The sequence below is a fragment of the Crocodylus siamensis genome, chromosome 4, assembly GCF_052110815.1.
Source record: "Crocodylus siamensis isolate JL-2025a chromosome 4, ASM5211081v1, whole genome shotgun sequence".
Classification (NCBI taxonomy): Eukaryota; Metazoa; Chordata; order Crocodylia; family Crocodylidae; genus Crocodylus; species Crocodylus siamensis.
The window spans coordinates 121,464,802-122,618,234 of record NC_143398.1 but is presented as its reverse complement, the minus strand read 5'-3'; the positions used below and the strand labels follow the sequence as shown (position 1 = coordinate 122,618,234).

Genomic DNA, 1,153,433 nt, shown 5'->3' with positions numbered 1-1,153,433 from the left:
TTGTTATAGACATTCATTATAATTTTTTATGCTGGATCTATCTATATTGGTTTGACTGTGGCCTTTGATCCAATAAATCACAACATATTGCTATCTACATTTCCCTTAATTTGTCCGAGTTTAAGTACAGTAGAATGTTTTGCTGGCTACATTAGTGAGCAAACACCAGTCATTTTGTTTAATGGTGTTGAATCTGAGGTGAAAATGTTACATGTGAAGTTACCTCAGGAGCTAATTAGAGGGCTTTTGCTTTTTCAGTTTTTATTAATGACCTGTCGACGTTGTATAGTTCATGAAATATTCTGTACATGTACATGCTGATGATGTGACCTCGTACACAGTAAGAGTGCAGATAAGGTATCAGACCTTGACTGTTCTAACTAGGGATTCATGGAGTGATTTTACAATTTAAAGACAGTTTTTCCCCCAGAAATAAATTATCTTCATTTCTGGAAAAAAACCATGTAATTATAGGGGAAGTCTCTTATACCATAAACGGGGCTATGTGAATTGATCTGAAAAATAATAAGATTCCCCTTACCTCAAAAAACTTCATGCACTGTGGGTGCCAACCCTTTTCTTTTAAGTATAGATTTGATAAAGCTACATAAAACATGACCTGACTGTACCCAAAGTTTAGAGCTTTATGCCTCTATAGATAGCAGCCAGCTGTGCAGTTAGGATCGGGACACAAACTTTCAAAGATTAGAGATGCTAAGTTTAGGTTCCTCTTGATTTTATTTTTCATTTTTTAAAGTGTTCAAAAAATTGCATTTTATCACCAGGTAGAATCTTGGGCAGGAATCATAAAGCTGCAGCAACACCAGGAAAACTGCTGTCATAGTACTTGTGGCCTGACAAGAAGAAGGAATATCAGAAGTCCTAAGGACTTACTTGCACTATATTTTATAGACTCAAGAGTTTCATTTAATCTAGATACTTCACACAAAGAGGCCTTAGGACTTTGAGTCATTTCTCTGCTGAGGCTCCTCTGTTATTGGCACCCAACACAATGCAGATAACCAGAAAACACTTACTGGATCAGCCAACAAGTGATGCACAGACTGTGCAGATCTGTAGGTCTTAATCACAATAGCCAAACTCAGACTTGATGCAGAAATCTTCTGGATCAATAAAGTGGTGAGAAACAATATAACAAAGTGGTAGAAATTGCTAACAGGGAGCAAACTTTTGTTTTAAAAAGTATGGGTATAAATGTGAAGTAATTAAAGAGGCATCAGTATTCTTTCTTTGGATTTCCATGTACAAAGTGACAGACCAGAATCTGTTCTATGACTTTCATTGTTACTAAGTGGGACCAGAATTTAACCCATTTTGAGGTCAGCAGGGATTTTACCATTGGCTTTTAGGGGAAAGGATTAGTCCCACTGAGTGACATCTATGTATGAGAAAGTTAATGGGATACAACAAGCTAGCTAATAGAAGAAGTAAAATAAAGAGGTGGCTGCTTCAATTTTTACCGTTCTTACTAGTTGCTGTTGAAATTACACCTTTTTTTGTCTTTTCTTGTGTAATCTATGTATCCTGAATATTCACTGTGGGTATACAAGGCAGGATGTACCATTATACAATTTCCACCACCAAGGTTGGTCCAATGTGGTTCACATTTATTTGAAGACTTAGCATCAGTGGTCACTTTGCCTTTGCCAAAGGACTCTGCCCTCCGATTTTCAAGTTAACAGTCAGTTTGCAGGCTATAATAATTTATAATGGTAGGTGTCTCTATCAGCATCTATTATTTGCACTATTGCCAATAATTTTGCTTTAATTCTGGAAACATTTGCACTATTACCATTTTTAGTGTATAAATATGAAAGACACATTTAATGTCAGAAAACATGTGCTTGCAGTCTTAATGTAATATGTACTCTTGTACACAGCTGATTGAGCAGTCACATCAGAGACTGCACAATGTAGCTGTTTGATTCGTATTTGCTTATTATTTGGCACATGTGGGAGGCAATGTCTGGCCCTCTTGGTGAATGATTGCTTACTACACTGTAGTGGAAATTGGGATCTTTTGAATTCTTATCTTTTATTCTGTCCCTGACACAGTGGATGCATCTATATGTGCAATTAGGGTGGCTGAATAAGCTCCAGAACACTATGTGCCAGAGCGTATTGCTCCCAGGCATAGTGTTTGCGCATGTGGGGGTAGTGTCTGTACCACTGCACCCTTGAAGGGGTCTCTCAGGGCCCCAGAGTGTTGTTTTCACCCCCGTTGAGAACCACTGGTCTAAATGCACTAAAGTGTCCCACTCTGTTCAAGAAAAAACCACCAGTGTATTTTCTTTTGCAATATATCATCATATGACCTTTAGGACTAAGTCACAAAAAAGCAGTGAGGATGAGGAAGACCCACTCACATTTTGCATTAACCAGGTTTCAGGGACTTGAGCAAGGTGGAATAGAATCACATTTAGGTGTCTAAGTCCACTTTTATGCCTAATAGAGAGAATAGAATCTAGCCCTCAGATTTTGTGCATCAGTTCTCTGCAGCTTTTAAATGGGCCTTACTGGGTTTTTTTTGAAGACTAATTATTTGATATTGGCAAATGGAAAATGCCTTTAAATGGTAAGTATTGTTTATAGTTTGGCACTCAAGCCCTGGCTGCATTTCATATATGGCTAAGTTTGGGGGAGGGACATTTTCAAACCTAGCTAAATGATTTAGGTACACAAGTCCTTTAATGAGCCTGTCGGTAGAATTTGTCTCTCCCATTCACTCTGGTAATTTTGGGAATCTCAATATCTGTTTCAACACTGTTAATGGGCAGGATTTTTCCTTTCCTTTTTTTTTTTTTTTTTAATAGTGAACCATTTTCTGTCAATCTGTAAGATTTAGAAATGGCCTTGATGTGAGGACCTAGTCAAGGTCTGAGGTCTGAGTCAAAGAAGATGCCACCTAATTTAAGTTTCAGTTTAAAGGAACACTATAGTGGGCAACCTACCAATAAGCCTTAGTTTAATCTTGGTTTTGCCATGCACAAGATACTGATTCTTTTCTCAAAATCTCAGATTTAAGAAGAAAGCTCTAGAAAAAGAACTTGCAAAAGGAAATTATTTTAATTACTTAACCTACAAATGTATCATTTTTCTTTTTCTTGCATTTTAACATACTGCTATTTTATCATAATTTATGGGAACACATCTTTGCTGTAGTTATGTTAGTTTTAAATCAATCTTTTTATATTGATAACAGTACAAACCACTGTGACTGGTATATCTTTAACATCTGGGGGAACTTTTTATTACTACTTTTTTTAAAAAATGGTTAAAATAATTAAATTATAGCACAATTTATCATCTCATGTAAATCAGCATTTGTCCATTGACTTCAGTGTACTTATCCTGATTTATACCAGTTAATAATATGGGTAAAAACATATTAAAATTGGGGTAGGTTGAGAAAATTTCAATAACTTAAAAAGTATTAAGGGCAGTTGTAATTATCCTGAAAACAAGCATTATAAATCCATGAAATTAAATGTTAGGGATAACTTTAACCATGTAAAGGTGTGGAAATGCACAAGTATAATAATCAAATAAACTTTACTCAGTAGCAACAGCTTGAAGAAAATAAAGATTAAAAAATGGAACTATCTTTGCAAATTAATTTATGTTTCCTCTTTCTAGTCATGCCCTCACTATCTCTCCCTAATCTTTCTTCCAATATGTGATTAGGGTGGGCCATAGAACCCACAGCAGAAAATGGTGCCATGGAGAATGAAGGAGGAGGAAGTACTGCATGTGCAAAAGTCACGGTCAAGGGAAATGGGCTTAAAAAACAGATGAAGATAGGGAGAGAAAAAGAGCATAAGGGTTGTGTGTATGATATTGGAGTGACAAGCCCTTTATTATAACTGCGATAGGAAGACCAGTATTATGTAAAGATGGAACTTGGCGGAAATGCCTACTTCGTGGGCATTTTCACTTCTATTTTATCACATTAAGTAACTTTCTTCCATTCTTGCAGCTACTGTTCTTGCAGTGCTGCCTCAGTTTACAGAGGAATTATCTGTAACAAGAAATCTTTTAAGCATTATTGTACAAGCAAGCATGTTGCAAAAAAAGCTTTAAAAAAAAGATGCATTAACAGGAGTGTCATATGTGGAATCTCTGTCCTTGGAGGTTTTTAAGACTCAGGTAGACAAAGCCTTGGCTGGGATGATCTAGTTGGGGATGGTTCTGCTTTGAGTAAGCGGTTGGACTAAATGACTCCTGAGGCCCCTTTCAACCCTAATTTTCTGTGATTCTATGCAAGTCATAGGAAATGATTAATTCTTCCTTTCTGTTCAATGCTGGTGAGGTCCGACTTGGAATGCTGTGATCAGTTTTGGGCATCTCACTTTATGAAAAGGGTGCACATATTAAAAAGAATCTGGAAAAGAGCAACACAAATTTTTTAGAGGTTTAGAAAACATGACTTGTGAGGACAGTTTGAAAGAGCTAGAACTATTAAGTCTACAGAAGACTAAAAGGGAATGTGATAACAGTCTTCAAGTAGCAAAAGTGTTGTTAATATAGGGAATATCAATGAATTGTTCTCTTTGTTCATAGGGACAAGACTAGAAGGCATGCATTTATTTTGAAACAAAAGCACTTTAGGTTAGGTACTATGAAGAACGTTCGAACTGTGGAGGTGAGTAGATCATCTGGCAAAGTTGGAAAAACCTACATTATTGGAAGTTAGACAAACATTTGTCTGAGATGGTTTAGAGCGAGATGATCCAGTCCTCAGTTCTGAATGTCTCTACCTGCCCTAGATGTTGAAATTCTACACACGATTGTTCTCATTCCTATTAAGTAGAAAATATTGTTACAATCCAAATCTGACTCACTCAAACCAAGATGTGAGGGAGCAGCGGCTAGGGACGGCCGTGAGCTCCCTAGCGCCCCCTACCGTCACGTTAGGATGACGTAGCACCCTCAGAATCTCGCCCGCCACGACTTTGATGGTTAAATATATATAATGTGGAGGCTGCCTGTTCCCTAATGGACGGTATTGGTGTCCTGTCCCTATTCCCGACTGGGGTATCTATGAGCGTCCCGCCTTAAGGGCTATGCGTGCCTCCAGACCTCCCCCTCAGCACGCCCCAAGCCTCGCAGCTGTTCTGGGGGACGTTTGTATGGTCCCTCGCCCCTCGGGTGCCCTTGTTCTCTCTCTCGGGCCCCGGGGCTCCTCGCCCACCTGGCGCCTCCTTGGGTTGGGCCCCAATCTCTAGCCCGTTCCCCGCGCCCTGGGCCTGTCACGCTGGCACCCAGCTACTCGCTGACGCCTCCTGGGTCCAACTCGCTAGCGCCGCTTGATACCGGCGCCCCTGGGCCGGGTTCTAGCCGGCGCCTGGCTAATTGCCGGCTCCGCCTTGGGTCTGGAGCGCTTTCGCCGCCCTAGTCTCGGCGCCCTTGGGCCAGCGCTCTCGCCGCCCTAGTCTCGGTGCCCTTGGGCCGGCACGCTCCCTCCGCCCTGGTCTCGGCGCCCTTGGGCCGGCACGCTCCCTCCGCCCTGGTCTCGGCTTTATCGCCGCCCTACTCTCGGCGCCCTTGGGCCAGCTCGCTCTCGCCGCCCTACTCTCGGCGCCCTTGGGCCGGCTCTATCGCCGCCCTACTCTCGGCGCCCTTGGGCCGGCTTGCTATCCCTTCCTGGTCTGCCCCGCTCTGGGGCCTTGCCCTCTCAAGGGCCGGGGTCCAGCGCCTCGCGTTCTGTCCCTGCCCCACTCTGGGGCCTTGCCCTTTCGAGGGCTGACACCGCATGCCTCGCACCCTGTCTCGGCCCCGCCTTGGGCCTCGCCCTCTCTAGGGCTGACACCGCGCCTCTCGCGCCCTGTCTCGGCCCCGCCTTGGGCCTCGCCCTCTCTAGGGCTGACACCACGCGCCTCACGCTAGGGGCACAGGCGCACGCCGCCGTGCCTGTCCCCTTGACCCTTCGCTGAGTCCATTTGCCGACTGGGCAAACACCACCCTTATGGGCCGAGGTCTGTAACCCCACACACCGCGCCTCCCTGGCGCAATATGGTGCCCTGCAGCACCGACAATAGTGCCCCTGGCACTGTGCCCCAACTGGGCACTGGGAACCCCCAAGCTGTTGGGGAGCTCCCCTTGAGGCCTCCTCGCTCCCCTACAGCCTCACCCGGTCCTCCGGTGTAAACTGTAACTCAAACTCAAGCCCTCTGGCTCCAACATAAACAGAGGCTCACACGCCCAGCAATAACTCCAAGCCCCGCCAGGTCTCTCAGTCCTACCTTCCCTCAGGGTGATCTTGTTCCCTGCATCATCGCAGCCAGTTAGCGTGGTAAAGTAGCAACCACTAACTCAGGCCGCTCAGCTCAGCCGCAGAGCTCCTGCTCCTGCGGCAGCCAGAAGGGAACTGTGAGGCAGGCTCCGGCCTAAGCTATATATAAAGGCCTGGCCCTGCCCCCTTCCGACCATGTGACCCACTTGGTTGCCCTGGCAACCAGCACCTGAGCTGCCTGAGTGATTGGCAACTCTGCCAATCACCCTCACAATCACGGGGCACCTCTGTGACTCCGTGACACAAGAGTAATGAGAATGCTGGAGAAGTTGCACAGGAAAGATTTCCCCAGTTCTATTTTGGGATACCTTTGTTTCACTTAGTGCTGAAACAAGCCGGGGTGGATCCAAGGTGGGTGCACTTGGACCCCACTTTGATTCCTTTTCCGTCCAAAGCTTTAAACTATCTGCCTGGCAGTGATAACAGCATTTCTAGTCAGGCAGTGAGTCAATTGACTTGATAGCTCATTTTTATCTACCTGAGCCCTTCTAAACTTTTCAGTTCACAGGTGTTAACAGCTCTCTTCTTTTTTCATAGTCTTGATGTTCCACCAATCAAGCTATTCTGCAATTCTGCTGTTTGTTAGCTGCTCTTGAAGCTCCTGTTTCACAGCCCTGCAGATTGTTTTGAACTCATTCCAATGAAGTTACATTTGTTTTTGCTTCAATCTTAAACTGAATAATACATCCCTAATCCCCTAGCATGTTAGTAAAGCTTTGAATTTATTTTTAACTGGAGAAAAATGTGTGTTGTTTTATATGTGATGATGCACCTTGCCATCTGCACCCCTTTTCAAAATTCTAAATCCACCCATGCCTCCAGCAACTTCCATACTAGTGAATTGCTACAGGGTTCATACTAGTGAACATAAATGGTGCCCTGCTACAAAATCCTGCTGTTCTGTCCCTTTTATTAGTGCCCACTGTCTTTTCACTGTACTGCTGGGGGTGTACACTGAAACAAGTGACATCAACAACATGTTTGGCATGATGGAGCTGGTTGGAAGGTGGGAACATCTTCAGGAAAACGATAATAAAAGAAACATATTTTCCAATGAAAATATTGGAAATTGTTTTTTTTTAACCAGCTATAGGAACCAGCTATGCTTTATAGCAGCAATGGTTTCTGTCCCCACAGCAAAGCTCTTTTACCTTGGATGAATTGTTGCAATGAAGTGGGTGCAATACCTATCGCTGGGCCAGAAGAGCACGCTCGTGAAGCTTCCCAGTTTTCTGGAACACCAGTCACAGGAAAATCATGCCAGTATTTTGGTCTGGCTCCTTTTTTCATAGAATCATAGAAGTAGGGTCAGAAGGGACCTTATAGATCTTCAAGTCCAACCCCCTGCCAGGGCACCAGAAAAAAACTGGCTCAAATGATCCCAGCTAGGTAGGCATCAAGCCTCCTCTTAAAGGCCCCCAGGGTAGAAGCCAGCACCACTTCCCTTGGAAGTTGGTTCCAGATCCTAGCCACCCTAACTGTGAAGTAGTTCTTATGGATGTCTAATCTAAACCTATTCTGCAACAACTTGTGGCCGTTATTCCTTGTTATGCCAGGGGGCGCTAGGGGAAACAAGGTCTCTCCCAAACCCTTCTGGTCCCCCCTAGTGAGTTTAGAGACTGTCACCAGGTCCCCCCTCAGCCTTCTCTAGTGAAGGCTGAACAGGTTCAGGTCCCACAGTTTCTCATTGTAGGGTCTGCCCTGTAGTCCCCAGATCATTCAGATGGCCCTCCTTTGGACCCTTTCAATGTTGTCCACTTCCCTCCTGAAGTGGAGTGCACAGAACTGGACACAGTACTCCAGCTGTAGCCTGACCAGTGTTGCATAGAGTGGGAGGATCACCATCTTGGCCCTGCTAGAGATGCACCTGTGGATGCACGACAAGGTCCAGTTAGCCTTGCCAACCGTGACCTCGCATTGTTGTCCCATGTTCATCTTGGAGTCAGTAATGACTCCAAGATCCCTTTCTGCCTCCGTGCTCTCAAGAAGGGAGTTTCCCATCTTATAAGTGTGCTGCTGGTTACTACTGCCCAAGTGCAGCACCCTGCACTTGTCAGTGTTGAAGCGCAAACTGTTTTTGCTAGCCCAGCCCTGTAACCTATCCAAGTCTTGCTGCACTCCCTACTAGTGTGCTCACCTCACCCCAAATTTTGGTATCATCAGCAAATTTAAACAGGGCTTTTCACCCCCTCGTCCAAATAGCTGATGAAAAGATTGAACAGCGCGAGCCCAAGGACCGAGCCCTGGGGGACTCCACTGCTCACTTCTCCCCAGGTTGAATATGACCCATCCACCACCACCCTCTGAGTGCAACCCTTCAGCCAATCTGCAATCCACCTGACTGTGTCGGCATCAATGCCACAGTCACCCAATTTCTTAATGAGGATGGGGTGGGAGACGGTGTCAAAGGCCTTGCTGAAGTCCAGAAAGACTACATCCATGGCAACACCTACATCCAGGGCTCTTGTGACCCGATCATAGAAGGCAACCAGCTTGGTCTGACATGACCTCCCCCTAATGAAACTGGTTGCCCTTGAGCATCATCTCTGAGGCTGGTCCATCACAGATGTGCTCCATGATGATCTTCTCAAAGAGTTTCCCTAGGATTGAGGTAAGACTGACGGGCCTATAGATGCCTGGGTCCTCTCTCCTCCCTTTTTTAAAGATGGGGACCACGTTGGCTATCTTCCAATCATCCAGCACCTGGCCTGAGCACCACAAGCGCTCATAAAGCCATGCCAAGGGCTGTGCAATAACCCCTGCTAGCTCCTTCAACACCCTGGGGTGGAGAGCATCTGGACCCTCTGATTTGAACACGTCCAGCCCCTCCAGAAGCTCTCTAACCCAGTCCTCCCCAACCTGAGGTCTGGAGGCGTTCCCCTCGAGTCCGTCTTGCATCACGGTGGGGAAGTTTTGGCTTGTTGAATCATTCTATTCACATGTAGTTTGATGCTACTATTTTTAAATGAATAGTAAATTCAACCTTAGTTTATTGAACTATATCACATGGGGTGAGTTTTATTATTTTCTAATCTGGACACAGGTTCCACTTTCCTTTCTGGTCAACAGCCAGCCAATGGGAATTCACGTAAACAGGCTGTATCTCTGGGTTTGTGGTGTGATTCACCCATGGGGAAAAAATCTTGTTTACTCAAGCTTTAACATTTCCAGACTTCAGGGCTTGTGAACCTGCAGAAATAGTTCTGCCATCAAAATGCACATTGTTGAAATGAAAATTGAATAGCTTGGCAAAGATCTTCTAACAAGGCCATCTCCTTATAATAATGACAAAACCATTGGTGCTATCAGCAAAGATAGACTTACTGAGAAGCAGCTAAAATGCAAATAAAAAATTCATGTGGTACTTTCAGTTTTCCTCAAAACCTGTGCAAAAAGGAGATGGTAAAAAACAATGAAGTTCCAACTTTCTGGAATAATTTTTATTAAAAATGATGGCCCAGTTTTGCTGACTGTATTAATGTGAGGGCTGTGATTCATTTAATGTAAACCCACCAACTTTGCATGAGTCAGCCAAGCAGAATTTTGGCCCTCGAGGGTGAAAAACAAACTGTAACTACTGAAAAAAAGATGTAGGGTTCCTTATACATGGGCACAAATATTTGAAACATAATAAAAAGTCCCAACACAAACTCAGTAGCTGAGCTTCAAATGCAAAAAGGCCCAGCACAGCATTGTTTCTGAGTTATAGTGAACTCTAAAGAGGCTCTAAAACCAGTTAACTTTTTTTACACTCTTATATCTTAAAAATGACCAAAGAGATTTCTTTGAAAATTTATTACAAAAAAAAAATTGCTCCCAGAATTAAACCTTTTGTGGAAAGCTTCAGCCTGGAGCAGAATTTAATGACTGAGCTATAAAGCACTGAAAACTTTCATAAAGGGGTTCATAAAGAAACACCAACTGACCCTGAACCTGAGGAGGGCTAGCAAGCTCCACTGTAATAAATACAGGGCCTAGTTAATTTTCACTTAAGGGATGTATGACATTTGAGTCAGATGTGGTTACTTTATGCTCACTTCAACTGTACATGTTCAATAGATGTAAATGATAAGCAACTGTAGATTTACTCTAACTTATGGCTTGTCCTAAATTAAGTTGTAAACTGCTAAGGCAGCGATCAGGGCTTACCATGTGTTTGCAAGGTGCACATCATTAGTGTGCAGTGGAATCCCGCATAATTACATTTCCCTTCTTCTGCACCTCCTAGTCCAAAGATAAATCCCATGAGAACTTGTTTCTAAAGTAATTTCTCTCATAGAACAAATTGGGATGCTCTACTGCAGCTACTTGCCCAATATAATTCTTTTCCCAGCGGTATGCCAGAAACTGAACCATCCGATTTCATCATTTGAAATTAAACACAATTCAAATAAAGGTTTCCAAAATTTGGATCAAGTAGCACTCTGTCTTTTACATATGTACAGTAGAGCGAAAAATCCTGAATTTAGCTGAATTTACTCAGATATCTGTTCTGCTTTTATGGTATGACTTAGCCATGTCTGACCAAGATTCTAAACTTTAGCACCAGTATTTTATCTAAAAGAGAGAAGCAAAGCTACACCTAGATCAGTGTGTCCTCTTGTCCAGTGAGGGATGCTCTTGCACGGAAGGATGCTTGCTGAAGGGCTCAGAGTATCATCCATGCACCCTTCACCTTCCACCCCCAACACTCCTCCCTCCCTGCCCCCATGCATACATTCACATTCATCCCAGGGGTATGAGCACAAGGATATAAGGAGCCCTGCCCACAGGGGAATCTGGGACAGTGGCAACCCAACCTCAGAGAGAAAACCCTGAAAGGAAGAATCATTTACCTGTTTTAGGATGCTGAACACAAAATGAACCACACCAGAAAGAAAGACCTGCATGATTCATCAGCTGCACTTATCTGCAGCTGGAGCCAGCATGGACATGTGACGTCAGCGGGGAACACCAGTGGGAGAGAGAAAAGCCGACACCAAGAGGGAACCAGGGGGAATGCTGGAGGCTGCAGAGGCTGCAAAGATCTCCCACACCAGTTGCAACCAGCAATGGCAGGCTAGTGAAGGTCTGATGAAAGGGGATATGCTGGAGTCAGCGGAGGCTGCGAAGACTCCCCACACCGGCTACAGATGGCACCAGGGCTTAAAAGCAGAGCTGACTCAAGAAAGAGCTGAAGCAGACCTCGGCAGGGATGAGAGCCCAGAGCCATCCAGTGGGACCCGCTGAGGCACAGGCTAGGGCTGGAGCGTAGAGGGGCTAGTGAGCCCAATGATCCCTCCCTTTTCTTTGTTTTTTCTATCTTATTTGAACGGTGCCTTTACTTTTCTTTTCTTCTCCTTCTTATTGCTTACTTCTTTGTTTCCTCTTGGTGCAGATTGTTATATAGAGTTCCTCTTTTTTTTGTTTGTTGTTGGTGGCCTGTGATCCTTCAGCAGTGAGAGACAGGCAGCATTCCTAAGATGACAGTGGCGTACAGAGCTGCTAAGCAACCATCAAGCCTCCAGAGAGAGGTACTTCAGAGAGTTAGGTATCCAGTCGCCCAAAGTCCAACCCAGGAGAGTAAGACTGATGACTCAAAAAGGGCACAAAGATCAGGAATTGAGGTAACCGGAAGGCAAGCCGCATAACCTCGAGAGGCTCATCTCAAGGGTTGGCGCGTGGACGGAGTGTAGGGGAGGTGGAGCCGGGTATATATCTGGTGTAACCATGGTGTAACCATTCCTGAGGGACCCTCAATGGGGGACCCCCACTACTGAAGATCCATCCAAAGACATAGCAGGTGAGTTTTAGGATCCTCCCCAGGGTAATCGAGGGCTCCTTCAGAAGGCACACAAAGCCTCACTGCGCCCAATATGCGGCACATGTGCCAAAGCAGCGTGGGAGCAGATATTCGAATCGAGGTGGGCTCAACATTATTTTGGCCTGTGCACTAGATCGCCCATCTTACACTATCCCTAACACGGGTCTTCCAAAAAGATTGAATTTTTAAAACATCCCATTTTTACCTTTTTATTGCATATTTTGGTGAGACATGGGGAAATGTGTCATAAAATTATGAACTAGATCCAGTAGGCAGTCAGAAGGACAGGAGAGTGAAGGAGGAAAGCAGATAATTTGTCATGACTATATTTAGGAAGCTGTTGCTTAAATGTAAAAATTAGTTATATTTTAACCATGAGTTGAGTTAAGAGCACAAAAAAAAGGTGCTTTCCTTCTGCTTGTTTGCAGAACACTTCTTGTTTCTTCACTTGCAATAATGAAATGTTCCTTTATGCTTTGCCTTTACTTGGTTATCAGTAATGCATTGTGGGTCTAACAATGGCTCCTATTTTCACAATACTTTGCAGAATAATATTATTCATCCCCATGGAATCGTTGGTTCATAAAGGTATTGATGAAAGGTGGGGTATATTTACTCAACTTTTCAGCATAATATTCCCATTGTTCACTACTGGGGCATGCATAACGAATGGCCTTTAGTGTAAACAACTCAGCCACTGAGCTTAGTGATTACTATAAGGGGTCTGTTTGAGGTGGGTATTTCCATTTCTTTGATATATGACTCATTAAACCCACTCTGTGTAAGTATTGTTTACAGTGCTTGCTGTGTTGGTGGCTTATGTCTGAGTATTTATATTTAATTTGAAAGGTAGTTTGTTTATACTGAAAAAGGCCTGAAGTGCCCAAACCACTCTTAGGTTTTTCATTAAAAACCACCTTTTGGGGGCTGGGGGTTAATTATAGCAAAAAAAGTGAGCTTTAGTCTTTGCAGACCTTGCTTTGAACTACTGAGCTTCTGTTCACAGAAACCAAGCTGTAGCATAGTGCAACCTTCTCAGTGTCTCCAGCCTTCTTAGTTTGCTAAAATGAAAGGGTTGTCATCACACCTCAGAGCTGGTATTTCTAATGGAGGAAGGTGCTCGTAAAGGATGGTTATACAGACCAAACTCCTTTTTATCTTATTTCATGTTCATATTCACCCTGTTGCTCAGACACCTGCATTCCAATGATCTAAATTACAGGGTTGCCAACATTTTTTTTAGAACGGATTAACCTGTTGTGGTTACAGTTTCTCTGCTTCACCAGGCTTTTGCTCAAAACCCAAACTGCTCAAATCATCCTACTACTATAACAACAGAAGAATCTATTTAATTGGTACCTTGTTGAAATATACTCCCCTGTCATTGGCATAATTGCCAGGGAACAGATCCAGTGCCATTGATTTCATTGACTCCAATCAATGGGTAAATGGTATACCTAGTCAGTTTTAAGTGGCACACCTGTTGTTTGTATTTTATTCACAGTAGTAAACAACTCTGAATCAATATTTGCTACAATAAACTCCCTTTGGCATGGCCCTCCATAGATTTCATGCTGGTAGCCCTTGCATGAGTCTCTCTCACTGTTTATTATAAATGTAAAAGACATATAAAATGATTAATACAGTAGGTATTTTTTTAAATTACTGAAATGGAAGTGAAAGGTATGAGTGGATTAGAGTGGAACCAGGTAGTTAGGCGTAGGAGTTTTGCTCTAAGGTCTCCAGTTTACTCAATGTAACTGTGATCAAGTTACTCAAGGGCAGTGTCTGTCTCGATAAATTCCCCACATACCTTTGCTGGTCCTGATTCAGCAGGTTACAGGTGGCAGAACCAGCTTTCCATGGGTTCCTTCTGCTCTGGAAATATTTGGGTAGTACAAAACTGCTTTAGTAGCTTCTCTGTTACTCCCTGGTGAAAAGGGTATGTCCGAGGAACAAATGGCAAGACCAGGGGTTTCTTTGCATTCCACAGTCATCAGCTCCTGGAGTGACAACTCTGTCTTTTAAAGCAACCTATGAAAGTTCATGTCTCTCTGAACCAGTTAGTTTCTAAGGTGCCACCCTTCCTTGTCTTTTGTCTGATTTATACTAATGGCCTTTTGTAGGATCAGCCCATCCCAGTATCTCTTAAGGATAGCACTGATCCCAGCTCAGGTGCATTCATGACCCTAATTTACTGAATTTCATTTAGTGTTGGCCCTATGCATCATTCTGCTTCATTCTATCAAGCTGTAAAATAGGAATGGCTACTTCCTACAGTATGTAACTCATAAAGTTATTGAAAAGGTTAGATAATGTTTATAAAGTGCTCCAGGATCCATGGATGTGTTTCTATGAGCCTCTGACAGTTGAGGTCATTGCTTACTTGGCATTGTGCCAATTTCCCTGGGGAAAGAATAGGCTCATCTATATGTTGTCCTATATATGAAAATGATAATATCCTATTTTCTCCTGAAGATTTTGAGCTGTATAAAACACTTTACAATGTTATGGTTTATTTATATTAGTTATACATATTAATATTAATTTTAGGTTATGATTTACTATTATCTTCTACACTAAACACATGCTTAGGCAATTTGGGAGTAGCATATTAAAAATTATTCATAATAATGCCAATGTACCTAACACAAATTCATTAGCATGATTTAATTGTTGAATAGGGCAACAATTAGCCAAACAGCAAAACAGTTATGGAGCATAACATTTGCTGGGACATTCAGACAAAGATGTCAGGTAAGAGGATCTGGGTCTCTCAAAACATGTTATGAATGTATACCACAAAACTCACAATATTTGTGAAAAAGTCCCTTTTCTAAGTTAAAGCCCAATCTCTCATTGCTAATTTATGTGACCATATTTTAACTGAAGTTAATGTTTGCAGACAGTAGTGACATTGACATTGTTACCAAGGGTAATGCTTTTTTACATGGATGAATCATTTGTTGCACTGTTTCTTCTATGAATGAAGCACATACAACATTTTCTTCTATTTTGTGTTCCACATCTGTGAAAGAACACCATGCTGATGGTGATCACTGCAAGAAATATCCCTTCTGCACTCACCTTTCATCTAGAGCTCATGTCTACCTTATCCAGAATATCAGTGCACCCTGAGACACATTCAGCATTGCTAGAGTCATTTCAGGTCAGGTTCCAACTCCCTCAGTGGCCACAGAATGATTTTCAGGGATGTATTATTTAAGCGGGTCAGAAAGAATTCAGATTAAACTTGTCTTTTTCATTGAAATTTTCCAATTTGCTGAAACCTAAAAGTTTCCCAGACGCTGTTCAAATTAAACAAAGTCCTGCTAGATCCCAGGCCAGGTTCTGATTTTGAATTCTTCCTGGCTTTCTGCCAGGTCTTCCATCCTGTTTTTCAGCAGACTGCATGTGAATCAGGGACTGCAGCCTTTCCAAGGTCTTCAGCTCCAGGGCTGGCCACCAGGCAGACTACCATAGGGCTAGTAGTCTGTTTCTCCTTGGGGAGAATTTCATTTGAAAACAAAGCAAAATGTTGATACTGGGCACCACTCATGAATCACAATTCATTTTTTTTCAAGCCAGTTTTAATCATTACCCAATAAAAGCTCCTTCATTAATTCTGTTGAAATAAAAGTACAATATCTATGTAAAGAAAAATATCACTCTATTATTATTTGTAAGAGTACTTATTTGTATAGCAATAACATCAGTGGACCCAAGGGATTTGTGTCCTATCCTGCTAGGTCATGTACAAAACACAAACGCATGTCCTTATCCCAAAGGCTCTGCCAGAGACAATGGGTGGATACTGATATTGTTACATTGTTAAGAGTGGGAACAAAATAAACAATTCACAGAAAATAGTTGCTACCTCTAGTCTCTTATCTGTTTGTCAGTTATCTGCCTGGCTTGGCCTAGCTTGTGGAATTTCTCCATACTTTGCTATACACATGAGAAATGGGGAGGGATTCTTCCTTGCTGAATCCCCAAGGCAGTTCTGCACAACCCATCTGTGTATGAAAAATGCTTACACGACACATTTTGTTTTAGCTTAAGTTACAACAATCACCTTTTAAGTAGATAACTGTAGCCATTTCATTGATGGGTAAATGAAGCAGATGCTAGTTAAATGATTTGTCCAAGCTGACAAAGTTTGTCAGTGCCCCAATAAGAATGGAACTTAAGGGGTACAACTCTCAATTTCCTTCTACAGCCATCAGAGGTACTTTCTGAAGGGACCCTTTCACTGCTCTTTGTTTTGTTCTATTGACAGGTATCCAAGGGCATGATTCTGGAGCATCAAAGACAGCCAAGAAAGGAGATGTATTAGCAATTGATGGTACCTCTTCTGATCTGCAATAAGAAAAATCAGGCTAGGTACAGACATTCAAAAAGCCTGAGGCAGAATTGATCTAAGTTACACGGTTTTCTGTATGTGGCATAGTTTAGATCTGTTGTGAAGAGACCAGGTGTTTGCCCTTTGGTGGAGTGGGGGACAAATCTTAGACCAGGTTCTGCCATTTTTAAACCAGGCTATGTGTGCCAAATTTCTGTTCTGTTACGGGTATGAACAGAGTTTGTGTTTTGAACTTCTGTTCTGTTATGGGCATTATATGTTTATTGGGATAGACCAGTTTCCAATCAATTACACCAGTAAAAGTGAAATGTCTGTACCTGGCCTCAGTGCTCTAGCACCATTCTCTGACAAAGTCTGCTTCCTTGTTAGTATGGTGTAATGTGTTTCTGCTTGCCGCTCTCTCATATTGTCAAAAATAGGAAAGCATTTTGCACCCATGAAAACAGTAGATCAAGGTCTGCCTGGATGCTATTGTGTGTTATTTTTGCTACGCTTTCCATTACTTTTCCTTTTATTATCCGTTTTCTAGCACTGAATAATAGTTAGCCCCACAGCTCTGGCACATAGGAACTTGATGAAAGTGAACATATAAGAAAAATATTAGAGGCCTGTATTCTTCATATGCAGATATAATGCCCATTGACATTAATGGGAATTATGCATATGTGGAGAAAGAGTATGGCCCCTTTACTTAATAGAGCCCTTAATATGTTTTAGTGAGCCATGGCAATGTTCTAAATATCACGAAACCCAAAGGAGATAGAGAAACAGCTCATGGTACTGATGAGCTGAATTCATTGCTCTGAGGTGGATGGTTTTTCAGGAATATCCCAGACTCTTTTCCTCTGGTGGAAATGGTGGTGCCTGTACTGATCATTGACATTAAAGAGGGAAAGACATAAAGTCAGGCAATAAGAAAAAGCAATCCAAGGTATCAGATTTTTATGTATAAAAACTTCCAATCTAAAATTAATCAGTACAAACACACACACTTCTGTACTCACCATTTTTGTGGCTGTCTTTTATTATAATTGTAGTCTAGCCCTGCTTTGCACTATGTTCTGTTTTACGAAAGTAAAATGTGAAAATCTACTGATAAGCCAAAGTAATAAAAACTTTATAGCATGTCAGACCTATTTTTTATTTATTTATTTTTAACCTCGATCAAGTTATAATACTGAACATGTGTATCCTTGGCCTTAATCACCTTGTCGAGTTAAACTGTATATTCAACTTCATTTACATGACACATGATCTAATGCTAGAGAACAACAATACCATTGTAGTGCTAATTGAAAACTCTGAGCAGAGCCAGAAGAAACCACTGGTCTGATTGCTGAGGGTCCCAGGGAAAGGGATTTATTCCCACACCTGCAGTTGGTCCATAACACTAACATTGTTACCAACATCTGGGTCTAATCAGCACAGAGCCCTTGATATGCTGCTCCTGTGGCACATAAATTTAGCATTATATTCATTTTAAAGGCCCCCCTCTTTCAGTTTTTTAAGGACAAGATAGATTCATGGCTCCACAGAGTCTAACAAAGTAGAAACCACAAACAGAGTAAGTTATTGCCAGGTTTCTTAGACCTTACCTACCTAGTATATGCCACTTAAATAATGGAGTTTTATGCTCCGTTCTGGCTTTCAAAAATGTGTCTCCATAGAATGCAAAGTTCAGCTGAAAAACTAAATTTAAGGTAAAAAGCAAATACTCTGAAGGTAGGCCAATTTGCATATATCAGGTTTTTATTGTGACATCCAAGATATATCAGCCACTGAAAATGATGCTAACTAGTAATAGCTCAGGCATTTCAGAGTAAAACTGGAAGGTCTGTTTTGACTGGCTTCTGACCTTGGGTTCAATAAGAGAAAGACACATTAGCCAGTAAGGTCCTTTCAAAAAAAGTATTCAGTAGCCTTTCTAAATATTGTTGAGTAGCCTGATACTTCCAGTTCAGAGTAGCATAGTTTGAATTCATCATTCACATTTTGGGTTTCAAATTCAGTTTTCCAGCCAACAAAATATAGCTTTGCTATGGCTATTTTTCTATTGCTTTACACAAAAGCAATGAGAAATCCTAAGGCCAGACTCTGATTTTATACTTGAATGATGGCGCACAACCATGTAATTGCATGTTGCTCTTTCTACACTTATGAATGCCCATTGGTGTTGACAGGGATGAAGGGTGACCCTAGTGGGTAAGGCACTGTGTTGACATGTAGGAAAACAGTCCACTTCCCAGTTCAGTTCATGACCTCAGACACTTGTGTCTCCATTCTTCATCTGTAAAATGGGTAAAGTATTTCCTTACCACACAGGATGAAGCTAAAAATCAAAGAATGATTGTAAAGTACTTTGCTAATGAGTAAAACAAGCACCCAGATATGATGGAAAGTCTCTGTAAAGTGAATAAAATAGCAGGCCTAATATCCACTATGTAGCTCCAAGCCCAAAATTTTCTTACACATTTGTCATAGGTAAACGAACATTATTTTTGCTAGCACATTCCTTGACTATATTTTTACAGGAACTACTATATAAAACAGGAACAAACAAGGACATGGTTAAATACAGTGGCTATTTTCTGAGTTTTCAATCACAATGTGCTTTTTATTTTTGTAAAAGGCAAATTACAGTGAGAGAGAGTTTTGTTCTGAGTTCTGATCATTGTTCTGACACTGATTTTTTTGTGTCAACAGGTAATTTTCTTAACCTGTCCACTTTGCTTTTCGAATCCATAAGTGTAGAGATAACTACACAATTGTTTACCTACTTTTTGAAGATAAAACAACATGCCATGGGAGTGCAGTGTCTTATTACTTTGTGTCATTGACATGTGGGTATTTGTGTCATTCACCTAAAGATAGGGCTTCAAAGGCAGCTTCCATCTTGGTCACTATGTTATCTAGTATAGCTATCCATTTTCTGAAAAGCAGTGTTTGCAGTACAAAGACACACTTGGAGTGACTATTCCAGGCAATTTCACTGGGGGCTGCTTGGGGTAACAGAGGGTGGAATTTTCCTATAATTGCAAATATCTCCTCATAACATTTTAAATCTAAAGGGGAAAAAATCAGGTGGTTGATGGTGTAGGAACAGTAAGACATTAAGACGGTGCTGAAATGAAAGATGACATTGAGGAAATTAATATAGTGGGGCTAACTGTCATTTTAGTGGTACAAAAATCAATCCCAGCCAAGAATCTGTCTTATTGTATATGAAATTAGTGCAGATCCTTTCCCTTACCATAGGTAATATATTTGGCACTACAGACAAGTTTAGGGGTTATGACAATTTACTGGCTTTGAAGAGTTTCTGGAAGCTAAAATAAATTTTTGCAGCTATATTCTAACCATCTTTCCACTCCTCCAGTTACAAGAGTCAATAGGAGTCTTTTTTTGCCCCACTTTCCTCAGGTTTCATTACCTCTGTATCAGCTCCATAATAGTTCAGCACAAAGCCATGACCCTCCACAACCAAAGCTCGTAGGGGTGCTTAGTTTCACTTAATTCAGTTAAACAGAGCTGAGCTTGAGGGAATGACAATCAAAGGAGGGTCACAGGATAGAAGTTTTAGAGAAGTTTAGTTTTTAGTAGGGCTGTACAACAAGGCTGTTTCATTTTGGTTTCAGATTTGGCCATTTCAAAGGACAGTGATTCATTTCGGTGTTTCGGATCACTGTTCTGTTTTGATTCAGCTGAATCTGTTTCAGAGTTTCAGTGCTGTTTTGGCGCTGATTAGGAGATTCAGATCAGCTGGGGAGAGACAGGCATAGCCAGGCAGCTGCAGGGTCTCTTGCGGCTCCTCCACTGTGCCTGCCTCTCCCCAGGTGAGGGGAGCCACAGGACAAGCCCCCATGGCTGCCCTGCCCGGCCCCATTCCCTGCCTGACCCCAACCTTCAGGCACTTAAAAAAAAAAAAAGCCCTGTACTCATTGCCTGCAGCAATGGTGATCAGGGCCTCTAAAGGCTTGTGGCAGACCCCTCCCCCCCATGCAGCGTGGGGCACTGGGGGGTTATTAGGACTGCACCCCACATCTGGCACCAGTGCAGCAGCTGCCCCATGGCGTAGGTGCTGCGTGGCTTGGCAGGGCACTGCATGCTGTCTGTGAGCTGGGCTGGCTCCACCTGTCAGCCAGAGCCTGGCACCACTCAGCCCCAGCAGCCCCAGCTCACAGACAGTGCGTGGCACCCTGCTGAGCCACGCTGCACCCATGCAATGTGACAGCTGCCATGCGGGTGTCAGGCGGGGGGAAGCGATCCTCGCTGCCCCCCACTGCCCTGCACTGTGCAGGAAGACTCTACTGTGAGCCCCTCAGAGGCCCTGATCACTGCTGCTGCAGCCGATGGGTGAGAGTTTATTTATTTATTTATTTTAAGTGCCAGGAGGCTGGGGCTGGGCAGGGAATGGGGCTGGGCAGGGAAGACATGGGGGCTTCTCCCAGGGCTCCTCCAGCTGTGCCTGCCTCTGCCCCTGGGGGGGAAGCTGCAGGAGAAGCCGCCATTCCCCACCTGGCACTTTAAAAGGAGGGCTGCAGGGCTATTCCCAAGCTGCACCTCTGAAACATGCCGAAACATCCAAAACGTTTCAGATGGTTTCATTTCATTTCAGAGATGTTTTGGAGCCTTTCATTTCATGTTGGATTCAGTGTTTCAGGCACCAAAGACAGCTGAAACACCTCCAAATGAAATGGCTGCTGAGATTTTGTACAGCCCTAGTTTTTAGTATTTCTCATTCTTATTCCATTCTTCACCATGAGAGTAAATTCTTGCTGCCTCATTTTTCTGTTCAACTGATCAAATTCATGACTAGAATGAAAAATTTAAATGCCAATACATGTTGCCTACATACAGCCTCTGTACTCAGGCAGAACTCCCACAAAGTCAGTGGAAGAAACAAGTGAACGATTTGAAACCCAGCTTGTCATTGTGACATATGCTTACTGTAGCATGTTATCTTTTAATTTGTCTGCAATGCCTTGCTATTGAAAATTCTGCAAAAATGGGTTTCATAGTTTCATAGTTTCATAGTAGCTAGAGTCGGAAGGGACCTAGGTAGATCATCTAGTCCGACCCCCTGCCTTAGCAGGAAAGAGCACCGGGGTCAGATGACCCCGGCAAGGTGCTCATCTAACTTCCTTTTAAAAATCCCCAGGCTAGGAGCCTGCACCACTTCCCCTGGAAGCTGGTTCCAGGCCCTAGCCGCCCTGACTGTGAAGTAGCGCCTCCTAATATCTAATCTAAACTTACCCTCCGCCAGTTTGTGACCGTTATTCCTGGTCACTCCTGGCAGCGCACGGGGGAACAGGGACTCCCCCAATACCCGCTGATCCCCCCTGACCAGTTTGTAGCAGGCCACAAGGTCCCCCCTTAACCTTCTCTTGTGGAGGCTAAACAGGTTCAGGTCCCGTAGCCTCTCCTCATAAGGCCTGCCCTGCTGACCCCTGACCATACGAGTGGCCCTCCTCTGAACTCTTTCCATATCGTCCACGTCCCTCTTGAAGTGTGGCGCCCAGAACTGGACGCAGTACTCCAGCTGCGGCCTGACCAGTGCCGCATAGAGGGGGAGGATCACCTCCCTGGACCTGCTCGAGATGCATCTGTGGATGCATGACAGGGTACGGTTGGCCTTCTTGACTGCCTCCCCACACTGCCGGCCCATGTTCATCGTGGAGTCAATGACGACTCCAAGATCCTTTTCCGTCTCCATGCTGGCAAAAGGGGAGTTCCCCAACCTGTAAGTGTGGTGCCGGTTCTTCCTCCCCATGTGCAACACCTTGCACTTATCAGTGCTAAACCCCATCCTATTCTCATCCGCCCACCGTTGCAACCTGTCAAGGTCAGCTTGTAGCCTATTGCACCCTTCTAGTGCACCCACATCCCCCCACATCTTAGTGTCATCAGCAGACTTGAACAGGGTGCTTTCTACCCCGTCATCCAAGTCACTGATGAAGATGTTGAACAGTGCGGGCCCGAGGACCGAGCCCTGCGGAACCCCACTGCCCACATCCTTCCAGGTCGAGAAGAACCCATCCACTACCACCCTCTGGGTGCAGCCCTCCAACCACTTGGCGACCCATTTGACCGTGTGGGCATCGACACCACAGTCTCCCAGCTTTTTGATGAGGACAGGGTGAGAGACAGTGTCGAAAGCCTTCCGGAAGTCCAGAAAGCTACATCCACAGCAACCCCTGCGTCTAATGATTTGGTGACCTGATCGTAAAAGGCCACCAGGTTGGTCTGACAAGACCTGCCACTGATGAACCCATGTTGGTTGCCCCTGAGCATGCATTCCCCCGCAAGGCCCTCCTGGATGTGTGCCAGGATAATTTTTTCAAAGAGCTTACCCGGGATTGAGGTAAGACTAACTGGTCTGTAATTTCCCGGGTCCTCTTTTTTTCCCTTTTTGAAGATAGGGACCACATTGGCCCTCTTCCAGTCCTCCAGCACCTCGCCAGAGCACCACGAGTGCTCATAGAGCCGCGCCAGGGGTCCCGCAATGACCTCGGCCAGTTCCTGTAGAACCCTAGGGTGAAGATCGTCCGGACCAGCGGACTTGAACACGTCCAGCCTCTCCAGAAGTACCCTAACTAACTCCTCGCTAACCCCTGGCCCAGGCGTGTCTCTCTCGGGGCCCGAGGGGGGCCCAGCAGGGAGGTGGCTGAACTGGTCCCTACTTAGGAAGACAGAGGCAAAGAAATCGTTAAATATGTTAGTTAAATGCAAATGTAGTAACTGACTGGTCAGTTTTAACAATCCTTTCCTCCTAGATTATGGTTATAAATGGAAGAGCCCAGCAAAGTTATGGAACAAGGAAAATATCAAAGCAACACAGTTTGCTAAAGGCAGTTTCATAGAACATCTGAACCACGCAGGTATCTTGCTTTTATAACGCAAGATAAAAATGCCACCTATTCTGACAACAACAATATGCCACCTATTCTTGCAACAACATTAACCATACTTAGACTGCATACAGTGCTGCTTTATATTCAAAATGCTTTACAAACACACATTAAAAGTGTATTATTGGAATCATTACATAGACTTAATAAAGACACCAGGAAGATAATGGAGAACTGAGTATTAGAGAAATTCAAATTGAAAGACTAGATCAGAGAGAAGATGTTCATATCCTTCCATTTTCTTGAAGCCAAATGAAATTGATACCATACAGTGAGCACAAGAAAAGAATTACACTATCTATTGGAATTTCCTGATCATACAAACATGTGTATTGTAATGTGTGAAATGCAAAAATATGATCAAATAGTAATTGTGTTACTATTTGAATCAGAAGTTCTTACTGTTTTTGCATAGTTCTTTGTAACAGAATGGACTGTTTAGCTTTTTTACTTCAAAGTAGGACATCTTAAACATGAGGAATTTTTTTTTCATCTAGAAATCATTATGCAGCAAAGCACATCCTTTGTCAAAGTTAACATATATTAGATGTAGAAGTGAACATGGCATACAAATATTATGACAACAAAAATGTTCAGGTTTCAGAATGAAGGGAAACAATCAGAAAAATGGTTTTGGCACAGCTTTAATGGGGGTGGAAGAGGTGAGCTCCAGCTAGACCCCATTCTTGCAGTACATTACATTGATGTCAGTAGGATTCTTCTGGGTAGCAAAATCTGCCCACCTGGTGTTGACAGAGGGATTGGAGTTGAAGACATTCCTTAAGAAATTCATCAATGTTTTTCATTGTAATTAATTTTATCCAACAAATTAAGTCCTGTATTTGTGAATGTTTTACAAGCTGAGCCTGATTCTGAGCATCATCTTTGTTTGCAAATCTTTACAAATAATTATTGCAAACAAATTTGAACCTGCATGGTGTTTGAAAAGGATACCATTCACCTATTCACTATGACCTAGATCTTCATGGGTATTTAGGTGCCCCCCTCCCAGTGATTTCAATGCATTATTCATAGGGAGCATCTACATGTGATATTAATGTGATGCAGTAAATTCTGCCACAGTTCATGCCAGGGTTTATTGCTTCTGGGTGCAATATTTACACATGTGCCTGGGACCTCAGCACTTTGAGCTGGGGTAGTATAGCCCTGGCTGACAGCAGAGCCCAGGAGGCAGGGCGAGCCTGCCAGCCTGGAGCTACTCTGCCCTGGTTTAATGTGCTGAGTAGGGGCTGGCTGGGTTACAAGGCTGTTACAGTATGGGGCTATCTACATTTGTGTTTCACCACACCTAACTACCCCACTGTAGGATAGTACTTGTGTTGGACAGTACTACAGCAGAGTTCATTAGTTTACTATGCCTTAATAGTGCCACACGTGTAGATGGTGACAGTTTACTGAGGAGCTAATTAGTCAGATCTCAGTAAAAACCATTTTATGTAGGTTCACCCACAGAGCGCAATTGCTCACCTAAAGAAAATAATATGATATGATTTCTTCTGGTTCTGGAATTACCGAGAATTACTAAGCCTTTTAAAGAAGAGATTTAAAAAAATAAGAAAAAATTCCAGACTGAATGTTGATTAGTGAATACATTCTTATTCACACAGGCGGGGATTTGTACAGGGGCCTGAAGTGAGGAACATACTCACTTAAAAATACAGTGACTGTAATGTACTTATGTTATAGCTCTGAAAATTCCAGTCATAGGAATCAATATGACAAAAAGCCATTCCTATTCTCCAAAGATTTATAGGGGGAAAATAATCACACAAGTGTTTAGAAATGGATTTTAAAAGTTATAAACATAATCCATTTAGTATTCAAACAAATATTCAGAAGCATCATTTTTCCCCCTCAGATATTCAGTTACCTCTAGTGTTTTCATAGGAACAGACAAATGTTTATCTGAAAACAGATTGATGATTCAAATAGTTTGGTATCCATTCTTTCAGAAAAGTATAAAGCCTTCATAATGCATCTAATTTGTCAGTACTACTTTATTACCCATAGGAATAGTGTAAACTGAGTGGAAGTTTGCTGGAACACAAAAAATGATAATTGTCTTAATTTTCAGTGTCAATCCTTCGCCTGTAAAATTCCATGCTTTCAAAGAGAAGGGTGATTAAAAGTTGAAAGGCCATTATGAATCGAATCTGTTTCATCCTGTTTGCATTCATCCCTTAAACGGTATGTATAATATCTAAATCATGACAAATCTATTATATTGATAGAAACAGGAGAAAGCAAATGTTTCCACATGGCAATAACTCTTAAATCTGTTATGCACTAACTTGAAGAAATCATGCATTGGAGATCTCATTAGGATAGATTTTAGGAAATGCTCTATATTATTACAGCCACTGTATTATGTAGCACTTTTACTTGTGTAATTGCCTAATATTATCTAATTACTACATTAAACAATAATTTCTAAACAAATTCCAGACAAGAGCTGTCTCTGAATTCTTTCCGTTTTTGCTTCAAAATCTAGTTTTATATAGATTTCCTCTTTTTTCTTTTGTAATTTAAGTTATAATTCTGTGCTAGTAACATTATCCCTGTCTTGGTACAGAAACTAACTTCTTAACAAGAGCACAGAATGAGAGGTCCTTTTTATTTTTCTTTTCCCTTGAACGTGCATATTCCTGGCGGAGCTTAAAAACTTCCATAAATCAATAAAGTAATTGCTGCATAATGACCTATTGTTAGTGAGCGTGCCCAGAATGATGTCATTGGGGGGGTAATGGAGCTACTGAATCAAAAAAAAATGGCAGCTGTTTCCAATTTATTTGAGAGTCAGTTGGACAGAAAATTAAATAAACACATAGACAATCAGGACAAGAGCAAGTCCTTGCATTATTCTTATGATAGTTTTAATTCAATCGCAGAAGTCAGCAGGCAGCTGATATTATGGCCGAGTTTCATTAATTGCCCGTCTCCTAACTCAGTCAGACTGCACATGCTCATTTCATCACTTTAAGCTTTTGTGACTTGGATTTTAAAGAAGGCCAAGGAAACAAAGATAAAACTTCTTAGTTCTCTCTCTCTCCCCCACCCTTTGCAGCATAGCAGGCTATCTAGAAGATGCATTAATAGAAAGAAATTTTCATTTCTTCCTCTTCTGCCTCCATGGGGCCTCTACCCTCTTTTCCCTAGAGCTTTATTTTTTAATCACTCATATGTCCTTTGGGAAGCCCCCTAAAGTATCATATTCACTGGGGAGAAAAAAAAATGCCACCCACCTCACCACTCTACTTTCTGCTGTGACTAGCAGCTTTGATGTGCTCTTTTGAAGTTACTGGCTTCAGGCTGCATTAGAAAAGCATCAAATGTAGTCTTAGCAGTGAGTGTAGAAGCTGGTAGCATGTAGTGTTTGTGCACCGGGCTGCAGGGGCACCTAACATTCAGCTGAATGGAGGGGTGCAGAACAACAGGCACACCAGGAAGACACACTTCTTTTGCAGAACACTCTTGTCCATTTCCTAGTGGCAATTTATTTAAAATGCACCAGAATCTTGGATGTTTTCCATGATCTTGATGTTTTCCATGGCACCCTTACGTATATCCTTAAAATGGGCCCTGCAACTGGGACATCAGATTCAACCCATTCAAACTTTGGGAACGTTTGATCTGGATCAGAATTATAACAATAGCTGTGAACCCTCTGAATCATGAGTCCAGTTTGGCCTCAACTGTCATCTATCAGTTAATATAATGCTGAGATTAAAATATTTGAATTCTGGCTTCTTCATAAGAAAGTCTGTTCATAATTGTGACACCTGGTAAGTGTTTTATGTTTCCTGTTTTTTTGTCTTCCACATATTTACTTCTGGATCCCACTGCTTCTTGTTTTAGCTCTATCAGTGGTTTAGCTGTATCATCTTTTTTGACTCAAGGCACCCATCAGTAGAGACTCACAGTACCCCTTGAAAGATGCCAGCTCTTAATTTTCACCTGTTTTTTGACTATTGCACTGAGGGAAAAATCTGCTGCCCTGACCCCTTAGCCTGGGAAGTCTGCTGCTTCCCGGGGGCCCGCATCTGAGACATTGCGGAGAGGATCCCGCAGCTCCTCCGGCCCACAGACCACTACCCCATGCTCCTTATTCACGTGGGCACCAATGACATGGCTCGGAGCACCCCCAGCCAGGTCATGAGGCGCTACAGGGAATTGGGAGCAGGGCTTAGGGGTCTGGGAGCTCAGGTGGTGTTTTCGTCGATCCTCCCAGTCTCAGGCTATGGGCTGAGGAGGGAGAGGAGGATCCACGCAGTGAACCAAAGACTGTGGCGCTGGTGTCAACGGGAAGGCTTTGGCTTCCATGACCACAGCCCGCTCTTTGGCGAGAGAGGCAGCAAGCTGCTGGGAAGAGATGGCCTCCACCTCTCTCCCCTGGGGAGGAGGCTCTTCTCAGCCAGGCTGGCTGACCTGCTCCACCGGGCTTTAAACTAAGCCCGCTGGGGGATGGGGGGACTACTGCCACTGCTGGCCCGCTGAGCGACCCTTGCAAAGCCAGCAGACCAAGGCACTTAAGGGACCCCACCCCTGCCTCAGCCCTGGCACAATCTGTGGGCAAGGCGAGAGCCCCCAAGGTGACAATTGCCTGCCTCTACACTAATGCCAGGAGCCTGGGCAACAAGCAGGACGAGCTCGTCCTCCTGCTCAGTGCAAAGAAATACGATGTCATTGGGATAACAGAGACCTGGTGGGACTCCACCCATGACAGGACCACAGGTATAGAGGGCTATACCCTGTACAGGAGGGATCGTGTTGACAAAAGGGGCGGGGGTGTAGCTCTCTATGTCAAGGAAAGCTACATGTCCCTGCAAGCTGATGTTGGCGACCGGCATGGACAGCTAGAGACCCTCTGGGTAAAAATTTGTGGGAAATATGGCACAGGGGACACAACGGTGGGAGTCTACTACAGACCTCCCACTCAAAGTCCTGAGGTTGACCAGGAGTTCACCCGGGAACTGACTGAGGCCGCTTGCTCCAGGACCTTGGTTGTCATGGGTGACTTCAATTACCCGGACATCTCATGGGAAGATCGCTCAGCAAAATCCGAGCAGTCGCAAAGCTTTCTCTTTTGTGTGGATGACCTCTACCTGACTCAAGAAGTCTATGGGCCAACGAGAGGCAAAGCGCTGCTCGACCTGGTACTGGCTACGGGGGCCGACCTAATCGGCGACCTAGTAATCAATGAGAAGCTGGGTGACAGCAACCACGAGCTGATCACCTTCACCATCCTCCATAAAGCTGGCAAGTCAGTCAGCAACACAGAAGTCCTTGACTTCAGAAAAGCTGACTTTGACAAGCTCAAGAGGCTAGTCGGTCAGGCCCTCAGGGACCATGACCCCAGGGTGATGGGAGTTCAAGAAGAGTGGTTGCTCCTCAAGGAAGCGATCCTCAATGCACAAGCTAAATCTATTCCAACACGGAGGAAAGGCAGCAAGAAGGCACAGCAGCCCCCCTGGCTCTTCAGGGACCTAGCGGACCTCCTGTGGCTTAAAAGGAAAGCCTACAAAGGATGGAGGATGGGATTCACCTCCAAGGAGGATTACTCCGCGCTGGTCCGGTCCTGCAGGGAGCAAACCAGGAAAGACAAGGCTGCAGCTGAACTCCAAATAGCTTCAGGCATCAAGGACAACAAAAAGTCCTTTTTCAGATATGTGGGGAGCCAGAGGAAAAACAAGAGCAATGTTGGACCCCTGCTAAACCAGATGGGGCAACTGGCAACTGACACCCAGGAAAAAGCCAACCTATTAAATAGGTACTTTGCGTCAGTCTTTCATCAGGCACATGGGACGCCCATGCCTGCTATGGGACAGGGAAATCTGGGTGAGGGGGATCCCCTACCCTCCATCAATGCTGACCTCATGAAGGAACACCTTGAGAAGCTGGATACCTTCAAGTCAGCTGGCCCTGACAATCTGCACCCCAGGGTACTCAAGGAGCTGGCGAGCGTCATAGCCCAGCCCCTGGCACGGATCTTTGAAAACTCCTGGCGCTCTGGTGTAGTGCCCAAAGACTGCAAGAAGGCCAATGTGCTGCCGATCTTCAAGAAAGGGAGGAGAGTGGATCCGGCTAACTACAGGCCCATCAGCCTGACTTCTTTCCTGGGGAAGATCTTAGAAAAGCTTATTAAGGAGGCCATCCTTGAGGGACTGGCCCAGGCTAACGTTCTAAGGGACAGCCAGCACGGGTTTGTTGCGGGTAGGCCTTGTTTGACCAATCTCATTTCCTTCTATGACCAGGTGACCTATCACCCGGAGGAGGGAGAAAAGATTGATGTCATATATATTGACTTCAAAAAAGCTTTTGATTTGGTATCCCATGATCACCTCTTGGCCAAAGTGGCCAGTTGTGGCCTTGGCTCCACCACGATCCACTGCCTGGGAAATTGGCTTCGTGGTCGGACCCAGAGGGTTGTGATTGATGGCAGTCACTCATCGTGGTGCCCTGTGACCAGTGGGATCCCTCAAGGCTCTGTCCTGGGACCCATAGTGTTCAACATCTTCATTAACGATGTGGACACTGAAGTCAGGAGTGGACTGGCCAAGTTCGCCGATGACACCAAGCTTTGGGGCAAAGCATCCACGCCAGAAGATAGGCGGGTGATCCAGGCTGACCTGGACAAGCTCAGCAAATGGGCAGATGAGAACCTGATGGTGTTTAACACCGAAAAATGCAAGGTTCTCCACCTTGGGAGGAAAAACCTGCAGCACCTTTATAGGCTCGGCAGTGCTACGTTGTTTAGCACTACAGAAGAAAGAGACTTGGGGATCATCATTGACCACAAGATGAACATGAGCCTGCAATGCGATGCTGCGGCTAATAAAGCGACCAAAACGCTGGCTTGCATCCATAGATGCTTCTCAAGCAAATCCCGGGACGCCATTCTCCCCTTGTACTCAGCCTTGGTGTGTCCAGTTTTGGGCTCCACAATTCCAAAAGGATGTGGAGAAGCTTGAGAGAGTCCAGAGGAGAGCCACGCGCATGATCAGAGGTCAGGAAAACAGATCTTACGATGACAGGCTGAGAGCCATGGGACTCTTTAGCCTGGAAAAGCATAGGCTCAGGGGTGATCTGATGGCCACCTATAAGTTTATCAAGGGTGACCACCAGGATCTGGGGGAACGTTTGTTCATCAGAGCGCCCCAAGGGATGACGAGGTCGAACAGTCACAAACTCCTGCAAGACCGTTTCAGGCTGGACATAAGGAAGAATTTCCTTACTGTCCGAGCCCCCAAGGTCTGGAACAGTCTGCCAGCGGAGGTGGTTCAAGCACCTACATTGAACACCTTCAAGAGTAAATTGGATGCTTATCTTGCTGGGATCCTATGACCCCAGCTGACTTCATGCCGTTTGGGCAGGGGGCTGGACTCAATGATCTCCCGAGGTCCCTTCCAGCCCTAATGTCTATGAAATCTATTAAATTAAGGAATTTTTCAGTTGAAAAGAATTCAGAAAAACAGGTTGGAATGTTTTTAACATTATGGATTCCTCCTGTTTGAAATTCCAGATTTATTTTGTGAATTATGTTTGCACACCTAAGAGTGCTTACATTGAATGGCACCCTGCATCACCCTTGAAAGGATCTCAGTGTACCCCCAAGATACTATTGCACCCTGGCAGAGAATCAGTCATCTATGTGTGAAATGTACAGGTAGAGGGATCTTTGTATTTGTCTCCAAGTTGATGAAATGCTTTTTCGTATTATCATTGCAGCTCATCTCAGATCAGATTTAATATCTTTCTTTAGTCTCATCATTTTAATTTGGCCCAACATGTTCCATAATTTCATTGCATAGCACCATTAAATAATAGCAATATTTAAAATAGTGTTACGCAGCAGGGAATTAGATGGAAAACTAGGTTATTTCAGTAACTTTTTATGTCTGGAGACTAGAGGTTCAAATTTGTATTAGGTTACAAGAACAAATGAATTGGTCTCTGATGAACTTGTGTCCACATCACTAACTCCTGAACTGCTTTTCACAGTTCATCATGATTGATAGCTGAGTTCCAGAAGGGTAGTAGATCTTTTGCAGGTTTTAAGATGAAATATAGTGAAAAAGTCAGTGCCTAATTTCACTGTTCTAGCTAGAGTTATTTATGTCGGGGGGAGCCCTTTGTTCATAGCATGGACATTGAGTATAGTATGAATAAAGATGGCAGAACCTGGTTCTCTCCTACTATTGCATGTATCTGTCTTTTAAAATAAAAGAGATGGAGTGGTTACCATTAACAAAAAAAATAGATGCCACAGAGTAAGCAAGCATTCTTTTCTGTGTCTTATTCCTTCCTGAAGTATCTGTGAAACTATTTAAGGTATCATTGGGGAATACTGATATTCCATTTACTGTAAATCATTTTCTATCTATTATTAGTCTTCTGTTTAAAAGTGGAAAAATGTCCTATTCAAATATAAAGAACTTATAATTTTCATCTGGCTTGTTGAGTAAGTCCATGGTATGGATTTGGTATGCACGGTTGGTCTGCGGCCCCAATCCATTGTGCAGGCTGGTCTTCAGGTCCAGTTCTGATAACCCAGAGTTGAATTGTTTTGAAAGTTGCCTAAACATTTGAAATAACCTGGGGACAGCCTGGAGTTAAACGGTTTGTCTCAAACATTGTAAGCAAGCACATTACCGCAAATGCTGACTCTGTGGTAACAAGTGCTGGGGGAAGTGGGAAGCAATGCAGGTCCTGCGTAGGCGGGTCTGTGTACTGTACCAGCTTCCTTAAGCTGCAGCTTGTGTAAAATTGGTTGTTTGTTAATCTGAGCATGTGCCGAACAAAGGTCACATTTCGGTCAACACAGCTACCATTAGAAACCCCCAGTGAGCCCACCGACTCAAATGGGGAAGCTTCTAGAACTCTAAACTGCGCAAGTCCGAGTGACGACAGCCAGAGGCGGAGCCACCATGAGGGAAGAAGATAAAAGGCAGACAGGAAAGCGCGCGCTTGTCGACCCATCATCCACGGATCAAGAAAGAAGCGCCAGCAACGGAGACACGCACTGACAACACAGGATCCAGGGGTGGTGATATCTCTCTCTCTCTCTCTCTCTCAAGTTTTCTTCCTTCTCCTTGCCTCATGCGAATGTTTCTAGTACTGAGTTTTGACCAAGGGTTTTAATGTTGTTATTGAGTTAACCAAAATAAAGCAGTGAATTGTTCACTTTGAGAGTGTTGCCTAACCACGCCGCACAGAGGATTGCAAAAGTACCTCTCCCTTCACCCCGCCAAATGGGACGGGACACCAGTCTGGGGCCCAGGGCAATATAATGTGCCCTGCAAGGCTCCTTGTATGTCCAGAAATGTAGTAACATGAGTAGCAGCAGCATTAATTGCCATGCTTCTGAGAATGGTGGCGATTAATACCGCCACCGCTCTTTCATTGCCAAATTTCTGAACTTGTGGCTAATGGCTGGATGACATGGCTCCACAGGCTGGATCTGGCCTGTGGGCCATATCTTTGTCACCCTGGTATATAGTATATATTTATATAGTATTTTGCTTTACAGGATTTTATAGTGTTGCCCATCACCACAGTATTTGAGGACTTTCCACATGAAATCAATAAAGCTAGCAAAGTTTCAAACACAGTCTCTGGTATTTCTTAATTTTCCGGGACAAAATTGTGCTTGGGATGGCACTTTGCTGAATGTTTTTTATAAGGGGGTTCAGAGTTTTCTTGGATGGGAGGTAATTGGGGTTTGGGAATAGAAGGGTTTATTATTAAATTGTCAGAACTGTAGCAAACTGCAAGAACTTGGAGGTAGCAGGAGGCAAAAGTTTAGAGGAGTCACAAGGACATTATCCCATATGCATGTGGCCTTAAACTGCAGCTAAAATACCTCTGTAAGTGGTTCTCTTAATGAAGAGCTAGTTATATTTTACAAGCATGGAATTTCTTGTGCATAATCCATTAATGCCTTTGAAGGTTATAACCAATGCAGGAAATAGGCTTTGAAAACCTGTTGATAGAAAGCAATTGAAATGCACTATCAACAGCCTGAGTTATGCATACTATGGAAAGCTGCATTCTGCACCAGTTGGAGCTTGTATGTGAAGCTGAATGGGAAGATTATTTATAGTAATCTATAGTAATCTAGCCTGGAGGTGCCAATTTCATGGTTTAGTGAGACCAGGTCCTTTCCTGGGAGAAAGGAATTAAATTTCCCCAAAAAGCTGGTGATAAAAGAAATCATCTATGGAAACTGTTGTTACCTGTGCATCCATGTTACTGAGAAGTTCAAGATCACTCTGAGATATCACGCAATTTTGATGAATGGGATGTGAAGGCTTTCCAGGGACAGTGGAAATAATGTCTTGACCAGCTATTCATAGTATTTTCTTCTGAATAGCACCATTTTTCTTTTGTGGGTTCCACTTGAGCCAGCTGTTTCTTCATCCAAGAGCTATTTTAGGGGTAGAGATTATTACATCAGTTGAGAATGAAAGATGTAGTAGAGTGTCATCTGCATACTGTTGGCAGCTAAACCCAAAGCAACTCAGTGTTTCTCTCAGTGCTATCATATAGATATTGACAAGATGGGTGAACAGGAGGGCGGTGGGAAATTTTGGCAGCCATTTTGTTTTGGAGGTATTTTGGCCCATTTCAGTGCCCAAAACATGGAATCTGAAATGAAATGGAAGGCTCCAAAATAGCTCTGAAACTAAATGAAACCATCCAAAATGTTTTGGACATGTTTTGGATGTTTTGAAATGTTTCAGAGATGCCTCCTAGGAATAGTCTGGCACAGTCCACAGGAGAAGCCCCCCTGGCTGCCCTTCCCAGCCCCAGCCCCTGCCTGGCCCCAGCCTTCTGATGCTTTAAAAAAAAAAAAGCCCTGCACTGATCAGCTGCAGCAGTGGCAGTCAGACCTCTGAGGGCTCATGGCAGAGTCCCCTATGCAGCCCAGGGCAGTCAGGGGCAGCAGGGATCCTGTCAGCTGGAGCCAGGCACCACTCAGCCCCAGTGGTCCCAGGTCACAGACAGTGTGTGGCATCCTGCCGAGCTGCATTACACCTGTGTCATGGGGCAGCTGCCATGTGGGTGCCAGGGTGCCTGCTGCCCCCCCACTGCCTTGCGCTGTATGGGGTGGCTCTGCCACAGCCCCTCAGAAGCCCTGATTGCCTCTGCTGCAGCCAGTGAGTGTCGGACTTTTTTTTTTTTTAAGTGTCGGGAGGCTGGGTCTGGGCAGGGGATGGGACTGGGCAGGGCAGCCATGGGGGCTTCTCCCGCAGCTCCCCGCACTGGGGTAGAGACAGGCACAGATGGAGGAGCCACAGGAAAACTTGCAGGCACTTGGCTGTGTCTGCCTCTCCTCGGCAGATCCAAATCTCCAAAACAGCATCGAAACTCTGAAACAGATTTGGCTGAATCAAAATGGAACAGTGATCCAAAACACTGAAATGAATCACTGTCCTCCGAAATGGCCGAACCTGAAACTGAAATGAAACATAGCCATTTTGCACAGCCCTAGTGGACAGTGTCAATCCCTAGGAGACTTAGCAGGCGAGGGCCTTCATAGAAGATCAGCGCTTACCATCATCACTCTGAGTTTTACAAGAGAGAAATGAACGGATCCCCAGAGTCACTTCTTATTATCTTATATAGGTACATTGTGGCACCTTGAGGTCCACTGTGTCGAAGGCCACAGGGAATCCAGCAGTATAAGTATGGAGATATTATCTCAGCCCATAGCAGTGAGATTGCCTCTTAGTGCTACTAGAGCAGTCTCTTGTTGTGACATGAGTAATTGTGAGACATTCAGGATGACGGCTGCTATCACATATTGTTGGAGCTTACTGATTACTTTCACAAGTATTCAATCCAAGGACAGAAAATTGGAGACGGGACAGTAAATGAAAAGACCTTTCAGGTTGATAGGTTGGCTTCTTGATGATTGGTTGACCTATTGTATTTTTCAAGGAATTTTCAAGGAGCAGTGTACATAAATGTTCACTGGCTTTGACCAGCCTGGAAGATGGGATCTATTTCATGGGTTGTGAGCATACCATTTTCCAGGACCTCTTGAACTTCAGACAAGGCCAAATTCTCAGAGCGAATGGAATGGACAATACAACAAGGTCAGGCTTGGGGTCTTTTTTTCTTCCCAATTAGTTCCATGTGTATTCAGTTGATCTAATCAGTGAAATATGTTGACAGCTCTTAACAGGAGTTGATGCTTGGGTCTTGTATTTAGCCTACACAATCTGATTACCTGGTTCCTTGTATGAAATAGGTCTGCTGTCTATGAATGTACCACACTGTACCACACTGATTGTAAAGGAATAGAAGGTGTGTTTTGTCTCTGTTATTGCATCAATATAATCATGGAAATACATGAGTACTTGGATGAAGTACTAGTAAAGGATACTAGTCAAGGATTTCAGAATATTTTTTACAACACTGGAGTTTTAATTTTGGCCCTGCATGCTTCATCTGTTGTGGTTTATCTGTAAATGGTTCATCTGAGGACCATCACTGAACGGATAACTTATACTCAGGCTGACAATCTATACTGCTGAGGGAAAATTCCTTTTTCGTTTTAAAATAGAAACTCTACCTGAGCGATTTCCTCATTTGTTTGTGAGTCCTGCCAGAAATTTGTTGAACATATTGGGAAAGGTAGGCGAGTACTGGTGTCCAAAGACAGGTCCATTGGCCATGGTGGTTCCAAAACAAAGACCTCACCGAAAGTCTTGTTATGGGAACTAAAATTGACACTAAACAAGAATTTACTTCTTCAGAAAACAAGCCTACAGAAAACAGTAAAAGTCACCTGCTACTTTTAGGGAAAAAAAACACAAACAAAATATGGTATCTTTTCCTTCTGCCCAAGAATAAAAAAATGAAGAGAGCCAACACTGAAATTTGGGAAAGGCAGACTGGCTGCTCCTTGGGAAATTAAACATTCAGCCAAGCTTTAGTCAGGCACTGTTGGCACAAAGGATCCAAGGCTTTTTTTTAATACAGCTGGTAAGGGCATGGGTAAACAGAGCAAGCTAGATCCCAATGTAGAAGAGGAGACATTCTTACCTGGGCAGAGAATGTTGATAGGGTTTTTTTTTTTTTTTTTAAGGGCAGGTTTCAGAGCGGCCCCTCTATATACAGACTGAATACTTTCTCAGAGTTCTCCCTCGTATCTGCACCTTACCTACTCTATCTCTAGGGTTCGTTTATCTGTCAAAATAGTTTCGCCATCATTTGTGCCTTAAGGCTGAGGCATTTGCCTGACAAACATTCATCATGGTAATTAACATGAATGGCAGAGAGAGCCCCTGTGTTTTTACATGTTTACTCATGCATCTAGAATTTTCCTATAATTTTCCTTTTGGGGGTGGGTTTCCTAGTCTACACAGACACTTTTTAATTTTGTATGTTAAGTGATTCCTTAGGCTTGCAGCATTACCTTTAAAAAGTGTACATAGGTTACTCCTGGTTTCCCTGTAAAATTTTGAGGGAGAGTAAAACCTCCAGTCAAAGTGCAAGGACAGATTTTTCATGCGAAGATACGATACATTCCAAAAACTGGCTCCAGACATGCCTTTATAGAGGGAAGTGTGCAGTCAGCTCCTGTGTCACATTTAAAGCTTAAGGATAAAAAAAAAATGTTACCCTTTTCAAGAGGGATCCAGATAGACTTGATGTGAGAATGACACTAAAATCCAGGCACATTTCACTGATGAATCTGTTTAGGATTTCTACTTTATCTAGCTCTAGCTATGATGCCTCGTTCTCAAGTTCTGAGAACTTTTCAGCCGAAATTTTAGTAGTTCTGCTAAAGAAACGGTAAACAACAAAATGCCATCCTCGGAAAAATTATCCAGTATAAGCCAGTCAGATCACTGCATGTTTACTAACCCCTCTTGATGAAATTGTAATAGTTTTGCTTAAAGGAATGGTAAACAACAAAAATGTGTTGCTAATATTTAACAGATGGATGCCATAACCATAAATACTTGCACTGAAAACAAGTCAGAACACTGCTTCAGTGTTAACATTAAAGATCTAGAGTTGAATAGAAAATGTTTATACTTTTACATAACAATTTTAGAATGGTGATAACATTTTTCTGCCATAATATGGTATTAAAAGTTGAAAAATCAGAATTTTCTATAGACTAAAAGTCTTGATAAAAGATTCCATCTCGGTCAATCAGAAAGTTTAATTGCTGTTTCAGTGCTCTTCCCCTGCATTCTTTACTATTTCAAAACTTTCAATATTTCTTAACAGGAAACTTATTGACGCGGACCTTTTCTTGAGAACAGTTTCCGTTCTCATGAATTAAAATTTTCTAACAAAAATTCCTGAGCAATTTCATCAAAGTTGTAGGGAATAAATAAGTATACAAAATGTTGGGTAAACCATGAGTTTATTAACGCAGAGTAAGAACAGAGTTACTTTTGCATCTTTTCTAATGTTTTTAAATTATGCATGTTACATGTTATTATCTGGCAGAACTTTTATTTTGGGATTATATCTTGTCCTGGTATGGTTTTAGACTCAACAGTTTAATAGGTTTTCTTTTCCATCTCTAATTTCTGTGACTTAAAGTATATTTCCATGTAGGCTAATAGAACAAAAACAGATCCTATAGCAAAGCTGTGACCTAAGTGGAATGCAGTATTCACCTGGCGTGCACATTCTATAATTCCCCATATGTTGGAAGCATGGATTTTCCCACCCTATTCATTCTGCTGCTTTCACTTCTGGATTTCACTGTTGTTTCTGGGTGTAACCTTTTTAAAAAATAAAAATAAAGTTTTGGAAAAGTTAGTATTGCTAATTTTCAACCAAGTTTCACTGGGGAAAAAAGAGACACACTTTTGGAAAATTTTTAGGAAGATGCACTCTCTCTCATCTTCCCACCAAATCATATTCCCCAGTAACTGTGCCTATAACTTTAACTGACATCCAGTGTTTATACAAGGGGATGAAATATGTGTCCAGCCTAGTCATTAATTTATAATATTTGGAAGTATCCTGCAAAATGTAATTTCACTCTCAGCAAAGTGCACTGTGTCTTTAGTAGACACCCTCTTAAAGAATTATGTCACTGAGCATGAGTCTTTTGCTGTAGCCATAAGCAAACAATTACCAAGTATATATTTTCAAGATGAGAAAATATTACATTTTATCATTTATTTTTAATAACTGTGAAGTTTTCTAAATTGTGTTCATCTGATGTGATGGGAACAGAGATCTTGTGTTCAAAATATATTTTTGTTCTCTATTACGAGAGTTCCAGGTAACAGGCATTCTGCTTTCAAGATAACTTAAAAAGCTTTAGCTGTGGTTCTTTTAATCCTGCCCCTTCATAAAATTTCTGTTTACTTAAATATAAGATGACCCACCAATAACTAGATTTTATGTGGAAAATCTATAAATTTGTTATAATTTTCCAGGCATAGAATCAATTATTGGAGGTTTGCCTTGAATTTGTGCCCCTCCCACTGTTACAATAGAGAAAATAAATTTGGGGGGGATCAGACGGCTTTCTTGCTCCATGCCCCTGAAATTTCTTCCCTTTCCCCCCCCTGCTGTCCCTGAGCACAAAGAAGTAAGGAGTAAATTCAAAAACACTGGGCACATCTACATATGCCTATGAATGTGCAGTAATAAACTCAAGACCTTATTGCTCCCAGGCGCACATATGCACATGCACCAGAGACTGCAGCGCACTGAACTGGGCTGGAGCATCCCTAGCTGGCAAGGAGCCTGTGGGGGTCATCCTGCCAGCCTGGGGATGCTCCACCAGCTCAACATGCTATGAAGGGGCTGGCTGGGGCACAAGGGTGCTTTAGTGCAGGGGCTGGCCAGCAGGCAGCCCGTGCACTGAAGCACCCTCATGCCCTAGCTAGCCAGGGCAGCATCTATATGTGTGATGCTGCAGAGATTTTTACTCTGCAATGGGATAGTACTTGTATTTACTACATGTATTTACAAGTACTATCTTGCTACAGAATAAATTAGTTTACTCCAGTCTAGTGTCCTGTACACGCCAAAATATTTATTGCACAGGTAATTAGTCTACTGCACAGTAAATGTTTCATGTAGCTGTGCCCATTGACTTTGAAATAAACCTGCCTATAGTAATTTACATATAGGCAAATCACTATGGGTACCCATAGACTTAGTTCATCCAGAAATGATCCATCATATCTTGTTTGAAACTGCTGCAAGTTTTAGCATAGGTACTACTTAAATACACTTTTAAGCAGAACTTTTGTACCTGTTTATATATAGTAAAAAATATTCATGATAGTAGTTCAAAGCCAAAAGACTCATGATTTACCAAAAGCCAAAATATTCACTGGGCTGGGCACCAGCAAAGTCAACAGCGTTTCAAATCATGGTGTCTCCATAACTCAGCACTACTCTGTGGGCAGGTCTACACAGGCAATTAGCGTCCCTTAATAAAGCTTGGTGCAGTTTGCACAACAGTTTATTGCTCCTGGGTTTGTTATTTGCATATGTGCCTGGGACCATGGCCCATTGAGGTCAGCCTGCCAGCCCGGGGTCAGCCTACCAGCCCAAGGTCAGCCTGCCAGCCTCCCAGGGCTCAGCCCAGGGCTGCTTCAACCTGACTCAACATGTTACAGAAGGGCTGGCTGATGCACAGTCAGCCCTGTCAACATCTAGACATTCATTGTGGTGGAGTAAATAACCACCATAGGAGAGTACTTGTGTCTGGCAGTATTCTGTCCTAATAGAACTGCACCTATAGGTGCTAATGTTATACAGTGGAGCTAATTAGGCAATTGCGCAGTAAATGTCTCATGTAGACCCACCCAGTATCTCTCATGTAGACATGTGCACCAGTACTCCAGATACCTCCCCACAAAGGATTGACCTGCTAATTAGTACCTCTCCCCCCACTCATAGCTGCAACTAAGCGTTCTTGTCACAAGTCCTGGGATTCTCCACTAAATTATATGCAGTTATCATATGTGACAGGCTGAGAAAGGGGGTGACAGAGGGATTCTGAGTGAAATGTTGGTACCTTGTCTGGTAACGGTTGCCAGACTTTTAGGGTGCAGACAGAAGTGTAGCTCCCAGCTGTAACTCAGAACGATTTTTTGAAAAGTGTTCTGACTTACAATGTTACCCTAGACCAAACAGGCATTCACTCTTGGTTCCAGGGGGGAGGGGAATTTATCTGGGGGCTGGAAGCCTGCAACCAGGTTCCCATAGCAATGGCCATGGCTCTCTGCCAGTGCTCACACTTTTTAGAATGGGAGGGGGAAAGACAGAAGAGTGAGCTCATGCTTGGGTCTTCCCAGCTAGTGAATTAGAACCCCCCCCCCACCCTGGAGGGGCTCCAGTACAGCCATCCCACCCTCTGGGGGGGCTGAAAACCCCCTAGCCTGAACTCCTTGTCTCCCCCCCCCATTCTGAAAACAGCAACAGGCTGGGAACTCCACAGATAGAAGTTATATAAGACACTACTTTTTCAAATATTTATCTGATACCTCATGCAATGAGGGGACAGATTTTTACCTGATCGGACATTTTTGAAGCTGTTTGGAGCTGTGCACTTTTGTTTGGTCACATCTACAGATTGATTTCTGAGACCAGATTGGGCAAATTTTTTCACTTCTATCTGCACCATTTAGGTTAGTGAAGCAACAAGAATAATTGGAATGGTAAAGAAAAGCACAGCTCAGCTGTGGGGGTACAGAATAAATCAAAATATATTCAGTGTAGTGGCTCACCATTATTTGAAAAATTGTCCAATACCAGTGTTGAGGGGACTGAGTGCAGTGGGCATTACCTTATGTCTTATTCTGATAGGCTGCCATAACATAGCTTTGGGATAGGCTCCTATATGTAGATTGCTTCCTCAGCCTAATCTGGCTAGAAGGCCTAGGAGGGATTGGCAGTGGCTGAAGCCACAGCAGTGGCAATGGTGGCAGCAAAGAAAGAGCGGGGACAGACTGCACCTGGTGGAGGACAGTGGATGACAGCTGGGGGAGGAAGCAGTTCTGCAGGAGGATCTCTACAAGGCAAGGTTTTTGCTTAGGAGTTTTGAAGCTAGAGATGACTTAGCTAGATTTCAGCAGGCTGATACTACAGGGGACATTGAAGATTTGGGTGCTTGATATAAATTGCCCAGTCAAGATACTGAGCAACTTGGAGTGGGATGTAACATTTAGGGATAAGACAGCACACTGAAAGTTCTGGCAGGCCTACAAGGAAAGTCAGAAAGACCCCATCCTAGCATATTTTGATTTTGGGGCTGTGGAGGACACCCAAGAAAAAGTAGTCATAATTAAGATCTGTACAGACTTTTTTGAAGAGAAGGATGTAAGATTTTGGCTATCAAGGCACTGTGAGAGAGTGGAGAATGTGGAGCACTCTGAGACCCAGACAGGGTATAGACTAGAGTCTGGAGAGCCTGGGTGAATTCAACAGGGACAGGTGAGGTACACCACCTGCCTTCCAGGAATCATCTTAAGGCCCCTCAAAGGACTGGTGATTTGCTATTGACAGCCAAAGTTATGCTTGAGGTGCAAGGACATGGGGCATGTGGCAATGGCTTGACTTATAAGATTTGGACAGCAAGCAGGGAAAAGGGTCATGAGAACTGAGAGTATAAGAAGAAGTAGAAATGTAATATGTATGGAGAATTAGGTCAGGTGTTTCACACCTGCCCCAGATCATTCAAAAAAACAATCAAAAGAAGACAAGATAGAGAAAGTACAGCAGGGGAAAGTGGGAAGGGAGAGGAGTGGTAGAGGGATTGCAAGGAGCACAGAAAAGAGAAAAGGAAGCAGGTGAGGCAGTGAAAAATAGGTTAGAGGGTGAGAGGGAGATGTGGGCCACAGAGGAGGAGGAATCAGGAGGAATACAAAAGGAGAAATAGAAAAGGAATTGGAATGGGTAAGAAGGAAGGACAGGAGGAACCAGAGGATAGAGAGAGAATGGGGGGAAGAAGAAGAGGCAAAGACGAGTAGACTAGAGAACATGGAGGGAGGGACTGAACTGTTTGAGACCCTGTTCAGTGATGTTTGCCAGACATTTAAGGCTGGTGAAGAAACAAGGACTCTTTGGAAATGGGAAAGAAAGGTGTAGCTCAGTTGTGGGAGTGAGGAGAAAATTGAAATATATTAATTGTAGTGGTTCACCATGACTTGAAAAAGAATATGTACTGAGGGAGACTGAGCACAATGGGTACTACTATATATCTTATTCAGATAGCCTGCACTAGCCTATTGTAATAGTAAGAGCTTTGCTAAGAGCTAGAGTTTTGCACGCTGATTCCATAGTAGGCTGGTGTAGTGGCACGTAGCCTCCTGCTTTGTGAGCGTGACTGAACCCTGAACCTAGATAGCAGAATGTTGTAAGACCATGGAATGTGATAAACACCATGTGCGTTGGATCATGACTCATCCCCAAATTCCTAGCTTGAGATAACCAAATCCTTAGCTCGAGATAATGTTGTTTACTTCAGACTATATAAGCTGTATATTCTTAAGTTACTGTGGGTTCCTCAACTCTGGCAAGAGTTCTGACTTGCGTGGAGCCCTGGAACAGGCTATCACATCCCCGGGATCAGGACACTCCGGGGCCAAGAGAACCATGCAGGGTAGCGGCTGCTGCCTAGGGCTGATGTGAGGTGACTGTCCTCTCTGCTCTTTTCTATCACCTGCTTCTGCGAGTATCCTAAATAAAGTTTTGCAAGGGTTAAAACAACTGTGAGTACATCCTTTGTTCAAGCGTGGGCAATCTTCTGAACCCAGTAGTTCATTCTAAGACACCTATCCTTGTGGTAGGTTCCCATTAGCATCTTGGCCCCATATGGGCTATGTGTTTTACAATCATGTTCAGTGGTGGCTGCATTTAATCAGCTTCCTAGTATTTTGGAAGCAGTTTAATGATAGAGGTATTTAATGAGGTTTCCTTGTATGTGAATTTAAGACGAGAAGCTTTTCTTCGCATGGTGACTGGGGATTAAAACCTCATCTTGAATTCAAGTAAATATGGTGTATCTCTTCTTTTTTTTTTGCTTGTAAATACATGTATATGTGTTATGCATTTCCCTCAAATTTGCATTTAATAGTGTACTAACCTGAATTTTCCTTTCCAGATTCCTTACCAAGTCTTTCAAATAAAGGTTGATTTTTTTTTTTGTAAACACATTTAATAGAAATGGTAGTTAACGGCTGAAACAACATACCAAGGGGAAAGAGTACACTTTCTATCATTGGAAGTTTTTAAATTGAGACAGATGTTAGCACAAACAAATAAATACATTTATCTAATAAATGCTGTTATTTAACTATATAAGCTTAGATGCAGAAATTACTAGTAGAATTTGGTATCCCATATTATGTCAGAAATAAGGTTTTATGATTTTTAAATTTATCAGTCCCTATTTAATTTTACTGACTGTTTAACCTTTTACACAAAGGCTATTGTGGCTGCTGGGCCTTGAATACCCACTCTTATGTGGCCTTCGCTCTGGTGGTAGACATCAAGCACCTTATGGACTCGTGTCACAGACCGAGTAGATTTCTCCCCCTCAAGTCACCTCCCCCGTTCTCTCCTACCACGACTTGTTGTTTCTCAGTAGGTGGGATTGATTGTCGAGTGTACTCAGTGGCCCGTGGTTCACCTGGCGGTCATTGATGGGGCTCTACCACCCCTACACCCTTGCCTCACGCCTCCTTTGGTGCTTCGTCCGACTGTTGGCCTCATCCCCTCCATTGGGATAACACCTCCTGACTTGGTATCTAGGTGCCCATGGCATATAGCAGCGTTCACCCATGTGGGCCTACCCCGAGGCCCTCCTTGCCTCCACCCCTTCATTCGGGGAAACACGAAAAAAAGGTAAACCTTCCAAGGCTTCTTCTCAGCCCTGTCCCTCAGGGATACCTGCACTCTCCCCCTATGCTCCTTCTTACGGGGTAACTAAATAAACATAGTAACAAAACACAAAAATAATAAGCCACTTCCTGACGTGCTGGCCTCCTGCCCCCTTACTATCTTTCCCCGGATTCTAGCGGGGGTGGGGATTGCTTTACTTTTGACCCGCCACCTCCAGTATTCACTCCCATCTGCCTGTCAACCTGGCTGGGACCGACAGCAATTCCCGCCCCGACTGTAAACTGTCGGGGGGGGGACTGTTCTGTCCAAGTCGCTACCCGCCTCCCCACATCGGGACCGCTTACCAGATGCCAAGGAGTGGCTCACCTATGAGTGTACGTTCTTTGCACGCGCTTGCCTCTCCTGCCACGACTTTGATGATAATACTGTTTGGTTCAGATGGTCCAGCACGTGTCGTTCCAAAAATGAGACTCCTTAGTTTCTCGTGGGTCCCGCGTTGATGAGGGCTCCGCCACCCCTACACCCTCGCCCATTCCACCGGGACGTGGCCGCCTATCTGGGTAGGCCGCGTGTCAGGATCTCACCCCCGTTTGTTCATAAAAGAAAGGCAAAGATCAACACCAAAGGGTACGTCCAGGGATTCCCCAGGGCTTGGAAACTGCTTCACTCTTCAGCAGACATTCTCCTCCCATCCCCTGTATGCCACGGGGTTGGGACCCCTTCCCCAACTCTCAAAGAGTGTTTCAGCCCTCTCTAGGGCTGTCCCAAGACCGCTCAGCCCCTCACTACTGGAGTGGCAGTCTCCTAGTTGGTAAATGCTCCTCTATTATAGTCTATACGGTATCTGGCCCAGCCGGGCTCCAACCGCTCCCGGCGGTGTCAAACAGTCCACGGCCTCCCGGGGCCAGCTGCCCGGGCTTACAAGCCCTGCTGGGGCTTACCCTTACCCCAGAAGGTCCGGCCGCGTCTCCGGACGGCTCGCATCCGCACAAGGGTGCTCCCGCTGGTGTCAGCTCCTCCGTTGTCTTCTTCCGGTTCTGCTGCCCTCCTGTCCGATGCTGGCATCCCTTTTATGCCGGCCCTTGCCATCCTGGCTCCTCCCTCCTCCTTGCACCTGGAAGAGGTGAGTTCCCACCCAGCATTCTGGGCCTGTGTGCATGGGATTAGCGCGATTGTGCCAGGGCGGGGAGTCTTGGAGCCCGCTGGCTCCTTCTCTCCCTCACATAAACCCCTCAGTGCTCTCCTGGGGTCTTCTCCCCTTGGTGTGGCTTCCTCCTCACCCCGGTCATCCCGGCACTCCCACCTGGGGTCAGCTCTGCCTCCGGGTGCAGCTCCAGCTCTGCTTCTGGCCAGCATGCTTGTCACTCCCTCGCAGTCCCATGCAGGCTCCAGTTGGGGTGCTCTGCCTTGCCCTGCCAGAGTCTGCCCCTGCTTGCCAGGCTCCAAGGGTCACATGGGGAGGATCCCTTTCACTCCCCGTGGTGGCTGCAGCTCTTCTCCCGTGCTGCCCACCTCCTCCGCGGCATCAGCCACCATTTTTATTTTTGCGGCCGGCGTCTGAAGCTGACCTCATCAGCTGGCTGTAATTGAATAAAGAGGCAGCTGACGAGCTGCTCTTCATTCCGCCCTTTTGTGCTGTGTCTCGTGCTGCCAGTAAGTATCCTCCATTACTTCTGTCCTTGGGACAGCTATCTTTTTTAAATATGTTTTTTCTTAATTGGAGCTGGTCAAAATTTTCTGAATACTGTATTGGGTTTTCAACAATTACCCCTCAAAGTTCAATTTTCAAGGGACAAACATTTATGTAAAACTGTTTAGGTTTATCAGCCAGTTATTGTAAGGAGGACTGAAACATTTTTGGAGGACTGAAAATTATATTGAAATTTGAAAAAAAGTTAAAAAACCATTTTTTTTTCTTTGTGGTTTCTCAAACAGCTTTAGATTTAATGTTAACAATCAACTTTCTCTGAGCTATCACAGTGAAAGAAACTGAACTCAATATTTGTGTTCTTCCTGATGTTTCTGAGGTTAGAAAGGAAAATCAGGGTGGTGTAGGGGAACTAAAGTTTTCTTGCATGGAGAAAAAATAGAGTAAGTAGCAATAATAATAATAATAAAAGAGAAGATACTCTACCTTTTTAATTTTAAATGCTCTTTTCCAGCCATCTTACATCAAATGCAAAGAATATCATGTGTTTAACTAAGTAAATGCTGGTCTGTGTGGTGATTCTATGCAGAATAGATACCACAGAAATAGGCTATGATATGAATTTAAAGTACAATACCTATTTTGGCCTGCCCTAACTCCCTAATTTATGTGTAGCTTAATTTGTGCACTCCAGTTTAATTTGATATGCTTTGGAAAAGGATTAAGCTAAATTATACAGACAAAAGGAGATCTAGCTCAGAATAGTTATCCTATACTAGCTACTCTGCAGTATCTATTCTAGGCTATTTCCCCCGTATAGGCAAGCCCAAAGATTAACATGATTGAAAGGGTCTCCTAGCTGTTAAAATGCAGGCTAACACCTGGCTGACATTACTGAGTAAAACATCTACTTTTCCTGCCAAGACATAATCTTAGAATCTTAGATTTTGGGTGTAGTCTTTGTTTATCTTGGATGAGGGCAGAGACATTTCTTTTGGTAAAACCAGTTCCTAGCTACCTCAAAATTCAGTTAATAAGTTATAGTGATCATTTCTTTAATTCCACGATGTTAGCCTTTTGAGCTACCAGACTTCTGTTCTTATATATATTTGCACTATTGCATCTCCTGACAAGACCAATTGTAGCACCTTTTCCCCATTCAATATCAAAGTTTATGTTCATGATATAGTTACCAGGTTAACTATACTTCTTACCCTTCCTGGTCTCTTCAAGGGACACCTCCATATTTTAGTCCTTTAGCCCTCACTTATCTCAAGTTAGATCACGCGATACTTTCATTCCCACATTGGACCCTGTACTTGCAGTTCTCTACAAACAATCCCATTTGGCTTTACCAAGCCATATTTTATCTTAAGTGTCTGAAGTTCCTTTCCCTCCCAGGAGCTTCCAGGATCACTGACAATGGTCAGCAGTAACCAAGCAGGTTTCATAAATAAATTATTATTTATATAGAGCAAAATCATTTACAGAAAACAGGTATTTAAAATGCTAAACAGGTCTATGTGTCTGCCTGTTTTTCCCTAAAGCTTACTATTTCCTGCATCTAGGTAAAGACTCAACTCTCAGATGCAACTCTCTCTCTATGGACTTGACAACTATCTCCCTTTCTTTTCCTAAGACGCTTAAACAGCCTTTTAGCTTCTTTCTCTATTAAGTCCCAGAACCGGCAAAACAACTGAATGCTCAGGCCTAGAAATATCTGTTTTTCTTTTGACTGTACCCAAACTGGTTGGTAGGAGGATTTATGGTTACTGTACTGCTTTCCTGTTTTTTTTCCCACCATCATCTATTAAACTAGAAGGATATATTCATGCAGGAAAAACTTACAATTATTCTCTCTCTACTGCTTTAGGAAAATGTTAACAAAAAGGTAGCAATGAGATGCACTACATTTTCAGTAGTTGCAGACTTTTAACCTAATGTTGTAACAGATACTATTCCTGTCAATTTTGGCTAATTTGTACTTCACATGTTTTCAGTATTTATAAACCTGTGGAAAGTTGTGCTTCTCTATCTCTGTTTAATTTTATAATTTTATTTCCCAGATATCTTTTAGCTTTCTCTTGACCATTCTTATTATCTATGTTAATTTGAATAAAGACCTTAGAGGGGCTCAGATCCTCAAATGTGGGCTACTTAGAAGTAAATTTTTCTTTGTAAAACAAAAGTGAAGTGCACAATCTCTCTGAGGCAGCATGGATTGCTAATTTCTTTTTTTTTCATAGTTTCATGCTTGTAAGTGCATGCACAGAGAGAAACACTGTAAGCTTTTTATACTTAATAGGGCCCTTGGCATTTTTAAGCCTTAGTCTTGAAGACTAATTTGTTTTATTCTGTCTCCCTTCTGTTGTAGTTTGGTGAGTGTTTGAATTCAGTTTAAGTGAAGTCCCTTGTGATCATTCTGCATGAAGGGCACCACAGAAGTACCACAAGCTGATTGAACTGGTTGATTGAATATACTCCTCCCTTCTATGTTCTTCTGTAAACTGGTATTTAAAAGGAACGGGAGTGGATGGCTGTTATACTCCTCCCTTCTATGTTCTTCTGTAAACTGGTATTTAAAAGGAACGGGAGTGGATGGCTGTAAATAAGTTATTTGGAGTGCATCTCTGTGTTGAATAGTTTTTCTTCCAACAAGTAGACTTCACACTATCAAAATCTTCAACCAGGAAAATTATCATGAAACATCTCATTACCAATGATAGCTTGTTGCTTGGAAAGGTAGGAGAGGGAACAGGGAGGTTTCATTTAAGTTCAACTCTATGGTAGGTAGCACAAACTAAAGAGTGCAGAAACCCAGGGAGTTCAGTCAAAATTACTCTTTAGACTCATGGAAGGCATGTCTCATTTCTCCCACAACCCACTACACCAGCTGGCAGGTACAGAGCTGTGCCATGAAAAGTGTGTGCTGTATCAATGGAATTGTTTTAGCAAGGACCACAGACAACTGTGTTCTTATCTAGCATCCTTGGAAATATGATGCCTGCTACTGGCCCCCAGGCATAGCACCATGCTGCCATATTAATATCAGTGCAAATATTGTTTAAGTCACCTATTTGACTTTGATGCATGAGATGTATCGGGGGATGGACTAGATTGCCTAGCAGCTTTTTCCACCCCTAGCACATATGAGAATTGCCTTCCTATTTAGAGATATGGTCCTGTCTACGGTGAAGCAAAAAGGCAGCCACAATCATAGTATACATCATGAGGTATTTCTAGTAGAACTGGGACATATTAACATCAGTGTAAGATCTCATGTGGAACACTTGCTATGTACACTAGTTAAAATGAACTGGGAGAATTCTCCTAGGTTTGTTTTCCTGGTAGAAAAACTTACCTGGAGATTCCTGAATAGACATTTGTATGCTGAACCTCTGAAGAGCAGAGCTTACAGTGCTGATGTTCTGCAGCCAGTGGGCTTCTATGGATACATCTCAGCATGTTCTGTAGGCTCGCTCAGTCTGCCTGGAAACAGGTAGTAGCAGTACACAGGGCAGTCCTGATTGGTTGATCCAGACTACCCAAGGTCAGCCTGTGTCTCTCTGCAGCATAGCATGGGGATTGTGAAGGGGGTGTGTTCTGCTCAGCTGGAGTAGTAGAGTCCAGTCTAAGCAATACACTGTCTCCCTGGGGGAGAAAGAGGAGCAAAGCACCTTGGGGTGCTGGAGGATTGTGTTGTGGCTTCTCTTAGGAGGAAAAATGTATAGACATTCACCCTCTCAAGAGAAACTCCCCCAGGAGCTATTTAAACCTGGTTGTCCCTGGGCTATTTTTCTCCTAGAGCAGACTTTTTTGCTCTGGGAGAAAAATCTGAACATCTTTATACTCATGGTTTCTACTGGGAGAAGAACAACTCTCTCAGAAGAAACTAAAAGTCTGTACATTGCTATCTGCATACTTTTCTTTCAAGAAAGAAAAATGCAGATTGGAATACTTGCATAAATGGTTATGAAGATGGTGAAAGGAAATGGAGAGCCTGCCTTATGACAGGAGACAAAAAGAGTTTGGCATGTTTAGCCTAGCAAAATGAAGGCTAAGAGTGAACACAGTGGGTTTTAATAAACATAGCAGGGAGGTAAACATTAAGGAAGGAAAAGAGCTACTTAAGCTCAAGGACAATGTTGGAATATTAATAAATGGTTATAAACATGCCATAAAATGAGGTGCTGAATAGGATTAGTGGGGACAACTAATTTTAAATGGAGCTAGATCAGTTTTAGAAAGGGATTATATGATATGGTTTCCCGCAATAATAGGGGATTGGATTCAATAATGCATCTGACCCTTCATTCCTATGATGCTATGGAGGAGAAAATGCCCGTAAGAAATACATTCATGGAAAAAAAATGCATTCCACTTTGTATAATATGAAAGCAAGATGAATGAAGCCTCTGCTGTTTTTTTGGAAAGTATCTTTTAGGATTAAAATACTTTTAAAACTCTGCTGTTTATAGTCTACTACTATATTATGAATCTAGCAAGATATCCCTAATGCAAGATATCCCTACATTATTAGGCTAGTTGACAAGCAGTATTGTTTAGAACCTATCGCCTGTGGCTTTCTTTGGAGTGCAGTAATGCAGCCTCAGTCAATTATCACCCCTGATCTCATAAACTGAGCAGTTCTGAGTCTGGCTAGAATAGAAGTTAGCTATAGGAGCCTGAGAAACATTCATTTGGTAATAGAGAAGGCTGTGGCATGCCTTCTGCACCAATACTGAGCAAGTGATGATAGTGGAGAGCAAAATGTTGGAGATATTGAAGAGCTATAATGGGCTTCCTGTAAGTTTTCACATAAGAATAAAGTTGAGGTTCTAAATTTTTTGGTTATTAAGAATATCACAAACAAAAAGTTATTTCGCCTGGCCAGATTTTATTCTGGGCAATTATATTTCATATGCCTTGATTACTTCAGTAGTTCCACCCAAAAGAGGTTATTGGTCTTTGTTTTTGTCTTAACCTGTTATACTGCACAGAAAGCACTGTGACACAATTGCTATGTTCTACTGTCTGGATGTTCGTAATGATGAACTACTCAAATATTCAGTGTTTTCAACAGTTTTAATTCATTTTCTGTAAACAGAGGTACAGGTTTTACAGATTTGTTTGTGGTTCTATATTATTTCATTATTGTTTTATGTAATTAAGTTTCTTCCCATGGTTCACTCACAGTTTGCTCTATATTTATTAATTTTTTGCCTGTGTATGATTGGTCACTTCAGTCACATGGCATTGTTCCTGTTCCCTGGGTGATTGAATATTCCTTGATAAACTGTGTGGGGAAGGAGAGGGTAGTATCTATTCAGTGGACTTTTGATTGTGTGTGTGTGTGTGTGTGTGTGTGTGTGTGTGTGTGTGTGTGGAGGACAGGGGGAGTTTCCAGAGTTAATGAACTAGGTCTGCCAATTTAAACCTAGTTTAGTATGTTTTAATACTCTTTTTTCCCAGTCTACTTGAATCAGGCTTTGCTCAATAGATTAGTGCAAGCAATATTGTTAGTGTAGTGCCAGAGGCTGTGGTCAGATATATATAATGAATTAATTCACTCACCACATTCACACAAAGTAATTCTGCATGATACATGTGTATATTGTGCCAGCCAGGAAGGGTAAGGCCAGATCCTTGCCTGGCTTATTTAATTGCCTCTGCTAAATGAGCTTTGTGTGGTCCTATCTGTGAAGGGTTTGGTCAAATATCAGTGTCACTTGCCTTTCAGCTGTGGCCTGTGGTCCTTGCAGCACAGTCCACTTGGGGCTGTATGAGCAAGACCAAAGCTTCATATGACACTGTTTTCACATTCACCATGGGTATTGTGCAAATTAATGATATACATGTGCAGATCTATTTAGTTCTACATTGTGGATCCAGTGAGAACTCTAGGCACAATTAAGGGATCCTATAGGATGAATGTTGGAATATAAATACAAGATATTAATACACTATTAAGCTTTGTTAAAAACATGCTTCTAAGGCAACAATGATCACAATCTGAGAATGAAAATGCTGCTGTTTACAGTATGCCTAATTGTTATAACTCAGCAAGCATTAAAAAATGCAGCAGTTTTCAGGAGGAACAATTGTCACCATGCATTCTCCTAATTCTCAAAAAAAAAAAAAAAAAGAGAAATTACTGATTGGGAACAGCCTAGTTCCAGAGAGATAATCCTAGACCATCCAAATATAGTTTTTAGAAGGTCTATTTTACTAAAGAATTCCAGAACGTTATCTCCTGGGCTTATCAAATAAGAAATCAGTGCTTGTGCACTAGAGGCTGTTTATTAAGTTATAGCCCCAAAAAGAAAATGGGGGGAGGGGAGGATAATAATGGTAAACTGCTTTAATATTATTATATTTAAGCTATAACTCTCCGTTTCTTTTGCCACCATATTTTATGGAAAGCACAGTGTTACAAATAAAAAAATACAGATAGCAGAAAACTCCACAATGACAGGACTATACCCATATGGCATGTTGCATTATAAGCAAATATATAGATTTGGCTGAAAAATACAGAAGTGAAACAATCTAACAAAACTTTTACAACTTTCTATAGATAATTGCATAACTAAACAATGATGTTATTAATCCAACTGCAGTGGGCAAACACCAAATGACCTGCCATCTTGCTAAAATAGTAATACTGTGCTAACATAGAATGAGGACAGAAGCAGCCATTTCAAAGTGTGAAGTCCTGAAAAGGAGGCATACAGTATAGGAGATCAAAGGGAATTCTAATTGTAAAGAAGGCTTCTGTCATGTGATTGTATTAAGGGTTTATCTCATACAGAGTTCACACTTAATGAGCCAAAGGTTCTGTCGTACTGAGGGCTATTATTTTCCTGGCTGCTGTACAGGAAAGGGGCAGAGAAGACTTTCTCCTTTTATGGTCAACATAAAGACCAAGCAGAACTCCATTCCATGTTCATATGGGACACTATCTTCTACCATCTATTTTCCCCTCTGAGCTTGCATGGGGCTTCAAAGGGTGCTGGGAAGAGGTAAAGATATATGTAGAGGAATGGGAAATTGTGTTGCACTGGGAGCCTGGCTGGCCACTGCAGTATGACTCCTGTTTTGGGTGGCACACACTGCCTTCATATACTCTGCCTTGCTTTTTTTCTGTGAGGATTTTTTTGACCCTGAGATCTCCCCAGGTAAAGAAAACCCCCCATGCTGCAAGGCACCAGTGCCATAGATGGGTCTGCGGCATCACATACTGCACAGCAACGCTTGTCTGGACATAGCCTGTGAGTACAAACCTGCATCAGTGAACCTCTTGAGCTGTTCTTATGGCCAGTGATTTGGTGGGAAAGTGGAGCAGGAACACATCTCAGTCTTGAGGACAAACACACAAAACTTATGCATCCATGGAATCTTCAAACCAGGACTGAAATGGTCCTTACATGGTACAGAGATCTGTGCTGGCACTCTTCCTCAGGGCAGTCACAAAAGGGTTACAAAATCAGGCTCTGCTTATATACTTAAAGACTGTCAACTGCAGTATCATGAAAACTTGTCCCCTCTTGAGGCCTAGATTGCCAGGGAATGGGTAGAGATGGGCAGAGGGGAGATAGCAGCTTTTCTACCCCACTTCCCAGAGTGGCAGGACATCCTGACCCTGCATCTATGTTTCTACTGACTGGAGGATAGGATTGGCAATTGGTGAAAGCAGGGTTCCTGCAAAAGTCAATAAAGATACAGGATAGATCTGTGCAGGGGAGTGACTCCTTGGTGAATTCCTGCCTCCCAAAAGATTGTGAGAGTTGGGAATGACTTAACAGAAGGGTATATACCCAGCCTCAAGTGCATTAAATGAAATGATCCTTTCAGACAAGATTCTTTAGGTAAATCTTTTATTAGACCAACTCAAATAGTTGGAAAAATTCTTCTTAGCAAGCTTTCGGGCACAAACACCCTTTTTCAGGTTGAGGAAGCATCTGCAGATGGTCTGTCTCAAACTACTTACCTGTGGAGACATGCACATTCATTATACAGCAGGATAAGATATGCACATAGAGTTGCACATGTACACAGAATGCACCTTGCCTTCTTTATGAATGCTTCAGTCAAATTTCAGTCAGCCTGTACTGGTGTATCCAAATGCATTTTCCCCCAGTGAGGACTAAGCCCTGCCAGTCTTTTTTTACCTATAGATGCAGAACTGGTTAAAAAGGGAAAATCTGTTGCAAGATTTTTATTTTTTTATGAAAGAGAAGGTGTTTTTATGGTTTCCTTATTCTCCTCATACTCAGAACTGGCTGAGCCTTGTTTACTCAGACTTTCACTGAAAATTCACTTTCAGGGAGAAGATGCCTGGAAAATTTGAATTAGGTAGGTGAATCAAAAAGTTATGAATGATAGAAAACAAGGGGGCTGTATTGGAAACTCTTTGGCAACCTTAACAATAGTTGTCACTAGTACTCCAGCTATGATTCAGAGTTGTTTATTATCACAGAAACTGGAAGTGCTGATGCTGTAATAATAGCCTACAAGCACCTGTACTGAACTGTCGGTTAAGCTAACAATTATTATTAAGTATCATCCAATAACTTTTGTAAGTGACACCAGTCTTGGAAAAAAAGAGAGCACAGGCTTTCCATAAACTTCAGTCACTGTCTAGTTTAAAACATTCATTACAGAGAATATAGACAGCGATCAGAGTGGACACAGAACATCCTCTTACCTGCAAGAGCAGCTACCAAGTTTATTATTAGTACCACTGTGCTGAGTTTTAAAAAAAATTCCACAGAAACAGACTTATAGAACAGGGGGATCAGTCTCATTAAGGAAGAAAGGGGAACTTTATGAAATATATTTACAGAAAAAGAGCAAAGGAGGAAGAAAAGAGTGCTCTACCAACTCCACTAGGGAAATAAAAGAGACAACCAGCCTTATACCAACAGAAAGAGGCATAGAATTACTAGAAAAACAACTATAAAGACATCGTAAATCAAACAGCATAGAGTTTAGAACATCAAAAACGCAGAAATTTTCATCTATTATTAATTATGATAAAAAATTCTATCTTAGAATATTTTACACAGCAGCTGTTGCCAAGAAAATCTACATCTTCTTGAGCTGCAGAACTTTAAAATCAGAGGCAAATCTTCGAACATTCAGTGGAGCTAGCGTAGAGCTTAATAAAGTATTTTACCATCTTCTGTCCATTTTTCAGTTGATTAAAATATCCATATGAAATGCAAAAGTATATTATATTTTATTTTATTCTGATGCTATTTGAGCATTTAACTGTGCCCTAACTAGAAAAGGCATATATATATGGGCACAGTTAAATGCTCAAATAGCATCAGAATAAAATATATATATTTTATGTAAGGTTTTAAAAATCAGATATTTCTTTGTGGTTGGTTATGACTGTTCACCCATGCGGATGGGTAGTCAGCTCTCTCTGAGCTGTCTAAAGAGTAATGTAATTCTTTTCATATTCAATAGTTGGTATTGCAATAAGGACCATTTTAAAAATAGTGCTCTACTTAGAATAATTTCGGCTATACCAAGCTAGTCCCCTCCTCCTGTGAAGCCTATAAATGCTAATTCTTCTAGTTAAAATACTTGTAACTGAACGGCTGTCCTTACCTTATGTTTTGTGCACATACCCACACACACAGATACACATGGACGCATTTATATATGTGTGTGTGTGTAATTTGTTTTAAGAACTCAATTCTGTATTTGTAAAGGTGGGGAGGTGTAGGATCAGTGACTGGCACTGCAGAGATGCCTGTATGCCCAGCTCCCAGCTAGGGGAGGCAGACCACAACGTAAGAGCAGCAGCCTGGGTCTTTTTTCAAATCCCTGAATCAGGAAAGAATCTTCGCTCCTCTTTCCCTTCCCCTTTGAGCTCAGTGGCATGTCCCCTCCCCTTCATTCCTCCTTCCCCTGACTACTGCTGCTGTTGTCTCCACTGTCCCCAGCTGGCCTTAGGGTGGGATCAGGGGAAGGGGTGTGATTCCAGAGCCTCTCCTGCCCTGTTCCAGCTAGGCTGCACAGGGAACCAGGCACCAGTACTGGAAATAGCAATGGTAGCACCTGGATGGTTATTGTCCTTAATTCCTGCTCCCAAACTGGAAGAAAACACCTGAGAGGGACAAGGCAGGAGGAGGAACCCACCCACCAGTGCTGCTGTTCCTGACTGAGCCTACCTCCCTACTTAGCCCATTGGGAGCAGGCAAAAGAGGCTTAGGAGCATATACCCACCCCAGCCCTGGGGCAGCTGGGGACAGTGGAAGTGGCAGGTAGGGAAGGAAGGAGAAGAAAAGAAAAAGGAGGAGTACCACTGAGCACAGGAGGGATGGGAGTGGAGTGGAATTCTTGCTAGCTTTGGGAAATTAAAAGTCCCCAACTCCTGCAATGTTGACTAAAGGCAGAGAGCATCTATGTCATTGTAGCCCCTCTGGATCCATCCCTGGTGTAAGGCTCTATCTGTACAGATCTGATTACAGAGCCAGGCCTAGTCTGCCTCATGTACTTTGTTAGGTAGCCAGCCCAGTGACGCAGGTACATGATCACAGACTGTCCGTTCTACAGCCGAGAATGTCATCCATGTTTTATAAATAATATTAACGTCTGCCCTGGAGACTAAAATACTCTATCTACAGAACAGGTTGCAAGTAACTGAAATGCAGGCTTCTCCTTGTTACTCTACTGATATACTTCAGGCCTGACCTAAAAGAACATCTTGAAAGGTAAGGGGATATTTCAGTCTCTACATCCATTCAGTCCTTGTCTTTTTCCACAGGGTGTAATTTAGGGTGGTTTAAGCTACTAATTGTGGTTTCTGAAAAATTGATTAGTGGTGCTTAGTTGTCTAGAGAAAAGAATAGGTATCATCAAAAAAAATAACTTGATAAAACAGAAGGCTCTCATTGATGGATGGGAGGAGTATTTTGAGTGGAAATACCAGTTACAGCAAACATCAATAACCAAGTCAACTTTCATGGTTAGTATTTGACAACAGCCTAACACACGCACATCAATCAAGAGAGTCACAGAAGCAATTCACTCGGAATAATTGGGTTCTGTTAGCTTCTTGGAGTTGCAGCTAAAGGACAACATATAAAATGCTTGCAAGAGTTGAAAGGAAATATTTTTGGTACTGACTTGAAAATTATTGTTCAGCTCAGCTGCTAAACTAAAAAAACTTTCTGTTAGGATTTAACCAAAGTTATTTTTTTATTGCCAAACACCCTCATCCCCTATAAATTTATTTTACATCAAACAGAATGTTCCATTTGACTCAAAACAGAATGTTTCATTTTCAAGCGTTAGTAGGAAAAATAAAGAAATCAAAGTTCTAGATTTACAAAACCACCAGAGATACAAGTGTCATGCATCAGCTCAGAGGTTAGGGCAGAGTTTCCAAAACTTTTGATAGCTGGAGCGTGCTTTTTTCAGGATTAAAATTTCCAGCATGCCTCACGTTTACACCCAAAAAGGTGTAGGTGTATGTGTGTAAAACATAGCAAATCCAAAACTCTCATGTAATTTTTCTGAACCTCCAGCATCTTCAAACTTTGTCTGGAAGTTTTACAAGAACAGGCCTTCTTATTAAATTTCACCTGCATACCCTATCTGGCAGGTTGCAACCTACATGGAGTTTGGAGGGAGAAGTATATGTTGCAGGAAGGAAGGTTTTGGAACAGACACAAGCAAGGCAGTCTGCATGCACATCTGTAGCTAAAGCATCTCTGTAAATAGTTTTCTTAATAAAGAGACAGTTTAGCATTCAAGAATGGATTTCTTTCATGTTGTTATTCCTCCCCTTCAACGCCACATGGTGCACAAACATAATAGAGCAGGAAATACCATCAGAACAACCTTTCCTGTTGGTAATATGGTACTCTTACTTTCAGTTCAGATCAAAACTAGGAAGTGTAGGGGAGCACAAATAGCAACATACATGTAACTGAGAACATTTCTGAACCACCAAAATAGTTTGGGTCACGCTTGGGTAACCCACTCCTGAATGTGGTCCAGATTTATCCTGTGCTGAGCAGGTGCCCAAGTTGGTTTGAAAAAGTAGGGTTTTTGTGAAGGTTAGGATAGGCCCATTTCTTCTTTAATGGTCATGTATTCAGCTACCTAGCATGTATAACTAGTTAAAAGTATACACACACTGTTGCAGGGTGGCCTGGCCCTTTAAACGGGAAGTCAGCCATGTTGATGAAACCCAGCTCTGGGGCATTTAGGCTGCTGAAAGATATTAAAAAACCTCCAAAAAACCAAAAACCCTGAGCTTTCTGGAAGAAGCAGTGTGTTAGTTCAACCTGGCTCCACAGCATCTGTATAGATTAGGTTCTCCAGCAGGGCTATTTGGCGCGTTCATCTACATCTGAGTCAATCATTTATTAGATAAAAGAGCCAAAAAAGCCCAACTAAAGCTCCCAATTTATACAAATGTTGGGTGAGTTGGGTCCAACTAATGCAATGCCTCTTTTGGGCATGCGCTGGACTAGATACGTGGGAGTGTGTTGAATTTAAAGTAAAGCGTTGGGTTTTTGTTTTTTTATTTTTTAAGGTCTGTAAGCAGCCTTAGATAATGAAGGAGTGTTCCACTGGGAGTTTAAAAACCCCACAGAGAGAGCAGAAGGGCAGCAAAATGTGAGGGAGCAGTTGAGAGCCAAAGATAAGCTGTAAGCTGAACAAGCTTGATACTGAGGAAGGCTAGGCTACTGTGTTGGGGCCAGACCCAAAGGGTTTGTTCCCCTCCAAGAGCCTGGAACAGGGCAGAGTGTTTGGTTTTGTTTCTTTATTTGTTCATTTATTGGCTGCTCAAACACTGTGTTTTAGCTGGAGGACAGGCTGTGGAGCTCCTCAGGGAGTGGGTAGGGGACCAGCTTACAGCTTTCTGGAGGAATGGGAATACATTTTCCATATGTGTGATGTCCTCCCACAAGCAACGTAGCAGAATAACTTGGACTGAGAGAAATTCCCAGAATCACCAGCTATAGACATACGCAGCTATGGACCTGTGTCACAAGCTGGAATATGCATTGGATTGTAATGTATCATTGGCATTTCCCAGACTTTTGATGATTGACCCTGCTTCAGGAAAACAAAAATAATAATGTTTCCCCTGCAAATTCATCATATGATGTTAAATATACTTTCATCTTGATGTATTCATCTTCCATAGTCACTAGCTAGTTATTCATGTCCCACCAAGGAAACAATGATGTGCAATGACTCATCTGCCTAAATCCTTTATTCATTATTTTACACCATTCAGTATTGACTGGTTGTCTTTTTTTTTGCTTAAAATTATTCACAAGTGAGTTAATAATTTGTGATGGGAAAACATGTTTCAGAAATTTGAGCAGGCTTAAAAAGACAACACAAGCCTAATTGTTGCAACAGGAAATCGGGGAGTTCAAGAGTTAGCCCATCCTTCCAAAAACCTAGCCCAGTCTCTAGACTGGAAAGATTTATAAATTTAGATAAGCATATAAGGGACATTTTATGCTTGCTAATATATGGGCATTTTCCTCTTCTTTGGAGATGCATTGGGTGTAACCTCACACAGAATTTGGCTCTCCAAATTTTGATGCATAACCAAAGTTTTTCATGATCCTATTGCTATTATTTAAATAAAAGACTGAAATAGTTCCAAAGTATACATTTAGGCTTTTAGCAATATGTATTTGGGATTGGTCTAAATCTTAGACCAACTGGTAACAGCGTATTAGACCTAATTCAGTCTTTATGGCTAAATCCACATGAGCAGGGGCATGCATTACATTAACACAAATAGTACCGCTACTTTGTGCTGCAGTGCACGCTCCTGCTTATGTGGTTTGCAATGTGACACGTTGTCTCGCTGCTCCATGTGCTGCAAGGGGAAGCTGTCTGGGGCACAGGGTGCATCAGCATGGGGCTAGCTGGCAGGCAGCCCCCACACTGAGGCACCCTGTGCCCCAGACAGCCAGGGAGTGGAGTGGCACATGGAGATGGGGATCCCCTGTGTTGAGGCACCCTGTGCCCCAGCCAGCAACTCCCTGGAAAATCCCAGTAGCAAATTTTGCCCCAGCACTGCAAATATGGTTTAAATGCCACATGTGTGGTTTGTGGTGCCACAAAGAGGTTTGGGGTCCCACAAACTGCACGTGCCTGCGTATCTGGATCCAGCCTGGGTGAATGGACACCTCTCCACTGAGTTGCACGAGTTGTTCTAAATCTGAATTTGGCTTCATTCTTATTTCACAACTGTTTGGCCATGGTGCCTAAAGGCCAAATAGCCCAAGGCCATTTGTACCTTGTGCAAACCTGTTGTAATTTAACTTTTGCATGTTATATCTCATGTTTTAACATGTGGCTAAAATTGTGAATGTGGCTTTGTGAAAAACTCTATCTGTGCTATGTTTTATGTATGTAGTTGGTGAAAACCTGGTTGAATGAGAATCTTTGACAAATGCCCAGATCAGGACTTTTCTGACAAAATCAGGTTCTATTTCTGTAATTCCTGCAAAGTCAAAGGAGCTGTCAAGAAAATGAGCTGGATTATTATTTCCTATTGTGACTCTCATACCAGCAACAAAACTATATACAAAATTCTAGCATTCCAGCTGTACAAAACCTTTGTGTGAGAGAATGTAGGTATATATGTGTAGGTGTGTGTGTGGAATGACATAAGCCCAAAGAGTTCATTCTGATGTTCAAATCCCATGATGTATCTGGGGTGCTGGTAGTCATAAAATGAAAACATCATCCTACTGATAAAGTGAGTAAATTTGATATAGAGTCACTGAGAGAGCATTAATGTACTACCCCCACATTGTCATTTTTAGAGGCACTTTTTTTTTTTTTTACTGTAACCGCCTTTGGAGCAGCTTTAATTTCATTACCATAAAATCCCTCATCATGCAGAAACAGTTTCATTGGCCAGGCAAAACTCCCTAAATAGCAGGTCATGATCAGGAAAATTATTAAAGGAAAATGTAATTTGATTTGATTACTGTTTTGTCAATCTTAGTAATTAAAGATGGATAAAAATCATAGATCAGTGAGCCATTCCTATGGCAAGGCGATACCAGCTCTTGATCAAAAAGGCATTTACAGTGAAGAGCATCTGAGTACTCTTTTTTCCTATGCAAGAGCTACAAAACCTCAGAGGCTTCCAGGGAAAGGGTAGCATAATGGAAGAAAGATGGACAGTCATGAGGAAGCCTCTTGGCAATTCAATAAGGATATGCAAATAATGTCCCATCTTTCCTTGAGCACTTCAGTATTTCCCTGAAGGAAGGGAAGGCAGTAAATATTGTCTTCAGTTTGCACACCACATAATTTATTTCTTTCTTACTGTCTTTCTTACCACCACCAAGATTTTATTGAGTCTTTATTGCTTGGTTTTAACTCTCATTTCTTTAAATTTCTCTTGTGCACTTGCTAGATTTTAGAATCACTCCTACGGTTTCTTAATTTCCTTCTGTTTCTCTCTTTTCCTGGTCTTACAAGCAAAAGCAAAAGGAGGTTCAGGGGGGAGGGGAGCAAGTATATTGCTAAATCCTCATCCTGTCTGAGGTGTTAATCTTGTATGTTCTTTTGATCTGAATAATGGTAATGGGCTGTTTTTCAATATTGTCTCTGGTTCATTAATATGTATGTTGTCTGTTCCAATTTTTTGTTGTTGTTGTTGAGGAAGCACTTTGAAGCTAACTTTGTAGCCTCTTGCTTGCTTCAGGGCTAACTTTGACTTTTCTACTCTTCAATATTTTGTCCTGTATTTTATATTTTGTCCTGTATTTTATATTTTTACCTTCTTTATGACCACTTGACTTCTTTAGCCACGGTTGAAGTGTCATTCACATTTGCTTTGAAGAGAACATTCCACCCAATACCGTCTTGTGCTGCAATCCTTTTCTAGCTAACAAACTAAGCCAAGCAGGGCATGGATATTGTATGGACAAGAAACAAAGAAACAAAAATGATTCTGATGTCTCAGTTGGTATCACCCTTCTCTTGTACACACTCTGAAATAATATTCTAATCAACAGTTGGGAAGGCTGTTTCGTAGCACATATTGTTATTCAGAAGACATAAAAACTGGAGGATCTCACCAGTATTATCCACCCATAATACTTTTATGGAAGAGAAAATGGTGTTAAGTCTGTTGTCCATGTCTAATTCCAACTAATTCAGGTTAAATAAATTCTACCTGCAGTTGTTTCTGTGCAAGTCATTTCACATCCTGGGCTACAGTGTGTCTGGTAGTGTTGCTGAATGCTTGTAAATAAGTGCCACATTGCACCCGTAGGAAGGGAAAGAGGTATCTGTATAGCTTTTAAAGCACTTTGAGATGGAAGAGGCATTAGGTCATTTTGTTGCTGTTTTTCATTTAAATACACCCATCTGTTCACCATCATTTGGGCATCTTGACTGGAATTATTTCTTTTAATATGCTGTAGTGCATGTGTTGGCATCCCTGTGTTCTTACTGATCTTATGTTTTTCTGCCTTCACTTCTTCTCTACTTTTTCTATATTTTCATGGTTGGTTTGCCAGAGCTGTGGGTTACACCCATGTTTTATTTTTGTCATTTATTCACCCAGGAAGACTGAGCTCAGAGGAAGTGTTTGGTTTTCAGCAAAATCATGGGTTTTTATTTTTTCTATTTAATAATGTTATGACTTTGTTGACTTGTCCATGGTCACACAGTGAGTCAGCATCTCATTTTGGGTATGTCGACACTGCATCCCTTGCATTCTCAGGGAAGGACCCTCTAAAGCACACCCTACCCATCCACTCCCATTCACACATGCTAAACCCAGAAATATGGTAGTGAAGCCATTCTTATGGTGCCTGTGGCAGCTGCATGATCTCAAACATACTATAAACTGAGGTCTGGAAAGCAGCTCTGGGAGCCTGTAGAGCAGCTTTACTGCTATTTTTCTGGGTTCAGTGCATGTGACAGGGAGTGGGCTAGCAGGGCACGCTTCCTTAAGTGTTCTAGGAACAGTCATGTAAACACTGACTGAATAAGAATCTAGCGATTGGCTTCCATTTCTTTGATCTAGCTCCAGAGAATCCTGAGTTGCCCCAAGCTGGAGTGGTCATTCTTTTTGACATATGTGTTTCTGCCTCCCTGTGGGAACTTTGCTCCTGGTGTCCCAAGAAATGTGGGACAAGGAGACCTCAGGGACTCATCTTAGGACACTGGGGAAGAATTGGTGGGCCCAGTAACAGCCAATTGTGCTTCTTACTTCCGAGCAGGAGCTTTGGCAGCTTCTGGTGTAACCAGAAGCTCAGCATCAACTGGGGAAGGAGGCTGGTGCAGCAGGGAAACAGCCAGCAGCATGAGCCAGACTTTAGAGACTCTGGGGGCTCAGCATCCTGTTGGCAATCCCTGCACTCAAGGGAGAGTGCATGTGAAATCCAGGCACTTGGAGGAGTATCTGACAGAAGGTGCCCAGAGCTTGGAACAGCTGATGGGGACTCACCATGGCCAGAGGTGGTCAAGAGATAGCCAGAACTGAAGGTTGAAAGTGGCCAGCATGACAGTGGGGGGAAGCCCTGTCCTGAGACTCTAAAAAGATTACTAAGACATTTTGAGAACCCTGACTGGGTGTCAGGTAAATGGAATCTATTTCTTTTCCTTTCTCTTAATTTACAATCAATTTTTCACCTTGGAAACATCTGGATGGAGTGAAGGGGAGGCAGGAGCCCCATGAGAGAGATCTTTGGCCCTACAAATGTAGCTCCAGTGACATCGGGAGCTTTCTGTTTACCCAGTAAGATCAAGACGGGGTAGACAAGAACAGAAGGGAGGCTCGCAGGTGAGGCACGTGTTCAGGCCAAGCTGTCTTCATATAAGGCCAAGTACATAGCCTGTGTCACGGCGCAGGGACCTAGGAGCGGCCGTGATCTCCCTAGCGCCCCCTGCTGTGCCAAGTAGGTGATTCAGCACCCTCTATCTCGCCCGCCACGTCTTGGTGTCATATAGTTTTATAATGGAGGCTGCCTTATTGTCCCCTTGGACACGGTGCTCAAGTATCTCCTGTCCCCTATCCTGGTTGTAGAGACCTGGTGCACCCCGGCCTTATGGGGCTACGCATGCCTCCAACCTCCCCTTTAGCACACCCCAAGCCTCGCAGATGTGCTGGACATTCTCGTGTCTATATGCTCGCCCCTTCCTGGGATCTCTCAATACATGCACCCCCTCTCTCTGGGGTCCCTCAGTATGCGCGCCCAATATACTCACCCCTCCCAGGCTTCTGTTTACACTCTCACCCTTTTCCGGGCTTCTCTCCTGTAAATGCCCTCTCCGGGGTCTTTCCAATATAAGTGCCCCTCTCCCGGGGCCTCTCCAGTATACGCGCCCTTCGTGCCCTTACTGTATACGCACCCTCTCCAGGCCTGTCAAATGTATGTGCAGCCCTGTCCGGGCTCTTACTCTCGCGCTCAGCCCTCTCCGGCTCCTAGTCGCGCGCTCAGCCCTCTCCAGCTCCTAGTCGTGCGCTCAGCCCTCTCCGGGGCCTACGCGGCGCTTCTCGCACCCCTCGCCCTCTCTGGGGCCTACGCGGCGCTGGGCAGAATACCTCCCCCCCCACGGGGCTGGGGTCACGACACCCCACAACGTCGCACCTCTCTCCGGCGCTCACCCGCAGTGCCAGCTCCGGCATCAATCACTGTGCCCTCCCAGGGCACCCAGGAACCCCCACACTCCACTGGGGAGCTCCTATTGAGGCCTCCTCCATCCCCTACAGCCTCTCCTGGTCCTCCGGATTTTACACAAATAACACCACAGAACCCTAAGCCAATCGGCTGTAACAGAACAATAAGCCTACCGGCTATAATGTACAACCCAGTCCCACCAGTCTCTCCTGCCAAGCCTCCCAGGGAGGGTTCTCTCTATCCTGCAATGTGATGCCACTACTCATTCTGTCGGTCTGCTCGACTCAGCCCAACTCCACTGCAGAGCTCTTTCTCCTCCGGCTGCCAGAAGGAAACTGCCAGCTAGGCTTTGGCCTGGGCTGCTTATAAATGCCAGGCCCTGCCCCCTTCTGGTCAGGTGACCTGCTGCGGTTGCCCCAGCAACCGGCACCTGGGCTGCCCTAATTTCTTCCTAGGAACGGGGCACCCGAGTGCCCCCGTGACACTTGGGCTCTCACGCCTGGTGTTATGGGATTCACCTTTGGTGTTGGATACACTCCCCAAATCATTTTTACAGGCCTGAATACTCTGTGTAATAGGCAATAATGTTACAAAGCACTCTAATAAATTAAGAAATGTATATGTTTCTTTCTGTGCACCAAAAAATGAATAAATGAAGTTTCAGGAAGGAAGCCTCCAGGACCAGCTGTATTCCATTTCAGGATTCACTGGATGGACATGTCTGAGGGAACAAAGACATCAGTCTGTGAGGGAGATGACGTGATCAATGGAAAACAGTTGAGCATTTATGAAGCAAACCTAGACTGCTACATTTTGCTCTGGCCCCAAACTGGAGCTTCAAAGAGCCTGGTAGGGTAGAGCTACCTGCCCCCTGAAAATACTGGAGATGAGGGGCACTTATATACATGCACTGGAAGGTGTGGGTGTGGGTGTGGGTGTGGGGAGGGGAGGAGGGAGCTTTAATTAGAGTGGCTTTGAGAGCCCTTCTAATTAAAGCATCCGGAGTGTCATGTGTGCCAGTGTCCCTACACTAAAAAATGGTGATGGGCTTTAGTTAAAGTGCCTCTGCTGCCATTGTTCAGCACAGGGACACTGATGCACATGACACTGGAGTCATGGAGTACAAGCACATCAAGAGTAGCCTCAGTGTACATGTATAGGTGCCCTTAGAGTCCCAGGGCTGTTTGATATTGTATCAATTACTAAACCAAGAGGGAAGTTGCTATTGACAATTAACACAAAACAAATAGAAAACCACAAATAATAATTAGGGCTTCATTGCATTAGGCATTATAAAAACACATAGAAACAAGTTATTCAAACCATTAAGAGTTTATATTCTAAGCAGGGAAAACAAAGAAAAAGAATAGGATAAATGTGGAATTATACTCTTATTTTACTTTTACTTACTCTTATCTTACAGATTAAGCCACTTGTCCAAGGTTACCAAAGCAGTGTGTGGAAAAGCTGGATAATTAAACCCAGACCTCCTGAATTTCACCCCAGAGTCATAAGAAAGGACTATTCTTCCTCTCTTTGTTAAGATTTTTCCAAAGACATCTATTTTTTAGGGGGGTGGCAAATTTTAGTCACAGACAAATGTGGAAGTGTATTACTGTTCTGTGCTTGTAATTGATGAAGAACAGTCATAGACTCCTCCAGTAATCAGAGTTGCATCTGACAGGGAAGGGCAAGCAAGATAAGGAAATGAGAATATTCAAACATACAAAATAGAATTTTCCCAGTCCAAATAAAAGACTAATTTAAGTTGTGTTTATAAAAAGTTTGTTATATTCAAATTTCACTTCATTTTCTTAGATGAAGTGTTTATCCACTGGTTTTTTGAAAGAAGGACTAATTAAGAAAAGGATCCAATTGGTAACTTTATTACTTTTTAAATCTTTCTTCTTTACTGCTTTGGTCACTTCCTTAGTCTTTTGGAGAATTTTCTTCAGTTTATTGAAGAGACTTCAGTAGCCTCAAACCTTTTAATTTCAGCTTATTTAAATATATCAGCCAGTTTCAAGACTTGATAATGATGAATACAATTAAGCTTAGGGGCTGAATAAGTGTAAGAGCTTTTATTATGACATGGGGTAGAGCCAAATTAAAAAAAAAAATCTCGTAACTCTCTGAAAATGTAAATGTGGAAATTTCTGACTGAAATGAATTTTGTATGTGATGATAATGACTTACATTTATATAGCATCTTTCCTCACAAAGAATGCTAAAACACTTGTGTGGTTTGGTATGGGGGTGTATGTGAGAATATGTATTTATGCATATATATTTATAGTTAATATAATATTATAGACTAACAATATACATTCCATAATTAAGGTTACAGTAGAAACTCAGGTGCAAACCTGCCTTTATCCATCATTCTAATACCCACAAAAATATATATTAAAATCAAAATTGGTACACTAGGCTGAGGCATATTTTTCCAACCAAATGTGAGGTCAGTTGGACCAGCAGCTCCTGAATTATAACACAATAATAATAATAATTAGCTGGTAAGTAGTACTTTTCATCAGTCAATCTGATACCAGTTTATTGAGCAAATAAGTATCACTAGTCCCAAACAGACAGGGAAACTGAGGCAGTGACAAAACTAGGAATAGATTCTAGATCTCTTGCATTCCCATGATATAGGCCACATTGTCTGAAATGTTCACTGGTGATCAAAAAAAAATGTAATGGTTATATATGGAGTATTTTCTCATTTTTATGTTACCTTCTGGGAAAACAAAAAAATAGAATAAACTGAAGAGGGAGATCAATCTTGGATTACTGGACTCTTCTAACTGAGGTCTCCTGCACAGACTCAAAGTTTAATTGGTTAATTAAATTAACTAATTAAAAAAGTTATTAAGGTTTTCAAAGATCAAAACAGAGAACCACCATGTGGCAATGGTGAGCTTCTGTGCAGGTGCCAGAAAACTGGTGGAGATTATGGGTATGAAAAAATAGAATGCCTCCAGTAATTCTTCTTAGGGGAAAAATGTACTTTTTAATAAAACTAGAGACGGTTGAAAATGTATGAAGTTTTGCAATGAAAAAAGGAATATGTTTTGGGAGGGATTTTTGGTGAAAAATACGTCCTCCTTTGGATTAGCTCAAGGTAGAACGCCAAGTTGCAAAGTATTTATCAATGAGACTTCTTCCTGTTGGAAACCTTAGTAGGATTAGTAAATCCCAACAAACCTATGTATGTTCATCAGTCCCTTGGCAATCCTAAATGTATCATAAAGGGACCAGAAGGCTAGCTTGGTATTAAATATTAAAGATCATTATTATGTTTCTTTGGCATTTTAAGTGGTTGATTATCCACTTTTCGTATGTTGGGGATAAAGGCTTGCAAGAGAAGAAGGGCTTGCTGAACCCTGAAGAGCTTCCTAAGGCTAGCTTGCAACTCATTAGCATTCATATAATTTATTCATCTCATAGTATGCTTAACAGGAGCTTAGCAGTTAGAAAGGAGAGGTCTGAAAGAATGCGAGGATACCTGCATTCTAGTCTTTACTCTGATGCTAACTTGCTTTGTGATTGTGGTTTGAGTTGTGATTGTGGTCTGTTGACTTCCCTGGTCCTCAGATTCTTTGGGCCTAATACTTCTGTAACATATAAGTTTTACATCACATAGGCCATGTCCACAAGACCAGGGACATGTATTTGCAGCAGCACAAATAGTAGCAGCGTAAATTTGTGCTGCTGCTTTGTGCTGCAGTGCATGCCTCTGCTTCTGCAGGTTGTTGTAGGACACATTGTTCCACTGCTGCATGTGCTTCAGGGGGAGGGGAAGGTCCCTCAGTGTGGGGCTAGCTGGCAGACAGCCCCCATGCAGAGTGGGGAATGTGGAGACAGGGGAATAGGTGCCCCAGGGCTGCCTGCTTGCCTGTCTCTGTAGGCTGTGAAGCCCCGCCCTTTGGCATGCTTTTTGCCGCTATTTTTTTTGGGGGGGGGGGGGGGGGAGAGCGGGGGTTGCTACTACAAGATCCTGGTAGTAAATTTGCCCCAGCACTGCTAATCAGCACCGCTGTGCATAGTTTAATGTGCACCACATGCAGTTTGTGGTGCTGCAACGAGGTTTGTGGCACCACAAACTGCATGTGCCTGCACATTTGGATCTGGCAACAGAGATCATTTACTTCTGCTTTACCCTGCTCTAAATGAGCTCACAGTATGGAACCCTATTTGTATAATGGAGCTGATATTACAGATCTCTTTGGATGAAAGACAGAATAGAAGTAGAAGTAGAAGTACTGGAGAAAACACTATGATGTGCTAGGATTGATTGCTACTGCTGTTTCACTCTTGGTTTTGTTTAGATTTGGGTTCAGATTAAATAACCAACTGCGCAACTGATATATGAAAACTTAAGAAGGGATGCTGTTAGAGCAAAGAGTAGAGTAGAGCTGACCTTGACTAAGACATGCAAGCTCTGCAGAGGGCATATAAATGTGTTGCACTGTATAATATGCAGAAAGGTCTAAGGTCTCTCCCCTCTCTTAAAACATCAAAGATGGGATAATGTATTTTCATCCTTCAACATTAAACATTCTGTTATAGTCTTGGCAAAGAAGGGGAATCATCTCTGAATTCTACTGCCATATGAGGTCATACAGTCAAATACTGTTGCTGGATTGAAAAAAAGGAAGAATAATTTTATGACAAATCATAAAATGTGTAGCTATACATGCTAAAATAATTATATGGGCATAGCCTGATCGAAGCAAGGTTCAAGAAGGAATTCCCCACTACTTTGCATCTAGTTTTGTACAATTAACCTGATGGATTATGGAGAATCAGGAGAAGTGGGTCACCTTAATTTGAGGTATTGATTGTTGATCAATACAATACCATATTTACTCAAATAGAAGAAGACCCTGATTATTAAGACACCCCCCTCCCAGCAATTCGATTCTATATATGGAGAATTTATAAATTTGTTATAATTTTCCAGGTATAAATTCTAATTACTGGAGGTTTGCATTGAAGCTATCCCCCTCCCACTGCTACAGCAGGGAAAATAAATCTAGGGGATTAGAGTGGAAAAATGGGGTTCCCCGCCTAGCCACAGTGCTAGGTCCTCCACCTGACTTTTCTGCCATGCCTTGTTCTTAATTAATTAAGATGTTAATTAAAGTGGCAGGCTACCCATTCATGCCCCGATGCCAGGGGACGCTATCTGCGGCTCTGTACCTTCCCTACACTGCAGCTCATGCCTCGCAGGTGGCATCCTGATGTCACAGTGCTCCCAGCCTACAGCTGGACCAAGCTTAGGCCTCGTTGTCAGGCCTCAGTCACATAGACATTCATACTGCCCTCCTCTCACTAGGGCCTCTCGCACTCCACCTTCTCTCACAGGGTCTCTTTCATGCGTCAGCAACTTATTCTGCCTTGTTCCCTCTAGGAGTGGGCTCCTTAGGCCATAGGCTTAGCTAATCCATTCCTAGGGTGGCAGATGTACCATCTTTTGGGCCTTTCCTGTGACCCTCACCAAGGTAGTGGCCAGCCAATTACCTGACCAGGTCTAAGCTTGCTCTGGCCCCTTCCAGGGGCAACTCTGTACATACATATATAAGCATACTGGGCTCTTAGCCCTCTGGTTTTCCCCGCCTTCACTAGGGCTCCTCATCTCCAACCACACACTGGGGCTCCACACAGCCCCCTCACTTGGGTCTCCATACCACCCCTCACTCAGGGCCATGGGGGCTTCCCTTCCTGGTGGGCTCAGGTGGCCGTTGCCATGCCTGGCCCCAACTACCTTTTCTCTGGGTCTTGCACCCCCCACAGGGCTCAGGTGGCTGCAGCTGTGCCTGGCCCCTACTCGCTCTCTCCTCGGGGTCTTGCACCTCACGGGGCTGAGGTAGTCATAGCTATGCCTGGCCCCCACTCTCCCTCTTCAGGGTCTCTCACCCCACAAGGTTCAGGTGGCCATAGTTGTGCCTGGCCCCAACTGCCTCTGGTGTTATGTGATCCACCAGAAGGTGAGGGCTAGGGTTAAGGTGCCCCTTTCACTGGGGTGATCACTGGCCTGGCATTTCCTAGGGAATCCCGTGCCACTGGGAGCTATCCACTCCCGGCAGGGTGCATTTTTATGTCATGCGCAGGACCACAAGCCTCCTAAACCATCCACTACAGCTCCTGTCTTACCTCCAGGATGTTATGGAGCCTCACAGCTAGGCAATGTTGCTGCCTGGACTGCCAGCAGCGAACTGTCCTGTTTATATGGGAGGTCAGAGCTCTAAAATGGCTGCCACAATTAAGCCCCTGCTGGCTGCTTGGCTCCAGGTCACATACCACCCCCTTTTAAATGGTACATGGGGGATGTTTCCCCTGCTGCTTCTCCAAGCAGGCTCCCCTCAGAACCTGTGAGAACCCTAAAGTGGCAAGCACCCCAAAGGTGCTCCGCCACAGATAGCCACTTTATTTTCTGCTTCCCCCCAGTTTTTCCCCCTTTGTCCTCTCCTTACTGTCAGACCCTCTGAGAGCCACTCTATTTAAAGTGCTTACAGCATCACATGCATTCAGCATCCTGCACTTCAAAATGGTGGAGGGAGTACTTTAACTAAATCTCATTCAATGAGTTTTAGTTAAGGTGCCTATGCCACCATTTTGAAATGTGGGGACACTGAATACATGTATTGCAGAAGCTGCTGGAGCACATTAATTACCATGCTACAGCAGACTCAATTAATCTGCTCCAACACGTGCTAATTAGCGTGTGTCAGAGCATAGTTCTGTCATGTGTATAGACACCTTAAGTTCTCATTGAAGTTTTTCTATTGTCTTTTAGTCCAAGTTTATTAGCAGCAATTGTAGCTGCCTCATGCTCTGACATAATACTAATCCCATCTTCCCTCTGTGCTCCAGTCAGTTTCTCCCTTACTACAGGGATTCATTACTGGATATTTTATCAATGTGACAGTGTTACTATACATTTTTTAATCTTAATTTCTTGGAACAGTGCCTCCAAGAGTTGTAATATTCTGTAATTGTTCAGCCCACCTGTTTCCAAATACCTCAGTGTGAAACTATTTGTTTTTTCCTGTGAGAAGACTATAGTACAAGTTCTGTTAAACCTTTGACACCTAGCCAAAAAATACACCATTCATTTAAACTTGAGCATTAAAGACTCTATTCACAAAAAAGAGCGGGGAAAGTAGTTAGGATTATTTACTTTTTTCTACAGAATTTTAAATGGAAATAAATGTGCATTAAAAAGTCATAAATGTCAGCATTGTTTTATATAGCAAAGGGATGTTATACACAAATTTGGGCGAGTCATTTAGGTGAGCATACATGTATAAACATTACTTTGGGCAGAGACAATAGCAAGATTTTGTAATATAAAGTGGATGCCTCCAGTAAGCCTATGCCTACATGAGCAGAATTTCTTTTCTGTCTGCTGTCCTACTGGAAGATTGCATGTAAAGGAAGAGTCATTGCAGAGAAAGTAATTCAGCAGGATTTGGCCAAAGGATTTAAAAGATGGCAGGTTCATGGCCATATAGGGTAATCTGTAAGGGCAAAGACCATAGCTATCTATGTTTGTACAATGTCTTAGCACATGGTGATGTTGTGCCCTCCAGGCACAGTTGTAATGCAGGTAATAAATAATAATCATGCTTATTTAGGATTAAATTAAATTTAGGATTAAATTAAAAGATGAGATATATAGCAAAATGGTTTAATCCCAACTCTGGTAATTACTTTCTGCCTATGAAAAGTCACCCTGCAGTTTTAGTCCAATATTCTGCTGTACTTAATGGCTTGGCATTCTTGTCTCTCTGTGCTTTTAAACAGCTGCCACGTTTCACCCCAGAGGCAGCTGCAAATCAGTGCTAGGTAAATTATCCCTATATTTAGACTGTAAAGTTTTGAGATCCTCCATCATGTTAAGACTTATTTAAACATAAGGTTTTGTTATTAGTGGTAATATAAAGTAATATAAAGTTCGTTTGTTTTTTAAGATTCAACCATGTTGTTTCAGTTTATCACCTCCTGATGTAATAGAAGCAGCAAACCTATGTCCAAGAGATTTACATTTACAGTTCCCCTATCTTAGTCATCTTGATTGCCCAAGGGCATTTAGTGGGTTAAGTACCTGCCCATATCTACTCCTTCAGCCCTGAGACACACAGAAGTTAACTGGCTACTAGCATTGCTTAATTGCAGGAGTTATTAGTGCAGCAGAAACTAACCAGGTTGCATTCTAAATGTGCTTGTTAAACATATGTATTTCTTCTGGCTGGAATAGTGACTATGTGCATATAATGCATATTTATATTTGCCCTGGAGCTCATCTCCTCCTGCATAAGGGTGGTGTCTCGTGAGCCAACCTAAACTCTATTACCTCACCCTGAGAAGGTAGAATATTCCCTAGGTTCTATAAACATATTGATATTTCAGGCATTCCTTGAAGACATCAAAGGTAAAGGGGGTAAGGGGGTGCAGAGCTTGAGCCTTTTAGAGAGTAAGCGTAATCTTGTTAAGTGTATAAAGAGCACTAATAGTTGGAATGACCTTTATTTTAGACAGAGTAAGAAAGAACAAAAAGTAAACTTCTAAGGAAGAACATTCACCATGTATTTCTTTTTATAGTCTGTGCTGAACTTGGAAAGTAAAATGGCTGCTCCGCTACACACAAGCATTGTAAAAGTAAAGCATACCAAGCAGGTGTCCCAATGTCATACACCGCAGTCCCTCCCCAAAGAACAAACCTATTGTAATTTGAGTTCTGTGCAAAGTATTTCACAGGCCTAGCAAGTGAATGCCCAGCTACCAGGTTTGTTTCTCAGGAACGGTGTATGTGCATTCATAATCTCTGCCACCCCATATGCTCTTAAGTTATTATCTTGTTCTTTTAAAGTTCAGTTATTTTCTTTATGATTACAGGGAAAAGTAAACCCTCAGAAATATAAGCTTAGAACCTAAAATAGTATGAGAAATATGAACTCTTCCCCATTCCACTCAGCAAGCTGTAAACTCAGATGCCTGGCATTTAAAAGAGACCTTTGTTAACTGTGTTATCCCTCATGTAAGAAAGGAGAGGTAAGAACACAGATCCACAGAATATGCTATGACTAAGGCCTTGAGTATGATTACTCCTACTCTTACCACCATCTCTATACTTATTGTCAAGCTGCCAGCATACCTGCAAACCCAGGCACTATGTAACTGTGATGCCAGAGCTCAATGTGCATCCTAGGAAAACACCAACTACCAAAGGGAATATGGCAGTCTGTAGAAGGCACAGAAATGTCTACCTGCACCTTCTGTTGATTGCCAGGAATCAGAAGAAGTCTTCCTTCATTCTGCAGAGGTGGCATAACTCTACTATCAGAAAGGAGGGCTCTGCTGCCACAGAGGAGCTTCGGATGTGGAATGCAAGGCTAGGGACAGATGTTACACATAAACCAGATCAGAAACTGGTTTAAACCTGTAACAGAACAGACATTCAGTGCACATAAACCAGTGTGAAAATGGCTAAAATTGGTTTGAGATAAACCTGGTTGAATGTAGTATGCCAGAGCTCAATCAGACTTAACTGATTTGACTTAAATCGGTTTATGCAATGTCTGTCCCAGATTACTTGCTGGTTTAAGTTAGATCAGTCCCCCAGCATCCCAGCATACTCTCTGGGATAGGCAGAGCTCTCTGCTCACAGCAGAGCTGGCCCCTTTCGTCTTCTCCCTGGCCAGAGCTTTGGCAGAGACTTGCAGGCACAGCAGGATCTACTGACTTCCCCATGCCCCTCTACTCCTAGCCCCCTCAGCACTCGCAGCATAAGCGGGGATCCCTTTCTCCTCTCTACCACAGCATAGACCATAGCCAGTATGTGATCTGCTACCTAATGCTGTCTAAAGCTCCAGCAGAAGACTGCAGACACAGCAGGGTCTGCTTGGCTTCCCCCTGCCCTAGTCCCCCTCACTGCTCAAGCAGGAAATCCCCCCTCCTTCCCATCTCCCACAGCATGGATCCCAGCCCCACAGACCCTAGGCATGTAGTATGCTACCGAATGCCAAGAGGTGTCTGTGTGTATGTCTGTCCAATTTCGCTGGGGCCGGCAGACAGACTGGTGACTGTTTAGGGTTGTTTAGAGCTAATCAACAAGTCAGCTGGTAAGCTGTTTAAGAAGTTTAAAGTAATGGAAAGAGGCCATTGGTTTGCTTCAGGTGATAAAGACTGTTATGACTATCAGCCCTCCGCTGGCTTGCTTACCTTTTAGTTTGCTGTAGACAGTATGATGAAGCAGAGAGGGAGATTGAAAAGTCCATACCATCAATAGATGCATGCACTCCACACCCCACTTCCCAGCCCCCCTTGCCTAAGAGTGCTAGCCCAGGGCAGGGTGCTGGCAACACTCCTGCCCCTTGAGCAGCCAGTGGGGAAAAGCCTGGGACAGTACAGGCAGACCTCCCTTGTGAGAGAGTCTTTCCGGGGCTTGGCCATGGCCCCTTCAGCTCAGCTCCCTGCAGAAGGGAAGGGAGGGCTGCTCTAGCACCCCCACCCCTGGTTTCTAGCCTGAGCCACTGAGGCATGTGCCTGAATTTCCTCAGTCCAGACAGAATGTCTGTCCTGTTTCAAAGCAGTTTAGCCTAGCCAGGTTAGACTAGCCTGCAAAGATTGAATCAATTCAGGCTCAGGCTTTTTGAATGTAAGGCCCTAGCCCAAGAGCAGCCACCCGCAGTTATCAATGTAGCTGCATTCAGAGTTCACAGTGAAGTCCAAAGCTTTATAGTATAGGCTAGACTTGATGTCTCTTTTTAGTGCCTCATGTTGGTGGTGTTTGGGAGACAACATCACTCTTTTTTGCCATTTAATCAAGAAGGAACAAAGCCCAAGGAGTTTAGTAGAACCCATAAAGGAAAAGTATGCAGAGAGCCAAGGTCAAGGAGTCCGGTGGATCCAGATGACATATATTATCTTATTTTGAATAGCTGCACAACCTGCTTTGAGTGATGCCTTGTATGGATAGAGCTTATTTTGTGAGTAGAGCTGGAAAGAAAAGGGCTGCCTTTTTTCCTGATCTTAATCCTGTAGTTGTGTTGCTCAAATTATCAATTGCTTAAATCACGAGCAAGACTTTATAAAGGAGGATAGAGCAAGGTGCCGTCTTTATTGATTACATGAGCTAGACATAGAGGTTGGGTACACCATTCATACAAACACACACAAATCATCATACACATCATTACACACAGGCATACACATACACAAAACAATCATTTAATCTACACATACACCAGATATAGTTACCAGCAATAGTTGCTCAATATCAGCCCAGGGTAGCTAACCTGGGCTTACTGGGTAGATGATGATGATTTGAAGATAGCAGATCTGAAGATAACAGCTGGAGCGGGGTGAACAGATGCATCTGTGCTCCAATGAAACAGCAGTAGAGAAAGAGACTCACCCAACTTGGCATTTTTAAAGTGTTCTTTTATAGGGATTGGCATCTTTTGTCTCAGTGCTTTGGGGTTTTTCCATACCCATCTTCTCTTTTTGCGGTTGTTCTTCTTTTATCTTCAGCTTATCTTAGCCTTGGAGTGTTCTTGTTGCCCATCTGGCAGAATTTCTTCTTCTGTTATCTCCTTGGTGCCTTCGAGCTTCAAAGGGATTCTTCAGCCATTTTTTAGTTAGTTACTGACTGGTAACTTATATTTGGTGCCTTGTTGCTTACATAAACAGTTAAATCTTCTTCTCCCATCTCTATGCCATTTTCTCACCATTCACCCTTTTACACCCTTTTACATAAAGGCTATGCAGAGTTTATTCACTTATGTCAAGCAGAAGCATACAAAATGGAGTTTTCAAGTTGCTTACAGGACAAGACTAACATGGTTATATTTCACTATTATTACACTCTATGTTAACATCAGCTACATTAGCTCAGTTCATGCTACAGTTGCTCATACTTATGTGAACATAAATTTTTTAAGGTGCAGTGCACATTGTTGTGGGCACACCCACTCCACCATATTTGTTACATTCTCTGAAAATGTAGAGAGCTTCAGAGAAGACAACAGAGATCCCCTCTTTACAAAGCATGAACACATCTTTGTCCACAAGTCAAATTGCTACTACAAGCACTTTCAGATCATTGGCTGTGTATACCTCTGTGTTTTTTAATAATCACAATATCAGCAGATGGAGAGAATGGAGTTTCCTTTAAAAAAAGGAAGAAAATATTTAGAGGGTCTGTTTGAAAAAGAATGTAACACTTCTGAAATGCTTTGGCTTGAAGGTGATGGAAACTGAAGTTATTTGTTTAGCCATAAAACAGGTATGAGACTGCTCCAACAATGTACGTCAATCCTGAGTTGGAAAGGCTACCTCTAAGGTTGAAAGGACAGTTCAGTCTCCATGTCCTGACAGGCCTTGGACTCCCTTTTGAGAATTCCAGTCTGGGTGCCAGTACCAGTTGACCTGGTGGTTTTTATGATGTGGATGCACAGAGACTTGACAGAATTAATATTGTTTTAATAGAATTCTTCTGGTATATAAAACTACTAAAAACTCACAGTGCTTTGGAATGATCTGTCTAAGTTTTGATGTGACTACAGAGAAATGAGTATCATAGGTATGGGAGAAATGCTACAGTTTGCTGAAAATCTGCTGATTTTGGATTGCATTCTTTTAATCTGTCAACAAGAATGAAGCATTTAAAAATGTTCTTTTACACTGAAACATAGGTTTTGCTATATGAGACTAGATCATTAGGTCATCCAGGAGCCAATAATTTGTGCTGCAGTAAAGTTGAAAAAATGAATATGCCTTGCCAATTTTGCCATTCTCTGAATGTGATACAATATTTTTCCTGCTCTCTAAAATAATTGGTCGGTGCCTTGGAACATGTGATTTGATTAAAGTAATTTTAGCCTGTGTAACTGTAAATATTGATCATCAGAAAGTTACTTCTTTTCCCTGAAACAATTTAACTTCTACCATTTTAATGTTCTTTTGGTTTTTGACTTCTAATAATTATAAAACTTAGTAAGTGTTTTCAAATAGTTCAACTTGAATCCTTGTGCACCACTCTGATGCATTTGTCATTATTTCTAGTGGGGAAACTGATGCATGGAACTTGTTACTTGATCAAACCCATGGTGGGAGCAATAATCACACAGAATTAGACTGAGAGTGGATTTCCCTCCCCTAACTTCCTTGCTGAAAGAACATTGGATAAAGTAACTCATCAAGACAGTGTGCATATCATACTGCAGTGACTCTGTATTGGCTTGAATTCCATTGTTCCAACTAATATTTCTACCACGTTAGTCACAGGACTAAACTTAGTCCTGCTTGTAAGTATTCCCTCATGAGTCAGTAGGTTATACTATGGCTGCATTGGCTGCAGAGATAATAGCTTGCATGATCATGCAGCAGACTGATTTCAAGCAAATGCTAAAAAGCAAACAAACTGGCAAACAGGCATTTCTCCTCTTCTGCCAAGCAACTTCAACATTATTTTTTGGGTGTATTCAGATCTCACAGAGTGGAGTTTTCCATTACATGATCCTAATTGTTAAAAACTGGGCCTGTTGGAATACTTAAAAACTAGTCTGTTTAGTTGTACTTGTTTCCATAACACCAGGCTGAAATATTGCTTCTCCCTCAGCTGGTTAAGCCACAGAAAACGGTAGCAGCCAACCTAGCAGTGTCAGGACATTAGACAGAGGCTAAGCAATCCACAGTCAACAGAATGAATGGAACAATTCACACTGTTGTACATAGATATAGAGGTTAAACCCAAACACATGAAAAAGTGATGCTGGAAGCACTTGGGAACAGCTGGGCCAGATGAATAACTCAATTGGATGCCATGAGGAACAAATTAAACAACTGACTGGAGACCAGGCTGCTCCTGTGACAGACACTTTAATCAGGAAGTCAAAAGCTGATTGACAAGATGAAAAGCTGGATGACATGAAAAATGGAAACAGAAGGAACAACACAAGAAAAGGGCACCCTGGGTCAGCATGCTGACAAAAATAATCAAGTACGACAGGCCATAATCCAATCTTCGAATGTTTGGCATGGTGCTAGTTATGAGAGTCTGCAGCCAAGAGGAAAGAAAACTATTATTAAGCAAAAGAAATTATCTGCCTTTCTAGAACTCACTAGTATATGTTCACTAGAGATTCTTTTCCCTTCTCTTCCTATCCCTCCACCCATAGACATATAGTAGAAATAACTTGTGTTGGATTTTATGAGATAAAATTAGACTGCATTATTATTATATATAGAAATAAAATAGTTTTGCAGTTCCATTAAAAGTATTTTATTGCTTTTTGAAAAACTACAACCAAATGGGTGTTGACACTGAGTAGATAGAAAAGTGAAGACTATCAAACTGTACGGGATTTTTTTTTCCTGCAGCTGAATATAAAGCTATTCCTTTCAGGTTTCCTACAGGGATCTGTAGTAGTTAAGCTCTAAAACAGAATAGCTCTGGTATTATGATTGCTAAATGGAGGGAAATATGAAATGTTTTCAGTTCCAGAGTCTTAAGACCAAGTTTTACAAATGTGGCTCAGTTTGGCCCCCTCTGATCAATGGAGCTGCAATGTAATAATTGAAAGCAGAATTTAACCTTTAGTCTCATCTTAAGACCAAGATTTTTTTAAATGGACCTAAATTAATCTCCTAAATTCATGATTAGGTACGTAATAAGTGGCTTGATTTTTTAGTGTTGAGTACCTTGCATCAAAGAGGAGTAGCTCACTACTTATTTAGGTACTTAAATATGGATTTTGAAAGTTAACCTCAGGCCCCAGTATACATGGATTTCTGGCTTTAAGTGCTTTAGGATGTTTAGGGAAAATCTCTGCCATCACCTGGGCAAACCGGCTGATTCCAAATGACTTTGCACATGCTTGAGAGGAGAATTTGTCTGAATGTACAGGATATTTTATTTCACAAATAGAAAGGCATAAAACATTAGATAGAAAGCATTATGCATCCAATTATAATGTTGAAAACAATGGACTTTGGGAAATGTGGTTTTGGCATTTCTTAAAATAAATAATAGAATTAAACTGGAATAGAGCATGCAGTAGTAGCCTACACTTTGCTGGTGTTTCAGCTTTGTGACTGAAGTCAGCTTCTTTGCAGATCATAGCTGATACACAGGAGCAGAGCAGTCTAGGGATGTTTAGTCTATTATGTCTTGTGCAGTACCTGCTCTGTCATTATGCAGAGCAGTCTTAAAGGAAAACTGCTGAAAAGCCTCTTCAAAGTAAGTTGTACCAGCCATTACACTGGACAAAGCAGTGATGAATATAGGATTAGCTTTAATGAACCATTCTGCACTGGCAGGAGAATGTCACAGTTACTTTGACTCTTTTCTTTCTATGATTTCAGGGCCATCACTCTGGCAGGTTGCCTTAAAAATTACAACATTCTATATCAGATGCTTGTTTAATGCTTTGAAGTGCAAGATGGTATTTGGCATGCTAATGTTACCATACATATGTTTGGTCTTTTGGGACTTGATTCAGACCCTGCTGAAATCAAAGAAAAGAGTCCTACTAATTTTGTTGGGCTTTAAGCCAGGGCTTTTATGCCCCTTAGGTGCATTCAGATGAGTACGCACTTTCAGGGATGCACAAACAGCAGTGGCACATATATTTGTGCCACTGCCTTTTGCTGCAGGGCACATCCCTGCACCTGTGCTCTGGCACATGGCAAATGGTTCCAGGTGAGGAAGGGGAGGCTGGGACCAGCACCTGTTCTGGCCCCAGCAGCCTTAGCTGGGGTCCTGGGAGCTTCCTTAGGGCAGCAGTGGCCCCGATCCAGCTGCTTGGAGCCTGGCCGACACCCAGGACATGGCTCTAGATGGTCAAGCTCCCTTTCTGGCAGCACATGCTACTGCCACATGCACCACATTGCTTTTTTTTCCATGGCTTTTTTGACACTGGAATCTCCCAGTGTCAAATTTTGGTGCTGTACTGCAAATTAGCAGTGCACCAAATGCTTGCATATGGGTTCTGTGCAGTTCAAATATGGCAGCTCAAACAGTTTTGAGGCACTTCATACCTACACATGCACGCTTGTCTGGACATGCCTTTAGTGGCTTCCATTTCAAGTGCTGTACTAGGTTCTATTTTCCCAGCCAATTTTGAGCTTTCCTGGGACATGGATCTATCCTGTAAGATGATTTAAAAAAATAATTTTAATATATTATGTCATTATGAAATCATTTTTTTAAAATGATTATGCCAAAAGGAATGCATAATGGGGATTTGTTGGGTTTTTCGTTTCCAGTCTATTATGACCATTTATATTTTAATGGTATTTAAAAACAGTAATGCAACATGTGTTAATGAGGAAATTGACATAGTTACAAGTTATTTTCTAGTTCCAGTTTTGCAATGAAATAATTGGAATTTCACCTGAATGGGGAGTGCAGGATCAGCTATGCAGAAGCAACCTGGGGCTCCTGTGAAAAGCCTGTATTGTAGGGACACAGGTATTGTACAGGATATGATTAGCACTGAGACTAGATGTCTCACACATGGCAACCAACTGTGTTGCCAGAAACCCACAGGTGTTCACACAATGAACAGGTGAAAATATGAAGGTCAGAGGAGTGGGGAGATACCAGCGCACCACAACTCTTTTAATTTTTCCTTTGATTCATAGACAATATTGGCAGAATCACAAATGCAGCTTAGTATGTGTCTAAGGGGAAATGTTCTAGATGTTAATACTCTCCAGATTTAAAAACATTGGAAGATTTTTTTTCTAAGAGAATAGATATTATTTTGCATTTAAAATCTTTTAAATTTTAAAATGAAGGCTCAGAGATACAGGTACATTGTTCTCCTTCAGTGATGCACATCTTCACTGAGTATGCACATATGACAAGCACTCACCTCAAGACTTTTTACCTTAACAGTACCTGTAGGGTGCACCATAACCCCTCCTTCCTTTGTGCCATGAGCGGAGGCATGAAGGATGTCTCATTCTTGTGTCCTGTTTAATGTCCTGGTTAGAGAAGGAATTCCAGTGCATCAGAACTCAGCGTAATAAGGAGTTTGCCAAACTTTTCTCCACTGCAGTTGGAGCAGCAAACAGATTATGAAAGACAACTTCAGCAGAATTTTACATCAGCAGGCAAGGTGGAGCAAGACACACCACTCTGAAGAGAAAACCAGTCTGCCTGTGGCAATGTTGCATTGCCATGATACACTTGTTAGCAGTGCACATCTTCAGTCTCTATTAACAGATCATTTTAATAGAGTTAGCTTCTCCCACTATGAGGTGGGAAATGAAGAATTCAATTCGCCAGTCCATCTATGCAGTTGGGTTACCTGAACATAGTTTTGCTTGTATCACTGTTGACAGAAAGCAACAGTCATTTTGCTTCAGGGGAGGCCTCTTTCAAAAATCTCTGTCTGATGTCTCTTTATCTTGCAGTCAGGAACCCTAATGAATGCCTTTGGACTCACAGCTCTGATCCCAGAGGTACTGGGCAAGGTTAGATATCAGTGATCCTATTAGCCTTTATGTGCCTGAGATGGTTTTGGTACCAAGATCTTTTGCTGATGTTGATAAAGGACCCTGGAGTTCTGCCTCTGTTCCCAGCCTCTTTTCTTGGGACAGGAGTGTAGCTTATCCAGCCTGCATGTTGGATGACTCAAGGAAGTAGAGCAGAAGTGTTCTGCCCAAGTAATGGACAACTTTATTCACAGTGGAAAACACATCAATAGATGGACTTACCTGGCTGACTGGGCTGATTTTCCAAACACTGACCAGTTTCAGTTATATTAAATTATCTTCTTTCAGACCTGTCCATTCCAGTGCTCAATCCACATTCTCCTGGCAGCTATCTTAGCCCCCAGTCTTCTTGTTGGTGCCCAGTAGATGCTTCTTCTTGCTTCTGATGAAGGTCTTATCCCAGTGAGAGACCCTGGTCCATAATGGAACCTAATTAGGTCCTCATGTCTGTAATAAGGCTGCCATTTGAACCTATTGCATTGTGTGTTCTGCTCTGTCTGTCTGTCTATGAAAGCAACACTTTTGGGGTTATCACTTCAGCAAAAATGGTGAATGAGACCTGAAAGTTTATAGTGGATCCTTCCTGCGTGGTCTTTTACTCAGAAAAGATAAACATAAGAACTCACTCAAAATTTCTTCCCAAAGTGGTTCCTGCTTTCCACCTTCACTAGCAAATCAACTTATTGGTGTTCTTTCCAAACCTGGTTCTGCCTTAACTGAGATGTCCTTACATATACTCAGTGTATAAAGGGTTCTCTCCTTTTCCTTATGTAACCCTTCTGGCAAGGCACAGAATGGCAATAACAAAGGCCAAGTTCAAATTAGGGGTTTTACACAATTTAACTTTCTTAGCTTGAGTCCCTACCCAGGAACCTGGGAAAATAAATTCTGCTTGAGTGTTTCAGTGTGAACAAGCTTCTCCACTTGCAAGCAATATTACACTGTAACCAAGCTGATTGGTGGGGGAAGGAAAATGGGACAACAAACAGAATTGGGAAACCCTTAATAATCACTAGTCCACCTCAGCCAACTACCATATTTAGTCAAATATAGGATGACCCCTTAATAATTAGATTCTATATTTGGAGAAGATAAGAATGGGCTTGGAGAGTGGAAGTGAAGATCAAGAGTCTGCTGGAGGATGGATGCAGGTGGGAAAGAGGATACTAAGGAGGTAGGAAAGAAAGGTGTGGTGGGATCAGCAGTTTTGGAGGAGGCTTTACTGAAGGAAGCAATGAGGGAAGAAGAGTCCAGTCAGTAGGAAGAACAGGAGAAAAGGTGGTCAGGAGAAAGAAATGAAGCAGGAAACCGTGATTGAAGGGAAGAAGTAGATTACTTGGAGGAATAAGACAGACTCACAAAGAGAAAGGAGATGGGTGGAAACAAGAGACAGAATAACTTTCACTCATATTCAAGTATGACTACTACTGATACTAGAAATCAGTTTCCATGTGTAGGGTTCAGGAGACATGCCAGGGCAAGTTGGTGTCTATGTTCCCTCCTACGGTTGGCCAAGGGGGCGTGATGATGTTCTGGTGTTCATTCTGCTTCCTTCATAGTGGAGTGCCAAGCTTGCCTATCATTGCCATATCCTCCCAGGAGATTAAGTCTAGCTTGGCAGACTTAATGCAGTTCTTTTAGTGGAATTTGGAACCATCAAACTTCCTACTGCATTTTTCAAATTCACTGTACAGAACTCTCTTATACAGTGAATCATTGTCCATATGTATGAAATGGCTGACACAGGTCATTTGCCTCCATGTTAGCATGACCTCCATGCTTGGTGTGGCTTACTTCATTGTTGGTGAGTTTGCCTGACCATTTCATTCCTAGTATGTTGGTTAGGTGGTGTTGTTGCAGGCAGTGAATTTTTTTTACATGGCAGTTATAAAGGGGGAGATGTCTAACAAGCATACAAGTCAAGGAACTACAACAACTCTGTAAAATTGGCATTTTGTAAACACTTTGACCCCCCTGTCTGGTTTGTAGTCTTTTTTGTAGATGACTGAAAGCTGAGGCAGCTAACTTTAAGCAGGCTGAAAGTTCTTTGTCAATGCTGGTGTCATCAGTAACTGCTATTTAGGTAGCAAAAGGACTTGACATTGTTTAGTTGACTTCCATTCAATTTGACTTCTAGTGGTGATGAAGGTGATAGGTTTCTGTCAGAACATGGTTGGTACAGGACTTTGGTTTGGTTTTTTTTTTTACATTAATACAAAGGTCAAAAGGGGATGCAGCATGGGCAAAGGAATTTGGTAAATGCTGCAGGTCATTCACAGGAAGCATGACAAATGCTGAGTCATCAGCATACAGTAGATCCTTTACTTCACTTTGTTGGGATTTGCTTTTGGCCTTGAATCAGCAGAGGTTTAGAAGTCTACCATCAAATTGTGTTGTTAGGGTGACACCAGTAATGGTAATATATGTGGCCAACTTCTATCACTCCAGCCAAACACAGAGTGAATAATGTAGGAACTTTAATCCCATGGGCTACAGAAAAGGCAACAGATGGGTCAGCACCCACTGATACATGGACCTACATGTTGTCTTGGAAGCAGCATATAGGCTAATTAGTTTGTCTGGGCAGTCAAACTTTGCAAGAGGGCACCACAGAACAGAGCATCCAACAGAGTCAAGCACCTTATTAAAGATGACAAATACAATGTACAGGGGCATTTGCTGTTTGGCAGTTTTCTCCTGTAAATGGTGTAGGGTAAATATCATGTCAGCAGTGCTCTGTGATGATTGAAAAGTACACTGGGACTCAGGGAGTATATCATCTACAATAACCTGAAGCCTTTTCAGCGCCAGGTCCTGAAGGTATTACCAGTGATGGAGAGGAGTGAAATGCCACAATAATTGCCGCAGTCATGTATATCTCCTTTGTGCTTGTAGATTGTTACAATTCTGGCATCTTTAAAATCCTGGGGTGAAGTCTCATTTTCCCAGCAGAAAGTAAATAGGTCTAGTAAAGCTTTGTGAAGTGTAGGACCACCGTATTTAGGCACTTCAGTTGGGATTTCATGAACTCCATTGCCTTTCCATTTGTCATTTCCGTAAGTACGGTTTTAGTCTCCTCTACAATCTGGGGGATCTTCGATTTCATATTGAACTGGTCTTTGCTCAACTGAGTCTATTATTTGACCACTTGCACTCAACTAATGATTGAGGAGGGTCTCAAAATGTTCTTTCCATCTTTCTAATATCATACTGTGCTCAGTCAGGAGGGTGGTGACATTAGTGGACAGGTTTGGACAAGTACTGGCTCTTTGTAGTCTATAAATGGACAGTACCTCCTGAAAAAAAACCTTGGGTATTATTTGTATCAGCAAAAGCTTATAGTTCTGTTGCTTTGTTTCTCTACCAAGTGTCCTCCATCTCCTGCAGCTTCTTCTATGCCTGAGGTAAGAGCAGTAGTAACAGGGGAAGGAGAACAGAGAAGTCAGACAATGAATAGATATGAATTTATGTAAAAAATATGGTCTGAAGTTTTAGATGTTAAAGTTGAACATTTGAGTAGCCTTGTTACCTTTCTTAAGTCTTGGAATTTTCATATAGGAGCCGAGAAGGTTATGAGGATTTTTGTAAGATGTATGTGGCAATAGGTGAGAGAGAAGAACTCAAGGGAATAAGATTTATTGCAGAAGAAAAGACAAGAGAAAAGGCAATAGTTATTCAAATGTACAGAGCTACAGAGAAACAGCAGAGACAGGAAAGGGGAAGTGGGGAAGAAGATGTTGAGTTAGACTATATGATCATGGAGGAGATGCCATGAGAAGGAAAGGCTGGGGAGGAAGAGAGTGAAGTTTCAGTAGTTGAAGGGCACAACTGGTGATGGAGGAGAGAAAAGAAGGAAAGATAAGAGGAACAAGTGATTTGAGACAGAGGAGAAGCAACAGAAAGAGGAGAGAATACTATAGGAAGAAGCAGGTGGAGTGAGGATGGAGGAGGTGAAAGAAGAAGATAACCAAGTTGGTGAAAAAAAGAAATCACATGCTGTGAAGTTAAGAAAGAAGAAAGTGGACAAAGGGAGAGGGGGGCAGGAGGGAGACAGGTTGACAAAAAACTCATCTGAGCTACTGAGGTCTGGGACTAACAGAGAGGAAAGAGGAGTGGGGCAGTGGAAAGGTGGAAGAGAGGGGAAAGGGGAATATCAAAGCAGTAAAACAACCGGCAAAGACTACAGGGATATGAAGAGGGGGAGGATTATTGCTGACTCAAGTAGCAGCATTGAAGACTCATGAAAGTGGTAGAGATGTGTAATTTAAATAGACAAGCATGACTTTGTGTATTACATCTGTAAATGTCAGAAGTGTGTTATCGAGGTGAAGGTAGTATAAGATTATACCAATACTGAGTGGCGTCAATATGGACATATTTGGTGCCTATACACATGCAGAGAGGTTGCTCCAACACATTGTATTTACAATGCATTAGAGTAGACTCAGTTAGTCAAGTCTGCTGGAGCATGATAATTACTGCACATGAGCAGATTCCAGAGTCATATATATCAACATCCCCATGTTGAAAACTGGCAGGGGAGATGCTTTAACTAAAGCTGGTTCAACAGACTTTAGTTAAAGCATCCCTGATGCCATTTTTCAGTGCAGGGATGCCAATGCATGTAACTCGAGAGTCTTCTGGGGTGTGGTAATTACCATGCTCCAGCAAACTCTGTAATGCTGTGTGACACTCTCAGAGCCACCCTAATTAAAGTGCCCCCCCCCGCCTCCTGGAGCACAACTGTAAATGCCCAATATGTTTACAGGAGTGTAGAATCCCATGGGAGAGGGATTACCAGCTTTTTGTAAAGAGATGGGGGTGGGGTCCATCATGGTGAGTGGGATCAGATATAATCAAAGAGGTTGGAGTCATGATTTTGCTCAAAGTGTGAGGAAATGGAAGAGCAGCAAGTGCAAGTGATTGTGGAAGGAAGACTTCAATGAATTGTGGTGTAGTTTGTAAATAAAGTGTTACAGATTTTTATTATATGTGCACCAGCTGAAAGAGAAGGAAGGATTGCCCTGTTTAAGAAATTAGAGGTGTATGTAGGCAGAGTAGGCTGGTGGTGGATTTCAGTTGCATTATTGAGGAGGGGCATAGGGGAAGGGATGGAGGAGAGAGAGAACTAGACAACTCTTCAAAAGTACTGATTAATATAATAAGAGTAGGAGTCTTAAAAGATGTATAGGCTGGGAGAAGGCTGGTGAGAAGGTGATTACAAGGATGGGAGTCAGGTGTCAAAGTTTATTTTTATATTAACTTTAAATGGGCTAGGAATTGGAAAAAAGGAGATATGACCTTCAGTGATGACTGGATGCTGAGAATGGAAGTGAGTTTAGATAAAAGAGAAGGTAGGGGGAAAGGGATGTGGAAATTAAATGATCAATTATTACAAGTTGAGAAGACCTGTGAAGAATATGTGGAACTGTATAAAGGATAGAGGATGCTGAAGAGACACTACAAAACCATCTGGGAGCGGTGGACAGTGATCAAGAGAAGAACAAGAGCATTTTTTAGAAATATTGGTCAAAGAAAAGTGAAGAAAAGGATGGAAGATCTAGAAGAACTGCAGGCAAAGGAGCAGGAATTCTTAGAGGAGGCAGTAAGAGGGGCACCAGTGAAAGAAGAATTGGAAGACATAAAGCAGTGGACTGAAGACTGGTTCAAAAGGAAAATGGATGAGAAAACCTTTCTGACTAGAGCATCTTGCGTGGAGAAGGAGGAAGGATGTTATAAGTATTTTCCAGCTAAAATGAGTAAAAGAAGGAAAGAACTGAAAGCAGTGAGAACTGAAGAAGGAATCCAAGTAGAAGACAAGGCAAAGATGTTGGTTGTGGTGGCAGTTTTATAATGAGCTGTACAAAAGAGAAGTGGATAGAGAAAAAATGACGGTGTTTCATGAGGGGATGCAGGAAGGATCGAGGATGGAAAGAAACAAAAATTGAAGAGGAGGTTAAATATGAGAGAGGTAGAGGACTGCTTAAAAGCTTGCAAGACAGGGAAGGAGCCAGGAAGAGATGGACTTCCAATGGAATTCTGTGAAATTTTGCCAATGCTTGGGGACAGATATAATAGAGCATTCAGAGAAATAATGGATGGCAGGGACATAGGGGAGGATTCTGCAGAAGAAGTGGTAATTTTGATATTCAAGAAGGGAAAGGAAAATGTGTTAGGCAACTTGTGGCCAATAAGCCCTTTAAATGTAGACTACCACACCTGGACTTCAGAAAAATAGACTTTGACTCGCTCAGGGAACTCATGAGCAGGATCCCCTGGAAGGCAGTCTGAGGGAGAGAGGAGTTCAGAGGAGCTGGCTGTACTTTTAAAGAAGCCTTACTGAGAGTGCAGGAACAAGCCATCCTGATGTACAGGAAGACTAGCAAGTCTGAGGGAAGACCAGTTTTGTTTAGCAGGGAACTCTTCAGTAAACTAAATCACAAAAAAGAAGCTTATAAGAAGCGGAAACTTGGACAAACAACTAGGGAGGAGTATAAGAGTATTGTTTGGGCAGGCAGGGAGGAAGTCAGGAAGGCCAAAGCATGGTTGGAGTTGCGGTTAGCAAGAGATGTGAAGGGTAACAAGAAGTGTTTCTGGAAGTATGTCAGTAACAACAAGAGGATCAGAGAAGGTATGGGTCCTTTACTGAATGGGGGAGGCAACTTCGTGACAGAGGATGCAGAAAAGGCTAAAGTGCCCAGTGCGTTTTTCATTTCAGTCTTCATAGGCAAGGTCAGCTCCAAGACTACTGCACCTGGCAGCACAGTTTGAAGAGGAGGTGAGCAGCCAACAGTGGGGAAAGAACTGTTTTTTGCATGCAATCAATATAAACTATGATTTAACATATGAAATGGTGTTGTATGGGTTAATGCCCAAAGGACTGGAGACACAGAGACTGAGAACCAAACTACTTCATGCAACCATAGTAATATGGAAGGTAAAAAAACCTACCATTGATCAAGGAACTGGCTTTCACCAAAAGAAAATGTATGGAGTTAGCAATATATGATTTGAAATATATATAGATCAAGATGTACCCAAGATGGGAAAGGAGAAGGCAGAAAAGAGATGGAGGAAAGAAGAATGGTGGTGTTTCTTCCCAAAGGACAAAGGGATAGAGTGAAAGTTGTTGCTTCCTCCAGGGTTGGGAGTGCCACAGTTGGATAGTGAAGTACATTCCTACTGACCTTGCCTATGTATACCAATGGGGATATGCAGATAAGGGACACAGTTTTCAGCAATATGACCCTGTATACTAACAATGGTGTGCAGATAAGCACCACAGAGATGTTGACATACACAAATATATGGTAGCAGGGTTACACTTATATAGAGCTAAGGGTTTCAGAAAGTCTGCACAGCTATTTGTTTCTTAAGTCAAGAGGTCTAAAGAAACAGTGATAACAGCACAGACTGTCCAGCAAGACACTGAACCATATTAAGCTGTATTATGAGATTTCATGGTGGTGAGAGTACATTTCAGCAGAGCTCAGACAACTACTAAACATCCCACAACAAAATCTGTGTAAGATTTCCATTGTAGACATCTGCATACATACATATATTTGTTGTGTACTATGTAATCACAGAAGTCTCCCACACAGATTCTCTGATAAGTAGGGCAGATTCTCCACATCATCCCCCTCCCTCCCTTATTTCTCATTTACATGCTGTATAGGACTTCACAGCTGAGGGGAAACTGAGGTCCAAGAAATGGACTCTAACTTTTACTCCTTGAGCAATGGCATGAGGCATGACTGTAGTGTACCCACCAGCTGCTGCAAAATCTATGATCAAGTGCTTGAGGCACTTAGAAACCCAGGCTGAAGATGAACATATGGACAGCACATGTCATAAAATTCACATCTGGCAAATAACTTCTACTTTACGTTTTGTGTAGTAGGTGGTTCTGTTTTGGACAGTAGTTTAAAATAGCCATTTCTGACATTTATGCCTCATCCCCCTATATTCCACATTACCTACAGTATACATCAGGAAGCACTGCTAATGTTGACCATGCAGGATGGAAATGGACATAGCAGATATCCATAGCAAATAGTGGATATTAGGGCTGTACAAAATGGCACCGTTCCATTTCAACTTGTTTTTCAATGTTTCAGCAGAACAAAGTTTTGTTTCCCATTTCATTTTGATTCAGAACTGCTATTCTGTTTCGTTTCATTGAAACAGTGACACTGTTTCAATGTTGTTTTAATGTTTCACCCATAGGCTGTAACAGGCAAGCTTGAAACAGCCTCTCTCATCCGGCAGGCAGATTGGGGGCCCCCAACCCTGGCAGGGCTGCAGGGGCTGTGCCACAGTCCTCCTGAGGTTGCGGGCCCCCAATCTACCTGCCAGATAAGGGAGGGAAGCCAGGTGCTGCTGCCTGGGACTGGTGCCAGCACATCGCCAGTCCCAGGCAGCAGCACCTGGCTTCTCTCATCCAGCAGGCAGCTTGGGAGCCACAACCCCAGGAGGGCTGCGGGGGCTGTGTGATCAGGCTCCGTTCCCTTCGCCAGCCCGATAGAGCTGGGGAAGGGAACTGAGCCTGATTGCTCAGTTCCCCTCCACAGCATTGGGATTGATTGGGCTGGCAAAGGGAACTGAGCCCTTCAGCTCCCAGAACTCAGAACTCAGTTCCCTTTGCCAGCTGGATCAATCCCAGTGCTGGGGAGGAGAACTGAGTGATCAGGCTCAGTTCCCTTCCCCTATGCTGTGATCGGCTTTTCACAGCCCAGCCGCAGGAGGTGGGGAAAGCCAGGGCTGCTCCCCGCCTGACTGAGCCACATGGGGTTATGGAGCCGCTGGGAGAAGCCCTGGTTCTCTCCTGTCTCCCACCACCTGGTTGCTGGCTGCTTTGAAACTTGAAAAGTTTCAAAACTTTCAAAACATTTCAACTGGCTTCATTTTGTTTTTAGGTTGTTTTGAAGCCCTTTGTTTCATTTCAATTTCACTGTTTCGAGCTTGAAATGAGTTGAAACATGTTGAAACAAAACAGCTGGCAAAATTGCGTGCAGCCCTAGTAGATGTACATATTGGAATCATTTCCCTGCTACCGAAGTGTTGTCATCTCTTACTTGGAATGTATTAATTATCCTCCTTAAATTTATTTTGGAGCTTATTCATCAATCTACTACATTCTCTTACCAGTATATATATAAATATGTTAGTGTGTGTGGGGGAGGGTACGTCTGTATGTCTATATTATAATTATCATTATAATCTATTAAATGAAATAGATTAATATACTATGATATAATAAATAATAGTGATTTTATGCATTGAATATTCTATATTAATATAATAAAGAGTAACTGCAACAAGGACTAGAATATGGGTCTCCCTTCCTCCTTGGGGAGAGCTTTAATTAGTAGGTTAGGGTCATGTTTATTCTCCCGTAATCTCTCTGGGCCAATGGTTATTTAATTATTACAGTCAAATTAGACAATCTTCAATGGGGCCAATTGAAAACCGTCCCCCAGGGGCGTGTGTAGACGAAACAAAATTTTCCATTTACGCTGATGCAACTGTGTTCGTGATTGCATGACTCAGGATTTCCCACCACTGTAAAAGTCCATTTAGCTCCTTAAACTAACACTACTCTGAGAGGTGTTATTTTGTGGTGCTCCCCAGTTATGCCGCCCCAGCTGTGGATTTTTGTCCAAACAGCCAGAGACTCCAAAGACTTCTAATTAATCCCCTTCACCACGAGGTGGCACTGTGTTCCGGCCTTCAGCCAGTAGGTGCCACTGTGTTGGGGAGTTTTTTCACCCTCGCTCACTCCTCACCTATCCCTCCTCCCTCACAGCACTCACCGGCCACAGGTAGTCAGCCACAATTTGGATCTGCAAATTATAATTTTTATTTTAACAAATGAAATGGGGGAGGAAAGCAATATTCCTCTCTTAATTTACTACGCCCTGTTAATTCTTCTTCTCCCCCACCACCTATAGTGTATGTCCTCCTGCCCCTGCCATCTACCCTCCTGTCCTCCCAACCCTGCCCATGTACCCTTCGCCTGTGCCCCCCCACACCCCCTGCTGTGTGCTGCCACTTCAGTGGGCATAGCTCTCAAAGGCAGCTCCAGCAGCATCACCATAACGGTAAGTTTTTTTGCAAGTAGTTTGAAACTTTGGAGTGAGTGGCTACATGACTTCCTTCAATACTGTAGACCTTCTGAACTTCATTCCATTCCATTGCAGAACCATGACCAATAGTCCAGGGGTAGGACACTGCCTGACAGACCCAATGCCCAGGATATGCAGCCTCTTGGGTGATATTTAGGTAATATGTCCCACTGACATTGTGTATGTGTGTGTGGAGGGGGGCGGGGGCAAAAGTCCAAGTTTTTGACTATGCTCCAAACCCCTCTCCTCTTCCTGTTATTTCTCTTTCCCCCTCCCTGCAGAAAACTTTTGCAGGCAGAACTCACTGGAGGAACCAGTAAAATTCAAAAATGCAGATTTGTAGAAGAGTGAAAAATGTATCTTGCAGATCTGCAGTTCTTGCAGTTATGTATATTTTATATTGTAAAGGTGCTGGGCAGGAAGATCCCTTTCTGTTATCCTTATTTATTTAAAATCTTTGTTAATTTAATTATCACTTATTACCCCTCTTTTTTGAATAAAGTGTTTTATTTTTGCTCTATATATGTGTCATGTTTTCTTTGATAGGCAGAGTTACCATGCATGGCCAATCTAGGTGTGGATGGGTGGGGTGGTTTTTGGAGGCCCTGCTTGCCTAAGCATGGGGATGCTTTGCTTGTGGAGTTTTATGGAGTCATGGCATTACTGGAAAGAGTTGCAATGAGTTGCAGGGTGGACTGTTATTGGAGGGAGGTTGAATGCTTGTTAAGTGCTAGGGTGCAGCCAGCATTTTTTGTAAGAAAAAGGACTAAACAACTCTACCCACCCCCAGCAGCAAGCAGGCAATCTGCAAAACTTCTCCATGCATGGACCTCCCAGGGCCTATAGCCTTTAGCAAGTCTTTAAAGACTTGAGCAAGTCTTTAATGCATTATTGTGCATTTCATATGCATGATCGCTGAGTGGGGGTGGTGAGTTGGGGCTAATGCCTGCTGCCACAGCTCCAAAACAGTTTTTTTTTAATCCAAATTGAAGAAATTTCTTTACATTTCAAGTGAGAGCACCAGAAAAGTTCTGCCAGGGCCCTACATTAGGTATTGGCATGTCCTCACCAGATGGGTCTCATCTACCTCAGGGAGTCACCCTAGCAGGGAACTGGTAATCAGCCAAGGCCAGGGTTTCAAAAAGCACTCTGCTCCCTTATAGAAAGGCCAGAAGTGTTATGCAGCAGATGGCTATCCCCAGACATACTATTGAGATGCCAGTAGGGGAGGCCAACCAATCTGAAATATGGGTCCTGACGAGCTTTGTGTTCAGCCTGGGAAGCTACTGCACTCGCACCCCTGGCTGGCCGCAAACCGCTCCCCTGCTCCCAGGTCCATGCCCTGAAATCAAGCAAGAGCAAGTACAAATCAGCATTTTTTCTACCTCATCTTAATTTTTTTCACAATGAATTGAATTGCAATTAATTAGATTGCAAAATCACAATAAAGCTAAAACAGTATACACATTTTTGTTTTACTCAACAAGGCCATTGGTAGTCAATTGGTGAATACATTTTTTTTCTAAAGATGTTACAGCCATTGCCAGTAAATGCAATACAATAGGATAAAATGCTAATTCACAATATGCTCCCAAGGTCCCTTGAATAATCCCTTGATATTCCCCTCAGTATTACTACTATCAAGCAACTGTTGTCGTATAATAAGTGTGAATGTTCCCTTTCTCCAGTCACATGTAGTGTGTCACTTGTTGAAGGATGGAGGGCTGCATGGGGGAGGATGAGAGGGAGGCCAGCAGGAAGGCAGCCAGCCAGCCCCCCTTCCTGGTTACTGGCTGTGTCCCAGCAGTGAATGTCTGGGGACAGGGAATGTTCCCTGCCAGAAGATGGGTGAATAAAGTTTTATATTTGGTCTATATAGGTGTTATGGGTTTTTTTTTGATAGGCAGAATTGGCATGCATGGCCAATGGGAGGTGGGTGGGGTGGTTTTCGGAGAGCTGATGACCGCACAACTTTTATAGTCATGGCATTACTGGAAAGAGTTGCAGTGTGGACTGTTATTGGATGGAGGGAGGTTGAATACTTGGCTAGTGCTAGTGTGCTACCAGCATTTCTTGCAAGAAAGACTAAACAACCCCACCCACCCCTAGCAGTAAGCATGGACATCCCAGGGCCTTAGCAACTCTATAAAGACTTTAGCAATGCGGTACAATGTTCCCCACCAGAAGATGGGTGGGTTGCGTGAATCAGGGGGTGGGGGGAGGGAGGCCCCAGGCATGGTCCCAAAGGGGCCCCAGGAGGTTTTCCTCAGGTGAAAATGGATGTAGGTAATAACTGTTACAGACAGTAACGTTCGAATTGTTGCTGGCCACGAAGCTTAGGGAGGGAGGGAGGGAGGCAAGCAGGCAGCCAGCCCCCCTTCCTGGTTACTGAAAGTGTCCCAGTAGGAAGACAGCTGGGTAAAGGTGGAGGGTGGCATAGGCATGGTCCCAAAGGGGCCCCCTCAGATGGAGATGCATGGCCCGGCTCAGCTGGCTGGCTGAGTTGAGCCAACCTAATATCCATTACATAGTAACTTTCCAATTTTTGCTGGTCACAAAGCTTAGGGAGGGAGGGAGAGATGGATAAATGGATGAATGGACAGATAGGGAGAGAGAGGAAGGCAGGCGGGCTGGTGCCTATAGTATAGTTTTATAGAGGTTTTACAATATTTTATTGTAACCCAGTGCTACAGTATTTATTAAAGCACTGAGGAGGAAAATCCCCCCCCTTCTATTATACTACTTTCTATTATCCTTATTTATTTAAAATCTTCCTTCCGCAAGTCAGAGAAGAAACTCAAGGAGACAGAGTGGTGGGTGCAGAGTGCAGGCATGGACCTACTACACGGACCCTGGGAGGGAACTTGAAAAAGGGCTTGGCCAGCAACCAAGAAGAAAGCCTCTGCTATTCAAAGAAGAAACTCAAGCCTCAGCTGCATTTGTGGCCTGGCCAGCAACCAAGGTGGAGAGTGAGAAGAAAGCTTTGCTCTCCTCCTGATGCAGCATCAGGCTTAGAATTTGGTACTTTTCAGAAAAGAGATACTTCTCCCCAAGCCATGAGGCCCAGTCAAGGGAATAGAGGGACCTAGGGAGGAGTTTGCTCATTATTATGGCCAGTAACCAGGAGATGGGCAATCACCACCCCTCCCACCTCACACCATGGGGAAAGAGTTAGGGAGAGAGGGCACATAATCACCTGCCTTATGCTCAGTGTCTGCTTTCTCATCATAATGAACCAAACTGTAATTATAAATCTATATAACATAAGTCTATATCATATATTGTCTATATATGTGTGTGTGTGTATGTGTGCATGTGTGTGTGTGTGTGTGTATATATATATATATATATGGTGGATGCCCAGGATGTGTGTGATGTGTGCCTAGGATGTGTACTGTGCATGCTGCAAGAGGCAGCTGGAGGTGTGGGGGTGATCTACCTGCTTTGAAATGCTGTGATAAGGAATTGAACCATTACAGTTATTGTTGACCATTAATAAATCATCATTAATATTATTACAAACTCTTATTAATATATTACTATTGGAATTAATATTATTATGGACTCCTATTATTAATATTACCTGTTATTGTAAGTCTATAGGATGAAAGTCAACTATGATTATAATGCATAATTGAGTTATTGAGAGACTCCTGAAGGAAGTGTTGTCATCCTCTTCACCTTCTTTTTCTTCCTTTCTCTTTTTGCCTCTTGTTACACCAACAGGGATTGACCAGCCTGTGGCTAGCAGTGGAAAGGGATCTAAAAACTGGAGGAAGGATAGAAAGAGCATTGGAATTTATACTGGTGCCTCTTGTGCACCTTGCATACTTTCCTTCACACCCATAAAATTCCACCAGCCCTGTTTACAATAAATTTGGACTAAACAATGCATTCCCCTCTCCACCCTATCAGGGTGACCCTATCAGGGTGGAGAGCAGTGGTGTACCAATGGCAGTGGGCGCAGAAGTGCGCACGGATGCAAAGGGGCACCATTGGCAGGTGCTTGGGGGTGCCACCACTGCACTGATCTCTGCTTCTCTCCCCCACTGCTGAGGCCACTGCTAAAGGTGGCTTGGCCTAGGGCATGTGGGAGCAAGGGCAGTGGCACCCTGGGCTTAGCCCCTGGGCACCAGAGACCCACAGTATGCCACTGGTGCAGGGTCTTGAGCAAATTACCCCACCACACACACACATGCAGAGCCAATCCTGTAGCAGCAGCAGGGGTGGGGGAGGGGAGTTGGTGGGCATCCAGATGCAAGGCCAATGGCGGTGCTGAGGAGTTGCCCCATCCGCTCCATGGGGCTCCCAAAGCACTGTGCCTGGGGTGGTCACTTCTATTTGTGCCCCCTAGTGTGACCCTGCCACCCTCAGGGCACAGACAAGTGTGAGGTGTCACTTATCAAAGGTGACATGGAGCATGTTGCCGTGTCCTTTTTTGAGCTGCGTGTTGCAGAGGTGTGGACATCAAATAGCACTCAAAGCTTCACTGTGCAGTTTCCCCACTGAAAACTGTACAAAGATTAATGAGCTGGGAAGTATAGTCCAAAAACACCAGAACAAAAAAAAAAAGCAGAAGAGCTTGCCAGCTTGCCACCACCACCGACATCATCGACAGCAATCGCCAACCAACTGGTCAGCAACAAACACCCTGCTACTCTAAACCCTGACAATTTTATGATATCATAAAAGGTATCATATAGGAAATAAAAGAAAAAGCACATATATTTATAACATGGTGGGATGGGAAGGGAAAGGAATGGGAGGGGAGGATTCATGTGACTTATCTTTGGAATGAGGATTGTGATGGGGTCTTTGGGATTGTGTACTGATGGAGAGAGACCAGACCAACTGACTAAGCATAGGTGGGTGCAAGTGACAAGGTTCTTGGGGTGATCGTGCCCAGGAGAGACTCCCAGTGAGAGGGACATGTGTGTGTGTGTGTGTGTATACATGCATCTCCTGCTGTAATACATTAGGAAAGACATTACGGGGGGTAGATTGGTATTTTACTCCCGCTACTGAAATCTGCGGGGAATGACACAGGAGACCTAACTCACTCGAAAGTGCCCTGTCATGGAAACATGAACACCATGTCATGCAAACACAGATGTGCTGCACCAAAAAAAAAAAGCTGGATTAAAAAGTTCAAGTGCTCAACATTAACACCCATTTTGTCTACACATACCCCAGGGCACTCTGGAGACTGGTGGTTAAAGATGGGTTCACATTTGTTCAAGTAGGGGATGGAGTTAAACCTGGCTCTACTATAGCCAGGCAAGTACTTTAACTGCTGAGCTATTAAATAAAAAGCAGTGTTGGCAAATGCTCCTTTTACAGCTATTTTGTGTTTGGGCCCAGTGCAGTTTGTGCAGACACGTGTAACAATTGAACTGTGCCCAAATATCACTGATTGGAAAGCAGCTCATAGTAGTATGAAGTGCTGTGGCTCTGTCACCAGGGTGTGGCAATGAGCACCCAACCATGTCTGCTTCAGAGTGTGTGAGTGAGGATTGGAGTGCTTGGGGAGGATCCCAGGGGAGTGTGTGACTTGTGACTGGGGGCATTTTTACTTTTTTCCTTTCCTTTTTCCCTAAACATGAACGTGGTAAGCTGCAGTAGCCTGCAATTGACTGAAGTGTGCAGTGTGTTCACTTGGCTTGTGGGGTGGGGTGGGGTGGGAAAGTACTCGGACCAATGCTTTTTGGTTCCCAGGGGCTGGGGAAAGCATAAGGAGGGGTTGATATCCAGTAGCAATCTCTGGGGGAGCGTGGAATGAGGACACTGCTGGTTGTTAGGAAGATAACTTTTATTGAACAAGCAGTATAAGGGAACGCTTTGAAAAGAAATCCCAATGAAAGGAGAAAAAAAGGGGCAATAGCATTCTGGCTGTGTACCAGAGTAGCCAGTTGCTGTACGTGGTGAGAAGCAACGAAGTGTGGGCTTTCTGGCAGATCCCCCACACCTGTGTCATGAAGTGCTTGGTGTCCACACATAGCACTGAACCAGTTCACATTGAACCAATTCAAAATAGTGCTTGATTTTCCAGGTACGCTTTTGAAACTTTCCAGGCAGCAAAGTATGACAGGACTAGTTATGTTTCATTTTGATTTAATTTGGATGTAGGGAGTGCAGGGAAGTGAAAATCTTTTCCGAATCTTAGCATATCCACACTTTGGTATGGCAATGGTTCAGTCCTGACTCAAGCAAATTTCTGTCAATCAGGACTAGAGCCTACCTATCAGGCTACTCTTTGCTTCAAAACCAAGCCAACATAAATAATAGAATCATAGAAAATTAGAGTTGAAAGGGACCTCAGGAAATCATTTAGTCCAGTACCATCTAGTAAGAAGTACGAAGAAGTTTTCAAGACAATCTTAAATAGGGCTATACTGCAAGACTTGGAACACTTGATTTATTAGGCAACAATGCCAGACACAATGCCATACAGACACAATTCAGTAAGGAATGGTGGTTATAGAACATATAACTTCATTTGTAAACTGCTTGTGCTTGTCCACCACCAAACTCTGACTTTCAATACTGAAAACATTTCACGGGCAGTAGATTAGATCAGAGAATTTTTTGCCTCTTCTTTAATTGTGCTATTTTTGCCAGATCAGAAAGATGCTGATCTTCTGGAAGAAACATTTTGCTGAAATGCTACCTCAAGCAAAGATTTGCACTTATCAATATTTTTGGTTACTGTCTGCCTGAAAGAGAATGTTTATGACAATATTGCTTCAGCAGCTTTCAAGTTGTAGGACAGTTCCAAAATTTACTTAATTTGTACAATTGTACAAAGATTACTTTAAAATAAATTGAATTTTATAGCAGATTAGTCTGTTTAGTATGGAGGTTCTTTAACTTTTTCAGAGTATGAACCACATACCATACAAAAATGTACAATCCATTTCTTCCATGTCACTGTGGCAACACAGCAATTGCTTGCATGGAAAAGAAACATTAGGAAAGTATTCAGCATATTTTTAGCTGTCATTTAATATAATTTAGTAGTTGGAAATGAGGCAGGAATAATATGGCTCTAGCTGTGTGACATTGGGAACTGATATGCAGCCATGCATCAGCAAAAAGATTTAGATGGCTAGCCAGAAACTAATTTAGGACAAGCAACATCTCCAAACATTTACTAGCCAGTGCTAGAGTCAGTGAAGCAAAGATACCAAGAAATCTGGTCTAGCTGGTAGGATTTGCAAAGGCTCTTGCTTCCAAAAGCATGACAGTTTGTCACGAGGAAGCAGAGGCTAATGCCAGACAAGTGAATGGTGTGAGAAGTGTGGTAGAAAGACTCAGATCCTGTGAAATAGATCGGAACAACTCCTCTTGCATCACCAGGAATAGATATTCAGCAAGGAGAACTTCGCTGTTGATTTTGATAAATGCACAAGGCAGGATAGAATCCAGTTCACTCATCCAAAGGTAATTGTCCTCTGCAAGGCCAGCTTTAGTAAAATCTCAGGTTATTTTAATCAGTAAACAGTGTTGACTTGAATACATGCATGGATCAGAAAGGCAGGAAAGGAAACTTAAAACATTTCCCTAAATTAACAAATTGACATAAGGATTTTATTTCACTTGGTTCAGTATAACTCCCATCATCACATAGTGGAATACAGAAAACAGGGTCCCAAAAGAGTAAAAGACAGTGAACAATGCCAGGGCAAACTGAAACAGAAAAGGAGATTTAAGTAGGAAGGCTGGAATTACATTGTCCATCATAGAATCATACAAAGTTGGGGTTGGCAGGGACCTCAGGAGGTCATCTATCCCAACCCTCTGCTCAAAGCAGGACCAGCCCCAACTAGATCATCCTAACCAAAGCTTTGTCTAGCTGGGTTTTGAAAACCTTCAAGGATCCAGCTTCAGTCACATGCAAGTTGTTGAAATGTAGTAATATTCAAACCTGACATTGGGCTTGTCACTTTTGAAGGATTTATGGCCCGATCCTGCTCTCACTGATCAGGGGTAGTTTTCCCTTGATTTCAGCTGGAGCAGGATTGGGTCTTTGCACGGTACTGTTTAGTCTATAAGGTACATCTCTAGCCTGACTTTGTTTCATCCCCAAGCAATGACTTAGAGAACTAGCCTGAGCTTGGGAAAATCCAATCTGCAGCTGGGTAATCATTAAGAGCAGTTACAAATATTCGGAAATTCTACAGTTTGGGAGGAAAGGGAGAAAAGACAGCAAATCACGGACGAATGAAGCCAACTAAGGCTTATTAGGTGAAGCCACTGAGTTCTGTACAGCTGTGAAGAAAATGAGAATAAGAGCTATGTATGTATGTGGATGTAAATTAGGAAGCAAAATCTTGCCTGAAATATTTAAAGAGCACTCCACTTTCTTCGTCCATCTGAAGGCTTTTGTGAGGAAATGGAGGAGGGGGTCCAGGGAGGCCCCAGGACACTGTTCCCCACACAGGGCCACCAGCTGTTCCAGAGCAAGTGCTCTCAAACCATTGTGCTATACCAGCCCCAACCAATAATGTACAGCAGCTGCTGCACTAGCACAACCCACAAGATCTGTGGCCAGTCGTCCCAACGATTCTCTTGATGAGTGAAGCCATGCGTGAGGATGCTATGCAACCCATGATGGTAAGGGTCACCCCAGCTCCATGCTACCATGATGGGGACCCATGCCCTGGGGGAAATGCAGAGCCCCTGAGGATGAAGGGGGAGAAAGTAAGGGGCAGATGAGGAAGCCAAACCTGCCACAGTCTACCTCCTGTGGTTATAGTCCTCTCTTAGGCCATTATGGCCAAGAAGCCCACAAAGGGATTGGGGCTTGGAAGGTAGGGGCCAGGAATGCTTAGGTATAGTGGGAGGTGAATCGCCTGCTTTCTCCCTGCCCCTCCCTCCCCTACAGAAGACTGGAGTTAGGCCAAGGCACCAGGTCTCCCCTGTCCTTGCTCTTGGGCATGTCCTATTCATTGGGATTATAAGTCTGTCTTATTGACACTTCCTTGCCATTTCTCTCAAGGCCATGCTCCCCTGCTCTAAATGGGAAATTGGAGTCTAAGCGCAGCTACCCCAAGCGCTTATGTGTAAACAATCCCCACCCCTCCCAAGCACTCACAGAAAGGCATCGATAGTGTTTATGAGGTCAGCAGGTAAAGGGCAAACAGCAGTTTTGGCAAGAAAGCACTCTCAGATTAGGGACAGGAGACATGACACAGATATGTCTAACAACTGCTGCAGCTGTGGTGCAGCAGGAATAATAACAAAATGTCTGCTTGTCAATAAAACTAGACCAGCCTCCTATCTCCCTCTTTTCCAGTCCTGGAAAGGGACACGTGATGGAAGTATTCATTCCCACATGGGAACCCTTATTGCAACTGCTTGGCTCTTCCTGCCAGGGTAAGTCCCGGGTTCTATACCTGGACATCTCCAACTCTCCAACAGGCTGAAGAATGGAGTTGCACAAGATGTGGACATGGTTTTCATTGGCTGTGTGAAAGTTGGTGGCCTAGTTGTGCCCCAAATGCCTGTGTTTTATGTGTGTGTGTCCCAGATGCCTGGATTCTGTGTGTGTGTGTGTGTGTGTGTGTGTGTGTGCACATGCATATGTGCACATACACACACAGAATACCCAGGCATCTGATATATACATGCATACATGTGTGTGCATGCACACACAAAAACAGAGGTATCTAGGACACACGTATGCACTTGATGGGTGCAGGGTGTACCAGGTGGCCATGCGCAGGATGGCTGACTGGTGGCTCATGGCCATAGGAGTACATGCTACAACCCGCCACTGTCATATCAGGTCAAGGTAGGTGGCCATGATGCTCCATAGCCTCCAGTGAGACTCACACAGGGCAACCAGCAGAACTTGCTGTAGCTTTTGTGTCTCCCTGCTTGGGCTTGCAGGTTGGGAAATGAAGTCATGTGCAAGTCACAGCAGCAAGGAGTTAGGGATGTGGCGGAGTCAGGAGTCTTCAGCAGCCAGGGGAGCGCATGGAGCAAGCTGGGAGACATGCAAGAGTCGCTCCTGCCTTCTGGGCTCAGCCTGTGCAGGCAAACTTCAAGCCCTGGCCCACCAAAGATCTAGCATTTTTCTGTTTGTTCTTGGGCACTTAAAGTGGAAGTTAGAGCACTTCTGCCTCGGGCTTCTTGAACACCTGTATTTAACCATGGAGTCTTTGATCCAGGTCAGCGCATGGAATCTCATAGGACGGCAGGATCTGATAGTGTGTTGAGATGCATTACACCTGCCTTGTGTGGTGTGAGTGAGTTCCTTGCATACGGAAGTAACAGGCCTCCCTGCTCTGTCAAAAGTACTTATTCTGGCACAATCCCATGCAGTGCTTTAGTAGTGAAACTTGAAACACAGCATGTCAAAACAGGTATTATATATATGTGACATGGAAAATTATACAGGCCAGTACTTGCATCTGTAGGTTTTGTTCCATTAACGTGTTTTTCCCCCCTCAAATTAAAAGTTATTTTTAATAGAAAAAATGCTCTTATCTTTGATAAAGCTGCCTCCTGGATGAAGGCTGAATTCTTTTGAAGGACTTCCTGCAAGGTGTGTACTAAAGAAACACTTTCTGGGGTTTTTCCCTGATGATCATCCCTGTAGAAGGGAAACACAATCCAGCAGCAGCTTTTATGTCAGAACAAGAACTGTATAAACATGAACTTTGCAAAGCTAAAACTCCCCCAGGGAGATAAAGGTCTGGGAATCAACAGATCAGTCAACAACTTTTATCAATCTGCAATAGCTTTCTTTCCTAGGTTGTCTGAAAATAGGATCAATATAAATTGGATGGGGAGGGTGGGATCACATATTCCTACATGTTAAATTTGTCAACTCATAATGCTCATAAATGATATAAAATATAATTGGTTTTGAACTTGGGCCCCTTCAGGCTTCATGTTGATTGAAGAAAAAAGAACCAGATGTTTCTTCAGCAGGAATCACAGAGGCAAGATAAATATTCTTCAGTCCATGACATTTTATAGAGTTTCCAAAAGAAACCAATTCATTATTTAATTATTGGGTGTGTTTATCGTGTAAAATATAATTGGCCCAGGGCAAATAGCACTACAGTTCTGAGAGCTGGCTGACTGAGCCCTCGTAATATGTTCTTTTGCCAAGTTTTTTTTCCCTGTGAAAACACTGTAAGATGAATTAATGCTACCTAATCCTTCTTTCAGTGTTTCATAAATAAAAGAGACCTAAAATGTAGACTTTCCTCCCTTCTAGTCACCATCTCACACTAGCAAGGAGCTTGGAGACAGAAGAGTTAGTAGCAAACATAAATATTGTGATAGGAAATGATAACTTTGTTTAGCTAACATCACTTTAAAGAAAAGCCAATCTGTTTAAAATGGCCATATTTAATCCTCAGCTCTGCTAGGAATTCCTACACATAGTAAAGAACCAATTCTTCCCTTGTTAGCACCATTAGACTCAGTCTGGAAAGAGAATGCAGGCTAGAATCTACTAAAAGACTGTGCACATCTGATCAGCTGCACTGTAATTAGTGAGGGCAAAATCAGCAATTTTCCAATAGGTATACAAAAATAAATTGTATATAAAATTTATTTAAATAGCATATATTATGGAAGAAATTGCTTTCAGATTTCCCAGCTTTATATATGCTTACGAAGTGCCAGGGCTTATTCTGTGGTACATTTTTTTTCCTGTTAAGAGGCAGGAAGTAATTTATATTAGGACTGAAAGAAATCCATGACTCAGGTCCTCATGATTCTTCCACTCTAGCTTTGTTTTGTGCTTATTCAGCAGCTTCTTATATCTGGGAAAGGTAGGTTATGTCTATAGTGTTCTCAGTCATCATGTCATCATCAGCTGACTTGGAAAAAGGACCAAAGGGCTGAAATAATAGAAAAAGATGATGATGGGAGAAAACCGAAACTATGATACTTAGTAAAAATAATTCCTTCAGTGATCTTCTTCTCTTCAAAATTTTCACTGTAAAGAACCTATAGATTTCTACTTTTTGTGACCCAAAGGGCAGGCAATTCCATTGCTTTACTCCATTTCTCCAAAAAGTCAGTGGTTGTGGCTGGTTTCATGTACTAAAAAAGCTGAGAAGAAAATCTGGTTGATAACTAAGTGTCAGTGGCCTTCTTGGTATGCTTAAGTGGTAAAATTCTGCAGTCTGTAACTCAAAAAACTTCCTATATGACAATCATACATATGGTTGGACATATGGACATGCAACTATACAACACACTTCAGAGACTTTGAGTAATTTACCCTGAAGTAAACCTACCCTAGGCAGGCATCTACAAGTGCAGGGTTTTGGAAGCAGATTTGCTGCTCCAGGCAGCAGTCTGCTACCCACCTCCCACCCCCAACCAGCCCAGCACCTGGAACTCTGGAGATCTTGTTGCATGTTGCTTGGTTTTACTAATAATAACAGCTAGTTGTTCAGCAGTGCTTTTCCTCAATAGATCTCAAATAACTTAACAAAGGAAATCAGTATCTTCATCTTACTACTGGAGAAAATGAGGTGCAAACTTGATAAGTGACTTGCTCCAGTTATTCCAGAGACCAAAAACAGAGCCAGGAATTGAATACAGATCTCCCAAGTCCCACATCAATACATTGTGTATATTATTTCTTTTAGCTAATAGTTGAATATGCTTTTTGAGGAATCTTCAGGAAACGGACCTTTGAATAGACTCCACAGAGCTTCAAATCATATTGTGTTGCACTTGTTAGAAAAGGGGTGATTTTCCATTGGTTAAAAAGTTTATTTACAAGACAGCCTGCTGGAAATAATAGACTTGATTCAGTGCTTTGTTTATTAATTTCATACTAATGTAACATCACTGATTTCAAGGGAATTTCACAGATTGTAAAAGTAGCATAATAGAACAAAGAATCAGGCTCAGTGTGCACAATAGTACACATCCAAAACATCTAACAGCCCAACACTGCTTCAGACTTTAACAAATTAAGCAAAGAATCTATTTAAGCTGGGAATTAAAAGTAGCTATTAAAACATTCCCTCTGGTATTTTTATTTTGTTTACTCATGAGACCTGGCTCATGCCCCTCTGAACTACTAAGTCCATATTTGGAGAACTCTGCACTACTTAGCATACTTACAGTCAGGGAAATTTTAGACTTTTTTTCAATACACAGTGTGCTTTTCTTATTATTTTTTTCTTTTCCTAAACAATTTAAATCAGAATGTTGCCCCTTTCATTTGGCTTTCAAAACATGACCAAAAAGGGATCTAACTGTTTCAGTCAATTAGCTGAAACTAATATTTCTCTTGCATTTGTTATTGCTTGCTGGTCATCACATTCCATTCCACATGTCTTTTCTTTAAAAAAAAGAGAAACCTTTGCTGTTCTTAAGTTGCCATGGGGGGAAACTGCAAAAAGTTTGGACTGTAGACTATTTCAAATAAACAGCCTACAATTTTGATACTTTTCTATACTATTTAGGCTTGTAGAATTGGGCTGGAAATCTCTAGAGAGATTACTGGAAATCTGTTCAAAGATCCAGTACTTTCTGTTAAGAGTCTGGGAGAAAATAGTCCCAAATCTTACTTTGTTGCATATTATGACACTTTCACTTCAATCCAGGAAAAAGACATTATGAGAAAATGAATAGTAATGGAGAACCAAATTTAACTAAATATTGCAGAATCTGAAGAATAGAAAAAGTAAAAATTGAGGTTTGGTTTTAGACTGAGCAAGAGAGTCACATGCTTATTTTATTTTTTCTAACTAGTTTACTTGGTCTTGTTCTTAAATGTTAGAGACCCCATTTTAGGAGAGTGCTAAAGCTGTGTTGAAATCCAAGTTAAGCCTGCGCTTATGTGCTTAACTGATCTGTGGCCAGAAATATCAGGAAGTTCTATTCCATTCCTTTTGAAGTCAATGAGAGCCTTTCAACTGATCTGGTATAATAAAAATTGTATTAAATGTTGATTCTTTCTTCCTCCTGTTAGTGCAGCAGGGTTAGTGAAGCACTGACAGGGTCACTTAGATTCTCCTCTCACATGTGCATCCAAATGCAGAGCCTTAATACATGACACCACACGTGACAAAGACCCCAAATAAGGAGGGGAAATAGTTTATATGAAAAGCTCAAAAGTCTGTGGGCCCCATTTCTTTAGTGTTAATAGGTCTATTAATATCATAATTATAGGTTTCTACTGTGAACAATGGTCAACAATGAAAATTAGGAAGGCACTAGGCCTGTACGAATAGGCAACTATTCGATTTGGTTTCAGATTTGGCTGATTCAATTTGGAGATTCAAACTGCTTTTCCAATTCAATTCAGCCGAATCGATTCAGAAAGGATTCAGAGCCAATTTGGAGAGATTCAGAGATTCAGAGATTCAGCCATAGGGTACAATGGGGAATCAATGAAATAGCTATAAATTTGTTGCTTTTTGGTTGATTTGGATGAAACTTGCAGGGAACGTAGTCCCTTCTGAGGGCGTGAACTCTGCCAAATTTCAAGGAGATAGGTGGAGGGGTTTCTGGGAAACTGCACCTCAAGCTGCTGACAAGCAAAACTTGTGTCGTGTATGTGTTAAGCCACAGTGGGGTGAAAACTGCAGGGGTGGTAGCGCTTTTTAGAGCTGGGCCTATGAACTGCACCTCATCAGCTTCCTAGGTAGTAGGTACAGAAACTCATGGACTCAATAGACACAGTGGCATTCTGACACACTGCGACCTGCCGGACATCTGACATCCCAGGCACCCCTGCACTCTTACCTGCTCTGCTACACACAGTCACCTATGTCATGAGTTTTGCTTGTCAGCAGTTGAAGTGCAGTTTTTCAGAAACCCCTGCATCTATCTCTGTGAAACTTGGCAGGCTTTGTGGACTCAGCAAGAGGTACCATTCCTGCAGTTTTCACCCCACTGTGGCTTAACACACACATGCAACATGAGTTTTGCTTTCAGGACTTTGAGGTGTAGTTTCCTAGAAAACCCTGTACTATCTCCTTGCTTGAATCTTGGCATGCTTCATGCCCTCAGCAGAAGCTGCCCCCCCCCCCCCCATAAGTTTCATCCAAATCAGCCAACAAACAACAAAGTTATAGATATTTCATTGATTCCCCATTATACCCTATGGCTCCAAATCGATTCAGAAAGCCTAAAGCTGCTAGTGATTCAATTTGGATTCATAGATTCAGGCTCCGAATTGCCTGAATCATCTCTGACTCCAAATCGCAATCCAAAGCTTTGCACAGCCCTAGAAGGCACCACATATGGGTGCAACTTAAGTATCTTTGGGTGTGATCCAAATAGGGCTGAGAGGGCATTTAGATGAGTAAGTTCCAAAAAGAAATTAAATTTGCTTTGTGCCACAAGTCACAAAAAACTAGTAGGTGCCTAAGTTAAGGTAGCACTTCCCGTTTGGACTGCAGAGTTCCCGACAGGCCTATATTTAAGCTTTTTTGCATCCTCAGAAACAATCGGGTATAATTACCTAGATCAGAGGTTGGCAACATTTTCTGGGAGTGTATTGGAATTATGCAGCTTGGGTCAAAGGTGGGCTGATGCCAGGACTTGGCCACTGTTGCTGCCATCACTTCTCCCTTCTGCCACTTCTTTCTGCTGCACAGCCACAGTGCAACATGGGTAACACTGAAGCCCCCACTTGGTTAGCATGAATTGTACATTAGCAGAATACTTAATACAAAAGATGAGTTTAGAATATTTTTGTGTCGGTTCTGGGTTACTAACTCAAAAGTTAAACCTGGCTACCTAGCTTAGATTTTTATCTAACTGTAATACCATAGTATCTGATTGTCTCTCAGTCTTGAATATATTTAGTATCACAGTGTCCATGGAGATAGGGAGGTGCTATTATCCCCATTTTACAGATGGAGAGCTGTGGCACCGAGGAGCTAAGTATCTTGTCTATCAGGAAGTCAGTGACAGAGCAGGGTTTTCCAAGTGCAAAGCAAGTGCTCTAAATCCTGAACTATTCTTCTTTTCCTACTGACTACTTTCTTCTTTAAAAAATGGAAGCAAAACAATAGAGAAAACTGGATTCTTTTTAAATGGATCTTTATGAATAATTTGACAGGCTTTATTTTAAAGCACCTAAATAAATGTAAATGCCTCAGAACATCTCCGAATGTTATTTTGGAAGATAAAAAGAAGGATGGTAAAGAAAATAAAGATGCAGAAGTAGCTCCAAAACACGTCACCCCAGCTGTCTGTGGAGCTCATGAAAGAGACAGATGCAGTTATGAGAAGATTTTTTTTTCACAGCCTGGCATCTGAATGTCATCCAAAGAGGAAGGAAAGGAATCAGACACTCTTCTCTCTTTGCCACATCCGTCCTTTATTGCCTAGTTGTTTAAAGCAAGACAGAAGTGTAATAATGGAAAAACATTGTACATCAGCCTTCAAAACATCTACCTGCTCTATTCACTCTTTATATGATTTTTATGCAGGAATTCAGTGTCATGGCTCATAGTGTAGGATCTTTCAGAATTTCTGACATGAGCGACTGAAAAGACCTAATAGATCTCTGTGTTCAATCCACTGTGTTCAATGCTCACACTGTATCGTTTAGAGGTTGGCCACTGTACTTGTAAGTGATTCACATAAAGAGTACTTCCATCCCTTTTCTGATGGGAAAGTTTTGCAATCTGTTCAGATTTCACCATTTCCATAAAATGCTTCTTTCCTCAACACTTGTTTCTAAAACTGAACGGTACTTCAAGCAGTAGTTCTCAACCTTTTTAAAGTTCAGGGCCCTCCCCCCTCAACAGAGCAATTCTTCTGTTGTAAAGAATTCAGAAAGACCACAACAGGTCAGAATGTTTTTGACACTATGGATTCCCATGTGAAATCTCTGTATTTCTCTTGTGAATCATGTTTGCACATCTAACAGTGTTAACATTGCATGACAACCTGTGGCACCCCTGAAAGGATCTCAAGGCCCCTCAAGGTGCTGGGGCACTCCGGTTCAGTATAATTGGCCTAGAGGCTTCAATTCATATTGTGATGCTGTATGCTGGACCTACACTCTGATTAGACTTGATGAGCAAAGAAAAAAGATGTGATATGGAAGCCGGAAGAGGAAATAGGAAAGTGTTATTGCTTATTTTCTCACAGGTAATTGCACTATGGAATGAGATATATACCTTGTTTTGAAAGGCAGAATTAAGGGGAAAAGATCTTTCCTTGTTATGAGTAATTGGGCACATCTACACAAGACGCTATGTCACCATAGTGATGAGCAATGGCAACGTAGCTTGTCGCTGCAGAGATGTAGTGCTGGTGGGCACGAACTGTGATACCAACACTACTGTGCAGTAGTGTTGGTGTCATAGTTCGTGCCTGCCATCGCTACAAGAGCTGCAGGCCTGCCAGCACTCAGGCACACATCTAGACTTGCCCACTGATTAGCAGCAGGTAGGAAACCCAGCCTGCTTGTTTTTTTGGTCTCTGTGGATCAGTGCAGACTTTACTTATGCTTTTACCCAGTAAATGGCAAATACTGCTCATACTATATTTCTCACATAAAATATACCCTCCAATTTCCATCAGCTGGTTTGGGAAAAGATGCATGTTGTATGTGATAAAATACAGTAGTAATTACACATACAGAAACTGTAAACTTTCTGACCATATCAAGGAGTCCCAGGTTGCCAGTTCCAAGTCATTTCCCCAAGCCTTCATTTTCTAGAAATGTGTTAGAGAACAGGGTATATACTTGGACTGCAAGCTTTTAGGGGCAAGAATGTTCATAAAGTACCTAACACAAGAGAGTCTTAGTCCTTGATGGATTGTAGGGACTGCTGTTATATAAATTAAATAGTAAAATTAAGGAGTAAAAATTCTCTGACTAATCACTGTGAGAATCTTCCTGTGTTTGTGGGGCCATGCCATTTGACAGAAGGGTCTACCAATAAATTCCATAGAAAATGTCTGTGGGTTGCTTTTAGTAGTTTGCATGATAAGGTGACAGGCAAAATAAAATACCTAACCTGATCACTTACAGAGCTTTCATATGGCAGAAAACAGTGATTTCAAAACAACACCTTAATTAAGGATAAAAATAATTCTGAAAATAATACAGTATTTCATGAAAATATGCAAAATATCATCACAATTCTTAATCAACCAAAGAGCTGTCAGACACACAAAAATAAGGTAATTCTGCTGTTAATGTTGCTGCACATTATAAATATTAATTGAATGACATTCATCATTAGTTTCATTATTGTTTAGCCACAGTTTCCCTCTCCCTTCTTCTAAATTGTCAAATAACTGGCTTTTTTTCTGTTCACTTCTGTTCTCATGAAAGCGGATTAACGTGGGAGAGAAAGAAAAGAGCATATAAAATAACTAAAACATCTGAACAATTGCAGTTCTAAATGCATTATGAGTAAAACCCAGTAAGTATTAATTAATGATTCAGGCAGTGCACCAAAGGGTGGCTCTCTGGATTGCTGGCTAGCCTGAGGTCTGGCTACAAGCATTCTTCATTGTTAAGGAGGATGCAGAGCATACTTACAGTGGAACTATACTGTAACTATAGTTATAGGAGGATACTCTGGGCCCTACAACCAGAGACGATCCAGCGGCTGAAGAAATCTGCAGGCAGTCTGGCCTTTTTATCAGTAAGAGCCAAAGGAACTGCATAAGAGCCTTGGAAATGGTAAATACAGTACATTAATTGCTTGGTTGTGGAGTTGCTACTTGTATTGTCACATTAATAGTCTCAGTTTTTTGAGACTCAGATAATTTTTAATGTAAACTGGGTACACCCAAGGGTATGCCCTATTCTCAAATGAATAGGATGGGTAGGCAGAAGGGGGTGCCAGAATTTAAAGCAGATCCCTGTTTCCTCTACAGCCCCAAACCCAAAATTCTTAACTATATACAATTTATTAAGTTATAATATATGTAAACATAAAACTAAATCTCATACACACACACACATATGCATGCACACACACATACACTATATATACACACACGCACACACATATATGCACACACATACAGACACACACACACATATACACACACACCCCGCCACATGTATACACACAGAGAAAGAACACTAACTGATAACCAAGGTCAAACCCTAAATAACACTATTTACAACATGACAATACAACATTTCAATTACAAAATATAAGGCACAAACATGAACAGTCTTAATAACATCTATTCCTTAATATAGTCCATGACCCATGGCAAGAGATAGTCCTTCTTCCAATGGGGTCCCTTGGGGGGTTTCCAGGAAGCACCAGGGGCCCCTGCCCTTAGGGCCTGGACTAGGAGGGTACTGCTCACCCAGCCCCTTGTCTGGGTTTGCCCTCCCCAAATGTCTTTCCCCTGTGGGACTCAAGGGCCCAGTGACTCACACTCCCTCAGGTGGTGGTGGTCAGGGTGCAGCTCAATGAGGTCTCCTCTGCTGCAGTGTCTCTCCAGGCCTCTCCTGCACCGCTGGGCTCCTCTCCACCTTGTGCCCCACTCTAGGCAGCAAAGGCTCAGCTCCTCTTAGCTGCAGCACCACTGCTGCTGGCTCCTGGGTGCTGGGCCTCATGCTGCACCACTACTATTTCCCTGTGCCCTGGCTTGGCATTGAGGGCTCTGTTAGCACAGGCTGGGCCCTTCAAGCTCTTGCCAGCTCCCCTCACAGCTGGGCCTCATGCCTCCGCTGCTCCCTGGCTCCCAAGGCTTGGGCCCGTGCACCAGCCTATGCACCATGGGACCTAGCCGCTTGCTGGGAGATGGAGCCTGAGCTGCCTCACTATGGTCCCCAAGGCCCTGCTGAGTTTGCAGGCTCAAGCCGCCACTTGCGGCTCCCAAAGCCTGGGCTCCGTGTACTGAACTGTACACTGTGATGAGCCCAAGCAGTCTCACACCGCCCCCAGGGCCAGTTTTCCATGCACCGTCCCTGTGCGCCATCAACAGCCCAAGTGGTCTCATACCGCTCCCAAAGCTGCTCCTCCAGTGGCAGCTTCAGGAGCCTTGGACCTATTGCCTGGTGGGGGAGAGCTCCCAGCTTTTTTTGGCTCTAAACTTCTTGACTCCCTTGCTGCATCTGTCTCTTGTGCAGGGCATGCAGCTCCTTTTATACGCTCCAGGGCTCCGCCCCTGAAGTCTTCAATCAGGTCCAAGGGAGCTCTTCTTCCCCTCCTGTTAGGAAAGGGGCGTGACTTTATTTCTCCTGCTGCCTCCTGATTGGTGGATGGGCTCCACCAATCAAAACAGCAGGATCTCAAGCCTGGGACTTAACCCAAGCTCTGAAAGGTGAGCCTGCTACATTAGTGTTAGCTGTATTGTAGTAAGTGCACTGGCTTCAGTGGTGTTTCTTTGGATTTTCTCTGGGTATTTAAAATCACAGTCTGGTCTACAATTTTTTTATGCTGTTTTGTGAGCATGTTTTTCCTTATTACGCATGTACAGTATTACTTCTCTTGTTTTAGGGCGGTGATGCTCAACCCTCTGGTCCTGCTTTTCAGAGAAGCCATGGCAATTAATGCTGTCACCACTCCCCCACTGCCAAATTTCTGGACCTGTGGGGAACCCCAGTGACCAGATGATGTGGCCCCATGGGCTGGATTTGGTCCTCAGGCCAGAGATTGAGCACCACTGTTTTAGCATAAAGCCATTTTCAAATATTAGTCAATTAACCATAGCAAAAGAACTTTGAAATAGATGAGTGTTTATGCATTTTATAGAGAGGTAAATGAATGTATATTAACATTACTTATTAAAGGGCTTATAATGAGTCAGGGCCTTGTTACACATTACACTGTGAGATGCAGAAATGTTGATGGGTGTTAGTGCTATCTTAGGTCCGGGGCAGTCACATATTCAGGCCAGCAGGGGCCTGGAGAACAGAAAGTTTGAATCCTGCCACCTCCCATTCTGGGCTTCCCCCCTGCCTGCTGTTCCCTGGAGCTCACCTGGTTCCCCACCCCACTCTGCACCCGAGGCTTCCTCCCCCTCCCCCTTAGGGCTTCCTCATGCCCTCCTGTCCCCAGGGTTCTCCCCCTGCTTACTTGTGGCTGCCCTCTCTGTCTGTCCCAGAGAAGCAGGCAGGGAAGGGTTAATCTGCCTGTCCAGCCCCTGCCTGCTGCTCTTCTCGATGCTAAACCCAGCCCAGAGAGCAGCAGTGGCAGCAGCAGTGGCCAAGCCAGGCCAACAGGTATCCACCTGCTGAGGACAGACAGCATGGGCAGCCACAAGTAAGGGGAGGGAGTAGGGAGGCAGTGAAACTGATCCAGGCCCTAAGGGGAGGGAAGGTGGGAGTCTATTCACACTAAGGTGAAGCCTAGAGTGGCTACACAGTGTAACATGAGCTGGGTAGCATGGGTCAGAGATAATCCCCCCTTGGAGAGGAGGAATTTTGAGTGACCTAATGAATCCTAAAAAAAGTAATTTCAGGTGTTTATGTGCAGGCAATCCAGGTGTTAAGAGTTCCAGGAGCTACCCAAAATTATCATGTAACAAAGCCTTCGATGACAGAACTCAGAGGAGAACCTACAGTTCCGTGCCTGGTATCACTTTGTTATCATATCTTGAGACAAGCCCTTACATTTACTGAGTTGACAGGAAGGGGATCACAGCATGGCCACATCTGTTTTTTCACTAGCCTTTAGGATGCAAGTCCAAATAATGTGTATGGAGTAATCTGGAAGCATGTGGTGTTTCAAAGAGAATGTAAAGGATTGATGGAGTTTTTGACTACCACTTACTCCACAGAGAGGCAGAGAGATGCCATCCTTCATGTGTGTAACCCAGTGTTTGTCAGTAAACATGACATGACTGCTTCATGATTTGGACAGCACTAATCATTCAGCAGAACTTGCACATATTCCAGAGAACAAATGGCACATATTGTATTATTAAGAGATCATTTTACTCATATATAACATAATCAAAATCCCCATCAAAGCCATCCTTCTCTCTCCCTAAACACACACACTCCTTTCATATTTTCTGGGAAGATCCAAACTAGCACTTTCTGTGTAAAAATATGAAATCGTATATGGCCATTGTCATTAAAATGATATATTATTGTCCAAAAGAATTGAAAAAAGAAAGCTTGTTAATCTATTCAAGATATTGCGGCTGTATGAACCCTAAGGGAAGCACTGCAAAGAGTGCCATGAAATGCAGATGTTGAAGAAAATCAAATACGGTAGGTTTGTTGGTAAAGTTCCAGTTCAATTCATTCCAGTTCAATCTGGCCTTCTTAGGAGATCACAGGTGCCATTTCCCCACAACCAGCATCACCCCCAATAATAACTCAAATTCTTAATTAAATGTCTTTGTTAGGAGACAGGGATAACTTGTCTGGGGAGAAAGGCAGCTGGCTAAGGCAAGCAAGCAGTTCACTATGCAAACAACCTGAGATTCTGTTCCTGAAAGGTTCTTAAACATAGTTTATAAAGAAAAACATGTCTGGAAGAGTTTTTTTGGAGCAGAATCATTATTGTTGACAATGACTTAGATGTAGAAACTTGAAAATCTAACGAGGAGGGTTAGTTGGGGTGAGAGTGCAACTTAAATGATCTGTTTTGAGATATTATTGTGTTTTCTTTTGAATGTTAGGAATATAAATATGCTGAATCTCTGAGTATCCAGTATTAACTTGTTAAATCTTCATCTTACATTCATTCTTATCTGAAGTCATAACTTAGTTGTCATTTTGATGTCACTTGAGCATATATACTAAGTAGACATTTCTTACTGAAATACCTTTCTCATCAGTAGCTTTACATATGTACGTGTATATCAAACTACAACTACATTTTATTTTGTGAATGCCATTTTGAGTGTAAATTGTTCTTTACCTCAGTTTTAATCCATTCACCTCTCCATTGGACTGGGAATCCAAAAGGGATTTGCAAAGGCCTAGCAATGCAGACCAATCATAAGGCATTAATTTTGAGTGTTTCCTGTTCAAATAGAGTATAATTAGTTAACTTCTGGAATAACTAGTCCTGGAATAATTAGTTAACTTCTGCCTGAAGAACCAGTGCACTCCAGAGGGCTTATAATCAAGTAAGAGATCATCTGATGAGGGATATGAAGCCACTGAAGAGGGTCAGGTGATGGAGCAACTGCTACCTTATAAAAAGAAGGTGATCTCTCTCACATAAGCCAATTCAGAGAGAAGACCAGAAACACGGTAAAGCTATAGCAAGAGGAAAAGGAAACAGGGGCACTAAGAGCTTGACTCAAAACCTAAAAAGTGATTGGGGACATTGAAGAAAGGGTTTCTCTACAGATTTTGTTATTTTTCATAGATCTATATCTCCCTTGTGGTTTTCTAGGAGATAAGTATGATTTATTTGGAAGTTCCTTTGTAAAACCTGTTGGTCCATAGCGTGCAGAAAGGAAAATTGCTTTGTTGAAACTATACCAGAACTATAAGGGTGACATGATCCAAGTGGCTGGATCCAAAGAGTTTGAGCAGTCTGAACCTTTAACCCATGTTTGACTAATTCTGTATTTTCTCACATATAGTGCATCCTAGAATAAGATAAATACTTTGTGTTTGAAAGGCAGAATGAAGAAGAAAAAGATTTTTCTTTTGCTTTCCCTTGATGAGTGTCAAAAACTGCTTTTACTATATTTCATTGCATTTAATCCATGGTCCAATTTCCAGGAGCCCCTGGGGGAGTGGCGGGAAGAAGCTTCATGTTATATGCAAGAAATTAAGGTATTTTGGGGTATCGAACCTTACCAGTACATGTGACCATTTAGTAAATCCATAAGATGTCATAATGTTTAGAAAAACTTGGAAAATACCCATATTAGGAAAGGTTTACAGCAAAATGTTTGCTTTTGCTATTGAGAAATCTTTGGGTAAGGAAGGTAAATATCTAAAGATTGGATACTGTTTTTTAATACTTGTCTTAGCCAAATATACTGTATTTCATGGTGTATATGTTGAGTTTTGGAGCCCAATTTTTAACTCCTAAAATTCAACCTTTATTTGTACACCATATCCTATACTTTTGACCCCCACCCCAGCATTGCCCTGGCCTTGTCCCGGGCCCCACCAAACCCCAGGCTGGTCCTGACCCAACCTTCTTCACCTACCAACAGCATCCCTGTTGCTGCAGGCCATGGGGCCTAGGCCCAACCTGAGCATGGCCTGTGGGCCTTGCCATCACTATGCAGATGCCACTCAGCCAGGCACTGTGGCAGAATGCCACCTCTGTCTCTCCCCAAAAACTCTGCTCTGTGACAATTTGGTCCTGGCCCTGGTATGGGCCCTGCAGAGGGCAGACATGCCATCTCTTTAGATAACCTGATTTGGATACATTCCTGAGGGAGTGGAGAAACCTGCTCCCTCTGCCTACGTGACTGGCATCACATACCTGGGTGGGAGGCTTAGGCTTCCTATTGTTCTAAGCAATGCCAGTCTACCCAGCAACCAGTGATGCATTTCAAATTGGTTGGCTGGCAACCAACAGGTTCTGGCCTCCATTGGACTAGGTAAATGAGGTCAAAGGTCTACATAAGTTAAGGACTGCCCATGAGGAGGGGCAGTAGCCATGATGAAAACTCAAAGAGAGAGAAACTGGACCATCTGAAACTTGATCTCTCTCTTGAAACTTATGATCAATAAACTGCCTTCCTCCAGAGGGAATCTCCACCTGCCTCTGGATGATACTCATAAGTAAGCTACCTGAGATCTAATTAGATATATAGCTTTTAGTAACTCAGATGTGTGATTAAAGGCTACCCAGCCACCCTGTTTGTTCTATGGGATTTCTCTGAGATTGCTCTACCTTGTACCCTATTCCAAACCTACTCCTTGTAACCAATACAATTCTCCTTTGTACCTAGCATGGGAGACTTATTGGAAGTGGGTCTAGATTATGCCTTGGGGTCCCCTTGCTTTGGCTGACTAAGGGAGACCACTATTTGTGCTCCAGACTCAGGGATGCACCCCAAGTTCTTGAAGTGGGTTGAGCACCCTCAAGGGCTACTAGGCCTGTGTTTCCCTGAGGACACATAGCCAGGATCACTCCAGACCCTGGGTGGTGGCGGTGTTACCCCCAGGCTAGCAGGTATGCTCCAGGAAGGGTGGTCAGCCAGACGTGAGGCACCCCCAGGGAGGCACTTGGAGCCTGGAAGGTAGTTGGGTGCAGTGAGGTGGGTGGCTCAGCACAGGAGCACCCACGACTGGCCCACCACAGGCACCAAGCCCAGCCCTGTCCCCTGTGAGCGGTGTTGCCTAGGCTGCATCAGCCAAGTGCCAAGCCTGGCCTGTCCCCTGAAAGCAGCACTGCCTGGGCTATGCCAGCTGAGTGCCAAGCCTGACCCAACCCCTGTGACTGGTGGTGGGCTCAGCTGATGTAGGCCAGGCAGTGCTGCTTGCAGGGGATGGGGCAGGGCTTAGTTCCCAGTCAAGCAGCATCTCCATAGGGGATGGGGCCACACCAGCTGAGCACTGAACCCAACCCTGTTCTCAGGGGACAAGGCTGGGCTTGGCATTCAACTGGCATTGCCAGACAGTGCAGTTCACAGAGAATGGGGCCAGGCTCGGTGCTCAGGTGGCGGTGCCCCATCCCCTGCAAGCGATGCTGCCTGGGCCACACCAGCCAAGTGCCAAGCCCAGCTCCAACCCTGCAAGTGGTGCTGGAGCACATGTCCACCCACCAGATGCCTGGCCCACAGTGAGGGTGCGCCAGGGCTGGTTTAAGTTGACCCCATATTTCAGATCCAAAAAGTTAGGTCAACCTATACATCAAATCTATGAAATTCCTAACTTTTTGGATCAGAGAAATGGGGTCAACTTATACAGCATGTCCACCATGCCATACAGTATGTACAGAAGTACAGAAGTAATGGGGAAATTTTATAGTTTCATAGTTTCATAGTAGCTAGAGTCGGAAGGGACCTAGGTAGATCATCTAGTCCGACCCCCTGCCTTGGCAGGAAAGAGCACCGGGGTCAGATGACCCCGGCAAGGTGCTCATCTAACTTCCTTTTAAAAATCCCCAGGCTAGGAGCCTGCACCACTTCCCCTGGAAGCTGGTTCCAGGCCCTAGCCGCCCTGACTGTGAAGTAGCGCCTCCTAATATCTAATCTAAACTTACCCTCCGCCAGCTTGTGACCGTTATTCCTGGTCACTCCTGGCAGCGCACAGGGGAACAGGGACTCCCCCAATACCTGCTGATCCCCCCTGACCAGTTTCTGGCAGGCCACCAGGTCCCCCCTTAACCTTCTCTTGTGGAGGCTAAACAGGTTCAGGTCCTGTAGCCTCTCCTCATAAGGCCTGCCCTGCTGACCCTTGATCATACGAGTGGCCCTCCTCTGAACTCTTTCCATATCGTCCACGTCCCTCTTGAAGTGTGGCGCCCAGAACTGGACGCAATACTCCAGCTGCGGCCTGACCAGTGCCGCATAGAGGGGGAGGATCACCTCCCTGGACCTGCTCGAGATGCATCTGTGGATGCATGACAGGGTACGGTTGGCCTTCTTGACTGCCTCCCCACACTGCCGGCCCATGTTCATCGTGGAGTCAATGACGACTCCAAGATCCTTTTCCGTCTCCGTGCTGGCAAGAGGGGAGTTCCCCAACCTGTAAGTGTGGTGCCGGTTCTTCCTCCCCATGTGCAACACCTTGCACTTATCAGTGTTAAACCCCATCCTATTCTCATCCGCCCACCGTTGCAACCTGTCAAGGTCAGCTTGTAGCCTATTGCACCCTTCTAGTGCACCCACATCCCCCCACATCTTAGTGTCATCAGCAAACTTGAACAGGGTGCTTTCTACCCCGTCATCCAAGTCACTGATGAAGATGTTGAACAGTGCGGGCCCGAGGACCGAGCCCTGCGGAACCCCACTGCCCACGTCCTTCCAGGTCGAGAAGAACCCATCCACTACCACCCTCTGGGTGCGGCCCTCCAACCAGTTGGCAACCCATTTGACCGTGTGGGCATCGACACCACAGTCTCCCAGCTTTTTGATGAGGACAGGGTGAGAGACAGTGTCGAAAGCCTTCCGGAAGTCCAGAAAGACTACATCCACAGCAACCCCTGCGTCTAATGATTTGGTGACCTGATCGTAAAAGGCCACCAGGTTGGTCTGACAAGACCTGCCACTGATGAACCCATGTTGGTTGCCCCTGAGCATGCATTCCCCCGCAAGGCCCTCCTGGATGTGTGCCAGGATAATTTTTTCAAAGAGCTTACCTGGGATTGAGGTAAGACTAACTGGCCTGTAATTTCCCGGGTCCTCTTTTTTTCCCTTTTTGAAGATAGGGACCACATTGGCCCTCTTCCAGTCCTCCGGCACCTCGCCAGAGCACCACGAGTGCTCATAGAGCCGCGCCAGGGGTCCTGCAATGACCTCGGCCAGTTCCTGTAGAACCCTAGGGTGAAGATCGTCCGGACCAGCGGACTTGAACACGTCCAGCCTCTCCAGAAGTACCCTAACTAACTCCTCGCTAACCCCTGGCCCAGGCGTGTCTCTCCCGGGGCCCGAGGGGGGCCCAGCAGGGAGGTGGCTGAACTGGTCCCTACTTAGGAAGACAGAGGCAAAGAAATCGTTAAATATGTTAGCTTTATCATCTGGCGTGATAACTAAGTTGCCCATCGTGTCCTGCAGGGGCCCCACATTACCCGAGACCCTCTTTTTACCCCCTATGTATTTGAAGAAGGACTTCTTATTGTCCTTAATCCGGGAAGCTAGTCCTATCTCCATCTCTGCCTTGGCCCTCCTGACTGCCCCCCTACATCCTCGGGCGACTGTAACATAGTCCTTCTTGGTGATGACCCCATCTCTCCATTGGGTATATGCCTCCCTTTTAGCAAGGAGACATTCCCGGATGCTCTTAGTGAGCCATGGGGGTTTATGGCTGGTATTCTTTAGAAGTCCAGACTAGATGATCTAGGTGTCCTTTCTGGCCCTAAAATCAATGACTGTATGAAGTGACCTATCTATTCTTCATCCTTCTGAAATGGAGGTTGTAAAATGAATGTAAATCACTGTATATGATGACCTTTGCCTTTACTGAGTATTCTAAAGATCTCCAAAAGTTATTATTAGGTACAAAATGGTATTAAAGGAGCCATGGGACATGGGGTTAGAAAAGCCTTTCTGGGTCACTTAGTCTAGCGCCATGCTTTGTTTATAATGCCCTTCATAAATAATCAAATTCCTTTAAAATTGGCTAGGTTGTTTGCCTCTTACTGCTATTGGGAGCGGTTCTAGAACCTCATTCCACAGATTCTAATGTCTGGTCTCTATTTATTTATAACCAATTTAAACTCATTTATTTTTGTCTCAACATTATTCTTTAGCTTAAATCAATGGTTTTCAAAGGAGGGTCCTGGGGGTGTGCAGACTATGTCTAAGGGGTCTGTGAAAGATAGCTAGGGTCAATCAAATATCTGAATATCCATACTTACAATTCAGAGGGGTTCACACCTCCAGTCAAAATTTCCAAAGAGGTCCATACCTCCATTTGAAATGTTTTAGGGATCTGCAAATGAGAAAAAGTTGAAAACCACTGACTTCCATAATTCTCCCCCCTCACACTGCATCTTTCTCAAACCTGGGAGATCAGAATGCAATAGTCCAGCTGAAGTCATTTATAAAATGGTATTAATACTTCCTCATCTCTCAGACTAAACATCCTGGGATTGTATTTACCCGTGCAGTATCTGTCACATTTCTCATGATAAGAACATGATCAAGTTTGTTATAACTAATGGTGGAATTTCATGGCTGAGACGAACTACTGTATTGGGAGCATTATAAACTCCAACAGGTTGCCTTTTCCTCAATGTGAGAAGAATAACAGACCAAGCTAGGATTGGGACTGTTTGGCATTATTCAGTATCCATAGACCACACCTAAGAAAACTGAACAAGCACTGGCTAATTTTTCTCTCTTTAATGTAGTGCAGACAGAAGGTGAACATGAGAAAAGGAAGATATGAATATGGCAATAGGCCACATTTACTGGCCTGTGATGTAACATGTTTAGCAAACAACTGTTTCAGTGTGGAAGGAACAGAAAAAGGTTCTATAACAGATGAAAGTGGGGGTATGGGCTGGGTAGTTTATCTCCTGAATTGTCACCCTCTGTCTGACTGACACAACGATTGTTATTTTAAGCACAGACAGATACGGGTGGCTGCTTACAGCTCCTTAGGAAGGGCAAGTTGTACTCAGCTTCAGCTGCTGTGTGTGGTGTATGTGCATACATGGTATTAGCACAGAATTAGACCTGACTGAGGTGTAGTGCCTTGGCTTGCTTTGAAAACAATGTTTTTGTGTGAACAAAGATATGACAGTTGAGAAGTGCTGCTTGGAAGACTCACAAAAAAGAAAAAAAGGCCTCATACTTTCCTACTGCATCAGTACATAGCTCTGCTCTGCGTGTATGCACAGCTACCTGTGTGAACAGACACTTTTATGTAATTATTATAAAGTGCCTGTGAGTTACAAATCATGGACTTTGTTCCTCTTTTATTTGTAAATAGGGAAAAACAAAACTAGGAGAACTACTTCTAAGGCAGGAAAAGTAAATATAAAGGTAAAAAAAATTCTCTAGTCAAGATTTCTGTCATGACAAATGGCCAAATTATGCAAACAAACAGGGCCAGCCTGGCCTAAGGACAAACTGGGCAGTTGCCCAGGGTGGTGGAGTTGCAGGGGTGCATTTCTACAGTTGATTAGTGATCAGTGGCTTTTGATGGGTCAGTACAATTATGTCAGTCTTAGGGAGAGAGGTGGCAAGATGTGTTTTTATCAGTGTCCTGATAGCTAGGGCTTGCTCCACACAAAATCCATAATACAGTATTGTTTGTGGGGTGGGGCATTTAATTGGTCCACTAAAATGTCCGGGACGTGCAAGTGAAGCCAGTGAATTGTGCATCAGGAGCTCTAGCTGTCAATGTTTCTTTCTAACTAATTGTTTAACATGAGGAGTTGAGATCCTTTCCCTACTCTGGACACAAAGTAAAGAGGCCAAGGTGTAGTGGCACAAAGACCGTCTTCTGGCTGTGTCTTGTGCAGACATTGTGGGAGAAAATTATAATACTTCTTAGCAGAGGTGGGAAATTATTTTGGCTGGAGGTCCACTTAATGAGTTTTGGTGAGCTGTTGAGGACTGCAAGGGTAGTACTCCTTTCGGGAGGGCAGGGAGTTGCCATTTTGGAACCAGAAAAAAAAACAAATCACTAAAAATCAAACATCTACTATACATATTTTAATTTTATTTTAAAAAGTATGTTGTCCTGATTTATGTGTGTTTCATAGTGCATATGATTGCATAATAGCTCAAAATAAAGTCTTACTTTTGTATGTTGTGTGAGAAGGGTGTATGGCAGAGTGTGTGGGGTGTGGTTCAGGGGTGTGGGCAGGCTGTGGGGGAGGGTGTGTATGTGTGTGGTGGCGTATGCAGGTGGGGCCCCCATGACACACAGCCCCTGTTGCCATTGGTGGCAAAAGCAGCAGCAGCTGCAGTCAGCAGGTCCTCAGGGCTCATATCTGGTAAAGCCTCCTGGCAGTGCACAGGTTTGGCTGTATCCCAAGATCTGCATGTGGTGGCAGGTATCAGCATCAGACTGGCCCAGTTCAATCACACAGGGCTCCCTGTCACTCATGAGCGGCTCCTGAGATTTGGCCAGAGCCACGTGCTGCTGTGGGGCAGCTCCACACCATGGAGCTACTGTCCTGGCCCCACTTCTTACCACCACATGCAGCTCCCGGGACTTGGCTGGGATGACAGAGAGCAGAGCCCAGCTTGTCTGGCTCCCTCACACAGGTCTCCCCACCACTCCCAGCAGAGTCCTGGGAGCTGAATGTACTGGCAGGGTACGGGGATGGCCACTGACTCCATTGCACAGGGTTCTCTCCCGGCAGCACATGAGTCCCAGAGAGCCCTGTGCTATAGGACAGCCCAGGCCCCACACTCCCTCCACCCTGCCTGGCATGGGCCCCATGCTCCAGACTCCACACTCCTGATGGCTCCAGGCTCCCACCCAGCTGTAGCTTCCCCCTGCCCACTGCCGTTTCCCTACCCATTGGGAGAGCCAAGCAGTTCCCAGGGCAGCTACAGCAGTGGCAGCAGCAGCCCCTCCCAAGGGCTGTGTGCTCTGGTCAGGGTGAGGGTGGGAGTGCAGTGTGGTGCCCTGGTGGGAATGGGCAGGGCTCCAACTCATGTGGCACACAGCAGGAGCAGCTGTGCCCAGGCTGGATACAGTTAATTGGTAGGCGCCCTCCACAGACCAGATGAAATAGTCTGGTGGGCTAGATCCAGCCTGTGGGCCGTATTTTGCTCGCTCTTGCTTCTGAGGATCCCCTCACAGACACTCGTGTATGGCAGGGCTAAGGCTGGGTGCAGCAGGGAAAAGTGCTGCAGCAAGTAGTGTTGCAGAACATCTAGGCAGTACAGAGGCCCATAGTATGCTGGGAAAACTAACAGTAACAAAGTATACAGATTATATTGGAAGCTTCTTTAGCCTTGATCAGAGAACATAAAGATATGAATGATCTGAACCCCTTCAGAGGTTTGTGCTGCCTCCCCATCAGGGGTGAAGTACAAATATGAATTAAGGGTTTTTTTCATTTTATGCCTAAAATGCATAAGAAAGCAATAACCTAGAAAATCTTTGTCATATACAGATATTAAAAAAATGATTACCTAAATCTTACAGAAGCAAATTGTCTGTGGTAGGAGTCTAAGATTTTGCTGAAATTTGCATGTGTGTCTCCTAACCCCTCCCACCCAGCCCTTGTCCATTAGGTTTGAACCTTTCCAGATGAACTGGTCTAAAGCAGACTGAAATGGATATGGCACATATCCCAATAAAGCCTGGCAAGGCTTGTGGAATGCTTCTTCTCCTTCTGAGACAGTTTGAGTGGGAATGGCACTCAGTGAAAATCCCAAGACCTGATGCTACAGCCTGCCCTTTTAAAGCATCAGGATGTACAATGTGCATTCTCTTCAGTACTGTTCTCAGACACAAAGTATTTTGAACACTGGGCTAAAATCCATAACTGGAGTTATGCAGCAAAAAATAATAATAATAAAAAATTAAAATACTCCAGGAACAGGCTTAACATGTTTTTCTTTGCTTAGACATATCATTTATCTCCATTGCTGGTGGTAGGGGATGGGGGGGAAAATCGTGGGATCCTCATAAAGCTACATGAAGCAATAAATAAAGAATTGTGATGTGCTGGGAGACTTTATTCTGGGAGACTTATAACTAAGCACAATCATATTCTATTCTGTTCCCCCCATCTCATTTTATATCTTGCCATCACATCCCCTTTAAAAGCTACATTGTTACAAATATGTATTTAATATTTGATTACACATTCTCATTCACTCCTATGTGCCAAACATGTAGCCTACTGTAACAGATTAATGTTCCTAAAGTTGTTACAGGAAGGTTAAATAAAGTGTTACTTTTATGACACTGAATATCTTTATGATGCTTTAACTAAATCATAGGCCACTAGGTGATATCACAGATGTGCCAGGTATTTATCTCAAACTGGCAAAATGCCATTGGTCCTTTGCCCTATCTATCATGTCTCACATCTTTTCAGCACCTACCATTTCTTCAGCTGTGCTTAAGAAGCATATCCCACACAACATTTCATTCTATGCATTTAAGGACATGTCCTAAGATTGTACTTTCCTAGGAAAGACAATCTCTGATTATAAACCATCATAAATCTCGTCTTAGAAGTTCTCTTATATTTTGTTTAATAACCATACTCATCTATGACCCATCTTAGATTCATAGATGCTAGGATTGGAAGGGGCCTCAATGGATTTTCGAGTCCAATCCCCTGCCCATGGCAGGAAAAAGTGCTGGAGTCATGTGACCCCTGCCAGGTGCTTGTCCAGTCTCTTCTTGAAGATCCCAAGGTAGGGACGAGCATCACCTCCCTTGGAAACCCATTCCAGATTCTGGCAGCCCAAACCATGAAGAAGTTTTTTCTGATGTCCAACCTAAATCTACTCTCTATCAGCCTGTGGCCATTGTTCCTGGCTATTCCAAGGGGTGCCCTGGTAAACAAAGCATCTCCTATTCCCTGCTGATCCTACCTGGTGAATTTGTATACTGCCACAAGATCCCCGCTCAGTCTTCTCTTCAGGAGTCTGAAAAGGTTCAGGTCCCTCAGTCTTTCCTCATAGGACCTTCCCTGCAGGCTTCTAACCATATGAGTGGCCCTTCTCTGGACCCTCTCAAGGTTGACCACATCCCGCTTGAATTGCGGTGTGCAGAACTGGAAGCTATACTCCAGCTGCGGCCTGACCAGTGCTGCATAGACAGAAAGTACCACCTCCCTGGACCTGTTCATGTTCCACCTACTAATTCATGACAAAGTGTGGTTAGCTCTGCTAATTATTTTGTCACACTGAAGATTTATATTCATCGTGGAGTTGACAACAACTCCAAGATCTCTTTCTGCTGCTGTGCTGCTGAGAAAGTCATCCCCCAGCCTATAGGTGTGCTGGTAGTTCCCTCTCCCTAGGTGCAGCACCTTGCACTTGTCCTTGTTGAACTGTAGCTTATTGTTGTCTGCCCACTTCTCAAACCTCTCCAAGTCTGCCTGGATTTGGCTTCTTCCCATTAGTGTGTTTACTTCGCCCAATAGTTTTGTGTCATCTATGTATTTGGACAGAGTGCTTTCCACACCCTCATCCAGGTCACTAATGAAGATATTGAACAGAACTGGCCCAAAGACTGAGCCTTGAGGGACCTCACTGCCCACGTCTTTCCAGGTCAATACTGAACCATCTACCACCACTCTCTGGGTATGACCCGTAAGCCAAGTTGCCATGCACATGACTGTGTAATCATCTATGGCACAGCTGTTCAATTTGTTTATAGGAATAGGATGGGATACTGTGTCAAAGACCTTCTTAAAATCCAAGTAGATGACATCTACCTTGACTCTGCATCTAAATATTTAGCGACCTTGTCATAGAAAGAAACAATGTTAGTCAGACAGGATCTACCTGCTATGAACCTGTGCTGGTTGCCCTTCAGCATTATATTACCTGCTGGACTCCTACAAATGTGTTCCTTGATAATTTTTTCAAGGGTTTTCCCAAAGATGGAGGTCACACTAACTGATCTATAGTTACCAGGATCTTCCTTCCTCACCTTCTTGAAAATAGGGACCAGACTGGCCCTCACTTGAGCACCACAACTGCTGAAACAGCCGTGCCAGTGCTTCTGCTATGACACTGGCTAATTCTTTCAGCACCCTTGGATAGAGCTCATCTGGTCCTGCTGACTTAAACACATCCAGCTCCTCCAACCATCTCTTTACTAGGTCAACGCTGACAGTAGGTGGTCTGGTGTTTCTCCTGCTTCTACCTGTAATGCATTTGGGAGATTTGTCTAGATCTGTGGTCAAGAATACAGCCGCAAAAAACTCTGCTTTGTCCCTCCTATCTGTTACCAATTGCCCTGGTCTATCGTACAGGTGTCCTATACTGCCCTGTGCCACCTTTTTGCTCCCTATATACCTGAAGAAGGACTTTTTGTTGTCCTTAATTTTTATCACCAGCTTAAGTTCTAATACTGCTTTGGCCTTCCCGACTGATTCCCTGCAAGTGTGAGCCAAGGAGGTATACTCCTCCTTGGTAGCAACCCCCTGCTTCCACAGCCTGTATGCCCCTTTTTTTACCCTTAGCCTTTCCTGAATTTCCTTGTTTATCCAAGAGCATTTCTTGGCCCCTTTGATCCTTTTTATACACAGTGGGATTGCCTCCTTCTGTGCCCGAAGGATTGCTTCGTTGAGGAATAACTACCCTTCCTGGACCCCCCATTTTTCCGTGTTCTTGGGTTTTAATGCCCCACTAAATAATCTCCTAAGCATCCTGAAGTCAGCCTTTCTGAAATCTAACACTTCTGCCGTACTGGATGCTTTTCCCACCCTCGCCAGATAGTAAATTCAATTAATTGATGGTCACTATCCCCTAGTTACGTTGTACCTGCAGATCTGCCACCAAGTCATTCCCTGTAGCCAACACTAAATCCAGCAAGGCATTCCCCATAGTAGGATCATATACCTCCTGCATTAGGTGGAGGTCCTGTATGCAGGTTAAGAACCTACGTGAGCAGTTAGTCCTGGCTGACTGATCTCCCAGCAGATGTCAGGATATTTTAGGTCATCCATGACAACTGTATCCATTGATCGTATGGCCTCTAAGAGCTGCCCAGAGAATTCCAGGTCTATCCCATCTTTCTGGTGTGGTGGTCTATAGTAAACCCCGACTACCAAGTCCCTTTCCCTCTGGCACCCTTGTATGCTAACCCACAGTACCTCAGTTTGGCCCTTCTTTGATCTCATTCTGACCAGAGAAGATGTATATTGCTCCTTAATATAGAGAACAACACCCCCCACACACTTCCTCCCCCTAGCCCCCACATCTATCTGGTTTGCGCAACCTATACCCTTCAATGCCTACCATCCAATCATGAGTAGGGTCCCACCAGGTTTCAGTTATCCCAATCAGGTCAAAGTTCTTGCTTGCAAGCAGGAGTGCAAGTTCCTCCTGATTGTTCCCCATGCTCCTAGCATTAGTGTTAGAGACATTTTAACCCCCCAATGGGTGCCCTTGATTCCACCCTGTCTTGATTTCTATTGGGCCCCTTAGTATTTACCTGGGCTGATCCAGTGCATGGCTCATGTCTCTCTGATGCTAGATTTTCATTGTCCACTGGATCCCCATCCCCTGACAAACCTAGTTTAAAGCTCTTTAGAGGAGATCAGCCAACCAGTAAGAGAACAGACTCTTAACTTTAGAAGGAAGATGAAGACCATCTCATCCCAGGATACCTTTTAACCATTTCACTTAAGTATCTAGGAAAAGGTAGATTCTACCCATAATTGTAAGTTATCTTTATTTTCAGGCTATGGGCAAAAATGAATTAGAAAAACTGTATTAGAAAAACTAGTCAGGACATGCAAAATTATGGCTGAGAAAGCAAATGTTAAAAGCCTAGAAGCTCAATGTTATTTTTTCATCTTTGGGTTTATTCCTTAATATACATTTTAAAGAGCTTATCAGAAATTTTAAAATGAGAAATTCATGCACATTATTGGCCAACATTTCATGATTACATTCAACAAGATGAAATATTTACAAACTTTTGTATCCATTTTTGAGCACCTTTAGTGATCTCTATCCTGTATTTATGAAATTATAAAAATTATTTTTCAATTGATACAATATAAATAAACATTGGAATGACTCTTAAGATCATATAGGCAATGAATTATAGCACAGGTGTCACAGTTCAGGTCCTGATGAACTTTGCAAAGGCTAGACCCCTAAATGGTATTTAAATACCTGTTTTGTCACTGAAGTTTCCATTACAATCAATAAGAAGTTAGGTACCTACATACTTTTTTGAAATGGACCCTAAGATTGTAAAGATTTTTTTCATTTATGTTTATAGATAGACATAATTTGGTGAGGTAGAGAAGAAGTACATACTTTAAAGAGAGCATATTTTTAAAAAAGAACATGGTTGGGAGACACCACCAAGAATATTTTATGAAATGCAACAGCAAGATCTTTGAATGTTTTTTTTTCCCCGCAGTATTGCTACATTCCTATATTCATCATTTATTAATGTAAATATATGTATTAAATGCAAATGGGATTTTACACCCATTCAAGGCAGATGAAGATCAGGCCCAAAGTAACACATGTAGCCAGTCTTAGCTTAGTTGAAGCTCTCTGTACATAGTTAAATAGTTAATGCTGGTGACTCATGCTGCATATTTTTTTAAACAGAAGAATATAGAAGAATATTGAAGCATATTTAAAAGAAAAGGCAGGAACAAGTCATTTAAGAAACATTTTCTGTGTGATGCATTGAAGTTACACCCACATCACTCATTAATGTTAATGGGAGTTGTACGACTAACTCCTGAAAATCTGCTTCTAAGTCTCCAAGATGGAGGAGGGATGCTTACTTTCACAGGACCCCTGCCAAATTCAGAGCACTGAAACTGAGCAAGGATAATCAAGGCTCATGCTTCAGAGCATAAGCTAATCGCCTCAGACCTTGGAAAAGAGATTTTTCCTCCTAACATTGCACATTTGGCCTACTATATTATAAACATTTTCTTCTTTGAAGCACAAAGTACTGGTCACTGTCAGAAGTGTGATAGTGGATATCTGAGATTAAAGGAAGAGCCTGTGTTCCTAAACTTTTGAAGAAAGTTTGCAATGTTGATTGGAGGAAATAGCCCAGAATGGCTACTGTATTCATTTTATAGCTCTTTCCTGCCCCTGATTTCATCAACGACATCACCATATTGTTCACCCATCAATGACTGGCTGTGTATAATCACTCATCCCTTTCCCCAGTTCTGATCTATTACAAAAGTTTGGGGGAAGTTGATTGTATCCATGTTGGTCAAAGAGAAAAAGTTAACTTTTCTAAACCTGGAAAAATATGTATTCAGGTCCAGTTTGTAGGATAAGTGAAGGCTAAAGTCTGAAGTTACTGTAAGTTCTGCATGAATAAGGACTTAGTTTTGGCTGAGTAAGAACCTCAGGATTTGCCACCAAGACCATACAGCTGTACAGGAGTGAACTACTGATGAGTAAGGGTGCTTGTACACACCAAATGACTGATCCATTTGATTGTAACATATAGGGTCCAGTAGATATCTTGATAAGAGTAGTCAGGGGAACCGCACAAAACCCATTCTCACAGTACCTTTCAGTTTAAATAAAATTAGAAAAACTATCTAGTAGCAAATATTAACATTCAATGAGTAAACTGCTCGGATGGTTCAAGTCCTCTGAACTTACATATACTGACAGGAGTTAAATATTAAGTTTAAATCAGTGGTGCTCAAACTTTTTACCTGGCAGGCTGAATGGGCAGTGTCTGGTCCCTCTATGGGTCAGATCCAGTTGGTGGATCCAATCGGGCATCTGGGGCAGGTGTGGCAGGGCCCCATCTGGCCACACAGAGGACAGTGAGGTGGCAGCCTTTCCCACATTGAGCTGCGTGGGGGAAGAGAGTGTGGTCTGGTCCCAACCTGCAGGGGAGGAGGGGGCATGACCCAGTCCCACTCTAACCCCAAGGGGGAAGGAGCATGGCCCAACCTTATGGAAGGGAGGGAGCACAGCCTGACCCCAACATAGCGGGGTAGCAGGAAAATGGGTGTGACATAGTCACAGGGAGAGATGGGGGTGTGGTCCAGCCCCAAATTACCCCGGTGGAGGGAAGAGGCTTTGGTCTGGACCTGTGGTGGGGGAGAGGCGGGCATGGGCTGGTCCTAAACCAGCTGTGCAACAGGGGGGTTATAGCCTGGCTGCAAACTACTTGCACAGGCCTTGGGAGTTTGAAAGCAGGGAGGAGTGGGAGTATTAGCTACCACTGCTCCTCCAACACTAAATTTCCTGACCTGTGGGAAGCACCAGGAGCTAGATACCAAGGCTCCATGGGCTGCATTTGGCCTGCAGATTCGAGATTGAGCACCCTGGTTTAAAATCCACAAGCTGTCCCAGATATCTCAGCATGGGACCTAACACATTCTTTCTATTTTTATATGACAGTATTCAGTATAAGAAGGCAATTTTAAAGCTTGTTTCTAAGCATGTAACTTCCACTTTCTTTTGACCCCTTAGCATGTACATTACATTAATTTACAATTTACAAACTAAACTAAGTTACAGTAAATTGCTCATGCAAGCCAAACTGATTTAATCAAGACCTAAATCAGTTTCCAGTATTTCTACTGTAGGGAGATTACACTGGTTTAATCAGATGAATTTAAAATCAATTCTGTTAAATCACTGCAATTCTTATTGTTACACCAAGCCTTAGGGTATGGACAAATGATATGAAGTTAAAAGGGGGAGGCCTTCACCATGGGGTAGGAGTGAATACACAAAATTAGTACCATGTACCAACTGCTATGTAGTAAGTGTCCCTGTTTAATTCCATATAATTTGTTCACATCTCCTCTCCCTGAGATTCAAGTATGGTCACTTAGACTCATTTAACGTGTAATTTATACCTTCATAAACTATCACATTATCTGACACTTTTCTCAGAAAGTTATTAAGAAATATCCTCCATGATATCATATAGATACTATCCCTCCAAATTCAGTACAGGTAGTTATAAGAAAACCTATTGGATACATACTGCAAACACTCATACTTTTCTCAGCAACACTTACCATTTATCTTTAACATTTTATTAGTTTTCTTCAAACGCCCTAAAATTTTCCATCAGAATATTAAAAAAAAATAATAACTGGAACAAAGGATAGTTCCAGAGATGCCTCAGTTGTCCATCCAATGGTTGTTGTCCATCCAATGATCTACTGGTGTCTCCCGGTATAGTAAGCTCACACTCATTAAGGTCTTGTCTATGAACAAAAATTGTTCTACATAGACAATGCCAGTATAACCAAGTGGTACATGCATGGATACCTTTATACTGGTATACAGGAAAAGCTCCACTAACTGCCACCTTACAAACTGGCATGCTCTATTAAACGGCATGCCAGTTTGTAAAGTAAAGTGAAACCAGAAGTGCCCACCATGGCACTTCTGGTTTCTCTGAGCCCCCATGGCCCAGGGGCATAACAGGCTGCACAGGACCTGCACTCTCTCAGCCCCAGCAATGACTGCTCTGCTCACCCAAGATTCAGAGAGCTGTGAATTGATTTGGGCTTTTTTTACTGGTCCCCTGATTCAATTCAGATTTGGAGATTTGGCTACCGAATCGAGCTGAATCTCGTCCGAATCGAATCAGCAACCAAAGCTTCACACAGCCCTAATAGCTATGGCTTTGGCAGCAAGGGGCTCTGTTCATGTCATGCTTCAGCCAGATGCTGGGAACTTTGGTGGAGGGGGAGCTCTTCCTGTGCCATGCTGCAGCCAAGTGGCAGGGAGAAGTGGTGGAGATGGATGGGTTCTGATGCCTTTATGCCTCAGACTTAAGCTGGCTCATTTTGGTCCCTGCTGGAAAATGTTGCTGACACCTGCTCTAAGGGCTGTTTTGGTATAGCTGTTTTGTGGGTAAAAGCCATCTCCTTAACTAAATATTTAGAACTGTTAAAAGCCTACATACAGGACAGGCTTCTGGCTTATAATTTTGAGTATATATTTGCTTTGGTTTTGCTTAAATCATCTCTTAAATTCATCTCTTTAAATTCTAAAAATGTGTGAACTTGCACTTGATATTTCACAATTTAGGGGAAAAAGGACTTCCAGATTCTCTGTTTTAATCTGTATTACTCTCCCACTTGTGTTTTCATATCCCTAGACTTGGTGATTTTACATTCATCCCTCCAATTTGCTCAAACTAATTTTAAAGAAGAAAAAAGATAGAGGGAACAAATGTTGTCTTTATTTTACTTTGAAGTATAATCTATTGCTTTTTCACAAGGGACAAACAAATCTGTGTTGCCGTAATGCAACACAAATACATATTCATAACTTGCATTATAATGACAAAAAAATGAATATGGGAAAGGTAAAGGCTGCTGAAGACAGGCTTCTTTGTTATTTGCAAGCAAATTTTCTCAATTTTCAACAACTCTTTACTATGTTATTAAATAACAAAGACTTAGCAAAGCTATATCTACCAGAGATAATACTTTCTGCTTAAGAAATGGTCTTTTATCTAAGAATATCAAAACACTTCATAAAGGAAGGCATTGTTACTCCAGGTGTATAGATGGTGAAACTGAGGTACAGAGTGTTTAAGTGGCCAGATCAAGAAAGCAGAATAAAGCCATGGCAAAAAGCCAGAAATAAAAGAAACCCAGGTCTTCTATGTCTAAGTTCCCTGCTGTCAGCACAAGATCTACATGGTTAAGATACCATGTTTACGTGCTGTCTCTATTATTCAGAACAAGGGCTTACTCAAGGTCTACTTGTAGTATTTAAGAGAATATAAAATAACTGGAAATTATTTGAACAAAACTGAATAGTACATATAATAATAAATGATAGAGTTAATTATGTGTAATAGATTTGATTATTTATTGCTATAGGACATTAATAATGAAGATCATTACCAAAAGTTAGTCAACCTTGTAATCTCACACACACAAAAACATATATTAGCTAGCTATTATTTTTTCTTACATGTTAATAATTTTCTGTCATTATCATTATACATTATGATAAAAACCACCACACATGGCACGTCTACATGTGATACTTCGTCAGTATAGCAACACACTATGGTGATGTAGTATTGGTGGGCACAAATTGTGACACCACAGCTACATTGCGGTAGTGGCACACTCCTTCAGTATAGCATGTCACTGTGGAGACATAGGGGCTAAAAATAACTGTATGCCACCGGCATGGTACAGTAATGGTTGTTACTACACCATCATTTAGTACTTTCAAAAGGGGCAGTAACAATAGTGCCATAGGGGCACATGTGCCAACAGAGAACAGCATGCCACAGTGTATATCTGCCTCAGGTTGGTTATATTTATCTTCATATTGCATTTAGTATAAAGTAACTGTTTCAGTCACCAATATATTGGTTGCAAAATTTAGACAGAAGCTTGCCCATTTATGATAGAAATATTATTAAAATTAATCAACTCTGAACTTTAAGCAGCCTGGTAAAATTTTAAATCGCAAAAATGTTATGCTACATTTAAACTATCTTTCAGTTAGCTTGTTAATGAGATCAAAAGTTACCACTCTTTGCAATGCTTGATCATTTGAAAGCATGTCAAGATATTAAAGCAAAGACTTTTCAAGTAAAATATATGCTTATGGAAACACTTATAAGTGAACCAAAGCTAATATATTTTCCTCTCAAATGAATGCATTTGTCCAGGAAACAAAATACTGACTGGAGCAGGAACCAACAGCTCATGCCAAAGCAGTAACAGTGAGTGAAACTATTGACCTAAGAACTCCATGCCTGTACACTATATTTAACACAAGCTAATGTAAAGTCTGGGCCCTAACTGAATGTGATTATATCCAAGTATCTCAGTGCTCTGCCTCTAACGTGGCACAGAGTTACTTTATAATAACTTTGTATACAACATTAAATATTTTTTTGTGCTCCCTATTTGTCTTTGTTAGATGTTTGAAGTTTTTTAAGTCTCTCCCTTACATTATTTGCCACAGATTAGATTCTACCACCTTTTTCACAACTTAAAGTACTACTTAACATGGATAAAACTGAAGGCAGGAGAGGGTAGCATCTTAGGGCATGTCTACAAGTTGCCCTATGGCGACATAGTGACACAGTATGGTGGTGTATGGCACACTACAGAGATGTAGAGATCACACAGGTCTACACACGATAGTCAGCTATGTCACCGCAGTGACATAGCAGTGAAATTAGGGATTTAGTTAAGGAGCTTCTGGAGGGGTTGGACGTATTCAAGTCAGCCGGCCCGGATGATCTCCACCCTAGAGTTCTAAAGGAACTAGCCAAGGTCATTGCAAGTCCCCTGGCACAACTTTATGAGCACTCATGGTGCTCTGGTGAGGTACCGGAGGACTGGAAGAGGGCCAATGTGGTCCCCATCTTCAAAAAAGGGAGGAAGGAGGACCCAGGAAACTATAGGCTGGTTAGTCTTACCTCGACCCTAGGCAAGCTGTTCGAGAAAATTATGCTGGCACACAGCCAGGAGGGGCCAGCAGGGGACTGCATGCTTAGGGGCAACCAACATGGGTTCATCAGTGGCAGGTCCTATCAGACCAACCTGGTGGCCTTTTACGATCACCAGATCATTAGACGCAGGGGTAGCAGTGGATATAGTCTTCCTGGACTTCTGGAAGGCTTTTGACACTGTCTCTCACCCCATTCTCATTAAGAAACCGGGGGGCTGTGGTGTAGACACCCACACAGTCAAATGGGTCGCCAACTGGCTGGTGGGCCGCACCCAGAGGGTGGTAGTGGATGGGTCCTTCTCGACCTGGAAGGACGTGGGCAGTGGGGTTCCGCAGGGCTCGGTCCTCGGGCCCACACTGTTCAACATCTTCATCAGTGATTTGGATGAGGGGGTAAAAAGCACCTTGTTCAAATTTGCTGATGACACTAAGATGTGGGGGGACGTGGGAACATTGGAAGGATGCAACAGGCTACAATCAGACCTAGACAGGTTACAAGGGTGGGTGGACGAGAATAGGATGGGTTTCAACACAGACAAGTGCAAAGCGATGCACCTGGGGAGGAACAACCAGCACCATACCTACAGGTTAGGGAACTCCCCTCTTGTCAGCACGGAGGCGGAAAGGGATCTGGGGGTCATCACTGACTCCAAGATGAACATGGGCCGGCAATGTGGAGAGGCAGTCAGGAAGGCCAACCGCACCTTGTCATGCATCCACAGATGCATCTCGAGCAGGTCCAAAGAGGTGATCCTCCCCCTCTATGTGGCACTGGTCAGGCCGCAGTTGGAGTACTGCGTCCCGTTCTGGGCGCCACACTTCAAGAGGAATGTCGACAGCATGAAGAGGGTCCAGAGGAGGGCCACTCGTATGATCAGGGGACAACAGGGCAGGCCCTATGAGGAGAGGCTATGGGACCTGAACCTGTTCAGCCTCCAAAAGAGAAGGCTGAGGGGGGATCTTGTGGCCTGTTATAAACTAGTCAGGGGGGATCAGCAGGCATTGGTGAGTCACTGTTCCCCCAAGCACCGCCATGAGTGACCAGGAATAACGGCCACAAGCTGGCAGAAGGTAGGTTTAGGCTAGATATCAGGAGGCGCTACTTCACGGTCAGGGCAGCTAGGGTCTGGAACCAGCTTCCAAGAGAAGTGGTGCAGACTCCTACCCTGGGGGTGTTTAAGAGGAGGTTAGATGAACATCTTGCTGGGGTCATTTGACCCCAGTATTCTTTCCTGCCATGGCAGGGGGTCAGACTAGATGATCTGCTCAGGTCCCTTCCGACCCTAGAAACTATGAAAATATGAAACTATGAAATTTAACCATGTGTTGCACGTATGATGCAGTAACCACCTGTATTCCATCATGCTTTAGTACTTCCAAAAGAAAGTACTAAAGCATGGCATTGTAGCAACATCGCCATATGGTGATGGGTCCACACAAGCATGCACGTGCCTCTTGCCCCGCCTCAAATCCCTTTGAGGTGGGGCAACAGGCACGTGTGGACCCCTGTTGGGGGTCTGAACCCTTTGTGTGGGGGGAAGAACCCCCTGTTGGGGCGCTGAACCCCCTGTTGTGGGGATGTAGCCCTTGTGTGGGGGCTGAACCCTATGTTGGGGACTGAACCCCTTGTGTGGGGGGGCTGAATCCCCTATTGGGGGGCTGTAGCCCTTGTGTGGGGGACCAACCCCTTGTGTGGGAGTCATCACGCTGTGGGACGGCTCCAAAATATGCATTCATGAAACCTGTATTTAGAGTTCACTTTATTATTGTAAGAGACTTGCTTTAACACTGTAGCTATATAAATAAAACATTGTCCAACTGATTGCTGTCTCTGTCTCACTTTCTCTGTCTCTCTCTCTCTCTCTTTATAGTTGTCTTTTGTTTTGCTTGTGGAGGAACATGGATTTGGGGGTATTTTAGAGAAGGACTTTGGTAATTTTTTTAGCAGGGATTTTTCAGTTTTCCAATAGGGAACACCAGAATTCCTGCTAGGGAGGCCAGTGGCAAGGCCATACCTGCTCAGACCTGGCACCAAATGGGGCCAGGAGGAAATGCTTTGGCAGTTCCTGAGAGCTAGTAGCCCTGAGCTACTTGTCAGGGTGGCTTTTTATACTGCTGGAGCCAGGACAGAGCAGCTTTTTATACTGCTGGGGACAGTACAGGTACTGGCCCTGGGCTCTAGCTGCGCCAGCTGAAAATCTGGGAGGAGCCAGGCAGGGTTATTTTGCCCCAAGTAGCACAATTTGCTCCACAACAAAGTGCATGTCCAAGCACATGTGCTGAGGCAAAAAGCCCCAGCTGAAATTTGCACCCTTTCTTTTTGAGCTGCTGCAAGCGCATATGCTTGCATGTGTGGATGTGCCCTTAGAGACTAACAGGTTCATAGTAGCATTAATCTTTTGTAGGCGATGGCCATCTTCATCACATGCTGTTGCCTACACAAATTTATGCCTCTGAACCAGTTAGGCTAGGTACAGACATTCAGAAAGCCCGAGGCAGAAGCAGTCTAAGATACGGGGTTTTCTGTAAGCAGCCTAGTTTAGATCAGTAGCAAACAGAACACACATTTGGCCTTTAGTGGGGGGATAAGGACAAATCTTAGACTGGGTTCTGCCTTTTTAAACCAGTCTATGTGTGTTAATCTTCTGTTTTGTTACGTGTATAGACAGGTGTCATGTGCTGAACTTCTGTTATGGGCATAGACTGGTTTCTGATCTCTTATACCGGTAAAAGAATAATGTCTGAATTTAGCATTAGTTTCTAAGGTGTGCCCTTTCTCCCTGACTTTAGCCTAATGCAGCTAACCACCTCTCTCAACTCAAGAATAAGGCTGGTAAGCTCTGGCCCAGTTGCAGTAATGAGGCTGGCTTTAATATGTATAGCTTATAGTGACACCCACAAGTGCAGAAAAATACAATTTTATTCTATAAGCTTTTTTATTTAGTGCATTGTTAATGATATATTACTGTTTATGTGAAAATGGTATTTTAAACTGTATTAATTAGTAGTAGTTTTCCACTAGCCTAGGGAGACCCCATGGTAGACCCAGATCCCACAGTGACAGGCTCTGTAAAAACAGGGTGTGTCCAGACAAGTGTGAACATGCCTCTTGCAGCACCTCAAATTCCTTTGAGATGCTGCAAGGTGCACGCTGGGAACAAAAAACCAATTTCCCTGCACTGCAAATTTGCAGAATGGGCTCAAAACTTGATACTTGGAGATCCACGTATCAAAAAATACCTTGGGGAAAAAAGCAGAGTCCTAGACCATACCCTGAGGCATCCAGAGGCTCAGTCCTCCACAGAGACACTCTGGTAGCCAGCAAGAGCATCTCTATGGCTGGCCCTTGCCCCAGTGCTGAAGCATGCTGCCTGCCCATGCAGGGCAAGCAGCATTGCAAGCTGCAGGGACCTAGACCTGGGCTCCGGACAGGGGACCATGGGGGAGGGGCCCACCCAGCCCCACCCCTCGCTCACTTCCCCAGCTCCCTGATCCTCCACTAACTCCCCATCTTCTTCTAGCTCCCCCCCTGCTTCCCCCCAGCCCCGCCCCCCTGCACAGCCTGCACTCACCAGCATTAGGACTGGTGATAGGGGCTGCTCAGGGCCTAATGGCAGAGATTCCCTGCACAGCACAAGGAAGCAGGGCTTGGCTGCAGCCGTCTGGAACCTGTGCTGCTGCTACTGCATCGCATGGGTAAGGCCTGACTCAGCAGGGCTCACTGTCTCACAGCTCTGGGCCACTGGGGCTGAGAGGCACCAAGCCACAGATGACAGCCACAGCACCCCTAAGCTTCCAAACAGTGTACAGCACCCTGCTGAGCTGGGCTGCACCTGTGCAATGAAGCAGCTGCAGCACGGGTTCCAGGCAGCTGGGGCTGAGCCCTGCAACCCCACACTGCCCCCTGGGGGGCTGTTCTATGAGGCCCTGAGTGCCCCAATCACTGCTGCCACTCCTGGGAATCCACGGATGGTGCAGGAGGATGGAGCCAGGTGGGGGGGGAGAGGGGGAGGAGCTGACCATGGGAATCCCTGAATCTTCTCTAGCCTCCGGATCACTCCCGCACTTGTTTCCAGTTGCCTGCTCATTCTCCTGTTCATCTCCAGCCTCCTACTCATTTTCCTGCTCATCTCCAGCTTCAGAAGGCTGGAGATGAGCAGGAGAACTAGCAGAAGGCTGGAGATGAGCTGGGGAGCAGAGGGGGCTGGGACCCTGCAGGCAGCACAGTACATGTGCTGTGTGAGGAGGCTGGACTCTGTGGGGGGTAGGGGACCCACCCCTCCTAAGCAGTCCCCTCCACACAGTCCCCCCACACCTATGCACACACTGACCCACATCCCCCCCACCTCTCTTCTCACCCCCCTCTTGGAAACCCCACATCCCCCAATCATACACCCACCATATGATAAGGAAACCAAAAGCAAACATCAAAACATATAGCTATTTAGGATTTATTTTATTATGATGATAGAGAACTGGTAGGCTTCCAAATTGCTTTAACATTGTAAATATAGCAATAAAATATTGCCCATCTGATCGATCACTCTCTCTTTTGCTCTAATTGTGGAAGAACATGGATTTGAGGGTATATTAAAATACAAATTTGGGATGCTGCTTTAGCAGTCCATTTGGCACAAAGGGTAGTGTCCCCAGATACCAATTACCCAGGCTCCAGAAGCTCCTGTCTATTTGTATCTTTCATTGGACATTGTCTTTAAGGCCCACCCAGTTAATGAATAGTCCCCACTGTGTGGGACCAAAAAGTGAATGATATAACTAATAATTTTATTCTCATTTTTGGGGGGAACAACTAAGAAAAAAAACAAGAGACAAGATAGGAGTGATGTGGGGGTCAAAATGTAAAAATAAGGGTTCCGGAGTGGGACACTGAGCAGAGCCCCCCAGGCCATACCCACCGGTCCTCAAAGCCATCTAAGGAGCTGGTGGACACCCCCCACTGGTGCTCTGCCTGGAAACATGCACGGATGAGTGACAGGAAAGTGGCCCCACAGTCTCCAGGCACCTTCCCAGCCAGAGTCTCCTTCCTGATCATGTACAGGGCTGACTTGGCCAGGGCCAGGAGGAGGTTGACCAGGAGGTCCCAGGACTTGGTGGGACCATGGATGGGGTCATGGCAGGGGCACCCCAGTGATAAAGGTGGAGTACAGACTCACCTACTGGGATGCCCCCACCATGCCCTCGGTGAGGAGCTCCTGCCACTTGGTGCCTGGGTGGGACACAAGGGTGGCATGATGGATTTTGCGGCACATGAGCATGTAGCAACCCAGTGCCACCCTGGCCCAAAAAATTTCAGTTCCCATTTCTGGAGCCCAGCCAGGATCTTATGGGGCATGGGCAGGGTGTGTAAGCAGTGCCAGATCATGGACAGCACCATCTGGTTGAACACCAGCACTCTCCCATGCAGAGAGAGACACCTCAGGAGTCCTGCCCATGCTGCTTCACTACCCTTGCCTCCAGCTGGTGCCAGTTCTCTGGCAGGGAGGGGTTCGTGGGGGACAGGTATACCCCCAGGTAGAACAGCGAGCCCACATTTCAGTGGATCTGTGGACCATGATAAGCCCACCTGCCACCCATCACCCACCATCAGGCCAAAGCTCTTGACTCAACCGACCCGGGCAGAGGAGGTGGCTGAGTACAATGCCTGGCAGTCCTCTACCTGCACCAGGTCACCTGAATCCTGGACCATGAGGAGTGCATCATCAGCATACACTGACAGGACCAGCCGCACCGCCAGCTCCTGGAGGATCAACCCCAACACCTGCCTCTGCAGGAGAATGAGGAAGGGCTCCAGGGCCAAAGTGTACAGTTGGCCCGACAGCAGGCAGCCTTGATGCACCCCTCTCCTGAACAGGATGGGCTCTGTCAGGGTCCAGCTGAGCGTGACCAAACATTCTCCAGAGGCATACACCACCTGGAAAGCCCACAAGAAGCACGGCCTGAAGCCAAAGGCCCGCAGCATGCCATGAGGTAGCTCTCTGTCAAATGCCTTCTCCTTGTCCAGGGATAGTAGGGCAAGAGACACGCCTTCCCAGTGCGCTAACTCTAGCAGGTCCCAAACCAGGTACAGGTTATCAAAGATGGAACAGCTGTCCACCTTGTACATCCGGTCAGGGTGCATCATGTCCATCAGCACGAACTGCAGGTGCAGCAAGATGGCCTTTGCTGCCACCTTGTAGTCCATGCAGAGGAGGAACATGGGACACCAGTTCCACAGGTCATGGGGATCCCCCTTCTTCGGCAGGAGGGTCAGCATGGCCCTCTGGCACGACAGAGGGAGTTCCCCACTTCCCTCAGATTCAGCGCAGACTGCAGCAAAGTCTGTGTTGAATTCTGCAGTCAGCCCATTGATGCCCAATGCCTTGTTGCCAGGCATCAGGTGGAGGGCGGCCAAAAACTCAGTCAGCTGGTCTTGGTCACCTGTGCTTCAATGTTTGTGGGATCCAGGGAGAAGAGCTCTTCATAGAAGGCCCGCGCACACTGGCACATCTCACTTGGATCTGTGAGGGGGGTGATGTACTTCTTGGCCTTCTGCCTCTTCTCCAGGGCATAGAAGTGGGAGCCATAGTCCATCTCCCGAAGGAGTTGGACATGTGAGCAGACAAACACACTGCAGGTATGGTGGTCATCCAGAGCATGAAGCTCTTCCCACCTCTCCTGAAACTCTCTGCAGAGAGACAGGTTATCTGGGTCAGTGGTCAGGTGCCTCTCCAGCTCTAGCACTTCCCACTCAGGCTACTCCTGGACTGCCTCCCTCTGCCAGGTGTGCCTCTGAGCGTAGCTGAGCCAAAAAACCAGATGCGCACCTTCCCCATGTCCCACCATCTCCAAGCCAAGGGAACAGCTGCCCATTGCTCCTGCCAGGCCTGCCAGAACTCCTAGAAGGCCTTTTGGAAGCCCACATCCTCCAGCAGACTGGCATTGAAATGCCAGTAGGCCAACCCCAGATGCCCAGGGATAACCTGTTTAATCTTCCCCAGGGATAGGATGTCAGGCACAGCTGGGGAGGCCCCCAGAAGCTAAACTGCTCCTTATCCCCACATGATGGTCTTGGGAGGCATCTATGGGGGAAGGAAGGAGCAATCAGTCAATTAGGGAGTAATCCAGTGCAGGTGTGGTGTTGAGTGGTGCAAGGTGGTGCAGTAGAGAATTTTCCTCTCTCCTGAGAGAGGGCAGTGGTAGAACAGATGGCAACAGAAGTGATGGATGGAGCCATCCAGTTCAGCCACTCAGGGTGTGCTTCTGGTGAAATTAGGGTGAAGTCCCCTTTAAGTCTGTTTTAATGTCCACTGTAAATCAACTCCCAGTTGCCCACTCTTAGTTATGCTACTGCACAGGAGAACTGACACTACAGTGAAGCTCTTCAGGGCAGCTTCCTTTCCCAGTACATCCTTTAAACCAGGTTTTATTCATGCAAGCATCCAAAGAATCCAGCTACATTGTGCCATCTGAACAGCACAAAGCCACTGGCGAGAAAGGGGTCAGATTCTTACTCTCTCCTTTTTTTAATCTATTAAATTAATACTATGATACTTCCTTAACAGAGATGCAGTGAAGCTGATTGTTTGTAAAGTGTTCCGAGATCCTTAAAAGTGAGGAAAAATATTAGTTGTCCAGGGGGCTGCATTGTACTTGATAGTGTACAAACATATGTGAAGACATGGCCTTGCTCTGAAAAGCATATAGTCTAACATTTGCCATCCATTTTGATGCAGCCTTGCTAAAACCACGTATGCACCTTGGTAAAGTCTTACGGCGGAGAAACTGTGGAACTCTGATTTCTAAAGTACAGGAGTGTACCAGGGCCATGTTGTTCCATGCACTTGTTTATCTTGGGTTCAGTTGATGTGTTGCAGAAATATGTTAGACCCTTAATCCCAATAGGAAACTGAAACTGTGAGAAAGACAAAGTCTGTCTGACCTCCTACAAGAACAAGCAGCAAATCCTGCTGAGAAACAGCAGTAGCAAAAACAGAGGGTATTACCACGGTTTTGTCTTGGAGAATGACAACTGTTTGAAAAATGCAACGATTGAAGGAGTAGTTCTGATACACCCTCCCACTTCATCTGTGCTAAGCACATAACAAATGGTGAATTGAAATCTATAGTGGTAATAGTGTCAATGAGGGATCAGGATTATACATGATACTTCCTCAATTTGTTATGCCTCATTAGCATTGTGGCTTATTACATAGAACTACACAGTTCCCAGGCATTCCCTCATGGGCTGTCCTGATGGATAATGGAAATAAAGAAAGGAAAGGCACGGGTGACACAGTGCTCTCACAACATTTATCAGGGGCATAGTTAGCTGGGTTAGGTATGCTTCACATTTTCTATCAGAGTCACATATTGATCTGAATTCATAGTTGTGCTTGCTTTGTGCTATTCCAGATAGCACCACATGTGGAAGGAGCTATGATACTAATGAATACACCATCTTATTTTCTGAAAAAAATAATGATGCCAAGGGAAAAAAGCAGCAAGCATGGTTCATTACATCAACTGTCCTAAGCTTGACTCAGTTTTAGCCATTCCCTATGGCCTGTTTTCATTGGAGGCAAACTTCTATGGGCATGTATATTAAATTGATCAATTGTCTTTCCTTTTTTGATTGTTTGTAAAAACAGCTATAGGATTGTTTTCATGCATGTATGTTGCAGTATGAATGTCTTATTGTTTGAGTGGAATCTGGATTTTTATTTGTGTAGTATGTTTTCATCACTTACTAAAATATACAATCTGGACTCAGAATCATCTCCCCACAGCTCACGTGGATTTCAAGGGAAATTTCAGAGTTAGAATTCAGGTCCTGCTATCCCTAAGCTGGAGAAGCCATCTAGTAAATCAATTGGTAAGGGGCTCAGTACTGGTGACAATCACAATGTGGAGATTTGGGGCATCTAATTATGAATTTGGGCACTTGAATTTAGTCACGAGTTTGCACATTTTGGACAAGTGACTAACCAAGACAATGCAGTAAATTCAGCAGAGGCATAACTGGTCAGGATTTCCCCTGGGATAGCCCCCTTCCTTCCCGTCCCTGTATATTCTCTAGCAGCAGGCAATGCACAAGGACAGCAGCTGAAATTGGCTGCGGTTGGATGCAAACACAAGTGAGAATTTTTGCCCGATCTGGCTACAGAAAGTAGTCTATAGCTGTGACCAAACACATGGCTGCAGACAGCTTCAAACATGGCTGATCATGTGAAAATCTGATAAAGACATTTCAAAATGTAGCATCTTCTGTAACTTGTGTCTGTGCTGCCTCCCACCCTGTCACATTTTTCAGAATGGGAGGGGGAAAGGGAGTGGACGGAGTTCAGTCTGGGGGGTTTTCAGCCCCCCCTGGAGGGTGGGGTGTCTCAATTCACCCACCCTACCCTTCAGCACAAGCTGTGCAGCCCCAAGAACAAGCTCCTTCTGCTGCTTTTCCTCCCTCCCATTCTGAAAACAGTGATCACTGGTAGAGACCTGTGGCATTGCAATGGGAATCTGGCTGCAGGCTCCCAGCCCCCAGCTAGATTCCCCACCCATCTGGAATCAAGAGTGAACTTCTGTTTGGTCTGGAGTAACGCTGTAACTCAGAACACTTTGCAAAAAATGCTCTGAGTTACAGCTGGGAGCTGTACTTCTGTCTGTACCCATTCAGGGAAGATACCACCTCGTATTTTTGCCACAGATGTCCAGGTTGAGCAGGCATTTTTAAAGCAATCTTGTGGTTTTGAGGAGAGCAGCTGAAGTGTGAACAAAGAGTAAACAGTGCAGAAAGATCTACCTGAGTCTGCAGAGAGCCTTGAACAATAGCTCTGAGAAGAATGAACTGTCCATTCATCTCAGTGAGGTGTTAACACAGAGGCTTAGAGCCTTTTCAGTTGTTTTATTTAGACTGTAGTATGCATGAATGTGCTGTATTAAGAGTCAGAATGTTTTCTGAGCAGTTGCATGGTAATGCATACTATGATCAATGAGTGCAACATGAGACACGGTGCAGGAGTACACCAAATCCAGTTCAAGATCTGGTGTAGTGTCAGGGAAGAGACTGATGCATAGAAAGTTGTGCTGGTACTGTCTCCATGGAGCAGTTGGTCAATAACTGAATACGGATTACTTGATACAATTTGGAGATACTTTTCCCCGCAGAAGTCCTAACTTTGCTATGATACAATTGTACTTAGCACATGTTTTACTGTGCGAATGAGTGGAGGCTTGTATTTTAAGTACAGTTTACATGTCTAAGTGTGATGTGTGACAAGGCCCTTAATGATGATCAGAACTGTTAATTATTTCACCTTTCCTGTCATAATGAAGAGAGAGTGTATTATAGATCTGCAGAGATTACCGTGAGTAAGATTTTACGTTCATGCCACAAACAGGTGTTATTTGGTGATATATTTCCCCTAACAAAAGCTCTCAGGGCAAAAAAGCCTACCAGAGCTCATATGCATATTTTAGCTTAGCTGAGGGAGAGACAAGTTGAAGAAGCTATTTGAGAACAATCATATTTTGAACATTTGCACAATCTGCTGTGAGTGCCATTGCATTTTGGTGACTCGTATTGGTGGGACTTGTTTTGCCTGAGGAGCTTGCAAGTGTTTCACAATCTCTTTGTCAATTCAGTGACTGTTCAGTGAGATACCTTGTAAGTCTGAAAACACTTTGAGCATTTTTGCAAGTTGCTCCCATGCTAAGACTGTAAATCTCTTTGTTACTAAATGTTCTTGCAATCCCTAAGTTATACAGATAGTTTCTGATTCTTGTATTTCCAACTTTCTGTTCCTTTCAGGAGACCCTGAAACTATATTTGGATTTTCCTTGACATAGTAACTATACTTTTTCTTGGCACAAATCCTGTTTTGTGAACTTGTGGTCAAATGATTACATAATTCTAACTGCAAAGTTAAAAAAAGGCAATTAAAACAAAATTAACTAGAATCAGAAAATATAGGCTGTGAAAAATATATATTTTCTTAGACTGATCATTCAAAGGCAATTCTAAAAGTGGCAAGAATAGCATTAAATATCTATGTATATATCTTTTTAACCTTTAAACACACAGCAGGACTCCCGTGAGCCAAATTTGCATTTCATAGAGAGAAACAAAACCATTCCACATAGATATGATAAATCATCAGATGAACAATGAGCTGCCCCAGCACATGCATATGTTTTTCTAAATCAGACAAAATGAAGATACGAGCTGCACAACTCAATCTCCATCTCAAAGATTTATTAGCCATAACCAGCCTGCCTTCATCAGGGGCTCCCTCACTGAAATGTGAAAAATTCATTTCCTTGTATTAGTGATGCCCCACCTCTTCATTTTCAAATCCAAATCAAATTGGGGGACCAAGTAAAAGATCTGGATCTGGATCAATTTGAAGCCCTCTGAATCAATTCAGAAAAGTTTCAGAGAACTTTAGTGATTTGGGCAGTCCCTGCCCACTGCATCAGGGAGCTGGACACGGACTCAGAGCTGGTAAGTAGGGGCAGGGGAGGGGAGGCTGGAGGAGTGGGGAGGGGACCATGGGGGGACCCCTGACAGGCCCCATCCTCTGCCTCCTTTCTCAGGCCCCCCATGGCTGCCCCACCCACCCCAGCTTTCAGTGCTTCAAAAAAAAGCCCCTACTCACTGGGTACTGCCCAGTGGGGGGGGCAATCCTGGCTGCCCCCCAAATGCCCCATGCTGCATGGGGGAGCTCTGCCATGAGCCCCTGACCCCTACTATGGCTGTCCCACTCACCCCAACTCCAGCCCTTTAAGAAAAAAAACCCCAAAAAACCCCAGACTCACTGGCTCCTTCAGCAGCCGTGGGGCTTCTGGAGGCTCATGCATAGCCCCCCATACAGTGCAGGGCAGTGGGAGGCAGTGGGGATCGCCCCCCACTGAGCAAGAACTGGTGAGTGGGGGCTTTTTTTTTTTAAAAAGAGCTGGGAGTGGGCCAGGTGGCGCAGCCATGGGAGCGACTGGGAGAGAAAGGTGGGGAGGTTGCGGGGCTCGTGGGAGCTGGGGTGGGCAGGGCAACCATTGCCAGGGCTGGGTCAGCGGGTGGAGGATGGGGCCTGTGTGAGTCAGGGATTCAGGCCTGAGTGAGTCAGGGGGTGAGTTAGGGTTAGGGTTAGCAAGCTTCTCCCCCTCTCTCCCTGTCTGTCCCAGCCCTGTCATTCATTAGTGTGAATATACACACAAACGTGTGCGCACACACAAATTGAGTTACCTACATGGGTACAACACGGGTACATACAGACATAAAACACAGGGAAGATGGGTGCTGGTTACCTATAGGGACTGCAAGGTTGTGCTACTGGGGGAATAGGGACAGATAAACCAAGACGACCCTCACGCAGTTTCCTTCTCTGTAGTCTGGATGTGAGCTAGTATTGTCCATCTATTCTGTGTCATGGGTGGGAGACTTCATCTTCAAGTATCCTTTCGTTTCTCTGCCTTACAGCCTTCACCTCTCAGGCACAAATCCACTAGAAGCAACCACCCAAGCACTCTCTCACACAGAAATCCATTTGATCTAGCACCTCCCAGTCACTCCAGACTCACTGGCGCTCTCAACCACATCCCAGGCACTCCAGGCATGCTCTCAGACACACCCTTACACACACACTGACTCTGAGGGGAAAATTCCTTTGATCCTCCCTCCGCACGCCGCACTCAGTGCTGCGCACGGCATTCATACAGGTAACTTCCACACAAAACCCAAGTGTTTCCACACGTCACACTAGATTTCTTCACACAGCACCTTCTCTTTGCCACATGGCCCTCTACTCTCCTGTACCTGCTGGCCACAGGGTCACCTAAAGTTCAACTAGGTCTTCAGCCTAACTGATGGGGCAGACCTCAATGGATGTAAGGATTCTGTTTATATAAGTCAGTTTGCCAGTATGTGTCTTAACCTTAGCTGAGCTATATGAGCCTTTTGTTTCCACAACATGAGCTGAAAATCTCACAAATCTATTGACATGAAATTTTTCTAGTAGTTTTTTGCATCTAGTAAGGTGAGAACTATCTGAGAACAGTAATTCATGTTTGCTGGAATCAGAATGTGCAGTGGTATTACAAGATGAAAATAAAGGAAAAACCACTTTAAAGGGATAACCGACTTTCTACTAGTTCTCATTCTACTCTTCCTTCCTTTTACACCCTAGGGAATTTTAAAATTGTTTGATTACATTTACAGTATTTTTACTTGTGTTCGGAAAGCCAACTCAGAGCCCATGTAAGATGTGCAGATAATATTCACATGAGGGCATTTTTTGGCCTATTGGCCAAAATAATACAAAATACAGAATACAAAACCTAAAACTGAACACATTTGAACTTTAAAGAAGTTGTAAATCTGAACTTTGACCTGGATTTCTTAAACATGCACTTTTGTTATTCTATAGTAGCTTGACTCAAAACACAAACACCTCCAAACTTCAGGGACAGAGGTGTGGAAATCAAAGATGAAGCTAGTTTAAAATTTTGCTTTGTAACCTAACCTATATATGAACCATCTCAACTGGGTGGTTTTTATACTAATGATGTTTGCTCACATGTGATGGCCTGATACTGCAAACCTTTACTATCAAATATAGTATGTATTAGCATGAATAGTCACATTTGTTTAAACTATTTTTGTGTCTTTTTATTAGAATTATTTGTTACAGTAGTACAAATACACCTGTGAGTTAGTGCTGATAGGTGTAGATTTAAAAAAAAAGTATCTTTTAGTTTGTCAGTTTAAAGAAAAGAAAATCACTAGGCATTTATTTCTAGCATTCCTGAAGAAAAAAATCAATTAATTCTTCATTCATGAATTAAGAGACAATGAGTCTTTTTTTCTACATTAGTGTGTGCTTCCATTCATATTTATCAACCAGTTTTTAATGAACTCTGCATCCAGGGGAACTGCGAAAAAGGAGGGAGCAATGGTGTGAGATATATGACAATCACTCAGAGTGGAAAAATAACATTTCAGCTCCCGTATTTCACTGTCAGGAGTTCTGAAACTTTGAAAGAGTTAGGTTACCACAAATATAATGGTCCAGTCCATCCAGGTACCATCCTCTGGTAGTTTATACTGAGAGTACAGGCCTGTTTCAGAGTATGTTGTCATGCACCAATATTTTATTATGGCATTAATATCAGCTAACTGATGGTCAAGTTATCTCTTTACATACCATATCAGCTTCTGATAGCAAACTGATGTTGTGTGATAAACATCTTCATTTTGGATGAAACATCCCCATTATTAAGATGGCCATGGAGGGCTGAATTCATGAAAGCTTTAGTTCTACTGGGTAAAACTTTTGTGGAGATAATGTGTTGGAAAGGTTTACATGCTCAGCTACAAATAGCAGTTTATTTAGGGACACTAACACAAGTGCCTGTCAGAGATAGTCTAACTCATGGTGCTTGACACAAAGCACCCAAATAGGCATTTCAATATTCTGTGTGTATGTGGGGGGGGGGGGGGAGGGGCTCAGAGCCTTCCTGCACTGGCCCTAGCCAGCAGGAGGGGGTACTCCAGCAGCCTCCCAGGACCCCTCTCATTGACCTTGCCCCCCACCAGCTGGCAACTGTTGGCAGCAGCTGGGGGGGGCAGGGAAAGAAGAGGGACAGTGCCACTCCCTGCCATGTGTGTACCCCCAGCTACCCCTGTTGGGGTCTTGTGGGGAGCTGAGTTGCGCCTGTGCAGTGGGGGGAGCTTCTTTTCCCCATTGCCCCCCACACTAGCATCTTGACTGTGGCAGAGGCTGCTGTCCAAAGAGCTGGGGTGGAAGGTGGGGAAATGTGACCCCCACCCACCACATGGGTCTGGCCCAACACTCCCCAAGATCCCAGAAGGGGTAGCTGGGCCAGGCCCATGAGGTTGGGCAGGGTGCTCTGTTTCCTTCCCCCCTGCCCCAACTCTGAGCCTGCCACTGTCAACAGCCTCAGGTGTGAGAAGGAATGGAGCATCCTGGTCACTTGGGCCAAACCTGGCTGGGGTCTTGGGGGAGCTGGGCTGGACTCCATTCCCCCCTGCCCCTTCATGAGCATCTTGACAGTGGCAGAGGCTGCTGCACCCAGAGCTGGGGTGGTAGGTAATGGAGACCTCCACCTTATAGGAACAGACGAGCTCCCCCCAAAACCCCAGCAAGGGTAGATAGGCTGGGCCTATGCAGCGGGGGAGCTTCATTCCTTCCCGCACATAAGACTCTTGGCTGTCGCTGCTGCACCTGGAACTAGGACAGAAGGGAGGAAAATGGAGCTCCGCATCTTTTGGGCCTGTTCGGGCTCCCCCCAAGACCTCAGCAGGGGTAGCTGGGCTGGGCCTGTGTGGCCAGGGCCTCTGTTCCTTGTCCCACCTAAGGCTCTTGACAGCAGCAGCTGTGGCTGCTGCGCCCAGATATGGGGGAGGGGGAAGTAAAATGGAGCCCCACCCCACACACACCTCATGGGTCCGGCCTTGCTACCCTTGCTGGGGTCTTGTGGGGAGCTGGGTCAGGTCCACAAGTCAGCAGGGCTCCATTTCGCCCCCTGGCCCAGGTCCCAGTGCAGCAGCCACCCTGCTCCATGAGCCTGGCCTGGCTGTCCTCAAGACCCCAGGAGGGGTAGCTGGGGGGGGGGCACACACAGCTGGTGGGGCTCCCTTATTACACCCCACACTTCCCTCCTGTGCTACACAGGGACTAGACTCTGTTTCCTCTCTTTAATATCCCCGGGGACAGAGCTGACCTGGTGCTTGCACACATAAGCATCAGCCCAGCCCTGTAAAGCTGCATGGAATCATCAAAAACTAACCCCCAGAGGGCGTTTTACCTTAGAGTGCCCCTATTTGATGCTTTATGAATCATCAGACAAGGGTTAAATTTTCGCACAATTGGCCATTTTAGAAGTGCTCTGTAGTCATGAATGTTTGTTATGCTGCAACTGTTGAATGCTTTCAAGGGCATTATCACATGAAACTGTGACTTCTGTAAGTGCCCTAGGCAATGTGATGAAGATGCCCTGGGGCCTGCAAAACATATACCTTACCACCCAGATTCTACTTTAAGCCAAAATCCGCAGGTGATAGGTATCTCTCCAATTATTTCAAAATCCTTCAAAGATGGTTTCATACTCAGTTTGAATTTGATTATAGAATCAGGTTTTGTTCAGCTAGGGTATGCATTATCTGTTAGTAACAGATTTTTCTAATTTCCAACCCAACCTCTGGCTTCTCTGTTCTCTCTTGAGATACCTAACTGTAAAGACTGAGTCTGACACTTCCTCTCTGAGTACTTATTCTGTGCACTCACTCTCCTTAGTTTATCCATTGGCTCAGGTTGTAAGGATCTTTGTAAACAGAAAAATATATAGGAACTGAGTATCATGAGTACCTGAGTACCATGGCAGCTAGGCCAGAGCTCATTCCCTTCCCAACAGAAAGTCATACCTGAGATTTGGGTAGAAGATAATCTTTGAAAAGAAAAGAAAAAGGTGACTAAAACTGGAATGAAAGATCCAGGAAGAGACTTACATGGGGCTCAAGAGAAGAGGGAACAAATAACATGAGGGGACTGAGAAAGAGAGAGAGGTGAGGAGCTACAGGAGCCTTGGCCCTCACTGGCAAAGGGTGAAAAGCTTCTTATTGTCACCTCACCAGGAAACCAGGACTTCCATCTCTTTCCTCAAGGCAACTCTTCTTCAAATATAAAGATTTAACACTAAAATGAAAATTTCATTTCTTGTGAGTGTGCAACAGCCTTGTGAGACAAGTAATTACATGTAAACAGCATACAAATTTTCCTTCTGGCTTTACAATGGTTCAAAGTAGGCAAGTCTTTCCTCCCTTTCATTTAGGTAATTAGGGACTTACATTTACTAAGCTATACATATGGAGTTTCCATTTATACAAATTCACTATCAGCTGATTCAACTGTAGAATTAAATTTCATTTTATGTTTAAGCAAAGGATACACAATACTTAGAAATTTTCACCTGGGCTGCTCTTATGCTTGTACAAAAGGCTTAACTACAAACCACTGTTTCTAACAGAGAAATGTCCTGATTTCAGGCTCTCCTGACTTATTTCAATTACCTACCATAGTACAATCACTCACTGAACATTTCTGATCTTCAACGTGTTGTATTTGCAAAAGAGCAATAGAGTCAAGAGGAGGCATCTTTGCTTGCCAGATTAAAGAAACTAATTAGACTGCATGATTTCTTAACTTAAAACGCAAGAAGTGGCTGTTAGTTCCATGTCATGCTACAAAACGTCAACAATGTGACCCTGTTTAATTATTTTCTTGATTCACAGAGCTTCCAGAGCTACAAGAATTTCGGTTTCACAGGAACAATGGAATACTCTAAGGACAAAAGATGATACCGCAGCTTGCTATTTATAAAGAAAAGAACTAATTAGATATAGAAGTGCTATGAAAAAAAATAAACTCCAAAGAAAAGTAAAGTGATATCTGTTCAGATATAGGGATGGATATGAAGTCTATTGTCTATGGATTTCGAATCTGTACCTCAACATAGCTTCTAGATACCATAAAAGTAATCAAAGAATCCTAGAGGAGTAGGGCTGGAAGGGACATCCACGAGTCATCTAGTCCAATCCCCTGCCTGAGGCAGTATCATCCCTATCCAACCCAACCTATACAAATCATAATCTAAACTCTTACATAAGATTACCATTAACCATGACATAACACAGACATAACATCCTACGGGTAAAGCAAGTGAACCACAGTAGCCAGTGTCCGGCTTCTATAAAAGGTTGTCAATATATGCTTAAGAGATCCCAGGCAGAGGGCCATACCCCCACTACAGAGGAAAGCAAAACCACAGTCCATAGCAATCTGACATGGGGTAAAATTCCTTCCTCAGACCCCAAGTATGGTGATCAGTCTAACATTGAACAGAGGGCTCCTCTAGCCAGGAATGTCCAGCTTTGGTCCCAGCAGGAGCACTGGCATACCCTAGTCAAAATCCCCAGGCCTGGCTGCAGCTAACACACAATGCCTCTCAGGGAGGCTTAAAAACACCCTGACACTTGTAGCAGAAAAGAGGGGGCAACCAGCAAAGCCCAGAAACATGGAAAATACCCAGAGTAGAACATAGGCGTAACTACACCTAATCATTCCTGACCAGTGGCTGTCCAACCTCTCCTTGGACACCTCCAGTGATGGACAGGCCACAATTTCCCTAGGCAACCTATTCCACTACCTCACTATTTTAATACCAAAGAAGTTTTTCCTGCTAACCAAGCTAAACTTAGTTTGTTGCAATTTCAGGTAATTGGTCTCTGTCCTGCTCTCTGCAGCAAGAGAGAAAAGGTGCTTTCTCTCTTCTTTATTGGAGCCTGTCAAGGATTTGAAGACTGCTGTCATGTCCCCGCTTAAGTACCTTTTCCACAAGCTGAAAATGCCTAGCTCCTTCAGCCTCTCCTTGTATGATTTGCTTTCCAAGCCCTTTAATATCTTTGTTGCCCACCTCTGGACCCTCTCTAACTTCTTCACATCCTGTTTAAAATATCTAGCCCAGAACTGCACATAGTACTCCACATGAGGCATAACCAGTGTCAAGTAGAGAGGCACTATCACCTGCATTTTGCACCTAATAGTCAAAAGGTAGTTCAAATTCCAAATAAAACTGGATCACATTTCCTTCTCCTCCCTTATCGTGTGTGGGGCAGGGGCTGGGAACTGTCTTGGTCAGGCGCCCAGGTATTCAAGGCACAGTGCTTGGACAGAGCTGCAGTTGTCTAGCTAGCTGCCAGCTGCCCCACTGGCAGATTGGGGAGGGGGAGGGAGGATGGGACGTGATCCTCCCCTGCAGTTCTTTCCAAGTCCCTGCCTCCAATCAGGGAATCAGGGAAAGGAGCTGCCTGTTGCTGGGGCAGGGGGACATTGTCCCTACCCCAGCAGAAAGCAGCCCCCAGAGGTAGCGTGTAATGTCCCAGCCCCAGCCAAGAGACAGCTGTGTCCTGGCCTGGTTCTCCCTGCTAACCTATAGCTCCCCCTCATTATGGCAGGGGCCCATGGCAGAGCCCCAGGAAGTGGGAGTAGTTTGCTGTCATTAGCAGCAAATCTGCCCTCATTTCCCTGCATGTGTAGATGCCATCCTGGGAGCATTTACTCACAAGTAGTTTACTCATGAGTAAACTGATCCCAGATCAAATCAATGTGTAGACATGCCCTGGGAATGTGGGAGACAGAGGTCCATATTTCTTCTCTCCTTCATTCAGGGGAGGGAGTCAAATCTTGGTGTCCTACATTTATTTATTTATTAGATTTTTATCCCACCCTGTCTGAAAGGTTCAGAGCACCCTAATTACTATGAGTGCCCTAACTACTAAGCTAAAGGCTAGTCAAGTACACTCTTTTTTATACCTTTTCTCTTGAGGCCTGCCTTATCTCTATCCTTGCCAACAAAAGTTTTATTGAAACATGGTATGTTTGTGGAATATTTCTGATTTGACAGATCAGTATCCTTCAATGAAAACTTCCAGAGAAAAATTTCTGACCAGTTCAGATGCAGGTTTCATGAAGGTTTTGTAGTATCTTCATGGGGCTGATGGCAGGATTAAATACACTGGACAGGTGAATTTTCTCTGATCATATGGAGGACTAGGTGTTATTAGTATTAGACTAACTTCAAAATAACTTTGTCTTCAATATGCTAGAACTTGTATGAGGGCAGAGATTTGTGCTCGGCATCAAACATCGCTAGGATAAGGACTGTGAGTGCCTAAGGCAGTACTGACCAGTATCTGTGCACTTCTCCGGGTACCATAAACCACAAAGCAATGGCTAGACCTATTAAAGTAGGTCTTAAAATTGCAAATAGTAGTGCAACTGACTGGAACTTTGCAGCCAGCAGTCAGATGCAAATCTGAGAATCAGATGCAGATCCATTTTCAAATATTCCTGCAGTTTTGTGCTCAGGTACATTACTAATCACCACCAAGTTGGGCTTGGATTTAAACTAGATTATCCCACCGATATGAAACATCATAAAAGCAGTTAGCAATAAAATGAGAAGATTTCTGCTACATTCTGCCTTTGGTTCCCTGTTTTTATATGCCATTACCAGGAAAAATTCCCATTGATGTTAGTGTCAGATTTGTCTGAGAAAGGAGTGCAGAATAGGGTCCTTAGGTTGCAAGTTCTGACCTACAGTAGTAAAAGTGTTATGGATGAATTTGAAAACCACTGAAGATTTGGCTTGGAAATGCTGACAGAACCAAAGCTTGAATAAATATTCACTGAGAATGACCTAAAGACAAAGTTATTTTAAAGAGAGTCTAATACTAATAAGACCTTGTCCTGTATTGAATCACCTATGTGCAGTTAAAAAAAGATACTAAGCTTTTAAGTCATATTTAATATAATTCTGGGATTTTTATGTTTCTGCTTGACAATCCTTTGAAGCACTATACTGTATTTCTGCCTGTAACCTATTTAAATTTCCCTATACCTGAGACCATGGCAATTTTAACTTTCTGTATTTTATTTTATATTTTGAAAGTAAACTACTGCATGCTTGAATATAACACCAATTAAAATATTAGTTGGTGAAAAGGCAGTTTTCGAAATATTATTTCCCCCTAATTTCTATCTCCAGCAGGCAGTTAGATTATTATCTATAAAGTATAAAGTTAAAAATAGCCAAATTATATCCTAAAATGACATTTACTTTACAATCCTTTCTAATGTTTTTTTCTTTTAATGTAACAACATCTGTTATAACTGTGGGAAAGGGTTGGGGGGCAAGAGAAAGACATTCAGGAGTGTGCAGTCAGGTATAATAGCTACACAGCTAGGATAACTGAATGCCTTCCACTTTACTTCATGCCTCATAACCATGCACCCCAGGTGTAAATTATTGTAGAATAATAACACAGTTTATTATACCATGTTACTTCAGTGTCATGAAGTGAATGGGATATGAGGTGATCACAAATTAAGGCCCAATTTCTGCAAAAATTTCACAATGACTAACTTTACTTCTACATAGAATCCCATTAACTTTAATAGGGTTACAACCATGCATAAAGTTCTCATGGCTCCAGACAAGGTACTTAACCATACACCTAACTTCAAATCAATGGGATTTCTTACATGGTTATAATTAGACAAACACATGCATATCTTGCTATAGAACCCATATATGGGAACGTCTATAGAGCTAGTGCCTCAATCACACTGGTTTTACTGCAAACCAGTTTCACCAGTGGTAGGTGAGCAATGATGTTAGTATTGTGAATAGGCATCTATTGATATGTCTGCCCTGCAGCCATAGTTACTGCATGGTTGGGTAGAAATATCCAAACTAGCTTTAAACCAACTAGTTTAGGACCAGTCTAGGTTTAGCAGGCTCAAAACAGGCAAATTTATATAGCTGACCTACATGTTCTAAGGCTACATGGTGATACATTTGGTTTCCAACTGCCTTCAGCCCCAATGTGAGGTATCACATATGAAGTTCCAGGTACAGCATCAGATTATAATTCACATACCCAAGTAAGGAGAAAACAAAACTGTGTGCTAAATATAATTTTCTAAAGATCCTTGTTCATTCTTAAATATAAATTTGCATTGGATCATTTGTTACTGAGACTGTTGTCATCTACAGTTTATGCTCCAACTCAGTATTACAGAGAAAGAGAAACCGCTAAAGATATTTGGAACAAAAATCTAACTTGTCTCATTATTTATTTTATTTCAGTATTTGAAATTTGATCTTCCTGCTGAGGGGGACACTGCCTTTACTGTTTGGTTTCTCAAATTGGGCAGTCTCTATGTCTCACCAAATTAGGCATGAATTTTGTATCATTTTTGCTGAGTATTGCTTTTGTGTTTCAAGGCAAAAGTCCAGAAAGAACATGCAATAGTTTTTTAAAGATAGGTTCAAAATGTGCATGGTTTAGTACCTGGAATATATCTTAAACTTCTTTTAGAAGTTTTAAAGTATCGTAACTACATAGAATTATGTTTCCTCAACCTGGAAGTCATCTGAAATTTTAGATCATCTCAAATTTGAGACTCTTTCACACATGGAACCATTCAGTCTCAAACATTTACAACTTTAAAACTGTACAACACATTCAGATTTCGAGTGTTGTAAGTCTGTTTCAGAATTAGATGTCAAGCTGAGTATAAAATCTGCTGGAATTTATTTCACATTTGTTTGTGTAGGGAATGCTATTTTAAATTATGTAATGAATAAATTTATTATAAACATTATGAAGGCATAATGCTAGATTACTGAATAGGAAACTACCCTGAGACTCAGGACAATAGCATTCCATTCCCTGCCACTGCCCTGGTGTGGGACATTGGAGCAATCACGTCATTTCTCTCTTCTACCTTTTGTCTAATTTGTCTAGTTATATATTATAAACGCCTCATTGCAGGAGATTTTCTTTATTCTTGGCCGGACCTCTAGGAATTTATCTAATACAGATAATTATTCATATTAAGGCAGGTTTCAGATTGTTCTTTCAACAGCAGGTCTATCAGTTTTATGTGTTTAGTTTTGCAGCACTAATGTGCCACCAGTGCCAGCTTTTTGCACAAAATGAAAGACGGTTGACTGGGACAGTAAGAGGGATAGTAAAGACATAGCAGACAGGTATAGGCATCTTTAAAAATAAAGCTATTGTATGCCAAGTTCAGTAAGGGTTAGATTATATGCCACTTAATGCCAGGTGCAAATCACCTGTTTTCAATGATGCAGTATGAAACCATATATGATTTTACTTCAGTGATAATGAAAGAAGAACACAAGTTATGTTGGTGTCTGTAAGATGAGTCCAGGCATCAGCTAAATGTGTGTGTGTGTATGTCTCACAAGTTATTAAGAATGCAAAATATAAAGAAGATAAAGAGAAGATGGTAGCTTAGAAGTAGAGCTGTCAAAAATGATAATGGAAGCAATGAATTCCCGTTATTCACATAAGGGGAATAGTCAGAGCCATAAAGACAGTAGTACCAAAAATGAGGAAATGCCAGAGTTAAGGTTGCTTTTCCAACTGAATTTTGCCCCTTGTGAAAAAACATTATTATCATTCTGCAATTATATGATCACACTGTTCTCTCCAGTGCACAATGTAACAGAGGAAAAACCAGGGAACAAAGGGAAAGAGTATTTTTTGATCCTGCTCAAATTGAAATCAATGGTACATCAAAATTTGATCCTTAAGTATTATCAATTGTTTTTATCAGCCAGCAGATTTCACAGCAGGTATTCTTGTACATGAATATGTTTCCTTGCCTTGCTGGCATTGCAGTAGAAAGGCATGCCAGGAAGATGGGGCACTATGTGGTATACTAGGTAGCAGTGGAGTAGGTCAAGGATGAAATACAAAGGTGGCTAGCAAAAAGGAATCCATCTAGTAAAGGCAATAAAGCAGTGAGCAAGCAGGAGTGAAGTTATGGCTATATTTTGCCCAGATTAAAATGATTAAAAGGCATTAGACATAGTTCTGCATATATGAGGTCCGCAAGTACAGGACAGAAGGCACTATCCTTGAGCATATACAAAATTTGGTTAGGTAGATACAAGGAGATTTTACTGGCTGATACTTAGGAGTTGGTAATGCAGTGACAGGCAAGAATACCACAGGAACTAGTATGTGGTTGACACTTTCCTGACTGCCAGGTTACAAAAATATATGGGAGGCATCTTGTCATACACCCATCAGCAGAAGGATAATCTGTACAGGTTGTCTCCATGCTGGATGTTGTTGCACTGGGATGAGCAGAAAGGGATCACATGGGTCTCTGTAAGAAATGTCTTCCTCATTATACAGCTTAAAGACAGTCGTCTTGGCTTGAAACTGTCATGGCATCTGAGGTGTGAGCCCAACTGCTTCAGCTGTGAGTTGGGGAGATTTGATGGCAAAAAACTAGGAGCAGGAATGCAGGAACAGCCCACTGTGTAGTTGTAGTGCACAGGAGTCTGTCATATGTTTAATAAAAGGCTGCTCAGTTTATGGTGTTCTGTCACAACAGGGGAAAATCCACTGCTAATCCTGTAAGGCTATTTAATGGCAATAACTTTTCATTTATAATTTACAGAAAGGTACTGTGGATCATGGTACTGTGGATCATGGTACGTGGGGTTTTTGATGTCCCCAGACTAAAAGAAGTAACAAAGTATCTTAAAGAAAGGAATCTGGCCCAGAGGTACCTGGCTAACTAAGTCAAATGTCTTAGGAATTTCATTCAGTTTAGACAACTGGAAGGTAGGGAAAGGATTTCATATACAGAAACCATACCCATTATACAAATACAGACATAATGACAGTAAACAAAGCTGGTAAAATTCCTCAGAATGACAGGAAGAATAATGGGATATTAAGGAAAAATAGTTTAGGGGAAAAAAACTACTGTGATGAAATATATTAGACTGTGGAATAGCCCTTGAAAGGGAATGCTGGAAAGCATGATTTAACTGAATTAAGATCTAGAAAATGCCCTGCAGCAATCCAGCCCTAGACGCTGAGAGATGAGAGATGGAGAAGCCTTCCTGTCTAGCTCTGTGAGACAAGGACTATATATATTTTTCTATCAGTGGTACACTAATAGTAGTGGCCTTCCTACAAAGAAATAAAGACACTGGACTTCAGAAAAGTAGATGTTAAATTCAGCGAGGTGATGGGCAAGTTCCTTTGGCATTTCTGAGGGGAAAAGGAGTCCAGGAGACCTGCCGATACTTTAAAGAGGCCTTTTAAAGGGCACAGGAGCAAGTTATCCTGAAGCAATGGAAGAATGTGAAGTGCAACAGAAGGCCATCCTAGCTAGACAGCAATCTCTTCAATGAGTTGAGACTTGAAGAAGGAAGCCTATAAAAAACAGAAACTTGGATTAGGAACAATAGCCTCAAACTGCAGCAGAGGAAATTTTGGGTTGAGATTAGGAGGAACCTCTTGATTCTTGGGGTGGGGGGTGGAATTGGAAGAGACTACCTAGAGAAATTGTGGAATCTCCATCCTTGAAAATTGTCAAAAGTATATTGGACAGATACTTTGCTAGGTTTGGTTTAGTCAGGGAGGATCCTGGACTAGATAATCTTTTGAGGTCCCTTCCAGCCCTACTTTTCTATGATCCTTAACTTCTAAAAGCTCCTTAGTCGGTTTTACTCAGTGTGAGTGGTTAGTGTCTTCAGGCTCAGTAGCTTAGGACTCTAGAATTTTGTCCAATTGCTGTTGTAGATGCTCAACAATTTCTTAGTATCTCCCAGAAGCTAGCTCTGCATGATTTTTTTCACTGTGTAAGGACTCAGTAACAATATGAAATTCAAAACTTTATTCTAGCATTCTAAATGATAGCACGAAAGCATCAGTACAATTAATGGCTCCAGTCCAAAAGATAAAGAGTATGATGACACATGTATAAACTGTGATGAAACAAGCACCTCCAAAAAGATTGGAGAGCCCTTTAAGGACCTACATTGTAATGAACTTTTACATTTAAAATGTAACTTTTTTGTTTGTTTCTGATTACTAGAAAGGGCCATTAGATGTCTGAAAGACAGCAAAAAGCAAGAACAATAAATAGTGAGTGGTAGGAGTGCTAATGGAGTTGCAAAGGATGGAAAGAATAGTTTGTGTATATGTGAAATAGAAGACTAATATATGATTGTCAGCTACAACCTAAGTTGTAGACATGCGCCCCAGGCCCCTAACCATTTTTGTTGCCTTCCACTGGACTCTCTCCAATTTGTCTATATCTTTTCCTTGGTGGGGGACCCAAAACTAGACACAATGCGAGAGGGGAATAATCACCTCCTTCAATCTAGAGGCAATGTGCAGTCCAGTATGCTGTTAGCCTTTTTGGCAACAAGGGCACACAGTTGGTTCACATTCAACTTCTTGTTCACTGTAACCCCCAGGTCCTTTTCTGCAGAATTGCTTGCTTAGCCATTCAGTCCCCATGGGGTTCTTCCATTCTAAGCATAGGACTTTGCACTTGTCCTTATTGAACTTCATGAGATTTCTTTTGGTCCACTCCTCCAATTTGTCTATGTATCTCTAAATCCTAACCCTACCCTGCAGTGCATCTACTATTACACCCAGCTTGGTATCGTCTACAAACTTCCATCCCATCCTCCAGATCATTGATGAAGGTTTTGAAGAAAACTGGTCCCAGGACTGACTCCTAGAGCACTCTATTTGATACCAGCTGCCAACTAGACATTGAACCACTGATTAATTAGTACCCTTTGAGCCTGACCATCCAGCCAGTTTTCTATCCAACTTACAGTCCATTCATCCAACCCATTCTTCCTTAGCTTGCTTGGAAGAATATTGTGGGAGACCATGTCAGAAGTCTTGCTGAAGTCAAGGTATATCATGTCCACTGCTCTCCCTGCATCCACAGAGAGGGTCATCTCATCATAAATGGCAACCAGCTCAGTCAGGCATGACTTGCCCTTGGCAAGTCCATGCTGACTGTTCCTTATCACTTTCTTGCCTTCCAAATGCTTAGAAATGGATTTCTTGAGGACATGCTTCATGACTTTTCCAGGGACTGAGGTGAGGCTTACTAGTATGTAGTTCCCCAGATCCTTCTCCTTCTGAAGTGGGCATTATATTTCCCCTTTTCCAGTCTACTGGGACCTCTCCCAGTTGCCACAAGTTTCAAATATAATGGCCAATGGCTTTGTATACTGGCCAACTCCCTCAGCATCCTTGAGTGAATTGCACCCAGCCCCATGAACCTGTATGCGTCCAACTTTTCTAAATAGTCCCTAACCAGTTCTTTCACCACTGTTGGCTGCCCACCTCCTCCCCAAATTGTGTTGTCAGGTCCAAAAGCTGACCTCGTCTGTAAAGACTGAGGTAAAAAGGGCATTGAGCACTTGAGTCTTTTCTGCATCACCCATCACTAGGTTTCCTCCTCCATTCAGTAAGGAACACACACTTTCCCTGATCTTCCTCTTGTTGCTAACATACTTGTAGAAACAGGCAATTGCCCTACTTTCTCAGGAAGAATGAAAAGGCTTCCCCTCTTGCTCCCTTCTTCTTGTGCTTCCTGAAGGTCACCCACTTCCCAACATCCCTTAGGGCTTTGGTCTTCATCCATAGTTTCATAGTAGCTAGGGTCAGGAGGGACCTGATCAGATCATTTAGCCTGACCCCCTGCCACAGGCAGGAATGCATGCTGGGTTCACAAGACCCCAGACAGGTGATCATCTAACCTCTTTCTGAATTTGCCCAAGGTAGGGGTGAGGACCTACTTTCTACCATAGAAAGTTAGTTCCAGATTCTGGCCACCCTAACTATAAAAATATTGTCTTCTGATCTCTACCCTAAACCTATTCTCCATCAGCTTATTACCATTGTTCCTCATCACTGCAGGTGGTACTGGGGAGAATAGGGCTCTGCCTATTTGCTGATGATCTCCCCTGAGTTTGCAGACAGCCACCACGTCCCCCCTCAGCCTCCTCTTACCGAGGCTGAACAGGTTCAGGTCCCTCAGTCTCTCCTTATAGAGCCTGTCCTGCTGCCCTCTCACAAAATAGGTGGCCCATCCCCTGCCCTGGTGAACTTAGTTTGAAGCCCTTCTGTGATAGGATGCTTGGCAAGTGCCTGTCACTTTACAGGGAGAGACAACCTGAAAAGCAGCCTGCAGGTGGCAAGGAGGGCTAATGAGTGCCTCACCTAACTAGCAGATGGTTGGGCTTATACAGGATATAAGACTAGGCCCTGAGTTGAGCAGGCAGTAAGACCCTGGAGGCTGCTCAGGGAACATCACTGAAGCAGGATAGCTGCAACTCCAGTGCCAATGCGGACAGTCCAACCTGCAGCAGTCTGGGTGTTTGGAAAGGGACTAAGTGATGGAGGAGGTCCCTAGGAGCCCAGCAGGGACCTCAGAGAATGGCTGAGTGAGGGACCAAGCGGTGGAGGAGCCCAGAGGGGGCTGAGGTGATGACACCTGTGAGGCATGGGGTGTGCTGTAGGCATGGACAGAGCTCTGCAGTTAGCCCTTAAAGCAATGACTGCAGATACCTGGTGGTCATTAGAATGAGAGCAGATTGGGAAGCACTGGGGCAGCATCCCTTATATAAAAACAGATATATCAAGACATGGTGGGTGATTGAAGGGGTGACTACCCATGGAGACCAGAGTAGTTAGGGGCTGAAGGGACTCTGAGGACTTCCTGGTCACCTCTGGAGGGCACCCTGCTACACCTCCTCACTAGGTTAGCTCACAAGCCATGCAGCAATATCTATGGCATAGCCAGGTACAAAATGGGACTGAATAAATTCATGCATGATGGAGTCATTAATGGCCTCTGAACAAAATAGTTGGAAATGTTTCCTCTAGCACCTCTAAGCCAATACTGGTGGGTGCCAGGGAGGATATTGAATAGGGGTTATCTGGTTTGGTGCTCTTCATCTATAGCATCCATTTCTGCCACTGCTGGAGACAGAATACTGGGCTACATGGACCATTAGTCTGACCCAATATGGCACTTCTTATATTCTTATGTTTTTATGTTCTTAAGATTCTCAAAAGTGTGTGCTAAAAGTAATGTGAGAGGCAGGGCTTTCTTAGGGTGATATCTTTTATTGGATCAACTATGTAGTTGGGATAAAATTACACAAGGTTTCAAATGCAAGGCATTCTTCATCAGGTCTCTGATCACAGGAAGCCTGGCACAGCTGAAAGTTAGGCTTTGAATTAGCACCCCCACACACACTTTTTTTTCCTCAAAAACAGGAGCATACTTGTCATTTCACTGTAAATCTTCAGCAGACTGCTCAGTATGATTAGCAGCAAGAAAAAGGATGCTTAAACTGTGGATGGGGATTGTTCCAAAGTCATCTCAATAGCAACTATGTATAGCTCTAAACATTATGAGGTTATGATTCAACGATTCAAACAAACTTTTGGGCTGAGACTGACCATTACAGATACATTTTTGTTCTTTTTAGGAATAAAAAGAATCTATGTGTATATTACACTTAGCCTAAGATTTGGGCTGCTTCTTCATTGCTTTTCATCATGTTCATGCTTATACTCATTGTTATTGTATTGCTTTCATCTTCAATAAACAGATTTTTAAAAAAAGCTTTCTTGTATCTGCAATTCAAAATTCCTTTCACTTAGCATAATTCAAAGAACTCTAGTCTAAGTTACTGACCTACCTCAGATCTGCTTGCTTTTTGGTTGCTGCTTGCATATTTCAGTGGTACAAAAGTGACAGTAATATATATAACCTGGGTTAGCATGTAGCTGTTCCATTCTGTTCTGATAGCTGAGCTGCCAAACAGTGAGTGACAGGAAGCAAACAAAGCTAACAAGAAAAAATTGCATGACATGAAGAAATAAAAATGAAAAAAGATGAAATTCCAGGAAGAATTTTTTTTTAAGTCCTGAAATGATTGGCAGGATTCGATTTTGCAGCATTGGCTTATAGTCAGAGAACTGCCTGAAAAGTAAAGCAACTGAAGTAGATACACCTAAGATAAAAATAATGCCTGTGCACACTTCTGAGAAAAAGAGAACCTAAGGAAAATAAAAGAACCTATCAAGGATGATAGAATTTTACGCCTTCACCTCCTCAGACAAACCTGTATGCAAAAGAAATTTCCATTTCTCTCTCTTGCTTTTAAAAGAAAAAAGACAAGAGCAATAGCACAAGCAAACTAATGATTTGAGCACAGAACGAGGAGCCAGGATCCTGAATCTGCTATGACTCCTTATGAAGTGTTATGTGGATCAAGCAAAGTATGTCCTTACAGTTCTCTTTCAGGTACAAATTCCCATGGATCTGTCAAGCAGGAAGGCCACTGCTTTAGGGAAGTAGGTCAAGTAGATGGAAAGTTCCTCTGAAACAAATATCTTTCCCAACTTGGAGCAAGACTTAGCACCCGGCTATGGAGTGAAACTGAAATTTGGTCCATAATGTGAGGAATAAGTTCACAAAACAGGTTTCTTCTCTCACACAAACCCAGGGTAGCAGGGCTGTGTGGCTTTTGGCACAAGTGTTCCGGGCAACATTTTTGTTTTTAATTCCTTCAGTCTCACAAGGCTCTTTTTCTGTCTAACTGGGAACTATGTTTCCATGTTTGAACATCTGGAAAATGTTAGTAAACACTGAAAAGTAATTGGTTGATGTGATTTTTAAGCACCAAGCAACCTGTCATTATAGCCAACCTAGCATGGTAATCCCGTGAAGAGAGAGGCTTTTTTATGGTCAAGACAGTTTCTCTTCCATAATTTCAAAAGCCTGTATGTTAGTGCTGTTGGATAAGCTGATACAAATGAATTGATCAGGAGGAGAAGGAAAAGGCTGAGATCAGATGACATGCTGTTTTCTTCCTTTTATACTACAGTGCGGATCATACTTGAAGAGTGCATCTGAGTTGCTGACTAAGAGTGCCACAAAACAATTATTTTACAAGTTTAGTGGATTGTGCATGACCCTAGTTTGATTGTGGAAACCACGTAAGAACTCCTCCTGTATGAATACCTTTTGTGAAAGGGAATATGTACAAATAACTTCCTACCACTTGTTAACTCTTCCTATTATTCTGCTTGCAAGCATAACAAAGCAAAGAACTCTTACAGCTATGATCAGCTTTGTAATGGGGTCCCTGCCCCATTATTTAGAGGTGCAGGGAAGCCAGGGGCCCAACAGCTGGCTCAGCTCCTCTAAACAGACTCACATGGGCAAAGAAAGCTTTAAATAAAATGGCCACCCACCCCAGGTATGGATAGTGATTGGCAGGTTTGGGATGGGGACAAAGGGTTGGGTGACCCAAGGAGAGACTCATAAGCCCAGGACCTGGCCCAGAAGAGGCAGTCTGGCCTAGGAGCTATAGGAGGCAAAGTTCCTGGGTAGAGCATGCTGGGCTGCCTACAGAGGAAGGACTCTGCACCTCAGGGGGGGAGAAGGACCCCTGAACCCGGAGCAGCAGGAGTTAAATACCTTTGTGCCAGTGTTACTGTGGGGTGAGATTAATCCGGGCAGGGAAGCATTGTGTTTTGGTGAGCTTTGTGTTTTGAGAGCAGATGCTCATGCTTTTGATTTATGCTTAAACTGGAGGACCAGAGTGTCTTGGAGGACCAGAGTGGCTTGAGCTGGGCAGGGTCACCCAGCTCAGAGCATTTCTGGGGCCCAGAACCCTGGGGCAATATGTATGGGCAGGAGCCCAAATACATTTCAGGAGGACAACTGTGGGCTGTCAGAGGACTGGGTATCTGGTGACAAGGGCTGTAATCCTCATGCCCACAAGGGACATGCCTAGGGGCTGAGTACCCCAGAACCTATGGGAGGGCTGGAGCCCCAGAACCTAAGGTCCTGGTGTGCTGGACCCTGAGCCCAGGAACCCAACCAGATTAAGATGAGCCATGGCCAGGAAAAGCCCTGATTCTGATAAGGATTTACCCTATAACTCACACTTGCCTCTTGCGGGCAGCCTCCCTATGAAACTTTAACATCAAGTCATGGTAGGTGAGATAACCATGGGGGGAAAGGACCCAGAGAGTCTGGAAGCAATGGTGAGGAGGTCAAAGCTAAGTGACAAACCAAACTGGGGAACTTGTCGTACCAGCACTGCATGTGCAGTCACAAGCTTAAAGGGGGGAAAAAAATTCACTGTCCTAGAAAACACTGCACAGTAGCCATGGGTAAATGTTGGTTTTTAATGGTTACCACTATGTCTCCTATGCATACTTTAGGCAGATTCTGTGCATACTGGTATATAAATAAAAGCAACCTGTTTCCTTTACAGATATCCAAGCAAAGTTACAAGAAGCCAATTAGCTTTGTATCATAAGCTTTATTGGCAGTAGAAAGCCTGAATCACAAGAACATTTGGTTCCCAGGAATTTGGATCTCATAAGAGGGAATCAGTGCCAGCACTAACCAGAGCGACTGCCAGTTGTTGTTCTTCACAATTACAGCTGGCAGCAATATTGAGCACTGTTACAAAGTGGAGATCAATACCTGATCAGGTTCATATTATGAGAGAAACAAAGTCAGAGGTGAGAAGAGCACCTGGTCCCAAGTTAGAGGGATAGGTGTCCAGCCTGCTAGTCAGCTGCTCTCTCAAAAGAGTAGAAAAGCTCTGAGGGAAACTGTAGTGTTTAAAAAGGAGGTGGAATTTGAGGGAGTGTCTAAGAGTAGGAATCCCTGGGAATGATGATTTGCAGGACTTCCCCTTTGTTGGAGAGACAAACTCTAAAGAACTTGGTTCTAAAGGCCCTGACTCTTTAAGTAAACTTTCAGGATTGGCTGTGAATGAACTTTTCAGTGTTTGGATCATGTAACCTTCAGTACTTGAGCCCTGCATGAGTTGTTCTGTTTAGAGGAAGCCATTTGCCCTTTTTCCTAGGCAAATAAGAATTAGTAAAAGCCACCTGCAATAGATAAAACTTCTAGAAGATTAAACTTCTAAACCTAAAGGGCTAGATAATAATTGGTCCCTGTATGAATACAAGTCAAGACTGGGATGCAAAAATTTCCCTCCCTATAATTTACCCATACACAAGGGCCAGTATTCCTAACAGGATGTTAGCTATCACATGAGATGATTTTTTCCCTTAGTCTGCCCTGCTCTTACATATCGATCATTAGCATCTGTATAATCCTGAGGGTTGGAGTGGTATGTGAATCTGTGCTGCATTCCTTGAAGCTAAGAAGGGAACTATGCTTTACACGCTTTTCCACAACTGTGTCCTGGTCCATGTGGCTTCACTCTGAGCGCATCTACACATGCACCCAACTGCCCAGTTGTTACTGCATAGTCATTTAGTACTTGATTTAGCAAGTACTAAATGCCTGCGCAGTAACCACCGTTACTGCTCAGTCCTGATGGCGTGTAGGTCATTTCCAACCGTACTGTGCATGGGTTTGTTTCCAACCCTACAATACAGTAGCAATGGTTTGTGCCCGCTGACATGACATCCCCATAGTGTCTCGTGTAGACATGCCCACTGTTCCCAGCAGTAGTTTTAATCTGGATTCAAAGAAATATAAATGGGTTCGGTCCCCTGTCTTTCGTACTACCCTTTGCCCCATTGTATGTGAGGGAACTTTCATTCTCAGTTATGGCCCTGCACAACTCAAATAATGTGTGGACTTATCTCTAAAATACTATAATAGTGCCTGTCTGCTTCACAGAGATGTTGTGAGGCTTCATTAAAGGATACTATGAAAATGAAAGGCTCACTTTAAGCACTAAATACAATTAATCATTATTGTTATTATTGTTCCATCATATAGCATTCCCTTCAAAGGAACAATTCTTCTTTTGTCCAATTTCACTCCTCATTTGGCCTTGTTAAAACAACCCAGGCAAACAAAACCTTTTAAGTTTTGTAGATGAGCCCAGATTTTTGGGAGGCTTTGCTTAGCTATTCTTTTAAGCTGTGTGATCCTCAGTGACTTTTGAGAAGCCCAACTGCTTCTGTAGTGTGGCTCCCAAACCCTTCACTTGATCAGAGCAGCCAGCCAGGCCACCAGAATGGAACAGAGAGCGGAAGAAACATTCCATTTCCCAAATACAGTAATTGATTTAGCAGCAGTTTAAAACAATGTTGAGCATTGTCAACGATGTTCCTTTATGGCACTAAATCAAGTTCCTCAAGATGGATTACATGCTAACCACATACTATCTAAAAATCTCAAGGGTTGTTTATTGTTCTGCAATTTATGATAGCCTTGTTAGAGGACTGCATATCAGGCATCTCTGGAGTATGAGAAGAAACAGAGACAAATAGCATACAAACTATATTGAACAATTCATTACATTATATTGTCGAAACCTAAGCACAGCGTGCAGATAACCCTTTTATGCACACTGCCTTATTGAACAATAATCACTCTGTAATGTTTCAGATATTTAAATCATATTTATAATCACACATTTTAATGCAGCATCCCTCATAAAGTTCTCAAGGCATTTTACAGGATGCATAAAGCATGGAAAAATACAAAATTTTAAAATGCAGATTCACCTACCGCAGGGCCCTTGAGGCAGTCTAATGAGGTAGATATACAAAATTGTAAGCTGACAGTTTAACTATTTAAGTAGTGTATATAATAATTCAAACAGGCTTTAGATATCCTTAGTTATAAACCTGTTCTTTAACTAAATATTTGGGTAGGTTATATAAGTGCTTATTTTCAGTTTACAATCATGGTGAGAAACAGGGACATTTTTTTGTTCCTTATTTAGTATCTTCCCCTTAAAAGCTTTCAGGGTCACAAGCTTTAAAATATATGACTGCTTTTTTAGTTTCCTTGTAGAATGTGTTCCATAACAGTACTTTGGCAATGTGGGCCTAGCAGTACATTCTAATAGATGGGGTATGGCACTTAGAGCCAGGAGACCTCAGTCTGAACTCAGCTGGTGACTTGCTGTATTGAGTAGGGCATGTCATGTCACTTTTCCATGCCTCAGTTTCCCCACTTATAACATTACAAAAAGTGATAATTGCTCTCCTTTATAAAGATCTTCAACAACCATGAATAGAATATGCTGTATTAGCAGTCACGAGAATTATTACTATGATTACAAGGGAAAAAATACTGAAAGGCTAATGGGACTGGCAAGAGGATGTTAAGCTTTTATTTCTGTAAGTCATTGGCTTACTTACAGCTAAGGTCCCCAATAAGGAAACTACTTGAGCACCAGCCAAAATTCATCCATCTTTAGAACAGCACTTAAGGATTTACTGAATGAAGCTTTAATGAATTGGAGACCACCATGACTGGTATTATCTGACAGTTGTGGAGTGTGAAATGAAAGGGTAATATCGTTCCAGTTTACAACATAGAGGTCTAAACTGAACCTGCTTGGCCCACAGTTCTAGGCCACAAGCTTTGGCTGCCTTTAGTTCTCCCTGTAATGGATCTGTTCTGCATACAAGAGAAAGAAGTTCTAGCAACAGTTAATGTTGAAATGCTGCTTCCATTATAATCGTCCTTTTTCAGTGGCTCAGAAGTTTCTAAAAGTCCTGATTTTTTATGCCTGAGCATCTATCAAAGCTTCTTCTATCAAAAGTGCTATTGAATTTTGAGAAAGTTCCAGCCAAATCTGCTCACTGTTTTGATTTCTGCAATTATTTATAAGCATTAACTACACATGTTCCAAACACAAATGGTGTGGATACATAAGACAATCCTACCAGAAGGATTTTTTTTCAGACTTGACTTGTTTTGTAGATCTCAGTAAGTAACAACCCACATTTGTATTGAATTGGTAGCTGGTTATTGCTCCAAGCGTTCTTCATTCTTCTGCCATCCTTCTTCAGTCAGGTTCACAACCTAAGGGCAAGCTTTTCTGCAGTGTACCATGATGAAATCATCACTATTCTGAGGGAAAATGGAAGTGAGATTTGCATTAATCAAAACTTGTTTGCTTTAACCAGCAAGTGAAACCAAATGGAGAACTGTAGTTGGTGTGCTTTTTCTTATTTCCTGAGTTGCAATTTTACAGATGGTGTTTCCAGCAGCTAAAGTGTTATACTAATCAAATTTTGGTAGTATTAAGGGTATAACTAGTATTCATGGGGGGAAAAAAGATATAAAGCAGTAGTTTTCAACCCCTGGGGGTCCACAGACTGTGTCTAAGGGGTCACTGAAAGGTGCTTGTGATCAATTAAAAATATGTGAATACTCACCCTTACAATTCAAAGAGATCTGCACCTACATTTTGAAATTTCCAAAGGGGTCTGCAAATGGAAAAAAGGTTAAAAACTACTGATATAGAAGATCAAATACTGAAGACTTTACTTTGTTTTTATATAAATTACATCCCCTTCCTCAGCCTGACAAAGGGTATTTGTGCCCGAAGGCTTGCAAAGAAGAGTTTTTCCAACTGTTTAGTTGGTCTACTAAAAGATATCAGACTTACCCAAATAACTTTTTCTGCCTATTCCCGCTGAAAATAATTCAAGGTTTGGCTTTTTAACTTCCATGAGAGTTTATCTGCATATGAACTGCAGTGTTAAGTCTCTGGTGAAGTATGACTGAAAAACATTGTACAAGAATGTTGGCAGTTTTGGAATACAGTATAATCTTATAAATCTGGCATGCTTGGGACCCAGCACCTGCCGAATATTTGAAAATGCTGGATTTTGAAACCCAAGCAGCCAGTCATGGAGCAGGGGGGCCGGGGGAGGAGAGAAGTAGTGGCCAGTCCTGGAGCAGTGGCTGTGCATGGAACGGTGGCATGGGGTGGCGGATGTCAGCAGCAGGTGTCACGTGCAAGGTTGCCTCTTCACACTGGGGGACGGGGGCGGGGGGAAGAATGGCGGCTGGTCCCAGAGCAGTGCCGGATTTTTGAGAATGCCAGATTTTTTATACTGTATATAGCTTTAATTTTGTTCCATCATGGTCTGAAAAAATATATGAATCTGCAAAATCAAATAAGGAGAGTATATTTTTTGTATGGGGGAAACAACGTGCACATATGTTTGGGGTTTTTTGTGTACATGCATGGCAGGTATTGAAAATTACACTGATTTTAATTTCACTGACCACGTCTACACAAGATGCTGACCGTGCAGTAACCAGCATTACTGTGCAGTAGCGTCCCCAAACAGCTTTCTGGTGACACTGACTGTGCAGTAGCTCATTACTACCACACAGTAGTGTTGCATCATGCTTCATGCCACATGAAGTACTGCATAGTAGTAATGGCTACTGCGCAGTCATTGTCTAGTGTAGACATGGTTCTAACCTTCTTTTCATTTTATTAACCTTCAGTTTAAGAAAATAAAGATCAAATGAACTGAAGCTGAAAGCTGTGTACACCTTAGTATTTTTCTAGTTGAAAATTGAGGGATTCCTTAGCGAGTGGATGAAAAATAATTAACTAGATAGACAGGTGGAAGCCTATATTAGGAATTGCAGAGAAGTGGAAAGTGTAAGGATGGGAAATAAGGGATTATCCAGTGAGTAAAGGTTTGGGGATCTCAGCAAATCAAAGACTTGTGGCTTGAGAAAGTTTCAGTTTTGTTTCTGAGCTGCTTTTCTTTTTTGTAAATTATTTATTGGCTATTCCACTGGCTACCATCTCAGAGGTTCAGTGGTGAAAGTAGTAGTGGAGAGCTGAAGGTGAGGACTGCTAGTCGTTCAGAGTTTCCTGCATGTTTACAGTTTTTCACGATTAAGGTGCTTGTAAAAACTCTGTCATGAAGCACAGACAAACAGAAAACTATATATATGGCAGATGTGTGAAGCGCATAGACAGTTCATGTTGACTATGAGGGTAGCTCAAGTTTGCCCATGCTTAAGAGTACTGTTGTTTTTATTACATGAGAAATTAAAGTTTCTGTATGACAAAAAGCAGAAATGGATAACGAGAGTGCGTGTATGTGTGTCAAACTGAAGGCTCATTTCAAACTAAAATAAAGGGCATCCGTCTTGAAGGGGAACAAATTACACCGACATTCTTAGATGACTTTCCATGTCATTTCACTAATAGTTCCTTATCCTCAGCTAAGTCCAAATAAATATTGCTCTTTTGGATGCTAACCTCTGTGAGGTGTTCTCACACTTTTTTTGCATGCTGTTGTTGTCCCTTTTCCTGTCTAGTCATAATTTTAACCAGAAATGTGTGAAGATCAGTTTTACTCAGTATATCCTGCAAGGCTTAAGCAAGGCTTAAGCACATGGTACACTATAGAGCTGCTTGCCATCAGAGACTGCCAGCTTTACCTAATGGAATAACTGATAGAGATCACAAATAATAGCTCCCTAGTCTATTAATAGAGAAACTGTTAATATTGCAAAGTGAGTGGTAATAAGAATATTTTAAAGGGGGGAGAGAGCCTTGGCAATAAATGAACTTTTACTGCTAAGAGGATTGTTACAGCATAAATGAAATGCTTTGGGAAATATTTTGTTTGTTTACTGGACAGACATATTACTGAATGTTAGTTATTGTTTTTATTTTTAGTATTATGCTTTTTAATGTTTAGTCACTTTTTTTCCCTTAAGCATCTCTGTCCAAAAAATACATGGGAACTTCTGACCTAGGAATATATTTATATAACATCACAAAGCTTTTCCATGGCAACAGGCCTTGTCAAGCTGTCACAAACACCATAATGACAGATTTCCAAGCACTTCCCAAACAAATAAGATTCTAAAAGGGAAATGGGGGGGGGGGGGAGGGATGCTTTTCATAAGTGATGTGTAATTCTGACCACCTGTGCACTTTTCTTTCCAAGCAAGAGAGGACAAGGGATGGAGTCGATGCTACACCACAAACTTTTTATTAGGATATTTGCCACTGACTTCAGTGGGATGAAAATAAGGATCGCAGGGCACTTAAAAACAAAGGCTTGATCTTGCAACCTTTTCTCATGTTGCCAGCTCTAATTGTCTAACATTCCCACAACTCACCTTTTTTGGTAGTCAATTCTCCGTTTTTCTGGCAGCCTTTTTCAGTCAGGCTCACATCCTGAGGGCAGGTTTTTCTGGAGTGTGCCATGATGAAATCATCCCTATCTTAAGGGAAGACTGAGGTGAGATTTGCTGTGTGTTTTTGTTGTTTTGGTGTGGTTTGGTTTTGTTTTGTTTGGGGTTTTTTTATTGTTCTATGTTACTCCCCAGCCTTATTTCTTATAGGCAGAGCTGGTAGCACCATCTTTAGGAAAAAATTGCCTGACATTTCCCTTTATAAGAATTTGCTTTCAGCTGCTATAATTTTGCCAACCTGAAACTGCTGAAATTTTCTTAATGGCCTAGTGTCTCAGACCATTTTTTCCTGGAAAGTCTCAGCTAGAAAATTTCAAACATTTCTTTAAAAAAACAAAGGAAATACCTCTTTTGCCCATATGAAAGAGTTCCTACAATAGTTTTGTTGAAAAGCTGTAGAATCTCCATTATTTGGAGCATAGACTTGAAGTCTGTCAAATTAAAGGAAGACAGCTAGATTTGGCACTGAGAAAAGTTTGCAAGATCAAGCCTTTGTTTGCAGTTGCCCAGAGTCCCGCTGGTACTTGCTTTGAATCTACTTTTTACTACCTGGAGAAAATAGGCCAGAGTTGGCCACGTTATAGATATTCTGAATAAACTCATTTAACACAGGGCATGTATAAATACATATATGTAATTACTCTAATTCTTGTTAGTGTGGCAGCTAAATTCTTCAAAGATAGCACCTGTACGGATTACACTCTGACCAATGGTGCAGTGACTGAGCAGGAAAAGACAGGAAATGCCAGAATTAAGATTGTCTGCATAATCTTAATTTGGTGTGTCCATTATTATACAGTCTTTATTTATGTGATGACATGCTATATTTCAAAAGGATTTGATGTACAGGGTTGACTTGCTCTGAACATGAATTGGGGTTGTGAAGTGAAGTCATGTGCTTTGTGCATTAGAAAGTAAGTAGACAATAAGGCAGAGGGCTATAAGAAAAGAAAGGGAGTCTCAGTGTTAAAAAACTTGAATGCTACCCTACAGAACAATTGCTGGCTCTGCAATGGAGAGCTTTTAAAGATATTTATCTGTTTAACTCCCCATGAAAAATATTGAACCATTACTTATTCAGTGAATGAATCAGGATTTCTTAAAAAAAACAGTGTTATGAGATAACTAAGGACTTTTTCATTATGCATATATATGTGCAAGAGATTTCATAGATTTCATAGGCATTAGGGCTGGAAGGGACCTCAGAAGATCATCAAGTCCAGCTCCCTACCCCAAGGGCAGGAAGTCAGCTAGGGTCAAAAGATCCCAGCAAGATAAGCATCCAAATGCTTCTTAAAGGAGTCCAGAGTAGGTGCTTGCACTACCTCTGGAGGGAGTCTATTCCAGGCCTTGGGGACTCAGACAATAAAGAAGTTTTTCCTTGTATCCAGTATAAAATGGTCTTGGAGGTGTTAGAAATGGAGTATTGTTAGAAACGCACAGTTTGCATCTCGTACCTGATAAGAAAAAAACACTGCCAAGGACTTTTTTCCTTGGCCAGCCTTGTTACAGTTTTTCTTATACTAAATCACTCTCTCTCCCCCACTCTCTCCCCCACACTCCCCCTGGTTTTCTCATGCAGATTACAGAAGCTGGAATTCAACTGACCGTGTCCTTGAAAGGGGGGGGGATTTAAACTCTTGGTGACCTAAAGAACTTTCTGAGCATGCGCAATTAGCTGATGCATATTTACTTATCCGCCCTGCATACTTAAGTAGTTAATTATAATATACATGCGACGGATGAAGTGACGTAAACGGAAATGAGCTGTAAGAGTTCCTGTTTCTGCACACATGCCCAGGAGGAGAAGGATAAAAACCAGCTGAAAAAGTTCCTCAGGGGTTCGGAGTAATCTGAGTCCTTTGACTCTGCTCCGACCCTATTTGCAAATACACCTTTTGTGCTGCTAATAAGTGTGTGTCTGAGATTTCTTAGCGAGCCTCCAGAGAAACGAACCGCTTTTTGCATCAGAGGAGTTTGTGATCATTGGACCTTGTTATCCCTTGGGGCGCTCTGGTGAACAGGTGTTCCCCCAGATCCTGATACACACCCCTGATACACAAGGGAGCTAACCTAAGGTTGCAGAGACAAACTGAACTTGGCATTTCCTAACTTTTGAATGTTCTGCTCTGCAGTCTTAACAATATTTTCACATTTTATTTAACCTTATTTAAACAGAAAAATCTCCCCAGAGAGCAAGGAACATGTCTTTCAGTTCCAAACAAATATTATAAGTCTATTATTATTAATAAGGATAGTGACTCCACTAAGATTAGAGGCCCCAACTGCTAGTTGTTGAGAAAAGACATAGTAGGAGCTGATGCTGCTGCAGAGGCATATGGGGTGCTGACGGATACACAGGCCCGCTCTAACTCTCAGCACTTTACAGAAAGCACCATGGGTTAGTGGCACCCCCAACCTGACAGATGTTCACCTGTTGGGTGTGGGGAAGGAGGGGAAAATTAAGTAGAGGAGCTTGCCTGCAGCTTCTCCTCCCTAGCCCTCCCCCCACCCCCAGCTCCAGTGTTGCCTTCAGGAACAGATCAGGGAGAAGAGAGGTGGAGTGAGCTGGTGGGGGGGAAGATTGAGGGGGGCTGCAAGTCAAGGGAGCTTGATTTGACCCCCCACCACCACCTCAGGCCAGGGAAATACCAGCCCACAACTTGTTCTCCCTCCCTTCTCCCCCCTCCCTTCCTGCAGACAGCATCCTGGACACAGTTGGACTGTGCCAGCTCAGCCCCAATCATATGACAGATTGACCCTAGGAAATAAAAGTTCTTCATCTGAACATTCATTTGATGAGGGTTAATTTGTCATGCAATTGGTCACTTTAAAGTGCTCTGCAGCCATGCATATGTGTCACTGCATAGCTGTAGAGCTCTTGCAGGGAACTAATTGCATGACAAATGTACTTTCTGTCTGCACCCTTGATGTAATAACTCCAGTCCTGCAACCACTTGCTCTTGTAAAGAGAAGAGCTCATTTGAGTTATGTAGGTAAGACTTAGATGAGAAAGGCAGCAGAGACTATATAGACCAGCTAGAATTAATATTATCACAGGATTATGATGGGAGGAAAGGAGGTGTCATAACTGCAGTGAAACTGAAAAATGTAAGAGGCTGATTCTTATTTTCACAATAGTTTCTTTACATCCCTTTTGTAATATAAAGGGACTTTAGGGTGGATGCAAATTACATTGCCAGAGAAGTGTAAACAGGCCTAATGCAAATGTAAATGAGAAACTAGCCCTCAGATTCTGGTTTGCAAATGTGCTTATGTCAATGAAAATCTCAAGCAAAGAAACAGAGAAGAAACTTGGCTAGAGACAGAATTTTTTCCAACTAGAAAGTTTTTAGATTTTTTCCATGAGGCACTGGATGTGCTGTATATACAGTAAAAGAAAACAACAGCTAGTAATGTTTGGTCAGAGGAATAGCTGTATCTCAACAGATACCAATTAGTTGCCAAAAACTACTGTGTCTATATGGCAGAGGTTAAAATAGCTTGGAAGGTTTTGCTTCTGTAGCCGCTCCCTTTATAACATAATTTATTAGTCATAGCCATTTAGCATTTCCCTAAACGTGAAACAGACATCATCACATTAGGAGTGGAGAGCGAAAAAGGATAATTAAGCAAAACAACTAAACTGCTGCCCACAATAATTTTTCAAAGGGCTTGTTAAAAGATTTATGTTTCTTAAAGCACAAATCAAAGCTTTTTATCAAGTCTTTTTTGCATTGTTTTTTAAAAAAAATGCTTCCATGTGAGCTGGCTTCTCATTCCACTGAGGTTGCCTCCCCACTTTAGGAGAGGGATACATCCTTCGAGCTCCCCACTCTACACAAGCAGGAGGAAAAGCTCCCTTTACATGAATAACTCTTACAAGTTAGAAGTTTTGTGACTCTCTGAAACTACTTCCTAAACATTTTTCGCTGTAATACTTTTTGCAAGTGTAAATTAGTTACTAAAACAAACAAATGCAATCTCTCCAAACTCTAACAACAAACAAACCCAAACCCTCACATTGATCAAAGATCCCTCCACCAAACATTAGATACTGTTTACTATGTTTATTAGAAATTATGAAAACACTCAAAACATCCTGCTCTTCTTCATTAGTCTATTGCTTGGCTAGAGCATTTCCCACCTCTGACACTTCTGCCCTTTTCCTTCAATCTCTCCTAAATATCAAGAGCCCAATAATGGCTGAGTTATACCTTTGAATCCAGACTGCAAGTGTGTTTCAAATTTACTGTAGGAAGGAATTGCAGATCCTGCTACCAGCAACTCTGTTCAGCAGTCAGGCAATCCCATACATGGGGCTAGGGGGAAAAAAATGCACTCATTTAGCATAGGTGATGAGAGGACCTCTGAGTGTCTAACTAAATCTCTGAGGTAGCAGAAATGAGGCAAAAACCAAAACATTATTAACATTATCAATCCTATTTTACAGGCAGCAAGACAGAGATACAGCAGAGTTCATTGACTTGTCCAAGGTCACACAATGAGAATGTCTGGAGGTGGATTAGTTCCTAGGACCCTGCTGCAACCATCACATGACTACTCTAGGTTCTCTCTCCGTTCAAGGTAAGCTGGAACTGATAGCAAGCACGCATTTTGTCCTCTCTTCTGGTGAAAGGACACAGAAGAATAGCATTCTAATTCTAAGTGGGACAAGCATCTGTTTGTGCTGGAAGACCAAGGTCATAACAGTTAATTTAAAAGATTGTTTCACAGTGGACTGTCAGATGATGTTTTTGAAAAAAATGTTCCACATCGGACATAGGTCAAAGTGCATGTAACTCCACTCCTGGCCCTCTGTCTGTCAAGTCATGTTTATTGTCACCAGTAGGTTAGCTTCCAAAGCAAAGCAGTAGGGACTGCAGCACTTTGCGGCATTCCACATGCATGTCACTGAAGAGAAGAGAATGTGACACAGCTCGTGTCTCTTCACCTGAGGTGGCTTATGCACATCAGTTACTCCACCTAAGGGGTGGAATATCTTTTCTGCATGACATGGTCTTCATTTCAACAAATTTCCAGACAGAAGAAACCACATTTCGAATGCTGTGAGCTAAAAAATGCTGGGCTTTCACCAGGCCAAGCATTCTTTTGGGGATTTATCTGTGTCAGGCAAAATTTCTATGTCCTTATTTGGAAAATGGAAGAACCTAGGAAAGCCACATTTCCATGAGGCAAGGGAAATAGGTCATTAAGTGCTTACCTCAGATCAGCTCTGCAAAGAGGATTTTGCCTCGAGTGAACCAAGGAAGAGTACAAAAACTGAAGCCCTCTGTTGCTGGATAACCCACTCTCTATTATTATTTGTTTTATATTATAGTAACACCTAGAAGCCCCAGTCACAAGAGTAACACCAGAGCCCCAGTGTATCAATACCATATTCAGAACAAAAGGCAAGTCCCTATCCTCAACAGTTTCAGATCTGGCTGTACAGTATCTAGAGATTTTATAGCACCTTTATTCCTCCTCCCCAATACTGTTCAGCCACAAGCACAGAGAAATTAAAGCTAGGGACAGAAGTTACACATAAACTGGTTTAAATGATCAGAAACTGTTTAAACTTGTAACAGAACACAAGCTCAGTGCACATAAACCAGTTTCAAAATGGCTGAAACTGGTTTAAGCTGTACCTGGTTTAAAGGAGTATGAAACTTAACTGATTTGGGTCAAACCAGTTTATGAAACTTCTGAGCCAGACCCCTTCCTGGTTCAAGTTAAATCACAGTCCCTTAGCATCCCAGCATGCTTTCTAGCCTGGGACTGGTCTGCCCTTTCTGCTTCAACTGAGAGGGACAGGGACAGGGACTGCCTCCGCAGCAAACCCCAGCTGGGGTTTAGGGCCAGGAAGGTGGGGTAAGCCTCCCTTCCCCGGTTAAATTTCCCTCTCCCTGAGTACAGAGTGGTTCTGCCCAGCTAAACTTACTGAAAGTTACTGTTTGCTGCAACTGTGGACTACAAATTCCAGAGGCACCAGGAAGCAGGAAGAAGAAGCGATGAGCAACCCTGGAAAGAACTCCGCTGCTTTGATTCTGGACTGCAAATCCCAGAGACATTGCAGGCAGCAGGAAGAGGAAGCAAACACACAGGCCATGCTGACTACATGCCACAGAGCCATGCTGTAGCTCCCCACAGCTTCTGGCCTAAGCCACTGCAGGCATGTGTCTGCATTTCACGAATCAAAGGTAAGTGCTTGTCCAGTTGTTTCTCAGTTCAATCTCTGCAGTTTAGACTAATCTGCAAAGACTGAATTGATTCAGCCTCAGGCTTTTTAATTGCCTGTACTTAGCCTAAGTGACAGAGAGATTCTGTTATGTAAGAATGCATTGAGCCCAGGTCCTCAGCTTTAACACCCAACTCTCCATTCTCCCCATAAAGTCTTCCCATAAAAAGGAAAGGTCAAGGGGAGTGGTAGACAGCAGGTGATAAAATACAAATGTTACAAAAATGAGCCTTTTTTTTTTAACAGCAATGCTATTTTCTCTAAAACAAGGATGAAGAAGGACCTCCAAAAGGTGGTGTAGCATTCTGTGCTGCTGGAGGTAACAGTCCTTTAAATATTAAACAAGGACCCTGAGTTTATATGCCTATTAAAGACACTATGGAACTTACTGTAAACCTAAAGGCATAGTCCCACAGCCCTACCCAGTGGCACTGCGCAGTACCCTTATCTCTCTGAAGCTGAAAGAGGAGCCTCTAATATTTCCTGTCCTTCACTGTTGCCCAGTGTTGCTGTACTTTTTAACTCCCCCTCTCTGCCAAAGTTATGCGTTACTGTATATACCATGATTAATCCCTGTTGCAGACAGAGAGAAATTATGCCAGCCATGAAGATCACAGGGCTCCCAGAGAAACAGAAGGTGCTTTCTAGGGCTGTGTGAAGCTTCAGTCCCCAATTAGATGGCCAAAAGCTCTGAATCCAAATTAGGAGACCCTTTAATCTCTCCGAATCAAATCAGAACCCTCCAAATCAATTTGGAGAGATTTAGAAAGATTCAGTGATTTGGACATAGACACAGCTTTAAATGTTTTTTCTACATACCTCAAGGTAGCAACAGGCTCATGAAGGCTGCAATGCTTGGGTGGATGTAGAGTCCCACAGAAGCACAGGGGGCTCCCCAGTGTGCTCGGCAGCAGGTCTAGAAGTGGACCAGAAGCACTTCCAGACCACTTCTGGGTCCTCCGGGGAACATGCTGAGGGCTTCCCCTGCATCCTCCTGACTCAGCGACTGGTGCCTCCTGGGTCTGGGGGATTCCCCCACAGGCAATCACTGACCCAGGGAAGTATGTGGGGACCCCCCAAAATGCTCTCCAGTGGACCTGAAAGTGGACAGGAAGTACTTCTGGTCCACTTCTGGGTTTGCCACTGAGCATGTAGGGGCCCCTCCTGCATGTTTCTGTGGGATGCTCCATTGCCCCAGCATTGTAGTATTCACAAGCCATGCCTGGTACCTTGAGGTATGTAGAAAAAATACTTAAAGCTGCGTCTATGTCCGAATCACTGATTCTCCAAATTAGCATCAAATCTTCAGATTTTGATTCAGCTGAATTGAATTGAGCATAGTGATCTGAATCAACAAATCAGATCACTGTCTCCGATTCGGGCTGAATCTGAATCCAAATCAAATACGACCTGCTTCACATATCTCTAGTGCTTTCCCTGCCTTGGATAGGGGCATGAACTGAGATGGACTGTCCAACAGGATGAGCAGCACCTGGTACTTTAGTTTCTGGGGCTCTCAGTGAATGCAGCAGCAGCAGTCCCTAATGGCATAGGTGCAGTTATGATAGGAGTGGGGTGAGGGGGCAGCTGCCTTTAACTTTCAGGTTAGGGGAGTAGGGGTCAGCAGTACTGTCTGCTGCCTCCATCCAGTGCTTTGGATTGGCCTTGGGGGAGCCAAAGCAAAATGGTAGCCGGGCAAGAGGATGCATCCAAGTTTCTTTGCATACTCTGGAGGCTGCAAGGGGGTTGTCTGCATGGGATCCTTAATGGCTCTGCCCCTCTTTGTACTTTCCTGCCACTCTGTGAGTACAGGCAATTCCTTCTGGGCAGCTAGAAGCCAGGCAGGGTGTCTTCATTTCCATTAACATTAGGTCTCAACTGGCTTTTCGACCCTGTTGCCTCGTGAGTCTTGTGTGTGTCTTATTTCCCAGTTGACTTCAGTAGGAGCAGGAGCAGGTTCTAGAACATTTGCAAAATAGCCACCAGGAGGGGAATACATTGCCCTTAATGGAAACATAAAATGTATGTCATCTTTGGCAGGAGCAATTACCAAATAACCACAGCGAAGGCACACAGACTGTGTATGTCCTGATCTATGTATTTTACTGTAAAATTCCTGTGCATTAGCACTCAATATATTGACATTCATTTTGTAGACTTATGGTTCATAAAAATGGAATTGTCCTGTTGCCTTGATCTGTGCCAGTTTCTTATAAATACAGAAATGGAGTAGTTATCACTAAAGCTATTTCATAACATTCAAAAATAGATAAACAATGAATAGGAATGCAATTTGGTCACTAAATTTTTTTTTTTAAATCAACAAAAAATATATCTTCCCATTATCCTTTTGATGAATCTGGCCTCATGCCTCACAGCCACTACCAATTTCAGATGGCATAAGAGGAATGTGTTATGAATACTTCCCAGTGTTCACTGCACTGAACTGGAAATGCTAGTCAATAAAAACTCATTATCATTATCCAGATGAGAGGCAAATTAAGCATGGAAACACTGTGCTAGAGTAATGCAAAGGTTGAAATGCAAAAGCAGGAGAAATTTGATGTAGGACACTCCAGACTATGACTTTAGGTATGTTGTACCTAGATCTCAGAATGTATCTTTTACATTTATACTGAAATATGTGTAGAAGCTGATCGAGTTGGTGAGAATTTCCAGAAAATGTTTTTCCCTTGAATTAAATGTTGGTTAGACCTTGTACTGACCCCCATAGCTGTCAAAAAAAAAAACATACTCCTTGATCAGTAAAAAGAACTTTTAACTTGAAGTTGAAGTGAGTTTTACCATGGGTTGAAAATACACAGAAGACATTTCATCTACTGTTGGAACTCAAACTTGGGATACATAATACAAACTAACCATAATACAATCTAGGGCAGGAATTGAAGGTGATTTGATTAAAACTTCAGGGGGATTTAAGCAAAATGAAAATATCTAAGTGAAAATTTGTTTTAGAAGCTGAAGACTTTAACACTCTGTGGGTACATTTAACATTGTGGGCAGGCACATCTACATGTACATATTAATGTGAAGCAATAAACTCTGGCGCATATCATGCCAGAGTTTATTGCTCTTAGGCATCGTGTTTACATATGAGCCCAAGATTGCAGCATGTTGAGGTGGGTCAAAGTAGCCCCAGCTTGCAGGGGGCCCTTGGGATGCCAGACCCCGTACTGGAGTGCCATCATGCTTTAGCAAGCCAGGACAGTGTCTACACATTACTGCACATGAAAAAACTCTGCAGCAAGACAATACTTGTAAATACTAGTATATATGCTGTGGACTTTATTAGTTTCCTGCGACCTAATAGGAGCACCCACATAGATGCTGAGACATTTGCTGTGGAGGTAATCGGGCAACTCCACAATGGGCCTGTCTACACATGCATTTACACTAGCTTAAACATACTGCACAGTAAATTACTGTGCAGTAAGTGGGAATAAGCCAGAATCTACACACGCAGGCATTAAAGTGCATTAACACTAAGTGTGGACTGATTTGGGACTAAAGTTGGTCCTAAATCAGTCCACACACAAAGTGTTACTGTGCAGGGAGGTATCTACATGTGTGTCTACATGTGCAGTAACTAATCAAGCATAAAATTGATGCCTGCATGATGCAGGTATGTTCAAGTTAGCACAAATCACCATATTTAGTCCACAGTACAGGTATCCATGTGTAGATACACACCAGTACTGCACTACTGTGCAGATATGCCAAGTGAACAACGTCTCATGTAGATGTGCCCTGTTTAAAAAAAATGTTTTGCAATGTTATTAGTGATGGCAGAACTGCGATATCTTGGTTTTAATTTGTATCCAAAAGATGATACCTGCAAACAAAGAGATGCTTTATATTGTAACTTTGATTTTGTTTTAATACTGTTCTGTAAATTTCATTTGCTTTAACAGTAACAGTCTAGCATAGCAGTAGACATAGAAAAATTGTACATTCATCACACACGAAATATTTAAGATTTGTATACATTATAGATACAAAAATTGAAGTTTATGCTGAATTATCAGTTGCAAACCAGTCTGAATTTAGCATGTTAGCTTGCTGACTTATAGTGTGGAATAATGATGGATGAACTTCAGAAGGTTCAACTAGCCATGCTCCTAGCCTTTTGTTAAAAAAACAAACCAACAAACAAACAAAAATCTTCTTGAGCATATTTAGATTAACTTTTTGTGCCAGATTACAAAGGTTTAAAAAAAATAGGGTTTGACTCTGATCTCAAGCTAATCTAAATTGTCAATAAATTCCCCTGAAATCAATAGGCACGTTTACATGCTCTGAGGGTGGGGGTACTTTAATTAGAGTGGATCCGAGAGACACTCTAATTAAAGTGCCCAAAGCATCTCATGTATCAGCATCCCCACTCTTAAAAATGGAGGTGGGAGCACTTCCTCTAAAGTTCCCAGAATAAGCTTTAGTTAAAGCACCCCCGCTACCATTTTGAAGTACATGGACACTGATACACTGATACACAAAGTACAAAGGCTGGGTGGAGCATGCTAATTAGCACTCTAGCAGACTTGATTGAGTCTGCTCTGGCACACCGTAATTACAGTGCGTCGGAGTCACCTCCTGGCTCGTGGACAGGTACCCAATGACAGCAGTGACAGATTGATCTTTTTTGTCAGTTAACAGAAGTTTTTCCACCCTTTCAAAACAATTTGGTTTTGGAGTTATAGGAGAAAGTGTGAATACGTTCTGATATTATCTTACTTGTAATGGTGACATACTTGATTTCCAAATTTCTACTGAGCTAGAACAGAGGTTCCCTCAACCATTTCTGCAAGGTTCCCTCCACCTTGGATTGTGTTTATGGGTTAGAATCCCCTGAGCAACAAAATTGACTTTTGGTATGTCCCTTCCTTGTGAATGCCAGGATAAAGGGAACACACCAAATTTCAGTGGTGATCTTTTAGGCTTGGGTCCAAAGTTACACATAAATCAGTAAGTGGTTGGAAAGTAGTTCAAATCTGTAACACAACAGAAGTTCAGTGCACATAACCCACTTTCAAAATGGCTGAAACCAATTTAAGATAAACCTAGATTAATGTAAATTAAATTGGTTTATTGAACTTCTGTCCCTGATCTTGGTGATACAGCACCAAAACGTTGTTCTCGGCCAAGTTAAGGTGTTTGAAATCTCCTTTTAAACATAGCAGATGTACTGTTACTTATACAAATATTTTTTTTTCCTAAAAGCTATTTATGTTGAGCATGAGGCCTCCAGTTTAAAGAAATGACTGTTATCTGAATTTGTCATTGGCCTTAGCCAGGTATGATGCTACAAGAAATAAGCAACCCTCCTCTCTCCCTAAGGAAGGGGTCGCAGGCTTTTTGATTCAGGCTTGAGCTGGCAACCTGTTGCTGCAGGCCAGAAGTTTTCACGCTCTACCCTGAGCAGCCAGGTGTCAGATTCCTGACCCCTCTTGCAGCAGCAATAATCTCAGACTCTGTGAAGCAGCAGGCTCTGTAGCAGCGGGGAAAGCTGCAGAGGGGATGGAAAGCACAGCACAGAACAGCTCCATGACATCAACTCCCCCATGCCATATCAGCCCTATTTGTGAGCTGGATCCAGCCCATGGCCATAGGTTGCTGACCTCTAACTTAACATCATTCTATTTCCTTTTCATAAAAAGTACTAGTTCTAATCAAGGGGAATTATAATGTTGTAAGAATTGTGTGTACATGTGGCTAAATACAGATAATCAAAAAGCCCAAGGCTGAATCAATTCAATCTTCGCAGGGTAGTCTACATTGCATAGATTGAACTGATAAGCAAGTGAGCAGACATTCACTTTTGACTCTGAAAATGCAGCCACATGCCTGGTGTGGAGCAAGCTAGAAGGTAGGGGGTGCTAGAGCACAACTCCCTGCTGAGCTGGAGAACACAATTGGGCCAAGGCTAGCCTGCCCATCCTGCAGGGGAGGTGTAAAGCATCCCCGGATACTGGGGAACTGTGACTTAACTTGAATTTGGAGGGGATCTGGAACAGAAGTTCAATAAACTGATTTAACCTCAGTTAAGTCTTATTTATTTAAGATAAATCCATCCAGGTTTATGTTAAACTGGTTTTGGCCATTTTGAAAGTGGTTTGTGTACACTGAACTTCTGTTGTGTTACAGATTTGAACTGGCTTCCAATCACTTATACTAGTTTATGTGAAATTTCTGTCCCTAGCCCCAATGTTTATTTGCTGTGTTTATTTACTGTGTTTTAGTGGTGATTTCAGTAAGAAAGACTATCAAATCTTGGTCCTTTAAAATCCATTAGAGGTACTGTTCTGGGCTTTTCAGCAGCAGCAGGTTTTGGCCCAGAATAATTTTTAAAAGCAATGGCATATTAATAAAAATAAATCCTGAAGGCAGTAACAGCTGACAGCTGCAAACCTCAAGAAACTTCTATGCAAAGTACATTTCAGTGGCTTTACCTATGGCAAGTAAAGGAAGTGTTAATGTGAAGAAATATTAGAATATATGGTAAATCTAAGTAAAAAAGACAGTCAAACATAAGAAATGACAACACATCACTGTGGAGGATGAGAATCAATGCAACTACTTTACATGACAGTTTTTCTATTCAAACTAAATATACTCTGTCTGGAGCATATTGTGTATTGCACTGACATCATTTTGCCTTTATTCACATACTGTGGAAATGCCATCTACAGTATATAGACTTCTATTGACAGCATTTTGCCTTTCCTCAAATCATAACATTGTCTACACAGACATCCGTTGACATTGTTTTGCCTTTATTTTTCTCTATACGTTTAGAGTGACATTGTATGGCATTTCATTATGTTATATCTTAGTAGAGTTCTATGGGATTTTACATTTCTTTTTTTAAGTTCTGTTCAATGTCTGAAGTGTTTCAGGAACACACATCGGTGTGAGATTTGTGCTGAAGAATCACATAGCAGCAGTCTGCTGGATTTCCATAATATGCTTAATCTTTAGTTAACTACGTAAGTGTTCCAAGAGCAATGCAGTGGTCTTCCCAATTTAGCTATTAAGTACAGCTTCAGGCTACGGTATTAGATGCAACAGTGCTTTGAATCTCTAGGTAACCAATAGGAAATTAGTAGGCCAGTGAGCCCCCTATCCTGGAAGGGGCCCTGCAGGTAAGAAGCGCTTTTATTTTAGTGTGATTCCACATGAAAATAAGGATTTATGCTTGTAGTTCCTTTTGCAGGTTCAGGGTCATGGGCTCCAGCTTAGCTCCCATATGTATGCATTGGTAGGACTAATTTAATCCCTTTGTAAATACACTAAAATGCTATAGTACAGTGCTTATCTAACTATAGGGTTTCCACCCAGATCAAAATTAGTTATCTGTATATGAGAACTAAAAGACATAAAAGTATAAGATTCATATGATTTGGAAGAATATATTTCACAATATCTAAACTAGGAACACTTTGTCAGTGTACTTATTATCCTTGTATATTATACCAGCAAAATGTTCCTTTTTCACATGGAGCCTATTCTGCGCAACTGTGCTGTTGCTTCTATGGCATGTTTCAGCTTTCCTCCCAGAACCCAAAGCCAAAAAAAAAAAATAGCTATAACAGCAAAACTTATAGATGCAACAATAAAACTTCCTGCTCCTTTCTCAAACCTGAAGAAGGGCACTTTGTGCACAAAAGCTTGTCTAACATCTCTCCCAACTCTAGAGCTTGTTCAATAAAAGATATCACTAAATGAAACCTTGGTCTTTGTTCTATGCAAAGGGCAGCACAATACTGGACAGGGAATCACACTTATTCACATGACTGACAGATGTTACCACATTACTAAATATTTGCAGATTGGAAGTGGTCTTATACAATATTTGGACAACTTCTTGTCTAGGGCAGATGCTGAAAGTACTTTATTCTATGCTACTATGACACTAATATCAATGGCATTGCTACTGATGTATTCTGGTGTATATGGAATAAGAATTTAGCCACAGGGATCTTAATTTTAGAGTAGGATATTCAAATTTTCAGTTCCACTCCTGGGTCACTGAATTACTGTGGACTTGTCACTGAACAATGCAAACTGTAAAAAGGGCATAATAATACTGATGTGTCTAACTCACAGGTCTGTTCTAAGTGTAACTGAGAGTCTTTAAGATTAGCTTAGGCTTTTGTTGCCAGGCTGCCTTATAGTCAATTTTGTACTTACAAAGTGCCTTCACCTGCAGGCCTCTCTAGATGTAGCTTGGTTCCACCCAGCTCTAGTTCTTCCCTGTGCCTGTGTCATGGTTGCAGTTTCTGGGATCCAGTTTTACCATCTGTAGCCCACAGTAATTCTTGTCACTTCCACTGCCAAAAACCTTTTTGCCAAAGCATCTCTTCTGCTTGGCTTACATAGCCTTCGGGGTGGTACTTCTGGCTGTCTTGTCTTAAAGACACTGCTTCCTCTCTCTCTCTTTCTCTTAGTCTCTCAGTAATGGGGTTAGGGACCTCCCCTTGCCAGTCAGGTAAGTTTTTTCCATGGATTTCTCTATTTCCTTAAGCCAGTGGCTCCCAATCCTTTTTTGCTGCAATCCTAAATCCAGATTGTGACCCCCCCGCCCCTGCCGCCGACTCACTCATGCCCAGCTGTGCCAGCAGAGCCCAAGCTGGGCTGGGATCGTGGGGGGGCAGCTGCGGTGAGAGCCGTGCAGACCATGCACTGGGAGAGCCCCGCAGATGGGAGGGGCGGAGCAAGGGGTGGACCTCCCATAACCCTGATTTGGGTCGCTACCCAAGGTTGGGAGTCACTGCTTTAAGCCATCGTAGCAGTAAATGTGTCTTGTATGTGTGGGTTCCTGTGTGTATGCTTGTATACATGTATATGCTTTGTTTTACTTCTGCTTAAAATTTAAATTAAAAAAAAAAAAGAAGAATCAGAGAAAGTGAAATATGCCACATCTGCCTTTAAGAGCTAGTAAATGTGAGATGGATGCATTATAACCCACTTCATGTTTTAACTTTAGGTGATAACTTTACCTAGCCACGTATTGAATCTGGTGTTGCTTGTTACACCAGACAGTGCATCCTTCAAAAAATAAAGCATCACCTGAGTCATTGTGATAGTTTGTGGCAAAATGAAAACCCATCATGTACAGTCAGTTAAGTGAAAACGCTTGAAAAAGATTATTATCTATTGAAATGTATACAGCCTAGAGCAAGACATTTTCACTTAACATTGATAAAATTGCATAACATCTTTTATCTAAACTCTTTCTCTTTGGTTTTCTCTCTGTTTTTAAATAACTAAATATAACTGCTATATTATTTCAGCAATTAATCCAGATTCTTAGCTGATGTGAAGTGGCATTGCTGTATTGTATATAATAAAATTATACCATCTTAAACTTGCTGAGGATTTGACTAATTCTTTCTGTTTTGAAGGACACAACGTTTAAAGGAACACTAGATTTATGATTAAAATTGTGAGTGATTTTAAACAAATATGACTACAAATGCCTTCTTGATTTTTTTTTAAATGTTAACTAAACATTTTATTGTAAACATTTCACTTTTGGAAATCCAAACCCAAAAACATTATACAATGGTCACATTTTTTAAGTACAAATGCTGTAGATATGAGAAGATGGGAATCAGAAAATGACCAAATTAAAGTGAAGTTTCCATTATTTTTCTAGGTTTTAATTCCCTTACGATCTTTGTTTATCATCTCGTTACTAGTTTATTTTATAGTCTCATGTTATAAAAACTTTTCAAAAGGCTTTTGAAAATCCTAATAAGCAAGTGTACAGGGTCTTCTTTAGCCTCAGATTTATTTGTTGGCACTGGATTTATGACCCAGATAGCTTGTTCCAGGTGGACCCAAATCCTCAGACTGGCCATGACCTCTCCATTCAATAATAGGCAAATCTGATAGCGGATAAGAATAATGCAAATAATTCTATATCTACCAGTGCCAGGGCTGTCATCAGAGGGAAGGTATGTCTGGCCAGTACATGAGCTTCACTCTGAGGTTTTCTCTTGAATGTCAGCAGCATGGAGGTTGGAGGCCAAGCCCCACCCCCCCTCTGTCCCCCATTTGGGTGGATTAGACAGGCTGGTAGTGTTCCCTCTGTCCATGGTGGCCTTGGGATCCTCTCACATGGACCCGTTGCTGCTCTGAAATCCCTCTTCTTGTATCCTTTGCCTCTTCTGATGACTTTTCATTTTTGGATATCGCTGACTGGTCTCTCTGTGGTTGTCATACTGTCCATGTTCTGTACTGTCGGCATATTCCTTTGTTTCACAAACTCATCACATGCAGACATCCTAATTAGGGCTTTCCTGGTCTTCTAATTTGGCCTGTTGCCCAAAACCTGTAATCCCAAGGGTTCTGCAGCTGGGCACTGGTGCCACCTGGTGCCACCTTATCTCACATTATAGAACAGTGTGGTACATGGCTTCAGTTTCCCAGTCTGTGTGTCTGCTTTCTACTTGCCTGTGTCAGACACAGTGGGCTTTGAAGGCACAAACAAGCTTTTAGAAATCAGTTAACCCTTGCTGTTGCCCTGGACCATTGTTCTAATGCAGATCTACTTTACCTACAAGACAATTCCCAAAAGAAAACCTCTAAATATATTTTCTAGTCATTATTATTCACCTTTGCAAAAAGAGAGAGAGAGAGGGAAACTTCAGCATAAGCTGAACTGCAGGAAGCTAATTTTTGCAGCATCAGAAAAGTGTAGACTTCTGTTGCTTGGGCTAGTCTTTCTTACCTAAGTGTTTTAAAAATATAAAACTGAAACAGATTTTAATATAAACTGTGTTTACTAATATGAGCTAATAAAATCACATAATATTATTTTGCATTGTGCTAATGGCTATCACATTATACTATATAATGATACCATATATTACTACAGCACTTGCTGTGCTAAACAGAAAGATAAATTCTAGATTTTGCTACTGAATTAGATTTACAAAGGTGATACAAGCAAGAGGATAGACAAAAACCCAAAAGGTATATTGAATACACTGGTTTCCTGTGTTTAATCAATATTTAAATTCATTTAGGGTTAGAATGAATAGAATAGAGATACCATTTCATTGGTAGTCCCAGGAAATGAATTAATAAATTTTACTGTAGGTCTTGGGAGCTACTGCCAGTGATCCAGATAAATTGTGCTTGGTGCAAAACTGGAAAGGAGAGGCCAAAGTAGCTTTTCTGTTATTTTAATGCTGGGCCTTTCGAAAGCTGGTTAGGCAGGTGTTGATGTGGGTTCTTTCTTTTCCAGGCATATCCCTGTGCAACAGATGGGGGAGAAGATAAGCTGAAGTACGTTATTTCATCCAGGGATTCCTTTATGTAAGGGTCCTGACCCATGGTTTTCTTCCACCATCAAAGCAACACAAAGCTGCTGGATCCAGGGCTAGGATCTCTTTCCATGTTTGTATAGCTATTGATATTTAAAAACCTAATATATTGCTATAATTACCTTGTGCCATAGAAACCCAGACAGAGGGTTTATGCTAGCTACAAGAGTTTCCTTTGAAGTAATACTGCTTACCTAGATCCACAGCTGAAATTTGTCTCTTAATGGAACTGCCACACAACCGTAAACAGTTAAGATAGCCAAGTACTTCTCCTCCCCAGCCAGTCAACCTATAGTTGTGTCTATGCGTACTATGTGTGTTCTCATGTATGCATGCATTTTTAAATATATAATGCACTTGAACTTATGGAACTGGCTTAGGACAACACTGTTGAAAATATTTTGGTGAGTAAAGTTCTCTAAGAGTGGACTACAGAGCAGCAGTGATGATGCTACTACAGTCAGACAGGGGCAAATAGGAGGAAGAAGGAACTTGGCCAGATAGAAATTTATCTCAAACAGCCGTCAACAAAGTCCTCAACCTATCAGATAAAAATTTAACACTGCAACAATTATCTCTGCATTGCAGCTCAGCCAGGACAGAATGTACCTGTAAACCTTATGGTATACATCAAATTTTGCGTAAGTGTAAAAGGAAAAAGAATAATTTTTATATCATGACTTTCATGTATCCAAGTGTTTGAAAAACATAGAAGTTGTCAGGCGAGCAGAAAGCAAAAGCAGGATGCCAATTCACACTTATTTGCCAGAGAGAAAAGATGGAAAGGGGCCAGAAGTGGACTCTTGCTTATTTCTATAATGCATAGAAGTATATTGCTTTCAGAAAGAGTAGAAAGAAAGAATGTGATGTCTCCTGATTTTGCTAAAATAAATCTTTAAAAACTTATATTCCAATATAAAATATACCATCTTCCCAGAATAGTTCATGACCTATCCCAGACAGGGGGACCAACCCAGCACACAGCCAACTAAAAAATGGATAAAATGCCCCAGTGGACAGAATACCCCACCTTTCTTATCTCTCCTGAATTGTGTTGTGTGATCTTTACTGCAGTGAGAATCTGAGCCACAGGACCCACAAGCGTGGCAAGCCTAGCTGATTTGCAACCTAGGCATGGAGCAGGCAGAGACCAGCTTGCCTTACAGCTGCAGCCCGCCCTTGCCCTCTGCAAAGATTGGGGGGGGAAGGGCACATGCCCCCCTTGGCTCCTCAGTGCCATGACTCTGCAGGGGCTGCCAGGCTCTGCTTGTCCCATGACCCGGCCTGGCTGGGGCTCCATTCACCATGAATGGGGCCCTGACCAGGCCAGGGTGTGGGACAGTCAGAACCTGGCAGCTCATCCAGGGCCATGGCACGTTGAAGCCAAGGGGTTGGGGGAACGTGCTGCCCCTCCCCCAGCTCCCCCACAGTGCACGCAACAGCAGGAACCAGTGGGCTTGAAATTTCTCTGTGAAGGGGGCCCTGGCTGGGCCAGGTCATGGGACAGTTTTCACAGGGGAGCAGGTCAGAGGCGGAGGTGAATGATTCGCCTCTGCTCCTACCCCGTTCCCTCCTGCAGTGTTGGAGTTTTTATTTCCTCCTCCCAAAGAAGAAACCTTACCTACCTTCCTGCTGTGCCAGTCCAGGCTGCAAGCTCAGTGCACCCCTCTCCCCTGCTGCAGCAGCCTGTGGCTGGGTTGTCCAGTGGCAAAACCCAGAAGTGGTGCCAGTGCTTCTTTAAGGGGGGGTATGGCCAATCTCAGGGGTGCATGTGCACCCATATGCACCCCCTTATGCATTGCCAATGCACTGAGCACTGGTTCAGGTTTATAATTTGAAATGTGAAAGGTAAATTGTCCTTTATAATATTAAAGTTTCTTCGCTGGAAAAAATGCTCTTTCCCAAGCATTCTCTGTAGAGCAATCATGACATCCACTGGCCAGTTGGATTCATGTTTTTGCCTGGACAGTTTCCATACTGCATGTGCCTGACTGTTTATTTTTATCCGTTTATCAATCACCCATCATATTTGGCACATCTGTAGTTAACATTGGCATTAATTTTACCCTATTGTCCTAATTGCAGTACTTTGGTGTAATGACACCATTCAATTCACAGATGGTACTGGTAGGGGGTTCTTCCCAAAAAATATCGTAATTTTACTTTGGAACATGAGACTGCCAAAAAAAATCTTTCATTGATTAACTTTTCAGCTGCTTAGCACCCAAGACCACACTACCTAAATAAATCACAAAAGGAGCAACAAAGCTGATACCAACCTATACCATATCTGTATAGCTTTCAAATAGGCTATTGAAGTCAACATATATATTTTGTTGTTTCAGTCCAAACCAACTCTTATGACTTCATTCTCCTGTCATTATTTGAAAAAATGACAGGTTCCTAATGCAAAATGTTTCCAAGGTCTTGAATCTGTAAACACCAAACTGTGTATATAACTCTGTGGGACTGCTCAGGTCATCCAATTAACAAATATTCTTATGTATTTTTAAGGTTAGAATTAAACCAGCTTGGAGGCCAGTTGGTATGCAAGGTCAAGGCACATGTGCACAAACACACACAAATCCATATACACTATTTAAAGGTAAGTTTTCTAAAATTATATTTCTACCCTCATTTTGATGAGCATTCTGAAGCACAGAAATTCCAATTAACAACTTAGCATCTCCGTTACAAAACACAGATTTCTTCTATGGAGTCCACCTCTACATTACACGCGTTAGAGTAAAAGAGTTATTTTGCAGCTCCAGTTTAGTGGTCAGAGTGAAGCAACAAGGATACCGCAAAAAACTGAAGATGGTTCTGGCTTAAAAATATATCTACCAATTTTCAGTGACAATTTCCTGGTGGGTGCGCTGGGCTGTGTGTGTATGAGGAAGAGAAAGGGAGAGAAACAGCACTTGATCTTCAAAACAATTATTTGCATTGGTCTGAACTGCAGTGTGTAGAACTGTGATTACCTGCATGCTTGTTGTTTGGATTGGGCCCACTGATTGGAAACAATTTGGAGCAGAGACCTTGTCTTCTTTTTATGTTGGCATGCGGCTGAGTACTCTGATTAATGCTCACCAAACGCATTTGGACAAGTCTGAACTGAAAACCAAGATCTAAACACCTGCAAAATTTGTAAGACTTTGTTGCCTCTGATAGATATGTTCTGGGTTAATGGAGGACATTTAAGGGCAAGTACACTTTAACCTGTAGGGAATTGCCACTAGCAATGTGACTAGGGGAGTAGTTCAGTCTTTATAACTAGTGAGTCCTTTGTTGGCAGTCACAGCAGCAAGACAATAGCGACATGAAATACCAGTTTGAGTGGTAACTTCAGGAAGCTGGAACCCTGCCCTCTGGGAATTGACCTGAGGCCAGCAGCCTCATTTCACAAAAAGTTTGGGACATCAAATGGGAACAAGTTTCTCCCTTGTTTTTGTTTTCCACGTGGTGTTCAACGTCAGAAAACTTTAGTATTTAAGTATCCTCAGTGTTAGAAAAGGTCTCAGAAACACGCTTGGCCAGGAAACTAAAATTTCCTTCATTTTTAGAGATGTCGTTGTTGAAGTCATAGATCTGGCACCACTTAGAAACCAGGGTCCCCACTGACTGCAACCACTGTGTTTAATACGTTACAATGAGATAATCTATCAAATAATATCTAGTTGGTAGACAGAGGAATTTACACTGCAGTTGCTTCATACAACTCCCATGCCTGCAGCTGGTCACAGATTGGGTCCAGAGACTTCATTCTTTGCTCTCTTCCACAGTGTGGATATAAACGTTCCTCCCCCCAAAAGACACATTTTATGTAGCTGTTTCAATCATAAGTTCAAGATACACTTTGTTCAGCCTTCCTTCCAGAGGTATATTAATTCTAAAGTGTTCTTTAAAAAATGTAAATGGGAGACCATTTTTTTTTGGCTGTTGACCAATGAGAGAGTGAGAGAGCTAAATTAATTTGAGAAACAAATTGTGTTAGGGGGGGAGCTGATAGATAAGCAGTCATGGGAAATCTATCTAGAGGGAGGACAAACAAGCACAACTTGACTTTCATGTAACCCTTAATCTATTTATAGGAGGAAGAATCGGGAAATGAAGTACCTCTCAACAGCAGTTTAAGTCAACAACTAAAATTAATTGCCTTCACTTTCAAACTACAGTGCTTGTGCAGCCTGCACATGAACAGCCAATTTCACACTCCTGGAGTCTGGCAAAATGTTGACAAAACAGCCTTCTCTTGGAAAAAGGAGGGAAAAAAGTCAACCCTGCATGTTACAGGCCACCTTTATTTTAAAGGTGATTTCAAAGGTGGTTCCCATCAAAGGCTCCTGGCAGACATTACACTTAGGATGTGATTAATCAGTTAAGCACATCTTAAGTAGTTATCCGGCCATGCATTCATGCAATTAATGGCATATTAAAACAGGGAAGAAACCACGAAGTTATTGCACAGTGTATAATAACTTTGTGGCTGGTTCCCATTGTACCATAAATTGAATGTGTGGCCAGGCTGATCAGCCAATCTGTGTTCCCAGCCCTATGTTCCAGGGGCCTTCTGTGACTGGCAGAGCCAGTCAGCTGATGGGTGGTCTTGGCCTTGGGAGTGCACTGGGGTCAGGAGCTCCATGTACTCCTGAGGCTCATAGCATCTGCTGATTGGTGCTCTGAGCTGGGTGCACCAGGCAAACTTGCTGCTTGCCAGAAAAGAGGAAGCATGGGTTCATGGTCCTGGGCTCCCCCTGCGCTGGTAATAGGGTATGATTGGGATCTGATCCACAATCCCATAATTGTGCTTCCTGCCATGCACATATAGCATGTCAGGAGGCGTGATCATTGGGAGTGTATGAATCAGCAGCCATTGCACCTTTAATTGAACATCAGCCAGGGGCCAAAGACTTAACATTAATGGGAAATATTAAACATAAATGCATAAATACTACTATATTTTCTCACATACTATGTGCCATGGAAAAGATACACACTTTTTTTGCAAGGGAGAATTAAGAAAAAAGGATCTTTCTTTGTAGTAAGTAACTGGGCACGTATAAATGTGCCATTAACGCGCAGCAATAAATTGCAAAGCTTATTACTCTACAGTTTATTACTCCTAGGAATCTCCTGGATGCATGGTTTACACATGCACCCAGACTGCAGCACAATAAGCCTGATCACAGCAGCCCTGGCTGGCAAGGCACCTGGGGGCTTAGCCTGCCAGCCCAAGGCTGCTCCAGTTGGGCTCAGTGTGCTGCGGAGGGGTTCAACATGAGTCCAGGCAGCCTCTGCACTGAAGCACCCTTGCTCCCCAGCCAGCGAGTCAGTATCTACATGTGCTGCTGTGCACCAAGAACTCTGCAGCAGGTTAGTCCATGTAAATACATGAACTAGTCTTTGTAAGTATAAGGACTAACCTGACATGGAGTTTTTTAGTTTTGTGTGCCCTAACAGGTACATATGCGTAGGCACTGAGATGTTTGCACAGTTCATTAGTTAATTGCACATTAACTAAACATCTCATATAAATGCACCCACCGAGTAGCAGCATGTAGGAAGCTGAGCCTGCTCATTGGTTAGCTCCCTATGGATCATATGCAGTCTTTAGCTTTTGCCCAGTAAGTAGCGGATAAGGCTCTTACCATATTTCTCACATATAATGCACACTGCTGGTTTTTGGAAAAAAAGTGCCTGTTGTATGTGAGTAAATAGAGTAACACAATGATCAGTTCACATGGCTAAGCACTGAAACATCAGGAAGTGCCTACACTGTAATTGAATGTGCAACCTTAACTCTGTCCATTGTGCATGCATATTATGGAACAGGGTCAAATCCTAGACTGTTTCCATTTCTTTAAGGCCCTTCTCCTTGGTGAGAGCTTCTATGGGTGCAGTAATACTTAGGACACCAAATCTTTTTCTTTTTTAAGCTGGAATCCACACAGTTGATCATCTTTAAAAAGATTAATGGCCTGGGATGCAGTTAACTCTATCATTGTCATTTACCTTTTACCTCATTAACTGGGAGATTCTTGTTGCTTTGGGTAAACCTCTGAAACTTTCTGCAAGGCCTTTCTCAATAATAATAGCCCCCCAGCTTTTGAATTTTGTGGTGGTTCAACATCAGACAGTGGTTAGTGAAGAATAGGACACAACATAATGTTTAATGACTGATCTTTTAAATGTTTAGTCATGTAAGAAGTGTCTGTTACCTTTAGCAGAAATCATTTTATGATAAGGTTTTGAGGAATTTGGTTCCCCATTATTCTGGTGTAATTTTATTATTAAAGGGGCTTGTTCCAGCCCAGCCCAAATTGCTGTTGTATTGGACACACATGCAGATGCTACATCTAGGAGCAATGGACTGTGGTGCGAACCACTCCACAGTTTACTGCATCGACTAAATTTCATGTGTAGATGCACCAACACAAGCAATGGACTGCTGCAAGTACTAAATGACGGCACAGTAACCAGAGTTACTGCGCAGTACTGTCACTGCATGGTTTTTTAAAAATGCTACTGCGCAGTAGCATCTTGTATAGACACATCCACTGTGTAGTAATTACTCGTGGGGAATGGAGGTGCAAAGTGGATGTAAAATGCTGCCACTCTGACCAGTTAAAATGCTACATCCTGGTGTAAGACATGAGAAGACAATGGCTTGTTATATTAGCCCTATCTTACCTTCTAACTGCTTAGTAACTCTTAAATTCACAGTAGATATGTGCTATGTATGTGCATATTTATATGCTGTGTTTATGGGAAGCTTTGAATTTCATCCCATTGTTTGTAAATATTCTATACAACTCATCTGTTTTTATGTATTAATTTGTATGTGTTCATTTATTTTTGGTAACAACCTGTTTTATGGAAATATTTTAATAAAAATCTGTGAACATGAGGAAAAGTAGAGCATAATACAGATGTACAAACAAACACTCACTGTGTGACTCTGAGGAAAAAAGTGTACACAGAATTCACACATCATCTAACTAGAGAAACATATAAAATAGAAGCTCAGGATGTATAAAGAATATAAATAAAGGGTAAAGGCGAGTTTTTATTAATGATCCTGTCTCTTCTTTTCCAGTTGTCAGTGCTGAATCTGCCACTGAAGCAGCTGGGGTGCTGCCCCACACTGTAACAGAGAGTAACTGCTGCCTTTTTAACTACATAGTCCTTCCTGGTCTAGCATTTGTATAGGCAGAATAGCTCACGCTCTGTTAAAGTCCTCCAGATCATGAAGGTGGAGCACTCTTTATTTTCAAACAGCCTTGCTCCCACAGCCTTGTGCTGAGCAGCACTTTGCACAGATAACTTAAGTGCCAATGAGCACCTGATAATTAAGGGAACCACCCCATCTAAAGAATTTCAATGCAAGCTGTGCCACTAAATGGATGTATGATTGTCGGTGTGCTATTTGCAAGTCCCTGTTTTATCAGCCTGTTTTTAGAATCAAGGTAAGAAGGCTTTCCAGCCCCACTCTGCTCTCTTGGGACTTCCTTAAGTCTAGGGTGACCATAAATTCCCATTTGGCCAGGACAGTCCTGGATTCCATAAGCCAGGCCCAAACAGTTGGTCAAAAGTCCCAAGCCAGAGTCCTGGCTGAGCAGCATGGTGCACCAGGCAGGCAGACAGGGAGGCACTGCTGCTGCCGTGCAGAAGCAAGGAATGTAGGGACTTTGAATATGGCATCTTAGAGTGACCATACATCCACCCACCTTGCTCCTGTACTGGGGCAGCAAGCGCTTGACCACAGTGATTTCAGCCCCTCAGCTTATGGGCTTCAGTGTGAAAGCAGAGTTCCACCTGGAATTTAAATAGTTACAGAAGGAAGACGACACATAACCTTGAAGATTAAAGTAAGGAGCGTTCTGGAACACAATAGCAGATTTTGTAATGAAATGACAAAGTTGTTTACACTTCAGAAAGGATTTTTGACAAAGTTCCACATCCAAGGTTAATATTGTTTTGAGTGCAGGAGTCATGGAATAAGTAGAAAGTTGGCTAAGAAATGAATGATGAAGAAAAGTAAAACAAAGAAAAGAGTGGTACTTGATGAATTACACTGTAACAGGAGGAATCGTAAATATGACTAGGAATTAGTGCAGCGAGATACAACAGATTAAGATCACATCAAGGCTAATAGATGCTGAAGACAGTATAACACAGATAAATACCGTAGGAGTCCTTCAGCATGCTTGTATAACACAAGTCTGTGTGTGCCATGAGATATTGGGAATGAAAATAAACTGGAAAAGCCAAGTGTAGGGTTTTTGGTGAGCTCTCTATACAAAATAAATCTGCCTGAACACTTGCATACAGTTTAGATAGAACCTGAATGCTACATCTCTGTGCTTCAAAGAATTTGGTTAACTTTTGTTTTGGGGTCATAATAATGATGGTGAAAAAACTGGATTTTATTCACCTGTGTTCAAAGAGATTCATCTGATCTATTGTAAGAGATCCAAATGCAAAGGACAGATTGTCTACTGGCTAGGACACTGGGCACCCAGGGAGTGTACATTCATATTTCCGCTTCCCCACAGACTTCCTGTGTGATTAAGGCAAGTCATTTGGGGTAGATAATTGAGATATTTGAGACATCCAGTTTCTACTCAAATTGGCACGCACTGAATATCTAAATACTTTTAAAAAATCTGGCCCTTGCTCTCTGTGCCTTGATAGTGTCTCTCTCAAATGAAGGTAATAGCACTTCTGTATCTTCATAGGGGTGGTGTGAGGATAAATACATTACAGATTGTGAAGTGGTCAGAGACCAGGATGATTTGGTTAGCCTAAGAACCTTAATCTGACTGACAGCCTCTGATGCAAGCAGTATGTATAAATCCCTTTGCCACATCAGGATGCAGTCTCCCATGAGAAGTAAGATCTGATTATTACATTGATAATACTGCTGACTCTTAGCCAAAAGTGTGGGAAGTTTCATCTGCCTCTCAAATGCCTGAGTTTTGATGCTTTCATGTGAATGGAAATACAGTGCTGCAAAAGAAGTCATTAGTCTGAACATGAATCTGTGTACCAGAGCTGCCCTAAGAAGGGAATAGGGTATGTTAGGGCAGGAGGTTATGTTTGTTGGTTAACGGGAGATATTCCTGGGAGCAAACTGTTCACCCAGGATAATATTCAAGGCTATGGAGAAAGATGATTGTTAAAAAGGAAGTGCAGAAAAAATAAAAATACTGCTTCTAATATAGGAAGGGCTTAATGGACACAGTTTTTAAAAATACTGAAGCATGAAGACAATATTAAAAATGACTAAGAACTTGAAAGCATCAGGTTATATATATTTCTTGCTGGTATGGCTACTTGTTTTATCTTTGGTTAATTAGACTAAGTCCTTACTGAGGACTTAAATGCTTTATAGTACCTATCGCTGTGCCTTTAGAGATCAGTGCAGTGGTGACTGTAATTTTGATGGACCATTAGGCAAAGTAACTAAAATATTTAAATTATTGAGTCATGGCACAGCTCAAAAATCACGCCTTTGTACATGGTGCTATGAACACGGAAAGAAGCCTATTTCTGAGACATAATTTCTGGAGAGAAAAGCCTTTTGAGAGAAATGTCCTAGAGGAGCAAAAATCTGACATCTGAGACATGTGGAATTGCATAATACAAGACTGCACAGATTTTTCATAAAGAAAGCATTGCAACGCATTTTTAGTTTGAGCCCAAAATAGCTTGGCCTGATTTCTGTCACTTATAATCATGTACATCAGAAGTAAATCCATTAATAATGGTTATGTTACACTGGCAGAAAAACTGTATGCAAGAGTTCAGAATTCACTTAATTGACTCCTATCATTTCTTTAATTCAAATCAGAATATGAGACAGAGTGAAAACAACAAATTTCAACTAGCATCTATAGGAGACTCCTACTGAATGGCTTTTCAAGGCACAAAGCTCAGGTTTGTTAGAACCTTCAGTCTGCTACACAGCATGATAATACAAATACAGTATTACTATAAGGCCTTCTGTCTAGCTGTATTTAATAATGCTTTACAGTAAGGTTCCATTTATAAACACTTCATTATTAATAAAGCATGGCAATTTGTAGCATGCATAAAAATTATTTATATTCATGTGCTAACCAAGCACATAGATTTAATAATATTGATGTCTTATAACATGCGTTGTAACAGCTTGTCACAGCATCATCTGTTAAACATTTCTTACTAATGCATTTCATACCATGCCTTATAATAATTTGTTAAAGGATGCAGCTGCATCTATTAAGCCTTTCATAAATATGAATAGCACATTTTCTAAAATGGCACCATATATTAAATTATTACTGGATATTCTAACTAGAAACAGAATTTTTTTTTTTTAGCTTGGCTAGAAACCCAGCCTTCACATGATATTCACTCGGAAGCTGTCTCAGTTTAGTACAGTTTCCTATGCAATTACACCATGTAATTTTAGCGACATGATTTAATAATGGTCAGGATAACTTCAATAAATAGTCAGAGGGACAGGTACAGCAGCTCACTGGGGCCTGGAACAGTCAGATCTTTAAAGTAGTATTAAAGGAGGAGGAGAAATCTACAACCACAAAGACCCTGATCCTGCAAAGGCAGTCTCTGTAAGATATAGTTTGTGGAGATTCCTTCTGTGTGAGGGACCTTGGGGGTGGGGAGTAGGGCTGTTATACCTGAAGCAAGCCATGGGTCAGGCCTCAGATCCTGTGTATCCTTCAGCATCAGTGAGAGTCAAGATCAGGATTCTGGGTCTGTCTGCAGTTGCCTCCGCTATCCATAGATATTGGGAGCTGAATACTGAGTGCTGTCAGGCTTAAAAGAAATGAGGACATCGGGCTGTGGAGGCAACTGAACCCACCTTGGATATATGAATACCTGGAGCAGACTTTGAGTGCTGAGGACTTGGGGCTGTGATCCTCTACATATGTGCTAACGCTGCTCGTAAGTGGCAGGCCACTATACAGCTCTAATTCATAACTTTCTCCAAACTATTAGTGGCAATGTTGTACGCTTTTTATTTAAAAAGTTCTCTCTCATCTCTTTGGTATCACTAGTAGGAACTTTTCAAACACCACTGAGAAGGTAGATGGAAGTTTTCTTTACAAGGGAAAATTATGCAGCTTCAAATTATTATAATTGTAAACAGGTACAATTACAACACAGGAGCATTCACAGACAGTTATATGCCTTCGTTTTCTTCAGACAGAATGGGTCTTCTCTTGCTCCTCTCAAGGTAAAAACTTCCCACAGATATCAGTGGAAGTAGGCTCAGACTTGCCAGATGAGTGGAAGTATACATTGTTTTGCCACTTCCTCCACATTGCCGATTTACAAAGGTATTTGGGTGTTTAGAGGTGCCTGCTGGATTTACAAACGTGGCTATGCAGGTTAGGCACTAAACAACCACTGATGTTTCAGAAAAACTGGGTGCTTTTTTGGTATCCCACCAGGCATCTCTCTGCACTTTTTGTTGCCTAAATATCTGTTTAATGGGACCCCACTGCATAACTACAGCAGTATTTCTATATGTACTGGGTTTGTGTTGGTGACTTCCCCAAAAACAACAGCTGCCTTTATAGTAGCTTTGACTTTGGTTCATTGCCTTTATTCACAATGAAACATCATTGAATACTGCTGTTCTGCACTTGGGTATAATACTGTGCACAAATTTACAGTATGTGAGCTTATGCTTTGTGCTGTTTCTCTTTTGATTTGCACTTTATTTCTCTTCAAGTAATACCACTGTACATTTTTCCTCTGCTTTGATTTAATCTAAAAACGTGGCACCCTGCAATGTTATTGGAGATTAAATTCTTAATTATGAATTTCCTTGCTTTTGTGCATTTGCCTCAGATCCTTAACATTTTTAATGTCATTTTTATGTGAATTTCCATGCTATTTTAATTCATTAGTCATGGGCTATCATTTTTCGATGTAATTACTGTAATTTCATCAAGTGACATAATTACAGTAAATACTTTGAGTAATTACTATTCATATGGCAAAAGATATCTAGAGGTGTAATAATGTCATATAATAAAATATTTATGATGTGTTAAGGCAAATTATGATGACATATTTACAACATGTAATGACATAACAGTATTCTATATTTACACTAGGTAAGGATAATGACATAAAAATAACATTGAGTGATGTCATTCCTTGATAATAAGCACAGGAAGTTACACACTATCTGTGGCCTCCAGGTATGACATTTCAATAAACTCTGTCCTTTTTCTTTTCTTCTAAAAAAAATCCTTATTCAAAATTGCAGCAAAAATTAGGGATTTAGCTCTGCCAAAGTTAGAATTCTGTTATATATAGTAATCTGTAGCATGTGTTTGTGTGTGTGTATGCAAATTAAATATATAGAAAATTAGGGTTGGATGGGACCTCAGGAGGTCATCTAGTCCAACCCCCCTGCTCAAAGCAGGACTGTCCCCAACTGGATCATCCCACCCAAGGTTTTGTTAACCCAGACCTTAAAAACTTCCAAGGATGGGGATTCCACAGTGTCTCTGGGTAACCTGTTCCAGTGTTTACTACTCTCTTAGTGAGAAAGTTTTTCCTAATATCTAACCTAAACTTTCCTGGCTGCAACTTGAGACCATTGCCCATTGTTCTGTCATGTCACCACTGAGAACAGTCTAACTCCATCCACTTTGGAACCACCCTTCAGGTAGTTATTAAATCCCCTCTCAGTCTTCTCTTCTCCAGATTAAATAAGACCGCTTCCCTCAGTCTCTCATTAGAATTCATGTGCCCTAATTCCCACAGCCACTCCTCAGAAGTCGTGCCCTAGACCCCTGTCCATTTCCTTTGAACTCTCTCCAATTTGTCCACTTTCTTTTGGTAGTGAGGGTGCCCAAAACTAGACACAGTACTCCGGATGTGGCCTCACCCGTGCCTAATAGAGAGGAATAATCAGTTCCCTTGATCTGCTGGTCACACACCTACTAATGCTGCCCAGTATGTCATTAGCCTTCGTGGCAACAAAGGCAAACTGTTGGCTTATATTCAGCTCCTTGTCTACTGTAACCCCCAGGTCCTTTTCTGCAGACCTGCTGCTTAGCCAGTCAGTCCCCAGCCTGTAGTGGTGCATGGGATTCTTCCATCCTCAGTGCAGACTTTGCACTTGTCCATATTGAACCTCACAAAATTTCTTTTGGTCCAGTCCTCCAATTTGTCTAGGGGTGTGTACAGACATTTAGGCAGCTTGTTGGGGAGGCGCTCTAACTAGGGGTAGGGGTGCTCCAACAGTCTCCTGGGAGGCTGCCAGCCTGCCCCTCTCCCCAGTCTACCCTTCCCCACCAGCTGGCAACTGTCAGCAGCATCTGGGTAGGGAGGATGAAGTTGGTCCAGGGTCTTGTGGGGACCAGGCTGAGCCCATGAGGTGGAGGGGTTCTGTTCACCCACCACTTCCCTAGCTATGGCTGTAGCAAACTTGAGCTGGCAACTACATGCTGCTACTGTCAAGAGGCTCAGGCAGGGAGTGGGAAAACTAGCCCAGCCCCATAAAGGCCCCTGGGATGCAGGTGGAATCACCTAAAATTAATCCTCAATGTGAACACAAGATTGCTAAGGTGCTCTGCCCTAAAGTATATTCGTCTGATACGACTAAATTAGTTGAGGTTTAACTTTTTGTGCAATCTGCCATTTTTAAATCACTCTGAAGCCCTGAGCATTTGTTATGTTATGGGTACAGAGCGCTTTTGGAGGTCTCATCGTGTGCAAAGTGTAACTTTTTATACACCCTAGGTTTCTCTGGGCATGGCTATAGTAAACTAATTTGCCACACAGTAAAGTGTCACCATCTACACCTGGGTGGCAATTAGGGCTCAGTAGATTAATTTACTGCACTGCCAGATAGTCCCAACAGATGAAAGTGGTAGGCAGTAGCACTGTAAATTACTGCATTTAAATGCACATGTAGACAGTGACATCAGGATTAGTTTATTCCAGCTCAAATTGAGCTGGAGTATATTCAGTTGCATTAATTGCACTTGTAGATGCCCCCTCTGAATCTTAGCCCTACTGTCTAGTGTATCTATTACTCCACCCAGGTTGGTATCATCTGCAGACTTGCTGAGGGTGCACCCCATCCTATCTTCCAGATCACTGATGAAGATATTGATGAAAAATGTCACTCCTTCAGTCATAGGAAATCCCTTCACAAAAAAATCCATCCTAATGAGAAGAGTCAGAATTGTTAACTGCACAAAATTATAAAAAAAATGATGTGTGTTATATTTTAACACTACATCTATGATCCAGATTTGACTGGGCATAAAGAATTGTTGCGAGTAAGAATGCCATATGCCAGCATGAAGATTAACTACTTGCCATCATTCCCAGCCTGGCAGACAGGCATCAGAGGCCTTGTCAGCGCAGGTGGCTACACATAGAGGCATTCCATGATTTAGTCACTCTTACAGTAACAACTTCATGATATCAACTGGAAACTGTAGCTGTACATAGATTTTTCCATATCATCACATCATTTGTGCCTTTGGACAGGCTCCTGCCCATATGTACAACAATCAAACTCCTGTTTGTTAAGCCACTGCCCTCATCCTTCTTACCTTTAACCCTTAATTCCTAAGGCTCCAAGGAATCTATTTTCCTATGTTTTTCATGGGACTGTTGCTGCCATTCAGCCCTGCTTGGGCTCTCTGAAGTGAAAGCCCTGGTCAAGCTGCACTTGCCTCCTATCAGTCCCTCCTTCCCCCCAGCCCAGACCCTCCTCCCCTGCCAAGAATTTAAACCACCACTATAAAACAACCAGAAGCACAGCTGAAAGACAAGAGCTGATGTATGGAATGGCTAGGAATGGAGTATTACCTTCTTAGAGACTTGGACAGTACCAGCAAAGCCAGAGTCATTGCCCAATTCTGCCCATAGCACCAAAAGTAGAACCTCTGGTCTTAATGGTGTTGTCAAGTGCAGGAATGATTAAATGTCCTATAATTTTGCAATAAATGATGGGAGATTTTATCCTACAGAGCTCAAGCATGGTAGTTCTATGACTGTGCACTGAGAAAGACAGTCACACAGAGACCAATGTTGACAAGATGAAATGGGATGCTAATGTTGACACAATGAAAGGCAATGAGCCGCAGATATGCTAATGTGGGAGAAAAGGTAGATGAACAATGTTCAAGTGATGCATGGGTCATGAAGGGGCATGAAGGAGTTTGTCCTGGGAGGTCTAGGGACACAGGACAAAGAAAGTGCTAAGGTTTTGTGCGTTGGGAAGGCAAGGCAAGTATGGGTGGGCCTTATCTGACCAGCTAGTAGAGCTCAGAAGATGATGAAGTAATGAAAGATGGAGAGACATGGGAAGAGATATAGAAAGAGGGGGAAGTAATGGATTCTCTGCTAGTGTGAGCTGACATGCTGGAGCCAGTCAACATGAGACATCTAGGCTGTCCCTTGCTAGCCCAGTTGCAAGTATTCCAAGGAGATGCTTTTAACTGTAATTACTGCATGGGTGGGGTCATTAAGGAGTATTGTAACACTGCTCTCTAAAGCAGAGTAAGTGTTTTGTTACAGTGTATATATGCATAGATACAGATTATATATAAAATATGTCAAAGAACATTGTTAAGATTGAAAAGTCAAGTATTCAAAAGTTAGTAAATGTCAGAATTAAAGATGGACAGACAAGGTTCTTTGGGTGAATCTGGTATCTTTTATTAGACCAACTTAAATAGTTGGAGAACAATTTTCGGGTTCAAAAACCTTCGTTAGGCTAAGGAAGTTTCAGCAGTTGGTGTGTGCTCTTCCCGGATGGAATGAAAAGTAAAGAAGCCAGAGGCTGGACTGGTATGCATACAAGATAGGCAATCAGTGAAAATATAGATTGAGGAGTCAATCAGTGAGAGACAGGCTGGGTGGGGGAATTAAAGATGCTAATTTACCTTTAATATAAACCCTTTGTTCATATTCAGTCTTTTTAGGATCACTTTTTTTTCCCCCATGGGATCCCTCATTCATTGTACTGGCTGGGCTTGCTCTGGTGAAGAAATGGAGTTAGAAAGTGAAAGAATCTGTTGTTTATAGGAGTCTTAGTTCTTGCCGAAGTTGGAAGGTGTAGAATTGCACTACATCCTAAATATACAGTATTGTTATTGTATATGGTGGGAGGGGCAATTTTTTTGGCCAGTGTGCCACAATTTAGTCCCACACCCTTCACAATTGCCACTCCCACTCCCTTCCCCTGTCTGATCTGCTGTTCTGCTCTCTTCTCCCTGCTCTGTGATTCCACACCCACTGCAGCCAGGCTCAGAAGCAGACAGAGGTGGCAGCACCAGGTGGGTTCCTCCAGTCTGTGCTTGCTCCCAGGCTTACAGGAAGCACCCAAGGGGATTGGAAAGGGAGGAGGACCTTGCACATGCCTGCTGTCCCCTACTGAATCCTGCTGGCATGGGGCAGGAGCAGCTCTGGAACCTCCTTATCCATACCAGCCAGGGATAGCATCCTCAGAAGGTAAGGGAGTGAGCAAATGGCAGGAGAGGGGATGTGCTGCTAATGTTACCTGTCAGGTTTGTGTTCTGGGGGAACCCTAACACAGTACACAGCCTGTCTGACTCACAAAGGACTCACCCCCCACCTCTGCCTAAACAAGAACTGATTAAAGAAAGGACTTAAAAAGGCAATGACGATGCAGTGATAGACACACCTAATTCCCTCCAGACAAGGGTGATAGGAGTGAAGCAAGTCCCCTGGTCTCATTTACATTGGAGATGGAACCAGATGACAACTCATTTACATGGGAGATGGGACAGGAATGCACCTTCATTAACATTCAGAATGGAGAACAGAGATTCCAAGGCAAGGACCACGCTGAACTCTGGGACCAGAGAAGCAGGGGAGCACTGCATGATGGGGGATCCCTGCTCCAAATGCTAATCAGCCCACATCTGCACACACCCAGATCAGCATTTATCAGACCAATCCTAGTAATGACTCCTTTATTGGTACCCAAAATACTGAATCTGCCTATCTGTACTGTGAGCTCCCTCAGAGTAATGCCACCCATAGCCAGCAGTGATCAGTTCCTTTTACTGGAGTATATGAGCCATTGTTCACCCATAAACCTAGTGTTCTCCCTCAAGTCATTGTTAGTTCTCTACAAAAAACCCTACCCGAACTCAAGTTTCTGTCCTGGTGCTTGAATCTAAAAGCTACACCAGTTCCACTCCTTTTCTGTCGAAATCCCTCCACTGGTCATGCTGAGGCCTCTGCCTGTCTGCAAGCTCCAACAAACACCTGGGAACCTCGACTGGTTCAAGCTTTGCATAGTGGCAAGATCCCAACTCTCTCTCTCTCTCTCTGACTCCAAGAACCTGATTTTTGTTCTCTTACTTTCTCATCTTTCTAAACCAGACATTTGCTGAACACTCTCTCTCTCTCTTTGGGTGCATCCACACATGCAAGCATAAATTTCAGAATTATTTGGGCACATGCACTTGCAGCAGCTCTAATAGAAGCGGTGCAAATTTGAGCCGGGGCTTTTTGCCTCAGTGCACATGCTCAGACATGCACTTTGTTGTGCAGCAAATTATGTCACTTGGGGCAAAATAACCCTGCCTGGCTCCTGATTCTGCAGCCAGGGGGAACTAGAGCCTGGGGCCATCACCTGTGCTGATCTCTTTAATACAAAAAGCTGCCCTGTCAAGTAGCTCAGGGCTACTCGCTCTCAGGAGCTTCTGGGGCCCAGCCAGTTGGTACCTGGGGACACTAGCCCTTGTGCCAGCTGGACTGCTGAAGCAGCCTGAGAGTTCTCTGAACCCTTTACCCATGGCAGCAGTCTGGCAGTGGAGGCTACTGTCTGTCTGTGACGTGCTGCCACCTGCCAGACCCAGATGAGGCATCTGCCCCTCTGGGCCAGCTGCCACTGGGCTGTGGCTGCAGAGCTGGTCTTTGTGCAGCACTGCTGCCTTGTGTGCCCCCCTGCCCAGACATTTGGGCAGCTATTGCCCAGAAGATGTTCCTGGTGTGGTGCCCTGCTTTGAACTGTCAAAGTATGTCCTCCTGGCCCCAGTTGGCCAGGAGGTCAGCCACAGCCAGCTGGGTCCAAGGTGCCAGATCAGAGCAGACAGGGTCCTGCCACTGGCCTCCCCAGCAGGAATTCTAGTGCTCCCTATTGGAAAACTGAAAAATCCCTGATAAAAAAATCCCAAGGGCACTCTGTAAAATACCCCCAAATCCATGTTCTTCCACAATTAAAACAAAAGACCACTAGTGAGAGAGACAGAGATACAGCAATCAGCTGGGCAATCAGTTGGTTTTTATTGATATATCTACAGTCTTAAAGCAATTTGGAAGACTACCAGTGTCTCTATCATAATAATAAAGTGAATTCTAAATACATGTTTCATGAATACATGAATATATGCCCCTTCCCCAGGGACTACAGCTCCCCAACAGGGGCTATGCCCCCACCACAGGGGCCACAGCCCCCAACAGGGGCTACAGATACCCCACAGGAGATACCCCCCCTGCAGGGCCCACATGCCCCACCCCCACTTGCTCCCTCAGCCCCCTGGATTGCATCCCCACCTGGCCCCATCCTGTGCTGGCTCCTGCAGCCCCCCCAATGGCTGCCCCACCCAGCTCCACTACTCAGCTCCCCCATACCACACAATGGCTGCCCCACCTGGCCCTATCTCCCACTTGTACCCCCAGCCCTCCATGGCTGCCCCCCCACCGCACCCTCTGCCACTCTGGGTGAGGCATGCATCGGGGGGCTGGGGGAGCAGGCAGGGCTGGAAGGGGTCCTCCCAATGGTCCCCTCCCCCTCCTCAAGCCCCTCAACCCTTTACTTACCAGCAGTGGAGCCTGGGTCCAGCTCCCTGCTGCTGGTATGCTGCCTGCCCTGCACAGGCAGGCAGCATGCTTCAGCACCAGGGCGAGGGATAACCATAGAGACGCTCTGGTATCCAGAGCATCTCTATGGAGGACCCAGCCTCCAGTTGCCTCAGGGCACTGTGTGGGACTGTCCCCTGGCCTGCTTTTTTTTTGTGCAGGTTTTTTTTTTGACCCCTGGATATCCAGGGGTCTAATTTTGCCCCCGCACTGCAAATTTTCAGCATGGGAACATTTTCTCATTCCTGCAAATGCCTCTTGCAGCTTCTTAAAGGGGTTTGAGATGCTGCAAGAGGCATGTATGGGCTCATCTGGACTTATCATTCCTTTGACTCCAGGAACCTGACTTTTGCTTTTTTACTCCAGGCAAAGCTTTCTAAACCTGACTTTTGCTGATCAAACTTGAGGTAGACTTCCCCAAATACCTAACTGAAACTCTGTAATATTGTAACTGTTTTATTAGTCTCTCTTGCATGGCTATTATTACTAGTATCATTGTAAGTTCATATATCTGGCAATAAATAACTTTTATGGTCAAGCTGGTTGCTATACTCTCTCTCTGAACCTCACTTACTCTTCCTTCCCTTTGACCTCCCCATTTGCTCTGCAGCAACACTTCTTTTACCTAAGCCAAGGATCCTTGTAATGCCCAAAACTATGGTGGGGTCTGTTCATCAAGAGAGTTACTACTAGGACCATCATGACAAGAGACTGGGATGTGCTGAGTTTTGAGGCACATAAAGGTATCAGCTTAAAGTGCTAATTGAACCCAGCCTGCTCAGACATACTCTGTTAGCATGTGTGTATGTGTATCTAACTGCATTTATTATTGTCCTGCTGAAATAAGGGATGAACTGAGTTCAAGGCACATGAGGGTGTCAGCCTGTCAATGCTGAATAACCCGGCCTGACGCAGATGTGCTCTGTTAACCCATGTGTTTGTGTCTGACTGCATTTTATTGTTGCCTTGATGAACTGAGTTCAAGGCATATGAAGGTGTTAGCCTGTCAATGCTGAATAACCCAGCCTGGCTCAGGCATGCCCTGTTAATCTGTGCATATATGTGTTTGACTGATTCAGTGGTTGGAGGAACCCAGCCCCATTGAAACTGAATCCTGCAAGATAGCTTCATTGGGAGAGAGGACTTGCAGAAGGGAGAGATACAGCTCCATATAGAAACACAAGTAACACAAGCAGCACATTGATAGAATTACCCCAGAAATGTACCCCTAATAAATGAACACACCTCAAAGTGACAGTCAAATTTGGTAACACTGAGGACAGAGTAGAAGGGAGGAAGTGCTAACAATATGGGGGGACTGGATTCTTACCTGATTTGGGAACTTAAGAAAAGCCCCTACCACTCCTCTTGCTGGACAGTCTGCCCTCTTGAGGTCAGGATGAGATGGGAATCAGGGTGCAGCCATCATTGCATCTCTGGTCATTGCTCCCACATACACCCCTTCACAGAATCCTGAATCTGCCTATGCTGCCATGGATGAGCAAGTTGTGGTAAAGGGAGACAGGACAAAACCAAAACAAGATGTATAAAGGGAAGAAAGTCTTTTTTGTGGGTCCAGCACTTGTAATTTTCATTTGGCTGTAAGTACATTTAATTCTGTGCCATTAATATTTGGGATTATCTAGTGGAAAAGACAGATGTCAATATACAGCAGTACAGGAGAGAAACACAGATTCTGAACACTGGTATTAGGAATTGGAACACTTTTCCAACTTTAAAGCATAAGAGTCTAATGAAAATTTCTGTCTACTTATTTTATCTACCTGTATCTTCGTGGTGTTTCAGCATCTACTCCTCAATTCTCTCCCACCACCCCATCCCAACACACACAGTCCTAATATGTGCATATACAAAACCAGATTCTGAGCCTTTTGGGAGAGTGATTCAGTAACCTTCTCAGTTTTTGAAAGGAGTTAATACATTTTAATGTGAAGGAGACAGTGTTAAAAAAAATCTGTGCCAGAACCAGTGGCTAAATTCAACTTGTAAAGCATAAACCGACTCCTTGGAAACTGTATATATATCAGAAGACCAGAAAACTAGAAATCAGATCCTTGAGAAAGAAGACTCTTGCCAGTAACTTGACACAGAATCAAGCTAATTCAAAGTGATCCAAACAAGAGAGATGATTTTTTGAGGACATTGCTGGCCAGTTCTGTAACCTAAATGTGATTGACACATAATACTACCAGGCTGAATGAAGACATTTTGCACATGTTCTTACTTTATAAAGCAATTGCTAGGGGTAATGCTGGTTAGTTGCAATGTGGAGATATGCCAAGCTGTTCAGAATTAGATTGAATTGCTAGCTATCTTGTGCTTCAAGGTTTGTAGAACTTCGCTGGCTAATTAAGCTTTCCTGACATTTCTACTTTGTGATATAAACTCAAAGGATTGAAGAAATAACAAATGCTCAGGTTTTTTATTCTCTTTCCCACAAAATTTTGTCAAGATTGTACAAAGCAAGAAACCTAACAAAGTCATCAGTAGAACTGATCAGAACATCTGAATGTTCACTGAAAAAAAAGGAAAAAAATATCTGTAGAAAAGGTTTTATTTTTTAACCAGTTTCATTCGATTTTCAGATATACTTTTAAAACCCCATAAGTCCCTAGGCCAGTGAGAGCAGTTGATAGCTCTCGCTGGGTGCATCTACATGTGCACTTTAATCCAGAGTAGAATAGTTGGTTCCACAGTAAAGCATCATAGGGAAGTATTCAATTTGGATTAGGATTGGGTCAATTTGGAGGCCAATGATTCAAATTGGAGCTTCAGATCACTGTTCCAAATCGATTCAGTGCTGATTCAGAGAGTTTTGGAGATTTGGCCATAGAGGAATCACTGAAATACCTATAACTTTGTCATGTTTTGGCTGCTTCAGATGAAACTTTCAGGGATGGTAGGTAGCCCTTTCTGAGGGCATGAACTCTGCCAAGTTTTAAGGAGATAGGTGCAGGAGTTTCTGGAAAACTGCACCTCAAACTGCTGACAAGCAAAATTCATGTCACATGTGTGTGTTAAGCCACAGTGGGGTGAAAACTGTAGGTGTGCTAGCCCCTGCGAAGGACACAAAGCCTGCCAAGTTTCAAGGAGATCATCAGTCTCCTAGGTAGAGAAACGTATGGAACTCAATACAGACAGTGGATTTATGCAAATTTCAACCTGCCAGACATCTGACTCCCCAGGTAACTCTTCACTTCTACCTGCACTGCTGGTATCCCAGGCAACTAATCTGAGCTCACATGGAGCCTCACAAGTCCATTGCAACCAGCAAGCCTCAGGTCTGTCAAAGATGTGATTGGTCTGGGCTTTCTCCTGTGTGCCTGCATATCTGTACCTCCAAGTTCATCCTGGCGTGGAAGCTCAGCAAGGACATGTTCTTCCCCTGGTGGCTGGTGATGTGGTGAGTGCACCCTCCAGCTCTGAGAGCAGGGTAGTAACTGATGTAAAAAAAATAAAATGTAAATAGGTGTAGATGGAGTGAGAAAGGTGGCACGCAGTCTGTCTGCAGGTGGAGCTTGGGGAACCTCAGCAGTGGGAGGTTCACCTTCAAGAACACCAGCTGCTCCATGAAACCAGGACCCAAGCAGGTGTGGTGGGGTGTCACAACATCCCCAGCATCCCTGAGCAATGGCTCGGGAGTCAGGAGCAGCAGGGAGAGGAAGGACACAGGCACACGTGTGTCTTACACACACGTGTGCCCCCTTACCGGACCCAGAGCAGAGGCAAGAGCAGCAGTGGCAGCAGAGGCAAATGGAGCAGCAGTGGGGGCAGCAGCAGCTGATCCCCCTAAGGTAAGTGGGGTGGAGGGACCAATGCAGCTGAGCCGGATCCGGACGGGATGTCCCCCGGATCCCTCTTAGCTGAGCCAGTAGGGAGCCACGCTCCCAAGCTGCGCAAACAGGCGCATTCTGTAAGAGTACGCCGGAATTTTCATCGGTGTTCACGCTGCAGGGCAAGCAGGAAGGGCCTAGAGGCTGACTCCTGCAAGTGCAGGGCAGAGGCACCGCATCTAGCTAGAAACAGGCAGCAACTCCTACGATGGTCTCGACACAGAGTGCTACCAGGGCCCCTGCCCGGGGGGTGCAGCCTTCCCAGGGCTTGTCTGAGGCCTCCACCCAGACAGAGCCCATGGCGGGGCTGGCGGCCCCCAACCCCCTGGCCTGCGGGAGCTGCCCAGCAAGGCCTGGGGGGGCAGGGACTGGGGACCCCCACACCTGTCCTGCAGGCACCCACCTTAGGGCCCTGGAGGCGCAGGTGAGGGACCTCCAGGAGGAGGTTAGTAGGCTGAAGGGAATCTGAGAGGCAGAGGAGGAAATTGACAGGTATTTTCTTTCCCTGCAGGGTTGTACGACCAAGGAGGATGCACCTCAAGAAGTGCCCTCCACTGCTAGGTGGCAGATGGTCACCTCCCGTGCCAGGGCTGCTTGTAACACGGCAGCACCAGTTCCTCCAGTCCGGCTGGAGAACAGGTACAAGGCCCTGGCAGCCCTGGAAGAGGAGGAAGGAGAGGACAAAACCGGGGAGGAGGCAACTCCACACTCACCACGTCCTGTGCAAGCTGAAGGAGACAAGCAGGCCAGGAGGAGGAAGCGTCGTGTGATCATCATTGGCGACTCCATCCTGAGAGGTACGGAGGGCCCCATCTGTCACCAGGACCCCTCAGTACGTGAGGTCTACTGCTTACCTGGAGCGAGGATTCAGGACGTGAAAGGGATGCTCCAGTCCGTAATCCAGCCCACCGATTATTACCCCATGGTCCTAGTCCATGTGGGCACTAATGATGCTGCCAGAAGCAGCCCTGATCACCTGATGGAGGACTACCACGCTCTGGGGTGCATGCTGAGGGAGATGGGTGCACAGGTGGTTTTCTCTTCTATCCTGCCAGTGAGTGGATGAGGCAGACGGCATGAAACGTGCATCGTGGAGACCAACTGGCAGCTACAGGAATGGTGCTTCGAGGCGGGCTTTGGCTTCCTCAGCCATGACTGGTACATCATGATGAGAGACATGTTTGGATGGGATGGGCTCCACCTTTCCCCTAAAGGTAAGCGTGTGTTCTCTTCTAGGTTGGCAGACTTCCTCCGGCGGGCCTTAAACTAGGCTCATCGGGGGAAGGGGAAGATGAGGGTGGAGGAAACATCAGACTGCCAGACCAAACAACACCCACAACTACAGCCCAGCCCAGCCCAACGAGTGAAATGAGTGAACAGGTAAGTGATGGGGGCCAGGGCAACACTGGACTAGGGGGACAGTACACACATCCACAGGAGGCCTCAAATGCCTCTACACAAACGCTCGTAGCACGGGAAGCAAGCAGGAGGAACTCACCCTTCTGATGGCTGACACCAGCCCGGACATAGTGGGGATCACAGAAATGTGGTGGGACTCTATGCATGACTGGGCGGTGAATGTCAAGGGCTATAGGTTGTACAAGAGGGACAGGATAGGAAAGACAGGTGGGGGCGTGGCACTCTATATCAAGGAGGAATACACATCCTTGTCAATTAGCAAGGAGTCAGAGGAGGGGCACTCTGAGGTGCTTTGGGTTATAGTACAAGGCAGTCAAGGGGAGACAGACTTAACGGTGGGGGTCTACTACAGACCTCCCAACCAGGGAGAAGAGCTTGACTAGGAATTCTTAGGTCAGTTCACAGAGGTAGTGAAGGCTAAAGATGTGGTAGTCATTGGGGACCTGAACTTCCCGGACATCTGCTGGGAGGAGCAGTCAGCCAGGTCTGACCACTCACGTAGGTTCTTAGACAAAGTGCAGGACCTCCATCTAACCCAGGAGGTGCACAGCCCCACTGGGGGGACGCCTTGTTGGACCTAGTGCTGGCCACGGGTGATGACCTGGTGAGGGGCCTGCAGGTGCTCGACCACCTGGGCAGCAGCGATCATCACCTGCTGGAATTTACCATCCAGCGCAAGGTGGCAAAGGCATGCAGTAAGGCAGCGGCCCTAGATTTCAGGAAGGCAAACTTCAATGAGCTAAGGAGGATAGTTGGGGATGCGCTGAGGTCCCGGAGGGGAGGGGAGCCAGATGTCCAAGGAGAGTGGTCGCTTCTTAAGGAGGCGATCCTCCAAGGCCAAAGGAAGGTAATCCCAATGAGGATCAAAGGGAGCAGGAGAGCACACAAGACTCCACGGCTCACCAAAAGTATCTGGGAATGTCTCCTTGCTAAAAAGGAGGCATACACCCAATGGAAAGGAGGGGGTCATCACCAAGGATGACTATTCTGCAGTTGCTTGGAAACGTAGGGGGGCAGTCAGGAAGGCCAAGGCAGAGATGGAATTAGGACTAGCTTCTCAGATTAAGGACAATAAGAAGTCCTTTTTTAAATACATAGGGGGCAAAAAGAAGGTCCCGGGTAACGTGGGGCCCTTGCAGGACATGTTGGGAAATTTGGTCGTCACACCAGACGACAAAGCTAACATGTTTAATGATGTCTTTGCCTCTGTCTTCCTAAGTAGGGACCACAACAGCCACCTCCATGCTGGGCCCCCCTCGGGCCCCAGAGGAGGCACACCTGGGCCAAAGGTTAGCGAGGAATTAGTTAGGAAGCTTCTGGAGGGGCTGGACGTATTCAAGACAGCCGGCCCAGGCGATCTCCACCCTAGAGTTCTAAAGGAATTGGCTGAGGTCATTGCAGGACCCCTGGCATGGCTTTATGAGCACTCATGGTGCTCTGGTGTGGTCCCAGAGGACTGGAAGAGGGCCAATGTGGTTCCCATCTTCAAAAAAGGGAGGAAGAAGGACCCAGGACACTATAGGCCAGTTAGTCTTACCTCGATCCTAGGCAAGCTGTTTGAGAAAATTATGCTGGCACACATCCATGAGGGGCCAGAAGGGGACTGCATGCTTAGGGGCAACCAACACGTGTTCGTCAGTGGCAGGTCCTGTCAGACCAACCTGGTGGCCTTCTACAATCAGATTACCAGATCATTAGATGGAGGGGTAGCAGTGGACATAGTGTTCCTGGACTTACGGAAGGCTTTTGACACTGTCTCTCACCCCGTTCTCATTAAGAAACCGGGGGGCTGTGGTGTCAACACCCACACAGTCAATTGGGTCGCTAACTGGCTGGAGGGCTGCACCCAGAGGGTGGTAGTGGATGGGTCCTTCTCAACCTGGAAGGATGTGGGCAGTGGGGTTCCTCAGGGCTCGGTCCTCGGGCCCGCACTGTTCAACATCTTCATCAGCGATTTGGACAAGGGGGCAAAAAACACCCTGTTCAAATTTGCTGATGACACTAAGATGTGGGGGGATGTGGGCACACTAGAAGGAAGGAAGCATCAGGCTACAATCAGAAGCATCAGGCTACAATCAGACCTAGACAGGTTACAAGGGTGGGAGGATGTGAATAGGATGGGATTCAACACAGACAAGTGCAAGGTGATGCACCTGGGGAGGAACAACCGGCACCATACCTACAGGTTGGGGAACTCCTCTCTTGTCAGCACGGAGGCGGAAAAGGATCTTGGAGTCATCACTGACTCCAAGATGAACATGGGCCGGCAGTGTGGGGAGGCAGTCAGGAAGGCCAACCGCACCTTGTCATGCATCCACAGATGCATCTCAAGCTAGTCGAAGGAGGTGATCCTCCCCCTCTATGCAGCACTGGTAAGGCCGCAGTTGGAGTACTGCGTCCCGTTCTGGGCGCTGCACTTCAAGAGGGATGTGGGCAACATGGAGAGTGTCCAGAGGAGGGCTACTCGCATGATCAGGGGACAGCAGGGCAGGCCCTATGAGGAGAGGCTATAGGACCTGAACCTGTTCAGCCTCCAAAAGAGAAGGCTGAGAGGGGATCTAGTGGCCTGTTATAAACTAGTCAGGGAGGATCAGCAGGCATTGGGGGAGTCCCTGTTCTCCCGTGCACTGCCAGGAGTGACCAGGAATAACTGTCACAAGCTGGCAGAGGGCAGGTTTAGGCTAGATATCAGGAAGCAGTACTTCACGGTCAGGGCAGCTAGGGTCTGGAACCAGCTTCCAAGAGAAGTGGTGCTGGCTCCTACCCTGGGGATGTTTAAGAGGAGTTTGGAGGAACATCTTGCTGGGGTCATTTGACCCCAGTATTATTTCCTGCCATGGCAGGGGGGTCAGACTAGATGATCTCAGGTCCCTTCCGACCCTAGAAACTATGAAACTATGAAGCTGTACACACTCTCACTCAGAACACGGGTTGGTGGACAGGACAGGTGTTGCTGGGCAACCATGGCCAGATTCTGTCATATCTGGCTGCAGCTTGCCCAGTAGGCCAAGGAGTCTCAGTCCAGCAGCTCCATATCCTCAGTAAGATAGGTAGCCACCAAAGCCTTGGCGCTACCTGCCCAGGGCTGGGGCCTGGTGCATCTGGATCCCAGCACTGAAGCCCATGCCCTTGACCCACATTGGTAGCAGCTGGCATAGAGTAGACTGGCTGGTGCTGGGAGTGCTGGCACAGAAAAGTGGATCCCCCTCTTCCACATCCCCTTGCCTCTGCCCTTCTGCCTCCCTGATTCTGTTGACCAGCACCTGCATCCAGTGATCAAGGGTTTTGGTGGTGCCAGTGCACATGCTCTCCTTCACCTTTGGGTCACACACACCTGCCAGCATGTGGACCATACTGGACCACAAGGGATCCAGCCATCTTCTGATGCCCTCCTTCAGCTGCCTTACCAGTGCCCGCACATCTGGTGACAGCATCTTGCCCCAGCCAGGAACACTGATCCCCTGGAACTTCTCAATTTGGTTCCCCATTTCCCTTACTACAGGGATCACCTGGCTAAGGAGTGAATCACCAATGCTGAGGGTCTTGGTGGCCTTGAGGAAGGACTTGAGAACCACCAAGATCTAGGAGATGGTATCCCACTCAGCTCTGTTAAGGAGACCACTGATCCCAGTCTCCCCAAGTGAAGCCATCTCACGGATGGCCTTCTGTTGCACCACCAGCCTTTCCAGCATCAGGTGTGTGGAGTTCCACTGAGTCTCCACAACCTGCATGATTGTGTGCTTCAGGATGCTCAGCTCTGCCTGTTTCTCCTGCAACATCTTGTCCCCCTTGATGCTGCAATGGAAGAAGCCTGCCACCTTCTTGCATTTTGAAATGATCTGGGTGATAGTGACAGTGCCATCACCAGCAGCCCTCTCCCCCTCCAAGGTGTCCCTGGCTATGAGGTGCATCCTGTGTGCCACACAGCGGATGCCAAGAAAGTTGGCATCATGGATGACCTTGGCCATATTGGTCCTGTTGTCAGCGACCATGAACCTGCAGGTGAGCTCGCTCCGCCCAACAAGCCAAAAAGTTTTAGACCAGGGGCAGGCAAAGTCTGGCCTGCAGGCTGGATCTGGCCAGCAGTGGACTCCATTTCCCAGCAGCCCCTGCCCATGTGGCTAGGGTCAGTTTCCATGGAGATCCCAGCAGCAGCCACACTGTGATAGTGTGGTGCTGGGGTTTCCATGGAGACTGGCCCCAGCAGTGCTGGCAGGCAGCAGCAGCACCAGCTTCTTCCTGGCTGAAGGGGTAAGGGGATGCTGTACTGCAGGTGGGACTGGGGTGGGCTCAGCTGCTGCTGCCTGTGCAGGAAGGTAGTGGCATTGTTCCTGGGAGGGGGGACTACAGGGGATCTTGGGGTGGGCCCATCAAGCCCCGCCCCCTCAGTGCCACTCCTGCTGGCAGGCATGGAGCTGTTCCAGAGCTGGGATGGGATCTTGCAGTGGTGACAGCATGATCCAGAGGCAGGGCAGAGTTTTTATCTGCAGCCTGCGTGATCTCTGCGTGATCTGCACAGGGAAGTGCAGGCAGCAGATCATGGCTCTGCTCCAGCTCCAGACCATACTGTCACTGCTGCAAGGAGCTGGGCCAGAGTTTTGATCTGCTGCCTGCACGTCCCTGCCCGAGGCATACAGGCTGCAGATGGTGGCTCTGCCCTGCCTCTGGATCATGCTGTCACTGCCACAAGATCCCAGCATGGTTCCAGAACAGCTTTGAGCCCTGCTGCGCACCTTGCCAGAACTGCTGGGGCCAGTCTCCATGTAAATCCCATCCTCATGCTATCACAGTGTGGCTGTTGTTGGGGCTCCCTGGAAACTGGCCCCAGCCATGTGGGCAGGGGCTGCTGAGAAATGAAGTCTGGCTGCCAGCCAGATCTGCCATTTTGTCCACCCCTGTTTTAGACAGTAGTTCTCCATATTTGCTCTTTCTGCAGATTATTGTGAGAGGTGCTTTTCTCTCAAAAGTCAGCCAGTAGCATGTTTAGTTACATAAAGTTTCTCGTTCTTAGTTAGTGCTTAATTTTTTTCATTGAATTATGTCAGTTGTTCTTATTGTCCTTTAATAGTGTACATACGAATTCTGGAAAGCCTGGTTATCTTAAGTATATATGTCTACACATATGAGTTGTCTTCCAATAAAAAATTCCAGCAACAAGGCAGAGCCACCCCCTCCACAACCCCCACAAAAAACAGGGCTGGGTGTGTATGTGATTATACCATTTATCCAGTAGTGTAGCTAAGGTTAGGTGAATGGATTATCAGCCCCAGGCACCAACTTAGAGTGGAGTGTGAGATTGGTGGTATCTGCCACTGCTGGCCTGACCATTGTTGCTGCTGGCTCAGCCACTGCTGTTGCCCAGGGCACAAAAACTGCTGGCCCTGCATATATCCCCACCAGTATTTCTGTTCTAATATGGAGTCTCCCATTTTCATACCTGTACTTTCTAAACAACGTGCTCCATTGCATTTTAAGCGTTGGCTTTTCAGAATTTGCAGGTCCAATTTATGTTTGATCATTCTATGCAAACCTATTCTGAGAGGGCTTAGCTTGTGAAGGAGAGAATAATTAAAGACATGAAGGTAAGTGGGGTTAAAATACAACATTGTTTTGTCCAAGGACGCTGACATTAGATGCATCCAGTGTCTTTCTGGGATAGGCTAATTGACATATTGCAGAAAGGACAATATAGTGGACCTAATCCTTCTAAATATAAGCAAAGCATTTGATACAGTGCTTTACAATAAACTATTATTTAAGTAGAAAATGACGTTTAATAATACAATAGTAAGGTGGATAAAAGGGAGACTACACATTAAGGGGGGTTATCAGATTGGAACAATCCTATTTATCAGTTTCATTAGACACCTTGGTATAATAACCAGGTGTTTAATTAGGAAATTTTTGCATGAACACAAAGTTGGAAGGTATTGACAATACAGAGAATTAGTACAGGCAGTTCTCAACTTCCAGCATTTCGATTTACAGTGATTTGCACTTGCAGTGCTCCTCAATTTACATGCATGTTATTACTTATGGCACTGGATCCTTGCACCTATGGCATGGCAGCATGATGGCAACTCAGGCGGTGCACAAATATACATACGTCACTCAGTCAGTCTGCTTCCTGATGCACTCTGGCATGTCCGTTTCTTGTATTCTTTGGATTTCTAGTGCATGTTAGGCTTTTTTATATATTCAGTCCTTAAAAATGGCTGATAAAAGGAAAAGGCAGTGCTCTAGTGATGGTGATGGATGCTGCACCTGGCCACTTGGCACAGGCTCATGGGGCTGGAACCGCTGCCTGGGGGCTCAAGGCGCCTGGCTCTGGGATGGGCCATGAGAATCACTCTTGGGGCAGGCGCGTCCCACCTGCACCCCAGCATCTCCAGTGTTTATGGTTATTTCTATAAAAAGTTGGGCATCACGCCCTTGGTCAGGAACATAACCCCCAATTATAACATTGTTTCTATGGGAAAATCAGATTCAACTTACATTGTTTCCACTTAAAGTGCCTTTTCCAGGAATTAACCAACCGCAAGTGTGAGGACTGCCTGTATACAGGAAAAATTAGATGGTAACGTTGTGTATTGGGATAGTAGAACTGATATTAAATTTAATAGTACATAATGCACAGGGATTTATGTACTTGTGTAAGTATTCCAATACAAAGCAATAGAAGGTTTGTCAATTAGAAAAGATAGAGGAAGAGCAGTGGTTGAGTGCAATATGATTGTGAACCACCATTGTCTCACAGCTTTAAGAAGAATCTAACGGATGCATGGTGCGGTCTTTTTAGTAGGCAGGGAAGTATTATTACCATTGTGCAAGGCATCATTAAGATGCTGTTTAGAATATTGTGCATAATTCCAGTCAACTACATCTAAAAAAGCTGAACAGGTGCAGAGAAGGGCTAGTAGAAAGGCCAGGAATGAGTGATTTCATGGTATGTATAGGCAAAAGGGAAGTTGAGAGAAGATGGGATTATGCCTTCTAAGTACTTTTAGGGGAGCAGCTGAATACAAGGGAGGAAAAACTGCCACATTTACTCACACACCAGATAAGCCTTTCCCCCAAAAATTAGCCTTCCAAAATTGTGCTACATATCTTGAGTGGCTTTTAGCTTTTTTCAAATTTGTAGATCCACATATAGTCTTCATCAGCAGCTAATTTTTGCTGATCAGCCAAGAGCTGTTGATAAGTCATCTGTAAAACTATAGCTATGCTTGAGAAGGAAAACAAGGGTGAGTATGTTGAGGATTTGGGTCTGTTCCTGCTGTATGTAGTCATAACTCTGGAAAAAGCTCTTTTTCTCCATTCTGCTTGCTCAAAAACAAGCATGTGTTATGTGTCTTAATTGGGAGTGTGTGGTTTGCAGAAAAAATGGCACTTAGGGTACGGTAATGGTTCAATTAACCACAAGTAAGGTTACACTTGAAATTTGGAGTGAAGTTCTGGAATAGCCTTGCAAATGGAATAGTGGAGAAAAAAAACCTAAACTGTTTCTAGATGGAGCTTAGACACTTCATGGTAGGGATAGTATGACAGGGTATGTATGATCCTGAGGAAAGTAATCAAAGCTTGATGTGCTAGGCTTGTGATATCTAGGGATTTATGAGCCAGATTCAATGTCTTTTGAGGAATGTGCTTTTGATTCTAGGGAATGCCACAACTGGTGTCTGCAAATAAGGAAGGCTGGGCTGGTTGGTTATGTTGGGTCTTTCCAAATGAATTGTGCCCCCTTGTTCAGCCTCTCTCTCTCTTCTTGAGTTTTTAATATGCTTACTAGCTTTACTGCACATTATTATATTGTATTTAATCAATTAATTTCATAACTCATTGGCTCTGCTGGTTGTTATAGGGGCGAGGAAAGGAATTATCCCTCCTTTCAACATTCTTTCCCCTCTTTGAATGCATCTTTTGGGGTCCAGGGGTGTTTTTTGGCTTTCCTCTGAAGCCTCTGGTGAATGGTTACAACCAGGAATGGCAGGTCTGGCAGAATGTCTTGCTGCTGATTTTTGGAAACCTTTCAGGTGCCAGGGCTGGGGTGTCTGGCTCACATACTGAGGATGAAACCGACCACCAGATTAAGGGTCAAGAAGGAACATTCCCCCTGGGTCACACTGCAAGAGTCTTCTTTTTTGCCTTTCTTTTTAATGTGAACAATTGTCTATTAATTTCAATCATCAGAATAAAGCTTACCTAACAAATTTCTAGCTATTTCAGGGTTCCAGCATATTAGTTGTGCTTTTGGTCCAACTCATGCTCTCCATAACGTGCAGTGAAGATCTTAAGAGCCTTACTTTCCTGTACTAATGATCTTACTTATTTTTCCAGGCTGTTAGGCAATGCTTTATGACTTCTGGTATATAGAAGGAACTGGAGTGGATGTTCTTGTTGGTCCTTTGGGACTTAACATTTATTGTCTGTGTCCTAGGGGGACACAAGCAGTGGGCCTAAAACCTCATCCTGTGGCAGGACCCAAGGCAGGGCTGATGTACCTTGGGAAGAGAGAAAAAAGCCCTGAGGACAGGGCAAACTTACCTTTTTTAGAAGAAACAGGGCCAGATTGACCAAACTGGGACAAACGGCCCATGTGGTTCACCAGCTGCTTTTATTGCTGTCATCGAAAACCACCACCCAGCTGATTCAAAAGCTAGCAGCAGGGAAATGGCCGGGGGAGCAACTTCAGAGCCAGACAGAAGGGCTTCTCCCTAGGCCACATGCAGGCTGCATTGGCAGCCCAGAGGCAACCATGATCAGGACCCAACAGAGCGGTCCTGGATCTACTAGAGAAAAAAGGTACCACATCGTCCTGGCAGGGCAATTGGGTCAGGGAGGATGGTGTTGAAGGACCTTAGGGTCACAGACGCCAGACCTGTGAGTGAGGTGGCCTGAGGCCCATACCCAAACTTTTCCTTTTTGTGATTTAATTTTATTTGAGTCATCCTGGGGCCCTAAAGCAGGGAGAGGGTCCACCGGCAGCCTCCACAGGTCAGGAGGAGTGAGAACAGTACAGCAAGTGAAGGAAGATCCGGCACTTTGGCAGGGACAGTCCAACATCCTGTGTTCGTCTCACACAGAAAGAGGCCAGGAGATGAGCAAGGAGAAGAGGAGCCAGATGAATACATCAGAAGGGCGATCCAGCCATCCAAAATCTGGATGTCCTGAGGGTTGGTGCATGGCTGGGATGTAGGGGAGGTGGAGCCCCAAGAATGCATGCTAAGGGCAGCACCCAGTCTACATGAAGCTATGAGAAGGAGCCCCAACACTGAAGAAAAAGACCAAGTCATGGCAGGAAGGTTTTGGGGGCTCATTCAGGATGAACATGACCCAACATCAAGGCCAGTGGAACACGCACTGTCGCTGGAACTGGCCCCATGCCTGGCATGTGATATATTGCTAGGGTGAGATTGGACCCCAATCTACAATGTCCTGGAAAGGGTGCTGGATGCTGATACTGGATGTCAATGGCTCAGAGACTGATGGGTGGCTTGGGGAAATTGAAGATGGTGGGGAGTCGGCAGAGGATGCAGGGGAGGTGGACCTATGTGACATGGTCAGTGGGCTGCAGTTCAGGGAAGCACAAGAAGAAAACTAGGAACTTTGAGCAATCTGGACATGAATCCTAGAAGCAAGGAATGACCAGCAGGAGACTACCACCTGAGCCTTGCAATATGAGGTAAGGGACCCGTTGATTTACCAGGTCCAGAGGGGGTGGCATATGGGGCAGGAGGAAGCCCAGTTGGTAGTACCCACCCAATTCTGCCAACTAGTATGGCGGTTGGCCCACGCAAACCCCACAGGAGGGGACCTAGGCCAGGACAAAACTATAGCCAGGGTGGCTTGCTGGTTTGTTTGGCTGGGACTGGGGCAAGACATTGCCCATCAGTGCGCAGCATGTCTGGAATGCCAGCAGATGTGGGAGGATCACCCAGCTCGAGCCCCACTCCAGCCATTACCCATTATCGATGTACCATTCTCACAGATAGCAATGGATGTGATGGGACCCCTACCCCAGAGTAGCACAGGGCACCAGTATATACTGGTGTTCATTGATTATGCCACCTATTAACTAGAGGCAATCCCACTCTGGGTGGCGATGGCTCCATGAATCCCAAAGCCCCAGGATGACTCAAATAAAATTAAAATACAAAATTAAAAGGGAAGTCTCCACAGGTCAGGAGGAGCTAGAACAGCACAGCAGGTAGCGACATGGCAAAAGAAGACCCTGTGCTTTGGCAGGGACGGTCCAATGTCCCGTGGTCATCTTGCACAGAAAGGGGCCAGGAGATGAGCAAGGAGAAAAGGAGGAAGGTGAGGACATCAAAAGAGCAAGCCAGTAATCCAACATCTGGCTGTCCTGAGGGTTGGTGCATGGCTGAGGTGTAGGGAAGGTGGAGCCCCAAGAAAGCCCACTAGGGACAGTGCCCAGTCTGCAAGAAGCTACAAGAAAGAGCTCCACCACTGAAGAAAAAGACCAAGTCATGGCAGGAAATTATCAGGGCCTCTTTTGGGGTGAACGTGACCCAACATCAAGTCCACCAGAACACACCCTGCGGCCAGCACCGAGTACACACTCCAAAGCGGCAAGGGAGTGCCTCCATGAGGCCAGATGAGTGCAATCTGGTTGCCCATGTTCGCAGGGGACTGGGCTCATTGGCTCAGGACTGGTCCTTCCAGTTTTGTGGTCCTACATACCCTGGTATTCACTAGTGGTTCTCTTCTGTTGGACCAGTGGAAATCCACAACAACTGCATATGAGGTGGGCAGAATACAACATTTTATCTCTAGGAAAAGACTTGCACTAACATACAAAATATCCACCATTTACTGAAATGGCTAATACTATGACAATGCAGAATACTTAATATTCTGAATGTGTTGCAGATAGTGGAAGACAGGAAGTAATTATGGGGTCACAGAATGTGTGACAGACATGACAGCCAAAACAGAGAAATACAGTTCATATTCTCTCTCTAAAGAACACCCATATTATTGTTTACTTGTGCACCTAAAATATGTATGATTATTTTCCAGCAGGGGGTGATGTGAGAACATGGTGGGAAGTGCCCATTCATTCCCATAACATAGTGAGAAGGTGTATCAGGAGGCAGGCATTAAATGTAGGTAACCTCCACAAACAAAATATAAACATTAACTTGTGCTGCTTGTATACATTTGTAAGCCCACTAAAGCTACAGTCCACTGAGTAGCCACTAACACTTAAAAATGAGTCACAAATACCTATTACTGAACAAGGTTGAAATGTGTACTCTGTTTCTGTAAGTGTAAAAGGGATAATACATTTTTACACTGTTTTTCATGTAGGCAGTTGCTTGGAGGCTATATTAACAAAGTAAGCTGTTTGAAAGAAATCAGATCTGCAGGCAGGTTGCCTAATCTGTTTTATTGACAAATCGACTTATTATTTGATCAACTTGAATATAGTCTTCAAGATATATTTCTATTAAAAAAGTGGAAGGAACACTAAGAAGAATACACTTAGTCCATCAACCTCTTTCAGCTGTCACTTAAATACTGATATATCTGCAAGAAAAGAAAAGAAAAGTTGTACAGCTGTTTTGATCATGCTGTCAGAATTGTCTTTACTGTCTGCTGGGGAATTGCCTATGTAATTTCCTCTTTCCTGATATGATAATATATTGACCTTCCTTATTCAGTCAAAAGAAAGCAGGTTATGATGGTTCTACCCACCTCCTACATGTAGCTTCATATCAGAAGAGAAACAAAGCATCTTTGAGAATCAAAATCACTCATACTTCATTTCTTCAGTGTTCCTTTTCAATGGGACCTGGAAACAAAATAGAGTTATGTGGTTTGATCTCAAAAGTTGGAAACTTCACAAAAAGAAAATAAAGTCCTAATTTAAAGAAAAACAAATTTTACAGACCAAAGTTTTTTGGAAGGGAAGGAAAAAAGGCATTAAACCAGACTTGGGGAATTATTGAGAAAATAAAGTTCCCTTCATTTTGTTAGCGGGCTAAATGTAACACTTTAAATGACAATTTTATAAGATGACCTGCTACTCAAGTCATTTTTGGTGACACATAAAAGAGTCCTAGAAGGGTTTCTTTTAATGGATTCATTTTTCACAACAGAAGTTCATATCCTACTCTAGTCTGGAAGATTTCATGAAGAGTGAAGAATCAGCGTAATAGTGACAGAGACAGACAGACAGAGAGACAGAGAGTACAAGTTGAGTGACTGAACTGAGAAGGGGCTTGTTGTCAGATTTTAAGTAGATTCTTTAGTTAGTTGTTGTTGTTAATACTTCAGCAACTAATTAGAATTTTTGATTCAGGGAGCCTTTGGAAAGGCAACAATTTTGTCCTATTAACTAAAGCTGTGTATACACATTCAAGTAATCTTGGACAATTCTCCCAGGTTTGTTCTCCTGCTAGAGAAACCTATCGTGGGTTGTGTACAGAAATTTGAATACTGAGGCTCTGAAGAGTGGAGAACTTGCTGCGTTGACACTGGGCAGCCAGGGGGCAGTGGGGAGGAAACAGGTTGGGGGGTGCTGTTCAAATATCTCAACTGGCTCTGCAGTCTTGCTTAGTCTGCCTGATGACATATGGCAGCAATATATAGGGCAGCCCTGATTGGCTGACCCAGACTGCCCATGCTGACCTCGTGTTTCCCTGAAGCACAATGTGGAGGTTGGAAAGGGGGTATGTTCTGCTCCCTGCTAGAGTAGCAGAGCCTAGTGAATGACACACCGTCTTCCTGGAAGGAGAATGTAGGGCAGGGGATCCTGTAGGACTACATTCTTTTCTGAGAGAAGCTATAGCATGTACAGATATTCACTTATAGGAGAAAATATCCTGGGAGTGATTTAATCCTGGTTATTCCCAGGTTACTTTTCTACTGCAGCAGCCATTTTTACTCTGGAAGAAAAAGCCTGAACTTCTGTATACTTGCAGTTTCTTCTGGAAGAACAGTGACTCTTTTCAAGGGAAACAGAATGTCTATACCAGTCCAATGTTATTAGAGCTCATAATAACAAGCCTCAAAGACTTTACAGACCCTTCCATACAGACCTAAGACACATGAAACGTGTCATTTCTAATGGTTATTTTCAATTTATAGATTTTATACAGAATAGGTCCTGTAACTAGTTCAATTACAGTGGGAACATCTACACATGCAATTAATGCACATGGGTAATTCCAGAGCTTATTGCTCTAGAGTTTTTTGTTGCTAGGTACACATTTGATTGTGTGCCTGGGAACAAAAAATTCTGGAGCATATTTCTCTGGAGTTTATTCACACACAGTACATGGAGCTTGGAGGAAGCAGCCCAGGCTGGCAGAGAACCTAGGAGGTCAGCCTGCTAGCTCAGGGCTTCTCTGACCATGCTCCATGTGAAATAGGGGGAGGGGGGAGACTAGCTAAGGCATGAGGGTGCTTTAGTATGGGGGCTGCTCATGCCTCAGCCAGCTGCTTTGCAGTATGTGGAGCCCCGTTGGAGGAGCCCTGGGGCTCCACATACTGCAGAAGAGCTGGCTGAAGCATGAGGGTGCTTCAGCATGGGGTCTGTCTGCCAGCTAGCCCCACACTGAAGCACCCTTGTGACCCAGCGAGCCCTATCACTATCTACATGTGTGTTTAAGCGCGATAATTTACTGTGCCACCACATAGTATTTGTGTCTGATGAGACGATCCAAAGGCACAGTAAATTATTCTATTGTGCCCTAATTTCTGCTCACATGTATACAGTGATGCTTTACTGTCCAGTAAATTAATCTACTGCACTGTAAAGTGCAAGTGTAGATGATCCCAGTATGACTTTTCCCCAAAACAGTTAGGTTGAGACAGCCCATAGTTTAGAAATAATTATACAAAAGCTAACTTATTCTCCTATCAGTATGACAATAAGCTAAGCCACCTTAGGCCCACTTAGACTAGTATACCTGTGTCTATGCAAGGGCAGTTACACAAGGCAGAGGAAGTGAAAACAGGCTGAAATCTATTGTATGCATCAGTTGTCCCATGGTAACTGTCCAATTGCCAATCCAGGGCTAAGGTACCATAGTTTAACTTTCACTTACCTTAGAGTAAGAGTGTGTATGTAGACTGTTACTGTGGAGCAGCTGACACACGCTCGGTCCCTGTATTTTTATGCCCTTGTTCATGAAATGGTAAAGTTAAAGCAGTACAAATACTGTATGTTGAAAAGCACTCACCCCGGAGGGAAAAAAACGCAGCCCCCCCAACCCCTTAAAAGCAATTTAACCCAAATCATTTCAGATTTTCCTTCTTTTTCATTATTTGTTATTAGATTTTTTAATCATTTTGGAGTTAGGCCAAAAAATGTGTACTATATAAAGAATTTTTAGCCTTATTGCACTCAGTGGCAAAAGCTGTATTGACTTTAGTAAAACTAGAGCTTCATACATAGCATTGAATCCTAAATTCAGGGTTTGTGATATAGAAGACCCCAAGTGGAATCGAACCCATCCTGTTTGGAGCTTTAGAGTGAGAATCAAAGGTAACTTGAACTAAACTACTCCTACTTTTCATTTTGCAACACCAAACCTGGCTGACTATGGAAATAACTCAAACCACCCACAATTTGCCCATCTCTGTGTTTTGCCATTTATTATAACTGCAGACATTTAATGCCATGCTTGTCTGAGAGCTTTTTTCTCTAGCTAATAATACTTTGCACTGCTGTAGTGCCTTTAATCCAAAGATCTCAAAGTGCTTTGCAGGCATTAATGAATTAAGCCTCATAACACCGCTTTGAAGTAGGTATTATTATAGCTGTCTTGGAGATGGGCTGAGTAATTTTCCTGAAGTTGTACAGCAAGGCACTGACAGAGTCAAGAATCAAACACTGAAGTTCTGTTCCTCATACTCCGCTCTAACCACTGGGCAATTCTCTTCACATTTAATCTTTTAAATCATTTAAATGTTAAATAGCTACTCTGATTCACTTACTGTATTTAAATGCTTTTTCTAGCACTACTTATTCATGGATACTTCTGCTTCAGTAGAGGACTGTTTAATGTCTTGTCTACACACACAAAGTGGACTGATTACCTATACCTGCATCATTAAGACCCCTAATGTGACTGCAGGTATCTTGGAATAATTGTGCCTAGAATTTGCATAGTTGTTTCTGTGTGGGTAGGGAAATAAGCTACATCAAGACAAGGCATATTTAGAGTAATATGACTGCATCTACACTAGAAGTTTGAACTGTTGTAGAAAAATGAATGTTCTTCCATTGAAATACACAAGCCAGTGTGAAAACTGGGCCTAAATCAAATTAAAAATATAATCCCTAAAGCCACTCTAAAACCTCAATAAATACCAACAAAAAGGTTGCACTAGTTTAAGTAAAACAGTTTAAATAATATCGATGAAAGTTTCTCATACAAACCTTTAGGCCTTAATCTCACACCAACTTGTTTGCATTTATTAAGTTAAAGGTTCAGAAAGGAACACTTTTGGTATAGGTCCTGAATGCTAGAGCTGTGTGAAGCAGTCTGTATTCAATTTGGATTCAGCCCAAATCAGGGACAGTGATTCGATTCGTTGATTCAGATCACTGTCTCTGATTAGAGTTGGCTGAATCCGAATCTTAAGATTCGATGCTGATTCAGAGAATCAGCGATTCAGACATAGACACAGATTTAAATGTTTTTTTCACTGTACCTCAAGGTACCATGAATGCTGCGATGCTGGGGCAGATGGAGCATCGCACAAAAGTGCAAGGGGGGCCCCCTGCATGCTCAGCAGCGAACCTGAAAGTGGACTGAAAGTACTTCTGGTCCATTTCTGGGTCCACTGGGAAGTGTGCTGCCCCCGCCATCCTCCACTGGCTTGGCAATTGGCTGCAGGGGGACCCCCCCCAACCCAGGAGGTATCAGCTTCTGAGCCAAAGGGGTGTGGGGGGGAGGGGCTGCGCACTTCTGAGTCTGCTGTTGACCGCCCCCCGCCCCGTGCTACTGTGGGACACTCCATCCACCCCAGCATCTCAGCATTCAATCAATTCAGGGGGTTCTGATTTGATTCAGAGAGATCAAAGCATCTCCTGATTCAGTTCGGAATTAGAGATTCAGCCACCGAATCAGGCTGAATCTCTGCTGAATCGAATCAGAGTATGAAGCTTTGCACAGCCCTACTGAGTACCCTGAAGCCACACAGTATTTTTGAGGTGGTAAAAACTGAATTCACTAAATAAATTAGGCTGGCAAAGAGGTGGGTATAGTGGGGTATAAACTGGATCCCTGGGTTGATTCAGAAGAGGAACACCTTTGAGGGTCAGAATAAGTTTGTACTGAGTTTCTGATGAGAGACTCAAGCTCTTACATGAAAACCAAGAAAAGGATATTCCGTTCATGTGAAGCATATACAAGGACAAACATCGGCAATGTGGAGATGTTAAACAAACAGAAGTGGAACTGGGTGCGTGAACATGTGTACGCATTTGCAGCAGGCAATAAACTACAAAGCATGTGGGTGGTAAGAACCTTTGATCTGCTTTATAGGGAAACAGCACAATTATGTCCATAAACTGTGATTATAGGCAGGGACTTCACTGTTAAAATGATACCATAGGATTCCGTAGTTTTGCTTTTGTATTGACGTCCGATCGAGTTTTCTTCTTTTAATGAGTAAACTTAGAAAACAAAAACACACACTACTTTTTTAACTGGAAGCCTTGCAAAAAATCAGCATGGCATCTGAAAATCTGAAAGCAGAATAGCCTGTACCTCTCTAAACTGGGGGAGAACAATACTTACCCTTGTAGTGTCCTCTCCCCTGTCTGCCAATTTAGGCAAGCACAATAGAGCCCTGATTTCAGCTGTCAGTGTGACTGAAAAACAAATAAAAATGATAGTAAATGTTGCAGGTATAAGATGAGCTATCCAAGGCTTGTCTTGAATACTGTCTTCAGGCATAGCTCACCGGAAGTAGGCATCACTCACCTTGTCTCCTTTATGCCTTGGTAAACACCCTTACAGTATTCTTTTCTTGCCCATGCTTCCTCTTCTGAAAGGTCCTTGTTTAAAAATCCCAGTTACTAGAGGACTTTTCATGAATCCTTCCATATGGACACCATAGTCATAACTCTCTGCTAGTTCATCTAAAGCTCCGTCTTTGGATCCATGTATGTACTGTGTTGAGGATGTACCTCTGCATGTTATACTTCAGTTAGGAATGAACTATACAGCATACTTTTTGGACTCTTGATTTTTTGATATTTTTTGTCCACTGGTAGCTCACGGGCACTCATAGTCTTTGAAAATCAGGCATTAAAGTGTGTGTGATCTGTTAACCTTGTTTACAATTAGGCATTTTCCCTGGAATTTTCTCTTGGCTTAATAGTTATGCTTATACAAAATAAATATGTTCTTTAAAGGATGGAATAAGTATCCTGATGGCACTTCAGCACTTCAGGATTTTTTACCTTAACAGTGGCTTGGGGATTAAGTCTCTGTTTATATCCCTGAAAATCTTACCCTTGTAATTTCTTATTGCACTCTTTCTCATTCTCAGCTTTTTTCTCTCATGTACATCCATTCCAGCTCCTTGGGACCAAATCCTAGACCTTGATGTGTCCACTACTTAATAAAGGTCAGTAGAATCATACCTGTGTCAGGCATCCATGCATTATTCAAGCTGTTCTCAGTCCCTCATTTATACTTGTCCTGGGCCCAGTGCTGCCCAGGGCTAAGAACCCTCGTGTTCTCGTTAATGGGAGTTGAGGGTGCTTACTAGCTTGACAAAAATCAGGATTAGATATTGCAGCTGGGATATTGATTCAACAAATTAGGGTTGAATCTTACATACCCATACTCACACACAAAGCAGAGTTAACACAACATCCTATTTCCTGCTTTCCCAAGCATCCCTGCCCAACTGGTGTGAATTTTGGAGTTCCCTACTGTCTTGTGCCATTGTACATGCCTGAATTTGTACTTTGCTTCTGACAGTTCTTCTGAAAGGAGGTTGCACTTTTTTTCTCCCACTTTCTGCCATGTACTGCTGTGAAACTTCATGAGCTGTTAACTAGTATATTGAAGTATATTCACTAAGGACATTTACTTAGTACTTATTTACTATCCTTCTTTATAATCAGGCATTTCTCCCTGACTTTGCTCTTGGCTTTTGCACTTAATAGTTATACTCACACAAAATAAATGTGTTCTTTAAGCATAGGCCTGAATGCAAAATCTGGATCCAAACCTTCCCACAAAAGAGATGCTCAAAATTTGAACCTCGATTTGTATGTTGCTAATAGCTCCTATCTTATAATGGTCTGAAACAGGCCTCTGGGACCAACTTTTTCTTTGCTGGCATACCTCCAGGCATTTCACTGGAATTATGCCAGAAGAGAATTTGGCTCCTATGATTAGTACTCTTGACTTTTTGAGTGATTGGAAATCTAAATCTGGATCTAATTTTTTGCACCTTGAGCTCAGCTGTTTTGTTCTTCTGATAATGACACTAAGTAGCACACCTTGGCAGTAAGAAGCGGGAAACAGAAACACGGTATAAGTAAAGAACACATTTGCTGTTTTTATTGGTGCCTTGCAGGGCAATAATACTGAAAAAATGGGGAATTAAAAAAAAAAAAAGGAAAAAGTAAAAAAAAAAAGAAAAAAAAAAAGAAAAACCAGGATGGTGGCAACCCACATTTTTTTTAAAGAGTACATCAACTCCTGTTTTTTATTTATTGTGGCATGAATGATAACATAAAACCAAAACATGAAAATATACAACTTATATTACACTATGTGTTATGAACAAAATATAAATCTATAACTCTATGTTATATTTACATAATTATTTCTTTTATTAAATTTCAAGTGAGATGGTAGGTTGCACATACTTTGTTTTAAGCTCCAGGCATTTGATTGTCTCTATATTCTTTTCTATTTTCTTTTCACTTGTAAAATCCAAAATGTTAGAAGGAGTAAGAGCTTTAGAGCCAATGGAGCTATATAAATACTGTTTCAGCAAACCAGTGACAAAAAACACTGGGGAATAGAGAAATCAGTCAGTAGAAAAACGAACTTGACATGTTCTTCAATCTGGGAAACCGACAAGTTAAGATAAAGTTGAAAAAAATGTAAATATAAAGCAAGTTAAACATCCACCCTATGCCCTGTGAATTTGAGGATACACTTGAATCCACATCTAGTGAATTATTCACATATCCTTGCAGAATTGAAGATATGATTCTATCAAGAAGAGGGCAGACAAAAATATTTCATATTTGATAAACCATGCCCTTAAACATCTGATATATTATGTAGTTGCCATTAATTCTAACAGATGAATTCTTGCTAAGTGAAGTCCACGTTTCCACTGAGTATAATTATTTTTGATGTTACAAATGTGATGTCAGAGGCTTCTTCGGGGACAATAACAGCTCATCTCTTTGGATTAAAAAAAGAAAAAGCTCTGAAAATGTGCTGTAAAAAGGTTAAAGACAATTTACTTTTCTAAAAAATGATTTAATTAAAAAGAGTCTACTGCATAAACCAAATCTTTGAAATAATGTCTATGAAGAAAGAATTTCTTCCATATGCATTTGTAATAAGAGGATTTGGTTACAAACTAATTAAATGCTATAATAATAGCTAGTGTTCTTTTCTGGGGTCCTGATTAATATAGTGGAACGGTTAAATAAAGATGTTAAATGCACTTAAAAAATCCTATTTTACTAATATAAGGCATGAAGAAATTGAGAAAGGATATACTCTGTTATTTCATTGAGCTTAGAAGCCAGTGCCTTGTGTTTTCTTTTTCTTTTCACCCCTATTCCTCACCGCAGATATTGTTCTCTAAGAAGTGCACAAGCCGTACTGGAGAAAGGAGCTACCCCGGTTTAAGAGGAAACGGAATGTGTGGCCAACACAACATTCTAACAAGATCATCAATCTCCTGATTCCCAGGAAAAAAGGGGAGTTAGGCCAATGTATATGCTAGGCCATTTATGCCCTTTTAGGTTAATACTATCCTAATCTCTTCTAACCTGGTTTCTCTACGCACCATAGGGCATGTAGACCCAGGAAAAGAAAGAAACAAGACAAGAACACCTTCTATAAATATCCATGTTTTCTTTAAAGAAATCAAATGGGGTAAGCAGGGCTACATTTTCAAACATGGGTGTTTCACTACACATAAATGGGCACTCTGGCTCTGATCCAGCAAAGCAATTCAGCGTTATTTTAATTTTGTCTTGAGACCTCAGAGCCATTTTTACATGGCTGCTGGGAGTGCATAGTGCGTTCAAGTTACCCATTTGAAAATTTGACCAAACCCCAGGTCCTAGCATAGTTTCACAGACTGACATTTGTATGTAAGCATTTTCCTTTTTCTCTTTTTAGCATTCATTCTGAACCTTAGTCGAGGACAACACAGTATATAAAGCACAGCTCGCCCCCAAAAGGAGTTCTTTCACACCCACCCATCATCTAAAATAGGGCTCAGGCCTGCAGCCTTTACTTGTATGCAAGTACTTCTCATTCACAGGCTGCTCCCATGAGTGAGGTCTGCAGGCTCAAGCCCAAAGTTTTGGGGCAAGTCCTGGTTCTGTTGAAGTCAAAGGCAAGTTTTCCACTGGTTTCACTCTGCCAGGATTTCACCCTCTATGCTTGAGATTTGCTCCAACCATACCTGCCTCAGTGGCACCTACCTGGAACTAAAACAAAGTATTCTCATAGCCCAAAGTGATGTAATTAAATCAGAGCATCTCTATAACATGGTGGAAATCAAGTATCCAGCAAATGTGAGGTAAACCCACAAGAGTCAGAAGTAATTTGTTCACAAAGACTGGGACCAAATTTAAAAATAAAAAGGGGGGGGAAGGAGAGGGTTGGAAAGAAGCAAATACCTGTCTTCACATTGTACATAATAATGATATAAAAACAATTGTCTATTTTTTTCTTCTTATCCAAACAGAGTACTTCAAAAATTGGCTCTAGATGACTGGTGTAATTAAATAACTAAAATGAGTGATGAGAGAGCAGAAGTTAATTAAGATTGAAAACAACACTCCCATTAATACACTCCATCATAATAAACATGGGAAGTTGACATGACTAGGGCCAAATTAAAATAAGGAAAAAGGAATGGTCTAAGCAGAGGAAGAAGTGATTTTTTTCATATGTATATATGTAAAAAAAAGTGGGGGGAAGGAGCAGTATGTCAGTATCTTTTTTAAATATCTTAACATCTTCATTTGCTGTACTGCCAAATCAGAACAAAGTAGGAGAAAAAGGGAAATAAAATAAATTATACATAATTTACTAATCTGGGAACAGCTGACCATTATTATTATTATTATTATAATTACCATTACAACACTAGCAAGAAGAGGCAGTTCAACTGAAAAAGAATACAGTCCTCAAATACAACCAAAAAAATAAAATAAAATCCAAAAAACAAACTCTCTGACATAGAGGAGAGGATCAGCTACTCCAAGCATAACCTCAGAGCAAGCTTTTTGAGAGAGAGAAAGTGGAAAAGAAAGAATTTTTGATGCAGAAATCAAAAGCAGAAAAGTAAAAGAATAAAAATAGATGGTGTAGGGAGAAAATATCATGTATCCAAACCCATGGTCAGAGTATTGTCTTAACTCTTACATGGCATATGTTTGTCATTTACTTTGCAAGATCTGCAGAGTAATGTTACACTTCAAGTGGTATTTCTTCGGGCAAAGAAAGGCCCCAGTCCTGCAACTGGATTTGTGAGAGCTGATTGCTCTACGGTCTAAAATTTGGCTGGCACAAGGACCATTTGCACAGTCAGGCCCTCACATCTCCAACCTCCTTCTATTTGGTTAGCAATGGGCTCTAATGAACATTTAGTCTTTACTCAAATAAGGAGACCGATAGATAATGATGAGACTCCTGCTGTGAGTTAAGACTATGGCTGTGAGAAACAGGAAGGAACCCCATGTTAGCAAACAGGCGCCTCAGTGGAATGCTTTTCTTTCTGTAACATGAGACTGTTTCCTAGGACAGTGGGGAAATCTCTGATAGCCTTTATTTGAAATCAGAGGTAGCCTTTTTGTTTGTTTGCGACGTTTGGTATAGATTTAAAACTTCCATCGTCCTACACAAAACTGGACATTCTTTTTCAGTAGAGGATCAGAGTCAGGAAACACAAGGAGGCTCTATCTCATTGTGTTTTTCTTTCTTTTTTAATACTCAGTGGAAAATAAAATGGGCTAAATTCTGCCCAGCTGCACATGTGAGACTCCACCGTCTTCAACAAGGATGCATATCACTACAGAAGAATTTAACAAGTAAGATAACAGAGAAAATCAGACTCTGGATAGTATTGAAAATATGTTATTGGAGCATAGCGGAAATAGTTATTTTCTGGTCTGCAGTCCTGCAAATTGTTGAGTCTGGGTATACCCCATCCTCCTGGGGGAGGGGGTGGGTCAAACTCTACTGCCAGATTTAAATTTCCTCTTTGATATTTTCTTTTTTCTCCATACATAGGCACCCAACTGATACCAATGTATAGGGGGAGCAAAATATTAGTTAAAATTTGTCTTATGGGATGAGAGATCTGAACACAGCCCCATATGCTATCTGATGTCCATTAAAACTGGACATCAGATTAATCTATTTAGGCTCATGTTATGTATCAATGATTCCAATTTCCCTGCCTTGCAATAAATAGGTGAGGTTACATTCTGAACAATCTTCTATATATGCTGCCATTTGAAGTGTAAATTAAAAGCAAAGGCTCCTTACAGGCCGAATCATTGGCAGGGTGTGGGATTTCATCCTGGAACTTGTTATTTTTTGTCCACAATGGTCCAATATTATTAGTACCATAAATATGCACGCACGAAAATCCAAGATCATAAAATATTTTTCTCTAAATTTCTTACGTCTTTCTCTCTCTTTTTCACCTGAGAATGGCACCTACAGTTTCCTTTAAAAAACAAAACAAAAACTCAGAAATGTGTCTAATCTCACCAGCTGCTGGTATATCAGGTTTTTCAAGGGATTGTCTAAGACATAACGATATCCTAACTTAAGACGGAACAGGAAACAAAAACAAAAGAGACCAATCAAAAAAAAATAAAACTGGACTAGTTCAGCGCTTCAGTACAAATTTGGCACTTGCTCAGAGACTCAGTGTGGTGTGCAACTGATGAAGAGAAGTCCTCTCTAGAAGGGAAATAACTGCTTTGTGGAGTTTACAGAAACAGACTCCCCTCTACTCTCTTCCCTGCCAGACATATGCACATGTGCATGTGCCTCTAATGCTAAATATGCAAGAGAAGAGATAGAGCAGGAGGCAGAGGGGTAAACGGAATTTTATCTCTTTTTTTTTCCTGTCAGGTGCATTACCAAAAAAAAATCTTATTTCTCTTTAAACTGTAGCACAAAACAACAAAACACATTCACAAGCCACTTGTTGGCACTGTGTACCTGAGTGAGAATTTCTAGAACATTGTAGAACAAACAGCCATAAAGTTTATTTGAAAAAAAATAATAATAATAAAAGGTCGACGGGTAAGACTTCAGTGCTTGGGTATAGCAGCTGAATTACTGGCATTATTTTACCCATAGCTTATTTCTTTCTGTTGTTGTCATCGTCGTTGTCATTGTTTCCTTTCTTCTGAGCCTTTTTCATTTTTTGATGCAGGCTGATGTCTATTAGACAGCTGATGTCCCAACTAGTTAAGACTAACAGTTAAAGTAACAGTCAGTGTATGAGAAAGTTAATGTGCTTGACCACTGGTAAAGTTTAACCAGATGGGGCTTTTTTTTTTTTCCTTGAAGTCCTTTAGGTCATACAATACTTGGACCCTTATCAGTTGGCTTGCCCTGCAATGTGATTTTCACTGTCACTGCCATAGTCCACATCAGGGTCATCCTCTTCTTCATCATATTCATCATAAATTTCTCCATTGACATCATCGGTCTGCATCTCCTCCTTGATGTGAGGCTCTTCGCCTTTGATACCGTAAGTGCTCTGGATTACGGGCATCCCGGGCTCTGGGCTGCTGGACACACTTGAGTGCTCTGAGGGCAAATGTGGAGAAGGCATTCCTGCCATGGCAATGGCTCCCGGGTAGACTACACCGGCAGTAGCAATCGGAATCTGTGCTTGTTGCCTGTAATTGAAAAATAAAAACACATTTTAAATACTGGGAAGAGGAAAGAAAGAACTGGCAGGATAGCAACTTGTACTTTCACTGCACATCATAGTGAGATTGGTGGGGTAGGTTCTTAGCTGATTCACGCCACAAATCCCCCCATCCTTATCTTCCAACCTTCATTAATTGATCATGTTATTTAAGTCAGACTTAACACAAACAACTGATGCAGATGTCCCTAGGATTCAGGAAACTGAGTTTGTATCTAAACTTTACCACCTGGGTTCATTGAGTCCCCAGCCTGTATGTATGCTGCACCTTGGGAGAAGGAATCCACAGCACACATACAGACTGGGGAGTTCCCTTCTTGAAAGCACAGAGATAGAAAAGGATCTTAGAGTCATTATTGACTCCAAGATGAATATGAGCTGCCAATGCCAGACCGCAGCCAGTAAAGCCAGCCATACCTTCTCATGCATCCAAAGGTGCATCTCAAACCGGTCCAGAGAGGTGATACTTCACCTCTGTGCAACACTGGTCAAGCCGCAGTTGGAGTACTGCGTCCAGTACTGGGCGCCACACTTCAAAAGGGATGTGGCCAGCCTGAAGAGGGTTCAGAGGGGGGTCACCTTCTTGGTGAGAGGGCAGCAGGACAGGCCCTGCAAGGAGAGACTGAGGGACCTGAACCTATTCAGCCTCAGCAAGAGGAGGCTGAGGGGGGACCTGGTGACTGCCTAGAAACTCATCAGGAGAGAACAACAGCAAATAGGTAGAGCCCTTTTCTCCTGGGGTAACAAGGAACAATGGTAAAGGGCTGATGGAGAATAGGCTTAGGTTAGAGATCGGAAGGCAATATTTTACAGTTAGGGTAGCCAAAATCTAGAACAAACTTCCCAGGGAAGTGGTCCTCGCCCCTACCTTGGGCAAATTCAAGAGGAGGTTGGATGATCACCTGTCTGGGGAATTGTGAACCCTGCATTCATTCCTGCCTGTGGCAGGGGGTCAGGCTAGATGATCTGTTCAGGTCCTTTCTGACCCTAGCTACCATGAAACTATGAAACTACTATGAAACCTCTAATGCCAGGTTCTCTCCTGGGTGAAGAACTGTGCAGCCAATGACAAATATTCCTTCCTTAAAAAAAAAAAAAAAAAAAAAAAAGCTTTTCCCTGCAAGCATCGCAAGTTGGAGAGCATACCTGGGGCAAAAACAAGACAGTGTTTTACTGCTAGGAAAGGTAGCTTGGACCAGACTGAATAGGTATTGTGGGATGGACTAGGGAATGGGGAGTCTAGCTGAAAGCCTGATTCGGGCTTGAAATAAGCCCTTTATCCAGAAACCTGAAGGACAAAAGGAAGGTGAACAAGAAGTAGTCTGTGGCCCACCTGAGCAGGTCAGTGATTACCAGAGGCTTTGCCCTGCAATGTGGTAATTCCATGAAACCTTAGAGGTAGCACAAATAAAGTCTACAGGATGGCAGGGAGAGAAGAAGAAAGAGGAATGGGGGATGCCGGTTAATCAAATATTCTGGTTAATTAAATGTGCACTCCCTGGTGTCAGTGTGCCAGGGGACAGGGAGGGGGGCCCTGCACAGGCTGCTTTGCCTCACACAGGCTGCTTTGCCCTGGGCCATGGGCAAGTGGCAAGAGCTCTGCTCGTGGCAATGCTGCAACCTGGAAGTGGTACTTCCAATTTCACTTTTGCCGCGTCCCTCGGATGCTGGTTAATAGAGTTTTCTGGCTATAAAGTGCCTGTTAACACAGCTTTTGATAAGTAAGGGCAACCTCCTGGGCCTACAAAAGCAAGGGCTATTTATCAAAACTAGGTTCTTTGAGGGGGGGCATATGAAACTGGGAAAAATACTTAAAATGATTAACATGCTTTATTTTAAAATAAATAAATAAGACAAGCGAGCAATGTGAGTGTTTGATCAAATCCTCCATAGGACACTTAAGCCTTGGGAATGTGTATGCGGTAATGAAAGCAGAATTATTTTAGGCCATCGAAATTCCCTTTTTATATCAAGAACGCTAGCTGTGTTATACCAGTGTTTATTTCCCTGACAAGCTCCAGGGTCCCAACAAGCCTAGGGGTTTAAAATTCATGCTCCTTTTGTTTCTTTGCTGCATGAAGTAATTCCATTGCAGTAATGCTCTTCAGTACATGCTGCACATTGTAATGTCATCAGCAGTGTGTCCATCTGTACTGAAAAGCCTTGCCATAGGAGACAGGGTGCAATCTCTTGAGATAAACATCCTTAATTAAGAATGAAACCCTTCCCTGTTCCTCAGCCTGACTGTGTACTGCCAACACACTAAGCCTGGTGCACTACAGCAATCCTGAAAGACTGCAGTGCCAAACATCTTTACATTGGTTTGGAATTACTTGCCACATGTTTAAATACTTGCTGCTTGCCATTCTAGGATGCCACCTCACCTTCCATGGTTCCTACGCACACCTTTCCCAAAATACTTGATTCAGTGCACTAAATGGCAACTATGTGAGTGAAACTAAATGGCAGCTAGAGACCAGAATGAACTCTCACAGAAAAAAATATAAATGATAAAGACACACAGACACTATTAAGAGCACATTTCTCATGGACCAGCCACTCTCTTACCCCACTATCCTCATGCTCAAGGGAAATCTACTAACACCTGTAAAAAGCGTACTTGGGAACAAAAATTCGTAAGCTGTCTGGACACTAGGAACCAAGGGCTTAACACTGATACTGGTTTATGGCACATAATAACCTACCTGATTCCTGGATTCTTTCAACACATGAAAGGTGAAATTGAAGGCACAGGCAGAAAAGCAACTCCCCTTTGTAACTCATGGTGCTTTGCAGGAAGTGCCATGAGTTACAACAATCCCCCAGACCCAACAGACATATGCTGTTGGGTTCTGGGGGCTGGAGAATTGAGCTGCTCTTTAGAGCACCTGTGAGCCTGCAGCTGCATTCCCAAAACAATGCCTCTCCCTCTCCCTCTCCTGGCCCTGGCACTGTTTTCAGAATGGGAGGGGGGAAAGGGAACAGATGGAGCTCATTCTAGGGGTTGCCCAACCAGCACTGGAGGGTGGGTCAGGTAGATTTGGGGGGGGGAGGTGGGGGGACTCCAGTCCACCCACCCCACCCTCTAGTACCAGCTGAAAAACCAGCAGACTGAACTCCCTCCACTCCCTTCCCCACCTCCCATTCTGATGACAGTGCTAGGAGCAGGGTTGAGCTGCATCAGCCTAGCCCTGCTTCCAGTGCATGCAGGTACAAGTTACTGAAGGCACTCCATTTTGAAGCACCTTCATCTGAACCCTCATGCAATGAGGATTCAAATTGTCATGGGATCGGGTCCTTTTAAAGCACTCTGCAGCTGTGCAGTTATGTTTGGTCACAGCTGTAGATCGCAATCAGGGGCTAGACTGGGCAAAAATTGTCACTTCTGTCTCTGCCTTGATGCACTTCCCTTTTGATACGCTTTGATCTCCCAGTAATCCGCTTTTTTTCTTCTGCTAATTGTTTGTCCACTACCCTTGGGAATCCTCTCTCCCCCACCCCTGCCCCCACTTACAACTACTTTTACTATTCTGTGCTAGCTTTTACTGTTCCAATTGAAGAAGAACATCTTGCTTTCAAAAGCACCATCTCATCTGCAATCATTATTATTATTGTTTTATTTTTGTACCAATATATATTGTGTCATTGATATAAATTACTTTTTCTCATCTGCTAAAATTATTTTGTTTGAATCAGTGTTTGTGTAAATGGGACTCAGTGATTTTCAATTTTTTAAATCTTTAATAGGAGCACTTTACACTTAAATGGTGGCTTTCATAACATTGCAAATGTCCAATAATCAAAGAATATTTTCCACCCCTTTAGTACCTTCCAGTGGAAGATCTCAAAGTACTCTATGGATATTAAAGCTCACAATGGTTCCACAAGAGGAGCATTATTAAACATCTATTACAAATGAGAAAAGTGAAAAGGAAAACAAAAAGTTTTTTTGAAAAAAAGCCCATCACTCAGATCCTAGTCCTGGACAGGTTACAAAATTTGTCAGCACCTAGTGTGAAAACCTGGTCTGTTATTTTGGTTCCTGAACGGAAGCTGAATTTCTGTTAAAAAAAAAGTCAGCACTAAATGACCTGCACAAGGTTACTTGGCAAATCAGAGCCAGCAACAGGAAGGGAACTGTATCCTGACTCCCACGGGTGCTACTAAAGTCAATGGGAGTTTTACCACTGACTTCAACAGAGACAGGATTTCTCACCCCAGTCCCTTTCTCTAAACCCTACACAAATTATTTCCAGAATGCTTTGTTTTCAAGTGGTATTTGTCAGACTTATCTGGAAAGTTGAATATTTAAAATGTTGCAAGGTTATTTCAAAAAAATTAGAAAGCATGCATGCTGGTCAGATAAGCAATGGTTTGGGGGCTCTGTTGCCACTTATTCTTCTTCAAAAAGGCTCTCCCCTCCCTCTTTTTTTAATCTCTTGATGCCAAATGTTGGCTGACTTCCCTGTTTGTTTCAATGCTTACCAGTGGGATCCCTGGACCTGCCAGCGCCACAGGGTTAAGCAGCTCAAATTTTCTGTTGAGCTGCTTATTATAACAATGCACACTGTAACTGTTTAAAACACTGTCTGATGACACTTCACAGCAGCTTGAGAGATATTCTCCTCTTCATTGGTGCTCTCATACATTAACTAGAGACACACACAACCCAGTTCAATCACAGTAAAAATTATTCCATTTTCAACCCAAGCTGACCAGGACCCAAATGCCATCTTTTTGGAAGCTATTTTTTTTACTTGAATCCACAATGTTTTCTGTAGCTCTCCATTTCCTGGTGGAGACACAGAAAAAAACCCAAACAAGTCTTTCTTTTTACTGCTTCTGACCTATTGTAGCTTAAGCCAAAAACTATTCATAGAGGGAATCACAGGCAGGCTTCTAGAGGGAAAAAACAGGTAAATCAGGACAATAAGTAATTGGATATTTATCTGAACTAGTCCTCTTGAGACTTGTACCCAGCAAAGGATGCATTTTACTGTAGAGGAAACATCTCTGTGGCATGACTAAAAGCCATCAGGCTCTTAGTACATGCCCAGTGTGAGCTGATTGACAGTGTTCAAGGTGAGTTTCTGGCTGCATTGGCCTTACCAGTAAGGATCAACCTACTGTGGGCCATTGTCTTCAATACAGTATAGAGTTGTTCTTTTGCAAACTGGATCAATGGGATCAACAGGAACTTACACAGATTAATTCACCTATCTTTTGTAGAGCCCCATGATGAAACAATACTCAGCATTTTTGTGGTGTTCTTCATTTGAAGATCATAAAATATCACATTTCTGTATTACAAATATGGAAATGAGATGAATTTTGGCCCAAGTTATAAAGGAAAGAAACTGCAATGGGCTAGGAACAGCTCTGACTTCCAATGCAGAGTCTCAGGCCTTGAAACATATAAGCCTTTTTAAATAAAACACAAATTTTACAACACTAAAACCCCCAGAACAAGACCGTTTATATTGGATTCTGTAGTATGCTTGGAAGGTCTCATACCCAACGTTAAAATATTGCCTCATCTCTTGGCGTCTGTTGCGCATGATTGCCTTGTACTCGCCAATCCGCAATTTTTTGCCATCTACAAGACAGGTACGCTTTGGCCTTGGCTTGTATTTGTAGTCTGGGTACTTTTCCAGGTGCTGTTTACTGAGTCGGGCCTGTTCTTCATAGTATGGCTGCTTCTCTAGATTTGTCATAGCTTTCCAGCGAGATCCTGTCAGAAAAAGAAAACATTTTCTAAGTAAGAGAAACAAATGTCTTTCAGGACAAGACACCAGTGGACTTATTGCTTTGCACTGTGAGACTGTCAGCCACTTAGACAAGGGAGGTCAGGTCTTGCCCTTTTTTTGGATATCAAATTAACCAGAGTATGGCAATGTGGTACATGAAATGCTGTGGGTAGTTTTGTTTGTGGCATTCTTTCCTTTTTAGTCAGTATTTTATTGACACTGCTCTTAGATATGTCAGCTTTTAAATGAGGCATATTGGCAGAAGGAAATGTTGGAAAACTTGCCCATGTGCCCAGATGAGGCAGAAACCCAGGGTACTGACTACTAGTAATCACTGAAAATCCCTGACACTTTCTGTAAGGGTAGGCATGGAAGATTCACTGCCCATGTTCGCTCCCAATTTCATTAAGACCTGGAATAATTCTTCATTTCCTGTTCTAATGCCTGTTCTGTAGGCTGTGAACTGGCTGTTCTGTTCCACCCAGGGCTAAGACACAAGTGATAAAAATCCATGTCTAGGGTACTGGCAGTTAGAACTGCATTATATCAATGTCTAATCATTCATTATCAAAAAAGCATTTTCAGCTCTTTTTGTGGTAAGAAAAACCACAAGCTGATTATAACTGATGTCTACCTGTCTGCAGTGAACCTGAAACAACAGATATGAGATATGTGAATTGTCCTGTATGTCTCAATGAGGCCTTAACTCCTAGAGCTCCTGATCTACAGAGTCATAAATTCCCACTCAGCAGAAAACTTGTATTGTTGGAGAAGAATATTATAATAGGCCTTCCTCTTCCAGCTGCAGTCCAATATACTCTGACGGTGTAAGTAACAGAGGGGTCTACTGCTGTCCAGGTGCTCTATGGCTAGGCCTTGGCCTGGAAGGTAAGTGTCCTTCTATCATTCTGCCATTTGGGGTCAGGATGGGGAAGGGTAGAGTTATGGTGTGGGGTTATGGTGTTACAGCCATTGCAATCCTTGTGCTATCATGGAGCTAGAGCTCTGCATTGCTAGGCCTGGAGCCCTTCACAGCCTGTTGCATCTACCAAGCCAGAGTCCAGTTCATTTAGATGAAAGATTCTATCTAAAAATAAATGTGTTATTAAAAAGAACCCTGAGGATTAATAGAGCAGTTTCTACATGATAAACTACCATTCAGAGATAACCATGAGGGCAATGAATGCATAAATAAAAAATATTAGTGCTTCACTATTTATTTTCTATCTGTGTTGTTACACAAGTTGGGTGAAAAATATGGAAATTAAGTATTTCATTAAAAAAATCATGGAATCCATAAACTGACATTATTTTTAAAAATAGATAAAGTATTGAAACAATAAAGCAAGATTCACTCAATACATTATCCAGTGCCTATTATTCAATCAACGGTAGCACTGCTTCAGGACAAGATCCATTCCAGGCAGCTGAAGTAAACTAAGCTTTGAAACATGTGCCCCATAAGGAAAAGTTGGTTGGAAAATAGTCCATTTTCCTATTGGGGAAAAAACGGTTTAAAGCATTTCTCAAAATAACAGATTCATAATGTCATATTTGATTGTCAGTACCTTCCTTTTTTCTTATGCACTTAGTTCATGCTGTTACTCACACTGTGCCCTCAAGAGTGTCTTCAGATACAAAGAGCATAGTTCTGTCTTTCTAAAGAAGAAAACAGTCTGATTCCTTCTGAAAAGAGGCCCTTGGAAGACCGATCCCACAGACTGAGTGGGCTCGTCACTGTTCTCCATTCCAGACTAGAGCCTGGGTTTCTGAAAGGCCAACAACCTGCAGGCTGAACATTGCTCTCGCATGACTTCACATCTCAAGATAACCAATTTAAGGAAAATAATGTCTTCATTCAGAGGAGGAGCAAGGAAACAACCTTTTACATAAATGATCTTAGAATCATACATTCATAGAATCATAGAAAAGTAGGATTGGAAAGGACCTCAGGAGGTCATCTAGTCCAACACCCTGCTCAAAAGCAGGACCACCCCCCAACTTGATTATTTCAGCCAGGGCTTTGTCCAGCTGGGCCTTAAAAATCTTGGAAAGCAGCTTGGTAGTAGCTAGCAGTAGCCATCATGGAATGACTTTTCTACAGGGAAATGATTACTAAATGTGTCACAGAGTTTCTATATCTATCTCCTTGCTGCTGCCTGTTAGATGCGAGCAGGTTTAGCTGATGCAGGGATAAACAACTGGAAACTGACAAGAGTACAGAGTACCCTTTCTGCTGAATCTTCATAAATCGGAATGAAAGCCATGATGAAAAGTAAGCAGGGCTCAGGGTGGCTGGTAACATATTTGAAGTGTCAGGGCTGCATCCTGTAAGAGGTGGCAGGATTATGAAGATGTGAATTTGCTCTCAGAATCTATTCCTTACAGAGACAGCACAGTAGCTTTGCTAGACTGTGAAGTGATACAATTCATTTGAATCTAGAGGCCTCAAATCACAAACCGCTTTAGTTCCTGTTGCTTTTAAAACAAGAGTTTCTGCTGACAAACTGTTTTCTTTTATAAATAATAAAGCTAGAAACCTCACAGCTGTTGAGCAAAATTAATATTAAATGTCAGACAAGAGAAAGAAAACCACAAGCTATACCAGACTTCAGAGGTACATATGTGTATCAATAGAAAGAACAGAAGGGGTAAAAAAAATTAAAAAACACAAGTTTAAGGTGGATATACATAAACAGCTTGGCATTCCTATGTGTAATTATTGGCGACAATTTGCCCTGCTAGCGAACTTCCAGTGTCTTACAATATGAAATGACTTACTGTTAGATAGATTTAGAATTACACAGAGTTATCTTGGCCTCCCCCAATACATTAAACAAATAACATTTTTATCATTTTGTATTTACTAAAACAATAAATATTTTGATATCAAAACAGAGTTGTGCTTAACAGGATACATATCAAAAACTAGATTTAATATGTCATCACAGGGAAAGAATTAAAATTAAAAGATCCTAGAAAAGTTTAACAGAATAATTAAAATAGGCCCAGTCCTGCAAAACTGTGCAAACATAAATTACTTTATATACACTGAGCAGGAGTTGAGGTGTTAGGGATGCGGAGAGTCTATTTAGACACAAATATAAAATAAAATCAGCTTTGTTAAATTGTCATGACAGTGTTCTGTCCACCCATTCACTGTCCTTTACTGTGTTGATAAATTCCCGCGGCACAACCTCTGCAAGTGGATCTGGGCAGACAGACCTCTGTCTAGGAACTGCTCACACTGGATAAAGTTAAGAATATGTATAAATCTTTGTCAGCTCAGGGCCATAAATAGTGAATTTTGATTTGTAATATTTATACATACAGTTGCACATACAACATTTATACATAAATGCCATTGTTATTTTTTCCTTGCTAAGCTGCAAACTAAATAGTGAAAAAATCCTGGCAGTCTCGCTTCTCTTCCGAGCAAATATTTAATAGCTGCCTCCAGAAACGATGCCTCCTATTACTATAACTTTATTGTTTTTACAAAATACACTAAAGTTCATTTACTAGTATGTATTGAAATACTGTAAATAACTAAAACTAAACTAATTTTGTCATAATAAATAAAAAGCAGATTTTTTGATGATGTAGTCTTGATTTTCTGTTTATCATTTTTATTTGCTTACTTATTAATATGCAAAATCTGGCGAGTTTCAGTAGGTCTCAGGATGAATGATGAGCTTCTAAAGACTATCTGACCCTGATACTTGTGTTAAGACCTGTGTCTCCTGATTCTGCCCAGGGGATGTAAGTGAAGTCAGTGGGAGGCCTGCACAGGTTCAGGGGGATGCATGCAAGATTTCAACTGCAGAATCAAAGCTACCATCAGCAATCAACCTCATCATCAGGACTGAAGTAGCATCTACATATACAAGCAGACATGTGCACATCCAGGTCTGTGCATCCATGGAGATATGGGGAGGGCTGTTAGCATTGCCCAGAGACAAGTTTAACCAAACAGTTTCTGTTTTAAGAACCTAATTTTAAGTCATTTATAACTGCGCCAAACTTTCAGCTGCTTGGGATGAAATTCCCTATGCCAGGTGCCTGCATGAATTTTTTAGAAATGTGCTTGTACATATGAAGAATAATGGAGTAGAAATTTTGGGGGGTAACTTTTTATCTGTTTTAATCACCTTATGTAAACTGTTCATCTCTTTCTAAAAATCAATTAAAATATTTACAGAAATTTCTGAACAATAAATTAATCCCTAAATAAACTAAAGAGATCCAACAGATGATTTTTTATGTTTTAAACAATTTACTAAAAAAAATAAAATCATTACTGCAACTTTAAGTTGCACTGAACAGATGGATGACAAGCGTATGCACAGATGAATTTAGTGACAAATCCATGTATCTAATTTTTATGCTCAAAACATAATTCCGCAGTGTCAAACATAATCCCTAGAGAATTCTAATGCTAAGAAGGACACCTCCTCATTTCACTATAAAAATGACCCCTGCTCAGTGACAACCCTATCTGAGCCATTTTCAATAGCAATGCAGATCTCTGACCGCAGTCAGTAGCAGCCGTGCTTTAAAAAAAAGCACTAAAGAAAAATTGAAGGTTTCTCAGAAGGAGACCCAAATACTTGTCTGATCTGTAAGTTTCTAGTCACCCTTTGCCAGGGAAGTCAGCAGAGCTCCCTGCTGACTTCAAAAGACTGGCCTTTCGCAATTGAGGGAAGACCTTTGTAACATTTCTGTCAAGGAGGAGGACATCAGGGCATCCCTCTCCATTGCAGAAGAGGAAGGCTGGAAAAAAAATAAATGTGATGCTGGGAAGAAAAAGGAGCAACTTTTCTCACTGCTTTCAAACCTAATTTCTTCCTATATCTGGCAGCAAAACAGTAAAGAGTTTGGAGTCAGCTATGCTGTCTGTCACCTCTACAGGATCTGTAATGAATTTGCACATTTTATTCCAACTACTGTATATCTAATCAGAAAAAGATGTCCCCATATCTCCCTGATCTCGCGCCAAACAGTAAAAGGTGATTCCTTATGTTAACAATTTCAGCAGAATGGATTATTAAAACCAGATTTTAGGGTATTATAAAATGCTTAGAAGCCCTTTAAAATGTCAACCAGGATCCCCAGAGACTGCATAAAATGTCAGCCCAGCTCAAGCGCCTGTTTTAAGTAGAATGAATTAGCAGCGTGCTGTCGGAGGTTGTTATCCAAAACAATCAGTTAAGAGGGAAAACATCAAGCTTTCTTTGTACTTTCTATATGAAAAGGGCCATTCAGAATGATCTTGTAGATTTTTGAAGCTGATTATTTAAAGACAAGTTTAATCAGGCCTATTATAAATTTAAAGGCAGACCAAAACTATTATTGCCCAAGTCCCTAGTCTAATCACATCATATACCTGAAACTAATCTAATCCCTTTTAACTTGTATAACGGTATCTTACCATCAACAGAACCAACTTAGCCTTCCTATCCAGTTCCTTCCTTCCTATTCCTCTAACAAATCTAAATCATCTCATACCACCCCTTTAAACAAATCATCTCAGAGCTATTCAGTAGTTTATGAAAGTGAACTGTTGTTTTATATCTAGTTGCTAATGGACAGGTGTCTTCATACTAACTCTCCCTCCACCCTTACACACACACACACACACACACACACACACACTTAGAGATTATAAAGACTGAAGGGGTTCTCCAAGTTACAGTTGATGCATACTGTTGAGCAGCACTGGGGAAAATTGTATTCCTGGTGCTGCTGTCCATATAATGGCTAGACTCTGAATAGTATCAAACAATAAATTCTCTTCAAAACACTCAGTCAGTGCCAATGAGTTCTAGTACAGAAAAATCAGTTTTCTTACCAAGTATCTTGCTGATATTGGAGTTGTGCATGTCGGGGAAGGCTTGAAGGATCTTTCTTCGCTCATCTTTAGCCCACACCATGAAGGCATTCATTGGACGCTTGATATGGGGCTCATTGCTGCCACGCCCTCTGGATTCCCGATAAATTCTAGATTCTGAGACACCTGCACTTCCTAAAAAGAGACAAGAAAGTAATCCCCAACTTGCATTTTGATTGCACAACTTCCTCTGTTTTGGGTTCCTTTTTGAGGTGTTGCACACTCCATGAAGCATTTGTTCAAAACACATTCAAAATATTTCCCCCTCTGCTTTAGTTGGTCAGTTGTATCTCATTCTTTCTATCATCTGTCTACTTTTTAGTAATTACCCTGGTACTGAATCCTGTGGTATGCTTTATGCTGTATACATCTGAACAGGCGAAAAACCCAGTTTTTTTCCCTCACATGAACTGTGTAAAAACTTTTTTTTCCAACTTCTTTTACTGCATAACAACCTAAAAATACATTTTTATCAGTGGCGATTTGTGTCTTTGTAAGTTACAGATGGTGACCATATTGTATTACCAATTTCCTGGCTCCTTGGTGATGAGAATAGGGCTAATATATGGTAACATGAGGTATTTTTTAAGCAAGTCTCTAACTAACAAATGAACATTTTACACAGCTGCCTTTTCTTGGGCTTACACCTCCACGGTAACATAAGCAATGGCAGAAAAAGAAAAGGGCATTAAGTTTGCTTCATCAAATCCAAACAAGCTCCCACAGACCGAGAGTGTGCATCATCCACGGATGATCAGCTTGATAATTCATGGACTCTCTGTATGATCTCAGTTATCCCACATCTATTTGCCTTATTTTTCTCATTTTTATGGGAAGAATGTGTTCTTGGTCCAGCCTTGACAAATGAAGTGTACAACAGAGAGAAATAAAAATTTTTACACAGACCTAAAACAGCACAAGACGAATAATTTCTCCCGATTTGTTTAGTAGCCACTCTGTGCCTCCACCTCCAAGGGAGTTTGCATTCTTCTGCACAGACTGTTGATGTACATGCATAACTGGAATAGGGATAAGCAGTTCCTACTGACCGTCAGAATCTCCGCTCATGTTGAAATCCATCATTGCGTGGCTAAACTTCCCGTCTTCATTCTGTTTTACTGCCAGTTGTTGAGTCAGGCTCTCCAGTGTTGTTTTGTCCTGTACAGGGAACATCACCGGATTTGAATCAGGAAATCATTAAGACCTCAATGTAACTGCCAAATTGATAGATAAGTTGTGGTATAGAAGGTGGATAACAATTCAGAATAGTTTACTGAGCCAGGTACACACACAAATATACATACATGTATATTATATGGTATTATATTATATTTCTGGGAGGAATAAGACTGGAAAGCCTACTGTTTCATTTCAAAAACTCGTCTATTAGATAGTGATAAGAAAACTTCATAATGTTATAAAGTTTCAGCAAAGCACCCTTAAAATTGGATTGCACATCAGAAGCATATTTGAACTCTGTACAATCCTGGACCTACAAAACTGGGCTGGCAATCTATACAGTACAGGATCACTGCAATAGATCTACAGTTCTATTCTTGCTCTGAGCTTGAAATTAAGAGACATAGATGTTCAAAGCTTCTCCTAATTTTTTAGTGTTTTTGGAAACAAATAATGGAAGTAAACAAGTAGAAAACCCTTTCAAGGCCTCAGGAAAGGCTCGGTTTTGATCCTGTTTGAGCTCCAGGCATTGGTGTATGTTCTTATCCAGACTGTTTTGCCCATCCATTCTAACACCCTGTCATTCATATACTTAGAACTATCTATAACATAGTAGGATCCCTGGATTGCAGCAAGATAGTGTCTGCTGCCAATTAATCTGTCAAGCTGCTGTAGTGTCTAAAGACACTGCCAATGTACATTGCCAGGGCAATTAATTCCAATGCCCTCTTCAAAACACCCTACCTCTTTTGAATTGCTTAATTCTACCAATACAAAGTTGTTATATTTATGTTATGTTTATGTTAATGCTAACTTAATAACAATTTGTACAATAATAAGCCTCATAGGAAATACTAGTGGATTCTCAAAATGAAAACAGATAAGCTTTTGCAAAGTGAGAAAATGCCATAATGTCAACTCTAGTAAGTGACTTATGTTGGAGAAATTCTTTGAGTTTTTTCCTGAAAGAAAAATTACTTCCCTGTTGTTCATATATGTACCATTCTTCATGACTGCTAGATACCAACAAAGCTCAAAGAGCAACATCCTAACTCATGGCAAGAAAGGACTGTAGAGTTATTATATATAGCTTAATAATGTCACCATATTGTATTGCAGAAGGAAGCAAGAAAGAAACAATGTGAATGGAGAGATTATTCCTCTGATTTACAGTATTTCAGGTTCAACCAAGGATTTGAATTCATTTGATTTACTCGAGGCTTTTGTCAAAGCTATCCCCAAACCACCCATTGAGTGAACAAGTGCACCCTTCAGGGAATACTGGGCTGACTTTTTCTCTCTCCATATTAGTTTCCATTGGAGCTCCCTTCTGTACTTTTGGGTGTAACTACATGAATTTCAGTTTCTATGGCATTAACAGGCCAACCAGGGCCAACAAAGCCAGCCAGCAGAAACAAGAGGCTTTTATGATGTTTACAGTCACCCCAGATGCAAACAGCTCCTATACACACATATGGAGCAGACTTGATTAATCGAGCCTGCTGGAGCATGGAAATTGATGCACTCCAGCAGCCTTGTGTGTCACATGTATCCACATTGCTGCACATCTCCGCGCTGAAAAAAAGGTAGTGGGGTGCTTTGAAATAAAACACGTTCTATGAGCTTTAGCTGAAAGCACCCCGCCACCATTTTTTCAGTGCAGGGACACATGGCAATACTGATACATGTGATGTGCAGGCGCTTTTAATTAGTATGGCTTGCTAATTAAAGCACCCAGTGCCCCGTTCCACAGTACATGTAAAACATGCCCAGATTGTTTGGAGATGTTTCAAATAAGCACTCAAACTTTTTAGATGTTTAACTGAACCAAACTCCTTAATTTAACAGAGTTAGCCTGCTACTCCTTTCCAAAACAGCATACCAGAATTCAGAAGAAAAGCAGAAATAAGGTTACTTTGATTTCACTCTTATGGATCTCGTATCTATAATGCAAATCAGTGTTTTTTTCTCAAGAATCTGCCTTTAACTTCTTAGAAGCCATTTTAAAAAGTCACGATAAGCCTAAACATCAAATACTTCTACCTCATCCATGATGGGTTTTATTCTTCTTCAGATTTTTATGGAAGGGTATTCAAAATTCTTAGCAAAACGGAATTGACTGCCTATAGACCACTGGCATAGGTTTTTCTTTATGTAAGAAATGCAGCTGTTGAAATCAGAGGCAGTTACATTGAGAGCCACATTCTACCAACATGATTTGATGGAGTCTTAAGGTCAATGAATACTATGGCTTGCTGTCTATGAGGTACACATAGGGCATGGGTCATTTATCAGGGTTTGACTTAACAAGTCTACAGAGCTCCTAATGCTATCCATCTTGTAAAAAGTTTTGCATTTTGAAATACAGTCAGATGACATGAAGTGACTGAATGAAAGAATAAGCTTGGCTGTTGGGGGGGCAGGAGGGAGGGAATGGGGGAGTAATGTCAGAAGAATGCTGAGCTCCTGCGCTGCACTGTTCAACTATGGGGCTCTGAGCTGTCTTACCAGAAGCCTGAAACATTCAAGTGATCAGAGGGGGAAAACCACAGAGTGTTTCAGCAACAAGATGACCTCTAACCTCCAACTACTAAAACATGCAGTATAATAAAATAATTCAATTAGTAACTATAAAGTGGAAGCTGAGATAATTCTCACAGGATGTCACTCTGAAACAGAGGGTGTCAAAACAGTCAGCTGTGCTTTTGTTATGTCCCTTTGTGCTACAACTTACATGAACCATCAGTCAATCCAAGAGTGGGAAAAAGGAAAGGATGGTGTGTGGGTGCTTGGGGGAGGGGAGGCTGGGATGAGGGACTGTGCTATAAGGTCTTTAATTCCAATACAGCAGAGTAAACTGGGCATACAAAGAAGGTACAGCTGTTATTCTTTAGCAGCTCCCAGTGCTGGGAAAGGAATACATTTATTAAGTAAATGAAAGCAGAAGTGCCCAGTATAGGATAGATGGGGACATCCAGATGAAAAAGAACACAATAAATTAATAAATTGGAGGCTCAGTCCTAGGCTCAATCCTGCAGCCCTTGCTTAGGCACAGCAACTACTGGAACAGACTAGGCAGTACTCAATAAGACAATGAAAAACCTAAGGAAAACGCAAGTAAAAAAATGTTGGGTAGCACATTCCTTGTAGAGGATCGCAAAGCATTTTTGACATTCTCATTAAACTACAATGTATGTGCAGTAGCTGTTATTTTACCCAAGCTGCAGATGCATCAATTGGGGCAAGGACTCTCCCTTCCGACTCCTGCAGTAACAGGACCTAGGCATTCAGACACAAAACAAATGAGCAGGACTATACAAAGCACAGTGTTTGCACGGGGAAGGGAGGAAGTTGTAAGAGGTAGTGGTCTGACTTCCAGTTTTGCTTTCCAACCACTTGACGACACTGGAGCTGTTTTTCTCCAATGGTGGCATAGGAAAATGGTTTAAAATGACAATCTGTAGGAAAGAGCTTCATAAATACAAGGCTAAATTAAGCACAAGGTTATGTGCTTTGTGTTTTGCCTAAGGGGTGTGGTGGTGGTTACCATAGGTAGGTAACAACATCCCATTAGCTTGAAGCCTCTCTCTAACCTTTCTTACAGGATGTTTCAATTTATGGAGAAAATATTCATGGCAAAACACAAGAAACAAAGAAACAAGAACTCTTCTACCCCCCAGCAATTTGCTGCTCCATGCTGATGCAGTCAATCCACCCTTATCCCATAAGATCTATTTAATGACTCCATGCACAATGGTTTTAAGTACACACATAAAAAGGCTCCATTAAGCATAATTATATTAATTTGGTAGTCAGTGGACTTGTCTACATCTTCATTAATTATTACAGGTTTAGTACCTGTAATAACAGCAGTGCCAGTGCATGCTTTTTTTGTGACACTAACACACAATACACTAATTCTACTGCATATTAGCATGGCAGACAAAAACTGTGATAATGTGCTAATGCACAACACAATTAGTCTACTGCGCATTTAATGTTTCATGTAAACGTGCCCAGTTGCGAGTACTTAAAATGCCTACTTAAAATGCCCACACCAGAGTAGCTGTGTAAGTTCCTAACAAATAATACCAAGGATGCCAAATATCAAGCTTAGTGACAGAGGTAGAAGAGTGTACTTGTTACTGGCCATTAAAGTTCAAGAAGAAATTCTCTAAACTCATGTTATCAGTTATGCCACATTCTGAGTAGAAGAAGGGTCTTCAACCCACAAGGTCCTGAACATTATAAGTTCCTAAAGGAAACACTACCAGGATAATGTTTCCTACTGCCCAGCACTGAAGAATAATTCAAGTACTAAATACCATCCAGGACAAAAGCAGCAAGTAAGTGGCATCAAACATGGTTTGGAACCAGTAAGGCTGGGTCTGCTGATGGAACCATTTAGAACTAGCCCATGCTCATAGACGTGGTACAAGATTTCTTGAAAGAGTCAGATTTAAAATCAGACTATACAGTACATTATAACCATATAAAGTAAGGATTATCCTCTCCTTGTGGGGGAGGGGGGTGTGATATGAAGAGGCAGTTTCCCCTGAAGTCAATATGATTTTTATGACTTCCACAGGCTTTGGATCAGGCTTCACAGGATGTCATAGATAAGTTCCCACCCGTAATATCTGCAGTCCTATGAAGATAGAGGAAAACTATCTTGATGGTCATTTCTATTAGTGTGTAAAGTAGTTTCCCTGTGGGAACAGTGGAAAACCCATTGCCTGAGTCATTTAAAAGTGTAATAGACAAAGCATGCGTACTATTACTGCAGGAAGCAATTCTGTAGTGGTCCCAGTCAAGAGGATTAGATAACTAAAAAAAGTGACAAGCAAAATGAGAAAACACACATAAAATACAACATTCTTCCCAAAACTGAATGGTTTAGACAGTTCAGAGGATAACTAGTCAGGTTTACTTCATAGCCACAAGCAGACAAGAGGATTTTAAGACATTATAACTAAAGAAAGCAATCTGCTGGAGAGTTAAACTAGCTCTGTGGCTGGGCTCCAAGTAACGTTCTAATTATATTTAAAAGAATGAAACGCGCGTGCGTGCATGCGCACATATACACTCTGCATGTGTCATGGACAAAAAAAAAAGAGTAAGTACCACGAGTCAGACCCAGTTACATGGTCAGCTGCAAAAGTGACTTGGCTCTTTGTTATGAATAGCTGTCATCATTTAACAAAACACTGATCAAAAAATGACAAGAACTTGGTTGTGATGTCTCTCTCATACAAGAAACATAAAGCAAGAAGAGTCAAAACACATGTGAAGCAGGCTGACTTTTGCCAAAACTCCTCCTGCTATACAGATGTGAATCAAAACCTCAGAAGGTCTGAGACATGAAGCCACTTGGATATGCTTCCCTCAGCCTTTTCTCCCTCCTCCCATTTCCCGAAATGTGGGCTGGGTCATGGTGGGAATACTGAATATGCATCTGAGAATACGTGTGCTCTCCCATTCTTGAATTACTCTATAATTCAGTGGGGTCACTGAATACTGGGCTTATGTTGAGGAACACCATTCCTTCCCTTCTCCACCCCCATGGAGACGTCCTTTTGGCTGGGGCACCTGGCAAACAGCTAGAGTACTCTGAACTCAGTTGTGTTTGGTTACAAGCCTCCCTCAAATTGCATAACTCAAGGTTAAAAGTTTTATTAAAGCTGTCCAGCCTTCAGTTTTGCCCTCCCCCTACCCAGTCTCCATTACCCTTCTTATGGGTATTTTTCATTTGAGTTTCATGCAGGGAGGGATGCAGCCAACTTAGAGAGCCAGAAGAGCAGCACTCAGGCACAGCTGTCCAAGTTCAGACTTTCCTGCTTTTTCTATGCAAACCAATAGACCCAGCTTAAAAAAAACCCTTGTTTCTATCACCCTGGGAGGACCACTGAAGCATAAGAATGTTTTGCCCACTGGGTCTTGCACTTAAAAAACCTGCATGTATTGACTGGTGGACTGGCCCTCTACCTTATTTTCCTTCTATACAATATGAGGAATCAGAAACAACAGATTTGTTTGACCAGGCCTGGTCTGGACACTTTGCTAGGTTCTTTCTCTGGTTTTGTTCATATGGTTGTGTCCTATCCTGCACTACAGCATGCACTCTCATGACTAATTCTTAACAGCCAACTTGGAGCCCAACTGCTGATTGATGCCATTTTCAAACAGATGCTTTGAGAAGCTGGTTTCTAAATCAGCTATGCCCTGTACAAGTCCCTCAGTTAAATTCACAGCACCCACCAAGGTGTTTGGCAGTGGTGAACTCAGGGACTCCATGCAATAAATCACAGCTATTAAATAGCCAGTCACACGCACCACTCAGTCATAAACACAGGGTTTTTAGGTGCCAGTCAGATCAGATCAGCCACAGGCCTATAACAATGCAAGTTCATTAGTGGAAAAGCATTTCCTTGTCAGATAATGTCAGATACATTAGCAATCCCTGTGGCTGTCTGAATGTTCGCCTGACAGTGTTTGTACTAGTTCACAGAAAGACAGAGATCTGATAGCAGAATCTCATATAAAAGAGGACTTTAAAATTTGATCTGTTCCCTATCAGAAATAAAATCCCAAGCAAACATCTTGTGTCCACTAAAAAAACTATGCCTTATTATAATTTGCATTCATCTCCTGTGAATCATTCAAAGAACTTTGTTTTCCAAATGTTAAGGGAATCTCACAACATTTGTGTGAAGTAGGTGAGTGTAAACAGTTGGATACTCTAAAGGCAGAGAAATGGAGCTGCCCTAGAAACTCAGAGAAGACAGTGGCAGAATGAGGAATTGCACTTAGGATCAGGCCTGCATATTAGCCCATTGCATGGGTAGATGTTTTACCAATGGGGAACTGAGACACAGATTAAGTGATGTGCCAAAGTCACCCAGGAAGCCTGCGGAGGTTCCAGAAATTAAATCCACATGTCTTGCATCCCAATCCAGGCCCATGGATTTCTATGTGATGGCAGAATTGGGATTCTTGCTGGTGACGCATATTACCAGGAAAAGTTAAGTAAAATATAAATAGGATCAGCCACAGATCAACTGTTACAATGAACCCTGCTTAAATAAAGCTTGTGAGGCTGTAAAAGTCATAAAAAGCACATGCATGAAATGATAAAACGGAGTGAGACTTTCAAATGTTGACTTAGTAATTGTTAAACCCCTTCTGGCTGCACTATTTTATAGTCTTCTACTGTACTAATGAAAAGGGAAGAAACAACAAAGAAGGGTTTTAACCTTCCAATTATATAAACTCCATGGACCACCAAAGAAGATGAAAGATTATTTATAATGTCACAACGATTTATCAGTTGGGGATTTTTTTTGTTGTTGTTGCATCAAAGTTAAGCATGAAGAAACAATGCCTTCACCACCCCCTCAAATCTTTCGCTCTTGCTTATCTAACATCTCTTCTTTCTATGGAATAATAATCCACCCACGGGATCTAAATGCAGAATTAAAAGAAATAAAATAGCATTTCTTACTTGAGGTCCTTCCTCAATGGTATCTGCTTTAAAACTCTTCCATCTCAGTTATGATGGGACTGAATGGGTTGGCAAATGGGGGGCAAAGATATTTAGTTCATCCATTCAAATCTAAATCAGTTCAATAATGACTGAAAAAGCATTACAGTCTGATTGGTAACCTATATATAATGTCTTGGTAGTCTCAGTAGATGGTGTCCTAGGACCTGCTCCAGGGGGAAAAAATGTCCAAATTATAAACCAAAGAGTCTCTGAATTGAGTAGACGCAGATTCTTAGCTACTCTTTCCTGAGAGGTGGACTGCAAACTGAATAGAGATGCTGGCAGAGCACAGCTTATACAGTTACTTCCTCAGCTTTACTTATTTGTGGATAGAGGCCTTCAGTTTCTAGGGCTGCCAGTCAAACATCTTCCACAAACACTGAGTCAGACATCATCACTGTTGTAAAATGAAAGTCTCCCATTGAATCTGGTGGACTGTAGGTCAGGCCTCTGAGGTTTTTATTAATGTTTCATTCCACAAACTAATTACTTCCTGAACAAATAAGGTGGTGTTCCAAAAAGAGATTCCCTAGAAACAAAGTGGTTTTAAAGAGTGTTGGATGCAGCAAATCTAAAGGAATTATCTCTACAAAGAGGCTATGGAGATCCTGTGTGTACTTTGGAGGTGACTATAAGGAGAGTAAAAGGCAGGACTTTCAAAGCGTAACAGGGGATGGGAAGCCCATAGTCTCAGAGAAAGGGTAAAACAGGTACCGGTTTTCTTCCTACAAAACTTTTTGAGAGCTTGATTCAGGGAGTGGTTGCAAAATTTTAAATTGGAGTGACAGGAGCTCTGTGCCTCTGTTTCCCCATCTGCAAGATGGAGATAATGATGCTTGCCTGTTTTGGTAAAACACGTCAAGTTCTCTCTGGAGGAAAAAACCAATAAAAATGCAAATTAGCATCCTTCCTAGCAAGAGATAGAAGAGCCATGGCATCCCTTCCATGATGACAAGGAAGGGTTAATTATGGGAAAAAGGTGGCATACCAAAAATGGAATGAAATGGAAATCACAGCCCACATGGGATATCCGGGGAGTGGGGGCTCTGCACACATGTAAACAGAAAGTAAGAAAGCTGTCTCCACTTCTCTGGCAATTGTTTACCAAACAATGGGTGACTCGGTTACTTAGCAGTATTACAAATGTATAGACTATTCTTTTCCAATTTAATTTTAGGCATTAGCCCCATGGAGGGTGTTCTGACTCTGCCTATTGCATTGTTACTCCTTGTTTTAATAAAATAAAGAGATTCATATGCTATCTAACCTATGTATGAAGAAGGACACTCTAGTTTTTTCCAAACAGCAGTCAGGCCTGATTTGTCTGCTTTAGGATCAGCATCAGTCCAGGGAAGAGCAAAGTTTTATACGCTCAGTATGGTGCTAGGGACCATTTTGTTATTCACATAAATGAGTTCATGCAGCCTTAGCACTGGCAACATCCAGTGACTGGAGTAACATGGTTCTTTCAATTCCCGCTGTTCAGCACCATTGACTTTTTGTGGGTTCACCCCAAATTATACCAAAGGAAGTGAAAGGAAAATCAGTCCCAGGTACCCTGTTACTCCCACTGCAGTGATATCAGGGTCCATAGTTTTATCACAGCTCTTGTATTTTATGTTTTCCTTTAAGCTCCATTAATTGGGATTATTGTAAGAATCTCCCCTTTCATTTCAAAAACAAACAAACAAATGATCAAAACCCAATAACTTCTCAATGCTCTTGGCTGTGGAAGAAAGTTTGGAAACGTAAGATTTACACACTCAGAAATGAGAGAGGAAATAAAAAAGAACACCAAATGGCCAGATTTTGTTTTTCTTTTTTGCTTTTTAGATCTCTTGATGTTTTACAGGTATTTTGTGACACTAATTGGGTGGGCCTGACCCAAGTTTTTGGGAGTTAGTAATGCTGGATAAGGTATTGATAGCCAACTCTTCTGCACTAGCATGCAAATATTGTCTTAAATCAAAACTGGATAAAAGCATAGCCTCTAGAGCCAAAGGGGAGTTCAAACTATATGCCCGTTTAGACATTCGTGTCTCCAGGGATCTGGGGTTCACCCTTCACATTTCTGTATGCTGTCACATGCCTACACATCTGTAGGCAGAATTTGTTCTTCCTTGTGTATACTACTGCTTTAATATGCCTCAGTTTTATTAGCTAGCCTTGCCCATGCCTCCCCACCATGACTATGTAAAATAATAAAAAGAAGAAAACCCACAAAACCCCACACACACATGATTTTCCCTTTAAAAACAACTCTGGGTATTTAATAGGGACAATGGGTATTTAGTAGGGATGACGGTCAACTAGAAGAAAGTTTGTTTTTAAAATAAGGAAGGCAAAATCCATGATAAAAACCTTATCTCATAATCACTCCCTTCCATGCGTGGGCACTTGTTAGCTGAAAGTAGTGGCACTGTGACAAATGTAGCAAAACCAAAAGCAGGCTCTACTAAAAGAAAGTGTGTGTTTGCATGTGGGGGAGGGGGCGGGGGGGGGGGAGGGGAGGGACTTCCACTGGCCATCTGTGAAAATAAGGCATGTGGCCATTAACTGCAGAGGCTGTAAATATAAATACATACAAGCTCCAAGAAGCAAAAGGCAAAAAAGGGGCTAAACTTTAAGCTGAGGCAAACTAATGTTTAAAGCCTCATTGCTAATGCTGGGCAAAAACAATTCTGATCTTTACAGTGTGCAAACCTGACATGAACTTTAATCAAATTACAAAAAATAAAGAAGGTTCAGGAGAAAATACAATAGATACAGTAGCTCTGTGAATAAACTACTGCTTTAATATGAATGACCCTGGTGAGACAGTTGATTGGACCTATTGAAAAGCTGGCATACAAAGTGATGGATGGGTGATGACATAATACCTGCTTGCTTGGCTGTCATGCCTTTTGAAAACTGTCTGCTGTGTGTTGATAGCATTAACAAAGGAGATTGCAACCCCTTCCACCCTATGCCTGCACAAGAAATTTCTACTGGCAAAGAATCTCAGCAAGACAGAAGCAAGAAGGTTTTACTTGGGTGCTTGTAGTGGGGAATTAAGTATGAAAAAAGGATGAAATCCTGGAGATCACATATTAGCTTTCATGTTGTAGGATGATTTAGATTCTCTTACAGTGAACTGTCCACAAAGCAGTCCCTCATCCCCACACTACGTAATAATTATTTCAAACAGATATCTCTCTGCACACTGAGAGACTAAAGCAAAAATATTATATTGCTCATCTTATCTATGGTTTTACAGGCCAATGAGGAATAGAGTACGCTACAAATTACAAGACATGCATGTTACATGTACATTGAGTTTGCATGTAAAAATTAATGTATGTGTTAGCCACATTTTTTTCTGTAATATACTATGCACGTCATTAGACTAAGAAGGGTTTAACTTTTGCAGACCAATAATACTTCTGAACTAAGATTTGATAGTGTCTTTCTATTTAGGAAACAAGAACAACTTACTATTTCCTGCTCTTTGCTCCTAATTTCCATTGTTTCATCAGCACATGGACCTGATTCAAAAACCCTTTAAAGCCAATGGAGAGTCTGCTAAATTGATGAGAAGCTTAACTCCTGTTAACTCCTCCCCCTTTTGTTTTGTTCGTTTGTTTGTTTGTTTTAATCTCATGCTCAAATTTAACCACTGGGTGGCGGGGAGAAATTATATTATTTAAATCAAATAAAGGAAAGTCTAGAGAAGGAAAACATTAAGGACTATTCTATGGTGACTTCTTCCTATGCCCTTCAGGAAAGTGAATGTCAGTTTTCTGTTTCTCAAAGAGCAGGATCTGGTAGATCATATTATTAATATACTCCTCCTCACCATAGGAGAAAGCTGAGATTGAATTCACTTCAGTTCAGCTGATCACTTAAGAGTTAACTCTGCTAGCCCCATCCATCAGGCAGCCAGTGAGGCATCAGGAAGGAATGATGGATGTAAAATTATTACAGGGCTGCCACCCGATACACTTACTGCCATTTGTAACTCACGTTGGAACTGACACACTTTTTTCATTATTAAACATCCACATTAAGTCAACATTGGTCACTGTCATTTCATGTTTGGCACTGTGTTAAAGGGAAGAGGGAGAAATGGGGGGGGGAAGGATTGTGGGAGGAGGGTGGGCGGAAATGGGAGGAAAGGCATCCTTGACCTACTGTTCCATCAGCGTGAGTAATAAAACAGGCTTCTGCTTACAATGCTGGAATAAATATTGTTACAAATAGCTTTTTAGTTACAGCCCAGCAGACAAGTACCTGTCAGAGTCGTTTAGAAGAGGGACATGCTCTTGGCAATAAGAGGGAGCACTTATATCATAAGTTAAAAATCACTTGCACACAGTGCATGTGTATTAGGACACAATTATCTGTGAGCATGGTCTGTGTGCCTGCATGCATATCCAAACTGCATGAGTATGTGTGGGCATCTGGATCAATGCATGTTCACATACGTGAATTGCTTGTGTATTTATGAGTGCTCATGCACACTCACAAAAACTCACCTGTATTTGCTGGGGCATACCTGTACACACATGCAAGCACATGTGACTGGGCCCATTTTCATGCACCTATGTGTGTGAATTTACAGCTGCTTGGTTATGCAAATACAAGTCTGTTTACAGATCTGAGGGCTCATGAAAATTCATGGCTAGTTTTGTGCGAACGAACATATGCAGGTGTTGCATGGACACATACGTTATGTGTTCATTTCCAGATGTGCACATTATGGTAGTATATGCCATGTACACCCATGCCCATCCCATTGCCTGTATTTGTGTACATTCAATTTGAAGCAGAACATGTAGTTTTTTGACTGAACAAATAGACCATAGTCCACTTTTTTGTGAGGCTGCCCAGTGCTGTGTTTGCTCTGGACGAAAATCTGTTGCCTTCAAGCTACATGTATAAAAGGTAATATTGTTTACGTATAGTAAATATCAAGCTCTAATTAACTATAGATGACATTATAAATAAAACTAAGCTCCTGGGTTTCCAAGGAACCAGAAACACACACACACACACTTCTGGGTCATACTGAAAGACTTCCAAGAAAAGTAATTTAAAATATATATATTTACTGCATTCTCCATTAAATTAGGTTTTAGTAAAATCTGTAGATTTTTCTGAAACCATCTGAAAGTCAAATCTCCACAAGGCATCTCAGGTTGGGTACCCAAACCTGCCTCACCTGTACACTCTAATTACTTCTGAAAATCTTTTCTAGATAAATATATATCCAGTAGCACAGAGTCTCTCCAGACACACACAATTCCTACCTCTCTGACTTCTGCTCTACAACTGACAACCCTGGAATAACCCTGGCCATCTTCAGGGATATTTCCAGCTGGGAACATGAAAGTGAGACACTGGGTTATGAGCATATGAGAAAAACAGCCCCAAAGCTCTAACACATGCATTCATAAAAGTGATTTCCTTCTCTGAGCCTCCTCAGTCAGCAGTAGCAGACAGATTCTTAATGATGCTCTGACTGGAAAATTCAGAACTGAAGGTGTGAAGGCACCCATCCTTCTGGGTAGGCTGTGATTACAACAAAAGGCTAAACCTGCCCTAGAATAAGCTCTATAAATATCTTGACAATGCTGGAGAAAATGGACCCAGCTTTAGATACCAACCTCAGGGTTCCACTCATAAGGATATATCATTCACAGTGGCCATATCTACACAAGATGCTGACTCTATTAACAAGTACTAAATGACTAAACAGTAACCTGCATTATGCACAGTGGCGCTAACAAATGTCTTTTTTGTAATACTACTGCAAAATAGCCTAATACTACTGCTCAGTAGTGTCACATCATGGTTTTTGCCATGTGTTGCTATTGTGCAGTAGTATTGGGCTACTGTGCAGTCAGTGTCTCACGTAGATGTGGCCAGTAAGAAGGAAAGCGATCATCTTGCAATCCAATGCTGAGCATGCAGAGCTACATCTGAATATGTGTGTGTGCAGGCAAAGCAGCCAATCTCTGCGCTGCCTGTGTAATTATCTTATGCCTACCTAATCTGCAGGAAGTGAGACAAGCGAAGGAAACCCACTAGCCTGTCACTTTGGTGTCCTGCCTCTTAAATGACCACACTGGGGCCTGGGCTTGTTGATGGAATTCAGATCCTATGGCTGGTTATAATTTCTGGAAAGAAAGTCCCAGATGAGAAGACCCAGAATATATGGAAGGTACAGGCAGGTATCAAAACTTCAGAGCCTTCTCCCTTCTCTTTGCTGTGTCAAATCCAAACCTTAAGCCTGTATCTCTTTCAACTCTGAGATCCCACAGATCCAATACAAACTTTGCAACTTGCACCTACTATCATAAATCATCTGAAGCAGCAACCCAGATCCAGAACACTGGTATGGTCTGGGAGAGTTCAGATCTGGATCTGACCTTTGCGACTCCTTCCCATCTCCACTAGAGCCTCCCAGAACAAAGCATCAGCAGCTAATATACCAAATAAAACTATTGTTGCTTTAGAAGTAATAAAAGGTTGCAAATAAAATACCTTCTGTTTCTTCCCACTGTAAAAGAACTCTTTTTGCCCTCTGCAGAACAAGCAGGAGGCATGAATTAGAGAGGAAAACAAACCCCAATGTTTGGGGTGAAGGTGAGAAGTGAAAACAGAAGGGACAAGGAGGAGCTAAACAATAGGAGAGTAACAGAATAAAGTGAATACAGATGGTTTCATTCCTGTTACTTAATCAAAAGGCTGTGCAGAGTCACTAGAGCCGGTATAAAGTCATGTGTTAGAACAACAGCTGATCTGTATTAAAGAAGATTAACTCGCAGTGCCATGGTGGAGGGCCTGGGATTATTTTATGTACTTCCATTGCCGTACAAGCCGTCAGCACAATTACTGCCCTCCGATGTGAATGACTGATCTGTAACCACAGCTAAACAGCATGCTGCTTAGGGGCCTGGGTGCTTCATGAAGATGAATTTCCATACCATCAAAGTGCTTTTAATGGGCTTCCTGATCCAACCACAAGGCCTGCTTTGCAAGTATATAGAACTCAGGATGAAGGCTTCCTGTCCAAAAGGATTTGGTCGGTTGTCACTTGACAATTCCCAGCCAGCACAGGGGAGGAGAGGGGGGAGATAGGTAGAGTTGTCTCTGCTTTGGAGGATTAAAAAAAGAAAAAAAAAGGGTACAGATGCTTTCTGAATGCAACCAACTGCTGTATCCACAGCTGAATTCAATGCGCTTAACAAATAACGGCAATTTAGCTATGCTTGCGAGGAATAGTTTGAGTCACTTTGCATTAGCATCTGGCTGAGTGTTAAAGTCATTTCTACATGGGGAGCAGAGAAAAGGAATTTCTGCTCCGAGCATCCTTTCAAGAATGCTTAAATATTTGAATATAAATTCCTTTGTGCTTGTGATCACTTCTTATATCTGACACTTTGCTTTTCCCCCTTCCCTTCTGGTACTCTTCCATGTGAAACACCACAAACATGCTCTGTCCCTTTCTCCCTATACTGATGCCCTTATTTTTCTAAAAGAGCTTTTTATGTACCACCAGACACCTATTACACTGACCTCTTTATCTCCCCCTTCCTATCAGGAGAGTGCATGAAATTGGAGCCATTTCTACATCATTTGCACCCATGCTAGGCTGGTAAAAAAGTACAGTAGTGACAGGCTCACATGTACATTTAACATTCATTACCCAGATTGCTGGCTTCTCATAGCTTATTGATCAAACTCCATCTAAAAACCAGGGAAACTGGAAAGCGATCCAAATTAGCAATCTGCTCATTCTGGACAATATTGTTTGACTCACAAGCTTCCCAGGATGACTGACTTTCAAGTTACTGTTAAGTAGCTGATCATTTTTATTCTATTTATCCATCTGAGTGACTCACTCGAATACTCAGGGATGAAAAAGGCATAAGAACCAAGGTTTCAATACAGTACAGTTTATATTAAATGCAGTGGTATACTTTTTGATTATTTGTTAATAATATGAGACACATTTCATCTCTAGAAAAATCAAGGAAAATCTTTTTAAAAATATGAATTTGTGAAGCATGTAAGAGTTTTTGTAACTTTCTGTCCTAAATAGCAGCACTGTCTTCATCTCACTATAAAGGGCCAAGAAGGGATCAATTAACTATTTACTCCCTTCAGCCAGGAGCAGAGGAGCTGAAAGAAGCCAGAAGAGCTTCCGTAGAAAATCAGGTCACCCTGGGCACTGAGAGTCCTGATCCCCAAGACAAAAAAGCAGTGCTAGATCCAATCCACACAAGTGGTACGTTAGGAAAAAATATTTTCCTTCTTGATGGTTTTCCTATATATTACAGCTTTACAGACCCCTTCAGAATGAGAATGAATGCATCAATTCCAGTGCTTCTCAGTTTTGCTGGATGTATTTGGTGCAGTTTGTGCTGTCAAATCTCCGTTTTTTCAATTTTCTTAAGTCATCTAACAGGACTTGACAGTGCTACATTGCAATGGTCACAAAACATCATACATGACAACCTCATAAGGCTAAATACCCAAGAGCTGAGCCTGAGTATCAGCATAGCTTATATTCCTAAAGAAGCTTGAATATTTTCAAATCCAGCTCATCTCACAAACACATGTAAGCATTTCCATAAAGACAGATTTCCACTCAGACCCAGATATTTCAAAGATCACCTAGCTATAATACATAATGACAGTTTGGAACAGAGAATTAGTGGTCTCTGAAGTTCTCATAAGGAGTTTAACTATGTTTTATTGGGGTTTTTTCCCTTGACTGTCTCCAGATCTCTGTTGGGTGTGTTTTTTAAGCAGTTCTAAAAGAAAGGATGGAGACAGAGCAGAAAAGGAAAAGAAAAGGGTTAAGGGAGAGAGAAAGAGAATAACTAACAATGAGTGAGAGACTATGTGCATGTATAAAATGCAAAAGGAAAGACAATATGGCTATCAGAAAAGGGAGTCTTAGGAACTCACCTTTTCTGTCCTGCAGTTATTGAGACCCAGACTATTCACAACCGCCACCTTCCCATCAAGCACCTGTTGCTCCCTCCGAAGCTGCTCCTTCATCTGTCGGGCCTCCTGAATTGCCTTGGTAACAGCATCGTGGTCATTTAAATAACCTGACGACGTGATAGAAGAAAGGATATCTTTAAAAAGAAAACACAGGTTACAAGAAAACATTTCAGTTTTTGTCAGTCAAACTCACCAATGCTTTCCTTAGGCACCATTACATGAGAAGGCAACAAAAGAGAAGGAGCACCCCCATAAACCTGTCTCTGCTTGGAAATTTTGAGACAGGCCCACCTGGATATAAACCATGAGAAACATTAGTTCTGATAGCATCACTCTGATACTTGATGCTGTTAGTTTCAATATTTACCCAACAATCTAGAGATCAGCCCTGAAGTTCATATGCAGCAGGGTGTAACTTGATAGGGGAAGGGGGAGGCTTTGATCATGCAAGCAATCCCAAACTATGAAAAGTAGCCCTTTTTATTCTTCCCCTTCTTAAAACACGTGAATACATTAAAATAAACCACAGGTGGCGGTGGTTTGCTATAGATACAAAGTGCACAATGGCTGGGAAGAGAAATCTCATCCGTTGAATGCTCCCCACCACCACCTGTCATTCAGAAATATATAAGAAACTACAGCTACATGGCCCTATGTTCCCATTCTATTCATGCCATGATAGGAGGTCAAATGTCCACTGTTTGGCTAAAAATTCACAGCCCAGGGCTTAGCCCTAGTAGTCAGTGAATTACTTCCTTTTAAAATGTTACAAGCATCACCAGCACAGTTAATACTATTTAATTTTAAATGTGACACTTTGTCATTTTTTTTTCCTTTAGCATACTGTAGATTATACTTATTATGATCTGCATGTGATTTGCAGGATAGAATACTGATGGGAGACTCCAAGCCCCTGTCTATTTTTCAAACATTAGAGGAAAAGCTAATATCTATCACTCCCTCTCCACATGCACACACATGCCTGTGTGCATGCACACACACACACACACACACACACACACACACACACACACACACACACACACACACACCCCCCTTTCTATCTTTTAACTAGGGCATAAAAATGGCATAAAATGAATCTGTAATATGAAATTGCCCAGAAAAGGGACTTCTGTTTGTGACATGAGGCTAAATCTAACCAGATCCATTGGTGAATTGTGACAGATGGAGGGACTGTGAGACAGAAGGCAGGCACTAATCACACACAAAATGACCGGCTTGCCTCAACATGTTCCATGGATTCCAGCAAACTTTACACCCTAATCCATTTTTAGAACAAAAAACATCTGGGCTATAAATCCTCTAATCTGCCAAAACACGCTATTAAATCCCATGATTTGTTGAAAAACACTAAGATTAAAGAAAGGAAATATAAAATGGCTAACTGCCGTGTTAGGAAAGTGTTATTAATACTCTTTCTTTGTCTCAATTATGAATGTTCTGTTCCTAAAGAGCCTTGTCTAATCATGTCAGATTACACATCCTTGTTGTATTGCTAGACTCTTCTATCTGATCCGCTGATTGCCAAAAAACATAGAACATTGTCTTGCTGCTTAAAACATTTCAGTGGAAGAAGCTGATGTCAGATTAGTTCAGTGCAGCACTGCTGTAAGGATTTTTTTCTCCCCCTCTCCTCCCCCCCCCCTTTTTTTTTTTTAATTATGAGCAGAATCGGGTTGGTGTTTCAGTCTCCTTTGGAAGGTTGAAAGCAAAAGTTTCTGTGGAGTTGGAGGCCAGGGAATAAGATCAACAAATACTTCTCAGTTAAATAGCCCAAAACACTACCAGTGTTACATAAAATTAACTCACTCTACGTCACTTCTTTTTATCTAATGACCTAACTCAGTAATTCCAGGCCACTGACATCTTTCTCACTGTAAGGAAAGCTGTAACCTGCACCTACTCAACAGTATCAAGGCATTCTCCATCCTCCCCACTCCCTGCAAATAAACAAATTGCTTGGTCCTTCCCTCACCTTGCATCTGTTGCTGTTCAAGCTTGCAGTTTGTCAAAATAAATTAAAAAGCAAACAAACTGTGATACCAAAATCCAGCAATGCTGTTGACTAGGCTAGGTATAGTAGTTACAAAATGCAGCAGAGCTGAATTTGCCTAAGAAAGGGGATGCACGCCTTTCTCCGGACTATTTGTTTTTCTGAGTACCACTAACTTAAGAAGGTTCAGCACGTGACAGGGAATAAAAGCAAGCACCACTTAAGTTTTTCTAAGATGCCAAGATGCTTGTGTGCATGGGGAAATGATTAATATAGACGTGTGTTGAATGTAAATTATTATTTAGGGTAGCAATGAATTACTGACAGAGGGGAGCTGCATTATATACAATACATTCCATACATTGCACAAGGATTGCCAGGACACCATCTAGATGTTAGAGAAAATGGGGAAAAATGAGAAATTGTTTCTGGTTTTAACAAGTAGAAATATACCTGTTTCTGAAAAGAAACATTTGGATGGAAAGGTGGGAAGGATATCTGAGACTACTCAAGGTATAGCATGATATACTGGGTGGCTGGGCTGGATCAGGCCACATGCACTACTTGACCAGCTACATACTCTACACTCTTTCTGATATGTGCAAAAGGCTCACCTTGTTCAGATACAATTGAACAATGCTGTGAACATAGCATCGTTCAGATGTATCTGAACAAGGTGAGCCTGTTCAGAACGTGGAGCACAATGCTGAGCACTGACAACAAGTAGCCTGAAGGACTCATTTTAAAACAGGGCTTTTATGTGAATTTCATGCTGGAGGAACGTGCTGGCCTATCGGCAGCTCAGGAAAGTGGGTCTGACCTCTTCCCTCAACCCCTTGAGAGCGCTGGAAGCCTCTTCTTATTCAGTGTGCTTCAACCCTTGTACTGGGTCCCTGGAGGGATCTGTCTTTCAAGGTGAAAAGGCAGTTCAGTTTCCCTACCCAGTGCTGCGCAGCCCACAAGAACAGAACATCTGGGAATTCTCTTTGTGGCCTAGGTAATTTGGGAGACCTGGATTGGCTGATTTTTTAATACAACTCGCTTTTTACTTTTTGCCTTGAGAGCAAAGAGGGCTATCTTACTTTTGTTTAAATACAGAAACAAACTGAAAACAGCCACAATCCTAAATGCAGCAGATGTGAAGAGGTATGTGAGCATCAGGTAGGGGACAGAGGCCCTAACATAAGAACTTGTTTTTACATGGTAGTGACTTTGGCTGGATCTGAATTAGTTACCTAGCAACAAGCACTAATCTCTAGCCTTCTTCCTACGAAGCCTTGAATTCATCCAGTCCTCCAAAAAAAAGGACAGATTTTTGATAGGAGCAGCCTATGTCTGTCCACTTCTTATACCACATTGAAAGCCAGCTTATCTTATGCAGTATGCGCAGTGATACTGTTCAGCAACCTCAAAAAGTCACTTTCTATATTTGTAGCTGGGAGATATACAGCCGTGAACTCTATGTCATTAACAATAACTTAAGTATGTTATCTTTTGCTCCACAGTTTTCCATGGTTTATTAATGGTATAACACATTAATTCTTCTTACAAGAGTGACCTTTAAAGCTCCATTCATCCTCGCAGCTTTTATCCAATTACATTATCACTCATTACAGGTACAGCATTTCAAAATCTGCATTTTGTTGAAAGGAGAAAAGTAAATTGCAGGGGTCTCAAATCTAGGAAAAATACCAGGAGGAAAGAGAATGAGGACTGAACAGGAAAGAACAAGAGGTGTCATGCCACTAAGATGCAGGTCAGATGCTTAACTCCATGCCTAAATATGCTGTTCGCCCTCCTAAGCACAAAGGTTTTAATGTGAAAAAAATTAAAACTCAGTCCTTTGTACATGGAGAGTAGCAGGGCCAACCAGATTAAAGATGCAAATACATTACTAGCCAAGCAAGTTAAGGAGTCTAGGTCTAATAAGAATAATACATAACAAGTCATGCATTAACAATTAACAATGGCATATTTATGAAACATTTATGCAATGTTATAGAATATGTATACCAGATAAAATACTCTTATGGCAAGCATAGGAGTATTTTCAATTTGTTGCATGTAACCATCACTCTCATCAGCATTAATGGTAATTATGTCTGCATACTGAGGTTTATATTTGAAACTCTGGACGTGTGTGGGTGTCACTGGTGCATGCACAGTTGGAATATGGACCACACTGAACTTTAGTGGAGTACATATACATTATAGGGGAAAAAGGCTCAAGGGCTCAAAAGATTTCAATGCAATATGAAAATAAAAAACAGCAAATAGCTGTACTAAATTAGCCCAATGGTCCACTTAGTTCACTGTCCTGTCTCTGACAGTGGCTAGCACCCAAATAATTGAGAGGAAGGTCAATGAAATCTTATAGTGAGTAAATATATGAATGCCTCATTCTACCGCCTAAAAATAAGAGACTGAAACTCAATTCAAGTTATACTGACCCACTTAACATTAAGAATTTTAGGGAACAGGATCATCTTTAACACTTACACACATATGTGGAAGTACTTCTGGTCCACTTCCAGGTCTACTGCTGAATGCACCGCTCCCCCTCCCACTCCATGCCCCCCGCACCCCACTGGCTCAGCAATTGGCTGTGGGGGGGACCCCAGGTGGCCACCCAGACCCAGGAGGCACCAGTCGCCAAGCCAGGGGGAACACGGGGGGGCCCCGGCACAGTCTCCGGTAGACCCGGAAGTACTTCTGGTCCACTTCTGGGTCTGCACCTGAGCATGGTGGGGAGCTCCCCATGCTCTTGTGGGACACTCCATCTACCTCACCATCGCAGCATTCACAAGCTGCCTGGTACCTTGAGGTATGTAGAAAAAACATTTAAAGCTATGATATGAATCATTGCATTTTTCTGAATCTCTCCAAATTGATTCGGAGGGTTCTGATTCGATTTGTGGAGATTGAAGGGTCTCCTGATTCAGTTAAGATTCAGAGATTTGGCCACTGAATTGGGCTGAATCTCCACCAAATCAAATCAGGGACCAAAGCTTCGCACAGGCCTATTAGAGAGCACCACCAAAGCAGCTAGTCAGACTATTTGCAGGATACAGTGTAAAATATGTTTTGAAATGAACCTGGTTATTTTTCAGTTAGCCATTAATATTTTCTCTGGTAGATTAAGCTAAAATAAAGCCCCATGCAGCTTTTCAGTGGACTATGCATTAAACCTGTAATTTTCTAAGGAACTGTATGCATATGCAGGCATATAACTTTCAGGATTTTTTTGAAGTTTATTCATGGTTTTTTAAAGTTTATTCATCAACTGCTTATGCTTCTAAATAACACAGTAAAATGTCTGAATTGCTGTAGTACAGTGGTTGCTATTAAAGAGTCATCATTTATTGACTTCTATCATATATCAGTCAGGTCATCATACAGAGAAGTAATAGAGATTTTTTTCAATTCTGATGGAGAGGTGGGATTTGTATCATAAACAGCTGAAGTCAGCAGGAGCTTTTCCATGGACTTCAATAAATGCAGAGTAAGGTTCCACCTGTAATACCTTATACGCTACTGTGTGACATCATACTGATTTTTTAATAATGACCATTCTGCAAAAAGAACAAAAGAAGCTGAACTCACCTATTGTATTAGCTCTGGCTGAAGGGCTAGCTAATGCTGCTGGCACAGAAGATTTAAGTGAACTGGCCCCACTGTTTATTCTCAGAGCTGGCATATGAGGAGAGGTGGGCGATGTGGGAGATTTGCCATCTGATGTCTTGGGCTTGGCTGAGAGGTTCAGTGGCTGAGCCACTTCATCCTGCCAAAAGCAGAAGAAAATAAAGAATATTACAACTATTCTGCTCTTGCCACAACTCATCCATGCACAGATAGCAACTTTCAGTACATATGAATCTGCAAAACTAGTGATCTTAAAATCCACTGCAACACTGCCTGTTATATCATCATGTTATATCAACTGGAAATCAAAATGGCACAGGAAAGAGAACTTCTGCCTGACAGAATTAAAGAACATTCCTTCTTTGTGCTCTGTTCCTAAGAGTTTACACTGAATAAAGTTATTTGCATTTACAAAATATATTACTTACACATTTAAATGGGGAATACATTCAGAATAATATTTTGTCATTTAAAAAGGAAAGCTTAAGATGATGGATAAATGTACTGAACACAATCTTTGCCTAATATTCAGTCCAAATCCAAATCAGTACTCTTCAGTAATTATAAAATGTGGGTAAATTTGTTTCAGTAGATGAAATTAATTTTTATTTCAGTTCCAGTGTCTCTTTCTCTGAACTTGCAAGCACCAAAAAAGCAGAAAGATAATTCCTGGTTAATTGTTATCCAATCAGAACCAGAAAAGACTGTTTTGCAATATTTTCAACTTCAAATCTCTATCAGTGATTTCAACAATTTTAAATAAGCAACTACATTTCTGAATTTTTATATGAACCAAGCAAATTACTCCTTTGGTAATACTGAAAGCCTAGGCCAAATTCACAAAGAATATGTAGATACTGCTGAAATCAGTGGGATTGTCACCTGCTTGCTATGGGTTTGGGGGTTATAGATACACAGCAATAAACACGAATGTGCAATAAATTAAATAAATCTTGGTTACATAAGCCAGAGCTAACAAAAAAACAAAGAAGGATCCATGAAATCCTGTTTTCCTTTTTAATGTCTGGGACTGATAATTTGAACCCGGACCTTTCCACCATGTACTTACCTGCTACTATCCCAGCATGCCAAATACACAATATGTTAACGATACTGTTGTAAACTCCCCAGTGTATCAGCTTTCCTCCTCCAGTTGTGAGTTAGGAAGACAGACCATCCTCAGTTTAAAGGAACTGTACAGTCATACCCATGCATTCTTGCATGCGCTCAGTTATAGACATAGTAGGATTGATTCTGATCTCCTTTCATAAGTTTTACTTTGGTTATAAGTGTATTGACTCCTTTGGAACTACTCTTGATCTACAGCAATGCAAACGAGAGCAGAAGCAGGTCCATAATATCTGTCTGTTATAGGTAGAGACAATTTCTACTGCTACAATAATTCCAGTTCTGTGACAGGAAGCGTACAGCAATAAACAAGGATTTTTCCAGTGGTCTATAGAGAAGTGTGTTACAGAAATATGAATCCATTGCCAAGCAATCTACATATCATTTTGCAAAGCCCTGTTATATTCCTTGCAATTATCCAACAAGCAAGCACTTTTGTGATATTTGTATATTTCATTATTTTTACACTTTTGTAACTGTCACAAATGAAAATAAATTACAGCTTAAAACAATAAGGGGAATAATGGACACAAAATATTTGTAAAGTGCTATTCAAGCTGTCCTAGATGCAACTTGTGCATCATCATCATCAAAGAATGAATACCATTTTTAAAAGTGACTTGGGAACCTAAGACCCACTTCCAAAAATGACTTAAAAATTCAGGAGCCAAATCCTACTGGCTTGCCATAAAACACAAGTTTGTAAGTCCCTTGCTTGCTTTTGAAAAGTTTACCCAGTTTAATAAACACTTTTGGATTGGAAAAGAACCTGCTTTTCTTAAAAATCAAGAAATATAAATCCAGTCCTGAGACAGATGTTCATATCATAATATGATTAAATAACTGTATTGCTAACTAAAATAGGGTTTATCCTAATGTTCCAATGTTTTCAATAGAAAACAATAGTGTAATTGTGTTGGTGAAAGATCTATACAGCAATAGTTCATCAGAAAGCACCACCTAAAAATTAACCAACAAATCCAACAACTCTATGTTAAGGAGATGTGCAGACGAGCATTCCCGGCTACCCAGAAGAGAATACAAGTAGTGCAAACCTCCCTACTAGCTTTCCTCCATTCAGTCTAAAAAGGTTTTGATTAGCTGAACTGTGCAACATGCTGTCTTTCCATTAGAAACCTGACTGAGACCATTGCCTTGTTTCATACAGGCCACCGAACAGCCCTCATATGGGAATGGCTTATCTTCACCTTCAGTCTAGGCTGGATTCAAATTTGCATCCTAAAGCTGTAGTTCTGAATACTTTTAGACTGAAGGCACTCATCATGCCAGCTCATTTTCCCATTTTTGACTACAGAAGAATAATAGAGCAGTTCTTTTCCTGCATAGAACTCAAAAAGACCACAACAGGTCAGAATGTTTTAATGCTATGAATTCCTATTTGAAAGCTCTTGATTTATCTTGTGAATCAATGAATCATGTTTGCACACCTGACAGTGCTAACATTGCATGGCACCATGCAGTAGCCTTGAAAGGATTTCAAGGCACCTCAGGACACTACGACACCCTTGTTGAGAATCACCACCCTAGAATTTCAGGGCTTTTTGCCATGCTACTGTATCATCAACAGCTGGTTATCTAGTCCCAAAGAGCTTCCCATCCTTTTCTTCTATTTTTTTATACAGTGTGATGTACAAGGTTTTGTATTAGTTCACAAAAGAATGGTTTTATTTTTTTATGTTTTATTTAATATAAGTTGGAAATGAAGTAGGTGGTCTCTCTGTCCAAGGCATCCAGTGATGAAGCTGTTTGTGTTGCAGCTATTCCTGGTGCTAAGAATGCTCGTCTTCATTCTAGTCAGCACAGCTTTCTCTGGAGCCAAGAAGTGTAAGGCCTTGTGGAAATAATAGAAGTTGACAGTTCCAGAGCTGATAAATGTCATTCCAAATTGTCCCTTCATTCATTTTCATTGTGTGTTCAGGCTAATGGTAAATTAATCAGAGGTCACACAGGCTTGTATAGGAATACAGAAGAATGAGTAAACAGTTTGGAGCTATTACATGTATTTACAATGTGATATTATTTCCATGTTTGGATTTCATAATATTTCAAAGAACCTTCTAAAACCCACATTCAACCTGCAGCGCCATTGAAAATCTAGTCCAAGTTGGATCCTGAGGTTGTATACATTGAAGCAGTTCCACTGAATCCACTGAAGCTATGCCAATTTACACCAGGCAAAGATCTCATACATAACAAATATTTTCAGGGGAGGACATAATGTACTAATGTATTAAGTGTGAGGATCTCCATTACAACCCTAGTTCAATATTCAGAGAACCACTTTACTCTTTCCCTGCTTGCATACATACATTTCAAAATGGTCTGGACAAGATTCTACTCCCAATTAAAATCTGGAAGATCTCCATTAACTTCATTATAGATTTACACCAGCATAAATGAGACAAGAGCTTGGCATTTAGTCTTCTACCATTATTTTTTTAACTAGTATAATATTAGGTTTTAACTAGTACAATATTTTAACAAGTACCATATTTTTTTTTATCTAGTACAGTATTAGGTTGCCTTGTTATGTATTATTGGGACTAACTCTCATTTGTACCAAAGGCCCATTACAACCTTTGGCAGTGAAAAGGGACGTAGGGAAAATAAACATTAAATCTAATATGTTCACTTGAAGTAGACTGTAACTTTAAGGCAAAATAAATTTTTTTTCCTAGACGTATCAGAGTCCAGCACTGATCCCCACACTTACTTTTATTGGTGGAAATCCAGAATTGTTTTGTCCTCTGCCTTTTTTTTTGACACACAGAGTTATTCTAAGATGCCACTGATAAGAGCAGACCATTTTTTAAAAGAGTTAACAAAGTCAAACATTTATTTATGTATCAGCCGAAACGATTAATGCTTAGAGCAGAAGACATTAAGACCCAAAAGGCTTGTAATAATATAAACACAGATGTGATGAAAGTAAAATATGATCTCGATTAAAGGTTATGAAATGTTTCCTTTAAAAAGTGGCATGTTTAGTTAACAAAACAAAACAAAAAATTAAGAAATACATTTGGAGAATAAAGCAGAAACAAAAACAACCACGAAGCCTGCTAAAATGAAGTGCACACAGCAGGACCAATCCATTGTTATGGAGATTCAGTCCCATGTGCCATGGTGGTACTAATACAGTACCTCTTTCACACAGACTTCGTGTTTTGCTTTCCTTGGATGAAAGACTAACATTAACCATACCAAAACCTCATTAAATATGGGGCTGAGGGAATGTCAGATCCTACATCTGATCTAAATTTATGCACCCAGTCCTGAGGCTTATAAAGAGTAAAAGCAAAAATGCAAACCTGAAACTGCCTGAACTATACTGTTGGGGGGTGAATGGGGGAGAAGTTGTGAAGTGAATGGGAAGAGTGATGCAGGGGAGGGAAAGATATTCAGTATCCAAGATCTGAATTTTGCTTCTTGGAACCAGCTGGATTTGAAGAGCTTTGAGTTTTTCAACTGAAGCATGAGGGTTAAGTAGAACAAAGCTGCCTTCTGAGAATTTCTAGGTGTTTTACAAACATCATTTAATTAAGCAAAATGCTCCTTGCAGGTTATGCCTGCTCCTTGCCCATGTTATAATATTTATATGGCCCTCTGCAAATGTAAATTGTTATTTCAATAATATGAATACAGCTGAGAAAAATAAGGTGGATAGAAATCAAAAGACTTGCTCAAAGTTATGCAAGATGTCAGTGGCAGTCTTAAATAGAACTTAGGAATCCCAGCTCCAAAAGTTGCCATAACTGTGCCATTAAATAGCCAATCGTAATGAGGATTTCCCTCATGTTTCCATGGGACAGGTCCTACAGTCTCTATTCAGCCCTTAGGCAAAAGCCCCACTGAAACCAATTGGATATTTGCCAGCATAGGGATGGGGTATGATTTCCAGAGGCTCTCAGAAATCGTTTATACAAATAATGTCACTTCATATGGCGGGAACTGATTGAAAGAGAGCTGACCTAGAGGAGTGCATCATTCTCAGAAAAGGATCAACACCAGTGGGGAAAAAAATCAAAAATATTAATCTGGATTTTCTTAATTGAGCTTCTTTGCTTATTTTACAGATTAATCTACAACTAACATACAATTATGGAATCACTTAGTTCTTCTTTAAATCCAAGCACTGCCTCACACATTAGCACAAATTAAAAGGTCTAGATTGTACAGTTTATTACAAAATCGTGAACTAGTGTACATCATCTGACTGGCCATACAAATGGGCTTCAATGACCTGGCATAAGCACAACCTAGTGTGCTCTGCTAAAGAAGCTTTTCACAACCTCTGGGAACACATTCACCACATATTACTGCCTATTTAAATGACCTTGATGGTACAAATCAATGCCAAATGAGTTAGAAATAAGAAGCCAGATAAAGGGCTTCTCCAAGAATGCATCTCCCATCTCTCCAGAAACAAAACCACAGACTCACTCCCTCACACTGTTTCTGTTTCATGGAGATCTTCATTTCAAGAGAAATGCAAAATATGGAGCACTTACTGGCATGTCTGGGGAAGAAGACAATGATGCTATTGTTGCATACTGAACAACAGAGCCAGACAGTGGCTTATCCATTTAGTGCCTTGTTTATCCAGAAACGTCTAACCAAAACGTATCAATAACAGAGGTGCTATTGCATGAACACACACGCACACACACCCCCTTCAAAAATCACTACCCCCTGAGAGTACAGTTGTCCACACGCAGAAAGATAATGGCAGCTTTTCCCCCACAGTCACTCATTGTAAAATTATCAGTAGTGATGATAAGAGCCGAGAGGTAAAAGCAGTTGTGAAACATGTTGTATAAATGAATCATGCTGCTGATATTATCCTCACTGATGAAATAATTGTATTAAATTAAGCAGAGATGTTCACATGACAGGATGGCTGAATTAGATAATGCTCATCTGCAGCTGCACCTCCTCCTGCTACCTTCTCAAGTTTTGATTAAGAATAATGCATCCCTCCCTCCAGAGGTAGAAATTTATGCATCTACACAGCAGACCCACAGAAAGAAAGGGAAGAAAATGGATAGAGAGACACCCAGTAATGTTCTGAGCATTAAAGCAGCAGAAGTTTAAAGTCACAGAAGAGCAGGCTTATGCTTTAGATGTACAAAAGTCACTGAGTCTGAATGTAAAACTAACAGTTGTGGTATGAAGGATGGAAGACAGGACATAACCAGACTCAGGCAACAGAGAGAAAGGCACCAAAAAGAAAATCCTAGAGGAATATTAGAACAAAGCTGTCCTCTACCTTTCTGGCCCTGCACACTGCATATGCTGTTCATTAATGTGCAACAGCTGCAAGTAAAGTTCAGACTGAGTTTCTGTTTACTCCTGAAACAAATTATTGCTATACATTTTGACCCCTAAATCAAGTGTAAATGCCTGTTTATTTATTGTGTTGTTTTGTTGGGTGTATTAGTTGTCTGGGCTAGAAGATGTATGCGTCTGACCTGAATTCTCCAACCAAAGCTGGCATTTCTGATCACTGCTGGTATTCCCCAAATTCTACTCTTGGAATTACAGAAAATGGATGGTGCTGCCTTGCCCTCAGCTATCATTCCTCTGGGTTCAACTTTTAGGGCATCACTTTCAGGAACGAACTGAGCCAGGTTGGTGAGGTATCCACATAGTGGGCATGTGTTGTTCTTGAGATGCTTGTCTTTCCATTCCTCTTGGTTACTGAATGTGATTTAGAAGGGCACAAGCTTAAGTCAGCCTTTGACCAACAATTTGAGAAGCCTTGATGAGACACCAGCTGCAAAGTCTTGTGGAAGCCCTGCCCATGGAACTGGCCAAAATTCAGTTCAATCAGATTAATCTCTAGTGAGCAGGAGGCAAGAGTTAGTGAATCCCCAAAGTGATCAGGGTTGGCTCCTGATTTCCAGAACAATTCTTAGGATTTTGTGTATTCCAGATAAAGTCATTCCTCGGGGCACTCATCCCCTCTAGCTCATTCTCTCTTTCCCTTTTTTCCCTAATCCTCTTTACTTTATGAGGTATAAGAGAATTTTGGGACAGACTATCAGCCCTGTCTCTACCTGGACTGGATGGAAAGAGAGCAAGCATGCTGATCTTTGCTTTCAGCCTAAGAGAAGATGGAATAAGTATAGTATAGGTAAATCCAGACATCCACAGAACTCACCCATTACACGGAGCTGTATCGGAAGGAGTCCTAATTCCTCCAACAGCTCCCTCTGCAGTAATGTTACTCTCCACTACCCCAACAATGTAGGCACAATAGGATCCTAAATTTGTGACTGTTCTACAACCAAGGACTGGGAATGGAGAGTTTATTTGGTGGCAAAATCCAGTTTTCCACATTTCTTTACTGATTTTGCTTCTCTTTGACCCACATGTCTTTGGGTGCATATATATGACAACGCTACGTTGCTGTAATGACAAACTACATCACTGTAGCTTGTTGCTATGGTGACCTAGCATTGGCAGGCAGGAAGCCATGATGCAGATGCTACTGCGCAATAGCATCAGAAACAACCTGCGCAGCACCAGGACTGTGCAGTAACAGCAGTAGTAACAGCAAGTACTAAATATCCTGCACGCTTGTAGATGTGCCCTTTTGAGTCCCATTGAAGTCCATAAGAGTTTGACCCTGTATTTCATTGGAAGCAAGGGCCCTCAGTCCTCAATGGATTCTTTCATTAGCTGGGTGTGAACAAAGCCACAATTCTTTGACAGGCATTCTTGTGCTAAGTCCTGACTATGGCTTAATTCCACCCTTACCCCCTACTGCAAAGAGTCGAATATCTCTTGTGTCAAGTTTAGTTTCCTGGTTTTGTCAGTCTAAAGGTCTGGAGGTTTTTTTCGTTGTTCATCTTCATTTCACTTTTTTGCCCTTTTTGAAGTGACTTATGCTGCAGGTAGAACACATGCTAGGCTGCTATGAACCTATGCAGTTAATTCCATGTTGCACTTTATCTGTCCTTTACAGTTTGTCTTAGTAAGCCAGCTTGAAACCACGCAAATAACAAAATGCTGATTTAAATTTTTCAGCTCTAATTCCTCCTCTCCCCACCACCTTCCCCTTCCTTTGTTCTATTTGCATGAAGTCTGGCTACCTTGGTGTGAACATGGTCTCCAATTACAATGACCTGCTTGGCTACCTGGAAACTCTCAGCTTTTCTCTTGTCTATTCCATATGCTATTCTGCTAGGATGGAGAGTTGCTATGTTGTTTCCCTTTTGTGTCTGGTATCTTAGTTTCCAAGCATTTTATACACAATTCATAAACAGACATGGGGAGAACAAGAGAGGAGCTTGTTGAACAGCTTGCAGGCAAATCCTGCTTTCGTCCACAGAGTGGAAACCCTCACTGTAATGTCATTAGTGTGCCTGTACTCTGTTTGGGTGTGGAGGAAAATATAAGATGCTTCAAAACCTCACAGAGGCCTGCTAGATCAGGGGTGTCAAACATATAGCCTGGGGGTTAGATCTGGCCCATGGAGGCACTCTATCTGCTCTGCAGAATTCAGAGTCCATAAGCCCTCATGGACATGATCTTTGGATGGACTAAAGCCACCACTTATCCCATACCGGAGCCAGAGACACTGTATACCCTGAGTTGGAACTGCTATGTGGCCCATAGCTGGAGGCACCATAGTCCTCAAGGCAGAGAAATACCATGCCTAGGGTTACCATATTCCCAGGTCCAAAAAAGAGGACACCTATCGGCAGGGGAGGTGGTCAGAGGAGAATAAGTTGGGGGGGGGCAGCAGTGCCCTGCGCCTGCTCATTCTGCCCCTCACTGACAAGCCACATGCTCCCCTCCCATGCTGCTGCTGCCCTTCACTCCAGACCCACTGACCCCAGCCCTGCCTGTGCCCCTCACTCCCAAACAGCAGTACCCTGCCCCCCACCCCTTGCTGGTGCCCCTCACTCCTGATCTGCAGCCCCCTGGCACTGCCAATGCCGTGCAAACCCAACCCAGTCACCCATCTCGTGCCCCTCACTCCCGACCCACAGCCCCCCTTCCCCTGCCCAGCCATGCTGCTTACACACACACTCTCTCTCTTGCTGGCTTGCCTGAACCTGCGCGGGGAGTGCATGAACCCAACAACCAATCACCTTGCCTACTGCTCCCAGCCTGAATCAGCCAGTCTGGGACAGCAGAACACCCAGACATTTGCTCTTTTTTAAAAACACCCACCTGGATGCAGCACAGAAGTCCAAAAAAAAAGGACATGTCTGGGCAAACCCAGACATATGGTAACCCTAAGGTACATGCCCTGAGCTAGATCCAGACCACAAGGAACCCCACCATCTGAATCTGGCCTGAGACATGACATGAGTTTGGCACCCCTGTGCTAAGCCACAGAAGATAGTTTTAGTGTCATGGGAACATGACAGGAAGTACATGGGGAGCCTGGTGAGGAAATGTATGAACCCATGAGCACTGTGGGAAACATTTTCAAATCCAATCAATCTAAAGGCAAAATATTCTTCCCATATGCAATAAAATCTGATCTGAGGCAGGACTTCATCCTCACCAGTTGGGCTGACTGTAAATACAAAAATCTGGAAAAAAACTCTAAAGGCCTTGGGAAAGTGTGATCCCTGGCCTGGGATCTACAGGCATTTATACATGTGCTCCAGGAGTTGGGCTCAGGGGGAAGGGCAGGCTCTGAGAACCGCTTTAATTAAAGCGCCTGGAGCATCTTGTGTATCAGGACCCCTGTGCTTTAAAATAGTTGTGGGGGTACTTTAACTAACTCATTTGATAAGCTTTAGTTAAAGCACCCCCACCGGTACTTTTAAGTGCAGGGATGCTGGTACATGAGATGTTGAAGACTGCTGGAACACGGTAATTGCCATGCTCCAGCAAACCATTAATAGATTCATAGATTGTAAGGGCTGGAAGGGACCTTCCAAGATCATGGGGTCCAGTCCCCCTGCGCTAGGCAGGAAAGACAACTGGGGTCCAGTTGTCAGACCCCAGCAAGGTGACTGTCCAGTCTCCTCTTGAAGATTTCTAGGGTAAGTGATTGCACCACCTCCGGAGGGAGCCTATTCCACAATCTGGAGACACTCTAACTGTGAGGAAGTTTTTCATAGTGTTAAGCTTCCAATGTTGTCTCCCAGGAGTTTGTGGCCATTACTCCTGGCTTTCCCCAAAGGTGCCCTGGCTGCTTATGTATTCCCTGATACAGTGGTAAGCCTATACCAAGTCCCCTCTCAGCCTTCTCTTTTTTGGGCTGAAGAGTCCCAGGTCCATCAGCCTTTTCTTGTATTGCTTGCCATGCAAGTCTGTGATCATATGGGTGGCCCTTCTCTGGACTCTCTCAAGCTTTCCCACATACTTGTTGAAGTGCGGCACCCAGAACTGGATGCAGTATTCCAGCCACATTCTCACCAATACTGAGTAAAGCAGAAGAAAATCTTCCTTATCAAAGCTTGAGATGCATTGATTGATGCATGCCACAGTACTATATGCCCTGCTGGCTACAGCATAGCACTGATGGCTCATATTCATACTGTGGTTTATTATTACCGCTAGGCCCCTTTCAGTCTGGTGCTGGTCAGTTTGGTGCTGCCAAGCCTGTAGGTATGTAGGGGATTGTTCCCCAGGTGGAGCACTTTACATTTCTTGATGTTGAACTTCATCTGGTTCCGATCCACCCAACTTTCTAGCCAGTCTAGGTCTGCCTGTATCTGCAGCCTATCTTCAAGCGTGACTATGCTCCCCCATAACTCAGTATTGTCCGTGAACTTGTCTAGGGAGCTCTTCACTCCCACATCCAAATCATTGATAAAGATATTGAAAAGAACTGAACCAAGCACTTACCCCTGAGAGACACCACTGGCTACTTCTCACCAGGACAACATAGATCATTAGAATTCTCTGGGTCCTGACCTGCAGCCAGCTTCCTACCCACCTGACTGATAAGCAGTTAAGCCCACAATCCTCCAATTTTCCCATGAGAACATCAAGGGATACCAGATCAAAGGTCTTTTGGAAATCAAGGTATACAATGTTGCCCTTCTCTCTCTCATTCATGTGGTGAGTTACCTGGTCATAGGAGATGAGATTGGTAAAACAAGACCTGCCTGCGATGAAGCCATGTTGGCTGTTGTTTAGAATCCTACCTTCTGCAAGCGTACCGTATATAGACTCCTTGATAAATTTTTCCAGGATTTTCCCTGAGATAGAAGTTAGGCTAACTGGCCTATAGTTACCTGGGTCCTCTATCCTCCTCTTCTTGAAGATGGGCACAACATTGTGCCTCTTCCAGTCCTCAGGGACCTCTCTGGAGCACCATGAGTTTTGGAAGAGTTTCACCAAGACTTCTGCAATAACTTCAGCCAGCTCTTTCAGCACTCTCAGATGAAGTTCATCTGGTCCTACTGACTTATATATGTCTAATTTTTTTAAATCAATCACACACCAGTTCAATATCAATAAAGGCGATCATTCTTGCCATGCCCATTCTGTGCCCTATCTGGCATGATTTTCCCTTTGGCCCAGTGAAATACCAAAGCAAAGTAGCCATTCAGGAGTTCAGTTTTTTTCTGAGTGTCAGTAACCAGCTGTCCTGAGTTGCTGAGCAATGACCCCACACTCCCATTTGTTTTCCTCCTATTCCCTACATACCTAAAGAAGGACTTCTTGTTGTCCTTTATTTCCATTGCTAATTTAAGTTCAGTTGCTGGCCACCATTGTTGTATAGTCCTCCTTGGGGACTGTCCCAAGCTTGCATTGTTTGTACACTTCTTTCTTCCTTTTTAAGAGGACCATGATTTCCTGGTTTCCAGCCCTTTAGCTTGTTCTTCAAGGACTGTGTCCTTAAGGAATACCCACTCTTCATGCACTCCTTTTGCCCTTGGTCCCACAGCACTTCCCCTACTATTGTCCAGAGCTTGCTGAAATTGGCATTTTTGAAGTCCAAGGCTTCATTTCTGCTATCTGATTTTCCTGCTTTGTGGCAGACAGTAAACATGATGGCTCCTTGCTCTCACTCAGATTGCCCTCTATTTTCAAATCAGTCACCAGATCATCTCCCTTGGCCAAGACTAAGTCTAGGAAAGCATTGCCTCTGGTTGGCCTGTACACCTCCTGAGTCAGGAAGAGCTCTTTGATGCAGGACAGGAAGAAACACAACCAATCTGACTTGGCTGAATGTTCCTCCTAAGAGATGTTTGGATAATTGAAGTCGCCTATGATGACCATGTCCCATGCACTCACGGCTTCTGTCAGTTCTTGAGAGAACTCCAGATCCAGCTCACCCCGCTGGTTTGGTGGTCTGTAGTACGGTTCGGTTTTTCTCGCTGACCCCCCACCCTGCAGTTTGATCCAGAGGGTTTCAAACTGTTCTTCTCTGGAGCTGATGTTGGCCTCCAAGGAGGTGTACTGCTCCCTTACATAGAGACCTACACCTCCACCTTTCTTTCCTACACAGTCCCTTCCGTACAGGGTGTACATCTCTATGGATACATTCCAAACATGTGAGGAGTCCCACCAGGTTTCTGAAATCCCTCCTAGATCATACTGCCCACTGGAGAGTAGGAGGACTAGCTCCTCCTGCTTGTTCTCCAAGTTTATGGCATTAGTGTACAGGCATCTGAGTTCTCCAGTTGAGACCCTCGACTTCCTGTCAAGCTGAAGGAGAACTATTCCCTCAGCTCCTGCAAGAGGAGCACTCCTAGAGTCCCCATCTACAGATTTTTCTTGTATGTCGGCCCCTGGGTATGCTCCAGTCAGTGTTTCCCCAGGCCCCAGCAATCTTAGTTTAAGGCCCTATCTAGAAGATCAGCCATCCAGTTAATCAAGCCTGCTCTGACACACTGTAATTACAACATGTTGGAGCAGTCTCACTGCTCGTGTATAGGTACCCTAAGATTTTGAGGCTCCTAAGCTGAAAACAGCCCACATAGTGATTGGTGATAGTAACCCAGTATGTGTAAAAAAAAAAGATCTTTGTTTACTTGAGAGAGAACCAACTCATTTAGTCTCTGAAATGTACCCACTCCCTTCCCCTTTCCCCCAGTTGCATTTCCATCTTCTGGCTTTTTATGGAGCCATCAGGAAACCAGCTATCCTTCTGAAATTTCGTCATGAGAGGCAAGCACAAGCACCATGGGTATGCAAAGAAACCTGTTCTGATGAGATAGCCACTGGAGAGTTTTGCTCATGGGAGAGGTTTAGGTGGAGCAAACTTTAGGTAAACATTCTGACTTGTGGATACTTATCCTAACTGGACTCAGATTTCTAACATAATGTTCACCCACTGTCAGCATAAATAACAATGCTTTAATTTTCATTACACTGCCATTTGTGCAATTTGTTTTGCTGGAGTGAAGTGAACAGGAGTGATGCTTCCTAACAGCCACACTTACACTGAAGCAGATGAGCTTTCAGTACAACCAGAGGCAGAATTACAAGTATAATGTCCTTTAATATTTGCTTGTGCATCATTATGAAAATGTAAGTTCCCACTGGTCAGCATGTCATGAGTGAAAACAAAATATGATATCTGCCCAACTCTTCACACCTTGCATAGGGAAAGAAAACTTCACTAAGGCCCCTCCTGAGTATATCCTGGGAGTGGGAGGCTCTGTGATGGCATATGGGTTTGAATGTAATATTTTGGTTTTAAATTTGTTCATGTTGCTATACTGTTGTGTGCCTCAGTTTCCCTTGGCTATACAAAGGGGAAGAATGGGTTAAAAAGCCAGTGAAACCATGGTGGTCAACCCTACTGACACATCAACAATGTGGGGATGGGAGACACATAGGGCAATTCCAGGGAAGCTGAAGGAGCTAAGCATGGCAGCAGTCAGGCCAGGGTACACTAGCAGAATGCCTAGCTGGTTGGGATGGGACAGGCTAGAGTCTAAAGAGACAAGAACAGCTTTAGAACTTGGCTGTGTAGCCTGCAAAGAGAACAGCTAAACTAATTCTGAGGTGCTCATGTCTCTGTGCGGGCTGGATTATGGACAGAGGGACTGCTTATCATTTGGAGGGACAGAGAACTTCTAGCTGGGTGACCTTATGCCCCAATACGTGCCTTTATTGAAGAAAGACCGTCTGCTTTGTTCCTTGGAACTTCAACAAGAGAAAGGCTGTCTCTCAGGACATGAACTAAAAGCTAGTTCCTTGAGTCAGGGCCATGGACAAGGAGGGAAGGCTGATGACTGAAAGGTCAGGGTCTCAGAGTGAGAAGGAGCCAGGGCTTCTCTCTCGTCTTCAGATGCCATGCCTGGGCTGGTTTCAGGGGGCACTTCCAGAAGGCAGACAAAGCTGCACTAGTATCATGCAAATACCGCCATAGCAGGACTCCATGACAGACTCATACTGAGAAAAGGATAGATGTGGAAGAGATGTAACGAGCAACTGAAGTTAATTTAGTTAGCATTTGGGGCTTATCTGTACTGCTGTCCCAGAGGGGGTAGCTTTTAATTCCTAATAATTTAAATGTAATTCAACTGTATTTCCCACACCAACACTGCTATTCATGAAGTTCTTTCCTAACTAGGCTCAAGGTAGTTGCTAAACAGAAATCAAGTGTCTTAGGCACAGGTCAGGAAGGTTTAAAAGTTACCAGGGGAGGCCAAGACCAAATTTTCCATGCCTTTAACAATAGCAGTCATTTCATATGAAGTAAACATGCCACAAGAAGATCATACAGTTAGAAAAGAATAGAAATCTCTCCAGAATTAATGGTTTGTGGTCCTTCCCCCGCCCCCCAAAATCCTTTACTGAAATATGTGGCACAAATATTCATGAAGTAAAGCTCACAATATGCCTGTATCATTATCCTTATTTTACAATACAGGAGACTGAGGCACCAAGTAGTTAAAGGACCCTCTACATATGCAGGTAATACAAAGATGGGATATAATGCATGATCCAGACAATTGTGCCTCCTGCCATGTCACATGTGCATGGGCAAGAGGTGCGACTGTGGGACTTGTATGGATCATGTATTAGATTGGCCATTGAGCCTTATTGCCAGTGTAGGAGAAGCCCAATTCTGGGCTCCCCCGGTACTAGCAAAAAGTAAGCTCTTGCAGCCGCAAGGGTGCATCATACACCCTTGTATACCACAGGGGTGCCTATACGTGGGAGACCACAGCTGCCGCAGTCTCTGATCTGTGGGGGTGCATGGAGTGCCCCACAGCTGGGAGTCCTGTCAGCTGGGAGCTCCCACATGGGTGCCCCCCCCAACTGGGAGCAATGATCAGCTGATGGAGCTTCCAGGCACAGGGGCTCCTGACCACATGTTCAATTGATGGGATGACAGGAAGCAACTACAAAATTATTAGACTTATTTTGTGGAATAACTTTGTAGCTTATTTCTCTTTTTATCACATCATTAATTGATTGCATGCATGGCTGGGTGACCACTTAAGTTGTGATTAATTGGTTAATTATGCCTTAAGTGTAACATCTAGATGGAGCCTGAGTGACCTTCCTATTCTCATACAGCAGCTATGGAGCGGAGTCTGGAAGAACAATGCTTTGGTTCAAGATGCTGTCCCCTACAGGACCCAGTATCAGCAACTTCAAAGGTGGGAGTGAGAAACAGTAAGGAAATACAAAATAGCTTGTTCTAGGAAATATTCTTCCTAACTCCCATTAGTTAGAAATTAGTTTATGCCCTGAAGCATGAGGGTTTACATCCCTTCTAATATACCTTTGTTATTTTTTTTAATCCTTATTATAACAATCCTGGATACAGCACCCAGAATCGTGACTTTCATTGTCCTATTCATAATAACGTACATTCCCTGTCTGCATAAAGCATGTATAAAAAAGGAGTTAGACTTTATACTGGATTTGGTTTCCTGCCTAAATTGAACTCAGCAGCCTACCCCCCTCGGGCTAATAATACCCAGGAACTGCTAAGCAAAATGAACAGCAATGAACTAGAAAACAACAAAACTCGAAAGGATGGGAAGGACCTGGAAAGAAATAAAACAAGAACCCACAAAGCCAAACAGCATTACGAACTGGTACATTTTAAATGAACAACGAGAAAACAGAAGCCATGCTGATCAAAGTCTACCACCTCCTCTCTGTTGTGGATGACACCTATGCTGGGAGCACACCAGCACCTCAACCCCACACCTGCAAAAGGAATTAATTTCAAAAAGATGACAGACCAAAGCACACTGTATCAAAACAAATTAGCAACAGACCTTTTATCCTGCTGCGGTCATATAAGAGAAGTAAAAGTGCTGTATGAAACCTAGAATTCAGAAGAAAACAGCTGCGGAAAACTTTAGAAGAAATGAGTCAAAAGAGCTTTAAAGAAAAAAAATTTCAAACAGCTTGGACAACCCACAATGGACTAAGAAATTCCTTTTCAAAAACCACCCATGTTTCCTCTGACTTTGTATATCTCTAGGTAGTCCAGGCAGTTTTTGCATCAACACACAGGCAGCTACATATACAATAGAGTATGCTGTGCACTGGTAGACAATAATGTTTTTATTTATAGATATGTACAGCTCTATGAAACAAGTGTCAAAATATGCTTTCTAATGGTAGAAATGAACTGGCTGACAATTTATTTTTCAAACTAATGGTTTTTAAAGGTAACCTATCAACACAAACTCAGATATGTCCCTGCAAGAAGAGGCTAGATTGTCCTAATCCTTTATACTGATATCTGCTGTTGAAACCATACAGGAGTCACAGTTTACTTACTGCTCTCTCATTGCAGGGCGGGGTGCAGCCCTTTCTCAGGAATTGAGGGCATCAGAGAGATAAAACTGAAGGAAGAGGAAAGATGGCTTGGGGATTAAGGTTCACATAGAAGTTTTAAAAAATCTAGGTTCACATCCTAATTAAAAACAAACTTCTTTTGGAATCTTGGATAAGTCACTGAGGGCCTGATTTTTCTGTCATATTGCACAGTGTGAAGTCATTTATATTAGTGAGAAGCAGATGCAAAATGCTACCAAAACCAAACTTCACTCAAGTAAGTTTCATTGGTGTAACTGATTATTACCAGTGCAGGGTGATCTCTTTGGTTGCTTGCAGACAGGGAAAAAAACAAAACGTGCTTACTTTAAACTTGGTGTGCTCTTGCACCAAGCTGAGCACATGCCCAGAAGAGGCAGCGAATTAGTTAGACCCGGCTCTGCAGCATCTGTATAGATTGGGCGCTTTAGTAGGGCTTTTTTCGCACTTTTATCCAATAGCCGATTGAGTCAGCTATTAGGTAAAAGTGCCAAAAAGCCCTGCTGAAGTGCTCAATCTATATACTGCAGAGGCTGGGTCAAACTAATATGCTGCTTTTTCTGGTAAAGCGCACTGGGGCGGGGGGGCAGGTTTCACATCTGCAAGCAGCCCTTGCGTCTTAGTTCTTCTCTAGCTGCATACTGGAGATAATGGTTCTGATCTACATGATGCTCACTTACACTAACCTGCCTTTACATCACTCTGGCAATGTTAAGAGGTATTAAAGGGGGCATAAATCAAATGTATGCCTTTTGGCTGCTTAGCTTCACCAGTTTACAGTCTCTTAAGTTGAGGCAACATTCTAATATATAAGGAAACACATTATTTTCAAACTATCCTAGTAATCAAAACCTTTTGAAATGGAAATAAACTGTAGTTACATTTTTATTCAGTAGTGCCAGTGACAGGATACAAAAACAACAGACAATAAAGAAGTGGTTTTGTGCCAAATTTTACCCTTACTTGGTGATAGGCAACAGGCCACATTTAGATGTTACTCCCGCTTTCCATTGATGGAAGTACACCCTAAAGCACTAACCACTGGATTCATTAATAAGAGCTACAGCTTGATCTTGTGAGATGCTGAACACTTGCAGTTTCCATTCATTGCAGATGTCCAGCAACTCTTAGGGACAGGCCCTTGGAAGCAAAAAACTAATCACAGTGTATCAGTCATGTTATTACATTGTAGGAACTCACCATAATTCATTACAGGGGTCACGAGAATTATATGGATTAATTTGAGATCAGACCACAGAATTACAAAAATTATTGTGTCAAATTAGGGAGGGTTTTGTATATTATTTGTCTTGTAATTTCCCAGAAGATGCATGGATCTATACACAGAGTATAGTTTATAACACTCCTCAAGATGAAACAATCAGTTAACACTGGACTTCTTAAAAGCTGAAAGACGACAAATGCCTTAAAAAAAATCTTTCAAATACCCCCAGCATCATGCTGCTAGGACTGGCCTATTCTTTTCAGACGTAAAACAAATGTCTATTTAAAAACACTTCCAAATGCATTTCCATCACTCAGCCAGAACACATTCACCTCCCAGAAGCTAATACTGTAAGATATGGAAAGAGCAATAGGAGAGACCTTTAGTCCACCTACTAGCTTGACCAAAGGCAATGAATCGAGCCCTGGCTTATTTCAAGTAGGCTCAACTGTGTCAAAGGTTACCCACAAGCTATTTCTTGATGGTTTATAGCCGATGTCTACCGATCATCTTTTATTTTAATGATAACCTCAGTGCAGACATTAAGCAATTCTTTGTCTTCATGGCAGTGTCCAGGAGGGAAGTTCATGTCTCTAAAAAATTCCAGGGGGTTGATTCCCTACATATGTACATAGCTGGCTATAGTCAGCTTTGATACCAGATTTTTTTCTCTTCACCATATCTAAGCTGCTACATTTTAGGATTTATTCTGTGCACATATCCTAGAGTACTGTCTCGAAGGTATATGCTACTAATTAGTTATGATCAAGACAATATACTAGTTTGTACTGAAATCAGGTGAAGTCAGTGATTTCAAAGACAACATACAGCATGTTGGCTCCTGTCTGAACCTAGAGAAGTCTATGAAGTGATTTACAAACTATGTGCTGTATATACCATAGGAATCTCACCGTCCAACAGTGACATGTAACTATGTGAGGGTGAAACACAACACTGTTTAACAGTGCACAGGAAAGGGAAATGGGGCACAGTGTGTTGATACTAAAAAGGGAATTTAGTGACTTCTCTACTGTCCAAATTTGAAATGATTTTTCACGAATCCAAAGGTATAAACCTCTATTTGTCTTTTTGCCTTTGAATACTTGTGCTCATTTTTCATATCTTTTGACAAAAAAGTACATGGCTATTTCATTCTTCACATGCTAGCCCCAGTAAGGGAGCACTTTGTCACACAAGTGAATGTTCTTTGGTGCGGCAACATTACATCAAATCCAGTGATAACCTGAAGTTACTTCCCAGAACTGACCTTGTATAAGATCATTTTCATTTTCATTTTCATTATATGTGAAACTGCAAAGTTAAAAATTTTAAACTCTTGAACACAACGGGTAAGAAGTCATATGGCATTATTTGGACTTTGGACATCACACATTAGATACCATCTTCCAATGTCAAATCCCCCTGATTCAAATTAGGTCTTTGTCTTTCCTAAGCAATATGCTGCATGTACAGTCTGGGTACCTATTGATGTTAAAAAACAAATTGGAGACTGATTAATTCATCACTGAGTTTAAATACTGGGCACAAATCCAATGCTTGAGGATATATGGCTATTATTTTAAATGGCCATCAACAGCCAGATACTGTAACCCTTCTTACATAAGTGGTCTCAAAGAATGGAATCCATTTAAGGATGAGTTCGGAATATCTTATCACTAGGGTAGAAGGGGTGGCTAATACACTATCTAAATAAGATCAACAGAAGCTAGATGATGCAACCATTATTAGGAATATGGAGCCCTCCATTTTTTGTGGTAGGTGTGTGCATGTGCATGTGCATGAAAGACAGCTGTTTCTGCAGTGCTTTGGGTTAGATGGGTCCAGAGCGGGAGCAGAAGTAGGGTTGAGCAAGTTTGGAAAGCTAGACACTGAGTCCAGGGTCTTTCTAACCCACAAACTCTGCAGAAGCTAGAAGTGTGTTAATACAGATAATACTAAACCATAAAATCTTATGTTATCACTAAAGCAGTCCATGGCCATTTTAAAACTGTATTCATTTATAACTGTAAAGTGAAGTTTGTACAGTTCTTAAATGTCTATAACCCTGAAAAAGTCACAAGAAGAAATTTACTAAGCATTGATAAAACTCCTGTTATTACACAAACATATTCTTTCCCTATTGTACACTGAACTAAAATTACGTTAGTGTTGCTATCATCATATTACTCCCCTTTCTTTTACATTTCTTCATATTTTTCTCTGGAGCATTCAAGGCGGGGGGGGGAAACTCTCTCAAAACACAACTTTAAGAAGCTTTTTTTGCCAATTTTCTCATGGAAATGTCATGTTGGTTTGTGTTTCTCACTATGTAAGTCCTGTTGTGTCATGTTACCTTGAAATCATGTAACATGAAGTGGCTGATTCATGACGTGACATGTCACTCTCTGGCATGTCAGTTGAAAGGCTGTGCAAACCCATGTGTTATATATCTGCACACACATAATTCTTAACATATTTGGGTTTTTTAGCTTTATTCTCCAGCAGGTGCTGGTACATTTAAAAAGTTGAAAAACTACTAATAATTTACATAACCCTTATGGTTTGTTAATTAGAATTTTTCTAGGTGATGTTGACCAGTCCAGTTTTTCAAGTTTCTCTCTGCAACCATGAGGGCTTACAACTTTCTTTTTTTTAACGAAATATGAGATGCACTCACATTTCCATGATTACAGGAACTAGAACATTAAGAAAACTACTAAATAACATGAACTATTTCACAATAAAAACATAAGAGCTGGGAATGCATCCACATTTTAGCAGAGCGTACCAGTGTACTGATACGATAAGATATATTCACAATTTCTACCTTTCTCCCCAAAAATACATGCACCACTTCACACTACACAAATTAAGTATGCACTGTTTTTACAAATGGGACATTTTTTAGGAAGCAAAACTAAAACATCTGCGCTTAATATAAGAGGGAAAAATTGTATTGTGAAACAGTTAAAATATGAACTGCACTTCAAAGGGATGATGACCCAAGTGCTCTGTAGTGGATTTAAATTGTTAATTAAAAAATGACTGAAACATTGCTTCCTTAAAACAGAGGGCTGATTATAAGCTTAATAAATGGGGCTCAATTTAAAACTATGTTCTGCCTTAATATAGTGACAGACAGCCAGATTAAAACCTGGAGCAGAGTAAATTTGTGAAAACTACTTTCAGCAAAAGATAAGCTAAGAACAAAGTATTGTCACAAGGGCTCACTTAAAATATCTCCCCTCCCAACCCCCTCTCCCCTCCCAATCTTTTTGCTGTTTCATCATGTTGCTTCAGATTCTGTGTTGTCTCGTTTTTGGATTTCAGTGGTTCTGTTAGGGATGGACAGCCAACTTGCCATGCCAGCTCAATTGCATCCTCAATAGTACATGAAAAAAGATGGACATGAAATAAAATGTTGGATTTAAAAATACCTATAATTTAGCAAAGTCTGAAACTGGAACTGAATTTAGTGGATGGCCTATATTTCTATAATAGGGAAAATCAAAACCTTGGATCTAAACATGTTCTTGAAGGTTCAGTACATTCCAATAAGTGCAATTTCTAATATACATATAATGGATCTGATTTACCACTGCGCTACACCAGGTTAATTCTGGTGTAACTTCCCTGCTTTTAATGGAATAACAATGAGCTACGTTCAATATTTTTAGAATTCAGTGGCTGTGTCTACATGAAATGCTGACTGCGTGCAGTTGTTATTGCATAGTCATTTAGTATTTGCATACCCAAATACTAAATGACTGTGCAGTAACATCCCTGCATGGCTTTGTGGTGATGCTGACTGTGCAGTAGCTCATTACTACTGTGTAATAGTGTCACATCATGGTTTGTGCCTTGCGCTGCTACTGTGCAGCAAGCATCTTGTGTAGATGCAGCCAGTCTTTGATACAGGAATGTTTTGTTGTCACATACAGTCACTGGTTGCATTCCTTAGCCCAATGCAAACTCCACTTCTTGCAATAATTTCTGGCCCCCTTAATGGTTTGCAGCAAGAGAGAGTTCTGAGGAATCGTTTCACCTCTTGAGCAGCCAATGAAAGCAGCAGTCTTTAAGAGCAGTAATAGTACTGAACATTGCTGTTTTGCTTATGCTGTATGACAGCTATCCCACAAGAATGAAAACCTAGAGGAAAGTCTTCCCTTGTGGGAAGAGAGAAGAGAAACCCTGGTTTTCACAAGCCTGCTAGATATAAAGGGCACCTAAACACATGAAGTTGCCCATTCTTACCCCCTGCATCTGTGTAATCAGCACCCTGATACTGAAGACATCTTTCAGACAAGAAGAGCTGTGCCTAATTTTTTGTGTGCCTTTTGTTGTTTTGCAGTTTTAGGTTTCAAAATGCTTCTCCTCTTATTCTTTGTTCTTCTTTTTTGTTTCTTTTCTTTTCTTCTAAGCTTCCATTATTAAAACACTGACTGAGCCTGACAGAGCTGACTGGCTGGCGACTGTACTTGAGAGACAAGCTCCTGCCAAAGAGACATCATGCTATTGGGAAACTGAGCTGGGCAGAGTTAATCTGAAAGAGCATCCTATGAGTCCATCCATCTATTTAATTTATTTTTAGAACAGTGGTGGCAGGGAAGGAGCACTGTGTTAGCCTGGATTATTGTTGTTCTGGAAGTTGTTTAAATACTGTTATTAATGCTGTTTTTATTTGTTCAGAAGACTATTTTACAAGAGCATCATAATAAGTCCCATTTACACATACTACTTCATTGTGCTTAGAAAAGTGGTTTTAAAAAGTCACTTTTCTGCCTAGCTATTTCAGTTTACTGCATTCAGGGGGAAAGCAAAGAGGAGGAAAATCCTGTCAAGAGATTCTGCCACCCACAGTTCATTTTATTACTCCACTGTACCAAAAGGTGACCAGTAAAAGGGACAGGATGGCTATGTTACCCATTAAGGAAAGGACACAAATACAATCTAAGAAATATTGTCAGGAGCAAAGCTGGAGAGTAAGTGCCAGTCAAGAGATCACTACATACCATTGCATCCATGACACAACCCTCCTCCCCACAAGATTAATTGTTACACAGCTGTATTCTAGGCACATTTGGTAAACTGAGAAATGAAATAAGGGGCACGAGCCCTGAACAATGCTCTTTTTAACATGACTTATGTTTCATAGATTTCATAGATTTCATAGACATTAGGGCTGGAAGGGACCTTGGGAGATCATCGAGTCCAGCCCCCTGCCCAAAGGGCAGGAAGTCAGCTGGGGTCATAGGAGCCCAGCAACATAAGCATCCAATTTACTCTTGAAGGTGTTCAATGTAGGTGCTTGAACCACCTCCGCTGGCAGACTGTTCCAGACCTTGGGGGCTCGGACAGTAAAGAAATTCTTCCTTATGTCCAGCCTGAAACGGTCTTGCAGGAGTTTGTGACCGTTCGACCTCGTCATCCCTTGGGGCACTCTGGTGAATAGATGTTCCCCCAGATCCTGGTGGTCACCCCTGATAAACTTATAGGTGGCCATCAGATCACCCCTGAGCCTGCGCTTTTCCAGGCTAAAGAGTCCCATGGCTCTCAGCCTGTCATCGTAAGATCTGTTTTCCTGACCTCTGATCATGCGCGTGGCTCTCCTCTGGACTCTCTCAAGCTTCTCCACATCCTTTTTGAATTGTGGAGCCCAAAACTGGACGCAGTACTCCAGCTGCGGCCTCACCAAGGCTGAGTACAAGGGGAGAATGACGTCCCGGGATTTGCTCGAGAAGCATCTATGGATGCAAGCCAGCGTTTTGGTCACTTTACTAGCCGCAACATCGCATTGCAGGCTCATGTTCATCTTGTGGTCAATGATGACCCCCAAGTCTTTTTCTTCTGTAGTGCTAAACAACGTAGCACTGCCGAGCCTATAAGGGTGCTGCAGGTTTTTCCTCCCAAGGTGGAGAACCTTGCATTTTTCGGTGTTAAACACCATGAGGTTCTCGTCTGCCCATTTGCTGAGCTTGTCCAGGTCAGCCTGGATCACCCGCCTATCTTCTGGCGTGGATGCTTTGCCCCAAAGTTTGGTGTCATCAGCGAACTTGGCCAGTCCACTCCTGACTCCAATGTCCACATTGTTAATGAAGATGTTGAACAGTATGGGTCCCAGGACAGAGCCTTGAGGGACCCCACTGGTCACAGGGCACCACGATGAGTGACTGCCATCAATCACAACCCTCTGGGTCTGACCACGAAGCCAATTTCCCAGCCAGCGGATCGTGGTGGAGCCAAAGCCACAACTGGCCAAGAGGTGATCATGGGATACCAGATCAAAATCTGGTTTAACTCTAGTATAGCCTATTCTACTCCGCAAAAGATTAATCAAAAGCAATTTCTAAACCAGTACCATGTAAAGGGCTGTGCCAAACCCAGAAAATAAATAAAAGAAGATTGCACACCTTCTAAATGAACCTGCTATAAGTACACATCCAAGACTGAACAGTAATGGGGTATCTAGTATTTATATACAAACCTCTACTGTAAAAGATTCCTACTGCTTTGTGACATACTAGTCTTTGGTATATTTTTAGGGTGCATACAAGCATTACTTTAAATAGCTTTAACCAACCTTAAAGCAACTTTATTGCCTGAGTGTGCAAATATTCGCAGGGCTTAGGTCCCCTTAAAAACAGCGTGCCCAGTCTAAAGTTAGTTCTTAACAGACAAGAATTAACTTTAGATCACCATGGGGTTAATTCAACCTAAAATGTGTATACCTGACCTAATAAACACTTATATGTGTTCTCAGCACAGTCTCAAGCCTGGGAAAGCCCAGCCACTCTCCATAGCCTGTGCTGTTTTTACCCATGCCACAACCCTAAACACACTCTTCTTACTCTCCTCCCCCCTGCCTTCCCCCTGGCTAACTACTCAGGATGCAGTGTTCTCTTCCAGGAACCCACCATGCCCCCCTGGACCCAATAGCCTTCCCCCTGCACCCCACCCGGACCTAACTTACTTGCTTCTGCTGCCTGTGCCTCTTCCTGGTAAGTGGCAAATGCTTGCATGCGGTGCTCCTAACTCAGGTTTAAGTGGCTTAAATTAGGCTGCCTAAATCTGAGCCAGGTTCCATGAATGCTTATATACACACTTATTGAACGATGGGGTTCTTTTAACTCAGTTTCAGTCTCTATCATTTAACATTGTGCAGCAATGCTGAAAACAGTATAGCCCTATCTATGCTAGCAGTCAAACACTTGCAATGACATTTGAGGGTCCCTGTCAACAATGGGTCTCTCTTTCCAGTTAGCTCCTGATTCCAAAATGATTTGAGATAATTATATAATAAATTTCTGTGGTATAGAAATTGTTGATATTCCTGTTTATTTTAATGAGCGCTGTACTCATGACATGTACAAGTAAATCACTTACCTGTAATATGTTCAATCATGAAAGTGAAAAGTCATCACAAAGCAGGAAAGCCACAGATGAGGTGGAAGAAATAATCTTGCTTTTCATCAACTAACTACTGTACTAGTTGTGAACTGATGTGGCAAGTAAACTGATGTGACCATTTCAATAAATAATAAATAGAGCTTGAAAAATATTTCAAGATTGCAATTTTTTTTCCCATTCAGCATCAGGATGAAACCAAGACCTACAAAAGGCTTTGTAAAAAATGGGAGAAGAAAACACCTATAAGGTGCATCCAGATGAGTGTGCACATGCTGCAAACTGCATGCAGTACATGTGCAACCATGTGCCACGCTCCAAATCTGATACTGGAAACTCCCAGTATCAACCCCGCCCCCTTCCCCACCTAAAAAAACATGGCAAAGAAAAACAGCATGACACACACTCCAGGAGCAAGTCAGAGCAACTGGAGGCTGGATCCTCCAGGAAGATGTTCTGGCCGCTGGTCAGAGCATCTCCCCTCCTCTAGGTCTTTCCTGGCTCCTCCACCATGCCAGGAGCTGGGAGAAGTGGGGAGCAGGCAGTATGCCTGAAGCAGGGTACATATGTCGGGGTATGTGCACTGGCAAAAAGTAGCAGCACACATTTATACTGCTACTTTTTGTGCTGCTGCAAGCACATGCCCTGCATGTGGGGTCATAGCCATAACGGCCAAAAGTCTGAATCAAAGAAATCTTTCCTGTTGAAAGTGGTAAGTACACACCCATTCAGAGGTTCAGTTTCAATGACTCAACATTTTCCAACAAATAAACTGGCCACAAACAGCCCTCTCAAGGTTCCCTATTTGGGTGTTTCCAGTCCTGGTTCAAGCCCTGTTGTAATTTATGCAACTTGGAGTAGGGCACTCAGCTTCTCAATCCACCTGTTCCTGAGGATACAGTTCAGGTGGTGGCAACACCAGCTGTATCAGTGGATATTGCCCCATCCAGGATTCTGTATGGAGAATCTCTGGCCAGTTCAAGCCCAATTTATGCTTGTCCAAAGATTCCTGCCTAGGGGTAGATATAGGCAGGAATGGGGAGTGCAGTGCTGCTGACAGACGCCCATTCTGCCACAGCCACTACGGTTCCTGGCTGATCTAGGTGCAGAAGGAGCCAAAGAGCCATTGCAGCTGCAGGCTACAGCTGTGCAGAGTACCTAGCTCAGCAGGAGACAGTAGGGGACAGCAGTGGCACCTGCTCTTTCCAGCACTTACTCTCTGCTCCCCTTCTCCAAGTCCAATGTTCCCTGTTTGCTGGAATCTTGAAGAAGGGATCTGCACTGTGCCACCACTGTCCCCTGTTGATGCAGGTCTAGGGGGAGCCCCAGATCTGCTCCTGCCCCACACTTCATGGAATAGCTGTGTGGGGAGCCTGGCTTGACTAGGGACAGAAGTAAAAGAGCACAGGTTCCTCCTTCCAGCATCTGCTCCTAGCCAGCAGGGGACACCGGCAAGGGTGGGGAAGGACATGAGGCAAGCAAGGACCAAACACTTAAAGGAGGAACGTGAACTCTGACACCACTCATTTGAGTTTGACTCCTTGAGTAGCCACTCCACTCCACACAGGCACAAGCTGGAGCAGGGCAGGAGCAGTTTCAGGCCCCCATACCCTCTCCCGGTCAGCCAGGGACAGAAGCAATGCTATTGCTGGGGAGCCAGGAAGCAGGTGCCCCACTTTATGCATCTGCTGCCTGCCCAGCTTCCTAGTACCCTTTGGCAGCCCAGGGCTCAATCCATGCCTCGCCTTCATCCCCCCAGGGTCTATGGGGCGATGTACTGCACCCCCTTTAGTTAATCCTGGATCTGCCTATGATCCTGCCTTAAGTATTTTGAAGTTGATTCGCTACCAGACCCAAGCACCATAGCAGATATTCAATCCACTTGTTATTTGTTGATCAGAGATCAGATAATGAGAAAATAAAAGTACCATCCTCACTTAAGGATTCACACTGATATTTGTGTGGATATTGCAGTTGAAGAGAATCTGATTGTGTATATCCAGCTGCTTAGTGCTGCTTCTGGCTTGTCTAAAACACATTTCTTTTCCTTGTCACAACTCCCAGGTGCTACTGCTGAGCAAATAGTAACATCACTGCCAGAAGTATTTGAAAAGAACAAAAAAAATTGATTCAGACAATCTGTGTGCTGCTGCTATTGATGGAGACGCAACTGTGACGAGGGTTAGGGCTAGGGTCATAACAAGGTTAAAAGAAATGTGCCCAGGAATGTTCTCTCTTGTCACATTTCACACTGAATTGCTCTTGTTTTTGCAGATGCTGCAGACAATGCACTATACCTTGTCAAATATCAAGAGACATTTAGCAGTATTTACAGGCTACACTGAGAATTCACCCAGGAACCAGTATACTTTAAAAGATTCTCTCTCTCTCTCCCTTCCATTTCTAGAAGGCAGATATAGCCTGCCCCAAAATCCACTAAGGTCAAAGGAAAATTATACCCATAACCAAGAACACCATCTCCCACCCCTACGAAGAGGACATCTCTCCAGACACTCACATTACATAACTGTGAATAAAGCTGCAGGCAAATTAAGGGTTTACAATGAACTGTATAGTCTATGAGGCAAACTATTCTGCTGAGTGCCTCCCCTTACCTGAACCTACTTGCACTCTTCCCCTAGTGGTGAGGACACAAACCAACCCTGCACACCCACCTGGGCAGCACTTACTGGATCAAGGTGGAAATGGGCTTAAAGCACAAATTCTGAAAACCCAGCATAATTTGGCAAATTTAAGAAATATCTGCTTTCCAAAGGGGCTGTGGAGGAGGCTGTGGTGATATGAATGGTGTGATTAGTATACTGGCTGTCACAAAAACTGCAAAAGAAGAAGCTGTGTTAAAATCCATTTCCGCAAGACACATGCATTTTCTTTTGGATGGACTCCACCAGCTCTGTTTCTTAAATCAGTTTTTCTGGCAGAGAGATTCCATTTTGGAAAAAAAAAATGCACAATACCAGCTCACTTTTCTGCCCAAAAAGCTCAACAGAAAGCATAGCAAAGCATTATATTGCATCTACTCTACAGTTTCCTAGAAGTCATGCCACAAGAAGCTGGAAAGTGAGTTTCAATACTCCAGGTCATATCTGTTGAAAGGCAAGTGAGACAGCAAAAGATGCCAGGTTAGTCTGCCCAGGCCAGTGTTCAAACATTGGTGAGGGCCTCTGATAAAAGGTTTGCCAAGATGGGGGTTGCCAAGGTCTTAGAGGGGTTTCAGTGATGTGTTCAAGTCTTCCTAGATTTAAAGGATGATCTTTGGCAAACTCCCCTGCTGCTTCTCAGCATTTCTAGAGCCAGCAGTTGTTCCATCTGCTGCTGAGGCCGACTTTGAAGAATCCTTGCAAAGAGAAGTACAGTAACTTTAAAGTTCTACTGAAAGAAAAAAACCCACCGCTTTTCAAAAGTGACCTTCATGTTTGCCAGTTTCTTGACACAGGCTCAGGTAAGGCTGCCTTCTTGTCTATGTATCCCCAAGCACATTTCCAGAGCTCTGCCAGTGTAAACTGTGGGCTGCAAGTGGAGATTCAGCAAACAAAATCTCCTGAAAGTCTGCATCAAGAGCTAACTGTTCACATACACAGAATATATGCACAGTAACTCCCTCACCATAGAAGACCAGCATGACTCAAATCTGTGAACTAAGCTGCCTTTGGAAAAAATTGGGCCGTGAAACCCAGGTAGGTATTCACCATTAATACTGAAACAAGAAGAGAGCACAAAGCAAATTCAACAACGTACTGTAAAGGCTGAAGCAATCTAGTTTTGAAACAGCAAAGCAGAACCAAGGCAGACACAAACTAGGGTACATAACACCACATGGTTTCAACACACAAGCTTCAGTTTCTGATGCTGCCATCCACAGACCGGTGTCTACCAAACTAGGTCTTTATTCTGTTTTAAAGGTTTATTCTAATTACTGTAGGAACTATAAAAGGTTTCTTTATCATTTAGTATTATAAATAATTGTGCTTCCAGGCTAGAGTTCAAAGCTCAGTATAGCACTCGCACAACACCACAGGCAGGTCAGGTGACCTTTCTCCAATTCTCCTCTCTCTGGTGCTGGGGACAGACAAAGTGATATGTCTGTCATACGCCATTACCATTAGAACAGAATCTTGTTCTTTTATTACAACTGAACTCCGCCGGATTTCTCAGCAGGAATGCTAAGTGAAATCAATGTCTTGGATTTCCAGGCTGAGCTTGGAGGTCACAGCCACTCTATCATTTCTCAGCATTATCCTTTCCCTTTCTCTCTCTCCCTCCCTGAGCCTCCAACTGGCACACAGCAGATTGAAAACAGCATGCATCACAGGGCTCACACTGAACAATTTTACAGCCTTTTCGAGCCCCCCTCCTTTCCTTGTGGCCCACTCTTTTTTGCAATTTGCAAATAAGTCCTGTTTGTGTCCTACAAGTTGTGAGCCAAAGGCACTGGAACACCTACAAATACAGAAAAGCAATACAAGAAAAGGAAAAACAGAGATGGTTTTGCTGACATTACCAGTCAGGTAAGTCTATAATTCTGCGAGTGCCACAAAATAAATATTGTATCTCATCAGCTCTCATCAGACATTCTGTTGGTGCCATATAGATCCAAAAACAACACCGATTTTAAATGTAGTGAGACCTAACAAGCCATAAGACACTTACAGAATCCCCCTGTAAAATATACAAAAAATCTCTTGTTAACCATACACTTTTTTCAAATGGCTGCATGTATTATTACTGGGGGCCAAATAGCTTTGTGATTGATAGCTTTACAGTACATAAAAAAGATGTCCAAGCTAAGGAAAACCATGGAGGAGTCAAAAATTCTGCACTGAGAAGAGAAATTAAATGTAGACCCTTTTTAAAAATTGATTCATTAACATGATATGCTCTAGCTCCTGACTGTTCATTTTAGTCTTTCATCATATATCTCATTGAGTTAACAATGGTATTACTTATTCGTCTGGGTATTTTTAATCCATACTATTTTGTTAGATTAAAAACTAAGACACTACTGTCAATTCAAGGAATCCATTTTGATATGATAAAGGACATGGGCAGTATGCTAGAGGACAATGTGAAAAAGGAAGGACATACTTTTATCAACCTTTAGCTGTCACTTAAATGGGAGCGCGTTTTCCTTGCTTTCCTTAGCTAAATCCTGGTTTGTTGTTTTACAGTAAATAACTAAGGTAAAGAACAGTGTCTCAATCCCAGCTGCAACCAATTTTCTTTTGGTCAGCTGGGGAATAAATTGAGTACATCTTATTTCAGGCAGGGAATTCAATGAGTTGATTTTGATAAGACAAACAGCTAAAAAAATTATATACATTTGAAGTATAGTTAAGAATGGATGGACTTTTCAAAAGCTCTCAAATGTTTTAAAGAACAGAAGTCCCTTTTGAAAGTCAATGGGACTTGTGCTCCAAAGAATCATTCAGGTGCTTGGTAGTGATGTGTGAAACAGGCCATATTCTATTTGGATTCAGATTCAGTCCGAATCAGGACAGTGATTCGTTGATTTGGATCACTGTCCCCAATTCAGTTCAGCCGAATCTGAATCTGAAGATTTGATGCTGATTCAGAGAATCAGCAATTCAACCAGACACAGCTTTACATGTTTTTTCTACATACCTTGAGGTACCAGCGTGACTTGTGAATGCTGTGATGCTGGGGCAGGTGGAGCATTCCACAGGAGTGCAGCGGGGGTGCTCAGAGGCAAACGGGGGGGGAGGGGGGAGGTACTTGGCGGCAAACCCAGAAGTGGACCGGAACTAGTTCCAATCCACTTCTGGGTCCATCAGGGAGTATGCTGGGGGACCCCTCTGCACTCCTCCGGCTCACCGGTTGGCCACAGGAGGACCCCAGGTGCCCCTCGCCAGACCCAGGAGGTATCAGTTGCCAAGCTGGGGGGGCACAGGTGGGGGACCCCACACAGTCCCCAGTGGACCTGGACGTGCACTTCTGGGTCTCCTGCCAAGCGTGCTGGGAACCTTCCCGCACTCCTGTGGGGTGCTCTATCTGCCCCAGCATTGCAACATTCACGAGCAGCTTGCTACCTTGAGGTATGTAGAAAAAACATTTAAAGCTGTGTCTATGTCTGAATCTCCGAAACTTTCCAAATCTCTTTGAATCAATTCAGAGGGTTCCAGTTAAATTCAGAGAGATTAAAGGGTCTCCTGATTCAATTCGGATTTGGAGATCCAGACACCGAATCGGGCTGAACCCCTGCCAAATCAAATCAGGTACTAAAACTTCGCACAGCCCTAGTGTATTGGAAACTCTGACCTAGGGTTTTATATTATAAAGCTATTTAGTATATCTATTGCTATCTGTAAATTAGGGAAGGGCACAGAAAGTGGCTCTGATTTGCCCTCTCATTTGTATTATGAAACTAGTCTCACTGAGCTTCACTAAAGTAGTTCCACTGAACACAGAAATTGAGCTTAACTCATTAACATTTCCTTAAGGTTATTCATCAATGTTATAAGTAAGTACAGTTCAGTGTGGATCAAAATATAAAGAGGCATTTTTTCTCTTGGTCTAATGATCCGCTGTACTGTATGGACAGCTGATTTAAATTGATAAACATTGCAGAAGCTAACTAACAGCAGAAAAAAAAGTTGCTTCTATAATTTATTTGGTTTTCTATTTCATTTAGTTTGCTTTGTCCAGGCAAAGAACACAGGGGGAAAATTATGTGGGGATTTTGTGGCAAGGATGGTAGTCTCTAACAAAATGCTTTCTATCTGATTTTGACTCTCAGCAACTGAATCCTAATCTTCCATTCGCCAGCAATCTAATGAAGTCACACTATGCTGTGTGGGATACTGGCATTTATATATTTATCCGAACCATAGCTATTTTGCCAAACATAGACAGTGTTGTAAAGATACAATTGAATCTGATAATACAACTCCAACATGAACATAAATCTCATTTCCCAACTACTGCCAAACTACTCTCCCTAGATCCCAGAGTTTTAAAGAAAGATATGGTGTGTAACACAACAGACACCAACTTACGGTCAATTTTTTTCATTAGCTATGTATCATAAGACTCCTTTTGATTTCAGTGGATGGATTCTATATCAGAATTTAGCCCCAAAGATGCTGCATTACTGCTATCTTCCGATGCAGTGTCACAAATATAGCTATTGTTTAAGTGGTAAGAGAGACATGGTTGTGCACAAGGGCTAAATGCCTAGGGTGTCAGTTTTTTGTATATTACCAAAAGATAAAAAAATGAATAGACTTGTGGTTAAAGCACTAAAATTCAATTTTGAAGGAACAACTACACAAGATTTTTTACTGCGGAGTTGTCTAATTAGCTCCACAGTAAAGCATCTGAGCATTTATAGATGAGCTGTGAGAGGCAGGGGAGCACTTTAATTAGCAAGCTGTGTTAGTTAAAAGAGCCAAGCATCACATGTATCAATGTCCCTTGTTCAATAAGCTTTAGTTCAAAGCATCCCACTGCCATTTTTCAGTGCAGGGATGCTGATACCCATGATGCTAGAGGTTTCTGGAGTGCATTAATTTCTGTGCTCCAGCAGACTTGATTTACAGACCAAGAGAATTTCTGTGCTCCAACATGCTAGATTTACAGAGCATTGGAGCAACCTCCCTGCATGTGTATAAGTGCCCTCTGTGTCTACACATGCAGCACTATTAGGCTGGAGTAAACTAATTAACTCTGCTGTAGGATAGTACTGACCAACACAATCACTATTCTATGGTAGAGTTATTTACTCTGCTGTAACACGTGTAGATGATGACGAGGGCTGGGTGGGGCACAAAGGTACTACAGTGCGGGGCTGCTTGCCAGTTAGTCCTGCCCTGGAGCATCCTCAAGCCCCAGCCAGCCTCTCCAGAGCACACTCATTTGGGGTGGAGCAGCTCTGGGCTTGCAGGCTAACCCCCTGGGCTTCCTGCCAGATGGGGTTTATTTAGGTATACTAAGTTTATGTGCAGATGCACCCTGAATGGAGTTCCTTGCTCAGTTCCTGACCTTGGGCATGTCATTTATTGCCAGCATGCCTGAATTCCCCTTCTGTCATATGGGGATAAGAATCCATCCCTAATTCATATGGAGATAAATCTACAAGCTCTTGGGAGGTATGAAGCTATCATATTGGCAAGAACTGTGTAAATATCAAGACAGTTATAAATACTGTGTTACGGCACCGTCTCCTTTAAATGGCACAGTACCTTGCTTTTGGGTGGAGGGCTGTTTGTGCTCTTGTCTGTGTGGATGCTGGTAGGGGATACAGCAGCACCAAGGTTGCCTTGGGGTATGCCAGGTATCTTGCCTCCTGGAGACACTTGCATTGCAGCAAGTTGGGCAGCATACAACTGCTGTAAAAAAGAAAAAGGCAGGAGAGACACAGAAAATGAGACATCATCAATAAATAAATAAATACATCTTTAAAAAAATTCTTCTACTGCAGAGGCTGTATGTTTTTCTGATGGGTATTTTTTATTTAGCACACTGGCATATTTCAAGACAGGAACTGTCACCTCAACTTGTGAGATTCATCCTTCAGGGGAGGAAAGACAGATGTCATATATGAAATGACCCAGCTTCAGCATATCCAGGCATTCAGATAATCCACTTCATGGTCTGCCTGTGCCATGGGACAATCACTTTCCTTCCTGAAAGGATGGGGCCATAAGAACATCCTAGCAATATTATATTAACGACTCCCTCCCCACAAAATCATGGAATTAACGTAATATTTGCTAATATCATCACACTGTTCATTCTGCTTGTACATTATATCTGTTTGTCATACTCAGTATTGCTCTCGTCTATTTAGGCTGTAAATGGTTTGGGGCAGGGACTAACTGCTGCTTTATGTTTTTCCAATGCTTCTCATTCTTGGTTAGTCTTAGGCACAGCCGTAATAAAATGTAGCAACAACAATATATAACATTACATCACAATAACAATCAGGGGCTCCAAGCAAGATTGAGATGTCTTTGTGCAGGGTGCAGCGCAAACACATGAAAACATTTTTTTAAAAATCCTAAAACGCGAGGGCTTTGAGCCAGAAAGGCACTAAGGCACACATTTAACTTTAAGCATGTGAGTACTGCTATCAAAGTCATATGTTTAAAATTAAGCACTGACTTAAGTGCCTTGGTGGAATGGAGCCAAGGACTGAGAGGAAATAGGTAAGCTGGCAGTGTGTTGTAAACCCACCAGGAAGTAGAGAATACAAACACTGTGGGCAAGAGAAGCAGCAGTTAATACAATGTGGCTGCTTTATGCATAGAGTAGGGAATGAAAATGAAGCCAAATGCAAGTCTGGATGGTGCAACAAACTGGTAATGAAATAACAGGGCCTTTTATCCTGTGGTCACAGAGTCAGTTGCAACATCAGGCCAGATGTATACTTTATTATTGCTATAGTGCAGTCGGTGTATGGGGCAAGTTACAGGAGAAATATGACACATTCTGCCTCAAGTTGCTTCCACTGTAAATTAGGTATAACAAGAATGGGAGTGACAAATAAGGGGCAGGAAAAGTGGACGTGAGAAAACATGGTAAACCAACAAGACCGGACTTAGAGATTCTGCCTGCTTATTGCTGGGTGCAGGTGATAGGTCTTCTTTAAAAATGATTATGTCAATAACAGAAGAAGGGTCAGAAGGGAGATCACAATGGAACACTAAATAAAATATGTGATCTTGAGAGAGGGGAGTGAGGATTCATCAGGACCAAGCCTGAGGAGCATATTGGAAGCTGGGGAAAAGGTTTAAAGTTACTAACTCTGAGTGCTTGCACAAATATTACTCAGACTACATATGCTCTAAAAAGAATATATGACAGTATGGTCAAATGTCCAGATTTGCCTGCCATGAGTTTGGGGTGATTATGTGGCTTGGGAGTGCTGAAGACATGAGTAATTGATGTAGGTTATCCCAAACCTTGATACTTCAAAACCAAGCCCTCATACATTCCTCTATATATTCTTTCAGTTGTGATATGTATACAATCCTGATCATTTAACAATATAAAATCTATTCTGTTTTTGCTCCTGTCACTTCAAATAATTCTGCACCAAGGATCTTCTCATTCTTTCTTTTCTCCCAGCTTTCCTCCTCGTCTTTTGGTTTTGTTTCTTCTTTCTTTTTTTTCCTCCTTTCTTCATTTTGGCCTCTACATGTTCCTCATTATTCTTACTCACCATTCATTATTTCCCTTCTTCCTGCACTTTCTCTGCTTCCTTCTCAGTCATTCGTTCTCTTCTCACTGTCTTACTTGCATACTTACTCATTCATTCTGCCTACCACCATTATCCATACTCAGCCAACCAGCCTCAAATACAGTCACCCAGGGATAGTCATCCAAGGTCATCCAGTTAGAAATTATAGTGATGGATACAAGAAACATCAGATCCAGACAGATGGCTCTTAAAGGAGAGTCACTCCTGCAGTCATAAAGGCAGAAACAAACAAGGGCATGAAGGCTGCTCCAGCAGGTTGAGTACAGAGGACTGAATGGTGGCACTTCCTCAAAGGACACTGCTCTGCAGCAGCTCAGTCATATACCTGGTGGAAGCAGACTAGTGACAGAACTGAGTTTCATGCTGATGGCCAGTCCCTAAGGCAAATCCCAGTTTGGGCTTGTTCCAGCCCTGAAAACAGGGGTGTCTAACCATGGGCCGGATGAATGGCATGGGGCTGGTCCACAGGCTGGACTGGGCCAATGAACTCCCTCCTCCTTTGCCTTCCCTGCCAGCATACCTGATCTGGCAGTCACTCCAGCCAGTCTGAGATCTCCACTGCATGTGGCACAGATCCTAGAGCAGCAGCCACACTGTAAGATCAGGTACGCTGGGGGGGAGGGAGAGGGAGAAGGGTATAGGGAAGAAATGGGGTCATGGGTCCCAATCCAGCCCTGTGCCACAGTCATGTGCCATGTTCTCTGTGGGGCTGATCAGACTCAGGGGCAGCACTGGGGGGCAGATGACAGAGCTCTGTGGGTCTGTTTGACACCCCCGCCTTAAAAGTAACAAGACACAAAAATGTGAAATGACTTCTGGAAGAAGTTAAAAAAGAAGCAAGATGGCCAAATGAGGGCTCTGAATGTTATTGCACCAAGGAATTTGTGCTGTTTTATAGCTGTTCTGTGGTCTATATGAAATTAGTTGGAAGCGATGGGTGCCTATACATGTGCTCGGGGGTGAGGAGGGGCTGCTCTAATTAAGACAGCCCACTGCCACGTGTATTAAGCCCCCCATGTTTTAAAATAGCCATGGGAGTGCTTTAACTAAAGCTCATTTGACAAGCTTTAGTTAAAGTGCCCCTGAAGCCATTTTAAAATGTGGAGAGGCTTAATGCATGCGGTGAAGTGATGCTGGAGTGCTCTAATTAGAACGGGAACCAGCACGTCTGTAGGCAGCCAATAGTTCCTAATTGAGGCTAAATGCTACTATGCAGAAGTCCAGCAGAAGGCCATATTTTGAGTGGTTAAGTGTAAATGAAGGGCTGCCTGGACCTTGTACCTGTTCTCTGTTCAGGGACAAGCTGCACAGTCAGAGAGATGGTCTCTTGAAAAAGGACTGAGGCACATTTGTTGACACAGAGCAGTTTGGAAGAGACACTGGAAGAAAACTTGCAGTGCCATCACCCATGTTGAATTTGTTTTTGTGTATACACAGAGGGCTGCAACCTCTCCAGCTCTCCAGGCTGACCCTTTTTTTCTCCACTGTTATTACATGTATTTAATAATTTAAAAATAAAAAATAAAAATGAGTAAACAAGGTCCTCTGGGAAGTCTTAGCTTTACCATGCACAAGGCATCTTTTCTACTAAAAAAGATATCTGACTTAACTATCACTATTTGAGAAATTTAAGATGTATTATTGCAGGTTGCAAAGACCTAACTTGGCATATAAGTTAGGGTAGATGGCACCTGAGTAAGAGGTCTTATAGCAAATAACCACACTAGTTCTTTCTGCCATTGGCGCTACTTCCATTCAGAAAATGGTTTTAAAAAATGAGGATAGCTGTCTAGCTCTAGCCTGTTAAATAATAAGGGAGAGGGTGGATTCTTAATTAGCCAGTATGGTTTCACCTACAGTCTTCCCCATTTTGAAAAATGGACTAAGACTTAGCTTGTTAATATTTGGTGGGAAAATCTGAACTTTGACATTATTTGAATCTGTCTTTTCAAATGTAATCATTTTAAAGCATAACTTATGACTTATGCCCAACAATAGGGCATTGGTTGTTATGCAATGGCTAAATAACAAGAGTTTAGAGTGGATGGCTATACTAACTAAAGCAACTGAATGCAGACAAAGAACAGTTCTACCCTGAGGTCCACCAGAGTCTCAAAATTTGGAGAAACTGATACATCAGAAAGATTCCAGTAGTCTCCATGCTGAAATATACTGTTGTCATGAAAAAGGATATTCTGTGCATCCTCAAGTCTGTGAGACCGATGAAGCCAGCACCTCAAAAATAAAATGGATATCATTTGTTCTGTACCATTGCTGGAATGAACTATTCTTGAGTCTCCTTAAGCAAATGCCAATAGGGAATCTCTCAGACCACCAAAAAAGTTGTACAATTTAACCAGACTGGAGTCTTAAACGTAACAACTTGGGGATCGTGTAACAGCCCCTGCAAGCCTGTAAATCTCAAGGCAATTGAATGGTTTACCCTCACTAAGGTATTCCGTTGAAATCAGTGGAGCTCTGTTGATTTAAACAAGTTTATATTTGCTATCTATGACAAAATAAGAATAGTAAGGCCATTTAATAAGGCAGACAGACAGATTGCCCAAGAAGTGGGCCTTTAAAAAGGCAATTATGTCTTAACATCCATAGTTTATTTATAACAAAATAATCATATTTCAGATGCTTTGCCTATAAGCAGTACTGTATGCTTATCTTCTCATTAACCTCTTATAAAAACCCATGTAGAAGCGGAATCATCAGAACAAAACAACTGGTTATACTTTAAAATGAGAGAGAAGCATTGATATTTTAATACAGCAAGTATTAAAAGTAATCCATTAAGCAAAAATCCCCCTTTTCTAGCTTATCACCTGAACCATTTGTAATTCATATTAATATAGATCAGGTGTATTCAGCTAAACTCTCCCAATGGACTAGCTCTCATTGCACTTGACGTCATACATCAATACCAAAGCTTTAAGGTTAGACTGGCTTTGAAAATGCCACCCTTAGACATTGTTATTATATGTTAGCAATACTTATTACTGCTTTGAGGGTACACTAAAAACAGTTCTTGTTCTATTGATAAAGAAAATGAGAATTGGATTTAATAGAAAATTCTAAAAGATTTAAATCAAGTCTTAGTAATTATATTGATGCAGAGACACATATGTGCATACATATAATCTCTATAATAACATCCTTGTATTAAAATAGTTTTTATCTGTGAACTGTTGAGATTAAGATCTGCTGTTATTTAGAGGTGGCAAGCAGCTCTGGAAATCAAATCAGTTTTGAGGGTAAATTTGTCTCTGGTATAAACCATGACTTCAATGGCATTACCACAGAGATTAATTTAAGAATTTAAATGTTTGTGTTCAAATGTTTGAAACTGCAGACTGACCTAACACTTCAATGTCTGTGACATTCTGAGAACAATCATTAAAAATACGTACATGAATGGGCCCTGGTCTGACTTCATAGATATATTTTTGCATAAAGACATGGTATAAAATGTGATTTTCTCCTTAGACTACATTAATTTAATCTTCTCTACTATAAATTTCAGAGAAACATTTCGCATATGCCAAGGGAAGTATTTTCTTGTGGAAGACTGAAGTTTGAGTAAATTCACTGCTCATTTTCAAAAAGCAGGTCAAGATCTTGGAAGAGAGGAGGAAGAATTCAATCAACCAACCAAATTACATGACTCCTCCTATTTAACATTTTAAAAAGTTGGTGTGGAACAAAGAACAGATTTACCCTTATCAGCAACATGTGGCAAATCTCCATAGATACTCAATAGGTCAGCAAGTTCTTTAATATATGAAAGATTATATTAGATACCCATTTCTTACCTTTCAACCTTTTTTGGTTAAACATTGTTAAACCAAAATTTTAAAGGTCTAACAAATTTTTAAAAGGTGTGAAGATGTTAACAGTTAAGTGCATGGTAACAATATGCTTCCACAAAAATTAGATTTTGAATAAACAAAGATGTACTAGCACAAATTGAAGGGTTTTTACTATTACTATTTAATACCTAGCTCACAGAGTCTATTGTAAGGTTAAGGTCATCCAACTTTAATGCCCCAAATTGGCTAGTTTTCACTTTAGGAAAACTTCAGCAGAATGACAATGTAGCACAGGATCTTCAGGTATTAGAAAGTGCGGCTTTACCTTGGTTATGCCTTTATCCCATCCATTCCTGAAGATTAGTGTACAGTGCTGGCAGAAGACAATGCAGAAGAGTTTTTCAAGGCATCAAAAATGACCCAGCGGTTATTCAAGGGATTTCTCTAATGTGGTTCTGCTCTTTCCTAGCAGGGACATCCCAAAGGATGGTGATGGGAAAGCACTCCTCAGCCTCTTAAGACCTTTCCTGTGGGGTCCCCTAGGGCTCTGTCTTGTTGCTCCTCCTGTTCAACGTGTATATGAAGCTACTGGGTGAGAGTGTGCAGGTATGTGGAGATGCCATCAAGTATGATCACATCCTCTCTCTCACCTAAAACAGATGCTGCATTCATCTGACCCAGACCCTGCCCTCTCAGTCCTTTCCCAGCGCCTGGCTCCAGTTGGAAATAGGATGAGGCTGAATCAACTGAAACTGACTCCAGACAAGACAGAGTTGATAATGGTTGGCAGTCTACATGACCTGTAAGGGAGATTGGCACATCTATCACCGATGGGGTTCAGCCTCCCCTTGTTACTCATATCTTCAGCCTTGGGGTCACCCTTGATACTCTGCTGCATCTGGATCTTCAGATGGCAGCAGTAGCCAAGAGTGCAATTTCATCAATTCCATCTGGTAAGAAGGCTGTGAACCTTCAAGGTTTGGATTTGGCCACCATCACCCATGCTTTCATAATCTTGAGGCTAAACTACTACAATGTGCTCTACACAGAACTGCCCCTGGAGACCATGAAAAAGCTGCAGCTAGTACAGAATACAGCAGCCCACCTTCCCATGGGGGTGCGTTCCCAGGGACACATAACAGTGGCCATCATAAAGGACAGTCTGGTCAAGGTGCTGTTTTGATATATCAGGTCTTAAATAGTCTGGGCCCTGTGTATCTAAGGGATTGATGGCTCCCTTACTTCTTTATTGTGATCCCTTAGGTCAGACCAAGCTTCATTGGTGAAAATGCATGGGAGCTCATTTTTAGTAGTCATTCCTCAGGACTTGAACTCTTTTTCTCATGAGTCCCAAGCCTTTAGAAGCACAGTAAAACCTTCTTATTTGAGTGAGCATTTAGCAAACAAAGCTAGGCAGATATAGTGTTTAGTGGGTCTCAGTTTTCTGTTTCTATTCTAGTTCCCTTTCAAGTTGTTTTGTTCTCTTGCCATTCTCTTCTTTTATAAACTATTCTGTTTTCTTACTGCAAGCTGCCCCAAGTCTTGGGAAGGTTGGCATAAAAATCAAATAAATAATAATAGTAAGTGATAGCATTGCTAACATGATCCTGAGTAAACCATTTTAAGATAGTTTAATACTTATTGGCCATGATTTTGAACTCAAGCAGCTGTGCTGGCCAGGGATGGGGCAGTGCTGTCTGGTAGGCATGCGGGTAGCCACAGGGCTGCCCCAAGCAGAGGCAGCCACAAGCCAGATTGGAGGGGGCGGACTGTACCGGCACCTGCACCGCCCAGATGAGCTCATCTGCATGTGCTCCTAAATAGTGGCTGTCCAACCTTGTTTTCAACGCCTCCAATAATGGAGAGACCACAACTTCCCTGGGCAGTCTAATTCACTGCTTCACTATTCTAACAGTGAAGACGTTTTTCTGGATATCTGGTCTAACTCTGCTGACACTTCAAGGCATTGGTCCATGTAATCTCTGCAGCAAGAAAGGAAAGGTCCTCTCCTCTTCTTTATGGGAGTCCTTCAAGTAATGGACTGCTATTATGCCCCCTCTTAAGCAGCTTTTCTGCAAACTGAACATGCCTAGCTCCTTCAGTCTCTCTTCACATGACTTGCCTTCCAAGCAATTTATCATCATCTTTCTCACTCACCTCTGGACCCTTTTTAACCTTCCATGTCCTTTTTTTTAAAGTGTGGAGTCAAGAACTGCACACAGTATTCCAAATGAAGCCTAACCAGTGCCAAGTAAAGAAACACTAGACAGTCAGAACTTAACAGAGTTTAATAGGACCTAACAGAATGGTTACTTTTACATTATGTAAAATATATGTCAACAAAAAAGTTTAGTTAAGAAATAATTTGCAGACTGTCACTAAAAAGCATCTTGTATTGGCAACCTGAAATTCTAAGGCAGAAAGACAAAACAATTATATGAATTTAAAAGACAGCAGGGAAGCTTACTGCTCATGAATGTGGGTCACCTGATCTGCTGCAACTGTTGTGTGTGTCCATCCTATCCAATAATAAATAGAAGCTAAATAAGCAGTTTACCTCAAAATGAGATGGCTGCGAATTTACCACAGTTTAGTTTACATTTATAGTGGGATAGAATGGGCATTTGATATTACTGCTATGTATCAGCTTGAAGTCTCTTACATACCCTTTCTAAACAGGTATATTGTTTCACTTGTCTATCACCTAAGGTTTTCTTATACAGAAGATGAGATTAAATAATTGAATGGTCCCTTCCAGCCTTAACAATCAATGAATCTATCATATTAGGAAACACATTTTAAGGAAACAAGATGTCACTAGTAAACAGTGAACGTGTCTATACATTCATTAATGTGCCACAGTTACTATGCATTAAGTTTACCTGATTAACCTAATTAACCAAGTACTAATTCAATGCACAGTAACTTGCATTACTTCACAGTAGCACTGGTGCACAGTTTTTCAGTGACGTTTATTGTGCAGTAGCCTAATAACACTGTACAGCAGTGTATTAGCATGCTTTTTGCCCGACATGCTACTGTGCAGTGTTATTAGGCTACTGCGCAGTAAGCGTCTTGTGTGGACGCACCCACTGTGTAATGTAAGCATTTTGTGTAGATGTACCCACTATGCAAGAAGAGCAAGATATCACTGCTATATTTCTTATGAACAATCTTCCAAGAAGATACTGTGTTGTGTTCAAAATTGCCTCTATTAAATTTTCTTCAAACAGGAACTACGGCCTTCCTAACAAGTTTCTTCTACTTATGGTAATATAACCTCTATAAACCCAAGCCTACAAAGTTTACCCCTTTGGAATAGTCCCACTGCAGTCAATGAGATTACCCAGCTAAATGAGATTGGCAGGATCTGGATATTTAGTATTAATAAAGAATCCAATGACATTCTGAGCTCAAACCCTTATAGCTTCTTTTTGTTATTTTTACATTTGTGGCTTCAAATTTTTGAGTTTTCTTATATATATTATTTTGAACTACTGTTTTTGCAGGAAAAATTAGTCATATATAAAAATAAATGGAAAAATATTGTATTCATTCAATAAATAAATGAGTTTAAAAGCCTATTTCTCTTGCTTCTATGTCAGAAGGAAACTGGTTGAAGAAGTATAGGAAGTAAGAATGTACAACATGAGCCAGTACCAAAATTAGAGTTACTGCAAGAGGCAGACACAATTTGAACTTCCTGTGTTTTCTGCTCTGACCTAAAACTACAAATTTGTGTGGTTTCTAAATTTAAAATAGTATGTTGTATTTTGATAGCATTTTCTCTGAGAGAATCTCAAAGCACTTTACAACACATTAGTAAATATAGTTTCACCTGAAGTGTAGCCATTTTTCTGAGGGTGGCAAACTATTTTTTCAAATGTTCTAAATGTGAAAAGAGGTAGAGGGTAGTGACTTGCCAGTGGACACACTGGAAGTCTGTAGCACAGCACTTGGATACTGTTGCTCTTCAGACCTAAATCTAAACCACAAAGCAATCCTTCCACAGGAAGTAACTGTAGGAACTTATCAACAGAAACTTCCACTCAACAGCTAATAAGATGTCAGTCTTTGTGATAACACATCATTTTAAACTTATGATTAAGATTGGATGTGTATCACAAATTAAGAGGTTTTAAATGGAAAACTGTCCAAGTAGCATACATATTTGTACATACAATGTTCATACTATATGACAGTAATTGAAACTGAATGACTATGTAGAATACATATGGAGAAAGAAAATGGAATAAGTCCTCCAGTCAAAGATTGTTAGATGAAATGTTGTACGTGAATAGTTTGTGCCGTTTAAGAAATATAGTAAATATTGTATATACACAGATAATTTACCATCAATTTATTCCTGGCTTCAGCTTCTTGCATGAAGCCACAAAATTGTTTATTCATGTTGTTGTTACTGTTCTGAATTCCTAAACCAAAGGGTTTTTTTTAAATACAAGGAAGATGGACTCTTGAAGCAAAAGTGTTAAAACGTCTACATAGTAAGCTACATAAAGAAAAAGGGAGTTAAGATTACATGGAATCAACAAACAATAGGGTTGTGGAATTTAAAATAGCTGGACATTTGTGGTGTAAACTATGATCTCCTTGTCACTAGCTGACTATTTTGTAATGAAGATGAAGTATCTATATACAGGTTCCACATGGAGACTTGTGTCAGTATAGTTTTTCCATTAGAAGTTTAAAGTCAGTAAAGTAGCATGGACTTTATGTTGTTACAGGAAAAAATCAAGACTGCCCATTTGTTTGCTGCAAATACATTTCCCAAGAGCCTAGTTTTGTATGTATCCAGATCCCAGACAATTTGGCTTGGAGCACCTGAGTTCAGTAACTGTAATTTCCTATTTGTGAAAGCAAAATTCTGAGTGGTCATTTGACAAAATACTTATTTCACTGTATACGGCTTTACTCAGCTGGTACTGTACACAACCATTTATTTTTATCCATTAAGTGACCAGAGTGGCTAATAAGCAAACACTGCCAACACATTTACTGTAAATAAGATTCCATACATTTTAGATTATTGAATATTAGTTAAGGCATTTCACAACTTTATACACACCTCCTCAGCAACTCTTTCTTCAGTTTATTTATAAATTTCCTGTATGCATTTTAAGTTGCAGTATTCAACAGGGAATTAAATCAGAAACATGATGTGGTTATTTTAAGACTTATGATGAATCAATGACTGAAAGTCTCAAACTGTCTTACATTTATGCAGTTAAGAAACAACGCTTGCGGAAAACAGATTGAGGTCTTGCAACTGCATCTATGCTGGCAAATCCCCATTTAGGCAGAGCCCCACTGAAGTCAGTGGGACTTCCTCTGGAAGCATGAGTCCACCTACATGGATGTTGTTTTGGGATCATACCTGGAACTTCTTAATGACAACAGTTCCCAAAATGTTTCAAGCAAAATTGTCTCCCATGTCCCATTAAATAAGGCAGCAAAGAAATCCCAGAGTAGAGACAGTATACTTGGTCCATGATATCCCATCTGGTACTAGGAACTATTTCATGAGAAACTGCTTGAAAAACAGAAAAAGAATCCATAAAACCACAAGAAGCCCTTCTTATCAGCTGAGATATCATTGTTGCAATGGGGCAGGACAGAGATATCTTTTCACTACAGTTTCTGCAATAATTTTCAATAACAAATTCCATATCATTGACATTTAATGGGGGAAATAAAATATGACCAGAAACAGAGATAAAATGAAAACTTAGCCTAGAGTTTCACTCCTGTTAATTTGCAAATATATGATATTTCCTGCAGATCATCTGTGGATACATCTTTATTTGTTAGTGATAATACAATACAGCAAAAAGAAAAAAAAAACATCTTTCTGCTCAATCCTCCTAATTAAAATTAAGAGCATTCCTGTGGATGCAGAGTCATGCAAGTATATCAATTGCCCTTGAAAATGGAAATTAATATTGTTCCTTGGTTATCTATTGTGAACAGGAACTCACTGATATATGCTCTGATGGCTCAAAAGCTTAATTTGCTCTTTGAACTGAGTTGCACTCTCAGGTCTCCATTATTGTTGGTCAAAGGATAAAGGCACAGGAGACAGAGACAGTGATAAACTCTTTCTCCATGGTAAGCAGCATTCAAGTGAGCAGCTAACCTTTTCAGCTTGGCCAGAGATTAAAAATGCAAAATTTCTGCCTTTTGGGGAAGCAAGGAGTGTAAATGTGTACCTTCCGGAGTTCCACTGAATCCCCTTTTCACACAAAAAGAACTACATAAGGGAGTAAGTGGGGTTTGAGGAGAAGAGACCATATGAGTTGTAGCAAAAAAAGGTGTCTTCCCTGCAAACTAAACAGTAAGAACTGATTTCAAGAGTGGTACTAAGATACTTTCCCCCTTTACCTTTTGTCTTCACAGGGGGTGCATCTAAGTGAGCCGCCTACTGTGCAGGTGTTACTGTGCAGTCTATTTCCATAACAAAGTACTAAATGACAGTGCAGTAACTGGTGCTAATTCGCAACAGTGTCCTGGCATGGTTGCCTGGTGACACTTACTTCGCAGTAACTCATCACTAGAGTAGCTCATGTAGACGTGCCCAGGCGTGCTAATAAGATACGACAGCCAGATAAGCTGGCCTCTTTATTCAGCTCAAGAATGTTATTTTATTTTTAGAGGTGGAAAGAGGAGAGTGAAGTATTATTTTGGGGGAGGAAAGGAATGTGAGACCTTCTGGAGTGTTATCTTTACAACTTAATTTCAAGTCAAGATAAATGTGAAACTGTTAAGGGCTTTGGTACAGCAGAAAACTTTGAAACCCTATTTGTCTTCAACAGAGACCTCATTATCATTTCATGGTTTTTTAAATTATTCCACAGGCTACATCCATGTGGGCTCCATGAACCACCAGTTAAACAGCCTGGTCTAACTCACCATGGGTACATCCAGACATGCAGGCATGCGTGCTTGCAGCAGCTCAAACAGAAACAGTGCAAATTTAAGCCAGGGCTTTTTGCCTCAGTCCGCATGCCTGGACATACACTTTGGTGTGGGGAAAATTGTGCCACTTGGGGCAAAATAACCCTGCCTGGCTCCTCCTAGATCTGCAGCCAGGGGGAGTTAGAGCCTGGGGCTAGCACCTGTCCTGGAACCATCAGTACAAAAAGCTGCCCTGTCAAGTAGCTCAGGGCTACTCGCTCTCAGGAGCTTCTGGGGCCCAGCCAATTGGTACCTGTGAGCACTACCCCTTGTGCCAGCTGCACTGCTGGAGCAGCCCTGAGAGTTCCCTGAACCCTTTACCCACTGCAGCAGTCTAGCAGTGGGGGCTGCTGCCTGCCTATGACCTGCTGCACACCTGCCAGACCTGCATGGGGACTGCACAATCTGTAGAAGCATCTGCCCCTCTGGATCAGCTGTCAGTGGGCTGTGGCTGCAGAGTTGGCCTTTGTGCAGCACTGCTGCCATGGGTGCCCCTTGCCCGGCTATCTGGGCAGTTATCGCCCACAAGATGTTCCCAGTGCAGTGGCCTGCTTTGAACTGTCAAAGCATGTCCTCCTGGCCCCAGCTGGCCAGGAGGTCAGCCACCTCCAGTTGGGTCCAAGGTGCCAGCTCTGAGCAGGCTCCTCTGCCTGAGTCCTGCCACTTGCCTCCCTAGCAGGAATTCCCTATTTGAAAACTGAAAAATCCCTCATAAAATAATCCCAAAGTCACTCTGTAAATACCCAGAAATCCATGTTCCTCCACAATTAAAATAAAAGACCACTGGGGGGGGGGGGAAGAGAGAGAAACAGTGATCAGTTGGGCAATGTTTTATTGATGTATCTACAGGGTTAAAGTCATTTGGAAGCATACCAGTGTCTCTATCTTCATAAAATGAATTCTAAATACCTATATGTTTTGCTGCCCCTCACAGGGCTAGAGCCCTGCCACAGGGGCACAGCCCCCCCCCCACAGGGGGCACATGACCTATCCCACCCCCACTTGCTCCCTCAGCTCCCCAGATTGCTGTCCCTCCTGGTCCCATCCCCCATCAGCTCCTGCAGCCCCCCAACTGCTACACCACCTGGCCCCACCCCCCACTAGCACCCCCAGGGTTGCCCCACCTGGCCCCACCCCCCACCTGTTCCCCCAGTCCCACAATGGCTGCCCTGCCCAGCCCCAGCCCCTGCTTGTGGCCCCAGCCCCCCGGATGGCTGCCTCACAGGCCCCAGCCTCCTGGCACTTGAAAAAATAAAGGCTTGCAGTCACCTCACAGTAGAAAGGGCTGTGGGGGCTCTGGGACCTCATGGCAGAACCTCCCCACACAGTACAGGGAAGTGGGGGGCATAGGGGCTCCCCTGCAGTTTTTTTTTGACCCCTGGATATCCAGGGGTCTAATTTTGCAAGTCTGCAGTGCAGATATGGGTTTGTTTTTTTTATTCCCGCACGTGCCTGTTGCAGCATCTCAAAGGGATTTGAGACACAGCAAGATGCACGTGTGAGCTCATGTGGATGTGCCCCATGGTTGTAGGGAAATGCTGAACCCAGTATATTTAGCACATTTTTTAGAATGAACTTGGAAACTACCCTAGATTTGAGCTAAAGGTTTATAATTTTTGGACACATCTGGTCTGAGTTTCAAGTTTGTAACCAGCTGAATTTTGCATGGGCTTCAATTCTATTGCAAAACTTTTTGTACAGTTCTCGCAGGCCTCACCCAATTTAGCAAGGTATGTAGGCAGGTGCCCAATAAGCCTGTGAGCCTTCCTACTGATTTCAGTGGAATTGCTTAGATGCTTAAAATCAAGCATATGCTCAGATACCTTGCTAAGCTGGAGCTCTAATAACTACAGGATCTAACAGGAGAAGATGCCATTAGTGCAAACCAAAATCTTCCAAGACAACTAAGGAAACCAAAAAGTGCTGACCAAAGGGCATTTTTGGATGTCTGCTTCATTACAGGTAATCACATTTTAAAGATATAAGAAGAAACAACTGGAGTAACTGCTAAATCATTTTATCCTTCACTTTAAAGCTAAAAATGGATGTGCTCTTCAAAAATTTGCCAGATGCAGCCAGCAATCTCTGCGAAGCATTGGCAAACATCTCAGGAAATAGCAAAAACAGCAAAAAAAGCTACTTTCTGGTTCACCTCATTGTTTCCATTCTTACACTGATGTAATGGGAAGAGTGACCCATCTCATTCCATTAGGACATGTGCGGAAGTTCAATGCATAGGGACTTCATTCCCTCAGAAACGGCCTTAGAAAAACTGAGAAAATCCCTTAGGCCTCTGTTTCTGACTCTCTACACGCTGAAACCACCAACACTATGCTCAGACGACACTACATCTAAGCCCATGTGTTTTGAAGTCTGAGGTCTAGCCTGAATCTCACTCCATCATGCCACTTTAAGCATGTGTTGTTTTGTCATTTTAGGAAGTCATAGGCACAATAGAATGGATTAATTAAAGTTAAATCTTTTAACTCTTCACTTACTACATTTTAGAGAATATCTCAAAGTCCACTTTAGAACAAAACAAGCAGATCTTATGTTAAACATACTAGGTCCTGTATTTATAACTTCATATTCACCTAACAGCAGCACTCAGACCACACTTTGCTCCTAGCTGCAACAAGCATCCTGTGTCCTGCAGTGTTGCAAGAAGAGTAACTTTTGAGCTGTCCAGCTACAACAGACACCACACAACAGACACCACAACATAACAATAGGAGCTGCCACAAGTAGAATATGACGCCAAGCTAAAATGGGGCGTACAATGTGTTATCTCCTACTTAATTTGTTTATTAAAAAAATTAATTAATATTGTTCTAATAAATTCAATGAAATTATTCTTTACACTAAGGGTTCCTAATTTATTCATATAAACAAGTAGGATAGTGCATGCTTCTCCATTTTTATTGACCTTCAGAACCTAAACTACTTGGCTTCTTTTGAAAACTCTTCCTCACCTAAGCTTAGTATGGAACTATTACAATATTAAGGTGGACATGCATATCCAAAACCATTGTCAACTCAAATTACTGTTTATGCTTATGACAGTTTTCAGTTGTTAATAATATGAGTAGATAAAAAGAAGGAACAAATCCACATTTTAAATTATTATCTGCAAATATGGATTATGGGAGTAAAAGCAGTTTTCTGATTTAAAAAATGATCCGGAAACTGTAAACTTTTTTCCACTTTTGTACCTTAGAAATAGTCAACACTGATTTAAAACCAAATTAAAAATTGATTCTGGCTGAGTACTCATCTGTAAGGTGAAAGGAATGAGGGAACTTCAACTGTAGTCACACTAACATGAGCTGCTATCATGAAGTAATAATAGTATTATGCAGAATTTTCTGTTCATTACTTCATTCTTAATGCAATCTCATTTCACTTTAATATTCGGGTCTGATGATGGGGTTAACAAGGGAGGAGGTGTTCGAGTGAGTGTGAATTAGGAATGCTGCTAAAATAGAAGCTATTTTAACAGTTTTGTGTTTAATACAATCTGAAGCCCTGTACATTTTTGCAGGTAAAATATTCACACATTCTGAGATTGACATGGTCTTTGGCAGAGCACAGATAACATCTAGACATATTGATATTATACAGTGTTTCAGAGCAACCAATGATTTTTCCTCCCTATACTAAACACTATAGCTTATTACAGCAGGAATGCTAATACTTCAACTTCTCACGTTTGAACGGTTTCCTCAAAGACTTGGTTATTTCCTATGACCATAAGAAAAAACACTGCTGATAGCTTCTTTCACTCCCTCTTTCTTGTACTCCACAAGCCGTCTTCACACTGCACAGCAATACATTACAATATGTTCCAACATCTGCCTCCCTGTATGATGTATGACCTATTTGACTGACCCTTTCCATACTGCTCCAAGACTGGCTGTTCATTACAGGGAGAGACTGAACACTACTCATCACTTCCTCAGGTCATCAACTAATAAGTATATCTCAGTTTTGTGAGAAGTCAGGGGTACCAGTGGGTATTTCTCCCATTTTTTGTATATATATAGAACTAAAATATTGATATTTCTGTCAATTGCATTTTTCCATGGCAAATATTAGTGTGGCAAATACAGACCATGTGAAAAACACTACAACTGTCCATTATAAAAGAAAAATGTCATTCTGCAAAGTCTGTAGTTGTGAAACTTCTTTCAACCTTTCCGGCTGATACCTTAGCATGACACATACATACAAATACACTGCTTTTTGGCTGAGATGATCACATTCATTATAGTAAAGTAGCTTATGTAGCCAAAAATGAAGCACCACAAAAATGTAGCCCAAATCACATATGCACCGATAGAATCCCGACCGTCATTGCTAAGTGCAATTATTTTAGTATTACATAATTCTCTGTTAGCTGCTTGGCTAAAGTCACTCTAAAGAGTTTCAAGTGAATTCTCATGGAAATATAAAGAATGAATGGCCCTTGAAAAGCAGTAACCCTTCTGGTGGTGCAGAGGCATCCTGTCCTGGGGGACAGGTTACAATGCCCTATTCTAACATTAAAAGACATAAGTTCAAATGAAATCAACCCACCATCTTTCATGAATGTTAAATTAATTAAACCTTAAGAAACTTGAAGCCAGGTGGCCTTCAACCTTTTGTCCTACAATAAACCAAAGGCAATATTTTCTGCATACCATTTATGCCTTGCTGTCCATTATTATTTGCATGTTATCAGCACTAACTAGCTAGAATTATCTGGACTACTTTCAGGTAAAAAGGAAACTAGATAACAATAGAAATAAATCATTCTAACATTCTCAGCACACACCAGTATAGTAAGTCTATCTACTTCGTGTTGAAGAAGTCTTCTCAATTTTCTACATTTTAGAATAACAGCTGGACTCTTTTATATAGGCAACTGTTGATTCTCTGGATCATGTTATACACGCAAGAGGTTTACAAAGCAGTAAGTTGCTTTCCATTTTATTTGTATAACATAAAAAAAGAAAAGCTTATGAAGCGGGGAGAGGATGGCTGCATTTCACCTGAAAAGAATTCAGCTATGATCCTAAAATATAGAAAACTGAGACTTGCTCAACACACAGCAGATTTTTCTTAGGACTGGTGTGTGCTAAGAATGTTAGAGTAACTTATTTCTATTTTTATCTAGTTTCCTTTTTTTACCTGAAAGTAGCCCAGACAGTTCTAGTTAATTATGTGCTAATAACATGCAGATAATAATGGAGAGTAAGACATAAATGGCATGACAAAATATTACTTTGGTTCACTGTAGGATATTTTTAATGTAAGAGTTTTCATATTGGATCAGACTACTAGTTTACCATGCCCAGTACTGTGTCTCTGAGTATATCTTCCCAACCAGGATATACTATCCATTCCTTTCATATTTTAATAGGGACCAGACATACTCCTGCTTTACATTTCTGCCTAGAGCTTCGAGACCCTTCTCATACATATTTTCATCCACTGCAAATAGGCAGGTATATTCCCAAAACCAAGTCCCTGTTTTAGAGTCAACTAAAGTGAGCCTTAGTCCTTCAGATTGACTTGTATATGGCTATTGCTTCATCCTATAAAAGTCTATACTGGATTCTCATTCTCCCGTAAGTGTCACTGTGTAGTCAATAACTCCATGTGGTAGAAAGTATGTTTGATGATTTTCTTTTTCAGAATTAAGGACTACAATGAGGACATGCCAGACAACGATCTTTTAGGTCTTGTGTCTATTGTCCTTATTCAAGCCAAACTCATGCTGAAACCAGTGGAACTTTTGCCTATGTGACAGGTTCCTATTGATTAGAGTGGGCTTTCAGTACAGCCTATAAAAGCAATGGCAGGGTATTTTTCATAACTGTCACTGATGCTTATAATTAGTTTATTATCATTTCCATTTGAAATCAGTTGCTTTCTGCTTTCCCATCAAAAACACTGATTTTGTTTTTTATTTTATTGTAGTGTTGCTCATGGGTACTGAGTTCTTGGCACGGATGCTTCTGTAAACTGTTTGACCATCCACAGCTGAAAGGCATTATATGCACTGTGAAGCATTCTTATTAACAATAACGATAGAGTAAAAAATTGAAATGTTCTCACATAGCAAAAGATGTATTTAAAGGCTTATGAAGTATTTGCAAACAAACATAAAAAATAGCCTACCAACTTTCACTATAGCCTCTTTAAAATGAATTGCCATTTTTACAGTAGGAGAAACAATCAACCCCCAAAGGTGGTATCTATTCTCATTGGCTTAGAGGAAATCTAAGAAGTTGTCAGTTGTGCTAGCCTCCCCACTCCCCCTGCCTGCTTGTCTTCCATATTCTGATGACTGTTTATGAGCTTAGCTGTCATTCTTTGCACCAGGGAAAGATAGATGGGACACACCAACCCCAACCTAAGTGACCTTTGGATGTGACAGGATTTTTAGGTCAGTCCTGCTAAATGGAAGCCTTGGTGTATCGAGGCTCGCCTCAGGGTGAAATTTCCAGTGAATTTATTATCTCCCAATGCCCTTTGGACTGCTTCCCACCATCAAACACCATGGCAGCACTCGGAACAGGAAGAAATACATTAACTGGAATCTGATCGTTTTAAAAGGTTACAGCTGCCCAAATATAATTTAATTTCATACTTGCCCTTTGAGGGTTTGGTGTATATTTTCATTTTATGACTGCAAATGATAAAGCTCTTAAGATTCCAGGCAATAAAAAGGGAAGGGGGGAGTAAAGTATTTTAAGGGTTAGAAGTCTATTCAGTTCATACTCCACAAGCAAAGTGACAAATTAGCTTTCAAAAAAAAAATCTAACATTTCTCTTTTTATTTATTTTTATCCATCCTTTCTTTCTATGCTTGATCATGCACAACAATACTTGCCATTTAAATCAGAATGGTAGCACCAAGTGCCACCTCAGGAGAGATATATCTGACTTACAAGTAGATACGTAGAAATGCCATATCAATATAGGGTCAGATTCAGGAAATCCTCTCTCTTCAGTATAGTACGTAAATATTAACTTGAAGTCACTGGGACTTAAACTCATGTTCAAAGTTAAGTACCTCCTTAAGGACTCTCTTAAATTGGACTTGAATTTCTTTTGGTTTCAAAATCTCCCTTCTTTGGAATTCCTTCTACCTCTTTGAAAACTTCTCACACACACAAAGCAAATCCATCTACTTATATCACACTATATGGTATGATAACAAGCTGTGTAACTAAAGCATAATACAGTATTCTAAGAAATTAGTAGGCATTCTTTCCTTTATAATCACTGAATCAAGGGGGAAAAAGAATCATACATTGAATCCTGAAACGATTCTGCAGATTCAAGCATAGCCAAATTCTGACTGGATCCTCAGAATTGCTGACTATTTACAACCCTTATGTTGTCGGCGGGAGTAGGTGTTCTCACATCACAGGATGAAATGTCTCCATTTTTGGAGCAATGGTGCCCTCTCTAAATGGCAAAAAGGGCTTTTGGATACTATAAAAAAGAAAACAGCTTTGGGAGGGAGGGGAACCAAAACAAAACAGACTTATGTCCAAATCTACCTAAAGGGATTTGGACCCTAACCTCTCGTGAAGAATTAATAGGATAGAAAATAAACAGGAAAGACTTGAAGCCATTTGTACTGTTACTTGTACATTGATCTGTGGGTAAAAGTCTAACTTGAAGAATACATGCTTTAAATGTATATGGCCAGGTGCCGGGCTCTGTGAGCAGGTGTGCTGGGGAAGGGATATCCCTCTCTCCCCTACAGAACACCTGTTAGGAGGCACACAATATCTCAGGGTTTTCTTCTTCAGTTGAATATGTGGGGAGAAGTCAACTTCCCCAGTGGCCTTCAAAATCCCAAATGAATTAGATTCACTTCCTTTGCACAAAAATTGGTGGTCCTTCATTTCTCTGGGAAAAGCAAGTGCTGCATTTCTAAAAAGGAGCAACAAAATCCACTCCACAGCAGTCATCAAAGGCATTCTTACTCCTTCTATGCTCCACAGATGGTCTTTATCAGCTGCTGATGTTGCAGTACACGACCACAGTTGTGATTACAAAACTAAGGAATAATACATAATGTGGCTAGGGGGCCTTGGTGTAGTACACTTTAAAAACAAAGTGAGTAATTGTTCAAACTGCAAGAAACTGAGTTGGAAGGTACACAGTTGATAATACATATAGCATAAGCTTGAATTAATATGAGACAGTATAATATCATTCTCCTATAATGTTAATAATCTGAGGATTATGGGTTGATGCAATAATGGACATGATGTGCTAATGGCTTCAAAGGTTTTTTGGGATTAATTACAAAAATATCCTAGTCACCTCTTTTCCCCCAAACATTTTCTATTTCTTATTTTGGCATCTTCTCCCTCCTTTGTTTTAGTGTTTTGTTTTGTTGTAGGTTATTTTTTAAATCTTGGTTAAAAGGTAAGGATTACCGCAACAGTAACTTGTTGACCACATCATGTTCTGCAGCACAAGAGCTAACCCTTCAAGTTTCCTGGTAGGATGTTGGGTCAGGTGTGTCGGCCCCTCCAGCAAAGGTACCAAAACATGTGGATGACAGACACTGGAGGCATAATTGACTCCTACTCAAGACTGGCTATGAAGCACAGATAGACTTATGGAGGGAAACTAATGTCTCATAAAAGCCATAAGGTGCACTTTTGAACTGGTGTTGAACATGCTAGATTTAGGAGTCAAACAGTGAGAAACACAGGTTTCATGAGTTGCTGTCATTCAGACTGATCCTTCCAAGTGCTGAATACTCGTTTAGAGGTATCAAAAGGGCATTAAATACCTTCTTCCACCTCCTCAAAGGCACTAAGCAATCCAGGCTGCTGACTCTGGGTATTGCATCATAAAAGTGGGCACATCTACATGTGCCCCTATGGCGCCATTGTTACCATGCTGTCACTTGGTACTTCCTTTTGGCTCATATTGCACTGTGCCGGCAGCACACAGTTACTTTTAGCTCCTACGACACTGTAGTGATTCACTATACGAAGGGAGCATGTTGCTACAGCGACATAGCTGCAGCATCATGGTTTGTGCCCTTCAACATTACATCACTGTAGCGTGTTGCTACGGTGATATAGCATCATGTGTAGATGTGCCCAATAAGTAGTACTACTACATGCTTAATCTTGGACACTAGCATATCCAGTACCTGGCATCCAGGCACAAAGGGTGCTTGTACATCAGCGTGGAGACTGCTCTGATGCACTGTAATTACAAAGCATTGAGCATGGTAATTACCATGTTACAGCCAGCTGCCACATCTCATGTATCAGTGTCCACATGCTTTAAAATGGCAGCAGGGGCACTTTAAATAAAGCTCATGGAATGAGCTTTAGTTCAAGCACCCCCACCACCATTTTGAAGTGTGAGGGGTTGCTTATACATAAGATGCTGCAGCTCTTAATTAGAGCAGCTTTCAGAGCTGCTCTAATTAAAGCACTGCCCCACCATGTGTAAAAGTGTCCAAAGAGCAGATATAAATTCAATACCTCAAAAGTTATTTCTGAAAATACTTCTGAATCTTCTATTTACATAAAAGCAGGTCAGAGCTGTCTTTGAAAACAAACTGAAGCTATCATACCAGCTACCATGACTGATATTACCTGTAGTATATGTTCAATGCATAAATGTCTAGTCTAAAGAAACCAGTAATTTCACAGCTTCAAACTGTGCCTTATGCTAGTTTAAGTCTGTAGCTGATGCTAAAATATTCTGACTGGAAATAGTTAGGCTTGAAAAGGAACCAGACATAGAAACACAGTATGATAATGGGATTTGAAGAACTTCTAATGGCCTGTGTTGTGCTTATTGTTGGATGCAATCTATACTGTTGGCCTCTCTTCTCCCATATACTTTTACTAAAATGCTTATGTCTCTGTTCCATGTTTAGTTCTTTGTTATCTGAAAACTACAGAGACAAAAGAAATACAGTAGAAGAGCAATCAGAGGAAGTCATACACCATTTTTAGAAAGATAAAGGTCATATCTATTTACCAATGCATACACATATACATAATATGGTTATACATATACATTATACAAAGCCATATACATAGGTCACTATATATGTTTCTTTTTATAAAATGAATGCTAGCTATTTTTCATCCATCACAAATTTAGCAACATGTTACAAGTATTTCTATCCATCCTAATATGTAAGATGAATAAAACGTTATGAATTAATTTGTGGACCTGAAATAAGAATGTAGATTTTCTATAGACACTTTCTTCTATTGTAGCTATTTGTTTTTTGTAATATTGTTCCAAACAAGCTCTAAATAGTATGCCTGACTTTCAGTTTTCCTATGTATTTTTCTGTGATGTGATCTTGATGATGGACCATAAATATACATTATTGACAAAGCTCAGTGTGAAGACAATGAATTCTTTGGATATCCAGAAAAATTCACTAGTCTTGTTCAAGCTTTCATGTTTTATGGGAAGCCTATAAACCTCAAGTTTATAGCCGTACAATGAATTCCCCACCAACCAGCCAAGCTCTACTCAGTGTGGTTTCACATTTCTAGTCCTATACCTCTGTCCTCACAAACAGTTTGCTCAGGACTATATAATCTTCTTTGCATAATTATATAATCATCTTTGCATCAACATCTCTCCAAAGAGCAAACATTATAATAGGAAAACCACTGACTTAATCCAACAAACCCCCACAAACATTATTTGAAATCTGTAAAGGGCATAATATACAAACCATACTTTTTGATTTTGTTTCCGAATTTTTTGATCTGGATCTTTCAGAAAAGAATCAATTTAAAAAGTGTGTAAGAAACCAAATCCTAATCACTAGAAAACGAAGTTGCTCAGAAATTTGGCATTATTAGAAATTTGTAAGTTGCTTTTTTTCATTTACCACCCTTTAACTTGGCCCATATAATTAGAGCAATTTTTTCCTTTATTACTGGGCCATTTTTTAGGTTTATGATTGAAGAATACATTAAAATGATATATTCTTTGGGCTCCAAAATCTTAGTTTTACTCCCTCTTCTGAATCGCTATTAAAGAGGACCTAAAGATTTCTTAAAGTGAAGCCAAAGTGATGCTACAATGTATAGACAATCAAGGTACAGAAAGAAATGTTTCCATATTTCTAATAATGACAAGGATTGATGGAAGAAATGTCACCTTTAGGATTCTTTCCGACTGTTCAGAAAAACTGGGCACTTTGGAATTTGTCTTATTACAGAATTTCACTTTAATAGCTGGTTTATCACATAACAGTTATCATTATTCCAAACCACAGGAATGATGCATCTTCATGCTATACCACACACAAAACAAAAAAGGTTTCATTTAATATGTAGATCTTCTCCTCTCAGTTGTCCTTTAATTTACTGTGGATAGTCTCCTAGAGGACATGATTTAAGTGAAGACTGTCACATTCCTACCTGCAAGCAAACTCTTCCGCTAGTTGCTCGAACTACTTATGATGTCAGCCACTTGAGCAATACTCATTTAAAATTAATGCCTTATAAATAATCAAGGAGTAATCTGCTTCGGTCTGTCAGGCTAACCCCCAAAATAAAAAGTGTAACATTTTTTCAAGAGAAAAGATATTAAGGATGACCTGACCTCTCAAGTATGCTTGCCAGGCAGTTATCTACTCTTGCCTGAATGACCTATTTTTCCATGCTTACACCATAGAAAAGTTCAAAGGAAGTGGCTATGCAGAGGTTCCCAGCAAAACTATGTCAAGCCTTTTGATGCCCTCACTCCATTATTTAATGAGATAATGAGACTGCGTTTGTCAATCCATAAGGGACTGGGTCACTTTTATGATGTGCCTTATAAAGTATACTGGACAGATTGACTCAAAATTTTCAAGTGTGTGTGTATGCATGTATGTATTCATAGTACAACACAGTCACATGAACATATCTAAAGTAGGTTTACGTGACTGTGTGCGATTTTTAGCACATGCACCTCTGATTAATTACACCAGGTGGGGGTTTCTAAAATACTGCCACATTTGAGATCACCTACCACTTAGAACACCCACAGTCTGACTTTTAAAGGTACTCAACACCTAAATCACCCAATAACTTTTTTCAGGTCTCAGTGGACTCAATTCTTCTACTGCTAGAAGCGAACATGTGTTTAAGTTATACCTGCTGCAAGCATGTTGCCTTCAGTATTAACTCTACTACTCAGAATTGTTTAAGGTCAGTAGAGTGTATAAAGTTACAGAAATGTCTGAGGTCCTATTTTCTAGCTTGAGAGAATCAAGAGGGAAAGAAAAAGAGCAAGATGTAGAAGGAAAAGGTCAGAGAAAGGAAGAGCAAAGGGAGCTGTCACAAAAGAAGGAAAGGAAAGGAAAGGAAAGGAAAGGAAAGGAAAGGTGCTTGTGCAAAGCAAGAGACACAGAAATAGGCTTGTGTGTACTGAGGCTTATGTATGTAATGGGACAACACAATGAAGCTCAAACTGGCAAATATGAAAATAGCATGAAAAAAAGACATTGCTTATGCTATTTCCATTGTCCAAATGTCAAACACCTTCTGGGAATGCTAGGGGTGGTAATAGCTGTGTAAGCATCTCTTTAATAGGTTCTTCCAAAAGGGGATTTCTTGAAAACTGCTGGGGTCTGACTCTAGCCCATATGGGCTCAGAAACGTCAGAGAAAATGCTGGCTGCACTTTTTCCAGAGCTATTTGCATATGTTCTTTAGTATGCAGAATGGCTCTGTATGTAATTGAATTGTTGTTTTTGCCTCTATTAATACATATGCAAATGAGTCACTACTGCAGCTGTGCTGTATTAATCATATGTGTGCTTCTGTCTGTCTGCCCTGCAGGCTCAGGGTCGGAGGGAGGGGGAAGAGGGAATTCAGGCTCTTTAACCTACAAGAAAACTCACTCATGCAGACAGAGGTCTGTGAGCAAACAGCAGGCCCAAGTGACAACTAAAATGAAGATAGGCTGGTCATTTTTCAGTCCATACAGATACAAAAGGTATCTGAAAAGTTTGGCACAATGGACCGTTACTCTAGATAGAATGAATATGCTACCACAGTTCATTCTTTCCTCAAGGGAAGAAATAAAGTTATAACTTGACAAGCCACAAAATATCCATCCTGTTGGCTTGCCCAGTATATTTACTGCCACATGTATATATCTGTTCAGAAAATGCACTTGGTATTCTGGGAAATTTGAAGCATTATCTAGGTCCTACCATAATTATCAACCTCTTCCAGAGAATGGCAGGAGGCAGAGAGAATCATATCTGCTTTGAAAAATTTCCTGGGATTACCAGTAAAACTTGAAATCAAAAGAAAGCAAGGGTTACTTAGATGCCAACTGCAAAGCTTATGTATCCACCATGAAAAAGATTTTTGAGTTGATACATTTTGAGGTTCATTTTTTCATGCAAATTATCACAGTCTCTTTCTCAGCAGGTACCCTAAGAGTGAGGACTATTTACATTCCAATGCTGTAAGATCTGCTTGTGGGATAATTCTGAGATATTTTTCATTCAGAAACATATGGCTTGTTGAAAGCTACAGTTGGCAACCAATGCAAAATCTTGCATATATGCTTTAATGAAAACATTTTTTAAATTGCTACTAAGAGCAAATTATTTTAAAATATATACACATATCAAAAGGAAGCAAATACTTGCTGGCATGAGAGCTGCTCACAGAACTAGACTTCCACTTGACGTAGATGGGGGGAGTCTATTTAGATCAATGAAACTGTGCCCACTTGCTCCAGCTGTACAACTGGACCTTGATCTCTAGTAATCTCCTTTAAAATGGTCATTTTGGCTACCCCATGTGTAGAACAGGTGGTGGGTATCCTGTAGCCAATACACTTTTAAAATTAGAAATTAATGGGTGGCAGGAGCGGGGAGTATAGAAGCTGCATTAATATACCTTTAAAGCCTACTTAATGGGGCATCCATTCAACAAAAATATAAACATATTATGCCGTATTATTATTCTTATCAGCATTTGTGATGGTTATCAAAAACATGGCTATTAATATACATGAATATAGTCAACTGATGGTAGATGGACAACTGCCATCTTTTGGTTATGCTAATGAGAAGTGTTTCAGTAAATGTACTAAGCTGTTTTTCCAGATGCATGTGCTCACGGTGGAGACCTAATTCTACTTTTTATGCTTAAGTAGATTGCACCAGTTTTATAATATTGTAATTAAACTGGGCATTAATGATTAATTCCACCACAAATTAAGCAAGAATCCTATTAATGAGTCTAGGTAAAGTAGAAAAGCAAACATTGAAGAAAATGTTAGCTCTAAACACTGAAAAGATGAGGCTTAGATGGTATTTAAGTTATATACTGCCCAGTGCTAAGAAATCAAAATCAACAATCTTCTTGTTCTCAAAATGTTGTGGATAATATCCTAGGCAAGTTATATGGATTCTACAATAAATTGATTATGGATAAAGTATTGTCACCTCTTGGCTACATTTCATGAAAACAATAACAGGCCACAAGGTTTGTTTTCTTGCCCATCAGAAATGATTCAAAGGTATTTGTAGTCCTGTTAGGTGCCCTCCATGGTATCAAAAGGCTTACTATTTCCATTCAGATAAGTTATTACCTTAGGTAGCCAGTTTATCATAGGCTGTTAGGTACTATCAGCAGACTAGAAGGCAATTGTTTAGTTTGGTCAAAAAAAGAATGTACCTATAGGCAACTGTAAGAAACTTGGGAAAGAAAAAGTAATGTTGAAAACTGGCAAAATGTTTCCAATAGTGAGAGAGAAAATTGTGGATGAGCCTTCCAAGGATAGTGGTTAAGTCCCAGCACCAGAGGTGTTTCACATTAAACCACACAAAGATTCATTTTAGGCTAAGTACAGAGTCAAAAAGCCTGAGGTTGAATCAATTCAATTTTCACAGGTTAATCTAAATTGCATAGATTGAACCAATAAGCAAGTGAACAGACATTTACTTTTGATTCCAGAAATGCAGTCACATGCTAGCAGTGGACCAGGCCAGAAGCTGGAGGGCACTAGAGCATGCCTCCTTGCTCAGTTGGAGCAGACAGCTTGAGCCAAGGTTAGCCTGCCCACCCTGAAAGGGGGTTTCCAAAGGAGGTGCAGAGCATCCTGGGATGCTGCAGGACTGTGAGTTAACTTGAGTCTTATGGGGATCTGGGACAGAAGTTCAATAAACTGATTTAATCTAAATCAGTTAAGTCTGATACTACATCCATCTTGGTATATCTTAAACCAGTTTGGGCCATTTTGAAAGTGGTTTATGTGCACTGAACTTCTGTAGTGTTACAGATTTGAACTGGTTTCTGATTACCTATACTGGCTTATGTGTAATTTCTGGCTGCCTATACATATGCTCGGGGGTGAGGGTAACAAGCATTTTAATTAGAGTGGTTCCCAGACAGTGATCTAATTAAATCGACTCACCATTATGTGTATTAAGTCCCCATGCATTTCAAAATAGCTGTGAGATGCTTTATCTAAAGCTCATTAAACAAGGTTTACCTAAAGCGATCCTGTGGCTATTTTGTAATGCATGGGGTCTTAATACATGTGAGGGTGAGGCAACACTGGAGCTTTCCAATTAGAATGTGGAGCAGACTCAATTAATCTAATTAGAATGTGAATGAGCATATTTATAGGCACCCTCTGTCCCCAGCCTTAGAGACAGATCCTCTACCGGTAATTAGAGGGAGAAACTGAATGGCTGATAGGTCTTCCTCATTCTCTAACTTCTTTGATGCTATGAATTCCAAAATGAGACTACTTCAGATAAAGCCAGCAAAGTTGTCCTTCACATTCACTTGAATTCCTTGGGAATTACATATTTACAATACACATGGGATAGTAGGAACAGGCTAACATTTTATTACATTTATTAAGGAGAAATACTGGTTAGACAGGTTTAACTTCTTTTTTTTGTTACTGGAAGTATAATCAACATCTAGCCAGTATTTATATGAACTTGGATATCTACATCCAGATTTTACAACAAACAATCCTTAAAAAGCTCAATTCAGAAAAATAATAGTTTGGAGACCCATGTCATAGTCAGATTTTCAAAAGTGCTCAAATACGTTCACTTCCTTTGAAAATCTAAATGCGACCCATACTATTCTGATAATGTTATCAAGATTACAGGTATTAAATATTTTGAAGTTCAAACACTAGCATGGATCTTCCCACACCACTGCAAAGAATAGGATTACATTAAGAATGAAAATTGGACCCAAACACTCAGGAATCAATAAGAGCATTTCTTCAACAGCATACAGGGAGGGGCAAAACATGCACAAAAAGAATATGCAACTTTATTTTAATATGAACTTCTCAAGTGATTGGCCTTTAAAGATGGAGAACAATAGTCATAATACTTTCGCACTGAATTTTTTAGCATAAGTTTCCATTTATTTGTGTATTAACAGGTTCAAATTAACACAATCAAAAAAGCATGTAATCTTTTGTCATGCTATGATGATGAAAAAACAAAGTTTGAATGTGAATACTTTAAGCTATTGATTGTATTTTTCCCCAACAGCAGATGTTTGCAGGGAGTATGTATTACATCAGACTGTCATATTGTTTTGAAAAGACACAAAATGCACATACAGTAACAGTATACAGGCAGCTGTCATTATGCATTCGGCATCACTTTTCAATATAGTTAACTACTTGTGTATACAGCACTTGTATTACTGCCAATTAATCAGTCATTGTCATAATCTCATGATCAGACAACCAAGATGGGGTATAGATTGTCCTCTTTGGATCTAGCTATCAAGGCAGTTGCTTTGTGTTGTTTAATAAATACTCAGGAGTCAGGTTGTGTCAGAAAAGAAAGTAAGAAAAGTCATCTCAGACAGAATCTGTTCAGGCTCTGAGAAACATCCAATTCACACTAAGTATACCCAAATGCTTAACAATGATTTTAGAATAATCGTGCCCATATCATTTAATTTTTACTTATCTCCATCATAAGCACATGATATTTAACTTAATAGGCTTAACTATCCATCTGCAAAGTGAGAGAACTTAAATCCCACCGCTTCTAGTCCATATGTGAAAAAATAGGGGTAGGCAATTATTTGGGTCGGAGGGCCACTTAGGGAGTTTTGGTGAGCACACCAGGTCTGTACCTCCCACCCCCAAACACAACAGCTCACCAACACATCCTAAATGACTCTGTCTTGTACATGGCTGGGCAGATGGGATGGGGCCACAGGCAGGCAGGTAGTGGCATCTGGGAGCAGAGGAGCAGGACCAGAGCTGGGATTAGGATCTTGGGGCCATGAGTCAGGCTGGGGACCGGGCAGAGTTGTAATCGTCTCCCTGCATGCCCCTGCAACAGATACCAGCTCCACAGGTGGAGAATAGATTGTGGCTCTGCCCCAGATCACCACCCCATGATCCTGAGGTGTCTATGGAAACTGGCTGTGATCCACGTGGACAGATGGGTGGGATGGGGCCACGAGCAGGCAGGGAGCAGTGTCTGGGAGCATGATGGGTGGGTGGGACTGGGATTGTAGGGCAGTGTCAGCACAGCATTAGGGCCCAGGTCAGAGCCTCAATTTGCTTCCTGCATACCCCTGCCCACAGAACCAGTGCCCTCTCAGGGGCATGTGGGGAGCAGATTGTGGCTCTGCTCAGGCCTCAGCCCCATGCTGTCACTGCCCAAGGGCCTTGGCCCTAGTCCTACCTACTTGGTCCTACTTCCAGATGCTGCTCCCAACCCACCTACAGCCCCAATCCATTTGCTTGGCTGTGAGACCCTGGGATCATGGGGCAGTAACAGCATGGAGCTAGGGCCCAAGCAGTGGGGCTAGGCCTGGCAGCAGGGATGAAGAGTGGCAGTGGCAGCTAGAAGAAACCACCACTTCTGGGAAGCGAATCCAGCTGCTATTCTGACCCAACATTACCGTGTGCCCAGGGGTAGTGGGATTAGCCACATGCACTGTAGCCTGGGCTGCTCCCTGTGCCTAGGCCAGGTAGGGCTCAGGGACCTGTTGTGGGCCATAAAAAAATCCCTTGGTGGGCTGGATCTGGCTTGCAGGCTGTATTTTGCCCACCTTGTGAAAGAACCATCTTCAAATGAACTCTATACACTAATTATACAATAACTCAGACCTTTCAAGTCACCAGCTTTATTTAATCAACTTTAGATGCCAGGTCAAGATCAAGTACCTACAAGCTATATATTAAAGGCCAAAATAACCTTCAGTCTATCTAGCTCTTCTTCATCTGAAATGGAACACCACTCATCTTCAATGATTAGTACCCCTGTTCTCTGTTAAACACTTCACTGTGATTAGCCCAGGTAGATCTTAGTACTTAAATACATATGAAGATTTGAACCCAAGTAACTGAATATGGCAAAAATCACTCCCTACCATAAATATGCTTTATTAGAAAGAAGCCATGCTTTCTAATGAAACATTTCACACTGACAATTGCCTTTTAAAGAGAAGTTAGTGAGAGTGAAAGATGCTGAATTAACAGACCTGAATTCTCATCTCCACAGAAGAGACACAAATGGTATTAATTTAATCTTCTTCAGCAAGGCCACAGCAATCTACTTCCTCTCAGATTTCTACCAATGTGAAGGCTCCATGTGAAGGTTGTTTTAGTTTCCATGCTTCTACATGTTTTAGTCTCATTAACCTTTCCTCTGAAACTGCCAGCAAAGCTAACCAAATAATGCTAACTAGTTAACTTCAAAGTACTGACCTTCCAGGGTTATGTTAGCAAGGGGCTTTCAAAACAAAAGCTATGGGCTAGATCCAATTCCACCTACTAGGCATCTAAGTGGTACTTATTATCTACCGATATAGACAAAAGTCTGCTGCTTGGGAGCATACATCAGCTGTTATGCAGCTACAGCTGTTACATCTGCATGATCCTGTAGTGATACAAGTAAGAAAAATCATCCTAACCTTGAATCTGAATAAGACAGGGTTAAAAGTTGAAGGTTTTGCAACACTTCTAGAACTATAGAACAATGAAAATGTAACAGTTGCACCCCAACAGCTCATATAGTTATCCTCTGTATCCTGTGATATTGCTACAATTGTTATGTCTGCCTATATCCTAAGTGTCATCCTATTCCACTCTGCTCAAGTCCATGAAAACTGTTAACTCAGCCGGAGTAGGTCTTTCTCCTCCTTGCTTCATTCAGTGATTTAGCATGTAAACAGGTGTTGCCTTTGTGCCACCAGAAACATTTTTATGGTGGCACAAAGGCCAAGCAAACAGATGTCCATACTTCTTGTCGTGCCACAAATGCCCACAATTTATAGCCATGACTTAGGTGGCATGAATTTGTGCTGTTATTTTGTGGCAGACATCTGTTTGTTTCAAGGCAGGAGAGCACACACACTCCTGAGCTGCCTGTAGTCTCCAGCTGCCCTGGGAATCCCCTGTATGCCCCTGAAGCCCCAGGAATGTCTGCCTGGGTTCCCCCATTTGGGATTTTTTGGGCATGTGCTTCTACAAATAGAAAGACCCTGAGTTTCCCTGCTTGCAAAGATAAATGCTCATCAGCAAACAGGGACACCCAGGATTCCCCAGACATTCCTCTACTAGCAGAGGGGCATCCTGCGTGTTTTCGTACAAGATTGGGTTGTGGCCACTCCCAGGAGTGGCAGAGTCCCGACCCTGCAGGAAGGGCCATGCCTGAGGGGTGGCAAATAAGGGCAACTGCCCCAGGCCCTGCACTTTGGGGGCCCCCGTGGACAGTGCTGTACAGGTCCTGCCATGGGCATGCACCGCTGCTGCAGGTTCTGCTGCTGCTGAGCACTGCGGGTTCCAGCCATTTGCTGCCCCCTCAGCCCCCAGCTACACCATCTCCAGTTGCTCACCACCCCGTCTTCCCCCAGCTCCACCAGCTCTGGCCACTCACCACCCTTCCCCTTGCCCCCGGGCCCTGCACAAGCTGATATGCCCTGGGCCCCGCACACCCCTAAGGATGGCTCTGCCTGCAAGATAACAGGTGATGTCTATTTCACCCAATGAGGTGGATCAGCTGTGTTCGGACACATCCTGGCACAACTCAACTCATCTGCTTCATTTGGCAATGTCTTTTTATAACCTTAGACGTAAGGCTAAGATTTAAGTGTGTAACAAAACTAGACTCATTAACAGTATCTCAGGGACTCAAACAGAGTGGAATGGGCCTGCCTTTAAACTCAGACACCTAGGTGTCACTTAGACTGCAAACAGATATTCAATTTTGTTCCACTGTATAAATTGTTATGGCACCAAAAAACAAGTGAACAGATGTCATAGCCCTTTGTTGAGCCACAAACATTTAACTTCTGTGGCACCAACAAAGACAGTAACAATTTGTGCCATCTTTTTGCAGCTCACATCTGTTCACCAGGGGTAGGAGACTGTGGGTTGCCAATGACAACTTGCACTCTTGCTGCCCCAGGCAGACACATCCCTCACCTCAGGGGCCCAATCCTGGGAGAAAATGGTCCTGGGTGCCTCACCCCAACTTGGAGCATGTGCCTGCAAGCGGGAAAACCCACACTTGCAGACATGCCCCCCACCCCAACCTCCCATGTCAGGCATGGAGGACTCTCCCAGGAAAGGATCACCCTGGAATATGTCTGCAAAGCACAGAGAAGGGAATTCCCCTAGAGATTCCCAACTCCGTTTGCACATGGTGCTCCAGTCTGGAGACAGCAACAAGGAAAGTGCACTGAGTGCCAGAGAGTGCATCCAACAAGCTGCCACCCCTGAATCAGGGGCTACGTGCAAGTGGAAAGGGGAGTTCCTCCCCTGTGTTGCAGACCACCACTGGGGGAATCATTCTCCCAACATACATCTGTAAGTGCTGGATGCTTTACCCCACTCCTGCTTGCACACCAAGGCAGGGGAATCATTGTTCCGATGTGCCTGTACGTGCAGAGAGGGGAACTCCCCTTGCATATGGCCACAGACCTAGGGGCAGCCTGACTGCAAAGCACTAGCATGATAAGTGCAGTGACACCCCTTAAACCCCAGGAGGGGCAGAGGACTGACATTGGGGAATGACAACCCATCAATATCTGTTAGATGTCCATGAAGTAGATCAGAATATTTGTTTCCAGCTTGAGATACCCAATAGGTGGAATATAATCTGGCCTATGATTTCACTGAGAAAAAAGTTGTTTTTTTGTTTTCTGTATTTTTATCATAGGAAAATTAACACATGTTGACTATTCTTCTCTACAGAGTGCAGCAAAGTCACTTCAATTTACCTGCAAGGTAAATTTGGTAGGGTCATCTAAAGTGGGATATAGCTACTTCATGGTATGTAGTACAGGTACCTTAATTCCACTACTAGTGCTCTTTATCCACTTAGGTTTTCATAATGGGATAACCATTGCATGTTTATCATCCCACTAGAAGAACAAAACAAAATGATGCCTTTGTGTCCATGAAAATAAAGCTAACAAGTGTATCAGACCCTGACTACAAGTGACAAAATCTCTTGCTATTTCTTGCCATGAAACTGCGTCACTTTTTGACCTCCATAGAAAAAGACATGGCTGTTAGCACACAAAAGGGCACTCCGCACACAAATGTGCACTGACAGATGTTAATGAAGGTGCTCCACTTCACAGCACCTTCATCTGAACCCTCATATAATGAGGATTTAGATTGTTATGCAATCAGGCACTTTTAAAGCACTCTGTAGCTGTGAACTTCTGTGAGGGCATAACTATAGAGTGCTTTCAAGGGGCTGATCATGCAACAAATGTAACTTCTGTCTGCACCCACAATCTGAAGGAGTAAGTAATAGGAAAAAAGTGGAGAGACTGGGTGAAGAGAAGTTTGACTCAGGATCATGGGACATCCTGGGTGTTTTCAGTGAAAAATTGTTGTTACATACTTTGTAGATAAATTTCCAAAGTAAGAGAAAATACCTCTCCAAAATGATGTCCCAGAGTTTAACTGCTACACATTCACTTATGCAGCATAGAACTGGTTTCAGACCAGCAATATATTTCACATAGGTTATCCAAGAGTCACTCTTCTTTGATGTACGCTGGACTTTATCTAGTTCTTGAGGGCTATAACACTCTTTAATCCAGTACCTAAACTCTGAGCTACTGAGTCCCAATAAGTGAGAATGTCAAAACAATGTGTCAGATGTTTCTCAGTCTGATTCAGCTCCTCTGGCATTAAAGTTAGATACCCATTTTGGATTCAGCATCAAAATAGATGCTTAAAATGGTAACAGAAGCCAGGTTCCTGATGCTGCTAAGTGAATCAGTGTTCAAAATGAAGCAGTATTTCTAATTTTTTTCATAATATACTCATGGCTTTAGAGATATTAAACTTGGGATTTTTATGGGACCTGTGAAAATTAGTGATTCAATTTTTCATCCATTGACTGACTACCAACTCCTGCTTCAGTCCCAGCCAGAATCACAGCTGAACAAGACAACATATATAAACTTGCTCAATCTTTTTTTTTCCCTTCATGTTCACCAGCACAGACACATGAGACCTACAGTACTTTCCACATTTTCTATGGTGAAATGGTCATTCCCATCCTACCTTCAACTCAGATAACTTTGGTTCAGCATCTGTCAAACTACAAGCCAACACTAGTCCTGAAATGGAAGACAAGGCCTTACCAGCTCCTTTTATGACTTGCTTATATCAGAACAATTCTGAGCAAGTGCTGAAAGAGATCTTGGGGTGTGTGTAGATGAAATGGGGGCCCTAAATCAAAGTGGTAGGTTTTAAAAAACACCACTTCAATTTAGGGCTGATTAAACCCCCATGTCGTGCACATACCCTGCTGACTTACCTACCTCTCTGGTGGGGTGGGGGGAGGAGGTAAGCTGCTAGCAAAGTGGAGTGGTCCCTGGGTTGCTGTGGGGGGCCAGTGTTTCTCTCTGTGGCAGCAGTGGCTCCCCGCTCCAGGTGACACCCACCCACAGGCACCCAGCTTGAGCGGTCCTGGGGGGCACTGCAGCCATAGAGGGAAGAATTGGGCCCCCACACAAGTTCATGCAGGCAGGCAGGCAGGCTCTGGTTTGTGGGGGGAAGATCAGTCGCTTTTCTTGGGCGGAGCCTGCTTTCCCAGACTGCTTCCAGGCTGCCAGCAGCGCTTCCTGCAGAGCCGTGGAGCTACACGGAGCCCAGTACTTCACTCCACAGCTGTAAGGACAGCAAACTAAAACTCCTTCAAGGAGCTTTTATAGCCCTGTGGCACTTAAACTACCCATGTTATTTGTAGCTCATAGAATCAGAAACTAACACACAGTGTAGCTTTTCATATAAGGGCACAATAGGAATGAATGTATTAACCTCTGTGGTGCATAGAATGTGTCAGCTTACACACTGGCAGCTATTTCCGTAAAACTCAACTGACTAACTCCATAAAAAGCCCTATCAGAATTGTCTCCCATCTTTTCCTGTGCTAGCTGAACCAAAAGGATTAACCTAGTGTAATTTAAAAATGTAGCAGTGTGCACATAGTTTTGAAAATGTTCAGCTCTTCTAAGCAAGTACTGAATATCCCACATGGCCTGACAAATGGTAATGAATAGAGAGGTACATACTCAGTGGTGAATCTGGTTTTACAAAAGAATAAACAGTCAGGTTTTTGAAGAGCTATAAATGATTTGGATCTGGATCCCATTTATCCAAAAACATTTTCCAGGCCCATTTCTAGCAGTGAACTACATATGCCAAAACACAAAATTCCAACTCCAGCTATCACACTTCTTAAAATTCAGTGGGCTTAAATCTGGTCATTTTGATTTGGAAAAGATCTGCAAAAATCTGATTCAGATCCTTGATCAGCTATTCATTATCTCTAGTCCCAGTCTGGGTCCTGGAATAGCTGTTTAGTATGGCTCAAACAAGATTCTATAATATTTTTATAACACAGTTTTGTAATGCCATAGTGTTAAATTAGTAAAAGTATTAATTACTTGCATTACAGCAGCACCTACACTATGCTGAGTAACTTAAAACTATGTAGGGGGTGCAGTTAGTGCCCTGAAGAGCTTATATCTTAGAAAGACATAACTGTGGTAAGTGATCTTTAAGCAGTTTAAAAGTGTTTATCAGGGCAGGCCTTTTCTGTCTGCGAATAGTTACTGTTGACGCATACGCAGTTTCTAGGACACTGTAATGTAAAATAAAAGCAAGTTTGTTTTTTTCCTATTAAGAGTTAAAAGCACAAATCTAAAAATCAAAATTAACATAGATGTAAAAAATATATATGTTCCTACTGGTAATGGAAAACCTGAGATGGCTTGCACTTATTTTAGCTTCAGACGCTAATTTTAAATGAAAAGAATGCACCAAAAACATTGCGTTTCATTGTGTTCTAATGGAATAGAAAACTGTTTTCCATATTTACTTAACCTTTGCCTCTTCTGCATTGTTTCCAGACTTACCTGCAGTTGAAGTGGGCCTAAGCCTGGTGTTGCTGCGGCAGCAGCTGCCATGGTAGTTGGGATCAGCTGAACAGGGTAAGGGTCACCTAAGTAAGAGAATAATAGAGGCGTCAGCACCTTTTATCTACTCTCCACCTGCAAATTAAAGTCCTGCATTCACTCTTTCCAAAAGCCTTCTTTTGTGTGCCTTGCTGAGGCCTAATGAAAAGCTCTATTGTGCAGCCTTTTACTAACACTCTTTTCACAATTCTGGCTGAGAGAGGAATGTGAATAAAAGGCACAAGCAATTAAGGCGGAAACCTCATCCTTTTTCATGATGTATTTAGGGAAATGGAAAGAAGTGCACATTGATCAGAGGGCTATACTTCAAAAAAGAGAATGAAAAAAGAGAGAGAGGGAGAAGAAAAGGAAAACAGTACAACCTTGATAAGATCACAGCGTTAGAAGAGGACAAATTTACAGGCTTGTCCAGAATATGAAGTTAACCAAACTGAGATCATTGTTAGTAAACTGAACCTCATGTAGATCAAATATTAGGATTTATGTGAACAAGAACTGACACTCTCTTGAATGCTACATCTCCTCTTTGGTGAAGGCAATCTTATTTTACGGAGTCAGGCCTGGATCCTGCAAAAGGGATAAGTGTATGAAGTCAAGGGTGAAGTCAAAGAGATTAGATAAAAAGGTCAGAAGCTTTGCTGCTTAGTAAAACTGAGATAGCTTAAGGCCAGAAACTGCATTGTGCTAGGCAGTTCACTCTAAACAGGAGTAAAATAACAGTTCTAAAGATTGGATATACTTTTCATGGAAAATGTTCATTTGCTATCTGTGATGGCAAAAGTCAATAAGGAGAGACATGTTTCATTCTGAAAAGGAAATAGACATTTCTGATTTGTCCTTAAATATCTGTCTGTTAAACAGACTCTTATTTGTCCTCCTACTAATCAAACCAAGAGGAAGGTGGATTATATTCTGTCTCCAATCGACAAAATGTTTGTCCAGATGACAAAATGACCCTTTCCACTCAATGAATAAAGATCATCAGATCAATGATCTGCTAACATGTATGATTAGTGCAGCATAGATTGAGCCATTTGAAATAAGATTAGGGCAGATGAGGAAAGATGCTACCTGAGGCTGCAATACCTTTGTTTCAACAAGCATGCTGAAGTTTCCCTATAACATTGGTTGAACAAACTGGGGGGGGGCAATTAAAAGGACCTTGCAGAACATTAGATATCATCATTATAAAGTATTAGAAAATAACATTTTGTGATGACAAAATCAAAAACTCCAGAAAAAGATGAACAGGGGAAAAAATACTCCAGGTTTTTTTTAAATATTATAAGCAGGACATGTGGTAAAATTTAGATATATGCTTTCAGGAAAGCAACTAATGTTTAAATTATCCTTCAGCAATGCTCTCTTCTTGTATAGAATTTTTCATGCAAGGATCTCAGCATCTTGTAAACATTAAATCTTGCAGCTCCCCTGTACGATGAATCAGTATTAGTAAACCTATTCACGGATAGGCAAAGTGGAGCCCATAAAAATAATAAAATAATAAATAAAAATAATGCCAGCATTTAGCAAACAACTAAGCAATGCTTTACATTAAGGAACTTACATGGATGTTGAATGTTGAAAATATACGTACGGGCTTTGCTGAATTAAGCTAAAATTACTCTCCAAGGACACAGAGCCCAGTAATCTTAAAGCTAAGACCATGAACCAAGAATCTTCTCATAGGACCTGCCCTCCTGCCCCCTGATCATGCGAGTGACCCTCCTCTGGACCCTCTCCATGTTGTCCACATCTCTCCTGAAGTGCAGTGCCCAGAACTGGACGCAGTACTGCAACTGCGGCCTGACCAGTGTTGCATAGAGGGGGAGGATCACCTCCTTGGACCTGCTCGTGATACATCTGTGGATGCATGACAAGGTACGGTTGGCCTTCCTGACTGCCTCCCCACACTGGCGGCCCATGTTCATTTTGGAATCAATAGTGATTCCAAGATCCTTTTCTGCCTCTGTGCTGATGAGAAGGGAGTTCCCCAGCCTGTAGGTATGATGCTGGTTCTTCCTAGTTGTAGCTTGTCCTTCTCTTCTAGCGTGCTCACTTCTCCCCACATCTTAGGGTCTAGATGCCTAACTTCATGCATCATGGTGCCTAACTTCCCACATCAGCCTCTAGTCCACTTTTTTTAGGAAAAAAAATGCTTTCTGTTCTGGTTTGATTTTTAACCAGAATATGCTATTGTTTCACATTTTTCATAGTGCATTTGATTTAATTTAGGATTCTATTTCACATTTAATTTCGCTGATTGAAAAAAAGTTATTTCATGGTTGAAATTCTTGCAGAACTGTAAGCTGTGTAGAACCAAGATCTTCTCTGCTTCAGGTTCGTTATTTTTTTTCAGCTTTTTCAGTTCCCTCAAAGTATTTTTAAAGAACAAGAAACAGAAAACAATTCTTAAAAGCTTTTAAGGTCCCTCCATGAACTTTTTGGAAATCTTTTTTTCTTCTTTTTGCTACTTCAGTATTATTTTGGTCTATAATAGAATTAGGCTAAAAACAATTCATTCTTTTTATTGAGTGCAATTGGTCATGCCTCTGCTAGCCTTTGTTTCCCAAGATTACCTATCACTCTAAATCTGCTATGACTAGTCTACATAACTAACGCATAACTATATTAACCCTGCCCTGTCTGCCACTGAACCTACAGTGCAATTTTGTGGAAGTTTAAGTCATATACAGTAATGTTCAGAGAAATCAAGAGTTCTTCATGATCCTTTATACAAATACATGATAAAAGAAAGGTTATTTTCTGAAGTGCTTATGGTACCATTACACATTACATTTAGCATGTTATATTTAGATTGAAGTGAGTGCATCTACCTATGAAATTAAGGTGATGCAATAAACTCCAGAGCAGTTTGCACTGGAGTCAACTGCTTTTAGGTACAGTGTCTATACATGTGACCAGGACAGCAGCAATTTCAACTGGGGTGAGGCAAGCCCCCAGCTGGCTGGGCTGACCAGGTGCAAAAACCCGGTCATCATCTACACATGGGTTTTGGTGCAATATAGTACTTGGCCATAAGATAGTACTGTTCCTGACAGTACTGTCCTATGGCTGAGTTACTTAGTTTATTGTGGATGATCTCCACCCCATTGTGCTGAGGGAATTACTGAGGTCACTGCGGCACCCCTGGCACAGCTTTACAAACACTCATGGTGCTCTGGTGTGGTGCCAAAGGACTGGAAAAGGGCCAATGTGGTTACCATCTTCATAAAGGGGAGGAAGGAGGACCCAGAAAACTATAGGCCAGTTAGTCTTACCTTGATCCTGGGGAAGCTTTTTGAGAGAATTATTCTGGCACATGTCCACGAGGGGCCAGAGGGGAAGGTTATGCTTAGGGGCAACCAACACGGGTTCATTAGAGGCAAGTCCTGTCAGACCAACTTGGTGGCCTTCTAAAACCAGGTCACCAAATCCTTAGATGCAGAGGTAGCAGTGGACATAGTCTTCCTGGACTTTCGGAAGGCCTTCGACACTGTCTTTCACCCCATTCTCATTAAAAAACTGAGGGACTGTGATGTCGACACCTACACAGCCAAATGGGTTGCCAACTGGCTGGAGGGCTGTACCCAGAGAGTGGTAGTGGATGGGTCATTTTTGAACTGGAGGGATGTGGGGCTCGGTCCTCAGGCTGCACTGTTCAACATCTTCATTAGTGACTTGGACGAGGGGGTAAAAAGCACCCTGTTCAAATTTGCTGATGACACTAAGATGTGGGGGGATGTGGGCACATTAGAAGGAAGGAATAGACTACAATCAGACCTAGACAGGTTACAGGGGTGGGCAGACAAGAGTAGGATGGGATTCAACACTGACAAGTGCAAGGTGATGCACCTGGGGAGGAAGAACCAACACCATACATACAGGCTGGAGAACTCCCTTCACGCCGGTTCAGAGGCAGAAAATTATCTTGGAGTCATTATTGTGATGCCAAGATGAACATGGGCCGGCAGTGTGGGGTTGCAGTCAGGAAGGCCAACTGCACCTTGTCATGCATCCACCGATGCATCTCAAGCAGGTCCAAGAAGGTGATACTCCCCCTCTATGCGGCACTGGTCAGGCCGCAGCTGGAGAACTGTGTCCAGTTCTGGGCGCCGCACATCAAGAGGAATGTGGACAACATGGAGAGGGTCCAGAGAAGGGCCACTCACAAGATCGGGGGCAGCAGGGCAGGCCTTACGAGGAGCGGCTACAGGACCTGAACCTATTCAGCCTCCACAAAGAAGACTGAGGGGGGAACTAGTGGCCTGTTACAAACTAGTCAGAGGGGACCAGCAGGCACTGGGGGAGTCCCTGTTCCCCCGAGCACTACCAGGAATGACTAGAAATAACCGTCACAATCTGGCAGAGGGTGAATTCAGATTAGACATCAGGAGGCACTACTTCACTGTCAGGGCGGCTAGAATCTGGAACCAACTTCCAAGCAAAGTGGTGCTGGCTCCTACCCTGGGGGTCTTTAAGACAAGACTAGACAATCACCTTCTTGGGGTCGTTTAACCCCAGTACTCTCTCCTGCCATGGCAGGGGGTCAGACTTGATGATCTGCTCAGGTCCCTTCTGACCCTACTAACTATGAAACTAACATCAACACACGTGTAGACTGGGCACATCTACACATGCCCCTATTGTGCAGTAACAGCCTTTACTGTGCCATGCCAGTACCACACAGTTATTTTTAGCCCCATATCACCATAGCGACATGCTATATGGACAGAGTATGTCACTATGGTGATGTAGCTGCGGCATCATGGTCTGTGCCCACTGACACTGTGTTGCCATCGCATGTTGCTACAACAAACGTAGCATCACTTGTAGACACACTCACTCTGATGCTTTACTGCAGAGATAGTCAACTCTGCAGTAAAGCACACATAGATGCACCCAGTAAGCATTAATATGACCTTGAAAGTTTTTTGAGCAGTTCCATGCTAATACTTATTACAATCTAAATGCAAGCTAAGTAAAATTCCTGCTATGAGTGGGGAATGGGGGGTGCTGGTAATGTAAAAATGCCGGTTATCAGAGGGCACAGGGTTTCTGCCTGGATGCAGAGTGTGGGTGAGGGGAGATAGATAGTGGTGGCTGCATGTAGAGCAAGGGGCAGAGGGGTGATGGCAGCTGCACAAGGAGCGGCAACAGCAAAGCATAGTGGGTGGCAGCGGTGGCCATCACATGCAAGCTTCCCCCCCTGCCCCCCTGCATCCAGATGGTTACTAGAGTGTGCCAGTTAGTAAAATACCAGATTACAGGGATTTTACTGTACTTCCTCTGAAACTGGATCTGGTGTGATCCCAGGGCTGAGACTTAGGCCTTGCACAGACTTTCACTGTTCTTGCAGGGAAATTACAAATGCACAGATGTTCAGGCTTTTTCTCCCAGGGTGAAAATGGCCACTCCTGGAGAAAAACAACCTGGTAACAATTAGGATTAACCAATTTCTCCTGAGAGAGCAAAGTCTGTACATGGCTTCTCTCAGAAGAGAAATATGGTTCTCCAGCTTCTCTGCTCCCTCCCCAAGGAGACAGTGTATCACTCTCTGCACTCTGCTGCTCTCAAACACTCTCCCTTCACAATCTCCACATTGTGCTGCACAGCAAAACAGGATGACCATGGGCAGTCTGGGTCAGCCAATCAGCATTGCTGTGATCTGTTGCCAGGCAGACTCAGGAAGCCTGAAGCACATGGAGAGATGTGGGCACAGGGTCTCCATGGCTGCACAATAGAAGCTCTCCACTCTTCAGGGCCTCAGCATTTGAATGCCTATTGAAGCATCTCTGGGTAAGTTTCTCGACCAGGAGAAAAAACCTGGGAAAATTCTCCCAGGTCATTTGAATGTATATACATAGCTTGAAAATCAACTGATTTAGATTTTGTCTGAGCAGCTGTAGTTCGTATTTAGACAAAATCAGCTGATTTTCAGTCTCAGCTCTGAGATGACAACAGCACCACTGCAAAGCTCTGTTACAGCACAGCACAACACCATGTTCAACTTGAGGGGCGGGGGTGCGGAGGCAAGCTGGGATTGACACCAGCATGGAAAGGGAACTGGTCCCAACCACTGCACTGCACTGAAGTTTTGAACAAGTTCCTGTGCAGTGCATGGGCTTGAACTGCCTCCCATGCTGTGCCAGTTTCACTCTCAGACCCAGGCCTGCACTGAAGCTTTGAACCGACTCCAGTGCAGGGATGGGGAGGGAGGGAGAGCCCAACAAACATGTGGCTTTCCTTCCCACTATGCTACAATGGTACTTAGCATGTGCTTCATTGCTTGAATTCTCGGATGCTAGCATTGTAAGTGCAGTTAGCCTGTGGTAAGTGTAACATGTAGCAACACCCTACTAATTTAGCAGATAAAGCAAAGTATTGAAGGGGAAAACAGAGATGCAATTATTCTAATGATACCTTTACACACAATAGGAGATCAGGATACGTCTTCTGCCTCTTAAAACTGCACAGTAGTCTCTCTCTCTCAAGACTGCTCTTTGAGATGTCCTTAACATTTCCCCCAGACTAATACGTAGATTTTGTCTGAGCAGCTGTAGTTAGTATTTAATTCTGAGGAATGCATCTCTTAACCATTTCATAAATACTTCAATGAATGTCATTTTTCGTTATAAAAAGAGTTGTTGCAACATCTCCCAAGTGCTGGGAATTTTCTCAAATGTGGAAGAAGGTATTTGAAATAGCCTGTTACCAAGCCATTCAAGTTTGTACTATTTGAAACATATTAACACATTTTCAAATCAAATTATACTGTATCCAATCAACAAAATTCAATCATGACATACTCCTGTGTTACAATCTGGCAGGAATTCTTAGATACTAATCTCCTCAATGTTTCAAACAACTACAAAAACTGATGGATTATGTAAGACTCTTAAATTATAAACTATCAACTATAGCTATTGGATTTTTCCTATTAAGTAAGTAATAAAGTTAGGTTATTATTATTTCTATTTTTTAGAATGAATGGCATGCCAGAATCTGGAATGGGACAAGGGGTGGAATGCACATCACAAAAGCAAAAGCAGAAGTGATTTATTTGGTAAATTCTTCTTCTATAAAAATAGTTACTCCCATCCTCCCATAATTTAAGTATTGCTTAGATAAATAATATTATTCAGACATGACACTAAGAAGAGAGAGACAGACCACAAGAAAGAGCATGCAATGATGACAAGGCATGGGAGAGAGGTGAAAAGGGTTGAAGAGGTAATTGTGAGGTTGTAAAAGGTAGGGTGTTAAGCAGAGAATTGGCGGCTCAGTCTCGGAGGTCAATTGTAGGAATATCCCTCAAAAGATTACTTGAGTATCTTTGGTGGAGAAGAAAGTTAGGAGAAAGAAGATGTTAGTGGATGGAATATGGGACCTTAAGGTTACTTAGGAGATGAAGGAATTAGAGAAGAATGCTGCTGAGTTGGACAGGTTGGATTTGTGAGAGATGGAGAATGAGGTGTCTTTTGTGGGACACTAACACAAGCGAGGAATAGTGGAATTGTCTTTGGATGACCTGCAGACACTGGAGAAGATCATCTATCTTGAACAGACAAAAAATAATCATTGAAAGTTAGTTTGTGAATGCTGCCATCGCCAAAGCAGTGTACTGAGTGTTGATGAGAAAAGAGGTTAGAATTATGGGAGAATGGAGCTATTTGAGGGTATAAGAAAAAAAGGGACAAACTAGCAACATCTCATGAGAATCCAGTGCTGTCTCTAAAAACCTGAAGGATAAAGTTTCCAAAAGTGAGTCATCAGCCTTGGTTCCATCAATTTCCAGTGACCCTTTAATCTTAAATACCTAAATCACTTTTGCTGAAAAGACTCAAGCTTCAGTCACATAGGCACTTTCTGGACATTTCATGTATAAAGATCAGGGCTGAATACTTTCCTTCTCACATCCATTTCAAACCCTTCATCCTATTTTACAAAGATGCTCATTTGTTCTTCTGCCTACACAGGAGCTCAGGATGGGAAAGGACCCCCTGGGCCATCAACTCCATCCTCTCCAATCATCATTGTTCACCTGTCATTCTACTTTTGAAACCTGACCCTTTCCCACTGCTCCCTCTTTGTTTCTCTCTCATATAAGCACCTTCACATCATGCTCCATGGTGTTCCTTTTGCTTGGAATCTCTATCCTGTTCCTGTATATCATGCAAGTGCTCCATCTCTAAACACGCCTTCCACAGTCCCCCAAAGATCAACCTTCAAAAACCCAGTCCATTTGAGAAAATTGTTCTGATAACTTAAGTCACTTTCTACTTTTCCAAACAAACCTCTCTCTTCAGTTAAAGAATGGCTTATTTGAGTTTGGTTTTAACTAAACCTTATTCAACTTAAACAAAACTAAATGAAGCCTAGTTAAAATTCGTATAAAATTTCACACAAATCAGTTTAAAATTACTTCTTAAATTAAATCAGTGCAACTTTCTCATTTAGACAAGAGGCAATATCTGTGGAGACTCCTAAGAACTTAGCTTGAGAAAGTCCAGAGAAGAGCCACGCGCATGATCAGAGGTGAGGAAAACAGACCTTACAATGACAAACTGAGAGCCATGGAGCTCTTTAGCCTGGAAAACGCAGGCTCAGGGGTGATCTGATATAAGTTTATCAGGGATAAAGTTTACCAGTATCTGGGGGAACGTTTGTTCACCAGAGCGCCCCAAGGGATGATAAGGTTGAATGGTTATAAACTACTGCAAGACCATTTCAGGCTGGACATAATTTCTTTACTGTCCAAGCTCCCAAGGTCTGGAACAGCCTGCCAGAGGAGGTGGTTCAAACATCTATATTGAACACCTTCAAGAGTAAATTGGATGCTTATCTTGTTGGGATCTTATGACCCCAGCTGACTTCCTGCCCTTTGGGCGTGGGACTGGACTCGATGATCTTTCGAGGTCCCTTCCAGCCCTAATGTCGATGAAATCTATGAAGAGCCTACAGGATGTCAAAACCATCAGGCTGGACATGCCTCCAAGAAATAAGCCCTGCTCACTTGCATCTGTTCTGCATATTCCTAGGCCCAAAATTCAGGCAGAGTAGACATTCAGGAACAGGCTTGAGCAGCTGGGAGTGGCTTAGATATTCTAGTTCCAATATATATTTTTTTTATAAAATTACAGAATAAATATAATTTTAAAAGATGCTAGCGACAGATGTTCATTCTACTAGTCAGTTACATTTTAAAATTATTTTGTGTATTCTCACTCAGATCATTTATTCTCTTCCATGTTATAATCCTTTCCCAGTATCTTGTCTTCTAATAGCCTGCTAGCACTTCAGAGTAGGCACCACTGCTTTATAAAATTACAAAAAATACTAATATTAAAATTTAATGTGATTGTAGCGTCACTGGTCATTATGTTTGAAAACTCGTGGTGATTGGTGGAAGCCCTCAATGATTGGAAAAGGGCAATATAGTGCCCATCTTTAAGCAAAGGAAGGAGGAGGATCCAGGGAACTACAGACCAGTCAGCCTCACCTCAGACCCTGGAAAAACCATGGAGCAGATCCTCAAGGAATCCATTTCTAAGAACTTGGAGGAGAAGGTGATTAGGAACAGTCAGCATGGATTCATCAAGGGTAAATCCCAGAGGGCTGGAAAAGGGCCAAGTGGTCCGTATTTTCAAGAAGGGGAGGAACGAGGACCCGGATAATTGTAAGCCAGTTAGCCTCACCTTTATTTTTGGCAAGACCTTAGAAAAAATAATTAAAGATTACATTTGTGGGGGGCCAGCGGGTAACACAATACTAAGGGGCAACCGGTGTGCGTTTATAGCAGGCAGATCCTGCCCGACTAACCTGGGATTTTTTATGACCAGGTCACAAAGTACTTAGATGCAGGAGTAGAGGTAGATATTATTTACCTGGATTTTAAAAAGGCTGTTAAACACAGTGTTGCACCCAATTCTTATAAATAAACTAAATAGCTGTAATGCAGATTTTTTCAGTCAGGTGGGTAGAAAACTGGCTTATGTGATGCACCCAAAGAGTGGTGGTGGATGGATCAGTTTCTACCTGGAAAGATGTGGGAAGTGGTGTCCCCCAAGGCTCTGTCCTTGGACCAGTACTGTTCAGTATCTTCATCAGTGATTTGGATGAGTGTGTAGAAAGCATTTGGTCCATATTCACAGACAACACCAAACTATGGGGTACAGTAAACACACTAGAGGGCAAGGAGAGAATTCAGGTGGATTCAGACATCCAAATTTAACAAAGATAACTGCAAAGTGCTGCACCTGGGGAGAAAGAATCACCAGTACACCTATAGACTGAGAAATACCATTCTAAGTAGCATAGCAGCAGAAAGGGATCTTGGAGTCATTGTCAATGCAAAAATGAACCTGAGTCGCCAATAAAATGAGGTAATAAGTAAGGTTAACCACACTCTTTCTTGCATTAGTAGGTACATCATGTGCAGGTCTAGAGAGGTGATACTTCCCTGTTATGTGGCACTGGTGAGGTTGCAGCTGGAGCACTGCATCCAGTTTTGGGTGCCGCACTTCAAGAGGGATGTGGATAACCTGGAAAGGGTTCAAAGGAGGGCTACTCGTATGGTTGAGGGCCTGCAGGTAGGAACCTATGAAGACAGATTGATGGAACGTGAATCTCTTCAGCCTCTGCAAGAGAAGGCTGAGAGGTGACCTAGTGGCTGTCTACAAGCTCACTGGAGAGGGAGGGTCAGTAGGGAATAGGAGATACTCTGTTTACCAGGGCGCCCCTTGGGGTTACTAGGAACAATGGCGATAAACTGAAGGAGAGAAGATTTAGATTGGACATCAGGAAAAAAATGGTTACAGTGAGGGTTGCCAAAATACTGAATGGGCTTCCAAGGGAGGTGGTGCTTTCCCCTACGTTGGAGGCATTTAAAAGGAGATTAGACAAGCACCTGGCTGATGTTACTTGACCCCAGCGCTCTTTCCTGCCCACAGTAGGGGGTGGGACTCAGTGATCTAATAGGTCCCTTCTGACCCTAGAAATCTATGAAATCATGCCTGACCAACTGGCTTACCTTTTACGAGGAGGTACCTGGCTCTGTGGATGTTGGGTAAGTAAACATAATATGCCTTGACTTTAGTAAGGCTTTTTATACCATCTCCCACAGCATTCTTGCAAGCAAGCTGAGGAAGTATGGGTTGGATGAATGGACTGTAAGGTGGGCAGAAAGCTGGCTGGGTTGTCAGGCTCAATGGGCAGTAATCAATGGCTCAATGTCTAGCTTGCAGGAAGTATCAAGTGGAGTAGCCCCAGGGGTTGGTCCTGGAGCCAGTTTTGTTCAATAACTTCATTAACTAATCTGAAAGATGGGATGGATCGCACCCTATGCAAGTTAGCAAATGACACCAAGCTGGGGGGACATAGTAGATACTGGAGGGTAAGGCTTGGATTCAGAGTGACCTAGATGAACTGGAGGATTGGGCAAAAAGAAATATCATGAGGCTTGACAAGAACAAGGTCAAAGTCTAGCACTTAGGATGGAAGAATCCCATGAACTGCTACAGCCTGGGGACTGACTGGCTAAGAAGCTGCTCTGCAGAAAAGGATCTGGGGGTTACAGTGGACAATAAGATGGATATAAGTCAGCAGTGTGTCCTTGTTTCCAAGAAGGCTAACAGCATACTGGGCTGCATTAGTAGAAGCATTGCCAGCAGATCGAGAGAAGTAATTATGCCCCTCCATTCTGCGCTGGTGAGGCCACATCCGGAGCACTGTGTCCTGTTTGGGTCCCCCACTACAGAAAGGATGTGGACAAGTTGGGGAGAGTCCAGCAGACATCAACAAAAATGTTTCAGGGGCTGGGGCACATGACTTCTGAAGAGAGGCTGAGGGAACTGGGTTTATTTAGTCTGCAGATGAGAAGGCTGTGAGGGGATTTAATAGCAGCCTTCAACTACCTGAAGGGTATTCCAAAGAGGATGGAGCTAAACTGTTTGCAGTGGTGACAGATGACAGAACAAAGAGCAATGGTCTCAAGTTGGAGCAAGGGAGGTTTAGGTTGGATATTAGGAAAAATCTCTCACTAGGAGGGTGGTGAAACACTGGAACAGGTTACCTAGAGAGGTGGTATAATTTCCAACCTTGGAGGCTTTTAAGGCCCAGCTTGACAAAGCCTTAGCTGGAATGATCTAGTTGGGGATAGTCCTGCTTTGAGCAGGGGGTTGGACTAGATGTGACGTCCTGAGGTCCTTTCCAACCCTAATTTTCTGTAGTTCTATAATAATGTTTTGACGGGATTTTTTGGCTGAACCTGATTACATGGCACAACAAAAACCGGTCAGAATTATTTGACTGAAATATATTTTAAGTGAAATATGGCTTTTCCCTCTAAATTTAAAACTTTCACATTTTTTTCTGAAAAATTCCTTTCTTCTTTTCAATGAAATTGGAAAGAAGTAAGTGTAGGCTTTTTTGTTTCTTAGGTCTTAAGCTTATTGTTATTTGCCTACTTACCTTTTTCCGTGATAAAAATGAATACAACCAGGGTACAAGAAATAAGAGAGTGAGAAAGGGAGAAGAGAAAGTATGAAAAATGAAAATAATGTAAACTTTCTGAAATAAAAATTTTCAAACCCAAAATTTACCAATTAAAAAAAATCAAAAAAGTTAAATAAAAATTGTGCCTTTTCAAAAATCATAGGTTGAAAATTACTCCTAACTGAGCTAAGATGTCCCCCTCTATTTTTAACCAGCTCTAGAATTCGCTATATTGATTATAACCATATTTTATTACTCAAGTATTTTTATGATGAGTATGCAGAATAGGCGAGTATACACAGCTATGATATACAATGTTTCCACTATTCAGTTCATACCCATGCCCCCACTTTTTTTTTTTGACAGTCTGATGTGGAAATGGAGATACAAGACATGCAATGTGAGAATTGGAAAGAGATGTCGCATTTGGACAACCTACATGACTTTTGTCCCAATCAGTTTCTGGTACTGTGATAGTTTCACATAGGCTAGTAGGCATACTCTTTTTTACCAGAAAGCATCCAATTCTTGGTATACCAATCTACAACTGTAATATTCTTTTCTTATTTGGGGGGAAGGGAAGATGAGGTTTTAGTCATATGATCATTCTTTTCAAAGACACAAACAGTAGCTGTAAAAGATGATTAACATTTTTACAAAGAAGCTACAGTATGTGGTCCTAACAACACATGGTTCCTATTTTTGTCATTCTGATAAAAGCATACCATATCATTTTTTTTCTTGCGATTTGGTGATTGTCAATGACCTGTGTGTCAGCTGATACAGCTGACACAGTTAAATCAGAAATTAGCATGCAATCTCTTTAGAAGTCAGACACATGGACCCTGAGTACAAGAAAGATTATAATATGGTCCACATGATACCCCATTAACAATGAAACATTTGACTAACTAAAAAACAGAGATACATCAGCAAATACGCCTAAGGAAGTTTATGGTATTTAACTCCTAAACATTAATTTTATTGTACTGTATGAGGAACCAATTAACTAGGAGTTTCATTTTTATTGGACATAGGGAATATTGTTTAGAAAATGGATGAATAGTAAATTCAGCATATTTTAATTTTATGAGCCTTGGCTTGTCCATCTCATACATTTAAGATTATTTTAAAAGGTAATTAGATATTTCATCAATAACTTTGGGTAGCTATTTTATTTAGAAAATTTCCAGCAGCTGTGAACTGATATGTAACAAACGTACTATTACCTATTGTATATTCACACTTTTCTTCCAACTGCATACTGCTGAAACAATGATTAAAGTGCTTAAAAATGCTATCTGTGACATCTGGCTTGGAGCATAAAATGATTTGTTGCAACAAATTATCTACAACAGAGAAAGGAACGGGGGAAAAAATCATTTTTGTTTTATAGTTTGGCATGTATTCTTAAAAAAGAAAGGCATCATCAAATAAAAATGCCACCTAGGAATCTTCTTGAGAAATAGCAGATAGTCTGGAAAACATATTTTGCAGTAAAACTTCATAAAGTATAGTACCGTTAACCACAATTCCTGGGGAATAATAAAAAAATCTTAAGAAAAGAGTCATATGATTCAAATTGTCACACACACTTCAGTTTAGAAAATGAAATGTGTTGTTGCTGTTGTTAATCCACCAAGCAACTAACTTCTTTGGAGTTCAAATGCTTCAGTTACATAAAGAAACAATAGCTATATAATATATCACAATATCATAAATGGTTAATATTTTTTTCTTCTTTCGTCAAACAAAGAAAAAAGATCAAGAAATGATGGGGAAAAACTGTCCCAAATAACAGTGGCTGCATGTACCTGAGACGTAGACTGCACAGTTGTTATTGCGAAGTCATAGTTTCATAGTTTCTAGGGTCAGAAGGGACCTGAGTAGATCATCTAGTCCGACCCCCTGCCATGGCAGGAAAGATTACCAGGGTCAAAGGACCCCAGCAAGGTGTTCATCCTCTTAAAAGACCCCCAGGGTAGGAGCCAGCACCACTTCACTTGGACGTTGGTTCCAGATCCTAACCGCCCTGACTGTGAAGTAGCGCATCCTGATATCTAGCTTAAATCTTCCCTCTACCAGCTTGTGACTGTTATTCCTGGTCACTCCTGGCAGTGCTCGGAGGAACAGGGACTTCCCCAGTGCCTGCTGATCCCCCCCGACTAGTTTGTAACAGGCCACTAGATCCCCCCTCAGCCTTCTCTTGTGGAGGCTGAACAGGTTCAGGTCCCGTAGCCTCTCCTCATAGGGCCTGCCCTGCTGCCCCCTGACCATGCGAGTGGCCCTCCTCTGGACCCTCTCCATGTTGTCCACATCCCTCTTGAAGTGCGGGGCCCAGAACTGGACGCAGTACTCCAGCTGTGGCCTGACCAGTGCTGCATAGAGGGGGAGGATCACCTCTTTGGACCTGCTTGAGATGCATCTGTGGATGCATGACAAGGTGCGGTTGGCCTTCCTGACTGCCTCCCCACACTGCCGGCCCATGTTCATCTTGGAGTCAATGATGACTCCAAGATCCTTTTCCGCCTCTGTACTGACAAGAAGGGAGTTCCTCAACCTGTAGGTATGGTGCCGGTTGTTCCTCCCCAGGTGTATCACTTTGCACTTGTCAGTGTTGAATCCCATCCTCTTCTCATCCGCCCACCCTTGTAGCCTGTGTACGTCCAATTGTAGCCTATTGCTCCCTTCTAGCATGCCCACATCCCCCCACATCTTAGTGTCATCAGCAAATTTGAACAGGGTGCTTTTTACCCTCTCGTCCAAGTCGCTGATGAAGATGTTGAACAGTGCGGGCCCGAGGACCGAGCCCTGCGGAACCCCACTGCCCACGTCCCTCTAGGTTGAAAATGACCCATCCACTACCACTCTCTGGGTGCAGCCCTCCAGCCAGTTGGCGACCCAATTGACTGTGTGGGTGTCGACACCACAGTGCCCCGGTTTCTTAATGAGAACAGGGTGAGAGACAGTGTCGAAGGCCTTCCGAAAGTCCAGGAAGCCTATGTCCACTGCTACCCCTGCATCAAATGATCTGGTAATCTGATCATAGAAGGCCACCAGGTTGGTCTGACAGGACCTGCCACTGATGAACCCGTGTTGGTTGCCCCTAAGCATGAAATCCCCTGCTGGCCCCTCGTGGATGTGTGGCAGCAAAATTTTCTCGAACAGCTTGCCTAGGATCAAAGTAAGACTAACTGGCCTATAGTTTCCTGGGTCATCCTTCTTACCCTTTTTGAAGATGGGAACCACGATGGCCCTCTTCCAGTCCTCTGGCACTTGCACACACAAGTACTAAATGACTGAGTAGTAACTGGAGTTAATGCACAGTAAACTGGCTTCCTGGTGATGCTCACAGTGCAGTAGCTCATTACTACTGCACAGTAGCTTGTTACTACTGTGCACTCGCATCACATCATACTTCGTGCCATGTGACACTGCTGCACAGTAGTAAGCTACTGCACAGCAGTTATGAGCTACTGCATAGTCAGCGTCTTGAGTAGATGTGGCCAACATGTATTTATTTGGTTCCCTTTCCTTTTGAAGGAGCTTGTACATTTTTTCCTTTTTCCTTTTTTTTTTTTTTAAATATGGACAGCTAATATAAGGGATGGTGCAGCACATACTGCACCAGAAAAGAGACAGGAGGCATTCTGGTGCTGGGAGTAGGAGAGATTATAACTTGTTAATATCTGTCCAGTCCATGTTGCCTTATTAGCAAGTGAATCCTCCTGCAGCAGCCTTGGTCTTCTTCTGCAAACAGCCTTCACTATCAGTTACTTAAGGGACAACAGTTTAGCTCTCTGTTCACAAATCTATATACAAAGACATACATGCCATACAAGGAAGAGCCATTTTGCTCACCGTGGATAAGCAGCCACCTCCAAGACAGACTGTAGCAGCTCTTAAATCAGTACACAATACTTAATATCTTCTTAAGACTTCCCGTTTGTATCCAACTTTATATTTGCAAAGTGCTTCATTAATTTAATTAACCCCTAATTAAATATCTCATGGCTTCTGGATTATTAACCATCATGATATCTAATTTTTGCTACATAGCATGGGGTGAAATCATGGGCCATGTCAATTGGTACATAGTCAATGACACTGTTCCCAGTTGTTAGAACGGGAACATCAATGGATGCATTCTCTGTAGGCCTGTGCGAAGTGGCTAGTATTTGCTTCAGATTTGGATTTGGCCAATTCAGGGGACAGTGATTTGATTTGGTGATTCGAATCAGTGTCCTGAATCGATTTGGCCAAATCTGATTTGGAGATTCGGCTGCTGCCAAATCTCCAAATCAGGCAGGCCTATTCCCTGCCTGCTCTCCCAGCCCAGAAATGGCTGCCCTACCCACCCCAGCTCTGGGCACTTTGAAAAAAAAGTCTGGTTAGTCCAAGGGTTTTTCTCGTTTTTGTTTTTCTTGAAGGGTTGAAGCTGGGGCAGGTGGGGTAGCCATGGGGGGAGGGGTTCATGGAGAGCTCTCCATGCAGTGTGGGGCAGCAGGGATCTCCCCCAGCTCAACAGCACCTGGTGAGTGGGACTTTTCTTTAAAGCACCAGGACCTGGGGCAGGCAGGTGGGGCAGCCATGGGGGAGGGGGGCTGGGGGAGCAGGCAGGGGATGGGGCTTGGCAGGGGTCCCCCCATGGTCTCCTCCCCTCTCCTCCCTCACCCCTTCTTACCAGCTCTTAGTCTGACTCCAGCTGCCTGCTGCAGCTACCAGGGACTGTCCAGGGATCATAGAAACTTTCTGAATCAATCTGGACTTTTTAATTGGTCCCCTGATTCAATTTGGAGATTTGGGCACTGAATTGGGCTGAATCTCCTTCAGATCGAATCGCTACCTGAAGCTTTGCACAGCCCTAATTCTCCCACAGTTGCTATCACCAATAGTAATAGCAGCAAGAGTGGAAATGTTAAGATTAAACAGAGTTCGACGGGTAAGATCAGAGGGTAGTGACTGACTTTTGTAATGCCATGTGACATATCACAAGTGGTCACAATGGCATTACAATGAAGAGCCAGGATTTTTCCTTGTATTCATGGGAAAATCCATGAATAAAATATACCCAAAATTACATACTAACAACTTCTTTTTCTAACAGACCAGTACTTTGATTATTAAACAATAACAATATAACACAAAACATTTTAAGCAATCATATGACTCTACCAAGGTAGAGAGGTCAAATAATAACTAGAACCATGGATCAAGAATCAACAACTATGCTTTACTCTTCTAAAAGAACTGCAATCTTAAATAAATTAGATCTCTCACAAAGAGGCAACTAATAATCAATAAACAATTATCTCATCTTTGATGAAACTCTCATCCCCTTCCCTCCCATTATCTAAATCTATATATTCCCTCTTTGTTATTAAATACTGTATTATACATTCTATTATGTAGCTCATATCTGTTTGCTATTGGAACTGAAGTGTACAATACAGCTTTTACTTCCTAAATGTGAGTTACTAATAGTAACATAATCTCTTGAGAACTATAAATCAGCTTTACAAAATTCTCATGAAGAAAATTTATCAGCCCAGAAAATAGTACCTAAAGGACTTCACTCCCATTTTTAAGTGTGCCTTTGAAACATAAAACAAAGGGTAAGTATCAAGCACTGGAATCAGTGGGAGTTAGGCACTTGTCTTGCTAAGAATGTACATTTAGCCCAGTCCCCCATGAGAGAGCTTGAGCCACCTGCACGTATATTCATTGCAGATACTGATCCCACTGCAGCAAGGGTAAGTAGAGGTACAACAAAGCATCAGAGGGTGGCACAGGATGGTGCTGCAGAGGGGATAGGCAGCTCAGCATAGCTGCATGTGCTGCCCCAGGCTGAGTCAGACCTTCCTGGGATGGATCTGGCCTGCGAACCATAGGCTGCCAGCTCCTGATGTATGTGGATCATGACTATGCTGCAGTCCACAGTTAGACATACCTTAAGCCTCCTTAAAAGTCAATAAGCCTCAGGTTTCTCAGTGCTTAGGACACTGCTAAATGTGGAATTTAGGTGCATTTGAATGTTTTGTACCAAATCTTCTGGTCTATCAGCTACCATGTCTTTACCATAAGAACTGATAAACATGTAAAAGAAAAGGAGTGGTAGGGGGAATATTTTAATTACCTGTCAAAAACATTACTTGATGTGAGCATGTTATATTTTTAAGGCTGCTATATTATTCATTGCTACGAGCTTTCTAGGTATAGTTAGACCATTATATACTTGTGTTTACATTACATTTTGAGTGAAGAGGGGAAAAAATCCTTTAGACTACTTATCACTTCTCTTCAGCTTCTCATTCAAACTCAATTGAACATGCCAGGGAATCACCAAACACAGAGCTGCCTTTTTCCACTGGCTTCTGCTCAGTCCTAGACCTTGGCATGCTCTTATTTCCAAGCTTTAGTGCCAGAAGCAGCAGCAGCAGCAGCAGCCGCCGCCACTTTGTTCTTTTTTTCATTTCCAAGGTTACAAAAATATGTGATGTCATATGTACTTCACAGATGCAAGTTACTATATAACTATCTTACAGTTAATATACTAGAAGTCAAAAAAGAAAGGGAAAAAACCTCTCTCCAAGTGAAACTGTACTGACATGGAACTAATTTAATCTGCCTGATATGTCTAATGGGGTGCTTTCTTGACCTTTTCAGGCCTACAGTTACAGTAGTATTCATATTCAATGTGGCTTTCAGTTAAACATTCTATACTGTGAATCACTACTATCATTCTAGAAAGAATGGATATGAAATCACTGGAAGAGCTGAATGAACCCATGCTTTGGCACTGCAGCTGCTGAGTGAGGTGAAGTGTCATGAACACTGGCCCTACCTATAGCACACTGGGATAAGGCAAATTGGCCAAAGGGCAGGTCTTTCAATGAAACCCAGTACTGATTCTATGAAAATTATGGGATAAATAAAAAGGTATCATTAAAATAGTTGCTTTGCATTCTAAATTTATTAAAAACAGTACCAGTAGTGAGCACTCCATAACCAGAAACAATTGATGAATTCATGAATTAGTCAATAATACAGATGGATACACTGATGCAGACATAATAAAGCTACACAATCGCACTAAAGACAGAGAATGGTAGAACAAGGAAGTCTTAGATAGCTCAATAGGAACCTGATGTCAGAAGAGTTAGATAAGCAGAAATGCATGAAAACAGGTTTATGAAATTTATGCTCCGGCAAAATCTATTTGCTTAAAGGAAGATTCTCCATTTATCTTTAACCCATATTTATTACGATTTTGTTGACAGGAACAAGAAATTATATAGAAAATGTTAAATAAAATTGTGGGAAAAAGGAAAAATATTAGATTTTTATAGAGAACTAGCCAGTTTCCCATCAAGAATTATGGGAGGGGTGGGGGGTGGGGACAGAGGCCTGCGTCCCTTTCCCACCCCCACCCCCACACCTTGGGCTGGAGTGGTTCTCCTTCTCCCTCCCTGCTGCTTTGGGCCATAACCCCCTCTCCTCTTTCTGCTCCTCTCCATCTCCCCTCCCTGCTGGCTGTTGTTCGGGGGCAGAGGGGGGCACCAGACCCTGGCTCCAAGGTGCAGACACAGGGGAGAGAGGCCTGAGCTGCTGGCTTTGCCCCCCGACTGTATCACCTCCGTTATGGTGGCACTCCAGTCCCTGTCCCCCTCCCTTGCTCCTTGAAGGCAGAGGGGAATGATAAGTTCCCCCCGTTCCCTCTTGCCCGCCTGCACTCTGGCCCCTCAGGTCTCTACTGTCATGGCAGTGCTCTGCTGTCTCTCCCTGCCTGTGTAGGGCACTCTGGTTGGCTGCTGAGACAGCCAATCAGAGCACAAATAAAGCATTATGGACATACAGACAGACAGAGACTTAGGCTTTTATAATATTAGAATAATGCAAAGCTTTCTGAGATTAAAAATACCAGATACTACAGTTTCTAGTCTTAGACTCCATATATAAATCTACTTATGGTTTGTGTTAGTCTATCAAATTGAGAGGCATATGCTATGTTTGATCTTTGTGCAGAACTCCCGTTGAGTTTAATGTGAGTTATGTGTGCAGAAAGAGGATAGAACAAGCCCCTTAGTTAACAAACAGCAAGCAGGCTGCTAGAGGAAAAAATCATATTTCCCTATAATAGTGTAGAAATTTATTGGGGACCCATCAAACACTTCTTCAAATTAAGAGGAGAGCCTGGGAAAGCAGTGAGCCTGATCTCCCCCCTCCCCCACTAGAAGCCTGCCTGCCTGCCTGAGCTGCATGGGGGCCCGGTGCTTCCTCCACGGCTGCAGTGCCCCCACAGGACTGCCTGAATAGTAGGTGTGTATGTTATAAGCATGGTTACCAATTAAAAAAGAATACTAAAAAAGTTGGAATGTATACCTTCCCATAAATCAGAACCCACTAAGTTCTCTCAGTTCTTACACCCAAATTCAATAGCCATTTCTGAAATTGTCTGCCACTAAGTCAATTAACATATTTCTTGGGCTCCTGGCAAATCTGTTGTTACGCCACCCTTCGCGTTCTGAAACTCCAAAATGCAATTTAATGCTTCTGCCAAGTTAAGGAAAGAGAAATTATGCTTTTACTCTGGCAACCTGGAACATCATAAATTTTGGATGGCTTGGTTCAAATTGTGCCTTCCACCCACTTCCAGCTGGAAAATCTATAGGACTTACTGCATCCTGCCTTGTAGCTGAAACCGGGAGGAAGGAGGAATCCTTGCTGAGCAGCTGCTGCTAGAGTTCGTTGGTCTGGAGGGAATACTGGAATCATTAATGGAGGCAGCTGTCCTTGGACCTGCTGAACAAGAGAAGGAAAATCAAACCTGGGAATTCTTCTGCAGAACATGCCTTTGTAGGTGCTCATTTGTTCATTTTTACATAGGTCCAACTAGAACAAACTTTTCAGTGACTAGGTGTACCAGTAGCACCAACTATTCAGCCATATGTTAACCATTATATATTTCTTTTTAATTATTTCTTCTCCCCATAGATCATAATGCCTTACTTTTCCACAGTTGCAGACTTATCCACCTTCTCCATACAGCTGTAAGATATTCTACATCATACTGCTGCCAAATCACAATTGTGTGTAGTACCTTTCACCCGAATGATTATTCACAACTACTTTCTAATTAAAATGCATACATTAAGGTAGGAATGGCTATTTGTATATGCATACATTTATTATATATGTATGCACATATATATATTGTACAGACACATACATTTACTCCAAGACAGTCTAAACAAAAAACACCCCCCCGATGAAACACTTTGCTCACACATGAAGTGCAGCTATATTAGAAGTGTCAGCTATTTAACTTTGTACAGCAACACTACACAACAGCATAAGGCAGGAAATGAAGACTATTATATTGCAAATGAATATTGCAAGGGACTTAAGGCAGGCACAGATTAGTCATCTCAACTGGAAATCAGCCATATTATAAGAGCTAGCACTTTCTCTTGCAAAATTTTGTGAAAGTTTTTGATTATTACAAACGGTCAGGACATCATCTTTACATATGATGCAAAAAAGGAGCGAATCATTTGTTAGCTTAAGCCATCTAATTGGTTGGTCTTTCCAAAAGGTGTACCAAGAAGCAAAAAACCTGACATGGGAGATAACCCAATCAAGAAAGAGACACTTCCAGGAGAGGTCATCAAGATTTACCACTGCATTGTAGAGCAGAGGTGTGTGCAAGTGAAAGAGATTATTCTAAATTAAAAAACTGGTATGATATATACAATTGTAATGCTCAAATACTCAGTAGTTACTTTACCTTTTCCACCTAGAACATGCTATAAGGGAAAGACTGAAAGACCTGTTGGTAGACATTACTGCAAGTGAACAGAAAACTCAAAATTTAAGCTATGCCAGGCATAGCTCCAATCATTGTGTTAACTTGATTCATTTTGGTTGCAACTTCAGTTTTCTTGGATCTATTCTGATCCAGTTAACTAAAAGGTTTACTGGATTACGGAACACAAAAAATGGAGAATGCTTTTTCTTCTCCCCTCCCATTCACTCACCCTGGAATTGTCCCATTTCTGCCTTTATTTGATTTTTTTTATATCAAAAGACAAAGACAAAGTAACTGTATTCTTTTAGAACAAAAATGAACAGCCGTGTGGAATTTTTGCATAGTACTCTTCTTCGGCAAAAAGCCATGGAACTTTTTTTTAAATGGTTTCCAAGGATGAAAGTGACTTTGCCAAGCAAAGAAGCTTCAAAACAGGACTCAAAAACACTAATAGAAAGACAGATGGTTCTACTAAGAGCTTTGCTGCCAAAAAAAATGTTTAAAAAAAAAGTGAAAAAAATGGAGTGATGTTATTGAAGCTGACTGCAAAGTTCTCTGATGACTGCAAATACTCTTGTCCCATTGCAAGTGTTAACTCTGCCTCCAGGGCTAATATAACTAAAGCACCACACACACACAAATTGTCATTGCCAAGCCCACAATGTAGCTCAAGTCTGCACTTGATTTCAAGTGACTGCCAAATACACGAGCAAAACACTGCACTGAAAAACACTCCCATTTAGGAAAAATCCACCAGGAAAATGCCCTTTTTTCTTAAGACTGCCTGTCACATTTTCTTTTTCAAATGATTGCTTCTTGCAATTATCCATGGAGCCTTCGGACACTGACTTCAAATGACACAAATCCAGTTATATAAAGGAAGTAGAAACTATAGACAGGTGAGGATGGTTTGCATGGATACAAAAATAACTCAGTCAAAATAATGTAATTTTTCATTCTAAACTGGAATGCATGTAGCACCACTCACATACCTGCAATTCATTTCCTCCCAAAAATAAATAAGTGCAAATCTTCTTTCTTTTAAATCAGTTTACTTGATAAAATACTAACTGAATATATTATGACTGACCCTTCATTTTTAAGGTTTGTCTATTTCTGGTAACTTTTTTATATGGCATGTATATTGTTACCTATTGTTGTTATGGTACAATTGTTTAACACAGTGCCAAATCCAGGGCCCAGTTTTCAGTTTTCAGTTATCAGTTTTAGACAAAGGATTTCCCACCCTCCCTCTCACTCCCCCAGCGCACACTTTTTATCTAACCTGATGTTAGCTATATTTGTTTAAAAGACACTTGTCATATATTTACTCTTCTCTCAAAATATTTTTCCCCACTAGTAACTTCATACAAATTTTATCATTTGACCATAAGTGACTCTAAATCACGGCTCATTTAAGACTTTGCCATTCATTCTCCAATTGTATGAAAATAATGAAAGTAAATATACAAATGTATTTGTGTATGTTACAACTACAAAGACCTGTATACGTCTGATAACATACATCTCTCCTCTTCATAAAACTATGTTTTTTAGTTTGTAATATCCTCAGGGTAGGGTTTATGGGTAAAATCTTGGCCCCACTAAAGTCAATGGCAACTTTCCATTGACTTCAACACATCAGGCTTTCAGATGCAATTTTTACACTTGTCACTGTTGGTCTCTAATCCTAAATGGGGACTGTGTATGTTGCTGCACTGGATGTACAGCATAACCTCATAAATCCAACATGGTCCACCTGCCGGAAATTTGAAAATTCCATTTTTTTGAAGCTAGAGCGGTCCTGGAGCGGCAGCCGCACAGGGCAGAGTGGCAGATGGCGATGGCAGCCGCCGCATGCAAGCTTCCCCCTCCATGTGTGGGGAGTGGTGATCAAGGGAGCAGAAGGGGAAGCTTAAAAAGTGCTGGATTTTTGAGCATTCCAGAATTTCAAGATCCAGATTTATGTGGTTATCCTGTATCATCATCATACAACTTCACAATTGTTCATGTCTCTGCAATTTATTTTATAATAATTTGTAGCTGAATATCACCACGGACATCAGATATCTAGAAGTAGCAGTTTATTACATGACACTGTAGAGGTATGTAATACAGTGAAATATTATTATACATGTCTGACTGCTTCAACTTTGCCCCACCCACTGTGTACTAAGCCTGAGGCTCATTTTGATAGTCCAAACAGATAACTAACATCAGCTAACATGCCTAAAAAATTCTCTCTCTCTAGCTCTATCTATTATTTTGTAAGTGTTTTAGTTAATGTTACTTACCTATTTGCAATATATTTTTCTCGCTTGTTGAGCTTCATCTATATATAGATCTCAACATGCAAGTAAAATAGCCCCTTCTTTTTCTCACACACATAGGACTTTTTCATCAAAGTAGACCTGCTACATGTAATATTACAGGGCTAGAAATAGATGCTTAAAATCTTTGGAAGACATATCATATTTCAATATGACCTATGGTAATTGTTTCCAAACTTAACTCCCAAGATACCATGTTATAACATTTAAATGAATATAAAGTATTTTTAACCATTCTTAGAGGCACTTTAAATGTATTACTCAGACCCATGTACTGTCGGACTCATGGAAAAAAAAGGAAGCTGGGATACTATTAAATATAAGAATATTTTTAAAAAGTCTTTATAATTAACCTAAAATACTTTTATTGTAGTACATCTGGCTTATGTAGAAAAATAGGTGTGATATGATACAAAGGGGCGGGGGAGAGGGGTTGTACTCATTTGGTACAAACTGCATGAGTTACTATTATATTCAGTGCTTATGTATGAAGAAGTCACTGGACTGAAGAGAACACAGGGCATTTTAAGATCAGATAAGTTGTCTGGAAAATCTGAGCTGTCCACATCAACTCCATACACCTTTTTCAAGTTGCTTGTTTTACTACTATGAGTTTCTATTTTTGTATACAGTTTCAGGACTCATAGTAGAGATGATATCTTTTATTAATTAGACCAACTAGATTTTGTATACAGTTTCAGTATTTTTAGTTCTTACAGCAGAGGGCAGATAAAAATATGAAAAATAATAGTTGAAATAAATAAATGAACTAACTAAACGTGAAAAAATCCCCATTTTATGAGATTATTAATTTATTTTCAAAGTTTTCTTGATTTCAATGTGTGCTACAAACAAACACTTAAAATATTCCTCCTAGTTCCATCACCTGACCCTCTAAATGGATCTTAATATAGCTAAAAATTACATTAAACAGGATTAGAAAATACAGTAATATTGAACTAAAAGTAAATCACTGAACGAGGATTGAATGTTTTCAGTCATTCGTATGAGGCCAGTAATTTTTTGCAGGAAGTTCCAGGTGTATGCTGAAAAGAAGAATGGTGTTCAAAGGTTCAGGTTATTAGAAGTATTCTCAGAGGCAATAAAAGTTTGTGGTAAATGTAGTTTACCACATTGTTCTGTAATGTATAACAAGGATTCTACACCACAGTCTATATCATTATTTGTAATAAGGCTGAACCTAGAGCCCAAAATAAGATGAGGTAGCACTGTGTCACACATTGCAACTATACAAAGAAAGGGACCATCCTCGCCTTCAAGAGCTTATGATTTAAATAAATAAAATGTACTGAGAATAGAAGGAAAGGCTAGAATTATTATAGCTACTGTAGATAGGGAACTGTGGCACCAAGACTAAGGGCCAGATTTTTAAAACCTCCTAAGAATGTTCTGATGGCTCAAGTTGCAAATAGGAATTTAGTAGGATAGTCAAATCTCAGCCAATACCTATTTTCATTTTCACATGCCTACATACTTTTATAAATTTGGTTCTTTTATAAATGGCTCAAAATCATGGACAGGAAGTCTGTTAACAGAGCTGGGAATTGAACCCAGGTGCTACTGTCTTGTCCACTGCCTTAACCACAAAACTATATTCTTCCTTTCTCAATGAGAAATAAAATTATGCATAGTAGTATACATAAACACAGAAATCACAATTAAAAAAATCTTTATTTATTCCTTGTTCCATAGTAATTATGGCACTTTGCTATCTGTTCTCTAAACTTAAGAATATATTACCTGGAACAGCAAGTAATATGCTTTTAATGGGTTCCACTATTGTTGTTCCTGTTAAACAGATAAATTTAAACTATAAGCAAGGATTATCTCTCTCTTCTAGTTTCCGTAACATTGTTGCACACTTTGGGTGACTGTATAAATAATGACATACAAAAATACATTAAAAGAACATTGAGGAAATGGCAAATTTCTGCAACCCTAAAGTTCTATTTTCTCCTGAAACATCCTTATGTCATTTAACAGGCTCATAATCTCTCTCAAAAATATAAGACCATACTTTCCCTTACAAAGCTAGATACATTTTTTTCATTCATATATTCTTACATTAATATTATTATCATAATGACCCAAAATATCTTTACTGACAAAGTTTTCACAGAAGTTTTCTTTCCTTTGTTTTGTGTATTTCAGTAGATTTCTTAGCATGCATAGGTTGTAATTTACATTTAGGGTATAATTCTTCTATACCATTACCCACTAAGAAGTTCTCTTCTTGGCGATGTTAATGGGATTACTTGGGGGAGGTACTATTTGGCATGTGTAAGAAGTATAGGTTTGGTTTCTGAAGCAGGATTTTCCCAGATGCAAACAGATACAGTACTAAACACTAAATTTATTATTTTAGTTTTGTTTTGGTGCTTAGGATAAAATGCCATTCTACATCTTTCTTTTTTTTAATTTGCTCTATATTTTTATATTGAAATGTGTCTAAATTTTATTTTCACATGCCTTCAACTGAATATTACTATTTAGACTGCTAGATACCACTGAGTTATTTCTTTAATAAGAGATTGCATACAAATACGTATGTTCCTCGCCTACCTGAAAGTTAAATATTTTTCTCATTTGATAGATAAATGAAAATTTAAATGCATCATATAATGACATAAATTAATAATTTCATTTGCAAGAGCTAAATATTCAATGGTTTTATGCCACCAAGTTCTAAAACCATCTGCTATGCTATTGTTTAGTCCCACTGGTGCACCAGGGGAGGACAATAGTAATAAACTGTTAAAGGATGGTTTTGGGGTGGATGTAAGGAAGAACTTCTTTATGGTAAGGCAAGGGTAACCAAAGCCTTCCCAAAGATTTCCCAAGGAAGCAGTGCAGTCCACAACCTTGGAATTCTTCAAAAGGAAACTGGACAGACACCTTGCTGGGAACATCTGATCTCAGCAGTATTCCTGCCCAGAGCAAGGGGATTGGGCTCAATGATCTTTCAAGATCTCTTCCAGCCCTTAATTTCTATGATTTCTAGGGGCTATTCATTTTGGTAAGCACAGCACCTTGGTTCTGTAAAATGGAAATGGTTTGGCCATCTCTCTCTTGCTCTCTCACAAGTGTTCACAGTTGCTGACTAGCAGTGCTCACCTATCCTTTGTATTTAAATAATATAACTCCTTCCTATTTAGTATCTCTACTCTCTGCAAGTTTGTTCATAGCAACTGATGAAATAGGCTGTAACATACGAAACCTAATGCCCCTCTAAAGGTGCCACATTGCCCTGCCTTCTGCATGGAAAAATATGTTCTTGTAGTGTCAGTCTTAGAAAAGGAAGAAATAAGGCCATTTAGAGAGAAAAACATCCTATTTTAACGCAAATAGAACAGAAGAACTTATTGGAGTGATAATGTGGGAAAAATTATTAACTTTCTGAAAAATGGACAATACTATCCTCAGCAGGCAATAGCTGGCAAGTCTGCATCCTAGTTTGTAGAAAATTCAGCAAACAAACTTCAAGAAAGGCAGAAAAAAAATGAGTCTTGTCTCAAGGATTTACATAAAAGTTTACCAGTTGAAAAGAATAAATTGAGGCAAGCCCAGAAGCCCTAAAGCTCTGCACTGCCCAGAGGAAGATCATGGTTTCACTTGCAGCATCCATCTCAGCCTAGTGTGAGTTGAACAAGAACTCTGAGCCCTACAAAACTGATCAAGTGCTAAGGCCCATAACTAGAGTATGGGGGAGTACACTGCACTGCCAAATAGCAGACCCTGTACCCATTTATGCAGCAGTAACATAATCCGAAAGGGGTGTCCATCCCATGTTACAGGACAAGATGGAATGATATGAAACAAACAAAGGCAGGCTGGAAAGACAGGAGTCTTACAGGAAAACCAGAAACAGCTTATTCATTTGTTTCTTAGAAGGATACAAACAGAAAGGAAATTCAATATATGCAAGAAAGGTTTCTTGGATAGCTCCAAAGGAACAACTGAAAGTGTTATTGATATTAGTTTATATAATGAAAACAAAAAAAAAAGTGTTATGCTTCTTCTCTGGGCTTCCTATGTGATAAATATAAAATGGGAGGAAAAAAGAATAGTTTCTTTCTTCCAACTAGGTGTCTGTCCATACAGGTACAGACATATACTTTTACAGGTATAAGCCATTGGAGACTGACCTATATCCATAACAGAACAGAAGTTCAGCACACACAAACTAGTTTAAAAATGGCAGAACCCAGTTTAAGATTCACCCCTCTCCCCACTCCCCAAAGAGGGGATGTGTTCTGTTCACTACCAATCTAAAACTATACCACTGACAGAAAACCAAATAACTTAAAGAGATTCTACCTTGGGTTTTTTGAATATCTGTACCTAGCCACAACAAACCTCATCATTGCCACTTAACACTAAAGTTATCCATTCTGCCACAAGGGCACTTGAAGCACTGCTCATTTCAGGAGAGGGACTGGGAAAAATGGGGAGGATCCTGAAGTAAAGGAAAATATACTGGCCTTCATTTCAATATGCAGCTGTTTTAAATCAACAATTTAGTTCTTTCATATGACCAGTTCATGCAGGATTAGCAGCTCTAAACTGTGAAGCTTTCATTCCAGTGGGTGAGATATGATCCAAGAAGGAAGGAAAAAGACTTTCAGGGAAAGCTACCGCACTTCAGGTAACAGCCTGGTAGCTACAGCAGACGGCTGAAGAGAATTTTCAAAAGAGCCCTTTCCATTTCAAGGCATGCACATATTTCTTTCACGGAAACATATCCCTGGTTGATGGAGCCATGTGTGGAGGAACTGGGTGAAAACAAAGTAGTCCTTTTCAGCATTTTTGGTGTTTGGGGGGAAATACTACATTTTTCATGCTCCCGCCTAGTATTTTGTGTGTCAGACATGCCCCAGTACACTTTATAGCTGTTTATGTTTAGTGTCCATCGTGGAATTATGACCCAGGGCTACTCTTTACTGTTTCTTGCCACAAACTTGTGAATGTTGCCACTATTATTCTATTACTTAACACTGAATATATACCCCATTCTATGTGTACACATTGGTAACAGGAACTTCCTCCTGAGTGTAACTGTAGTACAGCAAGAGTTAATGTATAATGTCACTCCCTTGGATGTGGGCTCTTTGTTAATAACTGATGTTTCTCACAGCGTATGATGGAACACACAGTTTCCAGATGCTTGGTTAATGCTCTGCCTGATAAGCGCTGGGCCAATGTTGATCACTCTAGCAGTAAGCCACTCAATGAAACATTTGTCCGTGAAAAGAAAACAGGTGTGAGATTTCCTGATGTGTTTGAAAAGACATCATGTAGGATAATTTCTTAGGCTGTAACTGTGGACTATTTTCTATGATTAGCTGATTCATCCAATATTGTTTCAATTATTCAAATAATATAGATTTTTTTGCAAATGCCTTAAAGAATCAGAAATAATATCAAGTACATTTTCATCTTCATTGTGCATGCTAGTTTTTTAGAAGCTTTTTTTAAAATTTATTTTTCCCCACTTGATACTGTCACTTTCCATGTCCAAGCACTGAGAGGGGACTGTTTCTCAACTGTGGTTTAACAGAGCCTTTTGGACTTCCCAGATAACTTTACCTCATCTAGTTTTTATTTATTTCCAGATCATACTTTTTTCACAACAGTATCATGGCTTAATGCCAGATCAGCTTTGGGGGCAGAGTTTGGTAGGTAACCTACTGCACAGGCAGGTAGAGAAGCATACATGATTGACTGTGTGGGATCTGTCATAAATAATTAATGTTTCATTCTTCCTTCTTTCAATTTTTCAGTGATGGAATTATATATTTGAAAGTCAAAAAGAGCTTTTTTGAATCCTGAGTATTTTTCTAATATAGTCATTTTAATGTGTTCAGGTACTGGAACCCAAAAGTCTTAATATCAGTTTAAAGATACACCTATAATGTGTATAAGGTTCAGTTGTAAATGGTAGGCAAGGCGCAGCACTGCGGCTCATGTGAAACTGAACCATCTTTCTAAGAGCTCCGAGAGCTATGTCTGATTTAGCCCTTTTTGTGTTAACAGCAGCTCAGGTGTTTAACACAAGGATTACAGTGGCGACTGGCACTTATGCAAAGGATGCAAAAAAGGACATATTTCTGCATGTTCTTACATTGGTTGGCTAAAACATGCTTGAGGTATTATCAAATTGCAGGTGCCTGAAAGTAATATATCTCTTCTGAGGACACAGTCCTCCATAAATGTATCATATGCAATTTAAATACATGGTCAGGCTTGTTCCTTATTATTGTCAATGGGTAAGCACATGTATAAGTCTTTGCAGAATCAGGGAGCAAAAACTGTATTTAGTGTCATAAGGACTGTAAATAAATTAACACTCTAAGTAACAATCCTAGTATTTTATGAGAGCGAGAAGCTGTAATAAGTTGGGCATTAACAATAGTCACCAAAAATACAAACTATGTATTTTAGTAATTTATATGAAAGAAGAGGAGGCATCAATGTTAGAGAAGTTTTTTTCTAGGTCTGTGCGAAGCTTCAGGTGCTAATTCAGTTTGGAGGAGATTCAGCCCAATTCGGTGGTCAAATCTCTGATTCCAAAAATGGAATCAGATGACCAATTAGAAGGTCCAAATCAATTAGAAGCTTTCCGAAACTTTGGAAAAGATTCGGAGAGCTTTGATGATTCAGACAGTCCCTGGTGACTGCAGCAAGGAACTGCAGCCAGACTCGGCGCTGGTAAACAGGGGCGGGGAAGTGAGGGCTGGAGGAGGGGGCAGGGACCCATTGTCTGCCTCCTCTCCCAGCCTCTCTGACCCCCGCCCACTCCCCCAGCCCCTGCCATTGCTGCCCTGCCCACTACAGCTCCCTGTGCTTTAAAAAAAAAGGCTCATTTACTAGGCATTGCCAGGCGGGTGGTGATCCCCACTGCTCCCCACTGCCCTATGCTGTGTGGAGGGCTCTTCACAAACTCCCCAACCCCTGCCCGCTCACCCAGCCCCCAGCATGGCTGCCCTGCCTGCTGCAGCTCTAGCCCTTTAAGAAAAAAAAAAAAAAAAAAGAGAAAAACCCGGGGACTCACCACTCCTGCAGCAGCTCGGGGCTTCAGGGGGCTCATGCAGAGCCCCCCCATGTGGCACAGAGCAGGGCAGGACTGCTCCCCACCGGAAGGAATGGTGAATCCAAGGTTTTTCTCATTTCTTTTTTCTTAAAGGGTTGGACTTGCGGCAGGTGGGGCAGCCATGGTGCAGTTGGAGGGCTCATGCAGAGCCCCCCACATAGTGTAGGGCAGTGGGGGGCAGCAGGGATGCCCCCCCACCTGGCAGCACCTGCTGAGTCAGGGCTTCCCCCGCAAAAGTGCTGGGAGCTGGGGTGGGCAGGGCAGCCATTGCTGAGCTGGGAGAGTGGGCAGGGATGGGCCTAGGTGATCCAAATCAGATACAGCCAAATCAATTAGCGACAGTGATTCAAAATCACTAAATCGAATCGCTGTCCCCCAAAATCGGCTGAATCCAAATCCTAAGCAAATACTAGCCACTTCGCACAGGCCTAGTTTTTTCCTGTTGCTATTTTTCCACACTTTTATTAAACTCCCAGTAAATAATAATTTTGATGTACGTGTTGCTACAACATTTGCCTGGTCAATGCTACCATTCCTCCATGCTCCCTCCCCCAACCCATAACCGGTTGAACTGTATTTACAGATATTTGCTTTTAGTTTTTCTAAAAGCAAAGACAAGTGACAAGGTTTTAGGATTTTATAAAGTAGTAAAATCTGCAGTTGAATCCAAATGTCATGAATATGCCAATGTCTAAGGCATAGACAATAAAATAACCTTTTGCTCTGAGAGTTAGGCAAGAAGTTGCTGAGCTGTGGAGGCAGATCAGAAGGAATACTGTAGCTGACAGAATTACAATTGCCCCCCCTACTCTCCCTCCCTCCTGGTTTTCCTATTGCTCCCAGAAGGGTATAAACTGGGCATATCTACACATGCATTTATGCTGGCTTAAATTTACTGCACAGTAAGCAGAAATAGGCCAGTGTCTACATGTACAGGTGATCCGGGTCCAAATTTAGCCCAGGTCAGAGCAGCCTGACATGTGCCCCTGTAGCCACCAGGAGAAGCTCCAGCCTCTGGCCACATGGCTGCCATCCCTTGGGACTAACTTTAGTCCCAAGTTGAATCCAGGAGAGGTGGCCAGCCATGAGCCCTGGGGCTGGGCTCAGGCTGGCCCCCTAGAGGCTGTGCAGACCCAGCAGGGATGAACCCTGGGTTACTGCACAGTAACGCAGCTGCACATGCATTACTGCGCAATAATGTGGCTACACATGTATTACTGCGCGGTAACTACTTGGGCATAAATTTGATACCTGCTTGATGCAGGTATTAAAATTTACACTCAAGTCAGCTTAAGTCACCATATTTACTGTGCAGTATGGGTGTGTACATGTAGACACACCCATACTACACAGTAATTTCAGTTACTGCTCAGTAAATGTGCACTTGTAGACATGCACATAGGCGATGCATGGGGGGACACAGAGGGGCATGAGCCCGCCCTGAGATTGGCCCTCATCAGCTGGAGTGGGGGTGATGATGAGTGCCCTCCCCACCCCCCGAGATTGTGGGGGACTAAGAGAAGTGTTGCTGGCACTTCTGATTTTTCTGCACTTCTGTCAGTTGTGGCCATCAGCCGCTCGGGGACCCCCAGTATAAGAAGGCACCAGTTGCCCATGGACATGCCCACTGGGAAGTAAATGGAAATAAATTTCAAGTTAAACTGATGGGTTGTTGGAAGGAAGTGGAGTGGGGACTTAATGAGTTCTATTCCCCCCACTCCCATGGATGAGGGGCTAGCACAGAGGGGTGGGAGCTGAACAAAGCAGCAGCTCTACAGAGTTTTCATCCACCTCTGTAGTTTTCCTTTTATACCCTTAAGCTGCAGTGGTATCAATACCAAGATCTGCCCCTATATGTTAACACTTCTTTCATAATCATATACCACATACAATGTTCTCATCATTTCAGAATAAAATTACTCCATAAAACAAGTAATGTGAAAAGTAATTTTGTTCCATAACCCCTGATTCGTAACTACTATCTACACAAAATGCTTTGCACAACAAACAAGGGGATCATTAAATTCAGCCTTAAATTATATCTTGTTTGCATGACAATACCTTTAATATAATTTCATATATTGTTATTATATTGGGAGAGCTTATTTTTTTCTGTATTTCTATGCAAAATGTAAGTTTGATCCTTCCAACAAAAACCTAAGATTTTAAAATGTGTTTTTCTCAGTATCTCTTTGACAAGTGGAATATCATTAAGATAGCTGTGTTTGTTTTAATTAATATGTAGGCGGTGGGCAAGAATTAGAGGTTATTTAATATCATTTAGTGGGCAGCAATTCAAAACCTGTACAGTTTCTGAATGCTGCAATGGCATAAACAAACATAGAAGTCTAAATCAAAGTCACCACTCAACGTTCTCTCTCTCTCTCAAAAATAGATGTTTAAGGACCCAGAATACAAGCTAATCTTATACTAAATGTTTATACCATCTCCTGAGATCTTTAAATGGAAGCTGGAGAAACATGCATTAACAAAAGGGCATACAGACTATCTAAGACACTGCAGGGAAAGACACACTTTTATAAGCTAATCAGGGTAGATTTTGGCAGAACTGTATCTTCTCAGAAAATTTTAGACTAAATCCACTGATTAAGCCCTCAAAATAACCCACTTTCCCTTTTCTGTTATTTTTTGTTGTTGTCCAATATACAATCAGTTCACAATGACATCAGTTTTCAGAACTTTAGTTGCTACAACGGTTTAATGTAATTCTTTCCTGAAGACGACATTTTCTTATTATTTTATATTGAGTTTTATTGCTTCTACATGATCTTAAAAATCCTGCTCTTAAATATAATGGACAAATGGCCAGGAAAACTAAGACCAAATGTTAGTGGAAACCTCTGTGGAAAACACATTTCCAGGCCTGGATAGCCTCTAATTACCACCCGGGGAAATGCACAATAAAAGTCCTCTTTTCAGTCTTTCAGCTGTTTAGGCTTGTGTCTGTCTGACCATCCTCTCTGCTAGTTGGATTGTTCCTTAATAGAGTGTAGTTTTACTAAGAACAATACAATCTGAAAAGTAAAATTGAATCAAGTTACAAGAGAAAGACTTTAAAAATGTGTGTCCACTCTTCCTTTCAGATCCTCATACAGATATTTTCTTGATACTATTGGTCCACTTACATAAGTGTTTCTGAGAAGTCATATTTGGGGCCAAATTTTTAAACCAGTCTCTTATCCTATGCCCACAATTTTGTGATAGCAATACATCTGAGGCATAATTAATTGCAGATGCAAATGATAGGGTTTAGACATCTAACTACCTGATTTCTGAACGCAATCAGGTAGTTAGCCATCCAAATCCTACCGTTTGTGATTGCATTTAATTGCAGATAGAAAATTTGCAATTGTCTTCAAACATTTTCCCCATTATTTTTTGCTGCCTCCTCATGTTCCTCCTCCTCTTTTAATACCAGCTATGTGACAAAAAGCAACAGCAGAACAAAGCACAAAGCAAGAAACTAAAAGTGTTTGTTTCCTTGGCACTTTAAGTATGGCCAGCACACTGGAGAAGGAAATTATCTACCTAACAAGAGCGCCTATCATCATAAATCAATTTTCAATTTTACTGGTGGATTAGGGCAATCAAATAAACATTTGCTGCCTGCCTCCCTCACAGACTTCTTTTTGAATTGGCTCAATGCAGGATCTAGTAAAGTGTAGGAGTCCATCCCACCTTACAACTCCCAACAATATCTGATTGGTATGCACTGGGGAAAACACAAATGCATATGTTTTTGCAAAATAAAACAGAATATGCCTATAATATATATGATGCAGGATCACAGAAGAGGGAAAAGTGAGCATGGCATAATGGAAGTGAATAATCTTTGGATCTTTTCTTCGTAATCTGAAGTAGTGCTTGAATGAACAATCATTTTTCCAGCTAGCCTGCTTTCAAATACACACATACTGTACTTCTTGTGCAATTCCTAAGCCACTATAGGTATTAGAGGACAATTTACATGTGATTTGCATTTTTTTTGTGCCTGTGGTTTTGGTAAGTCTTCCAAACCTAATGACTGTTCCTTTGGCCAGCAACATAAATGCTGTAATCACACAATTATTGTGCTGGGAACAGTTTAATTCAGCATTTTGTTCTCAACCACAGAACAATTACTCAACAATTTTGGTTAACCATACTAGCTCACTGCCTGGAGAGGAAGCAGAATATTCACAAGATCTATTGTCTTACATAAAAGCAGCCAGCAGATTCTTATCTGTTACAACTTTCCAGTATCACTCAGCTCTTTGGGGCATTTCCACCTATTTCCAGCAAATGAAAATAAATTAGCAGAGACTTACTTTATTGGTTTATTCATCTCTTTGTTGAATGCTTTTAATTACATATTTGCATACTAAGGAGAAAGAAAGATAGTTGTCGTACGTATGGTAAAGAGGGATATTTGAACATGGTAAAAGTCTCTACTTCTGAAAATATTCAAATTATGTTATTCATCTAGTCTAAGCCTAAATCAAGGAAGTTCAGCATGTAAACTTAATGTTTTTTTTCTTGAACAGCTTGTTTCTCTTAGGCAGTGAAAAGGGGTTCCTTGAACAGTTGATTTATTCATAATAATGTATTTGCTGAAATACCTTTGGCCAGAGGTATTACAATATAATATGCAGCAAATATTGTATTTACTGAAACACCATCTAAAATTATAATTTCCTGTGGGTTTTGGGGTGTTTGGTGATGGTTATTTAAGCATGCTTATGGTCATTTAAGCATCTTCTTGTCTTTAGAATCAGTACTGCTAGGTTTAATAACAAAAATAAGATTTGGGTTACTCCCAAAGACCCAGCAGAGATAAGAACTTTCTTCAGCATCCACTACATGGAATATTAAGGCCCAGATCCACAAATTGACTTAAATGAGGTAACACTGAGTTTACCACACACACACTTTGGAGCAGAATTCACAAACCCACAGTAGGTGTCAAAATCCATGTCAGATTGCCTCCACAACTGGAAGTAATGTAATTATGTTCTTTTGGCATCACTTGCAGGAATATAAGCTTGGGGGTGGTCTAACTGGCACTGCCACACATCAGTGCTGCTTAGTTTGCCTGAAGCTCCATTCATAGTTATGCTATCCCGATTCTGGAGGCAACCTCTCCAGAGCAGCAAAGTATGCTTGATGCACCCCTGCCAGGCAAAGCAAGCTTACCCTGGGGACACAGTCTAATTTCCCTATACTATGAAAGAGGAGAGTTAAGAGGGTAAGAATAGCATTTACAATTGTCAACATGGTGAGGTCAGGGACAAGTACTCTGGGTGATATGAAGCTCTGAAGAGACGAGCATGGCTGAAATCTGTTCTACTGAACATAGGGTGCCTTCCAGTAGACCCCAGTTAGATGGCTGGGAGAGACTGAAATTCACATACCAGAACTTCTTCCTAGAATTAGACACCCAAGTCATTCCCTTGGGGTATAGCTGATTGGCTCACTTTTCTTTTAAATCATGAACAACAGCAGGGTGGGGCAAGGATGAGGGTGGGGCATCATTTATATTTGCCAAACAGAGCCCAAGAAGTAACCAAAAGTTCAGAGTTCAATATCCTTCTCGGCCATAGGGGTTCAAAGCCACATTTCCCACTTGCAAGGAGTCTGCCCTACCCACAAGGCCATGAGCTAGACTGGACTGAGCATACCTGTGGATTGAGACCTTTAGGCTGGAGACAGACATTCAAAAATCCTGAGCCTGAATTGATTTAATCTTTGAAGGTTAGACTAACCTGCCTAGGCTGAATCAGTTTGTAACCATCCAGACATCTCCTCTGGACTGAGGAAATGCAGGCACATGCCTGCAGTGGCTCAGGCTAGGAACTAGAGGATGCTATAGCAGCCCTCCATTCCCTTCCATAGAGCTGAGTTGAGGGGCGTGTGCCAGGACCCAGCAGGATACTCTGATTAGGGAGGCGTTCCCACCTTCATGTTGGTCAGCAACAGAGCCAGCAGGGGTTTACACAGCATTTATCACCCATCAGCAAAACAAAAGGATCTCTTATTAGTCAAGCTCTTAAACAACTTTTTCCAAGGAAGGAATGGAGGGATATTACCAGCTACCTGCTGATTAGCTCCAAAGAACCCTAAGCCACTGTGCCTTTGTCTTGTCTCTCACAGCATGGACCGTAGCCAGCATGCGGTATGCTAGGTAATGCTGAGAGGTGTCTGTGTAAGGCAGAGGGGAGGGGTGATCTCTACTTGAGCAGGGAATGGCAGGGGAGGGAAGCAGAAGGAAGCAAGGCAGATGCTGCTGCACCTGCAGTCTCTGCCAGAGCTCCAGCCAAGGAGCAGAGGGGAGGGGCCAGCCCTGCTAGGCTACAGCAGAGAGCAGAGCCCCACCCAGCAAAGCATCTGGGATTCTGGGGGACTTCAATTTTACTTGAACAAGGAAGAGGTCTGGGACAGACATTGCATAAACCGGTTTGACTCATAACAGTTAAGTCTGATACTACATTCAACCAGGTTTATCTCAAACTATTACAGATTTAACTAGTCTGATCACTTAAACAGTTTGTGCGTAATGTCTGTCCCTAGTCCTAAAGAATGTAGCTGCATGGGCTATGAATCTGCAAAAGCCTTGGGTATTGACAGGCTGTCAAGTGTTTGGCTCAGCTAAGTCAAGATGTAAAGGCTTCTGAGCACATGCAATTGCAAAATTATATGTACCCAAGTCACTTTGCTGGAGAAAACTTAAGCATCTATTAGTTTAACATTTAGATCACAAAATATATCTATAACCATCCTTATGATTTATACAAGCTATCTGGTATGTGATCACTGAAACCACAGATCACATTCCAAAGGTGGAATCTGTTCCTGAGAAAACAGATTATATGGGTCTGCAAAATTTATGAAGTGAATAAAAGGACCATTTGTATTCTGCTCTTCATTGACAGGAAAGTCACATGTTCAAAAGCACTTGATTTCAATGGGATACAGCAATTCTTCTTATTACTCACTCATGTACTCTACATTATCTTTTAAAAATTAGGCACCATGCATGCATGTTATTTCCTGGATGGTAAGATAAATTCCCTGAGGCTCCAATGAGGTGTGTGTGGTCTGGGGTCATAAACAAGCTTTACTTTAGCAGCACATCTCAATATCATCTCAAACTCTGGGTTACCCAGCAGATTCTTCTGAATATGAAGAACTGCAATACCCATAAGGCAGCAACTGAATGTGATATTCCTGTTTTGCTCTGTGCCAAATTAATTAGAGTACACATACCCTGTTAAAATGTTCCTAGAACACAAACCCAGATATGGGCTGCCTTTAAATATTTGGTGAAGCAACTCCCATATTTTTTAAATGTATAATGCTCCTTTAGGTTCTTCTCCCTGATATATGGTACAATACAAACACAAATAAGTTACTACTACTTAGTATTAAGAGATTCTGAGCATGAATCTCATGCTCTAATAATGTTCCTTTAGCAGAGAAAAGCACAGGTCCCACGGTGCCTGAATTATTAGGAGGCTCCAGAAAGGAATTCATCACTTGGCTTGCACGATGATTTACCCTTATGGTTGCGGTGCTTGTCACTTGGAGATTTCCCGTGGTGTTTTGGGAATGAGGCAGGAATTTCTTTATACAAAGTTGTCTTTACTTTTTAAAATTTGACTTCAATAAAAAGTTCAGAGTTAAGAACTGTGTCTGCCACCAGAAGTATATGTACCCAAATCCATTTTAAAATGTATTAAAACTAATATGCATTTTACAGAATAGGTAGGAAACACAAGATTGTTGTTGACTATAAAGATTTTACTAGTGTGAGTTTGGAATCAACACAATAATCATTGAGAGTGGCTAAGTTACCAGTTATTCATTCAAGTTATTCATTCAAGTCATTCTAAACTCATACCAAGAAAACAATTGCATCTACCACAATATTTTATATTTGATGTGCCACACATAGGGTACATCTATACTTGTACTGCAGAGTAGATTAATTAGCTCCACAGTCAAGCATCACGATCTACATTGGTGCACTGGTATTAGGGTGCAGTAAAGTAATTAACTCTGTTATAAGACAATATTGTTGGGGACAGTCCCTGATAGTACTATCTTATAGTGGGGTCATTTATTGAGTTGAAATGCATGTATAAACAGTGACTGGGCTGGACCCAGACTCCTGCCTGCCAGCTAGCTATGTGGCTGCCCCAACCAGCCCTTCTGCCTCTCCCACCCAGAGCCCAAGACTGACTCCCTCATGCTCCCTGCCAGTCCAGCTCTGCTCTGCCCCAACACACATGTCAATGCTGTGTTCAGGAGCAGTTTACTCCAGCTCAAATAGCTTTGGAGTTTATTGCTTCACCTTAATTTCACATGTAGATGCACTCACTGAAAACTATTTTAGGAATTTTTAATGACTTATTTTAAGGTTTTGTGAGTATTTTCTTTAATCTCCTTGCTTGAAGAACTCAGGTGGACTTTTACCGAGAGCCCATTGCTCTCTTGTGTACATAGATATATAAAAATATATGAAATTCAGTATAGGAGACCCTCGCCATTAACGGGGGATCAGTTCCAGAGATCCCCGCAAATGGCAAAATCTGTGAATACATCAGGAGCCTGGCAGCTGCAATCACAAAGGTTCCACAGACATCACAGGCACTGTCAGGGGCAGGGGAGGGAAGAGTGAAGAAGAGCGGGGTGGATGGACCCGCTGAAGACTAATCTTGAGAGAAAAACTTCCCCAGGAATGGGGCGGCAGATGGATTGATCTCCGAGCTCGGAGGAGCTCATGATCCACAATGAGCATTAATTGCCACTGCACTCCCTCAATTACTGCAGTAGCAAGTCACTTAACTAACAAAAGCTATAAGGAGAGTGTGTGAGAGCCAGGGAGAGTGTGTGAGGAGAGACCGTGGCTTCAAATATTCACAACGCGAACATTCGAAACAACAAATGGCGAGTCCGTGAATGGCAGGGGTTTCCTGTAATAGTTTTAAAAAAGGGCTAGGTGTCATTTACGGTAACTGCCCCTTTATGCCACAAATGCGTTAAAGAACTTTACATAGTTTCCATACCTTTAAATGTGCCTTTACATCATGTGTCTGCTTGTTTGAGGTTGCTCAGTGGTTTACGATCTTAGCATAAGTGCCATGGAGATGAATTAATGCGCAGAGACCAGGCAATGCACTCAGGAGTAACTAATAAATAAATGTTCATATGCCTTTCTAAATAATCATAAGATATAAAATATTAAATGTATTTCAATACATACACAAACGTATGTATAGCCTGGCATTATGAGCACCCACAATTTCCATTGCTCAAGGATCAGACTCCCCTGCTGTACATAACTGGACAAATCATACCATCACCCTAAAGGCTAACAATTTTTCCCATCCAGTCAAACCATTTTGTTTTATTTTTTCTCTACAGCAAAAAAAAACAAACTCCAAGGAAACATCTTGCTTATTCAGGATACAAAAAATACATAATACAGACAATTCTAGGCAAATTACCAGGGCTATGCCATTTTACACCAGCTGAGAAGCTGGTCAAAAGAGCCTTTTTTTTCCCCAGTTACTTTTATGTAGCACTTTTACAAGTGCTTGAAACCAAAGCAAACATGGTATCTGTGGACAGGTAAGACTTCCTAAAATAAATAGCACATGTTATACCCAAGAATGATTTACACAAAAACACCTTTAACACAGGCCTCCTATACACATACAGGCAGACTGCTCGCGTTGGAGCAGACTCAATTAATTAATTGAGTCTGCTGGAATGTGGTTATTACAGTGCTCCAGCAGAATTCAGTATCACATGCATCAGCAGCCCTATGCTGAAAAATGGCAGCAGAGCAATTTAAAGCTCAGTCGATAAGCTTTAGTCCAAACTGCCCCACCATTTTTTAATACAAGGACACTGATACATGTGATGCTCTGGGGGCTTTAATTAGCCCAGGTTTCAGAGCTACCCTAATTAAAACCTTCCTCCCTCTTTTCTGGAGCATGTGTTTCAATGTCCACAGTTTGGCCACAAAGGTAAGGGGGCCAGCTAAGAGTGCTGCATTTAACCATGGTTCATACTGTTTTCATATCCTTGGCATCCATAGACATGAAATAATAATAATGTTATATAACCGTAAACTGTGGGTATGTGCATGGTCATTATTAATAAAAAACAGTTGTACTACTGTTGTGTAACAATCTGGAATAAAACAATCAAGGAGGCTCACTGGCACCTGAATCAAGTGATCTGGGACACATACTTGCTCACTCGCTAGTCTTGAAATCGGTTATATGTATGACAGCATATTAGTAACATGTTAATATTCTATAGCAAATCAGTAATCACAAGTATGTCTAACACGTGGCAAGGCAAGTGAAATACCATTTAAAACCTTTATGTCTGACAGCTTTCTCTGTCAGGATATATTAGCTATTTAAAACCAAAATATTTCAACAAGTTTATTCATTAGAATGTGATCCATTTTAAACAAATAAGGTCTAAAAGGGCTAAAAGTCAGTGCTGTATACTCTAAGCCTGTTTATCAAGATGACTCATTCATTCAGGGGAAACATGGATTGTATGGCTGGCTTATGGTAGCACTCCAAATTAGTACTCACACAATGGAGAGCTTATACAATTGCAGTAGTCCATATCCAGTAAAACTGCCTTAGTGCCTAGAATAATGGGCCTTGCTAAGTCACTAACAGTTCACTAAGAATCTCTAAACAGCTGCACACCACACATGACCTGTGCCATCTCTATGGTGCCTATTAACCATGAAAGGAAACTTTCGAAGCTATTTCCTCTGCACCCTCTCTGTTGGACAGTATCAGTCCCCTTGCTTTTTACAGAACAAGGGGAATCCCCCCAACCCCTTCTTTCTTTTCTCTCTCCCTCTTCTCCCCCACACCCAAACCAGCCCTTTCCTGATTATTCTTCACATTTTAGCCTCTGCCCTAGAATACTCTGGACAATAGTATTGGTTCCATCTGTGCTCTCCATTAAACCCTGGTAATCCTTCTAAGAACAGCTGGACATTCAGATTCCACACACAGAAACTCTTACTGTGGAACCATTTGGCTACAATTACACTGAGGCTGCACTTATTTTCAGGTCTTGTCTGCAAAATGCCTTTTGTGATAGGGTTCTCTAGGGCTGCGAAGTAAAATGGTCTGACATAACACAGTTTTAGCAATACTTTCAGGAAGCCCCCGTCTCAGAATATAATGCAATACTTAGTCCCCTCCATTGCCAAGCAGTATTGAAGAAAGATATTTTTAAATGACAACATTAATGACAAGCTTCAACTTTCATCATGTCATTAAATAATCATGAAGTAGTATTTTCAGTTACTAGTTAGTTTCAGTTACTAGTTAATTAGATAGTTGCAATATACTTTTTCCTACAGAAAATACTATGACCCTCCTATTTTGTTTATATATTTTTTAAAGAGCTGCACAACAGGTTGACTCTCTCACAGCTTAGTATAAGTTCAACAGGATAATCTGGCAATATTGATCAAATGGCAATATGGCAAAATAGGAGTGAAGTTCAAATACTTTATGCCTATTTGCATACCTGGATGTTCCCGGGGCTCCCCCCCTTCTTTCTATTTCTCAATTATTGGGGAGGTTCTCCCATACAGTTTTTCTTCACCCCACAAAAATGTAAATTTGCATGTATTCAGAAAAAAAGAAAAAGCTCAGTTAGTTAATGTCTGCTAGGAATCCATTATGGTAATTTAAAGAGTATTAGTTAACTACTAAAGATAGCTTGTAGAGTTCAGAGAGTGCCCATTGTTTTATATTATACATTTATATCAACAGCTAACCATACACATTATATATATATATGAGATATGTTTGTTATAGCACAGACTGATGCATGCACTTGCACAAACATATTACCCAAACATGTATGTGCATATCTATGTACATATATGAATAAGGAAACTACTTATAAGCCGAACTTCTAACATACATTTAAAAGAAGTTGTTGAAAACACTGCATATATACACTCCCCAATATTTTATTTAAGCACACATGTACAGAGTACCCATCACACAAGTGTCTGCATATATACATACATATAGGCAAACTCTGTTAGTGAGCTGGTGATAGCCATATGAACATTTAAAGTTGCATGCAGAACCCATTTATCATGTCTTTGACAATGCCATTTGCACTGTGTACACTTATTTCAAATACTCTACTATTCCAAATATCTGAGCAGCTTCAAGTTTTTTAAAGAAACCTGGCAGAGACCTGTCTTTTATGGCTGTATGAAGCTTTAGGTGTTGATTTGTTTTGGAGGAGATTCGGCAGCCAAATCTCCAAATCCAAATCAAATTCAGGAGACCAGTAAAAAGGTCCAAATCAATGTGAAGTTCTCCAAATCGATTCAGAAAAGAGAGAGCTTCAGAGATTCTGGCAGTCCTCACTCACTGCTTCAGGGAGCAGGAACCGTACTTCATGCTAGTAAGTAGGGGGTGGGTGGGAGGGGGCTGGAGGAGGAGGGAGGAGATCATGGGGGGACCCCTGCCAAGCCCCATCCTCTGCCTGCTCCCCCAGCCTTCCTGAGTGCCCCTGACCCCCACTTGCTCTCCCAGCCCCCTCAATGGCTGCCCTGCCTAGCCCCAGCTCCTGATTCTTTAAAGAAGCCCTACACTCACCAGCAGCTTCCAGGCAGTGAGATGATTCCTGCTGATCCCTGCTGCCCTGCACTGCCCTGCACTGTATGGGGGGCTTGGCCATGAGAACCCCATTGCCCACCCATGCTCCAAATCCCGCCCCCCATGGCTGCCCCACCTGGCCCCAGCTCCCAGTTCTTTAAAAAAGCTCCCACTCACTGGCTACCAGCTGCTGTTGTAGCAGCCATTGGGGCTTCTGGGGGCTAATGGCAGAGTCCCCGCCCACAGCGCAGGGCAGTGGGTGCAGCCTGGCAGCAGCTGGCGAATGGGGTCTTTTTTTTTTTTTTTAAAGAGCCAGGAGCTAGGGCTGAGCAGGCAGCTATTGACAGGGCTGGGAGAGCAGGTGGGGGATGGGGCCTGTCCGATTCAGAGATTTGGCTGATTCAGCAGTGGCCGAATCTCCAAATCAATTCAGCTGTATTAGTTTAGGACAGTGATTTGAATCACTCTCCCCCAAACTGTCTGAATCCAAAGCAAATACTGCCACTTCTGACAGGCCTAATGTCTCTTCCCATCTTCCCACTTAGCATTACACTAATCTGAGCCACAGGATGCAGTTCTGGACAAAATATACCTGTAAAATTTGATATTTTATAACCTGTGAGGGTTAAAAACCTCATTATCTGCTTTTCGTTATGGGTTTTTTAATTAATGGAACTGGAGGATTTATGACTTCTCAATGAGACCCATGGCAACCTGCTTACAGGCCCAAAACATCCCATGATATTAGACTTCAGTCATAATGGTATTAAGAGTAGAGATGATACATCAGTCCATATTGTATTGGCACCAATAAAAGGAAAATTGACATTATCGGCAATCAGCCTTCTTTGGCTGATGTGGCTGATAATGTCACCAATAAATACCGTGTGCATGTGCACAGCCACAACATGCATGCAACCATCCCGGCAGCTTGGAGAGCAGTAGGGGTGTGCAAAATGGGCCCTATTCCATTCAGATTCAGCCTGAATCAGGGACAGTGATTCAACTTATCAATTCAGATCACTGTCTCCGATTTGATTCAGTGCTGGCCACGGGTGATGACCTGTGAGGGGGCTGCAAGTGCTTGACCACCTGGGCGACAGTGATCATCGCCTGCTGGAATTCACCATCCAGCACAAGGTGGCAAAGGCATGCAGTAAGGCAGCGGCCCTAGATTTTAGGAGGGCAGACTTCAATGAGCTAAGGAGGATAGTTGGAGAAGCGCTGAGGTCCTGGGGGGGGAGGGGAGCCAGGTGTCCAAGGAGAGTGGTTGCTCCTTAAGAAGACGATCCTCCAAGCCCAAAGGAAGGTAATCCCAACGAGGATCAAAGGGAGCAGGAGAGCACACACGCCTCTGTGGCTCACCAAAAGAATCCGGGAATGTCTCCTTGCTAAAAAGGAGGCTTATACCCAGTGGAAAGAAGGGGTCATCACCAGGGAGGGCTTTCTGTAGTTGCTCGGGGATGTAGGGGGGCAGTTAGGAAGGCCAAGGCAGAGATGGAACTGGGACTAGCTTCCCAGATTAAGGACAATAAGAAGTCTTTTTTTAAATACGTAGGGGGTAAAAAGAAGGTCCCGGGTAATGTGGGGCCCTTGCAGGATGACATGGGTAACTTGGTCGTCACACCAGATGGCAAAGCTAACATGTTTAACGATTTCTTTGCCTCCGTCTTCCTAAGTAGGGACCAGAACAGCCACCTCCCTGCTGGGCCCCCCTCAGGCCCCGGGGGAGGCACACCTGGACCACGGGTTAGCGAGGATTTAGTTGGGGAGCTTCTGGAGGGGTTGGACGTATTCAAGTCAGCTGGCCCGGATGATCTCCACCCTAGAGTTCTAAAGGAATTGGCCAAGGTCATTGCAGGACCCCTGGCATGGCTTTATGAGCACTCATGGTGCTCTAGTGAGGTACCGGAGGACTGGAAGAGGGCCAACATGGTCCCCATCTTCAAAAAAGGCAGGAAGGAGGACCCAGGAAACTATAGGCTGGTTAGTCTCACCTCGATCCTAGGCAAGCTGTTCGAGAAAATTATGCTGGCACACATCCAGGAGGGGCCAGCAGGACACTGCATGCTTAGGGGCAACCAACATGGGTTCATCAGTGGGAGGTCCTGTCAGACCAACCTGGTAGCCTTTTACGATCAGATCACCAGATCGTTAGACGCAGGGATAGCAGTGGATATAATCTTCCTGGACTTCCGGAAGGCTTTTGACACTGTCTCTCACCTCGTTCTCATTAAGAAACCGGGGGGCTGTGGTGTAGACACTCACACAGTCAAATGGGTCACCAACTGGCTGGAGGGCAGCACCCAGGGGGTGGTAGTAGATGGGTCCTTCTCAACCTGGAAGGACGTGGGCAGTGGGGTTCCGCAGGGCTCGGTCCTCAGGCCCGCAGTGTTCAACATCTTCATCAGCGATTTGGACAAGGGGGCAAAAAACACCCTGTTCAAATTTGCTGATGACACTAATATGTGGGGAGACGTGGGTACATTGGAAGGATGCAACAGGCTACAATCAGACCTACACAGGTTACAAGGGTGGGCGGATGAGAATAGGATGGGTTTCAACATGGACAAGTGCAAGGTGATGCATCTCAGGAGGAACAACCGGCACCATATCTACAGGTTAGGGAACTCCCCTCTTGTCAGCACGGAGGCGGAAAGGGATCTGGGGGTCATCATTGACTCCAAGATGAACATGGGCCGGCAGTGTGGAGAGGCAGTAAGGAAGGCCAACCACACCTTGGCATGCATCCACAGATGCATCTTGAGCAGGTCCAAGGAGGTGATCCTCCCCCTCTATGCGGCACTGGTCAGGCTGCAGCTGGAGTATTGCGTCCAATTCTGGGCGCCGCACTTCAAGAGGGATGTCGACAGCATGGAGAGGGTCCAGAGGAGGGCCACTCGTATGATCAGGGGACAACAGGGCAGGCCCTATGAGGACAGGCTGCGGGACCTGAACCTGTTCAGCCTCCAAAAGAGAAGGCTGAGGGGGGATCTTGTGGCCTGTTATAAACTAGTCAGGGGGGATCAGCAGGCATTGGGGAAGTCACTGTTTCCCCGAGCACTGCCAGGAGTGACCAGGAATAACGGTCACAAGCTGGCAGAGGGTAGGTTTAGGTTAGATATCAGGAGGCGCTACTTCACTGTCAGGGTGGCTAGGATCTGGAACCAGCTTCCAAGAGAAGTGGTGCAGGCTCCTACCCTGGGGGTGTTTAAGAGGAGGTTAGATGAACATCTTGCTGGGGTCATTTGACCCCAGTATTCTTTCCTGCCATGGCAGGGGGCCGGACTAGATGATCTGCTCAGGTCCCTTCCGACCCTACAAACTATGAAACTATGAAGATTCGATGCTGAATTGGAGAATCAGTGATATGGCCACAGACACAACTTTAAATGTTTTCTCCAAATACCTCGAGCTACCAGGTGAAGCTCATGATGCTGGGGCAGACGGAGCATCCCACAGGAGTGAGGGGGTGCTCCCCACATGCTCAGCGGCAAACCCGGAAGTGAACTGGAAGTACTTCCGGTCCACTTCCAGGTCTGGTGGGGAGTGTGCTTAGCCCCCCCCATGTGTCCCTGGCTCAGCAATTGGCCACAAGGGGCACTGGGTGCCCCTCCAAACCAGTCACTGAGCAGGGGGAGTTTGGGGGGGGGGGGCCAGCACACTCCTCGGCAGACCCGGAAGTGGACCAGAATGGCTTCTGGTCCACTTCCGGGGCTGCTGCCAAGCATGCTGGGCAGCCCCCCCATGCTCCTGTGGGATGCTACATCTACCCCAGCATCACAGCATTCATGAGCCGCCTGGTACTTTGAGGTATGTAGAAAAAACATTTAAAGCTCTGTCCATGTCCAAATTGCTGAGTTTTCCCAAATCTCTCCAAATAGATTCAGAGGGTTCTGATTTGATTCGGAGAAATTAGAAGGGTCTCCTGATTCAATTCTGATTCAGAGATTTGGCCCCCAAATCAGGCTGAATGTTCACCAAATCGAATCAGCGACCAAAGCATTGCACTGCCTTGGAAAGCAGCATCTGGCTAGTAAGTTTGTTGTGGGAAAGGGGCAGATCAAAGTCTCTGCAATGAGGGAGGGAGTGTGGTTGGGGCAGGGGCAGGCACTGCACAACCAGGGCAGGGTGGGGTGTGGGACAGTCATGAGCAGTCCATGGGAGTCGTGGGGGGCATGTGCCCCCCAGATCTGTGTGTGTGGCATGGGTGAATTGGCACTGTGGGCTGGAGCTCCACTTGGAGTGGGTGGCAGCAATTCTGGGAGGGGGAGTTATGGGTGGGGCAGCTACGGCAAATTCTGGGGTGGCTGTAGCCCACCTTGTAGCCCCCCAGCCAGTGCCACTGCTGCCTGCCCCAGGCCCAACCCCCCTGCCAGAAAGAGCCTAGTGCCGCCTCTGGCCCCAGCCCACAGTGGCAGCCTGCCCTCTTCCTGAACACAAATCCAGGGGGCACATGCCCCCCATGATTCTCCAAGAGGTGTGCACGGTGGCTGGAGCTTCTCCCCCTCCCTGTACCTCTCAGATGAGCTGCTTGTGGCTCTGCCCCATCCTAGCTGGGCAGTGCCTTCCCCAGGCCCAACACCCTTCCTCCCTCACCTTGGGGGCCTTGATCTGACCCCTCTATGCCCTTTCCATCCCCCACTTCCCCCCAACAGACTTATCAGCCAGATGCTGCTCTCCAAGCTGCTGGGCTACATATTGGCAACTGGATCGGCATCAGCTAATAACGCTCATTAATAATCACCCTTTTGTATCTGCCCAAAAAATCTTTGTCGATGAACCCTTAATTAATCATTTAGGTGATTTTTTTAGAAGATTACTGGACTCACGGTTTCATAGTCTCATAGTAGTTAGGGGTCAGAAGGGACCTGAATAGATCATCTAGTCTAACCCCCCACCACTGGTTGGAGCACACGCTTGGATAACATGACCCCAGGTTCATCCAACCTCTTTCTGAATTTACCCAAGGTAGGAGCGAGGACAACTTCCCTAGGAAGTTGATTCCAGATCCTAGCTACCCTGACAGTGAAATAGTGTCTCCTAATTTCTAACCTGAACCTATTCTCCAGCAGCTTCTGGCCATTGTTCCTTATCACCCCAGGTGCTGCTGGGGGAATACAACCCTTCCTATTTGCTGCTGATCTCCCCTAATGAGTTTGTAGGCAGACACCAAATCCCCCCTCAGCCTCCACTTGCTGAGGCTGAACAGGTTCAGGTCCTTCAGCCTCTCCTCATAGGGCCTGCCCTGTTACTCTCCAGCCAAGTGGGTAGTCCTCCTCTGAACCCTCTCAAGCAAGCCACATCCTTCTTAAAGTGTGGTGCCCAGAACTGGACACAGTACTCCAATTGAGGCGGGACCAATGTCACGTAGAGGGGGAGTATCACCTCTCTGGACCGGCTTTGCATCTTTGGATGCACGACAAGGTGCGGTTGGCTTTGCTGGCTATGGTCTGGCATTGGCGGATCATGTTCATCTTGGAGTCAATAATGATTCCAAGATCCCTTTCCACCTCTGTGCTCACAACGGGGGAGCTCTCCAGCTTGTATGTATGCTGTGGATTCCTTCTCCCCAGGTGCAGCACCCAGCTAGTTACCAACTTTACAGACAGCAGGCCCCCAAAATACAGACAAACAACTTTTATTTTTAAATTCTCCAAGAGATTTAAAAAAACAGATTTTCTGGAAAATATGTGGTTTATCTACAGTACATCATGGAATTGGGTAGCATAAAGGTTTTAGTACTATTAGTCTGGGATGCCATGCATAATACACAAGTGGCAAGTAATACAAATATTCTAAAATGCGTGTCAATAAATCTTTCATATCACAACACACTACCATATATAAACTGCTCTCCCACACACGCACTGGGCACATCTACACAAGATGTTTACTGCACAGTTGACCAATTAACTGTGCAATAAATGTCTTGGCATCTACACCTGTGCCTCTATTAGGGAACACAAAACTAATAAATTCCACAACAGGGTAGTATCTGTAAACAGAAGTAATACCCTACTACAGGGATTTTCATCCACAGAAACTTATGTGTAGAGACCACCTGGCTAGCTGGAGCAGAGGCTGCCTCAGTGCAGGGCTAGGCAGCAGGCAGCCCCAGCAAGTGGCACCCTGCATCCCAGCCAGTCACTCTGCAACACATGGAAATGGAGGAGCAGCCACACCTGAGCTGGCTGCTGCCCCATCTCCACATGCCTCAATGGGGGCTCTGTAGTGCATGGGACATGGGGGAGCAGCCAGCCCAGGCCTGGCTGCTCTCCAGTCTCCATGAGCCGCTCCACAGCTGGCTTGGACATAGGGTGCTTCAGTACAGGGGCTGCCTGTTGGCAAAGCCAACTTCCTCTCCCTCAAAGTACATAGAGCCCAGACAGTAGCCCTGGGCTGGCAGGCTGACCCCCTGATTCCCCTGCAAGCCCAGACTGCTCTGATCAGGCTCCATGTGGTGTGCACTAATAAACTGTAGAGCAATTTGCCCCAGAGGTCTTTGCTCTCGGGCACACATTCAAACAGTGCAGATAGAAGCAAAAACCTCCAGCGCAATAAGCTCTGGTGCACACTAGTTCACATTAATTGACCGTGTAGACATGCCCATTATATATAGGAAATGTAACTAGCTTGTTCATAATTAAGACTAAGATTTGCTTCCCATTCTAAATTTTACCAGCATTCAAAGATCTTAAATTTTGAGCCCCAGTATCTTGGGTAGATAGATTTGTACATTTCCCCTCCATCTTCAAGAAGGGGTCACTTCTCCATCCAAGTCTTCACAGGTGGTCTGTTGCCAAAGAACAGTTTTATATCTGAATTGGAGGTGATCTGGCCAAGCAATTTTTTAGATATGGGACTCAGAAATGTGTGTTAATCATAGTTTGAAAAAGTGTTTTGATGCTTTTTTTGGACAAACCTTATCTCAAAAGCAACTCATTCAAGAAACTTCAAATAAGGTTTACATGAAAGCTTGTGAGAAGAAGGTCAGCAATTTAAAAGCCAGGGGACAGGGCAAGCTATCAATTAATGAGATCCCCTAAAGGCAGGGAGGGGAGGGAGGGGGAAGGAGAGGCAAGGAGCAGTTTTCTAGTGCCCTCTGGCTGGAGAGCTTGTCTGTGAAACTTTCCAACCAGGGGGCTGGAGGGACATCTGTACAGTCCAGCTCCCAGGCTATTTTTCTACAAGAAGAAATTTCTTCTGGTAGAAGTGAATGTCTGTGCATAGCTTCAATCTCTCAAACAGCTCCTGGAGGCATTTTCTAACACCAGGGCCAGCCAGACAGGACACATCTAAGAAATACAAAATCTATGTAGTCGTATCCCTTCTCTTATTAAGAATACCCTCTTAAGGCAAGACACGTTTTCTCTTTCCTTCACTATGTCTTGATCATTTAAAGCAAAATAGAACTTGCTCTTGGTTAGGGGCTTGGGCCACTATTGTCATGGGCAACCCGTGCCAGCTTAGTCAGGCAGGGCACATGTCCCCACAGCAACCAGTCACCAACTGGGGGGAAGGGGCCTGTGGCCAGTCTTGCTGAAGCCACTTCCAGGAGCACCATGACTCTCCCACTCCCTGGCTAGCACTCACAGGAGGGGCACCGACGCTCCCACCTGCCCCCCCACCCATTGCCTGAGTGGTGAGTGCGGCCGGTCAGGGAGTGCATGTGTACCCCCATACACACCCTATACATCACCACTGGCTATTGTAATACTTATAGTTGTATTTTATACTACAGAACTGCTATCTAAATTTTTAACCTAATTTCAAAACTGCCCTACTCCCATTTTATGATGTTACAAATTATTTGAAAGCAATAGAGAAACACTGAAGTAGGACTAAAGCAATAATGTACTGACCCATCTCAACTCCCTAGTTTATAGAATGAGGTATTGAATTACACTTTTAGTATAAATTTAAGTTATTTTATGCATGGGACTATAAATAAAATAGAAAACTTACTTTCATAGCTTAGTTACAGGTGGCCTGTTTTTACTCTGTTTCATGGCCATATCCTGCCCTCAAATACATACAGACAATTCATACAGATGTCAGTGAAAAGTGTACATGTATAGGAGATGGGAAAATCTAGGGCTAAACCTTATTCACACCCTTTAAGCATGGAAGTGGATTTAGGCACCAATCTGCAATCCTATCCACCCTGCTCACCCTCAGATAGTCTGATTGTCAGTCTCAGCCCTGAGACTGCACTAGATCCAGTTCAAGGCTCTGGTGCAATTTTGGGGCTGGGACTGAAAATGAGCTGGTCTTAGCCCTGGGACTGCACTAGAGCCAGTGTCAAACACTGATGGGATCCCAGGGCTGGAACCAGCAATCTGCTTATTGCTAGTCTCATCCCCAGGAGTGCACTCTTGTGCAAATCCTCTTGTACAAGGATGTAAAAAAAACCCCAACAAATGTTTTAAAGTCATAGCATGTTGGGGTCCTGGGATCTGGGGAAGGCTCCTTAATCCTGGGGTCCCCATAGACCAACAATGTCAGAAAACTGATTTTTTTTAAGGTCTTGGTGCATGAGGAATCCAGGATCTGGGAACCTCTTCCCAATTACAGGGTTCCTTGCTCTGCACCACATGGCTGTCAGCCTGCTGACATTGGGGACCTGTCAACCAAGCCCGGCCATGCAGTTGGCATCATTCATTTTTAATGTAAGGCATGATGGAAACCAGCCACAAAATTATTACACATATTTTGTGGAATAATTTGTGGCTGGCTTCCCATTTTGTCATTCCATTAATTTCCTGAAACTGTGACTGGGTTACTATTTAAAACATGATTAACAGGTTAATAACATTTTAAGAATAATGTCTGCCAGATGATGCAGGCTTAAGGATAAATTGATGGCATAGTACAGAAGTTAGGCATGTTAATGATTCTCAGGGGCTTGATGAGGGTGGAATAGGCACCTAATAGGTGGACTGATATCTGGTTCCTTGCCTTTAGTGTTGGACTTATCTTCTTTAGTTCACTTCTGTTCTAATACTATAATCATCACGGAAATAAATCCTATATAGGTACTGGGCATGACAATACACAGTAAGGCTGCCAATAGTAATTTTCTGTTTACATTGCTTGCATACATTTAATTGGACTGAATCACAAAACAAACATTTTATTTACATTGTTATGGTAGGTATAGAATTAAAAAAACATTGCCCCATGGGCTACGTTTATAGGTGCAATTAATCCTTTTGCAAATATGAAGTAAAACAATGTAATATGTTTTTCAGAATGTGGAAGACTGGTGTCTCTCTTCCTAGCCCTAAAAATTCAGGACAGGATTTAACAAGGCTTCATCTTATTCCAGATACAAATTGTTCAATTTAAGGACCTCAGAAAAATATAGGCCCAGATCCTCAGAAGATGTTAAATGCATCTATATTGATCTACACTAAGTGAAGATCTGGGACAGAGGCTCTTCCTATCTGTATTTAAAGCAGACACATAAATACACAATATTGAATGTATAACACAGAGCAGGCTGGCCTAAACTGTTCAGATTAAATAGGGACCTCTCAGAATCACTGTGTACAATTCATTCATGCTGGTTGTTTTCAAAACCAGCCAGTGCATTTAGATGCCCAACTTGGGATGCTGTCAGCCTGACATCCAGCAGTGATGAGCCTGATATCCAGCAACAACTCCAGATGCTGATGGGAGCAAAAAGGTACTCAGCAACTTTGGAAATCTGGTTATTAGTTACATACCTAAAAATCTAGGCACTGCAAATTAGCTAGCTTTGTAAACTGGAGGATAGGTTGCAGGTTGCAAATGTTTGGTTAACTTGAAAAGATTACGATGTTCTGAGCAACCTCTCCCTTCCAGGGTCTGGATGGGTCAAGGACAACGATAGTATTCTCAAGACACTTTTTGAGCAACTTTATAAATCCAATTGGTTCTTTTAACGTGAAGTTTTGGAAAAATGTCTCAGGTAATCCAAACCTTCAAATCTTTTGAGTAGTCTTGACCATCACAAGCATTAATCTATTATTTCAATTGATTTTGCTGTTCCTATATATAGTATAACACAAATCAACTGTGGCTACATCTCAACTGGGACAAGAGAAACTAGATGTTAAATTGTTTAACAGGTAGAGTTGCACATTAGAGGCTATAAATTGGCCTTAATTCACAAGTAGATCTCCTCCTGGCATCAACAGAAATCCCTTAAGCAGTTCATCCGTAAAATTTCATTCTGAATATAAACCATACTTTTCTGGAGTTTATAAACTACAATGTACATTTTGGAGCTGTTTAAAAGATTAGTGAGGACTTATGTAATCCTTTCTGAAAATTCTTGCAGATTAAATTCTTGCAGAAGGTTTTACATCTTAAGTCCTGAATCCACATAATATTGATTGACCTGATTCTCGGTATCCACATCAAACCCCAAGAAAGTCAATGAGTCCCTCCAGGTGAAACTTGCTAAACTTCAGGGCCCCGGACATTAACATTTCAGAGAAAGAAAACAAGAAAGGGCATTTCCACTACACTCTTGAACAAATCCAAGGATTTTGGAAGTGTGTGTGCACGCATGTGTGTGTGCGCAGAAGAAGATTGGGGGGGTGGGGGCATGTGGCTGTACCACCCCTCCTGCTGCTACCACCATCCTTGGCTGATCTGGGCACAGGGGGAGCTCCAGACATGCTCTTGCCATACTCCAGCCAGGGGCTGCAGATCTGGTAAGTGCCAGGCTTAACGGAAGACTTTAGCAGCTGCAGGCAGGTCTTCTCATCCTGCTACCCATGTAAGGTGTCCCTGCTGGCCAAGGGCAGACACAGGTAGGAGGAGCCTGCCCTTTACTGCTGCTGTCTCTGGCTGAAGAAAGCACAGAGGGCTGCAGGGAGCAGTCATGTGTCAAGCTCCACCAGGAACAGTGGTGGTTGCATGAAGATTCCTCCTTTCATTTTCTGCTGCGGGTCAGTGGGGAACATGGGGGGAAGGGGAAGGGCTGGCCAGGAAGCAGGTGCAGGAAAGAGGAACCTGTACACTACCACTGTTGTTATTCCTGGCACAGCCTGGCTCCTTGTGCAGCTGCTCCCCACAGCCTTGGCTGGAGCATCTCTGGGGCTGTCCCTGTGTCTGGGTCAGCCAGGGACAGTGGCAGTGTGGTGGCAGGTGGGTCCCCCTACACTTTGTGCCTGCTTCCTTCCTGCCTCCCTGGTGTCCTCAGCATGGTCTGAAGGGCAGTGTGCTGTACCCTCTTTAGGAAATCCTGAATGCATCTGCATGTGAGAGCAAAAGAGAGCCAGAGCAAGAAAGAGAGAGAAAGTTAAATAAAAAAAAAATTTACATCTTTTACCAAATGAAATAAAAAACCAACAACCACAGAGCAAGCATTCTGAAATTTATTACAAAAAACAGGACCTTCTTATTATAAACTTGCAATTGTCCATGGGTAACCAAACATTCATTTGAATTCCTGAAAGACTGAATCTTGTAAAGAGAACAAGATGGGCCCATATTAAAACTTTTAATGACTTTAGTTTAAAAAAAAAAAAAAAAAAGGTGGAACTTTGCAGCCAGCTGGCTCCATACCGAAAGCCAGGCTGCACAGCTTGAACTTAAAGCTATCTTAACATAATGAATAAGTGCCAATAATTAGCATATGTAGTGTGAACAGGTTTGCTGGCACAAGCAAGTGAAAAACTCCAAGGTAAAGTTATTATTAGGGAGTAATTAGCTCTGTGAAGTAAATGAGTGAAACAATAGCTGCCAGCACTGACAATATGGCTAACATCTGACTATGTGGAAGATAACATTGTAAAGTATTGCTCCCTGAGCTAGAATCTGTTAATAACCATATGTTAGTGTAATTAATGCAGAGTCTTTCTGACCTGTTGTCACATAAGAACAATACTTTCTTGGAAACATTCAAACAGGCAGCCCTATACTCATGGATGGCAAAAAATAAATTCAGAAAGTTGCTTATAAACACCTTTTCTTTGGCATTTCTTTAAAAAGCAGCAAAAAATAGTAACAAGGAAAAATCAGAAGTACACTTATAAGGTTTGAGCAAATTGCATTTATGGTCGACTGCATGGATGCTAACTCCTGGGTCCAATAGAACTAAAATTCAGACTGACCAAAAATAAGAACCCCAATCTGAATGCCTTTGATCTTTAGGGGCCCTTGAAATCTATACTCCTGACCCCATATTTTGTATTTTGATCAAACGTATATAATGTCTTACATCTTGGATCCAAATACCCTTGAACCCTGGAGTGTTCAAAATTGAGAACAGGTTCTGAATTTTTTTTGGCTTCAGCCCATCTCTAAATTGAATAGATCCCTCCAGGTGTCTGACATCCATCAGACATCATGCCAAGGTCTTAATATGTTACTAGATAGGGATTCATCCCTACACATAGGACATTTTCACCTCTAGCTGATAGGTTTCTATGGGTCTGAAATGCCAGGCTAGGGCTAATTTTTAGGCAGCCCTAAAAATCATGGCCAGAAATTTTAGATTTTTATAATAAACAGCATGGATGCAACAGCTTCCCTCCCACCCGCCAATTTCAACAACTCAGGTTTCAGAGACGTCTGATAAACACAGTTCACTCAACAAACCTGAGTATAATATTTTAAATTCCCCATGTCCATAACCCTAAAGAAAATTCTGTAAAAAGAGCAGCTTCAAGGAGACACTGAAGCTCGGTTATGAAGACCTCTAATTGAATCTGACTTTATCCTATTCCAAATGAAAGTCTCAGATGTACCTCATTACACCGCACACTCATTAGCTCATGACAACAATTTTGCAGAGAGGGTAAATTGTGGTTACATATTCCAAAAGAATAGCCTTCATTTTCTATAGAAAGTTTGACAACTTTTAAGATCCTAGCTATATTTAATCTTGCTAAAAAAAAAAAATCAAAATTTAATGGAAGCTTGTTAATACTGTCCTTTTTCTTCTTTGTTAGGGGGGCAGCTCCAAAAAGGGAGGTTTTTAAATACTTCACAGGCTATAATGGCCAAGCAAAGGAACCCTGCATTTTTGAGATCTCACACATTCATCTTATCACTAAACATCTGTTTAAGGCTTGTGTGATCTACCTGTCAGCACCAGTGATCCATAAAGTGTTTGAACCTCCTGTCACAAACCTCAGTGCTAGTTTGATCAGAGGCTTTGTGCACACTAATCACCCCCTTTATCTTTTCTAATGTTAGGAGGAAAAAAACCCACAGTAAGGCTGTCTTCCGAACCTGACTGTAATTAATCTTTCCATAGGGGAACCTGCATGGTTTGAAAAAGCAAGATCTGATGGGCTGTTGCTCTTTTTTCATGAGAGCCTTATTTTCCCTACCAGGCATTTTTACACTTGAGTGGTACCCTTTAGAAAATACCTTAACTATATCCTAGTGACTGTGAAACAACCTTCAAGATCATCTTGAATGAGACCACTGGTAACGTTGCTTAAGAAAAAGAGTCCAATGAAAGGGCTTCAAAAGAAGTGTGTTTAAATGATTCTCTCTTTTTAACTGTATGGGGAAAAAAAGGAACCAAAATGAGAACTGGTCCCTTTTTCTTGTCCCTCATAAGCTTCTCTGTTCACTAATAATCCCACTGCTATCTTTCTTTTGCTCAGTTGCACACAAATGTATTGAAAGCTGCAGGAGCTCCCAAGAGGGAACAGATAACATCAGGTGCAACTTGCCTTTTACCACCATTTCCTTTCTATGCCAGAAGAAAAATTAAACGCCAGAGATGATATAGGGTCTGATGAGAAACCTACTGAAGTCGGACTTCAGTGGGTTTAGCTCAGGCCCATTGTGCAGAATAAGACCTATATTTGAAACTAAATAGGACCTTTCCAGAAACATGGGCCTCGTTCCTCCCTGGTTCCTAATGACATGCATAAGTAGCCACTTGAAGATAACTACGATAATGAATAATAATAATATTAATACTACTAGTAGTAATTATAATAATAGAGCACAGAGTGGTATATAGTTCAGTAAAAGTGATTCATTTTCTCCCTCTTACACTGGTAAAGTCATTCTTACTCTAAAGAGCAAACCTTAAATACGATACATATACAGGTATCTCCTAGGTCACCAATACACAGTGGATAGCTTTTCAATGAGACCATTAAAGCAAGGATGGGGGAAGGCAAAGATTTTCTTTGCTAGTAAAATAATTCCTTTCTTTTTCATTTTTATTTCCATTGGATCTTTTGTACCTTCGGTACATGAAATGGGGACTTTGGGTTTCAAGGCCTCATCTAAGAGAGATCCATAGTTGAAATGACATGATCCTCACTTTACATATTGTATAAAGGCAAAGAACAGATTTTTACACCTACTTTGAGGAACAGGGGGATTTAAATGTGGTGTTCCTAATGCTAAATCATTCTCCCTGTAACTACTATAATTTATTATTTATCTTGAGGTAAAGTAAAAATGCCTCAGTCAGGATAAAGTATCATTTTTGTCCATAAGAACTTACATCTAATTTAAAACAAGATACTACAGATGTGGCAAATAAAGTAGGTGAGGCTAACTTAATGTCAATACCTAGCTGAGATATGGTTCTTTTTGGCTCCAAACTAAACATTGCTGGTTTGGTTTGCAGGTTTCACAGCAAGCGTACACCTTAAAAGCAATTTGACAAATTAGAAATCCCAGACTAAGACACTCCCCGTATAAAAGATGTCATGAAACAAGTACATAGATGGTCATGGGAAACATAGATACACAAAATATTAATGTTGGGACCACTGGGAGAGCAGAGGGTTTGTAAAATATGATAAAAATCAAGAGATGGAAGAGACAAAAACCTTGAATGTGATGGAGGAAAACAAAGTGGGCATATTGAACAGAATACCAGCAATCATATGGTTATGATAATGGACAACAGAAATGGTCTGTGGAGGGATTGGTTTGTCTTAGAAATAGGGACAATGCAGGTGACAAGGAAAGCAGAAAGGAGGTTTCAACAGTCAAGACATGAGCTGAGAAGGACCTGGAAATGAGTTTTATTCTGATAAAATAATTTTTTAAAAATGGGGTTTAGAAAAGTTGTAGAGACATATGCAGCACAAAAAAGGGGCAAACAGTGAAAGAAAGGGAGGAGCCAAAAATAAGCCCTTAGCAAATGAGCTTTAATGGCAGGGAGGAAGACAATGTCATGAGCTGCAGTAAAGAATGCAGGGAATGGAGAGACATTGAGGAAAAAAGATAAGGAGTTCAGCTGAGACTGGTGTCTCAACTAAGACTGATGCTACCTCAGTCTTGGCTAAAGAGTAAGGCACACAAATCACAGCTAGATGACCACCATCCTTGTTGACTGGTCATGAAGAAATCCTATTAATGCCTAATATTGAAAGTGACAAAATGTCATTAAGGCCATCTAAATTTCACAAGGAAGCGTTTGTGTCAGCCACCAGATAAACTTTGTACCAAGTAAACTTTTTACAGTCAAATCTTGCTTTGATCACACAGTAAGAATGGGATTAAACTGATATTTTATCCAGCATTTGGTTTAAATCTAATTTCATTGAGTAATTAAGAATCCAGAGGATATAAAATGTTGTAAATAGTAACTTGGAATGTAGATAGCATTAAAATAAAATTAAACTGAAAAATGAATAATCTTTTTATATATCAAAAAAGAAAGGGGAATAATGGAAAATAGTTTAAAAAAAATCTGGATTAAAAAGAAATGTACCAGAGTTCAGAAAGAAAGGAATTCTCTTTCTCGTGAAGGAACACCTTGAGAAGCTGGATACCTTCAAATCAGCTGGCCCTGACAACCTGCACCCCAGGGTACTCAAGGAGCTGGCGAGCGTCATAGCCCAGCCCCTGGCACAGATCTTTGAAAACTCCTGGTGCTCTGGTGTAGTGCCCGAAGACTGGAAGAAGGCCAATGTGGTGCCGATCTTCAAGAAAGTGAGGAGAGTGGATCCGGCTAACTACAGGCCCATTAGCCTGACTTCTATCCTGGGGAAGATCTTAGAAAAGTTTATTAAGGAGGCCATCCTTGAGGGACTGGCCCAGGCTAACATTCTAAGGGACAGCCAGCACGGGTTTGTTGCGGGTAGGTCTTGTTTGACCAATCTCATTTCCTTCTATGACCAGGTGACCTATCACCTGGACAAGGGAGAAGAGACTGATGTCATATATCTTGACTTCAAAAAAGCTTTTGATCTGGTATCCCATGATCACCTCTTGGCCAAACTGGCCGGTTGTGGCTTTGGCTCCACCACGATCCGCTGGCTGGGAAATTGGCTTCGTGGTCGGACCCAGAGGGTTGTGATTGATGGCAGCCACTCATCGTGGTGCCCTGTGACCAGTGGGGTCCCTCAAGGCTCTGTCCTGGGACCCATACTGTTCAACATCTTCATTAACGATGTGGACATTGGAGTCAGGAGTGGACTGGCCAAGTTCGCCGATGACACCAAACTTTGAGGCAAAGCATCCACGCCAGAAGATAGGCGGGTGATCCAGGCTGACCTGGACAAGCTCAGCAAATGGGCAGATGAGAACCTGATGGTGTTTAACACCGAAAAATGCAAGGTTCTCCACCTTGGGAGGAAAAACCTGCAGCACCCTTATAGGCTCGGCAGTGCTACGTTGGTTAGCACTACAGAAGAAAAAGACTTGGGGGTCATCATTGACCACAAGAAGAACATGAGCCTCCAATGCGATGCTGCGGCTAGTAAAGCGACCAAAATGCTGGCGTGCATCCATAGATACTTCTCGAGCAAATCCCGGGACGTCATTCTCCCCTTGTACTCGGCCTTAGTGAGGCCGCAGCTGGAGTACTGCGTCCAGTTTTGGGCTCCACAATTCAAAAAGGATGTGGAGAAGCTTGAGAGAGTCCAGAGGAGAGCCACGCGCATGATCAGAGGTCAGGAAAACAGATCTTACGATGACAGGCTGAGAGCCATGGGACTCTTTAGCCTGGAAAAGCGCAGGCTCAGGGGTGATCTGATGGCCACCTACAAGTTTATCAGGGGTGACCACCAGGATCTGGGGGAACATCTGTTCACCAGAGCGCCCCATGGGATGACGAGGTCAAACGGTCACAAACTCCTGCAAGACCGTTTCAGGCTGGACATAAGGAAGAATTTCTTTACTGATCGAGCCCCCAAGGTCTGGAACAGTCTGCCAGCGGAGGTGGTTCAAGCGCCTACATTGAACACCTTCAAGAGTAAATTGGATGCTTATGTTGCTGGGCTCCTATGACCCCAGCTGACTTCCTGCCCTTTGGGCAGGGGGCTGGACTCGATGATCTCCCGAGGTCCCTTCCAGCCCTAATGTCTATGAAATCTTCCTTTATGCTGCATCATCTTTATGAAACCTTACCCTGTTACATCTGGATATACATATCTTGCTCTGCAAACTCTGCAGAGCTTGGCAAAGAGTGTGAAACACAAGTATTTCTTTGTTTACATAAGATATCTCTGCACCTCTCCTATCAAGGTAGGGAACCTACCAAGGGGTGCTAGAGAAGCCAACCCTTCCTTTCCATAGTGCTGAGCTGAGGGGAGGGTTCTGGCCAGGCCCCAGCAGGATGCTCTCATTCCTTACCTCTGCTTCCTCCTGACCAGCAAGGGAGCCAGCAGGGAGCTCATAGCAGAGCACTGAGTTACACAACAGGGAGTTGTTCTCATTTATCAGACCAAACAAAACAAAAGTCTCTCTAATTAGCTCAAGCTCTTCTTAAAGAACTTTTTTCCCCAAGGAAAGAATGGAGGGACATTACCAGCTACTTATTGATTAGCTTCAAAAAGCCCTAAGCTGACACTGTTCTGTCTGCCTTTGTTCTGTCTCCCACAGCACAGACCACAGCCAGCATGTGGTATGCTAGCTAGTGCTGAGAGGTATCTGTGTAAGGCAGAGGGGAGGGGGAAATCCCTGCCTGAGCAGGGAGTGGTGAAAGAGCAAGGGGGGCAGAGCAGAAGGAAGCCAGGATGACGCTGCTGTACCTGCAGTCTCTGTCAGAGCTCCAGCTAGGGAGCAAAGGAGTGGGGCCAGTCCTGCTGGGCTGAAACAGAGAGCAGAGCCTCATCCAGAGTTGCAAAGCATCTGGGATTCTGGAGGACTTTGATTTTATTTAAACCAGGATGGGGTCTGGGACAGACATTGCATAAATCAGTTTGACCCAAATCAATTAAGTCTGATACTATGTTCAACCAGGTTTATCTCAAACTGTTTTCAGCCATTTTCAAACTGGTTTATGTGCACTGAATGTTTGTTCTGTTACAGGTTTAAACCAGTTTCTGATCACTTAAACCAGTTTGTGTGTAATATCTGTCCCTAGCCCTATGCACTAGTGAAGACTATTATTAAAATGTGTTCACTTGTGTATCCTTTGACCATTCTGCTTTTGTAGTACTGCATGCATGTACAGAATAGAGGAATACTGGCTACATAGCATGCCCCTTCTCCTCAGAATCAGATGGGACACTTTCTCTTGAGCTACACCTAGTTTTCAGGGATATAAAGAGTAGCCACTTAATGCTAACATCACAATTAGTGTTGCTAAAGCCAGCATTCAGTAGTTCAGGTTCTGTCACCAGCACAATCTTAAGAAAGGGGATCATTGTTTGTTTGTTTGCAGAGGATGGAATAGAGGGCCAAACTAGATTCTACAGGAACAACCATGCCAAGGGAAGGATCAACATTGCTGGCTTTGGTGGGTTGTGAATCTGTTGCCCCTTCTGCAGCTCTCATATCCTCCAACCCTTTTGTGAAAGAAACTAAATTCTTCAGGTTGACAGATTTCAATAGCATCATGTTTAAGAAAGATGTAAACTAATACTAAGAATTGCTTTGTTCTACTGTGACACAAATACTACAAATGAGAAGAAACTGAATGGATGGCAGTGTTGATACAAGTATTCAAAAGCCCCTCATCCAGGATTTGCACTGAAACCCACCAGGAATTTTCTTTTCTCAAAAGGCAAGCCAAATGCAGACAGCTAACATGCTAAGGCTGTGGTTTTCAAACTTCCTAAAGCCATGGAACCCTTTCATATCACTTCTTCTGATATGGAACCCCTAACCCTAGCTTTGCAGCTGCATGAGCCAACACTGTGCCAGGTGCCCCAGCCCAGCAATGGCAGCACACTGCTCCTGGCCTGCCTTGCCACTGGCCCCCAATCTCTTCGCAGAACCCCTGATGACCTGTCATGGAACCTCAGGGTCCTGTAGAACTCAGTTTGAAAACCACTGTCCTAAGGGAACAAAGCTGAACTCCAGAAATATAGAGATAAGCAGAAGGAAAACCAGCTGAAGTTTAACTAGCCTCCCAAAGAAAGCTTTGTTTGGATCAGTTAGTTTTTCTGATCAGACTCTCTAGTCAACAGAGGCTGAAATCATGTCCAATGAAGTCACAAATTTTTATGATTTTCAGTATTCAGCAGGGAATCAGGACCTCAGTTTCTAGGATACCACAATAAGGGTGTGAAAAGGGGACAATAACCTAATCCTGTAGTGAACCCAGGTAATTTAATTTAAAGTACTAGTTACGATGCTTTATCATGCTTCAATTCCCCTAAACTAATATAAATATAATATAACTGCTTAATGAACACATTTGGTGCAGAAACTTGATGCAATGCAATTTGTCTGAAATAGCCCTGGAAAATTTCCACTCTTACAAAGGATTTTAGCTAGACTAGCAGAACTAATTCATAAAGGTGGACCTGTCTGCACCAAGAGTATGCTGCTTCACAGACCAGTTGGCAACTATCATAACAGACAAACACTAAATGGGGAAAAACATGGAGCATCTACACTACTCCACTTGAGATGTCATGGCTGGATTAAGATTTAGATAATTTATGACCAATAACATAACTATAGTTATGTTAAAGATGAGAATAACCAAATACCACGATTAATAGTATGCAAGTATAACTGCAGAAGTTAGAAAGAATCCACCCCCTGTCTCCCATACATACACACCACCCCCTTTAATCCATAGAGCTCAGAGCTGCATAGATGACTATCTGTATTATTTTTCACATGCAACTTCACAATGTCAGTTACTGACCATGGCTGCATGCACATGATCAGCCTTGTTGAAGCAAATATCTTATCTGTAGGGCAGATATTTGGTTCCTACCTACATAAGAAACATCTGAATCAGGTATGAAGACGGAAAGGTAAAACATATGGCACCACTATTAAATACCATGTTGGTCTCAATAATGAGTCTGTGTCACTGAAATAGGACTAGTTCCTTGTTTAATTTTTATTTTATTTGCCTTTCAACAGCTTAACTTCCGATAGGTGTTTAATTAGCTCAGAGTGGCAGCCTCAATGTTTAGCTTGAAGCAGACTGACAAAAAAAAAGTATCTACATATTGCATTTGCAGATTTAGAGCATCAGGAATGAGAAGGAGCTGTTAATTGCACAATGGAGAGAATACTTATGACACACACACACACACACACACACACACACACACACAAAGTGTAAAGATGTAAACTCCCAACACAGCAAAGTTTGTTAAACAGAAAACTTTAAGCATGTATGAACACAAAAAGGACAAAATAAATGAGAGCAGGGAAGATAAAGCTCAGCTTCCTTTTTCAAAAAAAATAAATTCAGGTTAAAATGAAGGAACTTCAAGTGAAAAAGAGAGCTTGACAAAAATTAGTGATTTCTTATAGGGAGGTAAAAAGGAATAGAGCCAAAGCTGGAAAACCTCTTTTATGACAACATCAGAACCATATCTTGTTTATTTTAATTTAAGACCAGCAGGATTATAAGCTTTTTAAAACAGAAGAACAAGACATCATAAAATTGTCTTGAGAGGGAAGAAGCATTTAACACAGTTGGTGTGGGAAGCTTGGATGTTTATCACAGAAGTATGGTGACAACATGTGAACATTTGGAACGTCCCATCTCCAGTATCCAACATCGTATTTAATGGCTTAGGCATCTGCATAGACATAGCCCTAGCACTTCATCTTGGTTCTTGGGATTTATGATGGAGCAGTGGCCCGGAAAAACAATGAGTCATTTGCTAGCTGACCAATTTTCACAGACCTAGGATACAATTTATCTATCTGTTCCAAGCAGGGACATTCATGGAAAGCAGCGATACATAGTTAGGGCTGTGCAAAACAGTACCATTTTGTTTTGATGTCCATTTCACCATTTGAAAGGGACAGTGTTTTGTTTTGTCATTTCATTTCGAAGCACTGTTCCATTTTGTTTAATCAAAACTGTTTCGCTGTTTCGATGTATTTTGTCCTTTTGCCCATAGACTATAAAGGGGAATCATGAAAATGTCTAAACTTTGTCATTTCTTGCCTGATTTGGATGAAAGTTGCAAGGATGGTAACCCCGTCTGAGGGCATGAAGCCTGCCAAGTTTCACAGAGGTAGGTGCATAGGTTTCCCAGAAACTGCACCTTAAACTATTCAAAGCAAAAATTGTGACACTTGCCAGCAGCGGCAGCCTCCTGTCATCTGGCACACAGATCCCGGGGCCCACATCCCCAGGAGGGCTGTGGGGTTGTGCCAGATTCCTCCTGGGGGTGCGGGCCCCGGGATCTGTGCTCAGAATGACAGGAGGCTGCCGTTGCCGCTGCCACCTGGGAGTGGCACCGGGCACAGCCTGCACCCAGCACCAGGAAGACTGGTGCTAACACTGGCTCCAGGGAGCAGCAGCAACCTCCTGTCATCCTGTGTGCAGATCTGGGAGCCCGCACCCCTGGGAAGAGTGTGGCAGTACTGGAAGGGCAGGTTGAGCTCTGCGGGGCTGGCAGAGCAGGCTGGAGTGCAGCCTTGGCTCCCTTCACCTCCTGCCGTGGGGCTGCACTCTGACAGGCTCCACCAGTCCCATGGAGCTCAGCCTAGCAGCGGGAGGTAGAGCACAGCCCTCCTCCCACTCCCCCTTGCCTCCTGCTCCTGGGCTGAGCTCTGTAAGGCTGGTGGAGCTGGTCAGAGCGCAGCCCAGTGGCAGGAGGTGGGGGACAGCCAGGGATGCACTTCGTCTACCACCACCAGGCTGCGCTCTGTGGGGTTGACAGAGCCACTCGGAGCACAGCCTGGTGGTGAGAGGCAGGGGAGAGCCAGGACAGTGCTCCACCTCCTGCCACTAGGCTGAGCTCTGTGGGGCTGACCGAGCCACTCAGAACACACCCTGGCTCTCCCCTGCCTCCCACCACCGGGCTGCTTCAAAACATTTTGAGTGCCATCACTTTGTTTCAAAGCTGTTTTGAAGCTTTTTGTTTCATTTCGATTTTTCTGTTTTGAGCTCGAAACGCATCAAAACAGGTTTGAAATGAAACACTCAGTGAAATTTCACACAGCCCTAATGGTCATCCTTTAATATAATAGTGCTTCTTGGTTAGCACAAGAAGCATTTCTGTAAGGTTTAACAGAAAGCCCTGGCAATGTAAGTAACCCATCTCCCTTTAGTTTATTACACAAAAAGATGTCACACTGTGACTGTTTTAATCAGTGAATAAACAAAGTGCCCAGCACCTGTCCTGGCTTTTATTATCATAATAATCCTGTTTTGTCTTCTCACTCTGAAGCATCAGCAGCTATCCCGCAGATGAGCATGTGTTTATGCCGCCCCTACCGTTGTCTTTCCAGTTTCATTATTAGCAAGTCATTAAGTGAAAAACAGGAGAAGAGGAAGAAGAAGATTGTGGGGAGGGGCTGCCTGAGGCATGGCCAATTTGTGTTTGTTAAGAAGAACTAGCCAACCTTACATAACTGAGCACTGAGATTTTCATGAAAGCAAGTAAGTATCCAGAATTAAAAAGAAAGACCCAGTGAATGAGCCCTTCTGAGCTAGAGCACATCAGCTAGATGAACGATACGGGCAGGCTTCCCACTGGCATTTAGTAGAGCTACCACAGTCAGAACCGAATAAAATCCTAACAATGGTCAAGGTGAGGAGAGGGCTGGGGGATAATGAATTAAAACACAACTCACCATGAGATAATTTTAGGCAGCTTGCACAGAGGAAAAGAGACACTCGAGAGTCATGTATATAAGAAAAAAAACCCATGTGTTAACAAGGTCTAAACCTATGTTAAAATAATAGCAGATTATTGAAACCAGCAGAATATTAAGAATCCAGGACCAAATTCTGTTTTTGCTTAATGAGACCTGCCTTGGCCCTTTATCTAACTTCTCACCATTTAAAGTAGTAGTTTATTTTTTTTACTGAGCTTGGACACAGACTAAATTTTCCTCAAAAGATAGTTCTCCTGTTTGCAATGGGGTTCCCCATTAGACTGTTTTGACATTTCAGCTAAACTGATCAGCTTCCTGGCTCTCAGATCCTAGCTCAATTACGTTGCACTTTTGATTTTTAACACCAATGAAGGAAGTTCAGAGTACCAAAAAAACCCCTCAAAAAACAAACAACAGCAAAAATTTAAATATAAAATTACAGCAGAAAGGGCCTCATTCTTCACTATCTTGCAACCTCTATTAGACCTTGAAGTAGCTAGACTAGGACTCAGAGGAGACCTGGCTTCTGTCACTGGTCTGCTGGGAGATTTTGGAAAGTGATTTTCCTTTTCCATGCCTCAATTTCCCAAGCTGTAAAATGGAGCATCATTTTTTAAGCCATTAGCTATGCTAAGGAGGTATAAAATGCTAGTAAACCAGAGTGGTAGCATTCCACACATTTCATACAGCTTTAAATAATGACATTGTACTAAAGACAGCAAAGAATCGGACCCAATAACTTAGCAAATGTGAATATTAAGAATCCAGGACCAAATTCTCAAATTTTCCTCAAAAGGTAGTTTGTGTGCACATGCAATGGCTTTACCTACTGTAAAGTTCTGATGTCACTTTCCTCTGACTAAACAGAGTTAAAAAAAATTCCTCTAGCCACCCAAAGATATGTGAAACAAAAAATAGCCAAGCATTGTGGGAAATCTACACTGCTGAAGCTTGTGAAATAATCTGAGTGAAGACAAATCAGGAGTTCAAGGAAGTGTCCTTCATGTAAGCATTTCAGTTTTCTTCTGAAGCAATAAGAACCTTAGAGATAAGGACCAAACTTCCTACCCTAATCTTTATTTCTAGAAAAAGGGATTGGGCAAATAGGCTCAACATCTTAAGGCCCACTTTTCCCAGGGACTGGATAGAATTAGATCTGAGTAGGTTTATCTCAATCGAATTGGGATAGTTGTTTAAAAAAAAAATCCATATTTTAACCAGCAAAGTTTAATCCCTTCTTTTCCTGTGAAAACTCAGATAAGTTTGATTTTGTGCCTCTCACTGTCTCCATTTTCCAGGTATTATGTCATTGCACATTAGACTGTGTCAACACACCGTGACTTTGTCCCTGCTAATACAAGCCCTCGGAAAACATGGAGCCTGGAGATAATTTCAGCGTGCTCCCCCCCACCCTGCTTTTTAATGTAACTAGGTATTTATTCTTACATATTTTTGACATTTCCATTGAATGATAGTCCCCAAATGAAGAAAATCAGTCTTTTGAATGCAAAGCCTTCTTAAAGCATAGAGTTGAGCAGCTCATTTCTGGGCAGGTAGGCTCCACATACCTCTCATGAACCATATTCTTTCAACATCCAAGAGCAGTGATGACAGGTTTCCAAGGGAGCTTCCTCCAGCCCCCATCTTTGGTGAAAAGGCAGCTTAACCCCATGCAAAAAAAAAAAAGGGAGCTTCCTGATGCAAAGGCCAGAAGAAGAATGGGTGCAAGGCACATCAGAGCATTCTCCCATTCAAAATACTGCTTGAGAGCCAAGTCTGGGTGAGGTTACAAAAAAGTGGCTTTTCGAACAGTTCTCTTTTTAAGCTTCTTTTGCTTTGTATTTATTTCTGTAGCATGGTGGTTTACATTTTTTAGAAGTAAAGGAATTTAACATGGGGAAAAAAAGTCATGGGGAGCACGTTCAAGTGATAAATGCTCCTGCCCTATTTTCTCTTGGCTTGCACTGTGTCTGGTCCTTTATGTAAGAGGTTGGCAACCTACAACTCACAGGCTGTATTTTAGCAGGTGGAACCATTGGATCTGGCCAGCAGATTTGGGGCATCAGCAATGTACAATGGCAGAGGCCTCTTCCTCACTGCAGTGACCAGGTCTTGCATACCCATTTTGCCTGCCTCTGCTACTCTGATCTGAGCTGGCTCATTCCAGCACATGGCCTTAAAAGGTTGCTGACCATTACTTGATGCCATTCCAATCTAGTAATGTTTTCCACCAGTGTAAATGCATAAGTAAAGTATGTGGCAATGGAGAATCAGGCCCTAGTCAACAACATTAAAACACCGCATTAAACAAAAACCCTGTTTAATGTAGGGAACTGTGTACACTGCACCAAGTAACTAGGCACCAATAAATGAAGGCAACACATTTTAACCAAAACAGGAAACCATATTAAATCAGTCTTAAGGTGCTATCTATTGCCATTAGCTACTGCAAATGAAAAATAATGTCATTATAGGGGCTGATGCCTTCATATTAAACAACCCACAAAAAACGCTTTTGGTTGGTCTCTATACTAGACTTTTTTCCTCAAAATTTTCCACAGCTGCTGCCACAATTACAGAGTTAGCAGCATGATAGTTAAGATGCCCATAGCCTGTCTGTTCTGTTTTTGCTCTCCCACCATTGCTATCACTTCTCAATATGTGTCAGAAGGGAAAAAAAAGATGTCTAGCATATGTAAGACCTCAGAGACATTGGCACTGCAGGTGGCACCTGGGGAGTTCTAGCAGTTGATCAGTCTAACTGGAGTACTGCAAGCAAAAAAAAGTCATCTGGGATAGAATGGCTGTCAGGCCATGCCCCATCCAACCTGGACCATGCTGGGGAAGCTTCAGTAAAGCACGGCACACCTGCTGTGCATGCACTATCCCTCCAAACAGATGTAATGTGACTGCCTCAGCATGGTGCTGGGTTAGTGCTGATAACTACACATAAAACAGCAAATGTTACTCGTGTCCTCCATGGGGCTGGACTAGATGACCTTGTGACCTATGATCCTAATAATCTCTTGAAGCAGTGCAGATATGTTTACTTACTGAAAACTCTATGTAACTTCACTAGACACCTCACAATGCCAGCTAGAGGCATAAGAAGTAAGTCTGCACCCTAGGTAACAGGGGCAATTGCAGTGGTTGGATGGGTGGCAGGAATAGCTGCAGTGGCTGGGCAGGCTGCTGTTCTTGCAGTCCTTCTGGTTCCTAAACCCAATACCCTAGTCATCCAACCTTAGTTATGTTACTGTTGCCAACACAATATGTTCACAGTTTAAGGCACCTACGGTACTTACAGCACTCTCTGAAGGAGTTTCAGGGCATGCAGGTTCTCACACTTCTCCCTTGCAAGGTCTGGCTCTGATTCTGGGCATGCCTCTGTCTATAGTGTCTAATATGTATTTGCACCTTTTGCATTTTTGGTTCAAAGTGCCCCGCCACTATTTTTTCAATGCAGGGATGCTGATACACATGACGCATGGATGTTTTTAATTAGCATGGCTCACTAATTAAAGTGCCTGGTGCTGCGTCCGGCAGCATATCAATAGCAGATATTTAAAAAGTTAATTATTTCTGCAGGAGGACTTTGCTCTTTCCCTGAGCTGCATCCATGCTGTGAAGGGAGTGCAGCATCAGGAAGGTACAAGGGAATCATATATGTGGGGAATGGGAGAGAAAGAGGCAAACACATGTACAGAAAGAAAGAGACTACAGCAGTGAGGGCTAGGAGATCGAGGACGTTTGTGCACATAGAGAATACATGTGCAATTCATTTAAAAGCAGTGGCATTTTTATTACAAAGAAGAGTTTAATCAAAGTCTCAAGGGATCAGCTGTAGAGGAAGCCCTGGCCTTGCTGATTTGGCAGTATGAAAGAAACACCTGTTACGCACAACAACAACAAAAAGAAAAACAAACAATAGGTATAGAAGAGAGGCCATGGCTCAAACGATAGGAATTGGAGGAACAGAGTGCTCTCTAAATGAGGGTCTAGAATCTATCAAATGAACAGCTGGGGAAAAGCATAATTCCTTATATTTGAAGGGAAGTAGCACAGATTATATTATGGCAATAAATACAATACACATATCTGTGTTTGTTATACGAGTTTCTAGGCACCAGAAGGGATGGGAGCCTCTTAAGATATCCCTGAGTAGAAGAACCAACTTGTTTGAATCCAGCTCCTGGGAAAAAAGATTGCTTGCTTTCAAAAGAATACAATGGATAGTTTTTCTCCCTGGGGGGGCCCTTGCAAGAGTTTGTGCTGAAAGAATACTCCGCTCAAATGACCATCACAAAAGACACAGAGAGTAAATGTGTGGTTCCAACAAATCATGACCTTGGCACACGGCAATGTATTGTATGCAGCATGGCTGCATCTCTCTTTAGGTTAAAATTTGAATATATAACATTTAGAATAATACAGCCCTTGATATCAGGTTGGTTATAGCACCAAATCCTTTGCTGTTCATATTTTACTAAACAAACATAATTCTGAGCTGTACAAATAGAAGTGATAAAAGGTAAGCAGGCTTAATAAAGGTTGTATATCCTGAAGAAAGCTCATGTCACAGAAACTGGACTCTTGAAAGACAGCACGTGAAATATGCACTGCTTGTCACTTCATCAAGGAGATTTTATTAGAAGAGTAGGTGCCTCAGCTCTAGCCTATCAGGTCTTCAAATATTTGCTTTCTACCCTAAAGCCAAAGAACAACTGTACAGATGAGGAAGCTGAGTAGCTATCCCAGGCAAGGAATCTTTTTGCTGTGAAGAGTAAGTCCTGTTGAAAAACACATGGGTCCCTTAACTGAAAAATCATCAAAAACTGGGAGTAGGGAAAGGAAGCATCACACATTCCCTTAATCAAAATTCCTATTTGTGATACGAAACCCTCCAAATTTTCAAAAATTCGAATCTGCTCTATTTAACTATTTTTCAGGCTACAAATGCCACTATTTTTCCCATCTATGAATGGAGAAACCCGATTGTAACACTAGAAAACACTGCAGCCATCATAACAACTTGGACCAAATTACAGATTCTATTTGCCAAGATGCCAGCTGAACATAAACTGTCAACAAAGCTGAAAAATTCACAACTAACATCAGCTGTAACTTGGTAAGTATCAATAACTTCTAGGTCCTAAATCAGGAAAGTATTCCTTGTCCTTACAATGAAGCATCTTTGAGTACTATTTGAGCCACTGGACTTAATTACATGCCTACAATTAATCATGTAAGAGCAAATTCTTCCAGACACACACGTCAAGGTAATGAGGATATACATATTGAGATAAATAGTACCTATGAATATATAACTACTGAGACCATTTAGCTACACACACACACACACACACACACACACACACACACACACACACACACACTTGTGCTTACTTTCTTTAAGGTGTCAAAGATATGGCCCATGGGCCAGATCTGGCCTGTGGATCCACTATATCAGCCCCACTGGTTTACCAAATGGCCACCAGAAGTTGGGAGGAGTGGGGCATGACCAAGGTGCAGGAGACCACAGCAGAATCCATTACAATTGGTGGCAGGAGCGTGAGTGAGGGCTGACACAGTCTAAGTTGCCCTCTGGCAACTGTGCCTGTCACCACTGCCATGGCCCCAACTCCAGCTCCTTGGCCACTGGCCCCACTGCCACATGCTGTGTCCCATGCTAGTGCCACTATATGCCCCATGCCAGAGATGAAGCTGGAACCAGCACCCTGTCTTCCAGGCTCCATGCTGGAGCCAGAAACCAAGCTGGCACCTTGTGTCTCCTGTGCTCTGCACTGTCACTGAATGGCCTGTGCTGGAGCTGGGGCTGACACTGCACCCCATGCTCTACACTAGAGCCTCTGCTGCTGCTGTCACCAGTGCCACATGTTGGTGACAGCAGCTCCAGCTCTTGCATGGGGCACATTGACTCTAGGTCCTACTATGTGCCATGAGCCACTGCCACCACACACACACACTCAACCCAGAGTCTTAGTCCCCTCAGGGAGCTCCACATGAGCAGGAGTTCCCCCAGTTCCCAAGGATGAGAGAGAGAAAAAGAGAATCCCCAAACTAATCCAAATCACCTAGGTCACCTAGCATCCCTTTGTGGGGACACTCAACCTTACAGGCAAGCAACTTGCACCTCTACCTTTTGAGTGCTTTGCTTTACAACCTAAATAATGTTTTCTTTGTAAGTAAGTACAGTATCATATCTGGGTATGGAAAAAAAAGTTTTATACATTTTTAATTCAAATGTATTTATTTGACTTAATAATAAATAAAAAGGCTAACTTTTGAAATGCTTTCATTTCCAACTTTACAATAATTTTAACAGTTATCATTAAAAGTTATTACTACTGACTGATATAAGCGTCATTGACTTCACTTCAGATCTGGACAAAAAAAAGTGTTTGTCTAGAACGGAGGTAAGTATACTTTATAAAGATTATTTTATTAAGTGAGGTCTTTATTGAATTGTATTATTTTTTGATAAACTGAATATTCCCAATTAACATTTTTCCATTTGATTCCTGTTATTACCTATCCTGTAACAATCATCATTTTATTTTCTGTGAGTGTATTATGTCTGTCTTTGAATTTATTTTTAATTAAAACTTCTGAATACAAGGAACTTTGAGTCTTTTTGTTGGTGAAGTGACACATATTTCAAACCAATTGCAGAGAATCTGGAACGATTAGTTTTTCTATTTATGGCCCCACCTACACATCATACTTAAAGCTTGATTAACCAGTTAATCACATCTTAAGTTGTGACCCAGCCACATGTTCAATCAAAAGACAAGGAATAAGCCACAGAGTCATTCCACAAAACATGTGTGGTAACTTTGTGGCTTGTTCTTATCACTCTATTAGTTGAGCATATTGCCAGGTGCTCCCCTGTGGCTAGGAGCCTCAACAGCTTATGAGCCTCCCAGCCACAGAACTGCACCACCCACTGATATAGCTGCAAACCCCACAACTGACAAGGCCCAAAGCAACATACTGCCCCAGTTGCAAGCCTCACCAGCTCTGGGACTTGCAGCCATGGGAGCTTGCTTGTGATCTCAGGCTCCCTCTACACTGGCAGTAAGGTATGATTGGATCTGATGCTGCATCTCACAATCACATCTTTGACCATGCATGTGTGGCAGGGGAAGAAGCGTGATTGTGTAGACCACACATCAGATTCTATCACATCTTTACCTGAACATCTACAGGCGCCCTATGAACCAGACAGAGATGTTGGAGTTTATTTTATGATAGAAATCTGCATTAAATAATGTTAAAAATAATCAAATGAGATGGGTTAAGAAGAGATTTGTATTTGGTTCTCCACTTCATCCTTTCCTTACTGGACAGAGATTGTCACCATGTAATTTTACAAGGCTCCTCCCACCTCTCCAGTTCCAATGTCAGACCTAACCCAAAATATTCTGCCTGACAATTATCAGTCAAGCAATAAAACTATTTTATTTTTGCTGCAACAAATACTAAGCTTAAGGAATGCCTCTTCTGCTTTAAGATACAGTTCCCTCCAACAGCTGAATGCTGATGCTTCACTAACAGTGAAAGAGTGCACTAGGGCTGTGCAAAACGGCTGTGTTTCAATTCAGTTTCGGATTCAGCTGTTTCGGAGGACAGTGATTTGTTTCGGTGTTTTGGATCACTGTCCCATTTCATTTCGTCTGGATCTGTTTTGGAGATTCCGTTCTGCCGAGTCTCCTCTGAATCTGTTTTGAATGGGCTGCAAGGGAAGCTTCACACAGCCCTACCTAGCCTGGCGGGGCTTGGGGCGCCAGTGGGGAGCAGGATGGGACTGTGGGCATCTCACCCGGGGGAGGGCCACTGCCCTCTGTGCAGGCGAAGAGGACCCTGCTCAGATCTTTGATCCCTGTCATGCTAAGTCACGGGGCAGAAAAGCAGTGCAGAACAGCGAGCAGGCCTGCTGGTCCCTGCCGCATGACTCGGCTCTGCAGGGAGCAGAGATGCATGCTGGGAGTCTCCTTACCACCGCTGCCTGCCCTGTGCAGCCCTGGATCTCTGCTCCCTGCAGAACCAGGTCATGCAACAGGGACCACCACTGCTCTGCCGTGCTACCTGGCTCTGCAGGGAGCAGAGATCCATGCCAGAGTCTCCTCACTCCTGCTGCCTGCCTAGTGCAGCCCTGCATTGCCAGGGCAGTGTGGGGTGGGCAGTGGCAGCAAGGAGGCCCCCAGCACAAATCTCTGGTCCCTGCAGAGGTGAGTCGCATGGCAGGGCAGGAGTGTACAGTTGTTTCCCTGCAAGCCTGGCTCCAAAATTCTGAAATTTTCCAAAACGTTTCAGATGTCTCATTTCATTTCAGAGATGTTTCTGAGCCTTCCATTTCAATTCGGATTTGGTGTTTTGGGCACTAAAACAGCCCAAAACAGCTCCAAAATGAAATGGCTGCCAAAATGTTGCACAGCCCTAGAGGATACCACTGACTTCCTTACAGCCTGCTACCACCATAATGATGATCTCATCTCAAACTATGCAGGAATGGGTACAGTCAGTCCTTGGATGAAAGATATCTAAGGAAAATCCAACATCATGTAGACAGTGGTGTTGAATCAGTAGGTGGGTATATGCTCTTCCCTCTGAGTCATTTCTGAACCACTGCTCCAGCAGAGCATTTGGAGAAAAGTAGCCTATTTTGGGTGAGTTGTCAAAATGAAGTTGTGACCACTTACCATTGTTAAGGGGCCCATGAGTCAGAGGTGCCACTTGAATGCCAAGAATAAAGAAATTAACCCAAAATGTCCCACTGTGGCTAATTTAAGGTTCAGCTCTACTGATGCTAGTCATGGGTGCCCAAGAGGTATCTGCTGCCACTTCAGTAAACATGGTCTTAATTAAACCAGCCTCTGAGTAGGGCAAGACAACAAAATGCTTACAGTGATGTTGACAGCTGGTATATCTGCATCAGCACTTTCCATGTTAAGATCAGAGGAAATGAATGCATGCTAGCAGTCATGACATTTTTAATTTAATTTTTTTTTGATGTATTGCTACTGTATGCAGGACTTAGAGATGTCAGACCGTATCCTGCAAAAATTCCAGTTTGGGATATTAAAAATTCTGCCTGTCAATATAAATGTTTTGCTACCATTTTGTTTGGAAGACACACCCTTTTTCTTATGTTTTGTTCCGGGTAGGATGTGCATATGTAATTTTTGTACAATGCATGGACTGAGAATCTTTGAAACTCTCACTGACTACAATAAGAACAAAGTTGGTGAAGACTTCTGAAAATTCTACCTGCAATATGTTTCTCCATGCCCCATGGCAAATTAATATTGCCATCTGTCAATCAATAGCTACTATGTTCTTTCCCATAAATGACTTGATTCCACAGATAGGCACAGCAATTCCTATATCAGCATGGTGGATCAAATTACCTTCTGGCTAAGTACAGAAAGTCAAAAAGCCCGAGGGTAAATAGATTCGTTCTTTGCAACTTAGTCTAAATGGAGTAAATTGAACCAATAAGCAAGTGAACAGACATTTACTTTTGATTCTAGAAATGCAGTCACATGCTTGCAGTGGCTTAGGCCAGAAGCTGAGGGGCACTAGAGCACACCTCTGTTTGGCTGGAGCAGACAGCTTGGGCCAAGGGGGGGGAGGGGTGCAGTCAGTGCATGCATCCGTTGATGATACTGAGCTTTTCAATCTCCTTCTCCCTGCTTCTTTATACTGCCTGAAAACCTGACAATGGAGGAAGCCAGCAGGGGACTGATAACACAGCACTTATCAACTCATCAACAAAACAAAAGCTTCTCTCATTAGTTCAAGCTCTTCTTAAACAGTTTTTTTTCCAAAAAAGGAATGAAGGCACATTACCAGCTGACCTGTTGATTAGCTCTAAAAGCCCGAGGTGGACACTGTTCTGTCTGCTTGTCTCAGTGAACTTGGAGACACACACACACACACACACATTAATACAGCATTAATCCATATTATCACCACCTAGGAATAAATGCTAAAAATCTCTGGCTCAAGACAAGATGAAAGAAATGTTTAAATTCTGTACTTATCCCAGCCGGATAGTTCTGTTTATAAGCCCACATTTCCTGAAAAAACAAACTGCCCAACTTTCAGCATTAGCTGGCATACCAGATGCCTAGGGTCCATGGGGCTGGGGTCCATGCTGTGGGAGATGAGGGAGGGAAGTGAGGATCCCTGATTGAGCAGATGACAGCAAGTGGGAGGTGGGGCAGGGGAAAGAAAGCAGACCCTGCTTGTCTGCAGTCTCTGTTGGAGCTTTGGCTAAGAAGCAGAGGGGCAGAGCCAGTGCCTGCTCTCTGGAGCACAGATGCTGGGGGACTCTGGTTTTAACTTAAATGAGGAAGGGGTCTGACATAGATAGGGCTGTATGAAGCTTTGGACGGTGATTAGATTTGGAGGAGATTCGGCCTGATTCGGTGGCTGAATCTCTGAATCCAAAATCTAATCGGGGGTTCATTTAAAGGTCCAAATTGATTCAAAGCTCTGTGAATTTTTGGCAAAGATTCAGACAGCTTTGATGATTTGGGCAGTCCCTGGCAGCTGCAGCAGGGAGCTGCAGCCACTCTGAGCTGGCAAGTACTAGGGGCAGGGGACCATGCGGGGGTAGCCCTCCCCTACCCCCCCCAGCTCTGTACTTTAAAAAACATTGTCACTGTGCCACGCTGCATGGGGGTTCTGCACAAGCCCCCTTTACCCCTCCACCACTCCCCTGTCCCCCCCCATGGGTGCCCCGCCTGCCAGGGCTCTGGCCCTTTAAGAAAAAAAACAAAAAGCTGAGAAAAGCCCCAGGACTCACCGCTCCCGGTGCAGCCTTGGGGCTTCAGGGGCTCCTGCAGAGCCCCCCACATGGTGTGGGGCAGTGGACAGCAGCGGGGATTGCCCCCTGTCAGCAGGAGTGGCGAGTCCCGGGATTTCTTCAGGTTTTTTTTTCTTAAAGGGCTGGAGCTGGGCTATGCAGGACACCCATGAGGGGCTAGGGGACTGGGAGGGAGGTTTTGGGGATCATGCAGAGCCCCTCACCTGGTAGCACCTGCTGAGCTGGGGCTTTTTTTTCCCCCAAGTGCTGAGAGCTGGGGCGGGTGGGGCAGCCATTGCTGGGCCAGGAGAGGGGAGGGGGATGGGCTTTGACAGAGATTGGGCTGCTGACAAATCAGATTCGGCCGAATCAAAATCAGGACAGTGATTCAAATCGTCGAATCGAATCACTGTCCCCTGGACGATTTGAATCACTGTCCTGATTTGGCCTAGAGATCGACACTGCATAAACCACTTTGACTCAAATTAGTTAAGTTTGACACTACATTCAAACAGATTTATCTTAAATCAGTTTCAGCCATTTTGAAACTGGTTTATATGCACCGAACTTACATTCTGTTATAAGTTTAAACCAGTTTCTGATCACTTAAACTGGTTTATGTATAATGTCTGTCCCTAGCCATAAGGTTGTGAAACTCTTCAGGATCCTTTGAGATGGCATGTGCTTTATAAGTCATCTAAAAGGTATTATCAAAGACAGCTTGGCCTACCAATATTAAAGCTCAACATTTGAAGAAATAACTATAAAGCTTTATGGTTATGAATTTTCAAGTTTAGGCTGTTTGAGTAGGCAGGACCCTACAATAAGCGCTCTCAAATTATGTAGCTATGAGTCATCTCACAACTTGTGACCCTTATAATGATATCCTCTTTTTTGGAGCCTTGCAATGCCACACAATGATTTGTCTGTTAAATCGGATTTTTGCTGATAGATAGATAGATAGATAGATAGATTTCATTTTGAAACATCTCTAGTGCCTCTGAGACTGACTGATGTGAGATGCTATTTTGAACATGCCAAAGCATCTGAACGGCTCCAGTCCTTTCTTTTCAGCGTGCATTCCTTGATAAGTGGCAAAGCTTCCCACTTATCAGTCACTCAAAGTAACTGTGGCTGTCAGTTGTGTACAAAGCGCAATCAGTTTGGAAGCAGAGACACCAGCATTTTTCTTCTCAGCTTGAAGCAAACACGTTTTGACTGCTAGTCATTCAATTTTAAAGCATCTTCAATTAGGGGCGGATGAAGATATAAAGAAAACACATCCTAAACACCTCCACCAGCCAGCAGTAAAAAATTTATTGTTATCTCCCAATTTACCTTACTGCAGAAGCAGCAGCAGCAGCCTATTTTGGCTGCACAAAACTGCTCATGACTACACATTCTTTATTAGGATGACATTGCAACCATGCAGTGTGCTAATGTTCTTCCTCCTATGCTAGTTGAATGGGAATGCAACTAATTTTTTCTCTTATATTTTTCCTTTATGCCCTGCCAGTATGTATGTGTATATGCAAATGCACACACATGAGAAGCCCACACATACAGATTATAACGTAAGCCATTAGAAATTTTGATATCTGATGCTCTCTATAGTCAGTAGTCTTATGATGAAGTCACTTACAAAAGACAACAGAGGAAGACACAGGAAGACCTGGCAGATAACAGCAACTGGAGACAGGAGTCTGACTGCTCAGTACGGAAAGTTACTTAGTTATGTTTAAGACAAAGGTGTTAGAAGTAGAGGAGAGTGGGGCTACTAGCTGTTCTGAAATTAGAGAGAAGATATGGAAGAGGAGGGAAAGGTAGAAAAAAGGCACTAGAAACAAAGGCCTCAGCTGGAACTCTTGTTAGAAATCTAAGTGAACAGAGACCAAAGGCCAAGGCCTTGTCTGAACAGTGTTGACAACTCTGATGACTGTATTATGAGTCTCATGACGTTTGGTGTTTTTCTTATAGACATAGCTGCTGGAGTAATGTCAATGCTGTCTTTAACATAAGGTTCTAGCCCTTGTGATTGCAGAGAAAGCTGGAAAATACGATCCAGCTTACGGCTCAAGATCCAAAATGCAACCCCCCCTTCAAAAAAAACCAAAAAAACCCCCCAAAACCCTCAAAACACTAGTTACTATCTTTGAAACAACCACGATTTTAAAAATAAATCTCATGAGTTTTGAAGATCAGCTTTGTGATTTTTTAATACCTTATCTGGAAATATCGGGGGAAGAAAAACTCATCTAACAACTATAGCATACCACTATTGACTCTAAGTGTCAGAAACATAAGTAATCCTCAAAGGGAATTCATAAAACACTTTTGTAGATGAGCCTAAAAATTTCACTTTATAAATCTACTGGATACAAAAAATCATGGACTAAGTATAAACATTGGATTTATGGTACATTACAACCTGCCTGTCATTCAATAACCCCAGGGAACCTCTCTATATTTTACCAGCTACATTATATCACCAGGTAAATATTCCCCATTTTTCCTCCCCCACCTACCTGTCCCACACCTATTGCCTCCCATCACCTCTTAGCCTCACTGCCATGTATTTGCATTTTCACCTGCATTTTGCATATTGGCTTCTATTCCATCCAGGAGAACACAAAACACCAGCAGACTCTCCCTATGCCTGAAGAACGGTGTTTGTGCCCAAAAGCTTTACAAAGAACAATTTTTCCAACTATTTAATTGGTTTAATAAAAGATATCACATTTACCCAAAGAATCTTGTCTGCCAGAGGCATAACTTTGAATTTTGGCATCCTGGGCAGAAATGCTATAGGGTGGGAAAGGAGGAGCACTGAGAGCCAAACAGTGGTGGGGAACTGGGAAGGGAGGGTTGCAGAGGTGCCAAGTGCTGGAGAATCTTACAGTACATGGGCTTGTGCTATGGCACAAGCTCCTGCTGCTATGGTGTGGGCTCCATGGGGACCCACTCCCCTGACCTCTGGTTATGCTATTGCTAAGTGTAAACAAAGGCAAGTCAAAGTTTACACTGAGTGAGCTAATCAAGAATTTATGCCCAAACTATAATTAGTTCAAGCAATGCAAATTTCAGCTTTTCCTCATCTGCACTTAGGGCTAGTCCTGGTATGTCTACACCAACTATTGATAATATACAAGTACAACAAGACTCAAAACTGAAGTACAAACTAGTTCATAAAGTGATCCCTGAAGATGTGCTTTGGAACACTGGAGACGAAGAGTCACTGTATACATAAATAGAGGAGCTGATGCCTTCCTTCAGCACTGAATTAACTTTCACAATAAGGGAGGAGATTGAGACCTGGAGGCTCTTTTATAGTAAATACATACAGCTTTTGCTACACGTGTGATGACAGAAGGAAAGGATTAGCTCATGCAGAGACGGACATTGACTTTAGCCTAGATTTTTCTTTTCTACCCGTTCTCCATCTAGCCTTATACTTCTCTTTCTTTCTCTCTCTTCTCAGATAATTGAGTTCCCAGAGGTTTTTTCCGTGCTCTAGGAACAGACAAGCCTATTCTGATAACTGATAGGACATAAGCTGCAGAGCTTCTGTGAGAAACAATTGTTTAGCCTCTTTGCCGGCAACCTCAGTTGTTTGGGAAAAGGTTGCAAAGTCATGGGAAAAGCTGCAGTGTGACTCCTTCTTGGGCCTGTCTCAGTGAATCCAGTATGCCCATGTTTACAAGTTGCAGAAAAACAGCTGTTCCTGGTACATGATGAATGTGGACAAAATGTCCCCAGTATATGAGCCCATTGGGTTTGACTCTGCAATTTCAGCTTGCAGAGACCAGGATTCTTCAAGGCATAACTACACTGGAGAAAAACAAAACTAAAACAGTTTGGCTCAAGAGACGGAGCTTGTTTTAAAAGCATTTTTCAGAGTAGAAGGAAGACACTTTCTCACAGTTTCCTACTAAAGAAGAGCTTGATTCCACCCCTACTCATGTCTATGAGAGTCTCTCCATTGTCTTTACTATGGGTTAGAACGGGCCTTTAATTGTGATGGCACAGTTGACTGGGGCAACTTCTTGTCCCTTTCTCCCCCTAACATGCATGGAGGACCCTAGCTGCAGAGAATTTATGCTGCCTTGCTCTGCAGAGGGTTGCAGAGTTCCAAATGTGGCTCTACTCTCAGGGACAGGGTCTGACCTGTGTGAAAGGACATGGCCAAAATTCCTGGGATAACTAGTAATGGTTATATAAAGTTAGAAATAACTTAAAAAAAACTTTTAAAAAAGTTTGCAATTACTTCAAAAAATTATTTGAAATAACTTTAAAAAAAAGTTAGAAATAACTTTAAAAAAAGTTTGACTATTGTCAAAATATTGCAAAACAATTCTGACAATGACAACTGTGCCATTTCTAACCTGTGCCCTCAAAGAAACTCTCTGTCTTAGCTTCCTGAGTCACACTCCCTAAATCTCTCCTTCTTTCTACTTAAATGGATGAAAGGTTTGGAATGGAAGTGGCAAAAACAACAACATAAACCCAAACAAACACACACACACACAAAAGGAATGCCTGTCACACAGGAAACTCCATGTATTCAAGATTTTATTTCATTCCAAATTGCAACAAAACTTGAAACTTCAAAGTTTCATGTGGAAAGGAATATTCTGATTTAGATACCAACGCTGCATAGCTCATGACAAAAGGAAGGGAAATCCCCAGGTTTATGATGAAAGGGGCAGTTTGGGACTACTAATGAGAAAGTAGCCACTGAACAGCTAGGGATCCTGGCACCCAGGGAAGCCCACGGATCTAGAAGATGGGGCATATGGGGGACCACGTTTCTGAAATTCCTTACCAGGGACGCATTGGGAGCCAAGTTGCCAAGAAGCTGTGAGTCTGGGAACTTGGATACCTTACCTAGGACTTCTAGATACTCTGCTTCTAAGCTGGCCTGGTGAGCTAGCAGGAAACCAGGCAAGACTGGGAAACTGTCTGTTAGGCAGGGGTCACTAGAAAACCTCTCTAACTGCTGCTCAAATTTTGTCAAAAGAAACATTCTGTGGAACATTTTGATTTCAGTGAATCTGCATTTTCCAATGGAAAAAGTGCTCTGTCAAAATTTTCAATGAGCTCTAGTAGGAAAAAAACCAAAACAAACTCCATATGTATGCACGCTATTAGCAAGAACTCCTCCCTCAACCTCATAATGGAAAAGTGGCCTGTATTCTTACAGATTTCTGTCAAATACCAGACAGTATCCAGAGTTTCAGGTTAAAGACAATATACAGTAACAAAAATAAAAAGAAATCTTCCTGTAGAGGTTGGAGTTCTTAGTTTCAAGGCATTCAAAAGTACTGTTAATCTCAAGTCTTCTTAACTCAAACAATGGGCCCAGAAAATCATAAGACTGAATTATAATTCATGGCTTCTTTTTATTTGCCTTGTCTTTAGCCTTTGGTGTTTCCATTTTCAAACTCTGCCCTGAAACCACTAGAGCTGGAAAAGTTTACTCTTTTGAAAAAATTAAACTAAAGGCTTTTGTGTTGTCACATGATCCCAAGAACTGGGGTTTAAACCCCACCCCCCAAATATTGAGACCCACAATAAAATCATGAGAGTTGGCAAAACTGGCTTCACTGCAATCTAGGCTGCACACTTGACCTATTTTGTTACACTGCCCTAACGGAATATGAATTGCCTTATGAATTTTAATAACAGTGTTTCATTTTATATATAGTTTCATAAAACTAAAAATTCATCTTTATACAAACAAAAATATTCAAATCCCACCATGGGCTAGATTGTGCCCTTCAGCACAGCTGTGGGCAAGAGGCGAGGTATAAGCTGCATAGTCCCCAGGGACACTGTGCTCCAGAGACTCACATGCAAGGCACAGTACATCCTGTGCTCCTTTCTTCTACTGGGGGAAATACTTCACTACTACAGCTCATTAAGGGCTGTTTGTATCTAACCTCTCAAACACAGCCAGATCCTCCCACTCTCCACCCAATTGCCTGGGAAGAGAGGGAGGAATCAAGGATTCCTCTGCCAGTATCCCATGGCTAGAAGTGATGCCAACAGCTGTTTCATGGCTGCTTACAAGAGCTACATTGGGACTTCACCTCTGTGGCTGTGAAGGACAAGATCAAACCTAGCTCCATACTTGTAGAGCCCAACAAAGCACTGCTTTGTGCTCACATACTCCCTCCTTCTGCACCAGAGGCAGCTAAAGGAAATATTCTTAAGAACAAACCACTGTCATCAGGGCAGCTAGTGCACAAACGAGAGCAGACACCCCCTCCCTGCAAAAACACATTTCACTTTCCGCTCCTTTGGAAGTGTAGGTCCAGGCAGTGCACAGTACTAAGGAAAACACCTTTTCATTTTCATCCTCTAAGACAGCATCAAACAGAGTGAGTACATATAATAAAGCTGTGGGTACAGAAAGCAACACTTCTTCATGGTATTATGATCATGTGCTTTTTAAAAGTACATGCAGTCAGAGGTTATCAAACTAATTCTAGAATATCCAGTAAAGAATACTCTTGCAAAGCAAATAAAATTAGTACACTTGCTGTTACATAAGCTGCCAAGACCTTCTTTGAGGTCACACAGCGTCCTATGGCCAGTTTGTAAAGACAGTTGTACGAAGAGATCGGACCTTTTTTGAAACTTAGGCATTATTATACAGAGACATGTCTTATTCTCCTGTCTGGCGAATGTCCCATTCTCTTTGACCAAGAAAAGGGTATAGTCAGAGGGCATCTTTGTCTTCTCAGCTGGAGGCCCATGCTCCAGGTCCATTTTTCTGAATTCAAATGGCAAATATATCTTTCTTCTGCATCATGTAAATGGCTAATATCATTGAGCTGAACCTGTATTTTGTGTTTCTAGCCCTCTAAGGAGAAGAGATACCTTGTAATCTTTCCCCACTTTTGTATTGTGTGTATTGGTGATTGTTTGTAGATGGAGAGAAGGAAATGTTTCCAAGTTAGCACACTGAGAGAAAGAAGACATAAATCATTAGGCTAGTCAGGTACTTTTCTTAACCTTAAGGTATTATTATGTTTTCAATACAATATTTCAATAGTTTTTTGTGTAATAATTTATCTGGAATTACTGTAACTAACAAGCTTAGAAACATTTGGCACAAGTAAAATGAATCCTTTGTCACAAATAAGTTGTGTTCAATTGCATATTAAATTGAATAGTGATCCTAACCTGGTAGAAACTTCTCCATTGATAAATCTAAGGTTTTTTGTTTAAAAACCTCTGTGCCAGAAGAGAGATAGATTAAATACGGCAGTGTCAAAAATCTGAACTCCATGGCCACGTCCACATGAGCATTGATGTTTGGGTCCCCGGGGACAAATAACAGTGGCACACTGTGCCACTGCTACTTGTCCCTGAGGAATGCCTGTGCCATGCACCATCTGGCACACAGCAGGTTATCCCAGGTAGGGTAGGAGAGGCTGGCCCTGCAGCCTTACCTAGGGTCCTGGGGCTGCAGCAACAGCAAACCTACTGCTCAGAGCCTAGCTGGCAGCCGCAGCATGGCTTTGGCCAGCCAGGTGCTAGTTTTGGGTGGTGTGCACTGTCTCCGCATGTGCCACCCCACTTTTTTTGACTCCGGGATTTCCCAGAGTCAAAAACCCCCCATGCTGCCACCTTGCAGCACAGAGAACACCTGAATGTGTGGTATTTGGCACAGCAGATGTGTCGGTGGTGCCACCTACTGCATGGCTGTGCTTGTCTGGATGCAGCCCATGTGTGCTTTTGACTTTCATGTCAAAGTTTTGTTTTACCAACCTAATCCTGTTGCAAAACTCACTGACTATTTTAAGCACCCATAGCAGCAATGTGATCAACCCATTGCCTCCAATTCCTTATCTATAGGATTTATTTATTTTTGGTCAGAAACTTTTACTTCTGTCATCAGCTGTTTTTTAGGCAACAGAAAGAAAATATTGCCCCTTGCATCATTATTAGCACACATTCTCTATGAAAAAGCTTTAAAGACTTGACCTTACTCCCACTGAAGTCAGCAGCGGTCTTTCCACCTCTGATTTCACTGGCAGTTAATTGGCATTTTATGGGCATGTGGCATTGTACTTAAAGCTCTTGAAACTGAACTGTTATATATTGTGCAGTACAGGTTTAACAGAGGCAGCATCACCATAAGCTTTCTTCTACTAATGATATCTATCTTTGCTCTGGAGAACCATCTCTAGGCAAATGAGATACAGAATAGTTTCCATACCTGTTCATTCAATCCTGGACTTCTATGACACAGCTTCCAAAAAACAAAGGGTGCCAACTCTTATGGGGCATTGGATACATGTGACACAGAGGCTGCTGGACAGCGCTAATCAGCACGTTCCAGCAGACTCGATTGAGTCTACTCCACCATCTGCTAATTAGCACACATCGGAACAGAGCTCCATCACATGTATAGGTCCCCATAAATTTGTGTGTGAAGGAGACATTTGGCATGAAAACCTAGACCAATGACTTCATCAGGATCAATTTTTCATCCCAAATCTCTAGAAAAAAACTAAGATAGGTCACCAACTTGCTTCCTAGGCCAGCAACATATATCAGATGGTTAAGTTTTATTTACTGCTGACTTAGGTCAAACATAGACAAGGGATCAAGAGATGAAAGGCTCTGTATCTCATCATCAATAATCTGTGTTATCCAGTACCCTGGGTGAAGGCATATTTCATTCTTATCTACAAGTCTCTAAACTTAAAAGGGATACGGCTGACTTATGCTTGTGCGATTTATTTTTATTCACTGCTTATAAGAAAGCTTTCATTTCACTATTGTTAATCACTAAAGACTTAAAACTAAAGTATATTTTGCCTCTCTTAACACCTATTCCAGTAGGGTATCTAGTACCTAAAAGATTATTTATTTATTCATTGAAAATACAACAGCCTTTTTTGTTTGTTTCAAAATCCCTCCCTTGATATTCATAAAGTATAACAGGAAGGGAAAAAATGTGCATCAAAGTTGAGGCCTACCAAACCTAAGACTCCCTTTAGCATAACTTACAATAGATGCTGTGCTATCTCATATGACAAGGCTTGAAAAAGGACTGGTACTTAAAAAAAAGCCTCTGAAGGGATAGGGCAAGTTGCTCAGATTGTCTAAGGCAGTGTCATATCATTGATTTCCTTGGAGTTATGCTGTCGCAAAACAGCTGAGGATATGGCCTTTATGTTTTTTGTAGCTGAGACTGAAGCATTACAGAAAGGTCTCTGCACAAAATTACTGACATTACTGAACTAGTGGAACAGTCACATTAATGTCTACTTACTATACTGATTTGGAATGCTTTATGATCACTCACCTAGATTGTCAGGGATTGTGCCAAGGTTGTACATACATGTAAACTTTATATATTTCTTCACATTACAAAGTGTAACTCTCCTTTCATTACTCAAGTAAAAATCTGGCCCCAAAGGACTTACATTATTCCAAATGTAGCAGTGTACACACACCCACATATACACACACAAACACACACATGAAAGGAAGATGAAAAGTAACATAAAAACAGTGTAACAAGAGATTTGAATAGTACTACAAAAGGCAGCTGGGCTGGACCCTGATCTAAAGCCTATTGACAATAGTGAGCTTTAGATCAGGACCTGATATTTCTAAATCTATAGTAAGTAGCAACTGAGTAGAGGAACAGTGTCTCCCCGGAGGATTGCCACCTTTGCTTCTACCCCTCCTTCCCTGCCTTGTACCTGCAATTAAACTCCTTATTTAAACAAGGCTGTCACTGCTAAATGGAGATGTCATTGTTCTAACAGGCAGCTTTTACCAGTTCAAATCTTCATCAAAAGAGGATCAGGCCTAAACTAGTCCAAGGGTTTGTCTTGGCTAAAGGAAAAGGTATGTTAGAATGGATTAGATAATAGATTCTAGCAAAACACATTGTAAGACTGTAACCTAGACAAGGAAGTCTAACAGTAACATATGCCAGGGAACTAAGCTGAAGCATATAAGAAGTGAGTCCAGCAAACATAACTTAACAATGCACAGATACACACAGGTAGCCGAGTATGCACATTACTATTGGCCCCCAACTTCTCAAGAGCAAGGTAAACCCAGTTGCCTTCTATGATCCTGTAGCACTAGCTCAAAGGACTTAAAATATTTCAGTCTAACATTTTTGCTCCATTTGTAACTCTACCAAAAATCGACAGATTCAAATTAGTTTCTCTGACACCAGGATTTAAAATTTAATTCACAAAAATGCATTTTAGTGTTTACTGTTCTTTTTCTGAGTCCAGGCTGACATGATATTTTGAAATAATATTATGATTCAGAAAGTAATGCAGCTTTCTGGGGCTAAGTTCTTCTCTGACTTTTGTACCCTGCAACCTCCCTGACTTTAGTAGGGACACTCAGGGCTTGTCTAAGGGCCAAGCACTACACTGTATCAGACATGCTTTTATTTGATGAGCATCACTGCATAATACATAAAACCAGCTTTTATGAAGACAGATATGCACCCAAACTGTCCAAAAAATATTTTGATTTATGGTATAGTCATCACATTGTAGAAATAAGTTACAAGTTTCTGCAAAGTTTTAACTTTTTTTGGAACCAGGAGTTTGGGTTGGGTCTGTAGCTAAATGTCTTAGAAAGTACAGTCAATGCTTGCAAACCCAAACTGATGCATGCTGGAAAATGAATGAGCAGCGAAAGACTTTTAGTCCTTTAACTGTAACAAGCTGTTGACTTCCAGAGGATACAATTTATAGGAAGGAAGATGTAAAAGTGAAATTACATGAATATGTGAAACCACATAGGAAGGAAATGTAAATACAGCCATAACATTTTAATACAGGACATAACAACAAGTTTCAATGATTTGTGCCCTCCTCAGTTGTTCTCCAGTACCTTTTGGCTGACTCCTCCATCAAGAAATAGTGTTGTATGTTTCTTATATGTAAATGGAGCCCCCTTTAGATTTGCAAATGACAACAGAAAACCAGAGAAAAGAATGGGAGTGGATCAGTAACCCACTTCCCCTCCAACACTGGTAGGCACACTTTTGTATATCATGACATACAGATCAAGTCACTGTTCTAGGGCCTGATCCCTCAAGCCCTAAGTACAGTCTTCTGAAGTCAATGGTGCTTCCTATCTGTGTAAAATCAATTATAATAACAAGGGCTTCCACAGAATCATAGAATTTTAGGTTGGTAATATCCTTTCTTATTTCCTGAAATTATACCAAAACCTATCTGTTAGGATTTTAAAAAAGAACATGACTGTAATCACTGAGGGGAGAAAGGAAAAGAAAAGGATAGAACAGGAATTATGGGTAGAGATATGATCTCTGACCTGGATCTGTTGCTGCAGAAGGTTAATTTTGTGTTGCTGCTGAAGAAGCTGCTGCTGCTGTCTTGCAATCTGTGGAAAAATTGCACATCAGAAATGTAAGCGATGTATCATTATTCTTGGAATTGGTGCATAGGAATTTTCTACCTCTCTTAGCTCTTTACACCACTTTATTAAGCTAACTAAGCTGCAGTGTGCGGATGGGAGCAGCCTGGCATGCTAGAAAGGCAGGAGGTACACACAACCATGGCTCGTATTCATGTAAAAGAGAAATTCATGGACGGCACTGGTATGTATTGAGAGAAGGTGAGATAGACTACAAGATTCCCTACCCACTAGGTATTTATGGAAGGCTGTTACCACTGGTGGTCAGGAAAAGAGATCAGCCACTTCTCTCTGCTGGTGTAAGAACACTGAGGAGAAGACATCAAATACGAAGGAAAGGAAAAACGGCAAAGAACAGAATGAACAAACCGTAACAAACTTTTCAAACTTCCATCCTACCTGCCGGTGATTTCCAAGAGCTTTACAAATATGAATCCTAGGAGTAAGGTATTATTACCTATATTTTATAGATACGGAAATGCAAGCACAGAGAGATTGGTACTTGACTTTAAAAAAAATTAATTAACTTCTCAGTGCCTGAAGTATATACCAAAGCCAGCTTACTATATCATTGCCAGGAACAAAAACCAAAACCCCACTGAAGTAAATTTATATCAGTTGAGGATCTAGGTCCAGGTGTCCTGACTCAATGTATTAAACCTTTTCCTCCAGGGACACAGCTGATAAAGTGACAGAGGTTCTACTCTGACCAATTTTTACTAATAATAGAAGATAGGGTAGGGAGATCTCAAATAACTGAAAGGAATAACCCTTTTTTTACTCCCCTATCCCCTCAGATTTAAAAAGCATTCTTTTTCTTTTTAAAATTCCACAAGTTTTGTTACAGCTATCAAAACAGCTCCACTGTTGTAAACAGCTAAGAGAGCACTGCTATCATTACTAGAAGGACTATTCTTTCCCCTGTGACATGTGTGCAGAATCTGTGTTTATGGTAATTACACACACTTACTGAGGGTAGAACTGATGAGGCTCTCCCCTCAAATAAATTTTTAATTTCCATTACTAAACTAACACCATAAGAAACACCTACTAGTAATGAATTTGATAGCCTGAGGGAAGGGGAAAAAAGTTCTCAGTGCTTATGGAATGTATCTCTAAAGGATCAAAAATAATTTTGTTTATATATTTTTAAATCAGATTACTCCAGTTTGCACATAATACAGAAGTGCAAACAAAATTCTAAATGAGAAAAAAATACTTTTGTCCCATGAGACTGTTTTATTACTGCCTTTTTTCCTACTCTGCTTTTTCTCATTCAGACTATTTAGTGGCACTAAAACAATAGTGACCTCAGCAGGTAAAAGTAAACTGGAAATAGCTGCTGCTGGATGTCTCTGGGCAAGAGAATCAGTTGTGCCTCCCTACCCATGTCTGGGTAATAGCATCAGTGTGAGATCACTACTCATTTAATCGATTATTCATCTTCCCTGCTATTCCCTATAAACCCTTTTGTTAAGTGGGACATTAGGATTAAGGGATAGGTCTCTTCAGAACAGCTCAGACAAAATATACAGTGTTAAAGGTAAGATTTTAAATGACCAAGAACTGGAAAATACAAAGACCTAGCTCCTGAGGACAGCATAACACCATGCATAATGCAGTGATTTTATTATATGCTGTCAAAAGGTGTATATTGCAATATACATGAATGTGGGAGAACAGTGTAAACGTAGAAAAAATGAATTCCCAGTCTTGTCTAAGTTTCATACAAGTCACAAGATTTTTTGCTTTTTTTTGTAAGCTCTTTTTTCTTAAATAAGAAAGAGCTGGAATTGATCAGACATTTGTATAAATGCATTGCTTCCCTATGTTAATGCGCATATGGAATATCTAATGCAATACATTCAAAACCAGTTATTTAACGTACAAAGATCTAAAGATATAAAGTCACATGGGTAACAAACCGTGTGTTAGGAGAACAGCACTCAGTATACATTAGAAAATGTTAAGCTGCGTCTCTAATTATTTTCTGTGTTCATGCAAAACTGCACATACATTCACGTGCATTTGCTTTTGATACACCTGTATATATAAACCTCATTAGGAAATGTGGCACTCTCCATGAACAGGCTTACATGTCATATGTTATGTCATATCTTAGAATTGTTCAAATGAGAAGACAAGTTTGCACTTGAAAAGTGTAGGTGTATATACTTATAAGTGTTGATTTTTAGCACTTAAAGGGAAGTCTTTTAAAAGGGAAAAACATTATCATATGTTGTTCAGTGGTTTTGTTTTACATATTTACATACTTATTTACTTCTATCCAAACTTGGCACATGCCCTACTCTGTGTTACTATATAATCTGAAGGCCAAATTTTGCTCTCACACTTCAGCATTGCTGCTGTCAAGTGGCAGAAACCTACTCTGGAGGGCTTAACTTGCTCACTTATTTGCACTTATAAATATAAAGACATCTTAGAGGAGATTTTTTCACAGCCCCCATGTTATGGGCAATTATTTTAAAATAAACAAAATACAAGTTTTACCATTGCTAAGGTAAAGTAATGTGCCCAATATTTTCTAATCCAACTTTTCGCACCCAGAAAAAAACAAAAGAAAAATTACCTCTGGGCTGAGAACAAACTTGAGGAATTTCAGGCCACAAAGTACATCATTGGAAAGTTAAAACTACTGGACAGGGACTTCCAATTAGAGTCACTATAATAATCACTCACCTGTTCTTGTTGCTGTTTAGCTAGCTCCATTTGTTGGCGTTGTTTCTCAATTTGTGACGCAGCCAGTTTCTTCTGTTCATCGTGAGCTGCCAGCAGCTGCTCCCGTAAACTGGTCAGCTGATTGATCATACCCATAAGCTGCCTTTCTTTCTCAGCTAGGCTTTCTGGAGTCCCTGGGCATTAGATGGTGAAAAAAGGTAAAGAGAGAGAGGAAAATGATTTCTCGGTAATATTTACATGGCACTCTTAGTATAAGCAGAGTTTTAGTAAAATTCATATTGCATTACATATTGAATTGTTCTGCATCTGGAACAACTAGGGTCTTTCACGCTACAGAAATGTGGGACAAGAAGGATAGCTTTCTGATGAAGATACTGAATTGGGACTGGAGATCTGCAGTCATCCCTTTCCCACACTTTCCCTTTGTTTCCTATCCAGTAGAATTGATAGAAAAAAACCTGAAGAAAGCATTTTGTGCAAAGTTTCCACATTTCAAAGTTGCTTATATTTATTGAAATCAAAATCAACTAATTAAAAATAAAATTTTCACCAGTTTTTTCTCAAAAAACTCTTATCAAGATCAGATATTGATATATCCGGTTCACACAGACCTTGTTATTGTGCAAGGTAGGTACTATCATTCCTACTTTACAAACGGCACCTTTGAAGCACAGAAGCTTTCTCTCCATTGCATTTATTTTCTTTAACATTCTCATCATTAGCACTACAGAGTGGAGCAGCTGCCAGCATAATAGCTACTGCATCATCCAGATCTGCTCTGATTAGGATTAGATGGTACAATAGTTAAAATGTCAATAGCTGCTACTGCTGTTGCTACCCACTGATAAGAATTCATAAGAACAAGAGTCTAGTGTAGATACAGCAATGAGGTTGAGTGAGTTAATCCCAGCTCAGTCTCTATGTTATATTTTACTCTCACTGAATTTCTATTACGTACAAGTCCACTAGAAGGGAGTTCCCTTTCAGAAACACGCTTTGGCTATGATCATCTAATATTATCCTGAAAAAGATTCTCCTTTTACCAGGAAGAGGCAAAATAAAGGTGTAATTTGGAATAGCATAGAAAAAGCCCCACAGACCACATAAATATCAAAATATATGAAGCAAAAGCTATACATAAAAATGTCACTGTTCTGTCAGCCTAGGCTCTTTTTCTATGAATTTTGAAGACAAGAAAAAACACTTGATAGCTAATCCACTAGCAACAAAAACCCCTTCCCTTAAAAAAACAAACAAACCAGCCCCTCATGAAGTCCCTTCCCAAGAAACTTGAGAAAAAATGTAAGACTCCTGTCTAGATGCCCCCTCTTACAAGCAGTCTATTTTGGGACAGCCCTGCCACAAACCCTTCTCAAACATGAGAAGTGGGCTGCTGCCAATGTCACCAGTGTTCTCCAAGTCAAAAGAAAAAAAAAGAAAAACTGGCGACGATGCTAAATATGCTCATAGCCAATTATCAGACAGACCTGGAAAAGAGCTATTGGTAATAGCTCATTTAGTCCATCCTCCCCTCCCCACAGCGCCAGTGCAGGAATGTTCCCCAGAACAGATTTATTAGAGTCTTCTAGACCGGATTTAAATATCTAAAATAGTAAGTCAGCCACCACTTCCTTTGTAAGAATATAGCCTGGACTGATAGATGTCACTCTTATGTATATTTGCTTGATATTTAGTTTAATTCACATTTATTTGATTTCATCCCAATACTCGCAGGAACAGCCTTTTTTGTTATGTTGACCAACTCCAAACCTTTCATGTCTTTATAGACAGTTACGTGCATCCCGGAAGAACAGGTAGGGTCAAACTTTCAGTATAAAAGTAATGTCATTGGTTTGAATGTATTAAGATACCTAAGATCTATAGGAATAGGATCTTGCTCTATAATAAAGAGCTATGACAGTGTATTCTCAAAAACTATCAAAAAGCCTGTGAGTAAGTTGGCAATGTTCTTTGGGTAAATCCGTTATCTTTTATTAGACCAACTAAAATAGTTGGACAAATGTGGATAAGATGGAAATTTGAGAGATGAAACAGAAATGTAGGACTTTCTAACTGTACTGTTAAAACCCGTGAGAAGAAATAGAATCCTATGGTAGAATAATAACAGTGGGGGAGAAAACACTTTTAATTTACAATTTACACTTCCAAACATTAGAGATAGAGCACTTTAAGAAATGCATTTGTTGCCTGAACATGCAATTAGTTTGAAGTGTCTATTATAACTTCATCTTGCCCTTTACACACCACACCTAGGTGTTTTGCAAAAAAAAGTGAAGTTTTCAACACAGTAGAGCTGAAATTATCCTAAAAGACAATTCCAGACCTGCTACCCAAAAATTAACATTTAATATTTTATACCATTGATAAAGCTTATATAATAATTACCATTTGATTTTTATAGAACCATTGGCAAATGCTCAATGCTTTGCTAACATTGCAGAAATTGAAACTGTTAAAACACTGAAGAATGTTATTAAAAAGCTTTAAAATAAAAATATTTGCAGTGTGTGTGTGTGTGACAGAGAGAGAGAGAGAAAAAAAAGAATATTTAGCTAGTTAACTAGGGACATGTGAAAATAAATACCTGTCAAGAAGTTTATTTGATAAATATGGTGACATGTTAAAGATATTCAGATATTATTAGTTGGTCAGCTAAGTTTGAAGTTATATGGTACCTTTCAGATGAGACTTACAAGGCAGCCAGAAATCTTTAAACCTTACACCTCTAAGAGGCAGAAAAATGTTTCCATATGTAAAAATTGATGCACAAATAGTTTGTATGGTCAACTCAGCAGCAGAACAGGGACCTACAAGTGCTGACACTTAGTTCTGTATTCTAAATCACTGATGGCACTGAGCCACAGACCTCCACTAAAACTGTCAGTGTTGTCGCATGGATTGCTAACGAGAAATATCTGCCTAACTTCAGCACATATTATACACCTTTTCAAATTGCCTCTTAATGTTATTTACTTACTGAGGAACAAGAAAGTTCTCCCTAAGAGAAAAGGACTGCTCTATTTAAGATGTAAGAGTAATTTGAAAATTACAGTTTCAGAGCTTGGGCTTAGGTAGCCATGCTCAAAGAATCAGAGCAAGGCAGGGAACCTACATTCTCTTTTTCAGTTCTGCCACTAACTCACTGTGGGCCTGGAGAGAAAAAAAGATAACACATTTCTATGCCTCAGTTTTTTCATCAGGCTATATTGTTACTTATGTTTTACAAAAACCTCTGAGATGAGAAAGGAGTGCTACCATTTATTATTATTTTTAATAATTTTATCACCGACATGTTTTTTAAAGTATTAGGTATAAGAGGAAAACAGGAAAGTGCAGCTATGCATAAAGCTGAAAAGGGTAAAGTTAAATTTCCTCATACATTACAAAAATGTTTCAACACAGTTTGTGTTAGAGCATTCTTTGTTTTATTCAAGCCATTTAATGCATCATTAAAAGGCAATACTGAAGGGTGAACAGCTAAGCAAATTAGCTTGAAATCTAGACTGGAATAATGATGAAAACCAGAATAGAGACCATGGCATATTTTGCACTATTTTAACAACTGTCATTCATATACTGTCACATAATGCTTCATTCATATAATGAATGGATATCACAACATATTTTACACCAGACATTTATAGCAGTGATCAGGCAAAAGCTTTAGGTGATGACCAGAAATGTTCCCCATTATTTATTTAATTATCCTGTGGATTTAGGGAACTATTTACCATTTCTGTACCCATTTCTAGACATGGCACAAAGCTAAAACTGTTCACCTCCAGTTAAAAACCGTAAGTGCTACATATGGGAACTCTCATGCTGCCTTTAAAAGTAATCAAGAAATTCAGCCAAATTATTGTTCAGAGTTGAAATACAAGCAGTGATCTCTGGTCAATGGGAAGAGCTTTTCAACTTTGGGGAAACTGCCCACAGAATTATAACCAGATTTAGAACCGATTCAGGTAAACTGACTTTAAAAGTTAGCTGTCAATATAATTTAAACAGGGCTCCTGTTGCCCTGAACTATAGCTATGAAACCTGTTTAAATTCCTACTGAAAGTGTCTCTGTAACTGGGTGTAACACCCACTAATGGTTCTGATGTACATACCTGTTCTGCTGGTCATGTAAAATGCATGAAAACAGAAAAGATGATGCTTCATCTTATTGCTGCTATCTTCTGCTAAACTGCAACATGAGGTGACCCAAACCGTTGAATGCCACCTTATTTAATATTGCTTCCAGAATCACTAAACTTAATTCCAGTTTTTACAGCTATATAAATACTATTACAGACCAAAATTTGTGTCAATATTATACTTAACTATGCTAACAACTATGCAGGGAGAGACATTTTAGTCATTATTCTAGGGAATCCTTATAAAGTCCCATGATTGCCAAGACCAGCAAAGCTGGTAGTGATGTTGGGAAACTTAAGATAGGCAGACACTGGTTTCAGATGCCATTTTTAGCAGTTTGCCTCTTAAACTGTTAGAGCTAGTCTAGTAGAAATGAAATAAATGTGATTGTGGCTATTCACTATTCATATGGTTTCAGTGCTCTGAGTCTATACCATGGCCGGTGATTAGGAAATAACAAGAAAAAGAAAAAAGAATGGTCCATTATGGAAGTGTACAAATAGACAATGAGCTAGACTACTTCACACAGGTGTTGAGGAAGGAGGAAAGGGAGAGTGGACTACATCAATGACTGCCTCTAAAATTGCACTTAATTACCATCAAATCCACTACAAATGGCAGGGTGCATTTCATGTTTAACAAAGCTTTTTTTACCACCAGACCACCTGCCTTTCAGGATATATTGGCCTGGATGGGCATATTGTTCTGATTGTCCCCTACCACTGCAATAGCAAAATGTGGACATTCTGTAACAAACTTATCAAAGCAATCCATGCAGCATATGCATCAGTGTACATCCCATGACTTGAGGCAGCAAATGACCACAGGAAAGATGCTTTCCAGACCCATCAATTTATTCTCTTCTGGCATGAAGTGGGATTAGGAACAAAATGTATTTGTAGACCCAGACACAATGAACACGCAACAGTCACAGCAGGCGGCAGTAATGAGAGACTCAAATTAGTGTTGTTATGTGTGGTCAAACTAGATTCATCCTAAACTGACATTATCAAAATTGCATTTAAGTACAATTTTTTCTTTCTTTTTTCTTCCTTTCTTGTTTTTAGTGTACAATAAACCATTGCATCTTTTCAGTTTGGATCTACAGTTTCAGACTGGTGGTGACAGTAACATTTTAAAATAACCATTAGAATGAGGACACCAATATGACTAAGTGACACAGAGTATGCAAATGAAGGAGAGAGACCCTGGAACATTCATCCAAAACAGAACAAACAGAACACAGAGAAATTGCTTTAAACACCACAGCAGCAGCAATACTTTATTTTAATCTACTTAAGAGAAGGAGAACACAACTCAGGAATCGGGACAGCCATGTATTTTTGACAGACAACCAAATTTGAAGCCATAGTTGCTGACTGTCAAATGTTCAGAATTTTTTGGCCTCACCCAGCTAACTTCTGAGACATTACATGGTGAACAGTGGGTAGGAAGAGCTAGAGAATGCTTCAGCATGGTTTTGGATAATCTGTATGACATTGTTAGATTAAATAACTCTGAATGTTATCAATCAGAGGTACAGGAAAAAAACAGTACAGACAGTTAAACTTATCCCCTGAGTCAGTTTACTATCAAAGTAATTACCTAAATAGCTTTTGAATCATCAGCATCTGTCTTTCAAAGAAAAATCAAAGAAAACAATGTGCTAGTGTAAAGCCCAGCAGACAGAATGATATTGTATTCTGCTCATATCATAAACTACAGTTATTGTAAAACATCTTGTGTATACAAGATTTTGACTGAGAATAAATAAATTAAATGGAAATAAGAAGTGTTTCAAGTTGCTCTACATATTTCAAATGGTGCCAAGATGTAATAAAATGATACTTAACTCATGCAGAATAGAACACTTTTCATTTTTGAACCACTTTAAAACATTTAGTAATTGTTCCCCTCAATGACCCCGGCAGGATGCCAAGCTTTATTACCCATTTTTAAGTATGGGGAAACTGAGGCTCCAGGGTGAAATGACGTATCTTAGGTCATCCTCTAACTTTTATGCAGCATAAGCAGTCATATGGCTGGTCAACTGATGTCAGTAGCAAAACTCATGGGCTTCACAGAGGCTATGATTTTACCATCAGCTTTAACAGGAGTCTTCATGATGTGTCATACAGTACAAGCATTTTTGTAAATCTTTCATACATGATGGGCAAATATCATATAACTTAGAATCCTATCTAAGGTTCAAACCCTATCTGCACTACAACAGTAATCAAATCTGGAAAACAAGCTACCACACAGTTGTTCCTTAACCTGGCTACAATATTGTTAAAATAGTGAGATCACAACCATCCTCCATAAACCATTTAAAACCCGGGACATATGTCTGATGGTTTAGCTAAATTATGTGTTTTACAGTAAGATGGGCCATTAGATTAGGCACAACATTTTACCAAATTTGAAAATAAAAAATTGAAAAAAGTAATGAGGCGGAAGTCTATCAAACTGAATAGCTTATTGTTCTACAGTCCTTGTAATGGCCGCACTTCCCATAGTATCAACAGGAATGATATTTAAATAAAGCCTCCAGGGCTGAAACTCCTGTGAATAGATATTTTTCCTTTATACTTTTACTACTTTCTTTTTTCAAACCATGCTTCTTTTTTTCGATTTAAATTTCCACTTGCAGCACCTGACACTGGAATGTAGTGTCATTTTGTTCTCCACTGTAACCTGGAGAGTGGAATGGACAAATTGTCTAATTTTGTTCTCTAAACTCAGAACAATTGAAAACAAACTAGTACCATGCAGTTCAAGATGTAAGTTAGATTTTTTTCTTTACATTGTACTAGTAACATATAGGGATTAAAAAAACCCAGGTACAATTCTGTACTGACATACATGGTACATTTCCATTTAAGTTAATGGAACGTAAGTGCACATAGTCAAAGTCAACTTCCCATTTGATGCCTAACTCTATCTTGAACACAGTCTGTTTAAAATTACAGCCCTAAAACCTGGTATTTATTTTAAAGATGAATAATCTCCCCTTTATATACCCATGGAATTGCCACTGACGTCAACAGGAGTTCTATATGCGGGGCACTGGAGAGTTTATGTTATGTTCTTTCAGGAAATGTGGTCTGATAAACACAACTATCTGGCTGAGGTAAGTACAGAATTTAAGCAATTCTTTTGTCTTGTCTTGAGCCTGAGATTTTTAGCATTTATTCCTAGGTGGTGATAATATGGATTAATGCTATATTGGCGAGTGTGTGTGTGTGTCTGTGGGCATTTGTGCACTTGCACTTATCCCTTGAATGCTATGGAAGTAGCTACAGCAAGGGTTTACTACGAGCTGGCGTGCTGCTTATCAAGCCAGTAAATCTTTGTGGTTTCCAGGACAGTTTGAAAACCAGCATCTTTCACAAAACATTTAATCCAACTGTAGTATACCATGACCAACATCACTTCCAGCTATATATCTTGCTAAATTAATTGACTCCATCTGATGGATTGTGAAATCAGCTTAATAAAAGGAAACATTCTGGTTGTTTCTTACTAGGTAAGCCGTAGCTTTAAAATATCATGTTATTCTACCTTATAGTGTATTGTATTCTGCAATGTTGTGTACTGACAAATAAAGCATGATCTTTTATGGAATAACAACCTAAAAGGTTGATATTTATCCTTAATTGAGAATATATCCTGGCTGAAGCTTTCAGTGCAGGATGTGTCAGAAAGAACTAAAACATTTGATGAACAATTATCATCTTTTCCTATTGTTACTCTCAAGAGTGAATATTCTGTGCAGAAAAAATCCTCAGCCATCTGCTCACCAAAAGCCCAGTACATCATTTATTAGCAAGGCAGGAAATAAGTTATCAATGAATATTCTTGATTTGCTGTCATAAAAGTTTGCATACAGCAGACTGCAAACAAAGCTTGGTATTTAACCAGGTTAGCAACTTATTGTCAAGGTTACAAAATGAGTGGACAACTACATCTGTATTAAGACTGCTTCTGAAAGGTTAGTTCCACTGTCCAGACAGCAAGCTATAACAGCATTCACATAGTGTAATTTTTATGTAGCAGTAAAAGATACTATATGTGTATGTATATGTATTTGCTTTATTTTGACACCCTGGTAACTAGCTCAGCAGCCAAGTCTTCCAGAGGGTAATTTAGTATACAGAGGAACTGGTTTAAGTCCTTTTTGTTATCTAACACTCTAGATGATATGTAACTATAGTGGTTTGGCCTCTAATTATTCAAACAAAATAAAGCAATTTCCATTTGTTATTTTAATTAGTTCCATTTTAGACTATTTTTCCTCTATTAATAGCTGCTTTGAAAAAATAAAAGCAGTACTTGGTTAAGTAGAATGTGAATTTATTCCCGTTATTTGCAATATTAGGATTACACAAAAGGAAGCTGGAATATTCTAGCACAGTTCAAAAGCAACATTTCAGGCACTTTGTGAAAAGTCCTCAATGTTTATATTCTAAATATTTTAAGTGTCCCAACAATCCTTTTGGAGGTGTTCAACCCAACATATTGCCCATTTACATTCCTCAGGCTAGCATCTCACTGTAGGGACAAATGGGAACAGCTCCATGCAGTCCCAGTCTCCATTTCAGTCTTTCAACTGCCCTGAAAGAAGCACTGCGTTGGTGTGGCTCAGTTGGCACACTCTATTTCTTTACAGTCTGAGAGTATCACATTGCACTGAGATCAACCTCCACTATTTCAGCAGCTGCCAAATTTCCTCTTAAAACTTAGGTTCCCCTGTGTGCCACTGGGCAAGTTTTCTCCTCCCCAGCACTGAAATATTAGCAAAAAACCAAAGCTCATTGTCAGCAAACTGCCACTATATTAAAAATCCAAAGTTAATACACACACCAAGAAGAAGATACTAGACAGGTCTTAATAAGTATTGCTTGTTTCATACTTAAAAGTCAAGTAGCCCATGTATCTTACCTCCCATACTTATGGCTCTCTCAAACTCTCCTTTCCCCCATTCCAAATGCAATGCTATCCATAAAAAAAGACTGCCACAGTTTCACATCTGACAGATATGTGCACACATTTTTCACATGCTGATTTGAAAATATAAAATTCACACAGCTTTCACTTATTTCCTTGGGATCTGGGATTTATTAGTCAAAGATTTAAACTCAGTGTTTTCTTCGTGAGTAATCTTCTCCCCTTCTCCTTCTCCACATCTAAAATGATGAATCTTTAGCTTTCTTGTCTTCAGTTTACAGATTATGAGATCCAAAGTGTCACTCACCGGATTACTGCACATAACCTGAGCACTAACCAAAGCTTACTTGTCTTCAATTTGTCCAGCGTTACTTAAATGGAATTATCCGTCACAATCCATATACTGAATCTGCATAGCCCACTTATCTCAAGATTCTCTGTGTCACCTAACAGATTATCCATTTTAATCCATACATTGAATCTACATAACATATGTCTTTAATTCATGGGCTTTGATAAGCTATAGTATCATTGAATGGATTATTTCCCTTTATCCATAATTGGCAGTTATAAAACCATTCACTGAAAAAACTCTCATGCCCCATCTTCCCAACATATAAGCAAGATTAGAGTCTCCAGCAAACAGAATTCTGTCATATATCAGACACTGCTCAATATAAATACTTGTATTGATACTTCATACAGCACAGAACATCCCTCTCCTCTTAAAAATAAATGTCTAGGTTTATATTATGGGTTTATTAAGGGATTAGGCATGGTGGAGTCCTCTTGCCTTCAATTATGCTCATTTGCATCTGGAGTTACCTTGGTTTTAAGAGGAAGCAACTGGGGGTCAGTTTTGCTCTGAGGATTGTTCATTCTTACATGGCATATGAAAAACAGTTTGCCAGAGTTGTTTGAGAATGGAGAGGGCTTTTCTCCAATAAAAGTTCAGGTTCAGGTTCAGGCTTGGCTAAACTTTTTTGAGAGGTTCAGGCTTGACAGTTCCAAAAGAATGCCTTCATTTCAACAGTAAACCAAATCAAAAAGATTATAAACAAAAGTCAGCTTAGCCTTTTGTTCCATACACCCATTCAAACTCAGCTAAATCAGGGACATATCAGAGTGTATTTTTATTTCTTGACAATTCTTGCTAAATGAGAGAGAAATGAGATTGGACCAAAGAACTTAAGCGCACTGGAAATGTTTTTAAAGATTTGTCATCACTGCTCATGCTATACTGGTGTTAGTAATACTGGGGATACAATGTAGGCAGGCCACTTCTCTGTACCAAAAAACCCTGTTCAGAGCAAGTCTAATTAACAAAGTGCTTGAAGCAAGGACCAGCTCTGGTCCATCCTCCATGCTATCTCTTCTGTAATCTGTACTAATGCTTTAGAACAGGGTGATCCATCCTGGGCCCATGGGACAAATCTAGCCCATGGAACCATGGCATCTGGCTCACAGGGCTTCCCACAGGTTGAGAAATGTGGTGGTGGGACAGCCGTGGCAATTAACACAGCTACCCCTCCTCTGCTGCCATACTTCCAAACCCCAAGTGGTCAGATTGGGCCCAGGCCAGGCCATCCAGCAACATCAGGGCTGAACTGCTGCTTTCTGCTCCCTACTCAATCTGATGCTCTGTTCTCTGCTCTGTCTGTCACTGTTCTGCTCTTTCCCTCACTGATCTGCTGCATGCCATACACAGGCTGCCTGTGTGGCCCTTGTGCTACAGGTTGGTCACGCCTGCTTTATAAAGCGCCTAGCTTCACCCTGTAATTTATAGAAGTCAAAGTGCTGTTCTGAACAGGAGGCAAATTTGATTCCTGTAGGTGATCACTTTGAGACTTGAAACCCAATCTGTTCCACCAAACCCAAAAATATACATTAACTTTGAATAATCTAGAGGGAATTTCCACAAATGGTGGATGTAGACACATGTAAACATATATCTTAACTAGTTCAATATATATTTTAAAAGTTTTTAATAATTTAATTGCTTGTTGTGTTGGACAATCTAAAAGATATCTTATATTGGTCTTTATTTTATTACAAGCTTTCTTGAATTCAGCAGGAGCAAAATTGTGTGACCTTTAAAATAAGCTTGAAGAAACCTCCACTGACAAGTTTGTATTTCTTTCTTCAAAACATCATTATTCCTGTCCTATATATTCCTGTCCTATATATGTGGTGTAAAAAAAAGCTGATACATGCCTAAATCACAGAAAACCCTTACAGCTGATGATCTCCTTGTGCAGTAGGTCCAATAATTGGTATGGGCCTACTGAACTAATGGCGAGAACATTTTCAAGGTTTTGTCCTGGCACCAAGAGCCCATTTTGCAAGCATTTCACAGTGGCCCTACCCTTTGGCACTAATTGGAAGAGGGACGAGGGAGTCGCTGCCATCTTGACTGCTGGCTGCCCTTCATCTGGCCCCACCTCTCAACACTGATTGGTAGAGAGGCCCTGGGAGGGGAGGAGGAAGTAGGGGCAGCCACCATCTTGCCCCCTTTGTGCCGTCCCACCAGTCAGCGCCTTCCCCTCATGGGGACATACCTGGGAAGAGAATACTTAATAAAAGCTTGTTTTATTACATTTTTTCCCCCCACAGATTTCATGAGCAACCCTGGATTTCATGGTTTCCGTGATATCTGCGAAACTGGGATTTAGGTAGGTCCCTAATAATTAAGCTTTTCAATCTTGCTTGTAACATGGATTGGTTTCCCCATCCCCCATTGCTTCCCTCATTCTAAGGATAGGTAAACTGAGAAGTAAGAGCATAAAGACTTTCTGAAAGTAAAAAAAAAAAAAAAAAAGATGGGGCAGAGCTGGGATCAGAACTAAAGAGCCTTCTTTTGGCCACCATGTCCTCTAACCCTTGTACACACTTCCTTGCCCTCATTAAAATATTGCTGTTTTGCTTACATAAAAGTAGACTTGCACTACATTTTCATCTCTATCTTTCTTTTACAGAGAATTTAATTCAGTGGTAACCACATAAACCCACGCAATAACAATATGCATCCTAATGTTAAGACAACAGCATATGACCCAGTAAAACTCCCCCAGATCCAATGAAAAAAATGAAATTCTGAGCAGTTAAATGGAAAATAATATTAAGTGTGTATGATAAGTTGCACATTATGGTTCTAGTGCTGCCCACATTCCTGGGTGCAGAAATAAGACACTATTTGAATCTGTGTTCTCAAACATCACTAACAGAGAAGTGGAAAAAAATGGTGCAGTTGACAAGCCAAAAATATAAATAAATTAATGAAAGAATTACAACGGAAAAAAACCCCTGTTAATAACCTTGCACTGGTACAAAAGTAATAAAATATTTCTTCTTTCCAGTACAATGCTTGTGAGTGCACACAGAACTGCTCAACTTGTACACCTTTCAAGTTGTCTCATTAAATGCAGCTGCAATACAGCTGACCCATTGTTTTTTGGCCATTCTTGGCTGGTGATGCCATGAAAATCACATTCCTGGGCACTAAATAATTTGCCTCCATGACCCCCCAAGAACCTGTAAGTCAAATTCATTTACCCCCAAAGGGCAACACTCTATTGTATCCTCCCTCTTTTCTAGCCACCTACGAACAATGGACAATAATTGCAACTGTCACGGCAGTCAGTAGGAAAAATAAACCCATGCCTGTTTTCACAGCTTACTGCCAAACCTGATCTAAACACCTAATAACCATGCCCCCAACCATAGAACCAAAGCTCCACTAAAATGCATCAGACATGAGGCTTTTGTACAGAGCCATCGAACAAGAACTCAACTTGTGGTCAAAATATGAAGCTAAAAAACAAAAATTAAAGCAAAGAAAATACTTCTTTGAGGTTCTGCTGTTGTTCCGCAGCCTCCCCCCAGACGAGACTGAAAGGGCGTTGGATTTCTTTCCTGTTAGCTTATAGTTGCTGCTGCTTTCAAGTTTAACTTGTGAAGGGGAAAGAGAGGAGGGGAGGGGGGAAAAAAAAGATTGCCCTCCAACAGAACAAGATCATAGGGATTTGGAACAGACTGCCTTCTCAATACAGAGCATACTTCAGAGTAGCTTTATTTTGTCCAAAGAGAATGAAGGATCTTTGGGAGTATTTGTGTAAGACTCTAAGCATTTCAAGGGTTAAAGAAGTTCTGTGCAGCCCAAACTTGAAATGAAAGCTCTCCATGCACCAGAGCCTAAAATGCCTTACATATATATTAGTTCACAATACATCACAGTGTTATTTAAAAATCATGTATGTTTTTTGTTCTTATGAACAGCAATCACAAATAAGTTCACTACTAGCACTGGACTCCTCTGGCCTATTGACTTGTAGCCATAGGGAAAGTGGGCTCAGGGACAGGAGGGTTTTCTGCACAAAAACTGGAATAAGAGACCTAAAGGTTTGGCCAACCATTAATACAATAATGGGAATAAATATCGTGCTTCACACCTCATGCTGAAGCACAGTCCACTTTTTTGCAAAGTGAATGAGCAGTAAATACATATATGAATGTCACTCCCAGAGTAGAGAAGCTGGGGGAGCCAGTGGAATACTCTGCTACTTGTGTATGTCAGTGGACTAGAGCTGGCTGGTGTTGGTGGCTTATTTGTGAGAAAAAGAGAGAGAATGAGAGAGTGAGCAAGAGAGAACAAGAGAGAAAGACAGACAGACCAAATCCAAACCAAAAAGCTTGCACTTCTGTAAACTGGAAGAGAATTAGACTCAATGTTTTCTTTCACAGGCATATCAACCTCTCTACTTTAGAAACTTCAACTTGTTTGACACATATTTATTTTAAGTTTGGTCTCCAGAAGTGTCCAGAAAGAATCAGGAACATACTGTATTACAGAAAGCAAACAACGGTAGGTTGCCTAAAATGACCTCACACCTATAAAATGGGGAAATGTCTTGGCAAAGTAGAGGCTGCTGCTCCTGGAGAATGGTCAAATTTTGTCATTTTCCTTCTGGAGCTGGGCTTTAAAGGAACATGCTTTAATGCACAGATGTTGTACGCTGTCTTTTAAAATCTGCACTAACTAATTTCAGTACCTAGAGGTAACATTACATAAATGTTACCCTTTCATCTACACACAGAATTGTCAGTCTGTACCAAAACCACTAAGCAGCACATTTGATCTCCCTCAGACTCCACATAAGTCCTGTTATGGATGGATGCTAAACTGGGTTATACTTCATATGTGAATTGTACAAAATCTCTGTTGACTTTTATTTAAATCTTACATAGAACTACTCTTACATTGATAAACACAGAATTCAAAATGTAACAAAAGTCTTACAAAGTTGGAGGTGATTTATTCATTTAAGGTAATATATCGTGCTTTATTTAAAACCGCACAGGGAGAATGTACACTTCATTTATCTCCCAAGTGATAATGTTCCTGAGAAATAAGAAAAAAATTGAAAGAAAAACAAAACGTGCAAGTTGTTTTGCTAATTACACACACACACACACACACACACACACACACTCACTCTTCATTGTTCTTTCACTTTAACACAGAGACAATGTTACCTTTTATTTCTCCAAAGTTCCCTGATCCCATGGCAAGAAGCTTGTCTTTCCAGTCCTTTGATAGTAGCTTTTCAATACTGGGAGTTTCTGAGTGAAGGAGGGGGAAAAAAATGTAAGCAAATCAACATGACTGTCTCCACAATAGAACTCATTAAAAGTCTATCTGCTAAAAATAAGGCCAACCCTAGTCTGGGCCCCAGTTCATAATGACTTCATCAACAAACTGATAAGAGGGGAGGGAAAAAAAGAATGTGTTTTGTCACCTGCTGTTTCAAAATCATTAGCTTTTTCCTCCTATGGAACAAAGCCATAGTAATTCTATATGACAATGGGCACATATAAACCTGCAGTTCATTGTTTTTCAATTTGGTGAACAAGTTCCTACTTATAATGGATGCTTGTCAATTCCAGGGTGTTAGTCTGCAGTCAAAAAATAATTATGTTGATAAAATCCAGGGTAAAAAAATAGTGAAGGGGGGGGGGGGCGGAGGGGGAGCCAAAGAATTAGCTCCTAAATCTGCTACATGTAATTATAGCCCTCTGAGTGTTTACAATTACATCCACTTTATAATGTGTGTTTAAACATTGTGTGGTGGTAAGCACACGATGGAAAGATTTTCCAGTAACACGCACATTGTAAATAATAATAATTTTTAAAAGTTGGGTATAAAAAAAGCTTTAAAAGATTGCAAAATCCAGAGACGGGGGAAAAAAAGTGTGCCTAGAATGGAAACCCATTATTTGCTCATTTCAGATTTCTATCAGTTCTTTTTTTTTTCTTTCTTTTTTAATAAAATATATTTGTTCAGTATTTTCAGGGAAAAATACACTGAGGGTGTGGATGGGTCTGATATTTATGTCTGTAACTCTTGTATTCTGACCTCCCTTTTGTGTAGAATTTTAATGCATAAGTAAATATAAATGCTAATAAAATTCAGAGAACATTAAACTCAATTCCAAACAATGTAATTGTATATTCTTGTCAGCATTTAGATGGGTACACAATTACAATAGCTTTCAATCCCACGATTAGCACTGCATTCACTTAGAAAATGGAGTGTACTAAAAGATAAGTGTCCCTGTATGTGCCATCTAAATAACAATACCCAGACTTATTATCTGGATCTAAGACATATACTGCTATTCTCCACATTTGTGTTTATGTGTATTTGTATTTGTTTACCCCCTACTAGGTGCATAAAGAGAGTACATGTTAACTTATCAAAGGGACCGTCTGGCCTAGAAACCATACCATTATTAGCAACTGGTTAATTTTCCCCACAGTAAAAGCATTATGAGGAGCCTTCATTATCTTGTTTGACTAATTCTGTCAACTTTCTTGAACCCCCAACTTGAAGCTTTCAAGAATCAGTTTCATAAAATCTTCTTGCAGTTTTTAATACAACTGTAACATAGTCTGCCCTCTCCCTTCTATACTGCCAACACTATACAACGGATATGTGGACTAGGACCAAGTGAACAACCCCAATTCTTTGTTAAATTGACTAACACACAAAAGGCACCCAGACCTCATAAAACATGGACTAATGACGTAACTACATATCTCTGACTGCTCTACCACTCCATCCAGGAAGAGCACAGACCATCTGCAGAAACTTTCTTAGCCTGATGAAAGGTATTTGTGCCTGAAAGCTTGCTAAGAAGAATTTTTCCAACTATTTGAGTTGATTTAATAAAAAGATACCAGATTTACCTGCCTATGTCCTTAGACCAACATGGCTACAACCTACACCCGTAACATATATACAAATACTCTCTCACTGTGCATGCAACTCCATCCCCCATGCTGCTGAGTAGTTTCTTCCCCCTTAGAAGCAGTTGCCACCTTGACAAATGAAGCCTACTACAAGACTGATCTTTTCCATATACACACTTCACCACATTCTGTCTCTAGTTTTATTTTTATTTATTTATTTTTAAGTATAATTGTAGGGTTCTACTGAATTAGTCCCAACTTTTTTTTTAACAACCAGGGACTCTTTTTAATAGAAGTTTTTGTTACAAACTCTAAAATTCCAAGTAGGTAACAATGAAAATAAGAGTTGCACTGTAACTAATATTTCTATGCCCGAGTTCACGATGAGAAGATTCCACTGTGCTTTAGACACTTTTACAAATACTTTCAAAGTTTGTACGTTCTCAGTAAACACTTCATGAAGGAAACCATTTTTAAAAATATATATCTGAATAGGTCAAATAAACATTGCTGTTTTCTTTTTTTCCTGTGCTTTTAAAGAATTCTTGAGTAGCATGTAAACAGGCCAGAGCCAATACGGTATTTGCAATAGAAGACTGTCAGTCATTAAAAGCTAACAAACCTTTGCAAAGCAGGAATGCAGCAATAGAAATCCATTGTGAGCTAACAATAGGCTACAGAACCTCCAGGCACCAAAAGCAGACCGTTTTACTTTTAAGTCTATTGTCAGCAAAGTCCATGACAAAGCTTTTCCCCTGCAGCTAGACAAAATATTCGCTGTAGTGTGCTCGTAAAGAAACAGAAGTCTTCTGTCTAACTTGTAGAGTTAAAGCAACAGTAGCCTGGTTTCTGAAGTCTACAGAACACTCCAGGTTCACTGCAGGCCTCTGTATTAACTACCATGTGGATACATGGCTCAGCTACCCAGCAACTTAGCACAATTACCCTCCTTGTAACAAATAGTCCAGTCAAATGAATGGCTCCTTCAAGACCATGTTATTGGAAGGTGCTAGATCAAAAATCATAGTTAACCACCTATGAATAAACCAGGATAGGAGTGTCTGTGATTAAACTGAATGTTACTTTATTTAGGCATTTTTTTGGTTTTGTCAATAAAAACCTATTGACTATGCACCAGTGTCTACAATGAAACAACTCATGTAACAAATTGCTGTCTTTGCAACCTGACTCCAGCAGTAATTCAGGAAGAGCTACAACAAATGAGCTAAGAATAATGAATGCAATGTAAGACCATGTATCAATGACTGAATTTCTGCTAGAACGGTAAAGATCTCAGTAGGAAATTCATGATTAGAGATGTGAAAGGCCAAATGGCAAAATCCCAATAGTAACAATGCATCTGTTCATTAATGTGTGAATATGAGTAATATAAAAATTTACCACAATTATAAGCCCCTCTGAAATGCTGATGGTGTAAAATAGATTGTAGTGATCTAATAAACATTTCCCCTGTTGAAATACTGTATGTTAACTATTTAAAATATATTATATGGACTTTTTGTTTAAAACACATGTAATCACATTTAATTGATGTACTAAGGTAGTCTGAAACCTCTTTTGACTTGAACTGCAATTTTCATGTGAAGCACTTAGAATTTTGCTATCATTTACAGTCTGTAAATATTTTTTCCTTCTAATATTTTTAAAAAGGACTATGATATTTAGAGAATATTTCCATTCTAAAAACCTAAATATCTCTATTATAGTTTGCTTAATTCTGTTGTGTCATGTAATATGGTCTGCTCATGTATTTAGCTTATTAGTATTGCCAATAATATAGACTATACACTGTAGCTTAAAAACAATTCAATTTTGTAGTTGAACCATTCTATAACAAGAGATTTGAAACCAAAGTTGTAAGTAAAAATAACTGTTTTAAAAGCTACACTCATGGAAGCTTTTACAAACTTAAAAAAGCCAGAATATTTATTTGACAGTTTGTTGGGAGGAAGACATACATACACACTGGGACAAGAAATGACACAATATCTTGCTTGTGAAGCAATCATCCATAGTATACATTAGTAAGGCTATAAAAACTTTTACTGCATACACATACAATGTACTCCTTGAAACTGAGTACCCAGAGTGTGACCACATAATTAAGAACCGGGAACTGGTTCTCCTAATCCCTACTCCAACATTCACTCTCTAGGGATTTGGGCAAACCATTTAATAGATTTACCTCATTTTTACCATCTGTAAAATGGGGGTAATACAACAATAAATTTTGGGCACATAGCACTCCTGTTTATTATTTGTATTTTGGCACCCAAAAGCCCCATGTATAGACCAGAACCTCATTGTGCTAGGCACTGTACAAACTCAGATGCATATGCTTCTGCTATGCTACATACTACATGCATTTAGTATCTTTTCTCAACTCCTCTTCTAGAAACACAGAACTTGAACACATCTCTGTCAGGTACTACTGAATAACTCTTATAACACTTTGTATAGTAGTTCCAATTCTGTCCAAAACAGAACACTAGTATAAACATATAAAACAGCAAGGATATTAGAATACCTATTCACAGGGGTAGGTGTGAGTCAATAATAATTAATCAATGCTTTTGAAGTTTTTCCATTATTTAAAGTAATACTATTATAAATGGAGACTTACAGCTAGGGACCAGGCAAAGAAGATAATAAGAAAAGGAAATAGCAGCAGCAATCATAAAATAAAAAGTAACAAACAGGAGACTATGAATGAACAAAAATTCCTTTGTACTTGATATACAAATTAATCTACACAAATTATTTCTGTTGGTTTCCATTCGTGTACTTATCAGCCATTATGTCCTTCGTGATATATTTATAATACATTTTGTTTTCCTTTTTTCACCCTTGCCTCTTTTGATTGAATATGCTTCTTCGCATCAGTGCCTATGGCAATACCCAATGGTGAATGGCTCTCCAACTGTGCCAGCCATTGTTACAGCAGCATACTGGCTCTTCAGTGTATGTTCATTCCCAACAACTCTTCCTCCTCATTTCCCTCTCCCCTCCCCCTCATGCCAAACACTCTTAAGACTGACTCCCTCATCTGGAACAATGAGACCTGAAGAGTCATGCTAGCATCCAGTAATTCTCAAACAGACCTGTAGTGCCAAGAAAAAAAAACACATTCTGTCCATTGCAACAGTTCTATAACCTAGTCCAATTTGTGCATATGTACAAACATGTATAGGTGCACTCAGATGTATATTTTGAGCTCTTCTGCATATATAGAAAACCAAAGGATGTAAGTAAATGAATACACAACCTCCTTTAAACAATTACTACCTTTTCTTGTGTCTTTGAGTTGTGACTGTGCTTGCCTTGACATACTTGTTTCAATTTCTTCTTTACCAAAAATGGTTTCACTTTAAGAAAGGAATTACTGTTGCTGTAAAACCTCATCTATGCTAGGAAGTTATACTCAAACTTGTCATTTTGACATGGTGTGTGACCATACTTCATTTTATCAAGGAAACTCTATTTTTCCAAGTATATTTTTCCCTTTTCTGGAGCAACCTAAGCTTCCCGTCAGTAGAGCGGGAATGCATATGCTACAGATCTATAAGCAATGTTTCAGCTGCAGAGAAGTATCCAGAGGGGGTACAGTGGTGCAGCTACACCCCATTTTAGATTGGACCATACTACAGGAACCTCCAGGGACTTTTCAAAGTTCCTAAAGCAGATGAAAATACTCGCTCTCTTCCCCTTCCTGCTCAAAAGAAACACCCCCTCCCTCCCACTTCCCCCCATCCCGGTCCCCTCTCCTCCTCCTCCCCTGCCTGCCTTTCCCTGCTGTCCTGAGGGTGGAGAAGCACCAGAGCCATTCCTGTCTGCTGTGCAGGGGCTGGGTTCAGCCATGTTTCTCTAGTAACAGAGAAGTGCTTTTAAAATGTTACATGTAGTGTGGCAAAGCATTCTAAATCATGAACATGCACAAGTACAGTGCAATTAAGTGGACAAATTAAAGACCATCCAACCTAAATGAACTCTTGCAATTGAGGTAGCAATCCAAGTTTACACTGAACTGGAGGCATTGTGTATTGTGTGAACAGACAAAGAAACACATCCACAAACTCTTATATAGAATTTGCATGAGGCCAACTGGCAAGAAGGAGAGGTTCACTTATCTTAAAAAAAATCAGAATGCAGAAAGCCAATGTGCACGAGTGGGTAAACAAGCACCAGTGGTTTACAAAGCGTGGAACGGAGAACTGTTTGGGTTTGTGGGGGTTTTTTGGTTTGTGTACATAATTTCCTAGACACTCTACAACAACTGACATTCAAGTTTTGCCTATCTACTGGGAAGCAGTGATGCTTCAACCAGCCTACAACTATACACTGCTTTTATGCCACACCAGGACCACTCCTGAAAGATTGTACAAAAACTGCCTGGGATGCATAACTTCCCAGGTGGCTCCCAAACAATTTAACCTCCCTGCTCAGCCAGGAATCACATGTCTTTCCCCACCTTTTTTAAACCATCAAAGATTCTTCTTTCAGCCACTCAAAGTTTTGTTTGGATTGTCATCTAGCATTCAGATGTGTTGCAACTGCTGTATATAGCTATGTATTTAGTAATGCCAATGTTGTTTGCAAATTGCTGGCTCTTTTTTTGTGATGCCTGGCATGTTATGTTAATAAAGTGTACAATGTTTGAAAGTTGAGGCACCTTTATTGAGATTTTTAGCGTTACAATCCTTCCCGTGCTACAGGCAAGTGATTCATATAGCCAGAAAGTGTTCCGTGGCACAATAAAAAGAAAAAAATCACTTTAAAGTGTGATCAATAATCTATAGTGTGATCAATACACTACAGAAACAACTGCTTTTGCTCAACCTACAAACACACAAAGAGTTATTGTACTATTATTCACCTGTGTAAAGTGTTTTCCATACTTCAATAAAATATTCTTTAAAATTAATTCCTTAAATAAACAGGCTAGAGCAGAGTACACATACAATACCTCACTAGTAAACTCTCCTCACTTAAACTCCACTTGAACTCCATACTTAACTGGGCAATCTGCAGACTCTGAATTCAGCAGACAACCTGGACACTTCATTCTTCCACACACTAAAGACCAGGCTGCACTCTTCAGGTCAAACATTTGGTAATGCACAGCATGCGGCAATTACTGTGGGGTTATTTCCCTCACTGGGATTGAGCCTTGACATGAGACATCTCCACCTGCCCTTCAATCTTCAAGAGAAACACTCCACATTAATTTAGTAACTGCTCAGGAAACAACTGAACTTTTCCTCATTTCCATGCTACTTACTGGCATATGGTTTCATGAAAGTCTTGGATTTAACACTGGAAAAAAGTCCAATGGGGTTTCTAAAACTGTGGGTAGCATGAACTTTTCTGAACTACAAAACACATATATGTTAGTGAAGCATTTTTGGTGATCCACCAAGGCCTACCAAACTAACAAAAAGCACCCATTTTGGATTACATAATTAGAAATGAAATGAGGGAAAGGCAAAGAATGAGATTATTCCAGCCATCATCTCAGCACAGTTACAGAAGCACAGGTGATTAAATCTATTATTTCCTGCATATTGTCTTCTTTGTAGAGGGCATACTTTATCATTTTCATACCTCATTGAAAACAGGCCCCAACAAATCTTCCAATATTAAACTGAGTATCCATCCATTAAACTAGGGGTGCTCAACCTCCAGCCTGTAGGCAAAATCCAACCCACAGAACCAAGGCATCCCATCCACAGGTTGGGAAACCTGGAGCAGAGGTGCAATGGCAATTACTACTGCCATCTTCCCCCCCACCAAATTTCCAAGCCCTGCATGGTCAGAACTGGGCTACATCCCATACCCCCAGGCACAGCCAGATCAGGGCTGAGTCATGCCCCCTTCTCCCTGAGGTGCAGGGCCATGCCCCCTCCACTTGCACAGCTGGATTAGGGCCGGGTCACACCCCCTCCCCCACTGTTGCAGGGCCAGGCCAAGCCCCCTTCATCATCGCAGCCAACTCAGGACCAGGCTGCTGTCTGCCCCCTTCTATGTGGCTAGTTGGGGTCCTACTGCAACCCCCTCTTCCCACTCCCTCTAGCACCAGATCAGGACCACGAGCCAGATCTGACCTGCAGACAAACTGGGAACAGCCCATCTAGACCACCAGGCAAAAAGGCTGAGCACCACCGCACTAAACAACAGAAATCTGGAGTTAACAGCTTTTGTAAGGCAAACAGCACCCACCCCTGTACTGTAAAGGTGGTTCTCATCTAAAGTGCTTCTGTATCACAGGACAGTGGCATGCTTGACACACAACTCCAGGAATTAAGCTTCCCACATCCAAAAATTCTGGAGCCACAGCCAGTTGTTTCAGGCTTACATGACAATCTGATCCTACCAGTCATTAGACAACCACAAAACCACCACTCCTCTGAATGCAGCTATTCTACAAATAGCTATAACAGGGTAGTCTCTATACTTAATGTGAAGTCATCCTGTTTTGAGTCTGAGTGTGTGGCCTTGCAAATACAAGAGAATTATATGTCCTGTCCTTATAATGGAGAACAGTCATGCTCCTCTATGCTATATGCATATTTGTAGCACTGAGTCTGTAAAGGAAATAATTTTCCACAAGCTAGTATATCTGAAGGCAGCACAAAGGACACTGAAATGTCTCTACCTACCCACTGCACAAAATGCTGTTTTGCAACATAACTTGATCTTTCAGCACAGGCAGATAAGTATTTTGTCTTAGGCACTAGGGCACCAGAACTTCTGACACAATTTTTCAGTGTAAACTACATATGAAAACTGCACCCCCTCAACCTCCATTGAAAAAAAATAAAATACAGAGGAAGACCATTACCTGTATAGCAAAACCAAACAAACTGTCAAATTTTTTCAGAGATGTTTATAAAAAAAGATGCAGTTAAATTCAGTGAATTTGCATCTTTACCCTAGCCTAAAAAATGCATCAGGAAATGAACTGAAGACTAATTTTCAATCATTTTAATGGCCAGGTTTCCTTTTTGATCCAACTTATAATGTCATCACTGGAACTTTTTTGTGTGAAAGTAGTGCATGGCAAAAAAAGAAAAATCTTCCCTAGGGACTCAAGAAGAAAATGTTGCTCCAAGGTATTATATGCAACTTTCTTTTATATACATTTCAAATTCCAGTCATCCATAAGTGTGAGAAGGTATTTAGTCTAAAGAATGATTCACCCTCCCCTCCAAAATTTGCTGGCTGACAGAAGGCACTATACTAAACCTAACAAGCCTTTTAGCGGCACTATAATTCAGCAGCTACAGAGATATTTTATGGAAATATTAAGGTAAGCAATATAAAACCAGAAACATCTGGAATTTAAACCCATGAAATCTCATGTCAACCTTATTTTCATATCTTGGTTAGATCAAGATAAATATGCTCTCTTGAAATATTTTCCTATTAGTATCAACATTATACACAATTTCTAATTAAAGGCTGATAAGTGCTTGTTAATATTAACAGGCAACTGCATTTTTAGTCTCTTAATTTTTTATACCTTTAGCAAATGACTGGTAAAACAACAGGGCTTAAAAACATGCACTAAGATATGTATGCACTGACTTTTGAGGGATAGTAACACTGAATTTTATAGAAATACCTGAGCTGTATTCTCATGCTGCAAAGGTGTGTACAAAAGTTGCTTTTTAGTAGGCCTGTGTGAAGCAGCTAGTATTCATTTTGGATTTGGATTAGGCCAGTTCGGGGGACAGTGATTCAATTTGGTGATTCAAATCACTGTCCTGAATTGATTCAGTTGAATCTCCCAATAAGCTAGGCCCATCCTCCTCAGCCCAGTAATAGCTGCCCCGGCTGCCGCAGCTCCTGGCTGTTTGAAAAAAAAAAGCCTGAACTCACCAGGTGCTGCGGGGGGGTGGAGGGGGGGGGCAATCCCCACTGTCCCCCACTACCTCCACACTATGTGGGGGACTTTGCATGAGGCCCCTGCTCCCCCAGCCCCCACCCCATGGCTGCCCCGCCCGCCCCAGCTCTGACTCTTTAAGAAAAAGAAATCAGAAAAAAACCCAGACTCAATGTTCCTGCTGGTGGGGGACGATCCCTGCTATCCCCCCCAACTGCCCAACACCACATGGGAGAATCTGCATGAGCCCCTCAAAGCCCCGAAGCTGCTGCAGAAGCGCTAAGTCCCAGGGTTTTCCTCTGTTTTTTTTTTTTTCTTAAAAGGCTGGAGCTGGCCCAGGTGAGGCACCTATGCGGGGGCTGGGACAGTGGAGGGGGGGTTGGGGGACTCGTGCAGAGCCCCCCACGCAGCATGGGGCAGTGGGGATTGCCCCCCAACCCAGAAGCACCCGGTAAGTCCAGGCTTTTTTTTAAAGCACCAGGAGCCGGGGCAGGCAGGACAGCCTTAGGGGGGATGGGGGAGTAGGCAGGGATCAGGGAAGTTGGGGGGTCAGGAGGGCTGGGAGAGCAGGCAGGGGATGGGGGCTGGCAGGGCTCCCCCCATGGTTCCCACCTCCTTCCACCACCCCTGCTTACCAGCTAAGAGTCCAGCTGCAGCTCCCTTCTGCAACCAGCAGGAACTGTACAAATCATAAAAGCTCTCTGAATCTTTTCCGAAGATTCAGAGAGCTCAGAATCGATTCAGACCTTTTAATTGGTCCCGATTCAATTCAGATTCAGAGATTCAGCCAGCGAATCGGGCCGAATCTCTGCTGAATCAAATCATCACACGAAGCTTCACACAGCTCTACTTTTTAGCCATTTAAAATGCTTTATTGCCATGACTTAACAGAAGTGCATGGCTTTACAGAACTTTAACACTGGGTACAGCGCTTTAAATTAATCTTTGTTAAATAAGGTATAAAATTTGAAGTGTTGTGTTTTACAGCACTTTGGTAACCTATAGCACTTTAAATAACTTTTGTATGCTGGTAAAATTTTTGGTGATTCCGCCAGTATCCCATGGGCTTTGTGAATTGCTGCCTGACCCCTTGGCAGATGTAGTGCCTGTTCCCAGCAAAGGGGGGTGGGGGGTAGTGGTGAAATGGACATCCTATGGGTGAAAGGGCTACCCATACACACACATACGTGCACCCCTGCATGCATGCATGCACCTGCACACACAAAAAGACATGCATGCATGCCTGCGTGTGCATGCACACTCACACACCCTGAGACCCTGCGTGGCTAAAGGGGGTCAAATGCTTGGACATGCTGTATATGGGGCATGCATGCATGTGCGCGCACGCACACACACACACCCTGAGTGGCTGGGGTGGACCAGATGCTTGGACATGCCACAGATGGGGCATACACACCCTAAGACCCTGCATGGCTGGAAAGCAGCCAGTTGAGCTACCTACACACATACAGTGAGGCTGCTCTGACTTGCTGTAATTACAATGCATTGGAGCAGACTCAATTAATCAAGTCTGCTGGAGCATGGTAATTACCACACTCCAGCAGACTCCAGTGTCATGTGTACCACCATGTCCACACTGAAAAATGGCAGCAGGGGCACTTTAAACTCATTCTCAGAGCTGCTCTAATTAAAGTGCCTCCCTCCATCTCCCAAAGCACATGTATAAACGCCCTCGGAGCTAAGCTATCAGCGTGGGTGAGAGCTGCCTTCTCCACTGGTCTGCTGCTGTCTGCAGTCTCACACAGCTCCAGAAGGGTGCAGAGCAACCCCTGCCTCCTAGCATGGAAAGTGCATGGAGGCTCAGAGCGCTCCCCCCTTCCCTCCCCTCCCCTCTTCCATCAAACACTGCACTTCTATAATGGTTAAGAGTGCTGTAACTTTATAGTGCTATAAAAAGTGCTGTAAATTTCAGTGCTGTAAAATAAGCACAGAACACTTCTGTACACACCTTAGTGCAAATGACTATTTTTTCCTGGTTTTAGGCCACTGGCCTGTCAAACTCTCAAGAAACTGTTGTACATAATATAAGTAATACATACTATATATCTAATATTACTGAGTTCAGCTAGAGTTTTACAGGATCACCTCAAAAAAGCTTGTATTTTTAATCTCCTTTATAAAGATGGGAATAACACAGCACAGAACATAGGAGACTTGGCAAGAGCACAAGCAACAATTAGCTGGCAAAACTGAGAAAAAATATTGGTATTTTCTGCTTTCCAGTCTCTGCTGTAGATAATAGATAACACTGCCCCCAAAAACTATAGTTTTAGAATGTGGATGTTAATGATGCTCAAGGGATAACTGAAGCTTTGCGCTCTGCATATCTACTCCTTTTGAAAATGCCGCCCTAGTCATGAACAAGAGAAAGAACAGCCTTAACTTTCAAAGCAAGTAAGCAATTAAAAAAAAAGTGGTAAACTATGGAATCTTCACTCTGGTCAAAAAGCAACAATGTCTGCTGGTGAGAGTTTTGTTTGTTTGTTTAAAAAAACATAGGTGTGTTCTCAGAGACTGGTGCCCAAAGATCAGTTCCTCTTTGACATTCTTGTAAGTTTTTGGTTCTGGTTCACGATGTGCACTTGTCAGCAAGCTCACGAGTCTATTTCTCTGGGGGAAATGGAGAGCATGGGATAGGGAGGCTTCACCTTCTGAATTTAAGAGCTGAAACGTTCCACTGCAGCTGCACTGAAGTACATATTATTTGACTAATCATTGGTTCCCCTCCCCCCCACTTTTTTGACAGCTGCCTTCCTATCATCCCAACAGGTGCTATTAGGCCCCGAACAATAGCTAAGGCTTTTAAGCCACTGCTGTTGACAAGTGAAAGAGAACAACAAATGGCTCACTAGTGCTCTTCCTCCCAGGGTCACTCAACCAATGGCAATAGTTATTATTTTTATTTATTAGTTCTGCAGCACTGTCCTCCATTGTGCCTCCCCACCCTTCTCTTTCCGTGACAGCCAGGAGTATTTTAACTTTTAATACAAATGGGAGAGAACATATCTCCTGAGCTTGCTGTTTCTGTAAAGTGCACACCTAATGAATGCTGTCCATTTAGATCTGGATAATTTATGATGTCAGCAAAGTGTGGGTGGGGTGAGGGGTGGAACTGAGATGTTACCATTAGTTACACTGTGAGGAGTGACAGAAGAAGAAGGTGGGGAACAAGAAGGAGAGATTTTTCAGTGCATTTGATTTTTCAAGATAATTGCAAGGTTATTTGGCAATAAATAAGACACCCCCCTGTTATAGTTAAGGTTAACACCATTTTTCTTTACTATTCTTAACATTTCACCTGCTGTATTACAAACTTCTTCAGAGAACAATGGCTACAAACAGATGTCACTTTTGTACCGCCATAACAATTTTTATGGTGGCACAAAGCAAAACTAAACAGACATCCAAAGCCTTTGCCAAATGCCAAAATTTGTGGTCATGACAAAAAGTAGCAACATTCTGTGCTGCTATTTTGCAACAGACATCCGTTTGTTTTAGGGCAAGAAAGCATGGGCAGCCTGGAATTAATTGCCTGTGCTCTCCAGCCACCCTGGACAATTGCTTCTGGGGCCTGCTGAATCCTAAAAATTCCTAAAGCATCCTGGAGTGAGCTCCTGAAGCCCTGGTGGTGCCTGCTTGGGTTTCCTCACTGGCAGGGGCACACGGAGGGATTCTGACTCAGGGTGTGCCCTGCATGATCAGGTGAAGTCATAAGAGCATCTGTGGCCTGACCCTGCAGGACAAGGGGTGATGTCTGTTTTGCTCAGTGAAGCAGATCAGCTGTGCCAACACAAATCCCATCTAGGCAGAGCTGATTTGCTTCATTTGGCAATGTCTCTTTATAGTCACTTGCAGATATAAAACTGTAAGAGAAAATTACTCCCTAAAGTGAAAGTGGAACAAACACATTTAACAAGCTCTTTAGATCAGGGGGTGACACAACCTATAGCACACAGGCCAAGCTAATAAATCCAGCATGCGGGCATGAAGCTTTGGTGGCATTCAGCAGCAAGGGGCTTCAATTGTTGATACTCTCCCTGTGCAGCTATGGAAACAAATGGTTGCAGCCAGGTCTTAGCCCTCACTCATCTGTGACCCAGGGTGGGTTAGTCTCACTAGCAGTTGGAAAAGGTTGCCTATTATTGGGTTAGGTAGTGTTGAAGTGATGTTGCAGCTGTATATTATTTACTTTATATCGCTTAGACCAAATCATATCTCAAACAATGCACTGTAAGGAAGTAGTTGGGGGAGAGGGAGGAAAGCATGTTGGGATGCTCTTATCCCAAGCACATATATCTGATATTTTAAAGAAACTAATAGTTAAAACTGCATAATAGGTAAGCTCCATCAAATGTATTGTGTGGGCAATCTCCTCCATTTGCAAAGAAAAACTATGGGACTATAAACACAAGCCAGGTAATTCCAGGTACAAAGAGTGCAAATATATGAGCCATTAACTTTTCTGCACACACAAATGTGGATTTTCATATAATTCCCTCAACACAGGTAGCACTTAAAATGTAACCCTCCATTTAATATTCTAAAAATGGCTAATAGAGGACTATAACTTACAAGCCAAACTTGAACAATGCCTCTTTATACCAGCTGAGGCTCCACCCCTATTTGTTTAAATTATCAGTCATTGCAATCATGTAATGAAAGGAGATTTTCTCAAAAGAAGAGTTGATCACCTACAAGTCTGCAACCTAATATCACTGAAACACTTGACTTCTTTTGGAGAGATTAATAAAACAATAAAAATAATTTTAAAAACCAAAATATTTAAAAAGAAAAGAAAAAAGAAAAACACATGAGGCTAAGATTCTTATTCTCTTTAAAAATATGACAGAATGTTTTACCACTGGAAGTGAGAATTAAAGCACATACGCCTGATGCTAAACAACTACACATCCTGAACTCCTCTTGCACAACATATGTGAAAACAAAATCGCAATCTCCGTTTGCCAGATGCCAGAAAGATATGAACAATAAAAAATGACAAGATTTACACTATAAATCAGAGCTTCTGAAGTGCAGGTAGTTTCACAGTAAATCAGAATGGTAGTTGTAATGCAAATTATATTTGCATGAAATCATTATGTCAAATTAAATAGAAATTATTAAAGCAAATGTCATCTTTGGATTTGCTTAGAATAATCTTCCAAGATTTGCACACAGGCTTTTCCACCAAGTACAGCATTCCATCTGCCTTGACAACTTGTTCTGTTTGTTCTCACTTGTCGCCATTCATGGATTTTTGGACTGTGTTATTTTCAGTGTAAATAAGGAGAGGAAATACGTTGGGTTTCCTTTTGATACAGCATTTATCTTCATGAGTTTGGGAATGACATCAGGACACATGAGTGGTACAGCCATGTAACAGTTGTGACAAGTCATCCCCAAACAAGTGGAGAGAAACCAACAGAAGTCTATTATATGTGCTTCTTTAGTAAAACAGTTATGTGCAAGGAACAAGAGACTGAACAAGGAAAAAGAGAGAAAGAGTTCAGGAAAAGAATAAGACAGACAGATAGAGAAGGGAAGAAGAAAGAGACTAAAAAGGAGGGGCCTACTAGCCAAATTGCAAAACTATGTATAGTAAACACCATGCAATGAAGAGGCCCAGAAATAGAAGAATCAGTGAAGCACTACAACCACTCCCCTGACTATTCCAATAGACACAAGCAGTGACTCACCCCTCCCACATCACTGCCCACACAGATATTCAGACATGTCTAGGTAAACATGTGAGATAAAAAGCAAGTAGGAACAACACTCAACTCATGCTGGTGGAAAACATAGTATGCTACAGGCTCAGACACAAAGTGGTATCATAGTTAGGAAGGAGGCTAGAAGTCATATTTCCCCTCTGCCAAAGCAAGCATATGCTAATTCCCCTGTAGAACAGTTCTGTGAACTCTGACCGTTTCTACTCAGCTCGCAAACATAGCACCTTCCATCTCAAGGAATTACTTAATTCCATGGAGACAAGCCTCCGGCAGCCTCCATAAGGGTGCACTTATGAGCCACCAAGACCAATAAGCCAAATAGAAGACAGCAACTGACCTTGCAAGAATTCAGTTACAAAGGGGTGAAGGTGATCAGTGGCCATTACTTAGGACTCTGAGCCAAGCACTTCCTGAATGGTAAAAGAGAACAGAGAAACACCTGGAACACTGTGTGTGTCAACAACTCCTTTGATGAGAGGAAGCTACTTGAAAACAGGAAACCATCACAGCTCAGTACTGCTGATCCTGTCAGCTAACACCTGGAGGCCACCACTCCTCCATTTATTAAGTAAGCTAATAGATAAAGTAGGAAAAACTACCCTCAGTTACCAGTTTCCTGGATTCCTGTCTGTCAAACTATAACCTTGCCTATGGTACACAGATATTCCAAATCGCTCTGGCAGCTGATCTGTTGTTGCCCATAGATGAGTGTGGTAATTATATTTATCTTTTTTTTTTTTTACTCTTTCATGGTATTTGCTACCATCTATCACTAAATACTCTTGTCCTGATTCCAAGAAACGGTAGGGGTGAATGAAATCCTGCTGGTCCTACTGCACAAGTTAAATCACATGAGGTTCCACTTCCAAAGCCCTCTGCAACAGAGTCAGGTTTAGTTGGAACAATGACATTAAAGACAAAAGGTGGGAGAAATCTGAATGCAGAAAATGGAACTTTCTTGGGAGCCTGACCTATGTAGATCTACAGGATTAACCATCCTCCTGACAACATGTTCTTCAGCTGTTGGGAGGGTTGTAAAATCTTTTTCATATGGCATTAGATATAAACTTCCAAATCTATGAACCACTGTCTGGTATTATTGCTCAATGTGTGGATTCCATCTGCCCCATTTGGGTATTTTTAAAGATTGCAGGTGTTGTGCTGTTTGTTGGATACCACACTCAAACAGCAGGCTGTCCAAGATGTTCATCTTGTAACGTATCGTTTTGAAGCATCCATATTCAGATCTCAGTCTGTTCTGCTTGACCCATGCTTCTACTGGGCACTTGTTTAGTGTTGGTGTGAAATGCTGTAGGAATAGGTCTGAACTTTCCCAGCGGTCAGCTGACTTCATTGCTACCCAGAGGTTTGGTTCAGCATCCTCAATCTCTTCTAGGAGCTTGTGGGCTTCATGTACAGTTTACAACTTTTACACCACTTAAGCCTCCATCTATTCCATCTTTTTTTTTTCAACTTTGGTTGTAAAACAAGATCAGCTGCGGTACCAGGATACTTCTGCCTTAAATCTTGTAAATCAAACAAAAGCTGCACTATTTCCCATCACTGTTGATGAAAAAGCAGAATCAGTAAGAGTGATGAAGCTAGGATTCTGAGGTTTAATTTTGCTAGGAACATTTTCTTCAGCCTCTGGCTACAGGTAGGTCTACACAACACAATACAGTACTGTCAAAAGAATGAAAAGTTAGCTTTGAATACTGGAAGCAGTAACCACAATAGAGCTACAGCTCTCCTTCAGAGTTAGTTAAGCATCTCTATAAGGTAAGCTATCTTTATATGGTACTGGTATAACTGGGGGGCATGTTACACCACTGCAAGCACTACTCAGCAGTTCTACTATGCCAGCTGCACCTGTCCCTCCCACTGTCTGCCCACGGATATTTTACTGTGTCTAACATACCAGATGCTGTTCAAGCTAGGTGAATATCTCTAAATGAAACGTATCCAAAAATACCATCATTAATCTGTTTAAACCTGAAATCATACAAAACATGGATGCTATATATGCTAAGACACCTTTTAGTGCCTCCTTTTGAAAGGGTAGAGATGTACCTTATAGATTAACTGAATCAGAGAAGCATAAGCTTTCATGGCCAAGAGTTCACTTCATCAGATGCTAAGAAAGAGTATCATTCAGAGATTCACTTTTCTGTTTGAACCAAGAACACAAATTGGAGTTCAATTTTTATAGGCACAAAATGTTTTGTTTATTGGTCTTTTTCTGTATGGAGAGGGAACAGACAGAAAGAGCTATGCATACACACCTATTAAATGTTTGTTAAGTAAACATGTGTGAAAGATACACCTACATTATACATACATGCACCATGTACATAAAGGGACAAAGAGTCTTTATCAGAAGTAGTCAGGGGGATGCCATGGGATGTAGGACTCCGGAGATGTTTGGTAAATGACAAGGGCAAATTCTCAGATTGCCTGAGAACAAGGGTCTGGGAAGGTGGGGGCATGGAGTAATTGCAGAATGGTGTTACTAGGAATTTAATAGATCAGAAAAGGCTGAATGGGATAACAGGACCATTGTTCAGAAAGTTCTCCTTTGTGAGCAGGCTTTAAGGGGATGCCAGGGCAACAAATGACTTAATCCTGGGAAGGATGCTATAGTATAAATGAAAGCAGTCTGTACCTTGAAAGCCAGTGGCATAAATTTCTATATCACATAACCACACTGACAACTGCAGCTCTCAGCAGTCTTAAGAGTTGCAGTTGGCAAAAACCACACAAGCATGGCTTCCCTCTCCTTCTTCCCCCTTCAAGCCCCCCACCCAACATTTTCCAATGTACTCAGGAGGAAAACAAGCCACATAAATGACAAATAGGAATGGTTAAATGCCATGTAAAATATAATGGCTACAGAGAAGAGCAGAAGAGAAAGAATGAATTATTCTGTGTTAGCTTTTCTTTTCCCTTATGCTCTAACCACTGGACTAAACCTGTCTTCCCTTGGTTGTATGAATCAGAGAATTAAATTATGTGCAATGAAATTACACGCCTTCCTGTTCCTCTGCTGAATGTGAGTGCTTTCATAGAAGCCTCATGTATGGTGAAAGATACTTCCCTGACTTTCAGAGTGTTTTATCTATCTTTGCCAAACTTTCTTATAGTTTCCCTTGTTCATGTGTTTCTTGAGTCCCTACATTTACATGGTGGGGATTTTGGAAACAGTCTTGTTTAATTCCCCACTGAAGTCAAGGGAAGTCTTTCCACTGACTTCAGAGGGAGTTGGCTAGGACCCAGAGAGAGGAAGACTAATTAAAAATAGAAAAGTCCCACAATGGTACACTAAGACAGAATAAAAAAGGTGAAAAATGTGAACTAAGATCATTATCCCTGATAGGATAGGAGTTCAAATAAGACTTAAACCAAGGTTTTTTAGAGCAAGGTAACAAATACGTATTTTCAGCTAACTCACAATTTGTGGGCACATCTACACATGCACTTTAATAAGCAGTAGCCAATTTTATGGTGTATTAGAGCGGCATGGCAAAAACTGTGCTAATAAGCTAATGTGCGGTAAAATTAGGCTACTGAGTAGGGCTGCGTGAAGCTTCGGTCACCGATTTGATTTAGCCAAGATTTGGCACAATTCGGCAGCCAAATCTCCAAATGTGAATTGAATCAGGAGACCCTTTGATCTCTCCAAATTGAAGCAAAAGCCTCCAAATTGATTCAGAGAAATTTGATGATTTGGACATGGACACAGCTGTAAATGTTTTTCTTCATACCTCAAGGTACCAAGTGGCTTGTGAATGCTGATATGCTGGGGCAGATGGAGCATCCCACGGGTCCCCAGTGCCCTCAGCGGTGGACCCAGAAGTGGACCAGAAGCATTTCCGGTCCACTTCTGGGTCCACTGTGGAGCTCACGGGGGATCCCCCTGCTGCCCTCCAGCACGGCGACTGGTGCCTCCTGCCGAATCAAATAGGGACAGCGATCCGAATCAACGAATCGAATCACTGTCCCCGATTCAGGCTGAATCCAAATCCGAATTGCACATGGCCTGTTTCGCACACCCCTACTACTGAGCATTAAGCATCACTAAAAAGCGTGCATTTTTGTTACTGGGCATTAGGACAGCCTAATGTGCATTTAGTTAGTACCTCAGTTAATTGAGTCTGTTTTGACATGCTGTCATTACAGCATCCTAGCAGCATGTGTACAGGCACCCAGATGTACCAAATGTAACGCGCAGTAGCAAAACCATATTAATGAATATGTAGATGCACCCACTCTTATGTAAATAATAAAGCTCCTAATGTAAAAGAAATTCTTGGCTTACTAGCAGGAACACTAAATGAAAAAAAAAAAAGCAATGTAGCAGTACAGAACTTAAGTTTCAGTATATTTTATTGGAACCCAAACCTTAAGACTTTCAAATTCTCTATTAAATCCAAATAGAACCCATTATTTGTAAATAGGCTCTAATTTTGTCAATGTAAGTTCTCCACCATTAATACCACAACATCTGACAACTCCAGATATTGTGTTCCCAAACTACTCTACATTTGCATTTTCACAGAGCAGCTTTTTACAAACTGGCTTCTTTTCTACTTTGGAAAATTTATAACAGCTTCAGTTTCTCCTTTGCCTGATGAAGGGCATGTGGACCTAAAAACTTGCAAAGAACATTTTTTTTGCAATGATTTAGTTGATCTAATAAAAGGTATCACCTCTACCCAAAGAGTTTTGTCTGCCTGTGTCCTTAGACCAACACAGCTACAACCAACAATCTTAAAGTATTTAAAAGAAGTAGACAATTTGGTTAACCCAGATTTTGGAGTGGGAGGAATGTGTTTCTCAGGTGTTATTTGCAAATATTGCTCTGTGTATTCTGAATGTTATATTTTTCTCCTCTTTAACCCATCCTTTTTTGGGGGGGAGGGAAGGGGGGAGGAAACCCCTTAAGATTTCTAGAGATGTGTGATGCCAGAATGTATTGCATAAAAAACTATGAAGCACAATTCTGAAAGCTTTGATTTGAGTTTTATTCAAACACATTTCCATATATATTTCAGATATATGTCGTTTGTTATGACACACAAAGTTGCACATAGCCAATGACTTGGGAACTCAGTGAGCATGCATTACTCGGAGGAAAGAAAAATGAAATAAGAAGTTTCCTCAATCCTATTTGAATTATGTTTGGGTAGTTCTCTGTGGGCTACTACAAAATCCTTTAAGCCCACTAGCCTCTTAGCTACATTAGATTAATGAGGCATCTCAAGTATTCATTCTGTTACACCCGCTGTATGCTCTCTGGATGGAAACACTGACCTAAAGAAGACATAAGTGTATTATCCTTGCATACAATATTGTATTGTAGTATAAAATAGAAGGACTATTTTGGGGATTAGGAAAATGAGGTACATGTTCAATGGTATTTTCTAATGTTAAAAGGGAGTGGCTTCAATGAACTCTACACAGTTCTCCTGACCACTAAACATTCCAAGTTTCACTAACAGGATGTAATGTCACATCCTGTTGAGACAAATATCTAAACTTTAAAACCCACACACAAGTTCCAGCAGTCTGTATTATAACATGATACTTGCTGCCCCATACAATATTCTGATTAAGGTTTGGCTACATTAACCCAAATTATTATATTTTTTCTTTTCTATAACACCACACCTCTACTGCTGTAGAGCGTGGCTCCCAGGGTCGTACATATAATGAGATGGCAGGGTGTATTTTCCATTAAAGGCCTCAGCTGGAGTTTCTGTAGTTTTTCTCATGTATCACAAGTTCAATACTCTTTCTGCATTTGCTTCACAATAACCAGTCCATTTCCAAGTGATTAATTTTCTATTCTAAAACAATGCATTCCTTTCCCTCCTCATTTTGCTGGGTTTTTTTTTCTTTTCTTACCAACAGAAAAAATCCTTTTCAATGACATCATGGTATAAAATTTTCAAAGCAGGTTTTAGCGGGAGATATGCAGACTGCTTTGAAAAGTTACCCTCATAAATAACAACGAAGTACTGAATTATCAGGGCTGTAACTCAGTCAAGAGGTGCTGTGACCATTTATATTATATGACCTCCGCAGAACCTCTTGATTGAATTGTAGCCTTTCATTAAATCAGCCACTCTGTATTATTTCTCTGCACTAGGGTAAATCAGGATGGCAAAGAGATTAGCCCCCAAGCATGCCCCTTTATGATCTGGGAGTGTATAATTTTATAACCATTGGTTTTATCTGACTTGATAATTTACAAAGATTGTGAATAATCTGGGTCAATAAAACCTTTTTCTCTGCAGTAATGTTCTCTAGATGTGATGGTACAACAAAAACAATAGACGTGTAATAGATTACTGTTGGAAACCATAATCCTGATATGATCAAGATCTGACTAGTGAAAGCTAGAAACATATTAAAACCTATTTTTTAAGAAAGGAAAAAAGAATACTGCACTGTAGATTCATTCATAAGGTTTAAGGCCTGAGGAACCTTAAAATCATCTAATCTAATCTATTGTACACCAGTGAATATCCATTATATCATCAACCAGAATCAAAATTTGTTTCAAACTGCCATTTTACTAGAAGAGAAATAGTTGGCCACAAAATCAGGACATTCTGTAAACATTGCCCGGTCTCCACTGGGGAGCTATGCCTATAAAGGGTGGCAGTAGAAGAAGTCAAGGGTTTTGTGACAAGGAATCCCTTTACAGGCATATCCTTAAGCTAAGAGACAACTTCTGACATGTGGATTAGAACCCACTGAAAATGGATTTAAGGCCACTTTCACACATAGGTATGAAAAATTTCAGAGGATGTGCTAAAACAATGTTTTCTTCTGGACATATAGTTTGTTTTGTATTATCCAAGTATCTAGATATCTTTATGCAGCTTGTATCATGCTCTGGGACAGCAGGCACTTTCCTTATCTAGCCATAACTTTTCACATCACGCTCCAGCTTCCCTTTTCTTGCTGGGTCTTTACCATCCTTTCAAAATCTCTACATTTAACTCTGTAAGAGAAAAGCTACAGTAAGTCCCTTTTCCTATTTTCTTATATTTGTGTAGCTGTTAGACATTTTGCAAAGGAGGGGAGTACCAGCCAGCCTTTCACAACAAAAGGGCTACTGTCACTGCGCCAGTCCCAGACATGGTGGAAACCAGCCCACAGGAAAAGGCCTGGCTCCAGTGTTAGGCCCCGGCCGAGTACAGTCACTGCATTCACTCAAATTGGCAACAGGTCTCAATGTTCCTGGCTTTGAGCTGTGAACAAGGGTCGGGATTGAATAACCAATTATACAACCGCTGACTGAGTTTATCCAAGGTTTGCAAACTGCTATAATAGCCCAGTATTCAACTGACTGTTTTATCCTTTTCCAGATATAGTGTCATATCTCCCCTTGTGCTCCATTTACATGTCACTTTATTACATACATCCATTAAAAAGGTTAATACAATGTCACAGTCAATGCCTAAATGTTGCCATTCAGTATCCTTGCCCCTTTCTCTGGTGCATTTCATATAGGCACCTTTCCCTCTCTCCATCTCATGCATACATACTTTCCCATCACAAGCTAAACCAAGTTTCTGTCAAGAATACAGAGTAGTGTATGAACAAAACAGTAGCCAAGAGTCAACAGTTTAAAAACTGCACACTCCCTAAAACTAGCAGCCATGGTGAACACATTGTATAGTTAGAAAAGGGTAGATCTTTAAAACGGTGACAATGCAATCGATCACCTAAAATTTTAGATCCTTATATCAATTTTATGAATCACTTGGGTCTCTTTATTGGGAAAAATACTAGGACAGACATTCAAGGGATTCTTCATGGATTTTAACCCTCCCCTAATGATTGTGGCTGTAACTTAAAGACACAGGAGTATGATAAACACTGAAAAAAAAATCCAAATCCCTCTCTTCCATCCTTAGAAGACTGCTTAGTTGAAGCTTGTTTTCTTTGATCAAGTTTGCCTGTGCCCACACATACTTTTATATGTTCCTAAAAATAAGAAAGAGAAATGACTGGAAAGCCTGTTTGGGTCCCAATTTTTGTTTCTTAATGCTCTTTTCTCCAAACTATTAATGGAAGGACTGGACATATTTAAATCAGCTGGTCCTGACGATCTCCAGCCCAGAGTGCTGAGGGAATTAGCAGAGGTCATTGCAGGACCCCTGGCACGGCTTTACGAGCACTCGTGGTGCTCTGGTGTGGCGCCAGAGGACTGAAAAAGGGCCAATGTGGTTCCCATTTTCGAAAAAGGGAGTAAGGAGGACCCAGGAAACTATAGGCCAGTTAGTCTAACCTTGATCCTGGGGAAGCTTTTTAAGAGAATTATCATAGCGCATGTCCATGAAGGGCCAGCAGGGGAGATTATGCTTAGGGGCAACCAACATGGGTTCATCAGAGGCAGGTCCTGTCAGACCAACCTGGTGGCCTTCTATGACCAGGTCAAAAAATCCTTAGCCACAGGAGTTGCAGTGGACATAGTCTTTCTGGACTTTTGGAAGGCCTTCGACACTGTCTCTCACCCCATTCTCATTAAAAAACTAGGGGACTGTGGTGTCGACACCTACACAGTCAAATGGGTCACTAATTGGCTGGAGGGCCGCACCCAGAGAGCGGTGGTGGATAGGTCATTTTTGACCTGGAGGGATGTGGGCAGTGGGGTCCCCCAGGGCTGAGTCCTCAGGCCCGCACTGTTCAACATCTTCATCAGCAACTTGGACAAGGGGGTAAAAAGTACCCTGTTCAAATTTGCAGATGACACTGAGATGTGGGGGGAAGTGGGCACGCTAGAAGGGAGGAATAGGCTGCAATTGGACCTAGACAGGTTACAGGGGTGGGCGGATAAGAACAGGATAGGTTTCAATACTGACAAGTGCAAGGTGATGCACCTGGGGAGGAAGAACCAGGAGCATACTTACAGGCTGGGGAACTCCCTTCTCATCAGTGAAGAGGCAGAAAAGGATCTTGGAGTCATCATTGACTCCAAGATGAACATGGGCCGGCAGTGTGGGGATGCAGTCAGGAAGGCCAACCGCACCTTGTCATGCATCCACAGATGCATCTCAAGCAAGTCGAAGGAGGTGATCCTCCCCCTCTATGCAAGACTGGTCAGGCCACAATTGGAGTACTGTGTCCAGTTCTGGGTGCCGCGCTTCAGGAAGGATGTGGATAAGATGGAGAGGGTTCAGAGGAGGGCCACCTGCATGATCAGGAGTCAGCAGAGCAGGCCCTACGGGGAGAGGTTAAGGGACCTGAACCTGTTCAGCCACCAAAAGAGAAGGCTGAGGGGGGATCTAGTGGCCTGTTACAAACTAGTCATGGGGGACCAGAAGGCACTGGGGAGTCCCTGTTCCCCTGAGCACTACCAGGAGTGACAAGAAATAACGGTCACAAGCTGGCAGAAGGTAGGTTTAGGTTAGACATCAGGAAGCGCTACTCCACTGTCAGGGCAGCTAAGATCTGGAACCAACTTCCAAGAGAAGTGGTGCAGGCTCCCACCCATGGGGTCTTTAAGAAGAGGCTAGATGAACACCTTGCTGGGGTCGTTTGACCCCAGTACTTTTTCCTGCCATGGCAGGGGGTCAGATTTGATGATCTGCCCAGGACCCTTCCGACCCTACCAACTATGAAACTATGAATGCAAACTGATTCCAGAAACCTATCTAATGTCTTTGACTTCAGTGCTACATATCCTGTAAAAGCTACTTATATTCAGAGAGAGTGAATTTTCTTTCAGAACTATTAATGACTATGTTTCAAACCACAATATGTTTTGAACCACAGTGAAAGGGCACTGTACTATATCAAAATGTACCATATCATGCAGCTATGCCATTGGAAACCTGGTCTATCTCAGGGTGTGCAATATGGAAGAGCTATGACAGTGGGAATTCTTGAAGTGTAAAGGCTAAAGATTCACTCCCTGCTCACAAACGTTGGATTTATTTTATTTAACACAGTGCATTTGGGTAGGTAACAACTGATAATAGTAGTTTAGATTTTTTATAAAGAGTTTTTTCCCTTGAGATGCATCAGTTTCCTTGTTACTATTGTTCCTTGTCCGTGTCTTAAAAATTGGTAATTTTGGCCCAGAGCTAGAAGTACTAAAATACAGCACAAATGGACTCTTCTAAGGGAACTTGTGACCACACCAGACACAGGGTACAGAGGAAATGTTGTGAGAAAGCCTATTCTTGTAGTATTTCCACAGCTTCATTTATAGGCTAACATCATTAAAATAAATCATCCACATATTTGGATCTTTAATCAAAGTATTCTGAGATTGAGTGATCACTACCTGAAGTGCGGAATTGGACTTGTTTGCTTTTTCCAAAAAAAATTTCAAAATTTTTATGTGATTTCTATTTTCCCTTGAAGTATAGCAACACAGGACCTTTGATATCAGAGAGATAAGGACTAAACTATAAATATGAGTTAGTTGGCTTCAGATGGCAGCCGAGTGGAATCAGATTGTGCTGTAGCATGGCCATCTTAGCTGACTTTCTGCTCTTGGTTCCATGGCCCCTTTATATGAGAAGTCCCAAGTGTGTGTCACATCCCAAGTGTGTGTCTGGGTGTGTAACAGGGAGCCAGAGGCTCCCCTTACTTTAAGGGAGAATCAGCTGCAGGATGATCCCCAGGTAGTGGGGAGGAGTGCTCATTATGGGCTGCCTGCAAAGGAGTAACAGCCAGAGACCCACAGGCTGCAAATGCCTACTGCTAGCCCACTAATAGGACAGTAGGGCACAGTCCTGCTTGAGCAACAAGGGCACTGCTAGAGCAGCCAGAGCAGCAGCCATCAGAATTAAAAGATGGACAGCTGTGCTGGAGCTAGAGGACCACCTGACTCGAGGGACCATGCTCTGGGGTTCTTAAACACTAGTACCTGGAAAAAGGAAGGGGAAGCTGTCTGAGTCACTGGCAGGCACTAAACACCCTAGATGCACCAAGGTGAAAGGCCCATGGGAGGATGGTTAAATATTTGTTTAACCCCAAGTAGGGGAAGGTTTTGTTAAGCAGTTGCTTGCCTTTTGTGTTTTGGTTTACATGGAGGGCAGAGTGTGGTTATAAGGAGAGGTCTGGAAACCACAGAGGGTGCCAGAGAGCATGTGAGAGCTTGAGCATCCCAGGGTAGGGATGCAAGCCACAGTGGTACCCAAGGGGCGCATGGTGTTTTGAGCCCTGCCAGGGGCTGGCACTTGTGAACCAAACAGGTAGAAGCTGAGAGGGTTGAAGCCTGCACTAGGAAAGTTACAGAGACAGCCTGGAGCTGAGAGGGCTAACACCAGAGCCTGAAAAAAGTGAAACCAGGGCCAGGGGCCCAAAGCCAGAAGGGACAGAAGCCAAGCCCAGGGGCCCAGAGCCTGAGAGGGGCAGAAACCAGGGCCAAGGGCTCAGAGTCTGAGAGAGGGACACAAGGGCTGGAGGGCCGAAGTCAGGTCCTGCACAGTGGACCTAGGCCAGAGGTCCAGCTGGAAAAAAGGGCAGAGGCCAGGAAGGCCCCAACAAGGGTGTGGAAGCCCAAGGCAGCCTGACATTGTCTTGGGGGCAAAGTGCCCCATGATAGTGATAACCAGTAACATCTGCAATGCATGGGAGAAGCTACAAGATAAGATGATGGCCCAGGCACTGATGGCCCAGGCACTGATGGCATGGATGGCCCAGGAAGGCCCCAGTTAGTGGCTAAGTGCAAAACAGAGATCAGTAGGGTTTGGAAGGAACCCACTAATTGACAGTAGACAAAGACTCATTCTCAAACCCTGTGGCAGCCTCTCTTTCTCCCAATAAAATAATAGGAGCAAGGCATGGCAGGAAAGAGAGCAAAAAAAAGGGTGGAGGATACCCAGAGACCTGGAGCAGGGTAGGAGCCATGAGGACACCAGGGGGCATCATGGCTCCCCCAGTGTTCAATCCTGTGACAGTGGTGCATTGGCTGGGAAGGCTGTACACATGGAGGAGCTCAGTTTCCCTGTAAGAGAAGAGAAGGACCCTTGGGGATAAAAAGAGTTAAGAACAGGTAGAGCTCCTAACCCAGCAGCAAGGTTGGGCAGAGGTAAAAAAAGACAAGGACTGTTCAGGTGAGGCTGCCACAGAAAGGCCTATCGTAAGGGCTATGGTGAGCCATGGTAAAGATTGAGACCACAGAAAAACTGAAAAGCCAGTTACTAGACCTACAGCTGTTTTCTGATGTGGTAGTATAGCAGACAAGCTGGTTTCAGTAGGAAAGCAAGGTAGAAAGTTGTAGACATGAACAGGCTGAAGGAGAAGTGGCTTCTTTGAAACTATGCCTGCAGAAAGGGGGAAAGGAAGGGAAAATCAAAGGGAGGCACTTGACTGCAGCAGAGGCTGACAGAAATAAAGAACTGGAACAGGTCATTATGACAGAGGCAGAGAAAAACAAGAAACAGGAGATAAAGTTAAAATGTCTATGAAAGAGGTTGCTTCCATGGCCTTTCCATTTGCAAAGTGATGTGGAAGAGACAGCTGAGGTGCCAGACCGCTCCAAACTAGTGGAGGAGCAGACAGGGGCAATAGAAGCCCTGAAAGACAGCTGAGTTTCCAAAGGAAAGGACGAGCTCCATGAGGAGGTGGAAACCTGGCAGAGGAAGTACTTCCAGCTGAAAGATGCCAATAAAATAATACAATGAGAGATTACTGAGACTCAAACCCAGGTTAAAGAGCTGTGCAAAATCCAGACCATCTATAAAACCCTACTAAGTGACCGAGAAGGTAAAAGAGCAGCAGCACAGCCCTACTGAGCTTCAAGCCAAATTGCTAAAATGGAGGTAGAGCACAAATCTGAAGAGCCTGACAGTTTGAAAACAAAGCTACTGGAGGCCAGTTCTGAGAACACACAGCTCATGGAAAGGATCAAATCCACTGAAGCTCTCCTGGGAGCAGGCCAGGTGAGACAAGCAGCTAGTCCAACAGAAGTGAGCCAGTGCAGTCAAGACTCCAGGAGAAAGTGGACCTAGCCTCCTTCTTCGAAAAGGAAGCCATGGAACTATATACAATTTTTAAACAGTGGAAACCAGAAAACAATGACCTTTGTGAAAAGACCTTGAAAGCAGTGGAAGAATTAGCTGCAACTGAGAAGGTGTGTGAAGAAAAGCTGCTTGCTGCTACCAAACCAAAGGCAGAGTTAGAGCAGCAGCTTGATGCAGTTCAGGATCTCTCAGCAGACACTGCTTTCTGTTTTCCCAGAGGTCACCATCTCCTCACCACAGACTTATGCTGAATAGCTAAGAAAGTTTAAGGAAAAGACTCTAGAAATGCTGGGCCAACATGGTAGAGACAGAATTACTTGGTTTGGCCCTTAAATTACAAACAGAAGAAGAGCAAAACACCTTACATGCATAATGCAAACAATACTGAACCACTCTTATTGAGACTGAAGGAATGCTCCAAGGCCTGAAGAAGAGTGAAGAGAAAAGGGAGCAGGTATGGAAAACGAAACTAGCAATGGCTGAAGAAGAACTTCAAAAATGCCAAGTCGTAGTGCAAGCTCTGGAGGGGGCTGTGGACAGCTGAGGGTAGAGCTGCAGAATGCAGACTACTTAAAGGGATATGCCCCTCTTCTGGAAGTGCAGCTAAAGGAGCACTTGGAGACTGCCAGTTCTGAATCCAGAACTATCTAAAGGAAGTTGCAGCATTAGGCAACTCTTAGCTGAATCCCAGGGACAGCTGGAGGCAGTAAAAGCAGAAACCCAGTGGAAAAAAGAGGTTCAGGAGCAGAACAGGCAACTGGGCCTGGAGTGCAGAGATCAATCAGCTGAAGGGAAAGCACAAACAGGATGTAAAATGCTTTGGCTTAAGGTTGGCAGAGCTGTATGAAAGAGTCAACCAAAAGGCAGATAGACTGGGCAAGGAGCTGGCAAGACTCACAGCCTATATGAAGCATCTCAAGAAGAGGGATGTAAGGCATTAGAACAGCTGGAGGCTGAGAGCCACCTTCATGAGCAGAGAGAGATGGAGGTGGAAGCCTTGACAAGCCAAATCCTGCAATTATCAGCAGAGTCAGAAGGGGCCAAGGTGAGATCAGGTACAGTTCCACAACTACAGGAAGAGAAGCAGAGCCCTGTTAAGGTAAACAAAAGACAGACTGGGTAGGCAGAGGAGCAAGACATGAGAAAGGGCCTGTGAAAAGATCCTCAACAAAACCATATGCATGGAGGAAGGTTACAGAACCTGTGGTGAGGGTTGCATACACAGGAGTCTGGCTACAGGAGCAGCATACTCTTGGAGGTAATCAGGAGAGAGAGGAATGCCATAGAAGAAGTTCAACCTCTGAGGCAACCTCAACCAGAAGGGTGGCCAGAACAAGAGGCGGCAATGGCAGTCTCCACCACAGCCAAAGAGGGGAAAGATACCAAGACACCCAGAATGGGAGTTGTAGGGCCAGGAAGTAGGAAGACAAAGAAGGTTCAAGAAGTGGCATCAGGTCCATCTGCCTGAGCCCAAAGGAAGTCCAAACCTGCCTTAAAGAGCCAGGACTGAAACAAAAGGAGAAGTGGAGCCCACCAGAAACCAACCCCAGGGTGACCAGATATGCCACTTGAAAAGGCATGGGGTGGTGGTCTTAAGGAGTGGGGGGGACAGGGGGAGGGGCGTGTTATGGGCGATGAGTGTATAGTTCCACATGGACAAATAACAATGAGCCCCTGACCTGGGGAAACATCCCCTTAAGGCTGAGAGGAAGGCTAGTGTTTGCAGGATGGTGGTTGACTGAGGAAAAAATACCCTGAAGAGGAAGATAAAGCAGGGAGCAAACCTCTCTGGCCATGCACAGGGATGGGTAAGCTGCAAGGTGAAAAAGGGGCACTATGGGGACAAGTAGACCCAAGTAGGAACAACCCCAGAAGACTACAGGCAAATCACGCACCGGGTCCAGTGGCAAAATAAAACCAGAGGTGAGGACAGAGTAGTCTCTGAAAATGACAGCAAAGAAAGCAGGCACTGGGAATGATCTGCTTCAGATGCTACTGGGACAGGAGCTAAGGCCAGATAAGAAGACAGTGACATCACCTGTAACAGTTGAGAGGAAAGACCTGAATATCCTGCCCAAGGGTAAGTCAAATGGGAGGGCTAACAGACTCGGGTCCATCACGTTTGTGAGCAACCTATGCTTCAGAGTAGGCTGGGGAAGGCTGAAAGAAGTGTTCCAAATGCCAGAGCTGTAAGGTATGCTGACATCTAGCAGAACAAGGGGAAAACCTGACACTTAACTTTGAATGCTCCAGTGAAGCCACTCAAGCAATAACAATGCTTAATGGACAGTTATTCTGTGGTAGATCCATGGGGTTAAAGAAGGACAGAGAGAAAACTCCTTATGGAGACTGCCAAGCAGAGGTCTGTACAGTGCCTCAACCACCCTGGGACTTGAAGAACTTTGAGGTAGTGTATGGAACTGGCAGGGAACCCATCACTTCCCTCCAAGAGAGAAGATACCCAAGATTGGGGACCAGTTTATGAAGTGAGATTTGAGACTACACTGGCTGTAATGGGTATAGGTGGAAGGCTCTCCTGTAGCTAAGTAAGAGAAGCTTCAGGGAAGAAGTGCTGGTGAGATCACAGAAATATAAGACCAATAACCTATGGCTGTGGTGTTCACAGATTCATAGATGCTAGGGTCAGAAGGGACCTCAACAGATCATTGAGTCCGACCCCCTGCGTATGGAGGAAAGAGTGCTAGGGTCAGATGGCCTATCCAGCCTTCTCTTAAAAACCCCCAAGGTAGGGGAGAGCACCACCTCCCTTGGAAGCCCATTCCAAATTTTGGCCACCCTTACCATGAAGAAGTTTTTCCTGATATCTAGCCTAAATCTGCTCTCAGTCAGTTTGTGAGCATTTTTCCTTGTTACCCCAAGAGATGCCCTGGTGAACAGAGCATCTCCGCTCCCTTGCTGTGTCCCCCTAATGAATTTGTAGGTGGACACAAGATCACCTCTCAGCCTTCTCTTGCAGAGGCTGAAGAGGTCCAGGTCCCTCAGTCTGTCTTCATAGGGCTTGTCCTGTAAGCCCCTAACCATAGGAGTGGATGTCCTCTGGACCCTCTCGAGCCTATCAACATCCTTTTTGAAGTACGGGACCCAAAACTGGACACAGTACACCAACTGCAGTCTGACCAATGCCGCATAGAGAGGAAGTATCACCTCCTTAGTTCTATTTGTCATGCATCTGCTGATGCATGATAAGGTGCGGTTAGCTTTGCTGATGATTTCATCACACTGACGACTCATGTTCATCTTAGAGTCCACTATGACTCTGAGATCCCTTTCCGTTTCTGTGCTGCTGAGAAGGTCACCTCCCAGCCAGTAGGTATGCTAGATATTTCTGTGCCCTAGATGCAGCACTCTGCACTTATCCATGTTGTACTGCATCCTATTGTGTACTGCCCACTTTTCTAACCAGTTCATGTCTGCCTGCAGTTGTTCCCTACCCTCCGGAATGTGCACTTCACCCCACAATTTAGTATCATCTGCAAACTTGGACAGAGTATACTTCACACCCACATCCAAGTCACTGATGAAGATATTAAAGAGTACAGGTCCAAGGACTGTACCCTACTACCCACATCCTTCCATGTCAATACCAACCCATCTACTACCACTCTCTGGGTGTGACTGCTAAGCCAATTTGCCACCCACCGGACCATGTAAACATCTGTGTTACAGCCTCATAATTTATTTATGAGAATAGGATGACATACTGAATCAAAGGCCTTGCTAACGTCCAAGAAAATGACATCCACCTCTTACTTCTGCATCTAAGCATTATGTGACCCTGTCATACAACAAAACCAGATTGGTCAGGCATGATCTACCTGCTACAAATCCATGCTGGTTTCCCTACTGCATTATTTTTCCCATTGGTAAGAAAGACTACAGGGCAGTGAAGAACTGACCCTTCTTGACCATAGGCTTTTAAGAAGAATGGGAGGTATGTAACAGGGAACCAGAGACTCCCCTTACTTTAAGGAAAAAGCAGCTGCAGGGTGATCCCCAAGTTAGGGGGAACATGGGGGAGGAGGCATGCTCATTATGAGATGCAAGGGAGTAGGCAGCCAGAGACCCACAGGCTGTGAATGTCTATTGCTCGCCCACCAATAGGACAGTAGGGTCGTGCCCTGCTTGAGCAACAAGAGCACTGCTAGGGCAGCCAGAGCAGCAACCATAAGCTGCCCTTCAGAACTAAAAGACAGACAGCAGTGCTGGAGCTAGAAGGTAACCTGACTCAAAAGGGACTGAATTCCAGGGAACTGAAAAGCCAGCACTTGGAGAGAGGAAGGGGAAGGACAGTGCTCTTCAGGAGACAGAGCTGTCAGCAGGGAGGAACTACCTAAGCCACTGGCAGGCACTAAACGCCTCAGAGGCAGTGAGGTAGGAGGATGACTGGCTAAATATTTATTTAACTCCAAGTAGGGGGGAAGGTTTTGTTAAGCAGTTGCTTGCCTTTTGTGTTCTAGCTTACACTGGAGGACTGGGTTTGGCTATCAGGGGAGGTCTGGAGGATGGTGCCAGGGGGCACATGAGGACTCAGTCTGCCAGACGAGGGGTGCAAGCTACAGGGGTGCCTGAGGGGTGCATGGTGTTTTGAGCCCTGCTAGAGGCTGGGGCTCATGATCCAGACAGGCAGTGGCTGAGAGGGCCAAAACCTGGTCTAGGAAGGTGATAGAGATGGTCTGGAGAAGGCTAACACCATAGCCCATAAGAGGTAGAAGCCAGAGCCAGGGGCCCAAAGCCCGGGAGGCACAGAAGCCAGGGCCAGGGGTCCAAAGCCTGAGATGTGCAGAAGCAAGGGCCAGGCACCCAAAGCCCAAGAAGTGCAACAGAGGCTGCAGCTCAGAAGCCAGGCACAGTGGGCCTAGTTCTAAGGGACCAGCTGCAGAAAAAGGGCAGAAGTTGGGAAGGCTAAGGCCCCAACAAGGGCATGGAGGCTTGAGTTGGCCTGACACTGTCTTGGAAGCAAAGTGCCCCATGATAATGATAACCAGTACTATCTACAAGGGATGGGAGTGGCTACAGGGGAGGTTGAAGGCCATCAATAGCCATTAAGGCAATGAATGCACTACAGAATGGATATGCTGGGAGGGCCCTACCTGGTGCCTGAAGGCAGCCTCGCTGGGTTTCAGTGAGGTTCAGAAGGAACCCAGTGACTGATAATAGACAAGGGCTCACTCTGGAACCCTGGGGCAGCCTCCTTGTGTCCCAATAAAATAATCCCAGCAAGGCATGGCAGGAAAGAAAGCAAAAAAAAATGGAGAGTACCCAAACACCTGAAGCAGGATAGGAGTCATGAGGCCATCAGGGGTGTCACGCCCCACCTCTCCCCCCGCAACTTGATCCTATTACAGGGTGTTTCCTGTGCTGGTACCTACTGCAATCTGAATGAGATCTAAATCTCTGCCTCAGAAGATACAAGAGTTGCTTTAACACAGAATCTGAAGATAATTATGGTTAGAGACGTAGGGGTTTTTGTAAATGAGATAAAGGAGAAGTAGGAGGATACAGATATCTATATACAGACATATTAAAATTGAAATCAGATGGCATACAACAGGGGTTTTCAACCTCTTTTAATCTAAATACCCCTGGTGTCTGGATGCCGGGGGGTGGGGTTTAGCGAGCGGCCAAATGCTGGGGGGGGGGGGGGGGGGGGGGGAGGGGGGGGGCGGGCGCACTCAGATGCTGAGCAGAGGAGAGGTGGACAGACATGGAGCAGGGAGGCGGGGATGATGTGAGGTAGGCAGGGACGGAGCGCCACCACTTCCCAGAAGCAGGGCCGGGGAAGCTCACCAGGCTAGGGTGAGGGCAGCAGCACCCCTCTGCAGAGCAGGAAAGCTCTGGCATACAACATAGACTGCTGGAGGAAATTAGCCAACATATTTAGTCTACAGAATTCAGTATTTCTGCTTTACCAAGGCCTGAAATGGAGTGCTTTGGTGACAGTTGCATAAAACCCCACATTCTAGTATTATTTCAGATTCATTTAGTGCCACTTCCTTGCACACAAGCAAAAACTACATGTATAAACCACAGAGCTTTTTTTTTTTGTAATGTGGGAAAAAATTAAAGGAGTATTAAAATATGGAGATCAACCACGGCTTCGGCAAGCTAATAATGTTTACCTTCTGTCAAGCTTTAAATAGACTGGAAAAGAGAAGAATGGATGAACAGTGAGAAGAAAAACTTTAGAGAACATGAGGAATTTTCCAGATCCTAACAGAAAGATACAAGAGAAGATCCAGTATTTCAATTTAGAATCCGAAAGAAGAAAGTTATTGCAGCAGAAAGCTATTTGCAAGTGTCTATCTAGGAATTATCCATACCTTGCCATCCAAAAGCTTGTGATTAGAGAAAGTTCTGTCTTTTGTTGTTATTATGTCACTCTCTTTTGAAAAATGCACAGTTCAAACTGCCCACTTTTGCATCATGAAAGATCCTTAAGAGCTACATTGTTCTGCTATCAGTAATAGACTCTTGATTAAGTTGGACTCTAAATGACACAGACGCAACAAATGAAAAAAAGGGAAACTGGTGAGGAACTCTCCCATCAATTTACTCCTACGCCAATTATTTACATGCTGTGTGTACTATAACATTCTATTAAAAACAAATTATATTAGCATTGTTCAATAAAGCTATGTAAGTTTTACCCCAAAATGCACATTACCTCTGAACAGGAGAGGAACATGACATTTTCATTGGCAAACAGACAGCCTGGTGTTTTGTGTTTTCTTGTATTTTCTAAATGATCTATGGAAAAAAAAAACAACCAAACTTTGGGCCCAACTTTGAATCCCAGCCCTACAGTAGAAAACAGTCAGTATCAGCATCTTGCTGATACATAATTTGGCACTATGCTGGGCTGTTCTTTGAATCTGAAAATGATTGAGTCCTGCTCCACAGTCAGGAGCTACAGAATTATTTGAGGATAAGAGATCCGAGGAGCTCATGCACTTATAGCTCATGCAGAACAACTATCTGTGGAGCCTCATTTTTTTTCCTCACTCATTTACAGAAGGAAGAAAGAAGTGAATAGGAATGGGACCTATAGAACAAAAAACAAAAAAAAACTAGAAAAGGATACCCTTGGTTGCCATAAAATAGTTGCAATGGAGATGGATGAGTGGCATCACAAGCAGAACTATTTGGAAAATGAAAGCTTTTCTGGCAAAAGCTTTCAGAAAAAATGCATCCTGTTTTGGCCAGAAAATGTTGAAATCTAAAAAATTTGAATTAGCCTTAATGACCAATCTTCAAGAGCACAAATGAGTATTACATAAATATCTGATGTCCTGTTCTTAAAATATGGTGTCCCAAATATACTACCACATAATGGCATACTTGCATGGGAGAAATCTTGGCCCCATTTACTTCAACAGCACTAAGATGTCCTTCTATGCATCTCAAAAAGCTTTGCTTGACTTGGCAACATCAGAAGATAATGTCATATTGTTCATTAGTACATAAACCACATCAGTCACATATATAGCAGTCTGTACTTCTGTATTTGAAAATAACTGCTGTTTTCCTAATATTTTAGCTCATTTTAGATATTTAGGGAACAACATTATCATTAGGTGCCTTTTTGAAAACCTTCCCAATTGTCTATGAGGTACACTGAGAAAATGATCAGAATGGAAGTTTCATATGCCTACTAAAGGGTGATCCTAAAGGGATTTTGAGGGTCTTCTTTTGTGGGTGTGGATGAGTGTTGGAGGAGGGGGCAGGCAGGGGAGTAAATAAGGGGTGCCCTAAAGTTCATCTGGCTCGTCCAAAATATATAATAAAAGTTTGTGAGAAAACTTGCTCTCCTGAAATTTCTTAAGTTTGCAAATAAGATTAGAAATCTCAGGAGAGCAGGCTCTTCTCTTACAGGATATCCATTGTTTACTGCTTCCAAGTGACCTGAAAATATTCCAACAGTAGTCAGGCATGAAAAGTTGGTACACCAGCATGTTAAAATGAACATTTCTGAACCCCACCTAAAATGAGGAAAAGATATAGCTTTGTCTAAATTTAGAATAAAATGTTGGGTTGGTTGATTCCTAAATCACTTGCCCCCTTCCCGTCCACAATTCTATTAGAGATGTGCCTGCAAATCAGTGTCAGGAATATTCTTAGTGAACTGTGTTAACTGTTATCTGTGTAGTTCTTGACAGAAGAAAAAAAAATCAGGACTGGAATGGATTTTTGCCATGTCTCCTTGGACTTAAAGGGAGAGATTCTAAGATTAAGAAAATATGAAATATAAGAAAATCTTTCTGGTCACTCTGGAAAATTACCATTTAAAACTGCACATTTTATGCTTTACACTATTCCTGCTTCCCTAAGAAGTTTTCCAGAAAAGGCTAGGAATTAAAAAAAACCCATAAAACAAAATAAGTATGCAGGCAAGACTGCTTCTTTCCCATTTTGATGGATAAGTGCCTTAGTATATTCAACCTGTATTCCTACTATTTATTTGTATCCCTCCATTAATAGTGGCCAAGTCTAAGACAAGTTCAACTTTTAATCAATCATTTTGAATCTATGCCTTTATTATACACAGAGAGCTGAACTCTACAGCTTTCATTAGTCATTATTTAAAAAACAGGCTAAAAATGTGAATTTCCAACTCTTGGCAATTCTGATACTGAAGAGAAGTGCTGAATTGTCAGTTGTCAGTCAGAGAGGGTACCTATATGTAATCAAGGAGGCTGCTCTGATGAGTTATAATTCCCGCACATTGGAGCGTGACAATTACCGTGTGCCAGCTGTCTCCCATATCTCGTGTATCAGCTTCTCCATGCTTCAAAATGGAGGCAGGAGTGCTTTATCTAAACCTCCTCAAACTAGCTTTAGATAAAGTGCCCTCCTCCCACCATTTTGAAGTGCAGGGACCCTGATACAGGAGACACCATGGCCATCCTAATTAAAGCACCCCCTCCCACTCCTGAAGGACATGTATAAATGCCCAGAGCTTCTATTTCAAATACATATTTATCTGTATCAGTTGCAAAATTATAGGGTGATACTGATGTAATGAATCATTTGTTTTATGTCTCTAACCTTCTGTTGAATATTCCCCAATAACTTAAATATAAAGAGATGATTGACTCAAATAGCATTTGTAATAGTTTGCTAATTCAAGAGCATTTCAAAATTTCTGAATTTCAAGGATATGTTTTATTCTCAACACATAAAAACATGAAGCAACTTACATAAATGATAGACTTCTTTCTTATCAGACCTACCATTTCTTTTAAGTGACATTCAGCCATAAACATTCTAGGTCCATTTTTAAATTATGACAACAAATACATGTAGATATAAAGCAACTACTTTTGGGAAGCACAGCCTAGATGTTCCACCCCAATCTCCAGAACTGGAAAAAGTCTACACTCAACACTTCAAGTTCAAGTTAGAACAGCCCCCTGTAGGGCAGCATGGTGGGTGGGCTAATTAGTGGACATGCAGAGTTTATTAGCCTGGGCAGTGTGCAGCATGAACACAACTTTATAACCTCTGGCTTCGGTGGTTATTACTGACTACCTCTGGAACTAGAAGGAGCATAGCCAGGTTCACATGGCACCCGGCAGTAATGCAGTGTGTCTTAGCAGACATATCAGGACACTGCTTGGTGCTGCAGGAATGTTTGAGAGTTGTAGCCAATTTTTTGAATTCAGGACAAATGTCACGATGCAAGGACCTTTTGGGGACACTGGACACAGCCCAGAAATTCAGGAGCATCCTGGAAAATTAGGGAGGGTTTTCAGACACATGCGCATGCACACACCCACACACACCACATTATTGATGTTTTCATTTTTCACTGGAAACCTGTTTTAATCTCCCTTAATTCATGTATTAACCAACAACAACCCTGAAGTTATGAAAGGCTATATCCCTCATCTCCTATGTGATCCAGTACCTTCCATTTAACATTGTAACGATTTTATTATTTTTATCACTGCTGGCTGCTATATTTTTCCCTAGTCCTCTCTCCAGACTACAGCTAAATGTTATAAACCTTAGAAAGGATTTGGGAAGCTATCACTCAGTGCACTACAGAGTAAGAGCCAATCACCAAGTGAAGGGAAGCCTTCTTACCTAAACAAACCATTATCGGCTCATCTCATGTCTTTGTACTCTTTTTTTTGCTATTACCTCACGGGATTAACTTTTATCTCTAATCTCTGCTCTAGCCAACTGTCAGGGAGCCTAAAAGCTGCCTGTCTTCTAATCTGTGTGTAATAATACTGCTGTTACTAACAGATAACTGTGAAACAACATGGAAGGAAGGAAAACATACACACGGGCTGATTGTTAAAAACTGCTGTGCCAGCTTCTACCTGGGAGAGAGGAGAGAGAAAAAAAGACATTAAACTTCCACACTGTGTTTTCCCATTTCCTTGTACAATCTATTTTTTCCCAGGTTCAAAACCTTCTCAAAGCCCTTTCACTTTTGTGGACCCTTTTTAACTAACTGATATATCTGCTACGTAGTTGCAACTCTCATCTCTTAGTTTCTAGGATTTTGGCTAATTCCTCGATACCCATCAGTCAAAGAAGTAAAAATAAAAAAATGAAGCATATCAGGCGGATTGCTAGAAGTAGAAGGTAAAATAACAATCCCTCCCCAAAGAGGCCTCTGTAAGGATCCACAAGAGTCTTCAATACATTAAAAAAATTCTAATCAACTCTTTTGAATATTGTATCGCTTACCATCTACCACAAATACAACATTGGATCCTACCATGTTTTGCAAAGAAAAAGTGCAGGCCAAAATAAAGACAAAGAATGCTCATTTAGGTTTATAGTATACAATAGTTCTGGTATCTAGTGAAACAGTGTTTGCACAAACTGGACTTTGTTGGGGTAAGCTTGAAGGCATAGATCCCAATGATGTCCCTGCAAGAGACTTTTAAGCCTTTATTCAGTGCTTGGAGTCAATGACAAGTCCTTTGCTTTCCATATTGTGTATCCGTGAACCAATTCAAAAACCTGATGGCGAGAGACAGAAAGAAATACCAAGATATTTTAAGGCAGAAAGCAGAACAAGGTAGGACCTTTGAGATTAACTTGTGCAGAGAAGCATAACCTTTTGTAGGCTCTTGAAGCAGGCTAATGAAGTAGGCTATAGCTTGTGAAAAGGTATGCATCTCTGAATCAAATAGTTTTGAAGGTGTTACCTGCCCAGATTTCAGACTAACACAGCTAACAACCTCCCTCTAAGAAATGTGAAGAGGAGGACAATGGATACATTAAATTAAAGGAAAGGTTATATACACAGAAAGAATACCAACACCAAATGTAGGATTTATATGGTGGTTTTACACTTAAAAATTGTCAAACAAATCAGTGGTGTTGGTAATACAAAAATATCTGCACTGTGTAAGGGCTTTGTCACATGTTGACTTGCAACAGTTGCAGAACACTGGAATGTAGTGACCTATTAAAAGTTAAAGTGTGTTTTAGGAGATAACTCTTGCCTGAAAGGGAATAACTGCAATGCCACAAGGGCACTTAACACGTTAAACTGCTTAAACATGCATCTGCTTGCATTTTAACTGCACTTAGTAAGTGTTAAGTTGAACTTATGATACCTCTTAATTGGCATTTGTTTTCTAACTGAATTTCAAAATGTCCCAAATTATACTACTGCATAATTAATAATTAACACAATAAGCCATATCCTCAGTAGAGATGATTCAATGTAGCATTAAGGTCAACAGAGCTTTGTTGATTTACACCAGCTCAGACTCTGTCTCATTATTTAACCAAGCCTTAAAAAGCTCCAGGCAAACTAACCCCGATTCTCCCATTGCCACCCACCCATGAAAGCTTGAGAAAGGAAGTGTGCCTTTTATCAAAACTTAAATAATAATAAATCATAGAATCATAGAAATTAAGACCTGGAAGGGACCTTGAAAGATCATCAAGCCTAACCCCCCTGCTCTGGGCAGGAATACTACTAAAATCAAATGATCCCAGCAAGGTGTCTGTCCAGTCTCCTCTTGAAGACTTCCAGGGTTGGGGACTGCACCACCTCCTTGGGAAGTCTATTCCAGACTGTGGTCACTCTTACCATAAAGAAGTTCTTCCTTACATCTAACCTGAAACCATCCTCTAACAGTTTATAGACATTACTTCTTTTCCTCCCTTGGCACGCCCTAGTGAACAGTTCTTCTCCCAGCTCCCAATATTCATGCTGTACATACTTATAGATAGCCTCCAAGTCCCCCCTCAGTCTTCTCTTCCCCAGGCTAAACAGTTCCAGATTCCTTAGCCTTTTTTCATAAGGTTTGCCCTCCAGGCCCTTAATCATTCTTGTGACCCTTCTCTGGACCCTTTCAAGATTCTCCACATCTTTTTTGAAGTGTGGTACAGAGAATTAACTTAGGCTCCCTTTGAGTGCTTAAGGGAAATTAAATCCATTCATGGGAATAATGCTCTTCTAGCAGTTTTTAGACAGTTAGATACAGGGCTGTTATCTTGCAGGCCCCAATTAGTCAGAACTAATGAGGAAACACATTAATACCTAGCTACTAGAAAGCCCTTTTAACCAGTAAATCTCAACATACCTTTTTAACAGATGGAGAAACTGAGGTACAGATGGTTGACGTGACTGCTTAAGATCACCTATCCTGCATCTCCCAAGTCCTTGGTTCACTGCAGCATTCAGTAGACCACATTGCTCTGGTTTCACTTATAGCCAGATGCCAAAACAGAGCAATGCCAATACCTTCCACCAGGATATGTATAATAAGCCAGTCCAGGAATCAGATAAGTTCCCTATGGCTAGAGCTATCAAACAAGAACACATGCATTTTCAACAGATGCATTCTTCTTAGCAACAGATCACAACTGAGGGTTCTAGATACAGAAAGAAAAGTTGCAATTATCCAGCCAAGAATGGACGAGGAAAGGTAGGTTTGATCACTGATGCCAGCTGACAATCCAGGAAAGGGGACAAAAGGAAAAAAGCCCTTCTCCCCAAATTATACTTTTCTTGAACAAGGACATGGAAATCCCCACAATTTCTTTGGCTGAAACAACCTCTCAACACACCCTAAGGTAATTTACAAATTTGAGGTATGGTATTACCTCCGCCTTCCTTGAATTGAGTTTCAGACAGTTTGTTCTCAACCATAAGTGACCTCCCTATCTGACCAGTGACCCACAAGGAAAGATTTCACATTCTCCACAACTAATGAAAGTAAGATGTAGAGCTAGCTTAACTTCACTAATTTTTTATTCTTCTAATTTCAGGGTTTTGATAAAATTTTGAATTCTAATATAGCATTTGTAGCATTCCACATGGCAAAGGAGCAACTATCCAGAATCACACTCCAGGACTTCTTTGGGTGGAAAGAAAGGAGCACTCCACAGAGAAAACATCTATTTAAGAAAGGGGCCACAGGTGATTTAAAAAAGATTTCTATATCTAAAATAGCGAGGACTGCCTTTAGATCCAAGCACTAGGGAAAAAATGTTGATCAACTAGCGCAGTTCTTGTGACATATCCAAGCCTGATGCCAGCCTAAAAGGGATCAAGGAAATCTCAGGATTCCCGATGGTTAAAAAATTGTCTTACCACCAGGTTCACCACATACCAAGTTAACTTGTAAGGATGACATGCATGTGAATTCTGTAAGACTAGCCATTGTTTTAGTGGTGTGTGGATTCAGCCTCAAAACAAATCAACTTTGCAAAACTTTTCACTATTTTAATCCAATCTGTATTTAACAATCAAAACAAACACACATAAGACTCTAATCTTACATCTAAAGCAAAGGCTGTAACAGCAAAGTTGCAGGGTGTAGCTTTTTAGATCAGTATAACAGACCATTCTACTCCAGTTTCTTAAAGGGAGGCTGCCCAACTGGCCGCCTGTGGCCATAAGCAGTAAACATGCAGTGGGGGAATGACCAGGGGTCCCTGAATCAACTGCATAGCCTACACAGTGGGGGGTCCATACAGCAGGGGCGGGGAGTCTCCATACTTCAAGCAGGAGGCAAGAGGGCCCTGTGCTGCTGTGATTGCCACAGCCTGAACAGTGGGGGAGGACTGAGTTACTGGTGAGGGGGTCAGATGGTTCTGCAGCTGCTACAACTTCTGCAGCAGGGGGCCGCATTCAGCTAGCAGTCTGTGCAGTGAGAAGATGCTGGGGAAGCCATCCCTGCAGCAAGCAGCATACATTGTATGCAGCCCCCACACCAGACCACAGCTGGATGGCCCTGCCATAAATGATTAGTTTATGCTATTCTTTGAATAAACATATAGTTTTGTATAATACTAAAGCTACCTAATAAGAATGTCAGATGGTGAAGAAAAGATAAATTAGTGGCTATGACTACTGCAAATAGATACAACCATGGGCTATCATAAAGACATACAACCAGGATTTACTACAGGGGGTGCAGCAAACCATACCTCAGACCATGGAGGGGTGGGAAGGGTGCATGTCTGGAGACCCCAAGCCAGCGAAGAACACCAGGGAGCTGGGCAGGCAACAGGTGCATGAAGGGGCCACCTTCTGTGTCCACTGTCACTGGTTGACCTGGTGTGGAAGGAGCCTGAGAGCCACTCAGAGAGCTCCCCGCTACAGCTGGGGGCTGCGGGAAAGCTGAGCTTGGCCATGGACAGTTTTAGTGCACAGGTTCCTATTTCTAGCACCTGCTCCCTGCCATTCCCCCTCACCCCCCACTGGGCAGGAAGCAGGCATTGGGAGGAAGAACCTGCCTGCCACCAGTGTCCCAGGACAAGTCTAGTTCTCCCATGTACCTGCTCCTTGCAGCCCAAGACTGGAGCAGGTCAGGAGAAACTCTGGAGCTCCCCCTGCTGCTTGTGTCAACTGGGGATAACAGCTGCACTAGCTCCAGTCTCTCTTCCAATACCTGTTCCCAGCCTGCCAGAAGAGGAAAAATACCTACTCCCACCAGTGCCCCTGCCAAGCTTGGCACCCTGTGCACCAGAGAAGGAGCAGCTCTGGGGATCCCTTGAGCACAGGTCAGCAAGGGACAGCCATCATGGTGGCAGTGAAAATAGAGTGTGTATATACTGCTGCACCTCCCTGGATCCACCCCCGGGTACAACAACTTGCTGCTACAGTCTCAGTGTCACACCTCCACTATGACACTCTCTTTTGTGTCTGGTATCATATCTTACCATGCACTGATTATCATCTCTACATTTAAACTTCATCCTTCAGTGCCCCCCAGTCTGCCAGGGCCAGAGAACAATAATGGAGTTTTAGTCAAACAAACCAAATTAACAAGCCCTTGGTGCCCACTCCCACCAACCAGAGGCATTGTCCAACACAAACATTATTTTTCACCTGCTTCTGAGGTGATCAGATCTAAAGTTGCCCCCACACAGAAACCTATACATTGTGCAAAAATCTTTAGCTGAGAATCTCTCAGAAGCAGTGAAGTCAAAGTGATTATCTAAGGATCTTAACTAAGGCTGTAATAAAGTTCCATTGTTCGTGGTACATCTAAAGAAAAGCAGACTAAAAATAATAATATGTTGAGATTGATGTAAAGAATCTTATTCTCTAAGTTTCTAATTTCTTTCTAACACAAGTGAAAAAAATCTTGCTAGATCATTGGGTCTCAAGATGGTCAACTGTTAATTTTTTTACTACAAGTAGCAAAAGAGCACAATATAATATACATCATATAGAGTGCACATTATTCTGGAAATATTTATGCCACAACTAGTCCCAAAACATCACTGCTTAAAGGGTGGCTCAAACACTATTGTATTTTCTTTAATAATGGGATTTTTTTTTTATTACCCACAGCCTTAAATATGTAACTGCACATCTCAAAACTGTTGCACTTGCACCTAACCATAAAAGATCAAATGGGCTGTTGATTCATGCCAGTGTGTACCCCAGTATTGGGATTCAGAACTGAACTTTATAGACAAAATGCTGCCCCCAGATGCATGCAATGAAGTTGAAGACAAAATTCATCTCATGTGTAACTCAATTCAGATTACACCAGGGATGAATTTGGCATGGAAGTAAGCTGCATGTGTGAACTGAAGGGCAGATTTTGCCCTATATTTGCTTCAGTGCACATTTTCTGCAGCTGATAAACATTGCTACTTCAAACTATGATCATCATACTCATCATTATCTCACTCCTGGGGAACACCTAAAGCTAACATAGCAATTTAAGGTCTCTAATAAAGGAAACAAATAACTGTGTAATAAAATGCATTTTTTATTTATTTGAGAAATAAGCCCCACTTCCTGCTATTTACTGATCTATCAAACGTAATCTCTTTTCTTATAGGTATCCTAATAAAAACAGAAAACTGTTACTAGTATTACATGTAGAATTAAAATTATATTCATGAGATTATAGTAAATGTGCCATTCCCACAATAATTTATTTTTGAAGGGGTCTAAAGATGACTGGCTCTGGGCTGTACTGGTCCAGGGTATTAATGCCAGAAGGGTATGGCTGCCATCATTTACTGTTTCAACTGTTTTAGCACTGAACTGCTAGGTGCTTTCCATAAACAGATTAAGACACAATCTCTGTCCCCAAAGAGTTACACTGGCTACAGAAGAGGTCTGGTTTAATAGTGGTGGCAAATGAAGAGTGAAAGAGAAGGGAGTTGGGAATAGGTAGGTAGTGGGAAAGTGGATGAATGATTAGATCTGATGGCTGTGATCAAGGATAATCAGAACTAGAGGATGGTATGAGGAGGATTAACTGCTGGAATGGATGATTATCAGATGGACTAAGGGAGATTTTACCAAATGGTAGGGAGCTTCAAGAACATATGTTTGCATAAGCATGTAGTGGAAAGAGTCAATACCTAGAAGGGAGAGGAAGTCCTAGTGCTTGCCAGAAAGGGTGTATCGGTAACTGGTGGGGGTTGAATTGAGATGTGTTAGTGGACTTGGAAACCAAAGACAGTTTTAAGGAGTGTGTGAAGTTGTATGACAGCTAATTATCTGGTGGTGTGCTTGTCATGTTCTTTACATACAAGTTCCAGAGGGCACTTTTTGAAGAGCTACTGCACAGACAGATTCAAGCTCAGCACTACCTCTCGGTACAGTTTTGTAGAGGAAGGCAGTCTGCTGTATTCGAAAGTTTAAAAGTTGTGGCTCCTAACAACCAGTGAGTAGTGCTGGCCAGAAACTTCAATTATATAGTCTTCTGACAAAGAAAAAGTAATTTATTCATTTTATGAAAAAAATACCCCACAGACTTCCAACCAGCTCTAGTACTGAGTATCAGGGGATTATAAGGAAACAAAAGTTCTGCTCAAGACAAGAACCCTGCTTGAGGATTTTTGTAGAACAGTTCTTTTTCATTAGCATTTTCTGTTGCTCTGGTTGCAGGGTCTAATTTCAATATTTAACTTCAGATAAATTCCCCAAATGATTTGGGATTCTACAAGACTCGCTAGTATTGTTCTGTTTGTGAAAATGTGGTGTGGTAAAATGTAAGTCTCACAGGCCACATCTACATGAGACGCTGACTGCACAGTAATCTGAGTTAGGAGTGACAAACATCTTTTTTGTGACACTACTGCACAGTAGCCTAATACTACCACACAGTAGTGTCACATCATGGTTTTTGCCACATGATGCTGCTGTGCAGTAGTATCAGGCAACTGCACAGTCAGTGTCTCGTGTAGATGCAACCATGCTGCCTTATACCAGTATTAAAATTCAGCCTTCCCCTCATGCTTAGCTACTCCATTAGGAGGCATATAGCAACAAGACCAAAGTATACTCCTCTGCGCAAGCACTCAACCATTTATTCTTAAGTCTCCTGAAAATAAGTGCTATGAGTACACGCCATTCCATTTTCAGAAAACAATCATGCTATTCATCAGGCCAATATTTTCATAGAGTCATACTATTATGGTAATCATAGAAATAATAGAAATGTATGCATTATGATTAACAAATATTTATACTTCTTTTTCAATTTAAAGCCTTAAATGGATAGGAAATGTCCCTGTGCAGCGGTTGTTTTTATCCCCATATTAAAGAGAAGGAAACTAAGGCACATGTTCTTTTATATATTACTCTTCATATTGTAGGACCACAAAATACTTCACAGAGGGTGCATCTACATGAGACGCTTATGTCACTGTAGCAATGAGCTACAGTGATGTGACTTATCACTACAATGACACAGCATCGGTGGGCACTAACTGTACTGCTGCTGCTACTGCACAGTAGGAATGAGCTACTACTCAGTAACTCGTTACTACTGTGCAGTAGGGTAAAAAATACAGTTTACATTTGCTGCTAAAAATCATCTGAGACTTTACATACTGGAATTATTGTGTCTAATTTTCAACCAAGTGAAAGTAACTACAAAAAGACAGGTGACCAATTTAGCTGCATTTAAGAAACAGGAGGTTTTTTAAATTAATTCCATCCAAATATCTAACTCTCTGTCAGGTTTGCTACATATTCCTGTGTAAGGCTTGTTCTTGACTAATTATATTAAACACAATTAGCCACAAGATAGATCTACACACAGTGGAATTACTATCAGCCTAGGGCTCTGAAGGATTCTTATATCAATATCCTACTGTGTTGATTTTGCCAAAGTCACTGTTGGAATTGCAGGTTAATTTACCTACAGAGAAAATCAACTTTCCAAAGATCCAAGAGAGAAAATCATATTTATAAATATGCCAGCTTCAATTTCAAGGTCTACAAAAAGATTGCAGAAAAATATAATAAAACACAAAATCAGTTTTTCTATTCTTTGAATGCATCCAACAAATCAAATCTTCCAGATCTAGACAGCACTATAGATATGTACGAGAATGAAAATAAGGCAGATAACCATATACATAGAAGTACAGATAAGAATCATCAAATACATTACCATAGTTTTGAACTATAACAAAAAATGTGCTTGAATGAGATATTACCCTATAGCCTCATCAAACTCAACTGCAAATTTGATTGTCAAAGCAAAATTTATAGGATATTAAAGCACATAACACCATGTTTAAAGTAATGTTAATGCTACTGTGGTGGTTACACACAAATCAACAAATGTGAACAAAGTCAAAGTTAGACTTGACAATCAGACCTCAGTCTGTAAACACAAACAACAAAATCATTCCCATGCAGTTTGTGTACCTCTCTGGGTGCAATTCCTAAGTTTAAATAAGGATTCTATCTTTAGCTTTTCATTTTCTAGTTTGGAATGCCTTGTACCACAACTTTATTTTTACTCAAATATGTATATTATATATTTGACTAGATACATAGATAGATAGATCTATGAAAATCAAGCAGCCAGAATATTTGACTATATATATTTATATATATATATCGTGTGTGTGTGTGTGTGTGTGTGCGTATCTATGTCTATATATATATATATATATATATATATATATATGTATGTATGTATGTATGTATGGTCAAATATTCTGGCTGGTTGATTTTTCAAAAAGTTCAGTAAATTTTATGATCTATAATAATATTTGAATGTATGCTTGCTCAGATAGAGTCTTATGCTTTAGGTCTAAACTGATTGCCTCCAAAGGAGAGGATGGAATTCCTAAAGCTCATGTGAAATACTGCATACATTTGTCTAGGCATATTATGTATTTATGTAGTTAGCTTTTTAGACCATCTCCTTTATGGTAAGATATTGAACATCATTATCAGGTTTTAACCACTGCCAGAGGCAAAAACCAAGATTTAAAAGCCCCCTGATATGAACCACCATGACAAAACTATAGTGCCAGTAGGTACAAATAATCAAATATGTACAATAAAATCTGTTTTTCAAAAGTATCAACTGAACTATGGATAAAGTAGTTTACAATGTTAAATATTTCAGCCTTTCTGTTCTTCAACATTCTCTCTAAAATCATATGGGGCAGAGATGCTTGTCCCTGCTCACAGAAAGAAATACCTTTACTCTTGTGTTAGAAATGCAATTAAGCACATGCTTAAGTTCAAACATGTGCTTAGATACATCCCTGTACAGTAAGGCACTGATATGTCTGCTAAACTCCAGTAATGTGTTTGGTTTTTGTTGATTTCAGTGAGAATAGCAGCATAGTTTTGTACTAGTTAACTAAGAATGTTAGAAGTGCCATATAGCCTCTACCACATACTGTAGTGATGAGTTCCACAAATTAACTGCTTGCTGTGTGCAAAATAATTTCATTTTGGTTGGTTTAAACCTGCTTCCTTATAATGTCATTGGATGTCCCCTATATCTAGTACTGGCAGAAAGCAGAGTAGGGTGGCACCTTAGAGACTAACTTATTCAGAGAGGCATAAGCTTTTGTACTTCATCAGATGCTATGAATGGACTTGCAGGGAGAAGGGGTAATAAACTGAAGGGAATCAAGTAATTTAAATCCAAAGAAAAAGCAAAGGGAGACAGAGCTCAGCTGAGAGGCAAAGGTGGGTTGAAGAGACCAAAAGGGGAAAACAAAGCAGTATTTTATTATTGAGAGAGAAAGCAAATAGTAAATCCTTATTTACTCTTTCCACTATTCATTACTTTGTAGACCACTACAAACCCCTTTGTCATCTGTTCTCTAAACTGAAAAGCCTGAGCCTTGTTTATTCTTTTCTTCTATGGAAGCCTATCCATCCTCCTGATAAACCTTTTTCCCCTTCTGTACCTAATCTAATTCTACTGTCATATTTTATCACATACTATACATCACAAATAAGACAAAAATTTTAGGAAAGCAGAATTAATTTTTTTCCCCATCGTTAAGGTCATATAGAGCCTAACATTCAGCTCATTAACCCTCCCTTTCCTGCTCAGGCAAAAGGTACAGTTTTACCCCTTTCATAGCTGAACTGTCAGCACCTCTTGGCTGCTCAGCTAGAAGCTGAAACTATAGTTCCTGCTGAAGACTATACTCCATGGGCAGATCTAGGATTCTCAAAAGAGCTAAAAACAGTCCGCAGAGCTCTTAAATAGAAGGGAGACCAGTAGTAGCTAACAGGCAGCAAAACTGCCAAAGAAAGGACTGCCTGATTAGCAGAACATGAAGACGATTAAAAAAGAGAGAAGGTCATTAATACCTGTGAAGGGTAATTCTCAGGAATCAGGTACATTGTAACAAGCCATGAAGATAACTTCAGTGCTGCCTGAATACAAATACCACTGCTGCTGTCAGGTAGTTGGTTTTAAACTTAGGGTGGAAAAGGAATCAAAATGAAGTGCAATGACAGCAGTGTACCTTATCTGGGTCTGCCCCTGCTGCGCTCCACCCTTTCCCCATGAAGTTGGTGGAAGGAAGAAAAGGAAAAGAAATGACAACCATCTCACAGCATCACACTGCATCTGTTCTAAACAGAAAATCACATTCCCTGCTTAAGACATGCACTCCAATGTTGGACGGCTAGTTTTTGAAAAGAGAGTGAGTATGGATGTGAGTAAATACAGTATATCCTTATGGAGGTGAGAGGACCAGAACCACCTGCAGTATCCCTGGGACTAAAGGAAGGCAGAATGTGAGTCATAATACTGATTTATAGTTCCGTAAATTGAATTTTGAAAATGTAAGATTTTAGGTTAAAATATATGGCCCCAATGCTTAAGTATGGGTATTCCTTTTGATTCATCTACATAAAGGTAAGCACATATACACCCCCAATTCATGAGAACATGCTTAAATCTACCCTGGTCTGGTTTTAGTCCTCTGGTTGAGGAGTAACTTGGTAGAGACACACATGGTAACACCGAAAGCATCTTTAAATACACTGCAAGCCAAAGACTTGCCAACGGGTCAGTTGTGCCTTTGGATGATCAGGGTGTAAAAGGGGCTCCCTTGCCAAGAAACTAAATGCATTCTTTGCATCTGTCTTCACCATGGAAGATGTTAGGGTAATTGTTTCACCAGATCCACTCTTCTCTAGAGACAAGTCAGTGGAGCTGACCCAAACTAAAGTTTCAATAAATGAGGTCATAGAGGAAAGTGATGAACTAAACAGCAGCAAATCATCAATACTTTATGGCATTCATCCTTGGGTCCTGAAGAAGCTCAGTTCAAAATTGTCAGGCTCTTAACTGTTGTATGCAAATTATCCCTATAAACAGCCTTGGTACCAGAAAACTGGAGGGTTGCCAGCGTGACTCCCATATTTAAAAAATGCTCTAGAGGGGATGTAGGGAACTACCAGCCAGTGAGCCTAACTTTTGGTAGAAACAATAACAACAACAACAAAAAAATTGTTCAGCACATGGATAAACATGACTTGTTGGTGAGGAATCAACATGGTTTTGTCAAGGGGAAATCATGCTTCATCAATCTACTAGAGTTCTTTGAGGTTGTCGATAAGCAGGTGGATTGGAATGATCCAGTTGTCAAAGGCATTCTGGAAGTCCAAATATACTATGTCAAGGCCCCCCTCCAGAGGTAGTCATGGGATTACAGGGAACTTCCACTAGTGAATTAGAAATTGGTTTAAAGACAGAAAGCAAGGAGTGAGCATAAATGGACAATTTTCAGGATGATAAGAAGTAAACAGTGGGGAGCCACAGGAATCTGTGATATATTAAACAGCACTGGGATCAGTGCTGTTTAATATATTCATAAATGATCTGGAAAAGGGGGTGAATACTGAGGTGGCCAAACCTGTGGGATGACAATTATTCAAAGTCAAGGGAGACTGTGAGGAACTACAGAAGGATCTGGCATGACTGAGTGAATGGTCAACTAAATGACAGATGAAATTCAATGTAGACAAATGTAAAGTGATGCACCTGGGTGAAGATAACCCAAACTATACCCACACTATTATGGGCTCTACATTAGTTGTTAACACACAGGAAAGAGATCTGGGAGTCACTGTGGACAGTTGGCTAAAAATCCAGCTCAGCACCCATCCAAAAGGCAAATAAAAAGGGTTAAGGCTTATTGAGAAGGGAATCGTAAACAAAACTGAAAGTATTATCATGACCATTTATAAATCCATGGTGCATCCACACCTTGAATACTGTGCCTATTTCTGGTGCCCACACCTCAAAAGGAATACAGAACAACTGGGCTAGGGACAGAAGTTACACGTAAGATGGTTTAAGTAATCAGAAACTGGTTTAAACATGTAGCATAACAAAAGTTCAGTGCACATAAACCAGTTTCAAAATGGCTGAAACTGGTTTAAAATAAACCTGGTTGAATACAGTATCAGAATTAACTGATCTGGGTGAAACCCATTTATGAAACTTCTAACCCAGACCTCTTCCTGGTTCAAGTTAAATCACAGTCCCCCAGCATCCCCAGCATGCTTTCCAGCCTGGGACTGGCCTGTCCTTTCTGCCTCAACTGAAGGCGGGGGGAGGGGGGGCAGGGACAGGGACTGGTATTGACCTCGAAGGAGGTGGGTAGTGGGGTTCCGCAGGCTTCGGTTATTGGACCTGTACTCTTCAATATCTTTATCAATGACTTGGATGTGGGTGTGAAGTATACTCTATCCAAGTTGTGGACAATACTAAATTGTGGGGTGAAGTGCACATTCCGGAGGGTAGGGAATGATTGCAGGCAGACATGAACTGGTTAGAAAAGTGGGCAGTACACAATAGGATGCAGTACAACATGGATAAGTGCAGAGTGCTGCATCTAGGGCACAAAAATATCTAGCATACCTACTGGCTGGGAGGTGACCCTCTCAGCAGCACAGAAACGGAAAGGGATCTCAGAGTCATAGTGGACTCTAAGATGAACATGAGTCGTCAGTGTGATGAAATCATCAGCAAAGCTAACCGCACCTTATCATGCATCAGCAGATGCATGACAAATAGAACTAAGGAGGTGATACTTCCTCTCTATGCGGCATTGGTCAGACTGCAGTTGGTGTACTGTGTCCAGTTTTGGGTCCCGTACTTCAAAAAGGATGTTGATAGGCTCGAGAGGGTCCAGAGGACATCCACTCCTATGGTTAGGGGCTTACAGGACAAGCCCTATGAAGACAGACTGAGGGACCTGGACCTCTTCAGCCTCTGCAAGAGAAGGCTGAGAGGTGATCTTGTGTCCACCTACAAATTCATTAGGGGGACACAGCAAGGGAGCGGAGATGCTCTGTTCACCAGGGCATCTCTTGGGGTAACAAGGAAAAATGCTCACAAACTGACTGAGAGCAGATTTAGGCTAGATATCAGGAAAAACTTCTTCATGGTAAGGGTGGCCAAAATTTGGAATGGGCTTCCAAGGGAGGTGGTGCTCTCCCCTACCTTGGGGGTTTTTAAGAGAAGGCTGGATAGGCCATCTGACCCTAGCACTCTTTCCTCCATACGCAGGGGGTCGGACTCAATGATCTGTTGAGGTCCCTTCCAACCCTAGCATCTGTGAATCTATGATTTGGGTCATACTGGTTTATGAAACTTCTGTCTCAGGCCCCTTCCTGGTTCAAGTTAAATCAGAGTCCCCCAGCATTGCAGCATGCTTTCCTGCCCTGGGCTGGGCTGTGCTGTCTGCTCCAGCAGAGAAGGATTGGAGTGAGGGGGTGGCAGGGACTTCCCTTCTCCCTTGGCAAAGCTTGGCTGGGGTCTGGGCCCAGGGAGGGAGTAGAAACCTCTATTCTCCCAGTTAAACCCCCTTCCCCTGTGTCCAGAGCTGCCCTACCCAGCTAAAATTACTGAAAGTTACTTCTGGTTGCCACTGTGGACTACAAATCCCAGAAGCACCTGGAAGCAGTAAGAGGAAGTGTTGAACAACCATGCAGAATCCTGCTTTTGTGATTCTGGACTGAAAATCCCAAAGACCTTGCAGGCAACAGAAAGAGGAAGTGAACATACAGTGCATGCCGGCTACATGTCAGAAAGCCATGCTCTAGCACCCCCCCAGCTTCTGGCCTGAGCTCCTGCAGGTATGTGGCTGCATCTCCTGAATCAAAAGTGAATGCATCTTCAGTGGTTGCCAGTTTAATCTCTGCAGTTTGGACTAATCTGCAAAAACTGAATCAAATATCCTCGGGCTTTCTGACTGTCTGTACATAGCTAGAGAAGGTACAGAGAAGGGCAATGAGGATGATTAGTGGCATGGAGGGGCTTCCATATAGGGACAAACTAGGCCTATTCAGTTTAGAAAAGAGCCACTTGAGTGGGGGGAGGGCGATAAGTGTTTACAAACTACTAAACGGTGAAGAGAAGGGAAATGGGGATTTATTACTATTTCTCACAATCCAAAAACTAGGGGTCACAAAATGAAACTAGTCGGTAGTAATATTAAAACTAACAAAAGGAAGTGCTTTTTCACAAAGCATAAAGTGAGGCGGAACAGTGGGAAAAGCCCTGGTCATACTCAGTTCACTTTCCCTTTCAGCATCCACTCCTTGCCACTGTGTGACGCATGATGCTAGGCTAGATGGACCTATGGTCTGATCCAGTAAACGGCAATTCTTATGGGGAGCATTTATCCATGTTCTTATAGCTAAGTACTGTCCTGACTAAAAATGCTTTCTTCAAATTTGTCTTGTGTGGTTGCAGGGTAAGGATTTATATTTATGGATAACTATTATTTTATAATTGAAAAAACCCCAACCAAAATTAAATGGTCTCAATCATTATATATGAATGAAAAATAAAGAAAGGGGGAATCCCCTAATTATTTATGAGACAAGAAATCCTTCAGCTTGAATAAATTTTCATGGCCCAGTTAAGATCAAACCAGCAACTGTATAACAGAACACTGATCAAACCTAAACTACTCTAAGGACGTGTGAACATACTATGATCATAATTTAAAAAGTCAACCTGGTAGAAATTTTATATATTTATAAATTATGATTTTTTTAAAATTTAAAACAAACCCCCTTTTTAAAAAAAGTTGCACAATAATTTAGCTAAGTCAAAGAAGGAAACCAAAGAAAGAGAAATCATATAAATAAGGCTACCAAATTACCTTTAATTATTAGCCACAGTGCCAAATTCTGCTGTCATACCTGTTCAATCTTACCAACTTGAATGGAATTGAAGCAGAGTAAATGAGAACAGAAACAGGTACAGCCTATTTAAACCATTAGATAAGAGTTTCACCTCTTGTTCTATGGACGACAATGGGAATTGATGGGTAAAATGTGACCTCCTGTTAAAAATGAATTTGATTTTTTAATGATTAATGTCTCAAGATTTCTCACTCTTCTCATTTATAAAACAACAGCAACAAGGATAAAAATACCAGAGTTATATTTTGTCACCTCTCACAAAAACTTGGTTAATTAGTGTAGCATTGAGTGATGCCCCCAGTATACAAGTGACAATATACACCCACACAATAACTCACTCTGCCACATTATATCTTAATTAGATATGGGCCCAAGCTGCCAAGTTCAAATCCAGATCCAAAAATGTACTGTGCTGTTGTGGATAGGTTGTTAGAGGGAGGCACAGAGGACCCAAGTTCAGCTCCCTGCTTCACCACTGACCTCCTGCATGTTCTTAAACAAGATACTTCACTGCTGTTTCACCTTCCCCTTCCTGTCTAACTTATCTATTTGCTCAAAGTATCTTGGGGCAGGAACTCTCTGTCTGCAGCACCAAGCACAATGGAGCCCTGACCTCGGTTCAGTCATCAGTTCAGGATCTTAGGTGGGTCGGAATGAGGACCCAGCCACCTCTCCTGCTGTTGCTCACTGCAGCACAGAAAGAGCTTCCCCCCACTCCTCCACTGAAGCCCCAGGGTACATGACTGCAGGGTGTGATCATGAGGAGCCCCCAGGCAAGTGGCAGTGAGACCCTGAGAAGTCTCCACACAGGTTCCCCAGGATGGGACCGGAACACCCTAAACAACCACAGGCCCTGGGACTCACCTGCAGGGTCAGCAGTAGTGTGGACTGGAGAACCTCATGCACCAGTTCCACCCCGCTTCACCAGTTTGTGCCAGTTACAGATAGGCTGATGTGCAGGGACCAATGTCCTAAAAGCATACCCCATGGCAGCAGAAGAAAAAAGAAAGACCCAGGACCACAGCAATAGGAGCATGGAACCCGAGTGCAGCTTGCCTCAGCAGGGGTGAAATGAGCAGGAGAGAACCTGCTTGTCAGAGTAGAGGTTTGGAGGAGGCTCTAGCACAAGGGACCTAACCTCTTGGCAGAGAGGAAGGAGTGACACACTGCAAAGAACCCAGAGGAACATTGCTTGCCTCAGGGGAATGACACAATCTTCAGTTGTGGGTCTGTTTCGGGAAGCAGAAGTCCTGGGCATCATATTGGCTGTAATGATGTTAAGTGTAGATAGGAAGAATTAAAATCCAGCTAGGTTAGCCCTGCTGGGCAGTATAGTTAAAGGCCCACAAACCATGAATTAAGGGGCAGAGACCCTAACCACCAGGGCTCAGAAGACATAGAACTTATGCAGGGGCCAGAGAAGAGGCCTGCTACCTCCCAGCTGCATGAGAGTAAAAACAGGAGCTGCACGCTTAGTACAGAGTCCAAGCATGGACAACTTGTTTGGCCAGACATAGTGATGGAAAGGACAGGAAGGAGAGAGGCTCTCCCCAACATAATTAGAGACTACTAACTGGGATAAAGCCTGGCAAATTGAGTGGCAGGATGACGGTATCATCTTTTCATCTGATGGCCAGCAGCCTGGCAATGGAGTAAGATCTGGTTGGCATAAGGATGGAGTGTAAGGGGGGGCGAACCCCAAAGATCAACAACCCAAGGTGCTCATGTGGGTAAGCATTATTAATCAAGGATCCTTCCCTCATATTAATAAGATCAAGATGTGGCAGGTGAGACGGAGGGTTTGCCCTGTTAATACAAGTGAACATAAAACAAGCTGTCCAGCCTGAAGAATTGGCACTCAGCAGACAGGAGTGCCAGATCTCTCTGTGTGCCAAAGTCCTTAGTGCTTGGCTGCAGTGCACTGTGGACATAGTCTCCCTCTACTGTAACCCCCCACTGCTGAATGCCATTACTCCAATGGCCAGACCCAAAGTCTCCACAGGTTGTAGGTTGCCAAACCCTGCTCTAGGCAATACTGTCACATGAACAAACATTCACTGCAGTAATATAGAGACCAAATGAGCAATTTGTCTTCACTGTGGCAGAAGTCTAGAAGAAAGAAGTACATCAATCTGAAATACTGCATTATTCAAAACAACTTGCTATGATTACAGTTTAATTATTATATTATTTTGAATGATAACTCTGGAATATGGTTTATTTTAAAAGATATTTACCAATACTTTCCTCATCTTAGCATAATGTAATTCAAGAAGGTTAAAGAATCTCCCTAAGTGTCTAAGTGATGTAGGTAACTAAGTACAATGTCAAAAGCAACTGAGCACAACTTTTCATGCTTAGACAAATTCAGTGCCAATGAAAGGCAACAACTCTGGAACCCATGATCTTTCTCTACAGAAAAAGGACAAAAAAGGCAGTAGAAGCAAGACTTCTTCACACTGCCTCAGCAGCGGACTCCCAACTTAATCTGAAGGGACTACCTCTAATGATGAGAAGGTGCTCATTTAATTCTTAGGCAGGACTGCAACTAAGAATGTCAACCAGCACCTCTTAGGATCTGCTGTTTAGGATGTGGCTACTAGTGCGTGGCCAGACATGTAGAATCAAGGTGACTGGGGAGAAAAGATTTCCAGCAGGCAGATACTGAACAGATGAATATAGGACTCTCAGCAAACACAGAATTGTCATTTTCAGTGCTGCACAATGGACTTGCAGAGACCACACACTGTAAAAGGTCTTAAGGGGAAAAAAAAGAAATCAAACTTTTTGTGACGTTTTACTGGATTAAAGTTTTCCCTTCCTGAAATCATTTTTGTAGAAGGGATTGCTTTGGTGTTTAAATTGCATAGATGGTGTTTAACTAATAAACAAACAGAAAAAAATATTCTGGAGTCTGAGAGGAGGGCACTAGGAGGGAGGGTGTAATTTAATAGTCTGAAACTGTCTGATACAGTCTGTGCATAGCCACATGAAAGAGAACCTTGCAAACCCCAAACTGTTACCTATCTGTACCAATGGCCCACCAAATCCTTTTAACTACAACTCACTTTGGCTGAATCCTTTTAAGGCAAAATTAATCTGTGTTGTTTACAATTCAAATTATACATTGCTATTCCATTCAAAGCCTTCTTGCTCAAGGTCTTGCCTGGCAAATTATTCATATTTATACATTTTTCCTAAGTTTAGTTGCTCAGAAATTGCCTCAGGACTACAGTGGCTCTATATAGTCAAAACTTTGGAAACATTTTATTATTGAATTCTTATTCGTATCCTCATCAATAAGTTTTCCAATCTTATCAACAAGCAATCAAAATAGAAAGGCTTTCTTCAGTTTTAAACTGATACAGCTCATCTACACTATGCGGTTGTATTGGTGTAACTACAGTCTGTCTAATGTCTACAACCCTAAGGTAGACAAGGCATAATTCACAGGAAAGAGAGGATGCAAAAGTCTTAGAGCTGCTCACAAAACATAAGCATGTTAAAACAGGAAATACCCCAAAATTATTTAAGTTAGCAGGAGCCTAACCATTAATTTTAATGGCCTTTGGATTTTATCATAATTATATAAGGAGTTTAGCGCTGATAGAACTTTTCAGATTGAAAGTACCAAGGAATAAAGTCCTCCACAAAATGGGCATAGTTTAAGTGGTAGCAATGAAGACTCAGGAACTAATCATGTTCTGGAAAGAGAATTTCCAAGGGTGGATGAGCAGCACAGCCTTTCTGGCCCATTCAGTCCTCAGCCTCCCTGTTGAGTGGCCAACAAGAGTGACATTTAGTGCCAAATGGGTTGAGTTGTTTTGCTTTTATTTCATGTGGACAGTACTGGCATCTCTCATAAAGCACTGAAGGGAATCTCCAGACTAGGAAGAATAACTAAACCTTCTACAGTGATGCATGGGTCATTCTCCCAAGAGCTACAGTTTTCACTACTGAGGGAGAAGGCTCTCAAAAGGCACTCTCATGTACGTATAAGCATTTAAATAAGATGAGAACGTAACAAGGGCCAAAGCAAGGAAAAAACATCAGTTTCACATGAGAGACCTAATCTAATCACGTTGGTTCTGCAACTGGAAGAAATGAATTAAATCATTGTGTAGAAAGAACAATGTTGTAGCCACGAAATGGTTTATCTAGTTGGTTAAACCTCGCTTCAAAGGGAATAATGACTCTTCTATAGAGTTTCTTCTAATGAAGAGACATCTAGAGACATCTCTGAGACACCAGTGGATCTGGTTTATGTGCAGGAATTACATTATTTTAATTTAATCTCTTTTAATAATAATCTAGTCAAGCAATGCAAAAGCTGTGCATGTACTCTTAAATAAGTTTAAAACTGACTTATTTCAGTGTACGTTAAACCTAATCCTAATCATGATCCTTACCCACCTGAGGTGCAGATATTGCTGTTTATAAGAAGATATCCTATAGATAAGCCCATGTTTTGGGACTCTAAAGAATGCTGAAAGAAACAGTCAATCCTGATGATGGAGATGGAGATTTTGTTTACCACGAAGTCATAATATTTCTATGCCGAATAATGTAGGCTTTATAACTCGGAGTGATTTTTTTCTAATAATTGGCTACACGTGTTTAATTCCAAGTTTCTTTTCTTTTTTGATAATCTGCCAATAAAGTCTGCTTTAAAAGACAGCTTGCATTAGAGGAGAAAGTATTATAGCACTACTTCTTAATCTGGTCACCTTCAGAGGGAATTTAACATCGAAGTTCTGAATGGAACTAAAGGAGCAGGATTTTTTGAAGGGAATTAAGAGGTAGTGGACCCTCTACTAATCTATATTACCTAAATTGAACTCACTTTATTTTAATTATTCTGAAGTGCCAATGTTATGTTCAGTGGTGTAGAAAACAGAGTAAACATGGCGCCTGCCTCAATGAATTTGCACTCTAGTATATTATGTTAAGGTAAACCCTGCACTGTTTCATTGTTTTTTTCATGTACTCGTGGAAAAATTTAAATAGAGATCAATTTGTTTTACCTCATTTCTCTCTCTGTCACACACCCACACAATCTTACCAGTATGCACATCATCAAAATACAGCCTATCCAACCTGTGCAAAGCTCCAACCTCTTATTTAAGGCCTTTGCATAAAGCAATTTCTTCTAAGGGGTTTCAGAAAAAACACCCCTACCCCCCCCGCTCAGCCGCACGCTAGCCTGCCCTCCGCGCCCCCAGCATCCGGCCGTCAGAGTTACTTAGACCAAAAAAGGTTGAAAACCCCTGTCCTAGCCCATGGAAAATGCCCATGTGTATGCTGTTACCCTGTGATAAGTGAAAGTTAAAAGGTTGTTGTTCAGCCTTCAATTATAGAAGGGTCAGTTCCTGTTTAGTTTCAACTTATTGGGGTACATAACTGTCTGTACAGGCAGCTCCATGGAGCAGTTGGCATGTGGTAAAATCCACCCCACCACACACATTTATTATAGGCTAAGCTCTTTGTCTGTAATTACCCTAAGTCTACCTTGTTCCAGATTAGTTCAACTCCTTCCCAAACAACTTAAGTAAAAGTCTCTGTCATACCAGGAGAGACTGTCCACTTGGATAGGTTCATTGAGTTAACTTTATCCCCTAAATTCCCACCTTAGTTTACACCAATATATATTTACTGTGTAGGCGAACCTGGAAATACAACATAGATAGAAGTTATAGAAATGTGCATAGATTTATATTATGATTAAATGTGGAAGTCCATACCAAATAGACAAGTAGTTGGATTTCATTTCTCCTCCAAGTCAGTTAAGATCCTTAGTACTATTCTAAACATTTTTGACTTTACAGTACAATACACTTTACAATACAATAAATTTGTGACTTTACAATACACGTTATGCTCTCTTGCCCTATTCCTATTGAATTTTAATTTTCATATTATTGGAGAGGCTTGTTCATGCTCATCAGCACAAATTAATGGATGTTAAGGAATTCCTTCCGCAGGACAAATGGAAGTAGGGGAAGGAAAAATGGAAGATGGGGAAGACTATATGGATGATTAAGAGGACTGACACAAGAGAAGACAAACCAGGAAGAAGAAATGACCCATTCTAAAGAAAGGAGCCTGTTTTTCATTATTCTTCTTTTCTGGATGTCACAGAGAGGTGGTAGAGAGATCTTTCTTCTAAAATAGCAACAAACTTTCAGAGAAGCCACATTTGCTATAGTATAGCTCTGCATTAACCAATGCATGAGTGAACGAAACAACACTGTCAGGAAAAGTGCAGGCCCCTAGAATTCTGGGGCACTGCAATACTTTCTTCTGCAGCAGAGTGTGAATGAGCACTGTGGCACAATTTCAAAATTCAGCAGTATGAATATCTGTGCAGTCACAGAATCTGCTGGGCAGGCTGCTGCATTCCAGAGTCCTAAATGTACACTACCCTTTGTATATGTGTTTTCCCTATCTCCTGAGAGATAAAAGAATACATAGATAGATATCTCTTACACCTTTGGATTGTCAAACATAATTCAGTCGACTGCAACTACCGTCCTTCTACCATGCAAAGTCAATGAAATTTAAATATTGACCTGAGTTGCAAAATTCAGACCTGGATTTTAAATACTCTCAAATGTATTTTGGTCAAGAGTTTAGGTTCAGTCCATCACAGATAGGAATCAGTTAGAAAATTTGGATTTGTTTGCTTGCCTGTTAATTCTCAGAATCCAGTAATTTGCAGTGGGTCATTAGTGTGAATTAACAAGTTTTTACTGCACATAGATAAGAAGATTAATGTCTGTTTTTTAAGTCACACAAATCCCTCAAAAGGGTTGGAAGAACATTTTGATTTTAATAAACTAAATGGATACACATTTATGTTTTGAAGATATTGGGCCTTATTCAGTTTGACTTACTTCAGCTGGAAGGCAGGGTACTTCAATTGTATGCCAGTATAAAATCTACTGATTTCACTGGTGTATCCTTTGTTTTACACAGAAGAGAGAGAGGAGATTCAAGCTGTATATTTGCAAGGAAAGGGTGCTTGAATAAAGAAAAATGACAGGGAGATAAAATGTAAATTAGCCTTTACAATGTTAAGTAGACAACCATCCAAATGTAAGAAATGCTGTGCCTTTAACAGTACTCTACTGTTAAAGAGATAGTGACAGTTTGTTGTAGGAGCCAGGAGTCAAAGGGTAATTCTGGTGTGAATGGCGGTGGGGGCGGGATGCCAGTGTAGAGGGAGTGAAGAAGCAGCATTCCACTTCAGGGACTGTAATCAAGTCTGGCTTCAAAGTTTAGTTGTTTTACAAACAATTCGGCACGGGATCTTACAGAACAGAACAAAAAACTTAACTGACAAATCTTTGTAAATGGAAAGATTGGACAAGAATGTATCTTCCGGACAGTAGTTAATATATTATTTATGGCTAAATAATTTAGTCACAAGGCAGATATTATGAATGACTAAATAAAAATAAGTGAGAACCAAAATGTTTCAAAATGAAATGTTTGTGCATTGGTAAAAGCAAAGTTTCCACAAAAAACTGTCCCACCTTTAATTTTTTTCTTTTGAAGCTCTCATCACTTTGGTTTATTTTTCAGAAAGCAATATTTTACAGGAAGGATTTGCTTTAAGCTAATGATATTTTTGCCCATAGCAGCTACTACAGAATCAGAATTTTAAATTAATATATTATTGATTAAATTCTGATTCTAATTTCCTTTTAATGCAATTTATATTAGGCTCTCTGCTAATATATATCTGGCATGTTACTGTAGCTCTCATATTCATCAGACTCTGCTTGTAGTACAAAGATATAACTCTGGATCATATGGGACATACTCTCCCACTAATGCCAGGAGTTGTGTCTCTGTACTTACAGTAAGAATGTAGTGCTGTATAATCAAAAAGAACCTCTGTTCCCAGGAGATATATATATATATATATATATATGAACACAACTATTTCATGAAAAATACAAATCCTCCTTAGTTCTGACCGATTGTATATGCATACAGAATGCACAAATTAAAATACTGCTTGTACAGATGTGATATTGTACTATAGAATATGTTGGTCAAAAATGAAAGCTATTTGTATCCAGAATTTTGGTATTTGTTAGGGCTTGTCCTGCACGTATGCAGCACTGCTATGCTGATGTGTCAGGGAGCACATGCTGAACTGGGTATTAGCCTGGCACAATTAATTTCTTATACAGAGCAATGGAGAGACCGGGCGATTCCCTGAGTCATGACCTTTCTCCTGGGTGGATCCAGGGACAGTAAACTGATGCATTTTCCTTTATTCTGAACAGATCACAGATTATCTAGCCATAAAAGAATAATAACATATGCCCAAGAGCAGAGTGTTCTCTACCAGTGCACTCTTATGAGAAGGGACCACATGTTGGTTAAATGGACATTACCTTTAAATGCCACGGGAGAAATATTAGAATCGAGGCATAGACAGAAATGACAGTTGTTGTGCGATCAGCCCCGTGAAAGCACTCTACAGCTGTGCTCAGACAGAAGTGCACGGCTGCGGAGTGCTCCGATCATACAACAAATTAACCCTCATTTTATGAGGGTTCAAATGAAGGCAGCCCATAGTGGAGCACTTTCATTAACTTCTGCCTGCTCTGGCAGCTGGGCTGAAGCAGCCCAGTCCTGTCTCGGTGCCGTCTCAGATGGGAGGGGGAGAAGGCAGGGGAAGGAGGTCCACTTTGGAGTTTGCTCAGCCATCCTGGAGAGGTGCATGACAGGTGGACTGAAGCCCCCCTGAAGTGAGGGGTTCCAATCTCCCCATCCCTTCCCCCATTCCAGTGAGGCAGGGCAAACTCCAAAATGGATCTCCCTCTCCTGCCTCTTCCCCCTCCCATCCTGAGATAGCACCAGGGATGGAAGAGTGTGGATGGGGCTAGGGGAAGAGGCTGCAGACAAGCAGCCTCTCTCACTGGATTGGCTCCAAACTGACACTCAACCCTACACCCTCCCAACCCAACAGCTAACATCTACTGGGTCAGTCTAATTCATGACACTTTCTATGAAGTTCCATGAGTTAGACCAGGGAGCTATGCTTCTGTCTGCTCCCTGAATTATACTGAAACCTGAGCTTTCTACCTGTAGGGGCACTAGATAAAACTGACTTTAAGGCTTGTCCACATTTAAAAGGCTACACTATTATAGCTATACCAGCAAAACCCCTTTTGCAAAATGCACCTTATACTAGCAAAAGGATTTTTTTACTTGTATAACTTAAAAATAGTTGTACAAACAAATTAACCTACACCAGGAAGAAGAGTTTTTTCTCATTATAACTTTACCTACATTCAGGTATTTGCAAGCACAGCTATCCCAGTTGAGGGTATGATTTTTTTTCACCCTATTAACCACAAAAAAAAAATGCCAGCAAAACTTAAGTATAGATTAAGTCATATTTATACTGATAGAAGTATAGAAGAAACTCTACTGACTTTAGCAGGACTATTACAAATTTACATTGGTAAAAGTGAGATCAGAATCCACAAAAAAAAAATGCCAGCAAAACTTAAGTGTAGATTAAGTCATATTTATACTGATAGAAGTATAGAAGAAACTCTACTGACTTTAGCAGGACTATTACAAATTTACATTGGTAAAAGTGAGATCAGAATCTGGCTCACTGTTAGATGATGGTGTTATGTGTATATCAGAAGTGGCTAGTTCACATGTATATGTCCATATTCTATGTTTTTAATGAAGCGGGGAGACATACAATAAAATTTTTTCGGAGGATGTCCTGCTTTGGTAGCAGCTTTCCTTACAAATTCAAAACTAGAGGACAAGAGAAACTGAGAGAAACAAGGCTTCCAATCTGAAGTCTCTATTTTATGGCAGGATACAGAAACACCGATTATGTCTGTCTAGCAGGCAGACAATGCAAAACAAGATTTTACAAAGGACCCTTTTTTACTGGGTCATTGTAGTCTTCTTCTCCCCCTCCCCCCCCCCATCCTTCCCCTTTGCACACAAAGGATTACCTACTGCTCGTTTTTTAAAATATACCCTTTTCCAATTACATAAAAAACAATCTTTATAAAACTCTCAAATTCTTTCTGAAGAGCTTACAAAATTTTAAGTCAACAAAGCTTTGTTAATTTATACCAGCTGAAAAAGATGTGCTTATAACTGTAATAAATTAAAACTTTAAAAATACAGAAACTTCTCCCTGTTAGAATTTGATTCTCTTCAAATAGGAGTGCTTTCTGACCCACATATAAAGATAAGACTGCAGATCCCAACCCTGTAGAAATTAATAGCATTAGGTAAGGACTACTGAAATTTGTCACTAGTATCTGATATATGAATTTTTTAAAACAATTTATAATGCTGTAACATACATCATAAATCTAACATTTTTAAAGGTGCAATTTATTTTAACATTAGATTTCTTTTTGTAATATCAGAATAAATTCCATGTTTAAATGGAACAGAAAGAAGCAAATACTTACAGGAAACAAGTATTATTTTTGGCAGTAAAAATCTGAGCCCCTTCTAATTCCCCCCGCCATATCCCCAAAATCCTCAGGTTGATTCATTTCTCATTCAAATTTTAAATGCCTAGACTATAACAAACACACAAAGGACTGATATGCACTACACTGAACGCATGGCATAGGTCTTTATTCCAAAACCTGGCATGACAATGTTGGGTTTTGAGATATTATTACTTAAAAAATATAATGAACAGGAATTGATATAAAAACATTGCAGTACAAGTCCCCTTTAAAAAATACAAATTGTTACTACAGTGCTTTGAGAGAAAGGGAAAGAGAGATTCACAATGCAGGCTCAGAACTTGGCAACCTGTAAAAGTGCCCAGTCGAAAATTACTAACAGCTGGAGATGACAGTTGTTTTAACAGCTGAGCTGACAGGATTAATTTAAATGCACTGAAATCAAAAGTAGATAACACCTGTTTAGTCTTCCAGGGCCATTCGACAAGGTAGGCCAAAGGAAAAAAGCAGAGCCAGAATTGTGTGTGTGTGTGTGGGTGCGTGTGCATGTGCGTGTGCGCACGCGCGGGTGTGCAAAGGACAGGGGGACTTCAGGAAAGAATGTCACACTTTGTGGGAGGAAAAAAACAGGGGCCTGTTACACAATAACAGAGCAGCCAATCCTCATCAGTTTTAAACATCTGGTTCCCATTGCACCCAACCTCCCACTCACCCCCTTTTTCCCCTTCTCTTGTCCAAGATCTTTGACCCAAACCCAACAATGGATAAAGATCACTAGATTTCAAAGCTACATTTTCTCACTCCAGCATCCTAACAATCCTCCTGAGTTAATTAATGTATTCTCTTTGAGCTTCTAGTCAGTAGAACTTCCCCACGCTCCCTCCCACTCTCCTTTTCCTCTGAACTAAAACCAAAACAAAATAAAACAAAGAAACCTACCTTCCTATCATGCCAAACCTAGTAAAATGCATATTCACAAAATAAATCAATTTATCCCAGAATTAAATCAAAAATATTTATCAAGATATGGTTTGGAGCTATATTATACAGTGATCCCATAACCTTTGCAAACAAGCATAGACAACCATTATCAGGGCAAAAATATGTAAAATATCATGAAGATTGTTACACGTCAGGAAGAAAGAGCTTTTTTTTATTTTAGTGCTTGTTGTATTCTTCTTATACTCATCTTCCATATTCTATGTGATGTATAGGCAGGAGGCCCTGGCTCTAAGTTCATTTTATGCCAGTGGAACAGGACAGCCTTTATAGGGAAATTTGTCCAGTCTAGGAAACAGGGAAATCTGAATATGGTTAAGGTGTTAGCTATTAAGAGATTACAACAAACCCTATGAAAGGTCAGAAAGAATAGTATTTGTGTCACTGTATAAAGCCATGGTGAAAACTCCACATCAGACAGCAGCCGCACTTGCAAAAATCCCACTGAAGTGAATGTGAGCTCTACCTGTGAGGCAGCTACAGAATGCTGCTGGCTGTTTTTTCACATAGCGTGCAAATGAGGTAAAAATCTCACATAGCTATCTAAGCTTCACTTTTCCTTAGTACAACTAATCACATCTTTGTTGCTACTACATCACCTTCAATAGCCTAGTGGACAGCTTCAGTTTCCTTGGGTAAAAAAAAAATCTGTTCAATGAAAAAGGTTCCATTAAAAATATGTGATGCATTGATATCAATATAAGGGAGGATAGAGTGTGGTACTCTCGGTTATAAAATGAACCCATGCCAAAAACAGAACCATTTATCCAAGGGCATGTCTACGTGCCAAACTACAGGGCAGTGTAGACACCCAAACCAGATTTTAGCATGTCAGGTCAGTACCAGAAATAGGGTAGTTGCAGAAACATGCAGCTGCAGGGAAGAGAATTGTACTTAGACGCCTAAGGTGATTTGCATATCTGCATGAGTGAAATAGAATCTGACCCCTTATGCCTGGCACAAGTAACCAAAATATCTGAGCAAAGGAATAACAATTACCTTGCTTGTTCATATACCACACAGCCCTTCCCCACCCCCCTAAAAATCAGCGCTAAAAATTGGGGTGCACGCCTTAAATGAGGAAGCTGATTCTGAACAGTTTGGTTAAATGGTAAAATCATTTTTTGTTCAGTTTGTCTTCCAAAACAAGGTACATGTCTTATTTCAGGGGTGGGCAAAATGCAGCCCACCAGGCCATTCTATCTAGCCCATGGGGCCCCTAAATAATTTAGAAAATTAGTATCTGCCCCTGGCTGCCTGTCATGTGGCTCTTGATGGCTTGCCAAAACTCAGTAAGTGGCCCTCTGACCAAAATAACTGCCCATCCCTGCCTTATTTAGTGCAATGTGGTATGTGAATAAATATGATAAATTATATCTGTATTCTGATTACCTTCTGACTTCAAACCCTGAAATGTTTTTCAGCATTTCTGGTTCAGCTAAGATGTTTATAGGGCAAAAAAACAAATGGTGATATATGAAATACCTTTGAGGTATAGCTGCAGAATTGATATACTTAGAATGGGCAACACCAAGGCTGGCATTGATAGACCTAGGAATATTTAGGTCCACAGACTAAAGCTGTCTATACTGCCTCTTTCAGAAATGATGATGCACTGTTAAGTTTGAGCTATCTGAACATTTTTCAAAAATGCCACATACCTTCATTCCTTCCTTCTGTCTTTGTCCTTGATTTAAATATCAAGATACTTGATAATGCTAACAGATCGCTTCTGAGGATTTTCTTTGGTTTGGTACATTGATTTGTCTACCATAGGGATGATGATATTATTTACTAATTTTTTATGCTACTGTTTATATTTATGTAACTGGCTACAATGAGCAAATTTTTGGATCAATGCTAGTCATCTATACTTTTAAACAGTGATGTTTTATGTATTCTTTGGACATTAAACATTGTACAGCAATTCTTAAATAGTTAATGTCTCACTGCTTTCCTCCCTGTTGCTTTGCTATAATTTCCAAAAGAGAAATGCCTATGAGGTGGGCTTAGAAAATAAATAGTTTAGGCCTGACAATAATTTCATCTAGGCTATGTTTAAACTAGAGACTTCTACTGGAATATCAGTGTCAGTGTAGGGTCTGAAAAGATGTGATTTCTGATCGACATAGCTGTGCTGGCAGAAGTCCCTGGGTTAGACGCAATAATGTCAGTGAAACTGTGATTTTAGTGGCACAGTTTGTTCTGCTTGTAAAAATCACAGCCATGATATTATAGTATAGGAGCACTGTATTGGTCAGAAGCTTCTAATGTACAGACAGCTTTGCACTGGTGCAAATCAGAGGCAACACTAATAAAGTCGTACTACTGTAAAACCCGATCCAACCTCAAGCTTTGATGGACAACTTGCCGCACAGATCTGTTTTTCCATGGATGGCAATTCGCTAAGGAAAAATAGGTACACAACTTCTAGCTCTTACAAAATGCTACAGTGAAGAAACAGTGTGACTAATTCTAATATATCAAACTTCGACAAGTCCAAGCACTGAGCACATTTCAACAAATGAACCAGAAGCAACCCTTTTTAGTTCTGAAATAATTATTTAGTAAAAGTAAAAGGCAATTTCTCTCATTATGTCTCATTTCCATACATCTCTGTATTTCCAGGTTCTCTCTGAGCCCGAAACAGCCAAATAGCCATGTGAGAAGCTGTTCTCCTGACAATTCCAATTTCACTGGGAGTTAGAAGTAACAGTAAGCTTTTGAGAAAACCTATTCTAATGATGGCCCAATACCGATTTTGCAAGCACAAAGGTGTAGATTGTTGAGCTAAGCCCATTACCAAGCTCTACAACTAGCATTGTTTTACAGCTGGAAATGAAATACTGAAACCCAGTTGGCAAAAATCTGTGTCTGAATTTAAATAAAACCTCTGTTCCTAAAAACTGAACCCCTCAAAAAGAGGGGGAAGGGGGATAGAATCTCCGGATGGCATTTCCTTGTAAAAGAATTTGCATTTTTGAACTGTATGCTTCCATATATATTTGTCTCTTCATTTTTTGCTTGCTGTTTTAAACTGTTATTTCAAAGTTTTCAGTCTATCAGGCACACAACAATAATTGTTGTTCTGTTCTGCTTAATGATAGATTCCTCTCTTTGTACAAAATAAGGACCAGTTTCTTCCCCGCTTTTTATTTCTTTACACAACTCAGAGGCTCAAAGAAGATAATTACAAACAATGCCTGAAGAATGGTTCAGTTAATGTTAATTTATACAACAAACTAATTACTACCAAATGGTAAAAAATCACATGTGGAAGTTCCTCTCTCCCACGCACACAACTAAACCAGCAGCCATCTGTCTCAGCCCGGGAGCTCTCAGTGACAACTGAGGAAGGCAAGGGAAAGGATGGATAACTAGCCACTTCTGATATGAAACCATGCTTTTAAACACCAGGGTCTATATAGCTGATCCAGGCACTGGGGTTTTTAATTAAAAATTAACAAATATAAGTAACACCTAGATATAAAACCTGTTTCTATCTCAATTTTTTTTGATGGATTTAGATACAGTTCTATCAATTTTAATTCTTCCTTCTGACAATTTCAAGACAATACTCTTTTTGGTCCACTGTATAAGATTCTTAAATCATCTATCAGAAAGCACGACACGAGACATTCTTTGAGTTTGCTTGTAAGAAGTCAAACATTATTCCTGCAAAATACTGCCTATTTCACAATTTTTTTCCAGCTACCCAAGCAACAATTTGTCTCCAAACTTTGAGAAATGAAAGCCAGCACTTTTATGGGATTATCACTAAAGATTCACAGAGAAAAGAAGCAAGTAAGTACCAATTCAGAAATCTTTATTCAGTTTAAAGTCCCACTGAGTTCAACGTGAGTTTTCTCCTAGCAAAGGCATCAGAACTGGACCTCCGCATGAATCAGAGACCTGGCATTTTGACTGTTAATTACTCTCTGATTAGTTTGCATCTAGTGAAATAAACTAAAAGCAAAATTATCCCCTAAGCTGTGTATAGGAAATCTCAACTCCAATATACTTCTCTCCCTATGAGACCAGAACTCCCACTGTTATCAAACGGAGTGCTGCACATGGAGAAGAGCAGCATATCAGAGTTAGATCCACTATAGAGAGTCCAAGGGAGAATATTATACTAATACCAAAAATTTGCAGACCTTTCTATGTTCAAATGGAAGGCAAAATTCTCTTCTTGGATCTATGTGGACCAATATCCAACTATTGGAGCCTGATATAGCTTTGTTAGATAGAGACAAGATGTATAGTAATATCTTCGTGCATATTTATGCATGTGTCTGTCTGACTAGAGATAATGAAAAAGAGAAACTTCATCTTGATCTGAAGTAATCAGGATGAGGAAACAAGAGCTAAGGTAATCTAAGACTAGGTTCCTATAATCTCATATATGTTTAATAAAAGGGCACAGTGTTTTGCAAGGCAAGCAGCAGCTCTGGTAGTTGTACATGAAACAAGCAAAGAGAGGTCAGAAGATTTTCAACATAACCCAACATTAATGTTGACAAGTATCAAATCATAGCCTTTAATAGAATTATGTGACATTTTAAAATCAAAGAAGAATGATTTTCAGACACAAATAGACCAAGAGAGAAAGCAAAAATTTGCAGAACAGTGCATACTCACTAAAGTGAAGGAGAAAGCAGGAATTTCCCCCTAGACATTACTTTCTGCTTCTCCTTCTTCTATAAGCCCACGTCACCAAAAACTTGTGTGTACAAACAAACAGGTATGAAGTCCTAACTTGAGATATTTTCTAAGGCCCAAGATATCAAAGATAACTGGCCTTTAAACTTCCACTCCACCTTTTTGAGGGTGGTGGGGGGAAGCACAAATTCAGAAGGAACTTGGCCCACCCCGCTCTACAAAGAACTGGCCTATGTTTAACAAGTGAACACTGATTACTGCACCTCTTGACATGGAGCTGTCATCCAAAACGAATCAGCAAGTGCTGCCTCAGCAAGTAGGAGGCAACAAGAGAAAAAGGGTCATCACTAAGGTGCAAATAACAAATATAAAATGCTACATTTGAGGGGGATGCTCTGGCCATCCTGCAATCTTTCAGCTGTGACTGACATTCATCCTCCTTCCTCCTGTCAGCCCACATACCCTCAAGCAGCTCTCACAGCCAAACGTCTGCCTCTAATTTTAGTTTTTGCTCCTGGCACATATTGTGTCCTTGAACACCGGGAGCCCTGAATTTAGACTCAGTATGAAGCTCCAGACCTAGCAGTTTCACTGAATACATTCAGCCTGGCAGAAGATCTACCTGGAACTGCCTAAGCACTTTCAGTATCCTGGCTTGACATGCACCGAGTCTTTGAAAGATTGGACAGTTCCACTATTTTGACTCAAGCAGGGTTCCAAGTCTGAAGACTGCAAGGGGGAATTCCAAGAATATTACAGCACATCTTTTATTAACCTATAATTTAAAAAGTTGCATTGATAGGTTTATTAATGTGTGTCTTCCTTTCAATTTCCATGGGAGGAAGTGAAGTGATGGGGAAGAGGTTTGCCATGCCTTTTAAGTGCAGAAGATCTCTCCATTTTGTTGTTCTTCACACATTTCTCTCTGCTAGAGAAGGGCCAAAGAAGATGATTTAAGAATGTAAGTTGCACTTCATTTCATTTTTCTTTTAATAGAAGTATGGCAAGTGGACTCAATTTCATTCCTAGGGAATAAGACTGCCCATCATTATAGCTAATGATATTACTAAACTCATCCAAAAGCCAAGAAACAAACATGACTGGTGACCAGATATCTTTCACTGTCCTAGTAGTTGTCTATTTCACATCCTTCTCAAGGCCTATGGCTAGGGCTGAGAGGAAACAACTTGCAGTGCTGGTCACCATGAAGCCTCTTCTGTAGATAAGGCTTCACCATGCACAGCCATTGATCTAAGACAGGGGCAGGCAATATTGTGGATCCAGTGGGTGGCCAGCCTCCATTTCCCAGCAGCCCTTGCCCATGTTACAGCAACCGGTTTCTATGGAGACCTCAGGAGCAGCAGGGCCATGACAATGTATGACCAGGGTTTCCAGGAAGACCAGCCCCAGCAGCGCTGGTAGAGTGTGCAGCTGGGCAGGAAGCTGCTCTGGGGCTGGGATCTTGTAGCACTGACAGAGTGGTCTGGAGCTGGGGAAAAGCTAAAATCTGCTGCCTGCATGTCCCTGCCCAGGACATCCAGGCAGTGGATCGCAGCTCTGTCACCGCTGCAAGATCTTGGCCCCAGAGCAGTTCCTCACCCTGCTATACACTCTGCCAGCACTGGTGGGGCCAGTCTCCATGGAAATATGGAGACTGGCCTGTCTTCCTGTGCTGCCATGGCTCCGCTGCTTTTGGGGTCTCTGTGGAAACCAGTTGCAGTGATACAGGCAGAGTCTACTGGGAAATGGAGTCCACCCTCGTCCTGATCTGGCCTGCAGGCTGGACTTTGCCCACCCCAGTCTGACATGCCACCAGAAAAAAATTAAAGAGGTAGAGGTCCACGGACTAAGCTTATTTCCTTGTGATAATTCAGTACCATGAGAAAACATAAACAAATTTTGCTTTCGTTTTGCAGGGGCCTCGAGGATTAAGACAGATCATGGAAAAGACAGAAAATAAATGTAGGATTATGTGTAATGCATGTAACATATACATTATATGTTATGTTCTCCTTTCTAGTGACTAAACTAAAGTGCAGAAGATTACTACACCTACCAGCTAACAGAAATAATATCTCAAGGAGATGATATTCTTTTGGAGTGGAAGGAAGAGGTTCCAACCTTAGCCTCCCATTCTTGTCTAAGATTTTGTCTAATGAGCATCTAGTTTACCCAAAATTAGATTTTTAATTCCTGTGAACATCACTTAGGATTGTTTCAGTGCAACTTGTAAAGTGATATGCAGTGTGTTTTGATGTTTAGCCTCTATCCCAGAAGCTTCACAGGAGCTGTGAATCAATTAGGTGAAACAGCAAGAGAAATGAATAAAAAAGGGGTCTTAACTAAAGTAAAATAATCTTCAGTGAAATGTCTCCATATTTAGTTAAATTGTATTGCTGATTAAAGCTGAACACAAGCTCAGTGTGGAATCCAGAACTGTAGCAGCTGAAAATCATTAGCAAAAGCCTGCTGTCCTCTAGTTTCTTTTTTAGAGCTTAAATTTACTTACAATGAAAGGAAACCATTAGTGAATTGGTGAACCATTGGTTTAATTGGTGAAAAGTTGTTTTACCCAAGCTTTGTGCATGAACATATTAGCAAAAAGCATATTGCTCTTCAGACTTGTGGAGGGGGCATGGAAAGGGGAGGGGGCAGGCGGAGACCTCATGATCTCTGGGCAAATATATAATTGTTAGCATGGTGGAAACATACTTCCTCTACTCATGCTTATTGACTTATTTTCTTTTATTTTTTTCTGACTTCTGACATATTAATTATTTACATGGGACATGTATTGTTGGCAAAATATAAATACAAACTCTAAAAAATATATTGAAAATGAACAGACATACCCCCTTAAAAGACTTTTTATCCCTAAAGACTCTTCCTTTTATCTCCAAAATATTCCCCTTGAGATTTGACCCGATCTAGAAGATAACTAACCTAGAATTCAAAATTAACCCTGTAACAGGGCAGTCTACCCCTTTAAGGCTAAGTACAGGCAGTCAAAAAGCTCAAGGCTGAACCAATTCAATCTTTGCAATCTAAGCTAGTGGTTCCCAACTTTTTTATGCTATGGCCCGGCAAACTGTGGACCAGAAGTGGCCATGGCCTGGCAAGCAGCAGACCACTGGAGCCCAGTGGCCAGAATTTCCAGCTGGAACACAGGTAAAGCTAGCTCCACCCCCTCGGTGGGGGGGGGCGGGGCAAACTGCTGCTGCATGCCCTGAGGGAGGAGTTGTGGCCTCTTTGCCTGGCTCTGCAGGGCTGCAGTTTCCTGGTCCATGGTCACTTCCGGGCTGGCAGGTAATTACCCTGTAGACCGGCAGCTGACCCTTCACAGCCCAGCACTGGGTTGCAGCCCGGGGGTTGGGAATGCCTGCATAGTTTGAAATGATTAGCGAGTGAACAGATGTTCACTTTTGATTCCAGAAATGCAGCCACATGCCTGCAGTGGCTCAGGCCAGAAACTGCGGGGTGCTAGAGCGAGGCCTCCTTTCCCTTCCTCAGTGGCCAGGCCAGAGGGAAGCTGAGCTGAGGGGCAGGGTGTGACCAGGCCCAGGCAGGCCTGAGTATGATTGGGTAGGGCTTTAAACCTCAACCCTGACCCACAGGTACCCCAGCCAGTGTGTCTGGAGGAGGAGGGGGAAAGCAGCACATGCCAGGCTTTTGTGCAGGGTAGGGAGCAAGGAGTATAGCCAGACCCCTGCCCCAAGCTAGATTTTGACTCAGCATGGCCCCCTAAGTTGAAGGGGCAGGGAGGGGGTTTATTCCCCCATTCCCTCTCCCACTGAGGGACTGCTGCCATGGTCTGCTAGCCATGACAGCCACCTCTGCCGCTCACCCCCAGCCAGGAAGACTCCAGCTGAAGTCCAACAAGGGGAGAGAGGAGGGAGGCAGGAATAAACCCCTTCCCTCCCATTTCACCTTAGGGGGCCATGCTGGTCAGCATCTGGCTGCGCCCCCGCCCCTGCTGCTGGAGCAGCAAGGGGGAGGGACCCTTACAGCGGCAGCAGGCCCTGTCATGGTGTCCTAGAGAATGCAAGACTCTTCCCAGTGGGGGTGCTGCATTGCGGGCAGGAGTGAGGTGGGCAAACCTGCTGCAGCCTGCACAGGGTAAGCGGCAGTGGCGGTGATGTTAGGAGGAGCTTGGAGGGCTATGGCCACCTCAAAATTCATCTTAGACCCTGTAGCCACCCCTCTGAGCCCCGCTGCTGCTGGCAACCCCCCTGCACAGGCTGTAGCAGCTCTGGATGCCCCAGTTCTTCCTTCAGTGCAGCCTCCCCCTCCCTCCCCAATGGGAAGAGGCTTGCACTCCTCAGGATACCATAACAGGGGCTGATGCCCCTGTCAGGGTCCCCCCCCCCCTTGCTGCTCCAGTGGCAGGGGCAGGGGCAGATAGTGGCTGGTATGGCCCCCTGAGGTAAAGGGAATAGATTATTCCTCCCTCCCTCCCTCCCTCCTGGGGGATGCCAGCTGGGGTCTGCCTGGCAAGAAACAAGCAGCAGAGGTGGCAGCTGAGGCTGGCAGACCCTGGCTGTGGTTCCCTAGTGGGAGAGGGGGAAATAAAATCCCTCTCTGTCCCTTTTGCCTTAGGAAGCCATGTCAGGTGGCATCTAGCCATGCCCTGCCCCTGGAGTGGTGATGAGGGAAGGACCCTGACAGGGGCTGCTCTGTTCTGGCTAGGCAGACACTGGCTGAGGTCCCCTGGGGGTTGGAGAAGGAACAGAAGAGGGAATAAACCCCCTCCCTGCCCCCTTCATCTTGAGAAGCCATGCTGGCTGGCATCTAGCCATGCCCCTGCCCCTGGAGTGATGAAAGGGGAAGGACCTTGACAGGGCTGCTGACAGGGCTGCTCTGCCCCAGCCAGGCAGACCCCAGTGGGAAGAGAAAAGGGTGGAGAAGCACCCAGAGAGCACATAAGCAGCAAATAGTACGGAAGTCATTTTTGGGGTGGGGGGAAGGAAACAGGCTGTGCATTGAACTGCTTGCTGCATGGAGGGACCAGGGTCCTATGCCAAAGCCAGAGCAATAGGAGTCCCCCTCACAGTGTCCAGGACTGGAGAACATTTTGTTTTGTTTATTTTGTTTGTTTAAAAGACTGGTTTTTCTTTGGGAGGACTGGCTGAGGACCTCCTCATGGATCAAAACCTGCCTGCAGAAGCTAGCAGGCCAGGCAACCTGCTTAAAGACCAGAAAAAGGGTAACATCTTCCAAGTTATGAAATTCTCTCTCTCCAGGTAAGTATTTGGGCACCAGTAGTGGCTTAGAGGTTACAAAATTGTTCAGATGCTTTGCTATAATTTTTGTTACAATGTTTGCCTCTGTTGGGTGAGAAGGAAATTTCCCTTAGAGTACATGACCAGGCCTTAGGTACTACATCATTTCCTGTATATTTAAAAAGATACCTATGAAATGCACAAATGGCAAATCTTGCACCTAACTTATGCTTTCAATTCTATGCATGGAAAAAGCATGCCTATATTTTTTGTTGTCTGTTGTAGTTGTCATCTACTGTACTTCCAATTACTCAAAGCATCAGCAATTTAATTAGATCTAGTTAAAAAGTCTCAGGTGGGCAGTAACTTCACATCTCTTCCTGAGTTTTGCAATATATGCATGTGAAGTTGCTGGTCATACGTTGGAGGCATCTGACTCTATCTGAGTTACAGTTCTGTAGCTCTTATAATGGTAAAAGGTAGTAGATGAGCTATATAAAAGGCAAATATATAGGTCTTCTTACCCCCAGTCAAATATCCTGCAGAATAAAACTTGGATAAAGGATGTCTCAACATCCCAAAATGTAACTTCCTAGCAGTTAATGACACTTGCAACTTTCTTACCTTTCCACTCTTTTAATAATGATCACTTTAGGAACTTATTACCAATGGAGGGATAAAAAACAAACATACCTCAAGCTATTCCTCAGTGCCATACTGGGATAGGCCCATAATGTTGTTTTAAAGCATCTGTTGCCTCTCCCTCACATAGGAACACCTCAAGATGAGATTCCCCACAAACATAATGAACCTAAAGTATAAACCCTACTGTGCAAAACATGGGTGCCAAGAATTCAACTTCAGGCATATGGCTCTCTTGCCCTCTCTCAGGCACACATCAGTTAAAAAAAGAGTGTAAGAAATGATAGATGTCTGAATGGGGCCTAACAAAAGTGGAATCTAGCAAGAATGACAAAAGGTGTGGGCTCCCTCTTTCAAAACCATCATCGTTGAGACATGCATTGGTACATCTAATACCAGGTATGTTTGCTTTGAAATTAATCATTTTATTCAAAGCTGAACAGGTTTTCTTTCCCCCTCTCCCTCCTCCCTGCACAGACTTGGGAGCAACCACTCCTATTTGTATTGTGCTGCTCCCAACATTGTCACCTGCCATTCCCAAAATAAAGGAAAAATGGATCTTTGCACTTATCAAAATGGTAGGGAAAGACAGAGGGGAAAAAGAGGCATGAGATTAGAAGGTAACAAAACTACAGAGGAAGATAAACAAAACCAAAAAGAAAAATGTCCTTTGTTCATTTGAATGGCTTTCTGCTCCCAAGCCTTCTGCATGACTAATGCCACTCTGCAGTCTGTAAACCTCTTGGGCACATTATACAAACAAAGCATAACTCGGCCTGAACAAACAAAGGCCTAAGCAACAGTGATTGAATTCATCTTAAAACAACAAATCAATTCTTTCCTATTAATGCCCTAAATACCAGCGTAGGAGCACTGTCCTGTTGTAATAAACAGCCATGTGTTCAATTACCGTCTGTTTTCCCAACTACTGCTCTCTTCAGTAATTACACCATGCAATGCATTCTACATTGACATTATATTAATGTGCTGGGAGGAGAGATCTTAAATACGAATTAAATCAAGGCTAAACATTTCAGAAAACCTCACAGAGGCGCGCAGGCACTGGAGGAACATTATTTAGCAAGAAGGGGAGAGTACTCATCTGTTCTATCATTCTCTACTTTCATTCCCTCATTAAATAAATAAATAAACAAACAAAATGCCACTGTGAAAGAATGGCACTGCCCCAGAAGCATGTCATGGTTAACTTTATATTCTACCTCTTGAGATGCCCATTTTATCCGAGCAAAATCATCAGTAGCGTTTCATAAATTCGTGCTTATGTCACACTAGTGATAGCAACAACAATGATGACATCTCTCTACAACAGCCAGGTGACAATAAGACAAACAGAAAACAAAACTTTCAGTATAAAGACAAAAGCAGAAGAATAAAGGGTCAAGAAAAGGTTCTTCACCCTTTTGCATAATTCTCAAGCTCCATTGAATATTGAATAGCACACGGCAAACAGACCAGACAAAAGATAGGATGAAAGATGTATTTACTTGTGCAGGGTTCCTTCCCCCCTCCAATCTTTTTTTCCAGTTCATATACACCCACACTGCACAGTTTGCATTGTGTTGTTAAATAACCAATAGCAACCTAGATGAAGCAGTGGAAGGGTTTCTATGATGCTGTCAAGCACCAGACAGATGCTTGGCAGCGTCAGTGGTTCTTTACATTAGGGTTGCACAAAGGTTTTAAATAAAATAATAAAATAGTAATAACAATAATAACCCTTCTTAAAAAAAGGATGACAACATGAGTTAGTATGTGGATATGATGTTTTTTTAAATCAATGGTGTATTTACCTACCAGGTTTTATTTCAGAAAGCCAAATTATCAGGGAAACAGAAAAAGTAGGGTTTGCTTTCTGCCCATATATAGATTGCAACAATTTCCATAAGGAAGAAGTAGCAAATTCTCAGTGTATAATGATAGCAGATTCTAGTTCCCTTAAGATAAATACTTATTGGTTCCTACTGAAGAGAGATTTCAGGGCTGTCTGACACGTGAACAATGATAAACTTAAGAGGAATCAACCTTAAAATAAAATGCCCATGATGCACAAAAATGTTTCTAGCTGAGGCTTGAGACAATGTAGAAATTCCTACATTCAGATGGAAATTACCTGTGAAATGATTTTAGTCTGACTAAAATATAATGGATCAAATTTTGTCCCCCAACTCATAATTAGTGAGTTTAGAGCAGGGGTGGGCAAAATGGCCTAGGGGCCGGATGTAACCCAACAGGCCATTCTATCTGGCCCGCGGGGCCCCTAAAAAATTTAGAAAATTAATATTACTCTGCCCTGGGCTGCCTGTCATGTGGCCCTCAATAGCTTGCCGAAACTCAGTAAGTGGCCCTCTGCCCAAAATAATTGCCCGACGCTGGTTTAGAGGGAGCATCCAGATGCTTAACAAATTAATGCTAACCTAAGCTTCTCCTTATATCAGTTTGTCAAGTGCAGAGACATCTGAACACTTTTTTTTCAAGCACTGCTGGGATTTTCTTAAGTAAATCTCAACTTTACTTTTATTCTAGAACTTTGAGACTAATGGCTTTTTCAGTAAAGTTATTAAACCATGATCTCAGTGCAGGGACAAAGCATCAGGTCAACCTGCAATATTTCATTCAACCCAAAATGAAATATTACACTCATTCTCAGATTATATAACCTTTTTTACTTAAAAAAAACAACTAGGCATACTTGAAAATAAAAATGTTATTTCCAAAAAATGTTGAAATACTTTATTTAGAAAATATCTACTGTTAATTAAAGTTTTTAAAACTTTACTTCTGCTGAAATTATTTGCTAACATTTGTGAATAGCCCCAGTTCTCCTGAAATTCTACAAATTTATTAAGATGAACCCTATAATATCTGCTTCTGTTTTCAGCTTCTCAGGTTTCCAATACTCACATTAGAGAAATATCACACGCAATATGATCTTTCTTGAAGCAACATAAAAACTACACGTCTATAACATCTCATGGAAAAAAAGAGAAAAAAATTAAAGGAGGTTCACCCTTCAAATACAGCTTGTTTATAAAGCAAAAGATAGATACACTCTCCTGTAAAATGCCCAGCTCAAAATAACATATAAACCACATTAAAATAAGATCAAAGTAGAACACACACACAATAAAAATTATGAATGGTATCAAACTAAAATCTACGAGCCAACTTCATTAAATGAGAAAGCAAGCAAAAGTTTCTATGAAACTTAGCCTGATCCACGCAGAGGCCTTTACATGTATATAGTAAACAGAAGAGAAAAGGCATCCTTCTGAATAGCACATGGCACAGACTGAGATCTAAAGCTAATCAGACAGTATGATAGGCCATCTTAATCAACTTCAAAAAACCAATCCACCTGCTCATCTCAACTAGCCTTTCCTTCCCTGATCACTCTCTCACTCATTTGGCCATATTTCCTCTCACTTATTTTCCATAAATAGTGCAGTTAAGAAAGAACACTGGGAGCTCTTCAGGTCTCAGTATTCTGGGCGCAGGTGGTATAGAAAACTTTGAAGTGAGCTCTCCACTAACTCTAGTGCTGGCCGTGCCTTGCCTGTAAGCAGCTCTTATTAAAAAAAGGACCAAGCACCCAGTAGAACAAAACCAAGCAGGCCTATTTAATTAGGGCAAATGCTTGATATCCACTTCTTCATGTTAAACCACACAGCCACACAGGCCTGGGAGGTCTGATTAATTTTAATATGCACGGTCATGACAAGTGCCTCGGGGGTAAGGGAGAGGGAAAAAAAGCCCCACAAACCCTGCTGGCTTGACAAATAGGCTTCAGATAAATGCTGCGTATGTTGCCCAGATTAGAATGTTACTATGCAGCAAGGGCTTGAACCTTTAATATGAGGAATAAGAGGCCTGAGAAACAGGTGGCTGGCTCTTCACTCTTGAATAAATGACATCCCCCAAAGCTGTGGCACATAAACTTACAAAAAGAGCTGGCACATTCCCTCATGTATATTTGTATATTAACAGTCTGGGTCAGAGGCTTCTCCAACAGTGATCCACATATTGAAAATGAAGCTCAAAATGCTTGGCCTTGCCAAAAGAAAAAAAAAAAGAACCACACAAGGAAAACAGACTGCCAGCCTATTTAGCTGAAACATTTTTGGGGCACCAAAGGCATTCAAATAAATGGTGGTATTGGATAGAGGGACTGGCAAAGTGGGAAGCCAGTTGTCAGTTAAGCTCTTTTACATGGCAATGCAAAAGACAGGAAATAATGGATACAGGGTTTGTTATTGCTACTGCTTATCTGCTTTTGAGATGGCTATATTCTGGAAAGAAATCTTAATTATGTGACCCATAAGAGGAGACTTTCTCTGTAAAACAGGGAAGGCAGGGAGAGAACTTCATTCTCTCTACAGAAAAATGAATTCCATGACAAACTAGAATCTCACTTGACCATAGTGCCTTTCTTTTATATTTAAGATGCAGTATCATCTCAGATACCTTTATCAAAAGAGAAAAGAAAAATCCAAAAGCTGTGAACCTTTGAGGACGGAAGTGAGAGAGACTTGGAAGAGAATCTAAGTGAATTTTGAAAAAAAAATCAAACATTCAAAAATTCAAAATGAACCATAATTATCAGGCTAAACTATTAGGAAGAAAATACTTAAATACTGAAGGTGACAAATGAACAAACTTCACTTTGAGCAAGTCAGAGCTGGCACACCTTCAAAATCAGCTACCTGTGTTCTAAAGTTAAAGCATTCATTAACAAAGATTTAAGTCACCGTGGCATTTAAGAGCTTCTTTTCATATAGGTTTGTTTCATAAACTTTTTTTTTTTATCAGCAGTTATATGAATGCATATTTCCATATGGTGGTGTCTTTGAAAGAAATGCGGGGAGGTTAGATTCTGGCTTGCTCTACAAGAGATATGTTGTCTGGTAACAGACTGCATAGATGAACATGTAACCACAATGCTCTTGGAGCATCCTTCCTCAGCAGCAGGAGTGTGTGGAACAAAACTTAAAAGTACTCAATTGAAAAGTACCCTTGTTTGTCCTTCAGTAGAACAGTATTACAAAGCCTCTTCAGCATGTACTTTGTCAAAGGGATAGTGAGGAACCAAACAAAAGAAACTCAAACCTCAGCCAATTAGAGTATCCTTAGGCTTTTCCCCTGGATCTGTTCACTTTATTTTTTTCCCACCTCATCAGATGTGATTTAAAAACAAGAGTCTGCATTTCAAAGGCCTCCCTTCTTGGGCCCATTAATAGCCTGCTTTGGAATTTATGGCTTAAGAAGAGAGAGACCTCTTGATTTCTTTATAAGAGGTGGTGATTAAAAGTTTGATAATATTAGAGGATATTCTGAGTTCATATTTCAACTAGAGAGTCTGAATCCAATATGGTTCACTTTTGCAGACTAAAAAACTGCTTAAAGAACAGCTATTTAAATTACCACAAGAACAGGTGTTGTGATTTATAATGTAAACTTAAACATTAAACACAAATAGCCTTCAGGGGCTGTTCAGAAGACAAAAATCATGCCCCAGGGGCCTCTCTCATCACTTTCTTTCCCACAAAATAATTACATGTAGCATTGCAGCACACTACAATGGATGAGACTATAATATTCACATCACCTATTAAAGCCATCCAAACACATGTCAGAATAACCCCTTTAACCATATATCCATTATATATTTATACTTGTATTGCTATAACTCTATATTATTTATTTACAGTAGCACCTGCAATGTGCTATGTGCTTTCCAAACACTTAAGAATGACACCTGCTCAGAGGAGCCAAGTAGAAACAAACTGGTAGACAGAAAATAGGGGTGGGAAACAAAAATAGACACTGCAAAAAATTAACTCAATTCCCTGTTTGCAATGTAGTAGAAAGGCTTTTAACAGGGGTTTAAGTGTGGAGAGGGCATTGGCCACTGTAAAGGATTGACTGGGCACCCACGTGTACACATGTAGTCACACACAGACAGTGTTTGATTGTTTAATGTCTGCAAGGTGCTTTATGTCCAGGCATCCATTTGCATACTGTATAGCCCTTCCAAAAGCTTAAGTTCTGAGATTTGTGGGTACAGAAATTGCTACATCAAAAACTGATGAATAACTCAAAATAATTTTTAAAAGTTTCTGGGAAATAAGAAGTCAAAAAGCACTTAAGCCCATTGCTAATTTTTGGCACACCATTAACTTAAAGAAAGATTTAATTTTCCACAAGTGTGGGGGGCATAAATTAAAATACAGGAATCCAATCCCATTAATAGTGCAAAAAAAAGCTAAGTGGCTGCTTTGGTCTTTGCTTTCATGAACTTGTGTCAAGCTCAGGGACTTCAAAGAGATTCCATTTCATTTCTATAACTGAAGAGAAAACAGAGAGTCTCTGCTATCCTCTGATGCCTTAAGAAAATAGGAGGGAAAAAAACATGTCTGTACTTCATTCGCCTAATGATTTTAGTTGCAAAAGGAATCCCATGGTCGAAGGACGACCCTTAGGGCAAGGGCTTGAGGTCTGTCACAGTATATAAGGCTTCTCCAAACCCACTCCATTATCTTCATTATTGTATACCAGGAATGAAAGGGGACTGACTCCTTTTCTGAAGTCTAACTTAGAAAGGATGGGATGTTTAATGTAAAATAACATTGTATGACTCTGGTAATAGGTTTATGCCTTTGGGGTTCTGAATACTAAAGCAGCATACAAGGATTTTCTGCAGAATTTTAGAAGTGGGGAAAAATACTGTGCATCTTCAATGAGTAAAATTCCACAGATTTAATATTTGTTAAGTGAGGCACATTTACGCATTGGAAAGGTTTATTCTCCATAGCACAGTTGCATAAGGGAAGAGCAAAATGGTACACTGAGAAAAATAATGAGAATGGGGTCCCAAAATAAAGCAGAAATCACAAAAAAGCAGGTGCTTTATCTATGAACAGAAAGCAAGCGGACAAACTTGTACATATCTCTGAAATGACTAGATAAGTTGGATTCCCCACATGGGGGTTTTACAAGTGAAAATATTCAGCAAAAACAATATTTAGGTCATTATATAATTCTATAGCAATGCTATCTCTTCCAATCAGCATGTGTGCACATACACAGTACATGCATAGCAACATGACAAATAAAATAGTTAATTTCCATACAATTTTGCAGATGATTATTTGCAGTCAAATTGCATAGCTTGCAATGTTTTATGATAATCTTCTAAGAGACATGTATGCTGTCTTTAGCTGATTCCTCTCTGCTAAAAAAAAAATAATCTTCCTAACATGTTCAGTCCTTGTACTATTCTTTTGGAACACCTGATCTTTGCATCAGGCCCTAAACTTGCCTATCCTACATTTCTCTGCTGTCCCAATTTTGAAGAAACAATTAATATCCTACAACAAAAATTTACTAGACTATCTGGGGTTCTAATTTATATTTTGGGATATAAGCAATACTATGACACTGCATCACGTCACATCATAGTATCACAGTAATTACAGTATCTCATATAATTTCATTACCATATTGTGACACTGATTTCAGAATATGATGATGTTGCATTACAATAAGTTGGTGTAAATGTTACAAAACTGACTTTCACAATTGTGGTAAACTCTTCAGATGCACAACTCAGTCAAAAGTCTCTGTCAGAACCCTTCTAGAGGTCCCAGTCACTTCTGTAAATTAAGAATTAATCTGCTCCTAGTTTGTTGTTTGAAAGTTTTACCAACATGTTTCCTACAGTGACTCTAAATGTATTTTCATTTGACAGAAACAAAAAGTGCAGCACATTGTATGAGGCAAAATATATAAATGTGTATGTGCTTGTGTGTGTGTGTGTGTGTGTGTACGAAGAAATGGGAATCTCTCTCATTTCTAGACTCATGAAGATTCAAGGAAATTGTACTCAATGAAAATTCCATAACTGGCACAATGGTTCTTCTCTCTTCCCAGAGAGAAACCAAGGAGTTTTATTACTACTATTTATACAATGGTAATACTTAACCAAAACCGTAACCTCATTGTGCAGTGGTCTGCAAACTATCAAGAGTAAATCTGGTACTGATACATACAGCACCATCTACTGTTGTTATCTGCACAGAGTACAGAGCACCACTTATCAATGCCCCTACACATAGAGAAAACATGTATATGATACTTGACTAACAATTAGCAGTGGCAGGAATCTTCACACTTCACCTGTGTCAAGAAAACCTGACAGTAGTTACAAGAATGTCTGAAAGTGGAAGTGGTAACAAGAGTAAGCTAGCTTTTGGTGGAGAACTGAGGGTGCAGCTTCCCCTCCCCTCCCTATTAGCTCATGGAAAAAAAATCAAACTGGCTGGAGGAAGGAGGGTGGGCTCCTTAAGATGACATGTCCCTGCCCCCCCCCCACACACCCCTTTCAGTGCTCTTATGCAAGTCTAATTTTCTTTCTAGCCACCTCATCTCAGTGGCCTCCTTTTGTTTGATATCCCAATTCCCATTCCCTTCTAACTTCTGAACTTTTGTTAGCTTTTAGGGAGGAGGGAGTAACCCTCTTTTCTATTCTTTTTTTTTTCCAGGATGGGGAGTAAGCAGAGACATGAATATGGCACCCTTATAATGATTTAAGTAGGGCTTAATGAAATTTTCATCACAACCTGCTGTTCATTTTAATGGCCTTTGAAAGACAATAGAACAATGGCTAGAGGGAAGAAAAGATTTTCTGTTGCATACATTTGTAAAGCCAACATTCAGTTGCTTCTCCCCCTCCCCCTTCCCAATCTCTTCACAAAGCTGTAGCTCTTTTGTTTCTACTGTATATATTCATTTTAGTGGAGCTGAGATAATGCACAAGCTCTGTAACCATTCTCATGTCTAACTGTGGCCTTTCCTTAATGGAGTCTGTGGAGCATGCACAACCTCCCACTCAACACTGTATTTACATATTGCCCAGAAATCCCTTCTCCCCCCCATCCCATAAATAATCTGGCCTTTTCTCTTCCCCATTGCCCTACACATAGGCACAATATAGAAGGTCTTTTCCACTCAAAGGCACAAGATAGGTCATGGCTGTAAAGTCAGCATAAATGCAAACCAGAATGTTCCAATTTATTTAATACTTTAAAAAAAATGCTAAACGTCATTTGTTTTCCAGCAGACTCTCATTGAAGGCCCCATTCAAGAGGAGAAGGCTAATTTACAATTAAGTCATGTGTACAAATATGCAAGAATGGAGCTATGCTTGCATTTGTAGTTTCACAAGCCAGTTTTCTTTAAATATAGAAGTTGTCCAAACTTCTGCCACAACTTTTCAAATGACAAACACCATCAATTAATACTGAGGGTATTTTGGGGAGGAGAAGTGGGGGTGGGGTGGGGAACAGAGGGCTTTGAGGGTAAGATTTTTCCACTTTTAAAAATAAATTTTTACAGAAGGATGTACAGACACAAATTCAGGTTGTGATTAGAACTGCAAGGAAAATTAAGAAAGAAGTAGCAGTAGGTTCACATTAAGGGCACCGAATCCCAGGAAGCCTTGAAATAAATAAAGCTGGTCAAAACAGCTACAATTATATTTTCTGAATGTTTCAGGGGAGTGTAATGGTATCTGGAGACTTTCACTTTTAGGTTACTGGCTTGAATCTAGTTCAGGCTAAAAGGGATTGAACATATTTCCTATCTGAAAGCTGGTCTGTGGTCTCTGTGAAGGGTGATGTCCATTGGTATGTAGCAGATGACTGAATAGGTACAGACTCCAGTACTAACTCAAATCTGAGAAGTGATCCCCAAATGTTAGGCTAGAAGGATGTAGGGGAAGCTTGTCCTGAATCTGCTAATACAGTGTCTGTACTGTAGATAAACAGGATTATGAATGAGGGCACACTTGATCCAAGAGCTCTCATGTATACCAAATTCTCCATTCTGTCCTTCAAATACTGGCTGTGTCTACATGAGTATATATGTATTTTTTTCAGAAATGTGCCTTCATTAATAATATTGTTTCCAGTTCCATAGGTGATAATGATGTTGCAGCCCTCATGTAGATGACTCACAGGCTGTCACCATTGTAGTTAACACCATACCAACTGTCCTGCTCTGAGCAGACTTGAGGTTTATAGAGTGGTGGTGTTGGCTCACCTTTACAGAGCCAAGTACTGGTCCATGAGGGAGAAGCTGAACAAGTGCTGAAAATAGTAGGACACTCCTGGAAATTATTCTTAATGAACATGAGCCTAGGGTTTAATTTTGCCAGCAAAAAAAACAAAGAAAGCAGGAAATGGGGAGAAGATAAGATACCCAAAGGAGAAAAAAACATAGAAAATTTGTCCAATTCCCCACGCATTACCTTCTGGCTCATTTTTGATGAGCTCTTCCATTTTCCTCTGCTTTAGGGTATCTACAACATCTGCTAGGCTCCCTTTGCGCCTTTCAGGAGTTCCCAGAGCTGTGCTGGACAATGACTCTCCACTCTGACGCCCACCTTCTTCTGCCTTCAGGGGTGAGGTAGATGAGTTGTGCGGGGCAAATGAAGACATCACTTTATTGCCATCAACTTCCTGAAAGAGGAGAGACATCAGATGAAACAATTTAGGGGGAAAAAGAAAGAAAAAGAACGAAAGAAAGAAACAACCCTTTGTTCTTTGAGTTCATTGCTGTTTGTTCTTCTGTTGAAACCTTTCAAAAGAAATGCAATGCTTCAAAAACATCCAGAACAAAGCCTCTCCATAAAGGATAAACCAAGATTACAGGCTGAAGTGAGCAAAGATCAGCTTGCAGGAGAAAAACATAAAATACAGTTTTTCTCTAATTGAGGAGAAGTGTTGCACTCATAGGTTTTCTAATAACAATGATATTGATTACCTTTAATTGTTTGCTCTTTTACAGCTTTCTATGTGCAATCTTCAATTTTTTCCCTAGGACCATTAATTTCCTGCCTTTTAAAGTACTTAATGCCATGATGGCTAGTTGCTGTTGGAAATGAAATAATAATCAGATATTAAATGCCCTGCACTATATGATTTTTTTTAACTCACAGTTCAAGTAGTTCTCCCATCTCGAAGGGAAGAAGCAATCATTTTACAGCTTCTAATTCATTTTCTTTTCTCCTCCTTCACCTAACACCCTCATCCCTTTTAAAGAAATTTTCTACAAAGGTGGTCCTAATGACACTCACAGGTGGCACAGTGACACAAAAGCGTGATTTTCTAGTATACAGGCACACGCCTTCTTACATTGAAGTCAACAGGAGCTTTCTCATTGACTTTAGTGGGAATATAATCTGGCTCCAATACCTACAAACGTACCTTCATTAATGTGAGACCTTTCCCTCTGCATCTCCTAGTATGTAAACCAACTTCCTCTGCATTACTGACTCATTTATGTGTAACTCTAATCCTTTCTTCCTATGTTAGGACCAAATATTGCAAATACTTAGGTATCCCATTTAAACATGGGATTTCAGTGTCTTCAATGAAGATCATAATTTCATTACACAAATGGGCACATCTACATGTGCAATAATGTATTTACAAATACTACTCTACTGTCGAGTTTATGATGATCTTTCTCTCTCTTTCTCTAGAGCTAATTAATAAACTCCACAGTAAATGTTTCCTGTAGGCACACCCAATGTGCATTGTATTACCTAGTGTTGCAAAAATAATTATATCTGTTATCTATTTTAAATGGTTTATTCTGTTTGGGTTTTTCTGTTCTTCTTTAGCTTCAACTGAATCCACAGAATATGTCCTTATTCTTTCTATAGCAGGTACCCATTAAATATTGCTGTTTCTAAAAATATCAGTGGACAGAATTCTGAAAGCAGTTATAGATAATTTTAAAAATATCCGAATTGTTTTCAAAATTCGTTGTCACAGGGTTGGATAATGACCTGTTAGCCATTTGAGTAAAATCTTCCACAACAGATTTTACCAATTATTTTCACTGGCTCAAATGTTGCACTCTTTATTTACTGAAAAGGTGAACTTTCAGTTAAAAAACAAACAAAAAAAAAGCATTTCCATAATGGTTTTTAATACAATTTAAGCAAAATTTCAAGCCTAAAAATTGTAGGAAAAATCAATAATGTTGATCATTTTTCACAGAACATTTTGTTTTTGGCAAAAAGAGAATTTTAAAAATCTCTCCTTTTTGACCACCCAGTTATACTGCTGGCCTTCTGGACTGACTTCAGAAGTTCTGAGATCAGAATGTGGCCCATTATTTGCTCCAAAAGCCTTACCTAATGGAAGCCTCTCTATTGATATCAGTTTGTTTTGGATCAGGCTCTAAAAAACAGTCTGTTCCAATTTGACAGAAACACTCCTTTTCTTGAACCTTCCTACAGGTTTGGAATATACTTGAAAAATTATCTTTTGCTAACAAAAGGTTTCAATAATGCATAGAGTTAAGTTGGATGTGAACACAGCTTTACTGCAAGTGTGGACCAGAATGATAAATGTTCAAGTATTGGTCTAGACTTGCAAGTTAGCTACCTTTAGCATTAGGTCAAGACTGACTTGTCATTCATACCTATTGTCATAAAGCTGCATTTTTTTTTCATCGGCAAGGTTAAAGAAGAAATATTCTGAAAAGTTTCTTACTTGTTTGCCCTCTCAAGACAAAGCTGTGAACTGCTTTCCTTGGTTACAGTAACTTGATTCAGCCTTTATCATCAAGTTTCTCTAGGAAAATGTATTGCTAGCAATTTTACAAAGAGTTCCTTGTTTTTCTTTCAAATTAGGCCTCCAAAATAATCATGCATTATTTTGTATATGTCATATATCACACACAAAGGGGCAAGAAGCATTTGCCACAGGGGATTATTAATCAAGAATTCTTAACTGTTCTTTCCCTGTCTTTTTGTAATGATTTTTAATCTGATGTGATGTCTAAATAAAACAGCAAACTGATTTTTGCCTTTTTTATTTTGGGGTATGTACAGATACTGATGTAATGATAACTTCTGGTTGTGTAAATAGCACAGAAGGAAAATACAAGTACCAAGGTAGCTAGACAGATGACCTGATAGCAGGAAATATAACTCAGATCTGAGCCCTGGATATATTTCAAATGAATAAACATCTGTGAAATAAATTATAATTTAAACATCCTGCTTCAAAGGTAAATTGTTTCCATTTCTTGTAAAAACTACTTTGCTTCTATGTGTATATACATAGTGTTTGGATGTACATATACTAGCTGTTTATACGGAAGTGTTATATATTGAATGCTGCACTTAATTGAAACATGCATTTTAGAGCCATAGCTGAATTCAAGTTCTAACACTAAGGAATACCAGTGAATTCTTAATCCAAAAAGATCTGGGCCAGTCATACATTTACTGTGATATCTGCCATCTAAAAGGATCTATTCCCCTATCTCTACTCTCCTCTTTTTATGGAGAAAGAGATGCACACTGCATATTAGTACTAATAAGACTGACATGTGTAAACTTCAGCAAATCAAAATAACAAACTTTACCAGCCAATCATGTTACAACACAACTTGAAATGCTTAGTTACTTCATTTTCTATTTCATTTTATTCTATTGCACTTGGTTATCAGTAAACGAAAATGAAACAAAAACACATTAATGGTTAAGGGGAATTCCCTAAACAGATGACTTTTGTTAATGGCTATATGAAGCTAAAAAGAATGGTGAGAATCACACCAGACATGATAATTAAAAAATCCCATTAAAAATACAGGGCAAATTTCATAGAGACAAGAAAGATTTCTTCAAAACCTCTCTAAAATTTTCTTCAGAATGAGTAAAATTTAGTAGGTTTCTCTTTTTAAACCACGAATCCACACAACTTCACTCTGAGAGAAAAGCAATTTACAGTTTTGTAATGAGTGCCATAAAAAAATCTAAATAGATTCTAAGGTAGGAAATGTTTATGGAATTCAAGAAACTGCACAAATATTAAAAGTCCCAATCACCACAACAATGGAAAACCAGACACTTGCTATTTCACTCAGGAAAATTCTGTCTGCTATGTAACAATTTCACCTGTTCAAGTTTGATTACATTTCGGCCTCTGGCACCGTTAATCCTTGTAACAGTTTTATGTAGTTAGCAGCTGTTTTATGCATGGGGTTCTATTGTTCATTTACATTGTGAACTGCCTGCTAATGTGTGCTGGCACAACACTCAATCAAACTCTGAACTGGGACTGTACTCACCAGCACCTGATGTAGTTGTTTCTTGTTTTCCCCACTTCAGATGGCAGCCAGAAACCTACAAAGATTGTGGTTGACAGAGACACCCTGTACTTTTTCTCCCCCAACCATGAAAACCAGATTGACCCAAGATTTCTCTTCTTTCTGCTTCTGTCCAGAGCTGGAGCCCAGAGAAAGACGTGTTCACGTACATGAAAGTGGCCAGCATATTGCCAAACAAGTTTCCACCTATGGAAGAATCTCTCTTCCGAGGTTTAATGATAAAACAGACTTCTGCCCTTTCAGGTTGAGGTCAATAATCTTCCTTTGTTAATCTTGGGCAAGCTTTACTTAATCTAGCCCCCTTGTCACCTTTGTGATTGACAGGAAAAGTCATGTCACTGGACAATGGACTTACCCTCCGTGAGCAATATCTTTTTAAAGATTACACAATGTTACCTTTGCTCTCATAAAAAGTGCAAACATTTTTCTGTTAAAAGAACTTCATTCATTCCGACTGTATCTTTAAAAATAGTCTGGTTCCATTTCCAGGGTCTGGTTCAGACCCTTTTCCAATTTTAAGAAGCAATGGTGTGGTATTTATTGAAAGAACAGGCTGCATACGTCTCAGTGAGATTTCTCAAGTATTTTTAGTGTTCCAGGTAGATCCTGGCCTCTCTTCTTAGCCTCTAGATCCAAAGGATCATCTACAACTTCTCAACCCCTAATCTGAAATTAAACCCAGACGTGCAGAAAACTTGTTCCTGTAATATTAAAACTGTATTCCAAACCAACCAATAACCAAAACAAAAGGAAAGGCAGAGAAATTTTTAGTTATCTCCATATGCTATGCAAGGATGATGCATCTGTAGCATAAAATGATTATGGAAAGGAGGATTTTGGGGATGCAGCCAAAAACACCTGGAAAAAGATACCTGTGTCTTTGAAGCAAGCACTACTGGAGCTTGAGTTTAAGAAACAGATGATCCTTTAGATTAAAAGTAACATAACATTTTTAAGTTAGACTTTTGTCCATATTTTGCTTTTTTATAGTATTTAAAGAAGACAAGATAGTAATCTTTCCCCTTTCCATTATAACTTTAGCTCCTAGGAAACATGTAGTACCCTAAATCAGCGTTTCCCAGCCTTTTCCAGTTCAAGGCACATTAACACTAAAAAATTTTCTATGACACACTGGTTAAGGCATTGTCCATCCCTATGCTTATGAGCACATTACAGCTCATTGCCACAGCAAAATTCCACAGCACACCTGTTCATTTCTGATGGCACACCATTGTGCTGTGGAACCCTAGTTGGGAAACACTACCCTAAATGACTCTGTAAGAACTGATGGCTTCAGCAGAAAAAAGGCAAGGGATTTTCAACAGACTACGTAAAAAAAGTGTCTGCCTTTTATTTACACCTATTTAACTTCAACATCTAATACATGTTTTGGAGAAAGGATGGCTTTGTCAAGGACTGAACATTCAGAGTACTTCAAAGTAGAAGAGAGAGGCTGAGAGAGAGATCATCATAAAACCTGAAAGACCTACCTTAAAGACCACATCCAGCAAAAATGAGAAAGACCAAACCTGACATTCTTGATATTTCCATGTTTTAATACAAATACACATACAGAAAGAAATACCTCTCCCCCTCTTTTTCAAAACCTCTTTAGCCTATCTTGTAGAACATCAAAAAGCAAAAAAGAGTATACCATTTTAAAAATTCTATCAATTATAAGAAATGTCACAGGAACTCTTAAGCTTAAAACAAGTATTTGATTTAAGCCCAAGTGGATTTTCAATAGGAATTGTACTCTTAAATCAGTTAGGTGGATTTAAATATTCCCTCCCAGAGAGTACTATGCTACATGGTTTTTGATGTCCTGAGGATCTTGCTATAACTGTGCCCAGTGGTGACTGTACCCCTGGCATTTTCAAGAACATGAAATGCATATTTTATGAAGCTCTCCCACTGAACATATTTAAAACAAAAATGTAGGATTTCTTTGTTTCCACCTATCTAAACAAGTCTTTTGTCTATGGATTGTCCTTATGGAGAGCACTATTAATCAGTGACATGAAATGAAATGAAAGGAGCAGTATTTGAGGGTATCTGAAAGAGGCAATAAAGGACACCTGGAGCAAGAGAGAGACCGTGTACAAAACAGCATGGGAAAAATGGATAAAGACATAGTTATGAAGTAAGGATTGGGCAGAACACAGGGCTGGCAATGGATAAAGGAGAAAACAAAACTGAAGGGCGAAATTAGTATAACTTCAGGGTCTTGTCCAGTAACAGACCCATGGAAACAGCCCACTGTACTCACACACATATTTTATAAAGGATTAAGTTCTAGAAAGTGAGGAAGAGTGGCTGATATGTAATACAGAAGTGGAGATAAAGACAGTTAATATTTCTATAGACTTGGTTAAAGGGATAATAGTAATAGGAGAGAAACATTTTAGCTACATTGTTTTGGAAAGGGTTAAGACGGACTCTGTTTAGTTAAGAGATGCTCTAACCAGTAAATACATAGTTGCACAGATTTACAAGGAATGTGAAAAGCTTCGGTCCCTGTTTAATTTTGGCAGAGATTTGGCCTGATTCGGCACCCAAATCTCCAAATCTGAATTGGATCAGGAGACCCTTTAATCTCTCTTAATCTAACTAGAACCCTCCAAATTGATTTGGAGAGATTCAGTGATTCGAGCATAGACACAGCTTTAAATGGTTTTTCTACATACCTGAAGGTACCAGGCAGCTTGTGAATGCTATGATGCTGGGGCACATGGAGCATCCCACAGGAGGTGGTGGGAGCAGTGCACTCAGCAGCAGACCTGGAAGTGGCCCAGAAGCACTTCCAATCCACTTCTGGGTCTGCTGGAGAGCATGCAGGACCCCTCACCCCCGTGCCTCCCTGGCCCCCCTGTCCTGTGGGACGCTCCATCGCAGCGTTCATGAGCTCTGCCTGGTACCTTGAGGTATGTAGAAAAAATGTTTAAAGTTGTGTCTATGGCTGAATCATTAAATCTCTGAATCAGCATCGAATCTTCAGTTTCAGTCAACTCAAATCAGGGACAATGATCCGAATCAACGAATTAAATCACTGTCCCCAATTTGAGCCAAATCCAAATCAACTAGGGCCCATTTCACACACCCCTAACATTTACTTACAGAAACCAGCTTACACTCAAATTAAATTAAAATTGATTTAAGAAAGAAATTTCTCTTGGCTCTGCTTAACATGGAGTGTTTTGGGTTTTCTATGGACACTTATTTTAGAATTGTCATGAATTATCAGGCTTTTTGAAGAGTATATCTAGTTCCTTATCTAACACATTGATATATTAATTTGCATTGGATTCCTTTCTGGCCATTATTGCTGCTTCCCTCTGTGTTCAAATAAAATATTCTAGTGTCTATTTAATGATCTCTGCCACCAAACTACATTGTGTTGGTAGGAATTTGGACATGATAATCCAACATATATTTTCATTTCTATGATCCTCATGAAACATGGTTTAATAACAAAGTACAGGGGATTCAGAAGAAGGGAATCCAGTCTGGAGGGCATTTGGAAAACAGCACTATATTTTATTTCATGTTTGGGAACCCATAGGCTTTATTTTATTGTTTTTACCCAAACTCTTTTCTTAATCTTTTGTTTAGGTCATCATGAAATGTTCCTTGTATAAAGTAAGAAATTGCATATTTTGGGTGAGAGACGTTAATAATAGCAAAAACAATAATGTTAACAATTTTACATTGTGTAACAGATCACAGCAGTGATGTCACACACAGTTATTTCCCATTTTCCTAAAATTCTCCCTCTTTATTCAAAAACACCAATCTCCAGAATGAAATGTAGGTTTTCACATACTCTTGAAAACACTTAATAAACAAAAGTGGCATTTTGAGAATTGCTAATATGTTAACTACAACCTGTAAAAACAAAGAACATTTTGTACTATGAGAGCTTCGTTATCTTCTTGCTAGTGATCTGTATGTTTAAAAACAGTAAATAAAACCCTGAAAAAGCACTTTAAGACATTTATGATCTGTTTCCAGAGGGTAAGGTCTTATGGGTGATCTTTACACAAAAATAAGACTGCTTATCAAAACTGCTTGGTTTATCTTCATTAAGTACTGAACTCTTCTGCTATTTGGAAGAGACATGGTATAAAATGAACATAGTTTTAAAACTTAAAATCACTAATTTTCATAACTGATTAAACATACCCTGGTTGTTAGAAAGTATGGACTGTTGTAACATACCATTTTACTATGTAACAAACCCAGTTATGATGCTGACCAATTCAAGCACTGGGAAAGAAGAATTTAAATGGAAATCAACAAACAAACAAAGATACCATAGGCTGGCAATAACAGAAGGCTTCCATTTTTTTCTGTATTTTCAGCATGTTATGATTTAATAAAACTTACAAATGGGAAACAGCTGAAAGATCACCTCCCTCCTTAGTGGCCAATTGAAGATTGTTCCTTAAGGGCCAGATTCCAGATGAATCCCTCAAAAAGGGGAACGACTGGGGAATTCAGTAAAATACTTCATGCTTTCCCACAGTCATGCAACTCTGTGCTGGAGGCCACCAGGAGGCCCTATATGGGGACAGCAGTGTTTCAGTGGTAGGAATGAAGAAGAGAGAGTGCACTCACGAGGGCCTCCAGCAGCCTGTGTATTTTTACTAGGGCCCTGATTATCAAGGAGAAAATATCTTTAATGCTCCTCCTGAGGCAGTGTAAATCTATCAAACATCCAATGCAAGGCTGTGCCTATAAGACAATCCAGCTATCCAATACATTCAAAGTTGTTTCATTCAGGCCATTTAAAATAATTCACACAATGGAAGTTTCCCTACTCTTGCAAGTATGCTACACATTAAAAAACCTCATTGTTAACAAATGTTTCCTGATATTCAACAAATTTTCCTCTCCTTTATTTCAACCCATTACTCTACTTACATCCCCTTTTTAGCACCTTGAACAATGCCTCTCTTCTGTCTGTACCCTTCACATTTTTAAGAAGTTAGAATACCTCTTTTAGTTACTGCAGAGCCATATTTAACTTTTCTATGAATATTTAGCCCTTTCAATCTTTCCTCACAAATCAGCTCCCACAGCCCTTTAATCATTTATGTTGCTTGTATCTGAAATCCCTCCAATTTGTTGAGATCTTTGAGGTACCCAGATCTGAACACAATATTTTATATGTAATCTTAGCAGAGCTATGAAGAGAAGGACAATTACCTCCTTGTTACCGCCTTTTTTGCTGCCATGCTGCATGGCAAGCTCATATCTAATTTGCTCTATCACACCTAAATCTCTTTCAGCATTACTGCTTTCCAAGAGCCTTCCTCCCATTGATTATCTGTGTTTTCCGGAATGTTTCTCCTGTTGTATCATTTTGCAGGCTGCATTTCATTTTATTATTTCCAACACACAGTTTTTAAAGCTATCTTTCTGTTACTTCTCTGTCCTCCCTGTTATTCAACTAAAAAAAGTAATTATGCACTATAATTAAATGACCTCTTTAAACTTCTATAATTGTGTATTTATTTCTCCAAATTTCTAAAAACCCTGAATGCCTAACCCATCCATTATATTACCAAAGCAAAAACTAAGTAAAGCATTACACATGAAAATATTCACCTTAGCCCACTTTTCTTCCAGTGTCAGGGTAGAAAAAGATGGAGCTTGCAACATCCCTAGAAGGTTAACAAATCCAGGCCCTGGCAAGCTAGGGTAAGAGGAAAGTGTTTAAAAACGGAGACTTTCATAGCAAAAGGCTTACTAGCAGATAACTTACAGTTGAAAGACCTACACTATGAGCTTCTCTTGGCTAGGGACATACATTGCCCATAAACCAGTTCAAGTGATCAGAAACTGGTTTAAACCTGTAACAGAACAGACATTCAGTGCAAATAAATCAGTTTGAAAATGGCGTAAACCCATCTGAGATAAACTTGGTTGAATGTAGTATCAGACTTGACTGATTTGGGTCAAATCAGTTTATGCAATGTCTGTTCCAGACCCTTTGCTGATTTAAGCTAAACCAGATACCCCAGCATCCTGGCATGCTCTCTGAGCTAGGCAGGGCTCTCTGCTCCACAGCAGAGCTGACACCTCCTGTCTGCAACCTGGCCAGAGCTCTGGCAGAGACTTGCAGGCACAGCAGTGTCTGCTGGCTTCCCCCCCTCCCCCCTCATCCCCCCATTTGTTGCTTAGGCAGAGATCCTTTCCTCCTCTCTCCCACAACGCACAGTAGCCAGCATGTGGTATGATAGCTAATGCCGTAGAAGGCAGATAGGATGGTCTCCACTTAGGGCTTTTTGGAGGTAATCAATAGCTCAGATGGTAATGTCCCTGCATTCCTTCCTTTGGACAAAGCTGTTTAAGAGGACCTTGTAATGAGCGAGGCTTTGTTTTTTGACGGGGTGTTACATGCTGATAACAGAGCTGATAAATGCTCTGTTATCAAGGTGGGGGACCCCTTCCCTAATCACAGTGTTCTGCCAGGCCTGGCCATGCCCCCCTCAGCACAGCTCTGGGGAAGAGAGGGCTGCTCTAGCGCCCCCCAGCTTCTAGCCTGAGCCACTGCAGACATGTGCCCGAATTTTTGGGATGTCTATCTGATTACAAAACTGATTTAGCCTAGCCAGGTTAAACTAACCTGCAAAGATTGAATCAATTCAGGCTCAGGCTTCTGAATGTCTGTCCCTAGCTCTTCTGACCTCAAATGTGGCAGGATATCAAGACGGTATACCTGTGTTTTCTAGTATGCTCTTATTTCCACCTCTTTACTAAAGATTTTAAACCAGATAAATAAATAAATAAATAAAACAGATTCATCAAAATTACCAGCAACCCTTTAACACTACTCTTTATTTACAATTCTTTCAATCTGTTTCAAGCAATATGACACCAGTCATATCTAACATCACAGACCTTTTCAAGTGAGATGTATGGAACAATCTATGAAATATTTTACTTGTATACAAATACACTTATTATGAATTCCCTCAGCACTGTCATCCAAAACATTACTTTTTGATGCAATTTGTTCTTTATAAATTCTGGTTAAGGTCTTCAAAGTAATGCCAGGGTTCAGCTACGCATCATAGCATCTATGGAAGATGCAACCTAAACCCCCTAAAGTGTTCAGAAAATGTTGGTGCACTGTGTATTTCTCATGTTTCCATGATTCCCTCCATGTTTATAGACTCATTTTTTCACAGACTGATCCATGGCTTTTGAAAGATTACAGATAGATTCCTGGGATGATTGTTGCCAGAATAATGTAATTGTTATTTTCCTTCTTTTGGAAGATTAGCACCACTTCCTTTCTTTTTGTCAAAGATCAAGAGGTGTTCACACAGCCAGAATCTACCTTATTTGAGCAGAATAACATCTATTTACTCCCTGCCTCCATAAGGAGTGTTTGGGAGTAAAGTACTACTCAGAGTCAGGGGAACAGATGGACTAAATTTTCCAAAATAATTTCTAGTGGTTCAGAAACGTCTTAGTTAATTCATTTAAAAAATCTAGATGTATGCCATCTAGGCCTCCAAATTCAAGGATATGTATTTATTGAAATTTTCTATGACTTCTCTTGCTTGCTTTTTATCAAGGTTACCAATTAATTTACAATTGTCTATTACTGATACCCTTATTCTTTTTTTTAAGGAATGACAGTAAGGTTAATTCCACAATATATTGTTTTTTTCAGTTAACTGCTATTATCTTTGTTTTCTACATTTATTAATAAATCTGCATTCTCTTCAAAAATTCCCCCTCTCCCTCATACATATGTCACTACCAACCATGTTCTCATTCTATTAAGTTCTGTTATACAATCCCAGCAAAACAAAATTTGGTGCTTGTGAATGACTGTCTGGGCTTTGGAGGAAATAAGAGCACGTGGAAAATGCTAGAAGATATTTGCAAGGTGTTTAGAAATTACCAAGATAAACATAAAATAAATGAATTTCTAGAAAATAATAGAGTACTTACATAAGACTGAATTTAATTTTACCTGGAACTTGTGCAAGTTCCATGATCTCATAATGGGTTGTGCTTGATCACATGGTGCTGTACTTACCAGAAAGTTTACTCAAAATCACAAAATAAATTAAAAAAATACATTTAGTGCTAATATAGCATTTATAAATCACAGGGCTATTCCCTCATAAAGCTCCTGTGTAGTATTACAGTTGGGGTAACTGAGGAAATGAAATGAACTGAGTGTCCAATCCACATGATGATTCAGTGGCAGCTGGAATCTTGAAAGCTTAAACTATTCTGCCACTGAATCATCATGTGGATTGGATACTCATTTCATTTCGTTTCCTCAGCTACTCCAACTGTAATACAGTGATTCTCAACAAGAATGCCATTGGTGTCATATGTTACCACTGGGAGGTGTGCAAACATGATTCACAAGATAAAACCAGAGATTTCAAATAGGAATCCATAGTGTTAAAAACATCGTGGCCCGAGTTCTTTGCAACAGAAGAATTGTTCTATTATTTCCTGTAGTAAATGATGAGTGAAAATTAACAGCTGACATTTTCTGAGGGTCGCCTTAAATCTAAAAAGATTGAGAGGCACTGCTATAGAACTTAGTGTCTCTGTCGCTGGCAAGTGTTTTAGGGCTTTGGTCCCTTCCTGACTGGTTCCTTGCCCCCCAGCGACATCATGGTGAAATTTGGATTCAGCATGACCGAGATGGTTCGGGTGATGCACCTACTCTCCTGCCACGTCTTTGATGTTTGCTGTTCTTTTTCTTGGGAGGCAGTTTCCTGTACGTGGTATGAGGGGATCTCAACCCTGGGTTTCTTCGTGGGGCTCCAACCTTGCCGTTCGCATGGTTAAGGCAGCTCTGGAACTGCCAAAGCTATGCCAGCATCTCTTTCCAGCTGCTGTTCTTTTTCACCCCTGCACTGAGTACCGGGAGGCATTGGGAGGGGTCCTGGGGCGAGTCAGGGGGCTTTTGCCTCCCCTCTCAGTCTCTCACAGGGTAAGACTACGATTTACATTTTGCAATGCTGTGTAGGAAAGGATAATGCCTATTCACCTTTTAAATCCCATTCCAGTGCTAAAAATAGGGTTTAAGTAACATTTGAATGTGCATAAGCCTAGCATATAAAAGTTTGTTCAACTGTGGATGAATAAACTAATGTTTGGGGGAAAAAACCCAAAAAGGAACTATATTCTGACTTTAAACTGACACAACTTCCTCCATTCATTCACCCCACCTTAGTCTTAGTCACATACTATATAATATGCAGGCTTTTATAAAGGAAGCTCTGAGATAAAATGATTAAAAGGTTGATATAGCACCTTTAGTTAAAAAATATTTATGGTTCCAAAATTGTAGGGGGGGGGTGCTATTTTCCCCCAATCAACTACCAAATTTACCAAGGATGACAAATAACCCTTGCTTTCTTAAGGCAGATAAATCTAATTTATTTTTTCCAAATCTGAAGTGGACAAATAAACCTTTTCAGGTCACTGTAACAGATTATGTCAATGAAATATTTTGCTTACAAATTACTCTTTGTCACTGTATTTCATACAACTAACAAAATTATACCAAACAGTCATTCCACTAGTCATACAGCATCGGAGGAAGAATGAATAACTTTTCCTGAAATTAGCTACTCTGCCCTAAATTTCTCTTTGAATCACTGATTTCTGAGTATTCCCTGTAGCTTTCAGTCATCATAGAGTGATGCTGACTTGATGCTGAAAAACATAGACATTTGCCCAACCCAATAAGAGACATACAGTTTTCTCTACTTTATCTGGAAACATGCAAGCCTAATTTGTGACAAAGAAGCGTCACTTGAGTAATAGAGGTTGTGTTTAAACAATATGTCTTTTTCTGGTCTGAAATATATCAAGAGAGAGTCTCAGGATGTGATCCAGCCAGGTATCACTGTGCCTACGAGCACTGAGCTGACGCACACAGAGGGTTTCCACAAAACGTCCTCTGCAATCCATTCATTATATTTAGTGACATCAAACAGGGAAAAATAATTAAAAAGCTCCTATTGAGCACCTAGAGACCTTGAACACAGACAGGGGGTGAACACAAAGACAAGGTATTTGGTTACAAGAGTCACACTTCATCTTTTTAATTAATTTTTTACAGTACATTGTGGAGGGTTTTTTTCCCCCTGGTTCTTTTCCTTCTAACCTTCTATTCTAATAGATGTGCATGCTTTTTGGTATATGTACTTATGAATGTATATAACAGAAAAAGAAGCAGATGAAAGTTTTGGGGTTTGGTTTTGTTTTCATTTTATCTTTAAGATGAGTACATGCGTGGAGACTGCACATTTTAAAAATAAATTGCCTGAATAAATTCAATTATCTGGAGGAGCAGTGAAAATCACATGCAAATGACATTATAAGCAGGGACCGTGCAGAGAGCTTCCTGTTTATTTTTTACTGTCCAAAGCACAAACCGGCAAAAGCCATTTTCAGAAACATCAGACCAGTCCATTTGAAAGGAGTCCAATCTCCTTCAAAATGTGCATAACAGGAAGAGAAGTCACACACATATGGTTGGAGAAAATTATCACGTACACAGAGATACAATGTTTAGGATGTATATGTACACAAACACACACACACATATATATACATACACACATACATATACATACAAACACACACGTTTTCTAACTTGATGCTAAAGAAATCTTTTAGGACACAGTTGTTCAAAAGCCTATTTTATCAACATTGGTTTTGCTGCATCAGGGATACATGGGGCTCTGGCCGAATTTTTACTCAGTTAATAATGTTAATATCCACGTATGTTCATCATTATTGTGTGGTGGTTACTTCCCTCTCTTGTTCTGTAGCCTTATTTTAGCATCATGGACTAAAGTGGTACATGTGGTTATAAAAACATCCAGGGTGCTTTTTTCCTTCCCTCCAAGCCTCATATTAGAAGAGACTACTTCTAGCAACAAGCGTATCTGCAGACCATACAGCAATGCAAACAATTCTGCTATCTTTCTTCAGTATTTTACCTCAGACTTACATACATTTTAATCCTAAAATGAGTTTTGCATCAGTTATCCTTAAATGTATATAGATCAATCTCCAGAATCTAAGCTGTTATGTGTAATTACATTATATATGCAGTAGGGCTGTGTGAAGCTTCAGTCCCTGATTCAATTCAGAGGAGATCTGGCCTGATTTGGTGGCTGAGTCTCCGAATCCTAATAGAATCAGGAGACCCTTTATTCTCTCCGAATTGAATCCCACCCCTCTGAATCGATTCAGAGAGGTTCGGAAAGATTTGGTGATTTGGACATAGACACAGCTTTGAATGTTTTTTCTACATACGTCAAGGTACCAGGTGGCTCATGAATGCTGTCGTGGTGGGGTGGATGGAGCATCCCACAGGAGCATGGAGAGGCTCCCCAGTATGCTCAACAGCAGACCGAGAAGTGGACCAGAAGCACTTCTGGTCCACTTCCGGGTCACCCAGCTTGGTGTCTGGGGGCAGGGCACCCAGGGTCCCCCCACAGCTTATAACTGAATGAGGGGGGCAGGGGGCAGGGGCCTGCACACACCCCGGCGGACTTGGAAGTAGATCGGAAGTGCTTCTGGACCACTTACGGGTCTCCTGTCAAGCATGCTGGGGAGCCCCCCACACTCCTGTGGGACACTCCATTTGCCCCACCATCGCAGTGTTCACGAGATGCACCTGGTACCTTGAGGTATGTAGAAAAAACTTTTAAAGCTGTGTCTATGGCCAAATTACTGATTCTCCAAATCAGCATTGGATCGTTGAATGAACGAATCAAATCACTGTCCCTGATTCAGGCCAAATCCAAATCGAATAGGGCCTGTTTCACACACCCCTAATATGCACTAATATGCACTGCATTTGGGACAAGGGAAATCTACACCTCTTGGGCCACGTATGATCTTCTCTGTATTTTTATAACATCTACCTCCTTCACATCCTAGTTCATGTCTGGAACAGTAGAAATTTATTACAGGGCTTTCCTCTTTATATTAAATATTGGCAGGGTGTTAATGGTCATGAAAAAAACAAAAATTTATGCCATCATACAGGGATGCTGCTTGGAAAATACTGAGAAAAATAAACTGGAAAATAAAGAGCACCTGAAGCTTTGGAAACTATTAGCCATGGCTGTGATCGCAAAGGTTACATTGATTTTAGAGCCAAATTGGCTCAAACTATGATGAGTTTAGCATGGAAACATTTATACATCCCTTCTGTAATGGGTGCATCTCCTACTTACTGTAGAGTTATAGGCAGAAAGTGACTGTGTAACATGCCATCATCTTATTTAACATATTTGCTCCCAATGTGTTGTCTGAGTCATGTCTTTCTGTTTGTTTTATTGACAAAACATTTTTTAACTACCATGGGCACTGCAGAATCATACGAGTTATAACTGGTTGGTTCATTGTACTCAGCAAGTAATCCTCAATGGTTCGATGTCTGGTTGGGAAGGAGTATCAAGTGGGCTTCCCCAGGGGTCTGTCCTAGGTCTGGTACTATATAATATCTTCATTAATAATTTGGATGATGGGATCGAATGCATGTTTAACAAATTTATGAGTTACACGAAGTTGGGTGGAGCTGTAGATACTCCAGAGAATAGGGCTAGGATCCAGAACAACTTGAATAGACTGGAGAAATGGTTCTCAGTCAATCAGATAAGACTCCACAAGGACAAGTGCAAAGTCTTGCACTTGGGATGAAATAACTGCATGCACAAATACAGACTGGAGAATGAATGGCTAGGCTGCAGTACGCTAACTGGGGGCTACAGTTAACTATAAACTGAATAGGAGCTAACACTGCTCTTGTTGCAAAAAAAGGGCCAACAACATACTGGGTTGTATCAACCAGAGTGTTACTTGCAAATCGAGGGAGGTTATTCTTCCATTCTATTCAACACTGATGAGGCCTCACCTTGTCCAGTTTTGGACCCCACCCTTCAAGAAGGATACGGGCAGTTTGGAAAGGGTCCAGCACAGAGCAACAAAAATGATCAGGGGCCTGTGAGACAATATTTATGAGGAAAGGCTGAAAGAGCTAGGTTTATTTTTCTGAAGAGAAAATGGGGGAATTTGATAACAGTGGTGATTACAGCCAAGATAAAGAATGGGCTTTTCTCTGTAACTGTAGGGGACAGAACTAGGAGCAAGGGCCTCAAGCTGCAGCAGGTGAAATTTAATTTGGGGATTGAGAGCAACTTTCTTTAAAGGTGGTCAAGCATTGGAACAAGCTACCTAGAGAAGTTATGGAATCTCCATCTTTGGAAACTTTCAAAAGCAGTTTAAGACAGACACTTGGCTGTCATGGTTTAGTCAAGGATGATCCTGACTTGAGCAGGCAGCTGGATTATATGACCTTGTGAGGTCCCTTCCAGCTCTACCTTTCTATCATCGTATGGTCATATAAAAGGGGGAGCTGTACTCTACTTTGCCACACATATCATCAATAAAATAGTCAGGTACGTACTATTTACAAATATTTATTACTGGGATGATAGGAGACAGAAAAAGGAGAAAGCTTGGAAAATCCCAGTTTAAGTTTGCTGTATAAGCAGTTATTAAAAAATATGTATTTTGATGCAACCAAATTTGATCTTTAAGGCCACTATAAGGGGAAAATGCAAAACTCTATAATGTCATTTTACAGTAATTTATCTGACTATAACCACATTTTAAGTGTTAAGGTCAACTGGTAGTGAAGGATGAGCCACACTGTTCTGTCTAGCATGCAGTACATTTGACCTGAGCGTAAATAAGGGACTGACACTCCATTAACCTTCACAAGAACAGTTATTTTCCAAAACAGTTAAAAAGAATTCCCAACTCAGAATGGATAAATCTGAAATGAAACTAAAATAAAGCAAAATGATCCTTTGCCAACTGGTTGCTTTCTAAACATGTTCAATTTACCCATATTTTTGAAAACCCCTTTTCCATGATGAAGAACCCTTTCCTATGATGTACACAGTTTTCTGGGGCAAGCTCTCCAGACCGTGTCAAGTCAAGTAATTCCACAGAGCTCATTTTAAAGAAGTACCATTAAAGTTACCTTTTGAAAAATAAAATCTTTTGCCCTATTTTTCTTTTGCCCTACTCCATTCTCCTGGCAGTTGATCTTATCAGGTCAGTTCTTCCTTTGAAACTCAGTGTATTTTTCATAATAAATAATGATTTCTCCCTCTCATATAGATATAGAATAATATCAAATATCCTAAGATAGGTTATTCATAATCCTACACTTCAGAAAAGTCAGGAGACAGGTGGCAGAATCTAGTATGCATATTGCTTCTGCTCAGAACATTTTTGTTGGGCAGCCTGACCATGACTGTTCTTTCAGCTTGGAGTCAGCTTGTGCCCCAGACCAGAATCCAGATCCAAGCTGTTTTATATCTATCTGGTCTCAAATGTTTACGAAACCTGTAGATATCTATAGTCTCATCAAGATCTTGGCATTTATCATCAGCATGTTGATCTGCTCATCCACATCTGTCATTAGCACTTAGTGGTTTAGATTCAAAGTCCTTTCATCAAACTCATCACATCAGTTCCGCCCCATGTCCTGAAGACCTTACAATTCACTGATGATCTTCCAGAACTGAAGCAGCAGGGATGCAGAATGAAGGGCACACTAAGTCCCCTGGAGACTCCTAGAGTTTGATCATTCTTATGCAAAGTTTTTAAAGTATTTTAAGTTTCAATTCTCTGAAGTGAATTTTTCCATGTTATCAACACATTGGGTCATATCTTCAGCAGGCTCAGAATCTGATCTTACTGTCTGTTTAATTTATTGCCATTTTGCCCTTAAATGCTGTGATTCTTAGTTCCCCCCATGCTTTTAATGACATTCCTTTTATTCTGGCTGCATCCCCATCCTCCCTCACAAAGGTATGTGGAAGCAGAACACTGACTGTTCACAAGGTAATTAATGTTCTATCAAAGGACTAATCTAACGTAAATATCTACTGCATTATTAGTTAAAGTTACCACAGGTGAATTCCTCAGGTCCATCTTCTTTATCTCTGTATTCACTGTATTGACATTACTTATGCCATCACTCTGTAAAATGCATTGAGAGTCTTGGGTACAAGCAACCCTGGCTGTCAGATCATTCAATATGATAGAATTTATTTTCTCACATACCACCACCCCACCCCCCACTCCCAATTAAGATGGACTTGTTTTGGGGAAGGCAGAATAAAAAAAAAGATTTTTCCAGCATTATGGGTACACAGAACAATGACAGAGCCTATTCTCCAATTCACTCACCCTTCCTTTCCTGTTTAACCAAAAGCTGAAACCATAGCTGCTGCTGAAAATTGGGCTCCATGGGGGATCTATGATTCTGAAAAGAGCTAAAATCAGTCTCCAATTGTGTGAAATAGGAGAAAAGAGACCAGGAATAGCTAAAAGACGGCAGAAATACCAAAAGAAAAGTTATTTTGATTAATGAACTATCAAGACTGTTACAAAGGAGAGACAATCTTTAATACAAAAGAAATACAGAACAGTGATCCATTAAGTCAACTGACTCCCCCAGCTGCGTGAATAGAAATGCCACTGCTGCCTGTGAACAGGAATCAAAGCAGAGTGCTTCTGTTCCAGAAAGAAAATCAGCTTGCCCACTTAAGACATGCATCCCCATCTGGGGGCAATTAATTTTGTGGGGAAAAGGTGCATGTGGTATGTGAGTAAATATGGTTTATATATATATGCAATAGATTCCTATATGTAGAGGTATGGACTAATTCAGTAACAGCTTTACAGATGTGTAAGGGACTTATTTACTAAGCTGGCTCAGGCGTTTCTTGGTTATTTTTGGGGGGGGGGGGTTGTTTGTTTGTTTTAAAATAAATCAATAGGCTTGGGCCATTATCCAAAGATGTGATTTGGTAAGTTTAAAGCCAAACCTCTCAAGCTTTACTCATGAGATAAGTACTAAACAATGAGCCAGATTCATCAAAGCTTTATAGACTCACTTAAAAGAAGAAAATATCTGATTCAGCCAACTCATTTAAAACCAAATCAGGCAGTTGAAAATCTATTTCTGAGATTTGTGAAACCTGCATTTTTTAAATGTTTTAAAAGTCCCTTTTTTGTAGGTTGCTTTGTGGGACTCAGCAACTCTTTTTAAAATCTTTTTTTCTGCCTGATTTCAGGCAGAATATTTTTCATTGCTGTAGGAGGTGGCAAAAAAAAAGTCTTTTCTTTCTTTACACTCAGCCCCCTTTTTATTTTAAAAAGTGACTTTGGTTAGCTTTCAGAAACTCAAAAAAAGCCATCTGGAATGTTTTGCCAAAGGTTTGGCAATTAAAATAATAATTTTTTAAAATTATTACATGTCATTCTGAAAACCAAATTCCACTATGTAGCACAGGAAGCTTCCTCACAATTTCTTGCCTTAATCCTGTACACCAACCCAGGTTAGGAAGGCTAAAGCACTTCTTAAGGATAAGATGGGAAACTGGCTCCTGTGTTTATTCAGACTTTGGCCCCTCTGCCAATATGGGAAGCAATTAGTGACAACTGAGCTAGTTCTTGGGTTTATGGTCATATTTCCTCCAAGAACTCAACTGAAAGCAATGAGCTGTTTCATAATGGCTGTCAAGTGACTATTATACACCAGCATTTTGGGGCCAAAACAAATTGCTCATGGTTATGAGGCCACATTGATTTAAAACTGACCAGGAGGCGATGTCTTTCATAGGCTATTGTCAAAATTCTGTTGCACATTGAAAAGTAAAGTAGTAGTAGATCATTCAAACCATAGCCATTTGTTCATCTTCTACCTTTAAAAAAAAGAGAGAAGGAAACTATTCCTTGAAAGTGCATGGAAAGACCATGTGACTTTGAACTGGAAAACCTGAAAGATCAGTGAGCCTACCTGCTAATGAGCAATGTGCTACTGAAACAAGCTCATTAGCTTTCATTTTTGCTGGCTGCTGATCGATTCATGAGCCACTTATGTGGCCTCTGTAAGCAGTACATAAATTATCAAATGTATTGATTTCTAAAAAGAATAAATCGGGAAGTCAGTCTTTCCCATCTCCCCAGCACGAGTCTGGCCAAATGGCCTTCAGAATTCCTCCAAAGAAAACAATGCTAATGTCAATGTTTACAGATATGTCATGTCTCAAAAGGCAAATACTCTGCCTGTAATCATGCTTTCCTGTCATTTCACAGAAGTGAGAAAAAGCCTACCTTTAAAAAAAAAAATGCAGCGCTTTCCATGAGACTACGTGGGTGGCAGTTCAAAAAAAGAAAAAAAATATCAATAGTAAGGAACAATTGTACACGGCTAGGAGAGACTGAAACCAGATGACCTAAAAAGTCTTTCTTTAACTCAGCCCTCTATATCTCCATGGCTTTGTTCATATGAATGAAGGAGTGAATGCTTTGTGGCATCCCAAAGTCAGTGCTGGATTTTACAAATAAAAGGACTCTTTTCTTTTCAAGTGGTGAGGTTGGAAACGTGGGCACAAAAACTGCTAAATACTAACAGGTTTAGCATCTCATCGCATGTGAAATGTACAGTCAAGATTTTCAGCACATATAACTGGCCCTGGTACTATACCAAGCCAGGTTGATTTCAGCAGCCTCTTTGTTTTAAATACATTCTAGCTAAAGTTAGTACTTTGGATTTATATGGACAATTTCTGTGATTTTCAAAGCACTTTACCATATTTCAGCTTAATAATTTGCATTATGGTCCAACTGGACTTAATGACAAAATAAGTCTTTCTATTGACTTCAGTGGGGTTTGGACTGAACCTGTATGTAACACATAAATAAATGGCAGGTGTGAAAGCAGGAACAATATACCCAGTAGAGAGCGGTAACTGTTAGTGTGAAGTTAAGTAGAAGGCAGAGGAGAGTGACACCTTACAGACTTACTCAGGAAGGCACAAACTTTCATAGGCTACCAGATGCTATGAATGGACTTGCAGGGAACAGGGTTAGTAAACAGAAAGGAATAAAATCATTTAAACAAAAGGATAGGGAAAGAGGGAAGAAAGGAGGCAGTGTTGCCCAGAGAGATGAAGGCGAGATGAAGAGATCAAAAGGGATAAACAAAGCAGTTACCCCACTGAGGGACATAAGTGTTATAAAAGCTAGTCCAGGTAATGGCATAAGAATCCAGGACTCTCTGGTGAGACCACTCTTAAAACAGTCCAGTCTGTGGATGATTTCTGGTCCTCTGATTTCCCATTTAGGTTGTTTTTTAAGATACCTAGTATTAAGAGTAGTTGGCACTACCTTCTTCATCATGCTAGAGTATTAAAAAGGACAGAAAATATAGGATTTCCCCCCCACACACACACTTCTTCTCTATCACAATACCAAATCAAGGGAATGGAAGCTCCCCTCAGCTCCACATCACAGTGCTCTCACACCTCTCCTGAGAAATATTTTGTTTTAACCCTTCCATGATATATTCCAACACAGCAATCCAAGTATATTTCAAAATGATCACCATCTCCTCATCCCCCAATAATAACGATGGGCCAGAACCTCAGACAGTAGCTCTGCTACTGTATGACAGTGAAGGTTCTGGAAAAGGGTGATATTCTGATTCATAATAAATACAAGTTTAAGATAAAATAAAGCAATAAGGGGTTAAAAATGAACAAAGTAGAGAACATTGTCTAATCCCAGTTTACTGAGAGGACATGTCATTTTAGAAAGTTGTCCAAACACCAGCTTAATATTCTACACCAAAGTGGCTATTAATCAAACAACAAAGGCCCAATTAACACATAGCTGTTGTCACCTTCATGTTAAAAGCCCCTCCCCCCCATTTCATTCTTTCCGTCTTTAATGCTATAACCTAACCCAAAAATGCCTCAGGGCCCTATAGGGAAAGAAGGACAAAATAAGGAGAGGGATGAGGGGGAGAAAGAAAGAGAGAGGGGAGGGGAGGAGAAGGGGAAGAGAGAAAGAGAGAGAGAGAGAGTCTTAAATACCATCTCTCCTCTAGGCAGCAATTTCCACAGATGAAGAGGTCACCACTGTTTAACAGTGTGCTGCCACGTTAATTTAGTATGACAAGATAAAGCAGTAATCTCTGCTCGAAGAGGCTGTAAACCGCCTGCTATCCAGGGACATGCTCGAGTCGATTTGCACTGTATATCACTTTATACAATTGCCGTGACAAAGCCCCCTGAGTTCTCTCATGTAAATCTCTCTCTCTCCCTCTCAACTTCACTGCCAGTCAGACAGCATCGGATCTGCAGTAAGCTATGCAAACTTAATGTCTTACGCATGCCAATGGACCCAAAAGCCCCCTCCCCCAAGAGAAGATGTTTAGGACTTTGATAATCCATTGATCCCACTTTCATATCGGCTTGTATTTTTCAATCTGTCGTGTTAAGTTGTCAGAGGGGGCGATTAAACCGATGTTTCATGTTCCGAGATTTGCGTTCCTGGGAATGATAGTTTTCAAAGCTTTTCTTGCTAGGTTCTGCTTAAAGATTATCCCTAAGAAAGCTGATGTGAATATTATTACCGGCATAAACCTGGTAATAAAACCATAAAGTGTTTTAGGTAAAGACATTTTAGAGATATTCAGGGTTATAAACATAAGAGTTTAAAGCTGGATAGAATTTGGAGTGTTTAAAAAAAAACCTGTCAAGCTGCGTAGATTTCTCTGCACGAAGCAAAAACACCATATGTAAAAGGGGGAAAAAAAACCCTAACATTTCTATCTATGTAAAACAAATATAATTTTAGACTCACTGAAGAGGGCATAAGAGAACACTGAACTGTACAGTTAGAATGAATTCAAAAGAACGGAGAGCATGTGGTGGTGGTCAGGAAGCAATAACTACCTCAAATAAAATTCACTGACAGATATTTAACGTGAGATAGCTAAGACAATTTTTCACATCTCCAGTAGCCTGAACATTTGAGAAAGATAGGTCTTTTGGTCAGGGTTGTTGACTTTTATTGCAGTATGTTGCACCTCACATGTGCCATATTGCATTTCTAGAACATACACTTTTTAAATTATGGCTCTTTTTCTATTGCACATCTTATTTGTGTTGCTTCCCTACAGCCTGCAGGCATGACACAAGTTACAGAACAATGTGCCAATGTGGAACCAAAATATGAAGCTGAGTGTGTGCACATGTATATCCATGCAGAAAGCATTCTATATTAACCACACATCATGAAGTAAATTAGAATTAAAGCAACAGCACAAGAGACAAGTTTCTATGGTATTCAGGTGATGGTCACCACAATTTTGTAACTATATATACTGCCCAGGCTTTCGCGCTCTGGAGAGGTCACTCCAGCTTCGCTTCATCTTTCAGGCAAAGATTACATTCAGCGAGCTGATGTCTCACTTGACATAATTCTATCGTCTCAAGAGACAGACAGATACCTACTACACTGCTGAGTTATGTGCGTGTGTCTATGGCTTTTGGATTTCATTGTAATTCACTATAAAGATGAATAGTAAGATGAGATCAGTTTCTGAAATACAGCATCATTCTTACAATATGCTGTCTTTAACAGGGTTTATTTTTAACTTCTGGTTAATCAAGACACATGCCTAACTGGGCACAAATATTTTCAATTTCTAGTAATTTGATTGACAGATGTTTCCTGTACTTAAAATGGGGAAGATCATTAGAACCAGAAGTATCTCTCAAAATGTAAAAATAAAATACTTGTCAAAATGACCTATGAAAGCCATGTGGTATTGCTTCTGTTCTCTGATTTATGTTAGTAACAAGCAACCTTCAAACAGCGTATTTGAGTGTAAAACCTGTAATTTGAACTTTCTCCTGTTGGCTATAAATACAGTTCAAAATTTGCTTTCACTGAATAGATTATATTGGAGTGATGGTGTAGCCATGCTGGTCCAGAAATTAGGTAACAAGCAAGGATTTTTACTGGTGATATCCTTTATTGGACTAACTGCATGGTCAGGGTAGACCTAGACAAGTTTTTGAACACAAGGCATGCTTCTCCATTCTTCTTCAGTGTATAAGTCTATCCTAATCATGCAGTTGTTCCAATAAAGATACCACCCACAACCACCCCTGTCTTTTTAAGTGAATACCCATTCTTAATGCTTCCTTCCTAAGAGAATCACTTTTTAAAGACCCAGGAAGACAAAGCCTTGGCTGGGATGATATAACTGAGGATGGTCCTGTTTTGAGCACAGGGGTGGACTAGATACCTCCTAAGGTCCCTTCTGATGCTGATTTTCTAAGATTGTATGATTCAACTACTACTGGTATGCCTAGTTCACTAGAATATTCACAGAAAACAAAGAGACAATGAACAACAACACAGCTCAAGCAAATTCAGTTACAAAACCTGAAGGAATATTTCCATAAAAATGCATGTGTTATTTGTCCAGCTCTACTTCCCATTTGCACACCACCTGCAATCCAAGAATCTCTAATTGCTTTGGAAGCATTAATTAAAGCCCAGAATGGTGTGAAAGATAGGTAAAGAGACCACCATTTTAGGGGTGGGTAAACTAAGGCACTGAAAAATGAAGTGATTTGCCAATGTTAAATCAATAACTGAGCCTGGAAAGCAGCTTCCAGCTCCCTGCTATATTTAATAGACTATGAATGATTCCTGCAAAAATTACTACTTTTGTTAAGATTACAAGATTATTTTTACATATAGCACCTAGCAAAACACATGGGCCCCAGACATACAATTGATATTTGGCAGTCAGACTGTTATACCCACATGGAGCTCCTCTGAATTCACTGGGAAAATTTGTGAGAACATTGCTCTATCCACTTGATGTCAAATGTAGACTTAGAGGAACAGCCTCTGCCCCAAAGTTTGCCAAGTAAACTTGATACAGATAGACATGCTCACTAAAAAAATGAACATGACACTATTTGATAATAATGTGTTCTCTGCCGGACATTTTCAATTGTATTTGGTAACACAAAGTCATGAAAACCTTGGAGGATTAAATTTAGAGATGTTATTTTAACAATTTTAAAATCTGTAAAATGAAAAATTCATTCTCTTACAAAGAAGCTATCAAGTATGACCAAAAATCTGAATTCCCTTACACAACTGTCAAAAGGCAGAAGGATGATTTAAAAGGAAAGACTCCTTGTTAACAATAAATAAATGAGGGTGGAGGAGTGGAAAACTGCCAAGATCACATCTGAAAAGGTAAGGAATATACTACAGGCTCAAAAAATCCAACCTAGGGGCACTGGCAGACATTATTTTTGTTGCATGAGGGAAACTGAGGATTTTTGTCATGGAATGTCAATGTTGTGCACTGTGCTAGGCCAAACTTTCACAGCCTGCTTCCTGAGATGGGATAAATCTCACATCATGCCTGGAAGATCAGATCAGGTGGAGGTGGTTTCCAAGCTGAAAGCAGTAGCAGTCCTGGGGAAGGCAACCCTGGCTACCACCCAGGGCCCCACACTTCAGGGGGCCCAAATTTTTTGTGGGGTGAAATTTTTGCAAGGAAGTACACTCAACTATTTATCTAATTCTCCCAAAGAATATTAAAAAGATCCACAATACAACTGTGGTGGGTTAATTTTTACCTGAGTACATATCTCTAAGGGGCCCCAAATGACTCTCTTGCCCAGGACTCTAACAACCCTAAGGCCATCACAGCAGAAAGCCTGCTGCAGAGAATGCTATTCTCTTTAAAAGGGGAAAATAGATATCTTAGTTGATTGCATCTACATTTTGGAAACGGGAAGGGAGTTCAGTCTCTCCTACAGTAAGTCCTAAGTCCCTTAGGGATTTAGGGAAGAAAACCAAAACCTCAGATTCAGTCTGAAAGCCAACAGACAGACAGTACAAGCCTTGGAGCATAGGTTGTACATGCTTCCATAGTCAGTGATTTACTGTCCGTGTCCTTATATAGGGAAGAACTGCAGGAATCTAATCTCAAGTTAACACGCACCCTCATTTTATGCTATCAAAGCCCATTTTTGAAACAGCCCTACATATGAGGATTAGAATACAGCGAATCCTTATACCAGCATAAGGTATGGACATGTCATTTTGCAGGAACAGCAACTGTTCTCTGGAACTGGAGCATCTCTTTTTTAATGTGTGCAGCACTTTATCACACTTTGGTCACACAAGAAAAAAGGACAAAAATGTCACAATGGAAGGGTTTTACTGACACTTGTTTTGGCTAATCTGTACAACTAACTTGTAGCTTCTTCTATCCCTACTGCAGTCCACAAATGGTTAATCTTTTCAGTCCTCCTTCCCTGAGGCAGGTTTGAGTTTTAAAAGCAAAAAGAAAGGATGTTGAAATAAACAGTACTTCTGTAGATAATGATAGCATTGTTTATGGTACTATAGCAAAGTCATACTTGGTTAAATTGGGCACATACTCCAGCCAGTTATGTCCAACTGCTTTATCTTGTGATGTTAACTTCACAGGATTCATTGAGGTTGCTCTCCTTACATAACAGAAGAGATGCCTCATTTGTTCACATGTACTGTGCATTAAAAGTAACAACAAAAATTTTCTTAACCACTTTTTAATGAAACTGGACAACAAATGGTTTAAGCAAGTTCTGAGCTTGTTACCCAATCAAAAAAGGATCCTTTTCTCTCAATGGAGGAAGTTTGGTGTTCTTCATTTAACTGTCCTGAATATACTTTTAAGTGCTGATTTAATGACATTGCACCATGACAATTTTTGCCACTGTGGGAACTGTACAGGCCTTGGGAATTAGCCACCTAAGTTAGATGGGCACACTAAAGCACACACTTGTTGAATTGTTGGATTTGTGTTTTTCCAGAGGCCCTTCCCCTGCCATGAAACTCCTATAAAAATTAAAGAAACCCATTTAACCCAAGATTATGATGGGGAGGAAGCTGACATTTTACTGATATACTCAGGACAAAAGGGAGTAGTTAGCTCAAAGAGAAAAAAGCATAGTTAGATGATATGATGGCTAAAGTGCTAGCAACTGCCTGGAGCCATAACTGCATTAACACTCTCACCATTATTTCTATTGCCAGTGCTGCAACACCATTAGCAATGGGATGAAAATTTAGAGAAAGAAGGCTAGTGTAAACACAGCCTAAGGTAGCCTAATTCGTATAATCTGAAAAGGGTGTTTAACGGGAACAAGGCAAGAAAGACATAATATAACTATTTATTGGGGGATGGCAGGAAAAAGATAAAAGTACTCACAAATGTTAAGAAAAGGAGTAACAGCCTAACAACAGACACACTCACTTGTAAAATGTTCAGAGAAAAGTTAGGTAGGCATCAGTTTGTAAGTTTAGAGTAGAAGGAAATTCTGAATGGTTTAAGAGAATGTTTATGCACAGAGAGAATCCTTCCAACCCTGATATTTAGGAGACTAAACAATACTATACAATGCATGATATTTTGTTTAGCTTGATTAATATTAATGATACATATTTTAGAAACCCACAGTCTGTAGCTTATTGACAATCTGTACAAGCAAATACTACATTTTTATGTTGCAGAATATCTTTACATAATCTATTTACTTAAAGGCTTTGGAATGGGTTAAATAATAAAATGAGAAAGTTAAATAGTGAGGGAGAGGGAGGAGAGGCAGGGGGGAAACAAATTAAATGTTAAGGGCCTTGTTATACCTCTGTGAGCCTCACAAATGTTGATCGGTGTTAGTGCTAGATCAAGGCTGGAGCAGTTGCACTTCAAGCCAGCAGGGGCCTGGAGGACTAAAAAGTAAGTATCGCATCCCCCCTCCCCCCACTTATATTCTGGGCTTCCTCCCCTACCCCCAGAGCTCCCCTGGTTTCTCCTTGCCATTGGGGCTCTCCCCCTACCTCCAGGGTTCCCTCTTGCCCCCTCTCTCCTCCCCATTTGCCCCCAGGGCTCCCTCCACTTAGTTGTGGCTATAGTCACTCTCTATCCTGTGGAAGCATGGAAGAAAGGGCCGATGCTCTTCTCCAGGCTTAGCCCAGCCCAGAGAACAGCAATGGCAGTGGCAGCAGGTCAGGCTGGTTAACTCTTCCCTGCCTGCTCCCTGGGACAGACAACATAGGCAGCCACAAGTAAGCATGGGGGAGGGAGGGAGCAGGACAGGGAAAAGTAGGAGGGGCAATGTACCCAATCCAGGCTAGCAGGGGAGCTAGGCAGGTGGGGTGTTTACTCTGAGGTGTAGCCTAGAGTAGCTACACCTAGTTTAACATGAGCTGGGTAAAACGAATCACAGATAATCCTGCCCTGGACTGGTGTTAATGTGCAGACAATCTAGGTGTTAAGAGCTCCAGGAGCTGCCCAAAATTACCGTGTAACAAGGCCCTCAGGGAGAAAAAGAGAGGTTTACAATGGACAGCGATACAGAAATATCATTCCTGTAAGATAGGAGTGACAGAGGGGAAGACTTTTCTACCAACAGTGAAGAAAAGGAGAGACAAGGCAGTGTGTTGGAAAAGTCCAGTTGGGTGATATGACTGTGGGGGAGATAGAGTGGTAAAAATAGGGAAAAGGTGTTGAATTCCTTAAATGAATGAGGAGCCAATGGAGCAAAGCTAAGTTGAAAATATGAGAAAATTATGTAGGATATGAAATACAACCAATGTACTCATCTGGTGTGTCAGGATGCAGATGTAACATAAGGATAAGAAAATCTGATATGCTGCAGCGTACTCTGGTACCAGTTTGGATTGTGGATCAAAGGGTTCAAAAATACTAACAAGAGTAAGCACTTTGAGCCCAGCACAAAAGGAGAGAGGTGTGATAGAAGGGAAAGCATGGAAACTAACTGAACAGTCTCTGAAGTCTCTGATTTTCAGACTTGTGATTACCAATGGTAACATGGAAATCAGATGTTAAAATCTGATTACATAAAGGAAATGAAGTCAAAGATAAAAGAGAACACTGTAGACTGACAGAAAACATTGCAAGATGCTATCAAATATGTAAGCCAAAATACCTCCCCAAACTTTTGTTTTTTGTGTAAATATGATTTGTGTGCATATAAGTGTGGTGTATTTTCTCCTTCGCTAGTCTCAACAACTTGGCTTTGATTTCTGAAGCCAATATTTGTAATTTTAAAATATCACCTCTGACTTTATTAGAAAGGCAGCTGAACTGATACGGATATAATCTAGCACTATCCTTGAAGTGTGCTGTTAATGCCCCATAAAGGATGTTATCTTAAAATAAAACCTGCTCAATACCTTTCTACATTATGCTACATATAATAACATCAAAACAATAAAAACTGCCTTTCTGACCTTTTTAATTATTTGCTATTTCTGTATATCTACCTATTTTAGGATTTCTATAACACCTGTCACATCATCTCAGCACTTTCTAGGTCAGTGTTTCCCAAACTTTTCATGCCTAGGGTAGACTTTTTTTTGGATTAAAATTTGCAGCATGCTCCTATACCTGAAAATGGGAGCAATAAGAATGCAGTTTGCCAGTAGGCCTGTGTGAAGCTTCAGTAGCTGAATTGATTTGAAGGGGAGTTGGCCTGATCTGGGGACCGAATCTCCGAATCCGAATAAAATTGGGAGACCAATTAAAATCTATTCAGAGATTCAAAGCATCCAAATCGATTCAAAAAAAGTTTTGGAAAAGATTTGGTGACTCAGCCATAGACTAAACAGGCAGCTGACACAACTTGTAAGTCTGTTGGGGTTGGGGAAGAGAGGAAGGGGGCGAGGGGCATGGGAGGCAGATGCAGCACTGCTAGAAATGGGGGCTATGCCCTGCTGCCACTTGCCTAGCCGGGATGGTGGGGGGTGGGATTTGGGCACAGCTTGCTTTGGGTGGAAGGGAGCAAGCAGCAGCAGGGCATAGCCCACACTCCGAGTGCTGCTGTGTCTGCATTACCGCTGGGAGTGAGGGTTTTGCTGGCTTGTGGGGGTGGGGGCATGAGATTTGGGCAGGACAGCACTGGGAGCAGGGGCTATTCCCTTCTGCCGCTTGCCCCCTTCCACCCAGAGCAAGCTGTGCCCGCATCCCACCCGGCTCCATTCTGACTAGGCAAGCAGCAGCCAGGCAGAGTCCCAGCTCCCAGTGTTGCCATGCCCATACCCTGTACCCCCCCATGCCTCTCCCCGAGTAACACACCTCCCCTCCCCGGCTGGGCAGCTTGTCCCAGCCCCAGCCCCAATCCCTCCCCTGACCCCAACAGACTTACCAGCTGGAGGCAGCTATGTCAGCTGCCTGTCTAGTCTATGGCCAAATCTCTGAAGCGGCGCCAAATCTCTTGGATTTGGCTGAATTGAATCAGGACAGTGATTTGAATCTCCCTTTCTTAAAGATGGGCACTGTATTTGCCCTTTTCCAATTTTTTGGAATCTCTCCCAATTGCTATAAGTTTCCAAAGATGTGGGCCAGAGGCTCTGCAATCACATCAGCCAACTCCCTCAGCACCTTCAAGTGCATCCCATCTAGCCTCATGGACCAGCTTTTCTAAACAGTCCCTAACCTGTTTTTCACCACTGCTAGCTACTCACCTCCTCCCCAAATCGCCAGGTGCAGTAGTTTGCAAGCTGACCTTGCCTGTCTTCATTGAAGGCATAGACAGAAGTTACGTTTGTCACACGATCAGCCCTTGAAATAAATCCATAGCTTTGTCCTTACAGAACAGCACAACTGCGGAGCTCTTTAAAAGTGCCCTAAATGCGCAACAATCTGAACCATCATTATATGGGGGTTGAGATGGAGGCATTCCAAAGTAGGTTGTTAAGGAATAACTTCATTAACTTCTATTCATGTTTGCTGGGAGAAGGTTTGAGCTAATACAACACAGCCCCACCCCTGGTGCTGTCTTCAGAATGGCAGGGGGAGAAGGGAGGGGAGGGAGCTCCATTTGGGGTTTTCCCAGCCTGCTGGAGGGTGGCATGGGTGGATTGGAGTCCTGCTGAGGTGGGAGGGCTCCAATCCACCCACCCGACCCTCCAGCACAGGCTGGGTAAACCCCAGACCAAGCTCCCTCTGCTCTTTTCCCCCCCTCCCATTCTGAAGACAGCACCAGAGCTGGGAAGGCATGGGTAGGGCTAGGGGACAGTAGTTGCAGCCAGTCCAAACTGGAGCTCAATTCCCTCAACCCAACTCCCTGAACCCAACAGCAAATATCTGTTGGTTCACAGGAATTCTGTAACTGATGGTGCTTCCATTTTGAATATCCATGCATCCTTTACAGCATCCTTTGGAAAAATAAGAATAAGGTGCAGTTCAGCATATTTTACAACTAGCATTATTTAACAGTCCAGCTATAATGATGAAACAAACAGAAGCTTAGATGAGATTGGTTGATAGAATAGCATGTCTGTATTCCCAGACATTTCTTAAAAGTATTATCCCATTTTTTATCAGAAGCACTAGAGAGTTCTCCAGAGTTCATCTGAAACAACTATTCTAAATGTAGATCTCCTCTAATCAATGAGATAGGACTAGCTGTATCTTGGAAAATAGATATACAGCTGACACAGGTAGCACTGGCAGTAAAACCCATGTGTCACTATCTCTTTCTGAAGCCATGCTATTATTAAAGGCTGATGTATTCTTGCAGGATGCCATAGGCAGTGGATTTACATTTTAAAATGTTCTGGTATTTATAACCACTGTTGAGTCCTGATGCAAAGGAGTAATTGTGCTACAAAAACCTACTCCAGTTATATTGTGCATTTAGGCCAGAAGCCCCTTATGCTGGACTGTTAAATGGTGCAGTGATGTGCTATAGGCCTGTTACCACTGCCATGAGAAGGTATACCCGGTAGTATGTCTTGGCTTTGGCATGATCTAGGTTATTGAGAGACGTCATGTGTTGCCCTAGCTTGACCACCACTGAATGAATTAGCCCAGGATGGGAGATTAAGCATGAGACACATTAATTAGGGATGTTCTCTACACCTACAGTTAGTCATTCAGATGGGAGCCAACCTTTCAGGTTGACTGATCTCTTATGGTGAGCTTTAAACTAGGTTTGCTGAGGGACGTGGATACAGAGGAACATGAGAACACTTTGCTGTCAAGCCAGGTGACACACATAGGTAATACCCAGGTAAGTGACAGGGGCCAGGGCAGGCTTAGGAACAAGGGGGCAGCACAGGAACCTACAGGAGGCCTCAAATGCCTCTACACAAATGCTCAAAGCATGGGGAATAAGCAAGAGGAATTCACCCTCCTGCTAGCTAGCAAAAATCCAGACCTGGTGGGGCTCACGGAAACCTGGTGAGATTCTACCCATGACTGGGCAGTGGACATCAAGGGATACAGGCTTTACAGGGGACACAGGGAAGGGGAGGGGGGTGTAGCACTATATGTCAAAAAGCAATACACTTCCTCCATGACCAGGATGGGGTCAGAGGAGGGACAAAATGAGGCACTCTGGGTAAGAATGCAAGGGGGGCATAGAGAAAGGGACTTGATAATGGGCGTTTACTACAGACCGCCTCACCAGGGGGTGAACTGGACCTAGAATTCTCAGGTCAGCTCATGGAGGCAGTAAAGTCAAGGGATGTGGTTGTCATGGGTGACCTAAACTACCCAGCCATCTCCTGGGAGGAGCAGTCAGCCAGGTCTGAGTGCTCACATAGGTTCCTAGCCAGGATACAGGACCTCCACCTAACCCAGGAGGTGCATAGCCCCACCAGGGGAAATATCTTGCTGGATTTGGTCCTTGCCACAGGTGATGACCTGGTGAGGGGTCTGTGAGTCCTCGACCACCTGGGCAATAGTGATCATCACCTGCTTGAATTTACTATTCAGCGCAGGGTGGTGAAAACAAGCAGCAAGGCAGGGGTCCTCGACTTCAGGAGGGCCAACTTCTGTAAGCTAAGAAGGTTAGTAGGAGAGTCACTGGGGTCTCGGGCTTCAAGGAGAAGGGAGTCCAAGACGGGTGATTGTTCCTCAAGGAGACGATCCTCTGAGCTCAAAGGGAGTCAGTCCCAATGCACACTAAGGGGGGCAGAAGTGCTAAGAAGCCCCCATGGCTCAGCAAAGGCATCCAGAGATGCCTGAGAGCAAAAAAGGAGGCGTACAAACAGTGGAAGCAAGGGGATATCACCAAGGAGGATTACACCTCCATTGCTTGGGACTGCAGGGAGGCTGAGACAGAGCCAAGGCAGAGATGGAGCTAGGGCTAGCGACCAGAATTAAGTATAATAAAAAGTCCTTTTTCAAATACATAGGAAGTAAGAAGAAGGCACCAGGTAATGTGGGGCCCCTACAGGATAGGCTTGGCAATCTAGTGATTGTGGCAAACGAAAAAGCTGACCTCTTTAATGAATTCTTTGCCTTCGTATTCCTGAACAGGGACCGGGACATCTCCCCCACTAGAATTGTGGACAGACCCAGGGGAGGCACCACCATACCTAGGGTAAGGAATGACCTAATCAGGGAACTTCTGGAGGGGCTGGACGTGTTTAAATCAGTAGGTCCAGATGCTCTTCACCCAAGCGTGCTGAGGGAATTGACGGGGGTCATAGCGTGGCCCCTGGCACAGCTCTATGAGCACTTGTGGGGCACTGGCCAGTTACCAGAGGATTGGAAAAAGTCCAATGTGGTCACCATTTACAAGAAGGGGAGAAAAGAGGACCCCGGCAATTATAGGCCAGGCAGTCTTCTCTCAGCCCTTGGGAAGACCTTTGAGAAAATTATCAAGGAGCACATCTCCAAGGGCCCAGCAGGGGAGGTAATGCTCAGGGGCAACCAACATGGGCTCATTGAGGGTAGGTCCTGCTTGACTAACCTGGTTTCTTTTTATGATCAGATCATAAAGTCCCTGGATGAGGGTGTCGGGGTAGATGTCATCTTCCTCGACTTTAAGAAGGCCTCTGACATGGTTTCCCACTAAATTCTCTTAAAAAATCTTGGTGACTGCGGCATTGATGCCTACACAGTCAGATGGGTGGCAAATTGGCTAGATGGCCTCACCCAGAGAGTGGTGGTGGACAGGTCATTTTCGACCTGGACAGATGCGGGCAATGAAGTTCCCCAGGACTTAGTCCTGGGGCCTGTATGGTTCAACACACAGTATCAGCCATCTGGATATGGGTGTGGAATGCACACTATCCAAATTCGCTGATGACACCAAGTTGTGGGGCGAGGTGGGCACGCTGGAGGGGGGACAGAATTCAGTTAGACCTTGACAAATTACAAAGGTGGGGCATATGAGAATAGGATGGAATTCAACAGAGACAAATGCAAGGTACTGCATCTAGGGAGAAGGAACCAGCAACACACCTATAGGCTGGGGAACACCCTTCCTGTCAACAGGGTGGCAGAAAGGGATCTTGGAGTCATTGCTGACTCCAGGATGAACATGAGCTGCCAATGCGAGGAAGCAGTCAGTAAGGCTAACTGCACCTTGTTGTGCATCTACAGATGCATCACAAGCAGGTCCAAAGTGGTGATCCTTCCCCTCTATGCAGCATTATTCAGGCCACAGCTGGAGTACTGTGTCCAGTTCTGGGCACCACACTTCAAGAGGGATGTGGCTAGCACTGAAAGGGTCCAGAGGAGAGACACTCGCATGATCAAGGGGCAGCAGGGCAGGCCCTATGAAGAGGCCTGAACCTATTCAGCCTCCACAAGAGAAGGCTGAGAGGGGATCTGGCGGCCGTTTACAAACTCAACAGGTGGAGACCAGTGGGAATTAGGGGAGGCTCTGTTCCCCTGGGTACCACCCAGGGTTATTAGGAATAATGGCCACAAATTGTTAGAGAGAAGGTTCAGGCTGGATATCAGGAGACATTACTTTACAGTTAGGGCTGCCAGGCTCTGGAGCTCCGGGCTTCCAAGTGACGTAGTACTCTCCTACCTTGGGGGTCTTCAAGAGGAGGCTGGACAGATATTTGGCTGCGGTAATATGATCCTGGCACCCGTTCTTGCCTGGGGTAGGGGGTTGGACCTGATGATCTGTTTAGGTCCCTTCCGACCCTAACTGCTACGATACTATGATGAGAGAGTGGACTACTGCTTTTTCAGGAAAGCTGCATCTCTGAAGTAGTACACTTATTATTCAATAGGGGACTACAAATTTTAAACTAATTACTTTCTGCTTAATTTTTCAGCTGTTGAAATGAAATAGGTGTGTGCTAATATTTACATGAGAAGTTTAAACTAAGATATTTCTAGTATAAGGTCCCGGAACCAGTCCCTAGGTGTTTACACAGTGGCAAACAATAGACACAATGTGGTTCCCAGCTCTTCTATAAAACAAAAGTGTTTACTTTTCAGGTGATTATTTTCTGCTTAACTGAATTCAAATGGATCCATTTAAAATAAAAGTGACTGTTACACACTAAGGTACTCCTCAACTACCACCTGCCACTTCCACCCCAGCACACATGCATCACCAGCTTTGTGGCCCATGAAAAGTGAAGCCACTTCTCACTGAAATTCTGCTAACTTATAAATGTATGTATATATGAAGGCATATATGTATATAGATATGTGTGTGTGTGAGCGTGTGTGTGTGTATGTAAAGAGGTATACATATGTGTGTATAGGAATGTAAGTAAATTTCTAGCTTTTCTGATTGAAAGTTATAGTTACAAGCTGTTAACGGTGCTAAGCCCCACATAATAGGGAGCTATTGTCCCCTAAAAACAGACTAGGACTAGTCTTTTTGAAGCTTCACTAAACCATAGCCATAAATTTCCTAACTGAAGGAATTTGCAGCTGTGAGAATGAAGATGGTTCCAGTAGTGGATTGTCTCAGACTTCTGCAGCATTTCTGCCCATTAGCCTGATTATTTTAGTTTGAACAATGTACCTACTATATGATTAATTTGGCCACAGTAATGACAGCTAACAGAGTAAGAGACAACATAGGCTAGTGGACCAAGCACAAAAAAGCAAGAAAATCCTGTGTGCCACCAACATACCACTATATATCCCTCTGTGACCTTAGTCTCTGCCCTAGTTTCCTCATCTGAAGAAGGAAGATATTTTATCTGGTTTACCTACCTCCTCTCAGAGGTGTTGTGACAATTAATTAGCTTACATTTGTAAAGCGCTGTGCAAATGCTATAAATAACACTTATAGGAACCAACGGAGCAGCCAGTGAAATGCAATTTATAACAATGAGGACAGACAGGTGTTAGTACTTAAATACAACCACCTCTGTGTCCTGCAGATACCAGATGCATCAAAGCTTTCCCCAACACTCTTGCTATTAGCCCCACTGGATTAAATGGAATTGTTTAGGATCAGGACAAAGTGCTTTACTTTATAACTTCTCCAGATGCTCGATGGGCCCTAACTGATTCGTCTTCACTTGTCCCCATTTTCTGACAGCCCTGGGGGTAATTCTCTGAAACAATGCAAGTATAAAGACTGAAAAGATCAGACTCAGATACAAGCCTGGAATTATATCTATGGAAACAGCTTTCATGTGCTACTTGTCATGACATTTATAATGCAATGTTTGTAACAATGTAATTTCATCATATGATAAATATCAATTTACCATAAAAAGGAGGAGGGAAAAAAACCACAAGCAAATGCAAACTTATCACCATTTTTTGCTTTAATTGAACTGGCCTTGTTCAGAGAAGCCTTTCTAGCTCTTACAGAAACAAAGGGTTATAGCTTAAACTGTGAAATTGTATGTGTGTATGTGTGTGTGTGTAATTATGGTGCTTACTAACAATTTCATACCGCCACATTGCACATATGGCTTCCAAGCTAGCTTTATCTGAATCTTTGTGAATCTATTCTCCATGCTATTAAACTGAGCACATTCCACATCGTTCAAAAGTAATTACACTTTTGTCTAGAGTGTAGGAGACTGCTCTGTCCAAACAATGAAATTCTCATTATTAGAGCTGGCACAATGACTGCACTGGTGCTCACAACACTGTGTATTATACTATCACAAAAACTTATCCTAAAGCCTGATGAAAAAAGGTACACTGGAAATTTAAAATTTTCTGAAACCAATATTTTTTTTTTAAATCATTCTTTAGCTCAGTGTAATTAGTCCTATTTGGACTTTTTAAGAAAGCTATATGCTGGCATCTTTTAATCCTCCCCACAACTTCTAACCAGCAGCTCAAGCGCTCTGGTTACAAATTACTTTGTCCCAGAATATTCAAGATATATATATGAACACTGTACTGCTAGCAAAGTGTGGGTCAAAACAATAAAAAGAAAAAACACAACTGTGAAATTGCTGATTCCCTTATTTTGGGGAAACAGAAGAGTAGGAGAAAACAATGGGTAGATTATCATCTTCCTTAGGCCTGTGTGAAATTTCACCTAGTTTCGACACATTTCAAGCTTGAAACAGAGAAATCTAAATGAAACAAAAAGCATCAAAACAGTTTTGAAACAAAATGTGGGCACTCAAAACGTTTTGAAAGTTTTGAAATGTTTCGATTTTGAAACAGCCTGGTGGTGGTGGGAGGCAGGGGTGAGCCAGGGCTGCGCTCTGAGTGGCTCTCCAGCCCCATATAGTTCAGCCTGGTAGGGAGTGCAGCCCTGGCTCTCTCTGCCTCCCACTGCCGGCCTGTGCTCCGAGAGGCTCTGCAGCACCATGGAGCTCAGCCTGGCAGCTCAGCCCAGGACTGCACTCCAGCTCCTGCCCAGCTCCATGAAGCCCAGGCTGCACCCAGCGCCAGTCCCAGGTGGCAGTGACAACCTCCTGTCATCTGGCACAGATCCGGGAGCCCGTACCCCCAAGAGGAGGCCAGCACAGCCTGCAGCCCTCCCAGGGGTGCAGGCTCCCAGATCTGTGCCTAGATAACAGGAGACTTCACTGCCTGAGGCCAGCGGCAGCATCAGTCTTCCCCGGCGCTGGGTGCAGGCTGCACCCAGCATTGGTCCCAGGCAGCAATGGTAGCCTCCTGTCATTTGATGCAGATCTGGGGGCCTGCACCCCTGGGAGGAGTCCGGCACAGCTCCGCAGCCCTCTCAGGGGTGTGAGCCCCTGGAACTGCACGCCAGATGACAGGAGGCTGACGCTGCCAGCAAGTGTCACAATTTTTGCTTTGAACAGTTTGAGGTCCAGTTTCCAAGAAATCTCTGCACCTATCTCCTTGAAACTTGGCTGGCTTCTGGCCCTCAGAAAGAGATATCATCCCTGTAAATTTCATCCAAAGCAGAAAACAAATGACAATGTTTTAGGCATTTTCATGATTCCCCATTATAGCCTATGGGTGAAAAGGCGAAACATGTCAAAACAGAGAAACCGTTTCAACGAAACGAAACAGAACAGTGCTTCAAAATTAAACAAAATGACAAAATGAAACACTGTCCCTTTGAAATGGTGAAATGGATGTTGAAATGAAACGACAGTGTTTTGGACAGCAAAGCTCCTCAAACTACTTTATTATGCACTTAACACTCAAATGCAGAACACTACACAAGTTCAAAAACACACAGTAACATTTTAACCAATTTAAGTCAAAACTGAAGATGAATATTAAATCCAACTGAAACTTCAGGGAGAACATAGGCTGACAAGTGTTGTTACCCAAACTGGAACAGGACAAAGACAATGGTGCAAGCAACCTTATCTGGCCAAGTGATCTTTTTATGACACTTGGTATTAGACTCTGGGTGCATCTACACATGCAATTAATTTAAAGCAATAAACTCCAGAGTGGTTTGAGCCACAGCAAAGCATCTACATGTGCGCCCAGGACAGCAGCAATGTGAGTTGAGGCAGAGCAGTTTATGCCAGGGCTATTCAGCCCCAGGCTCCGGGTGCTGGCCAGGGCACCAGGGTGCTGAAAGTGAGGAGCCATGTGACTAGATGGCAGGTAGTATTCTGGCCCCTGGCTGGCTGGGCTGAATGGGCACAATTTAGACCCATGGTCAGCATCTACATGTGCATTTAATCGCAGTAACTGACCCCAAAGTAAGAAAGTACTGTCTGCCATTAAGGGCATATGTAGAAGCAGCCACTGTTTATTTTACTTTAGATCTCATCTAGTTTTTTATGGCATTCCATCATCACAAAAGAGTCACCACGTTATGGAGAATGACCATCTACAGTGTCATATCAGCTACTGTGCCACACTGTTTGTTAGGAAGACTGCTTCCATTACACTGGTGTCAGAGATGGTTAGCTCTGTTAGTGTAAAGTCAGGTAGAATGCATGGCAGGGCAGCACTAAAAGACTAACAGGTTAAGAAAGGCAAGAGATTTTGTAAGCAGCAACCTACATTGCCAGGCACTGGTGCCATTAATACTCTTGGAAGATGGCTAAAGGGTACTTTCTATGCCATAGCATCTCATGGAATGAGCTCTTGCTCACAAAAAAGTTACGAAACTCTGACTCAGTTACTCTATAAGGTGCATCTCTAACCTTGCCTTCTACCTGATTTCAGGCTAACATGGCTAATTCCTTCTTTCTACATGTTTTAAGTCCAGATAAAGCAGATCAATTATTTTTCAGCCCTCCTTCTCCCTCAATGCCCTCTCCCAATCCCAAGTCCCCCTCCCTGCTAAAAAAACCCAGGGCTCAGAAGCCAGTGGCTAACATTATAGGGCACTGCTGTTAAGAGTAATCCAAAACACAACACAGCAATTTTTGCTGTAAACTTGTAGCAAATTTCAACTGAGGCCACTTCCTGGACTGTTATACAAAGGAATGTCCCCTACACCAGCAGTTCCCAAACTCTGACAGATTGTGCACAACCAGTTTAAAATAATACAACCTTAAGTACCACCAGAAAATTTTTCAGTTTAACCTTAAATACCATCAACATATTTTTGTCATATTAAATAATTATAATCAATCTGTTAACGTGTACCACTGACAGGTTGTCTGCATAGCACTGGAGGTACACATACCACAGATTGGGAACCACTCCTCTACACATGTGAGGGCTAACAGTTTGTCTCTAGTCTTTTGATAGGATAGTTTCTACCCTAACCAATTTCCACGTTACCCCAGGTGAGTTTTCCTGTTTAGCACTGTAAAATGAGTTCTTCCTTAATAACTCATTTCTTACAGTTTTTGGTTGTACTGACTGATTGGAGGAAAAAAACATCTTTTTTTTCAGGCCACCAAGATTTTGAACATTGTTTTGATGCCTACTCATCTTACTTTGACTCAGATAAAGATGCCCAGCATCTACCATAACAGGAAGCTATAGAACCTAGGTTTAGACCTGTTGAATGCCTTGCCAATGTTGGTCTGTTTGTGCCTTACAGTGTACTGCAGATATCTGTGAATGTGACTCCTTTTAAGGCCATCCTTCAGCTAAAAAAACAAGAAACCCAGGATTACTTGAAGAATCATTTGGTCAACATAGTATAGCTAATGAGTTATTAAGAAGACCTAGGCTACTGTAGCTCTGCCAATACAAACACTGAACTACTCTTTGTATGTGTCTGGGTGCATGTGCACACATACACATGCATGCGCATACAATGTACCCCTCCCCCCTCCGGGCTTTACTTTCAAGATACAATACCATCTTGTACAAGGACAGTTAAACCAGTGAAAAAATGACTGCTTTAATGCTGCCAAGGTGAGTATACTCCTCGGGCATGAATCAAGCAAGTGCTGATCACTCAAATTAAAGCAACCTAGAAGTTATAAAAGCCTATGCTTATTCTTTATCCCAAGGATATATATAAACACATGAGAGGAGGGGGAAATGCATGTAATTTTCTCATTTCCACTGATCACTTCCTTCCTTTTCGAAATACACAGACTAAATCTTCTCTTACCTATCTGTAAAATTATTTTCTCAAGACACTCTTCATTCCAGGAGGCACTTTATAGCGATATTGCATGTACCACAGAAACTAGCACTATTTCCATGTATATAACAAGGCAAAAAAACCCTGCATCAACACAACCACCCCCTGAAAAAATGAAAAAAAAAGCATCAAATGCAGACACTATCACTACAGTGCCAAACAGCTGAAGGGTCTAAAATGTTCACTATATTGTACTGACAGCAGATACAATACACTGTTTTGGTACTTCCTGTGTTGCGTAGGAAGTCACACTAAATGACCATCTGTAACCTTCAGGCCTTAAAACCTATGAGTAAATAAAAATACAAATTAGTCAATCAAACTAGAGTTAAATGTGTAAATGGTTCAGCAATGTAAAATACATATGCTGGGCTCCATAAAAGACAAGAGATGTCTATTTACATAGGGCTGGGTCTTGTACCACTGAAATCAGTGAAGTTTTGCCATTGACTTCAATCATTATACCTTAAAATTTAAGTCTGCAGCTATAAGGTATAGACAGATATAACAATTGTTGGACATCAAAGAATATCAATATAAACTGTACACTGCAGCTGTTATGCCTGCACAGCCACATCCAGATGAGCACAGCCATGTGGTATGTGGTGCTGCAAACACATCTGTGGCACCACATACTACATATTCAGATGTTCTCTGCACTGCAAGAGAACACTGCCCATGCGTGCACAACTCTGCTTTTTTTTTCCCGTGGATTTTTTTGACCCCTGGATATTCCCCCTGGACAAACAAAGGCCCTGGTCCAGGGGGAAAGAGAACCTCCCACATCCTTCCACACCCCATACAGTCCTTGCTAACCTCCCTGATCCTGCCAAACTTTCCTGGAAGCCAACAAACCCAAGCAGACCCTGTTTGCTCCTATGATCCTGCCAAATCCTACCAAATCCTCCTATGGACCTCATATGTCCCTTGCTCCCCCATTCCCCCCACAAACCCTGACTGATCTCTGATCCCCCTCATGGATAAGACTAGTCCTCCTGCCCACCCCCACCCCCACCCCCAGCCTTCCCTGCAGATGCTGCTTGCACCCCTGATCCCCCCCATACCTCCCTGCTAACCTTAGATCAGGTTACCATTTTTAACTTGATCTAACCTCCCTGAATATCTGTACGTACCGTTAGGGTCAACATTAGGGCAATATAGCTAATTTGTATCTACAGAATCATGCCAAGGTAGTAGATGGATTGTAACAGTTAATGTGTTCCCAAGCAGCAGCTTTCTCCTCTTTGTAAAACAGTTAAAAGGTACGTCTGTGCATACCACTATTACATTCAATAATGTGCTTATACGAAGGCTATATGCTGAACAAGACTAAAAACCCGTACTAATATCCAAAAGACAGATAAAAAAGGCTCTCAAACCAGATCAAAATACAGCATAGATCGTATAACAATTTATACTCATATTTCATTTATTTAAATTGCACATTAGTGAATGATATCTGTACAGCATGCGTGGTAGAGGATCTGAAGCAAAAAAGTTAAACAGAAATAGAAGTACCCCCTCAGTTATTTTCCTTATGAGGGTCTTTATTCATTTTTAAATTGTAAGACAGCAAAATCAAATTTAATAATTCAACCTTTATTCATGATAGTGTAAACTTATGTATTAGAGTATCTTGGGCAAAGGGAGAAAGGAAATAGATGAGTAAGTTATTGTGTCTAGGAAAGCAGCATCAGGGAATATTCTAACTTTGTCCAATAACTTAAATTTCTAAGGGTTTTTAATACAGAGCTTGTTACAAATGTGTAATGAGCTGTAAGGGCTTAAAGAACCTCGAGGATTTGTGGCAGACTTTTGTAACAATAAACTGTCACTTATTTTAGCATTCATTTGCAAAATCTTCAACCATGGTTCACTGCTTATCTATATTTAAAGTGAATTTATGACTGAATTCAACCTTTCCCGAAGCTATGAACTAACACGCATACCTATGCATTTTAGGCATTTTTATCCTTGCGGTATGGAGTGCTTCCAATGTACCTCCATCTTAAATTTCTACTTCTGTGTTTCTACTTCTGCCCACCTCCTGATTTTCTATCTTTATAAAAATGTGGTACTATATTCTGTAGTATGATATGGGCGAAATTACATAATCTTACAACATTGATGCTGCAGTATTTGTCTAGAACATGACACTGGGTTTCTTAGTAACTAAGATGAATCAGACCAAAGTGCATGGGATGGTTTGATGACGTGTATAAATGGGAATTTGAATGAAGACAACATAATTATTTTGATTTGAATCCAGGTCTTGTGGATCCTACAAAATAAGTAAAATCACAAATAAATAACTATGGGGTCTAAGAACAGGCATCAGTGTGTCACACTAACTTCTAAAATCAGCAGAATCCAAAGCTAAGTCTCCTCTGCCTTTCATGTGCCTAGGTAAGTGGCTCTCAAGCTGGGTGCCATGACACAGAGATGCTGTGGCCATCATGCCTCCCTTCCAGGAAGAACATGGAGGGCTGGACTGGAAAGTGGCTGCCATGGGAGGAGGTGCTCCTGACTGTATTAGATTTATCGTCACCCCCTCCTGTCTCCTGTTGCAGCCACATCCTGGTCTGGCCTCACACAGAAACAAGAGACATAGGTACTTTCACTTGGCCTAGTACAGAGGCAGTGCCGGAGCTGCAGCATCCTTAAAAGACGGGATGCTCCTGCCTGCATTATGCTTATCTAGGTTATCATTTATTAAGTTATCTGCACCATCTCCTGCTGCAGCTGCTTCTTGATCTGGCCCCACATGCACCTCCCGGAAAATGCAGTGCCACTAAATTCAGCAAAATTATGGCAATGTGCCATTAGCCTAAAAAGGCTGAGAACCACTAGTCTAGATGCTACATAAACCTCAGATCATAGGTGATACACCAAATGCTAGCCCAAATACTGCTATCACTTACAGTTCTTCAAATCTATTTACTATTAAGCAAAAAGTTACCTTTTAGATTTACACTAACATAACTAGAAGTAGATTGTAGCATCCTAACTGTATCTAGACAAAATAAGGTAATTGCAAAAAAAAAAAAGTGCAGTATGTACCTTAACTGAATGATTTATCTTTGAAAGTGGGGGGTAGAAATCAGCATAGTAAGGTCAGAGTTTTCACATTATTGTAATATGTTCTGTATGTGCAACTATGAACTGTATAGTGTATAAAGGACAGGTCTGGATGCCAAGCTATTGTAGACGCAGAAGTCAAAGAATGGGTGTAAGCACAATAGACCATGAGTGAACCTACCATTGTGTTGTGCTGAGAAGTGGGAGTCCTATGGCCACAATTCTCTTGACTCAGCAGAGAAACTGGCTGAAATTCCTCAGAGTGAGGCTTGTTGGGAAAACTCACATGCAAGGGAAGGTGAAAGGCTGGGAGCCCGTCACTCTCCTCTTCTTCCACTTTCTGTCTGCTTGTCACCATGGCTACCTCTCCATCTGCTTCCCCATACGGAGAGGCTGGTCGCTTGGAAGACATCCTGGAAGGAACAAAAGAGGAGAAAATAATGAAACCTCCAAATAAATCCTTAATGCCGTCATTGTGTGGTTAGGGGCCATTGTAACAGAAATGCCTTTTTTGTGCTGGCAGAGAGCAGGAAACCATCCAAATACCGCTGCAAAGCATACACAATTGGGAACAATGGCCAAGCAGGTAGCAACAGAACAGTGCTTGTTTGTTGTGAGAATAATACACTAATATAGCACTCTTGTATTCTGGCTCCTTAAACATGAAAATTCACCTAAGAACACCACATAATAAAATGCAATTCCTTTAAAAAAATACCCATCCAGCTATACATTTTCCAAGAGCTTATAGAAGATGGAATGCCTTCCAATGCAAACTACTGTCAACTTAGCTGTTAAGATCTATTTATTTTTAACAATACCCAAGAAAGCAAAATAAAATAAAAAGCTTGCTGTAAACCTAAATTTTCTGGCTTTTAAAACTCATTATCAACATGAAAGATTACAGATGTTATCGTATTGGTGGGAGAATTTTGTAAGGTTTGGTCTACTCTATACAGTTCTGCCAATATAGCTATAGCAGCTAAGAGTGTGAAAAGATGTCACCCCTGGCTGACATAGTTCAGTCAGCAACCTGGTGTCTCTCCTCTATGCTCATTAAGTCTGGAAGCTACTGTGTTAATAGAAGAGAACTTCTTCTGGAAAAGCATTTGCAATTGAGGAGGTCCTTTAGCAAGGCCCCTAGAAAAATACCTTCTGCCTTCATTTACCACACAGCTATTAAACAGTTTTGCTGGTTTAGTTCTGCTGGCAAAGCTGTGGTGGCAGCAGTCCTTTATCAGAAACAAGCCCTAAGATTCACACAAATGGAAAGGAATCTAAAATTCAGATGTTTATACAACTCTCTCAAATGCTTGACTCTATGAACACTGGAATCTAAAGCTTGCATGAAGACTTTATGAAGACGTCCAGTCTTTTCAATTTCCAATTAGATCCAAAATAAAGAAAGAACAACACCTGTACAAAACTTGCACAGAAAAGGCATAGAAAAGCATTTTCATTTAACACTTGGACCCACTCCCAACAATTTCAGAGATTAACAAAACAGTTCAGTTAACTTTCACATTTCTGTGCATCTGTTGTGTATATGCCAAAAAACCCATATAGCATGATAAAAACTAGTTTTCATTCAAACCAGAGAAAATAAAACATCTCTCAAAATAGTCTGATTCCATCGAATTTTCACCAGTCTTCATAACAGAGAGTTCTGAAGAGAGAACAGAAGTGTCCAAATGTCAGGATTTATCCAGACAAGGTTCTTTGGGTCATTCTTGTATCTTCTATTAGACCAACTCAAATAGTTGGGAAAATTCTTCTTTGCAAGCTTTCAGGCACAAACACCCTTTGTCACGCTGAGGAAGCATCTGCAGTTGGTGTGTGCTCTTCCAGGATGGAATGAATAGTATTTACCCAATACGGATTTACCCAAACTTTCTGAAATTTGCCATAACTAATCATTCCTCAGGAAAAGAAAGGCATGTGTTACAAAATGGAACTGTGATATAATAAGGAGCATTTGTAATAAGGAATGGAGTCTAAAGTAAATAAAAATAGTAACTTTAAAGCAAGGACTTATTCAGTCAGAACATAATCATGACAAGAAGAGAAGAGAAGAGAAGAGAAATGAAACAATATTTCTAAGAACAAAAAACAATACATAATGGAAAATGGGTATTCATGAGATAGGAAAGTGAACTCTATTGTAAATAAAAGTTGTAAGGGGAAGCTAAAGTGAGCAGTGCAACACAGCTCCTCCTCAAAAATCTAGCATTTCTGATTCTAATTACCCCTATTTTGATTTTCCACTTCACAGTTAAAGAGCTCTGTTTCAAAAGCCCAGCAGCCTCTTGAACCATGTGTGGGGCTGCTGTGATGTGGAGCATGTCCATACGATTTGGCATATTGAGCACGAAATGGTTCTTAGTGGCAGTCAACTGGGTCTGAAAACAAACAGTGACTTTAAACAGCCCTTTGTTGGGACTTATTTTGTTTCTAATGATCTCATTTTGAGTGCTGCTGCCTGAGCCAATTTAGATTATATTAAGAAAAGTCAGACCAAAAAATCCCCCACCAAAACCCACACTCAGTTGCATACCTCCAGTTTTTCTGAACATCACCTAATGTCTATATGTAGAGAAACAATCTGTATTTTCTGTGACTGTTTGACTTAGTCCAACAGATTAGCACTTTATACATCCTACCTAAATTCTGTTTTCTAGACTCTCCCACCTACATGCCTGCGGAGAAACATACGCACATAAACAGAGTTCATTAGATGCACTTGCTGGCGTCTTGTATTAGGTGTGATACCTCAGGATTCTACAGCCATGTGTGAAGCGGTGGGGTCCTCATCATGCTGCTGCAGCATCCACATCACTCCCCACTAATTTTAATCTGAGCTACTCATATTCTGCAAGGAATAAAGTGAACGACCAATTGAAGTGTCTGGCTAATGATCCAGAGACATGAATTTAAACTTTGGTCCAGACTCCTGTCAAAGCCCCCACCCCTGGGGAACTCAGATGCAAATGGATACCTGGTCTTTTGGGCTAGGGAATTAAAGGCAATCAGAAGTGATGCTAGCCACCTTGCTTCTTTGTGTGCTGTTGGATACGGAAACTAACATGCTTTAACTGCATATTCAGTGTACCGCTACTTCAGTGTATTGTAAGCTTGTATGATTTTTCCTTCAGTAGAAGAACCACATATCTATGGTTTAAGTTATTTTAAAGAGACTTGAGCTGTCTCCATTTTTGGTTACCCAACCTGACATTTAAAAGATTTGATCTTTAGAAAGTTTCCCTCTCGAAAACAAGGTCTTTCAACTAAATTTGGGCATTCAAAAACTGAGGCACTAGAAGTCATTAGTCATTTAGTCGTCCTACATTTTCAGGTATCCCATGGGATACATCTCATGAAACCACTGGAAATACTGTAAACTACTGACCATGATGCACATGGTTAGGATGATCCTCTATTATCCATGGTTAAAACCTTTTACCTACAATGAGGACCTCTACTGCACATTCTGCATCCAAGTTGTTGCACAGTTTTTACAGATGTCTACCCATACTAAGTGCAACCTATGTCATATGTCTCCACTGTGCAATAAGGACAGAATAACTTTACTGAGTAAAAAGCTGCTGAATTCACAGATCTGCTGACTCAATCTGTGGACATATAGCTTCCACTACAGTGTTCAATTGACAGACTGGATTCATCACAGCCTCCTTCTGACCCCTCTCTAGGAACATCATTGTTTCCAAAATGAACAATTTCAATTTTTGAAGTAAAGTAAAAAGAAGGTGGGGCAGGACAAATAACAGACCCATTCTTACTTATATTTTAATAACATCAAATACTATATTTTTGGAACACATAAGTCCATGGCCTCCCTCCAGTTTGCACTGGCCTTCAGAGAAAATAGGATGCACATGTGGAACTACTTGTATGACCTAGCTTCAGATGAACTTTCTACATATCAATCATGTGTACAGATTGAACCATGTTGGGGGGGGCGGGGAATCCAGAGGGGGTTCAGTGGTGTGGTTGCATCCCTACCTTTTAGACCACAGTATGAGAGCAGCAGGCAGGTAATTTCTTTTAAATTCCCCAAACCAGATAAGAATCTTTCTACCTCTCTTGGTACCCTTTCCTTTCCCTCTATGCTCACAGGCATCTCTTATACCTTCCCTTCCCCTGCCAGCTACTGTCCCTGTCCTCCAGGGTATTTCTTGCAAGCTTGGGAGCAGGCTCAAGAAAGGGAACGCACCTGCTGCTATCATTGCCCCTGGCTGAGCCTGACTCCTTCAGCAGCCACAGCCTCAGCTGGAATGGGGCAGAAGCAGCTGGGATAACAGTGGTGGTTACAGATTGGTATCCCCTTCTGTGCCCAGAGGCCTAAGTAGGGTGGGGGCAGGGAAGGAATGGAAGGGGTGCAGAGAAGGAGAGGTGGAGATTCTTACCTGATTTGGGCACTTAAAAATAGAACCCTGGCTGATGCTCCTGTAATAGGGTGTGCCTGCCCTAGTGGAAAAGGGTGGGAGCAAGGAAGTGTAGCTACCCTTGCAGTGCAGGTCACTGTTCTTGCAACCCACCTCCCTTTTTAAAATTCCTGGATCTGCCTATGATCATGTGGGTGGAGTGGCTGTAATCATTACTGTAGTCAATATGAGCCAGGTACAGTTAGGCTCTGTAGGAACATTATTGCCACCTTGGGCAATACTACATAGAATTATACCAATTCTGTTATTGTGTACATACTGGAAACCCCTATAAGAAAAGGAAATATATTTTAAAACAAACAAACAATTTCAACCTAAAACTCCTTCCTAAATGGCAGTAAGCATGAAAGCATCAAATTGTTCTGATTGGTTTAGAGGCAGAAAACAACATGAGCAAAGGTAAATTCATTCACAGCTAGTTGTTTCATTTTTTTCTGCGGTTTTTGGTCCCTCTTACGAATTTTTAACACATTCACATTCTGTATTTTTAAATTCTCTTCTTTTTCACTTATTTTCAACATCTTAATTTTCCTATGGGGCCTAAAGCTGGGTTTTAAATGAGATTTCCATATCCTACATACAAGTAAAGCTTAGCTCAAGTTATAAATAATACACAAAGAAAAATGGTTAAATACTAATAGATAGCCTTGCTGCTCAAAGTTCTTTCAGGTGTTTTCTTTTTTGTCTGATATTGATAAAATTAGGTACTAGCTAAGAACAGATCACAGTAATATAACACAGAAGTAGAAACATCTTAGGTCCTACCCTCAGCCAATGAAAATCCATCAGGTGGCCAGCCGAAGATCTACCTTTTAAATTTTGCTAAGTGTGCAAGAGAAATTTCTGCAGTCAGTTACATGACTGCAAATAACACGTTCACAACAGGGAGCAAAAATAGCACATTAATATCAAAATAAGATATGGCATGGATGAAGACAGGCAATTCTTGACCAAATTCTGAGCTTGTATGCATACCTCCCATTTAAGTCAAAATGTCTCTAAGGATAGAATTTGGTCCTTATAATGATTTTATACAAGAGAGTTAAGAGCAGAATTAGAACTAAATCTTTACCTTCCACCACTCCATTCTTCTGAATACAAACATAAGACACCATTCAACAAACTGGGAGCAAATATTAATATTTTGAGACGCACTTGAGGCCACAAAGTTCAGAATTGGATTTACATAGTACATTTGGGTACGTGCAGCCACTGTTTAGCTGCTTGTAAAGATAGGTAAAGGCCACAATATGTGGATCTATATTTGTTCTGAACTTCTCCCAGTGTTGGGGTGGAATTGAGGATTTAATTCCAACATTTTAGTTCAGACCCACCTCAATTTTCTTACAAGAAATCTGTTCTTTTAAGAAGTGTATTTTGATTTGATGTGCAGAAGACATAGTTAATAGAACTTGTTTTATGAAGCTGACAAATAAATATTCTATCAGTAGCTACTAGGTCTGTGCGAAGCGGCTAGTATGTGCTTCGGATTCGGATTTTGGCCGATTCGGGGGACAGTGATTTCATTCAGTGATTCGAATCACTATCCTGAATTGATTTGACCGAATCTAATTCAGAGATTTGGCTACCACAAAATCAGCTGAATCTCCAAATCCAACAGGCCGCATTCCTCACTGGCTCTCCCAGCTCTTTCAACAGCTGCCCTGCCTGGCCCCAGCATCCCATCTCTTTAAAAAAACAAAGCCCAGCACTCACTGACTGCTGCCAGGTGGGGGAGGCAATCTCCACTTCCCCCCACTGCCCTGTACTGCATGGGGGGCTATGCCACAAGCCCCTGTCAACTGCCTGCTCTCCCAGCCTCCCCACCCCCCATGGCTGACCACCCAGTCCCAGCATCCTGGCTCTTAAAAAATAAATAAATAAATAAATAAGGCCCAGCACTCACCGGCTGCTGCAAATCGATTCAGACCTTTTTGATTTGGATTTGGAGATTCGGCCACTGAATTGGGCCAAATCTCCTCCAAATCAAATCAGCACCCAAAGCTTTGCACAGCCCTAGTTGTCACATTTTAGTGCAGGGAAAATTTATTCTTCTTACTTATGCTTCTCCAAACCATAATCTACAAATTCTTTATGGGAGCCGATTCTATATGGTATCCACATGTCTATGGTCTTTAAACAGGAACCCATGAAAGAGTCCCTTTACTTCACCTCACTGTATCTTTTTTGAATAACTTGATATATAGCTGCCTGCCAAACATAAATCCAAGGAGGAACCCAATATTCAAGGAGCTGGTGCCCTCTAGCAAACCAACAACATCAACCCAATTCAACTGCTTATGCCATAGTATTATGAAACTCTAATCTTGTTACATTCAGCAAAATACTCCAGAAGCATTTCAGATATCCACAAAAGCTGTTGGAGAAATGGCTTATCCGTGTCTTAAAAAGTGACACACATGGATGTGTCAGGAGAAAAAGATATGAGGCTGTAAATCTTAACTTGTTGTGGAATTAATTAAAGGATTCATCAATCATTACGCAGCTAACACTGCACATATACAGCTGAAATCCCATCATCTGCCACAACCTACAGCAATCTACAGGTTAAAAACTCCCAAAGTCCTTCTGTTCAGACTATTTATAAATGACTTTGTATAATCTAGCATTAAGACCTGTAATTATAAAATAGCATTAAAACAGGCCTGCATAGTTATGGATAATTATAGTTGGTACACTTTTTAAAGAAATAAAAAGCTTTTCCATTCAAATGCAGGCTTTGCCTTTTTGACAGCTTCAAGTCCACAGGATGCAGAGAGATGATTTAAATTGTACATCAAAATTTTGACTGTGCAAGACTTTCTTTTTCCTTATCAAGAGAGGCATTGTTGTTTTCTCACCATAACCAAGCATGACAGTACCTGACTGGAGTCATGCAGTCAGTTTCCAAATCAGTGTGAAAATGTTCACCTCCTGAGTTTCTTTGGCAGCTAAAAGCTGAGCCCTCATAAGCAGAGTTTAAACACTCGAGCCCCTTCTCTGGGTAGCAGACAAAGAACTTCATTTTGGGGCAAGGATGGACCTACCGGAAAAGCTAGCTGAGTTCTTACCTTCGTAAGCAGCAATTTAGGGGACAACCCAAACAAGGTTATGTAAATGAAGCCATTCCTTAAGGGCCTGATTACAAATCAATTGATATCAATGAAATTATTCTCGTCGATTACAGTGGACTTTTGATCAAACCCCTTTGTTCAATCTGCAAGGCCATCTTCCTTTAATCAACTTAGTATTTACAGAAGAGGCTAGATCTGAAGTCCTGGAGACTCTCTGTTCTTCCATAGAAGACACAGATGGGTAACAATATCATTTTATTTATACATGCATACATTATCAGTGCTTATCCATACTCTCACCAATGTGCCTTAACTCGCACTGAGAGTGTCACGACTTTCTGTTCAAGGTTATTCAATCTATGACCTCCTTGTAGACACTCCAAAGGAGGGTTCCTAATTAATGTTAATGCTTGTAGAAATTTTGGCCCCAATACTTCCATGTTTTCTTACACTGATTAAGTAGTAACTTTCTAAATATATGATGCTACTCAGTTGGATAGGACTACCTATATAATCATAAAATATTGCTCATTATGAGTAAGGTGACAGAATCCGGCCTTGTGTCCCACTGCAACTCTGATACAGGCTATAAAAACAGGATTCATAGGGTATAATTTTAAGTTTCCAGCTGCCCAGATTAAAACCTTTTTAATGGATTTATTTTTTCAGTTAAAAATGGAAACCAAAATCTCTAATTTGCTAATCAATAAAAATGTGTGCACATGAGTTAAAGGGAAAAATGTTTCTGAGCTGTCACTCACACCAGGGCAGAATAATCAGTTAATTATTACTTTCTCAGACTATATCAGTCAGCCACCTTTTTTGAAATGCAAGCATGTTGAAAAAAAATTACATTATTAAAAATAACAAGATTTTGAAGAGGGTAAATAAGCAGACCCTCAAAATGAAAGAAAACTTCACTATGCTACAGGTTCTATGACAGATTTTGTGCAGAAACTTATAGCAGAATGAAGATCAATCCCTATACTTAAAGTTACTTAAGAATTTCCACTTTTTACCTCCGTTCTAGATTCTATTCTGTTGATTTTTTTCACTTTCTAGACTTGACATTTCCTTGAAGACTTTTTTTTAACTGAGATTAAGCAAAAAATGATTCAATTGATTGATTCAGAAGAATGGGAGAAAATTTGTCTTCTCTAATTTTTTTTTGGTTCATTTTAAAAAAGAAAATCTCTGTTGTAAAAATGGGTTTGGGAAAGAAAGCTGGTATTTGTCAAAGTAACTGTTCATTTTTAGGTAGACAAGTTTTTGTGTTTCAGGTTTCAACCAGGCTGAAACTGGTTTCATGTTGAAAATTCTCTACCAAAGCTTTTCTTCAAGTAAAGTTTCCAGGGGATATGCCTGAAAAATTAAAATTGTGAGCGAGTGAATGTGTACATGTGTGTGTGTGTGTGTGTGTGTGTGTGTGTCTGAAATGAAAAACTGGAATTCTCCATAGGTAATATTAACATATTAACATTTGCAATTTTAAAAAAATATTTTCATATAGTGAAATATCATTATACATCCAAGCTTAATTAAAAGACTTCAAATGCTCTGGAGAAAAAGATGCACAATACACAACCACAGCATACAAAACAGACAGATTTTCACTGACTTTGTACAGAATACAGCTAAAGAAGACTGCACTTTGTATATGGATAACTTAGCTGTGCATGCAATGTAATCGTTAATGTGTCTTGGCAGAAGCTAAGAGCTTCAGCCCCAACCAAAAGCATACTATACAAGGTGATTAAAGAACTTCTGCCAAGATGACAGGCTCTATTCCCTTAATCTGTATCTGGTAGACTGTATATAATTCTATCTCATTTATAGATCTTAATACAGGGAATATATTGTTGACCCTGTTTTATCATTGCCTTGCTGAGGAATGTCACTTTCGAGTGACTCCCCCCAAATCATATACAGCAATAAATATCAGCTTCAGGAAAAGAATCAAGTATTCTTTGGGATCTGCCAAATTTACTAGACTGCCACACCTTGTAACAACTCTATTATGTATCAATTTAAAGACGCAAAAAATCAAACCTGTTCACAGAACATTTCTGTAGCATTTCCTTTTGGCTTTTGAAGATTATTGTATTTCTGAAAGAACTAGGTTCAAAACTTGGACTTTTACAGAACTCTCAGCCAGAGAAAAGCCTAATAATCAAAATGTGCCTGCAATCACAGGATACATCCTAATGAAATGGTGCAGTGTCAAACACGATGAGCATCTATCAGCACAAACTCTGAAACAGCAGGATGCAGCCATTGTTGGTATTTCAAGTAAACTGAGCCTGATCACTGGCTTCTTTCATTCAAAAAGCCTCTGCTTGGATGATCTTGAATTAAATCCACAAGCTCACTTATTTTCTAGTATGTCCTGTGAATTAGCTCTTGCCTCCTTTTATTTCTTTACTGTTTATCCCTTTTCAGCCACTCCTTTTACTCTTCCATTCTTCAGTACTAAACTGTAACCTATTTTACTTTACTTCTTTTCACTTTACCTTCCCTCCCCCACATCCTCATAACACAGGTGAAATTGCAAGGGGATGGAAGATGGTTGTTTTGTTAGTTTCCCTGTAAAGAATGACCAGCTGGCCAGGGTTAGGATAACAGAATGTCAGAATAGCACCACATTAGGTAATCTGCCAATTGAACTACAAATTAGGATTAGATTAAATAAGAGAATCAGAATACTCTTCATTGTGGAACTATTGCATAAACTACCTTTTGGAAAAAAACTCAAGAATTTCTCTACCAACCTATTGTCACTACGTCAGAAAAGTGTTCTGTCTACTGGAAAGAGTATATATAATCCATCCATGTAGATACACAATGTCCAACAATATCAGCATGAAATAGAACTGATAAACCTCTAAAAGTTCCATTTATTACTAAGATGTGCAACAGAGTTTTGGTTTGCAAGGTTAACTATTGCTAAACTTCAATTCTGCACAGTACCGAATGGCTTACTCTCTTACCCATTCATGATCACTGCTTAATTTTATACAAAATCTCTAGAAGCTTAATATTAAACAATGATCAGTTTTAGTTGTACTCAACATTAACATTACTAATTTTCTCCACCAACAGAAGCCTTGATTTCAGGATGATGAGCCATTCTTTTGACTGAAACACAGCCAGACTGTGACAGTCATCTTTCCCACTCTTCTGTGCTCTCAGACACATAAAGACATTACTTAATAATGTGACTTCCAAACAAAGAGCTAACCAGGTCCACATCCCTTCCATTTTCCTCACTCTCCCTCTTTATTAGTAAACTACCTCTTATTTATTTTTTAAACTATTTTCATATATAATTATTTAGAACCTGTAGTTAGGGAATCTGTAACACTGAATTACTCTAAAACAATTCCAGAGTGCTGTTCTATTTCACACTAAATGAATTTCATCATATCTAAGTTCAATATAAATAGTCACCATTACATTTATATATAATTCTACCAAACACACATACATAACTTCATGCAAAAACTTCCTTGAGTACCTTTACACATTCCCAGGAACATTACCTATATTTGTGCTTTAACTATCAAATGTAACTATAAATGCTGTTCTCCCTATAATTATACACAGGCTTGCTATATTAATGTCTTTCATATACACATACATACATGACAAGCAGAAACATATCCAAATACAGGCAGAAAGACACAGGTATATCTGAATGAAGTGTATAGTTACATAATTATTAACAGTTTCAATGTCTAATTTTACAACATTGAAATTATTGGGTGTTTTATTACTAACTTCAGTAGTAGCAAAACTAGGACCTCAGTACAAAATTGTGTACGCATCGGTGTACTATATTATCAGAACTGAACGTATGTGTGTGTGTTTATGTGTATGTATGTACATATGCACATGGAGTAACAACTGTAATTAATGTAATGATTTTTTTTTCAGCTGCTTGGAACTTCTAACAATTTTTAAAATCTTTTTGATTTTCATATTGCAAGCAGGTTCCCAACCCAAAAACAAATATTCTTTGGAAGTTAAAGAAGGAACAATCAAGTTGATATAGAAAACATGAGAAAAAATTAGCAGGGAATACCTATAATCTCTTTCCCATTGTGTTAACAACAACAACAAAGTACACCCATTTTTCTGACAAGGAGATAGTTCTGAAGTAAAGATGCTCCTTTTCTGAAGACACCAAAAATGCTGTGTGTGAAGGTTGGTGTTGAACAAAAAACAAAATAAACAGCTATTTAAATATTTCTGTAACAACATTTTAAAAAAATATTTAAATTAGTAAAGCTACAAGCTTAATGTTCTCCAAGCATTCTATTGGCTCTGTGTGATTATGTCTCACTTCAGATTTTATAGTCATTTCTCCTTTCCTCTAGCAGGTAAGACTGAATATGGAGTAAAACAGAAAGGTGCTTCAAATGAAGCAAAGGCTCTTCTCACATTGACTGCACATAATGTACATTGCAGAGTATTTTTCTGCCATTCTTTAAATGGTTGACTACGGTTTTATTTGAATTTAATCTGCATTTTAATTTTCAAAACCATGGAAAATAAGGAAACTGCATTTGAAAAGCATCATAATGAATTGCACCAGTTATAATTGCACAACCAACCTTAACTTTTGCTGTCTTCTGTTTTCTGAGTATCCCCTATTCAGCATTATTGTTTATATGCACATATGCACACATGTACCACTGTACAGTGGTGCATGTGCGTAGACCTCAATGAAACCCTGAAAGCATGTCTGTTGGGAGATTTGGCTGAGGTAGTACCTGGCAAGTTTCAGTCTAAAAGAAAACAAGTTGTAAAAGTTATAACCAGCTATAAATGACCCTTTAGAGTGCACCCTACCTACAAACATTGCTACGGCATCTACAAAAATCTCTATAAACAACCATATATGTATACAAGCGTTCCAAATGAAAGTCAGTTAACTCATATCAAAAGGAGACACATTTCTAAATAGACCACTCACCTTTAGCACTTTAAGAAGTCTCTATGTATTTATAAAACTTAAAATAATAAGAACTAAACACTGTTGTAAAAAGGTGCCCACTTTAAAATATTTGTAAGTGAAAAGAGGGACAAAAAAAAATTCTTCAAGCAAGAATCTCTCATTCCAGGAAAACTGAAAGGAAGTCTGCCATTTACCCTTCCATAGGTACTTTGTCTACCTTCATGTCTGTTGTTCAGTAGTAATTCCCATAAAGCTCTACAAAGACCCAGCTGTACAAACCCATGCTGTCAAAGAACACAGTTAAGGGATTGATAAAACAGGGAGGGGTGTCTAACATGTTGACCACTGACTGAGCTTATGAGGATAAAGGAGCCTTGATGGAGAGAAGTAATCATCCATTGCTGTTTGTTTATTTTACCTCCTCCACCACATACTGGAACCTTTTTTGTTTTTTCCATTACCAAAACCATCCCCCCACTGAGAGGCCTTTGTGATCTAAAAGGGGCAGAGCCCCTCTTTCTTAACACTGGCAAGTTTATGTAGGCAGCTTCATTCAAACACATCTTAAAATAAACACTTGGCTTCTTCCCCTGCATCACACTGTCCACACACTGTTTTCAAAGGCACTTTTTAAAATTCAGCACAAAAATGTATTTGCATTGGATTATTTTTACCACGATTTATTAAAACAGTTGAGCAGTTTGAGACTAATACTGCTGTGGAGGTTTAACTTGATGCAGGAGCTATGTTCTGCTAAAAAAGGTGGACTACAGTAAACAAAACCTAACTGATATTGCTATCCAAAGTGGTACAGCCATTTTCCTGCACAGATCACTTTGAAAGAAAACCCTGTTGCTGTCCCAATTAGAGATGAACCCAATTAGGTGAATCAGAATCAAGATGCTTAGGTGTAAAATAAATATCACAACTCGTATAATGATTGTTCCCATAAAGGGAAGACTATAAAGTGTACTTTTAGCTTGATTTTAGTAATACTGTGGGCCTGCAGGCTCCACTGGCAAAGAACAGGTACAGCATAGAAAACATAAGGCAAAGATTTTCTGAGAAGGCCATGAAAATGTCTCAACTTTGCATTGGGAGGACCACTTCTGGAAAGGGGGAAGATACGTCATTCTCCATGCCCAGTCAATGCCTGGTTTCTCTGCTGCAAATGAGGAGCTGATTAGGGCTAATTATGGTCATTTTTGTGATGTGAGTATGTTTAAACTAGCAAATTAAGGAAAAACGCAGACTAATTTCACGCAGGCCACTGAACAGCCCTTGACTATCACTTAACACGAGGCCAGTGAATAGTAACAACTTCCATCATTATTGACTCAAGCTGGATTCAAACTGGCACCATCAGGAAGATGCAACAGGAAGGGCCTCATGTCTGATTACTACTTCTAAAAGTTAAAGCATGGCTTATAAATCAGGCAGGCAGGCAGCTAGCAAGTTCTCCAAATTGTTTAATCATACTTAGGACACAGGATAATTCTACTGGTTAGAAAGTATCATAGAGACAGAACTCTGCAGCAATATGCCTTTGGTGCAGACCATTTGTTTAGCAACAGGTACAGTGAAATTGTTATCAGGTAGACAAATACTCTCCTTCACACCCACGAGATATCAGTCTAGTGCAAGAGTGGGCAAAATCTAAACCACAGGCTAAATTTGTGCACCCAAAGTGTTCTGTCCAGCCCATGGCAGGTTCCTCAGTCCCACCTAGCCTAGGTGTGTGTGTGGGGGGGGGGGGGGAGGGGGGCGGGGGGGCATTGCATCTGGTCCTGCCACCCTCAGGTGCCCTGCAGGGCAGGGTGAGGCAAGGCAGCAGCTGGATTTGTTTCCTGGCAGTCCCAGCAATGGCAGGTCCTTCCAGCTGCTGCCACTTTCAGCCTTCCTGCCCAGACATCATAGTCTATTCACCCTACACCCATCAGTGGGGGTGAGTCCTGCACGGGCAGGGCACATGGTCAGGTGTCTGAAATGGGGCCACAGGTGGGCAGGGAGTGTCATCCAGGAGTGGGATGGGTGGGCACAGCCAGGATCACAGGGCAGTGACATGGTGGAGCCAGGCCCTGGTACAGAACCATGATCTGCTGCCCACATTTTTCTGCAACAGACATCACTTCCATGGGCAGGGGTGTGTGGGGAGCAAATCGTGGCCCTGCCCTGGGTCCCATCCCTACACTGTCACCACCCTGTGATCCTGGATCCGAACCTACCCACCCATCCCTCTCCTAGATGTAGGTCCCTGCCTGCCCATGGCCCTATCCCATCTACCTGGCCATGTGCCCTGCCCACGTGGGTCTGAGCCATTCTCCATGGAGACCCTGTGATTGTGGGGTGGTAAAAGCACAGGGCCAGGGTCCAGAACAGAGCCACAATCTGCTCCCCACATGTCCCTTCCCATGGAAGCAGCACCCATCACGGGGGCATGTGGGGAGTGGATCATGGCCCTTCCCTGGGCACCCAGCCCCACACTGTCACTACCTCACAATCCCAGTGCTGCCCACCCATCCTGCTCCCATATCCTCCTCCCGATCCTCCCGTGGCCCCACTGCAGCCACCCAGCCCAGCATGGATCAGAACCACTTAGGGAATTTTGGTGAGATATTTGTGGGGGGTGGGAGACGCTGATCTGGCCCATGACAGCTCACCAAAACTCCTTAAATAGCCCTCCAGCCCAAATAATTACCCACCCCAGTCTAATTCAATGGTTCTCAGACATTTTTGGGTCATGTAGCTTTTCCTGAGTTTATAATTTTGCTGAGTACTCCTATGATTCTATGTTATAAGAATAAAAATCACTCTATATTACAATCATACACTGTACGTTCTTCAACAAACTGAGAGATTGGGTCGAATTATTGTTAATCTGTTTCTTATTCATTTTCTTCCATTTATATTTTTACTTTGCCTTCTGCTTTCTCATTCCTCCCTCTCATGCACACTCTAGAAAGTCACCATATGGTCCCCAGGGGCCTCTGTATCCCAGTTTAAGGAATACTCATCTAATAAACAGAACCCAGTATTTAGATTGAAAGATCCTTGATTCTGCACCAGTTCTGTTACTGACTTCCATTTTTGACCCTACACATATTATTTAACCTTCTTATGGCTTTGTTTCTCCATCTCTGCAATATGGATAAAAATGTTTAATCACTTCATAGAAGTATTTTGAGATCTATCAATTTTAAAAATAAAATAAAATACTGTACTGATGCCAACTGTTGCTATTTTTAGTTTAACAAAATCAAGGGAGTAGAACAAGAACAATGCAGTTTCATTATTCATTTATGTTTTTATGCAACTATTTCTATGAAAGTCAGGAGAGAAAGGCTTGGAAGGTATTAAATCCTCTATTTATTTACACTCTTGTAAAGCTGCAAAGTGAGGTTTCTACATAGTGCCCTGCCAATGACCTGAAGAGATTATCATCTTTAGGAGGTGGGGCAAAGAAGTTACTCACTTTCATACAAATTCATTCATCTTTCTTTACACAACAGAAATAGATTCATAATAGAAAAAGTTGAATTTACTGACAGAACACTTAGCTACAGCACCATTTTGGAGTCTATTTATTATACCCTCTATTACTAGATCCCTTTTTGCAAACCCTCATCATGGACTACACTTCAACTTGTCCCATTAACAGCTTCACAATGATTATTTTTATACTACTAATTAAACAAACCATACTTTTTTTCTTCTTGAAACAATTATCATTATGCCCATTTTACAGATGGAAAACAAGAGTTATGAAGGCCAGTTCTGCTCTTGTTAATGCAACAGTTAACTTCCTTTGGCTTTGCATGCGCACAAGTGACCTAGTCCAAAATCACCAGGCAAATCAGGGCAAAACTGGAATTTTAGAGCCCAAGGGTCCTAATTACCAGCTTCCTCCTTTAATCACTGGACCACAATGACTCTCAATTAGCACAGCCAATATAGGAGTCAATGAAATGAAGTATTAAGGAGGTGGGGAAAAGTTGGAAAGGAAGACAGCCCTCCTCCAAGCCCTTTGCTGAGCATTTTTGCAAGACAAATACATTCAGATTTGAAGTTCATTCCAGTTCTTAATGATTCTGGTAGTTTTTCAAAATTGGTGACTCCCATTGAATGTTTAAGTCATTACAATGCTACCTTCCATATCTAATGATCACTCATTCACAAGCTAGAGGCTGGCAATAAGCATACCTTACTTGCGTCTCTGGTTTACCCTCTTTCTTTTTAATTTGTTAGTACAAAAATATTGCTATAAAGCTGTAAACTATAATCTGAAGTCTCAGAGATTTAGGAGCATTCTTAAATCTTTTTGCTGTTGTTTTTTCACCTCACAGTCCACACAGAGAAGATAGGGGCAAGGAAAGGACAAAATGTGTGCAGATCGCTTATTATTCTTCAGCCCACAAAATTTGATATGGATGTGGAGAAAGAATCAAAATTCTTAAAAGTATTTATGCACCTGAAAGTGCTAAAATGATTTATGGTATTATGTACTTTTGAAAATCCTTCCAGGCATCTATCTGCATCTTAAAGCACATAAATACCATTAAAAAAATATGGCCGTACTGCCTGTCTCTTCTTCTCTACTCAATACTGTTCATTACAAAGTATATACATTTGCACAGTATTTTGCATCTTCAAAACAGTTTACAAATACTAATTATTCCTTAGTTATCCTCTCTGAAAGACAAATTAGAATTATTCTCCCCACTTTACACATCATGACATTGAAGGAAAAACATAAAGTGATTTTCCTGCCACCATGTAAGGTGAAGTTATCAAAGCAGGGATTACAACATAAGAGACCTCCATTCTGTGCTCAGATTATGACACTCTAAATCTTATCCTTCTATTTGCAAACTAAACTCTTTAGCCCAATTGCCTCTGTCTGCTGGTTGATGATCAAATATTTAATGTATGCCATAAAATGAAAATATGAACTCTATAGCAGTGCTTCTTATTTGTCATGCCCCATTACTTAAACCGGGTGGTAACATGTGCCTATATGATGGTTTTCAATTTTATTACAGTCTCTATTTGCTCACTCACTTAAGATGTTTAAAGAAGAGTTGTATGGATTATCAGACAGTCTGAAAAGTTCAGTTCAGAGCTCTTCAAACACAGTCATTATCGTCTTGTTAGCACAAGTAAAGTAAAAGCCTTGGGCAGGTAATTTAACATCCAGTTTAGCCAAAATGACTTCTAAAGGAAATGCAACCTTGTGAATTGTTTGTGATAATCTCTAAATTGATCATTAATTATCAGCTGTTAGTGAGCATTTCTTCCATCCACAGTGCAGTGAGATTAATTTATTTCATATGAAATCCACTATGGTGGATGTTGTAAGCTACAAAAATCAACCATTTTCCAAAACAATAAAGTTACAAAAGTAAGTGGGAGCCCAACTAAATAGATTATATTCAGCAACTCTGTTTGCCCAACTTGTTTAGAAAATATTTATCCACAGACAAGAAAGCAGAATCCTCTATTATTAATGCTGTATTTTGCATTCTGTAATGTCTTCCATTTGTAACAGTAGTTACAATTAATTTAGACCAACTCAATTCTGTTTAATAAAATATAAATCAATTTGCACAACCGAGTTATTTTGAACTGATATAGGGGAACCCATTTTCCTTTTTTGGAGGTGGGAGGGGGTCAGGTTTACTTGGATTTGTTATTGTTGTTGTTTCTTCAGAACTGAATGTTTAAAATGAGATAATTCATGTACGTTGGATTAGAAAGATATAGATGTATATAAAAACATGAAGGGGAAAAGTATTCAGGAAGAGATATCTAAGGCTAGGTACAGACATTCAAAAAGCCCAAGGTGGAATTGATCTAAATTGCATTGTTTTCTGTAAGCAGTATAGTGTAGATCAGTAGCGAACAGGAAACACATTCACCTTTTGGTTGGGAGACAGGGGGCACAAATTTTAGAGTAGGTTCTGCCATTTTTAAACCAGTCTATGTATGCCAAACTTCTGTTCTGTTTCAGGTACAGACCAGTTTCCATACCAGTAAAAGTGTAATGTCCGTATCTGGCCTCAAAGTACAATACCTTAGTGTTCTCTCTTCAAAATCATGAAAAAAGAGAGCTATCATACCAATTACTGCATGTGACACTATTTTAAAAGTAGCAGTTAAAGAGAATTTTTTTTCCCTTATTGCTCAGACATGGTACACCGTGGATCACTAAAGTAGGATTTTGGACTATACTGTTATAAAAGTGACGTACATTCTTATGGAGGCTAATTCAACTCCATTGAAGTTAATGGGAATTCTCCCATTAGCTTTAATGGAATAGGACTTGTTCCCACAGTGCCTTGTATCTCAAAGGGGGTCAAACATGCTCTACAAATGATGTATTTTGGAATTACTTCACCAACCATGAAAAGCAACTGTGGCAGCCACAAAATGCAAGCATGGCAACTGTTTAACTGTGTGGAAATACTGCACAAGTTTAGGTCAAGGAATGAAGAATATTTGTATTCAATTGACACTAAAGGGAAAATAAAGGTAGGTAATATGGAACCACTCCAAATGGGCGCAACCAGGACAACAAAGCTTAAGAGAATTACTCTTACAAAATCTTCCATTATTACACAAGGTGCCCATGATTATGATATATAGGTTTCCTAAACAGACAGATGACCTACAATTCTGCCAGAAAACAGGTGGCACTACCCTTTACTGAGAGAGGGCCAATAAATGGACCAACATGAGTAAGAGAGGCAATATTATACATCTTATCTTACAGAGAAAAAAATGGGGACAAATTAGTTCGCTTCAAGATGCAAGTCTGTTTTTAAAAATTACTATTTAACATGGCATCTTTATACCCAAGTTCTGGATGCTTTTTACATTCAGAATCGTATCTACTGTACTTTTGTATGGGTTATAGAACCAATGAGCCCATAGGCAATGGAGCAACATGTTCTTTGATACCACACACCAAGTGCTAATTATAGGGTCAGATACTATTCTTGCTTGGACTTGTGCAACCCTCATTGCCACTAGTATTTACATTGGGATCAAAGAATACAAAGCAAAGTAAATGGAGTCACTGAGCTCAGAATTTAATTTCCTGAATTCTTCATAGTTATTATCCAATAGAAAAATAGAACCCAGCTTGACTGTCAAATCTTAGGCTAAAGGTAATTAAAGAAGTCAATTAAAATTAAAAATAAAAGCATACAAATATACTTGAAGTTAGAGATAGAGAGAGAGAGAGAGAGAGAGAGAGAGAAAATGAACTCTGGGATCCCATTTGTAAAATTTACTTTTCAAATTAGAGTCATTCTAATCATTCCAATACAAAGTATATGAAATAAGACTCATAAACAGTATACAGTTTAACAAAATATGAACATATGTGATAGCTCCCTGATCAATCATGAATAAAAGGATATTGAGGCCATGACCTTTAAAAACTTAGACACTCACTTAATATACACAAAATCCTGTAGAATTCAATACTGCCCTGAGCAATACTTGTGCAGATCCTGGAGACAATAGATTTGCACAGACCTCTGCAAGTCTAACTTAGTTAACATTGTTACTGATATTGTCTGATATAGAATAGAAACTAGGGCTGTGAGAAATTTCGACAGGTGTTTTGTTTTGAAGCTGTTTCAACTCTTTTTGAGTTCAAAACACCGAAATCGAAATGAAACAAAAGGCTTCAAAAAAGCTTTGAAACAAAACAGGCGCACTAGAAACATTTCAAGTTTCAAAGCCAGCTTGTTTGCAGTTAAACAGAAACTAAGCAGAAGGAGGGGGAAGGACTGCTCTGATATTGACATCTAGCTCCCAGTTTGATTCCTCAGCTCTCTGATCATTTCCCCAGCTCTTCTTGGGAGGCGTGGGCCCCTGATCTGCACATGGGGTTTCATCAGCCAGCAGCAGCAGCCTACGGAAACCCAGTGTGCAGATCTGGGGGCCCACGTCCCCTGGGAAGAGCTGAGGGAATGATCAGAGAGCTGGTGAATTGACCCAGGGGCTGGGGGAACGTTCAGGCCCCTAAACATTCCCCCAGTTCCTGATTCCCCAGCTCTCTGATTGCTTCCTCCAGCTCTTCCCAGGGGGCGCAAGCCCCCGGATGATGCGGAATGACAGCAGGCTGGCTAGGGATGGTGGCAGCTCTGGACTATTTCTCCGGCTGGCAGCAGCAGCCTGCTGAAGCCCCACGCGCAGATTCAGGGGCACTGGGTGAAGCAATCAGAGAGCTGGGGAACCGAACCGGGAGCTCTCGCTGACAAATGGAGGTGCCCCAACTCTGAGACAGTGTGTAGCACCCTACCAAGCCATGCTGTACCCCCACAATAGTGCTACTGCCATGTGGGTAACGGGTGGGGGGTGATCCCCGCTGCCCCCCATTGCACTGCATTTGGGGGGGGAGGGCCTCTGCCATGAGCCCTCAGAGGCCCCAATTGCCACTGCTGCAGCCAGCAAGTGCAGGACTTTTTTTTTAAAGGTCCGCACTCACTGGCTGCAGAGCATACAGATTACAGCATGCTGCCATGGCCAACTCGGCCAGCACAAGATGATTTGAGAGGGAATCAACAAAAAGATATTTTATTTAACACACACTAGTTTCTTAACACGAATCCACAAAAGAAAAAAAAGGGGGGACTCTTCTTCTCTCCTTTCTCCCCACTTCAGCTCTCCGAATCCAGAATGCAAATATGTTTAATGTTACTTCATCCTCGCAGTAAGGAGTGGATTAAGTAGAACACTACTTACAGCCATAGCTCAAAAGGAAGGATTTGTTTCTGCTTTGCTTCCTGTCCCTCTAAAGATGTAAGTTTGTCAACTGAAATAAAACTGAATTTAGTCCCATAGACAACTGCAAATGTTCAGGAAAAATTGTGAATTAAGGTCTTTATCAACTGTGTAGTACTTCAGAAACTTTGGCGTTGGTGGGACTATTTGTTGAGTAAGTGCTCAACACTAGGAGTAAGGGTTGCACAATCAAGCCTTTAACCTCTCTGCACTTCAATTTCCCCACATGTAAAATGGCTTAATAATAATACCAATTTGTCAGAGGTCTTGTGCAATTTAATCCTTCAATATTTGTAAAGCAGACAGAGATCTCTGCACAGAGGGCACCATACAAGTGCAAAGTATTATAATCATATCAAGTATCATCATCATTCCACTAAATTGGGGTGTATTTCAACTGCCCTGTTTTTAGTAAATTCTGTCTAGACTTCTGCCTTTTACACCCTGAAGTACAGCCTTCCACCGAGAGAGTGAGAGATAGCAGTACAGTGTCCTCTATAGGACCTGGATTTTGTAGTTCAAATGAAATTTGCAGCTGGACATGTCCTAACTTATGGGGAAGACTCAAAAGATCAGCAGATGGATCAGCCTAGCCTAGTGACATCAACTGTCCCCTTCAGAAAAAAGACAAAAAACAACCCAATAAACCAAATTCAGTATTTCTTCCAGTCCCATTCAGCTATTACAAGCCTGCCTAATGAAGTTTCCATGAAAGAAGCAAATGGAGAAGGGCTTGGGGCACAATATTTACTCACTGAGAGAAGAGGCTTCAATTTGAAGTGCTCCAAAAGATGTGTTCAGGATCTAAAAGGAACTGGCAACTGAAGTGCCTCTAAAACAGGGGCATCAAAGATAATGCCTGCAGGATGGATTCAGTCCATAAAACTGTAGCATGCATTGTCCCAGCCTCACTCATTGGCCTGGGACTGGACTGGAAACACAGACTATGCTTGCATGCCAAAACCAGCACACAGGACTGGTATGATGTGAGTGCCGTGTGCAGCATACCCCCATGCTGGCCTTACCTGTCACATCCAGTGTGAACTACATGCCAGGCCTGACACATGCTGCATTTCAACACACAAGAATTGACCCAGGGTATGCGCCGCATTTAGCATAGGGAGCTGGTCTGGGGCATTCACTGCAAGTGGTGCTGCTTTGGAATGGCCCTGCTTGCTGGCTCTTGAGCCAGATAAGGTCCTCCAACTGGCTCGGCATGCCAGTGGTGGTATGTAGGGGTTGGCTGGCATGGGTGTAACATACAGTGTGTGCTCTGTGCCAGCTCCGCATGCAAGACCTGGGGTGGAGTTAGTGCACATTGCATGACCTGCTTTCACTGGACCAGCCCTGTGCACTAGCTCCAGTATGTGGTAGGGGTGTGTGAAGCAGGGCCTATTCGGTTTGGATTCTGATTTGGCCCAAATCAGGAACAGTGATACAATTCGTTGATTTGAATCCCTGCCCCCGATTCAATTCAGCTGAATCCAAATCTGAAGATTCAATGCTGATTCAGAGAATCAGCAATTCGGATATAGGCAAAGCTTTAAATATTTTTTCTATCTACCTTGAGGTACCAGCAGAGCTTGTGAACACTGCAATGGTGAGGTGCATGAAGCGTCCCACAGGAGTGTGGGGGGGGCCCTCCACATGCTCAGTGGCAAACCTGGAAGTGGATCGGAAGTACTTCTGGCCCACTTCCAGGTCCACCGGGGAGCATGAAGGGGGGCCCCTTGTCCCCCCCAGCTCAGCAATTGGCCATGGGTGAACCCTGGGTGCTCCCCCCAGACCCAGGAGGCACTAGTCACTGAGCTGGGGGGAGCACAGTGGGCCCCCCCCCCACCCCCCCGCGTGCTCCCCAGCAGACCCAGAAGTGGACTGGAAGGGCTTCTGGTCTACTTCTGGGTCTGCTGCTGAGTATGCTGGGGAGCCCCCCACACTTCTGTGGGACACTCCATGTGCCCCAGCACTGCACCGTTCATGAGCCGCCTGCCACTTAGAGGTATGTAGAAAAAACATTTAAAGCTGTGTCTATGTCTGAATCGCCAACATTTCTGAATATCTCCGAATTGATTTGGAGGGTTCCGATTCGATTCAGAGAGATTAAAGGGTTCTCTGATTCAGTTTGGATTACGAGAGTCGGACACTGAATTGGGCTGAATCTCTGCCGAATAAAATAAGGGACTAAGGCTTCACACAGCTCTAGTATGTGGGACCACTTTGTGAGTCTAATCTGACCCTTACGCTGATGCTGAATACCTCAAGCCTATAGGGCTGGGTGATTTTGATATGCCTGTTCTAAGAGGTCTAACTACTTGATCTTTTGTTGGATAGAACAGAAAGACAGAAAGGAGAGAGAAAGAGGACAAACAAAAGAAGAGGAAAAAAGACAGGTACAGGGAAGAAGAGATGAAGAAAATGCCTGGTCGTGTCTACTGTTATTTTAGTTACCACTCCCCTCAGCAGACAAGCCCCAATGTCCTTAGATAGGCAAAGTCAATAAGAGTTAGGAATACTACACCAAGTGAGGGCTGTGCATGCCAGCATGAAAAGTGGATATGTCTTCCTCTGAACTAAAGATATTAAGTATCTGTTTGGGGAAAATAATTTTAGAATTCAACAAATAAGAGAAGACCAGTAGGCCTGTGTGAATAGGGTACTATTCGATTTGGATTCGGCTGATTTGGATGCCAGAGATTCGATTCAGAGCCTGCCAACTGTTAAGCAGATATGTGCAGAGGGGTTCTGAGGCCCTGCACCCCTAGCTGCTAACAGTCAACACTCTTGACATGGGTGCTTGTGCAACTGACTGTCTCTGTCTTAGGGCAGAAGCAGTTCCCAGCTCTGTATTGATTCCTTCCTCTCCTTAGTCTGTGGTTTCATAGGTGTTAATCCTTGGCTATTAACTCATTACCCTTGCTAGCTACTGTGTTACCAACCAATCGTGATTCACTCAGGGACATGCTCAATACACAGTAGCTAGTGAGGATAACCCCAAGACAGACACAGGTGCACAAGCACCCATGACAAGAGTTTTGTCCATCAGCAGCTAGAGGCACAGAGCCCGAGAACCCAGAAGCCCCTGCACCTATCTCCTTGAAAGCTGGCAGACTTTGTGGCCTCAGCAGGGGCTATCAGGCCTGCAGCTTTCACCCTGCTGCACCTTAACACACACAGTGTCACGCATGTCACGAGTTTTGCTTGTCCGCAGCCTGAGGTACAGTTTGCCCCAAACCCCTGCACCTATCTCCTTGAAACTTGGCAGACTTTGTGGCCTCAGGAAGAGCTACCACCCCTGCACTTTTCACCCCACTGTGGCTTAACACACACATGTGACATGAGTTTTGCTTTCAGGACTTTGAGGTGCAGTTTCCCAGAAACCCCTGCACCTATCACCTTGACACTTGGCACGTGTCATTCTCTCAGCAGACGCAATTATCCCTGCAGTTTTCATCTGAATCAGCCAAAAGACAACAAAGTTATAGATATTTCATTGATTCCCCATTATGCTCTATGGCCAAATTTCCAGATCATCTCCGAATTGATTCAGAAAGCTTGGAGCTTCCAGCAATTCAATTTGGATCCATAGGTCCAGTTTCCAAATCATCCAAATAATCTCCAAATCTGAATCGTGATCCAAAGCTTTGCACAGCCCTAAAGACCAGGTGTTAAAAAGCCAAAAAAGGGAAAGGAAAGTAAGTCTCCCAGCAAAACAATTAAGAAATGGCAAATACAGAACTAAAGAAAACCAGACCACAGCACAGAACTTTTGTTCTCAAGTTCATTTTCCCTACTCTTTCTTATTGCCCCATAGATTATTCTACCATTGTTTCTTCTCCTATAAATGATAGCAGGTGAGTCCATAAAGCCACATGCAGTATCCAAGCCAGGAAGCTGATCTGGGCCTCTCTCTTCTGTCAGCCCATTTCTTCTTCTTATTTTTTCAGAAAGAAAAAAAATGAAGATGAATTATGCTATGGAAAGTGACCAGCATAAAGACAATTATAGTATGCTGAACTGAGGGAAGACCTAGTAAAAAAACCCAAGACAACATCCCCTGTTCTGCCTTTCCCCTGGTGGATAACTCTCAAAGCATATCTAATCCCGATCCTCCTAAAAAAACCCAAAAAACAAAAAATGCTAAAAGCAACCTTTGTTTTTCCTTTCTTTTCCCACTGTTGCCTCCCCTTTCCAAACTTCTTCCTACTTCTGACCAGCAAAGCTTCCTGTTCAGCACAGCCACAAAAAGGCAAATACAAAGTGTCTAATGTTATGTGTCTGCTGCTCACCAATACAATATTCATGAGAAAAGAATATTGACAGTGCATGTCCCATAGGTGCATATTTTCTTCTCTCACTATGCTTCCTCCACCCTGAATTCCCTGCATTTGGGTGCTTTGCAACATACAGAGAAAGGCAACACGATTTTTAAGAGTGAAAATTTCCTGTCTGCTTTAGCACTTCCCTAAGAGGGCAAGATGAACATGCATTATTGAAAGACATGATCCTATAACATCCTGAGCCTCTTATGCCCCTGCTAACTTTGAAAGGAATCATGAGAATTCAGCACTGTACACTAAGTTTGGTGTGTGTCACATTTTCCCATTGTTTGCTTTTCGGCTTGTCTGCACTGTCCCTTCTATAAATCTATGTCTTCAGAGTCCAAGTACAGTTATGCTTTGCTAGTCTAGTGCCATCCATCACTATATAAGACGACACACATGTATAAATAAAATCTGACCTTAAACACATTCCTCTTAGGAATGGTGCAGTGCATGTGCACAGAATAATATTTAATGCTGTACAGTTGTGGTGATTCATCATCTAGGGAAAAAGGAGACCCCTGGGAAAAGCATGTTGCTTATTTGACCAAAGCTACCTTTAGCTCTTTTTAATATAATTCTTAGATAGGAATTGTCTATGTATGATCCACTGGGTTTTTGTATTCCTAGCAGCTAAAAATTTATGAATACTTACCTACAGAAACATATTTTGAGTCCAAGTCTCTACAACTATTTCTACTCAAAGTTTGTAATATCTTTAGGTCTTCATCTGCATCAGTATAGGGATGCGGCTAGGTGCATGGGCCAAACGAAAAGAGCCAACTTATGGTTGCCACTGTGATCATAAATATGAATGTATGACTGCTAGTAGCAGGTGCTTTTTTTTCATTCTCCCGCTTTCCCTCCGCCCCCCAACCACCATGCTGACACCTGGAGCAGTTACCCTTATCACTCTCTAGTTATACCACTGTTCATCAGTACTGACATTCATACATGCATATTAGCACATGTGACACCTCTCTTGTGGCAGAGGACAAATTAACAAAGGACAGGTTTGCTAAATGAATTCCTTTTAAGGATGAAAAGAAAGTAGAGCTAGAAGGTCATCCAGTACAACCCCCTGCTCAAGGCAGGACTAAACCATCCCAGCCAAGTGTCTGTCTAACCTGCTTTTGAAAGTTTCCAAAGATAGAGATTTCACAACTTCTCTTAGTAGACTGTTCCAATGCATGACCCCGCTCATAGTCAGAAACTTTCTCCTAATCTCCAGCCTAAATTCCCAGTGCTGCAGCTTGATTCCATTGCTCCTAGTCCTGCCCCCTACATTCACAGAGAAAAGCCCCTCTCCATCATAAATGAATATACAGGCCCTTCTCTCTGTAATCACCCTTCATGTATTTGAAGACTCCTATCAAATCCCCCTCAGCCTTTTTTAAATCAGAAATCAATCAACTCTCAGAATAATTAACTGAGGTCATTAATTACATTGCTGCTATAGATCTGTTTTAGCTTTATATGAACCACAATAAGAAGACAAGCATTACTATACATGACTTTCAGTGTTTGAGACATGAATGTATGACAGTACCTGTTTTCTAATGTGCGATAAAGACATACATTGAGCTATTTAACAAAATGAAGAGAGGAGGAAACATGAAATAGTGTTAGTTTGATACAACTGTGTGTGGGCTGTTTTCTAATATAATTTGATACCGTTTATATTACAGGTACTCCCTTGCAAATGGCTGCTATTAAACTATTTAAACTATTACACTGACTAAATATGATGGAAGAGACTAAGGGCAGAATTTTATTCCAGTAATTGACAACAAAAGTGCAGCTTGTAACCAAAGCAGTAATTCTCCACCAGGGTAGCATGGCACCCTGGGGTGCCATGAGATCCTTTTAAGGGTGTCATGGGGTGCTGTGCAATGTGAGAATTGTTAAGTGTACAAACACCTAAATATGATTCACAAGATAAACCAAGAGTTTCAAATAGGAATCCATAGTATCAGAAACATTCTGAACTGTTGTGGTGTTTCTAAATTCATAGCAACAGAAGAATTGCTCTATTATGTGCAAGTGAAAGCTAAGAGCTGGCATTTTCAAAAGGGTGACTTCAGTCAAATGAGGTTGAGAACTACTGGACTACAGTGTAGGAGTGATTCTGTGACCCTCTCTGGGTGTGTAAGTGTGCCCACTACAGGAATAGCATTGCCCTCTGGAGATGCACAGTCATTTCCCTATTCCTAACTAACAAGCCCAAAGGGAGTAAGAGAACTTATCTCCTTTAGTTGGAGAAGTCAGAATTGGTAGCAAGCTGCACTTTGGCCATCCCCAGGTAAAAAAGAATTCTGCCATAAGCACATATAAAAGAGAGATGTTATGTAATATACCTATGATGTTGGTAAGTCTCTCAGAGATATAGACAGATGAATGGATTTAGGTGGACTGTATGAGTACATTCCAATCCCAGTACGCTGAGTGCCACACTTCATACTTAGGAAAGGAAAGGGCATATGATCTTCCTGCTATCCAGACAGATACTGGTAAAGCCCTCAAATGTTTTTTTATGTGAGTGCTTGTATATTCTACACGGCCCTTTCTTCATCCTACTTTGGTGTTCACAAGTGATATTATCTTTTGGGTCAAACAGTGAAAGAATACATTTAAATTCTCATAATTACCACTGTAAAATGCATGCCGTTATCAATGACATTTACCATAGAGTATTGAGACTTAAAAAACCCAACCCAAAACAAAAACAAAACACACCTACTCCCCACCCCCTCCAGAAAAAAAGCCCAAAGTCATTGACACTGAGGTAGGCCAAAATCTGTAATGTTATTGATGCTGTGCACACCCATTTAATTTCTGCAAATACTTCTTCATTCCCGACACATGAAATCAGTCTAAGGGGAATGCAAGCTACACTGTATTTTCCATGTTTCACTTCAATAAAATATTACAAATACGTTACCATGTATCTGGGTTTTTTGCAATCATCATAACAAACCAATGTTTTCATAATGTCACCACAAACCACAGCTATTACCTCATACACGTGTACAATGTTTTGGCAATGCAGCACGAATAGCAGGAACAATTTTATCATCATCTTTCAAAAGAACACCGTGAACACATTTCCCAAACAACAGTAGCAAAAAACACTTGGCACTTTCAGTTCTTCCTTTTCCTCTTCTATGAATTAGCACGAAGTAGAGAGAAGTGCTTAATTTATAAACACTGATGTCCTCTTCTGCATCCTTCTACCTTGAATTAATTCCATCCCCTTTAAAGCCAACCAAGCTCTATAGCACAAATCCACCCAAATAGTGTGGAGGTCAATGGGAGACATTCCAGAGATGGAGCAGGAAAGGGATGCATCATTTCACTTAAAAATTCCAGGTAAAGAGCCATGAAATATAGGGCAATCTTTAATACCTGCTTCTACACAGCCTAGTGTATATGCTCTAACATAGTCATGGAAGGTGTGATCAAAGTTTGAAGTCCTTTCCTTTGTCATGTCCTTGTGACAAGGTATTTAGCAGAATTCACAGATTGATTGGATGCTAATAGAGCTGTATCACATGCAGTTCTGCTACAGCCTCAGACTTTTGACCTTTGGGCTATCAACCATGCTCCTTAGCACCCACACCAGCATAAAGCTTGAAGTAGCCTACTTTAATGTGCTAATGAAAATTACTTTTAAAGTCAAGAATCATGAAGAAAATTACAGCCCTAAAGCCCGCCTGAGCCTACAACAAGCCAAATGTTCCCACTTCCTTTTGAGGACAACAGGAATTGAAGACACTTGGTACCTCACAGGACAGGGCTCTATTTCTGCATGGAGTCCACTAATGTTCATTCACAGATTATATACACCTGAACCATCTCAAGAAAGTCATTCTTACTGAACACTGTCAAACTTTTCTGTCTAGAGCGTCCAACACCGTCCTATCTGAACCATGAGGATAACTGTATTGGAGGAAGAGATTACCTCATTTCTGTTCCCTTAAGTATAACTATACAGGCCTACACTCTGGACTGTTTCTCAGTCAGAACCAGTATATGCAAAGTAGATTCCATAGTCCCACATTGTGTGCACAAAGGGCACCACACACATCCTGTGACTAAAACTATTCTGCTGGAATAATCTTAGTCTCAAGATAACACTTCAAACACTCCATATGTCCACTTTGGTTATTTGTCTTCTTAAAATGCTAATAAGTGTAATACTTTATAATTACTGCATTTCATCTAAAAACAATCATCTAAAGTTCTTGGTGTTAGTCAAAGCACTAAAGAAATACTTGAATCCTCCCCTTTTAGTGGGATATATCAAACCTTTGAGAGACTCTCATGATTGTCTTCAGTGGGCTCTGGGTGGGGCCTTTATATAAAAATTAACTCAGTACCTATGAGAGGAGGCAGAAGAAAACATATATACTGTAATTATCTCCACAATAGGTGTTTCAAGGGCAGAGGCATAACACACTTCTCCACGTTAACCTATATATGAATTAAAGGGACCAGCAATAGACGCCCTGCAAGTGAAAGGAAAATCTATCCCATGGACATATTTGGTCCTTGTCCTCTCTGTTGAGACTACTGCTTAAGTCACCAAGTCCTCTCAGATGGGATGCATCACATATATGTGGTCGGACATCCACTGGATAGGAACAGCTCTTGGATACTAGTGGTCTGGGTGACATTTCAACCAGCAAAGTCGCATTTAAAGCCTCCATCACCTCTTAATAGACAGCCCCTACCTCCTACCTCCTTCCAGATACATGGCTCCATCTTTCATCAAACAAACTGCAAAAAAGTCCACTTTCCCAGTAGAAACTGCAATGAATTGGAATCTCTTTATTCAGCTTCACCTGATAAATGGATTTAAAGCTGTAGAACAAGACAATTTTAGACGCTTATGGTAGTGTTTCATACTATTACGAAGCAGCAGGAAACAGTCTTTGTTTTTATTTCTGCAAGCAATACATATCTGTAATGACTAGTAATTGACAACATTCTATAGCTCCGAATTCCAAAAGCATGAACATGAACTTTTGGTATAATGTGATCCATGCAAGATGTTTAGCAGACAATGCTAAGAAGCTTTTGATCTGTAACCTTTTTCAGAGGCTTGTGTGCTCAATAATGACATACACAACGCACAAACATATTCATCCTTCCCTGCTGTTTACAGTGTGAAATATTATGTCAGAGTCTTTTGATAATACAATTGGCAGGCAGTAGCCAACTAAATTTTGGGTGCCTTCAAAACTGACACAACTCTATCATCCATTGCAGTAGTGATGGAACTGAAAGACTAGCAGTTTCTTGCTTCCCTTAACAGTTTGGAGCCTGCAAAGAGTGTCCTTATCTCAGAATTTAATGTGCATTCAAAAGGAGAGACACTGAAAATTAATTTCCAAACCCCTGCCGTAAGTCATTCATTCCTGTCTTGAATCAACTAAAACCCCACCCTTACTAACAGTAAATTGATCAAGGATCAGGAGAAAGGCCATAGCAAACAGACCAGCAAGTGCTACTTTGCCTCTTCCAGCAAGCTCTTCTTAAGCCAGCCTTGGGGAATAAAATAGCAAGTGACACAAAGCAACTTTTTAAACAAATACAGCAAATGCTACATTTTAATATCTACTAGTGGAATGGAGAAAAAGGAGGACATACTTATTCATTTGCGCCTTATTAATGGCATAAGGCAAATGCAAATCAAAGTCATGGCATAAGGCAATGCAAATTCAATTAAACAGCCCTGGAACCTGGCTTGAAAGTCACCATTTTGGTGACAACTGGCAGGCTGTTAAAATTATAGCAGTACCCTCAACTCTCACCATGGTCAACTGCTGTCTCAAATTTATGCGCTCACTTCAGAATCTCATTCAAACCACAGTGGACTGGAGGGAAGTACAGGAAGTAAATTCACAATAAATGTAATTATGTTACCTGACGGAATAGAATGGAGAGGGAAAAAGGAAAGAAAAATGGCCAAACTGTTGACACTGGTCAAGTAGACCCTGTAAAATTTCCAAGAACATTGAGCTTGAATTGTAAAGTGTCATTATGAACTCATTCATGAGTATTTTTTACATAATTTCTATCCACGCAGCCCCAAAAATAGCTGATTCTTGTGCAGGCGCTTTAGTGAAAAGCAGATAAGCTGTTATTTCCTGCTCCTGAAGAAACCCATTTTATTGTATGCAATATAAAGAATTGTTCCGCCAATAAGATGTTTTAATAGTTTCAGCTCAGTTGCTATGGGAAGATGTGGTGATGTGGTGGCTGGAAAACAAGCTTTTGCTAAACTTCACTGGGATCTGGCATCAGTTAACTGGAATTTTCTTAAGCTTAAAAGGTTTGCTGCTCTAAGCACCACCTATAGAAGACAGCCATGATTTCCACAAAAATACAGAAAACGTGTTCATCTAATTGTGTGAGAGAGAGAAAAATGATTCTGGTAGCACGGGATTAGGAACCTATTAGACTTTGACAGGGCTACAACATTACTTCTGTAAAGACTTGCTCCTCACACATGCCAACAGAAAATTATTTGGGGGTTTTCTGTCTGTATGTTATGCTTGAGCAAAGAGTAAGGCAGAAGACTTCAAGGTTCTAGTACCATCTGGCTTTATCCTGAGAAGTCCAACTTTATGTTCCTTGCAGCATCTCATACAGCCTCACAAAAGGCAGGCACAGGCAAATAAAATGTAGTGGAAATAAAAGAACTCTCTCAAGACTGCATAGAGTACAGCAGTGGAAACCTATATAAAATTACAGCAACGTAAATAACAATTAGTCATTTTACTTACTCTGCTGAAGTCTTGGAAGCAAACAATTCCTGCAAAGCCCTGCTTGTTAAAGAAAAGTATCTTTATTGAAAAGATACTTAGCAGCATTATGATCTGACACAACTTTAAAACTGGGGTAATGAGCAGCTCTCTAGATACAGCTGCAAGAAACCTTTAGCCTTGTCCAAAGGTGTTAACAATGCAGTACTAATCTGACACAGCACTAAATGGATAGCCGAAAACAGCGAGTATGCTACATGAAGGAGACTGTTTTTTCTTCTTTTGCTTAGCCTGGTTTTCTTTTAATACACCCTTAGTATAAAAATATTATCAAATCCTTCTATTAAAAGTATCAGGAGCAGAAAACAAATGTATTTTGTAAAACATTCTTTGGGATAAAGCAAGCAAAGCCAAATGAGGTAGTAGCTAAATTGCTGACAGAATACTAAAAACTTTAAAGATTTTTCACTTGGTTTATTGTACGATTTCTTTTGCTCTTTATTCAGAGTTAAATATGGACTGATCCTTTTTTAAGCTTGTGGATAAAATTGACAAGGCTTGGGTACACTGACATGCAAGTTTTTCATACGTTTTACAAGTAGCCTGTTACTAAGTATTTTAGCTTCTTTCTCTTGCTGTCTTTCTAAACCTATAGATGGATGAACTGGCTCAAAATTATTGTACTATATGTCTATAAATTATGCCATCAACCCTGTTTTCCCTCATTGCACCAGTAAAGAAAAAGTGCTGTCCTGATTTAAAGCTGTAAATTCAGATCAAATGGAAAAGCGTTAAATCCAGAAGTGCCTTTGGTCCATTAACTTCCATGCTGATTTGACACGCTTGGCAGTGCTTGGGCAACAGACTCCGCTATACAACGAATTCCTAAGCAAACAGTGTTTTATGTCATAAACCATCTGGGGTGCCAGTTCTAGGGGCCACTTATTTAGAAACATCTGATATGATTGGAAATTTTGAAAAGTATGAGTAAAACTTTTCTTCCCTTTGAAATCCTTTTTTACAGACGTAAAGATGTCATCAGAGAAGTGATGGAAGAAACAAGACTGTGGCTGAAGCAAGTCTTTTCATTATTTGGCTCAAGAAAGCCACTGAATATACAAGCCTTTAAAACCAAACAAACAAACAAAAAAACCCTATGGCTTTTTCAAGGTACCAATAGAAGCGATACCATTTATAACCTGGACAGTGCTCCCTTTTATATAGAACCTTGCAAAGCTAAGTGCCAAGCAGATGGCTGAAATCTGTTTTATATAAAAAGTGTGTGTGCCTCTGTCTGTGTATGTTTAAACTGCATTCTTTGTATTCATATTCAGGGATAGGTTTTTGCCATCAAAACACTGGCACTGAAGCAATCATTAGCAGCATTTTAGACAACTGGCAACTAAGGTATTCACTGTTCTCCACAAAATGTTCAGCTAATATCTCCCAGATGTACAATAAAGGCAAAAGATCATCTTCTTAAATTGTTATCAGTATGCCGGACGGCCTTTCAATAGCCTATATATTCAAAAAGCAATTTTATTTATTTTAAAGCAATGTCCTTACTTGTAGCCTATTGCATATTTCTTTCTTTAACAGCTGTCCCTAAAAATATGTTTCCCTATCAACCTCCATCACAGCATATTGACAGCAAGAGAATTCATTCCCAATGCCAGTCTTTATAGTAAAAATCAACAGAAAGCTTTTGTAAATTATTTTAACAACAAAACTTCTCCTTTTTTTATAAACTTTTTTTTTAAATTTAACACCTCTGGCTTGATATGAAGAAAAGGTAAAAGAAGAGAGAAAACCAGACTAATTCTGTTGCTCTGGAAGAATCTGGTTTGGTCACTAGAGCAATTGGCCACTTCCAGATCTCAAGGGGGGGGTCCTGCCTAACTGTCATTCTTACACTATGCAACCCTGTGCAAATCACAATTCCAGCAGATGCCTTAGTTAATTCATTCATAAAATAAATCGTTTATTACTGGGAACAGCACCAGTTCAGTGGCTAGCACAATGCAGACCTAGTCTATGACTGAAGCTCCCTAGATGCTTCCATCATACAAATAACTAACTCTTAGGTTTGTACAGTGTGAAACAATTGAGCTTCAATTCCTAACCGAAGTGTGTAGGGCCTTCTGGAATATAAGTAAAATAATAATGTTCTTATTATTAAGAAGGCAGTGTAGAGGTGCACTTTTATAGACTACTTAACGGTATATATATATATTTCGTATTTAGGTAGTCTATGAAAGTGCACCTCTACACTGCCTTCTATACATCTAGAGCACAAGCCTTTGTAAGCTCATGTTCACTTCATCAGATGCTGATAAAGTGAACTTGAGTTCTCTTCAGTTCATGAAAGCTTCTGCTATATATAGCTTATGTAGTTATTCTATAAAGGTGCCTTCTGATTGACTTCATACTAGCAAAATTACCTGCCTCACTCTTATCATAATAGACAACAGACCCTAAAAGGCTGTTTGTAAGGATCAACTAACTCACATTTGTAAAATATTTTAAGATCTGCAGATGATAGCTTGTACAGAAATGCATCTCAACAGTGGTGAAATACTTGAAGTTAATGGAAGTTTTTCCATTACAGTGGGGCAAGGATTTCATTCTGTAACTTTCTGACTGGTTGCTTCTTCATTCCCTCTAAAATTGGTGCAGTAATATTTGCTTGGCTCAGATGGGTGAGCTTACTTAATTAAACCTAAATTTCCAGAAGTGGAATGTGATTCTGCATGCTATGGGGCCAAAACATTGACATTTAAGGGGCACTACTGAATATTTTTGCCTCACTGGTCCCGGTCTCACAATAAACTCTGTGTGAGTGGACCCTTGGAATCATATCACTGATTATATTTTATTAGAAAGAGTTCTCTTGCCAGGAGACTCCTTATTCTTCAAATATGTAATGGATGGTTATATGGACATAGACTATTCTTTGTGGCCACAGGACAAGCAGCAGTGGTCTTAAATTGAAGCAAGTTAAATTCAGGTTGGATATTAGGAAAAACTCTCTCACTATGATGGTGGTTAAAGCACTGAAACAGGTTAATCAGAAAGGTTATGGAATCTCCATCCTTAGAAGCTTTTAAGAGAAGGTTAAACAGATACTTGGAATGGGATGGTTTAGTCAAGAATGATCCTGCCCTGAGCAGAATCTAGAGAAGAACTAGGCCTCCTGATGTACAACCCTACTACTCCAGGATTTTATTGAAAAGTTTCTCAAACAAGAACATTAAACTGCCCTATAACAGTCAGGGGCTATGCAACTCAAATTTACTAAGATTTCTCAAGTTTGGACCCATTCTTCTCAATAGGGAAGAGATACAGCACATGGACTAGACCCAAATCATGCCCCCATGTCTCACTCATGCAGTTCTGTTTCATTGTGTTTCCCCCAAAAATACTGCTGTTGGAAATCCAAAATACTGAAACAGAGGTTGTGGAAAATGTCTTCCATGGGAGGGAAAAGGAGGGGAAGAGAACAACTCTTACCTTTTGGCAAATTTCCATGCCATCCTCCACACTTTGGGTCTTTGCCATACATTTTAAAAGCAGCTGTTACATATTTGGGTCCTGGATGGGTGAGAACCCATTTGTAACGCCATTTGTGCTTTTAAGCTATTTGGTTTGCTCAGAGAAGCTACCTATACTGCTGGTTTTTGGTAGGGTCAGTTCCTCGCATTAATTACTTTCTGTGTAAATCATTTTTCTGGTCTCCCCCCATTGCCTGGTCCCTAGGTTATAAAACATATGACAGCCCTTGCACATATGTCTGGAGAAACTAATTTTTTTTCCAGGGTGACTCCTTTTACATTGCCTGTTAGTTACACACACATACAGACACAGATATGCACAGTATTTTAATTTACTGCTTAAATACTGTACTTTCCGCTACCTAACTTCAGTCCTCAGAACTCGCCTGCAGGTAGGGACTTATTTTAGAAGCACGCTCAAGTAATTGGAGGCATTCAAAATAGTTTTCTCCCCCGACAAAAATACTGGACAGACTGTTTAAATCTGGATTTAATGTTCTTAATTATTTTTCAAAGTCCATGTTTTCCATATTTAAGTAATTCAAGTATTATATTTAATCTTGTTAGAACAAGACCTTTAAAATATAACTAGACTGCTAGAAATCTGTAATTTGCAGTTCTTAGGACCTTAAGAAAGAGAGAAATAATCTTGCAGTTAAACCACACAACTGGCAGTTAGTTATCTCTGACTTTTATACTCAGGTATGTCAAGTGCTTTTACCTTTCTGTTCCTCAGTTTTTCCATCTATAGTCTGAAGATAATACTAATACCTAACCTCTGGACCTCATCATACCTTGAAAGCTTTCAAAATAATTTGAATTCCAGAAATTAAAGAGATTACAACATCTAAGCGTTATTATTACTCACAATAGATCGGTTTCCACAATGTGTGTTTCTAAGCGTGTAAAGGCACAATAAAATCTAATTCCTACTGCAACTAGAGACCAAACCAACAAAATAAACATGCATCTATTATGTTTCCACAAACATGTATTTCACCTGCCAAACACTCAGGAACACACATAAATGTGTATTTTTGTAAGTACAAAGGTGACTATGTGTCCTTCACATAGGTTCTGTCTACGCATCCTTCAATATGATTTGACAGCTAAATCTTTCTTCTTTGTAATCTGTTTTGTGGACCCCTTGTCCCTTTCTTGATTTTGTGTTCATCTCGGAAAAAACACTGACATAAATTAAGGTTCTAAGCACAAACAATAATCTATGGAGCAGGGACCCACTTTTTATATTTGTACACTACCTAGGAAAACGGGGTCCTGATGTACACTGGTACTGAAACACAAACAGTACACAAATAATAAAGAAGTCCAAAACATACTTAGGAGATTCACAAGACGCACTCAACAGTAGTGTTTTGATCATATTTTGAGTGGCATTTTATATGCAACAACCATATTCCAATATGGTTTACATACCTACATAATGTTGTTACAGAGTTAGATAACAAAGACCTTCAGAAAAAGGCATAAATTAGAAGGTGAAGACAAAGTAGAATGCATGCAACTGAAGCCTGATCTCTGTCAAAAAAACAGAATTGACTTGAGATTCCCATGGACATACCTGAGAATAGAATGTGGGCAGACTTCTTTTGCAAAAGATTGCCCAGAAATATGCCGGTACATCTCCAAATCCTGAGAGTGGAAGACAAACAGAATACTAAACTCAAAAGCAGAGTTCCACAATTTAACCGAAGTGGAAGAGGAACCTCTGTGGTTTCCTTTAATGGTTGAAGAAGGAAAATGTCCCAAAAGAATAAATGTTTTTGATCCGAGCCTTCAAGAGGCCGAGAAGCGATATATTAAATTCTGCTTTATTTCATTTTCTTTAATTTATAATCTTTTTGTTAAATCTTGCATCATATTTTGGTTTCAAGGTTTCACAGCAATATGGAGTGAACATGGACAATGGAAAAAAAATCCAACAAAATAACAAAGCTTTTATAATAGAAGTGCCAAGTTGGGAAGGCTCCCTCCCCAGTTCTGTTCTATAAAAAAATAATACTGTTGTTCCATGGAACCCTGAACAGCTAATTAACATTTAGGGAAGCAAATGCTTTAAGTAAAAACATTACAAAAGTTTGGGAAAAAGAATAAAATTTCCCATCTTTTTAAAGAAGTGAATTTGGTGATGCTGCCAGGTTGACAATTCGGAACACAAAAGCCTTCTCCATACCCATAGGATTTAACACAGGATGGGCAGTAGTAGTGCAGGCCAACCTGCTCCCCAGGCAGCTTTGCCAAATGCTTGAAGCCTTGAACATGTAGACCACTTTTAATGGTGAGAGAGAGCGTCGAATGCCCTTTCATAAAACGGTTTCTCAGTTGAGACAGCAGATACCCCAAATCTTACTGACTACACTGTGGAATCAGTTAAAAAACTTAACACTGTGTAGTTAAGTTTTTATACATTTTACTGTATCACACCCTGTCAGCACACCTTTTTGGATACTCTATAAATAGAACACAATGTAATCCAATGCAGCCCAATCATATGGGATGACACAAAAGAAAATGCATGCTTCCATACATGCGCAACCTAATTTCAAATCTTATTTTTACACTTTCACCCTGGTTACTTCTTAAAATATGTTTTTCTCCCAAAGCCCTTCAAACAGTTAAACAGGAAAGCTTGCATGAAGTGTTGGCTTATAGCTAGCAACTTTTTTCTGTGCTGTTACTCTAACACTTCATATTGTGCTGGCACTTGCAAGTAGCCCTAATTTGCTATTAGCCAGATTATTTTTGTACATGTGGAATGAGAAGTCTAATGAAGTGAATGAAGTATGAGGCAGTGGTTTATTCCTGTGTTTTCAGCTCCAAGAAAGTGGCATAGTCATTCACTTACTACCAACAAGAGCTTGAGGATGACAAGTTTTACAGGTTCTGCTTTTGACGTCCTAATTCACTTTCCCCAGAACTACAAATGTTCAGAAATTATACCCCCTATAGCCAATGTCCTTAACTACAAAAATTAAATTCACACCCCCTCACAAAAACTTCGTCACTAAAAGAATCCTTAATTATTCAGACAAGGAAAATAAATTTTTATATGCTATGCTTTTTTTTCCCCCTCCAAAGTAACTGATCACTGGCAAGGCATAAAAAACGAAACAAATATTTAGTAACAGACTAAAATACAACCAAACAACAAAATTAGCACTAGTGTACTTTTTACCTATCTTTAGAAAAAACAGCATCAATTACCACACAAACACCCATATCCCAGAAAAACAATCAATAAAGTGTACATGAACTTTAAGAAAACACAAAAACAGAAGTACGTTAAAAACCAAAAATAACATTCAGCATGCAATACCAGTGCAGTGTTGCATTTGGACTTTAAAAAAAATATACCATAAAGGGAATCTGGGATTTTGAAGATCATATTTTATTTTTAGAATTAATACAATTCAAAATTAGCACACATATCCTTTTATATACAAGCTGACTTACAAACATTACTTAATTAATCCTCACAACATGCTTCTAAGGCAGGCAACCTTAATGCTGATTTCAAACTTCTAAATTGAGCCACGGCTTTTCTTTTACTCATTGTAATGCTGTCATGTTTTACAAGTATAAAATTATAACACCGTTTTGTAAAGAATGAATTGTTCTCAAGTAAGGTGACAAAATGCATTCGGCAAAAATGTCACATACATCAAAAATAAGCAAAGAAAAGGAAAATGTTGACCAATGTCTTGACAGAAGAGGAAAGGAGGGGAGAGAAAAGGAGAGGGGAGGAGAGGAGAGGAGACAGAAGAGAGGGAAAGGAGAAAGGAAAAAGAAGCTGGGAAACTATTTAAAAATAGATTAAAAATTTGATGTTTCTAATAGTCAAAATTCAGCTCAGGTCTTTTTTTTTTAAATTCCCAGTAAAGATATTTTGTTTATATTAATTACCACTGTGCATACCACAATTCCATTTGCTTCTTATATTATTATAAAATAACGTAGTCTCTGCAAGCAGCTCTCACCAAAAGTCGTCAAAATCTTTTCTAAATGTGATCTCTCACTACAACTAGTATAATGTAGAACTTCACACTGCCACGAGAACATGTGGGCTCAGGAGCAACTTCTAGAGACTCCTGCAGTGATTCCAGCCTTTGCCAGCCTGAGAAGCAAAGGTGACACAGTCTCTCAAGTGGAGGGTGCAGTACATATTGCTCTCAAGTGCCCCTCTAGCGGTTGGCTGGAAGTAGGCATTGTACATTCACCAGAGGATACGAAAGATGTAATAAACTTATTCTAGGGCAGGCTGCTCTGTAGAGTGAAAGGAAGATAAAACTTGCAGAAATATGCAGCTGACAAATGAAACTCCTCTGTGAAAGCGAGAGTTAAAGCTTTATATAGTCTTTCATTTCAAAAGGGAATTTGATGGGTGCAGTTATGAAATGGTAAAAAAAATCTTCACGTTATAAAATGTCAGGTATGAAATTCAAGATACCTCCCAGCAGCTAATCATCAAAACCAGAATGTTAAAGTAACAACTACATCTATTCCCAAAAGATGTGGGTGGAAACAAAAGTTTTGCTGTTTTAATTAATATAATTTTATGCCTGGGTTCATCTTATTTGTAAGACATTTTATTTTATTTGCTTTTTTAAAGAAATACAGAAGAGGTCATACCATTGTACCATATGTACCATTAACATACCAGTTAAAAGAGACTTTAAGAATATATATTTTTTAATTCTTTGCTTTTAAAGATACTGTTTGTTAAACAAAACGTTTAACGTTGGCAGAAAAGTACTTACGCTATTGATTAATTGCTGCAAACACTCTTTTCACTTGACCACAGTATGAGGCATTCACAGGCACCATCTAGTTGCAATGTCTCCTTTCCCCTTCCACTTATTGGTTAATTATGTTTATATCATGACGGAGCAACAAATGAGTAAAAATAAGAATGCCAAAAGAATGTCAATCTCACTTCTGCAAATGAACCATGAAAGTGAAGGTATTTGACAAGCGTACATGTACGCGTCCTACCCTACAATGTAACCAGATTGCCTAAAAAGGTATTGAGAGAAAAGCAGGCAAAGAAAGAAATTAAGACTTCACCTTTGAAAGATACTCTTTTCCTAAAATACACTTTGGATTGAATATTGTATACAGATACAGATATTTATCGTATCTAATAGAAATTTATGTTTTTCCTACCACACAGCACAGTGGCCAAGTAAAATGACAGGTTATTATATGTCTTTCATATGATATAGCTCTGGATGCTAGTTAAAAGCTCCCTAAGAAGTAGTAAATATTTCATAAACTTATGATATTTAAGGTCTCTGGACACAGAGAGAAAGAAAAACAATTCCTCTCATATTTAAAGGTACCAGTCAAATATTCAATGCACATAAACACTGCAAAATACTTGGTGCCTGTGAATGCGTGCCTGTGAGCATGAGAGTGAGTGTGTTAATGAACTATTTTAGTGTAGACAAGGAGCAAACCATCCAGAATCTAGTAAACTCCTGATTTGATTAAAAGACACAGATTACAACAGTAAGAATTATTTGGCGTGATGTGTTGCTCGTGAATTCTCTTGTTTGTGGTGCTGCACTCCAAACCTAGCTCATGATTCCAGCAACTGGTAAATTATTGAGATGTTCATTAAAATCTATAATCTGTAACAGTCAGCTTCTTCCCTCTAAAGCATAAACACAACAAATGAAATCAGCAAAGTCCATTAAAGAAACTCTGGAAATGTATTATTCCTTCAGTCATGTCAGAGAGAAATACAAGGGTGCCAAATTTTGCTGGGGCAAAATATTACTAGCTGAAACTTTCCACTGGGATTGTGCTAAATTTTTCATCCACCCCCAAGAGCATGTAAGCGGGAAAATCATTTCTGGAAAACAAGTCAGTGAAATGTAAATGACATCCAACCCAAGTTCAAAATTGCTCTTCCTCCCTCCCTCCCCCCAACCCTTTCTACAGGTAGATTTTAAGAGGACATCATTCTTAGTAAGCCCATTGATAAAAATGTGGGTTTTTTTCACATAAAATGTCAGCAAAGCCAGCATAAGTGAAATCTTTCAGGATAACTTTAGCTAAATAAAGCACTTTGAAATACGCAAAGTTTCCTTTTAGGAAAATGATTTCTCCATTTGACAGTGTTGGTACAACCCCAAAATAAATTCAGTGGGAGTCTGAAATGACTTGTGCAGCACACCAAATAAGTAGTTTTTTTCCTCTCCCAGCAGAGACTTACTTTACACCGCTGAGCATTTCCTTTCTATAAAATGTCTAGCTGCTCTTGTCATTTCTAAAGAGTGCGCAGAATGAGTGATTTTAAATGTTAAACTTCTTTCACATCCCTCCCCCCCACCCCCAATCGCTCCACCTTTTGTCTTTTCTAGCTCTTCCCTTTTTCTTAGGAAACATTAACCTACCCTTCCTCCTTCAACAAACACACACCACATACTTCTTTACCTTGGAGCTACAAGTAAAAAAAGATGTCACTCTGTCGTGATGCTTAGTTTAGCCACTCTCAGAGTCTACAGAGAAATGTAAATATGCAGTAATTAATTTAGGTTTAAGAACATCCCATACACTAGGGACATTGTTAAGCAGTCACTTTATCTATTTTTCATTTACTAGATTTTATTAAGACATTAAAACTTTATGTTGGGTATTTTTGAGCTCTTAATCATTCTGTAAAATTCAGCACTGTTAGCAATAGTTCTGGCTACACTAGTGATTCTCTAGGAAGTTCAACTTTCTTTCTATTGTGGGTTTATGTTTTGTATTTAATTAAATATATTTAATCATTCCTGATTTTTCCTTCCTTTCCTTAAAAATTTGGGATTATTCTATCTGAACATCACAAAGTACAACCCAGCTATCATTTATTCCCTAATAAACAGAGACTAAACCGATTGCAGTTATAATTTCTCCACATAATTTCAGGGTCCCTATCTTCAGTTTGTATTTTCTCATGATCCTTTCATCCATTCAATTCACAAACAGGAATAAAGAGGTGCAAGTAACTTTTCAGTAGAGACCAAAAAACTTCACAGTTCTGGAACTATTAATAAATCATATGGGATAATTCACAAAACCTAATTCAAGTTACTACTGCTGCTGAATGAATTAATGATTGTTTATTCATCTGACACTGTGGGCCATTTTCTTTCCAAATGTGTAGCGCAACTGTCCATGATAATGAACACAGATAAACAAGAGAAGTTTCCTTCATTCAAACTCACTGAATCTTTAAAAAGTTGGGGTGACCCAAAGTTTCTAAATTGCTCACAGTGATTGGGGTACTATGTTACATGAACATTTCTGCTTATGGAGAGGGTGACAGGGAAAGAAGAATAACTCTTCCGCAGAACCTACACACACCATGAGACCTTCACGGCAGACACTTCTATACGTTAATTTTTTACCTCTTTGTAATTCACTAGCCAGTTTTAAAAGCGCTGGTGCATATTAATAACAAAACTGAAACTGATAATGTGGATGTGACAGGTGAGACCTCGATGACTAGAGAAAACACACTCAAAGAACTGTGCTTGATGTGAACGTAACAGTGCAAGAACAACCTCTTCTGTGTGATGCATTTATAACTTAGATATGCAAGTTAACTGTATGTGTCCTTATGCCAGTCTTAATTAATATATGTATAGTATATAGACAGTACCTGCTCTGTGCATGTGTGCGCGCGCGTGCGTGTGTAAGTATAGCCAAACACATGCACACCGTGTAAACAAATGGTAATAATTAACAGAGATATTGGTTTATATTACCAATTGCAACTGCACAGGAAAAATGGTAGAAAAAAATCATGTGTTGTGAGGTCTATATTTTATTGCTTCCTATCCTTATCCTTTGATATCTGCATAGCACAAAGAACAGCAGCTTATTGATTATTTAACTAGAACATTTACAAGAGCAGATCTCTGAGCTCTGAAAATGAAATGTCTGCTTTGAAAAAAAAATACTCAGTTTTGTTACCATGGAAAAAGTTTGGTTCAATATTAAAAAAGAATTCTTTAAAAAACTTTTCAGGAAAAAAAAAGAAAAACTCTATCAACACAGAAATAAAAGGAATGCATTTGGTATAACAGACTTTATACTTATTCCATTCATTTCAAAGTTCAAAAACATTCTAACAGTTTGCTTACAAATCTCTATGTATAATCTTAGTAAAGTAAAAGAAACGCATTTAATTACTGACTGTATTAAGTCAGTTATTTTTGTATTAGCTTTGGGTTCATCACCACTAACAGTAACAGTTACTCCAGGTACTGTTGTTGATAACTTAATACAGTACATGAGCAAAAACAATCTTTACTCTTCTATCGCAATAATAAGAACTAAAGAAAAATGCCAAGTATTTTAAGTAGAGTTGGAAAATTAATTGAATTAAATGAAACCTTTGGAGCAGTTTAGCAATGCCAGTGCCGCTTTCTGGTAACAAAGTGTTTTAGCCACAAAAGACAACACAAAGTGTTAAAATAGTTCTTGCTTTTCTGAATTTCCTCCCTAATTTTATTTTTCTCCTTTCTTTTGATCCCAGAATTTTTTCTTGTCCTTTCACTGAATGTGTGTTTCTCTGCCCACTTAAAATGTTTTTATCTTGCTTTCTTTTCTCTGCCTTTACTATCAAATTCATAGTTTTGAGAGATGAACAGCTTGACTTAGCATATTTTTAACCAGCTGGTCTAGCACCTAGCTTCCATTGCATAGTCAGATACAACCAAATGTTTATACAGAAGGTAGCTTTCATGAAAATGAAAAAAAGCCTAAGTAACATGCATCTTGGCATTCTTTTATTTACCACTTAGAAATGAAAAGTTTGAATTCTTTATTATAGAGCAAAACATGAGGCTATTTATAATATTTAAAAATTAAGCTGCTAGAGGGAATTGGTGCTGAAACTTCAATGGATAAGTGTACAAATGTATGATAGAAAGCTTCCAAACATATTTTAGAAAAGCCAGATTTATGTGAAATAAGCACTGAGCTGTAGGAGGTTAAAAACCATTGCCAGTGATAGCAAAAACTTCACTGCAAACATACAAGCCCCCCTCTTTAACAAGAGGAAAATAAATAAGTCATAAATCAAAATTCAGCTTTTGACATGCAGTGAGGGAGGTGCTGGCTAAAACTTCAAATCAGGAGTTGCACTTTTTGGGCAACTTAAAGGATGTCCTCTTGACAGAGTGCTGTGATGTTAACTTGACTAAAAATAATCACTTGCGTTAGATCAACAAAAGGTCATGTGCTTTACAGACTGCCTCCCAAAGTTTTACTGAAGGATCAAACTGGAAGTTAAACCCACCATTTCACCCACTGCTAGACATCTAATGTCACCCTAGAAATCACTCCTTTAAGACAGAGAGATGCTAAACTTGAAGGCATTCTGCATCAAATACTGCCTCCCATATTTTAGTAGACTAATTCAGATAAGAGAAGAGAGATTGTGTGTGTGTGTGTGTGAGAGCGAGAGAGAAAGAGAGAGAGAGGGAGAGACAGAGACAGAGAGATCATGATAGTGTTCATTAAGATCCGCACTAGGGAGCTAAACAAAGCTAAACAACACCAGAAAAGCATCACTGGTGAAGCAGATTTAAAGGACTTTCCAGATTCCTGCAATCCAGTTCAGGCAGAAACAACAGCAACAAAATGATCCAGCTCACTGACATGTAATCTGAATAGCAAAGGTAAAGCTTCTCCATCGGGCAGTCTTTTGGGGGAGCATCTCCCCACTGCTCCAGAGCCAGCTGCAAAAGGGAGAGTTGTGTGTATATATTATACATGTCCTATGTAAAATCTCTCTCTCTCTAGATGTGCCTATGCACACACACATGCACACGCACACACTCGGGGACAGGCACACGCATATTTAAATAAATAATAGCGACAGAAACTCGACTCACCTTTCAAACTCCTGAGGTAAATCAGGGTCAGTTAGCATGCTGGAAAAGCACAATTTCCCTTTGTCACAGCAGCCACCTATGATCGCCTCCAACTGAACCTGTCAAGTGAGTCCAAACCTTCTAAACCGATTGATTTTCTCTCTCTCTCTTTCTCTCTCTCTCTCTGAGCTAGGACTCCTTGACCAGTCTCTTAAAGGGGTAGCACACTTAGCAGTAGACACTGTTTATAAAGCTCCCCCCACCGCGGAGCAGCCTGCTGCGGCTGCAAAGCACTAGACAACCTCAGGGTGCCTGTCCTTTCCTTTTAATTCTGTCCTCCAGCCACCACAAAATGTGAAAAGTCAACTCATTTCATGTTTGAAAAACAAAACCAAACCCACAGCACAAGCAGAAAACCCCCAAACAACCCACCTAAACCTGTAAACCAGGAGCAAAGCCCCTCTGACTGAGCAAGATCAGCGAAGAAAGAAGATAGAACAAGAGCAGCCTGATTAAACTGAAGCACTTATCAACTCTCTCTGAGTTGGAAACAGGGAAGAAAAGATCAGATATATAAAAATGTTAGCAAAGGCATTTATGCTCAAAGATTTTTTGTGCCCCCCCGCCCCAACTCTCTCTCTCTCTCTCTCTCCCTTTCTCTCCCATTGCAAGGGGGAAAAAAAAAAAACAAAAAACAAACACACACACAAAAAACCCAAACCACAACAATCAGGCATTGTTCTGAGGGAAGAAAAGCAACTTTGACAGATTGAAATATAGCAGAGGCCCCTTCAAGGAAACCTGTAAACAACTTGTCACTCACTCTGTCGGTCTCACTGTTAGCTCTTGCTTTCCACAAAGTGCTGCAAACCGTCCTGGCAACAAAACCAAAGTTTCCTCAGCTCCAAACTCCATCAAACAGCCCTGCTGTGTGGAGGGGAAAAGGTATCCACATGCCAAAACAGCGCGCGCACACACAAACGCACACACACCACCACAACAAAAAGTCTGTCCTCTAGGGGTTGTTTTAATCCTCCCCCCCCACACCCCACTCCCCTTCTCCGAGCGAGTTAAAGGACTCCCTTAGCTGTGGATCTCTTTAATTTCCTTTGCCCAGACAGCCACAGATAACAAGGTGGACAAACTATGGTTTTAGAGAATCTAAGCTGGCTGGCAGAACACAGCCTCCATAGCAGTTCCAATTATCTAGATAAAAATCTGGCAGACGAGGAAGGTAATCAGGTAATGGACCTTTGACATGAAATGACAGAGGCGCACGCACACACACACTTACACATACACACATGCAGAGACAGGGACTGGCCAGTGCAATGCAGCATCTGGTCAAATAGGAAAGCACACACACACATTCACACACATAGAAGACAGTGTGAATTCTCCACATCATACAAACGCAGAGACAGAGAGGGAGAGAGAGAGACCAGCTATCCACTCCTACTGGGAGGGTTCATTCTGCACAAAGGCTACATTACAGAGCCCGCCCCAATAAGGGAAAGGGGGGGGAAGCCTTCTATTGTCGAGAGGGCAGGTCAGTTGATTAGATTTTTCAGTAGAGAATTCCACGAGGAAATTCCCTTCAAAGCCGAAGTGATTAACTAGGGGCTATTCTGGAAATGGAGCAGACAATGGCTCAATAGTCTGCACGGCCAATGTCCAGGCTGGCACTGAACTCACTTTAAAAAAATAAAAAGTCAGTCTCCTTGCTCTTACATACTCAGACACACACACACAGACATGCACACCTCTATTCCATTCTCTATTCCTTCCAGCTTTTCCTCTTAGTTCCCTATTACTTTTCTTTTTCTCCCAGCCCCTGTTCTTTTTCCCCTTCCCCCCGCTTTTCTTTTCTTGCAGCTGGACAACATTAAGGGCCTTTAAAAACCACAAGGTTTTGACCCTAATGCAGTTTGATGAGGTCCATTGCCCTCACCCACCCGCCTCTGGCGACATGCAGAGAGCAAGTTTACTTTTTTAGATGTACACAAATGTGTGCACGCATGCTATACAACTTTCAACATTTTCACGCAGATTGTTTTTTAGGCAATCAGAAAAGAAGGACTCAAAATTTTAACTGAAATCTAGACACTATACCCCTTTTTAGAAACTTACTTATATACGCTTGAAAAGTCCAATGTAAAACTGTATATACACATGCACAGAATCTCAGAGCATACAGCACAGCATAGAATTATGGTTTTATCAGCAAGATGATGAGATGGGTGTGTTAGTCACAAGTAGTTAAACTATTTTTTGAGTTACACACATCATTCTGAATGAGCATTACTCCATTAATTGGGGGGGCCCTGTCACTAACTTTGCAAATGCACCTTCGTTACAGTATAGAGGAGTGTTTCAACTAAGATTATCTCCAATCTGCTTCATACAGTAGCATTCAGAGCAGAGTCACAGAGAATCTGTCAGCTCCTGGCATGAAGTAAATCTAAAAGCTCTTCTCTATGGGGCAGGGTAAACTGGTTTCCTTCAGTAGCCCCTGGCAGATGATATTTTCCACGATGGTTCCTTCACAAGAAACTGACAAATCTAGTTAATATGTACAAAGATTTTTGGTGTTTGCTTGTTTGTTATTAATAGCTTATCCTTTTCAGATAACAATGAAACAAGCATTAAAGGAGGGGCAACAGCAAATGAAAAAAAAAATAACCCCAAACATTTTGCCTTTCATCTAAGGGTCTCCAACCACTTTAAGTCTCACATTACCCCTCTGCAGTAAATATGTGTAATTACCCTGCTTCCAAAACCCTTACTTGTATTGAATAGTACCCTACTCCACAGGGGACCCCACTGAAATCAGCTGGTCTCTGTGTGGAGTCATGAGCTACTTTGGAAGGGTATCTGAGTTTGCCCTTAAGAAAAACAAGGTAAAGAAAGTCAGATGGCCTCTTGTACTTTATAAACTAACTTGTTCAGAGAGGCATGAGCTTGCATAGGCTATAATCTACTTTGTCAAGTGCACTTTGCTGATGAAGTAGGCTACATGAATGGTCATGACTCTGAACAAGATGGTCTATAAGCTGCCATACCCTCCTGCCTTTTGCCTAACTTCAGATGAACACAGATTACTACCATCCTCTAGGTTAAAGAAAGGTTAAATAATTCACCCAAGCTCACATGGTCAATGGTAGTATCTCATAACCTGAGGAACCATGACTCCTAAACTCCCGTTTTCCCTTATAACAATTAGAGAAGTGTGCCTCCTCTAAAAAAAACTGCTTCCAAGCCAACTCTTTTATTTAAAAAAAACAACACATTTTTCCTCTTACCCACCTATACATTTCAAGACTTACCACTTTTAAATCAATTGCTTTATTAAAATTGTTAAAAAGTTGTTCTACACTAAAAATAAAAAGACCAAATTTGAGCAGTCTCTTTTTATATGGTCCTTGACTTCTTTTTGGCTCTACTTGGTTCCTTCCCTGAATCTTACTTCCCCCCCGGCACCATGTGGTACTGGGGAAATTCTGCAGAGGCTTTAACAGGTAAGAGCTGATACAGAAGCAGCCAAACAGGGATTGCTGCACTGGAAGAAGTGTGCAGGTAAAGGAGGCCAAGTCATTTTTCTCCACACATTCTTCTCAGTACCTCTCCCAGGACCTAGAATAATGATAGTCAACTCTGAGGATGATACGACCTATATGTTATCTTCCCTCCTCCTGCTATGTAACTAGAGTAAAAAATTACACAAAGGAGTCAACCAGAAACTTCAGCCAGTAGGAGTGGCTATAGAAGCAGCCATAGAGAGACCTGTGCTACTTAAGGAATGCTCTATAATTTTGACTGGATTTGGTTGCTCCAGCTACCTCTCTTCCTGTCCTTTTTCTCCTCAGCTCCTTCCAGACCTGCTCATGCTGTGTTGACCTGAACAGCCAAAGAGCCAGAGGAGGAAAAAGTGAGTTGGTATCCTTGAGAAAGGCCTGGTCATTAGGAGAATTGGAAAAGGGAAAGTAAATGAAGCTGGAGACCATCTTTTGAATGCCTCTGACTTACCAGGCACGTTACCTATTCTTTATCTCCCTTTGTAGCTTTCCCTTCTAGTTTTCCTTTTACTCGGAATACATTTCTCCACTTTGCTGAACTTCTTCCCCATGGCCTCATTCAGCTTCTGCTCTATATTACTTTAATTTCCCTTGGTTCATTGAGCTCCCCCTTCTGGCTCCATAAAATGAAAAGGAGCTGGGTTCAAAAAGAGCATAAACAAGTCTACTGCTTTTTTCTCATCCCTCCACCTGTCAAACCAGGTTAAGCACCATATGCCAAACTGCAACCACAAGAGGGAGAGAAAAAATTCTAAATAATTAATTTGAGAAACCTCTGAAAATTAACTGAAACATCTTTCCTACAAATCATGCTGTCACAGTTTTAAGCCTTCATATCTCAGGAGCCATTAGGAGATGCAGAAGATGAAACAAGGACTACATATGTCAATGGAAAGTGGGAGAATGGATAATAAAGACAGATGAGCAATGATTGAGAAATAAGAAATTGTATATCAAATGCAAAATCCCTTTCTCAGTTTAGTTAAGAAAATACATGTATAATATGTAGTACTAAGTGACCCCCTCCCCCACCACGAACAGTAAATTCACCAAAAAAGAGGTGTTCTTCCAAACAATTTACAAATCCAGGCAAATAAACCCGCACACTTTTTCCAACAGACTGTAAGTTACAGCCATCAGCTATGAAGTGGCAGATCTAAGTTCAGTCCGAAATCTAAGGGGAATGCCCTGCCTCCCAAAAAGATACCTTAATGATCATTACTTAATCACTTTGTATCCATAAATAAAGGGAACCCAGGTATACCATCTCCCAGATGAGAGTGTTAGTTGTTATAACTTTACCCCTGCCTCTGATTTCTAAAGGATTTTGTTAAAAGTGAAATGGTCCCAAGAGGAGGGGTACGCTCAGCAAAGATTTCAAACAAGGTTTCCCACCTATTGCATAAGTGTGCTAACCCCTAGACCAGTGTTTCTCAACCCGTGGGTCACAACCCAAAAGTGCATTGCAAGAATATACAAAAGGGACTGGAAGCAAACTTTAAAAATGTGCTCCTTTAAAACAGGAAAATGTGGGAAACCACAGGTTTTCCCTTGCAGGCTGGCACAGTTCCAGCCTGCAAGGGGCTGCTTGGGGCTGAGAGGGGATCAGGAGGATGGCAATTAGGTAGGAAACGCCCTGTGCATGTGCACATGCACACATGCATATGGCAGCCAGGCAACATGACAGCAGCTCCCAAAGATTCCTGCAGGTAAGTCTATGGGGTGGGGGGCATAGGTGAGATGTTCGGGAGGCATGAGGGGGTACATGCCGCTCCAAATTTGTGCACCCACAGTGGGCATGGAGCTGCAGACCAGCTGGAGCAGCATTGGCAGGAGCCACCTCTGTGGCCCAGTATGCAGGACCCAGCATGGGAGGGCAGAGTGGGTCAGCAACACTCATTGCTGCTGTGCACTCGGACACCCCTGCATCAGCTGTGCTGCCAGTAGTATGAGGAGTAACAGATGGGGGTGGGGCAGCCGTGCTGCCCTCACCTCCTCCCACTGTCAGCTGCTCATAAGTCAGGCTACAGTTCTACCTTGCCACCATGGCCCAACCACCACTGCTACTCCCCCCAGGCTGTGGCTCTACCCCAGAGGGGAGGTGGGATGGTGGGCAGCGCAGGCAGCCTAAGGAGAGTGGTGGTGGTGGCCAGGCTATAGGAGCAGGGTAGCGCCACAGCCCGGTACACAAGCAGCTGGTGGAGAGAGCGAGGGCAGTCCCTCCCCTGCCATACATTACTTCCTCCCCCAGCACAGCTGACATGAGGGTTGGTTCCACTGGTGGCAGCAGCAGCAACAAATCTTGCAACCCATTCTGCCCTCCTGCACTGGGTCCTACTTGCTGCAGCCTTATGCCCTCTGTGGGTACACAAAACTGGGGAGTAGGTGTCCCCCATCTCACACACACACACCCTGCCCCACACACTGGGGGGCGGGACTTGGGCTTGGGGTAGGGGATCATGAGTGGGCACCAGCAGGGCTAGGGAGTTGGGGGCTGTAGGGCTAGGGAGAGAGGGGCACAAGCAGGTTCGGGGGTCTGTTTTCTATTTAAACTAATTATTGGGTCAGGACTGGCCATTGATGGTCCTGGTACAAAAAAAGGTTGAGAACCACTGCCACAGACTGTAGGGTATTCTGGAAAGGTCTCCCTCAGGCCTTCTCCTTGGAACTTTTCTACTTTGCCTATAATACTTATATAATAATTGAGTGCAAATAAGTGAGAATGATTCTCTAGCTTGGCTAATTAGGGCAGTTTCCTAGAAGGGGAAAGATGTAGATTCCAGTTCTCTCTTAGGCAGAAAAGGTAACTGAGCCTGGGTTTCCAGCTCCCAGGTGAGTGCTCTAAGCCCAGAGTTACTGGGTAACAGGAGGGTAGGCAGCTCCCTTACCAGCCGTTCTATGAATGTAAACCTTCTTTTCCTTTGCTTTTCTTACAAGTGACTAAAATGGATTTTTTTCTGGTCAAACAGAATGTTTCATGTTGAACAAAACACATTTTCAGGGAGGAAGGGCAAGGAAAGAGCTATTGCAATCGGAAATGTCCCCAAAACATTCTAAATGCAGTCAGATCTAAACTGAACTTTTTATGATTTTTCAGTTCAAGAGCAGATGAACAAATGAGCTGCTTGCACGGTTCTAATTATAATAACCCTAACACTCATAAGCTGTGAGTATACGTTGTATTTATGCTGCTCACATATTTTACACAAGAGTAGTGACAGAAAGAAAAACCCTTAAACTCAACAAAAATGATCTTAAAATTGTCAAATGATAACACTTCAGCTCAGTGTTTCTGGCAGATACGGCAATACTGTAAATGAAGGAACTGCTGAAAAAGTATGCTTTTCATTTTTGTTGTTTCTACTGCTAGGTGTAATAGAGACATACAAAGTCCAAGGAAATGTAACATATTCCACTGAATTATCTACTGGAAAATTCTCAAAGGGAATATGAAAAACCATAAAAAACATAAATAGATTTTTTTTTTTAGGCTCATACACTAAACCACGACAGTTTTAACTTCGGATCTTTATCATTTGTATCCAGATTTTTTGGGGAGGAAGTTGGGAGGAGTGAAAAGATAATGAAGGCTGACATATTTTCTACAGAGAATATCCTGCAAATAGTGAGTGCTTAATTTGGAGGATGGAAATGTTTAGTTATAATACAGTTGGAATCATATATTTAGGAACAGAATTTTGCCTTCAAAGTGCATGCCTAACTGCCATTACCATTAGCTGGAATTAAGTATGTGTGTCAAAAGCAGAAGTTAACTCTTAGAAATATAATAAATTTATGTTTTTTGAAAATATCTAAATGCTATGACATGTAATACTAGAGAAACCAAATACTGTATAGAGTAGAGCAAAATGTGAGACTGGAAGAATGTCTGTGGGACTAAAATTACTATTCTGTTTACAATTTTTCAATTTCCTTTAAAAATTCCTTTTTTTGAATTTCCTTTAAAACAAAGAAAATTATCTAATTTGGTACTAGTTATAAAAAGGAAGCCAACTTGCCAGACAATTATGTCACATTTTTGCAGAGCAGCATACCACCCAGGAAATTCTGATTAAGGAAAAAGGGACACCACATTAAAAAGAAGAACTCTGAATTTTTACCCAAAACTAGAATTCAGAATTTACTGAATGTCATAAAGCACGTGGCTAAACTTTCTAGACATGATTTTTCATTAGCTGTGCAACCTGGCTCTACATTCTATCCAATACACCTTTGAGAAGTTATTAAATCTTACACGTCATCTGCCATGATAGCGAAAGCTACTCTGGTGTCCTTTTATCAAAATTCCCAGATCCCAGAGCTGTGCATCTGCTGCCTGCCACTTTCCACCCCAAAAGTCACTGAATTTAAGAGATTGTATAATTTATTTAGTACTTGTCTACAGTTATGTTATAGACCACTTCTTCCTAACCAAGATTGAGGCCAAGATAATGTACAAGCACACATGATCTGATTCATTATTGCCTGGCACACTCATTTACGCTAATGAAAATTCAGTACAAACTAGATGTAAAATACTTCTAGAAGAGAACTATGTTTTACACATCGTTTGCACTGGCATAAATGTCTTCACAAAATGTAAAACAGTAGTTAATCAGTCCTTTAATGAAAGAGCACCTGTTGCAAAGAACTCAGAAGGACCACAATGGCTAGGGACAGAAGTTACACATAACTGGTTCAGAAACTGAAACAAAGTGATCAGAAATTGGTTAAAACCTGTAACAGAAGTTCAGTGCACATAAACCAGTTTCAAAATGGACAAAACTGGTTTAAGATAAACCTGGTTGAATGTAGTATCAGACTTAACTGATTGAGGACAAATTGGTTTATGGAACTTCTGTCCCAGACCAATAGATCAGAATAGTTTTAACACTATGGATTCCCATTTGAAATCTCTGCATTTATATTGCAAATCATGTTTGCACACTTAAAAGTGCTTACATTACATAGCACCTCACAGCTCTCTTGAAAGGAACTCAAGGCCCCGCCCCAGATGCTGGGGCACCCTGATTTAGAATCACTACTTTAGATAGACAATACAGACTGAGAACCAAAAAAAAAAAAGGGAAGCATCTGTAAATACCTGTAAAGTACCAGTTATACACCTGTTAAATAGAGCTGTGCAAAGCTTTGGTCCCTAATTCAATTCAGCGGAGATTCGGACCAATTTGGTGGCCAAATCTCTGAATCCGAATCGAATCAGAGGACTGTTTAATCGCTCTGAATTGAATTAGAACCCTCCAAATTGATTCGGAGAGATCTGGAAAGATTCAGAGATTTGGACACAGACACACCTTTAAGTGTTTTTTCTACATACCTCCAGGTAGCAGGTGGCTCATGAATGCTGCAATGCTGGGGCACATGGATTGTCCCACAGAGGCACAGGGGGCTCCCCAGCATGCTCGGCAGCAGACCTGAAAGTGGACCAGAAGCACTTCCGGTCCACTTCTGGGTCTCCGAGGGAGTGCACTGGGGAGCCCCCTGGTTTGGCAACTGGTGCCTCCTGGGTCTGGGGACACAGCCGGGCTCCCCCTGTGGCCGATGCACTTCTGGTCCACTTCCGGGTTCACTGCCGAGCATGTGGAGGGACCCCCTCCACTCCTGTGGAACGCTCCATGCACCCCAACATCACAACACTCACATGCCGTGCCTGGTAACTTGAGGTACGTAGAAAAAACGTTTAAAGCTGTCTCTAGGAGAATCAGCGATTTGGACACAATCAGGATCTAATCTTCAGATTCTGATTTGGCCAAATTGAGTCAGGGACAGTGGTCCGAATCAACCAATTGAATCACTGTCCCTGATTCTGGCCAAATCCAAATCTAAATCAAATACGGCCTGCTTTGCACACCTGTACTGTAAAACAATGAAGTGACTTGGTCAAGTGTATACAAGAAGTCTACAGCACAGCTGAGTATTAAAACCAGAATTTTGAATGCCCAAATACAGGACCTTGATTTCAAGTCAGCTTTCTCATATGTTCATTTAATACTAAGTTCTTTATTGCTTTTCATCCTGCCTTTATAACTATATGCAGACATAACTATATTGTATAATTTTATTGTATCACTATAAGAACTTCTTAAATTGACAATCAAGGCTATTTCTTTTTCAATAAAACAAAGAAGCTAAAGAGCATGTTTTTGTAAACTGTATATATTAATATCCTACTTCATATATTGGTGTCCTTAGTAGTATAAACATGTGAATTAAGAAACAAATTATGTAGTGAATATATTCCCTCCCCACTATGCCACACAGTAATCAATTGTATGCCCAGTATATTATATGCACAGTTTGGTGCATATGATGAAAATAAGCAATACAACCAATTCTTTACTGACATGTTACATGCTACATATTTCACTGGGAAGACAAAGGTAAACGAAGCAATACTACAAAAGTGAATTATGGACATTTAACATACGTCAATAAAATGAGAGGCATTAAATATTTTCCTATTTTGCACTTTGATCATTAAAAGAAACCATCAATAGCTAGGTAAAATATTGTTTCCTTTATAAAATTACAAAAGCATAATGTATAATGTAAGCAGATCACCCACCTTTTTTTTTTAATTATATTGGTAGATTCTTCTAGGTAATATTTTAGTATTGGGTAAAAGCAAACCAAATGGCTAATCCTGGGTTTGCTGAAGTCAACAGTAAAACTTCCCTTGGAATGATGGAATTAAGGTTTGATCCTCTGTGTGTTTAACAGTAGCCAAATACAGAAAGAGAGGTTTTCAAAAATCTAAGGCTCTTCTGAATGGGGATTTCTACCCATTCTTTTCATAGATCTCATCAACACCTTATATCACCACAAACTGGTAGCTTATAGTTTTCATTTATTTTGTGTTGGTTTACCTCCCATTACATACAGATTCAGAACACTGCTGAGGTAGTATGCTGAGGTCCTCAGGGAGAACTGCGTCATATCTTGTGGAAAGTGGATTTAAAATACTATTATTCTAACTACAGGAAAATGGCGAATCATGCTCAGAATACCTGAGGCCTCTCTTCTGCCAATACAGGAGCAAGGCTGACTGTCTCCTTTCACAGTTTAAGCTCATCACCTCTCAACCTGAAGGATGATGGTCACACCATAGGGCTTTGAGGGTGGATTTAAAGTACATAAGAACACAGGTGAATCAAGAAAGATGTGCTGAAGCATGGCCAACAAAAATCATTGCCAGGATTGAGATACCTATTCATAGCCCACTGAGACTGAAACACATGATAATTTCTAAAAAATGTTCATCTGAAATAATGTAATACTTTTCCTACTTTTTACTGGATCTAAGGCAAAAGCATTTGACTATCTCTTGCCATAGAGGTTTGTACTTAATCCAGACTGAGCATTCAGTCACCTACTTTTTCCTATAAAGAAAAGACACTTTCTATTTCTGATTTTGTTTAAAGTTAGATTTCTCTCTCCTTTCTTTCTTTGTTGATGCATTTTCCTTTTGTTATTATTTCAGGTTGTGTAAAAGTAATTAGTGACACGATGCCAACGACCAAACCTCACAAGCAACCTAAATATTTTGATTCACACAATATGCTGTCCATAATTTACCAAGAGCATTTTTAATGACCCCTAGCCAATAAATAAAGAAATTCATTCTCTGTATGTTAAAATTAACAGGCAGTATACAGAAGAATGGCACTAGGACTCAGAGATGCTCATATTCTTTTAAAGGAACAATAGCATGTGTTTAAGGAAATTTAAGCATCTAACTCCATTTGATCGAGCCTATAAATCATCTTCCCTGGGCCACATCTCTTCCCTAACAGGAAGCCAGTTTAATATCTATTAAAGTTTTCACAGATGAGGATGCCACAAATGACATTCATTTTCCAACAAATACCATCAAAGTGACAAAGCGTTCTCCTAGTCTTTGTAATCCATTTGAAAAAATAAGGATTTTTGTAGCCCTCCACACACTTCTCTGTGGGTTCCTAATATGGAAAGATGATCTAGCCAATATTGACTTGGAGCATGCTGCTGAACAGTTCTTGACAGCAACTACGAGACTTCAGACCTATTACAAAATGTCACCGCTTCTCCATGGAAAAGCCAAGCCATGATTCTGAAGAAGTCTTTTTTTTTTCTACATTCTGTCTTCTAAAAACAAGATGCATGCCTTCCTTGAGGATATGTGGTATGAAAAGAAAGAAAATACAATATTATTCATCTTCACTGAACAATTTCAGTTTCTTGGCTCTTTCTGCATATTGTAGTCTCTCCATGCCTCTAATAATTGACATTCTCTGTTTTTGACCTCCTATTTCTGCTACATAAATTTAGAGGCAGCATGACCTCTTTTAACAAATCAACATTACATTTGTTTTTCACCACTACAGTTGTTTTGTGACAAGGAAACCAAGTTTTTTTTCACTGACTGTTTATACCATATTTTCTTGCCTACAACATGCTGCAGAATACCTTGTTTTTGAAAGGCAGGGTAAAGAAAAAAATCTGTAGAAGAAACTTAGTAGCAGTAGCTAGAGATTTGAGCCTGCTTCTTGTTCTGCTCCCTGTGGATCACTGCAAATTTTACAAATTTTACATTTGGTTTCATGTAGTAAATAGCAGAACATGCTCTTATTGTACTTCTTGCATAGAATGTACACTCCCATATCCAGAGTGGGTTTCATTTCTTTTGAACTTCCCACTCTCCTAGTTGGTTAGGTCTTCTGAAGTTCCTTAGTCAGAGTGACCTAAATAATTTTGTCTCTACTGTTAATTTTGTTATGTCACTCTTTACCTCCATTTTTAGTTCACTTACATACACATTAAATACCTGCCACACAGAACTTCAGTGTACCCCTTCTTAACATGTTTTCCTATTAAAAACCAACCATTTTCTTAATTTTTTCTATGCTATTTGCAGTTTTTAATCCTTAAAAATATTTGACCTTACATTCCACTACTTTTTTCTTACTATCCTGTTGCAAAAGCCTTATTAAATGTTCCCCCCGCCCCCAGGCCAAAATAAATTATGTTTAATTGTTCTTCTTTACTATTTTTCAACATGCTCAAAGAATTATAAATAGTCATAATTTTTCTTTACTACCAATAATATCATATTTATATACACATATTCTAATTTTATTTTGATTATTTTTTAATCCAATTTACCTGGTACTGTAGTTTGATGGTCTATTTCCAAAGACCAACCTACTGGCTTTTCAAAGACCATAACAAAATTTGCTTCTCTTTCATCCTACAGCTAGGTAGCTGATATTAAATCAGTGATCACCAACCAGTGGATCTCCACTGGTAGTTCTCAGAGCCTCTTGGAGTCAATCTGAGGCTGGGGTGGGGTACTGAGAGCCTGAGTGCATGCATGCACATGCCAAAACGCAGCAGGTCAGTCCATGGGGGAGGGAAGGGGCAGGGGCTAGATTGAGGCCCCCACAGTGAGGGATAGTGCCACAGAGGCAGGAGCAGGGGTGAGTTGAGTAGGACTTACCTGCTGGGGATGTGCACCCCCAAATAATTTTTTTCTCCCTCTGCCTTGATCTGCCCCCCCACCCTTTCCCTCCTCACAGACTTAGCTACTCGGAGGGCAGGGGAGGCAGCACATGGTAGATCTTGGGTTGTTTTTAAATGCCAAAGGTGATCTCCTCTTTAAAAAGGCTGGAGACCACGGTATTACATAAAGGTCTGTATATTTATGTAAGCAGCTCAGGCAAGTTCATCTTTAATTTGCTAGATCACATTTTTGGTGTGTACCATCTGTCCTTAGAGACAAGCTACTCTTCAGTTTATCAACTTGTTTTAGCATCTCTTTTTCTGATACCTCATCCTTTGAGAGAAAAACATTTTTATTACCTGAAATGAATAGGTATAGCACCACCAAATCTGCTATGGGGAAGTAAACATTTAGCTTTTATGCAGTGTCCTTATCCTCTTTAATTGCTCTCTTTACTGCTAATTTTCATTCTCTAGACTGTCTTCCAACACAGAGAGATAGGAAAACAGTTTATGAAACTTGAGTACATACAACCCATTTATAAATAGTTGAATTTACTCCTTGGGATTCAAGCAGACCAACTGATTCTCTGAAAATCATGCTATTAGATTATATAGGTCTCTTACGTGTTTCTATTCATGAGATACTGGAGTTTAAATTCACATAATTCTAACCTATAGCTTGTTTCCTCCTCTAATGATTTATATTGGACCATATAAGCCCAGTTTTCAAACAATTTGGAGTCAAGTACATCCCACGTGTAAGCCCTCTGAAGACAATAAGTTTATGCTATAGCTAATTTTGTCCCTCCAGTCTATTAAACTGGGGCTTGTCTGAGTCTGTGAGGTCTGTAAACTGGGGCTTGCCTGAGTCTGGATTTGGTAGCCAAATCTCTCTGAATCCAAATTGAATCAGAGAACAATTTAATCTCTCTGAATCAAATTAGAACCTTCTGAATCAATTCAGAAAGATTTGGAGATTTGGCCATAGACACAGCTTTAAATATTTTTCCTACATACCTCTAGGTAGCAGGTGGCTTGTGAATGCTGTGATGCTGAGGCACATGGAATGTCCCACAGGAGTGCAGGGAGCTCCCCAGTGCACTCAGCAGTAGACCTGAAAGTGGATCAGAAGCGCACTGGAGAGCCCCTCGGTGCCCCCCCCCGGCTTGGCAACTGGTGCTTCCTGGCACGGGGGAGGGGCACCTGGGGTCCTTCTGTGGTCGATCCATTTTCAGTTCACTTCTGGGTTCACGGCCAAGCACATGGAGGGCCCCCCCCCACTCCTGTGGGATGCTCTATGAACCCCAGCATTGCAGCATTCACTAACCACGCCTGGTAACTCAAGGTATGTAGAAAAAGCATTTAAAGCTGTGTCTGTGTCCAAATCACTGATTCTCCAAATCAACACTGAATCATCAGTTACCTGCTGTAGACAGTGCTGTACAACTCGCAGTATCAGACACTTGGTCTTGAGGTTCTGTGAGATTAAGTTATCAAACAAGAGTTTAGATAGTCTGTTGCTGGTTGAGCTAGCCCATAAGGAAGCAATATAATATTCATCAGCAATGGTCCAAATAATTTCAGTTTACATGAGTGATATTGCAGAGTTTTCAATGATTACTGTAAAAGCCTGTGCTATTTTTATATGTGGAAAATACATGCAAACACCCTATACTGCTGTATTCTGGTACTTTCACATATAAACCTAGCCAGTCCAAAAATGAAGGCCTTTTTTCTTACGTTTAGTGACCCTTTATTCCCATTTTTAAAACCACAAAATGTTTTTTATGTGATTTGAATTTTAGATGAAAACCAGATTAATAATTAAGAAGGAAATGGAAAACAAAACCTCATACCACCCTTTAAATTCATGATATACCCACACGTTGAAGACTGCATGCATTGTTGGTCCCCATCCCCCATTCTAAAAGGATAGGGGTACTGAAAAAGGTACAGAGAAGGACAAAAAGGATGATCAGAAGTATGGAGAAGCTTCTGTATGAGAAAAGACCAAATAGGCTGGGAGTCTTCAGCTCAGAGAAAAGAGAGCAGAAGGGGATATGACAAAGTTTTATAAAATAATGACCGGCATGGTAAAAGTAAATAGTGATTTACTATTTACAATTGCTTACAGTATTAAAACTACAGGCCATATTATGAAATTATTAGAAAAATGTTTTAGATAAACTACAATTCTTTTTTTCACATAGCACACAATTAATTTGTGGACTCATTGCCACAAGATATTGTAAAGCCGTGGTTCCCAACCTTGAGGTAATGATCCATTTGGGATCGCAATGATAAAAAATGGGTTTTATAATAGCTAGGGTCAGGAGGGACCTGAACAGATCATCTAGCCTGACCCCCTGCCACAGGCAAGAATGAATGCTGGGTTCACAAGACCCCAGACAGGTGATCATCCAACCTCCTCTTGAATTTGCCCAAGGTAGGGGTGAGGACCACTTCTGTGGGAAGCTGGCTCCAGATTTTGGCCACCTTAACTGTAAAATATCCCCTTCTGATCTCTAACCTAAACCTATTCTCCATCAGCTTATTACCATTGTTCCTTGTCACCCCAGGTGGTGCTGGGGAGAAAAGGGCTCTACCTATTTGCTGTTGATCTCCCCTGATGAGTTTGTAGGCAACCACCAGGTCCCCCCATCAGCCTCCTCTTGCTGAGGCTGAACACGTTCAGGTCCTTCAGTCCCTCCTCATAGGGCCTGTCCTGCTGCCCTCTCATCAAGTGGGTAGCCCTTCTCTGAACCCTCTCCAGGCTGGCCACATCCCTTTTGAAGTGCAGTGCCCAGTACTGGACACAGTACTCCAACTGCGGCCTGACCAAAGTCGCATAGAGGGGGAGTATCACCTCTCTGGCTTCGCAAAGACAATCACAAATTTTCTCCTTTAAAGGAGAAAAAAGTGAGAAAGGGTGAATTTCCCTTGCAGGCTAGCAAAGTTCTGGCCTGCAAGGGGCTGCCTGGGGCTGGGGGGAGCAAGAGGAAGACAATCAGGCAGGAGGTGCCATGCGCATGTGCCCACGCCCACATTCATGGGGCAACCAGCAGAGTGGAGAGCAGCTCTCACAGCTCCCTCCAGGTAAGTCTGTGGGGGAGAGGGCAGATTGAGGCCCACCATGGTGAGGGAGGGAGTGGAGCACAGCTGAAGCTGGGGTTGCTGCCCTGCTAGGCCAGTGCATGGGGCTTGGGACCGGAGCTGGGCAAAAATGTGGGGCCTGTCTGGAGGAGAGGTTGGAGCCACAGGTGGTGCCCTCCCCCTAGGGCCTCCACAGCGGGTCAGGGAAGCCTGATGCCACTGCCAAGAGCCCCACGCCAGCCATGTTACCACGGCAAGAAACCCCCTGCCCACCTAGCAGTAGTGGGGGAACAATTATGCACCATCAGTGCTGATGCCGCCAGCCAGGCAGGAGGCATCTTACCACAGCAGCATGGCCAGGGTGGGGTTCCCAACAGCAGCACCAAGCCTTTCTGCCCTCGTGTGCCTGGTCCCACTCACTGGGCCACAGAGGCCACCAGGGAAGTGAAGCACAGCGGGGAGCCCAAAGCCTGCAGTGGGCAGGCTGCATCCTCCCTTACCCATGGACACCACTTCAGCAGGTGCTGCCTGCAGGGAGTTGGGGTGGGCGGGAGGAGCCAGGCTCTGCTCTCTGTTCCAGCTGCAGCAGCCACCGCCTCCCTGGGGGTTGGGCACTGCTGGAGGAATCAAGGGGCTGTGGAACTTGGTCCTGGTCCCATAGCTATAGCAGCTGGGGCCCCCCTCCAGCAGGGTGGGGGGGAGGGGCTATGGGTGGGAAGTGAGGGGTACCTGGAAGGGAGGGGGCTATGGGTTGGGAGTGAGGGGCCATGCTGAGAAAATGGAGTCATGATGAGGAAAAGACTGGGAAGCACTGTTGTAAATCTTGATAATTTAACCAGATTCCAAAGAGGACTGGAAACATTCATGTGGGATAGGTCTATCAGTGGGGATTAAATACAATCTTTGAGGCTCAGTCTACAAATTAGGGCTTCCTAGCCCTCTGAATTCTGGAAGCTGGAAGGGAAAAGAAGTAGGGGACAGAACATTCTGGTTAGGCCCTACATAAATACTCTTTGCTTCAGTATTCACTCTCTGCCACTCTGAGATACAGGATACTGGGTTAGATGGACCTGTGGTCTGACCCAATATCTTCTTTCTTATGTCCTTTTGCTTATTATCTGAACTCCTCTACTACATCTAACATAATGCTGAGTACTGTAATTTAAGGGTTAATGTGCATCAAATCTATATCTCATGGCATTATGATATAATAGACAGTTAGTAAGGGTGAGAACAACTGTTTGCTATACCCAGTGTAGGTCTAGAAGGCATTAAACCACCTACACTGGGAGCAGGTGTGTTCAGGAGGTCACCACCAGCAGGAGCAGTATGTCCAGCCATTCACTGCTCCTGGGAGCCATGCAGGGAGGCTGGTGTAAGTAACTCAGGGTGGCAGGAGCAGCAGTCAGGATCAGGGTAGGGTCAACTGGAGGGCTTGGCAGGATCGGGGGGCTACCATGTTGTGGGGGTGCCCAGATGAGAAGAGGTTTGGGAGGCTAAAAATAGCCTCCGGATGAGGCAAGTGGTTGGGCTTTCCCAGCCTTGGGGCTGTGCTGTGAACATGTACACGTGCCAGGGATTGAGTTAACTTTTTATTAGCTCTGGTTAGCCTGATCTTGGTTTAAGTTAGTACGCCTATTCAGATGAACTAACTTAGATCAAGCATGCCATTTTTGGGGTGATTTAAGCCCTCTGCATGCCCATACAATTGGGCATCAATCTAACCCTGACAAAGCTGATCTAAATGTAACACCTGTACATATCCTAATACAGCAACGCTAAGGATGCATATGTTAAGGTTTACAGTGACTATGCATGAGAAAGCAGGAGACTATTTGTATATCAAAAATATGGAACAATAGGCAGGAAAGGCTTTTAGGTAAAGTGCTTACTAGGTCAATATTGATATGGAAGGGGATCTATATCAGAAGTAGCATAAATAACTTAGTTACTGCATTCTAAATGAAAATGAAATGTTGATTAAAAGCATTGGTCAATTAGTCACAACTTCTTGGTAGTTTTCCTGTAGCCACATATTATTTTCAGGTGGTTTACAGAATATAGAATATCTAATATAGGGAAATATAAAAGACATCCTTAGGGATTTGATAGACAGTTAATGATTTTCTTCCCCCCAAACCACCTTCATTATTTTTTACTGATTACTTTAAGTTTTTTATATATCCAAATGATAGTCATACTATATGTAGCTTATAAAAAGATGCTTTTCCTTAATATGACTTTACTACATATACAGTACTTATCCCTTAATTCCATGGAACTGTTTAAGATTGGTATTGCATTTTGCAAGTAAATACTTGATTAAAAAAATTATTCACAAAAATACTTAATTTGGCTATTGATGAGTTTCAAGCACTGAAATATAAAAACAATATTAATGACAACATCAACACTACTACTACAAATACTACCACTAATAATAAAAGCCAAACAAAAATCAAAGATACGAATGAACTGTATGTGTGTATATATACATGAAGAAAATAATCCATAAAGTCGTCACTAGGTGGGTCCATAACAATGACTTAGACATTGAGGGATATTACTTGCAAAATGTTGGTCTTTAAATAGATGCCATACAAGCCAAAAGAGAGAGGATGGAACTGTGTTACTGAAAAAATAAGGAGGACAGATTATTTAGCTCAGCTGCATAGCTCTCAAGGTACAAAACCAAAAAGACACCAACTGGGATATGTAGCCTGGAACTCTCTCCTGAAGGTAGACAGCTAAGCCCTTTTTTCCCCCAAGCAGAGCAGGGACTACATTTTTCTTCTTAAATACAGGAAACAGAGAAGGAAGTGGTTATATGACTCACACAATTATCCAATCCTTCAGCAGTTAAAACACTCAGGAAACCTGGGTTCAGTTTCTTCATCTATCTGAGGGAACTCAAAATCATGTCCCATTTCTCAGGAGGGTGCCCAACATGATCATCATCCCAGGCTCCCCCTGTGCCACCAAGCTGAAAGCTGGATGTGCAGGTCCAGAGATGGGGCCAACAATCAACTGACTGTCAGCTCCTGCCATGGATTGCACTGGGGTCTTAAACCAATCTTAGTGCAGTCTGTGGCTGGAGCTGACAATCAGCTGATTGTTGGCCCTGGCCTCAACCTGCTATACATCTAATTTAAGGTGCCACACAAACTAGCCATATTAAAGAATGGTTTGTATTCAAAAACTGGTCTAACTTTATTCCAGCTACATAGTTAGTCCAATAAAAGATATCACCCTAAGAAATCCTTGCCTCTCTACATTATACAAACACTTTTATGGTTGTTTTATCATTTTATGGGTGCATGTGTAGCACCCTTGCCATTTACGGTGCAATTAACATGTTAATCATAATATAAATGTAATGTGTACAGGAAGCCTAACTCGGTGTTTAGGGACTCACCTAAGAGGCAAGAATGATTGGTTCCAAGTCCCTGCTTCAACTGTTTTTTACTTCTCTGACTCTCAGGTGAGTACCCTAATCATAAGCTTAGAGAGTTATTTTTTTTCAACCTGGCCCAATAAGCTTTTAAATCTTTACTGCAAAGTGGAGGGATAGAGAGAGTGCCCCATCCTCCATAATAGGCTGCAGTCTGATGTTTGAGACACTACCTGAAACAGCAGGAGATGCTAGTTTGACTCATGTCAGGCAGAGGATGGATTGAAGTTACATCACAGGCAAATGCTCTAACTCCTGTGCTAGTGTACAAAACAAAGTAGTGGCTGCCACTACATTTTGTGCAGCACTGATACTGTGGGCATGCTCTTGGAAGATCTTCTGGAACAATTTCCTTAAGGAGACACGCAGAAAAACATCCAGCCTGGGGATCCTGAAGGGACTCAGGAGTGAGACAGGCACTGAATCCTGTCAAGACTGAGGCACTTCTTGGTGAGTGCAACAGCAGCACTTCCCATGCCTACAGAAATGTCAAAAACTACAGAATTTAGGTACATTTATAATTAGGCACCAGCTGAGCAGAGGTTTTGAGAATCATTATTTCCAAAAATTCAGATACCTCCTTCAAGTCATTCATAGTTTCTGAGTGCCAATTTTATTAAGCCTTAATGTCAAATTATATGAGGTTGATGGATAAAAAGTACACCAGGAATATTCAAGGCTCCTCTCACAATTCTCTCAGTAGAATAAAACACTATGCACAACCAGGCAAACATAAGACAGGAGGCCTGTGCATGAGCTACATATTATTTTAACATCAGAATACTCTCCCTGCTGAATATGCTCTAAAGACAAGACTCTTTGCCTAGCAGTTTCTGAGAAAAGTTGTACATAAAGTTAACCCTTTTGTGATTTTACTTACACAATGGACAGAACATTAAAGCTAAAATTAGAGTTCCTCACTGATGACAGACAATGGGCACATCTATATGAGATACTTACTGTGCAGGAACCTAAGAACGCTGTGCAGTAACACGCTGATCAAAACCTGTGCTAATACACTATTGCGCAGTGTTATTAGGCTACTGACTAGTAAACGTCACAAAATAAACTGTGCCAGTGCTACTACACAGTAACTGTAGTTACTGCACATTTACTTAGTACTTCTTTAAGCAAGTACTAAACTAAATGTGCAGTAACTACTACTCATTAATGAATGTGTAGATGCACCCACTGTTGTCTAATGGTTTGAGCAAGAAACTGTGAGCTAAGATCCTCTCAGTTTCAGTTCTAGTTCTGGCCTTGCTGCTGAGAAGCCTTTGGGCAAATCACTTAATAGTTTTCTATCTCAGTTTTCCAAATGTTACACAAAGCTAAAACCTTTTTTGTGAGACGAGACTCTCAAGGGAAAGCAACTAGCTAACATTTTACAGCACTTTCAAAATATAAACTACTATGTATGTCACTCTGAATGGTCAGAATATCTGAGAAAGCTGACAAAGAATAAGAAATCTTCCTTTGTTGAAACAGTTGCCTGGATTTCCAAGGTTTTCTCATCTAAAGACTTTATTCTGCTTGAAATACTGCTAAAATTATTGATTTCTTTGAAAAGAAAGCAAGGATTTGTGGAAACCAAGAGGCAAGGACAGAAGATGAGGTGGATCTCAATGGGGCTATATTATGTGACTTTCCCTGGAGTCCTCTCATAAATCTGTTGTTACTAAGAAGGCAGAGAGGGTGGAAAGGATGGAATACTACTTACTGGATGACCAGGAAGTGCAATGAACATTCACTTGAGGAAAACTCAGTGTTTTCTCATATTTTGTTTCTATTCTTCTGGATTTATGACTGTCCTAAAGAGATCAGACTAACACTGGGGGCCATTGTACTTGGTACAGTGGTTGGTGTGGTATTTGGATTAGGTTAGTTGGAGATTATGTTTTAAAAGGATGCAAAATATCCAGTATTGTGAATAAGATGAACAAAATGGGGGAAAAATCAGTTTGGATGCATGTTCCAATATTTTTCTTCCTTATATGAACCTCTTTTGAAAGACTTTCCAAAATAAACTAAAGATCTCTCAAAACCTGACTTTTAGAGGCTACACTAGATCTGAAACAGATCTATTCAAAGGGTAGATAAAAGCATAAACTGAATCTTATTTTATTCTGCCTGGCTTATTTTTAGTAAGAGCTCCTTTAATTTAGGCTGCATATAGATAATTCATTGTTAAAGGTAATTTCTATTCTGAAAAGTAACCTCTGAAAATGGTTTTACGTAATCCCAAATTTATAGTGTCTTGATCACTCAGTATGGGGCTTAGTAGCTTGACAGATAAAAATGTTCTTTTCAAATTGCCAGTACCAAAAATTCAAACTAGGTTCATAAAGTCAAACTGTTTATGTTGCAGCTCATGAATCAACACCTAGGCTCTCATATTTTGCCCTTGCAACAGCTGTGCAACTTCATTTTCTTCACTGTCTTCCATGGATTTATGCAGGTAACTGAGGTTGAACCTAGTTCTGCAAATGAAACAACATTAGAAAGTCTGACTGTGTTGTGCAAAGCAAAAAAGGCTTTATATTGTACCTTCATATTGATGTTAGTCCAGTTTATAGCATAAATACATACACCTTAGACATCTATATCCCACAATGGACACCAATTCTAATAGTCTTAACCAAGGACCAAATAGAAGCAGCAAGGCAGATGTGCAGCTTTATAGACTAGGTAAATAAATTGCATAGCGGGCACGTCTACATGTTCATTAATGTGCTTTAGGTAATGCACATTAAATCTAGTACCTCTGGCTTTTTTACATGTGTTCCTGATGTGGTGCTAGGTGCTTTTAATTAGCAAGCCATGCATTGGGAGCACATGTATCAGTGGTGCAGCATGCCTCTGCACTGAGAAAATGATGGCAATGCGCTTTGAACTAAATCACATCGAATATGTTTTAATTCACAGTGTGGAGGCACACTGATGCATGGGATGTGTAAGGCTGCCAAAATGCATCAATTTATATGTGTCAACAGACTCAATTAAATGAGTCTGCTCTGATATGCTGGATTTCCAGTGCATCAGAGCAAGCTCCCTGAATGCGCATTAAGTGCCCTCCATTGTGAGCCTATTTTAATACGCATTAGTTAAGAGTGCCAGAGCCTGGAATAGGCTTCCCAGAGAGGTGGTGCTCTCACCTTCCCTGGAGATCTTCAAGAGGAGACTGGATAGGCACCTGGCTAGGGTCTTATGACCCCTCCCACCCCCAGAGCTCCTTCCTGCTCATGGCAGGGGGTCGGACTAGATGATCTGTCTAGGTCCCTTCCGACTCATTGATTCTATGATTCCATGATATGATAGTCAACTGCTTGTTGTACTATTTTTCACTGGGTTGATTTTCTTGGAAAAATGGAGATAGAAGAGAAAATTCAGTCAGTCACTCCATCACCCTGACAGTAAAGGATTACTGTTTATAAAGAGCTTCCAGTTTGATGTTACCCATAGGGCAGTGACAAGGCCGGATCCAGAGCGGGTGCGGTGGTGAGCTTGCACCTCTGCTTTTGGACTAGACTGTGCTGCTGGAGCCTCTGGGGTCTTTAAAAAGGTCCCTAAAAGTAGAAGAGGGGAGGGATCTCCATCCCCTCTTTGCACAAAGGCACATCTCCTCCCCTCTCCTACCTTCCCCATCTGCCATGGCTGCTTTCCCTGCTGTCCTGGGGAAGGGGAATCTTCAGAGCTGCACCAGCCCACTCCAGCTGGGTGGTATGGTCACAAAGGGCAGTCATAGTGATAGTGGCTTCCTACCTGCTCCTGAGGAGACTGGGTAGTGTGGGAGAACCAACCCCCAGCCCAGAGCTGCTGCCGCTGTTCCCAGCTAAATGCAGCCCCCACACAGCCTGGCTCAAGCAGTCAGGACCAGTTCTAAAGCTTCCCCCACCCCTGGGAGAGCAGAGAAAGCAGCAGCAACTGGAGGAGGGGATGTGCCTCTGAGCATGCAGGGGAAAAGGGGGATGCTTATCTGCTTTGGGAACTTTAAAAAGTTCCCAGAGGCTCCTGCTGTAGTTTTCTCCTCCAGTGGGCTAGGGAGGAGGAGGCTGGGAGCAGGGGTGCAGCCATCACTGAAACTTTGGTGGCTGCTTTCACACTCCTTTTGTCAAATCCTGGATCTGCTGCTGAGCAATAATTATCAACTAGGGTGCTGGGGCAGCCTGGGATGCCATGGCATATTTGAAGAGTTCCAAAAGGTGTGAGGAGATAAGTCCCTTCCTGGACACTGCCCCACTTATTAAGTTCTGTAATAAATAATTTAGTTTTTTTAAATGGGTGCTGTTCAACTGACAAAAGCTATAGAGAGATATCTGAAGTCAAAGGAAAGGTGCTTTGAGTCTAAAAATGTTGATGACCACTGCCATGAAGGCCTCCTCCATTTAGCTCAGCCTCTTTTGCAAGTAAATCACAGGTAACATTTTCAAAGGCACCTCAGAGCTAGTTACCACCCAAAGTCCTATTTTCAAAAATCACCATCTACTAAGTCATTAAGGATTTTTTTTAAAAGATACCCCATATCACCGAAAAGTATTACTGATTTTTCAGTCTCAATTTTCCTCTTCTCATTTTCATCCCCTTTCTCTCAGGTGTAACCATCTGTGCCACCTTATTTGTTATACTTTGTTAGAAGTTTATATTTTCCTATCAACTTGGTAAACAAGATATTTTAAGCACTAAATTACACATTAAAAGTACTTTTTCTCTCACAATACAAACAAACAAACAAAACTAGGCTTGCCATAAAAACCATCTGAGTAGCTCTAAGAAATCACAAATGTATTCCCTAAGCAGAAGCTTCCCTTTTCCATCCCCTGAACACCAGGATTGGGTGCCAGGGGCCCAGAACTGTCCCCTCCTGCCCCCATGTTCTGGGATTGGACCCTGGGGGCCTGGTACCACCCTCTACCACCCCCCATTGGTAATGGGGATGAGATGCTGCCCAGGCCCACTTCCCAAATTCTAGGTTTGGGCCCTGGGGTCCAGTGTCCCCTAGCCCTACTTGTTGGGATTGGGCATCTAATCCAGTTTACAGGACCTGGGGCTCCCCACAGATCTGGAGATTTGGCAGAAGGGGAGCAATGCCACAACTTCCCCACTGCCAAAATTCCAGTCCCATGGGAAGCCCCATGGGCCAGATGACACAGCACTGTGGGTTGCAGGTTGAGCACCCCGGTGCTACACGCGTGTTTTATGTTAATGGATGTCTATCTATAGCTACCATAACTACTTTAAAAGTTCAGATTATACAGTGAAAGATGCAGATCCACTAACAAGTACTCATGAAGTAAAGATGTCAGTAATCCCTGCAAGCAAATAAATCACATTTATCTGCCCCTCCACAGCACTGCAGTCTCTTCAGTATATTTCACTGTGTCTAGTCATAAAAACAGAGGGGTGATATTCCAGACTCATGAATTCTGTCCCCCAGTTTCTACCACTGATTTTACAAGTTACCACCACGTCACTTAGCTTCACAATGCTTCAGTTAACCCACTGATAAAATGGTTATACTGTTGTATTATTACATACTCAACACATTAGCTTTGTTACAACTCTTCAAGATAATGCTTGAAAGTACTTAGAGATTTTTAGATGTAATCTGCTGCATATGTGCCAGCCATATCAGAGACTAGTGAAAAACAGGGAAACAACTGACAATACTCAAAGCAAGGAATAAAAGGGATTAAATTCCACTGGCTGCACATAAGCATTGTGAGCAGTCCACTCTACAAATGTTTAGCATGTTGCACATGCTCAAGAGAGCTAATATTTCAAGGTAGATCTTCTACACACCATGAAGACAGGCAAGGAACTTAGTTAAACTGTCATCTAGAGTTACGGACTGTATGCAGGGTAGGAGAGTTTATTGTGCTGTTAAGCCTTGCAACAGTGTAAATGAAGCTCTTGTTGCAGGGTGCTAATCTTCTCAGAATTCTTATTAAAAATGGATGATTGCATGTACTTGCAAACAGCAAAGGCATCAGTTATTGATTTACTCTGAGCACATGCATGGTCCCCAAAGCATTTTTGCAAGCTCTTTTTAAAAATAAGAGAGAAAAATATTGAGGGTAAAACTGGTCAAGTGAATGGGTTTCCTCTCTCCCTCCCCGTTTTTATCTTATGAAAGACCAAAGCAAACACACATTAAAGTTTTCAGCCAGAGCAGGAAATTTTGTTTCTTGACGTGCTAGTTTCTTCTTTCTTTTTCTGGCAGCAAATAGTTAATGCTCCACACAGCCAGGGGTGCTGTAAAGGAGGGATGAATTGAACACCCGAGGTGATTATAGTTGAAAACATGACTCTAATGTACGAAAATAATTCATATTTAAATAATTGATTATTATCTACAAAGTTATCATTATAATCATGTTTATAATGAATGCATGTTTTACCAATTTGAAATAACTAAGTATTCTAATCTTAGCAAGCTTAAAGAAAGTCTGTTAATGAGATAAGAATATTTTCCTTTCTGCATATGTATTAAGTGCTCATTCTTTTACAGTTCAAGAAAGATGCTTGCAGATGTATTACTTTGGGATGTATTCTTGCAAAATCTCAAGCAAAGCAGGTGTGGGTGAAAGTGGTACTAGGATGGGAGATCACGAAGGAAAGGCCAGGTTGCTACAGACAGGGTTCAAATTACGGGGGAATTTAGGGAGGCTGCCCCCCCACAACAGATGAGAACCCCCCTATAAGATTTGAAAATCATAACCTGGGAGGGTCTCTGATTTTATTAGGGCAACATGATGGGCAGCCTAATTTTTTTTGCAGACTCCCCCCCAAGAGTCAAAGTATAATTCCGCTACAGATTTCAAATGCCCCAACAGCTTCAACGTGACATAGGATTTTCTTTCAGTTCTTCTACTAAGCTGCACAGTGATGTCTTAACTGGTGCATTTCATTAATGGGTAAATCAATTCCTGTTCCTGGAACAGTGGTAAAAGCAATTTAAATCTGATACTGTGGAATACTGGGCACCCCTACTGCAGTAGAAGTAGAGGAGCAGTAGAAGTCTCCACAAAATCAAATCCCTTGAGGTCTCCCAAAATGAAGTCATATTTTATTTCCATCCTTGACAGGTAAGAGAAGACACTGACCTTTTCTTTCATATCAGGACTATGGTATCCTTTGGGAAGACACTGAAAGAAGACTCTTTGTCACTTAAAGACTTTGGTCCAGGCCCTCAAAGGTCTTTAGGAGCTTACATCACTGTTATGTGCACTAACCCCCTGCATGTTTTTTAAAATGGCTACAGAGGAACTTTATCTAAACCTCATTGAATGAACTTTAGATAAAGCATCCTGCGACCATTTAAAAATGTATGGGGGCTTATTACATGTGATGGTGAACCATTTAAATTAAGCAGCTGTCCAGGAACCACTCTAATTAATGTTCCCCACCCCAATCCCTGAGCCCTTGTATAGACCACAGTTACCACAGAATGTGGCTGGTCTACTTTGTAAACTGAGCTTCATGCAGAGCATGTTACATTCTGGTCCATCATCTCAATTAGTTTCTATTAAATTTCCAGGTGGAGACCTTTGGTCTGTAGAGTCTAAAATGGTTTGGTAGTTGAGAGACCGACTCTTCCAAAGCAGTACGCTCAAACACTGCCTATACATGTGCTGGTTTACATTGTAATTCAAACACGATGGAACAGACTCGATTAATCAAGTCTACTCTTTGTTCTAATTAGAATGCTCCAGCATTGTCTTGCATCATGTGTATTAAGCCTCACATGTTTTAAAATGAGCATGAGGGGCCTTCAGCTAAACCTCATCAAATGAGGTTTAGCTAAAGCATCCCACTGCCATTTTGCAGACAAGGTTCTTTGGGTAAATGTGATATTTTTTTATTAGACCAGCTAAATCACTGGAAAATTGCTCTTTGCAAGCTTTTGGGTGTAAACAAAGAGCTAGTTGTTGCTTTGTGAGGGGGTTTAATACATGTGATGGCAAGGTGTTTTAATTAGAGTGGCTCTCCAGGAACCACTCTAATTAAAACACCCCCCTGCCCATGCCTAAGCATGAGTATAGGCAGCCATAGCTGTCAATAGTGGAGATCTCTAAATTTAAGCAGTCTGTTGATTTTAAATAAATAAATAAATAAATAAATAAATAAATAAAAGTTGGTGTTTAGGAAGGCATTTTCCATAACAGGTGCTTAGACCTGAAAGTGCTCATTTGATTTTTTGGAAAGCAGGTTCATTCAATGCCCAGATTTGCTCCTGGTCCAAGACTTTGTTTATTTTTGTTTCCATTTTTTCCTGGTGTTCTTTTAATTGTCTTTTTATTTTGGTGGACTTCCATGCTGTAGGAATTATTATTCTGGTGACTATTAATCCAGCCATACACGAGTTCTGAGGGCTTTTTTGGTAAACTGGAGCATTACATTACATTTTACATACAGTAAAACTTGCTATAATGAAATATAAACAAACAAACAAGGATACTCTCAAAGCATTTTTTCTCATGTATGTTTTTCCCCATCTCTTCTAAGGTATGCACAAATGTTAACATGCCAGCTTTCGGCACATAACAAGAGATTGATTAATCAATAATAAATTGGCATTCAGGGGAGGAAAAAAAAACCTTTCTCTGAGAATACAATCATTGCTGATAGACAATATTCCTTGATAATTGTAATCAGCTTTTGATGTTACAATTACCATTGTTGATCATCGGCTCTTCATAAGCAGGCAAACTGAAGTGAAAATGCTTTTATTTTATTACTTCTCAATTTTACTCATTTTGTATGTTATACAACCCGTAGGTAGGAAGCCAGAGTCATCCTCCAGGTGCAGAACTAGTAGGACATCAGTCTGGTCAGGGATCACAGAAGACATGCCTGGAGAACCAGAAGTGCTATAGGAAAGGAGGCATTGACCTCTCCTTGCCTAGCCAGGTTCACATGGATACATGACAGAAATCATGTTATGGGCATTGGAGATGGAAGCAGTTTCTTTGGGCCACATCAGGTAAAGTCAAACCTCCCTGTTTAGGGATGGGCACTTGTAGAGCACCAGCAGGCCAAGGAACCCCAGGAGCAACGGGCCCAGAAGAAGCTGTGCTGCTATGGGACCCAGAAGTAATAAGGAACAGATGGATTTGAGTCCATTAAATAACTCTTAGTCCCTCTAGATCTTTATTTATTTGGAACAGCATTCAAAGACTTATGCATACAATGTTCTGGGGCCTCAGAGCAGATATTATGCCACTGCCTCCGGAGTGAGTGTTCTGTAGAAGCAGTGTCCATTATTAGAGTGTACAGAAAGGGAGAGAAATCAAAAAGGGGCCATGTTTTAGGCCTACGGCCAAAACACTGACTAGAAGAATTCATCCCCTCTGTGGGGAAAGCACAGTGACTTTCACCTTCTACATAGTTTTTGTATAGATAGATACTTGCATGAAGGATCGTGTAATATCACTTGTGTAATATCACTTGTATTCTTAATCCAAAAATATTTCTCTGCTGTTGTTAATTGGTAGCTTGTCACCCAAGACTTTCCCTAAACAGCAAATGCCCACCTTCACTAAAACGATCTTTTAAAATGAGCTCACATTGCCACCATTGTTAGTTCAGAAGATCTGTCCAGTTTCAGGCTTTTCATGTTTATTAATTAAAAGGTGACTGAAAATGACGTTATCAAAAGCTGCAGTAAATTGGTCTCTTTGTTTTATAATGGTTAGAGGTCCCAAAGTGGAACTGAAAAGGCCGCTTGTATTACAGTTTTTTGAAAGCAGATACCACTTTGTTATCATGCATTAGACACAAAGCTACAGTTGAAGACACAACAGAAAAGCTGCTTTTTCTTTTTCAAATTATTGGTATGTAAGAGATAGGAGAGAGGAATTGTTTAATCATTGGCACATTGCTTTAAATCTAATTCTCAGCACACAGAGAGAAAACACAAATGAATGGAAAGGGCACTGAGGCATTTGAATTGATTGATGGCAGGTCAGTAGCTGGTACACGGTGGTTTAGTTATAAAACATAACAAATTAAGAACATTACGTTCCAAAAGCATTATGTGAAGATTGTAACCAGAGAGAGAGTTACAACCGTTAGGAAGTAGAAATACCTTTTTAACCCAGTAGGGGTGCTTTGGTCAGGTCAGAACTTAGCACGTGGTAACATTTAATGAACCAATGTGTGGAAAAAAGAAGTAGGGAAATAGGTATAGTGTGTGATTCTCTAGTAAGCTTGTGTTGAGGTGATATCTGTTTTTCTAGGGAATTATCCAGTCACAAAAGGCAAATCGTTGTCAGATCCTGAATTATACCTTTTACTAAAAGCTATTCTGCTGATATCAATATCAAATAGAAATACTACTCACCAAAAGGGTATCATAATCCAGTCTTTGATTTCAAAATGGGAAGGACTGTTCAAATCACTCTAATCACTGATTTGTCAATGAGAAATTTGCCACAAGGTAAACACGTCAAGTTCTATTGGTTATGACCTTATTCTACCCTCACTTTGAGTTGCATATCTGACTGACTATATCTGACTTCACTTGTAATTGCCTACATATATAAGGGCATAATTTGTCCCTTACAGTTTTTTTCTACTTTAGTAATACATCAAATATGTAGGTGTTATTTGCAGTTCATACTTTCTGAGGCCTCAAACAAATGGCTTTGCAGAATATATATATTAAATTTTTAAAACCACCTTGGCATTATAGGTTGACAGCTGATTTTGCAAAGGCATTCTTCCATTCAAATTATTCTTATTATTTTAAAACATAAATCAGAGGAAGAAAAACACTGGCCTTTCATTAAAGAACAAAACCTTGAATTGCAAGGTTGTATTCTTGAGTCATCAGCCATCGTAAAGAGAGAAGACAGGGTGGAAAACAAAATAAGTAATATTCATGGATCAGTAAATTTCATAGCCCAGGGTGACCTATGTTGCAGGCTGATAGTGCTGATTGGTGATTTCAGTAGTACTCTTATTTAGTACACAGGTAACTACCTGCAAAACCTTGGATAGACCAGCACCCTTCCTTATAGCCTAAGCAGAGTGGTCAAGGAATGAATGGGCTTGAGCACCATCCACTTGTTCCTGTAAAGAGTCTGCCTTAATGCATTTGGAGCATTGAGGGCTCAACTTAGTGAAGCCTGTAAACTGGTTAAACAGTTCTTTGAATAAATGGAGGATTTCTGGCTCCCTGATCACAATGCATTAGCTGCCCAAGTAGAAAAATCATTTCTTTTAAACAAGACAAAAACGTTTTTAAATACTGCTGATTTTACATGTATTGAATACATAACTACATCTCTCTGATTCAGAAAGTCTTCAGCTGGGGAATCCTTCTATCAACAAGAAAAATAAAGAATTTTTCCACCCTTTTGGGGAGGGTGGGAAGGGGGAGAAGCAAGCAAGAATCGCCTACACTATGACCAAAGCTTAAAAAATCTGGGGAAAATTACTTTGGATCAATTATGTGTCTTCTGGTATGATGGCAGTAGCTATTTCAATATCCATCTTTAAACTAAAGCATTTGTTTAAGTGCACCAAGTCCAAGCTACAAGTGGTAGATTTACTCCCTAGATGCAGTGTTTTTCTTTTCAACAGAAACTGCAAGAAAAGTAAATGCTGTCAAATCAGACAGGGCTCCAAATTGCCATCATGACAACTTCATCTTTGTATGTCAGCATACCAAGTGATTCTCCTAGATACCTCTAAGGGCCAGATCCAGTGACCCCCAGAGCCAGAGAAGGTTTCAACACTAGAAGCATCCTTTTGCTGGCTAAATAACAAAAAAAGTTAAATCTTAGAGAAAATAGGGAAGATTTAAAGAAAATAAGATGAAGAAAGACAGAAGGCAAAAGTACAGCATGGAGAGAAATAAAGGATAAAGGCAGGTAGAAAGAAACAGAAAACAGAAAAATAGCAAGCAGGTAGATAGGAAGGGAGGAAGGGAAGATAGGTTGGTATTGGAATGACTAACTTCATCAGAGAGCCCCAACATTCTAGTTTCTTTATTCTGAAAATTCATATATAAACATATATCTCCTGCTGCCACTCAACTGTCTGGCATGATTGACTCTTCCCTAACGGATCCGAAGTCAAGAGAGTCTGAAGCCATTCATGAGCACCATTTGCTGTAGGCCTTCCTTTTTCTGAGCAGTTCTGGTTTAGAGCATGCCTTTCAGGGATCGTCTCTTTGCCACAATATTAGATTCACACAGCAATTTATTTTAAATGATCAACCTTTGCAGAACTGTACTAATCAGGAGGGGGTAGAGGAGAGTGATCAAAAACTGCCATCATTTTATAGATGCCACCTTCAGAATAATACACTGAAATACAATTGTCTTCATTTCTAGTCATGAAGATCTCTGGGAGCCAACTCTGACCAATAAAAGCTGCAGCAATATTTTTTAAAATGTTATGGATATGGAAAAGGCTGAATGATCAGAAAACATTTTTGTTTGTTTGTTTGATCTAAGGAGACAAGCTGTTATTTTACTGCTCTGTATAGATGCTCCTAGTTTGATGGACAAAATGTCTAGAACAATTGGACCACAAAGTGACATAAATCCCAAGAGAACGAAAATATATCTATTACCTACAGTATGTTCAGAATCAATCTTTGTGAGGGATGATTATGGTACTGACCTGAGATCTGTCAGTACATTTTCCTCTGAGAAGTCCCTAGTGCTTGAAGATGCAGTCCTTTTGGGGGCTATATTTCATGTGCACCAGTGTGAACTGATTTGTAAAAACTAGTCTTATTTGTATATTTTCCCCTTACCTAGAGTATAACAATCACCCAATTAGTTGGATACATGCAGGTTTGAGGAGAAGCATACTTCAAATGAATTCTTTGCAAACACACAAATGCATATGAATGGGGAGAGGAAAACAGAAAGAGAGAGAAAATACAGAGTTTGTAAAGTCGAATATTTATGGACATTACTCCAAACTTTTCAGCCAGTGCTTAATCTAGGTGCTCTTAGGTTCAAGTCAATATCCGATGGTTATGGGATGGTAACTGGCAAAAAGACTAAAAGTTAAAGTATGTGTATGGGAGTGGGGCAAGGGGGAAGAACATTTTACTTAATTCATTAAGACTTACAGGTACCAGAAAGAGCCCTTTTCAAAGATCCTGCTGTTCAAGTTACAAATATTACATGCAGCTTATTCAGGCAGTTGTGTGGTCATAAAGGAAATAGGTCATTATCTCTCTTCTGATAAAGTTTGTAGTCCCAGAGAAATAACTGCAAATGGTCTGACCACACAGAATCTCCTTTAAGAGCACCACACTGAGCCCCAAATATCCCATCCCAAACACAAATAATTCATTATTTACAAAAGCACAGCTGGAAAAGAGAGAAGCCTACAGAAAATGTTCCCTGTAAGGATGACCTGTCATGATATACATAAGGGGTCTCTCCTCCTATGCCAGGGGTGGAAAAATATTTCAGCTGGAGGGCCACTTAACAGGTTTTTGTCAGCTGTTGAGGGCCACACACAAAATCTTTCAGAAGGTATCATTTTAACAAATTTTAGATAAAAAACAAATCATATACTAAAAATCAGACATTTACTAACTCATATTTTAATTTTATTTCAGAAAATAATTTGTCCTGATTCATGACCTTTTGAGTAATGTATATAGAAGCGATTGTATAATAGCTCAAAATAAAGACTTTATTGTTCATGGGGGTGGGGTATGTGTGTGGGGAATGTGTAGGTGTGTGTTGGGGGGGGAGCATAGGTGTGTGGGTGTGGAAGAGTGGGTGTGGGGGGCATGTGTAGGTGTGGGGGGGTTGGTATGGGGTGTGTGGGTGGATGCATGATGGGGTGTGGGCTGTGTGGAGGTGGGCTGCCCATGTACTAGGTCCTAGGACCCAGCTGGGGGGGGGGGCAGGGGGTGTGTGAAGCAGAGCTCACTTGGGTGGTGCAGCACAGGTAACACAGGGAATCCTTGAGGATGCATGCTGCCCAGTGAGGCAGGGAGGAAGCCGCAGTTGGTTGGCTCCTGCCCCAGAACATGGAGCTACTGCTGTAGCTCCAGCTCCTGGCTGCGTTCCACCTGCTCAGATGCCCACAATTGGCTGATCATTGCAATGGCAGGGTGGAATGCATGGAAGGTGGCTGGGAGCTGGAGCCCTGTGTGCTGGGGCAGGAGCAACCCAGCTGCAGCTTCTCCGCCGCCTGGCTGGGTGTATGGTGCCAGGCACATGTCCCCATGGCTTCCCTGCATTACCTGCTGCTCAGAATGGTGAAGTAGGGGCAGGAAGAGGGGGAGGAGGAGCCACTGGAAGTGAGGGGAGCTGAACAGTACCGTGGCAGCTGCAGCCACAACAGAAGCAGCCCCACTGGGAAGTAGGACTGTGCAAAATTTTGCCAGCTGTTTTATTTTGATGCTGTTTCGACTCATTTCAAGCTTGAAACAGCAAAATCAAAATGAAAAGAAGGGCTTTGAAATAGCCTCAAAACAAAACGAGGACAGTTGAAACATTTTGAAAGTTTCAAAACATTTTGAGTTATGAAGCTGAAGCTGGGCTTGCCTGCAGGGAAACAGAAAATAAGGGGAGGGGGCATGGGGAGGAGGGAGGAAGGACACGGTGAGAGTGGGCCTTAACACGCATGCTGGAGAAAAAGCTCCTGCAGGATAGGAAATAAAGGCTCTGTCACAGTTTGGCTGCCTGAGATGTTGCTGGTGCTACTGTGCTGCTCCTCACTAAGTTAGTATTTTACCTGTTATTATTTGAAGTGGTGGACCAAACTCAGGCTGTAGGGGAGGAGGAGACCTCATTAGGTCACATGACCATGTTGTATAGAGGCCTCAGTGCCAGTGAGGGCACACCTTAACACATGCACTCACACACACACACACACGCCACGAGTTTTGCTTGTCAGCAGCTTGAGGTGCAGTTTCCCAGAAACCCCTCCACCTATCTCCTTGAAACTTGGCAGACTTCATGCTCCCAGAAGAGGCTACCACCTCTGTTGTTTTCATCCAAATCTGACAAAAATTGACAAAGTTATGGGCAGCTTCATACTTCCCCATTATAGCCTATAGGGAAAATGTCGAAAGAGCGTCAAAACAGCAAAACAGTTTTGACGAAACAAAACAGAACAGCGCTTTTGAAATTAAATGGAACTTGGAATGAAACACTGTCCCTTCAAAATGGCAAAAAAGAAGTCATAACAAAATGGTGCTGTTTTGCACAGGCCTACTGGAAAGCTGTGTGCACTGATCAGAGCTAGGGCTAGGGTTTGGGCTGGAAGGAGCACAGTGCAGGCTGCCTTGGGTTGAAGCAGGCAGGGCTCAGCCCCATTCAGAGCACCATGGGCCAGATACAGTCAGTTGGTAGGCTGAATCTGGCCTGCAGGCCTATTTTGCCCACCCCATCCTATGTCCTAACCACCAATCAAAGTAAAATTGAAGTACAGAGGGCTAACAGGATCATAATACAAACATATGTCATTTGGAGACACGTCTCAGTATTTTGCACATTGTGAAAATTTATCTTGATTACTGAATGTCTAGAGTTAAACACCATGCCCCAAGAGTCACGAATGATGCATTAGATAGGGTAAATCACCTCCATTGCTCACAAACAGGGAGGACTTAGTTGAGAATGTGAAGGTGAAAGGTAACTTGGGTAACACAGACCATAAAATGATTGAGTTCAGGATGCTAAGGAGAGGAAGGAAGGAGAGAAGCAGAATAAGGACAAAGGATCTCAGAAAAGCAGATCTGAGCAAACTCAGGAAACCAATGAGCAAGATCCCTTCAGAGGCAAGCATGAGAGGAAAAGGAGTCCAGATAGGCTGGCTGTACTCTAAGAAGGCTCTCTTAAAAAACTGAAGAAAGCTATTTCAAAGTAACAGAAGAATGGGAAGTACTGCATTCTTTTGAATAAGTCAAAACTCAAAATGGAATATTATATAAAGTGTAAACATTGGTCATAGTACTAGGGAAGAATATAAGATTACCATATGAGTATGCAGGGAGAAAATTAGGAAGGCCCAATTTGAAATGCAACTGGCAAAGGGCATAAAAGGCAATAACAAAAGATTGCACAAATATGTTTACAGTAAGAGAAAGAACCAGAAAAACCATAGGTCACTTAATGAATGTGGAAGTCTGTCTAGTTACAGATGATGCAGAAAAGGTGGAAGTATTTAAAGCCTTTTTCACTTTGATTTTCACAAATAGGGGCAGCTACCAGATGATGAACGTAGTTGGCAGCAAAGATATAAAGAGACAAATAGCCTAAAGTAATGGCAGAACAGGTTAGACATGACTTAGGGAAGCTAGATGCTTTCAAGTCATTTGGGTGGGTTGCGATGCACCCTTGGGTACTGATGGAATTCACTGAGGTAGTTTCAGAGAGATTGGAAATCCTCTTGGAGAACTCATGGAGGTTAGGTGAGGTGCTAGATGACTGGAAAATAGCAAAAAGAGTGCCCATCTTTAAGAAAGGGAAAAAGAAAGATTCAGGGAACTACTGACCAGCCAGCCTGACCTCAGTACGTGGAAAGATGGAGCAGGTCTTCAACAAATCCATTGTGAAGCCCCTGCAGGAGAACAAGGTAATCAGAATCAACAAGCATGGATTCACCAAGAGCACATCATGCATGATCAACCCAATTTCCTTCAATGATCAGATTACAGGCTCTGTGGATAGGGGATATTATATACTTTGGCAAGGATTTTGACTCTGTCTCTCTCAACATTTTCATGAACAAGCAAAAGAAATACAGACTAGCTGAAAGATGGATATATAACTGGTTGGATGATCATACTAAGCAAGTAGTTCTCAATGGCTCAATATCTAGCTGGGAGAAGGTAAGAAGAGGGTTTCCCAAGTATCTGTCCTGGGTCCAGTATTGTTCAACATCTTCATTAATGATTTGGTTGATGGGATTGAGTTAGTAAATTTATAAATGACATCAAGTTGGATGGAGCTGCAGATACTTGGGAGACCAGGGCTAGGAACCAGAATGACCTGAATAGACTGTAGAAATGGCCCACAATCAACCAGATGAGATTCAGCAAGGACAAGTGTCAACTCCTTCACTTGGGATGGAATAACCACATGCACAAATACAGACTGGGGAATGACTGGCTAGGCTACAGTACTGAACAGAAAGACCTAGGTATTACAGTGAACAGTTTGGAAAGAGTCCAGTGCAGAGCAACAAAACGATCACTGGCCTGGGATGCAAGACTTATGAAGAAAAGCTGAAAGAGCTAGAGTTATTTAGTCTGGAGAACAGAAGACTGAGAAGGGCATCTGATATGTCTTCAAATTCCTGAAGAACAAATACAGAGAGGGTGGAGATAGGCCTTTTTCTGGATGCATCTAGACGAAACGCTTAATATGCAATAGAATGATTGGTTGCACATTACAGCGTCATGGCAAGAATCGTGTGATTAGGCTAATGCACAGTAGTATTACAGTTTCATAGTTATTAGGGTTGGAAGGGACCAGAGCAGATCATCAAGTCCGACCCCCTGCCACAGGCAGGAAAGAATGCTGGGGTCAGACGATCCTGGCAAGGTGTCTATGTAGCCTCCTCTTAAAGACCCCCAAGGTAGGGGAGAGCACCACTTCCCTTGGAAGTTGGTTTCAGATCCTAGCTGCCCTGACTGTGAAGTAGTGCCTCCTGATATCTAGCCTGAGTCTGCTCTCTGTCAGCTTATGGCCATTGTTTCTTGTTACTCCCAGTAGTGTTCAGGGGAACAAGGACTCTCCCATTGCCTGCTGGTCTCCCTTGACCAGTTTATAGACAACCACCAGATCCCCTCTCAGCCTCCTCTTGTGGAGGCTGAACAGGTTCTGATCCCACAGCCTCTCCTCATAGGACCTGCCCTACTGCCCCCTGATCATGCAAGTGGCCCTCCTCTGGACCCTCTCCATGTTGTCCACATCCCTCCTGAAGTGCAGCACCCAGAAGTGGACGCAGTACTCCAACTGGGGCCTGACCAAGGTCACATAGAGGAGGAGGATCACCCCTTTGGACCTGCTCGTGATGCATCTGTGGATGACAATGTGCAGTTAGCCTTACTGAGTATACTCACATTGGTGGCCCATGTTCATCTTTGAGTCAATAATAACTCCAAGATCCTTGTCTGCCTCTCTGCTGGTAAGAGGGCAGTTCCCCAGCCTGTACGTGTGCTGCTGGTTCTTCCTCCCCAGATGCAACACCTTGTACTTGTCAGTGTTGAAACCATCCTATTCTCATCTGCCCACCCCTGTAACCTGTCCAGATCACATTGCAGCTTATCCCTCCCTTCTAGCGTGCCCACCTCCCCCAACATCTTAGTGTCATCTGTGAATTTGAACAAGGTGCTATTTACCCCCTTGTCCAAGTCGCTGATGAAGATGTTGAACAGTGTGGGCCCAAGGACTGAGCCCTGGGGAACCCCACAGCCCACATCCCTCCAGGTAGAAAAAGACCCTTCCACCACCACTCTCTGGGTGTGGCCCTTCAGCCAATTAGCAACCCATCTGACTGTGTAGGGATTAACACCACACTCGCCTAATTTTTTAATGAGAATGGGGTGAGAGACAGTGTCCAAGGCCTTTCTAAAGTCCAGAAAGACTACGTCCACTGCAACACCTGCATCCAAGGATTTAGTGACCTGATCATAGAAGGCCACCAGGTTGGTCTGGTGGGACCTGCCTCTGATGAACCCATGTTGGTTGCCCCTAAGCATACACTCCCCTGCTGGTCCCTCACAGATGTGCTCCTGGATAATTTTCTCGAAGAGCTTCCCCAGGACCAAGGTAAGACTAACAGGCCTACATTTTCCTGGGTCCTCTCTCCTCCCTTTTTTGAAAATGGGGACCACACTGGCCCTCTTCCCGTCCACTGGCATCTCGCCAGAGCACCACGAGTGCTCATAAAGCTGTGCCAGGGGACCCACAATGACCTCTGCTAATTCTCTCAGCACTCTGGGGTGGAGATCATCAGGACCTGATGATTTGGACAGGCCCAGTCCCACCGGGAGGTCCCTGACTAGGTCCACTCTGACCCTGGGCCTGGCTGCACCTCCCCTGGAACCATCAGAGATTATGATGGGGGGACGAGCTGGTCCCTGCTTAGAAAAATGGAGGCAAAGAACTTGTTAAATAAGTTAGCTTTGATGTCTGGTGCAACCACCAGACTTCCTAGCGTGTCTTTCAGAGGCCCTATATTACCCAGAACCTTCTTTTTACACCCTATGTATTTAAAAAAGGACTTCTTATTGTCCTTGATCTGGGTTACTAGTCCCAGTTCCATCTTCACCTTGGCATTCCTAACAGTCCCCCTACAATCCCAAGCAATGGAAGTACAGTTCCCCGAGACATTCCTGCATGCTTTTTGTTAGCCAAGGTGGCTTTTGAGCACTCTTGCTCCCTTTGGCCCTTGTTGGGATTTTCACCTTTTGAGCTTAGAGGATTGTCTCTTTAAGGAATGACCACTCTTCTTGGACTCCTGACTCCCCTCCCCTCCGGGACCTCAGTCTCTCCCCGGCTAATCTCCTTACCTCATTGAAATCAACCCTCCTGAAGTCCAGGGTTACTGTCTTGCTGCAGGCCTTTGCCACCCTGCGCTGGATGGTGAATTCCAGTAGGTGATGATCATTGTTGCCCAGATGGTCGAGCACCCGCAGCCCCCTCACCAGGTCATTGCCTAGATCAGGCCTAACAATGCATTTCCCCTGGTGGGACTGTGCACCTCCTAGGTTAGATGGAGGTCCTATAACATGGCTAGGAACCTACATGAGCAGTCAGACCTGGCTGACTGCTCTTCCCAGCAGATGTCCGGATAGTTTAGGTCACCCATGATGACCACCACATCCTTTGACCTAACTGCCGCTGCGAGCTGACCTGAGAATTCCCAGTCAAGTTCTTCCCCCTGGTTGGGTGGTCTGTAGTAGAACCCCACCGTTAAGTCCCTTTTCCCACAACCCCCTTGTAATCAAATCCAGACCACTTCAGTCTGCCCCTCCTCTGACCCAGTGCTGCTCGATGAGGATGCAAATTGCTCTTTGACGCAGAGCAGCACACCTCCACCTTTCCTCCCTATTAGTTTAATGCACATTAACTGTCAACATTAATTAATGTGCAGTGTGGCATTCTACTGCACATTTATTTAGTACTTCCTTTTCCAAGTACTAAATTTAATGTGCAATAGGCACTGTGCATTAATGAACATGTAGGCACCCCCACTGCAGCCATAAGGAACAGGACTAAGAGCAATAGCCTTAAGCTGAAGCAGGGGAAATGTAGGTTGGAGATTAGAAGGAACTTTTTGACTCTGAGGGTGGTCAAAACTCAACCTAAAACAAGTAAAGAATCTCTATCTCTGAAGTTTTTCAAAAGCAGTTTACACAGACCCTTGGCTTGAGCAGAGGGCTGGATTAGATGACCTTGTGAGGTACCCTCCAGCTCTACTTTCCAATGATCCTGTTTTCTTCTGCAATGTAATGGTGAAAGTGAGCTTATGCCAACCAAACCAGGCACAAAACGATATCTACAACAAGCAGAGAGATTGAAAAAAAGCAGGTACTTCAACGCAAACTCCTCTGTCCCTAGCATAACATGCCATAGAGAGTTGACATAACATTTAAGGACAAAGAGTTTCTTTCCTTTCTATTTTTAAAAAAATATTTTTGTTTAGATCTATGATACAATACCTTATATAATACATTTGTCTTATAGACTGGAACTACTCCAAAGGACACCAAAATGGGTAGAGTTGCAAATAATCCTTTAGGTTATTATTAATACAACTTTTAGATTGCAAAATATTTGATAAAATAATTCTAGTCATAATTGACTTGAGTGTCATACCAATTTACAGCATGGAGCACAGATCCTATGTTAACATGCTTGAGTATTAATAAGTTTATAAAAAAAACTTTACTGTGTATGTGCAGTATGCAATTTACAAACCAAAATTTCATAGGAAGTTCAATTTAGGTAGACTTTGCATATGATAACATTTTGTATTTGGGCTTGGTGTTTCTTTGCAAGATCACAGGGAACTTTTAAATATTCATTAATTAGCCAAAGGACAACCCTGTCAGATATGGAAATATCCTCATGCCCTATGAAATAAACAGGAACACAAACAAGATGATTAACTTACTTTGGGTCCCACCACATCCATGATATTACTAGGAATTTTGACCATGAATTTTTTTGCTCTATTCAGATTACATAATTCTTCTTAGGGTTTACTTCTCAAAGTGACTCCTGATGCAAACAAAACACATGAACGCGTGCTTAACACGGCATACTTAATGATTGAGCCCCTATTGCACATATTCATTAGACTCGCATACATAGAAAAAAGGCAACTGGCAGGTAGAGAAGAGCCAAAGACCTCAAGAAATTTCTTTAAAAGGAAAAACAACATTTTTAACTTATAAAGACATAGTAAAGAAGCTTCTGAGACTAGTAATTACTATAACAGAGAAAAAACAGTGGGATTGATTTTTTTAAAACCTGTGAAAGAAAATGTGTGCTCACAGGCTGAAATTTTGCATGATAAGGGTCATATCAGAGGAAGCTTTTGCAGTCAAGACAACCTTGTGAAAATAGGAAATATAATAGGAAGAGCTAAGGCAACTTCAACAATAGTAGCGTGAAAGTTGCCCTTATTTCCAGAGTCCCAAATAAATCCACCAAGCCACAATTAATTGTTAATTCTACCACAGCTGGGAGGAATTTTTATCCTAGAAACTATGGCTTTACAAAAAAAATGTCTTTCAAAGTATGAACATTCTTTTGTATGTACACAGTAGCTAACAATATTTCAAACAGAAGCAGAGACAGTAGATTGAGGCTATTGTTTAGAACTTAGGTGGAACACCTTTCAGTAGAAGCATGCAAACCTTTTCATCACTACTTTTTTATAGCTTAGAACTTTAAGTTTCCCCCTTTTTTTTCCTCATGGAGTTGCCACAAAATCTAATGAGCAAGAAAACTTAAAGAAAAAGCCATTAAATCATTTGGATAGCAAAGATTTATTAGTTATTAATGAATCTGAATTCAATTGGTCATACCAGGGGTTTTCAACCTTTTTGGATCAGTGTAGCCCCAGTGGCCAGATGTGGAGTGTGTGGGAGGGGTGGAGGAGGGGGCTGGTGCATGGACAAATGTGGAGCAGTGACAGTTGCCATGTAAGAACTTCCCCCCACCCCACCTCTGGTTGGATTGGCAGTGCCTGCGCGGGATAGTGCATGGCGGTGCTCTGTCCCTGCCCACCTGTGCGAAGCCCCTCAAACCTTCTCAAATACCCCTGGGGTATGCATACACCTGATTGACAACCCCTGATCTATACAATGGTAGAACTCAAAGTATTTGCAACACTTTCCAAACATGGAGGAAGACATACTCCTATCCTCAGAAATGACATGTTCTAGTACAGCGGGAATTGAAGCATATCTAGGATTGGGTTTTTGTATGGGGCTCTGTTTACTACTGAGTTTCACAGCCAGACAAGTAAGTTTCAGTTTCATAACAGTAGCAAGCCCTAGTTTAAAGACAGTGTCCTTCAGTTCTGAATTGGGGGGGAGGCATTATTGGTTTTACATTTGTGTTGCTGTGTTTTTTTGGCTTCCTTATTTCTAGACAATTGTGAGGTGAAATGGGCTCCCACAGGGTAACTCTCAAGATTCCTGCACTTTTTGAGAACTATATGTGAATATAATTACCAGCGTCTTGTAAGCATCTTCACACACTGTAGACTAAAGATTCTGTTACCACCTTTCCCCTTGGAGTCAACTTACCTAGGCCCATTAATTTTTGCCATTCTCTTCCACTCCCTAGATGCTTGCTACATGCCCCTGAAAGAGGGGAGAGCAGAATTACGCCCAGAAAAGGTGAGCTGCATTATAGTAATTGGCTTCAGTCTCTGTGATGCATATTGGCACCAGGAGGGCAGAGAAGGAACAAACCATCTTCCTTGAATGGTTTTATTGATATTTGCTTCAACTTACTTTGAGAGAAACAGAGGAATAGGCAGAAAGGAGTGAACACAGAGGTGGGGGATTCTCATTTCTATGCTCTTTACGGCCAGTGCCATTCTTGATGAGTACTGACTCCATTCATAAGGCTTAGGAAAGGTATAATTCACCCTGGGTGAGAGGGATCAGAAGCACACCAAGGGAAAGGTGGACAATAATAATTAGATGGGGTTGCAGACACACATCTTTTCAAATACATCCTATCAATGTAAAAATGATTAACATGACTCTGTATACTCTAGGTGACTATACTGTTTTAAAAACAAAATCCAGACTGATGAGTCTCATTATAGAGACATATATTTGATAGCTCTGAATAAAGATGGAGATTTGGTTGGAAGAGGGATGTATTTGCTCCTGCTCAAAAGGAAGATGGGTGGGGGCGGGGGTGGGGGGAGAGAGAGAGAGAGAAGGCAGACACATTGATAATGTCTTTTGGCTTCATCAATCTAATCTCACTTGCTCTCCTACTCCCTAGCAGCTCCTGAAGGAAACTGGGACCCGGGCTGCTACTCAGAGATGATGATCCTCAATGTCTAAATAGCAGCCAATAAAAATACATGTCAAGCTATACTATAGGGCACAGTTTTAGCATTATTATTTTTTGTTTTTGCATTATGGTGCCAAGGGATTTAAAAGCAGAACTCCCATTATTGGCAGAAGTCACATGGCTAAATCCCCACATCCAATGCTGAAAACTTAGCTTCATGTTTTTTCTCTGGTACCACTCTTGATCTGTGCTGACAGCTCTTTCATCATGAATAACATTATGTCAAGCTGCCCAATGATTCCTGAAACTGTCAACAATGCTTACAGTCAAGTCCTCCAAACTTTTTAAAACTTAATCATCTTCAGGCTGGATACATAAAAGTTGAATGCAACAGAAAATGTGCAGATTCACAGCAAGTTTTATTGATTTGCTGGCCAGAGACTTCTAGCTGCTGAAACATTTACCTAGTACAAAGCACTTTCTAAAGGAAGAATGTCCTAAAAGGGCTGAAGTATACCTGAGGTGGCAGAAAGAGCCGTTCAGAAAGTATGTACAATGCTATGTAATGTACAGAGATACTAAGCTAATAGAACAAAGGCATAGGTCAGCTGATATGTAACATCCTTACATTTGGGGAAATTATGCAATAGTATACACAGACATTCTTTCAAAGTGTAGAGGACTGAAAAAGCCAGCCAGGTTAATTAACTCTTCTTTTTTTATGTTTAAAATTCTGACCTTAAGGTTTTGAAGATATTCAATCCCTCTGTATCTCCAATTTGTTTTGCTTAATTCTTTCATTATCGGTAATCAATAAGTTGAAAGTTCCAGACTGAAAGTCTGAAGAAGAATATGAAGGAACAGATTGAACAGGGCCAATGAATGAGAACCAGGAATCCAGATTTGTTGTGGAAATATGCAGAAAAACTTGGATTTTCTTCTTTAAAAGGGCAAAACTGCAGGGAAATGCAGGTTTCCTCTTGCAGGCTGGCAGAGTTCCAGCCTACAATGGGCTACTTGGGACCGGAGACAGCAGGACACAGGGGATGCCACAGGCATGTGGCCAGCAATGCAGCCATGCAGCAGTGGAGAGCAGCTCCCCCAGCTGCCTGCAGGTAAATCTACGAGGGGCATAGGTAACATGGGAAGGGCAAATTCAGGTAGCCACAGTGAGGGAAGGAGTGGGGCAGGATTGGTGGCTGGGGCTGAGGACACTGCCCAGCTGGGCTGGTGCTGTGGGGCCCAGCTAGGGGAGTGGGATGGAGCCACAGACAGCTCATATGTAGGGGGCTGGCTCCCCATGACCGCGCACACTCCCAGAGGGGGGCTGAGCACCAGAGGTGATGCAGTGGCAGGGGATGAGGGGACCACGTGTCGCCCAGATTTGTGTGTGGGGTGGGGGAGATGCTTGCTGCCTGCTGTGGGGCTCAGGTCTTCCTGCCCTGCTGCCCTCCCCCTGGGGGCTCCATGGCCTAGTGGGTGAGACCCAGCACGGGAGGATGGAGCAGGGCAGGGAGGCTTGGCATTGCTGTCACCGTTGCTGGGAGTCCTATGCCAGTCACACCATCAAGGTAAGGCACCCCTGGCCTGCCCAACAGCAGCAGGAAGAGGGGGACACAACTCTGCGCCACCGTTATCCCCACTGCCGCTAGGCAGGCAGGACCCTCCTCACTTCAACAGTGTAGTTGGCGCTGGCTCCTAGTAGCAGTGGCAGCAGCACCAAGCCTCCCCACCCTGCTCTATCCTCCCACATCACGTCCTACCCACTGAGTCGCCAAGGCCCCCAGAGGGAGGGCAACAGGGTTGGGAGCCACAGACCCCCAGAGGGCAGCCCACATCCTCCTCTGCCCCCACTCCTATGGGCTTTGCTCGGGCCATGCTGCCTGTGAGGGGTAGGAGGGCTGGACTCTGGGCTTCACTCTGGCTGGAGCAACCACCACCTCCTGCACATAGCAACCAGAGCTCAGGCACTTCTGGCCATCAGTAGCTTGGCCCCAGAGCACAGAGCAGGCAGAATGCAACTACTGGGTCTGGTAGCCTTGGCAGCTGGGGGCCCCCTCTGGCAGGGCTGGGGTACTGGGGACTGCAGGTCAGGAGTGAGGGGCCCTAGTAGTGATGGGCCTGCAGGTTGGGAGTGAAGAGCACCAGCAGAGCTGAGAACTGGGGGCTATGGATTGGGAATGAGGGGCACTGGCAGGCCAGGGGGCTGTGGGCCAATATTGAGGGCACCAGCAGGGCCAGGGGGCTAAGGGATGGGAATGAGGGGCACTGGCAGGGTTGGGGAGGCTGTGGCTTGAGAGTTAGGGGCAACAGCATGGGCAGGGACAAGGCACTAGCATATCAGGGTTGCTCAGCACCACAATGAAGTGGCGGGGGTGGCACATCCACATCCAAATGTGGATTTTGGGTTTTTAATCAAAGAACTTTGGAATTTTTTTCCGTTTTAATCAGAGAATTTGGAATTTTTAAACAGAGAAAACCAGGATCCCTGCTGAGAAAACTTCACCAAACTCTTATTTCAATTAAGGCATGTTGTCCAGTTACCGACTATATTTCTAAAATCTAGTGTCAAATGGAATGTCCATTAAATACTGTACATCTTAAATATGTTTAATTCTTTTAAAGCCTTTTATTAAAAGATTTTTCCTTCCATCTTGTTGTTTGTAAGATTTATTTTCAGCCAGAATGATACTAACTACCATTGTAGTCCTGCAAACTCCTGACTTTCATAAAGTTAGGCATATGTCTAAGTGTTTGAAGATCAGGCTGTAACACCACAGGTGAAGACTGAACCTGATTATATACAGAGTTGACACACACACCAGATACATAAATGGCAAGAAACAGGAAAAAAAATTCTTCCAGCTAACTTTTTAAAACTTGTTTTGGGTATAGGCATTCTAGGTGAAGTGCAAGTGTGACATTTTGTGACAGAAACATAACTTACAGCTGGACAGCGGCTCTTTAAACTTGCTCTGTGGGAAACACTTTTTGGGAGGGGACTGAAGAGAGCACTTCAAAACCATCCACTGTGAAGCACTTCTTTTATTACTACTACTTCTTGTTGTTTTTGAGTTTGTTATGCTTCCCTAAAAATGAAGTTTGTCTTCCCATTACCCTCCTCCTATTTATGAGAGAGAGAGAGTGTACAATATGAGGGTGGTATAATATACTCATAGGAATGCCTGTTTTGGTGAAGTTTCCAAATCAATTTTATAAACTCAGCCTAACAGAATTGTGAAGATGCTCATCCAAACATTAGGGTTCTTCCAAATGAATCAGAATCTCTGAACCCTTTAAGGTTCACCCATCACTTTATCATGTCTTGTGATGTTTAGTAGTTTTTTCACAAAGCTATAGCTCCTAGAATCAGGTAACAACATCACCTTTTCTGCTTTTATTAAAAATGAGTTTCTAGCACTCATGGGGAAAAGCTAGAAAGTGTGACTTGAGTGCACGCTAAAGGCTCAGGAACCAGAAAGTAAAGAAAAAATGTTAAATGCATTATTTTTGGAAAAGCCATAAATATTAAGCAAAGCTAATGTTTTGGAAGCTGATTTGTGATTTTTGACTGTTTGGAGATAGCTATATTTGGATTTAAGTCTATGAAGTGATAAAAGGGACTATATCTACTAACTAGCCAATAAAGGTACTGAAGTCCCTTTAAAGCAGTGGTGCTCAGCCTCCCACTTGCACTACTCATCCAGCCTGCAGGGCCAAAAGGCTCTCTAATGTATCTTTCATGAATACAATAGAGAATGTATCTGTCGGATTCTCTCAAACTCCAATACAGAAGATTTTCATTTGTGGGGACAGTATAGGGTTGTTCCATTGACATTATACTACCCGGGGAACCCCCTTGTCTGAAGAATATTTCTCCAGGGGCTGTTTTTGAAGGCCTTTTAAACCTCTGGAGCATTATAAAGGGCCTGGAGTAGAAAGGAAAAATCAGTCCCACAGAGTGTACATGTGCCAAGATCAGCCCTCAGAAACCTCAAGTGACAAGTGCTGCTTTTATCTTCAGGAAGATCATTAAACTTTGAGATTCTAAGAACTGTTTCCCATGTGAACATAAACTAAGGTGATGTAGAAGAGGAAGGCTCCTCTCGTTATGACTCCAGAAAACAGTGGAGAGAAATAAAGTAAAAAAAAAAGAATTAAAAGAGCTTTGCTTCCTAATTGTGCTGCAGTTGCTTTCCTCGATTCCCTTTCACAGATTCACCCTCAGTCAAGCCGCTGACAAGTGTTATGTTCTAGAAGGGGATCAGCCAAAGGCACGCACGCAGCTGGTGCATATCTGGCACACAGGTGTTTTATGCTGTATTTGCCAGACAGCTAATAGCAGATGGAGTGTGTGTGGAGAAAAATCATTTGCAACTGCATACAGAGGCAAAAAGGAAGTTGTCCATTAGCTCTATGCTCATCTGATCTAAAGTCTCAGTCAAGGTAGGGGGCCCATTTATGTCCTCCAGCCCACACACTTCTTGTAGTAAGATTTTATTTTTTATTATAATAGAAAATAAAAAGATGAACTATGGCTAAGTATAGAGGCCTCAAAAGCCCAAGGCAGGTTCACACTTTTTGCAGCTTTTTGTAAGTGCCTTAGATCAGTTATCAGCAGGAGCTAGGAGGGGAAGAACAGGGGTGGGTGAAATGGAGGCCACCCTCCTCCACCCCCCCGCCATGTAGGCCCTGCTAGCTATGCTGGTTTGAGTCTGGTGGGGCCGTGGCTGGGGCCATGTGCCTGGTTACCGTCCTGGGAAACAGAGGCAGGGAGGGTAGGAGTGCAGCCCCTCGCCATGTGGTCCCCCACCCAGCTTCCTGGCTTGGGGCCAGGGATGCCAGGATGGTTCTGCATGGTGGGGGGCTCTGCTCCCCTCCTCCCCACCCCCAGTTTCTGGTGCCACAGACAACATGTGGCTATGAGCCACTGCTCCCGGCTGCAGCTGTCAGTGTGGCTGGGTGCAGAAAAGAGAGAGAGAGAATGGAGCCAGCAAGCCAAGGAGACTCATATGGTGAAGGGGGAGGCACTCCCCCACTCCTCCCACTTAGGACTCAAAGGAAACTTACAAAACACTTCCCAAAGACGAGCCTATGAACTCCACTTCATCAACCTCCTGGATACTAAAAATCATGGACTAAATATAGACATTGGATTTATGACACATTATAACCTGCCCGACATCTGACTCCCTAGGTACCTCCCCACTATTCATCCCCCTTTCCTCTCTTCCCCCCCCCCGCCTGTCTCTCACCCACTGACTCCTCAATCTACATTTTCACTGACTACCTGTCCTGTATGCATACATACAGAAGCCTCTGGCTTCTTTAGTTTTCATCCAGGAAGAGCACACACCAACTGCTGAAACTTCCTTAGCCTGACAAAGGGTTTTTGAACCCGAAAGCTTAATAATAATTGTTTTCCAACTATTTAAGTCGGTCTAATAAAAGATATCAGATTCTCGCAAAGAACCTTGTCTACTATCAAGACAGGCATTTATTCTTGATGAGTAACTCATGATGAGACAACTAAAGCAGGGAAAGGACCAAAACTGGTAACAATTCAACATTTGGGAGTCTTGATTCAGGATTGTTATAGACAGTTAGCAGCTACTTCCAAAGACATTGGAACATCAATTAAAATTTTTCCATGTTGAGTTTCAAGATCTTTGGTTCACAATCCCACCAATCAAAAAGCTTGGAAACCCTACTCCAGTTGAGACATACCCATTAGGAGTGACACAGCACTCTCTTACCGTCCAATTTCCCATGGTAGTACCAAACCATAATGCAAAATAATGGCAATATAAGATATTCATATCAGGATAAGGATGAAGCAGTGACACCCCACTGGAGGTGATATTTTATCATATTTAGCTAATCAGGGTTGTACTGATTAGTACTTAAATCAGAGTTTGTCCTGAATAAACACCAAGTAGTCCAGGAAGTACAGTTTATGGCACACCTTTCTATAAATTAGTCCTTGTCCATTGCCTTAATATTATATATCAGATGGCACTATTTTCTTGGCGCTGCTGCCTAAGCGTAGGCGGTTGCATTGCAATTCGTCATGTTCAGTGTCTCAAAAACACCAGCTGGTTGGGGCACTAAGTAGTCTCTTATGTCAATTGGATCTATATAAGTATATAATAAAAAAGCCTTCCAGACTGGGCTATAGCAACAGTGCATTCTGGTATCAGGACAGAAGACAATTCAGGGCTTTTGTCAGATCTCTGCCAAGGAATAACCTAAGTCCTTCATTTCAGGACAATGAAATGAAGCTAAGCCCATACTTCAGCAGAATTAGAGTTCCTTGTTATCAGGACAATGGAATATAATTCCCAGGAAATGGTCCTCCCATTCTAACAGGATTGAAGCACATAATAGTCTTTTCTTACTCAAACTTACAGAACCTCCCTAATGCTCCCTCTCAGCACATTTCAGAAGCCAGCAACGCTGTCCTTCCCTTTGGAGATAGGTTTAGAATCTCTTCCTGGGAGTTAGTCCCAGGACTGCCCAAACTAAATCTTTTCTTCTCTAACTGGAAAGTTTAACACTTTCCCCCACCAGTCACTTAATTGACGTCTGCTTCTTCTTCATTTCCAGCTCCTTGACAATTCCTAGCTGGAGGTCCTTCTTCCATGACAGGCAGCCTAAGCAGTATCTCCCAGTAGGAGCAAATCTGCTTCCTTGTTCTCAATGCCAAGGCTTTGTTTAGTTTGTTGTAGTCTCTCCGCATGGCACATAACCTGCCATCTTTTAAACAAGATATAAAACTGTGGCCTTGACCACTCAATCAACATCCCAAGGGATCTTCCATAAGAGTAGGCATTGTAAATCCTAAAGCCAAATTGCAACATGGTTCAAAGTGGACATGGATTCCCATCTTGCTCTAATTTGTTAGGTAGCACAGCAGTGGATTGTGAAAAACCCTTCGGATCCTCTCCAAAGTGGGCGAAGACATTCTTGCACATATATTTAGCAAATTGTTTGCGATTTCTTTAAGATGGAAGACGCTATCCAATATATTGTTATTAAAAATAAACATACAATGTCTTTGTTCTCCAAAGCATAGACAGTCTTTACCCACGAACTACCTTCCCCAAATCTTTTCCTCACATAGTACCTAATATTGGTCCCTACAATCTCTGGAAGCAATTATAGGTAGATTGATTTTAAAATGTAACCCCCCCGCCCCACACACACACACACGGCAGGTCTACATGTTGCCCTGATGTGCTCCCCAGGTATAGCATGCTGCTAAGGTGATCTAGTGGCAAAATTTAACCTTGTGCTCCATGCAGGGTGCAGTAATTGTTTGTACTGCATTGTACTTCCCAAGTACTAAAGCCCTTGAGTGCATCTATACGTTGCCATGCTTTAGGACTTCCTTTTGGAAATTCTACAGCATGGTGGCATAGCAACCTCACCATATGGTGACATGTAGATGTTCCCATATATACATACATACAAACACACATACACACACACACATCCATGTTTGCACATTTTAAATGAATCTACCTACAATCTCTTCCTGGGGCAAAATTACCAGGGCATGCTCTTCAAAACTTGCACAATAATAGCAATGAACTTACTGTCTATGAGAAGCTTGGTAGTTTACATTTGAATTTCTGAAAAACAGCTCTTGTTTTGTTTTAAGGAAAGCTTAAATGCTAACTGAATTTCTTCTGAATAAGTTGTTCCTTGCTCAGATAGTCGGCAAGGTATCTATTAAAAGAGATTAGGGGAGGTTTAGATGCATGTTTTACACTTAGATAGATACCTTCCATAAGGATCTCATACTCTTTACAAACCATTTATTAATAAACTGAACTTCAGAACGTCCTTTGAGATAGTGTTATATTATAATTCCCATTTTATAGATCAGGAAACTGAGGCACAGATAGGCTAAGTGGCCAAGGTCATGCAGGAAGTCTTTGGAAATAAACAGTTATAGAATATGGATCTCCTGCCTCCTAGTCCCATGCTTTAACTCCACAGTCACAGATGCTCTTCTGCACACAAACATGCACACTAAATGAGACTGAAGCATTCATTCATCCCACCTACATATTTATATTTTGAATTTTTTTGACCGTCATTCATTCCCTGTTAAAAAGAAAGCCCAATGCCCTTAATGAAACAGCCTTTAAAAGCTTGGCTGGAGGAAGGAAAACAAGAACAGTACTTCAGTTTTAGGGTTGTTAACCTGATACTTGTTCTGATTTTATCAGTGCAACTGAGGTTTGAAAAGCTCAGATAAGCTAAAATCGGTAACTTCGAGATTTTTCTGACTTTATGTCATCATCCATAACGCTACCAGATAGCAAGACATTATACATGATGACATAACACCTGGAGAAAGCATTATGCTTATCAAAAGACTGTGGATTTAGCCAATTCAGTTCAAGAGCTCCTGAGCCTTTCTGAGCTTTTAGCCAGGCTCTATCAACTCTGGTTATTACCTCAGCCCTTTCTCTAGCAAGCTATATAATAAGAAGCAAATAATGTGGCTACGTTGTCTATCGTGTGCTATAGGCACAAAAAGACTTAATAGTTTGATGCATGACAGGAAACACGCAGGTTACTTTCTCTTTTAAACCATGACCTTGTGAAGGTAACTGAAGGAAATTTTTTTAAAAGACATCAGCCTGTCCTGCATTTACAGATCTCCACCTTTTATGTGAACGAAGTCACAAAGCGTGTGTCAGGAAGGTACTCTGCTGCTTATAGGAGACATTGGGTGGAGGGGAAGTTGTTTCACTTGCACAGAAAGACAGCCCATCTACCAGAGAAGCTTCAAGTCAGTCACTGTTTAGTCAGAAGTTTTAAATGACTCCTTAAATTCACAATCTCGGGGGCCTTGCTGCTTAATAAAGACTATGGGGTGTTGAGAAGCACAGTATATTATTTCATTAAGTGCTTTTCGGGAGAAGGGGATTTAGAAGTAAAACTGCTGGCTTTGTGTGGCAAGGTCATGACCTTTGACAACTTTGGAGCTTATCTCTTTCATCTTCCCATTCCCCTGAGACCCCGAACTTGCAGAGGAATCGAAGCCGGTAAGCCGGGGCTAGACGGAATTCAGCATTGTTGTGGGGCTACGTTCTCTCTCTCTCTCTCCCCCTCTCTCTCTCTCTCTCCCTTTCTCTCTCGCTCACTCTCTCTCTTTTTTTCCCCTAAACAAAACAGATCTGAACTGAGCCAAGGAAACAAAAATGTATTGTTCCTCGCAGATGGAAGCGAGTGTCGCCTAGGTAACCAGATTAATCTCCTTTTTCTCTCCCTTCCTCTCTTGTAGTGCGGTAATCGGTGGGCTCTTTTCACAAAAAAGCCAGCCTCAAAGCTGGGGCTCTAACTAGGTTCCTAATTAGCTGCAATTTACAATGAAGACAACATGATGAGATAATAGAAATTTGCAAAATAATGACATACCTCAGCAAAATATTCCTCCTCCTAAGAACCATTTTTATACAAAAACAATAAAGAGGGCCCTTCTAAAGCAAAGCTGGAAAATGGTGGTGTATTATGTGACACAGAACATTATTGTTCGCCTCTTGTTCCCCCAATCAACAGCTTATTGTTTGGCATCTTAAATAAAAATGACTCAAATACAGGCCACATAATGATCTCCATTGCGCTAATACACTGTATATACAGAGTAGTCAAAAATGTACCCGAGCCAAAGCCAGTGGGGCTGATAAAGTAGCAGGGCCCAGAAAGGTAATTTACAATACAATGCAATAAGTATTATTACTGGTCTTAATCACACATATCTTTCTGATTTCTGTCAGGATGCGCTCTGACATCAAAAAAGGGCACCCGAACAGGGGGCAGCTAGTTAATGAAATATGATGGATCGCATTTGTTTTCATGTGGTGGTTAGCTCAAATGAAGCTGCCTCCAGACTGTTAGCCAACAGTATTCTCTTGTGTGACATCAAAGACTACCATTCAACAGGGAAAAGGGAGGGGGAGAATCACAGTGAGAAGGCACAGGGGGAGGAGCTCTTAGAAACTAAAAGAACCATTAATAGTAATCTCTACCTTATGTCCAAAAGAAGAGAGAACACAAGAAATAATAGGCCAGGGCCAAGTTGTCACTGATTTCATGATAGGTAATAGGTAACATCATCACCTACATGCATTTCGGGTGAGCAGCCTGGCTGACGTTCTCCAGCGGAGATTTGACATTTTGCCGCATGGGGACAATTTGTCACCGTTGACATGAGGAGCACATTGCAGGGTTCCCTGTGTGAATCCAGATTACAGCAGAGGGTAAAATAAAACTAAACAACAACAACAAAAGCCCAAGCAATCCAATGACATGTTTGATCTCAACAGAAATGTTTCATAAATGGCAACAGATTGTCTAAAGTCGTCAAAGAATGACAACAGCAGAAACAACAAAAGTAGCCCCTTATTTATTTGTGGACTAGTAATTGTGAACATTACAGCTGTGTGTACTGGAGAACTATTGACTAATGGACTGCCCCATAAATAACTGCAGACTAAAAACATGTTGGGCATGGACAGGAAAAGCATTAACCCCCCAGTCCTTTGGCTCCTGAGTATGGCAAGAAGCCTAACTCCCTTCACAGAGTAATTAAAAGGAATCAGAAATGACATGTCATAGAGACAGCAAGCCACCGCAAACTGCAAAAAGGACAAAATGAAATGCTTCAGAGAGGCTGTTTACCAATGGGATAAAACTGTCCAAATAATTATTGTAGAAATAGCATATTCTCATACGTATATTTTCATATGTTTATATAGCTCCTTTCATCCCAAAGGATCTCAAAGCACTTAAACTGCATAGAAAACATGCAGAGAAACAGCCAAATGTGAGGTAAAAGACCACAGTTTAATGCAGAAATGAAACAACCTAGCTGAACAAGAACAAGAAGGAAAGGGAACTTTGGGAAAGAATACTCAATCAGATCTTATTCTTACAAAAAGAGCCATAAGATCTTACACACACACACACACACACACACACACCATTAGTTCTTAATAATCTTATCCAAAATATCTCAGACAATAAACTACTTGGAGCTACCATTCAATTTGAGACCCTTTTGGCAATGTACTATGACTCCTTAAAATAAAAATCTACATCAACAAAGGAACCTTAAAAGAATAATTAAAAGAAACAGATTTACAGGGCAAAGAAAGAATTCAATGGAGATTCAAATCCCAACACTTGTTGAACAAGTGTTCTCCATTTTGCACAAATTTCCAGGAAAAAAAAGAGGTGAATAAAAGCAAAATTTTAAAGAACAGTGGGTTCTCTCCCCCCCGCCCAAGTCACTGGCTCATGGTCAACAATGCTGAACAACATGCTATGAAAACAACATCCATTTTGTTCTCCCTGTCAACCTCAGTTTTTTAAGTTCTCATGTTCATGAGTAATATCAGACATGAGCAACATTGTTACCCACAAGGCAGGGGACAACTAATTTAGAAACACAGAAGAGGAAAATAAAAAATAATTGACATGCTTATTCACAGTGGGGGCATCTATACATGTGCTTTACTGTGGAGATGACTAATTAGCTCTGCAGTAAATCCTCACCATCTACAAGTGCAGTGCTATTAGTCCAGAGTAAACTAATTAGCTCTGTGATAGGACAGTACTACCTAACACAAATACCGTTCTACAGCAGAGTTAATTACTCCACCACAATACAAGTGTAGATGGTGACTGGGGCTGGCTAGGCCATGAGGGTGCTACACTGCTGGGGCTGTCTGCCAACTAGCCCTGCACTGTAGCATTCTTGTGCCCCAGCCAGCCCCTCTGCAGCATGTTGAGCCAGGGCAGAGCAGCTCTGTGCTGGCAGGCAGACTCCTCAGGCCACCTGCCAGCCAGAGCTATGCTGCCCTAGTTTAACATGCTGCAGTGCTAGGTCCATGTGTAAACACTGTGCCTGGGAGTTTATTGCTCCATGCTAATAACACATGTAGATGTACCCACTGAGTATTTCTCAGTCCACATTCAGTTTGATTCAGTGAGACCACCCGGGCTAGGGACAGAAGTTACACATAAACTGGTTTAAGTGATTAGAAACATTAAACCCGTAATAGAGTAGAAGCTCAGTGCACATAAACCAGTTTCAAAATGGCTGAAAATGGTTTAGGATAAATCTGGTTGAATACAGTATTAGAGTTAACTGACTTGGGTCAAACCGGTTTATGAAACCTCTGTCCCAGACCTCTTCCTGGTTCAAGTTAAATCACAGTTCCCCAGCATACCTTCCAGGGTGGGGCTGTGCTGTCTGCTCCAGAGAGCAAGGCTAGCCCCACCCCTCTGCTCCCTAGCTGAAGCCATCAGGGCTGGCTGACAAAGGGGTGGGAGTGGGCAGCCCTGGCTGGGGATGCAGCCCAGTCTGCAAGGTCAGGGGTGGAGAGACTCCCCACCTCCCTGCCCCCCCAGGAACTCCTAGCTGGGGTCTAGGGTCAGGGTGGAGGGTTAAACACCCCCTTCCCCTGCTCAAACTGACTACTGGCTGCAACTGTGGACTACAAATCCCAGAAGCACCTGGAAGCAGGAAGAGAAAGTGATGAGCAATCCTTCAGAGTCCTGCTGCTGTCATTCTGGACTGCAAATTCCAGAGACCTTGGGAGCAGCAGGAAGAGAAAGTCAACACACAGCCAGAGAGCTGTACTCTAGCACCACCCGGCTTCTGGCCTGAGCCACTGCAGGCATGTGGCTGCATTTCCTAAATTAAATAGAATTGTCTGTTCACTACTGTTTCAATTTAATCTGTGCATTTTAGACTAACCTGCAAAGACTGATCAATTCAGCCTTGGGCTTTTTGATTGTCTGTACTTAGCCTTGTAGAGTTGGACAATATCCAACATAAAGACATTAGAGTCTGATCCCAAGAGGTCAAAATTATCTGACTGAGGAATACTGTCAGACTTACAAGTAAGGTCCCCTCCCCCTGCCCCAATGTCTAATCAACAAAGGCTAAGCACCCTTTTAAAGGACACTGACTTCAGTGGCAATGTCAACAGTTCCTGCCTTTGTGAACAGGAGACAATTGGCACCTTGCAGGATCAGGCCACATGCAAGATGAATACACTGTGCTCTATTTTGGACAGAAGAACCCAACAGAAGCCCTCTGCTTACACAGTTGCCCCAAGATTATTCTATATTTTATTTATACCCAAATATGCTCTTGCATGAGAGCTAATGTTTCTCAGCATAGCTGAGAAAGCAGACTCAGTTTACAACTAGATTTCTAATGACAGAAATAAGCTTTTACCTTTAGCACTTTCTCCTTTGGAGTTTATACCCTTCTTTCACTTAACCTATCTAGAGGTTTTATCATTGCATTCTTAGATAATCCTGCATGAAACGGCCAAGCACATTCAGGATTCAGAAAAGCAATACTATATTCATATAGTAGGGCTGGAATGTTAGTTCTGCTTCTGTAAATGCTTGTGTGATCAACACTGACTTGCACTTTTTGCACAGAAAAAATAACTATTTCATACAAGTACTTTCCCCTGTCTCACCTCTTTGCACGGATGAAAAACACAGGAAAACATAATTCCTAGCAACTCCTGGGTTAGATTATGTACTGCAAACACACATTGTACACTGAAATCAGACAGATTTCTGCATTTGCAGCAACTGCCAAATTGTGACCATAAATATTAACCTTTTCTTATAAGGTTCGTATCCAATCTATTCTGCATATGGAGCACAAATATTGGGACTGATAACTTTTACTCATATGGAATAATCCTTATGTGAAGTCAACGGAACTACTTGTGTGAGTAAGGGTTGCAAGACTGCATGTTTTGTTTAGTACTTCTATTTTCCAAAGCATTGAGTGGCTGGCAGGAAGAAAAAGTTACACAGAAAAAATCTAATTAAGATCATCTACACTATTCCTTTGGAATAGCACCTGTGGTTCGGTGGCTCTGAACACTTCCAAGTATGACAAAATTATGAACAGCTTTTGAAATAATACTCAAACATCCTTCATTGAAAAAACCTGGTGTATGACATAAACAGCCTCTTGTTTTATCATTATTTCTGTTGCAAAGCTTTAGAGAGACTAGCATTTGTCTGTCCTTAGCAGCTTCTCTTAACTCTGTTTTCTTGTGTTTTCCATCTTTGAACACTTTACAACTGACAACAACAAAAAATTATATAAACAAAAGTCAAGCATTATACAAGCAAGTCCATGAAACCAAATGAAGTTTAACAGTCTCTGACTCTTCCCTTCTTCCTCCACCCATGCCCTTCCCCCCCCTTCCCACATTCCCCCATGTAGGAGGAATGGTTTATATCAATAACCAAGAGTTTCAGTTTTACAAAACCTAAAGCCATTATAGAGCTCAGTATTCACTGCTACTGTACAAGCCTCCCCCAACCCAAAAGACCCACCCCCACAGACACACTTCCTCCCCCCAACCACAGCCTGGAATTAACCATGTTCATTCAATGCTCTTTACTTAAAGGAAGAAAACAATTAAGTGAAACCTTGAAGTAATCTCATTCTGCCTATTTAGCCTCTTCATCCCTCAATGTGTGGTTAGTAAGTGTTGCAATCAGGGGCTAAGGCCTGCTATCATTCGGCCTTAATTAAAAAAGACACAAGCAGTGGAGCTGTGAATTAGAAATGTAACAACGCACTACCCCTGATTAATTCGAGGCTCATGTTGGATTAATAACTCCAAACAAAGAACAAAAGGAAATTGTTATGCGAATTGCAGCCCTCCCAGGCCAGACAAAGGTCAAATCACAGGATTTCAATTTCATCCGGAGTCGCTTAATCAACTCCCTCGGAAGGAAGACCATATGCAGTTCTGAAAGCTGCCCATTGTAGTCGTGTTGTCACTGGACCTGAGAGACAGCACAGCGATAATCCCAACTATTCCCAATCTCTTCTCCTTTTGGTTTCTCTCTTTCTTTTTCTCTTTTTAAAATATGACAAAACCTTCATTATTACTCACAATTAAGGAATAAGGACACTATCCAGCAGAAAGCAGCCTTTGTAGCTGTTGCCCCATGGAAGCACCCTGGCTTTCCTTGCCCATGCAGCTGCAAAGGCAGATCCTTATTTTGAAGGGGGGGGAGAGTTTTTCTTAGAAAAGGCCAAGTACTGCTAGCCCTGTCATTGTGCAGCCACCTATGGCTGCCCCAGGGAATGGTACTGGGGGGGGAGGGAGGGAGGGGGGAAAAAGACAGATTGAACGCTCTGCAGAATTGCCTATATCTTAATGCAGGGTCCAGAGTATGAATTTTATGAGTTATACTGTCCTGAAGATAGAACCTTGACTGAGTTTTAGCCACAGGGAAGAAACCGCCCCTTACCAAAGCCATATCTCAAGAAATTAGGGAGAGAATATAAAGGTTTATCAGGAAGAAAGGCAGGAAAGAATCTAGTCATGGCCCCTCCTGGCCCATTTAAAAAGGGCAAGAGCTGCTTCAGCCATACAGCAACTTCAGAAGGGGCTGAAGCATAGAGAACGAGGCAGAGAAAGGTAGGTAAGTGTTAGGCTGCTGTCACTCCTTTCTTGAACATCCCTGTTACTCCTTGCTGTGGATCTTGCCCCTGAGAAGGTCAATTTGCCATGCAGCCTTCTTGCCCCAGCCAAGAAGGCACAGATTGGTCCCTTCTGTACCAGAACCCTTAATGCCTAGCAACAGCAATACAGAAACATGTCAGTTTCCTGCAAAAGGTCTGTATTGTTGTAGGAAGCATTTTCTAAAAGTAAATCATTTTCTAAAACGGGGAGATTTAACTTTGACTTCTATGGACAATGTACAGAAACATCACAAGAAAGTTTTATCATGAACCTACCCCTACCCCCACTCTATTATGATCACTGTAAAAAAACCCTTTTGGGCAGCAGTTGGTTTTTCCATCTATTGACTCCTCTGTGAAATCCTATGAAATATGAACTTTCATTTCTACCCAGGAGAACTTTTACAATTTTTTTCTGATGCCTGATGAAGGGTGTTTTTGCACAAAAGCTTGCAATTAAAGATTTTTTTTTTTGCAAAAATATTGTTGGGCTAATAAAAGATATCACCTCTGTCCATGAGCCCCGATTTGATTGCACATGCATTTTCATTGTCATATAGTTTCTGATCACTGCTTCATGCTTACCCTAAACACCACAGATTGGCATGAACAAAAACCTAGGTTCAAATATTCCAACAGTCTGGGATGTTCAGCGGCTTCCTACCTGTAGAGTAGACTGAACCAGAACTCCATAAACACTCAAGAACCTAGAGAGAAGTTCAGATCTACTTCTGAATGTGTAGCCTGAGCCCTTTTCTCTTCAATAGAAGCATTAACCCCACCTACCCAAACTGCTGATCACTCACCTGCTGTCACCTTATCTTATTAGATGTTTCAGGGTGAACGTGTAGTTAGTAAATTCTCCTAATTCCTACTACATAATGTTCTCAACCCCACCTCCCACTAGCTTTAAAATTTGAATTAAATTACTGTTCACATTCTTAGCAGAGCTCCTTTTTCCTTCTCTCTCTCACTTTTGTTCTCTCACACGCATTCCTTAATGGGAAGCCAATAGTTAAGGAACGAACCCTAGCCGGAGAAACAGAAAGTCACATACTAAACACATTTCTGTTTCTGTTACATTGGCCACATCTACACAAGATGCTGACTTGCATACACAAGTACTAAATGACTGGGCAGTAACCAGATTTACTGCACAGTAGCATCCCTAAATGGCTTTTTGGTAATGCTGGCTGTGCAGTAGCTTGTTACTATTGCACAGTAGTGTTGCACTATGCTTCATGCCACGCAATACTATTGTGCAGCAATAACAAGCTACTGCACAGTAGTAATGAACTACTGCACAGTCAGTGACTTGTGTAGATGTGGCCACTGACACATCACATCTGAATTACAAGGAATGTAAATTCTTTAGTTTTAAGCCCTTCAAACTGGCTGCGTCTACACATTTATTAATGTGGTTTTGGTAGTCCGCATTTAGTACCTCCAATGTGAGGTTCTACTAAATTTGCATTAGGCTTCCCTAAAATGCAGTAGTGAAAGCACACACTTGTTTAGTGATGCTTAATGAGCAGTAGACCAATTCTAGTGAGCATTAGCATATTAGCACGGTCTTTGCCATGATGCTCTAATGTGCAGCAGAATATGCTACTGTGCATTAAAGTGCATGTGGAGATGCACCCCCACAGTGCCAGCTACAAAATATAAGAACAATATTTGAAAATTGTTCATGTCAAAAACTCAGAAAACAAATAACTTCAAGTACAATAACCAATTGCTGTAGATACTTCTTTTCCTTGGTGCTAGAACAATAAGAAGAGCAAAAGCTAAGCTTTAAATATGGAACTTCAACCCTGAGACTAACTTACTTGCCTGCAGTAGAAGGGACAGTAAGAAAAATGAAAGACAGGCCAGGGCTACACTTGAGTATAGCCATTGTTCTACCTATTTGTTCTGCCTCACAAAATAATACTGAACAATTCCCCATTTTCTTGTTTTTGTACAGACACCAGAGCTTGCTAAGACCCCCTCTCCCTTGCAGAAGATCTTTTATAAATACTAAATTTTTTGAAGTCATGATTTCCCTCTGCAATGAAACATAATTATACTTTTAAAAAAACAAACAAACATACAAACAGACAAACAAAAAAACAATGATAGCAGATGTAGACCATGATGAATGATTTCATAATGCTTACCTAGCAGACTTCTTTTTCGGAAGTCTTTTTGAAGCCCCTTTTGGAAAATTACTTTAAGATTCCAGCAATCCATGGAAGCCTTTTTTTTTTTTTTTTTTTAGGACAAGCAAAGGTGTTTGCTTTCACATATTATGTATGGACAACCCTCACAGTGTTATCATGAGGTTTGCAATATATATTTTACTTCAGTTTCTTGAATTCTGTGACTACGCATGTGTGACTATGCAAGAATCTCAGCCTACACTTTAAAGAAATTGAGCTGCTAGCCCCTCATTGTTGAACAGAAAAGCTTGGAAACACCTTCAGTTTATCCTAGAGGCTCAAAAAACAAAAACAAACAAACCCAAGCAACTCCCCCACAAATAAACCCCATAAAAACGAACAAATAAGAATATTTCCAATTTTTTTATTTTTAGAATAACCTATAATTTTTAGAACAATGATTTGTAGGGCCTGACTCATGCAATTTGAATGTACAGAAATTCTAAATGATATGTTAATACAAAAAATGAGGCTTCAAGAAAAGCAAACAAAAGCAAAAGCTTATATGGTTAATTCCATCCTGTGGTGACCAACCACAGCCAACACTATTGTAATATAAAGTCAATATGAAGACAGGACTTCTGGCTGTGTCCAGGTACCCAGAATACAATAGAAAGCAGTGGTGATCAGGGAATCAAACAGATGATTCTAGGCACCAGGTCCACCCCCAACTCTGGTTGGAGGAGTCTACAGGCTATCCCCCATAATTTACATCAGCCCCAAACTGGCACAATCTGTTTGCTAAGGAAAATGAGAGGCCTAACATGTATGAGTTAGGCAAATTCAGCCTCTTCTCATGTACCTTTTCCCTACTCAGTCTCTATATGGGAAGTTATGGGAAAGAAAGAGTAGGTGATAGCTAGGCCAGTTTTAAACTCTAGAGGCACGTCCCCATGAGCAGGAACATGCATCTCCCCATGGGACAAATACCAGGAGCACAAAACTAACTTTTTTTCTCATGTCTGTGGATTACCCTTGCCTACATCTTAGAACTTTAATTTACTTCATTCCTTTCCCATCATTTAACACCTGCCTCCTCTACTCAATCTAGCCACAAGTGAGGGAGTCCACAAGCAGATTCAGGATCACACGATGAGTTGGCAGCCACAACTGTCTTCAGCTGTACAGTACATGTGCAGTGAAGAGAGCTCATTGTGTATATGCCACAGCCCCTCCCCACAGGGAGCTCTCTGGCCTCACCAGCATGTCAGAAGAACTCCTGCTGGCAGCTCTGCACATGCTGGGAGCATTAGGAGTTCACTGGCAAAGGGTCTGCCTGGAGTCCCTGCTTTCAGCTCTGGAGCCTCCTACTGTTCACTCTCCTCCCTCCCAGCTCCCCCCTGCCTGCAAATTCAGCACCAGGGGGAAAAAGAGGGCTATCAGTGGCACACAGCCCCTGGGCTCTGAAAGCAGACGATGAGCTTCACTCCCATTGCCACTCATCCCTCACTATCACCTGCTTCTGAATACAGGGAGGAGAAGAGCAGGCTCTAGAGATGCTTGCTCCAGAGTTGCTTGAAAGCAAGGATTCGGGATAGACCCTGCACTGGTGAGCGTATAGAGCTCCTAACACATGCAGAGCTCCCAGCAGGAGTTCTGATGACATGCCTGTGAGCTCTGACACCTCATTGGTTATGAGGGGCAGAGCCAAAGGAGGGGTGTGACCATGTCGACGCACCCCGTCTAATTCTGCCTGTGAGGGACTCTCCTTTGCAGTTTCTGCCATCTGTGTACCTGTCTTCCTGTATCTGCATAACTCATTGACTCTTTATCTCATTTCAAATCACAGCTGAAAACAACTTTTTGTCACCTTGAATTCAACTCTGCAGAGTTTTTTAAAATAGCCTGTAAAAAAATCAGTGTTACCACATACAGTAGTATAACCCTTTTATATCAAAAAGCTGATACCGCATTATTTTTCCACTGACAATCAACAGCCATATTTTTTCAATGGTTAGCTAATTCATTTCAAACCATAATGAAAAACAAGGGCCTTTGTGAAGTGGCTAAACTTAAAGGGACACCAAAAGTGGCACATTTACCATGGGCTTATTTGTATCTGACAAAAAGAAAATTCACTCACTTGGGTCTTGTTCATAACTGCTGTTCCATGGCTTAACTGAAATGTTGATATATTTAGGCAGACAGACTCTGAGTTCCAAGATTTAGCTTCTAGAAGACAGCATGTCAAAGTTAGCTTTTACTTCAAACGCATGTTTCCACAAAAATCTCATATTCTTGTTTATACTTCTGCTTCTAAACCACTGCATAGCATTGTACTGAGCTGTTTAGCAGCTGCCCCGTCTTGCTGCAGAGGTGATTCCCTTTCAGTGGTGGATGGTGTAAAAAAGCTGAGATCCTGAAATCTGTATTCCCATAAATGGCTTTAGTCAAATAGTTAGTCCTAGTTATTTCAATGGGAAACCCTTTAATATAGGCAGCAGTGCACAAGAACATTTACCTTAATGCAAGAAAAACACATGACCAGGATATGGAATTCTAAGCTCAGGAGAAATTATCTAAAAGAGAAAACACAAGCTGTCAACATCAGCAGAGATATCTGTATCCCAAGCCTGGAAATATATGGAGTAAATTCAGAATCCACTCTGGCTACTGAAGCTAAATTGTGTGCGTGTGGGGGGGAGGGAGAGGGAAGGGGGGCAGTGTTGCTTTTATATATTGTAGGTTTGGGGTTATTTTAAATGGTAATGATTAGAACTAGTCAGGAATTTTAGGACAACAAGTTTTCCATCAAAAAATACTGATCCATTAAAAGCAAAGTTATCATGAGAGTTTGGACAAAATATTCTCAGACCCAACAGGAATTTTTGACCAAAGCCATGAAGACAGAAAGACACTCTAAAGCCAAAGCAGGGCCTTTAACCAAAAGTCTCCACATCACCAGTTAAATACTCCCACTGTTGGGCATACTGGCCATTTTAGGGTCTCTCTCTTTTACACATGCTTTCACAAAAAATATTGAAAGGCCTAATTTTTGCTTTAAAACCTAGAATTTTTTCACAAGATAGAATTCTTGGTTTCTGGTTAGTCCTTGGAATAACTTTTTAAGGAGGCCAGTTTACTAGATAAGTAGAGTATTGTTCCATTTAAGGTTACACACTGTAACTTACAGGCCTGCTAACCTAGCAGGGAGGGCTTTAAACAAGGTTCACAGGGGGATGGAGACCAAAGCCAACAGCCTGGTTACCTGGATAAAAACCTAGTAAGGGAAAGCAATAAATAAAAGGCTTAGCAATGTTCTCAAGAAGAGAATAGGACAGTCAGCCAGATACCTGAAATGTTTATAGACTAATGAAACAATATGGTGAACAAACAGGAAGAACTGGAGGTATAAGCACAGAATTATGATGTAATTGGGATTACAGAAATACAATGAGATAGTTCACATGACTGGAGTATGATTATGGTTGGGTATAACCTGTATGAGAAGGATACATAGGAGAAAAGGACAAGGTATTGCCTTATATGTAAAGCTTATGGAGGTGCAGCATGAAGTAGAAGGTAGGCCTGTTGAAAGCCTCTAGACAAAGGTCAGAGGGGAGAGCACCAGGGGAGATGTCCTAGTAGGCATCTGCTACAGGCTTCCAAACCAAGAGGAAGAAAAGGACCAGGCCTTCCTTAAACAACCAGCAGAAACTTCCAAAATGCAGTAACTGTTTCTCATGGAGGACTTGATGTATTGGGACATCTGCTGGAAGAGAAACACAGCAGTGCACCAGTAGTTCAGCAAATTCCTGGAGTGTGCTGGGGATAACTTCTTGACACACACTGGTAGAGAGACCAATGGGGGTGGGGAATTGTTTTTGACCTACTGCTCACAAATAGGGAGGAACTGGGTGAGAATGTGAAGGTAAAAGGTAATGTGGGTGATAGGAACAGGAAATGATAAGAGTTCAAGATCCTAAGGAGAGGAAGGAAGGAAAGCAGCAGAATAAGAACATTGGACTTCAGAAAAACAGACTCAGGAAACTGGTGGGCAAGATGCTCTAGGAGGAAAGTCTGAGGGAAAAAGGAGCCCATCATGGCTGGCTGTACTTTAAAGAGGTCTTTTTAAGGATGCTATCCTGATGTGATGGAAGAATGGGAAGTACAACAGAAGGTCAGCCTGGCTAGACAGCACTCTCTTCAATGAGCTGAAACTCAAAAAGGAATGTTATAAAAAGTTGAAATGTGATCATAGTAATAGGGAAGAGTACTATGGAAAATTAGAAGGGCAAAGGCACAATTTGTGATGAAACTGACAAGGGACATAAAAGGCAATAAAAAGGGATTCTACAAATATGTCAAAAGTAAAAATATTTACTGCCCTTTTTACTTTGGTTTTCACAAAAAGGGGCAGCTACCAGATGATGAGTGCAGTTGGCAGCAAAGACAGGAAAGAAGACGAACAGCATGGAATAATAGAAGAAGAGATTAGGGATTACTTAGAGAAACTAGATGCTTTCAAGTCAGCAGGGCCAGATGGGATGCACCCTCAGGTACTGTTAGAATTGGCTGAGGTAATTTCAGAGCCATTGGAAATTCTCTTTGAGGACTCAAGGAGGTCAGATGAGGTCCTGGATGATGGGGAAAAGGCAGATAGAGTACCCATCTTTAAGGAAGGAAAGAAGGAGGCTTGGGGGAACTACAAACCAGTCAGCCTGACCTCAGTTCCTGGAAAGAACATGGAGCAGATCCACAAGGAATCTACTGTGAAGCACCTAGAGGGAGGAAAAGGTGATCAGGAACAGCCAGTTTGAATTCACCAAGAGTAAATCATGCCTGATCAACTTAATTTCCTTCTATGACAAGGTGATACATTCTGTGGATGAGGGAGAGCAGTAGATGTGATATATCTTGATTTTAGCAAAGTTGTTTATGCTGTCACAGCAATCTCATGAACAAACTAGATGGCAGTACTGTAAAGTGGATACATAACTGGCTGGATCACTGTAATCAATAAGTAGACATCTGTGGCTCAATGTCTAGTTGGGAGAAGGTATCAAGGGGCTTTCCCCAAGCATCTGTCCTTGGTCCAGTATTGATCAGCATCTTTATTAATGATTTGGATGATGAGATTGAGCACACACTTAGCAAACTGCAGATGACACCAAGTTGGGTTGAGTGGCTGATACTCTGGAAGGTAGGGTTAGGATCCAGAATGACCTGGATAGATTGGAGAAATGGTCTGCAATCAATCAGATGCCAAGTTCTGCACCTGAGAAGGAATAACCATATGCACAAATACAGACTGGGGAATGACTGACTAGGCTGCAGTACTACAGAGAACGACCTGGGGTTACAGTAGACTAAATGTGAGCCAGCAGTGTACTCTTGTTGGGAAAAAAGTGAACAGCATTCTGGGTTGTATTAACATGAGCGTCACTTGCAAATCAAGGGAAGTGATTCTTCTGCTCTATTCAGCACTGAGGAGGACTCACCTAGAATACTGTGTCCAGTTTAGGGTCCCACACTTCAAGACGGATGTGGATAGTTTGGAAACAGTCCAAGGCAAAGCAATAAAAATGACTAGGGGCCTGGGAAACAAAACTTACGAGGAAAGACTGAAAGAGCGATGGTTATTGAGTATGGAGAAGAGAAGACTGAGGGTGGATTTGATAAGAACTTTTTGAGTGTAGTCAAACATTGGAACAGGCTACCTACAGAAGTTCAAGAATCTCCATCCTCAGAAGTTTTCAAAAGCAGGTTAGACAGACACTTGGCTGCGATGGTTTAATCAGGGATGCTCCTCTTTTAGCAGGGGGTTGGATTTGATGACCTTGGGAAGTTCTATCCAGGCCTACTTTCTTTGATCCTATGGACGGACTTCAAAATAAAACTGACTTTGAAAGAGTGATTGTAAGCCATAATTAATTAATAATTTCTGTAGAAAGTCAAGTGTCCATCTCTAGGTAAAATTTCTTCCCATGCTGATCTGAAAGAAAGAGTCTGGCCAGAAATTATAAAAGCCTGATGGTTTTTAATGGTTCGTTTTTGTCTTAGTCTTTCGTTCTCATTCATTTCAAGGTGATGAAAAAAATCTCATCTAAGTGCCTTGCATTCAGGTAGCCAGGAAACACTAGATCTTAGTGCCAAGAATTAGCTACGAGATAAAATTTGATGTATTTGCTCATTGGCTAAACACTTTATCCATGTATCTTTCTCTGCCAGTAGGGTAAATTGTCAGTTTAAGATCTGAACTGCTATTTCAGTAAGTTGCTAGCAGACTATTGGTACAGTGCGATAATTAAAGGATCTTAGTTCTTAAACAATGCTGATAAAACAAAAATCCTTATCTCTTTTTTCTGGATTACCTTTAGAACTGAAATCAGAGAACACTAAATGAATAATAATTTGCACCTTCTGTGAATGATAGAAGATTGAATCAAATTTTAACTAGACTCTATTTGTAAATCCCTCAGGATGACATAATTACAATTCAACATGTACCTTAATTAGCAGTACACATCTATTTCATAGTATTTAGCAGGTTTAAAACAGCTTTTATTGTCTATTGAACGGATGTTCCTTTCTTATTAGAAGGGAAATAATCCTGATTTTTTCAAATCAGAAGAAATTTGCTTAACGAAGTCAACAAATGACCTGTAAATTATTGCCTAGTTAGTCAAACAATTCTTTTGTACAGCAGTTTAGTTTCTTACGGGATTTGTGACAAACCGGAGTGGATCACAATCCAAACTGGGACAACTATTAGTTAATTGCAGAACATTAATTAATTAACTGGCTTGGACTCTGATAGAAAATTACCATTAGAAAGACTGCAATAATAATCTTGTGATATATCTTGTCCTTCTGGAGGCAGAAATGATCGAAGTCTGAGAGCTCATTCAACTGATACTGTAGTACTAGAATCTAGGACCCCGACCCTGTAACTTATGCCATCCAGGTACTTTTGCTACACCCATACAGAGGCTACCCTTGAAGCTAATGGGACTGCACAGATGGACAGCATTCAGCTTATTCAAGATGTTCTGCTACCATAGTTTACCTACAGAGAATTGAAAAAAAATAGATCTTAGCAATATTTTCAGCCGATTTGCATTTTGTTCTCCTTTAAAATTAAGTAGAAAAAGGTGGCTAATTCAACACAGCTCCCTTCCTCCAGGAGCAAATCCAAATGAGGATGCTCCACAGTAGCAGTGGAAGGCAAAGGGACTTCATTAATGAAATGGAGCTGCACTCTTAGAATCTATGTTGCAAGGGGATGTTTCACAAGTGTTTGGAACTCAGTCAATTCAATGCGATTCAACCAGAGGAGGATTATATGCGGCTGAAGCAAAGCTCAAATCAAATTATGCCATTTGATGAAGCATCTGATCTAGTAAGCTGCTGCTTATGAAAGCTTATGCATCTCCAATTTAGTTAATAGATAAGGTGCAAATATACCTGCCTTATGTTGTTAGGCCATACACACTTTGGTGGAGTACCTAGGGCAGTGAGCACCAAATTTTTTGGGAGGCATACCACAAACTAGCCTTGTACCCTCCCCAAACACCACTCTAATCCCTTTCCAAGCCACTCTGCTGCTCAGCTTTCTTCTCCCTGCTCTGTGCTCCCTACCTGATCTGATGCTCTGGTTTTTGCTCCCTTCCCTATCTACCACTGTGCTGCCTGTCCCCTGAGCAATAGGCTCAACACTAGCCCACCCCATGCCCACTCCAGACTCAGCCTGGAGGAGCAAACCAGTTCTGGACCTACCAAAACCCATACGCACAGCCCCAAACCTAATCACAGCCTGCCCCATGTCTGCTGCAGACTCACCTGCCCACACCAGGCAGCAGAAGTGGCCAGGCAGAAGCTGTTGCTTGATGCAGGGGAAAAGCAGCCCCTCCCCTTCACTGTCGCTGGGCCCTTCTTTCTGCAGCTGCCTGGAGCCCATTCCCAGGATGCCCTGCAGGTCTTCTGCCCAGCTGCTGCCACTGTTCAGTGCAGGCAAGTGGTCAGGAGCAAGTGCAGGGCAGGCTGGAGTGGGGACTGTACCTATGAGTTCCAGCTGGTCCACTCTGGCCAGGGTAAGTCCAGAGTGGGCTGGGGTGGACTGGGGACTGTGCACTGTTGGCAGTGATGTGGAGGAGCCACAGGGTTCACGGGCTTCAGGCTGTTGGGGTGGCGGGAGTGCTGACTGGAAGCTCCCCAGAACTGCCCACCCCTGCTCTATCATGTTAGGCTGCTGACAGACATTCACTGAAATGTGTGATGAAATCTACGGCAGGATCCCAACAATTATGCCACCTACCATGCTACACAAGCATGGTAGGACATGCGATTTTGGGATGGAAGATTAGATCCCAACCACACATTACTTGCCAGTGCAAGGGGAGCCTAGAATCTGCACCAGCAAGTTGCAGCCAGGTGCCCACAGTCAGCTGATTGTCAGCTGGGGCCAGGATCTGAAATCAGCCCGAGCCAACAATCGGCTAATTGTTAAAAACCCTTCTCATGCAGCTTTATAGGTCTTGGTGTACAGAGACCCTGGGATCAGGCTGCTACATCTCTGTGTTACGGGATGAGTAAAAACCATGTGCCACTTAATTGTGCAGCACACTGGTTTTATTGATCCCAGTGCATAGGACCCCCAGGGTCAGGCTACTGCAGTCTGATCCTGGGGTCCTGGAGTGCAGGCATAAGAGAAGTGAGCCACCCATCTGGGCAGCACAAGTGATTTTTACAGGCCCTGGCACACAGGGGCCCTCAGTCATGCTGGGACTTTTTAAAAGCGTGTGCAGGTGGGCTGCACACATGGGTTTATGACATCCCTGGTGCACAGGGACCTTGGGATTGGGGAAAGATTCTCTGATCCCAGCATCCCTGAATACTGGGAATGTCAGAAAAGGTATGGGTTGCACTGATCCCAAGACTGGGAAGATGCTCCCCAATGTTGGACTTACCATGCCCCCCACCTGCCTCCGGGGATTGGGTGAGAGGCCACAGTCCAGGGACTGGTTCTGCCCCCAGCCCGAGTGGGTAGAGGACAGTTGTGTCCCATACCCTGGAGCCATCCTACAATGGATCCCGATACTCAGATGAATGTTGGGATCTGTAATGAACCAGCTCCAACAGTGCACTTACTCAATTTAAGGCATGATGCAAATGAGCCACAAATTTTTAATGTACTATAAGGTGGAAAAGCTTTGTGGCTTGTTTACTGTATTATCATATCTTAAATTGACTTGAACATGTGGCTGTGTTACTATTTAAGGCATGATTTAACCTGTAAATCACATCTTAAATGTAACATGTGTCAGGAACCTCAGTAAAGATTTTACTTTCTATTTAAGTGGAGAAAAATATGTATTGCGGTATGTGATGATGTGCCACACCATTTGCATCCCCTTTTTAAAATCCTGGATCTGCCTGGGCCAGCAGAAATACACACACACACACACACACGTATCTCCAGAAGGAAACCAATTTGACAAAAATGTCAGACTTATAAGGGTGGGGTTTTCTTATTTCTGTAAGTGAAATGTTGTCCCTCTGTTGTATGTTGGTACAGTCACAGTTCAAATAGGCCAGCCTTGTGTATATAATGTGTGATAGCATTACACAAATTGCAAATACAGCACTTAATATTATTAAAGAACACAACTAATGAAACAGTAGGTACAGCAAAATAGGATGGCAAATAATTAGTTTGTTTTTATTATATTTGCTTCTGCTTGGGCCAAACCAGAACTTTAAAAAGGTAATTTAAGTAAAACCATATCCACAGAAAATCTGCCTAAAACAGCTAAGTCTGTGGCTCTGGCCAAGTTCAGAAGGATTGGCAGAAAAATTGATATCCCACAAAAAGGATAATATTACTAAATCAGTGATTTGACTATTTTAGCTCCTTCTGAAGTGGTTCTAAAATGGGAGTTCTTTGACTTAGATTACCTAGGATCTGCAACTGACTTCTACTCCAATCAATAGTAAAGGAGTCAGTTAGAAGAAGAACAATAGGTGACAGTAAAGCACACAACTATTTGCCTCCAACCAGCTACCTGCTTGGGTTAGCTTAAGCTGGGTTTGCCTTTTTTCCAAAAAATGTGATCAAGGACTCAACAAGAAAAGACGGTGGGTCATCTGATGGTTGAAGGAAGAGTCTGCTGACAAAACTTCATCAGAAGGAAAAGTCTGGCCACAAGCTTTCAAAGTCTGGTGGATGTGCATCCTGGTCAACCTGGATGTGTTTATGCTCTGGTCCTTTTCTTTAAGAGCTATTCCATCTGCTGAGTCACCACAAGCTGTTCCACATACATGAAAATCACATGTGTGTGTATGCATGCCCTCATCTTTTGAGTCCCAATTGAGAATGTTCATACTGTTCAAAGAGGACTTGGTGAATCTTTTAAACCATAAGTTCTGAACAATTTGTGGTTCTCTCTTCACTAAATACTCCATGGGAAGATGGAGTTCTGAAATAAGGATGTTAGCACATCCAGTCATAAGCCGCATTAACAAGAAAAACCTACTTCATGATTAAAATGCTTCAGGGGTTAGTGGAAAAAGAGAAGTTGTTGTACAGCTATTGAGTGCTTAGGGACAAGGGTTCCTTTGAGACTAACAATGAGTTCAATTCTCACTAACCCTAAGTGCAGTGTGCTATTTAGAGGAGAAGGAAGGTTGTCCAATTCTTTCTAAAAAGCATTTGGTAACACTTGTCTGCATGAAAATCAATGTCTGCTTCCATGCAAGTTCTTTGCAGGAGCAGCAAAGATGGGATCTGAGCTTCAGTTTCAAAAGCCATATGAAGCATTTTTAAAGGTGACACAGAAAGAAGCCGTGAAATGCTAAGTACTGGGACTAAAAGCCTGACAAGACTCAGGGTTCTGTACTGAAGGCCATAACTGCAGACTTAAACTCCTCATCATGTCAGACTCTGCATTCAGAATCACGTTTCATCAACAAAGTGAATGTGAAACACTGGGAACAGTTTTTCTTCTTGATCTGACAGTTCAGTAGCCTAATCAATATTTTGCAAGCCCGCAAGCTCACAGAATGTCAACTCATATTCAGAAAGGTACTGTTGTACCAGTTCGATAGTTCAGATACTTTTGATTGCATTCCAAGGAATAATAGGTTAATGATGGCATAAAAAAAATCCTCTTCTCATTGACCACAATTGTTTTCTTGTTTTTTGGGGGTTTTTTTTATCTCCTTGGAAGGGTTGGAAGACAAGGAATTCCATTCAGCTAATAAGGCCTAACGGCATCAAAAAGCAGCCAGGATTTCCCCCACTATTCCTGCCCTCCCCAACACAATAGACTTGAAAACAAAAGACAGATTATTAGGTTTAAGTATGTAGCCCATTCTCCACATATCCCCTTCTGCCCCTCCCCTTCTTCAGCACATCTGGTAACCATGTGTGGCAAGTGCTAATGAAGACTTTCCTGAGCAAGCTACAATTAGTTCCGACTGCTGTTCGGCTCTCCCGGGCAGTACCGAGGAAGAAAAAACAAAATCTTCCCTTCACTGTTACTGAAATCTCCTCCTGCCCCTGGGATTCTCCCTCATCATCATGCTGCTGAAATTAAAACAAAAAAGTGTAAGCAAATACTTTAAGGCTCTCTTCCGCCCTATTTTTTTTAAATCAGCATTTTATTCATTTTGATTGAACACGACAGGCAGGCAACAGTGTTTCTATGATCCTACCTACAATAGAGAATTGTTAAACAGATGTCCACTCTTTCCACTCTTGCCTGGCAATATTATACACATAACAGTTTTATCTGCTTGTGCAGATCAAGTGTGTGTGTGTGTGTGTGTGCGCATGCGTGTGTGTGTGTGTTGCCATTTGCAGTGATTAGAATAAACTGCATAGAGGCAAGATGCCTTGTGTACAATTAAGCCCATCTCTAGACCGCACATTTTTGTTTACTTTTGCCCTCTTCTCCCCTCCCCAATCAAGCTACTAATAGAGCTGTTTTAAGTTTCAACAAGGACCATATTAACTGTTGGTCTCCACATGAAACAGAATGCTAAACCCTAACATCTCCTGAAGATCTAAGCACAAGCCTCCCAATCCTGTTTTACATTTCTCTCTGAAATCACCGTGGCCCTTACCTTCAAAATTCCTAATGATTCCCCCTAGTAGACAGACTCAGTATAACATAAAATTTCACAGTGTGAAACTACATATTCTTTGTCATTTCTCTCAGCTATATCACAACATGATTGCCACTGGCTCAACCCCTACTTGAAAGTATGTTCCCACTAAACAAATACTCTTGATAATTACTATAGAAGCGATGATATCTGCATACATCATATTTCATACAATTATAGCTTATTCACATTAAAAATGGGCATGACCCTCCCACCACTTTTGCACAGTAAAGTACATTGAAATGCAAAAAACTAAGTTCCAAAATCAGAACAATAGCAAAACTGATTCTTTAAAGGATTTATTATTTTAAAATATATACGTATCTACTTGCCAAATTATTTCCCTGAGAAGATGATAGGCTGGGGTAATGTAGGGAGGGAGGAACAAAAGGGGTTTTAATCACAGTTCAGATTAAGGAGTTGTATAACAATTGCTCTCCCTCCAGGCATATATGCTGTACATGCTTACTGCAAGTGATCAGTGGTTAAAAAAACAAAGTGCAGTATGAAGCATTTAACATAGGGATAGCTACATATATATTAACACTTTATTAATCAAAATATAATAAGCATATCTCTATTAGGATACTGAAAGAATTGAGACATAAACACCTACACAAAAGGACAGATAGACAAAGACAGCAGCTATATGACCCTATTCCTCATAAAAGAATATAAACTGGTATAAAAGCAATTGTATCACATCCTTTCATATTTGATTGCCTTCTATTTCAATCACTTCTTTTACAGAATATATACATCCACTGCCTTATCAACTCAGAGTTCAACTAAAAAACAATCAGTTAATTCACTCCAGCAGAAATACTGACATATTGATGGCATTCTTTCAGAAAAATATATATATATTTTAACTTTGTAGAAAGCTAATTTCACCAGTAATGACTGCTTGTAATAACTTAATGAGTCACTGCTGTACACACTTTAAGGAGGAGCTGGTGCTAATGCGTGAATAATTATTGACACAATTAAGCGCCCAACGCTGTGCCTGTTAAACTGTTTCTGGCACGTGAGGGCTACTTAATGGTTCAACAGCATTGTACAATGACCCTAAAAGGTTTTAAAGTGCAGAGTGTGCTTCTGTATGCTACTGCACAGAATTCTTGGGTCTAAAATTGGTTCGATATTGGATAACATTGATTTGATGAGGATTTACATCCTATGGAGGGTTTTTACTTCTTCAGAAAGCTGAATAATTAGCTATTTACAGATTCAGTAAACAGTAAGCTCACCCCTTGACCTCCTTTCATATAGACTGTCTGGTTCGTAACCCTGCTAGGAACTTCCGGCTGCCTAATGGCCTCTTTGTGAACAGGCGGTACTGTTATAAATCAGGCTGCTCCCTTTTGACTGCACTGGCATTTCTAGAACGCAGAAATAAGTAACCTAACTTTACACTCAGAATCTACTCCTTAGCATAACATCCCAAAGGGAAATTCATCCCCTAACAAATCTTGAAAAATATTTAAAAAAATAAAAGTTTCATACTAAAAAAAAAAGTTATCATGTAACACATTTCTAATCCAGTCCATCAGATTTTATATAAGAAAGGCACACTCTCACATGGAAAACTCTTTGATGGCAAAAGACAAGCGTTTTTAAAAAAAAACCCAAAAGAAAGCAAACAATATGTACAGATATTCCAGGTAAACACAGACAAAAGCTTGAACCTGTTCACACATTTCACACTTATCTCATAAATTGACAGAATCACTCTAGATATTTGCAAGGACATTATTGCTGGAAAAGCCACAAAGTCATCTCTTATGACTAAATCTTCCCTGTGTTTCACAATAATGGCATTTATACTCTCTCAATGAACAGGCCTGCATATTTAAATTGAAGGTCTGTGGCAGGATGCTGCCTCTGGTAGTGTGACATGCGCGTGCGTACACACACACACACACACACACACACTGACCTTTTTTCTATCATTTTGAACTCCCACTGACCTTCCCCAAACTATTTCAGCATGTGCTTAGGTCTTTAGATAGATCAACAGCTTGATAGACAGATACTAGTACTTCAAATTAAAATCTCTTTAAACTTTGAGATGTGACCTTCAGGACCAACACAAAAGGAATCCCCAACTTATATGCAACGATTATCATTTAGGACTTTACCCAATGAGCACGTGCTACAGGCTATATGCTAGTTACAAACCAGCCATAGTGAGTGAGCAGTGGAATATAGAGTCAATCTCTTCTGTTGGCATAAGATTTAACATAATTCAAATACAGGACACAGTTAAATAGCTGTAAGGAAAATTATACCAGACAGGTTATGATAAAGTAGGATACAATCAAATTCAATATGCTACTCTCCGATGAAGAACACAATGTGACTAACAAACACCTGTGTAACAATTAAAGCATGTAAACCTCAAGTGACCTGTAGTCATTCCAGGAGAGGCATGTTTCTCTGTGAACAGTAGTGAGAAAAATATTTAAAAAAAAAAAAAGTAGGCCAAGAACAGACATTACATTTTTACCAGTATAAGTGATTGGAAACCAGTCTACACCAAAACAGAAGTTCAGCACACAAAACAAGTCCATACCTGTAACAGAACAGATGTTCAGCACACACCGACTGGTTTAAAAATGGTGGAACCCAGTCAAAGATCCTCTCCCCCTCTCTCCCCACCAAAGGGCGAATATGTGTTCTGTTCGAACTACTCACCTAAACTATGATGCTTAGAGAAAATGACATACTTTAGATCAAGTCTGCCTTGGGGCTTTTGAATATCAATACTTAGCCAGAAAGAAGAGTTAGATGCTGAGCCACAAGAATGGGATTCGGGAGCTTCCCAACTGCTCTAGCCATTTCAGCCCTGTCACAAATTTCCTGTGACCTTGGTAAGCCACTTTCTCAACTGTACGATAAGGATGATGCTTTTCTCTTTGTAGGACTTCTTTGAGGATTTAATCACTATTTTTGAGATGTTCATACTACTGTGATAGGCCCCATACCAAAGCCTATAACTAGATAAATAAAAATCCCAAGGTGTGAATGGAGATAAACAATGTGTTGTACAATAGTTAGCAAACGATAATGAGAACATGTGGGAGAGCTAAAAAAAATACACACCCTGGGTGAGAAGTTATCGATCATTTAGAATCAAGGAACAGAGCATTCAAAAGTGAGAAATTTGGGTATGTGTTTTTATTCAGTAGATAGCCAGGGAGGAAAGGTCACCATCCTGCAACAGACTCCATATGTTCAGACCCTGTGGGCTCCTACACACATGCATGAAGCCTGATCTGATATGCTGGAAATCCAGCGCGAGTCTCCTGGAGCATGGAAACTGATGCACTCCAGCAGCCTTCCACATCACGTGTATCAGTATCATCACATGTTTCCGTGCTGAAAAAATGGTGGTGCTGCACTTTTAAATAAAACATACTCAATGAGCTTTAGTTCAAAGCGCCCTGCTGCCATTTTTTCAGCAGGGGGATGTGCAGCGACACTGATACACACGATGCATGGGTGCTTTTAATTAGCACAGCTCGCTAATTAAAGTGCTCAGTGCTACGTACCACACCACATGTAAAAATGCCCCATATGCCCACATATTGCTCACATATGCCCACATTTTATTAGTGTATAAAGTAGACTGTACTGAAATCCTAACCCTAGTGACAATAGTAGCAAAATTCAACAAAGCCAGGATTTCTTTCCAAAGATTTGACAGGGCCTAATGGTGACCAAGATCAAAGCTGATATATACTTATATGTCATCTATATACCTAATATACGTGCACAAGTATTATATATTATATACCTCAGTGCAATTCCCAGTGTCACACAGAGCAGGATTTTGCCACAACCCAGTGGTAACATGGCTGGTCTTGCTGAGCTGCAGTTCAAGTAATCCTACTGGTGCCCTTTTCTTTTCCGTAACAAATAAATTATGCAACCAAATATTGCTACATAGCTGGAGTCTATTGACTCAATTGGGACTTCAACCCCAGTTTTGCTTTCTGCTTCTCAGATAGCTTGAGGTAACTAAAAACCAAGATAAGCCATGCAGGCCACACAATGTGCTGATGTCATGGAACTATTTTCACTGAGTATAATGCACACTGGACAATGTCCTGTGGAATGGATCCTGCAACGTACTTAGTCCCTCCTGGGAGGTACTGTACTGCAATCTCTCATCTTAAGTGGGAGTTGAAAGAGTCCTTAGAATATTTCAGGAGGAGTCTTTTATGAAGGACAGGGACCATAATTTTCTTCATTAGCCACAGCACTTATATATAGTACAAAATCAGACCATGTGAAAATTCACTGGGAAAGGGAATTGTGTTGGTCACAGTTCTTTATAAGGTGAAACAGAAAAAAAAACAGACATTTGTGTTTGTAGTCTATTTCTGGGCCTTTTTAAAGCGGTAACAGCATGAGTGGTATTTGCATCAGGAGTTACCATATATCATTGCAAGCAACATATGCACAGATGAAAAAAAAAGAGAAAACGATGACGGCAGCAGCAGATTCAGTGAAATCTCAGGATCTTTCTGTGATAGGGACCTGCTAAAAGTTCATCTTATTCATTTCGGCTTAAAATGTCATTGGCATACACATTTCTCAATTAACACCAGTGAATGCACCCCAGAAATGTTCTATCCTGAAAATAGTTTTCAGAGCCTAGAAAGGATCTAACCTGACATTTCAGGACAGGATATCCAGCCACATTTATGATCAGGAAAGCACATTATGAAGGTTACTTTTATTTTTCCTTTGGCATCATGTAATGTCGTCTCTAATGATAAATACACAAGTCAGAAAATCCTAGCAAATGGAGCTGTTATATGGAAACTGTGAGTTTCTCCAGCCTCTATGAGTCACTTATATCCCCAGATGAAACCACGCTGAAACTCTGCATTTTCTGGGAAGCAAGAAGACAATCCTTTTGTCCAATATGGCCTTATGTTTTCTGTTTTGATAAAGGACTGCACAATCAATAAATTACAACAAACTAATAGACAAGCCAACTTACAAAATCCCAAATAAGTAGTAGTCATTCATCCAGAAACCCGTAGGCTTTCTGGAAAAAAACCTATGGACAGAAAGATTTATTGGCAGTGGCCTCGTAAATGATAAATACAGGTGTCCAACAGGATCCCAGAAACCAACTTTGGGAAAGCCAGAGGGTTATTTATTAACCAAAAAGATGAATAAAGAAAAGGACTACACCATCTAGTATGAACTTCACACATGTTACATTTACACCTACAGCCAATTTTTAAAAAAGCACCTGGGATTATATTGATTTTGGAATACACGTTTCACTAAAGCTGATGGGCCAAATTCACCTTTGATAAAGCTCTAGCATCTTCACAGAAGTTGTACAAGAAGTACATTTAGCTGAGTAGAGCTAGTGGCATGCATATTTTGAAGGCAAAAAACTCTGTTAAAAAACAGTTAAAGGCAAGGACTTGGAAGTTAGGAAATGCTAAAATATGGCTTGCCCATTAATTCTGCCCTTTTGTCTGTCCATTCCATTCACTGAATGCAGCAGGGGTCCTGTGGAAAAAACTAGTCTATGATCATGTAATTAAAGACTCTGTCATAATGCATATGCACCAGGGGGCAGAATTACAGTTGCACAGACAAACTAAAATTTCTTAACTTTCATGTGCTTGGTGTTGCAATTTGCTTTAAATATAGGCTTTGTATATACTTTGCTTTACTTTGCTGAAGGAAAAAGGCCCAAAACAAACCATGTTACATACAACTGTAAAGGCACTTCACATCATGTATCACCAGCAGGGTTCAACTCTTGAACCTTCGGCATATACTTCTGGCACTTGGGGGTTAGCTACATTAAGGGCACATCTACACAAGATGCATTAATGTACATTAGCCTAATGTAATTTGCATTATGGGCATGCATCTATATGTGCTTACCCTTAATTCACATTAAAAATAGTGAAATTAGGCTAATCATGCCTAAATTTGATACCTGCAAATGCAAATACAGGTATCAAATTTGGGCGTTATTAGTTAAAGCACATTAATTCACATGTAGACATGGCCCAGCGCCAACTTTAGTGGCAGGTCTGCCCAGCCACTAGGGATACAGAGACTTGGCACTAACTTTAGTCCCTGCACGTGTAGACACCTGCCAAAAATCACTTAATGCACATTAGCTTAATGCACATTAAATTTAGTTGTGTTTAAATGCATGTATAGATGCGCCCTTTGGGAAGCTTATTACCTTCAGGGTAGGGAATGAGAGCTGGGTCCACATGGTGGCCACAGGGATCTAAATTCTTTCTCTATTCTTCCATTCGGTGCCTAGGGGGAGCCCCTTCTTCATATGATAACCAAGGAGTGCGCACTGACAAGAAGTTAGGCCTATATTTTGAATCCAAGAAGGTGGCTTGAATCCAAGGAAGTGGAATCTGACCAGTTCTTCCTCACCCACTTTGCTGTAGGTAGACTGGAAGCTTCCAAGTGTTCCTAGAGAATGCTCAACTCTTTGGAATATTCACATTCACATTTGGCATCTTGCCAAAACTTCCTTTTCTGTTGTTTGCAATGCTCAGGATTTTCAATAGCTTGCATTTCAACCAAACCTGAATGGAATATCAGGAGAAAAAGATGCACTACATCATGATACCTGTCTTAAACAATAGAATTGCAATCACTTTTCAAAGGCCACATTTCTAATGGAAGGTATTAGGCAATCTAAATATAAAGGCCACTTCTACACTTTCTTATTATTTAAAATTCTTAATGTTCTTTTTATCATTATGTAGTACGTACACATATGTGCAGTGTCTATAAAATGGGTATTTAAGTGTATTTATATATATACATGAGCATGTGTCACTTATACATATTTCCTCCTAAGCACTTATGAACAACCTGGAAAATGCCAATGTTACAAAAGTTATATGCACAAACCCAGGAACAGAAGTTTAATCTGAAATTTGATCAGGAACATTTACTAAATCTCTGTTATGGGGAAACTTTAAGGAAGCAGGATGAAGTACTCAACTTAAATGTGAACAAAGTCCTAAAGGGCCTGGTGTTTCAGTCAGGCATCCCAGTTTAGAAAGCTTATCTAAAATCTTTTCAATCTTCTCTGATCTTTACATTGGGAAGTCTTGTTCTGAGAATCCACAAACCTGCAAGAGATCTAGCAAAGTTCCTAGTTCAAAGACCTGGAACTAACACAAAATTAAAGTCTCTCATATTATTTTAATAGTCTTAGTACTAAAGCTCTGAAAAAATTAACTCACTACCCTAGGGTACAAATAGGTGCATAAATCTACACCAAGCTAAGTCATTAACAGATTCATGTGAGTTTGATTGTGGGTTCAGTTCAACTTTTGTCTAGAAATGGGTCCAAATTAAAAGAGATCGAAACACCCTCAAACTGGGGAAACACATCTCAATCCAGCTGCACACTTAACTCTTCTGGCCTATCTTTAATTATGATGGAAGGTTGGGATTCATTCTCATTTTCTCCTAAATATGTTTATTAATTCCTTATCCAAAAGTTCCAAAGGGTTGTTCAGACTCTACTACAATATTAACAGTGAACTTCTGTGGTTTAGAAGAGCATCAGATTATTGCTAATTGTTTTTGATTTTATGTTTCAGAAACATCTGAAAACCTTGCGGAATTGCATACTCTGGACTAGGACTCTAATCTATACAAGTAGTGCACCATAACATGCATTTCCCTTTGATGAGAAAAAGGCAGAAATAATAAAGGTATCAGCACTCCGTACCCAACATTTAGGCATGCAAGGAGAAACAGCTTAGCTAGCACACACAATTAAAGCCACAGAGAAAATTAGGTGGATGTAATGTAATAATTATGCTGAATTTGATCTGGGCACAAGGGCAGTCCTAGACAAAAGCCTTCCATAACAAAAGGGTTAATAAGGCAAGGACAGCTTTCAGAAGCATTTAGAAACAGTCGCATGCACACGGTGCGATCAGAGTTTTTTTTCAACGTGTGGTATTTCTAACTTGGGTGACTCATTAGTTGAGTACACTGCCCCTTGATGTGCTGTTAACAACTTTAGGGCTGGAATTTTGAGTCAGCTCAGGGAGACTTCTTTACAGAATGTTCAGTTTAGTGATTATCAAGTCCAAGGTACAGCTGCAGGGAAGAGCTAGCATGCTAGCTACTCTGCAGTAGCACCCTGTATGGACACTCTCAGCGGGTGCATCTACAGGTATAATTAATGCATAGCAATTATCTCCGCTGCATATTGTGCCAGAGTTTATTGTTCTCGGGCACCATATTTGAATGTGCACCTGTGACCACAGCAAGTTGAGCTGGGTTGGAGAAACCCTGGCTGGTAGAGAGCCCTAGGGATCAGCCTGCCAGCCCAGGGCTGCTCCATCTCAGCTCAACATGCTGAAGGGGGGCTGACTGGGATACAAGGGTGCTTCAGTGCAGGGTTAACTGGCAGGCAGCCCCATCAATGCCTACACATACACTGCTGCACAGTAAGTAATGCTGCTGCTGGACAGTATTTGTATTTACAAGTACAAACCTATGTATTAGTTTACTGCAAACTAAAAAGGCCGCATGTGTAGATGCAAAGACTTTACTGTGGAGCTAATTAGTCAGCTCTGCAATAAAGGTCTTGTGTAGATGCACCCAGTGTGTACTAAGAATAACTTTTTTCCAAGAAGCTTTCTCCATCATAAATGTGAGTAAGACAAATAAATGTGCTCTAAGCATTCAAACAGGGAGCCGTACAGAGTAACTAGCGCACTAGAAATTCATACTCCAGCTTACTAGACATTAACTGCCCTATGCAGAGAAGCTCACCGGTATTATTATTCAATTTCACCTCTAGACTAAATAATGCTCACTCCAAACACATTGCTTTCTTTCTATCGCTTCACGTAATCTCTTGGACAGATAAAATGAAATTACATTTCTATAAAGTGTAAAATAAAATTACTGTGCAATTAAGACATGTCTATCCCAAGCTGACACTTAGATCTATATCCTAACTAGGAGGAGACACTGACCAAATCCTGTCCAGTCTTTACACAACCACGTAGAACACTGAGAGAAAATGCTGGATCCAGGATTTTGTACCCTGGTGGGTAAACTGTGCAGCAAAGCAGCAGCAGAGACTTTCTTTGAAGTCCCCAAATCAGGTAATAATCCTGTCTCCCCCAGGTCTTGGCACCCTCACCATTTTCCTTCCATTCTCAGCAACATGTCTCCTTCTCTCCCATTTGCCCCCTCCCAAGCCTGCTGCTGCTGCTGTTCCCAGCTGTTAGAGAGGGAGGGGCTTTAGAATGCTCCTGCTGTGCTCTAGTTAGGCTCAGCAGGAGACAGCAGCAACACAGGTTCCTCCTCCCTACCCAATCCCTGCCCCCCCAGTTGTTCCTTGCCAGCCCAGAAGCAAGTGCAGGGTGGATAAACCTGCCTGCTGCCAGAACCACTGTTGCTCCTGTCCCCTGCTAAGACCAGATGCAACAACCCTGGAGCCTCCCTCTCCCCTCCCCCACTTTTTAAATGAATTGGGGAAGTTGTGGTTTTGGGGGGAGAGGGGCTCCAAAGCCACTGCCAACCAGGCTCAGAAGAAGACAGCAGTGGCAGCAGCAGTAGGCAGGTTCACTCAAACTGTGCTTGCTCCCAGGCTGGCACGGAACACCCAGGCATAGAGGAGGAAGCCACTGATGCTGTCCTCTATTGACCCTGGCTTGAGCAGGGCAGGAGCAGCTCTGCAGTGCACTTCCCTCCACCCCCATTAGCCAGGGAAAGCAGGGACAGCATCAGTGGCACAAGAAGGATGGGGTGAATGGAAGGGGATGTATTGCTCAGGACAGAGGGGAAGGGAGAGGGTGCTGAGAGCATCTGTGACAGGGACTGGGAGGAGACAGGATTCTTACCTGATTTGGGGGTTTAAAAGAGTCCCTGCTGCTGTTCCTGCAGCATGGTTGAAAGGGGGTGCATCTATACCATTGCATCCCCTCTGGATCTGACACTATGTCCTTCCACCTGTGAACATAGGGATGAGGAGCAAGTTCTTCTGTAATTCCTCACAAACCTCCTGAACTCTCAGGTTTCATGACAGAACATGTGACCTAACATCTTGTCAAGAAAGAAGTGTTTTCAGCTCCTACTACTGATCCCTGAGGTACCTAGATATATATCTTGTCCACTCTGGAAGTTGTCATTTAGCTTTATTCTTTATTTTCAGACTCTTCACCAGCATTTAATCCACAAAAAGACTTTACCTCATGCTGCAGGCTAACCAAGTTTTCTTAACAGCCTCCTGTGAAGAACTTTTACACAAAACATTCTGAATGTCTAAATAAATCATATCCACAGTTGTTCTTTATCTGCTATTTTGCTAACTCTTCCTAAGAAGAAGGAAAAACAATCTAATTAGTTAGTGTTTGTATAGCGTTTTGAAGATGAGAAGTGCTATGTATATTTAAGCATTATTATAATAATACCTAGTGTGCCGCCTCTACTTCACTCTCCACAATTGAACAAGATCCAATCCCAGCCCACATGGGAGCCATTTCAAGGAATCCCAGAAACCAATCCTACTTTGCAGTTTATTAGGATGTGACTCAGGTGGTGCCTCTAGATACTCGAGTCCCATAACCCTCTCTTCACTCTTATTCAGACAACTAGGACCTTGTGTTAAACCTGAGATGCAATTAACCGGTTATTCATGTCTTAAGTAGTTACACAGCCACGTGTTAACATAAATAATGGTGTGATAGAACATGAAGTCAGAAAGTTATTACATAGCATATGTGTAATAACTTAGTGGCTGGTTCCTACCACACCATTAAGTGAACATGTGGCAACGGTGACTGAGGCTCCCAGTCTCTTGAGTGCATGGGAGCCCTCATCTCCCATGCACCCCTGAGCCTAAGTGTGCTGATCAGATGGCTGCCACTCCTAGCCACAGGGGTCTCAGTCAAGGGGTCTAATTTGCCCCCAAGGCTGGGAGCAGCAATCAGTACCCACATCTAGTTGCACGGGTGAATAGAAGCCTTAAACTCCAATATATCCCTGAGGCTGGGAGCAGTGGCAGATGGGGGCTCCCAGCCTTCCAGATGTAGCTGGAGTTAAGGGCTTCACTGATCAGCTCACCTGGGCTGGGCTCCCAGCCTCAGGGGCATTCCATACACCCCCAAGGCTGGGAGCCATTAGCTGACTCAGGCTCCTGAAAACAGCAGCAAATCATGAAACCCCAAGACAGCAAGCCATCAGCTGATTCAGGCTCTCAGCTGCAGGGGTGCATCATACCCCACTGACGCTGAGAGTCAGTAGCTGATCAGGGCTCCCAGGTGTGGGAGCTTGCTATTTGCAGGTGCAGGGGGAGCCTGTAATCAGGATCCCAGGCTGCCTTTGAACTGGCAAACTGCATGATGGGATTTGTTTCTCAGTCCCACAATCATGCCTCCTGCCAGGCATGTGTGGCAATGGTGGTAGTACAATTGTGGGGATCATGCATCAGATCTTATCACAGCTTTAATTACCAATCCTAGGTTCACAATCTAACCCTTATGTCACTTTTGATTTTTCACTATTATGCAAACCAGTGTGTGACTTGTTAAAACAATAAGACTTAACAAACGCAAAACTTTTCAAGTTCATGAGTCCCTGAATTTTGTTGGAGGGATTTTGGTACAAAAAAGAAGGAAACAAGAACAAGCTTTTCCCTCTTATCAACAGTACAAAGCTTCACAATGAATATATTCTCTGGTAGAAATTCAGACCCCACTACAGAACATAAACTCTGTTTTCTAACTCTCCAACTATCCCATGTGCGTTTCTGGCTTATTCCGTAGCTGGTATGCATTCCCTGTCACTCCAGTGGTTTTGTTTTTGTTTTCTATTTTAAAGCAAGGGTTATGATTGTGTCTAATACATGTGTATCTGGTTTTGAGCTGCATGGTTTGCCCCCTCTGTCTCTCATCATTGCTCTTGGCCCAGTCTCTTGACAGGAAATGCGAGATTTATTTTATCTGGCCTGAACTACATTGTTCCTTCCTGACTACTGGTGTTACTTCACTCTAAATAACACGACTTTGTGCTCGCTGCCTGCCCAAGGTCAAAGCCTGAGGGTAATAGACACATTTAAGAGCAATAGGAGGGTTAGAGAAGGAGGAAAAGAGAAATGGGAGCATATGGGGGGGGGAAGAAATGGAAAAAAAATAAGTTGTGACATAAGAAGTTTGGCTTGGAGAAGAGTCACAGTTTTCTTTCAGCCAAGAATATGCAGAGCTGGTATAGAGTAACCCTTCTGGACATAGATTCAAAGACGTTATATAGCATTCCAGATGTTATCAATTTCAACAAAATACTATCAAGTAATTTAGATCTCAGGATTAGAAGGAAAATTGGCTTTTACAAAGTCTGATATATACTGAAGTGAATCCAGCAAGTTTCCAAAATTTCAGTAAAAATATTTTTATTCTTTCAAAGCGTGTTGGAAACACCAGTTCAACAGCACTGTGCTTCTGAACAGGAACATCAGTACGAAAGAGTGAAACCATATAAAATGAACAAAATCAGAAAGCAAACAAACAGGAGTGTAGAAAACTAAACCACAGCTTCAAATGCTTTGCACTTTAAATCACTTGGAATTGGTAAAAGGCATGTATAGTGTCACGAGTAACACAGTGAATAACATTTTAAAAATCCAGGACCAGAGTCTATGATGCAAACAACCAAAACTCCACTGAAGTCAATGAAGCTTTTGCTGATATACAGAAAAAAAAATACCTTACAGCTGCTGAACTGAGGTTTTTAAGCTAAACAAAATCATTTTCCAGATATTTGATTTGAACCAAATTTGAAATTCAAATGTACCATTGGTGCCCACAAGCCAGCCTTAGTACATGCTTTACCAGTGTCTAGGTCTGCAGCGCATCCACTCTGGAACATTACATCATGTCCTTTCACTTCCAGGTTCATACTATAAACAGGATTAATATAGGAAGTTATTCACACATTCAGGTAGAAGCAAAACTGATTAGCACCTTCACCTTAAACACACCTAGATCCCAAGCAGTGGCTGAGGTACCATCCTGAACTTGGACTGATTCAGAACTGGGGATAATAAAAATACTTATGTCAAAGACACTTTCCAAAGTATTTTATGTAGCATGGTTCTGGACACTTCTACATTGATCCTAATGAATGAAACTCCCAGCCCTATCCCTTTGAAGGCATCACTGAATGCTTCTATGGATGACCAACTTCTATCTTTGCCAAGGAACACAGTCTTTATATAACGGGAGATGATGTTGGGTTAAGCAGTTCCTTCCCAAACCTCCCAAGCCTCCACCTTTCCACTGATGGATTAGGGGGCGATTAGGAGCAAATAGAGACCAAAGGCAACTCCTAAAAGAACAAAAACCATAAACAAGGTTTACTGATCCAATTTCCTCTTCTCCACTGTAGCAAGTGCCAAGGAAGCTATGATTAATGTGGACCTAGTGCAAGTACAGAGGAGACTGGATTCCAGGGAAACTGATATAAGGGTCCAGCCAGCTCATTTACATGAGTTTACCAGAGATTAGTTTATAAAACTAATCAAAGGGTAGGGTCTGTCTTTTACTGTTTTTATGTACAGGCCTTCACAAAATGGGGCTTGTATCCATAATTAAGGCTTCTAGGTATTATTGTTAATACCTAAGAATGGCATCCTAGGACTCCACTCCTGACCCTCAAGAGTCAGTACAGAATTCCCTCCTTTTCTATTCCATCTCTCTTCAGAATTGCTTAGCCTGATGCAGAGATGACTCACAGACCTCTTGGAGCTTAATACCCATACTTAATTACAAATGCGTAAGAAAGCCTCGTGACCTAGCCTTTCAAATTTAATGCCCACAACCAGGAGCTGAAAGTGTGCATCAAATGCAAACAGGAATAGCATAGAAAGGAACTTTTAAGTCAACAACAGCCTTGCAAAAGTGCTGTAAGAAAGATAAACCTGTGTAGTTAAATCTTTATGAAAGTTGAAATAAAATCCTGACATTCCTAGAGGGATAGCCTAGCTTCCATGAGTCACTCTCTTATGTACCTGTGGCATTTTGTGCGGTAATTAAGTTTTATCACCATCTATCATTCCACAATTACAACCCTTTCCAGCCACTTCATTTTCTTAGCTTAAAAATATAGCTATGTTGCAATATTCTAGTGTTGCTATTGGGATCGTCGTGATGAAATCAGAGCCAGTGCTACTTGCCCATGTTTTACTAATCACCAGCTGGCAAGGGTATAGTGACATGGGAATCTTCACAGGACTCGTGTTTTTCTACTATCTGCTGGACAACTAAGGAGATCACCAGGCTGCTGGGACAAGTGCCAGATGGTAGACAGGTATGTTTGTAAGTTTAAGATTCTTATTTTCTTTCAGTGCTTGCACATGCTGTTCATGTAGTGGCAGGAAAATTGAAATGAGGAGAGGAGGGGATGAATCAGTGACTAGACTACAACTGTTCAAAACCGCTTTGAAGTTTCTGAAAACATGGCTGTTTCACAGTCCACTCCTCATTTGTTTTTCTTGTTTCATGGAGGCTCAAAGGTTTTAACTTAATTATTTCTTTCTAGCTTCCCTTTCAATGGCTTATCCTTTGAAAGCTGGAATTGGTTCTGAACATGCATGCACTGGTGAGCAAAGAGATGCTCCCTCTTTATTTGCTCCCCAAAGAGATCTGGCGTAAGGAAGTAAAGTCACATGTCCCTCTTAGCTTAAATTCCAGGCAGCTACTTTAATGACAGCATTGTGACCAGCTCTGGCAGGGCACTCATATTAAGTCAAAGTTTATTGGCTGGGTAGCATGGCAATTAAACAAGGTCTTTCACATTAAGGTACTCACAAGGCTTCCATAGACCTTGGAAAGTTGACTTCTTTTTTGAATGGCATGAGTTGGAACCACCCTTCACTTTGTGAATGGAGCAATTATGGATGACCTGCTTGTGTGTGCTAGAGATCAAATTGCTGGGAAAAAATATTTATGAACAGGAGGAACCTGATTTGTCAAGATCTTGAAGCTTTATTATAGAAGAAAGACCCTTAGTATCTAGGAGCTACCCCTTCATACTACTTCACCTGTTTTACTTCAGTGAAACTCTTCTGCTTGACTTCAGTGAAATTAATGTGAGTACAGGCAGTCCTCAGACTTAGAACACAATTGGTTCCTGAAAACTGTGTCTTAAGTTGAAACATAACTCGGAACCAATTTTTTCATAAGAAACAAGGTTATAAAGGGGGGATTCATTCCTGAACCACAGCCCAATACCCTATTTTCACTAAAAATACTTCAGAATTTTGTACTTGATCAATTATAGATGAGTAATATAGCTACATTAATGTATTTATATCAATAAATAAATAGCAATCATATTGATTTGGAAGGACTTCTTTGAGGTGACTTTGCTAGACTTTTTGAAGGGCTCTTGGTTGTACTTTTTGAAGGGCTCTTGGCTGGAGTCTTCTCAGGAGTCTTGGTTGCAGGCTTTTCTGCAGTCTTCTCTTCTTTCTTAAAAAAAGTGTCCAAGGAAGTTTGGACAGATGTTCTCCAGGGAGATGAGCAACACAGCAAACTTGTTCACTGGCGTGGCCTTACATCAGATCAAATGTTGTAAAGTCAAAACTGACGTCATAAAGTTGAAACAGGGCGTCAATTTAAAAACATGGTTAGTGCGAAACATTGTAAGTTGAAACATTGTAAGTCAAGGACTGCCTGTATAAAACTGTTGCAATGGAATGGAGAGTCAACAAAATTGAAAAGATAACACAAAAGAAAAACAGCAGTTAGTTTCAAATAGACTTGAAATTCTCTCTCTCTTTCTCACTCTCTCTCAGACAGACCCATACCTATGAAAAACAAAAGAACAACTAAATAGCCTCATACTAGTCACAGGAATCAGAAGAGACCTGGTCATGTGACAGGGTTAAGCAGTGACCCTGATTTGAACCCTGACTCTGAATGCCAGGGAGTAGAGTGCAATATAAGCCAGTGTGATAACCTCTGTATTGGTCAACACAGGTGGAATTTAATCCAGGAGCCACCAAAGTAAAAAGCCTAAGCTTCTGTAGCATTAACTCAGTGATCCTCAGCCAAGGGGCCAGGACAGCCTGGGATGCCCTGAAGGGTACATGAAGGGTGTAACAGAAGTGTGGAGAGAGAAGCGAGGTGTCAGAAGATAAGCAAATAAAGGCAAGCTCAGGCTTCAGGTGTGACAAGATAAGCAGAAAAGGGTAGGTTTAGAGCCTTATTGCACATTGATATTAGGCAGCTTCCTGGAGTTCTTAACCCCTGGATTTTCTACACATTAACAACTGAAAGTAGTTGTAAGCACACTTAGGCAACTTAAAGTTAAGCCACTCCAGGGCAGGTTTATATCTGATCCGTGTTACTCAGTTCATGTTCCATTAATGTGTGGCCACTCCCCAGAGATTAGCCACCCAAATTCCAGTCCTCCGGTATCCCAGGATGCAGTATCCCCTCCCCCACTCTCCTGTTCTTTGTGGACAAACTTTGTGCCCCCTGAACTCTACTGCCCAAGGAACAGTTCTTGCATCAAGACAACTCCCTATCCTGCCCCTTGGGCATGTGACTTTCCCATTCTAGGGGTGCAACCCTGTGCAAACAGCCTGCAGAGCACATACAAACTAGCCAGGTTGCAGGGCATGAACAGTTCCAGGGGGAGGGCGGGCTAGGAGGCTGGATCAGGTTCCCATGAGCTACGGCTTCCTTCCTGGGACAGGGGCAGTAGTTCCAGAGGTGCCTTCAGTCACTGCTCCCACCTCCCAATCACCCTGGGAAGCATGACCAGTACCCCCCGGTCCAATGCTAAATCCCAATTTATTAAAATGTGAGAGCTTCTTTAATACACTTCCTTTTCATTTCTTTTTAAATTCTTCTTTTTTCACTTCCTTTTTATTTTATCCTTCAGTGGCTGAGTTCCTTCATTTCACTACCCCCATTTCACCACCACCATGGCCTCCCCGCATCCCCATTTCTTTTCCACTTCCATCCCACTGACTCCCTGTCTCCCAGCTCATGTTTAGCCTTAAGGTGTGACTCCTCCAAACTAGAGCTAGCACTAACACCAATTAACATTTGAGCAGCTCAAAGTTCAATGTGCAACAAGGCCCTTAGGCTCTCCCTGCTTAGCTGCTCCCCAACCCACAGTGCCTGCCCCCTTTGCAGGGAGGTAAACCCTATAATAAATAAATTAGTTTTTTAAATGGGGTGTTGCTCAGTTTACAAAGGTTCTGGAGGGTGCCTTGAGTCTAACAAGGTTGAGAACCACTGCCTTAACTAAACAGTCGTGGTGCTGTAGCTGAGACTCTAACAGATTCATATCTTTTGGGAGCCAAGCACAGGAGAGGACCTATAAACTCACTAGTGAATTATACCAATCCACTGGATGTGTGACAGATTCCAATTACAGTGGAGTTCTAGTAATCAAGAGCAATTTTGATGGAAATGGAGGTAGTTAGCTGTGTTAGTCTGAAGACAGGCAGAAGGCAGGGCACGGTGGTAGGTACCTTATAGACTAACTCATAGCCTAGTTCATCAGATACTATGAATTCATCTGATGTTATTATTTCATGGCCTCTGATAAAGTAGGCTGTTTCCTATGAAAGCTCCTGCCTCTCTTAATTACTTTTCAAATGGCACCCTGCCCTGCCCTCCACTTATGAGGGAGTCGGTGTGGAAGAGACTTATATTGCTATTGTCAATTATGCAGAACTAAAAACAACAACCACAAAAAACATCCTGCACCTGTCATATTCAGTTTGCAAATCAGCATGTGGTTATTGTTAAGGGAACAGTGCAGTAACATACATAATTTAAATAAATGCATAGGGACTCCCCTTTATTTTTCACTACCCTAGGTAAGCTAATTGCTATGGAAATTATTTGCTAGATTATTAATTAAACATCCATCGAAATGGTGTGCGCGTGTGCGCACACACACACACCAACTTGCTCTGTCTCCCTTGCCCCTCAATAAGTTTTGGCATAAGGGAACACAAAGAATTCTGGCAACAGGCTGACAGTAGAATATGTTGTAGAACCTAGACATGCCCAAGCTTTCTTGACACAGGAACAGCTTCTCTTCCCTCTGCCAGTAGTTCACTCAGTGCCAGCTTCAATGTACACCCTCTTCCAGGAATGGCTCTCATCCATATTGGCAAATAAAATCACAAAGAAGAAAATATGAAATTACTCTTCAAAATGTAAGTGGAAGGATCAGCATAGAGCCAAGCTACAAGTATCCAAATCTGAGATCCCACACTGCTACATGTCACTTGGAAACATGACACACGTACAGTAATTCAAGCAAACAGGTTTGTCCACAAAGAGAGAACAAGGGAAATCATTCACATTTTTAGATATTGAAATATTTAGAGCAGAATTGCACAGATGATAAATAAACACAGCGACTGCAAACACCAAGTTCACAAGCACCCCAAGTAGATGCTGGCCACCAAAATCCTTCACTAAATATGCTAGGATGCAGTGAGGAGAAGGAAAAAAAGAAAAATGACTACAGAACCTAGAAAGCCAACAAGCAGTGCAAATAAATCTGTTGCTCAGTTTTTAAAATAGGGATCCAGTATTTTGGAACAGTTAGAGGACAATGCATCAGGAACACGGGTGAACTTAGGTCTATGTCATTAAATAATATCATGTGACTGATTGTAAAGGAGTAGCAAGTCCTAGGAAGGAAGGAGTAGCAAGTCCTAGGAAGGAAGGAGTGATCACAGAAAACTAGTCCTCTGTAATTTACACACACTTTTAGTTCCCATGCATTTCCTGGAACATTTGTACTTATCATTATTAACAAAGCATAAAATAGAAATATAAAACTAACTTTGCAACACAATGTGTGGACTGCACAGGACAGAAATTTGAATTTAACATAGAGGAGGGTGCACATCTCTTATTTTAGGTGATTCTCAAGACTGTACATTTCCTATTCCCAGTTGTTAGAACCCAAGTAGAGTGGGCAAAAGCATTTACGTGCTACTCTTTTTTTGCAAGTCTCTGTGGATATTAGTTAATGCAGCCTTAGAGTTATTCCAATTTAATCTGGTTTGTTATAGCTCCCAAAGGTCTGTTGCGCTGCCCATCAATCACTAGAATGGAGAATGCTCTCTCACTCCCTCTTCCACCTCAGCACATTGTTTTGGCTGCTCATACACATACCAGGTAGCACCAGCCTGGCTTTGTTCCCACTGTTGATGGAATCCTCAGCTACCCAGTTAGCACAGCTCTGAAGCCTCTGGGTGTGTCTACACAAGATACTAAGTGCGCAGGAGCCTAATAATACTGCGCAGTAGTGTGTCACAGCAAAAACAATACTAATATGCTACTGCGCAGTAGCATCACTGAAAAGGTGTATGCCAGCACTACTGCACAGTAACGCTGGTTACTGCACACTGATTTAGTACTGATTATATAACTACTAAACTGAATGCACATTAATGACTGTGTAGATGCACCCATTTTGTGCCATATAATCTTATGCCTGAGACCAACTATCCCATGAAAAAATACAGTTATTTCACAATGCTCTAAGTTAATGAAAATGTATTCTTAGCTAATAACGAAGAATGGACAAATATGTTCCTGTTCTCTCTTCATAATCCCAAACTTACTCTTTTGGCATAACTCTGGGTTGAGGGGGAGGAAGGGAGGGAGAAGTTGATAGGCAGGATTTGGTCAATTTTTTATGTTTGTTTGTTTATATTTTTGCACATACTTGAACTTTTAAGTTTCAGTCATGATTGGGAACACTGAAATATTAAGGGAAAGGGTTTTGTTGTAGTCATGGGTGACTGGTGCCTCCTGAATCGGGGGGGGGGGCACCCACAGAAGCCACTGGCAGCTGCAGGCCTGTCAGGGAGGGCACCAGCCCTGACGACAGCATTAGTGTCAGCTGTTGGGGGGCACCATCTCCATTGGAGAGGCACATGCACCCCCGTCCATCCCCTACCAGTTGCCTATGGTTGTAGTATTGCTTGACCCTCTAATGCAGCATTTCTCAACTGGTGGGTCGCAACCCAACAGTTGGTCACAAAAATATTTGAAAAGGTCATGAGCAGGTCCCCAGAAAAAACACATGCAAGCATGGGTTTTTCCTTGCAGGCTAGCAGTGTTTCAGCCTGCAAGTGGCTGCCTGGGAGGACTGGAGGCAGCGGGTGCATGTGTGTCTGCACATGCAGATGCATGTGGCCAGCATAGAGTGAAGCCAGGTAGTGGGAGCAGCTCCAGCCACTGGACACAGGTAAGTATTGGAAGCAGGGGATGGAGATCCAGGAGATTGTCCAGAAAGCCAGGGAGGGTAGGCATATATTTGTGTGTGTGTGTGCGCGCGCATGTGCCTGCCTACTGGCGTTGGGAACAGTGGCTAGGCATGGGGCTACGGCAGGGTGGGAGGAGTGGTGAGAGAGATGCTTCAGCAGGGGACGTCCTTTGCAGCTGGGAGCTGCATGCCTGGGCCAGCAGCACAGGGCCAGAGCCCATATAGGCAGGGGCCCGTACTTGCTGCTCACACTCTAGCTTTTAGCAGAACAGAGGCAACTGGGGGCAGGGGACTGCAGATCGGGAGTGAGGGACACCAGCATGGTGGGGGGGGGCAGGGGACTGTGGCTTGGGGGTGAGGGGCACTAGCAGGACCAGGGGGTTGTGGCTTGGGGTGAAGAGCATCACCAAGGCCAGGGAGTTGTGGTGTGGGGGTGAGGGGTGCCAGCAAGGCTGGGGGAGTACATAGGGGGAGGGCAGGCAAGGGACTGCGAGTCAGGCACTGGCAAAGCCAGGGGGGTATGACTCATGACAAGCCATTGATCTTGGCAAATGGGTCCTAGTACAAAACAGGCTGAAACCACTTCTTGAAAGAGGCATAAATGAAGACAGAGGGGCAGGCCTTCAATTAATGCAAACTGGAGCCATGCTGATTTATATCAGCTGAGACTCTTGGCTAGAGGTTTGGAATCATTATCCAAATGATACCTTTTGAGGTTGACGAACAAATCATTCTGGTATACCTTCTGGAATGGCAAAGTAAGGGAGGAAAAAGGGTCCTTTCAAAGTCTCCTCACACCAACAAAATCATCATGTTTGGAAACCATTTTATAACATGACTACAATTTGCCAACATGTTATATACCACATTTTGGTCTTGTCTTTGTTTTAACCATGATATTGATTGTGTTCAGACTGTAGGATCCTTTCTGAAATCACTTATTCAAGTTTACAATGGCTAAGTAATGAGTTTATTTGAGTACTTCCACATTTACACTGGCGTAAAACAAATGAGAACCCAGCCTCCGAATTTTACAGCATGGTGTCACCAGGTTTTTTTCTCACTAGATAATCAATAAGGGCTTCTCCCAGCACAGTAGTGTTTCTGATATCTTGGCCTATTACAAAGTTGGCCTTATTACTAGGGATCTACTTAAAGCGCATGGAGGAGAAGTAAAAATCATGGGCTATTTTTGCAGTCTTTTCGCATCAAAACTCCCTTGGCAGCCCCTCCTCTCACTTTTGATTGGCTGAGAGGGCTGCTTTTTGTGCAGTCCCACTCCTCACTGTTGATTGGAGGACAGAGGTGAGGCCGCACAAAAGGGAGCCCTCTCAGGTAATAAAGCCAGGCCACAGCGACCACTGGCTCCAACTGGGAAACCAGCAGTTTATTTTTAGTACGTTTTTCTTTTCTGGCTACTAAAACAACAAGCCAGTTTGTATCTTCTGCTCCTCACACCTGAATCACAACTGAATCATGCCTATAGTTCTCCCTCCATTCATGACATCGCTGTCAACAAATGCGAACAGAACTGTTGAACCCTGCTAGAGGGTTTTTAATAGTGCAATTTCAAGAGGTCAACTGTAGCCAGGGCCTTTCTGCTTGAGAAACATAAGGTAAAGGCACTGGATAGATTTCCTAGAAGTTAGCCTATACTGCAGTTTTACTAGCAAGGTTGCTCTTACCTATCATACTGGTCAGGAAAATGGTACAGGACAAGCTTTAGGAACAACAAAGTTTTAACACGATGGTAGCAAACTTGGTGCCACACATGTAACTTAATTATCCCCAGAGCAAAACTCATCGGAAGTCTCTACTTATGAATCCCGTATATCTAAAGTATTGTGTAATTGTAAAGTACTTAAGCATTTTTGGTTGGTAGATGCTAGATAAAAACAGACTCTAGGCCGCTGGCAGGGCATGATTATATCTCCTCTGTGTGTTGTAGAGCAACAGACCTGCCAACAATACTTAACAAGTAATAAATATTCAATTATTATTGCTATTTATTTTTGGAACTACAAGTTTAAATCTTTGATTAAAAGGGTACCTATCTTTTAGACATTCCTGGATGTTTCTACTTTTAATTCTTCCCTTTCGTGTTCTTTTGACTACCAGAGTTCATTATTACTACTGTATAAATTGTACAAACACAGATACATTCACATGTATATCCGTGAGATAAGTACAGCTTTCTCTCTATTTGTAAGTTCAAGGTAATTTTCAATTTTTATGTTCAGAAAAGACCGAATGGTTTAACATTGAGATTTCTGATACATTTTCTCCTGTCGCACCCCCACCCCTACCGTGCCTCCCAGTGTTATGGCACAATACTGCAAAGCAGCAGAGCTGTGGAAGAGAGTAAAAAACCTGGAAGTTGGCAGCCTATATATATATATATATATAAAAAAAACTATATATATATAAAAAAAAGCTGTGTTTTTCACCTTGTTCCAAAGCCTGCAGAGCTTTAGAATAAACCCTGCTGAACAGAATATGTGTGTTATGCTTACCATCCCTTTGCTACTCAGCAGCGCTAGGTAAGATAACACAGTACAGCTTTTATCCACAAGGGTTCCCCCAGGCAGCTTCTGTAAAAGGGTTAATGACAGATGTTTCCATTAAATCTGACCTACCTCTTAATTTTGCTGTAGCCTGATAATATCCTTGCTTTGTGCCTATTTGCATGGGCAAATGGAGTCACTCCATAACAAGTACCACACAACCCCCACTCAAAAGGTCAATTCATTTTAAACTGATGTGCACAATATTATTTCTAGTTACATTTTGGGGGGGGGGGGGGAGGGGGGGGAAGGCTTTCCATACACAATACTACTATTTACAGAGAATTAAAAGCTCTATGTTCTGAACCCCTGGATATGGTGTGCAGCACTGAGTACTACCAATACAAATCAATAATGTTTCCTTGAAGACAGCCAGTCATCATGACACTTCAGTTTCCCTGATGAGCATCAAAATGATACATATTTCACTACTACATTTTCTAGAGCAAGTACAATTTTCTTTAGTGAGAATTCATTGGATTAAGAAAACAATAGCAAATGAAAGTTCTACAGGAAGCTTTTATTTTATTTACTTAGCTTTAAATAAAAGAAGGAGAATGAACACGGGGTACCAGTATGCCAGAGGAAGTCTTACCAATGCCTTGGGCAATGGCATTAAAGCTTCCTAGTGACTATTGGAAATATTGTGCCTAGGACAGCATTTGCCTTTTTACATGGCCACATCATACTGGCAGCTCATAGTAAACCCTTGATCACTTAATACACTCAGGTCTTGTTTTCCTCAACTGATGACCTCACAGCCTACAGCATAAACTCTTGTCATTGATCCCTAAATACATGATCTTGGAATTTGTACTATTAAATCTCATCCTGTTACTATTACTTCGTTCATCTAGGTCATCCTATTCTTCCTATATTACATTGTGATCCTCCTCTACGATTATGCCTCCCAACTTTGTATCTCCTATTCCTGTCTTAATTTTTTTCAGAGGGACTTTCCATTATTCTATTATATATATAAATAAAATTAATGAAATGGGGAGAAGGGAGTGATCTCTAGGCCCATACCCACTCATGCACCCAACTCTTCTGTTGCTGAAATGCAGCTAGAATGTTTCTTTCTTTCAGCCCTACTGATGGATTTACACTAGTTTAGCATTTTCAGAGCTGACATTTCAAGGAAAAGGCTGAAAACTATAATTTCCAAATCAGGCAGTGGGCTTTGCTGGGCTCAAAGGTCAGCTCTGTAAAGGGGCTCAGAAACTTTTAACAAGTGCTACCTTCTGGTTGAATAACATTCAAGATGTTATTAATAATCTATTGAGGTATTATCTTTTAGTCACAGAATTCTAAAACAAACATGCTTTTCTAAAAGGTATCTTTTAAAAATATATGTCATAGCTAAAAGGATAGTTTATAGGGAGGAGACGGAAATTACGGTGTGAAGTTCTATAGCCTGTGTTATGCAGATCAGCCTAGATGACTGTCTCATCTAAGTAGTTGTCCCTTTTGGCCTTAAAAAACCTATGTATGTTAGAGTAATCTCCAGGGTATTATATTAACTGTCACATAAGGTTTACAATGGCTGGATCAAATGGCATTAATAAATAAATCAAACAAGCAAAAAATAAAGTATTTTAAATGGTATATACCTCCATTTGAAATTGGTTAAAATATCGAGTCACTCTGATAAAGAAGGAAGCTCAGGGTACGAACATGTATTTGTGGGACCTGGCTTAGGTTTTGGCAGCTTAGTTTAAGTTGCCTAAACCTGAATCAGGACCCCCATGTGCGAACATTTGCCACCTGCTGGGAGGAGACAAGGGCACAAGGCTGTGCAGAGCAGCTGGGCTTTCCTAGCCCTGAGGCTCTGCTATGAATACCTGCAAGCATTCAGTAAACCCTTGCTAGGTTAGGTTAACCCCATGCTGAGCTTAAGTTAGTCCTGGTCTGATGAGAACTTACTTTAGATTGCTTGTGCCATTTTTAGGGCAACCTAAGCCCAGCGAATGATTACACATCCAGGCTTTTAGATTTCTCTACCCCTGGTTAGGGCAATCTAAATGCAACATTTGTATGTACCTTCAGTTTTTTATTATGATGTTACGAAAAAATTAAAAACATGCAAAGGCTGATTACAGAAACTTTTTTGTGATCCTGGGCATGTCTACCTGTCGCTTTATGGTGATGTAGTGATGCGTGCTATGGCAATGTAGCAGTCATGTATGTCTACATGCAATCGCCAGCTACATTGCCATAGTAGCATGCTTCCCAGGTACAGCGCGGTGAATGTAGCGGTGAAATCTAACTGTGCACTGTACTCACAGTGCAGCAACCACCCATACTGCACCATGCTTTAGTACTTCCTTTTGGGTCTACTAGTACCCAAAAGGAACAAGTACTAGTACTACTAAGGCACGGCACTGTAGCAATGTCACCACATGGCAATGTATAGACACGTCCCCTTGTGATGCAAACTCTTGTACATTTTTTCAGAGGAAACATTTCAGGGCAGACTCCTGCACATACCCAGTAGCTAACTTTCATCACACATCTAAGGATGCTTAGCAGACAGACGGAAATGATACACATATGCAGCAGACCTACCAGTACAACAGAACCACTGTATCTATAATGCACACATTACAGCATCTCTAACCTTAAGCAGGCCTTAATGTAATGAATGGTAACAGCTCTAAAGAAATGACTGTGATCTACTGAGCTCATCATATGCACAATAAAAAGCCATATTTAGCAAGGCTGCTTCTTTGGCAATTTTTTTAAAAAATGTCCATTATAAAGTAAAATTAAAATATGCATCTATAGCATATCAAAACCACAATAACTTGGTTATTCATGCCCAGGGAATAAATTTAAATACTTAGCATTAAGCATTGATTCAAATGCAACAAAGGGTATGTGCACATGAACTATTTACTGTTAAAAGCAGAATGAGGTTTAGCATTAGTCAGCTACTCTGTGATAACTGCTTATGTGTGCACTCTAATCCACGGCAGCTTAGCCCCCAGTGACAGATATTCTTCCAACAGTCATCACCTCCAGTACAAGAAGTGCCCTCTTGTACCATGTTTAGCACTGGTGATTAACCTGTCTTAGGACATTATTTAGTTTCCTCAGTTCAAAACAGTACTTAAACACATGCTTAAAGAAAAGGACACTTCCCCAAAACAGGACTTCAACTTTTTAGAGGTGATGCTATCATAGCCTGAGGGTCCATAAATTCCATTAGAAATAATGTTGATACACTAATACTAAGACTGACAGCACTGTCACTTAGCCACTTCTAGAGATTATATATTTGCATACATATACCTACAGAAATATGATGAAAGGCAAGAAATACGATGATGTGTGCTTTTAAATAGCTGCAATAAAAGAATAAATAGGTAATGCATGTTAAAACTAAAGAGCCAGAATATGTAAGCTGTATATAAAAAGAAATATATATGAATAAGAATGGCATCCCTGATTGCTTTTGAATTTTCCACAAATAGTGCATAGACTAGCAAAGTTATAACCAGTATTTCATCAGAAAGTTTCATGCCAGTAATCTATCCCATACAATACAACAAACCCTCATTTTTAAATTTCTTCCCCACTCTAAAACTCAACTAACTTTGAAAGACAGGATCTCTTTAAGGAAAAAAAAGGTAGTGGTAACTTGAGAAAAAAATCTTTTAGAAGATATAGCATTTGCCTCTTTACCCAGTGGCATACATGTAGCATCATGTTGTGTGTACACATCTCCCTATAAATAAGAGAATAATCCTGTAGAACCCCCTGTTGGTTGAGAAAGGATTTGTCTAAGTGCATAAACCTTCTTGGCCATAGTCTCATAAAGAAAATAATATATCATCCAGAAAGAAAGTGAGTGAGAAAACTATTTTACCCAAGAGGGGTGAGAGATGAAATATTATCCTAATGGTTCTCGAACTTTTTTGGACTGAAGGCATCCTGCTTCAAAATGCCTGTGAATCGAATGGTGCCCAATTTCAAAAGCTAATTTATATAATATTATAATCCTTATGTCCTTGTAGAAGGGCTAGACAGTGGGAGTGAGGGTGAGAGACTGGCAGGCAGGGACAAGCTTGAGCCTACCCTTATCTTCTCCCACCTCATGGCACCCTTCAAAGGATGTTGGTTCTGTGGCACCCTGGTTGAGTCACTACTTTACCCAATAACATGGACTGCATTTTCAGTGACAGGAGTCCTAAATTACCACGGCCTTGAGGTCAAGATCTGAAATAGATAAATGACATTCAAAAGGGGAGGCAGAGGGTCACAATAAAGTGAAAATGGATTGTACTCCAGATGTGACACCAAGGTTATTAAAGTTCTCTTTATCAGATTGTTCAAACTCTCTCACAAACACACAAATAATTATTTACAGCTCTGTCAGAGGTACCTGAGGCTTAGACTTCTGCAAAACATGGGGAAAGAATGGCTCTTTATTGCCTGAGCAAGTGGTGACCTATTGCTGAATGTGTTTGTTAGCACTTCCAATGAGACCGTGTGTTTTGAGCCATGGAGTGAAATAAATGAGCCCTTTCTCCTAAAGAAAACTGTTCTGTCCTAAAATTTGTAAAAACTCATTTAGAGTTAAGTTTCATTACATCTGACTGCCTTCTTCTAATCTGTACTCCCTCACTTAGCCATAAAATGTACTCTGGACGTCTCTGATAGCTAAAAGATACTTGAGATTTCCATTTCCTGTATATTTTGGGTTAAAAAACAAAAACAAATTACTGGACTATTTGTGCTGCTTTCTCCTTCTGCAGTACCTGGATCACTTGTTCTGGTTTGCTGACTTTTGTTTTTTTATTTTTTAAGTGCATAATGCTATTAAAGTGCAAATTATGGTACACGGTATTTGTTAACATTACAAGCTGTGACTTGGCATTGAAAGGAACTTCCCTGAGCTGAGATAGCAGCAAGTATCCTGTGGCAGATTAGCATGTCTGCAAAAGGAAAAGCCCCTATTTAGATGGCACCGCAGGGTCCCATCCATCATATTACATGTTAATTTGGTGAACTGAAACTCTTGATGATTCCTTAGCAGTTAAGAGAACTATAGGCATCCTAATATTTTTGCAGTCCTATCTTTTTTTCTCTCCCTTTCCTTCCCTTCCCAACAAGCCACAAAACTTCATAACCTGAAAAACACAGGAGCAAAAGTTAAAATGCTTTAATGGTCCCCATACGCTTCTTAACTAAACACTATGATTGCAAAATCCCCCTCCCAGGCTACAATCTCCAAACAAATAAGAGATTCATTGTGCACTCCACTGCTATTTACCACCACAACCATTGTCACTTAACAATCAGAAGGAGGAGCCTGCAAGGCCTAATTCTGCAACAGCTACATCTGTCAACAACTAGATAGAGAGCTCCACTGAGCAAACAGGCTTGATCCCACTTACACAGTCTTTCTTTGTCCTGCCTCAGCTGAGTTTCTTCTAATCTTCCCAGACTATCTTCAGCAGCACAAGCAGGAACTTCTACTGAAATCAGATATAACAAAAGATGCCTTTCTTTATTTCTATGCACTGTTTATATGTTTATGTTACTCCACCTCTGCCCCCCACCTCCACCCCATGTCTCCACCCACAGCAAAGCACAACTGGTATGAATCATAGCAGGGTCACATTATATTCTTCATGATAGCCAGCAGAACAAAAGCTGGTAATGAGCCTTTGAGCGTGCACTATTGCAAATATTGATGCCTGCCATCACAGAGAGACAATACAGATTGCAGAGTAAAATAAAAACAAAACAAAGCAAAGTTTGAAAACCAGGAAGCCTAGCAGTGAAGGAGTGTAATGCACAGCCCCTGCAGTTGCACTGCCATTATTTTATTTCCTTGTGCCTCTGTAGCACCTAAAGGTTTATATCAAAGGCCAAGACCCCATTGTACAAATATAGCACATTTCTTAAGGCAGAAATTATTCTTTGGCTTAAATGATTCTAATAGAAACCAGCAGTTACAGGTGCTTTATACCTCCAATAACAAAGGTGCATTGAGACACCTGAATAAAAGTGGCCTCAGAGCCATATGCTAGATCGGTAGTTCTTAACCTTCTTAGACTCAAGGCACCCCTTGAAAAAAGCTCCTAGTTTTCACTTGTTTTTTTACTATGGAAAAATAATAGAGCAATATTGCACAGCACCCTGTGGTACCCTTAAAGGGATCTTGTGGCACCCTAGGGTGTCACTGTACCTTGGCTGAGACTTACTGGATACCAGGTTTGAAAACTGTGGCCTCAGAAGACTGGTACAGAACATCTTTTTCTAGCTTGCCATATTAAATAAAAAGTACACAAGTGGTGTCATCAGGTAAGCCCACAGGACACACTGCATCTCAAAGAAAACAAATGAATGCAAGATTTCCAGCTGTTTCAGCATCAGGAACTGCAATATTTATTCTGGAAGAAGCAAACAACAGATGTAGTTGGATGGCAAGAGTTCATTTGGTTCTCTGCAGCATTTGAAATAAAATGCAAATGGTCATTATTGTGCAGGAGGACAAAAAGAAAAACTCTGTCAAATTTTAAGCATTTTGGACATCTTCAGAAGCAAACTTCAGCTTCCCATTGCCACTCCCTCCTGACCCCTACATACAACATGACTCCTTAGTTTTCCTTCCCTTACTGCCACCTGTGAAAACAGCTGTTAAAAAAATAACGAAACAAAAGAAACTGCACAAGGCTGGCTTTTGGGTACAAACATTCCAAAAGCCTGAGCCTGAAATGATTCAATCTTTGCAGGTTTGTCTAACCTGCATAGATTAAACCAAGAAGCAACTGAACAGACATTCACTTTTGATTCTAGAAATGAAGCCACATGCCTGCAGTGGCTCAGGCTAGAAACCAGGGGGTGCTAGAGTGAGCCCTCCCTTCCCTTCTGCAGTAGCAGGAAGGCTGGAAGGAAGCTGAGCTGGAGGTGGCCAGGCCCCAGCAAGCTGAGTATGATTGGGGAGGGGTTTAAACACCTGTTTGCCTGGGCAGACTGTCTGCTCTCCAGCTAGTCCTCTATCCCCTGGCCAGCAGATGCTTCTAGGTCAGAAGCTCTCGCTGCTTCTCCTTATACTGCACCTCTGCTGGGTGCATCATCAGACTAGATGATCTGCTCAGGTCCCTTCCAACCCTAGAAACTATGGAAAGAGGCACTGAGCTGCAGAACCAAAGCCTGTGAGGGCTCTACCTGTGCTGGGTATGGGGCTCGAAGACACGATCTCCTGCCCTGCACCCAGAGAGTGCTCTAACCAGCAGGCCCCTGTACCTCCTGCCCCAGCCCTGCCCTGCTGGCACTAATGGCCACCCACAACACCACGGACCTGTCACCTAGTGAAGCCACCAGCGAAAGCACTGGGTTCCCTGCTCCAAGGAGCAACAAAGTATTGCAGATGCAGAGCAGACCCAAGTGAGAGGGGCCAAAGTCTGCTCCAGCATGCCTGCCTGCAGGCCCAGGCCTATGGCTGCAGCAAATGGCACTGCAGGGTCTGGATCCCCCTGGCCCTGTGGAGACAATGCTGGCTGTCGCAGGCCTAGCAGGGAAGCAGCAAGGGGGGGTGGGGGGGGAATGCTATAGCTCTGGGTGTGCCCAGGGGCAGACATTTAGTTCTGGGGACTAGTGAGCTCACTGCATAATCCCAGCATCACAGACACAGGGGCAGGGCCCTAAAATCCTGTCCCGTCCAGCTGGCCAAGCATTTGGCTTTTTTGCACTCCAGCCCCCTGGGACTGTGCACCAGCTCCCACCGTGGGCACAGTGCAATGGATCACATGTGCAAGGGGAGAATGCTGCATATCCAGCCCCTCCCACCTGCCCTTCCCTAGACAGACTGGCCTGCCTCAAGGCAGCACTTCCTGCTAGCCATAGCTGGAGCTGCTGCCTGGCACCTGGACATACGCTGGCCACACAGGAACCAGCCCTCAGCCTCCATCTGGCAGCCCCTGCAGCCCAGCCTCTGACCAGCCACTGCACCACATACTCCCATAGCCCAGCCTAGGCTGTGCCTGCATGGCTAAGAGGCCCCTCAGGCCCCAGTTCATGGGTGTCCCCACCACCCCATGCAGAGCAGCTGTGGCCCATGGAGACATGTTTATGGAGCACTGTGTCCCGCCTGCCCCCAGCACCACCCTGTCAGGGCCCCCCAGAGCCAGTTCAGTCCAGTGCTGCTGGCAGCAGTAAAACAGCCCACCCAGCTCCTGCCACAGCCTGCCCAGCCCTGGTCCCGGAGTAGGGAGGTGGACAGCTCCAGGGGGAGGAGGCAGAAGGCAGGTCTGGGCACAGCCGCAGGAGCTGGGGGATGAGCTCATCTTTGGCTCCCAACTCAGGCAGGGCGGGATGGGTGGACATCCCCCAGACCAGCACTGCTCTACCCCAGTCCCTGCTTGCTGTCCTCTCTCAGCCCCTGTCCTGCACCAGCCTCAGGGCTGGTGGATCATGGGATCATAGGACATATAGGGGGCTTGAGGGGACATGAGGGGCAGCTAGTGCAGCCCCCACTCCAAGCAGGGCTGCCTCCAGCTGCAGCATCCTGGGCAAGGCTCTGTGTGGCTGGGCCCTGGAGCCCTGTAAAGATGCAGCTCCCAGCCTGTCATGGCCCCATGTGGCACATCGCTGCCCTCCTGGGGAGCAGGAGTTTCTTCCCATCAGGCCTCAGCTTCCCTGGCCGCAGTCTGGCATGCTAATCCTGTGGTCTCAGCTGGGGCAGGTTTCCCCCCCTTCAGGGGTCAGCTGCTGAGCTGGGCAGCAAGATGGATGTCCTGCAGCCAAGGCCGTACAGGGGATGGGTGACGGGGCTCGCTTACACCCTGGCACCACAGGCTTGGTTGGCTGTGTCTCCTGGTAACCCCTGAGCACAGCCAGTAGCCCCAGTCCCTTTGCCCGCTGCCTTCTCATCCCTCCCCTGTCCCATACCACTGGGATAGGGGAAGGAGAGGGCATTAAACTTCCCTCCTTCCCCTCAGGCTACTGGTGCCTGGCCAGACCACCCACTCCTGCTGCTAGAGCCATTAGCAGGGGTGGTGGGGTGGGGAAGCCTGGCAAGGGCTGCTGTGTCCCCTGCCAAGAAGAACCAGCTGCAGTCCAGAGCATGGTTTCCCACCGTCACCCCCTTCTCAGCCAGCTGGAGATAGGGGTAAGGCCAACCCTGCTCTGCTGAAGCAGACAGTCCAGACCAGCCCAGGGCTGCAAAGCATCCTGGGGTGCTGGAGGAGTATGAGATAACTTAAACTAGGAAGGGGTCTGGGACAGAAGTTCCAAAATTCAGTTTGACCTAAATCAGTTAAGTTTGATTCAACCAAGTTTATTAAACCAGTTTTGGCCATTTTGAAAATGGTTTATGTGCACTGAATTTCTGTTACAGGTTTAAACTGGTTTCTGATCACTTAAACAGGTTTATGTGTAACTTCTATCCTTAGCCTTAGAGCTCTTGAAATTGACAGGAACTGCATTTGGAGATTTTTCCCCCTCCCTTGATATACAGACATGTGTCCTATTACACTGCTCATTGCAAATAAAGGGAACCTTCCACTACCTTTAATGGGCCCAGAATTTCACACAACTTTTGGAGTAGGTTTCTTCTTGCAGTAAGTAGCAGGATCTATTGGCATTGCTACAGTGGTGATCACTTTAGAGAATCCAGGCAGTCATGTTTTCGTAGCTAAATAGAATAATAGTACAAAAATGCCTGTAGCTTTGCCACCTCCAGGTGTCAGTCTGTCCTATCCCATATGTCAAGTAGTCAGCCCCAGTAAGTACTTGCATGAGAGATATGCAGGGCACTTTCAGAGTGCTGCAGAAAGCAATGGCCATGATTCAGGAGGCAGCATTCTTTTTTCTTCGCTGGCACTGAGCCAGTACTCTATCATGCTGCAGAGGAATAATGCTGAAGGTGCCATTTTTCTGAAAAGAGGTTACAGACTTTGTCCATTAAAGACTTATGAAAGGGCTGTTGGTTGGGGGTGGAGAGGTAGACAGAAGGTTGGCTTGTTTGTTCTTTTGCTGTAGAGAATTAACTCTGATATCCAAGTCAAATTTCAACTTGATTAATTTTGTTCTGCTCCTCTGACTATCCCTCCTTTATTTTAACTGCTGAGTAGTTACTTATCTCACCACATATGTGACTGCCTTTCACTGGTAGACAGAGTGATGCAATAGATCTGGACCTGCTAGATAGGAAGGGCTGTAAAGGGACATAGATAAAATCTGAAGCAAATGAGCTTGAGCCAGGAACAAATTCAGTACACACAACAACTTGCTCACGTCTTTCTTGCCCCCTCATTCCCCCCTTAGCAGAAGAGAAGCAACAAGTTCCATTACCACCTCAGCAGCATTTGCTGAGGTGGTATCCCTCACTATTGGCACAAAACCAGTATCTCTTTCTTTCTTACTCTGAACTATACTGCAATTTGAGATCCAAATCAGTTTAGCTCTATGTTGATATGAAGGTCTGTGGAGCAGGAAGGCTTTTCCTTCCAGCTCCCTCCTCCTGCCACACACATCTTTTTAACTAGACCTTTGAACAATATGCAAAGGGTCCTGATCTTAGATTGGAGCCCAGAGGCACTACTGCCAATCAAAAAAATGATAAAGAAGAAACAGTAACTTATTTCCCTTCCTATAAAGGTGGTATTCCCACTTTTTTTATCCTGTAATTTAATTACATCAGGAAAAATAACCCATAAATCCAGTGTCACAATTTATACATGTTAAAGGAACAAATCCCATGTTCATTCCAAACTTGCTCCCCGCCCTTGCTCTCTTTAGTGACCTGTCCCTCATTTGAGGTATTTGTCACACATTTTTTAGAGGCCTGTGTCACATATTTGGGTCTTGGAGGTTATGAGTTATAACCACCAGACTGCATGACCTATGCAAGTCTGGTTCTACCCCCATCTGATTTCTTTTCTTGTTGCTTTCCGAATACCATCTTGTCTGCTCCTGCTGAGATATCACAGAAACGTTCTTCATCAACATACAGTGTCATCTAACACATGGAGCCTGCCAAGTTTTCATGTTGTCATATCAAGAAAATTTCCCTGGGGGGCATGGGGAGAGGGAGAGGTCACTTTTCATCTATGGAAGAGCAAGTAACCCTTTTCCTCTGGGACCAAGAGGGTCTTAATTTAACAAACCTTCTTTCCTGTCACAATGCTGCTGCTCACTTACAGATCACAATAGACCAGACAGCACTACAGGCTGTTAGGAGACCAAAGGGATGAAGAATACTTGCAGGTAAGTAGCAGTTTTCAGCCCACTATGCTGTAATTTAAAACAATTAAGTACAAAAAGGGAGAGAAGTTAAAAATATAGGAGTTTCTAGCTTACAATGGGAAAACCTGTCTAGTCTCTCAGAGTGATAAGCACATTTCAGCAGGCTCTGACCAATCCAAAGCAACAAGACCAAAATGTGGGTCCTCATGTGAACTGTATTCTAACTATGCAAGCATCTTAAGTCATCAAAGAGGGCCTGGAAATCTCCCAGGAGTGGCTTTTTTTTTTTTTGGTTACTTTCTGTTTCCATAGAAGTTGGCAACATCACAGAAAAAGGCTGTTCCCATTAGTAAAAAGCTGGTATGCTGAGTAATAAGGTTCAGTCAGAGTTTTGCTGTTCATGTTGGGACTGTTACTTATTCTATCCTAAAGTTTGAAAACAAGGTAACCTAAATTTCAGTCGCAAAGCACTGGTCCTGCCCACATGCAGGGTAAAGCCTCTTTTGCTTGATGGAAATTAGTGACTGGTTGGTTTCCTTGTCAGAGACATCTGCAATGATCTCATAGAAAAATCAAGGCCAGTGATACTTATGCATTTAAGCCAAATGCTGCCTGACAGCTTTTTCTGGAATGGAGAATAGTACCAACACCAATAATCTTCCTAAGCAGAGGAAACTGGGATGAGAAACACAAAACCAGAACCTACAATCTGAGCCCCTTAAAAATTAAGAAGGTTTACAGTCACATTCCCTGATGTAAACTCACTGCTACTGTAATGATTCTAGATCCAAAATCAGAGTGATTTTGGTCTATTTTGTAATCCGTTTGAGAAATTTCTGTAATCAGTTTGAGAAATTTCTGTTTTATCTAGTTCACACCCAACCCCTATATCTGATTTGGCTTTGAACCTGAATCATGACTTAAAATGGGACTGGATCCAGAACCAAATTTTAACTTTGTCTCTGTGGTTCATTTTATACCAAATACCTTTGTTTGATTACTTCGATTTCCATTTAGATTTCCATTTGATTTTCTCTGCTTACCAGATATTATTTCCATGTCTCTGCAAATCTATTTATTAACAACAGAGAATACATAGAACTCCCCCCACCTCTTCTCCTTTCCCATTTTTTCATCATAAGCAGGCTAACAAACCTCAGAATTAGTCATGTATATCTATATCTATCTATGTATATATACACATGTAAATATATACCCTCTAAATACACACACACACACACACACACACACAGGTGTATATATAAGAATACATGTACATATATATAATTTCTTTTAAAGTAGTTACATTTTTAATTTAATATATTATACATACAAACTTTTTTCTGATTACATTTTGTTTTGTTTTTTGCTGCTTCACATTTAGATTAGAGGGCTATGAAATATTTTGAAGTTTCTAAATTTTATTACAATTTTCCACAAAACTTTGAAAGATTTTCATGAAAAATGCAATTTTCAACCATCTTTAATAATCTCCAAGATGCATTATGATAAAAATCTTAATGCTAGATATCATTTGATCCACATTTGTTCCCCAAGTCCTGCTAAGCCCTACTCTCTGGGAGGGACAAGTCAATTGTTCTGGCCACTACTCAGTCTACCTTTGGATATTCCCAGACAAAACTTTTACCTTTTGCTGACTTTCCATGGTCAGCCTTCTGCACCGGGCAGGGAAAGATCCAGAAAGAATGCAGCAGTGCAGACACTGGCACTTCTGCTGCTGTCCCTGACTGATCCAGATGCAGGGAGAGCCCTAGAGCCGCTCCTGCCCTGTAGCAGCCATGAGCTGCAGCTTGCCTGCAGACAGGGTTGGCAGCAGACAGGTTTCTCTTCCCCCCACATCTGCCCACCCTCCGCCATAGATATTCCCTGCTGGCTGGGAACAGGCAGTAGAAGTAAGAACCTGCATGCTGCCCCTTTTCCCTGATGACACAGGCATAGGGGAAGCTCCAGAGCTGCTCCTGCCCTATGCTTCAGGTAGTGGCTGTATGAGGAGCTGGGCTGAGCTGGGAAAGATTCTTCCATCCAGTGCCGGCTCCCAGCCAGCGGGAGACACAGGTGGGCAAGCAGGGAGCAAGGGCTGGAAAGAAGAACTTGTGCACTGCCACTGCTGTCCCCAGCTGAGCCCAGCATTCTACACAGCCGCTATCTGCAGCATAGGGCAGGAGAGGGATAGCAGCAGGTCTTGGGCCCTCCCATGCTGACAGGTCAGCCAGAGACAAGCCCTTGTAATATAGCTCCATAGCAGTGATTCATCTTGAACATGTACACAAACACATGAACCATATTCATAAAGAATTATAGGTATGTCCCAGTTTATCACAGACGGTGTGTGTGTTTTTTTGTGTGTGTACATGTAAAAGCATACAAACACATGAAACACAATATTTTCCAATTATGCTCTAAACCACTACAGCTCACAATAGGATTAAAGCAGTGTCTTGGCAGTTACACTCTTGAATGATTTTCTGAAGATGTATTTTGGTAATGCAAAAATGAGGAAAATACCCAGGGTCCTAATACCGCACTCCCATACTTTGACCCAGATTCTGAATGCTGACATTAGTACCTTATGGCAGAAAATGGCTATGTAAGTTCTATTTTTCTCCCCATTTTCTTGCTTAGGCTCCAAGAGATTATAATTTAAAAACAAATTTAAAACATCTTCTGTGCAAGACATGATAGGCAACCTAAGGGAATTCTCAGCTATGGGAGAGCATCAAGTCAAATACCATGGCTGACTTTATAAAGGGCATGATACATTTCCTAAGAAATGATGCATATTAGTAGTTGTGAAATAAAGATTACTGAGTCACATACTTAGGGAGACTGGGTGATGGTTTACAAGTAGTCAGAAAAAACTGCCTTGGGATCCTTTTGTACAACTAGTGCTACACCTGAAAGAGGTAAGCAAAGGGTGGATTTCTACTTTCTATGGATTTGAGCCAGAAAAACAAATGGGTTGCTAATGCCCATAACTGAATGCCAGACTCCGCAGAACTAATGATCCAGTATAACAAAATCTGTGACAATATGTAACAGGAGTGGGGATAAGTGAAAAAAAAAAACCCAAAGATTTTTCCCTCCATTTTTTTCAGTTTTTTTTCTCTTATCCTTCTGGCAATTGTTCTGCATGATGTCATTCAGGAAGGAAAAAAAATTAAGATGGCGATAACCCCCAGAGCAAGTTTACTGGTGAGTATAACTAAACCACAGCAATCAGGCTCAAGCTTTATGGTATCTGCAGGCAGCTTTTGTTTAAGTGCAGAATAGTCAAAATCTTGGCACATTCCAGCTGCTCTCATTTTCACGTTCAGTGTTATCTATCCTTGTAATAATTTTGAAAACTTCAATCAAATTATTACCACAAAATCCAAAGACAGCTCTGGATAGAATGATAATACCATCTGCTTTCAGTCACATCCTGCTTTGCTTTCTGTAGTACAATGTAGCGTCCTGTTTTGACTTCATCATAGTAACCCACATACAGGGAGCAAAAATCAGGGAGTCTCTCCAACCCCTTCAGTTCAGTTTAGTCTATTTGTGTGAGCATATATGCCTGCTTGCAACTATTCTCCCTCCCTTGTTATATCATAGGATTTAGGATGGATAAAGACTTGGTCCAAACCTTTGCTTACATCTTCAATGAAACAACTTAAAGGGATTCCACTCCCCACTAATCACCACCCACTGCAAAATTTGTGTGCTTCAAAGAGCATCTGTCCTTAGTTTTTGACAATCATTAAAAAAAAAGTACCATTTTATTGTTTTGCAGATATTAATACATTATCCTCATTTTACAGATGAAGAAAATGAAGCAGAGAGATTAAGCAAGAGGCACAGGCCACAGAGGAAGTTCTTAATGAGACCTGGAATCAGTCTGTCTCATTTCTGTCTCCCAGTCCTGTGCTCAGATCACAGTTCTCTAAAATGCAAGTGGAAGCACCAAAAATACAATACAATAAAAAGGTGATGATTTTTTCAGTTAAGATTTGCCAGAACACATCTGTCCATGAGATTTCCAACAACTCTCCTATACCAGCAGAATATGATTCTTCTTCTTCTTTTGAATATTTCTCTGAAATTAATCTTCACACCTTTGGAGACTTCTCATTGTTAGTGCAAATTCACTTTTTTCCCTGCACAAACCCATGCCATCTACACCTTAATATGGACCTTTTCTGTTTTGAATGTTTCACATAAATGAATTGCTTGTCCTCTGCTGACCTGAAATAAGCCTTTTAGGATAACAGTAGTACAGAAGAGATGTTGAAACATAATGAAAACATTCCCAAATTCAATTGCTTGGACTACTGAGGACAAAGAAGATACTACAATCTTCCCAACACACAAACTACAATATGTTGGCTTAATTCTTAAAAAAAAAAAAAAAAAGTCTCATGTTTTAAAACATGCTTAATAAAACATCAAAGCCCCCTATTCCTTCAAAAATCCATATTAGATTCAAGCACTGATATCCAATTAAAAGAAAGAGCTAATTTCTATAAGGAGGTGCTCTCCTTTTAAAGACATTTTTATGTAAGTGATATTTTTTCTTCCCTCCAAATTTAAAGCTTACCTCTGTGTTAAGTGAAGAGTAAAATCTCTAGCTTGGCTTCAAAACATCAATTTTAAGTCTTAATGACCTTCATATAGCACTTTTGAACCTTACATTACAAAGATAAGCCTTTGAAAACTTTAAAATGTGGGTAAAGAGGAAATATTTGAATAAGTAATTATGGAAGCTAAAGAGAACAGCGATATGTATCATCACCAGACTGTATTCAGAGAGATATATTGGAAGCCAGAGAATCAGTCTAGCTTCTTAAAAGACCTGCATTTGTGTGAATGTGTGAGAGAGCGTGTGTTGCAGGTAATGAGCATATATGCACATTATCATCCTAAAACTCCTGTAAAATGATAAAACTGATTAAATAGTAATAGTACTGCTGGATTTATGTTATAGCCGTGAGGGTCCTGGAAAAATGTGAGGGACAAGTATTTTTGCAGGGGTAAAATCTTAGGCATGTTTTTGGGCACAAGGGCCACTGATAGATGTGAAAAAAACCCCAAAAACTGCTTTACTGAAAGAGGCAGCACATTAGTTTGACCTGGCTCCACAGCATCTGTATAGATCAGGCGCTTCAGAGGGGTTTTTTGGTGGTTTTATCTAAAGCTGATTCATTCAGCTATTAAATAAAAGTGTTATTAAGCCCCACTGAAGCACCCAATCTATGCAGATGTTGGGCGAGCCGGCACAAACTAACGCGATGCCTCTTCTGGGCATATGAGGAGTGCACTGAGCTTAAAGTAAAGCAGCATTTTTGTTTTTCCCACATCTGTAAGCAGCCAGGATTCCCGTTGAAGCAGACGCAGCTTGAACATTAAGTACCCGATTCAGCCAAGTACATATACATAGTTGCTAACTGCATGTTAAGGGAGCTGTACACCTGTCAGAAAGTGCCATGAGTTAGACTGACCCTCCCAGCCCAACAGACATTTGCTGCTGGATCAGGAGGGTGGGTGATTGAGCTCCAAGCTGATCTGGGGAAAGGCTGCATGTCTGCAGCATCTGTCCCCTATCCCCACCATGTCCGGGTTCCTGTGCTGTCTCAGGAGGGGAGGGAGGGGAGGCAGGTCCATTCTGGGGTTTCCTCAGCCTGCTCTGAAGTGAGGGGACAGGTGGACTGGAAGGTTCAGATGAACCCTCGGGGGGGTCCAATCCACTCGTCCCACCCTCCCACACCGGCTGGGCAATCCCCAGACCAAACTCCCCAGCCCTGCTCTTGGTGCATGCTGACAGATGTTAATGAAGACCTTCTGCTTTGAAGCACCTTTGTCTGAACCCTCATGTAATGTAATGAGGGTTCAGATTGTCACATGATCAGGCATTTTTAAAGCACTCCAGAGCCATACATTTCTGCCAGTGCACAGCTGTATAGTGCTCTCAGTGGCTGATTGCATGACAAACTGTCACATCTGTCAGCGCCCTAAGTCCCACTCATGTCAGTGATCATATCCAAGAATCAAAATAACTAAACAGAAGACAATCAGAACAAATCCTATAGTCCTTTGATATCACTGTCAGTTTTAATTCGGTGTCCGAAAGGCTCAGGATCTGGCACTAAAGAATATTTTACTCCTCAAATATCAAACGCTGAGATTTCCAAAGCTGCCTGAGGATTTTAGATACAAAATTGCCATTTAATTTAAAGGCAAGATCTGAGTCTAAATCCCCTATGTGCCTTTGAAATCTCATCCATAGTTCATAAAAAATCAGAGGCAACACAGTTGAAGTTCATTTAAAGATAAATGGCCTTATTATGATCACACGTGTATGTAAACTATAACCTCTCTGAGACCAACAGAGATACAAGTGTGACATTATTGTAAACTGCAGGAGAATCCAACTCACTCTGCTGTACTGTACATAACTAAAGAAAAAAAAAAGAAACCTAAGAGACTCCTTACTGTTGTCATCCAAAGCAGAAACCCTCTCTTCAATCCACAAGTTGATATGCCATCATAATAGTGTTCAATCAAACAGACTTATTTCATGTAAATCCATAGTCCATGAAAAATGTACCATATTTTTCAATTAGGGATTCTAAGTATAGTATTTTCAGGAGAAAGAAAATATTTGGTAACAGTAGAAGCTTAGCAGGGTTAACTAAATAACATTTGAATCATGACCTCCAGCAATGTCTGACCCATGTTACTTATTATAGCTTCCTGATTGTGTTATTATCTTTTCTAAAAACTTAATTATTCAGAAAATACTACCCAGATAAAAACAGGGGTGTAGGTTGTAGCCATGTTGGTATAAGGACATAGGCAGACCTGGTTCTTTGGGTGTACCTGATATCTTTTATTAGACCAACTGAAATCGTTAAAGTTGGTCTAATAAAAGATATCAGATCCAGATACAAAGAAAGGGCAAAGATACTTGCAGTTACATTTAGTAAACTAATTAAAGGGGGAAAGAAGGCATCCCATTATTTTCAGTTTAGATGCAGGATATACAAATACAAGCCTAAATTACTGGAAGAAGGACCACATACTGTCAAGTAGCATCCTATATCCTGTGTCTGAAAAAAAATAATCTGGATCCCTGCTTCAGTAACTTTTACCATTTTGAACTGTTTCACCTTAAAGTGAACGTGTAAAGCTCCTATAAATGAGATCTAAGCCACATACACACTTTTTGTTTTCTTTTTTAAATTTTAAAACATATAAAACTTGTACAACACAATGTACCGAATTCCTCCCTGATACAGTTCCATTGGTGTTACCATGCCAATGGATTTGGGCCGCTGAGCTGTTTTATTGTAGTATATTTTTTTAATTACTTAGTGTGGGTCAAAGTTCATTTGTCCCTATAGAGCTACAGTCTTTTACACCAACTAAGAATCTTTCCACAAAATATTTTTTGAGACACATCTGAGTTGCACATGAAAAAACAAAGGCAAAAATATAATTTTTCATGGATAACTCTAGTTTCTGGATTTGAAAATGTAACCATGTAACTTTACTCCCCAAATTCTTTAAAAACAGTTTTGGTGGGGTCTCACTTACAATGTACCAGTCCAAGCATCCCTGAATTTTGGAGAGATTGAGGATCTGGATCAAATCTAAATTTTTGAATTCTAGCAATAATTAGCATATTAATTCATTTTAATGTTTACAGCAAATACAGGAACATTGCTGAAAATCCTAAATACAAAATCAGCAAAAATTACAGCACAATAGTTGTCTCCTTGCAGTCTGCACCAAGTAATTAATGGCTTCTCCCAAATAATCTTGTTGGATTGCCTAGGCCTCTTTTTTCCTCTTCTATATATCTGAGGATCACAGAGGTGAGGTCATTTCATCACTCTTTGCAAAAAAATGCAGTGTCTGCTAAAATCTGACTTCATTTGATTTACTCTCCAAGGCTGTTTTTTATTAAATATGTTTGACTGCTATCTCTAATTAAATGTAGAATTAATTTTGGCAAACTAACCACAGATGCAGTTTATGTTCAATTTTATCAGACAGATTTATTTATAAGCTGTCAACTTCTTGAAAGACTTCATTTTGGAGCAGTTTTAAATTGCTAACAGTAGCTGTAAATGGGGCTACTGTTCTCTCAAAGACTAAAGAAGAAGTATGCTATAAATGTCCATTCCATCTGTGAGGAATCATAAAACAATCACATTCCTTTATTTTTTTTTCCTCCTTAGGACCTTTATTAAATTAGTTCAACTCAATTAAAAATAACTTCAAAAACATTTCAGGGCCTTTTGTTTCACGGAATACTTGGAACTCTCTGCACGGAACGTCACCCTTTTAACTAATCCCTTTTGCTAAACGGAGGAGAATAGTGGTATTGTGACTTCAGACAGTGCTTTCAAGGGTCTCTACTGTACCGAATTGAGGTCACTGCAAGACAATGCCCAACACCCAATAGCCATTCAAACATTCTTCACAACTCTATCAAACGTGTCTTTCTTTCTCTCTCTCGCTTTCTCTCGTGGCAAAGTCACAGGACAATGGAAAAAGCCTCCAGCACCATTTATGGTCACCATATTTGCACATGACAAAGTCTATTCTTCCTGGTTTGCCAATTCCCTGTAAAAAAAAGAATGAACCCTGGATAGATTTTCCCACCATTACAGTTGTTCAAATTTAGCTCAGATTAAAACAGAAAAAGACAAAAATTGAAAGAAAGAGGAAAAGAACCCCTCTAAGAAAGATACGTGCTATTTGAGAGAGCAGCTCCTTGTGTCCTTGCTATATTGGTATATGTGTAAAAGCAGCAGAGGCTAAATGCAAGATTAAATATGCTACATTATAACCCACATATGCATGACTGAGTATACAACTTAGTGCAAAATAGAAACAAATGATAAAATAGGAGCTATTATCTCTCATCTTATTGTTTGGCGTTAACAATGTTATAAAACTTATCATTTGAACAACAATGCATAAGCTCACATGCACAATTTAGTTTTGCTTGGAAGGGTTTAACAGCTTCAACCACAAACAACAAGAACCAAAAAAAAATCAATTATTGTGTATTTGTGCTAGCTAATGTTGCTATTTCAGAAAAGATATTTCAGGAGCATCCCCGCTCCCCTAACAACTAAGAGCAAGAGAGTAAAAGAGAAGGCATTTTACAAATGATGGGGAGACTGTTGCCAGAAAGAATTGATTTTAAATAAGAATGGAATTAGCAGCCAATTACAAGGATGAAATATTCTTCCCAATGAAAAGTGCTCTGGATGGAGATATGCTGCAGCCTGAAGTACTTTGGATGTATTTGGTTCTTCAGTTCTATCATTTTATCCCTCCTCTTCTTCTGATTAATTAGAATGAAAGTACTGCATCCCCAGTGAGGGGGATCAGGGTGACCTGACCTGCAGCTTGTCAAAGTATTTTAACCCTTTACTGACACAATATTCCCACAGCAAATGGGAGTCCCAGAAAGAGACTTTTAGTTCTTTCCCCATCACTCTTTTTGAGTCTTATGATGGATTCCCCCCACCACCCTTTTTTTGAACCATAAGGTTTTCATGGCATTTAAATGCTGCAGAATTCCCACCACCTTTTCCCATGCTTTAATGAAACTCATTTTTGTGGCATACACTTAGTTGATTGTAGGAGGTGCTCCTACACTGGAATATAGTTCATTTCCTCTTCCCCCTCATTCACACTTCTGCAATAGAGACTGAATCACCAATTTGGTGCTTACAGATCTTAGAAGCATGGCAAATGGATAACCTGATGTCATTTACAACTAGACCCAACAGATGCAGATTGCTGGGACACTAGCCAAACCACAGTCCATGTCCAGTCTAGTCAGTGAAGAATTAAAGAATAAGGTGGTGGATTAGGAGCTAAGCACTAGTGTACTTGCACACTAACATTTAATATAGTGTAGTTACTTCATCTGAAAAAAATTACCCATGTGGCACGTGGGGCAAAACTCTACATTTGGACAAAAAGGCTGTTTCAAAAAAATATTTTTATTGTGCAACCACTATATCTTAAGCATGTGCTTTACTTTTTATAGATGTTCATCTGCATCAAAACCAAAGAATATATTCCATGTTAAAATCAACAATCTATTAACTGTCTAATCCCATATCCTGTTCTTTATTGACTTCTTCATCTGATTGGTAAATCACTTTGACATCTATGAATGTAAAGTTCTATAGAATATTGAACAAGTTGTTATTACTAGTTGTGTAGTAGTAAGTGACTGCAGTACCTTATGAGTTGCCATGTACATTATATAAAAACAGTAGTACTAATTTTATGAGAACTCACTACATGGGTTCTAGACAAACAGAAGAAATGGTGCATTTTAATTTGAATGATAAACTGTGAGGATTAGCAAAAATTCTACCAAATTTACAAACCAGTATATTACTTTGAAATTTGCTCCTTACATTTTGCATGTACAAAAACCCAGAAATAAATGAGCAAACAACATTAATGAATTCCTACTGGACAGTTGAGTATTTAACTACCTGACCATACGTGCAAATGTCATTTGTGGGCTGGTATGGGGAGGTGTCTACTCAGAAATGGTAGGCAACAGCAAGCAACAGGAAAAATTTAAAAGAGGGACTGAGGACCCTTTGAAAGTAGGTATCTTAATGATACACACCTGTATCTCCATAACAAGGGGAAAAAAAGAAATAATTAAAACAAAACAGTTAAAAAGACTCTTCCTTAGAAAGACAGAAAAATTTACACAAAAGACATGATCATGCAAAAGACATCTGTTTATACAATATTTAAACTGCATGCATAGGATACATATAACATTGACACAATCACTTTCTTGAAAATGTGACACCCTGTTGGTTAAAAAGTTTCTTGACAATTTTTAAAATGTGTGTTACCTCAGCACCATCCCTGGTTATCATACTCAAAAGTGTGGCAATATTTTCAAAGAGATGGCCTGAAAGTACTATGCTCTTTTAAAACTTTATGTTAGTTTCATGAACTGAAACTGTGCCTAACTTTAAACCATATTCGTGGCCTTTAGGCCACACCTCTTGGGCAGGTCAAATGTAAAACCTCCCAAGTCTCCAAAGAGCTCATTCAAGACAACCACAATTATTTGCTGTCACTAAGGCCCCAATTTACATTTACAAACACGTTACATTTAAGACATGATTAACCAGTTAAACATACCTTAAGTGGTCACCTGGCCATATATTCATTCAGTTACTGGTGTGATAAAAAAAGGAATAAGCTACAAAGTTATTCCACAAAATATATGTAAAAACTTTGTAGCTGTTTCCTATCACACCATTAATTGAACATGGCTGGGAGCCTAACTCAGCTGATCAGGGCTCCCAGCTGGGGGGGGAGGGGCATGTGCACCCCCCAAAACTGGGAATTCCCAGCTCATGCTGGCTCCAAGCTGTAGGAGCCCAAATCATGCTTCCTGCCCATGTATGTGTTGCATGGCAGGAGGTACGATTGTGTGGATCATGCATTAGATCCCATAGTTTCATGACTTTTGCATGCAGAGGAGCCCTAACAGTCTTTCCTATCTCTCATAATGATTTTGGGTCATTAGCTCTAACATGACCAAGCAGGAGTATGATTCTCTCCCTACCCCACCTTAATCCACATTGCTGCATCACAATTACTTAGATCTGAGTCATGGGAGCACCTTCGAAGACTTTCACAGATTTCATAGACATTTGGGCTGGAAGGGACCCCGGAGGATCACCGAGTCCAGCCCCCTGCCCCAGGGACAGGAAGTCAGCAGGGATCATAGGATCCCAGCAAGATAAGATGTGGAGAAGTTTGAGAGGGTGCAGAGAAGAGTCACACACATGATCAGAAGTCAGGAAAGCAGACCTTATGAAGAGAGGCAGACTCTTCAGCCTGGAAAAGCACAGGCTCAGGAGTGATGTGGTGGCCACCTATAAGTTCATCAGGCGTGCTTACCAGGATCTGGGGGAATGTCTGTTCACCAGAGTGCCCCAAGGGAAAACAAGGTCGAATGGTCACAAATTCCTCCACGATCATTTCAGGCTGGACATAAGGAAGAACTTCTTTACTGTCCAAGCCCCCAAGGTTTGGAATAGACTGCTGCCAGAGGTGGTTCAAGCACCTACTCTGAATGCCTTCAAAAGACATCTGGATGTTTATCTTGCTGGAATCCTATGTTCCCTGCTGACTTCCTGCCCCTGGAGCAGGGGGCTGGACTCGATGATCTTCTGAGGTCCCTTCCAGCTCTTATGTCTATGAAATCTATGAAATTTGGGATTTCCTTAAAGAATCTCCCATTATCTTCAGATTCTTTACCACCTGTTGTGCACATTATTACTGTAGCAACAGAACCAGCTGCTCAGATGAACATATGATTGGAAAGTACACTTAGCTGTGATCTCTGGGCCAACAGTTTGTGTGTCCTTCTGGAGAGGCACACATGTTGACCTTTTAAGGTACAGGAAACTCTTGCTATTTGTGGGTTTGGCATTCACAGTTTCAAATATTCATGAATGCTGAACCCACATTTTAAATATACTTTATACACTTATAGGAGCTCCTCTGGAACTCTGTGCTTGCTGCTGCTGGGCTCTCACCACCACTGCTGTGCTCCTGCTGCTGCCACCATGCTCCCACCATTGCCACAGCAGCTGTGCTGCCTCTCTCCAGCCACCAGGGGCACTGTGTTCATGAACGGAGACTGCCTCATTCGTGGATTTCACCATATAAGAACATATCCCCCGCTAATGGTGAGGGTCACCTGTATTTCTGAAAATGCCCCTCAGTCCTTTGCTATATGTGCTTTGCAGTTGAGTGAAGTACAGATATTAGGCACTCTCTCCAATTCTTCCAATATAAGACTGTGCCCTATACATGTAATCCAACATACAATGGTGTTCATGACAACCTTTTTCCAGTGATTTCAATGGACTGTATGGTCAGATCCTAATATACATATGTGCATTATGATACCGTCTACTGTACAGCAGTGTTCCCTCTAAGCTGTGTGGCGTGCGCAGCTGTGCAGGCGCGCTCATGCCACGCTGCCAGGAGCACCTACGCAGCTGTGTAGCTTATAGGGAATGCTGCTGTACAGATTGATACAGGCTATATATATAGTATAAGTATTATATATCATCATGTATCATACTACTATACGATGTAGTTGGCAAATGGCTGATAATGGAGTCATGGCAATCGTCACTAGATTTCCATCTCAGGTTGGATGGGCCGCCTGGGACTTCAGCCCCAAGCAACCCAAAACAGGTACTCCTTAGGGGTAATCATAAATAGCCTGTATCATACAGTCTGTACAGTAGACTGTTTCATAATGCATATCTATGAAGATGACAAGATTAAATAAGAAGCAATAGCTTACATCCATGAAAGTATTAGTCCCTGAGTTGCCTTTAAGTGAAAAAAACAGTACAAAATAAAGACATGCCTCCTCCAAATAGATCATAAATTCTGAAATGAAAATAACATTATGTAGCTTGAAGACCACTGAACAACCTTACACCTTAGACTGAAGGACATGTAAAAAACCTGTTATGCCATGGCTGCATAGTTTTAACTTACATATGTTGGGCTAAACAGTGCAGTTTTTGCATATTCTTATAGATTTTTAAACTCTCTGTATCTGTTTTGCTAGTTCCTATAGCTTACATGCTCTAGCATGCAATAGAAGTCAGGTTTAAACCAGTACAACTGTCCAGACACAACATTGCACCGGTTCAGTTTTATTGGTGTGCATTCTAGGCCTACCAGTTGAAGTAATAGCAGCTGGTGTGTGGTAAATCCCTGTCCCTCTTTTACCTCATGGTAACTCCTTCATGGGCCCATACCTTTAAAGCATTCTTATTTGCTGTTGGGGAGCATAAGGCAGTATTCAGTAATAGCTAGCTTGATAGCATTCTAACAATTTCTGGAACCGTTCTGTGTGTCCAGAAAACATCCATCATGGGAGATCTTATAAATATAAATTAATGCAGTCCCCTATAGTGAAAACACATGAGACCATGAGTCCCTTTTAATAACACAAAGGGGATATCCTGGACATAAATATAAAGATATTATATTAGTGTAATGTTTTCTTTTTTATGAGAACAATTTAGTTTTTCACTGTCCTTCTAGCCAGATATGGCTCGTGTGATATTGGCAGAGAAATATATGCTATCAGAATTGCTGATGGTCTGCTTTAGGCATTATATCTAAAAGCAAATCATCAGAAGCAAGAAAATTGACATTTAGAAAGAAAATATATTACAGAGCACTGAAATATCTGGACTAGAATTAAGGCAGTAAGAGGTGGCAAAAAATAAAAGTACCTAATAAGATTTCTGGGGGTTTTGCTTTGTCTTATAAACTTGCAAATCTAGGAAGGCCTAGTGATGTTTCAAGGAGGACCATACATCACATGCACACAAACTACTCTAAAATTAAAGCATAAAGGCTGCTTACAGACATAGGGGAAAAAAACAGCACTTTACTTTGTGTTCAGTGCACCCCTACACTGAGTACAGTGCATGCCCAGAAGATATATAGTGTTAGTTTGATCTGACTTGTCCAACGTCTGTATAGATAAGGTGCTTCAGCGAGGCTTTTTGCCACTTTTATCTAAATTCAAATCAAATTCAAATTTTATCTAAATTTTGATTCAATCAGCCATTAGATAAAAGCACCAAAAAGCCCCATTGAAGCGTGTGATCTATACATATGCTGTGGAGCCAGGTCAAACTAACGTGCTTCCTCTTCCAGTAAAGTGTCTTTCTTCTTTTTTCCCCCATGTCTGTCAAACACTCAAAAGTTAGGAAATACCCAAATTATAGTTACCTGTACAGCCTGAATCTATCATTACATGATCACATACTATTTTGCTATAGGACCCTGCCTCAGTAGAGGTAGACCTGCCCTAAGGTAGACCTGCCCTAAATTGCATAGTTAATGAGGCTGCTTCTGTAGGATCTGTGTTTCATTTGCTGAAGACTGCATAGTGAGTGAATGACTGAGGTAAGGGATTACAGAAAGAGAACAGATGGCCTTATGGTTAAGACTTGAAATTCTAACTTTGTCTCAGCTGTACGTCAACACTTGCTCTGCACTGCTCTCCAGGCCACTACCAAGAAAGACTCTCTACCCACCGGCTTGCACTAAATACGCTCCAAGTCTGGAACTGGAACCATAAGCATGCACCAGGGGTACTTCTCGCTACCATTCTTGAGATCTCTGTCTTGAGTGAATCCAAGAGCAGTGGTGGGGTATGCCCCCAGAGTCTTCCACTATCCCATTATTGTGTTTCAGGTGTGGAACAGAAGCAGCTAGGTGGGACTTAGTTATGGTGACAGCCTCAAGAGCATCATGGAGCCAGTGTGAACATACCCTTAGTCACTTAAACCTTTTCACAAGTGGTCACTCATCCCATTTTCTAGGGATCTGACTTGAGACCCTGGGATCTGATGTGCTGAACACTCAGAGCTACAGGTCAAGTCAATAGGAACTGTGCTTCAAATACAAAAGTGCTATATGATGTTACATATTCAAGAAGAAAAAGGACAAGAAAACTCATTTTAAGTGTCTAAAATCGGGCGATCAAATCAGTAGAAATTTTGACATTAATCTCTCTGTTCCCCAACTGTAAAAAGGGAATCATAACACCCCTGTCACTTGGCACACATGGTGTTATAAAGCAAAACCTAGCATCTGTAAAGCTAATGGTGATAAATGTCATAGAAAAACCTAAAAAAATTAATAATTCTGTCTTTACAGCGGGGTTTGAACTGTGTGCAGTAAACAAGGCATGAGGCTATACATGGAACAATAAGAATAAAATGAAATATTGAATAGTTCCATCCTGTGCATTGAATGAGACAGAGATCCTGTGGAAAAATATTATGTGATCACATAATTATAGGCTGTATCATAATGCATACGCAAAAGAGGCCTGAAATAAGGTCACACAAACAACCATAATTCCAATGTTTACAAACTTCTGAAAGCTTGATTTTGCAGCAGCCTTAATAATGTCTGTTTATTGTAGTTTATTGTCTGATATTGCCTATGTTTTTTTAAAACTCTAGCAAGCTGGAAAACCTATCTTTGAAAGAAAAAAACCCAGAAATTCCATTATTTTCATGTTATTGATAACTACATAGTTCTTCACTGGGGCTGGAACCTTTAGATCCACCACACATCTTTTCCTTTTGGACTAGTAGAGGAACTGATCACAACAGGTTATTATCCTCTATTTGAATCACTCCAAGAGGCAAGAAGAGGTGCACTCTGCTAATGCATTTCAAAGATACATGTTGACAGCAGAGGAACAGTAAGTCAGTGTTGCAAAGACTTGGGTCCCATTCCGGGCTCTGGAGAGGAGTGTTTTCCAGGAAGAAGACTTTTCTACACATTTCCCCTAAGCTTGAACCCTCTACTCTGTCTCTGGCAAACTTCTCTGTCAGACCTAACTCTTCCCCATCCCTGGCTCCCTATTTAGTCCCAGTTTCCACTTCTCAATCTTTTTACCCCAATCCCAGTCTCCTTACCCAAGGTGGAATCCAGGAATCCCCTCAGCATCTCTTAGGGCTCACATTGTCAGGCTTACTTTCTCCATTCAGCCAGTCCATTTTCTTCCAATAAACCATCTCCTTTTTGTATCTGTATCTCCTACTCCCCATTCCAATTTCCTCAATGCTTTTTCCCTGTCTCCTTATCCAGCCTATCCCAGTATCTCCTACCTTTTGTCCCATTTTACCTCAAGCTAACTACCTCCTTCTCTTCCCATCATGTTTTCCTCCAAGTTTCCATGCTTCAGCTTACCTTCTCCATTATAGTTTCCTTGTTGACAAACCCAAGTCTCTCCTACTAATTCTAGTCCCAATCTCTTTATACAACTAGTTGTAACCTCTAGTTCCCTTGTCTCACAGTTGCAGCTGCCACTTTCCTCATCTTAGCTTCCACTCCCCTTGTTCAGTTAATTCCTGTCTCAATCTCCCTCTCCACTCGTTCCAGTCTCCCTAGCCCATCTATTCTTCTCCATGTGCTGTGGTCTGGTTCTTATAGTCTCTCTGTTTGAATTGAAGAGCTTTCTTCGTCACATTTCCTGGGGCAGGACAATCATTGGAACCAGAGAGATGTACCCTATAGTCAGTTCCAATATCTCCTTCAACTTTTGCCTGCAATTGTTGGGAGTAGTCATTACAAGGACAGTCTGGCTTCATCCCTCTTGGCTTGGGAATGGTCCATGCATCCTGTACACACATGGATACTGAGGGGGATGAAAGTCACTCTATGGGGATGGTTCACATGCAGTCTGGTCATTAGTAGCAGCTGAGAAAACCTAAAGTAGATTCCGTGCGGACAGGCTTTTTAAAGATTTTAGCTGCTAAAGTAAAAGTCTCTACTGAGCATGTGTATAAATTGAGCTTTATAACAGCTAGATTTTCAAGAGACACCCTAGACTCAGATGTCTAGGATTTACCCCACTGGTAAATTTAAAGTCCTTGCTTCAATGCAAGAGGACAATAGAACAGTTCAAAGAAAAGGTTCATGAGTTATATTTTATTTCAGTCTCAGGAATGTTCACACTATATTTTTCACATTTCTAAATGGCACAGATTATGAAAAATAAGCAGTTACAGAAGACAAAAAAGAGAGACATTTAGATTTTAAAAAATTCTTAGTAATCTAAAGTGCTATTAGCTACAGTTCATAAATTTATTTTTAAAGATGATTTTTTAAATGTCAGTATCCCTTTGAGCAGCACAGATCCTGTTTTCATATAGATATTCTTGGAAAGTAGTGAAGAAAAAGCAGCAACAGAGGAATACAGAAGATAAATGACTTGAAAGAGCAAAACTGTTTCTGTAAATAGAATGTTTTTCAACATTTACTACAAGTTATTGAATGTTCTTTAAAATCAATGGAGAAATAAGGACTAGGAAAAATAGGGCAAAAGGGGAAAAATGAGAGGAACTATAGATGAAATAAAAGCAGAGCAATTGGAAGAAAAATAAAATAGATCTAGTTTCAGCAGTGCTGTGCACTTTATCCCCAAATGTATTTTTCCCCAAAGCCACACTCAGGGTTGTTACACGTTACCCTTAGGCTATACTAAGAGCTTTTAATATTGGATTATCCCCGCATTAAAACATATAAACTAGTGTGAAGCGCCCCCTAGGCACCTTAAAGTTATGCCACTTCGGGTGAGGTTTATCTTTGTTTTACAGCTCATGTTACAGTAATGTGTGACCACTCCACAAAGCTAAAACACCAAATTCCAGTCCTCCAGAATCCCAGGATGCACCTTTCCCTCCCCGCACCTCAGGCTCTATGTGGACAAACTTTCCAACCCCCCAAACACTATTGGCCAGGGGAGCGGCACTGACACCAAGCCAACTCCCCCTCCTGTCCCCAGGGGTGCGACCCTGTGCAATTAGTGCAAGCAGCCAGCAGTGCAAGCCAGTTATTACCAGCCTACCTTTATCAAGTAGAAGCAACCAGAAGCAGAGAATGAGCTGAAAGATGTCTTGCCAGGACCCTATTAGGAGGGCATCAAACTGGAGTCATGGTGTGGAAAGGACTATCGCCAACACTACCACCAAGGGCACACAGGGCAACAGGAAGAAACTGGTGATCTACGAGTGGGTTGAAGCTCGGATGGTGGCTCAGGGGCACCACTGTGACTGGCTGAAGATCTGGACCAAATTAAGTCCCTGAAGTCATAGGGCACAAATTAAAACACAAATTAAGTCCTTTGTTGGCATCCCTGAAGTTAGGGGCAGGGATACTAACGAAGTGCAAGGTACAGCAAGGACCATTGTCTCCTACCACAAGGAGCTGGCCCAGATCTTTGAGAAGGACCACTGCACCCTATCACAGCATCACTGCACATTCACATGCCCAGTACATGCAACAACAACAACGAGGACAACAATGATAGTGATAAAATAGTCTCCTAGAGTCCTCCTGCTGTCACACAGAAGGAGGATGTGGTTCCTAATCATGTCCTAGCTCACCAGGCCTCAGCTGTGCAGGTCAGAGATGGATTAAGCTTTAACAAGTGACTGCTCTAAGCTTGTTCTAACATTAACATCACTCAACATCCACAGCACTTAGAATAGCTTAAGGGTAACATGTAACAACACCCTTAGTAACTCAGAATAACTGACTTCTGAGACATGTTTTGCAGACCTGGCAGTGGCAGCAGCATGCAGGTGCTCGATTCAGCATTGGCCAGGAGCGGCCATACTGTTCTGTGGGCACATCTACATGTGCAAGTAATGTGCCTGAATTTTCTGTGCAGAAAACTCCCCAGTTCACATTTACATGTGCACCCCCAACAGAAGGATTTTGAGCCCAACAGGAGCAGCCCACTCCAAGGCTGCTCCTGCCCTGCTCTGCCTCCCTGCAGAAGCCAGAGGGAGCTCCAGACTTCCCCAGGTGCCAGCCCTGGGCTGGCAGGGGGGCACAGGAGCTTAGGCTTAAGCTCTGAAGGGCAGGGGAGAGCTGTCTGTCCCAGATAAGGGGACATTGAGCTAGCCCTGAGTCAGGTTGGGTGGAAGGGGAGAGAGGAAGGAGGGAGCTGTCCCAGCTGAATGGGCAGCTGCCTCTCTGCCACGTGACGATCAGGACCCATCCCAATCTCCACATGGCTGGTAGAGCTGTTCTGGCTGTCAGGAAGCTGCCTCCCAGCCATATGTAGATCAGAACTGGTCCCAATATCCACATGGCTGGCTGGCAGGCAGTGTCCTACTAAGCCAGGACAGCTTTCTCTGCCCCCTGTGGTCCCCTGCCACCTAGGCTGACCAGGAGCAATTGGCTCCCAGTCAGGGTACAATTAAGTCATGTGGTACATTAGTTAATGTGCCGTTTTTCTAGTACCTGTATCTCCAGGTACAAGAAAACAACACATTAGATTAACATATTATGCAGTAATTGCTGCACACATGTAGATGGTGATGCTTTACTGAACATTATATTAGTCTATTACATAGTAAAGCATGTCATGTAGACATACACTGTATGTTCAAAAGGGAAAGGAGTAAGGGATAACTGGAAAAAGAGAGATGGTGCACTAAGAGAAAAGGCCTGCAAATAGAAGACAAGGGGGGTTCTTTGCATGTCTTTTGCTATATGCTCTTTTTTTTTATCAAAGTCTTTAACAGGTTCCTTTAAAAAAAGGGAAAATGACTCCATTTTAAAGAAGCTTTCTATATATTCAAGTTTCCTTTCCTAGCTCTCTGTTACTCATACTATAGCACTCAGTATGCACTCGAGAGCTTGGCACGGACCCCCAGCATATGCTGGGTCTTGCACCAAAACTAGAAGACAAACTGGGGCCCATGGTCAGAGGTTATGGGGTCTGGAATACCACAAAGGTGAACTGCATGGTCCAACCATAATTGAGCAGTGTCTTTGGTTGATAGCAGACCTGTGCAAGGGATAAAGTGCACCATTTTGGTAAGCTGATAAGTCATCATTAGAATTGTGGAGCATCTATTGGATTTGGGCATTTCTATGATATAAAGTGTAGTGAAATAGAAGATAAGGGTCGGAGGGACCAGGAAGAGGCTGAAGGAGGCCAAATGGTTTCTATGTGGGTCTTTTACTGCAGGCACAATGATCACAGTAGCAGAAGAAGGCTTAGACTGTCTCATGCAAGCACTGCCACCAAAAGTATTGGGCAACCAATGGTAGGCCTCATCTGTTCCAGTTTGGCCTGCTAACAGCAAGTCATAGCTTGCACAAAGCACTATCAGTCTGGCCAGACCTGGGGGCATATAGCCCCTACCTCATATGATTATGACCCACTCTTGCATCTAGTTGGGCTGTTTAGAGAGGGCAGCCTGTTTCCTGAGGGGAGGAGAGGAAATTTCCTCTCAGGTGGAAGCTTGAAGCAAGGTTAGCAAGTCTATTGGTCGAGTGATGCTGATGACATGCAGCTTCAGAACAGGGCTGGGTTCAGCTGGCACATACACAAGATCAGCATCATATTATGTCTTCCAAGATAGGGCATCTGTTTTTCTATTCCTGAACCCAGGTTGCCATGTTATTTGGAAGTCAAAATAGGGGGGGGGGGAAAAAAGCCCAGTACAGCTGCCTCTGAGTGCTTATGCCTTACATAAATACTTGTGCATGTACAGAAGTATATGTACAGAAGTTCTTGTGGTATGTGAGGACCTGTATCTTGTGCCATGTTCCTTCTAGATAATGCTGCCACTTCCAAAAGGCCACTTGGATGGCCAGGACTTCATAGTCTAGGACCTCATAATTCTGTTCCACTGGGGTAAGTTTTCAGGAAAAGAAACCAGAGGGGTATAGGTCTGTTCTGGGCCCTACCATTGGGAGAGTATTGCATCAACAAGCAGTGCTAGATGCGTCTGTTTCTACCAAAATAGCAGGGCAGGGTCCATATGAGTAAGCACAGAAGCAGAGATGAAAGCCTGTTTCAGATGTTCAAAAACTTGCTGGGCCTCCATTGACCAGTACAACAGAACGTTCTTCCACAATAGCGTAGTGAGAGGACTTACTACCTGGGCAAAGTTGGTGATGAATCTTCAGTAGAATTTCATGAATCTGAGGAATCTTTGAAGTTGCTTGACATTCCAGGGGGCTTTCCACACTCAGATGACCTAAACCTTTCAGGGGTCCATTTTCAGGCCATCAGGAGATAAAACAAATACAAGAAATTTGTTTGTCATTTGGTCCAACCTGTATTTCTCCAATTCTGCAAAAAGCCCAAGTTGGCACAGTCTTTCCAGCACTATTTGGACACATGTTGAATGTTGGTTAGGGTCCTCTGGGAAGATCAGTATGTGATCAAAGTAGGCAATTACAAATTGGTCCAGTACATCTAGCAACACATCATAACAAAGTGTTGAAAAGTTGCAGGGCATTTGTGAGTCCAAATGGTATGACTAGGTACTCAAAGAGCCCATACAGAGTGGAAGATCCTAAAAGTGGTCTTCCACTTTTCCCTAGCATGGATTTGCACAGGTTACAGGTTCCCCAAAGATCAAATTTAGTGAAAATACATGCCTTCTTGAGCCAATCAAGTAACTCCAGGATGATGGGCAGAGGGTACTGGATTACCAAATGGTAATCTGGTTCAGTGTTTGATAATAGATGCATAGGTAGAGGCTCCCATCCTTTTTTTTAATTAACAGGATGGGATCTCCTGCATGTGAAGCCCTAGGCAAGGTTCTCTTCTAGATACTTGTGGAAAATGGTGAGTTCAGTTTCTGACATAGTATAAATGTGTTCCACTGGGATTTTTGCTCCCAGTTGCAGATTAGTGGGGCAACTGTAATCTCAATTAGGAGTAAGACCATCTACATTTTTCTTTTCAAAAACATCTGCAAACTCCTGAAATTTTCCAGGTAGCTTGATTTCAGATTCTGGAGATGATGCCTGCTGGGGAGGCTAGAGAAGATGGACCTACAGCTTGGATCATAGGGTGGTCTGTCCCCTGGGATTTCCAACAGTATTGTCGACAGTAGTCTGTTCAAATGGACCTCCCAGGCTTTCCCCCTGACCAGTGGGTTGTGGAGTACAAGCCAGGGAAACCACAGAATCAAGAGGTAGTATGGAAAGCAAATAGCCCCAAAATGTAGGATCTCCCTGGGCCCAAGAAGATTTATCTCTAGCGTGATGGTCTCCCACCCCTCCCTTAAATAAGGGGTGACATGGTCTCCATTGTTTTGGCTTTGCTCCACCACCTTAGTACGATTTGTAGACCTCAAACCACACTCTCTTCTGTGAAAATACCCGTGGCTCTAGAGCCCAGCTGGGCTGTCAGCACAGGAAATGAGGGGTCTTCCCTGGAACATGGAGGTAGGCAAATAACAATAGTTGGGTGTTTTATGGGCAGGGTTTTCTGCAGACTTCATGAGCCATGGATGGTGGGACTCTGGACAACCCTGAGCCAGTCCCCTTCACCAGGCCTGATATCACCTGTTTACCTTAACCCCCTCTCTGGGGGTGCCTCGCACACTCTTGTCCTGCAGCCCCACCACAACAGCATAGCTCTGGTGGTTGGTGGTGCTCCTATTGTTCTGTATAGGGTGCCAGAACCCTCTGTTCACTGGCATCATGTTGGGAGGGAATGTGGCAAGGTGAGGTCCTGGAGGAGGTAAGGCATCTTTCTTTTTCTCTCTGTGTTCCCAAAGGCAGAGGTCAATCTGGGCAGATAGATCCACGAATGTGTTGAATTCTGAAGGTGTTTTGACTTAAACCAATTCAGCCTTAATTTCCTCCCACAGACACCAATGGAAGTTGGACTGCCACATTCCACTGGGTGTCTACTGCATAACAGCAAAATAAGGAAGCATAAGCCAGGAAAGAACTTTTCCTTTGATGCAGGGACTGCAGCACAATCTCTGCTGTTCAGGCCAGGTGAGAATCTCCAAAACATGGTCACAAATTCTTTGAGGAATGCTTCCCGTCCTTGGAGGACTGAACTACCATGCTCCACTAAGAGTGTGGCCAAGTTCAGGCCATCTCCTGTTAAGAAGCTAACCACTAGCCTCACAATTGCTGAGTCTTGGGAGTAGAGATCATGTTGGGCTACAAACAATATGCAGCATTGAACAAGGAAGCTGTGGAAGCTTACCTGGTCATCATCATACATCTCTGGTAAAAGGATGGGTAGGTGGGGTTCCATCAAGGAGCCTGATTCATACAAACATTGCTGCAAAGCTGGTAGATCTGGGAGCAAAGAAACTGGTTCTCCACCGACAACCGTGAGACCTAATCTTCTAGAATTTGCCAGGCAGCAGATATTTGCACCAGCTGGTTTGGCTTGAGTGGGTGCAGGGGCCCCACCATGGAGTTTTCCTCCATGCTGTGCCCCCTTTGCTATGTGTTGTGGTCCAGACAACTTATCAGGCTGGGTCAAAGGCAGTCAAGTGTGGGGGTTACCTCAGGGTCAGGAGATATATTTGAGGTCTAAAGGACTGTACTGAGGAAGGCCAAGGCAGAGATGGAACTGGGACTGGCTTCCCAGATTAAGGACAATAAGAAGTCCTTTTTTAAATACATAGGGGGTAAAAAGAAGGTCCCGGGTAATGTGGGGCCCTTGCAGGACACGTTGGAAAATTTGGTCATCACACCGGATGGCAAAGCTAACATGTTTAACGATTTCTGTACCTCCGTCTTCCTAAGTAGGGACCAGAACAGCCATCTCCCTGCTGGGCCCCCCTCGGGCCCTGGGGGAGGCACACCTGGACCACGGGTTAGCGAGGATTTAGTTAGCGAGCTTCTGGAGGGGTTGGACATATTCAAGTCAGCCGGTCCAGATGATCTCCACCCTAGAGTCCTAAAGGAACTAGCCGAGGTCATTGCAAGTCCCCTGGCATGGCTTTACGAGCACTTGTGGTGCTCTGGTGAGGTACCGGAGGACTGGAAGAGGGTCAATGTGGTTCCCATCTTCAAAAAAGGCAGGAAGGAGGACCCGGGAAACTATAGGCTGGTTAGTCTTACCTCGATCCTAGGCAAGCTGTTCAAGAAAATTATGCTGGCACACATCCAGGAGGGGCCAGCAGGGGACTGCATGCTTAGGGGCAACCAACACGGGTTCATCAGTGGCAGATCATAGATTCATAGATTCATAGATGCTAGGGTCGGAAGGGACCTCAATAGATCATTGAGTCCGACCCCCTGCATAAGCAGGAAAGAGTGCTGGGCCTACATTACCCCAGCTAGATACACATCCAACCTTCTCTTGAAAACCCCCAGGGTAGGGGAGAGCACCACCTCCCTTGGGAGCCCGTTCCAGACCTTGGCCACTCAAACTGTGAAGAAGTTCCTCCTAATATCCAATCTAAATCTGCTCTCTTCTAGCTTGTGGCCATTATTTCTTGTAACCCCCGGGGGCGCCTTGGTGAATAAATACTCACCAATTCCCTTCTGTGCCCCCCTGACGAACTTATAGGCAGCCACCAGGTCGCCTCTCAACCTTCTCTTGCGGAGGCTGAAAAGGTCCAGTTTCTCTAGTCTCTCCTCGTAGGGCTTGGCCTGCAGGCCCTTAACCATACGAGTGGCCCTTCTCTGGACCCTCTCCAGGTTATCCGCATCCTTCTTGAAGTGCGGCGCCCAGAATTGCACGCAGTACTCCAGCTGCGGTCTGACCAGCGCCCGATAGAGGGCAAGTATCACCTCCTTGGACCTATTTGTCATGCATCTGCTGATGCACGATAAAGTGCCATTGGCTTTTCTGATGGTTTCGTCACACTGCCGACTCATGTTCATCTTGGAGTCCACTAGGACTCCAAGATCCCTTTCCACTTCCGTGCCACCCAGCAGGTCATTTCCTAGGCTGTAGGTGTGCTGGACATTTTTCCTCCCTAGATGCAGCACTTTGCATTTCTCCTTGTTGAACTGCATTCTGTTGTTTTCTGCCCACTTGTCTAACCTGTCCAGGTCTGCTTGCAGCTGTTCCCTGCCCTCCGGCGTGTCCTGTCAGACCAACCTGGTGGCCTTTTACGATCAGATCACCAGATCATTAGATGGAGGGACAGCAGTAGATATAATCTTCCTGGACTTCCGGAAGGCTTTTGACACTGTCTCTCACCCCGTTCTCATTAAGAAACCGGGGGGCTGTGGTGTAGACACCGACACAGTCAAATGGGTCGCCAACTGGCTGGAGGGCCACACCCAGAGAGTGGTAGTGGATGGGTCCTTCTCAACCTGGAAGGACGTGGGCAGTGGGGTTCCGCAGGGCTCAGTCCTGCACTGTTCAACATCTTCATCAGTGACTTGGACAAGGGGGTAAAAAGCACCATGTTCAAATCTGCTGATGACACTAAGATGTGGGGGGACACTAGAAGGATGCAACAGGCTACAATCAGATCTAGACAGGTTACAAGGGTGGGCGGATGAGAATAGGATGGGTTTCAACACAGACAAGTGCAAGGTGATGCACCTCGGGAGGAACAACCGGCACCATACCTACAGGTTGGGGAACTCCCCTCTTGTCAGCACGGAGGCGGAAAGGGATCTGGGGGTCATCATTGACTCCAAGATGAACATGGGCCGGCAGTGTGGGGAGGCAGTTAGGAAGGCCAACCACACCTTGTCATGCATCTGCAGATGCATCTCGAGCAGGTCCAAAGAGGTGATCCTCCCCCTCTATGCAGCACTGATCAGGCCGTAGTTGGAGTACTGCGTCCAGTTCTGGGCGCCACACTTCAAGAGGGATGTCGACAGCATGGAGAGGGTCCAGAGGAGGGCCACTCATATGATCAGAGGACAACAGGGCAGGCCCTATGAGGAGAGGCTACAGGACCTGAACCTGTTCAGCCTCCAAAAGAGAAGGCTGAGGGGGGATCTTGTGGCCTGTTATAAACTAGTCAGTGGGGATCAGCAGGCATTTGGGGAGTCACTGTTCCCCCGAGCACCACCAGGAGTGACCAGGAATAACGGTCACAAGCTGGCAGAGGGTAGGTTTAGGTTAGCTATCAGGAGGCGCTACTTCACGGTCAGGGTGGCTAGGGTCTGGAACCAACTTCTAAGAGAAGTGGTGCAGGCTCCTACCCTGGGGGTGTTCAAGAGGAGGTTAGATGAACATCTTGCTGGGGGCGTTTGACCCCAGTACTCTTTCCTGCCGTGGCAGGGGGTCGGACTAGATGATCTGCTCAGGTCCCTTCTGACCCTAGAAACTATGAAACTATGAGTTGGAGTATACAGAAGCAAGAAGATCTGTCCAGGGAACCAAGACAAAGATCCAGAGGATGAGCCACAGATTGAGGTCAGGTATCCTAGAAATCAACCCAAAATTTGGTCAGGTAGCTCAATGGTCAGGCCAAACTCAGGGTCCATGGGCAAGCTGGGTCAGGTACCTGGAGAGTCTGTTGGGAAGCCAGTAGCAGCGCAACCCAAGGATGCAGCAGTATAGATACAAGATTGAACCTTGTTGTCTGGACACAGCCTTCTCCTGGCCAGGGGTTTCTGTTGGAAGGGGTGAGGGATCAGCTGACCCTGGCTGGCTACTCCGGTGGCAGACAGCGTGCATGTGGCTAGGCCCAGCTGGAGGGTTTAGCCACCTGTGTCCGCATGAATGCTCTGGTGAGGAGATGGCAGAAGAGGCTGAGTGGCTGTATCAGGTAAACTGAGGCTCCAGGTTCAAGGCCACAACAATACATGCAATGATACTGGGGGCACAAGGGAATAATGGCAGAGTAGGCTAGGAGGCAGTATGAGCTGATGTGAAGCTGTAGGAGTTGCATAGATATTAGGGTTGGAAGGGACCTCAGCAGACTGAGTCCATGCCCCTGTCCTCTCCTCTGTTTCATAGCAGCAGAAGTGATATGAAATAATTCTAAATATTTGAAAACCACTACAGTAGGTGGAAACAAGGCAGCTAGACCTTTTGTTGCTTTACTTGTCTCCTCTGTTATTAGATACATAGATAGAACCCTTTTGAGTCACTTTAATCAGCTGCTAGTCAGAGGCCCCTGGAGAAAAAGGGTGTAGACATATCAAACATAGTTGAGAAAGAGGAAAGAGTTTGGACTGTGGGGTTCCACTGAAAAGAGGTACAGGACTTTGGACATGTCACTTAAAGGATACCAAAATAATTAAAGTTTTTCGACTCAAGAGGAACTAAAACAAGTCAAAAGCACACCTCAACTGCAACAGCGACCCTAGTAAAGCACATGATCTTGCAAATAAAGGATGAGGAAGCCAGTCTAGATAATAGTAAGTGCAGACTTCTTTGAAGTCTAAAAACATGAGTTAACTTCTTGTTTTTATAATAAAATGCATCTTATTACTTTTTAGTTTAAATGGAAGCAGACAGTACTCCATTTTCATGGAAGAAGTTTTTTCTTAAAGCATTTCAAGCCTGTCTAAAACCAGACAGCAATGAAAATGTTGCAAAAAATCCTATTTTTGCAAGAATCTGAAACCAAAAACTTTCAGTAACAAACTTTAGAGGAGTTTGGATTCACATCCAACATATTTAGTAATAACCTAAAGGACAAACCCCAAACCTCAGACTTACACACTGCAAACACTGAACAAGTTCAAATCCTCGCCTGCAAGTTATAGTTTTGGTCCATCCATAAAATAAACTGAACCAAGACATCAAGCCTAACAACTTCACACTTTGCAGGTGGCAAGATCTAGGTGTTAACTTTGGGACTACATCCCATGAGTTTGGCCAGGAATCTTAATTGAACAAATTAATCTTTAGAGACCTATTCTTCTCTTCCTCTTTCAGAGTTGGTTGATATTTCATAACTGGCAGCACCCATAAGATATGATTCATGTAATGGTGGTTATGGCCACCAACTTTCTTTTCTGTAATTCCCCCTTCTTTTGTTATGTAAGAGTCTTAAATGAAGTTTGTTCCAGACTATTAACCTATGACAGAAGACTGCAGAGATAAGATTTCACTGACATACAGAACAAAGAAAAAGAAAGGGTGTGGAAATTGCAATGACAAGGTTGCCTTGGTAGTTTGTGATGTATGAAATGAAATGAAATAAAATATCTGACAAATGTCTGAATAACACAGGTAGGGTGCTAAGCAAGCCACTTTGGCTGAGCCCATCAGAACACAATTTAAAAGAAAGGTCCAGAGACTTAATTTTAGGAGTCCAGTTCCCTAACAATAGTATTTCCTCTTTATACAGTATATGTGTCTAGGGTGCGTTGAAGGCAGACAAATTGTATAAGCCACACCAGAAGGAGATCTATTTTTTTACTACAACTGTTCTAAAACTGGCAAAATAAAATATTGCATGGTAGTGCAATCCTATCTACTGTACAAAAAAATATGGTATTGGAAGAGGCAGTTATGTGACATTTAAATCAAAAACTGATATTGTAGGTTAGACTGGACTAAACCATGCTTTATTTCTGTTCCAAAATTATCCTCCCCCAGTCTAGCAAAAATATAAGTACAGTCTATGGTGAAAACAGCTCAAATCACCACAGCTTTAGAGATATGAAGAGAAAGAATGAAATAAGAGGCTGATTTGAGGGGTTGTTTTCATACCTACTACGCTTGGTCTAAGACAAAACAAAAAATCCAGAACCCAGACAGTTCAGCGGAGGCTCAGCTGAAATCAAAATGTCATTATCTGTGGCTGGCAAGGTAGACATGATATCTTTTATTAGATCAACTGAGTAGTTGGAAAAAAGTTCTTTGCAAGCTTTTGGGCGCAATCTCCCTTCTTTAGGTATAGGGAGTCCCTGCCTGAAGAAGGGTGATTGCACCCAAAAGCTTGCAAAGAATTTTTCTCCAGTTACTCAGTTGGTCTAATAAAAGATATCACATCTACTCAAAGAACCATGCTTGCCTATGTCCTTAGACCAACACGGCTACAACCAAAAACCCAACAATTCTCTGTGATTAACATTTTACTGCAATGGTTGTGGTTAATAGCTGCTTGGCTTCACTAAAAAACTCCAAAAATAAAACCAGTAAGTGTGGTACAAAACACACAAGACAATGCTTATGTTTCCTCCAGGTTTCCTGCCCTAACTTCTGGTCAGCATAATTCCATCCATCTATTCTGCCTTTCTTTCTTGACCATGCTGAACCGACAGACTCAGATTTATCTCATTAGGACCCAGCTGGTTAGGGCCTCTGAACCCTGGCTGGGAATTAACCCCTGAAATCCAAAGCCATTATTGAGCTCAGCTGGACCTTCTCTTTCCCAGGACACCATGAATGGTGGAATACTTGAAGGCCTTGCAATTCCTTCTAAGGAGTGCCAAAACACCCATAGACCCCATGATATATGCAGAGTTTCACTCTTGTGAGTTCATGCTTTATACTGTTTTCTGCTGTAGGATAAAGATACATAATATTGAGGAAATACTGAGGGAGGGATGGAAAACCAGCATAAAAGGTAGCACTGTTTGAACTGGCCTGCTTTCTGCCTTGGGGTCTGACAGTTACTGAGCTATCTTCTAGCAGCTCAGGAGTGCTGGATAACAAAGGCTACTACTACCATTTATTTGATTTCCTACTTGCTAGCCCAGCAAATGGGATTCCACAATACCTTTTACTTTCTTTCTAGACCCTTTTATTTTATTATTATATTAGTTAATTTATTCTCTTCAATTTCATAATTATATTGGATATCATACTATACAATTTATATAGGAAGGCACATATATATTTACATATTTTTATAAAGACAAGACACTATGAAATACACCATGAAGCATGGTGGAAAGGCAGCTGGCAAGCCTTCAGGGAGGGGCAGAAGAGTGGGTAGAGGGAGCGGTTTAAGTCCCCAGAAGGCACTTCAGAGGAGGCAGAGGTAGAGGTTGTGGAGGCAAGCGGCTCAGCTGAGTCCGCTCCTCCTGTTGCTGTGCCTCTGCCTGCTGAAGAGGGGGAAATTGCACCATCTGCTCATGCACCTGCACCCCAGAAGTAAGCAGGCAGTGTGGGCTGAGATTATTCTGAGTGGGCAGATAATCCCACATATCCTATCTGCCTGCACTACCGAGCCAAAATCAACCAAGGCAAGGGAACAAAACACATGAGCACCATGGGGATGCTGATGCATTTCCACAGGAACCACCCCCTTGCCCTTGCTCCTCCTCAGCCTGGAACCAGCAGGAGCATGCCTAAACGGAAGTCCCCATCTTGATCCAAAGCCCTCATCCCACCAAAGCAGAGGCAGGCCACCCTGGAACAGTGAGGCAGACAGAAAGGGAGGTGCATTGCAACGGTAAGCAAGAACTCTGAGAGTATTGGGGAGATGCTTGCTGTGGATGGCCAGCCCTTCTCCTTAGTTAAGTGGCCAGGGTACAGGTGACTCATGATGCTTGTGGCTCCATCATACCGAGTACCCACACACACCACCTTCAGCAGGACAGTGGTGCCTTCCCTGTATGAGGCATGCAGGGAGTACTTGAGGGAGAAGCTGAGCAAGGCATCTGGACAGCCGGGGTGGGGATCATGCCTACCTTTCCCTCACAGGGCACTGATGTGACCAGTCAAGCCATTGGTGGGCTCTTCTTCAAGCCAAGGTGTTGGATGAGTCCCACACGGCAACAGAGATCATGGGGGCCATGAACTGCTTGGTGCAGGGGTGGCTCGTTGGGCAGGGAAAGCTCATGCTTTCCATGGGTTCATGGTTACTGACAATGGGGCCAATATGGTCAAGGCAGTCCATGATGCCAATTTTGTTGGCATCTGCTGTGTGGTACACAAGTTCCACCTCACTGTCAGGGATGCCTTGGAAGGGGGACAGGGCTGCTGGTGATGGCGCCAACACCACCGGCAAGCTTATTTCTAAATGCAGGATGGTGGTAGGCTATTTCCACTGAAGCATTTAAGGGGGGCAAGATGCTGTGGGACAAACAGGCAGAGCTAAACATCCCTCAGCACAAAATCACGTAGGATGTGGAGACTCAGAACTCCACATACCTCATGCCTGAGAGACTGGTGGAGCAACAGAAGGCCATCCGTGAGATGGCCTTGCTTGGGGAGATTGGGATCACCAGCCACCTTAACAGAGCTAAGTGGGATACCATCTCCCAGATCTTGGTGGTCCTCAAGCCCTTCCTTGAGGACACCATGACCCTCAATGCTGGCAACACCCTTCTAAGCCAGGTGATCCCCTTAGTGAGGGGACTTCAGAGCCAAATGGAGAGCTTCCAGGGGATCAATGTTCTTGGGTGGGACAAGCTGCTGTCACCAGACATGCAGGCACTGGTGAGGTGGCTGAAGGAAGGCATCAGGAAATGGCTTGATCCCTTGTGGTCCAGTAGAGTCCACGTGCTGGCCGCCATGTGTGACCCAAGGATGAAGGGCAGCATATGCAGCAGCCAAACTCTGGATCAGTGGATGGAAGTGCTGATGAAGACAGCCATGGAGGCAGAATGGTGAAGGCAGGGGGACGTGGAAGGGGGGGAGCCACTGTCCTGTGCCAGCACTCCATCCACCAGCCAGTCTCCACCTCCACTACAGGAAGATTTCCTTTGAGGATCAGGCCTGAGACACTGCAGATAGGTGGTGTTCTGTTGTTGTCTTTGATAAATTTTTGGTGTGGACTCATTCTGGCATCAAGTTGTTGCTTGGTGTTGCCATGTATTTTCCATCAGGGTACTTGGTGCCCTGATGGAGATATGTATTGTACTGTGAAGATATCTTCAGACTGGATATATTGTTGGAAGGTTTTGCATGTCTTGTCATGGCATGGCCTGGATCCATTCAGTGTGTTTTGGGCTGTAGGAAGTTGGCTTCTGGTGATCAGGTTAGCAAGGTTCAGTGCTTGTTTGCACTTTTCACAAATGAGTTTATGATGTACTTCATCAACCTCCTAAGTACAAAAACTCGTGAACTCAGTATAGACATTGGAATTCTGACACACTACAACCTGCTGGGCATCTGACTCCCCAGATACCTCTCCACTTTTACCTGCACTGCTACATCCCCCTTCCCTGCCCCCCCCCCAAGCCTGTCCCTTACCCCAACACCTCTATTTCTATTGACTATCTTTCTTGCCTGCATTACATGCCAGCCTCTGGCTTCTTTATTATTCCTTCCATCCAGGAACAGCACACACACCAACTGCAGATTTTTCCTCAGCCTGATGAGGGGTTATTCAACCTGAAAGCTTGCTAAGATATATTTCTGTAACTATTCAGTTGGTCTGCTAAAAGGTACCAGATTAGACTGACCCAAAGGACCTTGTCTGCCAGTGCCATGTCCTTAGACCAACACCCCTAGCACCTAACCAGAAGGACGCAAACCCCTGGGCACATCTAAGCCCCAGGGCTGGGGCTGGCAGGGAGAGTTTTCTGGCAGTTTATGGAGAAGAAGCTCCTGCAGGAGAGGAAAGAAAGGCTCTGTTACACTTTGGCTGCCTGAGATGCTGCTAGTGCTACTGTTCTGCTGCTCACTAAGTTATTATTTTACCTATTATCATTTCAAGTGGTAGACTGAACTGAGGCTGTAGGGGAGGAGGAGTCCTCATTGGAGCACACTACTGGGTCATGTGGAGGCCCCAGCACCAGTGAAAGCACACCTTAACACACACAGAGTGTCACCCACGTCATGAGTTTTGCTTCTCAGCAGCCTGAGGTGAAGTTTCCCAGAAACCCCTGCACCTATCTCCTTAAAACCTGGCGGGCTTTGTGGCCTCAGCAGGGGCTACCACGCCTACTGTTGTCACCCCCCTGTGGCTTCACACTTACAAGTGACACAAGTTTTGCTTTCAAGACTTTGAGGTGCAGGTTCCAGAAACCCCTGCACCTAACTGCTTGAAACTTGGCAGGCTTTATGGCCTCAGAATGGGCTACTATTCCTGCACGTTTCATCTGAATAAGGCAAGAAATGACAATGTTATAAGCAGTTTCATGCTTCCCCATTATAGCCTATGGGCGAAACGTTGAAACATGGAAACAGTTTCAACTAAACAAAATGGAACAGTGCTTTTGGAACGAAAAGAAACTCAAAACAAAACACTGTCCTGTCAAAACAGCAAAACAGAAATTGAAACAAAGTGGTGGTTTTTCGCACAGTCCTATTAGATAGTTTTGGCCCTATGTGTAGTTTAGCCTATTGTCTGAATATCATATTGCAGATGCCATTAGCAAACTTTTATATTATATAAAACTAGCCTAACTTTTTCAACTGTTATAAATTCTCAGGAGCTCTCACCAGATCCCTATGCTCTTCCTGATTAAACATACATAAAGTAGCATCTTCTCACTATGAAACTGCAAATCTTTGGAGGTCAACCAACACTTTTTTACCCTTTGGTTTTATTGCTAAGTGTTTTTTTCCACAGTTAAGAGAATAGAAGATACAGTACTGCATTATGGCATATGGAATAGAGCTAGCCAATGGCATTGACCAGATGCTTTGTGATCTTTGAACTCCATGAGGTAGGTGCGATATTAAATTAGAGAACCTGACTCAAGGGACCTCTCAAGAAACTGACAAAAAATCTGGTAATGAGCAGTGTTGATCTTACAATAATGCAAATGTAAAAAAAAAGCAACTGGAACTCCACTACCAAAGCAAGCCGCCATCTGCTACACATGCTCCATTCATCACCTTGAGGAAACATAGGTATAAGATTTACAGGTACACAGAAGGCAGCTAAAATACTTCAGTTGAAACTTAAGCCACAGTATTTTAAAATTCAACCCTAAGAGTTAAAGCATTACTTACTATGGCTCGGTTTTAGAGTAATGAGGAAACAAATGGTTACTTTATTGACTCTCTGGAATTACCTTTGAAACATAGCTCCAACCAACAAAATCAGCAAATCATTGTGCATAATAATGTAAGCATCCAGGATCCAGTAACTTGCCAACAAAAGCCACACACAGCAGGGGAAAACATTTTGGGCACTGGTGCCCAGAGCCAAGCCCTTTCAGATAAGTATTTTGTAAAGAGGCTTAATGTGGATGAGCACAGATTGAGTCAGAATACACTGGCCTATTAATATTTTGTCCTAATACAACAGTTGGGCCTTATGTTCCTCACTTCATTACAACACAGAGCAGTTCCCTCTGTGGTCTTGCTCTCTCAGTAAATTAAGTCAGAAACTGCTCATTTAAACCTATCAGCACAGGACTATATTGTTATTATTTTTAAACAAAATGTTTGCAATTCTGCAACAAGTGGAGGATAGGTGAGTGAGGGAAGGGGCACCAGCATAGCCAGGGAGCTGTGGGTGGAGAGTGAAGGGAACCAGCAGGTGTGGGAGGCTCTGGGTGGGGAGTAAGAGGCAGCAACAGGGCCAGGGAGCTGCTGTGGCTGGGGAATGAGGGGCCTGGACTTGCATCCTGGTCAGCAGGAAAAACCTTACTGTTTTGCACATAAACTGAAGGACATTTTTTCCAGCTATTCCAGTCACTACACTTCTCCTTACTCACTTGATCTTGAAAATTTAAAATTCCAAGCATTCAAATTCTGCTATTAGATAGTTATGCATCCAAACAAGCTCTGGAGAATGTTGGTGCTGGAATCCAAGCTTTTCACTTTGCCCCTATACTTATAATCAGGGATTCTGGTTTTCACAAATTCTCTGATAAAAAACCCCAAATCCATGATTAAAATGAAATTCCACTATGTATCTAGATATCAGTTGAACACATTTTATTGATATACTTAAAATTTTAAAGAAATCTGGAAGCCTACCAATGCCACAATCACTGCAATAAAATAAATTCTAAATACCTATAAGTTTTGGCATTTTTGTGGGGGGGGCTTTATCATGGAAGATCAGAACTCCCACTGCCACCTTTACTCACCAGGATGTAAGTCCAGGCCCCTCATTCCCAAGCCACAACAGCTTCCTGGCCCTGCTGCTGCCCCTTACTCCCCACCCAGAGCCTCCCACACCTGCTGGTCCCCCTCACACCCCACCCACAGCTCCCTGGCTATGCTGATGCCCCTTGCCCCTCACTCACAGCCCCCTGCCCCACCAGCCCTGCCAGCGGGGACTCCCAGCTGCCAGGGCTATGGGGCCAAGGACCCAGCTCCATAGCCCCCTGACCCCACAGCAGCTCCTGAGCCCCAGCTGTCACTTGTGGAAGGTGGTGGCTGCTGTGGCCCAACTAGGTAGCAGAGCACAGAGCCCTGACTCCCCCTCCCCTGTAGGCGGCATAACGTGAGTGGAACCCACTAGTGGGGGTGGGTGCAGACTGCCCACTGTGGGATTGGGTTCCCCATCCTCCTGCCCTCCCCCTGGGGCCTCCACAGCCCAGTGGATGGGACCCAGTGCGGCAGGGCAGAACAGAGCTGGACACAGAAGCTCCTTGGGACAGGGAAGCTCCACAGCAAGCCCCACAACAGTGGGGCTGGTGGCATGGAGTAGTGCCCCTCCCTGCTGCCCAGCAGGCAGGGGCTGCCTTGCCAGGGCAACGTGGGGCTTGAAGTAGCAAGGAGCTTCCCCACTCAGCTCCACTCTGCCCTGGTGTGCCAGGTCCTGCCCACTGGACCCTGGAGGTCCTAGGGAGAGGTCAGGAGAGTGGGGGGCCTGAGCCTGTAGTGGGCAGCCTGCACCCACCCCCAGCCTGCACACAGATCTTGGGGGTACATGCTTCCCCTGCCCCCCTGGACATGCATGCAGTAGTGGGGAACCTGCCCTTCCCCACCCTGGATGAGCTGCCCATGGCCCCAGCCCATTCCTGACCCAGGCTCTGTGGCCATACATTCTGGGCCCAGGCCCCAAGCCCCACATACCACTTGGCTGGGCAGCAGCCCCAGCCCTGCTCTGCCTGACTCCTCCCTCCCTATGGGGGCCTCAATCTTCCCCCCTACCAGACTTACCTGTGGGAGCTGTTCTCCAGGCTGCCTGGCAGCCATGTGCGTGTACATGCAAATGGTGCCCCCTGCCTGACCTCTCCCCTCCCAGTTCCTCAGCCCCTTGCAGGCTGGAACTCTACCAGCCTGCAGAAAGTTCTTTGCAAAGGTGGAAAATCCACATATTTCCCCATTAAAATAAGAAATCTGCATTTTTCTCAGTTAAAAGGTAAAATCTGCCTTTTCCCCCATTTTTCTGTAGGAAACAGAAAACTCAATCTCTGCTTATAATGCAGCAAAATATAATCTTTGACCCTAAAAACCCCTATCTTTGGGGAAGTTCCCCATGACTCATTCTTTGCAGGCCAAAACTATGTCTATGATAAATGGACACATGCAGCCAAAATTTTCTGCCCCTCTGCATCACTTTTGCACTTTGAGATGGAAAACCTTGCCTGAACAGATAAAGGAACTACTATAATGATAAAACCTCTAATTAACCACTCTCTCTGCATAATAGTATTTAGGTCCTGGTTATGCTTGGGTATGAAATATCTGTCTCTTGCCTTAATTTTTTCTCTTTATAGCATTTACTTTTTGTGTACTTCATAGTGCAGGAAACGTATATGTGCATTCATGTTTTTAAACACTCACCAAGTCCATATTTTGGCTGTACTTTAAAAAGAACTGCTTCAGTTTAGAAACAATAATGCTTGTAGATAAGTGCACTGAGGTCAGCATTATGAAACCTCCTGCTTCACCATAGGATTTGATCATTGAAATGGTAAAGATTTTCCATTTCCTTTCCATCACTGTAATATTAGTATTTTGAGAGATTTTTATGTCCTCTTAAGCTTAAGGTTTTGGCGATTTACAGATAACCCAAAGCGTTCCACTTCTATGACTTACATTAATGTAGAACAATGTCAAAGAAATAAAACAGATGCATTATATACAGACTAGGTCAAAGACCCCAAATGCCAATAATTTAGCTTCATCAGATAGTTTGGCACCTAGAGTAAAATAACGATTTTCTGAGTGCTGTCAATGTGTTAACATGATGTATTTCACATGTATAAATTACCTCTTGCCCCCTAGGGTTGTCGTGAAAGCGAGATCTTGCACCACCTCAAGCCAGCCTAGAGATAAAAAAGAAAACAACAACAAAGACTATAAACCCTTCCATCTCTGTAGAACAGTTCAGACAACTTACTACATGTCAAGGATTTTTGCCATTGATGATCTTGTAGCTGATTAATAGCTTAGCAACCAGGTATACCCTATGGCAAACACCAGGTTACTGGTGTTCATCATTCACACAGACTGATGTCTGAGACTATTGCTTTTTTTTGCATCTGCATCAGTCAAATATTTTTAATTTTCTTGTTGGCAACTCTTTTTCCTTACTAAATTGGTCTGCTGACTATTAATTCTAGCCTCAAGTGTGGCTAAAGGCGGGGACAGTAAATAGCCGACAGGAGAGGGGAAGCCATTAAGAAATCTACAATTTACTTACCATTAACACAGATACACCATATTATCTTGTACTCTAAGTGTAAAGCAAAACCATGGCAATCTCAGGCACCGGCATGCAGTAATTGTAAATAAACACTGCCCACCCTAATAATAGTCATTTTTCATAGGATGTTTTATACAAACATTAATTCATTCTCATTCCCACAGCAAGGTAGCTTGATTTTCATATCTGTTTTGTAGTGTGGAAACTGAGGCAGACAATTGAAATGGCTTGCCAAAAGCCATGCTGAGAGTCAATGACTGAGGCAGAAATAAAAGTCAGGAAGCTACTTCCTGTCAAACTTACATTTCATGTTTCAGCCACAGCCATCTCTTTTGTAAAACAGTTATTAGATGCCTTATATTCAATGGACTTTAGCTAACATTCTAAGAAGGAAGACAGAGTTAGGTTTAGGATTGTAAAGGCAAACATTTTTCTTTATATTGTTTAAACAAATCCACATGTAGAATTCATCAGAAGCTTTTTATCACTAGGAAAACTATTCATTCTTTTCTTTTCTTTTTTTTATCAATTTGTTAATGTAGGGGATAGAGTTTAGTCACTTCTGTGAAGCAGCTTCATCTTGTAGTTCCCAGAGGAAGGCTCTGAAACAAGTTACTGCTTCTTTAACCTAAGAAGAGCCAAGACCTTGGTAGCAAGAAAGGACAACGCTAAGACTGCTGAGGAAAGAAAAGAATTGAAAACAATTAGTGTGTTGATGTCAGCTTAAAGAGGGTCACCGCAAGATCAGCCATCCCTGCATCTGTTCTTTAATTAGAGAGAGAAAGGTGGCAATGTCCACTACTCATCACCATGGTAACATTTAAATATCATACAACTTGAACGGGCTACCCACTCACTACTGAGGAGGAGCAGAACAGGTAAAGGTTCAAAAGAAGGTTGATGAAACTTGTCAATGGTAAAGCATCATGCAGCAAACATATTCTTTATTGAATAAAGAATGAAGGAAGTTTTAAACCAAGGCGACACACGCACACATGCATGTGTGTGTGTGTTTGCATATGGGGTATACAGCATACAAGGTAAGACTGAAATCAGAACAGAAAAATTTCAAGGATGAAAAAACAAGAAATGTTGGGGAAATGAAGGGGGAAACTGCAAGGAGGAGGAGATATTAAGTAATGTTTTCACCAGAACTCCATTGTGTCTGTATACCAGTTATCTTTTGCTGTCTGCTGCCTTTGATCACTATTAGTAGTAGTACCCACATTGATTGCTTGTAATCTTTATTGATGACTTAAGTTGCTATGAAAAAATATTTGCCAAAATAATTTTTCCACTTGATCTAATTGTAATCCTTTAGTTAATTACAGTTTTCCCCTCCCCGTGTCCTCCATGTATTTCCTACTTCCCCTCAAAACACTTTTTGCATTGTCAGCACTACCTGGAGAGATGTAGGTCTTCTTTTTTCTTTTTGTTTTAGTAATTATTAATTAGGACCTTTCTTTTGAATTGCATAAATAAAATTAGAGCATGCAAAAGCACCAGACCCAAAAAATGCAGGATCCACAGCTAGAGATGGAAAAAATCTACTATTAATTCTCTTTGCATCATGTAAGAGTAAGATATAGTGTTACAATTGAGGCCATGTAAGATATTATGTATTGACATAAAAATGCAGAACTTTTGTTCCCTGAAAACAATTTCTAAACTTCACAAGCTCCATCCCTCCCCACCCCACCCCTAACTCCGTCAGTATCAGATTTGTAAGTATTAAGCCAAATGCAATTGCGCTATGTTTATATACCCAAAACCCCACTCCTTTTACCAGTAAGTGTTGGGTACACAGGAAATACAGAATCATGCTCATTATATGCATACCTAACAAATAACCTTTTTTTTTTGTACTTTTATTCTAATACTAACCATATTTGGAGCCTGATAGAGCATTGGTAAGATTACTCGGGTATACATAACCCTATACTGTTGTATGAAAACACAAAGTACACCCCTCTTCCCATTGTCTTACAAATTAGCCATAAGTTTCCCCTACATCCATAGCAAAACCATGACCCATTCATGATTAAGTAAAATATAAAACACATATTTTCAGTCAGACAATAAAATGTCCTATTAATATTAATGTTTTTAATGATCTATTTTAACTTGGACCTGGCCTCTTTCAGGTTAGATATCTCTTAGCTCTCCTGACCATTTATCCCTGCTGCTCTGGTGACCTCTTGGATCTAATCCCTGATTAGTTCACAATTCTTAGCTGTGGCTATTATTATAACACATCCAGCCATCAAAATAAATCTTTTATCTTTAAGGCTACATATGTCACATTGTGTTTGAAGCACCTAACCTGCAAAATAAATGTTTAGTGGGGCGTCTGCTGCATCAGAACTTGGAGCAATATCATAAATGGCTACACAATCATACACCATTGCTTTTAGTATGTCTGATCATTCATATTCAGAGGCATTAGTAACATGAGGCAATATAATAACTGCATCAGCTTGGTAGGAATTCACTGAAAGAACCTAAAGAAATTAGGCACCCAGCTTCAACTGAAATAGTTAGGTCCCTTTGGACTGTGAAAATCCCAGCCACTTTGTGTAAAAATACCAGTGGAAAAATATGTAACAAATAAAGGGACTCTTAATGTCAAAGAGATGTAAGAGAAATGAAAGACCTGCTTCTTAAGTCAGTGGCAAAATGCCATTCACTTCAATAAAGCCAGGATTGTACCCCAGGGTCAGATCATCCCCTCTGCTCCTATGAGTATGGATGAGAATCTACTGAATCTCTGGAACAGCTTTTGGGATGTGTGTGCGTGTTGCAGTAGAGGGATACCACCTCTTAGTGGCACAGTCCTTATTCATAGGGCCATGGTGCAATTCCACAGTTACTCTCCATAGCACTGTCTCCCTATCATTCCCATGTACATGCATCCTAATAGCTCTATAAAAACCGTGCAATTTTACTGTACACTCAATTACACCGTGGCCTCTGAAAGAGTTCTCTGGTCAGTAGGGTGAGAGAGTGAGACAGCAGAGTCATTCCTTCTTCCAAAATCCACCACTACTAGAGTTCTTAGGTTTCCTGTCCTTGCAAATCCTGAGAATGTGCAGAGGTGGAATGCTTTGCACTCCATTAAGCCATAAGGTTAAAAAGGCCTGACTGTACTTGTTTACCCCAGATCACTTAAACATAAATATGTAGTTATATTTTTAACCATTAGCAGCAGGCTTGTGTTTAAAAAGTTATCCTGGATATCCTCAGCTGTTGCTGTGTACAGTGGACAATACTTTATATTAGAAAAGCACCCTGTAACAGGAAACCCCAGCCCCTGATCCTAGAAGGGCCTATGGGGGTGAGAGACTCAAGGCAGGAAGGACAGCAAGGAAAAACAGCCCACGTGAACTAGGCCTGGGACTAATTCCGCTATGTGGCTAATGAAGTAATCGGCTGTGCCTGATCACCAGGGCTGAAGACCCACTCACATGGCTGGAAAGAGAGGAGGCTTGAGGATTTAAGCCCAGTGGGTTTATTTAATCTGCAGAAGAGAAGACTGGGAGGGGATTTGATAGCAGCCTTTACCTATCTGAAGTGGGTTCCAAAGAGGATGGAGCTGGACTGTTCTCAGTGGTGACATGGCAGAACAAGGAACAGTGGTCTCAAGTTGCAGCAGGGGAGGTTTAGGTTGGATATTAGGAAAAACTTTCTCACTAGGAGGGTGGTGAAGCACTGGAACAGGTTACCTAGAGAGGTGGCGAAATCTCCACCCTTGGAGGTTTTTAGGGCCTGGTTTGACAAAGCCCTGGTTTGAATATTCTAGTTGGGGACAGTCCTGCTGTGAGCAGGGGGTTGGACTAGATGACCTCCTGAGGTCCCTTCCAACCCTAATTTTCTATAATTCTATGATGCATGCCAGGTGGTAGCCACTGCCTGCAGCAGGGAGAGGAGCTCCTGGGAATGAAGGGACTGTTGGAGACAGACAGACAGGAACCCAAGCCACCCAGGGGAACTGAAGGAGAAGACTCCCAGGAAGGGACAACATTTACCCCATGGAGGGAAACCATTTGTTTTTTGAAGCAGCTGGCTTGTGGTTTTGTTTTGTTTGAACTTGAGACTGGAGAACGAAATGTGGCTGCAGGTGTGGAGGAAGCCATGAACAGGGTGCCTGGGTGGCACTCTCCTGTTAATTGTGCCAGGAGTCAGCCCTAAGCTAGAGGGATGGAGACTGATGTGCTGAGACTGAAGCCCCCGGACGGGGTTGCCACCAAGGCAGGGCTGAACCCAGAAGTTGCAGTCTTAATCAGTAGACTGAGGTGGAGGGGGTGGCCTGAGAGAAAAGGGGGGCCCAGACTGCAATAGCTGAAGCCCTAACAGGCCCTCAGAAACCTGTGTGAGAACTCCTCTAAGGGGGAAGCCCTGTAGGAGGGAAAAAAGTCTAGGAGGGCTAGCCTGGCTGAACAGGCCCAGCTTTCTGCCAGGTGACTACTGGCCCGAGTGAGCCCTCCCTTAACAACCAACAACATCAAAGTTGTGGCAAGCAAGAGACAGGAGGTAAAGCAGCGGCCAGGAAGGAGCCAGCAAGTGGAACTGACCCCTAAAAGAAAACTGAGATTTGGGGTGTTCAAAATCTAAACCTACAGCCAGATCCAAATTTGAAAGTGACCCCTGTCTTTACAATGGACCATGTACGCAATGTAGAAGATGTACTAATCGGAAAATCTTTAAATGATGGAATTTGTATAATGCAGGTCCCAATTTTGCAGTGCGAGCTATCTCTATCTAGTTCATGGTGTTTCTCCATTATTCAGCATAGCATCTAGTAGGAAATAATACTGAACAGACGGTATATCAAAAAGCCAGCCCACGCATATTTATAACTAATTTATTCTTCATTTCTACTGTGTTGAATGACTAAATTACAACAGAAGCTCAGTAACCCCTTTTAGTTTAGGAGAGGGCAGCAGCTTCATTTGAACAATATTTTAGCCCAATTAGTCCATTAGTTTCCAATGGAGACCAGTGGAGAATGGAGACCAATGGAACAAGAATCCTGCAGTACTCCTTTTAAGTAAAAGACCTCTGCCACGTTGATATCATTTAGCAACCCTACTGATCCCCTGAAGGCCACTTTGTACTTCTCAAGTATTCCACACTGACACTAAAGTTTTGATTAATCCCACAAAGAAAAGGGTCTCATGCAGTTATTTTCCTGAAGCATCAGCCATGTCCAAGGAGTTTGATTTCCATGGTTTTTCAACCACTGCTAAATGGCTTAGGCAAATAAATCCGTACTTGTCATCCCATGGATATACTTTCTATAAAAAAGTACAGTGTATATTGTATAATTCAGAGTTGGGGGCCACTTGAATTCCCCAAAGAATTGCCAAGACAATTGGTCTTTAAAATTTAAGATCTGTGTTTCTTAAGATAGATTTCTTTCCCATATAACACTTATGTTAGAGTATTAGTATAAATGAGGCTTGAATAGGAAAACGAAATTTTTATGACAATATAAATGAAAATGACACTGGTGAACATTTTAGGAGCCACTCTGACCCCAGAGTCTCAAAAAATATAAAAACAGTTGTAATTTTTATAGAATACAATCCAAAAATCAATGGAAAGACTTGTGTAAGGGTATTTTTAATCTTTCCTCAGAGGCACTGAGTGTTGGCTACAGCCAAGGGACAATGTGCCAATGCTCCTGCTAGGACTGGAAGTTTCTGGCTAAAGCACTTTGCCCCTCCACGCAGGGTCAGAACAGTGGCCATATTTGGAATCAGAAAGGAATTTTACTCCATGATTGGCATGTACTGTAGGGGTTCTTGCTTTCCTCTGTAGCAAGGGACATAGCCCTCTTCCTCGGGTCTCTTGAGCATGTCTTCACAACATTTCATAAAAGCAGGACATTGGCTACTGTGGTTCCCCTCCTTTACCTATGGCAGATTAGGGTGTTAGGTCTGTCTTATGTCAGGGTTGATGGCAGCCTTATGTAGACTTTAGATTATTGGTTTTATGGTCAAATTATGGTTTGGATAGGAATGATGTGTCTCAGGCATGGGATTGGACTAGATAACATCTGGAGCTCCCTTCTAGCCCTTACTTTTCTATAATTCTATGACTTGCCTTGATTTAAACGGGCTTTAAGTTAGACATGAAATGTCTTCCATTTAAGTAGATCCCAAAGTACTTTACAAATTATAGACCTAATCCTAAACCCTAAACTGCATTTCCATTAAGCAAGCTCTACAAAGTTCTCTTCACTCCTGCTGAAATGCAGCTACAAGTTTATTTAATGCTCCAAAGCTGCCCTAAATGCTTCTTCCATTTCATTTCTTGTGAATTAGGTGTACTGAAGACTTATCTGACCTAGCTTTAAAATAGGCAGCTCAGATGAAACTAGCAGTCCAGGTGCAGCAACAGAGACTTCAATGTGGGTTAACTACCCAAATCTTCACTTTGCGTCCTGGGGTGGTTTTGTAGCCCATCCTGAGCTTCAAGATTCTGCATCTAGATTTCCACAAAGATTTCATGTGGCTTTGATCTGCCAACACTGCACTACAATAACTATAGAATAGACATTTCTTAACAAAAGACTGCTTTTGATTTTTGTGGTCTTTTATGAGTACACTAGAACCCAGACACTTCACAAGGTTAGATTCCTAACCCCACTGCAAAGGTGAAGAGTTGAGAAGCATCCAGGGCTGCAGAGAACTGCAGCAAACCACTGCACAGAACCGCTGCAGTGTTTCAGCTGTTTACTAAAGATTTTAATTCAAAGGGCACTACTTATATTATAAGCTGTGTGGGACCTCTAGTGAGCTCCAGCTGAAGTAAAAGCATCTGAACAGGTCTTTCCTATATTTGGAAACCTGCTACAAATTAAGTGGATTATCACTCAGATATGAATGATCTAGGTTCTACTGCAATTAACTGAGCCACAGTGGCACTTGCACACATCACAAAAATTGGCCCTTTTTGTGGTTGAATTGCATCACACTATACATGTGTGGGTTTTTTTTAATGAGTTTGTTTGCATGTAGTTTAGTTTGCAACATAGTTATTTGTAATGTTGCAGCCTTTTGACAGCTCATCTCCACCCCCCTTCCCCAGAGGCTGAAGGTAGAAGTGGCAAGGGGACCGATCCTTTATTTTTTCTCCCAGAGCCTGCCTGCATCTCTTGTGGCTGGAGGCCGGGGCGTGGGGGGCAAGCTGCTGCTGAGCTGAGTCTCCCTGAGCTGCAGGGGGGCTGGGCCTTCTTGCATGGCAGCAGCAACCCCCAGGGCCACCCAGATGCTGCCACAGCTGCAGGCAGATGCTGCCACAGCTCGGGAAACAGTTGGATGGTGCTGAGTGCTGCCTCCAAGATGGGGCAGCACCCACCTGCTAGCAGCCTACCAGGGTAGCCCCCTGGGGTAGGGGTGCTGCCACCACAGAGGAAAGAACCAGGGCCCCCTACAGCTCAGGGCCCCAGCAGCAAGAGAGGCAGGCAGGCTCTGCTGAAAACCCCCCCAATCAGGCCCCTCACTGCTTCTTTTTTTTTGGCAGAGCCTGCCCACATGAGCTGCCACTGGGCTGTGTGGCCCCTGAGCTGTGGGAGTCCTGGTCCTTCCCTCCAAAGCAACAGTCCCTGCCAGGTGGGGAGCTAGCTAGCTGCGCAGGTGCAGGAAGGACTAGCCCACCCCTACAACCCCCTGCAGTTCAGAAGCCACATAGCCTGGCAGCAGCTTGCACAGGCAGACTGCACTGGTGGCACGGTGGGAAGTAGTGAGGGGCCTGATCCTTTTTTTTTCCTGGTGGAGTCAGTCTGCCTCTCCCATGGCTGGGGACCAGCTGCCAATGGGCCAAAATCCTTCCCTCTGTGGCAGCAGCACCTCCTGGGGCCATTCAGACAGGTGGCTAGTGGGCAGGTGCTGTCCCAGCTCAGAGGCAGCACTCAGCCTGATCCAACCGTTCCCCAAGCCTAAACTGGGGCAGTACCTACCTGCTAGCAGCCTGGGAGGGTGCCACCACCACAAAAGGAAGGTACATGGCCCCCCACAGCTCAGGGGCTGCTTGGCCCCCAGCGACTCACCCTACCAGCTGCAGGAGATGTGGGCAGGCTCCATGGAAAAAAAATAAAAGGATCAGGCCACTTTACTGTAACAGTGACAGAAGCCCCTAAATTGAAAAGTGGGTTTTTAATCATTGCAATTAAAAACCCACCATTTCAATTTAAGGGACTAAACACCCATTATGAGTACAAGCGCTCTAAGGTTTTAAAATTGATTGCCACACATAAAGACATTCATCACATCCAGTCTATAATCACATGACTTGCTTTAAGCCATATGATTACAGATAGAAAATGGTGTAAGAAGATGTTTTCTGGGGATGGGACCTGCACCAGGAACCTGATATAAGTAATTTGTGGTGGGCAGGAGGGGAACTTGCAGTTTTGCGGGTGACAGGGGGGCCCAAAGAGGGTGGAGGGATCTGGGAAGCTGGCATGTCTGTAAGGGGGTTGTCCATCTGGGGATAGGGGTGCTGGGGGGAAAACTAAAAATAGCCTGTTTAGGGTGGTGGGGGTAGGAAAAATGTAGCCCCAGGGCTGAGATGACTGGCTGGGTTTTCCCAGCCATGAGGCTGAGTTCCAAATGTGTATAGTCATTCACTAGACTGGGCTAACCTACTCCCAATCTAAGGCAGTTCATGAACTAATTTAGATCAGGCCAGCCATTTTTTTTTTTGCCCAATTCAGCTTCCTCCAACTGTCCATGTAGATTGGTATTAGGTCAACCTAAACCTAATTGTAATGGTATCTGGTATTTAGATTAGCCTAAACCTAAATGTAATATTTGCATGTACCCCTAGTGTCTGTCACTACAAAGCACCTTTCCACCCAAAAGAACCTAAAGCACTTTGCCAATACATAGAATAAAGGGCACAAGCAAGAAGATATTTTGTCAGAGTTTAAAAAAAGAACTGTTTTTAAGGAAAGTGTCTTGTAACTAGATGCCCATGTAGGAGCTTGCTTGATAAGCCTGATCCAAATGAGATCTACATAGTAAGTTGCATGGTATTCACTCTGTCTGCTTCCACACGATGAAAAATTGGTCAACGGTGCTGGGATTTGAGCCTAGCATTCCAGACAGAGGGTGGTTTTTAAATTCCATTTTTTGTAAGGTATTTATTGTATTGTTGTTTAGCACCCTAAGAACACCCCTAAGAGGGCAAATAAAGTTATCAAGTACAAGTAGACATCCCCATGTCTGATGCGTAGCACTTTGGGTCTTCTTTACCCAGGCAAAGTTCTTTCTTTGGTGTCCTGGTACTGTATGAGACCACAAGAAAAGAAAAGCATTCAGCTGTCAATTCCTATTGGAGTAAAGATACTGCTCATTTTTCAGTGTTCCACTCTAATGAACAGCATTTAATCAGGATCCGGTTAGCAGGTGTAAAATGCAAATGAAAGCCTGAAATTTACCTACTAGCATTCCCACTGAGTTCAATGACAAGTACATATGTTGGAAAAACTACCTGAGGCAGAAATTTCTAAGGAACCTACCCAAATCCCACTGAAACAAGCCTGTTATACAGTGGGCATTAAAGTATACCCTATGATAACCGTGTCATCCCTTCTTCTTAAAAGCAGCAATATTGTATACTTCTACATTATTTATTGTCCCCCAAGAATCCCAATACACTATACAGTCCATTACATAATGGTGTATAAGGATCATTTCACCCACACACTAAAATGAGGCTGCTTTTCATCAGTGTGTACTATGACATGATGACTCAGTTCTTAGGAAGAACTGAGGTAGCTTTTCAAATTGTAGGTAACAGAATAGGGTGTACACTATCCAATCTAGTGTTTAGCAAAGAAAACCAAAGTAGACAATTCTCTTTTTCTTAAAAGTGCCAGAAAACCTTTAATGACCATGAGCAGAAAGGACCTTTATTTTACAACTCTTTAGTACATAACTTAAAATGAATAGTATTTTGATTATTTATTCTTGAGATTTTCATTTTCTTACTTGGTGGCATCTGCCAGAAATAAGAGGTATACAAGAGCTCTTCTCAATGTCCTCTGTGATTATGGGGAAAATAATCATCCTTTTTTCTTAATAGTGAGGAGTTTTTAATGTAGTAAGCATGTTTCAGCTTATTTTAGATTCTTAATTCCATGAAGGGTCCTTTCTTGTACTCCATACACCCCTCTAACACCTCCCACAGAGAAGTATCTGCTTCTGTGTGTGCATGCATTTGGCATCATACTAGTCCTGCTTACCTGGAGATTGTGAAAAATGAAGTCTCATTTTAGTTTTTACTGAGGGTTTTTTTACCACTAGTTGGAGACAAAACAATTCAATGTAAACACTTCAGCTAGGGACAGACATTCAAAAAGCCTGGCCAGATTAGACTAATATTTGCAGGTTAATCTAACCTGGCTAGGCTAAACCAGTTTGTAACTGAACAGACATCCCAGAAATGTAGGCACATGCCTGCAGTGGCTAAGACTAGAAGCTAGCGGCGGGGTACGCTAGAGTAGCTCTCCTTTCTCTTGCACAGCACTGAATTGAGGGGGGACATGGCCAGACCTCAGTGGGATGCTCTGATTAGCCTAGTACGGAATTGATAACAGTGTTTATCACACCCTAACTCAGTGTTTATCATCCCATTAAGAAAACACCAGGGGGACATTGCCAGCTATCTGTTGATTCTGCCTGTTGATTTTACCTGTTGATTCAGCATGGACCCTAGCCAGCATGTGGTCTGCTAGCTAATACACAGACACCTTCTGCAAGGCAGAGGGGAGGGAGGAATTCCTGCTTAGCAGGGAGTGGTGAGGGGGAAAGTGGGAGCAGCCTGCAATCCCTGCCAGACCGGAGGCCAGGGAACAAAGGGGAAGGGCCAGCCCTGCTGTGGAGCAGAGAGTCCCACCCAGCACAGAGAGCATGTTGGGATGCTGAAGGAGTCTGATTTGTCTTAAAGCAGCAAAGAGTCTGGGAAAGACATTGCATAAACCAGTTTGAGCCAAATCAGTTAAGTCTGATACTACATTCAACCAGGTTTATCTCAGACCAGTTTCAGCCATTTTAAAACTGGTTTATGTGCACTGAACATCTGTTCTGCTAGAGGTTTAAACCAGTTTCTGATCACTTAAATTGGTTTATATGTAATGTCTGTCCCTAGCCTTCAAGGGATATGGCTGCAAGGCCATCTCTTTTTTGGCATGTTGCCAGATATTTGGGGTAGCTGGACTGTCCAGACAATGGTATCACAGTTTGATCAAGTCTCAAGTATGAATTTTTATTTTTTTTTGTGTTTTTATTTTTAAGAACAAGATGCATTGACTAGTGAACACTGCTTCTTATAGACTTTCTGCCATCTAAGCTGCTGTTGGTATTTGCAGTCTGTACACCAAATACGCTTCTTTCAGATATTTCTTTTATCTCTCCATGTAGGCATCAGATTTTTTTTCATAGACATTAGGGCTGGAAGGGACCTCGGGAGATCATCAAGTCCAGCCCCCTGCCCAAAGGGCAAGAAGTCAGCTGGGGTCATAGGATCCCAGCAAGATAAGCATCCAATTTACTCTTGAAGGTGTTCAATGTAGGTGCTTGAACCACCTCCGCTGGCAGACTGTTCCAGACCTTGGGGGCTCGGACAGTAAAGAAATTCTTCCTTATGTCCAGCCTGAAACGGTCTTGCAGGAGTTTGTGACTGTTCGACCTCGTCATCCCTTGGGGCACTCTGGTGAACAGACGTTCCCCCAGATCCTGGCGGTCACCCCTGATAAACTTATAGGTGACCATCAGATCACCCCTGAGCCTGCGCTTTTCCAGGCTAAAGAGTCCCATGGCTCTCAGCCTGTCATCGTAAGATCTGTTTTCCTGACCTCTGATCATGCGCGTGGCTCTCCTCTGGACTCTCTCAAGCTTCTCCACATCCTTTTTGAATTGTGGAGCCCAAAACTGGACGCAGTACTCCAGCTGCGGCCTCACCAAGGCCGAGTACAAGGGGAGAATGATGTCCCGCGATTTGCTCGAGAAGCATCTATGGATGCAAGCCAGTGTTTTGGTCACTTTACTAGCCGCAACATCGCATTGCAGGCTCATGTTCATCTTGTGGTCAATGATGACCCCCAAGTCTTTTTCTTCTGTAGTGCTAACCAACGTAGCACTGCCGAGCCTATAAGGGTGCTGCAGGTTTTTCCTCCCAAGGTGGAGAACCTTGCATTTTTTGGTGTTAAACACCATGAGGGTCTCGTCTGCCCATTTGCTGAGCTTGTCCAGGTCAGCCTCGATCACCCGCCTATCTTCTGGTGTGGATGCTTTGCCCCAAAGTTTGGTGTCATCGGCGAACTTGGCCAGTCCACTCCTAACTCCAATATCCACATCATTAATGAAGATGTTGAACAGTATGGGTCCCAGGACAGAGCCTTGAGGGACCCCACTGGTTACAGGGCACCATGATGAGTGACTGCCATCAATCACAACCCTCTGGGTCCGACCACAGAGCCAATTTCCCAGCCAGCAGATCGTGGTGGAGCCAAGGCCACAACTGGGCAGTTTGGCCAAGAGGTGATCGTGGGATACCAGATCAAAAGCTTTTTTGAAGTCAAGATATATGACATCAATCTCTTCTTCCTTGTCCAGCTGATAAGTCACCTGGTCATAGAAGGAAATGAGATTGGTCAAACAAGACCTACCCGCAACAAACCCGTGCTGGCTGTCCCTTAGAATGTTAGCCTGGGCCAGTCCCTCAAGAATGGCCTCCTTAATAAACTTTTCTAAGATCTTCCCCAGGAGACTTATACACTTAGTATAAATGCTGAAATGAGTTTTTACCCTTGGAGACTATGGGGATACTCATGGGAAGCAGTGTGGGGCTCTGTCAATACAACTGATTGACATGAGGTGCAGCAGAACACTTTGGGTGTAGGTGGTAAGCTGGCAGGTGCTTGTACCAGGTAAGGCACATGAACCTGTATATCAGTAAGGTTTTTAAAATCAGATTAATTTCCACACCATTAACAAGGCTGTTGAAAGATCTGTTTTACAGCTGCTGCTGCTGCTGCTGCTGGGAGATGATGACAACTAAGGAAATGAAAATCAAAGGAGGAAACAATTACAACAATACTCACTGAAACTATTTACTTCTTTTAATAAGACACAGAAACAAGTAATTGAAAGAGTATATTTTATTGCTGATTAAGATAATACTTATAGGTTTTATTTTAAAAAGACATCAAATTATCAATTAAATGGTTTCATATCAATGCAAGCCAAGAGCTTTACGTTCTCTATTCATAAGGCCACAGTGCCAGGCTTCTGAAGGAAGAACTCCTTGGGGAGGGAAAAGAGGGTGAAGAAGACTGTTTATGAAGGTCAGGAGCAGATCCAGAGGGAGGGTTGCAGTGATGTAGCTGCAACCCACCTTTCATTCCTGCTGTATCCAATATTTAAAGCCAACTGTCTGGGAAGGGCAGCGGCATTTCTATTCAGGCATCCTTAATGGAGTCAATTGATTTCATGGCTCATTATAATCCGATTCCTGCTAATCTCTCTTCAATTCACAGGTGTGAACAACCCTCTCTCATTGTTAATGGTCTTGATGTTCTATTAATCAAGTTATCCTTTGTTCTACAATTTAGCTTTCTGTTAGCCATTCCTGGTAATCTCTCTCTATCCCTGCATATCCCTGCAAACTGTTTTTAGCTCTGGCTAAAAACCTTAGCTCAGCTCAAGTGTGGTAATATTAACTCAGGTGAGCATTAACTCAGGTGTGGAAATGACTGTCAGAGAAGTGTCGGATGCACTGTCAAGATGCTCAGGAAGGCTAGATTTTGTTTTACAACCCTGAATAAGAGATGTACATTTAATTGTAATGACTACAGGACTCAAAACACATTTGGATTATTTTTGTCCAGTTTGCTGTGGTATTAAAACTTTATCTATAATCTAGCAAATTAGTATGAATTCCTATAAAGATATATTTGGCTTTGCTTTAGCCTTAAACTGAATAATATAGCTCCAGGCCCCTGGCATATTAGTAAAGCTTCTAGTTTCTTTTTTTACTGGAGAAAAAAATATTTTGTATTATATATGATGATGCACCAAACCATCTTTACCCCGCTTTTCAAAATCCACGATGGAGAAGGCGCATTGGAAGATGAAGTAATAGCAGACAATTGAAATCCAAAATACTTGCTTGTATAAAGTTACCTATTGAAATAGCAATGTTTTCTGCGACCATCATCAAATGCCAGTACCAAACACCTTTAGGCTCAAAACATAAATTTATGAGGGCAAAAAATCTTTATGAGACATGTCATTTTAAAGTCAGTATAGACAGTTAATTCCCTAAGAGTCAAATGTGATGTGACCCCACACAATGGCATTCTGAAATCTAGAGAGGCAGTTAACTAAAAATTGACAATGGCTAGAAACAAATAAGTAACTGACTAACCTAGTTCCATATTCCAGTGAGTGAAATAGAGTAATCTAAATACCCCCCTGCCTTGCAGGAACTTCCTGTACCATCACAACTTCTGTAAAAGCCGAGAAGATGAGTTCTGTGAAACTGAATTATGGCCTCAATATTTTTTACCCTTCCTATGAAGAGTGAAATAAATGTAGCAGTGAAAAGTAATTTTTAAATAAAACTTTCACTTGCAGTAACTAAACATATTTTTGATAGATTTAAAAAAAATTAAAGAACATGGTTTCATTACAAAACTACTGAAAAAGCCAAGCATTGAAGAGGCTTAAAAAATTACAGGAATAAGACTGGAAGACTGCTGAATCCTAGTTGTTAATCCTGGGGAATTCTCGTAATTGTTGTTTCACATCTTGACACTCAGCTACAGAGTGCAATACCCAAAATACCAAGAACATCATCTAACATGCCATAAGTAAAAGCAGAAGAGATGAAAGCAGTGCCAGTGTCCTGCTACTAAAATGACAGGGCTCTGAAGGAAGGAAGACTGTACTATAAAAGGAATGGCTAAGTGTAAGGGGAATGTGCCAAGCCATCTTAAAAACATACAAACAAACAAAACCTACACCTTTGCTAACAAAAATAATATTTTATTCTTTTGATGAGACAAGATGAGACTATCACAATGACTTAGCAAGAGATGCTCCTGAACTGTATGAGCACCTTTTTTTTTCAATTACGTAGCTTCTTAATGGGGGGGGTGGGGGGGGAGGCAGGGAGTATTATTAGTGTCTAAGCCAAGGCAGGAAAAATATGGCCAGCAGGTCAAATTCAGCCCACCGAGGGATTTTATCCATCCCACAATGGGTCCCTTGGTGCAAGGGAGCAGCCTGCCCCATGGCCCATGGCCAGTCCCATTGCCACTGGGCATGAGCAGGGCTGGGACAGGACAGCGGCTGGACTCAGCTTCCTTGTAGCCCCAGCAGCAGCAGCTCCTTCTGGCACCCTAGTCTGCCTGTCCTGCACCCATCACCAGGGGTAATGGACAAAGTGGACAGGAGGCTAGGTGGGCTCTCAACTGATACCAACCCAAGACCCCTGTGGGCAGGGCACACTCGGCTGAGTGGATGGAATAGGACTGCAGGTAAGCAAAGAGTAGTGTCTGGGAGCAGGATAGGTGGGCAGGGCCATATCCAGTGACAGCAGCAGCAGTGTGGGCCCATGCAGGGAGAAGATTGCTGTTCTGTCCCAGGCCCTGGGTTGTTGCCCAATGATCCCAGCTCCACCTGCCTGACACTGCTCCCCGGCCACTCACAGCCCCATCCAAGCATGCCCTGCTCACAAGGGTCCTGGGTTGGTCTTCATGGAGCCCCTGCCTACCTGCTCCATCTGGAAGCACTGGACCAGTCTAGTAATCTACCACTTAGGGAATTTTGGTGAACTGTTGCAGGGAGAAGAGAGGGCAGGGGAATGCTGACCTGACCCTTAAGAGCTCAACAAAACTCCCTAACTGGCTCTCCAGCCCAAATAATTGCCCCCTCCCAGTCTAAACTGTGCCATCTCCTGAGAACAAGGTATTCACTTTTGATGGCAAAGAATGCCCATGCCTTTAAGATACTTTCTACTGATGAAAGAGCTCAAATTCGTAATCCCCAGAATATTTCATATCCATTCGAAAATTAGGAACATAATCCTCAGAGTAGACATATTGACATCGCCCTAAATTACACGTGCAGAATTATAACAAGCTGCCTAAAACCCACCCCTGTTCCCTGCCTATACACACTATCTGACATAGCACCTCCCTACTTTAGGAGGAAAGTAGCAAGTGACACTGGCTGGCAAGTACAAGAGTCGGATGACCACCACCCACTATATGGCCATCAACCAGCGCACCATCATCTCTCATCCAGAAATAGCTTTTCCTCCTCTACCGTACCATTGACCACATCACCAGAATCAGCCAGAACTACCCTCTGGCAAAAATAATGGGAGAAACTAGGGGACAGAGATGTTGAATAGAGCTGGCAAAAAATTACCCCCAGTGAGGAGTTATGTTAGGATCTGGCTTCAATTACACATAGCACACGTGGCAGAGCCTGAACAAACTGACAGTGGGTCTTAGCAGATGCAGCGTCTCATGTAATCATGGAGGCTCTACACAACCATCCAATGTGTTTGTCAAGAGAAGCAAACCATGGCATCTCCTAAATGTCCTGTAGTACTACAATGCAGCCACAAGATTTCACAACACCAATACCAGAAGCAGTAACCTGTGAAGAATATTGGGAGCAGACCATATGGAAAGAGTGCACTGGAGGTGCAACAATGAAGAAGAATCCTCTGCAAATCAGTACTGTGTTTAAGTACACACAGCTCAATCTAACTTTCAATGAAATCAGTAGAATGAATCCAGTGGCAACTGGACCATGATGTTAAAAACAAAGACATAAAGCAGAAAAGGTACCTGCTCCTGGGAAAGAAGCAACTGGGCTCTAGGAAATGCCAAGAAGTGAATTTTGCAGTTCAAGACTGTCTATATACATGTAGAAAATCAGATTACAACCCTGAACTCAATTCAGATATAAACTTTTCTATGCCTACTACAGTTCTTTCAAAAATCTGAGATAGTTCTATTTACTGGCATCATCAAGCTGTACAATCCCAGTGAAGGAGGCTTAACATGCGAGCAAGAATTATGACTGACAAGCATACAGAGCCTTAAAGTCAAATACCCGCTACCACTTTCATTCAGAAGCACATTTATCTTTTGTAGAGCTGCAGTATGTAGAAGCTAACCAATAAATTGCTTCCTGCTTACCCTGCACTACCATCCTCCCAGCCTAACAAGCATACACAAGACTTGATCCAACTTTCCTTGAGCACTTGAACTCCCACTGAAGTTTGTTTGAATCTAAATCCAAGAGAGCACCAGCTGAGCTGCAGGTCAAGCTACCATTTGACTAGCATGGACAAAGCAGGAGTGAAGTACAAGAGTTTAATCTCAGTAATATGATTTTAAAGTAGTTAAAGACTAATAATATTTCAATGTTATTTTAATTTTAATATACTCATTTAATTTAATAATAATTTAAATACATCATTTACAATGTTTTAATTAATAAGATTTTAAATGATACCACACACCAATTAAGCCAAAAAACCAAAGCCAGAACCGAAAACTTCAGCCTATATCACTGCGTACCTGGGATTAACAGCTTTCCATTGACTGGCAGCACGAGATTTTGGCTCTAACTTTAAAAAACAAAATGCATGCATCATAAAGATCTGAAATGAGCCCCCAGAAGTCACTTGTCAGACACGCAGCATCATTTGACCCATGAGTGCACAAGGAGTACAAATCTATTATGACAGGGTCCAGTATGATCCCTAAGACCCTGTCTGTCTGCAAAACTGGCACTAATTTAACTAAATCAGTTCCTAATCCCTCTTTGTATGGACAGATTTATTTCAGATTTAATAGTGCCATGTACTGCATTCACTCAAATACAAAATGACCCTGAATATAAGACGACTCCCCAGTAATTAGATTTCATATATGGAAAAGTTATAAAATTGTTATAATTTTCCAATATAGAACCTAATAATTCAATTAGGCTTTGAATTTGTTCCCTTCCCACTGTTACAGCATGGAAAATAAATCTTGAAGGTCAGGTAGCCCTCTGCTGCATCCCACTCCGCACAACTTTTTCCCCTTGCAGCCCATTCGCCCCCTTCTTACTGTCAGTGACTGGTCTCCCTGAACACATAAAAATAAGGAGCAAATTTGAAAAAACTGACCTTGAGATAAATGTATCTATAGTAATTTGCATATAATACCAACAAAACTGATGCACTTTACCTTTTTTGAAACTACCACAAATTTTAACACAGGTACTCCAAGAAACACACTTTTCAGTGACACATTTGTATCTACTTACAGATGATAAAAACTATGCATGATATTAATCCAGAAGCAAGAGGCTCATGGTTTATCAAGCAGCTCATTGGGCTGGGCCCCACCATAGAGTCAACAGCATTTCAAGCTATGGTGACCTCACAGTTCAGCACTGCTTAGTAAGTGTGTGTATTCCAGATATACCACACAAAAGGTCCATGTGCTAATTAACTCTCACTCACAATCATAAACAGGTGGTTTTGTTATGAGTTCTGGGATCATCCAAAAATTTTAATGCAGATGAGGCACAAGGCAACCTAGTCCAGCTCCACCTCATGGAGGGTGAGGCCACACTAATCATATATGACAGGCCAAGAGAGGAGGCAACAGAGGGGTTATGGGTGAACTGTTTGGTGATTTTTTCAGATACTTAAAGATGGTGAAGAAACAGGACTCATTTGAAACGGGAAAGAAAGACACAGCTCAGCTGTGGGAATGAAGTCATCAAAATGTATTCAATGTAGAGGGTCACTATAACTTTAAAAACAGTTGAGGCTGATTATGCTCAACTGGCACTACTATATGTTTTATTTAGATGGGCTGTACTAATTTGTCCTTGTGGTAGGGTCTCATCAGCATGTTTACCCAATCCAGGCCATGTGTTTTATAGTCATGCTCAGTGCCGGATATATTTAATCAGTTTCATAGTTGGCTGATTAAATTTACTGAGCACACGTTGCTTTTGGCCTCAGTTTGATAGAAAATGTATTTTTAAAAGGTTTCCTTGTTCACAAATGAAAGTCTAGAGGGTTTCCCCCATGCTGATTGAGGGGGAAAAAACGCATCTTGTATTTGAGTAAATACAGTGTCAACTGCTATAGCTGATTCCTTATCACCTTACCATAAATCAGTATCGGGCCAATTTAAGACTGCCCACAAAGGAATGTTTTACTGTTTTAACTAAGTCAGTTTCTAAACCAGCTTAATTCATTCAGTTCAATCTCTTACAATTAGATAAGGCCTAAGAGAATATGGTTAGTTTACACCAGTTTATCACTGCAAAACTTAGAAAAGTAAAAATGAAAGTCTACAGTGATTCCATGTCAAAGAACGTTGCCCCAGGAATGTAACCATGCGCCATGGAATATGCCGGCATACACCAATGCCTTTGTTGGGTCAAGACAATCAAGTAAAAGTAATTAGCAGCAAGAAGCTCAGTCTTTCTGCTCTGAGGAAGTGGCTCACATTCTATGTTTCACTCCCCAGTGAGAGGCTGTAACCATCAGATTGAAAGACAGAAGAGTAAAGAAAAAAATTTGAAGGGTATTTTTTTAATGTAATGCAGGATAATTCTTTTATTAATTGTGGAATGAGAGGACATATTAAGTGGTGTGTGGCCCAGAAGTGAGAAATTCAAGACTATTCCCCCCATTTAGGAAGATAAAGAGGAGATGACTATGGTGTGAAATCAGGGGGAATAAGGAACTGGCTTCCCCTTTTAAGAGCAGCATCAATTAAACCCAAGGGAGGCGGGTGCAGTTTACTAGTTAATTAGTCCAGGGATGTGGTCCTTTCATGTGTAATTCAGAACAGGAACACCTGGTGTGCGGCACTTCAAAGCACGGGGGAGGAAAAAAGCCAAACAATGCAGGATAGGTCACAAAAGAAAGCAACAGCACAAGAACAAAAACTGTTTATATCTGACCTTCACCCTGCTGTAAATAAAGTGAGACGATAGGGCCCCCTCCTCCTAGCCCAGGGAGAACAAACAGCTCCAGGCTCACTGGGGGAGTCTGAAAAAAGAGACACGGTGGTAACTAATTGTTTTACAACCTAATTAAAAGGAAAACAGAGCAAGATATAGATAGGGATATAATGATTATAATCACGTTCTGATATGCAGCACCAGAAGACAGAAAAAAGGGAATGCTATTTGAGCAATGCTCTAACGAACACACAAATGCTGTTTTTTTGCCTAGGAATAGACAAACCAGTCTAGACAATGCCAAGCAGATTGACTTAAACCTCCAGGCTTTTGAACTGGATCAAGATCCTGATTGAATTACTTAGTTCAAGCTATAAAGGACCAAGATTTGAATTGAGGACTCCTACCTTTAAAAAGGAATACACCTATATCAGTTTCCCAAAACTAGACAAAACCTTAAATGGCACATGCAAAAGATTCTTCAAAGTTTTATAGTTTCATAGTCAGTAGGGTCAGAAGGGACCTAAGTAGATCATGAAGTCCGACCCCCTGCCACGGGCAAGAAAGAATACTGGGGTCAAACGACCCAAGCTGGTGATTATCCAGCCTCCTTTTGAAGACCTCCAGGGTAGGAGCGAGCACCACTTTCCTTGGAAGTTGGTTCCAGATCCTAGCCGCCCTGAATGTGAAGAAGTGCCTCCTGATATCTAGCCTGAATCTACTATCAGTCAACTTATGGCCGTTATTCCTTGTTACTCCCAGTAGGGCTTGGGGGAAGAGGGACTCTCCCATAGCATGCTGGTCCCCCTTGGCCAGTCTGTAGACAGCCACCAAATCCCCGCTCAGCCTTCTCTTGTAACCTCTCCTTATAGGGCCTGCCTTCCTGCCCCCCATCATGTGAGTGGCCCTTCTTTGGACCCTCTCAATGCTGTCTACATCTCTCCTGAAGTGCAGCTCCCAGAACTGGACGCAGTACTCCAACTGCGGCCTGACCAGTGTCACATAGAGGGGGATGATCACCTCCTTGAACTTGCTCGTGATACATCTGTGGATGCATGACAAGGTGCGGTTAGCCATCCTGACCACATCCCCACATTGGTGGCCCATGTTCATTTTGGAATCAATAATGATTCCAAGATCCTTTTCTGCCTCTGTGCTGACAAGAAGGGAGTTCCCCAGCCTGTAGGTATGCTCCTGGTTCTTCCTCCCCAGGTGCAACACCTTGCATTTGTCCATATTAAACCCATCCTGTTCTCATCCTCCCACCTCTGTAACTTGTCCAGATCTAGTTGTAGCCTGTCCCTCTTCTCCAGCACGCCCACTTCTCCCCACATCTTAGCATCATCCATGAATTTGAACAAGGTGCTTTTCACCCCCTCATACAAGTTGCTGATGAAGATGTTGAACAGTGCAAGCCCAAGGACTGAGCCCTGGGGTATCCCACTGCCCAGATCTCTCCAGGTCAAAAAAGACCTGTCCACCACCACTCTCTGGGTACAGCCCACCAGCCAATTTGAGACTCATCTGATTGTGTAGGCATCAACACCACAGTCGCCTAATTTTTTAATGAGAATGGGGTGAGAGGCAGTGTCGAAGGCCTTCCTAAAGTCAAGAAAGACTACATCCATTGCGACACCTGCATCCAAGGATTTTGTGACCTGGTCGTAGAAGGCCACCAGGTTGGTCTGACAGGACCTGCCTCTAATGAACCCATGTTGGTTGCCCACGAGCATGATCCCCACCCCTACTGGCCCCTCGCAGATGTGCTCCTGGATAATTTTCTCAAAGAGCTTCCCTAGGACCAAGGTAAGACTAATGGGCCTGTAGTTTCCTGGGTCCTTCTTCTTCCTTTTTTTGAAAATGGGGACAACATTGGCCCTTTTCTAGTCCTCTGGCATCTTGCCACAGCACCATGAATGCTCTTAAAGCTGTGCCAGGGGTCGCACAATGACCTCTGCCAATTCCCTCAGCGGTCTGGGGTGGAGATCGTCAGCACCCACTGATTTGAACATGTCTAGCCCCACCAGAAGTTTCCTGACTAGGTCCTCACTGACCCTGAGCCTGGCTGCACCTCTCTTGGGTCTATCTGTATAATTTCTGAGTAGGGACTGGAGGGGGGGGGACAGTGAGATGTCCGGAGGCAAAGAAATTGTTAAAGAAGTTAGTTTTGTTATCTGGTGTCATCTTGGTCATTTTAAATGGTGACTTACAACATTATTTCTGAACTTCCTGACTTATTCTGTAAGGAGGAAGTACTGTAATAATCTTTTGCATTTTTACCTCAAATAGGAGACATTATTAAATACAAACCATTAAACATTTAATCTTCACACACTAGCAACCCAATTATACAAGCAAGGAAAATGATACGGAGATTAAGTGATTTTGCAAGATTCACACAATTAATCAATGGAGGAGGTAGGTTCAGAAACCAAGAGTCCCAGTCCCCAGTTTTGATTCCTGTAGCCAACCTTCTACACTGCATTGCTTCTCAAGTGTCAAAACAAAAAAAAAAGCCAGTTCATATTGTGGATACAGTCAGTAATACCAAAAAAAGAGAGAAAAAAAACCTCATAAAGGAGATTAGCTGGATTTCAAGCCAAGTTTTACAGACCCAAGCAGCTTGATTAATTTCAGAAAACTTTTGAACAAATTCAAATTTTTGAGTTCTTGTTTGAATAAAACCAACTCAATATTTTAGGGAAACTTCTATGCATTAATCACTATTTATGAGGTTCATCTCTCACAGTAAAGGAGGTTGCACTAGTCAACAATGACCCTATCCCAAAGAGACCTATGTTCTTTTCTGGACTCTCTTACTGATTATCTGTTAAATTACTCTGTGTTTCATTTTGCCATCTGTAAACAGGATGGGAACACTGCAAAGCTTTATTCATTAACATTTGGAGGATGCTTCAAGATCCTCAGATGCTCCAGAAGAAGTACTTTCATGACATTTAAGTAGCGCTTTCTGCAGCTTTTATGAGGTCTCCATATTTAAATCCTATACTGATTTGTCTTCCTGCTCCCCAAATAACTTGAACAAAACAAACAAAATTCCATTTGGAGAATTTGCGCTTATAAGAAAGGTGCTGAGTAAGAAAATGAGCAACATATAAAAACACCATGACAGAATACAAGAATGTGTCTACATTTTAAATAGCTTGAGAACCAGGAAATTGATGGATTAGGATACAAGGTATTAGAATATGAGAAGAAGGTGCATACTGGAGTCAGACGAAGAAATCCATTTCACACTGTCAAAATGTTCCTAGCTGTAAAGAAAACTTACAATAAAAATGAGCATCTCCATTCAAAGAATTTATCTCCAAAATGTGTTAGGCACTTGAAAGGAATTAAAAAAAACCATAACCCACGGTTTAGATTAATCTGTCCAGGAATTCAGTGCTTGTCTAATTCTTGCTTACATACATCTACATCTCACATAGGTATTCTCACCATGTTTATTGCTGGGAATGTGGTGGAATTTCTAGGATCTGCTTTGCAAAACAACTTGGAAACTGTTAAAAGCTTTTCCTCCTTCCCTCCTGAATGGTAATGATGGAACGGATGAATTTTCCTTATTCCAAAGAAATTGTATGAAAGCTTATGCATCTCCAATTCAGTTAGTTTATAAAGTGTGTCTCTATCATGCCTTTGGCCCTTTGAGGCCAGGTGTAACCCTTAACAATAATCATACTTCCTGTATAGAAGAAGCTGCTGGCAACACTAAATTGTAATATGCATCCTTTGTATTAGAGTTCAAACACCACTGCAAGGAACCAAACTATTTATTTTAAAAAAATCTTATTTCAGAAAGTGGCTATGTATTAAACTTGTTTTATCACACATCTTGAATGAGGCAGGTTGAAGGAGAAGTACCTCTGAAAGTACCTCTGCCCAAGATATATCATATACAGGGACATAAAGAAGTGGCTTAGCATAAAGAAATGATTCAGTGTGATAATTCACAGAACCTTAGTGATTTGGGATGTTTCACCTTTACTGAAAGTCTTCCAAGTCGGCACATTGCCTAGCAAAGCATAATGGTGTTGGTGGCAATTAGTGCTGTGCAAAGCTTCAGGTGCTGATTCAATTCAGAGGAGATTTGGCCTGATTCGGTGGCCGAATCTCAAAATCCGAATCGAATCAAGTGTCCAATAAAAAGAACCAAATCAATCTGTAGCTCTCTGAATCAATTCACAAAATATTTGGAGAGCTTCAATGGTTTGGGCAGTCCCTGCCCACTGCAGCATGGAGCTGGAACTGGACTCAGAGCTGGTAAGTAGTAGGGTGTGGGGGAAAGGAAGTTGGAGGACAGGGGAGGGGCCATGGGGGGAATCCCTGCCAGGCCCCATTGCCTGCCTGCTCCCCCAGACCCTCCGACCCCTGTCTGCTGCCCCAGCGTCCCCATGGCTACCCTGCCCACCCGAGCTCCCGGCCCTTTAAAAAAAGCCTCAACTCACCAGGTGCTGCCGGACAGGGAGGCAATCCCCACTGCCCCCCACTGCTGGGGGGGCTCTGCCACAAACCCCCCAACCCCCACCTTCTCCTCCATGGCTGCCCCACCCCTCCAGCTCCAGCTCTTTAAGAACCCCCTCAACTCCCCCAGATTCACCAGCTCCTACAGCAGCCTCAAGGCTTCTGGGGTCTCGTGGCAGAGCCCTCCACACAGTGTGGGGCAGTGTGGGGCAGCAGGGACCCCCCGCCACTGGGAGGGAATCAGTGACACTGGGGGGGGGGTGTTGTTTTCGTTTTCTTAAAGGGCCAGAGCTGGGGTGGGTGGGGCAGCCATGGGAGGCTTGGGAGAGCAGGCGGGGGGTCGGCGGGCTCATGCAGAGCCTCCTATGCAGCATGGGGCAGCAGGAGGCAGCAAGGATCACCCCCTGCCCAGCAGCACCCAGGGAGGGAGGGCTTTTTTTTTCAAAGTATCAGGAGCTGGGGTGGGTGGGGCAGCCATTGCTGGAGAGCAGGCAAGGGATGGGCCTGCATGATTTGGAGATTCAGCAGTGGCCAGATCAATTCAGGACAGTGACTGAATCACCAAATCACATCACTGTCCCCTGTATCGGCCAAATCCGAATCCAAAGTGAATAGTAGCTGCTTCGCACAGGCCTAGTGGCAATGAGATGTGATCTGAGAAGAGTGAAGTTTTAGTGCGGTACCTGCTTTACAAAACTCCTGAATATGCTGTGAGAAGGTGACTCCCCAGGTATAATCTGTGCTTGCTGCATAGGAACAAGGATAGCACAGGGGCAGAATAACAATACACAGCAGGTACGTCTCCCCAGTGGTACCCATACCACAATGGAAACTCAAGGGGAATTTAGCTAGGTGAGAGAGAGAGAGAGAGAGAGACAGTATCTCTCCTCATGTGATACTTCAGCAGTTTCAATCATCCAAGGTACTGGAACCAAGTGCTTAACTGTTTTTAAAAGGAGAAGACTGCTTCCCCCTCTGGTCTCTGAGAGTCTGCACTTGATGACCCAAAAGTCACACTGCAAATCTGTTTTCCCAGGCTTCTGAATGAAGGGAATTGAAAAGATCTGTGAAATTGATTGTTGGAGAAAGAGTCCTGCCCTGGCACTGTGCTATTTTGGAAATATTTATGATTCTGAACTTGCACTCTGAGATGATTGATAAGCCCACTGTATAAATGCAAGTAAAATAATGACTAGAAATATGTAAGCAAGTTGTATGGAATACTGCATCTACCTGAAGTAAGATGGAGTTTCAGGTTCTTGGCATTCATGAACATTATAAAATAATACAGAGTTCATGAAGATGGGTCAGTGAATTCTGATTTACAGAGACTCTATTACAAACATACAAGCAGTCCTTGACTTAAGACGTTTCAAGTTACAACAAACGACATTTATGGCATTTATAAATTGCCACCCTGTTTTGACTTTCTGACACCAGTTTCAACTTTACAACGCTTGATCTGATGCCACGCCACACCACACCAGCAAACAAATTTGTTGCAGCACCCATCTCCCTCGAGAACTTCTGTCTGAACTTCCTTGGATACTTTCTTTAAGAAAGCAGACAAGACTGCAGAAAAACCTGCAGCCAAGAACCCTTCAAAAAGTCCAGCAAAGTCACCTCAAATAAGTCCTTCCAAATCAATGATTGCTACTTACACTATAAATACATTAATGTAGCTATATTACTCATCTATATTTGATGGAGTACAAAATTCTGGGTTATTTTTGGTGAAAAGAGGGTACCAGGGAAACAAATCCCCCATTTAAAACATTGTTCCTATGGGAAAATTCATTCCAAGTCATGATGATTCATTTTAAGATATGGTTTTCAGGAACTAATTGTGTCATAACATCCTTGCCACAAGTACCCCTTTTCACTCCAGCCTTGGAAACTCCACTGGACAAATTGGTTCCTCCTGGTGAGATCCAAACAGCATGTCAAACCCTGACAGGTCTACAGTGGCTTCTCCCACCTTCCATTAGAAAGCTGCTTGTGGACTTGCCTAGCAAAACCATTTTTCCTCTAACCCTCAAGGGACTTCTGAGGTGTCTGACAGTCAGCTAGTTCCTTTGGTTCAAGGGACCCCGCTACAAACACTGAATAGGCTTCAATTCCCAAATGTTTTACACCCATTTGCAGAACTTTAGCAATAACTCAGTAATTAAGACATATGTCACAGCTAGGATATGTAGTTTGGAGAGTGCAAACAACCTTATGCCATGGAATTTCTAAGACCAAAAGTTGGCAATAGACGAAAGGCCATAATACTTCAGTTGCATAGGTAAGATTGCCACTTTCTGAAACATTAACACCACTTAACTGACACACCCTCACTCCCTGTCCTGCTAGTCCTGGGGTAGAAAACAAGCTCAAAATCACCTTGTCTGTGGCACTTCCACTGCACCAATATAGGTGCAAAAATGTTTTCTAAGCCCTACTTTTTGTGTCTGTTTATCCTAAAAAGACCAAGCCAGGAGGACAGAAAATCTGGCACCCATCACTAGGTTTGCCTTTAGATCTGTAAATACCCCAATTTATGCATTCCTCTAATTTTTTTTAATGCATCCAGTGATGCTTGAGGCTTATCCATGATGAACATCAAGTTTCAGTAGAAATTCTGAAACAGAACTTAGTTCTGTTACAAAGTCATCCTTAAGAAAATATCTGCTTTGAAAGCTCCTACTGTTTAAAAACGAAATATTTTTTCAATCCCATTTTAAAAGACTAATAACTTTTAGAGGGTCCAGTCCCATGAAAGGTGCTAAGCATTGTCAGTTGTCCATGATTTTGAAGGGAGCTGATCACAATAAACCAACTTTTTCAGGGTCTGAGACTAACTACATTTTTCTAAGCATATATGCGCATTTCAGAGCTGATGAAGTCAAAGCCTATCAAAAGGTGTCATGTTACTTTCAACTTTATTAATCTGCAAGGTGATCCAGAGATTCCCTTCCCCAGCCTGAGAGAGCTGGAAATAATTTTCCTGCCTTCTGATGCTCGGTGTACTATAACTCTGTGTGTGTCCCAACCAGTATTTACAGATTATAACACCCCCCCCCGCTCCTTTAAAGAGCACCCTGATAATATGCAGGGCTAAAATGTCAGAAGCTATTAGAAACTCTCAGACACACAATATATCTCCATCCCCACGTTTTCCCCTTACACTGCGCAACAACAGACAACAGGCATGCAAACTGCTCAGCTGCAACTGTTCCAAGTCGAATAATTACAACTTGTCAGAAAGAATTAATTTTCCCATTTCTCATAAAGATGTGTAAAAATTACCATGTTATTATACACTGACACTCTCTGGAGGCAGACACAAAATTTAATTTTGAATTCTTTCCGCATATTAAATTAAATCCATAAATAAGAGTTTAGGCATTCACTCGGAAGCATATGTTCATTGGGAGCGAAAGCCAACACGAGCCTGGCTGTAATGGTTGTTGTAATGTTTTAATAGCTCGCTTCTTCTAAGCACCAATAAATTTACATGATCATAACAGTCGTGGGCATACAAGAAGCCCATTACTGTCTGGGCACAGGCAGCAGCGTTAACAGGATGGAAAAATGGAAAAAGGGGGGAAAAAAAACCCTTAAATAAAATTAGGCAACTGCACTTGTCAGCTGCTCCTTGATTGAATTTTTAATATTGTGGTCAATTGGTCAAAACAAATAATGGGATAAAATATTTTAATGTATTTAAAACCTGCTTCTGTGGTTAGTAGAGTTTATATATCTATTGCTGTATGTGACTTCAGACTTGTTGTTCTGGGTGGCTGTTGTGTAAACACAGAGACAAAAGAAAGGCTTATCTAAGAGCCCCCCCAACATCCCCCCATGTTTGTTAGTGTGCATCACAATGCCACCCTGACCCTGCTGTAACTCAGCCTGATTGGCAGCGTCTCTGCCTAAGGGATAAAGACTGAGGATTGAAATAACTGGGTGGGTGTTGCAGGTCAGAAGTGAAATGCATTGGCACAGCTGTGTGCTGACCTCCAGACTGGGATAGCTGGGTGTGCTGCTGGTCAGCATGGAGGTAAAATCATTGGCAATGCTGCATGCATGCATGGCAAGCCTACACACTGCCTGCTATCACTTGGCTTGGCTGGTGCATGTTTAAAAATATGAGCGTACTGTAGAGGAACGGCCTACGACACATCACTACCTTGGCTGTCAGGGTGAGTCACTACACAGAATTCTGCATGTGTATGTTACTTCCATTACAAACAAAAAAATAGTGTATGGTTGGGGTCTTTTGGACATATAGTGAGACACTGCATCTCCCATATGCATCTTCTTATTAGCATTACTCATGATTTATCATTTAGACAATGTCCCAAATTAAGCTGAAGTTCCCAACATGAAGTATACATATAGTTTGAATGTTATATGTTATGATCACTTTCTGGACCTGGTTTTAAAATGTGAGGAATGAGTGATAACAGCTAACCTCATGTTCTGCTCAGATTAAAACCCCACAGTCAGTCTCTGTCTCTCTTTTTCATGCACACGAAGAAATCACCTCTTTGAAACCTTAATTATGGGGGGGAGGAATCCCACTTATCTCTAAACTTTTAATCATTACTAGAAAAAAACTGAAGGACATATACAACAGAGACATACGCATGCAAGAAATCACACTAAAAGACAAAAGCCAAACCAATTTTTAAAACTACAAATTCTTGCAATTTATAAGGAAGAAAAGCTTTGGGGATAGATAATATACATAACAGTCAGTATTATCATTGCAGTAATACATTGGCTTCATAAACAATAAAAAGAACAGGTAAACAGTAAACACTATACATTTTTAAAAGGGAAAGACATACCTGTGAATGGAAACAATTGCAAACCTGAAGCCATGTCATCTTTAAAAGCAAAAACACCACCCCAAACACCTCTTTAAAAGCTCAATTGAACATGCACAAAGGTCTGCAGAAAGATTCTCATTGACTTCAATGGGAGTTGGAGCATGTCCTAAATTTTGATGTAGGTCCCAAATTTTCATTTATCAGGCCCAGGGCATCAGTTCACAACTAAAAGTGGTCCCTTAGGGGCTTTTGTATACCTCATTCAGTAATCAACCAATCCAGGGTTTATGACATCACACTTCCTGGCAAGAATGATGATGCCACTAGCAGTGAAGGGTGCAACAGTAATGATTAAATCAGGTAAGAGGAGACTGGCAGCAGAGGAGCTAGTAACTAACAAACCCAGGACTAGAATACCATACCTAGCACTTCTCAGCAGGGTGTCTGAGTGCCCCCTAGGTCAAATGAAAGCAACAGCTGTTATTTCTGAAGTCTGTTGGGTGACCTGCAGAATCGGAAGTGAACTGGGCTTCTCACTGTAGTTGCCAGTGGCCATCAGTATCACTTATCCTGGCAATGTCTACTATCAGGCCAAGAACTGTAGAAGCAGTTACCCAATCATCCTCAAAAAAAGTTCCCTTATTCAGGGTTAGACTGAAACGAGAGACAGTGGAGAAGCTTGTACTGTCAGTGCCCATGTAGTGCTTATTCTGTGAATTTAGAATGTTAGCCTCCAGGTTTGCCAAGTTTCTCCCAGCTGTAAATTCAATTTTGAAGATTCAAATAATGATGGGAGATTGCTGGTTATCTTTATATAACTATAGTGTTATCATATTCAGCAATATTGTGAAAGGAAATAGGAGGGAAAGAAAAGCAGCGTTAAGTGGAGTTTTGCTGAAGTTTGAAAAGTTTGCCAGAGTGTGGCAGTAGCTCTTTAAGCACCCATCATTTTGAGTCAAAGATAGTTCACAGACTGAAAAAGATGATGAAAAAATTACTAGATCTTTGAAGCATATAATGACATTATTATTTTCTTCTTTGTTTTAGTGCATTATACAACAGACTGAAGTCTGAAACCAAAGCTCTGGAGAAGTTCTTGAAAAAGTACTTCTTGTGGTAGGGATGGGCTAGCTAAGGAGATTGGGACCTAAAGCTTTTCACCTGTAAAAGACCAACTTCATACCAACTTCATTCAAACTCAGAGTGACAGTGAGAAAGTCAGAAGTTGTTTGGTGGCCTATGTGAAATAAATTTTTAACCTCAATCTAGATTAGATCCAAGTAGATGGAAAAGCACCAAAGCATTTGTTATTAATTGGCACCCTAGCTGGCAATCTCAGGAGAGAGGATGTAGGTGTGAAGAATGACCAAGCTTTGGACCTCCTAAAAGTAGTCATTTCCACAAGGGTTGAAAATCTGATTGGTCAAAGTGCCAATGCCATCTCTTTAATGAACTGGCTAAATGGAAGATTGTCTCTCTGGCTGAACAAAAGATTTCTTTTTCTAGAGTTCTTAGTCTAGCAAATCTCACTAGTACAAAAGCTGGCTAAAACATTTTTTAAATAATTTCCCCACGGTTTTTTTCTCAGCATAAGGAAAAGAATACTGAACCATCACTGCAGTTCAATATGAATTGCAGATCTAGACAGACAGACATAGATATGCGTCTTCTAATCCATGTCTCTCCTTTCAAGGAAAAACAACATTCCATATCATTATTTTATTTTTCCCCCCAAATAAAAGATGCATTTAATTCATTTTCTCTGAAGTGGCTGCAAACCCACTTTAGAGAAAACTTCTTAAAAAGGCGAGGAAAAAATTGTCTCCATGTATGATGTAGAAAGTTCAGCTACCTGATGATGATAATATGCTTACATTATGTAATGTGTGTGTGTGTGCACGAGTGCGCACGCGCGCATATATGTGAAAAACAGCCTTGATGTGACAGCTGAGTCCTGAGGCATCGTAGTAGTCGTTCTGAGTTTGAAAGACAGCTTCTCTACCAAGCCATTTGAACAGCAAAATGAACACAATATACTCTCCAGCTAGAACTATGCCCTTAAGCTTGGGTTGGAAGAGGAAAAGAAAACTTCTCATTGAAGTCTATTTTAATTAGGACTGCAGAGAACGAGTTTGAATGAGAGCCTGGTTCATTTTTTTCTGAAACCCAAGCTGGAGTTTGTAGAATTCTTGGGTGAGAATTGAAACCAATGGAAAGCTGTAATAAGCTTGCATTTTAAGGTCTTTTAACTGAAGAAATATTAAAATCCCCTCTAAAAATACTTGCGCTTAGGGATGGCAAAAGGAACGGGTGGGTTCCTACATTGCACCAGTCTGTTTCACCCATATGATTTGCAGACTGGCTCTGTCATAAAAGCCAGATAACACTAAACAAGTTATACAGCATTTGCTCAGCTGACAAAATATTCACTGATTATTACTGCTTTTTGTCTGTTCTCTCTGATTTTCTCATTTATTTGTTTCTCTGCATTTGGGTGGTTGCTGTCCTGGCTCCAAAGCTTTGTCAGATGCTATCAATCTACGCAGACTGCATACACGAAGATATATTTTATATCTGAGTGGGACAGATGCATCATTTAATAATAGATTTTCTCGAAATTCATAAGCTTCTGTTGGCCCAGAAGTTTATCTCATGGTCATCATTGTGTTACCCAAGTGCCTGAACTCATACAAGGTCTAATAATTTTAAATTTGAATAACCAGAATTAGAGCTGGAAAGGAGTCATATACTCCAGTCCTACCAAGAGCAGAAATAACACCTGAAGGTTTTTCTTTTCCTGTGCTTAATCCAGAATATTTTTAATATTTCAAGTGGGAGGGTATCTTCTACTGTATATCTCAGGATTTCAGTAGTTTATTTTTCCCTTTAGTTTGTTTACAGACCAGGAATAAAAAACCAAAACCTATTAAAACAGATGAGAAACTTTTTTGAAACAATTTTGTTTCAGAATTCAATAAAGAACGAAAACCAGAGAGCTTCAGTGCAGATTCGGCAAAGGCATAAGTAAAAGAAACCTTAATCATATCTAATTAGAGTTAAAATAGTGTTTCCCTTTGAAATGTTTAATTAGCTCTGTTTTATTACATAAACATTCTTGATGCAGAGCACACTATGCTAGAAGAGTCTGATGAGTTAAACAGTGCAAAGTGCTCAGGCGCCCAGTGTGGGGCAAAACCTGACAAGGAGTGGCTGTTGTTACCAGATGTCTGGACCATCAGTGGAACCATGATGCTTGCTGCAAACAGCAGGCTATCATTTCAACCTTTGTTGCTTCTACTGAAGCCTCCCATCGTGCTTTCAATTTAACAGCATCACAAGGAGACAAAGAAATTTCTTACAATATGCCTTTCAGTTCAGAGACAAATCCCATTTAAACTTGTTCAACCTCTCATAACGTATTAGTTATTGTTGCCAGTCTGCATGTCCTCTGGCAACACACACTACTTGTTCTGGAGGAAGGGAGCTTTAAAAAAAAAATTCCCTCTTGCCCTTCAGTTTGATAAAGCAAGACCAGATTTACTGGCAAACTTACAGCATGCTTGTCACAAGCTTGCAGCAAATTTAATTAACCTTATTACAAATATGGTTTTCTTGAAGATTACATCACAATCTGGTTTCACATCGCCTGCTGCTGAATCAACATATTCTGTGCTTTTGAGAATATGTTCATTTTCTGAAAAAGGTTAAAGTGTTAAAATATCTAAAACTTCACTGATTTTTTCCAAGTTCCTGTTCAAATACTTGGGTGTACCAATATTTTCTCTCATGTGCAGCAGAATTCTTACTACATGCCAATTGTGAATTGTTTCCTTCACAACGGAGTCTACATTCCTGCAGCACTGATGGCTAAGATATAGATAAATGGCAAGTTTGTTTAACTGTACTTTGAACCAAAATCATTGTTGGCTTTAATAAAAGCAACTCCAGTGACTAAAACAGATTTTTGCCCAAAAATACTAGGAACGAATGTGACCCACTGACTTAAAAGGGTGTTTTGTATGTGTAAATACTGTAGGACTGAATGCTAAATACAGTAAAATGCAGTATTTGGCCAAGGTTATGAGTAGCAAGAATAGGTTACCTGGTTCAGACTATGAAAAATAAAATAAACTAAAAACTCTTCTGAGTCACTATGTATTTAAAAACCTTTGCTGAGGTTCCAAAATGTTTGTATAAGAATATTTTTTCATTTACAATTTCCAGCTAAAACCAGAAATTTCCCAAGAAAGCCTTTTATGGGAGAGGTGGATGGGGTGGTGGTGGGGGTGGTGCAGGATGAGCTTTCACCAGCATGTGCAGACTACGGAGATCTGGTTAAAAGCTGTAATTCTTGGATGCTTACTTGAACTATACTTGAGTTTTGAATTTTCAGATTCTTACTCATCTTCACTCAAATTTTTTTAAATATCACTACTTCTCCGTTTTAGTGGAGAAGGGTGGAAGAATGGGGGCAGTCTTTGATTATTTACTTGTTTATTCATTTCAAGACTTGAAGAGGAGTTCCATTTTTCTAAAATCCTTTATCCTACATTATGGATAACAAAATAGATTTCCTTTACTATAATTTCATAATATTCTGTATTCAGCTGTATTCTGTGTTCTGCTATTAGGTTTGGGAAAAAATAAAAAACAGTAGATCATGAGCTACGTTACACTTCCACCTGCAAGTCACATTACTGGAGGGAAGGGTGTAAACCATTTATTTTCTGGGTAATTTTGCTGACATACGGATAACCCTGTGGATGAGTGATAGGTGCAAGATATATTAGACAGAAAGACAAACCAGACATTAGTACAATATCCTGTATACTAAATCTCCAGATGTTTTCAACAGCACTGTGGTTCCATATATGCCACATGGATAAGGTAGCCGACCAGCTCATCTCCAACTGAGCACATTCAATAGATTAAGTAAAGCACAGCCGTGATCTGCAGAAAAGAATTTACAATGATACAATAGCTAATGGGAGGTCTAAAGATATAGCTATTGTGGATCAGTTTTTGTTACAGATCAACATGATGAGTCTTATGAGAAGGGATGCTTCTTCCACTTCCATCTACATATGTGCAGCACAAAGTGTTTAAATCTTATTTTTTAAAATATACATATGGCATCTCTCTTTTTCAAAAATAATTTGCTGATATATATTCATCTCTTTATAATTTATCTTATTTTTATGCAAGCCAACAGAGTGGTTTGAAAATGCAAGTTAGAAGACCAATAGAGGGCTGTTTCCACCAAGGTCAACTTTTTTTCCACAGGAGTGGAAGAGGTGGGAAAGGGAGAACATACTTCTCCACAACAACCAGATAACCAAAACCTTTCAAATGGTTTTGCTATATTTAATTAATTTGTAGGGCATTCTAACATTGTCATGCATGGAGGTTGTGCATCATTTTATTGCTTCTTTCAACAACAACTAATACAATCAAACTATTACATTATTTTAAAAGAACAAAAGTCCTTGATCCCTGGGGAATCACCACAACATTAGTAAAATATTTTTTAAACTTTCTGCATGTTGTCTTATAAACTCAAGTAAAAGGATGAATCAGGTTGAACTCCTGTTGCCTGAAAGGCCATAAAGCTACCCAGTACTTAGCTGAATTCCCCCCCATGCCTACCAGCTGCTAACAGTTCTGACTTTGAAGCAATTTATTTAGCTTACATTGCCAGTTCTATTAAGGGCCAAATACTCTGCTTATATGTTTATTATTAAATGTAGCCTGTTATCATTCATATGTTGTAGGCATGGTTTTAATTTTGTGTATACACCACAGGTTCTCAACCTTTTCAGATTCAAGGCACCCTCAGAAAATGCCAGGTCATAGTTTTCACTTAGTTTTTGACTACAGAAAAATAAGAGCAATTTTGCTGTTCCAAAGAGCTTGGAAAGTACACAGAGCAAAAGGTTTTTACCACTACACATACCTGTTTGAAATCTCTGTAAATAATATTTGCCCATCTAACATTGTGTGGCACCCCATGACATCCTTAAAAGGAACTCAAAGCACCTTGGTTGAAGATCACTGGTATCACAGATACAGGTGTAGACACAGCCACACAGTGCCATGAATGTAATGCGTCTTTCTAAATAATTATTCAAAGCTCCTAAAGTCCCAGAACATGGCAGTCCCATCACATTTACTTTATTTAAATTCCCACATTTTCTCTTTCCCGAATGTTCTTAAGATGCTGTACAAGTGAATGGTGCTTTTACATGAACTAACTTGCACTTGGAATGCAGGGGATTTTGTGAAGGAGCTTGTGCCACAGTGGTTGCTCCATGGGTCTGCCCTCATAAGCCAAACATGTTCAAAACTTTGAAAGAACACAATAGGCACAGGTGGGTGTATGGAGCTTGAGGGAATGGAGGATATATTTGTAGGGTGTATATGCCAGGGGATGGACACCAAAGTCCTGAGGCAAGTGAGAAACTGGATGACCTGAAGGAAGCACAAGCAGGAGTGGGCAACAGGGGAGGTGTTCTCATTCTTTCTGAGAAATCAGGGCAATCGGCTAGTTACTTCATGTGCCTGTACACAAATGCCCATCACAGAGCCTGGGAAACAAGCAGGAAGAACTGGAAGTCCTTGCACAGTCACAGAACTAAGATATGATTGGAATAACAGACTCAGTGGAATAGCTCACATGACTGTCGTGGATGGGTATAAACTGTTCAGGAAGGACAGGCAAGGGAGAAGAGGAGGAAGAGTTGCATTTTACGTAAAAGAGCTGTATGATTGCTTAGAGCTCCAGTATAAAACTGGAAATAGGCCTGTTGAAAGTCTCTGAGTTAGGGTCAGAGAGGAGAGCAACAAGGGTGATGTCATGGCGGGGGTCTGTTATACACCTCCAGACGAGGAGGAAGTGGTAGATAACACTTTCTTCAAACACCTAGTGGAAATTTCGATGATCACAGGCCCTAGTTCTCATTGAAGACTTCAATCACCCTTACCTCTGACAATACAGCAGCGCTCAGGCAATCCAGGAAGTTTTTGGAGAGGGTTGGGGACAACTTCCTGGACCAAGTGCTGGAGAGACCAATAAGGGACCATGCTCTTCTTGACTTGCCACTCATAAACAGGGAAGAATTGGTGGGGAATTAGCAGCAGATGGCAACTTGAGTAGCAGAGACTGTGAGATGATGGAGTTCAGGATCCTGAGGAAAGGAAGGAAGGAATGAGTGTAAGGGCCCTGGACTTCAGAAAAGCAGACCGACTTACTGATGGACCTCATGGGCAGGATCCTCTGGGAAGCCATCTGTGGGGAAGAGGAGTCCAGGAGAGCTAGATGTATTTTAAAGAAATCTTACTGAGAGTGCAGAGACAAACCATCCCAATGTGCAGGAAGACTAGCAAGTATGGCAGAAGATTAATTTAACTTAGGAGGGAACTCTTCAGTGAGCTAAAACACACAAAGGAAGTTTATAAGAAGTGGAACCTTGGACAAAGAACTAGGGAGGAATATAAGAGTGTTGCTTAAGCATGCAGGGATGAAGTCAGCAATTGTGTCCAAAGTGCAATTGAAGTTGCAGCTAGCAAGTGATGTGAAGGGTAACAAACTGGGTTTCTAAAAGTATGTTGGTAGCCAGAGGAGGATCTCCATTACTGAATGGAGGGACAACTTAGTGACAGAGGATGCAGACAAGTCTGAAGTACTCAATGTCGTTTTCACCTCAGTGTTCACAGGCAAGGTCATCTCTCAGTCTACTGCAGCTGGCAACACAGTTTGGGGAGGAGGTGAGAAGCCAACTGTGGCAAAAGAACAGGTTAGGTCCTATTTAGAAAAGTTGAACATATGTAAGTCAGTGGGGCTGGATGGGATGCACACAAGAGTGCTGAGGGTATTGACCAATGTGACTGCAATGTCACTGGCCATCATCTTTGAAAACTCACAGCAATCTGGAAAAGTCCCGGATGATTGAAAAAGGGCAAATGCAGTGTCCATATTTAAGAAAGGGAAAAAGGAGGATCCAGGGAACTACAGACTGGTCAGCCTCACCTCAGTCCCTGAAAAAAATCATGGAGCGGGTCCTCAAGGAATCTATTTCTCAGCAGTTGGTGAAGGAGAAGGTGATTAGGAACAGTCAGCATGGATTCACCAAGAGCAAGTCATGTCTGACCAACCTGGTTGCCTTGTATGATGACATAACTGGTAGGGGTGTGCAAAACAGGCCCTATTCGATTCGGCTTTGGCCCGAATTAGGGACAACAATTCGATTTGTTGATTCGGATCACTGTCCCTGATTTGATTCGGTCAAATCCGAATTTTAAGATTCAATGCTGATTCAGAGAATCAGCAATTCAGACATAGACACAGCTTTAGAAGTTTTTTTCTACATACCTTGAGGTAGCAGGCATGGCTCATGATTGCCGCGATGCTGAGGTGCATGGAGCGACCTGGAAGTTGACCAGATGTCCTTCCAGTCCACTTCTGGGTCTGCCGGGGAGTGCATTAAGGCCCCCCCCCGCACCGTCCTGGCACAGCGTTGACTGCAGGGGGACCCTGGGTGCCCCCCTGACCCAGGAGGCACCAGTTGCCAAGCCAGGGGGTGTGCGGGGGCCCCCCCATGCGCTCCCCGGAAGACCCAGAAGTGCTTCTGGTCCACTTCTAAGTCTGCTGCTGAGCACACTGGGGAGCCCCCTTGCTTCTGTGGGACACTCCATGCACTCCAGCATTCATAATGCCCTGCTACCTAGAGGTATATAGAAAAAACATTTACAGCTGTGTCTGTGTCCAAATCTCCAAATCTTTCCAAAACTCTCTGCATCAATTTGGAGGGTTCCAATTCGATTTGCGGACATTGAAGGGTTCTCTGATTTGATTCAGATTTGGAGATTCAGTGGAGAATCCGGCCGAATGTCCGCCAAATTGAATCAGAGACCGAAGCTTCACATGGCCCTAATAACTGGGGACCCTCAGTAAGTTTGTAGATCAAGCGGGGGGGTAGGAGGGTACACTGGAGGGTAGGGCTAGGATTCAGAGAGACCTAGACACATTGGAAGATTGGACCAAAAGAAATCTCATGAGGTTCAATAAGGACAAATGCAAAGTCCTGAATTTTGGACAGAACAATACCATGCACCAGTACAGGCTGGGGACTGACTGGCTAGGCAGAAGCTCTGCAGAAAAGAAACCGGGATTTTCAGTGGACAATACGTTGAATATGAGCCAACAGTGTGCCCTTGATGCCAAGAAGGCTAAAGACATACTGTGCTACATTGGTAGGAGTAGTGCCAGCAGATCAAGGGAAGTGATTATTCCCCTCGATTCAGCCCTGGTAAAGCCACATCTGGAGTACTGTGTTCAGTTTTGGGCCCTCCACTACAGAAAGGGTGTGGATAAATTGGTGAGTCTAGTAGAGGGCAACAAAAATAGTTACAGGACTGAGGTACATGACTTGTGAGGAGAGGCTGAGGGAACTGGGCTTATTTAGTCTAGGGAACAGAAGACTGAGAAGATTTAATATCAGCCTTCAACTGAAGGGGGTTCGAAAGAGGATGGAGCTAGACTTTTCTCAGTGGTGGCAGATGACAGCAATGGTCTCAAGTTGCAGCAAGAGAAGTTTAGGTTAGATATCAGGAAAAACTCTCTCACTAGGAGGGTAGTAAAACACTGGAACAGGTTACCCACAGAGACTGTGGACTCTCCATCCTTGGAGGTTTTTAAGACCTGGCTAGACAAAGCCTCGGCTGGGATGATCTAGCTGGGGCTGGTACTGCTTTGAGCAGGGGGTTGGACTAGATGACCTCTGGAGGTCCCTGCCAACCCTAATTTTCTATGATGTGCTGCATTCTCCTCTGCTTCATTCATGATACTCTTGTGTTTCCTTCAGGCAGCATGAGAGGGAGCATAAAGTTGTCAGTCCACACTAATTCCCTAGCCTGGGATTTAGAGGACATTTTGTTAAGGTGGGTGTCTTCTCAAGGTGAGAGTTAAAGACAACAGTCTGCCTACCTGTGTCAGCTATGCTCAGGCATTTTGCACAACACAAATTGGAGGGGGCTGGGGAGTGGCATGGAATCTTGAACGAATTTTCAAATGGGTAACTGCATTTTCCAAAACACACATTCTTATCTAACACCTTATTCTGTATTGCTGTATGGAGTCGAACAGTTTTCACAGTTTACTCTTGTGGATGCTTTTGTGGTGCTTAAATTTGTGGCTGCTTTCTTTGGAGGGAGACAACTCCTTCATGTAAATTTGTGAGCATGTTAGTTAAGCCTTTAAAGTGCTTTGGAATTCTAAAGGATGAATGGCACGATATATTAAAATAGGATACACTTATAAGCAGGTTAGGATCAGATCCAAAAGAAATAATTCATATAATTTCTGAAATCTCACTTTTGGGCAGAAGACTTCTGGTGGACTTTCCTAACTACGGACCTTAACTAAAATCCAGGGAGGGGAAGGATAATCTTTTTACTGTCTGCATACGAAACAGCACACCCTGAAGGCTTTCCAACTACCAGCTCTCTTTATCAGAATCTGTCACAGACAAAACACCTGGCAAAGAATTAAGTATGTTCTCACAAACCCCACGATATTTTGAGAGGTTTGTGAAATGTCATACAGATTTTCTTGTGTTTGCAGTACTGATATGGTGTGTGTGGTCTCGCTGAAGAGCCAATATTGTGCTATATCCATTTATGTTGCTTTTATTACTGTATAGATTACATTATGCTGTCTACATATAGCTTTAGGATTTGGGGCATGGCTTAGCCAAGGAAACTGAGGGATGCATACTTAAGGAAAAAGTGGCAGGAGAAACTGCTAAGTATCTCTTACCTTTGTGTTCCAGGACAAGGACAATTCCCACTCCCAGTTGCAGACAGAGGGGCAACCGGTGGCGTGGGCACCCAAGATATTGATTGTCTGCTTGTAATGGGAAGAACAACTTCAGAATAGCAAAGGTACCTGAGTGAAATGGCCTGTTAGTGAGAGTACTGCTAGACACCTCATGGAAAGAGAAATTTCTAGAGGAAAATCGACAGTGTTGATAGGGGAATGCTGTCTTGGAAGTATTTTAAGGGCTATCTTAGAGGTGGTCTTTGAATTATTCCAGACTGGTGGAGACTCCAGGTCCCCAGCAGTCAGGGGGGTCAGTAGGGAGGTGGCCAAATTTGTGAGTGACACAGAATTAATCAAAGTAGTAAAGACTAAGGCATACTGTGAGGAACTACAGGAGGATCTGGCATGATTGAGGGAATGGACAACTAAATGGCAGATGAAATCCAAAGTAGACAACTGTGAAGTATTGTACCTGGGCAAAAATAACCCAAACTATACCTATACTAGGATGGGCTCTACATTAACTGTTATCACACAGAAAAAGAGATCTGGGAGTCACTGTGGACAGCTAGCTAAAAACCATCAGTTCAGTACTCAGCAGCCACCCAAAATGCAAATAAAATGTTAGGGATTATTAAGGAGGGAATTGTAAACAAAACTGAATATACCACCCTTTATAAATCAATGGTGCATCCACACCTTGAATATTGTGTCCAGTTGCAGTCCCCACACCTCAAAAAGGATATAGAAGAATTCAAAAAGTTATGAAGAAGGACAAGGATGATTAGAGGTATGAAGGAGGTTCCATATAAGGAAAGATTAAATTGGCTAAACCTATTCAGTTTAGAAAAGAAATGCTTGAGGGAAAAAATGCTTAAAGAAACCTTGATAAGGGTTTACAAAATACTAAATGGTGAAGAGAAGATAAATAAGGATTTATTACAATACAAGAACTAGTGGTCACAAAATGAAACTAGTATAGGTGGCACAGTTAGTTTAGTAATCACTTCTCGGCCTTTTGTGGGCTCAGATCAAGTAAGTTTAAAGCTAACAAAAATAAAGTTCTTTCTCACACTGTGTGTAATTAAAGTGTAGAACTCACTGCCACCAAATACTGTGGAAATTTACGGTTTAGCCAGATTCAAAAAGGGATTGGACAAATTCTTGGAAGAAAGGTGCATCGGTATCTATTGAGCATGGGAGTTAGGGACACAACCTCTGAATTAGAACTTCCTATACCTTAAATGCTGGAAGCTGCAAATGAGAGATGAACAGTGGAAAAAAACCCCAAACCTTGTTCATACCTAGCACATATCCACTTGGCTACTGCATGACATAGGATACTGAGCAAGATGGACCTATGATCTGATGCAGTAAATGGCAATTCTAAAGTTCAACTGAAAAAGGGATCATCCAATTGTAAGCTTTGGGCAACCTCAGCAATAGGTAGTGCTACCAGCCACCTAAAGACAGTGCCAATCTGCTATGATTTGGAAGGCAATGGGGAGCTAATCTGGAAAAATAAATGTTGACCCAAACCTTATTTTACCACTTGAAATGAGTCTTTTTTGAGACTTAAAAACCTTTGCTTAAAACTCCACCCCTTCTTCCCCTACAGGCCAGTCAGCCTCACTTCTATCCTGGGGAAGGTCTTTGAAAAAAATTATCAAGGGCCACATTTGTGAGATCCCTGCAGGGGAAGTGAGGTTGGGGGGTAACCAGCATGGGTTCATGCAAGGCCGATCCTGCCTGACTAACCTGGTCTCTTTCTATGACCAGGTAACAAAGAGCTTAGATGGGAAGTCGATGTCATCTTCTTGGACTTCCAGAAGGCTTTCGACACAGTGTCCCACCCAATTCTGGTGGGCAAGCTGAGGGACTGCAGCATTGACAAATGCACAGTTGCATCAGTGGCAAACTGGCTCCAGGGGTGCACCCAGAGGGTGGTGGTGGATGGGTTGATGTCGACCTGGGAGGGTGTGGGCAGCAGAGTCCCCCAGGGCTTGGTCCTTGGGCCAGTGCTGTTCAACATCTTCATTAGCGACCTGGACGAGGGTGTGGAGAGCACCTGTTCAAGTTCGCTGATGACACCAAGCTGTGGGGCAAAGTGTATACATCGGCAGGCAGGGACCACATCCAGGCAGATCTGGATAGGTTGGAGAGGTGGGCGGACCTGAACAGGATGTGGTTCAACAAGGACAAGTGCAGAGTGCTGCACCTGGGGAGAGGGAACCAGCATTATGGTTATAGGTTAGGGGCTGACCCTCTTGGCAGCACAGAGGCAGAGAAAGATCTTGGAGTCAGGATTGACTCCAGGATGAATATGAGTTGCCAATGCGACAAAGCCATAGCCAGAGTCAAGCACCCTGTCATACATCACTAACAGGTCCAGAGAGGTCTTGCTCCCCACTCTATGCGGCGCTGGTCAGGCCGCAGCTGGAGTACTGTGTCCAGTTCTGGGTGCCGTGCTTCAAGAAGGATGTGGGTAACCTGGAGAGGGTCCAGAGGAGGCCACTCGCATGGTTGGGGGCCTCTGTGGCCAGCCTTATGAAGAGAGGCTGAGGGACCTGAATCTCTTCAGTCTCCACAAGAGGAGACTGAGGGGGGATCTTGTGGCTGCCTACAACTTTATCAGGGGCCACCAGCAGGAACTGGGGGAAAGTCTGTTCACCAGGGCCGCCCTTGGAGTCACCAGGAACAGTGGCCACAAGCTGAGGGAGGATAGGTTTAGGTTAGATATTAGGAAGAACTACTTCACTGTAAGGGTGGCTAGAGCCTGGAATAGGCTTCCCAGAGAGGTGGTGCTCTCACCTTCCCTGGAAATCTTCAAGAGGAGACTGGATAGGCACCTGGCTGGGGTCTTATGACCCCTCCCACCCCCAGTGCTCCTTCCTGCCCATGGCAGGGGGTCAGACTAGATGATCTGTCTAGGTCCCTTCCGACTCATTGATTCTGTGATTCCCCCAAATTCATTGAAATCCCAACAAAACCAGAAGCTGTAGCATTTAAAAATAGAGAGAGACTATTTTCAGGGTATATGGGCACAGATGAAAAAGGATACATGAATAGTAGATGTCTGGAACATGCCAGGGAAAATATGGAAAGTCTTCTTTCAAGCTCATTTTTTCAAGACTATGAAATTCAGGTGGTTTAGATAATCATTATTTTTGTGCCCTTATTCAGACTGACATGAGCCTACAAGACTTTTCCCATTAATATAAACTAAATGTCAACTGTGCCTTCATTTTTATATACATGAATATTTACAATTTCTCCATTTCCCTAAAAAAAAACCCTTTAATATCAATACCTCCTTCAAGTTACACAGCACCTTTCATCTCAAATGACTCTAACCTCCTTAAAATGGTATCCATTATACTCTACAGTCAGTTCAACACTGAAATGTAGATATGATTAGGGAAGCTAAACAAACAACTAGCATACCGTAGAATCAGCAAGTGAGGTAGGGAAGATGCTGGAGATTTTTGCCTGTCATCAAGACAACCTTATTCTTACATAACTCATGGATTCCAATATTCACACAGAACAGAACTGTTTTCATTATAGACCAGGATTAGGCAACGTTTTTTGGTCGGAGTGCTGAAAAAAAACCCACATGATCCACCTTGGAAGGTGCCGCAGTGCCAGCATGCCAGAAAAACAAAATGAGGGCAGGGGGCACATGGCAGGATGCACTGCATGTTAGTATACTTAATAATCATAAATGTTGCCCTTTTTTTAACCGTAAATACCAGATTTTCTAAAAATTGTAAACCTGGTGACAATAAATAAAACTTCTGATACTCCCTTTGATCTTGTATATTTGTTTTGTGCAGGTCCCCCCCACAACTGCCCCCCAGCCCTGCTCATGCCCCTTGCCCCCCACCCAAAGCCCCTACCCCCCAGCCCTGCCAGAGGGGGGCCCCAGCTGCCAGAACTATGGGCCAGGGACCCAGGTCTGCAGCTCTCTGACTGCCCCCAACAGAAGGCAGTGGCTGCTGCAGCAGGAGCAGGAGCCAGCTTCTCCACTGCTGCTGCCTGTTGCAGGCTCAAGCAGAGGGTGGGGCTGGCTCCTGGCAGCAGCATGCACTCCCAGGGGGCAGGAGAAACCTAGGTCCCCCAGATCTGTGAGGCGCAAGGGCAGGGGAAGGGCAGGTGTGCACTTAAGGCTTGTTCTCCCTGCTGTGCTGCCCTCCAGAACACAGTGTGTGTGACCCAGAGCGGCAGCACACAGAGGGGCCACACAGGGAAGCTGCCTGCTGTTGCAAGCTCCACACTGCCTAGGTCACATTTCCCCTGTGTACACAGGAGCAGCGTGGGCAGCATGCAGAGTTGTGTCCCTTGCTGCTGCCCCTGCCTGCAGGGAACGTGTGGCCAGGGCAGCTGGGAGCTCAGAGTGGCAGGCAGCTTTCATGTGCCCCCGCTGTGCCCTGCCTTGCCAGGTTCCACATTCTGCTCTGCAGAAGTGGTGGCAAGGGCAGCACAGTAGGGAGCATCACCAGCACCTGCTGCCTCCCCAGAGCTGGGGCTGGGAGGTAGCTGGGGCCAGGGCCGGGAGACGGTAGCTGTTTGCAGCCTCCCGGCTGCAGCCAGCCCAGGTTCTGGGTAGCTGCTGATTGCAGCAGGGCTTCCATTCTCCCAGCAGGCTGCTGGGAGTAGCCCAGGCTCCTCAGCTATTAGCAGCTACCCAGAATGTGGGCCAGCTGCAGCTGGGAGGCTGCAAACAGCTGCTGTCTCCCTGCACGGCTCCGGGCAGGCAGCAGATGCCAGCACTGCTCCTGTTGGGGCCAGGGCTGGGTGGGGAGGCAGCAGCTGTTTGCAGCTTCCTGGCTGCAGCCAGCCCAGGATCTGGGGTAGCTGCTGCTAGCCATGGTGCCCAGGCCGCTTGGGGCTTGAAACCTCCCAGCCACTTGCTGGGAGCAGTCTGGGCTCCTGCCTGGCCTCAGCTGCCTAGAGCCCAGGCTGGCAGCGGCATGCCAAGGAAAATGGCTTCGCATGCCATGCTCAACACGTGTGCTGGGAGTTGCTGACCCCTGTTATAGACCATCTCAATTGAATACCTACGCAGTAGAACCCACAGAACTCAGACTTTACATCAGAGATAAAGAACTGATTCACCTCTGCTGGAGTTTGAGCTCAACTTCAAGGATGTCAGATATTTCAACAAACATGTTAAAAGATCTTGACTCAAATAACAGAAGTAAACATTATATTAAATATTAATTAATTGGAATTAACATATGTTCAACCACCAGTAAACTTAGAAAAGGCTGGAACTGGGGATTAGACTATCAATATATATCTTTGAACTGCAATAATACTACTGCACACTTTTGATTCTTAATGTTTTGATGTCCTTTAAAAGACACTCATTCCTAAAGCAGGAATGATTGCATGGAAACAGAAACCCTGAAGAACCTCTAGCAACAAGTTTCAATAAGACTTGCTCAATTGCAAGCGGAACACTGGTTCTTGCTTTGTGTGTCACCAACTTCTGTGAGGACTGTGTAACCTGGATAACGGGCATTGACACTCTCAACCTTCCTCTGCTCAAGAAGGATTTTTAAAGCTTTTTGGTTCTAATGTAGGCAAATGAGCTCTGCAAATATTCACTAGTGTCAGGCATGCTGTGAGCATCCTCTTAATGAGACCATAAGGATGCAAGCAGGAAGAGCTATTTCAGCAGGTCTAAAAAGGTAATACCCAACAGTCAGACTTTTTAATTTCATTTAAGAGTGAGTTAGAGAAATATAACAGGAGAAAACATTTAAAATGACCTTTTTATTTACATGAAAAATGGCTTTTTTTAGTAGAAAAAATTTCCCTGATAGTGTGTTATTAAAAAAATTGCCAGGTTTGTTTTTTTTTTAAATCTAATCTCAAAAACCACTATTTTGACAAAGAAAAACCTGATTTAAAAGAAGGAATTATTTTGGTAATTTTTTTTTATAAGGGAAAAAAAGAAAAGAGAATTTTGACCAGATTGATGGCTCACTTTGAGAGAGGTGGCAGGTCACAAAGCAATTGGGTAAAGTGAGTATGCTTTTGAAAAAAAGGTAAATCGTACTCTGAAAGTTATATCTTTATTACCACCATTATAAATATTTTGTATTATAGATATTTTTTCCATTTAAGAATCCCAAAGCATTTTCCAAGCCATCGATTTCATGTCACATTTTGCAGCTGGGGAAATGGAAAGGAAGTGAGATTATGTGATTTGCCCCAAATCACAGAGGATGCCTGTGGCAGAGCCAGAAATAGAGCTCGGAGACGTCCTCCTGCTTCCCTATCCTGAATCTTAACTACAAGATCATCCTTTTTCCTGAGAGCATGCAGACCATTATGAGATTTTAGATGTAAAATATGGAAATATTTAGTATATTTAGATATCTTCATCCCACATACTATCTGTCTGGGGATACAACATTCTCATTAATAGCTATTCACTAATAAAGAAAAAGCCCCATCTCTGCACTTTGTGAGATGAGGCTCTGCATTTGTATTTCAATGTGTCAGGTTGTGTTTGGGAGAAAATTGATCCTCTTGCAAAGAATTGATGCCAATACATACATTTTTTTTTCACAAATGTAAAGAACAGGAGTTTTCTTGATGATTCCAAAAATGAACTGTAGATTGACTTCATCTCCCGCCGCCCCCCCACACACACTTTTTTAAGACATAGGAACTGAATTCCTAGGTTTGGAGGGAATAATCTATACTGGCGGTGGGCAATTATTTCAGCTGGAAGGCGACTTAATGAGTTTTGGTGAGCTGTCAAAGGTCACAAGGGTAGCTCTGCCCCTTGACAGGTACCCCATCCCTGGCTGTCATCTTGGGACCAGAAGTCCTACCCCTAACCCCAACCTTTGGCACCAGAAGTCCTTCTGCTTTCCCCCAGAAGTACTCCTTTGGAATACTCTTTTGGAATTCTTGGAACTGGAAAAAAAAAAATTGTATCCTAAAAATCTAACATTTACTATAACATATTTTAATTTTAGTTCAAAAAGGACTTTTGTCCTGATTTATTTGTGTTTGCACAATATATTTAGGAGCGATTGCATAATAGCTCAAATAAAGTCTTACTCTTGTCTATTGTGTGTGGGGGATATGTGGGGTGGGGAGTTCATTGTGCATGTACATGGATGGGCATGGGGTTTGTGAGGGATGTGGATATATGTAGGAGGGTGTGGGAGTGTGTGTGTGGGTGGGGAGGTTGTGTAAGGGTACTGGTGTGTGAAGGACGTGGGGGGTGTAGGAGGTTGTGGTGGTGTGTTGGTGTAGGGGGTGTGTGAATGTGGATGTGAGGGGTATGGAAGAGGATGTGGAGGTATGTCTGTGGGGGATCCCCATGCCCTTTCCCCCATGACACAGTCTCTGCCACCGGTGGCACCAGAAGCAGTAGGCAGAAGGCCCTTTGGGCATGTATGGCTCATGGCAGGCAGAGCCCCCTGGCAGCAAGTGTGCTGCACCGATTGGAGTGGGTAGGGCTCAACTCCACACAGAGTGCAGCAGGAGCAGCCTTGAGCCGGGCCGGATACAATTAACTGGTGGGTGGCTACCCACAGCCCAGATGAAATCTTCTGGTAGGCCAGATCCAACCCACAGGCCACATTTTGTCCACCCCTGATCTATACTATGATTGTAGACTTCATTCTGCATAGTCCTAGATGTTCTGGCCCATGGATGACACTATAAACAACTCCTACTTCCATGTTTCCAGAGAGCTACAAAACATACTTAAGAATAGTAGAGAAACTGTCAGATTTAGTTGTCTCTCTCCCCCTCTCCCCACTAAATCTGATATTTTATCCTCTTCATTGGATTTATGCTACTCCTTTTGAATGCAGAAATAGTAACAACATATGAAGTCAGAAGTTCCAAACCATTTCTCAAACTTTGCTAAAGGAAGAAATTGGCGGACAAATTAACTTTTATTTTAGTAGTGTAGAATAGCTGAAAGCTTTTACACAAATAATGTTCAATAAATAAAAATATGGGGGGAATAAATTAACTAAATAACATAGATATTTTAAGCTCCAAGAGTTGAAACTTGCTAGAAGAAAGACGTTGGCAGACCATTATAAATCATTTCAGGACTAGTAAACTTTCCTTTGAACCAGTCCTGGCCCAGTGATCAGAAAGAACATCTTTCGATTCCTGTCCTGTTTTCTGAGCCTTAATTAAATTGAATAGTTATTACGTAGAATGCCTGTATATAAAACTGTATCTGGTTAATACAGTAGTTCACTATTTAAACCAAACAGCTATAGGAGAGTGAACTCAATTTTTATTTTTCATTTACAGGTAATTCATTAATCCTCTCAGGTTTAAAGATCCAAATCAAGCAGATAAATGTCTTATACAATCACAAAAGTTCTCTAACTCCTAACCTAAGTATTTGTGGACTTGTCCCTTAATTTGAACAACTGCTTCCAAGGGAAACTTCATTTTTAAGAATTCATAGGTTTCTATGTTTCCAGCTATAAGCAATCTGAAGATTCAATAAAAATAATTCTTACTATTCTTATAAGACAAGGAAAATTATATGGTGAGCCAAAAATCATAATTTGCTTAACTCTTAACACAGTGATTCACAACCAGGGTGCCATGATACCCTAGGATGCCACCAAATCCTTATATGGGTTCCATATAATATTAGCAGTGTTAGGTGTGCAAAAACCTATACATGATTCAAAAACTAAATCCACAGATTTCAAATAGGAATTCATAGTGTCAAAAAAAAATCTTACTTGTTCATAGGATCACAGGAAAGTAGGGCTGGAAGGGACTCACAAGTCATCTAGTCCAGGTCCCTGCTCAAGGCAGGAATATACCTGACTAAACCATCCCAGCCAAGTGTCTGTCTAACCCGCTCTTCAAAACTTCCAAGGATGGAGATTCCAAAGCTTCTCTAGGTACCCTGTTCCAATGCTTGGCCACCCTCAGAGTCAGAAAGTTTCTCCTAATCTCCAAACTAAATAGATCATGCTGAAGCTTAACACCATTGCTCCTAGTCATGTCCTCTACAGCCACAGAGAAAAACTCATTCTCATCCTCTCTATAATCACACTTCAGGTATTCATAGTTTCATAGTTAGTAGGGTCAGAAGGGACCTGAGCAGATCATCGAGTCCAACCCCCTGCCCTGGCAGGAAAGAGTACTAGGGTCAAACGATCCCAGCAAGGTGACTGTAAAGCCTAGCCTTAAAGACCCCCAGGGTAGAAGCCAGCACCACTTCTCTTGGAAGTTGGTTCCAGATCCTAGCCGCCCTGACAGTGAAGCAGCGCATCCTGATGTCTAATCTGAATTTACCCTCTGCCAGCTTGTGACCATTATTTCTAGTCACTCCTGGTAGTGCTTGAGCAAACAGGGACTTCCCCAGTGCCTGCTGGTCCCCTCTGACTAGTTTGTAACAGGCCACTAGATCCCCCCTCAGCCTTCTCTTATGGAGGCTGAACAGGTTCAGGTCCCATAGCCTCTCCTCGTAAGGCCTGCCCTGCTGCCCCCGATCATGCAAGTGGCCCTCCTCTGGACCCTCTCCATGTTGTCCACATCCCTCTTGAAGTGTGACACCCAGAACTGGACGCAGTACTCCAGCTGCGGCCTGACCAGTGCTGCATAGAGGGGGAGTATCACCTCCCTGGACCTGCTTGAGATGCATCTGTGGATGCATGACAAAGTGTGGTTGGCCTTCCTAACTGCATCCCCACACTGCCGGCCCATGTTCATCTTGGCATCAATGATGACTCCAAGATCCTTTTCTGCCTCTGCACTGATGAGAAGGGAGTTCCCCAGCCTGTATGTATGGTGTTGGTTCTTCCTCCCCAGGTGCATCACCTTGCACTTGACAGTGTTGAATCCCACCCTACTCTTGTCTGCCCACCTCTGTAACCTGTCTAGGTCTGATTGTAGTCTATTCCTTCCTTCTAATGTGCCCACATCCCCCCACATCTTAGTGTCATCAACAAATTTGAACAGGGTGCTTTTTATCCCCTCATCCAAGTCACTAATGAAGATGTTGAACAGTGTGGGCCCAAGAACCGAGCCCCGGGGGACCCCACTGCCCACATCCCTCCAGGTCAAAAATGACCTATCCACCACCACCCTCTGGGTGCGGCCCTCCAGCCAGTTGGCAACCCATCTGACTGTGTAGGTGTCGACACTACAGTCCCCCAGTTTCTTAATGAGAACGGAGTGAGAGACAGTGTCAAAGGCCTTCTGAAAGTCCAGAAAGACTATGTCCACTGCTACCCCTGCATCTAAGGATTTGACAACATGGTTGTAGAAGGCCACCATGTTGGTCTGACAGGACCTGCCTCTAATGAACCCGTGTTGGTTGCCCCTAAGCATAATCTCCCCTGCTGGCCCCTCGTGAACATGTGCCAGGATAGTTCTCTCAAAAAGCTTACCCAGGATCAAGGTAAGACTAACTGGCCTATAGTTCCCCGGGTCCTCCTTCCTCCCTTTTTTGAAGATGGGAACCACATTGGCCCTCTTCCAGTCCTCTGGCACCACACCAGAGCACATGAGTGCTTGTAAAGCCATGCCGGGGTCCCACAATGACCTCAGCTAATTCCCTCAGCACTCTGGGGCAGAGATCGTCCAGATCAGCTGATTCAAACACATCCAGTCCCTCCAGAAGTTCCCTGACTAAATCCTCCCTGACCCTTCGGCTAGGTGCGTCTCCCCTGGGGCCTGAGCGGGGCCCAGTGGCGGGGCTGATCTGGTCTCTGCTCAGGAAAAAAGAGGCAAAGAAGTCGTTAAATAGGTAAGCTTTGTTGTCTGGTGTGACGACCAAATTTCCTAGCATGAAAGGAAGACTGTTTGAAGACTGTTACCAAATCTTCCCCTCGGTCTTCTCTTCTCCAGACTTAAAAACCCTAGTTCTGTTTCCCAGGCCCCTAATCTTTCCTGTCACTGTGCTAAACTGCTTGCAATCTGTCCACATCCATCTTAAAACGTGGATACAGGACTCCAAGTGAGGCCTTACCAGTGCTGAATGAAGTGAAAGAATTGCTTCTCTTGATTTGCAGATAACACTCCTGTTGATACAACCCAGTATACTGTTGGCCTTTTTTTTGCTACAAAAGCATACCATTGGCTCACATTCAGTTTATAGTCTACTGTAATCCACAGGTCCTTCTCTGAAGTACTGCAGCCTTGCCACTCATTCCCCAGTACATAGTTATGCATGCAACTATTCTGTCCTAAGTGAAGAACATGGCACTTGTCCTTGTTAAATCTCATCTGATTGACTGCAGACCATTTCTTTAGTACATCCAGGTCATTCTGCATCCCAGCTCCACCATCCAGAGTGTCTGCCACTCAACCCAACTTGGTGTCTTATGTAAATTTGCTAAGTGTGCACTCAATCCTACCGTCCATATCATTTGTGAATATGTTGAACAATACTGGACCCAGAACAGATACCTTGAAACCTCTCTTGATAACTCCTCCCAGCTTGATATTGATGACTACTTATTGAGTATTGTGTACCAGTATTTCCAATTAGTCTGTATTTCCTTAGCTTCTTAATGAGAATGTTGTGAGAATCAATGTCAACTCTTGGTAAACTATATCACACCTACTACTCTTCTCACACCCACACAGTCCTTCACCTTATCACAGAAGGAAATCAGGTTGATCAGGTATGAGTTGCTCTTGATGAATACAAGCTGACTCTTTCTGATCACTTGGTTCTCCTCTAGGTGCTACACAATAGATTCCTTGGTGATCTGCTCCATGATCTTTCCAGATATTGCGGTTGGCCTGACTGGTTTGTAATCCCTCAGATCCTTCTCCCTCCCGTTCTTAAAGATGGGCATTATATTTCCCATTTTTCAGTTATCTGGGTCCTCACCCAGCCTGGCTCTGAAATTACCTCAGTCAATTCCTTCAGTACCCTAGGGTGCACCGCATCTGGCCTCACTAACTTGAAACCACCTAGCTCAGGGGTGGGCAATTATTTCAGCTGGAGGGCCACTTAATGAGTTTTGGTGAGCTGTTGAGGGCTGCAAAGGTAGCCCCACCCCTTGACAGGAGCCTCTCCCCCTGGCCCCCCGGTTACCATCTTGGGACCGAAAATCCTGCCCCTAACCCCTTTCACGGCTTGGGGGGGGGGCGGAAGTTGCTATCTTGGAACCAGCAGCAGCAGTTGGCAGTTGCTTGTGGCCTGCACAAGTGCTGCCACTCAGCGGTGTGTGGCTCCAGACTGCACTGCACATACAGCAAGGAGTGCAGCCTGCCTGACCTGCCTCTATCATGCAGGGTTCCCTGTGGTGCATGTGCAGCTTTCAGCATTCATGCACCACCAGGTGGAAGCCCCACATGATGGAGCCAGCTGCCTTCACAGCATTGTCTGGAGCCGTACGCCACTGGATGATAGCACCTGCATGGGTCACGTGCACCCTGAGTGCCTGCCACCAGCTGCTGCCGGCAGCAGGGGCTATGCAGCATGGGGGGAGTGTGTGGGGAAATCCCCACACCCCTCCACTCTCCCTCACACCCAGACCCTACTCACCTGAGTTCCACACTCCTGCTGCCCCCCTTGGGCATGGGCTCTGCACTCCCACCAGCTCCACACTCAGCACTCCCACCCAGCTGCCACCCCCCACCCCTGCAGATTCTCTACCTGCTACCCAGAGCAAGCGCTACAGCAGGGGGGTGAGGAGGAGCCTCTGGATGCTGGGGAAGCTGAGCAGGTCACCCAGCAGCTGCAGCAGTCATAGCAGCAGCCCTGCCCAGAAGCTGCATGCTAGCTGGGCTGGGCCCTTCCACCAGGGTGGGAGATAGGCATGTGGGTTAGGCAGAGTACAATTAGTTGGTGGACACCTGCCAGGTGGATGAAATTGGCTGGGGAGCTGAATCTGGCCCGCAGGCTATATTTTGCCAGGCCCTGATCTAGCTTCTCTAAGTAATTCTTAAACTATTCTACTACTCTAGGCTGTTTTCCTCCTTTTCTATCTCTGCTGCCACCTACACCAGTCATCTGGTAGCTGCCCCTAGTTGTAAAGACCCAAGTAAAAAAGGCATTAAATATTTCAGCCTCTCTGCATTATCCATAACTAAATTGCTTTCTGTATTCCATAAGGGACCTATGAGTTCTCTAGTCTTTTTCTTACTTTTGACTTACTTGTAGAAACCCTTTTTAGTGCCTTTTGTCTCCCTTGCCAGTTGCATCTCAAATTGTGCCCTGACTCTCCTGATTTTCCCCCTGCATGTCCAGTATTACTCTTCCTTAGTATTATGACCAGATTTCCACTTTTTTTATAGATTCCTTTCTGAGTTTGGTGTTCCTTAGTTTTTTGCAACAGAAGAATTGCTTTATAATTTTCTGATAGTCAAGAAACAAGCAAAAGCTAAAAGTTGGCATTTTCCGAGGCATGCCTTGAGTTTAAGAAAAACTGAGAACCACTGCTGCAACAGAATTCATACTTCAAAAACTGTTAAGTTCTGCTCAAAACCTAAAATGATTTTTTATAAACAGATTTAAAATTAAAGAAAATAAAATTTCTTATAATTAAGAATAGACAAAACCAGGTTAAATGCTATGTCAGCCATCTACTTTTCTTTTTTTCTACACAGTGAAAGAAGATGATACATTACATATACTAAGTTATGTCTTATTAATATAAAATACCTATACTAAGCCTCATGTTTTCAGAAACTCTTAGTAACAATAGGAATGTTCAGCTTCAGCAATAGAAATGGTTTCTGCAATACTGTAATAAATAAAACTATATGAAATATTCTTATGAATTTAGATTCCAAATCTTACAATTAACAAAAGCAAATGGTATCCCCCACCACCATTACCTATTCAACCAAGCTTCATCTATTTTGTTGCCTGACTATTTTTATAAGAATAATCTGTTACCACTTGCTGGTTCACCTTCTGCTCACAATAGTCAAATCAGCATGAAAAGAAATTTAAAAAGAGGTTAACTAGGACTAACTAGACAAAAGTTCAGTCAAGACAGGCAAGGCTCACCTTGTTCTCAGTAATATCTCTGTCCTGCCCCTCCTCCTACTGCCTATCACCACTACCAACACACACACACACACTTAAGCTTTAAGCCATAAATCTTAAAAAGTCAGTCAACTGACAGCCTAATAACATGAAAGTGGTATCTGCAAACAAGATGGTTTCAAACCACTGCTGGTGACCCTGAACAAATCAGGACCCAGTTTCTTTTGCAGGCTGTGATTCTCCCCTTCAATCACTTAACCGGGCAGATTGATGTGACACTGCAGAAATAAACTAAGCTCCCTCTCCCCTCCCCCTACCTTTCTAGCCTTCTTTAATGATTAAGTTTGGTGGTCCATATATGGAGAAACATCCAGTGTTTAGATTCACTTGGTATGTCAGAACTGCAGCTTCCTAACAACAAGAACTTCTACCTCTCTCTTCAATTTATTATTTCAGAATTAAATTAATTAAAACAAAGTTCCCTGCTACGTTACCACACTTTATGTGAATGGTATCATACTTTGAGACAACTTCATTGAAAATTGAAGAATTTGGGAATACAACTGTAGAACACTGAAGCATTTTGCACAAAGGCTAGCAGTGGGGATACCCAGCAGGATTTGCATTATTTCCTTGTAGTACATGAATCTATCCTTTTGTGGTTCTTTTGCTAAGTCTATCTTAGATACTTAGCCCCCAAACACCACAGTATCTCAGGACCTCACAATTGGTATTAGCCTCATAAAACCCTGGTGAGGCAAGAAAGTACCATCATCCCTAGTTTATAGATAGGTATGTGATGTGTAGAGATGCTTAAGTGACTTGCCAAAGGTCACACAAGAAGTCGGTAGCAAAACAGAGACAACAATAAAGATTTCCCACGTCTTGGACTACTATCCCGACCACTGAACCATCCTGATAAACTATCAGAAAAATTTTGAAGCACGAGGACACTGATATATGAGACACAGAGGCTGGCTCCGATTAATCAAGTCTGCTCTGAGGCCCTGTAATTACCAGGCCTACCTTGTCAAGCTGTGATGACCACACACTGCCTAGAATTGGGTACTTGAATAGTTGCTTGGGTGGGATGCACACAGTCTCATTTCCATTTATAGGTAACATTCTGGTTCCTATTCTCTAGTACAAAGTGTTTCTTTTGTCTTTTTTTGTCATTCTTGAGAAAGTGGCTTTAGTGACATCAGTTACAGCATAAATGGAAAGGATGCTCATCAGTGAGGTCCTTCCCCCAAAGAGTCAAGCCTAAGGATACAATATTGAAGGTGTGACTCTATGGATCTGTCCTGGGAACTATGAATAAAATATGGTCTTTAGAAAAACTCCAAGACAACATTCCTAGAGGCTGCATTTCTTTCATTTCTTTTTCAAGGCTAGTTCCAACAGGATAAGAACTAAAAGCATTTTTAAAAATAAAAGTTGACATTAACTTTGACTAACTGAACTCCCCTACTTTCTGGAGAAAGGGAGGAAGCCTCAACTGCTGTTTTCCTAGGTCACAAGTGGAGCATACACACATACTGTTCCTTGACATGCTCCATCTTGCAAACTAAGTCAACTTAACTAATGCAACTTAAGATAATACGCCTCGGACATGTATCATCTTGTGCCGCTAAGTTGACTCTGCTCAACATACATGTGTACACTCTGACAGTTAAGTCAACTTTAAAAAGTTAAGTCAGCTTAACCATCAGAAAGTTAGTACATGTGTTCCCACACAAGGATAGTTTAGATCAGGAACTTGTATATTTTGATTAAAAATGTTTTCCAGTGAAATCTGACAAAAATAAGATGAACTTTACAGTTCACATTAGCTTTTGTGAATCCTAATTTGGTGCCTAAATTACTTAATTTTACTTTTTAAAACGCTGAATTTAGAGGAGTCTCTTTTCCATAGTTTTATCTTTGTACCCCCTATGGAAGGGAATTAATTCTGGAGCCCTTAGTCATACCAGAAGTCCTATTTGGGAACAATGATACAAGTCAAATCAACTTCTATTTACTAGTGTTACAACATCAGGACTGCTTTTCACCATTCCTTTCCTATATGTGCCTCTTTATTTAAGCATAAATATATCATGATACAGTGCTAGCTTTTCCTTAAAAGTTGGCACCATTGTCATGCTTAATGCCATGTGGAGTTTTTCTTCTGATTTTGTTACCTTTGGCCTCCTGTCTCATATTACACAATTTATGCTGCACCTTTGTTCTTCCACATCATCAGCTTTCTCCATCTGGGGGACCTTTGGATGGCTTTCCCACTGCCCTATGCTGTTCTGAAATTTAGGGGAATAAATAAGTTTTTTTCAATGGAAACGTACAGAGATGAAAATAAAGGCACCCTAACAAGAGGACACAACTGGAAGAAGAAAGTCCCAGAATCTTTTCTATAAAGACAAATTTGGAAAAATGACTAAAGCACATATACTGCATGTACAGCTTGCTGAGGAGACCATTTTTCAAATGTCCTCAGCCCAGGATGGCCTATTTGCTGCTTTGAACTTATTTAATAACATTAAGCAAGAACACTTAACTATCTAAAAGAAGGATCAGTGGCATAAATCAGACATCATTTCACATATTTCAGGATCAAAGCTGTAAAGCAAAATGATTTGTGAGGACGTCTGAACAGCTCTAATATATCATAGATCCGTTTGAAGGATACTTAGGCATATTAGTTGCCCAAATGATGGGTTCTTTGAGTAGTTGTAGCCAAAAAAAGAAAGAAAATTGAAACTTTTCATTCATGTATTGGTTTAGTCTATAACCTTGATTTATGTATAACATCAAACAAAGCAGATGAAGAGCCCCATGAATCTGAATTACCAAAATTAAAACCTAGAGAATGAAATGGGTTTTATTTTTGTTTTGTTTTTTTTCCAAATGACCAAGGCTAACTGAACTGACCAGCACAGAAATCAGTGAGTAAGTAGTCAATGTAAGTTAATAGTATATATGGGCCAAAACTACAAAGATGCTCTCATAATAAACTAACTAAAGTTTGTGACAGTGGGGCATCAGATGTTGGGTGGTTTTTTTATTCGTTTTTGTTGGGGGGTGACTTGACACTTTATAAAGATAAGAGCCAATTGGGAACAAGGAATGCTAAGATTTTGATCTTTTCTAGAACTATAGGGTTGTTTGGATCTGGGTGCTTGGTTCTGGCCCATCTCCTACTAGTAAAATCTTCTAGTAAATAAGAATGCAATCATATCACACCCTGACTCAAGTTATACTCAGCCCACATGCCCCTTAATTTGTGAATCTAATTATGTAAGGATCATTTCATCTTATTTTTAAAAATCCAGCCTTTATAAACTGATATAAATCAGCCACTACCTGACAACTAGTGATTTTTTCCTAAAGTTCACAGTTTATTCACAGGTCTCTCAGCAACTCAGCTATAAATGAGGTTTATAACTATAAACTTTTTGATATCTAGGGAGATACCAGTTTACAGCTGTAGAAGTTGTGGGGAGGATCTACCTTCAAGACCAACATCAGGGACATCAGGTGTCTGCAAACTCCTAGCTGACTGCCTCAATCTGAATCATCTCTTATAGCAAACAACTAACTGATCTTACATGGTGGTGGCTCAGTATTGCAAATGTTGGCATTGGTATAGTTTCAGAAATATATAAACTATAATCTGTGGAGGATGGTTGATTCCACAGCACAGCAAAAAAAGAAAAAGAAGAAAGAAAGATAATCCAGATTCTATTATTCTCAATCCTTGGGGGGAAGGCTGGACAGTTTAGAAACAGAAGTGATCAAGCTTTTTGTACCCAAAATATATTTTTTCAGACAAAAACTATTATCTCCTGATTTTACAGACCAATTCAAATTCTGGGCACCGTGTTCACCCAAAACTACTACCCAGCGAAAAAAGTATTTAAAAGGGTTTTTTTTGTAAAAGGCTGCTTCGATTTAAATTGATTTAGGTTTGCAGTTTCTAATTCCTACTGTGGAAGACACACACACAACACTGTCATTACAACTGGGATCATGATTTTCAGTAGTCTTGGCAGACAGGGAAAGGTCTGAGTAGTCACCTTTGGTTTCCAAACAAGTCAGTCTTGTAGTATAAACTATGTGAAACTAAACAAACATACCTGCAAATGTTGTGAATGCTCTTAGGAGAACATTGCTTAGTCTGCACTACATCAAACTTCAATAGGACATATGTAACTAACCAAAACCTTTGCATAATCATTTTTATGCAACTTGTCCTGCCATTCACCCTACACTTTACTGTTTGTCATCACTGGTATTTGATTCATACTTCAGGGGAGGGACTGTATCTCTGAATATGTCAACAGATGTTGCATTTTTCCTGGGAGAAAGCCTTTTGTCCCAGGATCCTACAGACATACATACCTATTATCCCACTTTAAGTACTTGTTAAGTATGTGAGATAAAATGTGCTAGCACTCCCACCCCACCCACACACTGCTGTGTGCCTCTTGTGGGTACTTCCAGGGACAAACCTATCAGCCTGTGTGCGCTCACTGGCCACCTACTGGCAGAATTACAGCAATGCAATTTTGAAGTGCTACCTATGTCAATGGCTGTGCTGCTTGCTGCAGGACAAACAGGACCATCTCAAATGAGACATCTGTTTACAACTTAATAGTACTATTTACTTCTTTGTAACAGTCTAATTCAGTGATATCTGAAAAATGGGAAAATTTGTACTTTGGATCAGGCCCTGAAAGACCTCACAAAAATAGATTAATTGATTCATAGATTGTAAGGCCAGAAGGGACCTTGGAAGATCACCGGGTCCAGCCCCTGCACCAAGCAAGAAAAATAACTGGGGATAAGGTGATCCCAGAAAAGTGACTATCTAGTCTCCTCTTGAAGATTTCCAGGGTAGGTGACTGCACCCTACCTCCACCTCTGGATGGAGCTTATTTCAGTCTGGACACCCTGACTGTGAAGAAGTTTTTCCGAATCAACCTTCCAGGGGTCTGTGGCCATTACTCCTGGCTTTCCCCTCAGGTGCCCTGGTGACCAGTTACTCACCAAGCCCTTGATGTCCTCCCCTAGTGCAACGGTAAGCTGCCACCAGGTCTCCTCTCAGCCTTCTTTTCCTAAGGCTGAAGAGTCCCAGATCCCTCAGCCTTTCCTCATATGGCTTGCCTTTTCAGACTCTGATCATACGGGTGGCTCTTCTTTGGACTCTCTGAAGCTTGTCCATGTCCTTGTTAAAGTGTGGTGCCCAGAACTGGACCCAGTACTTCAGCTGTGGTCTCACAACAAATCATGTTGTTCATCAAAAACCAAACACATGTACATGGGCACATACACAGACAAGTTAAAAATCTGAACAATGGGCTTGACAGAAAAAGTCAGGCTATATTTCATATCAGAAAGAAGGGTAAGGAGGCACACAGTTTAGAGATTATGATTACTTTAGATAGCTGCACCCACTACAATGGTAAGAGTACAGTGAGAACACATATGGGGAGGGCCCAGCCTCCCCTACCCCACCCAGAGTAACTTGCCACGTACCAGAGCATGCCATTCCCCAGGGAACCAAATGTCCACACCACATGTGGTGGTGGGAGATCCAGAAGGTGGCTGGAGGGGGTGGGGAGGAGACAGTGTATATGGGTCTGGTGAGGGAAGGATCCTAGCAAGGCTTGCAAGGATCTCAGTGGGTACCCAGCAGTGGTCCAGGACCTGGAGTAGGACCTGGTAAGATGGACAGTAGGTGGGCTTTCTACCCTTATTCCCCCATTCACAGGCAATCAAAAGCAAAATGCTTCAAAACAGTAGATAATTTAAAGAGATACTATTTTAAAATATTTCAGCCACTTCTGGAATGAACTTGTATATTTGCACACCTCACTAAACATTTCAAAGGTGCTTGAAATATTCTAATTATTATATCTGTCCACACCCTGTGAGTAGCAGGGAAAAAGTCAGAAAGAAGAAGTGATATTCTATGAAGTACTAAAATACAGTGTAGCACTAAGAGGTAGTTAATATTTTATGTTACACGAACTCAAAAATGCAGGAAGCAAAACTTTATCTGCAAATACAATGCTTCAAGTTCAAGAAAAAACATTGAAAGTATTATTGGTTTGGTTTCTCTTTTCCATGTGAAATTATTATAAGGTAGATACTGATACTCTTGATCATGTTAAACAGTACAGGCAGTCCTTGAGTTACAACATTTCACACTTAGAACATTTATAAATTAACGCCCTGTTTCAACTTTCTGACGTCAGCTTCGACTTTACAAAGTGCAATCCGATGCAATGCCATGCCAGTGAACAAGTTTGTCGTATCACCCATCTCCCTGGAGAACATTTGTTCAAACTTCCTTGGACACTTTCTTTAAGAAAGCAGACAAGACTCCAGAAAAACCTGTTGCCAGGACCTCCTGAGAAGACTCCAGCCAAGAACCATTCAAAAAGTCCAACCAAGAGCCCTTCAAAAAGTCCAGCAGTCACCTCAAAGAAGTCCTTCCAAATCGATATGATTGCTACTTACACTATAAATACATGATGTAGCTATATTACTCATCTATAATTGATCAAGTACAAAATTCTGGGGTATTATTAGTGAAAATAGGGTGTCAGGCCTTGGTTCAGGAACCAATCACCCATTTATAACATTGTTTCTCATGAGAAAATTGGTTCTGAGTTGCAACATTTTGACTTAAGGTTTTCAGGAACCAATTGTGTTGTAAGTCCAAGGACTGCCTATACTTAATCTACAACTAAACTCACACAAAGGGAGTGGTCACAAAATGAAGTCCCAAATTAGCAAGCATCTCTCTCCAGTAAATCAATAGGGTTTCAGCATTTTCTCATGCTGAAGTTTAGGCAAACTGTTTCTTAAATGAAGGTTACAGTTTCTACCTGACATGTAGAAGGGCATTAGAACCTGGCCTTGCAGGTGTAAGGTTCTCTCACATTCTGCAAATGCAATTCTAAACTACTGAAGTCAATGGCAGCGCTATCAATGATTCTAAGCAGCCCAGAATTTCAAACCAAAAATGTATGTCACGATTTGGGATGTATGCAAGGGAGAAAAGGGAAAATAAAGTTACATTGGTATTTTAATATAAATATTCTTTTAGAAAAAAAAAATTGTTTGAACTGTTAAAATTCCTATTCAGATGTAATGTTGGACAATTTTGGAGTAGTATAAATTATTTTCAAATATGGGTAAAATATAATGAATAGTTTCAGCTGGAAAAAATAGAATATTATTGTATGAAAAATGTTTACTTAAGGCTAAATAGTTCAATAAAATTCAGGATAAAACTTGCCTCAGAAAGAATCCAGGGAAGAAATATATTGATTTTCAACATTACAAAAAATTTGGTAACATTTTGAAACTTTTACCACCTCCCTATGAGCTGCAGCAGACATGAAATTTAGCATACGAGTGTCCCTTGTGATAGGGAAGTATCTTTTGTCTCCTATTCAGTTTAACAGCTCAAATCTCTGTAAACTTCATCTTCATTGAGAATCCTCAAGCCTCTCCCAGCTCCCAGAGTGTGTCATCCACACAGAGTGACTGAGCCTACTCCACCCCGGCATTACATGTATGATGCTTTCCTAGGCTTTCCTAGTGAAGGCCACTCCAGGTTGGTGCGGGGAAGAGTAGTGAAACCTAGAGCACAGAGCTCACCTCAGTGGGTTCTCATTGTCCCTCCCCTTCACTTCCAAGCATGTGGAAAAATGAGCCATCTGCAGTATTGCCAACACCACCGTGCCAAAAATCATGAGACAAACTCTTAAAAAAAAAGCCATGAGATTGGCATGTAAATTATGCAATGCTATTTTTGAAGTGTGTGTGTATGTGTGGAAGGGTGTTATTTCTGAAAGTGTGGGGGGCTGTGTGTGTGGGGGGGGGGGGTTGGAGTCTGGGTGGGGAGGTTTCCCACACACCCTGGCAGGATACGGGATACTGTGTGTCAGGAGTGAGTGGCAGCAGCAGGACTGGTGGGGTTGTGGCTTGGGAGTGAGGAGCAGACACACACAAAGACACAGACAATACCCAGCTGGTAAGTGGAGGGGAAGGGGCAAGGGGAAGGGAAAGGGTCAGGGTGGGGGAGACTGAGGCCCCCACAGTGAGGGAGGGAGGTGGGCAGAAGCAGGGGCTGGGGTGAATGGGACCCCAGGGCTGGGTGCGGCATCCAGAGGTGTTGGGGGAGGGCTGAATTCCTGGGGCAAAGGCACCAGGGTGCAGAGCCCCAGCCCGCAGCCTACCTCTGCCCCATGTCCGTCATGCCTCCCTTGGGGGTGCATGCCACTACAGGAAACCATGCCCCCATGCCTCTGGATGACCTGCCCTGGCTCCAGGGGCCCATTCACTCCAGCCCCTGCTCCTGCCCCACTCCCTCCCCCACTATGGGGGCCTCAATCTCCTCCCTGCCCCTTCTCTGTCCCCCACCCCTTTCCCTCCATAGACTTACCAGTTGGGAAAATCTGGAGATCTCAGGGTTTGAACAAGAGATCATGAGTCAAGAGTTATTTTGACTTAGAAATCCCAAGTCTTGGATGGTTTTGTGACAGTTGGCATTACTGCATCTGACTGAAGTTCAAAGGAGGCAACAAGTTATTAAAAGAGAAGACTACAATAAAGAACCTGAGGGGGCACAGACTGAAACTAGAGGCTGGAGGTGAGTGAGATAGCCAGTAGTTGCAATGGAAACTACATTCAGAGGAGAAGCAAGACAACGAGACAAGGAAAAAGAAGTCATGAGATGCAGAGGCAAAGGTGGGAATTCTCGGCAACAGAATGGGGGAAAAGAAGTATAAGAAATGGGGAGATAGGGACTGTGAGAAACTGGTACTAGTAGTCTGGAGGGATGAGACTAAGACTTACTGGGCAAGGAGGCTGGAACTGGAATAAGAAGTCTGAGGAATGGAGACTGGGACTGAATGGGTAAAGCCAGTGTTGGGTAAAAACAGAAGAGAATGAAAGGGACACAGGAGATGGTGCAGAAAAGTCCACTCTCACTTGATTTATATGCTTTTCTCCACAGGCTAGAAAAGAACCCAAAGAATTTTACAAGCCCATGCTATCAGAAAGTAGCTGTGACTCCCAGTGACAAAAAGTTTCCCATCCTCTTTTAATTCTGGTTTACAGTGAGGATGACAAATTATCCATACTCTAAGTTACTTCATGGTTTCATTGTAGTTAGGGGTCAGAAGGGACCTGAATAGATCATCTAGTCTAACCCCCCGCCACTGGTTGGAGCACATGCTGGGATCACACGACCCCAGACCGGTGTTCATCCAACCTCTTTTTGAATTTACCCAAGGTAGGAGTGAGGACCACTTCTCCAGGAAGTTGTTTCCAGATCCTAACCATCCTAACAGTGAAATAGTGCCTCCTAATCTCTAACCTGAACCTATTCTCCAGCAGCTTTTGGCCATTGTTCCTCATCACCCCAGGTGCTGCTGGGGGGGAATAGGGCCCTTCCTATTTGCTGCTAATCTCCCCTAACAAGTTTGTAGGCCTCCTCTGAACCCTCTTTATTAACACAAGTGGTTAAAGTAACTTTAATACAGTCATGAAGTCAAATACTACACTAGTAGAAAATGGCAGAATTAAGATGATATATAAAATCTTAATTCAGAGTCTTTGTTAACATATATTACGATACTCTTTATGGCCAGGTACAGACATTATACTTTTACCGGTATAAGTGATAAGAAACTGGACTATACCTGTAACAGAACAGAAGTTCAACACATACAGACCAATTTAAAAATAGCAAAACCTGGTCTAATATTTGCCACACTGCACCAAAGGGCAAATGTCTGTTCTGTTTGCTACCAACCTAAACTACACCACTTATGGGAAATTGCACAACTGAGATCAATTCTGCCTCAGACTTTTTGAATGTCTGTACCTATTCTATAATACCCAATCTCAAATTATTTCTTCTCCTGGGAACTCCTGCTTCATTTAAAATGCAGGATGGGCCATACTCACATATTCAGTTTTTTTCTCATTGTTTGATGTGTGACTCCATGCCTTTATTTACAGAATACTTCTCAAACACTGAAGTCTGAATCTTTAATTTCCTCTTGAGTTTTTCTCTGCTGTTCATCACTGTAGTATTGGATATGTACAGCCATTCACTGCACCCGGTCCATGTTCACACAGCTTACTTTTACATAGGCAAATGTAGACTTGGAGCAGTGTGTACAGCCATTCCCCGGTGCTGCCAGTTTTGCAGGGAACCTAGTACAAATAACTCAGGGTGCGGGGGAAGGGCAAGCAGGATTAGGGTGAACTAGCAGATCCACAAGCAGGTTTGGTGGTATGGAGGAGGTAGGAGGTGGGTCTGGAGGGGGTCAGCCATCCAGGAGTGAGGGTCTGGGGGGCTGACAATACCCTGTTAGGGTCAGGGGTAAGGAAGAGCACAGCTCCAGTGCTGGGGTGAGCAGCTGGGCTCTCTCAGTCCCAGGGTTGCGCTCTGAACATACACAGGCATGCAATAGATAGGGCTAACCTGTTTCTGATCTCAGTTAGTTTAGTTCCTCAGGTAAATTAATTTGGATTGGACCTGCCATTTCCCCCCCAATTTAATCCCTTTGAACACGTGCACAGATGAACATTTAGCTCAATCTAAATCAATCTAGATCAATCTAATGGCTGTATGTACCCTGAGTGACTCACTTGGAACTGAATGATGATCACTCACAACAGGACTGAACTGAGGTTGCATCAGCAACCTTAATTCCAGCATTTTTAACTTCAGAGTGCCTCACTTTGCAACCTGATTAACCCTTTTTTATTGTAGTATTTTGCTTCTAATACTATGCACATCCCTGCAACACACACAAGCCCTGAGTCCTTTAACAGTCAGAGCTTAATTCCCTGTAAATTAATGTAAAAAATTCAACTGCACTGAGATATACAGTAGAAACAAAGGAAAAGAACAGAGGTAAAGAATTCAGGCTATAGCTTTAACAATAAATGATCAATAAATATGATCATCATTATTAATCATTTGTATTGCAGCAGCTGCAGAAATTAGTATCTTGTTGTTCAGTGCATTTTACAGAGCAAGTGAGGGCCCCTGCCCTGAAGTGTTTATAGTATAAAAGACTGTCAAAGAATGAGTGGGCAGACAGGCACAGGGAAAGTGAGAAAGGTCATACCACAAGTCACCGATAGATCCAGTCTTCTGATTTCCAGTCCAGTACCCTATTCACAAACCCTTGCAGCTGTTTCCTGAATTATACACAATATATATAAAACACAAAACTGAGTTTATCAGTTAAATTATTGAAAGAAATTCTTAATGCAAACCAAAGACTCTCTGTTTTAATAGATTTGCAAACATTGGATTTAATTTTAAATACTGTCTAAAATTTAACTTATTCTATTGTTATTAAGATTGTTGTTTTCCCAGTTTTTACAGCATTAATTACCACTGTCTGTTTCAGACAGCTTTCAACACCTTCAGCTCAGCTGATGGCTTTCACAAATTCTCAATCTTCTGCAGAGGACGATGGGCAAGCAAGTTCTTAGCAGATTTTCCACAAAGTTAAAGACACACAGACTGACTGAATCTGATTCATTATCTTCAGTAATACTTAGCAGGGAGTATTAATGTAAAATCTTTCAAAAAATCTTTACTAGCAAAAAGGAATATGTAACTTTGGCTGTTCCTATGGATTTTAATTGATTTTTAATCTACTGATGGCAGACTGTAAATAAATGCTCAAAGCACATGTGAGTGCAAGTCAATAGGAAGTTTTATTAGCTTGCTTTCAGAGAATTATAGCAATGATCGAAGGACTCCGAAGCACGCACAAGCCTACAAGCTGAATGGTTTCTCTTCTCTTCACAGGTTGTTTGAACACTGCTTCTATAAGGGCCCAATTCAGACAGAATTTACATTTGACTTCCGCACCACGGAAACCTAGGATGGTTGCAAAAGGAGTGCTAACATTTTTTTTTGTGTCAAATAGGCTCCTAATTCATTGCCAACATAGCTAATAAAAGATCTTGTGTACAGCACATCTACTCTATAAATCATTTCACACAGTTTCAAAAATGTTTTTTGAAACAGATTATCCTTTTTCCTTCTCCCTTGAAGCAAAGGGGAAGGAAAAGTCTACTGCTTCCCACTTATTTTCATTTCTTTAAAATGAACTAGTGTTTGTATTTTTACACATGCTGCCAGTGTTCCTAAAACCATATGCATTCATGTTTCTCTTCAGATCGATTGTCTTGCTGCCCAACTGCTCATGCTATCTGTGTACAATGGAAAATTGGAAACACCTGAGGTTCTCTTCCCAGCTGGTAATCCCCCCCCCACACACACACACACACTTGTACCTTTCTACACACCCTTGATTTCTTTTCACCATTTGAAAAGAAACTGACAAATAAATCTATTACAAAAGAAAAAAATGAGGAAAATAATATTTGCCCTACTTTAACCAAACCCAGGCAGGCATAGAGATGGACGGGTAAAAGAAAATAAAAGCCTGTCTGGGCAACACTACCATTGCTCTATCGCTCCTACCCTGGGGGTCTTTAAAAGGAGGCTGGATGAACACCTGGCTGGGGTCATTTGCCATGGCAGGGAGTCGGACTTGATGATCTACTCAGGTCCCTTCCGGCCCTACCAACTATGAAACTATGATGCATTCATCCATTAAGAGCTGGTGACACCCCCAACTACTACATGCTCAAGGGCCCAGAGTTTTTGAAGATATTCCTAAAATCCTGAAAATATTCCTCTCCAGACTCATGCTCAATCCAGATCCCTGGTCTACACACACTTAAGTGGCTTACCTCTGAAGTAGAAAATTAATAAAACCACTCTGGGACAGATCCTCAGCTGGTACAAATTGTCTTACTTCCACTGAGTATCACAGCCCCATTGACGTTTCAAAACACCACTCGGTTTCTGTCTGGCTTGATGGTCTAGATATAAACTGATTACCAGAAAAGTGTTTGCATATTTTCAAAAATAAAAATGACAGTCTCTTCTACAGTTTTCTTAGCAAAATTGAAAGTTGTTTGTAGGGGGTGTGGCATCATATTTTCCAGCCCATCTGCTTGCATAAAAATTGGGAAGCCTCTCACTGCAATTCAAAAAACTTATAGCAGCTCAACACAGGACCAAGAGAGGAAATGGCAGAAAAGTAGGTCTTACTTCTACAAGGGACACAGGTCCCTGCTTTGTGAGGAATCTGCAAGTTTTATAGTACACTATGCACACATCATCATCATCATATCAGTTCTCTCTCCACTGCTAAAATACAGTGCCCTCCAGAACTGATGCACACTATAAACCCATGTGATTTGTCAGGGCAAGAAAGAAATCATACCAGGTCCAAATGAAACTGCAAAAAAAGTCTAAGTAGCAAAATAAAACTTATTCAGACTACAACTTTACCAGGATGCCTTCTCTGGCAAAGAAATTGTATATTATATAGTGATACAAAAGGGTAGAACTGTGATTTTGCACCTCAACTCTAGAGTGCCTGTTTAGATTACCTGAGGACATTTGGCTGTGTCCAGATGAGCGGGATCATGTGCTTGCAAGAGCACAAATATACAGCACAAATTTCGCCTCTAGTTTGTGCCACTGTGCACACCCCTGCATGTCCACTTTGTTGCGGAACAAATTGTCCCACTTCGGGCAAACTGCCCAGGCCCAGCTCCTTCCAGCTGGGCTCCCTATGCTTCAAGGAGGGCTGTCTGGGGCACAGAGTGCCTCAGCTCAGGGCTAGCTGGTAGGTAGTCCCCACCCTGAGGTGCCCTGTACACCAGCCAGCCAGGAAGCAACCTCTGCTCAGGCATGGAGAGACAGGAGAGTAGGCAACCTATGGTCCACAATCTTGAGGTACACTGAGCCCTGGCTGGCTGAGGTGTAGTGTGCATCTGCATGAGAACTATGCATTCACTAAAGAACTTAAGTATGTTTCTAAGTACATGAGTAACCCCCACCCCCGGGGGAAGGGGTTTCCTCCAAATGTACATAAAGTTAAACATCTAAGTGTCAGAAGACTTGATTCAGTACTTTTAATGTCAATGAAGTCACTGACTCCAGTAGTTAATTGGTTAACACCCTTTTCCATTTCTGAATGGTATTATCACCACATTTCCCATCACAGCTATACTTTAAGCTTCCCCTATGGAAAAAAAAAAAGAAAAAGCATAAAGTAACTCCCCCAAATTCCTAGAAAGCACCTGGAATAGGTGTTTAATATTGGAACTGATCATTTATTTGCATTACAGTGCCAGTAAAGAAGCCAACTAGTACCACAGTCTCACTACATATGAATAGTACTGAGGAAATGTAAGAGACTGTCTGCAATGGATATTGCAAATGTAGCCTTTTCTCCTGTTTGAGAACTGATTCTGAGTTTTAGGAACATATTTTGTTACTAAGAGGCCCCTGGCACATGTTCTTTTAATGGTACAATGGGATCTGATCCCAATAATCGCAGCTACTGGCATGCCATAATCCCAGGCTTAATCCTGGGATGCCATAATCCCAAACTTAATCCTACGATGGCAAGTTGAAAGCGAAGTGCCTGCAAATCCAGCCCAGCCTGCTGATTGTCAGCTAGCCCCAAGGACCATACTGGGGACTCAAACCAGTTCCAGCAAAGTCTGGGGCCAGGCTGACAATCAGCTGATCATTGCCCTCAACTGACAATCAATTGACTGTACGAGAACCAATTTGAGTCCTCAATGATGTCTGAGGCCTGGAGCTGACAATCAGCTCCAGGTCCAGTTTGAGTTCAGGGCTGTCCCAGCCAGGTCAATAATCAGCTGAGTGTCAAAACCCCACATCCTTGAGCTCTGCTGAAACGGCTGTGCACAGGGGATTAGAAGCTCCTGGCAGAGGGGCAGGGGGCAGGGGTGCCAAAGAGCTTCCTCTACTGGGAACTTTAAATCCCACTGGGAATCTCTAATCCCCTGAACCAGGCTGCCTGGCCAGATCTGACAAGCATGGGATTTAAAGTCCCCAGCAGAAAAGCATGGGGAAACCACCTCAGTTAGCACTCTTGAAAGCTCCCCATCCGCTTATGCCCAGTGTGGGGCACAGGCAGTTGGGAACCTGGAGCTCCTGGCTCCCCAGCTGCCCATGTCACACACCATGGAGCAGCACCTGCAGGTGTGGAGTGGAGTTGCCAACTGTTGTTTCCATGGGAGCCCCAGAAACTTAGAAGTGGGCATGCAGCTGGGGCTCCCAGGGAAGGGTCAGGACACAGTGATCAGGGAGATGCTCCCTGATGCACAATCCATAGCACTCCCACACATCTGTCTCTGGAAATCAGTTGGGGGCACCAAGTCCAGGACCCAATGCTGCCCGATCCCACTGATGAGGTAGGGGATGGCTGTGTCCCAGACCCTAGACCTGCCCCATGCCAGATATCTAAGCTCAGCTGAGAATGGCAATTTGTCATCGATCAGCCTCAACATGCCACTTGTTTAACTGAAGTCATGATACCAATGAGCCACAAAGATGTTACACATTATTTATGGAATATCTTTGTTGTTCATCTGCTATATTATTATATCATAAATTAGCTTCAATGTGTGGCCAGGTTACTATTTATGGTACAATTGACATCTTAACCGAGTCTTAAATCTAGCATGTGCCAGGGCCCGTAATGTTGAATTCATAGTTCTTTCAAGAAAATGTTGACATTGTGTTTGCTGGAAAGGAGCTTAAATTGTAAGAGGGCAAACTATGCTATATGGGCCCTCAAGTTACACAGAGTTGTTTCAGATCTCTGGATGGCACATAACTTCAAAAGAAAAATGAATATAGTTCTGAGGCTCCTGCCAAATGTTCAGGTAAAGGCATGATCAGATCTGATGTGTGACCCACACAATCAGGCTTCCTGCCATGCCACAAATGCATGTTTGGAGGCGTGATTATGGGATCCAGAATCAGATCTTATCACATCTTATTGCTGCTACAAGGAGATGCAGGGATCATAATCATGATCCCAGGCTCCCTCTGCACTAGCAAGCAGCAAGCTCCTGTGGCTTCGAGCCCATGACTGACAGGGATTGCAGCCATGGGGGCACCTCACACATGAGTCACCTCTCTCCCACTGGGAGGTTCATTAGCTGATGGGGCTCCTGGCCGCAGAGGAACACCCGGCCACATGTTTAATTAGTGACATGATAGAAACAAGCCACAAAGTTATTACACATTTTTTGTGGAATAAGTTTGTGGCTTATTCCTTGTTTAACGTGCCATTAACTACTTGAACACGTGGCCGGGTCACAGCTTAAGACATGATTGACGGGTTAACCATATCTTAAATGTAACATGTGGCAGGGGCCTCAGAGAGATCTTCAAACTTCGGAAAACATTTGGGTTCATGGTCATCTCTAGCACACTGGCAGCTACCCAAATCCTCACAAACAATGAACAAACTGATCCCCAAAATACCAGCAGATTAAACTCCTGGGCTTTAATTTGAAGGAAAAAAAAGTAAATTGTTTTCCATATTATTTGAGCACCTAAAGACAATATCTTGCGGGCAGATTCTAAAAGACTTGGGTTTATTCTAAAAAGCATTGAGCTGTATTATACCAGGACAATCACAGTTTTTTTCTGGTTAAACTAGAAAATAAATGGTTAAATCTACTAGTCACTGCCTCATAAACCAAATTGTTGAAATAATGAATTCAAATATACTAATAGGATACAGTGGCTCACTATTAATTGTTTAATCCGTAGCTGCATAATACTGTACTGAATTATTTTCCCCTTTTTACCCCTGCTAGGAACTGACACAAGTACAATAATTAAAATAAATTTCAACACAGCCATTTGAAAAATTGCCAACATTTTCAAGAACTTATAATTTTCTTTTTTTCTCTCTCCCCCAAGATAAAATAGAGTTTTGACATCTTGGTGAAAAACAGTCACTAACTGTTACTTACAGTTTAAGAGAAATCACTGTTTTAATCATGACCTTTCAGCTGTCCTTGATTGGGAGTGAAAGTGGGGGGGGGCGGAAATTGGCCACTTAAAGAAATAATCCTACTGGGCCTTAGCTATTACTGATTGATGGCCTCCCGTGGCTAAACACATTCACAATTATAGATAAAAACTACAGCCCCCCTCTGCTCCCCCAAATTTGTAGAACATATCCTCCACCAAACAAGATGTGCTTGAAGCAAACTTTGCTTGTAGTGGACACAGAGAAAATGACCTTTGAAATATATGGTAAGCATCAACTCTTCTATGTTGTCTGATCCAAGCCAGATTTCTTTTTCTTTATTATGCCAAAGGCATCTGGCAAAAAGATACCCCTGATTGTTCTTTATGTAATGCCTAGAACAGATTTGTACTGTGTTTGTCATTTGTATTCCTGCATTGTACTATTATAACTGTGAAGCACTGTAATGAAAACTGAATCTAAATAACAGTGTAATCGGTAATGTACATCATAAACAGTGTGCATGTGTGTGTGCATGCATGCACACATGTTTGTGTATATGCGTATGGTATAATATGCAAGAGCACCTACATTATTCATTGCACAAAGACTCCTTATAGAGGTACTATATATATAATTGAGATCATTTACTGTTCAACTTGGAAGAAGTTATAGAGGGTGTGTCATTTTTTCATTTAAATGTAGAAGTGTCCTATTATAAAACCACTACAAATTACTTCCTTTAAGAAAAAATATTGTCAGTCTATTCCAGACAAGCAAGCTCAAACATTTAAAAATTAGACACCAATATAGTGTACAGGTTTTTTGGTTTGTTTGTTTGTTTTTAAATTGCTGTAGAGATCTTTGCAGCTGTGAAACATAAAAGGTGTCAGTAAAATTAAATCAAAGCTCCACTTCCACACCTGGCTCAGCTTCATCACAAAGGCCAGGTCAAGCAGTCCTGGCATGGTTCTCATGGATGGCATGTTGGACAAGGAAACAGGAGTCCTGGTTTAATGATCTGTTATCAGCTCTGCCACTGACACCCTCTGCAGCTTTGCACCGATCACTAATTTTCTGCACTCTAGGTTCCCCACATGGAGAGGGGATACTCTAGTTTTTATTTACCTTTGCATAACAGTTTGAGATTAGTGGCTGAAAATCCTACGTGAAGTACTGAGTAAAAGGAACACAGCTTTGGCCTGGACCCTTCCAGAAGCTTAGTGTACGTGGACTTCTCTGGCAATGCTAAGCTCCTCTGAGTAAATCAGGGACACAAGGGGCTGTCCACAAGAAATGTACTGTACTGAAGACTTGCCAGCCAGTGAGAGAAAATAAAGTCCCAGTTACAGGTCTCTTCACATCCTCTCTCTCAGGGCTTGATGGACTTCCAAAAACAAAAGTCAGAACCAGAACAACCTGAGTTAAGTTGATGGGTAATAACTACCTACGAGCTTTCTAGCTTCAGCTGGATGAGAAGGCACACCCTTCCCCCTCTGCTGGCCTTGCTTTACCCCAGCTTCCCCTTACACTGTAGAACTCCACCCAGATCACCCATATAATAGTCAGAAATCTTTCCTTACCAGAGCATCTTTACATCTTGTCACGAGGGGCTGTGGAAACCAGCTATTCTAAACCACTAATGCTATTAAAACAAGTCTTGTGTTTTAGATAGTTTTCATAAGATTATGTTTTACTATTTAAAATATTATCTGAACTTCTACAACTCTTCTTCCAAAAATAAGTTAGGGATTCCCTTCCCAAGTCCAACTCCCTCCAGATATAGTTTCCTAAAAGCAAAAAAGAAATTGAGTTGAGTAACTTGGAAAAGAACCTGCTGCAGCAGATTGCACTGGGCAGAAATAACAGTAGTCTGTCTAGGTAAGATCAGTGCCAATGGTTCCACTAAAATTAGAAAATGGGAGACAGTACCTTGGCTCCTGTCTCTTGCTGGAGACAAAACTTGAGCTCTTACTGCAGCCAAATGATGGCAGTTTAATTTCCGCTTGCCAGTTCCAAATAACTATGCTACCCTGGTATTAACAAAGTTCTCTGGCTCATCAGGCATTAAGGGTCACACCTTGCAGCAGTAGCTCAAGTGCCAGTAGCTGGAACACCTACCCAGGAAGTGTCTTTAGGGCAGAAGGGTGATCTCATTTGAAAAAGGAGGGCAGAAGGAAAATAAATACAGGATCAATATCACTTGAAAATAGATCAAACTTCTGAAAGACTGAATAAAAAAACCTGAACTTTTCACAGATCAGGTTGAGAATTTGAACAACTAAAATTATGGGTGCAAGCAGACAAGGTTCTTTGGGTAGATGTGGTATCTTTTAATAAACCAACGAAATAGCTGGAAAAGTTCTTTGCAAGCTTTCAGGCACAAACACCTATCATCAAGCATAGGGAGACTCTGCAGATGTATTTCTAATGCATATCTTTATGCATATTTTGCACTTTTACCACAGTGCTTAAGCCTCATGATGCTTCTGTGAGACGGGTATGTGTTATCATGTCATTCTTTTTTAAAGTCTTTTTGAGTTATTATCTATTTATGGATTCATATGACTTCCCCAGTCAATACGGTATCTGAGCGCCTCACAGTCTTTATGGCATTTACCATACACCACCTCTATGAAGTCAGCTAGGGCAAATGTATAACAGATCAGCTTTGGCTAAGGATGGAAGTGACACTGAAACAGTTTAAGGGATCAGAAATTCGTTTAAACCTGTAACAGAACAGGTGGTCACTGCACATAAACCACTTTCAAAATGCCCAAAACTGGTTTAAGATAAACCGAGTTGAATGTAACAGCAGATTTAACTGATTTATGTCAAACCAGTTTATAAAAAGCTGTCCCAAACCCCTTCCTGGTTCAAGTTAATTTACAGTCCCCAAACATCCCAGGATGCTTTGCAGCCCTGGGTTGGAATGTACTGTTTCCCACCCCCTTCTCAGTCAGCTGGAGCAGTGATAGTGCTCTGGCTAGGCAGCAGATGGTTGGGGCCAACCCTGATGCACCCCTGCCAAACAGATCCCAGCTGGGGTCCCATATGGGCAGGAGTGGGGGTTTAAACCCCAGTCCCTTCCCTCCATCCTGCCTTCTGGTCACTGCCAAAGGAAAGGGAGGGCTTGTTCTGGTATCCCCAGCTTCAAGCCTGAGCCACTTCAGGCATGTGGCTAAATTTCCAGAATCAAAGGTGAATGTCTATTCACTTGCTTCTTGGTTCAATCTACACAGTTTAGACTGAATTGATTCACACTCAGGCTTTTTGACTGTCTGTATTTAGTCTTTGTGGCCAGACAGCAGCAGTGTACAGGGCAGGCCTGGCTGCTGCATTGCTTGTGGAGGTATAGGTAGGCAGTAGCTGGGCGGCAGATATTTTTGCATCCCTCGTCTCCCTCCAAAATGGGATCTGCAGCTGTTGTCTCAGTTGCCTCCTATAAGTTACAATATTGGGCAAGTGCTGTAATCCCCATTTTTACAGACTAGAAACTGAGGTACTGAAAAATTAAGGATCAGATCCAAAAAAACTTAAGCACTTGAAACAAGATTTTGGTAGGTATTAAGTACCTAAATTGAAAACTGCAATCCAGAAAACCCCATTCAGAAGAAATGCCTGAGGCTAGGTCCATATGACACAATGCAGTGCCATTGAGAGAAACCTAAAATAGGTCTGACCAATTTAAATTGGGTACAAGAAACAGTTTGCATACTCATCATAGTATATTCTAAAACTCAACAGGCTACTCTCCATTCAACCTGAAAAAGTTTCCTAGGTATCAACAGTTATGCTTCTCTAGATGTCCACAACTGTCTGAGCCTGCACAGGGAATCTCTGGCTACTAGTGAAGTATGTGCTGCAGTGCCAAACACCCCTGACGGGCCAGTTCAGTACCAGTTCTCAGGATATGACTAATGCACACTGACAGGATCAGGCCCTTCACAAAATGCAGCTGTAATTGCTCTCCATTTCAAACATGTTTAGAAGAAGAGGAGGAAGAAGAGGAAGTGATAGTGGTGCACACCTTTTGAATAATGTAGTGAATTAGAACACTTGCCCAGGAAGTGGTAAACCTGGGTTAAAAACCCCTCCTCAACCTAAGGGATTCGAAACCAGAGTTACTACTTTTAGAGCATGGCCTAACTAATAAGATACAGGCTTGATTTTGCAGTGTATTGGGAGAGGTGACACTTTCCACTGCTCTTGCTGAAGCTGTGTCACTGCACAAAAAGATTCATTAGGTTAGACAGAATGCAAACAAGAAGGCATATGACTGTGTAGCGTAGTGGCTATACTACTTACCTCGGAGGAGGAAGTCTCAGGTTGCTGTCCACATACCAAACACTATTTATGCAATTTGATCAGTCACTGAATAAAAATCAGATATAATTCTGAAAGAAAAGGCCTAGGAACTCGGATTTCCCCTCACAGACAGGTGACCTAACCCATAGGCTACAAAGTCATGCTCCCTTTCTGCCTGCTTTCTCTCTGGTCCAATGAATCATACATTCCTTTGTGCACAGCTTCAACACCAAAGTGCCCCATCTCAGCATTGCCTGTATCCTGGCACCTAAGGAATTCTTCTGGAGGTGAGAGATGAGGGTTTGAACCCCCTCGAACTGCAGGCCTAGAACCCAGATTGACTATTTCTTGGGGGAGTGCACAAAGCACTAACGTGTTTTAAATACAAACACAGAGTCCTAAGTCCTGCTCTGCTCTTTCAAAGAATACTTGTAGGCACCCATGGCCTGGACTATAGGCTCTGATCCTGAGTAGCTGGAGACACCTCCAAGGCAGCCCCAAGTCCACCATTTCAGCTCCAGATAGAGTGCAAAAGATATAATGCAATGCTTAGCATTTCTTAATTCCTGACAGCTCTGCTCTGCCTGCCCATTTTCTGTGTCTCTCTTCTGAGGCACCTAATACATTGTATAGGAAGACTAGATGCCTAACTCCAGGTTTTTTGTTCTATTCCAATGGTGCCTTTGACTCATTTGAAACACAACTTTATCCCCTCTGTCCAGCAACAGGACACAGGAACCATAGCTCCTAGCTCCCTGCTACACAACACCAATCTACGCTGCTTCTCCTATCAAAGTTCTATAACTGACTTTCATGTCTTTCAAGGTAGGAAACAAATTCAAAGCTAAAAATCTAAGCCTTTTCAATCTTCCCAAGGTAGAGATATGAATAATTATAAAAATGCCCATTCCTTAGTTAAAGATCTGATTAAACAAAAAAGGGAACTTGAAGGAAAGAAAGCTTTGTACTTATTTTTTGTTTTCTCAATTCAGTATTTTAAGTTCCTTAAAATAAACCACTTGTGATCATTTGGGAGTTGTGCACTGTATGGGCAGTACTGAGGCCACAAAAGGGAAATAAAGGCTGAATTTGTATTTAGTGACACCTCAGCTTTTTCTCAGATACATCTCTAGCAGAGACATTGACTGTTTGGCTATAGTTATACCTACTCTTTAAAGTCCCCACACTATTTTTGTTTGCTATTGACAGATCTCTTTAAAGAAGAGCTTTTTTATTAATGCTGAAATGTGGAGTGTTTACAAAAAAAAGGAAAATAGAAAGACACTTTGCCCCACTGTTTTAAGCTGGATTCATAAATCAATTCTGCATTTTATGAAACTAGATTGTTATATTATAATTGTATTGTTATATTACTATAAAAATTGCTACAAAATAAATCACTGCTCACAAAAATAGGTAATGCAGAAACCATGTTTAAAGGTATATTCAGATCCCATTTACCCTTATTTTTGACATAAATGAAAATAAAACAGCATTTTAAGCTCCTGGAAATGACAATATCATGTTATCTAGATAAGTAACACAAAACCATTATTGAAATTCTGATAGCATTTGCTTTACTGGTAAAGGAAAATTACCTGTAATGCATAGTTTAAATAATTACTTTTAAACAAAAGCTTCTTTTCTACATTGCTTATTTATCTTTCGAGACCAGCTCAGCAGGGCTACGTTTTTTATTAAAATTGCCTTCAGACTGCTAATGGTGGGGCGTCTGTTAGCACAGGAGAAGTGATGGCAGTTTGACTCCTATTCCTAATATTGGGAGTCAGTCCAGACACTTAAGAGCCAGAACTCTGCTGTGCATTTGACTATGTTATCAACACTTTACTTGCTAATGATACTGGTGACAGCATTTCACTATGATGGGTCAGATTTAAACTGGAAAGCTTATAATTGTGCTCACAATAAAAAAATACTTGAAATCCCTTTTATTGGGCTTCATTTTGGCTAAGCTTTCCGACTGGGAATTATCTTGCTCAATAGTCTTCCCTATTCTCTCTGTCTTTCTCTATCTCAACTTTGAATAAATGAGCCCATGCTAGCACCTGACATTCCATATACCATATCAGGAAACAGTATTATAACTGTAAGCTACTCTGTGGTGAGTTTGTGTGGCAGATAACCAGCAGAAGTCATCCAGATAACTTTCTGGTAGATCTTGTTTCCCCCAAGGGAAACCACACTCAAAGTGTACTTTGATCCATGAAGCAGCAATGCTACAAACTGAAGTTCTCCTTCCTGAGAGGATGTACAGTAACTGTGCCAAACACCTGTATCAGCAACAAATGTTAAAACCCTTGGTTTAATCCTTATTCAGTATGCAGGAACAAGAGTGTCAAATTCTTCTTGGTCACTGATGTTTACCAGAGCATTAATGTAAAAAATATGTTCTCTCTTTCTTAGTTGCATTGATCTATGTTTAATATCTTTCAGAAAAAAGAAACTCAGCTGGAATAAAAATATGAATTTTCATATCAATGTTATATCTTATGCTTAAGAGCTACATAGCGGCTGTTTCATTTTTTAAAATGCAACTGGTTTGCTCCATTAAATAGCCTGCTTAGTGCTTACTCCTTTCAGAAAGGAAAACACAAGAATGTCCATGACAAAGATGCCAAAGCCATATAAAGGCAGAGAGGTGAAGGAAAGCTATGTCCTTCACATAAATAAATGTCCCAGTTGAGGATTAACAACCTCATAGAAGTGAATGACTCTTTGAAAATCTACTTAATTTAATTTCATGAACATTCCCAAAAAAAATTGTGAAAAATTTTCACTATTTTTAATAGGGCAATTTTCAGACCTACTGGAGGGTTCACAACCCACATCAAATTTAGTAAGAGTTGTGCCTGCTTATTACCTCTAAAAAATAGCTCAGAAGTGTACTACTTAGAGACTTCCTGACCTAGAATTTTACAGTCTGTGTTTGCCACCCAGTTCCTCAATTACCTAAGTGCACAAGTGGAACAGTTTCAGATTTAGACTATAATACCATTCCTAAATGTGTGTGGTGCCAGTAGGTAGATAAGATACAACTCATGACCCCTCCTTTCTAATATACTCCTGTAGGTGCCTGCCACTTTAAGGGCCTGAGCCCAGCTGCCATTAGATGCCGGATTGTGGCAGACATTTTAAATCCTTGGCTGCCTTTATAACCAGATCAGTTCCCTGCTAGCAGAGGAAGCAGCAACACTGCTTGGCTGCTGGCATCATCCTGGAGGTAAGGGCAGAAGCTGTAGGAGGTGATTAGGAAGCTCCCGGTCCTGGGCATGACCTAAAACTGCACCCTTCTGGGAGTGGGTGGCCTGGTGGGGTTCCCAGTGGTGCAGGAGCCCCCAGGAAATGCCAAGCTAGTGATCACCCTGGTAAAAGGCAGGTAGGGGCGCCTTAACCCCAGCCCTCACCTTCTGGTGGGTAGATAGTAATATCTAAGGCCAAGCACGATGACCTGCTGCTCCGGGGGGGGAGTGAGAGACCCTGGAGACCCAGTTGTGGTGTGAGCGAGGGGAACGAGATCAAAGAAAGGAGTAGAGGCCAAGCTTCGGGGAGCAGCCAAGCCAACTGGGGAGAGAATGTGCAGGGCCAGGCATGCTCCCCAGAGTACCTGAGCTGGGAATGGGGAACCCCACTCCAGAAAATGCAGGCAGGAGGTGAAGACCCTGCTGAGGGTCTGGACTGGTCAATACTGGAGCCAGAAACTAAGGGTCAAAAGGGCCAGGGGCCCACTGCAAGGGGCACCCACAATGAATGAGGGAGCTCAGGGTCCTGACTGGGCCTGAGATGGGGCCAGGGCTTACAGAAGCCGAAGGTCCCCATGGTTGGGGGCCACAGCTAATGGGTGAAGGTGAGGGTCTAACAAATTGCCTGAGATGCCATCTGCAAGGCTTGGGCCGCAGTGTAGGGGTGGTACGGAGCCATGGATACCTCCTAATATTGGGGTGCAACAATGGGCAGCCTCCTGCCTTGGTTAACAATTTTCATTAATTACCAACAAGGCATGGCGGATGAATTAGGCAGGCAGCGTGCCCAGAGGCAGGTGGGGAGCTAGCTACGGCTAGCGAGGGAAGCCCACCTCACCACAACTCTCATTTCACAAGAAGTCCCTATATAGCTTATCTCAAATAAGTGGGGAAATCAGTAAAAGAAGTCAGTGCACCACTTTCCAGCTGGAAAAGCAAAGAAAGGTACACCTGCTCAACATATAGGTAAATCCAGGTCTGTTTGCCCAAAGGCCAAACTATAGTGTTGTTTGACCAATGATTCAAAGATTGGTTAGAATTCTTGATCCAGTAGACAAGGACAGGAAAAAGTCTAGACTATGCTAGAATTTCCTCAAGGAATTATGAATAAAATGCTTGAGGTGACTGAAATGGTTACTTCCATTATTTAGTTTTCAGACAAAATCTGCTCCACCCAACAAGAATATCCATGTGCAAAAACCAGGTTAAAAATACAGGAAGGTGTTTCAGACATCACACATTTGTGATGGGGCAGCACCAGGAAGTCGCTGATCTTCAGAACTGACCTGGTGGTTATTCTGTAAAAACATCAGTAATGCAATTAATAATGTGAAGGATCATCCAGAAAAGTAGGCAAAGGTTTGCTGGTAGGAAGATGATAATTTACAATCTGAGTTCAGCTTCAAAGTGGGAAACCAATTGTGGATTGTACAAAACTTGGCTCACTAATATTCCTAACCTGAGATGATGCTGTCAGCAACAGAAATGCAGTCTAAAAAGACTGAGAATACTTAGTCTTAGCTTTATGCCATTTCTCTCCCATCCAACAGTGTCTCCATCTTGCCTCAATGACTTTTCACTGTTGCACATTATACTGTTTTCAAACTATCCAACACTGGAGTAGTTGTCTATTCTACTCTATAGATGGGAATGGATGCACTGATTTTGCTGAAGTGAAACCTCCTTGTGATCAAAAAGAATGCAAACTGTGCTAAGAACAAGTTTGTGAAACGCTGCTTGGTCCTACTCTCACGCATATATTGGAGAAGTCTGAGGATTGCTCTAACCTGCATCATCTAGCCAGTCTCCAAGGGGCCATTCTCTAGCTAGACAATAGTTGGGGTAATGCAAAATGAAAGGTGCAAGGTAGAGAACCTACCCCTAAAACTCTTGAATGACCTCAGACCAATTTCAGTCTTCCATATCATGTGGTGGTTCCTGCAACAGGAGTCCACAAAGGCACAATGGTCATCACCCTAACATAATCACCCTGGAAAAAGTACCGCAATATTGAAAAGAAGATGTTGTAGGGTCATTCCTGTCTGCCACAAAGAAAGCATGCCTTCTCCATGAAGAACCAAGGTACCGACCGACTTACTCTACCCATGCATGACACAGAAGTTTCATTCCCTCATGGATTCTTACAGAAACAAATAAAAAACACAATAAAATTGAAGGCATGCATGCAAATGAGACTCAGATCTAGATATTCAGGATGATACAGAAAATGAACTATGTGCAAGAATGGGGGCTTCCTTCCTCTCATACCCACACACATAGAAATACATGCAAATTTGAGAGTTTGCCGATTACCAGTTTAGCAGTTGCTTTCACTTTGAGACCTCACTGAAGGGGAAGTAATATAATGAGAGCAATTCCTCCCAACCCACTTCCCACCACTACCACACTCAATTTTTACCTAAATTCTCAAGATGACAGAACACATATTTGCAGCAGGCAATGGTGAGACGAGATATTGTGAGAATTCATCTATAGATATAATTATTTAACAAATGAAAATTAAAAACCAAAATCGATGTACTTTTTTGTCCATATCACAAAAACCACAGCTCAGAGCATTCCAGGACTAGAAAAGGAGCTGAATTTTAAAACCAGGTTTAAAATGTGTCAGAATGGAGGATGCTTGTCTGACAGTACCTGGTCAATACTAATGCTATTTTAATCAATTCAGTCACAAAATGAGAAAGGGCAGAAAAGTTATGAAATTTATACTTTTCTGGGGGAAAAGGATGAAAAATCTGATTTTAATGACTTTAGGATAACTCTCCTGATTATACTGATGGGGAGGAATGATCCTTTCCCCTTCTCTCTTGCTGATAAAACTGAAATATAGCTAATTTTAGGCACACACAGTTTAAATTCTTTACAGAGTGAACACATACTTTTGTCATTTAAAATAAAACTATCATCTCTTTTTAACACTAAGAATATATAAATAGTACACTTTACAGTATCCTTCTGCATTCTTCCCACATCGCTTGTATATAATTTGCCTTTGCTTAGACTGTAAATGTTTGGCAGCACAGGCTGTGCTTCTATGTATTTGTATTGTGCACACAGGGCCCAATCCTAACCAGGGATAATGTTAGTATAAATATGATATGATAATTATTAAAACACAATAGCGATCATAAAGAAGCAGTATTGATAACATTAAATTCATGGAAGAGTAGATTTATGAAAACCTAAATATAAAATCTGAGCTTGAAACCTATTCTAATGAAAGTCTGTAAAAACAGAGGACTTGAGATCAAGAGTTATCTGCACCTTGAGATACTTTAACAATCAGTTGTTCTAAATGCTATAAAAGTTCATAGAAACTCAGCTGGGATTCCAAAAACATGATCCAACATATGTAGTTAGACTAAATAGTGTATTATATTCGTTTTTTACAAGCTGATATAAACTGTCAGCAAGAACTACATGCTAAATCCTAATGCAAATGATTCCTGGTAATCATTTGCAAGCTAAATATAGATATATAGCTTGTGTTAGGTTGCCTATGAAAACTAAAGTCTTTGAATACACGGTTACTGTGTATACACCATTAAAGTTAAAGTTTCTACAGTTGCACAGTGACTTAATTTGGGGCAAATTAATATTTTATATTATTTATACTGATGGGTTTCATTATAATTGTTATTGACAAAAACTATTCTTGATTAGCATATTATTCATCTTCTGTCAAGAAAGAAATTCCCTGGACCTTTGGGATGGAACCAACCACTTTACATGCCTGCAAATGCTCAGGCATGGGTGTTACATATTATTTGCATTATGATTGTTTTTAGAAACTCAGAAAAAAAAAATTAGAGCACCAGTGTGAAAGACATTGCATAGACAAGTAACCAGAAGACAGCAGTCATTGGCTTAAAGAGTGTATAGCTGATACGTTGCATAAAACACAACAGGTGGACACAGCAGGGCTTTCTAAATGTGGCAATATTAATTTGGAGATGCCTGCACCTCATGGGTTACTGAATACTGAAATCACTTCCAGAATTTAATAGGAAGAAAACAACTGGGAACTCTTATTGTCACAGCATGCCATGAGAAGACAGTATATCAGTACCCATGGCAGCTGTCTCCGAAACCAAGACTTTGTGCCTCTCTTATAAAAGTGATAGTGGGTGTGTCTACACAATGATGCACCTTAGCCTAGTAACATTGCGCAGTAGTGGGGTGGTTAAAAACGGTGCTAATATGCTACTGCACAGTCTTATTAGGCTAATGAGCAGTAAGCCTCACAAAACTGTACTCTGGCACTACTGTGCTCTGGCACTACTGCACAGTAACTCTAGTTACTGTCCATTTAATTAGTGCTTTATGAAGCAAGGACTAAACTAAATGTGCAGCATCTAAGGTGCATTAATGAACGTGTAGATGCACTCACTGTTTTTTAAACCAGATAAGCCACTGCAAACTAGTTTTGTTGTGAATCCCACAGATAAAAGTGATCTAGGGTTAACTATGAATTGCATTGTTTGGTATGGACTGAGAAAGAATAGAAGCCTATTTTATATGTTAGGCTGGCTTTGTAGTTCCTCCGATTATTACGGTTGCACCGCATGTCCAGTTAGAAGACTTGCTTTCAATTATGTATAGTTTTCCCACCTTTAACCATCCAGGAAGTAATTTTACATCCTGGATGTCTGAATTTTTTCTGAAGATTTCAGTCAAAACAGCTTTCCCAGAAACAGCCTAGGGAAAATTAAATTGTTATGCCTGTGTTAAAAAATTCTTGAGACTTTTCTCTGAAAAACTTCAGAACCCCCATGTTTTGGAGGAGGTTGTTACCCATGTGAAAAACCACCCAAGACAAAGTATAAATCTCTGAAAAATCGTGGATCATAATTGCAAAACTGGTTTTCATTCTGGCATTTTCTACATCTTGACTTTGCAATCTTATTATTTTTTTAAAGTAGGTTCTCTCTGTGTGTATAAATATGTGCTGTATCTTGACTCTAGGAATTTTTCACCTGCATGTTAGTTAAAAATCATGTGGAACAGGAAATAAGAAGGGGAAAGATCAAATAAGGAAATTAGATGAGTTATGGGCAGGTATGACACAGAGAACTTATTAAAAAAACAAAATGTAAACAAGCCAACTGTTCACACAACCCAGGTAAGACACTTGAACTATGCAGCTTAGTCACTCTAGGCAAGAACATTCTATCTACTTACCTACCTTAAGCCCCCTTTACTGTAGTCACAGAGCTGCCTCAGTTTTTTTACTGCATATACTCTCACAACACCACTGTGAGTTAGGAACATTTTATTATCTGTTTCATAGATGAGGAACAGAGCAACAGACATGCTAATAGCCAAATTATATTCTACCTATTAGGTGTCTAACTGGACTTACGCACTTAATTGTGATTCCATTCCACCCTCTTCAAGTCCTGAAAACCCCACTAATGCATCTAATTTTGTAATACACTATCATCCCAACCTTAAGATGGAGAGAAGAGGAAGATCCAATGAAGAAGAGGAAACCCACCCATCTTCTGCCTTAACTGTTTCCCAGGGACTTGCAGGATAGAATAAGATCACACTTAATTGCCTAATTCCACTTACATACCTAACAGGTGGAATAGAATCTGGGCCTACGCAACATGCCCCAAGTCTTACCTGCCAAGTCTCCCAGTTTGAACTCCACCCACCACTCCTTCTGTCCTTTATATTCTCTTCCCTTTGCAACACTGGGGGTAGGGGTGGGGAATAAGGAAGTTATCAAAGCATAAGCTTCAATTGTATAAGGTTTTCCTATTACTTCATATAGTAAAGAAACTAGCAAAGAAGTGTAGGCCTACACAAAAGATTGTTTAAAAGGTAGCAGCTGCCACAGCCCTACCAATGCTAGGACTTCTACCATTGCTACTATTAGGAGCAGTAGTAACTCCAAGAAACTTTTGACTGAAGGCAGGATAGATTAGCCTAAGGTGCAACTCTATCTGTCCTGTGTGTGTGTGTGTATGCGTGTGTGTGTGTGTACGTGTGTACGTGTGTGTGTATGTACGTACATACGTATGAACATACGTACATGGGAGTGAGTGTCTGGGAGGGGGTGGGGTGTGTACGTATGTATGTATGTATATATGTATGTATGTATCACAAGCTGACAATTTTTTGTCAGAGTTCTGGAATATGGGAAGATGCCATGATCCAGAGAGAGAGACAGGTAAAAAACATAGAGAAATATGCACACATCCTGAAAGATGTTCTCTCTACATTGCAGATCTTTTACTAATAACAAAGATCTCTACGTATCTGTACGTTGTTCAACTCCCAAGAAAGTGACTGAGACTCTTTCTATTTAACTCAGTAGATGTTTTATCAGGCCACTGATGAATTTTCCTCTGTGGTTGAAGTAGAGGATATGAAGGAGAGATCTGCAGTGTAGAAAAAAGGGAGGGGGTATATTTCCACAAAGAAAAAGTTTAAAAGGATTAGGTGTAGGTAGTGGATATAAATGAAAATATAGAGATTAAAGACCCATTTAAACTGTGTGCTTACACACATATACAACTTTCATCATATCTCCAACTTTAAGGATATGAGTAGCTCCATAGAAACAAAGTTACAAAAGCGCATAAACACCCTGCTGAGTCAGGGGCTAGAGAGAGTCAGGTCCAAAGTCAATTAAAATAAATAGAAAGTCTCTATGGTAAAACTGGATTTTTGGACAAACTCATGGTAGAGAAAATATTTTACCCAAGAATAGGGAACAGCAAAGTGATGTAAATCACCTTGCTTATTCTCTCAAAATGAATGAAATAACTTTAGTCTGGCATCCGTGAAGCTAAGACCAGAATGGAATCAAAGATTGCAGGGTAACTCTAGAAGAAATCTAGCGGGGCCTGAGCGTTCTGCCACTGGGAGACACTCAGAGGATATAACACTTCCGGTCTCACAATTACATTAATTGAATGATTGATCAACTGGCAGAATCTTTATCTATGGCTATGAGAGCACATGGAGCTTTAAGTTCAGACTATCAATCAGCTATTCTTTTTTTGTACACATACTATATGTATACCTATTTGCAAAATGTTTTTCTGACTTCTTAGTAAAAAAAACTCTTCAAAATATGTTCAAATTACTTCTAAAACATTTCTTGAGCAATCTAAAGCCATTTGTTGAAGAGAGTTCTGAAGTTTTCTAGAAACACGTATCAGGACTTTCATCTTCCTATTATACCATCTTTACTAGTTTGAGTATCACAGATTGATGTGAAACCATAAAAGAGTTAAACCCAGAGCGACTTATACCAGAAACCATGTGCTATTTTTCTTGGATGAACAATTGAGACTTTCTTTACACTTCACTGATAGGCACATCGTGAGTTTTGTATATGACAGTGTGAAAGTAGCAGTTTCTTTTCAACAGTTTCACGCTCTCATAAACAAAGACTAGATTTTTTTTCAAGAAGTACTTTCACTAACGCGTTGTCACTATTAATGCCACATCGCATATTGCCCACTTTTAAGAAAATAAGAAAAGATTAAAGATCTGTTTTTGGATAATCTCTGTTATATTTATGGGGTTTTTTCATTCTTTTTTTTTAATTACTATAGTGATCACACTCTACTAATGTCCTAAACAATAGAGCTTCAGATTATTCATACATTATTTTTATGTATTAAAGAATGGCTCCATGACAACTCCATCATTATTTCTTACCAATCCAAACTATGTGACCCTCTTTCAGATATTATCTACCTATACATGTATATATTGTATCTGCCCTTTGAAGCTGGCCCACAGTTTCAGACAGGATAAGACACTTTTTTCCAGTAATGAGGGAAAAGATTTGCTTTAGCTCAAATAGTAGAGACTTTTATTTATATTTATGAAAGACTGGGGTTGTAGTGTGCACTCCCAAAGCACTGATCTACAAATGTTTCAATACACATATTAGACCATTGTATGAAAAAGAGGGTATTAAAAAAGAAACAAGCATTCCCCAGTATAGAATAATTTAGCAAAGTCCTTTCCAAAAGGAAGATACTGATTTTCTTTTAGAGAAGAAAAGGATGCTGGATACTTTTAAAACAGAATCCTGTCAAATCATTTAACATAATAAGCAAACTTTAATTTAACTATAAAAGAAATGTTTTCAACAGTTTATCAGGTCCTGGAATAATCTAATAAAAAGAAGTGGCATATTCCCAGGTGGAAGGGGTATGTGGGAATTTATATGTTTGCATTTGTCACAGAATTTTACTGCCATGACATAGCGCAACTATGATGCAAATGTCTATCACTGATGTTCAGAGACCCATCTTCCCACAGAAGAAAAGCACTGCTATTATTTAATGTCACTATATGATTTTTCAAAAATTGGCATATATGAGAGAAACATGGCATTTATATGTATGTGCATAATAATTAGAGTCCAAGAATATTTTGAGTCCAAGTTTGTGGGTTCCCAAAGAGGCAGGAACAATGTGATATAATTAGTCTTTTCCACCTTTGAGATCCATAATCCTGCAAGTACCAGTGGAGGCAAATACAAGCTCCATTTAGGTGCTTATTGTTTCTAAGGCAGACTGCAGCTTGGTAAAGAAATAAATTGCATTTCTCTAGGACCAGCCATCAGTGGATCTTAGACTGTTTTATTTATAAAGGCCTCACTAAGCTGTGTACAAAGATGATCCCAATGAACTTCAAAAAATAGTTATTCAAGTTATATGATAAGCCTGAAATATCAGTGAAGTTGATACATTAAAATACTGTTTCTTTTTTCTTTGTTGATGAGTCTGTGGTTGGTAGTTTTAAAATCACAACACAAGGTGACAAATGTTATGCAAACGCTGAAAGAGATTAGAGCTTTTAGAACTACATTTTCACATACAGACTGTCTTGCCAAATCATGCACAAGGCCCCTCTTCTCTTTATTTTACAAAAGTGTAGTGACAGTGAACTCCTAGGACATCAGATAGTAGTACAGTTAACAGATTTGCAAGTACTTTAAACTCCATGCAAGATGGTCAGAATCTCAGTCTCTTCTCAGTGGGTTTGTCTACACATTCATTAATGTGCCGTAGTTACTGCTCATTAAGTTTAGTACTTGGATAACCAAGCCCTAAATCAAAGCGCAGTAACAGAAACCAACTGCACAGTAGCTTAATACTATTGCGCAGTAGTGTATTAGCACAGGTTTTGCCCAACACACTATTGCGCAGTTATTGGGCTACTGCGCAGTTAGTATTTCACGTAGATGCACCCACTGATATGTAAAAATATCTAAACTAGCTTGAAAGCCGTTTCTCATAATCACATGGCTTCAAGATTAGGGTGTTCAGAAAAAAATCCACCAAGAATGGGGAAAAAATTAGTAAGATGAAACCTATGGTGGAACGTGAAAACCTTTAAAGTTTAAACCTTAAAAAAAAGATTCAGCTGAAGTTTTTAACATGGAATCAGTGAAAAAGAAAGGGTAGTTAGGCATCTGTTTTACATCCACAGTACTCTCATCACCCTCACCCCAAAAAGTCCCTCAATTATCTAATTCCATTCCTGCCAAAATCATGATTTGGTAATGATAGCTGTGCTTGCAAATCATCTGATTCACAGAGAAAACTGAGCAGAAGATATGGCACTAAAATAACACAGCTATGAGTACAGACAAACATACGTTCTAGTCCAGTGATTCTCAGCTGGAGTGCTGTAGCACCATGGGTGACATGACATCCGTTAAGGGTGCTGCATGATGCTATGCAATCGTAATGTTGGTAGATGTACAAACACCTACATATGATTCAAAAGATAAACGCAGAGATTTCAAGTATGAATGCATAGCATTAAAAGCATTCTGACAGACACTAAGTGAACCATCCCAGTGATGACCAGGCATTAAAGTTGGAGTGGCTTTGTTAAATTTGTAATGGTTATGGAATCACGCAGACATCATACACTTGCATTATACCAGCTTATATTGCTGTCATTTGATATCAGTACATTTTTATGTCTATCCATATAATAAGTTGTTGAGTTTTTGTAACACATCTCCAACTTCTACCTCATGAATGCCTGTCCTCTAGAGATGAGCCTGTACAAAACCACAACCTATGGACAGCTCAACGTCTGAAAACATTTAGCCCTTATAAAGATACAAATCAAAATCCTAAATATAAAACTCTGGCAAACAGTGGGAGCATTTCAAATCCCAGTGCAATTCCACTACACCAGATCTCTGCACTGAGATGTTATAAAATTGCAGATATGATCATCCTTGAAATATTCTAAGCTTGAAATGCAGATCCAAAACTGCGTTCTTAAACAACTTGAATGTTTATATTGTTCATCTACTAGCTCTCATCTTTTGAAAAGCTAACTATCTGCTTCAGAGAATGTGTGTTTAACAAAATGGAGTCACTGATTACACAGTTTGGTTGGCAATAAAAAATAACACTTCTGTCATATTTTAGAAATTGATTTTTATAAATTTCAGAAATTGGTGAGGGCACAGAAGATTCAAGAAAGCAGTCATCAGAAGTGTGCTTTGGTTTGATTTAAATTGGCTTTTAAGCCAATGTATTTAGGTATTTTGGTTTAGCTTAAACCTATTTGGGATTATGTTAATAAGACTCTCCACAAGGGTGTTTGCATGTCTACAATTAAATCACTTCAAATTCACACTTTTGGTTAAGCTAATGGAGCATTTTACAGTGAACTAGCTCTAGAAGATGGCCAATGATAAATCAAGTAAAATGTCAGATCCTTCATGAATCTCTGACTGAGAATATGAACATCCATTTATAGTATAAAAACAGGCCTGCTCTGCATGACTGGATCCAAACTCCTCCAATGCAGAAAGGAATTTAGGCTCCAATTCCTGGCTCATCATATTAGAAAAATAAGCAGAAGCCACAATTTTCTGATCTGGAACTGATTTTATTCTGTGTATTCTTAAAGTGCATTCTGCTTTAAGTTGCAGTTTTCATTTCCCTGTACTTAGACAATGAATAAATTAAATAACTATATTTTTGGAAAACTTCCACAAGGAAACCATGTAAAATTCAACTTTCATTAACGATCTGAAAGTCAGGCCAGCTTCACCAAGCTGTTGGTGAACATGGCTAAGGACAGACATTACACATAAACTGGTTTAAGTGATCAGAAACTTGTTTAAACCTCTAACAGAACATAAAACAGTTTGAAAATGGCTAAAACCAACTCGAGATAAACCTGGCTGAATGTAGTATCAGACTTAACTGATCTGGGTCAAACTAGTTTATGCACTGACTGTCCCAGACCCCCTCCTGGTTTAACTTAAACTAGAGTCCCCCAGCATCCCAGATGATTTGCAGCCCTGGGCGGCGCTCTGCTCCCTGGCTGCAGCTCAGGCAGAGACTGCATGTACAGCAGCATCTGCCTGGCTTTCCCTTGCTCCATCCCCACCCCCCAGTCCCTGCTTAAGCAGGGATGCCCCCCACTTCCCACATCACAGACAGTAGCCAGCATGTGGTATTCTAGCTAATGCTGAGAGGTCTCTGTGTAAGCCAGACAGGACAGTGTCCACTTACGGCTTTTTAGAGCTAATCAACAGGTCAGCTGATAATGTTCCTTGGAAAAAGTTGTTTAAGAAGAGCTTGAACTAATGAGAGAGGCTTCTGTTTTCTTGATGGGGCGCTAAATGCTCTGTTAGCAACTCCCTGCTGGGCTGGTGAGGAGCAGTGAGGGGGAGGGACCCTCCCCCCCAGTCAGAGCATCTTGCCTATGCCCCACCTCAGCTTGGCACTCTGGAAGGAAAGGGAGGGCTGCTCTTGCACCCCCCAGCTTCTAGCCTGAGCCACTGCAGGCAGTGACTCCATTTTCTCAGTCCAGAAGGAATGTCTGTGCATATGCAAATTAGTTCAGCCTAGGCAGGTTAGACTAACCTGCAAAGATTGAATCAATTCTAGCTCAGGCTTCTTAAATGGTTATCCATAGCCCATGAGTTTCACTCAATGATCTAATGGGGTGGAGAATAAGAAAGTGGAGCAAAAGGCAGGCTTTGCGGCCTAAAAGGAATTATATTTTCATTAAGACATTATTTGAAACAGGATTTTTTTTTACATGGCTTTGGCTCAAAGCCAGGGAAAAACAAGGGTTTTCAGAGACACAAAGCAACCTCAACAGGTAAGATACTTTGCAAACTAATAAGAAATAGTTTACACATACCCCCTGCCAATTGAAATTGTCATGTTTCACAATAATATGTATACGCGTTGAATAGAAATGAAGAGCAAGATTTCATAAGAAACTTACACTTCATAGATGATTTCACTGGATTCCTAGAGTCCCTCAGGATTAGGCCAGAACATAATACACAGTGGTTATCCTTAACACATTTTAAAAGAAAAAATATAGTATGTGGTAATTTCTAATGCATGCAAGGCCAGAATTTGTTATCCTTGGTCATCCTCACTACTGCTTACTCTGTAAGTAGTCCTACTATATGCATGATTCCCCTTCATCCCTATTTATGTCCAGCCTTTTGCACATGTCTAAATCCCAGGTAGTGAGCTCTGTGGGTTAGGAAATATCTTCCTGTTCTTTGTGCAGTGCACAGCACAATAGGACACTAAGGCTTGTTTATAGTTCTTAGATGTTATTACAATTGAAAAAGGACTGCCAGGCTCTGGAATGGGCTCCCAAGTGAGGTGATACTCTCTCCTATCTTAGGGGTCTTCAAGAGGAGACTGGACAGAGATTTGGCTGGGGTGATATGACCCTGGCACCTGTTCCTGCCCGGGGCAGGGGGTTGGACCTGATGATCTGTTTAGATCCCTTCTGACCCTAAGCACTATGATGCTATGACTCAGAGTCAGCTTGGATGCCACAGCATAACATTATCAATATCATTCATGCCATTATCTTGTTCGCCTCAATTTTACCTTTGCTTCTAAAAGAAAAAAACCCACTGCAGAGCTACAGACCTTGTTCCTATTTACCTTCCTCTGGTGTCAAATGTTCTGGCACTGGACTGCAACCACCACATAACTGCCATGATTCATATGCAACCTCTGCTGTGCTGCTGGAGTGCAAGAAGAACCATAGGAAAGTGCCAGATGCTAAACAGCACTAGGAGTCTTGCTTTATCCCCCACAAAAATGGCACAACTCTTCCAGCAGATAAAAGGGTTCTGCCACCACAGAAGGGCTTTGAGGACAAATACATATACTGCGACTTACAAGAATTTAAGTTTTACAAGCAAAATTTTGCAGTGGACATCTGAGGCTTCTACCACACATGCAAGTGTGGAGTTCCATGCCAGCAGCTATGCCAGCAGGGTGTGCATGGCATCCTTGGAGTGACTAGTGGCTAAAGGGGCTGCAATAGCCAACACATTCCTCCTGTCAGATGCTGAAACCTTGTCACTCACAGACCTGGTGATATTCTGCTGGCAGAAAGAAGGAATTTGGCCAGCTGAGGGGACTAAAGGATATTCCCCATTTTCCTGGCAGAACTATGTAGTATACATGAGATCTGGCGCACACATACGACTCTGCAGAGATCCTGGAACAGCAGAACTGAGGTCTAAACTTCACCATCCCTATGAGGTATTAACTAACATTTCCAGAGAGGAGAGAAAATAATGCTAATATTTAGATGTAAAGAGGAAGGTTTGTGGATGTGTACAGTTTTCAGTACCTCTTCTCATTTGGATGCTGCAGTCAGCGACATTTGGAAGATGCTGCTGTATATTTTTTCCCCATGGCCAGGAAGGAACCAAATTCCAAGAGGCTAACAGCTCCAGGAGCTTCCTGTAGAGAGGAAGTCAAACTCAGTGAGCCCAGAGAGCATGCCTGACTATATTCTGAACACCATAAACATCTATTGTGCCCAGCACATGGTTCTGGTGATTCATTTGAGCGCAGTTGACTTCATGGGTGGAGCTCTTAAGAGTACTGCCACCATTTTCTCTCCCAATTCAATACCTGCACAGAGATAATCACTACAATGGGGGCTAGAAGAACTGCCTTCACAATAAGTAGGGCTCCAGTTGTGCTTTGCTATTGAATTCAAATGGTAGCAGGAGTCAGCCCTCGATTGCCAGCATTTTTATATCCTCATATTTTTCAATGTAGGTGTGACTGTAATTAATGTTTTACTTTATATGTGTTTCATTATTGAGTCTATAAAGTGCTTTGGGATCCCTTTGGGATGCAGAGCACTATATACATGTAAGTTGTTATTATTAAATAACAATCACCAGGCATCTAAATTATACAATAGCTACCTGATTGTACTTAACCACTTTTAGCTGTAATAAAAAAATGATTATATGCAATATAAATTAAAGATATGTTTACCCCAGTTCAAGAAACTTGATGTACATTTGCCTCAAATTGTAAGTGCCCTAAAACACCTAAGACTTTGATCCTGCCTACACTGAAGCCAAGAGGGGTTTTACCATTCTCTTATAATGGGCAGTGGATTAGATCCCTGATGAGGAATCAGGTATCCTGGCAACTCAAGACCTGAGGCAATTTCATAAGCATAATTCAACAAACCACTTCTCCCCAGTCCACAGTGAGGTCATTTCATAGCTGTAGTTTGCAAGTGACTGCAGGGTAGTGTAGGGATACCTGAGCTAACATTAACTCATTCAGCACCACAGAGGGCAGAGTAGGCTAATTTACACAATTCTCAGTGTTACTCTACTTCTGTAGCTGCAGTTTAGCAATACCTGCCATAAAACAACTCAAGAAATACTGTCTCTAGAGCCTGAAAATGCCCTCAGAAGCTTGCTTTTTTCAAGTGTGACATTTTAGGTGACGGAACATTTTGGTACCAATTTTACCAAAAATCATAGGTCAGGCCCTAATAAATAGTGAGTGGATTTAAAAAATCCATAACATTTAAAATCATAATAAAATGTTGCTGTCTTTTCATTTGTTTTCTATCTTTTGAACTGTTGGTGCTCTCATCCTCAGGCTTTTTTTTTTGTTTGCAATTATTATTGCTAGAAACATTTTAAAAAATGAAAGTTTGTCATGTGAGAACATGATTCCAAGAACTAAGGCTGGACTGGGACTTGGGAAATATGGAATCTACTCCCAGTCCTACTAATGACCCGCTGATTGACTTTGAACAAGTCAATTCCCCAGTTTCAGTTTCCCCCTCTTTAAAAATAAATAACGATAAAGACCTTTTGTGACCTACTGATTAAAAGTATTATATAAAACCCAAGAATATTATTAATATTATTATTATGTTTCTTACTGAATTTCCTGCTAATCCCTTCACTCATTGCAGTAAGCAACAAAAGGATACTTTTACCTATGGCTATTCTGTTGGCAAGTTACAGACTCTTATCATTTTCACTTAAAACTTATAGTTCAATAAAAACCCCTGAAATTTCAAAATGAAGATTAAAAGTTTAAAAGTATTTGTATAGGGAAATTCTCTTTAATTTTTTTCAGTCTAATGACTTTCAATAAAGCTAGTTCTTTTTTTCTTTTTCTTTTTTTTTTTTTTTTTTTTACTTTTGGGACTTTCTGAAGGAATTTTTTTTTTTAAAAAAAATCATATTATTCAACTAAATATTTTTATCAGTTTGTCATATGAACTAGAGCAGCTGGAATTTTTTTTTTTTTGGCAGAAAGATTTCTCCTCCAAAATGTAGGACTGACTTAAAAGTGAGTTATTTTAATGAGGAGCATTAATGCAATTTTTGCTACTGTAAATGTCTAAATAAATATTTTAGTTCAAAGTGAGGTTTTAAAACAGAATAACATTTTCCTTTAAAAATGTTTTTTGTTGTAAATAACATTAAGTCAAAGTGAAAATTCAAGAAAGTGAATAAAACTGAAAAATGTTAGAAATCATTTCAAAACTTCTCTGGAAAAATAATTTTTTTCAAAGATTTTTCACGTTAAATGTCTTGTGGTAATTTTTTTTTCTTTTTCCCAACACCTCTAGCTGATCCCCATGTTAGTATATGAAGTTGTTTCTACTCAAACATGCAAAAGGCAGCAGTGAAGTAGTTCAGTCACGCCTTATTGGGGAGCTGTCTCTCTATCCAGACAAATTCTAGTAAAAATATTAATCTGAATTTTTTTTAAAGATTCTTCGTTTAGAATTTAAAGTGTATGTTTGGAAGAACCCAACTTTAAACACAGCTATGACCATTTACATGAAAGATTTAAATCTCCAGGCGCTACAGTAATATAATATTACATAACAATAAGGATAATAATAAAGATGGTATGTGATAGGTCTCTCAAACATGCTTAGTGGCATCAGTTGGATTCACAAATTTATATCAGATAAAGATCTGGCACAGAAAATCCAAATGAGATCAGCGCTCCCTTGTACTAGCTTCTGTGCATATCCAAGGTCAGAGACAATCCTTGCATGAAACAGTTTATAATTTATGTAGACAGCACAGACAGAGAGTGAGAGGCAGAAATTATGATTCAGAAGGAGAGTAAATGACTTGCTTAAGGTAACAAAGGAAACCTGTGGCAGAGAATGGAACTGAATTCAGATACAGAGGTCAATGCCTACCCTGCAAATTTAACATGCCAGGCAGCAGCACACTCAAACACACCATGCAGCTCTCCACACCCTATATCCCCACCCAGAAGCAGTATAGACAAGTTTGCATGGTGCTGCATTTGGGCTAATTAGCATTACTATGATACTGAACCAATTAGCCAAACTCCAGCACCATATGAGGCAGCTACACAGCTCCCAATGGGGGAGGAAGCACATGCAGAGCAGCGTGGCATGCCTGAGTGCTCTAATGCCTGGCACAGTAAGTTTGCAAGGTAGTAACAACACAAACCAGCTTTGAGTCCCTGCCCAGTGCTTTTGCTACATGAATAATTCTTGCTGTCCCGACACAAGTAAAGAAAAATGCTTAATAATCAATTGCATTTATGTACAATAATTGTTTTATTAAATCAAAATTCAATACAATTTGTTAACCTCAGTTTAAAATATTACCTAGTAGTGATCTTCCTTGCTTCAGCAAACATACTGTAACTGAGAAGCGTGGGCTGCCAAAGGAAGAAGGTGATTGTATGTATGTAACACACATAGCTTTCCTCTGAAGTGCATGTACTCCGTTAGGACTGAAACTGCATAAGATGCCAGATAGCACTGCCTATAGTTTGACACATATCTCTTTATAATGTGTCAGAGCAAGAGCATTGGGTACTATCCATCAGTCAAGCCACAATACATCCTGACACACCAGTTAGTAGAGAGCAGTTAGAAGGCTAAGTCAGAGGTGATATCTTGCACTGGGATTGGGAACTGGGAGGGAGGGAGGCAGAAAGGGTAGAAGAGGGGAGTGGCACTAGCTCCATATTGTTGCTTCAGTAGAAGGACACAGCATGTCATAACGAATTACTGTTAATTTGCACCAGCAGTACAGTTAGATTGAGACCGGCAAGCGACGATGACAAACAGCACTTGCAAGATCGCATAATGAGGGGGCAAGGCTGCTTCACTGGAGCCGCTTCAGTCAATTAGTGGACAAGGCTTTTAATGCTGCTATGCACAACCAAAGCAATTTTGATTACTTAGAGCTAAGTCTCCATTTAGAATGATTCGGAAGCTGAAACACTTTTTTTTCTTTTAATATAATTTATCTACAGAGTATTCGAATAGTAATAAGCTATTTGTGAGCTGGACACATTAGCCTTTGTTTCTGCCTAAGTAACACTGAAATATTTTGTTTTAAAAATAAGTTAAAATTATAGTATTTATTTTACTAACTAAAGCATAAATAACATAGCAAGTGATCAAAAATACACAGAAGGTGGAGTCCAGTTCTGGTCTTAGTTAGTTATGCATAAATCCAGAGTAATCTGGTTGATAGTGGTGGAACCATGATAGATTCATGGTGCTATAAATGAAAGAAGATTTTAAGTGTTTTTATGCATATATCTCTGTTCTGGGTTTACAATTATTGTGGTATTCTATTGCCCCAAAATGGCCAAGACTGCATCATCTATTATGTATTATTTATTTTTTCAACACTTTTCTTCTAACCTTCCTTTTTACTATGTTTTTTTGGGATGCAAACATACAGAACATGATCCAGTTCTGTGAGAACTGGTTCACAAGATCTGATCCAAACCACTTTAATGTTAATGGAATGGCTTCCACTGACTTTGTATTGAGTCCTTAATTTGCAAACTTGCAAGGAAGGCTGTGTAAATAACTGGGGTTTCTGTTTATGAGCAGTTCAAAAAAAATTAAAAATGACTGCTTTTGTTTTGCTAGCAGGCATTTTTCCATTCTTAAGGCAGAAACTTGAAAATGAAGGGCCACAGTCAGAAGGAGACTCAGGTAACATTCACAAGGAGGTCGAAATGTTGTCAAGATCCTACCCCCTTGTACCTTATCACCCCGGGTCAGGAGTTGCATTCAGCATGTGGCCAAAAAAACTAGGTTCCAATCTCCACTCCCTCCAATTTGGAACAGTGACTTGAACTCGGGTGCTTTGCTTCCCAAGTATCCTAACCAGAGGCAAATACATTAAAGTGGGCATGTATATCTCAATCCCTCCTCTCAAAACTGTTCCACTCATCATAAATAAATATCATTTGGTGCAGGTACCAAAACTCAGGTGTCTATTTTTCCAGTGAGGACCTAATCAGTAAGTTATGGATCACTGTATCTGCCTAATGCCTAATTAATATTCAATTTTCCATGGAAAATGGAATACTTTCAACAGGAAAAAATGAGGATTAGTCCTGTAGCCCAATGATAAGGAAAGGAACAAGTCCTTGTTCTAAATCAGGCAGAGAAAGGATTTGAATTAAGTCTCCCAGCTCCAAGGAAAGCATCCAATCCAGGCAATGAGATGAAAGGGCATCACAGAAGCCTGAATATTCCAGTTTGCCCAACCAGTCAAAAAGGTCTGATTTTAGAACTGCTGAAATGAATTATGGTAAAATTTCCAAATGTTTTCTCATTCATGTTATGGTTGAAATTATTCATGTTTCATAATGCTTTGGGTCGGAAGAGACCTAAACAGACCTGCCCCAGGCAGGAATGGGTACTGCTGTCATATCACCCCAGCCAAATATCTGTCCAGCCTCCTCTTGAAGACCCCCAACAGTATTGTTTGAATTTGACCCAAAATCTATGAACAGTTTCAGCCACCCAGAGACTGAGCTTTTCAGGCTGCTTGTACATGCCATGGCGGTTTACTTTGGTTTAATTCTCCCTAAATCAAAGTGGTGGGTTTTTGAAAACACTGTGTAACACGAGTAACTCCCTAGGGGACCCTGCTCTCCCCTAGCGCTCCTTACCATGTCCAGTCAGTCTACAATGCACCCTCAATCTTGCCCACCACGTCTTTGATGTCAATTATGTAATTAGGGAGGCTGCCTCTTCGGTTCTCCTGGACACGGTTATCTTCCCATACATTAGCCCGGCTCTGCTAATGGATGTTCCCGGGTACCCCAGCCTTATGGGCTATGCGTGGCTCCAACCAGCTCTTTACCACGCCCCAAGCCTCGCAGATGTACCAGACATTGTTTGGTCAGTCTCGCTCTCTGCGCCCTCTCTGGCACTCGGGCTCTCTGTGGCCCTCGTCTCACCTCCTCAGCCCTCATCTCACCACCGTACCCTCTGGTGCTTGTCAACCGCTGCCCCCTTTGCCTCGGGGCTTCTCGTCACCCCCCTTTGCTCTGGGGCACTTATCACGCTGCCTCCTGCTCTGGGGTTACCGCAGCCTTGGGGCTCAGGTGGCCGTAGCCGTACCTAGCCCCAATTCTCCTCCTTGGTGTCTTGACCCCCTGCTGCGCTCAGGTGGCCTCAGCCTTCCCTGGCCTCCAATTCTCTGCTCCCCTTTGCCTCGGGGCTGGGGTCAGTGCCTCTCTGGCACCGGGGTCTCCACGCTACCATGGAGCCCCTATGAGGCCTCCTCCACCCCCAATAGCCTCAACCGGTCCTCCGGTGAAAACCACAAACAAAAGGCATAAGCCCCTGGGCTATAACATAATTCCAGCCGCTTAGCTGTAACATCCTTCGAGCCACCTGACAGGTACTCCATCTCTTCCCCAGTATCAGCCTGCTTGTGCAGTCCAGCTTCTTCTCTTCACTCACATAGGCAGAGTTCTCTCTCCCTTGACAGCCAGCAAGGCTTGACTTGTGATTTATATATAGGCATCAGGCCCTGCCCCTTCTGGTCAGCTGACCAGGCAGGTATAAGTCCTTACCCTCATTAACCGGTTGGCCCAGCAACCTGCACCTGGGTCCTTATCCCTGCTCTCAAAGTAGCAGGCACTTTAGTGCCCTGCTACACACTGCTTCAGTTTAGGAAGAATTAAACCAAAGTAAACCTCTGTGGCATGTACACAAGGATTGGGCCTGATCCTTACCTACCTCTCCGGCAGTGGGAGGACAGAGAGAGGACGAGCTGCCAGCAGGCCAAGCGGTCCCTAAGCTGCAGGGGGGCTGGTGCTTTCCTCTGCAGTGGCAGGACCCCCGAGGCAGCACCCGCGCGCAGGCACCCAGCCCAGACAGTCCTGGGAGTCACTGCAGCCATGGAGGGAAGCACTGGACCCCACGCAGCTCAGGCAGGCAGGCTCCAGGGAGGAAGGAAAAAAAAAATCAAGCTCAGTTTTGTTTTTTTTATTCAGTTTGCACAGGCTGCCTGCACAGCCCCTCAGCTGCACAGGGTCCATTGCTTCCTTCCACGGCTGTTGCACTTTGTTAGGTAGCAAACTAAAACACCTTGGAGGTGTTTTATTTTGCTATGCCCCAGCGTCTTTTAAAGCGCAATATGCTGCCAACAGTGTAAACAGAAATGCCATTAATAACGGTGCAAAAGGGCATTTAAGCCACTTTAAAGGCCAATTTTGTGGCATGTACAAATGATCTCAGAGAACAAATTATTTGCATTAAAAAAGTGGTTTACTAATATTTTGGAGGGAAGGGGCAGGAGATGTTTAATTCATTTTTGGCAGAAATGCACTGCTTCTTACCTGCATAGCTAACCTTATGCAAGAAAGAGGTTTTCCTACTAGCCTTCAAAGCATTAGGGACTGGACAATTATTGAGGCAAAATACCAACCCCCACAGACCAATTGTCCAACGGTCTTAAACAAAAATTGTGTTTCTATTGTTTGTGTTCAAATGTTGAACAGTGGTGTTTTAAACTGCTTCATCTCTTAGGTGAAGTATGGTGATGTATGTATAATTTGTTTAAAGTTTAGCTTGGCGGGATAGTTGCATGCAATCTGCATCTTGTTTTTATAAAAGTCCTCACTTTTGCCCCTTAGTTTTCAACTTTCAGAATATTGGCTTTTTGTATTTTGTTTTCATAATACCACAAGCTATTTGAATGTATAATTTATGAATTATCCCTTGTCCATTTTTCTGAGTTTTGCAGGGTACAGTGAGCAACAAAAAATGGAATTCAGTCAGAACTGAGCCAACCGTAAAAACACTAAGCAACAGGAATTTGATCAACACTCTGTCTCTTAGCAAGCTTGGATGTTTAAGGACAGACAGAACAGAGCAGTCCCATTTGGTGTTTGAGGAGGAGCACAGCACCCTGCAAGGAGCATTCTCTCGGGGCTTTGTAGCTAGTAGCTCCTTTCCCACCAGCTATGTCCTGCTGCTGCTGCTACATCCCGCTGTTGCCTAACACTGCTCACCTCAAAGGCAGGCAGATAGTCATTTTTCTCTGGGGGGGGTCCATGCTGGGCTGGCAGTGCAAAGCTGGCAGAGGCAAGGCTGAGGGTGAGGGTGAGTTGAGGGGTCAGCATGTTGGGGAATTAAGTTGATGAATTCAGGATGCTGGGATGAGTAGGGATCCTGGGTTGATGGCGGCATGGTTTCCAACCCAAGAAATTTTTTTTATTAATAGTCTGAAGACTTTTTTTTACCAAAAACCAAACTTTCTTATTTGGGTTGATGTTAAACCCCAAATTTGAGCCAGACCCTTGTCCAGGTAAAAAAAAACTGTCTTGGGTTGGTAAACCTGGTTCAAGGGAGGAGGAGCAGGTATGCAGCGGGAAGAGGAAGGTTTGTGAAAACAAATTAGCCAATCTTGAGATCGGTCAGTGATATGTATTTCAAAGGCCTTAGATATGCCTTTGATATGCTGTAATATAGTAAATTAAAGATTGTTCCAAGCCAAAATCTTATATGTGAATATTTTCAAATACTGAAATCACGCAGATTCATTTTGTGCCTGGCTCCCATCTCTGTCATCAGATGAGCATAAATATTAGATTCAGTCACAGCTAAACTTTGAAATAACTTAATATTTCAAGACTGGATTTCATTCTAAGGGCTTGTCTACATAGGGAAATATCCCAGAATAACAATTGCAGAATATCTTTTCTACAGAACATACGTATACATTTTAACCTCATTTTGGAAGTGGATTAAAGTACATTAGTAGTTCTCAAACTTTTTAAACTCAAGGCACTCTGAAAATGCTCTCTCTTAGCTTTCCTTTGTTTTTTCAATATGGAAAAGTAATACAGCACTTCTGCTATTGCAAAGTACTCAGAAAAGCTACAGACCAGAAATATTTTTCACACTGTTGACTTTTATTTGAAAGCTTGGGGTTTATCGTATGAAGCATGTGTAGGTGTTTGCACCCTAAGGGTATGTCCCAATGAGCATGCATGTACATGTTTCCCATTGCAAAAATAGCAGTGGTACATATTTGTGCTACTGCTTCTTGTCCCAGGGCACATCTTTGCACACGTGCTTCAACACGTGGCAAATTGACCCCACCTGTGCTGGCCCCAGCAGCCTTACTTGGGGTCCTGGGGGACTCCTGAGGCAACAGTGATGCCGAGCTAGCTACTTGGAGCCTGGCCAACAGCCGCAGTGTGGCTGTGGTTGGCCAGGCACTGTTTTTGGTGGTGCATGCTTCTGCAACCACTTTTTCTTCCTTGGTATCAAAAAAACCTGCCATGTTGCTAATTAGCAGCATGGTGAACAGGTGCATGTGTGCCACCCAGAGACAAACCCAGCAGCATGTGCAGCTGGCGGTGCCTCAAACAGCTTTGAAATGCCACAAAATGCACTTGCATGCTCATCTGGATATGCCCTAACAGTGTTAATATGGTGTGGCACTCTTAAAATAATTTTGAGGCACCCTGGTTTTAATTTTAATTTTAATTTTAATTTAATTTTGTCGCACCCAAAGAGTCATGGTGGATGGGTCGGTTTCGACCTGGAGGGGTGTGGGCAGTGGGGTCCCGCAGGGCTCAGTCCTTGGACCGATACTCTTTAATGTCTTCATCAGCGACTTGGATGAGGGAGTGAAATGTACTCTGTCCAAGTTTGCAGATGACACTAAGCTATGGGGCGAAGTGGACACGCCGGAGGGCAGGGAGCAGCTGCAAGCAGACCTGGACAGGTTAGACAAGTGGGCAGAAAACAACAGAATGTAGTTCAACAAGGAGAAATGCAAAGTGCTGCATCTAGGGAGGAAAAATGTCCAGCACACCTACAACCTAGGAAATGACCTGCTGGGTGGCACGGAAGTGGAAAGGGATCTTGCAGTCCTAGTGGACTCCAAGATGAACATGAGTCGGCAGTGTGACGAAACCATCAGAAAAGCCAATGGCACTTTATCGTGCATCAGCAGATGCATGACAAATAGGTCCAAGGAGGTGATACTTCCCCTCTATCGGGCGCTGGTCAGACCGCAGCTGGAGTACTGCGTGCAATTCTGGGCGCCGCACTTCAAGAAGGATGCGGATAATCTGGAGAGGGTCCAGAGAAGGGCCACTCGTATGGTTAAGGGCCTGCAGGCCAAGCCCTACGAGGAGAGACTAGAGAAACTGGACCTTTTCAGCCTCCGCAAGAGAAGGTTGAGAGGCGACCTGGTGGCTGCCTATAAGTTCGTCAGGGGGGCACAGAAGGGAATTGGTGCGTATTTATTCACCAAGGCGCCCCCGGGGGTTACAAGAAATAATGGCCACAAGCTAGAAGAGAGCAGATTTAGATTGGATATTAGGAGGAACTTCTTCACAGTTTGAGTGGCCAAGGTCTGGAACGGGCTCCCAAAGGAGGTGGTGCTCTCCCCTACCCTGGGGGTCTTCAAGCGAAGGCTAGATGTGTATCTAGCTGGGGTAATGTAGGCCCAGCACTCTTTCCTGCTTATGCAGGGGGTCGGACTCGATGATCTATTGAGGTCCCTTCCGACCCTAGCATCTATGAATCTATGAATCTATGGTTGAGAATGATGGAGCTAAACCAACACTGAGGCAACCTTACTCCAAAGTAACAGAGTTCAGATGAACAAGTTAGTGAAGAACAGCTTAAATTAATTAAATTCATGTTCTAGTTTATTTTGTAATACCTACCTTCCATAGAAAAGTCCTAAATACAATGAATAGGCTCAAAACAGAAATTACTGGTTAGAATCCAATGGACTGTGTCATGCAGGCTAGGTACAGATATTTAAAGATATTTAAAAAGCCAGAGCATAAATTGATTCAGTCTTTGCAGGTTAGTCTACCCTGCCTAGGCTGAACTGGTTTGTAACGCAACAAATATTCTCTCTGGACTGAGGCAATGCAGGCACATACGTGCAGTTGCTTGGGCCAGAAGTGTGCTGGGGGGCTGTGTGCTGGAACTGGGCAAGTGTGCTGGAACTAACCCCTCTCTGTACCACCAAGGTCTGCCATGAGCTCCTCCCTTGCTGTGGCAGCAGCAGGGAACCATGGCCCCTGAGACAGAGGGGGCAAGGGAGGAGGGTTAGTCTCCTCTCTACCCCCACTGGCAGCTGGGTCTGCCTGCCATTGGTGCCACACTCACTCCCTGTGAGGGAATAAGCCTCCTGCTGTCCCTTCCACCGGATGCTGGAGGAAGGGGGAATAACCCTGTCCTTGTTCCCCCAAGGGGCCCTGCTGGCCAGCATCTGGCCATGCCCCTACCCTGTCACTAAAGCAGGAGGAGGAAGGGCCTTTGATGGGGGCCACAGCCCCTGTTATAATGTCATGTAGTGTTAGCATCTTCCAGGAGGGGGGCTGCACTGTGATGTGACTAGAGCTGTGGCAGGCTGTGAATGGCAGCACCGGCACCTGGAGCAGACTAGAGCCCACTAGGCCCCCGGCAGTGCTGCCGCACTCTGCAGCAGATCTGCTGGGCCTGCAGCAGGGCCCCCCACCAGAAAAAGGTTCACGCTTGGGGAAACAATGACAGGGGCTGCTGCCCCTATCATGGTTGCTCACCACTCACCACTCCAGTGACTGGGCAGGGGCAGGGCTAGACACCACTGGCAGGGCCCCTCGCAGGGGAAGGCAGGAAGCGGAGTTATTCCCTGCTTTGCCCCTGGGGCACCACAGCCTGGTCTGCCTGGCCTGGCTGCAGGAGCTGCTAAGTCTGCACTCAGAGCAGCATCCAGGAGAATAAGCCCCCTCCTGCCAGGGGTGGGCTGGCCCTGAGCACAGACCGAGCAGCCCCTGCAGCCAACCTGGCAGACCTGGCTTGGGTCCTTGCTGTGGGACAAAAAGGAGGGAATTAAACCCCTGTCTGGCCAGACCCCCATCCCCGCTTGTCCTTCCTATGGCTGGGTAGCATAGGGGTGGGGCCAGCCCCAATAGACTGGAGCAGACAGTCCAGTCCAGAGAGCATGCCAGGATGCTGGGGGAGTCTGCTTTAGGTTAAACCAGGAGGGAGTCTGGGATAGACATTGCGTAAACCAATCTGAACCAAATCAGATGAGTCTGATACTACACTGAACCAGGTTTAGCTCAAACTAGTTTCAGCTATATTTAAACTGGTTTATGTGTACTGAACATCTATTCTATTACAGGTTCAAACCAGTTTCTGATAACTTACATTGGTTTATGTGTAATGTCTGTCCCTAGCCTAGATGCTACTGTGATGAAAACTACAAAAAATCCCAAAAGGAAATTATTAATTTGATTGGATATATTTATGGAAATAATATTATTAATTTTATTATTAATTTTTAACCAAATCAGATAAGTCTGATACTACACTGAACCAGGTTTTTCTCAAACTGGTTTTGGCCATTTTGAAACTGGTTTACATGCACTGAATATCTGTTCTATTAAAGGGCTATACCAGTTTCTGATCACTTAAACTGGTTTATGTGTTATGTCTGTCCTTAGCCCAAGAGGTCAGATTTGATAATCATAATCATCCCTTTTGGATTTAAGAATCTAGTACTTTCTTGCTATCTCATAACCCTACAATGGAGCAAACCAAACCCCCAAACCTAAAATTGTCAGATGCTTGATCAGGAAAAGCAAGATCTGAATCTTGGCTTCTCATATCCCTTGTGAGTGTCATAACCACAAAGCTATAAGCTGCTCTGACATCTTCCTTTCAGTTTACCTCTCTCATGCTCTATCCTGGGTGAAAGAAAAAAAAATATATCAAACCCCATGTGTTCCCATGAAAAGTTTTCATTTCAATAGCAATAGCATCATCCTCTAAAATCCCTATCAGCTCTATCTAGATTCATAGATGTTAGGGCTGGAAGGGTTCTCAGTGGGTCATTGAGTCTGACTCCCTGTCCTGGGCAGAAAAGAGCGTTGGGGTCAGATTACCCCATCTAGGTGCTTGTCCAGTCTCTTCTTGAAGAGCTCCAGGACATGGGAGAGCACCACCTCCCTTGGAAGTTCATTCCAGATTCTGGCACCCTTACTGTGAAGTTCTTTCTAATGTCCAACCTAAATCTGCTCTCCATGAAGTTGTGGTCATTGTTGCTAGTTACTCCAGGGGGTGCCCTAGTAAATAGAGCATCTCCTATTCCCTGCTGCCCTCTGCTGATGAATTTATAGGCAACCACAAGATCACCTCTCAGCCTTCTCTTGCAAAGGCTGAAGAAATCTACGTCCCTCAGTCTCTCCTTGTAAGGCGTTGCCTGCAGGCCTCTGACCTTTGGACCCTCTCAAGATTCTCTGCATCCCTTTTGAAGTGCAGCACACAAAACTGGATGCAGTACTCCAGCTGTGGCCTGACCAGCATCGCCTCCCTGGACCTGTTCATCAGATGCATCTGCTAATGCATGATAAAGTGTGGTTAGCCTTGCTGATCACTCTGTCACATTGATGACTCATGTTCATCTTGGAGTCAGCTATGACTCCATTATCCCTTTTCACTGCTGCGCTGCTGAGAAGGTCATCCCCCAGCCTTATAAGCATCTTAGTGGCTCTTTGCAAGTGCAGCACTTTGTACTGGTCTTTGCTGAACTACATCCTATTTCATTGTGCCCATTTTTCCATCTGCCTGGATCTGTTCCCTATCCTCTGGTGTGTTAACTTTGTCTCATAATATGGTATCATCTGCGAACTTGGACAGGGTGGTCTCTATGTCCTCGTCCAAGTCACTGATGAAGACATTGAATACGACCGGCCCAAGCACCAAGCGTTGAGAGACTCCACCGCACACATCTTTCCAGGTCGATATCAACCCATCCACCACCACTCTCTGGGCATGACCCCCAAGCCAATTTACCACCCACCTGACTGTGCAATCATTTACATCACAGTTTATCAGTTTATTTATGAGAACAGAATGAAATACCATATTGAAGGCCTTCTTAAAGTCTAGGTAGATGGCATCTACCTCAACTCCTGCGTCTAAGCATTTTGTGACCTGGTCATAAGAAGAAACAAGTTTAGTCACGCTGGATCTACCTGCAATGAACCCATGCTGATTTCCTTTTAGCATTATTTCCCCTGCTGGGGTCACACAAATGTGATCCTTAATGATTTTTTCCACAGCTTTTTCAAGGATACATGTAAGACTAACTGGCCTATAGTTTCCTGGTTCCTCCCTCCTCTCCTTCTTGAAAAGAGAGACCATATTAGCCCTTTTCCAATCCTCTGGGACCTGACCAGAACACCATGAGTGTTCGAACAGCTGTACCAGTGGCTCTGCTATGAATGACACTGGCCAATTCCTTCAGCATCCTTGAATGAAGTTCATCCAGGCCCACTGATTGGAACACATCCAGCCCCTCCAAGTGCCCCTTCACTAAGTCTGAACTAACAGTTGATAGGCTGGTGTCCCTCCTGTGTCTATCTATGATCCAATTGGGAGATTTGTCTTGGTCTTTGTCTAGGAATACAGATGGAAAGAACTCACTGAAAAGCTCCGCTTTGTCTGCCCATCTGTCACCAATTTCCCGCGCTTGTGCTGTAGGGGTCCTATGCTACTCTGTACCTTCCTTTTGCTCCCTATATACCTGAAGGACTTTTTGTTCTCCTTAATTTTTGTCACTAGCCTAAATTCTAATCCTGCTTTGGCCTTCCTAACTGCTTCCCTTCAAGTGCAAGCCAGGGAGGTACACTCCTCCTTGGTAGCTACCACCTGTTTCCACAGCCTGTATACCTCTTTCTTTGCCCTTAGGCTTTCCTGGACTTCCCTGTTCAGTCAAGAGGGCTTCTTGGCCCCTTTTCCTCCTTCTTTGCACAACGGGATTTTCTCTCTTTGTGCCCATAGGATCGCTCCTTTGAGGAACAACCACCCTTCCTGGACCCCCATTTCGCCAATGCTTTTGAACTTTAATGCCTCACTAATCTCCTGAGCACATTGAAGTTAACCTTTCTGAAGTCTAGCACTTTAGCCCTGCTAATTAATTTACCCACCCTTCGCCAGATAGTGAATTCAATCAATCAATGGTCACTATCCCCTAAGTTACCTTGTACAGCAAAAGCTTCGTTATCTGGCACCCATGGGGAAAGCAGGGTGCTGAATAACCCAATATGCTGGTTATCTGAGAGGCTCAAACAGGCATCTTTGCCTGTTTAGGCCACCACCTCTTCCGCTGTGTCTGGTGCGCCACCGTCCCTCCCACTGCATCAGTGTGCTAGGGGACAGGTAGGGGGGCCCCACGCAGGCTGCTATGCCTCGGGCCGTGGGGGCTCAGCGAAACTGGAAGTGCCACAGTGGGCGCTTCCAGTTTCACTTTTACCTTACAAGCTGGCATGCTGGTTAATAAAGCATGCCAGTTTGTAATGTGCCAAATAATGCGTTTTTTACTGTACCTGCAGACTCCCCACCAGGTCATCCCCTGTAGCTAACACCAAGTCCAGCAAGGCATTTCCCCTAGTGGGATTGTATACTCCTGTGTTAGGTGGAGGTCCTGTATGCAGGTTAAGAACCTATGTGAGCAGTTAGATTTGGCTGACTGCTTCTCCCAGCAGATGTCAGGGTAGTTTAGGTCACTCATGACAATCATATCTCTTGACTGTACGGCCTCTGAGAGCTGTCTGGAGAATTCCAAGTCTAGCTCATACTCCTGGTGCGGCGGTCTATAGTGGTCTATAGTAGACCCCCATTACCAAGTCCCTTTTCCTCTGACTCCCCTTGTAAGCTGACCCACAGTACCTCAGTTTGGCCCTCCTCTGATCCCATCTTGATTACAAAGGATGTATATTGTTCCTTAACATAGACAGCAACACCACCCCCCATTTTTTCCCCCACTCTAGCCTGTCTGTACAACCTATAACCCTCAATGCCTACTGCCCAATCGTGAGCAGGATCCCACTTGGTTTCAGTTCATAATATACACAAAAAACTATATTACAGTTAGTAATATACACAAAGTAATATCTAGTATATACACAAAGAATACAGGAAAGATAAGTGGGAGATCAACTGGTAGTAGAGCAGAGAACTAGAATCTGAACAGGTTAAGAAATAAATCTTGTTTCTCTACATGAAAATTGTAACTGAACTCAAGGCCCATGGGAACAATTATACATATGTTTTTGAACTAAAATTCTAACCTGGCATGATTAGTTTTGGCCTTATTTTTGTCAAAACATCGGAGTCCATATGGCATACAGCAAATAAATTTACATTTTTATTTTAAACCTCTGTGTTTTTCTTCTCTATTCCCTCCTCTTCCACCACACACACTGGCAGCCTCTACCAAGGCATCAAATGCCAACTCAATCCTGCAAGCTGGCTGGCAGAAGCAGTGTTCAATACTGGCATGCTCTTCTTTTTGCAGGGGATTCTCTGCACATCCAACCATCACTGCCTAACATCACAGAACCCACATCCTTTGTTCTCAATACACCACCCATTTCGAAGTGCTTAAATCAGATAATGAGAATAATAGTACCTCATATTTCTACGTCATATTCCCCTACCTGCTTCCGAAGGATCACAAACTGCTCAACAAATTATTTACATTCAATACCACTGAAATACTGCTGCTGCTGAGATGGAGAATGGAAAACACTGGAAAACATGTGAACAGCAAGAGCAATCTTGATCAGGGACATCATGGCAATCCTATGCATTTTCAAACTTTATGGGAACTTTTTTGTCTGTTCAGAGCAGGAAGAGGTAATTTCATACCAATTTCATACCCACCCAGTTCACCATGAACTAAACGGAATTTAGAAAGATGACGGGCAGAACTTACCCTATCAAAATTCAAACCAGCAATGCCAGAAGTTTGAATCTCCCTCCATTACCTTACCTGCAGGTTTTCCTCTCCCTTATTTCCCTGCCCACCTTTACTTCTATTTATGTTCTATCTGTTGTTATGTTACAGACGTCATAGGTCAAGGTCAAATTGATGTGTTTTTTCAGTTGGAATGGAAGACTGGGAGGTTGGTAATGGTCCTTAGTTCCCAAGGAGTCCATTCCAGTCTTGGGACAGTCCCTGAGAAAGCTGCCTCCTTTACCCTTGCTACTGAGAGCTTTGTTCAGCCAGAAAAACAGCTGTCAACTGCCATCTTCATCTTACAGTTTAGGGAGCTCTAGATATCCTGGGCCAAGGTCGTGGAGCTCCCTGATGATGAGGGCTGAGATAATTTGCTTTTGATGTGAAATTCTGAGACACTAGTGTGGACAGCAGTTTTGATATTTCTGCAGGCACTGGTATTGCTGAGGATATGCATTGTAGCATTAAGTACTAGCTGGAGTTTCCTAAGGCTCCCAGCCCAGGTATATCAAGTTGCTGTAGTCCAGAGGAGAGAGTTGACAAAGAAGTGAATAAGTACTGACAACTACTGATTTGATTACAGCCTGTTACAACGTAATGGTCAATCAAGCCCGTTTAATTCAGTTAAGTCACAACAAAGCTAGAAAGCTTGCCACTGTAACAGCTGCATGCTTGTCTGCTAACAAAGCAGGCAAAGTGCAAGTGTGCTGCATCTACACATCCCACCCACTGTATTTTGCACTATGCAGGTTGTCTGCTGCTCCCCCCACATCTCTAAGTTTCTGTAAGAGCAGCAACTCCACCTAACAAATGTAACTTTAACAACAGTAAAACAACCTAATAGCTTAGCATGCCAGGGGGCTAATGTGGTGGACCATTTAACGCTGCACTAAATAGCCCTGGTTTGATTCTCATTGCCAAGTGCCGAACTGAGAATTGCAACTGCAGGAGCAGTTCCTAATTCATTAGTTAAAGGGGGTCATTGCTCATAGGGTGGGGAAGAAGGAGGGAAAGAAGAAAAAAAAATCAGACAACTCCAAACATTCAAAGTAAACAGAAGGTTGCACTCCTGAGAGATGCTGTGTTTAGCCAGAAGCCTGACAAAGCTCTGCAGCTGGGAGGCCCGTGGTGATTTTACTTGACACTAAAAAAGTTGCCATAGGACACTTGTAACCTGTATAATAGGCTGGGTGGGAATGGGGAAGTTGGGAATGAAAGGAAGGTGAAAACATCTTGTTAATGTGCTGTGGTTTTGCTTTAACCAGCCCTCAAACTGCACGGCATGCAGGCTGCCAGCTTGGCAAAGCAGCAGCAAAATAAGTGAATACCTTCCACAAAAGCAAAATCAAAAAACTGAATTATTCTAGTAACAATTTTTTTAAATCTATTAAAATAAATTTGAATAAAGTAAAATCAAAATTAAAGGAGACCTCTATAAAGGGACAGCTTTATTCTGAACATTAGCCCCCTAAAACAACTGATTCTCTAATTCCTGCCATCACTCAGATTGGCCTTGAATTACCTCCTGATAGGCCTCCAATGTGCTTGCAGATGAGAGAGTGTAATGGGGATCTGTTAATTAACTAGAAGCAAAGTTGCACGGTGGGGATCAAACACTGGATGCGTCCTAAAACTCCCACAGAGAAGATGAAATGCAGCGCAAACTTTAAAGACTTCCCGTCATTAGCCAAGACCTTGGCTGCTCCTGGCCCAGACCCCTCCTGTTTCAGAGAACAATGAGGACAATGATGGCAGAAATGAAATAGTGCAGCAAGGAACAAAGGAATTAGCTATTTACCCACAGAGAAAGAAAGAAAAAGAGGGGTGAGGGGGAGAGGGGGCGGGGGACGGGAACTTGCTTTTTCTATGGTTCCTGTCTACTTTTAATTAATTTATGGCTGCCAGGGACTTGCACATAGAGCACGCCCAAGAGCATTGTGGTGGAGTGTGGTGTTAATACATGTAACATCTACTGTTTATTCCCAGGCAGAAAAGAAATGTATACTGGGGTAAAGGGTGTGAGGGGGCAGGAGGGGAGGCGAGCAGTAGGGAAGGTGGAGAGATTTTCCTTCTTTAAAGTTACTTGGAAAAAATGGACAGAGGGACATCTTTAATTTCCAGGAACTAGGATCTCTTCAAATGACTGCTTTTAAAGTAAGTCACAAACATAAATCACCACAGAGAAAATCCCAGTCCTTGCAGCTGAATATTAAACTGCAGAAAGAACATGCTAATGTAGACCCGGGATAACCAACACCCAAGACTGTACTGGCAACTTAGAACACAAAAACCAGGTTTAATGAGACTGATTCAACAGCTCATTGAAGTTAATGAAAAGGCTTCCACTAAATACAGCAGGTTCTGAATCAGGTCCTCACATACATGTAATGATAATGTGCTCTTCTATCATGCCTTTTATCCAAGAATCTCATGCTAACTTACAAACAGTAATTAACAATACTTCACACAATCCCTGTAATGCAAGGAAATATCATCATGTCTTTTTTAAACATGGAGAAGAACCAGGCACAGAAAAGTTAAGTTACTTGTTCAAGATCACACTGAAAGTTACAGAGAGCCTATCTGTAGATTCCTGGTCCCCAGTTTGGACCCCTATGGCAACAGGTGCCCTGATACCATACGCAACTGGTAGGGGGAAAGCAGGGGCAGGGGGGAAGGGGCCGTGGCTTCTGCGGGTGCTTGCCAGCCCCACCCCTGCCACCGACACTGCCGGCGGCTTCTGTGAGTGCCCCCCTAGACCCAGGAGGCAACAGTTGCCCATGACTGATACCACAGTGATGTGCACACTATAAGAATCTGAACAGAACCAACTACTCTGTCAGCTGGGGCATACATTATTTCTTTCAACAAAAGTAGATACTCAGTGTTTGCTTGTTTTTTTGTCTTACTTGAAAGACGAATTAAAAAGGAGCCTTGTCTGAGTTTACCAGAAACCAGCATCTCTAGCTGATTAATTTCATCCATATCCTGCAGCAGTGATCAGGTAGGACTGCATCTGGGAACTGTCATTTTTAACAAAAATCTGTTTTATTAATTCATTTGACTTTTGTCACAGAGAAGAAATCATACTATCACATAACCTGCCAAAAGATTTTGCTATTCTTATCCTCTAAGACAGAGGATAATTGTTTTATGTCTTCCACCAAAACAGCTGAGATTCCAGGATTCAAAAAAGGACTATTAGATTCATAGATGTTAGGGTCAAAAGGGACCTCAGTGGGTCATCGAGTCTGACCCCCTGTCCTGGGCAGGGAAGTGCTTTGGGGTCAGACAACCCCATCTAGGTGCTTGTCCAGTCTCTTCTTGAAGACCCCCAGGGTATGGGATAGCATCACCTCCCTTGGAAGCTCTTTCCAGATTCTGGCAACCCTTACTGTGAAGAAGTTCTTTCTAATGTCCAACCATACAAGTGGCCCTCCTCTGGACCCTCTCAAGACCTGTTCGTCAGGTGCATCTGCTAATGCATGATAAAGTGTGGTTAGCCTTGCTGATCACTCTGTCACACTGATGACTCATGTTCATCTTGAGTCAGCTATGGCTCCATTATCCCTTTTCACTGCTGCGCTGCTGAGAAGGTCATCTCCCAGCCTTATAAGCATCTTAGTGGCTCTTTGCAAGTGCAGCACTTTGTACTGGTCTTTGCTGAACTGCATCCTATTTCATTGTGCCCATTTTTCCAACCTGTCCAGATCTACCTGAATCTGTTCCCTACCCTCTGGTGTGTTAACTTTGTCCCATAATTTGGTGTCATCTGCAAACTTGGACAGGGTGGTCTCTACATCCTCATCCAAGTCACTGATGAAGACATTGAATACCACCGGTCCAAGGACCAAGCCCACATTTTTCCTGGTCAATATTGACCCATCTACCACCACTCTCTGGATAGGATACTATATATGCTTAGAAAATTGACTTTCCTTAGGCTTTTTTTTAACTGTGTGGTTAACTGTACTGATCCATAATGCAAAACATTTAGGCCTAAATCTTACAAAAGCATGTAATTTTGTGAGCATGTAATTTTGGGCCCAACAGTGGTCTCACTGGGGTCATTGAGGCTACTTGGGTATGTAAAGTCACCCATCTGATGATGGCATGGCATGATCAGCCCTCCTTATAAAGTGCGAGGGTGAGTGTAGATGAAACAAGGGTTCTAAATTGAAGCAATGGGTTTTCAAAAACACTGCTTCAATTTAGGGCAAAATAAAACCCCGTGTCGTGTACACTCATGTCTTACCTGCCTCTCTGGTGGCAGGGAGGGGAGGGTGAGCTGCCAGCAGGTGGAGAGGTCCCTAGGCTAAGGTGAGTGGGGTGGCTGATGCTTCCCTTGAGGCGGCACCTGCCCACAGGCACCTGGCTCTTGAGGTCCCAGGGGCACCACAGCCATGGAGGAAAGGACCAGGTGCCCACACAGCTCATGCAGGCTGGCAGGCTCCAGGGGAAAGAAAAAAAAATCAGGTTTGCTGCTTTTTTTTTTCCTTTGGTGGAGCCTGCCTTCCCAAACTGCTGCCAGGCTGCCTGCATAGGCTGCCTGCACAGTCCGTGAGCCACATGGAGCCTGGTGCTTCACTCCACAGCTGTAGGGTAGCAAACTAAAACTCCTCAGAGATGTTTTAGTTTGCTGCACCCCAAGTCATTTAAGGTGCATTATGCCACCACCTGTGCTACAGCGGCTGGAATTAATGTGCAATACACCACTGCTGCATGCAAACACCAACGCTATTAAACTGGTGCAAAAGCATTTAACCCACTTTAAAGTGTTGTGCACACATGCCCCAACTGGTCAAAATATTTCAAATTATTTTTTTTTCCTTTGAAATATGGCATTTTTTCCTACAGTAAAATTTCAAGGCAAAGATAAATATATATATTACATTTTGATTATTGCAATTTTTTGGAAATATTTTTGCATAATTTTTTTATAAAAATATTATCTAAATTAATATCCAATCCAGGAGGTGTAGCCAAGAGAAAAACACAAGTGGCCTGGCTTTCACTGCATGCTAGTAATTCCCTGAGGTCCCTGGGCATTAATATCCTCATGAAGGGGATCTCAACTCTCCTTCAACATATTCATAAGTTTAGGGTTGAAGGAAACAATTAATAGCTTGATCCAACACAGCTGAATTCAAATATAGTTCTACCTAGTATAAACCCCTCCGTTGTTCTCCCCTGTAAAAGACACCTCAAGGAAAAGTGAATTTTGAATTCATAAAATCTTATTCTCAGGTGGTGGGCTATAGGATAACTACTGGCCCCTACAAAATTAGCAACAAAGTTAGGGGGACACTTTCCTACTATAAGACCAAACCCTCTAAAAAATTCACATTCAATTCAGATCAAACATTGCTCTGAAGTTCAAATTATTTTTTATTCCATTTAAACCAATTCAACTAGAGTTAATGAGAGTATTTTTGCTACCTGGTTCATTTTGCTACCCTACAGCTGTGGAGTGAAGCACCAGGCTCCATGTGGCTCACGGACTGTGCAGGCAGCCTATGTCATTTTGCCCTCATATCCGTAGGCACAGTGATATTATAAAGGACTAACTTCCGTATCCTTCTGGATGAAATGTGCTATATTAATGAAAGTCACGGTCATCCACAGTATGGATGGATAGTGATGGGCATGATCTTTCAGCTCACCCTTATATGAACTATACCAGCTTCTTGAGTTTGCACAATTGGGCTAAAACATCTGACAAAAATAGGCTTTCTTGTGAGCTTTCCAGTATTTCATCTATAGAGGTAAGCCAGAAACATTGCAAAAGCAGCTTTCTTTGCAGTGCTTTTAAAATTTCTAGATCTTGTTTCAACCAGAACTCAAAATTTGAATATGAAAATTAATAAGGAGAGATAGGTTTATTTTACTTCCAATATTTTACTAAGGTTTCTGTTCAACTTTTGTACTAAGAGCAGAGTCAGCTCTTCTCAGAGATATGGCCAAACCAAAAACCAGATCCAAACATCCCCAAACTTTAGGTCGAGTTCCAAACTTGGTAAGTTCTCTTTTTTACTGAAAACAGTTCAATAGTTCTTTACTCTCATTAAGCAGAACAGTGATTCTCAACCAGGGTGCCATAATACCTTGGGGTTTCTTGCTATCCTTTCAAGGGCGCCACAGGGTGCGATGCAATGTTAGCACTGTTAGGCATGCAAACATGATTTACTAGACAAATCCAGAGATTTCAATTAGTAATTCATAGCACTAAAAGCATTATAACCTGTTGTCAGAGTTCTTTGGAACAGAAAAATTACTCTATTATTTTTCTATAGTGAAAAACAAGGTGAAAACTAAGAGCTGGTGTTTTCTGAGGGGTGCCTTGAGTCTAAAGAGAGGTACCTCAAGTTTAACGAGGGATTCCTCAAATCTAAAAAGGTTGAGAATGATTGGAGTAAGAGAATAATAGTAACAATTTGAGCTGATGTTTTCAAAGACTCATATAAATATTACCTAGTGAAGCTAACAATTGTACCTATTATTATTTCCCAGAGTGCAAAACGAAGTACTCATATGACTTACCAAAGGCCACGCAACTAGTCAGTGGAAGAACCATAATTAGAAATAACAAAATTCTTCATTATATTTTCATGAGCATTTCACCAGATTCTAATCTTTTGTAGATTCCCTAATTTTTCCATATAATAAATGGATGGATAGACTTCATATAAGAAAATCTTCGTTTTCAAACTGGATTTTGTATTGCCCCAAATATTGATAGCTGGGAGTCCCACTGCATGCAGACCATTAATTATATTCCCTTTTTCCCCTCTAGAATGTACAGGCTCATACACTGGCTTACCATGTCTAGGACTGCAGTTAGTACATGACATTATTAAATATCTCTATTAGTCCTTGCTAAGAGAGGTCCAGAACAGAGGCAACACACTCTGACTGAACTGCTAATTTCTACCATAAAAAATAAAACCATTAAGTAATGGTTAAAAACACTGACAATATAGCTGATGATTTCTAAAACTTTCCTGTTCCACCACTGAAATGAAATTGAGATCATCCAAGGTGTTCAAAAGAGATGGCAGTGAACTTAGAACAGCAAATACCATATTTACACAAATGCAAAACAAGTTTTTTCCCCCATTCACATGGGGGGAAAAGCCCCTCGTCTTGGATTCAAGTACAATGGGGCTGGGGGCTAGGAGGCTGCTATGTCTCCAGCCCAAACCCAGAGGTTAAACTTGGAGTCAGAGCTGTAACCTCTGCCCCCTGCTGCCTCTCACTGTCTTAACCACCCCCACTCCCCACTGCTTCTGCCCTATGCAGCCTTGCTGACCTCTGCTGCCTCTCTCCCCCAACCCCCACTGCTTACCTCTGAATCATAGCACTCTGTGCCCTGGGTCAGAGCAGGTCTGGAACTGGAACCAGACCTAAAGTTGAGAATCAAGGTAAGTGGTGATGCGGAGAAGAGGGGGTTGGCAAATGGTGGAAGGGGGGAGGCAATGGTGGGGGCATGGGCACCACAGAAGATGGGGCAGGCATACAGAGGTTCTCAGGTAAAGGGGGCAGGCAGCAGCAGGGGCAGAGGCACTGCAGAGGGGTAGGTACAGGGGGGAACAGGCATGGGGGGGTCAGGCAGCAGGGGGCAATTAGGGGAGAGAGGAGGTAGGGGCAAGAGATAGGGGACAAGCGTGGGAATCAGGATGTTTGACTCTCCTGAAGCTTGCCCCTCTACTGCCTGACCCCCTCCTGCTGTTTTCCCTGTCACAATGGTGGAGGGGACAGATTTGTGGTGCCCCTTCAATAATTACATTCTATACATGGCAAATTCTAACAAATTTATACATTTTCCATGCCTAGAAACTGTTTGTTGGGGAGTCGTCTTAATTTCAAAGTTATCTTGGATTCAGGTAAATACAGTAGCTTGTTAATTAGGACACTCATCCGGGATGGGCCAAACTGGAATGGCAAGGACTTGACCCTGGTATCCCACATGAGTGGTGAAACTACCAACCCATTCAAAGTTTGCCTCATGCATGTACATGAGCCGGGGCTCTCTTATGTAATGAAGAACATTTTCTGCTTATAGATGTGTATATAATGAACAACCTTTTCCATGAAAGTGTCATTGAAACTGATAAATCCCTGTCAAGGAAAAAAATATTTTGACAAATAGACATTTTCTGGCCAAAAATAATTTTGAAAAATGCCTGACCAGCTCTAATTGACAAGGCTGCTTATAAAGTCTTATAGTGTTCCTGCTTCCACTACAATTAGCCTATAGCTAAATAAAGTTTATGGATGTTAAGTGTCAAATGGAAGCATTTTGCCTCATATTAAAGGGAAGGAGTATTCATGCACAGTATCATGCTTAACTGATATATAATGTGTTTGTCATAGATTAGGGTTCCAATATTGCACAATTCTAGTAACTTGTTCCAGAGCTTAATCTTAGCCTCTTTCTCATTTTTATAGGGCTTCTGAAACTAGAAAACACTTACAAGCATGGGGAGAGACTATTAAAGGCAGAGGTCTCTCATATAAGCACAACATGCGATCGGATAATATTGTCTGGATTAGCAGCTTTACAACCTAGCCAAGCCCCAGGGCTACAATTATCTGGTTGCATTAAACTGAAATCACCTGCAAAACCTCACAGTGAATGAGCCCTTGGAAGTGTCTAATCTGCTGGTTCACACTTGTAAGCGAAAGCAAAATTCAGCAATGGAGAAGAGATGAACAAACATCACTGTGCGAGATCTCCCGACTAATGGCTCTAATTTTTCTTCAAAAGGAAGGTCTCTCCATTGCTTTTGGCTCTAACTCCCCAACGTAATAAAATTAACATCAATGAGAAATAAGATAATAGCCATAATAATAGTTAATAATAACTTGTGCCTATATCACCCACTCCCTCTTATTAGTCAGGAATTGGTGGAAGCAAAAGTCTCTGTCTGGGGCGGGCCAGACTTACATGGTATCAGTGGTGTCTTCTAGCCCTACAATCTATGGATGACTGGCATTCTCAAAGAAAGGTAATCAGCTGTGTCTGGCTGATGACCATCAGAAACCAAGGTAGATATGGACCTTTATAGATTAACTAAATAAGGTATATATAGAGACATTCTCAAGCCATTCTACAGTTATTAAGTTACTTACTCCCATTACTTCCTAATGCCTCCCAGCTTTTTGCCCCCTGACTCTTCACTGTGATAGAAGGATACTACAAACAGCATACCCTCAATCATAATTTTTCAGCAAGCTTGCGAGCACTTAACTCCACGGAGCATGTTGGTTTTCATAGTCTTGTGTGGTGAGCAAACTGTAAAACAAAGGTGGTGTGCCATCACTGGACATTTTTTGACTAATTTACAGTTCCTATCATTTGATTCTGTTTTTCTTGATCTCCTCTTAAAGACTGGGTTAGATCGGAGCTCAGGAACATATAGCTCATGAAACCTCCAGATCTGGCCTGTGGAGGTGGAGGGCTTTGCTTGTGCCTGTGTCCATGCCTGCAACTGGGGCTTAGCAGTGAGCCACTATGCCCAATGCCCACGCTGCCACTATTTCTCCCTACCCCCTGCCTATTCTTCCCAAGGCTGCTGTGTGGACACAGCTTACACCTCCTGGGACCTGGCACAGATTCCCACCAGATGGAAGCTGTGCTCATGTCCCAGACGGGAGCAGGAGGCAAGAAGAAGCAGTGATTATATGGATGTAGCTCCCAACTGCCTCGTACTGGCACAGGCACAGGCACAGGCACAGGGAACGCCCCCCACCACCGATGCACCACCAAAGCCACCAAGCCTGTGTCAGACTGGAGCCAGGTTGTTCTGGTACATTACTTGTAAAGGTTCCCCAACACTGAGTTAGACAGAATGAAGTCAGGTCCTCAGGTCACAGTCTTGTTAAAGTTTTGGTAATAGAAAACTCCAAGTCAATGGAATCGTGCCATTTTATTCAGAGAAGAATCAAGAATCAGACATTCTTACTTACATCCCATCTTAAATAACTGTGCACTATTAAGCCTCTGCCATGTTCCACCCCAGAAGTGGCTGTCATTCTAGCATGTGCAAAGAAAGTCCTATAAATGTTCACTAGTAAATTATGTAAACTAGTATGTCCATTGGGAAAAGGTCCTTTTGGTGAGAACTGCTTCTCATTCCAAAGCGGCATGTAAGTTCCTATTCCCTCTACCACAAAGTACGAGGATTTCCATTACGAAAATTATGTTTGCCAATAGTTACAAAAAACAGATATTTGAAATACTGCAGTATTTCTGTTCAGAGTATGAGAATGAAACCACAGCATTACCGGTACTACCAGTGACACTATATTTATCAGTAATCACAATGGCCCAACAAGTTCATTGTCATTCTTCTCTGGCATAGAAAATGTAAGTGGGAAAAATCTAATGCAATCTTACCTAACCCAATTTCCATGCAAAGTCTGGCAGACTTTCTGGAAGATTTCCTTTAAAAACACAACAATGAAATTTGAAAACCTTAAATTGAACTAACTGATTTTTTTTATTTTATCCATGTTGAAAACTATTTCCCAATAAACAGGTGTGAGAAATGTTTTACCTGGATACAGGTATAGATATTCCTCCACTTATAAATTAACATTGATTTTCATGATGAAATTAATTTCTTGCTGAAAAGGGATTAAAATAATTTCACTTTAAAGAAGGTTTTCTAGAATGCTGCTCTACCCATATTGTACTATCCTGTAGCGTATTTGTGTCATGACTTGCAAAAGCTTTTCATGGCACTACTAAATGTGTGTTGGAAAGAACAGATGGGAAAAGGTAATGCATGCCATTTGTGTCAGCACAGACATACAGATTCTAATGCAGGAACTGACATAATAGTATACTGATTTTACATATATTTCCATATGCTTACGTAGCCTTTGACTACGTGACACTGCCACATCTTTTTTTAAACAGAACAATGTGATTTAAACCCAGTTTTTCCTATATGTCTATGCAGATACAGTTCACACTCCATTCCAAATAGAAGTGCTTGTGCAGTGTCAAAAAAGTACAATCTACCCTGCAGCCTAATTTATTAACAAAACAGGCAACTCTCTATCAGTACTGGAGAAAAACCCAGAATAGTAGCCTGGCTACCTTTCTGGTTACTTTAGTCCAACTTATGTCTTTGCCACAGATTTAACCCTCTTAGGCTTCCATCCCTCAGAACCTTTTGTTCTCACACTCTTTCCTCTCTCTCTCACCCTGAAGGCCATTCCTATCCCCAGTAATATTTGGTTGCACCAATGAGTCAGGAAAACAACCCCACTTAATTCATTCCCAGAAGGATTAACACCTGCCCATAAGGTGGGTGTTTCAAGCAAATGTTGGCAGCCTACTACCACTGATACCTAAGAAACTCTCTTTTTTTCATCAATACTAGTGGTATGAAAGTTAGCTATGTTAACCAAGCAGTACATTATCCCCTACTTCTGCAAAATACTGCAATATAATCACGCTATTTCCCTTCTCTTCAGGAACTCAGAATTGTTCTTTTCTTTGTCCTTTCCCTACATTTCTAGAGAGCATAGAAAAATTAAGTCTGCCTAAACTAAGAAATCTAGTCAAGTATAAGCTGATCTCAGTGGACATGAGCTAGCTTACCAAGGTACACTTGAATCCAGTCTGAGCTATAGAAGAAGTACCTAAAATTGAGCTAAAGTGGTTGCCCTGCATTAAAAGCAGAGAAGTGATTGAGTTAGGTTGGGCAATGTTGCATTAGCTAAGCACAATTTAAACAACACTATTTTCCCCCTATTCAACAGAAGGCCCGAAGATAAGTTTATACTGTACAATACAGTACATCATAGAAATACCCAAATTAGAGTGCATGAAGCAGACTAGCTATAAGGTAGAGCTCAATACAAGCTAATTAACCACAATACAAGAAAGGTAATCTAGCTTTATAAGAATTTCATGCTGACAGAGCTAGACTGTTTCCAGCTAGCTTGCCTATCTCTAGGCTGCACCACAATTAGCAGAGAAGACCCACCCTTAGACAGACAGCACCTGACTCATTGCCGTTTTATATATAGCACAGTGCATATTGCAACAAAACTTTGGGAACCAAATTTTCATCCCAATTTTAACTACTACTTTTTTTTAAAATCATTATACAGGCACAAACAATTCCATGGATTTACATACACACCAATATGTAAGGTCAATTTATACAGTTAGATTTCTTAGCACCTAGATTATGTACTCTAATAACTGCATGTACAAAATTGCACTTACAATTATTTGCACCCACACATTTTTAGCATGGAGTGAGTGGCAACTGTTTGGATATTAGTGAAAATAAGAGTCATTGGAAAAAGATGACATTTTCAAAAACATCTAAATTAATTTGAAGCCTAAATCCCAAGCAAAGTGCTCAAAAATTGGGTAGCTAAATCATTTAGATACTATTGAAAATCCTATACATGATAAATAAAGCTCATGGACTTGTGTATATGACAGCCTTAATCTAAAGAGCTCCTATTAATTAGAGATCTCACATTGAACCTAACACTCCTTCTCCTATTCTGAGTCACAATATTATTCTTTACACCTTCAAACTTCTCTTTTATCATTAAAACTGGAATTTAATTACCTCTGTTAGACGCAAGCATTTTTTAGGGTGTTGTCTTCTATTGGACCAGCTATGTAGTTGGGATAAAATTAGACAAGCTTTCAAATACAAGGAATTCTTTCTCAGGTGAGATGCATTTGAAAATGTCCTGGACAAGAGGAATATACCATGAGGTAAAGGAAATGGTCCTACCATGAGGTTAAAGATGTCAAACAGCTAGCCAAAGGCAGAAATGATTCATTGTGAATGCCTTATTCTTCTTCCAGTGAAAAATTCAGTCACAAGGGCCAGTGCAACCCTCTTTCAGCCCTCTTATATGCGTGCATTAAAATAGTTTTGAATCACCTTGCTGCATACTGTTTTTCCATAGAAACCCTATCTCATCTAGTGCACAAAATGATAGATATTCACTGAATCAGCAACCATTAAATATCTTTGTTCTCTTTTCAGTCTTCAGTGTACAGTCCTGTGCCTTATCCAATGCACAATATTTTAACCTGATTATACAAAATTATTCATTTCTTCATTGACTTTTCCATGTCACTCATCCCTGTAGGATCTGAGTGCTTCACAAACACTGAGGAATGCATCTTCAAAACACATCTGTGATGTAAAGTACAATTATTCCATTTCACAGACAGAAAAATGAAGCTCAAATACACTAGTTTTCTTTCATCAGACTCAGTGACTCAGATGCTCACTTTTTGACCTGTGTGTTTAAAATGCACACACATATAAAAATATGAAGTAGTAAATGCTAAATAAATAAAACCTGTTTCAAGAAAAGTATAAACCTCATACATATTCGCTGGGGAAGTACCTTGAAGATTGCCTACAGAATATACTTCAAATCCAGTGGGAAGACAAACGCACAAAATTAGCGTCTTCTCACAAGCAAACACCATGAGCATCAAGGCTATGATCATTCAACATCAGCTCTGTTGGGCTGGTCATGTCATCCAGATGTCTGACTCCAGACTCTGGAAGTGAGTGTTATTCTCCCAGCAAAGTCAAGGCATACACTCAAAAGGAGGGCAGAGAAAGCACTTCAAGGACATCCTCAAGGCCAGTTTAAAAAAAATACAATGTCGATGACAACTCATGGGAGGCTATCGCTCAATACCACCCCAAATGGAGAAGGAGTTTGCTGCAAGGATCTCAGTACTTTGAGACTTCATGAAGACAATAAGAGATGGAAAAGCAGGAGTAGCAGAAACAGCATGTTGCAGACTGAATCAGGAATCCCACCCCACATGGAAACATGTGCCCAAGTTCCAATAGGACCTGTTGATCCTGTATCAGCCTTGTCAGCCATCTTTGGACCCACAGATGAGACAATCATGGAAGACAATCACCCCTGACTGTGAGGGATTGCTGCTGCTGTTGAAACCTCATACTGTGGCAATTAAGCCAATCTCTATTAGAGGAAATTCCCTTGGAGGATGATCATCCCACGTCTTACTACTACAGAGTTTTTTGGATCTTCCTCTGTACCATGTTGGAAAGTGGATACTGCACTGGACAGATCCTGGATGGGGATCAACATAGCATGCTCAACACTGGGTATCTTTGAACAGCAGACAACCAGGGGTACCACACCTGACATTCTATCTGTAGAGTCACATTTTTATTTGCAACACATTTAAAACTATTACAGATTTTGTATAAAGAATGTTTCATTTTACAGGTAATTGTTAGCCCTGAGCAAATGTAACTTACAATCACTAGAGGAAAGGATTTGCTTTGAGGAATTAAAATCATGGGGTTATTTCACTACAAATGCAAAGCAGCACAAAGCGAACAAAAATTAATAAGTGAGTATTTTACTCTTTTTCGTTACTTGAAGACACAAAAGCTTAAGATTGCCCTCTTAAACCACATGTAATTTTATTACATGTAATTTCCCACATGTATTTCATAGGTTTGTAAGTTTTTGCTTTTCGTACAGAAATATTTTGGGGGTAGAAAGCCAAATACTATGTCTCTATAAAAAAGGAATAAAAAAAGTTGACCATAACCTGAGGCCTTGGCTCCTGCCGAGTGCCTGTTGTTATGAAAGCAAGGTGCTCCACACGATCTAATCATAGCACTAAACCTTGTTACAAGCCCTTTTACAGCTCCAATATCTGGGTTACATGGAAACACGCTGGAGAGCCTCCTAGTACTATGAAATAAATGTCATTCTGACTGGCATCCTCTCTTCCAGCGAGTAATTTCCCTCCGCTGATAAATCGATACAGCAAAAACAAATGAGAGCACACAATGGGCGCATTGAGGATTACATTTTTATTCATTTCAGAGCCCCTGCAGCAGAGTTTTTTAAACACAATAGCAGAAAATGATGCACTTGAGCTGAGGGGAAAAAAGAGACTTAAGGAAAAAGACAGAGGGATAAGAATCAAGAAGACAAGAAAGAAAAAGGAAGGGAAAAAAAACCACCTCAGAATTTAGATTTGAATCTTGATCCAAAACTCCTGGATGTTCAGGGTGCTTTGGGGTTCAGGCTCATGTCTACTTACGTTCTTGTTGGTTAGAACAAAAATAGTTTGGTCTTTTTTCCCCCTTTTCTTTTCCTGTTCCATTTTAAAATTGTTGATACTACTCTGGTTATATCCCGTTTTGTTTGATGGGACAGGAGTTTTACAGCAGTCTCTCACCCTCCTCTCCTGAAAGCTGTACTAACAGGCTCATAATTAGCAATGGGTCTATTATTGGTTATATTCAAAGCAGCCTAAATGGTTGTCAGCAGGTATGTTTTTGCTATATTAAAAAAATAACTAGAATGTAATTTTTGATCCAACCAAATAGTTCTTTAGATTATCTAGGCTGTGGCATTTCAACTGATCAAGTTCACTAAAGCTAATGAAACATTCCCAATGATTTCTATGATTTGAATCAGCATCAATTCCTGAAACTTGGGGTTGAAATGTTCTCAGCCCTCTACAGGTATGCAATGAAAATGAGGGCTAATGGATCTTTCCTCTCTTGCATACCCATATGGGCACTTAACTTTTGTTCCTCTGAATGTAAGGAAATGTCCAGGCTAGCCCAGCTCCCAGCACTGCCTTTTCCAACATGGGCAGGTAGGTCCAGGTCATGAATTTGTAGAGGATCAAACACAGAGGAGGATTATAAGACCTTAAGAAACTGTTTGGTAACTACAGATATAATGGCAGCCCAAAATGAGAGCATCACTGGCAGAAGTGAAACTTTTTTGGCTTTGTATATGAATACATTTATTTGTGAAATGCCAGATTGACAGCTCTGGAAACTGAAGCTCTCTATTTAACCACAGTCAGTCTACAGAGTCAGGAGCAGTATAAGCATGAATAAGAGAAGCATAGATTCTTCCTCATATTGTACTACCAACGTTCCAGATAGGGATAGGAGCAGCTGTGAGAATGGACGGGTACCCCTTTAAATCCTTTAGTCCCCTATACTGGAACTACTGATACGTGCTAGGTGGGGGTTTTATGGTGTGGATGGACATCCATTATAAATTGAACTGATATGAAAAAACATACCACACAGCTGTTTGGTAGTCTATCACACAACAACAATTTACAATCACAACCCGGGCTAGATTTGAACCAGCAACCAAGAAGTGAAAGGCTGTTGTGTCTCATTACTGGTTCCCTAAGCCTCATTAAATTTGCATTTATTTGGTTCCCAGTTAAGGCTTCTTATGACAGTCAGCTAAAATCACAGAAAAATGTGCTCACTCATTCACTCTCTCTCTTTAAAAAAAAAAACCCAAAAGGCTGTAACACAACAGCAACATAATGCAAAGTGAAATCCTTTTACAACCCTGGGAAGGCCAAGATGTGTGCCCAATAAATGTAAGCAGACATGATATCCTTTATAATCACAGTGAGATGAAGATGTGAACTGAATAAATGCTTTAAAAACATCATAGATTCTATTAGATGCAAAAGATTGAAGCGTCAGGCACCTTTTAGCTCAACTTTCATTTAATTTACTGCTTGCCATACTGTAGTCTAAAGGGAGTGAAAAAATCCTCTCTCTAATTTTTTTTTCCCTTTTCATGAGCTGACCAAGGAGATGAAATCTGGGTACTTTAATTACCATTCAGAGCCAAAGGCCTGGCCTTTGATATGGAAATCCCACTTCAACTCCAGCTTGCTGCTGCTTTCCCTTTCCCCTTCTCCTTCCAATCTCCCAACATGAATTTTAAGTAGCCTTGTCAACACCTGATAGTGAAAGCTAACAGAAGCATGTGTGACTAACTTTGTGCTGTTGTGATGTTGTTTTTCTTTAGGAGGAAAATGCTGAAGAATAGAAAGACTAGAATTTGACCATACCTAGGTGACTGGACAGCAGCTTCTTTCCTTCTCTTGTCAATGTGTGGTATGGGCCCGGCTGCATATAATAGCTCACACTGAAGGGAGGGGGGTGGGGAAGAACGGATGAAAGCTGTCATGTACAGTTACCCTGTTATTGTCATCTGCCTGCTGCATGACTCCCGGCTTTGCTATAATTATTAATTGCACTTGTCAACTGTCATTAATTCCTCTTTAGCATCCCTGTCTTGGAGTAATTAGACAGAACAGCCTCACTGCACTCATTGTTTTGAGAGGCCCCTGAAAGAGCCCAATGGGCTTTGTGAAGAGACAACCATCATTAATACAATAGAGTACCTCAGCTTTAACCCTTTCCAAGTTGCACAAAGAAACCTAAACCAGCACTCCTGTTCCACAACTTCACAGACTGCTATTTTCTTTACTCCATGTAATCTCATAGAAGACTATTAGGTTTAGTGAAGAATTTGAAGGCAACTGGGTTGCGTGAGTGTAACTGAAGATAACATATTGTTAGCAGCATTTTTGTTACTGGTAATAACACCTGAATCATTGTAAGCAATGCCTGGACTTCACATTCCAGGCTTTTTAATATTTCTGCCCAGTACCTTTCAAAGCAGCTACTGATTCTGCACATTTCAGCTTTGGGGCATGCAACGTCAGGTGCTTTAGAGGGGCCTGATTTTCAAAGGGTAGGTAAGTAACACCCAGTGAAATATCAGGCCACCAGAAGATGTCTCCAGATGACCTTGTTAAAAAAATTACCCAACCCCTCGCCCATCCCCCACCCCCAAATCATTAAAACTATTGGAAAATGACAACATTTTCCACTTGAGCAGAAGACTCCTACCAAGGCTTCACTGAGAAAAATCTATTTTACACATCAGAGGTTGCCAGTGCTCACTGTTTTACACTGATGACCACATCATGGTTTCCTGGTAAAAGAGAATATCTTTGCCAACCAAATACTGAGCCTGGAATCTAAAGACCATGCTTGGCTCACAATAGTAACAAATTCTGTTCATACTTAGTAACAGATTCTGCTGACAATATGCTTTATTCAGCTAAACTGCTGCCTTCAACCTAGTTGTCTTCAAAAGCTTCTCTAAACCATGTAGTCTTCTATTGGATTACATGGTTGAAGTCAAGGACAAAATCTGTCTTGCACCTGGCATTTAGTGAACATTCATGTCAATGATGCAGGATAAGGAATGGAAAACTGCTTACCCTCCCAAAGTGAAAGGGGTTCTGCTAGGCTAAAAGGATTAACACCTTAAAATAGGAAAATAAGGCCCAGGAAGAAGATGTGACTCTGAATATATAGACAAAGAGCAACTCTACTGAAACTGTGATAACATAGTTCCATTGTCAATGTGCAGAGCAAAATTACTCTTTATGTTTGCAGTATTCAGTTGATGCTGTAAAAGTAAAGAAGCATTCCCTTTCTTTGTTCTTTCCTTCCTGGCTGCAGTGAAGATGGTTGAGGATGGAAAAGGTGATAGCATATTGTAGCAACAGGATGTTACTAGATCACCCTAGTTGCTGCTATACTGTTTATAAATGTGCCTCTCAGTTTTTTCACTACTGTGTAGGCTTCTATTCCTTCCCTGTGAATAGTTTCACTGTCTGTTCCAGTCTTTGATTTCTTGTCAATTGCACTGTTTGGCTCAAGGTTCTGAACAGCAGGAAGAGAAACCTACTAGAAGCTGGTCAGTTTTTACTCTGCTGCATCCTGACAAAGCTCTGATCAGCAACTGAATTACTGGAGTCAAGAGTCTGCAGATTTCAGAAAACAATGTTGCAACAACCATACCTTGTACACCTTTTAAAGATTAGGTTTGGAACTAAAAGGGCTAGAATTATTTTAGGTGAACTTAGGTTCTATATCAGTGGTCACCAACTGGTCGACCTTGATTGACTGGTGGATCCTGGAGCATCTCTTAGTTGATCCTGGGCTGGGGGACCTGAGCACACGTGTATGCAAGCACCTCCTCCCCCCAGCCAAGCAGGTCAGTCTATACAGAGGGAAGGGGCAAAGGCCCAGATGATATGTGCAGCGGGGTTCAGGGCACAAAGCCCAGCCCACAGCAGCAGCTGCCTCTGCTGTGCACAGATTGGGAGGGCATGTGGGGCAGAAGCAGAGGCTGCAGCAGCTCTCAGGCAGGTAATGGGGCAGGGACAGGGTAAGGCCCTGTACAACCAGGGCCGGGCAGGGGATGAAGCCATAAGTGGCCCTTAAGGGGGGTGTGGGGAGGGGGGAAACACAGCCTAGGAGGGCGGGGGGTGGAGGTGTGCCCCTGCAACTGCCAGGGCTGGGGCGGCACCAGCTCTTCCTGGCCAGGGTCTAGCAACAGTGGCACTGGGAGCGAGGCCACAGGGGGAGGCATAGCCCTCCCAACTGCCACTCCCAGCGCCAGTGCCACCCACCTCAAGTGCAGGCCAGGCCTGGCACAGCCTGACTTCCCGCCCCCCACCCCACGGACTTGCAGGGTAAGGGCTAGCAGGTGCATAGTATGGTGGGTTGCAGCTGCATGCTGAAAGTCTGTGCTGGCCCGTTCTCATCAGGGCTGGCCCACACTTGTGCTTGGGGCAGGCAGCACCAGTGCTGGGAGCAACAGTTGGGGTGGGCTATGCCCCCCGCATGGCCTCACTCCCAATGCCACTGCCATCACAGACTGCCTCCTATCCTGGCCCCAGCCCTGGCCCCAGCCCACCCCACCAGCAGATGAGGGGGCACACACCCCCCGTGGCCTCCCGAGCTACATGCCCCCCTCCCCACACCCCCCAGATGAGCTTCTCACGGCTCCATCCCCCACCCAGCACCGGCTGTGCAGGGCTTGCCTCTACCCCATTCCCTACCTCCCCTCAGTTGTGGGGGGCAAATCAAGGCCCCAGCAGTGAGGGAGGGAGTGGGGCTAGGGCAGGGACCTTGATCTGCGCAGCCCACCCCCGGCCCTTTTCCCTCCCCTCCCCACAGCCTTACTTGCTGGGCAGGGAGGGTGGCGAGTAGATCTTTGGTTCCCTTTAAATTCCAAAAGTGAGCTCCAACCTAAAAAGGTTGGAGGCCACTGTTCTATAGGAATCGATGGTACTTGCCCAAGAAAGATTTTTATCTTTACTAGATGAGTGGATTCCCAAGCCTAGAATCAGATCACATCATTACAACAATTTCTCAATCTGTTTCTTCTTTAATAAGTTTCAGTTTTCCTGTTTTCAGATATAAACAAGAATACTGAAATAATGGGAGACCAGCTTTTCCTATATTATTATCCTGACTGTAACGAGGACCTGAATGAAACCCGTAAAAAAAGACTTTTTTGATTACAAATTTCTCTTCGGAGGTGGTTGTAAAGGGATACTAATTTAAACCAAATTATTAAAGCCATTAATTAGAAAAACAGATATACACCAAAAACTTCAGTAAGGAAATATTCATTCACAGCTTTACCTGGTTTGGATGCATCTTAGTGGCTTGTGATTTAGCAAAATAACAGGCAGTCTTGCATAGAGCCACATGCAGTATATTTATAGTATGTTTAGAGAAGAAGAGTAATAATACATAAGCATGTGGATCAAATTTCTGTGTGCCAAATATCAGAAATAAGAATTGGGTCATAAATCTGATCAGTAACAACTACCCCTTCACTTTTGCTGACTGTAACTAGTAAGTAAATGCAAACAAGAAAGCGATTTCCCCACAAGACCTGATTCTACAACATGCCAAATACTCTTTAACTCCCATCAGCTTCTTTCTGAACAGACATCAGTACAACCTGGGACTGGGCCTATTTATTATAAATTGTTGTTTACAGTCAAATCTCACTATTACTGCAGCACTCAAAAAGCCATGAGGAGCTGCCCCTAAAATGAGCATGATGCCAATTATACCTAAAAGACACCATGGTCTACACTATATACATAAACTTTACAAGCTGTTAAGGAAATCAAACAGGTGTTTGTTCCTCACAGGAATTTTTGGTTTTTGTATTAACTAATTATTGTTGCTGTTGTTGATACAAGGTGGCAGGTGCTCAATCACTTTTAGATTGAATGGAATCTTAGGACAGGCTCAGAAACTGCATCTTAGGTCCCTGGCTCACCACTGCAATTTGACAGGAATATAAAATTAATGGATCTGGAGGCACAGCTAGGTAAAACTGTAGTAACACAATGGTGGATCTGTCCATGAGTGACAACTGCCAACACCCTTTTGTACAATTTGCCAGAAGCTATGGGGTTAAAGGTTACTGCTGTATCTAGATCAAAGCCACTGATTTTCAATCACTAGTCCAACATATTTGCATACAGTTTTCCAATAAGCTTTTGTAACTGACATTTGGATGTAGAGATTAGGAAATTTTGTCCCATTTGTGTAACAGGTCTTCATCAAAAACTTCAAATGCATGTAGGTGCTTTCCTTTGAGCTACTGATACCCAAGCCATTTACCCAGATATTTCTCAGTCATTCTGAATCTAAATCTGAATCTTTCCCTCCCTTCTTAATTAAAAAGAAACTAAAGAAGGAAATTAAAAACAGCAAAACACTTAAAAAGTATGCAAACCTTAGTCAGACAACAATACCAATAGACATATTAAATTCTGCTTTCCACTGTCTCTCCAATGAAGGCTGTTCAAAACGATGATTAACTGGTAAACTCAGGCTGTATACAAACATTTGGGGAGCTAATGGGGAGGTCTATATCATGTTAAAAATGGCTATCCAATCTAACTTAGTTTACCCAGGTGCGGACCTTAAACTTAGATCCCTAGTTAGGTCGATTCAAGTATGAACTGTACAGAAGTTCCAGAAAGGTTAGATCAGTCTAAAAATGGCTGACCTGATCTATGCTGAACCTACCTCTGAGATAGTTTAACATAGATCGGGTTGGTCATTTTTAAACCAATTTAATTGTCCCAAAATCTATACAGTTCCTATAGCAGTCTCAGGGCTGGAAAAGCTCATGCACTGGCCCCAAACCTGAAGATTCACTTTTCCTACCCCAACCTGGCACTGGACTATTTTTATTTGTAGTACCCCCCTGGTCCTTGCCATACCCCAGATAGACAGCCCCCCACCACAGACCACCTCAACCAGCCCCCTGCCACCCTCCACCTCCCATCCTGCAAGCCACCACTGATGCCGGTTTATGAGCACCTGCTGATGCCAGAAGCAGAAATAAGTTGAGGTGAGGGGGAGAGACAGACAGGAACCGGGGGGAGGGAGCTGACCGGGGGGGGGGGGGGTTGTCTGTGGGTGGAGTTAAAAATAGCTCCTGGTCCATGGGCAGGTGGGGAAAAAGAGAGCCCCCCAGCCTCCCAAACCCCTTGCAGACCTTGTAAACCTTCCTGATCCCACCAAACTCTCCTGGACCCCTGCATGGACTCCGCATGCCCATTGATACCCCCCATGTGCCCCCTCAATCACCTCCATGGAGCCCCCTCAATCCCCCCCACCTTGCCCTGATGATCCCCCCGACCCCTACTCCCCTGGTCCCACTATCCTGACTTACCTTAGATTGGGTGGCTATTTTTAGCTTGATCTAACCTCCCCCCTAACTGAATGTCTATACAAAGTATTCAGATACAATTTTAGCCAATTTTCAATTGATTTTTCTCAAAGCAAGCAAAAGATTAAAAAAGCTCCAAAACTGATTTAAAAACTACTTAATATGACCAGCTTGGAGATCATTATAGCAAGAAGTTTTCAAACAGGCACATACATATATGTGTGTTTTTAACTCACACAATCCTTCTATACCACTTTTTGAACTTCAGAGAGATTGAAAATGATTCTTTTAAGCAAAAGGCTTTAACTGAAATCAGAACTCACCTCTCTGCCAATTAGAAATTAGCTTCTAAAAAATGTATAGTTTCTCATAGCTATATGGGCCCTAATCCTCTTGGAAACAGTTTTAGGTCATTATTCTGGGAGTTATTAGGTTGGAAAACAGCTTCTAGGCAAATGATGCTATTCACAAACCTTTTACACCAGAAATAATGGTTGGATTATTTCTGCCTCACAAGTAGTCGAGGTCTGATTTCTGATTTCTTTTATTTCTGGAGTTCTTGAACAAAGGCAATGCTCCTTGCTGTTAAATAATAATAATACTGAACAGTTTAAAAAACATTAAAATTTATTTTTTATGAGGATTATAATGGCAGTTTTGAGAGCAGGCTGTTTGAATTTTAAAATATTATTTTTGACCTCCACTTATCTTCTGACTTGCACTGCTCTTGTGCGTTTCCAAGGGCACCTCAATGCTTTGGTGTTTCCCCAACCAGCCAGTTTCAAGGGCCTTTCAAACATCTTGATTTTTCTTGTGTCTTCTAGAGTGTTATTCCTTTTATAAATTGACTACATTCGCACAGCAACAGATAAAAATAACATAGAATCCTGAAATCTAAGTTTCCCTTATGATAGCTAGTAAAAGGATGGCAATGTGCCCTCAGAATATAGGAATACCCCTATTTACAGAGCCCACCCAAATATCCCTCTTGTTCTTACAAAAGCTAACATTTTCCTATGAAATGTATTAATCTTCTGTAAATTGCCCAGCTGACAGAGCAAGTGGGCAGCTCAGCAAGTTAAAATTGGCAGCAGGTTGGGCGAAATGTTTCTGTTCATCCTTATCAGGGTAAGCTTAAAAGTGTTTTACTCATCTTGAGCACAGAAAGTAGATGGCAGGGACTGGCCTTTCAACCCTCATTCTGAGACAGTTTTTTTTCTAATTCATGAAATCTAACACTAATATTATCTTGTCTGAATTTCCTATATGACAACAGGAAGCTTAAAAAAGCTTTTACAAAGCACTTTTTCATTCAAAATAAAGAGTCTGACATGCTTCTTCATATTAGAGTTGTCTTGGTCTCTCACCCCAAACTCTAAATATCCTTTGTATCTATTTATGCATGCAAGAACACATGTGCACATCTATCATGTGTGCACACATCACCTGAATGTTATAAGATTCATTACAGAGCTAAATTAAGCTGCCTTTGCAATACTACTACCACAGAATGGAATTATGTGCACTGAAAACATTTAACCTATATGACCAGGAGTGACCTCTAACTTCACCCCAAAATAACAGTTTGGAGCCAAAACTGGAAAAGGTCAGGAGGGCCTCCACCAGTAGCTGAACACTCTCAGCATGCTCATTGTCACATCTTGGGCACATACAGCAGCTTTCAGAATCTCACCAAAAGCTTGTAGCATGTCAGGTGAATGTGTATTAAAGGACTATGCAATGCATGCAAGATTATTTATTCCCCCAAACCGGGAAGAATGAGTTGGTCCCTTTCAAATATCAGCATATCATTATAATTTTGTAAAAGAATGTTACCAGGTTAGAAAAGTTGAAGAGCATCTACTGAAAATCACCTCATACCACTTATCGCTTGATCAAACCCAGACTAGCAAGCATTTGTTCATTCACAAAGGGACAAACCCCAAAACCCCAACGAACATTTTGGCTAAATAATGACATCAGGATTTTATGCATAATGTTTTCATACAACTCAGTAAACATACACACTTTTCTAATCTTTTCTTTTGCAAATAAAACAATTCAATTAAAACCTTAGAATCCCTTATGTTGTATAACTAGCTGTTAGTAAAACCATGTCCATTAATTCTTACCCTGAAGGTGGCAATTCTAATCTTTGCAGATCAAGAGAGTCATAGCTTGAAGTAAAATTTCAGCATCACAAAACTGCAATAGGAATAAAGAGCAGCAGACTCTCCTAATATATATTTCACAGAGGAAGTGATATCACAAAATCTGGTGGCTAAAGGATTCTGTTGTTTCACTTCCTAAATGTAGTAAGAAATGGGTTAATTTGCCCAGACAGGAATCCCACCATAAGTATTCAAGAAAACTGTATAAATCACATACAAAAAAAGCCTTCCCAAATAGTCAAAGTTAGTGAGATGTAACATAATTCATAAAAAGAGAAAAGAAAAGAATTGTTGCAGTTGTTCCCCTTAGTTATATTAGGAATAAAACCAAAACTAATGTAATAATATATCCCAGCAGTTCAAATCTTCTAATTTATGTAGAATGGATTATTACTTAGACAATCTGACCCTGGGCAAAACTTCCTCAGCTGAGAAGATTTACAATCTAATTATGCAGGAAGTTCTGCTGAGACAGTTTGGGTGCAATGGTCTTCTATTACATTAGGTTAGCTAAAATAGCTCCTTCTTTGCTTGCTTGGTGTTCCAGCTATTCATATAAAAACAGAAAATCTTTCATTCACATCCTTTATTTCCCTTTAGTCTTTCTCATCATTACTGCATGTGAAAACCCTCATTCCCAACTACAGATAGCAGAAGCAAGTCTACATTGTTGATAACAACTTCTGAGCTTCCTAAAAAGTCTTTTGCTTTGACCCATGTCTGATGAACTGACTTAAAAGTAAATATCAAAGCACTCTTTATAATTTTTACAACAGTTTTTTGTCTTCCCCAAATGTAAATACTCCAATAGAAAGCATTAAGCTGAAAACTATTTCTGTATACAAATTCCCCCTTCCCCCTGTATACACATATACATACTGACAGACAAGCACCCCCCTTCCCCCCCTATATACACATGCACAAATACACCAGTTTATTATTGGAGGGATGTATTATAGGTATGGTATTGCTAGCCTGGCTGCCTGAATACTTTTAACAATATATTTGGTTATATTAAAAATATATACCTCTATCCCTAAATAATAGTGAGGACTTTCCATGTAGGAAAAAAATGTAGGGTATTTAAGCCTACCAATGAGTTGAAAGCATCTCTTTGACTAGACATGGTATGATGTGTTGACATGATTGAGCATATTAAAATGCCTCATATTTGCATAGCTGAAAAAAATCAATGTTTGCTTCTTTACAGTGAGCGTTTTGATTTCAAACGGTCAGGGGTTCATGTTATGGCCTTCAGTCTTGATAATTATCATGTATGTGTTAGTAATGCACATTTTTATCTACAGGTGGCAGACCTTTTAAAATCATTTTCAATCAAATTCATTATAAATTTTGGCTGATATCACCACCCACATTAAAAAGTAAGAACTCTGCAGCACAAAGTTCTAATTAATGTTGTTCAATTTAGATGACAGATTTGTCAACAAAGTGGCTCATTATCAAAGGTTGCTGACCCCTGTCAGAATGAAGGCCTTAAAAAAATCAGTCACCCATTACATAGCGATCTTTTATTATTCAGAATTCATTCAGCAACTTATAAAGGGATGAAAGGCAGAAATTTTGCTTCTTAGATTAGTAATCCCGATGGGTAAAAGCAACTTCTGTTTGATAAACTCATTTAGAAGAAAAGGAAATAAAGAAATGATACAACTGATTATTTGCAATTAAAGGTGAATCATGAAAATCTTTGTAAATAAAAACAAGCATTTAAGACATCACACCTCTAGATTCTTTTCTGGTGTATATGATCAAAGCTCCATTGACAATAGGGCTAGGTACAAATATTCATAAAGCCTGAAGCAGAACTGAGTTATGTGGTTTTAAGTGGTTCTCTGTAAGTAGTTCAGATGAATAATGAAAAGAACACATTTGCCATTTGGGGGTTTCGGGGAGGGATGCAAATCTTAGACTGGGTTCCACCATTTTTAAACCAGTCTTTGTGTTCTGAACTTCTGTTCTTTTACAGGTATAGACTGGTTTTCTGTGCCAGCTTCTGTTCTGTTGTAAGTATAGAGAAATTTCTGATCGCTTATACCAGTAAAAGTGTAATATACACTTTTATAATACCTGGCCTAGATGTATATCACAAAAAGACTGACTTAGTCTTTGTAAATAAAAACAACCGGAGTCGCAGCAATGATCTGGCATCCAGCGAACTTCAACATAAGTTTTACCAAAAAATGGACTGCATGCATTGATAAACTTTTTGAGTGAGAACTAAAAATACAAGCATGTGCATCTACATTTTAGATGAATGTCTGTCAGCATCAATATTATGCATTAAAAAAAAAGTCTCTCACAGTAACTCCTCTGGTAAGTGAAACAAAAACATATTTTATCACCTAATTTACTTTTTACCAGTTATGTTTATTTTCCCACTTCATTCAATATGGATCGTGAAACTCGACTAATCTGTTCAATCAATTTCTCTTTCTGGTTTTCCTACACCAGCAAAATACTGCAGTGTTTGGGTTCTAAGCAATAGAAGGGAATGTTAAAGCTAAAAATATCCCAGTCAAATCCTCAGTTCTTTGAAGCTAATAGAGGTATGATGATATCACCAGCTGTGTCTTTAGCCCTAAATATTTAGTTACAATGGGCCTGATCCTCCACTGCTTTTCACCTTGTTTCCTCATTTATGCCTGTGAAAAGTGTGTGAAAACAGTTGTAAGCTGTTCTCACCATTGTGGGTGAACTGCTAGCATTTTACACTCACATCACAAAGGTGTGACACTAGAAGGTGCAAAGCAGAGGATAAAAGATCTAGTTAGCTGGCATCCAGACCTGAATGGAGCACAGTACTCAACGAGGTATTCAGCACTTTCTGCTCCTCCTGTAATCACCATGAGATGGAGACATTACTCATTGATGCAGGCACATGAGCAGACATTCAGTACTTCCTAGCACAAGGCTGGGAAATTATTTGGACTGGAGAGTCACTTAAGGAGTTTTGGTGAGCTGTTGGGGGTGTGGGGGGGCTGACCCAACCTTGCTCCCCTGTCGTGGCTTTTTATACTGCCGTGTGTGGGGGGGAGGGACTGGGGAGATGCCAGTTCATCCTGTCTGGCCCCATCCACCATGACCCTACCACTAGGAGGGACGGAGTGGATGAGTGGGCAGGGTCTCCATGGAGACCAGCCTGGGACTTGCACGCGCATGGTGTGCTCAGGCAGGAAGATGGGATGGGCCACAGGTGGGCAGTAAGTGACATCTGGAAACAGGATGGGCTGGTGGGGCCAGGGCCCAGATCATGGGACAGTGACAGCGAGACCTCGGGCAGAGCCATAATTTGCTCCCTGGACATCCCTGTGATGTGCAGGGAGCCTGTTTCTGCAGGCAGGGGATGGCTGTTCCCATGGAATTGGTACCCACTGCAGGGACATGCATGGAGTGGAGCATGGCTCTGCCCTGGGCTCTGGTCCTGCACTGTCACTGCCCTTTGATCCTGGCCTCAGCCCTGGTGCCACCCACCTCTTCCACTACTGGATGCCACGCCCACCCACAGCCCCCTCCCATTCCCCCAGCTAAGCATGCTCAGCCCAGTAGGGCAGGATCCAGTAGCAGCAGCAGCAGTAGAGACACTGGTGGCAGCAGCCAGAAGTGTGAGGGCACTGCCATGAGGGCTGCCAGGAAGCTGAGTCTGACCTGCATGCCACCCTCAGAATACCTGGCCCCACAGACTACAATTCCTGGCGTGCCCAAGGGCTGTGCCCAGGGATAGGGCAGGCTGTGCTCTGCACCAGGCAGCACCTCCACACCCAGGGGCAGCAGGACCAGCCACACGCACCATAGCCTGAGCTGTCCCCAACCTCTTGGCCAGGCAGGGCCGAGGGACCCGCTGTGGGCCGGATGCAGTCACTTGGCAGACTGGATCCGGGCCATAGGCCATATTTTGCCCACCTCTGTCCTAGTATCAGGCTGTGAGTCCCTGACCTTGTATTTACTACCCAGGGTAGGGTAAATGCATGGTGTTAAGAATGTGCAGGATCACTCCCCCTCCTTTAAAGAAAGAACTAAGTTAGAAAAGTTTTTATTGATACCCATATTGGTAATATTAAAACCTTCTCCATTTTCTCCACGACATTTTATATACCACACACTTCCACACTGCTAACCCTTCCAAGTGACTGCACTGTATCTTTATATGGCTTTGTTTTCCTACCCAGTGTTGAAGAGTTGAGGTTATTTTCAATCTTCAAAATCTTGTAAACAGGATCAAACAGGAACCCAGTCATCAGCAAGTAGAAGGCTAAAAAATAAAACCAAACACATATCAACATTTGATATATATAGATCTAGATATAGATATAATCTATCTGTCTATCTATAAACATCCATCCAAACCAGGAAACAAAAGTCTGGGTTCTGTTAAGACTGCCCTATACTTTTTCATCTGGCCCATGAACTTTTTTTCTTGCAGTACAGAGCCTGTCATAAATTAATGCATCACTCCAAATATATCACATGTAAAAGCTGCCATAGAGATACATTTGAGCTAAAAAAACCACATTAGACATTATCAAAACTAAAGTGGCATCTCGTATCATCATAAAACAATGTGAGAGCTGAACTGGGAACAAGATTCCCCTATTATTTTTTTCCTTCTCTTGTCTGCTTGAACAATGAACCCAGGCTTAACATTTCTACTTTTTTACCCATACCAATTATACCTGCCCAGACTGTTAAGCATGGCTTAGCAGGGCAAGCAAGTGACAGGGAGCCAAGAAGCCTTCCCTTCCTACCATTAACTGAGATCCTGTGTCTGTGTGACTATAAGCAATTAAATTAACTAATCTGTGCCTCATTTTACCTAAAACAATACTCTTTGCCTATCTCATGTCTTTATGTTGGAAAAAGTATTTGCTATTATTGTTTTCTTATTCTGATTCGTATTTGGCATCAAATATTTTTATTTTGCAACTAGTTAACAAATATGGTGATAGGGAAAAATAATGTGGAGTTGAAATTTAAAAACAACTCAAAATCTAACCTTAATACCATTCAAATAAAAGGCAGGCACTTTAAGTCAACATTGTGGGATTACTTTAGCAACGGTGTGATTCCTGTAATACTCCATGAATATCAGAGACTCATCATAGACTAGTGAAAAGAAACTGTAGCATACATGTGACGGATATAACATTCAAAAGGGGAATGTCCAGAGTTCACATGGATCCCAAATGGATGTCAAATTTCTTGAAAAATCAGCTCTGATTTTCTTCATTATTTTTCAAGGAATCATGTGAATAAAACTAGAATAAATTCTTTAACTCTAATCCATGTCACAAAAAACCCTCCCTCTTAAGATTATTCTCTGAATGGGATTTTATAATAAAAATCTGGTCCACACTAAGGACATTGTCATCTTATCTCATTCTATTTATTTCCAACACAAACCACCCCATATGACAATAGCAGGGTCACTTGGGGACTATCTGTGCATGAAAGCTGCACCAGTTTAAGTTAAGAATTCACGTTCAACCAGTGCAAAAGGATGCGTGAACAGTTTTATTTCATTTTAAGCCAGACTTATTTAAATTTAGCACAAGTCAATTAGGAACTAGTTTAACTTAATGAAAAAGCAACTCCTAAATCAAAATAAGTGTGTCCACACAGCAGCTGATATAACTTAATCAAAGCAAAACAAAATTAAGTTAAACCAGTGCAACTTCTTTCTGTAACCAAGGCACTAGTCACTCTGGTGATATGCTGATGAATGTGTTTTCTATCTGAATGATCATACACAAATATATTATAGTTTTATGCTGTGTGAAGACCTGATGAAATCCACTGGCGTATCTACAAAGTGAGGTACATGTGAATACTGGGTGCTTCTGCCCACATATAACTTATGAATTCTGTTTGATATAAGGAATTCTCTTTGTATTTCTGTCTCAGCTCAGAAACTCCATCTGGACTATGGACTTGGTGTGTCTTCTCCGCTGTCCTTTGCCTCTATATTAAGTTAAAACCTACAGAAAATGACACTAGAAATTCTTGAGCCAGAGAAAGAGCTAAAACAGGAAGGTCACCAAAGCTTGATGATCCTCTATTCAACTGGAACATTCCTGAACAAAGAGACAACTACTGCTCATCTGTACCTCAGCCGGCAGTAACTAAGCAACAGATCACCTGACTAGAGGGCGCTGATCACCTAAGACACTGATTGAGAGTTTCGATTGATAGAAGAGGCCAGAAATATAAAAAAGGGTATCTCTCTGGCTGGAAGGAGGAATTTTCATGTTCTGAACATGAAGCTATGGGCAAAAGAACAGGTAAGAGAAACTGATGGGCATACATTCATGAAAGAAGGAACAGCCAAAGAAAAGGAAAGTGACTACAGGGTAGAGAGAAAGGCCTCATGATTTCAAGGAGGCATGTGTTGAAGTGGGGATCCTGGACCCTTTAGAAGACTTTAAGCTAAGCCCAAACAGTGGTAAAGAAACTGAGGTAGGGAAGTCAGTTAGGATGAGAAGAGTGGCACTCTACATCAAAGAGCAATACACATCCTCTGCAAACAGCACTGGGTCACTGACTGGGCAGAGCGGGAGGTCCCAGAGTCCTCCTTAGTCCTGGAGGGAGACGGAGCTCTCCCCTGCGGCTCCCGGGGGAGAAGGGCCTGGCAGTAGGAGTCTATCTCCTGCTCGCAGTCCCTGATGGCACGCAGTCTCTGGACTGTGGCCTGGAGCTCCTCCAGCTGGCGCGCCAGAGACCCCAGGAGGGAGCAGACCCCGCAAGGGGAGGTGGCCATGCTCCCGGGCCGCAGAGCCTGAAAAAGGGACAGGCAGCCCCCGCAGCCAAGAGCCAGGGGCTCCGTCTGCGTGGAGCCCGGAACCATGGGCTCCGTCTGGGCGGCCGTCTCTGAGGTGCCCGATGGACGGGCCGTAGAGCCCGAGGGGACCCGAGGGGTGCGGCGCGTGCCCATCCGTGTCATGCCTCTGGTAGGCTGGCTACGGCTGGGGCTGACTACTCTGTGGGGGTCACAGGCAGGGTCTCATGCCCTCCCATGCCCTCTCCTGTGTGAACTCCACGCTAACTCGAGCACCTGTTTACGCAGCCTGTTTGGCGGGCCCTTTTAAACTGTGCGCATGTGCAGTGGGCCTGCCGTCGGGTGGACAAAGCTAGCTGACAAAGCTAATATCTTTAACAGATTCTTTGCTTCCATTTTTCTGATCAGGGACAGGGACATCCCCCACACTGGGATACTGGACGGACCCAGGGGAGGTGCAGCCAGGCCTAGGGTCAGTGAGGACCTAGTCAGGGAACTTCTGGAGGGACTAGATGTGTTCAAATCAGCAGGTCCTGACAATCTCCACCCCAGAGTGCTTAGGGGACTGGCAGAGGTCACTGCAGGACCCCAGCACAGCTCTACAAGCACTTGTGCTGCTCTGGTGAGGTGCCTGATAACTGGAAAAGGGCCAATATGGTCCCCATTTTCAAAAAAGGGAGGAAAGAGGGCACACGAAACTATAGGCCCCTTAGTCTTATCTCGGTCCTGGGAAAGGTCTTTGAGAAAATCATCCAGGAGCACATCTGCAAGGGACTAGCAGGGGAGTTTATGCTTAGGGGCAATCAACATGGGTTCATTAGAAGCAGGTCCTGTCAGACCAACCTGGTGGCCTTCTATGACCACGTCACAAAATCCTTAGACGCAGATGTCGCAGTAGACATGGTCTTCCTGGACTTTAGGAAGGCCTTCGACACTGTCTCTCACCCCATTCTCATTAAAAAATTAGGTGTCTGTGGTGTTCATGGCTACACAGTCAGATGGGTTGCAAATTGGCCGGAGGGCTGCATCCAGAGAGCGGTGGTGGATGGGTCATTTTCAACCTGGAAGGATGTGGGCAGTGGGGTTCCTCAGGGTTCGGTCTTCAGGCCTGCACTGTTCAATATCTTCATTGGTGATTTGGACAAAGGGGTGAAAAGCACCTTGTTCAAGTTCGTGAATGTGGGGAGAAGTGAGCATGCCAGAAGAGAGGGACAGGCTACAACTAGATCTCAACAGGTTACAGAGGTGGGAGGATGAGAGTAGGATGGGCTACAATACGGACAAGTGCAAGGTGTTGCACCTGGGGAGGAACAACCAGGAGCATACCTACAGGCTGGGGAACTCCCTTCTCATCAGCACACAGGCAGAGAAGGATCTTGGAATCACTACTGATTCCAAGATGAACATGGGCTGAGAATGTGGGGATGCGGTCAGGAAGGCTAACCCCACCTTGTCATGCATCCATAGATGCATCATGAGCAGGTGGAAGGAGGTGATCCTCCCCCTCTATGCGACACTGGTCAGGCCACAGTTGGAGTACTGCATCGAGTTCTGGGTGCCGCACTTCAGGAGGAATGTTGACAGCATTGAGAGGGTCCAGAGGAGGGCCACTCATATGATTAGGCGGCAGGAGGGCAGGCCCTATGAGGAGAGGCTACGGGACCTGAACCTGTTCAGCCTCCACAAGAGAAGGCTGAGAAGAGATCTGGTGGCTGCCTATAAACTTGCCAAGGGGGACCAGCAGGCAATGGGAGAGTCCCTGTTCCCCTGAGCACTGCTGGGGGTAACAAGGAACAACGGCAATAAGTTGACTGAGAGTAGATTCAGGCTAGACATCAGGAGGCACTACTTCACTATCAGGGCGGCTAGGAGTTGGAACCAACTTCCAAGGGAAGTGGTGCTCGCCCCTACCTTTGGGGTCTTCAAAAAGAAGCTAAACAGCCACCTAGCTGGGGTCATTTGACTCCAGCATCCTTTCCTGCCCATGGCAGGGAGTCAGACTAGATGATCTGCTTAGGTCCCTTCCGACCCTACCAACTATGAAAATATGAGTGAGATGAAAAGAGTGGTAAGGAAAGTTAGGCTGGGAAGTATGCATAAGTATTTAATCATTTTTCCTAAATCTTTATATTTCTTATGCTTTCTAAGGCAAAGAGTAATTACCTTTGAACCTTGGTTATGTGCTTAAACAATCTTATATGCTAAAATAGGTAAATTCTGTATTAGGGCACTCTTGAGGTTGCAGCACTCAGAAAGGGTATATTTTAGCTCCTGGGCAAGCTGGAGGAAGCCAGCACTAACCATATGTGGCCTAACTGCCTTAGCCTATCTCCTCTCCCAAAAGTGGGAACTAGGTAGAGTGTGTACATTCCCTGTGTATGCCTAGAGGCTCTGGGTCAAAATTCTTTGGCTTTGGGTCAAAATTCTGGTCAAACCTCAGGAAGCTTAAGAGCAAGTGGGCCCAGAAATGCAAAAGTCAGATGTGGATCCACCGGGGACAGACTTATCTGGGTTGTAACAGCAACCACTAAGTAAGGACATTACAACCTGGCCACTGTTGTACCATGACAAGGAAACGGTGATGATATTCTAAAAATACCTCCAGACATAAGACAAGGCTTTGACAAGTAGGTCCCAATTATCCAGTTAAACTGGTAGCTGCCTATGACTACTTTGATCACCAGGACTACTAGTTTATAAAAACATCCCTATGTTTTCTCTCACTTACCCCTAACCCAGCCAGCCTCCGTGTATCCACCCGCTGTGTCTTTCATAAATTTAGATCGTGAACTGTCTGGGACTATCTTTGTTCTGTTTGTTTGTACAGTGTCTACTGCAACTGAGCCCTGACCTCTGACTGGAACATCTATACAATACCATAACCACAACAAATAAAATAATAATAATAATAATAATAAATCCAGGGCCAGATCCTCTGCTGAAGTTTGGTTGGTTTATAACAGATGAGACTGTGGCCTTCAGTTTTATATCTTTACTCATTAGTACTCATTATTTTTATCCACAAAATCTTGCTACTAGTAGGTAACCTCCCAGTCCTGCCTGCCAAGATGTGCTCAGCAGGCCTCAAAAGAGTGGTTTTATGATTGTTGAAAAGAAAAAGGCAAAAGAATAAATAATGACTGCATGGTAGCTTTGAGGTGTAGGGGAAGAATGCTTCCGGGAGCAGGACTGGGGACATCTGCAGTGGAAGGATCCCTTGTAAGAAAATAACATCTGTTTGGAGTAGGCAAAACATAATTAAGTTTGTTTCCAGCAGAAGGGGAAAATCTGTTTATAAAAGTAAAAACTAATAGTATCTGTTTGTTAACCAGAAAATGAGGCAATTCCCAAATGCTAACTGGAGACTCCAGACATTCAAAGTACTGGTTACTGTTATAAAATGGGTGAAACATATCTGCACAGAACTTAAAGAAAGCTTTTAAGCTGGGTGAAAAATAAGGGACATTTCCACCACATGAAGAAACCAAGATGCTACTAGGTAATTAAGTTTAGCAGTACTCTAGCTATAGTTTCTGAAGTACTGAATTAAGTATGTTTATTGAACTCTGTTTTATTACTTTCTCTCCATTTCTGTATTTTTGCTCACAATTCACTGTAAGAGACAATGAACTGAGTCTGCAGACTGTGGTCTGGCCAGATGGAAAAGAGCATACAGAGGATGGAGTAACAGCTCACTGAAGAGTAGTTAACTGCCCACAAACAAGGCCAGGGGCCTTGACAAGACTGCAGGCTTCCTTTTTGCGCCATGTCAAAATAAGGCGAGGGTGACTGTGGGCACAAAGATACATTACTGTATAAACGCAGCAAATATTCTTGCAAAGACTTCCAGTGTAGGAGAGTTTAAAAAAATAAAAAACTCTTAAAATTGTGCATGAAGATAGCCATGCCAGTGAAACTGCCTCTTTGATAGCCCTGGAGACTGAAGCCCTCTGTCACTGAATAGTCATAGGCAGTGAAAGTACAAGGTTCCCCACATAGCCATGCCCTGAAGGGACCCCCTATAGGTGTAAAACACTGGTTCTGTCTTCCTTTCCTTTCACTACTCTGCCTCTCTATTGAGACCACCAACAAGGTGTCAATTAGTACTGAATGTGATGGTGGCTTTTCTGTGATGTTGACATTAATGTCTGATTGATGTTTATAAAGCAAATAGAAGAAGGCTCCCAAGTGACTCTGTGCTCACCCCTTCGCCACCACAAAATAACAAGGGAGCTTTTTTAAAGCACGGGGAGAAAATGGTCCTTGGGAGGCCTGTTCCTGCTTCTCCAAGCAGTCCTAGGGTGGTGATGAATGAAAGATCATCTCTCCAAGCCAGGAGTTGCAGTTGGAGGCCAGTACATCCAGGCACATCAACACAGTATTTTTTATGTATAATGTAGATTGTTACAGAAATTTGCTGGTGGAGATTTCTCAATGCTTAATATCCTATACACTCAAGAAACACAACTATTAAGGATCTCCGTTAATTTGCTGCCTCTGACAATACATCTGTACAGTGGGTAACACTGCTTCCTGTTCTGAAACACACATTATACTCTAGAGAGCAGAACGAATGTAGTGCAAAAAAAATCTAGCATTTTCTCTTTGTATTTTTTAACAGATACTTCCTGGAACTCACACTTGTTTCACTCCTCAGGTTTTACAGCTGCCCATCAGAATTAAGGTACATACAACACTGTACCTAAACTCCTGGGCTAGGTACAGACGTTCAAAAAGCCTTAGCCTGAAATGATTCACTCTTTGCAGGTTAGTCTAAGCTGCGCAGCTTAAACTGATTAATAACTGGACAGACATTCTCTATTAAATCAGGAAATCCAGGCACGTGCCTGCAGTGGCTCAAGCTAGAAACCAGGGGGTGCTAGAGCATGCCTGCCAGCCACTAACAAAGGGGAGGTAAGAGAGACACTCTCCAAGGCTCTCACCTCTGTCTGCTGGAGTGGCATGGCCAGGCACCAGCTGGGGCTAGCACAACACACAGGATCCCCAGGCTGGTGGCTGACAGAGGTGGGGGGGAAATGCTGCCAGACTGAGGGGTAGGAATGGGAAAAAAGTACTCTCTCTGAAACAAGCATGTATTGAACACAGCAATTTGCAAAGCATACAACAGGGAACTACCATAAATCTTTGCCTAAGATAAGATACAGCCCAATAAAACACAGCATATACAACTTAGTGTACCTTGGAATGTAAAACAGGAAGACAAGAGAAAGCCTCGCATAAGTCTTACTAATCCTGAGGGCAGAGCTCCTCCTTACAGCCAGGCATTCAGAAAGGCTTTGTTTAAGTTTTACATGTTCTGCTTTATAATGTAAATGTAGCTCTCTGCGTTCTTTGGTTTGCAACTTCCAGCCAGAAGCTGCCTGAAACTTCCCTTAACTCCATCTCCAGCACATATGTGTGAAGATTGTCAGGTCTTTGCCAACACTTCCCACCTCTCAGTCTGGTCCAGCAGGTCTTAGCTCTTGGCTCACAGCTGCAGGTCTTGATTGTGCACACAGGAGACTTGCTTGCCTCTCTCTCTCTGCTCCAGGACCACTGTGGATTTAATCCCCTCCCTGGCTGCAAGAAGATAGAGGAAGGAATTCACTCCACCTCTCCCTGGCTACAGGAAAGTCATGAAGGTGCAGCTGGGGCTGGCAAACTTCAGCTGCAGTCCACAGGGTTTGCCAGTGTGGGGAGATGGGATGGAGGGAGGAATTTGCATCAGGGGCCATGGCAGGCCAGCGTCTGGCCACACCCCACCCCTGCTCCAGCTAGAGAGCAGAGGGGAGGGGCCAGCCCAGAGAGCATGCCAGGGGTCTCTGATTTAACCTAAACCAGCAAGGGGTTTGGGACAGACATTGCATAAACTGGTTTGAGCCAAATCAGTTAAGTCTGATAGTGCATGCAACCAGGTTTATCTCAAACCGGTTTTGGTCATTTTCAGACTGGTTTATGTGCACTGAATGTCTGTTCTGTTACAGGCTTAAAACCAGTTTCTGATCACTTAAACAAGTTATGTGTAATGCCTGTCCCTAACGCTGGTGGCCCTGGGCAAACTTTTAGTATTGGGCCCTGCTTCATCAGACATAATGATAATAATAATCATTGTTTTCATCGTTTTCAGGCCCCTTTTCTGTCCAGGTCCTGGACAGCTGCCCAGTTTGCCCATGCTTGTCTCTGGCCCTGGATACATGACTGAGGCAACATAAAGAAATCTGTATTGCTACTTTCAGCGCATGCCTGTTCGGCAGAAAAATCATTTCGGTCATTAAGGCTGCAGTGGAGAAATTGTTTTAACTTGAATTTAATGTAAAAAAAATGAAGGGCTGGGGGAGAGACCTTTCACAGCTATTTTTAGAACACACTCTTGGGTTCAGAAGACACTGTCTTTTCTCCATTGATGCCAACTGTGCCTGTTTCATGACCAAATACCATGACTGAAATACGACTTTTGAAATACTGCTTCTGACCAGATGAACTATTATTACAGTGACTGCAATTTCCAACCTAAAACAAACCTCCTGAAAGAACAACAGATATGAACCTAAAGCTGGAAAGGGTAGCACCTTTTGAACTAATTTGTGCAGAGAGGCATAAGCTTTTGTAGGCTACAGCCTACTTCATCAACACAATATGATATGAGCCTATCAGTGTGAAAGGAAACAGTACTTTTTGTTTTGCACTTCAAGCCCCATACATCAAAGGGGCCAAGATTATATAGAGGCACTGCTCTAAAACAGAGTCACTCCTTTTTCTATCAAAATGATAGCAACAGGTTTGTGTAAGATTATATCCTTAACATATTCCTTTACCATAATTCATATGACCAGGGAATACAAGAGAAGTCTGGAGGGCTTTTTTTTAATCTATTTGTGAACCAGAGTCATTTATCCCCTATTAGATAAAGTATAATAGACTATACCGAAAGGGTCACTGGCCTTCCATTTAATGATATTGCCAGCACCAATCTACATTTTCCCGGCAGTGTCCCTCAACACAGAATAAATGGCTGATCTCTTCACAATAACAGCTGATTTCTATTTATTAAGCTAAAAAGGTCACCATTTTCTACGGCTGGGCCGCCCTGCACTATTGATAATTTTATGCATAAACAAATGGCAAATTTGTGCCACATAAATATGCATTAGCAATTACTTTTTCCTTGGGCAACGCTCATCGCATGCAAATGTGTCCCTCACAGGGCCTGGTGGCTTTTGTTTTAGCTCCTGAACAGCTAAACAAAAGAGCACAATAAACCGTTTAAAAATTGCCAATCAATAGGAAATGCAAATGCAAAGGTAAACGGCAAGAAACTTGCCCAAGTAAAACCAAAGTAAAACAAAAAAGCAAAACAAAAATAATATAAGGAAAACCATGTAGAAGTGTCTTTCCCCTTCTGCGTTGTTCTCTATTTTATTTTCCCTTTCTTTTGAAACTGAAAGGACCAAAGTACTCTTGACACTGCAACAGCCAGGCTGGTGCTAAAGCAGACACCAGATGGGGGGAAGTGGAAAATATACACAGGTTGAGTAAACACTGAATGGGACACATACATACACAGACAAAAGAAAGGGGAGGAGGGGAACACTCAGTGTATCTGAGGTAATTCATAGTGCATCACCTGCTTTGGGTTTTCTGTGATTTCACATTTCCACTGAAGATTTTTTTAAAGGGAAGCTACATGCAAAGAAGTCACCTTTCCAAAAAGTGAAGAGGACAAAATACACTTCTAATAAACACGCTACAGATATTTTCTTATAGGGAAGTACATAGAAAATATTAATCAGTGTTCATACATGTAAAGATTTTTATATTCACAGCATATCAGTTTTTGAAAAGTTGGTATCACAAGGGGGCAGTGGGACTGCCTGTTGACCTATGTATGATTTCCTTTAGTTTCTAAAGGAGAGGGGGCCTGCCTAATCATTATGTTGCATCTTATATCATCATTTATTCCAGTGAATCATAGGTGCACAGTGTCATTGTGTTAAAATGGCTTCACTTTTACAGTCACCCTGCACTGGTGTAAGTCACTATTCAAGGTGCGGGACAATGAATGGTAAATTGGTCCCAGAGTCTTCAGGTACTCTTCAGTAGGAGGGCTCTGAAACTGAAGGACTAGGAAACCAAAAGACCTGGGAAAAGTGATAATTCCTTAGAAGTCTGGAGTGAAAGCTTAAGTCCCTGAGAGATGAGCATAGTACACACAGTTATTATTATAGACTGTAGACAGGCCACCATGTGTGGACACTGAATTAAGACTGCACTCAGACATGAGTGCAGTGGATAAACATGCATTAAGAGCCAATTGTTTTATCCATTAAGTCCCAACTTTATTTTTAAAACGTTTTAAATTCAATACAATAAGCATTTTCAGCCCTGAGCGGTGGCATGGCCAGCAGGGAGGGGAAGCATGCAGGTGAGGAAGTGAGAAGTGATTTGAAAAATTTCCAAGAAAATAATTTGGGCTTCATTTTGCAAATATTTCAAAAGATATACTTAATTTTGAACACATAAGTAATCTATTTGAAGTCAGAGGGACTAACCACATGCTTCAGGTGTTTGCAGGATAAGGGTCTTAGTGAATCAAATTACGAAGACAAACAACAAGTTTTGTTTCTATGCCTGAGATGGCCCAATGTTTTCAATGTTTATTGAATGAGAATACTGTACTTTTTCAATATAGAAAGTCAGTAGTGATCCAAAGATTTTTCACAGCCAAGTCAGGTTTCTTTCATCAATTTTGTGCATTAAATTAAAAACAACAAGCTAATAGATGCAAATATTTCTCAGCCAATTCAATTAATTCCTTGTCTGGCATATCCTTTCTCCACCAATTTTTATTTGCATCTTTCCATGGCTTGGATGGTTTTACAAAAAAATCCATATGGGTATGACTGTCAGAGCAAGGGTGCTTAGCTACCCAATGCAGTACATGTAGGGCTTGAATCTTCCAGGCACAAAACTAGCTATTAATTGTGCCTTTCCAGAAAATTTGGCAAAGTTTATTCCCAAAACCTCAATCATCTCTGTAGAATAAGAAAAAAAATATTTTGAAAGCCAGTGGCTTTGTTGGTCTACCTTAACTTTTGCACATATTAGACCCATGGAACTGCATACCAACAGATGTGTTAACACAGAATTCTGCCGTATGGCTTCATTTCATGTTCAGTCAGAAGTCCCAATGACTGATAATCATCAGCTGAGAAGGAATGCAGAGAGATGATTAGTAATGTACTAGAACTGCGGTTTCATGATTTTTGTGGAAACTACAAACACCACTAAAAACAGCAGTTTCCATTATTTTGCATGAATCCCTGGGAGAAAAAATTACTAAAAATAAAAGGCTAGCTCCCCACTGGGAGCCAGTGGCCACTGAAGCCTGGCCTCAGAGCCCACAGAGGTAGGGAAGGTGTCAGCACTAAAGAAAGTAGCCAAGATGGCAGCTACTCCTTCTACTGCTGATTGCCTGAGAAGGCTGCCTTTCATGTAGCCTCTCCCCTGCCCCTCACCAATCAGCAGTGAGGGGCAGGACTGAATGAAGCGCAGCCCTCTTTGCCAATCTGTGGCAGGGGTGGTGCTACATGAAAGGCAGCCCTCTCAGCCAATCAGGGGCAAGGGGGAGGGCTGCCAGAGCCCCTCAGCCAATCAGTGGTGGGGGGTGGGTCACTGCAAAATGGCACTGAGCATTGTGAGTGGCCCATGATTTTTCCTTTGCCTCCATGCACTTTAAGTAGTTCCCTAGACATGATTAATAAAATATAACACTGAAAGTACAGGCTAAAGGTAAATGAAGATTTCTCCCAAATTTTCAGGTCATAAAAATAATGAAACTCCAAAGCAAGGCATTTCTCAGAGATGCATGCCCAGCAGAGTAAAACACTGAACTTTAAGTCACCACCACCTCCCAGCCAAAATTAACCTTCAGGAGGTACCGACATCTTAACCAATGAAATGCTTAGCTCTTAGGACATGTGGTCAAAGTAATGCCAGAGGAAGTAAATCAGAATAAATAAAGACAGACCACAAAGAGTCACTGAGGGCTTACCCAGTAAGCAACTAAGCTACTTTTGTGCAGTACTTATACAGGCTACTTAGCGCTGCTGGGAACTGGAGCTAATTAGCCCAGGCACCATGCTTCAGCAATATGATTCTGATGTTTCCTGTTCCAGACTTAGTAAATGAACTGCAGCCTGCCTCTGGGAACATTTTTTGGGGTAAAGGCAATAAGATTATAAAGGAGTTATGATATAAGGCTGTTCATGATTTTTGGAGGAGCAGGCTGACTAGAGGTGGATTGTAAATGAGGCTTCAGGTGGGCGTAGAGTAAAAATGTTCACTCTCACTCTCCAATGGAATATAGGATTGCCGTCCTCACAACACCAGTTAGGATTGGCTTGTGCTGGGAACTATGCCACCTATTCAATTAAATGAAGTAGATGGGTAACTGTTACAAAGAACCAGCTGTGATTGACCACTCTTACTTAGTATGCTGTCTTGCTAGCCATCTTTTGGTTACTGAAAAAGTACTAAAATGGGATTAAGCAATCACAGCTGATAGTTGTAATACTTTTTTAATCATGCTCATCCATTTACAAAGTCTGTGGCTAATAGCACCCTCAAAGTATGGGAGAAGTCAAGTGTGGGAGAAGCTGTCAAACCACAGTAAAAACATGTTTTCACAAGACAAAACCCATCATTCTAGTTCCTCAGCCAATCACGCTCCCTCTCAGATACCACCGTAGGAGCACATTTGAATAAATTCAGTCACAAATCTGATATCATCATTGTGCCTCATAATGCCTTTTCACTTCCATGTTCTCCAGCACTCCTGTTGACTAACATTTGGTGGTTGACAGCATTAGTCTTGCACTGTTCCCTCCTTCAACTTGGCAAAACAAAAAGACTAGAGTTTATCCTAAAACTCCACTGCCCTTTACAGAGGATACTCTAAGCTATTTGCACGCCTACCACTTTGGTCCTCCCCACCTGAGTTATGAGCTGCTGCACAGCAGTTACCCAAACATACACATAGAGTCACATGGGGGACCACAGATAAGGAAATGTGTGAAATATTCCAAAGCTCTCAGAAATTTTACTCCCATTTTGTTAAGTTACATTTGACTGAAAAACCCATGGTTATACACAAAGTTCTCCCTAAGGTCAACAACAGAATATAAAGGCATGAGCAGGTAAGCTGAAGAAAGATCAAACAAATTGTTTAAATGCCACTGTAAAGGTAGTTCTCACGAATGCCTCTCTGGGCAGTCTAACTTCCATTAACATAGTTAGAAAGTCTGTAATAGGAGGAAAATAATTACTATATCCAATATTACCACTAAGAGATGTTGGTACAGAATTAAAATGAAGAGATATAGCTCAATCTACTAATGTCCATACCAGATTGAATGAATAAGATTAAAAATGGAAGAAGAAAAGGTTGTTAAAAACGTGTTTAAAAGCACATTTTCACTAGCTTACATATATATCTTGCATATAAAGGACTGTGGCTGTATCATTAATGCTAATATATGACAGCGCCATTAGCATCACCACACCAAAATCATGAGAAGTCCCAAGAATTTTATTCTTGAAAATCTATATAACGTAAAGGTTGACACTGTTACAGTTATGTCCTCTTTCTTGCCCCTACCCAAATCAACTTCAGTCCTCAAACTGTCATGCTAACATCCAGTCCCAAAACAGAAATATTGCTGTTGTCAAATGCTTTAAAGAAATGAATTTTTAAACGTGATCATCACAAAACTATAAATTTCACAGTGACCTGCATTTTTTGGCTTTGCTTAGAACTGTTCTGAAATGCTTTAAAACTAAAACTTTCTGATCAAAAGTGACCTATTTCCCATGTGATTCCACTAAGCTCTGGAACTGTAATACTGCATAGAGCTATCATTGATAGAGTCTAAATACTCTATTTAGACATTTTTATATATTCTACATAAAAATGACAACTGGTTGATAACACAGATGCCGGCACATCTGCATGATGGACCTTTAGAATGATTTAGTCTTAGCTCAATTCTTTTCATGACATGACAATAACACATATTATTAGGCATATGTTACATGTGCACACATGGCCATATCACACAAATATACAAGAATAAATATTTTTCAAACTTACAGACATTTCAAACATTATTGATAAGACTTTTATCATCATTGCCTTAAAGTTAGTTGTCTGGGAAAAGAAAGCTCAAACATGCCTTTTTGATCCATTTGCCCCACAGCCCTTTAAAGTCCCATGCTTCCTTTCATTTGATTTTATTCTACCTCTGTATTTGTTTAATGTGAATTTCCTATCAAAAAAGTGTTTCATAAATGACAAGGTGGGAGTCTCATTTAACACTTTCTCAGTTTCTTGTATGTAAAGGTGTTTATCTTTAAGGCTAGGGACACACATTACACATAAACTAGTTTAAGTGATCAGAAACTGGCTTAAACTTGTAACAGAACAGATGTTCAATGCACATAAACCGGTTTGAAAATAGCTAAGACCAGTTTGGGATAAACCTGGTTGAATGTAGTATCAAACTTAACTGATTTGGGTCAAACCAGTTTATGTCCCAGACCCCTTCCTGGTTTAAATTAAACCAGAGTCCCCCAGCACCCCGGATACTTTGCAACCCTGGGCAAGGCTCTGCTCTGCTCTCTGCTGCAGCCCAGCTGGGCTGGCCCTGCCCCTCTGCTCCCTGGCTAGAGCTCTGGCAAAAACTGCAGATACAGCAGCATCTGACTGGCTTCCTCCTGGCCACCACTCCCTGCTCAAGCAGGAATCCCCCATCCCCTCTGCATTACACAGACACCTCTCAGCATTAGCTAGCAAACCACAGGCTGGCTACATTACGTGCTATGGGAGACAGGACAAAGATAGACAGGACAGTGTTGGCTTAGGGCTTTCTGGAGCTAATCAACAGGTAAATGGTAACACCCCTCCATTCCTTCCTTTCAAAAAGAAGAGCTTGAACTAAGAGCTTGAGTTTTGTTTGATGGACTGATAAATGCTAACAACTCCCTGCTGTGTAATTCAATGCTCTGTTGTCAACAGCTGGGGGGGACGACTTCCTAATCTGAGCATCCTGGCAGGGCCTGGCCACACCTCCCCTGAACTCAGCACTGTGGAACAGAAGGGAGGACTGTTCTAGCACTCTGAGCCACTGAAGGCATGTGCCTGCATTTCTTCAGTCCAGAGGGGATGTCTGTACAGTTACAAACAAGTTCAGCCTAGCCAGGCTAGACTAATCTGCAAAGATGGAATCAATTCAGGCTTTTTGAATGTCTATCCCTAGCCTAAAAGGGCATGCAAGTTCCTTTTCCTAACAGCTAACATAGTGATCCATCAAGGATCTGAAATTCAAACTGGTTTCTTTCTACCTCTTACATTCTCATTATCAATAGTAGTTTTATGTCATGACCATTCTGTTCATAGTATAAGAAGTGGAATAAAATCCACTTCATTCTTCAGTACCTGGGTCATATACAAAAAAAAAAACTTGCTTTCATCAGTACAATAAGCATATAGGACTTGAAGACACACACAGTCAAGAAATGTTTTCTTCTCAAAACCAAAAAATATCCATCACTGGCAATAACACATCCTTAGCATCATACAGATTTAAAGTATTCTACTCAGAACAGTAAGAGATACTCTAAAGGTTTACATGGGGACCCAGCAGGATTTGACCAAATATATCCATCTATTTGCTTTCTTACAAATAATATGCATGCTATCAGTGTTGGACCTCTCTTAGGGCAGGGCTGTGGGATTTAAATTACATCTGCTGCTACCCTGGTTTACAGCAGCCTCATCAAAGCATGATTTTTTTTTTTTAAGCCTCAAAATAGCATCCTGAGGAAACACAAAAAAATGACTGTTTCTACATTTCCTGCCTTCTCTACCTGATGACTTTGCCTCAGTACCTAATATTAATATCAAATGTGATGTTCTGAGCTGGGAAACGTGGAAGCACTTCAAGAAAGCCTTTTAGTGTCTCATTTTCATCTCCTTAGCTCAGAAGGGACTATTTCATAAGCAAATTTGAACACCTCCAAGCAACTCATGATGGAAGTGTCCAGAATCAAATTAGTTACCTTGCCTCTAAAGCTGGCAGACAAGAAAGCGCCCACCCTACACACAGCATTTAACTACACTATAGCAGCCTTACCAGAATCTCCAAACATGGCTGTAGCCTGCATATCCCAAGCTTGGTTGCCTTTTTTAAAATTAGCTTGTTTAATCTGAATTATTTTTGCAATGATGTAGTTAACATTATTGCCACAGTTTATCTTATACTGCTTGTTCAGTTGTGACAATTTCATCAAATTCAAGCATGAAAATCTGCTTCCCTGAATGCAAAGCAGCCATTTCTGATCGTAGCAAGCTGTGGTATGACTATTTGGCACAACAGGTATCTCAGTGGCAAAAATCAGGGGAATTTACAGGGAAATTTATCCCCACAACAACCCTATTTTAAGGATAGAATTCTCTCCAATCTACACCATAGATTGTTTGCAATCTTTCTCCCTAAAACACTCTTCTACAACCACAGGATCTGCATAATATATATCAAACTCTTGGTTAAACTGGAGGAAAGCCCACCGGAGGAAAGTCCATCCCACAGAGACCCTATTTTCACTTTACTGTAACTTTCCCAAACTTCAACCACTCAGTCTGAGGCTCTGAAGTTGGACATTTTCAGTAAAAACAGTTTAGCTATTTCTTGCACCATTTTGGGGGGAAGATATGTTATTTTGCCTGTTTTCAAAAGCTCTTGAAACAGTTTCATCAAGGTGCTCTAGAACAGTGGTTCTTAACCCTTTTTGTACCAGGGCCTATTTATAAACATTAATGGGCAGTCCTGACCCAGTCCCCTTCCCTCCCAACCCATTGCACCCTCAACCCACAGTGTGTGGGCAAAGGGGTGGGTGTGTGTGGGTCACGAGGTGCCCCAAGTTGTCCCTTACAGGCTGGGACTCTGCCAGCATGCAAGGGAAAAGTGACAGTTTCCCACATTTTTCTCCTTTAAAGGAGAATCCATTTTTAAAGTCTGTTCACGTCCCCTTCATATATTCTTGCAACCCACTTCTGGGTCGTGACCCACAGGTTGAGAAACGCTGCTCTAGAACCTCCACACTCTGGAGCAGACTTGAAATATACCATAAAGAGACATTCATTGTGGATATGCCTTTTACTACTTCCATGAACATCTGTTCAAATTAGGCCACATTCTAAATTAGTGGTTCTCCAACTTTTTAGATTTGAGGCACGCCTTGTTTGACCCAAGGCACCCATCTATAACTTTTCTGAATTCAGTAGCACCTCTTTTCAAAAACAAATTTATTTATTGCAGTGCTTACCTCCTTGCAGAGGGGCTAGGCAGGGGGGCAAGACAGTGGCCAGCAGGGGCAAGCCTAAGCTGAGTTATGTCCTCATACCTGTTTTTTTCCCTCACACCTCATAGAACCCTTCAAAACATCTCATAGCACCCACAGGTGTCCTGGCACCCTGGTTGAGAAGCACCATTCTGAGCCCATGGAAAAATAAATCATTTTACCATCCTTAGCCAAGGTTTGTTGCAGGCAAGCATAATTAGTCTTTGAATATTTCATCTTCATGCCCTGAACAGGACTTCCCCTGTAATTTCTCCTCTTAGCTGCTGTGGTACCAGACACCAGAATGGAGAATTGGTAGGTGTCTTTCAAAACCCCTTAATTTTTCTCAAATAGGGTGGGAAAAGGATGGTGCAGCCTGACTTGAATTCTCAGAGGTGAAGCATGGAAGTCAGGGTGAGGAGAGCAAGGGAGATGCAGGGGGCAGGGAGCAAAAATAGGAGATGGGAGGATAACTGAAGCATGGGGGACTAGGGGCTTGGCCAGTTTGGTATATAGCTGATAAAGCACATCAGTCTCCAGAATCTGTAAGCAAACCCATGTGTCCTTCACATTTTTCTGCTGTCAGCAAATAATTATGAAGCATATTACAGAATGTGCATCTTACTTCCCTTTTGTGGCTAAGTCCACAGAGAGGGTTACTCCTTATGAACTAGTTATGCCATTAGCTCAGATGATAGAGATCCATGTGGTGGATTAGTTATCTGTAAAACAAGGCTTCTACTCATTGAAATATGCATGGAGAAAGAAGCAAGGATTTCCAGGAAAAGAAAAGATGGTCTCATGCTAAGACAAAAAAGCTTTCAGTCTTCTGTTAAGTGTGTTTCCTATTTTCTATTATCAGACTTGAGATGCCTAAAGTCATACTTCAAAGTGTGGAATGCTCACAACTGCAAATGCTGTCAAGTAGAGCTGAATTCTGAATGCATAAAGATCATGCATAAGTTAAACTCTCTGGAAAAAAAAAGACCTAGATTTTGTTAAGTTGGGCATCCACAGTTAGTGAATATTTTTTGCAGTTACCCATAATCTCTCTGTGACTCAGTTCTCCACCTGTAAAATGGGACTAATACCCTTTGGGTACTTAGACAAGTTACATTTTTCACATGATCAGGCCCCTCAAAGCATTCCACAGCTGCGCCATGACACATATGCGTGGCTGCAGGGCACTTTTAAAGTGGCCGATCATGCAAAAAATTAACCTTCTTCAAATGAGGTATTAAATGAAAATGCTTTACTTTAGAGCGCATTAGAGAACTTGTGTTCCCTAGGATTAATTTGTCATATGTTATAAACTGGGCTGATGCAGACCAGCTCCTCCCCCTAGGGCTGTCAACATGGGGAGGAGAAAGCAGAGGGAGGGAGCAGCACTGAGATGCCGGCTGGGGTTTGCTGCCTGGCTGGAACTGGAAGTGGGGATGGAACAGACCCTCTTGCCTCGTGCCCCCTCCCCCCCATCTACCCCAGCTGGGGTACTGGGGGGAGCTGAGCCAGGCCCATGAGGTAAGGGGGCTCTGTTCCACACTCCCCTCCAGCTCAGGCCAGGAAAGCCAGCATCTCAATGCTTGCTTCCCCATCTCTTGTTTTGCCTGGCCTGAGCTGGATGGGGTAGGAGGGTAGAACAGAGCCCCTGTCCCCAAGCCTTCTCTCCCACTGCCTCCCCCTCCACCCACTAACAGCCCTGGAGCTTGGTGGGGAGGGTGGGTCTGGAGTGCAGGGCAGTTCAGCAGCCTCCTTGGCAGCTGCTGGAGCACCCCCACCTGCTGGCCAGGACTGGTGCAGCCAGGCTTGATCTACCCCAACTCAAGAGGTAAACATCTGTTGGGTCAGGGTGGGAAGGTACACTCTAACTCATGGCTCTTTATGTAGAGTGCCATGAGTTAAAATGGGGATCTGAACATCCGCCTGTGCCCTTTATCTCACCACACCAGGATTTTATTAAGAATGAATTAATACTTGTAAAGCACTAGGGCTAGGGACATTCAAAAAGCATGAGCCTGAATGATTCAATCTCTGCAAGTTAGTCTAACCTGGCTAGGCTAAATCAGTTTTGCAACTGAACACACATTCCAGAAATGCAGGTACATGCCTGTGTGGCTCAGGCTAGAAACTGGGAGGAGAGGGGCGCTAGAGCTCCCTTCTCTTGCACAGTACTGAGCTGAAGTGGGCATGGCCAGGACCCTGCAGGATGCTCCAATTAGCCCAGCAGGGAATTGATAAAGCAGTATTTATCACTCCTAACTCAGTGTTTATCCCCCCCATAGAGAAAACAATGGAGGGACATTACCATCTACCTGTTGATTCTACCTGTTGATTCAGCATGGACCGTAGTCAGCATGTGGTCTGCTAGCTAATAAACAGACACCTCTTCGCAAGGCAGAGGGAAGGGGGAAATTCCTGCTTAGCGGGAGGAAGCGGGGGGGGCAGCCTGCAGTCCCTGCTGGAGCTGCAGCCAGGGAGCAGAGGGGAGGGAAAGGGCCAGCCCTGCTGTGGAGCAGAGAGCCCTGTCCAGCCCAGAGAGCAAGCTGGGGTACTCTGATTTAACTTAAACCAGAAAGGGCTCTGGGACAGACATTGCATAAACCAATTTGAGTCAAATCAGTTAAGTCTGAGCTAAACCTGGTTGAATGTAGTATCAGACTAGTTTCAGCCATTTTCAAACTGGTTTATGTGTACTGAACACCTGTTCTGTTACAGGTTCAAACCAGTTTCTCATCATTTACATTGGTTTATGTGTAATGTCTGTCCCTACTCTAGATGCTATTGTGAGGAAAACCACAGAAAATCCCAAAGGTAAATTATTAATTTGATTGGATATATTTATGGAAATAATATTATTATTAATTATATTGCACTTAAGTTAGGGTTTGAATGTTCATACTCTGTGTAGCATGGGTTCATACACTGAAGTATAGAAACAAGCATAATATTGAATACCTTCTCACTACGTGAGTATCACCATACCAGTGAACTACTATATGTTCATATAATTAAAGACTGTGTCGTAATGCATAAAGAACAAGGGAGCTGAAGTAAGACTGTACAGACATGATCTAATTCTGGAATTTTCTAGTTTCTGAATGCTGACTTCACAATCTTAATGTTCATTTTACATGGTTTTTTGTATGGAATATTATATACGTGTGTGAGATGTCATATTACATGTATGGATGTGTATTGATTCAATTTCTATAATTGTATATACAAACACACAGAGCAGAAAAAAGTTAGTATTAATTCATTTGCTACTCTTCTAGCATTGTCCAACATAATCAAGCAAATTATTTTTTACACCAGTATCAACAGTAATCTACAACAAGGAGTCAGCATTTTTTAAAGTTCTCTTACTTTTTACTTCTTATTACAAAGAACAGTGCTGATATCTCCCATCTCGAACCTAAGTATTTTAAGCTGTATTCACTGGAAATAAGAGCCATTTCTGGATCTGGGCACGCCTGTTCAAAAATATTCAGACCACTCCGCTTAGGCCCTGACCGTGACACCTTTCCAGGTCTCCAGTCAAGGAAACCCTGAAGAGTTGGCTTTTCTACAGGTTTTCCAGGAGCTAGGGTTGGAGAAGTAGTTCATCTTGTCTCTGTAGGTTTTCTGCCTGTTCATGTCAAGAGTTTGGCTCTCTGGAGTGGGGAGAGAAAAATATTCCCCATATGCTAGAGAATGCTTTTCATTGGCACCAATGCCAAAAAATGTTTGCTTTAGATTGTTAGTTTTTAAAAAGATATATGGAAGGCCTGATCTTGCTCCCACTGAAATCCTTGGCAAAATACCCACTGATTTCATCAGGAATCAGGCCAGAGAATTTATTTTTTTTTTAGAGAGAGATTAATTTGTTTTTAACTCATTAATGTTTGTACTATCTTTGCTACTTGACACACAAATTTCTCTCACTACTGACTGCAGTATTTTTCCAGTTTGCTAAACAGAGCTTTCATCCCCATGCCTACCACAGCTGAATGCAAGCCTTGCTTTTGTACTCCCTGTTTTTTCTGTCAAGTGATGGTCAGACATGACAGTACACTTAAGCAATTATGCTATTTCCCCATCCTGCCACTGACCTTTGGTGCATGTGTGTTGTATGTATTATCACAGTACTGATTCTAATGAGGATCTTTAGACAGCTGTTTTAGCAGTTAAGCCAAAGGAGTTACCAAGGTTCATTTTCACCTGGGTGAAGGGCTGAGACATCTACACGCTCCCACTGGTTACTTCTCAGTTACAAACAGGGCGTATACAGGCTCCTCATTTACTGAATTTCTTAAATTCAGGGGGAGAGCTCCTTTTGTTTGCTTGTTTTTTCCCAGTTCAATTTTTATTGATTGTTTTTAAATGAAGCACAAAAACCATAAATGCATATTTAAAGACTCACTTTTCTGAAATGTGATAGTATCCATGAGATAACTAGCTGTACATATCCTTGGCCTCTCATTCTTCCTGGGATTGTTCTGAGTTGTAGCAGTTTTGATGAAGAGGCAACATGGCACTGGTCTAGCAAGTACAAAATCTGTTTTTTATTAATGGCTCTGCCAATGACTTTCTGTGATCTTAGGCAAGTCACTAAATTTCTCCCCATCTCTGTTTCCCCTAAAGCCCAATGTCAAACTTATCTATTTTTCAAGCAGAGATTGACTCTTACTGTATGTCTGCTCAGCTCCTAAAGCAATAGACCTTTGGTCTTCAACAGGCCTATAACATGATTCAAATGAATGGCATAGCAACGATAGGGAAAACACCTATATTCAGTGATCTGCTCTGCCAAGGAATGTTCTTCATACTTTCTCTACTTTCATCTGCTACCTGTTTCCACTTACTCTTCAAACTAACGGTCCCAGTCTTTCTGAGTTTCATGCAAAACAGAGTTTATTTTTAGCCTTCCTCTGAAGCAGCTGGTGCTGGCCATTGTCACAGGCAGGATACTGGACTAAATGAGCCAGAAGTCTGTCTGGCATTTTATACGTTATTATCCAAAACGATCCATTTTTGAACCAATAATACAATAATTTGAATTACACATGTATGCTTTTGAATTCCAAACCAATGTAACCACTCCAAAGAAAGAGACACAAATCTAGGTGTTATTGTGGGCAAGTGATTATAAAACCTTGACTTATTGTGCCACAGAGATAAAAAAAATCAAACAAAACATTAGGATGTATATGGAATAGGATTCAAAAATAACATTGATAATTGTTGTTGACATACACAAACAGATAAAAGGAGAAATAAATAATATGTGTCAAGCACAACCTGGAGTTGTGTTCTAACTGGCATATGTGCTGGCATGGGCAAGGTATCCCAGAATCATTATCAGCCTTGTAAGAGACAGGATCTTATCTTCACAATGTGCTCTCACTGAGGGAAAAGTGTATTGGTTTTTGTACTGATGACAGATAGGCATGCTGAACTCAAGGATATAAATCAAGGGGGCTTTCTCTCATTCACTTTCATAAAAATAAAGATGAGTACTAAAATCACTTTGTTTCTCAGCTGCCTCAGAAGCAGTTTGCTATCTATATACCTTCTTACTCCTCAGTCCCCTAGAACCATAACATTCAGACTAAAGTTGTCCAAAAATTTAAGAGAGCGATCGTATGCAGAGAGGTCCTTTGTCTGACGTCGGGGTCTACAGCAAAAGAGGGACTTGTGGCTTCTAACCATCTTCTCCATCTGTTCACCATAAGCAATGTTGATCTTCACACTGTACAGCCTACACAATCCTGAAAAGAGCCCTTCACTTTCCGGTAAGACAATCTGCTCCTTTCCCTTCTCTATTTATTGTAATTTGTAGAATCTTTTCACTGCAGCACATACTGAGAATAAGAACATATTAATCAACCCTAAATGACCTAAATGCTGACTCAGCTAACAAAAACAAAGATAATCCCATCTTTTATTGCCTACTAGACAAATCTATTACATTTTTCCAAAATTAATTTTGTAAAGAAATGGCCCCTTTCTAAGGTTTTAGCTCAGCAGCCTATGATTATGCCATAGTGCAGGGATGTCAAAAATCTGGGCTGTGGAACCCCATAATCCACCCCCTGGTGCTACTCCATTGAGCAACATGCTGTGTTAGACTGGCCCTGGGTGCAGTGCCACAGGTGCAGTGCCACCCAGTGTAGCATCCCAAGTAGCACACACAGTCTCTGTTTGCATTAGCATCCCAGACTGGACAGGTGCTGCGCGCACTGGATCAGGCATGTGGGCAGGGGTCTGTGGGCCTACTCTGGCCCAGGGGCCAGCCCTTCACAAATCCTCTGGCCTGCAGGGCACATGAGTTTGACAACCCTGCCATATTGTGTAGAGTAGTAGCAGTGTTGACTAATCCAATTTAGCTGCCAGGAGTAGTTTTAATGGTGACTAAGAAAGGGTTAGCTCTGAATTACTAGCAACATAGCAGTAGATTAATCAACATATACCACAAAGACCAACATGATCGCACACTTTGGTGGTTACTCTGGAAGCACAAAAACAGCCAAGTGATTAAATACACTTATTTCTGTGGGCCTGTCTATTATGCAAGCGCCGAATGCAATGTACTGTAGAGATACATGAGATAAGCTGCAGTAAGTTAGCTCAGATAGTGGTATCCATCTAGTCATGGCAACATGGAATCCAGTACAAACCAATTTAGCCTGTTGACCAATTGCAACCTGACTGCCACCATAACCTGAGTATCACATAAAGCCAGCCTGGGTATCGTTATACTAGGTGGCAGCCACCCAGTGAACTGAATGAGGCTTAATTCATTTGTGAGTGTGACACCATTAGCCAGGGGCTGCTTAGCTTTTAGGAGTTTCCAGCAGGGATAGTAAAAAGCGCACGATTTTTGAGTTCTACAATCCCTGTTCCAAAATGCCATACTTCTGTACCAGATCACCTTTGATAGGCAGAAGTATAGTGATGCATTTGCAGTAGGTCAGAGAAGACTGTCAATTAAATTTTCACTCATCTCTTCCTAATTACTTGCTCCATAGCACTAGCCACTCAGTGACTTTATAGACACAAAACAAAGTTTCCCCAAGTGGTATGGATTACTCTATAATTTTATCTCAAACTCAAGGTAAGGGGCAAGCAGCCCTGATGCAAATCAGAAAAAAATTATGCCTCACAGCGGAGAGAACCCTTCCCTGCTCCTTATTTGCTCCAGAATGGTTGTAATTTTTCAAAGCTGTTCTAGCACCAGATATCTCCTGCTCCCATTACACATGCATGCCAGCTCCTTTCTGAAAGATAGCACACTAAGGCAGGGGAGGAGAGCTGCAAAGCCAAGGCCGCTATTGCCACTCAAGAATCATCATGTTATATCCATTTTTTTCTAACAGTTCCAGCTTTTAGAGTCCTCTGATTATACAAGAATATCAGTTTTCACTTCCGCACCCCTTAAGAATTAGCCCTCAGAGTTATGGACAAAAGTTGAAAGAAGTGTTGGAACCAAAAGCAAAATAGAATCCACAGTGTGAACAAATGAATGTGTTTTTTCATTCAAACATTTTGACATCCATCTCATGATCTTCCCCTCACTGAGTTAGGAATAAGGCAAGGCTCTGTCTAGTTCCTACCCACTGTTTGGGGGGAGAGTATGGAGAACACTTATGGGCCAGGGAAGCCATGAACACATAAACCTGAGTGCATCTCACTCATGTGCACCCTGATACAGATACAGATCAGCTTCCAGCCTAATTATGTTTTCAGGGGCTGGCATTATCATTTGCTAAACATATTACAACATGTTAGTCTTCTTAGATTGCACCTTAGGAATCCCATACATAAATCATATCAAGGAACATAGCTTCTGGGAAGTGCTTTAAACATCAACAGCTATGTTTTGAGGCATTAGAAAAAGAGTATTCATTCTACTGCTAGATAAGGAAGGGGAGCAAGTTTTAACAAGCTGTACTATATATTCTTGTTATGGTGTTTGAAGTCTTTAACTCAACAAACATTGGACTGAATAAAGATTTGATTTTGTTGCCCTAAAATGTTTGCTTATTTGTTCCTATTATTGTTAGTATGACACATCAGTTGAGTTGGCTAATGTGCTATGGATTCTCTTGGATTACATACAACTGGATGTAGTGAGAATCCCAGAGTAGGAGAAAGTAAGTTGGATTGTAAATAGGAAGGAAAAGGTAGCAAATCGGTTCTTTTGGCCTTTACTTGATATACTCTTGCATTTCTATACTCATTTGCATTATTTATATGAATTAAGGAGGTTAAATAACTTTATTAACAGTGCAATGCCATTTTGAAGGTAACATTACCATTTTGTATTGCTAAAAGAAATGTCTGTATTGTAACACTTCTGGTATAGTTGTGGTGGTAGCACTTTGTGCCCAGGGCAACACCACTTTAAATTCAATTTTCAGATGTTAGGGGGGCACTACCATTCAGAGATGCCAACTTTTACTGTCCCTTCCCCTGCCCCCAACCTTGAGATGGAAATACTGATGTGCAGGGCTTGCAAAAATCAGATGCAAGGATTCAAGTTTGTGCTTGTTCTTACCTGCATAGCAGCAAGAAGGAAGAGAGAATGGAAAATCTGCCATCCTTAGCTGAAAGGAATCAAGTTCCCCTCCATTAACCTTGCCTTGCTTTCTAAGCAAGAGTTGACTGCCCTTTTTAGAAAGAAAAGGAAACCTGTGACCTGGTTAACATTTTCTCTTTCAAAAAGAACCTATGTATGCCAAAACCTAAAGAATGGACTCTCAGTGCAGGAGGGTGGTATCCATAGCATTTAGAACAAAAAAATCAGGTACCCAAGAAAACTGACCACTACACAACTTAATATGTCTGTGCCTCAGTTTGCCCGGCATACATTCCGGGTCATACCCAGCATGTGGTTCCAGAGCACAGTTCTGGATTCAACGTGGCTCAGGAGTGAGCAGGCAGACCTGGACCTGGCATGCTGCTCCAAACTCAGCATGCACACAAGCTGCACAACTCCAGACCCACCATGCTGAACTGGGCCCTCTATGCAGCTCCAGACCCACCAGGTGGGCTCAGACCTAGCATGGGGCCCCAGACCCAGTGTGCTGGATTGGTCTGTGAGCTCCATATGGCATCTGGGGCTAGCAGCAGGCCCAAGAGCAGGCTTGGCTTCCTAGTTCCTGCTACTCAGGTACTTACCTTATCTTTTTTTCTTCATTGTATCTTTTTAAAAAGCAGGGATGGTGGCAGGGCAGCATTATATTCAGGGGCAAGTAATATACAAGAACAAATGATATTCTGGGTCACGTCACATAATTCACCTAGTCTCAGACTGGGCCCTGGCTGCAGACCCCTGCCTGTCAAGAAAGATTTACCTCATTAAGTCAGATTCATGTCCTGGCCCTTACAGTTCTGTTCCCTTCTAGAGCAATGACAGCTATACTCAGTGAGCAGACATCTTCCATCATTTAAAAAAAAAAATGTAAGGGAAAAATAGATCTTAATAATAAAGCTAAGCATGAAAACAGTCTGTCAGGTATTTAATATTTTCCTCCTGAGGATTCTTGTAGATCTATACACTTATTGCTCCCCTGAGGCCTCTAGGATCTGGCCAGCATGGTCTGTTCTCTTGTAACCTAGCCTTACCTTATACCTCCCACTTCAGGGACAGATTCATTTAAAATCTGCTTCAGCCTTCACATCATCTCCCACTTTCCTGAGAACAAAAAGCTTTTTTAATTGTTTAAAGCTCTGAGGTCATTCAGTCCCCAACCCTGGGACAACAAGGTAAAAAAGACATGATATAAGATGCTCAAAGCTGACAGCTTTGACCCTTTTCTGTCAAGAGGGTGCTGGAAATACTTAGCTAGGACCACTTTCTTATTCCTGTAAGGGCCTAAGGTCACTGCATCCAAACAGGATTGTCATATAACCCAGTAAACAATACAGTCTCCTCACTAACCATCTCAAACACGAAAGTTCATAAAAGCATCAGCAGCAAGATGCTGGCGTTGGCTGCCCATGCGATCACTGAACTGCCAAATGAATTACTTCTATTTGTACCTTTGTAAAAGTACTGTACAATGGAGTTAAGCAAGGTGAAGGCTGGAGGGCAAACACTGCTCCATCAGTGAGCAAGAGGGTAAGCATGAAAAATATAGTCAGGGGCAGGAATTGGTAAGGTTAGGATAAGAAGCTTGAATCTTATGTTGTACGAGACAGGAAGCCAAGGAAGGACATTTATAACATCTCCAACCAAGCTAGGATGCCTCAATGTCCTAGCAATGCTGGCAATATGATTAATATCCCAGGTACAAAAGGAATAAGGAAGTGGGTTCCAATAGATTTTTAACACAAGACCCCAGGGAAGGAATTAGTTCAAACCTGGAACCAATCTCTGGAAATTAATGATAAACCAGACACAGGGGTCAACATGCTATGATGGGACACATCTACAGCCATTATATGATGACAGCTGATGGCAATAGCTGCTTAGAGGGGTGAGAATAAAAGTGCTGATTTTACAGATTTACAAAGGGGAGGAATTAAGACTCTAGGGAGAAAGAGCAGAAAAGAAGTCTGGATATGAAGGTGTTCTGAGATTTATTGAAAACCAGAGGGGAAATGTGAGCTAAGGGAAATGATCATTTATAGCACACATGCCAGGCTTTGCAAAGCAAGGTAATTAGACAGAGAAAATGCTAAAGCAGACTCTTAAAATAAAATTCACCAACTCTTCCTCACCCCACACCCACAAATACCCCCCACTAATGTCAAGGTACAGAGAGCAAGAAGCAATCTGATCCGAATCACATGTTATTCATATTGACTAGATATTTCCCCCTTCCTCCTTTCTTAAACACCACTGGCTATGTAACAGCAAGCTTAATACATCCAGATTTATGATTAAAGACTACTTAAAAAGATTGATTTGCCCAGCCCAACAGCAAATATGAATAGCCTGGAAAAAAAGAAAGTAAAAGGTTAGAAATCATATAGCTACACAAGATCAGAAAAGGGACAAAACTGGTGGCGTCAGTGTTTTTTATTTTTCAAATAAAACCAAACTGGCCAACCTCCAAAATGCAGACTGTATCAATCACACTTTGTACTGGAGGCAGGTGAATAAGATGAGGCATATCTCATGACATCAGTATGGATCTTTTCAGAAACACAAGAAATTACTAAACAAACAAATTGCAATTCCCTATATGTTTTAAATACATGATTAAACTTCATGAAAATATTTTAATGGGTAAAACAATTTTTTTCATGTAGCTCCACTTGCTCTTGGCTACTTCTCAAATGGCCCCATTGACTTCTATGAGACAGCTCCTGAGGTAAAGTACTGTTCAGTGAGAATAAAGATACAAGAATTTGGCTCATGAAAAACAGGATCCAAGAAAGGTTGTGCTATAAGGGCCACTAAGATTCCCACAAAGAAAAATATCCTGCATTCAGCCCAGCTTGTCAAATCAGTTACATCTTGACATGGAAGAGGTACCAGTGTAAAACCAGAGCATAGGCTTAAAAGAATATAAGGACTGAATCCAAATAAGCAAGCACGTGCCTGTTGCAACATCTCAAAGCAGTTTGAGACACTGCAAGAGGCACGCTAGGAATAAAAAAATGTTCCCCACGCTGCATATTTGCAGCGCAGACTCTAAATTTGATACCAGGATATGTCAATATAAAAAAAAAAAACCCATCTCAGAAAAAAGCAGCGCATGCTCCAAGAGGCACCTAGAGGTTGGGTCCTCCAAGGAGACGTTCTGGCATCCAGCCAGAGCATCTCTGTGGCTGCCCTGTGCCCCTGCTTCTCCAGCATGATACCTCAGCACACTGGGGCAAATAGAAGCAGGGCAAGGCTGCAGCAGGGGCTCGGACCCATGCTCTGTCCCAGGTAAGCAGGGACATAGAGGTCGGGGGGTGGTGTGGGGGAGACTGCTCGGGAGGGGTTGATCCCTTGGCCAACCCCTGCACAGCACACTGCCCCCCACAGCAGCAGGAGCATCCATTGGGGTACTCATGGACCACTGTTACCAGAGACCCCCAGCGCTGCCTCAGACTCAGTAGCTGCACATGGCACTGGCCCAGCCACTGGTGTGCGCCCTCAGGCAGGACTGAGCTGCTCTTGCTGTCACATGTAGCTCCCGGCACTGCACGCAAAAACAGCACCCCATCCCGGCACCGGGAAGCAGCATGTGGCTCCTGGCACCGCCTGCAGACCTGGCCCGGCCCAAGGACATGCAATGCCAGGAGCCACATGTGACGGCAACAGGAGTTTGATCCTGTTTGAGGGCATGTGCAAGTGGCCAGGCCAGCACCATGTGCAGATACCGGGGTCTCTGCCAGCAGCAGGCTACAAGTGCCCTGACAGCTGCTGCTGCTGCTGCTGTGGGGGGCTGTGAGCCATGCAGGGAGTGGGCAGGGGACCAACCCCTCCTGAGCAGTCTCCCCAACCCCCATACAGTCCTTCCACACCCACAACTCCCCCCCAGTCCACCCCCAAGCCACCCCACAACCCCTCTACTCACATATCCACCCACAAACCCCACAGCCACAAACCCTTCCTACATTCCAGCCACAAACCCCACATCCCCAACCTCCACACAAGCCCTACCCCCCCACAAACTTCACCCCAAAAACAGCCCCCCACACCACTTCCACCTCCTCCAACCCCCCCACCCTCCGCAAACAAATCTCACATCCTGTGTGCCCAGCCACCAGATGGGATGGGACCTGCTGATGGAAGCCATGGCTGCAGGGGCAATTACCACACTGCAGTCCTGCCCCATGCCCATACTGGTGCTGGGACATGCAACCCTACCCTGGAGGGACTCCTGGTCCCAGGAACCACTTGGGGAGTGTGATGGGCTGAGGGGAGGGGTGGAGATGGCTGCAGGAGTGTATGAGAGAGATATGGGTCGGGGATGAGGGAGTGCTCCAGGTAGGAGAGGCTGCCGGAGCTGGACTTATCGTTGATCTGCCCCCCTAGAGCAGCCTACGCAGTGGGAGGCTGGCCTGGGAGGGAAGGGGCTTGCCCAGCCCAATCCCTGAGCCCCAGTCGAGGGCTTCCTAAGAATGGCATGGGGATCACTGGGGCCTGGGCACAGGCACAGAGAGCAGAAAAGCAGAAAAGAAAGCATTGCCCAACTGATCTATCCAAACATAGTAGCATTTCATTTAAATCATGGAAGAACATTGATTTTGGGGTTTTTAATGAGAGAATTTGGGTTTTTTAATTAATTTTTAGATACTAGTGAAGCAAGTGGTGGGGCATGGGCAGAGGAGCCTGCCCAGGGCCAGCACCAGGGACCCAGCTGGAGGACAAATGATGTGACTGACCTCCTTGCCATTTGGGGGACATCTTCTGGGCAATAGCTCCCCAAAGGGCAGAGCAGGGGCACCAGAACACATGACAGCAGTGTTGCCTGAAGGCCAACAGTTTGCAGCTGGCCCAGAGGTGCAGGAGGTTCTGCTGCAGTGCCCGTATCAGAGCCCAGGCATCTGTGTGGTCCCCACCTGGGTCTGGCAGGCATGCAGCCATGAGGCCACAGGTCCAAGGGAGCAGATGTTGTCACAGGTTGCAGCAAGTCACAGCCAGGCAGCAGCCTCCGCTGCCAGACTGCGGCAGTGGGTAGAGGGTGCAGGGGTCTCTCTAGGTCCGGGCTGCTTCAGCAGTCAAGCTGGCACAAGGGGCTAGTGTCCCCAGATACTAACTATCCAGGCCTCAGAAGCTCCTGAGGGCAAGCTGCCCTGAGCTACTCACCAGAGCAGCTTTGGCTAAAGAACTGGGAGGAGCTTGGTAGGGTCAGTTTGCCCCAAGTGGCAAAACTTGCCCTACCTACACCAAAGTGTATGTTCAAGCATGCATGCTGAGGCACAAATCTCTGGCACAAACTTGTACCACTGCTATTTGAACTGCTGCAAGCGCACGTCTCCATATGTGAATGCTCCCAAAAAGATCTTTCACTAACAGTGACAGACCCCAATGACTTTCTGCATATCTTCCTACTTTCAGTCCATGCCTGCTTTTCCCTGGGTTAAAAATAAATTCTAATTAAAGTGCACAGCTATTATTCTTACTGATAGCATCCAGTTGGAGACTCCTCACCTAAACTCCTTTCTATGTCATTATTTCATACCTGCACTTTAGTACAATGAAAATCTTGAACTTTTATATTTTAATCGTAGAATCAGAGCAATTGGGCTGGAAGGGACCTCCAGAGGTTATCTAGTCCAACCCCCTCATGAGGCAGGATCATCCCAAACCATCCTATACAAATCCATTTTCTAAATTCTTAGATGAACCTGTCTTATGTCAACCTTGACATAATCACAAGACACAACCCCGTAATTTGCCACAAGTAAAGCAGGGGAACACAGGCAACAAACATCTTGCTGCTCCAGGGTTGTAAAAAAAAATGCTGGAGAGATCCCAGGAACTGGGCCTCCACTCTGCCCCCCATGTACCCCCCACAATCATAAAAAGACAAAAACCTCAACCTGACTACGGAGGGGGAAAAAATCTTCCTGAACCCAGATATGGTGACTGATCTGACCCTAAGCAGAGGGACAAGAGCTTCTAGCTAGAAACCACTAGGTTTAAACCCCAGCAGGACCAGTGGCACTCCTCAGTCATAATCCTAGGCCTTGGCTGCAGCCAAGAGTCCTTTCTGGCTCCATGCAGCAACCAGCAAAACCCAGAAGCATGGGAAATACCCAAAGAACATAGGCATAGTTACGCCTACATCATTCCTGACCAGTAACTGTCCACAACACCTCTAATGATAGAGAGCCCACAACTTCCATAGCAGGTCTACTTTGTTTCCTCATTGTTCTAAAAGTGAAGCAGTTTTTCGTGATATCCAATCTGTCTAAACATACTTTGCTGTAACTTCAAGCCTTTGGTCCATGTCCTACTCTCCGCAATGAAAGAGAAAAGGTGGTCTCCCTCTTCTTTATGGCAGCCCTTCAGGTATCTAATGACTGCTATCATGTCCCCTTGTAAACACCTTTTCTGCAAGCTGAAATGCCCCGCTCCTTCAACCTCTCCTCACATGACATGTCTTCCAAGCCCCAGAACATCTTTGCTGCCCAACTCAGGACCTTCTCTAACTTCTCCACATCCTTTTTAAAATGTGGAGCCCAAAGCTGCACACAATACTCTAGATGAGGCCTAACCAGTGCTGAGTAGAAATACACTACCTCCCGAGTCTTATACCTAATGCTTAATTGATACATCCCAAAACAGCGTTCACCTTTTCATAGATTTCATAGACATCAGGGCTGGAAGGGACCTCGAGAGATCATCAAGACCAGCCCCCTGCCCAAAGGGCAGGAAGTCAGCTGGGGTCACAGGATCCCAGCAAGATAAGCATCCAATCTACTCTAGATCCCAGCAAGATAAGCATCCAATCTACTCTTGAGATCCCAGCAAGATAAGCATCCAATCTACTCTTGTATGTAGCTGCATCATACTGGAGACACATATTGAGTCTCTGATCAACCAAGACTCCCAGATCCTTCATCATAGTTACCACCCATTTTCCATGATTAACATGAAATGCCATTATGTATCTATATCTACCAGTTTTATTGATATATTTACAATTTTAAATTTGGAAGCCTACCAGTGCCTCGATCCTATAATTTTTTTTTTTTTTTTATAGCTATATATGTTGGCATCTGATTTTGGTTTTTTTAATCATGGAAAATCAGAGTTCTCCCTGTGATTTTCACTCATCAGGATGCAGGTCCAGCTGCAGCTGTCTCCCCTGACCCACTGTTTTCTGGCGCTGAGCAGCCCTGATATGCTCATGTCCTGCCCCTGCCATTGCCCCACGTTCCCCACCCACAACCCCCTAGCTCTGCCACTACCCCTCACTCCTCACCCACAGCCTCCTGGGCCCTGCTGTTGCCCCTCACTCCTATCCCACAGCCCCCCAGCCCTGCCAGTGCCCCGTACTCCTCACTCACGTGCCCCTGGCCCTACTGGTGCCCATCATTCCCCACCCACAGTCCCCCGCCCCTCCCAGCCCAGCTGGAGAGGGGCCCCAGCTGCCAGGGCTATTGGGCCAGGGACCCAGGTCTGCAGCTCCCCAAGCAGTGCCTGAGGCCTGGCTGCCTCCCGTGGGAGGCAGCAGCTGCGACAGCCTAAGTGTGGAGCCCTGTTGCTCTTCCCCCATGGGTGGCACTGCTGGAACACAGTATGTGGGTGGAGGCAAAGCAGATGTGGGCTGGCAGCTGCAGGCTCAGGTCTCCCCAACCTGCTGCCCTCCACCTGAGGGCCACCAAGCAGGCAGGGAGCACTTCACCATGGCAGCCTGGGGCTCTCTGTGAGCACAGAGCCTCCCCTCCCCGCTCTGCCCCACTGCGCTGGGTCCCACCTGATGGGCTGCGGAGGCTCTGGGAGGAGGGCTGCAGGGAGGGAAGCCCTGAGGCTGCAGTGGCCAGTCCACATCTACCCCTGCCCCATGTACAAATCTGCCAGCCTGCTAGGGGAAGTCTTCAGTTTCCCATGTTTTTCTCCTTAAAAGAGAAAATATACATTTTTCTCTTTAAAATAAGAAATTTGTGTTTTTCCACATTTTTCCATGGCAAGCAGAAAACCAGGATCCCTGATGATCAGCCTTTCCTCCTCCGGATACTTGCAAATGGACTTGCTTAAGACACGCTTCAGAAACTTTCCAAGCACTGAGGCAAGGCTAACCTGAGTCCTCCTTTTTGCCTTTTTTTAAAAAGGTCATATGAAGTCATGGATTGAGTTAGTATGATGGGATACAGGTCTTTTCATCTTCAAATATTGATGTCAAATCTTACAGATACTTATGTACAAGTGTAGTTGATGTGAATGATCATACTGAGGTTCACAGGGTTAGTCATAAAAGTAAAATTATATACAGAAGAGGCTTCCAGATAACAGCCCATAAGAACATTCTAAATCCAAAAACCATTTCTTTTAGAGCAGTGGTTATCAACACAAAGCACCCCTGACAAAACATCAGCTTTCAGTTTTTATTAATTTTTTGACCACTAGAAAATAGAGTGATTCTTCTGTTGCAAAGAACTCAAAATGATCACAACAGGTAAGAATGTTTTTTTACACTATGGATTTCTACTTCAAATCTCTGAGTTTATCTCGTGAATCACATTTGCACACATAACTGTGCTAACATGGTGTGAAACCTTGCAGCATCCCTGAAAGAATCTCACTGCACCCTTGTCTAGAATCACTGTTTTAGAGGGTTGTACAATTAAATGTATTGAAGAATTGAAATGATGGTACCAGGTCCCTTCAAGAGATGTTGGATATTATAATGTGAACAACTGATATTCCCAAATCTACCCTAAAGACTTGCATGCTGAACCACTGGTGACCCACTTTATAATGAACCAAAATTAGATGCATTATATATGGATTATAACAATTTTCCATGTTTAAGACAAAATTTGCATTTTCAGGGACTCTTCAGTGACACCGGGGCACAACCCTGAAGACTGGGACCATCCTGGAAGTTTTGGTGTGGTTGGTTGCTTTGGGAAAGGACTAAATGAGCTATGAAGACTGAAGCAGTTTCATGCAGAGAGATCAGTTGGTGTGAATACTGAGCCAGTTGCAGAGTAACAAGAACCAAGCTTGTCCTTTTGCTACCAAACTCTACCCATTCTGTTACTATACAAGACACTTCATGCTCAGTAGGTGCCAACTCAGAGGAACAGATTTCATTCAAATAATGCAATTTTTGTTGAGATTTGCAAAGATGACAACTTCCATTCAAAAAAATAAAGTCCTCTACTTGAAAAGAGGACAAAACATTGCTGGCAGAAGTAGGTACCATAAAATGATGGCTCGTTGAAGCTGTTCAGGGGGTTGTGGAGTGTTAGAATAAACATGAGGGATGGGGACTAGTGGGCAGAGTGCAGGTGAGGCTGTCAGGGATGCATGAATTACAATCATGCAACTTTGCAATTTATCACTTCAACCTCACTACAATGTATACTGTGTGTTAAGAAAAAGAGAAAGATTGGTGCCCTTAAACTTTGATCTCCACAAATTAGTATAGTTATTCCACCTTTTTTTTGCTGCAATTAATCACACACAAACTACACAGAATGCTAAATTGGTATGCACTGTATGTGGGGAGGGGGGTATGGCAGTGCAGAACTGGTCACATTCCTTTCCCACTCTCCCTCCCCTTCTTCCTTTGGGAGCCTTCATCTCAAACTAAATTTTAAATAGAAGCCACCAACTCTTCATTGCAGTCTGATTATCAATTTGCACCTCAGCAAAGGAAGGCATAGAACTCTATTGTTTTGTTAATTGTCAATTTGCATCTTTGAAAGGTGTTGTATTTTTTCTTCTTCTTGGCAGGTTAGGACTAATTCTGTATTTTAATATGCATTAAAAAACCCACATTTCTCTGAAATGCAGTTTGTTAAAAGAGCACTTTTGTAGGTTTTAACTTTCCCCCCTTGTTTATTTATTTTTTTAATCTAGTGTAATTTGTCAAACTAGAAGGGCTTGCCCTGGTTCTGGAGAGGTGCTCTAGGTAATCTATCTACCTTCTAGTATATATTTTGACAAACTTCTAAGAATAACATGACTTCTACATTACAACAAATAAACAGAAATTCTAAAAGAAATCTCAGTTACTATTTCCAGTTGGGGGTTGCCTGCACTAAGCAAAATTTTTCTTGTACTTCCCAGAAAGGGTAATTCTAACAATGTTTAATGTTTACCTACTTATTTATTTAATTAATTTGTGTGTGACTATTGTGAAAAGTGACTATGAAAAAATTGAACCTGATCACTTCCTGCTCCTCATGGTTACTACAGTTATTTGAGCCAAGCAGGTGAACCACTGAACCTGGGCATCACCCCACTGAGCATGCATTCATATTAATCAGATTGCAAGACTGGAATCTAGCGCTCACTTCCATAAACTAAGCATGGTGTGGGCCATTACACTGATAATTAATTCCAATGGAGGATAGTCAGTAATATGTGAAATTTTCAGATTCAGAGTTCAGTTTAAAGAGCTGACAGACATACCGCTAACTAGTATCGAGCATATAAAATCTTAATCATTGAGAATCAATTATGTATGGCACCACAAGATGCCATTATTTGTAAAGTCACCTTTCAGGCTAGAATTGCAATAAGAATTAACAACAAAAACCATGAGTGAAGAACTAGAACGACAAAGGCAAATCTGAATAGCAGTAAAAAAAACAAGCAACGGTTCATACTAAAAAACGCAGATGATTAATGGGATAAATAATTTAAGAGATTGATAAAAAACATGGATTCAATGGCCACTAAACAAGTCTCTATTAACTTCAAAAGGCTTTGGACCTAGTCTTATATCTTATTCCTGGCTTCATTTAAATCAGTTGGGTCAGATAGCAATGTTTTTTTTTCTATGCTTGTCACTAGGTAAACAGTTTTGACTTGCATATCATTTCTTACGCAAGCTGACCAGTATAACTTTTGAAAAGAGTGTCCCTTATATGCTAAGGGTTGCTGCAGGGGTGTTAACAGAAATCAGAAAGTGTTCTAACCAAATAAAAGCCAGAAGTTAAAACAAGCATGGGACATCTTCCTAGAGATAATCCCGATTGGAATGCCAGATTGGAATCCCATTGCAGAAAGGGGGAGTAGAAAGAAAGGGCCATTGGAAGTGGGTTGCCTAGCCTGCTGGTTTCTGCAGGAAGGTTTTGCTCCCTGCAGAGCTCCTTAGCCAGTCCTCCCAAATCAAATACAGTATTTAATTCAAGAAATAAGCAAACAAATAAAAAAAAAAACAAGCTCTTCTGCTCTGTCCTGGATACTAGGAGGGAAGCCCTTTGGCTCTGGGTATAACACAGAAGCCTGGCCCCTTTTTATACTGTTCACAGCTTGTTTCCTCTTTTGGGCTTTTTAAAGCTCCAACCAAGATACTTCCTGCCTATCCACATGCACTGTAGCTGGGCTCTCTAACAGGGTTGACTGTTCCCTTTAAAAGCTATTATGATTCATAGAAACTATTCTAGAACAACTTGTCATTCAAAGAGCAAGTTTTATACAAGACACCACAGACTTAGCATAACCCAAAACATCAAACACCTCCCTGAGAAGGGCATACTTTCAACCACTCATGTTACCAGATGTATACTAACATTCCACATCATGAGGCTCCCTGCCTGAACATGGACTACACTGAGATTTGTAAAAAGGTGTTGCATAAATCATCTACTTCATCCTTACCCACAACTTAACTTCCAACAATCATCATTTCCTCCAAATCATGGGCACAACTATGGGCACTAAGATGGCTCCTCCCTCTACCAACCTCTTCATGATCCATCTGGAGGAAATGTTTCAAGAAAACTCCACCATGAAACCTGCACTACTTCTGCATTACATAGATGGTATTTTGATTATCTGGACTGATCACCTGGACTCACAGTTTAACGTCTGTGAGCCATCAATAAAGCTTTCTCTGGACTACTCCTACAGTAATATCAACATTCTAGACACCACAATCGACATCCAAGATAGCACCCTAAAAACCACCATCATATACAAAAAAAACCATTGACCAAGACCAGCAAAAAATTGATATCTACAATCAGGCCCTCAGGTGCCATCACATCTCCTCCAGGGAGGACACCCGTGATGCCCTCTTAACCAACCTAAAATCTGCCTCTATACAACAAGGATGAGAAAGTAGAGGAAAAGATCCCATGTTTGAAAGAGTTACCCAAATACCCCATGGTAACCTGTTACAATACAAAAAGAAAACCCCCTATAATCACACACTGGAACCAATCAGAAGAATCAAACATTTACAGCCCAGACTTGCCAAAGATCAGACCCTGAGAAAAATATTTCCAGCCCCTCTACTCCTGACCTTCAAATAACCCCTAACCTTGCCCAATTGACCTTCAGAAGCCACTGCCCACTGCACAACAGATATCAAGTGGCACACAGCCTTGCCTTAACAAGAAATTCTTAACCTGTCAGCACATCTCCACTGCCACTACAGTCAACACCCCTCATAACAAAACCTTTGAATCCACGGTTTCGACACGCCTTTCCAAAAATGTGGAAGTTGGACTAAAGGTAACAGGATAAAGTACAATGCAGACAACTGCAAAGTGCTACACCTCAGGAGGAATAATCAAAAACAAATACTAAGTGGGAGACATCTGGTTGGGTGGCAGCTCTATGGAAAAGGACTTGAAAGTCTTGGTAGACTACAGACTCGATTTGTGTCTACAGTGTGATGCAGCTGCAGAAAAGGTAAATGTAGTTTTGGGATGCATCAATAAAGTATTATATAAAAGACATGGGAGGTGATAGTGCATTTCTACTCAGCACTGGTTAGACTTCATTTAGAGTACTGTGTGCAGTTTAGGGCTCCACATTTTAAAAAGGATGTGGAGAAATTAGAGAGGGTCCAGAGGTGGGCAACAAAGATGATCTAGGGCTTGGAAGACATGTCATATGAGAAGAGGATGAAGCAGTTAGGCTTGCAGAAAAGGTGTTTACAAGGGGACATGATAGAAACTTTCAGATACCTGAAAGGCTGCCATAAAGAAAAGAGAAACCAGTTTTTCTCTCTCACTGCAAAGAGTAGGACATGGACCAAGGGTGTAGGAAGTCACAGCAAAGTACGTTTAGATCAGGGGCAGGCAAAATGCGGCCCACAGGCCAAATGTGGCCCACCAGGTCATTTTATCCGGCCTGCAGGGCCCCTAAAACATTTAGAAAATTAATATTTATCTGCCCCGGCTGCCTATGATGCAGACCTTGATGACTTGCCAAAACTCAGTAAGCAGCCCTTCGCCTGAAATAATTGCCCACCCCTGGTTTAGATAGATTGGATATCAGGAAAAACTTCTTCACTGTTAGAATGCTAAGGCAGTGAAATAGATTGTCTAAGGAAGCTGTGGACTCTGCATCACTGGAGGTGTTCAAGAAGAGGATGGACAGGCAGTTCCGGGCTTTGCTGGTTGCATCTGCCCCTCCCCATTTTTTTCTGCTATATGTGTCAAGGTATTTTCAAGCCTCCCCAGACGCATTAGGTGTTGGCTACAGCTAAAGATGGGGACTTCAACAGGGTTATGCCAATTAGCCCTCTAGGAGCAAAGCCAAAGGTTCCTCATTACTGGGTCTTGCCCCTCCGCTCAGGGTCAAACAGATCACCATATTTGGGGTTAATGAGGAATTTTACCCCATGGTCAGATTGGTATGGACTGTGGGGGTTTTGCCTTCCTCTGTTGCAGAGGGTGTGCCCTTTACCCAGGACCTCTTGAGCATATACATTTTACAGAAGCAGGGCATTTACTGCCGTGATTCCCCTGCTTTACCTGTGGCAGGTAGGTTGTTAGGTCTATGCTGTGTCAGAGCTGAGGGTAGCCTTATGTAGACTTTAGATTATGATTGTATGGGATGGTTTCGATAGGGATGACCCTGCCTCGGGCAGGGGGCTAAACTAGATGACTTCTGGAGGATCCTTTCAGCCCTACTTCTTTATGACATAAATGCCCTCAAAGCAATTATGAGGGTGAAACTAAAGAGCAAAACCACACCAGAATGAACTCTCTCAGAAACAAATATCATATTTATCCATATTTACAGAGCAAACATGTTCTGTTCCCCAGGCTGGAGCAGGGACAGAGCCTGCCAAATTCAGAACAGGGGTAAATGGGGTGTCATGGGGAAGGCAGGAGGCAGAAGCTGTGAGGTGGGGGCAGGGTGATAAGGAAAAGCTATTGGGTGGAGGGGAACAGGTGGCAGGGGAGGCAAGCAGAGAGCAGAGGCTGAGGGGTGGGGGAAGAAGCAGCAGGGAGGCAGGGGACAGAGGCAGCATGGGGACAAGGAGCAGCTGCTTGTTCAGGGCCAGAGCCACAACAGATGCCTGCCCCCCCAGCCTAAAAGCCAAAACAAGGGCCCTCCCCCCCCATGTTAAATGGTGGGGGGGAGTTATCTTGAACAGAGACATGCATGCACCATCAGGAGCACATTTCTTACAGAACAACCATTCCCTCTATGACCTCACTTTTCTTGTACTCAAGGGAAATCTAACATTTTTAAGTGGTGAACTAGGAACAAAAGTTCATAAGCTGTCTGGACACTAAGAACTAAGTACTTAATGAATTTATGCAATGCATTGTTAACCTGTAGAATTCACTGCCACAGAAGGTGGCAGAGAAAGAAAGCATAGCCAGGTTCAAAAAGGGACTAGATAATTTAACGGAAGATAGATCTATTAATGGCTACTGAACAAAATGGTTGGAGATACTTCCTTTAGCATCTCCAGAACTATAATAGTGGATGCCAGGAAGACTACTGAATAAGGGACAGATCACTGTAGAATAATATATCCAGTTCAGTGCTCTCCCTCCATAGCAGTGGTTCTCAACCTTTTTTGTACCGGGATCCATTTGTAAACATCAGTGACCAGTCCTAACCCAGTGCCCCTCACTCCTGACCTGCTGCCTCCAGGCTCCACTAGGCAGGAAGCAGTAGAACCCATTTTTAGAGTTAGTTGATCTGTTTTTAAAATTTGTTCATGAACCTTTCACATATTTTGGTGACCCACTTTTGGGTCTACAACCTACAGTGCGACAAATGCTGCTCTATAGCATCCACTGTCAGAGACAAGATACTAAGCTAGATGGACTATTGGTCCAGTCCACTACAGCTCTTCAGATGCATCTATACATTCATTAATGTGCTTTTGCTACTGCACATTACATTTAGTACCTCTAATGTGAAGTACTAACTAAATGTGCATTAGGCTGCTTAATACGCGGTAGCAAATGTGCACACCTTTTTAGTGACAATGTGCAGTGGTCTAATTTTACTGTACATTAGCATATTAGCAGTTTTTGTCATGATGCTTTAATGCCCAGTAAAACAGGCTACTGCACATTAAAGTACAAATGTAGATGTGCTCCTTATTTTCTTACTTTCAATTGGTTTCATGCTTCATCATAAAACATCTGACTCCAGAATTCTTTCCTCCCTCCTTTTGATAGGCCTTGATCTCCCAGTAGGCAGCTTCTTTTCTTCTGCTACCTGTGTGTCTGCTACCCATGGCAATTTCTCTTACGCCCTCCTAGAACTGTTTTTTTCTTTTATGCTGTGATTGGCTCATTCTCGTCAGACCTGACGAAGAATGTCTTGCACTCAGCACTTGTCTAACTCTATCCCAACTATACAGTTGGCCCAATAAAAGATATCACCCTATGAAGTAATTTTCCCTCTTAAAGGACAAACTGGTCTTAAAGTCCTCTCCTGTAAAAAAGGTCCATTTTCCTGTTCTAAACGGGTCAATACCAAGCACTGGTGACACCAGTATCTCAGTGGCCCTGAACAACAATAGAAAAAAGCATGGAGGGAAATTCTCACTCAGTGAATTGGCTCCCGTATGTATACTTCTACTTCAGATGTAAAACTTAACTGTTTAAACTCTGTAAACTAACAGCCTATGCACTACTTAAGCCTTAATTTGAAGGCATAAGTGAAACGTCAAATGTTTCTTAGGACTTGGGCTGGCGCTCTCAAAAAATCTCTCATTACTCCTTTTCTATATAATAAAGTATTTGAAATAAAAGACTGCACTTAGCAAGGTGTGGTGAAGATCTATGTAGTCCTTTCCTGTTTATGCCAGAAGGGGTTATATGCTCTCACAGAAGAATAACCCTCAATGGCATTCCAAAATCAATGTCAGATCATACGACGTCTAGTCTACAGCAAGAACATCATACTAAACCCTGAGGATGACAAAGTGGAAAAAACCTTTTACTAACATCAACAGAGTTTAGCCCTGTATATATTCACATTTCTTAATCCTCACAGTTTAAAGTTTGATTCACAGAGAGGTCTGGAAAGCAGGTTAAAAGAACTGTAACACTGAACAATGTCTATTAAACATATATAAAGTATCAATAAAAGAGTATATAGTCACACTGAAAAATAGCTTTGGTTTTTACACACTTCTTTCAGCAAGTTAAGACTTGTTATGAGGCCCACCAGCTAGATGTCTGAGCAGATTCAGGACATACTTAGATCAGACTAAAAAAATATTTTTGTGTGTTTGGGCAGGCAGGAAAGGTGCCTCTGGGCTGTGTAGAAGCTTGCTAATCAAGCCACCCTAATTTACATATGAATTTATTTTCAAAAGTTTAAAAACTGTTCAAGTCTGAGGATCAGAGACTTGGCTGTGTCAGTAATTGGCAAAGTACACTCCTCCCCTCCCCCACCCACCAAAAATACCTGTATTCTTATTTTAACCTTAAACAATCAATCAAAAACAGTACAAGATTAGGCACAAAAACCTCTCTTGCTCAGGGGTTCAGATCAGGGTCCCTTTTATCAGTTCTGCTTCATTTCTTATGGAAAAATAAAATAAATGTTAAAAAGAAAAATTAAGAGGATGGTTGTGTTAATTCTGCCATTATGAAGAATACAGGTCATTGTTTGATTTAGACTGGGACCAAAAATTTAAGTGAAGTGAAGTGAAATGATTCTTAATTAATTCAGACTTGCTCATTCATCCTTACATTGTGTACAGGTATATATGTCAGTAAAATCACAAAACTGATCAGATTTCACAAACCTGATCAGCTGGACTAGGTTTATTAAATAAGGCAGAATTAGGATTTGTTCAGGTTTCAAGACTGAATATAAGGCAGGGGACTTAAGAGCTATTTTGCCAATTTTCCCTCTTGGGAAAGAAAACAAACCTTTCTGTAACTCAATAAGCAGGGATGATCAAGAATAGTTTTTGCATCTGACCTAAATTTCTCTTACTCTCAGTAAAGTCTCGAACTGCTAAGCTCATTTTTCAGAGAGCTGACACTTCTCACAGTGTGCATACTGAACTGTCTCACATCCTCCCTGTGTGTTATACCTTGGTAACAAGGATGGGGGGGGAAGGAGGACTTTAGCTGAAAACACAACATTTTTGCTAGTGGCATTCTCTACTACGATCATGATCTTAAATGTAGCAAAAGATGGATGCCTACGGTCAGTACTGTGTATGTAGTAACCAGGCAGTCAGTTTTATCTGGACAAAGATGATCCTAGAAGAATTTTGGAAGAAGAGTAACTGTGCTTACAAAGGACAGAAAAAATTTGAATGACTATCTGAGAAAAGTCTTAATTTTGCCTTTTGCCGTTTGCCTAATCACAGCCAGCTACAGAGCCTGAGAGTAAGGAGCCAAAACTGCTTCCAGATTCTCAGAGGCATGCAGTTACAGTAGCCATGAGGTTTAAATACTCACATACACAAGCACACATGAACACATGCATTATTAACTGATCGTTTGTCAGTTCAGTATTTGTATATTTGTCTATACTATGTGTGACCAATATTTCCAGAAAGAAAGCATGTCTACACACACAAGCACACAGAAGCAGTTGTTAGATGATCATATACAATAACACAATCATGGTTTCCAAACTTTATAAAAATTCTGTCATGAAATCTTCCCAATAAACCAGGGTTCCAAAGATGGCTGGGATCCTGGAGCTACCACAGGACTTGGGTACATTCTGGTGAACTTTAGGTAATTCTTCTTGAAAAGATTAAACAAAAAGTCATGAAATATAATCAAATATTGACCTAAAAGGACAAAATTCCTTCTAGTAACTCCCCATCCATATCATATTTGAAAACTTGTCTTTTTGACAGATGTTGCTCTTCCACAATACTTCTCCCCACTCTTGGCAACAAAAAGATGTGTTCATCATACTTTTAATGCACTGTCTCTTAATTATCCAGTGTCTATTCTATGAATTCCACGTCTGGCCATCTGCACATTCCCTAAATCTCACCCTGTGAGTCCTCTTGTCTCCTTCTGTGTTCCAGTTAATTTTGTGCCACCAAAAGTGAGTCCTGTTTCTCCCAGTATGTCCACTGCTTTCTCCCTCAGCAATAGTGTACTGACAGGTGAGTAAACAAGGTACAAGCCTTGCTGTCTACAGGGAGGGTGCCAGAATGAAGCTAGGGGAGCATCTCACCCTCTGCCCCTCCTCCCTCCATGCTATACTTTCCCTGTAGTGGCCCCAACTCCAACTCTGGCAGCTAGGAGGGCAGAAGTGGCAGTGGTACATAGTGCAGGAGTGGCCAGAAGTTTGTACCTGCTGAAGGAGACATCACCACCTTTTGTTTTGCCACTGAAAACCAGTATTTTTTGACCATTCAAGATGCACCTTGATGGCAAAACAGTGAGGTAAAATCTCCCCTGACTGCAGAGAACCTGCAGCCGCCACTTCTGCACTATGGGTGTGTCTACACATGATGTGTTAATGTGCATTAGCCTAATTTAAGACACATTACAGATGTGTGTCTACAGGTGCATGCCCTTAATGCACATTAAAAATGACAAAATTAAGCTAATTATGCCTAAATTTGATACCTGCAAATGCAAATTTAGGCGCGATTCTTTGAAGCGCATGAATGCATGCGTAGACATGACCCGGCACTAACTTTAGTGCCTGGGCTGCCCAGCCACTAGGGGCACATGGCAGGGCTACAGGCACTTGGCACTAATTTTAGTGCCAAGTCCCTGCATGTGTAGACACCTGTCAAAAAGTTGCTTAATGCACATTAGCTTAATAAGCATTAAATTTAGTTACGCTTAAATGCACGTGTAGACATGCCCTCTGTGTCACTTGCTGCTTTGACCCCCCTGCTCCCAGTGACAAAGCTGGACAGGGAAGGTGCAGGAGGGTGTAGTACTGCCCAGACTGCCTGTGATCTTCTGTCATGAGTGAATGGAGAACTGGGCTGTAATACTTCACCAGCATACCCTGACTGCATAAACCAAGCTGGCAACTTTTGTATCTCTGCCTGTTTGCCCTGACACTTCTACTGTTTCCTGCCCAGTTTCAGGACCTCTATTAGAAGGCAGAGCAGTTTAAGGAAAGAAGCAGAGGCAACCCCAAAGCTCCCACCCATTTCCACAGTCGCTGTAACTAGTTGGAAAACATCTGGTTTTTTGTTTTATGTTTTCAGAATGGATTTGCCAGCTGCCTCAAGACATTGGCCAGTCCCTAGGTCTCAGAGTGCTGGGTTTAGAAATCTGGTTCTGTGTCAGCTGAATGGGGATAGTTGGCAATCACACAGAGTCCGAAAAAACTTTTAAAATCCATCTGAATGGTAACTGTAAATGTAGAATCCTTATCCTACTGATGTTTGTGTGTGTGTGTGTGTGTGTGTGTGTATGTGTGTGTGTGTGTGAGAGTGAGTGCGTTTTGCCAAATCAGAAAATAATGTGATTCTCACTGCTTCCTTTTAGGACATCCTGTATGGCCTGCTGATGACTCTAAAAGTGCAGTATTGAAAGACAAATTACAACCAAGACAGATCAGCAAAAACATTTTTGTGAAAAATTGCTTTTATAATTGTTTTTTAATTGTGGCTTATCATTGACAGTTGAGGTTAGAGACCTCAAGCTTTATAGACTGGAGATTCCTTGGGGCAGGATTCACCTTTTTCATTTGAATGAATTTTGCCTACTAGAACAAGGCTCCTGTTCTTTGTTCCCTGAGGCATAACTGTGAAACAAGGAACAACCACAGGCACTGAGGAAGAGTTATAATATAGTTTTGTTGAGACAAACTCTAAATGCATAGTCCCAACCTTTATGCCATGGACATTACGCCACAGACAAATGCTACATAGTAATGTCTTTCTAAGGAAGGCTGAGCTTGCATGGAAAGCCTACTAATTCCAGTGAGCGGAATAAAGACACAGAGGAGATTCAAAGATCCACAGGAGTTACAAAATCTTTACTCTACTACACTCCATTAACATCAATGAAATCACATTAATGAAAAACTGATTAAAAGAGACATTTTTCTAATGGTTTTCACAGTTTGCTCTCAGGAACATCTAAGGCCCAAGAATACTTCATGATCATCTACAGAAGGCAACAGAAACCTACAGCCTGCAAGCCATATCTGGCCTATGAAGAGTTTGGACCCAGCCTGTGGTTGCTTGGGGAAATGTTAGCATGCAGCACCAGGGGGTCCAAGAATGTCTTTGAGTCTGATATTCTTCTAGCGTCATCCCCAAGGTCCTTGTGCCCACCCTTCATCCCAGATTACTGTAATGTTCTCCATAATAGTGATGCTCCAACTGTACCTCACCACAGAATTTGTTCTTCAGTGGGGCTGCTGGTCATAGGAATCTGCAGCATGATAAGCCAAGACTATAGATGGGGGATGGGGGAAAGGGCATTATGCACAAGAGCAAAAGTGCACGGAGGTTGGTTTGGCAGCAGAGGATTGGCAGCCTGGGGCTGGAGCCGAGTTGCTAGCAGTGTCCCACAGCCTGTAAAGGTCTACAGCAGGAAACATTCTGATAAATAAACAGCAGGGAACTGGGATTTGATGGGACAATAGGATCATGAAACTCTTGGTCCCCTAGGTCCAGCGCTGATCCATACTCCATATGTAGCATGCACAGGGCCCGGGACCTGCCCCAGCAGGACATGTGCCACATGCCACATGCAGTGCTTGGCCCAGGACCCATGCCATATGCAGTGTTCCCTTCCCCACCAGCCATACCAGGGGGCAGAGGGGTGGGGTGGAAGCACCATGTGCATGTGGATCCCAAACCAAGCACTGCATGTGACATGCATCCCAGACGAGCCCTGCACAGGCACCACATGCAATGTAGTCCTGGACCAGTCAGAGTGGGTACTGCTTGCACTGGATCTAGCATGTGCAGGGAGTGGATCCCTGGACCCAATCATGCCTGCAGGACCAGTCACACACTATTCATGTGGCCTCTGGGGCCCAATGAGTTTAACACCCCTGGTTTAACTTGTTCTTTCAATTAAGGAGTAGAGAAGAGACATCAGGTGCTCTCCATCTACTTTCTACAGGCTGGATACTATTTTATGCAATTTTTCAAGGTTCTTTCTTCATCTTTTCACTTTAAAGATAAAGAAACCCAGTAATTTTCAACCCTATTTATGTTTCCAGACCCTAAATCATTCTGATAGTCCTCCTTGAGCTTCCTCTAATTAATCCTCTAATATCCTTTTATCAGAGGTTGGGGGGGGGGGGAGGACAGGACTAGTGCTACCTACAATACTCCAAAGAAGGTGTACATTTTTTTAATCTATTGGTATAGTAAGATTTTCTGTATTAATTCTCTTTGCTATTCTTTGTGCATACACCACCTTGTTTACTTCACTGAGCACTCCTGCACAGGTCTTCCTCGATCTATCCTCAATGATGCCCAGGTTAGCTTCACAAGCTGATGAGTTAATTTAAAAACCTCTAGGATGTCTTAGTAGTTCAGATTTTTTGTACATTTTGGTAGTGCTTATTCCCTTCAAATACCTGTCAAACTATTCTGCCTCCCTGCCCTGTCATTTAGCCATGCAATACATACTTTTGAAAGAGTGAAAAGGTAATGTAAAGGCCTAGCAAAAAAAAATGGCCACCCCTCACACAAACCTCTTTCTCTTTCCTAAGCACTTCTCTTCATAGCACCTCCATTTTCCCCACCTGGAGTTCTCCCAAAGACTTGCTTAGCAGACTATGTCTACTGAAGTTCATCTCAGGAACAATCAGCTTAAACAGTTGTATTCTAATAGTATTAACGTTTTCAAATCGACTTCCTATTTTCCTACTGGAAACCCTGCCAAATGCGCTCTTCAACAGGCACTAAAATAATTTGGATAGTTGATATGCAATCCAAATTTTCAGTGGAAAATTGCCAGATTCAACATCTGTGAGAAAGTGGGTAATTTTTATTATCCACAGAGAGCATGCACTCAGGCCGATATTTTCTACCTCCACACTCTCCTTCTACTGGAGCTGCTTTATGGTTTTACATGACCAACAGGCTGCCAAAAATTACTTAACCCCTTTTTCACCACCAGAATCTGATAATGCTTCTGAAGATGTTTAACCAAACTTCAATCTAGTAAGATATTGTCAAAGCAAACACACATACCTAATAACAAACTGCACTTATCTCTGTTACTGCTTACACTTCAGACAACCATGATAAAGCATATTTAATATTTACTTCTGTCTACTTATGCTGCCAACTGAGACAAGAAACAAGAATATTATCAGGCTCCATGTAAATAGTTAACTGTTTTCTCTTGCTCCTCCCCTTGCTAAGGAAGGTACCTGTAAGAACAGCAGCTGGGGAGGCAAGGATGGGAAAGTGCCTTTGGGAAAGCAGATCTTTTTGTTGAGAACTGAGGTGAACCCCAGGATGGGGAAGTATTTCTCTTGCAAGAGCTGTTGTATATGATAAGTTGCTTAAGGTAAATAATACTTGTTTCTAGTGTAAAGACCTTGCTGGTTGCATCTGTTTCTTATTTCTGTTAAGTTACCTTGCCACCATATAGGTCAGCTCCTCAGTTCACAGATGCCTATGAATCTATGCCGATTTTTACCAGCAGAGAGAACCTAGCCTGACATTAACTTTTTCTATTTGCACAACTTACATCATGAAACCTACCAGACAGTTTCACTTCCTGTTTAGATTTAATTTCATGATTCATTTGCAAATGGAAGGGTTTTCAAAAGAAAATGGGAATCTGGCATTTAAAAAAAATAGTATGGGACAAAGCAACAGATTTGTAATGACTCCTTGGTGCAAGCACCAAGAATGCAAAGAACAAGCAACAAAGAACTTATTTGTGGAACTGTAGGTAACATCTGCAGTCCCTTGGTCTCAGTAACTAACTAAAAGCTCACTAAGGTACCATCTCCCAATTTCCAACTTCTGTAGTTTAAATAAGGGAGTGCCCACAAATCACAATCTCTACTGCCATAGTCATAAAATCAAAGACTCATAGCAAATTAGGATTGTAAGGGATCCCAGGAACTCATATAGCCCAACCCTGTGCTCCAGGCAGGACAATCCCCAATGATATCATCCCAGCCAAGGCTTTGTCTAGCTGGCTCTTAAAAACTGCTACAGATGGAGATTTCACAACCTCTGAGTAGCCTGTGCCAGTGCTTTACTATCCTCCTCATGAGAAAGTTTTTCCTAATATGCAACCTAAACTTTGCTTGCTGTAACTTGAGATCATTGTTCCTTGTTCTGTCATCTGCCACCACTCAGAACAATCTAGCTCCATCCCCTTTTGAAACCTGCTTCAGGTAGTTGAAGGCTGCTATTAAATCCCTTCTCAGTCTTCTCTTCTACAGACTAAATAAGTCCACCTTTCATACCCTGTCCTCATAGGTCATGTTCCCCAGCTCCCTAACACTCAAGAAAATATGAAATAAAATTGGTCCCAGGACTGACTCCTAGTGCACTGTACTCAATACCAGTTGCCAACTAGACATCAAGCCATCAACTACTACCCTTTAAGCCTGATGATCCAGCCAGTTTTGTATCCACCTCACAAACCATTCATCCAATCTATAATTCCTTAAGATGACTTAGATGGCTACTATTTCTTCTACTATTTTTTAAATAAAAATAAACACTTTCAAGCCTGAATTACTTGCTACAGTTCCTTTAAATGAACAAAAATAGATGTCCAACTGCAAATAGAAATCCAAATAGATAACCAACTGGTTGCCCTCACCGCATAGAAGCATCTCATTTGCTGGATGACCTGAAGCACTAAAAATGCTCACCTCATTTGTTGAAAAAGCTATCAAAGTTAATTTGACAAGTGTTCATACACATTTTATTATGTAAGAGAGACCAGTTTTCCCCCATGTACATGCACTGACATTTTAGGAAAGGAGTGGATATCATGGTCTCTCTGTATGCCTCAGAAGGGAATAACTTCAGGTATTTAAGAAACATAAAATCTCAGCAGCTTCAATTACTTATTTTTTCATTCCCTGATGTATAACAAATTCAAGCAAAGTGGGAGAGACCAAAATCTTGCCAACAAATCCACACACTGGACCATATAGACTCACTGTCTGATCTTCTCTACTGAATTCTCTCAAACGCTATTAACCCTGGAAATGAATCAGAACCACAAATCTGATCTATTGAGAGATTTGCAGCACTAAATATGATACTTGCTCGATCTTCAGATACTTTGTCCCACTGTTCGGAAGTGTACAGGAGCTGCAATGGATAAATGAAGAGCATACTTACGAGAAAAGCACCCTTTTATTTTAAATACATGCATATTTATATAGCCCCTGCTCTCCAGTACACCCCCTATTCTCACCATTTTTAATATCATCCTTCCCTGCAGTATATCTAACAATAGCCACTAGCTTCTTGGGGAAGAATCATTTTATTTGCACTTAAGTACCATACATACCAATAGCACTGTTATGAGTAATACTGCTACTCTGCATTTTGTAGCAGCTGTCACTTCAAGATCTCAAAATACTGAGCAAACATCAGTGAGTTAAGGGCCTAATCCAAAATCCACTCAACTAATTTAAAAGATTCCCACTAACTTCAATGGGCTTTGGAATTCCTGATAAGGTAACTAATAATATTACCAGTTTGCAGATGGGTAAACTATTGGACAAAAAAGGAACAAAATGATGCAGAAACAGGCTTGGAAACAGAACCCAGGAACTCTGGCTCCCAGTTGTTTTCTCCTCTTAACCAATAACTGTAGACAAATTGATTTAAAATAGGTAGATAGATAAATGAAAGGCCCTACCATACCTTGAGGACATTACATTTGTTTAAGGACACATAGGAGTGAAAAGGGAGAGTTTGAAATAGATTTAAACTAGTGGAGAGAGGTAACTAGCCATGTCAGTCTGAAGCCAGGCAAAAGGCAGAATAAATTTGCACCTCAGGGAGCCTATACATGAGCAGCAAGGCTGCTTCGACACGCTGTAATTACAGTGCATCAGAGTAGACTCAATTAATCGAATCTGCTGAAGCACGGTAATTACCACACTCCAACAGACTCCAGGGTCTCATGTATCAGCATTCCATGCTTAAAAATGGTGGGGAGGAAGGGCGGGCATTAACTAAAGCTCATTTGACAAGCTTTAGTTAAAGTGCTCTCAGCACTTTTTTTAAGCACCGGGATGCCAATACATGAGATACTTTGGGCACGCTAATTAAAGTGCACCCCCCACCCACGCATGTGTATAAGTGCCCTCAGAAACTAAAACAGAGATACATAAACTTTTGTAAGCACCAGCTCACTTTATCAGATGCTATGAAAGGACTGCAGGAAGCAGAGCTTCTAAATAGAAAACAATTATTAGAGTACAAAGGGTAAGGAAGGGGGAGGAGAAAGGATGGGGCACTGTTGCGAGAAGTAAAGTGTACCTGATGAAGTATGTCACTGCTTACTTAACTTATTCATCTCTGATTTAGGTAGTCTATAACAGTGGTTCTCAACATTTTTATACTCAAGGCATCCCTCAGAAAATGTCAGCTCTTACGTTTCACTCACATTTTGACTACAGAAACATAATACAGCAATTCCTATGCTGCAAAGAACTCAGAAAGCCCACAACAGCTCAGAATGTGTTTAACATTATGAATTGCAATTTCAAACCTCTATGTTTACTTCGTGAATCATGTTTACACACCTAACAGCGCTACAATTGCATGACACCCTTCATCAGCCTTGAAAGGATCTCAAGGAACCGTAGGGTGCTACAGAATCCTAGTTGAGAATCACTGATCTATAAAGGTGCAAATCTATTTTGCCTTTATTCTTAAAAACAGTTGACACTGTTGAAATCCTATGCAGAATTGGAAGCTAGCAACAAAACTATAAGCACCAACTGTTCCCTAAAAAGGATTTCTAACAGCATAACAAAATGTCTGTCCAACTAACAGAGTGACATGGTGAATTTGTAAGCTAAGAGGGGTTTAAGAACTAGAAAGATGTTATAATGACATCTCAAGCAGCTTCAGGTGTACGGTCTTAAAAATAAGAAGCCTGAAGAATAGAGAGAATATGGAACACAAAAGCCCCTAAGAAACAAGACACGTTTCAGTGAGTGTAAAAATAAAAGAGGGTGTTAATTTTCCTGTACAGTGACATACTTTCTCTTTTTGGATGTGAAATGCTGTGGTTGAAGCACAGGTGCCAAACTTAGCTCTCTGTGGAAAAAAATGGGTAAAATTTGTTTGAAAATGTTTAAAACCTTTATCGTGACAGCTTCTGCATCTTTAGCCGATCTTACAGATATCCACCAACTACCCTAAGGCACTGTAACATCACCCAGCAGCCTGATTAGGGACCAGTTTCAATGACTTTTAGTAGCAATCCAATTTTAGGGCAGATCATGCTTCTATAAAAATGACCAGTAAACTCAGATTGTCTTTGATATGGATCAAACTGGGCCTTTCTTTTATATGGCAGCTTTTATGTTATGTTAGGAGTTCCCCCAAATATCTGGTCTACATATAACTGATCACTGGCAATCAATTACTCCATCTTCTTTATAGCTAAAAACTATTCGGGAGATGACAATCATTCCAAATGGCACTCTGAAATAGTTCTGCTACTTTAACACTGTCCTAAAGTTTTCAGCTCTACCACCAGGGTTCAATATTCCAGAGTTACCATTCATACCTTCAGCAGGCAAAGTTTTTGGGTATCTTTTATTAGACCAACTGAGTAGTTGGGAAAAAGTTCTTTGCAAGCTTTCAGGAGCAATTACCCTTCTTCAGGCATAGGAAGTATCTGCTGTTCTGAGACTCCAAGGAATGAAAGAAGTTAAAAGCTAAAATAACTTTTTTCCAACTACTCAGTTGGTCTAATAAAAGATATCACACCTACTTAAAGAACCTTACCTGGCTATGTCCTTAGACCAACACAGCTATAAGCAAAAACCCAGCACTTGTACATTCAGCTGTTAAAAAAAGTAGAGATAACCAAAAAAGTTAACATAAAATAATAGCCTGATCTAAGTCTTTCAGTAAAATTCAGATCTTTATGGGGACTAGTTAAGTATAGGTGGAATAATGCAATTTTTAAAAATTATATATGTCTGTGCTCTGTATGCTGGCTAAAATTATGAGCTTTGACCTATTACAAGAAAACATGTTCATGGTGTAATTTGGGATAAATCAGAAACTCTCAAGAAAAACACTGTTCTTCAGAATCCAAAGTTCTGTGGTCATTTTGTAGACTCAAGAAATTAACAGAATTTGACTAAGGTTCAGTTATTTTCTATATTTTGGGGCTTTAGGGGGGGAGTGGTATAAATGATACAGTCATTCAGGCTTCATTTTGGCAACAGTAGTATGAAAGAGAAGCTAATTCAGGCCCCAGTCCTGGCAAGTGTGGGAGGAACATCAAGGGAAAAAGAACAGTAGCCTTCCCAGTGGAACACGGGGCAATACAAATTAGGATTGAAATACACTGGAAAACCTGCCCGGCTTACCAGTCCTCTCTCTAGCAGTGAACAGGTGCTTCAGAGGGACTATTGTTATCATGCAAACATATCAAGTCTTCAATACAAAAATGAAATGATACATTATACAGCACTGGGAGTTTGCATTTTAGCCCAAACTTAGAGATATCAATTTTTCCAAAGAGATTGATATTTTAATAATAGTTTTCCTATAGCAAAAGATTAATCTTGGATTTATCCATTTCATCAAACAAAATATATAACCACTTCAATGTCTCTTTATCTTAAATCCTTTAGAGAATATATCTAAACAATAAGAACTACCTCTCTGATAAACATGTAATACCTGCATGTTAACAACTTTGGGAACTGAATATAGTATTAAGAAATTTGTCATGAATTGACAACTTTAAGGCAGCATTAGACAGCTGTCAGCATAATTAGCTAAAGTAAAGCTTCAAATTCTTTTAATTCAGAAACAAGTGCCAGATAGAACAATAATGGACACCATACAAAAACAATAATGGACACTGTACAAAAACCAGTGTGTAACACTGCTCTTATGTTTCTACCATTTTAAGATCATACCACTGAATAGTGCTCAGTACGAATTCTCTGTCTCTACAGGAACTGTAAAGTCTTTCAAAGGGGCAGAAATTGCTAATGGTGCACCCAATAGTTCTATACAATAGAGATTCACATATTTATATTATATATACTCCAGCCCCACATATATTCCTTATATTTAAGTACTGCTAGGGAAGGCTTCTGTTTCATGGAAGCATTCGTTACTTCTCCTCCACTCAAATGAGTCTGTATTCATACAGCAAGCTCATAGTTTCATAGTTGGTAGGCTCAGAAGGGACCTGAGCACGTCATCAAGTTGGACCCCTGCCATGGCAGGAAAGAGTACTAGGGTCAAATGACCCCAGCAAGGTGTTCATCTAGCCTCCTCTTAAAGACAGCCAGGGTAGGAGTCAGCACCACTTCTCTTGGAAGTTGGTTCCAGACCCTAGCCGCCCTGACAGTGAAGTAGCGCCTCCTGATATCTAGCCGAAATCTACCCTCTGCCAGCTTGTGACCGTTATTTCTAGTCACTCCTGGTAGCACTTGGGGGAACAAGGACTCCCCTAATGCCTGCTGGTCCCCTCTGACTACTTTGTAACAGGCCACTAGATCCCACCTCAGCCTTCTCTTATGGAGGCTGAACAGGTTCAGGTCCCTGAGCCCTTCCTCGTAGGGCCTGCCCTGCTGCCCCCGATCATGCAGGTGGCCCTCCTCTGAACCCTCTCCATGTTGTCCACATCCCTCCTGAAGTGAGGCGCCCAGAACTGGATGCAGTACTCCAGCTGCGGCCTGACCAGTGTCACACAGAGGGGGAGTATCACCTCCTTGGACCTGCTCAAGATGCATCTGTGGATGCAAGACAAGGTATGGTTGGCCTTCCTGACTGCATCCCCACACTGCCAGCCCATGTTCATCTTGCCATCAATGATGACTCCAAGATCCTTTTCTGCCTCTGCACTGACGAGAAGGGAGTTCCCCAGCCTGTAGGTATGCTGCTGGTTCTTCCTCCCTAGGTGAATCACCTTGCACTTTCAGTGTTGAATCCCATCCTATTCTCATCCGCCCACCCCTGTAATCTGTCTAGATCTGATTGTAGCCTATTCCTTCCTTCTAGTGTGCCCACATCCTCCCACAACTTAGTGTCCTCAGCAAATTTGAACAGGGTGCTTTTTACCCCCTCGTCCAAGTCACTGATGCAGATGTTGAACAGTGCGGGCCTGAGGACCAAGCCCTGCGGAACCCCACTGCCCACATCCCTCCAGGTCGAAAATGACCCGTCCAACGCCACTCTCTGGGTGCGGCCCTCCAGCCAGTTGGTGACCCATTTGACTGTGTAGGTGTTGGCACCACAGTCCCCCAGTTTTTTTATGAAAACGGGGTGAGAGACAGTGTTGAAGGCTTTCCGAAAGTCCAGAAAGACTACGTCCACTGCTACCCCTGCATCTAAGGATTTGGTGACCTGGTCGTAGAAGGCCACCAGGTTGGTCTGACAGAACCTGCCTCTGATGAACCCATGTTGGTTGCCCCTAAGCATAACCTTCCCCACTGGCCCCTCGTGGTCATGTGCCAGGATAATTCTCTCAAAAAGCTTACCCAGGATCAAGGTAAGACTAACTGGTCTATAGTTTCCCAGGTCCTCCTTCCTCCCTTTTTTGAAGATGGGAACCACATTGACCCTCTTCCAGTCCTCTGTCACCACACCAGAGCACCACGAGTGCTCGTAAAGCCGTGCTGAGAAAAATGATGCTGAAAGGAAACCAGCATCATGTGGGTTCATCACAAGTAGATCCTGCCTCACAAAACTTATAGCCATTTATGACCAGGTCACACACTGCCTTAACACAGGAGCTGAGGCAGATGTCATCTACCTAGACCATAAGAAGGCCTTCAATACAGTTTTGCATCCTATTCTCGTAAGGAAGCTAGCAGGCTGCGGACTGGACACTTACACAGTTAGGTGGGTGGCCAACTGGCTTAGGGACCGCACCTAGAGAGTGGTGGTGTATGGGTCATTTTCAGCCTGGAAGGAGGTGGACAGTGGGGCCCCACAGGGTTTAGTTCTCAGACCGGTGTTATTAAATAACTTCATCAGCGATTTGGACAAGGGTGTCGAGAGCACCCTCTCCAAGTACACAGATGATACCAAGTTATTGGGCAAAGTTAACACGCTACAGGGAAAGGGAGCAGATACAGGCGGACCTGGACAGGTTGGATCAATGAACAGAACGAAAAAGGATACAATTCAACAAAGACAAATGCAAGGTACTCCCCCTAGGAAGGAGGACTCTCCAGCACACCTATAGGTTGGGGGATGACCTCCTCAGCAGCTCAGCGGCTGAAAGGGATCTTTGAGTAATAGCTGACTCCAGAATGAACATGAGCCAGCAGTGTAACAAAGCTATCAACAAAGTCAATCACACCTTGTTGCGTATTAGCAGATGCATGACCAACATATTGAGGGAGGTGATGCTCCCTCTTTATACAACATTGGTCAGGCTGCAGTTGGAGTACTGTGTCCAGTTTTGGGTGTTGCACTTCAAGAGGGATGCGGAGAAACTGGAGAGGGCCCAGAGGAGGGCCACTTGCATGATTAGTGGCCTCCATGCAAGAGCCTACAAGGGGTGGTTGAGGATCTGGATCGCTTCAGCCTTCACAAGAGACCTCTGGGGAGAGACCTTGTAGCAGCATATAAGTTTATCAAGGGAGGACAACAGAGAATTGGAGATGTGCTATTGATTAAGGCACCCCTAGGAGTAACTAGGAATAACGGGTACAAAGTAGTGGAGAGTAGATTCAGGTTAGACATTAGGAAGAAGTTTTTCACAGTAAGGGGGGCCAGAATCTGGAACAGGCCGTCAAGAGAGGTGGTACTATCACCTACCTTGGAGGTCTTCAAGAGGAGGCTAGATAGGCTGGGGTTGTCTGACCTCTGTCCTGTTTCCTGCCTAGAGAAGGGGGTCAGACACAATGATCCTTCAGGGTCCCTTCTGACTCTACAATCTGTCAATCTATGAATAACTAAAAACAAAAAATCCAAAGCAAAAAATTCACCATATTTTCCCGCACCACAATCATGAATGGGTGGCTCACAATATGAACACATTCAGTCCCCAACTCACTAATATTAGTGTACTACTTTAAAAAGCATTTTGGCAAACACTTACAAATTTAACCACAGCTTCCTATAATATTTGGTGTTTTCGTTAAAGCCTGAGCTCATGGAATGAAATAACAACATAAGAATCTTAGCTTTCATTTTAAATAAGATTCCAATCTTCAAGATTGTGGACAAGAGCTTAAATGTGAACCTGAAAGGCCCAGAAGGAACATAAAAAGAACTAATAATTCACTATTATTTGATTCCATGTTTCTGAGTCAGTCTCGTAAATTTTTTTTGGGGGGGGGCGGGGTTTGACATGGTTTTTGAACCCTTAGTATTGCCAATACTGTATTTAATAGAACATTGACCCATGCCTATATCTGAATGATATTAAAATAAGTGATTAGGTTGTTTGGTGTCTAAGTCTTACAGTGACAGCAATCATGTTTTCAAGTATGCAACTGCTAAATATATATATCGTGATTTATTGAAATATCCTAAATAAGATGGTAGCATGTTAATATTGCCTAATTAGAAACACAAGATTTAGGAAATGTTAACATTAAATTCTGCCCATTTCTATGTAAATATTATAATATACTTTTTAATTATGATCATGTAATATTTTTATACAACACAATGCCATCCATTTCTCCCCTACAAACTCCTACACATGTAGAATCTTTCATTTTTTCTTTACATCCTTTCATTGTCATAATAATCAGATGCATAGCAATAGTTTTAGTGATATTAGCTGCAAGAATGAACCCCTATGCTCCATTGTCTTTAATGCTGCTCCACATGAGCTATCTTTAGATTTTAAAAGATGTATTTTTGTACTATTTTAACAAATACAATGATATCAAGAGTACAAGAGAGGTGGAAAATAATAGCAACCATTGAATATATCTGGCAATATAGCTGTCAGCTGGTAGCAGGCAGTACTGCTTGAGAGAAAGGTCATTATAGGCATCAGAGCCATAATCTTCATTTATGATTCATATGCAAAATGTAAAGAATTGTGAATAATGAACACACATTTTTGCACAGAGTCACCTGAGCTCAACTGGTGGAGCTTTCATGAAGGAATGATGGGAAGTTCTTATTTTTCTACATAAATTAATGTTTTTCATGGTAAGTATGTCTCCCTCATATATGCTGTGATGTGTAGTAGTAGTCTCTGTTGACATACATATATATTTCCCTTTGAAAAGAAGTTGAACAAAACAACATGTAACCTTAACACTACCTCCATTTTCTAACTCTTTAGAAAATCTTTTCTAGTTCTTTATTCCCACACACATCATTAAAAACTTATATAACAGACATCTCACAGTTATATAGCACTTTCCATCCCAGGGTGATTTACATTTGGAGATGCCACTTATGTGCGAGGGTCACTTAATCCATCTCAGAAATCAAACTCACCTCTAAAGTATAACACTGTAACTACTTAAGATTAACCATTCTGGCTGATAGTTCAGCATAGAGAATGAATCCAAACCCTTATCTAAATTGGAGACTGAATTTTGGAAGTAGAGAATAAATTACTCAAGCTAGATCTTAGCTACATATTCACTAAATTTTAGCAATACCCATTGTCTTCTGAAATATGGCACAAGCTAATGAAGTGACTACTTTGGAAACTTGGTTTTACATCTCGTGTGTAAAGCAGAATCTCCAGCAACTCCATTTTCTCTAATACTACGCTTATCAATTCATTTAGTACACCTACTACTGAACCAGTAGCTCCATTTCCTGCGAGTCCTGGGAGATCTCTCATCCACACACTAAGTACTCTGCTCTGCTTAGTTTGCAGTATCTTTTTATATCAAAGTGTGAGCTTATATGAGCATACCTGTATCTCTAAAGCAGTTTTTCTGTATCCACTGACTTCAGTGAATTGACAGAAATCAAAATCCAGCGGTGTACCTTGTATTTACCTATACACTGACATGCACCTATACACAATGGAGCTCTGCTCTGATGTGTGCTCATTAGCATGCATCAGAGCAGACGCAATTAATCAAGTCTGCTGCAAATCTGCTGGAGCATGCTAATTAGTGTGCACTAGCAGCCTCTGTGTCACATGTATTCAGCATCCCCACATTTCAAAATGGTGGCAGAAGCACTTTAACTAAACTCATTGAACAAGTTTTAGTTAAAGTATCCTTTAGTTAAAATGCCCCGCCACTATTTTGAAGCACAGGATGCTGAATACAAGTGATGCTGCTCTGAGAGCTACTCTAATTAAAGCGCCCCCCCCCCCGAGCACATGTGCAGACACCCTAAATGACATCAAATTCTAACAGTATTGAACCAGAGTCCTTCAAATGCCACAGAGATTGTTACGCTTCGATTCTGTTAAATAACCAGCAAAAACCTGCATCAGAAACATGGATGGAAGTTACACAACTGCTCTGCCCTTAACCAACACAATCCTAGAATCAAAGAAAAATAGGGCTTAAAGGGATTTCACAAGGTGATCTAGTCTGACTCCTTGCTCCAAGTGGGACCACCCCTGTCTAAAACAGTCCAGATAATAACTGTTTATCTAACCTAGTCTTGAAAATTTTCAGGGATAGAGATTCCGTGACCTCTCTGAGTAGCCTATTTGAACACTTAACCAACCTCAGCATTAGAAAGTTCTCTCTAACATCCAACCAAAATTTTCCTAGTTGAAGTTTAAGGCTATTACTTCATGTCTTGTCCCCTGCAGCCAAAGATAACAGTCTATCAGCATCTTTATAATCACCCTGTAGGTATTTGAAGACAGCTATCAAATCCCCTATCAATCTTCTCTTCTCCAGACTAAATTATCCTGTTTTTTCCAAACTTTCTTGTAAATCATGTCTTAGACATCTAGTCATTTGGCAGCTCTACACTGGACTCTTTCTAGTTTGTCCATGAAGCTTACATAGAGATAGAATATAAACTAAAGTTGAAGTGCAGTGTCCAAAACTGGATGCAGTACTTCAGGTAAGGCCTTATCAGTACTGAAAAGAGCAGAATAGCTTCTCTTGGCTTGCAAGTGGCACTCCTGTTAATGTTGTTATCTCACTCCAGTATGTTCTTGGCTTATTTTTCAAGAAGAGCACAGTAATGACTCATATTCAGTTTATGGTCCACTATAATTCCCATGTTCTTTTCTGCATGACTGCAGTTTAGCCTATTGTTCCCCAATCTGTTTTTGTACATGTATTTTTTTCATCCTAAGTTAAAGACTGCACTTTTTCTTTTGAACGTCCTTTGATTCATTTTGGACAGTTTTTCCAGTTTTGAATCCTAATCTTATCCTTTAGAATGCCACCCATCTTTGTATCATCTTCAAATTTGCTAACTGCACTCAATCGCATCTTTCAAGTCATCAGTGAAGATATTAAACAGCACTGGCTGCAGGTAAAACTTGTGAACACAAGGCTATGTACATAATGTTTGCAAATTTAATGTTCAGTGCCATCAGATGCTTCATTTCATCAATAGATGCAAGGTAGAGATGCACCCTCAGACTTACTGAATCAGGGTCCTGTGCTTCAAGGATGAATAAGCTTTCATGAACAGGAGCTTACTTTGTGAAGTGACTGGAAGTGAGATGATATTTAGGAAGGTGATACTGCAGTGGCTTCATCTGAAAAGAGTGGTGGACCTTTACAATTTGAAACATGATCAAAAGCATCCAAACCCCGGCTTCTAATATGGTGCTAGACAACATGACATCAGTTCAAAAAGCCACTCCCAGGGCATTTGAGACCTCTGCTTCAATGTACAGACTTCAGAACGCCTAACATCCACATTCCATACTGAGTTCACAATGCCTCAACTTGGTCAGATGTGTCTCCTGGATAAATGCTATCTGGACCTCATATCTCTGAAGCACTGTTTGAACAATACTTCATATGGGTGTGTAAAAATAAATTTCACATTCCATGACAGAACCTTAAGTCTTTTCCCTGCTAATTTGGATGATTAATAAGGTAGTGAAAACAAAATGTCATATCTGAGCAAAGTACAGGACTAGTACATATTATCCCCTTTCTGTGGTTATTGAACCACATGTCCTTTGATGTGTTAATAAAAGAAATGACTCCTGTTCTATGACTGAGCCAAGAAAATAACACATAACATAGGCTACCAATCCATCTCTCTCAAATGAGCACACGACCCATACTAACTTTAATGGGAATTCGATGGGTGTGTCAGAATTGTGTGGGTGTGTCAAAAAGAAGAATGAAACCCTGAGAGCTGTGTCCAGACGAGCGTGACTGTGTGGTATGTGGTACCACAGATATATCTGCAGCGCCACATACTGCACGTTCAGCTGTTCTCTGCTCTGCAAAGGGAGCAGTGAAGTTGGGGTGGTGAGGCTTAACCCCTGAATATCAAAAAAACCTGCACAAAAAAAAAAGCAGAGCGGCACACACAAGGGCAGCATGCGCTGCTCAAAACTGGAGGCTGGCCAGCCAGAGCCACACTCTGACTGCCACCCAGTCTTCAAGCAGCATGATCACCACTGCTGCAGCCCTAAGAGGCCCCCAGGACCCAAGGTAAGGCTGCTGGCCCCAGACTCCCAGACCTCACCCCGGGTAACTTGCTGCATGCCAGAGGGTGCATGGCACAGGTGTTCCCCATAGACAACTAGCAGCAGCACAAGGTATGCTGCTGCTATTTGTCCCCAGGGAACCAAAAGTCCATGCTCATGTGGACACAGTCCAGATGTTTATCCATCTGTATACTTAAGAGAGTCCCAATTTAAATCATGTTTGTTCATTTTTTTAAAAAAGCCTACATATGGGTAAAACCCCTAAATTTTAGGCCACTGCCAGACAATCAAGAACTTAAACTCTAGAAAAGTCAAATCACTGTTAGCTTAGAACCCAATTTGCCAAATTATTTGACTTAAGTGGGGCTTTCTGTGTGTTCAGCTGGTTTGCTGAAAACAGGACCTTTAACCAAAAAAAATTCAGTAAAACAAGCTTATTATATGTGATGCACTAGCATATTCATTATCTGAATTAATTTTGTTGGAGATTGGAAGAGAAAGAAAGAAAAGAAGTCACAATAGAGGGGTATATTTGGACATTTGTGTACAAGTGACCATTATGTCTCAGCACCCTGCAAATGCTTTCCCAGTTTTTCTTTCTTTTAGACTCTGAAGCACCTTTGTTTCTCTACGTTTATCCTCCGCCTCCCCACCCTCCCTTTCCCTCACTCTCTCTTGGTGGCCATTAACTACACTGACAGTTTGACAGGCTGAAATAAGGAAATAAAACACTTAAACATTGTTTCCTGATGTATGCATTCATCTCTTCTGCCAAACACAGATATTGAGGAGATACTTCACTCCTCCTGTCAGCTCACTAAATTATACCCCAGCTCACATAGCAACACAACTCTCAGGTCTTTCACATTCAGTTGATCTGTCTTCCTATTAGAAGACCATCCAAGTGCCATTTCCTTGTCTTTAGTGGAAGCATCTTATATTTATACTTTTAATACCACATTTTCATATGCCTAAGGTTGGACTTTTGTTAAAAACAGGATCTCACACTTCTGTTTAAGGCAGTCAAAATCCATGCCAATGTGACAGTTTCATTTCATGCATAAGCTTAAAAAATAAAACCACTTACAGAAATAAAATAAACTTTACTGAATTGACTTAAACCTTGTATCATTCTGATAACTGCCTACGGTATCTGGCTCAACCAGAACTCAACTAGCCTTGAATGAGTTTGTTAAAATTTACCATTTAAAATCTACCATCATCAGTTTTTGTTAGAAACTGCTGGTTGACAGAAAACATGTTGTTAAAGACCAGAGGCAGTCCACACTATATACAACACTGCTTACAGCATTAGCTTGTAATGGTCAATGTTGTAAGGCTTCACTACAGGGAAATCTGCAGTGTTGCTGTCACTGCTCATTACCTCCAGTGGGTGTTGCTGTGAACAAATCTATGGGACAAAGAGTGAGGGGAAAAGATACTAGGAAGCTTGTAACAAGTCTCATGTCCTGAAAGTTTCTTTTATTAGGACATAATTAGGAGGAAGTCATAGTTTGTTCAGAAAGCAAATCATCATATTGGATCTTGGCAGTTTGGTTTCTCCACTCACCCTGTTCCAAATTAATAAGTAAAACATGCACACTTCATTCTCTGCCCAATGTCCTGCAAGACTGGGATGTTGAACACAAATCAGCATCACCAAAACAAAAATCAACAATCATTTCTTAACTCCAAGAGATCCTACTAAGTAATTCAGGGGCAAAAGCAGAAGCATCTGGAAAATCTCAAACAAATGCCCACACGTATTCCCATTAGATGGTAGTAGTATACTCTATTTGTCAATTCCAAAACGTATGAACTGTGGAAACTGGGAAGCAAAATCAAGCTCACACTTCCCCTTTCCAAAAGTTACATTTCAATGGAGCCTGAACTGCTGTGAAATCCTCTCTGGGCATGTCTACATGTGCATTAATATGCTGTAATTATGATACATTTAGTACCTGTAATAACAGGTACTATCTTAATGCATTTTAATCAGCACTACTATGCAGTTGCACCAGTGCATGCTTTTTATGTGATAATAATGAGCATGGCTTTTGCCATGATGCACTAATGCACAGTAAAATTAGCCTACTGTGCTTTTAGCATCTTATGTAGACCCTCCACTTTGTGTCATCTGATCCTCCCTCCCTCCCCCTGACCTGTCCTCTTTCCAAAACATGGTGTTTTTGCCTCACAATGACTTCCATTTCTTCATTATTTCAGATACTACTATTCATGACCCAAGGAAACTGTCTTTGAAGTAGCTACATAAGTCCACTGATCTGTAGATTTAATTGGAGGTGTCCAAAAAATGGGTCCACTAGAGAGAGGCTGCATTTATGGTGTTATTGAGATTTTGTTCCTACTAACAGAAACAAATGTTTAAGAGAGATATTCTCCATTAAGGAGCATAGAGGATTCAGATTCGATCACTCTGAAGAGCCAACAGAGCCTGTATGAGTGGAAAAGTAATCCACTGACTTATCCTGGATGGTAAGGGCTCTGCTCTCCTCTTTACCACTCAGTACTGATTGTCCAAGGGCAGTACTCCTACTAATTGAACAGTTTCCTTTAGCTACCCTCCAAGAAAAGAACTCAGAAATGCTGCACTGTAATATGTGCCATTACTTAACTGGAAGGTGTTGAATGTCATGAATGAAAATGAAAGAAAACCTAAAAAAAGCAAGTGAGAGGAAACGTAAGTGCCTTACTACTGCCTTCATGCAAGTGTATCAAGGGAGGGTTGAACATAGCTGGTTAAATCTTTAGTGATGATGAGTGCACCTTCTTTAACGTGGTATTTTTAAGATAAGACATGAGAATAAGCTTCTGCCCACTAAAATCCCATGATAATTTTCCTGAGCATCAGGGCTCTGGTTCTAGTATAAAAGCTAAAATTCCACCATAATAGTTAAATTTCAATTCAGGTAATTTACAATGCCTAAAATTTTCCCAGGAATATCGCATAGATATGCTGTCATTCTTCATTTCTTGTCGTATACTGTTATTTAGTGGTCCTATGCACCACACAACAACCACAATCTTTCAACACAGAGGTGACTGCATTTTGAAGTTGTGTTAAGCAATTAGTGCACTATATGTGTGTGTGTGCGCACATATATATGTAAAATGCAAGTGCTTTGGGAACAATGAGAATGAAAGTAGTTTAATAAATTAAGACTTAACTTATCAAATTGCCACTACACATATTAATTGTTTCTACTTTGTGCATGTTGTATGCGTTCTTACATCTGTAATCACATATAAATCTAGCTGTAAAGGTGTATTTTATGTCCAAAGAGTATGTGTTACTTTGTAATTGAAAATGAACTCATTTGTCAGGTAACACTTGCAATAAAATAACCCCTACTACCTGTCCTTCACCCTATTTCCCATAGTAGGATTGTCTACAGGCTTCTTTATGTTCTGGATCTTCCCTCTTTTGTGAAATATCTCTGTATCTATTTTAGAGCTGGCTGAAATAATTTTGTAAAAACATTTTGCTTTGTTTTGTAAATGTGGACTTTTGAATGATACAAGTAATTTCTGTACTATCCAGCATTTTCTATTTTTTCAATTAAAATTAAATGAAAAAAATCCACATTTCTTTTCTTTTGTTTCTCTCCATTGGTTTGTCACCTATCTGCCCATAATGGTCCTCAATAGAAGGGAAAAAAGTGGGAGCTGAGTAAGGGGAAATGATCCAAAAACTGAAAAAAAAAATTCAATCCTCCAGGTTACTTTTGATTAAACTGAAATGGATGAAGACAAAACAAAAATTCCTGAAAAAGTGGAAAACCCTTAAAAAAATTCAAAAGGAAAAACATTTTTTCACATGGAAACTGATTGCAATTTTTCAAATTTATTCTCTTTTTTTGTATTTTTGGGGATATGGTGGCCTTTTTAAAATTATTTTCCTATTCTTCTATTTGTTTTTTCCTATTCAAGCTATAGTTTTATGATATAAATGAAATAGAGTTTCCTCATGTTAATAACATCCTATCTGATGTCTGGGCATCAAGTTGGAATACTTTCTGCAAAAGGCCATTTATCACCTTAGAATCATCAACCAACTAACCAGCCATGCAGATGTCCTAAAACCACATATATATTTTCTCCACAGATAAAACGAGATCCAAGAAATTTATTTAATTGAGCAGGGGGGTTTACCTAACTGGGCCTAACATATCTCAATGGATAATAAATTTCCTGAGGAAATTTAGGCAGGTATGTCCAGAGGCAAACAAACAGGACACAACAACTCTTCAGCCATTTATAAGTTAGTGAACCTGACCTTCAAAAAGAACAGTTGCTATCACCAAAGCAGGAGCATAAAAAGTGGGTGATATTTAGAAGGTAGAAAGTAACAAAAAACCATCTGCCATCCATAGCATACCATGCTCTAGCATACTCTGCAACTCAATAGAGAATCATCTGTGGGAGAAGAATAACAGGGGACATATAAGTGACCTTTCTCAAGGTCACATATCACTGTAAATCCACACAGTTACAAGGTGACTAAAACACCTTGAAAGTCGATGTGTGGTTGCTTTCTTGAGCACAGAACATTTTAACACAGCTACACAAGGGTCTGAAAACCAACATCAGCACCCTTTGACTTTAACAGACAGGAAAACACTTTAAAATTATGTTAGCACTAGTAAAGAGAGAACCACAAATAAAGACATTTATAATGATTAGGACAGACCTAGACTTCCTTGGCTTGACCACTGATTGTTTCAACCTGACCATACGTATTAGAAAATGAATGCATGATTAATAAAGAAGGCAACCATAGTCTGAAAAGTTGAATATTATCTGAAAGAACATGACATTTTCTTTATCTTTTTTTTCCTGCAGGAGGGATTAAAGTCATTTTTCTAGTGAGACCATGGTTTTAACTTCAACCACAAATTGGTTACAACTTTTCAAAGCACTCACAGGTAACTATAGAACAATGATTATTCGAGCTCCAAAAATGTTATGTTCCTATCATTTGAACACAAGGAAGTTCTCACAGAAATATTTTCCTCTGCTTCCTGAGGCCAAATGTATTTTCCAAATACACATTGTAATGTAGCTAAAATAAGACTTTCAAATAGAAGCTGGATGCAACTTTAATTATGAAGCGGCATCCATAAATTCTTGCTACAAATACCTGATTGACTCTGGAAAGCAAAAGCTGTACAGTTTGGGGCATTTTCCCCTAAAAGGTAAAAGGGATCCTTTTAAGATGTGAAAGTTGTATAACTGCAGGAACTGCTTCGCAACTGACTTTCCAGAACCAGCCTCTTTTCTTTATCATCCCTACTATGATTTCTCTAAACAGTTCCTTTAACCGTATAACACCTACTCTAACTCAGTGTTCCCTTTTCTCCATCTGAATATCTATCCCCATGGTTCCCCAAATGCTCACTTCTCCAATCCTGATCAGCAGGGTCAAGTCCACTTTAACCTATTCTGTCAGTGGTAGGTGCGAGAGGTGATGCAAAACATCTTTCCCCAACCGGTGCCAACTTGGCTCTCCAGATCAAAACACGGGCATCTCAGCATGAAGAGGCAGGCTGGGTATTTTGTGGGTAGGCTGTGTATTTTGCCATTGCCAATTTGAAGTGCTGTTGTGTAGTCCTGAAGGTCCTGTAGTGCCCTTCATGCTAACCTAATAATGTTGTGTCTGTCCGTGTTTTATTTTTAACCCAGTCACATGGCACATAAAAAGCATCTAGCTTCTCTCCCCTGGCCTGTTTTACATAGAAGGCAGGGTATATTTGCACCTTATAAACTAACTAAATCAGAGACACATAAGTATTTAAATTAATGCATGTGCTGGAGTAATGAGAACCTGGTAAAACATGGCACTTCCCTCTGAAGCTAGAATAATTAAAAGGGCAAGGTATTAACTAGATTTGAAAAATGATACTGGTTGTTCTGGAGATTATACTCCTGTCTTGATCCTACCTTCACTAATCATTACATTTAGTTATTAGACACTTTGCTTATTCCCCAGAATCCGTGTATGCTGATTACTGTTTGCTGACCTAGTCTTTGGTCAGCATTCGAAAAACATGTGTAGTTCTAAAATGTCCTTTGGAAAAAGTAAACAGTGCTGTAACTGGTTTGTGCTAAAAGGAAAAAACAAAAACAAAACTTTCACATATACTGGTGTCAGCTGTGTCCTCCTCATGTTTACTAATGTGCACCTTACATGCAGCAAAATGCTGCAGATCAGTTTCTGCTTAGTCAAATACATATTTGCTCCCCCCACTTTTTTTAACTGTCTGAAAAAATACAACAGTATTTAAGAAAACTCCAAAGAACTAGCCATTAAATACTGATTACATATCCTGGCAGATTTTAAAAAGTAGAAGTCACATAACTATTATAGATAGAGTTAATATTATTAGCATACATTTGTCTAGTTAATATATATATATAATTCATATTAGCATATATTTAGCTGTGATCATAGAATATATTACATTTTATGCAAATCAGAGGCAGATCTCAGGCTCTTGGCAAGCTGCCATTGCAGCCCTTCAAGTTGCAAAGTTTAGGTGCTCCTCTATACAGACACCATTGATGATTATGTTCCCATTTGTAAGCTGCTGAGCAAGTGGAGTTACACCAGGGGTGTATGTAACCTGTAGTATACAAAAAGAGTAGTTGAAGAGCCTTTATGTTCCTGTGGCTACATTATATGAAATATATAACCAAATACTGAATTTGTAGCAATAACATTTACATATCACGTTACTCCATGAACAATCTAATTTATAAAATGCCTATTGTGTATACACAAGGAACCACCATAAATCTTTAACTTTAAACAATGTCAAAAGGCAAAAGGCAACTTTCCCACTAGACTCTGCATGCTGAGATTAATGAGCTTTTAAAGGGATGGAAGGCTCAGAAGAATGGACTTCTCTAAATTCAGCAATTTGCCTCGGTAAAAAGCATACCCTTAAATGGGTACAGAAGTATGTGGCAAGCCTCTAGAAAACATTACCTTTCTTCAAAGCAAAAGGATATCCTTGTAATGACCAGGAAGCATGGCAACAGCCCAAGGATGCCACCATTTTTGCAGTTGTGTTTATTTACTCTTTACTGAAGATCTGATTGAAGGGGGAAAAATACTGTCAGAATCCTATTGTATACGATTTCTTGCCAACCCTGTGTTTTTCTCCATTGACAATAAAGGGCTGTCAGTAGACAAGAATATACACCAGTCCTTCCTAATTGTCACCTCAGATTAAGAGTTGAGTATGAAATACCAGACAATGAAAACAGCTAGTCAAAGCACATCTGGCTTTAGCCAAACAAAAAGGTTCTTTCTTGGCCTCATGTACAGTAACTGGAAGCTATCATAGCAGAACTAACTTCTGCTGTCTTGGTATTTCTGCAGGTTGGCTGGCTCCAATGTTGCCACTATCACTACTGCAACCAAAAACCACTGACATACCTTGGGCACCCCATTATACATAACTCCAGTTGCTGCCAGCTCAATCCGTATGGTTTTGAGTCATCTCCAGCAACTGCTAGGATGAGATTCTCATGCATTTCAGTCACAGTGGTGGACAAAGTATCAAATAATTCCAACATTGAAATCTGGCTCCAAGTTAAATCATTTTCAAAAATATAAAATATAAAATTTGGCCCAAATGTTAATTTTTAGATGTTAGCTCATAATAGCAGTGACCAGCATTGACCTCAGTAGTATAATGACCTCACTGCTCACTTCATGGCTGTATATGGGAGAACACACAGGAGGGCTCTCAGCAAAAAAAGCAGTACTGTATCAGAATTACTGTTAAATTACAGTTTTTGTCACCAGACCACTCTAGGAAGAATTTATGACTACTTTAAAAGGTTTGACTCTTCTTCAGAGTTACCCAGGTTTTATGCTGACATCAAACCAGTTTTTTGCATAAAGCCATTTAAAAATTAACAATTGGGAAATGTCATAAAAAGTTCCAAAGCTCTGGTCAGAAACAAGCCGAGGTACTTTGATATTCTCCCAAATGATAACAGGGGAGGAAAGCTTATGAGAACAGACCCACTGTTTCCAATCAAGCCAGAAACACTAAAAGATGGGCTGTTCCTGCCTTGAGTTAGTATGACAGTTGTCCTCTTTGACAACACAATGGAAACTGAACAAGGACCCCAAAATCTAGAGGTGTTTGAGTTAGATGGCCAAGTCTCCATAGCAAGGTACTGTAACAGCTCCTTTCTGATCAATACAGACAAGGAAACACAATACACTCTCAACCAATAGGGCATATTTTTAATTAATAAATTATTTGATTTTAACATAGTCATTTTCTCCCTGCTCCTGAATAGGTCAGGTGGGAAAGAATGTGCTAAAATGAAAAGTATGGAAGTCTTTTTCTGTTTTATTTTAAATGCCCTCCTTGGACTTTTTGCAATGTTTTGACCATTGGGCAAGGTCCAAGTCTGTAGTTTTATCCAAACAGTGTTCAAACGATCTATTTAATAAAAAGTTAACTTAATTGTACCAATTAAAATACTGAATGATTCTGAACCATGTACACACAATTTCATCTGGGGTTGTGTCCAGGGGAAAAAGAACATCCCAGGCATGTCTACACATACCTATTAATGTGCAGCAATAAACTCTGGGGCTTATTGCACTGCAGTTTATTGCTGCAGGGTACATGTCTGCACATGCACCTGGGAATGCGCCTTTCTGAGCTGGGTTGGAGCAACCCTGGCTAGAAGGGGACTTGGGTTAGAGGGAGCCAGGGGGGTCCCCGGCTCAAAGTGCTGCAGAGGGGCTGGCTGAAGCACAAGGGTGTTCAAGTGTGGAGCCAGCTGGCAGGCAACCCCTACATTGAAGCACACTTGTGCCTTGGCCAGCCAGGGCAGCATCAATATGTGCACTGCTGCAGTGTTTTACTCTGCAGCAGGATAGTATTTGTTTTTACAAGTACTATCCTGCTGAAGAGCAAATTAGTTTACTCCAGCCTAATAGGGATGCACGTATAGACACTGAGGCATTTACTACACAGCTAATTAACCAATAAAGATATCATGTAGACGTACCCCCGTTTGTAATCTAGTGGGTACAACTGAAGAAAAAGGATTAAATGTCAAGAAGGAAACCTATTTGATGTGGTACCAGGGACTCTGAATTGTAGCTGGGGTCAGTCTACAACCACTTCAATGGAAGGCTCTATTATGTAATTTGAGAATGCTCAATAAAGATTTTTCTCTAACCAGTCTGCTTGTCTACCACATCATTTGTTCTTAATAAAACACTACTGACTCAAGATTCCCAGGGGCATAACTAAAATAATACCCAACTTGTACCTGTGTATACTGAACACTGTACTTAATCTGGAGACAGGTCTGTGCTGAGAACTATTTGCTAACAGTAGCAGTAGCAGAAAAAAGAGGAAAAGACGATCTGAAAGCTGATTTGTACTACTACTATTTGAAATCTCTATATTTATTACAAAAGTTAAAGGGATTTAAAGTACCTAGATCCCATTTATTCTCAAAGATTTGGGTGTCAAAATCCCATAAATTTAGGATTCATTCAAAAAATCTAGGTGGGAATACTATGATACTTCAATACACAACACCCATAGCCTGACTTAAAATTCAGTTATTATACATGGAAGATTAAAACAGTAGTTCATTGCAGGACTAGTTTCATTAGATGCTCCTTCAGGTGACATATTACGAGAGAAGAACATGCAAGCACTATTGCTCATGGCACATTATTGCTTGTACATTAGTCTTAGAGAGATAACAAGTGGGAACAGAGCCACAGAAACCCACAAACCTGAACTGATGCGAGTTGGTAATACTGCATTTGCACACATTGGCATGAGACAATATTAAGAATATGTTTATGCTTTTAAAAAAAGACTTGTAAAGTATTGCCATATTAGCTCAGACTAAGTGTCTGCCTAGTTTAACAAAGGCAGTTCGAGGTTAGCGTATGTCTTGAAACATGAGGATTTGTACACCTTATCAATTTGTATGTTATGTAACGGTGACTGTTCTTGTGATATATCTGTGTGTTGAATTCTTTTTTGAATTCAATCTACTACTAATAACACAGTACCCATCTGTATGAGTCTTGTTTTAATAAAAGGTGTTATATCCATATCTATCTGTCTATATTAGTAAAATCTCTGTTATCCAGCATCCACAGGGTAAGGGGATTGCCAGTTATGTAAAAGCTACGGTTAGCTGAAATAACCCAGCAGGGTTTTCCAGGGGGGGTAGAGGGCGGGGCAGTGACCACACATGGCACTGTGACAGCACAGGGTGATGAGTGGCAGCAGTGGGCACCATGTGAAGCTTTCCCCCACCCTCCCTCCAGTGTCTGGCCTGCAGAGTATGGTGGGAGGAGGGGGTGTAGCAGCAGCCACCACCAAGTGCGAGCTTTCTCCCCCCAACTTGTGTCCAGTCAGCCAGCTGGAAACTCCAGTTAATAGAGTATTTCGGTTGGTGAAGTACCAGATAACAGGTGTGTGTGTGTGTCGACACACACACACACACACACACACACACACACACTGAATATATATATCTCAAAAAAGGCAAGGGAAAGGGTTTCATTTATTATTATAAAATAAGAAATGTGCCAAATACTCAAATATAGTTTGGATAATGTGGCAACATCTTAAATATGATACACCCTTAGGGTGCATAGTATAACAGTGAGATAAAACTGATGCAGGGCACACTGATTTCTTCATATATAATGAATATACGTATTTATCTTTGACAGGAAAGGTGACAACTGTATTTTACCCTCCAGTAATGGAACTTTCATTTCTGGTTAAAATGTATTCATTTAGAAGGTACAACATTAATTTCAGTGGCTTTTTTCCTTTAAATATGTTGATGTAAAATGTATTACTTCATGCAGGGGCTTTATTCTTTTAGTCTCTCTGATAAACAGAGGGTGCCTCTCCATTTAGCAACATCTTCAATATGAGTCTTTAGGCTCAACCCTGAGTCTCAGGTGGTACAGAACATTCTTGCCCCAGGAAAAGCAACAAGAAAAACCTCTGATGGGCTATTCTCAGCTTTTCCCCTGCTTACCACTGAGTCCCAAAAAAACTATAGCAATTTGCTGCAGTCCTGAAAAAGTTCAATTTGCTGCCCCTTTCTGCTGGTTGGGGTGTTAGAACCATTCCTTCATAAAGGAAGCAGAGACTATTATTATAGAAAAGACCCAAGGCCATAGTATAGGTTGCTAGCACAGCCGCTTAGAAAACAGGCACAGCTATGTAGTCAGATCCAGTAGTCAGGATCTGGCTCATAGGTTCGAATTTCTTCAGTAATCATTTTAAATTATTGCTCCATCCTTTTTACTTATTTAAGCAATATATGTTTGTAGTAACAGCAATACATCTAGATATTTATAAAATGCAAAATATGGGCCAAATCCTGAAATTCTCCCTCAGGCTTTGCTCAACACTTATTTTAGGGAGGCCAAATCCACTTTGCCACCAACTGTTAATGCTTCCTACTCTGAGTAATCCTAATGAAGCAATAAGAGGTCACTGACCAAACCAAAAAAAAAAATAAAGACTTAGGCTTGTGAAGTGGGACGTTGACAGATTTTAGGTATGAGTCTAAAACTAAGAGTCAGAAAAAAATTGAGTAGAGTTCCCCTAAAAGGTTTCCAGAAGTGTAAAGTTCTACACCTGCACATGCCCAGAAGCACCTCTTAAGCATCCCTGAGAACCTCTAAGCAGCTCAGCACTTATCCAACCTAGATCTCCCCACTGGGCTCTCTCTCCTTGAAGGACTCAATCTAGTAGGCATTCCCAGAGGAAATCTAACATATCAGTGTCCCCACAAAACTACAGAATAGACTGCTGTTCTCTTTTAAAACAAAGTTGGTGAGGATGAAGCAATCTTTTATTCAGTAATTCAGTGGCTGCAAGAACTTGTGACAGAGTAAGTCCTCCTGGACATGTAGAGTGTCCAGGAAATGAGACATCCCATGAGAGAATAGGAGCAGGTCAGCAACAAGACCTTTGCAAGGGCAACAGTAAAAACTGTTACCACTTTACAATAAAGAATTGTACATAAGGTTCTGCATATAATAAAGAGTTGTTTCTGCATTACAAGCCTCAAGATACGACAACCTTTGCCAAAAATGTGAGCGTGCCAGGTTCAATTTTCTCATCTAACTGGAGGAGTTTGAATCCCTGTCTGCCACCAGATTGCCCTAATCAAAAGACTAGAAGCTATTTCAGGCTTCAAAGGCACTCTATGCCTTCCTACTGAACTTGTGTCCATATGCAGAAAAGAATTCAAGAATCACTGGATTAGAAAGAGAATAGTGTCCACAAGATTCTGTGGCATCTACCTGGGAGGTAGAGTCCTGGCTGCTAGTCCCTGCTCCCAAAATTGCCTTCCTCTTTACCCATGAAAAATACAGAAAGAGGTATGTGGGAAGAGGGAGCAGAGCCCCAGATTCCCCTCTCTCAAGTGGGTGCCAGAACCACTTGAATATAAAACCAGGCTCTGTCTTGTGCACTCTTTCTTGCCCAAATCATTTTTTAAATTCTTCTCTGCATGGTTAAAAAATTTAACAGAAGAGGGAACAACTGTCTAGAGCCTGGCGGTGGGTCCCAAGTGGAGTCTTGTGTAAGTTCTGGAGAACAAGTGAATTGGCCAGCTTTAGGTAGCTTCCTGGTCAGCATGTGGTTTTAGATCCCATTCTGAGGTGTCAAACTCTCCCCAAGCACGGTACAAGAGAGTCTACATGCTTAGCTCAGGATGTCTGGATTCTATCCGTAGCTATTTGCCTAAATCCCTTTTTAATCTAACTCCTATTATTTGCAGGGTTATACTCTACGGGCGCCTATACACGAGCGGTGAGGCTGCTCCAATGCGCTGTAATTACAGTGTGTCAAAGCAGACCCGATTAATCGAGTCTGCTGGAGCCTGGTAATAACCGCACTCCAGCAGCCTCCAGCGTCTTGTGTATCAGTGTCCCCACACTCCAAAATTCTAAATCATATTCAATGAGCTTTAGATAAAACACCCCTGCCACCATTTTGAAGTGTGGGGATGCTGAGATGCTCCATGAGACACTGAGATGATATACAAGATGCTCCTGGTATTTTAATTAGAGCAGCTGTCAGAGCCGCTCTAATTAAAGCACCCCTCCCCCACACCAGGAGCACATATATAAACCCCCTATTAGCTTCACTCTGTGCCAGTTCTTGCACCAAAGTCAAAAGCAGTCTTGACAGAGAGGGTCTCAGAACATGATCCCACAGTTGAAAGCAAGGTTTCAAGTTTGAAATTTAGATTAATGAACACATTATCTCCGGTAGTCTTTTGGATACAAGGTGGTATCACTGATGAGACTGACAGCTTGATGTCCTGACATAAACTCATGGAAGTCGAGACACTCCCTTTTTTCTTGTCAGAACCACATGGACCAGAACCATAATGTAAAGCTAACTTCAAATGACAAGAGTTTCCCTTGGTACTACTGCAATGCTAAAAATAGCAGTAAAAACCACCATCACAATACTTTGGGAAGTGTTCTTGAAGTGAAATGATTTTTAAAAATCAAGCAACATCAAATAATCCCAAAAAGAATATATTAAACTAATATATAACCTTGCAACCTAAAACTGAATCAATGCACTTTTACATTGACAGAAGGCTATTCTTGTTATGTACATATTGCTTTTATAGTCATCTTTATATACCAAAAATATAGTAAAGAATAAGTCAAGAATATTCTTAATGCTTAAACACAGACATCCTTTTTTATGATTGCTGAACTAGAACAGAGGCTTTGTTTTTTATTTGTTTGTTTTTACAATCTGACATTGGGCTCCCATGCTGCTAGTGAAAACTTCTCCAGCTATATAAATCCAGTTGAGATTTACTCACACTCTCTTAATTCCTCTTTCCATAGCTATGGTGCTCACTGGCCAAGCTAAAAATCCACAGACACGACTATTTGTGTTCATGTCTATCCTGTTTTAGTTAATAAGAAAATGTAACTATGACTCTCTCTCCCCCCACCATCTCTTTCTCTCAATAAACTGTTGCACATGAGAGGACTAACAGTACACTGTCTTCATAGTCATCATTAAGCTAGCTCCTAAGTAGTACATTATCCTTGGTTTCTTTCTTTCTCCAGGGCACGGCTATGTAGTTACTGCTCCTCATTATCCTTGGTAGCTGTAAATTTAAGTGCAACTCATTGTCTCTGCAGGGATTGTAGGTGGATAGTGTATAATCTCATATACTTCCTTTCCTCTAGTGAATTTTTGTGGGACTGTATGTAAAAAATATAATTTAATTAATCTAATACATTTTAGACTTCTATAAAACATGAACACTAAATGTTATCTTTTTTACCTCATTTGTGGTCTGAGCACATCTGGCTTTGCTGGAGTGTCAAGTGCATTCAATGGAACCGCATCTGTGTGGTCCAAAAACAATGTGTGGCCACTCTACAGAATCTCATAATTTAAACTGAAATGCTCCTAGGCAACAACAGAGCAGCAGTCAATAAGGTTCAGGAAAGAATGGAATCTATTCCATCCTCATTTATTGGCACTTGCTCCACCATTGCCTGGAGTACCTCAATTATGGCAGGCAAGCCTACTTCAAAAGCTAACGGGATGTTCTCTTCTTCTTGCGGGGAGTTACTTACATATCATAAAGGAAAACCGGCGCTTTTATCAACTCAGATGCTCCACTGCACCTCAAGCCCATAGTTTCCAGTTTAGCTTCTCTGCCTCCTCCTATTTCTCAATTAACAATTGTAGAGTAGCAGGCAGAAACAAATATGGAAATACACAACACAGAGTAATTACAGAGGGAACAATATAAGACACTGAAATACAAAGGCCTAGACTGGGTCTGGGCTTCACATGGCAACACAGAGGAGTGTGTAAGAAAAAAAGACAATACATATACCCTTTCCTTTGGCCTGCCCCCATCTTAGGTGAATGCACAGAGGCTTGGTGTGGGGAGAAGGGGCTGCACAATTAGTTCTTTCCCATTCTTATACTGGCAGGCAAAGTAGGGTCAGAGCTTTGGCTCCATCCCCAGTGTGCTGTCCCATGCAATTGAAGTCAATTAACTGTCATGAGGCAGTAGCAGGTTACTAACTGCCATGATCAAAGGCAGAGCTGGGAGGAAACTGATTCTAAGAAAATTAAACTAGCATAACAGGCCATCTCTTAACTACTGGGAAGGCAGTGTCCTTCCAACTGAGGATAGATGAAGTAATCTGTTGACCCAAATGGTACTATGTGGAAAAATAACCCACAGTGTGCAGAAAAGACTAAGAACTTCCTTAACCTCCTTGTGCGTTTAAAGTTTGTCCTCAGTCTTAGCTGCAATTGTGTTCATAAGAAAACCCACAATCATGCAATTAGAGAATGCATCAGTGAGCTCTACAAAACTATTTATGAGGATATTCTGAAAAAATGGAAATTATACAAATTAGTTTAAGTCCCTTTAAGAACTAATGGGTAAAATAGATTTAACATCTTTTATTTATTTACATATATACATTTTACACACACACACACACTATATACACTCATACCTCCTGTACAGTAATTATATATATGTACTATTATACGCATCTATCTGTAGATAGATAGATAGATAGATAGATAGATAGATAACCTGTGTATGAGTTTCCATAGGACTGACATAATTCTGCAAAAACAATGACTTTTAAACAATTAAAAACTGATTGCCAATATGAGGAGAAAAAAAGCATATTTTTCTTTTTTGCCCTTTTAAAAAAATTGATCAGGGCAGCATTAGTAGCACTTTTGATGTTCTGTCGAGACAGTATTAAGACTGTTACTAAATATATCAAAATAAATGCTATTAAGGCTGTGAGGCATCAATGTCAACCAATTGGCATTAGGAAACCCTCCTGTTAAAATTTAACTAATAGCAAACAACTTATTTTATCTTAATGTCCAGTCTTAATAACCCTCTATATTTGGCCAGACAGACACACTGTTCCTGAGAGAGTCTTATTTTTTTAATATTAATCCTTCAGCGGATTTACTGGATTACCTGTATTTTATCATTCACAGTATCCCAGATGCATGGTATTTGTCTTAAAACTGACATTGATGGCTAGCAAAAGGACATGTAGCAATACTGGCTCTTTACATTTTCCTACTAGGGCTCAAACAAATAGGACTACAAAATTACTAAGAGTTATTTTAATGGGGATGATCACACATGCAGTGAAGAATTGAATTTGCACTTTGAATAAATACAGACAACATAACTCATTCTCAGATTTGCTTCTCACAATAAACTAGATTTTAATATTAACTACTTAAAATCCTTGGATTGTCAAATTAGCCGTTTGAGTTAAGATCTTCAAAATCAGGAGCCTTAACTTTAAGGAGCTAATTTCAAATTCATCTCTCACTAACTTTCAAAAAATTCATTAAATTTGTACTACTTAAACTCTGCTTTAGAGATTTTCCATGCGAGTCAGAGAGAGAGAGAAAGAGAGAGAGCGCGAGGAGGCAATTTTGTATGAAGCTTTATACAATTTTATAAACTAGACCTTTAAAAAAATCAGAGAAGCAGCTTTGATAGACCTATCTAAAATGTCTTCTTCAGTAATCTTTTGCAACCTAAAATGTGCCAATTGACTGAAACCTGTAAGATTAAGAAGCTCTTAGAATTTTGTAATAAAACTCTTATCAGCTATATTATTGTAAAGCAACAACTTTTGCAGAAAATGTACACATCTCACACACATTAAAATATCACCATTAAGAAAAATAAGGTAACATCAAACTTGGTGTAACTGCAGGCTGAATCTATACAATACTTTAGGTTAGACCTTTCACTTAAGAAACGCAGTGGCCAAAACTTTCAGAAATGATGTAAACATAAAAGGGGCCTGATAGTCCTGTTACCCACCGACTTAAAAGTAGGCTTGTGTTGAAAGATGAAAATTAACCATCCAAAAAGAGAGGCAACTCAGAATCATTAGTTGCTTTTTTAAGGTTCTGGCCATATACAATGTGCTTATTTTCAACCTTAAACAGCTGTTTGTATTTTTTTCCCTTTTTCTTATTTCCCCGCACCTGGGAAATAGAAAAAGAAAGATATCACATGTTCTTTGAACCCATTTAGATCTTGATATTTATGAAGACCTTGCAGTTTTAAGCCAAGCTTGAAATGCTGGCTTTTTCTGTATTACAATTTGTAGCGTACAAAACCTCATGTCTCCCCGAACAAGTTAGTTTATAGAGGTGCCACTCTGCCCTGCCTCTTATTTAACTTCAGACTAATATGGCTAATATGATACATCAATATCTTCATTTCAAGAAACGCTAGTAAAAAAAAAAAAGGAAGAAAGAAAGAAAATCTTCAGGCAAACGAAAAGGAAGTAGCCTTCTTAAGAACATACTATTCTTATTACTTACGAGATAAAAACAGCATTACAGCTGCATGTTGCACTCTACAAAACCAAAAAAGGGACTCAAAGTGCCCAGTTCACTTTGGAAATGAGGCTTCAGTTCATGAGTCATATAGACCTTCTGAAAAAAAAATTACTTCACGTCCTTGCTTGGTTCAAAGTATTTTCTATCTGCTTAAGGCAAAAAGAAGAAATAACAAAATGGAGAGAAATTTAGTAATAAGAGAAAGACAACAAATACATCACCATACATGCTAACTTAGGCAAGTAAAACGTGTATTTCTTGAGGATAACGTTTTGCACACACCTTATGTCATTTATAGGACTATGCCTGGGTCTGCATTAAGGAACCTCATGTCACAAAACCACATCAACATAGTTAAACCAAGGCAAAACTCTAAACCAAGTACACTATTCCAGGCCAAAAAGGGCTAACACCAGTGCAGTTTAAAGCAGTAGTGTATTGCAGTAAAATGCACCAACACAATCCAATACTGATGGAATTACTGATGCAAGTTTGCCCAATAAGGTTAGGGCTTGTCTGTCACATGTTTGCATCAATACTCTAACCCTGAAATACAGAGCACTTTCTAGACCATTACATTGTAAGAGTGATGAAATGCAGTACCTTCTTAAAGGGAAGAGCAATTATTTCATTCGAGGAGCAGTGATACCACCAAGCCCCTCATATGTTTTCATAGGTTAAATCAGTGGGGAGCAACATTTTGCTAGCCATGCCACAAAATGAGTGACATTTTGCTAGCCTTATGCACAAGGGCGTTCTCCCTAAGCGCCGCTCCAATCCCCTTCCCCTGCCCAATCGACTGCTCTGCTTTCTGTTTCCTGTCATATGCTTCCTGCCTGATCTGTTCCTTTGCCCCTAACCTATCTGTTGCTGTTCCACCTGTCATCTCCCCAGCTGGCTGTGCCACACAGAGACTGCCCATGTTACTCATGCCATGCATGCCATAGATTTAAATCACTCTGAAGCACATATATTCTTAGAAGAAATTCACTGTGACCTGATATACACAATATAAACAGCTTATCTAAGAAACTTCATGCTCTCCTTTCCACTGGCCACAATTGCCCACTGATTACATTAACATAACCAAAAAATACTCCCGCATCAGGTAAGGACCCGATTTCCAGTACAGCTGGATCTCTTTTTACTCCTATTAACACAACTGCAATGGAAGACATCTAGGTGGTCATTATGATCACCCATAACTCATGTCAAAGAGTGCTAAGAAAGGATGGGTAATTTCACTCTGGACAAGTGCTCACATGAAAAAAAACAAACAACAAAAATATAGTTGGCACTGTTCAGAGACCTTGCCAATATCCACAGTAGAGATACTACAAAAAGGATAGATCCAAACCGTGAACTATACTCTGAACTGCAGAAATGCTCTCTGCAATCCAGGACTGTGGCATTTTGACAGGATGTTATGGTAGAAAGCTCCCTCTATTCCAGTTCATACTGTAGTGATTCTCCAAATACCCACAAAGCATGATAAGAACCAAGCTAACTAGAAAAATATTAGTGTTTGTTTGTTTTTTTAAAAACCAGTGAGGAAACAAAACAAAAAATATGGGAGGAGGAATAGGAACAAAGAAAACTAAACATTTTTCAGTCACCCTATTATGGAATCTATAAAAGGATGTGTATTCCTCATTGTGAGGGAAATTCATGCAAGCAGAAAGCCCACCAAATCTGAACTGCTACGCAGGAGCTGCATGGGCCCTGGTTAGCTGAATGGCTGCACATTTGGGCTAGAGACAGGCATGCAAAAAGCTAGAGCCTGAAGTGCAGCCCAGCCCTGTGGCCAAAGGATATAGGCAGCAACTGGCTCATGGCAGCCTGTCCTGAGTGCCCAGCACCACCACAAGCAAGAGGCGGGTGACAGGTGCCTCACCTCTTCCCGCCACTGCTGCCATTGGGAGAGGGAGGGGTGGCCTGCCACAGGCAGCTGCCAATGCTTCTGGGCTGTGGGACTAGGCCAAACCAGGCTGCAGTGGTCCATTGCCTGCCCCTGCCACTGCCTACACCCCCGGCCCACAGCAGTCTCCCCAAGCGCCACCACCACTGCAAGCAGCCTGTTGGGTGACAGGTGTTTCACCTGCACCCGCTATGACAGGTTGTTCCACTACCACTGGGAGAGGGAGGGGTAGGGAGCTGCAATACAGCTGCAGCCTGCCTGTAAACCATGGCCCCCACACAGAGCTGGAGGCAGGAGGTAGAGGGTGCTGACCCCTGCCCCCCAGGGGCCACTGCAGCTGGGGCTGTACTGCTGCAATGGGAGTCAGCAGTGAGTTGGGCTCCATACGTAGCCTTGCCTCCCCCAGTCCCTGCAGCCAAGTCACATCTCCCGCCCCTGTGGCTGGCTGGCCCCTCAGGGAAACTTAGCCCAGGGCACCGTGTCAGTGGCCCCTCCACTGCTGCTGCCTGCAATGGTGGAATTAACACCCCCCCTTCTCCTCAGGCTACTGGCATCTGGCCCCCATGGCCCTGGGTGCATGGCACGGGATGCATGAGCAGAGCCTGTTGGTGCCTGTGCCACCCCCCCATGCAATGGGGGATTAAACTCCTGCTTCCCCTCAGGCTACAGGATCTGGCTCTGCCCCCGCTCCTGGAGCAGCGGAGGTGGGGGACTGGGAGATGCCTGGCAAGGGCTGCTGCCCCCTTGCTAGGCAGACCCAGCAGCACTCCAGAGCAAAGTTTCCCACCCCACCCCTTTCTCAGCCAGCTGGAGCAGTGATAGTGCTTCAGCTAGGGAGGAGGGGGCAGGACAACCTTGCTTGGCTGGAAAAGACAGCCCAGCCCAGCTCCTGGCTGCAGAGCATGCTGGGATGCTGGAGGACTCTGATTTAACTTGAACCAGGAAGGGGTCTGGGACAGAAGTTGCAAGAACCAGTTTAACTTAAATCAGTTAAGTCTGATGCTACTTTCAACCAGGTTTATCTTAAACCAGTTTTGAGCATTTTGAAACTGGTTTGTGTGCACTAAACTTCTGTTCTGTTACAGGTTTAAACCAGTTTCTGATCACTTAAATCAGTTTATGTGTAACTTGTGTCCCTAGCTACAATTCCTGCAGAGCCAGCTAAAGGTGGGAGAGGGGCCGTTGAGGGGTGGTCGAGCATACATTTTATTCAGACCCAATACCTTGCTCAAGGCATATTGCATGGCTTCCAGCTACTCTTCCAGCTGCTGGGCTCAAAAAGTAGTCACAAGAGGTGAAGGTAGCACAGTCAGCCCCATCCCCCGGATCTTCTGATTCTTTTCTCTATACTCCACCTATATAAACCCAAAACTTGGCTATGTGTAGCAAGAGTCTATTTTACCTTGTGCCTTCATCCAGAACTTGGATTTAGCAACTGAACATTTACTACGAAAGGGAAAATACACCATAAGTTCCAAGGTATACTGCCCCCTGCCAGTGAACTGAAACTGAGGGAAAAAGTTTTGTAGGTTTTGGAATTAGTCAGCTCTTGGTCCCAACTCCTCGCCCAATATTGCACCAGAGAAAATTCCTGACTTCATTTAAATGTACTGTCCATGTCCAAAGTTTAGCAGAGTATCATTGCTGCAACTATAAAGGCAGGATGATTATTTAGTGCTTGTGGTAGATGACTGAACATGCCAACGTCTTTCTTCAGCTCAGTCAGTGTCCTAGTGTGTAACCATAAGCAACTGGTATAAATTCTCTAGCTGGGATTTTCAAAACAGCCTAAAAGAATTGTATGCCTTATTTCCAATAAATCTATGGTGTCTCCGGTAGCTAATGCACTTAGCCCATTTCAGTTTGCCTCCCTGAGTGCCAGGTAAGCTTTGCCTCTGAGGGTGCTGTGGGGTTTGAAGTGATGCCTGCAAAGTGCTCCAAGAGCCTGAGATGAGCGCTGTGCAAAGCTTCCCTACTGCAGCTTTACCAGTATGCTACACTTCCAGCCCCCTTTAAATCAAGAATAATATTTCTTTCCATTATTAGTTTAGGCAATGGTTAGGATGAAAACCCTTTAAAAACATATATAGCATAGATAAAATTTGCAATTCAAATTGAAATTTTTTAATCTTAAAAGTATTTTGGTGGGATGGGGGAGAATATAAAGAAGGACAAGTCCCATAAATCTGTCATTTGCATAGCACATCACTCACTCCAGAGATCTCTCACAGTTCTCTGCAGCCCACCGAGGAGAGCCATACAGCTTTAAAATGACTTCATTCCCGTATTTACATATTTTTTAATAGGGCTATGATGAATCTCCTTCCGCTTGACTCCTATTTTGAGCTGTGATATTTTAATCTCCATTCTTGCTGCAACTTAGCAGATGAATGTGCAGTGTGACAGAGCTCAGAGGAAATAGTATAAATAAAGCAAAGTGGAGCTATGACATCTCACATTTTATAGCTTTTTTATTGTAGCCTAAGCATAAACAGAGCACAGCTGTGTTATACTTACTGCTGTGAGCACTCCCTCAGCTCCAGCCCCCTACTGCTTTTAAAGAGACACTCTCCGTATTTAGGATCTTCTGGGTACAAGCATTGTTACCAAAGGCATAGTTAAGATGAGCAGCATTCCTCCACCCATTCTTGCTCTATTTTTTCTTTTTATTTCTGCTCTGTTCCTTGGGTTGTCTGATTGCACCCCTTTCTTGTCTTATCCCCAAATGCCACAGGATTGACCCTGCAGCCTTCACTGTGTAGCTATATCAAGCACAGTGCAGCTACCAACTGAAAGATGCCTCTCTGGCTTCAGTACTATAATTTGCTCTGTGTTTAATACATGTACACACACACACACACCACCAAAATAATTTACAAAACACCGCTTTGATAAGAGACATGCAACTAGCTGGAAGTACTCAAAATATTGCCATCTTTAAACAGCAGCATTTTATGAAAAGGGCTCTCACATTTCCTTTCACTTTGATACTTTTACACATAACTCAATTGAAAGGATTAAAAAAAAAAAGAAAAACCTTACAATCCTTATTTAAAAAATTACAGCTGTGATCATGTTCTAAATTGTTACCCTCTTCCTCCTTCAAGAATATGTGAGGTATTTCACCAGATACCGTGAACAATCTAGAAAGCTAGTAATCTGTCTCCAAAAGAGGTTGCCACTTTAGGCCATAGGAACAGAAACCAGGCAAAACTATTACTCTACCTAAAGCATGAGAATTGTTTACTTTTGTGGTACATTTAAAAGAGCTCATTCTGTAATGATCCTGTAGCTTGCATGGGCTGCTGTAAGTATTAGTGTGGTAACTATAAATATTATGTCATAAAATACCTCTGCCACCCCATCTTAAATCTAGATGCAATATGAGTCAACTAAACTTCCACTTTGGCAGAAAACTGCCTGTCTTTTCTATCTAGGGTTTTGCCACTTGCAAATGGTTTCATAGGAAGGAAGGCTGGCCTCTATTTTTACCATTCCGCTATTTCTGTGCGAGTATTTCCCTCAAGTTAACTGCAAATTCTGGTTGCCACAGAGGCTTACTCGGAGGCTGTTTGAGAAGATGGGCTGAATTAATGTATTCTCCAGTGGCCCTCACCACGCTCCCTTCACTTCTAGTGCTGCACCCCTTTCCCCCATTAGGACTGTGCTGATCATCTCTTGTTCTAGGTAGCTGCCTTATGCTCTAGCAATCTTCTCTAAAACACTTTGGTCTCAGAAGCCCGATGTAACAGAGCTTACTCAGCCTTCCATCAACAGAACCTAGGGTGAGTCTGCCCCAACCTCTTTAGCAAACAGGTGGCATCAAGTATTTCTCAAGTCAACAAAGGAGATGGTGAAAAAAACTAAATGCCACATTTAACAGGAACTGTATTAAAAAAAATGAAAACACTTGAAAGCATGTTAAAACTGTTTCTAAATGGAGCACTGATTGAACTCACAGGCTGTTAAAGTTGCTATCTCTCTGCCCAGAGTCACCCCTCTGCCAAACTCATTGTTTACCAAGCCACCAACCTAATGCAAGGATTTGATTAGCAAATTGCACTTTTGTGACAGGATTAGCAGAATTCCTTTGTCTTGATGTTGGATTATCAAATTGCATCTTTAAAGAGGTGTGACCTCATGTGGATTCATTAGCCTGCTCCCTTGTGAACAACTTGAATTTTACTCCACTTGTTCATTTTTTAAAGGAGTTATTGTCACAACACACAAAGTTCAGCACTTGATGGGTGTGAAGAATATTTGTAACGGAAATAACTTCTGAAGTTCAATATTTGGGGAGAGGAAAGAGGGAATACTTATTTTGAAGTTTGCCACTGAAAATCAGACTCACCCAAAAGTTTAGCACAAGAGCCAAAATGTGTCTCAGAGAGCTGAAATGTGGCCCACACTTTTTCCCTTCATTTTATGCACAGAATAGGAACAAAGCAGATTGGAAGGTTTATGTTGTTTAGTGGATTAATAATCAAATAGTGTTATTCAATCTAGGGCAATATAAATATTACGGTTGTGCATATTTGATTATTTTAAAACTGTCTATTTAGAAGCAAGTTGAGCAGATTTCCTAGCAAATCACATTACTTGAGTTTTAGTAATTTCCACTGTCATTCTCAAGTGTGATAAAACTGGGGCCAGCTAGCCTCTGAATAAAGAACTTTTTTTGCTATTTTCTAGTTGGTCTAATAAACGGTATCACCTCTGAACCAAGAGTTTTATATTCCTCTTTGTCTGCTTAACAAATTTTGAATGAGTCAAAGACTAAAGGATTTAGGCCATGAGCTAGTGTTATCCGGGGGCTGGGGCAGGGTGGGGAAGATAAGGGAGATCGACATAGCAACAAAATACTTGGTCTTTTCATTTCCACAGTCACACCCAAATAAACTCTGTTTAAGTGGTCCCTTCAAGATCAAGTAAGTCTAAATGGCTCAAAGTCTTCCATAAATTTGGAACACCTCAAGTTTTAGCTGCTTAACTTAATGGATGCATTGAACACATGGGCAGAGCCAGTATTTCGGCATTGGGGGTGAAGCTGAAGGGGATGTAACAGTGTAGTGCATGGGTAGTGAAAAGAACTCATTATGCAGCAACCAGTCACAGTGATCCTGGATGCCAGTGAGCTTTCTGAGCTTCTGCTAGGAGTTTCGCAGGTCAGTGAGCTATGTAAGCTCACCAGCTGGTCAGCACAGTTCAGCACTGGCTGGTCTGCCCTGAGTCCCTGCTTTCAAACAGCTAAGAAGCCTAATGCTGTTCACTCTTCTCCTCCCACATCCACCTCTCCCCTGAATTCAGCAGCAAGGGCAAAAAGAAGAGGGAAAGAGTGGTGGCAGTACAGAGCCACCTGAGCTGCCTGAAAGTAGGAGCTGAGAGCTGCTGTCAGCCACTCACCCCTTCCTTTCCCCTCAGGAGGGAATGAAAGAGCCCAATCCAAACTGGCTTAAAAGCCAGGACACAAGGCCGGCCTGGCACAGCTGCTCCATGCAGTGTGCACCCCAGACCAATCTTTTGTGTTGTATACAGTGTCTGTGGCACCAGGTGCAGCCCACATATCCAACTGGCTCGCTTGGCAGACCAAGATCCATGGGCCAGATCATAGGCCTGGTTATGGTCCACAAGCTGTATGTTTGATACTCGTGAAGTTCAGCATCCAAAGTTTAGGCTTCTCAAACCAGAGGACACATTTTATGCCTGCCTTTCCACCATTTGTGCAGCATGCCTTGTCAGGAAGAACTTGGATGCATTTATAAAACACAACACTTACAAGCATACTGAGGCAGATAAATCATGAAAATATGATGGCAAAAAAGTAAGAATTCTGGCAACCGACCCAATTGGGAAAATATCAAACACCACTTACAACAGTATTGTCATGACCTGGAAATCTTAACATGAAGCATAAACTGCAGCTATCAATGTTCTCAGCTCCTCAGGTTTGTACTACTATAGATTTAGAACAGGGTTTGAATTTTTTCCCCCTGAGACTCCCTTCTGGGCACATCTACATGTGCATATTAATATGCAGCAATAAACTCCAGCGCATATTGTACAGGAGTTTATTGCTCCTGGGCACTGAGTTTACACGTGTGCCCAAGACTGTACCATGTTAAGCTGGGTCAGAGCCGCTCAGTTGGCAGGAAGTACAGGGAGTCAGCCTGCCAGCCCAGGGCTGTTCCAACCCAGATCAAAGTGCTGCAGAGGGGATGGCTGGGGCACAAGGGGACACCAGTGTGCAGCTAGCCAGCAGGCAACCCCCACGTTATAGCACCCTCATGCCTCAGCCAGCTGGGTCACTGTCTACTTGTGTGTTACTGTGGACAAAAAAGCTCTGCAGCAGGCTAGTACTTGTATTTACAAGTAAATACAAGTACTAGCCTGCTGCTGAGTTTATTAGTTTCCTGAGGCTTAATAGGGCCATACATATAGACACAGAGATGTTTACTATGGAGCTAATTAGGCAACTGCAGTAAGTTTCTTGTGTAGAAGTGCCCCTTGAGCTGCTTCTTATTCAGGGTTATATCTCCTTCCCCCAAATGCCCACAGCATTAATGGGGCTCTTATTCTCCAAGCCCTTATGAACAAATTCTCTCCTTCTTTGCAAGACTGGAAGATGGATTAGCAGAATTTAGGATGCCTAAGAAATTCTAATAAAGAAGCAGTGGCAGATGATGATGATCATGTTGGTATTTGGGATGACAAGACATCTCAACACAAATGCAATGATAATGTCAAGGCATCAATGGGTTTTGTGCACTGCCAATCAATGACATTCTGACCTCTCACATTCTGACCTTAAAGGGCAAATATCATGGAGGCAGAGGTTTCTAGAGGAAACATCTTAAGTCTTTGATCTAAGAGGTCTTTTCCCCCCATCCACTCCCAACTTTTAATCAACTGAAACAACAAAGCAGGCTGTTGGCTGAAGATGTGAGATACCTTTTCCCAAAAAACAGAAAGGTTTTTGTTTAGTGAAAATGGTGTTTTTTCTTCTTGTTTAGCTTTTAGTCACAACAAATGAATGAAGTGAACCAAAGAAAAGAACTAAGCTGAAGAAAAACAAAGTAAAATTAGTAACAGGCTAACAGCATATACCCACAGCCTGGGGCAACATACGGTTGATGGATGATGACAGTCAACAGACAAATCCTCATTCCCCCTTCTTAATTCTTTCTACTAAACAAATTAGTAATCTCATCAATATCATTACTACATTCACCTTCTGCAGCAGCTGCTGCTGCAACGTGACTGCTGCTAAGCTTTCTGGGGTGCCTGGCTTTGTCTTGAAGCTTGCCAATTCCTGTGGGCAGTCAGAGGTGCCATCTTTTGCAAAGTGCAATCCAGGACATTAATCTTCTAACTGTCAAGGTTTCACAGGCAAATTTTATTGTTTTAATTTGGTCTTTTTTCAAGCAGGTCCACAAGTCTGCATGTGGAGGTGATGTTCACCAAAATGACCCAAAGTAATACCCAGTGCTCCTTCAGACCCTACACCCTTGGAGTCATTTCAGCTGTCTGGTCTCTTTAACTGAAGTATGGGTTCAAAGTCCAAGAGCTAGTGGAGAGCACAAGGGACTGACAGACTAGTTGTGCCCTTTTTCCCCAGATAATCCATAACCTGCCTCTTCCTTCTACTCCCCCAAATCCCTGGGGATTTTATCATTTTTGAGAAACAATCACAGACCAAAATGTTCTATGTGATTTTGGGGTATCCAACCTTGCACTCCTTCCTTTTCAGGAGTAAAACTACTCATTCCCTTTGGGAAGTGAAACACTTGACCTAAACATACTCCATACCTTGAAGACCACATTTAAACAGCATACAGTTATGATTCATAGCAAGTTAGCTATAGGACAGAGTCTATTTTTCAAAGCAAATAATCAGAGAGAATGTGTTGGCCACTTTTTTAATTGTATGAAAAGCAGCAAGCCTTCCACGAAATAAAGGTTAGCTGGTATTAAGTTAGAAAGAAGCAATATTCCATACACTGATTATTCACAAAACAGATGGGAAAAAGCCTTTTTTATATATAATAATATCATCCTGTAGGGAGATAAAAAAAAATGTTCTTCATAAATTCTGGTAAGTGCTAAGACCTTCAAACACAATAAAATCATAAAGGCTGATAAGATCAAATTGGTGTTTTTGTTTTTTTAGTATCTTTCATCATTAGTTAAAAATGATGACAAAAACTTCTATCTACTCAATCATCTTGCAATTCAAAACGTACATTGCATCTTGGATACCTTTTTTTTTAAAAAGGCATTCAAGACATGAATGCCTGCGTGAGTATACACATTTAATACAGTAAAGAAAGCAAGGCTCTATAATTAAGGTACTGGGACTAAATTACATCAGAATTCTCTCATCCATGTAAAATCTCAGGGAACAGTGCAGAGTAAAAGTATAGTTTAATCCCACTCTGACTCAGCCTTTCTAGTCATTAGGAGCTGGAAGCCTAACGGGAATGTTGGGAATACTGTCTTCTCCTGGGGTCAATTTAGCCAACACAGTATTTATCTTCTCTTGTCTCCATAATTATCTTCATAAAAAATCATAGCTCTTCCTTATGCTTACAAATCCCTCTTAACTTCCTCCTGCATATTATTATATATGATACAGGAACATGTTCCTAAACTTTATGTAGTTACGCTTTAAATCAAAGCTTTAAAAATATGCAAGAAGCCTGGATTTTGGTGGTGATATATTTTATGGGGCCAAATGCATAGCTGAAATAAAGTCAGACAAGCTAACTTATGTAATACTGACAGTTTACATAGTTCGTGTAGATTTTCTAGATTACTTCCCATAGCTCATGACAAAAAAAAAACTTTAACCAATTGAAACTAAAAATTCAGGCACTAAATGCTTTTATCAGCTACTGTAAATCCCATGGTGTCACTTTCAAATGGCCCCTCCCCCTTTTCCATTATTTAAGCCCCCTGCTGCCTACACAACTACCTGAGCCTCACTCCCAAAATCACATCAAACAAGATACCAGAACTTTTACATTCTCACCAGGTAAAAATGATAGGGCAAGTTTCCCAGCTATCAGAGATAATAGGATTTTTGTTACTGACTTAAACAATTGCTGCATCCCAATTTATATTTGCCATTTTTCCTTTGTATTCTTTTCATTATATCATAGGAATATTCTCTTGGCACTTAATCATTCACAGAACCTTTCTATTACTTCGTATACTCCATCACAATGAACATAATCCTTTAGTTAAGTGCCAATTAATTATTAAAAACATTCATTGAGGATTAACAATTGTGAAATAGATACAGTTCTATTATGTAGTTGTTAATCCCCAATAAATCTACTTGTAATAGACAGTCAGTATTTAAGCACGAGTGCTAGCCTACTTAATCTAATTCTTTATATTTAATATTCATTGAATATTAAATTCATTGAATATTTAATTATTGCATGTTAAGTAAATACATTCATCAAGGTTTAATAACTATGTAATAAATGTACATCTAATGGACAGATAGTTAAAAAGCTATTTTCTGAGGATTACCAATCATTTCTTTTATGAACATCCATGATCATTCCTTTAAGCAGAGGCCTATGCTCTATGCCACTTTTGCAAATTAAGTGCACCAAAACATCTGATCTAGTTAGGCATAAGGGGACAACCAACTCCACAATATGCTTCCTTCAACCCTACATAAATCCCTTCATGAGGCCTATACTGTAATTTAAAGCTAAAGGAAAACAGAGGATGTGATAAGGCATGATTCACTTTTCTATCCCTCAAGTATACAAGACAAAAATATTCAGCAAAATAAAATACTTGCCCCTAAAGTTCTCTAGAAATGTGAAGTTTGGAAATATCCCTATCAACAGAAGTCCACTTATTAAGGTGTCAAAGGAAGAAGTGGATAAGAAAGAGAATATAGAGGGCAAGAGGCCTCTAAACAGATGGGTCTAGTGCTGGCAACTGACCCAGTACTTAAGGCAGAGCATGAGGGAGACTTGAAGATGAGTCCCTGTAAAAATGAACAACTCTGTCCAGTGAAACTCCCATTTGCTAGGAGAATAATGCTAAATGTGTATCCATCTTAACTCAGACACAGTTCATGTTGCTACCACTGAATTACTTATATGTCATTTCTAGTATTTTGTAGCAAATGATTCCAAGGAATATTTGTGCAACCTGAAGTATCCATATTGCTGCTCAGCTGATATTTCGTCCCTGAAAAAAAAGAACACTCAGCATCTAGAAGCAAGCACTCTGTGAAGAGAAACCTCCTTCTAATCACCTCAGTTGAGCAAGAGCTACAGTAGACTTCCAAAAGCAGAAAGAGGTAGTTAGCCATGTTAGTCTGAAGTCATGGAGGAGGCAGAACAGCAAAGCACATTACAGACTAATTCAGAGGCATACATTTTTGTAAGTAACAGCTTACTTCATCAGATGCTTATCAAAGTGTATGCCTCTCTGAATTAATTAAACTCTGACCCTTGGCACAGGTTACATTTATGGAAGACTAACATGTTAATCACTTCATAAATAGTTACAGTGATGCACATTCAGTTGATTTATGGTGCCACAAAGTGGCAAACCAACCACAAAGATATTCCACCAAAAATGAGAAAAGTCTTTGGGGCTCATTTGCACAGTGCCATAAATCAAACATGTATTATGCCCAAAATGCAAGGCTGACAATCCATTGCTTGTCAGCATCAAGACTAGGGTTGGCAACAAGACCAGGGCAACCCCTAGTCCTTACACAAAAAATGGGCTGCTGGGGAAACAGGTTGCAAGGTTCTCAGTAGGGGGTACCAAGGAGAGCTACAGAGCATGTCACTGAAATACCCGCTTCCTGAATGCATCTGTATGATATGGTATTAGCCAAATAATACTGCACAGTAGTGCATCAAAGCACCAACATATATATCAGATAAGTACTAAGGGGAACACAAGGCATCAAGGCAAAGGGGCACCAAGCGCACCCATTGTGGGGCTAAAATGTCTTTACACAAATGCCAGGAGTATGGGGAATAAGCAGGAGGAGCTCACACTCCTACTTGCTAGCACACAGTATGACCTAGTTGGCTTGCTAAAAGCACAGAGTAACATAGGGGCCCTGCAGGACAAATCAGGTCAGTCGGTGGGTGATGCAGAGAAAAAGGCAGAGCTCTTCAATAAGCTTTTTGCTTCAGTATTCCTAAGTACTGACCAAGACAATTCCCTCACCTTGAGCATAGACAGATGCCCAAAAGGCATCAGACTGCCAAAGGTTAGTGCTGACTTAGTTAAGGAGCACTTGGAAGGAATTGGCCGGAGTCATAGCTGAGCCTCTGGCACTGCTGTTTGAGCACTCATGGTGTTCCGGCCATATCCCTGAGGACTGGAAAAGGGCCAACGAGGTACCCATTTTTAAGAAAGGGAGAAGGGAGGAGCTGGGTAACTTTAGGCCAGTCAGTCTTACCTCTATTCCTGGGAAAATACTGGAAAAATCACCAAAGAGTGCATTTGTGAAGGCCCAGCAGGGGAAACGATGCTGAAAGGAAACCAGCGTGGGTTTGTCAAGGGTAGATCCTGCCTGACAAATCTCATAGCCTTTTATAACCAGGTCACACACTGTCTTGACGCGGGAGCTGGAGCTGATGTCAGCTACCTGGATTTTAGGAAGGCCTTTGACTGTTTTGCATCCTATTCTCATAGGGAAGCTAACAGGCTGTGGAGTGAACACTTACACAGTCAGGTGGGTGGCTAACTGGCTTAGGGACTGCACCCAGAGAGTGGTGGTGGACGGGTTGTTCTCAGCCTGGAAGGAGGTGGGCAGGGGTTCTTGCAGGGTTCGGTCCTTGGACTGGTGTTATTTAATATCTTCATGAGTGATTTGGAAGAGGGTGTGGAGAGCACCATCTCCAAGTTCGCAGATGATATCAAGTTATGGGCCAAAGTTAACACACCAGAGGGCAGGGAGCAGATACAGGCCGACCTGGACAGGTTAGATCAATGGGCGGAATGAAATAAGATGCAATTCAACAAAGACAAATGCAAGGTACTCCCCCTAGGGAGCAGGAATCCCCAGCACACCTACAGGTTGGAGGATGACCACCTCAGCAACTCAGCAGCTAAAAGGGATCTTCAAGTCACAGTTGACTCCAAAATGAACATGAGCCAGCAGTGTAAAGAGGCCATCAACAAAGCCTTGTCGTGTATTAGCAGATGCATGACCAACAGATCAAGGGAGGTGATGCTCCCCCCCATGTGGCATTGGTCAGGCTGCAGTTGGAGTACTGTGTCCAGTTTTGGGCACTGCACTTCAAGAGGGACACGGAGAATCTGGAGAGGGTTCAGAGGAGGGCCACTCGCATGATTAGTGGCCTCCGTGAAAGACCCTACGAGGGGAGGTTGAGAGATCTGGATCTCTTCAGCCTTCACAAGAGATGGCTGAGGGGAGACCTTGTAGATGCCTATAAGTTTATCAAGGGAGGACAACAGGGACTTGGTGATACACTATTTACCAGAGTGCCCCAGGGAGTAAGTAGGAATAATGGATGCAGACTAGTGGAGAATAGATTTAGGTTAGACATTAGAAAGAAATTTTTTACAGTAATGGTGTCCCAGAATCTGGAATGGGCTTCCAAGAGAGGTGGTACTATCACCTAACTTGGAGATCTTCAAGAGGAGGCTTGACAAGCACTTGTCTAGGGTCACCTGATCTCGGTCCTCTTTCCTGCCAGGGCAGGGGGTCAAACACGATGATCCATTGTGGTCCCTTCTGAATCTATGAATACTCTATTGTGCAGTATTATTAAGCTACAGAGCAGTAGTGTCACTTAAAAGGCATTCACCAGTGCTACTGCACAGTAACTCCAGTTACAGCGTGTTTATTTAATATTTGTATAATGAAATACTAAATAAATACATAGTAACCACTGTACAGTAGTGTCTCATATAGGTGCATTCCCTGTGACTTAGCATTTTAAAGTGCCTTACTATACATCTCCTGCAAAGCTTTAGCTATTGCAAGTTCAAAGCTGGATGTGCAAATGCTTCGCAGGAAGGAACTGATTACTCTTTGCCTGTGCAGCAAGTTAAAAGTGCAGCAGCAGCTCCACTGCCATGAACATGTGGTGTGGCAGGAGGTGTGATTGTTGGGACTGGGGATCAGATCCCATCACACCATCAAATGAACATCTCCTGGCACCCTCTAATATGCCACTCTGCCCTGCCTTCTGACATCACTAAGCAGGTGTAACATCAGGGTTCAATGCTGAGTGGCCTGTCTAATAAAGAGTCTGCTTATCTACCTAAGATGGATGAGACTTATAGCCTACACCATTGGACTTGAGGATAAGTTTTAGATTCACATTTAAAGAGATCTCTTTCCTTTATAATTCTATTATGACCTGATTTTAGCAACTGCTGTCTTAAAGAGCTGTTACATCTTAAACCACTGTCTATGGCTACCATCTGAAATGGTATAAAGAATACCTCTGCAAGTCTTGGAGTTTGAGAATGCTGGCTGCTACAACTCCTGCTAAAACTAAAATTGAGGATAATAGCAAAATGATTATAAGAATAAACTGTATGAATGTACATATTTTGGTGACTATTCTCTCATGTTATCATTGTAAATGTTCCCTGTTTCCTCATTAATGTGTGGCAAGAACTCATTGAACTTAACTGACATAGGAAAAAGAAAATATGTCAAAATCTACATAATTGAGCCTCCTGATTATGAAAACGGGAACTACTTATGACTTCAGCAATAGCACTGAAGTCACAAATATCTCAGATTTTTGTTGCATGAGTGAAATTCAGTTGATCTGTAAATATTAATTTCCCTAAAAGTTTTGTAAACATTAGGTTTTAATAATTAACACTGTTAACAAAAAAATGGAAATATTATTTAAGGATGCCTTAAGCCCCAACAAATGACCCGTTACAGATAGAAAACAGTCAGGCAAAATAAAAACAAATTATTTCAGGACCAGTTATTTTTTAAGTTCTGCTCTTGGTCAAAGACTGGTAAGAGGATATTTTTTTCTCTAAGTAAGAGCAGCGACATCCAAGAGAAACATTTACTTGTATTCAGGGCTCTCGAGCCCATTGTGCACCGATACCCAACAATACACAAGACTGTCTGCCTAGAGGAGAAAGATTTTCTCCCGTCCCTAGAGTAGAAGGAAAGTATGTGCCTGTCTACTCTGTAGCCTGTGCTTACAGCATATCACACCATATCTGTTACCCAGCCAGCTCACCATAGGACCAGATTAAGGCATAGATACTAAAGAACTATACCTCAGTCCCCAGATTATCATTTAATTACATCCAAATCATTTAATTACATCCAAATCACATCTTAGAGTTCTTTAAAAAAAATCAAAGTTTCCAGTTCACATGGTTGCAAAGAAACCTTAAAAAAATGGAGCACCACCACTGTGGTAATATCTGCCTGAGAGTGCAGATAGCTTGAAACAATAGTTCTAAGTAAAGTGAATTTCTCACTGCAGCCCAATGAGGTGTTAACCTCTATGGCTAGGGAAAGACATTCAAAAAGCCTGAGCCTAAATTGATTCAGTCTTTGCAGGTTAGTCTAACCTGCAAAGAGTGAACTGGTTTGCGAGTGGATACACATTCTGTACATGCCAGCAGTGGCTCCAGCCAGAAGCCTGGGGGTGCTAGAGCCACCCTCCCTTCTATAGGGGAGCTAAGCTGAGGTGCGGAGGTACGGGGGTGTAGCCAAGCCCTGGCAGGCCCACCCCTGCAGCTCCTCCTTCTCCCCCACAATCATGGAGCCAGGAGCGGGGCCTTGTTTGCTGCTGGGGGGTTCTTCTCCCTCCTCCTCCCCCCCTGCGGTGGAGTAGGGAGCGGAGCTCTGAGGCTGCCTGGCCCCAGAGGGTGACTCTTCCCCTTGCTTCTCCCCCATTGCTGTTGGGTGGGAAGGGGGGGCTCTATAGGATACTGCTTAGCCCAAAAGAGGGACTCTTCCCCCTCCTCCTCCCCCCAGAGGGGCAGCGGGAGCACGGAGCTCACCTGGGCAGGGTGTGGGTGTGAGGACAAGTGGGGGGTGTAGGGAACCCCACATACTTCCCCCATGGCATGCAACCCTCGCTGCCTGGCAGCAGCAGGAGCCAGGGAGGTCAGGGTGCTCGTGCCAGACACAGGCACGGCTCTGGCCAGCACTGCAGGGAGGGAGTGGAGCCTGCCTTATCTCTGCAGCTCTGCTCCCTAAGCCTGAGCCTGCAGGGTGGGAAGCCCTGGTCTGGACCCAGCTGTTTCCTTCCCTGCCTACTACGCAGGTCCTGCACTCTGCTAGAAGTGGAGGGAGCCCGCCTTCTGCTTCCCTGCAGAGTCCAATATGGGGCTTCTCCTCTGAGAGTGCAGAGCTGAAGGCATGGCACAGAGCCATGATAAAGGCAGCCAGCACTGCACTGGGGACAAGGAGCGCAGCCCCATGCAGCCTGCCCAGTTGCTTCTACCCCTGAGGCTCCCACTGCCCCTCCAGGGGGAGGGGGGGGGAAGAGTTTCCCCCAGCATGGAACAGAACTTCCACCTGCCCACAGCTCCCATCCTCACTCTCGGGCCAGGTAGCATCGCATACAGTACACCCCTCCAGCCCTGCATTGGCAGGTGGAGAAGGAGAAGAGGAGGAAGAATTCGCATCCAGCATCTCACAGAGTCCCGCTCCCCAATCTGGGAGGAAGAGGAGGGGAAAGAGACCCTCCCAGCACAAAACAGTGCCCTGCTTCCAACCCTGCAGGACAACATACCCAGAATGGCCCTGTTAAAGTGAAGGGGGCAGGGAGAAGGGTTAATTCCTCCCTCCTTCACTTCCCTGCAGCCGGAGTCTGCCAGCTCCAGCGTCCACTGCTGCAGCCCCCTCCCTTTTGCTCCCCGGCAGACAGGTTGACCATGGCTGAGGTGGGGGAAGAGGGGAAGCAGTGAAGAATTAACTGCCTCCTTGCCCACTTTGCCTTAACGGGGCCATGCCGGCCAGTGTCTCTGCTAGAGCTGGTCCCTGCTCCAGCTAGAGAGCAGAGGGGCAGGGTCAGCCTTGCTGTGGAGTAGAGAGCCCTGCCCAGCCCAGAGAGCATGCCAGGATGGTGGGGGTATCTGGTTTATCTTAAACCAGCAAGGGGTCTGGGACAGACATTGCATAAACCGGTTTGAAGCAAATCAGTTAAGTCTGATACTACATTCAACCAGGTTTATTTCAGACCAATTTTGGGTATTTTGAAACTAGTTGCTGTGCACTAATATCTGTTCTGTTACAGGTTTAAACCAGTTTCTGATCACTTAAACCAGTTTGTGTGTAATGTCTGTCCCTATCAGAAACCAACAGCTATAAAGGGCCTGGGTAACACAACCACAACAGAGGTTGTGTGTGGTGTGCAATAAAAACAGCCAGTCAGATCTGTGCAGATACATGCTGCCTCCTGGCATAAGAAATGGGTTAAATCATGTGCTTATTCCCACGTTCATACCATTCTTCTATGGGAAGGAAAGGCCTGCTGCTACCTCTGTAGCCCTCAAGAGTAGGAGTCCCCTTTTCACTGATACTGTACATTGGGGGGGCGCTATGTGTCTATAGATCACATCAGCCTTTCCCTTGTTTATTCCTGAGCAGAATCCCCTAATATCAAGCTCCCTTTACCGTAAATGCTTGTCCTCCTATTCCTCAGCATACAGGGGGATACGTATGCATAAGTCCTCCAATGCTCTACCAACCTGTGGCAAAGTATAGTCTGGAGAGAGACTCCAGGTCTGGGATACTAGTAGCCAGATACAGTAGTCAAACATCTGCAGAAGGAAATCCAGGCAAACAGTTAGCTCTTGGGATGGATTTCCAGTTAGATGTGAGTTTACATGCATGCATTAGTAAACATTTACACCTACAGAGCTTTTGTTCCATCAAAGTCTATATAAAGAAGTCAGATTATATCTGTTATGACATAACTTCCAAAACAGATAACACTTGCTTTTGAATTAGATCTTACTTGCTCTCACTCTCTCTCATGCCCTCACTCTCTTTCTCTACCCCCAGCCCCCTACACTCCTCCCTTCCCCTCCCCCAGCCCAAATAGGCAGCACACCAATTCAGCCCATCTGCTTTTTCAGGCACTTACAGTGAAGTTTATAGCGCAAAGGCCTTGATTCCAAAGCCCCACTCTGCATGGATCACTGCTTCTTCTGAATGGAACCCCCTTTTTAATACCAAAAAGTGGAAGTTGCTTTGAGAAGGGAACAAAGAGGAAGTGGGGAGAGTAGGTTATTGGTTACAGTTGCTTGAAATACTCCAGTAATTGCAGCTGGAGGTCTTTCATAGCTTCATAGTTAGTAGGGTCGGAAGGAACCTAAGCAGATCATCAAGTCCAACCCCCTGCCATGGCAGGAAAGAGTACTGGGGTCATATGACCCCAGCAAGGTGATTGTCAAGCCCTGTCTTAAAGACCCCAGGGTAGAAACCAGCACCACTTTGCTTGAAATTTGGTTCCAGATCCTAGCCACCCTGACAGTGAAGTAGCGGTTCCTGATGTCTATTCTGAATCTACCCTCTGCCAGCTTGTGACCATTATATCTAGTCACTCCTGGTAGCGCTTGGGGGAACAGGGACTCCCCCAGTGCCCGCTGGTCCCCTCTGACTAGTTTGTAACAGGCCACTAGATTCCCCCTCAGCTTTCTCTTGTGGAGGCTGAACAGATTCAGGTCCCGTAGCTTCTCCTCGCAGGGCCTACCGTGCTGCCCCCTGATCATGAGAGTGGCCCTCCACTGGACCCTCTCCATGTTGTCCACATTGCTCTTGAATTGCAGCACCCAGAACTGGATGCAGTACTCCAGCTGCAGCCTTACCAGTGCTGCATGGAAGGGGAGTATCACCTCCCTGGACCTGCTTGAGATGGATCTGTGGATGCATGACAAGGTGTGGTTGGCCTTCCTGACTGCATCCCCACACTGCCGGCCCATTTTCATCTTGCCATCAATGATGACTCCAAGATCCTTTTCTGCCTCTGCACTGACAAGAAGGGAGTTCCCCAGACTGTAGGTGCTGGTTCTTCCTCCCGAGGTGCATCACCTTGCACTTGTCAGTGTTGAATCCCATCCTATTCTTGTCCGCCCACCCCTGTAACCTGTCTAGGTCCAATTGTAGCCTATTCCTTCCTTCTAGTGTGCCCACATCCCCCCACATCTTAGTGTCCTCAGCAAATTTGAACAGGGTGCTTTCTACCCGCTCGTCCAAGTTACTGATGAAGATGTTGAACAGTGCGGGCCCAAGGACTGAGCCCTGTGGAACCCCACTGCCCACATCCCTCCAGATCGAAAATGACCTGTCCACCACCACTCTCTGGGTGCGGCCCTCCAGCCAGTTGGTGACCCATATGACTGTGTGGGTGTCGACACCACAGTCCCCCAGTTTCTTAATGAGAACGGAGTGAGAGACCTTCTGAAAGTCCAGAAAAACTATGTCTACTGCTACCCCTGCATCTAAGGATTTGGTGACCTGGTCATAGAAGGCCACCAGGTTGGTCTGACAGGACCTACCTCTAATGAACCTGTGTTGGTTGCCCCTAAGCATAACCTCCCCTGCTGCCCCATCGTGAACATGTGCCAGAATCATTCTCTCAAAAAGCTTGCCCAGGATCGAGGTAAGACTAACTAGCCTATAGATCCCTGGGTCCTCCTTCCTCCCTGTTTTGAAGATGGGAACCACGTTGGCCCTCTTCCAGTCCTCTGGCACCACACCAGAGCACCATGAGTGCTCATAAAGCCATGCCAGGGGTCCCGCAATGACCTCAGCTAATTCCCTCGGCACTCTGGGGTGGAGATCGTCCAGACCAGCTGATTTAAATACATCCAGTCCCTCCAGAAGTTCCCTGACTAGATCCTCCCTGACCCTTGGCCTAGGTGTGCCTCCCCTAGGGCCTGAGGGGGGCCTGGTTGGGGGGGCTGGTCTGGTCCCTGCTCAGGAAAATGAAGGCAAAGAAGTCGTTAAATAGGTTAGCTTTGTCATCTGGTGTGACGACCAAATTACCTAGCATGACCAAATTTCCTCTTATGTCATGTAGAGTAGGAAAATGGGTCAGACATAATGCATTTGGTTAAGTATCTAAACTGAAAAGGTACTATTTTCTTTTAAATTACATAGTCTTACTGGAAGTAAGGTTAGCAGTGCAAGGCTTTCTCGCTTTAAAATGTACCAGGGACATGCCCTCTGAGGGTCAGGCTTTCATCTGCTGATGTTAATTCTCAGCTGCCTGTTATTCGTCCTTCGTTGTAGCCTCTGTCTTAGCTGGGCATGCTCCTGATTCCCTGCTATATCCAGACGGTCCATGTAAATAGTGTTTATGTTAAGGAAGTCATGTTCTGTGTGACTGGAGCACATAGAAACTGATGTTGTTGTCACTTTAGATTAAGCTCTCCTTTTAGCAAAGGATGCAATTGGAGCAGGCAGCTGAGTGGCCGAATGAAATATTCAGCTCATTTCATTTAAAGCTGCCCTCATCTCCATTGTTCATGCTAGCAAGGCTTGTTAACCCTTGCTGGTGCCAGCACAGTAGCTGCTATCTTTCTCTCCCCTTCACCTCCTGCCCCAATCAAAACATTTTCAGAAAAAAAACAGTCACCAAACAGGCACTAAACTATCAGACACATTTCACATTCTAACAAAATCTATCATAAGCAGGTTACCAAGTCAGAAAGCTGGGGTTTGACCTTTTAGATACCCTTCCCTCTTTCAACATAAAGGAGAGTTAAAAAATGAATAATATTTGACAATTACACTGGGTGCTTTAAAATTTGCAAAAAATCATCTAATGGAGGTACAACCAAAGCTCCCATTAATTTTCAGGGGGAATTTGGCACCTAATTTCTTTAGACCTTATTGAAAATCTCATTTGAAACTCTTTACATCCTAAAAGCTCCACCCAAAAGCCAGTTAATTTTGGGCATCATATTAAACTTTTTCTCTTAGAAAAGTATGTATATAATTATCAATAGTTTACATGACAGTAGTGTAAAATCTATACAACATAAATGCATGATTAACATGGTTTTAAGCTTTGAGCTGTTATTGATGCACACAGACAGCCTATAACAATCTAGAGTACAGCAGCCCAAGGTTTTAAACATACTTCTGTTCAACTTGTTAGAGCTCTCTCTTTTGCAAATGTTTGGGCTCACAGTTTGATGACTGTGCCCAGTCACACAACATCAGTTTTTGACCCCAAGAACAACTTCAAAACAGTTTTCAAAGATTATCTGTTGTTTCAGGAAAAAAAAGGAGGCCACTTGAACATGTAGCATCTAAATGTCACTGAGTTGAAAGAGAATACCGATTAACAGGTTTTTTCTCTGACTTTTTGCAAAGGCTTATATAAAGACTTGATATTTTTCTATGATGTACTTTCACATCAGATTAAATTCACTTTTGCCATCATCACATGTTGTGTCTACCTACTTTTCCAGATGCTGTAGGGCTCAATTCTGTGCTGTGCTGAGTAGTACCAACTCCTGCTAAAATTAATGGGGAGTTGAAAGTCTCTAGCACTAATACAAAAATGACCATTACAGAAGGGATAACTCTTCCATTAAAAGTACTAGTAACAAGCCAAAATACTGCATTACAGTAACGCTGTTATGAAATTGCACTATGTTATTTTTAATAGAGCACAATCTGTGTTACTTAAAGATCAAATACGGGTGACCATTTTTTATAGAATAATAAATTGTTAATCATAATGACAAATATTCCACCAATTTATTCTGTTGCACTGCATGTAATACTAAATTACTTGAAGAAAAACTACATCCATTTAAAACATCAATAATTATACTAAACCAACTATGCAAATATTGACTGAAGACAGCAAACAAAGGAGTCTCATTCTGGACAGCAGCTGAGGTTGTGATTCTAGCTCCTGTTTTCTGAAAGGTGGCATTGTAATGTAAATATTTATGGCTATCTTGTGTATATATATCAGTGTCCAGAACTACAGACTAAGCACTTGTCAAAGGGCCCAAATCCCGCACTCCTTTATTACCTATTTGTCCTATTGCAACAAAAATGACTACAGTAAGAGTGCCATCCAAAACTGAGCTCTATGCTACCAAAAGTAATCAATAATGCATTCATTTAAACTGCATCTTCCTGCTTACTTTCAAACAGTAGAGCATATGTGTATGTGCATACACAGGTGTGACTATGGTGTGGCTATATAATCAGTTTAATTGTGAGTGACTTTAAAATCAGGTTAATGTCATACACTCATATACTTACACCTAAACAATAGGAACAATGAAATGCTTTGCATCTGGACTCAGGAAGCAGTACATTGTGCCACATACATGTACATAAATAACTGTACATACATACATGTACATAAATACTCATGTACATAAATAACTGTTTTGAAATCAACACACTCATGAATACCTCCATTCCTTCCACTAATTTAAAATTAAGTCTCCAAAATACCCCTTGAAATAAAAACCGAGTGATTAGGAAATTTAGGCCCAAAACATAACATGCCTTAAAGACAACTAAACCTCTTATCTCTTTTTTTATTTTTTTTAAATACAGAACACACATGAATGTCATACCACCCAGGACTCTCATCTAGTCTCATCTCACAAACTAAGTACTTGTTTCACTACCAGTGAGAAACAAGTAGTTGCTGCAAGAAGTGTGGCCTTAACTCAGTGGAATCATCCATGTGCTGAAGTCAAACATGGGTCTAATGTTTTAGCAAGATCAGGCTGTTAGTGTATTAAAGTGGCTATGGATCACACTACTAATGAGGTGCTGGGGTTAGACTAAACAGAACTTGTGATCATTACAGCTATGCCATTGTTTAATGCAGTGAGGGCCAACCTTTTCGGCAGGAGTCCTGCACCCTCCCTGAGTGGCACTCCGACCCCCTTCCCCTGCACAATCTTTTTCTCTGCTTTCTGCTCCCAGCCCTGGCTCCCTGCCCAATCTGTCACTCTGTTTCTGCCATGCTCCCTGTCAGATCTGCGACTCTGGCCATGTGTACTTTTCTGCTCTATCTGCTAATGTGCTACCTGTCCCATCCCTGATTTTCTGCCACATGCCACACAGAAGCTGCCCATGCCACTTGTGCCACAGGTTGGCCACCCCATTTTCAAGAAATTGAGTTATTTAACCCGTGTCCCCAACCAAATTCAAACCCTATTAACTACAGAGCTCCTATGGAGTCAGGCCATATGTTTGTAAACCATTTTGCCATTCACTGTTATGAAAACTGCTGTGTAAATTGAAGTAATCATTAATAAGATCATTACACATGTGATTCTGATCCAGCTCAGATTTAGGTTATGATTCCTGTTCAGCACCAAACCTTGACTAAGATTTGGGCAGAGAAATTTTTTGAGTTCCTTATGTAATCTTAAGCCATCAAACTAATCATAACTAGGAAAAAGCATTTCTCAAGTTCTGGATCAAATCCTGAAGCAAAAATCTTCTAAATAACTTCATATCAATAAATTTTCTGAATTTTGAAGAGGTTTGGATGAAAGGCTTAAGATTAGATTCTAATAATATTATCGGTTGTATTACTGCCAAAGAAAACTTCATTCATGTCCTGGAGGAATCTGAACCAGATTGCCTGAAACAAAAGGGAAAAAACCTCCCAGGACTGCATATGCATTGGTGTTTTTACTGCCTAGAGAGGTATGTGCCTTAGAAAATAAATTATACTAACATTTTCAAAAAGGAAAAAAATAAAGGCAACTATAATAGAGACTTGAAATTTATTGCTATAAACCTTCAGAAAATATTTGCTTAAGCAGCTTCTCAGTTTGGCTGCAGGTGTGCATATCTGGAGATTTTGTATCACTACATAACATTCCATTGTCACACATGAAAAGGCAAGAAGGAGGGGTACACCTCCTAAAGCTACACATTCTTAACAAAGATCCTATCTGTTGCAATAGAGTAATATACCTAGTATTAAAAAAATTTTGCTTTTAGCTATGTTCAATAGCTGTATACAAACTTATATACATAGATGTGTGTGTGCACATACACACAAACTTCCTTTCATTCTGTAGCCCCCAGCAATGGTTTAGAGACTGTTCACAAGCACCATTTCCCCATCTATTAGTCAAATGAAGCCCCTCTCTATACTGTAACACAACAGCCAGTAAATGGTATAAAAAAGATTACTGCTGAAAACAAGGAAAAATATAAAATATTGTCTTTATGTGATACTAAAAGAGGTAGAAAGGTAAGCAGCATGTCCTTACCCCAAACTGGAGTTTTGCAGTATACCAGGGGTAGTACCCAAAGCTTAAAAATGGCATGCTAAGCTATTTAATAACCACAAGTGCTTAGAGAATCAGTTTTAGAGCACTCACTTATGCTAACTGTCACACTACAAGAAATATCTCAGATAAACTAAGTGAGGATAGACTAGGATTCTGTAGGTCAAAAACAACATCTTAAGTCTCTGCCAGAAGCCACAACAGACTACAGTCAGCATCACCAACATTTTGTAACCACACAAGCCTCAAATCAGAATGCCAAGGATTAAACCTTCTAAAGAATCCCAGATCAGATTGACAGAAACTTTCACCCAGGCTTCTCTTAACATTTGGTGTACTTGGGCAAAATTTAGAGCAAACCTGGGCTGAGTTATGGTTTTTGGTGGAAACTATGCAAAATGTGGTGGCTTCAGCAGTTTCATTTTGTGTTTTGGGTTCTGTTCTAAAAGGAAACTCAAGGGACATGAAACCACATAACATAAAACTGAAAAAGAGGTTTGCATGAACCCCTATAGATGAAGGGTCTCATTCTGTGAAGCGGGAAAGGTCAAGGACTCCCATCAATGTACAGAACTAAGTCCTAAAAACTACAGGGGCACCCAGTTCTGGTTCTAATGCCAACTCCCCAGGTCCTTGGAAATAAAGTCAGGTCACCCAACCTGCACTTATCTGAAGCTGAGAGATCCACTTTCCTCTTCACGGAACCTCCTAAATTCTAATCTAGAAGGACACAGTTCTATACTACCCACTTATATGCACTGTTAAATGCTATAATTAAAATAATGGTGTTTAATTTACTTAGGCGTAAATCCATCACAATTTGCACCTTTACTTATCTCCTTCCCTTGAAATGTATCCCAGTATTATTATCCTTCAATACACACCAAAACAATGCATCATGAATCTATAATAAGATCTTCATTTGGTTTTTCAGCATGGATCTTTGTTTGATTTAAATGTCTAAATTACTCTCACCTACATGTTAGCCACATACAGACAGAGAACTGAACCCATTTAAAATTAGCTTTTGACAGCTGACCTGGTGGCTCAGCAAGTGCTTCACACTGTCCCCTGAGAAAAAAAACAGGTTCATAAGCTAACCTGGATGCCTGAACCCCACACCAGAACAGGCCAAGCATGTTAATATTTTTCACACGGTGAGTTCAACTGCCCTTGTATTACAACACTACTTAGTGGTCAAGTGGTAGAACAGCATTAACATTATTTGCAGAGAGAGCCACCTGCCTGCCATGGGCTGAAGGGCACAAACGGCCGTGGGTGAGTGAATGGGAGGAGAATGGATAGTTTGAACAGGAAAAAATGAAAGAAAAAATTAACTAAAATAAAATAAATTATTTAGAGCTGCATCTCAGCTTAGTATCGAATCTATTATAAATGTATCCCAATAATTATAGGGTTCCCCTCCACCCTCACACAGTCTATTACCATGCTCTTACAAATTGCTATGTTATTTAAGATTCTATGTATTTTTAATGTTCCCATCCCCATGGTATCCGAGCAATTATGTTCACTTTAAAATGTCTGTATTTTCACATCATTGTGGAATGATGGCTTCAATTTACCACCTCTGTGCTCATGACTCCCAAGTTTCACTCCAGACCCATCTCCAAATTTCAACCACTCCTGCTTTTCCTAAAATGTTTAAACCCCTGCACTTCTTCTTTAAAGACCCAAGGGCTGAAACTCAGGCTGATCCCCACAAACCTGCTGTCAGCCTAGGGCTGTTCCACCCCGGCTCAAAGTTCTGTGGTCCCAGGTGCATGTGTATATGCTGCACCAAGAGCAATTAGCTCCAGCACGAACTGTGCTGGAATTTATCATGCCGCACTAATTAAACATGTAGATGCACCCAGAGACTAATAAGGTTAAGGAGTCAACAGTAAACTATGTTTTCAGTGGCTGTGTCTACACAAGGTGCTGCCAGCACAATCGTTACTGCACAGTCATTTAGTACTTGTAACTGGAGTTACTGTGCAGTAGCATCACTGAATGGCTTTTTCATGAAGTTGACCATGCAGTAGCCCAAGACTACTGCGCAGTAATGTTGCAACATGCTTTCTGCCATGCAATGCTACTGCGCTGTAGTCATGAGCTACTGCACAGTCAGCATCTTGTGTAGATGTGACCAGTACTAGAAACAGTGATGGCCTTGGGCTTAAGCAACCTATGCGGCTATTTAGGGCCCATATTTCCTCTCCTCCTCCTTCCTTTTCCTCTGCTCTTCCCCACACATGTGACCTACCAGCCAGAGCACTTTCCCTGATCTTCCATCTTGGACATTATCTAATTGTGGTGCTAGTAGTCAGTAACAACAGCACTTAATTTCCCTAACTAATCTTGCTTTCTCCAGTTTAAGTGGCACTTCAGTGACAGGGACCATGGAGATATGAAAGTGTTTTGTGACAAAATGTTTGAAGGGGAAAGAGTGGGAAGTCACAGGTAAAAAGGATATAGATAGGGGTTGAGTTATAGGATCTGAGAGAAACTCGATCAAATATAAGATGAGACTTGAAAGTTACTTTGCAGGAGGCTCTAAGAAATCAAGACCCAGGTCACAATAATAACAGGTAACGGAGGAAAATTAACTTGGTACTACACTTTCATTACTCCATTGCTTTTGGTATATACAATGACACATACATATTGGATGTGTGAACTGTTCCTGTGGAGCTTAGTGTTCCCTTGTATCTTCTACAGAGCACAGAATCCTAGCAGCGCTTATTAAAATGCAGAAAGCAGCTACAAACACTCCAAGTTAATTTTTTAAGTAAAACTTCATTTGCTCATTTATCAAATCCATGTATTTCCCAACTTACTTAGGAGTCTGTTCTTTTCTCAAGCCTTAGCCATTACCGGGAAAAGACAAACTTAACTAAGTTTGAAATATTCGTTAAGATAGGCACATGAAAAGTTAATCTTCACAAAAACATCATATCTAAATGGTTTGGGACTTTCCATTCTGGAAAATGGGAGCTGGAGCTTTGCAGAACACACTTTCACACTAGATTACCAAGCTAGAAATCTTTCAGATTCCATGCAGTTTTCTGGCCATTCCCACTTGAGCTATGCTCACCAGTGCACTGTGACTGAAACCAAATTCTTAAAGAATACAACAAAATGAAACAAAAAAACCCCCACTTTCAAACTTCAAACCTTTTCATAGTAAATTTTGGGAAGCAGTTTGAGTCATATTTTATTTGTGCAATCTATATACCCATGTCTCTCCTTAAAAATAAAATGTGTAGCTTAGGCTTCTTAATAGTGACCATCCATGTTAGATTACACTTGTTAGGAAGAAATCATTCAGTTTGTTCCTTTCGATGTCCTGTTATGATGGATATAGTTATAGAGGCAGCGATTAGGTAATACATACGAATGTATGTGTTAGGGTTTGGAACTGAACCACAGTTCCAAATCTTCCACAGGAAGATCACAACTGTATTCTCCAGATTCACTCAGCTAAACAACTAGTTTCTTCCTGATTGCTACATTCAAGTTTGAATACAAACTCAGGTCCATAAGGTCCATGGTCTCATTTAGATCCCAAGTAGATGTTTTTTCTTGATGATACACCAAACACAGCAGAGACTTTTAATTAAAAAAAAAAGAATAAAGGGACTTTTGTAGGAAACAAAAGTAGCCTGGCACAATTAGTACAGGACAGGGCTGTCCAACTTCTGGGCAGGTGGGGGCCAAACACCACCCAGGCCACAGACCTAGGGGCTGCACACTGTGTAAGCAGGTACTCCCCTGCCAGGTGCTCTTCACCATGTAGACCACCCAGCACCACTGCCCCGACTGCTGCTAGCATAGCCCAGGCAACTCAACTCCCCACCCTCTCAGCTGCATGCACCACAAAGGTAGTCCCTTCCCAGCCCCCTGCAGCACAGGTAGCCTGGCCCCTCCACATGGCCAGTGGTGGGGTGCTGCATGTGTAGTGTATACAGCTGAAAAAAGGGGGGAACTAGGCAGCTCAGTTCCCCCCACCCCCAGACATACATGCTATACAGACAGCTCAGCAACTCCCCATCCCATGTACAGCACCAGCCCCTCACCCTCCTGGTGGCAAGCACCACCCACCTGCAGCACAGGCAGCCCAACTCAACTTCTTTCCTACATTTGTTGCTTGGGCACTCCAGCCTCCTCTCAGCTGCCACAGCAGAAGCAATTATGGGGGGAAATGATGGCCAAGCAAGAGCCTGTGTTCACATGCTAACCCTTCAGGGGCCACATGCAGCTTGTGGGGCACCAATTGGACAGTTCTGGTATGGAAGATTAAAATGTTATTGTCCATGAGGACAAGTGACTATGGTTAGCAGATAATTATTAGCACAGCTTTTGCTCTCATCTGCATCTAAAGTTCCACAGCTTTTATTATTGAAAAGAGTCCAATGGTTGGAGTCCAAGGGTAAGATTTGGAAAATCTGAGTTGAGTTCTCTGTTGTGCCAGAATTCTTTTTCAAGTCACTGGGGGCTTGGTCTTCAAAGGGATTTAGGGCAGCAAACTACTATTGGAATCAACTGATGTCAGAAAGGCATAGGTGTCACTTGAGGAACCAGGCCTTCATCTCACAGCTCCTCATCTGTAAAACTACCTATATCAAAGGGGGAGTAGTGAAGACGAATACAACATTTCTATTAAAATTAAGGTTAATATATTAATACATGAATCCTAATGTCAATTGTTCACAGTTAAAAGATTGTGACACATTTTAACTAGCACTGAAGCGGCACTACTATCCATTTCTTTGTGAATCTAAAACATGTTATTCAACTCTCTTTGATGGCTGGCAGATACCCTGGAATATACTTTTGACCTGAGATTAGTCTTAATTCGTAATAAGTTGTATTTACGCTCAAGGATGGTGAGGAAGTTCAAAACGTTCACCTAGCTTTCTTCTTGGCAACTCATTTTAAAATCACAGACTCCAAGAGCGTTCCAGTGACAAGGCATGGGCTCCCAGTAACATTCATCATATTAATTAGGGGGCCACATTCCCTCCCTCCTCATACACACAACTCACAACTGCTGTTTTTGTTTCTGCACAGCAGCTTTCATACCACAAGTGTCACAAAACACTTCACGGTTGGTTGCAAAATACAAAGACTTAGCAAAGTACATTTCAGGGTAATTACAGAGCATTATTAATAAATATAATGCTATTAATTAATAAACCAAAATGCTTTTAAAACTGTGATTAAGTAATTTATTTTAAGTAACCAACTAATTTATCCTTATTATGCCCTGGAAGGTAAATACTACTGCTAAGGTAACACTTGCATATAAAAGTATGGCTGACATAGATAAGTGTTTTCGCTTGATCTGAGCCTTCAAGAGGCTGAGATACTACATATATTCATGTCCCAATTGTACAGAAGGGAAAATAAGAGGAGAGCCCAATCATTTGCACAAAGCCCCAAGGAGAACTGATGTCAGAGATGAGGAGAGAACTGTCCAGTTCCAGGACTGTACCCTTTCCATAAGATCATACCACTCTCTAGAAGCTGAGGTGGCACATTTTTAGAAAACATCACAAAATGTTAAAACCACCAATGAGACAGTAGTTGGAGTGCAAACAGAGCCTGCCCAGAAAAGGAGAGAGTTGTTGCAAGGTTGAAGCAAACAAGGTTCGAATCTAGCTGAGCAGAGGACCAGAGGGAGGGGTTATGTGATGATAAGACAGATGGAACAACAATGTATAATTATTTGTAATTCATAAGCAGGGATCCTGGTTTTCTGTGATTTAAAAAAATACCCAATTTTCAGTGGCACCTTAGAGACTAACCGGTTCAAAAAGGCATAAGGTTGTGTAGGTGACAGCCTGCTTCGTCAGATGCTTAGTCAAAGTAGGTTGTTGTCTACTATGATATATATAGATAGACATCTATATAACATTAGATATCTATATATATCTATAAATATTTATCTCTATAGATAGATAGCATAGTAAGCAACAACCTACTTTGACTAAGCATCTGACGAAGCAGGCTGTCACCTATGAAACCTTATGCCTTTTTGAACCGGTTAGTCTCTAAGGTGCCACCCTGCCCTAACCTGCTGCTGGATCAATGAAAGCGTTACTCTTAACTGATCAGAAAACAGAATATTACCACACAAACTTTACAGCCAATCAAAACTAACCAGAAGTTAACTTGAAATTTTGCCTACTGAATACACAGACTACTCTGAGGATATTAATAAATCTGAAAATATTTTTGCAATAACTAATATTCAGAAAAAACTCTATAAGCATCTGCTGGAAAATTCATAAAGAAGAGTTTAATTAATTAATGTATTCTCCCCTCCCTCCACAGTCCTCCAACATGAATCTGTAGCAAAGTATGCAAACCATTACTTATTTGGAGGAAGATGGGGTAAAAGAACAAACAAAAAAGATAATAACCATAGTTATTTGGTCTAATTATTCCTAAAGGATTCCACAAGAAAATGCAACATAGAAAATCAGCCACTACTGATTTTCTACTTGGGGAAAATAAAACAATAGTGTAATGGGAATGTAAGTAAAAAATAATAATAATACTGAAATTAGCATCTCCAAATTGTTTAAAAAAGGATCTTCAGCCTAAAGAGAACTGGCAGCGTAGCTTTAAGGATAGATAAATTGCTGCCTCAAGGATCTACCTTACCTCCTTATTTTTTTTAAGTAATACCTTAATTTGCATAGTAATAACCCAATTATTGTAAGATTAGGTGACAGAAATCTCATTATTACTATTCCTACAAAACAGTCGATATTCCATTCAGTATCTTTTAATGTTACACACCTTAAAACATAATTATTTCAATATATGCTCATTCATCTTTAATGCAATTTCTTTAATAATAATAAAAAAGACTCTCCCTGTAATTGTTAGCTTTTTAAAAATATATTAGTGTTTAAACATGAGGGTTTTTTTCTCATTTAGGCTGCTATAGAAACAAGCAAAGCCAACCAACTGCTTGGGGCATGCTCCTTCCCCTCTTCCCAAGAGGGGGTCCACCAAGAGGCCCAAAGCACATATGTTAAAATATGCTGGAACAACTCTCTCTGTCTCTATATTCCCCCTCTCCCTCCTCCCAGTTCTCTCTATGCTGAGAACTAGTCAGGAGACAAGCTTGCAAACAACAATAAAATGCATGTTAGCATCAGACTTCCAATGATTTACTTTGTTTGGGCTTTGCTGTTGATGCTGATATTATAAGGACAGGGTGGTTTGGGGATTTTGTGGTTTTGGGGCTCAGGTAAGAAATCAGAAAGAGCATCACACTACAAGGGTTTACCTGCCACAGGCGCTCTCAAGTTTCAATTACAAAGATAATAAGTATGATAAGTGGTTGGTTACCAGATTAACAGCAGAAAGGAAATAGGGAAAGAGAAAGGATTGGCTCCATCAAGAGAACACACAGCCACACTTATTATACTTCAAAAGGATGTCATAAATAGCTAAGAGACTTAGAAGAGCAGCTACTACTTTTTGCCAGTCTCACTCATCTCAGTATATGCAAGATGAAGGTGCAACTGACAGTCGTGTCTTCTGTTTCTCTGCTTCAAAAAGGGTTACGTGTATCTGGAAGTTACTGGTCCCCAGTTGGAGTGCCCTGGTTTGGTGACCCATGTGAAAAGAGTTGAAGGTCTAATCCCAGTTCTGAGAGTTCAGATCATAAACATGATTCTCCTGTGTTGTGGACTCACTATGAAGGCCAGGGAAGGGAGACAAGTGCAGAGCAAACTCATTTATGGAGGTGGTCTCAGTCTTAGCTGAGGCATGCAGAAGGGGCACAACCTGCCTGTGACCATGCTAGAAGTGGCTGTGGATACAGGGGAATGCAAGTTGTTGCCTTTCATTCTAGTTCCATCCACCTGCAACTACCTCACTAACAGCAGAAACACAAAGTGTAAATTCTCCTGTTGCATTTCTGGGGGAGCCTTCTCCTTCATTTGCATTGATAGTCTTTAACATTAGTAATGAGACCGATAAGCAGCTGTGGGCCAGAACTACTGTTACAGCAGCAATGCTGAACTGTCAGTTAATTACTGCTGTGCCCTTCCCACTAAACCACTCCCTGAGAATATCACAATGCCAGTCATTGAGGTTTTCTGAAGCTATAACATCACTACAGGAAAACCCAGGATCTGGTAACTTTCTTGTGTGACAAAAGACTCATCACCAGAGATCCTGACTTTCTCTGATAAAAAATGACAAATTCTCTAATAAAAACCCCCAAAACCGTAATTAAAATGAAAGGCCCCCTTACTGCCCCCCACAACCCCCCCCCCCCGCCCCTGCTGGTGGCCCTCACTCCCCCCCCACAGCCCCTCTGACATTGCTTGTGCCCCCCTAGCAGAGCCCCCTGCCACCCCCAGCCCTGCCGGAGGGGGTCCCCAGCTGCCAGGGCTATGGGGCCAGGGACCCAGGTCCACAGCTCCCTACCCCCTGGCAGGAGACAGGGCCTGCTGAAGCGAGAGTGGAGCCTGGTGTCCCCCTCCTCCCCCCACTGCTGCCTGGTGCCTGCCTGCTGCAGGCTTGGGCAGTGAGGGGGGAGGGGGAAGGGCAGCTCACATCCAGGGGATGCATCTTCAGGACAGTACAGAGCTTGCACTGGGCAAGGAGATTCCCACATGACCCTGCTTTGTCCTACAATGCTGGTCTGTGGAGGCCACAGGAGAGGGCAGCAGGGTGGGAGCCCAAGCTCACAATGGAACCCAACTCCAACCCTGCACACAGATCTGGTGGGCATGGGTCCACCCTGCCTCCCCAGAAGTACACGCAGTGTTGGGGAGCCAGGCCCTACCATCCACCCCCCACCCCAGATGAGCTGCCCACCCCATCCCACTTCCCACTGGGGCCCTGCAGCCACGCATTGTGGCCCTGGACCCTAAACCCCATGCACCGCCCAGCTGGGCAGCAGCCCCAGACCTGCCCAACTCCCCACTATGGAGGCTTGAATCCCCCTTGCCCACCACTTTCTCCCTTCCCCACTACTTACCTGTGGGAGCTGCACTCCAGCCTGCCTGGCAGCCATGTGTACATACATGCACATGGCATCCCCTGCCTGACCACCCTCCTTCCACTCCCTCCCAGCCCCTTGCAGTCTGGGACTCTGCCCGCCTGCAGAGAGATCTACAAAACTGCAAAATCCATGGGTTTCTCCAGTAATATGGGAAATCTGCATTTTTCTCTGGTAAAGGATAAAATCTGGGGTTTTCTCCTTTTTTCCATGGGAAACAAAATCCGGATCCCTGCTCATCAGTGTTAAGAACTAGAAAGATAGGGCTAACTAAAAATCTACCTTTATTTGGGATCCCCCAAACCCTCCATGCAATTTCAGATAAATAGAACATACTGGCAAATCATTTGGGGTATAGCAGTTCTTTTCAACACTATTGCTATACGTACCATTTCTTCTCTCTTCATGAGACCCTTGGCGCATTCTCCTTTCAGCCCATTAGCAACACAATGTCCAGGCCTTTTCTTTAGGGCACACTTCCCTGCAACTACCAAAGGAAAGAGAGGAGAGAAGTCCTCCAAGTCTTTCCTCCCCTCCCTGCTAGAGCAGAAGGGGTATGGCCAGGCCCCACCCTAAGGCCAGCATGCTGAGGCCAGGGTGCATGGGACCCTAGCCCCAATCTGCCAGGGGAAGCATTCCCTACCAGGCTTCTGTTCCCCACTCCCCAACAGTGAGGGGCAGTCCCTACCAGGGTTTTGCACTCCCTCGAGCAGAGAGTGGGGGACATGGCCACGCACTGGCTAGAGGCTTGCAGGCTTGCAGGTCGGGAGACCCTCCATGGGTGCACAGGACCACAACCCAAATCTGCCTCGGGTGAGGGCTGGGGACCCTGCCAGGCACCCACCCCCTGCTCAAGATGAGAGTAGGGGATGTGGCCTTGCAGGCTGAGGCGGAGGGGGAGGGTATCAGGGATCACTGTACCTGTCAGAAAGCTTCCTGCAAAGCATTCTCAGTTACAGCAGGAAGATGCACTTCTGTCTGGGGTTTGTGCTAGAGGGGGATGCAGATCCTGCCATCCTTATGCCCTCCCTGCTTTCCACTTGAGGTGGTGAGAGGGCAGCCTTGGCTTTTTCCCGTGCTCAAGCAGAAAGCGGGGTGGGCATGGCCATGCCCCAGCCCCAGACTGACACGCTGAGACAGGGAGGAAGGGGGTTTAAGCCCCACACCCTTCCCACCTGAGCATGCAAGCCTTGAGCTGGGGTGTGGCCATGCCCCCCTCTTTCCTAGAATGAGTAAAGAGGTAGGACAAAAGCTGGGCAGGGGCTTCCCCTCCTCCCCCCCCCCCCCCCCCGCAAGCCCTGGCTGGGGCCTTGGGCCAGGGAGGAGGTTTACACCCTCTCCCTCTCCTTGGCCAATCCACACGTGAATGTGTATTCTGTTCAGTAACAGTCCAATCTCTAGTTTAGAGAAAGCTGTGTAGACTGAACTGATTTTGCCTCAGGCTTTTTGACTGTCTGTACTTAGCCCAAGAGACTGCTCCAGCAGATAGAGATCACCAATGGAGAGGGACACTAGAGGGACACTCCCTTCCTCCATCACATACCACAAGAGAGAAAAGATCAAAGCCCCATGTAAAACTATCAGCCCCTTGGGTTTGTGTGACTATGGCATACCAATTTCTACTGGATGCCACATCAAGGAGTGCAGTAGCTAGGATCATGTCAGCAGGGGAAATTTCAGCTGGAGATAAGGAGGAGCTTTCTTCCTACAAGGGTGGTCAAGCATCAGGGCTGTGCAAAGCTTCAGTCATTAATTCAATTCAGAGGAGATTCAGCCCAATTTGGCGGCCGAATCAAATCAGCAGACCCTTTAATCTCTCTGAATTGAATCAGAAGTCTCTGAATTGATTCGCAGAGATTTGAGGATTCGACCATAGACACAGCTTTATATGTTTTTTCTGTGTACCTCAAGGTACCATGCGCGGCTCATGAACACTGAGATGGTGGAGCAGATGGAGTATCCCCTGTGGATGGAGTGGGACCAGGGTGGAAGTGATTGAGTCTGTGTGCATCGTGAGCCTGTGTGGTGCCTTGGTGCTCACTTGGGAGAGTGACTGAGTTGGAGTTAGTGTGCTTTGTATCTGACTGGGACTGAAAGCTTGTGAGAAACTAAGTCACTTGAGTATGAGCATGTGTTGTGAAACCTGCTCATCTATGTGATGAGTATGAGAGTTGCTTGAGTGGAGTATGTAGACTGGAGTGTGTAACTGAACTCCATCCATTGGCAGAGATATACACTCATAGACGGAGCCATCCTCTACTCACCTGTACTCACCTGCACACCTTTGGATGGTAAAATATCACCCACCCCTTTGAAAGTACTGAGTACTCACTGAGAGTGAGGAAATGATAGAAATCCTCTAGGGAACAGTGACAGGCTGACAAGCCATCTTGCCTGTCAGCTTCAGAGTGATCTTGGCTGCCACCTCTGGTGACAGGCCTGCATTCATTCTTACTTGTATCTATTATTGTATATAGTGTTCTCTTAACTCTCTGTTGACTGGTTCATTGTTGTATTGTGGATTTATTATTGGGGGTTTTTATACTTACCGTGGTAATATATTCTTGTTAAACTTTGCCTCAGTGTTAAGTTTTCATTGATAGTGGTATACCTCTGGATGAGGCCAGGCTGCAAGCCAATGTCCAGGGGAATTAACCTTTTGTTGTTCCAGATCATATGGTGAGGTTGAAGGCCTAACAAACCTTCGTGCATGTAATAGGTGTCATTATCAGGAGCCTGGTCTTCACAGCCCAAGGGCTCCTGCTGTGCCATTTAGCGCCATATGACCCAGCAACAGCTGGTTTTTTCCTCTCCATAAAGGTGGCACCCGTGGCTGCTGTCCTGGTCTAAAAATGTGGGTATATGGCAGCCACTACTGTATTTTTACACCACTTGGGATTCTTCTTTGCTGGGGAAAATCTTTACCATCCAGTTAAGCCTTCACTGCAGCTGCTTTGTGTAAGAGCAATATCATGGGTAATGTTCTGGCCCCTAGTCCCTTTGATCATCCTTTCCAGCCACTGTATCATCTAGTAACAATATACAAGATAAGCTACTACACAGTTCCTTAGATTGCTCTAGAACTCATGGAATTAGTTATGGGCTAGAGTCAAATAATAAAGAGTGGCATGTGATATTTTGTCAACAGATACATCTAAAGGAAAATAAAATTGTCCTGCAGGCATGTGTGCAGGGTCAGAGGACAAGTTGCTGTGGGGACTGTTCAGATCTTTCCTGAAGATCACATTGATTTTGATTATTTGCCTAATAGTTGGGCATTTGAAAAATTTCCAATTTTTCCACATTCTATAGGAAGCAAATTAGGATGACTGCCTCAACTTAAAAAAAAAATAAAGCTGTGAAGACGCTAATGATTTTTCTTATATTTTTATAATCTTGTTTCATGGTTTTAAACAGAAAACCCTGTGAATCAAACTATGATAATTATCAGCAGAATGGAAACAGTCTTCCATGCTAAACCCAAATTTAAGGCTGAATATATACCACTCAGACCCCATGTAACTGGAACTGAAACATTCACTCTTCCAGTAACAGCTTTTCCAATTCATCAGTTCAAAGCTGCAATCCCTCATAGTCTACACAAAGATTTGGGATCATTTTCTAAATCTGTGCAGCAAAGGAACATGAAAGAGAAACTTCCCTTATGGCTGGGGACTAACCTTTGGGGTGGGGTGGGGGGGAAGTTATCAGTTTTTTAGAGAGCATTTGCAAGAGTAATTTGCACTAGAGCCACTCATTTTATTGGCATTGCAAGCAAGTGTTGAAACAAATTGTCCAATGATGTATCTTTCCTTACAAGAGGGACCTCATGTGCCTCATATTAAATGCTCCTCCTACAAGAGAAAATAAAGACATGACTTGCCAAAAGCAACAAGAGTGTTTAAGTGCTAAAATATCTTATTTAAAGTGTTTCAAATATATCTTTTAATAAAAAACAAAACCTGAAAGGCCATGAATTCTTCCCTAAGTTAAGAGAGTATCAAAAACTATGTCTGGTCCTGGCTCTGGTGCAAGATGCACAGGTGTAAGCCTGCTGCGCCCCCGTGAGCCCAGGGACCCCCAGAAGAGCCCCCAAGACTCCCAACAAGTCCAGCCTGCCCGCAGGTAAGCAGGGCCCTGTGGTGGATGGGACTTAGCCAACTTAGGCAGCTGGGAGTCAGCTGAGTTGGAGGCGGGGAGAGACATACCCCGCCTCCCGCCCCTACTTCACCCAGCCCCTCAGGGAGCCATGCAACCAGAGCCCCACAAACAGGCCACACAAACAGGCGTGCTTCTGAGCCCAGCATGCGAGTCATCATGGGAGTTTGTGCAGGAGGGTGAGCAGGAGGGCCTGAGGCCCTGCCTGTGAGCCCCCTGTCACGCTACAGCTGGACTTTGCCAGCTTTGCCCAGCAACAGATGCCATCAGCACTCTCCTCACAATTTGGAAAGCCCCTATTTGTCTTGCTGCATGGCCCTGGCCATGTACTGGGGAAACCCCGTCCCCTGTGGAAAAACCCCGCGAACATTTTGGCAGGAAAATGTGACCAATTGGGGCTTGAAATTGGGCTTGTCATCTGGCCTATAAAAGCTAGGGTTGAGTTTCCGCCTGAGAGAGAAGTCACTGTTCAGTGAGTAGGCCTGGCCAGCTTCCCACGGCTTCCTCTGCCTCCAGAACCATAGACAATCGTTTGTGCACTTGTTCGTATCCGTTTGTCCATAGTTTTGTTTTTTGTTCTTGGATCCATAGTTTTGTTTTTCGTTCGTTCATCCCTCACCCGAACCGAGACAGATCCAAGTGTAACCGCCTGTGCGGCCACATCCACACCAGTGGTGCGTAAGTAAGAGATCAAATAAAAATTTTCTGGAACCTTTACGAGTCTACTTCTCCCTCTCACAAACTAACATCAGAGGATAGAACCCACCGGGGCAACAGTCACAACCTGGCTCGCACCACGCACATGGCGACGAGGATGGGATCCTCAGTGGAGGGAGATGAAATCCAAGCAGGCTTGAATGCCCACTGCCCATGGGGTCGCTGCCGCCGATCTGTGATGACCCCAGATGATCTTTGGGCCCACATAATCTTCCACCAGGCAGGTGGCTCGCGGGACGCAGAAGTGTCGGGATACCTCTCCTTGACAACCGGAGGGAAGGAATGGGCATTTTCTCACCCCTGCCGCATTTGGCTGCATGATGGGGAGCCCCACGGTCACATTCCAGTCAAGCAGAGAAAAGGGGGCCCTATCGCTTGCCGAGGTCAAGCCGAGTGGGATCGCTAACCCCACTCCTGCACAGGAATTCGTGCGCTGCTTTCGGTGTGTGCGTGAAGGGGGAGAGCCCACCCCAGCCGACAACTTCAGCTGTCCCCACCTGAGTGAAGGAGCTGCAGTCAACATCGCCGTTGAATCTGAAATTCGTCCACCATCTGTCTGCCTTGGAAGCATGACTCGTGAAGCCCCAAGAAGCCATGGTGGCACACCCCAAGCTCGCCGGCCACCACCTGACCGATCCCCTCGTGAACGGGATATGTTCGGCCTCCTCTTGAATTGTAGTGGCTTGACAACACAAACACCTACCTGGCCTACCACAATTGGCTGGCCAGGCAATCAAGATCCACCTAATTACTGTTTAATGTTTGAATTTTTATCTTAATATTTCTTTGCTTGTTTCTTATAGGTGTTCACTGAAATCAAAGGCAAGGACAACAACGTGTTGTTGTCGAGTGCTTGATGGCAAGGGGGCATGTCACGCTCCAACTGGACTCTGGCTTCTCTCAGTGGGTAGGCCTGGCCAGCTTCCCATGGCTTCTCCTGCCTCTGGAACCATAGGCAATCATTTGTGCACTCATTTGTATCTGTTCGTCCATTGTTTTGTTTTTCGTTCTTGGATCCATCGTTTTGTTTTTTGTTTGTTCATCCCTCACCCGAACCGGGACGGATCCAAGTGTAACCGCCTGCGCAGCCACATCCACACCGGTGGTGCATAAGTAAGAGATCAAATAAAAATTTTCTGGAACCTTTACGAGTCTACCTCTCCCTCTCACAAACTAAGATCAGAGGATAGAACCCACCGGGGTAATAGTCACAACCTGGCTCGCGCCCCACACACCCCCTAGGGTACGTATTCCCAGCCGCAGTTGGCCTACTAGTGGCATGCCGTGGACGGGCACACGCCACACCCCGAGGGTCTCCTTGGGGTCTGTGGCCCCCAACTCTGGCGCCTCAGAGGCCTCCTCCAAGATAGAGTCCATGGTTCCAGGCTCCACGCAGATGGAGCCCTTGGACCAAGGTGGTCAAGGGCCCGAAGGCCCACTGCACCAAGGTCCCTGCCCCACTGGAGCTATGCAACAGGTACAAACCTCTTCCAGCCCCAGCAGAGCCTGCTAAGTTGCCAGCTCCCACAGGCAACACAGGCTCGACTGCAGCTACCACTCCCACTTTCCCCAAGACAAAATGCAAAGTGTTTGTCATGGGAGACTCCATCCTGACGGGGACTGGGGAGGCAATCTGCTTCCCTGATCCCTTAGCCCAGGAAGTTTGTTGCTTCCCGGGAGCCTGTATCCAAGACATTGCAGAGAAGATCCCTAAGCTCCTCCTGACCACTACCCTATTCTCCTTATCCATGTGGGCACCAAGGACATGGCTCGGAGTGCTCCCAGCTGGGTCATGAAGCACTACAGGGATTTGGGAGCGAGGCTAAAAGCAGGTGGTCTTTTCTTCAATCCTCCCAGTCTCAGGCTATGGGCTGAGGGAGAAGAGGATCCAGGTAGTGAACCAAAGACTGTGGTGCTGGTGTCATCAGGAAGGCTTTGGCTTCCATGACCACAGTCCGCTCATTGGTGAGAGAGGCAGCGAGCTGCTGGGAAGAGATGGCCTCCACCTCTCTTTGCTGGGAGGAGGCTCTTCTCAGCCAGGCTGGCTGACCTGCTCCACCTGGCTTTAAACTAAGCCTGCCAGGGAATGGGGGGACTACTGCCACTGCTGACCCACTGAGCAACCCCTGCAAAGCCAGCAGGCCAGGGCACTTAAGGGAACCCACCCCGCCCCAGCCCTGGAGCAAGCTGCAGGCAAGGCAAGGGCCCCCAAAGGGAGACTTGCCTGCCTGTACACAAATACCAGAAGCTCGTGGAATAAACAGGAGGAACTTGTCCTCCTGCTTAACACAAATAACTATGATGTCGTACGGATAGCGGAGACCTACCTGGTGGGACTCAACCCATGACTGGGCCACAGCTATAGAGACAGCTATACCCTGTACAGGAGAGATCGAGTGGACAAAAGGGACGGAGACGTAGCTCTCTATGTCAAGGAAACCTACGCATCCTTGTAAGCTGACATTGGCGCCCAGGATGGATAACTAAAGACCCTCTGGGTTAAAATCTGTGGGGAACATAGTGCAGGGGACACAATGGTGGGAGTCTATTACAGACCTCTGACCCAGGATCAAGAGCTTGCAGAAAATTCGCCTGAAAATTGCCTGAGGCCACATGCTCCCTGTGCATGGCTGTCCTGGGAGACTTCAACTACCTAGACACCACATGGGAAGAGCGCTCAGCCAAATCTGAGCAGTCTCAAAGCTTTCTCTCATGCATGGATGAGCTCAATCTGACACAAGAAGTCAATGGGCTGACAAGAGGTAAAGCACTGCTCGACCTGGTTCTGGCAATGGGGGATGGCCTAATCAGCGACTTAATGATCGAAGAGAAGCTGGGTGATAGTGACCATAAGCTGATCACCTTCACCATTCACCATAAAGCTGACAAGACAGTCAGCAACACAGAAGTCCTCGACTTCAAGAAAGCTGACTCTGACAAGCTCAAAAGGCTCATCAGGGAGGCAATAAAGGGCTACAATCCAAAGGGGAGGGGAGTTCAGGACAAGTGGCTGCTCCTCAAGACAGCAATCCTGGAAGTGCAAGCAAAGTCTATCCCGTCTCAGAGGAAAGGCAGCAAAAGGACACAGCAGCCCCCCAGCTCTCCAGAGAACTAGCAGACCTTCTGCATCTAAAAAGACAGCCCTATAAAGAATGGAGGACTGGATGGACCTCTAAGGAGGAATACTCTGCACTGGTCTGGACCTGCAGGATATGTGCAGAGCCAGAGAAAAAGCAAGAGCAACATTGGACCCCTGCTAAACCAGATGGGACAAATGACAAGCAATTCCCAGGAAAAAGCCAACTTGCTAAATGGGTACTTTGCATCGGTCTTTCATCAGTTCCATGGGATACCCCTGCCCACTACAGGTCAGGGAGGCCTTACCCTCCATCAATGCTGACCTTGAGAGGCTGGTTATCTTCAAGTCAGCCAGCCTTGACATTTTCACCCCAGGGTACTCAAGGAGTTAGCTAGCATCACAGCCCAGCCCCTGGCACAGGTCTTCAAGAACTCCTGGTGCTCTGGTCAAGTGCCCGATGATTGGAAGAAGGCCAATGTTGTGCCTATTGTCAAGAAAAGGAGGAAAGTGGATCCAGCAAACTATAGGCCCATCAGCCTGACCTCTATCCTGGGGAAGGTCTTAGAAAAGATTATCAAAGAGGCCATTCTTAACAGGCTGGCTGATGGCAATATCCTGAGGGATAGCCAGCACGGGTTTGTTGCAGGTAGGTCTTGTTTAATCAATCTCATTTCCTTCTATGCCCAGGTGACCTATCACCTGAACAAAGGAGGAGAGACTGATGTCATATATTTTGACTTTAAAAAAGCCTTTGATCTGGTATCCCATAATCACCTCTTAGTAAAACTGGCTAACTGCAGCCTCAGCCATACCACAATCCTCTGGTTGGGGAATTAGCTCCGTGGTAGGACCCAGAGGATAGTGGTTGATGGAAGTCAATCGTCATGGTGCCCTGTGATGAGTGGGGCCCCCTAGGACTCTGTCCTTGGGCCTATACTATTTAACATCTTCATTAATGATGTGGACATTGGTATCAGAAGTGGATTGGCCAAGTTTGTCGATGACACCAAACTCTGGGGTAAAGCATCCACACCTGAAGACAGGAGGTGACCAAGACTGCCCTTGACAGGCTCAGGAAATGGGCGGATGAGAACCTGATGGTGTTTAATACTGAAAAATGCAAAGTTCTCCATCTTGGGAAGAAAAACCTGCAGCATCCTTATAGGCTCAGCAGTGCTATGCTGGCTAGCAATATGGATGAAAGGGACGTGGGGATCATGACTGACCACAAGATGAACATGAGCCTCCAGTGTGATACTGCTGCTAGTAAAGCAAGCAAAATGCTTGCTTGCACCCACAGATGCTTCTCAAGTAAATCCCAGGATGTCATCCTCCCGTTGTACTTGGTCTTGGTGAGGCCGCAGCTGGAGTACTGCGTCAAGTTTTGGGCTCCATAAGTCAAAAAGGATGTGGAGAAGCTTGAGAGGGTGCAAAGGAGAGCCACACACATGATCAGAGGTCAGGAAAGCAGAACTTATGAAGAGAGGCTGAGAGCCATGGGACTTTTCAGCCTGGAAAAGCGTACACTCAAGGGTGATCTGGTGGCCACATATCAGGGCTGCTTACCAGGACCTGGGGGAATGTTTGTTCACCAGAGTACCCCAAGGAATGACAAGGTCGAAAGGTCATAAACTCTTCCATGACTGTTTCAGGGTGGACATAAGGAAGAACTTCTTTACTGTCCGAGCCCCCAAAGTTTGGAATAGATTGCCATCGGTGGTGGTTCAGGCACCTACGCTGAATGCCTTCAAAAGACATCTGGATGTTTATTATGCTGAGACCCTATGATCCCTGATGACTTCCTGCCCCTGGGGCAGGGGGCTGGACTCGATGATCTTCCAAGGTCCCTTCCTGTCCTAGTGTCTATGAAATCTATGAAAACTTCTAATCTGTCTGGATAACTTGATAGAATTCAATACATGTGCTACCTTTTACTATATGTATTGTATTGGCACCAAAAGCTGCCTATACATGAGTTCCTCAGTTTTCTAATTAGATTAATCAAGTCTGCTCCATGTTCTAATCAGAACACTGCAGGGTCTCTGCAGAGTGGCATGTATTAAGTTCCCCCACATTTTTAAATGTCCGTGGGGTGCTTTATCTAAACCTCATTGATCAAGATTTAGATAAGGCATCCCATGGCCATTTTTAAACACGTGACCACTTAATACACGTGATGCCACGAAGTTGTAACTACAGTAGCTGCCCAGGAACCACTTTAATTAAAACGCTCCCCCGCCCACCTGGAGCACATGTATAGACAGCTAAAGATATCAGCCCAAATTATGGCCCCACTATGCATGTACAAATAGTAAAAGAGAAAGCGATACTGCCCCAAAGAATTTACAATCATATAGCCTGAGACAGAAAAAGCATGTGAAAAATAGAAATGTGACCATCTTTCATTACTTGTAGATAGAGAGCAAAGGACAAACAGTTTCTAGGTGAAACTGCAGGGGGGGGGGAGGAGGGGAGGCGGTGGCAAGAGAGACCTAACTATAGGTGTGTGCTACAGACCACCAAACCAAGGGGAGGAACTCAATCTAGAGTTCGCCCGTGAACCAACTGAGGCCACATGTGCATGGGACATGGTCGTCATGGGTGACTTCAATTACCCAGACATCTCTTGGGAGGAACACTCAGCTAAGTCGGATCGGTCACGTTCCTTTATGACTTGCATCAAAGAGCTTTTTTTGACTCAGGAGGTGCGAGACCCAACCAGAGGTAACACTCTTCTAGACTCGGTCCTGGCCAAAGGAGACAACCTGGTGACCGATGTAAACATAGAGCCTGGGCGACAACGACCATGAAACCATCATGTTCACTGTCCATCGCAAGGCAGACAAACCAGATAACAGGATTGAAGTTTTGGACTTCAAAAATACAAATTTCTACAAGCTCAGGTCAATAGTAGAAGCGCTGCAGGACCGGGGACCAAAGATAAAAGGAGTACATGAAGAGTAGTCATTCCTTAAGGACAAGATCCTTGAAGCACAAAGGAAATTCATTGCCATGTGGAGGAAAGGTAGCAAAAGGGCTAAACAGGGAAATCATGGACCTCTTAAGGAAGAAGAAAGAGGTGTACAAACAATGGAAACTTGGGGCATGCCCCAAGGAGTACTATACAACAATGGCCCACAGAACCCATGGTGAAGCTCTTCCAAAATTCGTGTCACTCCGGAGAGGTCCCTGAGGACTGGAAGAGGACCAGTGTTGTGTCCATCTTCAAGAAGGGGAGGAGGGAGGACCCAGGTAACTATAGGCCAATTAGCCTAACTTCTATCCCAGGGAAAATTCTGGAAAAATTCATCAGGGCATCTATATGCAATAGGCTTGCAGAAGGTCGGATTCTGAACAACATCCAGCGTGGCTTTGTCACGGGCAGGTCTTGTCTTACCAATCTCATCTCCTTTTATGAACAGGTAACTTGCCATCTGAATAAGAGAGAGGAGGTTGACACTGTATACCTTGACTTCCAAAAAGCTTTTCATCTGATATACCATGATGTTCTCATGAGGAAATCGGAAGATTGTGGACTTAACTACAAGACAGTTAGGTGGGTAGGAAGCTGGCTATGGGCTAGGACCCAGAGAGTTCTACTGAATGGATCTCTGTCATCTTGGCAAGAAGTGGCCCGTGGTGTCCCTCAGGTGTCAGTGCTTGGTCCAGTGCTTTTTAACATCTTCATCAATGATTTGGACATGGGGGTGAAGAACTCACTGGCCAAGTTCATGGGCGACACCAAGATATGGGGAAGTGTGTTCATGCTTGGAGATGGGCTGAAAATACAGGCAGAGTTAGACAGGCTGACAAGTTGGGTGGATTGGAACCAAATGAGGTTTAACATCAAGAAACGTAAAGTGCTCCACCTGGGGACAAACAATTCCCTGCACACCTTCAGGCTTGGCAACACCAATCTGGCCAGCACTACGAATGAAATAGACCTGGGGGTAATAATTGACCACAGTATGAATGTGAGCTGCCAGTGTGACGCTGTAGCCAGCAAGGCAAATAATACTCTGGCGTGCATCAATTGATGCATTTCCAGCAAAACCAAGGAAATGGTTCTTCTGCTGTACTCAGCATTGGTGAGACCGCAGATGGAGAACTGCCTCCAGTTCTGGGCACTGCACTTCAACAAGGACATGGAAAAGCTAGAGGGAATCCAGAGAAGGGCCACCCATATGATCAGAGACTTGCACGGCAAGCCATACACGGTATAGAGGATAGTGCCTAATGGTTATCTGATTCTGACTGGAACCTTTCAGTTTCACAGGGTAAATAGCTTAAATAATAATAGAGTGGGGAAAAACCTTCATTAAATGACTAAGAGATAATGTGGTATATATATATATAGTTAGGTTACAAATCACTGCAAGGGGGAAACCAGGGAAAATTCTCTTATCCAAACAAAACTAACCAAAAAAAGCCTATACACATGTAGTAATAGTAATGAAAACAAAGGTCAGTAGTTAACATGTGTTTCTACTCCTGCTTCTTCTCTACTGCAAAAATTCATACTGCAGAAGACGACCCTGCAAGGGATTTGTCCTCATAGAACTCCCAAATTGTGGGATGTCCACCAGGCATAAGAACCCATCTCTGCAAGTTCAAAGCTTAATATGATTCATTTACTCAGATGGTATGACTTTGCCTTCCTTCATCCAAGCCATGTATTGGCAACAGTGATAAGAAATTAACAAGACATAGAGTTAACTGTGAATTATTAAATGAAAAGTATTATCATTGAAATATGTCATCCCCATGAAACTTCATAAGAGCAATTCAGCTATAGCAGGAAGATTTCTCTGGCTGAGGAAAATGAAACTAAGCAAAGAGAAAAGTGAGAGGGAGAGAAACCAACACAGGACCAGCCAATAGCCCACTGGTTGGGGCATTCATGTGGGCTACAGGAGAATGTGGTCCAACCCTGCTTCAAAGTAGACAGAACAACATGTTGTAGAGGAATGCTCCAACCACTAATTTACTAGCTATTCTGAAATGTCTCATCTCTCCTCCCCTCCCTACCCCTTTTTTTAATCAGATCACAGATAGGAACTCCATTTTTTAAATGAAATATAACTCTTGTTTCTGCCACAATCCAAGGAGCCTGGATCATTATTTTATTTAAGAGCTATCATAACACAGAATGGGCCAGAACCTCAACTACTGTAATTCAGCAGTGCTGTATTGAAGTCTGGAGCAAAGATTCAGGATGTGACGGGGATGATCCAGGCCATCACCCAGCCCACCGATTACTACCCCATGGTCCTAATCCATGTGGGTACTAATGATGCGGCCAGGAGAAACCCTGATCACCTGATAGCGGACTACCATGCTCTGGGGGCATGCTGAAGGACATAGGTGCACAGGTGGTTTTCTATTCTGTCCTACCAGTGAGCGGACGTGGAAGATGGCATGCGACATGCATCGCAGAAACCAACTGGCGGCTTCAGGAATGGTGCCTTGAGGCAGGCTTTGGCTTCCTTGACAATGACCCACACATCATGGCAAGACACATGCTCGGATGGGATGGGCTCCACCTTTCCCCTAAAGGTAAGCGTGTGTTTTCTTCTAGGTTGGCGGATCTCCTCCAGCGGACCTTAAACTAAGCCCACTGGGAGAAGGGGAAGACGAAAGTGGAGGAAGCCTCGGACTGCCAAACCAAGCAACACCCACAAGTACAGCCCAGCCTAGACCAACGAGCAGAACATATACACAGGTAGGCAACAGGGGCCAGGGGAATGCTGAAAGTAGGGGGCCAGTGCACACATCCTCAAGAGGCCTCAAATACCTCTATGCAAATGCTCATAGTATGGGAAACAAGCAAGAGGAACTTACCCTCCTACTAGCTGACACCAACCCAGACATAGTGGGGCTCACTGAAATGTGGTAGGACCCAACACATGACTGGGCAGTGAATATGAAGGGCTATAGGCTGTACAGGAGGGATAGGACAGGGAGGAAAGATGGGGGCGTGGTGCTCTACATTAAGGAGGAATACACATCCTCATCAATTAGCAAAGAGTCAGAGGAGGGGCACTCTGAAGTGATCTGGGTTAGAATATAAGGCAGTTCAGGGGAAAGAGATTTAATGGTGGGGGTCTACTACAGACCACCCAACCAAGGGAAAGAGCTAGACCACAAATTCTTAAGTCAGCTCAAGAAGGTAGTTAGGTCAAAGGACATGGTCATCATGGGTGACCTGAACTTTCCAGACATCTGCTGGGAAAAGCAGTCAGCCAGGTCTGACCACTCACATAGGTTCCTAGCCAAAACGCAGGACCTCCATCTAACCCAGGAGGTGCACAGCCCCACCAGGGGAGACGCCTTGTTGGACTTGGTGCTGGCCATGGGTGATGACCTGGTGAGGGGGCTGTGGGTGCTCGACCACCTGGGCGACAGCAATCAACACCCGCTGGAATTCACCATCCAGCGCAAGGTGGCAAAGGCCTGCAGCAAGGCAGCAGCCCTAGATTTGAGGAGGGCGGACTTCAGTGAGCTAAGGAGAATAGTCGGGGAAGCACTGAGGTCCTGGAGGGGAGGGGAGCCAGGTGTCCAAGAAGAGTGGTCGCTCCTTAAGGAGACAATCCTCCAAGCCCAAAGGGAAGTAATCCCAACAAAGGGAACCAAAGGGGGCAGGAGGGCACAAAAGCCTCCATGGCTCACCAAAAACATCTGACAAAGTCTCCTGGCTAAAAGGGAGGTGTACACCCAATGGAAGGGAGAGGCCATCACCAGGGAGGACTATACTGTGGTTGTTCAGGGATGCAGGGGGGCGGTCAGGAAGGCCAAGGCAGAGATGGAACTGGGACTAGCTTCCTGGATCAAGGACAACAAGAAGTTCTTTTTTAAATACATAGGGGGCAAAAAGAAGGTTCCAGGTAATGTGGGGCCCCTGCAAGACATGCTAGGTAATTAGGTTGTCACACCAGATGACAAAGCTAACCTATTTAATGACTTCTTTGCCTTCATTTTCCTGAGCAGGGACCAGAACAGCCAACCCCCCTGGGACCTCCTTAAACTCCAGGGGAGGAAGGGTCAGGGAGGATCTAGTCAGGGAACTTCTGGATGGACTGGATGTATTTAAATCAGCTGGTCCAGATGATCTCCACCTCAGAGCACTAAGGGAATTAGCTGAGGTCATTGTGGGACCCCTGGCACAGCTTTACGAGCACTCATGGTGTGGTGCCAGAGGACTGGAAGAGGGCCAAAATGGTTCCCATCTTCAAAACAGGGAGGAAGGAGAACCCAGGGAACTATAGGTCAGTTAGTCTTACCTCAATCCTGGGCAAGTTTTTCAAGAGAATTATTCTGACACATGTCCACAAGGGGCCAGCAGGGGAGGCTATGCTTAGGGGCAACCAACATGGGTTCATTAGAGACAGGTCCTGTCAGACCAACCTGGTGGCCTTCTATGACCAGGTCACCAAATCCTCAGATGCAGCGGTAGTAGTGGACGTAGTCTTTCTGGACTTTTGGAAGGTCTTCAACACTGTCTCTCACCCCATTCTCATTAAGAAATTGGGGGACTGTGGTGTTGACACCTACACAGTCAAACGAGTCACCAACTGGCTGGAGGGCCACACCCAGAGAGTGGTGGTGGATGGGTCATTTTTGACCTGGAGGGATGTTGGCTGTGGGGTTCCGCAGGGCTCAGTCCTCGGGCCCGCACTGTTCAACATCTTCATCAGTGACTTGGACGAGCGGGTAAAAAGCACCCTGTTCAAATTTGCTGAGGACACTAAGATGTGGGAGGATGTGGGCACACTAGAAGGAAGGAATAGGGTACAATCACATCTAGACAGGTTACAGGGGTGGGCGGATGAGAATAGGATGGAATTCAACACTGAAAGTGCAAGGTGATTCACCTGGGGAGGAAGAACCAGCACCGTACCTACAGGCTGGGGCACTCCATTCTTGTCAGTACAGAGGCAGAAAAGGATCTTGGAGTCATCATTGATGGCAAGATGAACATGGGCCGGCAGTGTGGGGATACAGTCAGGAAGGCCAACTACACCTTGTCATGCATGCACAGATGCATCTCAAGCAGGTCCAGGGAGGTGATCCTCCCCCTCCATGCAGCACTGGTAAGGCTGCAGCTGGAGTACTGCATCCAGTTCTGGGTGCTGCAATTCAAGAGCAATGTGGACAACATGGAGAGGGTCCAGAGGAGGGCCACTCACATGATCAGGGGGCAGCAAGGCAGGCCCTATGGGGAAAGGTAGGAACCTGTTCAGCCTCCACAAGAGAAGGCTGAGGGGGGATCTAGTGGCCTGTTACAAACTAGTCAGAGGGGACCAGCAGGCATTGGGGGAGTCCCTGTTCCCCTGAGCACTACCAGGAGTGACCAGGAATAATGGTCACAAGCTGGCAGAGGGTAGATTTAGGCTTTATATCAGGAGGCACTACTTCACTGTCAAGGCAGCTAGGATGGAGCCAACTTCCAAGTGAAGTGGTACTTGCTCCTACCCTGGGGGTCTTTAACAGGAGGCTAGATGAACACTTTGCTGGGGTTGTTTGACCCCAGTACTCTTTCCTGTCATGGCAGGGGGTCGGACTCGATGATCTGCTCAGGTCCCTTCTGACCCTACTAACTATGAAACTATGAGTTACTCTGTTATACAGCAACATAAGATTGTGGCTAACAGAAACAGAAATAATATAACTTTTATTTTAATTTCTTAACAATGCTTGAAACTAACAAGTGAAAATGACTAAAAAAAATAGTGTAATTGAGTGTAATTCATTCTGGGAAGTGAAGCACAAGGAGTAAGCAAAGAGTAACAATGGTAAATTAGATTTTTAAAAATTTTGTCCACACAGTGCTACTGAGAGGCTGTCTGCAGCATCCTTGGCTAAAATAGTTATTCTTTAATTTGCAAATAGCTTCCCTGAATATTTCCCTCCATATAAGAGACAATGACAGTTTAATACTATTATCTCTGTAGCTTAAACCCAACTTGTTTTGCTAAGGACCAAAGTCTGATTGCATTTACTCGGTCTGCTCACATGGGTGAGGCAAATACATTTGACTTATAGCCTTTAACGTGGTTGGGATGAAATTCACATTATAATAGGATTTTTTTTCCTTTACCATCATAGGTAATACTTACTTTTTAACTACAGCGTGACATATGTAGAATAAACTCTAAAATTACTGTTAAAACTTAGATATCAGTAGAAGTAAAGAGAGAATAAAATTAGTGAAAGAGAAAAAGATTTTTATACAGAGTTCTCATTGATGCTTGGGTCAGCATTTTACATCCTCATGAAATGGACAAATCAATTTTTGGCAACACCAAACAGCAATTTAAATCCACAGCTTAAAAAGCTTACTTATGACTAAAAGTTAAGGGCCAGAGCCAAAGTACAGTACATGACTATTTTTTAAAGCAAGCTGGAGTGCAATAATATTCTATAAAGACTTGATTCTTGCCCACTTTCCAGTGTTTTCTCACACCCTGTTTCTAAATGAAGACACAAATTATGACACAGACAACAGTTAAAGATTTGAGTATATCTGCTTTTTGTCAATACAATACACTTGTTAATTATTACTTAACAAACATATCTAGGATAAAGTAGGCCCTGATTTGTCATAGTACTTAAGTATGTATCTGACTTTAAACATTTGATTGGCACCACTTACTTCCATTATTCAAGTGCCTAAAGTTAGGCACATGCTAAGTACTTCTCAGAATAAAGTTCTGAGACAGAATGTGTAAGGCCCTCAGATAATCAAGATAAATGTGTTTTTAGGATGGTTGAATTACCCTTCAGTGTAATACAAAGCCGGACTGAGTAAATTTAATCACTACTGTTTTAAAAACCATAGGCAACATTTATAGAGTTCTTATACAATGAAATTCATCAGTTCAGCCACATGAAAGCTCCCAGTTGTTTCAATATAAAAACAGTATTAATAGATACCAAATAGTCAAATTCTTCCATGAAGCTGTCTTGATTAGGATCAACACCCATCCACATGCGCAACAAAAAATTGAAACATTCACTGAAAAACTTGAGGAAAATTTTGCTATGGAGTGGCTATTGGCTGCACTGTAACAATAAAAAGGGTAAACACAAATTAATAATATCTTACACTGCTTTTTCTAAAAAACTGCAACACTTGATAATATTCCTCGCATCCACGTCTGCTTCCCCTCCTGCTAACATGACATGATTTAAAAAAAATAGGAAGAAAAATTGCTCTGCATTAAATGTCTCAGAAAAACTGAAGAGGTAATGGAGGAACATTAGTGCTGACTTTTCTGAATGTCCAGGGTATTTCTAAGATGTGTTTTAATATTTAACACTCTTTAGTCTTAACTAGTCACATGAGGCTGTAACATTTAAAGCCTATGTCTGCACTGTACAAAGACCAGAATTTGATGGAATATATATTTTTACCAGCTTACATTAAAATCTGGGGAGTTTATCATCACATACTGTGTCACTTTATATAAAATTAAATCTGGGTATTACTGAAGTCATCTTTATTTCAGGTGACAAAAATATCAGTGTGAAATGTGTCTGTAAAACATTTATCAGTTACGTGTGTCAGGAAGCAAGAAATAAGGAATTTTTCATGTGAGTAAAATGTGGATAAGTTAACTTGACAAGAACATGCATTCACTTAAGGATGGGATATGTCCCTCTTGGCATGGACAATCACACTATGCAGAGACTCCAAGAATTTAATTAGAGATGGTAATACAATAATTAGCTACTGTATTAAAAACCTAAAAACCTTTTCTGGGTTCTTTTTTGCATGGTGGGTAGAAAGAGGGAAATGATCATGCTGGGAAAATTAGTAGCACGGGGAACCAGAATTCACTACGAGTCCATAGGCATGCAAATGTCACTGCCAGTCTTCATCCTCTCTCTGTCCTACCCATGACCTCTTAACAACCATGATCACTCAAGATATCTTTTCTGTGAATCACATAAACGTCGCACCAAAATTCTGTTTTTTTTGTGATAACTTTCCAAAAGTAATTCTTGCTGCATTCGGAGAAGTTCTCTACTGCAGGCAATGCCCAAAAAATCCATTGTTTTTGACAAGTATTGGGTGGAGCCAGATACTCAGGGCATCATCTTCTTTCATAAGTATCATAATCATTATGCATGAACCAGCACAGATAAAGTAAAAACCAGCCTGCAACTTATCCACACTGGAGTTTCGGACATTCTGAAAACAATAGGATCATCTTTTCCTGTTCATCATTTACATGTTCCTCGGAGCTTTCTGGCTTTCACAAATACAGATCCAAAGAAAAGTAGCCTGTGCTTGGGCTATCTATATACCCCAGATCAAACCTGGAATCAGAGACAAGCACAAACTGCAATCCTTCCGTTCACCATCCATCCAGCCACAAACACCGAATCTCAGCTTGAACCATAACCCCATACCCTATCTCGATCAGAAAAAGTTTACAGTAAAATCATATATTCTCCATGTGGCTGCATGATCCATGCCCATGATTCAGAAGATTCAGGTTGTATTCCTGGTCTGGCCACTACCCTGCTGGGTAACCTTGGGTGCATCTACACATGCAATTAGCATGTAGCAATAATTGCCAGTGCAGCTTGTGCCAATTTATTGCTCCCAATTTATTGCTGCATTCACATATCCATGCAGCACTGCAGCACAGAGCCAGGGCGGAGCAACCCCAGGTGGCAGGAGGCCGGGGGAGGAGGGGTGGGGGTCAGCCTGCCAGCCCAGAGCCGCTCTGCCCCAGCTCAACCTGCTGTGGAGGTGCTGACTAGGGAACAAGGGTACTACAGTGTAGGGATATCAAGCAGGCAGCCCCCACACTGTAGCAACCCTCGTGCCCCAGCCAGCCCTAGTCACTGTCTACACATGCATTTCAGCACACTAAATAACTCCACTGTAGGATAGTACTTATCCCATACAGTACTATAGTTTCATAGTTTCTAGGGTCGGAAGGGACCTGAGTAGATCATCTAGTCTGACCCCCTGCCATGGCAGGAAAGAGTACTGAGGTCAAATGACCCCAGCAAGGTGTTCATCTAACCTCCTCTTGAAAACCCCCAGGGTAGGAGCCTGCACCACTTCTCTTCTCTCTGTCCTACAGTGGAGTTAGTTAATTTACTGTGCCCTAATAGGGGTGCATGTATAGATGATGACACTTTACTGAGGAGCTAATTAGTCAACTTCAGTAAAGCGCACGCGTAGATGCACACACTGTGTGCCAGGTTTCCCCACTTGTAAAATCGAGATAATGAAACTCACTCCCTCTGTAAACTGCTTTGGAATTTGAAAAGTGCTGCAAAGGAAGGTGCTACTGTAACATGAATGATACACTGGAAGATTCCAGAGTTGAAAGTTTCAAGAGGATATAAGAACTTGAGGTCTGATTAACTACAATGCTATTTTATACCTTCATTGGAAGAGTCATGAAGGAGATATGGAAGCACCTGTGTTTCCCCAATCGGTTGTACCAAACATGAATTCACAATAGTGCAGGGCTTAGACACTGTGTTGCCAATCATATCAAATCTTCAGAGCCATAATTCTATTTTAGAAACCCGTGGTTTCTTTTAGAGATGAATGAACATAAGCTTTCACTCATTCCTTTAACTGAACCTCAGGAAAACTATTTTTACTGAGGAGGCAGGGGCAGAGGATGGAGGTTCAGAAAAGTGCTGCTTGTTTTCCCATGCTCTGCTCTGCCATTATTTTTTCAAGTTTACATCAGTTTGGGGCTTGGAGGCACATCTAGATGCATAAAGAGCAGTTACAATAAAGAGGGTCTCCAGTATAGGGGATTCTAAGCTAATTCAAGTTCTGCAGAAGACCCAGAGGAAACTATTCACATTCCCCTTTTCTTCAAACAAATTCCCTAATTAAATTAAGACAGAATATCCAAAGGCAAGGACAAGGAGGAGAGCAGGAAAGAAAAGGCCAGATACAGGTGTAGATCATACATGAGACTCAGAGGCATAAGCAGAATGGTTAAGAGATTTGTCTCAAGACTGAAGGCTTTTGCAGCAGTCAGTTTTGACCTGCTGTGGTGCCAGTGAAAAGCAGCATTACCAGTAAATGTGAGACTGGAAAAGTCCCATGTGGGTCTTTCTTAACTTTCTTGTGAGGGGCCTTCAAGCTGGGTTCCTGTGCCACCACGAGTCTGCATAATATGGCCCCCCATTAGACCCACCAAACAGATGTGGGATCCTGATTCATATAATCACTCTTCTCTGACCTGATTCAAAAATACTTCACCCCTCTGCCACAAGTTTCTCCCATCTGTGCAACTGGATTAATGATCTTTGTGCAATTCTGTAGAGGAATTCGTGGTCTTGCAAATGAAAAAGGCCCAGTAATATTATTAGTCAGCTACTTCCAGCTTGACAAGAGGCAGGAAATACCTAAAGTTTCACAAAAATCTTGGTCTCATGAGTTTGAACCTTCCAAATCAAAGGGCATTTGTACACCTGCTTGTGGTGCAGTGTCAGGCACTTTTAAAAGCGCTCAGCGCTGCATCATACACATTTATATAAACAGTGAAATGAGCATCAACTCTGAGAAAATGGCAGCAGCATACTTTCAAACACATCAAAAAGCGTTTTAGTTCAAAAGCACACTGCTGCCATTTTCTGCGTACTGACGCACTTTTCACCATTTATACAACTGCATGATGCAGTACAGCGCATATCAGCTCGCATGCAGACCAGAGTCGATTAATCAAATCTGCTCCGATGCATTGGATCTCCAGCACATTGCAGCACAAAAAGGTATGTGTATAAATGACCAAAGAGACCAAGGTAAAGCATCCAAACTTGTAAATGCTTTTTCTAATCAGAACCTCCAAACTTCTGCTATTCTCTCTCTCTCATACAGTATCATGCAAAACAAGTTTGATTAATCGAGTCCTATTTCTGAACTTCTTGCACTTCTCTGTTATAATCCTTCTGCTAACACAGACTAGAATACAGTTGTAGAATCATAGCAAAGTAGGGGTGGAGGGACCTCAGGAGGTCCTCTAGTCCAGCTTCTCAAGGCAAGATCATCCAGATCCAAACCATTTCATACAACAAGTTTTTGTCTAACCTATTCCTAAAGCTACAAACAACCCTGTCATCCAATGAAAAGACACATTGTTCAGAAACAGCAAGAATATTTTAACATGCCACAGGTAAGGCAGGAGGACAAGGGAACAGTGCCCTGCCATTGCAAGGGTGTATTAAAACACACTCAAGAGATCCAAGAGGGCCATGACCCCACTACACAGGAGGGCAAAAACCCCACTACAAACTGTGCTAGTCTGACCATGGAATAAAAAACCCTTCATGATCCCAAATGTGGTGATCTGTCTGACCCTGAGCAAAGTGTCAGACCCTCTAACCAGGAATCTACAGGTTTTAGGCCCAGCAGGAGCATTAGCACACCCCAGCCAAAATCCTCAGCCTTAGCTGCTACCAATACCCAGTGCTTCTGCAGGAAGTGTGCGAGTCAGGGGCCACAACAAATAAAACCCCAAGACCTGTAGCAATATGAAAGAAAAAAAATTATTTCCTGGCCCTATCTGGCACACAGCAACACCCAGAAGCAAGAGATTAAAAAAAAATCCACCCTCCACGGCTCTGTAACATGGGGATAGTTGACAGGTCACTTCCTTCTTCACTGGCCCTATAATTCATGGCCTCTCCCCATTAGAAATAAAACCCTCTTGTAACACACACAAAATGCATCATATTCCAAGGCATATATTCCTTGTGTTTTTCTCAGATCAAAATTGCTGTAATTCTTTTACACAAAAAAATTCATTTTCCCATGCCCTTGTATCCATGAATTGGAATTCGTCATTTTCTCTCTCTTATTACATTACGCGCATGCATAATCTTTCTCCTCACACAGAGCATCTCAGGAAACACAACCCCTCTCTTCGTCTTCCTCCCCCTCCATTACCCAAAATTTAATCCCAGAATTTTGACATCACTAGCAAAACCACAGAATACACAGAATAGAGTGTGCTATGTATGCATTACTTAAACCATGCTCTTGTGGTTTATGGCACTAGCAACTTGCTTAGGGCCCCTGTTCCAGTCCATACCTGAGACTAAAAGTTATTTCTTCTTATGAAGTCACCAGTATTATTTTATGTTGCGGGGGGAGGTGCAGTAGTGAGGAAGCAAGCGTTGCATAATTTCACAGCATTTAATCTTTTGTTCTCTTGTAAGTATATAAGGACTTTTTTGGTGGCATTTTATGGCAGTATATTACAGAAAAGTTCATGGCAAGTTCAGAGGAAAGGAATTTTCAAAGAAAATCCAGCACAAAGCATTGTGGGGAACGATATGGAAGGTTGACAAAACGATGATAAACAATGAAAAAAAAAGAAATAATTAAGTATGTTGAAACACTGCATCAGCATTTAGTGCATTGTTAACTTTTCTTAGGAAAAATATTTTATTGTGTGCAGTTTCACAGAGAGATCTTAACCCAGGCTATGGAAGCAGAATGCTGCATGTATAATAGCTCTGAAACATAATTTTTTATATATAGAGGGAAAAAAGAAAATGGGCAAATATGTCTGTATGAGATAAGGCTTTCAGAACAAAATATAATACATGGAAATCCTTTCTTGAAGTGCTTTGTGGTCTTAAGGAGGTAGGAAACTTAAAACAGTAGAGTTACAGTAAACACATAAGTCTAAACAAGGTGTGAAAAATTGGGGTATAGGCAGGAACAAAAAAAATCAGAAGAAAGCAGCTCAGAGAAGGGAGGAAAGTGATGTCTCACAGAGACGTCGCTAATCTTTTTGCAGCTATTTCAAAACCATTTGAAGACTGAACTGAAAATACAAATAGAAAACCTGTGTCCAGGAGTTTGGAAGAGCCAGCAAGACAATGCAGAATGAACAATACAGTGCACTTGACTTTCTTACTGGTTCTAATCCCAATGAGGAACTGGCCAAATTATGCTTCCTTTTGTCCTACTTTCCCTCCTGTAAAACGGGGGGGGGGGTGATATCACTGTATCCATAAGGTTGGTATCAAGGTATTTAGCTACAGTAAATTAAACAAATAGAAATCAATCACTTTTATCACCTTCCAAATTCTGTCTAAAAACTCCCCTTCGCTTTCATGCCTACAAAAACTTGACAACTGTCAGACAGCTGGTGCCAAGACCAAGTTCCCACATATTATCTCACAGTTTTCTTGTACTCCCTGATGTCCACCTGTTGTCTCCTGTCTTATATTTAAAGCATAATCTCTCTCGGGCAGCACCTAGAACAATGTCTAGGCCCAGGCAGTAGCTCCTAGGTGTTACTGCATCCAAATAAAAACTAATTAAAATTCTAATATTCTTATTGTTCTGCTGTTATTCCAAGGATTGATATGGGCCATACTCAGAACAACACAGCAGTAAAATGTAATAAACACAACAAACAGTGTTGACAAGAATTTCTATAAATATCAACATTAATAATATGTCATTTTTCCCATTGCATTTTTCTTATCGATTTACGATCCCTCTGAAAGGACCTTCTACTTACTGACGTAAACCATGTCAGTCTGAAAGAATAAATGATACACATTTACAACTGCATAGAGTCGGCTTACTTATGTTTAGTGTTGTATATGAAACTGCTACTCAGAACAGTCACTGTATCAAAAGCATTTGATACGGCAGTGCTGAGAGTGGTTGGCAGGTGCAGAAAAAAGGATAACGTCTTGGAATAAGCCAGATAATATTATAATAAGGATGAATTCAAATTAGCTCTTGGTGTGTATATTAAACACAACAGGTAGAGCCTCATGCTCTGTTTTGTGGAAAATTGTTTTGGGACCAACAATGAGAATGTTTGTAAAATGCAGCTCCATACATCCTGTCCTTACGACTACAGGCTCAGATACATTATTTGAATCTGAAGTGAGAAGAAACCAACTTTTATTAACTACAATTCCACTGAAGAATTCCCAAATTCTAAAGTGATCAATTAGTGGGAAAGGGGGCAAGGAAAGGTAAACAAGGGTTTTGTTACTATACTGTGAGTCGCATAAAAGCTGACTGGTGTTAGTGTTAGCTTGAGTCTGAAGCCAGCATTGGCCTGGGGGACTGAAAGGTAAAAATCCACACCCCACCCCATTCCGGGCTTCCCCCTTTCCCCCTGCCCCCTGCCCCTCTGGGCTCCCCTTTTTCCCCCCTGTCCGCAGGGTTTCTTCCTACCTCTCAGGGTTCCCCTCTGCACCCCGACCCCAGCTCCCCCCACAATCTCGTCCTTACTTGTGCCTGTGCTGTCTGCCCCAGGGAAGCAGGCAGGGAAGGGTTAACCTGCCTGCCCAGCCCCTGCTGCTCTTCTCTGGGATGAGCCCAGCCTGGAGAGCAGTGGCAGTCAAGCAGGCAGATTTACCCTTCCCTGCCTGCTGCCCCAGAACAGACGGCATGGGCAGCCATGAACAGGCAATGGGATGCAGTAAGCAGGAACCTCGGGGGCTGGGGAGAGGGGGCAGTGGGCCCAATCCAGGCTTGTGGTGGGAGAGGGGGCAATATTTACACTAAGGTGTAGCCTAAAGTATCTACACCTTAGAGCTGGGTAACACAGATCAGAGATAATTCTGCCTTGGAGTAGCATAATGAGTGCTTAAAATTAGTTTTGGGTGTTATTGATCCAGAAGTTAAGAGCTCCAGGACCCTCCCAAAATTACCACATAACAAGGCGTTAAATATTCTTTAAAATGCCATATTTTCTCCTTAAGCATGTCATGATTCAATCCTTATGCATAAAACAATATTTTTTTTGTTGGCTTTGTTTTATAGAGAGGCTCAAGGTATAAGCATTTGACAAATATCCTCTTTCCTGTCTAGTGGTAATAGGCCATTACAGGCAGATTTCAGTGCAACTTCAGTGTAATTACTTGATAATCTATCCCATTGCACAGGCATCCACTTAACAAGATTAGGATTATAGTTAACCAGGCCAAGGATGCAATGAGCACAAAGAGTGAACTATCTCATCTGGTCTGGTCAAGGCTACTCTGCCAGGTCAGCAAAGAAACAAACAGAAAGGCTTGGTCTGTGGATAAACAGAGGATTCAGTTTCCAGAGAAATCAGTCTGGCTCAACAAAAAGACACAAGGCATTGGCAAAGGTAAGAATTTTCTCCCTTAACAAGCAAACCACCATAATAACCAAACAATATTTTTTCTGGTGCTTGGAAATGCTTTGATTTTATTTAAATTGTCTCTTTGGTTAGAGAGTGGGAAGATACCAATCTAACCACATTACTCATAAAATGACAAGACACTAGGCCTTTGATCACAGGCCTCTGGGTTACCATCTGCCTAGTTTCTGAAACCATCCAAGCCTCAATCATTATATCCTACTCACATATAACAAAGTAGACTGTAGCCTATGAAAGCTCATGCAACTCAGAACAAGTTGGTCTATTATGTGACACCTTGCCCTGCCTTCTGCCTAGCTTCAGACTAACATGGTAAACTACCTTTCTAGCATCATATCCCAAGCATTAATTGCAAGATATTGGATGATCCCAGAAGTTACTGTATGGTCTAGAATAATCACCATTGTGGCACATTATAATGATATGTGAGCTTTTCAATGCTACTGGATGCTTTAAAATAGTTTTTAATTAAATCAAAGCAAAATGTTTTGTCCAGGAGAGACTAAGTTCTCTCACTGGAGAAATTCACAAGAACACCATTTTCAGGGGGTGAACATTTAGCTGCTTCCCACCCCATTGTAGCTTTTCATACATTTTCATAAACATGACTGCTCTATTTTCAAATGCTCCTTACTAGCCTAGCTCTGCAACGTTTACTGACATTGAGCAATTTTATAGTCCTCTTGACTTCCATGTCTTCCACAGGACTATTTTCATGAGAAAATTGTATTCCATCTGACTACAGATTGCAGAATCTGGCCTTAAGTGTCTAGCTATGTGCTTCCCCCACAATGTATAAAACTTTCCCTCCTTTGAATTAGTGTCAGAGCTGAGCTTTTAATGCATGGCCTTGGTTTGATTTATGAGTACATTCAAGGAATGTGAGGTCACCCAAGTTAGCAAACCAGCTGGCTTCTATGCAACATAATGAAACAGAAAAGCTTAGAACTTGAAATCTAACTGCATCTTTTTTAAAGAATGTATAAAATGTACAGTTTATTTTTAATTTTATTTGTAAAAGCTACAGAATGAAGCAACTTTTCCAATTCTATAAAATTTAACCCTTTGCTCACAAAAGACCTCCTGAATACAGTGCGCCCCTTAGCACTCTGGGAGCAAATACAGATATGATAGAGCGGAAATATTTTATGTTATTCTAACATCTGTCAGCAGACCAGCATCTATACTGGGCAACTCGTTCTTCTGATTATCAGCCCAGATACTGGAAATTAACATTTAATACCATATATTCAAGGGGAAGTGGTTTCTTTAAAATAAAATGAACAAAAGAGTCCTGACAATGTGACTGTCAGGAGATGTGATGTTGTTTACAACAATGAAAGTCCTTTTGCACAATTTACGCAATTTTTATTTTTTTAAATGCTGCTTTTGTGAGGATTTTGAATACAGGTTGAGTGTCCACTGCATACTGAAGAGATCAATATGCAGCACACACCCTCCAAAGCATCATGTGGTTGGAACATTGTGGGGGGGATTAAAACAGTGTTTTAAGGGTTAATAATGTTTAAATTAAGCTAATTTTAAGACAATATCCAATTTTTGATTAATCGGCCATATTCTATCCCATCCTTTTGAGATGCAGGAAGTGCTTCCTAGGCCTGCATTCAGTTGCCTTATTATTTGGTGAGACAGTATATGTTCCAGTGGGCATGTCTACACGTGCGATTAATGTGCATGAAAAAACTTCAGAGCGTATTGCTCCAAAGTTTATGTTCAGCACATGGAGCCTGGCTGGAGCAGACCAGACTGGCAGGGGAACTAGGGGGTCAGCTTGCCAGCCCAGGGCTGCTCTGACAGGGCTTCACATGCTGCAAGGGGCCTGGATGAGGCGCAAGGGTGCTTCAGTGCAGGGCTAGCTGGCAGGCAGCCCCCACACTGAAGCACCTTGTTGTCCCAGCCAGCCCATCACCATCTACAAGTGTGCTGCTGCACACAAAAAAACACCACCTCAGGGCACTACTTGTTTTTAGCCAGACTGCCCTTTGGTAGCATTTATTAGTCTACTGAGGCTTAAAAGGGTCACTTGTGTAGACAATGGCATTTTGCTGCAGATCTAATTAAGCACTCCACAGTAAATGTCTCATATAGACACACCCAGTGAAGCCTAAATAAAGGATGGGTAGAGGAGAAAAGGGAACTTGAACAGAATGCAAATGGTATTTTAAAACAGTAGATGTATTTTTACACAGGCCTAATGTGCCAAATCTTGTGGTTAATTAGGAATCTCAAGTTAGTTAGTGTTTTATTTAAAGCTTTAGCTCCTGGAATTATGTTATTTGAGAATCTCAGCTTTTATGTAAAAAAAAATTTAAGCCTTGTGTTCCCAGAGATACTGTATTTACTTGAATATAAAATTACCTCAAATATAAGATGACCTCCATTTTAAATATGGAAAATGGTTATATTTGCTATAATTCCCTAAGTGTAGAATCTAATTATCAGGTGTCTTGAATATGCCTCCCAATGTTACAGCAGAGAAGATAGTGGGGGGAGGGGCAGGTGGCCCCCTTGCCCTCTATCCCCCAACATTTTTTCTCCATGAAGTCTTTCTGCTTCTGCTTACTGTCATATCATGCTCAGGCTCTGTTCCCTCCCCAAACACAACATGGAACAGGAGAGTGCTGTGGGTCTGACTTTAGCCCTAGACTGCAGCATTTACCTTGCTGGTTTGAAATGTAAACGACCAATGAACACTGACTTTCAAATAAACATATCCATTACAATGTGCCTCTTTGGCAAGCAGAGGGGGAACAGGAGACTACTGTGTGTCTAACTCTTTTGGTCACCACTTATACATAGTACAAACTGTGCATGATATTATTCCATAGGCAAAAGACTCCTGTCTTATCACATAGTTCATTGAGCTGGGCCAAAGCAGAGTCAAAAGCATTTCAAGCCATGATGTCCCCACAGCCCAATACTACTTAGTATGTGTGTGTACTCCAGATATCATTAAAAAAGGATCCATGTACGAATTAGCCCCCCACTCATTACTAGTACCAGGGTTGAGTGGAGGGGTGGGAAGTGGTATGGAGGCAGGAAAACGGAAGCCTTTCTAGCTCCAAAAGCAGTCAGGCAGCTTGCAAGAGCAACAGGTATGTGAAGGGGGTGGGGTGGGCAACCAAGATGAGCAGCAGCATAGTACAGTAGCACAATCCTTAACAGGATAGGTGCACTCAGTTTAACACATGCACAATTTCACTGAATATGGCTTCAATTAATGCCAGAAGTGTCTTTACGAGGAAAAGATGGAAACAGGTCAAACCAATGTTAAATCAAATAAAGGCAGACATAATCAGCCTACAACAATGTGGCATACCAGGATAGAGGGATTATACATATTTTGAGAAGAGATGGAGATGGAACCAACTTGGTGGCCAGGGACAAATGAGAATAAAATGGCTGAAGTGGCAATACTATTCAAGAATCTAGAGGTGGAAGCAAAGCAGGTGGAAGACATCATCACTGGCAGAGCGCAGTGAATGATAATATCAGTCAGAGGAACAGAATTAGAAATGTTCAACATATATGCACCACTAAAGCAAGAGGGGAAGAAGGCTCAGCTTAGAAAGCCAGCAGTTTACATGGTCAGAGATAATAGCAGGGAACTTCAATTGCATAATAGAAGCAGGTGACAGAATAAAAGAAGGAGGAGGCAGAACTTTAGACAGTTCATCCAGATTGTTAACAAATATAATTAATGAAGAGTCACTAAGATATGTGTGGTCAAGGGAGAAAGTTTTTGCTAGAAATGACTCCAATGGAAAAAAAAACAATCAAGAATTGATTTTATGTTTGTATTAAAAGAAACAGACATAAGAAAGAAAGAAAGCATGCGTGCATCATTTAATGATCAACGGATTCTGAAGGTGGAATGGGAGTCTTGGTACGAGCCTGGTAAGGGGAAGGGGAGTGTGCAGGTTAAATGTGTGACTGTTACAAGATGAGGAGATATGTCAAGCATATGCAAGACCATATGAGGGGTGGAGAACACTGAAGAAATACTTTAACAGTGCCAGAAAATGGTGGGTGATCCTAAAGAAAAGGATGGGAGAATTCTTTAAGAAGAAAAGCTAGAGAACTGCAGGGGGGAAGAACAAAATTGCTGAAAGAGCTACAAAGAAAGATGCAGGAGCTGCTAAAAGAAGCCACTGAAGGAAGACAGGTATGAGAAAAATTAGAAGAAACAAGGAAAGGGATAGAAAGTTGGCTTAAAAGAAAGACAAAAAACCAAAAATGCTTTTTGCACTAGCTCGCTGGGTGGGAGAAAATGAAGAGTGGTCCCAATAGTTTTTGGCTAGAGTGAAGAAGGCAAAAGAAGAATTAAAAGCAGTGACGGAAGGTGGTACCCAAGTGTAAAAACAGGAGGAGGTGTGTTGGAGGCAATGAGAAGATTTTATGAAGAGCTATATCAGAAGAAGGAAAATGAAGAATTTGCTGGAAGAGACTGAAGATAAAGTAGAGGAGGAGGCTGCAAAGAAGATGAAACAAAAGATTAGCTTAAAGGAAGTGGAGGAGGATGCTTGGTGAACTTGGAGAACTGCCTGGAGTGAATGGAGGAGTGCTTTAAAATCTTTAAAGGAGGGAAAACAGCAGAAGCAGATAGATTACCTATTGAATTTTATGAGAAGTTTGGGGTATGGGTAGGGAGGGATATAGCGGAAATTTTTGAGGAAACAGCGGAAACGGGGAGGCAGGTAAAAACTTTATAAGAGGCATTGTGATCTTAGTCTTCAAGAAAGGGAAGAAGGGACCCCTAAGAAACTGGAAACCAATTACACTCCTTAATATGGACTACAAGTTAATGGTCAAGATGCTGGCTTTGAGGATGAGAAAAAACCTCCAGGGCTAGGGACAGACATTACACATAAATTAGTTTAAGTCATCAGAAGCTGGTTTAAACCTGTAACAGAACAGATGTTCAGTGTACATAAACCTGTTTGAAAATGGCTGAAACCAATGTGAGATAAACCTGGCTGAATGCAATCTCAGTCTTAACTGATTTCAGTCAAACCAATTTATGCAGTGTCTGTCCCAGATCCCTCCTGGTTTAAGTTAAACCAGACTCCCTCAGCATCCTGGCATGCTCTCTGGGCTGGGCTCTCTGCTTCACAGCAGAGCTGGACCCTCCCCTCTGCTCCCTGGCTGGTGCTCTAGCAGAGACTGTAGGCATCTGCTTGGCTTCCCCCTCTCCCCTCTACCTTACACAGACACCTCTCAGCATTAGGTAGCAGACCACAGGCTGGCTTTGGGAGATCAATTCCTTCCTTGGAAAAGCTGTTTAAGAAGAGCTTGAGCTAATGGAAAGGGGCTTTGTTTTCTGATGGGGTGATAAACACTGACTTAGGGGTGATAAATACTGTATTATCAATTGCCTTCTGGGCTCCTCAGGGAGGGGGTGGGGGCCCTTCCTAAATAGAGTCCTGTCAAGGCCTGGCTATGCCCCCCTCTGCTCAGCACTGTAGAAGGGAAGGGAAGGGAAGGGAAGGCTGCTTTAGAGCCCCCGGCTTCTAGCCTGAGCCACTGCAGGCATGTGCCTGCATTTCTGGGATGTCTGTGTGGTTACAAACCAGTTTAGCCTAGCCAGGTTAGACTAACCTGCAAAGATTGAATTCAGGCTCAGGCTTTTTGAATGTCTATCTCTAGCCCAGAAGATAATACATGAAGACCAAGTATGTGCAGTACCAGGTAGAAGGATCTCCAAAGTAATCAGTGCCAGAGATACCCTGATACACTGTCCCACATCCAAGAGGAGAAAAGAAACACAATTAAAGCAAACCTACAATTAGAGAAAGTATATGACAGTGTGGATCATGATTACATATTCAAAATGCTAAGGAAAATGGGGTTTCCCGATAAATCTGTAAGTTGAATAAGGTATTTTATAGAGAAGCAGAGAGTCAAATCCAAATTAATGGGCATCTATGTGGGGCCTTTAAAATCCATAAAGGAGTGAGGCAAGGCACCCCCAACCCCCTGTCATCACTACTATTTGTGTGGCATGGAACTGTTAGCACAAAAAATGAGTCATAAGATACCAGAAGAGGAAGACTATTCATGGATGATATAAATGCATATTATACATGGATGAAATAAATATAGTAGTTAGCAGAGCTGTGTGAAACAGCACCATTTCATTTTGACTTCTGTTTTGCCATTTTGAAAGGACAGTGTTTTGTTTCGTAGTTTCATTTCATTTTAAAGCACTGTTCCATTTCGTTTCGTCTAAAATTGTTTTGCTGTTTCTACGTTTTGCCCATAGGCTATAATGGGAAATCACAAAAATGCCTGTAACTTTGTCACTTCGTTCCTGATTTGAATGAAAACAGCAGAAAATGCAGCCACTGCTGAGGCCACAAAGCCTGTCAAGTTTTAAGGAGATAGGTGCACGGGTTTTTGGGAAGCTGCACCTCAAGCTGCTGAAAAGCAAAACTCATGACATGTGACTTTGGGGCCTCTGCACAACATGGTAGTGTGCCCCAATGAGGCCTCCTCCTCCCCTATAGCCTCATTCCAGTCCACCACTTTAAATAACAACAGGTAAGTAAGCAGCATGGTAGGATTAGCATCTCAGGCAGCCAAACTGTCACAGAGCCTTTCCTGGAGGAGGTTCTCCAGAAGCTGCCAAAGAACTCTCCCTGCCAGCACCAGCCAACTCTGGGGCTTAGATGTGCCCAGGGCCCTGCCTCCTTCTGGTCAGCTGGCCAGGGACAGGTGCTAGGGGTGTAGGTTGTAGCTGTATTGGTCTAAGGACATGGCACTGGCAGACAAAGTCCTTTAGGTCAATCTAATCTGGTATCTTTTAGCAGACCAACTGAATAGTTACAGAAAGATATCTTAGCCAGCTTTCAGGTTGAAAAACCTCTCATCATCAGGCTGAAGAAAAATCTGCAGTTGGTGTGTGTGCGTGTGCTGTTCCTGGATGGAAGGACAAGTAAAGAAGCGAGAGACTGCCATGCAATGCAGGCAAGAAAAACAGTCAGTGAAAATGAAGATGGAGGTGTCAGGAGATGAGGGTCAGGCTAGTGGGGAGCAGGTGGAGGGAATGTGTTAGCACAGGTGAAAGTGGAGAGGTAGCAGGGAAGTCAGATGTCAGGCAAGTTGTAGTGTGTCAGAATTCCAATGTCTATATTGAGTCCATGCATTTCTGTACCTAGGAGGTTGATGAAGTGCAGTTCATAGGCCCATCTGTGAAAAGTTTGTAAATTCAAACAAGCACTAAACCTCAGCAATCTCATCACCAAAAGCCAACTTCCTACAGCCCAGACCATGCCATGACAAGACACACTAAACCTGTCAACAATATCTCCAGTATGGAGATATCTTCACAATACATATCACAATATACTTGGTGTCCTGATGGAAAATACATAGGAGACACCAAGCAACAACTGCACACTAGAATGAGCACACACTGAAAATCTATCAAAGACAAGATTACCCAACTACCTGTCTCCAGTCTCTCAGGCCTGATCTTCAAAGGGAATTTACAATCCACTTTTCACAGACAAGCCTATGAACTGTGATGGGTCTGAGCTTTCCCCAGCCAGGACTGTGCGTGTGTGTTGTAGCTGGAGGTTATGGTGACTCCTACCCACCTTTCACCAAAGAGATCCTTGATCCTGGAATTTTCTGTTGCTGCTGCACCACTGGTAGTCCCACAAGGCCTCTCCACCCCAGCAGGGTGCGGTTTTAGTGGTCATGCCCAGGACCTGGGGCCTCCTCCTTCCCCACAACCCCTGTCCATACCCCAAGTTTGTCCTACCATGGGAGCTTTCCCTGCTGGCTGGTGATATAGTGAGTGCCCTCTCCACTCTGAGAGCGGGGCACTAAATGGCTGTGAAACCCAAGGGTAAAAAAAAAAAAAAAAAGGAAGTGCGGATGGAGTGAAGAGGGTGGCACTTACTCCATCTGCACGTGAAGCCAGGGGAACCCCAGGAGCAGGAGGTTCACCTTCAGGAATGCCAGCTGCTCCACAAACCAGGATCCAAGGAGGTGCAGTGGGGTGTCACTATATGACCAGCAATGTTGAACACCCTCTCGCTTTGAACACTGGTTGGATAGGACAGGTGTACCAGGACAGGGCAGGTGTTCCCAGGCAACCATGGCCAGATCCAGCCACATCTGGCTTTGACTTGCCCAGTAGGCCACCACAGCAGTGGCTCCACATCCTCAGCAAGATAAGCAGCCACCAAGGCCGGAGTGCTACCTCCCTGATGTTGGGATGTGATGCCTCTGGACCTCACTATGGAAGCCATGTCCTTGGCCAACACTGGCAGCACCAGTGGTAGAGGAGGAGACTGGCTGGTGGATGGCGTGCTGGCACTGGAGAGTTGATCCCCCTCTTCCATATCCTGCTGCCTCCACCTTTCTGCCTCTCTGACTCTTCACCAGCACCTCCATCAACTGATCCAGGGTTTTGCTGCTGCATACAGTGTCGCTCTCCTTCACCCTTGGGTCACACATTGTAGCCAGCATGTGGACCATACTGGACCGCAAGGAATGAAACCATTACCTGATGCCCTCCTTCAGCCACCTCACCAGTGCCTGCACATCTGGTGGCAGTGGCTTGCCCCAGCCACGAACATTGATCCCCTGGAACTTCTCCATTTGGTTCTGAAGTTGCCACTACAGGGATCACCTGGCTAAGCAGGGCATCACCAGTGCTGAGGCTCTCAGTGGCCTCAAGGAAGGGCTTGAGTACCACCAAAATTTGGGAGATGGTCTCCCACTTGGTTTTGTTAAGATCGCAATCTCCCTGAGCGAGGCCATCTCATGGATGACCTTCTGTTGCTCCATAAGCCTCTCGAGCATCAGGTATGTAGAGTTACACCAAGTCTCCACATCCTGCATGATTTTGTGCTATGGGATGTTCAGCTCTGTTTGCTGGTCCTGCAGCATCTTGTCCCCCTTAATGCTCCGGTGGAGGACCTTCCTGCATTTGGAAGTAAGCTTGCCAGCGGTGCTGGAGCTGTCACCAGCAGCCCTGTCCTCCTCCAAGCCATCGCTGACAATGAGGTGGAACTTCCGACTGCCTTGACCATATTGGCCCCATTGTCAGTGACCATGAACCCATGGATGAGTTCGCCCTGCCCAGTGAGCCACCCCTGCACCAGGCGGTTCATGGTCCCCATGATCTTGGTTGCTGTGTGGGATTCATCCACCACCTCGGCTTAAAGGAGAGCCCACCAACAGCCTGACTGGTTGTATCACTGCCCTGTGAGGGAGGGGTATGCATAATTTCCACCCCCGCTGCTCCAGATATCCAAGGTGAAACGTAAGGCCACCTGTGGACCCACCTGCACAGCTCCTCCCTCAAGTACCCCTGCATGCCTCATATAGGGAGGGCACCACCATCCTGCCTATAGCGGTGCATGCGGGCACTTGGTATGATGGGGCCACAAGTGCCATGAGCCACCTGAGCTCTGGCTGCTCAACTAAGAAGGGCTGGCCATCCAAAGCAAGCATCTTCCCAATGCTCTGGGTGATCTCGATTGCCTTTTGCAATGCACCCCACTTTCTGTCCACCTTTCCCCCACTTTTCCAGGGTGGCCTGCTTCTGCTTTGGGTGGGATGGGGGTTTTGGAGAGAGAGGGGGACTTCTTTTTGGGCACGTTCCCACTGGTACCAGGCTGAGGAGGATCAAGGGCAAGGGGGTGGTGCCTGCATCAGTATTCCATGGTGCTCATGTGTTTTGTTCCCTTGCCAGGCTAGTTTTGGCTTGGCAGTGCAGGCAGATAGCATATGTGGCATTATCTGCCAGCTCAAAATGATCCCATACCACACTACCCACTTGCTTCTGGGGTGTGGGTGCATGTGTGGATGCTGCCTTTTCCCCCTCCTCAGCAGACAGAGGTACAGCAACAGGAGGAGAGGACTCAGCTGAGCCACTTGCCTCCACAACCTCTACCTCAACCTCATCCAAAGTGCCTTCTGGGTAGGGAGACCTGGCTCTAAGGGAAACTTAAAAGGTGTGGAGCACAAACTCAAATGATTCCCCCTCCTTCCCCAGAATATCCCTTACTAGGGCACTCAGACCCAGCACCATCTCTTCCTTTGGCACTGGAAGGCTCAGCATGGGAAGTGAAATGGGGGTGGAGGAGACTGTCATGCTGGTGCTGCTTGTTGTCATGGTGGAGGTGGGGGTGGTTATGGCTGGTGCTCTTGGAGGGGATGCAGACTTGGGCAGTGGCAGTGCTCCCCTCTCCTTGCTGCCAGTAGAACTGGAAGCCTCATGCCTGCTAGTTGTAAGAAAGAGGCTGTGTCTCAGTTTGGGGGGGGCGGGGAGGAACTTATAGCTCTCCCTCTACCCCCTCTTCCACCCCTCCCTGAAGGCTTGCCAGCTGCCTTTCCAGCATGCTTCATAGTGTGTTTCATAGTGTGTTTGGTATGCTGGAAAAATCTGTGTGTTCTTCTGTAATGTAATCTGTATTTATGTAATATATGTAGATAATTATATGTATATATTTATGTAATGTATATATGTATTTATGTACTAAATAAAATATATAAAGGTATATATGTGTTCCTGAATCAATTCTATATTATAATATGCAATATATACTGTGCTTCCCTGCACAGTGAATGGAATGCACACTGTGAGAGAAAGTACACATCTCTTTTTTGGAGGAAAAGAATCAAAATAGACTAACAAAAACAAAAATGGGATTTTGGGGGAGGAATAAATTGAAAAGCATGAATTAATACAATAATAAAAGGGTATAGAAAACAAAAAATATTGAATCCCACTTGTTGGTAACAGGCTAGCAAGTAGGAAGCGATAGCCTTTCTCTGACACTGGTGAGCTGCTGAAAGACAGAGCTCAGTAACTGACCCCAAGGCATAGAGAAAGCTCAGTTCAAACAATGCTGGTTTTTATGCTGTTTTTCTAAACTGAATAGGTTGAAAAGCATCATAATGGGAGTAGGGAACTGGAGGGACTTGGGGAAGTTGGGCCTTCAAATAAGAGAGCAAGAAATCAGAGTGCTAGAGATCCTGATGGACACCAAGGTGAAAGGTAATAAAGCACTGGAAAAGGTGACAGCAAGGATATGGCAAATACTTTGGTTATGGTCTGGAAGGACTCTGTCCTTTGCCATAAAAGTGGTGGTGGTTAAGGCTGTGCAACTGCCAATTATTCTATATATGGGAAATGTATTCTCACCAATTTGGGGGCAGAGAGCAAAAGTACAGAGGGAAATATGTGTGTTCTTCAGGACATACGTGCACATGCAGGTAGTAAATTTATGCCCAAGTAGTCACTGCACAGTAAGGTACATGTAGAGACCTTACTTTGCAGTAACCCTGTTTGTGTGGACTAATTTGGGGCTAACTTTAGTCCTAAGTCAGTCCACACAGTATTACACTGCTGTAGTGCCTGCATGTGTAGATGCCAGCATAAAAGCCACGTACTGCACAGTAACAACCTTCACTGACTTCAGAAGAATTCTACCCATTTGGCTCATGTTTGAATTTGGCCCACTTTCTCTAATCCTGCTCCTGTTTAAGACAACAGTAAAACTCTCACTTCAATGATTCCAGCATAGGCCCACTGCGTCAATAAGAACAGAACAGAACTTCTTAGTAGAAAATCCAAATCTGTGTAACATTTACCTGCTCCCAAGACTACAACAAATTCAAAAGACTCAGCCTCAATTTTTTGTTAATATAAGCCACCATCTGGTTTGGAGTAAAACCAAAGGGTACTTGTGGTTTTGAGGCAAAAATCAGAGAAAATGCTTTTATTTGATACTTTAATTCAAAACTCAACCCTTATTGACTTCAAAAGAATTCTACCCATTGGCCCCAGGTTTGAATTATGCCTGAGTGGTGAAAACCCTCATGAATCAAAACCTATAGAAAGTTTTGTTTGATTAACTGAAATGTCTATATCTGATACAAATCTACCTACTGCTTTCTAGAAACTGGCTCAGTACCATGTTTTTTTTAATTAATTTAAATAAATGTAATCCTTTTTCCTCACTTTGTAACTGTAGTTATTTAAACAATGGTTCTTTGGCTACTAAAGGGGAAGTGCCATGGTGGGGAAAACTATCCTATATACGCATCCAGTGTTACCACACCACGCTGCTCCTAGAAGCACCAAAGTGGTGCAAATGCATTTCTCTTACATTTCCCTTTTTCTTCATTTCCCATCTTCCTCTTGAAGGATGGTCAGATCATGATAGCCAGTCTGTAAATAAACATCCTGCCATGTCAATTAAAAGTGATAGGTCTACTTCCCAACACCATGGTACTTCCTAGCCAGTTCAGACTGTGCAAAGATTTAAACTTCTATTAACCAGACAAATAAGCTGTATATTTGCTCCAAATCAAATTTAGTCTTTTTTTTTTTGGCGGGGGGGGGGAGGTGGGCAGGGAGTGGACGGACGAGAGGAAATCCAAGGGTGATGGAAGAAGAGAAGCTGGAGGATGACTAATGTCAGACTGGGTTTTTTAATATTTATAATGAATAAAATTACATGCTTGGAATTCATCCTTCAGCTTAACAGTATCAAAAAACTAAAATTTTATTTGGATTATATTCATGGTAATAACAACTAATGTTTTTTTTTGTGACACAGGTTAAAAAGTCTGTAACCTCTAATTTGACAGGAACTCTATTATCACTCTCTGGAAAATTAGACATGATGGAATATTAAGACATCCAAAAACTGACACAAATAGAAAACTAGGTCTCTCACTCGCTCTTCTTTCTTTAAACAAGGAAGATGATTATATGCTGTTTGACATTCCATTTTCAGGGCAACTAAAGAGATGCCGAGAGTCACACTTCATTTATTCTTCCAAATGCCACCACTAAAAAAAGTGTGTTGGTATCTGAAGACACCATGCTCCCACAAATACAGGTCAGAATTAACCTTGTCTTCCTAATTGTTTCATTTCTAAGGTTCCTCAGTTTAGTTTCTCAAGATAAAAATTAAAAACAGCCTTGCTTCTGAGTACAAGCACCTGCTTATTTAGTAGGACAAAATTCCCTGGAGCATACCCTCATTGAAATCATTGCATCAAGCAACCATTGGGCAGTATTTTCTTGGGAACATTGCAGACTAATGATGTATTTGCTTAAAGTTAGCACCTGAACTTTTAGAAGGAACCTTTGGAATTTTTAAGGCTCACCCCCAACTCAAACTAGGAAATGAAGGAGCATCATTGTAACTCTCAGTTGCTTCTGGAACAAGATTTTTCTTGAAGCACAAACAATAGATAGGTACCTCATAAGAAGGAACAGGGGAAAATGTGCATATATTTTGTCAAAATATATTTCTTCATTTATTTCTGTCAAGGCTTTTATAAAACATACCAGATTTTGAAATTAAAACATTTTGCTGAAATCCACTAACTGCTGAAATCCTTGATTACTTTTTAGTCTACCCATAATGTGGTAGAATGATCTCAACCCAACAACAAGTACAAGATTTCAGGATTTGAATTTTGCTTTTCCATTCAGCTTTCTGGTTAACTCACTTCAGCACAAAGATGAAGATTATAGCCATACTCTCCCTTTCGTTGGTTGCCATGGGTATGATCTCATTAATACTGATGCGCCTAGTCATTTCTCCCCACCCACAGTATAATCTCCCCACTCTTTAACTGTCTTTGAAATATATACAGCTCATGAACTACAAATTAAAAAAATCAATAGTGTCACTATTATGGTATGTGAAAAATAACATGACATTTTATTGTACTGAAAAAAATGACAGTTTAGCAAAGACAGAATGTAGACTGTGTACAATTTAAGATTAGACAATATTTTAAATCCTAATCTCTGTCTTTACATAACCATGTTCTAAAAGAAACATCTGAACTAAGGCGCAGGTGGAAGAGGAGACAATAATACACTTTAAGGATCTCAACCTAATAGGAGGCTTCTCAATTGGCAGTTCTCTACACCATGATTAGAAACCCGCTAAAGATATAATTATTAGCTATTAATAAGATAATGTTTGCAAAAGTGCTTTCAACATGAAAAGCATTATGGACATGAAAAGTATTATTATAACCACATTCAATAATAAAACATAAATTGCCTCTGAGAGCTCTCATCCCTCCAATACCTAAATATTTGACACTGGCCACGTTAATGTGTGACAAACAAAATAAAGGGAGAGAATGGCAAATTAATAGAAAAGGCAGCCTAGAATGAGGAAATTATGCATTCTAGTGGTTAAAGCACAAGACTGGGTATCAGATTATCTGGGTTATATTTTCAGTACACTCTTGGATTTTTCATAGATTTCATTGACCAAGCTACATTTGAAATCAATCAAGCCAGGTTTGAAGACTGCATGGATTATGCTGCAATTCATTATGTATGAAATTCTGAATCACATTATTTTACTTATTGTATTAACTGACAAATTGATATATAATTATGACGAGGCAATATTTGAAGCCAGTACTCACTATTAATCCTAATTCAGTATTACCAACCACTGATTTTACCATGAGTTTTGCATTATTTGGTAGTTTTCCTAAAGCTCTGGATCCCAGAGTCATGTTAACACGAGAATCTCAGCTTCTCTTTAAAAAAATGTTTGTGGTTTGTTCTCATTGTTATGGAGAAAAAATTGAAAACATATATCTGATTGTCTCAAAAGCCAAAAGACCTTTTTGAAAAAAAATGACCTGGCTTTAAAAAAAAACAATCATGAACTTTCAAATCTTCCAAGGCTGCTTTGAGCCTGATTCATGATTTTTGAACACTTGAGTATTACTTTTAAATCTGCACTTCCTGAATTGTAACAGCCTGGTTTCTCAACTTTAACACTGTCTTAGCACTAAGGGGCTTTGTTTTGTTTTGTTTAGTATTTGCATGGAATTTAAAACAGTTTGGATACTTCCAGTTTTTGCTTCCAAGCAATAAGAAATGAGTTGTGTGCATTGTCCATTAATTTTGGAATGATGCACAGGGTACTGTACTTTCACATCCCTAAAGGATTCTGGGAATTGTAGTTGGCCAACCTAACTGATTACAGCTCACAAGGAGATAAAGAGAAAACATCCAGACATCACTACTGGCAAAGATAAGACAGATATTGCAACCTGCAAATAGCTTCACAACTGAAGGGTAGAAAAATAAGCAAGCCCATTCCTCTAGTGTAAACAGATTATTTTCCTGGTTAAAGTGATGAAGCTGTCTCTCCCTGTTGTACAAATATATAAAACAATATATCTTATCTATTTACGATGGTCCTGGGCAATGTCTACAGGGCTGACTATCAGAGGGTTTAATTGTAAGACAGTTTTATGCTAGGCATAAGAGATGGGAATTTGGTAAGCACTGCAAAGATGTTGGAAAAGAAAATAGGTCAAATATCTTATAAGCAAGCCAGAAACACAGACTAATAGATCTATACTCTATAAATAAAATTAAGATTGCGCCAGCAGCATGCCATTTGGTGTATCCATCACATGTAGTAAAGAAACACAAAGACAAAGCATTTGTTGAAAATCATATTGTTGTTGTATTATCTGTGAATGAGTATCTTGCAATTAATAAAATGCAGGATAAATTTAATTTTGTTTACATTTTCTCTTTTTTTCTTTTTACATATACATAAATATATCAGATGGAATAACACCTAATAAATAGATTATGATGCTACTACTTCAATATTTATCCATATGGTTATTAACAGTATTTTCCTTTCCTTGGTTAATTCATTTTGTAAGAAAAAAAGAAAAGTAAGAAGGCCAAAATAGGAGGAGACATGAAATTGTTTTCTCTCTCAGTCCTACAAACACATACCTCATGTTCTATATGTTCACACACACAGCGAGCCAAATGTAGTGCAAAAAAAAAAAAAAAAAAGAAAAGAAAAAGGAAGCACTAGACAATACTGAACAAAAAGTGATCTCAGGGTGAGGAGGGAGTGGGGGGTATTAACACATCAAAATATCCTTATGTTACAGACTGTACATCATTTCATTTTATACATTTAAAGTCTCTCCTCACCTTTAGTTACCCACCTTCATACTTTCCCCAGGTCTTAATTTCACTTTTCTCTGTTATTGGTCACTCACCCAATACAATGAACGATTTTATAGTTTTCACTAATACCATGTTAAAACAGGCCCGTTTGTGTTGTAAATTTGATCAAATGTTAAAGTAATAGATCTACTGTGGCAGTTATGAGGCAGTACAGTGGTTCTCAGCCTTTTTTGCAGTTAAGGCATCCCTCACTAGACTTGAAGCACACCTCCAAAATTTTCATGAATTGAGTGGCACCCAATTTCAAAAATTAATTTATATATTACAGTGTTTACCATCTTGAAGGGGCCAGCAAGGTGGAGGAGCAGCTAGGCAGGAACAAGATTGAGCCAGCACTTACCTGCTTATCTCCTCACACCTCAAGACACCCTTCAAACAATCTGGCAACACCCCGTGGTGTTGTGGTACCCTCACTGAGAATCACTGTTCAAGTACAGGAGTGCTCAACCCCCAACCTATGGGTCAGATGCAGCCCACAGAGCCATGTCACCCAGCTTGCTGGGTTTCCTACAGGTCTGAAAATTTGGCAGCAGCAAAGCAATGGCAGTGTCAATTGCTGTCTCCTGCTGCCAAATTTCTGGAACCCTGGAGAATCTCATGGGCTGGATAGAGTGACCCTGCATGCTAGACTGGGGTGGCGCAGGGCCCAATTCAGGTGGTGACCCCGAAGGCATCCAGCTTGCAGACCAGCCACACAGCACTCACTCAGCATGTAGGGCTAAAAGTTTGTGCACCACTGTTCTAACACAATCAAACCCAAGGAAAAAAAGTGGCAGGATTTTAAAAGTAAGAAAACAGGTCTATGATTTCCTCTTTATTTCTATTAGTTTTACCAAGTCAGTACCCATATGCCACCATTAGGATCAAGGCCCATTGTATCTGAAAAATGTGCAATCTTAACTACACTTCCAATCTAACTTAAAAGTCTACAGGTCATTCCTGCCCACATTTGGAGAGTACTTCTGATTCTCACTGCTTTCTCTCATAGGCCTAATGACAAACCAGCTCAGTTAATCCACAGAAGTGCTGCGACGACACCGTACTGTCTGGATGAATATAGCCACGATATCACTGCTTGATAAATATCTTGGTATGAAAAAATGTTGGGCCACAAGGATTCATCCAAACCTTTTCATGCTTTGCATTACAACCCCCATGGTTCACTAAGTTTTTAGGTTTGATGGTTTCAGAAGAAAACATCAACTACATGACTCAGTCTGTTTCTCTCCTTGGACTGAATTAGAATAAGAAAGACTCAAAGCTCTGCAGTTTCCATCTAAAGCAGAAATAAATTCAGCTGTATTCAAAACTTAGCACTAGTTTGGGTCTTTCAGCAAGCATGGACCAGATTTCAGGTCTAGTTTTGTGTCTCCCTGCAACTGTTTGGCAGCAGTGTAGGGTTGCAGCCAGGCATCTGGGGCAAAAAAGGAAAAGGTAGCTTCCAGTTTGCAATCACAAATACATGGCTGCTGGCACCACTGCTTTTCTTTGCAACCCCACAAGTCAGCGCACAGGCCCTGTCACCCTCCCCACCCCCGTTACACCACTGTTGTTTGGTGCAATGCTAATGGTCAAACAAAACAAGAAGAGACACAAAGGTGGAATCCACTATAAACTGTTTCCATTAGGAAGCAGACAGTATCTGTGTGTGGGAGTGTGGGTTATAAAGGGTTCTGAAGGAGGCAGCATGGCTTTGGTTCATGTGACATAAGGGGAGTGAACATTTTCAAACAGGTCCTGTCAGACCTCAGTGTTAATCGTCCTCCTTTAAATCTGTCTACTTCTGCCTTTTAATCTTTCCTTCATTTTTTGTTCTTGTTCAAGAGAAAAACAGCAAGAAATGATTCTGTGGGAGAAGTGCCAGTACTCAGCTCCTGCTGAGAAGAAAAAAAAAGTGCTGGAGCTGAAGCTGCTAAATCTTGCTCACTTTGTTCAATGGAATCAAACTACATCTCTTTCAGAGACTTAAATAGGGCAAGTATGTTTACCTGGATGAGATCACATCTCCCCCTAATGATGCAAATCAAATACTTAAAATAAAATGGCATGCTTCTAAGATATAAAAAATCTGCTGATCCACCACTGCCACCATCTGCATCAAGGGTCTAAATCCTGCAGGGTCCTGAGTTTACCATACAGGCTGCTGAGCTCTTCATTGCTGATTGTAGTCTGCAGGAAACTTTTTCAAACTCTCAGTCACACAATACATTTGGTGGGCTTTGTGGAGTGGATAGGTTGAGAGAAAACAAAGGGAATCAAGAACCAAAGTTTTCCTCAGACAAATTCCTTTGTGTTTCAAAAGAGGCTGCATTGAAAAATCCTTTCAATATGCTGGGATTCCAAGATATTTGATCTTTTCCTTCCTGGCTCACTCCCATTTTTATACATAGAGTTTAAAGTTAAAGCAAATGACATGCAACCATGATGGTGAAAGACTGTTGTTTAATTCCTCGCTTCTGTCATGATAGGGCTTGCGATTCCAAAAGGTTATACCTCTACCATGGATGCTATGGTTGGGATTGCCAACTATTGACTGCCAGTAGTTACTGTTTTGGCCTACCCTTTCAAAAACAGGTCATAGTAACAATAAGAAAAAGAACCACACTTAGCACTTGCATCAAAGGACATCAAAGTACTTTTAAAAGGCATGCCAAATATTAAAATTCTAATCTGACAAGAGTGAAAAACTGACACACAAGTGGAAAACCAAATGCAAGAGAAGAGCATGCTCCCTCCCTCCCTCTCTCATGCACACACACACGCACTAATGTAAGCTAACTGTCAACAGAAAGAGGATGGTTTTGCATTAGTCTTAGGCTGCTAATAGATTTTCATTTAAAGGTACAACAGGATGTAACCCCTGATCCCACACAATCTGGCAGAGGCAAGTTGAAACCCTGGGGCGAATCCTAACCCTGCTATACATTCCATTTAAGTCCTGGTGGAAACCAACCACAAAATTAGTACACATATTTTGTTGAATAATTTTGTGGCTTACATCCCATTTTATTGTGTCATCAACTTCAGCCAGTCTAGGACCCATGCCACATGTGGTAAGTGGCCAAAACAGACATCTCATGCAGTGCCATACATGGCACCTGTGCTGGGGTAGAGCTGGTGGGGCAGGCACTGCACGCAGTGCACTTGCTACTCTGGCCACAGGTGGCACCAATCCCAGACCAGAACTGGAAGGGGTAGGGAGTCCAGAGGCCTGATTTGGCCTGCAGATCAGCCCCACACTACAGGCATGCATCATACCCTGTGTGGGTCTGATCAGACCCAGGGGCAGCACCAGGGGCCAGATCCGTAGGCTGGACCCTGCCTGCAGGCCATACATTTGACACCCCTGTCTTAAGCTATACATGGTCCTACCTAGATCCCATTTATTCCTTGCCATATGTTATGTTTCATTTTTTATCAAATTACCCAGGTGAAATTTTACCCTGGAATGAGATGAAGCAACATTCAAGATGATCCATTCTCTGAAGATGAGACAGAGTAAGAAAACAAGAGCCCCAATGAACAGCTGAATCTTCTTGACTACTATTGTAAAGCTCTGTGGCAGTGTTCTAGTTCTGTTTTCTTATAATAAAACTGCTTTTTCAAACAACCCCTAATCTCTACCAGTGTTTTCTCTAAAATCTGATGCCTGTTCTATAATCAGCAAATACCAAAACAACTGGAAACAAGTCTGTCCGAAGAGGAATTTTCTTCACTGAGCTTGCACTAATTACTGGTCTCAGCCAAGTCGGTAGGCAGTCATTATACGCCCTGCAGATAAAAGACACTTTGATAAAGAGACAACTGTCCGCTTTTAAATATGGTTTCTAGATATGAAAGAAGTGCCGGAGCATAAATCCATTTTTATTTTATTTCTCAGAGTGATTTGATGGAAACAGCAAATCCAAGTCACCATTAATGGAAGAAATCCTTAATTTAAAAAAAAAGGAAGTAATGGAAAAGCTGTACAACACGACATCTTACAGCAGTGCTTCTGCAGTGTTTTTTTGCTATTACTGTACAACAATGTAGAGATTTAAAAAAAATAAGGTAAGGAGTTCTCATTTTTCATCTTAAAAACCCATCTGTATTGATATCAGAAAAGGGCGGGGAGGGAGAGAAATGACAGCCACTGGCCTGCCCTTTCACCTTTCTAACAGGCCTGGTGGCAGCAATGAAGCTTAATCAATGCAATGGAAGTGACATTTTGCAGTCAAATCAAATTAAATGGAAATGAAAGGAAAATATGAGGTCCAACCTAAAGGCTGTTCCCTCTTGCCACTGAGGTCATTGCCATGACAACTAAACACTACAAATGTGTAGAGTAAATCCTTAACAAATCTGTAGAAAGCATGTCCAATTGAATATGATAGTTTCTGTCACTGTACTTTGTAGCTTTCAAAAGAAAAGGGGAAAAAACACATCTTACACTGAAAGTAACAAAAAGAAGTTCAGCCAAGAACTAAGCAGTGCAACAACATTGTTAATCTTTCCCCTCCACCTAGACATAAAGAAACTTACACTGATAGGACCAACTACAATAGAGTGAGTGGGTAGTTATAGATGGAGACCATATGTGCATTAAGGCATGCAACGTTATATTTTCCATTCTTGTTTCAAGTTAAGGCTGGTCACTTCAAAGTTTTTTGTAAAGGCTATAAATGCATTTATCAGTGTTGAGAACGGCTCCTAACACAAACTGCCCATGACTCAGTCAGTCCATTTAGGCTCAAAACTTACTCCTTTTTTTGATGGTATGAAGACTGATGTATCTGATGGCTCCATACAGTGAAGGACTGATAGCTCTGGCTAAAAATCAGAGCCAGTGCATACAGGCATTGTGCAAGCTTTCTACCTACAGGCATACAGCTTCTGCAAGTGCAACCTCAGGCTGTGCCTGAAATGACTGACTCCCTTTCCCTTCCCCATTCCCTTTGTCACCCTGTTTATACCAGTATGGTCTCCTCTACAGAACCTGCCAATTTAATTAAAATACATAGCTCATGGAATGGGGTTGAAATGGTTATAGGACATAGACAAAAATGTGAGCAAAGAATCAGACAGAGATCACTAAATTAATTTCAAAACAAAGTGGTTTCTAGAAGCAGGTCACTGAAGGGGAAAGGAGACAATATTAACTCATTTTGCCACCTACACTCTCCAAAAATCACCTGCCCTTCTCTCCCATCTACTCCCTCTGCCAGCCCCCTTCTGACACACATGCAAATGTCCCCCACCTCTGCACACCTCTGTAGAGAATTAAAGATAATTACCAATTCCTACAGACACTCACAGAGCATATTTCACTCTTCAACCTAACAGCTTTTGACAATGAAGGACAATTTAAGAACCACGTCAAAATATAGCAGCCATGCACTACTCACTCACTCTTCTGGGTACCTGTTTAGTTTTAAAATTTTTCTCTGAAGAGCAAGTGGAGCAGTAGAGGCTCTATTTGGAATGGGGGAGAAATATATTTTCTGTAAGATGTGGGAGACTTAATACACCAAGCTTTGACCTTCCCCAAACTTGTCATTTATGTAAGTTGCATAAGATGGCAACCATTATCCTCTCCTTGAACACACTGAAGTTTTGATTCGGCTGTAGTGATGCAGTCACTGTGCATTATGGAAGATCTCAAGAGATTATATGCCCTGGGCCAGTACAGGCTGGGAGTATTACAAATCTGATATGAGGTGACATTTTCTACTCAAATACATACAGCCGCAGGTCAGCACACACCTTCCTGCATGAATAGCAATACACACTAATGAACTAATTTCTGGGGGAAAACTGTTAGACCCAAACTGGTGGGGAAGGAAACTGCTCTGCTACTTCAAACCAGAAGAGATTCTGTTTTTCCTGCAACCTTTTGCTATATTTTCACCTGTTCCAGACAGTGTTGCTTCACAGGCTTATACAGAGCATCTTCAGACAAGACCATTTAGTTGGGAGTTGCATGTGGTATTTTTTACACTCCTATGTGCAATATACAGAGTAGCACACAGTATTGTACATTCATCTGCAAATCAACACTAATTGTGCATAGGCCAAGCCAAGTACACAGCAGAAGCCCAATTATCTGAAAGTAATGAGTTTACATGGAATTTATTTGGCTAAGCAAGCTGCTCTCAGATAAGAAGGGAGCCTTCATTGTCACTGCTGAATAGTCCTGGACATAACTAATGTTGAATGATAAGGAAGGCTATGCTGTGAGGGGGCTTTTATTACATACAAATCTGTGTAGTAATATTTACATCCTATGGGCCATTTCACATATCCTTTCATTAACTCTCTAAAGTTGTCATATATATTTCTGTCTAAGAAGAAATCTACCTGGTAGTCCAGAAAAACATGTCAGTGCTGAAAGGATTAAGGAGACAGTTTATTATAAAATATGCCTTTGATTCAAGACAACAAAAAAAATGGAAAATAGATTTTTTCATGATTTGTGGCATGGCTTCTCCCAGTCTTCCATGATACAAAAGCTGGACATGTATTTTATCAAATCAGTTCCTATGTAGGCAGCAATCAGTAAATTCATTCATGGAGAGTAGAGGTTTGGAACAAGGCCACTGGGCTATTGCTGAAAGGAGATGGAGACATCAGCCCTCTACCCAGGCAAGCAAGTGACTTCCCAGTCTTCTTGGGGTATGGAAAACTTCATGTTAGCCACTTTAAAAGGGGTGGGGTAATTGCTGCTTGGGAGCACATCTCTGCTGTACAGTGGTGCCCAACCTATGGCCTGTGGACCAGATGCAGCCGCTGAAATTACTGAATCTGATCTGTGACACAGGGAGTCAACAGCAACTGGCTTGGCCAGGCGAATGTGCCATGTTGCTGATCCCCCCTACTGCCTCCCTGCTCTCTCATCTCCCCTATCCCCTATGGAAGGTGATGTTTATTCTCTCCCACCCAGGCACATACTACTTACCAGAGGTAACCTTTTCACTTTTCCAGGTGCTTACCAAAGATAAGTTCTTCCCTCCCCTCCTTCCCCAAGCAGGTGTTACTATAAGCTCTCTTCCTCTCTCCCTGCCCCCACCTCCCACTCCCTCTAACATTGGCAGCTACCTCTCTTATCTCCTTCCCTACTGGAGGGGAGTGGTAGCTCTCAGTGCTACCAGGTCAAAAACCTCTGCCCAGTCCTCCAAAAGGTTGAGTTCCACTGATCTAACATAAATCTGTAGGATCCTGTAACAGTACAGATAAGCTAAATCACCAACCTGCCCCCAGGGTGCAGCAGAGTTAAGTTGGAGTGTTTTTGCTACACTTCAGTTGTTACACTTCTATTTGCTGCAGAATTATTCAGATGTAGCAGTCGCATTATTATAGTTTGCAGTGGTATCCTTTCATATGAATACAATTGTTACATCTGTCTCCACTCTCAGTGGAAAGCCCTTATGCTAATGTGTATGTGTGACTACTGGATTGCAGATCAACAATTCCAACATGCCAAATATAAGTCATTACTAAAGGACAAGTAGGACGAGATAAAGTGAGAGCAGGTCACCCACACCCCCTCTACTGACTCACTAAGAATCTGATCCAATATTTGAACCATAGGTCTTCTAATGTTTCTGTTGTATTAAAGATAAACCATGCCTTTCTGCAGTATGATGTACCATAGAATATATTTGGAAGCAGACAAGGAAAGGAAATACAAAAGACACTAGCTAAAAGCAAAGACAAAAGGCTGGTAAATAAAGACAGCAGCAACAACTCCAACACACACAATGGTTATAATTTTTTCATAAAAAGAACATAGTCTCATTTTCTTATTTTTACTGACAGCATCTTAAACAACATCCAACATCCTGTAGAATGTAAAAGACAATAACAGCCTTTCTATGCCTGTTTTTATTATAAATCCTCCTAAAGAACTTAACAAAGAATTATATTGGAAGAGAACTCACTATAGTAAGTTAATAGCCTATATAACGTCCTACTAACTCCTCCAGTTTTTAGAACAAGTTCTTTACAGCCTGATTAAATGTCTATTGGTTTTTTGGCTACAAATGTCTAGGGACTTCTAAAAGGCAGAAATTGTAGGGATAGTATGATGGACCATGACATGCAAGAAAGGATACTGAAAACACTAATTTCTGTGTACTTCTGCAGTACAGCAGGATAAGTACACTTCTTCATGTTGTTTCTTTGGATAATTTTTGAGATCTAAAAACTGCTTTTAATAAACAAATGTTATCTATATAATATATAATTATAAGAGGCCAGCAAATCACTTAAGGACATGGATCAAAGACTCTGAACAGAATGGAATTATTCATGTGCTTAAGGTTAAGCATATGCTGAACTGCTTTGATGGATTACAGCCCTACTTCTCTTAGCTCAATAGCATAAGTACCATACTCTAAGTTAATTAAATATAACTATCTAAGAAATTACCCAACATGCCATAAATATATACATTGCATTGTTCTTTATACCTCTATAAGAATTACTATAATGAATTATAGTAACACTCCTACTAACCTGGTATCCTATTTCTGACAATTGCCAGTAACAGATGCAGAGAATCTTGACAATGAACAGCTATGGAATCACCTGTCCACAGATGGATCCTACAGGAGCGTTGTAGTGCAGTTGCACCCCACTTTGATTCCTGCTCTACCAAAACTTTAAAATCAACTGGGAGGGTTAGCAGCATTTCTAACCAGGCAATGCTGAGAGAGTCTGTTGACTCCATGGGTCATTAACTGCTCCCTGATTCCTGCTTTTGTCTGTCAACTCCACAGGTGTTAGTGACCTCTATCCTTTTTAACTGCCCTGATTTTCCACTATTCAATGAACACCTTTCTTCTGCAATTCCTAGTAATGTCTCTCTCCTGTTTCACATCCCTGCAGATTGTTTTTAGCTCTAGCTAAAAACCTTAATTCAGGTATGGCAATATAACTCAAGAGTAGAAATAACTGACAGTGAAGTACTGGAGGCATTGTCAAGACTCTTATGAAGGCTAGATTTTGTTATATGAATTTGAATAAGAGATGTCCATTTAACTACAATGACTACAGGACTAGTGACACAATATCTTTTGGCTATCTTAACTGCCTTTGCCTAATTTATTGTGATTTTTAAACTTTATGAGTAATCTAGCAAATTAGTGCACATTCCAATAGTTATATTTGTTTTTTTGCTTTCATCTTAAACTAAGTAGTATAATGGTAGCTCCCCCAACATATTAGTAAAGGATCTAGTTTCCCTTTAACTAGAGGAAAGTGTGTGTTGTGTTATATGTGATTGTGACACATCTGCACCTCCCTTTTGAAAAGTCTAGATCCACCCATTAACCTGTCCCAAAAAGACATTTCGTTCTTACCTACCTCACTGATCAACTAGTTTGCCCTCAAAGCTTGATGGTTTCTGCCTCTCATAATTGTATCCAACCTAATGTAATTGGGGATGTTCTAATTAACCACATGAACATCTTACTTTTTTTTTTTTCATTCTGGTAATATCTAGAGCTCAAATATATACAGTTTAATTATTTGGTTATAAAATATTTCCCTTTATCAATTTTAATTCTTTATTCTGTCTCTCTCTCTATGGATGCTACCTTGTTCTTGCACTGTGAAAAAGGTGAACAGCAGCTTATAATTTACTGCTAGTAGAAACTACCACCTCCTCTGCACCGTTCTTTATTTTATATTATATTATATACCTTTACTACATGTTTTCTATTTCATCTCATTAAAGTGGAATGGTTCCCCCTCCCACAAAAAAATGCTGTTTCATCCAAACTAAAGCTTCCCATGGGAATATGTTTACTTTGATGAAATTTCATTTGGAAAAAAATGGACTAACAGCATTTTGTTAAGTTCTGAATGCTCTATTTCAGCCTTTCAGAAACAGAATGCTTCTTTTTTCCTTCGGGAACAGATTTTAACTTCAAAATACATCTTATAGTATTTTTTACAATTTTAAAACTCTCTTTATTTTAAGTAGATTTTTGTCAAAGGTGATTAAAAGATAACGAATATGCCAGTTAAGGGCAAACCATCAATTTATATACCAGTATTAGAGTATTCCAAATTTGAGGAACGCAATATTTTATAGTAAGACAAACAGTCTAACATTTAAGTTCAGGTAATAATAGTGTTATTTAATCTTAATTAAAAGTGTGTTTGGGGACTCATTATAAAAATATCGTCAGTGCAAAAGTTTGAGGAAAAAATATCAAACAAGTCTGCCCATTTTAGTCATGCTAATTCTGAATTTAGAGCTTGATCTGTATTTAATTTTCTCTAAGCAACATAACCATTTCATCTGGATTCCTTGTACAGAGGCCAGTTGACAAAAAAGTAGACAGTTAATGACATAACAGTACAATAAATTATAATTAGAAATAACAGGTCAATTTAGGCTGAGCAGCAGAAAACATTGAAAGTTAACACTGAAATCTGTTACCTTGTAGAATTCGTACAAAATTCAGTGCCTGAGAAATTTAAGTTTAGACTGGACAAAATTCTGGAAAGTGTTCTTCAGTTCACAGTACTGTACTGAGAGATGAATGGGCAGGATGATTTATTAAGGAACTCTCGACTCTACTTGCTAACACCCAGCGTCACAATTTTACACATTTTTTGTATCATTTCCCAAAAAAGCTCAAGTGGAAAAGTTAGACCCCTCTACAGTATCTCAAGTTGAATACCCAAAAATTAAGGCATTGTGAAAATGTTAGCCTCTTCACTCGCAAAATAATCAGACAGTCACCTGAAGCCAGTGCATCCATATATATGAGTAATGATTGATTAACATGAGTTAGGGGGGTTCATAATCAGCCCTTAGTTATTCTGTGCCCTTTGAGTGCATCTATAGGTCACCTTATGGTGATGTAGAGACACACTACGTTGCCATACGGTGCAATATGGCGACATAGCGATTATGCAGATTTGCCAACTACATTACCATAGCAGCACATTCCTCCGGTATAGTGTGCCGCTATGGCAATGTACCAGTGAAATCTAATCGTGCACTATGCACACAGTGCTGTAACCACCCTTACTGTGCTGTGCTTTAGTACTTCCTTTTGGAAATGCTAATGCATGGTACCATAGTAATATAGCCATATGGCAATGTGTAAACATACCCTTTGTGTTCTAAATTTCAACCAAACCTTGGTCAAGATTGGCTGTGGGAACCTCTCTTCCAGTTACCTTAAATGAATAGCAGGAAAAAAATGAGAAAAAGAAGGTCAAGAACTGCCCCTATTTTCAATGTAGGGGTAACAGAAAAACCCAAATTCCCCCTCCCCCTTATCCTCAAGGGCTACACTACTGGAAACTTAGCAAGAAAGCATCTGAAAGAGACTATATGGAACTGCATCTTATCCGTTTTGTGTACCCGACACATACTGGTTTAATTAAGCCATCAAAAAATGAAGGAAAAGGGAAAAAAAGAGGATACAGAAGGAGAGGGAAACTTCTTCACTGAGTTAAAGCACTCTTAATAAGTAACAACATGACATTAGTCATTAAGAAACAAGAACTCTAAATAATGCATTCAGAACCTATAGATCTAAACCAGAAGATAACAAAGCCTCATAAATCTGTTTGTTCATTAAGTTAAAAAAAACCTAGACTTTGTGCTGCTATCATGTCAGCTGGCACCAAACTGTACGCAATTTAGTACAACTACAAAGTGAAACCCATAGTCTACAATGGCAGGGTTTTTGATCACGCTAATTAACAGCCATTTTGTTTAAAATAAACAGATACGACTCTAATTGCCTTTTTTACATAAGAAAGGGAAGATCTTAAAAGTGAAAGCATGCAAAAGGAAAGATCAGACAGACGCCTTTCAGACTGATAAGCAAACTCTGTGAAAGGAGCCCAAATGAAGTTTGAGACATTCTCTGGATTGACAGCAGGGAGAGAGCCAAGCAAGGGAACAACTGGTTTCTAAAGGTGAATAGAAATGGCCACAGTATTTATACTACAGCCTCTGTTTTCTTCAACTCTCTGTTTTCTGAAGAACTTCTCAAAATAGCTAAATCTCTTCTAGGACCAAAAGCTTTCAAAAGAACCCAACCTTGTAGACTTAGAACTCATAAGGGGTCTAGATTCCTCTATGCATAAAGGACCTCCAAAGAAAATGCAGGTGTTGGCAGCAGGTGAAGCTGAAAAAAAGGTGCTTATACTTCTGTATCCAGGCTTGACTCATGTACATGCAAAAGGCTAGAGAGTTGCTATATTTCAGGCATCTATTTCACTGAAGTCCTCTAAATCAGTGGTTCTTAACCTTTTTTGTAGCAGGCCAGTCCCAGTGCAGTGCCCCTCATTCCTGACCCATTGCCTCTCGCCCCCAGACCCCAACTCCTCAGTGTGTGGGAGTGTGATTGGGGCATAGGGGGCCCCAAGCAGCTCCTCGCAGTCTGAAACTGCCAGGCTGCAAGGGAAAACCCATGGTTTCCCATTTTTTTCTCCTTTAAAGGATAATCAATTTTTAAAGTTTATTCACAATCCTTTCATATATTCTTGTGACCCACTTTTGGTATGTGACCCACAGGTTTAGAAATGCTGCTCTAAAAATTATTACATGACACTTGTCAAAGAGTAAGCATGTGAGCCAGTTTCCTGGCCAACCTCACGTTGGCAAATTACATTTACTCTAAAAGTTAACCTGGAATTGCAACTGAGTTCTTTATTTCCAACCCACAGATTCTGCTGTGTTGCTGCTATTGCCTTTCACTCTAACAGTAATGGGTGACATGATTCCATTATACAACCTACTGATCCTCAATACCACCTAATCCTACAATGAATCAACATAGATGCGGGTCATGCATTTATGCAGAGCTCAGTGCAGGATCAGGTCTACAATTCATAGCATGCATCTAATTCACCTTTTCAGAGATGCACTAGCACTGCTTGAAATAGGACAGGTTTTCCCTACTGAAAAATAAAATAAATAAATAATAAACAAACAAAAAACAGGCAATTCGGGTGAAAACTGAAAATGTTCCCCTTCTACCAAAAGCTACAGTATGTCCTCCTCAGGAGTACAGGCTCCCCAACTCACATCTAGTCTTGCCTCACGTAATGAAATAGGCTTTCATAGACTATTGCATAAAACTACAAGGTTTCAGGCCCTATCTTCAAGACTCTCCATGGTTTATACCCAGTTTACACACAAGATCCTTTATAGTACCAAAAGAAAGATCTCCACTGTCATAATGGTACTATCTACCATAGTGGAAAAGCTTGCTCAGTAGCGTGCCAGTCAAAAACCATGCAATTCTGCAGTGTTATTAAGCTACGGTGCAATAAGCATTGTGAAAAAACCATGTATCAGTGCTACCACACAGCAGCTGTAGTTACTGTGCATTTAGTTAGTACTTCATTAAGCAAGTACTAAACTAAATCCGCAGCAACTACTGTGCATTAATGAATGTGTAGATGTGCCCAGTGTGCACAATTCTACCTCCAATGAAACAAAAAGAGAGAATGAACCATATGTCAAAGATGTTAGTCACATTATTCAGTGCTCTGCTGGAAGGCACTCAGATACTACAGCTACAAGGTAACATAAAAATCTGTACAGAATGAATTGCACTTTCCATAGTGCACTGCAGTCTCCTCAGTGCATCTTGGGATGTGGTGCATCACACAAGATACAGTTCAGCTAGAGAACCAAACCAAGAGAAGAGAATGGAAACATGAGGCTCCTGAATTATAACTTCCATGAAGCAATGTACCACCATTTGTGTATCACAAATATTCAGTTTTCAAACTATTTTGTATTTTATTGAAAAGGCAAAAAATTCTTCAACAGTAAGCAGATGTTTTTTCATGTTTTTTCTATAACTCTATTTTCTATCAAAAATCCAATTTTAAATGGAATTTTTTTTACTAGTCTGAAGTGTAACTCAGTCAGAGAATACAAACTTATTCCATATGAAAAAGAGCATCAGCGCATGTTTTCTTACTAGTGAAATGGTACAATGTGTTGGGTTACTGGCTGCGGAAACAAGGTTAATTAAGTTTCTAGGCGACAACCTAACATAAACTAATGCTGCACTACTATAATTTAATTTAGGAGAGGTCATGTTGTTTCTCCAATACTAAACTCCAGAGCTAGAGACAGTAGTTACACATAAATCAGTTTAAGTAATCAGCAACTGGTTTAACCCTGTAACAAAAAAAAGTTCAGTGCACATAAACTAGTTTCAAAATGACTGAAACTGGTTTAAGATAAACCTGGTTGAATGCAGTTTCAGACCTAACTGATTTGGGTCAAACTGGTTCATAAAACATCTGCCACAGACCCCTTTCCTGGTTCAAGTTAAAGTACAGTCCTCCGACCTCCCAGCATGCTTTCCAGCTCTGGGCTATCTGCTCCAGAGAGAAGGGCTAGCCCCACCCCTTTGATCCCTAGCTGGACCAGTGAGGGGTAGCTAAAAAGGGGAGGGGAGGGGGGGAAGCCCAGTTGGGGATGCAGTCCAGTCTGCAGGGGGGAATGCCTCTTCAGGAAAACCCTGACTGGGGGCTGGGGCCAGGGAGCAGAGTTAAACACCCCTTCCTTTGCTCAAACTTCCTGCTAGCTTCAGCTGTGGACTACAAATCTCAGAGGCAGCAGGAAGAGGAAGTGATGAACAGCCCTGCAGAGTCCTGCTGCTGTAATTCTGGACTGCAAATCCCAGAGACCTCGGGGGAAGTAGGAAGAAGAAGTGAACACAGCCAGAGAGCTGTGCTCTAGTGCCCCCCCTTGGCTTCTGGCCTGAGCCACTGCAGGCATGTGGCTGCATTTCCTGAATCAAAGATAAATGTCTGTTCACTTCTGTTTCAATTTAATTTGATGTGTGCAGCTTAGACTAACCTGCAAAGACTGAATCAATTCAGCCTTAGGCTTTTTGACTGCCTGTACCTAGCCCAGAAGAACTTTAACACAACAATGGCACTGTTGTTTAAAAGTGACAAACAGGGAAATTAAGCAGCATTTCAAGAGGTACAAGCCCAGGTGGCCCAAATCATGCCTGGAAATATTATGCTAGGGAAAATAAGTCATAACAAAGAAAATGATTTAGAATTAGATGCTGGTATTATCTTAGCATCAGCAGCAAGACAGCAGAAGAGCAAAACATTTTGCATTCAACTGGCTAGTCCTCGTGTCAAGGCCATTATTATCAGATTTTTCATTTTTTATAGAACCTCAGTTTGGTGAATGGTTTTAGTAACTATAGTGGTAGAAACTGGAATTTTGGAGCAAAAAAGTATCAACATGAATCATTAGCAGCTTAGGCTTTGGGTCTACCTATCCATGAAAACAGTTTTTACACAGAGCAGTACAGGTAAAATTACAACCATAATCACTCATTTTCTGTGAATCTCACATGCAAAAAGCAATTTATTTGCATTCAACAGATGAAAATTCAGTTTTATAGAAAGTAGTCAATCTTCTTTGATTTAGATGAAGACCAAACTTTCAAAAACATCTAAAGTGACTTTGGAGCCAAAGTCCCATTAACTTTTCTACTAAGCTTCAGCTGCTAGTGCTTAAGTAATTTTTAACAGTAAATCTCCGGTTCCAAAAAGACAGCTTCTCAAAAGGATTATCACTGAAATCAATGGTAGTTATTAGGGACCTTCAAAATTTAGCTGTGACTTAGGAGTTTTTGAAAATTGTACTTAATATTTTGTCTTACCTGTGCACAAAGAACATAGTTTGGATAAAGACAATCTAATTCCATAAAACAAGTAGAAAATTAACATCTTTCCCTCTTTCCACTTCTAGCACATACTGAAATTCTGTCTTACACAAGTATCTGGAATTTAGTATCTGGGTCAGTGTACAGAAATGGTTTGGTAGTTTTTTAGCAACATCTTTTACATGGCATGGTGTGGGAAAAAGTATATTTACCTCCAAAAAGACAACTACCTATATTCAATTATGATGCATCTTCTAAAAGAGACACATAGGTAGATATCCTGATTCCTCAAAACAGTTTTTAAAATCTGTAAAAAATTAAACCCAGTCACAATGTCCAATAACCAAAGTACTTTCAAGTGAAAATAACTAGAAAGGAAATCCCAAGTAAGTGAAATGAAATGTGGTTAATTAGCTACTGGGACAACTCATCACTGTGGTTTATTAGTCTGTTCACTGAGTCCCAATCAGAGTCCTACTGATTTATACATAAAACACTTTATCTAATGCATCATCTGTTAGTGTTGGCAATACTGCTAATGCCGAATTACATTAAATGTACAGTCAAATCTGGTCATCTTCATCACTCCAAGGGGGACTGGTAATGATGATTCATTATGATTCAGTATTCAATATTCAGTATTGCCAAAAATGCATCCTAAATAACAATGGAACTGAGTCTTGAGATTAAGTTGACTTAAAAGGTATGCTTCTTTTAAAGCTTCCCTCAAGCCAACTGATACTTGGCCTTCTTGGCTGAACAAAACATAGATAATCCACTACACTTTTGCAGAATTATCTACTATTTTGGCAATGAGTGCATGTAAGGACACAAGGCAAAAAATCTCTGCCTAATTATTTTACTCCATCATAATCATGCAATTATTATATAGCAAGTACTCCGAATTATTGGAATAAAAAACTTTGCATTAAGCATTTATCTATATAATCTCATACTTCTCATATACCAAGCCAAAATGCATGTAATTTGCACTTGCAATTTTTATAATATATTTTTTCTTCATTACAAATGTCAAAGCTCAACTCTTTCCTGTATCTCAATGTGGCGTGCAAATATATCTCTCAAAAAGCTGAAAATGGTTAACTACTGACAATTAGTCATTCATGGATAATGAATCATCATTACCAATCCCCCTTCGTGTGATGAAGATTACTAGATTTTGCTATACATTTAATATAATTCAGCATTAGCAGTATATAGACTGCATACCAATTTCAATGGGAGTGTTCCTTACCAAGAAGTAAGGCAGCATATGGGAGCAGATGCAGAAGTGAAATAAGAATAAGACAAAAATTAACAATAAAAAAGCTGATATTTTACACTAACATAATTCTTTTCATTACAAAGAATCTTAAGAGTTTATACATCTACCATCCTTTGAATGGAAGAGTACAGCTGTTGATCAATACCAGAGAAATGCTACATGAAAGTTTGTAGCAGGAAGTAAAATATAATTTATCCAACATAAAGTTCTAAGTGTAGGGGAATTTTTTAGGTGGGAAGATATAAGTTAGAATTTAGTCAGGACACTGGGGTTAACACCCTCCTTTTGTAACATGTACTACTTGATCATTAACTTTTGTAATTGAAAAAGGATTCCATTTTATTTCTCATCCAAAAGATGGATCCTACATCCCACATAACAGCAAGTTTTTTTCATTCCACTACTAGAAAAAAAAGTTCTCTATCATATACCACACAGTAAATAAGTTCTTATGAAGTTATACTGCACCTTGTGATATCTTTGTCAAGTTTTACATGGTGACTTATATTGCAAGAGGATTGTTCCTATTTCTGGACTGGCTATTTTCATATTGTGCTTGAATAAATCCATCTGGATGACACACCCATCATAGAATAACTGCAAATACTGGAACAGAACTAAACTGGCACACTGACTTGAACAATGGGGAAAACCCGTTTTTATATCAATGTACAGATGAATAGTTTTTGAGCCATGATAACCTGTAATATGTAAATTATATAGAGCCATTTATTGGAACTGTCCCATCTGTCTTGTTTGCATGCCTTATTATTCCTGAGTAAGAGTATGGCAAAGTCAAGAGACAAAACATTAATAGCATTACTTTTACCCTGTGATACCATCCTGTCAACAGACAAACTAATATAGCAAAATCTTCAATACTGGATTAAGTAAGAACCAAGGCCCTAACCAGACCTTGCATTAAATTGGAGGGAACCTTTCAACTCTGGCTCTAGTTATATTTTCTTCTTATATGCAACTTATATGGCATGAGGCAACCAATGGTGTCCTTCAGGGCTCAGTACCCAGGCCAGTACTCTTCAACATCTTCATCAATGATCTGGATTCAGGCATCAGATGCGGACTGGCAAAGTTCATGGACAACACTAAACAATGAGAGAAGGCAGACATGCTGGGGGACAGGCTGGGGATACAGGCCGACCTAGACAGGCTTGCAAGGTGGGTGGACCAAAACCTGATGGCATTCAACATAAAGAAGTGCAGGGTGCTCCACCTTGGGAGGAAAAACCAGTATCACACTTATAGGCTCAGCAGTGCTACACTTACTAGCGGCATGACCGAAAGAGACTTGTGGGTCTTGATTGACCACAAGATGAACATAAGCCACCAATGCAATGTCATAGCTGGCAAAGCAAACCAAGCTCTGGCATGCATCCACCCAGCAAAACCTGGGACATCATCCTCCTGCTTTCCTCGACCTTAGCGTCCAGTTTTGGGTTCCCCACTTCAGGAGGGACGTGGATAAGCTTGAGAGAGTATAAGGAGAGCCACCCTCATGATCAAAGGCCGAGAGAGCAAGCTTTATGAGGAGAGGTTGAGGGACATAGGACTCTTCAGCCAGGAGAAGAGAAGGCTCAGGGGGAATTTGGTGGCACCCTATAAGTAATAAGGGGAGTGCATCAGGATCTGAGAGAACAGTTGTTCACCAGGGCTCCCCAAGGGCTAATGAGGTCTAATAACCACAAACTTCTGGAAGGCTGATTTAGACTAGACATAAGGAAAAACTTTACAGTCCAAGTGTCCAGGGTCTGGAACAGACACCCCCCAGAGGTGGTGAAAGCACCTGCTCTGGACTCATTCAAAAGGCGTTTAGATGCTTATCTTGCTGGGATCATTTGACCCCAGCAGACTTCCTGCCTATGGCAGAGCAGCTGGACTTGATGATCTCACAAGGTCCCTTCCAGCTCCTAATGTCTATGAAATCTATGAAACTACAATTTCTACTGAAATTATATTCTAACTCACCACTACAGTTTAGCTAACTGGACCTTTTATGTAGGAAATAAACAACAGAGAATTCAAAGAACAGAGATTCCAAATCACTCTGTACTCAGAGAGGTTGAGTAAACATTGAAAGACTGCAGGACCTAAAACTGTTCAACCTTCACAAGAGAAGGCTGAGGGGGGACCTGGTGACTGTCTATAAACTCACTAGGGGGGACCAGAAGGGTTTAGGGGAGACACTGTTTCCCCTAGCGCCCCCTGGCATGACAAGGAACAATGGACACAAATTATTAGAGAGTAGGTTTAGATTAGACATCCGCAAGAACTACTTCACAGTTAGGGTGGCTAGGAGCTGGAACCAACTTCCTAGGGAAGTGGTGCTGGCTCCTACCCTGGGGATCTTTAAGAAAAGGCTTGATGACTACCTGGCTGGACTCACTTGAGTCCAGTCTTTTCTCCCGCCCAGGTGGGGGGATCGGACTTGAAGATCTACAAGATCCCTTCCGACCCTACTTCTATGATCCTATGATAAACAGATACTATACTACATAAGTACTTTTCTATCACAATTTTATCAATAAAGCTACACACAATGAAAAATATATCTAGCTCCTCTTAAATTAGATTAAAAAATATGTCACTACAGATCCAGATTATCAGTCAATTTTTTCTACTTCACACTTAGGTTAACAACAGCTAATTTTTTTACTTTCCCTGTAGTAGTTACAACCTTTCATAAGAACAAGCAGTAGTTATAGGCCTTGTTGTAAAGTTTTTCTTCTCCAAATTTAACTCCTGGATACTGTTAATGGCAAGTTTCATAGCTGGTAGGGTCAGAAGGGACCTAATCAGATCATCAAGTCCGACCCCCTGCCATGGGCAGGAAAGGATGCTGGGGTCAAATGACCCCAGCTACGTAACTGTCTAGACTCCTTTTGAAGACCCCCAGGGTAGGGGTGAGCACCGCTTCCCTTGGAAGTTGGTTCCAGATCCTAGCCACCCTGAATGTGAAGTACTACCTCCTGATATTTAACCTGAATCTACTCTCAGTCAACTTACGGCCATTATTCTTTGTTACTCCCGGTAGTGCTCAGGGGAACAGGGACTCTCCCACTACCTGCTGGTCCCCCCTTGGCAAGTTTATAGGCAGGTACCACATCCCCTCTCAGCCTGAACAGGTTCAGGTCCCACAGCCTGTCCTCATAGGGCCTGCCCTGTTGTCCCCTGATCATACAAGTGGCCCTCCTCTGGACCCTCTCAATGCTATCCACATCCCTCCTGAAGTGCGGCGCCCAGAACTGGATGCAGTACTCCAACTGCAGCCTGACCAATGTCACATAGAGGGGAAGGATCACCTCCTTCGACCTGCTCGTGATGCATCTGTGGATGCATGACAAAGTGCAGTTAGCCTTCCTGATCACATCCCCACACTGTCAGCCCATGTTCATCTTCCAGTCAACAATGACTCCAAGACCCTTTTCTGCCTCTGGGCTGACAAGAAGGGAGTTCCCCAGCCTGTAGGTATGCTCCTGGTTCTTCCTCCCAGGTGCAACACCTTGCACTTGTCCGTATTGAAACCCATCCTGTTCTCATCCACCCACCTCTGTAACCTGTCCAGATCTAGTTGTAGCCTGTCCCTCTCTTCTAGCATGCTCACTTCTCCCCACATCTTAGTGTCATCTGTGAACTTGAACAAGGTGCTTTTCACCCCCTCATCCAAGTCACTGATGAAGATGTTCAACAGTACGGGCCCAAGGATCGAGCCCTGGGGAACCCCACTGCCCACATCCCTCTAGGTCGAAAATGACCTGTCCACCACCACTCTCTGAGTGTGGCCCTGCAGCCAATTTGTGGCCCTGCAGCCAATTTGTGTGTAGGCATTGACACCACAGTCGCCTAATTTTTTAATGAGAACGGGGTGAGAGACAATGTCGAAGGCCTTCCTAAAGTCCAGAAAGACTACATCCACTGCAACACCTGCATTCAAGACTTTTGTGACCTGGTTGTAGAAGGCAACCAGGTTGGTCTGAAAGGACCTGCCTCTAATGAACCATGTTGGTTGCCCCTAAGCATAATCTCCCCTGCTGGTCCCTTGCAGATGTGCTCCTGGATAATTTTCTCAAAGAGCTTCCCCAGGACCTAGGTAAGACTAACGGACCTATTGTTTCCTGGATCCTCTTTCCTATCAGTACAAGGTCCAAGCAAAATGCATCATTCTGGCCAGCTCTCCTCTGTCATCTTACTATATGATGCCCTGAACCTTTGTTGGGATGGGCAGCATATAAAATCAAATCAAATCAAATAAATACTCTGTTTTTCACTTCAGGATTCACAGGGACCCTAATATAGGTAGGAAGTGACGAGTCATCTGATCCTGGATTTTTTGGAGTAATGGATTTCATTGAATTAGGGCAAAGTCTCCCTTAGACCTTTATCCCCAGTATTTATTCAGGTCAAAAGAATAAGAGAATAGAAATATTTCCTATGAGTGAAAGGTAACTCCTCTTGTACTCTCATGTGACAGAAAATGGATACATAAAGATGGCCCAAATCAGAAATACATATCTAGGTATTGTAATCAGTAGGTTGGGTGAGCACAATACAAGATTTTCAAAGATATTGTGCAGGAAAACTTAGAGTTTTTCATTGAGGAGAAACAGATGCAGCTTTGCTTTTCATCCATTACAACGGATAAACTATTTTTTACCCATCTTATGGGTGTAATTTGAATCAAACTGTTCTGAGGGCATTTCTTATTACCTTCATTTGGACTAAAAATAAGAATTATGAATATGTGCTATTTCAGAATAGGAACTCTTTTCACAAAATAACAGTACAATCACAAATATGCCAAAGGAGCAGCAGGCAGGCCTGTCTTTGCATTACTTTAATGTTCCTGTATAAAAAATATCAGATAGACATTCACAGTGTTCAGAAACTGATTTGCACTTTTATTTATTTTTTACTTATAAAAATAGGTTTAATCACATTGCTTCAGGGCATATCTGTGCCAGATAAATTAACAGATTGCCCTAGTGGATCTTGTAGTTGGTTCCAACAATTTCAAAGACCTCTGTAAAGGTCCTCCTCAATAAGGTCTCAATAAACCTCACTTCCTACATGGAAAAGTCTGTGCACACATTAGAAGGTTTCTGTTACCATTATGAAATTAAGACTCAGTCTTGAGTTGCATTTCAATTTTTGAACTCTCTACTAAATAGTAGAGTGAAAAGATATTCTGTTACCAAATACAGACCCTGTTTTCCTAAGACTTCTTAGTACATCAGGCAAGATCTCTGACACATTATAGCACAATGGCACGTGTCCTTTCAGTGTCTTCTTATTACACTTGCAGTATAACATGCATTATGAAAAAAATGACTAAAATATCTGAACCCAATAAAACAGATACCTAAGTAATACCCTTCCTGCTGAGGTGTCCATTTAAAGAGGCATGACTTTACCACCACTGAAATGCACACACATCTACAGTGGAGTTTGACAGCTAGTTAACAGCGCACTTCAATTCTATGGAGCAACTCATGGTTGGAAACTAAGTAAAATTTTATATCCAAAATGACTAAACAGACTCTAAAGTTGACATCCTGGTTGCTCAAGTATACAAAAAGCTTTAAAAATGAGGAAGATGAACATAAAGTCTAATTTATTCCACATGGCCCAATGCCAGGAGTTCTATGTGACCTTCGATTAGCGTCCAACTAACATTTACATATACCTAAAAATTATGGTCTATGTTCTGCCCTTGGATGCACACACATAGCTTCCACTGAAGTCATGGCAGCTGTGCTTATGCAGCTGAGGGCAGAATTTGGCCTTATGTACTTTATTATCACAGAAACTAAGTCAGCACTTTTGAAAATTCAGTGAGCTCTACAAACAACCAAGAAAATTTTCCTCTATTAAACAATAAGAAAGAATCCTTGATAAAAATAAAATCCATGAAACTTAAGTTTTAATCATTTCAGTTATGTAACCAGAATGCAGAATAGTTGGACGGAAGATGCTCCCTTAATAAAAACAAGTCTTAATTCACTCTGTTGTGCTTGCATGTTTTAGTGGGAAGGGTTGCATTACAGATGGAATACAAATGTTACCTCTGAATTTCTGAGATTCAGCAGCTTATCTTGGGCCCTAAATACAATTTCAGTACAATTTACTGTAGTTGATATTAAAGGCCCTGGCTTAAAAGAAGAGCAACGTTTCCTCTTTCCAATAAAATTACTGATGAAGAGCTAGATACTTTTCCTTTTCACTGTATTTAATTGTATTTATTTTTTTACTAAAAACAAAAGGGAAGATGACTACCCAACAGCCCACCCAATGTCAAAACGAGTCAGTAGCAGAAATAGGCATATAACCCCAGTGGCCCATTTCCTTGTCGTGAGTCTTAGATTATAAAAAAATCCTTAGTACATGCACAGTAATGATGCTAGAGCATGTGTATTTTGTAATTCCATGTTAATACTGTTAAAATGACACATTTACAGTGCACAACACAACATGCTAACAACCTACTCCAATTATTCACACAGCTTGCGCATGAATGTAAAAGTATGGTATTTGAGGTGACGTTGAACAGCTTCCCAGAGTGCTTATGATGTGCCTTCAGAAGATATTTAAATGATTTCAAGGGAGTAAATATTGATCAGGACTTTTGAGAAAATCCCACAGAGGCCCTTATGATCCTGGGATGCAGTGTGTAATTTTGAATTTTAATAACAAACTAACAAAAGGGTAAAATCTATGGAGCTGTATCTCTTTTATTCTTTTGAACACTAACCATTGAACACTGTGGGACAAATCCCCACCTCATTTAAATCAGTTCAATTATACTGAGTTACACTCATTTATACCATCTGACGAACTGGTCCTGTTTCTTTAAATCTTTGGAAAATGGAAATTCAGTTCTCAGCATGATGCTGATAATATACTTTTCATCTGCACTTTAACTAAATATGGTCCACAGTCTGTATATTTCTATCAGGGAAGCAAAATTATATTCCATTAACTTGAAATTTTTAAATGATGTATACCGTTCTCATGTATGCTGGCTAATCTTTTCTCATTTTTCCCCTGACAATGAATTTCCTAACAATACCCAGCTCCATTTAAGCTACTACAAAGGTCTAAGTACTCAGAAACCAGACGAAGGTACCAGGGAAGGCCTACACAAAGGACCAGGTTTTCCAAGTAGTCAGCACCCACAACTGAAGCCAGGTTCCCAAAGGCCTTGGTTTAGGTACCTGAGCAAGGTGCAGATTTTTAAGTGTGCTCAACCTGCGCTCCTACTGTGACACTTTTGGTCTAAATTTGAAAAAATATTCAGTACCTGACATACTGCCCATTTTTGAGAATCCCGCCCCCTGCAATGGACGTGGGGGGGCGGGGTTCCATCCTTCCCTGCCCCCCAAAGTGGCCAAGCCTATAGCGTGAAGGCACTAAGCTGTTAAGAGCCTTCAACTCACAATGGAATCAATGGAAGCTGAAGCAGTTCAAACCTTGCCTATACACAAAAGACATACAATTTAAACTATATAGTTAAAGCAGTTTCCCATCCCAAGCAGGAACAAATGTGTTATTCTGCTGAAGGAAAGGTATTAAGATCTATAGATATAATACAGTTTTACCCCAGTACAACTGTATATGCACTATAGGTTGTGCTGTATTAACTATATGTTAGTAAGAAATCACAGAATAGTTATATTAGTATAAAACTCTATGTAGACCAGGCCTTGGTATTTTTAGTACACTAAAAAGCCACATTCCCAGTTAAAGTGACAAATTTGGAGGACCCAGCGCTGACGGATTCAAAAGTCATTTCAGTGTCTTTCCTCCCTTCTCCTTTAAAAAGAAACAGCTTTCTCTTCTGTTCTTTAAATAACACCTTGTTTGGATTTAAGCCCCCAGCACTTCTCTTCCTAGGCCCCTCCTCCAAGTTATTTCTTGCTCACAAAGGCACAGGCTTCCAGTAAAACCAAAGCAGCAAAGGCAGCACATGTAAGCATAGCTAGTTTTAACTTCCTGTTTCGGTGCAAATTCTATATGGCTATTCTGGGACTTCCACTGCAGCACAGAAGAAAAAAAATTACAAAACATTTTGGGGAATCCCCTTCTGTCACTTTTATTCTTCTGATAAATACATTAGGGATGATGTGTCTGCTTAGGCAGCGTATTGGGCAGTAGGGTGTTCTGTATTTTAAGTCAAGGCACGAAATGAGTAATAGGTTTCCTCTGCAATCGCACTGGGGTTTTAGGCTGAAGAACTCTGTCCTCTCAGTGGTGCAAGCTTATTCTAAATGGGACTAAACAATTATCCCTTTCATAGACCTAACCTGCTTAAAGTGTTGAACAAACATTAACTACCAATACCTCTTAATATCTCCATTAGATAGATAGATATCTCTTATCCCAATTTTAAGACTGAGAAACTAAGGGCACCTATACACCTGCTCGATGCCTGCTCCGTGTTCCAATGAGAACATTCCACCAGCCTTGGCATCACATGTATTCAGCATCCCCACTCTTCAAAATGGCAGCGCCCTCACTCTCCAAATGAACTAAAGCTTCATTTGAGCTTTAGTTAAAGTGCCCCCACTGCCATTTTGAAGTGTAAGATACTGCATACACAAGACACTGCAGCCCTCCCCCCACCTCAGAGATGTGTAAAAATGTCCTAAGGTTGACAGAAGTGAAGTGACTTCCCAAAGTTACACAGAGCCAGAATGAGAATTCAGGGTGTCCTAGCTGTTTCTAGCCTATTAGTTTATTTTCTACCAAATTTTCTGCCATTTACAACATTAGTTCATTTCTGCCATAGGTAGACATGGTAGGATTGCCAGTATAGACAAGTTGCTGCTGGTAGTTATTTACTATATAGTTATTTACATATTGTCTAATCATTTTATCACCAGATACCATAGTGATAAATACCACAGCTACTAGTGTCTTGTTTATACTAGACCCACTGCTACAATCTGCACTGAAGAAGCTGCAACACTATTACCAATGGTGGGAAATTTTAAGAAAGAAAATACTTGTGCAGACAAAGCCCCTATTAGTCTTCCTGTCTAGCTTGTGCTATCCACCCAGAACTATTCTCTAAGTATGAAACAGCAGCTCAGTCTCTGTATCCATTCAGCTATTTGACACTGCTGATAATGGGAACCTGTGTATCAATTAGGGCTGAAGGTTCATAACACCAAATTTTACTCTAGAAAAAATAAATTGTGTAGACAGGTCAAAGGCTAATGAAGCCTAGTACAAAAATGGGTCACAAAAAAGTTAATGCATATAGAGTAGAGGGTGGTCAATGAAAGGAACATCAAATGTGCAAACAAAATTCAGAATACTGTTGTTTCCATTTCATTGTGCATGCAATAGGCACATTTTTTTCATAGTGTCATTAAATTAATATATATATCACTATAAAGAATTGTCGGTCACTACAGAAAATATCAAAATGGAAAATAATAAAAAAATGCACAACCAGCTTTAAAATGTTAGTTTTTATTCAGAAATTAATTTTTTAGAAAGAGGAGGCATTTCTGATGTTAACAACTGTACTGTAAATTTCAGACATGTGTCAACACTTAACCAACCCCTTTTGAGAAAAATGTTTGATGCAATCATTAAGGGACATGGCAGCAAGCATTTAGAGAAGATACCCCTGCCTCCATCCCCCAATGGTAGAGCCTTCACACAAAACATGCAAAGAACTACACTGCTATATGGCAGAACCTTCAGTAACATATCTGGATACTCATAACCAGGGATCCTGGTTTTCTCTGATAAAAAAAAAGTCCCTATTTTTCAGATATGAAAAAGTAACCCAAAATCTACATTTTTCTATGACTAAAATAAAATGCCACTAATAGATAGATAGATAGCTCTATATATCTATTTTTATAGATATACACACATCTATATAGCTATATATCTATTTTATATCTATATAGATATATATACTGAGAACTATATCCATGTATAAATATAGTGGTCTTTCATTTTAATCACAGAAAAATGTTGATTTTGGGTTACTTTTTCATATCTGAAAAATGGGTATTTTTTTTTATCAGCAAAAACCAGGATCCTTTCTCATAACCATGGAGCAATCTTACTGAAGCCTGTTGCAGTTAAATAAAGCCCATACTTCATCCTTGTTTGCAAATGGCCTTGTAAACACCTTAGAACCTAATGAGCCATTATACCATTTCACACCAAAGTGCTGACATTTGGTGATAGAAACTTTGTGCTTCTCAGAGCAACAATAAATCCCTACAGGCCAGATCTTCAAATAGCACAACATGGTACAGCTCTGCTTACATCATTAGATTTGTGCTGATCTACAGTAGCTGAGGTTCTTCAAGTTAATTTTTTTCCCCCAGGATATAACATTTAGCAGTATGGCCAAATTTCTGTTACCTCTATTACATTTCCAGAGGCCAACCCCTCGTTTTTAGTTTAAGCAGGTATTCTGCACTTTGAATTTCAACGCCTAGGCACCCAGCTGCTGCTGCAAGAGCAATGCCATGGGGATGCTTTTGTTGTCAGGGCACAGACTCTGCAGGGGTGGGTGGCATTCCTAGCGCTCCTAAATTGGTGCCCTGCTTGCCCATCGCTACTTATGCTACTGCTAAAGGTGGAAAGAGCTTATTTTAAATACTCATTTAGTGGTCTCCCAGCTGGGCCAGAAGCACAGACAGTTTTCCCAACTGAGGAGAAACTGATGCAGAAGAAGGCTTCTTTTTCACTTCTCGACCATGTTCCTACATCACACCTTGGCTTCTGCTTTTCTTCTACCCAGGCACTTATATCAAAGCTAAGTAAGACCCTTCTCCTATTTCTTCCAAACCGGCAACTCTCTCAGGACTCCCACCATCCTACATAAAACATTCCAACTCCTTAATCTACTAATAATGCTGTGTACACACATTCAAATAATCTGGGAGAATTCCCCCAGATTTTTTTCCTGGTAGACAAACCTATCCAGAGTTACATGTACAGACATTCCAATGCTGAAGCCCCAAAGAACAGAGAGCTTGCAGTGCTGATACTGGGCAGCTGGGGGGAGCCTGTGCCCATATCTCAGCATGCTCTCTGCAAGATTCCTTAGTATGCCTAGTGACAGATGGCAGCAGTGCATAGGGCAGCCTTGATTGCCTAATCCAGACCTATCACAGTCAACCTGTGTTTCCCTGCAGCACAATATGCAGATTATTAAAGGGATGTGTTCTGCTCCCTGCTGGAGTAGCAGGATTCAGTGAACAATACCTTTGGCCAGTGGGGGTGGGGAGGAGATGCCAAAAGACTATGTTCTCTTCTAAGAGAAACCATGATATATACAAATATTCACTCTCTCAAAAGAAACTTGCCTAAGAATGATTTAACACTGTTCCCAGGTTATTTTTCTCCTGTACCAGTCATTCTTACCCTAGGAGAAAAAGGCCCAACATCTGTATGCTCGCTGCTCTCCCAGAAGGAACTGAATGTCTGTGTGAGACCCAAGTTCTCTTACTTCCTCTACAACTCAAGAACCTACCACTTCTGGCCCTGCAGTCCCCCAAAGATTGAATCAAACTGGTATGTTAACTGGAAACAGAAAATATATTTCCTAGCCCGTTGACATCATGAGTCCAACTACGCTCATTCTTGTCTTTGCAGTGGTTTCTTTCAGTCCCTCCCTTTCTTTAGAGAAGTTAGAAAGTTAATCAATGAAAGGGACAGTCAAAAGAAAAAAATCTAACAAACACTTCTGAAGTGTCCACACCTGTAAAATAAACTCAGTCTATTGATATTAAATAATTTTAGAAATTAGCGAACCTGCTTTTCACTATTGTTCTTCCTCTTCTACCAACACCCATGCTTTCTGGATTCAACCTAGGTTGGACAGTAAGGTCTGGACTCTCTGTTGTTGTGCACCTTGCATAGTTATTCACGTCAGTGCAACAAGAGATTAAATCTCTCACTACCCCCTTTAAACAGTACCCTTCTACCCCTATTTGTAAAGTTATGAATGACTACACAAGGCACAAGGACAAGGCCTTGAAACTAAACCAACCTGTTTATAGTTGAGTTTTGTTATTTAGCTCTCTGTCATTGGCACAATAAGCCTGTGCATTTACAGTAGCATGCAGAAAACTTTACTAACCCCATACTTCTCTCTTCATCCTTTTTTCTCAGCTCCTCGCATGCTCTATCTATTCCTCTTGCCCAAACAACTCCATCCTTGAAGTTCTCCAGTCAGGTTTCTTCCCAGTCCACTGAACCGGCGTTTATTCACAAGCTCCTCCTTGCCAGCTCTTTCTCCTTGATTTCCCTAAGTATCTCTGATAGGCATCTCTTCTTTCTCTGAAACTGTATGCCCTAGTTCTTCCATGCCCACTGCTCTTTCTCTGTCCCCTTTGAATTTAGAGGATTACAGTCTCTCTTTGTGCTCTCTAGAGGTCTCTCCTTGCTCTTCTCACTGGTGAAATTCTCAAATGCAGCTCCTTTCACACAGTTTAAAGAGATTCCCTCCCCCAAGGCAATAAAAGTAATCAGCTTTTCATTGAATAGGTACATATGTTTTGATTACAACCAGGCCAAATCCTGCATTTCATAATTCAATATTCAGGTGGAATTTGCCTAGATTTTAATGAGGAAGAACTTCCAGATGTAGCACTGTTTAAAACTTTTTGCAAATGTCTTTATTAAACAACAACATACTTAGATTGGGAGCTAAAACTGCATAGCATAAACCTAATAACCAGAAAGAAGATTGAACAGATTGTTCAAATTGCTGAGAAGGACAGCTAAGTCTAATGAAGGCTCTCAGATGCTAAGAAGATGGATACAACAGTTAAACCAAAATTGGATTCTAAGAAACGGAATTACTGACTGAGAGGCCACTGATGGATTCAAGACCATTCAGTGGCTTTTTGTATCTTAAACCTTGTTTTGCCCATGTGCAATTGTTATTAGAAGAAGCATGACACACAAAGTAGAAGAAAAGATTGCCCACAAAATGAAATTACTCATATGCATTCTATTTCATTCAAGTCAATGGCAAAATTCCCATTGACTTCAGTAATACATGATCAGGGTCATATGCCCAAACTAACAATCACGTGTAGGAGCATGTGCATGTGATGGGTTATGAGAAAGGAAGAGTGTGAAGGAATGCTGGGAAGTGGGGATGATGGTCTGTTTACATTTTTTTCTGGTAAAAAAATTTGCATGTCCTTGTCTCCACTTCAAACAGCTCATCTGGAAATCCATAACTAAAACCCATTACACAGAAAAAAAAACCCACTCAGAAACCACCAGTGAAGCAGAAATTCTCAGTCTTGGTGACACACTGATGTCATTTTCCCGTTCATGTTGATGACCATTTTTCTTTCTCCTCCTTCCCTTCTCAGAGAGCAAATACTCTCTAGATTCTGGTCAAATATATTGTCGAGACTCCTAAGGCTGTTCTATAAAGGGGTGAGTAAGCTATAGAGTGACTAACAGCAGAACTGGGCACATTTTTTGAGATCCAGCAAGACAAAGAACCTCAAAGCGTAACTGACTAATTCTGAATAAAATAACGCAAAAAAGAAAGCCAAGGAGGGGGCAGGAAAGTTGAGGATACCTACTGGAAGTGGAGCAATACTATAACTATGGTGGCGCTCCATCTTAGTGAGATGTGGGGGTGTGGAGTGGAAAGAAACGGTTGCCTCTCAAGCCACACAAGTGCACCGGTCGTAGTGACGGCAACCGGAAGTCACCACTGCCCCTGCATGTGGCAGCTGCCCCAGGCACCCAACCGTATCATCATTCCCCTTGTCTAGAGAAATGGAAGAGTGGACTACCTGAACTAGGGACCTTGTGTGCAGGGTTGTAATACCTTGAAGTACTATTACTGGAAATTTCTGTAAGAGTAAAATTCACCACCAAGCAACAGGTTAGCACACAGAAGTGTCCAAAACTTCTAATTTCATCACAGGTCTAGCACTATCTAGTGTTTTTTCCTGAAGATCAATGTCCTTCAGTCATGTGATTTCATAAGCATCTTATTAAAAAAAGAAAGAAAATAAGCTTTTAGCCATGAATGCTGTGGAGAAAAGCTTGACAATATGAACCCTAAAGTTAAGACGTTGGAAGGTTGCTAAAGAGTATATATAACACTCAAATATATTAAATACCATTACTTTTAAGCGCATCCCACAATCTTGAATACCTGGTATTTGCACTATTGTACAAGACCTAGGTACTACAATTCCCAGTAAGGCCCTAGTTCTGCATTTATACATGAACATGGACAGCACCCCTTCCTTCAGCAGTCCCACTGGAACTTATCAAGATTCTCAGAATGGGTGTAAAGTTAATTATATGTATGGATTGCAAGTGTAGGCCCACAAGTCTTAAATGAAACTTAGATAGCAAAGCCTTATGTTGCCCTTACACACTAAAAAATAATCGGGGGGGCACAGGCACTGTTCCCATCTGTCTGAAGCATTTTGTTTTCTCTTTTTTTCCCCTTTCATATAGCTACAGAATATAAATAAATATAAATAAGTAAACATCAATAAGTGTTAAAAATAGCCACCAATCTTACTTACAAAACTCAGATACAGGACATCTGTCAGAGAAGTATATGAAAATGGAAAATAAAACAATTCACTAACCTACTGGTGAGGCACCTTATTCCTTTGCCTTTTTGCCTCTGTTACCTGAAAGTCGCTCCATCTTTATATCATTTTCTCTCACTTTTATCACCTGTTTTCTCTCTCTCTGTCTCTCACTGAAAAAAAAGAAAGAAAAAAATCACTTTCAGTCTCATCCAATGGCTTTTTTCCTTTTTTTCTCTCAGTCTCTACTGGCTGATTCCTTTTTTCCTTCCATTTCAGTGCATCTTTTCCACCTTGTTTTTTTCTTAGTGAAATTCTTCCACCCCTAACCAGACAGAGGACCAGTGCCTTTTTTCTGTGCTTTGATAATATAGCACTCACACACTCAAAATAGAACGGAGGTGTGCAGCTGGAGAAACTTTTTTGGGAAAAAGAGTCTATTCACTAGAAAATGCAGTTTAGGGATGACAAGCAGCCTGCAAAAATCAGGTTGAAGTCAATGAATAATTTCACTCAAAAATAATGGAGGAGGGGAGGGGAATGCAGAAAAAATAAATGTTGAAATGTCATTTTGATTTTTATTTGTCAATGATAAAAAAACTTAAAAGGACTTAAAAATCTGAAAACAGAACAAAGTATTTCATTCCAGATGACATGAAATACTTCAATCATACTTTTTTTTTTCAGTGAAAAGAGAAAAATACTTTTAGTTTAGATCACTATGAAACTTTTAATTTCCAGGTCAGCCAGTGAGCTGAAAAATCAATTATTCACACATCTTTACTTATGTGATCCTTTAGTAGTGCCTGATGGCCATTGGCACAATGGAGAATTTCTCCTCTGAAGCCCAAATCTACTCATATTAAAGATATGGGAGTTTTATGGTACACTTCAGTAAAAACAGGATCACATCCACACTCCAACCCTTCCTCCTTTCCCTTCCTTGTCAATCCCTTTGAATCCTTCCTGCTCTTTCCTGCCCACTACTGCGGATCCCTCTCCCTCTTCAAGTTTCTCCTGCTCCCTTGATACCTTTTCTTACACAGTCCTTCACTGGAGCTTATCCTGCTCTCTGAGGGCGGTCTGCTGCCTACTTCCTTTCACCCTTCTCCCCACAAGCTTGCTCTGTTGAGCGAGAAAGTTAAGTGCCCTACTGATCTTCTCCCCCACACTTCCCTTGCTCAAGTGCTAGCAGCCTGCAAGCTTCGCTGTCTCCTCTACTGAGCTGCCCAAACCCTGTATAGAGAGCCCAGAGTGGGAGTTGGCTCAGCTGCAAGCCAGCAGCTATCCTCTGATTGGCCTGGAGCTCACAATAGCCTCAGCCTCAGCAGTGGAAACCCAGGTGTTCCCACACTGACATAACTCGTGATGCACTTTCAGGCCCTGTGATCAGTTTGCATTTTGGTGGCTAGCTTCAGAAGAATGCGGCCTGGGAAATCTAACCATAAAATAAAAATGAGAAAAGAGAGTCATGTGGGCACTTAATAGGCCTGTGAGTCTAGGTTTAAATCACAAAACCTAAACCTAGAGTGTGAATGAAGAGGGAGCTGGAGGGAGGGGCTGAGCCCTCCCTCCCCCCCATAAGAGACAAGAGCCCCCCTGTAAGATTTGAAAATCATAACCTGGGGTGGTCACCAATGGGACTGCTCCTTCACTTATGTGGACTTGTTAATCAATGAACCGGTTTAATTTTTTTAGCAAACCCCCCCACAAAAGTCAAAGTATAATTCAAACCCTGCCTATACCGTGTTCCCTACTAATGTAAATGAAATGAATTTCCCTGTTAATATGCAGTCTCATTTCTATGTAATCTTTTTCTCGCATGCTATCTAGGCGTGCTTAAACAGCACTTACCGGCACCCCTAATAACTCCTTAATAACCCCTTCCTTTTGCTCCAAAGCACTCAGAGAAGACCTGTACTATGGTGGCTGGCAACTCCTCACAGCAACACATAAATTCACCAAACTTCCTTCCAACACATGAGTACAAGACACGCTGTCCCTGAACACAGGGCAATTTAATGTATAGTCAGTAATTGTCAGTGAATATTACCAAAACCAAGGAGGACAAAAAAATCCCTGTCACAGAATCAAAGCCTGAAAATGCACCGTCTGATTTTAGTCCTTTCTGTAAAATAGGAAAGGTAACAATTCTAATTGAAAATTAAAGCAAGGAGCATGATACTAGCAAACTATATTTATTGTGTTAATGTACCATTTGTCTTCTGGGCAAGTTACTAAAGGTCATTTGTTCTTCATGGCAAGTGTTGAAAATAGTTTGTGTTGTGGGTCTGACTTAAAGGAACAATGTCAAACCCCTCAGGCCCAAAATGACCTTTTTACGCCAACACAGAAATCTAAATCTCTTACTGAGGATAGTGTTGATGTTTGCATTTATTGGTCTCCCCCAACTTCAACCCTCCTCCCCTTTCAATAAGAAATACCTTATGACAGCAAAGTTAATGCATTGTTCTGTGCCTCTAAAGCCTCATTCCTAGCAATACCATTAGTGCCAGATGACAATGGCAAGAATCACTCTGTCAGGCAAGTTCACAAATTTCCTTCTTACCAAGTGAAAGGGTGGATGTGTATGAGAGGATGAAAAGAAAAAAAAAAGATATTGTTATCTTCTGAAAGAAAGGGAACATCTGATACCATGTACTCTGGAGGTCAAAAAGTGGCAGGGTTTGTTTGGCCCTTGGATTGAAAAACTTGAGGTGATGCCCTTCTCCTGACTCAGAGAGAGCTGCTGGGAGATACATGGCTTAGTCTCTCTCAGAAGGGGTTGGCTGGGAGTGGGAGGAGGGTATGATTATAAAATAAAGAGGAGCATTATATATATGAAAGATTAAATCCAAGGAGATTCAGGGGCTATGCAAATAGGCAAATTATTTGGAGTCTCCCTTTACAGGTGAAAATCCAGCCCCATTCTCTGTGGTGACCAAAAGTCTTCATTATCATATGGCTGTGATGCATTAAACGAATTTAGTGATCTAAATCCTGACCCAGGCAAGGTGCCAAGTTGTCCTCAATTCCCATTGAGCTGAGTGTACTGTAGATTTCAACCCTTCCTGCAGGTACCAAATACAAAAACAAACAAAACAAAACAAAAACATCACACAAATAGCATTCTTGTTTTTAAAAAAATGAAACCTTAGAAAAAGCATCCAACGTGCATACAGGCACTGAACCTGAAATACTCCTCGTTTGGAGAAATGGGCTCTCCATATCAGGCCAGATCGGCATGGTGGTATAGGGAAGGTTGCACCACTGCTGTCTCTGCCATATCTACTCTGTTCAAAAGAGAGTAGAGATACCTTCTGCCTCTTGTTCTGCCAGTCAAACAAAATTTATTGAGATGCAGGGGAACATGCTGAAACATCCTGTCAGAGGCTTGGCACAGGCAGAGGTGCACTCAGTTGAATCCTGCAAGGTGGACACCTCATGTAAAGTAGTTTTGAGTGGGCTTAGTATAACCTTGCAAGAGTCAGTCATCACTTTGCATGATTTAAATGCAAAAGCCTCAAAAAGGCAAATATCATTTTCCTGAATTCCCAGCTCTGGCTGCCATTTGTCACAGACTTCACACATTTTACGTACTGCCCTGTCACATTTGGGTGGCAAAAAATGGCAAAGCATAGATGTCGTGACAAGTAGACAAGACATGTTTTTCCTTTTTAATATTACAAGGCTCCGATTTTCCTTCAACACATAGGATAGGAAAAGAAGCCCTAGGGGCAGAAGAAACAGTTTAAGAGTCAGTTAAACTGTAACTGTTCTAAAAATAAGAGAAATGAAAAATTCAATTTTTCGTAAAAAATAAACTATTATGCTTTTTTGGAATTCTGGGAGTAGATTCTTCAAAGACTACTATAATAAACATACATGCTGTATTCATAAGGGCTCTTCTACACATGCAGATAAAGACAAAATGGGATCCAACACGATCCACAAAACTCCGCCTCCTATGATGCCCTACATGCATGGCAAAAGGCATGACTGCAGGACTGCGAATCAGATCCCATCTCCCACCTCCCATGCCTTACTGCCAGTGCAGAGGAAGCCCAAATTCAGGCTCCTCCTGCACTGGCAAGAAGCAAGCTCCAGTGGCTGGAAGCCTCCTCAGCTGAAAGGGCTCCCAGCCACAGGGGCGAATTAGGGGTCCCCACAGCAGAAAGACCTCAGCAGTTGTGTTGTTCCAGCCATGAAGCTCCCCTGCAGCTGGAAGACCATGTCAGTTGTGGTGTCCCAACCACAGGGATGCACAGGGCACCTACACTGCTGAGAATCTTGTCAGCTGATGGGGCCCCCACCCATGGGGGCATGTGCTGGGAGCCAGAATAGGCTGGGAGCTCCCAGACTTGGGGGTTCACATGGGCCTCCCCAGTTGGGAGCTCCAATTAGCTGACATGGCTCCCAGCTATAGGGGCCCCTGGCCACGTGTTTAATTAATAGTTATCACACCGTTAACTAAATGAATCTGTGGTCAGATGATCACTTAAGGTGTGATTAACTAGTTAATCATGCCTTAAATGTAACATGTAGATAGGACCAGTATTGTTAAATCTCATGATTTTTGACATTGTTCTTCAAATCTACGCTTCAGAAATGTGTGTGAGCTACATTTTTCACATTCCCAAAGTATAGACTTTAAGAACAATGCCAAAAATCATGAGAGTTCGCTATACTGTTGGGCTTAAGTGTGATAGTCAGATTTTTAAAATAAACTCTACTGCAGATCCACAAATTACATTAAGCCATTTTCTAGGTGCCCTTTCCTTTGTTACAAAGGCTATTGTTGTAAAGGAAAATATATTAATGCTACAAGCAAAGCATACACACATGGAAGTAAGTAATGTTCCCGATTATGGTTCAAACAAGATCAGCAATTTCTTTTCCCTTACGTAGGGAAATTCAAGAACAAACTGGTTACAAGGGCGTCTAACAGTTTCTCTTGGAAAGCTTTTGTGGAAATCTGGCTGTATTTGAGCCTAACTATATATATATATTTTAAAATGGTGTTGTGTGGGAGGGAGTTGGAGATGTAAGCAGGAGAGCATATTTATATGATGTCCAGGGTGGACGTGAATTCCACTGAGATTTCACATTTGGTGGTGGCTAGGAGAGGCAAGAGGGTGTTACCTAGCTCACAGATGGAAACACTCTTCACATCCTACATAGATTCTGCAAAAGCGCAGCCAATCATCAGGTTTTGACTTCTTTTTTTGGCAGTTGGGGTGGGGGGCTTCACTTGCAAGTGTATGAAATGTTGAAATGGCACCACTAAAATCAGGGAAAAAAACCTATTAAAAAGTAATTCAGTCAAAATCCTGCACAACCTTCATTTGTTCCCAGGCAAACACTGCATGTGCAGAACCATCCTCAGTTAAAACTTACACTCTTACATAATAAGCATTAAAAACTCAGAGCTGCTGCATGGGTGGCATCCCCTCCCTTGGCCTTCCATGTCCCTTCAGTGTAGCAGGCTTTTATTGAAAGGACAAATTACAGACTTTATCCTAGCGGACATTTTGTCCTTTATATCTGTGGCAAACCCCACCCAGCTGCTGGGTAACTCTGACACAAACTGAGCTTCAAGATGAACATTTTCCATTACCCTCATCACCTGTGTTTGCATCCAAAGCAGGCTGTCTGGGACAAATCCAGTAGCCATAGCCAGGATATTTAAAAACGTAGTTAGGCAGGATTTTAGGTGAAGTCCTGGCTCCACTGAAAATCAACACTAAAGCTCCCAATGACTTCAGTAAAACCTGGCTTTTCACCACAAAGAACAGCATGGAATTCAATTTGCAAAGATGAACGAATAAGGGCTTGAATCAACTCCCACTGAAGTCAATGGAAAGACTCCCATTCATATCAAAGGAGTGGATCAGACTCTAAGCTACTCTTGGCAGAGCCAGGAACCATACACTTAAGGATAGCAAAAGAATTGTTGTAAATGCCAGACAGAATTAGGAAGAACAAGAACACCCCATGCTTATACAGTGTTTTACAAGAAGTTCAAAGTACTGGGAAGGCAACAAAGTTAAACAAATTACAATTACAATAAAATCAGACATTTCAATATATAAAACTAGGATAATTTTTTTCTTCTAATGCATGAACTAAGGAAACAAGGCAAAGAAGCATAACAAACTCCCTCAATATTAAAGTAAATCAGTGGGAGAGGGAGGTCAGAAAAGAAAAGAAAACAAAGTGTCCCAGCAATATTTTTCATTGTTAAAAAGAAATAATTATGGAAACAACAGTGACTGTAACATGCAGTAATGTAACCTATATATTCTTCATGCATGTTTCTGCTTTCAGGTAATTTGTATATGGTAAGCAATCGTATTGTGCTTATACATCAGAAACGGTCAAATTAGAAAGCATGATATGCAGATGAAGTTTCCATGAAAAAACTTTTGTAGCAGGGATTAAGTTTCTAACCCAAGCCTATTAATTTCAGCTAATACAATGAAATGACTGATCGAGTTCATTTCAGTAGGATCAGTTTTCATTGCATGGGTCTCCTTGTGGCAGGAGTAGATGTTTCAATTCTGCTATTTGTTGTGGGGATTTTCTGTTTCATGATCCTGGCAGGACTGTGTTCAAAAGAAAACTATGACCCAGCAAGTGGCCACATGTTTGGAATTTGTTTACCGCTTTTTTTATCCCTCAATCCTTAGCAAGTTTAATTGCTTTGAGGCAAGGAGCTATAAACAGCAATGGTTACAATATGCAGTTGACACACATGTACAATCTCCTCCTTGTAGTTCAGTGAAGTCTGAATTCAGAAAACTGGTCCAATAAACAAAATGACAATTGGAATAAAGGAATATTGTCTCCAACCATGCTATTAACCTCCTAGCTTCCAAACATGGCATAATGTAGGCTCTCCAAGTGGTGAAGGGCCACTGAAGTGTGAGAACAAAAAAATACCAGTTTCTGTATTAGTAGCTTTCAGAATCTGAAGGCAATGGCTACATTAACTTGCATAAAATCAATCTGCAATGAAATACTGTATGCACTGTTTGTTATTGGCTTCAGCTGTTTGAGCTCCCACAGAATAACACATACCCTCACCTTTTCCAGCATGGAACAAAAGGTAGGCAGCTCTTCCAAAAATAAGTGTTTTATTTCACACAAAGAATTTGCTTCTAGTGAGTGTTTCTGCTTTTGGCATTTTAGAATAAAATACACACAAATACCAAAGAGAGGCAGTTTTGTCTCTTTAATAAGTAGTAGAACATAGGAGTGCAGTAGAATTTTTCAAGAACTTTGAAATCATTAAAAACCATCTTCGAAGGCACCAAAATACAGAACAAGATAATCAAGAAAACTTTCCTTGCAACAAAGACAAAGGTTCTCTACTTTTGTTTTCAATTAGTTCCACTCCATGTTACTGTAATGCGACAGTGCTATTAATGAGCAAATCTCCAAGGATTCAGATAGAGCTAAGGGAAGATGAGCCTAGGAAAATATGAATGAGAAGTGAATCATACAGGCTTCCCCAGGTCTAACTACTGCTTCCTGTTCTTTCTTGTTCCTCTGTCCCTTTACTGCCTCACAGGCAACCCAGATCATTCTTCTTGGCCCTTTCCTCACTTGTCTACTGAAGACTACTCCCTAATACTACTCCCTCTACTCCCTGTAAATAAAAAGGCAAGCTTGGCAAGTCCTCTGGCTTGAACACTACTGACTCTTTTTCAGTCTCCCCACAAACATTTCTGCTTCCCCTCTTCATTGAACTCAGTCTTTGTACTTTTAGATATTCCATCCACAAACAAGAAAGTAAAAAAATACTAGTAGAATGGGAAAGATCCTAAACTAGGCAAAACCAGAGATTTGGATAACCAGAGGTATTTTAGATCAAAATCAAAATAAATTGCCCTCAACAATCCTGTGGGTGTAGTTTCTTATATTCTGCAGAATACAACTGATTTCATTTGTATTATTTTTAGAGAACAGTACTTTCAGCATATGAAATGGGGTAGACAAAATATGGCTCAAATTAACTATGGATAGAATTATAAATGATAGGGTGGAGTTATCAAAAGCTCTTAGTGATGAATTGCATTGACATTTATTTTAAGTCAACAGTGAGCACTTTTGAACCGTGCATGAATTGCATTCAACAGTACCTTACCACACAAGCAGTCCTACTGACATCAGCGGAGGGAACTGTGGAGAGTACAGTGCTTCTTTATGCGTGTAAGGATATCGCAGTGTGGCCCTGAGTACATACCACTAAACACTAATTCTTTATTAGTGTTTACCATGCAAAGGGGTCTACAAAGAGAAGCACCCTAAAACAAATGCACTGAAAAGTCACAGAAGTTTAAAATCACATTTAGTACATGCTGCATGGTCAAAGAAAATCACAATCATCCGAATTAAACTAAATAAAATATTGGTCAGAATGGAAAGAAAACAAATCCTGAATCTTGACAGTAACATAAAAGTAGAATTCTGCCCATTCCTTTCCAAATGGCTTTTCCATTGAGCTTCAGTCTGCTCTTTGATTATTTTCCCAACATTGACGAATATTGCTTTTCAGCATCCACTATTTCTGTGTCTCCTCAGTCCACTATTATTGCTCCCATTGTTAGGAGTTGTTATTTGTAGTTGTTCCAAGGTGAATAGCAGTCTGCTGTCTCCAAAATGAGGCAGGATCTTTAATGCTTTTTCAAGAAACCCAACCCAAATTTTGAAATAAAATAAACTGATAAATACAATAAAACATTAAATAAAAAAGCCTAATAAATAGGCCAGGAGACTGAAAAGCATGAAATCAATTCCCTGCTGGAGGAGGGTGGGAGAGAAAAGGAAATTTTACACAACTTGACTGAAATTATATAGACATTGTCCTGATCCCGTAATTGTTCCATGCTCAAAACCTCTATTGAATTCAATAGGAGTTCCAAGTCCAGATCAATTATAAGATCAGAGTTGTTTGCAAAAAGCCTGCCCATCATCCTGAGGGAAAAGACAGATGTTGAAAAAGAATCTAACCTCATAACTAGTCTACAAGATTAAACAAACATGGCTATGCAAATACTACTGCCTATGAGAAAACGTAGAGGCACACAATCTTAAGAAGTAACTCCTCCTTAAAAGGAAAGGGTTTTGCCACTGATTATAATCAGAGCAGCAGACAGTATTAACAACAGATTAGCAGTCCAAATCAAACTGAACTGGTTATCTAAAGATTGCTGTAAAACACATAACAGGACTTTGCCTAAGTGGGGCGACCTGTAGCACTAGCACAATTTTACCACTAGGAAGAGGTAAAACTCTTGATCCAGATCATAACAACTAAGATCAAAACACAAAATGTACAAATTTAGATCCTATCATGGATCCACATGGACAAACCTGGGCCATAGTTGCTAAAACTACTGAAAGGCTGAACTCTCATTTAAAAAAGGGGGTTATAGATATAAAGAGGCTTTCATTTAAAGAAAAGAGTCATTGTATTAGTTTTTTTGCCCCTGTTGGTTTCTAATTGCCAACTGGAATCTTAGTGCTGAAAATGGTTTCCTTATCAATATTGTTTTGCCTCAACTTGCATTTATTTTTATATACAAATTCTCCAACTGGGAGTCTCATGAAATAACATCTAATTTTTGTTGAGGCCCCAAAGGAATAGCAGTCATACTGCTACTTGAGCATACTTCAGTACAAAAAGAAACAATCTAATGTAGGACACACAGTCTAAAATAGATAGCTAAACTAAGCCATCACAACTTCAGTTTACTACAGCCTGACAATAGTTTCTGCAGACAAAAGATTAACCATCAAAAATAATCATCATACCTGGCACATGTACGATTGCTCTACATGTTCAAAGTGCAGTATTTAATTCATTTAAAGTGATATAAAGAGGCAGATGCCCATCTGTGTGGAGGGACAAGTATCAACAGTTACAACACTTGACTCTCAACAATGAGCCCAAACCTGATACCGAGGAACAGCCTATAGTTCCACCGCTGATTTGGGTTTCCTGTTCATCTGAACATCCTCATTCTGTACCAATGTGCTATGGTGAAGAAAAGATACATATAGCCTAGGACCTGTACATGCATGCAGGAAGGGAGCCGACTCTGACAAGTGAATTCTGTGGTGACTGCTTGTGGCCAGAATCCAATCCCTTTAAGACACCTGATTGGCACAACAGAGAATCCCTCCTCAAGTATCTTAATGCCAAACACTGTGGAAGAAATACATGACTTGGGGATTAGATAATGAGCCTTTCACTTCTAGTCTGTCAATTCAAAGACAGCACAGGTCAGTAGTGACCAAAATATGTTATAATACATTGGTGTTTTTTGGAGTAAGTAAAATGAATTGGCAGATCTCCCCAAACAATCCCTAGTGGATTGAATCCCACATCACAAAAACAAACAAACCTTGGCATGGTTTTCAGTTCTGGTCATTCTGTCTCAAAAATGAAAAAGCAAAAAGAAAATGGGTCAAAGGTGGGTCTCAAAAATGCTCAGAGGCATGGAAATACTTTTACATAAGACACAGAGAAAGGCAGGATTTTTCAGTTTGCTGAGGTGATTAATAACAAAGGTATGTAAAGTTCTGACTACTATGCATGTGATTTCTTCTTATTTACCCTCTCATAAAACAAAAAGAAGACTGCCAAGAAAATAGAAAGCAACATGTTTAAAAATAAACTCTTTATGGAAATATAAAGATAAAAGAAAGACTCTTTATAGTACATCGTTACCCTGAGGAACTCACTGCCACAAGATATTAACGCCAAGAGTTTAAAGAAGAGGACATGGATAAACAGAAGCATCCACATTTGCATAAAACTTGGCACATCCACATGAGACATTTACTGCACAGCTTACTAATTAGCTTTCTGGTAAACATCTCAGAGTCTATCTATGCACCTCTGTTAAGCTGAAGTAAACAAATCTAGGCTGGAGTAAATAAAAGTACTATCCTGCTGTGGAGTAAAAACCTCCACAGCAGCAGTACACATATAGAAGCTGGAGAGGCTGGCTGGGGCAAGAGGATGCTTCAGTGTACAGGCTACCTGCCGCCTTGCGCTGAAGCTCCCTTTTGCCCCAGCAAACCCCTCCACCACATGCTGAGCTGTGGGGAGCAGCCCCCAGTTAGCAGGCTGACCCCTGGGGCTCTCTGGCACCTGGGGCTGCTCCAGCCCAGCTCCACATGCTGCACATGAATAAACTGCAGAGTTTATTGCTCCGGAGTTAATTGCTCCCATGTGCACATTCAAATGGTGCACCCAGGAGCAATAAGCTCCACAGTTTATTCACACACAGTAATAGCATGTGTAAATGAGCCTACTGGATAGAAAATGTTTACTAGAATAGAAGAGTACCTGAAGACTGGACGAAGGCCAATGTGGTACCCATCTTCAAGAAAGGGCGGAAAGTAGATACTGGAAATTACAGGCCAATCAGCTTGACATCAATCCCAGATAAGATTCTGGAGAAAATTATCAAGGAGACCCTTCTGGATAAGCTGACTGAGGGCAGCATCCTGAGGGACAGCCAGCATGGGTCTGTCATGGATAGGTCTTGCCTGACCAATCTCATCTCCTTTTATGACCAGGTGACATATCACCTGGACAAGGGAGAAGAGATTGACATCATATATCTTGACTTTAAAAAAGCCTTTGATCCGGTGTCCCATGACCTCCTCATAGAAAAATTGGCCAACTGTGGCTTCAGCTACACCACAGTCCGATGGCTGGGAAACTGGCTTCAAGGTCAGACCCAGAGAGTAGTGGCTGATGATAGCGAATCATTATGTCATGCCATGACCAGTGGCATCCCCCAGGGCTCTGTCCTTGGACTGGTTCTCTTTAACATCTTTATCAACAATGGTGTCAGAAGCGCACTGGCCAAGTTTGCCAACGACACTAAACTTTGGGGCATCCATGCCTGTGGACAAGTTAGTGATCCAGGCTGACTTGGATAAACTTAGTAAGTGGACAGATACAAACCTGATGATGTTCAATACCGATAAATGTAAGGTATTACATCTCAGGGGGAAAAACCCCACAGCATACTTCTAGGCTGGGCAGTGCTACACTTGCTAGCACCACTGCTGAAAGAGACTTGTGAGTCTTGATTGACCACAAGATGAACATGAGCCACCAATGCGATGTCGCAGCTGGTAAAGCAAACCAAACTCTGGCTTGCATCCATAAATGCTTCTCAAGTAAATCTCAGGATGTCACCCTCTCACTGTACTCGGCTTTGGTGAGGCCACAGCTGGAGTACTAGTTCCAATTCTGGGCTCTGCAATTCAAGAAAGATGTCAAGAAGCTTGAGAAAGACCAGAGCTGAGCCACACGCATGATCAGAGGGCAAGAGAATAGGCCTTATGAAGAGAGGCTGAGAGCCATGGGACTCTTCAGTCTGGAAAAGCACAGGCTCAGACTGGTGGCTGCTTATAAGTACATAAGGGTTGTATTTCAGGATCTGGGAGAACGTCTGTTCACCAGAGCACCCCAAGGAAAAACAAGGACCAATGGTCATAAACTCCAACAAGACCATTTTAGGCTGGACATAAGAAAAAAATTATTTACAGTCCAAGCTCCCAAGACCTGGAATGGACTCCCTCCAGAAGTGATGCAGGCACTTACTCCAGACTCATTCAAAAAACATTTGTTTTTTGATGTTTATCTTGCTGGAATCCTTTGACCCTAGCTGACTTCCTGCCCCTGGGGCAGGGGGCTGGACTTGATTATCTTCGAGGTCCCTCCCAGCCTTAACGTCTATGACATCTATGAAATATATACCTGTAAATTTCAGGGCCTGAGCCACAATTTAACTGATAGAAGATAAGCAGGAAATTTATCCCATGGACAGCTTATTCCATAATTTTCAGTGGAGGTTTTCCTGTACTTTTCAGTGAAGAATCTGGTACTGTTCATTGACACAGGCTGCATCTACACAAGATGCTGACTGCGCAGTAGCTCATTACTACTGTGCAGTACTGTTGCGTAGCATGAAGCATGCCGTGGCGCTACTGTGTAGTAACAAGCTACTGCACAGTTAGCTTCACCTAATAGCCAGTTAGCGACACTACTGTGCAGTAACTCCAGTTACTGCATGGTCATTTAGTACCTGTGTACACATACACAAGTACTAAATGACTGCACAGTCAGAGTCTCGTGTAGACGTGGCCACAGATAATGTGCCCACACACTTCATAATCAACTATGAAAAAGTACCTGAGGAAGGAAAGTGGGTCACTCTTTAGACAATCGAACTTTTGTTTCTTTCAGACAAAAAAGAGCATCCATAGAAAGAAGAAAACTCAATAATTTGTTGTGCCATAATTCTTATTAATAGTCTTATTAAAGGGGAAACATGAATGTAAATTCATACACAGAATCTGTTTCTCATGTCCTCCCTCCCAGTCACCCAGTTTAATGATGTGATCTCAGGTCCCACTTTGAACAACAAACAAACACCAAACCTGTGAGTTTTCTTTCTCCAAGTTCAGATCCACCTTGATGAGCAAATTAAAAACCCAAACAAACTAAGCCTAAGGCTAATCAAAATTCAGTGCAATTACTGTATTGCCAACCATCACTGCAGCTCCTCTCACTTACTGCACTGAAGCTAGGATATGGTGCAGGTGAGAAAGGGAAAAAAATCCTCGTAACTATTTAAAGTATTAACTACCAGTGCTGGGGCTTGCAGAGGATTTGTGCTCCTGAGGACAATTTACATTACAAAGAGTAAGGGCAAAGAAGAAAATGAAGGGAAATATAATCTCTGGAGTTCATACTTGTTCATTACTTTGAGTCATCTGAAAACAGGTCGTTACACATTTTATTGTGCACATTTCTGAAAAACGGAGAAAAATAATTTCTTAGAACACTAGGTCAGGTCACTGGTTGCATAATATCTGTATCAGACTAAATTGAACTTGAATTGAAAGATCAGAATGTGGAAACCTTGAGGTATATGTGGGACAAAAGAGTTGAAGCCATAGAAACAGAAGAGATGGTGAAGTGGAAGCTGGCTAGATAAAAGAGATCAGTACATATGAATTGATGTTATGGAAACTCAAAAAAGAGTAAAAATTGGTTTTGTTTCAATGCTGAACAGAGTAACGCCTATACAACTACACACCCACACCCACACCCCACACACAGTTTCTCATTCCTTTATTTGGGAAAGCACATCTGAATTTTAATTCTTTGTGATAAGTGAATATACTGAAGAATGTTTGTAAAACAAATAATATCTTTTATTGAACCAACTGCATTGTTAGGATAAAGTTAGACATGCTTTTGAATGCAAAGCATTCCTCATCAGGTCTGAGCACAGACCCTGAGATTCACTTAATGCATACCTATCCAGCATAACAATTATTAGGATCCAGGGAAAACTTACTACTGAAGACACAAGTATGGCAAATGTACATTTATAGTTCCTTCCTGCCTGAAAAAACTAATACAAATTCTTATTAGTCAAATCTTCTTTGTCTTGCAGCAAAGACACTGATACTATGTCTAAGCCAAACCAATGGACACTTTTATTATTCATTTTTTACTTGCAATGGTGAATTCACCAATTTGAAAAATAAGACATTTTTTTGAGCTGGAGTGATTGGGTTTATTAAAAACATACAACTGCTTTTTAAATCTGAATTGAAGGCTCATAAAATCATTATAAAATACAATTACAGAGTACCTAAAAGCACTGCATGAAATACACAGTATCCACAGTGGTGCTAAATATTTTAGCCTATTGTCAACTTACTATAAAAAGAATTTAACCTTTAGCTGATCCATCCTCAGGTATGATGGTTATCCACTATGGTGCAATAAGCAACTGGAAATGAAAACTGGTTTTCTCTTGTGTATCGCCTGTCTGAGATTTAAAACTGAAGCACTTGAGATTCTCTCTTACCTCCGTCTGCAGCTTTTAAGTTAAATAAATGTGTAGCACTATTCTAACAGCCCCAGAAGCTAGCAGCCAATAAGGACAAATGTCTCAGCTCTTCAGGGTTTCAGCTCTAAGCTTTTTCCAGTGTGATTTTTTTTTTAATTGGGTGTTTTAATTTTAAATCCTAGTTCCTGACTGGTGATTTTTTTTCTATTACTGCAGCTCATCTTCAGTTTGGTATTTTGCCTAGTCCCCTTCAAATTGAAGCAATTATGGAAAAAAATTAAGTGCTCCAATAATTTTAAACCTCTCTGCACTCTACAAGTTGATGCGATATTATCAGCGTACTTCACATTTTTTTGAAAAAGGTGCAGCTCTTCAGAAGTGCTCACTACTCAAGCACATGCAGCATTTGAACTGATTAAATATTATTGGAGCATTTCAAATCTTTATGGGAGCTTCAGCTTTCCAAAATCATGAGAGTTGCAAGCACTGTGGTAAATTGAAGTGACCCTGTAACTAGGTCTATTCCAAACAAGAGGAAAATCTACATTATTTTTAAACAAAGAAAAGTTCAGATTCTATACAGAAAAAAAAAAGAAAAAGAACAAACAAACAAACAAAACCTTTTCTCCTGTTACTTTAAAGGGGAACTCTTTGTTCCTGGGTCACAAAACATAATGTGGAGGCCCCATCCTGCAACCTATACATATATGCTCTTACGCAGAGCTTCACTGACTTCAGTGTAGCAATGAGCAGTTGTGAAGGTCTGCGTGTATATGGCCTTAATGAATGGTTTTTCACTTTCAAAAGCACAGGCAGGTAGAACATTCATTGGCAGGGACAGGAGACTCTGAAATGTCCACTGGCTTTGCAGTGTAACTGACAAAAATCTGCAGCCTTCGCTTATACCAGTTCATAGTATTCAGGGAGGTCTGAAATAGGAAGTTAAACTGACTATAGATTTAAATGGAATTCTAATGAATCAGCTTTAAGAAAGCGGCTGCATTTACTCATGATCTTTGCTTTTTCCATCTAAGAGTTTCAAAGTAAACATTAATTTATTAAGCCCTAAGATCCCTATGTAAATAAGTGTTATTATCCCCTTTTTATAAAAGGAGATTGAGGGACAGGAACACATTTTCCGCTGGTCACAGACAAGCAGAAAAATCAACACCAAAGGAAGGTGTAAAACTGATATCAGTTGATTTCTTTTGCTTTATTTTAAATGCAAGACTGCACTTCCTCCTTGAAGTTACAGAACATACATGATTTCATGTAACAACTATTGGGTTACATACTTTGGCACATCCAATATATCCATGCAGGATATATTACAGAACAAAAACTTTTCTCTTTTTACTGGGGAATAGGCTTACCATATATTCTAAAGTACTGTACTTTGTACCAAGCACATCCTTTGCATTCTGTCTGCAAAAATGTTTAAATCATTCAGGAAAAAAAATCAATTATGATCAAGTTCTGGACAGAACTTTTTAAATTACTCCTGTTGTTATAATTATGAATTTATTATCCCTTGCCCTAAAACAAGATTATATATATGTGAGGGGAGGTTTGCTTTCCTTTTTTCTGTTCAATTATACATAAGCAAAGGTAGGGTTTTGACTGCCTAACAAATCCCATTACACTACATATAGATTTGTTCTAACCAATCTGAAAAGAAAACCTCCTGGAGATGGGTCAGAAAAGGATGGGTCTAAGCCAGGAGTCAGTAACCTACGGCCCCTAATCGGGCCTGCAGAGCCATTTGATCTGGCCCACAGATGTAGGGCTTTGGTATAGGCAACATGTAAGTGCTGACAGTGGGGGGAGGGGCACAACTCCACGCATTCACTGTTGCCCTGCTGCTGCTGGGCACTGGGTCCGGTGAGACTGCATCCCCACACCCCATCACCGGTGCAGAAATCACATCACTGCGACCACCCCTACCCCCACTGCTGCTGGTCCCTGGCTCCAACCAGGCTGCAGCCTTGTGCCCCATGCCCCGCTGTCAGTGCAGAAATCTGGAGGAGCACATCTATGACACAACGAGTCACCTGTAGGCTTTGGCAGCATTCAACAGTATGGATCTTTGGCAGCAGCTGCCCTCCCTGGCTGCTATGGGTAAAAGCACTGGCTGCAGTTGGGTCCGAGACCCTACCCACCTACTTGCCTGAAGGTAATGTAAACTAGGTCAATCAGGTCCATAGCCTTAAAAGGTTGCAGACATTAGTCTAATCCTATTTGTCCTATTTGCCTCTGAAACCTCATTTCAGCTTATTTGGAAATAGCCAAGCAAACTTCTGTCATCTGGCTGCATATGAAATCTCCATATTAAAAACTACCAAAAAAAAATGTCCTATATCCCAAATACAACTTTTGACAGTTCAACTGTTAAAAAACAAATTCTTCCTAAAGTATATACGTACATACAATCCACACCAAATGACTAAGCTAGGAGGAGGAGAAAGAGAGGGAGAAGTTTCAAATAGTATTTATAGGAATACATTTTTGTGCTTTTTCTGTCCATTTTCAACTCTGCTTTTCCCCTCTTTGCCACTCAGTGTCATCTTTCAACCTCTTACCTCAGCAGAGTGAAAAAGATCAGCTTCAGTGAATTAAGCCTTAGGCCTAAGTAACCCTTCTAAGCATGCACATTTTGCCCATTCATGTCAATGAATGTTAGATGCATGGATCAAGGAAGAATTGTTGTTGCAGTATACAGCTTCACTGTGGATCAGCCTGTCAAAATGCTACAAGGGTAAAGCATATTCTACCTGCATCCCCGCCTTACTGAAATTCAGAGCTGACTGCAAACCCCAGACATAGAACATGGACTGAAACATAAGTGCCTAATTCTGCTGTCATTTATGGTGGGGTAAGTCAGGAGTTAATTCGCTGGCTTCAATGGAATTGTTCCAGCTTTAGTCACATGCCAGTGAGGGCAAAACTGACTGAGAGGTCATTCAAGAGGGATGCTTCAGTGTCAAATTGAAACCTAGTCAATTTTTAAACATGAGTTAAGAGTAGTTCCAAGTTCTACAGCTGCCCCCAAGCTTTTCTGCCAATTTTGTGGTTTCATAATCACATTTTTCTTTCTCTTTTTAATACTAGCTTCTTCACTGTTGCTGTGTAAAAGACCCACACAAGCATCAGGGAAAGCTAACTGTAATGGGAAAAAGTGAAACTAACCAAGCACTAGCAGAACCATTCCTGTTGACTTCACTGGAAGCCAGGTTAGGCCCCTGTTGAGAGCTTTTGAAAATCCCACTCCAAATGCTGTCAAATGCACAAAGAGTGTAAAATGAAAAATGAGACATTTCCCCTCCAGTTGCTCTGCAGCCCACCAAGGCTGAGTGGAGGGATGTTTTGGAAAGAAGCATGATATTTAAGGCAGACATGTACCTTTAAATAAACTTTCTCACTTAAAATCCATTCTGGCTAAATTCTGCCAGAGTGAGAGTGGCAGGCTGGTAGGACTGGTGGGGGGAGCTGGGGGAGGACAGTTTTCATGCAAAGAGCACAGATGGAAAGTCTAAGGAAGACCTGGCAGTTGGGTGAAAATAGAAAAAAGAAACTCCCAACTATACAAAAAGAACCTTCCAAATATGCAGAACAACAGGCCAAAATGGCTGATGCACATATTTAATCTACATTTTAGCTAACTAACATTTTAGGCCTAACAGTTCTTATCCACTCCGCCATCCCTTCCCAGCTTATATTTCACAGTTCTGTGCTTAAATCCAGATGGCCTTAAAAATTAACCCATCTTGTGATTTTTTCTGACCATTCTTATCATAATCTTGCTGAGTCCTTAACTACCTTAGTCAAAGACTATATAGTGAGGGCAGAGGCTTATCCAGTTAACTTGATGAATATATGCTGAGATGTACATTTTCATTTTAAAATTAGTAATAGTATTAAAAAGGGGTCACTCTAAAAAATAGTTAAGAAAGGGAAAGAAAGGAAGGTGAAGCATGTGAAGGCTTGGGAAAAAGACCTGAAGAAAGAAAATAAGCTGAAGTAATAGAGAGAAAAATGGGAACTAAGCTATTCATCTTCCATATGTATTACACAAAGAAGACTTTTACAAAATACCCCACAGATGGTACCTTTCTCCAACTAGGATCTAATACAAGTTTTATAATGATGATGCATCATGCTGGAGAAGCTGTGGAGAAAGAGTCTCTTTTTTCCATATTTGGTAATTGTGTCCAAATGATCTAAATGGTCTGTGAGAAAGTGACCAGAATAATAACTGCTCTGGTGGGTTGTAATATCCATCTGAATCCTTTGGCTTGTCTTATTAACTGTTGTTTTTCCTTATTATTAGCTGGTGTGTCCTTCTTGTAATTAGCTACTAAATTATATATTTCTCAAATGTGAAAAAAATTATATTCCTTCCTATCCCACACTGAATATGCGATATGCTAAAGTATGGGACATTCAGATGATAGAGAAACTGTCCCACCAGGTGAAATTATTAGAGCACAGAAAAAAGAGGGACAGATATTTAGAAATGAATTCCATTCTTCACCTATGCAAAGGGTACAAACTCACCAGCTCGTAAACCAGAGTCTCTATCCAGATTCTTTAAATATTAATGAAAATTAGTGAATATATATGTATAAGTTATGTCTAATCACTACTTTAATAGTACAGGGGCTCATTTATATGTACTGCATATTATTTTCCTATGTAATAACTACAGTCTCATGCAATCCCTGTGTATTTCTTCTATGTTGGATTTTGTTTCTATAGTTGCCTAAGTAAAATGTTTAAAGGATTTAAAAAAAAAAAAAGATTTTTAACGGTTTCCACTTCCATATTCAGGAATTAATTGAGAGGGATTAGCAACAATATTTAAAGGTGGCTCATGAGCCACCAAACAGGACTTCAGACAAACTAAGTGTAGGATGCAGAATGACTACGTTCCAATGTTCTCTATTTAGGATTTGCCAGGGCTAAAGGACTGCATAGCATTTGTGTCTAGCAATGTACTCCACAGTATGTAAAAACCAAGTGCGGACTGTTTTTTGGAATAAGTAATCCAGGTACCAGGGCTCAAGAAACCTAGTGGTAACATTCTCATGTATTCGTTTAGCTTCTGTGGCTTCATCTACACCTTACAGTTATTGTGCAATTAACTGGCTAACTGCAGTATTACCCAGAGATCAGCTCCAAATGCAAAATACTTATCACACAATAAAAATCTCCAACCAGATATAAAGTTAAACCTAAAAAATGTACATTAACTTTATAGCTGGTTGCTATTGAGCTTTAAATTCACATGGGTAGCAGGGTCTCCCCTGCAGCTGGGAGCCCCATCAACTGACAGGACTCCCAGCTGCAGAGTTGCACCTTGCCCAGTTGTGGCTGCCTGCACTGCAACTGCTGGGGCTCTGAGCCGCAGCCACAGTGGGTTCTGGGTCCCAGCAGCGTTCCACAGCTGCGGGTGCTGGGTTCCCACAACATGCCTCCCAGCAATCTCCCTGTGCCCGGAAGTGTATGAAACCCCCAGGGTGAGAGGACTGCCATAGAACTGATCCCCCTCCACCCCAGGGGTTTCACGCCCTCCCCTTCAAGTGGAGAATCACCCCAGGCATCCATAGGATGCCCCCATGGCTTGGTGCCCCTCAAATGTGGTGTGTGGGGCTCCTAGCTACAGGAGTTTGCTTCTTGCCAGTGCAGGCTCCCCCTGCATGACAGTAAGGTGCAATGGGATCTAGTGCACAATCCTGCAATCACGCCTCCTGCCATGCATATGTAGCATGGCAGGAGGCACAATTGTGTGAATTATGCATTAGATCCCATCACCATTACTTTACCCAAGTAAAATCTTACAAAAGTAAAACCTTTCCTTCCTTCCGTCCCTCCAGAGAAACTGATTACCTTAGCAGCGATGAAGCCTCGTTTTGGAAGTTCTTTTCATAGTTTCATAGTTTGTAGGGTCGGAAGGGACCTGAGCAGATCATCTAGTCTGACCCCCTGCCATGGCAGGAAAGAATACTGGGGTCAAATGACCCCAGCAAGATGTTCATCTAACCTCCTCTTAAAGACCCCCAGGGTAGGAGCCAGCACCACTTCTCCCTAGCCACCCTGACTGTGAAGTACTGCCTCCTGATATCTAACCTAAACCTGCCCTCTGCCAGCTTGTGACCGTTATTCCTGGTCACTCCTGGCGGTGCTCGGGGGAACAGGGACTCCCCCCAATGCCTGCTGATCCCCCCTGACTAGTTTATAACAGGCCACAAGATCCCCCCTCAGCCTTCTCTTTTGGAGGCTGAACAGGTTCAGGTCCCGCTGACCCCTCCTGGATGTGTGCCAGCATAATTTTCTCAACAGCTTGCCTAGGATCGAGGTGAGACTAACCGGCCTATAGTTTCCTGGGTCCTCCTTCCTGCCTTTTTTGAAGATGGGGACCACGTTGGCCCTCTTCCAGTCCTCTGGTACTTCACCAGAGCACCACGAGTGCTCATAAAGTTGTGCCAGGGGACTTGCAATGACCTCGGCCAGTTCCTTTAGAACTCTAGGGTGCAGATCATCTGGGCCGGCTGACTTGAATATGTCCAACCCCTCCAGAAGCTCCCCAACTAAATCCTCACTAACCCGTGGCCCAGGTGTGCCTCCCCCGGGGGAGGGGGGCCCAGCAGGGAGGTGGCTGTCCCTGGTCCCTACTTAGGAAGACGGAGGCAAAGAAATCGTTAAACATGTTAGCTTTGCCATCTGGTGTGACGACCAAGTTACCCATGTCGTCCTGCAAGGGCCCCATATTACCCGGGACCTTCTTTTTACCCCCTACCTATTTAAAAAAAGACTTCTTATTGTCCTTAATCTGGGAAGCCAGTCCCAGTTCCATCTCTGCCTTGGACTTCCTAACTGCTCCCCTACATCCCCGAGCAACTACAGAATAGCCCTCCCTGGTGATGACCCCTTCTTTCCACTGGGTATAAGCCTCCTTTTTAGCAAGGAGACATTCCCGGATTCTTTTGGTGAGCCACAGAGATTAGCACTGAGATTAGCCACAGAGATTAGCACTGAGTATGTAAGTCAGTTCTGTATGCAGTTTCTTTTACTGTAGCAGAGCTTTCATATAAGTACTTGCAGGAGAAAAGAACACCATAAAAATTCTTCTCCATGTGAGTAATCACAAATGATGCAACTAGTTCCAGTGAAGCTAATACTCTCATGAGTAAGGTTATGCAGGACTGTACCCATTGCTGTTTATTATTTTCTACAATCAAAATATTTTTTACTTCAGCTTCCCTTTAAGCTCTGGTCAAGGCCGTCCCTGGAGGGTGCGAATTGGGGCGACTGCCCTGGTCCCCGTGCTTTGGTGGGCCCCGCAGAGCTGGGCGGAGCAGCTGCAGCGACTCCACACTGCCACCATCTTCACGTCTGGCTGCCTGAATTGGGCGCACCTGGCCGTTCAGCACCTCCCACCACTGAACCCACTGACAGCTTCCTTGCATCCAGAGGTGGGGCCCCACACAGGCTGATTTGCCTCGGACCCCGCATCCTGCTCTGGTAGTTTCTGGCTCTGGTGTTCTAAAGATCTGGTTTTATAAATCCATTCTCTTACAATTGTACCCCTGGATGCAACACTACCTGTGCCTTCACGTAGATAGTGGGACCCTGGGGTGCCTGGTAGCTGGTGGCCCTGCTTAGCTCCCTGGGTAGCTGCTCGAGGGTCCCCAAGCCTCCCCTCACAATCAAACAACTTTGCAGACCATAATAAAACTATTTACAGGATTTAACTATTCACAAGGTAACATATAACCAATGCACTAAAACAAATGTTACACTGCATGACCCGGTGATGGTGGCGTAAGTGTTAATGCTTCTTGGATATACATTACACTAGGGGAAGGTGTATAAATTACCCATAATAAGGAAGCATTAAATAAATATATTGATACTCCAACTAATAAACCATCAAGAACTTATTTACACAGTCTATAACTTATACACTGTGTACTGAGGACCCTGTGTGCACTGCCCCTGGCAGGGTGTCTCAGAGAGCAGGACTGCATCTGTGCCCCTGTACAGAAAGTGTGGGTATTCCCTGCTGCTGGTGTCCCCCTCTGAGCTCCAGGGGTCTCGTGCAGCAGCTGTTGGCTCCTCCGCTGCGGTTCGTGCAAGAGAACTTATTTCTGCCCAGACCCCGCCATCCTTGGCTCAGCAGGGAGCACTGTCTGGGTTGCAGGCTTGTAGCAGTTCCCCTGCCCAGCACAGCCTCACAGCATGCAGCAAATACAGCCCCTCCCAGGGCCCTGCCTGGCTGGGGGCTTCTGGTGGCTGGCAGTCCCTGCCCCTCTACCTCCCAGGGCTCCTGCCGGCACAAGGGCAGTCTCCAGCAATCTCCCCCTCCCCCTGCGTCTCCCTCCCACACAGGGGCTTGTAGCAAGGTCTTCCCAGGCTCAGAGCCTCCTCACAGGCAGCTCCCCTCTTGTCCTACCCAGGCAGAGGAAAGGAGGAAGAATGGACACAGTGCAGCACTCTGGGTCCAGGCTGCTACCTCTTCAGGGCTCTCATAGGGGCTCTCAGGAGGGCAGCCATGGGGAGATCCTTTTCCTGGTCTCCAACCTGTCTCTCACTCCCTCTCTCTCCCCTTTGTTCTCCCCCAGGAAAAACTGCTCCTCCCTTTTAAGCAAGCCTCTCAGCTAATTCCAGTCCAGGACTCTTCCCAGGATTTTGCTAAGGTCTCTCATTCAAACCCTGCTGGGGTTATATCACCCCTCCTACTTCAAAGAGGACTGCCTCCATAGCAGCTTCATTCTCCCTCAGGGCAAACAGTGTCTATCCCCACTGGGACAAACTCTGTGTCTCTTCACACTCTGTCCTTCTGCAGGGCAGCCCTTCCTATTTCTTCAGGTGGATCTATTTTTAATGCTGCTACACAATGAAGACACTTGAAAATGAGAAGATACAACGACAAAAAAACATTTTTTGTCTTTGGAGAACGCAGAAGATTAACTTTTACCTACGCCAAATAATTTTTTACAGTATTGGAAGCTCAAAAAAACTTGATTGGTGCAATTCTGATGACACCACAAACAAACTCTGGGTTGAGAAAATTGCTAGGATAAGTAGTTTTTCTATCAATACTCTTCTACCCTTCCCTCCCCCACATTTTTAAACAGGTAAGAGAATGCTGGAAGACATCACACATCATTTACATGCAGCATCATTTTATGGAATTTTGCAAGGTGTTAATTAAAAGTTTTAATGAATGTTAATCATCTGTCATTTTCACTGGCAATCTCTGCTCTACCATATGCTTAAGTTTTTACACCTGTACAGTTTCTCCAGCCAGTTCCTTTAAATTGTTTTACTTTCTAGGTCTGGTATTAGTATTAATATTTAAGAAACAAGACTGCTGCAACCTAGACTGCAATTGCCTACATTTTATTTACTGAACATATTCCCTTGCCTCGGTGAACAAGCATTATAAACTATCACTGTACTTTAGCATTATTCTTAAAATGTTTGCTTACAGGAAATGCTGGACTAAGAGTCATGAAGAGAGAAATATGATACTGCAGAACGGGTACAGCACCACTGGCAGCATCTGTTTAAGCTTCCTAAAATGTCCTAGTAAAGTTGTCTCATGTTTTCAGTCCTTAGCCTTCCACCTGACTCTCAACCAGTGTCAAAGGTGAACAGTGCCAAAAGCAGGATTCTGTTTCAGTTTTGTTCTTTTTAAGTAATGTGGGCACATGTTTATGATGGAACCAGACTGAGGAAATACACGTGTGACATAGTTCATTTTTTAATAGAACCACAAACATTTTGAGTGAACTTGACCAAGTCAGTCCAAAAACTATGACCAATGTTCAAAACATGGGCACTTCTGGGGTCCGTAAGCTTGGCTTGGCCCTTCACAAGAGCTCAAATGCCCCACTCAAGCCCTTCAAGATGTTCCACCCAGTAAACTGGGCTGAACTCTGCAATAGGATGGTTCCTTCTCCTGTTTTGCATGCTTTGATGCACAGCAAAACTATGCTGACATTTCAGTAATCATTACTGGGATGTAATGTTAAAATCCAGTTGAGAAGAGTGAGGATAGCTCTAGCTCCAGGATAAGAATACTTAATGGCCCGATTTGACTCCTGCCCTTGGCTGTTTCCCATCACTATAAACACAGAAACAGTCTGAATACAAGATAAACCATTCGAATCAGTGAGGAACCACAGCTGTGAAACTGATATAAGGGAGTGGAGAATTGGGCTCAGTGCTTTTAAACTCAATAACAAACAAGGCAGTGGCTTCTGTGAATCTTGTTAATTGAGCTTAGGTGAGGAGTATGAGAGATGAAGGAATATCCTGGTACTTGCAAGTTTCAACATGACATGGAACATTAATAATGCTTACCAGAATGAGGGGTAAAAAAAGATACCTTTCAGTGGTGTTATTCCTTGGAAGAAACAGAACAGGAGAAGGAGGAAACAGTGCTGTTGATATACCCATCACATCATTCCTGAAAACATCATAGGCCTGGGCTAAGCCATAGAAATACCAGGGAAGACCAGTCCTCAAGTTAAAATCCTGTCAGCGTTCCTGAAGGCAAGTTTGGATTCCCCAACCATTAAAACAAACAAACAAACAAACCAGAAACAGTGCAGCATTAAAAGTAAAGCTCTCCACCATAACTGGGCAACAGGGAGACAGATACCGGACTAGATGCTCTCTGTAACCATCAGTAAGGGAGGTACTGGGGCAGTAACAGCATATCAGTCACTACATCTTGTCCAAATAATGAGAACCAAATTCATAAGTGATGGAAGAATAGAAAGTGGCTAAAAAACAACAAAGTGGAAGAGTTCTAATGTACTGCAGAGCAACAAGACCCTCAACACAATTCCCGGCTCTGCCACTACCAACAGAGATAATGGGCAAGTCAGGCCAAAATGTGCCAAATCTAGCCACTAATTTTGGAAGCTCACCTTGGGACACCTCAACTTTAGTTTTAAGATGGTTCAAGTTGAGCAGAAAAAAATGGAAGTTATCCAGGTATTAATGCAACCAAAATTTGGCATGCATTCACTGATGCATCTCAAGCAAAACCAGGGATGTCATCCTCCCACTCTACTCTGTTTCAGTTTTGTTCTTTCGTGCCCCACACTTCAGGAGGGACATGGATAAGCTTGAGACAGTCCAGAGGACAGCCACCCATATAATCAAAGGCTAAGAGAGCAAACCTTATGAGGAGAGGCTGAGGGACATGGGACTCTTCAGCCTGGAGAAGAGAAGGCTCAGGAGAACTTAGTGGCAGCCTATAAGTATATAAGGTGGGTGCACCAAGATCTGGGAGAACAGTTGCTCACCAGGGCTCCCCAAGGGATAACAAGGTCCAATGGCCACAAACTTCTGGAAGGCTGATTTAGACTGGATGTAAAGAAAAACTCCTTTACAGTCCGAGTGTCCAGGGTCTGGAACAGACTCACCCCAGAGGTGGTGCAAGCACCTCCTCTGGACTTATTAAAAAGGTGTTGTTCGGATGCATATCTTGCTGAGATCATTTGACCCCAGCAGACTTCCTGCCTATGGCAGGGTGGCTGGACTTAATGACCTCACAAGGTCCCTTCCAGCCCCTAATGAAATCTATGAAAACTGGACAAATCACCACTTATGCCACAGTTTTAACATCTGTGAAATGGGGCTACTAATACAGTACTTCCCCTAACAATGACACTTAAAACATTTTACCAATGCAAAGTTCCATGTAAGTATTACGAGTAACCACAATAGACGTACTTTGAATGAAAGTTACTATGTAAATGAAAGGTATTATTACTAAGGCAGAGGGGAAGTGAAGCTTAGTACTATCCCTTGTGAGTCCAACTGATATAGAGCACTCATTTTCCATGTACTCTAGTTCCTATTTAAACAGCTGTTCTTTGCAGAAAGTCTGTTTAAAATCCTTTAGAAATACAAAGCTACCTATTGCAAATATTAAATAAAACTGCTAGGAGTTTCCTAGAAATTTCACAAAACAGTAGGAAGCAAGTTCTTTATTTTCCACATCATAAGCCTAATAACACTAACAAAACATGCTCATTGCTATACTACACATTTTACAATTGGAATTTAGATTGCTCAAGAGAAAAATTCAAGGCACAGAATCACAGGCTGCCTGGGGATTGTACTGTCACTGTAGTCTGGACTGAGATGTGCTGAAGGGCAAACTGCACCCAAATTGTGGAAATAGCTCCCAGAATATCAAACATGACACTGAGCTTGCATTTGCTTAAATATAAACAGTGCTCATATAAACACTGGAGGAAAAACTCAGAGGCTGGACTCACAGATAGCATGTTTGTTGATCTGCAAGGCATGTTGTGATGCCTAGTTTATTGGAGACGGTTGCTTAGGTTCTTTTGTTGTGGTTTTGTGGTGAAGGAAACTGATCTAGTGACATCATTTAGGCTGTTTTTATGGTAAATTATCCCAGGATCTCATGTATTTTTAAAATAGGTTTCCCCTGTCTTGCACATCGCTATAAAATTCTTCAGGTTGCCTTCACTACAACCCCTGTGAAGCCGAGAAGTATTCTACATCTGATTTTACTGATAATGTCTCTCTGCCTCAGTTTCTTAACTCAGAATGGTCCAAAACAATCCAAATCCAGGAAATCATCCATTGCTGGATTAAGAGCAACAACCAAACTATAATCTAATGCCTCAGCCACCTTCCTTGCCTTAGCATCCCATATCTGAAAAAACATTAAAAAAATACTTCTAATGGCTTTGCCTGTGTTCATTTTAGTTCACGCTGCACAAGAATCCAATTAAATTCATCATAGCAGTACTGTCACTGAATTGACACTTACTATGATTACTTGTATTACCTTAATGCTTAGGAGCCCTTCTCAGGAAACAGGACTCCTTGGTTCTAGGCTCTCTACAAATATAGAAGAAAAAGAAAGTTGGCTTTATGCCTTCAGACTGTAACTGTTTGAACCCTCCATTGCTACATACATAAAAGAGCTGATTTTAAAAAGTGAAGAAGTTTTGCAAAACATTTTTTTTTATTATTGAGGGGGAAAAAATTGCATCGGGGAAGGAAAAGCGACCCCTCCACCTCCTGCCACCAGCGCTCCCTGTGGCATCTGCTTGGAGCCCATGCAGTGCTGCCTGTGCTGGCTCTCCTTTGCCACCACTGCCCCACGGGTGGCGGGGACATGGAGGAGAGGCAGGACAGCGCCACATGAGGCCTGGGTGGCTGCCGCAGGGAGTGCTGGCACCAGGAAGGAAAGCAGCTGCTTGTTCCCTGCCACCGCGCTGCTCATCCCAGACGGGCGAGTGCAGGGCACAGGGGTCAAGGCTGCTCACGGTCATTCCCACTGATGCCACAGGGCTGGGGCAGGAAAGGCTGGGAGCAAGCAGGCGCGCTGCAGCCAGATGGGAGCTGTGGTTTCCACTGCCAGTAGTGATGTGCAGGCAGCCCCGAGAAAGAGGCAGCTGGCTCTGTGTGCCCCATCCCGCTCCTGCCACCATGGCTAAGCCCAGTAAGGTGCTGCCCATGCACTGGGGCCTGTGCCAGGCCAGGCAGGACCTTCCATCCCCGCCTGTGGCTGGGAGCAGGAGGATGCGAGCAGAAAAATGCCCAGGGTGGAAGATGGTGAGGCGGTTCTGCTGCTTGTTCCTAGGAAAGGCAGTAGAGACTCTTCTTTCCAGGCAGCACCAACTGGATCCCCCTGGGCCACCACCTGTGCAACCTGCTCCCCTGCAGGGTTCTCCAATGTCCCAACCCCACCCCCCATAAAAATTAAATTTAAACACGTAAATTACATTTAATTCTGTAAATTATACAGTTTGCAGGTCCATAGTATAAAAAGGTTGGGAACCCCTGCCATAGGCCCCTGCCTGCCTATACCCCTTGCTCCTACCACCCCATTCTAGGCCCTACAGGCGGGCTTTTGCGCAGGTTCCTGCGCTCCTGATCACTTTCACTCCCCCCACCCCGCCACCACTTTCCCCACTTTCTTGCCCACCCATTTGCTGCTCTGCATCCCGTGGCTCCCATACCCACAATAACATACCCACACACACACACACACACACATCCCCACAAACTCCCATAACCACCCACCCACAATTCCTCACAAACCCCACACCCATCCCTTACCCCCTGACACCCATACATACCTCCCACAATATACAAGTAAGACTGCATTTTGAGCTTTTATGCAATAACTTTTGATTTGTGTGTGTTTGTGCTGTATTTGTAGATCAAAAATATTTTTTTTAATTACATTAAAATATATTATTATCGTTGTTTGTTTTTTGGTAATTTTTTTTTTTCCCCCTAGGTGATAAACCCTCTTCCCCAAAAGGAGTACATCCAGGGGCAAAGGGAAGGCCTTCTGGTGACAAAGGTCAGAGGTTAAGGGGGTTGGACTTTAGGTCTCAAGATGGCAACCAGGGGGCAAGGCATATGTCAAGGGTCAGGGCTACCCATGCAGCCCTCAACAGCTTGCCAAAATTGGGTAAGTGGCCCCATGCCCAAAATAATTGCCCGCCCCTGAGTTAGGACATTCTAAAAACTTTTACCAGGTTACTAAACACAAAAATACAATGAACTGCGCAGTATTAGACAACGTCTAACCACAGAAGGACTGTGGTCATTTCCATGCAAGAGTCAAATATTTCCATGTAGTAGACAACAGAACAACATTTTTACTGAGCCTGCTGCAGGACACAGGACCATGTACATATGGATACTATCTGGTACCTTGAAAAAACCACTGATAATAAATAAACAAACCAAGGATGATTCAGGCCCAGCCTACATTGGCTATTCCCTTTTGGAATGCATCTTGCCAAATTTAAGTTAGGCACCGTACGTGATATAATAATACAGCAGAGGTGCTAAGTACATGGGGGCCTAGGGCCCTGGCCCCTCTCAGGAAGGTGGCTGTCACCTGAATTGCATAAAACTCTCCACATGTCCATTATTGTAGTCTTTCTCCCACTCCCGCACATCAGAAATAAAAGTCAGCACCTATGCAATACAGATTGTGCCCTTCCCAACAGAAGTAGCATGGAGTACCTCGTAGTTCCCCCATGACATTTGGGTTTGCATTCCTCTCCACCCTGCTGACAACACATGAGGGCTGCCCCTTGATACAAGCCGGTCTTTATATCTAGAAGCATAGTTTCAATGCATATTTTCTTACAGGCATTTGCCTGCTTCCGACAGCGCCTGGAAAGCCCTTCCTACATCCTCACAGTGGAAAGCCTCTACAGAAAAAATACTCTCTCTTATTTTCTGTACATGGAAGATAATCTCCACCCAGCTCCAGCCTGGGCCTACATGAAGTCCTCCTCAGGTAAATGCTGCAGAGGAACTGAGCCTTGCTTGGCCAAATTTTTCCTGTAAAACACTAACCTAAGGATACATCAGGTGCAAAGAACAAAATACGAACCTTAGCGCATTACTCTTCACAAATCCACTACAGTAAAATCTTCAGTTAGCAGGTAGGGAAACCAAGGCAAAGATACATCAAGTAACCTGGCCTCGCTGCCCAGTAGACTAGTGGTAATACTTGCATCAGTCTAGGCATCATTCCTGACATCAAGAGAGGTTGAGAGAAGAGAAGAAAAGCTTCAGCACAACCAGTGACAAGAAGTACATTAATTTTTTGATGTGGCAGTTTGTTGACTCTTTCGTCTTGTCATGTACAGCAGGAAGAATGTTCATGGGATTACAACAAGCTCGCAGCAAACAGCTCTTTATGATTATCAAACATCTCAGCTTCAATTTGATGTTTTATCACCTGCCAACCCTCCACTTCAAAAATAAATGTTTTTGTTTATACAGGGAACAAAAATTTGTAAAATATCAGCCCAGACTTAAAAAGCCCTAAACCATGTTAGAAAAGTAAAATTAAAACGTTACTGAAGCTATAAAAAGGAGAAATGGAAAGGAACTTGTCTATTGCACATACACAATAATTACTTTTCATCAGGAGTTTTAAGGATGTATAATACACAAGCACAATCTATTGTTTAAATACATTTCCTGCATAGTTTTTAACAATATATGCTGGAAATATGTATAAAGGATAATACACAAAATGTGGCTAAATGTATTCCATATTATGGATCCATAATACAGAATGCAAATGATCCTGACTAAGCATTCACAGGAGACAGTCTTTAGGGTGCATGCTGTGAATGTATATTATGAATAATGCATAAAACTTGGCTAAATCTTAATGAGTCCATTGACATCCTATGGGGTCCAAAGGAATCTCAGATCCCAAAGCATGTCAGTGGCATATTACTCTCCTCCCCCGCCTCATTTCAAAATATACTTTCTTAAAAGCGAAGGAAATTAAAATACAAAGTGGAGTGGGGGTGAGAGGAAGGACACCTCTGTTCTGACTTATCCCCAAAGTCAAAGCAAATTCAGATTTATGGCTTGAGCACTGACTTCCTCCACTTAAATCCAGGTGCTGCATGATATTTCTGAATTACAGGTGGGCATTATTTATTGCTTGAACACAGAAGGAAGGTGGCCAACATCTCTACTTCCCTGTCCTTCTCGTGTCCCAACCTGTGAGTACAGGAATATGTTTACAGGGAGACACCCTAAAAAAAAATAATACTATTCAAACTCCCCTAATGGCTGTGCAAAATTATTCCAGAGGGCACTGTAAATGAAACAAAGGCATAGACAAAGTACATGGTCCAACTGAGGCATTCTAATAGCAACATCACAGTATTTACAAATGAAAAAACTTAGCAGGGAAAGATATGTGCCCAAAACATTCACTCATCCTAGATATACAGCCTATATTCACCCAGCCTATACTGCCCAACACAGGCCAGGTGAGTGCCATGAACTCATGCATCCCATATTTCAGCCCTTCAATTTGTTTGAATTTGTCAGATTCAAACAGTGGTAAGATCTTGAACTCCAAGAACCCTTTTTAAAAAGCACTGACGAAGAAAGAGGAGAATAACTTTCCTGGGGACAGTCTGATAGAGTTTTAGGCTCCTTTTCCAACCTCACAAAGAGAAAAGAAGAGTGAACTCTGTGACCAACTGGCTGAACAGGGAACAACAGATTGCCAAATAAGAACTTCACACTCCAGAGGCCACCTCTATAAGCAAAAGTCAGAAGCCAGGCATGGGATAGGGGTTTGCAGGTGAAACAAATTGGTGTTAACAGTGGAAAAGAGCTGGTCAAGGAATATCAACTTGTAAGTATATTTTAATGGGTTTTTTTCTTCATTTAAATTTCCCACAAAATTATTGTTTTTTCCCAGTAAAAATCAAACTGAAAACTATACCATTCTGTTTCCTAAAAGGGTGTTAAAATACTGTTTTCAGTCAACATTTTTTGTTTTAAAAAATAAAAATATTTTCAATAAATGAATTTCTAGTTTTGATTTCTAAGGGTTTTTTTTTTAATGTAATCAAAAGTTAAACATTTTCAGCAACAAAAAAACAACCCATTTCTTCAGTGAAACAAGTTTCAGCTGGCTCTGCAGCAGAGCCTGACTCTTTGAATTTATGAACCTGTAGAAGAGACATGTACATTAAGCTATCACTGGATGTAATTATCTGTGTGTATTTATCCATAAATACATGTAATCCCTTCATACTATATCACAGTGTTTACCCAATTTAAATAATACATGTAATGTCTGTATGGTTAAAACATAAATTTATGCAACAGATTCAGCTTTTTTCTATGCTAAAAGAGTACATTTTGCCTCGAATACAACATAAAAAGGGGTCAGGCCTTGATATAACAGTTCTGTCAAACTATTTTACCTTTGCAGCCTACTGCACCACTATTTATACTTACTACTAGTGATATGAGCAATTGCTTCCTTGTTCCCTCACCCCTCCCAGGTGTCACCATAAGAAAAAAAGAAAGCGAAGACTCTCAGTAGCACTTTCCTTCTCAGCAGGAAGCTAGAGAGTTTGTGATATCCATTTTGATACAAAACCTAAATTAGGCCTCTGGAAATAGGTAATGCATAAAAAGAAGCGTTTTTTGTGTCACAAAATTATTATTATAGGTTACTGTTAACCCTTGGAAGATGGAAGTGAGTTCTGCAGCTCCCTACTGGGTTGAATATTTGCTAAGAAATCATAGGCACTACCTTAGCAGAGAGTTCAGGTGTGCTCCATGAAAAAGAGAACAATCCTGTTGACCCATTGTGTTCTGATAGCTAGTTAAGGTGTAAAAGCATTGCCAGTTAAACAAAAAGGAATATCATAGCATGTACATACTCTGCAGCTTTCTTGGGCTAGGATAACTTGTCAAAGGAACAGTAGAATGATTTTTCTAGGATCAAAAAGAAAATTGGTAGTTCAGCTGTGAATAAACTCCAGGCATTCTGACTTTCAGACCTCACTACACAACAGACCTTCCTTTTCACTGCCCCTGCTCACCCCCCAACCCCCATCACACAGTAGCAGAAAATAAAAGGTTTGGTTTTTTTTAATAAAAGGTAAAATTGTGACTTTGTAAGTAATACTCTGCAAGTTATGAATAAGTGCTACTGAAAATCCCAGCATTTGTACCAGGTTTATCATAATTACGGGATTGGGAACCATAGAGTTTATACATATTGAAAATGCATTTATTTTTCAGAACCATCATCCCTCAAGTTGGAAGAACTGGTCCATAATTAAGATGCAGTGAACCACAATATCTTGCACTAAAACTGCACTACCTCCTGTTGTGATGCAAGTTGGCTCAGCATTACTCATCATTTGACTGACTTTCCTCACAAAATGAGCCATACTGCAAATTCAATCTGTTATCTGCCTACATGATTTAATTCAAGTTCAGTTTATCCCAAGCACTTCTTTTCCTTCAAACATGCAGACTTCAAAGAGCTGTAAACTGTGATCTGAAATGCAAAAGTAACTGCTGACAGTAATTTTTACCTAAATTTCAATTAAAATAAATAATCTTTTAAATAAAATATGATAGCTTCTTTTGACACTTGAGAGGAATGGGAGTGCAATAAACTGGAGGATGGAATTAGCTCAGAGTATACCCATCACAGACTGGGTACCTAAGGCAGATGAAAAGGAGTCATGTTTCCCACATCTTTATGTATAAACAAGATAGACTGAGGTGTCTGCTAATAATCTGCACTTCTGCCACACCTTCTATCCAACGACACAAACATTTTACAAATGTTGCACATCATAACAGAAGCCTACATACCTAGTTAAGTAAAGGTTATTTAATAGATAATAATAACTAGGTTACAGAGAATCAGATCATGAATTCTTTCCATCCATTTGTAATCAGCTACTCACATGAGTAAACTTACTTCAGAAATACTATTTGGATGGGTAACAATTCACCACTCTGAAAGGGCTTATGATCTAGCACAGAGAGATGATGTAACAGAGACAAAAAAGTACCCAGAAGTTCCAACTCCTAGTTTTTTGCTCTAATGATAAATAATAGTACCGTTTCTCCTAGCTAATCCTTCCTCTCTCAGTCATACTGGGTATATCTACACAAAATGCTGACTGCGCAGTAGCCTGATACTACTGTGCAGTAGCACCACATGGTAAAAACCGTGCTGAGATGCTACTGTGCAGTAGTGTCACTTAAAAGAAGTAAGTTGGTGCTATTGCCCATTAACCGGATACTGTTCATTTACTAAGTACTTGCTTATACAAGTACTAAAAAAATGTGCAGTAACCACTGCACAGTAGCATCTCATCTAGATGCGCCCACTGTGTCCTAAGAAATAAAGAGAGACCACTATTCACAACACAAGTGGGATTTATTCAAGCCTACTGAGGAAAATTAGCCTCTGCTCTTCCCATCTGCAAATGTAAAAAGAATTCTGAGACATGTAGGGAAGAAAATATTAACAAAGCTCATCGCTGGAAAGAGGAGAGGGAAACCTTCTTCATTCCTCTTAAATCTTTTTGGAAAGAGAAAATTCAATACTTCACAGTACCTGTGCTTTAGTGATATAAAAATTAACACCAGCTTTTCTTAATTGCCCAAAAATTAGTTTGTAATATTATACTGAGCCTCATATTACCCAATCACAGGGAGCATCTAACTCCCAAATGGATACTTAGATAAAATAGTGCTCTGTTGATTTGGAAAGTACATACCCAATTTCTCTTTTTTGCTAAGTTTCTTCACAGCTCCATCCCCATGAAAACATCCCTCTGCACATTTCCCTGTGCTGTATCTAGAGCCTGTTCAGAAATGGATTCACTAGTAGTTTTCCAGTTACATTTCCACCTCAGTTCATGTTCCTCTTTATTTATTCTGAAGTTTTCAATGTAAAACAAACAGAACTACCACCTTCCTAACATTACTACTATCTCACAGTCCTCCAATGCAACATTAAAAGGAGGCAATCTTCTCCAAAGCTATGAAACATATGCTGCCCTAAATTACATTGCAGTTGCTGCCCTGAGCTCACACACTCTTGAAGAAGGCTCCCAGGGATCTTTCTCCTTCTGTACTGACTGCATTTACTGCTTTAAAATATTTTTATCCCAGACACTGAAGTGCCAGCCTAGCAGCCCTTCATGCTAATCCTAGCCTGGGTGGCTGTTCTTAAGGGAAAGCATTCAAAAATTGTAACAGTGCATCAACTTTGACCCTTTTCACTTAAAACATGACTTTTTTTTCTGGGGGGGGGGGAGTTTTAGACTCCAGAGGGAATCACTGAACTCTGACCTGCTTAAAATTAGTTTTGTTTTAGTGCCTGCATGGTGAGTCAATGGGCCAATTTTCCAGACACTTAAGACTTCTGCTCCTGAAGATTCCAGTTCAAGTCCTGGACTCTGCTTACTGAGGTCAGATCAGAACACTTTGTTCCATGGCTTCAAGCAATGAATTTCCAGATTTCTGTATCCTTGCCAGATGTTGGCATGGTTGGTAACAAGTAGGGCTGTAACCAAGCTAATTTTTTTAACTGTAAAGAGTTTTGTTTTGCAATACATTTTGTTTTGCAAGCAGTTCTCTTCAAAATTCAGCAGTTGACAATGTTTACATGGCTTTGATAAACATTTCATGATAAGCTGGATTCTTTTAGGGGGGAAAGATATGTACTTTGTTAGCAATGCAGCAAATAATTCTCAAATAGGGTCTGGTTGAGTGTACCCATCTCACTGGGAGTAACTGATTTGATTTTTTTTTAATCTGTCACAGGCATTACGCAGACTAAATGAGTCACCATAGATTTCTATGCTGCAAAAAATAGCATCATAATGCTTCATTTGCTCTTCAACAGGACATCAAATATGGGACCTAATAAGAAAAACCCTGTCAGTTAACAAGTAAAAAAAAAAATCCTAGGAAATGAAACCCCAGCATATATAGCCTGAGATCTGTTTCATACAGAAATAAATATCATTCCCCAGAAAAAGAAAGTACTGCCAAGAAAAATAATTGTCCTTACTATGAGAACAAGTGCCATTGCTAATTATACTTCATTTATTTCATACCTTTTACTACAGGATCTCAAAGGACTTTACAAAAATCAAATCTTACAATCTTACAACATCCCTCTAACATACTTTATACCCAGGTACATGGAGTGGAACTGAAGCAGAGAAATTAAGGCACTGTCTCAAGCCCCAACGGAACTAAGGTAGAACCAGGTCCAGAACTCAGTAGCTGGCATCTGTTACATTTCATCTTGCTTTATGGTCACTGTTAGGAAACAGAGACATTTTCCAGCATCTGTCACCACCAATTTGATAGTTAGTAACTCTGTAAGCATGATGGCAATTTCTGCACAATGCCCTAATCTTTCTGGATTTGATCACCTAAGAACAAAACATCCAGCACTACTACTTGTTCCAACATTTTAAATAGACATCTAGGATTTTTCCTCTTTCAGAAAGAATCAAGCTACTGGAATTTAGTTCCACAGACTTTGAGACAGATCAATACTTCACACAAATAAAAAATATAAAGTGATAAATAATTACATACTGGTTCTGTGACAACAGAATGACTCACCCCCTCTTATACTCTAAAATGACTCCCCACACATAAAAAGTCTTACAACACACATGGGCTTTGCATTATGCCTTGAAATGTACCCATGACAGACCCAAGGGAAAATAAATTCCCAAAAGGGAAGGGCAGGGCCATGCTGACAGCCCTTTGGTTAAGCCACCAGCCTTTTAGTTGAAATACCTCAGCTGATCAGCACTGCCGCAGGATCAGGCAGAAATGACCAGTTTATGAGATGGGTTCAACCCAAATCACTTAGGAGTTCACATACTATAGTGCTAGAGACATGCAAACAATGAGCAAAGTTTATTCATCACCAGTAGGATGAAAAACCCAGTTTCAAACGTGCCAACTTAATGCAAAGGTACAGAGAGAGCTGTCCCTGGCAGGGTGAATCAGGGCAACCACCCCAAGCCCCATGTTTTGAGGGGCCCCATGGAGCAAGGTGGAGCAGTGGTGGCATGGAGCTGGGTGGAGCGGTGGCTCCGCATCCAGCCACTCACTACCCCCCGCCCTCCCACCACCAATGCTGGTAGCAGCTTCTTTGGGTCCAGGGCCCATGGGATAGGAGTGGAGGTAGGGCCCTGCATGGGCTGATCTGCCCCCAGCCCCACACCCTGCTTGTGTCAGCTCTGGGTTCAAATGACCAGGTAGAGGTCTCAAATTTCCAGCCAAATGCATAAATTTAAAAGCAGTAAGAAATTCAAGTTTCTGATCATCTAGTGCTGACTTCCCCCATTCATAGGCTTTGAGCCTTTTTCACCCACTGCAAACATACCCACTCAGTCAGAAACCATGCTGCAAATCCTGCACTTTGACCCCAGTTTCCCTTCTCTCTCATTGCAGACCTCACCTCTGCCATAATTGGACTAAGCCACAATTAGCTGGGCCTCCCTCTCTGGGCGTGTCTACACATGCACTTTAATGTGCAGTAGCTTATTTTATTGAGCATTAAAGCATCATGTAAAAAAACCGTGCTATAATGCTAAACCACAGTAAAATAGGCTACTGCACATTGTCACCTAAAAACCATGTGCAACAGTTACTGTGCATTAAGGCAGCCTGATGAGCATTTCTTTAGTACCTCACCTGGAAGTACTAAATTTAATGTGCATTAGGAAAAGCATCTTAATGCACCTATAGATGTGTCCTCTAATCCCTAAACTCTGTTAAACACTAGGAAAGTCACTTACCTGATCTGACTAGGGAAGAGTTGGATCCATAAAGCTGGGTATCACCTACATGTGGGAGATTATGCAACCCTTGCTGTGAATGGCATGATGCTAAGAAGGATAGAGACAGACATTTATCATTTTGGCCGAGTAGCCACAACTATGTTTAATAATACACCAACAACAAGTAACTTCTGGGACATAATCACTCCCATCATAGGGGAAAAAGGGGACTGATTAGTTTACCTCTGCCCATCTCTATTAAGAAATCTGGGGTTTTTTTCTTAGAAAGTTTAGGACACATACACCCAACCCAAGTATCTTTTGAATCTTGCCATTACAGAGTATACTAGACCTGATTCTGCTGCACTTTATATTATGAATTACCACTAAGCCTTGTGGTCACTGGAGTGAAAGAATCTGAATTAACCAAGTTAATCAACACCTGAAAGATCTCTGCCCCTCCAAACTTTTCAGATGTGTTGGTGATGGTGAGGAAGTTTTTCTTCACCTCCTACACAGCCTTGGCTTAATCCTGCAAAAAAATTCTTTGTACGGTTGTCAGGCTCAAATTGAAACTTCTGTCAGCTGATTTTCCTACCATTTCCTCAGTCTCAGGTCATCTGAATACCTTGACGACCTGTAAGAACAATCAAGCACAGAAAGTGTCTAGCAATAACTAGGCTGGCCAGGTATTTCTCCAAAACTTAATGTTTTGGTCCAAATCTCCAGTACTCTCTCAAAGTTCCATTAAAATCAACAGAAAACTGGAGCATCCACTGCTAGGTGAGGGAAATATTAGCATTACATTTGAAGAATTATTGCAGCTCATATTCTGCATTTGCATTATCACGTTTTTTGTAATTTAGGCTTTCTTATTTTTTTTTCAAATTTTGAATTTTGATTACATAATTTAAAAGATTAAATTCATTCCTCTATCTTCCTTAACATAAAACAGAAGGAGACCCCAGTTTCTCAAGAGAATTAAGTACACGACAGATTCTAAGGACATAAGTAATTCCATTGGCTTCAGTGGAACTGAAGTGCTTTAAGTCAGGCATATATTTGGGGGAAAAAATCCTTAAACAGTCATAAAAATGCATCCAAGCCCTGTGCCCTGCTTCTGGAAACTTTATTCCCTCTTTACATATAGTCAAAACCTGACAAGAGCTCACTGTCAGATTATGCAGGAAATCTGCAAGTTTCACCAAGGTGTGATCTTATGCTTTTTCACACATTGTTGTATCATGCCGTGCCAGAACACTAGCGTATGCACAGTTCTAAAATAGCTTGCTTTATTTCAGCACAGCATCGAAAGTCGTACTGAAAATCCAACAAGCAGACCTCTAGAGATTTGCTCCTCTGTCACTTGAAAACTGATAAGGGGTCACAATTGTCTTCCTTACTAAGAGAAAAAACAGATGCTTACAACCTCTCACCATTCCAAATCTATCTTTTTTTCCTCTTCTTCTTTTTCCTTTCTTTTCTTTTAAATGAAACTCTATCACTGTCATATTTATCTTTTGTCATCTTGGCATGGGACAATGGGGTTTAATGCCATCTCATTGAACTTACAGTTGAGAAGGAAATATTTTTTTCTTCTCTCAAATTTGAAACCAACACTTTTTTCCGCTGGCCTACTTTCTTTTAAGTTGCTTTTTAATTATTGATGAAAATGCAATAATGCATTACTTTGCTGTGCAAATGTTTAAAAGAAGATAGCGTGTCTTTCAAGTAAGCAAACACACATGCTTATATAGTGGGTTATTGAAAGGAATTTTGCAGGTGATGTTTTCTTTCGGGGAAAAAAAAAACAGATCATGTGTTCATTTCTCTCCCTATTTTTCTTTAACCATGTACTTAACTGAATAACATAAAACAAACAAGTGCACAGCTCCACAGAAAAGCAATTCATGGTCAGAAGGACAAAAAACATTTAAAAGCTATATAACAAGGAAACTAATCAGAAATGAGTATAAGGGGCTTATAAGTATGCAAAGTCAATGAAAAGATTCTCTAGTTCTTGAACTGTAAAACAGTAAGTAAAATTCTGGCCCACTAAAATCAATGTAGTCAATGGCAAATCTTCCACTAATTTCACCGAGAGGATGAGATTTTCCTACTAAGGAAAGTATGCCATCAAATCAATTGAATTTCAGAGGAAAGTAAATGCCCAACTCCCTTAGTCTCCTTCAAAAATTGCAGGCAGAGATAAGACTTGATCCCTCCTACATATAATTTGGGATGGATCAGATCTGTTCATGTGACCACTTAAATTAATAGCAAAACTCCCACTGACTTTAGCAGGTTGAGGATTAGGCCCATAAACTGTGTCATTTTCACTGAAATTAACTGAACTTTGGGGTGTTCATGGACTACATGGTTTATACCATAGATGCAATATCAGCTTTTGGAAAAATGACCAGCCAGGACTACAGAATGAATTCAGATTTATAAATATTTCATAAAACAAACTGAAATATAATCAAGAAAAATTAAAAAGACAATGCAAACACATTTTGAAACACAATCTCCTCTAACGGCATCATTCCTTAGAGCAGTGGTTCCCCAAACTTTGGTCTGTGAGCCATTGGTGGTCTGAGGCCAAGATTAGTCATTGCACCTACTCCACAGATTGCAGCTCCCCCCCACCATGTTGGTAATTCAGTATCTGAAGCTAAGGGTGGCTGATGGTCTCCAACAAATATATAAAGCATTGAGAATAGTCCACCAGTGGAAAAAATTTGGGAACCTGTACCTTAGAGCTATATTGCATGTGATTTTGTAAACAGCAGAGCCCTAAAAAACCCATGCAATTTTTCCAAAGCTAATACCTCACGCATAATCTGATCAGTTTCAGTAAACCTGCCCATCTATTAAATCATCAAGAAGTTAAACACTTATTGAAAAAAAATTAAAATACACACATGACTTAGCCCAAGTCACATTTAAAATATGTCTTAGGAACTGAGGAACTCTGTCACTGGAAGTCACTAAGACCTAGACATTTTTGAAAATTCTATTCCTAAACTCCATCTTTTGTAATTCATCAAATTGCTTAAACACATGCTTAAATGTCTTGCCAAAATGAGATGGATTAGAGCTTGTTCTAAAAGTTAAGCAAATACTAAAGTGTTTTGCTTAATTAGGACCACAGAACAGATTTTTACTGCTCACATACCATATTTGGGATCCATTTAGTGTAGCACAAGAATGTTTCAAAGCATCTTTTCTTGGAGAAAGCAAAATGTATACACCTTTCTAATAAAAGTAAGAGCATTTTACCAAATGCAAATATTTTGCCTCTTAACAAGGGCAAAGGAATAGAATTCCAAAATAAAGGACAGTGGAAATAAAAGACCTGCAAGGATTTCAGAAAGTTTCACAACTGTGCAGTGGAAATGTTACTAAAGTCTCTTAAGGCTAATTCTTTATGCTTCACTTTCAACATATTCTGCAAGGATTTATACATGTATTCCTACTGATATTAATGATGTTTTAATCAAATCAAATATTATTCTAAAATATATACATATTGGGAGAAGTGTCTCAAATTCAAATAAAATACCATTAATATCAGCAGGAGTAAATTGTGTGTGTGTGTGTGTGTGTGTGTGTGTGTGTGTGTGTGTGTAGGCATGCTCACATACATGTGTGCACATATTAGATTTTGAACCTTTTTCTTCTTTTCTGTTCTTTTATACATTTTTCAATTTACAGCTTCCAAGTAGAAGCCACTTCCTCTACCAATCCAAAGCACCAGGGTTTGAGTGATAAACAGGGAACATTCTCGCTTCCAAAGTGCAAGACTTTGTTCTCCTCCTCCTCCCCCCACCTTCTACCTCATTAAAGCATATCGGATATCTCTATCATCTGAGGTTTCTTGGTGACCTGTGTGAAATGAAATGGTGGTCTCATTATGGTTCCTGGTACAGAAAAGACATCAAATCACAGAAACCACAAAAATCAGTTCTCTCATTAGCAGTATCAACAGAAAATTCAAGAATTAAGTCCTCCACCCAACACATCACTCAAATGTGTTTAACTTCTAGTGAGCAATCCTTCTACTCATGCTTCTATAAAAGCATATGCGTAAGTGTTTTACTGGATCAGGACCTGAATGGGTAGGCCAGGAGTAAGCAACCCCTGGCACGGGTGCCAGAGTGTGGCCTGCAAAGGCATTTTGCTTGGCACATGCGCCATGAGGCAGATGGTGGGGAACGGACGGGGGCTGTGCTGCCATGACAGGAATCAGGCCCCTCACAGCTCCCCTGCCATCTGCCCCCTGGCATGCCAAGATCTTACAAGTCAAGGCTGCAGGTGTTTTGGGGCACTCTGCCCAAAAACACTGCTGACCCCTGGGGTAGACTGTGTCATCTTCTTATTCCTCGAGGAGCTTTCTACACAGAAATGTTGAGGTCCCGGTGACAATGCAGTGCACACAATTTTGCATAGCTGCTATCTGTTACACCTTTCTAGGGGATAGAGACCTTCAGTTTCCAGAACTGCCTATCAATTTCCTTTCACAAGCACTAAATTCACATATATATATTTGTATATATGCATCAGCATTCCCTCATTTGTAATCTGCCTCATGAGACTTAATATTATTCCCCTACAATTGCAGAACTTCCATCATACCGTCCAAAATGTTACTCACCTAAGGCAACCCTGTTTATAGGAATGCCTCATTATATATAATTTCAGGTTTCAATTCAAAACTGTTTTATAGAAGTGACAACTACCTCAATAATTTCCACTCCAACTCTATCTTTGTTGGTTATCAGCAGCAGGCATGAAACTGATGTCATCAACAAGTTTGCATTGAGAACAAAAAAAACTCATCCTAAATTTGAGACTACATAATGCATGGGCTAGGCCTCATGCCTGTAAACTGGAGCTAATTAATTACCTTGAACTCATTAATCTTAACCACAGCAAACTGTATGCATGGTTCACATATACATCCTCTCTCACCCTCAAAGACATGACTGTGGTCAATGTGTGTTCCACAGAACAAGGATGGTCTCGCATCTAATGGCAGTTTACGTTTGACTTACAAAAGACTCAGCTTCAGACCCAGGATCTGCCATATACTAAACACACAATCGTCTTCCAGATGTGGATGAGCAACGTGGAATATTGCATCTTTCACATCAATTATCTATCTTTTATGATTCTTACATACAGAAGCCTGTGTACCCTTCACAGGAAGTAAATTGTGGTTACAGGTAAGCAATATTGCCTTTGTGGTTTGACTGGTAAGCACCGCAGTATCACCTTTGTGGTCTGACTGGTAAAATCTGATCCTGACGTCCTTATCCAGGCAAAACATTTAATATGTACCTATATGTACATAAACATGCAAATTATGTGTGCACATATTGGCCAGTTTCAAAAGGATCTAGTGACTTTCGTGCCCCTCTTGACTTACTTTAAGGAAGGCTAATTTTCAAATGTACTAAATATCTGCCATCTTAAAATTAGGATACTGTACGGTATATCAAATTGGGCATCAAGAAACCAAAGCACCTGAAATCACCAACCCCATTTTAAAATTATGTCCATTATACACAAGGCACTAATATGTGGGTATATATGTTTTCCTAACTCTACATATACTATTAAAGCATCAAAATCTAACACTAATGTTAGTGGAACTTTTGGTGCCAGAATTAAATTCTAATATTTGAACAAGTCACCTTTGTGAATAAAACAGATTACAGATTAATTTAGATACCTGTTACATGAAAAGCATTTCAACCCAAAAATACAGAAATTAGGTCCTGCCTTAAACATCACATTGAAATTGATTTCCACTGTTTTTGATGGGTCCTGAATTCTTCTCAGTTTACATCTGCCTCGTGAGGATTGCCTCCTGCTAGGAGGTAAGTTGCTGTATCATTAAAAACAGCATTCCCTGCTGAGAGAAACAACACTTCCATTCACTAAATAGTGACATTAAAATAGTCACAGGTATTTCAATTTTTTAAAAGATTGTAAATTAACTTTTTAATCCATCTGTTCTGATTGAATAAACACTTAGTTAGCCAAGGTATTACAAATATTTCCCATAGTTTTTGATTACATCAAAAACATCAGACAAGACTACCAAAAACTGAAAACTTACTTCTACTTGTATCAATTAGCAGTTTTTGTTTGATAGCAGTTAAAGATGCAAAACCCATAAACTTTGTTCCAACCTGGATCAGCTTAACTAAAGGTATGATTTTAACTGATTTACATGAACAGCTGCAAAACATAGTGTAGACACTCTTAATCTAATTTAAACCAGTCAATGGTTTATCTTTACTGAGTAAAGAAACTGAATACATAAATGAGAGGTTTAAATTAGATTTAAAGAGTGACTGTGCTGCATTTTGTAGCAGTTTAACTAAATTTGTTTTTAAAACATTTTAAAGTTAAACCAGGGTAACTCTGAACATTTACAGGCCCCTAATTACAGCTCTACTCCAGCCCAATAACGCAAGCATTTCCCTAGTAGGGCAACCAAGTGCTCATTCTCTATTATGCTCCTTACTCTGTCAAATGCTGAGTACCTCCCAGGAGATAATGAACATCTTCAATGGAGAGTTTGGGTGTACAGCATCTCCTAAAAGATGCTCAGTAACTAGCAGCATCTGGTTCTCTGGTGCCAAATCTCTGGCATCTGATATCAAACCAATACATGACAGACTCTTCCCCAGTATTGTACAATGGGTCACAAACCCCCTATATGCCAATGTATGATTCTGCACTGTGAGCTCTATGAGATTCTGGGAGGGACTATTCTTTAAAAATAACCTTTAAAAAAGTAACCTTTGACCCATATTTCTCAGTCTATTTCCTAGTTTCTTAATCTCTGAAAACCTGGGCAAAAGAATGCTCTTTTGCTTTACCACCAGCCTTTCCAGGATATTTTTTTTAATTAAAACTACAACAAAGGTGGGGGGAAAGACCCTCTGTTAAGGAACAATTCACTGAAGGGTCTTTTAGCTGACAATTGCCAGCACTGTCAGGGCCAGCGGATAAAATTTAACTCTACAAAGTGCTGATGACGATGTGACTCATTCACAGTAGGAGATGGTGCTCAGGGCCACTCAAGTTCGATTTCTGGTGTTGCCACTAGGTTTAGGAACAGTAACCTTAGCAAGCAAAGATTCTGTAGGTATTTGATGTACTGGGCAAAGTAGCATCTTACAATCACCTGCCTCCCAAGTGGATGGAAAGCCAGCAGGAGATCTGTAGGAAAAGAAAGTAATTGTCCTTTGTGCCTCTGAAAATGGCCAATATTAATAGATCCCATTGTGGATTACCTGAGTCTTATTTCATGTTTGTGATTCACAGAAAGAGAGAGACAGGTTGTATTTGACAGAAAATAAAGCTGTCAAAAATATTAGACAAGACCCTCTTTGGACTGTCAGGAGGCATATGCTGTCCACAACTAAAAATAAAAGCATGTGCAAACTGCATTTTGCATATAAAAACACACTGTACATATATATACCTTACCCTTAAAGAGGCATGAAGCATACAAGGGCAAAATACTACAAGAATGAGTTAATCTTACATGTTTCTAAGATGCCTCTCAATGTAGCAAGTGACTTACTGGACTTCAGCTCCGTTAGCAGCCTGTGCATAAGTGCAAAAACGTACTCGTCTTCTCTGAGCAAGCTGCATTCTCACCCTCTATAGAAAATGACAATGAAGGGAAATACAAAAATATCATAAAGATTTTCCCAGACCAGATGATTAAGTCTGAGTCCTTAGGTCTCTCTTCCATTCTGAAATTCAGGAGGGGAGACAGGTTTGGATTCAAATTCCTTGATCTTAGAACTTGGTCTATGAACTAATATGAAAGAAACTTTTCTGGAACTGGTACAGACCCAAAAGAGGCAGAAATCTCCAACAACTTGCAATATTTCAGTGCCGTGAATATGAATTAACCTTTGGTTCAACCTTGAACCAAACCCTTGTGTAAACCTATATGGATCCCAAAATTACCACATACGACAATCTCTAATGTCTTTGAGAGAGAAAGAAAAAAGTGGAAGGAAATAAAACCAAAATTACAAAAGGAGAGTTTATAGTATATTAAACAAAACCTACACATCGTAAAAGGTCACTCCAATAGCCTGAGGCCCAGTTACATAGTACTTTTGCAGGCATGGCTCCCATTTGCCATCAGTGGGAGTATTTCCTGGCCCGTTCAATGAACACCAAATTGTTTGTATGTAGAAGAGAGGAAAACATACTTCATTGCTAATAAGAAAAGAATTCTTATAATAATACTAATCTATTTATAATGGTCAAAGAAGATCATGGCTTCCACCAACATCACTGCAGCATTTTGGCAATATTGTAGCATTCTGCTGTATTTTTGGAAGGATCACTCATTACTTTCTCTTAAATCTTAGAAAATGTTTCACAGTGCTGTTTTTCAATTTATCCATAAATCTGCATCACAGGATTTTATATAGGTATGAGCACTACGGCAGAGGCAAAGCTCCTCTTACACACACTGTGTTAGGATACTGCCAGCAGCACCAACCCACTTATTGGTGCTTTGTTCCTTTTATACTTTCCATACTAGTATTTAAAGTTACTTGTAAACTTATTTCAGGCCTAATTGTAGAACTTTAGGATAACTATCTGAGAACAACTGTTTCCCAATCCTGAACATTAAGAAATTATCAATATGAGCTAAATCTCTGGCAGCTTAACAATGCTGATCAGCCTAAACAAGTGGGGCAAGTCATACAAAATACGAAGATGCAGTAATATATACATGTTAGGCACCAGCACATTATTCTAAATGTATGCATCTCAGACATATGCCTTACCATTTCGGTGTTTACCAGTAAACATCTAAAGAATTACTGAGTGATTCTTGCCTGCTACTACAAGATCATGACAGCAGAACAAGTATGGCCTAGGAAAACTTCTGTAAACAGAAGCATAACATTATATAGGAAATATGTATATGTTTATATTTCCTTTCCAAAGGCATGTATTAGCTTCCAACATTTATAAAAACTTATGCTAGACTAAACTGAATGCATCTGCACATACATGTAGATGAATGGAGTTAATTTGAAATAGCCAATACATCTCAAATGTCAGTTTGTTTACAAGAGCTGTTTGGGCTTTCAAGTTCTGTGTTGCACACAGTGCAGCGTTCAACCAAGTGAGTTTCAGTGCAACAACAAAAAATCTCTGATATAAGATTTCCACGCATAATGGCTGGGTTTTCATTGTCATATTATGTAGTAACATACATGCTATCCATTGAACAAAATGATGCCATCCTTTCTCTTTCATGAGCACAGAAGAACTTTACAAAACAACCATTGTGGCTATAACCTTGCTGGATCTCAAAGCACAAAACTTTACCCCGTCAGTCCTGGTTCCATATTTGTAAACAGCACAGTTTACAGGAAGAAGGATCTACCTTTGAGGCAATGATATTTTCTACCACTGGGAAGGATTAAGGAGCTACAAAAATCATAACAGATACAGTATCCTTCATCAAGCAAGTTTCTGGGGCTACAAGGCTGTACTATCATTTGCTGTATAAGGCCCAAGAAACGCCCCTGGCTCAGAAGAATCTGATTTTTAAACCTCAGCCGCTGACTTTAGCAAACTAGCGGGCTGTGAGGTGAATTTAACACAGGAGGAAGAACCAGGCCACTGTGTTCTGTCGCTCTGCACCTGGAATAAGGTTTCTTCCTTGGATGTGAATAAAGCTGAAAACTGAACATATTCCTTGAAAGCAAGGGGGGAGGCATCCTTCTAAAAATTCATCCCCAAATTGTCAAAAGCACCTAAGGCTATCATTTGGTTTGCCCAACATCAGAAGCAACCTAGGACTTCCAATCTGCTTGGCATCTAGCCCCTCAATGGTTGGCATCTGCCCCCCTTGCCTAAAATCCTGCTCAAGCCCCTTTTTTCTTTTCTGACGATGGATGTGCTGACACATCCCCACATGCCTCGGCTGCCTTGGCCTGCTGGAGGGAGGGGTTAAACCAAAAAATCAAAGCACAGCACAGCTAGGCTGGGGGCCCTTATTTCTAAGTACTAAGGAAGCAGGTCCCCCATAGGAACGGATTCCCACACTTCTTACCCGTGGGTGACTACTGGTGCTCTCCCTGGGGGCTGCTCATCGCCTTCCCCTCTAGGGTTAGAGTCAAGTCCCTTAACTTTCCAGCCATCAGTGCCTGGACCAGGCAGAGCCGGGCTGGGGGGAGGGCTCCGCGCACTGATTGGTAGAGGGTCTGATTTCTCCCCCCACCCCCCACCCCTTCCCTTCCGCACCTCTTGTCTCCGGGGCCCGCAGCCCAGCCCAGGCCGAGGACCGGCTCCGCTCCCTGCCCTGCAGCGCGGCGCCGGGACGGATCCAAGGGGGGGATCGGGGCCGGGAGAAAAGGCGGGACAAGTTGCTCCAAACTTTGCCAGCCCCCCGCAGCCGCCCGGGGCCCCCGGCCCTGCCCCCGAAGTTAGCCCGGAGCTGGCCGCGCACCTACCCGCCGTGCGGAGCGTGTCCTGGCCCGGGAGGGAGGCGGGAGGATGCTCGGGGCTGGGCAGAGGGGGCGCGGGCTGCGGCTCGGCCCCTTCTCCCGCTCTGTGTGCGCGCCTGTGCCTCAAGGACGAGGTGAAATCCCTGCGCTGGTCAGAGGCGGCTTCAGAGACAAACACCACAATGCGAGTGCAAATAACAAAAGGCAGGAAAAAAAACCCGACAGAGTGGGAACAATGGGGGAGGAGAAGCTTTTCTGTGCAGTCTCCAGCCACCTCCGACACCCTGGGAGAGGGGAGCTCGCACTTCAGCTCCCTTCTGATCTCTCCTAAACAAACCCTGACCTCCTTCCCGGAGCCGCCCGGCCCCGCCCGCTCCGCTGCGAGCCGGCTCTGCCCATTGCAGGCGGCCGCGCTGGGCCGAGCGGACAAGCCGGTGCCGGGCTGCGGCTCTGCCGCCCGCGCCCCGCAACTTCGCACCGCGCGCCACGGGCGCCAGAGTCCCGGGACGGCCCGGCCCCCGCCTCTCCTCGCTGCGAGCAAACAGTCGGGAGTTGGGGGGTGCTGTCGATGCGGGGTGTTGGTGGTGTGTGTATGTTGTTGAGGGGGGGTGCTGGTGTGTGTGCTGGTGGACCGTGTGTGTGTGTGTGTTGTTGCTGGGGGGGGGTGTACGTATTGGCGTGAGTGCTGGTGCATGTGTTGGGGAGGGTGCGCTGGGGGGGGTGTTGTTGCCGGGGGTGTTGGTGTGTGCGCGTTGGGTGTTGCTGGGGGTGCTGGTGGTGTGCGCGTGTTGGCGGTGGTTCTAGTAGTGTTTGGGAGGGGGAGGGGTGCGTGTGCACAGGAGCCCCTGGCCAGGCGAGCAGCTGTCAGCGCACTGGAAAGGCGCACGGCGCAAGAAGCGAACCTCTGGACGGGAGAGCGCGGCTCCCTCCTGCTTCTGGGGAGCCTCCTTCCTTCAGCTTCCCTTCTTAATCTTCCTTATCCCTGGGCTGGAGACTTTCCCGATCCCGACACTCCCCCTCCCCCCCCCCCTAATTTTTGGAAGCTACTAGTAAGTGAAGTAGTCTGAGCTTCTTTTATTATTCTTTCGCCTCCCCACTCTCACAAGCAGGGGAGAAACCAGTGCAATAGGCGCCGGCGGGAAAGGGGGGGCGGAAATGAATCGGAGGTGAAGCAGCCACGCACTCTTTAAGAAGGTGGCGGTTTTAAAAGCACCTGAGAGTCACCGTGGGGCTCATCTACGCTAATAGGTTTGCTCCAGGGAGAGAAAGAGAGAGAGAGAGAGAGAAAGAGCCCATCGGCTTCCCCCGGCACTCAGAGAAGTCCTGCCCAAAAGTTACATGAGCAGGCGGGAGCCCTTCGGCAATGCAGGGTGATGAAAGTGTGCCCAGGCTTGGAGCACAGCGCAGCCCACGAGCAGGTCCCAGCTATCTCCTCTACGCTGACTTTCATGTACTGGAAACAGCTGCGGATTTGTTTTTCTTCCACCCAGAGCAGGCTAAAAGACACACACTCCACCCAAAGGGCACAATCTTTACCTGTCACCTCTGCCCCCAAATTCTCTCCCTCTCTCTCTCTCTTTCACACACACACACGCACACGCACACATACAAGCAAAAGGGACAGGCTTTACCTGCCACCTCTCCCCCCAAACGCACACTCTCTCCCTCCGTCACACACACACCCTCCACCCAAGCAAAGGGGCAATCTCTGCCTGTCACCTTACTTCCCAAACTCTCTCACACACGCGCACGCAGAAGGGGACAATCTCTACCTGTCACCTACGCCCCCAAACTCCCTCTCTCATAAACTCACTCCACCACCCCCACCCCACCCCGAAGCAAAGGGGAGCCCCTGCGCCTGTCCGCCCTCCAGGGGCCGGGCCGGGCGCCTGTGCGGTGGCGGGTCGGGGGGGCGGCACCCTCTGATCCCCAGCTCTCCTAGTCTCTCCCCACGATGTGAATGCCCTCCCCCCACCCCCTCCTTTCTGTCATCTTTCTTGAGAAGCTCCTCAATTGAGCGCAGCCATGTCTCCAGGCATCCCCAGCCTTTCCCAGAGTGCAACACCACGAGCCCGAGATCAATGCCCACATACTGTTTACTCTTAATCGCAGCAGGACTACAACTGAGGCTGGCGGCTGGCTCGGCGGCGGGGCGTGCGCTGGCTGCGCGGGGAGGGCGGGGCGCGCCTGTGTGCGTGTGGACGATTTCCCCCGCTCCGCTCTCCTTTTCGGGCTGGGCTAAGCCCCACTTCGCAGCAAGCAGACTTCTGACCGCCCGCGCACGCCGCTCCCGATGCATTCACGGGCTGGGGGGAGGGAGAGAGACATCTTCAGATCTGCACCCTGGAGCTGCGGGAGGGGGAAAGAGAAGATCCGAGTCCTTTTTTATTACTCAAGTAGGTCGGCTCTGTGCAAGCAGAGCTGTGGGGTTGTGGCTTGCTCTTGTGTTTACTTGCAAGGGGCTTTTGTTTTTAATTGATTAGTGAGCACGTGCTTTTTATAAACTGCCTGAGCAGGCCAGCTGCGAGTGTCACTTGATTTGTGACAGCCAGTGGGAAATGCAGAACTCCCCACCCCCGCAGCCAAATTGTTCAAAGAAGAGTAACTTCGGTTCATCTCGGCTAGAGAAGTCTTATCTCCTACCAATATTTGATACCCGGACGAGTCCAGTAATTAACAGAATAATCAACACAATTTCCCTGCTTTCTCAGGGACTTAAAAAGTCAGCCTCTACAATTCATGAGCATCGCAATCATTTTTTTCGGCTTGGATGCCTGATTGTATATGATCTCTTTCTGTGTGCGCGTCCCTAAATAATTTTTAATCTTTGATGCAAAAGGACAGAAAGCATTAGCAGCATGGATAATACTCACAAATGAGTCTTCACACTGGGGGGGGACACAGAAGGGGGGAAAAAACAATGAAACAGCCGGAGACAGAGCTTTCTCCACCTTTTTACTTGCGTTCTCCATACCTGTAAGGTAGGAAGTCCCAGTAGGAGGTGTGCATAGGTGGGGGAAGGACATGGAGAGAAGACCTGATTCACCATTGTCCTGCTTTTGCTGCAACAATTTACACCATTACAAAGTGGGAGTATAGTGGTACCCATTACTGAATGGTTGTATTTTAGTCCTACTGTGCAATTCTATAAAATAACTACATACAGCATGGGGCAGTGCCGGACTGAACCTAGACACAATACTGCTCAACTCCCTTTTCTGTAATCAAAGCCATAAGTGATGGGCCCTAGGTCGGGCCTATTCTGGTTACTCTGACTGAACATCGTTTAGCCTGCTCAGCCCTTTCAGCCTTCTTTTAGCCTCACATGATGGAACCTCCTTTCCCTACAAGCACCTCAGCTCCTTGCTTGGCAATGACACTGGGTGGACCCGTTCAACCGAGCAGCATTTGAATGCAAGAAAGGAAATTCAGTGGCTATTGTTGGGGGCAGGATTTAAAGAAAAAGCCAAAGAAGGGTCTCAATGCATTTTATTTAGAATCCAAAAAACAACAGGTGTAAAGATTGCATTACGCTCTCTGAGATGTGTTTTTTTCCACTTCTGCAGTAGTTTGAAGACGTTCAGTGGAAAAAATTGAGTTACAAAAAGCCCCATTGGCCTGATGCCAGCTGCATTTGATCCTATCTTTATTAATGAAGTCATTTTGTTTTGCAGGCCTCCATGCCTCTAGTTTTACAAACTAGTGATGTCATCATGAACACCAACTGCCTCATCTTTTTTTGTGTAGGAAGTCTCATTTTACCAATTTGTTAAAAAAAGTTACCATTTTCTTGCTGGGTCCTTTCAAATGTTCAGTCAGTCAAATTATTTTCAGTAGAACCTAAAAGATGTGTCCTAATTTCCATCTCCTCCCAAATGTTTATAAGCTACATAACATTAGCAGATACACTGGAGTTCTAGGTAGAATAGATACAGAGGGTAACGTTCCTTCGGCAGACAACCAGATAAGTGTCAAATATGATTTTCATTGTGCCTTACTTACTGAAGGGTAGAAAACAGCAGAGACCAAAAACAATACCATTTGTTCTGAGTGCTGTTTTTGCAAAACTTGGATGGACTTTAGTTTTCAAAACCCAAAGAAGAATTGGTTTTAATAAGGTTTCATCATTTTTATCTGAGCTGCCAAACACAAGGTATTTGGATAAAAGATTTCAACCAATCACTACCATAAGCTTTCCTTTATTATTATTTTTTGGTTTGGTGAAGTTGGTTATAAATGTACATCCAATTTCATTCAAACCCTCAGTACTTTGAGGGTGGCGGGAAAACAATTTGGGTAAATTCCCATGCCTGCCATCCACTGATTTCAGCAATCATAGTTCATGTCACACTGCAGAATTGGAGCCCATGAGCCAAGCTTGCATGCTAGGCTATGCAAACAAATTAACTATCAGATTCCTTTTCATTTTATCCCTCTAAAAACATAAGACGTTTCTACTGGCGTGGATCTAGTGCTGTCATTTACACTGATAAAAAGTAGGTATTAATGTTGTGATTCTGATATAGTAATGTTTTCTATACACTTTAGCCGAATGTAAATTACTACAGAATCAGGTCCAAATACTTTATCATTTTTAGCATGCTTGTGTAACAAACAGTGGAATACTATGATGATATTACAATCAAAGTGAAAGCAAGAAGCAACCAGAGAATTAATATACTTCCATATTAGTGTAAGAGTATATCAGCCCTCACTGCTGTAAGAGCTATCAGGTTAATAGAATAATCCCAGCTGCTCCCAGATTTTATCATCCTTGATTTTACGTAGTAAGTATTTACTCACGTCTCCATCGTAACATCATCATGTCATCTGCCTTGATTCCTGTGAGGGGAAACCCCCCCCTAAAATATTTCAAATGAAACAATTGGCATTCATGCAGAACTCGTACACTTCCCCCACAAGTTTGATACAGAATCCCAGATACAATATTTCGACTAGACTTCTGAGCACTTTTTTTCAATAAAACCACAATAAAGATTCTGATTCATTAAATGACAATTGTTTTGTCCCTTATATAGGACCCCCTGTTTATTCATGCAGCTTTTCCTTAGATACTTGTCTTCAGACTAAATATCCATGAGATAAAATGAGTTGCAGTAGAAAAACTATAAGGGAGACTTCACTTAGTTGAGATACCACATTTAGGCTCTTTTAAATAAAGAAAAATGTGTGTGTTTGGGGTTGGAAGGTGGGGGGAAAAACTAAAGAAACAGCTATGTTAATTCAAAAACCAAAACGGGGAAAATTATTTTTAC

At 42.0% G+C, this 1,153,433-nt stretch overlaps 1 protein-coding gene and 1 pseudogene across 25 annotated transcripts; one reads left to right on the top strand and one right to left on the bottom strand.

Moving 5' to 3' along the window:
- Positions 1–233,681: 233,681 nt before the first annotated feature.
- On the bottom strand, positions 233,682–1,148,510 carry SOX5 (SRY-box transcription factor 5). Of its 25 annotated transcripts, none has more exons than XM_090043598.1 (18): positions 1,148,164–1,148,510; positions 1,099,648–1,099,763; positions 911,760–911,846; positions 773,569–773,623; positions 583,573–583,804; positions 538,760–538,970; positions 452,150–452,236; positions 437,507–437,679; positions 434,705–434,773; positions 366,333–366,456; positions 345,100–345,185; positions 307,877–308,023; positions 274,121–274,298; positions 268,465–268,637; positions 251,834–251,942; positions 250,746–250,919; positions 244,662–244,878; positions 233,682–239,115 (listed from the first exon to the last, which is right to left on the bottom strand). In XM_090043598.1, exons 3-18 carry the CDS (start codon positions 911,830–911,832, stop codon positions 238,812–238,814), a joined length of 2,412 nt encoding a protein of 803 aa, XP_089899724.1. In that variant the 5' UTR covers positions 911,833–911,846; positions 1,099,648–1,099,763; positions 1,148,164–1,148,510; the 3' UTR covers positions 233,682–238,811. The 25 variants fall into 25 exon arrangements, with proteins under 25 accessions (XP_089899724.1, XP_089899725.1, XP_089899738.1 ...); XM_090043599.1 differs by lacking the exon at positions 1,148,164–1,148,510 and adding an exon at positions 1,145,250–1,145,266; XM_090043612.1 differs by lacking the exons at positions 1,099,648–1,099,763; positions 1,148,164–1,148,510 and adding exons at positions 794,013–794,104; positions 910,373–910,430.
- LOC149866425 (ribosome-binding protein 1-like) lies at positions 479,648–481,358 on the top strand (annotated as a pseudogene).
- Positions 1,148,511–1,153,433: the final 4,923 nt, after the last annotated feature.

Coding starts and splice junctions, on each gene's coding strand:
- SOX5 (XM_090043612.1), bottom strand. CDS start 911,832: ATGACTGGGTTCCTGTTTGATCCTGTTTACAAGATTTTGAAGATTGAA. Junction 366,457..434,704: donor TTCTGCAGCAACAGATCCAG/GTCAGAGATCAT, acceptor TCTCTTGTTCAG/CAGGTCCAAGGACAGCTGCC. Junction 244,879..250,745: donor CAATATCAGCAAGATACTTG/GTAAGAAAACTG, acceptor TTTTTCTGACAG/GATCTCGCTGGAAAGCTATG.